Source organism: Accipiter gentilis, unplaced genomic scaffold (assembly GCF_929443795.1).
Source record: "Accipiter gentilis unplaced genomic scaffold, bAccGen1.1, whole genome shotgun sequence".
NCBI lineage: Eukaryota > Metazoa > Chordata > Aves > Accipitriformes > Accipitridae > Astur > Astur gentilis.
Window position 1 is genome coordinate 56,882 of NW_026060952.1, and position 1,137,394 is coordinate 1,194,275.

The 1,137,394-nt window shown below is 49.6% G+C and overlaps 7 protein-coding genes and 4 long non-coding RNA genes across 35 annotated transcripts; 7 read left to right on the plus strand and 4 right to left on the minus strand.

Annotated features, from left to right (window-relative positions):
• Positions 1 to 243,664: 243,664 nt before the first annotated feature.
• Positions 243,665 to 874,400, plus strand: LOC126037137 (electroneutral sodium bicarbonate exchanger 1-like). Of its 25 annotated transcripts, XR_007505527.1 has the most exons (14): positions 247,707 to 247,977; positions 248,241 to 248,580; positions 259,481 to 259,642; positions 376,335 to 376,448; positions 579,097 to 579,258; positions 579,871 to 580,122; positions 580,940 to 581,008; positions 581,557 to 581,730; positions 581,830 to 581,967; positions 582,446 to 582,546; positions 583,068 to 583,172; positions 583,443 to 583,615; positions 585,943 to 586,020; positions 586,402 to 587,186. XR_007505527.1 is itself a non-coding variant. In XM_049797410.1 (13 exons), exons 3-12 carry the CDS (start codon positions 449,100 to 449,102, stop codon positions 702,758 to 702,760), a joined length of 1,293 nt encoding a protein of 430 aa, XP_049653367.1. In that variant the 5' UTR covers positions 243,665 to 243,904; positions 360,914 to 361,048; positions 448,965 to 449,099; the 3' UTR covers positions 702,761 to 702,777; positions 703,048 to 703,262. The 25 variants fall into 25 exon arrangements, 24 of the variants coding, with proteins under 24 accessions (XP_049653367.1, XP_049653358.1, XP_049653345.1 ...); XM_049797410.1 differs by lacking the exons at positions 247,707 to 247,977; positions 248,241 to 248,580; positions 259,481 to 259,642; ... (3 more) ...; positions 585,943 to 586,020; positions 586,402 to 587,186 and adding exons at positions 243,665 to 243,904; positions 360,914 to 361,048; positions 448,965 to 449,132; ... (2 more) ...; positions 702,673 to 702,777; positions 703,048 to 703,262; XM_049797401.1 differs by lacking the exons at positions 247,707 to 247,977; positions 248,241 to 248,580; positions 259,481 to 259,642; ... (3 more) ...; positions 585,943 to 586,020; positions 586,402 to 587,186 and adding exons at positions 245,933 to 245,960; positions 364,360 to 364,652; positions 365,330 to 365,510; ... (2 more) ...; positions 702,673 to 702,777; positions 703,048 to 703,262.
• Positions 464,672 to 468,746, plus strand: LOC126037142 (electroneutral sodium bicarbonate exchanger 1-like). Its single transcript, XM_049797415.1, has 7 exons — positions 464,672 to 464,902; positions 465,715 to 465,783; positions 466,319 to 466,492; positions 466,592 to 466,729; positions 467,208 to 467,308; positions 467,830 to 467,934; positions 468,205 to 468,746. Exons 1-6 carry the CDS (start codon positions 464,693 to 464,695, stop codon positions 467,915 to 467,917), a joined length of 780 nt encoding a protein of 259 aa, XP_049653372.1. The 5' UTR covers positions 464,672 to 464,692; the 3' UTR covers positions 467,918 to 467,934; positions 468,205 to 468,746.
• LOC126037154 (uncharacterized) lies at positions 624,358 to 625,984 on the plus strand. The gene is made up of 3 exons (XR_007505533.1): positions 624,358 to 624,736; positions 625,088 to 625,152; positions 625,815 to 625,984. It is a non-coding gene; the product is annotated as an uncharacterized LOC126037154 (long non-coding RNA).
• Positions 689,459 to 689,963, plus strand: LOC126037151 (uncharacterized). The gene is made up of 3 exons (XR_007505530.1): positions 689,459 to 689,571; positions 689,714 to 689,786; positions 689,872 to 689,963. It is a non-coding gene; the product is annotated as an uncharacterized LOC126037151 (long non-coding RNA).
• LOC126037146 (electroneutral sodium bicarbonate exchanger 1-like) lies at positions 724,708 to 729,717 on the minus strand (the record flags this gene model as incomplete). The annotated part of the gene is made up of 9 exons (XM_049797419.1): positions 724,708 to 724,958; positions 725,229 to 725,333; positions 725,854 to 725,954; positions 726,430 to 726,567; positions 726,667 to 726,840; positions 727,384 to 727,452; positions 728,260 to 728,511; positions 729,127 to 729,288; positions 729,625 to 729,717. Coding segments are annotated over 8 exons (1,077 nt in total), but the record flags the coding sequence as incomplete, so codon positions are not given.
• On the plus strand, positions 808,960 to 815,829 carry LOC126037134 (trichohyalin-like). The gene is made up of 9 exons (XM_049797383.1): positions 808,960 to 810,209; positions 810,568 to 810,693; positions 811,124 to 811,285; positions 811,694 to 811,783; positions 812,151 to 812,290; positions 812,570 to 812,732; positions 813,968 to 814,523; positions 814,671 to 814,925; positions 815,819 to 815,829. The coding sequence occupies exons 1-9, from the start codon at positions 810,138 to 810,140 to the stop codon at positions 815,827 to 815,829; spliced, it is 1,575 nt and encodes a 524-aa protein (XP_049653340.1). The 5' UTR covers positions 808,960 to 810,137.
• A 36,825-nt stretch (positions 874,401 to 911,225) lies between the features above and the next one.
• LOC126037155 (uncharacterized) lies at positions 911,226 to 912,506 on the minus strand. The gene is made up of 3 exons (XR_007505534.1): positions 912,345 to 912,506; positions 911,564 to 911,662; positions 911,226 to 911,265 (listed from the first exon to the last, which is right to left on the minus strand). It is a non-coding gene; the product is annotated as an uncharacterized LOC126037155 (long non-coding RNA).
• Positions 912,507 to 916,008: 3,502 nt separating this feature from the next.
• Positions 916,009 to 918,790, minus strand: LOC126037135 (endogenous retroviral envelope protein HEMO-like). The gene is made up of 2 exons (XM_049797384.1): positions 918,777 to 918,790; positions 916,009 to 917,395 (listed from the first exon to the last, which is right to left on the minus strand). Exon 2 carries the CDS (start codon positions 917,266 to 917,268, stop codon positions 916,009 to 916,011), a length of 1,260 nt encoding a protein of 419 aa, XP_049653341.1. The 5' UTR covers positions 917,269 to 917,395; positions 918,777 to 918,790.
• A 40,460-nt stretch (positions 918,791 to 959,250) lies between these two features.
• On the plus strand, positions 959,251 to 973,544 carry LOC126037141 (electroneutral sodium bicarbonate exchanger 1-like; the record flags this gene model as incomplete). The annotated part of the gene is made up of 8 exons (XM_049797413.1): positions 959,251 to 959,470; positions 969,348 to 969,509; positions 970,238 to 970,351; positions 970,690 to 970,851; positions 971,464 to 971,715; positions 972,528 to 972,596; positions 973,140 to 973,313; positions 973,413 to 973,544. Coding segments are annotated over exons 1-8 (1,158 nt in total), but the record flags the coding sequence as incomplete, so codon positions are not given.
• Positions 973,545 to 974,035: 491 nt separating this feature from the next.
• Positions 974,036 to 975,609, plus strand: LOC126037150 (uncharacterized). The gene is made up of 3 exons (XR_007505529.1): positions 974,036 to 974,129; positions 974,651 to 974,755; positions 975,026 to 975,609. It is a non-coding gene; the product is annotated as an uncharacterized LOC126037150 (long non-coding RNA).
• A 22,616-nt stretch (positions 975,610 to 998,225) lies between these two features.
• On the minus strand, positions 998,226 to 1,004,664 carry LOC126037144 (electroneutral sodium bicarbonate exchanger 1-like). The gene is made up of 9 exons (XM_049797417.1): positions 1,004,536 to 1,004,664; positions 1,004,036 to 1,004,197; positions 1,003,170 to 1,003,421; positions 1,002,293 to 1,002,361; positions 1,001,576 to 1,001,749; positions 1,001,339 to 1,001,476; positions 1,000,763 to 1,000,863; positions 1,000,138 to 1,000,242; positions 998,226 to 999,867 (listed from the first exon to the last, which is right to left on the minus strand). The coding sequence occupies exons 1-5, from the start codon at positions 1,004,599 to 1,004,601 to the stop codon at positions 1,001,690 to 1,001,692; spliced, it is 609 nt and encodes a 202-aa protein (XP_049653374.1). The 5' UTR covers positions 1,004,602 to 1,004,664; the 3' UTR covers positions 998,226 to 999,867; positions 1,000,138 to 1,000,242; positions 1,000,763 to 1,000,863; positions 1,001,339 to 1,001,476; positions 1,001,576 to 1,001,689.
• Positions 1,004,665 to 1,137,394: the final 132,730 nt, after the last annotated feature.

Consider the following 1,137,394-nt stretch of genomic DNA (forward strand, 5'->3'; position numbering starts at 1 on the left):
GACTCTAGGAGACATCTGGAAGGAATCACAGGAGATCCCGGAGGGCAGCGGTTCCTCCAAGAAAAGAAAAAAACCTCAACGGTAGCTTCCTTGGAGGAGTCTGGGGCTTCTACCTGACCCCTTAGGTAGGTAAAGCAGAGGACAGAAGACTCTGGGAGATGCCTGGGAGGAGTCTCAGGTGGCTGTCAGAGCTGAGAGATTTCTCTACAGGAGAACAAAAATGTCTCGAGCTACTTACTTGGAGGAGCCTGGGGCAGGTAGATGGGATCTCCGGTCCTGAACGCAGAGGTCAAAACATTCTGGGAGACGCCTGGGAGGAGTCTTGCGTTGATCCCGCAGAAAAGAGCTTCCTGCAAAAGAGAAGAATCATCTTGGGTAGCCTCATTAGACAAGTCTGGGGCTACTACCTGGGATCTCCAGCCCTTATAAGAAAAGGCCAGAACACTCTAGGAGACGTCTGGAAGGAATCACAGGGGATCCCGGAGGGCAGCGGTTCCTCCAAAAAAGAGAAAAACCTCAACGGTAGCTTCCTTGGAGGAGTCTGGGGCTTCTACCTGACCCCTTAGATAGGTAAAGTAGAAGACAGAAGACTCTGGGAGATGCCTCGGAGGAGTCTCAGGTGGCTGTCGGAGTTGAGAGATTTCTCTACAGGACAACAAAAATGTCTCGAGCTACTTACTTGGAGGAGTCTGGGGCAGGTAGCTGGGATCTCCAGTCCCGAACGCGGAGGTCAAAACATTCTGGGAGACGCCTGGGAGGAGTCTTGCGTTGATCCCGCAGAAAAGAGCTTCCTGCAAAAGAGAAGAATCATCTTGGGTAGCCTCATTAGACAAGTCTGGGGCTGCTACCTGGGATCTCCGGCCCTTACAAGAAAAGGCCAGAAGACTCTAGGAGACGTCTGGAAGGAATCACAGGGGATCCCGGAGGGCAGCGGTTCCTCCAAGAAAAGAAAAAAACCTCAACGGTAGCTTCCTTGGAGGAGTCTGGGGCTTCTACCTGACCCCTTAGGTAGTTAAAGCAGAGGACAGAAGACTCTGGGAGATGCCTGGGAGGAGTCTCAGGTGGCTGTCAGAGCTGACAGATTTCTCTACAGGACAACAAAAATGTCTCGAGCTACTTACTTGGAGGAGCCTGGGGCAGGTAGATGGGATCTCCGGGCCCGAACGCGGAGGTCAAAACATTCTGGGAGACGCCTGGGAGGAGTCTTGCGTCGATCCCGCAGAAGAGAGCTTCCTGCAAAAGAGAAGAATCATCTTGGGTAGCCTCATTAGACAAGTCTGGGGCTGCTACCTGGGATCTGCAGCCCTTATAAGAAAAGGCCAGAACACTCTAGGAGACGTCTGGAAGGAATCACAGGGGATCCCGGAGGGCAGCGGTTCCTCCAAAAAAGAAAAAAACCTCAACGGTAGCTTCCTTGGAGGAGTCTGGGGCTTCTACCTGACCCCTTAGGTAGGTAAAGCAGAAGACAGAAGACTCTGGGAGATGCCTGGGAGGAGTCTCAGGTGGCTGTCAGAGCTGAGAGATTTCTCTACAGGAGAACAAAAATGTCTCAAGCTACTTACTTGGAGGAGTCTGGGGCAGGTAGATGGGATCTCCGGGCCCGAACGCGGAGGTCAAAACATTCTGGGAGACGCCTGGGAGGAGTCTTGCGTCGATCCCGCAGAAGAGAGCTTCCTGCAAAAGAGAAGAATCATCTAGGGTAGCCTCACTGGACAAATCTGGGGCTGCTACCTGGGATCTCTGGTCCTTATAAGAAAAGGCCAAAAGACTCTAGGAGACATCTGGAAGGAATCACAGGAGATCCCGGAGGGCAGCGGTTCCTCCAAGAAAAGAAAAAAACCTCAACGGTAGCTTCCTTGGAGGAGTCTGGGGCTTCTACCTGACCCCTTAGGTAGTTAAAGCAGAGGACAGAAGACTCTGGGAGATGCCTGGGAGGAGTCTCAGGTGGCTGTCAGAGCTGAGAGATTTCTCTACAGGAGAACAAAAATGTCTCGAGCTACTTACTTGGAGGAGTCTGGGGCAGGTAGATGGGATCTCCGGGCCCGAACGCAGAGGTCAAAACATTCTGGGAGACGCCTGGGAGGAGTCTTGCGTTGATCCCGCAGAAAAGAGCTTCCTGCAAAAGAGAAGAATCATCTTGGGTAGCCTCATTAGACAAGTCTGGGGCTGCTACCTGGGATCTCCAGCCCTTATAAGAAAAGGCCAGAAGACTCTAGGAGACGTCTGGAAGGAATCACAGGGGATCCCGGAGGGCAGCGGTTCCTCCAAAAAAGAGAAAAACCTCAACGGTAGCTTCCTTGGAGGAGTCTGGGGCTTCTACCTGACCCCTTAGGTAGGTAAAGCAGAAGACAGAAAACTGTGGGAGATGCCTGGGAGGAGTCTCAGGTGGCTGTCAGAGCTGAGAGATTTCTCTACAGGAGAACAAAAATGTCTCGAGCTACTTACTTGGAGGAGTCTGGGGCAGGTAGATGGGATCTCCGGTCCTGAACGCAGAGGTCAAAACATTCTGGGAGATGCCTGGGAGGAGTCTTGCGTTGATCCCGCAGAAAAGAGCTTCCTGCAAAAGAGAAGAATCATCTTGGGTAGCCTCATTAGACATGTCTGGGGCTGCTACCTGGGATCTCCGGCCCTTATAAGAAAAGGCCAAAAGACTCTAGGAGACGTCTGGAAGGAATCACAGGGGATCCCGGAGGGCAGCGGTTCCTCCAAAAAAGAAAAAAACCTCAACGGTAGCTTCCTTGGAGGAGTCTGGGGCTTCTACCTGACCCCTTAGGTAGATAAAGCAGAGGACAGAAGACTCTGGGAGATGCCTGGGAGGAGACTCAGGCGGCTGTCAGAGCTGACAGATTTCTCTACAGGAGAACAAAAATGTCTCGAGCTACTTACTTGGAGGAGCTTGGGGCAGGTAGATGGGATCTCCGGTCCTGAACGCAGAGGTCAAAACATTCTGGGAGACGCCTGGGTGGAGTCTTGCGTTGATCCCGCAGAAAAGAGCTTCCTGCAAAAGAGAAGAATCATCTTGGGTAGCCTCATTAGACAAGTCTGGGGCTGCTACCTGGGATCTGCAGCCCTTATAAGAAAAGGCCAAAACACTCTAGGAGACGTCTGGAAGGAATCACAGGGGATCCCGGAGGGCAGCGGTTCCTCCAAGAAAAGAAAAAAACCTCAACGGTAGCTTCCTTGGAGGAGTCTGGGGCTTCTACCTGACCCCTTAGGTAGGTAAAGCAGAAGAGAGAAGACTCTGGGAGATGCCTGGGAGGAGTCTCAGGTGGCTGTCAGAGCTGAGAGATTTCTCTACAGGAGAACAAAAATGTCTCGAGCTACTTACTTGGAGGAGTCTGGGGCAGGTAGATGGGATCTCCGGGCCCGAACACGGAGGTCAAAACATTCTGGGAGACGCCTGGGAGGAGTCTTGCGTCGATCCCGCAGAAGAGAGCTTCCTGCAAAAGAGAAGAATCATCTAGGGTAGCCTCACTGGACAAATCTGGGGCTGCTACCTGCGATCTCTGGTCCTTATAAGAAAAGGCCAAAAGACTCTAGGAGACATCTGGAAGGAATCACAGGAGATCCCGGAGGGCAGCGGTTCCTCCAAGAAAAGAAAAAAACCTCAACGGTAGCTTCCTTGGAGGAGTCTGGGGCTTCTACCTGACCCCTTAGGTAGGTAAAGCAGAAGACAGAAGACTCTGGGAGATGCCTCGGAGGAGTCTCAGGTGGCTGTCAGAGCTGAGAGATTTCTATACAGGAGAACAAAAATGTCTCGACCTACTTACTTGGAGGAGTCTGGGGCAGGTAGATGGGATCTCCGGGCCCGAACGCGGAGGTCAAAACATTCTGGGAGACGCCTGGGAGGAGTCTTGCGTCGATCCCGCAGAAGAGAGCTTCCTGCAAAAGAGAAGAATCATCTAGGGTAGCCTCACTGGACAAATCTGGGGCTGCTACCTGGGATCTCTGGTCCTTATAAGAAAAGGCCAAAAGACTCTAGGAGACATCTGGAAGGAATCACAGGAGATCCCGGAGGGCAGCGGTTCCTCCAAGAAAAGAAAAAAACCTCAACGGTAGCTTCCTTGGAGGAGTCTGGGGCTTCTACCTGACCCCTTAGGTAGGTAAAGCAGAGGACAGAAGACTCTGGGAGATGCCTGGGAGGAGTCTCAGGTGGCTGTCAGAGCTGAGAGATTTCTCTACAGGAGAACAAAAATGTCTCGAGCTACTTACTTGGAGGAGTCTGGGGCAGGTAGATGGGATCTCCGGTCCTGAACGCAGAGGTCAAAACATTCTGGGAGATGCCTGGGAGGAGTCTTGCGTTGATCCCGCAGAAAAGAGCTTCCTGCAAAAGAGAAGAATCATCTTGGGTAGCCTCATTAGACAAGTCTGGGGCTGCTACCTGGGATCTGCAGCCCTTATAAGAAAAGGCCAGAACACTCTAGGAGACGTCTGGAAGGAATCACAGGGGATCCCGGAGGGCAGCGGTTCCTCCAAAAAAGAAAAAAACCTCAACGGTAGCTTCCTTGGAGGAGTCTGGGGCTTCTACCTGACCCCTTAGGTAGGTAAAGCAGAAGACAGAAGACTCTGGGAGATGCCTGGGAGGAGTCTCAGGTGGCTGTCAGAGCTGAGAGATTTCTCTACAGGAGAACAAAAATGTCTCGAGCTACTTACTTGGAGGAGTCTGGGGCAGGTAGATGGGATCTCCGGGCCCGAACGCGGAGGTCAAAACATTCTGGGAGACGCCTGGGAGGAGTCTTGCGTCGATCCCGCAGAAGAGAGCTTCCTGCAAAAGAGAAGAATCATCTAGGGTAGCCTCACTGGACAAATCTGGGGCTGCTACCTGGGATCTCTGGTCCTTATAAGAAAAGGCCAAAAGACTCTAGGAGACATCTGGAAGTAATCACAGGAGATCCCGGAGGGCAGCGGTTCCTCCAAGAAAAGAAAAAAACCTCAACGGTAGCTTCCTTGGAGGAGTCTGGGGCTTCTGACACCTTAGGTAGTTAAAGCAGAGGACAGAAGACTCTGGGAGATGCCTGGGAGGAGTCTCAGGTGGCTGTCAGAGCTGAGAGATTTCTATACAGGACAACAAAAATGTCTCGAGCTACTTACTTGGAGGAGTCTGGGGCAGGTAGCTGGGATCTCCGGTCCTGAACGCAGAGGTCAAAACATTCTGGGAGACGCCTGGGAGGAGTCTTGCGTTGATCCCGCAGAAAAGAGCTTCCTGCAAAAGAGAAGAATCATCTTGGGTAGCCTCATTAGACAAGTCTGGGGCTGCTACCTGGGATCTCCAGCCCTTATAAGAAAAGGCCAGAACACTCTAGGAGACGTCTGGAAGGAATCACAGGGGATCCCGGAGGGCAGCGGTTCCTCCAAAAAAGAAAAAAACCTCAACGGTAGCTTCCTTGGAGGAGTCTGGGGCTTCTACCTGACCCCTTAGGTAGGTAAAGCAGAAGACAGAAGACTCTGGGAGATGCCTCGGAGGAGTCTCAGGTGGCTGTCAGAGCTGAGAGATTTCTCTACAGGAGAACAAAAATGTCTCGAGCTACTTACTTGGAGGAGTCTGGGGCAGGTAGATGGGATCTCCGGGCCCGAACGCGGAGGTCAAAACATTCTGGGAGACGCCTGGGAGGAGTCTTGCGTTGATCCCGCAGAAAAGAGCTTCCTGCAAAAGAGAAGAATCATCTAGGGTAGCCTCACTGGACAAATCTGGGGCTGCTACCTGGGATCTCTGGTCCTTATAAGAAAAGGCCAAAAGACTCTAGGAGACATCTGGAAGGAATCACAGGAGATCCCGGAGGGCAGCGGTTCCTCCAAGAAAAGAAAAAAACCTCAACGGTAGCTTCCTTGGAGGAGTCTGGGGCTTCTACCTGACCCCTTAGGTAGTTAAAGCAGAGGACAGAAGACTCTGGGAGATGCCTGGGAGGAGTCTCAGGTGGCTGTCAGAGCTGAGAGATTTCTCTACAGGAGAACAAAAATGTCTCGAGCTACTTACTTGGAGGAGTCTGGGGCAGGTAGATGGGATTTCCGGTCCCGAACGCAGAGGTCAAAACATTCTGGGAGACGCCTGGGAGGAGTCTTGCGTTGAACCCGCAGAAAAGAGCTTCCTGCAAAAGAGAAGAATCATCTTGGGTAGCCTCATTAGACAAGTCTGGGGCTGCTACCTGGGATCTCCAGCCCTTATAAGAAAAGGCCAGAAGACTCTAGGGGACGTCTGGAAGGAATCACAGGGGATCCCAGAGGGCAGCGGTTCCTCCAAAAAAGAAAAAAACCTCAACGGTAGCTTCCTTGGAGGAGTCTGGGGCTTCTACCTGACCCCTTAGGTAGGTAAAGCAGAAGACAGAAGACTCTGGGAGATGCCTCGGAGGAGTCTCAGGTGGCTGTCAGAGCTGAGAGATTTCTATACAGGAGAACAAAAATGTCTCGACCTACTTACTTGGAGGAGTCTGGGGCAGGTAGATGGGATCTCCGGTCCTGAACGCGGAGGTCAAAACATTCTGGGAGACGCCTGGGAGGAGTCTTGCGTTGATCCCGCAGAAAAGAGCTTCCTGCAAAAGAGAAGAATCATCTTGGGTAGCCTCATTAGACATGTCTGGGGCTGCTACCTGGGATCTCCGGCCCTTATAAGAAAAGGCCAAAAGACTCTAGGAGACATCTGGAAGGAATCACAGGAGATCCCGGAGGGCAGCGGTTCCTCCAAGAAAAGAAAAAAACCTCAACGGTAGCTTCCTTGGAGGAGTCTGGGGCTTCTACCTGACCCCTTAGGTAGGTAAAGCAGAGGACAGAAGACTCTGGGAGATGCCTGGGAGGAGTCTCAGGTGGCTGTCAGAGCTGAGAGATTTCTCTACAGGAGAACAAAAATGTCTCGAGCTACTTACTTGGAGGAGCCTGGGGCAGGTAGATGGGATCTCCGGTCCTGAACGCAGAGGTCAAAACATTCTGGGAGACGCCTGGGAGGAGTCTTGCGTTGATCCCGCAGAAAAGAGCTTCCTGCAAAAGAGAAGAATCATCTTGGGTAGCCTCATTAGACAAGTCTGGGGCTACTACCTGGGATCTCCAGCCCTTATAAGAAAAGGCCAGAACACTCTAGGAGACGTCTGGAAGGAATCACAGGGGATCCCGGAGGGCAGCGGTTCCTCCAAAAAAGAGAAAAACCTCAACGGTAGCTTCCTTGGAGGAGTCTGGGGCTTCTACCTGACCCCTTAGATAGGTAAAGTAGAAGACAGAAGACTCTGGGAGATGCCTCGGAGGAGTCTCAGGTGGCTGTCGGAGTTGAGAGATTTCTCTACAGGACAACAAAAATGTCTCGAGCTACTTACTTGGAGGAGTCTGGGGCAGGTAGCTGGGATCTCCAGTCCCGAACGCGGAGGTCAAAACATTCTGGGAGACGCCTGGGAGGAGTCTTGCGTTGATCCCGCAGAAAAGAGCTTCCTGCAAAAGAGAAGAATCATCTTGGGTAGCCTCATTAGACAAGTCTGGGGCTGCTACCTGGGATCTCCGGCCCTTACAAGAAAAGGCCAGAAGACTCTAGGAGACGTCTGGAAGGAATCACAGGGGATCCCGGAGGGCAGCGGTTCCTCCAAGAAAAGAAAAAAACCTCAACGGTAGCTTCCTTGGAGGAGTCTGGGGCTTCTACCTGACCCCTTAGGTAGTTAAAGCAGAGGACAGAAGACTCTGGGAGATGCCTGGGAGGAGTCTCAGGTGGCTGTCAGAGCTGAGAGATTTCTCTACAGGAGAACAAAAATGTCTCGAGCTACTTACTTGGAGGAGTCTGGGGCAGGTAGATGGGATCTCCGGTCCTGAACGCAGAGGTCAAAACATTCTGGGAGACGCCTGGGAGGAGTCTTGCGTTGATCCCGCAGAAAAGAGCTTCCTGCAAAAGAGAAGAATCATCTTGGGTAGCCTCATTAGACAAGTCTGGGGCTGCTACCTGGGATCTGCAGCCCTTATAAGAAAAGGCCAGAACACTCTAGGAGACGTCTGGAAGGAATCACAGGGGATCCCGGAGGGCAGCGGTTCCTCCAAAAAAGAAAAAAACCTCAACGGTAGCTTCCTTGGAGGAGTCTGGGGCTTCTACCTGACCCCTTAGGTAGGTAAAGCAGAAGACAGAAGACTCTGGGAGATGCCTCGGAGGAGTCTCAGGTGGCTGTCAGAGCTGACAGATTTCTCTACAGGACAACAAAAATGTCTCGAGCTACTTACTTGGAGGAGTCTGGGGCAGGTAGATGGGATCTCCGGGCCCGAACGCGGAGGTCAAAACATTCTGGGAGACGCCTGGGAGGAGTCTTGCGTCGATCCCGCAGAAAAGAGCTTCCTGCAAAAGAGAAGAATCATCTTGGGTAGCCTCATTAGACATGTCTGGGGCTGCTACCTGGGATCTCCGGCCCTTATAAGAAAAGGCCAAAAGACTCTAGGAGACGTCTGGAAGGAATCACAGGGGATCCCGGAGGGCAGCGGTTCCTCCAAGAAAAGAAAAAAACCTCAACGGTAGCTTCCTTGGAGGTGTCGGGGGCTTCTGACACCTTAGGTAGTTAAAGCAGAGGACAGAAGACTCTGGGAGATGCCTGGGAGGAGTCTCAGGTGGCTGTCAGAGTTGAGAGATTTCTCTACAGGAGAACAAAAATGTCTCGAGCTACTTACTTGGAGGAGTCTGGGGCAGGTAGCTGGGATCTACGGTCCCGAACGCAGAGGTCAAAACATTCTGGGAGACGCCTGGGAGGAGTCTTGCGTCGATCCCGCAGAAGAGAGCTTCCTGCAAAAGAGAAGAATCATCTTGGGTAGCCTCATTAGACAAGTCTGGGGCTGCTACCTGGGATCTGCAGCCCTTATAAGAAAAGGCCAGAACACTCTAGGAGACGTCTGGAAGGAATCACAGGGGATCCCGGAGGGCAGCGGTTCCTCCAAAAAAGAAAAAAACCTCAACGGTAGCTTCCTTGGAGGAGTCTGGGGCTTCTACCTGACCCCTTAGGTAGGTAAAGCAGAAGACAGAAGACTCTGGGAGATGCCTGGGAGGAGTCTCAGGTGGCTGTCAGAGCTGAGAGATTTCTCTACAGGAGAACAAAAATGTCTCAAGCTACTTACTTGGAGGAGTCTGGGGCAGGTAGATGGGATCTCCGGGCCCGAACGCGGAGGTCAAAACATTCTGGGAGACGCCTGGGAGGAGTCTTGCGTCGATCCCGCAGAAGAGAGCTTCCTGCAAAAGAGAAGAATCATCTAGGGTAGCCTCACTGGACAAATCTGGGGCTGCTACCTGGGATCTCTGGTCCTTATAAGAAAAGGCCAAAAGACTCTAGGAGACATCTGGAAGGAATCACAGGAGATCCCGGAGGGCAGCGGTTCCTCCAAGAAAAGAAAAAAACCTCAACGGTAGCTTCCTTGGAGGAGTCTGGGGCTTCTACCTGACCCCTTAGGTAGTTAAAGCAGAGGACAGAAGACTCTGGGAGATGCCTGGGAGGAGTCTCAGGTGGCTGTCAGAGCTGAGAGATTTCTCTACAGGAGAACAAAAATGTCTCGAGCTACTTACTTGGAGGAGTCTGGGGCAGGTAGATGGGATCTCCGGGCCCGAACGCAGAGGTCAAAACATTCTGGGAGACGCCTGGGAGGAGTCTTGCGTTGATCCCGCAGAAAAGAGCTTCCTGCAAAAGAGAAGAATCATCTTGGGTAGCCTCATTAGACAAGTCTGGGGCTGCTACCTGGGATCTCCAGCCCTTATAAGAAAAGGCCAGAAGACTCTAGGAGACGTCTGGAAGGAATCACAGGGGATCCCGGAGGGCAGCGGTTCCTCCAAAAAAGAAAAAAACCTCAACGGTAGCTTCCTTGGAGGAGTCTGGGGCTTCTACCTGACCCCTTAGGTAGGTAAAGCAGAGGACAGAAGACTCTGGGAGATGCCTCGGAGGAGTCTCAGGTGGCTGTCAGAGCTGAGAGATTTCTCTACAGGAGAACAAAAATGTCTCGAGCTACTTACTTGGAGGAGTCTGGGGCAGGTAGATGGGATCTCCGGGCCCGAACGCAGAGGTCAAAACATTCTGGGAGACGCCTGGGAGGAGTCTTGCGTTGATCCCGCAGAAAAGAGCTTCCTGCAAAAGAGAAGAATCATCTTGGGTAGCCTCATTAGACAAGTCTGGGGCTGCTACCTGGGATCTGCAGCCCTTATAAGAAAAGGCCAGAAGACTCTAGGAGACGTCTGGAAGGAATCACAGGGGATCCCGGAGGGCAGCGGTTCCTCCAAAAAAGAGAAAAACCTCAACGGTAGCTTCCTTGGAGGAGTCTGGGGCTTCTACCTGACCCCTTAGGTAGGTAAAGCAGAAGACAGAAAACTGTGGGAGATGCCTGGGAGGAGTCTCAGGTGGCTGTCAGAGCTGAGAGATTTCTCTACAGGAGAACAAAAATGTCTCGAGCTACTTACTTGGAGGAGTCTGGGGCAGGTAGATGGGATCTCCGGTCCTGAACGCAGAGGTCAAAACATTCTGGGAGATGCCTGGGAGGAGTCTTGCGTTGATCCCGCAGAAAAGAGCTTCCTGCAAAAGAGAAGAATCATCTTGGGTAGCCTCATTAGACATGTCTGGGGCTGCTACCTGGGATCTCCGGCCCTTATAAGAAAAGGCCAAAAGACTCTAGGAGACGTCTGGAAGGAATCACAGGGGATCCCGGAGGGCAGCGGTTCCTCCAAAAAAGAAAAAAACCTCAACGGTAGCTTCCTTGGAGGAGTCTGGGGCTTCTACCTGACCCCTTAGGTAGGTAAAGCAGAGGACAGAAGACTCTGGGAGATGCCTGGGAGGAGACTCAGGCGGCTGTCAGAGCTGAGAGATTTCTCTACAGGAGAACAAAAATGTCTCGAGCTACTTACTTGGAGGAGCCTGGGGCAGGTAGATGGGATCTCCGGTCCTGAACGCAGAGGTCAAAACATTCTGGGAGACGCCTGGGAGGAGTCTTGCGTTGATCCCGCAGAAAAGAGCTTCCTGCAAAAGAGAAGAATCATCTTGGGTAGCCTCATTAGACAAGTCTGGGGCTGCTACCTGGGATCTGCAGCCCTTATAAGAAAAGGCCAAAACACTCTAGGAGACGTCTGGAAGGAATCACAGGGGATCCCGGAGGGCAGCGGTTCCTCCAAGAAAAGAAAAAAACCTCAACGGTAGCTTCCTTGGAGGAGTCTGGGGCTTCTACCTGACCCCTTAGGTAGGTAAAGCAGAAGAGAGAAGACTCTGGGAGATGCCTCGGAGGAGTCTCAGGTGGCTGTCAGAGCTGAGAGATTTCTCTACAGGAGAACAAAAATGTCTCGAGCTACTTACTTGGAGGAGTCTGGGGCAGGTAGATGGGATCTCCGGGCCCGAACACGGAGGTCAAAACATTCTGGGAGACGCCTGGGAGGAGTCTTGCGTCGATCCCGCAGAAGAGAGCTTCCTGCAAAAGAGAAGAATCATCTAGGGTAGCCTCACTGGACAAATCTGGGGCTGCTACCTGGGATCTCTGGTCCTTATAAGAAAAGGCCAAAAGACTCTAGGAGACATCTGGAAGGAATCACAGGAGATCCCGAAGGGCAGCGGTTCCTCCAAGAAAAGAAAAAAACCTCAACGGTAGCTTCCTTGGAGGTGTCGGGGGCTTCTGACACCTTAGGTAGTTAAAGCAGAGGACAGAAGACTCTGGGAGATGCCTGGGAGAAGTCTCAGGTGGCTGTCAGAGTTGAGAGATTTCTCTACAGGAGAACAAAAATGTCTCGAGCTACTTACTTGGAGGAGTCTGGGGCAGGTAGCTGGGATCTACGGTCCCGAACGCAGAGGTCAAAACATTCTGGGAGACGCCTGGGAGGAGTCTTGCGTCGATCCCGCAGAAGAGAGCTTCCTGCAAAAGAGAAGAATCATCTTGGGTAGCCTCATTAGACAAGTCTGGGGCTGCTACCTGGGATCTGCAGCCCTTATAAGAAAAGGCCAGAACACTCTAGGAGACGTCTGGAAGGAATCACAGGGGATCCCGGAGGGCAGCGGTTCCTCCAAAAAAGAAAAAAACCTCAACGGTAGCTTCCTTGGAGGAGTCTGGGGCTTCTACCTGACCCCTTAGGTAGGTAAAGCAGAAGACAGAAGACTGTGGGAGATGCCTGGGAGGAGTCTCAGGTGGCTGTCAGAGCTGAGAGATTTCTCTACAGGAGAACAAAAATGTCTCGAGCTACTTACTTGGAGGAGTCTGGGGCAGGTAGATGGGATCTCCGGGCCCGAACGCGGAGGTCAAAACATTCTGGGAGACGCCTGGGAGGAGTCTTGCGTCGATCCCGCAGAAGAGAGCTTCCTGCAAAAGAGAACAATCATCTAGGGTAGCCTCACTGGACAAATCTGGGGCTGCTACCTGGGATCTCTGGTCCTTATAAGAAAAGGCCAAAAGACTCTAGGAGACATCTGGAAGGAATCACAGGAGATCCCGGAGGGCAGCGGTTCCTCCAAGAAAAGAAAAAAACCTCCACGGTAGCTTCCTTGGAGGAGTCTGGGGCTTCTACCTGACCCCTTAGGTAGGTAAAGCAGAGGACAGAAGACTCTGGGAGATGCCTGGGAGGAGTCTCAGGTGGCTGTCAGAGCTGAGAGATTTCTCTACAGGAGAACAAAAATGTCTCGAGCTACTTACTTGGAGGAGCCTGGGGCAGGTAGATGGGATCTCCGGTCCTGAACGCAGAGGTCAAAACATTCTGGGAGACGCCTGGGAGGAGTCTTGCGTTGATCCCGCAGAAAAGAGCTTCCTGCAAAAGAGAAGAATCATCTTGGGTAGCCTCATTAGACAAGTCTGGGGCTACTACCTGGGATCTCCAGCCCTTATAAGAAAAGGCCAGAACACTCTAGGAGACGTCTGGAAGGAATCACAGGGGATCCCGGAGGGCAGCGGTTCCTCCAAAAAAGAGAAAAACCTCAACGGTAGCTTCCTTGGAGGAGTCTGGGGCTTCTACCTGACCCCTTAGATAGGTAAAGTAGAAGACAGAAGACTCTGGGAGATGCCTCGGAGGAGTCTCAGGTGGCTGTCGGAGTTGAGAGATTTCTCTACAGGACAACAAAAATGTCTCGAGCTACTTACTTGGAGGAGTCTGGGGCAGGTAGATGGGATCTCCAGTCCCGAACGCGGAGGTCAAAACATTCTGGGAGACGCCTGGGAGGAGTCTTGCGTTGATCCCGCAGAAAAGAGCTTCCTGCAAAAGAGAAGAATCATCTTGGGTAGCCTCATTAGACAAGTCTGGGGCTGCTACCTGGGATCTCCGGCCCTTACAAGAAAAGGCCAGAAGACTCTAGGAGACGTCTGGAAGGAATCACAGGGGATCCCGGAGGGCAGCGGTTCCTCCAAGAAAAGAAAAAAACCTCAACGGTAGCTTCCTTGGAGGAGTCTGGGGCTTCTACCTGACCCCTTAGGTAGTTAAAGCAGAGGACAGAAGACTCTGGGAGATGCCTGGGAGGAGTCTCAGGTGGCTGTCAGAGCTGAGAGATTTCTCTACAGGAGAACAAAAATGTCTCGAGCTACTTACTTGGAGGAGTCTGGGGCAGGTAGATGGGATCTCCGGTCCTGAACGCAGAGGTCAAAACATTCTGGGAGACGCCTGGGAGGAGTCTTGCGTTGATCCCGCAGAAAAGAGCTTCCTGCAAAAGAGAAGAATCATCTTGGGTAGCCTCATTAGACAAGTCTGGGGCTGCTACCTGGGATCTGCAGCCCTTATAAGAAAAGGCCAGAACACTCTAGGAGACGTCTGGAAGGAATCACAGGGGATCCCGGAGGGCAGCGGTTCCTCCAAAAAAGAAAAAAACCTCAACGGTAGCTTCCTTGGAGGAGTCTGGGGCTTCTACCTGACCCCTTAGGTAGGTAAAGCAGAAGACAGAAGACTCTGGGAGATGCCTCGGAGGAGTCTCAGGTGGCTGTCAGAGCTGACAGATTTCTCTACAGGACAACAAAAATGTCTCGAGCTACTTACTTGGAGGAGTCTGGGGCAGGTAGATGGGATCTCCGGGCCCGAACGCGGAGGTCAAAACATTCTGGGAGACGCCTGGGAGGAGTCTTGCGTCGATCCCGCAGAAAAGAGCTTCCTGCAAAAGAGAAGAATCATCTTGGGTAGCCTCATTAGACATGTCTGGGGCTGCTACCTGGGATCTCCGGCCCTTATAAGAAAAGGCCAAAAGACTCTAGGAGACGTCTGGAAGGAATCACAGGGGATCCCGGAGGGCAGCGGTTCCTCCAAAAAAGAAAAAAACCTCAACGGTAGCTTCCTTGGAGGTGTCGGGGGCTTCTGACACCTTAGGTAGTTAAAGCAGAGGACAGAAGACTCTGGGAGATGCCTGGGAGAAGTCTCAGGTGGCTGTCAGAGTTGAGAGATTTCTCTACAGGAGAACAAAAATGTCTCGAGCTACTTACTTGGAGGAGTCTGGGGCAGGTAGCTGGGATCTACGGTCCCGAACGCAGAGGTCAAAACATTCTGGGAGACGCCTGGGAGGAGTCTTGCGTCGATCCCGCAGAAGAGAGCTTCCTGCAAAAGAGAAGAATCATCTTGGGTAGCCTCATTAGACAAGTCTGGGGCTGCTACCTGGGATCTGCAGCCCTTATAAGAAAAGGCCAGAACACTCTAGGAGACGTCTGGAAGGAATCACAGGGGATCCCGGAGGGCAGCGGTTCCTCCAAAAAAGAAAAAAACCTCAACGGTAGCTTCCTTGGAGGAGTCTGGGGCTTCTACCTGACCCCTTAGGTAGGTAAAGCAGAAGACAGAAGACTCTGGGAGATGCCTGGGAGGAGTCTCAGGTGGCTGTCAGAGCTGAGAGATTTCTCTACAGGAGAACAAAAATGTCTCAAGCTACTTACTTGGAGGAGTCTGGGGCAGGTAGATGGGATCTCCGGGCCCGAACGCGGAGGTCAAAACATTCTGGGAGACGCCTGGGAGGAGTCTTGCGTCGATCCCGCAGAAGAGAGCTTCCTGCAAAAGAGAAGAATCATCTAGGGTAGCCTCACTGGACAAATCTGGGGCTGCTACCTGGGATCTCTGGTCCTTATAAGAAAAGGCCAAAAGACTCTAGGAGACATCTGGAAGGAATCACAGGAGATCCCGGAGGGCAGCGGTTCCTCCAAGAAAAGAAAAAAACCTCAACGGTAGCTTCCTTGGAGGAGTCTGGGGCTTCTACCTGACCCCTTAGGTAGTTAAAGCAGAGGACAGAAGACTCTGGGAGATGCCTGGGAGGAGTCTCAGGTGGCTGTCAGAGCTGAGAGATTTCTCTACAGGAGAACAAAAATGTCTCGAGCTACTTACTTGGAGGAGTCTGGGGCAGGTAGATGGGATCTCCGGGCCCGAACGCAGAGGTCAAAACATTCTGGGAGACGCCTGGGAGGAGTCTTGCGTTGATCCCGCAGAAAAGAGCTTCCTGCAAAAGAGAAGAATCATCTTGGGTAGCCTCATTAGACAAGTCTGGGGCTGCTACCTGGGATCTCCAGCCCTTATAAGAAAAGGCCAGAAGACTCTAGGAGACGTCTGGAAGGAATCACAGGGGATCCCGGAGGGCAGCGGTTCCTCCAAAAAAGAAAAAAACCTCAACGGTAGCTTCCTTGGAGGAGTCTGGGGCTTCTACCTGACCCCTTAGGTAGGTAAAGCAGAGGACAGAAGACTCTGGGAGATGCCTCGGAGGAGTCTCAGGTGGCTGTCAGAGCTGAGAGATTTCTCTACAGGAGAACAAAAATGTCTCGAGCTACTTACTTGGAGGAGTCTGGGGCAGGTAGATGGGATCTCCGGGCCCGAACGCAGAGGTCAAAACATTCTGGGAGACGCCTGGGAGGAGTCTTGCGTTGATCCCGCAGAAAAGAGCTTCCTGCAAAAGAGAAGAATCATCTTGGGTAGCCTCATTAGACAAGTCTGGGGCTGCTACCTGGGATCTGCAGCCCTTATAAGAAAAGGCCAGAAGACTCTAGGAGACGTCTGGAAGGAATCACAGGGGATCCCGGAGGGCAGCGGTTCCTCCAAAAAAGAGAAAAACCTCAACGGTAGCTTCCTTGGAGGAGTCTGGGGCTTCTACCTGACCCCTTAGGTAGGTAAAGCAGAAGACAGAAAACTGTGGGAGATGCCTGGGAGGAGTCTCAGGTGGCTGTCAGAGCTGAGAGATTTCTCTACAGGAGAACAAAAATGTCTCGAGCTACTTACTTGGAGGAGTCTGGGGCAGGTAGATGGGATCTCCGGTCCTGAACGCAGAGGTCAAAACATTCTGGGAGATGCCTGGGAGGAGTCTTGCGTTGATCCCGCAGAAAAGAGCTTCCTGCAAAAGAGAAGAATCATCTTGGGTAGCCTCATTAGACATGTCTGGGGCTGCTACCTGGGATCTCCGGCCCTTATAAGAAAAGGCCAAAAGACTCTAGGAGACGTCTGGAAGGAATCACAGGGGATCCCGGAGGGCAGCGGTTCCTCCAAAAAAGAAAAAAACCTCAACGGTAGCTTCCTTGGAGGAGTCTGGGGCTTCTACCTGACCCCTTAGGTAGGTAAAGCAGAGGACAGAAGACTCTGGGAGATGCCTGGGAGGAGACTCAGGCGGCTGTCAGAGCTGACAGATTTCTCTACAGGAGAACAAAAATGTCTCGAGCTACTTACTTGGAGGAGCCTGGGGCAGGTAGATGGGATCTCCGGTCCTGAACGCAGAGGTCAAAACATTCTGGGAGACGCCTGGGAGGAGTCTTGCGTTGATCCCGCAGAAAAGAGCTTCCTGCAAAAGAGAAGAATCATCTTGGGTAGCCTCATTAGACAAGTCTGGGGCTGCTACCTGGGATCTGCAGCCCTTATAAGAAAAGGCCAAAACACTCTAGGAGACGTCTGGAAGGAATCACAGGGGATCCCGGAGGGCAGCGGTTCCTCCAAGAAAAGAAAAAAACCTCAACGGTAGCTTCCTTGGAGGAGTCTGGGGCTTCTACCTGACCCCTTAGGTAGGTAAAGCAGAAGAGAGAAGACTCTGGGAGATGCCTCGGAGGAGTCTCAGGTGGCTGTCAGAGCTGAGAGATTTCTCTACAGGAGAACAAAAATGTCTCGAGCTACTTACTTGGAGGAGTCTGGGGCAGGTAGATGGGATCTCCGGGCCCGAACACGGAGGTCAAAACATTCTGGGAGACGCCTGGGAGGAGTCTTGCGTCGATCCCGCAGAAGAGAGCTTCCTGCAAAAGAGAAGAATCATCTAGGGTAGCCTCACTGGACAAATCTGGGGCTGCTACCTGGGATCTCTGGTCCTTATAAGAAAAGGCCAAAAGACTCTAGGAGACATCTGGAAGGAATCACAGGAGATCCCGGAGGGCAGCGGTTCCTCCAAGAAAAGAAAAAAACCTCAACGGTAGCTTCCTTGGAGGAGTCTGGGGCTTCTACCTGACCCCTTAGGTAGGTAAAGCAGAAGACAGAAGACTCTGGGAGATGCCTCGGAGGAGTCTCAGGTGGCTGTCAGAGCTGAGAGATTTCTCTACAGGAGAACAAAAATGTCTCGAGCTACTTACTTGGAGGAGTCTGGGGCAGGTAGATGGGATCTCCGGGCCCGAACACGGAGGTCAAAACATTCTGGGAGACGCCTGGGAGGAGTCTTGCGTCGATCCCGCAGAAGAGAGCTTCCTGCAAAAGAGAAGAATCGTCTAGGGTAGCCTCACTGGACAAATCTGGGGCTGCTACCTGCGATCTCTGGTCCTTATAAGAAAAGGCCAAAAGACTCTAGGAGACGTCTGGAAGGAATCACATGGGATCCCGGAGGGCAGCGGTTCCTCCAAAAAAGAAAAAAACCTCAACGGTAGCTTCCTTGGAGGAGTCTGGGGCTTCTACCTGACCCCTTAGGTAGGTAAAGCAGAAGACAGAAGACTCTGGGAGATGCCTGGGAGGAGTCTCAGGTGGCTGTCAGAGCTGAGAGATTTCTCTACAGGAGAACAAAAATGTCTCGAGCTACTTACTTGGAGGAGCCTGGGGCAGGTAGATGGGATCTCTGGTCCTGAACGCAGAGGTCAAAACATTCTGGGAGACGCCTGGGAGGAGTCTTGCGTTGATCCCGCAGAAAAGAGCTTCCTGCAAAAGAGAAGAATCATCTAGGGTAGCCTCATTAGACAAGTCTGGGGCTGCTACCTGGGATCTCCAGCCCTTATAAGAAAAGGCCAGAACACTCTAGGAGACGTCTGGAAGGAATCACAGGGGATCCCGGAGGGCAGCGGTTCCTCCAAAAAAGAAAAAAACCTCAACGGTAGCTTCCTTGGAGGAGTCTGGGGCTTCTACCTGACCCCTTAGGTAGGTAAAGCAGAAGACAGAAGACTCTGGGAGATGCCTCGGAGGAGTCTCAGGTGGCTGTCGGAGTTGAGAGATTTCTTTACAGGACAACAAAAATGTCTCGAGCTACTTACTTGGAGGAGTCTGGGGCAGGTAGCTGGGATCTCCAGTCCCGAACGCGGAGGTCAAAACATTCTGGGAGACGCCTGGGAGGAGTCTTGCGTTGATCCCGCAGAAAAGAGCTTCCTGCAAAAGAGAAGAATCATCTTGGGTAGCCTCATTAGACAAGTCTGGGGCTGCTACCTGGGATCTCCGGCCCTTACAAGAAAAGGCCAGAAGACTCTAGGAGACGTCTGGAAGGAATCACAGGGGATCCCGGAGGGCAGCGGTTCCTCCAAGAAAAGAAAAAAACCTCAACGGTAGCTTCCTTGGAGGAGTCTGGGGCTTCTACCTGACCCCTTAGGTAGGTAAAGCAGAAGAGAGAAGACTCTGGGAGATGCCTCGGAGGAGTCTCAGGTGGCTGTCAGAGCTGAGAGATTTCTCTACAGGAGAACAAAAATGTCTCGAGCTACTTACTTGGAGGAGTCTGGGGCAGGTAGATGGGATCTCCGGGCCCGAACACGGAGGTCAAAACATTCTGGGAGACGCCTGGGAGGAGTCTTGCGTCGATCCCGCAGAAGAGAGCTTCCTGCAAAAGAGAAGAATCATCTAGGGTAGCCTCACTGGACAAATCTGGGGCTGCTACCTGGGATCTCTGGTCCTTATAAGAAAAGGCCAAAAGACTCTAGGAGACATCTGGAAGGAATCACAGGAGATCCCGGAGGGCAGCGGTTCCTCCAAGAAAAGAAAAAAACCTCAACGGTAGCTTCCTTGGAGGAGTCTGGGGCTTCTACCTGACCCCTTAGGTAGGTAAAGCAGAAGAGAGAAGACTCTGGGAGATGCCTCGGAGGAGTCTCAGGTGGCTGTCAGAGCTGAGAGATTTCTCTACAGGAGAACAAAAATGTCTCGAGCTACTTACTTGGAGGAGTCTGGGGCAGGTAGATGGGATCTCCGGGCCCGAACACGGAGGTCAAAACATTCTGGGAGACGCCTGGGAGGAGTCTTGCGTCGATCCCGCAGAAGAGAGCTTCCTGCAAAAGAGAAGAATCGTCTAGGGTAGCCTCACTGGACAAATCTGGGGCTGCTACCTGCGATCTCTGGTCCTTATAAGAAAAGGCCAAAAGACTCTAGGAGACGTCTGGAAGGAATCACATGGGATCCCGGAGGGCAGCGGTTCCTCCAAAAAAGAAAAAAACCTCAACGGTAGCTTCCTTGGAGGAGTCTGGGGCTTCTACCTGACCCCTTAGGTAGGTAAAGCAGAGGACAGAAGACTCTGGGAGATGCCTCGGAGGAGTCTCAGGTGGCTGTCGGAGTTGAGAGATTTCTTTACAGGACAACAAAAATGTCTCGAGCTACTTACTTGGAGGAGTCTGGGGCAGGTAGCTGGGATCTCCAGTCCCGAACGCGGAGGTCAAAACATTCTGGGAGACGCCTGGGAGGAGTCTTGCGTTGATCCCGCAGAAAAGAGCTTCCTGCAAAAGAGAAGAATCATCTTGGGTAGCCTCATTAGACAAGTCTGGGGCTGCTACCTGGGATCTCCGGCCCTTACAAGAAAAGGCCAGAAGACTCTAGGAGACGTCTGGAAGGAATCACAGGGGATCCCGGAGGGCAGCGGTTCCTCCAAGAAAAGAAAAAAACCTCAACGGTAGCTTCCTTGGAGGAGTCTGGGGCTTCTACCTGACCCCTTAGGTAGGTAAAGCAGAAGAGAGAAGACTCTGGGAGATGCCTCGGAGGAGTCTCAGGTGGCTGTCAGAGCTGAGAGATTTCTCTACAGGAGAACAAAAATGTCTCGAGCTACTTACTTGGAGGAGTCTGGGGCAGGTAGATGGGATCTCCGGGCCCGAACACGGAGGTCAAAACATTCTGGGAGACGCCTGGGAGGAGTCTTGCGTCGATCCCGCAGAAGAGAGCTTCCTGCAAAAGAGAAGAATCATCTAGGGTAGCCTCACTGGACAAATCTGGGGCTGCTACCTGGGATCTCTGGTCCTTATAAGAAAAGGCCAAAAGACTCTAGGAGACATCTGGAAGGAATCACAGGAGATCCCGGAGGGCAGCGGTTCCTCCAAGAAAAGAAAAAAACCTCAACGGTAGCTTCCTTGGAGGAGTCTGGGGCTTCTACCTGACCCCTTAGGTAGGTAAAGCAGAAGAGGGAAGACTCTGGGAGATGCCTCGGAGGAGTCTCAGGTGGCTGTCAGAGCTGAGAGATTTCTCTACAGGAGAACAAAAATGTCTCGAGCTACTTACTTGGAGGAGTCTGGGGCAGGTAGATGGGATCTCCGGGCCCGAACACGGAGGTCAAAACATTCTGGGAGACGCCTGGGAGGAGTCTTGCGTCGATCCCGCAGAAGAGAGCTTCCTGCAAAAGAGAAGAATCGTCTAGGGTAGCCTCACTGGACAAATCTGGGGCTGCTACCTGCGATCTCTGGTCCTTATAAGAAAAGGCCAAAAGACTCTAGGAGACGTCTGGAAGGAATCACATGGGATCCCGGAGGGCAGCGGTTCCTCCAAAAAAGAAAAAAACCTCAACGGTAGCTTCCTTGGAGGAGTCTGGGGCTTCTACCTGACCCCTTAGGTAGGTAAAGCAGAGGACAGAAGACTCTGGGAGATGCCTGGGAGGAGTCTCAGGTGGCTGTCAGAGCTGAGAGATTTCTCTACAGGAGAACAAAAATGTCTCGAGCTACTTACTTGGAGGAGCCTGGGGCAGGTAGATGGGATCTCTGGTCCTGAACGCAGAGGTCAAAACATTCTGGGAGACGCCTGGGAGGAGTCTTGCGTTGATCCCGCAGAAAAGAGCTTCCTGCAAAAGAGAAGAATCATCTAGGGTAGCCTCATTAGACAAGTCTGGGGCTGCTACCTGGGATCTCCAGCCCTTATAAGAAAAGGCCAGAACACTCTAGGAGACGTCTGGAAGGAATCACAGGGGATCCCGGAGGGCAGCGGTTCCTCCAAAAAAGAAAAAAACCTCAACGGTAGCTTCCTTGGAGGAGTCTGGGGCTTCTACCTGACCCCTTAGGTAGGTAAAGCAGAAGACAGAAGACTCTGGGAGATGCCTCGGAGGAGTCTCAGGTGGCTGTCAGAGCTGACAGATTTCTCTACAGGAGAACAAAAATGTCTCGAGCTACTTACTTGGAGGAGTCTGGGGCAGGTAGCTGGGATCTCCAGTCCCGAACACGGAGCTCAAAACATTCTGGGAGACGCCTGGGAGGAGTCTTGCGTCGATCCCGCAGAAGAGAGCTTCCTGCAAAAGAGAAGAATCATCTAGGGTAGCCTCATTAGACAAGTCTGGGGCTGCTACCTGGGATCTCCAGCCCTTATAAGAAAAGGCCAAAAGACTCTAGGAGACGTCTGGAAGGAATCACAGGGGATCCCGGAGGGCAGCGGTTCCTCCAAAAAAGAGAAAAACCTCAACGGTAGCTTCCTTGGAGGAGTCTGGGGCTTCTACCTGACCCCTTAGGTAGGTAAAGTAGAAGACAGAAGACTCTGGGAGATGCCTCGGAGGAGTCTCAGGTGGCTGTCGGAGTTGAGAGATTTCTTTACAGGACAACAAAAATGTCTCGAGCTACTTACTTGGAGGAGTCTGGGGCAGGTAGCTGGGATCTCCAGTCCCGAACGCGGAGGTCAAAACATTCTGGGAGACGCCTGGGAGGAGTCTTGCGTTGATCCCGCAGAAAAGAGCTTCCTGCAAAAGAGAAGAATCATCTTGGGTAGCCTCATTAGACAAGTCTGGGGCTGCTACCTGGGATCTCCGGCCCTTACAAGAAAAGGCCAGAAGACTCTAGGAGACGTCTGGAAGGAATCACAGGGGATCCCGGAGGGCAGCGGTTCCTCCAAGAAAAGAAAAAAACCTCAACGGTAGCTTCCTTGGAGGAGTCTGGGGCTTCTACCTGACCCCTTAGGTAGTTAAAGCAGAGGACAGAAGACTCTGGGAGATGCCTGGGAGGAGTCTCAGGTGGCTGTCAGAGCTGAGAGATTTCTCTACAGGAGAACAAAAATGTCTCGAGCTACTTACTTGGAGGAGCCTGGGGCAGGTAGATGGGATTTCCGGTCCTGAACGCAGAGGTCAAAACATTCTGGGAGACGCCTGGGAGGAGTCTTGCGTTGATCCCGCAGAAAAGAGCTTCCTGCAAAAGAGAAGAATCATCTTGGGTAGCCTCATTAGACAAGTCTGGGGCTGCTACCTGGGATCTCCAGCCCTTATAAGAAAAGGCCAGAAGACTCTAGGAGACGTCTGGAAGGAATCACAGGGGATCCCGGAGGGCAGCGGTTCCTCCAAAAAAGAAAAAAACCTCAACGGTAGCTTCCTTGGAGGAGTCTGGGGCTTCTACCTGACCCCTTAGGTAGGTAAAGCAGAGGACAGAAGACTCTGGGAGATGCCTGGGAGGAGTCTCAGGTGGCTGTCAGAGCTGAGAGATTTCTCTACAGGAGAACAAAAATGTCTCGAGCTACTTACTTGGAGGAGTCTGGGGCAGGTAGATGGGATCTCCGGTCCTGAACGCAGAGGTCAAAACATTCTGGGAGACGCCTGGGAGGAGTCTTGCGTTGATCCCGCAGAAAAGAGCTTCCTGCAAAAGAGAAGAATCATCTTGGGTAGCCTCATTAGACAAGTCTGGGGCTGCTACCTGGGATCTGCAGCCCTTATAAGAAAAGGCCAGAACACTCTAGGAGACGTCTGGAAGGAATCACAGGGGATCCCGGAGGGCAGCGGTTCCTCCAAGAAAAGAAAAAAACCTCAACGGTAGCTTCCTTGGAGGAGTCTGGGGCTTCTACCTGACCCCTTAGGTAGGTAAAGCAGAAGAGAGAAGACTCTGGGAGATGCCTCGGAGGAGTCTCAGGTGGCTGTCAGAGCTGAGAGATTTCTCTACAGGAGAACAAAAATGTCTCGAGCTACTTACTTGGAGGAGTCTGGGGCAGGTAGATGGGATCTCCGGGCCCGAACACGGAGGTCAAAACATTCTGGGAGACGCCTGGGAGGAGTCTTGCGTCGATCCCGCAGAAGAGAGCTTCCTGCAAAAGAGAAGAATCGTCTAGGGTAGCCTCACTGGACAAATCTGGGGCTGCTACCTGCGATCTCTGGTCCTTATAAGAAAAGGCCAAAAGACTCTAGGAGACATCTGGAAGGAATCACAGGAGATCCCGGAGGGCAGCGGTTCCTCCAAGAAAAGAAAAAAACCTCAACGGTAGCTTCCTTGGAGGAGTCTGGGGCTTCTACCTGACCCCTTAGGTAGGTAAAGCAGAAGACAGAAGACTCTGGGAGATGCCTCGGAGGAGTCTCAGGTGGCTGTCAGAGCTGAGAGATTTCTCTACAGGAGAACAAAAATGTCTCGAGCTACTTACTTGGAGGAGTCTGGGGCAGGTAGATGGGATCTCCGGTCCTGAACGCAGAGGTCAAAACATTCTGGGAGACGCCTGGGAGGAGTCTTGCGTTGATCCCGCAGAAAAGAGCTTCCTGCAAAAGAGAAGAATCATCTTGGGTAGCCTCATTAGACAAGTCTGGGGCTGCTACCTGGGATCTCCAGCCCTTATAAGAAAAGGCCAGAAGACTCTAGGAGACGTCTGGAAGGAATCACCGGGGATCCCGGAGGGCAGCGGTTCCTCCAAAAAAGAAAAAAACCTCAACGGTAGCTTCCTTGGAGGAGTCTGGGGCTTCTACCTGACCCCTTAGGTAGGTAAAGCAGAGGACAGAAGACTCTGGGAGATGCCTGGGAGGAGTCTCAGGTGGCTGTCAGAGCTGAGAGATTTCTCTACAGGAGAACAAAAATGTCTCGAGCTACTTACTTGGAGGAGCCTGGGGCAGGTAGATGGGATCTCCGGTCCTGAACGCAGAGGTCAAAACATTCTGGGAGACGCCTGGGAGGAGTCTTGCGTTGATCCCGCAGAAAAGAGCTTCCTGCAAAAGAGAAGAATCATCTTGGGTAGCCTCATTAGACAAGTCTGGGGCTGCTACCTGGGATCTCCAGCCCTTATAAGAAAAGGCCAGAAGACTCTAGGAGACGTCTGGAAGGAATCACAGGGGATCCCGGAGGGCAGCGGTTCCTCCAAAAAAGAAAAAAACCTCAACGGTAGCTTCCTTGGAGGAGTCTGGGGCTTCTACCTGACCCCTTAGGTAGGTAAAGCAGAAGACAGAAGACTCTGGGAGATGCCTGGGAGGAGTCTCAGGTGGCTGTCAGAGCTGAGAGATTTCTCTACAGGAGAACAAAAATGTCTCGAGCTACTTACTTGGAGGAGTCTGGGGCAGGTAGATGGGATCTCCGGGCCCGAACGCGGAGGTCAAAACATTCTGGGAGACGCCTGGGAGGAGTCTTGCGTCGATCCCGCAGAAGAGAGCTTCCTGCAAAAGAGAAGAATCATCTAGTGTAGCCTCACTGGACAAATCTGGGGCTGCTACCTGCGATCTCTGGTCCTTATACGAAAAGGCCAAAAGACTCTAGGAGACATCTGGAAGGAATCACAGGAGATCCCGGAGGGCAGCGGTTCCTCCAAGAAAAGAAAAAAACCTCAACGGTAGCTTCCTTGGAGGAGTCTGGGGCTTCTACCTGACCCCTTAGGTAGGTAAAGCAGAGGACAGAAGACTCTGGGAGATGCCTGGGAGGAGTCTCAGGTGGCTGTCAGAGCTGAGAGATTTCTCTACAGGAGAACAAAAATGTCTCGAGCTACTTACTTGGAGGAGCCTGGGGCAGGTAGATGGGATCTCCGGTCCTGAACGCAGAGGTCAAAACATTCTGGGAGACGCCTGGGAGGAGTCTTGCGTTGATCCCGCAGAAAAGAGCTTCCTGCAAAAGAGAAGAATCATCTTGGGTAGCCTCATTAGACAAGTCTGGGGCTGCTACCTGGGATCTCCAGCCCTTATAAGAAAAGGCCAGAAGACTCTAGGAGACGTCTGGAAGGAATCACAGGGGATCCCGGAGGGCAGCGGTTCCTCCAAAAAAGAAAAAAACCTCAACGGTAGCTTCCTTGGAGGAGTCTGGGGCTTCTACCTGACCCCTTAGGTAGGTAAAGCAGAAGACAGAAGACTCTGGGAGATGCCTCGGAGGAGTCTCAGGTGGCTGTCAGAGCTGACAGATTTCTCTACAGGAGAACAAAAATGTCTCGAGCTACTTACTTGGAGGACCCTGGGGCAGGTAGCTGGGATCTGCAGTCCCGAACACGGAGCTCAAAACATTCTGGGAGACGCCTGGGAGGAGTCTTGCGTCGATCCCGCAGAAGAGAGCTTCCTGCAAAAGAGAAGAATCATCTTGGGTAGCCTCATTAGACAAGTCTGGGGCTGCTACCTGGGATCTCCAGCCCTTATAAGAAAAGGCCAAAAGACTCTAGGGGACGTCTGGAAGGAATCACAGGGGATCCCGGAGGGCAGCGGTTCCTCCAAAAAAGAGAAAAACCTCAACGGTAGCTTCCTTGGAGGAGTCTGGGGCTTCTACCTGACCCCTTAGACAGGTAAAGTAGAAGACAGAAGACTCTTGGAGATGCCTCGGAGGAGTCTCAGGTGGCTGTCGGAGTTGAGATATTTCTCTACAGGACAACAAAAATGTCTCGAGCTACTTACTTGGAGGAGTCTGGGGCAGGTAGCTGGGATCTCCAGTCCCGAACGCGGAGGTCAAAACATTCTGGGAGACGCCTGGGAGGAGTCTTGCGTTGATCCCGCAGAAAAGAGCTTCCTGCAAAAGAGAAGAATCATCTTGGGTAGCCTCATTAGACAAGTCTGGGGCTGCTACCTGGGATCTCCGGCCCTTACAAGAAAAGGCCAGAAGACTCTAGGAGACGTCTGGAAGGAATCACAGGGGATCCCGGAGGGCAGCGGTTCCTACAAGAAAAGAAAAAAACCTCAACGGTAGCTTCCTTGGAGGAGTCTGGGGCTTCTACCTGACCCCTTAGGTAGTTAAAGCAGAGGACAGAAGACTCTGGGAGATGCCTGGGAGGAGTCTCAGGTGCCTGTCGGAGTTGAGAGATTTCTCTACAGGACAACAAAAATGTCTCGAGCTACTTACTTGGAGGAGTCTGGGGCAGGTAGCTGGGATGTCCAGTCCCGAACGCGGAGGTCAAAACATTCTGGGAGACGCCTGGGAGGAGTCTTGCGTCGATCCCGCAGAAGAGAGCTTCCTGCAAAAGAGAAGAATCATCTAGGGTAGCCTCACTGGACAAATCTGGGGCTGCTACCTGGGATCTCTGGTCCTTATAAGAAAAGGCCAAAAGACTCTAGGAGACATCTGGAAGGAATCACAGGAGATCCCGAAGGGCAGCGGTTCCTCCAAGAAAAGAAAAAAACCTCAACGGTAGCTTCCTTGGAGGTGTCGGGGGCTTCTGACACCTTAGGTAGTTAAAGCAGAGGACAGAAGACTCTGGGAGATGCCTGGGAGAAGTCTCAGGTGGCTGTCAGAGTTGAGAGATTTCTCTACAGGAGAACAAAAATGTCTCGAGCTACTTACTTGGAGGAGTCTGGGGCAGGTAGATGGGATCTCCGGGCCCGAACGCAGAGGTCAAAACATTCTGGGAGACGCCTGGCAGGAGTCTTGCGTCGATCCCGCAGAAGAGAGCTTCCTGCAAAAGAGAAGAATCATCTTGGGTAGCCTCATTAGACAAGTCTGGGGCTGCTACCTGGGATCTGCAGCCCTTATAAGAAAAGGCCAGAACACTCTAGGAGACGTCTGGAAGGAATCACAGGGGATCCCGGAGGGCAGCGGTTCCTCCAAAAAAGAAAAAAACCTCAACGGTAGCTTCCTTGGAGGAGTCTGGGGCTTCTACCTGACCCCTTAGGTAGGTAAAGCAGAAGACAGAAGACTGTGGGAGATGCCTGGGAGGAGTCTCAGGTGGCTGTCAGAGCTGAGAGATTTCTCTACAGGAGAACAAAAATGTCTCGAGCTACTTACTTGGAGGAGTCTGGGGCAGGTAGATGGGATCTCCGGGCCCGAACGCGGAGGTCAAAACATTCTGGGAGACGCCTGGGAGGAGTCTTGCGTCGATCCCGCAGAAGAGAGCTTCCTGCAAAAGAGAAGAATCATCTAGGGTAGCCTCACTGGACAAATCTGGGGCTGCTACCTGGGATCTCTGGTCCTTATAAGAAAAGGCCAAAAGACTCTAGGAGACATCTGGAAGGAATCACAGGAGATCCCGGAGGGCAGCGGTTCCTCCAAGAAAAGAAAAAAACCTCAACGGTAGCTTCCTTGGAGGAGTCTGGGGCTTCTACCTGACCCCTTAGGTAGGTAAAGCAGAGGACAGAAGACTCTGGGAGATGCCTGGGAGGAGTCTCAGGTGGCTGTCAGAGCTGAGAGATTTCTCTACAGGAGAACAAAAATGTCTCGAGCTACTTACTTGGAGGAGTCTGGGGCAGGTAGATGGGATCTCCGGGCCCGAACGCAGAGGTCAAAACATTCTGGGAGACGCCTGGGAGGAGTCTTGCGTTGATCCCGCAGAAAAGAGCTTCCTGCAAAAGAGAAGAATCATCTTGGGTAGCCTCATTAGACAAGTCTGGGGCTGCTACCTGGGATCTGCAGCCCTTATAAGAAAAGGCCAGAACACTCAAGGAGACGTCTGGAAGGAATCACAGGGGATCCCGGAGGGCAGCGGTTCCTCCAAAAAAGAAAAAAACCTCAACGGTAGCTTCCTTGGAGGAGTCTGGGGCTTCTACCTGACCCCTTAGGTAGGTAAAGCAGAAGACAGAAGACTCTGGGAGATGCCTCGGAGGAGTCTCAGGTGGCTGTCAGAGCTGAGAGATTTCTCTACAGGAGAACAAAAATGTCTCGAGCTACTTACTTGGAGGAGTCTGGGGCAGGTAGATGGGATCTCCGGGCCCGAACGCGGAGGTCAAAACATTCTGGGAGACGCCTGGGAGGAGTCTTGCGTTGATCCCGCAGAAAAGAGCTTCCTGCAAAAGAGAAGAATCATCTTGGGTAGCCTCATTAGACAAGTCTGGGGCTGCTACCTGGGATCTGCAGCCCTTATAAGAAAAGGCCAGAAGACTCTAGGAGACGTCTGGAAGGAATCACAGGGGATCCCGGAGGGCAGCGGTTCCTCCAAAAAAGAAAAAAACCTCAACGGTAGCTTCCTTGGAGGAGTCTGGGGCTTCTACCTGACCCCTTAGGTAGGTAAAGCAGAAGACAGAAGACTGTGGGAGATGCCTGGGAGGAGTCTCAGGTGGCTGTCAGAGCTGAGAGATTTCTCTACAGGAGAACAAAAATGTCTCGAGCTACTTACTTGGAGGAGTCTGGGGCAGGTAGATGGGATCTCCGGGCCCGAACGCGGAGGTCAAAACATTCTGGGAGACGCCTGGGAGGAGTCTTGCGTCGATCCCGCAGAAGAGAGCTTCCTGCAAAAGAGAAGAATCATCTAGGGTAGCCTCACTGGACAAATCTGGGGCTGCTACCTGGGATCTCTGGTCCTTATAAGAAAAGGCCAAAAGACTCTAGGAGACATCTGGAAGGAATCACAGGAGATCCCGGAGGGCAGCGGTTCCTCCAAGAAAAGAAAAAAACCTCAACGGTAGCTTCCTTGGAGGAGTCTGGGGCTTCTACCTGACCCCTTAGGTAGGTAAAACAGAGGACAGAAGACTCTGGGAGATGCCTGGGAGGAGTCTCAGGTGGCTGTCAGAGCTGAGAGATTTCTCTACAGGAGAACAAAAATGTCTCGAGCTACTTACTTGGAGGAGTCTGGGGCAGGTAGATGGGATCTCCGGTCCTGAACGCAGAGGTCAAAACATTCTGGGAGACGCCTGGGAGGAGTCTTGCGTTGATCCCGCAGAAAAGAGCTTCCTGCAAAAGAGAAGAATCATCTTGGGTAGCCTCATTAGACAAGTCTGGGGCTGCTACCTGGGATCTGCAGCCCTTATAAGAAAAGGCCAGAACACTCTAGGAGACGTCTGGAAGGAATCACAGGGGATCCCGGAGGGCAGCGGTTCCTCCAAGAAAAGAAAAAAACCTCAACGGTAGCTTCCTTGGAGGAGTCTGGGGCTTCTACCTGACCCCTTAGGTAGGTAAAGCAGAAGAGAGAAGACTCTGGGAGATGCCTCGGAGGAGTCTCAGGTGGCTGTCAGAGCTGAGAGATTTCTCTACAGGAGAACAAAAATGTCTCGAGCTACTTACTTGGAGGAGTCTGGGGCAGGTAGATGGGATCTCCGGGCCCGAACACGGAGGTCAAAACATTCTGGGAGACGCCTGGGAGGAGTCTTGCGTCGATCCCGCAGAAGAGAGCTTCCTGCAAAAGAGAAGAATCGTCTAGGGTAGCCTCACTGGACAAATCTGGGGCTGCTACCTGCGATCTCTGGTCCTTATAAGAAAAGGCCAAAAGACTCTAGGAGACATCTGGAAGGAATCACAGGAGATCCCGGAGGGCAGCGGTTCCTCCAAGAAAAGAAAAAAACCTCAACGGTAGCTTCCTTGGAGGAGTCTGGGGCTTCTACCTGACCCCTTAGGTAGGTAAAGCAGAAGACAGAAGACTCTGGGAGATGCCTCGGAGGAGTCTCAGGTGGCTGTCAGAGCTGAGAGATTTCTCTACAGGAGAACAAAAATGTCTCGAGCTACTTACTTGGAGGAGTCTGGGGCAGGTAGATGGGATCTCCGGTCCTGAACGCAGAGGTCAAAACATTCTGGGAGACGCCTGGGAGGAGTCTTGCGTTGATCCCGCAGAAAAGAGCTTCCTGCAAAAGAGAAGAATCATCTTGGGTAGCCTCATTAGACAAGTCTGGGGCTGCTACCTGGGATCTCCAGCCCTTATAAGAAAAGGCCAGAAGACTCTAGGAGACGTCTGGAAGGAATCACAGGGGATCCCGGAGGGCAGCGGTTCCTCCAAAAAAGAAAAAAACCTCAACGGTAGCTTCCTTGGAGGAGTCTGGGGCTTCTACCTGACCCCTTAGGTAGGTAAAGCAGAGGACAGAAGACTCTGGGAGATGCCTGGGAGGAGTCTCAGGTGGCTGTCAGAGCTGAGAGATTTCTCTACAGGAGAACAAAAATGTCTCGAGCTACTTACTTGGAGGAGCCTGGGGCAGGTAGATGGGATCTCTGGTCCTGAACGCAGAGGTCAAAACATTCTGGGAGACGCCTGGGAGGAGTCTTGCGTTGATCCCGCAGAAAAGAGCTTCCTGCAAAAGAGAAGAATCATCTTGGGTAGCCTCATTAGACAAGTCTGGGGCTGCTACCTGGGATCTCCAGCCCTTATAAGAAAAGGCCAGAAGACTCTAGGAGACGTCTGGAAGGAATCACAGGGGATCCCGGAGGGCAGCGGTTCCTCCAAAAAAGAAAAAAACCTCAACGGTAGCTTCCTTGGAGGAGTCTGGGGCTTCTACCTGACCCCTTAGGTAGGTAAAGCAGAAGACAGAAGACTCTGGGAGATGCCTGGGAGGAGTCTCAGGTGGCTGTCAGAGCTGAGAGATTTCTCTACAGGAGAACAAAAATGTCTCGAGCTACTTACTTGGAGGAGTCTGGGGCAGGTAGATGGGATCTCCGGGCCCGAACGCGGAGGTCAAAACATTCTGGGAGACGCCTGGGAGGAGTCTTGCGTCGATCCCGCAGAAGAGAGCTTCCTGCAAAAGAGAAGAATCATCTAGTGTAGCCTCACTGGACAAATCTGGGGCTGCTACCTGCGATCTCTGCTCCTTATACGAAAAGGCCAAAAGACTCTAGGAGACATCTGGAAGGAATCACAGGAGATCCCGGAGGGCAGCGGTTCCTCCAAGAAAAGAAAAAAACCTCAACGGTAGCTTCCTTGGAGGAGTCTGGGGCTTCTACCTGACCCCTTAGGTAGGTAAAGCAGAGGACAGAAGACTCTGGGAGATGCCTGGGAGGAGTCTCAGGTGGCTGTCAGAGCTGAGAGATTTCTCTACAGGAGAACAAAAATGTCTCGAGCTACTTACTTGGAGGAGCCTGGGGCAGGTAGATGGGATCTCCGGTCCTGAACGCAGAGGTCAAAACATTCTGGGAGACGCCTGGGAGGAGTCTTGCGTTGATCCTGCAGAAAAGAGCTTCCTGCAAAAGAGAAGAATCATCTTGGGTAGCCTCATTAGACAAGTCTGGGGCTGCTACCTGGGATCTCCAGCCCTTATAAGAAAAGGCCAGAAGACTCTAGGAGACGTCTGGAAGGAATCACAGGGGATCCCGGAGGGCAGCGGTTCCTCCAAAAAAGAAAAAAACCTCAACGGTAGCTTCCTTGGAGGAGTCTGGGGCTTCTACCTGACCCCTTAGGTAGGTAAAGCAGAAGACAGAAGACTCTGGGAGATGCCTCGGAGGAGTCTCAGGTGGCTGTCAGAGCTGACAGATTTCTCTACAGGAGAACAAAAATGTCTCGAGCTACTTACTTGGAGGACCCTGGGGCAGGTAGCTGGGATCTGCAGTCCCGAACACGGAGCTCAAAACATTCTGGGAGACGCCTGGGAGGAGTCTTGCGTCGATCCCGCAGAAGAGAGCTTCCTGCAAAAGAGAAGAATCATCTTGGGTAGCCTCATTAGACAAGTCTGGGGCTGCTACCTGGGATCTCCAGCCCTTATAAGAAAAGGCCAAAAGACTCTAGGGGACGTCTGGAAGGAATCACAGGGGATCCCGGAGGGCAGCGGTTCCTCCAAAAAAGAAAAAAACCTCAACGGTAGCTTCCTTGGAGGAGTCTGGGGCTTCTACCGGACCCCTTAGGTAGGTAAAGCAGAGGACAGAAGACTCTGGGAGATGCCTGGGAGGAGTCTCAGGTGCCTGTCGGAGTTGAGAGATTTCTCTACAGGACAACAAAAATGTCTCGAGCTACTTACTTGGAGGAGTCTGGGGCAGGTAGCTGGGATGTCCAGTCCCGAACGCGGAGGTCAAAACATTCTGGGAGACGCCTGGGAGGAGTCTTGCGTCGATCCCGCAGAAGAGAGCTTCCTGCAAAAGAGAAGAATCATCTAGGGTAGCCTCACTGGACAAATCTGGGGCTGCTACCTGGGATCTCTGGTCCTTATAAGAAAAGGCCAAAAGACTCTAGGAGACATCTGGAAGGAATCACAGGAGATCCCGAAGGGCAGCGGTTCCTCCAAGAAAAGAAAAAAACCTCAACGGTAGCTTCCTTGGAGGTGTCGGGGGCTTCTGACACCTTAGGTAGTTAAAGCAGAGGACAGAAGACTCTGGGAGATGCCTGGGAGAAGTCTCAGGTGGCTGTCAGAGTTGAGAGATTTCTCTACAGGAGAACAAAAATGTCTCGAGCTACTTACTTGGAGGAGTCTGGGGCAGGTAGCTGGGATCTACGGTCCCGAACGCAGAGGTCAAAACATTCTGGGAGACGCCTGGGAGGAGTCTTGCGTCGATCCCGCAGAAGAGAGCTTCCTGCAAAAGAGAAGAATCATCTTGGGTAGCCTCATTAGACAAGTCTGGGGCTGCTACCTGGGATCTGCAGCCCTTATAAGAAAAGGCCAGAACACTCTAGGAGACGTCTGGAAGGAATCACAGGGGATCCCGGAGGGCAGCGGTTCCTCCAAAAAAGAAAAAAACCTCAACGGTAGCTTCCTTGGAGGAGTCTGGGGCTTCTACCTGACCCCTTAGGTAGGTAAAGCAGAAGACAGAAGACTGTGGGAGATGCCTGGGAGGAGTCTCAGGTGGCTGTCAGAGCTGAGAGATTTCTCTACAGGAGAACAAAAATGTCTCGAGCTACTTACTTGGAGGAGTCTGGGGCAGGTAGATGGGATCTCCGGGCCCGAACGCGGAGGTCAAAACATTCTGGGAGACGCCTGGGAGGAGTCTTGCGTCGATCCCGCAGAAGAGAGCTTCCTGCAAAAGAGAAGAATCATCTAGGGTAGCCTCACTGGACAAATCTGGGGCTGCTACCTGGGATCTCTGGTCCTTATAAGAAAAGGCCAAAAGACTCTAGGAGACGTCTGGAAGGAATCACAGGAGATCCCGGAGGGCAGCGGTTCCTCCAAGAAAAGAAAAAAACCTCAACGGTAGCTTCCTTGGAGGAGTCTGGGGCTTCTACCTGACCCCTTAGGTAGGTAAAGCAGAAGACAGAAGACTCTGGGAGATGCCTGGGAGGAGTCTCAGGTGGCTGTCAGAGCTGAGAGATTTCTCTACAGGAGAACAAAAATGTCTCGAGCTACTTACTTGGAGGAGTCTGGGGCAGGTAGATGGGATCTCCGGGCCCGAACGCAGAGGTCAAAACATTCTGGGAGACGCCTGGGAGGAGTCTTGCGTCGATCCCGCAGAAGAGAGCTTCCTGCAAAAGAGAAGAATCATCTAGGGTAGCCTCACTGGACAAATCTGGGGCTGCTACCTGGGATCTCTGGTCCTTATAAGAAAAGGCCAAAAGACTCTAGGAGACATCTGGAAGGAATCACAGGAGATCCCGGAGGGCAGCGGTTCCTCCAAGAAAAGAAAAAAACCTCAACGGTAGCTTCCTTGGAGGAGTCTGGGGCTTCTACCTGACCCCTTAGGTAGGTAAAGCAGAGGACAGAAGACTCTGGGAGATGCCTGGGAGGAGTCTCAGGTGGCTGTCAGAGCTGAGAGATTTCTCTACAGGAGAACAAAAATGTCTCGAGCTACTTACTTGGAGGAGTCTGGGGCAGGTAGATGGGATCTCCGGGCCCGAACGCAGAGGTCAAAACATTCTGGGAGACGCCTGGGAGGAGTCTTGCGTTGATCCCGCAGAAAAGAGCTTCCTGCAAAAGAGAAGAATCATCTTGGGTAGCCTCATTAGACAAGTCTGGGGCTGCTACCTGGGATCTGCAGCCCTTATAAGAAAAGGCCAGAACACTCAAGGAGACGTCTGGAAGGAATCACAGGGGATCCCGGAGGGCAGCGGTTCCTCCAAAAAAGAAAAAAACCTCAACGGTAGCTTCCTTGGAGGAGTCTGGGGCTTCTACCTGACCCCTTAGGTAGGTAAAGCAGAAGACAGAAGACTCTGGGAGATGCCTCGGAGGAGTCTCAGGTGGCTGTCAGAGCTGAGAGATTTCTCTACAGGAGAACAAAAATGTCTCGAGCTACTTACTTGGAGGAGTCTGGGGCAGGTAGATGGGATCTCCGGGCCCGAACGCGGAGGTCAAAACATTCTGGGAGACGCCTGGGAGGAGTCTTGCGTTGATCCCGCAGAAAAGAGCTTCCTGCAAAAGAGAAGAATCATCTTGGGTAGCCTCATTAGACAAGTCTGGGGCTGCTACCTGGGATCTGCAGCCCTTATAAGAAAAGGCCAGAAGACTCTAGGAGACGTCTGGAAGGAATCACAGGGGATCCCGGAGGGCAGCGGTTCCTCCAAAAAAGAAAAAAACCTCAACGGTAGCTTCCTTGGAGGAGTCTGGGGCTTCTACCTGACCCCTTAGGTAGGTAAAGCAGAGGACAGAAGACTCTGGGAGATGCCTGGGAGGAGTCTCAGGTGGCTGTCAGAGCTGAGAGATTTCTCTACAGGAGAACAAAAATGTCTCGAGCTACTTACTTGGAGGAGCCTGGGGCAGGTAGATGGGATCTCCGGTCCTGAACGCAGAGGTCAAAACATTCTGGGAGACGCCTGGGAGGAGTCTTGCGTTGATCCCGCAGAAAAGAGCTTCCTGCAAAAGAGAAGAATCATCTTGGGTAGCCTCATTAGACAAGTCTGGGGCTGCTACCTGGGATCTGCAGCCCTTATAAGAAAAGGCCAGAACACTCAAGGAGACGTCTGGAAGGAATCACAGGGGATCCCGGAGGGCAGCGGTTCCTCCAAAAAAGAAAAAAACCTCAACGGTAGCTTCCTTGGAGGAGTCTGGGGCTTCTACCTGACCCCTTAGGTAGGTAAAGCAGAAGACAGAAGACTGTGGGAGATGCCTGGGAGGAGTCTCAGGTGGCTGTCAGAGCTGAGAGATTTCTCTACAGGAGAACAAAAATGTCTCGAGCTACTTACTTGGAGGAGTCTGGGGCAGGTAGATGGGATCTCCGGGCCCGAACGCGGAGGTCAAAACATTCTGGGAGACGCCTGGGAGGAGTCTTGCGTCGATCCCGCAGAAGAGAGCTTCCTGCAAAAGAGAAGAATCATCTAGGGTAGCCTCACTGGACAAATCTGGGGCTGCTACCTGGGATCTCTGGTCCTTATAAGAAAAGGCCAAAAGACTCTAGGAGACATCTGGAAGGAATCACAGGAGATCCCGGAGGGCAGCGGTTCCTCCAAGAAAAGAAAAAAACCTCAACGGTAGCTTCCTTGGAGGAGTCTGGGGCTTCTACCTGACCCCTTAGGTAGGTAAAACAGAGGACAGAAGACTCTGGGAGATGCCTGGGAGGAGTCTCAGGTGGCTGTCAGAGCTGAGAGATTTCTCTACAGGAGAACAAAAATGTCTCGAGCTACTTACTTGGAGGAGTCTGGGGCAGGTAGCTGGGATCTCCGGGCCCGAACGCAGAGGTCAAAACATTCTGGGAGACGCCTGGGAGGAGTCTTGCGTTGATCCCGCAGAAAAGAGCTTCCTGCAAAAGAGAAGAATCATCTTGGGTAGCCTCATTAGACAAGTCTGGGGCTGCTACCTGGGATCTCCAGCCCTTATAAGAAAAGGCCAGAAGACTCTAGGAGACGTCTGGAAGGAATCACAGGGGATCCCGGAGGGCAGCGGTTCCTCCAAAAAAGAAAAAAACCTCAACGGTAGCTTCCTTGGAGGAGTCTGGGGCTTCTACCTGACCCCTTAGGTAGGTAAAGCAGAGGACAGAAGACTCTGGGAGATGCCTGGGAGGAGTCTCAGGTGGCTGTCAGAGCTGAGAGATTTCTCTACAGGAGAACAAAAATGTCTCGAGCTACTTACTTGGAGGAGCCTGGGGCAGGTAGATGGGATCTCCGGTCCTGAACGCAGAGGTCAAAACATTCTGGGAGACGCCTGGGAGGAGTCTTGCGTTGATCCCGCAGAAAAGAGCTTCCTGCAAAAGAGAAGAATCATCTTGGGTAGCCTCATTAGACAAGTCTGGGGCTGCTACCTGGGATCTGCAGCCCTTATAAGATAAGGCCAGAACACTCAAGGAGACGTCTGGAAGGAATCACAGGGGATCCCGGAGGGCAGCGGTTCCTCCAAAAAAGAAAAAAACCTCAACGGTAGCTTCCTTGGAGGAGTCTGGGGCTTCTACCTGACCCCTTAGGTAGGTAAAGCAGAAGACAGAAGACTGTGGGAGATGCCTGGGAGGAGTCTCAGGTGGCTGTCAGAGCTGAGAGATTTCTCTACAGGAGAACAAAAATGTCTCGAGCTACTTACTTGGAGGAGTCTGGGGCAGGTAGATGGGATCTCCGGGCCCGAACGCGGAGGTCAAAACATTCTGGGAGACGCCTGGGAGGAGTCTTGCGTCGATCCCGCAGAAGAGAGCTTCCTGCAAAAGAGAAGAATCATCTAGGGTAGCCTCACTGGACAAATCTGGGGCTGCTACCTGGGATCTCTGGTCCTTATAAGAAAAGGCCAAAAGACTCTAGGAGACATCTGGAAGGAATCACAGGAGATCCCGGAGGGCAGCGGTTCCTCCAAGAAAAGAAAAAAACCTCAACGGTAGCTTCCTTGGAGGAGTCTGGGGCTTCTACCTGAACCCTTAGGTAGGTAAAGCAGAAGACAGAAGACTCTGGGAGATGCCTGGGAGGAGTCTCAGGTGGCTGTCAGAGCTGAGAGATTTCTCTACAGGAGAACAAAAATGTCTCGAGCTACTTACTTGGAGGAGTCTGGGGCAGGTAGATGGGATCTCCGGGCCCGAACGCAGAGGTCAAAACATTCTGGGAGACGCCTGGGAGGAGTCTTGCATCGATCCCGCAGAAGAGAGCTTCCTGCAAAAGAGAAGAATCATCTAGGGTAGCCTCACTGGACAAATCTGGGGCTGCTACCTGGGATCTCTGGTCCTTATAAGAAAAGGCCAGAAGACTCTAGGAGACGTCTGGAAGGAATCACAGGGGATCCCGGAGGGCAGCGGTTCCTCCAAAAAAGAAAAAAACCTCAACGGTAGCTTCCTTGGAGGAGTCTGGGGCTTCTACCTGACCCCTTAGGTAGGTAAAGCAGAAGACAGAAAACTGTGGGAGATGCCTGGGAGGAGTCTCAGGTGGCTGTCAGAGCTGAGAGATTTCTCTACAGGAGAACAAAAATGTCTCGAGCTACTTACTTGGAGGAGTCTGGGGCAGGTAGATGGGATCTCCGGTCCTGAACGCAGAGGTCAAAACATTCTGGGAGATGCCTGGGAGGAGTCTTGCGTTGATCCCGCAGAAAAGAGCTTCCTGCAAAAGAGAAGAATCATCTTGGGTAGCCTCATTAGACATGTCTGGGGCTGCTACCTGAGATCTCCGGCCCTTATAAGAAAAGGCCAAAAGACTCTAGGAGACGTCTGGAAGGAATCACAGGGGATCCCGGAGGGCAGCGGTTCCTCCAAAAAAGAAAAAAACCTCAACGGTAGCTTCCTTGGAGGAGTCTGGGGCTTCTACCTGACCCCTTAGGTAGGTAAAGCAGAAGACAGAAAACTGTGGGAGATGCCTGGGAGGAGTCTCAGGTGGCTGTCAGAGCTGAGAGATTTCTCTACAGGAGAACAAAAATGTCTCGAGCTACTTACTTGGAGGAGTCTGGGGCAGGTAGATGGGATCTCCGGTCCTGAACGCAGAGGTCAAAACATTCTGGGAGATGCCTGGGAGGAGTCTTGCGTTGATCCCGCAGAAAAGAGCTTCCTGCAAAAGAGAAGAATCATCTTGGGTAGCCTCATTAGACATGTCTGGGGCTGCTACCTGGGATCTCCGGCCCTTATAAGAAAAGGCCAAAAGACTCTAGGAGACGTCTGGAAGGAATCACAGGGGATCCCGGAGGGCAGCGGTTCCTCCAAAAAAGAAAAAAACCTCAACGGTAGCTTCCTTGGAGGAGTCTGGGGCTTCTACCTGACCCCTTAGGTAGGTAAAGCAGAGGACAGAAGACTCTGGGAGATGCCTGGGAGGAGACTCAGGTGGCTGTCAGAGCTGACAGATTTCTCTACAGGAGAACAAAAATGTCTCGAGCTACTTACTTGGAGGAGCCTGGGGCAGGTAGATGGGATCTCCGGTCCTGAACGCAGAGGTCAAAACATTCTGGGAGACGCCTGGGAGGAGTCTTGCGTTGATCCCGCAGAAAAGAGCTTCCTGCAAAAGAGAAGAATCATCTTGGGTAGCCTCATTAGACAAGTCTGGGGCTGCTACCTGGGATCTGCAGCCCTTATAAGAAAAGGCCAGAACACTCTAGGAGACGTCTGGAAGGAATCACAGGGGATCCCGGAGGGCAGCGGTTCCTCCAAGAAAAGAAAAAAACCTCAACGGTAGCTTCCTTGGAGGAGTCTGGGGCTTCTACCTGACCCCTTAGGTAGGTAAAGCAGAAGAGAGAAGACTCTGGGAGATGCCTCGGAGGAGTCTCAGGTGGCTGTCAGAGCTGAGAGATTTCTCTACAGGAGAACAAAAATGTCTCGAGCTACTTACTTGGAGGAGTCTGGGGCAGGTAGATGGGATCTCCGGGCCCGAACACGGAGGTCAAAACATTCTGGGAGACGCCTGGGAGGAGTCTTGCGTCGATCCCGCAGAAGAGAGCTTCCTGCAAAAGAGAAGAATCGTCTAGGGTAGCCTCACTGGACAAATCTGGGGCTGCTACCTGCGATCTCTGGTCCTTATAAGAAAAGGCCAAAAGACTCTAGGAGACATCTGGAAGGAATCACAGGAGATCCCGGAGGGCAGCGGTTCCTCCAAGAAAAGAAAAAAACCTCAACGGTAGCTTCCTTGGAGGAGTCTGGGGCTTCTACCTGACCCCTTAGGTAGGTAAAGCAGAAGACAGAAGACTCTGGGAGATGCCTCGGAGGAGTCTCAGGTGGCTGTCAGAGCTGAGAGATTTCTCTACAGGAGAACAAAAATGTCTCGAGCTACTTACTTGGAGGAGTCTGGGGCAGGTAGATGGGATCTCCGGTCCTGAACGCAGAGGTCAAAACATTCTGGGAGACGCCTGGGAGGAGTCTTGCGTTGATCCCGCAGAAAAGAGCTTCCTGCAAAAGAGAAGAATCATCTTGGGTAGCCTCATTAGACAAGTCTGGGGCTGCTACCTGGGATCTCCAGCCCTTATAAGAAAAGGCCAGAAGACTCTAGGAGACGTCTGGAAGGAATCACAGGGGATCCCGGAGGGCAGCGGTTCCTCCAAAAAAGAAAAAAACCTCAACGGTAGCTTCCTTGGAGGAGTCTGGGGCTTCTACCTGACCCCTTAGGTAGGTAAAGCAGAAGACAGAAAACTGTGGGAGATGCCTGGGAGGAGTCTCAGGTGGCTGTCAGAGCTGAGAGATTTCTCTACAGGAGAACAAAAATGTCTCGAGCTACTTACTTGGAGGAGTCTGGGGCAGGTAGATGGGATCTCCGGTCCTGAACGCAGAGGTCAAAACATTCTGGGAGATGCCTGGGAGGAGTCTTGCGTTGATCCCGCAGAAAAGAGCTTCCTGCAAAAGAGAAGAATCATCTTGGGTAGCCTCATTAGACATGTCTGGGGCTGCTACCTGAGATCTCCGGCCCTTATAAGAAAAGGCCAAAAGACTCTAGGAGACGTCTGGAAGGAATCACAGGGGATCCCGGAGGGCAGCGGTTCCTCCAAAAAAGAAAAAAACCTCAACGGTAGCTTCCTTGGAGGAGTCTGGGGCTTCTACCTGACCCCTTAGGTAGGTAAAGCAGAAGACAGAAAACTGTGGGAGATGCCTGGGAGGAGTCTCAGGTGGCTGTCAGAGCTGAGAGATTTCTCTACAGGAGAACAAAAATGTCTCGAGCTACTTACTTGGAGGAGTCTGGGGCAGGTAGATGGGATCTCCGGTCCTGAACGCAGAGGTCAAAACATTCTGGGAGATGCCTGGGAGGAGTCTTGCGTTGATCCCGCAGAAAAGAGCTTCCTGCAAAAGAGAAGAATCATCTTGGGTAGCCTCATTAGACATGTCTGGGGCTGCTACCTGGGATCTCCGGCCCTTATAAGAAAAGGCCAAAAGACTCTAGGAGACGTCTGGAAGGAATCACAGGGGATCCCGGAGGGCAGCGGTTCCTCCAAAAAAGAAAAAAACCTCAACGGTAGCTTCCTTGGAGGAGTCTGGGGCTTCTACCTGACCCCTTAGGTAGGTAAAGCAGAGGACAGAAGACTCTGGGAGATGCCTGGGAGGAGACTCAGGTGGCTGTCAGAGCTGACAGATTTCTCTACAGGAGAACAAAAATGTCTCGAGCTACTTACTTGGAGGAGCCTGGGGCAGGTAGATGGGATCTCCGGTCCTGAACGCAGAGGTCAAAACATTCTGGGAGACGCCTGGGAGGAGTCTTGCGTTGATCCCGCAGAAAAGAGCTTCCTGCAAAAGAGAAGAATCATCTTGGGTAGCCTCATTAGACAAGTCTGGGGCTGCTACCTGGGATCTGCAGCCCTTATAAGAAAAGGCCAGAACACTCTAGGAGACGTCTGGAAGGAATCACAGGGGATCCCGGAGGGCAGCGGTTCCTCCAAGAAAAGAAAAAAACCTCAACGGTAGCTTCCTTGGAGGAGTCTGGGGCTTCTACCTGACCCCTTAGGTAGGTAAAGCAGAAGAGAGAAGACTCTGGGAGATGCCTCGGAGGAGTCTCAGGTGGCTGTCAGAGCTGAGAGATTTCTCTACAGGAGAACAAAAATGTCTCGAGCTACTTACTTGGAGGAGTCTGGGGCAGGTAGATGGGATCTCCGGGCCCGAACACGGAGGTCAAAACATTCTGGGAGACGCCTGGGAGGAGTCTTGCGTCGATCCCGCAGAAGAGAGCTTCCTGCAAAAGAGAAGAATCGTCTAGGGTAGCCTCACTGGACAAATCTGGGGCTGCTACCTGCGATCTCTGGTCCTTATAAGAAAAGGCCAAAAGACTCTAGGAGACATCTGGAAGGAATCACAGGAGATCCCGGAGGGCAGCGGTTCCTCCAAGAAAAGAAAAAAACCTCAACGGTAGCTTCCTTGGAGGAGTCTGGGGCTTCTACCTGACCCCTTAGGTAGGTAAAGCAGAAGACAGAAGACTCTGGGAGATGCCTCGGAGGAGTCTCAGGTGGCTGTCAGAGCTGAGAGATTTCTCTACAGGAGAACAAAAATGTCTCGAGCTACTTACTTGGAGGAGTCTGGGGCAGGTAGATGGGATCTCCGGTCCTGAACGCAGAGGTCAAAACATTCTGGGAGACGCCTGGGAGGAGTCTTGCGTTGATCCCGCAGAAAAGAGCTTCCTGCAAAAGAGAAGAATCATCTTGGGTAGCCTCATTAGACAAGTCTGGGGCTGCTACCTGGGATCTCCAGCCCTTATAAGAAAAGGCCAGAAGACTCTAGGAGACGTCTGGAAGGAATCACAGGGGATCCCGGAGGGCAGCGGTTCCTCCAAAAAAGAAAAAAACCTCAACGGTAGCTTCCTTGGAGGAGTCTGGGGCTTCTACCTGACCCCTTAGGTAGGTAAAGCAGAAGACAGAAAACTGTGGGAGATGCCTGGGAGGAGTCTCAGGTGGCTGTCAGAGCTGAGAGATTTCTCTACAGGAGAACAAAAATGTCTCGAGCTACTTACTTGGAGGAGTCTGGGGCAGGTAGATGGGATCTCCGGTCCTGAACGCAGAGGTCAAAACATTCTGGGAGATGCCTGGGAGGAGTCTTGCGTTGATCCCGCAGAAAAGAGCTTCCTGCAAAAGAGAAGAATCATCTTGGGTAGCCTCATTAGACATGTCTGGGGCTGCTACCTGAGATCTCCGGCCCTTATAAGAAAAGGCCAAAAGACTCTAGGAGACGTCTGGAAGGAATCACAGGGGATCCCGGAGGGCAGCGGTTCCTCCAAAAAAGAAAAAAACCTCAACGGTAGCTTCCTTGGAGGAGTCTGGGGCTTCTACCTGACCCCTTAGGTAGGTAAAGCAGAAGACAGAAAACTGTGGGAGATGCCTGGGAGGAGTCTCAGGTGGCTGTCAGAGCTGAGAGATTTCTCTACAGGAGAACAAAAATGTCTCGAGCTACTTACTTGGAGGAGTCTGGGGCAGGTAGATGGGATCTCCGGTCCTGAACGCAGAGGTCAAAACATTCTGGGAGATGCCTGGGAGGAGTCTTGCGTTGATCCCGCAGAAAAGAGCTTCCTGCAAAAGAGAAGAATCATCTTGGGTAGCCTCATTAGACATGTCTGGGGCTGCTACCTGGGATCTCCGGCCCTTATAAGAAAAGGCCAAAAGACTCTAGGAGACGTCTGGAAGGAATCACAGGGGATCCCGGAGGGCAGCGGTTCCTCCAAAAAAGAAAAAAACCTCAACGGTAGCTTCCTTGGAGGAGTCTGGGGCTTCTACCTGACCCCTTAGGTAGGTAAAGCAGAGGACAGAAGACTCTGGGAGATGCCTGGGAGGAGACTCAGGTGGCTGTCAGAGCTGACAGATTTCTCTACAGGAGAACAAAAATGTCTCGAGCTACTTACTTGGAGGAGCCTGGGGCAGGTAGATGGGATCTCCGGTCCTGAACGCAGAGGTCAAAACATTCTGGGAGACGCCTGGGAGGAGTCTTGCGTTGATCCCGCAGAAAAGAGCTTCCTGCAAAAGAGAAGAATCATCTTGGGTAGCCTCATTAGACAAGTCTGGGGCTGCTACCTGGGATCTGCAGCCCTTATAAGAAAAGGCCAGAACACTCTAGGAGACGTCTGGAAGGAATCACAGGGGATCCCGGAGGGCAGCGGTTCCTCCAAGAAAAGAAAAAAACCTCAACGGTAGCTTCCTTGGAGGAGTCTGGGGCTTCTACCTGACCCCTTAGGTAGGTAAAGCAGAAGAGAGAAGACTCTGGGAGATGCCTCGGAGGAGTCTCAGGTGGCTGTCAGAGCTGAGAGATTTCTCTACAGGAGAACAAAAATGTCTCGAGCTACTTACTTGGAGGAGTCTGGGGCAGGTAGATGGGATCTCCGGGCCCGAACACGGAGGTCAAAACATTCTGGGAGACGCCTGGGAGGAGTCTTGCGTCGATCCCGCAGAAGAGAGCTTCCTGCAAAAGAGAAGAATCGTCTAGGGTAGCCTCACTGGACAAATCTGGGGCTGCTACCTGCGATCTCTGGTCCTTATAAGAAAAGGCCAAAAGACTCTAGGAGACATCTGGAAGGAATCACAGGAGATCCCGGAGGGCAGCGGTTCCTCCAAGAAAAGAAAAAAACCTCAACGGTAGCTTCCTTGGAGGAGTCTGGGGCTTCTACCTGACCCCTTAGGTAGGTAAAGCAGAAGACAGAAGACTCTGGGAGATGCCTCGGAGGAGTCTCAGGTGGCTGTCAGAGCTGAGAGATTTCTCTACAGGAGAACAAAAATGTCTCGAGCTACTTACTTGGAGGAGTCTGGGGCAGGTAGATGGGATCTCCGGTCCTGAACGCAGAGGTCAAAACATTCTGGGAGACGCCTGGGAGGAGTCTTGCGTTGATCCCGCAGAAAAGAGCTTCCTGCAAAAGAGAAGAATCATCTTGGGTAGCCTCATTAGACAAGTCTGGGGCTGCTACCTGGGATCTCCAGCCCTTATAAGAAAAGGCCAGAAGACTCTAGGAGACGTCTGGAAGGAATCACAGGGGATCCCGGAGGGCAGCGGTTCCTCCAAAAAAGAAAAAAACCTCAACGGTAGCTTCCTTGGAGGAGTCTGGGGCTTCTACCTGACCCCTTAGGTAGGTAAAGCAGAAGACAGAAAACTGTGGGAGATGCCTGGGAGGAGTCTCAGGTGGCTGTCAGAGCTGAGAGATTTCTCTACAGGAGAACAAAAATGTCTCGAGCTACTTACTTGGAGGAGTCTGGGGCAGGTAGATGGGATCTCCGGTCCTGAACGCAGAGGTCAAAACATTCTGGGAGATGCCTGGGAGGAGTCTTGCGTTGATCCCGCAGAAAAGAGCTTCCTGCAAAAGAGAAGAATCATCTTGGGTAGCCTCATTAGACATGTCTGGGGCTGCTACCTGAGATCTCCGGCCCTTATAAGAAAAGGCCAAAAGACTCTAGGAGACGTCTGGAAGGAATCACAGGGGATCCCGGAGGGCAGCGGTTCCTCCAAAATGAAAAAAACCTCAACGGTAGCTTCCTTGGAGGAGTCTGGGGCTTCTACCTGACCCCTTAGGTAGGTAAAGCAGAAGACAGAAAACTGTGGGAGATGCCTGGGAGGAGTCTCAGGTGGCTGTCAGAGCTGAGAGATTTCTCTACAGGAGAACAAAAATGTCTCGAGCTACTTACTTGGAGGAGTCTGGGGCAGGTAGATGGGATCTCCGGTCCTGAACGCAGAGGTCAAAACATTCTGGGAGATGCCTGGGAGGAGTCTTGCGTTGATCCCGCAGAAAAGAGCTTCCTGCAAAAGAGAAGAATCATCTTGGGTAGCCTCATTAGACATGTCTGGGGCTGCTACCTGGGATCTCCGGCCCTTATAAGAAAAGGCCAAAAGACTCTAGGAGACGTCTGGAAGGAATCACAGGGGATCCCGGAGGGCAGCGGTTCCTCCAAAAAAGAAAAAAAACCTCAACGGTAGCTTCCTTGGAGGAGTCTGGGGCTTCTACCTGACCCCTTAGGTAGGTAAAGCAGAGGACAGAAGACTCTGGGAGATGCCTGGGAGGAGACTCAGGTGGCTGTCAGAGCTGACAGATTTCTCTACAGGAGAACAAAAATGTCTCGAGCTACTTACTTGGAGGAGCCTGGGGCAGGTAGATGGGATCTCCGGTCCTGAACGCAGAGGTCAAAACATTCTGGGAGACGCCTGGGAGGAGTCTTGCGTTGATCCCGCAGAAAAGAGCTTCCTGCAAAAGAGAAGAATCATCTTGGGTAGCCTCATTAGACAAGTCTGGGGCTGCTACCTGGGATCTGCAGCCCTTATAAGAAAAGGCCAGAACACTCTAGGAGACGTCTGGAAGGAATCACAGGTGATCCCGGAGGGCAGCGGTTCCTCCAAGAAAAGAAAAAAACCTCAACGGTAGCTTCCTTGGAGGAGTCTGGGGCTTCTACCTGACCCCTTAGGTAGGTAAAGCAGAAGAGAGAAGACTCTGGGAGATGCCTCGGAGGAGTCTCAGGTGGCTGTCAGAGCTGAGAGATTTCTCTACAGGAGAACAAAAATGTCTCGAGCTACTTACTTGGAGGAGTCTGGGGCAGGTAGATGGGATCTCCGGGCCCGAACACGGAGGTCAAAACATTCTGGGAGACGCCTGGGAGGAGTCTTGCGTCGATCCCGCAGAAGAGAGCTTCCTGCAAAAGAGAAGAATCGTCTAGGGTAGCCTCACTGGACAAATCTGGGGCTGCTACCTGCGATCTCTGGTCCTTATAAGAAAAGGCCAAAAGACTCTAGGAGACATCTGGAAGGAATCACAGGAGATCCCGGAGGGCAGCGGTTCCTCCAAGAAAAGAAAAAAACCTCAACGGTAGCTTCCTTGGAGGAGTCTGGGGCTTCTACCTGACCCCTTAGGTAGGTAAAGCAGAAGACAGAAGACTCTGGGAGATGCCTCGGAGGAGTCTCAGGTGGCTGTCAGAGCTGAGAGATTTCTCTACAGGACAACAAAAATGTCTCGAGCTACTTACTTGGAGGAGTCTGGGGCAGGTAGATGGGATCTCCGGTCCTGAACGCAGAGGTCAAAACATTCTGGGAGACGCCTGGGAGGAGTCTTGCGTTGATCCCGCAGAAAAGAGCTTCCTGCAAAAGAGAAGAATCATCTTGGGTAGCCTCATTAGACAAGTTTGGGGCTGCTACCTGGGATCTCCAGCCCTTATAAGAAAAGGCCAGAAGACTCTAGGAGACGTCTGGAAGGAATCACAGGGGATCCCGGAGGGCAGCGGTTCCTCCAAAAAAGAAAAAAACCTCAACGGTAGCTTCCTTGGAGGAGTCTGGGGCTTCTACCTGACCCCTTAGGTAGGTAAAGCAGAAGACAGAAGACTCTGGGAGATGCCTCGGAGGAGTCTCAGGTGGCTGTCAGAGCTGAGAGATTTCTCTACAGGAGAACAAAAATGTCTCGAGCTACTTACTTGGAGGAGTCTGGGGCAGGTAGATGGGATCTCCGGGCCCGAACGCGGAGGTCAAAACATTCTGGGAGACGCCTGGGAGGAGTCTTGCGTCGATCCCGCAGAAGAGAGCTTCCTGCAAAAGAGAAGAATCATCTAGTGTAGCCTCACTGGACAAATCTGGGGCTGCTACCTGCGATCTCTGGTCCTTATACGAAAAGGCCAAAAGACTCTAGGAGACATCTGGAAGGAATCACAGGAGATCCCGGAGGGCAGCGGTTCCTCCAAGAAAAGAAAAAAACCTCAACGGTAGCTTCCTTGGAGGAGTCTGGGGCTTCTACCTGACCCCTTAGGTAGGTAAAGCAGAGGACAGAAGACTCTGGGAGATGCCTGGGAGGAGTCTCAGGTGGCTGTCAGAGCTGAGAGATTTCTCTACAGGAGAACAAAAATGTCTCGAGCTACTTACTTGGAGGAGCCTGGGGCAGGTAGATGGGATCTCCGGTCCTGAACGCAGAGGTCAAAACGTTCTGGGAGACGCCTGGGAGGAGTCTTGCGTTGATCCCGCAGAAAAGAGCTTCCTGCAAAAGAGAAGAATCATCTTGGGTAGCCTCATTAGACAAGTCTGGGGCTGCTACCTGGGATCTCCAGCCCTTATAAGAAAAGGCCAGAAGACTCTAGGAGACGTCTGGAAGGAATCACAGGGGATCCCGGAGGGCAGCGGTTCCTCCAAAAAAGAAAAAAACCTCAACGGTAGCTTCCTTGGAGGAGTCTGGGGCTTCTACCTGACCCCTTAGGTAGGTAAAGCAGAAGACAGAAGACTCTGGGAGATGCCTCGGAGGAGTCTCAGGTGGCTGTCAGAGCTGACAGATTTCTCTACAGGAGAACAAAAATGTCTCGAGCTACTTACTTGGAGGACCCTGGGGCAGGTAGCTGGGATCTGCAGTCCCGAACACGGAGCTCAAAACATTCTGGGAGACGCCTGGGAGGAGTCTTGCGTCGATCCCGCAGAAGAGAGCTTCCTGCAAAAGAGAAGAATCATCTTGGGTAGCCTCATTAGACAAGTCTGGGGCTGCTACCTGGGATCTCCAGCCCTTATAAGGAAAGGCCAAAAGACTCTAGGGGACGTCTGGAAGGAATCACAGGGGATCCCGGAGGGCAGCGGTTCCTCCAAAAAAGAGAAAAACCTCAACGGTAGCTTCCTTGGAGGAGTCTGGGGCTTCTACCTGACCCCTTAGACAGGTAAAGTAGAAGACAGAAGACTCTGGGAGATGCCTCGGAGGAGTCTCAGGTGGCTGTCGGAGTTGAGAGATTTCTCTACAGGACAACAAAAATGTCTCGAGCTACTTACTTGGAGGAGTCTGGGACAGGTAGCTGGGATCTCCAGTCCCGAACGCGGAGGTCAAAACATTCTGGGAGACGCCTGGGAGGAGTCTTGCGTTGATCCCGCAGAAAAGAGCTTCCTGCAAAAGAGAAGAATCATCTTGGGTAGCCTCATTAGACAAGTCTGGGGCTGCTACCTGGGATCTCCGGCCCTTACAAGAAAAGGCCAGAAGACTCTAGGAGACGTCTGGAAGGAATCACAGGGGATCCCGGAGGGCAGCGGTTCCTACAAGAAAAGAAAAAACCCTCAACGGTAGCTTCCTTGGAGGAGTCTGGGGCTTCTACCTGACCCCTTAGGTAGTTAAAGCAGAGGACAGAAGACTCTGGGAGATGCCTGGGAGGAGTCTCAGGTGCCTGTCGGAGTTGAGAGATTTCTCTACAGGACAACAAAAATGTCTCGAGCTACTTACTTGGAGGAGTCTGGGGCAGGTAGCTGGGATGTCCAGTCCCGAACGCGGAGGTCAAAACATTCTGGGAGACGCCTGGGAGGAGTCTTGCGTCGATCCCGCAGAAGAGAGCTTCCTGCAAAAGAGAAGAATCATCTAGGGTAGCCTCACTGGACAAATCTGGGGCTGCTACCTGGGATCTCTGGTCCTTATAAGAAAAGGCCAAAAGACTCTAGGAGACATCTGGAAGGAATCACAGGAGATCCCGAAGGGCAGCGGTTCCTCCAAGAAAAGAAAAAAACCTCAACGGTAGCTTCCTTGGAGGAGTCTGGGGCTTCTACCTGACCCCTTAGGTAGTTAAAGCAGAGGACAGAAGACTCTGGGAGATGCCTGGGAGGAGTCTCAGGTGGCTGTCAGAGCTGAGAGATTTCTCTACAGGAGAACAAAAATGTCTCGAGCTACTTACTTGGAGGAGTCTGGGGCAGGTAGATGGGATCTCCGGTCCTGAACGCAGAGGTCAAAACATTCTGGGAGACGCCTGGGAGGAGTCTTGCGTTGATCCCGCAGAAAAGAGCTTCCTGCAAAAGAGAAGAATCATCTTGGGTAGCCTCATTAGACAAGTCTGGGGCTGCTACCTGGGATCTCCAGCCCTTATAAGAAAAGGCCAGAAGACTCTAGGAGACGTCTGGAAGGAATCACAGGGGATCCCGGAGGGCAGCGGTTCCTCCAAAAAAGAAAAAAACCTCAACGGTAGCTTCCTTGGAGGAGTCTGGGGCTTCTACCTGACCCCTTAGGTAGGTAAAGCAGAAGACAGAAGACTGTGGGAGATGCCTCGGAGGAGTCTCAGGTGGCTGTCAGAGCTGACAGATTTCTCTACAGGAGAACAAAAATGTCTCGAGCTACTTACTTGGAGGAGTCTGGGGCAGGTAGATGGGATCTCCGGTCCTGAACGAAGAGGTGAAAACATTCTGGGAGACGCCTGGGAGGAGTCTTGCGTTGATCCCGCAGAAAAGAGCTTCCTGCAAAAGAGAAGAATCATCTTGGGTAGCCTCATTAGACATGTCTGGGGCTGCTACCTGGGATCTCCAGCCCTTATAAGAAAAGGCCAAAAGACTCTAGGAGACGTCTGGAAGGAATCACAGGGGATCCCGGAGGGCAGCGGTTCCTCCAAAAAAAGAAAAAAACCTCAACGGTAGCTTCCTTGGAGGTGTCGGGGGCTTCTGACACCTTAGGTAGTTAAAGCAGAGGACAGAAGACTCTGGGAGATGCCTGGGAGAAGTCTCAGGTGGCTGTCAGAGTTGAGAGATTTCTCTACAGGAGAACAAAAATGTCTCGAGCTACTTACTTGGAGGAGTCTGGGGCAGGTAGCTGGGATCTACGGTCCCGAACGCAGAGGTCAAAACATTCTGGGAGACGCCTGGGAGGAGTCTTGCGTCGATCCCGCAGAAGAGAGCTTCCTGCAAAAGAGAAGAATCATCTTGGGTAGCCTCATTAGACAAGTCTGGGGCTGCTACCTGGGATCTGCAGCCCTTATAACAAAAGGCCAGAACACTCTAGGAGACGTCTGGAAGGAATCACAGGGGATCCCGGAGGGCAGCGGTTCCTCCAAAAAAGAAAAAAACCTCAACGGTAGCTTCCTTGGAGGAGTCTGGGGCTTCTACCTGACCCCTTAGGTAGGTAAAGCAGAAGACAGAAGACTCTGGGAGATGCCTGGGAGGAGTCTCAGGTGGCTGTCAGAGCTGAGAGATTTCTCTACAGGAGAACAAAAATGTCTCGAGCTACTTACTTGGAGGAGTCTGGGGCAGGTAGATGGGATCTCCGGGCCCGAACGCAGAGGTCAAAACATTCTGGGAGACGCCTGGGAGGAGTCTTGCGTCGATCCCGCAGAAGAGAGCTTCCTGCAAAAGAGAAGAATCATCTAGGGTAGCCTCACTGGACAAATCTGGGGCTGCTACCTGGGATCTCTGGTCCTTATAAGAAAAGGCCAAAAGACTCTAGGAGACATCTGGAAGGAATCACAGGAGATCCCGGAGGGCAGCGGTTCCTCCAAAAAAGAAAAAAACCTCAACGGTAGCTTCCTTGGAGGAGTCTGGGGCTTCTACCTGACCCCTTAGGTAGGTAAAGCAGAAGACAGAAGACTCTGGGAGATGCCTCGGAGGAGTCTCAGGTGGCTGTCAGAGCTGAGAGATTTCTCTACAGGAGAACAAAAATGTCTCGAGCTACTTACTTGGAGGAGTCTGGGGCAGGTAGATGGGATCTCCGGGCCCGAACGCGGAGGTCAAAACATTCTGGGAGACGCCTGGGAGGAGTCTTGCGTTGATCCCGCAGAAAAGAGCTTCCTGCAAAAGAGAAGAATCATCTTGGGTAGCCTCATTAGACAAGTCTGGGGCTGCTACCTGGGATCTGCAGCCCTTATAAGAAAAGGCCAGAACACTCTAGGAGACGTCTGGAAGGAATCACAGGGGATCCCGGAGGGCAGCGGTTCCTCCAAAAAAGAAAAAAACCTCAACGGTAGCTTCCTTGGAGGAGTCTGGGGCTTCTACCTGACCCCTTAGGTAGGTAAAGCAGAGGACAGAAGACTCTGGGAGATGCCTGGGAGGAGTCTCAGGTGGCTGTCAGAGCTGAGAGATTTCTCTACAGGAGAACAAAAATGTCTCGAGCTACTTACTTGGAGGAGTCTGGGGCAGGTAGATGGGATCTCCGGTCCTGAACGCAGAGGTCAAAACATTCTGGGAGACGCCTGGGAGGAGTCTTGCGTTGATCCCGCAGAAAAGAGCTTCCTGCAAAAGAGAAGAATCATCTTGGGTAGCCTCATTAGACAAGTCTGGGGCTGCTACCTGGGATCTGCAGCCCTTATAAGAAAAGGCCAGAACACTCAAGGAGACGTCTGGAAGGAATCACAGGGGATCCCGGAGGGCAGCGGTTCCTCCAAAAAAGAAAAAAACCTCAACGGTAGCTTCCTTGGAGGAGTCTGGGGCTTCTACCTGACCCCTTAGGTAGGTAAAGCAGAAGACAGAAGACTGTGGGAGATGCCTGGGAGGAGTCTCAGGTGGCTGTCAGAGCTGAGAGATTTCTCTACAGGAGAACAAAAATGTCTCGAGCTACTTACTTGGAGGAGTCTGGGGCAGGTAGATGGGATCTCCGGGCCCGAACGCGGAGGTCAAAACATTCTGGGAGACGCCTGGGAGGAGTCTTGCGTCGATCCCGCAGAAGAGAGCTTCCTGCAAAAGAGAAGAATCATCTAGGGTAGCCTCACTGGACAAATCTGGGGCTGCTACCTGGGATCTCTGGTCCTTATAAGAAAAGGCCAAAAGACTCTAGGAGACATCTGGAAGGAATCACAGGAGATCCCGGAGGGCAGCGGTTCCTCCAAGAAAAGAAAAAAACCTCAACGGTAGCTTCCTTGGAGGAGTCTGGGGCTTCTACCTGACCCCTTAGGTAGGTAAAACAGAGGACAGAAGACTCTGGGAGATGCCTGGGAGGAGTCTCAGGTGGCTGTCAGAGCTGAGAGATTTCTCTACAGGAGAACAAAAATGTCTCGAGCTACTTACTTGGAGGAGTCTGGGGCAGGTAGATGGGATCTCCGGGCCCGAACGCAGAGGTCAAAACATTCTGGGAGACGCCTGGGAGGAGTCTTGCGTTGATCCCGCAGAAAAGAGCTTCCTGCAAAAGAGAAGAATCATCTTGGGTAGCCTCATTAGACAAGTCTGGGGCTGCTACCTGGGATCTCCAGCCCTTATAAGAAAAGGCCAGAAGACTCTAGGAGACGTCTGGAAGGAATCACAGGGGATCCCGGAGGGCAGCGGTTCCTCCAAAAAAGAAAAAAACCTCAACGGTAGCTTCCTTGGAGGAGTCTGGGGCTTCTACCTGACCCCTTAGGTAGGTAAAGCAGAGGACAGAAGACTCTGGGAGATGCCTGGGAGGAGTCTCAGGTGGCTGTCAGAGCTGAGAGATTTCTCTACAGGAGAACAAAAATGTCTCGAGCTACTTACTTGGAGGAGCCTGGGGCAGGTAGATGGGATCTCCGGTCCTGAACGCAGAGGTCAAAACATTCTGGGAGACGCCTGGGAGGAGTCTTGCGTTGATCCCGCAGAAAAGAGCTTCCTGCAAAAGAGAAGAATCATCTTGGGTAGCCTCATTAGACAAGTCTGGGGCTGCTACCTGGGATCTGCAGCCCTTATAAGATAAGGCCAGAACACTCAAGGAGACGTCTGGAAGGAATCACAGGGGATCCCGGAGGGCAGCGGTTCCTCCAAAAAAGAAAAAAACCTCAACGGTAGCTTCCTTGGAGGAGTCTGGGGCTTCTACCTGACCCCTTAGGTAGGTAAAGCAGAAGACAGAAGACTCTGGGAGATGCCTCAGAGGAGTCTCAGGTGGCTGTCAGAGCTGAGAGATTTCTCTACAGGAGAACAAAAATGTCTCGAGCTACTTACTTGGAGGAGTCTGGGGCAGGTAGATGGGATCTCCGGGCCCGAACACGGAGGTCAAAACATTCTGGGAGACGCCTGGGAGGAGTCTTGCGTCGATCCCGCAGAAGAGAGCTTCCTGCAAAACAGAAGAATCGTCTAGGGTAGCCTCACTGGACAAATCTGGGGCTGCTACCTGCGATCTCTGGTCCTTATAAGAAAAGGCCAAAAGACTCTAGGAGACATCTGGAAGGAATCACAGGAGATCCCGGAGGGCAGCGGTTCCTCCAAGAAAAGAAAAAAACCTCAACGGTAGCTTCCTTGGAGGAGTCTGGGGCTTCTACCTGACCCCTTAGGTAGGTAAAGCAGAAGACAGAAGACTCTGGGAGATGCCTCGGAGGAGTCTCAGGTGGCTGTCAGAGCTGACAGATTTCTCTACAGGACAACAAAAATGTCTCGAGCTACTTACTTGGAGGAGTCTGGGGCAGGTAGATGGGATCTCCGGTCCTGAACGCAGAGGTCAAAACATTCTGGGAGACGCCTGGGAGGAGTCTTGCGTTGATCCCGCAGAAAAGAGCTTATGCAAAAGAGAAGAATCATCTAGGGTAGCCTCATTAGACAAGTCTGGGGCTGCTACCTGGGATCTCCAGCCCTTATAAGAAAAGGCCAGAAGACTCTAGGAGACGTCTGGAAGGAATCACAGGGGATCCCGGAGGGCAGCGGTTCCTCCAAAAAAGAAAAAAACCTCAACGGTAGCTTCCTTGGAGGAGTCTGGGGCTTCTACCTGACCCCTTAGGTAGGTAAAGCAGAAGACAGAAGACTCTGGGAGATGCCTCGGAGGAGTCTCAGGTGGCTGTCAGAGCTGAGAGATTTCTCTACAGGAGAACAAAAATGTCTCGAGCTACTTACTTGGAGGAGTCTGGGGCAGGTAGATGGGATCTCCGGGCCCGAACGCGGAGGTCAAAACATTCTGGGAGACGCCTGGGAGGAGTCTTGCGTCGATCCCGCAGAAGAGAGGTTCCTGCAAAAGAGAAGAATCATCTAGTGTAGCCTCACTGGCCAAATCTGGGGCTGCTACCTGCGATCTCTGGTCCTTATACGAAAAGGCCAAAAGACTCTAGGAGACATCTGGAAGGAATCACAGGAGATCCCGGAGGGCAGCGGTTCCTCCAAGAAAAGAAAAAAACCTCAACGGTAGCTTCCTTGGAGGAGTCTGGGGCTTCTACCTGACCCCTTAGGTAGGTAAAGCAGAGGACAGAAGACTCTGGGAGATGCCTGGGAGGAGTCTCAGGTGGCTGTCAGAGCTGAGAGATTTCTCTACAGGAGAACAAAAATGTCTCGAGCTACTTACTTGGAGGAGCCTGGGGCAGGTAGATGGGATCTCCGGTCCTGAACGCAGAGGTCAAAACATTCTGGGAGACGCCTGGGAGGAGTCTTGCGTTGATCCCGCAGAAAAGAGCTTCCTGCAAAAGAGAGGAATCATCTTGGGTAGCCTCATTAGGCAAGTCTGGGGCTGCTACCTGGGATCTCCAGCCCTTATAAGAAAAGGCCAGAAGACTCTAGGAGACGTCTGGAAGGAATCACAGGGGATCCCGGAGGGCAGCGGTTCCTCCAAAAAAGAAAAAAACCTCAACGGTAGCTTCCTTGGAGGAGTCTGGGGCTTCTACCTGACCCCTTAGGTAGGTAAAGCAGAAGACAGAAGACTCTGGGAGATGCCTCGGAGGAGTCTCAGGTGGCTGTCAGAGCTGACAGATTTCTCTACAGGAGAACAAAAATGTCTCGAGCTACTTACTTGGAGGACCCTGGGGCAGGTAGCTGGGATCTGCAGTCCTGAACGCAGAGGTCAAAACATTCTGGGAGACGCCTGGGAGGAGTCTTGCGTTGATCCCGCAGAAAAGAGCTTCCTGCAAAAGAGAAGAATCATCTTGGGTAGCCTCATTAGACAAGTCTGGGGCTGCTACCTGGGATCTCCAGCCCTTATAAGAAAAGGCCAAAAGACTCTAGGGGACGTCTGGAAGGAATCACAGGGGATCCCGGAGGGCAGCGGTTCCTCCAAAAAAGAGAAAAACCTCAACGGTAGCTTCCTTGGAGGAGTCTGGGGCTTCTACCTGACCCCTTAGACAGGTAAAGTAGAAGACAGAAGACTCTGGGAGATGCCTCGGAGGAGTCTCAGGTGGCTGTCGGAGTTGAGAGATTTCTCTACAGGACAACAAAAATGTCTCGAGCTACTTACTTGGAGGAGTCTGGGGCAGGTAGCTGGGATCTCCAGTCCCGAACGCGGAGGTCAAAACATTCTGGGAGACGCCTGGGAGGAGTCTTGCGTTGATCCCGCAGAAAAGAGCTTCCTGCAAAAGAGAAGAATCATCTTGGGTAGCCTCATTAGACAAGTCTGGGGCTGCTACCTGGGATCTCCGGCCCTTACAAGAAAAGGCCAGAAGACTCTAGGAGACGTCTGGAAGGAATCACAGGGGATCCCGGAGGGCAGCGGTTCCTCCAAAAAAGAAAAAAACCTCAACGGTAGCTTCCTTGGAGGAGTCTGGGGCTTCTACCTGACCCCTTAGGTAGGTAAAGCAGAAGACAGAAAACTGTGGGAGATGCCTGGGAGGAGTCTCAGGTGGCTGTCAGAGCTGAGAGATTTCTCTACAGGAGAACAAAAATGTCTCGAGCTACTTACTTGGAGGAGTCTGGGGCAGGTAGATGGGATCTCCGGTCCTGAACGCAGAGGTCAAAACATTCTGGGAGATGCCTGGGAGGAGTCTTGCGTTGATCCCGCAGAAAAGAGCTTCCTGCAAAAGAGAAGAATCATCTTGGGTAGCCTCATTAGACATGTCTGGGGCTGCTACCTGGGATCTCCGGCCCTTATAAGAAAAGGCCAAAAGACTCTAGGAGACGTCTGGAAGGAATCACAGGGGATCCCGGAGGGCAGCGGTTCCTCCAAAAAAGAAAAAAACCTCAACGGTAGCTTCCTTGGAGGAGTCTGGGGCTTCTACCTGACCCCTTAGGTAGGTAAAGCAGAGGACAGAAGACTCTGGGAGATGCCTGGGAGGAGACTCAGGTGGCTGTCAGAGCTGACAGATTTCTCTACAGGAGAACAAAAATGTCTCGAGCTACTTACTTGGAGGAGTCTGGGGCAGGTAGATGGGATCTCCGGTCCTGAACGCAGAGGTCAAAACATTCTGGGAGACGCCTGGGAGGAGTCTTGCGTTGATCCCGCAGAAAAGAGCTTCCTGCAAAAGAGAAGAATCATCTTGGGTAGCCTCATTAGACAAGTCTGGGGCTGCTACCTGGGATCTGCAGCCCTTATAAGAAAAGGCCAGAACACTCTAGGAGACGTCTGGAAGGAATCACAGGGGATCCCGGAGGGCAGCGGTTCCTCCAAGAAAAGAAAAAAACCTCAACGGTAGCTTCCTTGGAGGAGTCTGGGGCTTCTACCTGACCCCTTAGGTAGGTAAAGCAGAAGAGAGAAGACTCTGGGAGATGCCTCGGAGGAGTCTCAGGTGGCTGTCAGAGCTGAGAGATTTCTCTACAGGAGAACAAAAATGTCTCGAGCTACTTACTTGGAGGAGTCTGGGGCAGGTAGATGGGATCTCCGGGCCCGAACACGGAGGTCAAAACATTCTGGGAGACGCCTGGGAGGAGTCTTGCGTCGATCCCGCAGAAGAGAGCTTCCTGCAAAAGAGAAGAATCGTCTAGGGTAGCCTCACTGGACAAATCTGGGGCTGCTACCTGCGATCTCTGGTCCTTATAAGAAAAGGCCAAAAGACTCTAGGAGACATCTGGAAGGAATCACAGGAGATCCCGGAGGGCAGCGGTTCCTCCAAGAAAAGAAAAAAACCTCAACGGTAGCTTCCTTGGAGGAGTCTGGGGCTTCTACCTGACCCCTTAGGTAGGTAAAGCAGAAGACAGAAGACTCTGGGAGATGCCTCGGAGGAGTCTCAGGTGGCTGTCAGAGCTGAGAGATTTCTCTACAGGAGAACAAAAATGTCTCGAGCTACTTACTTGGAGGAGTCTGGGGCAGGTAGATGGGATCTCCGGTCCTGAACGCAGAGGTCAAAACATTCTGGGAGACGCCTGGGAGGAGTCTTGCGTTGATCCCGCAGAAAAGAGCTTCCTGCAAAAGAGAAGAATCATCTTGGGTAGCCTCATTAGACAAGTCTGGGGCTGCTACCTGGGATCTCCGGCCCTTACAAGAAAAGGCCAGAAGACTCTAGGAGACGTCTGGAAGGAATCACAGGGGATCCCGGAGGGCAGCGGTTCCTACAAGAAAAGAAAAAAACCTCAACGGTAGCTTCCTTGGAGGAGTCTGGGGTGCTACCTGACCCCTTAGGTAGTTAAAGCAGAGGACAGAAGACTCTGGGAGATGCCTGGGAGGAGTCTCAGGTGCCTGTCGGAGTTGAGAGATTTCTCTACAGGACAACAAAAATGTCTCGAGCTACTTACTTGGAGGAGTCTGGGGCAGGTAGCTGGGATGTCCAGTCCCGAACGCGGAGGTCAAAACATTCTGGGAGACGCCTGGGAGGAGTCTTGCGTCGATCCCGCAGAAGAGAGCTTCCTGCAAAAGAGAAGAATCATCTAGGGTAGCCTCACTGGACAAATCTGGGGCTGCTACCTGGGATCTCTGGTCCTTATAAGAAAAGGCCAAAAGACTCTAGGAGACATCTGGAAGGAATCACAGGAGATCCCGAAGGGCAGCGGTTCCTCCAAGAAAAGAAAAAAACGTCAACGGTAGCTTCCTTGGAGGAGTCTGGGGCTTCTACCTGACCCCTTAGGTAGTTAAAGCAGAGGACAGAAGACTCTGGGAGATGCCTGGGAGGAGTCTCAGGTGGCTGTCAGAGCTGAGAGATTTCTCTACAGGAGAACAAAAATGTCTCGAGCTACTTACTTGGAGGAGTCTGGGGCAGGTAGATGGGATCTCCGGTCCTGAACGCAGAGGTCAAAACATTCTGGGAGACGCCTGGGAGGAGTCTTGCGTTGATCCCGCAGAAAAGAGCTTCCTGCAAAAGAGAAGAATCATCTTGGGTAGCCTCATTAGACAAGTCTGGGGCTGCTACCTGGGATCTCCAGCCCTTATAAGAAAAGGCCAGAAGACTCTAGGAGACGTCTGGAAGGAATCACAGGGGATCCCGGAGGGCAGCGGTTCCTCCAAAAAAGAAAAAAAACCTCAACGGTAGCTTCCTTGGAGGAGTCTGGGGCTTCTACCTGACCCCTTAGGTAGGTAAAGCAGAAGACAGAAGACTGTGGGAGATGCCTCGGAGGAGTCTCAGGTGGCTGTCAGAGCTGACAGATTTCTCTACAGGAGAACAAAAATGTCTCGAGCTACTTACTTGGAGGAGTCTGGGGCAGGTAGATGGGATCTCCGGTCCTGAACGAAGAGGTGAAAACATTCTGGGAGACGCCTGGGAGGAGTCTTGCGTTGATCCCGCAGAAAAGAGCTTCCTGCAAAAGAGAAGAATCATCTTGGGTAGCCTCATTAGACATGTCTGGGGCTGCTACCTGGGATCTCCAGCCCTTATAAGAAAAGGCCAAAAGACTCTAGGAGACGTCTGGAAGGAATCACAGGGGATCCCAGAGGGCAGCGGTTCCTCCAAAAAAAGAAAAAAACCTCAACGGTAGCTTCCTTGGAGGTGTCGGGGGCTTCTGACACCTTAGGTAGTTAAAGCAGAGGACAGAAGACTCTGGGAGATGCCTGGGAGAAGTCTCAGGTGGCTGTCAGAGTTGAGAGATTTCTCTACAGGAGAACAAAAATGTCTCGAGCTACTTACTTGGAGGAGTCTGGGGCAGGTAGATGGGATCTACGGTCCCGAACGCAGAGGTCAAAACATTCTGGGAGACGCCTGGGAGGAGTCTTGCGTCGATCCCGCAGAAGAGAGCTTCCTGCAAAAGAGAAGAATCATCTTGGGTAGCCTCATTAGACAAGTCTGGGGCTGCTACCTGGGATCTGCAGCCCTTATAAGAAAAGGCCAGAACACTCTAGGAGACGTCTGGAAGGAATCACAGGGGATCCCGGAGGGCAGCGGTTCCTCCAAAAAAGAAAAAAACCTCAACGGTAGCTTCCTTGGAGGAGTCTGGGGCTTCTACCTGACCCCTTAGGTAGGTAAAACAGAAGACAGAAGACTCTGGGAGATGCCTGGGAGGAGTCTCAGGTGGCTGTCAGAGCTGAGAGATTTCTCTACAGGAGAACAAAAATGTCTCGAGCTACTTACTTGGAGGAGTCTGGGGCAGGTAGATGGGATCTCCGGGCCCGAACGCAGAGGTCAAAACATTCTGGGAGACGCCTGGGAGGAGTCTTGCGTCGATCCCGCAGAAGAGAGCTTCCTGCAAAAGAGAAGAATCATCTAGGGTAGCCTCACTGGACAAATCTGGGGCTGCTACCTGGGATCTCTGGTCCTCATAAGAAAAGGCCAAAAGACTCTAGGAGACATCTGGAAGGAATCACAGGAGATCCCGGAGGGCAGCGGTTCCTCCAAGAAAAGAAAAAAACCTCAACGGTAGCTTCCTTGGAGGAGTCTGGGGCTTCTACCTGACCCCTTAGGTAGGTAAAGCAGAGGACAGAAGACTCTGGGAGATGCCTGGGAGGAGTCTCAGGTGGCTGTCAGAGCTGAGAGATTTCTCTACAGGACAACAAAAATGTCTCGAGCTACTTACTTGGAGGAGTCTGGGGCAGGTAGATGGGATCTCCGGGCCCGAACGCAGAGGTCAAAACATTCTGGGAGACGCCTGGGAGGAGTCTTGCGTTGATCCCGCAGAAAAGAGCTTCCTGCAAAAGAGAAGAATCATCTTGGGTAGCCTCATTAGACAAGTCTGGGGCTGCTACCTGGGATCTGCAGCCCTTATAAGAAAAGGCCAGAACACTCTAGGAGACGTCTGGAAGGAATCACAGGGGATCCCGGAGGGCAGCGGTTCCTCCAAAAAAGAAAAAAACCTCAACGGTAGCTTCCTTGGAGGAGTCTGGGGCTTCTACCTGACCCCTTAGGTAGGTAAAGCAGAAGACAGAAGACTCTGGGAGATGCCTCGGAGGAGTCTCAGGTGGCTGTCAGAGCTGAGAGATTTCTCTACAGGAGAACAAAAATGTCTCGAGCTACTTACTTGGAGGAGTCTGGGGCAGGTAGATGGGATCTCCGGGCCCGAACGCGGAGGTCAAAACATTCTGGGAGACGCCTGGGAGGAGTCTTGCGTTGATCCCGCAGAAAAGAGCTTCCTGCAAAAGAGAAGAATCATCTTGGGTAGCCTCATTAGACAAGTCTGGGGCTGCTACCTGGGATCTGCAGCCCTTATAAGAAAAGGCCAGAAGACTCTAGGAGACGTCTGGAAGGAATCACAGGGGATCCCGGAGGGCAGCGGTTCCTCCAAAAAAGAAAAAAACCTCAACGGTAGCTTCCTTGGAGGAGTCTGGGGCTTCTACCTGACCCCTTAGGTAGGTAAAGCAGAGGACAGAAGACTCTGGGAGATGCCTGGGAGGAGTCTCAGGTGGCTGTCAGAGCTGAGAGATTTCTCTACAGGAGAACAAAAATGTCTCGAGCTACTTACTTGGAGGAGTCTGGGGCAGGTAGATGGGATCTCCGGTCCTGAACGCAGAGGTCAAAACATTCTGGGAGACGCCTGGGAGGAGTCTTGCGTTGATCCCGCAGAAAAGAGCTTCCTGCTAAAGAGAAGAATCATCTTGGGTAGCCTCATTAGACAAGTCTGGGGCTGCTACCTGGGATCTGCAGCCCTTATAAGAAAAGGCCAGAACACTCAAGGAGACGTCTGGAAGGAATCACAGGGGATCCCGGAGGGCAGCGGTTCCTCCAAAAAAGAAAAAAACCTCAACGGTAGCTTCCTTGGAGGAGTCTGGGGCTTCTACCTGACCCCTTAGGTAGGTAAAGCAGAAGACAGAAGACTGTGGGAGATGCCTGGGAGGAGTCTCAGGTGGCTGTCAGAGCTGAGAGATTTCTCTACAGGAGAACAAAAATGTCTCGAGCTACTTACTTGGAGGAGTCTGGGGCAGGTAGATGGGATCTCCGGGCCCGAACGCGGAGGTCAAAACATTCTGGGAGACGCCTGGGAGGAGTCTTGCGTCGATCCCGCAGAAGAGAGCTTCCTGCAAAAGAGAAGAATCATCTAGGGTAGCCTCACTGGACAAATCTGGGGCTGCTACCTGGGATCTCTGGTCCTTATAAGAAAAGGCCAAAAGACTCTAGGAGACATCTGGAAGGAATCACAGGAGATCCCGGAGGGCAGCGGTTCCTCCAAGAAAAGAAAAAAACCTCAACGGTAGCTTCCTTGGAGGAGTCTGGGGCTTCTACCTGACCCCTTAGGTAGGTAAAACAGAGGACAGAAGACTCTGGGAGATGCCTGGGAGGAGTCTCAGGTGGCTGTCAGAGCTGAGAGATTTCTCTACAGGAGAACAAAAATGTCTCGAGCTACTTACTTGGAGGAGTCTGGGGCAGGTAGATGGGATCTCCGGGCCCGAACGCAGAGGTCAAAACATTCTGGGAGACGCCTGGGAGGAGTCTTGCGTTGATCCCGCAGAAAAGAGCTTCCTGCAAAAGAGAAGAATCATCTTGGGTAGCCTCATTAGACAAGTCTGGGGCTGCTACCTGGGATCTCCAGCCCTTATAAGAAAAGGCCAGAAGACTCTAGGAGACGTCTGGAAGGAATCACAGGGGATCCCGGAGGGCAGCGGTTCCTCCAAAAAAGAAAAAAACCTCAACGGTAGCTTCCTTGGAGGAGTCTGGGGCTTCTACCTGACCCCTTAGGTAGGTAAAGCAGAGGACAGAAGACTCTGGGAGATGCCTGGGAGGAGTCTCAGGTGGCTGTCAGAGCTGAGAGATTTCTCTACAGGAGAACAAAAATGTCTCGAGCTACTTACTTGGAGGAGCCTGGGGCAGGTAGATGGGATCTCCGGTCCTGAACGCAGAGGTCAAAACATTCTGGGAGACGCCTGGGAGGAGTCTTGCGTTGATCCCGCAGAAAAGAGCTTCCTGCAAAAGAGAAGAATCATCTTGGGTAGCCTCATTAGACAAGTCTGGGGCTGCTACCTGGGATCTGCAGCCCTTATAAGATAAGGCCAGAACACTCAAGGAGACGTCTGGAAGGAATCACAGGGGATCCCGGAGGGCAGCGGTTCCTCCAAAAAAGAAAAAAACCTCAACGGTAGCTTCCTTGGAGGAGTCTGGGGCTTCTACCTGACCCCTTAGGTAGGTAAAGCAGAAGACAGAAGACTCTGGGAGATGCCTCAGAGGAGTCTCAGGTGGCTGTCAGAGCTGAGAGATTTCTCTACAGGAGAACAAAAATGTCTCGAGCTACTTACTTGGAGGAGTCTGGGGCAGGTAGATGGGATCTCCGGGCCCGAACACGGAGGTCAAAACATTCTGGGAGACGCCTGGGAGGAGTCTTGCGTCGATCCCGCAGAAGAGAGCTTCCTGCAAAACAGAAGAATCGTCTAGGGTAGCCTCACTGGACAAATCTGGGGCTGCTACCTGCGATCTCTGGTCCTTATAAGAAAAGGCCAAAAGACTCTAGGAGACATCTGGAAGGAATCACAGGAGATCCCGGAGGGCAGCGGTTCCTCCAAGAAAAGAAAAAAACCTCAACGGTAGCTTCCTTGGAGGAGTCTGGGGCTTCTACCTGACCCCTTAGGTAGGTAAAGCAGAAGACAGAAGACTCTGGGAGATGCCTGGGAGGAGTCTCAGGTGGCTGTCAGAGCTGAGAGATTTCTCTACAGGAGAACAAAAATGTCTCGAGCTACTTACTTGGAGGAGTCTGGGGCAGGTAGATGGGATCTCCGGTCCTGAACGCAGAGGTCAAAACATTCTGGGAGACGCCTGGGAGGAGTCTTGCGTTGATCCCGCAGAAAAGAGCTTCCTGCAAAAGAGAAGAATCATCTAGGGTAGCCTCATTAGACAAGTCTGGGGCTGCTACCTGGGATCTCCAGCCCTTATAAGAAAAGGCCAGAAGACTCTAGGAGACGTCTGGAAGGAATCACAGGGGATCCCGGAGGGCAGCGGTTCCTCCAAAAAAGAAAAAAACCTCAACGGTAGCTTCCTTGGAGGAGTCTGGGGCTTCTACCTGACCCCTTAGGTAGGTAAAGCAGAGGACAGAAGACTCTGGGAGATGCCTGGGAGGAGTCTCAGGTGGCTGTCAGAGCTGAGAGATTTCTCTACAGGAGAACAAAAATGTCTCGAGCTACTTACTTGGAGGAGCCTGGGGCAGGTAGATGGGATCTCCGGTCCTGAACGCAGAGGTCAAAACATTCTGGGAGACGCCTGGGAGGAGTCTTGCGTTGATCCCGCAGAAAAGAGCTTCCTGCAAAAGAGAAGAATCATCTTGGGTAGCCTCATTAGACAAGTCTGGGGCTGCTACCTGGGATCTCCAGCCCTTATAAGAAAAGGCCAGAAGACTCTAGGAGACGTCTGGAAGGAATCACAGGGGATCCCGGAGGGCAGCGGTTCCTCCAAAAAAGAAAAAAACCTCAACGGTAGCTTCCTTGGAGGAGTCTGGGGCTTCTACCTGACCCCTTAGGTAGGTAAAGCAGAAGACAGAAGACTCTGGGAGATGCCTCGGAGGAGTCTCAGGTGGCTGTCAGAGCTGAGAGATTTCTCTACAGGAGAACAAAAATGTCTCGAGCTACTTACTTGGAGGAGTCTGGGGCAGGTAGATGGGATCTCCGGGCCCGAACGCGGAGGTCAAAACATTCTGGGAGACGCCTGGGAGGAGTCTTGCGTCGATCCCGCAGAAGAGAGCTTCCTGCAAAAGAGAAGAATCATCTAGGGTAGCCTCACTGGACAAATCTGGGGCTGCTACCTGCGATCTCTGGTCCTTATACGAAAAGGCCAAAAGACTCTAGGAGACATCTGGAAGGAATCACAGGAGATCCCGGAGGGCAGCGGTTCCTCCAAGAAAAGAAAAAAACCTCAACGGTAGCTTCCTTGGAGGAGTCTGGGGCTTCTACCTGACCCCTTAGGTAGGTAAAGCAGAGGACAGAAGACTCTGGGAGATGCCTGGGAGGAGTCTCAGGTGGCTGTCAGAGCTGAGAGATTTCTCTACAGGAGAACAAAAATGTCTCGAGCTACTTACTTGGAGGAGCCTGGGGCAGGTAGATGGGATCTCCGGTCCTGAACGCAGAGGTCAAAACATTCTGGGAGACGCCTGGGAGGAGTCTTGCGTTGATCCCGCAGAAAAGAGCTTCCTGCAAAAGAGAAGAATCATCTTGGGTAGCCTCATTAGACAAGTCTGGGGCTGCTACCTGGGATCTCCAGCCCTTATAAGAAAAGGCCAGAAGACTCTAGGAGACGTCTGGAAGGAATCACAGGGGATCCCGGAGGGCAGCGGTTCCTCCAAAAAAGAAAAAAACCTCAACGGTAGCTTCCTTGGAGGAGTCTGGGGCTTCTACCTGACCCCTTAGGTAGGTAAAGCAGAAGACAGAAGACTCTGGGAGATGCCTCGGAGGAGTCTCAGGTGGCTGTCAGAGCTGACAGATTTCTCTACAGGAGAACAAAAATGTCTCGAGCTACTTACTTGGAGGACCCTGGGGCAGGTAGCTGGGATCTGCAGTCCTGAACGCAGAGGTCAAAACATTCTGGGAGACGCCTGGGAGGAGTCTTGCGTTGATCCCGCAGAAAAGAGCTTCCTGCAAAAGAGAAGAATCATCTTGGGTAGCCTCATTAGACAAGTCTGGGGCTGCTACCTGGGATCTCCAGCCCTTATAAGAAAAGGCCAAAAGACTCTAGGGGACGTCTGGAAGGAATCACAGGGGATCCCGGAGGGCAGCGGTTCCTCCAAAAAAGAGAAAAACCTCAACGGTAGCTTCCTTGGAGGAGTCTGGGGCTTCTACCTGACCCCTTAGACAGGTAAAGTAGAAGACAGAAGACTCTGGGAGATGCCTCGGAGGAGTCTCAGGTGGCTGTCGGAGTTGAGAGATTTCTCTACAGGACAACAAAAATGTCTCGAGCTACTTACTTGGAGGAGTCTGGGGCAGGTAGCTGGGATCTCCGGTGCCGACGCGGAGGTCAAAACATTCTGGGAGACGCCTGGGAGGAGTCTTGCGTTGATCCCGCAGAAAAGAGCTTCCTGCAAAAGAGAAGAATCATCTTGGGTAGCCTCATTAGACATGTCTGGGGCTGCTACCTGGGATCTCCGGCCCTTACAAGAAAAGGCCAGAAGACTCTAGGAGACGTCTGGAAGGAATCACAGGGGATCCCGGAGGGCAGCGGTTCCTCCAAAAAAGAAAAAAACCTCAACGGTAGCTTCCTTGGAGGAGTCTGGGGCTTCTACCTGACCCCTTAGGTAGGTAAAGCAGAAGACAGAAAACTGTGGGAGATGCCTGGGAGGAGTCTCAGGTGGCTGTCAGAGCTGAGAGATTTCTCTACAGGAGAACAAAAATGTCTCGAGCTACTTACTTGGAGGAGTCTGGGGCAGGTAGATGGGATCTCCGGTCCTGAACGCAGAGGTCAAAACATTCTGGGAGATGCCTGGGAGGAGTCTTGCGTTGATCCCGCAGAAAAGAGCTTCCTGCAAAAGAGAAGAATCATCTTGGGTAGCCTCATTAGACATGTCTGGGGCTGCTACCTGGGATCTCCGGCCCTTATAAGAAAAGGCCAGAAGACTCTAGGAGACGTCTGGAAGGAATCACAGGGGATCCCGGAGGGCAGCGGTTCCTCCAAAAAAGAAAAAAACCTCAACGGTAGCTTCCTTGGAGGAGTCTGGGGCTTCTACCTGACCCCTTAGGTAGGTAAAGCAGAGGACAGAAGACTCTGGGAGATGCCTGGGAGGAGACTCAGGTGGCTGTCAGAGCTGACAGATTTCTCTACAGGAGAACAAAAATGTCTCGAGCTACTTACTTGGAGGAGTCTGGGGCAGGTAGATGGGATCTCCGGTCCTGAACGCAGAGGTCAAAACATTCTGGGAGACGCCTGGGAGGAGTCTTGCGTTGATCCCGCAGAAAAGAGCTTCCTGCAAAAGAGAAGAATCATCTTGGGTAGCCTCATTAGACAAGTCTGGGGCTGCTACCTGGGATCTGCAGCCCTTATAAGAAAAGGCCAGAACACTCTAGGAGACGTCTGGAAGGAATCACAGGGGATCCCGGAGGGCAGCGGTTCCTCCAAGAAAAGAAAAAAACCTCAACGGTAGCTTCCTTGGAGGAGTCTGGGGCTTCTACCTGACCCCTTAGGTAGGTAAAGCAGAAGAGAGAAGACTCTGGGAGATGCCTCGGAGGAGTCTCAGGTGGCTGTCAGAGCTGAGAGATTTCTCTACAGGAGAACAAAAATGTCTCGAGCTACTTACTTGGAGGAGTCTGGGGCAGGTAGATGGGATCTCCGGGCCCGAACACGGAGGTCAAAACATTCTGGGAGACGCCTGGGAGGAGTCTTGCGTCGATCCCGCAGAAGAGAGCTTCCTGCAAAAGAGAAGAATCGTCTAGGGTAGCCTCACTGGACAAATCTGGGGCTGCTACCTGCGATCTCTGGTCCTTATAAGAAAAGGCCAAAAGACTCTAGGAGACATCTGGAAGGAATCACAGGAGATCCCGGAGGGCAGCGGTTCCTCCAAGAAAAGAAAAAAACCTCAACGGTAGCTTCCTTGGAGGAGTCTGGGGCTTCTACCTGACCCCTTAGGTAGGTAAAGCAGAAGACAGAAGACTCTGGGAGATGCCTCGGAGGAGTCTCAGGTGGCTGTCAGAGCTGAGAGATTTCTCTACAGGAGAACAAAAATGTCTCGAGCTACTTACTTGGAGGAGCCTGGGGCAGGTAGATGGGATCTCCGGTCCTGAACGCAGAGGTCAAAACATTCTGGGAGACGCCTGGGAGGAGTCTTGCGTTGATCCCGCAGAAAAGAGCTTCCTGCAAAAGAGAAGAATCATCTTGGGTAGCCTCATTAGACAAGTCTGGGGCTGCTACCTGGGATCTCCAGCCCTTATAAGAAAAGGCCAGAAGACTCTAGGAGACGTCTGGAAGGAATCACAGGGGATCCCGGAGGGCAGCGGTTCCTCCAAAAAAGAAAAAAACCTCAACGGTAGCTTCCTTGGAGGAGTCTGGGGCTTCTACCTGACCCCTTAGGTAGGTAAAGCAGAAGACAGAAGACTCTGGGAGATGCGTCGGAGGAGTCTCAGGTGGCTGTCAGAGCTGAGAGATTTCTCTACAGGAGAACAAAAATGTCTCGAGCTACTTACTTGGAGGAGTCTGGGGCAGGTAGATGGGATCTCCGGGCCCGAACGCGGAGGTCAAAACATTCTGGGAGACGCCTGGGAGGAGTCTTGCGTCGATCCCGCAGAATAGAGCTTCCTGCAAAAGAGAAGAATCATCTAGTGTAGCCTCACTGGACAAATCTGGGGCTGCTACCTGCGATCTCTGGTCCTTATACGAAAAGGCCAAAAGACTCTAGGAGACATCTGGAAGGAATCACAGGAGATCCCGGAGGGCAGCGGTTCCTCCAAGAAAAGAAAAAAACCTCAACGGTAGCTTCCTTGGAGGAGTCTGGGGCTTCTACCTGACCCCTTAGGTAGGTAAAGCAGAGGACAGAAGACTCTGGGAGATGCCTGGGAGGAGTCTCAGGTGGCTGTCAGAGCTGAGAGATTTCTCTACAGGAGAACAAAAATGTCTCGAGCTACTTACTTGGAGGAGCCTGGGGCAGGTAGATGGGATCTCCGGTCCTGAACGCAGAGGTCAAAACGTTCTGGGAGACGCCTGGGAGGAGTCTTGCGTTGATCCCGCAGAAAAGAGCTTCCTGCAAAAGAGAAGAATCATCTTGGGTAGCCTCATTAGACAAGTCTGGGGCTGCTACCTGGGATCTCCAGCCCTTATAAGAAAAGGCCAGAAGACTCTAGGAGACGTCTGGAAGGAATCACAGGGGATCCCGGAGGGCAGCGGTTCCTCCAAAAAAGAAAAAAACCTCAACGGTAGCTTCCTTGGAGGAGTCTGGGGCTTCTACCTGACCCCTTAGGTAGGTAAAGCAGAAGACAGAAGACTCTGGGAGATGCCTCGGAGGAGTCTCAGGTGGCTGTCAGAGCTGAGAGATTTCTCTACAGGAGAACAAAAATGTCTCGAGCTACTTACTTGGAGGACCCTGGGGCAGGTAGCTGGGATCTGCAGTCCCGAACACGGAGCTCAAAACATTCTGGGAGACGCCTGGGAGGAGTCTTGCGTCGATCCCGCAGAAGAGAGCTTCCTGCAAAAGAGAAGAATCATCTTGGGTAGCCTCATTAGACAAGTCTGGGGCTGCTACCTGGGATCTCCAGCCCTTATAAGAAAAGGCCAAAAGACTCTAGGGGACGTCTGGAAGGAATCACAGGGGATCCCGGAGGGCAGCGGTTCCTCCAAAAAAGAGAAAAACCTCAACGGTAGCTTCCTTGGAGGAGTCTGGGGCTTCTACCTGACCCCTTAGGTAGTTAAAGCAGAGGACAGAAGACTCTGGGAGATGCCTGGGAGGAGTCTCAGGTGGCTGTCAGAGCTGAGAGATTTCTCTACAGGAGAACAAAAATGTCTCGAGCTACTTACTTGGAGGAGTCTGGGGCAGGTAGATGGGATCTCCGGTCCTGAACGCAGAGGTCAAAACATTCTGGGAGACGCCTGGGAGGAGTCTTGCGTTGATCCCGCAGAAAAGAGCTTCCTGCAAAAGAGAAGAATCATCTTGGGTAGCCTCATTAGACAAGTCTGGGGCTGCTACCTGGGATCTCCAGCCCTTATAAGAAAAGGCCAGAAGACTCTAGGAGACGTCTGGAAGGAATCACAGGGGATCCCGGAGGGCAGCGGTTCCTCCAAAAAAGAAAAAAACCTCAACGGTAGCTTCCTTGGAGGAGTCTGGGGCTTCTACCTGACCCCTTAGGTAGGTAAAGCAGAAGACAGAAGACTGTGGGAGATGCCTCGGAGGAGTCTCAGGTGGCTGTCAGAGCTGAGAGATTTCTCTACAGGAGAACAAAAATGTCTCGAGCTACTTACTTGGAGAAGTCTGGGGCAGGTAGATGGGATCTCCGGTCCTGAACGAAGAGGTGAAAACATTCTGGGAGACGCCTGGGAGGAGTCTTGCGTTGATCCCGCAGAAAAGAGCTTCCTGCAAAAGAGAAGAATCATCTTGGGTAGCCTCATTAGACATGTCTGGGGCTGCTACCTGGGATCTCCAGCCCTTATAAGAAAAGGCCAAAAGACTCTAGGAGACGTCTGGAAGGAATCACAGGGGATCCCAGAGGGCAGCGGTTCCTCCAAAAAAAGAAAAAAACCTCAACGGTAGCTTCCTTGGAGGTGTCGGGGGCTTCTGACACCTTAGGTAGTTAAAGCAGAGGACAGAAGACTCTGGGAGATGCCTGGGAGAAGTCTCAGGTGGCTGTCAGAGTTGAGAGATTTCTCTACAGGAGAACAAAAATGTCTCGAGCTACTTACTTGGAGGAGTCTGGGGCAGGTAGCTGGGATCTACGGTCCCGAACGCAGAGGTCAAAACATTCTGGGAGACGCCTGGGAGGAGTCTTGCGTCGATCCCGCAGAAGAGAGCTTCCTGCAAAAGAGAAGAATCATCTTGGGTAGCCTCATTAGACAAGTCTGGGGCTGCTACCTGGGATCTGCAGCCCTTATAAGAAAAGGCCAGAACACTCTAGGAGACGTCTGGAAGGAATCACAGGGGATCCCGGAGGGCAGCGGTTCCTCCAAAAAAGAAAAAAACCTCAACAGTAGCTTCCTTGGAGGAGTCTGGGGCTTCTACCTGACCCCTTAGGTAGGTAAAGCAGAAGACAGAAGACTCTGGGAGATGCCTGGGAGGAGTCTCAGGTGGCTGTCAGAGCTGAGAGATTTCTCTACAGGAGAACAAAAATGTCTCGAGCTACTTACTTGGAGGAGTCTGGGGCAGGTAGATGGGATCTCCGGGCCCGAACGCAGAGGTCAAAACATTCTGGGAGACGCCTGGGAGGAGTCTTGCGTCGATCCCGCAGAAGAGAGCTTCCTGCAAAAGAGAAGAATCATCTAGGGTAGCCTCACTGGACAAATCTGGGGCTGCTACCTGGGATCTCTGGTCCTTATAAGAAAAGGCCAAAAGACTCTAGGAGACATCTGGAAGGAATCACAGGAGATCCCGGAGGGCAGCGGTTCCTCCAAGAAAAGAAAAAAACCTCAACGGTAGCTTCCTTGGAGGAGTCTGGGGCTTCTACCTGACCCCTTAGGTAGGTAAAGCAGAGGACAGAAGACTCTGGGAGATGCCTGGGAGGAGTCTCAGGTGGCTGTCAGAGCTGAGAGATTTCTCTACAGGACAACAAAAATGTCTCGAGCTACTTACTTGGAGGAGTCTGGGGCAGGTAGATGGGATCTCCGGGCCCGAACGCAGAGGTCAAAACATTCTGGGAGACGCCTGGGAGGAGTCTTGCGTTGATCCCGCAGAAAAGAGCTTCCTGCAAAAGAGAAGAATCATCTTGGGTAGCCTCATTAGACAAGTCTGGGGCTGCTACCTGGGATCTGCAGCCCTTATAAGAAAAGGCCAGAACACTCTAGGAGACGTCTGGAAGGAATCACAGGGGATCCCGGAGGGCAGCGGTTCCTCCAAAAAAGAAAAAAACCTCAACGGTAGCTTCCTTGGAGGAGTCTGGGGCTTCTACCTGACCCCTTAGGTAGGTAAAGCAGAAGACAGAAGACTCTGGGAGATGCCTCGGAGGAGTCTCAGGTGGCTGTCAGAGCTGACAGATTTCTCTACAGGAGAACAAAAATGTCTCGAGCTACTTACTTGGAGGAGTCTGGGGCAGGTAGATGGGATCTCCGGGCCCGAACGCGGAGGTCAAAACATTCTGGGAGACGCCTGGGAGGAGTCTTGCGTTGATCCCGCAGAAAAGAGCTTCCTGCAAAAGAGAAGAATCATCTTGGGTAGCCTCATTAGACAAGTCTGGGGCTGCTACCTGGGATCTGCAGCCCTTATAAGAAAAGGCCAGAAGACTCTAGGAGACGTCTGGAAGGAATCACAGGGGATCCCGGAGGGCAGCGGTTCCTCCAAAAAAGAAAAAAACCTCAACGGTAGCTTCCTTGGAGGAGTCTGGGGCTTCTACCTGACCCCTTAGGTAGGTAAAGCAGAGGACAGAAGACTCTGGGAGATGCCTGGGAGGAGTCTCAGGTGGCTGTCAGAGCTGAGAGATTTCTCTACAGGAGAACAAAAATGTCTCGAGCTACTTACTTGGAGGAGTCTGGGGCAGGTAGATGGGATCTCCGGTCCTGAACGCAGAGGTCAAAACATTCTGGGAGACGCCTGGGAGGAGTCTTGCGTTGATCCCGCAGAAAAGAGCTTCCTGCAAAAGAGAAGAATCATCTTGGGTAGCCTCATTAGACAAGTCTGGGGCTGCTACCTGGGATCTGCAGCCCTTATAAGAAAAGGCCAGAACACTCAAGGAGACGTCTGGAAGGAATCACAGGGGATCCCGGAGGGCAGCGGTTCCTCCAAAAAAGAAAAAAACCTCAACGGTAGCTTCCTTGGAGGAGTCTGGGGCTTCTACCTGACCCCTTAGGTAGGTAAAGCAGAAGACAGAAGACTCTGGGAGATGCCTGGGAGGAGTCTCAGGTGGCTGTCAGAGCTGAGAGATTTCTCTACAGGAGAACAAAAATGTCTCGAGCTACTTACTTGGAGGAGTCTGGGGCAGGTAGATGGGATCTCCGGGCCCGAACGCGGAGGTCAAAACATTCTGGGAGACGCCTGGGAGGAGTCTTGCGTCGATCCCGCAGAAGAGAGCTTCCTGCAAAAGAGAAGAATCATCTAGGGTAGCCTCACTGGACAAATCTGGGGCTGCTACCTGGGATCTCTGGTCCTTATAAGAAAAGGCCAAAAGACTCTAGGAGACATCTGGAAGGAATCACAGGAGATCCCGGAGGGCAGCGGTTCCTCCAAGAAAAGAAAAAAACCTCAACGGTAGCTTCCTTGGAGGAGTCTGGGGCTTCTACCTGACCCCTTAGGTAGGTAAAACAGAGGACAGAAGACTCTGGGAGATGCCTGGGAGGAGTCTCAGGTGGCTGTCAGAGCTGAGAGATTTCTCTACAGGAGAACAAAAATGTCTCGAGCTACTTACTTGGAGGAGTCTGGGGCAGGTAGATGGGATCTCCGGGCCCGAACGCAGAGGTCAAAACATTCTGGGAGACACCTGGGAGGAGTCTTGCGTTGATCCCGCAGAAAAGAGCTTCCTGCAAAAGAGAAGAATCATCTTGGGTAGCCTCATTAGACAAGTCTGGGGCTGCTACCTGGGATCTCCAGCCCTTATAAGAAAAGGCCAGAAGACTCTAGGAGACGTCTGGAAGGAATCACAGGGGATCCCGGAGGGCAGCGGTTCCTCCAAAAAAGAAAAAAACCTCAACGGTAGCTTCCTTGGAGGAGTCTGGGGCTTCTACCTGACCCCTTAGGTAGGTAAAGCAGAGGACAGAAGACTCTGGGAGATGCCTGGGAGGAGTCTCAGGTGGCTGTCAGAGCTGAGAGATTTCTCTACAGGAGAACAAAAATGTCTCGAGCTACTTACTTGGAGGAGCCTGGGGCAGGTAGATGGGATCTCCGGTCCTGAACGCAGAGGTCAAAACATTCTGGGAGACGCCTGGGAGGAGTCTTGCGTTGATCCCGCAGAAAAGAGCTTCCTGCAAAAGAGAAGAATCATCTTGGGTAGCCTCATTAGACAAGTCTGGGGCTGCTACCTGGGATCTGCAGCCCTTATAAGATAAGGCCAGAACACTCAAGGAGACGTCTGGAAGGAATCACAGGGGATCCCGGAGGGCAGCGGTTCCTCCAAAAAAGAAAAAAACCTCAACGGTAGCTTCCTTGGAGGAGTCTGGGGCTTCTACCTGACCCCTTAGGTAGGTAAAGCAGAAGACAGAAGACTCTGGGAGATGCCTCAGAGGAGTCTCAGGTGGCTGTCAGAGCTGAGAGATTTCTCTACAGGAGAACAAAAATGTCTCGAGCTACTTACTTGGAGGAGTCTGGGGCAGGTAGATGGGATCTCCGGGCCCGAACACGGAGGTCAAAACATTCTGGGAGACGCCTGGGAGGAGTCTTGCGTCGATCCCGCAGAAGAGAGCTTCCTGCAAAACAGAAGAATCGTCTAGGGTAGCCTCACTGGACAAATCTGGGGCTGCTACCTGCGATCTCTGGTCCTTATAAGAAAAGGCCAAAAGACTCTAGGAGACATCTGGAAGGAATCACAGGAGATCCCGGAGGGCAGCGGTTCCTCCAAGAAAAGAAAAAAACCTCAACGGTAGCTTCCTTGGAGGAGTCTGGGGCTTCTACCTGACCCCTTAGGTAGGTAAAGCAGAAGACAGAAGACTCTGGGAGATGCCTCGGAGGAGTCTCAGGTGGCTGTCAGAGCTGAGAGATTTCTCTACAGGAGAACAAAAATGTCTCGAGCTACTTACTTGGAGGAGTCTGGGGCAGGTAGATGGGATCTCCGGTCCTGAACGCAGAGGTCAAAACATTCTGGGAGACGCCTGGGAGGAGTCTTGCGTTGATCCCGCAGAAAAGAGCTTCCTGCAAAAGAGAAGAATCATCTAGGGTAGCCTCATTAGACAAGTCTGGGGCTGCTACCTGGGATCTCCAGCCCTTATAAGAAAAGGCCAGAAGACTCTAGGAGACGTCTGGAAGGAATCACAGGGGATCCCGGAGGGCAGCGGTTCCTCCAAAAAAGAAAAAAACCTCAACGGTAGCTTCCTTGGAGGAGTCTGGGGCTTCTACCTGACCCCTTAGGTAGGTAAAGCAGAGGACAGAAGACTCTGGGAGATGCCTGGGAGGAGTCTCAGGTGGCTGTCAGAGCTGAGAGATTTCTCTACAGGAGAACAAAAATGTCTCGAGCTACTTACTTGGAGGAGCCTGGGGCAGGTAGATGGGATCTCCGGTCCTGAACGCAGAGGTCAAAACATTCTGGGAGACGCCTGGGAGGAGTCTTGCGTTGATCCCGCAGAAAAGAGCTTCCTGCAAAAGAGAAGAATCATCTTGGGTAGCCTCATTAGACAAGTCTGGGGCTGCTACCTGGGATCTCCAGCCCTTATAAGAAAAGGCCAGAAGACTCTAGGAGACGTCTGGAAGGAATCACAGGGGATCCCGGAGGGCAGCGGTTCCTCCAAAAAAGAAAAAAACCTCAACGGTAGCTTCCTTGGAGGAGTCTGGGGCTTCTACCTGACCCCTTAGGTAGGTAAAGCAGAAGACAGAAGACTCTGGGAGATGCCTCGGAGGAGTCTCAGGTGGCTGTCAGAGCTGAGAGATTTCTCTACAGGAGAACAAAAATGTCTCGAGCTACTTACTTGGAGGAGTCTGGGGCAGGTAGATGGGATCTCCGGGCCCGAACGCGGAGGTCAAAACATTCTGGGAGACGCCTGGGAGGAGTCTTGCGTCGATCCCGCAGAAGAGAGCTTCCTGCAAAAGAGAAGAATCATCTAGTGTAGCCTCACTGGACAAATCTGGGGCTGCTACCTGCGATCTCTGGTCCTTATACGAAAAGGCCAAAAGACTCTAGGAGACATCTGGAAGGAATCACAGGAGATCCCGGAGGGCAGCGGTTCCTCCAAGAAAAGAAAAAAACCTCAACGGTAGCTTCCTTGGAGGAGTCTGGGGCTTCTACCTGACCCCTTAGGTAGGTAAAGCAGAGGACAGAAGACTCTGGGAGATGCCTGGGAGGAGTCTCAGGTGGCTGTCAGAGCTGAGAGATTTCTCTACAGGAGAACAAAAATGTCTCGAGCTACTTACTTGGAGGAGCCTGGGGCAGGTAGATGGGATCTCCGGTCCTGAACGCAGAGGTCAAAACATTCTGGGAGACGCCTGGGAGGAGTCTTGCGTTGATCCCGCAGAAAAGAGCTTCCTGCAAAAGAGAAGAATCATCTTGGGTAGCCTCATTAGACAAGTCTGGGGCTGCTACCTGGGATCTCCAGCCCTTATAAGAAAAGGCCAGAAGACTCTAGGAGACGTCTGGAAGGAATCACAGGGGATCCCGGAGGGCAGCGGTTCCTCCAAAAAAGAAAAAAACCTCAACGGTAGCTTCCTTGGAGGAGTCTGGGGCTTCTACCTGACCCCTTAGGTAGGTAAAGCAGAAGACAGAAGACTCTGGGAGATGCCTCGGAGGAGTCTCAGGTGGCTGTCAGAGCTGACAGATTTCTCTACAGGAGAACAAAAATGTCTCGAGCTACTTACTTGGAGGACCCTGGGGCAGGTAGCTGGGATCTGCAGTCCTGAACGCAGAGGTCAAAACATTCTGGGAGACGCCTGGGAGGAGTCTTGCGTTGATCCCGCAGAAAAGAGCTTCCTGCAAAAGAGAAGAATCATCTTGGGTAGCCTCATTAGACAAGTCTGGGGCTGCTACCTGGGATCTCCAGCCCTTATAAGAAAAGGCCAAAAGACTCTAGGGGACGTCTGGAAGGAATCACAGGGGATCCCGGAGGGCAGCGGTTCCTCCAAAAAAGAGAAAAACCTCAACGGTAGCTTCCTTGGAGGAGTCTGGGGCTTCTACCTGACCCCTTAGACAGGTAAAGTAGAAGACAGAAGACTCTGGGAGATGCCTCGGAGGAGTCTCAGGTGGCTGTCGGAGTTGAGAGATTTCTCTACAGGACAACAAAAATGTCTCGAGCTACTTACTTGGAGGAGTCTGGGGCAGGTAGCTGGGATCTCCAGTCCCGAACGCGGAGGTCAAAACATTCTGGGAGACGCCTGGGAGGAGTCTTGCGTTGATCCCGCAGAAAAGAGCTTCCTGCAAAAGAGAAGAATCATCTTGGGTAGCCTCATTAGACAAGTCTGGGGCTGCTACCTGGGATCTCCGGCCCTTACAAGAAAAGGCCAGAAGACTCTAGGAGACGTCTGGAAGGAATCACAGGGGATCCCGGAGGGCAGCGGTTCCTACAAGAAAAGAAAAAAACCTCAACGGTAGCTTCCTTGGAGGAGTCTGGGGCTTCTACCTGACCCCTTAGGTAGTTAAAGCAGAGGACAGAAGACTCTGGGAGATGCCTGGGAGGAGTCTCAGGTGCCTGTCGGAGTTGAGAGATTTCTCTACAGGACAACAAAAATGTCTCGAGCTACTTACTTGGAGGAGTCTGGGGCAGGTAGCTGGGATGTCCAGTCCCGAACGCGGAGGTCAAAACATTCTGGGAGACGCCTGGGAGGAGTCTTGCGTCGATCCCGCAGAAGAGAGCTTCCTGCAAAAGAGAAGAATCATCTAGGGTAGCCTCACTGGACAAATCTGGGGCTGCTACCTGGGATCTCTGGTCCTTATAAGAAAAGGCCAAAAGACTCTAGGAGACATCTGGAAGGAATCACAGGAGATCCCGAAGGGCAGCGGTTCCTCCAAGAAAAGAAAAAAACCTCAACGGTAGCTTCCTTGGAGGAGTCTGGGGCTTCTACCTGACCCCTTAGGTAGTTAAAGCAGAGGACAGAAGACTCTGGGAGATGCCTGGGAGGAGTCTCAGGTGGCTGTCAGAGCTGAGAGATTTCTCTACAGGAGAACAAAAATGTCTCGAGCTACTTACTTGGAGGAGTCTGGGGCAGGTAGATGGGATCTCCGGTCCTGAACGCAGAGGTCAAAACATTCTGGGAGACGCCTGGGAGGAGTCTTGCGTTGATCCCGCAGAAAAGAGCTTCCTGCAAAAGAGAAGAATCATCTTGGGTAGCCTCATTAGACAAGTCTGGGGCTGCTACCTGGGATCTCCAGCCCTTATGAGAAAAGGCCAGAAGACTCTAGGAGACGTCTGGAAGGAATCACAGGGGATCCCGGAGGGCAGCGGTTCCTCCAAAAAAGAAAAAAACCTCAACGGTAGCTTCCTTGGAGGAGTCTGGGGCTTCTACCTGACCCCTTAGGTAGGTAAAGCAGAAGACAGAAGACTGTGGGAGATGCCTCGGAGGAGTCTCAGGTGGCTGTCAGAGCTGACAGATTTCTCTACAGGAGAACAAAAATGTCTCGAGCTACTTACTTGGAGGAGTCTGGGGCAGGTAGATGGGATCTCCGGTCCTGAACGAAGAGGTGAAAACATTCTGGGAGACGCCTGGGAGGAGTCTTGCGTTGATCCCGCAGAAAAGAGCTTCCTGCAAAAGAGAAGAATCATCTTGGGTAGCCTCATTAGACATGTCTGGGGCTGCTACCTGGGATCTCCAGCCCTTATAAGAAAAGGCCAAAAGACTCTAGGAGACGTCTGGAAGGAATCACAGGGGATCCCAGAGGGCAGCGGTTCCTCCAAAAAAAGAAAAAAACCTCAACGGTAGCTTCCTTGGAGGTGTCGGGGGCTTCTGACACCTTAGGTAGTTAAAGCAGAGGACAGAAGACTCTGGGAGATGCCTGGGAGAAGTCTCAGGTGGCTGTCAGAGTTGAGAGATTTCTCTACAGGAGAACAAAAATGTCTCGAGCTACTTACTTGGAGGAGTCTGGGGCAGGTAGCTGGGATCTACGGTCCCGAACGCAGAGGTCAAAACATTCTGGGAGACGCCTGGGAGGAGTCTTGCGTCGATCCCGCAGAAGAGAGCTTCCTGCAAAAGAGAAGAATCATCTTGGGTAGCCTCATTAGACAAGTCTGGGGCTGCTACCTGGGATCTGCAGCCCTTATAAGAAAAGGCCAGAACACTCTAGGAGACGTCTGGAAGGAATCACAGGGGATCCCGGAGGGCAGCGGTTCCTCCAAAAAAGAAAAAAACCTCAACGGTAGCTTCCTTGGAGGAGTCTGGGGCTTCTACCTGACCCCTTAGGTAGGTAAAGCAGAAGACAGAAGACTGTGGGAGATGCCTGGGAGGAGTCTCAGGTGGCTGTCAGAGCTGAGAGATTTCTCTACAGGAGAACAAAAATGTCTCGAGCTACTTACTTGGAGGAGTCTGGGGCAGGTAGATGGGATCTCCGGGCCCGAACGCGGAGGTCAAAACATTCTGGGAGACGCCTGGGAGGAGTCTTGCGTCGATCCCGCAGAAGAGAGCTTCCTGCAAAAGAGAAGAATCATCTAGGGTAGCCTCACTGGACAAATCTGGGGCTGCTACCTGCGATCTCTGGTCCTTATAAGAAAAGGCCAAAAGACTCTAGGAGACATCTGGAAGGAATCACAGGAGATCCCGGAGGGCAGCGGTTCCTCCAAGAAAAGAAAAAAACCTCAACGGTAGCTTCCTTGGAGGAGTCTGGGGCTTCTACCTGACCCCTTAGGTAGGTAAAGCAGAAGACAGAAGACTCTGGGAGATGCCTGGGAGGAGTCTCAGGTGGCTGTCAGAGCTGAGAGATTTCTCTACAGGAGAACAAAAATGTCTCGAGCTACTTACTTGGAGGAGTCTGGGGCAGGTAGATGGGATCTCCGGGCCCGAACGCAGAGGTCAAAACATTCTGGGAGACGCCTGGGAGGAGTCTTGCGTCGATCCCGCAGAAGAGAGCTTCCTGCAAAAGAGAAGAATCATCTAGGGTAGCCTCACTGGACAAATCTGGGGCTGCTACCTGGGATCTCTGGTCCTTATAAGAAAAGGCCAAAAGACTCTAGGAGACATCTGGAAGGAATCACAGGAGATCCCGGAGGGCAGCGGTTCCTCCAAGAAAAGAAAAAAACCTCAACGGTAGCTTCCTTGGAGGAGTCTGGGGCTTCTACCTGACCCCTTAGGTAGGTAAAGCAGAGGACAGAAGACTCTGGGAGATGCCTGGGAGGAGTCTCAGGTGGCTGTCAGAGCTGAGAGATTTCTCTACAGGAGAACAAAAATGTCTCGAGCTACTTACTTGGAGGAGTCTGGGGCAGGTAGATGGGATCTCCGGGCCCGAACGCAGAGGTCAAAACATTCTGGGAGACGCCTGGGAGGAGTCTTGCGTTGATCCCTCAGAAAAGAGCTTCCTGCAAAAGAGAAGAATCATCTTGGGTAGCCTCATTAGACAAGTCTGGGGCTGCTACCTGGGATCTGCAGCCCTTATAAGAAAAGGCCAGAACACTCAAGGAGACGTCTGGAAGGAATCACAGGGGATCCCGGAGGGCAGCGGTTCCTCCAAAAAAGAAAAAAACCTCAACGGTAGCTTCCTTGGAGGAGTCTGGGGCTTCTACCTGACCCCTTAGGTAGGTAAAGCAGAAGACAGAAGACTGTGGGAGATGCCTGGGAGGAGTCTCAGGTGGCTGTCAGAGCTGAGAGATTTCTCTACAGGAGAACAAAAATGTCTCGAGCTACTTACTTGGAGGAGTCTGGGGCAGGTAGATGGGATCTCCGGGCCCGAACGCGGAGGTCAAAACATTCTGGGAGACGCCTGGGAGGAGTCTTGCGTTGATCCCGCAGAAAAGAGCTTCCTGCAAAAGAGAAGAATCATCTTGGGTAGCCTCATTAGACAAGTCTGGGGCTGCTACCTGGGATCTGCAGCCCTTATAAGAAAAGGCCAGAAGACTCTAGGAGACGTCTGGAAGGAATCACAGGGGATCCCGGAGGGCAGCGGTTCCTCCAAAAAAGAAAAAAACCTCAACGGTAGCTTCCTTGGAGGAGTCTGGGGCTTCTACCTGACCCCTTAGGTAGGTAAAGCAGAGGACAGAAGACTCTGGGAGATGCCTGGGAGGAGTCTCAGGTGGCTGTCAGAGCTGAGAGATTTCTCTACAGGAGAACAAAAATGTCTCGAGCTACTTACTTGGAGAAGCCTGGGGCAGGTAGATGGGATCTCCGGTCCTGAACGCAGAGGTCAAAACATTCTGGGAGACGCCTGGGAGGAGTCTTGCGTTGATCCCGCAGAAAAGAGCTTCCTGCAAAAGAGAAGAATCATCTTGGGTAGCCTCATTAGACAAGTCTGGGGCTGCTACCTGGGATCTGCAGCCCTTATAAGAAAAGGCCAGAACACTCAAGGAGACGTCTGGAAGGAATCACAGGGGATCCCGGAGGGCAGCGGTTCCTCCAAAAAAGAAAAAAACCTCAACGGTAGCTTCCTTGGAGGAGTCTGGGGCTTCTACCTGACCCCTTAGGTAGGTAAAGCAGAAGACAGAAGACTGTGGGAGATGCCTGGGAGGAGTCTCAGGTGGCTGTCAGAGCTGAGAGATTTCTCTACAGGAGAACAAAAATGTCTCGAGCTACTTACTTGGAGGAGTCTGGGGCAGGTAGATGGGATCTCCGGGCCCGAACGCGGAGGTCAAAACATTCTGGGAGACGCCTGGGAGGAGTCTTGCGTCGATCCCGCAGAAGAGAGCTTCCTGCAAAAGAGAAGAATCATCTAGGGTAGCCTCACTGGACAAATCTGGTGCTGCTACCTGGGATCTCTGGTCCTTATAAGAAAAGGCCAAAAGACTCTAGGAGACATCTGGAAGGAATCACAGGAGATCCCGGAGGGCAGCGGTTCCTCCAAGAAAAGAAAAAAACCTCAACGGTAGCTTCCTTGGAGGAGTCTGGGGCTTCTACCTGACCCCTTAGGTAGGTAAAGCAGAGGACAGAAGACTCTGGGAGATGCCTGGGAGGAGTCTCAGGTGGCTGTCAGAGCTGAGAGATTTCTCTACAGGAGAACAAAAATGTCTCGAGCTACTTACTTGGAGGAGTCTGGGGCAGGTAGATGGGATCTCCGGGCCCGAACGCAGAGGTCAAAACATTCTGGGAGACGCCTGGGAGGAGTCTTGCGTTGATCCCGCAGAAAAGAGCTTCCTGCAAAAGAGAAGAATCATCTTGGGTAGCCTCATTAGACAAGTCTGGGGCTGCTACCTGGGATCTGCAGCCCTTATAAGAAAAGGCCAGAAGACTCTAGGAGACGTCTGGAAGGAATCACAGGGGATCCCGGAGGGCAGCGGTTCCTCCAAAAAAGAAAAAAACCTCAACGGTAGCTTCCTTGGAGGAGTCTGGGGCTTCTACCTGACCCCTTAGGTAGGTAAAGCAGAGGACAGAAGACTCTGGGAGATGCCTGGGAGGAGTCTCAGGTGGCTGTCAGAGCTGAGAGATTTCTCTACAGGAGAACAAAAATGTCTCGAGCTACTTACTTGGAGGAGCCTGGGGCAGGTAGATGGGATCTCCGGTCCTGAACGCAGAGGTCAAAACATTCTGGGAGACGCCTGGGAGGAGTCTTGCGTTGATCCCGCAGAAAAGAGCTTCCTGCAAAAGAGAAGAATCATCTTGGGTAGCCTCATTAGACAAGTCTGGGGCTGCTACCTGGGATCTGCAGCCCTTATAAGATAAGGCCAGAACACTCAAGGAGACGTCTGGAAGGAATCACAGGGGATCCCGGAGGGCAGCGGTTCCTCCAAAAAAGAAAAAAACCTCAACGGTAGCTTCCTTGGAGGAGTCTGGGGCTTCTACCTGACCCCTTAGGTAGGTAAAGCAGAAGACAGAAGACTCTGGGAGATGCCTCGGAGGAGTCTCAGGTGGCTGTCAGAGCTGAGAGATTTCTCTACAGGAGAACAAAAATGTCTCGAGCTACTTACTTGGAGGAGTCTGGGGCAGGTAGATGGGATCTCCGGGCCCGAACGCGGAGGTCAAAACATTCTGGGAGACGCCTGGGAGGAGTCTTGCGTCGATCCCGCAGAAGAGAGCTTCCTGCAAAAGAGAAGAATCATCTAGGGTAGCCTCACTGGACAAATCTGGGGCTGCTACCTGGGATCTCTGGTCCTTATAAGAAAACGCAAAAGACTCTAGGAGACATCTGGAAGGAATCACAGGAGATCCCGGAGGGCAGCGGTTCCTCCAAGAAAAGAAAAAAACCTCAACGGTAGCTTCCTTGGAGGAGTCTGGGGCTTCTACCTGACCCCTTAGGTAGGTAAAGCAGAGGACAGAAGACTCTGGGAGATGCCTGGGAGGAGTCTCAGGTGGCTGTCAGAGCTGAGAGATTTCTCAACAGGAGAACAAAAATGTCTCGAGCTACTTACTTGGAGGAGTCTGGGGCAGGTAGATGGGATCTCCGGGCCCGAACGCAGAGGTCAAAACATTCTGGGAGACGCCTGGGAGGAGTCTTGCGTTGATCCCGCAGAAAAGAGCTTCCTGCAAAAGAGAAAAATCATCTTGGGTAGCCTCATTAGACAAGTCTGGGGCTGCTACCTGGGATCTGCAGCCCTTATAAGAAAAGGCCAGAAGACTCTAGGAGACGTCTGGAAGGAATCACAGGGGATCCCGGAGGGCAGCGGTTCCTCCAAAAAAGAAAAAAACCTCAACGGTAGCTTCCTTGGAGGAGTCTGGGGCTTCTACCTGACCCCTTAGGTAGGTAAAGCAGAGGACAGAAGACTCTGGGAGATGCCTGGGAGGAGTCTCAGGTGGCTGTCAGAGCTGAGAGATTTCTCTACAGGAGAACAAAAATGTCTCGAGCTACTTACTTGGAGGAGCCTGGGGCAGGTAGATGGGATCTCCGGTCCTGAACGCAGAGGTCAAAACATTCTGGGAGACGCCTGGGAGGAGTCTTGCGTTGATCCCGCAGAAAAGAGCTTCCTGCAAAAGAGAAGAATCATCTTGGGTAGCCTCATTAGACAAGTCTGGGGCTGCTACCTGGGATCTGCAGCCCTTATAAGAAAAGGCCAGAACACTCAAGGAGACGTCTGGAAGGAATCACAGGGGATCCCGGAGGGCAGCGGTTCCTCCAAAAAAGAAAAAAACCTCAACGGTAGCTTCCTTGGAGGAGTCTGGGGCTTCTACCTGACCCCTTAGGTAGGTAAAGCAGAAGACAGAAGACTCTGGGAGATGCCTCGGAGGAGTCTCAGGTGGCTGTCAGAGCTGAGAGATTTCTCTACAGGAGAACAAAAATGTCTCGAGCTACTTACTTGGAGGAGCCTGGGGCAGGTAGATGGGATCTCCGGGCCCGAACGCGGAGGTCAAAACATTCTGGGAGACGCCTGGGAGGAGTCTTGCGTCGATCCCGCAGAAGAGAGCTTCCTGCAAAAGAGAAGAATCATCTAGGGTAGCCTCACTGGACAAATCTGGGGCTGCTACCTGGGATCTCTGGTCCTTATAAGAAAAGGCCAAAAGACTCTAGGAGACATCTGGAAGGAATCACAGGAGATCCCGGAGGGCAGCGGTTCCTCCAAGAAAAGAAAAAAACCTCAACGGTAGCTTCCTTGGAGGAGTCTGGGGCTTCTACCTGACCCCTTAGGTAGGTAAAGCAGAGGACAGAAGACTCTGGGAGATGCCTGGGAGGAGTCTCAGGTGGCTGTCAGAGCTGAGAGATTTCTCTACAGGAGAACAAAAATGTCTCGAGCTACTTACTTGGAGGAGTCTGGGGCAGGTAGATGGGATCTCCGGTCCTGAACGCAGAGGTCAAAACATTCTGGGAGACGCCTGGGAGGAGTCTTGCGTTGATCCCGCAGAAGAGAGCTTCCTGCAAAAGAGAAGAATCGTCTAGGGTAGCCTCACTGGACAAATCTGGGGCTGCTACCTGGGATCTCTGGTCCTTATAAGAAAAGGCCAAAAGACTCTAGGAGACATCTGGAAGGAATCACAGGAGATCCCGGAGGGCAGCGGTTCCTCCAAAAAAGAAAAAAACCTCAACGGTAGCTTCCTTGGAGGAGTCTGGGGCTTCTACCTGACCCCTTAGGTAGGTAAAGCAGAAGACAGAAGACTCTGGGAGATGCCTCGGAGGAGTCTCAGGTGGCTGTCAGAGCTGACAGATTTCTCTACAGGAGAACAAAAATGTCTCGAGCTACTTACTTGGAGGAGTCTGGGGCAGGTAGCTGGGATCTGCAGTCCCGAACACGGAGCTCAAAACATTCTGGGAGACGCCTGGGAGGAGTCTTGCGTCGATCCCGCAGAAGAGAGCTTCCTGCAAAAGAGAAGAATCATCTTGGGTAGCCTCATTAGACAAGTCTGGGGCTGCTACCTGGGATCTCCAGCCCTTATAAGAAAAGGCCAAAAGACTCTAGGGGACGTCTGGAAGGAATCACAGGGGATCCCGGAGGGCAGCGGTTCCTCCAAAAAAGAGAAAAACCTCAACGGTAGCTTCCTTGGAGGAGTCTGGGGCTTCTACCTGACCCCTTAGATAGGTAAAGTAGAAGACAGAAGACTCTGGGAGATGCCTCGGAGGAGTCTCAGGTGCCTGTCGGAGTTGAGAGATTTCTCTACAGGACAACAAAAATGTCTCGAGCTACTTACTTGGAGGAGTCTGGGGCAGGTAGCTGGGATCTCCGGTCCTGAACGCAGAGGTCAAAACATTCTGGGAGACGCCTGGGAGGAGTCTTGCGTTGATCCCGCAGAAAAGAGCTTCCTGCAAAAGAGAAGAATCATCTTGGGTAGCCTCATTAGACAAGTCTGGGGCTGCTACCTGGGATCTGCAGCCCTTATAAGAAAAGGCCAGAAGACTCTAGGAGACGTCTGGAAGGAATCACAGGGGATCCCGGAGGGCAGCGGTTCCTCCAAAAAAGAAAAAAACCTCAACGGTAGCTTCCTTGGAGGAGTCTGGGGCTTCTACCTGACCCCTTAGGTAGGTAAAGCAGAAGACAGAAGACTCTGGGAGATGCCTCGGAGGAGTCTCAGGTGGCTGTCAGAGCTGAGAGATTTCTCTACAGGAGAACAAAAATGTCTCGAGCTACTTACTTGGAGGAGTCTGGGGCAGGTAGCTGGGATCTGCAGTCCCGAACACGGAGCTCAAAACATTCTGGGAGACGCCTGGGAGGAGTCTTGCGTCGATCCCGCAGAAGAGAGCTTCCTGCAAAAGAGAAGAATCATCTTGGGTAGCCTCATTAGACAAGTCTGGGGCTGCTACCTGGGATCTCCAGCCCTTATAAGAAAAGGCCAGAAGACTCTAGGAGACGTCTGGAAGGAATCACAGGGGATCCCGGAGGGCAGCGGTTCCTCCAAGAAAAGAAAAAAACCTCAACGGTAGCTTCCTTGGAGGAGTCTGGGGCTTCTACCTGACCCCTTAGGTAGTTAAAGCAGAGGACAGAAGACTCTGGGAGATGCCTGGGAGGAGTCTCAGGTGCCTGTCGGAGTTGAGAGATTTCTCTACAGGACAACAAAAATGTCTCGAGCTACTTACTTGGAGGAGTCTGGGGCAGGTAGCTGGGATCTCCGGTCCTGAACGCAGAGGTCAAAACATTCTGGGAGACGCCTGGGAGGAGTCTTGCGTTGATCCCGCAGAAAAGAGCTTCCTGCAAAAGAGAAGAATCATCTTGGGTAGCCTCATTAGACAAGTCTGGGGCTGCTACCTGGGATCTGCAGCCCTTATAAGAAAAGGCCAGAAGACTCTAGGAGACGTCTGGAAGGAATCACAGGGGATCCCGGAGGGCAGCGGTTCCTCCAAAAAAGAAAAAAACCTCAACGGTAGCTTCCTTGGAGGAGTCTGGGGCTTCTACCTGACCCCTTAGGTAGGTAAAGCAGAAGACAGAAGACTCTGGGAGATGCCTCGGAGGAGTCTCAGGTGGCTGTCAGAGCTGAGAGATTTCTCTACAGGAGAACAAAAATGTCTCGAGCTACTTACTTGGAGGAGTCTGGGGCAGGTAGATGGGATCTCCGGGCCCGAACGCGGAGGTCAAAACATTCTGGGAGACGCCTGGGAGGAGTCTTGCGTCCATCCCGCAGAAGAGAGCTTCCTGCAAAAGAGAAGAATCATCTAGGGTAGCCTCACTGGACAAATCTGGGGCTGCTACCTGGGATCTCTGGTCCTTATAAGAAAAGGCCAAAAGACTCTAGGAGACATCTGGAAGGAATCACAGGAGATCCCGGAGGGCAGCGGTTCCTCCAAGAAAAGAAAAAAACCTCAACGGTAGCTTCCTTGGAGGAGTCTGGGGCTTCTACCTGACCCCTTAGGTAGGTAAAGCAGAGGACAGAAGACTCTGGGAGATGCCTGGGAGGAGTCTCAGGTGGCTGTCAGAGCTGAGAGATTTCTCTACAGGACAACAAAAATGTCTCGAGCTACTTACTTGGAGGAGTCTGGGGCAGGTAGATGGGATCTCCGGTCCTGAACGCAGAGGTCAAAACATTCTGGGAGACGCCTGGGAGGAGTCTTGCGTTGATCCCGCAGAAGAGAGCTTCCTGCAAAAGAGAAGAATCGTCTAGGGTAGCCTCACTGGACAAATCTGGGGCTGCTACCTGCGATCTCTGGTCCTTATAAGAAAAGGCCAAAAGACTCTAGGAGACATCTGGAAGGAATCACAGGAGATCCCGGAGGGCAGCGGTTCCTCCAAAAAAGAAAAAAACCTCAACGGTAGCTTCCTTGGAGGAGTCTGGGGCTTCTACCTGACCCCTTAGGTAGGTAAAGCAGAAGACAGAAGACTCTGGGAGATGCCTCGGAGGAGTCTCAGGTGGCTGTCAGAGCTGAGAGATTTCTCTACAGGAGAACAAAAATGTCTCGAGCTACTTACTTGGAGGAGTCTGGGGCAGGTAGCTGGGATCTGCAGTCCCGAACACGGAGCTCAAAACATTCTGGGAGACGCCTGGGAGGAGTCTTGCGTCGATCCCGCAGAAGAGAGCTTCCTGCAAAAGAGAAGAATCATCTTGGGTAGCCTCATTAGACAAGTCTGGGGCTGCTACCTGGGATCTCCAGCCCTTATAAGAAAAGGCCAGAAGACTCTAGGAGACGTCTGGAAGGAATCACAGGGGATCCCGGAGGGCAGCGGTTCCTCCAAGAAAAGAAAAAAACCTCAACGGTAGCTTCCTTGGAGGAGTCTGGGGCTTCTACCTGACCCCTTAGGTAGTTAAAGCAGAGGACAGAAGACTCTGGGAGATGCCTGGGAGGAGTCTCAGGTGCCTGTCGGAGTTGAGAGATTTCTCTACAGGACAACAAAAATGTCTCGAGCTACTTACTTGGAGGAGTCTGGGGCAGGTAGCTGGGATCTCCGGTCCTGAACGCAGAGGTCAAAACATTCTGGGAGACGCCTGGGAGGAGTCTTGCGTTGATCCCGCAGAAAAGAGCTTCCTGCAAAAGAGAAGAATCATCTTGGGTAGCCTCATTAGACAAGTCTGGGGCTGCTACCTGGGATCTGCAGCCCTTATAAGAAAAGGCCAGAAGACTCTAGGAGAGATCTGGAAGGAATCACAGGGGATCCCGGCGGGCAGCGGTTCCTCCAAAAAAGAAAAAAACCTCAACGGTAGCTTCCTTGGAGGAGTCTGGGGCTTCTACCTGACCCCTTAGGTAGGTAAAGCAGAAGACAGAAGACTCTGGGAGATGCCTCGGAGGAGTCTCAGGTGGCTGTCAGAGCTGAGAGATTTCTCTACAGGAGAACAAAAATGTCTCGAGCTACTTACTTGGAGGAGTCTGGGGCAGGTAGATGGGATCTCCGGGCCCGAACGCGGAGGTCAAAACATTCTGGGAGACGCCTGGGAGGAGTCTTGCGTCCATCCCGCAGAAGAGAGCTTCCTGCAAAAGAGAAGAATCATCTAGGGTAGCCTCACTGGACAAATCTGGGGCTGCTACCTGGGATCTCTGGTCCTTATAAGAAAAGGCCAAAAGACTCTAGGAGACATCTGGAAGGAATCACAGGAGATCCCGGAGGGCAGCGGTTCCTCCAAGAAAAGAAAAAAACCTCAACGGTAGCTTCCTTGGAGGAGTCTGGGGCTTCTACCTGACCCCTTAGGTAGGTAAAGCAGAGGACAGAAGACTCTGGGAGATGCCTGGGAGGAGTCTCAGGTGGCTGTCAGAGCTGAGAGATTTCTCTACAGGACAACAAAAATGTCTCGAGCTACTTACTTGGAGGAGTCTGGGGCAGGTAGATGGGATCTCCGGTCCTGAACGCAGAGGTCAAAACATTCTGGGAGACGCCTGGGAGGAGTCTTGCGTTGATCCCGCAGAAGAGAGCTTCCTGCAAAAGAGAAGAATCGTCTAGGGTAGCCTCACTGGACAAATCTGGGGCTGCTACCTGCGATCTCTGGTCCTTATAAGAAAAGGCCAAAAGACTCTAGGGGACGTCTGGAAGGAATCACAGGGGATCCCGGAGGGCAGCGGTTCCTCCAAAAAAGAGAAAAACCTCAACGGTAGCTTCCTTGGAGGAGTCTGGGGCTTCTACCTGACCCCTTAGATAGGTAAAGTAGAAGACAGAAGACTCTGGGAGATGCCTCGGAGGAGTCTCAGGTGGCTGTCGGAGTTGAGAGATTTCTCTACAGGACAACAAAAATGTCTCGAGCTACTTACTTGGAGGAGTCTGGGGCAGGTAGCTGGGATCTCCAGTCCCGAACGCGGAGGTCAAAACATTCTGGGAGACGCCTGGGAGGAGTCTTGCGTTGATCCCGCAGAAAAGAGCTTCCTGCAAAAGAGAAGAATCATCTTGGGTAGCCTCATTAGACAAGTCTGGGGCTGCTACCTGGGATCTCCGGCCCTTACAAGAAAAGGCCAGAAGACTCTAGGAGACGTCTGGAAGGAATCACAGGGGATCCCGGAGGGCAGCGGTTCCTCCAAGAAAAGAAAAAAACCTCAACGGTAGCTTCCTTGGAGGAGTCTGGGGCTTCTACCTGACCCCTTAGGTAGTTAAAGCAGAGGACAGAAGACTCTGGGAGATGCCTGGGAGGAGTCTCAGGTGCCTGTCGGAGTTGAGAGATTTCTCTACAGGAGAACAAAAATGTCTCGAGCTACTTACTTGGAGGAGCCTGGGGCAGGTAGCTGGGATCTCCGGTCCTGAACGCAGAGGTCAAAACATTCTGGGAGACGCCTGGGAGGAGTCTTGCGTCGATCCCGCAGAAGAGAGCTTCCTGCAAAAGAGAAGAATCATCTTGGGTAGCCTCATTAGACAAGTCTGGGGCTGCTACCTGGGATCTCTGGTCCTTATAAGAAAAGGCCAAAAGACTCTAGGAGACATCTGGAAGGAATCACAGGAGATCCCGGAGGGCAGCGGTTCCTCCAAGAAAAGAAAAAAACCTCAACGGTAGCTTCCTTGGAGGAGTCTGGGGCTTCTACCTGACCCCTTAGGTAGTTAAAGCAGAGGACAGAAGACTCTGGGAGATGCCTGGGAGGAGTCTCAGGTGGCTGTCAGAGCTGAGAGATTTCTCTACAGGAGAACAAAAATGTCTCGAGCTACTTACTTGGAGGAGTCTGGGGCAGGTAGATGGGATCTCCGGTCCTGAACGCAGAGGTCAAAACATTCTGGGAGACGCCTGGGAGGAGTCTTGCGTTGATCCCGCAGAAAAGAGCTTCCTGCAAAAGAGAAGAATCATCTTGGGTAGCCTCATTAGACAAGTCTGGGGCTGCTACCTGGGATCTCCAGCCCTTATAAGAAAAGGCCAAAAGACTCTAGAAGACGTCTGGAAGGAATCACAGGGGATCCCGGAGGGCAGCGGTTCCTCCAAAAAAAGAAAAAAACCTCAACGGTAGCTTCCTTGGAGGTGTCGGGGGCTTCTGACACCTTAGGTAGTTAAAGCAGAGGACAGAAGACTCTGGGAGATGCCTGGGAGAAGTCTCAGGTGGCTGTCAGAGTTGAGAGATTTCTCTACAGGAGAACAAAAATGTCTCGAGCTACTTACTTGGAGGAGTCTGGGGCAGGTAGCTGGGATCTACGGTCCCGAACGCAGAGGTCAAAACATTCTGGGAGACGCCTGGGAGGAGTCTTGCGTCGATCCCGCAGAAGAGAGCTTCCTGCAAAAGAGAAGAATCATCTAGGGTAGCCTCACTGGACAAATCTGGGGCTGCTACCTGGGATCTCTGGTCCTTATAAGAAAAGGCCAAAAGACTCTAGGAGACATCTGGAAGGAATCACAGGAGATCCCGGAGGGCAGCGGTTCCTCCAAGAAAAGAAAAAAACCTCAACGGTAGCTTCCTTGGAGGAGTCTGGGGCTTCTACCTGACCCCTTAGGTAGGTAAAGCAGAGGACAGAAGACTCTGGGAGATGCCTGGGAGGAGTCTCAGGTGGCTGTCAGAGCTGAGAGATTTCTCAACAGGAGAACAAAAATGTCTCGAGCTACTTACTTGGAGGAGTCTGGGGCAGGTAGATGGGATCTCCGGGCCCGAACGCAGAGGTCAAAACATTCTGGGAGACGCCTGGGAGGAGTCTTGCGTTGATCCCGCAGAAAAGAGCTTCCTGCAAAAGAGAAAAATCATCTTGGGTAGCCTCATTAGACAAGTCTGGGGCTGCTACCTGGGATCTGCAGCCCTTATAAGAAAAGGCCAGAACACTCTAGGAGACGTCTGGAAGGAATCACAGGGGATCCCGGAGGGCAGCGGTTCCTCCAAAAAAGAAAAAAACCTCAACGGTAGCTTCCTTGGAGGAGTCTGGGGCTTCTACCTGACCCCTTAGATAGGTAAAGTAGAAGACAGAAGACTCTGGGAGATGCCTCGGAGGAGTCTCAGGTGGCTGTCGGAGTTGAGAGATTTCTCTACAGGACAACAAAAATGTCTCGAGCTACTTACTTGGAGGAGTCTGGGGCAGGTAGCTGGGATCTCCAGTCCCGAACGCGGAGGTCAAAACATTCTGGGAGACGCCTGGGAGGAGTCTTGCGTTGATCCCGCAGAAAAGAGCTTCCTGCAAAAGAGAAGAATCATCTTGGGTAGCCTCATTAGACATGTCTGGGGCTGCTACCTGGGATCTCCGGCCCTTACAAGAAAAGGCCAGAAGACTCTAGGAGACGTCTGGAAGGAATCACAGGGGATCCCGGAGGGCAGCGGTTCCTCCAAGAAAAGAAAAAAACCTCAACGGTAGCTTCCTTGGAGGAGTCTGGGGCTTCTACCTGACCCCTTAGGTAGTTAAAGCAGAGGACAGAAGACTCTGGGAGATGCCTGGGAGGAGTCTCAGGTGCCTGTCGGAGTTGAGAGATTTCTCTACAGGAGAACAAAAATGTCTCGAGCTACTTACTTGGAGGAGTCTGGGGCAGGTAGCTGTGATCTCCGGTCCTGAACGCAGAGGTCAAAACATTCTGGGAGACGCCTGGGAGGAGTCTTGCGTTGATCCCGCAGAAAAGAGCTTCCTGCAAAAGAGAAGAATCATCTTGGGTAGCCTCATTAGACAAGTCTGGGGCTGCTACCTGGGATCTCTGGTCCTTATAAGAAAAGGCCAAAAGACTCTAGGAGACATCTGGAAGGAATCACAGGAGATCCCGGAGGGCAGCGGTTCCTCCAAGAAAAGAAAAAAACCTCAACGGTAGCTTCCTTGGAGGAGTCTGGGGCTTCTACCTGACCCCTTAGGTAGTTAAAGCAGAGGACAGAAGACTCTGGGAGATGCCTGGGAGGAGTCTCAGGTGGCTGTCAGAGCTGAGAGATTTCTCTACAGGAGAACAAAAATGTCTCGAGCTACTTACTTGGAGGAGTCTGGGGCAGGTAGATGGGATCTCCGGTCCTGAACGCAGAGGTCAAAACATTCTGGGAGACGCCTGGGAGGAGTCTTGCGTTGATCCCGCAGAAAAGAGCTTCCTGCAAAAGAGAAGAATCATCTTGGGTAGCCTCATTAGACATGTCTGGGGCTGCTACCTGGGATCTCCGGCCCTTATAAGAAAAGGCCAAAAGACTCTAGGAGACGTCTGGAAGGAATCACAGGGGATCCCGGAGGGCAGCGGTTCCTCCAAAAAAAGAAAAAAACCTCAACGGTAGCTTCCTTGGAGGTGTCGGGGGCTTCTGACACCTTAGGTAGTTAAAGCAGAGGACAGAAGACTCTGGGAGATGCCTGGGAGAAGTCTCAGGTGGCTGTCAGAGTTGAGAGATTTCTCTACAGGAGAACAAAAATGTCTCGAGCTACTTACTTGGAGGAGTCTGGGGCAGGTAGCTGGGATCTACGGTCCCGAACGCAGAGGTCAAAACATTCTGGGAGACGCCTGGGAGGAGTCTTGCGTCGATCCCGCAGAAGAGAGCTTCCTGCAAAAGAGAAGAATCATCTTGGGTAGCCTCATTAGACAAGTCTGGGGCTGCTACCTGGGATCTGCAGCCCTTATAAGAAAAGGCCAGAACACTCTAGGAGACGTCTGGAAGGAATCACAGGGGATCCCGGAGGGCAGCGGTTCCTCCAAAAAAGAAAAAAAACCTCAACGGTAGCTTCCTTGGAGGAGTCTGGGGCTTCTACCTGACCCCTTAGGTAGGTAAAGCAGAAGACAGAAGACTCTGGGAGATGCCTCGGAGGAGTCTCAGGTGGCTGTCAGAGCTGAGAGATTTCTCTACAGGAGAACAAAAATGTCTCGAGCTACTTACTTGGAGGAGTCTGGGGCAGGTACATGGGATCTCCGGGCCCAAACGCGGAGGTCAAAACATTCTGGGAGACGCCTGGGAGGAGTCTTGCGTCGATCCCGCAGAAGAGAGCTTCCTGCAAAAGAGAAGAATCATCTAGGGTAGCCTCACTGGACAAATCTGGGGCTGCTACCTGGGATCTCTGGTCCTTATAAGAAAAGGCCAAAAGACTCTAGGAGACATCTGGAAGGAATCACAGGAGATCCCGGAGGGCAGCGGTTCCTCCAAGAAAAGAAAAAAACCTCAACGGTAGCTTCCTTGGAGGAGTCTGGGGCTTCTACCTGACCCCTTAGGTAGGTAAAGCAGAGGACAGAAGACTCTGGGAGATGCCTCGGAGGAGTCTCAGGTGGCTGTCAGAGCTGAGAGATTTCTCTACAGGAGAACAAAAATGTCTCGAGCTACTTACTTGGAGGAGTCTGGGGCAGGTAGATGGGATTTCCGGTCCTGAACGCAGAGGTCAAAACATTCTGGGAGACGCCTGGGAGGAGTCTTGCGTTGATCCCGCAGAAAAGAGCTTCCTGCAAAAGAGAAGAATCATCTTGGGTAGCCTCATTAGACAAGTCTGGGGCTGCTACCTGGGATCTCCAGCCCTTATAAGAAAAGGCCAGAACACTCTAGGAGACATCTGGAAGGAATCACAGGGGATCCCGGAGGGCAGCGGTTCCTCCAAAAAAAGAAAAAAACCTCAACGGTAGCTTCCTTGGAGGTGTCGGGGGCTTCTGACACCTTAGGTACTTAAAGCAGAGGACAGAAGACTCTGGGAGATGCCTGGGAGAAGTCTCAGGTGGCTGTCAGAGTTGAGAGATTTCTCTACAGGAGAACAAAAATGTCTCGAGCTACTTACTTGGAGGAGTCTGGGGCAGGTAGCTGGGATCTACGGTCCCGAACGCAGAGGTCAAAACATTCTGGGAGACGCCTGGGAGGAGTCTTGCGTCGATCCCGCAGAAGAGAGCTTCCTGCAAAAGAGAAGAATCATCTTGGGTAGCCTCATTAGACAAGTCTGGGGCTGCTACCTGGGATCTGCAGCCCTTATAAGAAAAGGCCAGAACACTCTAGGAGACGTCTGGAAGGAATCACAGGGGATCCCGGAGGGCAGCGGTTCCTCCAAAAAAGAAAAAAACCTCAACGGTAGCTTCCTTGGAGGAGTCTGGGGCTTCTACCTGACCCCTTAGGTAGGTAAAGCAGAAGAGAGAAGACTCTGGGAGATGCCTCGGAGGAGTCTCAGGTGGCTGTCAGAGCTGAGAGATTTCTCTACAGGAGAACAAAAATGTCTCGAGCTACTTACTTGGAGGAGTCTGGGGCAGGTAGATGGGATCTCCGGGCCCAAACGCGGAGGTCAAAACATTCTGGGAGACGCCTGGGAGGAGTCTTGCGTCGATCCCGCAGAAGAGAGCTTCCTGCAAAAGAGAAGAATCATCTAGGGTAGCCTCACTGGACAAATCTGGGGCTGCTACCTGGGATCTCTGGTCCTTATAAGAAAAGGCCAAAAGACTCTAGGAGACATCTGGAAGGAATCACAGGAGATCCCGGAGGGCAGCGGTTCCTCCAAGAAAAGAAAAAAACCTCAACGGTAGCTTCCTTGGAGGAGTCTGGGGCTTCTACCTGACCCCTTAGGTAGTTAAAGCAGAGGACAGAAGACTCTGGGAGATGCCTGGGAGGAGTCTCAGGTGGCTGTCAGAGCTGAGAGATTTCTCTACAGGAGAACAAAAATGTCTCGAGCTACTTACTTGGAGGAGTCTGGGGCAGGTAGATGGGATTTCCGGTCCTGAACGCAGAGGTCAAAACATTCTGGGAGACGCCTGGGAGGAGTCTTGCGTTGATCCCGCAGAAAAGAGCTTCCTGCAAAAGAGAAGAATCATCTTGGGTAGCCTCATTAGACAAGTCTGGGGCTGCTACCTGGGATCTCCGGTCCTTATAAGAAAAGGCCAGAAGACTCTAGGAGATGTCTGGAAGGAATCACAGGGGATCCCGGAGGGCAGCGGTTCCTCCAAAAAAGAAAAAAACCTCAACGGTAGCTTCCTTGGAGGAGTCTGGGGCTTCTACCTGACCCCTTAGGTAGGTAAAGCAGAGGACAGAAGACTCTGGGAGATGCCTGGGAGGAGTCTCAGGTGGCTGTCAGAGCTGAGAGATTTCTCTACAGGAGAACAAAAATGTCTCGAGCTACTTACTTGGAGGAGCCTGGGGCAGGTAGATGGGATCTCCGGTCCTGAACGCAGAGGTCAAAACATTCTGGGAGACGCCTGGGAGGAGTCTTGCGTTGATCCCGCAGAAAAGAGCTTCCTGCAAAAGAGAAGAATCATCTTGGGTAGCCTCATTAGACAAGTCTGGGGCTGCTACCTGGGATCTGCAGCCCTTATAAGAAAAGGCCAGAAGACTCTAGGAGACGTCTGGAAGGAATCACAGGGGATCCCGGAGGGCAGCGGTTCCTCCAAAAAAGAAAAAAACCTCAACGGTAGCTTCCTTGGAGGAGTCTGGGGCTTCTACCTGACCCCTTAGGTAGGTAAAGCAGAAGACAGAAGACTGTGGGAGATGCCTCGGAGGAGTCTCAGGTGGCTGTCAGAGTAGACAGATTTCTCTACAGGAGAACAAAAATGTCTCGAGCTACTTACTTGGAGGAGTCTGGGGCAGGTAGATGGGATCTCCGGTCCTGAACGCAGAGGTCAAAACATTCTGGGAGACGCCTGGGAGGAGTCTTGCGTTGATCCCGCAGAAAAGAGCTTCCTGCAAAAGAGAAGAATTATCTAGGGTAGCCTCATTAGACAAGTCTGGGGCTGCTACCTGGGATCTCCGGCCCTTACAAGAAAAAGCCAGAAGACTCTAGGAGACGTCTGGAAGGAATCACAGGGGATCCCGGAGGGCAGCGGTTCCTCCAAGAAAAGAAAAAAACCTCAACGGTAGCTTCCTTGGAGGAGTCTGGGGCTTCTACCTGACCCCTTAGGTAGTTAAAGCAGAGGACAGAAGACTCTGGGAGATGCCTCGGAGGAGTCTCAGGTGCCTGTCGGAGTTGAGAGATTTCTCTACTGGACAACAAAAATGTCTCGAGCTACTTACTTGGAGGAGTCTGGGGCAGGTAGCTGGGATCTCCAGTCCCGAACGCGGAGGTCAAAACATTCTGGGAGACGCCTGGGAGGAGTCTTGCGTCCATCCCGCAGAAGAGAGCTTCCTGCAAAAGAGAAGAATCATCTAGGGTAGCCTCATTAGATAAGTCTGGGGCTGCTACCTGGGATCTCCGGCCCTTATAAGAAAAGACCAAAAGACTCTAGGAGACGTCTGGAAGGAATCACAGGGGATCCCGGAGGGCAGCGGTTCCTCCAAAAAAGAAAAAAACCTCAACGGTAGCTTCCTTGGAGGAGTCTGGGGCTTCTACCTGACCCCTTAGGTAGGTAAAGCAGAAGACAGAAGACTCTGGGAGATGCCTCGGAGGAGTCTCAGGTGGCTGTCGGAGTTGAGACATTTCTCTACAGGACAACAAAAATGTCTCGAGCTACTTACTTGGAGGAGTCTGGGGCAGGTAGATGGGATCTCCGGGCCCGAACGCGGAGGTCAAAACATTCTGGGAGACGCCTGGGAGGAGTCTTGCGTCGATCCCGCAGAAGAGAGCTTCCTGCAAAAGAGAAGAATCATCTAGGGTAGCCTCACTGGACAAATCTGGGGCTGCTATCTGGGATCTCTGGTCCTTATAAGAAAAGGCCAAAAGACTCTAGGAGACATCTGGAAGGAATCACAGGAGATCCCGGAGGGCAGCGGTTCCTCCAAGAAAAGAAAAAAACCTCAACGGTAGCTTCCTTGGAGGAGTCTGGGGCTTCTACCTGACCCCTTAGGTAGTTAAAGCAGAGGACAGAAGACTCTGGGAGATGCCTGGGAGGAGTCTCAGGTGGCTGTCAGAGCTGAGAGATTTCTCTACAGGAGAACAAAAATGTCTCGAGCTACTTACTTGGAGGAGTCTGGGGCAGGTAGATGGGATCTCCGGTCCTGAACGAAGAGGTCAAAACATTCTGGGAGACGCCTGGGAGGAGTCTTGCGTTGATCCCGCAGAAAAGAGCTTCCTGCAAAAGAGAAGAATCATCTTGGGTAGCCTCATTAGACAAGTCTGGGGCTGCTACCTGGGATCTGCAGCCCTTACAAGAAAAGGCCAGAAGACTCTAGGAGACGTCTGGAAGGAATCACAGGGGATCCCGGAGGGCAGCGGTTCCTCCAAAAAAGAAAAAAACCTCAACGGTAGCTTCCTTGGAGGAGTCTGGGGCTTCTACCTGACCCCTTAGGTAGGTAAAGCAGAAGACAGAAGACTCTGGGAGATGCCTCGGAGGAGTCTCAGGTGGCTGTCAGAGCTGACAGATTTCTCTACAGGAGAACAAAAATGTCTCGAGCTACTTACTTGGAGGAGTCTGGGGCAGGTAGATGGGATCTCCGGTCCTGAACGCAGAGGTCAAAACATTCTGGGAGACGCCTGGGAGGAGTCTTGCGTTGATCCCGCAGAAAAGAGCTTCCTGCAAAAGAGAAGAATCATCTTGGGTAGCCTCATTAGACATGTCTGGGGCTGCTACCTGGGATCTCCAGCCCTTATAAGAAAAGGCCAAAAGACTCTAGGAGACGTCTGGAAGGAATCACAGGGGATCCCGGAGGGCAGCGGTTCCTCCAAAAAAAGAAAAAAACCTCAACGGTAGCTTCCTTGGAGGTGTCGGGGGCTTCTGACACCTTAGGTAGTTAAAGCAGAGGACAGAAGACTCTGGGAGATGCCTGGGAGAAGTCTCAGGTGGCTGTCAGAGTTGAGAGATTTCTCTACAGGAGAACAAAAATGTCTCGAGCTACTTACTTGGAGGAGTCTGGGGCGGGTAGCTGGGATCTACGGTCCCGAACGCAGAGGTCAAAACATTCTGGGAGACGCCTGGGAGGAGTCTTGCGTCGATCCCGCAGAAGAGAGCTTCCTGCAAAAGAGAAGAATCATCTTGGGTAGCCTCATTAGACAAGTCTGGGGCTGCTACCTGGGATCTGCAGCCCTTATAAGAAAAGGCCAGAAGACTCTAGGAGACGTCTGGAAGGAATCACAGGGGATCCCGGAGGGCAGCGGTTCCTCCAAAAAAGAAAAAAACCTCAACGGTAGCTTCCTTGGAGGAGTCTGGGGCTTCTACCTGACCCCTTAGGTAGGTAAAGCAGAGGACAGAAGACTCTGGGAGATGCCTGGGAGGAGTCTCAGGTGGCTGTCGGAGTTGAGACATTTCTCTACAGGACAACAAAAATGTCTCGAGCTACTTACTTGGAGGAGTCTGGGGCAGGTAGATGGGATCTCCGGGCCCGAACGCGGAGGTCAAAACATTCTGGGAGACGCCTGGGAGGAGTCTTGCGTCCATCCCGCAGAAGAGAGCTTCCTGCAAAAGAGAAGAATCATCTAGGGTAGCCTCACTGGACAAATCTGGGGCTGCTATCTGGGATCTCTGGTCCTTATAAGAAAAGGCCAAAAGACTCTAGGAGACATCTGGAAGGAATCACAGGAGATCCCGGAGGGCAGCGGTTCCTCCAAGAAAAGAAAAAAACCTCAACGGTAGCTTCCTTGGAGGAGTCTGGGGCTTCTACCTGACCCCTTAGGTAGTTAAAGCAGAGGACAGAAGACTCTGGGAGATGCCTGGGAGGAGTCTCAGGTGGCTGTCAGAGCTGAGAGATTTCTCTACAGGAGAACAAAAATGTCTCGAGCTACTTACTTGGAGGAGTCTGGGGCAGGTAGATGGGATCTCCGGTCCTGAACGAAGAGGTCAAAACATTCTGGGAGACGCCTGGGAGGAGTCTTGCGTTGATCCCGCAGAAAAGAGCTTCCTGCAAAAGAGAAGAATCATCTTGGGTAGCCTCATTAGACAAGTCTGGGGCTGCTACCTGGGATCTGCAGCCCTTACAAGAAAAGGCCAGAAGACTCTAGGAGACGTCTGGAAGGAATCACAGGGGATCCCGGAGGGCAGCGGTTCCTCCAAAAAAGAAAAAAACCTCAACGGTAGCTTCCTTGGAGGAGTCTGGGGCTTCTACCTGACCCCTTAGGTAGGTAAAGCAGAAGACAGAAGACTCTGGGAGATGCCTCGGAGGAGTCTCATTTGGCTGTCGGAGTTGAGAGATTTCTCTACAGGAGAACAAAAATGTCTCGAGCTACTTACTTGGAGGAGTCTGGGGCAGGTAGATGGGATCTCCGGGCCCGAACGCGGAGGTCAAAACATTCTGGGAGACGCCTGGGAGGAGTCTTGCGTCGATCCCGCAGAAGAGAGCTTCCTGCAAAAGAGAAGAATCATCTAGGGTAGCCTCACTGGACAAATCTGGGGCTGCTATCTGGGATCTCTGGTCCTTATAAGAAAAGGCCAAAAGACTCTAGGAGACATCTGGAAGGAATCACAGGAGATCCCGGAGGGCAGCGGTTCCTCCAAGAAAAGAAAAAAACCTCAACGGTAGCTTCCTTGGAGGAGTCTGGGGCTTCTACCTGACCCCTTAGGTAGTTAAAGCAGAGGACAGAAGACTCTGGGAGATGCCTGGGAGGAGTCTCAGGTGGCTGTCAGAGCTGAGAGATTTCTCTACAGGAGAACAAAAATGTCTCGAGCTACTTACTTGGAGGAGTCTGGGGCAGGTAGATGGGATCTCCGGTCCTGAACGCAGAGGTCAAAACATTCTGGGAGACGCCTGGGAGGAGTCTTGCGTTGATCCCGCAGAAAAGAGCTTCCTGCAAAAGAGAAGAATCATCTTGGGTAGCCTCATTAGACATGTCTGGGGCTGCTACCTGGGATCTCCAGCCCTTATAAGAAAAGGCCAAAAGACTCTAGGAGACGTCTGGAAGGAATCACAGGGGATCCCGGAGGGCAGGGGTTCCTCCAAAAAAAGAAAAAAACCTCAACGGTAGCTTCCTTGGAGGTGTCGGGGGCTTCTGACACCTTAGGTAGTTAAAGCAGAGGACAGAAGACTCTGGGAGATGCCTGGGAGAAGTCTCAGGTGGCTGTCAGAGTTGAGAGATTTCTCTACAGGAGAACAAAAATGTCTCGAGCTACTTACTTGGAGGAGTCTGGGGCAGGTAGCTGGGATCTACGGTCCCGAACGCAGAGGTCAAAACATTCTGGGAGACGCCTGGGAGGAGTCTTGCGTCGATCCCGCAGAAGAGAGCTTCCTGCAAAAGAGAAGAATCATCTTGGGTAGCCTCATTAGACAAGTCTGGGGCTGCTACCTGGGATCTGCAGCCCTTATAAGAAAAGGCCAGAAGGCTCTAGGAGACGTCTGGAAGGAATCACAGGGGATCCCGGAGGGCAGCGGTTCCTCCAAAAAAGAAAAAAACCTCAACGGTAGCTTCCTTGGAGGAGTCTGGGGCTTCTACCTGACCCCTTAGGTAGGTAAAGCAGAGGACAGAAGACTCTGGGAGATGCCTGGGAGGAGTCTCAGGTGGCTGTCGGAGTTGAGACATTTCTCTACAGGACAACAAAAATGTCTCGAGCTACTTACTTGGAGGAGTCTGGGGCAGGTAGATGGGATCTCCGGGCCCGAACGCGGAGGTCAAAACATTCTGGGAGACGCCTGGGAGGAGTCTTGCGTCGATCCCGCAGAAGAGAGCTTCCTGCAAAAGAGAAGAATCATCTAGGGTAGCCTCACTGGACAAATCTGGGGCTGCTACCTGGGATCTCTGGTCCTTATAAGAAAAGGCCAAAAGACTCTAGGAGACATCTGGAAGGAATCACAGGAGATCCCGGAGGGCAGCGGTTCCTCCAAGAAAAGAAAAAAACCTCAACGGTAGCTTCCTTGGAGGAGTCTGGGGCTTCTACCTGACCCCTTAGGTAGGTAAAGCAGAGGACAGAAGACTCTGGGAGATGCCTGGGAGGAGTCTCAGGTGGCTGTCGGAGTTGAGAGATTTCTCTACAGGACAACAAAAATGTCTCGAGCTACTTACTTGGAGGAGTCTGGGGCAGGTAGCTGGGATCTCCGGGCCCGAACGCAGAGGTCAAAACATTTTGGGAGACGCCTGGGAGGAGTCTTGCGTCGATCCCGCAGAAGAGAGCTTCCTGCAAAAGAGAAGAATCATCTAGGGTAGCCTCACTGGACAAATCTGGGGCTGCTACCTGGGATCTCTGGTCCTTATAAGAAAAGGCCAAAAGACTCTAGGAGACATCTGGAAGGAATCACAGGAGATCCCGGAGGGCAGCGGTTCCTCCAAGAAAAGAAAAAAACCTCAACGGTAGCTTCCTTGGAGGAGTCTGGGGCTTCTACCTGACCCCTTAGGTAGTTAAAGCAGAGGACAGAAGACTCTGGGAGATGCCTGGGAGGAATCTCAGGTGGCTGTCAGAGCTGAGAGATTTCTCTACAGGAGAACAAAAATGTCTCGAGCTACTTACTTGGAGGAGTCTGGGGCAGGTAGATGGGATTTCCGGTCCTGAACGCAGAGGTCAAAACATTCTGGGAGACGCCTGGGAGGAGTCTTGCGTTGATCCCGCAGAAAAGAGCTTCCTGCAAAAGAGAAGAATCATCTTGGGTAGCCTCATTAGACAAGTCTGGGGCTGCTACCTGGGATCTCCAGCCCTTATAAGAAAAGGCCAGAAGACTCTAGGAGATGTCTGGAAGGAATCACAGGGGATCCCGGAGGGCAGCGGTTCCTCCAAAAAAGAAAAAAACCTCAACGGTAGCTTCCTTGGAGGAGTCTGGGGCTTCTACCTGACCCCTTAGGTAGGTAAAGCAGAGGACAGAAGACTCTGGGAGATGCCTGGGAGGAGTCTCAGGTGGCTGTCAGAGCTGAGAGATTTCTCTACAGGAGAACAAAAATGTCTCGAGCTACTTACTTGGAGGAGCCTGGGGCAGGTAGATGGGATCTCCGGTCCTGAACGCAGAGGTCAAAACATTCTGGGAGACGCCTGGGAGGAGTCTTGCGTTGATCCCGCAGAAAAGAGCTTCCTGCAAAAGAGAAGAATCATCTTGGGTAGCCTCATTAGACAAGTCTGGGGCTGCTACCTGGGATCTGCAGCCCTTATAAGAAAAGGCCAGAAGACTCTAGGAGACGTCTGGAAGGAATCACAGGGGATCCCGGAGGGCAGCGGTTCCTCCAAAAAAGAAAAAAACCTCAACGGTAGCTTCCTTGGAGGAGTCTGGGGCTTCTACCTGACCCCTTAGGTAGGTAAAGCAGAAGACAGAAGACTGTGGGAGATGCCTCGGAGGAGTCTCAGGTGGCTGTCAGAGTAGACAGATTTCTCTACAGGAGAACAAAAATGTCTCGAGCTACTTACTTGGAGGAGTCTGGGGCAGGTAGATGGGATCTCCGGTCCTGAACGCAGAGGTCAAAACATTCTGGGAGACGCCTGGGAGGAGTCTTGCGTTGATCCCGCAGAAAAGAGCTTCCTGCAAAAGAGAAGAATCATCTAGGGTAGCCTCATTAGACAAGTCTGGGGCTGCTACCTGGGATCTCCGGCCCTTACAAGAAAAAGCCAGAAGACTCTAGGAGACGTCTGGAAGGAATCACAGGAGATCCCGGAGGGCAGCGGTTCCTCCAAGAAAAGAAAAAAACCTCAACGGTAGCTTCCTTGGAGGAGTCTGGGGCTTCTACCTGACCCCTTAGGTAGTTAAAGCAGAGGACAGAAGACTCTGGGAGATGCCTCGGAGGAGTCTCAGGTGCCTGTCGGAGTTGAGAGATTTCTCTACTGGACAACAAAAATGTCTCGAGCTACTTACTTGGAGGAGTCTGGGGCAGGTAGCTGGGATCTCCAGTCCCGAACGCGGAGGTCAAAACATTCTGGGAGACGCCTGGGAGGAGTCTTGCGTCCATCCCGCAGAAGAGAGCTTCCTGCAAAAGAGAAGAATCATCTAGGGTAGCCTCATTAGATAAGTCTGGGGCTGCTACCTGGGATCTCCGGCCCTTATAAGAAAAGACCAAAAGACTCTAGGAGACGTCTGGAAGGAATCACAGGGGATCCCGGAGGGCAGCGGTTCCTCCAAAAAAGAAAAAAACCTCAACGGTAGCTTCCTTGGAGGAGTCTGGGGCTTCTACCTGACCCCTTAGGTAGGTAAAGCAGAAGACAGAAGACTCTGGGAGATGCCTCGGAGGAGTCTCAGGTGGCTGTCGGAGTTGAGACATTTCTCTACAGGACAACAAAAATGTCTCGAGCTACTTACTTGGAGGAGTCTGGGGCAGGTAGATGGGATCTCCGGGCCCGAACGCGGAGGTCAAAACATTCTGGGAGACGCCTGGGAGGAGTCTTGCGTCGATCCCGCAGAAGAGAGCTTCCTGCAAAAGAGAAGAATCATCTAGGGTAGCCTCACTGGACAAATCTGGGGCTGCTATCTGGGATCTCTGGTCCTTATAAGAAAAGGCCAAAAGACTCTAGGAGACATCTGGAAGGAATCACAGGAGATCCCGGAGGGCAGCGGTTCCTCCAAGAAAAGAAAAAAACCTCAACGGTAGCTTCCTTGGAGGAGTCTGGGGCTTCTACCTGACCCCTTAGGTAGTTAAAGCAGAGGACAGAAGACTCTGGGAGATGCCTGGGAGGAGTCTCAGGTGGCTGTCAGAGCTGAGAGATTTCTCTACAGGAGAACAAAAATGTCTCGAGCTACTTACTTGGAGGAGTCTGGGGCAGGTAGATGGGATCTCCGGTCCTGAACGAAGAGGTCAAAACATTCTGGGAGACGCCTGGGAGGAGTCTTGCGTTGATCCCGCAGAAAAGAGCTTCCTGCAAAAGAGAAGAATCATCTTGGGTAGCCTCATTAGACAAGTCTGGGGCTGCTACCTGGGATCTGCAGCCCTTACAAGAAAAGGCCAGAAGACTCTAGGAGACGTCTGGAAGGAATCACAGGGGATCCCGGAGGGCAGCGGTTCCTCCAAAAAAGAAAAAAACCTCAACGGTAGCTTCCTTGGAGGAGTCTGGGGCTTCTACCTGACCCCTTAGGTAGGTAAAGCAGAAGACAGAAGACTCTGGGAGATGCCTCGGAGGAGTCTCAGGTGGCTGTCAGAGCTGACAGATTTCTCTACAGGAGAACAAAAATGTCTCGAGCTACTTACTTGGAGGAGTCTGGGGCAGGTAGATGGGATCTCCGGTCCTGAACGCAGAGGTCAAAACATTCTGGGAGACGCCTGGGAGGAGTCTTGCGTTGATCCCGCAGAAAAGAGCTTCCTGCAAAAGAGAAGAATCATCTTGGGTAGCCTCATTAGACATGTCTGGGGCTGCTACCTGGGATCTCCAGCCCTTATAAGAAAAGGCCAAAAGACTCTAGGAGACGTCTGGAAGGAATCACAGGGGATCCCGGAGGGCAGCGGTTCCTCCAAAAAAAGAAAAAAACCTCAACGGTAGCTTCCTTGGAGGTGTCGGGGGCTTCTGACACCTTAGGTAGTTAAAGCAGAGGACAGAAGACTCTGGGAGATGCCTGGGAGAAGTCTCAGGTGGCTGTCAGAGTTGAGAGATTTCTCTACAGGAGAACAAAAATGTCTCGAGCTACTTACTTGGAGGAGTCTGGGGCAGGTAGCTGGGATCTACGGTCCCGAACGCAGAGGTCAAAACATTCTGGGAGACGCCTGGGAGGAGTCTTGCGTCCATCCCGCAGAAGAGAGCTTCCTGCAAAAGAGAAGAATCATCTTGGGTAGCCTCATTAGACAAGTCTGGGGCTGCTACCTGGGATCTGCAGCCCTTATAAGAAAAGGCCAGAAGACTCTAGGAGACGTCTGGAAGGAATCACAGGGGATCCCGGAGGGCAGCGGTTCCTCCAAAAAAGAAAAAAACCTCAACGGTAGCTTCCTTGGAGGAGTCTGGGGCTTCTACCTGACCCCTTAGGTAGGTAAAGCAGAGGACAGAAGACTCTGGGAGATGCCTGGGAGGAGTCTCAGGTGGCTGTCGGAGTTGAGACATTTCTCTACAGGACAACAAAAATGTCTCGAGCTACTTACTTGGAGGAGTCTGGGGCAGGTAGATGGGATCTCCGGGCCCGAACGCGGAGGTCAAAACATTCTGGGAGACGCCTGGGAGGAGTCTTGCGTCGATCCCGCAGAAGAGAGCTTCCTGCAAAAGAGAAGAATCATCTAGGGTAGCCTCACTGGACAAATCTGGGGCTGCTATCTGGGATCTCTGGTCCTTATAAGAAAAGGCCAAAAGACTCTAGGAGACATCTGGAAGGAATCACAGGAGATCCCGGAGGGCAGCGGTTCCTCCAAGAAAAGAAAAAAACCTCAACGGTAGCTTCCTTGGAGGAGTCTGGGGCTTCTACCTGACCCCTTAGGTAGTTAAAGCAGAGGACAGAAGACTCTGGGAGATGCCTGGGAGGAGTCTCAGGTGGCTGTCAGAGCTGAGAGATTTCTCTACAGGAGAACAAAAATGTCTCGAGCTACTTACTTGGAGGAGTCTGGGGCAGGTAGATGGGATCTCCGGTCCTGAACGAAGAGGTCAAAACATTCTGGGAGACGCCTGGGAGGAGTCTTGCGTTGATCCCGCAGAAAAGAGCTTCCTGCAAAAGAGAAGAATCATCTTGGGTAGCCTCATTAGACAAGTCTGGGGCTGCTACCTGGGATCTGCAGCCCTTACAAGAAAAGGCCAGAAGACTCTAGGAGACGTCTGGAAGGAATCACAGGGGATCCCGGAGGGCAGCGGTTCCTCCAAAAAAGAAAAAAACCTCAACGGTAGCTTCCTTGGAGGAGTCTGGGGCTTCTACCTGACCCCTTAGGTAGGTAAAGCAGAAGACAGAAGACTCTGGGAGATGCCTCGGAGGAGTCTCAGGTGGCTGTCGGAGTTGAGACATTTCTCTACAGGACAACAAAAATGTCTCGAGCTACTTACTTGGAGGAGTCTGGGGCAGGTAGATGGGATCTCCGGGCCCGAACGCGGAGGTCAAAACATTCTGGGAGACGCCTGGGAGGAGTCTTGCGTCGATCCCGCAGAAGAGAGCTTCCTGCAAAAGAGAAGAATCATCTAGGGTAGCCTCACTGGACAAATCTGGGGCTGCTATCTGGGATCTCTGGTCCTTATAAGAAAAGGCCAAAAGACTCTAGGAGACATCTGGAAGGAATCACAGGAGATCCCGGAGGGCAGCGGTTCCTCCAAGAAAAGAAAAAAACCTCAACGGTAGCTTCCTTGGAGGAGTCTGGGGCTTCTACCTGACCCCTTAGGTAGTTAAAGCAGAGGACAGAAGACTCTGGGAGATGCCTGGGAGGAGTCTCAGGTGGCTGTCAGAGCTGAGAGATTTCTCTACAGGAGAACAAAAATGTCTCGAGCTACTTACTTGGAGGAGTCTGGGGCAGGTAGATGGGATCTCCGGTCCTGAACGAAGAGGTCAAAACATTCTGGGAGACGCCTGGGAGGAGTCTTGCGTTGATCCCGCAGAAAAGAGCTTCCTGCAAAAGAGAAGAATCATCTTGGGTAGCCTCATTAGACAAGTCTGGGGCTGCTACCTGGGATCTGCAGCCCTTACAAGAAAAGGCCAGAACACTCTAGGAGACGTCTGGAAGGAATCACAGGGGATCCCGGAGGGCAGCGGTTCCTCCAAAAAAGAAAAAAACCTCAACGGTAGCTTCCTTGGAGGAGTCTGGGGCTTCTACCTGACCCCTTAGGTAGGTAAAGCAGAAGACAGAAGACTCTGGGAGATGCCTCGGAGGAGTCTCAGGTGGCTGTCAGAGCTGACAGATTTCTCTACAGGAGAACAAAAATGTCTCGAGCTACTTACTTGGAGGAGTCTGGGGCAGGTAGATGGGATCTCCGGTCCTGAACGCAGAGGTCAAAACATTCTGGGAGACGCCTGGGAGGAGTCTTGCGTCGATCCCGCAGAAGAGAGCTTCCTGCAAAAGAGAAGAATCATCTTGGGTAGCCTCATTAGACATGTCTGGGGCTGCTACCTGGGATCTCCAGCCCTTATAAGAAAAGGCCAAAAGACTCTAGGAGACGTCTGGAAGGAATCACAGGGGATCCCGGAGGGCAGCGGTTCCTCCAAAAAAAGAAAAAAACCTCAACGGTAGCTTCCTTGGAGGTGTCGGGGGCTTCTGACACCTTAGGTAGTTAAAGCAGAGGACAGAAGACTCTGGGAGATGCCTGGGAGAAGTCTCAGGTGGCTGTCAGAGTTGAGAGATTTCTCTACAGGAGAACAAAAATGTCTCGAGCTACTTACTTGGAGGAGTCTGGGGCAGGTAGATGGGATCTACGGTCCCGAACGCAGAGGTCAAAACATTCTGGGAGACGCCTGGGAGGAGTCTTGCGTCGATCCCGCAGAAGAGAGCTTCCTGCAAAAGAGAAGAATCATCTTGGGTAGCCTCATTAGACAAGTCTGGGGCTGCTACCTGGGATCTGCAGCCCTTATAAGAAAAGGCCAGAAGACTCTAGGAGACGTCTGGAAGGAATCACAGGGGATCCCGGAGGGCAGCGGCTCCTCCAAAAAAGAAAAAAACCTCAACGGTAGCTTCCTTGGAGGAGTTTGGGGCTTCTACCTGACCCCTTAGGTAGGTAAAGCAGAGGACAGAAGACTCTGGGAGATGCCTGGGAGGAGTCTCAGGTGGCTGTCGGAGTTGAGACATTTCTCTACAGGACAACAAAAATGTCTCGAGCTACTTACTTGGAGGAGTCTGGGGCAGGTAGATGGGATCTCCGGGCCCGAACGCGGAGGTCAAAACATTCTGGGAGACGCCTGGGAGGAGTCTTGCGTCGATCCCGCAGAAGAGAGCTTCCTGCAAAAGAGAAGAATCATCTAGGGTAGCCTCACTGGACAAATCTGGGGCTGCTATCTGGGATCTCTGGTCCTTATAAGAAAAGGCCAAAAGACTCTAGGAGACATCTGGAAGGAATCACAGGAGATCCCGGAGGGCAGCGGTTCCTCCAAGAAAAGAAAAAAACCTCAACGGTAGCTTCCTTGGAGGAGTCTGGGGCTTCTACCTGACCCCTTAGGTAGTTAAAGCAGAGGACAGAAGACTCTGGGAGATGCCTGGGAGGAGTCTCAGGTGGCTGTCAGAGCTGAGAGATTTCTCTACAGGAGAACAAAAATGTCTCGAGCTACTTACTTGGAGGAGTCTGGGGCAGGTAGATGGGATCTCCGGTCCTGAACGCAGAGGTCAAAACATTCTGGGAGACGCCTGGGAGGAGTCTTGCGTTGATCCCGCAGAAAAGAGCTTCCTGCAAAAGAGAAGAATCATCTTGGGTAGCCTCATTAGACAAGTCTGGGGCTGCTACCTGGGATCTGCAGCCCTTACAAGAAAAGGCCAGAAGACTCTAGGAGACGTCTGGAAGGAATCACAGGGGATCCCGGAGGGCAGCGGTTCCTCCAAAAAAGAAAAAAACCTCAACGGTAGCTTCCTTGGAGGAGTCTGGGGCTTCTACCTGACCCCTTAGGTAGGTAAAGCAGAAGACAGAAGACTCTGGGAGATGCCTCGGAGGAGTCTCAGGTGGCTGTCAGAGCTGACAGATTTCTCTACAGGAGAACAAAAATGTCTCGAGCTACTTACTTGGAGGAGTCTGGGGCAGGTAGATGGGATCTCCGGTCCTGAACGCAGAGGTCAAAACATTCTGGGAGACACCTGGGAGGAGTCTTGCGTTGATCCCGCAGAAAAGAGCTTCCTGCAAAAGAGAAGAATCATCTTGGGTAGCCTCATTAGACATGTCTGGGGCTGCTACCTGGGATCTCTAGCCCTTATAAGAAAAGGCCAAAAGACTCTAGGAGACGTCTGGAAGGAATCACAGGGGATCCCGGAGGGCAGCGGTTCCTCCAAAAAAAGAAAAAAACCTCAACGGTAGCTTCCTTGGAGGTGTCGGGGGCTTCTGACACCTTAGGTAGTTAAAGCAGAGGACAGAAGACTCTGGGAGATGCCTGGGAGAAGTCTCAGGTGGCTGTCAGAGTTGAGAGATTTCTCTACAGGAGAACAAAAATGTCTCGAGCTACTTACTTGGAGGAGTCTGGGGCAGGTAGCTGGGATCTACGGTCCCGAACGCAGAGGTCAAAACATTCTGGGAGACGCCTGGGAGAAGTCTTGCGTCGATCCCGCAGAAGAGAGCGTCCTGCAAAAGAGAAGAATCATCTAGGGTAGCCTCACTGGACAAATCTGGGGCTGCTACCTGGGATCTCTGGTCCTTATAAGAAAAGGCCAAAAGACTCTAGGAGACATCTGGAAGGAATCACAGGAGATCCCGGAGGGCAGCGGTTCCTCCAAGAAAAGAAAAAAACCTCAACGGTAGCTTCCTTGGAGGAGTCTGGGGCTTCTACCTGACCCCTTAGGTAGTTAAAGCAGAGGACAGAAGACTCTGGGAGATGCCTGGGAGGAGTCTCAGGTGGCTGTCAGAGCTGAGAGATTTCTCTACAGGAGAACAAAAATGTCTCGAGCTACTTACTTGGAGGAGTCTGGGGCAGGTAGATGGGATCTCCGGTCCTGAACGAAGAGGTCAAAACATTCTGGGAGACGCCTGGGAGGAGTCTTGCGTTGATCCCGCAGAAAAGAGCTTCCTGCAAAAGAGAAGAATCATCTTGGGTAGCCTCATTAGACAAGTCTGGGGCTGCTACCTGGGATCTGCAGCCCTTACAAGAAAAGGCCAGAAGACTCTAGGAGACGTCTGGAAGGAATCACAGGGGATCCCGGAGGGCAGCGGTTCCTCCAAAAAAGAAAAAAACCTCAACGGTAGCTTCCTTGGAGGAGTCTGGGGCTTCTACCTGACCCCTTAGGTAGGTAAAGCAGAAGACAGAAGACTGTGGGAGATGCCTGGGAGGAGTCTCAGGTGGCTGTCAGAGCTGAGAGATTTCTCTACAGGAGAACAAAAATGTCTCGAGCTACTTACTTGGAGGAGTCTGGGGCAGGTAGATGGGATCTCCGGTCCTGAACGCAGAGGTCAAAACATTCTGGGAGACGCCTGGGAGGAGTCTTGCGTTGATCCCGCAGAAAAGAGCTTCCTGCAAAAGAGAAGAATCATCTTGGGTAGCCTCATTAGACATGTCTGGGGCTGCTACCTGGGATCTCTAGCCCTTATAAGAAAAGGCCAAAAGACTCTAGGAGACGTCTGGAAGGAATCACAGGGGATCCCGGAGGGCAGCGGTTCCTCAAAAAAAAGAAAAAAACCTCAACGGTAGCTTCCTTGGAGGTGTCGGGGGCTTCTGACACCTTAGGTAGTTAAAGCAGAGGACAGAAGACTCTGGGAGATGCCTGGGAGAAGTCTCAGGTGGCTGTCAGAGTTGAGAGATTTCTCTACAGGAGAACAAAAATGTCTCGAGCTACTTACTTGGAGGAGTCTGGGGCAGGTAGCTGGGATCTACGGTCCCGAACGCAGAGGTCAAAACATTCTGGGAGACGCCTGGGAGGAGTCTTGCGTCGATCCCGCAGAAGAGAGCTTCCTGCAAAAGAGAAGAATCATCTTGGGTAGCCTCATTAGACAAGTCTGGGGCTGCTACCTGGGATCTCCAGCCCTTATAAGAAAAGGCCAGAAGACTCTAGGAGACGTCTGGAAGGAATCACAGGGGATCCCGGAGGGCAGCGGTTCCTCCAAAAAAGAAAAAAACCTCAACGGTAGCTTCCTTGGAGGAGTCTGGGGCTTCTACCTGACCCCTTAGGTAGGTAAAGCAGAAGACAGAAGACTCTGGGAGATGCCTCGGAGGAGTCTCAGGTGGCTGTCAGAGCTGAGAGATTTCTCTACAGGAGAACAAAAATGTCTCGAGCTACTTACTTGGAGGAGTCTGGGGCAGGTAGATGGGATCTCCGGGCCCGAACGTGCAGGTCAAAACATTCTGGGAGACGCCTGGGAGAAGTCTTGCGTCGATCCCGCAGAAGAGAGCGTCCTGCAAAAGAGAAGAATCATCTAGGGTAGCCTCACTGGACAAATCTGGGGCTGCTACCTGGGATCTCTGGCCCTTATAAGAAAAGGCCAAAAGACTCTAGGAGACATCTGGAAGGAATCACAGGAGATCCCGGAGGGCAGCGGTTCCTCCAAGAAAAGAAAAAAACCTCAACGGTAGCTTCCTTGGAGGAGTCTGGGGCTTCTACCTGACCCCTTAGGTAGTTAAAGCAGAGGACAGAAGACTCTGGGAGATGCCTGGGAGGAGTCTCAGGTGGCTGTCAGAGCTGAGAGATTTCTCTACAGGAGAACAAAAATGTCTCGAGCTACTTACTTGGAGGAGCCTGGGGCAGGTAGATGGGATCTCCGGTCCTGAACGCAGAGGTCAAAACATTCTGGGAGACGCCTGGGAGGAGTCTTGCGTCGATCCCGCAGAAAAGAGCTTCCTGCAAAAGAGAAGAATCATCTTGGGTAGCCTCATTAGACAAGTCTGGGGCTGCTACCTGGGATCTGCAGCCCTTATAAGAAAAGGCCAGAACACTCAAGGAGACGTCTGGAAGGAATCACAGGGGATCCCGGAGGGCAGCGGTTCCTCCAAAAAAGAAAAAAACCTCAACGGTAGCTTCCTTGGAGGAGTCTGGGGCTTCTACCTGACCCCTTAGGTAGGTAAAGCAGAAGACAGAAGACTCTGGGAGATGCCTCGGAGGAGTCTCAGGTGGCTGTCGGAGTTGAGAGATTTCTCTACAGGACAACAAAAATGTCTCGAGCTACTTACTTGGAGGAGCCTGGGGCAGGTAGCTGGGATCTCCAGTCCCGAACGCGGAGGTCAAAACATTCTGGGAGACGCCTGGGAGGAGTCTTGCGTCCATCCCGCAGAAGAGAGCTTCCTGCAAAAGAAAAGAATCATCTAGGGTAGCCTCATTAGACAAGTCTGGGGCTGCTACCTGGGATCTGCAGCCCTTATAAGAAAAGGCCAAAAGACTCTAGGAGACGTCTGGAAGGAATCACAGGGGATCCCAGAGGGCAGCGGTTCCTCCAAGAAAAGAAAAAAACCTCAACGGTAGCTTCCTTGGAGGAGTCTGGGGCTTCTACCTGACCCCTTAGGTAGTTAAAGCAGAGGACAGAAGACTCTGGGAGATGCCTCGGAGGAGTCTCAGGTGGCTGTCGGAGTTGAGAGATTTCTCTACAGGACAACAAAAATGTCTCGAGCTACTTACTTGGAGGAGTCTGGGGCAGGTAGCTGGGATCTCCAGTCCCGAACGCGGAGGTCAAAACATTCTGGGAGACGCCTGGGAGGAGTCTTGCGTTGATTCCGCAGAAGAGAGCTTCCTGCAAAAGAGAAGAATCATCTAGGGTAGCCTCATTAGATAAGTCTGGGGCTGCTACCTGGGATCTCCGGTCCTTATAAGAAAAGGCCAAAAGACTCTAGGAGACGTCTGGAAGGAATCACAGGGGATCCCGGAGGTCAGAGGTTCCTCCAAAAAAGAAAAAAACCTCAACGGTAGCTTCCTTGGAGGAGTCTGGGGCTTCTACCTGACCCCTTAGGTAGGTAAAGCAGAGGACAGAAGACTCTGGGAGATGCCTGGGAGGAGTCTCAGGTGGCTGTCGGAGTTGAGAGATTTCTCTACAGGACAACAAAAATGTCTCGAGCTACTTACTTGGAGGAGTCTGGGGCAGGTAGATGGGATCTCCGGGCCCGAACGCGGAGGTCAAAACATTCTGGGAGACGCCTGGGAGGAGTCTTGCGTCGATCCCGCAGAAGAGAGCTTCCTGCAAAAGAGAAGAATCATCTTGGGTAGCCTCATTAGACAAGTCTGGGGCTGCTACCTGGGATCTCCAGCCCTTATAAGAAAAGGCCAGAAGACTCTAGGAGACGTCTGGAAGGAATCACAGGGGATCCCGGAGGGCAGCGGTTCCTCCAAAAAAGAAAAAAACCTCAACGGTAGCTTCCTTGGAGGAGTCTGGGGCTTCTACCTGACCCCTTAGGTAGGTAAAGCAGAGGACAGAAGACTGTGGGAGATGCCTGGGAGGAGTCTCAGGTGGCTGTCAGAGTTGAGAGATTTCTCTACAGGACAACAAAAATGTCTCGAGCTACTTACTTGGAGGAGCCTGGGGCAGGTAGATGGGATCTCTGGTCCTGAACGCAGAGGTCAAAACATTCTGGGAGACGCCTGGGAGGAGTCTTGCGTTGATCCCGCAGAAAAGAGCTTCCTGCAAAAGAGAAGAATCATCTTGGGTAGCCTCATTAGACAAGTCTGGGGCTGCTACCTGGGATCTGCAGCCCTTATAAGAAAAGGCCAGAACACTCAAGGAGACGTCTGGAAGGAATCACAGGGGATCCCGGAGGGCAGCGGTTCCTCCAAAAAAGAAAAAAACCTCAACGGTAGCTTCCTTGGAGGAGTCTGGGGCTTCTACCTGACCCCTTAGGTAGGTAAAGCAGAAGACAGAAGACTCTGGGAGATGCCTCGGAGGAGTCTCAGGTGCCTGTCGGAGTTGAGAGATTTCTCTACAGGACAACAAAAATGTCTCGAGCTACTTACTTGGAGGAGCCTGGGGCAGGTAGCTGGGATCTCCAGTCCCGAACGCGGAGGTCAAAACATTCTGGGAGACGCCTGGGAGGAGTCTTGCGTCCATCCCGCAGAAGAGAGCTTCCTGCAAAAGAGAAGAATCATCTTGGGTAGCCTCATTAGACATGTCTGGGGCTGCTACCTGGGATCTCCGGTCCTTATAAGAAAAGGCCAAAAGACTCTAGGAGACGTCTGGAAGGAATCACAGGGGATCCCGGAGGGCAGCGGTTCCTCCAAAAAAGAGAAAAACTTCAACGGTAGCTTCCTTGGAGGAGTCTGGGGCTTCTACCTGACCCCTTAGATAGGTAAAGTAGAAGACAGAAGACTCTGGGAGATGCCTCGGAGGAGTCTCAGGTGCCTGTCGGAGTTGAGAGATTTCTCTACAGGACAACAAAAATGTCTCGAGCTACTTACTTGGAGGAGTCTGGGGCAGGTAGCTGGGATCTCCAGTCCCGAACGCGGAGGTCAAAACATTCTGGGAGACGCCTGGGAGGAGTCTTGCGTTGATCCCGCAGAAAAGAGCTTCCTGCAAAAGAGAAGAATCATCTTGGGTAGCCTCATTAGACAAGTCTGGGGCTGCTACCTGGGATCTCCGGCCCTTACAAGAAAAGGCCAGAAGACTCTAGGAGACGTCTGGAAGGAATCACAGGGGATCCCGGAGGGCAGCGGTTCCTCCAAGAAAAGAAAAAAACCTCAACGGTAGCTTCCTTGGAGGAGTCTGGGGCTTCTACCTGACCCCTTAGGTAGTTAAAGCTTCCTGCAAAAGAGAAGAATCATCTAGGGTAGCCTCATTAGACAAGTCTGGGGCTGCTACCTGGGATGTCCGGTCCTTATAAGAAAAGCCTCTCTCCCCCCCCGCCATACGGATGCCTATTGCGTGAGATTCGAACAGTCGGCTGTACTGAGTGCTTCCCCGGGAAACTTAGAATTCTTCAGAGGTCTTTTCTTTCATCATTTCATGCACTTGTAGGCGACTGTATTGCCACCTGCACATGCTTTGCAGACAGTCTATTTCTCATGGGCAATCCAAAAGCACCTGTACCGTTGCTATAATAAACTGCGCTGCTCATTCATCTAGTCGTGATAGTTTGTTTGCGTGTGACAGAAATGTCAGAGTCAGCAGGTGGCAAGGGACACCCTGGAGTAGCAGGCAACTCTTTGGCAAAATGCAGCCTTAGCCCTACAGAGAAGATCCCTTTGGCTGGTTTGCATTAGCCCTTTCTTCCAAAGGCCTCACTTTGGAACACAGGATTCACATTGCTATGTGACACTCAGTTTGTTTCTGGCAGCTCAACAAACACAGGGATACCGTGTCTTGGCTAGGAGGGTAGCTCCTACACCACGCTGAGCCTCGACATATTTAACATCGTCGGGATGGAGCCCCAGGAGCCGCGGAAGAATGCGGGGATGGACCTGCCACCATCCCCGTCTGCCACGGCAGAGCAGCCGAGGAAGAGGCAGGCGCAGAGCTCCTTGCCAATGCCACCCAGCAAGCGCAGGGCTCTGGCAAACGAAATGGGGGTGTGAGGGGGGATCAGACGGGGGTGAGATGGAGATGGGGGGAGTGGGGGGTGGGAGGGGAGGGGGGTGGATTGGTTGGGGGGGTTTGAGGGGGTGGGTGGGAGGCGGGTGGGGGATAGGGTGGGTTTAGAGCAGCTTTGGTGGGACCTTTTCTTTTGTCTTTCCCATTAAAAGCTCTTTCTCCAGAACCGCTCCGTGCCTGTGTGGGACGGGGAGGGAGCGCGGGGGGCACTGGGAAACAGCCCCCAAGAGGTGCAAAAGCCCCGCCGAGCCCCAGATCCGAGCCAGCAAGCCCCGAGGGGAACCCAGCCACCCCCAGACCTGTGTCACCACCAGCGCGGCAGGTGATGGTGGGGGGGGGGGGACGGGAACGGGAACAACTCCCTGTTCCCCTTCCTCAGGGGAAGCAGCCCTTTGGTGGGGAAGCCAGGACAGACAGGTCCCTGCAGGACTCACGGACACGGCCCCACGCAGAAAGCAGCACAGAGCCCCTGCGACAACGACAGACCTTGGGGGCCGGGGCGGGGACACGGGCACACACAACAGCAAGGCCTGCAAGGCCTTCGTCTTGAACACCACCAGCGTCCCCTCCAGTGGGGACAGGGCTCGCTGCAAAGCCCTTCAAAGCCTCAAGACCATCACGGCCTTCCTCGCGTCCCAGCGCACTCAGCCCCCGAGAGCCCAGCTCTGCCTCACTGACACAGCAAAATAACCCCAAATCACCCCAAGAATGGCAAGGGAGGGAGCTGCAGGCCAGGCAGGGACCCTCCTCCGCTTGTCTGGCTGCGCCTTCGGCAGCTGCAAGACCGGGAAGTTCCGGGCGGGCTGGAGGGGGGCGCGGAAATCAGAAGGAAAAAAAACCAACCAATCCCCCAAAAAACCCCAAATCACTGCACCGGCCAGAAAGTGCCTGGAAACTTCAGCCCTCTTTATTGCCCGTTTCCCATGCGAGCTCCACGACCTGGGAGCAACACAGCCAACAGCACCTTCGAGAAGCAGCCTCAGCTTTCCGTGTCTGGCTTTCAGAAGGTGCAGGGTGAGGTTCCTGTCGGGGTGGTCTCCCAGCACCACGGGGGGCTGGGGGGGGAGCAAGCCCCTTCCTTCGGGCAGTCCCAGTGGTGCCGCTGGGGCGGCAGGAGCTGCGCTGGACCCCGGGCAGGCGCAGTGACGTCAGCAACAGAACGGCGCAGCTCCCAGTGCCGCTGCTGCTCAGTGTCTCGCCTCGCACACTGACTCGCCCCAAGCATTGTCCTTGCCCCAAAACCGTCCCCTTGAGCAGCTGCACCGCCACCGCCCGCAGCTCTCGGGGGCCACAGAGGTTTATTCTGCTCAAGAGGAGGAGGAAAAACAAAAGAAAAGAGAAAGCCCCAAACCCAAACGTAAAGGAGCCTCAGCGCTGGAGAACGAGCTCTCCTCTCTCAAAGCAGCCTGGGGGAACCACGGGCAGAAGAGGCGAACCCAGCCCTGGGCTTGGGGTTTGAGGACTGCTCACCGCTTCCCCAGCCACCCTCCCTGGGTGGAGAACTGCTGCAGCACGTTGAAGGCAGAGAGCAGGACCCAGCTCTGCACCACCAGCGCTTTGCCGGGACACAGGCGGCCTGAGCAGAGCCTGGACCTCCCCGTACACCTCACCGCAGACAGCCAGAGCACACCCAGACACCCAGGCATCGCCACTTCCCACCCCGGCTGGCCAATGCAACGCGCTGCCTACCTTCTTCAAGGACGTCAGCGGTTTGATGCTGACGAAGCCCATCTTGTTCTTCTGGACATGTTTCAGGAGGAAAGCATCCTTGGCCAGGTTCTTGTCAGAAAGGTGGAATTCCACCCTGGACACAACCCTCCTGGCCAGCGGCCGGTCAGGGACAGAGTAGCTGCAGTCCAAGAGATCAGCCCCCAGAACATCGCTCGCATCGCAGAAGCTCCCGGCAAAGCAGCAGGGACACGGGTGTGACTTGGTGGCCTTTGGGATGTGCAGCACTGCCCGGTCCCAGCCACAGCGGTGCAGATGGCAGAGTCTTGAGGAGCGGGGTGGCTCAGCTGCGCTCTGAAATGAAACGGAGTTTTACGCTTTTAGAAGCGCGCTTGCCTTCACGCCCCCAGCATCGGTCCCTGCCACAAGTTACGCAGCAGATGGCCTTGCACAATCTTGCAGCCAGAGGTGCCTCACGAACAGAGCGCAATCTCTTTGATTACCAGGATACAGGCCAGGAGAGATCTTTGGCCTCCGGTTCACGGCAGTTGTCCCGACTCCCCCAGGCCACACACTGTTCACACAGCGGGAGCGAGAGGCCTGTGTCCTTGGTACCCTTGGGGTGTCCTTGCTAGCGCCGAATCCTCCAAGCACGAGGAGGGGATGTACTAACCCCATCCCTGGGATCCCGTAGAGCGCAAACAGCCCCAGCGCCCCGACACCGGACGTTGGGCAGAATCCAGTCCTTTTCTGGGAGCACGCGGCGGCGGGTACCGTCTCCTCCGGGGTGTCACGCACCCAGGGAAAGGGCCGCCCCCTTTTCCCAGCAGGAGACTGAAAGACCTGACAGCACTACTGGAGCGAGGGCTGGGGGAAAGCGTGCCACTGAGCGACACCGCACGACCTTCCTTCGCGCCCTCGAGGTCCTTTTTCCTATTTCTGCCTCGCTCCGGTCAACGCAGCAAACAGAAGCGTGGGCAACAGTCACAAACGCATTTGCCATCTGGCGCAAGGAGGCTGCGGCTGCAGCTTGGTCCCCGCTTGGCTCGGCTGAATCAACTTGTTCTTCTTCCCCCACCGGAAAAATACTGTTGAAAGGCAAAGAGCATTTGCACCCGCAGACCCCAAGAGCCGCCTGTAGGCCCCGGGGGGCACCCCAGCCTCCCTTAACCCTTTCCCTCCCCAGGAGGAGCTGGGGAGGCTCTTGGGGGTGGGGCGGAACACAGGGAGCCCCCGCATTCCTTCCGGGGAGACGCCAAAGAGTCCTTGGCAGACAACAGCCAGAAGGGACCATGGCGCGGCCACCAACGCAGCTCCCACTGCCTGGGCCCTGGGGCCCCCCGGCGCCCCAGCTTTTCCAGCCATTCGTGCTCCCCAAAACCTTCTACCCTCGAGGTAGGGACCGACCCCAACCCCTGCAGCCCAGGGACGCTCTTGGGGGGCAAGAGCAGTGGTGACCGCCAGCCATCGCTCCTGTCTCATTCTCTTAGGCTCACCCAACCCGTGCCGCCTGCCCACGCGGGAGCAGCCCTTCCCTGCAGCCCGGGCACCCCAGGCACCACCAGCAGGTATGGCACCCCAGTCTGCTCTGGCACCTTCACCATCCCCATCACACCCGTTCCCCCGGCACTTTTCGCATGGGGGTTCAGCAAGCCCCAGTGAGCATCCTTGCCCTCGCCCGGGCGGCGCGTGCCCAGTAAAGCCCATCTGCAGAGAATTCCCCAAATATTTGGGGCCACCTCTCCCCTTTCACCTCCTAGATGTGAGTCTCCTCCCCGATTTGCAACCCCGTCCCACCGGCACAGTGGCTTACCCCGTGGGGATTGCCCCGGCCACAAGCTCCCCACGCCCCTTGCCCAGAGCTGGGGGATGTCGGCCATCGGGGCCGGCTCAGCGGGTGCCCCTGGACAGTCACCCCGGCCCAGCACGGCTCCCCCTCACCCACACAGGTCTGCAGAGGGCTCCATGTGGCTGCCTCTTCGACCCCCGGGTCTTCCGCATCCAGTGGACAACCACCGACCTGCCTCCACCAGCCACCGCCACACTTGGCCAAGGCGCCACTTCTCTGCCGGGTGCTGCCCTGTGGGGTCCCGGGGGCTGCGGGGCCCCCCTGGCCTGGGCAGCCCCAGGGACCCCCCAGGGCCAACCACAATACCTCGCACCCTACAAAAATCAGAGGAGTGGGGTGGCCCCAGCCCCTCCGTTGCTGCTGACAGCCATCCCCAGCTACCAGCACATCGAGGGGCCCCTGGCGAAGATCAACATCTCCAGCGCGGCCACCCCTGCAGGGGCACCCCCAGGCAGCGACGTCCCCCCCAGCCAAGCCCTTGGAGATGCCCTTGCCGTGGCTGAGAAAGTGGCTCTCCAAGAGGCCCTAAGGCTCTTTGATTGCTCCCTGGGCGGGCTGGCGGTCAGCCAGCATGCTCCCAGCAGCAGCCCCATGCCTGGGGACGCTGGTGGCACCGGCGCAGACACCCCCGACTGCGACTTCAGCTCGCTCTCGCTGCCTGAGGAGATGCTCACCCCCGACTACTGCATCCCCGAGCTCAGCGACGCCATGCTGAGCCTCAAAATAGTCAATGGCGGCGGGATGGAGCCCCAGGAGCCGTGGCAGGATGCGGGGATGGACCTGCCACCGTCCCCACCTGCCACGGCCGGCAAGCTGAGGAAGAGGCAGGCGCAGAGCTCCTTGCCAATGCCACCCAGCAAGCGCAGGGCTCTGGCAGCCAACGTGAGGGTGTGAGGGGGGGGTGGGGATTAGACAGGGGTGAGAGGGATGGAGATGGGGGGAGTGGGGGGTGGGAGTGGATGGGGGGGTATCTGTCGAAGGGGGGGCCGGGGAGGGGGGTAGGGAGGGGTTAGACCAGCTTGGATGGGACCTTTTCTCTTGTCTTTTCAATTAAAAGCTCCTTCTCCAGAACCGCTCCGTGCCTGTGTGGGACGGGGAGGGAGAGCAGGGGGCACCAAGAAACAGCCCCCAAGAGGTGCAAAAGCCCCACTGAGCCCCAGATCCGAGCCGGGGAAAGCCCCGAGGGGAACCCAGCCACCCCCAGGGCCCAGTCACCACCAGCGGGGCAGGCAATGGTGGGGCGGGACGCGGACGACTCCCCTCTCCCCGTCCCCAGGGGTGGGGAAGCCAGGACAGACAGGTCCCTGCAGGACTCACGGACACGGCCCCACGCAGAAAGCAGCACAGAGCCCCTGCGACAACGACAGACCTTGGGGGCCGGGGGGGACACGGACACGCATGACAGCAAGGCCTGCAAGGCCTTCGTCTTGAACACCACCAGGGTCCCCTCCAGCGGGGATAGGGCTTGGTGCACAGCCCTTCAAAGCCTCAAGACCATCACGGCCTTCCTCGGGTCCCACTGACCTCAGCCCCCAAGAGCCCAGCTTTGCCTCACTGACACAGCAAAATAACCCCAAATCACTCTAAGAATGGCGAGGGAGGGAGCTGCAGGCCAGGCAGGGACCCTCCTCCACTTCTCTGGCTGCACCTTGGGCAGCTGTAAGACCAGCAAGGAAGGAGAAAAAATCAGAAAGAAAAAAAAAAAAACAAATCACTGCACCAGCCAGAAAGTGCCTGGAAACTTTATCAAATGGTACATTTCAGCTTGGGGGCTTGAAGATTTACACCCATGTACCAGTAAAGCTCTCCATGCATGCTACAATTTGGTGGGAGCAAGATTTGTGGGTATGTCTGCACCCAAAACGCAGCAGTAAGTGGCATCCTTTAACTGCTGTTCTTCCCAAGCCCATTTACCTTTGCAGCAAAAGGGATTGTCATCCTGCACATGGCACAAAGCAAGACACATGCAGCCTATGGTGGCTGAGAGGGTTATTAGGGAATAAATGCATTGGGCTGGTAAATTCAGCCACCAGCACTTGAAATCAGACACTGAGTCCCAACTCAAGAAGTGCTCGCTCTCCTCCCTGCCATCACGCCTCACCATCGAGCTATTAAAGCCGTCCCATTGTACCAGCTGTCCCAAGGCTGGCCCACAGCATCTGCCCAGCTTCAGCAGGCACCAAGGCCAACCCTTACGCTTCCCCTGCCTGACCCTCCGACTCAGCTCCAGCCCTTCTGGGGCAGCCCGTGCAATTTGCCATGAGCTGCTGTTAACACTCACGGGCCCAGTGACAGTACTGGATTTACTCCAGTTTATGTCAGGAACAGTGAGCTCAGCCAGGACATTCGGATTCTTCCCATCCTCCCACCAACCTTATTCATAAACAGGGGTTTGTTTGGGGTTTTTTTAAACGCCGTATTTTAGGTAGATGTAATTACTGTGAAATGCAGCAAGAGGTCAGCAGACTACATCATCACACAGACGGTCCAGGAGATGAGACGCCGTGAGCCGGGACGACAGTCAGCCCCTTCCACTGTTCAGCCCCTGGAAACATTTTGAGAAAACCAGAGGGTCGGGCTGCTCCAATACAGCTCTCACACTCCTGGCTCTGGAGCCTTCATCTCACATTCCCCACATCCCTTCGGCCTTTCTAATCACAGGCTTTAAGGTCACGACATACATCGGTGAGCAAATATTGATTTGCCTGCACTGCCTACAGATCATAATCTAACTCCACGCACCTTAAAGAAGCTCAGCACACACTCCACGTTCTTACAGCTGCTTTGACTGCAATTCAGTCTCTAGTACATTACCCTTATTTATAATGCCAGGGCTTCAGCGTGGTGCCTCAGGCACTCTAAAATTATTACAGGGCCCTTTTGACTTTCAATTCCCTTCTATTCAATTCCATTTTTATTTGTCAGCAGAGACTCCCATTGACCAGCGGTGGAAGCCAACCGTGCGCAGGCAGACGGCACTACTGCATGTTAAGCCAGTCCTATAGAAATTACTTGCACGTGGCTCAACACGACGGGTCATCTCAGTTTGAATGAGAAACGCCGCGTCTGGAAGAGCAGGTGGCAGAGCGCTCCTGGGTGCAGCTGCCTTGGAGAGATGAGTCATCCAGGCTTGGAGCAGCACCGGGGGTGCTCAGCTGCAGCCCCTCGACAGTGCCATCTGTCCGGCTGATGCAGCCATCATTTTAAAAAACGGCGAAGGAAAGCGACTTTAAGAATCAGAGCTCCGGTGAAATCAAACTTCAATTATTTACCAAATCTCCCTTTTACAGTCACCTAGCAGCAAACCAGTTTCCACAGCTGGTACAAAATATTAAAACCATCAAAATATTTAGACATACCATACAGAATGTATGGAAATATGCTATCAATTCCCCCCTTCCTGTTTGAGGCTACTAATTCTTTTAGTAGTCTCACCTGAACGTAGCTTGTGTCACAGTTGCGCACAGCATTCTTTATCTCCTTCCGTTCATTTATGCTAACATTAACAGGCTGTATTTAAGAGAAATGCTACTAACTTAGACAAATCTTTAAGTTGACAGCTTGCTTAGCTGTATTTAGGAATACATGAACTAATCTACAACCATGCTGTTTTAGAAGAAGGTACCTTTCATATGCCTGGGTAAAAAAAAACATTACATATGAAGACATTCTATGCACATTTTATGTGATGGATATATCCTTTCAGCAGGTTTTTTTTTTTAATATAATTACACCATTTCTTCAGCTAGAGAAAACAGTGAATTGCAGAACTACAAGAAATGGATTCCTGAGGATGACAGGGAGGTAAGTATTTTGTTAGCGAGTTATTGATGGTTTTATTTGCTTCTTTCTTATTTAATCTAGTGATGACTTTCCCCTTTGCCTGTTCTCCGCCAGGATTCACTCTAACAGCTGGTGACCAGGCAATCACACTCACTAGGTAAGTTATCAAATACCAGGGGCCTTCGTTTGCATAGCCATGTTAATCTGGTGTTCACAGCACATCCTTCAGTTCACTTTTAATAAATAAATCCCATTTATTTAATAAAGAAAGAAAGAAAGAAAATAGCAGAGGGGAAGGAAGGTTGCTGTGCTGCTTTACAAAGCAAGCAGTAGCTCAAGCAGCCTCAGAAGTGATGGTTCTGCCCCCTCTACTGAACAGAACAGCATCCTCCTCCGTGAGCACTACTGCTGCTTTCACGAATAGGCCCTCTGAAATAAGGTGCTCAGTGTAAGGGTGAAGAAATCGAGCCCCAAATCAGTTTACTGCTGGGCCAGTTCCTGGCTTTGCATTTCCCACGACAGTCAAAAGGAAAATGCATTCCTGAACTCCAGAGACAACATTTTTGATTTTCAGGCAAACTTTTTTCTCCTGTACCGCCAGACCCTGGAGCCTGATGCATGGTTAGACTTTTTCTAACCTTGACACATCACTGCTATTGCAAAAGTTCCAACAAATTCCTTTTGCTCTCTGTTCAAGGAAAGTTTCACCAATCTCCAGGAGAAAACAGCAGCCCCAGTTTAAATCCAGCCTGCGCTTTCTCTGCGCAGACAGTATGAAAGAAAAAACAAGAGGTGAAATGTAAGCTAAAGTACTGCTGGTTTCCTAACCGACTAAAAGCATGAAGACCCCATCCTTGAAACAACACCGTAAATGACCCTGTGACAACAAGCACAATCCCACAGAGGTCACCAGATGCAGAAACACATCCTTCTTTCTCCAGCACCTTTTCCCTTGGCCCCCTCCAAATGCTGCCCGTGCGGGCTCCAGCTGTCTCCTACCTCTGAAGCACCTTCTGCCACAGCAGCAATGTTCTTCTGCAGAGTTCGACACCTCTGTCACCCCAACCTTAATCACAGGATAAATAAAGGGCCTGACAAAGTCTACAATGGGTCCATCTTTCTCAGCCTTGTCCTCTTTTTTAAGCTGCGGGGCTCTTTTCTGAACGACATTTTTCTAAGTACAGCTGGGAGATGAGTGTTGGAAATCGGTGCCAGGAGCTGGGGCTGGAAGAGAAGACAGGAGTTTTGAGCTGGAAGGCGCGGGAGCCTGGGAGGGGGCAGAAGAGGGTCTCTGCAGCAGGGCGAGGGGCTCTGCAGTGAGGGGCTGCCAAACAGGGCGAGGCGCAAAGACGCCTGCGATGACGACTCACTGGGCAAGTCTGTATTAGCGACTATAGTCTCCGTTATCACTCCCCTTCCACCTTCTGGAAGGAGCGGGGCGGCAAGATTCTCCCTGTGGGAAGCAGTCTGGGACAGGACGTGGGGGACACGTGGGGTTTGCAGAAGGGCTCTGAGCAACAGGGGCAAGGCCTTTCCCTCCGTGCTGTGCCCCCACACTTACATCTGGACACCTGTGGCCAGGGCTACACTTGGGGCTGGAGTACGCAGGCAGGAGCCCTGCTGCCAGCTCACCCCCTGCTTACACACCTACCCCACGCACAGCACTGCTGCCTCCTTCTCTTACCAAGGAAGCAACAGCCATAAGCTACCTCTCCAGCACGTGCAAGCAGGGCAGTACACTTTGAAACGCGTTTCCTCTAAAAACATCCCAGACAAAACAGATGCCAAGAGCGACAGTGTAGTTCTCTGCCTCCAAAGAAGCGGGGTACTGCTGAGACTGTCCACTGCACATACAGAGAGCGCTTTCCACCAGCCGTACCAACACACCCTCACCAGGTATTGCCTGTTCATTAATTACTTGCACTAGCAGATCTTCCCCACCTCGACTTTCGGAATGTTGGGCCATTATGGGACTTGGATTCCTCCCAGTACGAGGCAACAGCATCTTTTTAAAGAAATAAAAATAGCACTGCTACATGGGTACAACTACCTCTTATATTACTAGAGTTAACACAGAACGTATCGTTGGTAGAATTCCACTCAGTCTGGTCGACTTACCCTCTCGATGATTTTTTGAGCCCTTACATCTTACCAGTTTACTGAAAAGGCACTTTTTTTTTTGGACAAAAGCCCAAATAAAATACTTCGCAGTCCATGTAATTCTTGGCCTTCCTATGTTCCTGTATGTCTCCTTCTCTAAAGCGGATAAATAAATCATGCATTTGGTTTTCAAGTAATGCTATCAAATGCCAGACAGACATCATCTAACCCAAGAACCCATTAACTGACCCAAGCTTTGCTCCCCACGAGACCAAATGTTCTAACAGACTCAAGATTTAAATGCATTTTATCAAAACTCTAACATACATACCTATGTATATATCTGCTCTGTACATCCCTTCTGCTCTGAACAGGACCAGGGAAAAACTGAAAAAACTTAATTCCAATAATTTACTCCAGAGCTGTCTTGTGGCTTAACAGACTGATTCACAGGTCAAAGAAACTCGCAACAAAATAGCACCAGAGCTATTTTCATTCTCCGTTTCCCAAGACAGAGTATTGCAGTTATGTTTGCCAATGTTCACCGTTTACACCAATTAACCAAACTTCCCTATTATTTATAACTTCTTGGGGTACATATTTCATCGCTTTTACACATATGCCCCTCTGCCTCACACTAGAACCATGGATCCTACTTGAGGTTGCTCACCGAGTACAGTACGATTTCGCCTTGGTACACTTAGAAATACCTTTGTGAATGGTATTTCACAGCATGCTCTTGCATGTCCCCTTCAGTTAGCAAAACATCATGGATATGCTCTACGTATCTGTACTCCTAAAGTTGTCCTCTTCATGTAAAATGGATTTTAAGTCAAGCTATTATGCAGCTGTTCCATAATCAAATTGCATACCATAAAAGCTGATGTAGAAAGTATTACCACGTTGCAGAAGGTAAATAGTCATAGATTAAGCTTCTTCTCCTTAGCTTGAAAAACTAGGCAAGTCAGAGATCAGGACTTCTAAAATTAATCAAAACCTTGGCAGATGTATTGACAAAAATAAAGCTCAGCGATTTAAAGAAAATAAAAGGAGTCTCCTTTGGTTCAAGCTCTGCTAAAATTACCTGATGGATAGGTGCCTAACGTGCATCCTGTGCCAGACACTCTGTATGCACAGAGACCTTTCTTATGCACTTTCTTAATTACCTGCACTGCTTATCAGTATTCATTCCTTCATATACGCATACTCATTTCAAGCAACTTATCTTAGTAGGGCTATTTTCATCACAGCTTGCTTTGAATACCATCTCATTGGCAACATCAGCTGGTCAACCCTTAGGTATACATAGGATTCCCACAGGTACCCGCACCTACAGAATCTGGCATTTGTAAGACAATGCCTGTGCAAAGGCTAACGAGGTGGCTAAAACAGTCTCATTTGGTGCATCCAGGGTGGGTGCTGCATCCTCTATCCACAGCGCAGACAAACACAGGACTAAGATGCACGTGATACAGTGAATTTACTGGGTGAGAAGGGAGAAAGCAGAAGAGGATTTGCCTTCTGAAACGGGACAGTACTCTTCTCAAGAGCAAGAGCTGCTGCTTTTATTAACTGTTTTCAAAAATCTGCAGCTAAGAGGACTCCTTTGAGCTGAGTACTTAACAGTCCTTCTCCACTTGTACATACTTGACAAATACAGGGTATTGCCCCTTAGGGTGTGTTTTGGCTTGATGGGGGTTTTGTTTCTTTCTCCAGAAGAAATTGCCAGGAAGTAGTAAATGTCAGCAGCTCTTCAAGTATGCTTGTGTGTTTCTGCATGGTTTGTAGCCCTGCCTCCAAAGGAAAAACACATGCACACAGTTTCGCATTGAAAATACTTCACACTGAACTGATGGCTTTTTTTCTTCTGAAACTCAGTTCGTAATTGTTGGAAGCAAGTTTTCTAGTCATAAAGTTAACTGAGCTATTGGAAAAACCTGCTGTATATTATCTTTACACTGCTATCCACCAGCATGGAACTTCCTGTCCTGTAAATATATACCTCAGATTATAAAATACATATGCATGTGTTCATTTCAAATGATCAATTATTCATTTCATAGCTGAAGAAACATATCTCAACGTGAGAAAACAAGTATACACCTACTCACTCAACTGCAAGTTGTAAGCTTCACTGCAACACACCTTATAGTTTTAGTTTCTTTCCAGAGGTGAAGATGACAACAAGAAAGGCTAGAGTCCAAGGCTGTTTTCACCTACCCTGAATGTTATTTCCAGTTATTGCTCTGTGATTAATACAAAGATTACACAGTGATATGGCTTGAAAGGCTGAACATCTTTCACGCACTCTGCAGAGTGCAAGGTTTTGTACATGAATCATAGAGAAATGGGAATCAGCACAGGTAGGTCAGTGATTTGTCTGTCACACGTACAACAAAGTGTTAAGAGGTTAACTGGCAATTTGTTTCATTTTTATCCTTACATCTCCACCACTGACTGGTAAGCCGGTTGGGTGAGACCCTTCATTTCTGTAATTCCAACTGGTTTACACTGTACTCAATATTTCCATCTCTAAACATGGGCCCACTCAAAACAAACAACTGATTTCAGGTTTTGAAAACACTTTTTGAGTTTTAAAACATCTCTAAGTTTTACAGCAGTCCAGTTGTATGTGCAACTCCAAAACATCCCTCGCCTGTAAATCCACCAGTCAGATGCTCATTTACATTATAGGTCTTTCACCGAGCGCAATGTTCCTGAGGTGGGTACAATGCGATATGTGCCAGTGTAGACTCTTTTCCATTACCAGGGAAGGTAAAAGGATGCTTTAATATCACTGAAAATTCAGGCTGGATGGAAAAACACACAAGTAGAAAATGCTGATTTCAAAAATGCCAAGGCATATCCTTTCATTGCCCACACGGAAAAAACCCATAGACCAGGTATGGCTATGGAGATCTCTTCCTCCACCCCACTACTGCCTTAAAGGACAACGGGCAGATTTTTCACACTGCTTGGGACCCACAAAGATCTATAATTTGCTATTATGTTTCTGCATGCAGCCCTCTGCATCATGCGGGAGCAAAGATATGCTCCTGCTGCCTTGCAGCCCTGCCACTCCACAACTCCCGGGACACCTCAGAGCTCTGCACATCCACATCGGTTCTCCTTGGGTGGACATTCCCAGAGGAATTATGCTCCTGTGAGCACGCAAAGCCGCGTAATCCAAGCCACCTGAAGGAGACACAAAACAATTGTACATTTTCTCCTTAATAAACAGTCCCTCTGGACACAGAAGTCACAGACTGTCTCTGCTCGGCAGCACGTGGGCTAACGGCGCATCAGTCACATCCTACATGTTCTCCGTGTTGTTTCTTTCTTTTGCAGCACTTGCAGGTATCCACTGGGGAATATGGTAATCCCAAAACACTGCTGCCTCCATGCTACATGGTTTCACCATTCATCAACATTAGCTGTGTTCATGCATGATAAAAGTACTGGCTTATTTGTACAGGAAGGAAAGACAAATTAGGAAGTTTGTGTACTAACATTTTATCTGCCCTGGCTTTCACACACCACACCCTGCCCTCTTCTAGAACCATGGTACCGAAAAAAAAGCTATGCAAAAATGACACATACTCTCTGCTTCTAGTCTGCTTTCTTTTCCCCACCATCAAATCCCTTCTCAGAGATCTGAGAAGACAAGCAATGTCGAGAGCACCTGGAAGGTTACCTTACTGCTTTTCCAGCAAATTATATGGCTGCCCGCCTCTGGAAAACGTTTGGGGAGCTGCATCAACATGCGAGGAACCTCAAAAGGAGGAGGGAATTTTTGACTGCTCTAATTGTCACTCTGTCCTGAAAGTGAGACCTCCAGCACAGCAAAGACCTCTGACACCAAACAAAATCAGCAATGAACAACAACCAAGATGGTTTCCCACACAAACCTCAGTCCTGCCCTTGGCAAACTGCAGGCAATTTGCTTAGAGAAGAAATTTTCTTAAGCTGTCAACTGGGCAACAAAACTGCCAACAAGGAAAAAACAAATGCAACAGTATCTCCATGCAGATGCAAAACAGAGAACACTAGGTTGTCTCCAGAAGAACCAAGAGAGACGCTATAGACTACGTTCATTCAGTAAAACCCGGTAACAGCATCTGACTTCTCCTTTATCAGTCTGATACACACCTACTTACTCCTAGCTTACAGTGGACAGAGTAAATATGGTTTAAGAATTACTTGTTCTCAAATTTCACTTATGTTCTTAAAAGTACAGGACTTCGGGCATAAATCTGCCACACAAGACACGCCTGTTTCCCCTCTGTATTCAATCTAAAAGCAGCCTTTCTTGAAATGATCATAAATTACACATTGACATTTGGCAGCCTTTGTTAAAAACAGAAACCTACCACAGCCTCATCACAGCTCTCTATTGCCATCTCCTCACTTCTGTAGCTAAACACACCCAGGGTGGCAAAGCAGCTGCATCATTTACTGTTCATTAAGAGGTAGACATGATGCAGCAGGTGCATGTCAGGTTTTGTCCATTACTTCACAATTACTTGTTCTGAATATTTAACCCACATTTTGGGAGGTGGAATGAGAACCATTTATCTAAATCAGAATGATTCACCTGAGGAATATTTCCCCCCCCCTTGCACCTCTTTTATAACCCCCCCTTCCCCCAACCTCATAAACTATTACATTCTCCTGGATCACCTTATTAGTACTCAGCTATTAATAGCAGACTCCACAAACTCCTCACTCCTCAATTAATGTTGCTCAGCCAAATAGCCCATGCTTGAAAGGGCTCAGGATGACTACGGAAACCTCTCTGTTGCAGGAACTAACAACCTTGAAAGATACCTTAACAAGGCCAAGAAGATCTCCTCAAGTTTATTAAAAAAAAAAAAAATGTGCTAACTCGTCCCAATGCTTGCATGAATTTGGACCAGTTTCTGTCAAACTTCCCCTTGTTCTTGGTTGCCTAGGAGTCACTCTTAGATTTTAACCCAGCCACCTTTGCACACAGGATTTGTCCAGAATTGTAAGTTTCCATTAAAATGCAGAAAAACCTTGAAAGCTAGAGTTATTTCCATTTTCTATACAGACTGGTACGCTTGGAGAAAAAGCTCCACTGTCCAGAAGGCTGTTGACCACAGCCTTCGTTTGCAGCTTGAACTACAGCCAATCCAGATCACTGAAGGTAAGGACAAACACTCTGAATTTGACTCACAACATCATAAAAAGTCAGGGTAGCAAGTCAAGCACATGCCAAACAATTTACTTTTTACATATATGACTTCATTCTCCACAAGGATGAAGCAGCTCAGCAGCAATCTCATACTAGTGGCAAAATACAAGACTAACACATAGCAGTAGGTATCTTGCAAGTGCCACCAAAATGTGAAACACAACTATAGGCAACTTGCTGTATGCAACTGATCACAAACTCTGGCATCTGAATAACAGGAAGGTGAGCTGGAAGATCTATGTGTTACACCACCCGCACAATTCTCCCACCAACAGGGCTCCTCTCTTGCCTGAGAACAGTAAATGCACACTGGGCTACTGCAAAACTATCGCCAACAATTGAAATGAGAAAAGGTTGGGGTATTTAATTAGGAATTCTTAAAAATGCCATCCGTTAAATATAAACTGTCAGGACTTCATTCTTTCTGCCTCAGTGTTGTTCATTGAGCCCTTCTTTGCTTTCTTGAATAATAGCCATGAATTTTGGGAAGGGTGCAGAGAGGATTACTTGAAGTATAGCGAGGGCTGTGTCCCGTGCCAGAAGCTTTAAAAAAAAAAAAAAAAGAAAAAGAAAAAAAGAAAAGAGAACTGTGGCAAATGGAAGGAATGACAACTTCAAATCTGCAAGCGCACAAGTGATCAACAAATGCTGGTTGATAGCCTAATGTGGTGAGTAAAGCAATCACAGTACGCCTGCTTCTGCCCTGACAAGGGCCAAATGAGAGAACAACCATCAGCCAGGGGTCATGGGCAAGCCATCACTTCTGCACAAAATTAAAGTACAATGGAAACAGGCTGAAGAAAGAGAAATACACAGAATGACAGTGTGGAAAGATGCCCCTCTGCCTTACTTCAGATGTTCATCTAGAGGAAGCGAAGGAAGAAAACAACAGCTATTCTATTCATCATTTCCTGCTGCTGCAGGAGTGCCTGAACTGGCATGATAACATCTTCTTCCACCCAGGTGTGCTAGAAAGGGAATGCTGCACACATCAGTTACTGAATTCAATGAAATAGATGCAAGTAATAAGTTCATAAACTGATCTCTAAATCACTGCTATTTTGTGGATAGACAAGGTCAGAGTCTCCATCCCTGTATTTCGGTTCATCTACAGGCTTGCAGTCCATTTGACTCTCACTTAAAAGTTATTCCTGATTTCACTCTTGAACTGAACAACGGGGAAACAAAAACGGACTTCTTGCATCCCTAGCCCCATGGTTACTTGCAACGAATGGTAAAAGGATGGTCATAGTGCACGTTTTTAGGGTTTTATCTGCCATTTGACAACACTTCCAGCTACCCACTGGTCAGATAAACACTAACATTAGACACTGCGTAGAGGTCTGGCTTACCAGAGCTATCGCTCCTCTGTCATTGGGTCTTCTTGTCCACAGCTTTTGTAGAGCCCCAGCAAAACAGCCCTCTTCTCTCCCGTTGCATATACATAATGGGCAGCTACACTCATCAGCTAGTCACAGACCTGTGGCACATGAAAGAGGAGCTGGGCATGACCTTCAGCATCAAAATCACCCGCCTCCACGCTCAGAGCAGTGTGGCAGCCCGCTGCCCTCAGTGAGGAGCGAGGCTCTGCAAGCCAACACAGAGAGAGGGGAATGCGCTGCCTCCTATCATGGACGCTACCCTCACACCCTCATCAGTTTTAATTGTGATTCTCCTGTAGCAGCATGAACTACTCCTATCAAAGAGGTAATGACAACAACAAAACATTTGAAACCAACTTCCTGTATTCTACAGGAGAGTGAAAAATACGTGCTTTCCTCCAAACGACGCTGCTTGGTTTTTTCTTCCTCCTCCTTTTTTCCCCCTTCTTGCTTAGTATTCAGCTGTGGGTTTTGCATCTCCTCAGAGATGAGCACAACATAGCCGGTTCCTCACTGGACCTGTTCATGACAAACTTCACTGCCAGTTTCTAATGCTTCTTCTAGCAGCTAAGTTTTGTCCCTCAGTATGGTTTCAGGCTTCCCTCCTGGCTGAGTTGTGGCAGTGTGGTCATAGGTCTCAACCTACGATATTGCCCTGGAAGGAGCAAAATTCCCACTTGCTGACACTAGAGAGGAAACTTGCAGTCTGTGACAGGCCACAAATCCTCCTCTCCTGTCAGGGTAAAAAAAAAGCAGGTACTTGGTACCACACGCCCTGCTTTTCCAACATATGCCACCTTTTTCAGGCTTCTCACAGACAGAGCACTTGAAGAACAAAGACAATGCGGGGCTGAGTTATCCTGCAGGACCACCAGCATCTCTCAGCAGGATCCTGGCCTGACATTCAGGAAATGGTCCAGGGCTCTCCCTACCTACACATGCACACACACAGAAAACCATCCATCTCCTCTCATTCCTCATTTTCCTTTCCATGGCATTCCCATTTTTGCTGTCACAAACTAGGTATCCCAAGGAGAGTGTTGCAAGGAAGGTCCTTGGCAAAGCTGGTTCCTTACACGACTGTTTGGTAAGGACTAGGACAAAACACTAAACAGGCATGTAAAAACCACAAAGCACATGATTCTGAAAATCATGCATTAACATTTTTCTATGCATTTTTTCATGCTGCTTTGCAGTGTACATTTTCATATTGTGTTTTAGCAGTGAGATTGATTTAATTGGCAATTGTTTATCTAATATTGCTAGTCTCCTACGTTATTACTATTTTTACAGGCATCAGAAAATTCTGATGAAAATGTTTTAAAGTTGAAAGAACACCCACAAGAGAAGAAAGTTCCAAAATCACCTGAGAAATTTCCAAGGTTTACTTTCTTCCTCAGAAATACAACAAAATAATAATCATTTTCATTGCAATTTCATTTAACTGAAGTCTGTTTTCTACCTTGTGAAATGGGAAATAAGTACACCATTATTCTCTGTGTTAACATACTACTTCCAATTAACTGTACCTTTATATTAAGTTTAGCTACAAGACATTTACTTGCATGCTTCTAAATATACTTGCATACTTCTAAATTGGGTTATTTCATTTTATAACCCATGCTGCCGGGAAACTACAGAGCCAGAACTTTTTTTTTTTTTTCCCTGTAAAGAAGAGTTTCATTTTAAGAATATACGACCAAAAAGAATAAAGCTGAGAAGAAGAAATTTCAGGAAATAGGTTTAAAATGAACGCAGCGATCCCCTCTCAACTCTCCATTGCTTCTATTGAGACGATCTTCTCAAAGCCGCTTTGCAGGCTAAGTTGGCCATATGTCCACACTGCCTAGGCTGCAGCAAGGCAGCAGCCTCTGTTCAACAAGCAGTAACGCTTTGAAAAACGCTTCCAGTAACGCTGGAAGGCTTTTGATGCACTTTCCAGTTGGCATTCATATGTAGTTTGAATGCATCTTCTGGACTCAAGCCACCTGAAGCATCACTAGTCAATGTACACCTGGAGAAGAGGCATAGCCCAAAACACTGTAGTTACATGGCCAGGTCAGCACGATGCTATAGCCAGTGTGACCCAGAAAACTAGATGCAACGATGCCTCACCGTAACCAGTCATGACGTCATCTCAACACGGGCACCAAGCAAGGAGGTTGCTGATCAGGTAACTGCCACCGGGCTTCACAAGACTAAACTAACACCTGGGTCTTGACTGCTTACAAGTTCGGGACAGACAAAAGCCCTAAAACACGCAGACTTGATCAGTGACACTAGAATAAATGGAATGCTTATGGCAGTCATCCCAGGAAAATGCTAAGTGCCACACAAATGGACACTATCCTCCAGTAGATGCTACACAACAGGGAACCCGTGGACATGCCCAGCCCAGCCAAGGATGGCCTTCTGTCAGAAAGCGACTGTGAGTTTCATCGCTGAGTCGAGGACAAGCCAGAGGGCTGTAGTTTCACACACCTGCACGCTCCAATGCTGACACTGAACAGGCGGGTGCCAAGCAAGGAAGGCCACAGGGTAATGTGAGTTTGGTGCAGACAGAGGATGATGACCACAACCCTCTTCTTCTGGACTGGGCAGCTCATCCCAGACCTGGCACTACTCCAGACTTTCTGCCAGCTCATTTAGCCCACAGTCCAGTCCTGCAAATCCAGTCCTGCCAAGGGATGCTGGTGTCACTCTGCCAGAAACAGCCTGAGGTGACAGGCCTTGGTTCAGTAAGAATCGCAAAAAAAACCAAACCCCCAAAAAACAACAAAACCAAAATCACACAAAATCCCACAGACAACATAAAACTGGCACAGGAGCTAGACCCCTGCATGTGAACCAGCTGGTTATCCATGACCACGAGGAGGTCACCGCAGGTCACCTCAGCTCTCTACCTGCAGCTCTGGCTGTCCCTCACAAAACAGCTGAACCCCTCCTGCCTTTCCTGTCCTGCTAGTAACATCCCACTGAAAAATAATCCCTCCGTGGTCACCAGAGAACAGCCAAGGAGGACATGGGGCAGAGCCACTGACAAAGGTAACAGTGAGGTGGCCCTGGGGTCCGCATGGTTACAGAGAAGTCAAGTATGGCACAAATGCTCTCCAAGACTAGGCAGACCGTAGTCAGGTGCTATGGAATAGCAAGGATCCCTCGCAGCACTCAGCCTTTCTGTACTGGGGATGTCAAACAGCATGAACATGGGTGCAGTTGTCTAGCCAGAGCTACAGCCATGGGGACTTACTCTAAAATTTGCACATACTTGGCCCTCAAAAGCCAGCATTTTGTCTCAGAGTTCAACAAAGCCAGTGTTTAGCTCAATGTGGTCACATAGCAAACCTGTTTCTTTCACCTCCTCTCCAGAAAAGATCTCCTGTTCAAAAACAAAGAAACAAACCACAGATGGTCGCTGTTCATGCTACCCATCTGAAATTTTGAGTCAAGTTAGCTTTTGGTGCTTTGTTTCTATCACCAGAGTCCTTGAAATTCCCACAGAAGTATGAAGGCACTCAGAAGAGAACAGAGAACTGGTTGATTGATTACCTTGCTCTCCATCTGAATTGCCCTCCATTAGCTAATGCCATTCAGCTTGTGACATCTTAGTTGCCTTTGGCATATACTGGTACAGCCCTGCTAAAGGCAGGTACTCTGATAAAACTGCACCCATAAAACTGGCAGAGAATCTGGTCTCACATCTGAGGCCACCCCTGGGCCAACAAAACCAAACAAAACCAGAGAATTTTAGAAGCCAGCTGCTGAAAGTATTTAACAGGTAGTTCCCAAGAAACTGTCTGTGGACAGAGGAGTGTCACTAAGATGACTTCACCTTTGACAAGACAAAGGAAAAGTATAATCACATTTTGCACGTCAATAGACACACAAATTCAGCAATTGAAAGATTAATGAGAGAACGGACTTATTTGCTTTCCTATCACTTTGTCTTATCTCAGGGCTGGAGGAAATACAGTAGAAAATGAGTGAGCGGCTGCGTGGTGCTTAGTTGCTGGCTGGGGTTAAACCACAACAATACCTTTGAGATGCCTACCATTTTGTTAAGCTACTGATCAAGTTCAGCTATGCTTAACAACTTAACGGGAAGGCTGACTGAGAGATATACAGCAATTTCCCTTGGAAAAGGATAGCCAGTTTTCCTTAGGAAACCAGGCTAAAAATTATGTCAACAGGAATTGCAAGGCATCCCAGTTTGATATTAGTATGTAGAGGCTTTTAATCGCTCATGGTGGAGACAACTAAATAGTGCATTATTAAACACTTCCTTATCACAATAAAGGCTATCCTTAAGTTAGTGTCTTTTCCTGTATACAACTCCCTGACCATATACAGTTTCTTCTGAAAACCTGCAAGGAAGACTGGGCTAGCAACTTCAGTAAGCCAAGCAACTAAGCACAGACCCGGGAACAGCCTTGTATGCCCACAGAAGTGCCGCACGGACGTTTGAGACTCACGTGGTTGGAGAGGTATACCACCATCTGGATTTAAAAATATGTTTGTCCTCTGTGTGTGGTGGGGGTACCGTAGTCCATGTCAAGGACTGGGGGTGATCTGCATGCTTACAAAGACAGACCTGGAAGCCTTGCACAGCTGCAAAACAAATGCTCAGAGTTTATTATGGTACCAGATTCACGTGACGTACGTCAGGCAGAGAAGGGTGGTCAAGGACAGGCATTGGGCAGTCCTCAAAGCAGGACTTCTTTACTACCAGGACTTTGTTTAGCCATGGAGCTTCAGCTCAAACTCTCATCCCCATCTTGGAAGTGGATTTCTTCCCTGCCTTTCCGAGGCACAGCTCTGTTAGGACACCCACAGTCCATCTGAATTTCTCAACCTGGGTCTTTTCATGTGTCTGATATTTACAGGGACAGAATCTCTGGCTTTGCTTGTCATCAGTAATACATCTATCCTCTGAAGAACAAGAAGACTGGGACACCAAAAAAAACCCCAACCCAAAAGACAGAGAAGTCCATTTCTCTTTCAACTGCCTGAAAAAACACCTTCCTCCTGGACCCCTGTGGATACACGCAAAGAGAGAGAGAATGCAGCCTTTGAACAGTAACTGGGATAAATCTCTTTCTCCTCTGATCGTTCCCCCTCTGACTCATAAATCTCAATCTACCAAGAAAATAGTGCACAGCTCTCACAAAGCATGACTTGCACCTAGAAGGGAGGCACAATTAAAACAAGAGACAAGAGAGACAAATGATATGGGAGCCATTTCCTTAATGAACAGAACACTTTTCCCTCCTTATTCGTCATAATGACTACCAATAAAGAACAGGAAGAAGCAACAGGTTTGAATACAACACCGATGAATTTAAGTTTAATCCAAGTAAAGTGCCTTATAACAAGTCTGGATTGAAAAAGATGCTGAGAAGGGTGGTTTTCAGAGAGACTGCTTACATTTTAATGTTTAGCGAGACCTGAATCTGCAGTAGATGGGTACAAAAAACAAGGAGAAAATGTCTTTTCTTTTTCTTTTAACAAGTTAGGGCAAGTGAGATTCATCTCTCATTTTTGTGTGTTCTTTAAAAAAACAAGAAGAAAATCCAAATAAAAAAGGCAGTAAACAAATACTGAGACCTGGGAGGGAAGGCGGGCTTTATTCTACCCCACGACTAGCCCTCAACTCCTGTTCTTCTGCGGTCATGGTCACAGCTCTCCCGCATAGCATCACCTCCCTCTCTGATTTTCAGACCTCACATACTAGCTTAGGTAGCTACAGCCAAGCTTCGGTGCTGCCCAGAGAGTGTCAAAACGTGAGAGGTGCTAAAGGAGTCCTGTAGGTCCCTCTCCACCAGGTCACTAGAGATGGGCTCTTGCTAGGACTCAGGCAAAGTAGGGGGAAGGCTGGCTCATACCCCTTATTCCCACTGATGCCACCTTGACCCACATGATTGAGCCTCGTGGGCTGACTCCCAGCACGCGGTGCTGTGACTGAAGTTTTCGCACTTGGAGCACTGCAGCATCCTCTCTATCCTGTCGATCAAATGGCCAGTAGCTGGCACGAGCAACACTTTACATCACTCACAACTGATCCTGAAAGACAGGAAGATTAGCTGCCAGGGCGATTTAAGACTCCCAAAGCAGAACAGAAGCAGATAAGGAAAGCAAAGCAAACCATCCTTAGAAAGATAAACAAACTTTGCAGCTGACACAGGAAAAGCAGCTATTAAGGTAAGCAGGGGTGTTACCAGTCTCAAGCTAAAAGTATTTTGAAAGGTGACAGCAATTAAGAACCCATGCAAGCCTTGAGCTTAAAAACACTCTGACCTTGAAGGAACTCAATCTGCCTTTCTGGTTCCCAGGACATATGGCCTCAGTGACAGATGATCTATATCACTTCCTAGTTCAGTATAGCTACACAGGTATCCCGTAAGGCTTGTCTGGTACAGGACAGAGGGTCTTTGCCTCACCTGCTGACTGTTCAGCTGCCTGCTACCCTGACTCGTCACTTTGGAATCACTGCTGCCCCAAGCCCCCACGTGCTAGATGGAGCCAGCTGGACTACTCCACGATTCCAGACCAACTTCAGCGGTCACACAGGCCCTGGACCAGGATGGCAGGTTGCACTGAACATTTTGTCTCAGACGAGCATCTCCACTCCTCCCTGGATGTCACCGTCACCTTGTACCATGGGATCTCTCCTCCCACAAGAGCCAGCACAGCCGTTACATCCCATAAGCACCACCACAGTCATACACCCCAATCCAGTGCCCCAGGTCTTCGGACTCAAAAGAACAGCCCGTCTCTCCCGTACATCGAAACCAAACAAGTCTAGCAGAAATGATGACATCTTGGACACATCAAGTTTTCCGCTGGAACAGTGCCACCCTGGTGACTTGGTTCACTCCAGGCAGCAGTCTGGGGACAAATGCAGCAGTTTCTCTCCTATCCTCCAATATAAAGCACTTCCACAAACTTCTAGGTGGTATTGGGAGAACAGCACCCAAACTGTCTCCCGTTTCTCTGCTCCCCCTGCTGGGTGCCAGCCCAGCATTATCAAAATGCCTGCTCGGGTAGCGCTGCCAGGCAGCAGCACACGGAAGCTAAAGCAGCCTGTAAAGTTACTACACAGTCTCCCAAAGAGCTCAGTAATTACCACTGTTAATTCTTACCAAGACCAATAGCACTACTACTCTTTACAGGGACCAAGCAGATCAAAAAGCAGATCCGGGAAGAGAGTTTCCGAGTTACAGGCTTCAGTGTCAGCAACCGCTGACATCTCCAGCCAACAGCCAGATCACGCAGCCCTCCCAAGGCTGTACGCCCACCACCTAATATTCCACACTGGCATCAGTCCACAGCCACTGCCAACGATTGTGCGTACATGGATGCTGATCCACACACAGCTATTCAAAAAAGAAAGGAATCACAGCCCCTGAAATTGTGAACTTGCATATTGGTGCAAAGAAAGACAGTATATCGGGTTTGTTGCATAAAGTGTGGGCCAAGAAGCTAATCACTTCTATGTGTCTCATGATACTTTTTTCCCTTGTCAAAAGGGGATAATCCACCATTCTCCATATTCCACTGTATTTTCAAATGTAATTCAAGTTGGGGACTCCCCTGCCTTTACTAGGCAAATAAGACTAAATGCCAGGGAGAATGGATTTTAAATCTACATTTTAAGCACTGGAGTAGTAGAACTAGTCAAGACACAAAATTACTTACAACTGCTTGCTCACTGCAATATAAAGAGAGGTATAGAGAGGGGGTTCGTTTCATTTGGGTTTTGCTTTACATCTTAAAGATGGATTATTACCGCAGGAAAAGTACAACCGAAATGATTGAAATAGTCACGTTCCTCCTTCCATGTTTAAATGCGTTTCAAGCTCAGATCTGGAAGCAGAACAAAATCAAACATAGATCTCCTCCGAATATTCCAAGCTATCGAACAATAAGTACCGCACAGTAGAAAACAAGATCTAATACAAGAGGTGGCAGCTGGGATTTCATGCTGCTTGTATGTATTCACATAAACAGATACGCAATCACAAGCAAGCGTCACTCCTTTGACACTGGAGAGGCATTCTCTCTCTAGCTGTGTATGGAAGGGATAGTTTTGCCATACACTGCTCCAACAGCAGTCAATCAGAACTAGTAAGGGAGTCGCTGCATTTTACAGTTCGTAGCAGTCACGTTCGAAAGCAAGGCCTGGTTTTTCTCTCTGTAAAATCAGTTCATGCAAGCCCAACGTGGCCCCACGCACCCCCTGAGATTCAGCCAACAGATTCCCAATTAAGACATGCTGAACTGGACAACTTGGAAAGCACATTTCAGTCCCCAAAAGGCAACAGGGTAGCAAGATCTTCCACTAGCGTCTAGTAAACAAGAAACAAGGAAAGCCCATGCTTGCCAGGCAATCACTTACCCTCAGACACACCAGGCAAACTCTGTCACGGAAGCACTTGAAGATCACCACCCACAGAAGACCTTGAGGAATCAAACATGCAGCCAATGCTACTGCCTCCTAAGCCCCAGTTTGCACCATAATATCAACAAGATCCCAAACTCAGTAAAAACACCACAGTGTTTCTATTTTCTCGTGTCTTTAGACAGTAATTGCAACATACCCTCTTCTCTTCCACTCCCCTGCACAGCTCAAGCGTGCACGGGGCTTCCTTTCATTATGAAACTAGACAATTAAAATCTACTTTGTAACAACAATTTGTTTGGATTCCCATCTATAAAAGCCTCCAAAAATGCCACACTGTACAGTAATTGCTCTACTGCTGAAATACAAAGGTTTGGTAATGTTTATAAAGACATTTAAACTGCATGAGCAAAACTATTTTGCTTAATTACATTTTCCAACCCTTCATGCTATGTACAAGCTCACTGCTTCCAAGAGTCACCTCTACTCACATGATCAAATCATGCCACTTGAAACGCTCCGACATTATTTTGGCATATAAAAAGGTTGAAATTATCGTGACGACGGCAACCTAAGGACTGCAGATACCCAGAATCTGGTATGAGAAGTGAAAGCTGAAAAAGAGTTAGAGCTCTTGAAATTACACATTTTAAATACCAGAGACACAAAGTGTTTAAAAGCCATTCAATACCACGCCTCACCAGAAAACCATAAAACCATCAAAGGTTCTGAAACACTTGTCCTGAATCATTTCAATGGAAATATTAAAGGATGAAAACGCCCCAGGGAATTACAGGATTCATTTATATAGACTGACAAACGTACTTTGTGGTAATGTGTTTTTAAATGTCAAGCAGTATAAACAAGGTATCTGAAATTACCACCTAATACAACGACTTGAACTTCAGCGCCTTCAAAATCACACTTAACCAAAGACTGAAATAAGTTTGACAGACTGAGGTATAATCAAAATCACTGTAGTCAAGAGAAATTTATCCAAAGCAAAAACCATTTCATGCTTGCACACATGTGTGTTTACTATAAAAGTAGAGCATAGGTTTTCAACAACGACCAAAAAAAGGCTCGAAAAACACTTGGAAAAAATAAATTCTGCCACTCACTCCGCTTTTGCTGGGCACGCCGATTTTCACATTTTGGTCAAAGATCACGCAGCTTCTCCAGTTTACCTCACTTTGAGAAAATCATTTTCAGAAGACATGCCTCCATAAACATCGGACAACTGTATGTCCACATGATTAAATAAGAGGTAGGATCTATCACACACTTTACAACAGCAGCGACCGCTTACTTGCAAGCCCCTGGCCAGAATCCTTCTCCTTGGCAAAATAAATTTTAATGCTAGACAGTTCTCAAGACATCACATCAACAGGAAAAGGATTAGCCCTCCCTCGCATCAATAAAGCGCATCATCTGACCTAAAGCACAAGTCTTCATCACTACACCACTTTCAGAAGAAACAGTGCCAACCTTCAAAGACATCTTCCTAGAATGAGCTGTCTTTCCTGACCATTTTGACTACTTACAGACTTTATATCTGTCTAGTTCTTCATCTTTCAGGAAGGCTAATGAGGTTGGAGAAGTAAAGGACAAGTCCAGCCAGTATTATTTATGGACCTCTGTTTTCACTCTTGTTCAGTACAGATACGCAGCACTGCGGAATCCTTCGGGACTGATTTCTCCCACCAAACCCACACTGCAGACTTAATCTTAAAAACATATCCTCTCGAGGATAAACAAAGTAAGCTCATATCCGCCAGACCTGAAAGATGTTTTCACCAATGCCTCAGGACTGTCCACTGCTGGTAGTTCATCCGCTGAGCTTTCTTCAGGAGGTCTAGGGTCACTGAGGATCCTCGGCTTTGGCCTTTCCTTGAGGTTGCCGGTCAGCCCACCGATAACGGTGTTCCACAAGCAGTTCTGTCATTTAGACCCTGCAAAACCAGACAGTCAGCAAAACACATTCCCAGGCCTACTGTCCAGCCTCTCAGCAGTCTGCAAAACAAAGATGCTCTCTGAACTTTTCACCTTTGCATCACCACCAGTTTGGGATTAAGCCTGAAAACCCAAAATAAAGCTCCAAGTGGAAATAAGCACTACCTTTCAGCTCATTCCAAGCCCAAGACCACAATGCTTCCCATAAAAAGATGTGGTTTCAGAACAGGGAGTTTTCACATCTCGGTAAAAACCATCCTCTCCACGTTAACTTAGAGCTTAGCATGTAGTGGCGTGGCTGTATTTCAAGCCAAAGAACGAACCACAAAACAAAGTACCAAATCCATACAATATTAATCGTTGAGTTTCTTAGTGCTTAAATTACAGACTTGAGAGATCACTGAAGGACTCGCATCCAAAAAACATACTTCTTCTCTGCTGAAATATCAACTTTTCCCAGCAGACGTTCAAATGCCAAAGTATTTCTAGGGATGGTCTTTGTACATTTCTTTCCAAGAGTCGCCAGGCGCCTCTTGCATGTCATTCAGAGAACCCATCCTCATCTGCAAGTCTAGCTCCACTGACAAAGTACAATTAGCACCCTTCAGTCAGATCTCATCCCTCCCCCCCCCCCCCCCCCCCCCACCGCTCAAGAACAGAATACCTGCTTTACAGCTCATCAAGTTGAAGGACAGGGAGGGGTCACTCCCCACTTAAGACAGGCTCAACCTGGGGAAGAAACCAAATCCCTGTAATCTGCTACCCATCAAGTCACAACAAGGCTACGAGGAAGCAAAACCCAGCCTGAGAACAGCTTCCCCCCGGGGAGCCCTCCCGCCTTCCCGCCTCAACTCCACTCCCCGTTCTCTCCACCTCCTCCCCCCGGCGGCGCAGGGGAACAGGGGACGGGGACGGGGGCTGGGGTCGGTTCCTCACCCCTTGTCTCTGCCGCTCCTTCCTGCTCAGGGGGAGGAGGACTCCGCGCTCGGCCCCTGCTCCGCCCTGGGCTCCCTCCCTCCCTCCCTCCCGCGGGAGACAGCCCTTCCCCAACTTCTCCAGCGTGGGTCCTTCCCGCGGGCTGCAGTTCCTCACAGACTCCTCCAGCGCGGGTCCCTTCCACAGACAGGGTGCAGTCCTGCCGTCACAGACTGCTCCAGCGCGGGAGCCGCGGCCATTTTGCGGGACATCCGCTCCCCCGCTCCCCTCCACGGGCTGGGGGGGACAGCCTGCCGCCTCCCCGCGGGCTGCGGGGGCATCCCCTCCTCCCCCGCTCCTCCTCCTTCCCTGACCTCGGGATCCGCAGAGGGCTTCCTCTCACGTCCCACTCCCCCGACTCCCTCACGGGGCGTTCCCCTTCGGAAATCTCTTCTCCCAGAGGCGCTACCGCCGTCGCTGAGGGGCTCGGCCTGGGCCAGAGGCGGGGCCGGCTCCGAGCCGGGGGAGCTTCGAGCAGCTTCTCCCAGGAGCCGGCCCTGCGGCCCCTCAAACCCTGCCACAAACACACAAACGAAAAAAAAAACCCAAACCCGAAAGAGGGAGGGAGCAGATGCCGAGAAGAGCAGCGAAGGGCTGCAATGGTGCTCACCTCAGTCAAGAGGCTTCTCTCAGCAGAGGTGCAGCAAGCCTTCATCTTACTGGATTCCAAAGGAGTAACTATTATAAATTAATTTAGTCCCAAACAGGATTCCAAACAAAGTTAACAATTTATTAAATGAATAAAGGCAAGCAAACAGTGCTGGGCACGCGGGGAGCTTCTGCTCTACCACAACGCGCGCCGTGAAAAACAAGACAGCTTCTTTTATAGTGTTCTATTTGAATTGAAACAAATCGAGTTCAAATTGTATTCACTATGTATTTATTAAGGTAGGAAAACAAAGCAGCGCGCTGGGCGGCCGGGGAGTCGCAGCTCCACCAAGGCTCGCAAAATTAGGCAAGCTGAGCAGTCTCTTATTTTCACCGAGGTCGGTCTCCCATCTTCAGTACATCCCTCGCCTTCTTCCGTAATCATGACTTCCTCAGGATTTATGCTCACTTTTGGTAAATTCACAAGGTATATCAAAAGCTTACATATTTTACATAAATTTAAACAAGAATATAGGTTGTCATGGTATCAGAATACTGCAGCCCAATATCATTTTTTTTTAAACAACTGCTAGACTGTAAGGTTCCGTTCTCACGGCAGTAAATAACATTGTAGTTAAGTTTTTCTTGTCAAAACAGGATATTCTCACATCTGGTGTAACAAGTTCGTTTCCCTTGCTTAACTTCTTTGATCAGCAAATTACCTATAATTACTTATTACACCAGGAGGTGCCGAGAAGTTGAAAAATTGCTAACAGGCACAAAGTCAGCAAAAATCTTGGATAACCGGAGGAAAGGTAAAGGCAGCGGGGGCAGATCAGACCACCGACTCAGTTCACGACCAAAAGACTTACCCACCCCCCCCCACCCCCCGCCTTGGGCATGTGCTGTAGAAGAAAAGAACACTGGACCTTTAATTCGAAGCGGGGGAACTTCAACCCGACAGAAACTGTGCGAGATAAGCGACTCCCGGTAATAGTTTTGGGGAAGAACTTTGGAAATCGAACGTGTATAACTGAACTTGATAGCATATGTCCATACATTTCATGTGGTTTGTTCAAACTTTTATGGTTTTAGTATTTTGTACCTTCGATGAAAACTGGTTTGCTGCTAGATGACTGTCTAAGTGAGATTTGATAAATGATCATGCATTAACATTATGGTTGAAACAAGAGGCAAAGGGTAAATGGGGAGATAATTACAAGAGTGTAGTCAAGTGATTACCTAGTAAATCTTCATAAGTTTTGCAGTTCTTTGCTCTTATGATGTGATGTTCCTGTTTGACGCCTAGGACTTGCCTGAGGAGGGACAGTCTCCTTAAACAGATGTGTCTTCTGACAGCTTGCTTTTGCTGGGGTGGGCTTAGATTTCAGGGGAAAGGGCATGGAGAGGGAGCCTTCCCTTGCCTGGGCTTGGGTGAAATGAGGAGCTGGGCAGCAACGCTGTGCTTCCTTCCTGAAGTGCAGGAGCACTGACCGCTGGCTGAGAGCACCCGGAAAGCTGCGCAACCCACCTGCGTTGGGCAAGCTTCAGGGATGGCTGTGGGCAGCATCTTCTCTATTAACGTTGAGTTCCTCCTGTTCCCTCAGGGTGGCCGAGAAGTTGCCTGGAGCCAATCTCCTCCTCCTCAAGCGGCTGCTGGCCCTCCTCCAGCACATCGGCCACAACGCCTCCAGCAGCAGAATGACCGCCAGCAACCTGGCCATCTGCCTTGGGCCAAATCTGCTGAGCCCACCTCGCGAGGACCTGCTCCCCCTCGAGGCCATGCTGGCGGTGACTGAGAAGGTGCGCTGTACCGAGCAGGCGGCTGCAGCCTTGCCGGCCCATCCGAGCTTGGCTGCTCAGAGGGCCCTGGCTGCCTCCTCTCTTGAGCAAATGCTGGTGGGGTGGCTGCCTGCAAGAGCAGCCCCACAACCACAGCCTCCTGCGCAGAGGCAAGGGTCGGGAGTGGGAAAGGCTGCGTGACACATTTTCAGGCACCTGAGTTGAGACTGAGGGTTTGATGTGTACAGGTGAACATGCTGGTGGCGTTTCTCATTGAAAACTGCGGCGACATCTTTGTGGAGGAGATGGCTGGCCGCTCCTGTCCATCAGCCAGGGAGTCGCCAGCACCCATGGACAGAGCCACAGGTACGAGGAGGAACTGAGGGCTGTCACAGGCTGGGGCTTGGGGTAACAGAAACCTCAATGTCGAGAAGACAGCTGGTGTAGGGCTTTGGGTGGCTTTTGCTTTAGGTGTGCTTTACTTCCAAGGAGTCAATTTGCTGCACGTGCTTTTCCTTTCTAGACCTGCCTTTGGAAGAGCAAAGTGGCCCTGCAGGCAGAGCAGTCAAGGACCACCAGGCAGAGGCCTTGCTGCACACACCACCTGCCTCTGTGCTGGACGTCCTCAAAGAAGCTGGGGGAGACGCGGTGCTGGAGTCCGAAACGGCAGAGGTATGGCAGCTCCATCAGGAGCTACCCTCCTACCCAAGACACGGTATCCCTGTGTTTGTTGAGCTGCCAGAAACAAACCGAGTGTCACACACCCGTGTGAATCCTGTGTTCCAAAGTGAGGCCTTTGGAAGAAAGGGCTAATGCAAACCAGCCAAAGGGATCTTCTCTGTAGGGCTAAGGCAGCATTTTGCCAAAGAGTCGCCTGCTACTCCAGGGTGTCCCTTGCCACCTGCTGACTCTGACATTTCTGTTGTAGGCACCCATTGCTTTGGCTCCAGCCACCCCAGGGACCACAGTAGACTCCCTGGGATGCACAGAAGGACTAAAGAGCGTTTCAGAGGAAAGAAGGTAAAATGAGTCAGCTTTGGGTAAATCAAGAACTGATTCTAGTTGATCCTGGCTTTACCTACCTGATCATACTGTGGGATGAAAAGGTTTGCAGGCTCCCCCCAGGAAAAGGAAAACGGAAAGAAAAGAAAGAGAAAACAGACCTGGGCAGAGGAGGAGGAATGCCAGCGAGAAAAGAAAAGAAGGAAGAGAGAAAGAGATGGGGACTTAAAAGAAGCAGGAAGGTCCAGCAGTTCAGGAAGCCCAGGTGTGTACCAGGCTCTGCTGCCCATCTTTCCCAACTCTCAGCGCTGCTGCAAGTCAGTCTGACCTGCTGGCAAGGGACGGTGCTGCGCGGGGCTTGGAAATAACTCCATGGCCGCTCCCCAGGGGCTCCCCATCGAGCCCTGCTGCGTGGCACAGGGGCCCTGTGCATCTGTGCACGCATGCAGGTCTCTAAGGGCATTTCCCGTGGGGATAAGGCGCCAGAGCCGTCCCCTGGTTGATGCCAGCCATAGCTCTCTCTTCTGGGCTATGAACAATTCCTTGTCAACGGTGTTCCCCAAAGAAAGGGGAAGCGAGTCATGCCTATTCCTGCCTTCATGGGTTTATCAGTGCTCTCTGACTCTGTCCTTGTAGGTGCCATTTCCCTGTTACTGGCTGAAGCCCTGTGACTCCCAGGCCCGCCCCCCGCCGCAGTTGATGTTTGCAATAAAAGGATCTTTTCTCTCTTCTGAGTGTGTCTGCCATACGATATTCTGGAGTAGGTAGATGGGGTTTTGTGACGAGTCCTCGGGGAGGAGTCTGGGATCTTGCCTTGTCCCAGCATCCTTTCCCGCAGGCATCAGGGCTGAGTTCAGGTGCTTTAGGAGTGAAACCAAAGCACGGACTCACACAGGAGGGTGGAGGTTGGAAGGGACCTGTAGAGTTCCTCTGGTCCAACCCGCCTGCTCAAGCAGGCTCACCTAGAGCAGGTTGCCCGGGACAATGTGCCCTTGGGTTTTGAACATCGCCAAGGACGGAGACTCCGCAAACTCCCTGGGCAACCTGTGCCAGTGTTTGACCACGTCGACAGGAAAAAGTTGTTTTCTCATGTGCAGCTGGAGCATATCATGTGTTTTAATTTGTGCCTGTTGCCGCTGGTGCTCTCACTGGGCACTCTTGAGAAGAGCCTGGCTCCCTCATCTTCATTCCCTCCCAGCAGGGATAGATAGATGATAGATTGATAGATCGATAGATAGATAGATAGATAAGACACCCCCCGGCTTTCTCTTCTCCCCACGGCAGTGTGCCAGCTTAAAAGCACCAGGGCAAAGTCGGCTTCCTTGAGGCTCCTTGTTTTGCAGGTGACCTGGAGACGTGGAGGTGCGTGAGGTTCCCCTGCCAAGAGAGGCAGAGGGCTGGAGGGCACAGCTGGACTCCTGCTCCTGCAACAGCAGGGACTCGCTGGCCAGAAATGGCCCCGAGGACCCCGGCAAGGGGCTGTGCTCAGTGCTGCAGAGGAAGGGGAAACTGCCCCCGGGAGCTGTGCCAATCTGCCCGGGGGAAAAAACTCCTTCCTGAGCCCAGCCCTGGTGCCCCGAGCAGGGTCCGGGGAGCTCCTGCGGGGGAGCGCGTTTGGGGTCGGCAGCCAGGGACCTTTTCCAGCCTGTTTGGTGCAAAGGCACGGGTGGGCATGGGGCATCAGTCCCGGGAGAGCCGTGGCTGACTCCTCTTTCCCGGGAAGGGCAGGTCGCTCTCGCCGTGTCTCTGTCCTGCGCCCACCCGGGTTTCTTTGTCCTGCCAGCTGCTGCCCAGCGAGGAGGGTTCGGCTGAGCTCAGCGGGGATGTCCCGGGACCCGCCGAAGGAGAGCTCCTGCTTGGTCAGCATCCTGACCGCTAGCCCCGCTCTCGGGACGGCACGTCCCGTCCCACGCGTGAAGCGGTGCCTGGGCTTGCCCTGGGAGCGGCACGACTCGGGAGCGTTCTCCGGCTGCTGCGGCTCCCGTCCGTGCGATGGACGGAGGTGGCGGTTTCCCTGGCGGCTCTCCGCTGGTCTCGGCCCGCGGGCCGCGACCGCTCGGGCTCCGTTTGGGCAGCCCTGCCCCGCACGCTGGGGATGGAAAGCGGCGCGATCCTGCTGCAGCTGCAGCTGCCGCGGGGACAAAGCCACGGGGGAGTGAGCGAGCGAGCAGCCTCGTGGTGCTTGGTCGCCGGCTGGGCTGAAACCACCACGGTCCTTTTTTGCTGACATCATCGCAACTGGGGAGAGAAAGGGCTGAGCTACCAGGGCCACTGCCAGCAGACTGTCATTAGGCACCAGAGTCAACGTTGACTCGAGAGGCCTGGGCAGAGCCCAGACCCCCCTGAAAGCAGCTGCAAGACCTGCCACGAGGTACAGGCCAACTCCTCTGATGCTTCGGGCTCACGCTGGAACCCCAAGCGCTCCAAGCCCCAAAATGCAGCTGCCTCTGCAGCGCAGCAGCAGCAGCAGCCAGTGCAGAGCAGCGTGGGGAGCTGGAGCAGAGGGGGGGGGGGCGCCCGGGCCGGGCTCGGCTCCCTTCGGCTCATCTCGTTTCTGTTCGGCTCCCTTCGGCTGGGCTCGGCTCCCTTCGGCTGGGCTCGACTCCCCTCGGCTCGGTTCGGCTCATCTCTTCGTCTGGGCTCGGCTCCTCTCGGCTGGGCTCGGTTCCTCTCGGTTGCGCTCGGCTGCCCTCGGCTCCGCCCCGGCCGCAGCCCCGGCCCGGCCCCGCCTGAGGCAAGGGCGGGCGGCGGGCGCGGCGGGGCCGGTGGCCGTGGCGGGGGCTCCTCCCCGTCCGCGGAGCGGTGGGCTGCCCGGCGGTCGCCAGCGCCGGGGCTGCCCGGGGGCCTCGCAGGCCGGCAGCGGGGCTGAGGCGGCGGCGGCGGCGGTGGCGGCATCTCCCCTCGCGGCAGGCCGGGGCGCCGGGTCCCGGCCTTCCCCCCGCAGGCCCGGCCAGCCCCGGCCCCTCCCTGCCGCCCCCGGGGCTGCGGGGGCAGCAGGGGACTGCCTGCCGCTGGTGGCTGTCCGGCGGAGGCCGGCGGGCACCGCGGAGACGTGCGGCTGTGTGTGGAGAGAAAGGAGTTTCTGCCGGCTGTCCCCGCAGGGAAGGGACCCGCAGCCGCCGGGGGTCTCCCTCCCTCCCTCCCTCCCAGCCTGGCGTGGGTGGCGGGCTGCGACACAGTCCTGCCCGGGCGTTCTTGGCAGCCCCTGGGGCAAGAGGCCCTGGAGGGAGCTTCAGGGAGGTCGGCAGTGGCGTTTCCAGAGCAGTCGCGTCCCGTTGGCTCTGCTGCTTCCTTCCCTCGGCTGGGAGAACGGAGGACGTCCTCGACAGCAGGTACCTACCTGTCGGTTGCCTGAAACCAGGAGGTTCCTAGGTTCCTAGGAGACCCTCAATTCGGACGGGACTGGGGGGGCTGCTCTTTTCCTGCCCTCTTTCACTGACCGTGAAAGCGGTCGCTTCCGAGGGGCTACTGCGCTTGCACGGGAGTGTAATGGGAGTAATGGGAGCTGTAAAAAGCGCTCCTGTTCCAGTGCCGTGGGTGGGTTTCGTGCTTCAGTGGGAAAAGAGGCTGGTTTTACTGACGGTGTTTTGAAATGTTGTTTAAAGTGTTCAGCTGAGAAGCTCTCGAGCCTCTGTAGTGGTTTAACCCCAGCCGGCAGCTAAGCCCTGCACGGCCGCTCGCTCGCTGCCCCGCAGTGGGAGGAGGGAGAGGATCGGAAGGGTGAATCAACTCGCGTGTTGGGATAAAGATGGTTTAACAAGTAAAAGCTGTGCACGCGAGCAAAGCAAAGTCAGGAATTCAGTCACTGCTTCCCATTGTCTGGCAGGTGTTTAGTTTGCAGGAAAGCAGGGTTCCATCACGCCTAACAGTTACTTGGGCATGTCCCCCCTTCCTCCTTCTTCCCCCAGTTATATTGCTGAGCGTGACATCCTGTGGTCTGGAATATCCCTTGGGTCAGTTGGGGTCAGCTGTCCCAGTTTTGTGCCCCCCCCAGCTTCTTGTGCACCCGCAGCCGACTCCCTGGTGGGGTGGGGTGAGGGGCAGAAAAGGCCTTGATGCTGTGTAAGCACTGCTTTCAGCACAAATCCAAAACGTAGCCCCGTGCAAGCTACTGTGGGGAAAATTAACTCTCTGCCAGTCAAAACCAGCACAGCCGTGGAGCTCTGTACGCAAAGTATGTCCTTCTTTCTTGGGCTGTCTGCTGGTAGCAATGTGCCTTTTGCTGGCCTGGCAATCTGGCGCTCAAGTGTGGATGTGGAAAGAGTCTTTGGAAACTCTCAGTGGCAGCAGTTGTTTGTTGTGCTCTTGGGATTTTTTCTTTCACGAGGTTCCCCTTGCGCTGCCACTCCTCTTTCCGACGTCTTTGTGACAAACCTGTCCTGTTGTTTGGAAAGAAGAGCGTGCCTCTGCTGCAGGCAGAGGGGCTGAGCAGGCCTTTCAGGATAACTGCTGCTCTCAGTTTCTAGAAGGCACTGTAGTGTCAAGCCTGAGAAAGGAGAGTGAAGGGAGAGTGTTTTAGTCTGTGGTACTGCTGGCATGCAAGGCAGAGAAAGGAAAGCGGCCTTTGGGTGTGCAGGGGACAATGAATAGGAAGGTTGTGGGAGGTAACAGTTGTGTGGTAAGGCTGCAATGGGAAGTTTGAGTTAGCAGCCAGCAAAGTAACTAAAGCACAGGGTGCTGAGCAGCCTGGTCAGCTGGGGAAGATGTAAAACAAGTGAGGAGGATGGTCCTTTAGAAGTGAAAAAGAGACTTTCCCTGAGGGTATTGCCCTGGAGGAATCTGCTTGTGTCTGCTAGTCAGGCAGGCAGACAGAGATGATGGGCAAGTGCTTCTGTGAGTGGGCAAAACCTTGACCAGCTCAGTCGAGGAGCTCTGGAGCTTTTAGTTTGAGAGGGGACTGGGAATTGCTGGAGGCTGCGATCTGTAATAATTCCAGAAGTTTGAGGTGCTCTGAAAAAGGAGCTGGAGCTGCTTAGGTTTAAGGGTTGTATTTTTAAGCAGGTGCCTCTAGATTGGGTCCTGCTGAAGGAGTGTTCTGTAGGGCTCAAACTTGGTCTGAAACTTTATGAGTTGTTGTTGGTGTCTCAGCCTCTGATAAAAAATGAATAATGATAGTATTCATGAGTATTAATAAAAAAGCCGTGGCTCAGCATAATCTGGCTCCCTGTGTATGTTGTTGCAAGGCTGTGATCATCATCAGACAGCAGTTCAAGGTTGATGCCCTCAGAGGCTTTTGGAAAATGTTCTGAACTGTTGAGGTTAAGTCTCTTTTCAGGTGGTGGCACCCGTGCAGAAACTAGGACTGAGATCCTTTTGAGCCAGGAAAGTATCCCTGCATCAGAGGAACAGAACAGTGTCGTGGCATCCCGAAAGGGCTGTTTTCATGCCAGTGAGGTTGCAGCAGGGCTAAAATGCCATAGGCAATGACTCAAGCCTCTGCCTAGAGAGTGGTTTTATGAGTGTGAGTGAATTTGCTTTGGCAATGAGATGTGCACAGGCATTGCCAGGGCCTGGCTTTACTCTGGAAGTGACTGTTGTTAGCTGCTGCAGAATTGAAGAGACTGTGCTATGAACACCACGCCAATTAGGCTGTCTCCAGACCTGAAGCTGCATTAAATCTCGTGCCACACTAGTCTCCTTTTTCCTTTGGAGAAGTAGGCCGAGTCTTTGAAATTCTGCTGCATGACTTTATTTTGGGATGAATTGAAACGCAGTTGTTTCTTTAGCTTTGCTTATTAGCATTCTGCTGGAATAGCGTCAGATCTAGGAGGATTAACCTTCCTCCTTGTTTTGTTCTCTGTGTTGATTTTGGAGAGGAAGGTGTGTTGTCTGTCTTGTGGTGTCGTGTGGTGTTCAGAAGATGCTTGAAATGTTGCTCTTGTCTGTGACCAAGCTCTTTCCCTCAGCGTAATCCCTTTGGACAGCGCTGCCAGTAGTGTGCGTACGTTTCTGAGCAGCCTGCAGGTGTTTGATCTCCTGATGGTACAGAGAGCACTGCATTTGTTTGAGTTTGGCAGCCTGTCATCGCCCCTTGCTTTCTTCCATTCTTTCCACCCTCTTCAGCGTCCCTTCCTGAATCGTACTTTTGTGTCCCTGGTGATTCATGAAGGCTTCATGACCACAGCGTGAGTCTTGGGTGGGTGATATCTGTCCTTCTGCTGTGGCGCGCTGTGTAACTCCTTTCATTAACTTGTTCCATATTAAGCGAGGAGAGGGCCTTTCTGAAGAGGAAGGAGAGTTCTCATCTCTGACCGAGTTCTGGCTGGGGCCCCTGAATGTGGAGGATATGAGAATGGCTGCCTGCCAGACCATATACCAGAGAACACTTGCATGCCGTAATTCCTTACACTCCACCCTATTTCCTTATTTCCAAGTGACACTTGTGCGACATTTGTTTACTTCTGAATGGGTTCAGCTTTCCTTTGAGACTTTCTCTCCCTGTGCATTTTATTGTTGGCCGATACCTGGCAGTGAACAACTTTTGAGAAGCTGGCTTACAAAAGATGTAGTTAATAGTTGGGAAGCTGTGGAAGCCAGGGGACGTTCTTTTAATGACGCCATTACTTTGTGGCCAAGCTTGGTGACAGCTGATGAGTTCTGTTGTTGTCATCTTCTTCCTGAGACAGAAGAAAGCCCCTGCCGTTCCCGAGGAAATGAGACCAATATACTGCCTGCTTAAAAATGCTCCTGTCAGTTAAGTTGAAACAAATCTTCAGAGTACAGTAGTAGCATTGCAAATATTATTGAAGAAAATGTGCTGATTGTAACTGATACAGAAAATTATTGGTTAATTTCTCTTTCTGTTTCAATTTTGAAAATACTGAAAGGTATTCCTAGAAAAAGTTTCCCGTTTATAAAGCAGGAGTTTGTTGGGGCTGAATTACAGTTCCTTTGTAACTGAATTGGGTCAATATTCCGAAAAAGGGGAATATGTTTATTTTTGAAACAGGTCAATACTGCATGTGTTGTGCTGGCAAGGAGGAGGCTTCTTAAATGTAGAACTTGTTAAATTTAAAAGCACACCTCCACTCTCCATAGTATTGCTTCTATGTTAATTCAGGGTTAAGATATTCGTTCACTTCAGTTTCTGTGAATCTGTTAGGGCAGCGTGCTCTAAGGTGATGGGAGGGAGCAGGGGGAAGAAGGGGAGGAGGAAAAGCAAAATATCTGGAACCTACTCTTCCATGACTCCTGCAAACTGTAATGTTATTTTTTTTTCCCAAGCCTGAAAACTGTACTTGGCGGTGGGATTGTGGCTATCTTGTTAATATTCTTCCTTCCTTTCTTGTTTTGGCCTCTCCAGGAAGCGATTCGAGTAATCCTCGGAAATCTTGATGATTTACATGCATTTTCTACAGACCACTATCTTTCTGTGTACCCTTTCTTTCCTACTTGTAAAAGAAAAGGTCCAATGACTTGTATCTGTTGGGCATTGCTTAATTTGACATTCCTGCCCAGTAGTGCGCAGATCTTTAGCTGGAGTACGACTCCTCTGAGCTTCGCAGTTTTACATTAGCTGAAGATCCTCCTCAGTTGTTGCCTTCACCAGAGAACTGATGTATGTAAAAAGAATGTTTTGCAGTGTTTTCAGATGGCCACCCCTGCGTTCCAAATCTGATTTAGCCAGAGAAAACGAACGTGCATATATAAAGTCCCAGGAAGCCCACGTAATGCGATTGCAAGGAAAGCTAGTGCGTTGTTTCAAAAGGTTAATAAAACGTAAAGCGCTCCTTACAGGCGCAGCAGCGTTGGCCCTCTAGTAGAGAAGACCGCAGTAGTTTTCTTGTAAGGTACATTAGGATTAAGTATTGTAGTTGCTGTAGTGTAAAGGGTTACGGAGAAGTTACTCTCCTGAGGCTGTTGTTGCAGAGAAAAGTAAGTTAGTGGAAGGAGAAGCCTTTTCAGTCCTAAGGTGCGTCAGTTTGTGAATCGGATCAGGCCCTTCGGCATCATCTCCTCCCGTGATTCCGAGTGCCCAGGAGTAATGAACACCCGCGTGTTTCCGCCTCCAAGGCATCCCCTTCCAGTCTCGGCAGACTGCGTTATTGCCACCCCTGGTCCTAGCAGGCAAGAACGAGATCATCCTCTTTCTCTGTCAGAAGCTGGTAGGTATGAGAGCAACTTACTCCTGTTGCTGCCAGGAAGAGAAAGTAGCCCAGAGCATCGTCAGACAGGAGGCACCCAAACAAAGGAAGCCTCGTTGTTGGTTTGCTTCGCTAAAGCGCAGCCAGTTTTGCCTGCGTGCTTGAGGAGGGTTTGATTCACGAGCTTGTATTTCTGGAACTGGGAAGTCCATCCACCTGCTCAGGCAGCACCGGGCCCTGCGGAGAACTGCAAGCTCAGAGGCCTGGCGTGATGAGTTGTCCTGCAGTCTGTGTGTCGGGCTCCTCGCTGTAGCATACCTCTTAGTTAATCGCCAGCTGTGGGAGTCCTTGAAGCCAAACTCAAACGAACAATTTCATCCCTTAAAGGAACTGACTGTGTCATCTAGGCAAATCTTGGGCTTCATCTCTGGTCCTCAGGATGCAAATGGAGTAAAAGTATTCATGTTACCTGTTTCTTCCTGAGGTCAGAGGCACGTAAGAAGGCTGCTGCCTGGCGTCACCCATTCATGCATGCATGAGCTCCTAGGTGTGCGAACTGCACCCCCAGGAAGGAACGTCTGTAACTGTGGCGTTTGTCATGTCAATTATCTTTTGTCCTCCCATTTTGAGGAGGACTGTGAAGTGAATGTAATGATGCTAGTCCTGTGAATCCTAGTCCTTTTCAGGTTTAAAAATAATATTTAAAAGAATTACTTTTTAGTTAGGAAAGCTGATGAGGTTTTCTTCACAGGGTTGGGAGAGCCTGGCATGTTGTTTTTTGCGGGAAGATGTCAGGACTGAAGCCAGATGCAGTTAAGGAAACACAATGCTATGAATGCAAGCAACTGATGGGAGAGTGTCACCTGGATGAGTGTTTCTTGTAATGTGTTACTAGCGTATGGTGTCTCCTCACATCTCATTTATCCGCTGTGTAGTTCGATGTGTCACTTGTTCAGCTGCTGCTGCTCATTAAATATAAATCTCCATTGGCAGGAGCAGTTACAGGGTCGTGGATCTTGGACCAAGATCCTCAAAACCCCCTAGCTATGCGAGGTTTCCCTGCCGCACGTGCACTGCCTTTGTGTCCTGACGCTCTGTTTCTCCAGGAATGTCGGTATTTGCGTGGGGAGTTTCAAGGACCTGCCTGTGGACGTGACGGCCCCTATACCCCTGACGTCTTCCTCTGGTGCTGCATCCTCTTCTTCGCCACCTTTGCCCTGTCAGGCTTCTTGAAGAAGTTTAAAACCAGCCGCTGCTTTCCAACCAGAGTAAGTAGAAGGAGGTGGCCAGCGTCCATCTCCACACTCGTTTCCCAAAATGGCTTTCCTGGAGCACTAAGCAGTATTTGCCCTGCCTTGGTCAAGCTGGGAAATGTTGGCCTTGCAGGCCAAGCTCTCCAAGAGCTTGGATGTCCCGCACTCATTTCCATGAGTGCAAAATCATCGTACCGTTTCCCACATGCCTTGTGACCTGCCCCAGATTGAAGATTTTTGGGGTTTGATTTTTTTTATATGTTTTTTCTCCTCAGGTAGTAGGAAGTCAGGATTCCAAAAGTTTTGGGGTTGGGGTTTTCGGTTTATTTTTTTCCCCCAACCTTCTGCGCATTATGTGCACGAGCGGAAAGTAGATTCGAATGAGGAGCTTCCTTTTGAGGACTAAAGGATGCCTCAGTGCCTTGTTGCCATTGTAGCTGTGAATGTAGCTGTAGTGGCAGACATCTCTTTTCTTAATTTTAATATTATTTTTAGGTTTTGACTTAAACCAACCCTTGTCGGCCTAGTTAAGCTTTTTTTATTGTCTGACCCCAGATCTCACAGGGACAAACACAGCAGCAGTAGCTAAGCAAGGGATCAGGCTGCATGTGCTCAGAGGGGTGGTGGGATTTGGTTAAGCAGCCTTAATGTTGTGGATGTCTGCAACTCTTGCATCTCACCTTAGGGCCCTGTTTGCCATGCCCCTCTCACCTCTGGTTTCTCGCCCCAGGTACGGTCCACAGTGAGCGACTTTGCTGTTTTCCTCACCATCGTCATCATGGTGCTCCTTGACTTTGTGGTTGGGATCCCATCGCCGAAGCTCCAGGTCCCCCATGCGTTCAAGGTAACGGGGTGTTTTGGCACGTGGGGGTGCCACAAGGTGATGCCGGGGCAGGGCAGGGCTGAGTCTGGAGGAGATGCTGGTGGTGTGACCATCTCCTCTTCCACCTCCAAGTGCCTTGCTTCCTCCTGGAAACGAGAAGATGGCCCCAAAACTAGATACCTACAGGGGAAGTATCTAGAGCTGCTTGCAAGGAGGAGACTGGCACTGCTGAAGCCCCCGGGAGAGGGGGACATGAAGCCAGGGCTGGGAGGTGCTCTGACACAAGGAGGGAGGGGAAAATGAAAGCCAGTGGAGTGCCTGGGCTGGGAGACGATGCTGATGTGTGGGCTTTGTTGCAGCCTACCAGAGACGACCGCGGGTGGTTCATCAACCCCATAGGACCCATCCCTTGGTGGACGGTGTTGGCTGCGCTCGTCCCAGCTCTGCTCTGCACCATCTTGATATTCATGGACCAGCAGATCAGTGCCGTTATTGTGAACAGGAAGGAGCACAAGCTGAAGGTAAGGGCCTGCGAGAGATGACCCCAGCCCCTTCTGGGCTGCAGGTCTGGGGAGAAGCTCTTATTCCCGATGCTTTCTGAAGGCATTGGTTTGGGACAAGGTCAGGCTGCGTGGCAGGATGCTCTCCGGGATTAACGATGATGCAGGGAGCAAGTGACAGGGCAGTATAGATGAGCAACCTTTTGGGAGAGCAAATTAATCTTGGAGCAATAGAGAACTGCGTTTTTGTTTTAAAATGGCAGCAGCAGCAGGTGTGGGGAATGAATTGTTTTGATGCGCTGCCAGGGATAACTCAGAGTCACACCTTCCTCGCAAGTGGTAGAATTTTCTTTGTAAGTGGAAAAAATGGTTTGGTGCTTTTGGGTTGTGGGTTGGTTTTTTTTTTTTGGAGAAGTATGTATCGCACAAGCTCTGCGTATCCCTTGTGTCTGAACTCCTGCCAAATTTTCATGCCAGGTGCTTGTGCAAATCCTGCATACACCCTTCCTTGTTTCCATTTCTTGTTTTGAATTCTGAAGAAGTTGACTTGTGCTCGAGCAGGGTTTGAGTCTGACTTGCGACGTTATCCTTGCTCTTGTGCTATGGGATGCTCTGTTTCTTGTTTTCCTGCCTGCAGAAAGGATGCGGGTACCACCTGGACCTTTTTGTGGTGGCCGTGATGCTCGGGGTGTGCTCTGTGATGGGGCTGCCCTGGTTTGTGGCTGCGAGACCGTCCTGTCCATCACCCACGTGAATAGCCTCAAAGTAGAGTCTGACTGCTCAGCTCCAGGAGAACAACCCAAGTTTCTGGGGATACGAGAGCAGAGAGTCACTGGCTTGCTGATCTTTGTGCTCATGGGCTGCTCTGTCTTCTTCACTTCTGTGTTAAAGGTGAGAGGAAAATGCAAACCACCCAACAACCGCGAGCTTGTTGGATGTTACAGACAAACAGTCCCTTCTCTGCAGGCCTGAGTAGTTAGTTGTGGAGCGGAGGAGAAGGAGGTGATCCTAACCCTTGGGGCTTGACCCACGGTGGGAATCAGCCTCAGTTAGGCTTTGCAGCCCTTCAGGCCCCCGTTTGGTGTGCTCGAGGTGAGCGAGCAACGCAACTGCTTGAATTTTTGGGTGTCTTTCAGGCCCACCCGTGTTTATGGGTTACAGCTGAGCATATTCAGACCAGCACATCTGCTGTCTTTCAAACAGGCAGCCCTTTAGTGGCTGCAATTTGCTCCCCAAATGCCCGGGAGCAGCCGTTCCCAGGAGCTAAACACACTGAGGTCATCCCTGTGGGCTTCCTTGCACGTTCCTCCCACAAAGTAATCTCGTCTCTAGGCTAAAAGGAGGCCTGTGGCCTTTGCCTGTTGCCCCAAGAATAGGCAGAAGTGTTTCTTCTACCGCCAGAGAATGCGGCATAGGGTAGCATGGGTGAAATCACCTATTTTCCTCCAACCTTTCTGGAAAATAGGATTATTCTGAGGAGAGGTAACTCCCAAGTTCAGCCTAAAGCAGAGCCTTAGCTCACTCGTGCGCACAAAATGGCAAAAAAATGGTTAAAATCTGACCCATCTCTAAGCCTGAATGGAAGCTGGAAAGCTTCAAGCAATTTTAGGCAGTGCCTGTGGAAGAGGGTGGTAATACTGAAAATGCAATACAGAAAAAGAAACGATTGCATTCTTTCTTTTTTTTTTCTTCCCCCCCCCCCCCCAGTTTATACCAATGCCTGTGCTTTATGGCGTCTTTCTCTACATGGGTGTGTCGTTGCTCAGAGGAATTCAGGTACGGACTGTTTTACAGCGTGCAGCATGTCAGCTCCCTGGTATTTTGTCTCCGTAGCAGCAGGGAAAAAAGCAGTGGCATGGGAAAAACTTCTCGCAGAGCAAGCAATGAAACTCTTTTGTGTAAGAAAAAGATTGCTGGAGGCACAGGAGGTATATAGGGCTGGGAGGACCAGGCAAGTTCAGCGCTCTCTGTTGCAGGGTTTAGGGCAGGTCAGTGTTTGGTTACGTGAAAAGCGGGGGAATTCAGTGCAAAGGGAAGGCAGTTTCTACCACTGGTGGAAATCCTCGCTGGGGGGATTCAGTGGGCCGAGAAATGCTAATAATGGAATGGCATGGAATAGTTGCCGTTTGGTGGACAGCTCTCAGGGGCAAGCCGGTTGCTAGATGGAACGAAGGGAAAATGGGTGCTGCTCCCAGGAGGAACGCGGTGGGATCCAGGATTTCTGACGACAAGCGAGATGCTGCAAAGTGCCTCCATGTCTCGAGAGGGCCAGCAACTTGCCGCAGTCCCAAGGTGGCAACCTTTCCCTTTTATTTTGCAGTTCTTTGATCGCTTGAAGCTGTTTTGGATGCCAGCGAAACACCAGCCGGATTTCATCTAACTGCGGCACGTGCCCTTGCGAAAGGTTCATTTCTTCACGGCGATCCAGCTGACCTGCCTCGTCCTGCTCTGGACCATCAAGGTGTCCCGTGTCGCCATCATCTTTCCCATGATGGTAAGAGCTGCCACCGCTCGGCAGCGGGGTGTTTGCAGCGTTGGAGTGAGAGGTGGCATCGTCTCTGAGCTCACCGCATCTTCCCTCTTATTCGTGAAGGTTTTGGCTCTCGTCTTTGTCCGGAAAGCGATGGATTTCTGCTTCTCAAAGTGAGAGCTCAGCTTTCTGGATGACCTTATGCCAGAAAGGAAGAAGAAGTTGGACGATGCCAGAAATGAGCCGGAGAAGAAGAGGTAAGGCTTGCTGTGTCCTCGGGGCTGGACATCTCCGTGTGTCTGTGAGATTGCCTGTTTCTCTTACAGCTTGTCTGGAAACGTTGGGGGAAGATCAGCACTCAATCGAAATAGATCCCAATAGCCTGTAACTTTTGTAACCTTTGTTTCCTCAAGTAGCAGTGAGCTGAACGCTTGAATACAGGTGTAATTTTTAAAACGAGTCGTTTTTCACAAAGGTCATTATCATTATGATGATTATTATTAGATGCTGCTGCTGCTGCTGCTGCTGCTGGCAAGACTTGCTCATAATCGTGTTTTGAACACACAACCCCCCTGCCCCGAAATCTTTGGAGTGAACGGTTTCTCCCCTGCTGCACTAATACCTATAGCTGCCAAGGGGCAGAAGCGGAGGGCAGACTGCTAAGTTTGTGCTGGGCATTCAGCTTATCTCCACTTTGATCAAAGACAGAGAACGTGATTTGTCCCTTTTTTACATCAGGAGTCCAGGAGCGTGATGGAAGCTGCTGCTGCTGCAAGTTCAGTTCAGCTGAACGTGGGGAAGACCAGTGACGTGGATATCCCAAAGCAAAGCAGTGACGGGTAAAGCCCCGGCAAGATTAGCTTGAAGGTGTTTGGCAGAGTTTTCTCCACTTGCCTCTTTGTGGGGCATCCCACAGAAACCAGCAGGCAGCTTGGTGGGAAAATAAAATTCGGGGGCAGGGCTGCAGGAGGCAATTGCAGGGCTCTGACCCCAAGCAGAGTGGCTGCAGCACTCGCGTTTGACCCCCAAACCTTGCCTCATCAGTGCCTTTACGGTAGCTGGAGATCCTCATACTTACACATGAGGAGTTGCAGGCGTGATCTGTACCAGCAGTGGCTTAGGAACCCGGACCGGGGCTAAGCCCCAGCAAGAGCCTTTGCACAGAGCTGTTGCTCTGCAGCTCCCCGGCTTGCCTCCCAAAACTCCTCATCCAGCAAAACCTCCCACGCTTATGCGGAGCTTTGATTCTCGGGGCTCCGCTGTTCCTCTTGCTGATGCTAATGCCCTTGGTGGCATCAGTTCCCATAATCACGGATTGCTATGTAAAATATTTATTGCAGGACTGATCCTTCTGAGATTGTTGTCCTGGATGAAATGTCACAAATGACCGTATGGAAGGCTCTCACTTTGAAGACAGAAACCCTTTGAATCCAGGGAGGAAAAAGGTAAAGGATTGCACGTGAACATGACCGTGCTCCTCTGCAAGCTACGGCGCACACCTACGCTTTTCCCACGCTTTGGCCGGCAAGGCTGAGCAAACGGCCTGTCCCTGGGAACAGGCAGGGAGGACCGTGGCATGCAAACCAGCTCCTCTCTGCTGGGGTGGTCCCCCGAACAGGGCAACGTCAGCAGCAGCTGGCAGGTCTTCCACTGATGATGCTCTCCCTCTTTTTCTCTTCCCTTCGCCTTTCCCCACTCCCGCTTTTCACGTTTAGGAATCTTGACTTTGAAGGAGAGGAGTGAGAGCGTGACTCAGGGATGTGCCAACGCAGACAGAGGGAGAAAGCGCTTTGTTTCAGTTGGAGGATTCCCATTAAAGCCATGCAGATGTTTTCAGTTATCCTTGGTGTGCTTCAGGCATTCAGTATCTCTAGACCAGCAAGCTGAGGGGAACGTCACAGTCAAGGGGAGTTTGGTGGTGTTAAGTCTGTGTGCGTACGTGCGTGTGGGGGTGTGGGTTTGTAGTGGTAGAGGGACTGCTACTGCTTTATCATTCAGTGCTCTTCATTTAATACCCAATTCCTCCTCTTTTTTTTTTTCCTCTTTTTTCCAAATGTAAACTGGGAATGTCCAAAATAAATTTTCTGTTATATTTGATGCATTCTCCACTTTCTTCTTCATCACGACCAGGTTTTTGGTGTGGTTTGGGGTCCTGGCTTTAATTCACTCTTATGTCTCTTACTGGTACGGGAGGGATGCCCTCTGTGGCAGGGCAGCATAGAAAGCATCCAAGCAGTTGGCCTAAGGTGAAAGAAAAGCATTTGCTCCCTGCGCTCCAGTTTTACCTCTCTTGGTTGGTTTGGTTTGGGGTTTGTGTTTTTTCGCTTTGGCTCTGCCATCAGCCTGGGAGCTGCAAAATGCAGAACTGCCACCTTCTTGTCCCCTGGCTGTAAACTGCATCTAAGGGAGCACTTCAGGTATTTGATTTTGAATACACTGTAGGGTCACAGGAGCGGCCAGATGAGACCTGGGGCTCTGTGTCCCTGGGCTGCCCCCTCTGTTGTTCCTCCACTTTCCTTCTGTATTGGATCTGGCTGAGTTGGAGTTCCTTTACCCCACAGCAGCCCTCGTAGTGCTGTGCTCTGTACTGGTAGCTAGAAAGCTGTTGATAACACAGCAGTGTTTTGGCCATGGCAGACAGCCAGAGCACACCCAGACACCCAGGCATCCTCCACATGGAGGCCACTTCCCACCCCGGCTGGCCAACGCAACACGCTGCCTACCTTCTTCAAGGACGTCAGCGGTTTGATGCTGACGAAGCCCATCTTGTTCTTCTGGACATGTTTCAGGAGGAAAGCATCCTTGGCCAGGTTCTCGTCAGAGAGGTGGAATTCCACCCTGGACACAACCCTCCTGGCCAGCTGCCGGTCAGGGACAGAGTAGCTGCAGTCCAAGAGATCAGCCCCCAGACCATCGCTCGCATCGCAGAAGCTCCCGGCAAAGCAGCAGGGACACGGGTGTGACTTGGTGGCCTTTGGGATGTGCAGCACTGCCCAGTCCCAGCCACAGCGGTGCAGATGGCAGAGTCTTGAGGAGCGGGGTGGCTCAGCTGCGCTCTGAAATGAAATGGAGTTTTATGGTTTTAGAAGCGCGCTTGCCTTCACACCCCCAAGCATCGGTCCCTGCCACAAGTTACGCAGCACATGGCATTGCACAATCTTGCAGCCAGAGGTGCCTCACGAACAGAGCACAATCTCTTTGATTACCAGGATACAGGCCAGGAGAGATCTTTGGCCTCCGGTTCACGGCAGTTGTCCCGACTCCCCCAGGCCACACACTGTTCACACAGCGGGAGCGAGAGGCCTGTGTCCTTGGTACCCTTGGGGTGTCCTTGCTAGCACCGAATCCTCCAAGCACAAGGAGGGGATGTACTAACCCCATCCCTGGGGTCCCGTAGAGCGCAAACAGCCCCAGTGCCCCGACACCGGATGTTGGGCAGAATCCAGTCCTTTTCTGGGAGCACGCGGCAGCGGGTACTGTCTCCTCCGGGGTGTCACGCACCCAGGGAAAGCGCCGCCCCCTCCCAGGGGGATCCAGAGCTGCTGCTTTTCCCAGCAGGAGACTGAAAGACCTGACAGCACTACTGGAGCGAGGGCTGGGGGAAAGCGTGCCACCAAGCGACACCGCGTGACCTTCCTTCGTGCCCTCGAGGTCCTTTTTCCTATTTCTGCCTCGCTCTGGTCAACGCAGCGAACAGAAGCGCGGGCAACGGTCACAAATGCATTTGCCATCTGGCGCAAGGAGGCTGCGGCTGCAGCTTGGTCCCCGCTTGGCTCAGCTGAATCAACTTGTTCTTCTTCCCCCACCGGAAAAATACTGTTGAAAGCCAAGAGCATTTGCACCGGCAGAGAATCTTGCAGCCCATCTGCAGAGAATTCCCCAAATATTTGGGGCCACCTCTCCCCTTTCACCTCCTAGATGCGAGTCTCCTCCCCGATTTGCAACCCCGTCCCACCGGCGCAGCGGCTCACCCCGTGGGGATCGCCACGGCCACAAGCTCCCCACGCCCCTGGCCCAGAGCTGGGGGATGTCAGCCATCGGTGCCGGCTCGGCAGGTGCCCCTGGACAGTCCCCCCGGCCCAGCACGGCTCCCCCCTCACCCACACAGGTCTGCAGAGGGCTCCATGTGGCTGCCTCTTCGACCCCCGGGTCTTCCGCATCCAGTGGACAACCACCGACCTGCCTCCACCGGCCACCGCCACGCTCAGCCAAGGCGCCGCTTCTCTGCCAGGTGCTGCCCTGTGGGGTGCCGGGGGCTGCGGGGCCCCCCAGGGCCAACCATGATACCTCACACCCTAAAAAAATCAGAGGAGTGGGGTGGCCCAGACCCTCTGGAGCTGCCAGTGTCCATCCCTGGCTACCAGCACAGCGAGGGGCAGCTGGCACAGATCAACATCGCCAGCACGGCCACCCCTGTGGGAGCAGCCCCGGGCGGCGATGTCCACACCAGCCCCTGCGCTGCCACCAACAACAAAGCCCTTGGGGACACTGCAGGCAACCTTGCAGTGTCCGAGGAGATGGTCCTGGAAGAGGCCCTAAGGCTCTTCGGTTGCTCCCTGGATGGAGTGGGGGTCAGCCAGGATGCTCCCAGCAGGAGCTCCGTGCCCGAGGACGCTGGTGGCACCAGCGCAGACACTCCAGACCGCGAATTCAGCTCGCTCTCGCTGCCTGAGGAGATGCTCACCCCCGACTACTGCATCCCCGAGCTCAGCGACGCCATGCCGAGCCTCAAAATAGTCAATGACGGTGGGATGGAGCCCCAGGAGCCGTGGCAGGGTGCGGGGATGGACCTGCCACCGTCCCCACCTGCCACGGCAGGCAAGCGGAGGAAGAGGCAGGCGCAGAGCTCCTTGCCAATGGCACCCAGCAAGCGCAGGGCTCTGGCAGCCAACGTGAGGGTGTGAGGGGGGGGTGGGGATTAGACAAGGGTGAGAGGGATGGAGATGGGGGGAGTGGGGGGTGGGAGAGGAGGGGTGGGGTATATGGCAGGGGGGGTGGGCAGGGGGGGGCTAGGGAGGGGTCAGACCAGCTTTGATGGGACATTTTCTCTTGTCTTTTCAATTAAAAGCTGTTTCTCCAGAACCGCTCGGTTCCTATGTGGGAGGGGGAGGGAGCACAGGGGACACCAAGAAACAGCCCCCAAGAGGTGCAAAAGCCCCACTGAGCCCCAAATCCGAGCCAGCAAGCCACGAGGAGAACCCAGCCACCCCCAGGGCCCAGTCTCCACCAGCGGGGCAGGCGATGGTGGGGGGGGGGACGGGAATGGGAACAACTCCCCTGTCCCCTTCCCCAGGGGAAGCAGCCCTTTGGTGGGGAAGCCAGGACAGACAGGTCCCTGCAGGACTCACGGACACGGCCCCACGCAGAAAGCAGCACAGAGCCCCTGCGACAACGACAGACCTTGGGGGCCGGGGGGGACACGGGCACACACGACAACAAGGGCTGCAAGGCCTTCGTCTTGAACACCACCAGCGTCCCCTCCAGCGGGGACAGGGCTCGGTGCACAGCCCTTCAAAGCCTCAAGACCATCACGGCCTTCCTCGGGTCCCACTGACCTCAGCCCCCAAGAGCCCAGCTTTGCCTCACTGACACAGCAAAATAATGCCAAATCACCCTAACAATGGCGAGGGAGGGAGCTGCAGGCCAGGCAGGGACCCTCCTCCACTTGTCTAGCTGCACCTTGGGCAGCTGCAAGACCAGGAAGGGGGGAGAAAAAATCAGAAGGAAAAAAAAAAAAAAAAATCACTGCACCGGCCAGAAAGTGCCTGGAAACTTCATCCCTCTTCATTGCCCATTTCCCATGCGAGCTCCACAACCTGGGAGCAACGCAGCCAATAGAACCTTCGAGAAGCAGACTCACAGCCTGCTGCAGCTGGCCCTGCTCGAGCAGCCGAGGTGGGCTGGATGATCTCTAGAGGTCTCTTTCAGCATCCATTCTGTGCTGCTGTGACTCTGTCTCTATCATGGTTTAAGCTATAAAAATGAGAGCTATAAAAATGGAACGCTGTGTTAAGAGCACAAGGCTCTGCTAGCAACGACCTTGCTGTGGCTCCTTGCTGTGCTGAGCCCAACCGCGTTTTTAAGAGTAGATTCTTAGTGTGAGCAAAAGTGTGATTATTTTATTTTGTAATTTATGTAAATAAAGTGGGTTTGGTTTGTTTTTTTTTTTAAATAAGACTCTTCCAGAGCTCAGGTCAGGCTGAACCTGAGGGAAAGGGGCAGACCCTCGCAGAGGGCAGAGCCACATCATGATAGGGGGGCCAGCAGGATCAGGGGGCCATGCGACACCCCCTGCTCACGTCCTGCCGGCTCCAGGAAGATGGTTGCACAAAGGACTCGGGGCGCAGCTCCAGGGACAGGGGTTTGGTGACCTGGCTCCAGCGCCTCTGGGGCCAGGGGCTAGGAGCTGTCGGGGGCTTCGGAGCTGTCGGGGGCTTCAGGGCTGTCAGGGGCTTCGGGACTGGGGGCTGCAGCCCTCCGCTTCAGAGGGACGATGCAGACGCTGTTCTTGGCCTCTTTGACTCTCCACCACCGGCCAAGCCTGCAGATGAGAGAGATGGGGGCTACCCTCCGCCGAGCCCTTGGAGGAGCAGGGGGGGGCTGTGCCCCTGGGCAGCACCAGGGAGGGGGGACAGTACCGGTGCTCCTGTCCAAGGCCAGCCACCAGGAAGTCACCGGCTGCAGAGAACTTGAGGCTGTTAACAAAACCCACCTGGAGGGGACAGGGCAGGGTGAGGGGCTCTGGCAGCCTCCTCCTGCCGCCCAGGGAGGGGAGCCCCTGCCCAGAGATGCCCCAAGCCCAGCTCCAATCCCCCACCTCCCCATCCATACCAACGGGATGTCCCAGAGGGGCTCCAGCTTCCGAAATCCCTCACCGCACTTCCAGAGCTTCACGCTGGCGCTGTGGGAGCCTGGGGCAGAGAGAGAAGACTGCCATGCACTCCCACCCAGGTAAGGGAGCAGGACGCCCCCCTCTCCACACCCCCACTCCAAAGCAGCTGCCACACACCTGTAGCCAGGAGGTCCCTGTTGCGCAGGGCGGCCACTGCTGAGATCCAGTATGGCTGCTGCAGGCCCTGGGCATCCTGCATGCCATGTGCCTGCCGGGCCAGTGCCAGCGGCTTCTTTTTCGTTAGCCCCCACAGGGCTAGGGACCTGCCAGGGAGGGAAGGGGCGAGGGGGCCGAGGGGGGCACCGCCTGCGCACCCCAGGCACCACCCCGGCCCTGTGCTCACCCGTCATCGGCGCCTGACACCATGTGCTCCTCACTGATGAGCTGGATACAATCGATGGAGCCCCTGTGAAGAGAAGGGGCAACTGCCATCAGTTATGAGCATGCTTTGGGATCCTATTTAGGAGACAAGGGCTCACCGGGGCATCAGCATCCCCACAGTGCCGGCAGGCTCCTAGTGATGCTTGGCACCTGCACACCGCTGCCCCAGCCTGACCCCCCTGCCTGCAGCCCCCTCTCCCGCCCCAGACCTACTGGTGCCCGTAAAACACAAGCTGCGACTCCTCCGGGATCTTCCAGAGCCGCACGGTACCGTCCCGGCCCCCTGCCGTCACACAGCACTCCCGGCTCAGGCTGTCCAGCCCCGTGATGACATCCTGGTGCCCGAACCTGGAGAAGGAGATGGCAAAGTGCTGTGGCAAGCAGGGCCCTCTGCTACCACAACTCCCCCGGGCCTGCTGGCTCTTGTGACTTCTGACATCCCCAGGCAGGAGTGGCTGCGCAGCTTGCGGTGCGGGCAGGAGGCAGAGCTGCCCTTCCTGCTGGGGACGTGGAGGGGAGGATGCTGCTGGAGTCAGAGCATTGGTGGCTTTGTAGCTCCCGAGCTCGGCCACGTCAGCCCAAAGCAGCACAGGATCCTTGGACGGTGGGAGGCAGAAAAAGGGATTCGCCCCGGCGTGGCCCCGCAGAGGGGAGGGAAGGCTTCAGTTTCAACTTTGGCTTCAGCTTTGGCGTGGCCTTCTCCTTCCCTCTGTTTCAACAGCCCAGCAGAGCAGCTGGTGCTTTGTGGCAAAGATGAAGCGCGTGGACAGGCGTTGTCCTAGACCACTGGAAAGAGTGGCTGTCCTGCCACTCTCCGGAGGCTGCCGCGTCCTCCTCCAGCTGAGGTGTCTCCTTTCCTGTTAGACCTCAGGAAGAGGAGATACCCCAGCCTGCAGAGCATCCTAGGGCTGGGGCTCCAGCGTTGTCTCTGCCTGAGCAGAGTCCTCGCTGGGGACTGAGTGTGACCTCATCCGTGCCCTCGTCATCTGTAAACTCAGCCGTGGTAGGTTAAACCTCGACTTCAGCCTTCCTCGTCCCAGGATGAGGAGTGTCTGAGTTGCCAGGGAGGAGACCAAGGGGCTGGTGTCTTTGCTTGGGCCTTGAAGGACTGTGGGGACAAAGCAGCAGAGGTGAGGTGACAGCCCCATATCCCTTCCAGGCAGGGCACATTGCACCTCACGATTCCCAGGGCCAGGAGGGAACCAGGGGGCAGATGGCTCAGCTGGAAGCTGCTGGTTAGGAATACGCCCCTCCCGAAACACCCCTCTTCCCACAGATGTGCTGGGAGCAGAGCCCCCCTTGCCCAGGCTGGGGGGGGAGCTCCATGCCAAGGTCCTTCCTCCTCCCCGCTGCCCCCACTCACTCTCTCTGATGTACTTGTGCTCGTTCTCGTGCTCATCCACATCCCATCCAAGGAGTCCTGGGGGGACACAGCATGCCAGGGACCCACTGGCCATCAGGGACCCACCAGCCAGCCTGTCTGGCCACACAGTTCCCTGGGGAGGGCTGACCCCAGGGTGCAGCATCGGGGAGGGGATGGATGAGCCTCCTGCCAGCCCTACCTGTGCAGGCAGGAGTGGGAGAGAGTGAAGGGGTGCCCCACAGGTCCTGCACTGGGACACAGGGACCCTGGGAGAGAAAGGGACCCTGGGGCTAGGGGCTCACCGATGAACCTGACAGCCTCCAGCCGCAGGGACTCCTGCGGGCTCCGCAGGTAGGTCTGGCTCTTCCACAGGTAGTACGTGGCCCTGCTCCTCTTCCTGGCCAGCTGGAGAGAAGGGTGCAGAGTTGGCACAGAGATGGCCCCCCCGTTGGGCCATCCCTCCACCAAGGACCACCCTTCTTCTCCCCAGCAGGACATTCCCAGCTCTCCGCTCTCCGCATTGGGGTTCGGAGGGAGCAGAGGGCTCCCAGGCAATGCTAGGGTGCCATCCTGGTGGCGGGGTCCCCTTTGGGACCCCGGAGGTGAGGACAGCCTGGAGCAGAGCCTGTTCCAGGAGGGTGCATGCAGCTGTGGGGACACTGCCCTTGGTCCCCTCTGCTGGGCACGGGCAGGGCTTACCCAGGGCAGATCCCAGGGGTGTTCGGGCTATGCTTACCAAGCACTCGCAGATCCTCCATGCCCGCGCCGTCTCGGCCAGTCGCACCAGCTGCCTCCACTTCAGGAACTGGCCAGCGCTGCGGAGGGCTTCCTGGGAGGCCTGGTGAGCAGCACAGATGCTACCACCACCATGGGGGGCACAGGACCCTGTGTCCTCCCTCCTGGTGGGGCTCAGAGCCTGTCCTGGCCCATGCAGGGAAGACGCACCAGCTGGGGACTGATGCTGCCAGCAGGTTCAGCACCCCAGGGGAAGAGGAGGGCAGCCACCCTCTCTGGCTGGAAGCCTGTCGGGGCTTCAGCGTTTCAGCTTTGGTGGCCCCAGGCTGCTGCGGAGCCGTAGTCCAGTCTCTGGGGCTGCAGGGACCCATGCCAGGGGCTGTGTGGAGGGAGCTGGGTGGGAAAGGGACCCACCTCCCCATCCACCAGGCAGCAGGAGGAAAAAGGCAGCAGTGGGCAGGGAGGGGGGCTCTGCCTGTTCCTAGGGACTCAACAAGCTAGACCTCACAGTGCAGTGTCAGCATTGCCCTCCCCAAAGGACCAGTCAGGTTGGGAATCCCACCTTGGCCACATTCTCGTCCTGGTCATGCAGGTGAAAGAGCAGCGGCAGCAGGCTGTCCCACACCACCTTCTTCATCTTCTTCTTTTCAGCACCCACCACGAGCCCCATTGCAATTTGGAAGAGATGGATGGAGAGCTCCCGCACCGTGTCCAGCTCCTGGGGGAAGAGGGGAGGAGGACCTCAGCCACAAGCCCATGGCAAGCAAGGGGCTGACATGGAGACAGACATCCCCAAAATGGCTGCAGGCAGCCCTGCTGCAAAAGGCAGCGAGCTGCGGCATGCAGATGGTCTGCCCAGGGAGACTGGGGTCTCCGGGGCTGAGGGCCAGAGAGGGAGGCCCTGCAGAAGGCTGGAGGATGCTGCCAGAGCAGGGTGTGCATTGGTGGGGCTCAGCACGCCTGCTGCCATCCTGCCACCACTGTCCCCCGCTGCGGCAGGGAGGCCGAGCCGGAGTGAGTCCTTGGTGGGGGGTTTGTGACACAGCACGGAGCCACCAAGGGCAGCAATGGGGTCTGGGGACTGCAGGGCAAAGCATCCCCCTGCAGAGCACAGGGGCTGCAGTGGGAGGCGTGAATGGAGGTGCCCAGGAAGGGGGACATGGGGCTCTCCCCCAGCCTTACATTGTTGAAAAGCAGCAGGAGCTTTCCAGCCAGTGCCAGGGCAGTGAGGCTGAGTCTCTTCCCCTCCAGCAGCCAGAGCATGTTGCCAAGCACGGGCAGGGCCGCGGCGCTGGCATCACTGTCATCATCCAGCAGCTGGTCCATAACGTACGGCAGCAGGATAAGGGCTTTCCTTTCCTGTGTGAGACATGCCACCTCCTTTTTGTAAAGGAGCCACCGATCACAGGGGTGAAAACCCTCTCCACGAACACCGGCCTCCCCACTGGGTTCTCTGCAGGCAGTGCAGGTTACGAGGGCAAGGTCCCGGCAGACAGGGCTCACCAGCATGCCCATGGGAAGAGCAGGGCACACAGGGGGAGGACAGACAGCACTGGCTCCTTGCCAGCCCTTCGGCTGCCCCCTTCTCCACCAGACCCCCCTGGATAGGCTGGTGGGTGACTGGCGCTGCCTGGAAAGCTGCCCAAGCTGCCAGCAGCCCCTGCCATGGCTGCTGTGTTTCACCCTGGGGCTCAACACCTCACGGCCAGGCCCTGCAGACCCCACGCTCAGGCCGGTTGCTCTGCCGCCAGCATCCCTGCTGGGACGTGCTGGCAGTGGGAGCCCGTTCCCGTCAGCACTGCTGCTTCTCTCCTTGGCATGGCACAGCCATGGGGCAGAGGGCCGGGGAGGCAGGAGAGCTGGCAGCAGCCAGCACAGCCCACAATGCCCAGGAAAGCCTGAGCTGCCACGTTACCCACTGTTCCACCCTGGGCTGCTGTCCCGGCTGCCCCCTACTCACTGTGTCAGGCCTCTCAGTGAGCCTGAGGATGGCCCTGAGCACCAGGCTGGGCATCCCCAGGCACTGGCTCTGCAGATAAATGGGGAAGATTTCCAGGGCACGGACCAGCTCTTCACTGATGTTGGTAAAGTCCAGCATCTGAAACACAGGCAGTGGGAGCTGCTGAGGTGTGGTGCTGGCTCCAACCATCAGCTCAGGACAAGGACGCAGGGCAAGACCAAGCCCAGACAGAGAGAGGCAGCAGGGATTGCAGAGAGTCCCCGTGCCCCACACCACAGCACATTGCTTGCTCATCTGCTCCTCCATGGTACCAACCAGAGCCCACCCACTGCCCCAGCTTTCCCCACAGTGGTGGGCATGGGAGAACCGAGCATCGGGGGGAGCTTGGAGTGGTGCCATCAGGCTCACCTCAATGAAGAAGACCGTAGCGACCATCTGCCAGGTGGGGTCCTCTGTCCGGAGGAGCTCTACCAGATGGCAGAAGATGGCGGAGCGCAGGCACCTTGGCATCTTCATCATCTCCCTGACGGGGAAGGAGGCACTGTCAGGCCTGAGCCAGGCAGGCACATCTTTTGGGGGTTTGCACCAGCCTGGACATCGCCAGTCTGTACCACTTTCTCCAAGTAATGGGGACCCCACTGCCATCAGCCCCAAGGGAGGGGGTGGCATGGGGTACCCTGTCCCCAAGGAGCAGGGAGAAGGGGCTCTCACCTGGCGATAATGCGCACTCCCATGAGGTGGGTCTGGGAGCTGAGCAGGGTGTCCCAGCCACCCTGCGCCTCGATGGCCAGTACCTGGCTCTCAAAGCCCATGCTGCAGAGCAGCACTTTCATGGACTGCACCGCAGACCTGCACAAGGAGAAATGCTTAGCTCCCACCCTGGCTTGGCTCCGGGTGGTTGGCAGGGATGAGAGGAAAGGGATGGAGCACCTGATGGGAGTGAGCTGATCCTGTCGGTGCTCCGTCCAGAAGATGTGCACTTCCTGCAGCGTCAGCTCCGTGGTGAATGACGCTTGGAAAAGCAGCGCCAGGAAAAGCTGGGGGAAAATTGCCTCCACCTGCCAGAGGCAGACAGACTGCAGGAGGATCTCGCTTATCGCCCTGGTTGCCTGCAGAAGACACCCGGACGCTGAGATGTCCCCTCATCCCTGGGGAGGTCAAGCCTTGGGGCGGGCAGGGAAGGGGAGCAGGGGCCCCGGACAGCTGAGATCAGCCCCGGAGGTCAGCAAGGCTTCGTCCAGCAACTCACAGCCAGGGAGAGGATGCGCGGGTTGTCCTTGGTGGAGGTGGAGGTCTTGCGCAGTGACTGGTTCACCAGCAAGCTGAGCAGCTCTCTCAGCACCTTGTCCGCAGCCCGGAGGTCAGACATCATCGCCCTCCACATGGCCCTGGCGACACTGCAGGGACACGGGGCTCTGTCAGCAGGGACACCCCAGAGGATGGCCGGGCTGAAATCCCTCGGGAGGGTCTTGGGGCCCCTCTCCTAGTGTGAGAGGAGCCCCCAAAGGCTGGTGGTCCCCTTACCGGGTGCACGTCGGGGAGCACTGCAGCAGGCTGGCCACCAACTCCCTGGGGTGTTTGCGCACAAGCACCACCAGGGCCCTGTCCAGGCTTTTGCGGGCTACCACCGCCCTGACGGAGGGCCGGCTTCTGTAGATGGCCCACACGACGTTCAGCACCTGGAGGGGAGACACGGGTGGGAGTGGGGATGTCAGCATGGTGAGCGCGGCCATTTCCCCAGCTCCTACTGGGAGCTGCTTCCGTTCCTAGTGCGGTATGCCAGCTCGAGACGGCGTCAGTGCTAGCCAGGCACAGAGCCAGGGGAGGAACAGTCCCCCAGTGGGCTGGAGCATCAGCTGTGCCACCCATGGGCTATTCACCTGCCCCGGCTGGAAGGCACGGTCCGCCACAAGGACATCCACCATGTGGGCAGCCAGCCTGATGCTGTAGGCGCTTGGGTGTCTCAAGCTCTTGATAGCCATGAGGATGATGTCTGCCTGGTCGGAGGACTGGAGGTATTTTGTGAACATCTGCAGGATGAAGGAGAGGAGGGGAGATTTGTTGCCTCACCCAGAGCATCACCCAGAGCATCTTGACTGTGCAGTGAGAGCGGGGCACGGAGCCAGGCTGCGCTGGGGAGGAGACTGATGGTGGGCATCAGGGTCCCGCAGGGGACTGAAGCTCCCTGAGGGCCTTTGCCTAGGGAACAGCGTGAGCCCCTGTCATCCCCACGCATCGGGTGTCCCTTCACTCACACTGAGCCAAAGGCACTTCTTACCAAGAAGATTTTGCGGGTGTGGCTGATTTTCAAAAGCTGCCAGGGCTTCATTGCTTGCCAGTCCTCCTGGAGCTGCAGCTGCTCTGTGCCATGCAGCCAGGGCCACCTGCCTGGGGGGGAGCAAAAACGGGGTGCTTAGAGAGAGGGTGCAGAAGTGGAAGTGCAGTCTGAGAGCATTGGGCAGAAAAGTTGCTGGCAAAGAAAAAGGGCACCAGACAGGTCCAGGGAGCAGATACCCAGGGAGGGTCCAGGGCTATTGTGAGCGGGGGCAAGGCAAGATGACTTTTCAGACTGCAGGCAGGCAGGCAGGTTGGATGAGGCTTTCTCTCGTCAAGGAGAGTGGCCCCTGACTGCCCATGCCTGGGGGATCCAGCCCGACACAGCTTGTCTTACTTCTCTGCTGCAGGACAAACGTGTGCAGGTGATAGAGAGCTTCTGCAGCCTCAGGACGCATCCCCTTGTCCTTGCAGGTGCAACAGAGGGTGAGGTGCCCCACCAGCTTCCCCAGCATTACAAACTGATGTGTCTTGGAGCACTGATGCCTGCGGACTGTGGCTTGGGCAAAGCAGGGGCAGACCTGGGGGAAGAGAGGCAGTGTGAGCACAACGGGAGCCCCAGCTGCTCCCAGAGCAGCTAGGCAGCAGCCAAGAGCAGGGCAGGGCTGCCGGACCCAGGTTCCTGCCTGTGCCCGGGGCAGCCCTGCCCTGCCCTGCCCTGCCCTGCCCTGGGAGAGAGCATCGACAGGACAGGGGCAGGGCAAAGACCCCTGCTCCCGACCTGCTGGCTGGGTGCCCAGCTTCCCTGGGAGGTGCCGGGGCTCAGGGGCACAGGGACAGGGCACTGGGGCTGCCCAGACCAGGAGCTCGGTACCTGCGGCAGGGAGTAGGTGGTGATGAAGTTCACCAGCCTGGCGATCCGTGCCATGGCCCTCTCCTGCACCTCTGCCAGCTGGGAATCGGTGAAGGGCAGCAGCAGCTGGGAGGAGAAAAGCTGCTGGTGTGCCAGGGAGGTGGCATGGCACAGCATGGCACAGCCAGGCTTGCTCTGGGGCAGTGCCTGGGATGGGGCATGTGTCCTTCTTGCCCCTCACAGCAACCTGCTGCGGGCAGGCAGGTCACTGCATCCCGCTTCTGCTGCTGCCTCTGCTGCCTTCCATTCACTCACTCCCCACCAAAAAACATCCCTCTGCCTCCCACCCAAGGACTCCAAGGCTTTGGGGTGACCACCTCACTGGGGACCTGTGGTGGGGGCTCTGGGATATGGCCCATGGTGAAGCTGGAGGGGGAAAGCCCCAGGGCTGGGCTCCCCTTGCCAGACAGGCAGGTCCATCTGGGAGGCAGTGCTGGGGAGGACGGGCAGCGGGCAAGGCTGCAGAGGTGGCGTGGGCTGGGGCAGGAGAAGGGGCTCTGGCGGGAGCCAGGAGGCAGGGGGGTGGGTGGGGGGCATGGCTGGTAAGGAGAGACATTCCCTGCCCCCCTCCTTGCACCAGGTGCTGGGGGTGGGCACCGCTCAAGCCAGGGGTCACTGCCCATGGGGACCCTGTGCCAAGGTCAGACCTCCAAGATGTTCTGCAGCTCCACGATGCCAAGGGTGCCGGCACTGCGTACCAGCACCTGCAGCATGCTGTCCATCGTGGCCAGGGTCTGTGAGGGGGACAGAGTCTTGGGGGCAGCCCTGGAAGCCTGGCAGGGGACGGCCGTGGCCCTGCGGTGCCCAGGAAGGGGCCTCGCAGCCAGGGAACTCCCCATGGTTCACCCCCTGGCACACCTTGGAGTAGAGTGAAGCATCAGGGCCCTGAGTGTCCTCCTGAGGAGGCAGGTGGAAGATGTTGCAGAAGCAGGCATACAGGAGGCTGTTCTTCTTCTCCTGCAGAAGCAGCCCCGCTCTGCTGCGGGGACAGAGGAGGAGGCAGACCCTGGGCTTAGAGACCTGAGCTGAGCCCCATGCCATGGGGGACCCCTCAACCCTCCATCACACTGGCACTTGCCTTTGCGGGGAAAACCCTGTGGCACCCCCTGCCCTGTTCTCTGCCTCCCTCTCAGACCCAGGACTGGGGATGCCCCCCACCTGGGACCGGTGCCATCGGGGCCACCAAGCTGGGGGCTGGGGCAGGTACCTCATGGAGATGATGGCCAGCATGGCTTGCTGCTGCACCATAATGCCCTGGGGGCCAGCGGGCTCCTCTTGCAGCAGCACCTGGGGAGCACAGCAGCGTGGGACAGCTCAGGATGGGGCAGTTTCCTTCGCCCAGCAAGAGCCTGTGGGGCTGGCAGAGCCCAGGTGCCCCCATCCTGGCACCCAGTGGTCCCAAGCCCCATGGCTGGAAGGGCTGTGCCCGTCACAGAGCCACAGGCTGGCCAAGGGACCTGCAAACATCCAGCCAGGCCGCCCAGGTGGCTTTGGAGCATCTCCAAGGATGGAGACCTGGAGCAGTGCTCATCCGCAACCCCCCTGCCTGGCCAAGCTCTCATCTGCCCCCGGGGCTGTGTCGCTGCCTGCTGCCCCTGCCCCTGCCCCTGCCTCAGCCTCAGCCTGACTGGCCGTCCCCTCACCTCGATGGTCTCCACCACCTCCGGCTGGCAGAAGTAAAGCATGTCCCACACAGCGGAGTCCACGCTGGTGGTGCTGCAGACGGTGCAGATGGAGGCCAGAAACCTCAGCTTCTGGGCCTCTTGCTGCCAGCCAGGGAGGAGACAGACAGACAGACAGTGTCAGGGGGGAGAGACAGCCAGGTGGGGGGCCCAGCACAGCCCCCAGCACCTCCTGAGCACGGGACAGGGGCCGAAAGACAGGCTGGAGACACGGGCACAGCCTCATAGAAGTGGCCACGGATACCTTTGGTCTGCTCCTGAGGAAGGCTCGAATGATGTCCAGGGTATTGTCTTCCTCCCTGGGCAAAGCCAAGGCAGAGCAGCACAGATCTGGCCAAGAGAGAGCAGGAAGGGCTGGGGGGCAAGCAGCAGGGAAAACCCGAGCCCTCTGCCCAGCTCCCAGGGATGCCACAAGCCCTTGCTCAAGGCTGGGACACCGGTGTCCCCTGTGTGCCCCAGGAGAGAGGGTGTGATGCTGGAGGGCAGCACAGGGAGGGGGCCCTGCTGTGGTCTGGTAAGGGATGCGCTGGCACCAGGGCACAGGGAGAGTCCCTGTCCCAGAACGCCAGAACAGAGCTCCCTTCCCGGCCACTGCGCTGTGGGAGCTCTGATGCCAGCCTGGCTGGGGGATGTGAGCCTGGCCCAGGACAAGGCAGGGCAGGCTGGGGAGCCCCCTGCTCCACAGCACCCGCACACTCACCTGCCTGCAGCAGCTGGACCTCGGACATCTCATGGGGCTTTGGCCTGGATCTGGGAGCCGGGGCAGCTCCAGCCTTCTCCACCCAGGCCTGCCTAACGTGGCCAGGGGGTCTCTCCGCCATCCTGCAGGAGGGAGGGAGGAAAGGGGTGAGGAGGACCCCCTGCCACCCCAGGGGTGGTGGGGGCAGAGGTGGCTGTGCTCAGGGGCTCCTCGCTCCCATCCTGTCCCAACACTGTCCTCCCAGACACTGCGGGAGCAGGGCTGGCTGCCACAGGGTGTCGCAAAGTACCCCAATGTCACTCCCCTAAGCCCCCTGATCCCCCCTCCCCAGAAGCCCTCTGGCTGCCCCGGAGCACATGGACCCCTCCTCGCCCCGGGGGGACGGGACTGGCTCCCTCTTCCTCCTCCTCCCGCTATGGGGCTGGGGTTTGTCTGTATGGGGGCATCCCCCTTGTCGCAGACACCCCTCTGTCCTCTGTCCCTTCCCTCCCAGGGCCTGGTGCCACCCCCACCTATGGCCAGGCCGAGCCGGGGAGCAGCCCCCAGCCCCTCAGGCACGCCGAGGCTCTTCCCTCGTCCTCAGGAGGCGCAGGACAAGGCCCGCCGGGCTCCCCTTGCTCGAAGGCAGGTGGGCACACCGGGACACCAGAGGCCTTCCTGTGCGCTCAGCCACAGCGATCTGCGACCGTTGGGGTCTGCTGGGTTGCCCTGGTTACGGCTGCCGCGGCAGGCGGCAGGGTTCCATCGGCTGTTCGCTGGCACGAGGGAGGGGGGGAGTCCCCCCTCCCCCCCTCCCCGGGGCCTACGCCCCCGCTGGGCTCAGCCCGGGCCTGCTGGGTCGTCTGAGCGGGCGCGGGGGCCCGGGCCGGGGTGCTGGGGGACGCGCTACGCCCGGGGTGGTGGGGCCGGGAGCGAGGTGGCGTGGGCACAGAGGGGTCGGTGCGTGGGGACGGGCGGGAGGTGAGGCGAGAGGCCGGTGGGCAGCGGGAGGCTGCGGGTCGGGCCGTTGCGGCGAGCTCGGCCCAGCAGCGGGGAGCAAGGCGGACGGCAGCGGCGGCGGGGCCGGCAGGTGGGTACGGGCGGGAAGGGGACGGGAACGGGGGAGCGGGGGAAGAAGGAAGGAAGGAAGGAAGGAAGGAAGGAAGGGGGAAAGGGGAGGGGGAGAGGGGTCTGGTGATGGGTCAGGGATGGGGTCGATGAGGGGGTCAGGGATGGGGTCGATGAGGGGGTCAGGGATGGGGTCAGTGACGGGTCAGGGATGGTCAGTGAGGGGCTGGGGGCCACTTGTCTGGGAGGTCCAGCCGTGGGGTGGGCGCAGTGATCAGCTGGGTGGTGCCGTTCAGGTTTGTGCAGCCTGTGCGGGTGTAGCGTGGTTTGGAGTGATGGGGGGGTGCAGGCAGGGTGGGCTGCGCTGTGCAGGGGTGCAGTCTGTTTTGGGTGCTGGGGGAGGTGCCCTGGACAGACGTGTCATTCATGCTGGGGAAGCAGAACCAGGCGCTGGTGAGCCGGTGCAGCGGTTCCTCCTGCGCAACATTCTTAGGAAAACTCTCCTTTTTCTTTCCTTTTCCTTGCTCCTTCGCTTCCAGATCTCCGTGGTCGCAGTTTGTGCTGCCTCACCTCCAGCACAGCGTGCAGAATGAAACGACGGTCACAGAATTCGTCCTCCTGGGGTTCTGCAGCACCCCAGCCCTGCAGCGCTGCCTCTTTGGCCTTTTCTCTGCCCTCTGCTCTGCCACTCTGATGGGAAACGCACTTGTCTTTCTGCTTATCTGCCTGGACTACTGCCTCCCCATGTACTTCTTCCTCTGCCACCTCTCCATCGCGGACATCTGCTACGCCTCCAGCAATGTCCCCCGTATGCTAAGGAGCCTCCTTGGACAAGGCAGAACCCCCTCCTTTGCTGGGTGTGGGGCACAGAGCCATCTTTATTTAATCTTTGCACTTACGGCGTGCGTGCTGCTGGCCATCATGTCTCACGTTCGCTATGTGGCAATCTGCCGTCCCCTGTGCTATGCCCTCATCGTGATCTGGAGGCTGCGCCTCACCCTTGCCACGGTTTTGTGGGCTTTGGTGTTTGTATTTGGTACACTGCAAGCCTCTCTGGCTTTACACCTGCCTTTCTGTGGCCCCTGCGAGGTTGTCCACTTCTCCTGTGAAATTCTTGCTGTCTCAAAGCTGGCCTGCCCTGCCGCTCCTGCCAATAAAGTCCTGATCTTTGCTGTTTGTGTGTGCTTCTTCCTCTTCCCTTTAGCCCTAATCCCGATTTGCTCCCTGGACAGCCTGGCCACCGATCTGCGCATCCGCTCTGTGCCAGGATGGCACGAAACCACCTCCACCTGTGGCTCCCACCCGACCGTGGTGGGTGTCTTTTATGGAAACGCCATCTTCGTGTATGCGGGGCCCGGGAGCGGTAACTCCTCTGGGAGGGAGAAAGTTCTTTCCCTTTTCTACAGTCTCGTCAGCCCCAGTTTGAACCCCGTCATTGACAGTCGGAGGAACAAGCAGGTGAAGGAAGCCTTGCTGAAGCTTCAGAGAAGGAAGAGGGTCTTTCATTCCGTCTAGCTGGCGCTCTAGGCTTTCACCTGTCTCCTGTCTTTCTGCTCTTTCTTCTTGAGCTCTTGCAGTATTTCTCACGGAATGTTAAGTGGTTAAAAGTGTCCTCGTTTCAGCTTGGATAGAGTTAACTGTCTTCCTAGTAGCTGGTACAGTGCTATGTTTTGAGTTCAGTATGCAAAGAACCTTGATAACGCTGATGTTTGCAGTTGTTGCCGAGGAGTGTTTAGACTAAAGTCAAGGATTTTTCAGCTTCTCATGCCCAGCCAGCGAGAAAGCTGGAGTTGGCACAGAACACAGCCAGGGCACCTGACCCAAACTGGCCAACAGGGTATTCCATACCATGCGACATCCCATCTAGTATAGGAACTGGGGAGTGGGGGGGAAATCGCTGCTCGGGGACTAGCTGGGTGTGAATGGTGGGTGGTGAGCGATTGCACTGCGCATCATTTGTACATTCCGATCCTTTTATTATTGCTGTTGTCATTTTATTAGTATTATCATTATTAGTTTCTTCCTTTCTGTTCTATTAAACCGTGCTTATCTCAACCCACGAGTTTTACTTCTTTTTCCGGATTTTCTCCCCCATCCCACTGGGTGGGGGGGGAGTGAGTGAGCGGCTGGGTGGTGCTTAGTTGCTGGCTGGGGTTAAACCACGACAGAGACAGAGTCACAGCAGCACAGAATGGATGCTGAAAGAGACCTCTAGAGATCATCCAGCCCACCTCGGCTGCTCGAGCAGGGCCAGCTGCAGCAGGCTGTGTGTCTGCTTCTCGAAGGTTCTATTGGCTGCGTTGCTCCCAGGTTGTGGAGCTCGCATGGGAAATGGGCAATGAAGAGGGATGAAGTTTTCAGGGACTTTCTGGCCGGTGCAGTGATTTTTTATTTTTTTTTTCCCTTCTGATTTTTTCTCCCCACTTCCTGGTCTTGCGGCTGCCCAAGGCACAGCCAGACAAGCGGAGGAGGGTCCCTGCCTGGCCTGCAGCTCCCTCCCTCGCCATTCTTGGGGTGATTTGGGGTTATGTTGCTGTGTCAGTGAGGCAAAGCTGGGCTCTTGGGGGCTGAGGTCAGTGGGACCCGAGGAAGGCCGTGATGGTCTTGAGGCTTTGAAGGGCTGTGCACCGAGCCCTGTCCCCGCTGGAGGGGACGCTGGTGGTGTTCAAGACGAAGGCCTTGCAGCCCTTGTTGTCGTGTGTGCCCGTGTCCCCCCCGGCCCCCAAGGTCTGTTGTTGTCGCAGGGGCTCTGTGCTGCTTTCTGCGTGGGGCCGTGTCCGTGAGTCCTGCAGGGACCTGTCTGTCCTGGCTTCCCCACCAAAGGGCTGCTTCCCCTGGGGAAGGGGACAGGGAAGTTGTTCCCGTTCCCACCCCCCCACCATCGCCTGCCCCGCTGGTGGAGACTGGGCCCTGGGGGTGGCTGGGTTCCCCTCGTGGCTTGCTGGCTCAGATTTGGGGCTCAGTGGGCTTTTGCACCTCTTGGGGGCTGTTTCTTGGTGTCCCCTGTGCTCCCTCCCCGTCCCACACAGGCACCGAGCAGTTCTGGAGAAGGAGCTTTTAATTAAAAAGACAAGAGAAAAGGTCCCATCCAAGCTGGTCTAACCCCTCCCTAGCCACCCCCGCCCACCCCCCCTGCCATATACCTCACCCCTCCTCTCCCACCCCCCCCACTGCCCCCATCTCCATCCCTCTCACCCCTTTCTAATCCCCCCCCCACACACACACCCTCACGTTGGCTGCCAGAGCCCTGCGCTTGCTGGGTGCCATTGGCAAGGAGCTCTGCGCCTGCCTCTTCCTCCGCTTGCCGGCCGTGGCAGGTGGGGACGGTGGCAGGTCCATCCCCGCACCCTGCCACGGCTCCTGGGGCTCCATCCCGCCGCCGTTGACTAGTTTGAGGCTCAGCATGGCGTCGCTGAGCTCGGGGATGCAGTAGTCGGGGGTGAGCATCTCCTCAGGCAGCGAGAGCGAGCTGAAGTCGTGGTCGGGGGTGTCTGTGCTGGTGCCAGCAGCATCCTCGGGCACGGAACCTCTGCTGGGAGCATCCTGGCTGACCCCCACTCTATCCAGGGCGCAACCGAAGAGCCTTAGGGCCTCTTCCAGGAGCATCTCCTCGGACACTGCAAGGTCGCCTGCAGTGTCCCCAAGGGCTTCGTTGTTGGCGGCAGCGCAGGGGCTGGTGTGGACATCGCTGCCCGGGGGTGCCCCCACAGGGGTGGCCGTGCTGGCGATGTTGATCTGTGCCAGCTGCCCCTTGATGTGCTGGTAGCCAGGGATGGACACTGGCAGCTCCAGAGTGTCTGGGGCCACCCCACTCCTCTGGTTTTTGTAGGGTGTGAGGTATCATGGTTGGCCCTGGGGGGCCCCGCAGCCCCCGGGACCCCACAGGGCAGCACCCGGCAGAGAAGCGGCGCCTTGGCCAAGCGTGGCGGTGGCCGGTGGAGGCAGGTCGGTGGAGGCAGGTCGGTGGTTGTCCACTGGATGCGGAAGACCCGGGGGTCGAAGAGGCAGCCACATGGAGCCCTCTGCAGACCTGTGTGGGTGAGGGGGAGCTGTGCTGGGCCGGGGGAACTGTCCAGGGGCACCCGCCGAGCCGGCCCCGATGGCCGACATCCCCCAGCTCTGGGCCAGGGGCGTGGGGAGCTTGTGGCCGGGGTGATCCCCACGGGGTGAGCCGCTGTGCCGGTGGGACAGGGTTGCAAATCGGGGAGGAGACTGGCATCTAGGAGGTGAAAGGGGAGAGGTGGCCCCAAATATTTGGGGAATTCTCTGCAGATGGGCTTTACTGGGCACGCGCCGCCCGGGCGAGGGCAAGGATGCTCACCGGGGCTTGCTGAACCCCCATGCGAAAAGTGCCGGGGGAACGGGTGTGATGGGGATGGCGAAGGGGCCAGAGCAGACTGGGGTGCCATACCTGCTGGTGGTGCCTGGGGGGCCCGGGCTGCAGGGAAGGGCTGCTCCCGTGCGGGCAGGCGGCATAGGTTGGCTGAGCCTGAGAGAATGAGACAGGAGCGATGGCCGGCAGTCACCTCTGCTCTTGTCCTCCAAGAGCATCCCTGGGCTGCAGGGGTTGGGGTCGGTCCCTACCTCAAGGGTAGAAGGTTTTGGGGAGCACGAATGGCTGGAAAAGCTGGAGCGCTGGGGGGCCCCAGGGCCCAGGCAGTGGGAGCTGCGTTGGTGGCCGTGCCATGGTCCCTTCTGGCTGTTAGCTGCCAAGGACTCTTTGGCATCTCCCCGGAAGGAATGCGGGGGCTCCCTGTGTTCCGCCCCACCCCCAAGAGCCTCCCCAGCTCCTCCTGGGGAGGGAAAGAGTTAAGGGAGGCTGGGGTGGCCCCAGGGCCTACAGGCGGCTCTCGGGGTCTGCGGGTGCAAATGCTCTTGGCTTTCAACAGTATTTTTCCGGTGGGGGAAGAACAACAAGTTGATTCAGCCGAGCCGAGTGGGCACCAAGCTGCAGCCACAGCCTCCTTGCGCCAGATGGCAAATGCGTTTGTGACTGTTGCCCACGCTTCTGTTCGCTGCGTTGACCGGAGCGAGGCAGAAATAGGAAAAAGGACCTCGAGGGCACGAAGGAAGGTCATGCAGTGTTGCTCGGTGGCACGCTTTCCCCCAGCCCTCGCTCCAGTAGTGCTGTCAGGTCTTTCAGTCTCCTGCTGGGAAAAGCAGCAGCTCTGGATCCCCCTGGGAGGGGGTGGCCCTTTCCCTGGGTGCGTGACACCCCGGAGGAGACAGTACCCGCTGCCGCGTGCTCCCAGAAAAGGACTGGATTCTGCCCAACGTCCGGTGTCGGGGCGCTGGGGCTGTTTGCGCTCTACGGGATCCCAGGGATGGGGTTAGTACATCCCCTCCTCGTGCTTGGAGGATTCGGCGCTAGCAAGGACACCCCAAGGGTACCAAGGACACAGGCCTCTCGCTCCCGCTGTGTGAACAGTGTGTGGCCTGGGGGAGTCGGGACAACTGCCGTGAACCGGAGGCCAAAGATCTCTCCTGGCCTGTATCCTGGTAACCAAAGAGATTGCGCTCTGTTCGTGAGGCACCTCTGGCTGCAAGATTGTGCAATGCCATGTGCTGCGTAACTTGTGGCAGGGACCGATGCTGGGGGCATGAAGGCAAGCGCGCTTCTAAAACCATAAAACTCCATTTCATTTCAGAGCGCAGCTGAGCCACCCCGCTCCTCAAGACTCTGCCATCTGCACCGCTGTGGCTGGGACCGGGCAGTGCTGCACATCCCAAAGGCCACCAAGTCACAGCCGTGTCCCTGCTTTTCCGGGAGCTTCTGCAATGCGAGCGATGTTCTGGGGGCTGATCTCTTGGACTACAGCTACCCCGTCCCTGACCGGCAGCTGGCCAGGAGGGTTGTGTCCAGGGTGGAATTCCACCTTTCTGACAAGAACCTGGCCAAGGATGCTTTCCTCCTGAAGCATGTCCAGAAGAACAAGATGGGCTTCGTCAGCATCAAACTGCTGACGTCCTTGAAGAAGGTAGGCAGCGTGTTGCGTTGGCCAGCCGAGGTGGGAAGTGGCCTCCATGTGGAAGACGCCTGGATGTCTGGGTGTCTGGGTGTGCTCTGGCTGTCTGCCATGGCCAAAACACTGCTGTGTTATCAACAGCTTTCTAGCTACCAGTACAGAGCACAGCACTACGAGGGCTGCTGTGGGGTAAAGGAACTCCAACTCAGCCAGATCCAATACAGAAGGAAAGTGGAGGAACAACAGAGGGGGCAGCCCAGGGACACAGAGCCCCAGGTCTCATCTGGCCGCTCCTGTGACCCTACGGTGTATTCAAAATCAAATACCTGAAGTGCTCCCTTAGATGCAGTTTACAGCCAGGGGACAAGAAGGTGGCAGTTCTGCATTTTGCAGCTCCCAGGCTGATGGCAGAGCCAAAGCAAAAAAAACATACCCCAAACCAAACCAACCAAGAGAGGTAAAACTGGAGCGCAGGGAGCAAATGCTTTTCTTTCACCTTAGTCCAACTGCTTGGACGCTCTCTATGCTGCCCTGCCACAGAGGGCATCCCTCTCGTACCAGTAAGAGACATAAGAGTGAATTAAAGCCAGGACCCCAAACCAGACCAAAAACCCGGTTGTGATCAAGAAGAAAGTGGAGAATGCATCAAATATAACAGAAAATTATTTTGGACATTCCCAGTTTACATTTGAAAAAAAGAGAAAAAAAAAGAGGAGGAATTAGGTATTAAAAGAAGAGCACTGAATGATAAAGCCATAGCAGTCCCTCTACCACTACAAACCCACACCCCCACACGCACGTACGCACACAGACTTAACACCACCAAACTCCCCTTGACTGTGACGTTCACCTCAGCTCGCTGGTCTAGAGATACTGAATGCCTGAAGCACACCAAGGATAACTGAAAACATCTGCATGGCTTTAATGGGAATCCTCCAACTGAAACAAAGCGCTTTCTCCCTCTGTCTGCGTTGGCACATCCCTGAGTCACGCTCTCACTCCTCTCCTTCAAAGTCAAGATTCCTAAACGTGAAAAGCGGGAGTGGGGAAAGGCGAAGGGAAGAGAAAAAGAGGGAGAGCATCATCAGTGGAAGACCTGCCAGCTGCTGCTGATTCAGCCCTGTTTGGGGGACCACCCCAGCAGAGAGGTGTTGGTTTGCATGCCACGGTCCTCACTGCCTGTTCCCAGGGACAGGCCGTTTGCTCAGCCTTGCCGGCCAAAGCGTGGGAAAAGCGTAGGTGTGCGCCGTCGCTTGCTGAGGAGCACGGTCACGATCACATGCAATCCTTTACCTTTTTCCTCCCTGGATTCAAAGGGTTTCTGTCTTCAAAGTGAGAGCCTTCCATATGGTCGTTTGTGACATTTCATCCAGGATAACAATCTCAGAAGGATCAGTCCTGCAATAAATATTTTACATAGCAATCCGTGATTATGGGAACTGATGCCACCAAGGGCATTAGCATCAGCAAGAGGAACAGCGGAGCCCCGAGAATCAAAGCTCCGCATAAGCGTGGGAGGTTTTGCTGGATGAGGAGTTTTGGGAGGCAAGCCGGGGAGCTGCAGAGCAACAGCTCTGTGCAAAGGCTCTTGCTGGGGCTTAGCCCCGGTCCGGGTTCCTAAGCCACTGCTGGTACAGATCACACCTGCAACTCCTCATGTGTAAGTATGAGGATCTCCAGCTACCGTAAAGGCACTGATGAGGCAAGGTTTGGGGGTCAAACGCGAGTGCTGCAGCCACTCTGCTTGGGGTCAGAGCCCTGCAATCACCTCCTGCAGCCCTGCCCCTACCCAGCTCCCTCCACACAGCCCCTGGCATGGGTCCCTGCAGCCCTAGAGACTGGACTACGGCTCCGCAGCAGCCTGGGGCCACCAAAGCTGAAACGCTGAAGCCCCGACAGGCTTCCAGCCAGAGAGGGTGGCTGCCCTCCTCTTCCCCTGGGGTGCTGAACCTGCTGGCAGCATCAGTCCCCAGCTGGTGCGTCTTGCGTACATCTTTCTCAATTAAATGTACAGTGGATGTCTTCTCGTTCAGCTAGTCTGGAGCTTAAAAAGCAGCTTAAAAATACGGGACAGGGTAATTTTTGGTGGACATGGCCAGAGCCTGCATGTTCTTGAGAGAAACTTTGGAAGAAGACCTAAGCCTTAAGGCACTGCCCTGAGGGGGTCTCCTTCCATGACGCAAATGCTGCTCTGGAGCATGGCGAGCTCTGTCCCAGCAGTGCCCAGTGCCTTCCCCTGCCTGCTGTCACAGGATGGCCACACGGGAGAACTGTGGCCAAGCTGCTGGAGCACTCCGGCCTTACAACACCAGAAGGGCTCAGGAGGAGAGTGTGGCGGTGGAAAGAGCAGCTCTGGACACAGCAGGCGCTGGGGCTCCCTGGCAGTGCTGCTGTTCCGGGACTCTGCACACAAGCACTGCCCCTGCAGTTCCAGACGTGGACTCGAAGAAAGGATTGTGGACAAACAGGTCGCTGCAGGATCCTTTGGGGCGGCTCCTCCTTCACACAGGCTCTGGGTCACACTAGATCGGTAGATACTGAATTAGAAATGGGATGGATAATGACATTTCTTTGTGGACAACATGATTCCAAGGAAGAAAACCTGAAAACACGAAACAAACCGACTACCAACCACAGGTAGTCATACTCGGGCCACGCTCGGAGCTGGGCACCCCAGGGGTAGATGGTGGCTGAAGAAACCCTCAGGCACAGGGAAGGGGAGGGAGTCCATGCTGACCAGCATGCTAGGAGGCAGCAGGCAGTGCTCAACAGCCCACCCCTCGCCTCCTTCTCGGAAAACACCCCACTGGACTCTGCTTAGTCCAACCTGGCCCCGCAGCACTCGACGAAAGGCAGAGCAACAGCAGAGCTGGCCAGGAAGCAGGGGGCTGCGGCTGGACCCCCCAACCCCTCTATTACTTGCTCTCTCTAGTTTCTGCAGTTGCAGAAGCAGTAGCAAGAAGTTACACCAACCCACTGCAGTAGCAGAAGCGGAGGCGACTTCACATGAGCCACTTCTTTGCTTAGACCTAACAAGTAAAACCACAGGAGACGTTAATTCCTGCAATGGAACGTCTTGCTCAAAGTTACTAACCGTACACAATTTCAACGCAGAGCTGCTCCTCTTTAAGGAGACTGATCATGCATCCCTCACCCCCTCCAGCTGGACCTCCAAGCCACACACACAGCAACCAGCTAAGAAAGCAGACAGAAAACAGCAAAGTTTGCAGGAAGTCTGGCATCAAGGAGCCTCCCTCACCTTCAAGTCCAAGGTATTTTCTGGCTCTGGTCATCTTGTGTTCAGCACAATCACAATTAAATACATTCAGTATTGGGTTTAGGGTCTTAGGGGGATGCATTGTGGCAGAAGCAAGAGAAAACAATGCATTTGTTACTGGGGTTTGTTTTAGTTTAGGCATTTACTTACCTGGGGTTTGTCGATAACCCTGAGGATCTTGCAAAGCTAGCACCGATTGCTTTGCTTTTCAGTAAAAACAAAAATGAGAAAGAAGGCCACATACAGCTTTTCTCTCCTTCAGGTATTCCAGAAAGAACTTGCCCTACTACCAGCTCCATCTGGCAAATGAATAAAAACCTCTGTCCCCAGATGATCAGCGATAAGACACTACGCCAGGAAGCGATGTGATGATGCAATTGCTAACAGCTAAGAAGCGCTGCTTCTAGCACTGACTCTTGGTGACCTGCGCTGGACCAGATTCAGACAGGACTGCTAGAGCCAACAGCAGCTGCAAAGTTATAACCGCAGATGTTTCCCAGAGCATAGAAAAGCCTGCTGGAGGGATTCACCCTAAAGGACAGGAACCACGCTTGGCAATACTGTCTCTAGCTTGGGCTGCTTCCTTCTGAGTATTGTAGGGAGAGGAGTCTTTATGCATGAGGAACTTGCCTTTCAATCACTTTGACAGAAGACTTGCTCCATAAACAAAGGAAAACACTTCAGTTGAACTGGTGCAGTTTGAACTTTATTTAAAACAGCTGTAATCTAATCTGCATAGTGCTGGGGCAGCATCCAACCTCTGCAATAGCCAGGGAAACTCCAGAACAGCAACATCTCTCTGCACGCGGCCAAGCGCTGAGTCAGGGTACATTAAAATAAAGCGTGTAATCTGACCCATGCTGGATCAAGTCCAGGAAACTAGTAACCTGACTTCTTCCTAAACTTCTTCTTAACACCCTAAGAGTGAGGGGGGGGGGGGAAACAACAACAACAACAACAAAGCACAATTAGAAGATAATTCTGCAAAGCAAGAGCTAAAAAAAATAAATCCATGTACAGGCATATACTTTGATATCAATTAGCTAGGTTAGTTTGAGACCAGCTGCAGAAATGCATGTGCTGACTAGAGGTTAAGGGCACAACAGCCTTTAACAGGTCAAGTGGAAGAATTTGTTTAAAAGCATGGTAATATTACAGGCTTGTAGACCATTACAAAACACTTTTCATAGTTGCTTTGCCGTTTATCTCATCACCTACTTCAGCTTTAATTCCTTCAAATTAACGATGGAGTTTTATTTACACAAGTGCTGAAGTTGTATACCTACTGTAACTAGTACACAGACTTGACAGTATTGAAAGACCATGATTTTAACCCAGGTCACAAAACCAAGGTAACCATTTTATAAACTCAGGGTGTAGCTCTGCTAAAAGCCACTGAAGTAACATAGGTTCTCTCTCTTAATTTTAACCTGTGAGTAAACCTAAGCCTTGCACCCTTAAGTTTTGGGGTTTTTTTCGAGGGGAGAAGGAGGAGTAAGACCTCTCAAACCCACTAAGGCACATTTTCTAAGAGATGAATTGCACTTGAAGCAAGCTGGAAACCAGAGGTAATAAGGAAAAAAGGTAAGTATACGGTCATGGTCATGCTTTCTCCACAAGTTTGGAATACCAGCAGTAGGGGGAATGCTGGAGAATGAAGACTGTGCAAGGTAGCTACATGCCCCTTCGGTCTTGTCACTAGGGTTTGAGGTGGATGCTTAAAATGATCAGAGCTCAGAATTGCGGTTTAAGCCAAGCAACTAATTTTAAAAGAAGTCAGGGGTATCTGTTGTCCGCACAGCAAAATGGGACTTCAGCTGTCAGCGCAGTTTGCAAGCTGCACTATTCAGAGGGTGTTAATTCAAAACCTGGAAATACTAGAAGCAGGAAAGCAGTGTTCCTAGTCTCCTCAAATTTACTCTACCATGACATCATCATTTTGTAGAACATACTTTTTCTGGCACTGCCCTGCCCACCTTACATTTGGTTTACTTGTTTGGGGTTTTTAAGCAGATCCCACGTGCATTAAAAAAAATTAATAATAATTAAAAAAAAATCTTTTTGGAAGACAGTATTTTACAGTACATACGAAAATTCTCTGGAAAAACATACAACTTCATTTACAAAAACACCAAGTTATAAAGAAGTTACAATAGAGAGAGAGCACAACATTTGTTTCACGGGATCAGAATTTCTCCCCACCCCTCAAAAAACCCTCATGCACTTAACTGGGTAAGCAGTGTTACCAGTTTACAGAACCGGAACTTCAGACTACTACAAGTTTTCATGTAACCACGTAGAACAGCTTTCAGGGTTTATCTGAAAACACTCTCTGCATGCCAATTCCTTTCAAGACTCTCCCTTGCAGGTGGGTAGCAGTGCCACAACAGCCTTGGCTATTGCAATGTTTAAGTACATCTTCAGCTGTGTGTTCCGAGTTTAGCTTTCCTACCCAGCGACAACAAAAAAAGCCCTCAAGTCTCATGCTGGAGCAGTCTCAAGACAAAAATCAGATACAACGGCATGGGACACGTCTATCATCTCCATACCTTGGTAGCATCCTCTGCTGCGTTGTCTTCAATACCACAATTATTTATGGGCCTCCATGGGAGGCAATACTTGTGTAGCGCGTGGCCGTGTTAGGCAGGGGACAGCTGCTAGCTGAGGAAGCTGAGCACCATTCTGATAGATGCCCAGGAGTGTATGTGCCAACCGGGAAAATAGTTTAGGAGAAGAACAATATATGCACATGCACTAGGAAAGCACAAATGAATACAAGCACGTTCAGACACACTTGACACCACAACGTGGTTGCAGTAACTAGTTAACCTGTTTACCTACATTCTGAATCCAAGTCACAGGGCAGCTTGGTTTTTGTGGCTTTTCCAAAGCTGTTTCAGCTAGTGACAGTCAAGACTTCTAAAAAGACTAATAGGGATAACTCTTACAAGAACATATTTGGGAAATGAAGGCTGAAAGAAGTTAAACTAAAAAGCATATTTTTGTTTACATTAATAAACGCGTAGAGTACTGACGTGAGGTAGTCTAGGCACTAGCAGAGTCCATTCAGCTTTTCAGTTAGCCCACTGAGTAAAACGCCTTCCTAATTACATTGTCTGTAGATCTGCTGCTGACATCTTCTGGACTGCCGCCGCCTTTGAATGCTGAATCCTGGCCAGTTAACTAGAAGAACAGAATACACAGACTCAAAATAATTGCTATACTGAAGTTACCTTCATATTTGAGTACAGCTTCCAGTCAACACATTAACTGTATTAGTGGCCATTCTTAAAACAACATTTAGACAACACTCCCCTTACCGCACAGGAATCTCAAGCCTCGCAAGAAGTCGTACTACCCAAACCTTGAAATCTGTACCTGAAGTATTCAATAGTAGGTAACAGTTCTGCAAGCTGATTCTTTACAAGTGTCAAAATGGAGTTTTTTCTAGTTGTTCTTTGCCTCAAATCAGAGGTCAAGCCACGCAAACAGCTGTTTAAGGAGAGTTATGTATAGCAAGAAAACAAATCAAGCATTAATCAAAAGCTCCCACAAAACCCAGATTTAACAAGCAACTCCACACGGTCGTTTCAGCAGTGGACAACCTGTTGAGTAGGCTGCTGATTTCTAAAGCAGCAAAACTATCAAGAGGCATTCGAAAATCATCTGCCAGAACAAGATTAGCTCATACGTCTACATTTATAACATTCATGTCCTCTTCCTTTTGAGATTTGGGTTTTTTCTGAATGAAGAACTGCTTCCAGTTCATTGAGCAATGGGTCAGTGCAGTAATATACAAGTACAGTAGTATTTAGAGAGCCTGCCACCAGACCAAAACCAGTCACTAGTGCCAGATCTCGGGGGAAAAAAATTGTTTAATAGCTATACAGTCCGTTCAAGACAATTTCTCACACCTACATCCTAGTAAAACTAGCATTATGCTTAAATTTAGATTCCTGAATCCATTGGGGATGTATATATGCATTTCTTCTCGGTTATGTCATGCATTGTACATCAAGAATTAATTCTACTTCAAACCCTCCCTGGCCTAGCCCCCCTTCCTTACCTTTTCTCCATCTGCTAGTGTTTTGGGGCGTTCTTCTGATGGAGGTGAATGAGGTCCTTCAGTGGTCACTGAATAAGGTCGTTTAGGTGCACTGTTCTTAGGATCTGTAATTCCAGTCCCACTTAATTCATGCTGTCCTTGGACAAAACGTCCTCCTGGTTGAGAAACTGTGTTACGTCCTGGAATGGTGCTACCAACTGGAGGTCCCAATGTTCTTATTGCAACTGTAGCCTCCACTTCTGTAAGAGACACCGCGCTTCTAGAGTTCAGCCGTGAAATTAAAGACTGCATTCCACCCACCACGTCAATACATACTTGAATCAGTAACAGGAATGGAGAGTCCCTTAGACACTGATGGCTCAGCTACACGAGGTAGCTTCTCTCTCTTGTTAGCACCGTTAGATTTCTGGTGCGCAGCATTTCTGTAAGAGTCAGATGCTAGAGTTATAAAAAGCTCGTTTGTAAAATACTATACATTTCCTTTCCAGAAAGCCCATGCAAGACAAATGTCTGTCTTCTTAGCTCATTGTCACAGCTCTACCAAACAACAAACTCCCAGGCAATCTAGCACGAGATCTTCATTTTGACCGCTGAACTTCAGACCGCAAATTTAAACTTCAGCATTGTCTTTAGTCAGTCTCTATGTACTTGCACTGTCTTCCAGCTTAGTACCTCCAGCACTCTGTACTGCTTTCCATGAATGGATCTGCTCTACCCATACGGGCATCCCATTTTATTTTAGTTTTAATGCCACTCCTCCAGTACCAAATGGTCTGAACACAGCAGGCATTACACATTTGGTACTCTTGGGCTATTACTCTCAAGATTACATATTCCTCCTGGGCTGAAGTAGCTTATGAACAAGCAGACCTCCCAGGAAGTGACACACACTTTTACTGCCCGAGTTCTCATACTGCTGCACCAAGGCAGCAGCAGCTCTAGTGTTGCTGTGATCAAGATCAGCACTTCGTTAGAACATCATACTGCTTGGCATTAACCATACTTTTTGTTAGAAAGAACAAAATTACCTACATGGAAAACACTCCGGCTTCAAGTTACACACTAACCCAAGGAGATCTACATTCAAGACCAAATAATTCCTCCGGTATCCACTTCTCCTTTCTTCCGACATGTCTTCATGGATATTAAATTCATTTTTTCAAGGATTTCTTTAACCTGCCTCCCCCCACGTGCCCAAAGGAGATGACAGCTTTCTTCCTGAAGCCATTAGAGCCCTCCACGTGCTTATGAACAACACAGATTCAAACAAGAAATCCCAGACCTCATTCCCATTGCGAGTCAGTTAAAAAGCAGCTTCTTCACAGCTTTAAGGTTATGGTGCTAACCTTTCTCTCTCGGCTGGAGAGGTGTCCACTTTAGCAATCTTATGTGATGAAGAGGAATTTTCCGGTGTTCTGGAGCCCGTGTCTCTGGAACTGTCCAAACAGCTTCCATCTGAAGAAGTCCTTTTGCGCTGAAGCCCACCAGCATTTTGACTAGTACCTGGCATGCTTTGCTGAAACAACAACATCAAAATAATGAAGTCTTCAAGTAATTATTAAAGGAAAAAAAAAATATTGCCAGAAGAGCCCAATTTTTAATATACCTTCTTTCTTTTCGGTAAGGTTTCTGCAGGCAAAAAATGGTGGAGGTGCTTTCTCTTCACATGAGCTGCCTCAATCTTCATACCTTCCTTTAGCACATTGAGGTGTTTAGCCTGGCTGTAAACTAACAGGAAATTTAGTGTTGTAGCTCAGTGGGAATGTTTGCATTGGGTATTTGTCAAAGTTGTTGACATGATTTACATTTGCCACAACATTCAAACACAGTGCCACTGGATGTAACGTACAAGACAAGCATCGGTTCGGGTAACAGTGCAAGTCTGAGGAAGTCACCCCACCTGGCCTGAAACTCAGACAAGCGTTTTGATGCCTTTTTTCTGTGCTTGTCTCATATCCCAAAGCATGAGCTAAAAAGAAGGTCCGCTTTTACTGCATTTACTCATGTTGTCTGAGCAACACAACACACAGCTCATGCTGGTACCATGGAGAAATGTTTGTTTGCACTGATGAAGAGTTTAAAGGAGTCCACTGCTTAGAACTTTTTGTCCAAACACACTCGTCACTCCCGAAGAGTAACCCGATTTCCTTAGTTTGTCGTTACGATAGCAAGGCATAAGCCTCACAGCACACGTGCACTTCTGAAAGGCACAAGAGCAGTCAGCTTGGGAAGAAGTAAACAGACTTTGGAACCAAAGACCTGTACTTTCAAATGACTGCTCCCCCCCAAGCCCCTTTATTCTAGCATTATCTAACAACGCTTGCGATATGACTTTATTTCTGCATCTATCAAAAGGAATAAAAGAAGATGAACACGGAGCTTGACGTGCAAGACTGCATGTCATTACAATGTGACCACTCACTGCCTTTCAAAGTTCTGGGATGGTATCGTACAGAAACTGTTATTTTGGAAACAATACTGTCAGCAGGCATTCACAACTTCTTTTAGAGCCTGATACAGTTAATTCCCACTTCCAAAGTTCAGTAACTGACAACTGCTTTTGACAAGTGTAGCTACACCCAGTAAACGGGCATCTCTCTCCTGGCTTCACACCTGACTGTCCACTTCAGGAATCGCAGTTCCTTTCTGATCGTTCACTATGATCTGCAGAACTGTTATTTCACATATGGGATATGGTACATAGGGCTGTAGTACACACTTCTGTTTCAAGGTGGACTTACATTGCCAAAGTGTCAAAATAGTATGTTTCTAAGGCTAATCTTCTACGTGTCACGCTCTACAGAAATAGCTAATAGCTAATACCAGAAGGAAGCACAATTCACTTTGTGAAGCAACTTGCACTAGAATTAAAAATTGAAACCCTACGAGACTAGAGCAAAATAGAGGCTTACCTGTATCCTTGAATGACTGTATAGCGCACGTTAAATCAACGTTAACACTTTCTGCATTCTCCACTTTCCTAAACACGATTCCAAGAAACCACATTGACACATATCCACTCCTAAAAAGACAGAGTCACAAATCTATCATTTATGCACAGATGCCAGTTATTTGGGTGCTAGCATCTACTCTCAAGAAGGGATTAAGCAAAACAGTTTAGTTGTACGCAGCAGCTAAAGATTGGAGTCAGCCCATACTCAAGTTCTCCGAGAACTCCTCCCTCAAGTTCTCCCTTCTTTAAAAAGATCCTACATGCTCAGAACCTTGCCCGCCAGACCTCGTACCTACAAAACTGTAGGTACATAACTGAACATCTCTCACAGGTAAGCTGAGGTGAAGGAATATAAACAAGGTACAATACATCGGCCAAACTCTAGTTCAGAAAAGTAATGAAACTCACTGTTTACAAAGTTCTCGGCTGCCAGGGAAAGACTGTGGCTTTACATGTGCAATAGATATAAATTCATTCCTCTCCAAGTTTCCAACCAGCACACGAATTTTAGATTCCACAAGGCCAATCCTGATAAGAACAAGAGACATTTACTCGTTTTTGACTGTATCCAGCACAGTAGTTATCTGCCTTCTTATAATACAATGCTAATACAAAAAATGCTAACCAGTCAGTAAGTAGTAAGACTCATTCAGCTCAGCAGATACTAGATATTTATATCACACACACTGGAGTTGGAGATGTTTTCAGGGACATTGGAGCTTCAAAGTTTCCAAAGACAGAGGCAGTAAGTAAGTTTAACTTGTACTCTTAACAGGTCAGACACAACACTTCAACATATAACCTATGATGAAAATGTCAACAAGAAGCAGATTCCCAGCACCTCTGGCTGCATTTTGAAGTGCAGCAAAGCTCCTTTTTACCCCAAAGATCAAGGAGAACAACTGTTTAGAAAAGGCTCAAGCACAACTCTTCCATTACACTTGAGTAAAGATGCTATTCTTCTTGCAGACTGATCTGTGAAAAGAGTTTACCCTCTTCCAGCCAAACTGAAAAATATCGTTCCTTTAATAAACAAACGATCCAGTCAACACAGTCTCATCAGAGACTTACCCAAGAAATGTATCATGACCACCAAGGCTATTCTTTTAAATGAAGTACTGGCATTTTACCCTTCTACCTAAAACACTGCTACCCTTGAAAGCAGTCAGAACTCTGTACGTTCTTCACAAGTATCTTATGTTGATGAACAACAGAGATGTGCCATCTATTCCCAAATCCATTCAAGAGTTGGTGAACTAAACTTGTTCTTATAGCAAACGGAAGCAAGTTTGTCTTCTGCTTTTCATTTTCCCAGATGCAAAACTAAGCCCCGTTTGCTGCCATTTCTGTCACTGCAAAAACGTCAGCTTTTACTGCAGCCAGAACTTTCCTCATCTTTATTGTGAGATACAATAAGCCTTCTCCACTTAAAACATCTCACATTAAAAACTATTTGGCTCTAAGCCCTCTGCCCAGAACTCCTTGTTGTATACCTAACTGCGACTGACATCAAGCTGTAGCTGACACGATTTTTAAGTGAACACATTAACAAGTTCAGGTAAGAGGTACTACCTACTAGAGCTGTTTTTAAACAGGAAATAAGGTGTCTTTCAGAGGTAGCTCAAGAATTCAATCATTTGCCTTAGACCGCAAGCCGAACCCTGAAGTATAACCAAGGTGCCCTCAGAACAGGGGTCTGGTACACACAGCTATTTTCCTTGCTTACTTGAGCAAGGCAGGCAAAGCACTCGTTTCTTCAGAAAAAGAACACCACACACATTACAGTACCTTAATTCCTCACCGTTTCCCCTTATTTCAAGACTCACAGTTAGTCACCCCATTCACACAGGTTCAACAAGTTATTACTGGCATGTCTGCCTTGAGACAGTGACAAATACCACGTCAGCAGCAGTCATTTTCTCTAACCACAGTTGAAGGGGTTCTCACATTACCTTTCACAAAGTAGATCAGCACTCCTGCAATTTACCTATCCACTACCAAGCATGCCGAGATGATTATTTCCAGCACTAAACACAAGATGCCTGAGCACACTACTAGATTAAAACGTAGTAAACACTATTTATCAGCATTCAGGTACTCTGTGCAGACGGTCAGGTTTCACCCCGATTAAACAGCCTTGTTTCACTTCACTGGAGAAAAGTAGGCTCTGGAACAGGCGGACTACATTACCAGAGCAACTTAGCATTGAGTGCAATCTAGTCCTAAATCAAATATTGCATCCAGTAAAAAAGCTATGAAACCAAGCCTTCTAAGGCTCTACAACAGTCGTCTTCAAAGTGTCGGAGGGGGATGTACCCCAGGGGGTGCACAAGACAATCCACTGGGTCCGGGAAGAAAAGATTAGAACTTCAGTAATGTGTACGTAACTTGTAAAGAAGTAGACATAGACCGCAACTATGTGTTCAAAAATTACTTTTTTTTTGTTTTGTTTTGCTCACAGGAGTGCACAAAAGTTTGGAGACCACTGCTCTATAAGTCAGTAAAAGATCAAGCTCTCCAGTGTCCACTACACATCTGATGACATCAAGTAATCCCCATTTACTTCAGTCTCTGCAACAAGGAACATCTTCCTAACTGAAGTAGCCTTGGGTAAGTAGTCTCCTTAGACTCCTAAGGAGTCTGCTTCTCCAGATGGCACAGAGCATACGCACGCTAACCCTCTTTGTTCCTTCTCATCATGACTTAGGTCTTTAGCTTAACTTCTTAAACAGCAAGATAACTTACGCTAACTGCCCTTCACAAGAAAGCTTTTAGTTTTGCTGAGGAACTGTCTACTTACCTCCCTACTGTATTCCATGCCGAGCTGCACAGTCAAATACTTTAGTTTTGTGAACTGTATTAACCAAATGAAGCGCAACACTGAATTGAGCGTCAGTGATGTATTGAACCCACACTCAAAGCAAGACTTACCACTCTAAGTGATGCTCTTTAGTAGAGGCACTAGCAGTCAGCACAATATAATGTCTAGAAGAAAAGAAAAAGTAACATTCTAGCTCAGGACTTGATATTCCTTCAAATGAAACCAAAACGGCCTTAAATGTATAGAAAATGACTTCCAGACAAGACACATTATATCCTGCAGGCAGCACAGTATTAACTGAAGAAAAACTGATTACATCCTTCAGAATCGTGTTCTGCTGCATTCTAAGTATCAGAGCTGGTATTTTTGTTAATAAAAACAGTGTCAGTGGCAAAACACAAACAGTTTTTCTATCTTCCCTATACTTATCCTTACCAAAATTCCTATGACTACCTCCAGCTTCTGAAAAACAAACATATCAATGCCATCTTGTATTTCGACTGCAAGCTAAAAGTCACTATGCTAACCAGTACGGCAATCATTTCAAGTTCAGGTAACAGATTTCATACATACTTGTATTTCTGAAAAAAGTCCAGTGGTTCAAAGAGCTTTGACCAGCCTGATTTTCCTTGGAGAATCTCATTCGTAACTGCAAGACCTACAATTAAGGTTGAAAACCTTACTACCATTTTGTTTTTAAGACTAGCAGAGCGTGATAGAAACTTTACAAGAGAAAGGTTTTGAACAGTAATTGACAGATCAAAAAGCAGGAATTCCCTTGACACAATACATGCCTACTACAACAGTTCATTGTAAAACTGCTCCCTTGTTGCCTGCAACAGGTAGACTTCCCAGAGAACTCTTCTGCCTAAAAGGGCACAACACCGCACGGAATATAACCAAGTCAGGTAATGTGGTTTCATATTGCAAGAATGACACCTTTTAAGCAGTTAATAAGCATGGAAAGAACTTTACCATGTCTGAACTCCTCCACCATTACCGCTCGCGTTGATGTAGATACGTTGTATGTAGAGTTCTGCTGCGGATAGGCTGGGGTGATGATAGGCATTACGTGGTATCGGTCTGATGGGTTCACCTGTGATGTTAAAACAATTGTGCTCAGCACCAGCAGCTTAGCTTAGAAGAAAGGTTCAAGGCTTCCAAATTCCATGTCTACATACCCTGGGGTCCCATACTGCTAAGTTAAGATTGCTCTCTTCCTGTTGTTTCAGCAATACAGGTCTTGGCCACTCCCTAAACAAGAAAAGCCAGGCACTGACTCTGCCATGTAATTCAGGGTAGGACTGAATGGTGTTGGTCTAAATCTTATATAAAGAACCACCTCAGAAAGTGTTACTGCTTTACGCAAATCAAAATAGTCATCAATAGCTCTTACCATTCTGAAAAAACCAAGAAGAACTTGTTCACCAGAGTAGAAGCCAAAGCGTTTGGATAGAGTTGACACGTTCTCGCTACTAGCACAGCACAGGAAACCCCACCAAGAAATCCCAGCACGTTGGAGTAAATGCCACGTCCTACAATGCAGACATTGTCGTTGCCCTGTAGTCTTCCCATGCCCAAGTATAGTCCTTCAAATTTACAGCACCACCTTCACAATCTATAGAATACCTAGCACCCTTCAGCCTCCAAGTCAGTTATTTTTGCAGTGCAACGAGGCCAAAACTGTTGGTCCTTACAGCGATGCGAAAAAGAATCATTACCACACCACTTCCCAAAATACCGCTACTCTGAAATTTGCCTGCACTGCTACAGCTACTGCTTCGCTCCAACTTCCCTTGAGAAGAAGGTTCTGCCATTCTTCTAGCACTTGCTCTACTCACATGCGCAAACGGTATTTTCTTATTCCTTATCTATCAAGCTTTTATACTTCACTGGGCACTTTTTATCCTTTCTAGTCAGGTTCCTGGTAAGCAATGCAGCACCTTGTCTTGTAGGCACTCCCCTCATCTCCCCACTCCAGCCCCATTAAAAAAAAACACAGAATCTACCCCACAGACAGTCCTTGAATCTAAACTAAAACACAGGTTTTGAACTAAAACCTGATATTTAAACAGCTATCCAAAGATGAAGGACTTCTAGTGCCATTGTTTTTTCAGCACGAGGTGCCTCTGGAAAGTTTAAAGATCACAAACAATCACATTACTCACGTTTTGCCCACAGTTTAATTGCACGGAGCGTGAGCCGGAAGTTCTCTTTATTTGGCACTAGGTGCAGGATTTCGTCAGTAACTCTGCAGCCTGTAAGAAAAAACAGTTGAAGTACAGCACTTCCTGGTAACAGGTACGAGTCAGTTCTGTGCTGTACTGGATCAATAGCTTACAGTTTCTCCTGCAAGTCTATGAAAACAAGTTTGCATTACTTGCTTTGTATTACCTTAAAAATCAGAGGTTACACATAACCTTACAGGCACATAACATAACAAATTAGAGGTTACACATTCCGTATCACCTCAGGTAACTGGTACCCTCAACAGCTTTTTCATACTTTAGACTACAGCCAACAATTGTCAATAAGGCCCTTCGACAGGATTCCGAAAGCTAGGTTTCTTTCGACAGCCAGGAACAATTAAACCAGTCAGCGTTAAACAGTGAGCAACTTCGGCTTCAGGTATTTTAAATATCCTTTTTTTTTAATGAACTACCACACAATCTTCTCTATCAAGTGCTCTACCTATTCACCTGAAGCAGTTTCTGTAGCAAACTGGAACACCACACCCCCCCCAATCGAAGAAACATGAAACACAGGTCTATCTAAACACACAACTTGAAACAGCTGAATTTAAGCTCACTCGCCACCTCCTCAGATCTCAAGTATACAGGGGATCAGTTTCTGCATCCTGTACAGAAACTTGGGGTGTGTAACGTGCATTCCATACCAACTTTAGTAACATTTTCTTGTTAAAGATGTGCAAATATGCTTACCATTTAAGCTCCGTATACATCTTATATCCAGGCTTCTGAGACACGAGTTGTCTCTGAGATCAAGATTATCAGCAACAATTGGCACAGACAGTCTTGCAAACACGAGATCAATCTTAAGAGGGAAATAGTGCCAACCGTTAGAATGCCCCGCAGTTTGCAAAGAGCACACTGGTGGGGGACAGTTACTCAAGTCTAAAAAGAGTGGTTAATATCTGTATTTAGAATTATGTGACTATAGATACATCTCCCAAGAGATTTACTTGCCAGAAGATTCAATACAATTTCTAGAAGTTCCCAATTTTATTTACAAAGCCTTCACTGCATCACCCCTTTCTTTTTAAGCTAGGGAAAGGAAGAAGGCATTTTAAGTTGGAAAAGATTACTCTAGACTTAGAGTTTCAATTAAAAGGGAACTTAAAATTATTCACAGAATTAAGACTTAAGTTCAGTCACCTCAACTATACTTCAGCAAAGGAGAGAGCATTTCCTTTATGCAGTAAGCCCTTTTGATCCTGAAGTATCTGCTTTTTAGTACAGTCTGAGGCAAGAAGATTATCCTGTGAAAGTCTGTACCAGATGAAGGCCACAAAAAGGTCACTGAATAAATCTCTTTGTGATAGTGATACCAAGCAGTAACTTGCTTAGGGACTACAGCAGGCAGGTCTTGATTCATTGTATAGGATGTATTCAAGATAGCTGGATTCCTGCAGCTGACAGACCCAGGCGGGAGTCAAATGAGTACTTTCACTTTCCATTTTCCAGATTGTTTGTCCCATGACCACTTCATTTTGGATGTGCAGCAAAACATTTAGTCTGCTCACACGATTCGTACAGTGAACTACACTGTACACATCCCTCTGTAGATACCTAGCTTGGCAGAGCTAAGAAGACTGAGCAAGGACACCGCCTCTGCTCCCACTCTGCATGATCCTAGGGATAAATGCTATTCAAGCAGGCTACCCTGGTCTACAGCACAGGCCTAGAAAAAGATGTCCCTGATGCTCCCATGCCTGCTAGGCTCCCTAGGGGCTTATTTTCCTATAAGCTCCCATTCTACTGCAATGTCTTCTCCTGGGATACTTTGCGGTCCAAAATAGCACAGTCACAGCTCCCTGGAAAAGTTATCCTATTCCAAAGCAAGAAAAAATTTACTCACTTAAAAAAAAACCAAAAAATGCTTACCTCAACGCCATCAAACTCAAACTTGACAACTGGTACATATGCGTCTTCAACTGCCTGGAAAGGAGAGGATAACTGTGTAAGAAAACATGGTTTGCTACTTTAATGTTTCTCCTGAACTACGATCAAATGCAGAATTTACACTGCTAACTACTCAGTATAAAGACTGAGTTGCTTCCAAACCAGAAGAATTGTTCATAAGCTGCAAGCGGTATAGCACTAAGACGGTATAATACTAGCTTTAACAAGTTATTTAGCCAAGAGATCCAGAGGCTGATCACGTATTGTAATGAACAAACAGTGCACAATGAGCTATCAGTATCAGAGGTTGTAAGGTACTTACCTTGGTGGTGAGGAAGAAAAGCAAGAGATTTCTGTAGCTATCTTACTCCTGGTTAACATCCAGAGAAATCGAGAACATTCTGTCCGCGTTTGACAGCGCGCACTAGCCTCCTGTATTTTTATTTTCTACCATGCCTGAGATGCTATCAGCTACCTTATGGGACAGTTTTCAATTTTGTAGCCCACTCGTCAGAACTGTGCCACAGCCCACTGACCCTGTCTTCGGTCACCTAAACAAAGGCTCATTAGCTATGCACGTGAAGTCTTTCAAAATGTCTGCACAAGGAAGACCAGCCTGAGAGAAACACTTCTCAGGAGTTCGGTTCTATATGCAAAGTACACAGCATATGCACCGGAGGATCATTTTACAAGGCAGTTTTGTACATTCACAGCACAGCTCCTATTGACTTTATGCAAAGCTGACTGTGCGTCTCTTCTACAAAGTCTCGGGCTGAGTAGCCAGAGAAGAACAGGACCAGGGAAGAATGAATTCGAGGTCCTAAAGTACACCCAAGGAACACCATGGCAAAGGTACTGACAGAAACCTTTCCACATCACATTCAACTCCCTTAGCTCTCAGGCTGCCCCTTCCTCTACCTGCATGCAGTTACTTTCTTGCCAAGCCCCTTACTACAGCTAGGATGAACGCAAGGCTCCTAGGCACAACCTTGCTTTTTGATACTATAGCCCACTCATTCCCAAACCATGGGTAGGGGAGAAGTGAACCACAGAGATTCGGATCGGACATACAGTCACTGGGGAAGGGAACCAAAAGCTTGACTTCCACGCTTTCATGCTGTGTAGACAGTATTTTAGAAGGGGCTCAGAAACAAGGCCCTTTTTAATTTTGGTTTGTAAGACAATCACTACCAATAGGAGTCTTTAACAGGAATATTCTTATTGTCAGAGTTGCACAATCTATCAAGGAGAGAGCTTGCTTACTCTTAGGTTTTTTATTTCCTCCTGACGTTTCAGTTTTTCAAAGAACGACTGAAAGAAATCCGATCTTTCTACATGTCTAGGAGCAACACAAGCCACGTCTATGTCAGCACCTGCAAAGAGATGCCATTTGTTCTGTTACTGTTGGAAGACACTTTCAAACATTACAACTATGACCAGACACCAAAAGTTTACCTTTAGTGTGTACTCCAAGCCTGTAAGAACCAAACGTAAATATTTTGCCACCAACATTTGCTACTACTGAAGGGGGAAGATTCTGTGGGTAGAAGAGAAAGAGTTTTCTGGAGAACAGAAGATACACGTTGACCTACGTGCAAGTTTAACTAGCATAGAAGTTACTTAGAAAGACTACAGCAGCCTCCATAAACAATGTCTTCTCCCTCCCATACTGAGCTGTTAGTCTAATAGACTGATTCTGTTTTTCTGAAGGGAGTGCTGGCAACTCACAAACAACAACAACAACAAAAAAGGTGAGTACTGTAGCAGTCGCTTCATCAGTTTAAACAAAGACCTATTATCAGTCTTCCCTGCAGCAGACCCACATAAATGAACACCATCTAAGAGCCATACCAAAGGCAAGTCTAGAGTAATAATTTCAAACTAGATTGAGTGCTGTAGGCTGTCTGGGGCAAGTTTACTGCCCTGTTACCATCTGTCTCCCCCCACAATGTCTTGTTTCAGCTTTGTTAACCGCTACAAGTCAACTGACAGAGCCACTTCACAAACTTATTCAGTGCCCCAAGGACTTGAAGGTCTTCATCTAAAGGATCTTTTATACATTATTTCAATGGCTTTTACTACAGATCTCCTTGATACTTAAGAAGGAAGTTAAATGTTGAACTTTAGCATAAATCCTAGTAGTATCGCCTTTGAAAGAAACAAAAAGGCTTCAGCTGTTTTGATAAGAACCTATCAAAAAACCTTACCTGGCTCTCACCAAGTTCTGAAATCCATTCTTTGACCAAGTTATTCAGTCTGCCAAGAACAACCAGCCTGTAAAGAAAACTCATGTTAAGTTTGCCCTAAAAAACCCCCAGGACATTAACAAATTTTACAGTCTTGTTATACCTGTGATGCAGTTCTTCCTCCTCTTCAAATACCCCCAATGCTTTCATCGCTTCAAGCAGCTTCTGAGTATGAATGGAATCTCTATCCGTAGGAGGAGCCAAGCTAATTGCAGAAGTCATTCCATAGTGCCTTGGAGGCTGGTTCTGCAGCCTAGGAGTACTGGGGGAGAAAATAAAATACCGAAGACTCCACAAAAGAGAAAAACAAAACCCAACAAAACAACAACCACCACCTTACTGCAAAACACCCTTCCACTTACAGGTTTCCAAATCAGCTTCTGCCCTTTTGCCCAGCATTAATATAAATGAGGGAAAAAAGATCCTGCTTATGGTTTTTAGATAACTTGACCTAACTTAGAAGCAACTTCTTTAAAAAACACTTGTGGATATAAGAAAAGATCCAAGTTGCTGCTCTCTGAAGACAGCTTATTTGCATTGCGCTAGACAGTTGGAACTGATCGCCAGGAAATAAAAAGGTTTGAAATCCACTAAGGGCGACACTATGTACAGCACAAGTTTTGGACACATTTCAGTTTCACAGCACTTTTGACTTAAGGTTATTCCCATCAGCTTCCCAATCACATTAAACAAGACAATTTAACACTGGCTTCTTTTAGTTCAATGTATTGGCTGCGCTTCTACTGATTCTGAAAGGACATTAGAGTTGATTGCAGAGCAGGGACAAAGTGGTCTGTTAAACAGAGTTGTTGCAGTAAATGCAGCATTACCTTGGTTTTGTCTATGGAAGAGGATGAAGGAAAACATCAACCAATCTGCAGCTAATGTTGCTAGCAGAGCCTTGTGCTCTTAACACAGCATTCCACTTTTATAGCTCAGAGGTTTAGCTCTACATACATCTGGTTTAATCTAAATCCAAGAGATGTACATCAGCACACAGAGCAGCACAAGTTAAGCTCTGCTTGTAGAAGGTGCTCAAATCTGCTTTCGCTAGCTCACTGCCCAGTCAGGCAGAGCATTACCAGCTGAAACCAGGAGAGAGAAAGGAGGGGCACCGGAGGTAAGAACTGTACTTAATGGATCAAGGGTCTCTACAGAAACACTAGTAGCAAAAGGGGGACACCCATTAAAAAGGTCTCTACAACTCATCATGCTTGTCAAAGAGTCCATATCCAGACCCTAAGGCTACAGGGATTAATGATGGCATTATTCAAACCGGCTATTTTCCTACTTCACAAATGGATGGCTTCAAATCTGAGCTGGGTTAGTCAAGAGACGCTTAGAACTATTTAAGGTATCTGACCCACTTTGGCTGGAATGGGATGAGGAAATGCTCACAGGACAGCCTCAACACTTGATTTTAAAAAGATAGCTTATTACAACTCCTGATTTCTAATTGTTGCCTTTACTCTGCCACTGAGGGAAGATGGATTTCTCTCTCGCAGAGTAGCTTTGTCCAACTACAGACGTAGCTTTTAGTCACCTAGTGGGCTCCCCTACCCCCCTTCTCTATGAGCTCATTTTTCAAACTTTTTTTTCTAGGCGTTTTCCAAAAAGCTGGCGGGGGTGGGGGGGTGGTATTAGGACTGTAGTCCTATGAACTACTCTCCCCAGTCAGAATGGCTGTTTACTTTCAAGTGTAACTAGGCCCTGACCTAATTTGCCTTGTCTTCTTTACGGGTATGTCAACTTCCACTTCATAAGTCAAAATATTCCTAATGAGTATTTTCCTTCTTATGATACCATTTTCATAACAAATACAGAAGGAAAGCCAATGAAGCGGGAGTGTGGTGGCAAGCACTTCTTGTTCTCAACTGAAGCCTTTTTCTCCCTGCTCTCTGTTCATTTGAGACTACACTCATTTCTTGACCCTCCTACTTGCCTTCCACATCCTCACCCCCAACACTTCCCTCAGTCTGCTCTCCTCAGACTCAGCTTTGCGACTGTGGATGGAGGCTGCCCAGGCTTAAAAGAGACTCCCATCTCGCATGTGCCCACACTTCTTCACACTTCTGATCTGCAAAGTACTGCACAGATAGTAACTCATCTTCTCCCAAACTTCTTTCATCTTCTTCCACGTACGCTTCCTACGTCGTTGCCTCACCATGATGTATTTGGCCTGCTCTTGTCCCCGACTTGTTATTCTCCTGCTTACTTGATTGGAGATTTTAGACAATCTGTGGGATGGATCCTGGGGTTTGTTTTGATTTATCTTAAGATTTTATAAACACAGGGCACCCTTACAATCTACCTATCTAGAACACATATATACTAAAAGGAAGGACTGACCTGACCCTGCAGTCACAGATAAAACAGACTCCTCTCTCGCCAACTGAGAGAAAGCAGCTTGGCTATTTGGGCTGACTACATTGAAGACATTCAAAATGGTCATAACAGAGCAGTGTTGACTTTTCCAAGAATTTGCTCAATCAGCATCAACTAAGTTGTTAGAAAAAAAGAATGTGGAGGCTGACTCCTACTGGGAAATCAATTTCTACAGTCCTGTTCAGCCAGGAACCAAAAGGGTGCCTTTCCACTTGATCCTTTAACTGTATTCAATTTTGATAGGTAATTCTGGTTTCCTCAAAAAGACTTCCTTTGTCAGAGTCCTCTTCTCAATCAGGTACTGGAGGTTTATTTTAAATAATTTCACTGCAAGCACAGATCCCCTTTGTTAAAGCCAGTTCAAATTAGGCCATTGAAAAATTAACGACCACTTGTATTCTCCACAACTATCTGTGCATACGTACTTCACTATGAATCAGCCGTTGCAGAAGTCAAGTGCTACGGCCTCGTTTAACAGCTTACAAGTAGTAATACATTGAATTTCTATATAATACTTACAGTTCCCAGCCTGGTCTGCCACCTGCTGAGCCAATTGTACTGCCTCTCCCCGGATGACCTTTTGGAGTGGAGAGAGGAAAAAGCAAAAAATCCCATGCAGTTTATCTGAAGATAATGTTTTGAAAGGAATTCTAAAGTTACAGTTCCTTACCAGTGGTGGGTATTGACTGTCCTTGGGGGCCCAGACGACTTGCTAATGCTGCTTGTCTTCGCACAGGAAGCCGACAGCCCTTGTGAATAAACGCAGACAGTTGGAAAAGAAGCTCTACTACAATATAAGAATCACTGCATATGTTGAAATAAAGCTTACCTTCTCTTCCAACAAACTGCTGACTGACAGAGAGGAAGATGTAGATGGTTCAGCGGCACTCACCAGAACAGCGGGAGGTCTAACAGTCTTGGGTGCTGGTGGAGGCGGTGGCGGCTGCTGCTGCTGCTGCTGTTGCTGCTGAATCTGCTGATGGAGCCTTTTTGTGTAGCTAGTTCCATTTTTGAAGTTGTTCACAGCCTAGAGGCAGAAAAGCATTTACAAGAAGCTACGATGGAACTTCAGCAGATATATGAACAGAAGCCTTCACAGAGGAAAATTACTCGTGTATTCCGTAAATGCCATCAATCCTCAAAGAAACCAACATACAGATGTATGAACACGTCACATTGAACACTGATACTAATGACTGGTAGCTCAGAGGACCTGTATTTCAAGTACTTCAGCGTTAACGCCAAATGTGAAAGCAAGGCAATCGTGTTCAGTAAGAGCGGGACTCGAATTTGCCAGATCATCTCTAAAGAGTCGTAAGCTTCTGTGACAGCAGCAAACAGTGCATTTGAAAAGTCAATTTAGCCTTATTCAATTACGCCTTGCTTAAGGAGATGTAAATTAATATTTTCTTCCCTTTCCGCTTTTTACAAAGAGCCTTTTCTTACAAGCACTTTATGTAAAAGTTGTCATGTTACCTGGCGTATGCACTTGTTGGGAATTAAGGCATCAGGTGAAACATCTGTCTCCTGACACGTTGGGCATATATGTTCCTCAGATTCCAGTAATGCTGTTCTAATACCTGCATAGAATTAGAATAATCAAAACAGTATTTAGCCAAACTAAGGAAGTTTTGGGGGTTCTCACCAATCATAAAGACATGTCTATGATTAACAGGTGAATATAGTCTTGAACTGAGAGCATGAAGCTATAAATGTTCAATAGTGTAAAAAATTTCTAGTATGCAGCAAATAACTATACAGTTTTGTATTTCACCATTGGAACATCTGCAGATGTAGCATAGGCTGTGTCTTGATGTTGCAGCTAGTCTTTTTCCCCACTATCTAGTACAGCGAGAAGTCCCCAACCTCAAGGTTAATGAACAAAACATGTTTCAAAAAAACCTCATTAATAGGTTCAAAAAACCATTAGGAGGTTCGAGTTCTGAAGGTTTTAACCAACTCTCCCGTGGAGAAGAATGTGGATTAAATGCCTAACTATCCGTTTGTTGCAGACCACTCTAAGTCACCAGAGTCGGCTATATAATTTTGTATGAGACAAAGGGCTGTGGACCAACTAAAAGCATTCAGTGTCTAATACTGTAATCCCCTGCACAGTTAGCCACTCTCCTCATACTCGTCCTTCCGCTTGTAAAGAAGACTTAACTAGATACCTAAAAAGGGGAAAAGGCTTCCTGGCTTTTTTCGCCCTTGATACCAGAAGAGCCCTTTCCCGTCCAGGGTATACTTCAGCATAAAATAGAACTGGTAGCAAAGTAATTTTGTTCCCTCCTCTTTCTGCTTTCAGAAAATCAGATGTGATGTTTAGAATTAACAAACACGGGCGTAACACTTACATTTGTCACAATAACTGTTGCCACAGCAGGGAATAACAGCTGCATCAGTCATTATGTCCTGACAGATGAGACATGACAACTCATCTGGAACGGGAGCATCTGAGGTGGAGGAAGAGGAGGAGGAGGAGGAGGAGGAAGAAGAAGACGGCTCCTCTGGTAAAAAGGGAGGCTTCTCCATCCTTCCTCTAGCATAAGCTTCCCTGGAGGAGGGGTGGGGAAGGAAAAAGAAACGAGTTAAAGATGGGTAGAGGAAAACTTTTCCAAGCTTTGCATTTTCTCAAAGCAAGAGAAGAGATGGAATTCTTCTCGCTCCACATGAGCCTCCTAAAAGGTAGGCGCTTAGTTTAAACTACTTTTCTATAGCCACAACACTAGAAGAGGGAGGGAGGAACAATCTTCCTTCTGCAGAACTCTCCCATTCATTGGAGCAACTAAGAAAGAAGCTCAGACTAGAAAATTAATCTTTTCACAGCTAGAAAGCAGGTGAAATGAATCCCACCTCTCCTTTGCCAGAGGATACATGTAAATTGCAGGCTCAGCATAACGTTAGCCTCCGAGCAATTACATTTTATAAAAGCAAGAAGTCGATGTTACAGCTTCTACAAAAGGAGATCCAGGACGGAAAACCAGAAGTGCTACCACGGTCATTTTAAAAGAGCCACTCCTGTCAGCCCACGGCAGTATTTTCTCACTGTATAGCAACAGGAAAACTTCAGCCTGTTTCACACATGGGATTTCAGAAAAGTCAGAGGGGGAGGAAATCTCAGTCCAACAGCCATCTGTTAGACTTGGCAAGAAGCCTTTGAAACATAAAACAGAAGCAAAATGAGCTTTCAGTGACTACGGTTAAATGGCATCAATACTCAACCAGGGACTTAGTGCAATTAAAACACGCAAATATTCAATAGATGGGGCAGAGAGAAATGTCTTGGTTTTGCACAAAATAATAAAAACTGTGAACTGCCATTAAGAAGAGTGGAAAACAGAAACATTTCCACTAATACTGAAAGATATAAAAACATGCACGAGTGTTCACCCAGAAAGACCTATGGATATATTGAATGTCTACGACCTAGGAAAAAGAAAATTTCACACTTCTAATTCCAGCTTCCCCTGGAATTTTGAAGGCCTTTGCAACATTGCCATACAACCTCTGCATTTCACCCCAACAGAAACAATTCTTAATATGAGGATTCATGTATTTGTTACGTAACTGCCAAGGCAAAACAATTAAAAACTAAGTAACACCACAAGTCCCCCACAATCTTACCCCATTTGTCGGGCAGTTCTTTATGTAGTGGCCACGTTTTCCGCAGTGAAAGCAAGTAGATGATGGCGGAGCGGACCCAAGGGTTTCTTCAGGTAACTAAATGGTTTGGGAGAGAAAACCAAAGAGGTAGGCATGTGTCTCTCTCGTTAAAACAAACATCTCTGCAATTTTTCCACAATCTGCAAAGATCAGATGGGACACAATCAACACTTACTTGACTGGGTCGTATTCGCAGCAGGACCCTATCTTCAAAGCTTTTATTTCACCTTCTTCGGAAGCACTGGCGTCAGCCACACTGGCAGTCTGTTTAACAGGCAATTATTTGACACGCACATTAGAAACACATTTAAGCCCACACAGCCAAAGACAACACCGCTCACCCGACCCTGCAAAGAGCAGCACAATGCTAGCTGAGGTTGCATGAAAACAGGGGCTTGCATAAAATATAGCTGTCCTGAAGATGTTCTGGGGAGTCCTTACGTCATTACAGGGTGTATATGTGCCTGTTAACCTACTTGAAAAGAGCATTCTAGGGCACTCAAAACCTTAGGCTCTCTTTGGGCCTCACATAAAGACTGGTGTAACCAATCCAATTTTCTTCCAAGCAGGCTCTGGCCATGTCCACCAAAAATTACCCTGTCCAGTATTTTTAAGCTGCTTTTTAAGCTCCAGACTAGCTGAACGAGAAGACATCCACTGTACATTTAATTGAGAAAGATGTACGCAAGGATCATTATTTACATTTTTGCAGCATTAAAAGGACACACAGCTTAAAGAGTCGGGGAAGCTGTTTTTTGCTTGTGGAAATTCAGCTTCTAACACAGAAGCATCATTCAACCTTCAGGCGCACAATCTCTCTTACATCCTTCACAGAGCTGATGGGGATAGGCACACCTTGCATCCCTGAATACCTGGGTCTGGGAAAAGACCTTGTCAGAGCATGCCTTCACAGCCTTAAAAAGGATGAGACATCCAGCAACCATCCTTACCATGTGTATTCTAAGATAAAAAGAAATACTGGCAACACTCTTTATCATGGGGACGAGGAATACAGCTGGAAAACTACTGTAAAAAAAAACATGGAACAGCAACACAGCATTCTGGCTGCAATGTGTGTTACTTCATGACAAATGACATGAAATAAAAACTGATGGTTGGTGGGACTTGTGCATTGTAACATGTAGCTGGGGTAGGTTCAGAATACTTTAACCAGGGAATCCAAAAGCTATTTGAAATGTTGGCATAAATAATTCAGATCGTAACTCAAGAGCAGAGCACAAAAAAATATCTCCTAAGGGAAGACGCATAACCGGCTCTTTCATACGCATGGTATCTCTTTCTGTGGAGGTGAAGCAGGCTGAAAACCACAGAAGACGGCCAGGAAGAGCAGAAAATTTGCTGCAGTAAATACACCAATTGCAAAGCACGTTCTAGCTTGACCTCACACCTATTTTAAAACAAATACTTAAGTGTGTCCAGCGTGTACAGCGTCGGTTTCTCTTTATTGGCTCATATTCCACACTGGATTAGCAGAGGAGAGAAAAAAACCTGCTTGAATATACAAAAATAAATTTTTTGCACTAATGATCACAGCTATTGCCATCTTCCATACCTGCCTCAGCTCTGACCTCTAAACCCCAGTGCCCTTCTTACACCAGGAACTCAGCCATCTTTTCCAGATGCAGGAGCACGTCCCCACAATCCCCAGGAGACCTGCATCTCTATCAAAAGGCACTTGGAGCTAAAAGATGAATTGGCTGGCACAGGTCTCACCCTGCCCAGCAGCCTGGAGATTTGGGTTCACAAATACAAAACACTTTAAAGCCAAAACACTCTCTCTAGCTGCTACTTTGCTTATTCTTGTTTGAAAGAAATACTTGTCAATTTGAACATCTTTTCCACATCAATTCAACCAGATTTGTTTACATTCAAACTTTAAATCAAAAATGTATAAAAACCCAAACTAAAAAAATTGCACCGTGCTCTTCATTTTTACCTAACTTTTTAAGCATCTTTTGCTCAAAATACTTCTGTTTTCATTATAATCCAGTACTATTTCTCGGGAGTTATAGAGCACTTTTTTCACTTGAGTGCAATTTAGTTAGCTTATCTCCTAAAAGTACTTCATTCCTGATGACTTAACAAGACTCACAGTGCAAAATGAGATGCAGCATCTCCCTGTGCAATGCTACGCGCCTTGGGCAGTGGTCCTCCGAAACAGGACAAACAGAGAGTGCCTAAGCTTATCAGGGATGAAGCAAAGAGGAAAAGGCATCTAATTAGACCTACTCAAAGATCCAAGCACGATCTTCAAACACAAACTTTCTTCCGCAACCAAATGTCTAAGACTGACTTTCCTTTCTGTTAAAATCAATCTATCAATCAATGAGAGACTGTACTTGGCTTCAGTAAGGGCTAACAGCAGAGTTGCCAGAGACCTGATGAGGAACACAGGAGACTGGGGTGTGATTCATCTGACTAAACGTGGATGTCTCTAATGTAGACGCCCACGGCCGAGCCAAACTTGGTCCCATTTTTAGGCAACACAGAGTTAAGTCCGTGTAACCAGTGCTTCAAGGGACCGTTTATCTTATCCTAAATAAACATTTATATATTTGGTCAGAAAGACCGCCCATTAGATTCACTGATTTTATTCACTACGTCTCCTTTAAAATAAAACAGGACCTCATGCCAGTCGTGCAGGCAGAGATGATTGCAACTGCGTTACAGATACACTGTTGAGGTCAGACAAATCACAGTCCACCTCTGCTCCATCCAGGTTGGCTCAAGACCGGGAATTCACATCTCCCTCACCTCCAAAACGGCTCCCGTAACCCCCAGAAGAAGGGAAACGGCAGAGTCGCCTGGTAAAGCTCTTCCTATGAGCAATGACACCAGTCGCTGGACCAGAGACAGAGAGCCAGTCCCCACCCACAGCCCACAGCTCCTGAAGGTCACCTAAGGAGATCTGCAGATTCCAACTTTACCTCTTCTCAAGCCCAAACGCCGAGGGATTTATGCCAGAGAGAGGAGCTCCAACGGGATCTTCTGGCTGCGCTGGGTCCGTTGACCCAACTGGGAGGGACCATTCAAAAACTGCCACAGGGACCCCAACATTCTGAAGCATGCGGGGGGGGCTGGGCTATGCAAATGACGGAACCCCCAACAGCTGCTTCCACCCCACTGCCACCCACCTCACAGCACCGACTGCTACAACACACCAAACCTTCGTGGGGTGATGCCCCTCCACGCTCAACTCCAGGACGCAAGCTTTGAGGGTGGCATGGGCTTGAGATGGCATCCTTGCTCCTGGAGGGCGAGATGGGCATGTTCACCCCCCTCCGAAAGAGGGAAAAATAACATCAGAAACTCTCAACCGGACACAACAATAGCTTGAACTCATTGAAACCCGACACAGAAGATGTCTCCATGAACTTCTCCTCCTACTTTTTAACAACCAAAACACATTACTATGCTTCAGTGGTACGCTTCAGTCAACCATGATTAATTGCAAGAAATCACACGAGATCATCTGAACGCCACTGTGAAGGCTGTTTAATGTTTAAGCAAGCTGGGAAGAGATTTTGTCAGCCAGGAGTCCATCAGTTAGCACTTGCATCTTCAAGGGAACCAATTTTTGTAATACAAAACGGGTATTTTTATTCCTAAACCCATTTACTCTCAGCAGGGGAAGGTAATTCACTGTATACTAGCACTCAGCTGTTCACACACACTTCCCCAATTTTAAAAAAAACAAACAACCCAACAAGTTGCACTAAGCAGTATTTCAGATGGAAGGCAAATGTAGGTAATCCTTCCTGAAATAGAGGCAGCTCAAAGCAATTGTCCTCCTGTCCCACAGGGAGCATCCCAATAGAAGACTGAACGCTTTAGGACTGAAGGCCACTTTTTAGAGTACACAGCTTCGTTTATAAGGCCCAAGTACACATTTTTCTGTCCCAAAGCCTTGTTTTGACTGTCCAAATACTCCTTTTCGCGTCCCAACCCTTCTTTTTTGTGAACAAATCCTCATTTTGATGGTCCAAAGCTTTATTTATAAACTCCAGAGCCCCATTTCAGGCTCCGCAACCTTGTTTCTAAACTCAAATTTTGAGGCTCCGAACCTCAGTTTTAGGGCCCAATGCCTCATTTTCGGGGTCCAAAGAATCGTTTCCACAATCCACCCCTTCATTTTTAGGGTCCTGAAGCCTCATTGCAGGGGCCCAAATACCCATTTGTAAGGCCCAAGCCTTCCTTTTACAGCACAAACCCCACCGTTAGAGCCCCAAGCCTCATTCTTTACCTTCCAAAGCCTCCTCTTCAGGGAAGAGAGCCTCCTTTCCAGGGACCATAGGCTCATTTTTAGGATCCAGTCTGCAACTAGGGAGAGCCCAAGGCCTCATTTTGAGGGTCCAAATATTCAATTGGAGGGCCCAAAGCCTCATTTTAGAGGCCAAGCTCCTCATCTGGGGTGCAAGGCATCTCTTGTTTAACGCACAACCCCTCATTTGGAGCTTCCAAAGACCCATTTCTAGGGCGCAAAGCCCTCGTTTTTGGTACTGAAGCATCCCTTGAAGGCACAAAACCTAATGCAGGGTTCAAAGCCTCAGTTTCATTTCCAAAGCCCCACTCTTAGGGCCCAAACCCTCCACTGGAGGGTCCAAAGGCCTCTTTTAACAGCTGAGGGCCTCCCCTGGAGTGACCCAAGCCCTCTCTTTGGGACCAAAGCCTCATGTCTTAGGGCCCTATCGACACCAATAGGTTCCCCTCCTTTGCAGAGCCCAAAGGGTCACATGTAGCATCTCCCCCACCATTTTTAGTGCCCAAAGCCTCATCTGGAGGGCCAAACTCCTCATTGTTCTGGTCCAAACCATTTGGCCTTTTATGACCCATAGCTGTTCTTTAGGGCCCGCAGTTTCACTTGGAGGGTTTAAACCCTCAGCTTTAAGGCACAAAGCCACGCTTTTAGGCTCCAAAGTTACACTTACAGGGCAGAAAGCCTCGTTTTCCCTTCCCAAAGTCTTAGTTTTGGCTTCCAGAGCCCCATTTCAGGCTCCAAACCCCCATTTTGAGGGTCCACGGGCTCCCTTGCAGTTGGCAAAGTCTCCTTTTTAGAGCCCAAGGCCACTTTTTTAGTTGCCGAACTCCCATTTTCAGTCTCCAAAGCCTCATTTTTAGGATCCAGCCAGTCGTTTTCAGGGTCCAAGCCACATCCTGAGTTTCCAAACCCTCATTTTTATGCTCCAAACCCTTCTCTTAGGGCCCAAAGCCTCATTTTGAAGGCCAGTCCCTTGTTGCGACACAGACAGGACTGTCGGGGGATGCAACGGGTCTACAAAATGCCTGACAGTTCGAGAACAGCGCGACCTTGAGCAGCTTGTAGTGTATCCTTGAAAGTCTGGGAAGATCCGAGAAGAGCGGTACAAAAACAAGATAGCGGTAAGAAGAACCGTTACTAACTAAACCAATCATCTACTAACACATACTCTGAAGTAGGGGATAAAAAGGTGTGTTAGAACAATAAAGGAGCCATTTTGCATGATCTGTTACTTGTCGTGTCCGTCTCTACCGCGACACAGGACTACCAACGGGCCTGGGTAGGAACCCCAAGGCCCATCAGGAGGTCGTGAGGGGACGAGAGAATAAACGCACAGAACAAGGCGCAGCCTTAACAGCGCCCACCTATGGGACTCACAGAAGGCATGAGTACAGCTTTACAGAGCTGGACCAGCCCCTCCAATAGCCCAGCCACAAAGCTTTCTAAACAAGGCAGAAACATTGACTCCTTTTCTCGTCCCTACTTAAGATTCCCTGTAGAACTGGGTCTTGGCCTGACCGAGGCTGTAGGAGGGAGGAAGACGAGGGAAAACTTTGCAGGGAAAACACCCAGACACAGTATGGCCTGGCATCAATAAATGTAGGCACAAGCAAGCCCTTGGGAGCAAACTCTTTATTCTCTGCCTGGGGGAGCTGCCTGGGGGCTCTGTGGCCCTGGAGCCGCACACCTCCTCAGGACATCCTCCACAAGGCTCCCAGCTACCGCCCTCTTCAACGACTCGGGCTGCACGGGCTCCTCCGGGAGAAGCTTTAAACGCACTGGTCTGTGCCGTGCTCCTGCCTGGGTAGGGCGCTTGGGACCCGCTGGAGGCATGGGCTCTCTTGGAAACTGGGGGCCCGTGGAGGGAAGGGTGTCTGCGGTGCTCCCTGGCCGGAGTATACGCAGAGTTTCCAGTGCAGGCACTGAAGACCTTGCTGTGGCTCCTTGCTGTGCTGAGCCCAACTGAGTTTTTAAGAGTAGAAAAAATCACTGCACCGGCCAGAAAGTGCCTGGAAACTTCATCCCTCTTCATTGCCCATTTCCCATGCGAGCTCCACAACCTGGGAGCAACGCAGCCAATAGAACCTTCGAGAAGCAGACTCACAGCCTGCTGCAGCTGGCCCTGCTCAAGCAGCCGAGGTGGGCTGGATGATCTCTAGAGGTCTCTTTCAGCATCCATTCTGTGCTGCTGTGACTCTGTCTCTATCATGGTTTAACCCCAGCCAGCAACTAAGCACCACCCAGCCGCTCACTCACTCCCCCCCCACCCAGTGGGATGGGGGAAAAAATCTGGAAAAAGAAGTAAAACTCGTGGGTTGAGATAAGCACGGTTTAATAGAACAGAAAGGAAGAAACTAATAATGATAATACTAATAAAATGACAACAGCAATAATAAAAGGATCGGAATGTACAAATGATGCGCAGTGCAATCGCTCACCACCCACCATTCACACCCAGCTAGTCCCCGAGCAGCGATTCCCCCCCCCCACTCCCCAGTTCCTATACCAGATGGGATGTCGCATGGTATGGAATACCCTGTTGGCCAGTTTGGGTCAGGTGCCCTGGCTGTGTCCTGTGCCAAGTTCTTGTGCCCCTCCAGCTTTCTCGCTGGCTGGGCATGAGAAGCTGAAAAATCCTTGACTTTATCTAAACACTCCTCGGCAACAACTGCAAACATCAGTGTTATCAAGGTTCTTTGCATACTGAACTCAAAACATAGCACTGTACCAGCTACTAGGAAGACAGTTAACTCTATCCAAGCTGAAACCAGGACACTTTTAACCACTTAACCTTCCGTGACAAATACCCCAAGAGCTCAAGAAGAAAGAGCAGAAAGACAGGAGACAGGTGAAAGCCTAGAGCGCCAGCTAGACGGAATGAAAGACCCTCTTCCTTCTCTGAAGCTTCAGCAAGGCTTCCTTCACCTGCTTGTCTTGGAGTCTTGGGTCGATCCCGGAGAAGAGAGCTTCCTGCAAAAGAGAAGAATCATATAGGGTAGCCTCATTGGTCAAGTCTGGGGCTGCTACCTGGGATCTCCGGTCCTTATAAGAATAGGCCAAAAGACGCTAGGAGACGTCTGGAAGGAATCACAGGGGATCCCGGAGGGCACAGCTTCCTACAAAAAAGAAAAAAACCTCAACGGTAGCTTCCTAGGAGGAGTCTGGGGCTTCTTCCTGACCCCTTAGTAGGTAAAGCAGAGGACAGAAGACTGTGGGAGATGCCTGGGAGGAGTCTCAGGTGCCTGTTGGAGTTGAGAGATTTCTCTACAGGAGAACAAAAATGTCTCGAGCTACTTACTTGGAGGAGTCTGGGGCAGGTAGCTGGGATCTCCGGTCCCGAACGCAGAGGTCAAAACATTCTGGGATGACGCCTGGGAGGAGTCTTGCGTCGATCCCGGAGAAGAGAGCTTCCTGCAAAAGAGAAGAATCATCTCGGGTAGCCTCATTAGACAAGTCTGGGGATGCTACCTGGGATCTCCGGCCCTTATAAGAAAAGGCCAAAAGACGCTAGGAGACGTCTGGAAGGAATCACAGGGAATCCCGGAGGTCAGAGGATCCTCCAAAAAAAGAAAAAAACCTCACCGGTAGCTTCCTTGGAGGAGTCTGGGGCTTCACCCTGACCCCTTAGGTAGGTAAAGCAGAGGACAGAAGACTGTGGGAGATGCCTGGGAGGAGTCTCAGGTGGCTGTCGGAGTTGAGAAATTTCTCTACAGGAGAACAAAAATGTCTCGAGCTACTTACTTGGAGGAGTGTGGGGCAGGTAGCTGGGATCTCCGGTCCCAAACGCAGAGGTCAAAACGTTCTGGGATGACGCCTGGGAGGAGTCTTGGGTGGATCCCGGAGAAGAGAGCTTCCTGCAAAAGAGAAGAATCATCTCGGGTAGCCTCATTAGACAAGTCTGGGGCTGCTACCTGGGATCTCCGGCCCTTATAAGAAAAGGCCAAAAGACTCTAGGAGACGTCTGGAAGGAATCACAGGGGATCCCGGAGGGCACAGGGTCCTCCAAAAAGGAAAAAAACCTCAACGGTAGCTTCCTTGGAGGAGTCTGGAGCTTCTACCTGACCCCTTAGGTAGGTAAAGCAGAGGACAGAAGACTGTGGGAGATGCCTGGGAGGAGTCTCAGGTGGCTGTCAGAGTTGAGAGATTTCTCTACAGGAGAACAAAAATGTCTCGAGCTACTTACTTGGAGGAGTCTGGGGCAGGTAGCTGGGATCTCCGGTCCCGAACGCAGAGGTCAAAACGTTCTGGGATGACGCCTGGGAGGAGTCTTGGGTCGATCCCGGAGAAGAGAGCTTCCTGCAAAAGAGAAGAATCATCTAGGGTAGCCTCATTAGACAAGTCTGGGGCTGCTACCTGGGATCTCCGGCCCTTATAAGAAAAGGCCAAAAGACGCTAGGAGACGTCTGCAAGGAATCACAGGGAATCCCGGAGGACAGAGGTTCCCGTGTCCCCAGCGCTGCGATAAACAAAGTGCCTGCTTCTTAACTTCACGTTGGCGTTAAGGAGTTTTATTCTGGATTTCGGTAACGGTTTTGGCGACCCAAATGGGACCTTGCGAGTGAGACTGGACGAGATCACGTGTCGATCGAGCTCCGGCCGGCACCGAGGTATTCTCGGGGAGAACCGTCACCCTCGACACGCAAAGCTCCTCGCAGCGTTCCCTGGAAAAAAGGTAAGGCGCTGCTTCTTTGGAATCTGTTTGGAAAGCCTGCCCGTGAGGCGCGGCGAAAGCTTCCCAGGGTTGGGGCTTGGAGGGTAGCCGTCTGCAGTGGAAGCCTAGGCGTCTGCCCGTAAGTCATAAGCGAAAGCTATTGCTGGGTTGGACTTTGTGTATTATTTGGGACAGCTGTCGTTTGCATTTGTTTGGTATTTGGTATTTGAATGTATATAAGTATAATGGCATTAGCAAAATTGTTTAAGAATAAGAGTGCAGGAAATAGAACTGCTGATGAAAAGTTACCAGAAACATCACCGCTGGGATGTTTATTGGCACGTTGGGGTGAACTGCAGGAAAAATGGTAAACAAACAGAACTTTGAGTTACAATACTATATTGCAATTACTGTTGTTTTGTAGGAGAGAGAGTAAATGGAATAAAGTGCCATATGTAGATTTGTTCTTTTTAAGTGAACGTATCGGACGGGGACCGGAGGGGAGTCTCCCAGCAGAACCTCTGGTTACAGCTAAACTGGGAGAACAGAAAATTGAATTTGAGTTGACACTAGAGTCACCTTTTCAGTTTTAAATACCTCAGAGGGAGAGTTAAGTTTTGAAGAAATTGGTGGTGTTGGTGCAACAAGCGAACGAGAAACTAGACCCTTCTTTAAATCTTTAACAATGAAATTAGGAAAGCAATGGGTCACTCGGCAGTTTTTGTATGTGCCAAATTCTCCTAAACTCCTGTTAAGGAGAGGTCTATTTGGGAACTTAGAGGCAGAAATTAAATTTAAAAATGGAGAGCTTAAAATTTTAATTCCAGAAACTAAACGTATCGAAGCAGCGGCTTTGTTGTTAACAGGATGTTTACCGAAAGCAGAAGATTATACCGGTCCAAGTGTAATGCTGTCATTCCAGTCGTCTGGACTGGGAAGTTCCCGGTAAATCCAAAAAGCAGACCCTGTGAGAGTTGATTTAAAGCCAGGATCGAATCTGGTAAGAATGAAACAATACCCCCTAAAACCGGAAAGTCGGAAAGAGTTAGTAATGGTAATACAAAAATTTTTAAGATACAAATTGTTAATAGAATGTGAATCCAGATATAACACCCCGATCTTGCCTTTTAAAAGGCTGATGAAAAAGATGATAGATTAGTTCAAGACCTCCTCAGAGCAATAAATCAAATAGTACAAGGTATTCATCCGGTCGTAGCAAATCCTTATACTTTGTTAACAACCCTAACGGAGAAATGAGAATGGTTCACAGTGTTGGACCGAAAAGATGCCTTTTTCTATATTCCCTTGGATCCCAATAGTCAAGAGGTTTTTGCTTTGGAATGGGAAAATCCTGAGACTGGGAGAAAAACACGATATACGTGGACAGTCTTGCCTCAAGGCTTTAAGAATAGTCTTACCATTTTTGGAAATCAATTGGCACGAGAATTAGAGATTTGGAAGAAAGAAAATAATCAAGAAATCTTGCTGAAATATATGGACGATCTGTTAATGGTAGCTGAGACGGAAGAACAATGCACAAAGTCAACTCTTAACTTTTTGAACTTTTTGGGAATCAGTAGATATCGAGTGTCAAAAGAAAAAAACCCAAATAACCCAGAAAGAAGAAACTTAAATTTGAGTTTTAAAATCCTAAAAGGACAGAGACAATTGGGAACTGAGAGAAAAGAGGCAATGTGTCGTCTCCCCGAACCTAAGACTAAAAAAATGAATGACAAGCATTTCCGGGAATGGTCGAGTGGTGTCACCTGTAGATTATAAATTGTGGCTTGCTGGCCTGACCTTTATAGGAGCAGCTCAAAACCTCAAACGACGGATTGGACCGATGCCGAGAAAGCTACCTTCCAAGAATTGAAACAGGCTGTAACAGGGGTGCCAGCCCTAGCGTCTGCCAGATCTCACAAGAGACACTTGAACTTTCTGCTCGTGAAAGAAGAGGTAGAGCTCTGGGTATCCTGGCCCAATATTTAGGGCCAAATGGGCGAGCTGTGGCCTACTTCTCGAAGTGATTGGATAACGTGAGTCTGGGATGCTCCGGTTGTCCGAGAGCCGTCGCTGCAACTGTGCTACTGATCCAGGAAGCTCGTAAGTTCGCCTGAGGAGAAAGGATTACTGTACGTTTCCCATATGATAACTGTTGTGCTAAAACGGAAAGGGGGGCACTGGTTATCCTCTAGCAGAATGCTGAAATACCAAGTGGTGTTGTTGCTGGAACAAGATGATGTTTACCTAAAAACTACTACCGCTGTTAACCCTGTTGCGTTTTCAACAACTGACCGAGTTAAAGGAGAACTGGAACGTGACTGCTTGCAGGCAATCGAAAGAGTTTACTCCAGCTGACTGGATCTCTGAGATGTGCCACTAGAAGAAACAGATTGGGAACTATATGCCGACGGAAGCGGTTCCATCTGTGAAGGAAAATGTTTTATCGAGATAGACAATAACTACTGAGGAGGTACTTGCGTTGCCAACTTTGCCTTCGATGATCTCTGCCCAAAAGGCTGAATTGATAGCTCTTACTCGAGCTCTGGAACTAAGTCAAGGAAAGCGAGTCAACACTTGGACAGACTCAAAGTATGCTTTTGGAGTGGTACGTGCGCATGGAGCGATACGGGGAGAAAGAGGACTGTTATCTGCACCAGGAACCGCCGTTCAGCACGCAGAACAAATACTGAAATTGTTAGAAAGCATTCAAAAACCAACAGCAGTCACGATGATGCACTGTAAAGCACATCCGTTAGGTAAGACCGGTCCTAACGCAGGTAACCGACTGGCTGATAAAGCTGCTGAAGAGGCTGCAGAAAAAGGCATCCTAGCACTAGTTCCAGAGAAAGGTATAAAATTGCCTAAAGAAACTCCAAATTATAATGAAAAAGATGAAGAATTAATTATTAGATTGCAGGCTAACAAAATGAAACAGGATAGGCTGTAACACCGACAGGTCGAATAATAGTCCCACCCACAATAATAAGAGAAAATGCCCCATTGAACATCACAGAGTATACTGGGAAACAGAAAGCGAAATATGACAAAGATTGTTTAAACAATTATAAGTGGACGTGAAATGTATATGTAAATTTATCCCCGAACCAGTAATAAGATCATCTTTGGGATTATTAAATAAGGAAATTTTTTAGAAGAATATTAGCAAATTGATTTTATAGAATTGCCTTGAAAATAAGGATATGTCCTAGTTTTAGTTGATATCTTTACTGGGTGGCCCAAGGCTTTCCCTTGTCGCACCAACAAAGCAAGGGAAGTAGTCAAAGTCTTGCTCAAAGAGATAATACCAAAATATGGGGTGCCTGTAAGAATGTCATCTGACAATGGCCCTCATTTTATAGCAAAGATTATGAGACAAGTTGAGCCAAGTATTATCTATGGATTGAGACTATCACACCCCACATAGACCACAGGCAAGTGTGTGGGGGGAGAGAGAGAGAGAGAGAGAGAGAGAATGAACTATATCCTTAAGCAACAGTCGAGTAAAATTTGTCAGGAAACCTCCCTCCTCACATGGGTTAAAGCGTTACCCGTGGCTCTATTAAGAATCGGAGTATAGCCAGAAGAGAAAGAAAAGCCAAGTCTTTAGGAAATGTATGAAAGACCATATCAAGAGTCCTGTGTTCTGAGTATCTTGAGTGCCTTTGGAGATATGTTTTTAAAAGGTGTTATGATTTCTTTAAGCAATTCTTTTCAAGAACTTTGTCAGTATGTCTCCACAGCTGGACCCTTAGAATTGGACGTAGCAGCGCATCCCTTCCGACCAGGAGATTGAATATATATAAAATCACCGAGAAGTGGAAAGGACCGTATCGAGTCATTTTAACAACACTTGTAGCAGTAAAGGTCTGGGAGAAGAACCTTGGCTTCATTATTCGAGAATAAAGCAAGCACCCAACAAGAAACTGGAAGTCTAAAGAAACTGTCCCTTTAAAACAGAAAATCTATAAGTAAGTTTCACGTTATCTATTTGGGAAAACAGTTGTGTAAAGTTTATAATGTTGGGGTTGCTATTAGGAATATTGTCGAGGGCAATAATCTTTTTGTGTGTTTAGAGGGTGTATGTGGGGTTTTTTGAGGGGTTCTAAACATGAGATAAACAAAATGAAACAATTATTGTTTGAGCTATTCATCTTGATATTAACCGGTTTTGTAATTTGAATTAAAAAAAATAATCTAGTTTTGTAACTGATTCAAAGTTTTGTAAAGACACAGAATTTAACCTCGGTAACAGCCTGCCTTTCCGATTCCAAAGTCAGATGAAAATCTAGTTCCGTGGAGAATACTGACATTGAATTTAACCAAAACTTGAGAAAAGAGGTAGAACAACGAGAATCATTTTAGCAGATTAAATTGGATGGATTTAAAAGGCAATTATTTTTTTTAAATTTGAAAGAAGGAATTATAGCGTTGTGAATTATAACGTTACCAAACCATCCACCTCACGGACAAAAGAATTAATTTACTCGCCCTTCGGGAGAAACTTGTACAAGCACCCCTCGGGGCTGTCAGCTGCCAAAACCGTAGAGACAAGTGCAAAAAGGAACTTGGGATCATGTTTAAAATATAAAACGATGTTTAGAACTTACTGGAGTTCCAGGATCCTTGTTAGAGCCACCCAGAGTCGGGACCATCTGTGGAAATTTAGACCGGTTTAGACAACCAGAGAAACATCACACATCCTAAACAGAGCTGTATGAAAGTTTGTACTTGCAGCTAGCTCCTCTGACCCCAAACTCCCAAGACCTTCTCTAGTAGCTAAAGCTCCAAGATGGGGGTGTAGTTGTAGAAAGGATAATAATACTTCACATGATCTTTGGTCCCCTCTTAATAACGGGAAAAATTTAGCTTGGAGTTGACGGCATTAAAGGACAGGTGAAAAGTTCAGGCTTAACTGCTTGGGTGACTAGTGATGCTATATGACCCACTCACCTCTTCATGAAGGAGAAAAGCAAATCGTGGTCTTGAGACTTAATAACTCTATCCTCTCTCTGGAAGAAATCTCCCTTGTGGCCTCGCTCGCGGGTGGACCTGGGGAAATGGAAAAGATGATACCTGGCAATCGCCAAGTCTTAGAACTAAAATCAGATGGGTATTAAAATCTGTATTTTGACCCCAGTTAACACCTCTTCCACATCAGATGACTCTTGACATCTGTCACTCATTCAAGGCAGTGCCTGATGCTTCAGTTCACCTTGGTGTTGAGGGGTTTGGTTCCGGGTTTCGGTACCACAGCTGCGGGCCGGGGCTGGAGGAGCCGCAGGTGCGGGCAGTGAGAGGCTGATGGCGACGCCCCCTCCCTGGCAAGGGGGGGGCCGCCGGGGGAGGAGGGGCTGCCGGGGGAGGGGCCGCCGGGAGCCCAGGCAGGAGCGGAGCAGAGCAGAGCTGAGCGGTGACCGGGCTGCGGCTGGCCCGAGGGAGAAGGTGAGCGGGGCCGGGCGCCCCTCGGAGCACGAACGTCGGAGGCGGGGGTGGCCCGGGGGCGGTGGGGGTGCCGAGGCCGAGGGGGAGCCCTGGGGGCTCACAGGGCGGCTGAGAGAACGTGCGCGCGGGGGTGGGGGGTGGGGCGCTGACAGGGCGGCTGAGAGAACGGGCGCGTGGGGGTGGGGGGTGGGGCGCTGACAGGGCGGCTGAGAGAACGGGCGCGCGGGGGTGGGGGCTCACCGGGCCCCGTGGCGGGGCTGCGCAGTCGGCCGGCGGGTCCCGGGGAAAGCCCCGAGGAGGACGGCGGGGTCCGTGTTGCACGCACGGAGCGGCAGCGGGGCCGCGCCGTGCCGGAGCTACCCGGAGCGGCGCTGGGGGCTCGGCGGGAACTGCCGCTGCGCCGGCGTGGGGTGGTGGGTGGGAACGGAAGCGGCGTCCCCTCGGCGTCAGGCAGCAGGGCAGGCTGCCTCCCGGGGCATGCCGGGAGCTGTAGTTTTCGCGGACTCGGCGGCCGGGCAGCAGCGCGGCTCTCGGGCGCGGCGTAGTCCTCGCGGCCCCCGGAGTCCGACCAGGTCAGACTCGGGAGCGTTGCCGGTTTCGCGTGGTTTTCCGCGGGCTTCCCGCTGCGCCCGCTCCCCGACCAGCCGTGCGGACGCGCCTCCCGGGCGCATGCGCCGTGCTTCGCGTTGGGGCAGCCCGGCGTTCGCTCGCCGGCGCAGGCGCCGTCCCCGTCCCCGGAGGTTTGTGATCTTGGGAAGCCCATGTCTTGGATAGCTGGGGTTGTGCCTTGCAAGCTTGTGGGTTGTGGCTTGCAAGCTTGTGACTCCCACCAAGTTCCCAACAAATTCAAACGTAGAAATTGTGCATCGGCCCTCCTCGCCCCCTCCGAGCTGGTCTGTTCTCTGTGGTCACCATTAGTAGCCTCGGTTTCCCACCTGTGGTTCTCCACAAACCCCGAGCCTCGCAGCTCCATGCTGAAGGGAGTGGGGAGCTACACACGGAGAAGGCAGAGGCCCGAGTTTGTCTTTTGGGGATGAGAAGTGGGGAGGAACTGCCATAAATGGGACGCATCCCTGCTTGAGACATGGCTGTTTCAGCTGTGCACATGGAAAATCCTCAGATACGTTGCATCTAGCCCTCCTTTCCATTGACCCCAGGAGAACTGGCCTCCTGTGTCCCCCAAGTTTATTTACTTCATGCTGCAGTGAAGTGGCTATTTTTCTTCTTTTCTCTGAGGATTTTGTGGATCTGGGCGTGGGAAGGAGTGCCTTAATGCTGGCTTTCTCAGCCTACTTCTGGGAAGCCAGGCATATCTGCAGATTAGAGCCGGGGGAGTGGCCCAGACGCCTTTTATTCCTCGGAGGGCAGTGGATTTGGGGAGTTAGAGCAAGGCATGCCTGGATGTTGGTCTCCCTGAGGGGGAGGGGGTTTACAGCCAGATGACTGAAAAGCCTCCCCCAGTCACTTCTGGGGAAAGAGTTGGGGGGTGGCTTTTAATGTACCCACGGTATCGATGTGGCAGGTGAGCATACACCCCCCTCTTGGCTGGGGGATCTTATGTGGATGCCTGCTGAGCCAGGGCTGGAAGCCCCTCTGCACACCCTGGAGGAGCTGGGTGCAGACTGGGGACGTGAGGGCAGTCGTGACATGGACACGGAGCGGCAGAGAGTCCTGCTCTTTCAGCAGTTAACGGTGCTACCGCGTGTTCAAAACCTCAAGTGCACCCGTCCAACCGTGTATTCTCTTTCCTGGGGTTTGTTTATGGGACAAATAAACTGCCCAGCACTAGATGAGAAGGTTGTCTGCACTCCACCTCAAATCAGGTGCGTCACCTCTCCGTTGGGAAAGAAGTATGGGGCTGGGCATAAAAGGAACAGTAACTCCAACGTCGGGATTCTTTTTGGCTCTGGGCACAGAGCAGGTAACCACAGCGATACAGAGAGGGAAGAAGGTGCTGATGGGTTTGTACCTTGGACTTACACTGTAGAGGATGATCTGTTCAGGACATCCATGTCATAGAGTAGCTGTTGCATGATTTATACTCGTAATCAGGTTCCTACTTGATAGCCTTAACTTTGCGTGGCTTGCGTATTGAACTTTGCAGTAGTTTGTTTGTTTTTACATTTCCTTAAGGTCTAGGCAAAGGTTTAGAAAGTTAGCAGACTTAAGGATAAGCATTTATTACTTTGTCCTGCCACGTTGCCATTTGAAACCTGTTCTGAGTGTTGGTGGTATTCAAGAAATTGCCGAGATTTCGAGGGTGAATCTGTATCTTTAGGTGTACTGAGCAGAAAAGTACAATGGATCTTTTTAGTTGCCAGATAGCTTGCTTTATCCAGGCGGTCAATTTGTCAAGATCAGGCTGCAGTGTCCAGGGGGCCGGGGAGGGAAGGTTGGTGTTCAAGCTTCTCATTCCTGTCAGCGGTGACTCCGCTTGCACCACTAAGTGGTGCTGTGTACATACGCTTTATTAAATCGGGAGCTGCCTGGGCCTGCCTGCTTGTGTAGTTCGGAGTGGTCCTTTTAGAGAAAATGTTCTTTTGGCTGCATTTGTTCTCCTGTGATACAAAAACTTGACAGCTGTTGGGGGCAACTACTACTTTAGGAGAATTTCTATAAAGTAAGAAATTGCTGGTTTTATTTTGTCATGGTGGGCACAAAATTAACTGATTCAAAATCACGTCCACTGCAGCTTATGCTTCCGTAACACACCACTCAACTGATTTCTATGCGTAAATGTCTTCGGAGAGGAATCACAGGTGCCTGCTGTGACTATAGGGACAAGCAGTATGGGCTCACAGGAACAGAACATGCTTTGCCTTCCCATCACCAGAAGAAAGAGAGAAAGAAAGAAAGAGGTGAAGAAGGGTGCTCAGGAGCAAGAGGCTGCAAGGAAGTTGCTGTACGTGATCCTTTTGCCTTGCTTTATCTGACAGAAAAGCTGCCTTCTGCTAGTTGGGTCTTGGCTTGAAAGATAAGGGGAGAGAGACTCCCGCCCCTCTCCCAGGGAGTGTGCTACTTTTGACTGGCTTGTTCTGACTATGTGATCTGCAATTACAATATTGAGATTGTATGGTGACAGTCTATACCACTGACTCCCTGAGTGGTTTTTCATTTCTGTCCCCGCTTCCTTCTCCAGCTTTTTTCAATATATCAATTTAAAAAAAAAAAAAATTAATAAAAATTTAACCTTACATGAACATCATCTGTTGGCTTTGGCCCCAAACACTTTATTTCCTAGAAATAAGTTGAGTCTTTTCATCAGAATATGTAAAAGATTTCTAGCCACTGTAGTACTATTGTATTGTTTGTTTTTTTAAATAAGATTCTGTCCAGGTTCCAGCATGTGCACTAAATTTCTACTGCAGTAGAAGAGAGTCTTAAGCTGAAGAGAGATTTCATGCTTGGGAGAGAAAAAGGGCAGATCTTGACTCAAAAGTAACTTTTCCAAGGGAAAGGTAAACTCTTTTGTTTCTTTGGGGATTTTTATTCTGATAGCACAAGCATCTTGTTCTCTCAGGATTTTGTAATCTCTGGGAAAAAAACCCTTGGTGTTGTGTCACTTTCCTCCTTCCCTGGTTGTGTTTTTTTCACTCCTTTCAGAGGAAGTGCTAATACTGTTATAATTTAGGAAGACATTTTAACTTTTGACTCGGAGGTCTGCAGACTTCACTGTAAAGACAGTTTCTGTGCATCCAAATGCTGTTAATCCCTTCAAATACGAAATGAAAGATGTGTAACTTGGAGCTGAGACTGAGTCAGAGTATTCCAGATGGGTCTGGTTTACTTTGCATTCAGTGTTCCTGTAGCCTGTTGCTTTGGAAGGTGCAGGTAATAAGCTTTTCAATTGAATAAATGAGCGGTAGTGGTTTTTTGTTTTCCTCCCCTAGAAATGTAGTGCTTGATCAGACTGCACTGACCTGTAGAAGTTGTGGGCACTGTGGTGTTCTCCAGAATGCTACTTGGGCTGCCACTACAAGTAGGCCATTTAAAATAATAACCTTAGACTTTAAAAATACATAAAAACTTCATGATGCTTAAAGTATAGAGCAGAGTAGTCATCAGATTAAAATAACTTCATGCTTATGACATGCACAGTGATGGTTCCTTTCAGGTTTTTTGGTTGTTGTTGTTGTTGGTTGTTTTTTCTTCTTTAAGATGGCACTGGTTGCAGTGATCTTCAGTTTTACGGCACAGCTAACTGTCTTAGTATAGATATGGTTCCTTTCTGCCTACTATTTCTGTTTACTGGCAGACATAGTTAAGATAGCTCTTTGGAGTTGTGGAGTGCGCGTGTGTATATAGATATATGTGTGTGTGTGTGTGAATGTGTATGAAAATAATAAGACCTAAAGTCCCCTCCCCACATCATTAGCTTTCGCTGCCCTGTATTTCAGTGTTACCAAGATTTTAAAGTGACCCAAGTATTGCTGTTGCAAATGTTTCCATGTTTGTCTAACTATTGTGATGACATAAAAAAAAATAAAATCAAAACACTAAATGTTTTATTACTTGCCCTATAAGTATATAGGCGTTCCCTGTCTAATATCTATTTCTTTTTTCAGGATTCACTGTATTTATTTTTTTTTACCCTATGAAACGGAAAGAGATTTCTGGCTTACTGTTGGCTTTTGATAGACGTTTTATCCTTGGGGAATTGCCCACCAATTACTTCATAGAGTTTGGAATTTAACTGAAGGACATTTTGCATGCCCGTGTTCAAATAGCGATGCTAACAGGCCACCATACGGTTCATGTTGATAGCCTTATGGATACTTAAAGGTAGGCAATAGTCTTATTTTTTAATAATGCTTAACCTTTTTCTCTTTGGCATGAACAAGCAAGTCTGCCTGGTTTTGTAGGACTTGCAGCTTTTCCTTAACATCAGACTTTAAAAAGGGGAGAACCAGTAGTATCAGGTACGCAGTTAGGATGGCGATTTTTAAAATACTAAGCTGCGTAACAGTCTCGGGAAGAACATGCGTGACTGGGCGTGAGAGTCTGTGGTACAGCATTACTAACCTTTGCTAAAAAAAGTTTTGAAGAATGAAGCATTTGCTTTATGAACGGTACTTGAGGACGAATTCTGATGCTGCTGCTAAAGTTTATTGAAAAATAGGCACTGATTTCAGTGATGATGCAGGTGTGGTTTCTGTTCATGCCTTAAATCTGAAAAGAAGAGAAGAGAAACCTGCATTTGAAGGAGGGTTTTGTATGAAGGGTAATCAAACCAGTAACCTACTTTAAGAACGACTTTAAAATATTTGGAGCATCGGTTAAAGGCAAATAAGTAAAGTTTATCATATCCTCCTACATAAGCTGTGACTATTGAATACAGTCAGCAGTCCGCCTCAGAACTTGTTGGTGTGCAACTGCAACGTGTTAAGTTGTAAGACTTCACAGCCACGAGCTGATGGGCCACAGTTCTCTCCGAGCATAAAGCGCTGTAAGTTTTAGTTTCTTGCACAGCAGTGACTCTTTTCAACATTAGTAACTATACAACAGGGTAAAAGGCAAATTTAGTGAAGAATAATGTGTCGTTCTCAGAGCAGCTGTTTGTATTTCACCATGATGCAGATGCTTTCTATAGCGGTTGTGTTGGCACATGTGTTAGAATTCGGTTAATTCTCTCCTGAACTCATTTAAACTTTTGGCTTCAACTGCATCACTGGCAATATGTTTCAGAATAGAATAATTATTTCCTTTAAAAAAAAACGGGGGTGGGGGGGGTAAGAAGAAGGGGTGGAGGAAGCGGGGATAAAAAAATCTGTTGTCTGCCAGTGCTGTGGGCTGCTCACTCATTTTTCTGTAGAACTTCTGGGGGTTTTTTGTTGTTGTTGTTGTTGTTCTTCTACCTTAATGCTAATAGGCATTTCTACCTTTTCTACCTTGTTTTTCTACCTAATGCTAATAGGCATTAGCCTATCCTCTGCACCTTTGGTCATTTCCTGAAGTTTGTCTGTAGTTTCCTACATTAGTAGGTAAATGTATCTATTTTACTTTACAGAGTTTTGATAGTTTTTTAAATTATACTAGAAATTTAAGTCTTGGAACAAATGTCTTTGCTTATTGATTTTTGTGAGTAGCTGCAAAAATCTTATTTATTAGGAATGCTATGCAAGAAATAGGTTGCAAGTAACTGTTAGGGTCTTACTACTGCTCGCTGTTGAGAGATCGTGGGAAGTGCAGAGAATTTGTGTTAAAAGTTACGGGCATTTTTCAAGATAGTTTTCCAGGTCTGAGGCGTGCTGAAATATCTTTTTCCTATGATAGTGTGTTTAGTTTCATTGACTTCAGCGGAACACACAGAATACATTGACTTAAACTAGCTGAGAATCTGATGATAAGGTTTTATACTCTACCTAACATAGTGTTGTGATGACCTGTCCCCTGAACTCAAAATTATGTTTGATGATCTTAACAGGAGGCCGGATCTTTGATCTGGAAATTATGCTGGTAGCGACGTTACAGAATCCAGGCTTGTAACTTCACTGGTTTCTTGCAGCCCCTCAAGTTCATGAAGGACAATAAAGACCCATTCTCTTTTGTTCTTGTGCTATGATCAGGGATGGAAGTATGACGTTGTCAGTTGTAAGAAGTGGCTTAACTGCTGTTGGAGTCTGCTTTTATGCCTGGAAAACCTGTTGATTTGCATGGGTTTGCACAGCTTGTGCTAATGATATGGCTGGAATGAGACAGGGTCTTGTGTAGTCTGCAAGGGCTGTATATGGTCCTGGTTTATAGCTGGGTGGGAGGGATTGGTTCAAGTTACTTCTGATTTGCCCTATTTAATATCTTAAATAGGAGTGAACAGGGTGATTGGAACAGTTTCATTTTTACAAGAGGAAATTTATAAATCGGTTTTTATCCTGTGTTAGAATTAAGATATGTATTTACTGGAGACAACGAGTCTAGCCTGAACACTGAAACAGCTCTGTTTTGGGCACACTATTAGAACTTTTTTAAAATTTTCAAATCATAACAGTCTGTCAGTTCATGCTTGTTGAGTCTGAGACGTTAAGTGATGCCCTTTGAACAGGGAAACATTGCTAATAATTGATATTTGGTTTGTAGACTATACCTTTTGTATGCTCTAAAGTCACCTGTTGTTTCCCTTTCATTTATAAAAGTTCTGTTCGTCAAACCATATAAGCGCATACCTAAATTCAGTGTTAAACTTCCTGAATTGCTCTAAACTATTGCGTTGCTGTAAACTGTTTTGGCTGATAAACCTAAGCGGTCAGCTTGGTATTCCTCCATGTATATGTGATTAAGATGCAATAGGTCGGAACAAGTTACCAGGCAACTGCATGCTCCAGCTGCATAGGAGGCACAAAGCAGCTGGCCCGTTCCTTGTAATCAGTGGGAAAGTACAGATTCTCCTGTGACCTTGGTCACTTTTGTCTATAACATATTAGATAAGAGTATTTTGATACTCCTCTCGCAGTGGGAGAAACACTGCTTGTGTCTGTGCAGTGTGTGAAAATCACTTTACCAAGATGCTTTTATTTCTAAAACCCTTGGAAAAAACCCTCAAAACGGAGTTTTAAAACTTTTATAATGCAAGGCAAACTTCAGGATTTTCATTCTTACAAAGTATTTTACAATTGTGTAACCTTGTAGACTGTACGGAGAATGAGGATCTTGCATGTGACATACTCAAAAGTTTCATTTTTGGTGTTCTACACGCTTCTACTGATCGCAGCGCCTTTGTTTCCTAAGGGCAACTGGCAACAGACAATGCGTATGGGTTTCAAGGCCCTGTGGAACAGAGAAGGTAGTTTGCCAGTGTTCTTACTGCTGTTGCAGACATTGTTTCAGTGGATTGAAAGTGGCACGTTCCAAGTACCTTTTCCTACCATTGCTGCGTATATATTTTTTTTTTAATCCAGAAGAATGTTTCCGTACTTCCCTTCCCTTCCCTATAGGTGCATGTTGATTTACATTGCATGCTATTGCAGTGTTCTTAGTCTACCAGTTACAGATTACTCCTTTCAGTTCTTGTGCATTTCTGAATGTGTATCTACCTACTAAACTCACATTTATTCAGACCTGATATGCAACTGCTACGGAAGTCAGCTATTGTGCTAGTTATGGTGTTTACCCCGTCAGTTGTTTTACTATCTAATAAGTACCTTGATGACAGAGAAGGGGAGTGTCAGAAAATAGACCAGTCAGGTCAGGCTTTATATTAGAGATGGTTTTCATAAGATTTAAGAGAATGCAGTTTTGGAATAAGGATTTACATACCGCTCCCGGTGTTCTGTTGGGCTGACGTTTTGCAAGAGGCTGAGGTGTTTTACTTTCAGAAGCTGTTTATGTAAATTGGCTTGCCTCTGAGTACTCTCCTTCAGCTGTGTGTAACGAAGAAATAAATGTGCATCTCTAGACATGTGCATATGCAGATAGAATTGTAAGTACACGGCTGGGGATGATGCTTGTATTGGATGAGCGTAGAAATACAGAGAGGGACAGCACTGGGGAAAGAAGAACCTTTGAAGATAGTCTAGCGTTGCTCTCGTTCTAGAGGTGAATGATCAACTTTCTGTACCATTCTTGACAAATGCTTGCCTAATTTATTCTTAAACATTTCCTGTAATTATTACTACTGTTGCAAAGATTGCCACATACCCTAAGTTTTTCAGGTTGTAATTTAAGCCCCATGATTCCGTGTAACTGTGTGCAGTGGATGCACAGAAAAGTTCTTCCTTATAGCTACCTTTTAGAGTTTAAACATTGTTCTTTCTCTTCAGTATTGCCCTTTCTAGGTTAAGCGGCTGTTTTTCAATTTATACTTTGAAGTCAGACTCCTGTACATCGTTGAGCACCCTCTTGGACTTACTGTAGACCCTCGCCAGTTATACTACACCCTTCTTGAAAAGCAGTACATCATCTGGAGGGTTCAGCAGCTAATCCGTGCAAATGTAGCGCGGCAGAAATAATGCTTGGATGTACTACCTCAAGTGTGATGTGTGACGAGGATTCACTGGGCCTTTTGATTAGCAAGAAACGGTACATAAGAACTAGGTGACAGAAATAGGACACGAAGCTGGCACCCTGGTCTTCAAGCTTACAGTGCAGCTCCGTGGGCTTTGGCTGACTACAGAAGAGCATGAGGCACAGGAGAGAACTTCTGCTGGATCTTAGTGAAAGGATGGCAAGTCATTTGGAGAGAGGTTTTCAAAGCCAGGAATTCAAGTCGGGTGCCCAATTCCAGATTGCCTGTGACATCACTGTGTACTTCCCTCGCTTGTCTAACTTTGTGTTGTATATTGTCTAGCAGCTTTTCTTTGAAAGTTAACAAAGCTACACTTGTGTGATAGGTGATGTAATGATCTCATAACAATAGGCAAAATCCAAGTCACAGAAAATGCCAGCATTTGAAAGAGAGCCCTGATAAATTGCTAGTGCCTTATACCACTGCCACTTACCAGGCCTTCCATGTTAGAGCTGTCTTAATCACATTGATGCTGTTTCCTCAGACTTGGAGCTGTAATATCTGCTTCTTGTTTCAGCGTATATTATGAAGTTGCTGATGGCACTGCCTTAGCCCTTTGGCTAAGAAGAATAGCAAATAATTTGTGGATTATCCGTAGAAGCAGCAGCCAAACAGCATTCTCTTCCAATCAATAGGGAAGAAAGCTGCTGCACCGGTTTGTCTGGGTTCCCTCATACCAAAGGTCTTTCTCACATTTATTGATCCTTTTATATTTTCCAACTTGTTCAGGGTCAGCTGATGACCGGAGGGAACTGTCACATCTTTGAAAAGTGCTTGTAACTGTGAAAAGAGGTTTGTTGACTTCCTCACGTGATAAGTAGACATTGAAGAAATTGCATGTTGCTCATCTCTTAAGTCAGAGACCGGAATTGGATAGATACTGTGTTACGAGAAAATAAAATACAGCTGGGCCCCTTGAGACAGAAATGTAGTGATGAAATCGTGTCATATTATCACAGGGACGTAGTGACTGTTTTCTCAACTAACAAACAGATCCTAGGCAAACAGAATGTTTGTTCCAGGTAATTCTGGTCAGTCTCCCAAGGCAGTGGATCTGCTTTGCAAATGAGAAAATGTGGACCTAAATATTCAAACAGGATGGGCTATTTCTCTTCCCCAGTTGAAAATGGGCACAGCAGAGCCTGTATAGTATTCAAATTAGTAGCAGCTCCTTCGCCTGCTTGTTAGCAGACAGAGCAGAATCTGTACTTTCTCCTGTATGGCTCTTGAAAGAAACTTGGTTGAACTCCTTTGCTTGGTGGAAAAAAAAGTGGGATGTTGGATCAAGTGCAACTGTAGCAAATACTGAACTTCCTGAAACTATTTAGAGTGTTCATGTGTTGATACTCGTTAGAAAAAACCAAAACTTGAAAAAAATCCTATGAGGATTAAGCTATAAGATTGTTTTCGGGGGGGGGAAGGAAAACTAAATGGAAGATAGTTTTAGAGAAAGTAACTTTCATAGCACTTGGAGGTAACATAGCTGTCTGTAAACAGGATGTTTAAGGAAAAGATACTCGGTCTCTTTACGATTCTTTCTGTGGCCTTCTGACTGAAAAGTCTGACTGTGTGAACCCTGGTTATCTGTGTTACGGAAAACTGATGTGCTTTGCAAGCTGAGATTCTTCTGCAACAGAGCAAAGTAGGAGAGACATGGTCTTGTGGTTTGGGTTACTATCTTGTGACGTGCCAAAAGAGGTCAGAAACTGTTTTCAGAGACTCTGGTGTCAGGGCAGAGGTTTCTGGGGAGGCTGTAGCTCAGCCCATCAGCTCAGCTCACCCCGGGGGTGCGGGGCTGTGCGGAGGTGGCGGGAGGCGAGGGAGGGCGAGCGGCTCGGCTGGATGGGGCGAGGGGGCCGGGGCCGGGGCCGGGCCGGGGCCGGGCGGCCCCGCGCCACCCCCCCGCGTCGGCGCGGTGGCGGGCGGCGAAGCCCGTCGCCTTCGCAGCCGCGGTGAAGTGCGCGGGTCTGGCCGCAGCGTCCGGCGTTGTTGGCCGGCGAGGGAAAAGTCCTCGCCGGGCCGGGGCTGAGGGGCCGGGGCTGCGGGCGCGGCGGCCCTCCGGGCTCGTCAGTCAGGCGTCCGCCTGAGGCCGCGGGGCTTCCCGCCGCTCGGGAGCCGCGGCCGGGCCTGTCAGCGGCGCGGCCCCTGCCCGCGGCGGCGGAGAGGCGCTGGGGCGTCCCGGTCTCCGGCGCGGGCAGCGAGCGGGGGGGGGGGTGGCTCCGGGCAAAGGAGGTTTGCAAAGGCCGGCTGGGGACGAGCGTTGGCGCTCGGCAGACCCGCGGTGATGTGCTGCAGCCCGGCGGCACCGAGGTGGAGGGAGGTTCTCGGTGGAGGGAACGTGTTCCTGCGGCCGCAGGAACTTGTGGAGGTACCTGCCGGCAGCAGTTGAGGAAGCGGGTTTTTTTACTGTGTTTTTTTTCCTGTCTCTTTTTTTCGCCTTCTTTCTGTGCTTTTCACCAGTGCCCGCGGCAATGACTTTTTTTGCCGCCACAGCGTTAAGGTTTTTGCTGGAAAACATGTATGTTCTACAAAGCAATATCTTGTGCCTTTCAATCTACAGAACTTGTGGACAAATGCGTAGGTCCACGCACGCGTTCATGTTGTGATGAAGAGCGATCAGAAATTGTGGGAACGCTTCTAGGACTCGATGACTTTGTCCGTATCCTTTGATGGAGGTGTTTAAGGCCGTCCAGTTTATGCTCCAGCTCAGTGATGTTACTGCTTTTGAGAGGTTTGAGTTCACCGGATAGGAGAGCCTTTTTTGTGTGGATCAGTTGTCTTGTTCTGATTTTTTTTATTTTACAGGTAAAATCACAGCTCAGCGTGAGATGGAAATAACTGGAAATAGTTTTATTTTTAAATTCGGGGCCTTATTTTCCTTGAAACTGGTTTTTCAGATACGGTGCTAGAAGACGTTACAGAATTGCAAGTGTTGTTTCTGCCTCCTGTTCCTCTTGAACGTTTGGTTTCCTGGGGAAAAATACTGTGTAAGCTCTGTAAGCAAAGAGGTTTTATGTTTTTGGAATATTTGCCAGCTGAAGGGTTTGTACCTTGGACTTACACTGTAGAGGATGATCTGTTCAGGACATCCATGTCATAGAGTAGCTGTTGCATGATTTATACTTGTAATCAGGTTCCTACTTGATAGCCTTAACTTTGCGTGGATTGTGTGTTGAACTTTGCAGTAGTTTGTTTGTTTTTACATTTCCTTAAGGTCTAGGCAAAGGCTTAGAGAGTTAGCAGACTTAAGGATAAGCATTTATTACTTTGTCCTGCCACGTTGCTATTTGAAACCTGTTCTGAGTGTTGGTGGTATTCAAGATATTGCCGAGATTTCGAGGGTGAATCTGTATCTTTAGGTGTACTGAGCAGAAAAGTACAATGGATCTTTTTAGTTGCCAGATAGCTTGCTTTATCCAGGCGGTCAATTTGTCAAGATCAGGCTGCAGCGTGGCCAATTCATTTCTTAGTTCCAACAACTGCCATCTTAATGTAGAGATTTATTCTGTAATCAAAACTGGAACTGTTGTCCCTGGTTATGTGTGCTTACTTATTTGTTTTTAACGCTGCTTCAGTGAGACTCCGTCTGAGGGCAGAAGAATCACAAAGCTAGACCAGATTTTGCTAAATGGAAATAACATAACACTGGTAAGTCGTCCTTGTTAAAATGCTGCATGCTTTTATTTTCTGTACCTGTAAATCAATCAGTCACTGAGCTCAGCTACTTTAAGCTGAGCTTTCCAGACAATTCCACTACACAAGGTAATTTCAAGTAGCTTCTGGGGCATATGTGTGTATGAAGGACGCTGGAAAAGTGATCTTGCTGTCTTAGTACACGTTACAGTTTAAAAAAAAAAAAAAAAAAAAAAAAAAAAAAAAAAAAAAAGAGCATGTCCCTAACTTTATTTGGTGAATGTTTTTCTGGTCTTCAGGTGTGCCAGGGAATCACTGGCTTTGTTAAGCGCTCCGTAAGCTGGTTCATACAGTGGCTTTTAACTCACGAGTGTTTGCCTGCATAAGCGTGTAGGTGGAATGCATCTACGTTTTATCCATTATTGTATGTATAGATGTGTTTGCAGCGGTTTGGATGTTTACAAGCTTGTCAAGTCATTTGGCAGTTATGATTACCATGTGATGCCCAGAGAGCTGTACCTTTACGTGCTCTGAAAAAAATCTGGAGGTCTGTTGGCTTATACCAAATCAGAAGCACTATGATTTTTAGTTTATTATCTGCTGGTGTAGGTAGGTCAGTACTGCAACAGTAATTAAATACTGTGATTATGCATCCCTAAGCTGAATTCTGCGACTTCCTAAATACCACAAGAGCAGACCTAGAATAGTTTGTTGTTTGTCGGCATAGATGGCTACAAAGTCAGGACTTCCTACGTAAAAGCATTCCTAATTTTGTGGGAAGAGGAGAGGATGACCAACTCGAGTCGAAATGAGCTCTGTGTGAACGAGGAACAATCTCCATTTTGCTGTCTTACCCAGCTTGCACCTCCTCACTGTGTGTCTGAGCAAGTGTCATCTTGCCTTAATTTCTAAGCCTCTTTCTGCTTTGGTTATTGTTCTGCCTCCTTAAAGGATAGCGCGTGTTCTGACTTCTTGTGTGGGGTAAAATTACTACCCTCCGGTTAAGCTGGTGGTATACTGCCCTGGAAGCAGAAGCTGGTGATGCTTAGAGTGCAAATTTTCAGCGAGACGTAGATACATTTCTGTATCGGATCTTGTGCCTCTCTTGCGGACACGTCTTCCCACGTCAGGAAGACTATGCTTTAGACTTTTTCTTACTTCGGTCCTGAAAGCAGCAAAGTTCTTCCTCTTTAGAAGTGCTCAGCTAATTATTAAGAACGTATCAGTAAAAGCAATGGTTATCCTCTTCTTTTATCCCTTATTCAGGAAAGGTGCATCACTAATGATGATGCTGGTTTTGTAAGTTGAAACCGTTACTTTCCTGTAAAGACACACTAATTTGTTCTGAATAAAAGCCTTTCTTTTTGTTCTCTTTGTGCTCAGTTACGTAAGTGCACGAGTGAGTTAGTTTTCCAACGGGTTGATGGAGTGGAAAAAGAGTAGTTACGTTCCAGTTGCTGTCGGTCTTCAGTTTTTCTACATCTGTTGCATTTGTTTATGGCCCAAGTCTATATAAAACCCAAATCGTGGGCCAAGAGATTGCTATTCTTTGCACTACAGGCAGATACTAAGCTGGATCATTTGTTTAAACCCTGCTTCAGGCTGTGTCGCCAGAAACCGTGTGGTAGAGTGCTGCAGAATTCTGAAAGCTCTTCAGAGTGGATGCATCTGTTTGATGCTCAGCAGCCGTTGGTTCTGCTGGCCTTGAGGTTCAGCCCTCTTGGACTTGTTTTGCTTGGCAGATGTACTCTCTTGTAGTAAAGGCATTGTAGTGGTATTTTGCGAGTGAGGACAGACAGACCAGACATCGTTCATGTCCAGGGAGCCGGGGCGGGAAGGTTGGTGTTCAAGCTTCTCATTCCTGTCAGCGGTGACTCCGCTTGCACCACTAAGTGGTGCTGTGTACATACGCTTTATTAAATCGGGAGCTGCCTGGGCCTGCCTGCTTGTGTAGTTCGGAGTGGTCCTTTTAGAGAAAATGTTCTTTTGGCTGCATTTGTTCTCCTGTGATACAAAAACTTGACAGCTGTTGGGGGCAACTACTACTTTAGGAGAATTTCTATAAAGTAAGAAATTGCTGGTTTTATTTTGTCACGGTGGGAACAAAATTAACTGATTCAAAATCACGTCCACTGCAGCTTATGCTTCCGTAACACACCACTCAACTGATTTCTATGCGTAAATGTCTTCGGAGAGGAATCACAGGTGCCTGCTGTGACTATAGGGACAAGCAGTATGGGCTCACAGGAACAGAACATGCTTTGCCTTCCCATCACCAGAAGAAAGACAGAAAGAAAGAAAGAAAGAAAGAGGTGAAGAAGGGTGCTCAGGAGCAAGAGGCTGCAAGGAAGTTGCTGTACATGATCCTTTTGCCTTGCTTTATCTGACAGAAAAGCTGCCTTCTGCTAGTTGGGTCTTGGCTTGAAAGACAAGGGGAGAGAGACTCCCGCCCCTCTCCCAGGGAGTGTGCTACTTTTGACTGGCTTGTTCTGACTATGTGATCTGCAATTACAATATTGAGATTGCATGGTGACAGTCTATACCACTGACTCCCTGAGTGGTTTTTCATTTCTGTCCCCGCTTCCTTCTCCAGCTTTTTTCAATATATCAATTTAAAAAAAAAAAAAAATTAATAAAAATTTAACCTTACATGAACATCATCTGTTGGCTTTGGCCCCAAACACTTTATTTCCTAGAAATAAGTTGAGTCTTTTCATCAGAATATGTAAAAGATTTCTAGCCACTGTAGTACTATTGTATTGTTTGTTTTTTTAAATAAGATTCTGTCCAGGTTCCAGCATGTGCACTAAATTTCTACTGCAGTAGAAGAGAGTCTTAAGCTGAAGAGAGATTTCATGCTTGGGAGAGAAAAAGGGCAGATCTTGACTCAAAAGTAACTTTTCCAAGGGAAAGGTAAACTCTTTTGTTTCTTTGGGGATTTTTATTCTGATAGCACAAGCATCTTGTTCTCTCAGGATTTTGTTATCTCTGGGAAAAAAACCCTTGGTGTTGTGTCACTTCCTCCTTCCCTGGTTGTGTTTTTTCCACTCCTTTCAGAGGAAGTGCTAATACTGTTATAATTTAGGAAGACATTTTAACTTTTGACTCGGAGGTCTGCAGACTTCACTGTAAAGACAGTTTCTGTGCATCCAAATGCTGTTAATCCCTTCAAATACGAAATGAAAGATGTGTAACTTGGAGCTGAGACTGAGTCAGAGTATTCCAGATGGGTCTGGTTTACTTTGCATTCAGTGTTCTGTAGCCTGTTGCTTTGGAAGGTGCAGGTAATAAGCTTTTCAATTGAATAAATGAGCGGTAGTGGTTTTTTGTTTTCCTCCCCTAGAAATGTAGTGCTTGATCAGACTGCACTGACCTGTAGAAGTTGTGGGCACTGTGGTGTTCTCCAGAATGCTACTTGGGCTGCCACTACAAGTAGGCCATTTAAAATAATAACCTTAGACTTTAAAAATACATAAAAACTTCATGATGCTTAAAGTATAGAGCAGAGTAGTCATCAGGTTAAAATAACTTCATGCTTATGACATGCACAGTGATGGTTCCTTTCAGGTTTTTTGGTTGTTGTTGTTGTTGGTTGTTTTTTCTTCTTTAAGATGGCACTGGTTGCAGTGATCTTCAGTTTTACGGCACAGCTAACTGTCTTAGTATAGATATGGTTCCTTTCTGCCTACTATTTCCGTTTACTGGCAGACATAGTTAAGATAGCTCTTTGGAGTTGTGGAGTGCGCGTGTGTATATAGATATATGTGTGTGTGTGTGTGTGAATGTGTATGAAAATAATAAGACCTAAAGTCCCCTCCCCACATCATTAGCTTTCGCTGCCCTGTATTTCAGTGTTACCAAGATTTTAAAGCGACCCAAGTATTGCTGTTGCAAATGTTTCCATGTTTGTCTAACTATTGTGATGACAGAAAAAAAAATAAAATCAAAACACTAAATGTTTTATTACTTGCCCTATAACTATATAGGCGTTCCCTGTCTAATATCTATTTCTTTTTTCAGGATTCACTGTATTTATTTTTTTTTACCCTATGAAACGGAAAGAGATTTCTGGCTTACTGTTGGCTTTTGATAGACGTTTTATCCTTGGGGAATTGCCCACCAATTACTTCATAGAGTTTGGAATTTAACTGAAGGACATTTTGCATGCCCGTGTTCAAATAGCGATGCTAACAGGCCACCATACGGTTCATGTTGATAGCCTTATGGATACTTAAAGGTAGGCAATAGTCTTATTTTTTAATAATGCTTAACCTTTTTCTCTTTGGCATGAACAAGCAAGTCTGCCTGGTTTTGTAGGACTTGCAGCTTTTCCTTAACATCAGACTTTAAAAAGGGGAGAACCAGTAGTATCAGGTACGCAGTTAGGATGGCGATTCTTAAAATACTAAGCTGCGTAACAGTCTCGGGAAGAACATGTGTGACTGGGCATGAGAGTCTGTGGTACAGCATTACTAACCTTTGCTAAAAAAAGTTTTGAAGAATGAAGCATTTGCTTTATGAACGGTACTTGAGGACAAATTCTGATGCTGCTAAAGTTTATTGAAAAATAGGCACTGATTTCAGTGATGATGCAGGTGTGATTTCTGTTCATGCCTTAAACCTGAAAAGAAGAGAAGAGAAACCTGCATTTGAAGGAGGGTTTTGTATGAAGGGTAATCAAACCAGTAACCTACTTTAAGAACGACTTTAACATATTTGGAGCATCGGTTAAAGGCAAATAAGTAAAGTTTATCATATCCTCCTACATAAGCTGTGACTATTGAATACAGTCGGCAGTCCGCCTCAGAACTTGTTGGTGTGCAACTGCAGCATGTTAAGTTGTAAGACTTCACAGCCACGAGCTGATGGGCCACAGTTCTCTCCCGAGCATGAAGCGCTGTAAGTTGTAGTTTCTTGCACAGCAGTGACTCTTTTCAACATTAGTAACTATACAACAGGGTAAAAGGCAAATTTAGTGAAGAATAATGTGTCGTTCTCAGAGCAGCTGTTTGTATTTCACCATGATGCAGATGCTTTCTATAGGAGTTGTGTTGGCACATGTCTTAGAATTTGGTTAATCCTCTCCTGAACTCATTTAAACTTTTGGCTTCAACTGCATCACTGGCAATATGTTTCAGAATAGAATAATTATTTCCTTTAAAAAAAAACGGGGGTGGGGGGATAAGAAGAAGGGGTGGAGGAAGTGGGGATAAAAAAATCTGTTGTCTGCCAGTGCTGTGGGCTGCTCACTCATTTTTCTGTAGAACTTCTGGGGGTTTTTTGTTGTTCTTCTTCTACCTTAATGCTAATAGGCATTTCTACCTTTTCTACCTTGTTTTTCTACCTAATGCTAATAGGCATTAGCCTATCCTCTGCACCTTTGGTCATTTCCTGAAGTTTGTCTGTAGTTTCCTACATTAGTAGGCAAATGTATCTATGTTACTTTACAGAGTTTTGATAGTTTTTTAAATTATACAAGAAATTTAAGTCTTGGAACAAATGTCTTTGCTTATTGATTTTTGTGAGTAGCTGCAAAAATCTTATGTATTAGTTGCCCCTTTTAAAATTAAAATAAAAATGAATGCTATGCAAGAAATAGGTTGCAAGTAACTGTTAGGGTCTTACTACTGCTCGCTGTTGAGAGATCGTGGGAAGTGCAGAGAATTTGTGTTTAAAAGTTACGGGCATTTTTCAAGATAGTTTTCCAGGTCTGAGGCGTGCTGAAATATCTCTTTCCTATGATAGTGTGTTTAGTTTCATTGACTTCAGCGGAACACACAGAATACATTGACTTAAACTAGCTGAGAATCTGATGATAAGGTTTTATACGCTACCTAACATAGTGTTGTGATGACCTGTCCTCCGAACTCAAAAATATGTTTGATGATCTTAACAGGAGGCCGGATCTTTGATCTGGAAATTATGCTGGTAGCGACATTACAGAATCCAGGCTTGTAACTTCACTGGTTTCTTGCAGCCCCTCAAGTTCATGAAGGACAATAAAGACCCATTCTTTCTTGTTCTTGTGCTATAATCAGTGATGGAAGTATGACATTGTCAGTTGTAAGAAGTGGCTTAACTGCTGTTGGAGTCTGCTTTTATGCCTGAAAAACCTGTTGATTTGCATGGGTTTGCACAGCTTATGCTAATGATGTGGCTGGAATGAGACAGGATCTTGTGTAGTCTGCAAGGGCTGTATATGGTCCTGGTTTATAGCTGGGTGGGAGGGATTGGTTCAAGTTACTTCTGATTTGCCCTATTTAATATCTTTGTTTCCTAATGGCAACTGGCAACAGACAATGCGTATGGGTTTCAAGGCCCTGTGGAACAGAGAAGGTAGTTTGCCAGTGTTCTTACTGCTGTTGCAGACGTCGTTTCAGTGGATTGAAAGTGGCACATTCCAAGTACCTTTTCCTACCATTGCTGCGTTTTGTTTTTTTTTAAATCCAGAAGAATGTTTCTGTACTTCCCTTCCCTTCCCTATAGGTGCATGTTGATTTACATTGCATGCTATTGCAGCGTTCTTAGTCTACCAGTTACAGATTACTCCTTTCAGTTCTTGTGCATTTCTGAATATGTATCTACCTATACACCTACTAAACTCACATTTATTCAGACATGATATGCGGCTGCGTGGTCCTTTGTTACCGGCTGGGCTGAAACCCCGACACACTTGTATGCAGCTTTTTTTTTTCCCCTTTTCTTTTTTTCAGGTCAGTAATTTTGTTTCGAGTGTTCTGTTTCTCGAAATGAGCATTCAGTGATGGAGTTAAGTATTCTTTATTGCAGCGCTGGAAGAACGGAGGATCGCTCCTCCAAATGTGCTTTCTGGCTGGGACTAATTGTATAGGTTAAATACCTGCCTTACATACATATTCATAAAATTTCTGAGAAATAATATACATATTCATTGATTTTCCGAGAAGTCATTAGCATATGTAAATGTCCTTTATGCATGCGTGTTGAAGGTCTTCGGTGGTCTTCTGGAGTCCTCTGGTGGTCTTCCATAGTCTTCCTCACTTGTCCGCTGTTTGAACTTTGTTGTACGAGTTTGCGCAGTACGATCCCCTTCTGGGCCCCACAAACAACTTCTCTGCTTATCACCTAGCTTTTGGCTCAGTCACCACAAGAGACAGAACATATTTTCTTATCAAACAGAATACCTCCTCAAAGAGGGCATGTTATTTTGTCTTATATTACAGACACAGGAATCTTGTGCTTTATGTCCTTGGCTTGTCTACGTAAATCAACTTACAGAGGCAGTTGTTAACCTTCTAACAAATTCCTGAGTCTTTTATTTAGCAATACACTGAGTCTAAACATACGTTCTATTTCTACATCTACTAGGCCTAGTGTCAGGTTCTGCATCAGTTCAGGGGTAGAAAGATGGTTTAATAGTATGCATTGTTTGGGGGTTTTTTTGTTGTTTGGTTTTTTTTTTATTGTTCATGCATTGTGTTTTCCTGCAATTCCCAACTTTATTGAAGAAGGAACGTTGGGTTTTTAACAGTTCTGCTGTGTAAGTTGTTATCTCTCTTAACGGGACTGATGGTGACATTGTTTAGCAGGGGTTAGGGTGAGCATCTTGTATGTATTTGTCTATGGAGTTTTAGTACTACTGATGAAAGCAGAAGGGCCGTGAGGCACAGTGCCCTTCAGGGTTTGGGGTGCCTTTCCTCATTGCCCACAGAATGCCACGTTGTCCTTAGAATCTTTGCAGCTGGTGGCAGGCCCCTCGTAGATTACAAGGCTTGGGACTTGACTTTCTTTTGTGGGCATGTAGCAGAGCTCAGAGTCTCTGGGGAGCTGTAGGTTAGGGGGTGCCCCCAGAATTTGGGATGTTGCTCAGAAGAGCGGCTCTTGAGGAGTAGCCACTGAAGGGGGTTCAGGAGTGCAGATTGAGGGCAGGAGGTGTCAGGAAGCAGTGGGGTTCCTTTCCTGACAGTTGAGGAGAAGAAAAGGGGTTTCTTAAGTTTTGGGACTGCTGGGGAAAGGGAGGAGGGTTCACCAGCCCTTCTCAGAGGAGTTTTGCAGTTGGATTTGAATGTCATAGAATCGTAGAATGGTTTGGGTTGGAAGGCACCATAAAGATCCTCTAGTTCCAACCCTCCCCCATGGACGCCGTCCGCAAGACCAGGTTGCTGAAAGCCCCATCTGACTTGGCCTTGAATGCTTCCAGGGAGGGAGCATCCGCAGGTTCTCTGGGCAACGCGTTCCAGTGCCTCGCCACCCCTAGTGAGAAACGTCTTCCTAACGCCTAAACTAAATGTACCCTCCTTAGGACTAAAGCCGTTACCGCCTTGTCCTATGGCTGTACTCCCTTGTAAAAAGTCCCTCTGCAGGTTTCTTATAGGCACCCTTTACGTACCGTGAAGTCTGCTATAAGGTCTCCCGAAAAGCTGCATGCCGGTGAGCGGTCCGAGAAGGTGAGGCGGTCGTCGGCCGGGTCGGTGTTGAATAGCAAAGTATTATGGGGCTGCTCGGTTCAGCCTTTACCTTCTGTTGTGGAGGTGCTGTGTGGGCTATCTTTGAATTGGATGAGCGTTTCAGGTGAGCTGTGGATTAGCGAGGAGGAGCGTGGGGCCGATGGCTTCTCACGAGTGCCACGCTAACGTGGTTTCTCTCGGTACCTTAGATACCACGAGTGATGATGGCTGCAGGGTCTGAGTCTGGAATGAGCGGGGAAGTGAACACGGTGGCACTTGTGAGGAGGGGGGAGTTGGGGAAGTAGTTGGCGTTGGCCAGCGGGATGCTTACTCCCTTTTCTGATTTGTTTGTGTTTGTTTTTTTCATTGCAGATGTTGAAGAGCAATGTTCCCCTTGAGGAACATCCCAGTTAGCCCGTGTGGTTTTGTGGAGGATGGATTTGGACCCTCAGCCCTCTGAAAGCTAAGTTGAGGGACCAGGCTGAGAGGAAGGGACAAAGCTGGGAATAGCAGGGAGGAGTTTTAAAGTTAGCGCAGGAGAGAGGGCTGTCCCAAAGCAGTCGCCTTTGCGCAGGAGAAGTGAGCGGGTTGCTTTTCAGCACGAGACCCGTGTGTGCCGGGCAGGGCAGTTCCAGCCCGTGTCCGCGGTGGCGTGTAGTTTGTGTAGTCTGTCTTGTGCGCTTAGACCTTCCTCGGGTCTCGATGTCCTTGTCGCGCTTTGCGCCAGAGGAGCGAGGCATGCGCTTCGGGTGCTGTCCCTAGGGTTTTGAATGTTCTTACTCATTGGCCCGGTGCCAATCGGGTGCTTCTTTTCTTGCGCTCGGAGCTCTAAAGCATGGATCGGTCTTGGCGGGTTCCGGTCAGTGCTCTATGGCAGCATTTTTTCAGCCTGCATTGGCAGCTCTGCTCTCTAGCCGTCCGTTTTCTCGGAGTGGGACTTCTTCCCCGCATCCTGACATCCTTAGGTCTCGATGCCAGGCTTCTGGCGCATCTGTCGTCTGGGTTTTGACAGTGCTGTCTTGTAATGGGCCGCTCCGTTTGACTCCTCTGGGTCTGCTGTGGAGCCTCCTGGCCTCGCGGTTGCGGCCCCGTAGGTCATCTTGCCCGACGGCGCCTCCCGTCCGGGGGTCATTCTTCTTGCTGAGAGTTTTCTCTCTCGTTGAATCACCTCGTTGGTGGCGTTCCACGTGGTGACGTTCTGCACACGGTGTGCTTGGCTTGGAGCTGCTCTGCCTGGGAGGGTGTGGAGTCAGGGGTAGGTGGAACAGCGATAAGAGTCTACGGGTGAAACGTTGATGTGCCTAGACCGTTTAGGCGAGGGTTGTACAGTCATCTTGGCTCGAGTAGCCATCAGCGGCCTGCGCGGACAGCCATGCCGATAGTGTTTCACGGAGACAATTGAAGCCGTGTGGCAGGGGTTGTTGAGGGGCAGTGAAGCGGATTTGAGTCTCTAAGGTGTTAAGACTTGCACGTGATGGGCTCCAAGTTTGGCCCTGGGTTTTTTTGGTTGGTGGGGTGTAGGGTTTAGGGTTACTCCGTGCGGGGCCCGGATGATAGAACACCAGTATGATGATCAAAGTCGCCCCTTTATTGAGCTTAGCTGATCATTCTTACACAATTCTCTAAGTTGTTTAGAAGCTTTGATTGGCTGCTGCACGCAAGCATGTGGTGTCCACGCGCACAAGCGTAAGCGGTGATTGGTTACATCGATACTGTCCACGCGTAGAAACATAAGATACAGTTAGTTATACTCGCTCTGTACACGTGCATACACACAGGATATAATTGGCTATGTTAGAGCATGCAAAACTTGTCTTAGTCCAACTGGTCGAGATAAGCCCCTGAATTGAGGTCGGTTGTGCCAAGTTCCCTTTATCGTGGAATGTGCACCTGTGTTTTTCTAATTGGGATCTTTCTTCTTCTATCTTCTTGTTTGTTCTGTTCAGAGCCTTCAAAGGTGTCTGGAACTCTCTCGCGACCATGAGCTACTTTCAGGGCCAGTAACTAAGTTCCATATAATTGAACCCTACAGTGGGCAGGGGGGTGTGTGTGTTGGGTTTTTTTGTTGTTTTTTTGTTTGTTTTTTGGTTGTGTGTTGTTTTTTGTTGTTGTTGTTTTTAAAATGACAGGCTGTAGCTGCATTCCAGATGGTCTTTGTAGATGGAATCAAGACCTTTGGAGTTGTGAAGCTCTTGCTCTGCATCCAGGTGACTCATTCAATATGTTTTGGGTTTTTTTTTTTCAGATGTGGAGGGACAGGATGTGTCCCACAGAGCGATGGGGGAAGGCAGCAGAGCACTGTAAGGAGTTGAGTCCGTGAGTGGACTCTGAAGGAAGATGCATCCGGTGGCTCTATGAGACTGCTTTGCTTTGCTGTGTTTTGCAGTTTTCTTGCATTGTATTGGTCTGTATTTGCCTTTGCCCTGTGGTGTTTTGTTGTGTATTTGTATCGACTGTCATGTGAGACTGTCTCGCATTGCCTGGCCCTGCATTGTGTTTTGTATTGCAGTGCTCTGTACTTGTATGGATTGCCACCTGAGACTGCCTTGCCTTCTATGGTTCTGTATTGGTTTTGTATTGTTTTGGTCTGTACTTGTATTGACTGTCACGTGAGAGTCTCTTGCATTGGCCCTGTTCTGTTTTGTCTGGTATGGCAAGGCTCTGAGTTGTTTTGCCTTGACTGAGGTAAGAGTACTGCCTTGTATGGCATTACATTTGCATGTGAATTACATGGCTCTATGTTTGTGTGTGTCTTGTATGGCATTGTAGAGGCAGCGTAGAAGGTTTAATGACTTCGGGCTCTTTGCATGCAGAGTTGAGGGGATCGCAATTGGACTGTGAACTAGCATTGAGTAAGGCAGGAACTGGGCAATGGTGTTCATCTTGTTTATGCAGATGCTTTGTGGCAAGTCTCTAGAAATGGTCAAGGCCTTGAGGTCTAAGTAGCAGCGTGATGGGTCTTGGAGCGATCGGTAACTTTGGGACAGCTCTGTGTTTGTGATGCTGTGGTTTTTTCAAGTGTCATGGAGGACACTGGCTGTGAGGATGTGTTATTTTTGGAATAGGTGGGAAGCAGGGTAGGGGAGTGGTGGAGGACTTCTCTCTCGAGGATGAAGTGTCTGTTGACAAGCTTTGTGTGTTGTTTTTGCAGGTGATGACAGGGCACGAGAGGTGCTTGAAAGAACCTTGCGTTTAGGTGACATGGCGCTACGGAGGTTGGACTGTGACACGTGGCACTGTGAAAGCTAATTATCGGGTTGAAAATGCACGGATGGTGGAGATGATGGTGCGTGTTGAAATGTTGGTGTAACGGAAGGGCAGTTTGTGGGGAGGTTGGTTGGAAGGAGGTTGGGCTGGGGCCTGGGTTTTTGCAGGTAGGGTGCTTTTTTGAGGCCCCTGCTGCTGCAGACGGGGTGACGGCCTCTTGAGGCCTGTGGACGGTATGATGGATGAGTTGAGAGTGAGGGCTGGCGTGCATGTGATCTGAACGAGTGGTGTGTTGTGAATGTCTCTAACCTTGTAGGGTTCTGTGGTTAAGCCTTTTTGGTTTTTTTTTCCTTTCAGGTTGGATGTAGAGTTGAGATGTTTTTCAGGGAATTAGGAAAAAAACCCCAAACTTAGAATAAAAAACCCCAGCTGGGATATGGGTTGGTTTTTGGTGTGTCCTCCCCTGCCCCATTTATTTTTTCTTTTCCCTGGTCCCAGCTGCTCCATGAGGCAATGTTGATCGCCAATGTTTGGACTGGGGTCTGCCTCGGGCCTGGGTTTTCAAAGGCAGGGCGATTTTTTTGTTTGTTTTTTTTTTTTTTTTTTTTTTTTCCAAGGCTCCCGGGAACGGTGTTCCTGTGGAGCGCTCCCCTGGAACCTGGTAATTGCCAGTCAGCACAGAGAGATATGTTGTTCGGTGGATGGTCTTTGGAAGACAGTTGAGGATTTTGTGGGGGGAGTTGGACTAGATGGCCAGCATGGAGTAGGCCAGGGTTGTGAAGTGCGTGAGTGTAACTGTATTTGTCTGTGGTGGGTTTGTAAAATATTTGGTTGCTCTTTGTAGCTTGTGATGTAATGATATTTTTCAATTTCTGGTTTTGTGTCGAGGTGTGGAAGTGGACGGTCTGTCAAGATGATTGGAGGTCACTCGTTTGGTGCCCGGGAACAGGGATCATGGCGGTAATGTCACCTCAGGGAGTAAAACTTCTGGATGTGCAGCGATGTATGTAATGGGAGCGAGGAATGTGGAAAAGACCACTCCGTAGAGCATTGCAGGTACTAAATAGTGGCATTTCTTCTTCAGGTAATGCTAAATTTTTGGAGTTTACATGTATTTGTAAAAATAGTGATTAAAAGAGGACTAAATCTAATAGTGTCAAATATTTGACGAGTGAGGCCATAAGTCTTTTCTATATATTGTAGAAAAAGTACATTGTAGAATTGGATTGAAATACTGACATAGCTGAATCTATGTGGAATGAGTAATGGACCAAATGAAGCACTGAAAATAAAATGTAAAAAAGACAGGTAATTATGTGTCCTTGTGGGAATTACAGTACTAATGGCAATCACAAAGGGAAGCGTAGAGGGAAGCATGGGCGTTTAGTGCCCATAGGTAAACTTAGCTGTTGAAGTAAGTGAAAGTGTCTGTTGGAATTAGGCATCCAAGGGCGAGTTGTAGATACCTTGAGGTAAATGTAGCTGCTGCTGGGTTAATGGAAAGGGGGTGCATTCCTTCCTCTAGTGATTGCAGAACTTTGAAATTGGAGCTGTAGGTAGAGAACCGTGAAATGGGCTCGGGCGTGGTGCGGCGCCGAAATGGGCTCGGGCGCATGTGTTACTTTTCTTAAAGGGGCTGAGGTACTGTGTAACTCTGAAATGGGCTTGATGAGTGGATAACATGTGTGTAATATGTGAGGGTTTTTTTTATTCTGTTGTCCTTCTCTTTCCCTGACCCTTTGTGGTGCTCTCTACTCTTTTCATTCATGTCTTCTCTCTCTCTCCAACCTCCTGTGCTTTTCATAGTCTCTCTCTATCTCTTGTCATTATTATCATCTGACGCTCTGTGTTACTTTCTGTCCCATCGTATCATGTTGTATTTTTCTCCTGCTTTTTTCTTCATCTGTCCAGATCCCTGTCCCTTGTTTCTTCTATTGCTGTCCCTCTGCCTTGCTTCCTCTTGCCATCTTTTCTGTATTTCTCTCTGTTCCCTTCCCTCTTCCATCCTTTCTAACTGTATCCCCCTCTCCAGCTAGCTGTCCCTTCTCTTTTCTCTCTTCCTCCATGTCTCTCTCACAGCCTATCAATGACAGTTGTTTTTTCCTCCAGTGCTGTCCTGCTCTGTCCCTTGTTTCTCACTCTCGTTCTGTCATGCTCCCTGTGTCTTTTTGGAACTCCTCCATCTCTGTCCTGTAGCCTATCACTATTTTTTTCTTCTGCCATCCCTTTGTCCTTCTTTCAGTCTTTGTGTCTCTCTCCCTTTGTTCTCCCTCCCTTCTTTTTTTTCCTTTCTTGCTACATCTCTGTTCTGTACCACAAAAGCACGGAGGGTGTTTAGTAACAGAGAAGAAGGATATAGGCAAGGACAAAGGAAATTAATGGCTGTTATTCGGGAAGAAAGGGGAAGAGGGCCTAGACGAGACTTGCCCCGACTGGGCAAGGATCAATGCGCTTTGTGTAAGAAATTCAGTCATTGGTAGAGGGAATGCCCAGGGAACAAGGAGCATCAGAGGGCTCAAACAGGAGGAACAGTAGCCTCTGTGAAGGGAGACTGACGAGAACCTGGGGAATCTACCCTAGCGGATCCACTGGTTATAATTAAGCTAGGGAAAACAGAACAAGAGGTAGAATTTTTGGTAGATACAGGAGCAACATACTCGGTTTTGAATCAGGCTTTGATGCCCCGGGGAATGATTATGTCACGGTGAAAGGAGCGACTGGCCAAAGTGAAAAGGCATAGTTTTGTAAACCTTTAGAATATAAATTAGGAAAACAGTGGGGCATTCATAAATTTTTATATATGCCGAACTCCCCAAAGGCCCTTTTGGGAAGGGACTTGTTGGAACCATTGGGAGCAAAAATTGTATTCAAGAAGGGAGAAATTACTCTGGAGGTAAAAGATCAGCAAAATATTCAAATATTGAGCCTAACCTTAACCAGTCTCCCCCTAGAAGGAATCATTAATGAGGACATCTTAAAGCAAGTGTACCCGGGGGTATGGGCTCCCGATGCACCTGGAAGAGCGAAAAGTGCTCCACCTGTTGAAGTTAGGATCAAGGAAGGCCAAAAGCTGGTAAGAATTAAACAATATCCCCTAAAGAAGAAAGACAGAGAAGGAATCCGGCCGGTGATAGAAAAATTTTTGCAGTTGGGACTATTAAAAGAGTGTGAGTCTGAATTCAATCCCCCTATATTACCTGTTCGGAAGCCCAATGGGTCATATTGGGTGGTCCAAGACTTATGGGCGGTGAATAAGATAACTGAAGATCTTTACCCGGTAGCGGCGAACCCATAGACCCTGTTTACCGTACTAACACCTGAATTGACTTGGTTTAGTGTTTTAGATTTGAAGGATGCTTTCGTTTGCCTCCCTCTCCATGAAGCCAGGCAAAACTTACTCACATTTGAATGGGAAAAGCCCAAGAGCGGTCGAAAGACCCAGCTCACTTGGACGGCCTTGCCACAAGGATTTAAGAATAGGCCTACCATTTTTGGCAATCGGTTTGCGAAAGACTTGGAATCCTGGGAAACCCCGTCTGAGGAGGGGAAGCTGTTGCAGTATGTGGATGATATCCCGATCGCCACCAAAACGGAGAAAGATTGTACGACGTGGGCGGCGAGTCTGTTGAATTTCCTGGGACTTCAGGGGTACCGGGTATCCAAGAAAAAGGCACAGGTAATGCAAGGCAAAGTGAATTATTTGGGCTATGAAATTAGTGCGGGACAAAGACCTTTGGGACAGGCCTGTAAAGAGGCAATATGTCAAACTGGGAGACCTCAGACAGTAGAAGAGTTATGGACTTTTCTGGGAATGACAGGGTGGTGCCGATTGTGGATCTATAATTACGGATTGCTTGTTAAACCACTGTATGCGTTGACAGCCACTAAGCAGAAACACCTTGAGTGGAATAAGGAGACCGAACGAGCCTTTGAGCTACCGAAAAAGGCTTTGATGTCGGCCCTGGCCTTAGGACTCCCAGATGCGAGTAAGCTGTTTCTTCTTTACTCCCATGAGAAGCAGGGCATTGCTCTGGGAATATTAGCACAAAACCTGGGCCCGTATCTATGGGCAGTTGCCTACCTCTCTAAGCAGTTAGACACGACTGCAAAAGGTTGGCCTGGATGCCTGCGGGCGGTTGCGGCTGTGATACTAAATACACAGGAAGCCCGAAAGTTTACTCTGGGCCAGAAGATGACTGTTCTGGTGTCTCACGCAGTATCAGCAGTACCGGAAGCAAAAGGCGGACACTGGCTCTCTCCACAAAGATTCCTGAGATATCAAGCTATATTGGTAGCGCGGGATGACGTGGAGATTGTAGTCGCTAACATTGTCAACCCAGCTTCTTTTCTCAGCAGGAACACAGGAGAACCGGTACATCGTGACCGTTTGGAAACCATCGAAGCAACGTACGCCAGTTGCCCAGACGTGAAAGACGGCCCCATGGAAAACGGGGAAACTCGCTTCACAGACGGAAGCAGTTACGTCCTAAACAGTAATCGACACGCGGGATACGCCGTCACTGCCAGCCAAGAGGTAATAGAATCGGGGGCTTTGCCCAGGAACACCTCCGCACAGAAGGCAGAAATAATTGCTCTAACCCGCGCCCTGGAATTGGCCCAGGGCAAAGTTGTGAACATTTATACAGACTCAAAATATGCCTTTGGAGTTGTACACGCACGTGGAACAATTTGGAAGGAGAGAGGACTAGTGAGTTCTCAAGGGAAAAATATCAAACACGCAGAAGAAATTCTGAAGTTACTGGAAGCTGTCCAGCTCCCTAAGAAAGTAGCAATTATGCATATTAAGGCACACCAGAAAGCGAGCTCAGATTTGGAAAAAGGGAACGAGCTGGCGGACAGAGAGGCAAAACAAGTGGCCAAAACACAGGTAAAAACAGAAGGGGCCTTAATTCCTGATAGGTGGATTTCCCTAGAAGGTAAGCCAGAATACACTAAGGAAGATCAAAAGCTCATTACAGGTTTAGAAGGGTCATATAATGAAGAGGGGTGGGCTCATACCCCACAGGGAAAGCTAATCGTTCCCTCTTGCTTATTATGGCATTTGATAGGGGAGGAACATAGGAAAAGACATTGGGGAACAGAAGCCCTGTATAATCATCTGATAGGAGAAATTGTGGCTAGGAATTTATACACCACGGTGAGGCAGTGTGATCGCACAACAGTGTGATCTTTGCCTCCAGACTAATCCTAAGAGCACCCCCAAGCTGGAAATGGGCCAGACTGGAAAAGGCAATGGGCCTGGACAACAATGGCAAATTGCTAGTGTTTATTCATTACTAAAACACACCCACTTGTGATTTGCAGCTATGCATGTTCCGTAGCTTTCTCATGGGAACTTCTTCAAAAGTTACTTATGAAGTTATGCCAAGGTCACACTGTCCCTGTTTTTCTCCTGATATCAGCAAAGCCAGCTATTTTCGGCCAAGGCCTAGTCTTGCTGCTCAAACTGACATTCTTTCACACAGAACTCTGCTCGCACAGCTTTTCTATAGACCCATGTCCTTTTTCATGAAGCCAATTCCCAACAATTCCCCCTTTTTCTTTTTGTGCGAGTAGAGCTTGGTGTGTCAGCTTTGAGACTCCTTTTATCATGCACCCATACGGAATTCTAACTATTACACAGATTAATATCAATATACCCAACCATCATAAGGCTTCCTTAATCAATGACATTACCCATAGTGTTATCCCGCCGAATATTGATTGTAACACTCCATCAAACCAACTAGTTTCTTGCTGGATCTTTGTGTATGTTTCTTCAGCCAATCTATTTGTTTGTATATAGATTGAGGTAAAATTTTAACACCTGCTGTATTGCCCTTTGCAAAGATCTGTGAACACAATTAATTAAACACAGTAAAAACAACATTATACCTAATAAAATACATAAGCACACAAAAAGAGGTTTGATTAATAGCTTTAGCTAGTGACACCCAAACATTCTTACTGTCCCATGGTGTTAACCGATGTGGATCAATCACCGGTGTCACTGTCATGCTGCTTACTACAGTCAGTGTGTTCGATATCAATCTCAGCATAAGGTTTCAAATTTATGGGTAAATCAGGAACGTATCTGCCAGACATGGAGGATGTGATGGGGTTTTTTTGTTGTGGGTTGTGTGTGGTTTTTTTTTTTTGTTTGTTTGTTTTTTTTTTTGTCCAATTGCTGCCAAGGCTTGCCATCCCGGTGCACTTAGTTGTCTTGTAGAAGTTAAGGTACCGCTGCCCCACAATAAATCCAGCAGCGGCTGTAAGTCTGTATTTGTAATACCACAACAAGGTTGAATCCACTGTAGGTCTCCGTTTAAATCTTTCTCCCTCTTTTTGTTTTTGAGCAATCCAGGCTTGCTTAATAACTTGGGATGCCATTTTCCTTAATAAGCTGAACAAGGTAAAACTATTACAATAGCTAAAATCACAGTAACTACAATAATGCCCATAATTCTTTGAGCCAACCCGTTACCCCTAATGACCCAGACCATGAGGAAAATGAACCATCTATACATTCTTGTGCCATCTTGCTCCACGAACTCAGCCCAGCAATCGGTAGGTGCCAGCTTTCCGTGGGCGTCCCCACAGAGGCAACGATGGCCTCACTGTACACCAGCCCGATGCTCTTCGGAAAATCCCAGTATTTATACATTTGCAGAGGAACGGGTTTTAGCACACGTGGCCAGCGGGTGCCAAAAGTCCGCCTCGGTTGCAATCTATGACGCATGCGCTCGCTGGCCAGGCGCGCTGCACGAGTCATAGCCATCTTGTCTATTGGTTCATGGGCTTTACGATACAGTTGCGATGCACAGAGAATCTTGACCTGTTATGTTAGCCAAGGTGACCTATACATTAGTTTTTGGCTGAGGTAGTATTCATATTGCCACATCATCTATGATGCTCCAGATGATGATGGTCATGCAAATCGAACAGGAGTCCATCGTGGGCCTGTATCTGTGGAAACACAATCAACCTCGTTCCCAGGTTATTAATGGAAATAGACCTTACCCCTAATTTTGGCTTTAACTAACTTTTACCCCACACTGTCTTCCCGTAATCACACTATGTTTAATCAAATTATGCTTTACACACTTTTTACCTAAAGCAGGTTCTATATACAATAAGGCACGCTGTTCTGAAAACCTCTCTGAAGGACTCCGTGTCCACTAGTAATACTCTATTAGTTAGAATCTGTCAGATCAGTGGCTCCAGCACCCGCCGGTGCCGTGCCAGTCGCCATTGGAACAATTCCGGGTCCAGCATCAGTGCGAAGCCATGGCTTGTCCCACTTAGCCAGGATCTCCCAGTAAGTTTTACTTCTGCTGATCTGCACCATTTCCTGGATTCTGGGTCCTTAGACATTACCATGATTCCTGTACTTTGTTGCGTCCTTTCTGCCTGTAAAAGAACATGATGCACTACCATTGGTGGGTCTTTGTGATCACCTGTCAATCTAAGATAATTTAGCACAAATAAGGCTTTGGCCAATCGTTCCTCTGGGAGTAAGCCCTGGGTTCCCCCCTTTTGTTTTTGCAGCATGTTCTTTTAGGGTTTGGTTGGCCCATTCGACAATAGCCTGTCCTGTGGGAAGATGTGGAATACCGGTACCGTGGTGAATTCCCCACAAATTACAAAATCGAGCAAATCGTGTAGAACCATAGGCTGGGCCGTTGTCCATCTTAATTTCTTGAGGCACACCCAGTACTGCAAAAGAAGCGTGAAGATGTCATTCAATATGTAAGGCCTTTTCTCCAGTTCGTGCCGTGGCCCACATGGCAGCAGGATAGGTATCAATACACACATGCACAGAACGCTTTGCACCAAACCACATGACATGGGTGAAATCCATTTGCCACAACTGCAATGGCAAAAGACCTCGTCGGTTAACCCCACAGCCCAAGCCGAGCCCTTCCTTTTGACAATCAGGGCATGCTTTAACGATACCTTGGGCATCAGTAAGTGGTAAGTCAAATTGCTTTGCTAACATCCTAGCGGGTTGGTGCAAGAACGCATGCGATTGCCGTGCTTTGTTGAAAACGATTCCCTGGAGGAGGCTCCCGTGGCGCTGCAACCAATTGGTCAGCTCTGTCATTTCCCGTTTCTCATCTGCACAGTGTTCTCATACCCAAGAGTTCTACCAGAGGGGTCATATTGCCATTAGTGATACCGCAAAGATTCCGCACCCACTGGATATCTCCCACAAGCTTCTGGACATCATGTAACATTGAAATTTCTCATGTTATTTGAACCTTCTGAGGTTTAACATTGCTAGCATTTATGTGCCACCCCAAATACTTCCAAGGTGCTGCCTTTTGCACCTTTTCAGGAGTGATTATTACTCCGCGATGGCTTAAGATGTCCTGCAATTGAGTTAAAATCTCATCCTGTGGCAAGTTACTGAGGTAACTGCTTTCTTACAGGCTCTGATGCCCAGGCCACATACACCTGACGCATCGTGGGGGAATTGCGCATTCATTGTGGTAACACGACCCAATGGTATCTCTTATAGGGTTCTGCCTTGTTAATCGATGGTACCGAAAAGGCGAACCGTTCAGCGCCATCTGGGTGCAATCTTTTAGATTTATAATTAACAAATCCCATTCTTCTGGAAGCATAACTGGAGATGGCAAACCTGGCTGCAGGGCTCCCATACTGTGCATCACCACATTCACAGCTCTGAGATCATGTAACAGTCTCCGCTTCCCACTTTTCTTGGGAATGGTAAATATTGATGTATTCCATGGACTAGTAGAAGGAACAACTTGTCCCGCTCTCAACTGGTCCTCAACTAACCCTTGTATTTTTAGTAGCCTTTCAGAATTTAGCAGCTACTGATCAATCCAAACAGGTTCATCTGTTTTCCAGTTAATTTTCAGAATCGGCTACCCCTCAGTGACCGCTCCTAAAAAGGATGCGTCACTAACATTGCCTTCATTTGGCTCAATAAATCATGGCCTACGAGGCCAAACAATTCAGTTGGGGTAGTCATGACATACGGACACGTCGTAATGTGTTCACCATCGGGGAACACAAATGTAATTGGTAGCTGACTTACTAAGGTGGCTTGTGTGCCCCCTATCCCTGCAATACCAAAGTTTGGATTGATCGATGGCCATGATGGAGGCCAAATGCATTGTGAAATAATCATAACATCAGCACCTGTATTGATTGTCATTGGTTTCTTGACAACAACTCCATCGGGCCCTTCCAATTGCACTACCTTTTCTGGTTTACCTCTTGTTGTGTCCATGGCAAAGTATACCTGCGGTTTCCCTGGGGAGCCGAATCCACCATCTCCACGTTGTACTTCACCTGGGTTCGGAACACACGACCTGAATGGAACTAATTGTGCTATTCTGGTACCTTTAGGAATAGAAACAGGAGGGATTAAAACATGAATCATAATTTTCACAGTCCCACAATAATCTGCATCAATAAGCCCTGGGAGCACCAGAATTCCTTCTAGAGCTGTTGAAGATTGCCCCATTAAAAATGCACTAAGTCCAAACCCCAATGGTCCCTTTATGTTGACTGCGGTTTCCACATCCACTCTGGAGCTTCCTGCGGTGGCGGATCTGGTGGTTGCGAGGCTGCCTGAGGGCTGGCAGCTCAAGCCCCTTGCATTTGTGTCGCCGCGCGAGGGGCCTTCGCAGTTGGTGTAAAGTTTCCCTTCTTCCTGTATTCTTGGTGGTATGGTTATCTTTCTTACACTTGTTGCAGCACTTACTGTTAACAGTACCTGTACATTTGCTCCTAATGTGTCCACATTTGCCACAGTTAGAACACTTGACCAAGGGTGTCTTACTGGCCTTGTGTTTCTTTGTAGCTCCTTGGAGAGCTGTGGCAGCATAGGCTACTTTCTGTGAGTCCACTGATCGATCCGTGTATTCTATCATATCAACGATGTCTGCATTTTTCGGCAAATTACACAATGCTTTGCGTGTCTTTTCAGTAGCATTTTCAAAAGCGAGTATTTTGAACATGTTTTCTTTCATGCCCTCGTTCATGTCAGGGTGGTCATAAATTGTATTCTCCTGTTTCACCTGGGTAAAAGCATGGCTGTACATATTGTCTGGTACGGTAAGAAAAGCTTGATACGCCAAGATCTGTGATAGATGATGAACCTCAGTGACACATTGTAACTGAGCGTTCCCTGATGCGAAGGGTCCAGCACCCATCGGCATCTGCATGGTTACTCCCCATAGGGGATCTGTTTGTTGTCGTGATGTTGCTTGTTCCCTATCACAGAGCTTCTCCCACTGCCAGAAAAACACTAACATTCGGGCGGGTGTCAAAATCAACTGTGCTAGCTGTTTAATATCTTGAGGTATCAGCGTATCAGCAGAAAAAATGAATTGCAGTATTTGGTGAGTTAACGCAGATTTGATTCCGTACTGACTCACAGCATTCCTTAATTTCTCAATGACCTTCCAGTCAAACACCTCCCATTTTTTCTGTCCATTTGATGCAATAACTGGGAATGCTTAGACCATAGTCCCTTCTATAATGGCATCTGTTATTACACCCCTCCAATGTCTCTGCCTTTCTTCTGCAGCGGCTATTACAGGCGGCTCCGCGTCTGTCACGGGTGCGGTTGGTTTCCCCGTCTCTTTTCCCCATTTCCTTTAACAATTCTAACATTGTCTCTTTTTGTTCTATTATTAGAGTAGCCAAGTCCTTGTTTGCATTATTTGAATCAGGGTGTATGCTAGGTATAATTTGTTCATGTTGAACGGTGGTATCTGAGGGCTGGTTTTTCGTAGGCAGATTTTTACTCACTCCCTGATTCTGTAGGGTTTCCTTTAATCGTACGGTTAGGGAGGCTTGGGAACTGTCAGATGGCTGATTAATATCGGCAGTCCCAGGGAGTGGAGCAGAAGTCAAGGGCACGAGAGTAGGCGAACAAGCTCCAAAAAGTCTCTCTCGCTGCATTATGTTTTTCTCCCCGCTTTTCCCTTTCGCTTGCGGTTGGAGAGAGAGAGCAGCAAAAGCAGACGCAGACGCTTTACGATCTGCTTTCATTTCTTACAGAGTTGTCTTAATCAATTTCCATAAAGTTACAAGATCTTTAACTTCTTTAGACCCGTCACTAATTTCATCCCATAGGGAGGTTCCGACGCTTTACGATCTGCTTTCATTTCTTACAGAGTTGTCTTAATCAATTTCCATAAAGTTACAAGATCTTTAACTTCTTTAGACCCGTCACTAATTTCATCCCATAGGGAGGTTCCGATAGCATTCCAGGTACTAAGCTCAAAAGCTGTACCCACACTAATTGAAAGGTTTCTGTCCTTGCTTCATTAGTTTTTTAGCTGATTTATCATCATCAGTTACCATATCCCATAATACGTCTCCTAATCTACGCCATTCACTCTCCTTAAATAATAAATCTGGATTCTTAAAGCATCCCTTAACGCGACCAACCCCGAAATTTGCTTAATGCAGTTTACTCCCCGCTTTTCTAAAAAGCACTGTAATAATTTTAGGGCTACCTCTTGATCCATTGCCGGCCGGCTTCTTGATACTCCTGGGTGCTACCTTGATTAAGGCACCTCGGTTAAAAAGTCTTTGCAGCCTTTTTCCAGTAGCCCTTAGTGACGGCAAACCCCTTTTGGACGGTCCAGGCACGAGAGTTAACACACCAACCAAGACGATCAGCGTTCGGTTAATCTTTTGCCCCCCGGTCGCTGCTACCGGTGCTTCTCAGTGTCCGTCGCTCCAATTCCCCTTTCTTCGGTCCCCGTTCGGGCGCCATTTGTTGGAGCGGCGGAGGAATGCACATAAGTCGACCCAATATGAGTGATAGAAGTGATTCAACTTTATTTGCACGGATAGCTCATATTTATACAGTTTGCGATAATTATGCCTACTAGTCCTAATATGATTGGTACATTGCTAATGTTTATTCATTACTAAAACACACCCACTTGTGGTTGGCAGCTACGCGTGTTCAGTAACTTTCTCATGAGAACTTCTTCAAAAGTTACTTGTGAAGTTATGCCAAGGTCACACCGTCCCTGTCTTTCTCCTGATAACAGCGAGACCAGCTGTTGTTTTCCTCCCAATATCAGTAAAGCCAGCTATTTTCAGCCAAGGCCTAGTCTTGTTGCTCAAACTGACATTCTTTCACACAGAACTCTGCTCGCACAACTTTTCCACAGGCCCATGTCCTTTTTCAGCAAGCCACTTCCCAACAAAAGGTATTCCTAGAAAAAGTTTCCTGTTTATAAAGCAGGAGTTTGTTGGGGCTGAATTACAGTTCCTTTGTAACTGAATTGGGTCAATATTCCGAAAAAGGGGAATATGTTTATTTTTGAAACAGGTCAATACTTGCATGTGTTGTGCTGGCAAGGAGGAGGCTTCTTAAATGTAGAACTTGTTAAATTTAAAAGCACACCTCCACTCTCCATAGTATTGCTTCTATGTTAATTCAGGGTTAAGATATTCGTTCACTTCAGTTTCTGTGAATCTGTTAGGGCAGCGTGCTCTAAGGTGATGGGAGGGAGCAGGGGGAAGAAGGGGAGGAGGAAAAGCAAAATATCTGCAACCTGCTCTTCCATGACTCCTGCAAACTGTAATGTTATTTTTTTTTCCCAAGCCTGAAAACTGTACTTGGCAGTGGGATTGTGGCTATCTTGTTAATATTCTTCCTTCCTTTCTTGTTTTGGCCTCTCCAGGAAGCGATTCGAGTAATCCTTGGAAATCTTGATGATTTACATGCATTTTCTACAGACCACTATCTTTCTGCGTACCCTTTCTTTCCTACTTGTAAAAGAAAAGGTCCAATGACTTGTATCTGTTGGGCATTGCTTAATTTGACATTCCTGCCTAGTAGTGCGCAGATCTTTAGCTGGAGTACGACTCCTCTGAGCTTCGCAGTTTTACATTAGCTGAAGATCCTCCTCAGTTGTTGCCTTCACCAGAGAACTGATGTATGTAAAAAGAATGTTTTGCAGTGTTTTCAGATGGCCACCCCTGCGTTCCAAATCTGATTTAGCCAGAAAAAACGAACGTGCATATATAAAGTCCCAGGAAGCCCACGTAATGCGATTGCAAGGAAAGCTAGTGCGTTGTTTCAAAAGGTTAATAAAACGTAAAGCGCTCCTGACAGGCGCAGCAGCGTTGGCCCTCTAGTAGAGAAGACCGCAGTAGTTTTCTTGTAAGGTACATTAGGATTAAGTATTGTAGTTGCTGTAGTGTAAAGGGTTACGGAGAAGTTACTCTCCTGAGGCTGTTGTTGCAGAGAAAAGTAAGTGAGTGGAAGGAGAAGCCTCTTCAGTCCTAAGGTGCGTCAGTTTGTGAATCGGATCAGGCCCTTCGGCATCATCTCCTCCCGTGATTCCGAGTGCCCAGGAGTAATGAACACCCGCGTGTTTCCGCCTCCAAGGCATCCCCTTCCAGTCTCGGCAGATTGCGTTATTGCCACCCCTGGTCCTAGCAGGCAAGAACGAGATCATCCTCTTTCTCTGTCAGAAGCTGGTAGGTATGAGAGCAACTTATTCCTGTTGCTACCAGGAAGAGAAAGTAGCCCAGAGCATCGTCAGACAGGAGGCACCCAAACAAAGGAAGCCTCGTTGTTGGTTTGCTTCGCTAAAGCGCAGCCAGTTTTGCCTGCGTGCTTGAGGAGGGTTTGATTCACGAGCTTGTATTTCTGGAACTGGGAAGTCCATCCACCTGCTCAGGCAGCACCGGGCCCTGCGGAGAACTGCAAGCTCAGAGGCCTGGCGTGATGAGTTGTCCTGCAGTCTGTGTGTCGGGCTCCTCGCTGTAGCATACCTCTTAGTTAATCGCCAGCTGTGGGAGTCCTTGAAGCCAAACTCAAACGAACAATTTCATCCCTTAAAGGAACTGACTGTGTCATCTAGGCAAATCTTGGGCTTCATCTCTGGTCCTCAGGATGCAAATGGAGTAAAAGTATTCATGTTATCTGTTTCTTCCTGAGGTCAGAGGCACGTAAGAAGGCTGCTGCCTGGCGTCACCCATTCGTGCATGCATGAGCTCCTAGGTGTGCGAACTGCACCCCCAGGAAGGAACGTCTGTAACTGTGGCGTTTGTCATGTCAATTATCTTTTGTTCTCCCATTTTGAGGAGGACTGTGAAGTGAATGTAATGATGCTAGTCCTGTGAATCCTAGTCCTTTTCAGGTTTAAAAATAATTTTTAAAAGAATTACTTTTTAGTTAGGAAAGCTGATGAGGTTTTCTTCACAGGGTTGGGAGAGCCTGGCATGTTGTTTTTTGCGGGAAGATGTGAGGACTGAAGCCAGATGCAGTTAAGGAAACACAGTGCTATGAATGCAAGCAACTGATGGAAGAGTGTCACCTGGATGAGTGTTTCTTGTAATGTGTTACTAGCGTATGGTGTCTCCTCACATCTCATTTCTCCGCTGTGTAGTTCGATGTGTCACTTGTTCAGCTGCTGCTGCTCATTAAATATAAATCTCCATTGGCAGGAGCAGTTACAGGGTCGTGGATCTTGGACCAAGATCCTCAAAACCCCCTAGCTATGCGAGGTTTCCCTGCCGCACGTGCACTGCCTTTGTGTCCTGATGCTCTGTTTCTCCAGGAATGTCAGTATTTGCGTGGGGAGTTTCAAGGACCTGCCTGTGGACGCGACGGCCCCTACACCCCTGATGTATTCTTCTGGTGCTGCATCCTCTTCTTCGCCACCTTTGCCCTGTCAAGCTTCTTGAAGAAGTTTAAAACCAGCCGCTACTTTCCAACTAGAGTAAGTAGAAGGAGGTGGCCAGTGTCCATCTCCGCACTCGTTTCCCAAAATGGCTTTCCTGGAGCACTAAGCAGTATTTGCCCTGCCTTGGTCAAGCTGGGAAACGTTGGCCTTGCAGGCCAAGCTCTCCAAGAGCTTGGATGTCCCACACTCATTTCCATGAGTGCAAAATCATCGTAGCGTTTCCCACCTGCCTCGTGACCTGCCCCAGATTGAAGATTTTTGGGGTTTGATTTTTTTTTATTTTTTTTCTTCTCCTCAGGTAGTAGGAAGTCAGGTTTCCCAAAGTTTTGGGGGTTGGGGGTTTCGGTTTGTTTTTTTTCCCCTACCTTCTGCGCATTATGTGCTCGAGTGGAAAGTAGATTCGAATGAGGAGCTTCCTTTTGAGGACTAAAGGATGCCTCAGTGCCTTGTTGCCATTGTAGCTGTGAGTGTAGCTGTAGTGGCAGACATGTGTTTTCTTATTTTTAATATTATTATTATTATTATTTTTAGATTTTGACTTAAACCAACCCTTGTTGGCCTAGTTAAGCTTTTTTTTATTGTCTGACCCCAGATCTCACAGGGACAAACACAGCAGCAGTATCTAAGCAAGGGATCAGGCTGCATGTGCTCAGAGGGGTGGTGGGATTTGGTTAAGCAGCCTTAATGTTGTGGATGTCTGCAACTCTTGCATCTCACCTTACGGCCCTGTTTGCCATGCCCCTCTCACCTCTGGTTTCTCGCCCCAGGTACGGTCCACAGTGAGCGACTTTGCTGTTTTCCTCACCATCGTCATCATGGTGCTCCTTGACTTTGTGGTTGGGATCCCATTGCCGAAGCTCCAGGTCCCCCATGCGTTCAAGGTAACGGGGTGTTTTGGCACGTGGGGGTGCCACAAGGTGATGCCGGGGCAGGGCAGGGCTGAGTCTGGAGGAGATGCTGGTGGTGTGACCATCTCCTCTTCCACCTCCAAGTGCCTTGCTTCCTCCTGGAAATGAGAAGATGGCCCCAAAACTAGATACCTACAGGGGAAGTATCTAGAGCTGCTTGCAAGGAGGAGACTGGCACTGCTGAAGCCCCCGGGAGAGGGGGACATGAAGCCAGGGCTGGGAGGTGCTCTGACGCAAGGAGGGAGGGGAAAATGAAAGCCAGTGGAGTGCCTGGGCTGGGAGACAATGCTGATGTGTGGGCTTTGTTGCAGCCTACCAGAGACGACCGCGGGTGGTTCATCAACCCCATAGGACCCAACCCTTGGTGGACGGTGTTGGCTGCGCTCGTCCCAGCTCTGCTCTGCACCATCTTGATATTCATGGACCAGCAGATCAGTGCCGTTATTGTGAACAGGAAGGAGCACAAGCTGAAGGTAAGGGCCTGCGAGAGATGACTCCAGCCCCTTCTGGGCTGCAGGTCTGGGGGGAAGCTCTTATTCCCGATGCTTTCTGAAGGCATTGGTTTGGGACAAGGTCAGGCTGCGTGGCAGGATGCTCTCCTGGATTAACGATGATGCAGGGAGCAAGTGACAGGGCAGTATAGATGAGCAACCTTTTGGAGGAGCAAATTAATCTTGGAGCAATAGAGAACTGCGTTTTTGTTTTAAAATGGCAGCAGCAGCAGGTGCGGGGAATGAATTGTTTTGATGCGCTGCCAGGGATAACTCAGAGTCACACCTTCCTCGCAAGTGGTAGAATTTTCTTTGTGAGTGGAAAAAATGGTTTGGTGCTTTTGGGTTGTGGGTTGGTTTTTTTTTTGGAGAAGTATGTATCGCACAAGCTCTGCGTATCCCTTGTGTCTGAACTCCTGCCAGATTTTCATGCCAGGTGCTTGTGCAAAGCCTGCATACACCCTTGCTTGTTTCCATTTCTTGTTTTGAATTCTGAAGAAGTTGACTTGTGCTCGAGCAGGGTTTGAGTCTGACTTGCGACGTTATCCTTGCTCTTGTGCTATGGGATGCTCTGTTTCTTGTTTTCCTGCCTGCAGAAAGGATGCGGGTACCACCTGGACCTTTTTGTGGTGGCCGTGATGCTCGGGGTGTGCTCTGTGATGGGGCTGCCCTGGTTTGTGGCTGCGACCGTCCTGTCCATCACCCACGTGAATAGCCTCAAAGTAGAGTCTGACTGCTCAGCTCCAGGAGAACAACCCAAGTTGCTGGGGATACGAGAGCAGAGAGTCACTGGCTTGCTGATCTTTGTGCTCATGGGCTGCTCTGTCTTCTTCACTTCTGTGTTAAAGGTGAGAGGAAAATGCAAACCACCCAACAACCGTGAGCTTGTTGGAGGTTACAGAAAAACAGTCTCTGCAGGCCTGAGTAGTTAGTTGTGGAGCGGAGGAGGAGGAGGTGGTCCCAACCCTTGGGGCTTGACCAACGGTGGGAACCAGCCTCGGTTAGGTTTTGCAGCCCTTCAGGCCCCCGTTTCGTGTGCTCGAGGCGAGCGAGCAACGCAACTGCTTGAATTTTTGGGTGTCTTTCAGGCCCACCCATGTTTATGGGTTACAGTTGAGCATATTCAGACCAGCACATCTGCTCTGTTTCAAACAGGCAGCCCTTTAGTGGCTGCAATTTGCTCCCCAAATGCCGCGGAGCAGCCGTTCCCAGGAGCTAAACACACTGAGGTCATCCCTGTGGGCTTCCTTGCACGTTCCTCCCACAAAGTAATCTCGTCTCTAGGCTAAAAGGAGGCCTGTGGCCTTTGCCTGTTGCCCCAAGAATAGGCAGAAGTGTTTCTTCTACCGCCAGAGAATGCGGCATAGGGTAGCACGGGTGAAATCGCCTATTTTCCTCCAACCTTTCTGGAAAATAGGATTATTCTGAGGAGAGATAACTCCCAAGTTCAGCCTAAAGCAGAGCCTTAGCTCACTCGTGCGCACAAAATGGCAAAACAATGGTTAATATCTGACCCATCTCTAAGCCTGAATGGAAGCTGGAAAGCTTCAAGCAATTTTAGGCAGTGCCTGTGGAAGAGGGTGGTAATACTGAAAATGCAATACAGAAAAAGAAACGATTGCATTCTTTCTTTTCTTTTTCTTCCCCCCCCCAGTTTATACCAATGCCTGTGCTTTATGGCGTCTTTCTCTACATGGGTGTGTCGTCGCTCAGAGGAATTCAGGTACGGACTCTTTTACAGCGTGCAGCATGTCGGCTCCCTGGTATTTTGTCTCTGTAGCAGCAGGGAAAAAAGCAGTGGCATGGGAAAAACTTCTCACAGAGCAAGCAATGAAACTCTTTTGTGTAAGAAAGAGATTGGTGGAGGCACAGGAGGTAGATAGGGCTGGGAGGACCAGGCAAGTTCAGCGCTCTCTGTTGCAGGGTTTAGGGCAGGTCAGTGTTTGGTTACGTGAAAAGCGGGGGAATTTGGTGCAAAGGGAAGGCAGTTTCTACCACTGGTGGAAATCCTCATGGGGGGATTCAGTGGGCCGAGAAATGCTAATAATGGAATGGCATGGAAGAGTTGCCGTTTGGGCAGCTCTCAGGGGCAAGCCGGTTGCTAGATGGAGCGAAGGGAAAATGGGTGCTGCTCCCAGGAGGAATGCGGTGGGATCCAGGAGTTCTGACGGCAAGCGAGATGCTGCAAAGTGCCTCCACGTCTCGAGAGGGCCAGCAACTTGCCGCAGTCCCAAGGTGGCAACCTTTCCCTTTTATTTCGCAGTTCTTTGATCGCTTGAAGCTGTTTTGGATGCCGGCGAAACACCAGCCGGATTTCATCTGACTGCGGCACGTGCCCTTGCGAAAGGTGCATTTCTTCACGGCGATCCAGCTGACCTGCCTCGTCCTGCTCTGGACCATCAAGGTGTCCCATGCCGCCATCATCTTTCCCATGATGGTAAGAGCTGCCACCGCTCGGCAGCGGGGTGTTTGCAGCGTTGTTGTGAGAGGTGGCATCGTCTCTGAGCTCACCGCATCTTCCCTCTTATTCATGAAGGTTTTGGCTCTCGTATTTGTCCGGAAAGCGATGGATTTCTGCTTCTCAAAGCGAGAGCTCAGCTTTCTGGATGACCTTATGCCAGAAAGGAAGAAGAAGTTGGACGATGCCAGAAATGAAGCTGGAGAAGAAGAAGAGGTAAGGCTTGCTGTGTCCTCGGGGCTGGACATCTCCGTGTGTCTGTGAGATTGCCTGTTTCTCTTACAGCTTGTCTGGAAATGTTGGGGGAAGATCAGCACTCAATCGAAATAGATCCCAATAGCCTGTAACTTTTGTAACCTTTGTTTCCTCAAGTAGCAGTGAGCTGAACGCTTGAATACAGGTGTAATTTTTAAAACGAGTCATTTTTCACAAAGGTCATTATCATTATGATGATTATTATTAGATGCTGCTGCGGCTGCTGCTGCTGGCAAGACTTGCTCATAATCATGTTTTGAACACACAGTCCCCCTGCCCCGAAATCTTTGGAGTGAACGGTTTCTCCCCTGCTGCACTAATACCTATAGCTGCCAAGGGGCAGAAGCGGAGGGCAGACTGCTAAGTTTGTGCTGGGCATTCAGCTTATCTCCACTTTGATCAAAGACAGAGAATGTGATTTGTCCCTTTTTTACATCAGGAGTCCAGGAGGGCCATGGAAGCTGCTGCTACTGCAAGTTCAGTTCAGCTGAACGTGGGGAAGACCAGTGACGTGGATATCCCAAAGCAAAGCAGTGACGGGTAAAGCCCCACCAAGCGCCACGACCCCTGGCAAGATTAGCTTGAAGGTGTTTGGCAGAGTTTTCTCCACTTGCCTCTTTGTGGGGCATCCCACAGAAACCAGCAGGCAGCTTGGTGGGAAAATCAAATTTGGGGGCAGGGCTGCAGGAGGTGATTGCAAGGCTCTGACCGCAAGCAGAGTGGCTGCAGCACTCGCGTTTGACCCCCAAACCTTGCCTCATCAGTGCTTTTACGGTAGCTGGAGATCCTCATACTTAACACATGAGGAGTTGCAGGCGTGATCTGTACCAGCAGTGGCTTAGGAACCCGGACCGGGGCTAAGCCCCAGCAAGAGCCTTTGCACAGAGCTGTTGCTCTGCAGCTCCCCGGCTTGCCTCCCAAAACTCCTCATCCAGCAAAACCTCCCACGGTTATGCAGAGCTTTGATTCTCGGGGCTCCGCTGTTCCTCTTGCTGATGCTAATGCCCTTGGTGGCATCAGTTCCCATAATCACGGATTGCTATGTAAAATATTTATTGCAGGACTGATCCTTCTGAGATTGTTATCCTGGATGAAATGTCACAAACGACCATATGGAAGGCTCTCACTTTGAAGACAGAAACCCTTTGAATCCAGGGAGGAAAAAGGTAAAGGATTGCATGTGATCGTGACCGTGCTCCTCAGCAAGCGACGGCGCACACCTACGCTTTTCCCACGCTTTGGCCGGCAAGGCTGAGCAAATGGCCTGTCCCTGGGAACAGGCAGGGAGGACCGTGGCATGCAAACCAACTCCTCTCTGCTGGGGTGGTCCCCCAAACAGGGCTGAATCAGCAGCAGCTGGCAGGTCTTCCACTGATGATGCTCTCCCTCTTTTTCTCTTCCCTTCGCCTTTCCCCACTCCCGCTTTTCACGTTTAGGAATCTTGACTTTGAAGGAGAGGAGTGAGAGCGTGACTCGGGGATGTGCCAACGCAGACAGAGGGAGAAGGCGCTTTGTTTCAGTTGGAGGATTCCCATTAAAGCCATGCAGATGTTTTCAGTTATCCTTGGTGTGCTTCAGGCATTCAGTATCTCTAGACCAGCAAGCTGAGGGGAACGTCACAGTCAAGGGGAGTTTGGTGGTGTTAAGTCTGTGTGCGTACGTGCGTGTGGGGGTGTGGGTTTGTAGTGGTAGAGGGACTGCTATGGCTTTATCATTCAGTGCTCTTCTTTTAATACCTAATTCCTCCTCTTTTTTTTTTTCCTCTTTTTTTCAAATGTAAACTGGGAATGTCCAAAATAATTTTCTGTTATATTTGATGCATTCTCCACTTTCTTCTTGATCACAACCGGGTTTTTGGTCTGGTTTGGGGTCCTGGCTTTAATTCACTCTTATGTCTCTTACTGGTACGAGAGGGATGCCCTCTGCGGCAGGGCAGCATAGAGAGCGTCCAAGCAGTTGGCCTAAGGTGAAAGAAAAGCATTTGCTCCCTGCGCTCCAGTTTTACCTCTCTTGGTTGGTTTGGTTTTGGGTTTGTTTTTTTTGCTTTGGCTCTGCCATCAGCCTGGGAGCTGCAAAATGCAGAACTGCCACCTTCTTGTCCCCTGGCTGTAAACTGCATCTAAGGGAGCTCTTCAGGTATTTGATTTTGAATACACCATATGGTCACAGGAGCGGCCAGACGAGACCTGGGGCTCTGTGTCCCTGGGCTGCTCCCTCTGTTGTTTCTCCACTTTCCTTCTGTATTGGATCTGGCTGAGTTGGAGTTCCTTTACCTGACAGCAGCCCTCGTAGTGCTGTGCTCTGTACTGGTAGCTAGAAAGCTGTTGATAACACAGGAGTGTTTTGGCCATGGCAGACAGCCAGAGCACACCCAGACACCCAGACATCCAGGCGTCTTCCACATGGAGGCCACTTCCCACCTCGGCTGGCCAACGCAACGCGCTGCCTACCTTCTTCAAGGACGTCAGCAGTTTGATGCTGACGAAGCCCATCTTGTTCTTCTGGACATGTTTCAGGAGGAAAGCATCCTTGGCCAGGTTCTTGTCAGAGAGGTGGAATTCCACCCTGGACACAACCCTCCTGGCCAGCTGCCGGTCAGGGACGGGGTAGCTGTAGTCCAAGAGATCAGCCCCCAGAACATCGCTCGCATCGCAGAAGCTCCCGGCAAAGCAGCAGGGACACGGGTGTGACTTGGTAGCCTTTGGGATGTGCAGCACTGCCCGGTCCCAGCCACAGCGGTGCAGATGGCAGAGTCTTGAGGAGCGGGGTGGCTCAGCTGCGCTCTGAAATGAAATGGAGTTTTATGCTTTTAGAAGCGCGCTTGCCTTCATGCCCCCAGCATCGGTCCCTGCCACAAGTTACGCAGCACATGGCATTGCACAATCTTGCAGCCAGAGGTGCCTCATGAACAGAGCGCAATCTCTTTGATTACCAGGACACAGGCCAGGAGAGATCTTTGGCCTCCGGTTCACGGCAGTTGTCCCGACTCCCCCAGGCCACACACTGTTCACACAGCGGGAGCGAGAGGCCTGTGTCCTTGGTACCCTTGGGGTGTCCTTGCTAGCGCCGAATCCTCCAAGCACGAGGAGGGGATGTACTAACCCCATACCTGGGATCCCGTAGAGCGCAAACAGCCCCAGCGCCCCGACACCGGACGTTGGGCAGAATCCAGTCCTTTTCTGGGAGCACGCGGCAGCGGGTACCGTCTCCTCCGGGGTGTCACGCACCCAGGGAAAGGGCCACCCCCTCCCAGGGGGATCCAGAGCTGCTGCTTTTCCCAGCAGGAGACTGAAAGACCTGACAGCACTACTGGAGCGAGGGCTGGGGGAAAGCGTGCCACCGAGCAACACTGCATGACCTTCCTTCATGCCCTCGAGGTCCTTTTTCCTATTTCTGCCTCGCTCCGGTCAACGCAGTGAACAGAAGCGCGGGCAACGGTCACAAACGCATTTGCCATCTGGCGCAAGGAGGCTGCGGCTGCAGCTTGGTGCCCACTCGGCTCGGCTGAATCAACTTGTTGTTCTTCCCCCACCGGAAAAATACTGTTGAAAGCCAAGAGCATTTGCACCCGCAGACCCCGAGAGCCGCCTGTAGGCCCCGGGGCCACCCCAGCCTCCCTTAACTCTTTCCCTCCCCAGGAGGAGCTGGGGAGGCTCTTGGGGGTGGGGCGGAACACAGGGAGCCCCCGCATTCCTTCCGGGGAGACGCCAAAGAGTCCTTGGCAGACAACAGCCAGAAGGGACCATGGCGCGGCCACCAACGCAGCTCCCACTGCCTGGGCCATGGGGCCCCCCGGCGCCCCAGCTTTTCCAGCCATTCGTGCTCCCCAAAACTTTCTACCCTCGAGGTAGGGACCGACCCCAACCCCTGCAGCCCAGGGATGCTCTTGGGGGGCAAGAGCAGAGGTGACCGCCGGCCATCGCTCCTGTCTCATTCTCTCAGGCTCAGCCAACCTATGCCGCCTGCCCGCACGGGAGCAGCCCTTCCCTGCAGCCCGGGCACCCCAGGCACCACCAGCAGGTATGGCACCCCAGTCTGCTCTGGCCCCTTCGCCATCCCCATCACACCCGTTCCCCCGGCACTTTTCGCATGGGGGTTCAGCAAGCCCCGGTGAGCATCCTTGCCCTCGCCCGGGCGGCGCGTGCCCAGTAAAGCCCATCTGCAGAGAATTCCCCAAATATTTGGGGCCACCTCTCCCCTTTCACCTCCTAGATGCCAGTCTCCTCCCCGATTTGCAACCCTGTCCCACCGGCACAGCGGGTCACCCCGTGGGGATCACTCCGGCCACAAGCTCCCCACACCCCTGGCCCAGAGCTGGGGGATGTCGGCCATCGGGGCCGGCTCGGCGGGTGCCCCTGGACAGTTCCCCCGGCCCAGCACAGCTCCCCCTCACCCACACAGGTCTGCAGAGGGCTCCATGTGGCTGCCTCTTTGACCCCCGGGTCTTCCGCATCCAGTGGACAACCACCGACCTGCCTCCACTGGCCACCGCCACGCTTGGCCAAGGCGCCGCTTCTCTGCCGGGTGCTGCCCTGTGGGGTCCCGGGGGCTGCGGGGCCCCCCAGGGCCAACCACGATACCTCACACCCTACAAAAACCAGAGGAGTGGGGTGGCCCCAGACCCTCTGGAGCTGCCAGTGTCCATCCCTGGCTACCAGCACATCAAGGGGCAGCTGTCACAGATCAACATCGCCAGCACGGCCACCCCTGTGGGGGCACCCCCGGGCAGCGATGTCCACACCAGCCCCTGCGCTGCCACCAACAACGAAGCCCTTGGGGACACTGCAGGCGACCTTGCAGTGTCCGAGGAGATGGTCCTGGAAGAGGCCCTAAGGCTCTTCGGTTGCTCCCTGGATAGAGTGGGGGTCAGCCAGGATGCTCCCAGCAGAGGTTCCGTGCCCGAGGATGCTGCTGGCACCAGCACAGACACCCCCGACCACGACTTCAGCTCGCTCTCGCTGCCTGAGGAGATGCTCACCCCCGACTACTGCATCCCCAAGCTCAGCGACGCCATGCTGAGCCTCAAAATAGTCAACGGCGGCGGGATGCAGCCCCAGGAGCCGTGGCAGGATGCGGGGATGGACCTGCCACCGTCCCCACCTGCCACGGCCGGCAAGCGGAGGAAGAGGCAGGCGCAGAGCTCCTTGCCAATGGCACCCAGCAAGCGCAGGGCTCTGGCAGCCAACGTGAGGGTGTGTGTGTGTGGGGGGGATTAGACAGGGGTGAGAGGGATGGAGATGGGGGCAGTGGGGGGGGTGGGAGAGGAGGGGTGGGGTATATGGCAGGGGGGGTGGGCGGGGGTGGCTAGGGAGGGGTTAGACCAGCTTGGATGGGACCTTTTCTCTTGTCTTTTCAATTAAAAGCTCCTTCTCCAGAGCCGCTCCGTGCCTGTGTGGGACAGGGAGGGAGCCCGGGGGGCACCGGGAAACAGCCCCCAAGAGGTGCAAAAGCCCCGCCGAGCCCCAGACCCAAGCCAGCAAGCCCCGAGGGGAGCCCAGCCACCCCCAGGCCTGAGTCACCACCAGCACGGCAGGCGATGGTGGGGGGGGGACGGGAACGGGAACAACTCCCCGTTCCCCTTCCCCAGGAGAAGCAGCCCTTTGGTGGGGAAGCCAGGACAGACAGGTCCCTGCAGGACTCACGGACACGGCCCCACGCAGAAAGCAGCACAGAGCCCCTGCCACAACGACAGACCTTGGGGGCCGGGGGGGACACGGGCACACACGACAACAAGGGCTGCAAGGCCTTCGTCTTGAACACCACCAGCATCCCCTCCAGCGGGGACAGGGCTCGGTGCACAGCCCTTCAAAGCCTCAAGACCATCACGGCCTTCCTCGGGTCCCACTGACCTCAGCCCCCAAGAGCCCAGCTTTGCCTCACTGACACAGCAACATAACCCCAAATCACCCCAAGAACGGCGAGGGAGGGAGCTGCAGGCCAGGCAGGGACCCTCCTCCGCTTGTCTGGCTGCACCTTGGGCAGCCGCAAGACCAGGAAGGGGGAAGAAAAAATCAGAAGGAAAAAAAAAAAAAAATCACTGCACCGGCCAGAAAGTGCCTGGAAACTTCATCCCTCTTCATTGCCCATTTCCCATGCGAGCTCCACAACCTGGGAGCAACGCAGCCAATAGAACCTTCGAGAAGCAGACACACAGCCTGCTGCAGCTGGCCCTGCTCGAGCAGCCAAGGTGGGCTGGATGATCTCTAGAGGTCTCTTTCAGCATCCATTCTGTGCTGCTGTGACTCTGTCTCTGTTGTGGTTTAACCCCAGCCAGCAACTAAGCACCACCCAGCCGCTCACTCACTCCCCCCCCACCCAGTGGGATGGGGGAGAAAATCCGGAAAAAGAAGTAAAACTCGTGGGTTGAGATAAGCACGGTTTAATAGAACAGAAAGGAAGAAACTAATAATGATAATACTAATAAAATGACAACAGCAATAATAAAAGGATCGCAATGTACAAATGATGCGCAGTGCAATTGCTCACCACCCACCAATCGACACCCAGCTAGTCCCCGAGCAGCGATTCCCCCCCCACTCCCCAGTTCCTATACTAGATGGGATGTCGCATGGTATGGAATACCCTGTTGGCCAGTTTGGGTCAGGTGCCCTGGCTGTGTTCTGTGCCAACTCCAGCTTTCTCGCTGGCTGGGCATGAGAAGCTGAAAAATCCTTGACTTTAGTCTAAACACTCCTCGGCAACAACTGCAAACATCAGTGTTATCAACGTTCTTTGCATACTGAACTCAAAACATAGCACTGTACCAGCTACTAGGAAGACAGTTAACTCTATCCAAGCTGAAACCAGGACACTTTTAACCACTTAACATTCCGTGAGAAATACTGCAAGAGCTCAAGAAGAAAGAGCAGAAAGACAGGAGACAGGTGAAAGCCTAGAGCGCCAGCTAGAGGGAATGAAAGACCCTCTTCCTTCTCTGAAGCTTCAGCAAGGCTTCCTTCACCTGCTTGTTCCTCCGACTGTCAATGACGGGGTTCAAACTGGGGCTGACGAGACTGTAGAAAAGGGAAAGAACTTTCTCCCTCCCAGAGGAGTTACCGCTCCTGGGCCCCGCGTACATGAAGATGGCGTTTCCATAAAAGACACCCACCACGGTCGGGTGGGAGCCACAGGTGGAGGTGGTTTCGTGCCATCCTGGCACAGAGCGGATGCGCAGATCGGTGGCCAGGCTGTCCAGGGAGCAAATCGGGATTAGGGCTAAAGGGAAGAGGAAGAAGCACACACAAACAGCAAAGATCAGGACTTTATTGGCAGGAGCGGCAGGGCAGGCCAGCTTTGAGACAGCAAGAATTTCACAGGAGAAGTGGACAACCTCGCAGGGGCCACAGAAAGGCAGGTATAAAGCCAGAGAGGCTTGCAGTGTACCAAATACAAACACCAAAGCCCACAAAACCGTGGCAAGGGTGAGGCGCAGCCTCCAGATCACGATGAGGGCATAGCACAGGGGACGGCAGACTGCCACATAGTGAACTTGAGACATGATGGCCAGCAGCACGCACGCCGTAAGTGCAAAGATTAAATAAAGATGGCTCTGTGCCCCACACCCAGCAAAGGAGGGGGTTCTGCCTTGTCCAAGGAGGCTCCTTAGCATACGGGGGACATTGCTGGAGGCGTAGCAGATGTCCGCGATGGAGAGGTGGCAGAGGAAGAAGTACATGGGGAGGCAGTAGTCCAGGCAGATAAGCAGAAAGACAAGTGCGTTTCCCATCAGAGTGGCAGAGCAGAGGGCAGAGAAAAGGCCAAAGAGGCAGCGCTGCAGGGCTGGGGTGCTGCAGAACCCCAGGAGGACGAATTCTGTGACCGTCGTTTCATTCTGCACGCTGTGCTGGAGGTGAGGCAGCACAAACTGCGACCACGGAGATCTGGAAGCGAAGGAGCAAGGAAAAGGAAAGAAAAAGGAGAGTTTTCCTAAGAATGTTGCGCAGGAGGAACCGCTGCACCGGCTCACCAGCGCCTGGTTCTGCTTCCCCAGCATGAATGACACGTCTGTCCAGGGCACCTCCCCCAGCACCCAAAACAGACTGCACCCCTGCACAGCGCAGCCCACCCTGCCTGCACCCCCCCATCACTCCAAACCACGCTACACCCGCACAGGCTGCACAAACCTGAACGGCACCACCCAGCTGATCACTGCGCCCACCCCACGGCTGGACCTCCCAGACAAGTGGCCCCCAGCCCCTCACTGACCATCCCTGACCCGTCACTGACCCCATCCCTGACCCCCTCATCGACCCCATCCCTGACCCATCACCAGACCCCTCTCCCCCTCCCCTTTCCCCCTTCCTTCCTTCTTCCCCCGCTCCCCCGTTCCCGTCCCCTTCCCGCCCGTACCCACCTGCCGGCCCTGCCGCCACTGCCGTCCGCCTTGCTCCCCGCTGCTGGGCCGAGCTCGCCGCAACGGCCCGACCCGCAGCCTCCCGCTGCCCACCGGCCTCTCGCCTCACCTCCCGCCCGTCCCCACGCACCGACCCCTCTGTGCCCACGCCACCTCGCTCCCGGCCCCACCACCCCGGGCGTAGCGCGTCCCCCAGCACCCCGGCCCGGGCCCCCGCGCCCGCTCAGACGACCCAGCAGGCCCGGGCTGAGCCCAGCGGGGGCGTAGGCCCCGGGGAGGGGGGAAGGGGGGACTCCCCCCCTCCCTCGTGCCAGCGAACGGCCGATGGAACCCTGCCGCCTGCCGCGGCAGCCGTAACCAGGGCAAGCCAGCAGACCCCAACGGTCGCAGATCGCTGTGGCTGAGCGCACAGGAAGGCCTCTGGTGTCCCGGTGTGCCCACCTGCCTTCGAGCGAAGGGAGCCCGGCGGGCCTTGTCCTGCGCCTCCTGAGGACGAGGGAAGAGCCTCGGCGTGCCTGAGGGGCTGGGGGCTGCTCCCCGGCTCGGCCTGGCCATAGGTGGGGGTGGCACCAGGCCCTGGGAGGGAAGGGACAGAGGACAGAGGGGTGTCTGCGACAAGGGGGATGCCCCCATACAGACAAACCCCAGCCCCATAGCGGGAGGAGGAGGAAGAGGGAGCCAGTCCCGTCCCCCCGGGGCGAGGAGGGGTCCATGTGCTCCGGGGCAGCCAGAGGGCTTCTGGGGAGGGGGGATCAGGGGGCTTAGGGGAGTGACATTGGGGTACTTTGCGACACCCTGTGGCAGCCAGCCCTGCTCCCGCAGTGTCTGGGAGGACAGTGTTGGGACAGGATGGGAGCGAGGAGCCCCTGAGCACAGCCACCTCTGCCCCCACCACCCCTGGGGTGGCAGGGGGTCCTCCTCACCCCTTTCCTCCCTCCCTCCTGCAGGATGGCGGAGAGACCCCCTGGCCACGTTAGGCAGGCCTGGGTGGAGAAGGCTGGAGCTGCCCCGGCTCCCAGATCCAGGCCAAAGCCCCATGAGATGTCCGAGGTCCAGCTGCTGCGGGCAGGTGAGTGTGCGGGTGCTGTGGAGCAGGGGGCTCCCCAGCCTGCCCTGCCTTGTCCTGGGCCAGGCTCACATCCCCCAGCCAGGCTGGCATCAGAGCTCCCACAGCGCAGTGGCCGGGAAGGGAGCTCTGTTCTGGCGTTCTGGGACAGGGACTCTCCCTGTGCCCTGGTGCCAGCGCATCCCTTACCAGACCACAGCAGGGCCCCCTCCCTGTGCTGCCCTCCAGCATCACACCCTCTCTCCTGGGGCACACAGGGGACACCGGTGTCCCAGCCTTGAGCAAGGGCTTGTGGCATCCCTGGGAGCTGGGCAGAGGGCTCGGGTTTTCCCTGCTGCTTGCCCCCCAGCCCTTCCTGCTCTCTCTTGGCCAGATCTGTGCTGCTCTGCCTTGGCTTTGCCCAGGGAGGAAGACAATACCCTGGACATCATTCGAGCCTTCCTCAGGAGCAGACCAAAGGTATCCGTGGCCACTTCTATGAGGCTGTGCCCGTGTCTCCCAGCCTGTCTTTCGGCCCCTGTCCCGTGCTCAGGAGGTGCTGGGGGCTGTGCTGGGCCCCCCACCTGGCTGTCTCTCCCCCCTGACACTGTCTGTCTGTCTGTCTCCTCCCTGGCTGGCAGCAAGAGGCCCAGAAGCTGAGGTTTCTGGCCTCCATCTGCACCGTCTGCAGCACCACCAGCGTGGACTCCGCTGCGTGGGACATGCTTTACTTCTGCCAGCCAGAGGTGGTGGAGACCATCGAGGTGAGGGGACGGCCAGTCAGGCTGAGGCAGGGGCAGGGGCAGGGGCAGGGGCAGCAGGCAGCGACACAGCCCCGGGGGCAGATGAGAGCTTGGCCAGGCAGGGGGGTTGCGGATGAGCACTGCTCCAGGTCTCCATCCTTGGAGATGCTCCAAAGCCACCTGGGCGGCCTGGCTGGATGTTTGCAGGTCCCTTGGCCAGCCTGTGGCTCTGTGACGGGCACAGCCCTTCCAGCCATGGGGCTTGGGACCACTGGGTGCCAGGATGGGGGCACCTGGGCTCTGCCAGCCCCACAGGCTCTTGCTGGGCGAAGGAAACTGCCCCATCCTGAGCTGTCCCACGCTGCTGTGCTCCCCAGGTGCTGCTGCAAGAGGAGCCCGCTGGCCCCCAGGGCATTATGGTGCAGCAGCAAGCCATGCTGGCCATCATCTCCATGAGGTACCTGCCCCAGCCCCCAGCTTGGTGGCCCCGATGGCACCGGTCCCAGGTGGGGGGCATCCCCAGTCCTGGGTCTGAGAGGGAGGCAGAGAACAGGGCAGGGGGTGCCACAGGGTTTTCCCCGCAAAGGCAAGTGCCAGTGTGATGGAGGGTTGAGGGGTCCCCCATGGCATGGGGCTCAGCTCAGGTCTCTAAGCCCAGGGTCTGCCTCCTCCTCTGTCCCCGCAGCAGAGCGGGGCTGCTTCTGCAGGAGAAGAAGAACAGCCTCCTGTATGCCTGCTTCTGCAACATCTTCCACCTGCCTCCTCAGGAGGACACTCAGGGCCCTGATGCTTCACTCTACTCCAAGGTGTGCCAGGGGGTGAACCATGGGGAGTTCCCTGGCTGCGAGGCCCCTTCCTGGGCACCGCAGGGCCACGGCCGTCCCCTGCCAGGCTTCCAGGGCTGCCCCCAAGACTCTGTCCCCCTCACAGACCCTGGCCACGATGGACAGCATGCTGCAGGTGCTGGTACGCAGTGCCGGCACCCTTGGCATCGTGGAGCTGCAGAACATCTTGGAGGTCTGACCTTGGCACAGGGTCCCCATGGGCAGTGACCCCTGGCTTGAGCGGTGCCCACCCCCAGCACCTGGTGCAAGGAGGGGGGCAGGGAATGTCTCTCCTTACCAGCCATGCCCCCCCCCCACCCCCCTGCCTCCTGGCTCCCGCCAGAGCCCCTTCTCCTGCCCCAGCCCACGCCACCTCTGCAGCCTTGCCCGCTGCCCGTCCTCCCCAACACTGCCTCCCAGATGGACCTGCCTGTCTGGCAAGGGGAGCCCAGCCCTGGGGCTTTCCCCCTCCAGCTTCACCATGGGCCATATCCCAGAGCCCCCACCACAGGTCCCCAGTGAGGTGGTCACCCCAAAGCCTTGGAGTCCTTGGGTGGGAGGCAGAGGGATGTTTTTTGGTGGGGAGTGAGTGAATGGAAGGCAGCAGAGGCAGCAGCAGAAGCAGGATGCAGTGACCTGCCTGCCCGCAGCAGGTTGCTGTGAGGGGCAAGAAGGACACATGCCCCATCCCAGGCACTGCCCCAGAGCAAGCCTGGCTGTGCCATGCTGTGCCATGCCACCTCCCTGGCACACCAGCAGCTTTTCTCCTCCCAGCTGCTGCTGCCCTTCACCGATTCCCAGCTGGCAGAGGTGCAGGAGAGGGCCATGGCACGGATCGCCAGGCTGGTGAACTTCATCACCACCTACTCCCTGCCGCAGGTACCGAGCTCCTGGTCTGGGCAGCCCCAGTGCCCTGTCCCTGTGCCCCTGAGCCCCGGCACCTCCCCAGTGCCCTGTCCCTGTGCCCCTGAGCCCCGGCACCTCCCAGGGAAGCTGGGCACCCAGCCAGCAGGTCGGGAGCAGGGGTCTTTGCCCTGCCCCTGTCCTGTCGATGCTCTCTCCCAGGGCAGGGCAGGGCAGGGCAGGGCAGGGCTGCCCCGGGCACAGGCAGGAACCTGGGTCCGGCAGCCCTGCCCTGCTCTTGGCTGCTGCCTAGCTGCTCTGGGAGCAGCTGGGGCTCTCGTTGTGCTCACACTGCCTCTCTTCCCCCAGGTCTGCCCCTGCTTTGCCCAAGCCACAGTCCGCAGGCATCAGTGCTCCAAGACACATCAGTTTGTAATGCTGGGGAAGCTGGTGGGGCACCTCACCCTCTGTTGCACCTGCAAGGACAAGGGGATGCGTCCTGAGGCTGCAGAAGCTCTCTATCACCTGCACACGTTTGTCCTGCAGCAGAGAAGTAAGACAAGCTGTGTCGGGCTGGATCCCCCAGGCATGGGCAGTCAGGGGCCACTCTCCTTGACGAGAGAAAGCCTTATCCAACCTGCCTGCCTGCCTGCAGTCTGAAAAGTCATTTTGCCTTGCCCCCGCTCACAATAGCCCTGGACCCTCCCTGGGTATCTGCTCCCTGGACCTGTCTGGTGCCCTTTTTCTTTGCCAGCAACTTTTCTGCCCAATGCTCTCAGACTGCACTTCCACTTCTGCACCCTCTCTCTAAGCACCCCGTTTTTGCTCCCCCCCAGGCAGGTGGCCCTGGCTGCATGGCACAGAGCAGCTGCAGCTCCAGGAGGACTGGCAAGCAATGAAGCCCTGGCAGCTTTTGAAAATCAGCCACACCCGCAAAATCTTCTTGGTAAGAAGTGCCTTTGGCTCAGTGTGAGTGAAGGGACACCCGATGCGTGGGGATGACAGGGGCTCACGCTGTTCCCTAGGCAAAGGCCCTCAGGGAGCTTCAGTCCCCTGCGGGACCCTGATGCCCACCATCAGTCTCCTCCCCAGCGCAGCCTGGCTCCGTGCCCCGCTCTCACTGCACAGTCAAGATGCTCTGGGTGATGCTCTGGGTGAGGCAACAAATCTCCCCTCCTCTCCTTCATCCTGCAGATGTTCACAAAATACCTCCAGTCCTCCGACCAGGCAGACATCATCCTCATGGCTATCAAGAGCTTGAGACACCCAAGCGCCTACAGCATCAGGCTGGCTGCCCACATGGTGGATGTCCTTGTGGCGGACCGTGCCTTCCAGCCGGGGCAGGTGAATAGCCCATGGGTGGCACAGCTGATGCTCCAGCCCACTGGGGGACTGTTCCTCCCCTGGCTCTGTGCCTGGCTAGCACTGACGCCGTCTCGAGCTGGCATACCGCACTAGGAACGGAAGCAGCTCCCAGTAGGAGCTGGGGAAATGGCCGCGTTCACCATGCTGACATCCCCACTCCCGCCCGTGTCTCCCCTCCAGGTGCTGAACGTCGTGTGGGCCATCTACAGAAGCCGGCCCTCCGTCAGGGCGGTGGTAGCCCGCAAAAGCCTGGACAGGGCCCTGGTGGTGCTTGTGCGCAAACACCCCAGGGAGTTGGTGGCCAGCCTGCTGCAGTGCTCCCCGACGTGCACCCGGTAAGGGGACCACCAGCCTTTGGGGGCTCCTCTCACACGAGGAGAGGGGCCCCAAGACCCTCCCGAGGGATTTCAGCCCGGCCATCCTCTGGGGTGTCCCTGCTGACAGAGCCCCGTGTCCCTGCAGTGTCGCCAGGGCCATGTGGAGGGCGATGATGTCTGACCTCCGGGCTGCGGACAAGGTGCTGAGAGAGCTGCTCAGCTTGCTGGTGAACCAGTCACTGCGCAAGACCTCCACCTCCACCAAGGACAACCCGCGCATCCTCTCCCTGGCTGTGAGTTGCTGGACGAAGCCTTGCTGACCTCCGGGGCTGATCTCAGCTGTCCGGGGCCCCTGCTCCCCTTCCCTGCCCGCCCCAAGGCTTGACCTCCCCAGGGATGAGGGGACATCTCAGCGTCCGGGTGTCTTCTGCAGGCAACCAGGGCGATAAGCGAGATCCTCCTGCAGTCTGTCTGCCTCTGGCAGGTGGAGGCAATTTTCCCCCAGCTTTTCCTGGCGCTGCTTTTCCAAGCGTCATTCACCACGGAGCTGACGCTGCAGGAAGTGCACATCTTCTGGACGGAGCACCGACAGGATCAGCTCACTCCCATCAGGTGCTCCATCCCTTTCCTCTCATCCCTGCCAACCACCCGGAGCCAAGCCAGGGTGGGAGCTAAGCATTTCTCCTTGTGCAGGTCTGCGGTGCAGTCCATGAAAGTGCTGCTCTGCAGCATGGGCTTTGAGAGCCAGGTACTGGCCATCGAGGCGCAGGGTGGCTGGGACACCCTGCTCAGCTCCCAGACCCACCTCATGGGAGTGCGCATTATCGCCAGGTGAGAGCCCCTTCTCCCTGCTCCTTGGGGACAGGGTACCCCATGCCACCCACTCCCTTGGGGCTGATGGCAGTGGGGTCCCCATTACTTGGAGAAAGTGGTACAGACTGGCGATGTCCAGGCTGGTGCAAACCCCCAAAAGATGTGCCTGCCTGGCTCAGGCCTGAAAGTGCCTCCTTCCCCGTCAGGGAGATGATGAAGATGCCAAGGCGCCTGCGCTCCGCCATCTTCTGCCATCTGGTAGAGCTCCTCCGGACAGAGGACCCCACCTGGCAGATGGTCACTATGGTCTTCTTCATTGAGGTGAGCCTGATGGCACCACTCCAAGCTCCCCCCGATGCTCGGTTCTCACATGCCCACCACTGTGGGGAAAGCTGGGGCAGTGGGTGGGCTCTGGTTGGTACCATGGAGGAGCAGATGAGCAAGCAATGTGCTGTGGTGTGGGGCACGGGGACTCTCTGCAATCCCTGCTGCCTCTCTCTGTCTGGGCTTGGTCTTGCCCTGCGTCCTTGTCCTGAGCTGATGGTTGGAGCCAGCACCACACCTCACCAGCTCCCACTGCCTGTGTTTCAGATGCTGGACTTTACCAACATCAGTGAAGAGCTGGTCCGTGCCCTGGAAATCTTCCCCATTTATCTGCAGAGCCAGTGCCTGGGGATGCCCAGCCTGGTGCTCAGGGCCATCCTCAGGCTCACCGAGAGGCCTGACACAGTGAGTAGGGGGCAGCCGGGACAGCAGCCCAGGGTGGAACAGTGGGTAACGTGGCAGCTCAGGCTTTCCTGGGCATTGTGGGCTGTGCTGGCTGCTGCCAGCTCTCCTGCCTCCCCGGCCCTCTGCCCCATGGCTGTGCCATGCCAAGGAGAGAAGCAGCAGTGCTGACGGGAACGGGCTCCCACTGCCAGCACGTCCCAGCAGGGATGCTGGCGGCAGAGCAACCGGCCTGAGCGTGGGGTCTGCAGGGCCTGGCCGTGAGGTGTTGAGCCCCAGGGTGAAACACAGCAGCCATGGCAGGGGCTGCTGGCAGCTTGGGCAGCTTTCCAGGCAGCGCCAGTCACCCACCAGCCTATCCAGGGGGGTCTGGTGGAGAAGGGGGCAGCCGAAGGGCTGGCAAGGAGCCAGTGCTGTCTGTCCTCCCCCTCTGTGCCCTGCTCTTCCCATGGGCATGCTGGTGAGCCCTGTCTGCCGGGACCTTGCCCTCGTAACCTGCACTGCCTGCAGAGAACCCAGTGGGGAGGCCGGTGTTCGTGGAGAGGGTTTTCACCCCTGTGATCGGTGGCTCCTTTACAAAAAGGAGGTGGCATGTCTCACACAGGAAAGGAAAGCCCTTATCCTGCTGCCGTACGTTATGGACCAGCTGCTGGATGATGACAGTGATGCCAGCGCCGCGGCCCTGCCCGTGCTTGGCAACATGCTCTGGCTGCTGGAGGGGAAGAGACTCAGCCTCACTGCCCTGGCACTGGCTGGAAAGCTCCTGCTGCTTTTCAACAATGTAAGGCTGGGGGAGAGCCCCATGTCCCCCTTCCTGGGCACCTCCATTCACGCCTCCCACTGCAGCCCCTGTGCTCTGCAGGGGGATGCTTTGCCCTGCAGTCCCCAGACCCCATTGCTGCCCTTGGTGGCTCCGTGCTGTGTCACAAACCCCCCACCAAGGACTCACTCCGGCTCGGCCTCCCTGCCGCAGCGGGGGACAGTGGTGGCAGGATGGCAGCAGGCGTGCTGAGCCCCACCAATGCACACCCTGCTCTGGCAGCATCCTCCAGCCTTCTGCAGGGCCTCCCTCTCTGGCCCTCAGCCCCGGAGACCCCAGTCTCCCTGGGCAGACCATCTGCATGCCGCAGCTTGCTGCCTTTTGCAGCAGGGCTGCCTGCAGCCATTTTGGGGATGTCTGTCTCCATGTCAGCCCCTTGCTTGCCATGGGCTTGTGGCTGAGGTCCTCCTCCCCTCTTCCCCCAGGAGCTGGACACGGTGCAGGAGCTCTCCATCCATCTCTTCCAAATTGCAATGGGGCTCGTGGTGGGTGCTGAAAAGAAGAAGATGAAGAAGGTGGTGTGGGACAGCCTGCTGCCGCTGCTCTTTCACCTGCATGACCAGGACGAGAGTGTGGCCAAGGTGGGATTCCCAACCTGACTGGTCCTTTGGGGAGGGCAATGCTGACACTGCACTGTGAGGTCTAGCTTGTTGAGTCCCTAGGAACAGGCAGAGCCCCCCTCCCTGCCCACTGCTGCCTTTTTCCTCCTGCTGCCTGGTGGATGGGCAGGTGGGTCCCTTTCCCACCCAGCTCCCTCCACACAGCCCCTGGCATGGGTCCCTGCAGCCCCAGAGACTGGACTACGGCTCCGCAGCAGCCTGGGGCCACCAAAGCTGAAACGCTGAAGCCCCGACAGGCTTCCAGCCAGAGAGGGTGGCTGCCCTCCTCTTCCCCTGGGGTGCTGAACCTGCTGGCAGCATCAGTCCCCAGCTGGTGCGTCTTCCCTGCATGGGCCAGGACAGGCTCTGAGCCCCACCAGGAGGGAGGACACAGGGTCCTGTGCCCCCCATGGTGGTGGTAGCATCTGTGCTGCTCACCAGGCCTCCCAGGAAGCCCTCCGCAGCGCTGGCCAGTTCCTGAAGTGGAGGCAGCTGGTGCGACTGGCCGAGACGGCGCAGGCATGGAGGATCTGCGAGTGCTTGGTAAGCATAGCCCGAACACCCCTGGGATCTGCCCTGGGTAAGCCCTGCCCGTGCCCAGCAGAGGGGACCAAGGGCAGTGTCCCCACAGCTGCATGCACCCTCCTGGAACAGGCTCTGCTCCAGGCTGTCCTCACCTCCGGGGTCCCAAAGGGGACCCCGCCACCAGGATGGCACCCTAGCATTGCCTGGGAGCCCTCTGCTCCCTCCGAACCCCAATGCGGAGAGCGGAGAGCTGGGAATGTCCTGCTGGGGAGAAGAAGGGTGGTCCTTGGTGGAGGGATGGCCCAACGGGGGGGCCATCTCTGTGCCAACTCTGCACCCTTCTCTCCAGCTGGCCAGGAAGAGGAGCAGGGCCACGTACTACCTGTGGAAGAGCCAGACCTACCTGCGGAGCCCGCAGGAGTCCCTGCGGCTGGAGGCTGTCAGGTTCATCGGTGAGCCCCTAGCCCCAGGGTCCCTTTCCTTCCCAGGGTCCCTGTGTCCCAGTGCAGGACCTGTGGGGCACCCCTTCACTCTCTCCCACTCCTGCCTGCACAGGTAGGGCTGGCAGGAGGCTCATCCATCCCCTCCCCGATGCTGCACCCTGGGGTCAGCCCTCCCCAGGGAACTGTGTGGCCAGACAGGCTGGCTGGTGGGTCCCTGATGGCCAGTGGGTCCCTGACATGCTGTGTCCCCCCAGGACTCCTTGGACGGGATGTGGATGAGCACAAGAACGAGCACAAGTACATCAGAGAGAGTGAGTGAGGGCAGCGGGGAGGAGGAAGGACCTTGGCATGGAGCTCCCCCCCCAGCCTGGGCAAGGGGGGCTCTGCTCCCAGCACATCTGTGGGAAGAGGGGTGTTTCGGGAGGGGCGTATTCCTAACCAGCAGCTTCCAGCTGAGCCATCTGCCCCCTGGTTCCCTCCTGGCCCTGGGAATCGTGAGGTGCGATGTGCCCTGCCTGGAAGGGATATGGGGCTGTCACCTCACCTCTGCTGCTTTGTCCCCACAGTCCTTCAAGGCCCAAGCAAAGACACCAGCCCCTTGGTCTCCTCCCTGGCAACTCAGACACTCCTCATCCTGGGACGAGGAAGGCTGAAGTCGAGGTTTAACCTACCACGGCTGAGTTTACAGATGACGAGGGCACGGATGAGGTCACACTCAGTCCCCAGCGAGGACTCTGCTCAGGCAGAGACAACGCTGGAGCCCCAGCCCTAGGATGCTCTGCAGGCTGGGGTATCTCCTCTTCCTGAGGTCTAACAGGAAAGGAGACACCTCAGCTGGAGGAGGACCCGGCAGCCTCCGGAGAGTGGCAGGACAGCCACTCTTTCCAGTGGTCTAGGACAACGCCTGTCCACGCGCTTCATCTTTGCCGCAAAGCACCAGCTGCTCTGCTGGGCTGTTGAAACAGAGGGAAGGAGAAGGCCACGCCAAAGCTGAAGCCAAAGTTGAAACTGAAGCCTTCCCTCCCCTCTGCGGGGCCACGCCGGGGCGAATCCCTTTTTCTGCCTCCCACCGTCCAAGGATCCTGTGCTGCTTTGGGCTGACGTGGCCGAGCTCGGGAGCTACAAAGCCACCAATGCTCTGACTCCAGCAGCATCCTCCCCTCCACGTCCCCAGCAGGAAGGGCAGCTCTGCCTCCTGCCCGCACCGCAAGCTGCGCAGCCACTCCTGCCTGGGGATGTCAGAAGTCACAAGAGCCAGCAGGCCCGGGGGAGTTGTGGTAGCAGAGGGCCCTGCTTGCCACAGCACTTTGCCATCTCCTTCTCCAGGTTCGGGCACCAGGATGTCATCACGGGGCTGGACAGCCTGAGCCGGGAGTGCTGTGTGACGGCAGGGGGCCGGGACGGTACCGTGCGGCTCTGGAAGATCCCGGAGGAGTCGCAGCTTGTGTTTTACGGGCACCAGTAGGTCTGGGGCGGGAGAGGGGGCTGCAGGCAGGGGGGTCAGGCTGGGGCAGCGGTGTGCAGGTGCCAAGCATCACTAGGAGCCTGCCGGCACTGTGGGGATGCTGATGCCCCGGTGAGCCCTTGTCTCCTAAATAGGATCCCAAAGCATGCTCATAACTGATGGCAGTTGCCCCTTCTCTTCACAGGGGCTCCATCGATTGTATCCAGCTCATCAGTGAGGAGCACATGGTGTCAGGCGCCGATGACGGGTGAGCACAGGGCCGGGGTGGTGCCTGGGGTGCGCAGGCGGTGCCCCCCTTGGCCCCCTCGCCCCTTCCCTCCCTGGCAGGTCCCTAGCCCTGTGGGGGCTAACGAAAAAGAAGCCGCTGGCACTGGCCCGGCAGGCACATGGCATGCAGGATGCCCAGGGCCTGCAGCAGCCATACTGGATCTCAGCAGTGGCCGCCCTGCGCAACAGGGACCTCCTGGCTACAGGTGTGTGGCAGCTGCTTTGGAGTGGGGGTGTGGAGAGGGGGGCGTCCTGCTCCCTTACCTGGGTGGGAGTGCATGGCAGTCTTCTCTCTCTGCCCCAGGCTCCCACAGCGCCAGCGTGAAGCTCTGGAAGTGCGGTGAGGGATTTCGGAAGCTGGAGCCCCTCTGGGACATCCCGTTGGTATGGATGGGGAGGTGGGGGATTGGAGCTGGGCTTGGGGCATCTCTGGGCGGGGGCTCCCCTCCCTGGGCGGCAGGAGGAGGCTGCCAGAGCCCCTCACCCTGCCCTGTCCCCTCCAGGTGGGTTTTGTTAACAGCCTCAAGTTCTCTGCAGCCGGTGACTTCCTGGTGGCTGGCCTTGGACAGCAGCACCAGTACTGTCCCCCCTCCCTGGTGCTGCCCAGGGGCACAGCCCCCCCCTGCTCCTCCAAGGACCCGGCGGAGGGTAGCCCCCATCTCTCTCATCTGCAGGCTTGGCCGGTGGTGGAGAGTCAAAGAGGCCAAGAACAGCGTCTGCATCGTCCCTCTGAAGCGGAGGGCTGCAGCCCCCAGTCCCGAAGCCCCTGACAGCCCTGAAGCCCCCGACAGCTCCGAAGCCCCCGACAGCTCCTAGCCCCTGGCCCCAGAGGCTAGGGGGCACTGTCCTGTCCCTGGAGCTGGAGCTGCGCCCCGAGTCCTTTGTGCAACCATCTTCCTGGAGCCGGCAGGACGTGAGCAGGGGGTGTCGCATGGCCCCCTGATCCTGCTGGCCCCCCTATCATGATGTGGCTCTGCCCTCTGCAAGGGTCTGCCCCTTTCCCTCAGGTTCAGCCTGACCTGAGCTCTGGAAGAGTCTTATTTAAAAAAAAAAACAAACCAAACCCACTTTATTTACATAAATTACAAAATAAAATAATCACACTTTTGCTCACACTAAGAATCTACTCTTAAAAACGCGGTTGGGCTCAGCACAGCAAGGAGCCACAGCAAGGTCGTTGCTAGCAGAGCCTTGTGCTCTTAACACAGCGTTCCATTTTTATAGCTCTCATTTTTATAGCTTAAACCATGATAGAGACAGAGTCACAGCAGCACAGAATGGATGCTGAAAGAGACCTCTAGAGATCATCCAGCCCACCTCGGCTGCTCGAGCAGGGCCAGCTGCAGCAGGCTGTGAGTCTGGTTCTCGAAGTTCTATTGGCTGAGTTGCTCCCCGGTTGTGGAGCTCGCATGGGAAATGGGCAATGAAGAGGGATGAAGTTTTCAGGCACTTTCTGGCCGGTGCAGTGATTTTTTTTTTTTTTTTCCTTCTGATTTTTTCTCCCCCCTTCCTGGTCTTGCAGCTGCCCAAGGCGCAGCCAGACAAGCGGAGGAGGGTCCCTGCCTGGCCTGCAGCTCCCTCCCTCGCCAATCTTGGGGTGATTTGGGGTTATGTTGCTGTGTCAGTGAGGCAAAGCTGGGCTCTTGGGGGCTGAGGTCAGTGGGACCCGAGGAAGGCCGTGATGGTCTTGAGGCTTTGAAGGGCTGTGCACCGAGCCCTGTCCCCACTGGAGGGGACGCTGGTGGTGTTCAAGACGAAGGCCTTGCAGCCCTTGTTGTCGTGTGTGCCCGTGTCCCCCCCGGCCCCCAAGGTCTGTTGTTGTCGCAGGGGCTCTGTGCTGCTTTCTGCGTGGGGCCGTGTCCATGAGTCCTGCAGGGACCTGTCTGTCCTGGCTTCCCCACCAAAGGGCTGCTTCCCCTGGGGAAGGGGACAGGGGAGTTGTTCCCGTTCCCGTCCCCCCCCCACCATCGCCTGCCCCGCTGGTGGTGACTGGGCCCTGGGGGTGGCTGGGTTCCCCTCGGGGCTTGCTGGCTCGGATTTGGGGCTCAGTGGGGCTTTTGCACCTCTTGGGGGCTGTTTCCCGGTGCCCCCCGGGCTCCCTCCCTGTCCCACACAGGCACGGAGCGGCTCTGGAGAAGGAGCTTTTAATTGAAAAGACAAGAGAAAAGGTCCCATCCAAGCTGGTCTAACCCCTCCCTAGCCACCCCCGCCCACCCCCCCTGCCATATACCCCACCCCTCCTCTCCCACCCCCCCCACTCCCCCCATCTCCATCCCTCTCACCCCTGTCTAATCCCCACCCCCCCCTCACACCCTCACGTTGGCTGCCAGAGCCCTGCGCTTGCTGGGTGCCATTGGCAAGGAGCTCTGCGCCTGCCTCTTCCTCCGCTTGCCGGCCGTGGCAGGTGGGGACGGTGGCAGGTCCATCCCCGCACCCTGCCACGGCTCCTGGGGCTCCATCCCGCCGCCGTTGACTATTTTGAGGCTCAGCATGGCGTCGCTGAGCTCGGGGATGCAGTAGTCGGGGGTGAGCATCTCCTCAGGCAGCGAGAGCGAGCTGAAGTTGCGGTCGGGGGTGTCTGCGCCGGTGCCACCAGCGTCCTCGGGCACGGAGCTCCTGCTGGGAGCATCCTGGCTGACCCCCACTCCATCCAGGGAGCAACCGAAGAGCCTTAGGGCCTCTTCCAGGACCATCTCCTCGGACACTGCAAGGTCGCCTGCAGTGTCCCCAAGGGCTTCGTTGTTGGTGGCAGCGCAGGGGCTGGTGTGGACATCGCCGCCCGGGGCTGCCCCCACAGGGGTGGCCGTGCTGGGGATGTTGATCTGTGCCAGCTGCCCCTCGCTGTGCTGGTAGCCAGGGATGGACACTGGCAGCTCCAGAGGGTCTGGGGTCACCCCACTCCTCTGATTTTTGTAGTGTGTGAGGTATCAAGGTATCATGGTTGGCCCTGGGGGGCCCCGCAGCCCCCGGGACCCCACAGGGCAGCACCCGGCAGAGAAGCGGCGCCTTGGCCGAGCGTGGCGCTGGCCGGTGGAGGCAGGTCGGTGGTTGTCCACTGGATGCAGAAGACCCGGGGGTCGAAGAGGCAGCCACATGGAGCCCTCTGCAGACCTGTGTGGGTGAGGGGGTAACCGTGCTGGGCCGGGGTGGCTGTCCAGGGGCACCTGCTGAGCCGGCCCTGATGGCCGACATCCCCCAGCTCTGGGCCAGGGGCGTGGGGAGCTTGTGGCCGGGGTGATCCCCACGGGGTGAGCCGCTGTGCCGGTGGGACAGGGTTGCAAATCGGGGAGGAGACTGGCATCTAGGAGGTGAAAGGGGAGAGGTGGCCCCAAATATTTGGGGAATTCTCTGCAGATGGGCTTTACTGGGCACGCGCCACCCGGGCGAGGGCAAGGATGCTCACCGGGGCTTGCTGAACCCCCATGCGAAAAGTGCCGGGGGAATGGGTGTGATGGGGATGGCGAAGGGGCCAGAGCAGACTGGGGTGCCATACCTGCTGGTGGTGCCTGGGGGGCCCGGGGGGCCCGGGCTGCAGGGAAGGGCTGCTCCCGCGTGGGCAGGCGGCACGGGTTGGCTGAGCCTAAGAGAATGAGACAGGAGCGATGGCCGGCGGTCACCTCTGCTCTTGCCCCCCAAGAGCATCCCTGGGCTGCAGGGGTTGGGGTCGGTCCCTACCTCGAGGGTAGAAAGTTTTGGGGAGCACGAATGGCTGGAAAAGCTGGGGCGCCGGGGGGCCCCATGGCCCAGGCAGTGGGAGCTGCGTTGGTGGCCGCGCCATGGTCCCTTCTGGCTGTTGGCTGCCAAGGACTCTTTGGCGTCTCCCCGGAAGGAATGCGGGGGCTCCCTGTGTTCCGCCCCACCCCCAAGAGCCTCACCAGCTCCTCCTGGGGAGGGAAAGGGTTAAGGGAGGCTGGGGTGGCCCCGGGGCCTACAGGCGGCTCTCGGGGTCTGCGGGTGCAAATGCTCTTGGCTTTCAACAGTATTTTTCCGGTGGGGGAAGAACAACAAGTTGATTCAGCTGAGCCAAGCGGGGACCAAGCTGCAGCCGCAGCCTCCTTGCGCCAGATGGCAAATGCGTTTGTGATGGTTGCCCACGCTTCTGTTCGCTGCGTTGACCGGAGCGAGGCAGAAATAGGAAAAAGGACCTCGAGGGCACGAAGGAAGGTCATGCGGTGTCGCTCGGTGGCACGCTTTCCCCCAGCCCTCGCTCCAGTAGTGCTGTCAGGTCTTTCAGTCTCCTGCTGGGAAAAGCAGCAGCTCTGGATCCCCCTGGGAGGGGGCGGCCCTTTCCCTGGGTGCGTGACACCCCGGAGGAGACGGTACCCGCCGCCGCGTGCTCCCAGAAAAGGACTGGATTCTGCCCAACGTCCGGTGTCGGGGCGCTGGGGCTGTTTGCGCTCTACGGGATCCCAGGGATGGGGTTAGTACATCCCCTCCTCGTGCTTGGAGGATTCGGCGCTAGCAAGGACACCCCAAGGGTACCAAGGACACAGGCCTCTCGCTCCCGCTGTGTGAACAGTGTGTGGCCTGGGGGAGTCGGGACAACTGCCGTGAACCGGAGGCCAAAGATCTCTCCTGGCCTGTGTCCTGGTAATCAAAGAGATTGCGCTCTGTTCATGAGGCACCTCTGGCTGCAAGATTGTGCAATGCCATGTGCTGCGTAACTTGTGGCAGGGACCGATGCTGGGGGCATGAAGGCAAGCGCGCTTCTAAAAGTATAAAACTCCGTTTCATTTCAGAGCACAGCTGAGCCACCCCGCTCCTCAAGACTCTGCCATCTGCACTGCTGTGGCTGGGACCGGGCAGTGCTGCACATCCCAAAGGCTACCAAGTCACACCCGTGTCCCTGCTGCTTTGCCGGGAGCTTCTGCGATGCGAGCGATGTTCTGGGGGCTGATCTCTTGGACTACAGCTACCCCGTCCCTGACCGGCAGCTGGCCAGGAGGGTTGTGTCCAGGGTGGAATTCCACCTCTCTGACAAGAACCTGGCCAAGGATGCTTTCCTCCTGAAACATGTCCAGAAGAACAAGATGGGCTTCGTCAGCATCAAACTGCTGACGTCCTTGAAGAAGGTAGGCAGCGCGTTGCGTTGGCCAGCCGAGGTGGGAAGTGGCCTCCATGTGGAAGACGCCTGGATGTCTGGGTGTCTGGGTGTGCTCTGGCTGTCTGCCATGGCCAAAACACTCCTGTGTTATCAACAGCTTTCTAGCTACCAGTACAGAGCACAGCACTACGAGGGCTGCTGTCAGGTAAAGGAACTCCAACTCAGCCAGATCCAATACAGAAGGAAAGTGGAGAAACAACAGAGGGAGCAGCCCAGGGACACAGAGCCCCAGGTCTCGTCTGGCCGCTCCTGTGACCATATGGTGTATTCAAAATCAAATACCTGAAGAGCTCCCTTAGATGCAGTTTACAGCCAGGGGACAAGAAGGTGGCAGTTCTGCATTTTGCAGCTCCCAGGCTGATGGCAGAGCCAAAGCAAAAAAAAAAACCCAAAACCAAACCAACCAAGAGAGGTAAAACTGGAGCGCAGGGAGCAAATGCTTTTCTTTCACCTTAGGCCAACTGCTTGGACGCTCTCTATGCTGCCCTGCCGCAGAGGGCATCCCTCTCGTACCAGTAAGAGACATAAGAGTGAATTAAAGCCAGGACCCCAAACCACACCAAAAACCTGGTCGTGATGAAGAAGAAAGTGGAGAATGCATCAAATATAACAGAAAATTATTTTGGACATTCCCAGTTTACATTTGAAAAAAAGAGGAAAAAAAAAGAGGAGGAATTAGGTATTAAAAGAAGAGCACTGAATGATAAAGCCATAGCAGTCCCTCTACCACTACAAACCCACACCCCCACACGCACGTACGCACACAGACTTAACACCACCAAACTCCCCTTGACTGTGACGTTCCCCTCAGCTTGCTGGTCTAGAGATACTGAATGCCTGGAGCACACCAAGGATAACTGAAAACATCTGCATGGCTTTAATGGGAATCCTCCAACTGAAACAAAGCACTTTCTCCCTCTGTCTGCGTTGGCACATCCCCGAGTCACGCTCTCACTCCTCTCCTTCAAAGTCAAGATTCCTAAACGTGAAAAGCGGGAGTGGGGAAAGGCGAAGGGAAGAGAAAAAGAGGGAGAGCATCATCAGTGGAAGACCTGCCAGCAGCTGCTGACGTTGCCCTGTTCGGGGGACCACCCCAGCAGAGAGGAGCTGGTTTGCATGCCACGGTCCTCCCTGCCTGTTCCCAGGGACAGGCCGTTTGCTCAGCCTTGCCGGCCAAAGCGTGGGAAAAGCGTAGGTGTGCGCCGTCGCTTGCTGAGGAGCACGGTCACGTTCACGTGCAATCCTTTACCTTTTTCCTCCCTGGATTCAAAGGGTTTCTGTCTTCAAAGTGAGAGCCTTCCATACGGTCATTTGTGACATTTCATCCAGGATAACAATCTCAGAAGGATCAGTCCTGCAATAAATATTTTACATAGCAATCCGTGATTATGGGAACTGATGCCACCAAGGGCATTAGCATCAGCAAGAGGAACAGCGGAGCCCCGAGAATCAAAGCTCCGCATAAGCGTGGGAGGTTTTGCTGGATGAGGAGTTTTGGGAGGCAAGCCGGGGAGCTGCAGAGCAACAGCTCTGTGCAAAGGCTCTTGCTGGGGCTTAGCCCCGGTCCGGGTTCCTAAGCCACTGCTGGTACAGATCACACCTGCAACTCCTCATGTGTAAGTATGAGGATCTCCAGCTACCGTAAAGGCACTGATGAGGCAAGGTTTGGGGGTCAAACGCGAGTGCTGCAGCCACTCTGCTTGGGGTCAGAGCCTTGCAATCACCTCCTGCAGCCCTGCCCCTACCCAGCTCCCTCCACACAGCCCCTGGCATGGGTCCCTGCAGCCCTAGAGACTGGACTACGGCTCCGCAGCAGCCTGGGGCCACCAAAGCTGAAACGCTGAAGCCCCGACAGGCTTCCAGCCAGAGAGGGTGGCTGCCCTCCTCTTCCCCTGGGGTGCTGAACCTGCTGGCAGCATCAGTCCCCAGCTGGTGCGTCTTGCGTACATCTTTCTCAATTAAATGTACAGTGGATGTCTTCTCGTTCAGCTAGTCTGGAGCTTAAAAAGCAGCTTAAAAATACGGGACAGGGTAATTTTTGGTGGACATGGCCAGAGCCTGCATGTTCTTGAGAGAAACTTTGGAAGAAGACCTAAGCCTTAAGGCACTGCCCTGAGGGGGTCTCCTTCCATGACGCAAATGCTGCTCTGGAGCATGGCGAGCTCTGTCCCAGCAGTGCCCAGTGCCTTTCCCTGCCTGCTGTCACAGGATGGCCACACGGGAGAACTGTGGCCAAGCTGCTGGAGCACTCCGGCCTTACAACACCAGAAGGGCTCAGGAGGAGAGTGTGGCGGTGGAAAGAGCAGCTCTGGACACAGCAGGCGCTGGGGCTCCCTGGCAGTGCTGCTGTTCCGGGACTCTGCACACAAGCACTGCCCCTGCAGTTCCAGAAGTGGACTCGGAGAAAGGATTGTGGACAAACAGGTCGCTGCAGGATCCTTTGGGGCGGCTCCTCCTTCACACAGGCTCTGGGTCACACTAGATCGGTAGATACTGAATTAGAAATGGGATGGATAATGACATTTCTTTGTGGACAACATGATTCCAAGGAAGAAAACCTGGAAACACAAAACAAACCGACTACCAACCACAGGTAGTCATACTCGGGCCACGCTCGGAGCTGGGCACCCCAGGGGTAGATGGTGGCTGAAGAAACCCTCAGGCACAGGGAAGGGGAGGGAGTCCATGCTGACCAGCATGCTAGGAGGCAGCAGGCAGTGCTCAACAGCCCACCCCTCGCCTCCTTCTCGGAAAACACCCCACTGGACTCTGCTTAGTCCAACCTGGCCCCGCAGCACTCGACGAAAGGCAGAGCAACAGCAGAGCTGGCCAGGAAGCAGGGGGCTGCGGCTGGACCCCCCAACCCCTCTATTACTTGCTCTCTCTAGTTTCTGCAGTTGCAGAAGCAGTAGCAAGAAGTTACACCAACCCACTGCAGTAGCAGAAGCGGAGGCGACTTCACATGAGCCACTTCTTTGCTTAGACCTAACAAGTAAAACCACAGGAGACGTTAATTCCTGCAATGGAACGTCTTGCTCAAAGTTACTAACCGTACACAATCTCAACGCAGAGCTGCTCCTCTTTAAGGAGACTGATCATGCATCCCTCACCCCCTCCAGCTGGACCTCCAAGCCACACACACAGCAACCAGCTAAGAAAGCAGACAGAAAACAGCAAAGTTTGCAGGAAGTCTGGCATCAAGGAGCCTCCCTCACCTTCAAGTCCAAGGTATTTTCTGGCTCTGGTCATCTTGTGTTCAGCACAATCACAATTAAATACATTCAGTATTGGGTTTAGGGTCTTAGGGGGATGCATTGTGGCAGAAGCAAGAGAAAACAATGCATTTGTTACTGGGGTTTGTTTTAGTTTAGGCATTTACTTACCTGGGGTTTGTCGATAACCCTGAGGATCTTGCAAAGCTAGCACCGATTGCTTTGCTTTTCAGTAAAAACAAAAATGAGAAAGAAGGCCACATACAGCTTTTCTCTCCTTCAGGTATTCCAGAAAGAACTTGCCCTACTACCAGCTCCATCTGGCAAATGAATAAAAACCTCTGTCCCCAGATGATCAGCGATAAGACACTATGCCAGGAAGCGATGTGATGATGCAATTGCTAACAGCTAAGAAGCGCTGCTTCTAGCACTGACTCTTGGTGACCTGCGCTGGACCAGATTCAGACAGGACTGCTAGAGCCAACAGCAGCTGCAAAGTTATAACCGCAGATGTTTCCCAGAGCATAGAAAAGCCTGCTGGAGGGATTCACCCTAAAGGACAGGAACCACGCTTGGCAATACTGTCTCTAGCTTGGGCTGCTTCCTTCTGAGTATTGTAGGGAGAGGAGTCTTTATGCATGAGGAACTTGCCTTTCAATCACTTTGACAGAAGACTTGCTCCATAAACAAAGGAAAACACTTCAGTTGAACTGGTGCAGTTTGAACTTTATTTAAAACAGCTGTAATCTAATCTGCATAGTGCTGGGGCAGCATCCAACCTCTGCAATAGCCAGGGAAACTCCAGAACAGCAACATCTCTCTGCACGCGGCCAAGCGCTGAGTCAGGGTACATTAAAATAAAGCGTGTAATCTGACCCATGCTGGATCAAGTCCAGGAAACTAGTAACCTGACTTCTTCCTAAACTTCTTCTTAACACCCTAAGAGTGAGGGGGGGGGGAAACAACAACAACAACAACAAAGCACAATTAGAAGATAATTCTGCAAAGCAAGAGTTAAAAAAAATAAATCCATGTACAGGCATATACTTTGATATCAACTAGCTAGGTTAGTTTGAGACCAGCTGCAGAAATGCATGTGCTGACTAGAGGTTAAGGGCACAACAGCCTTTAACAGGTCAAGTGGAAGAATTTGTTTAAAAGCATGGTAATATTACAGGCTTGTAGACCATTACAAAACACTTTTCATAGTTGCTTTGCCGTTTATCTTATCACCTACTTCAGCTTTAATTCCTTCAAATTAACGATGGAGTTTTATTTACACAAGTGCTGAAGTTGTATACCTACTGTAACTAGTACACAGACTTGACAGTATTGAAAGACCATGGTTTTAACCCAGGTCACAAAACCAAGGTAACCATTTTATAAACTCAGGGTGTAGCTCTGCTAAAAGCCACTGAAGTAACATAGGTTCTCTCTCTTAATTTTAACCTGTGAGTAAACCTAAGCCTTGCACCCTTAAGTTTTGGGGTTTTTTCGAGGGGAGAAGGAGGAGTAAGACCTCTCAAACCCACTAAGGCACATTTTCTAAGAGATGAATTGCACTTGAAGCAAGCTGGAAACCAGAGGTAATAAGGAAAAAAGGTAAGTATACGGTCATGGTCATGCTTTCTCCACAAGTTTGGAATACCAGCAGTAGGGGGAATGCTGGAGAATGAAGACCGTGCAAGGTAGCTACATGCCCCTTCGGTCTTGTCACTAGGGTTTGAGGTGGATGCTTAAAATGATCAGAGCTCAGAATTGCGGTTTAAGCCAAGCAACTAATTTTAAAAGAAGTCAGGGGTATCTGTTGTCCGCACAGCAAAATGGGACTTCAGCTGTCAGCGCAGTTTGCAAGCTGCACTATTCAGAGGGTGTTAATTCAAAACCTGGAAATACTAGAAGCAGGAAAGCAGTGTTCCTAGTCTCCTCAAATTTACTCTACCATGACATCATCATTTTGTAGAACATACTTTTTCTGGCACTGCCCTGCCCGCCTTACATTTGGTTTACTTGTTTGGGGTTTTTAAGCAGATCCCACGTGCATTAAAAAAAATTAATAATAATTAAAAAAAAATCTTTTTGGAAGACAGTATTTTACAGTACATACGAAAATTCTCTGGAAAAACATACAACTTCATTTACAAAAACACCAAGTTATAAAGAAGTTACAATAGAGAGAGAGCACAACATTTGTTTCACGGGATCAGAATTTCTCCCCACCCCTCAAAAAACCCTCATGCACTTAACTGGGTAAGCAGTGTTACCAGTTTACAGAACCGGAACTTCAGACTACTACAAGTTTTCATGTAACCACGTAGAACAGCTTTCAGGGTTTATCTGAAAACACTCTCTGCATGCCAATTCCTTTCAAAACTCTCCCTTGCAGGTGGGTAGCAGTGCCACAACAGCCTTGGCTATTGCAATGTTTAAGTACATCTTCAGCTGTGTGTTCCGAGTTTAGCTTTCCTACCCAGCGACAACAAAAAAAGCCCTCAAGTCTCATGCTGGAGCAGTCTCAAGACAAAAATCAGATACAACGGCATGGGACACGTCTATCATCTCCATACCTTGGTAGCATCCTCTGCTGCATTGTCTTCAATACCACAATTATTTATGGGCCTCCATGGGAGGCAATACTTGTGTAGCGCGTGGCCGTGTTAGGCAGGGGACAGCTGCTAGCTGAGGAAGCTGAGCACCATTCTGATAGATGCCCAGGAGTGTATGTGCCAACCGGGAAAATAGTTTAGGAGAAGAACAATATATGCACATGCACTAGGAAAGCACAAATGAATACAAGCACGTTCAGACACACTTGACACCACAACGTGGTTGCAGTAACTAGTTAACCTGTTTACCTACATTCTGAATCCAAGTCACAGGGCAGCTTGGTTTTTGTGGCTTTTCCAAAGCTGTTTCAGCTAGTGACAGTCAAGACTTCTAAAAAGACTAATAGGGATAACTCTTACAAGAACATATTTGGGAAATGAAGGCTGAAAGAAGTTAAACTAAAAAGCATATTTTTGTTTACATCAATAAACGCGTAGAGTACTGATGTGAGGTAGTCTAGGCACTAGCAGAGTCCATTCAGCTTTTCAGTTAGCCCACTGAGTAAAACCCCTTCCTAATTACATTGTCTGTAGATCTGCTGCTGACATCTTCTGGACTGCCGCCGCCTTTGAATGCTGAATCCTGGCCAGTTAACTAGAAGAACAGAATACACAGACTCAAAATAATTGCTATACTGAAGTTACCTTCATATTTGAGTACAGCTTCCAGTCAACACATTAACTGTATTAGTGGCCATTCTTAAAACAACATTTAGACAACACTCCCCTTACCGCACAGGAATCTCAAGCCTCGCAAGAAGTCGTACTACCCAAACCTTGAAATCTGTACCTGAAGTATTCAATAGTAGGTAACAGTTCTGCAAGCTGATTCTTTACAAGTGTCAAAATGGAGTTTTTTCTAGTTGTTCTTTGCCTCAAATCAGAGGTCAAGCCACACAAACAGCTGTTTAAGGAGAGTTATGTATAGCAAGAAAACAAATCAAGCATTAATCAAAAGCTCCCACAAAACCCAGATTTAACACGCAACTCCACACGGTCGTTTCAGCAGTGGACAACCTGTTGAGTAGGCTGCTGATTTCTAAAGCAGCAAAACTATCAAGAGGCATTCGAAAATCATCTGCCAGAACAAGATTAGCTCATACGTCTACATTTATAACATTCATGTCCTCTTCCTTTTGAGATTTGCGTTTTTTTCTGAATGAAGAACTGCTTCCAGTTCATTGAGCAATGGGTCAGTGCAGTAATATACAAGTACAGTAGTATTTAGAGAGCCTGCCACCAGACCAAAACCAGTCACTAGTGCCAGATCTCGGGGGAAAAAAATTGTTTAATAGCTATACAGTACGTTCAAGACAATTTCTCACACCTACATCCTAGTAAAACTAGCATTATGCTTAAATTTAGATTCCTGAATCCATTGGGGATGTATATATGCATTTCTTCTCAGTTATGTCATGCATTGTACATCAAGAATTAATTCTACTTCAAACCCTCCCTGGCCTAGCCCCCCTTCCTTACCTTTTCTCCGTCTGCTAGTGTTTTGGGGCGTTCTTCTGATGGAGGTGAATGAGGTCCTTCAGTGGTCACTGAATAAGGTCGTTTAGGTGCACTGTTCTTAGGATCTGTAATTCCAGTCCCACTTAATTCATGCTGTCCTTGGACAAAACGTCCTCCTGGTTGAGAAACTGTGTTACGTCCTGGAATGGTGCTACCAACTGGAGGTCCCAATGTTCTTATTGCAACTGTAGCCTCCACTTCTGTAAGAGACACCGCGCTTCTAGAGTTCAGCCGTGAAATTAAAGACTGCATTCCACCCACCACGTCAATACATACTTGAATCAGTAACAGGAATGGAGAGTCCCTTAGACACTGATGGCTCAGCTACACGAGGTAGCTTCTCTCTCTTGTTAGCACCGTTAGATTTCTGGTACGCAGCATTTCTGTAAGAGTCAGATGCTAGAGTTATAAAAAGCTCGTTTGTAAAATACTATACATTTCCTTTCCAGAAAGCCCATGCAAGACAAATGTCTGTCTTCTTAGCTCATTGTCACAGCTCTACCAAACAACAAACTCCCAGGCAATCTAGCACGAGATCTTCATTTTGACCGCTGAACTTCAGACCGCAAATTTAAACTTCAGCGTTGTCTTTAGTCAGTCTCTATGTACTTGCACTGTCTTCCAGCTTAGTACCTCCAGCACTCTGTACTGCTTTCCATGAATGGATCTGCTCTACCCATACGGGCATCCCATTTTATTTTAGTTTTAATGCCACTCCTCCAGTACCAAATGGTCTGAACACAGCAGGCATTACACATTTGGTACTCTTGGGCTATTACTCTCAAGATTACATATTCCTCCTGGGCTGAAGTAGCTTATGAACAAGCAGACCTCCCAGGAAGTGACACACACTTTTACTGCCCGAGTTGTCATACTGCTGCACCAAGGCAGCAGCAGCTCTAGTGTTGCTGTGATCAAGATCAGCACTTCGTTAGAACATCATACTGCTTGGCATTAACCATACTTTTTGTTAGAAAGAACAAAATTACCTACATGGAAAACACTCGGGCTTCAAGTTACACACTAACCCAAGGAGATCTACATTCAAGACCAAATAATTCCTCCGGTATCCACTTCTCCTTTCTTCCGACATGTCTTCATGGATATTAAATTCATTTTTTCAAGGATTTCTTTAACCTGCCTCCCCCCACGTGCCCAAAGGAGATGACAGCTTTGTTCCTGAAGCCATTAGAGCCCTCCACATGCTTATGAACAACACAGATTCAAACAAGAAATCCCAGACCTCATTCCCATCGCGAGTCAGTTAAAAAGCAGCTTCTTCACAGCTTTAAGGTTATGGTGCTAACCTTTCTCTCTCGGCTGGAGAGGTGTCCACTTTAGCAATCTTATGTGATGAAGAGGAATTTTCCGGTGTTCTGGAGCCCGTGTCTCCGGAACTGTCCAAACAGCTTCCATCTGAAGAAGTCCTTTTGCGCTGAAGCCCACCAGCATTTTGACTAGTACCTGGCATGCTTTGCTGAAACAACAACATCAAAATAATGAAGTCTTCAAGTAATTATTAAAGGAAAAAAAAAATATTGCCAGAAGAGCCCAATTTTTAATATACCTTCTTTCTTTTCGGTAAGGTTTCTGCAGGCAAAAAATGGTGGAGGTGCTTTCTCTTCACATGAGCTGCCTCAATCTTCATACCTTCCTTTAGCACATTGAGGTGTTTAGCCTGGCTGTAAACTAACAGGAAATTTAGTGTTGTAGCTCAGTGGGAATGTTTGCATTGGGTATTTGTCAAAGTTGTTGACATGATTTACATTTGCCACAACATTCAAACACAGTGCCACTGGATGTAACGTACAAGACAAGCATCGGTTTGGGTAACAGTGCAAGTCTGAGGAAGTCACCTCACCTGGCCTGAAACTCAGACAAGCGTTTTGATGCCTTTTTTCTGTGCTTGTCTCATATCCCAAAGCATGAGCTAAAAAGAAGGTCCGCTTTTACTGCATTTACTCATGTTGTCTGAGCAACACAACACACAGCTCATGCTGGTACCATGGAGAAATGTTTGTTTGCACTGATGAAGAGTTTAAAGGAGTCCACTGCTTAGAACTTTTTGTCCAAACACACTCGTCACTTCCGAAGAGTAACCCGATTTCCTTAGTTTGTCGTTATGATAGCAAGGCATAAGCCTCACAGCACACGTGCACTTCTGAAAGGCACAAGAGCAGTCAGCTTGGGAAGAAGTAAACCGACTTTGGAAAAGACCTGTACTTTCAAATGACTGCTCCCCCCCAAGCCCCTTTATTCTAGCATTATCTAACAACGCTTGCGATATGACTTTATTTCTGCATCTATCAAAAGGAATAAAGGAAGATGAACACGGAGCTTGACGTGCAAGACTGCATGTCATTACAATGTGACCACTCACTGCCTTTCAAAGTTCTGGGATGGTATCGTACAGAAACTGTTATTTCGGAAACAATACTGTCAGCAGGCATTCACAACTTCTTTTAGAGCCTGATACAGTTAATTCCCACTTCCAAAGTTCAGTAACTGACAACTGCTTTTGACAAGTGTAGCTACACCCAGTAAACGGGCATCTCTCTCCTGGCTTCACATCTGACTGTCCACTTCAGGAATCGCAGTTCCTTTCTGATCGTTCACTATGATCTGCAGAACTGTTATTTCACATATGGGATATGGTACATAGGGCTGTAGTACACACTTCTGTTTCAAGGTGGACTTACATTGCCAAAGTGTCAAAATAGTATGTTTCTAAGGCTAATCTTCTACGTGTCACGCTCTACAGAAATAGCTAATAGCTAATACCAGAAGGAAGCACAATTCACTTTGTGAAGCAACTTGCACTAGAATTAAAAATTGAAACCCTACGAGACTAGAGCAAAATAGAGGCTTACCTGTATCCTTGAATGACTGTATAACGCACGCTAAATCAACGTTAACACTTTCTGCATTCTCCGCTTTCCTAAACACGATTCCAAGAAACCACATTGACACATATCCACTCCTAAAAAGACAGAGTCACAAATCTATCATTTATGCACAGATGCCAGTTATTTGGGTGCTAGCATCTACTCTCAAGAAGGGATTAAGCAAAACAGTTTAGTTGTACGCAGCAGCTAAAGATTGGAGTCAGCCCATACTCAAGTTCTCCGAGAACTCCTCCCTCAAGTTCTCCCTTCTTTAAAAAGATCCTACATGCTCAGAACCTTGCCCGGCAGACCTCGTACCTACAAAACAGTAGCTACGTAACTGAACATCTCTCACAGGTAAGCTGAGGTGAAGGAATATAAACGAGGTACAATACATGGGCCAAACTCTAGTTCAGAAAAGTAATGAAACTCACTGTTTACAAAGTTCTCGGCTGCCAGGGAAAGACTGTGGCTTTACATGTGCAATAGATATAAATTCATTCCTCTCCAAGTTTCCAACCAGCACACGAATTTTAGATTCCACAAGGCCAATCCTGATAAGAACAAGAGACATTTACTCGTTTTTGACTGTATCCAGCACAGTAGTTATCTGCCTTCTTATAATACAATGCTAATACAAAAAATGCTAACCAGTCAGTAAGTAAGTAGTAAGTTTCATTCAGCTCAGCAGATACTAGATATTTATATCACACACACTGGAGTTGGAGATGTTTTCAGGGACATTGGAGCTTCAAAGTTTCCAAAGACAGAGGCAGTAAGTAAGTTTAACTTGTACTCTTAACAGGTCAGACACAACACTTCAACATATAACCTATGATGAAAATGTCAACAAGAAGCAGATTCCCAGCACCTCTGGCTGCATTTTGAAGTGCAGCAAAGCTCCTTTTTACCCCAAAGATCAAGGAGAACAACCGTTTAGAAAAGGCTCAAGCACAACTCTTCCATTACACCTGAGTAAAGATGCTATTCTTCTTGCAGACTGATCTGTGAAAAGAGTTTACCCTCTTCCAGCCAAACTGAAAAATATCGTTCCTTTAATAAACAAACGATCCAGTCAACACAGTCTCATCAGAGACTTACCCAAGAAATGTATCATGACCACCAAGGCTATTCTTTTAAATGAAGTACTGGCATTTTACCCTTCTACCTAAAACACTGATACCCTTGAAAGCAGTCAGAACTCTGTACGTTCTTCACAAGTATCTTATGTTGATGAACAACAGAGATGTGCCATCTATTCCCAAATCCATTCAAGAGTTGGTGAACTAAACTTGTTCTTATAGCAAACGGAAGCAAGTTTGTCTTCTGCTTTTCATTTTCCCAGATGCAAAACTAAGCCCCGTTTGCTGCCATTTCTGTCACTGCAAAAACGTCAGCTTTTACTGCAGCCAGAACTTTCCTCATCTTTATTGTGAGATACAATAAGCCTTCTCCACTTAAAACATCTCACATTAAAAACTATTTGGCTCTAAGCCCTCTGCCCAGAACTCCTTGTTGTATACCTAACTGCGACTGACATCAAGCTGTAGCTGACACGATTTTTAAGTGAACAAATTAACAAGTTCAGGTAAGAGGTACTACCTACTAGAGCTGTTTTTAAACAGGAAATAAGGTGTCTTTCAGAGGTAGCTCAAGAATTCAATCATTTGCCTTAGACCGCAAGCCGAACCCTGAAGTATAACCAAGGTGCCCTCAGAACAGGGGTCTGGTACACACAGCTATTTTCCTTGCTTACTTGAGCAAGGCAGGCAAAGCACTCGTTTCTTCAGAAAAAGAACACCACACACATTACAGTACCTTAATTCCTCACCGTTTCCCCTTGTTTCTAGACTCACAGTTAGTCACCCCATTCACACAGGTTCAACAAGTTATTACTGGCATGTCTCCCTTGAGACAGTGACAAATACCACGTCAGCAGCAGTCATTTTCTCTAACCACAGTTGAAGTGGTTCTCACATTACCTTTCACAAAGTAGATCAGCACTCCTGCAATTTACCTATCCACTACCAAGCAGGCCGAGATGATCATTTCCAGCACTAAACACAAGATGCCTGAGCACACTACTAGATTAAAACGTAGTAAACACTATTTATCAGCATTCAGGTACTCTGTGCAGACGGTCAGGTTTCACCCCGATTAAACAGCCTTGTTTCACTTCACTGGAGAAAAGTAGGCTCTGGAACAGGCGGACTACATTACCAGAGCAACTTAGCATTGAGTGCAATCTAGTCCTAAATCAAATATTGCATCCAGTAAAAAAGCTATGAAACCAAGCCTTCTAAGGCTCTACAACAGTCGTCTTCAAAGTGTCGGAGGGGGATGTACCCCAGGGGGTGCACAAGACAATCCACTGGGTCCGGGAAGAAAAGATTAGAACTTCAGTAATGTGTACATAACTTGTAAAGAAGTAGACATAGACCGCAACTATGTGTTCAAAAATTACTTTTTTTTTTTTTGTTTTGCTCACAGGAGTGCACAAAAGTTTGGAGACCACTGCTCTATAAGTCAGTAAAAGATCAAGCTCTCCAGTGTCCACTACACATCTGATGACATCAAGTAATCCCCATTTACTTCAGTCTCTGCAACAAGGAACATCTTCCTAACTGAAGTAGCCTTGGGTAAGTAGTCTCCTTAGACTCCTAAGGAGTCTGCTTCTCCAGATGGCACAGAGCATACGCACGCTAACCCTCTTTGTTCCTTCTCATCATGACTTAGGTCTTTAGCTTAACTTCTTAAACAGCAAGATAACTTACTTACGCTAACTTCCCTTCACAAGAAAGCTTTTAGTTTTGCTGAGGAACTGTCTACTTACCTCCCTACTGTATTCCATGCCGAGCTGCACAGTCAAATACTTTAGTTTTGTGAACTGTATTAACCAAATGAAGCGCAACACTGAACTGAGCGTCAATGATGTATTGAACCCACACTCAAAGCAAGACTTACCACTCTAAGTGATGCTCTTTAGTAGAGGCACTAGCAGTCAGCACAATATAATGTCTAGAAGAAAAGAAAAAGTAACATTCTAGCTCAGGACTTGATATTCCTTCAAATGAAACCAAAACTGCCTTAAATGTATAGAAAATGACTTCCAGACAAGACACATTATATCCTGCAGGCAGCACAGTATTAACTGAAGAAAAACTGATTACATCCTTCAGAATCGTGTTCTGCTGCATTCTAAGTATCAGAGCTGGTATTTTTGTTAATAAAAACAGTGTCAGTGGCAAAACACAAACAGTTTTTCTATCTTCCCTATACTTATCCTTACCAAAATTCCTATGACTACCTCCAGCTTCTGAAAAACAAACATATCAATGCCATCTTGTATTTCGACTGCAAGCTAAAAGTCACTATGCTAACCAGTACGGCAATCATTTCAAGTTCAGGTAACAGTTTTCATACATACTTGTATTTCTGAAAAAAGTCCAGTGGTTCAAAGAGCTTTGACCAGTCTGATTTTCCTTGGAGAATCTCATTCGTAACTGCAAGACCTACAATTAAGGTTGAAGACCTTACTACCATTTTGTTTTTAAGACTAGCAGAGCGTGATAGAAACTTTACAAGAGAAAGGTTTTTGAACAGTAATTGACAGATCAAAAAGCAGGAATTCCCTTGACACAATACACGCCTACTACAACAGTTCATTGTAAAACTGCTCCCTTGTTGCCTGCAACAGGTAGACTTCCCAGAGAACTCTTCTGCCTAAAAGGGCACAACACCGCACGGAATATAACCAAGTCAGGTAATGTGGTTTCATATTGCAAGAATGACACCTTTTAAGCAGTTAATAAGCATGGAAAGAACTTTACCATGTCTGAACTCCTCCACCATTACCGCTCGCGTTGATGTAGATACGTTGTATGTAGAGTTCTGCTGCGGATAGGCTGGGGTGATGATAGGCATTACGTGGTATCGGTCTGATGGGTTCACCTGTGATGTTAAAACAATTGTGCTCAGCACCAGCAGCTTAGCTTAGAAGAAAGGTTCAAGGCTTCCAAATTCCATGTCTACATACCCTGGGGTCCCATACTGCTAAGTTAAGATTGCTCTCTTCCTGTTGTTTCAGCAATACAGGTCTTGGCCACTCCCTAAACAAGAAAAGCCAGGCACTGACTCTGCCATGTAATTCAGGGTAGGACTGAATGGTGTTGGTCTAAATCTTATATAAAGAACCACCTCAGAAAGTGTCACTGCTTTACGCAAATCAAAATAGTCATCAATAGCTCTTACCATTCTGAAAAAACCAAGAAGAACTTGTTCACCAGAGTAGAAGCCAAAGCGTTTGGATAGAGTTGACACGTTCTCGCTACTAGCACAGCACAGGAAACCCCACCAAGAAATCCCAGCACGTTGGAGTAAATGCCACGTCCTACAATGCAGACATTGTCGTTGCCCTGTAGTCTTCCCATGCCCAAGTATAGTCCTTCAAATTTACAGCACCACCTTCACAATCTATAGAATACCTAGCACCCTTCAGCCTCCAAGTCAGTTATTTTTGCAGTGCAACGAGGCCAAAACTGTTGGTCCTTACAGCGATGCGAAAAAGAATCATTACCACACCACTTCCCAAAATACCGCTACTCTGAAATTTGCCTGCACTGCTACAGCTACTGCTTCGCTCCAACTTCCCTTGAGAAGAAGGTTCTGCCATTCTTCTAGCACTTGCTCTAGTCACATGCGCAAACGCTATTTTCTTATTCCTTATCTATCAAGCTTTTATACTTCACTGGGCACTTTTTATCCTTTCTAGTCAGGTTCCTGGTAAGCAATGCAGCACCTTGTCTTGTAGGCACTCCCCTCATCTCCCCGCTCCAGCCCCATTAAAAAAAAACACAGAATCTACCCCACAGACAGTCCTTGAATCTAAACTAAAACACAGGTTTTGAACTAAAACCTGATACTTAAACAGCTATCCAAAGATGAAGGACTTCTAATGCCATTGTTTTTTCAGCACGAGGTGCCTCTGGAAAGTTTAAAGATCACAAACAATCACATTACTCACGTTTTGCCCACAGTTTAATTGCACGGAGCGTGAGCCGGAAGTTCTCTTTATTTGGCACTAGGTGCAGGATTTCGTCAGTAACTCTGCAGCCTGTAAGAAAAAACAGTTGAAGTACAGCACTTCCTGGTAACAGGTACGAGTCAGTTCTGTGCTGTACTGGATCAATAGCTTACAGTTTCTCCTGCAAGTCTATGAAAACAAGTTTGCATTACTTGCTTTGTATTACCTTAAAAATCAGAGGTTACACATAACCTTACAGGCACATAACATAACAAATTAGAGGTTACACATTCCGTATCACCTCAGGTAACTGGTACCCTCAACAGCTTTTTCATACTTTAGACTACAGCCAACAATTGTCAATAAGGCCCTTCGACAGGATTCCGAAAGCTAGGTTTCTTTCGACAGCCAGGAACAATTAAACCAGTCAGCGTTAAACAGTGAGCAACTTCGGCTTCAGGTATTTTAAATATCCTTTTTTTTTTAATGAACTACCACACAATCTTCTCTATCAAGTGCTCTACCTATTCACCTGAAGCAGTTTCTGTGGCAAACTGGAACACCACACCCCCCCCAATCGAAGAAACATGAAACACAGGTCTATCTAAACACACAACTTGAAACAGCTGAATTTAAGCCCACTCGCCACCTCCTCAGATCTCAAGTATACAGGGGATCAGTTTCTGCATCCTGTACAGAAACTTGGGGTGTGTAACGTGCATTCCATACCAACTTTAGTAACATTTTCTTGTTAAAGATGTGCAAATATGCTTACCATTTAAGCTCCGTATACATCTTATATCCAGGCTTCTGAGACACGAGTTGTCTCTGAGATCAAGATTATCAGCAACAATTGGCACAGACAGTCTTGCAAACACGAGATCAATCTTAAGAGGGAAAAAGTGCCAACCGTTAGAATGCTCCGCAGTTTGCAAACAGCACACTGGTGGGGGACAGTTACTCAAGTCTAAAAAGAGTGGTTAACATCTGTATTTAGAATTATGTGACTATAGATACATCTCCCAAGAGATTCATTTGCCAGAAGACTCAATACAATTTCTAGAAGTTCCCAATTTTATTTACAAAGCCTTCACTGCATCACCCCTTTCTTTTTAAGCTAGGGAAAGGAAGAAGGCATTTTAAGTTGGAAAAGATTACTCTAGACTTAGAGTTTCAATTAAAAGGGAACTTAAAATTATTCACAGAATTAAGACTTAAGTTCAGTCACCTCAACTATACTTCAGCAAAGGAGAGAGCATTTCCTTTATGCAGTAAGCCCTTTTGATCCTGAAGTATCTGCTTTTTAGTACAGTCTGAGGCAAGAAGATTATCCTGTGAAAGTCTGTACCAGATGAAGGCCACAAAAAGGTCACTGAATAAATCTCTTTGTGATAGTGATACCAAGCAGTAACTTGCTTAGGGACTACAGCAGGCAGGTCTTGATTCATTGTATAGGATGTATTCAAGATAGCTGGATTCCTGCAGCTGACAGACCCAGGCGGGAGTCAAATGAGTACTTTCACTTTCCATTTTCCAGATTGTTTGTCCCATGACCACTTCATTTTGGATGTGCAGCAAAACATTTAGTCTGCTCACACGATTCGTACAGTGAACTACACTGTACACATCCCTCTGTAGATACCTAGCTTGGCAGAGCTAAGAAGACTGAGCAAGGACACCGCCTCTGCTCCCACTCTGCATGATCCTAGGGATAAATGCTATTCAAGCAGGCTACCCTGGTCTACAGCACAGGCCTAGAAAAAGATGTCCCTGATGCTCCCATGCCTGCTAGGCTCCCTAGGGGCTTATTTTCCTATAAGCTCCCATTCTACTGCAATGTCTTCTCCTGGGATACTTTGCGGTCCAAAATAGCACAGTCACAGCTCCCTGGAAAAGTTATCCTATTCCAAAGCAAGAAAAAATTTACTCACTTAAAAAAAAACCAAAAAATGCTTACCTCAACGCCATCAAACTCAAACTTGACAACTGGTACATATGCGTCTTCAACTGCCTGGAAAGGAGAGGATAACTGTGTAAGAAAACATGGTTTGCTACTTTAATGTTTCTCCTGAACTACGATCAAATGCAGAATTTACACTGCTAACTACTCAGTATAAAGACTGAGTTGCTTCCAAACCAGAAGAATTGTTCATAAGCTGCAAGCGGTATAGCACTAAGATGGTATAATACTAGCTTTAACAAGTTATTTAGCCAAGAGATCCGGAGGCTGATCACGTATTGTAATGAACAAACAGTGCACAATGAGCCATCAGTATCAGAGGTTGTAAGGTACTTACCTTGGTGGTGAGGAAGAAAAGCAAGAGATTTCTGTAGCTATCTTACTCCTGGTTAACATCCAGAGAAATCGAGAACATTCTGTCCGCATTTGCAGCGCGCACTAGCCTCCTGTATTTTTATTTTCTACCATGCCTGAGATGCTATCAGCTACCTTATGGGACAGTTTTCAATTTTGTAGCCCACTCGTCAGAACTGTGCCACAGCCCACTGACCCTGTCTTCGGTCACCTAAACAAAGGCTCATTAGCTATGCACGTGAAGTCTTTCAAAATGTCTGCACAAGGAAGACCAGCCTGAGAGAAACACTTCTCAGGAGTTCGGTTCTATATGCAAAGTACACAGCATATGCACCGGAGGGTCATTTTACAAGGCAGTTTTGTACATTCACAGCACAGCTCCTATTGACTTTATGCAAAGCTGACTGTGCGTCTCTTCTACAAAGTCTCGGGCTGAGTAGCCAGAGAAGAACAGGACCAGAGAAGAATGAATTAGAGGTCCTAAAGTACACCCAAGGAACACCATGGCAAAGGTACTGACAGAAACCTTTCCACATCACATTCAACTTCCTTAGCTCTCAGGCTGCCCCTTCCTCTACCTGCATGCAGTTACTTTCTTGCCAAGCCCCTTACTACAGCTAGGATGAAAGCAAGGCTCCTAGGCACAACCTTGCTTTTTGATACTATAGCCCACTCATTCTCAAACCATGGGTAGGGGAGAAGTGAACCACAGAGATTCGGATCGGACATACAGTCACTGGGGAAGGGAACCAAAAGCTTGACTTCCACACTTTCATGCTGCGTAGACAGTATTTTAGAAGGGGCTCAGAAACAAGGCCCTTTTTAATTTTGGTTTGTAAGACAATCACTACCAATAGGAGTCTTTAACAGGAATATTCTTATTGTCGGAGTTGCACAATCTATCAAGGAGAGAGCTTGCTTACTCTTAGGTTTTTTATTTCCTCCTGACGTTTCAGTTTTTCAAAGAACGACTGAAAGAAATCCGATCTTTCTACATGTCTAGGAGCAACACAAGCCACGTCTATGTCAGCACCTGCAAAGAGATGCCATTTGTTCTGTTACTGTTGGAAGACACTTTCAAACATTACAACTATGACCAGACACCAAAAGTTTACCTTTAGTGTGTACTCCAAGCCTGTAAGAACCAAATGTAAATATTTTGCCACCAACATTTGCTACTACTGAAGGGGGAAGATTCTGTGGGTAGAAGAGAAAGAGTTTTCTGGAGAACAGAAGATACACGTTGACCTACGTGCAAGTTTAACTAGCATAGAAGTTACTTAGAAAGACTACAGCAGCCTCCATAAACAATGTCTTCTCCCTCCCATACTGTTAGTCTAATAGACTGATTCTGTTTTTCTGAAGGGAGTGCTGGCAACTCACAAACAACAACAACAACAAAAAAGGTGAGTACTGTAGCAGTCGCTTCATCAGTTTAAACAAAGACCTATTATCAGTCTTCCCTGCAGCAGACCCACATAAATGAACACCATCTAAGAGCCATACCAAAGGCAAGTCTAGAGTAATAATTTCAAACTAGATTGAGTGCTGTAGGCTGTCTGGGGCAAGTTTACTGCCCTGTTACCATCTGTCTCCCCCCACAATGTCTTGTTTCAGCTTTGTTAACCGCTACAAGTCAACTGACAGAGCCACTTCACAAACTTATTCAGTGCCCCAAGGACTTGAAGGTCTTCGTCTAAAGGATCTTTTATACATTATTTCAATGGCTCTTACTACAGATCTCCTTGATACTTAAGAAGGAAGTTAAATGTTGAACTTTAGCATAAATCCTAGTAGTATCGCCTTTGAAAGAAACAAAAAGGCTTCAGCTGTTTTGATAAGAACCTATCAAAAAACCTTACCTGGCTCTCACCAAGTTCTGAAATCCATTCTTTGACCAAGTTATTCAGTCTGCCAAGAACAACCAGCCTGTAAAGAAAACTCATGTTAAGTTTGCCCTAAAAAAACCCCAGGACATTAACAAATTTTACAGTCTTGTTATACCTGTGATTCAGTTCTTCCTCCTCTTCAAATACCCCCAATGCTTTCATCGCTTCAAGCAGCTTCTGAGTATGAATGGAATCTCTATCCGTAGGAGGAGCCAAGCTAATTGCAGAAGTCATTCCATAGTGCCTTGGAGGCTGGTTCTGCAGCCTAGGAGTACTGGGGGAGAAAATAAAATACAGAAGACTCCACAAAAGAGAAAAACAAAACCCAACAAAACAACAACCACCACCTTACTGCAAAACACCCTTCCACTTACAGGTTTCCAAATCAGCTTCTGCCCTTTTGCCCAGCATTAATATAAATGAGGGAAGAAAGATCCTGCTTATGGTTTTTAGATAACTTGACCTAACTTAGAAGCAACTTCTTTAAAAAACACTTGTGGATATAAGAAAAGATCCAAGTTGCTGCTCTCTGAAGACAGCTTATTTGCATTGCGCTAGACAGTTGGAACTGATCGCCAGGAAATGAAAAGGTTTGAAATCCACTAAGGGCGACACTATGTACAGCACAAGTTTTTTTGGACCCATTTCAGTTTCACAGCACTTTTGACTTAAGGTTATTCCCATCAGCTTCCCGATCACATTAAACAAGACAATTTAACACTGGCTTCTTTTAGTTCAATGTATTGGCTGTGCTTCTACTGATTCTGAAAGGACATTAGAGTTGATTGCAGAGCAGGGACAAAGTGGTCTGTTAAACAGAGTTGTTGCAGTAAATGCAGCATTACCTTGGTTTTGTCTATGGAAGAGGATGAAGGAAAACATCAACCAATCTGCAGCTAATGTTGCTAGCAGAGCCTTGTGCTCTTAACACAGCGTTCCACTTTTATAGCTCAGAGGTTTAGCTCTACATACATCTGGTTTAATCTAAATCCAAGAGATGTACATCAGCACGCAGAGCAGCACAAGTTAAGCTCTGCTTGTAGAAGGTGCTCAAATCTGCTTTCACTAGCTCACTGCCCAGTCAGGCAGAGCATTACCAGCTGAAACCAGGAGAGAGAAAGGAGGGGCACCGGAGGTAAGAACTGTACTTAATGGATCAAGGGTCTCTACAGAAACACTAGTAGCAAAAGGGGGACACCCATTAAAAAGGTCTCTACAACTCATCATGCTTGTCAAAGAGTCCATATCCAGACCCTAAGGCTACAGGGATTAATGATGGCATTATTCAAACCGGCTATTTTCCTACTTCACAAATGGACGGCTTCAAATCTGAGCTGGGTTAGTCAAGAGACGCTTAGAACTATTTAAGGTATCTGACCCACTTTGGCTGGAATGGGATGAGGAAATGCTCGAAGGACAGCCTCAACACTTGATTTTAAAAAGATAGCTTATTACAACTCCTGATTTCTAATTGTTGCCTTTACTCTGCCACTGAGGGAAGATGGATTTCTCTCTCGCAGAGTAGCTTTGTCCAACTACAGACGTAGCTTTTAGTCACCTAGTGGGCTCCCCCACCCCCCTTCTCTATGAGCTCATTTTTCAAACTTTTTTTTTCTAGGCGTTTTCCAAAAAGCTGGCGGGGGTGGGGGGGTGGTATTAGGACTGTAGTCCTATGAACTACTCTCCCCAGTCAGAATGGCTGTTTACTTTCAAGTGTAACTAGGCCCTGACCTAATTTGCCTTGTCTTCTTTACGGGTATGTCAACTTCCACTTCATAAGTCAAAATATTCCTAATGAGTATTTTCCTTCTTATGATACCATTTTCATAACAAATACAGAAGGAAAGCCAATGAAGCGGGAGTGTGGTGGCAAGCACTTCTTGTTCTCAACTGAAGCCTTTTTCTCCCTGCTCTCTGTTCATTTGAGACTACACTCATTTCTTGACCCTCCTACTTGCCTTCCACATCCTCACCCCCAACACTTCCCTCAGTCTGCTCTCCTCAGACTCAGCTTTGCGACTGTGGATGGAGGCTGCCCAGGCTTAAAAGAGACTCCCATCTCGCATGTGCCCACACTTCTTCACACTTCTGATCTGCAAAGTACTGCACAGATAGTAACTCATCTTCTCCCAAACTTCTTTCATCTTCTTCCACGTACGCTTCCTACGTCGTTGCCTCACCATGATGTATTTGGCCTGCTCTTGTCCCCGACTTGTTATTCTCCTGCTTACTCGATTGGAGATTTTAGACAATCTGTGGGATGGATCCTGGGGTTTGTTTTGATTTATCTTAAGATTTTATAAACACAGGGCACCCTTACAATCTACCTATCTAGAACACATATATACTAAAAGGAAGGACTGACCTGACCCTGCAGTCACAGATAAAACAGACTCCTCTCTCGCCAACTGAGAGAAAGCAGCTTGGCTATTTGGGCTGACTACATTGAAGACATTCAAAATGGTCATAACAGAGCAGTGTTGACTTTTCCAAGAATTTGCTCAATCAGCATCAACTAAGTTGTTAGAAAAAAAGAATGTGGAGGCTGACTCCTACTGGGAAATCAATTTCTACAGTCCTGTTCAGCCAGGAACCAAAAGGGTGCCTTTCCACTTGATCCTTTAACTGTATTTAATTTTGATAGGTAATTCTGGTTTCCTCAAAAAGACTTCCTTTGTCAGAGTCCTCTTCTCAATCAGGTACTGGAGGTTTATTTTAAATAATTTCACTGCAAGCACAGATCCCCTTTGTTAAAGCCAGTTCAAATTAGGCCATTGAAAAATTAACGACCACTTGTATTCTCCACAACTATCTGTGCATACGTACTTCACTATGAATCAGCCGTTGCAGAAGTCAAGTGCTACGGCCTCGTTTAACAGCTTACAAGTAGTAATACATTGAATTTCTATATAATACTTACAGTTCCCAGCCTGGTCTGCCACCTGCTGAGCCAATTGTACTGCCTCTCCCCGGATGACCTTTTGGAGTGGAGAGAGGAAAAAGCAAAAAATCCCATGCAGTTTATCTGAAGATAATGTTTTGAAAGGAATTCTAAAGTTACAGTTCCTTACCAGTGATGGGTATTGACTGTCCTTGGGGGCCCAGACGACTTGCTAATGCTGCTTGTCTTCGCACAGGAAGCTGACAGCCCTTGTGAATAAACGCAGACAGTTGGAAAAGAAGCTCTACTACAATATAAGAATCACTGCATATGTTGAAATAAAGCTTACCTTCTCTTCCAACAAACTGCTGACTGACAGAGAGGAAGATGTAGATGGTTCAGCGGCACTCACCAGAACAGCGGGAGGTCTAACAGTCTTGGGTGCTGGTGGAGGCGGTGGCGGCTGCTGCTGCTGCTGCTGTTGCTGCTGAATCTGCTGATGGAGCCTTTTTGTGTATCCAGTTCCATTTTTGAAGTTGTTCACAGCCTAGAGGCAGAAAAGCATTTACAAGAAGCTATGATGGAACTTCAGCAGATATACGAACAGAAGCCTTCACAGAGGAAAATTACTCATGTATTCCTGTAAATGCCATCAATCCTCAAAGAAACCAACATACAGATGTATGAACACGTCACATTGAACACTGATACTAATGACTGGTAGCTCAGAGGACCTGTATTTCAAGTACTTCAGCGTTAACGCCAAATGTGAAAGCAAGGCAATCGTGTTCAGTAAGAGCAGGACCCGAATTTGCCAGATCATCTCTAAAGAGTCGTAAGCTTCTGTGACAGCAGCAAACAGTGCATTTGAAAAGTCAATTTAGCCTTATTCAATTACGCCTTGCTTAAGGAGATGTAAATTAATATTTTCTTCCCTTTCCGCTTTTTACAAAGAGCCTTTTCTTACAAGCACTTTATGTAAAAGTCGTCATGTTACCTGGCGTATGCACTTGTTGGGAATTAAAGCATCAGGTGAAACATCTGTCTCCTGACACGTTGGGCATACATGTTCCTCAGATTCCAGTAATGCTGTTCTAATACCTGCATAGAATTAGAATAATCAAAACAGTATTTAGCCAAACTAAGGAAGTTTTGGGGCTTCTCACCAATCATAAAGACATGTCTATGATTAATAGGTAAATATAGTCTTGTACTGAGAGCATGAAGCTATAAATGTTCAATAGTGTAAAAAATTTCTAGTATGCAGCAAATAACTATACAGTTTTGTATTTCACCATTGGAACATCTGCAGATGTAGCATAGGCTGTGTCTTGATGTTGCAGCTAGTCTTTTTCCCCACTATCTAGTACAGCGAGAAGTCCCCAACCTCAAGGTTAATGAACAAAACATGTTTCAAAAAAACCTCATTAATAGGTTCAAAAAACCATTAGGAGGTTCGAGTTCTGAAGGTTTTAACCAGCTCTCCCGTGGAGAAGAATGTGGATTAAATGCCTAACTATCTGTTTGTTGCAGACCACTGTAAGTCACCAGAGTCGGCTATATAATTTTGTATGAGACAAAGGGCTGTGGACCAACTAAAAGCATTCAGTGTCTAATACTGTAATCCCCTGCACAATTAGCCACTCTCCTCATACTCGTCCTTCCGCTTGTAAAGAAGACTTAACTAGATACCTAAAAAGGGGAAAAGGCTTCCTGGCTTTTTTCGCCCTTGATACCAGAAGAGCCCTTTCCCGTCCAGGGTATACTTCAGCATAAAATAGAACTGGTAGCAAAGTAATTTTGTTCCCTCCTCTTTCTGCTTTCAGAAAATCAGATGTGATGTTTAGAATTAACAAACACGGGCGTAACACTTACATTTGTCACAATAACTGTTGCCACAGCAGGGAATAACAGCTGCATCAGTCATTATGTCCTGACAGATGAGACATGACAACTCATCTGGAACGGGAGCATCTGAGGTGGAGGAAGAGGAGGAGGAGGAGGAGGAGGAAGAAGAAGAAGACGGCTCCTCTGGTAAAAAGGGAGGCTTCTCCATCCTTCCTCTAGCATAAGCTTCCCTGGAGGAGGGGTGGGGAAGGAAAAAGAAACGAGTTAAAGATGGGTAGAGGAAAACTTTTCCAAGCTTTGCATTTTCTCAAAGCAAGAGAAGAGATGGAATTCTTCTCGCTCCACATGAGCCTCCTAAAAGGTAGGCGCTTAGTTTAAACTACTTTTCTATAGCCACAACACTAGAAGAGGGAGGGAGGAACAATCTTCCTTCTGCAGAACTCTCCCATTCATTGGAGCAACTAAGAAAGAAGCTCAGACTAGAAAATTAATCTTTTCACAGCTAGAAAGCAGGTGAAATGAATCCCACCTCTCCTTTGCCAGAGGATACATGTAAATTGCAGGCTCAGCATAACGTTAGTCTCCGAGCAATTACATTTTATAAAAGCAAGAAGTCGATGTTACAGCTTCTACAAAAGGAGATCCAGGACGGAAAACCAGAAGTGCTACCACGGTCATTTTAAAAGAGCCACTCCTGTCAGCACACGGCAGTATTTTCTCACTGTATAGCAACAGGAAAACTTCAGCCTGTTTCACACATGGGATTTCAGAAAAGTCAGAGGGGGAGGAAATCTCAGTCCAACAGCCATCTGTTAGACTTGGCAAGAAGCCTTTGAAACATAAAACAGAAGCAAAATGAGCTTTCAGTGACTACGGTTAAATGGCATCAATACTCAACCAGGGACTTAGTGCAATTAAAACACGCAAATATTCAATAGATGGGGCAGAGAGAAATGTCTTGGTTTTGCACAAAATAATAAAAACTGTGAACTGCCATTAAGAAGAGTGGAAAACAGAAACATTTCCACTAATACTGAAAGATATAAAAACATGCACGAGTGTTCACCCAGAAAGACCTATGGATATATTGAATGTCTACGACCTAGGAAAAAGAAAATTTCACACTTCTAATTCCAGCTTCCCCTGGAATTTTGAAGGCCTTTGCAACATTGCCATACAACCTCTGCATTTCACCCCAACAGAAACAATTCTTAATATGAGGATTCATGTATTTGTTACGTAACTGCCAAGGCAAAACAATTAAAAACTAAGTAACACCACAAGTCCCCCACAATCTTACCCCATTTGTCGGGCAGTTCTTTATGTAGTGGCCACGTTTTCCGCAGTGAAAGCAAGTAGATGATGGCGGAGCGGACCCAAGGGTTTCTTCAGGTAACTAAATGGTTTGGGGGAGAAAACCAAAGAGGTAGGCATGTGTCTCTCTCGTTAAAACAAACATCTCTGCAATTTTTCCACGATCTGCAAAGATCAGATGGGACACAATCAACACTTACTTGACTGGGTCGTATTCGCAGCAGGACCCTATCTTCAAAGCTTTTATTTCACCTTCTTCGGAAGCACTGGCTTCAGCCACACTGGCAGTCTGTTTAACAGGCAATTATTTGACACGCACATTAGAAACACATTTAAGCCCACACAGCCAAAGACAACACCGCTCACCCGACCCTGCAAAGAGCAGCACAACACTAGCTGAGGTTGCATGAAAACAGGGGCTTGCATAAAATATAGCTGTCCTGAAGATGTTCTGGGGAGTCCTTACGTCATTACAGGGTGTATATGTGCCTGTTAACCTACTTGAAAAGAGCATTCTAGGGCACTCAAAACCTTAGGCTCTCTTTGGGCCTCACATAAAGACTGGTGTAACCAATCCAATTTTCTTCCAAGCAGGCTCTGGCCATGTCCACCAAAAATTACCCTGTCCAGTATTTTTAAGCTGCTCTTTAAGCTCCAGACTAGCTGAACGAGAAGACATCCACTGTACATTTAATTGAGAAAGATGTACGCAAGGATCATTATTTACATTTTTGCAGCATTAAAAGGACACACAGCTTAAAGAGTCGGGGAAGCTGTTTTTTGCTTGTGGAAATTCAGCTTCTAACACAGAAGCATCATTCAACCTTCAGGCGCACAATCTCTCTTACATCCTTCACAGAGCTGATGGGGATAGGCACACCTTGCATCCCTGAATACCTGGGTCTGGGAAAAGGCCTTGTCAGAGCATGCCTTCACAGCCTTAAAAAGGATGAGACATCCAGCAACCATCCTTACCATGTGTATTCTAAGATAAAAAGAAATACTGGCAACACTCTTTATCATGGGGACGAGGAATACAGCTGGAAAACTACTGTAAAAAAAAACATGGAACAGCAACACAGCATTCTGGCTGCAATGTGTGTTACTTCATGACAAATGACATGAAATAAAAACTGATGGTTGGTGGGACTTGTGCATTGTAACATGTAGCTGGGGTAGGTTCAGAATACTTTAACCAGGGAATCCAAAAGCTATTTGAAATGTTGGCATAAATAATTCAGATCGTAACTCAAGAGCAGAGCACAAAAAAATATCTCCTAAGGGAAGACGCATAACCGGCTCTTTCATACGCATGGTATCTCTTTCTGTGGAGGTGAAGCAGGCTGAAAACCACAGAAGACGGCCAGGAAGAGCAGAAAATTTGCTGCAGTAAATACACCAATTGCAAAGCACGTTCTAGCTTGACCTCACACCTATTTTAAAACAAATACTTAAGTGTGTCCAGCGTGTACAGCGTCGGTTTCTCTTTATTGGCTCATATTCCACACTGGATTAGCAGAGGAGAGAAAAAAACCTGCTTGAATATACAAAAAGAAATTTTTTGCACTAATGATCACAGCTATTGCCATCTTCCATACCTGCCTCAGCTCTGACCTCTAAACCCCAGTGCCCTTCTTACACCAGGAACTCAGCCATCTTTTCCAGATGCAGGAGCACGTCCCCACAATCCCCAGGAGACCTGCATCTCTATCAAAAGGCACTTGGAGCTAAAAGATGAATTGGCTGGCACAGGTCTCACCCTGCCCAGCAGCCTGGAGATTTGGGTTCACAAATACAAAACACTTTAAAGCCAAAACACTCTCTCTAGCTGCTACTTTGCTTATTCTTGTTTGAAAGAAATACTTGTCAATTTGAGCATCTTTTCCACATCAATTCAAGCAGATTTGTTTACATTCAAACTTTAAATCAAAAATGTATAAAAACCCAAACTAAAAAAATTGCACCGTGCTCTTCATTTTTACCTAACTTTTTAAGCATCTTTTGCTCAAAATACTTCTGTTTTCATTATAATCCAGTATTATTTCTCGGGAGTTATAGAGCACTTTTTTCACTTGAGTGCAATTTAGTTAGCTTATCTCCTAAAAGTACTTCATTCCTGATGACTTAACAAGACTCACAGTGCAAAATGAGATGCAGCATCTCCCTGTGCAATGCTACGCGCCTTGGGCAGTGGTCCTCCGAAACAGGACAAACAGAGAGTGCCTAAGCTTATCAGGGATGAAGCAAAGAGGAAAAGGCATCTAATTAGACCTACTCAAAGATCCAAGCACGATCTTCAAACACAAACTTTCTTCCGCAACCAAATGTCTAAGACTGACTTTCCTTTCTGTTAAAATCAATCTATCAATCAATGAGAGACTGTACTTGGCTTCAGTAAGGGCTAACAGCAGAGTTGCCAGAGACCTGATGAGGAACACAGGAGACTGGGGTGTGATTCATCTGACTAAACGTGGATGTCTCTAATGTAGACGCCCACGGCCGAGCCAAACTTGGTCCCATTTTTAGGCAACACAGAGTTAAGTCCGTGTAACCAGTGCTTCAAGGGACCGTTTATCTTATCCTAAATAAACATTTATATATTTGGTCAGAAAGACCGCCCATTAGATTCACTGATTTTATTCACTACGTCTCCTTTAAAATAAAACAGGACCTCATGCCAGTCGTGCAGGCAGAGATGATTGCAACTGCGTTACAGATACACTGTTGAGGTCAGACAAATCACAGTCCACCTCTGCTCCATCCAGGTTGGCTCAAGACCGGGAATTCACATCTCCCTCACCTCCAAAACGGCTCCCGTAACCCCCAGAAGAAGGGAAACGGCAGAGTCGCCTGGTAAAGCTCTTCCTATGAGCAATGACACCAGTCGCTGGACCAGAGACAGAGAGCCAGTCCCCACCCACAGCCCACAGCTCCTGAAGGTCACCTAAGGAGATCTGCAGATTCCAACTTTACCTCTTCTCAAGCCCAAACGCCGAGGGATTTATGCCAGAGAGAGGAGCTCCAACGGGATCTTCTGGCTGCGCTGGGTCCGTTGACCCAACTGGGAGGGACCATTCAAAAACTGCCACAGGGACCCCAACATTCTGAAGCATGCGGGGGGGGCTGGGCTATGCAAATGACGGAACCCCCAACAGCTGCTTCCACCCCACTGCCACCCACCTCACAGCACCGACTGCTACAACACACCAAACCTTCGTGGGGTGATGCCCCTCCACGCTCAACTCCAGGACGCAAGCTTTGAGGGTGGCATGGGCTTGAGATGGCATCCTTGCTCCTGGAGGGCGAGATGGGCATGTTCACCCCCCTCCGAAAGAGGGAAAAATAACATCAGAAACTCTCAACCGGACACAACAATAGCTTGAACTCATTGAAACCCGACACAGAAGATGTCTCCATGAACTTCTCCTCCTACTTTTTAACAACCAAAACACATTACTATGCTTCAGTGGTACGCTTCAGACAACCATGATTAATTGCAAGAAATCACACGAGATCATCTGAACGCCACTGTGAAGGCTGTTTAATGTTTAAGCAAGCTGGGAAGAGATTTTGTCAGCCAGGAGTCCATCAGTTAGCACTTGCATCTTCAAGGGAACCAATTTTTGTAATACAAAACGGGTATTTTTATTCCTAAACCCATTTACTCTCAGCAGGGGAAGGTAATTCACTGTATACTAGCACTCAGCTGTTCACACACACTTCCCCAATTTTAAAAAAAACAAACAACCCAACAAGTTGCACTAAGCAGTATTTCAGATGGAAGGCAAATGTAGGTAATCCTTCCTGAAATAGAGGCAGCTCAAAGCAATTGTCCTCCTGTCCCACAGGGAGCATCCCAATAGAAGACTGAACGCTTTAGGACTGAAGGCCACTTTTTAGAGTACACAGCTTCGTTTATAAGGCCCAAGTACACATTTTTCTGTCCCAAAGCCTTGTTTTGACTGTCCAAATACTCCTTTTCGCGTCCCAACCCTTCTTTTTTGTGAACAAATCCTCATTTTGATGGTCCAAAGCTTTATTTATAAACTCCAGAGCCCCATTTCAGGCTCCGCAACCTTGTTTCTAAACTCAAATTTTGAGGCTCCGAACCTCAGTTTTAGGGCCCAATGCCTCATTTTCGGGGTCCAAAGAATCGTTTCCACAATCCACCCCTTCATTTTTAGGGTCCTGAAGCCTCATTGCAGGGGCCCAAATACCCATTTGTAAGGCCCAAGCCTTCCTTTTACAGCACAAACCCCACCGTTAGAGCCCCAAGCCTCATTCTTTACCTTCCAAAACCTCCTCTTCAGGGAAGAGAGCCTCCTTTCCAGGGACCACAGGCTCATTTTTAGGATCCAGTCTGCAACTAGGGAGAGCCCAAGGCCTCATTTTGAGGGTCCAAATATTCAATTGGAGGGCCCAAAGCCTCATTTTAGAGGCCAAGCTCCTCATCTGGGGTGCAAGGCATCTCTTGTTTAACGCACAACCCCTCATTTGGAGCTTCCAAAGACCCATTTCTAGGGCGCAAAGCCCTCGTTTTTGGTACTGAAGCATCCCTTGAAGGCACAAAACCTAATGCAGGGTTCAAAGCCTCAGTTTCATTTCCAAAGCCCCACTCTTAGGGCCCAAACCCTCCACTGGAGGGTCCAAAGGCCTCTTTTAACAGCTGAGGGCCTCCCCTGGAGTGACCCAAGCCCTCTCTTTGGGACCAAAGCCTCATGTCTTAGGGCCCTATCGACACCAATAGGTTCCCCTCCTTTGCAGAGCCCAAAGGGTCACATGTAGCATCTCCCCCACCATTTTTAGTGCCCAAAGCCTCATCTGGAGGGCCAAACTCCTCATTGTTCTGGTCCAAACCATTTGGCCTTTTATGACCCATAGCTGTTCTTTAGGGCCCGCAGTTTCACTTGGAGGGTTTAAACCCTCAGCTTTAAGGCACAAAGCCACGCTTTTAGGCTCCAAAGTTACACTTACAGGGCAGAAAGCCTCGTTTTCCCTTCCCAAAGTCTTAGTTTTGGCTTCCAGAGCCCCATTTCAGGCTCCAAACCCCCATTTTGAGGGTCCACGGGCTCCCTTGCAGTTGGCAAAGTCTCCTTTTTAGAGCCCAAGGCCACTTTTTTAGTTGCCGAACTCCCATTTTCAGTCTCCAAAGCCTCATTTTTAGGATCCAGCCAGTCGTTTTCAGGGTCCAAGCCACATCCTGAGTTTCCAAACCCTCATTTTTATGCTCCAAACCCTTCTCTTAGGGCCCAAAGCCTCATTTTGAAGGCCAGTCCCTTGTTGCGACACAGACAGGACTGTCGGGGGATGCAACGGGTCTACAAAATGCCTGACAGTTCGAGAACAGCGCGACCTTGAGCAGCTTGTAGTGTATCCTTGAAAGTCTGGGAAGATCCGAGAAGAGCGGTACAAAAACAAGATAGCGATAAGAAGAACCGTTACTAACTAAACCAATCATCTACTAACACATACTCTGAAGTAGGGGATAAAAAGGTGTGTTAGAACAATAAAGGAGCCATTTTGCATGATCTGTTACTTGTCGTGTCCGTCTCTACCGCGACACAGGACTACCAACGGGCCTGGGTAGGAACCCCAAGGCCCATCAGGAGGTCGTGAGGGGACGAGAGAATAAACGCACAGAACAAGGCGCAGCCTTCAACAGCGCCCACCTATGGGACTCACAGAAGGCATGAGTACAGCTTTACAGAGCTGGACCAGCCCCTCCAATAGCCCAGCCACAAAGCTTTCTAAACAAGGCAGAAACATTGACTCCTTTTCTCGTCCCTACTTAAGATTCCCTGTAGAACTGGGTCTTGGCCTGACCGAGGCTGTAGGAGGGAGGAAGACGAGGGAAAACTTTGCAGGGAAAACACCCAGACACAGTATGGCCTGGCATCAATAAATGTAGGCACAAGCAAGCCCTTGGGAGCAAACTCTTTATTCTCTGCCTGGGGGCTCTGTGGCCCTGGAGCCGCACACCTCCTCAGGACATCCTCCACAAGGCTCCCAGCTACCGCCCTCTTCAACGACTCGGGCTGCACGGGCTCCTCCGGGAGAAGCTTTAAACGCACTGGTCTGTGCCGTGCTCCTGCCTGGGTAGGGCGCTTGGGACCCGCTGGAGGCATGGGCTCTCTTGGAAACTGGGGGCCCGTGGAGGGAAGGGTGTCTGCGGTGCTCCCTGGCCGGAGTATACGCAGAGTTTCCAGTGCAGGCACTGAAGACCTTGCTGTGGCTCCTTGCTGTGCTGAGCCCAACTGAGTTTTTAAGAGTAGAAAAAATCACTGCACCGGCCAGAAAGTGCCTGGAAACTTCATCCCTCTTCATTGCCCATTTCCCATGCGAGCTCCACAACCTGGGAGCAACGCAGCCAATAGAACCTTCGAGAAGCAGACTCACAGCCTGCTGCAGCTGGCCCTGCTCAAGCAGCCGAGGTGGGCTGGATGATCTCTAGAGGTCTCTTTCAGCATCCATTCTGTGCTGCTGTGACTCTGTCTCTATCATGGTTTAACCCCAGCCAGCAACTAAGCACCACCCAGCCGCTCACTCACTCCCCCCCCACCCAGTGGGATGGGGGAGAAAATCCAGAAAAAGAAGTAAAACTCGTGGGTTGAGATAAGCACGGTTTAATAGAACAGAAAGTAAGAAACTAATAATGATAATACTAATAAAATGACAACAGCAATAACAAAAGGATCGGAATGTACAAATGATGCGCAGTGCAATCGCTCACCACCCACCATTCACACCCAGCTAGTCCCCGAGCAGCGATTCCCCCCCCCACTCCCCAGTTCCTATACTAGATGGGATGTCGCATGGTATGGAATACCCTGTTGGCCAGTTTGGGTCAGGTGCCCTGGCTGTGTCCTGTGCCAAGTTCTTGTGCCCCTCCAGCTTTCTCGCTGGCTGGGCATGAGAAGCTGAAAAATCCTTGACTTTATCTAAACACTCCTCGGCAACAACTGCAAACATCAGTGTTATCAAGGTTCTTTGCATACTGAACTCAAAACATAGCACTGTACCAGCTACTAGGAAGACAGTTAACTCTATCCAAGCTGAAACCAGGACACTTTTAACCACTTAACCTTCCGTGACAAATACCCCAAGAGCTCAAGAAGAAAGAGCAGAAAGACAGGAGACAGGTGAAAGCCTAGAGCGCCAGCTAGACGGAATGAAAGACCCTCTTCCTTCTCTAAAGCTTCAGCAAGGCTTCCTTCACCTGCTTGTCTTGGAGTCTTGGGTCGATCCCGGAGAAGAGAGCTTCCTGCAAAAGAGAAGAATCATCTAGGGTAGCCTCATTGGTCAAGTCTGGGGCTGCTACCTGGGATCTCCGGTCCTTATAAGAAAAGGCCAAAAGACGCTAGGAGACGTCTGGAAGGAATCACAGGGGATCCCGGAGGGCACAGGTTCCTCCAAAAAAGAAAAAAACCTCAACGGTAGCTTCCTAGGAGGAGTCTGGGGCTTCAACCTGACCCCTTAGTAGGTAAAGCAGAGGACAGAAGACTGTGGGAGATGCCTGGGAGGAGTCTCAGGTGCCTGTCGGAGTTGAGAGATTTCTCTACAGGAGAACAAAAATGTCTCGAGCTACTTACTTGGAGGAGTCTGGGGCAGGTAGATGGGATCTCCGGTCCCGAACACAGAGGTCAAAACATTATGGGATGATGCCTGGGAGGAGTCTTGGGTCGATCCTGGAGAAGAGAGCTTCCTGCAAAAGAAAAGAATCATCTAGGGTAGCCTCATTAGTCAAGTCTGGGGCTGCTACCTGGGATCTCCGGTCCTTATAAGAAAAGGCCAAAAGACGCTAGGAGACGTCTGGAAGGAATCACAGGGGATCCCAGAGGGCAGAGGCTCCTCGAAAACAAGAAAAAACGTCAACGGTAGCTTCCTTTGAGGAGTCTGGGGCTTCAACCTGACCCCTTAGGTAGGTAGAAGACTGTGGGAGATGCCTGGGAGGAGTCTCAGGTGCCTGTCGGAGTTGAGAGATTTCTCTACAGGAGAACAAAAATGTCTTGAGCTACTTACTTGGAGGAGTCTGGGGCAGGTAGATGGGATCTCCGGTCCCGAACGCAGAGGTCAAAACGTTCTGGGATGACCCCTGGGAGGAGTCTTGGTCGATCCTGGAGAAGAGAGCTTCCTGCAAAAGAGAAGAATCATCTAGGGTAGCCTCGTTAGTCAAGTCTGGGGCTGCTACCTGGGATCTCCGGTCCTTATAAGAAAAGGCCAAAAGACTCTAGGAGACGTCTGGATGGAATCACAGGGGATCCCGGACGGCAGAGGTTCCTCCAAAAAAGAAAAAAACCTCAACGGTAGCTTCCTTGGAGGAGTCTGGGGCTTCTACCTGACCCCTTAGGTAGGTAAAGCAGAGGACAGAAGACTCTGGGAGATGCCTGGGAGGAGTCTCAGGTGCCTGTCGGAGTTGAGAGATTTCTCTACAGGAGAACAAAAATGTCTCGAGCTACTTACTTGGAGGAGTCTGGGGCAGGTAGATGGGATCTCCGGTCCCGAACGCAGAGGTCAAAACGTTCTGGGATGACGCCTGGGAGGAGTCTTGGGTCGATCCCGGAGAAGAGAGCTTCCTGCAAAAGAGAAGAATCATCTAGGGTAGCCTCGTTAGTCAAGTCTGGGGCTGCTACCTGGGATCTCCGGTCCTTATAAGAAAAGGCCAAAAGACGCTAGGAGACGTCTGGATGGAATCACAGGGGATCCCGGAGGGCACAGGTTCCTCCAAAAAAGAAAAAAACCTCAACGGTAGCTTCCTAGGAGGAGTCTGGGGCTTCAACCTGACCCCTTAGTAGGTAAAGCAGAGGACAGAAGACTGTGGGAGATGCCTGGGAGGAGTCTCAGGTGCCTGTCGGAGTTGAGAGATTTCTCTACAGGAGAACAAAAATGTCTCGAGCTACTTACTTGGAGGAGTCTGGGGCAGGTAGATGGGATCTCCGGTCCCGAACGCAGAGGTCAAAACGTTCTGGGATGACGCCTGGGAGGAGTCTTGGGTCGATCCTGGAGAAGAGAGCTTCCTGCAAAAGAAAAGAATCATCTAGGGTAGCCTCATTAGACAAGCCTGGGGCTGCTATCTGTGATCTCCGGTCCTTATAAGAAAAGGCCAAAAGACGCTAGGAGACGTCTGGAAGGAATCACAGGGGATCCCGGACGGCAGAGGTTCCTCCAAAAAAGAAAAAAACCTCAACGGTAGCTTCCTTGGAGGAGTCTGGGGCTTCTACCTGACCCCTTAGGTAGTTAAAGCAGAGGATAGAAGACTGTGGGAGATGCCTGGGAGGAGTCTCAGATGCCTGTCGGAGTTGAGAGATTTCTCTACAGGAGAAGAAAAATGTCTTGAGCTACTTACTTGGAGGAGTCTGGAGCAGGTAGCTGGGATCTCCGGTCCCGAACGCAGAGGTCAAAACATTCTGGGATGACGCCTGGGAGGAGTCTTGGGTCGATCCCGGAGAAGAGAGCTTCCTGCAAAAGAGAAGAATCATCTAGGGTAGCATCATTAGACAAGTCTGGGGCTGCTACCTGGGATCTCCGGCCCTTATAAGAAAAGGCCAAAAGACGCTAGGAGACGTCTGCAAGGAATCACAGGGAATCCCGGAGGACAGAGGTTCCCGTGTCCCCAGCGCTGCGATAAACAAAGTGCCTGCTTCTTAACTTCACGTTGGCGTTAAGGAGTTTTATTCTGGATTTCGGTAACGGTTTTGGCGACCCAAATGGGACCTTGCGAGTGAGACTGGACGAGATGGCGTGTCGATCGAGCTCCGGCCGGCACCGAGGTATTCTCGGGGAGAACCGTCACCCTCGACACGCAAAGCTCCTCGCAGCGCTCCCTGGAAAAAAGGTAAGGCGCTGCTTCTTTGGAATTTGTTTGGAAAGCCTGCCCGTGAGGCGCGGCGAAAGCTTCCCAGGGTTGGGGCTTGGAGGGTAGCCGTCTGCAGTGGAAGCCTAGGCGTCTGCCCGTAAGTCATAAGCGAAAGCTATTGCTGGGTTGGACTTTGTGTATTATTTGGGACAGCTGTCGTTTGCATTTGTTTGGTATTTGGTATTTGAATGTATATAAGTATAATGGCATTAGCAAAATTGTTTAAGAATAAGAGTGCAGGAAATAGAACTGCTGATGAAAAGTTACCAGAAACATCACCGCTGGGATGTTTATTGGCACGTTGGGGTGAACTGCAGGAAAAATGGTAAACAAACAGAACTTTGAGTTACAATACTATATTGCAATTACTGTTGTTTTGTAGGAGAGAGAGTAAATGGAATAAAGTGCCATATGTAGATTTGTTCTTTTTAAGTGAACGTATCGGACGGGGACCGGAGGGGAGTCTCCCAGCAGAACCTCTGGTTACAGCTAAACTGGGAGAACAGAAAATTGAATTTGAGTTGACACTAGAGTCACCTTTTCAGTTTTAAATACCTCAGAGGGAGAGTTAAGTTTTGAAGAAATTGGTGGTGTTGGTGCAACAAGCGAACGAGAAACTAGACCCTTCTTTAAATCTTTAACAATGAAATTAGGAAAGCAATGGGTCACTCGGCAGTTTTTGTATGTGCCAAATTCTCCTAAACTCCTGTTAAGGAGAGGTCTATTTGAGAACTTAGAGGCAGAAATTAAATTTAAAAATGGAGAGCTTAAAATTTTAATTCCAGAAACTAAACGTATCGAAGCAGCGGCTTTGTTGTTAACAGGATGTTTACCGAAAGCAGAAGATTATACCGGTCCAAGTGTAATGCTGTCATTACAGTCGTCTGGACTGGGAAGTTCCCGGTAAATCCAAAAAGCAGACCCTGTGAGAGTTGATTTAAAGCCAGGATCGAATCCGGTAAGAATGAAACAATACCCCCTAAAACCGGAAAGTCGGAAAGAGTTAGTAATGGTAATACAAAAATTTTTAAGATACAAATTGTTAATAGAATGTGAATCCAGATATAACACCCCGATCTTGCCTTTTAAAAGGCTGATGAAAAAGATGATAGATTAGTTCAAGACCTCCTCAGAGCAATAAATCAAATAGTACAAGGTATTCATCCGGTCATAGCAAATCCTTATACTTTGTTAACAACCCTAACGGAGAAATGAGAATGGTTCACAGTGTTGGACCGAAAAGATGCCTTTTTCTATATTCCCTTGGATCCCAATAGTCAAGAGGTTTTTGCTTTGGAATGGGAAAATCCTGAGACTGGGAGAAAAACACGATATACGTGGACAGTCTTCCCTCAAGGCTTTAAGAATAGTCTTACCATTTTTGGAAATCAATTGGCACGAGAATTAGAGATTTGGAAGAAAGAAAATAATCAAGAAATCTTGCTGAAATATATGGACGATCTGTTAATGGTAGCTGAGACGGAAGAACAATGCACAAAGTTAACTCTTAACTTTTTGAACTTTTTGGGAATCAGTAGATATCGAGTGTCAAAAGAAAAAAACCCAAATAACCCAGAAAGAAGAAACTTAAATTTGAGTTTTAAAATCCTAAAAGGACAGAGACAATTGGGAACTGAGAGAAAAGAGGCAATGTGTCGTCTCCCCGAACCTAAGACTAAAAAAATGAATGACAAGCATTTCCGGGAATGGTCGAGTGGTGTCACCTGTAGATTATAAATTGTGGCTTGCTGGCCTGACCTTTATAGGAGCAGCTCAAAACCTCAAACGACGGATTGGACCGATGCCGAGAAAGCTACCTTCCAAGAATTGAAACAGGCTGTAATAGGGGTGCCAGCCCTAGCGTCTGCCAGATCTCACAAGAGACACTTGAACTTTCTGCTCGTGAAAGAAGAGGTAGAGCTCTGGGTATCCTGGCCCAATATTTAGGGCCAAGTGGGCGAGCTGTGGCCTACTTCTCGAAGCGATTGGATAACGTGAGTCTGGGATGCTCTAGTCGTCCGAGAGCCGTCGCTGCAACTGTGCTACTGATCCAGGAAGCTCGTAAGTTCGCCTGAGGAGAAAGGATTACTGTACGTTTCCCATATGATAACTGTTGTGCTAAAACGGAAAGGGGGGCACTGGTTATCCCCTAGCAGAATGCTGAAATACCAAGTGGTGTTGTTGCTGGAACAAGATGATGTTTACCTAAAAACTACTACCGCCGTTAACCCTGTTGCGTTTTCAACAACTGACCGAGTTAAAGGAGAACTGGAACGTGACTGCTTGCAGGCAATCGAAAGAGTTTACTCCAGCTGACTGGATCTCTGAGATGTGCCACTAGAAGAAACAGATTGGGAACTATATGCCGACGGAAGCGGTTCCATCTGTGAAGGAAAACGTTTTATCGAGATAGACAATAACTACTGAGGAGGTACTTGCGTTGCCAACTTTGCCTTCGATGATCTCTGCCCAAAAGGCTGAATTGATAGCTCTTACTCGAGCTCTGGAACTAAGTCAAGGAAAGCGAGTCAACACTTGGACAGACTCAAAGTATGCTTTTGGAGTGGTACGTGCGCATGGAGCGATACGGGGAGAAAGAGGACTGTTATCTGCACCAGGAACCGCCGTTCAGCACGCAGAACAAATACTGAAATTGTTAGAAAGCATTCAAAAACCAACAGCAGTCACGATGATGCACTGTAAAGCACATCCGTTAGGTAAGACCGGTCCTAACGCAGGTAACCGACTGGCTGATAAAGCTGCTGAAGAGGCTGCAGAAAAAGGCATCCTAGCACTAGTTCCAGAGAAAGGTATAAAATTGCCTAAAGAAACTCCAAATTATAATGAAAAAGATGAAGAATTAATTATTAGATTGCAGGCTAACAAAATGAAACAGGATAGGCTGTAACACCGACAGGTCGAATAATAGTCCCACCCACAATAATAAGAGAAAATGCCCCATTGAACATCACAGAGTATACTGGGAAACAGAAAGCGAAATATGACAAAGATTGTTTAAACAATTATAAGTGGATGTGAAATGTATATGTAAAATTATCCCCGAACCAGTAATAAGATCATCTTTGGGATTATTAAATAAGGAAATTTTTTAGAAGAATATTAGCAAATTGATTTTATAGAATTGCCTTGAAAATAAGGATATGTCCTAGTTTTAGTTGATATCTTTACTGGGTGGCCCAAGGCTTTCCCTTGTCGCACCAACAAAGCAAGGGAAGTAGTCAAAGTCTTGCTCAAAGAGATAATACCAAAATATGGGGTGCCTGTAAGAATGTCATCTGACAATGGCCCTCATTTTATAGCAAAGATTATGAGACAAGTTGAGCCAAGTATTATCTATGGATTGAGACTATCACACCCCACATAGACCACAAGCAAGTGTGTGGGCAGAGAGAGAGAGAGAGAGAATGAACTATATCCTTAAGCAACTGTCGAGTAAAATTTGTCAGGAAACCTCACTCCTCACATGGGTTAAAGCGTTACCCGTGGCTCTATTAAGAATCGGAGTATAGCCAGAAGAGAAAGAAAAGCCAAGTCTTTAGGAAATGTTGTATGAAAGACCATATCAAGAGTCCTGTGTTCTGAGTATCTTGAGTGCCTTTGGAGATATGTTTTTAAAAGGTGTTATGATTTCTTTAAGCAATTCTTTTCAAGAACTTTGTCAGTATGTCTCCACAGCTGGACCCTTAGAACTGGACGTAGCAGCGCATCCCTTCCGACCAGGAGACTGAATATATATAAAATCACCGAGAAGTGGAAAGGACCGTATCGAGTCATTTTAACAACACTTGTAGCAGTAAAGGTCTGGGAGAAGAACCTTGTCTTCATTATTCGAGAATAAAGCAAGCACCCAACAAGAAACTGGAAGTCTAAAGAAACTGTCCCTTTAAAACAGAAAATCTATAAGTAAGTTTCACGTTATCTATTTGGGAAAACAGTTGTGTAAAGTTTATAATGTTGGGGTTGCTATTAGGAATATTGTCGAGGGCAATAATCTTTTTGTGTGTTTAGAGGGTGTATGTGTTTTTTTTGAGGGGTTCTAAACATGAGATAAACAAAATGAAACAATTATTGTTTGAACTATTCATCTTGATATTAACCGGTTTTGTAATTTGAATTAAAAAAAATAATCTAGTTTTGTAACTGATTCAAAGTTTTGTAAAGACACAGAATTTAACCTCGGTAACAGCCTGCCTTTCCGATTCCAAAGTCAGATGAAAATCTAGTTCCGTGGAGAATACTGACATTGAATTTAACCAAAACTTGAGAAAAGAGGTAGAACAACGAGAATCATTTTAGCAGATTAAATTGGATGGATTTAAAAGGCAATTATTTTTTTTAAATTTGAAAGAAGGAATTATAGCGTTGTGAATTATAACGTTACCAAACCATCCACCTCACGGACAAAAGAATTAATTTACTCGCCCTTCGGGAGAAACTTGTACAAGCATCCCTCGGGGCTGTCAGCTGCCAAAACCGTAGAGACAAGTGCAAAAAGGAACTTGGGATCATGTTTAAAATATAAAACGATGTTTAGAACTTACTGGAGTTCCAGGATCCTTGTTAGAGCCACCCAGAGTTGGGACCATCTGTGGAAATTTAGACCGGTTTAGACAACCAGAGAAACATCACACATCCTAAACAGAGCTGTATGAAAGTTTGTACTTGCAGCTAGCTCCTCTGACCCCAAACTCCCAAGACCTTCTCTAGTAGCTAAAGCTCCAAGATGGGGGTGTATTTGTAGAAAGAATAATAATACTTCACATGATCTTTGGTCCCCTCTTAATAACGGGAAAAATTTAGCTTGGAGTTGACAGCATTAAAGGACAGGTGAAAAGTTCAGGCTTAACTGCTTGGGTGACTAGTGATGCTATATGACCCACTCACCTCTTCATGAAGGAGAAAAGCAAATCGTGGTCTTGAGACTTAATAACTCTATCCTCTCTCTGGAAGAAATCTCCCTTGTGGCCTCGCTCGCGGGTGGACCTGGGGAAATCGAAAAGATGATACCTGGCAATCGCCAAGTCTTAGAACTAAAATAAGATGGGTATTAAAATCTGTATTTTGACCCCAGTTAACACCTCTTCCACATCAGATGACTCTTGACATCTGTCACTCAGTCAAGGCAGTGCCTGCTGCTTCACTTCACCTTGGTGGTGAGGGGTTTGGTTGCGGGTTTCGGTACCACAGCTGCGGGCCGGGGCTGGAGGAGCCGCAGGTGCGGGCAGTGAGAGGCTGATGGCGACGCCCCCTCCCTGGCAAGGGGAGGGGCTGCCGGGGGAGGGGCCGCCGGGAGCCCAGGCTGGAGCGGAGCTGAGCAGTGACCGGGCTGCGGCTGCCCCGAGGGAGAAGGTGAGCGGGGCCGGGCGCCCCTCGGAGCGCGAACGTCGGAGGCGGGGGTGGCCCGGGGGAGGTGGGGGCCGCCTGTGCCGAGGCCGGGGGGGAGCCCTGGGGGGAGCCCTGGGGGCTCACAGGGCGGCTGAGAGAACGTGCGCGAGGGGGTGGGGGGCGGGGCGCTGACAGGGCGGCTGAGAGAACGGGCGCGCGGGGGTGGGGTGGGGTGGGGCGCTGACAGGGCGGCTGAGAGAACGGGCGCGCGGGGGTGGGGTGGGGGGGGGGGGGCGCGCTGACAGGGCGGCTGAGAGAACGGGCGCGCGGGGGTGGGGGCTCACCGGGCCCCGTGGCGGGGCTGCGTAGTCGGCCGGCGGGTCCCGGGGAAAGCCCCGAGGAGGACGGCGGGGTCCGTGTTGCACGCACGGAGCGGCAGCGGGGCCGCGCCGTGCCGGAGCTACCCGGAGCGGCGCTGGGGGCTCGGCGGGAACTGCCGCTGCGCCGGCGTGGGGAGGTGGGGGGGAACGGAAGCGGCGTCCCCTCGGCGTCAGGCAGCAGGGCAGGCTGCCTCCCGGGGCATGCCGGGAGCTGTAGTTTTCGCGGACTCGGCGGCCGGGCAGCAGCGTGGCTCTCGGGCGCGGCGTAGTCCTCGCGGCCCCCGGAGTCCGACCAGGTCAGACTCGGGAGCGTTGCCGGTTTCGCGTGGTTTTCCGCGGGCTTCCCGCTGCGCCCGCTCCCCGACCAGCCGTGCGGACGCGCCTCCCGGGCGCATGCGCCGTGCTTCGCGTTGGGGCAGCCCGGCGTTCGCTCGCCGGCGCAGGCGCAGGCGCCGTCCCCGTCCCCGGAGGTTTGTGATCTTGGGAAGCCCATGTCCTGGATAGCTGGGGTTGTGCCTTGCAAGCTTGTGGGTTGTGGCTTGCAAGCTTGTGACTCCCACCAAGTTCCCAACAAATTCAAACGTAGAAATTGTGCATCAGCCCTCCTCGCCCCCTCCGAGCTGGTCTGTTCTCTGTGGTCACCATTAGTAGCCTCGGTTTCCCACCTGTGGTTCTCCACAAACCCCGAGCCTCGCAGCTCCATGCTGAAGGGAGTGGGGAGCTACACACGGAGAAGGCAGAGGCCCGAGTTTGTCTTTTGGGGATGAGAAGTGGGGAGGAACTGCCATAAATGGGACGCATCCCTGCTTGAGGCATGGCTGTTTCAGCTGTGCACATGGAAAATCCTCAGATACGTTGCATCTAGCCCTCCTTTCCATTGACCCCAGGAGAACTGGCCTCCTGTGTCCCCCAAGTTTATTTACTTCATGCTGCAGTGAAGTGGCTATTTTTCTTCTTTTCTCTGAGGATTTTGTGGATCTGGGCGTGGGAAGGAGTGCCTTAATGCTGGCTTTCTCAGCCTACTTCTGGGAAGCCAGGCATATCTGCAGATTAGAGCCGGGGGAGTGGCCCAGACGCCTTTTATTCCTCGGAGGGCAGTGGATTTGGGGAGTTAGAGCAAGGCATGCCTGGATGTTGGTCTCCCTGAGGGGGAGGGGGTTTACAGCCAGATGACTGAAGAGCCTCCCCCAATCACTCCTGGGGAAAGGGTTGGGGGGTGGCTTTTAATGTACCCACGGTATCGATGTGGCAGGTGAGCATACACCCCCCTCTTGGCTGGGGGATCTTATGTGGATGCCTGCTGAGCCAGGGCTGGAAGCCCCTCTGCACACCCTGGAGGAGCTGGGTGCAGACTGGGGACGTGAGGGCAGTCGTGACATGGGCACGGAGCGGCAGAGAGTCCTGCTCTTTCAGCAGTTAACGGTGCTACCGCGTGGTCAAAATCTCAAGTGCACCCGTCCAACCGTGCATTCTCTTTCCTGGGGTTTGTTTGTGGGACAAATAAACTGCCCAGCACTAGATGAGAAGGTTGTCTGCACTCCACCTCAAATCAGGTGCGTCACCTCTCCATCGGGAAAGAAGTATGGGGCTGGGCATAAAAGGAACAGTAACTCCAACGTCGGGATTCTTTTTGGCTCTGGGCACAGAGCAGGTAACCACAGCGATACAGAGAGGGAAGGAGGTGCTGATGGGTTTGTACCTTGGACTTACACTGTAGAGGATGATCTGTTCAGGACATCCATGTCATAGAGTAGCTGTTGCATGATTTATACTCGTAATCAGGTTCCTACTTGATAGCCTTAACTTTGCGTGGATTGCGTGTTGAACTTTGCAGTAGTTTGTTTGTTTTTACATTTCCTTAAGGTCTAGGCAAAGGTTTAGAAAGTTAGCAGACTTAAGGATAAGTATTTATTACTTTGTCCTGCCACGTTGCCATTTGAAACCCGTTCTGAGTGTTGGTGGTATTCAAGAAATTGGCCGAGATTTAGAGGGTGAATCTGTATCTTTAGGTGTACTGAGCAGAAAAGTACAATGGATCTTTTTAGTTGCCAGATAGCTTTCTTTATCCAGGCGGTCAATTTGTCAAGATCAGGCTGCAGTGTCCAGGGGGCCGGGGAGGGAAGGTTGGTGTTCAAGCTTCTCATTCCTATCAGCGGTGACTCCGCTTGCACCACTAAGTGGTGCTGTGTACATACGCTTAATTAAATCGGGAGCTGCCTGTGCCTGCCTGCTTGTGTAGTTCGGAGTGGTCATTTTAGAGAAGATGTTCTTTTGGCTGCATTTGTTCTCCTGTGATACAAAAACTTGACAGTGATTGGGGGCAACTACTACTTTAGGAGGATTTCTATAAAGTAAGAAATTGCTGGTTTTATTTTGTCATGATGGGCAAAACAATAACTGATTCAAAATCACGTCCACTGCAGCTTATGCTTCCGTAACACACCACTCAACTGATTTCTATGCGTAAATGTCTTCGGAGAGGAATCACAGGTGCCTGCTGTGACTGTAGGGACAAGCAGTATGGGCTCACAGGAACAGAACATGCTTTGCCTTCCCATCACCAGGAGAAAGAGAGAAAGAAAGAAAAGAGGTGAAGAAGGGTGCTCAGGAGCAAGAGGCTGCAAGGAAGTTGCTGTACATGATCCTTTTGCCTTGCTTTATCTGACAGAAAAGCTGCCTTCTGCTAGTTGGGTCTTGGCTTGAAAGACAAGGGGGAAGAGACTCCTGCCCCTCTCCCAGGGAGTGTGCTACTTTTGACTGGCTTGTTCTGACTATGTGATCTGCAATTACAATATTTAGGTTGCGTGCTGACAGTCTATACCACTGACTCCCTGAATGGTTTTTCATTTCTGTCCCTGCTTCCTTCTCCAGCTTTTTTCAATATATCAATTTAAAAAAAGAAAAAAAATAATAAAAATTTAACCTTACATGAACATCATGTGTTGGCTTTGGCCCCAAACACTTTATTTCCTAGAAATAAGTTGAGTCTTTTCATCAGAATACGTAAAAGATTTCTAGCCACTGTAGTACTATTGTATTGTTTGTTTTTTTAAATAAGATTCTGTCCAGGTTCCAGCATGTGCACTAAATTTCTACTGCAGTAGAAGAGAGTCTTAAGCTGAAGAGAGATTTCATGGTTGGGAGAGAAAAAGAGCAGATCTTGACTCAAAAGTAACTTTTCCAAGGGAAAGGTAAACTCTTTTGTTTCTTTGGGGATTTTTATTCTGATAGCACAAGCATCTTGTTCTCTCAGGATTTTGTTATCTCTGGGAAAAAAAACCTTGGTGTTGTGTCACTTTCCTCCTTCCCTGGTTGTGTTTTTTCCACTCCTTTCAGAGGAAGTGCTAATACTGTTATAATTTAGGAAGACATTTTTAACTTGTGACTCGGAGGTCTGCAGACATCACTGTAAAGACAGTTTCTGTGCATCCAAATGCTGTTAATCCCTTCAAATACGAAATGAAAGATGTGTAACTTGGAGCTGAGATGTCAGATTATTCCAGATGGGTCTGGTTTACTTTGCATTCAGTGTTCCTGTAGCCTGTTGCTTTGGAAGGTGCAGGTAATAAGCTTTTCAATTGAATAAATGAGCGGTAGTGGTTTTTTGTTTTCCTCCCCTAGAAATGTAGTGCTTGATCAGACTGCACTGACCTGTAGAAGTTGTGGGCACTGTGGTGTTCTCCAGAATGCTACTTGGGCTGCCACTACAAGTAGGTCATTTAAAATAGTAACCTTAGACCTTAAAAACACATAAAAACTTTACGATGCTTAAAGTATAGAGCAGAGTAGTCACCAGGTTAAAATAACTTCATGCTTATGACATGCACAGCGATGGTTCCTTTCAGGTTTTTTGGTGTTGGTTTTTTTTTTTTTTCTTCTTCGTCTTTAAGATGGCACTGGTTGCAGTGATCTTCACTTTTACGACACAGCTAACTGTCTTAGTATGGATATGGTTCCTTTCTGCCTACTATTTCCGTTTACTGGCAGACATAGTTAAGATAGCTCTTTGGAGTTGTGGAGTGCGCGTGTGTGTATAGATATATGTGTGTGTGTGTGTGAATGTGTATGAAAATAAGAAGACGTAAAGTCCCCTCCCCACATCATTAGTTTTTGCTGACCTGTATTTCAGTGTTACCAAGATTTTAAAGTGACCCAAGTATTGCTGTTGCAAATGTTTCCATGTTTGTCTAACTATTGTGATGACATAAATAAAAAGAAAAAAACCAAAACACTAAATGTTTTATTACTTGCCCTATAACTATATAGGTGTTCCCTGTCTAATATCGATTTCTTTTTTCAGGATTCACTGTATTTATTTTTTTTTTTACCCTATGAAACGGAAAGAGATTTCTGGCTTACTGTTGGCTTTTGATAGACGTTTTATCCTTGGGGAATTGCCCACCAATTACTTCATAGAGTTTGGAATTTAACTGAAGGACATTTTGCATGCCCGTGTTCAAATAGCGATGCTAACAGGCCACCATACGGTTCGTGTTGATAGCTTTATGGATACTTAAAGGTAGGCAATAGTCTTATTTTTTAATAATGCTTAACCTTTTTCTCTTTGGCAAGAACAAGCAAGTCTGCCTGGTTTTGTAGGACTTGCAGCTTTTCCTTAACATCAGACTTTAAAAAGGGGAGAACCAGTAGTATCAGGTACGCAGTTAGGATGGTGATTTTTAAAATACTAAGCTGCGTAACAGTCTCGGGAAGAACATGTGTGACTGGGCATGAGAGTCTGTGGTACAGCATTACTAACCTTTGCTGAAAAAAGTTTTGAAGAATGAAGCATTTGCTTTATGAACGGTACTTGAGGACGAATTCTGATGCTGCTAAAGTTTATTGAAAAATAGGCACTGATTTCAGTGATGATGCAGGTGTGGTTTCTGTTCATGCCTTAAATCTGAAAAGAAGAGAAGAGAAACCTCCATTTGAAGGAGGATTTTGTATGAAGGGTAATCAAACCAGTAACCTGCTTTAAGAACGACTTTAACATATTTGGAGCATCGGTTAAAGGCAAATAAGTAAGGTTTATCATATCCTCCTACCTAAGCTGTGACTATTGAATACAGTCAGCAGTCCACCTCAGAACTTGTTGGTGTGCAACTGCAACGTGTTAAGTTGTAAGGCTTCACAGCCACGAGCTGATGGGCCACAGTTCTCTCCGAGCATAAAGCGCTGTAAGTTTTAGTTTCTTGCACAGCAGTGACTCTTTTCAACATTAGTAACTATACAACAGGGTAAAAGGCAAAGGCAAATTTAGTGAATAATAATGTGTCGTTATCAGAGTAGCTGTTTGCATTTCACCGTGATGCAGATGCTTTTTATAGCAGTTGTGTTGGCACATGTCTTATAATTCGGTTAATAATCTCCTGAACTCATGTAAACTTTTGGCTTCAACTGCATCACTGACAATATGTTTCACAATAGAATAATTATTTCCCTTATTAAAAAAAAGGGGGGGGGGGGAGGGAATAGGAAGAAGGGGTGGAGGAAGTGGGTATAAAAAAATCTGTTGTCTGCCAGTGCTGTGGGCTGCTCACTCATTTTTCTGTAGAACTCCTGGGTTTTCTTTTTTTTGTTGTTGTTTTTCTACCTTAGCCTATTAGCCTATCCTCTGCACCTTTGGTCATTTCCTGAAGTTTGTCTGTAGTTTCCTACATGAGTAGGTAAATGTATCTATTTTACTTTACAGAGCTTTGATAGTTTTTTTAAATTGTACAAGTAATTTAAATCTTGGAACAAATGTCTTTGCTTATTGATTTTTGTGAGTAGCTGCAAAAATCTTATGTATTAGTTGCCCCTTTTAAAATTAAAATAAAAATGAATGCTATGCAAGAAATAGGTTGCAAGTAACTGTTAGGGTCTTACTACTGCTCGCTGTTGAGAGATCGTGGGAAGTGCAGAGAATTTGTGTTAAAAGTTATGGGCATTTTTCAAGATAGTTTTCCAGGTCTGAGGCATGCTGAAATACCTCTTTCCTGTGATAGTGTGTTTAGTTTCGTTGACTTCAGCGGAACACACAGAACACATTGACTTAAACTAGCTGAGAATCTGATGATAAGGTTTTATACTCTATCTAACATAGTGTTGTGATGACCTGTCCTCCAAACTCAAAATTATGTTTGATGATCTTAACAGGAGGCCGGATCTTTGATCTGGAAATTATGCTGGTAGCGACGTTACAGAATCCAGGCTTGTGACTTCACTGGTTTCTTGCAGCCCCTCAAGTTCATGAAGGACAATTAAGACCCATTCTCTTTTGTTCTTGTGCTATGATCAATGATGGAAGTATGACATTGTCAGTTGTAAGAAGTGGCTTAACTGCTGTTGGAGTCTGCTTTTATGCCTGAAAAACCTGTTGATTTGCATGGGTTTGCACAGCTTATGCTAATGATGTGGCTGGAATGAGACAGGATCTTGTGTAGTCTGCAAGGGCTGTATATGGTCCTGGTTTATAGCTGGGTGGGAGGGATTGGTTCAAGTTACTTCTGATTTGCCCTATTTAATATCTTAAATAGGAGTGGACAGGGTGATTGGAACGGTTTCATTTTTACAAGAGGACATTTATAAATCGGTTTTTATCCTGTGTTAGAATTAAGATGTGTATTTACTGGAGACAAGGAGTCTAGCCTCAACACTGAAACACCTCCGTTTTGGGCACACTGTTAGAACTTTTTTAAAATTTTCAAATCATAACAGTCTGTCAGTTTATGCTTGTTGAGTCTGAGACATTACATGATGCCCTTTGAACAGGTAAATATTGCTAGTACTTGATACTTGGTTTGTAGACTATACCTTTTGTATGTTCTGAAATCACATATAAATAACTTCTGTTGTTTCCCTTTCATTTATAGAAGCTCTGTTCATCAAACCATATAAGCACATACCTAAATTCAGTGTTAAACTTCCTGAATTGCTCTAAACTATTGCGTTGCTGTAAACTGTTTTGGCTGATAAACCTAAGCGGTCAGCTTGGTATTCCTCCATGTATATGTGATTAAGATGCAATAGGTCGGAACAAGTTACCAGGCACCTGCATGCTCCAGCTGCATAGGAGGCACAAAGCAGCTGGCCCGTTCCTTGTAATCAGTGGGAAAGTACAGATTCTCCTGTGACCTCGGTCACTCTTGTCTAACATATTAGATAAGAGTATTTTTATACTCCTCTCGCAGTGGGAGAAACACTGCTTGTGTCTGTGCAGTGTGTGAAAATCACTTTACCAAGATGCTTTTATTTTTAAGCCCTTGGGGGAAAAAAACCTCAAAACAAAGCGGAATTTAAAAACTTTTTTAATCCAAGGCAAACGTCAGGATTCTCATTCTTACAAAGTATTTTACAATTGTGTAACCTTGTAGACTGTACGGAGAATGAGGATCTTGCATGTGACATACTCAAAAGTTTCATTTTCGGTGTTCTACACGCTTCTACTGATCACAGCGCCTTTGTTTCCTAACAGCAACTGGCAACAGACAATGCGTATGGGTTTCAAGGCCCTGTGGAACAGAGAAGGTAGTTTGCCAGTGTTCTTACTGCTGTTGCAGACATTGTTTCAGTGGACTGAAAGTGGCACGTTCCAAGTACCCTTTCCTACCATTGCTGCGTATTTTTTTTTTTTTTCAATCCAGAAGAATGTTTCTGTACTTCCCTTCCCTATAGGTGCATGTTGATTTACATTGCATGCTATTGCAGTGTTCTTAGTCTACCAGTTACAGATTACTCCTTTCAGTTCTTGTGCATTTCTGAATGTGTATCTACCTATACACCTACTAAACTCACATTTCTTCAGACATGACATGCAACTGCTACGGAAGTCAGCTATTGTGCTAGTTATGGTGTTTGCCCCATCAGTTGTTTTAGTATCTAATAAGTACCTGATGACAGAGAAGGGGAGTGTCAGAAAATAGACCAGTCGGGTCAGGCTTTATGTTAGAAATGGTTTTCATAAGATTTAAGAGAACGCAGTTTTGGCATAAGGATTTACATACCGCTCCCGGTGTTCTGTTGGGCTTACGTTTTGCAAGAAGCTGAGGTGTTTAACTTTCAAAAGCTGTTTATGTAAATTGGCTTACCTCTGAGTACTCTCCTTCACCTGTGTAAGGAAGAAATAAATGTGCATCTCTAGACATGTGCATATGCAGATAGAATTGTAAGTGCAGAGCTGAGGATGATGCTTGTGTTTAAGGGTAGAAATACGGAGAGGGACAGCAGTGGGGAAAGAAGAACCTTTGAAGATAGTCTAGTGTTGCTCTCATTCTAGAGGTGAATGATCAACTTTCTGTACCATTCTTGACAAACGCTTGCCTAATTTATTCTTAAACATTTCCTGTAATTATTACTACTGTTGCAAAGATTGCCACATACCCTAAGTTTTTCAGGTTGTAATTTAAGCCCCATGATTCCGTGTAACTGTGTGCAGTGGATGCACAGAAAAGTTCTTCCTTATAGCTACCTTTTAGAGTTTAAACATTGTTCTTTCTCTTCAGTATTGCCCTTTCTAGGTTAAGCGGCTGTTTTTCAATTTATGCTTTGAAGTCAGACTCCTGTACATCGTTGAGCACCCTCTTGGACTTACTGTAGACCCTCGCCAGTTATACTACACCCTTCTTGAAAAGCAGTACATCATCTGGAGGGTTCAGCAGCTAATCCGTGCACATGTAGCGCGGCAGAAATAATGCTTGGACGTACTAACTCCAGTGTGATGTGTGAGGAGGAATCACTGGGCCTTTTGATTAGCAAGAAACGGTACGTAAAAACTAGGTGACAGAAATAGGACACGCAGCTGGCACACTGGCCTTCAAGCTTACAGTGCAGCTCCGTGGGCTTTGGCTGGCTACAGAAGAGCATGAGGCACAGGAGGGAACTGCTGCTGGATCTTAGTGAAAGGATGGCAAGTCATTTGGAGAGAGGTTTTCAAAGCCGGGAATTCAAGTCGGGTGCCCAATTCCAGATTGCCTGTGAAATCCCTGTGTACTTCCCTCGCTTGTCTAACTTTGTGTTGTATATTGTCTAGCAGCTTTTCTTTGAAAGTTAACAAAGCTACACTTGTGTGATAGGTGATGTAATGATCTCATAACAATAGGCAAAATCCAAGTCACAGAAAATGCCAGCATTTGAAAGAGAGCCCTGATAAATTGCTAGTGCCTTATACCACTGCCACTTACCAGGCCTTCCATGTTAGAGCTGTCTTAATCATTGATGCTGTTTCCTCAGACTTGGAGCTGTAATATCTGCTGCTTGTTTCAGGGTTTATTATGAAGTTGCTGATGGTACTGCCTTAGCCCTTTGGCTAAGAAGAATAGCAAATAATTTGTGGATTATCCGTAGAAGCAGCAGCCAAACAGCATTCTCTTCCAATCAATAGGGAAGAAAGCTGCTGCACCGGTTTGTCTGGGTTCCCTCATACCAAAGGTCTTTCTCACATTTATTGATCCTTTTTGCAACTTTTTCAGGGTCAGTTGATGACCTGAGGGAACTGTCAGGTCTTTGAAAAGTGCTTGTAACTGTGAAAAGAGGTTTGTTGACTTCCTCACGTGATAAGTAGACATTGAAGAAATTGCATGTTGCTCATCTCTTAAGTCAGAGACCGGAATTGGATAGATGCTGTGTTACTAGAAAATAAAATACAACTGGGCCCCTTGAGACAGAAATGTCTTGATGAAATCGTGTAATATATTATCACAGGGACATAGTGATTGTTTTCTCAACTAACAAACAGATCCTAGGCAAAAATAATGTTTGTTCCAGGTAATTCTGGTCAGTCTCCCAAGGCAGTGGATCTGCTTTGCAAATGAGAAAAAGTGGACCTAAATACTATTTTTGTTCCCCAGTTCAAAATGGGCACAGCAGAGCCTCTACAGTTTTCAAATCGGTAGCAGCTCCTTCGCCTGCTTGTTAGCAGACAGAGCAGAATCTGTACTTTCTCCTGTATGGCTCTTGAAAGAAACTTGGTTGAACTCCTTTGCTTGGTGGAAAAAAAAGTGGGATGTTGGATCAAGTGCAACTGTAGCAAATATTGACCTTCCTGAAACTATTTAGAGTGTTCATGTGTTGATACTCGTTAGAAAAAAACAAAACTTGAAAAAAATCCTATAAGGATTAAGCTATAAGATTGTTTTCAGGGGAAGAAAAGGGGGAAAAAAAAAAAAAAAAAAAAAAAAAGGAAAACTAAATGGAAGATAGTTTTAGAGAAAGTAACTTTCATAGCACTTGGAGGTACCATAGCTGTCTGTAAACAGGATGTTTAAGGAAAAGATACTCGGTCTCTTTATGATTCTTTCTGTGGCCTTCTGACTGAAAAGTCTGACTGTGTGAACCCTGGTTATCTGTGTTACAGAAAACTGATGTGTTTTGCAAGCTGAGATTCTTCTGCAACAGAGCAAAGTAGGAGAGACATGGTCTTGTGGTTTGGGTTACTATCATGTAATTTACACAGACTGTGTAACAGCCAAATCTTTTTGTGATTTAAAAACTTCATTTAATTGCATAAAGGATGAATGTGCCCCGTGAAGAGTTTCTTGTGTTCGTGCACATTGCCAGTGATTTACCGCTGAGAGAAGTCCTAGCAATTGTAAACAACTAGATAATTCATCAGAACATCACACATAAATATATCTCCAGTAATTTTTATATCACAGTTAGTCTAATGCATTAACTTTTTATCTGTGGAGCTCTTCCGTAATAATCTACTTCTCATTTTATGGGATAGACAATGAAGGAATTTCTTGAAATATCTAAAAGACAACATTGGATGACAAAAGGGGAGAGACAGAATGGGTTTTGAGGTGTCGATGCAGTATTACAGATTGTGTTGCCATTCATAGAGGAGAAGACTACTTTGGTTATGATACCAAAAGATTTCTCTTCCACATCTGTGAGCTACACTAATTATTTTGCGCTTAGAAGCTTAAAAGATCCCGAGAAGGTAATTTCAACCTCTTAATAAAGGCTACATGGCTAACATGATATTATTCACTTTGTGTGATTTAGATTAACACACATCATTCTCGGTGAAAACTGTTGAATTAAGAGTTTTATTTTCACATATCCTGGATATCAGAAATTAGAAGACTACGTAAATTGTCAGAGGTTTCAGTTTGCAAGTCTACTGAAGCTTTTAAATGCCTGATTAATGTTTAAGCACAGAAGAAAGCCTACTACTGAATTCAGGTGGGACCGTATTTCTGTGAAGCAGCACGTCTGGTTTTAGTACCCCCCCCGTGCACCTTTGTACCCTCACCTACCCTCCCCACTAGGTCCGTGTCTCCCCCATGCACACCCCCATCTCCTGCTCCAGCCCACCCCCTTCACCCACACGAGTTTTTAACCCACGCGAGTTGTTTCGCCCTGCGCACCCTGCTCTCCTATCTCCTGCCCTGCCTCCCTCCTTTCCCTCCTCCATATTCCACATGCGCGGTCCCCGGGAGCAGCGTGGCGGCGCGCAGGGCGCGGGTGTCGGCGGCAGCGGGCGAGCGCCGGGACCGCGGGTGAGGCGAGCGATCCCCTCCGGCGGGGGCGGCGGCGGGTGCCTCCTGCCCGCTGGCCGCCCGGGGCCGGCGGGACGGGAAGCTGCGAAGCGGCCGCCGCGGCAGGCTCCCGGTCCGCCGGAGGCGAGCCGGGCCAGGGCAGCGCCGGGCAGGTCCCCGAGAGCCGACAGGAGGGAAGAGGGGACGGAGGCGGGCACCCCCCAGGCGCGGCCAGCGGGCGCCTCCCCGAGTCGCCGGAGCTCCCCCGGCGCCTTTCCCCAGCCCCGCTCGGCCCCTGCGGCTGCCCCCAGCTGCAGCCCCTCCCCTGAAGCCTGTGCTGCAGCCGCAGGCAGCCCCCGAGCCCTGTCGTGAGGGCGGCAAGCTGGCCCTCCGGTGTTCTCGAGTCTCCCTTAAGGCGGGTGCCGTTAGCAGCGGCGCGGGGAAGGAGCGGCGTCCGTCCGCGGAAGCCCCTGCGGACGGAGGGGCTCCGGCCAGGGTGGAGCTGCGGTAATAACGGTCGCTGCTGCCTCTTTCCCTCTGCCAGAGGCCACGCCGTGAGTGCGGTTGTCTGTTCATCCCCGGGGATGCCGTTGACTGCAGCAGCCTCAGGCTCGCGTGGCCTGTCTCTGCCCGGCCTCCCTCTCCTCGCGGCGCAGAGGGACAGGCGGAGCGCTTACTGGCTGTGGACGGGAGCTGCTGAAGCTGGAGAGGCCACGGAAAGGTAAAGAAGAAGAAACGGAAGGCCATCTGGCTGGCAGCTGCCTCCCGCTGCAGGCCAGAGGGACCCTGCCTCTGTGGGTGTGGGAGGATCCCTCCTCGTAGTCCACAGCAGGTCAGACCGCCAGGGTGATGCGTGACCAGCAGCACGGTATGGCCACGTAGTGAACGAGCCAGCGAGGCTACGTGTCTAGGAGGCCTCATCTCGCAAGAGCTGCGAGGGGCTCGCGTGTTCCGTTATGCGGAGGACAGCCAAGCGACTGGAGTTACAGAAGAGGAAGGGAGGAGAGAAGGAGAAAGAAGCGGCTGAACTGGCAAAGTCTCTTGACAGCGCCAAGAACAAGAGCTGCGGTGAGCCCCGGGCCCTCGGGGCCCCGTCTCCCCTCTTCGGTGTTGTGGTCCCTCCCTGCCCCCTCCGTCCCCTGGTCCCCTCTCTTTCCCACACCCCTGCTTTTTTTTTTTTTGCTTTTTTTTTTTTTTTTCCTTTCCTCCCTTGTACCTCTGATACTGAAAAGCCGGTCGACGAAACTCCCTAAGACTCGTTTTGGAGTTTTAGAAAGCAGGCGTTCTTCATTGCAGCGCTGGATGCACGGGGGATAGTTCCACCTAGTGTGCGTGCCACAGCTTTAGCACAAACAGGTTATATAGAATAACTAATTGCTTATTAATCAGATGAGTATACATATACATAAAAACGATGGCAACCGATTATCATAGCACTGCCTACATCCGATCACGTGCAAGGAAGGATCCATTTGAGACGAAGGGCTGCTTTTGCGACCACCGACCCATTTGAAGTTCTTGCTGGCTGTCCTCGAAGTCTTTATTCTTGTCCTTGTTCTTTGATCTTGAAGCTTAACGCAGTTTCAATCACATGTGGTCAGTTTCAGCATTGTTCCCATTTAGCTTACAGGGGAACATCTAGTCATAAGAGCAAAGAACTGCAAAACTTAGGAGTACCTACCTCTGCTAGTTAATTGCTCGGCTATACTTTTGTCTGTTGTTTCAGTTGTAGCGTTAGTATAAGATTTCTAACCATTATTTACCAAATCTCACTTTTACAGTCACCTAGCAGCAAACCACAGCTGGTACAAAGTATTAAAACCACCCAAATATTTCGACGTGCCATACAGAACGTATGGAAATGTGCTATCAGAGGTGTCCGAGGGGCAGGGGGAGCGCCGGGGGGCGCCCCGAGCCCCGGAGCAGACTCGCTGGCAGGACTCGATAGGCGCGCGACTGACTGAATAGACGCTGGCCGGCCGGCCCCTTTGCCCTCCGGGCTGCGTTTGCGCTCCCTCTGCACGGGGCGAGGGGCTGTGAGGGAGCCCAGGGGAGGAGGAGGAGGTGAGGCGCTGGGGGGGGTCGGGCCGTGCCCCCCCTGTTCCTGCTGGGCTCCAGCTGTTGCAAATGTTCTGGTAAAGAAATCAACATTTAATCACATAGAAGAGTTAGGTTTGATTAAGAAGTAAAATTGTGAAGCGTAACGTATAGGATTGTTAAGTTTGAAACGTAGCCATAGAAACTTTAGGAGCTGTGTTATGCGTGACGCTAGGAACCGTAATATTGTTAAAGTTTGAAACAGCTAACCCTAGAAACCTCACCAGGAAGTTACTGGTTTTCCTACGTTCTGTTTCAGGAAACTAAGGAAACCGTCGTGGACACCAGTTTGCTGCTTGGAAACCCCCTTACCCTTCCCATCTCGATTTGAGTATCGACGATGCCAGTCAGCAGAGCCAAGTGTCACTGACCAATGATTGTTTTTAAATAAGAATATTGATAAGGTTATATAATCACAGGACCGATCGTTACAACGGTTAAATTTAAGAACGAGCATAGTATGCGTTTTTACGGAAGGAGCTTAGGTAACAATGACCTGACGGGAAAAGCCTGTAAAAACTGATGGATTTTGATACTAAGCGGGACACGCCTTTGGAGGAGCGATCCCCCATGTCCCCAGCGCTGCGATAAACAAAGTGCCTGCTTCTTAACTTCACGTTGGCGTTAAGGAGTTTTATTCTGGATTTCGGTAACGGTTTTGGCGACCCAAATGGGACCTTGCGAGTGAGACTGGACGAGATGGCGTGTCGATCGAGCTCCGGCCGGCACCGAGGTATTCTCGGGGAGAACCGTCACCCTCGACACGCAAAGCTCCTCGCAGCGCTCCCTGGAAAAAAGGTAAGGCGCTGCTTCTTTGGAATTTGTTTGGAAAGCCTGCCCGTGAGGCGCGGCGAAAGCTTCCCAGGGTTGGGGCTTGGAGGGTAGCCGTCTGCAGTGGAAGCCTAGGCGTCTGCCCGTAAGTCATAAGCGAAAGCTATTGCTGGGTTGGACTTTGTGTATTATTTGGGACAGCTGTCGTTTGCATTTGTTTGGTATTTGGTATTTGAATGTATATAAGTATAATGGCATTAGCAAAATTGTTTAAGAATAAGAGTGCAGGAAATAGAACTGCTGATGAAAAGTTACCAGAAACATCACCGCTGGGATGTTTATTGGCACGTTGGGGTGAACTGCAGGAAAAATGGTAAACAAACAGAACTTTGAGTTACAATACTATATTGCAATTACTGTTGTTTTGTAGGAGAGAGAGTAAATGGAATAAAGTGCCATATGTAGATTTGTTCTTTTTAAGTGAACGTATCGGACGGGGACCGGAGGGGAGTCTCCCAGCAGAACCTCTGGTTACAGCTAAACTGGGAGAACAGAAAATTGAATTTGAGTTGACACTAGAGTCACCTTTTCAGTTTTAAATACCTCAGAGGGAGAGTTAAGTTTTGAAGAAATTGGTGGTGTTGGTGCAACAAGCGAACGAGAAACTAGACCCTTCTTTAAATCTTTAACAATGAAATTAGGAAAGCAATGGGTCACTCGGCAGTTTTTGTATGTGCCAAATTCTCCTAAACTCCTGTTAAGGAGAGGTCTATTTGAGAACTTAGAGGCAGAAATTAAATTTAAAAATGGAGAGCTTAAAATTTTAATTCCAGAAACTAAACGTATCGAAGCAGCGGCTTTGTTGTTAACAGGATGTTTACCGAAAGCAGAAGATTATACCGGTCCAAGTGTAATGCTGTCATTCCAGTCGTCTGGACTGGGAAGTTCCCGGTAAATCCAAAAAGCAGACCCTGTGAGAGTTGATTTAAAGCCAGGATCGAATCCGGTAAGAATGAAACAATACCCCCTAAAACCGGAAAGTCGGAAAGAGTTAGTAATGGTAATACAAAAATTTTTAAGATACAAATTGTTAATAGAATGTGAATCCAGATATAACACCCCGATCTTGCCTTTTAAAAGGCTGATGAAAAAGATGATAGATTAGTTCAAGACCTCCTCAGAGCAATAAATCAAATAGTACAAGGTATTCATCCGGTCGTAGCAAATCCTTATACTTTGTTAACAACCCTAACGGAGAAATGAGAATGGTTCACAGTGTTGGACCGAAAAGATGCCTTTTTCTATATTCCCTTGGATCCCAATAGTCAAGAGGTTTTTGCTTTGGAATGGGAAAATCCTGAGACTGGGAGAAAAACACGATATACGTGGACAGTCTTCCCTCAAGGCTTTAAGAATAGTCTTACCATTTTTGGAAATCAATTGGCACGAGAATTAGAGATTTGGAAGAAAGAAAATAATCAAGAAATCTTGCTGAAATATATGGACGATCTGTTAATGGTAGCTGAGACGGAAGAACAATGCACAAAGTTAACTCTTAACTTTTTGAACTTTTTGGGAATCAGTAGATATCGAGTGTCAAAAGAAAAAAACCCAAATAACCCAGAAAGAAGAAACTTAAATTTGAGTTTTAAAATCCTAAAAGGACAGAGACAATTGGGAACTGAGAGAAAAGAGGCAATGTGTCGTCTCCCCGAACCTAAGACTAAAAAAATGAATGACAAGCATTTCCGGGAATGGTCGAGTGGTGTCACCTGTAGATTATAAATTGTGGCTTGCTGGCCTGACCTTTATAGGAGCAGCTCAAAACCTCAAACGACGGATTGGACCGATGCCGAGAAAGCTACCTTCCAAGAATTGAAACAGGCTGTAATAGGGGTGCCAGCCCTAGCGTCTGCCAGATCTCACAAGAGACACTTGAACTTTCTGCTCGTGAAAGAAGAGGTAGAGCTCTGGGTATCCTGGCCCAATATTTAGGGCCAAGTGGGCGAGCTGTGGCCTACTTCTCGAAGCGATTGGATAACGTGAGTCTGGGATGCTCTAGTCGTCCGAGAGCCGTCGCTGCAACTGTGCTACTGATCCAGGAAGCTCGTAAGTTCGCCTGAGGAGAAAGGATTACTGTACGTTTCCCATATGATAACTGTTGTGCTAAAACGGAAAGGGGGGCACTGGTTATCCCCTAGCAGAATGCTGAAATACCAAGTGGTGTTGTTGCTGGAACAAGATGATGTTTACCTAAAAACTACTACCGCCGTTAACCCTGTTGCGTTTTCAACAACTGACCGAGTTAAAGGAGAACTGGAACGTGACTGCTTGCAGGCAATCGAAAGAGTTTACTCCAGCTGACTGGATCTCTGAGATGTGCCACTAGAAGAAACAGATTGGGAACTATATGCCGACGGAAGCGGTTCCATCTGTGAAGGAAAACGTTTTATCGAGATAGACAATAACTACTGAGGAGGTACTTGCGTTGCCAACTTTGCCTTCGATGATCTCTGCCCAAAAGGCTGAATTGATAGCTCTTACTCGAGCTCTGGAACTAAGTCAAGGAAAGCGAGTCAACACTTGGACAGACTCAAAGTATGCTTTTGGAGTGGTACGTGCGCATGGAGCGATACGGGGAGAAAGAGGACTGTTATCTGCACCAGGAACCGCCGTTCAGCACGCAGAACAAATACTGAAATTGTTAGAAAGCATTCAAAAACCAACAGCAGTCACGATGATGCACTGTAAAGCACATCCGTTAGGTAAGACCGGTCCTAACGCAGGTAACCGACTGGCTGATAAAGCTGCTGAAGAGGCTGCAGAAAAAGGCATCCTAGCACTAGTTCCAGAGAAAGGTATAAAATTGCCTAAAGAAACTCCAAATTATAATGAAAAAGATGAAGAATTAATTATTAGATTGCAGGCTAACAAAATGAAACAGGATAGGCTGTAACACCGACAGGTCGAATAATAGTCCCACCCACAATAATAAGAGAAAATGCCCCATTGAACATCACAGAGTATACTGGGAAACAGAAAGCGAAATATGACAAAGATTGTTTAAACAATTATAAGTGGATGTGAAATGTATATGTAAAATTATCCCCGAACCAGTAATAAGATCATCTTTGGGATTATTAAATAAGGAAATTTTTTAGAAGAATATTAGCAAATTGATTTTATAGAATTGCCTTGAAAATAAGGATATGTCCTAGTTTTAGTTGATATCTTTACTGGGTGGCCCAAGGCTTTCCCTTGTCGCACCAACAAAGCAAGGGAAGTAGTCAAAGTCTTGCTCAAAGAGATAATACCAAAATATGGGGTGCCTGTAAGAATGTCATCTGACAATGGCCCTCATTTTATAGCAAAGATTATGAGACAAGTTGAGCCAAGTATTATCTATGGATTGAGACTATCACACCCCACATAGACCACAAGCAAGTGTGTGGGCAGAGAGAGAGAGAGAGAGAGAGAATGAACTATATCCTTAAGCAACTGTCGAGTAAAATTTGTCAGGAAACCTCACTCCTCACATGGGTTAAAGCGTTACCCGTGGCTCTATTAAGAATCGGAGTATAGCCAGAAGAGAAAGAAAAGCCAAGCCTTTAGGAAATGTTGTATGAAAGACCATATCAAGAGTCCTGTGTTCTGAGTATCTTGAGTGCCTTTGGAGATATGTTTTTAAAAGGTGTTATGATTTCTTTAAGCAATTCTTTTCAAGAACTTTGTCAGTATGTCTCCACAGCTGGACCCTTAGAACTGGACGTAGCAGCGCATCCCTTCCGACCAGGAGACTGAATATATATAAAATCACCGAGAAGTGGAAAGGACCGTATCGAGTCATTTTAACAACACTTGTAGCAGTAAAGGTCTGGGAGAAGAACCTTGGCTTCATTATTCGAGAATAAAGAAAGCACCCAACAAGAAACTGGAAGTCTAAAGAAACTGTCCCTTTAAAACGGAAAATCTATAAGTAAGTTTCACGTTATCTATTTGGGAAAACAGTTGTGTAAAGTTTATAATGTTGGGGTTGCTATTAGGAATATTGTCGAGGGCAATAATCTTTTTGTGTGTTTAGAGGGTGTATGTGTTTTTTTTGAGGGGTTCTAAACATGAGATAAACAAAATGGAACAATTATTGTTTGAACTATTCATCTTGATATTAACCGGTTTTGTAATTTGAATTAAAAAAAATAATCTAGTTTTGTAACTGATTCAAAGTTTTGTAAAGACACAGAATTTAACCTCGGTAACAGCCTGCCTTTCCGATTCCAAAGTCAGATGAAAATCTAGTTCCGTGGAGAATACTGACATTGAATTTAACCAAAAATTGAGAAAAGAGGTAGAACAACGAGAATCATTTTAGCAGATTAAATTGGATGGATTTAAAAGGCAATTATTTTTTTTAAATTTGAAAGAAGGAATTATAGCGTTGTGAATTATAACGTTACCAAACCATCCACCTCACGGACAAAAGAATTAATTTACTCGCCCTTCGGGAGAAACTTGTACAAGCACCCCTCGGGGCTGTCAGCTGCCAAAACCGTAGAGACAAGTGCAAAAAGGAACTTGGGATCATGTTTAAAATATAAAACGATGTTTAGAACTTACTGGAGTTCCAGGATCCTTGTTAGAGCCACCCAGAGTCGGGACCATCTGTGGAAATTTAGACCGGTTTAGACAACCAGAGAAACATCACACATCCTAAACAGAGCTGTATGAAAGTTTGTACTTGCAGCTAGCTCCTCTGACCCCAAACTCCCAAGACCTTCTCTAGTAGCTAAAGCTCTAAGATGGGGGTGTATTTGTAGAAAGGATAATAATACTTCACATGATCTTTGGTCCCCTCTTAATAACGGGAAAAATTTAGCTTGGAGTTGACAGCATTAAAGGACAGGTGAAAAGTTCAGGCTTAACTGCTTGGGTGACTAGTGATGCTATATGATCCACTCACCTCTTCATGAAGGAGAAAAGCAAATCGTGGTCTTGAGACTTAATAACTCTATCCTCTCTCTGGAAGAAATCTCCCTTGTGGCCTCGCTCGCGGGTGGACCTGGGGAAATCGAAAAGATGATACCTGGCAATCGCCAAGTCTTAGAACTAAAATAAGATGGGTATTAAAATCTGTATTTTGACCCCAGTTAACACCTCTTCCACATCAGATGACTCTTGACATCTGTCACTCAGTCAAGGCAGTGCCTGCTGCTTCACTTCACCTTGGTGGTGAGGGGTTTGGTTGCGGGTTTCGGTACCACAGCTGCGGGCCGGGGCTGGAGGAGCCGCAGGTGCGGGCAGTGAGAGGCTGATGGCGACGCCCCCTCCCTGGCAAGGGGAGGGGCTGCCGGGGGAGGGGCCGCCGGGAGCCCAGGCTGGAGCGGAGCTGAGCAGTGACCGGGCTGCGGCTGCCCCGAGGGAGAAGGTGAGCGGGGCCGGGCGCCCCTCGGAGCGCGAACGTCGGAGGCGGGGGTGGCCCGGGGGAGGTGGGGGCCGCCTGTGCCGAGGCCGGGGGGGAGCCCTGGGGGGAGCCCTGGGGGCTCACAGGGCGGCTGAGAGAACGTGCGCGCGGGGGTGGGGGGGGGGGGCGCTGACAGGGCGGCTGAGAGAACGGGCGCGCGGGGGTGGGGTGGGGTGGGGCGCTGACAGGGCGGCTGAGAGAACGGGCGCGCGGGGGTGGGGGCTCACCGGGCCCCGTGGCGGGGCTGCGTAGTCGGCCGGCGGGTCCCGGGGAAAGCCCCGAGGAGGACGGCGGGGTCCGTGTTGCACGCACGAAGCGGCAGCGGGGCCGCGCCGTGCCGGAGCTACCCGGAGCGGCGCTGGGGGCTCGGCGGGAACTGCCGCTGCGCCGGCGTGGGGAGGTGGGGGGGAACGGAAGCGGCGTCCCCTCGGCGTCAGGCAGCAGGGCAGGCTGCCTCCCGGGGCATGCCGGGAGCTGTAGTTTTCGCGGACTCGGCGGCCGGGCAGCAGCGTGGCTCTCGGGCGCGGCGTAGTCCTCGCGGCCCCCGGAGTCCGACCAGGTCAGACTCGGGAGCGTTGCCGGTTTCGCGTGGTTTTCCGCGGGCTTCCCGCTGCGCCCGCTCCCCGACCAGCCGTGCGGACGCGCCTCCCGGGCGCATGCGCCGTGCTTCGCGTTGGGGCAGCCCGGCGTTCGCTCGCAGGCGCAGGCGCCGTCCCCGTCCCCGGAGGTTTGTGATCTTGGGAAGCCCATGTCCTGGATAGCTGGGGTTGTGCCTTGCAAGCTTGTGGGTTGTGGCTTGCAAGCTTGTGACTCCCACCAAGTTCCCAACAAATTCAAACGTAGAAATTGTGCATCGGCCCTCCTCGCCCCCTCCGAGCTGGTCTGTTCTCTGTGGTCACCATTAGTAGCCTCGGTTTCCCACCTGTGGTTCTCCACAAACCCCGAGCCTCGCAGCTCCATGCTGAAGGGAGTGGGGAGCTACACACGGAGAAGGCAGAGGCCCGAGTTTGTCTTTTGGGGATGAGAAGTGGGGAGGAACTGCCATAAATGGGACGCATCCCTGCTTGAGGCATGGCTGTTTCAGCTGTGCACATGGAAAATCCTCAAGATACGTTGCATCTAGCCCTCCTTTCCATTGACCCCAGGAGAACTGGCCTCCTGTGTCCCCCAAGTTTATTTACTTCATGCTGCAGTGAAGTGGCTATTTTTCTTCTTTTCTCTGAGGATTTTGTGGATCTGGGCGTGGGAAGGAGTGCCTTAATGCTGGCTTTCTCAGCCTACTTCTGGGAAGCCAGGCATATCTGCAGATTAGAGCCGGGGGAGTGGCCCAGACGCCTTTTATTCCTCGGAGGGCAGTGGATTTGGGGAGTTAGAGCAAGGCATGCCTGGATGTTGGTCTCCCTGAGGGGGAGGGGGTTTACAGCCAGATGACTGAAGAGCCTCCCCCAATCACTCCTGGGGAAAGGGTTGGGGGGTGGCTTTTAATGTACCCACGGTATCGATGTGGCAGGTGAGCATACACCCCCCTCTTGGCTGGGGGATCTTATGTGGATGCCTGCTGAGCCAGGGCTGGAAGCCCCTCTGCACACCCTGGAGGAGCTGGGTGCAGACTGGGGACGTGAGGGCAGTCGTGACATGGGCACGGAGCGGCAGAGAGTCCTGCTCTTTCAGCAGTTAACGGTGCTACCGCGTGTTCAAAACCTCAAGTGCACCCGTCCAACCGTGCATTCTCTTTCCTGGGGTTTGTTTGTGGGACAAATAAACTGCCCAGCACTAGATGAGAAGGTTGTCTGCACTCCACCTCAAATCAGGTGCGTCACCTCTCCGTCGGGAAAGAAGTATGGGGCTGGGCATAAAAGGAACAGTAACTCCAACGTCGGGATTCTTTTTGGCTCTGGGCACAGAGCAGGTAACCACAGCGATACAGAGAGGGAAGGAGGTGCTGATGGGTTTGTACCTTGGACTTACACTGTAGAGGATGATCTGTTCAGGACATCCATGTCATAGAGTAGCTATTGCATGATTTATACTCGTAATCAGGTTCCTACTTGATAGCCTTAACTTTGCGTGGATTGCGTGTTGAACTTTGCAGTAGTTTGTTTGTTTTTACATTTCCTTAAGGTCTAGGCAAAGGTTTAGAAAGTTAGCAGACTTAAGGATAAGTATTTATTACTTTGTCCTGCCACGTTGCCATTTGAAACCCGTTCTGAGTGTTGGTGGTATTCAAGAAATTGGCCGAGATTTAGAGGGTGAATCTGTATCTTTAGGTGTACTGAGCAGAAAAGTACAATGGATCTTTTTAGTTGCCAGATAGCTTGCTTTATCCAGGCGGTCAATTTGTCAAGATCAGGCTGCAGTGTCCAGGGGGCCGGGGAGGGAAGGTTGGTGTTCAAGCTTCTCATTCCTATCAGCGGTGACTCCGCTTGCACCACTAAGTGGTGCTGTGTACATACGCTTAATTAAATCGGGAGCTGCCTGTGCCTGCCTGCTTGTGTAGTTCGGAGTGGTCATTTTAGAGAAGATGTTCTTTTGGCTGCATTTGTTCTCCTGTGATACAAAAACTTGACAGTGATTGGGGGCAACTACTACTTTAGGAGGATTTCTATAAAGTAAGAAATTGCTGGTTTTATTTTGTCATGATGGGCAAAACAATAACTGATTCAAAATCACGTCCACTGCAGCTTATGCTTCCGTAACACACCACTCAACTGATTTCTATGCGTAAATGTCTTCGGAGAGGAATCACAGGTGCCTGCTGTGACTATAGGGACAAGCAGTATGGGCTCACAGGAACAGAACATGCTTTGCCTTCCCATCACCAGGAGAAAGAGAGAAAGAAAGAAAAGAGGTGAAGAAGGGTGCTCAGGAGCAAGAGACTGCAAGGAAGTTGCTGTACATGATCCTTTTGCCTTGCTTTATCTGACAGAAAAGCTGCCTTCTGCTAGTTGGGTCTTGGCTTGAAAGACAAGGGGGAAGAGACTCCTGCCCCTCTCCCAGGGAGTGTGCTACTTTTGACTGGCTTGTTCTGACTATGTGATCTGCAATTACAATATTTAGGTTGCGTGCTGACAGTCTATACCACTGACTCCCTGAATGGTTTTTCATTTCTGTCCCTGCTTCCTTCTCCAGCTTTTTTCAATATATCAATTTAAAAAAAGAAAAAAAATAATAAAAATTTAACCTTACATGAACATCATGTGTTGGCTTTGGCCCCAAACACTTTATTTCCTAGAAATAAGTTGAGTCTTTTCATCAGAATACGTAAAAGATTTCTAGCCACTGTAGTACTATTGTATTGTTTGTTTTTTTAAATAAGATTCTGTCCAGGTTCCAGCATGTGCACTAAATTTCTACTGCAGTAGAAGAGAGTCTTAAGCTGAAGAGAGATTTCATGGTTGGGAGAGAAAAAGAGCAGATCTTGACTCAAAAGTAACTTTTCCAAGGGAAAGGTAAACTCTTTTGTTTCTTTGGGGATTTTTATTCTGATAGCACAAGCATCTTGTTCTCTCAGGATTTTGTAATCTCTGGGAAAAAAACCCTTGGTGTTGTGTCACTTTCCTCCTTCCCTGGTTGTGTTTTTTTCACTCCTTTCAGAGGAAGTGCTAATACTGTTATAATTTAGGAAGACATTTTTAACTTGTGACTCGGAGGTCTGCAGACATCACTGTAAAGACAGTTTCTGTGCATCCAAATGCTGTTAATCCCTTCAAATACGAAATGAAAGATGTGTAACTTGGAGCTGAGATGTCAGATTATTCCAGATGGGTCTGGTTTACTTTGCATTCAGTGTTCCTGTAGCCTGTTGCTTTGGAAGGTGCAGGTAATAAGCTTTTCAATTGAATAAATGAGCGGTAGTGGTTTTTTGTTTTCCTCCCCTAGAAATGTAGTGCTTGATCAGACTGCACTGACCTGTAGAAGTTGTGGGCACTGTGGTGTTCTCCAGAATGCTACTTGGGCTGCCACTACAAGTAGGTCATTTAAAATAGTAACCTTAGACCTTAAAAACACATAAAAACTTTACGATGCTTAAAGTATAGAGCAGAGTAGTCACCAGGTTAAAATAACTTCATGCTTATGACATGCACAGCGATGGTTCCTTTCAGGTTTTTTGGTGTTGGTTTTTTTTTTTTTTCTTCTTCGTCTTTAAGATGGCACTGGTTGCAGTGATCTTCACTTTTACGACACAGCTAACTGTCTTAGTATGGATATGGTTCCTTTCTGCCTACTATTTCCGTTTACTGGCAGACATAGTTAAGATAGCTCTTTGGAGTTGTGGAGTGCGCGTGTGTGTATAGATATATGTGTGTGTGTGTGTGAATGTGTATGAAAATAAGAAGACGTAAAGTCCCCTCCCCACATCATTAGTTTTTGCTGACCTGTATTTCAGTGTTACCAAGATTTTAAAGTGACCCAAGTATTGCTGTTGCAAATGTTTCCATGTTTGTCTAACTATTGTGATGACATAAATAAAAAGAAAAAAATCAAAACACTAAATGTTTTATTACTTGCCCTATAACTATATAGGTGTTCCCTGTCTAATATCGATTTCTTTTTTCAGGATTCACTGTATTTATTTTTTTTTTTACCCTATGAAACGGAAAGAGATTTCTGGCTTACTGTTGGCTTTTGATAGACGTTTTATCCTTGGGGAATTGCCCACCAATTACTTCATAGAGTTTGGAATTTAACTGAAGGACATTTTGCATGCCCGTGTTCAAATAGCGATGCTAACAGGCCACCATACGGTTCGTGTTGATAGCTTTATGGATACTTAAAGGTAGGCAATAGTCTTATTTTTTAATAATGCTTAACCTTTTTCTCTTTGGCAAGAACAAGCAAGTCTGCCTGGTTTTGTAGGACTTGCAGCTTTTCCTTAACATCAGACTTTAAAAAGGGGAGAACCAGTAGTATCAGGTACGCAGTTAGGATGGTGATTTTTAAAATACTAAGCTGCGTAACAGTCTCGGGAAGAACATGTGTGACTGGGCGTGAGAGTCTGTGGTACAGCATTACTAACCTTTGCTAAAAAAAGTTTTGAAGAATGAAGCATTTGCTTTATGAACGGTACTTGAGGACGAATTCTGATGCTGCTAAAGTTTATTGAAAAATAGGCACTGATTTCAGTGATGATGCAGGTGTGGTTTCTGTTCATGCCTTAAATCTGAAAAGAAGAGAAGAGAAACCTCCATTTGAAGGAGGATTTTGTATGAAGGGTAATCAAACCAGTAACCTGCTTTAAGAACGACTTTAACATATTTGGAGCATCGGTTAAAGGCAAATAAGTCAAGTTTATCATATCCTCCTACATAAGCTGTGACTATTGAATACAGTCAGCAGTCCGCCTCAGAACTTGTTGGTGTGCAACTGCAACGTGTTAAGTTGTAAGGCTTCACAGCCACGAGCTGATGGGCCACAGTTCTCTCCCAGCATGAAGCGCTGTAAGTTTTAGTTTCTTGCACAGCAGTGACTCTTTTCAACATTAGTAACTATACAACAGGGTAAAAGGCAAAGGCAAATTTAGTGAATAATAATGTGTCGTTATCAGAGTAGCTGTTTGCATTTCACCGTGATGCAGATGCTTTTTATAGCAGTTGTGTTGGCACATGTCTTATAATTCGGTTAATAATCTCCTGAACTCATGTAAACTTTTGGCTTCAACTGCATCACTGACAATATGTTTCACAATAGAATAATTATTTCCCTTATAAAAAAAAGGGGGGGGGGGGGGGGGGGGAATAGGAAGAAGGGGTGGAGGAAGTGGGTATAAAAAAATCTGTTGTCTGCCAGTGCTGTGGGCTGCTCACTCATTTTTCTGTAGAACTCCTGGGTTTTCTTTTTTTGTTGTTGTTTTTTACCTTAGCCTATTAGCCTATCCTCTGCACCTTTGGTCATTTCCTGAAGTTTGTCTGTAGTTTCCTACATGAGTAGGTAAATGTATCTATTTTACTTTACAGAGCTTTGATAGTTTTTTTAAATTGTACAAGTAATTTAAATCTTGGAACAAATGTCTTTGCTTATTGATTTTTGTGAGTAGCTGCAAAAATCTTATGTATTAGTTGCCCCTTTTAAAATTAAAATAAAAATGAATGCTATGCAAGAAATAGGTTGCAAGTAACTGTTAGGGTCTTACTACTGCTCGCTGTTGAGAGATCGTGGGAAGTGCAGAGAATTTGTGTTAAAAGTTATGGGCATTTTTCAAGATAGTTTTCCAGGTCTGAGGCATGCTGAAATACCTCTTTCCTGTGATAGTGTGTTTAGTTTCATTGACTTCAGCGGAACACACAGAATACATTGACTTAAACTAGCTGAGAATCTGATGGTAAGGTTTTATACTCTACCTAACATAGTGTTGTGATGGCCTGTCCTCCAAACTCAAAATTATGTTTGATGATCTTAACAGGAGGCCGGATCTTTGATCTGGAAATTATGCTGATAGCGACATTACAGAATCCAGGCTTGTAACTTCACTGGTTTCTTGCAGCCCCTCAAGTTCATGAAGGACAATAAAGACCCATTCTCTTTTGTTCTTGTGCTATAATCAGTGATGGAAGTATGACGTTGTCAGTTGTAAGAAGTGGCTTAACTGCTGTTGGAGTCTGCTTTTACGCCTGGAAAACCTGTTGATTTGCATGGGTTTGCACAGCTTGTGCTAATGATATGGCTGGAATGAGACAGGATCTTGTGTAGTCTGCAAGGGCTGTATATGGTCCTGGTTTATAGCTGGGTGGGAGGGATTGGTTCAAGTTATTTCTGATTTGCCCTATTTAATATCTTTGTTTCCTAATGGCAACTGGCAACAGACAATGCGTATGGGTTTCAAGGCCCTGTGGAACCAAGAAGGTAGTTTGCCAGTGTTCTTACTGCTGTTGCAGACGTCGTTTCAGTGGATTGAAAGTGGCACATTCCAAGTACCTTTTCCTACCATTGCTGCATTTTGGTTTTTTTTAAATCCAGAAGAATGTTTCTGTACTTCCCTTCCCTTCCCTATAGGTGCATGTTGATTTACATTGCATGCTATTGCAGCGTTCGTAGTCTACCAGTTACAGATTACTCCTTTCAGTTCTTGTGCATTTCTGAATGTGTATCTACCTATACACCTACTAAACTCACATTTATTCAGACATGATATGCGGCTGCGTGGTCCTTTGTTACCGGCTGGGCTGAAACCACGACACACTTGTATGCAGCTTTTTTTTTTCCCCCTTTCTTTTTTTCAGGTCAGTAATTTTGTTTCGAGTGTTCTGTTTCTCGAAATGAGCATTCAGTGATGGAGTTAAGTATTCTTTATTGCAGCGCTGGAAGAACGGAGGATCGCTCCTCCAAATGTGCTTTCTGGCTGGGACTAATTGTATAGGTTAAATACCTGCCTTACATACATATTCATAAAATTTCTGAGAAATAATATACATATTCATTGATTTTCCGAGAAGTCATTAGCATATGTAAATGTCCTTTATGCATGCGTGTTGAAGGTCTTCGGTGGTCTTCTGGAGTCCTCTGGTGGTCTTCCATAGTCTTCCTCACTTGTCCGCTGTTTGAACTTTGTTGTACGAGTTTGCGCAGTACGATCCCCTTCTGGGCCCCACAAACAACTTCTCTGCTTATCACCTAGCTTTTGGCTCAGTCACCACAAGAGACAGAACATATTTTCTTATCAAACAGAATACCTCCTCAAAGAGGGCATGTTATTTTGTCTTATATTACAGACACAGGAATCTTGTGCTTTATGTCCTTGGCTTGTCTACGTAAATCAACTTACAGAGGCAGTTGTTAACCTTCTAACAAATTCCTGAGTCTTTTATTTAGCAATACACTGAGTCTAAACATACGTTCTATTTCTACATCTACTAGGCCTAGTGTCAGTTTCTGCATCAGTTCAGGGGTAGAAAGATGGTTTAATAGTATGCATTGTTTGGGGGTTTTTTTGTTGTTTGGTTTTTTTTTTTAGTCTTCATGCATTGTGTTTTCCTGCAATTCCCAACTTTATTGAAGAAGGAACTTTGGGTTTTTAACAGTTCTGCTGTGTAAGTTGTTATCTCTCTTAACGGGACTGATGGTGACATTGTTTAGCAGGGGTTAGGGTGAGCATCTTGTATGTATTTGTCTATGGAGTTTTAGTACTACTGATGAAAGCAGAAGGGCCGTGAGGCACAGTGCCCTTCAGGGTTTGGGGTGCCTTTCCTCATTGCCCACAGAATGCCACGTTGTCCTTAGAATCTTTGCAGCTGGTGGCAGGCCCCTCGTAGATTACAAGGCTTGGGACTTGACTTTCTTTTGTGGGCATGTAGCAGAGCTCAGAGTCTCTGGGGAGCTGTAGGTTAGGGGGTGCCCCCAGAATTTGGGATGTTGCTCAGAAGAGCGGCTCTTGAGGAGTAGCCACTGAAGGGGGTTCAGGAGTGCAGATTGAGGGCAGGAGGTGTCAGGAAGCAGTGGGGTTCCTTTCCTGACAGTTGAGGAGAAGAAAAGGGGTTTCTTAAGTTTTGGGACTGCTGGGGAAAGGGAGGAGGGTTTACCAGCCCTTCTCAGAGGAGTTTTGCAGTTGGATTTGAATGTCATAGAATCGTAGAATGGTTTGGGTTGGAAGGCACCATAAAGATCCTCTAGTTCCAACCCTCCCCCACGGACGCCGTCCGCAAGACCAGGTTGCTGAAAGCCCCATCTGACTTGGCCTTGAATGCTTCCAGGGAGGGAGCATCCGCAGGTTCTCTGGGCAACGCGTTCCAGTGCCTCGCCACCCCTAGTGAGAAACGTCTTCCTAACGCCTAAACTAAATGTACCCTCCTTAGGACTAAAGCCGTTACCGCCTTGTCCTATGGCTGTACTCCCTTGTAAAAAGTCCCTCTGCAGGTTTCTTATAGGCACCCTTTACGTACCGTGAAGTCTGCTATAAGGTCTCCCGAAAAGCTGCATGCCGGTGAGCGGTCCGAGAAGGTGAGGCGGTCGTCGGCCGGGTCGGTGTTGAATAGCAAAGTATTATGGGGCTGCTCGGTTCAGCCTTTACCTTCTGTTGTGGAGGTGCTGTGTGGGCTATCTTTGAATTGGATGAGCGTTTCAGGTGAGCTGTGGATTAGCGAGGAGGAGTGTGGGGCCGATGGCTTCTCACGAGTGCCACGCTAACGTGGTTTCTCTCGGTACCTTAGATACCATGAGTGATGATGGCTGCAGGGTCTGAGTCTGGAATGAGCGGGGAAGTGAACACGGTGGCACTTGTGAGGAGGGGGGAGTTGGGGAAGTAGTTGGCGTTGGCCAGCGGGATGCTTACTCCCTTTTCTGATTTGTTTGTGTTTGTTTTTTTCATTGCAGATGTTGAAGAGCAATGTTCCCCTTGAGGAACATCCCAGTTAGCCCGTGTGGTTTTGTGGAGGATGGATTTGGACCCTCAGCCCTCTGAAAGCTAAGTTGAGGGACCAGGCTGAGAGGAAGGGACAAAGCTGGGAATAGCAGGGAGGAGTTTTAAAGTTAGCGCAGGAGAGAGGGCTGTCCCAAAGCAGTCGCCTTTGCGCAGGAGAAGGGAGCGGGTTGCTTTTCAGCACGAGACCCGTGTGTGCCGGGCAGGGCAGTTCCAGCCCGTGTCCGCGGTGGCATGTAGTTTGTGTAGTCTGTCTTGTGTGCTTAGACCTTCCTCGGGTCTCGATGTCCTTGTTGCGCTTTGCGCCAGAGGAGCGAGGCATGCGCTTCGGGTGCTGTCCCTAGGGTTTTGAATGCTCTTACTCATTGGCCCGGTGCCAATCGGGTGCTTCTTTTCTTGCGCTCGGAGCTCTAAAGCATGGATCGGTCTTGGTGGGTTCCGGTCAGTGCTCTATGGCAGCATTTTTTTCAGCCTGCATCGGCAGCTCTGCTCTCTAGCCGTCCGTTTTCTCGGAGTGGGACTTCTTCCCCGCATCCTGACATCCTTAGGTCTCGACGCCAGGCTTCTGGCGCATCTGTCGTCTGGGTTTTGACAGTGCTGTCTTGTAACGGGCCGCTCCGTTTGACTCCTCTGGGTCTGCTGTGGAGCCTCCTGGCCTCGCGGTTGCGGCCCCGTAGGTCATCTTGCCCGACGGCGCCTCCCGTCCGGGGGTCATTCTTCTTGCTGAGAGTTTTCTCTCTCGTTGAATCACCTCGTTGGTGGCGTTCCACGTGGTGACGTTCTGCACACGGTGTGCTTGGCTTGGAGCTGCTCTGCCTGGGGGTGTGTGGAGTCAGGGGTAGGTGGAACAGCGATAAGAGTCTACGGGTGAAACGTTGATGTGCCTAGACCGTTTAGGCGAGGGTTGTACAGTCATCTCGGCTCGAGTAGCCATCAGCGGCCTGCGCGGACAGCCATGCCGATAGTGTTTCACGGAGACAATTGGAGCCGTGTGGCAGGGGTTGCTGAGGGGCAGTGAAGCGGATTTGAGTCTCTAAGGTGTTAAGACTTGCACGTGATGGGCTCCAAGTTTGGCCCTGGGTTTTTTTGGTTGGTGGGGTGTAGGGTTTAGGGTTACTCCGTGCGGGGCCCGGATGATAGAACACCAGTATGATGATCAAAGTCGCCCCTTTATTGAGCTTAGCTGATCATTCTTACACAACTCTCTAAGTTGTTTAGAAGCTTTGATTGGCTGCTGCACGCAAGCATGTGGTGTCCACGCGCACAAGCGTAAGCGGTGATTGGTTACATCGATACTGTCCACGCATAGAAACATAAGATACAGTTAGTTATACTCGCTCTGTACACGTGCATACACACAGGATATAATTGGCTATGTTAGAGCATGCAAAACTTGTCTTAGTCCAACTGGTCGAGATAAGCCCCTGAATTGAGGTCGGTTGTGCCAAGTTCCCTTTATCGTGGAATGTGCACCTGTGTTTTTCTAATTGGGATCTTTCTTCTTCTATCTTCTTGTTTGTTCTGTTCAGAGCCTTCAAAGGTGTCTGGAACTCTCTTGCGACCATGAGCTACTTTCAGGGCCAGTAACGAAGTTCCATATAATTGAACCCTACAGTGGGCAGGGGGGTGTGTGTGTTGGGTTTTTGTGTTGTTTTTTTGTTTGTTTTTTGGTTGTGTGTTGTTTTTTTGTTTGTTTGTTTTTAAAATGACAGGCTGTAGCTGCATTCCAGATGGTCTTTGTAGATGGAATCAAGACCTCTGGAGTTGTGAAGCTCTTGCTCTGCATCCAGGTGACTCATTCAATATGTTTGGTTTTTTTTTTTTTCAGATGTGGAGGGACAGGATGTGTCCCACAGAGCGATGGGGGAAGGCAGCAGAGCACTGTAAGGAGTTGAGTCCGTGGGTGGACTCTGAAGGAAGATGCATCCGGTGGCTCTATGAGACTGCTTTGCTTTGCTGTGTTTTGCAGTTTTCTTGCATTGTATTGGTCTGTATTTGCCTTTGCCCTGTGGTGTTTTGTTGTGTATTTGTATCGACTGTCATGTGAGACTGTCTCGCATTGCCTGGCCCTGCATTGTGTTTTGTATTGCAGTGCTCTGTACTTGTATGGATTGCCACCTGAGACTGCCTTGCCTTCTATGGTTCTGTATTGGTTTTGTATTGTTTTGGTCTGTACTTGTATTGACTGTCACGTGAGAGTCTCTTGCATTGGCCCTGTTCTGTTTTGTCTGGTATGGCAAGGCTCTGAGTTGTTTTGCCTTGACTGAGGTAAGAGTACTGCCTTGTATGGCATTACATTTGCATGTGAATTACATGGCTCTATGTTTGTGTGTGTCTTGTATGGCATTGTAGAGGCAGCGTAGAAGGTTTAATGACTTCGGGCTCTTTGCATGCAGAGTTGAGGGGATCGCAATTGGACTGTGAACTAGCATTGAGTAAGGCAGGAACTGGGCAATGGTGTTCATCTTGTTTATGCAGATGCTTTGTGGCAAGTCTCTAGAAATGGTCAAGGCCTTGAGGTCTAAGTAGCAGCGTGATGGGTCTTGGAGCGATCGGTAACTTTGGGACAGCTCTGTGTTTGTGATGCTGTGGTTTTTTCAAGTGTCATGGAGGACACTGGCTGTGAGGATGTGTTATTTTTGGAATAGGTGGGAAGCAGGGTAGGGGAGTGGTGGAGGACTTCTCTCTCGAGGATGAAGTGTCTGTTGACAAGCTTTGTGTGTTGTTTTTGCAGGTGATGACAGGGCACGAGAGGTGCTTGAAAGAACCTTGCGTTTAGGTGACATGGCGCTACGGAGGTTGGACTGTGACACGTGGCACTGTGAAAGCTAATTATCGGGTTGAAAATGCACGGATGGTGGAGATGATGGTGCGTGTTGAAATGTTGGTGTAACGGAAGGGCAGTTTGTGGGGAGGTTGGTTGGAAGGAGGTTGGGCTGGGGCCTGGGTTTTTGCAGGTAGGGTGCTTTTTTGAGGCCCCTGCTGCTGCAGACGGGGTGACGGCCTCTTGAGGCCTGTGGATGGTATGATGGATGAGTTGAGAGTGAGGGCTGGCGTTCATGTGATCTGAACGAGTGGTGTGTTGTGAATGTCTCTAACCTTGTAGGGTTCTGTGGTTAAGCCTTTTTGGTTTTTTTTTCCTTTCAGGTTGGATGTAGAGTTGAGATGTTTTTCAGGGAATTAGGAAAAAAAACCCAAACTTAGAATAAAAAACCCCAGCTGGGATATGGGTTGGTTTTTGGTGTGTCCTCCCCTGCCCCATTTATTTTTTCTTTTCCCTGGTCCCAGCTGCTCCATGAGGCAATGTTGATTGCCAATGTTTGGACTGGGGTCTGCCTCGGGCCTGGGTTTTCAAAGGCAGGGCAATTTTTTTTGTTTGTGGTTTTTTTTTTTTTTTTTTTTTTTTTTCCAAGGCTCCCGGGAACGGTGTTCCTGTGGAGCGCTCCCCTGGAACCTGGTAATTGCCAGTCAGCACAGAGAGATATGTTGTTCGGTGGATGGTCTTTGGAAGACAGTTGAGGATTTGTGGGGGGAGTTGGACTAGATGGCCAGCATGGAGTAGGCCAGGGTTGTGAAGTGCGTGAGTGTAACTGTATTTGTCTGTGGTGGGTTTGTAAAATATTTGGTTGCTCTTTGTAGCTTGTGATGTAATGATATTTTTCAATTTCTGGTTTTGTGTCGAGGTGTGGAAGTGGACGGTCTGTCAAGATGATTGGAGGTCACTCGTTTGGTGCCCGGGAACAGGGATCATGGCGGTAATGTCACCTCAGGGAGTAAAACTTCTGGATGTGCAGCGATGTATGTAATGGGAGCGAGGAATGTGGAAAAGACCACTCCGTAGAGCATTGCAGGTACTAAATAGTGGCATTTCTTCTTCAGGTAATGCTAAATTTTTGGAGTTTACATGTATTTGTAAAAATAGTGATTAAAAGAGGACTAAATCTAATAGTGTCAAATATTTGACGAGTGAGGCCATAAGTCTTTTCTATATATTGTAGAAAAAGTACATTGTAGAATTGGATTGAAATACTGACATAGCTGAATCTATGTGGAATGAGTAATGGACCAAATGAAGCACTAAAAATAAAATGTAAAAAAGACAGGTAATTATGTGTCCTTGTGGGAATTACAGTACTAATGGCAATCACAAAGGGAAGCGTAGAGGGAAGCATGGGCGTTTAGTGCCCATAGGTAAACTTAGCTGTTGAAGTAAGTGAAAGTGTCTGTTGGAATTAGGCATCCAAGGGCGAGTTGTAGATACCTTGAGGTAAATGTAGCTGCTGCTGGGTTAATGGAAAGGGGGTGCATTCCTTCCTCTAGTGATTGCAGAACTTTGAAATTGGAGCTGTAGGTAGAGAACCGTGAAATGGGCTCGGGCGTGGTGCCGCGCCGAAATGGGCTCGGGCGCATGTGTTACTTTTCTTAAAGGGGCTGAGGTACTGTGTAACTCTGAAATGGGCTTGATGAGTGGATAACATGTGTGTAATATGTGAGGGTTTTTTTTATTCTGTTGTCCTTCTCTTTCCCTGACCCTTTGTGGTGCTCTCTACTCTTTTCATTCATGTCTTCTCTCTCTCTCTCCAACCTCCTGTGCTTTTCATAGTCTCTCTCTATCTCTTGTCATTATTATCATCTGACGCTCTGTGTTACTTTCTGTCCCATCGTATCATGTTGTATGTTTCTCCTGCTTTTTTCTTCATCTGTCCAGATCCCTGTCCCTTGTTTCTTCTATTGCTGTCCCTCTGCCTTGCTTCCTCTTGCCATCTTTTCTGTATTTCTCTCTGTTCCCTTCCCTCTTCCATCCTTTCTAACTGTATCCCCCTCTCCAGCTAGCTGTCCCTTCTCTTTTCTCTCTTCCTCCATGTCTCTCTCGCAGCCTATCAATCACAGTTGTTTTTTCCTCCAGTGCTGTCCTGCTCTGTCCCTTGTTTCTCACTCTCGTTCTGTCATGCTCCCTGTGTCTTTTTGGAACTCCTCCATCTCTGTCCTGTAGCCTATCACTATTTTTTTCTTCTGCCATCCCTTTGTCCTTCTTCCAGTCTTTGTGTCTCTCTCCCTTTGTTCTCCCTCCCTTCTTTTTTTTCCTTTCTTGCTACATCTCTGTTCTGTACCACAAAAGCACGGAGGGTGTTTAGTAACAGAGAAGAAGGATATAGGCAAGGACAAAGGAAATTAATGGCTGTTATTCGGGAAGAAAGGGGAAGAGGGCCTAGACGAGACTTGCCCCGACTGGGCAAGGATCAATGCGCTTTGTGTAAGAAATTCAGTCATTGGTAGAGGGAATGCCCAGGGAACAAGGAGCATCAGAGGGCTCAAACAGGAAGAACAGTAGCCTCTGTGAAGGGAGACTGACGAGAACCTGGGGAATCTACCCTAGCGGATCCACTGGTTATAATTAAGCTAGGGAAAACAGAACAAGAGGTAGAATTTTTGGTAGATACAGGAGCAACATACTCGGTTTTGAATCAGGCTTTGATGCCCCGGGGAATGATTATGTCACGGTGAAAGGAGCGACTGGCCAAAGTGAAAAGGCATAGTTTTGTAAACCTTTAGAATATAAATTAGGAAAACAGTGGGGCATTCATAAATTTTTATATATGCCGAACTCCCCAAAGGCCCTTTTGGGAAGGGACTTGTTGGAACCATTGGGAGCAAAAATTGTATTCAAGAAGGGAGAAATTACTCTGGAGGTAAAAGATCAGCAAAATATTCAAATATTGAGCCTAACCTTAACCAGTCTCCCCCTAGAAGGAATCATTAATGAGGACATCTTAAAGCAAGTGTACCCGGGGGTATGGGCTACCGATGCACCTGGAAGAGCGAAAAGTGTTCCACCTGTTGAAGTTAGGATCAAGGAAGGCCAAAAGCTGGTAAGAATTAAACAATATCCCCTAAAGAAGAAAGACAGAGAAGGAATCCGGCCGGTGATAGAAAAATTTTTGCAGTTGGGACTATTAAAAGAGTGTGAGTCTGAATTCAATCCCCCTATATTACCTGTTCGGAAGCCCGATGGGTCATATTGGGTGGTCCAAGACTTATGGGCGGTGAATAAGATAACTGAAGATCTTTACCCGGTAGCGGCGAACCCATAGACCCTGTTAACCGTGCTAACACCTGAATTGACTTGGTTTAGTGTTTTAGATTTGAAGGATGCTTTCGTTTGCCTCCCTCTCCATGAAGCCAGGCAAAACTTACTCACATTTGAATGGGAAAAGCCCAAGAGCGGTCGAAAGACCCAGCTCACTTGGACGGCCTTGCCACAAGGATTTAAGAATAGGCCTACCGTTTTTGGCAATCGGTTTGCGAAAGACTTGGAATCCTGGGAAACCCCGTCTGAGGAGGGGAAGCTGTTGCAGTATGTGGATGATATCCCGATCGCCACCAAAACAGAGAAAGATTGTACGACGTGGGCGGTGAGTCTGTTGAATTTCCTGGGACTTCAGGGGTACCGGGTATCCAAGAAAAAGGCACAGGTAATGCAAGGCAAAGTGAATTATTTGGGCTATGAAATTAGTGCGGGACAAAGACCTTTGGGACAGGCCTGTAAAGAGGCAATATGTCAAACTGGGAGACCTCAGACAGTAGAAGAGTTATGGACTTTTCTGGGAATGACAGGGTGGTGCCGATTGTGGATCTATAATTACGGATTGCTTGTTAAACCACTGTATGCGTTGACAGCCACTAAGCAGAAACACCTTGAGTGGAATAAGGAGACCGAACGAGCCTTTGAGCTACCGAAAAAGGCTTTGATGTCGGCCCTGGCCTTAGGACTCCCAGATGCGAGTAAGCTGTTTCTTCTTTACTCCCATGAGAAGCAGGGCATTGCTCTGGGAATATTAGCACAAAACCTGGGCCCGTATCGATGGGCAGTTGCCTACCTCTCTAAGCAGTTAGACACGACTGCAAAAGGTTGGCCTGGATGCCTGCGGGCGGTTGCGGCTGTGATACTAAATACACAGGAAGCCCGAAAGTTTACTCTGGGCCAGAAGATGACTGTTCTGGTGTCTCACGCAGTATCAGCAGTACCGGAAGCAAAAGGCGGACACTGGCTCTCTCCACAAAGATTCCTGAGATATCAAGCTATATTGGTAGCGCGGGATGACGTGGAGATTGTAGTCGCTAACATTGTCAACCCAGCTTCTTTTCTCAGCAGGAACACAGGAGAACCGGTACATCGTGACCGTTTGGAAACCATCGAAGCAACGTACGCCAGTTGCCCAGACGTGAAAGACGGCCCCATGGAAAACGGGGAAACTCGCTTCACAGACGGAAGCAGTTACGTCCTAAACAGTAATCGACACGCGGGATACGCCGTCACTGCCAGCCAAGAGGTAATAGAATCGGGGGCTTTGCCCAGGAACACCTCCGCACAGAAGGCAGAAATAATTGCTCTAACCCGCGCCCTGGAATTGGCCCAGGGCAAAGTTGTGAACATTTATACAGACTCAAAATATGCCTTTGGAGTTGTACACGCATGTGGAGCAATTTGGAAGGAGAGAGGACTAGTGAGTTCTCAAGGGAAAAATATCAAACACGCAGAAGAAATTCTGAAGTTACTGGAAGCTGTCCAGCTCCCTAAGAAAGTAGCAATTATGCATATTAAGGCACACCAGAAAGCGAGCTCAGATTTGGAAAAAGGGAACGAGCTGGCGGACAGAGAGGCAAAACAAGTGGCCAAAACACAGGTAAAAACAGAAGGGGCCTTAATTCCTGATAGGTGGATTTCCCTAGAAGGTAAGCCAGAATATACTAAGGAAGATCAAAAGCTCATTACAGGTTTAGAAGGGTCATATAATGAAGAGGGGTGGGCTCATACCCCACAGGGAAAGCTAATCGTTCCCTCTTGCTTATTATGGCATTTGATAGGGGAGGAACATAGGAAAAGACATTGGGGAACAGAAGCCCTGTATAATCATCTGATAGGAGAAATTGTGGCTAGGAATTTATACGCCACGGTGAGGCAGTGTGATCGCACAACAGTGTGATCTTTGCCTCCAGACTAATCCTAAGAGCACCCCCAAGCTGGAAATGGGCCAGACTGGAAAAGGCAATGGGCCTGGACAACAATGGCAAATTGCTAATGTTTATTCATTACTAAAACACACCCACTTGTGATTTGCAGCTATGCATGTTCCATAGCTTTCTCATGGGAACTTCTTCAAAAGTTACTTATGAAGTTATGCCAAGGTCACACTGTCCCTGTTTTTCTCCTGATATCAGCAAAGCCAGCTATTTTCGGCCAAGGCCTAGTCTTGCTGCTCAAACTGACATTCTTTCACACAGAACTCTGCTCGCACAGCTTTTCTATAGACCCATGTCCTTTTTCATGAAGCCAATTCCCAACAATTCCCCCTTTTTCTTTTTGTGCGAGTAGAGCTTGGTGTGTCAGCTTTGAGACTTCTTTTATCATGCACCCATACGGAATTCTAACTATTACACAGATTAATATCAATATACCCAACCATCATAAGGCTTCCTTAATCAATGACATTACCCATAGTGTTATCCCGCCGAATATTGATTGTAACACTCCATCAAACCAACTAGTTTCTTGCTGGATCTTTGTGTATGTTTCTTCAGCCAATCTATTTGTTTGTATATAGATTGAGGTAAAATTTTAACACCTGCTGTATTGCCCTTTGCAAAGATCTGTGAACACAATTAATTAAACACAGTAAAAACAACATTATACCTAATAAAATACATAAGCACACAAAAAGAGGTTTGATTAATAGCTTTAGCTAGTGACACCCAAACATTCTTACTGTCCCATGGTGTTAACCGATGTGGATCAATCACCGGTGTCACTGTCATGCTGCTTACTACAGTCAGTGTGTTCGATATCAATCTCAGCATAAGGTTTCAAATTTATGGGTAAATCAGGAACGTATCTGCCAGACATGGAGGATGTGATGGGGTTTTTTTGTTGTGGTTTTTTTTTTTGTTGTTTTGTTTTGTTTTGTTTTTTTTTGTCCAATTGCTGCCAAGGCTTGCCATCCCGGTGCACTTAGTTGTCTTGTAGAAGTTAAGGTACCGCTGCCCCACAATAAATCCAGCAGCGGCTGTAAGTCTGTATTTGTAATACCACAACAAGGTTGAATCCACTGTAGGTCTCCGTTTAAATCTTTCTCCCTCTTTTTGTTTTTGAGCAATCCAGGCTTGCTTAATAACTTGGGATGCCATTTTCCTTAATAAGCTGAACAAGGTAAAACTATTACAATAGCTAAAATCACAGTAACTACAATAATGCCCATAATTCTTTGAGCCAACCCGTTACCCCTAATGACCCAGACCATGAGGAAAATGAACCATCTATACATTCTTGTGCCATCTTGCTCCACGAACTCAGCCCAGCAATCGGTAGGTGCCAGCTTTCCGTGGGCGTCCCCACAGAGGCAACGATGGCCTCACTGTACACCAGCCCGATGCTCTTCGGAAAATCCCAGTATTTATACATTTGCAGAGGAACGGGTTTTAGCACACGTGGCCAGCGGGTGCCAAAAGTCCGCCTCGGTTGCAATCTATGACGCATGCGCTCGCTGGCCAGGCGCGCTGCACGAGTCATAGCCATCTTGTCTATTGGTTCATGGGCTTTACGATACAGTTGCGATGCACAGAGAATCTTGACCTGTTATGTTAGCCAAGGTGACCTATACATTAGTTTTTGGCTGAGGTAGTATTCATATTGCCACATCATCTATGATGCTCCAGATGATGATGGTCATGCAAATCGAACAGGAGTCCATCGTGGGCCTGTATCTGTGGAAACACAATCAACCTCGTTCCCAGGTTATTAATGGAAATAGACCTTACCCCTAATTTTGGCTTTAACTAACTTTTACCCCACACTGTCTTCCCGTAATCACACTATGTTTAATCAAATTATGCTTTACACACTTTTTACCTAAAGCAGGTTCTATATACAATAAGGCATGCTGTTCTGAAAACCTCTCTGAAGGACTCCGTGTCCACTAGTAATACTCTATTAGTTAGAATCTGTCAGATCAGTGGCTCCAGCACCCGCCGGTGCCGTGCCAGTCGCCATTGGAACAATTCCGGGTCCAGCATCAGTGCGAAGCCATGGCTTGTCCCACTTAGCCAGGATCTCCCAGTAAGTTTTACTTCTGCTGATCTGCACCATTTCCTGGATTCTGGGTCCTTAGACATTACCATGATTCCTGTACTTTGTTGCGTCCTTTCTGCCTGTAAAAGAACATGATGCACTACCATTGGTGGGTCTTTGTGATCACCTGTCAATCTAAGATAATTTAGCACAAATAAGGCTTTGGCCAATCGTTCCTCTGGGAGTAAGCCCTGGGTTCCCCCCTTTTGTTTTTGCAGCATGTTCTTTTAGGGTTTGGTTGGCCCATTCGACAATAGCCTGTCCTGTGGGAAGATGTGGAATACCGGTACCGTGGTGAATTCCCCACAAATTACAAAATCGAGCAAATCGTGTAGAACCATAGGCTGGGCCGTTGTCCATCTTAATTTCTTGAGGCACACCCAGTACTGCAAAAGAAGCGTGAAGATGTCATTCAATATGTAAGGCCTTTTCTCCAGTTCGTGCCGTGGCCCACATGGCAGCAGGATAGGTATCAATACACACATGCACAGAACGCTTTGCACCAAACCACATGACATGGGTGAAATCCATTTGCCACAACTGCAATGGCAAAAGACCTCGTCGGTTAACCCCACAGCCCAAGCCGAGCCCTTCCTTTTGACAATCAGGGCATGCTTTAACGATACCTTGGGCATCAGTAAGTGGTAAGTCAAATTGCTTTGCTAACATCCTAGCGGGTTGGTGCAAGAACGCATGCGATTGCCGTGCTTTGTTGAAAACGATTCCCTGGAGGAGGCTCCCGTGGCGCTGCAACCAATTGGTCAACTCTGTCATTTCCCGTTTCTCATCTGCACAGTGTTCTCATACCCAAGAGTTCTACCAGAGGGGTCATATTGCCATTAGTGATACCGCAAAGATTCCGCACCCACTGGATATCTCCCACAAGCTTCTGGACATCATGTAACATTGAAATTTCTCATGTTATTTGAACCTTCTGAGGTTTAACATTGCTAGCATTTATGTGCCACCCCAAATACTTCCAAGGTGCTGCCTTTTGCACCTTTTCAGGAGTGATTATTACTCCGCGATGGCTTAAGATGTCCTGCAATTGAGTTAAAATCTCATCCTGTGGCAAGTTACTGAGGTAACTGCTTTCTTACAGGCTCTGATGCCCAGGCCACATACACCTGACGCATCGTGGGGGAATTGCGCATTCATTGCAGTAACACGACCCAATGGTATCTCTTATAGGGTTCTGCCTTGTTAATCGATGGTACCGAAAAGGCGAACCGTTCAGCGCCATCTGGGTGCAATCTTTTAGATTTATAATTAACAAATCCCATTCTTCTGGAAGCATAACTGGAGATGGCAAACCTGGCTGCAGGGCTCCCATACTGTGCATCACCACATTCACAGCTCTGAGATCATGTAACAGTCTCCGCTTCCCACTTTTCTTGGGAATGGTAAATATTGATGTATTCCATGGACTAGTAGAAGGAACAACTTGTCCCGCTCTCAACTGGTCCTCAACTAACCCTTGTATTTTTAGTAGCCTTTCAGAATTTAGCAGCTACTGATCAATCCAAACAGGTTCATCTGTTTTCCAGTTAATTTTCAGAATCGGCTACCCCTCAGCGACCGCTCCTAAAAAGGATGCGTCACTAACATTGCCTTCATTTGGCTCAATAAATCATGGCCTACGAGGCCAAACAATTCAGTTGGGGTAGTCATGACATACGGACACGTCGTAATGTGTTCACCATCGGGGAACACAAATGTAATTGGTAGCTGACTTACTAAGGTGGCTTGTGTGCCCCCTATCCCTGCAATACCAAAGTTTGGATTGATCGATGGCCATGATGGAGGCCAAATGCATTGTGAAATAATCATAACATCAGCACCTGTATTGATTGTCATCGGTTTCCTGACAACAACTCCATCGGGCCCTTCCAATTGCACTACCTTTTCTGGTTTACCTCTTGTTGCGTCCATGGCAAAGTATACCTGCGGTTTCCCTGTGGAGCCGAATCCACCATCTCCACGTTGTACTTCACCTGGGTTCGGAACACACGACCTGAATGGAACTAATTGTGCTATTCTGGTACCTTTAGGAATAGAAACAGGAGGGATTAAAACATGAATCATAATTTTCACAGTCCCACAATAATCTGCATCAATAAGCCCTGGGAGCACCAGAATTCCTTCTAGAGCTGTTGAAGATTGCCCCATTAAAAATGCACTAAGTCCAAACCCCAATGGTCCCTTTATGTTGACTGCGGTTTCCACATCCACTCTGGAGCTTCCTGCGGTGGCGGATCTGGTGGTTGCGAGGCTGCCTGAGGGCTGGCAGCTCAAGCCCCTTGCATTCGTGTCGTCGCGCGAGGGGCCTTCGCAGTCAGTGTAAAGTTTCCCTTCTTCCTATATTCTTGGTGGTATGGTTATCTTTCTTACACTTGTTGCAGCACTTACTGTTAACAGTACCTGTACATTTGCTCCTAATGTGTCCACGTTTGCCACAGTTAGAACACTTGACCAAGGGTGTCTTACTGGCCTTGTGTTTCTTTGTAGCTCCTTGGAGAGCTGTGGCAGCATAGGCTACTTTCTGTGAGTCCACTGATCGATCCGTGTATTCTATCATATCAACGATGTCTGCATTTTTCGGCAAATTACACAATGCTTTGCGTGTCTTTTCAGTAGCATTTTCAAAAGCGAGTATTTTGAACGTGTTTTCTTTCATGCCCTCGTTCATGTCAGGGTGGTCATAAATTGTATTCTCCTGTTTCACCTGGGTAAAAGCATGGCTGTACATATTGTCTGGTACGGTAAGAAAAGCTTGATACGCCAAGATCTGTGATAGATGATGAACCTCAGTGACACATTGTAACTGAGCGTTCCCTGATGCGAAGGGTCCAGTACCCATCGGCATCTGCATGGTTACTCCCCATAGGGGATCTGTTTGTTGTCGTGATGTTGCTTGTTCCCTATCACAGAGCTTCTCCCACTGCCAGAAAAACACTAACATTCGGGCGGGTGTCAAAATCAACTGTGCTAGCTGTTTAATATCTTGAGGTATCAGCGTATCAGCAGAAAAAATGAATTGCAGTATTTGGTGAGTTAACGCAGATTTGATTCCGTACTGACTCACAGCATTCCTTAATTTCTCAATGACCTTCCAGTCAAACACCTCCCATTTTTTCTGTCCATTTGATGCAATAACTGGGAATGCTTAGACCATAGTCCCTTCTATAATGGCATCTGTTATTACACCCCTCCAATGTCTCTGCCTTTCTTCTGCAGCGGCTATTACAGGCGGCTCCGCGTCTGTCACGGGTGCGGTTGGTTTCCCCGTCTCTTTTCCCCATTTCCTTTAACAATTCTAACATTGTCTCTTTTTGTTCTATTATTAGAGTAGCCAAGTCCTTGTTTGCATTATTTGAATCAGGGTGTATGCTAGGTATAATTTGTTCATGTTGAACGGTGGTATCTGAGGGCTGGTTTTTCGTAGGCAGATTTTTACTCACTCCCTGATTCTGTAGGGTTTCCTTTAATCGTACGGTTAGGGAGGCTTGGGAACTGTCGGATGGCTGATTAATATCGGCAGTCCCAGGGAGTGGAGCAGAAGTCAAGGGCGCGAGAGTAGGCGAACAAGCTCCAAAAAGTCTCTCTCGCTGCATTATGTTTTTCTCCCCGCTTTTCCCTTTCGCTTGCGGTTGGAGAGAGAGAGCAGCAAAAGCAGACGCAGACGCTTTACGATCTGCTTTCATTTCTTACAGAGTTGTCTTAATCAATTTCCGTAAAGTTACAAGATCTTTAACTTCTTTAGACCCGTCACTAATTTCATCCCATAGGGAGGTTCCGATAGCATTCCAGGTACTAAGCTCAAAAGCTGTACCCACACTAATTGAAAGGTTTCTGTCCTTGCTTCATTAGTTTTTTAGCTGATTTATCATCATCAGTTACCATATCCCATAATACGTCTCCTAATCTACGCCATTCACTCTCCTTAAATAATAAATCCGGATTCTTAAAGCATCCCTTAACGCGACCCAGCGTGACTAACCCCGAAATTTGCTTAATGCAGTTTACTCCCCGCTTTTCTAAAAAGCATTGTAATAATTTTAGGGCTACCTCTTGATCCATTGCCGGCCGGCTTCTTGATACTCCTGGGTGCTACCTTGATTAAGGCACCTCGGTTAAAAAGTCTTTGCAGCCTTTTTCCAGTAGCCCTCACTGACGGCGAACCCCTTTTGGACGGTCCAGGCACGAGAGTTAACACACCAACCAAGACGATCAGCGTTCGGTTAATCTTTTGCCCCCCGGTCGCTGCTACCGGTGCTTCTCAGTGTCCGTCGCTCCAATTCCCCTTTCTTCGGTCCCCGTTCGGGCGCCATTTGTTGGAGCGGCGGAGGAATGCACATAAGTCGACCCAATATGAGTGATAGAAGTGATTCAACTTTATTTGCACGGATAGCTCATATTTATACAGTTTGCGATAATTATGCCTACTAGTCCTAATATGATTGGTACATTGCTAATGTTTATTCATTACTAAAACACACCCACTTGTGGTTGGCAGCTACGCGTGTTCAGTAACTTTCTCATGAGAACTTCTTCAAAAGTTACTTGTGAAGTTATGCCAAGGTCACACCGTCCCTGTCTTTCTCCTGATAACAGCGAGACCAGCTGTTGTTTTTCTCCCAATATCAGTAAAGCCAGCTATTTTCAGCCAAGGCCTAGTCTTGTTGCTCAAACTGACATTCTTTCACACAGAACTCTGCTCGCACAACTTTTCCACAGGCCCATGTCCTTTTTCAGCAAGCCACTTCCCAACAAAAGGTATTCCTAGAAAAAGTTTCCCGTTTATAAAGCAGGAGTTTGTTGGGGCTGAATTACAGTTCCTTTGTAACTGAATTGGGTCAATATTCCGAAAAAGGGGAATATGTTTATTTTTGAAACAGGTCAATACTTGCATGTGTTGTGCTGGCAAGGAGGAGGCTTCTTAAATGTAGAACTTGTTAAATTTAAAAGCACACCTCCACTCTCCATAGTATTGCTTCTATGTTAATTCAGGGTTAAGATATTCGTTCACTTCAGTTTCTGTGAATCTGTTAGGGCAGCGTGCTCTAAGGTGATGGGAGGGAGCAGGGGGAAGAAGGGGAGGAGGAAAAGCAAAATATCTGCAACCTGCTCTTCCATGACTCCTGCAAACTGTAATGTTATTTTTTTTTTTCCCAAGCCTGAAAACTGTACTTGGCAGTGGGATTGTGGCTATCTTGTTAATATTCTTCCTTCCTTTCTTGTTTTGGCCTCTCCAGGAAGCGATTCGAGTAATCCTTGGAAATCTTGATGATTTACATGCATTTTCTACAGACCACTATCTTTCTGTGTACCCTTTCTTTCCTACTTGTAAAAGAAAAGGTCCAATGACTTGTATCTGTTGGGCATTGCTTAGTTTGACATTCCTGCCTAGTAGTGCGCAGATCTTTAGCTGGAGTACGACTCCTCTGAGCTTCGCAGTTTTACATTAGCTGAAGATCCTCCTCAGTTGTTGCCTTCACCAGAGAACTGATGTATGTAAAAAGAATGTTTTGCAGTGTTTTCAGATGGCCACCCCTGCGTTCCAAATCTGATTTAGCCAGAGAAAACGAACGTGCATATATAAAGTCCCAGGAAGCCCACGTAATGCGATTGCAAGGGAAGCTAGTGCGTTGTTTCAAAAGGTTAATAAAATGTAAAGCGCTCCTTACAGGCGCAGCAGCGTTGGCCCTCTAGTAGAGAAGACCGCAGTAGTTTTCTTGTAAGGTACATTAGGATTAAGTATTGTAGTTGCTGTAGTGTAAAGGGTTACGGAGAAGTTACTCTCCTGAGGCTGTTGTTGCAGAGAAAAGTAAGTTAGTGGAAGGAGAAGCCTTTTCAGTCCTAAGGTGCGTCAGTTTGTGAATCGGATCAGGCCTTTCGGCATCATCTCCTCCCGTGATTCCGAGTGCCCAGGAGTAATGAACACCCGCGTGTTTCCGCCTCCAAGGCATCCCCTTCCAGTCTCGGCAGACTGCGTTATTGCCACCCCTGGTCCTAGCAGGCAAGAACAAGATCATCCTCTTTCTCTGTCAGAAGCTGGTAGGTATGAGAGCAATTTATTCCTGTTGCTGCCAGGAAGAGAAAGTAGCCCAGAGCATCGTCAGACTGGAGGCACCCAAACAAAGGAAGCCTCGTTGTTGGTTTGCTTCGCTAAAGCGCAGCCAGTTTTGCCTGCGTGCTTGAGGAGGGTTTGATTCACGAGCTTGTATTTCTGGAACTGGGAAGTCCATCCACCTGCTCAGGCAGCACCGGGCCCTGCGGAGAACTGCAAGCTCAGAGGCCTGGCGTGATGAGTTGTCCTGCAGTCTGTGTGTCGGGCTCCTCGCTGTAGCATACCTCTTGGTTAATCACCAGCTGTGGGAGTCCTTGAAGCCAAACTCAAACGAACAATTTCATCCCTTAAAGGAACTGACTGTGTCATCTAGGCAAATCTTGGGCTTCATCTCTGGTCCTCAGGATGCAAATGGAGTAAAAGTATTCATGCTATCTGTTTCTTCCTGAGGTCAGAGGCACGTAAGAAGGCTGCTGCCTGGCGTCACCCATTCGTGCATGCATGAGCTCCTAGGTGTGCGAACTGCACCCCCAGGAAGGAACGTCTGTAACTGTGGCGTTTGTCATGTCAATTATCTTTTGTTCTCCCATTTTGAGGAGGACTGTGAAGTGAATGTAATGATGCTAGTCCTGTGAATCCTAGTCCTTTTCAGGTTTAAAAATAATTTTTAAAAGAATTACTTTTTAGTTAGGAAAGCTGATGAGGTTTTCTTCACAGGGTTGGGAGAGCCTGGCATGTTGTTTTTTGCGGGAAGATGTGAGGACTGAAGCCAGATGCAGTTAAGGAAACACAGTGCTATGAATGCAAGCAACTGATGGAAGAGTGTCACCTGGATGAGTGTTTCTTGTAATGTGTTACTAGCGTATGGTGTCTCCTCACATCTCATTTCTCCGCTGTGTAGTTCGATGTGTCACTTGTTCAGCTGCTGCTGCTCATTAAATATAAATCTCCATTGGCAGGAGCAGTTACAGGGTCGTGGATCTTGGACCAAGATCCTCAAAACCCCCTAGCTATGCGAGGTTTCCCTGCCGCACGTGCACTGCCTTTGTGTCCTGACGCTCTGTTTCTCCAGGAATGTCAGTATTTGCGTGGGGAGTTTCAAGGACCTGCCTGTGGATGCGACGGCCCCTACGCCCCTGATGTATTCTTCTGGTGCTGCATCCTCTTCTTCGCCACCTTTGCCCTGTCAAGCTTCTTGAAGAAGTTTAAAACCAGCCGCTACTTTCCAACCAGAGTAAGTAGAAGGAGGTGGCCAGTGTCCATCTCCGCACTCGTTTCCCAAAATGGCTTTCCTGGAGCACTAAGCAGTATTTGCCCTGCCTTGGTCAAGCTGGGAAACGTTGGCCTTGCAGGCCAAGCTCTCCAAGAGCTTGGATGTCCCACACTCATTTCCATGAGTGCAAAATCATCGTAGCGTTTCCCACCTGCCTCGTGACCTGCCCCAGATTGAAGATTTTTGGGGTTTGATTTTTTTTAATTTTTTTTCTTCTCCTCAGGTAGTAGGAAGTCAGGTTTCCCAAAGTTTTGGGGGTTGGGGTTTTCGGTTTGTTTTTTTTCCCCTACCTTCTGCGCATTATGTGCTCGAGTGGAAAGTAGATTCGAATGAGGAGCTTCCTTTTGAGGACTAAAGGATGCCTCAGTGCCTTGTTGCCATTGTAGCTGTGAGTGTAGCTGTAGTGGCAGACATGTGTTTTCTTATTTTTAATATTATTATTATTATTTTTAGATTTTGACTTAAACCAACCCTTGTTGGCCTAGTTAAGCTTTTTTTTATTGTCTGACCCCAGATCTCACAGGGACAAACACAGCAGCAGTATCTAAGCAAGGGATCAGGCTGCATGTGCTCAGAGGGGTGGTGGGATTTGGTTAAGCAGCCTTAATGTTGTGGATGTCTGCAACTCTTGCATCTCACCTTACGGCCCTGTTTGCCATGCCCCTCTCACCTCTGGTTTCTCGCCCCAGGTACGGTCCACAGTGAGCGACTTTGCTGTTTTCCTCACCATCGTCATCATGGTGCTCCTTGACTTTGTGGTTGGGATCCCATTGCCGAAGCTCCAGGTCCCCCATGCGTTCAAGGTAACGGGGTGTTTTGGCACGTGGGGGTGCCACAAGGTGATGCCGGGGCAGGGCAGGGCTGAGTCTGGAGGAGATGCTGGTGGTGTGACCATCTCCTCTTCCACCTCCAAGTGCCTTGCTTCCTCCTGGAAACGAGAAGATGGCCCCAAAACTAGATACCTACAGGGGAAGTATCTAGAGGTGCTTGCAAAGAGGAGACTGGCACTGCTGAAGCCCCCGGGAGAGGGGGACATGAAGCCAGGGCTGGGAGGTGCTCTGACGCAAGGAGGGAGGGGAAAATGAAAGCCAGTGGAGTGCCTGGGCTGGGAGACGATGCTGATGTGTGGGCTTTGTTGCAGCCTACCAGAGACGACCGCGGGTGGTTCATCAACCCCATAGGACCCAACCCTTGGTGGACGGTGTTGGCTGCGCTCGTCCCAGCTCTGCTCTGCACCATCTTGATATTCATGGACCAGCAGATCAGTGCCGTTATTGTGAACAGGAAGGAGCACAAGCTGAAGGTAAGGGCCTGCGAGAGATGACCCCAGCCCCTTCTGGGCTGCAGGTCTGGGGAGAAGCTCTTATTCCCGATGCTTTCTGAAGGCATTGGTTTGGGACAAGGTCAGGCTGCGTGGCAGGATGCTCTCCTGGATTAACGATGATGCAGGGAGCAAGTGACAGGGCAGTATAGATGAGCAACCTTTTGGGGGAGCAAATTAATCTTGGAGCAATAGAGAACTGCGTTTTTGTTTTAAAATGGCAGCAGCAGCAGGTGTGGGGAATGAATTGTTTTGATGCGCTGCCAGGGATAACTCAGAGTCACACCTTCCTTGCAAGTGGTACAGTTTTCTTTGTGAGTGGAAAAAATGGTTTGGTGCTTTTGGGTTGTGGCTCGTTGTTTTTTGGAGAAGTATTTAATGCACAAGCTCTGCATATCCATTGTGTCTGAACTCCTGCCAGATTTTCATGCCAGGTGCTTGTGCAAAGCCTGCATACACCCTTGCTTGTTTCCATTTCTTGTTTTGAATTCTGAAGAAGTTGACTTGTGCTCGAGCAGGGTTTGAGTCTGACTTGCGACGTTATCCTTGCTCTTGTGCTATGGGATGCTCTGTTTCTTGTTTTCCTGCCTGCAGAAAGGATGCGGGTACCACCTGGACCTTTTTGTGGTGGCCGTGATGCTCGGGGTGTGCTCTGTGATGGGGCTGCCCTGGTTTGTGGCTGCGACCGTCCTGTCCATCACCCACGTGAATAGCCTCAAAGTAGAGTCTGACTGCTCAGCTCCAGGAGAACAACCCAAGTTGCTGGGGATACGAGAGCAGAGAGTCACTGGCTTGCTGATCTTTGTGCTCATGGGCTGCTCTGTCTTCTTCACTTCCGTGTTAAAGGTGAGAGGAAAATGCAAACCACCCAACAACCGTGAGCTTGTTGGAGGTTACAGAAAAACAGTCCCCTCTCTGCAGGCCTGAGTAGTTAGTTGTGGAGCGGAGGAGGAGGAGGTGGTCCCAACCCTTGGGGCTTGACCAACGGTGGGAACCAGCCTCGGTTAGGTTTTGCAGCCCTTCAGGCCCCCGTTTGGTGTGCTCGAGGCGAGCAAGCAACGCAACTGCTTGAATTTTTGGGTGTCTTTCAGGCCCACCCATGTTTATGGGTTACAGTTGAGCATATTCAGACCAGCACATCTGCTCTGTTTCAAACAGGCAGCCCTTTAGTGGCTGCAATTTGCTCCCCAAATGCCGCGGAGCAGCCGTTCCCAGGAGCTAAACACACTGAGGTCATCCCTGTGGGCTTCCTTGCACGTTCCTCCCACAAAGTAATCTCGTCTCTAGGCTAAAAGGAGGCCTGTGGCCTTTGCCTGTTGCCCCAAGAATAGGCAGAAGTGTTTCTTCTACCGCCAGAGAATGCGGCATAGGGTAGCACGGGTGAAATCGCCTATTTTCCTCCAACCTTTCTGGAAAATAGGATTATTCTGAGGAGAGATAACTCCCAAGTTCAGCCTAAAGCAGAGCCTTAGCTCACTCGTGTGCACAAAATGGCAAAACAATGGTTAATATCTGACCCATCTCTAAGCCTGAATGGAAGCTGGAAAGCTTCAAGCAATTTTAGGCAGTGCCTGTGGAAGAGGGTGGTAATACTGAAAATGCAATACAGAAAAAGAAACGATTGCATTCTTTCTTTTTTTTTTTCTTCCCCCCCCCAGTTTATACCAATGCCTGTGCTTTATGGCGTCTTTCTCTACACGGGTGTGTCGTCGCTCAGAGGAATTCAGGTACGGACTCTTTTACAGCGTGCAGCATGTCGGCTCCCTGGTATTTTGTCTCTGTAGCAGCAGGGAAAAAAGCAGTGGCATGGGAAAAACTTCTCGCAGAGCAAGCAATGAAACTCTTTTGTGTAAGAAAAAGATTGGTGGAGGCACAGGAGGTATGGGAGGACCAGGCAAGTTCAGCGCTCTCTGTTGCAGGGTTTAGGGCAGGTCAGTGTTTGGTTACGTGAAAAGCGGGGGAATTTGGTGCAAAGGGAAGGCAGTTTCTACCACTGGTGGAAATCCTCATGGGGGGATTCAGTGGGCCAAGAAATGCTAATAATGGAATGGCATGGCATAGTTGCCGTTTGGTGGGCAGCTCTCAGGGGCAAGCCGGTTGCTAGATGGAGCGAAGGGAAAATGGGTGCTGCTCCCAGGAGGAATGCGGTGGGATCCAGGATTTCTGACGGCAAGCGAGATGCTGCAAAGTGCCTCCACGTCTCGAGAGGGCCAGCAACTTGCCGCAGTCCCAAGGTGGCAACCTTTCCCTTTTATTTCGCAGTTCTTTGATCGCTTGAAGCTGTTTTGGATGCCAGCGAAGCACCAGCCGGATTTCATCTACCTGCGGCACGTGCCCTTGCGAAAGGTGCATTTCTTCACGGCGATCCAGCTGACCTGCCTCGTCCTGCTCTGGACCATCAAGGTGTCCCGTGTCGCCATCATCTTTCCCATGATGGTAAGAGCTGCCACCGCTCGGCAGCGGGGTGTTTGCAGCGTTGGAGTGAGAGGTGGCATCGTCTCTGAGCTCACCGCATCTTCCCTCTTATTCGTGAAGGTTTTGGCTCTCGTATTTGTCCGGAAAGCGATGGATTTCTGCTTCTCAAAGCGAGAGCTCAGCTTTCTGGATGACCTTATGCCAGAAAGGAAGAAGAAGTTGGACGATGCCAGAAATGAAGCTGGAGAAGAAGAAGAGGTAAGGCTTGCTGTGTCCTCGGGGCTGGACATCTCCGTGTGTCTGTGAGATTGCCTGTTTCTCTTACAGCTTGTCTGGAAATGTTGGGGGAAGATCAGCACTCAATCGAAATAGATCCCAATAGCCTGTAACTTTTGTAACCTTTGTTTCCTCAAGTAGCAGTGAGCTGAACGCTTGAATACAGGTGTAATTTTTAAAACGAGTCGTTTTTCACAAAGGTCATTATCATTATGATGATTATTATTAGATGCTGCTGCGGCTGCTGCTGCTGGCAAGACTTGCTCATAATCGTGTTTTGAACACACAGTCCCCCTGCCCCGAAATCTTTGGAGTGAACGGTTTCTCCCCTGCTGCACTAATACCTATAGCTGCCAAGGGGCAGAAGCGGAGGGCAGACTGCTAAGTTTGTGCTGGGCATTCAGCTTATCTCCACTTTGATCAAAGACAGAGAACGTGATTTGTCCCTTTTTTACATCAGGAGTCCAGGAGGGCCATGGAAGCTGCTGCTGCTGCAAGTTCAGTTCAGCTGAACGTGGGGAAGACCAGTGACGTGGATATCCCAAAGCAAAGCAGTGACAGGTAAAGCTCCACCAAGCGCCAGGAACCCCGGCAAGATTAGCTTGAAGGTGTTTGGCAGAGTTTTCTCCACTTGCCTCTTTGTGGGGCATCCCACAGAAACCAGCAGGCAGCTTGGTGGGAAAATCAAATTTGGGGGCAGGGCTGCAGGAAGTGATTGCAAGGCTCTGACCGCAAGCAGAGTGGCTGCAGCACTCGCGTTTGACCCCCAAACCTTGCCTCATCAGTGCTTTTACGGTAGCTGGAGATCCTCATACTTAACACATGAGGAGTTGCAGGCGTGATCTGTACCAGCAGTGGCTTAGGAACCCGGACCGGGGCTAAGCCCCAGCAAGAGCCTTTGCACAGAGCTGTTGCTCTGCAGCTCCCGGGCTTGCCTCCCAAAACTCCTCATCCAGCAAAACCTCCCACACTTATGCAGAGCTTTGATTCTCGGGGCTCCGCTGTTCCTCTTGCTGATGCTAATGCCCTTGGTGGCATCAGTTCCCATAATCACGGATTGCTATGTAAAATATTTATTGCAGGACTGATCCTTCTGAGATTGTTATCCTGGATGAAATGTCACAAATGACCGTATGGAAGGCTCTCACTTTGAAGACAGAAACCCTTTGAATCCAGGGAGGAAAAAGGTAAAGGATTGCACGTGAACGTGACCGTGCTCCTCTGCAAGCGACGGCGCACACCTACGCTTTTCCCACACTTTGGCCGGCAAGGCTGAGCAAATGGCCTGTCCCTGGGAACAGGCAGGGAGGACCGTGGCATGCAAACCAGCTCCTCTCTGCTGGGGTGGTCCCCCGAACAGGGCTGAATCAGCAGCAGCTGGCAGGTCTTCCACTGATGATGCTCTCCCTCTTTTTCTCTTCCCTTCGCCTTTCCCCACTCCCGCTTTTCACGTTTAGAAATCTTGACTTTGAAGGAGAGGAGTGAGAGCGTGACTCGGGGATGTGCCAACGCAGACAGAGGGAGAAGGCGCTTTGTTTCAGTTGGAGGATTCCCATTAAAGCCATGCAGATGTTTTCAGTTATCCTTGGTGTGCTTCAGGCATTCAGTATCTCTAGACCAGCAAGCTGAGGGGAACGTCACAGTCAAGGGGAGTTTGGTGGTGTTAAGTCTGTGTGCGTACGTGCGTGTGGGGGTGTGGGTTTGTAGTGGTAGAGGGACTGCTACTGCTTTATCATTCAGTGCTGCTCTTTTAATACCTAATTCCTCCTCTTTGTTTTCCTTCTCTTTTTTCCAAATGTAAACTGGGAATGTCCAAAATAATTTTCTGTTATATTTGATGCATTCTCCACTTTCTTCTTGATCACGACTGGGTTTTTGGTCTGGTTTGGAGTTCTGGCTTTAATTCACTCTTATGTCTCTTACTGGTACAAGAGGGATGCCCTCTGCAGCAGGGCAGCATAGAGAGCGTCCGAGCAGTTGGCCTAAGGTGAAAGAAAAGCATTTGCTCCCTGCGCTCCAGTTTTACCTTTCTTGGTTGGTTTGGCAAGTATCACAATAATGTGTGATGAACTGACCGTAAACCCCATTCACCGTCTCCCTGTGCCACTGGGGGGGGTTGGTAGGGAATCTGGGAATGAAGTTGTGCCTGGGAAGAAGGGAGGGGTGGAGGGAAGGTGCTCTGAGATTTGGTTGTATTTCTCATTACCCTGCTCTGGTTGATTTGTAATAAATTGAGTTAATTTTCCTCAAGCGGAGTCTCTTTTGCCAGTGACGGTAATTGGTGAGTGATCTCTCCTGTCCTTATCTCGACCCACAAGCTCTTTGTTATATTTTCTCTCCCCTGTCCAGCTGAGGAGGGGGAGTGATAGAACGGCTTTGGTGGGCACCTGGCATCCAGCCAGGGTCAACCCACCACAGGGGGAAATGATGTACTTAAGAAATTATGTACTTAAGCCACACGAAAAAGGCCACAAAGCTCTTGTGAAACAAGATCCCCTTTGTATGATCAACGCATGCCTTGCTAACAACTGTGCCCCTGAAGAAGAACTAAAAAACTGAGAAGAAGGGAACATCCTACCCCAGGAGGCGCCAAAAAGTTGAATAATTGCTAATAGGCATGAAGTCAGAAGCATCTTCGCAAACTGGAGGAAAGGTAAAGAAAGGTGGCAGGGGGAGATCATGACCACCAACTCAATTCCACACCAAAAAGACTTACCCCCCCACTCTCCTTGAGCATGCGCTGTAGAAGAAAAGAACACTGGACCTTTAATTCCAAGCAGGGAAACTGTAGCCCAATAGAAACTGTGCGAGATAAGCTACTCCCGGCAATAGTTTTGGGAAGAACTTTGGAAATCGAATATGTATAACTGAACTGTATAAATTGCTTGCCCCTTTAGGCATGAGGGGTGCTAGCGTTGCGGATTACCACCTAGCCCCCATCTTTGCGTAAACATGAACTGGAATAAAATACCTCTGCTCTGTATTTATATTGGCATTTTGCACCCCGGGTAAACGACCCCACTTTTGGGACAACAGTGGGGCAGGCAAAGCACCGCATCCCGCAGGCCGAGGGGCTCAGGCACCCACGCCGCTGCCGGAGGACTGCCGGCAAGAGGTTTGGCATCTGGCGAGGGGCTGCTGGGCCAGGGTGCCCAGGCACCCACCCCACTCCCCCAGCCGCAGCCACGAGTGCTCTCAGTGCTGGGGCAGAGGCCGTAGCAGCTGCCTGTGCCCAAGCCTGTCCCGAGCGGAGGGAAGACTTTGCCGGCAAGGAGCAATCCAGTGAAGGCATTGCTGAAATTGCTGGGCTTGAAGTTGCTGCCGGGCCAGGAGGGGGCCGAGGGGTCCTTGTGCAGCACGTCCTGCTCCAGGGGCAGCAGCTCTCAGGCCAGCAGCAGTCTGCTGGGGGGGACGCTCAGCAGGGACTCGGGGACGGGGACCCATGATACCGAAAAGCCGGTCAAAGAAACTCTCTAAGACTCATTTTGGAGTTTTAGAAAGTAGGCATTCCTACCCCTACTTCCCACCCCGGCTGGCCAACGCAACGCGCTGCCTACCTTCTTGAAGGACAGCAGTGGTTTGATGCTGACGAAGCCCATCTTGTTCTTCTGGACATGTTTCAGGAGGAAAGCATCCTTGGCCAGGTTCTCGTCAGAGAGGTGGAATTCCACCTGGGACACAACCCTCCTGGCCAGCTGCCGGTCAGGGACGGAGTAGCTGCAGTCCAAGAGATCACCCCCCAGAACATCGCTCGCATCGCAGAAGCTCCCGGCAAAGCAGCAGGGACACGGGTGTGACTCGGTGGCCTTTGGGATGTGCAGCACTGCCCAGTCCCAGCCACAGCGGTGCAGATGGCAGAGTCTTGAGGAGCGGGGTGGCTCAGCTGCGCTCTGAAATGAAACGGAGTTTTATGCTTTTAGAAGCGCGCTTGCCTTCACGCCCCCAGCATCGGTCCCTGCCACAAGTTACGCAGCACATGGCCTTGCACAATCTTGCAGCCAGAGGTGCCTCACGAACAGAGCGCAATCTCTTTGATTACCAGGATACAGGCCAGGAGAGATCTTTGGCCTCCGGTTCACGGCAGTTGTCCCGACTCCCCCAGGCCACACACTGTTCACACAGCGGGAGCGAGAGGCCTGTGTCCTTGGTACCCTTGGGGTGTCCTTGCTAGCGCCGAATCCTCCAAGCACGAGGAGGGGATGTACTAACCCCATCCCTGGGATCCCGTAGAGCGCAAACAGCCCCAGCGCCCTGACACCGGACGTTGGGCAGAATCCAGTCCTTTCCTGGGAGCACGTGGTGCGTCTCCTCCGGGGTGTCATGCACCCAGGGAAAGGGCTGCCCCCTCCCAGGGGGATCCAGAGCTGCTGCTTTTCCCAGCAGGAGACTGAAAGACCTGACAGCACTACTGGAGCGAGGGCTGTGGGAAAGCATGCCACCGAGCGACACCGCGTGACCTTCCTTCGCGCCTTCGAGGTCCTTTTTCCTATTTCTGCCTCGCTCCGGTCAACGCAGCGAACAGAAGCGCGGGCAACGGTCACAAACGCATTTGCCATCTGGCGCAAGGAGGCTGCGGCTGCAGCTTGGTCCCCGCTTCGCTCAGCTGAATCAACTTGTTGTTCTTCCCCCACCGGAAAAATACTGTTGAAAGCCAAGAGCATTTGTACCCGCAGACCCCGAGAGCCGCCTGTAGGCCCCGGGGCCACCCCAGCCTCCCTTAACCCTTTCCCTCCCCAAGAGGAGCTGGGGAGGCTCTTGGGGGTGGGGCAGAACACAGGGAGCCCCCGCATTCCTTCCGGGGAGACACCAAAGAGTCCTTGGCAGCCAACAGCCAGAAGGGACCATGGCGCGGCCACCAATGCAGCTCCCACTGCCTGGGCCCTGGGGCCCCCTGGCGCCCCAGCTTTTCCAGCCATTCATGCTCCCCAAAACCTTCTACCCTTGAGGTGGGGACCGACCCCAACCCCTGCAGCCCAGGGACGCTCTTGGGGGGCAAGAGCAGAGGAGACCGCCGGCCATCGCTCCTGTCTCATTCTCTTAGGCTCAGCCAACCCGTGCCGCCTGCCCACGCGGGAGCAGCCCTTCCCTGCAGCCCGGGCCCCCCAGGCACCACCAGCAGGTATGGCACCCCAGTCTGCTCTGGCACCTTCGCCATCCCCATCACACCCGTTCCCCCGGCACTTTTCGCATGGGGGTTCAGCAAGCCCCAGTGAGCATCCTTGCCCTCGCCCGGGCGGCGCGTGCCCAGTAAAGCCCATCTGCAGAGAATTCCCCAAATATTTGGGGCCACCTCTCCCCTTTCACCTCCTAGATGCCAGTCTCCTCCCCGATTTGCAACCCCGTCCCACCAGCACAGCAGCTCACCCTGTGGGGATCGCCCCGGCCACAAGCTCCCCACGCCCCTGGCCCAGAGCTGGGGGATGTCGGCCATCGGGGCCGGCTTGGCGGGTGCCCCCAGAGAGTCCCCCCGGCCCAGCACGGCTCCCCCTCACCCACACAGGTCTGCAGAGGGCTCCATGTGGCTGCCTCTTCGACCCCCGGGTCTTCTGCATCCAGTGGACAACCACCGACCTGCCTCCACCGGCCACCGCCACGCTCGGCCAAGGCGCCACTTCTCTGCCGGGTGCTGCCCTGTGGGGTCCCACGGGCTGCGGGGCCCCCCTGGCCTGGGCAGCCACAGGGACCCCCCAGGGCCAACCATGATACCTCACACCCTACAAAAATCAGAGGAGTGGGGTGGCCCCAGACCCTCTGGAGCTGCCAGTGTCCATCCCTGGCTACCAGCACAGCGAGGGGCAGCTGGCACAGATCAACATCCCCAGCACGGCCACCCCTGTGGGGGCACCCCCAGGCGGCGATGTCCACACCAGCCCCTGCGCTGCCACCAACAACGAAGCCCTTGGGGACACTGCAGGCGACCTTGCAGTGTTTCCAGGAGATGGTCCTGGAAGAGGCCCTAAGGCTCTTCGGTTGCTCCCTGGATGGAGTGGGGGTCAGCCAGGATGCTCCCAGCAGGAGCTCCGTGCCCGAGGACGCTGGTGGCACCAGCGCAGACACCCCAGACCGCGACTTCAGCTCGCTCTCGCTGCCTGAGGAGATGCTCACCCCCGACTACTGCATCCCTGAGCTCAGCGACACCATGCTGAGCCTCAAAATAGTCAACGGTGGCGGGATGGAGCCCCAGGAGCCGTGGCAGGACGCGGGGATGGACCTGCCACCATCCCCACCTGCCACGGCCGGCAAGTGGAGGAAGAGGCAGGCGCAGAGCTCCTTGCCAATGGCACCCAGCAAGCGCAGGGCTCTGGCAGCCAACGTGAGGGTGTGTGTGTGTGGGGGGGATTAGACAGGGGTGAGAGGGATGGAGATGGGGGGAATGGGGGGTGGGAGTGGAGGGGGGGGTATTTGTCGAAGGGGGGGCCGGGGAGGGTGGTAGGGAGGGGTTAGACCAGCTTGGATGGGACCTTTTCTTTTGTGTTTCCCATTAAAAGCTCTTTCTCCAGAACCGCTCCGTGCCTGTGTGGGACGGGGAGGGAGTGCGGGGGGCACCGGGAAACAGCCCCCAAGAGGTGCAAAAGCCCCGCCGAGCCCCAGATCCAAGCCAGCAAGCCCCGAGGGGAACCCAGCCACCCCCAGGCCTGAGTCACCACCAGCGCGGCAGGCGATGGTGGGGGGGGGACGGGAACGGGAACAACTCCCCGTTCCCCTTCCCCAGGGGAAGCAGCCCTTTGGTGGGGAAGCCAGGACAGACAGGTCCCTGCAGGACTCACGAACACGGCCCCACGCAGAAAGCAGCACAGAGCCCCTGCGACAACGACAGACCTTGGGGGCTGGGGGGGACACGGGCACACACGACAACAAGGGCTGCAAGGCCTTCGTCTTGAACACCACCAGTGTCCCCTCCAGCGGGGACAGGGCTCGGTGCACAGCCCTTCAAAGCCTCAAGACCATCACGGCCTTCCTCGGGTCCCACTGACCTCAGCCCCCAAGAGCCCAGCTTTGCTTCACTGACACAGCAAAATAACCCCAAATCACCCTAAGAATGGCGAGGGAGGGAGCTGCAGGCCAGGCAGGGACCCTCCTCCACTTCTCTGGCTGCGCCTTGGGCAGCTGCAAGACCAGGAAGGGGGGAGAAAAAGTCAGAAGGAAAAAAAAAAAAAAAATCACTGCACCGGCCAGAAAGTGCCTGAAAACTTCATCCCTCTTCATTGCCCATTTTCCATGCGAGCTCCACAACCTGGGAGCAACGCAGCCAATAGAACCTTCGAGAAGCAGACTCACAGCCTGCTGCAGCTGGCCCTGCTCAAGCAGCCGAGGTGGGCTGGATGATCTCTAGAGGTCTCTTTCAGCATCCATTCTGTGCTGCTGTGACTCTGTCTCTATCATGGTTTAAGCTATAAAAATGAGAGCTATAAAAATGGAACGCTGTGTTAAGAGCACAAGGCTCTGCTAGCAACGACCTTGCTGTGGCTCCTTGCTGTGCTGAGCCCAACCGCGTTTTAATTTAAGAGTAGATTTTTAGTGTGAGCAAAAGTGTGATTATTTTATTTTGTAATTTATGTAAATAAAGTGGGTTTGGTTTGTTTTTTTTTTAAAAAGGATAAGTCCTGCAATAAATATTTTACATAGCAATCCGTGATTATGGGAACTGATGCCAAGGGCATTAGCATCAGCAAGAGGAACAGCGGAGCCCCAAGAATCAAAGCTCCGCATAAGTGTGGGAGGTTTTGCTGGATGAGGAGTTTTGGGAGGCAAGCCAGGGAGCTGCAGAGCAACAGCTCTGTGCAAAGGCTCTTGCTGGGGCTTAGCCCCGGTCCGGGTTCCTAAGCCACTGCTGGTACAGATCACGCCTGCAACTCCTCATGTGTAAGTATGAGGATCTCCAGCTACCGTAAAGGCACTGATGAGGCAAGGTTTGGGGGTCAAACACGAGTGCTGCAGCCACTCTGCTTGGGGTCAGAGCCCTGCAATCACCTCCTGCAGCCCTGCCCCTGCCCAGCTCCCTCCACACAGCCCCTGGCATGGGTCCCTGCAGCCCTAGAGACTGGACTACGGCTCCGCAGCAGCCTGGGGCCACCAAAGCTGAAACGCTGAAGCCCCGACAGGCTTCCAGCCAGAGAGGGTGGCTGCCCTCCTCTTCCCCTGGGGTGCTGAACCTGCTGGCAGCATCAGTCCCCAGCTGGTGCGTCTTGCGTACATCTTTCTCAATTAAATGTACAGTGGATATCTTCTCGTTCAGCTAGTCTGGAGCTTAAAAAGCAGCTTAAAAATACGGGACAGGGTAATTTTTGGTGGACATGGCCAGAGCCTGCATGTTCTTGAGAGAAACTTTGGAAGAAGACCTAAGCCTTAAGGCACTGCCCTGAGGGGGTCTCCTTCCATGACGCAAATGCTGCTCTGGAGCATGGCGAGCTCTGTCCCAGCAGTGCCCAGTGCCTTTCCCTGCCTGCTGTCACAGGATGGCCACACGGGAGAACTGTGGCCAAGCTGCTGGAGCACTCCGGCCTTACAACACCAGAAGGGCTCAGGAGGAGAGTGTGGCGGTGGAAAGAGCAGCTCTGGACACAGCAGGCGCTGGGGCTCCCTGGCAGTGCTGCTGTTCCGGGACTCTGCACACAAGCACTGCCCCTGCAGTTCCAGAAGTGGACTCGGAGAAAGGATTGTGGACAAACAGGTCGCTGCAGGATCCTTTGGGGCGGCTCCTCCTTCACACAGGCTCTGGGTCACACTAGATCGGTAGATACTGAATTAGAAATGGGATGGATAATGACATTTCTTTGTGGACAACATGATTCCAAGGAAGAAAACCTGGAAACACAAAACAAACCGACTACCAACCACAGGTAGTCATACTCGGGCCACGCTCGGAGCTGGGCACCCCAGGGGTAGATGGTGGCTGAAGAAACCCTCAGGCACAGGGAAGGGGAGGGAGTCCATGCTGACCAGCATGCTAGGAGGCAGCAGGCAGTGCTCAACAGCCCACCCCTCGCCTCCTTCTCGGAAAACACCCCACTGGACTCTGCTTAGTCCAACCTGGCCCCGCAGCACTCGACGAAAGGCAGAGCAACAGCAGAGCTGGCCAGGAAGCAGGGGGCTGCGGCTGGACCCCCCAACCCCTCTATTACTTGCTCTCTCTAGTTTCTGCAGTTGCAGAAGCAGTAGCAAGAAGTTACACCAACCCACTGCAGTAGCAGAAGCGGAGGCGACTTCACATGAGCCACTTCTTTGCTTAGACCTAACAAGTAAAACCACAGGAGACGTTAATTCCTGCAATGGAACGTCTTGCTCAAAGTTACTAACCGTACACAATCTCAACGCAGAGCTGCTCCTCTTTAAGGAGACTGATCATGCATCCCTCACCCCCTCCAGCTGGACCTCCAAGCCACACACACAGCAACCAGCTAAGAAAGCAGACAGAAAACAGCAAAGTTTGCAGGAAGTCTGGCATCAAGGAGCCTCCCTCACCTTCAAGTCCAAGGTATTTTCTGGCTCTGGTCATCTTGTGTTCAGCACAATCACAATTAAATACATTCAGTATTGGGTTTAGGGTCTTAGGGGGATGCATTGTGGCAGAAGCAAGAGAAAACAATGCATTTGTTACTAGGGTTTGTTTTAGTTTAGGCATTTACTTACCTGGGGTTTGTCGATAACCCTGAGGATCTTGCAAAGCTAGCACCGATTGCTTTGCTTTTCAGTAAAAACAAAAATGAGAAAGAAGGCCACATACAGCTTTTCTCTCCTTCAGGTATTCCAGAAAGAACTTGCCCTACTACCAGCTCCATCTGGCAAATGAATAAAAACCTCTGTCCCCAGATGATCAGTGATAAGACACTATGCCAGGAAGCGATGTGATGATGCAATTGCTAACAGCTAAGAAGCGCTGCTTCTAGCACTGACTCTTGGTGACCTGCGCTGGACCAGATTCAGACAGGACTGCTAGAGCCAACAGCAGCTGCAAAGTTATAACCGCAGATGTTTCCCAGAGCATAGAAAAGCCTGCTGGAGGGATTCACCCTAAAGGACAGGAACCACGCTTGGCAATACTGTCTCTAGCTTGGGCTGCTTCCTTCTGAGTATTGTAGGGAGAGGAGTCTTTATGCATGAGGAACTTGCCTTTCAATCACTTTGACAGAAGACTTGCTCCATAAACAAAGGAAAACACTTCAGTTGAACTGGTGCAGTTTGAACTTTATTTAAAACAGCTGTAATCTAATCTGCATAGTGCTGGGGCAGCATCCAACCTCTGCAATAGCCAGGGAAACTCCAGAACAGCAACATCTCTCTGCACGCGGCCAAGCGCTGAGTCAGGGTACATTAAAATAAAGCGTGTAATCTGACCCATGCTGGATCAAGTCCAGGAAACTAGTAACCTGACTTCTTCCTAAACTTCTTCTTAACACCCTAAGAGTGAGGGGGGGAAAAACAACAACAACAACAACAACAAAGCACAATTAGAAGATAATTCTGCAAAGCAAGAGTTAAAAAAAATAAATCCATGTACAGGCATATACTTTGATATCAATTAGCTAGGTTAGTTTGAGACCAGCTGCAGAAATGCATGTGCTGACTAGAGGTTAAGGGCACAACAGCCTTTAACAGGTCAAGTGGAAGAATTTGTTTAAAAGCATGGTAATATTACAGGCTTGTAGACCATTACAAAACACTTTTCATAGTTGCTTTGCCGTTTATCTTATCACCTACTTCAGCTTTAATTCCTTCAAATTAACGATGGAGTTTTATTTACACAAGTGCTGAAGTTGTATACCTACTGTAACTAGTACACAGACTTGACAGTATTGAAAGACCATGGTTTTAACCCAGGTCACAAAACCAAGGTAACCATTTTATAAACTCAGGGTGTAGCTCTGCTAAAAGCCACTGAAGTAACATAGGTTCTCTTTCTTAATTTTAACCTGTGAGTAAACCTAAGCCTTGCACTCTTAAGTTTTGGGTTTTTTTCGAGGGGAGAAGGAGGAATAAGACCTCTCAAACCCACTAAGGCACATTTTCTAAGAGATGAATTGCACTTGAAGCAAGCTGGAAGCCAGAGGTAATAAGGAAAAAAGGTAAGTATACGGTCATGGTCATGCTTTCTCCACAAGTCTGGAATACCAGCAGTAGGGGGAATGCTGGAGAATGAAGACCGTGCAAGGTAGCTACATGCCCCTTCGGTCTTGTCACTAGGGTTTGAGGTGGATGCTTAAAATGATCAGAGCTCAGAATTGCGGTTTAAGCCAAGCAACTAATTTTAAAAGAAGTCAGGGGTATCTGTTGTCCGCACAGCAAAATGGGACTTCAGCTGTCAGCGCAGTTTGCAAGCTGCACTATTCAGAGGGTGTTAATTCAAAACCTGGAAATACTAGAAGCAGGAAAGCAGTGTTCCTAGTCTCCTCAAATTTACTCTACCATGACATCATCACTTTGTAGAACATACTTTTTCTGGCACTGCCCTGCCCGCCTTACATTTGGTTTACTTGTTTGGGGTTTTTAAGCAGATCCCACGTGCATTAAAAAAAATTAATAATAATTAAAAAAAAAATCTTTTTGGAAGACAGTATTTTACAGTACATACGAAAATTCTCTGGAAAAACATACAACTTCATTTACAAAAACACCAAGTTATAAAGAAGTTACAATAGAGAGAGAGCACAACATTTGTTTCATGGGATCAGAATTTCTCCCCACCCCTCAAAAAACCCTCATGCACTTAACTGGGTAAGCAGTGTTACCAGTTTACAGAACCGGAACTTCAGACTACTACAAGTTTTCATGTAACCACGTAGAACAGCTTTCAGGGTTTATCTGAAAACACTCTCTGCATGCCAATTCCTTTCAAGACTCTCCCTTGCAGGTGGGTAGCAGTGCCACAACAGCCTTGGCTATTGCAATGTTTAAGTACATCTTCAGCTGTGTGTTCCGAGTTTAGCTTTCCTACCCAGCGACAACAAAAAAAGCCCTCAAGTCTCATGCTGGAGCAGTCTCAAGACAAAAATCAGATACAACGGCATGGGACACGTCTATCATCTCCATACCTTGGTAGCATCCTCTGCTGCGTTGTCTTCAATACCACAATTATTTATGGGCCTCCATGGGAGGCAATACTTGTGTAGCGCGTGGCCGTGTTAGGCAGGGGACAGCTGCTAGCTGAGGAAGCTGAGCACCATTCTGATAGATGCCCAGGAGTGTATGTGCCAACTGGGAAAATAGTTTAGGAGAAGAACAATATATGCACATGCACTAGGAAAGCACAAATGAATACAAGCACGTTCAGACACACTTGACACCACAACGTGGTTGCAGTAACTAGTTAACCTGTTTACCTACATTCTGAATCCAAGTCACAGGGCAGCTTGGTTTTTGTGGCTTTTTCCAAAGCTGTTTCAGCTAGTGACAGTCAAGACTTTTAAAAAGACTAATAGGGATAACTCTTACAAGAACATATTTGGGAAATGAAGGCTGAAAGAAGTTAAACTAAAAAGCATATTTTTGTTTACATCAATAAACGCGTAGAGTACTGATGTGAGGTAGTCTAGGCACTAGCAGAGTCCATTCAGCTTTTCAGTTAGCCCACTGAGTAAAACCCCTTCCTAATTACATTGTCTGTAGATCTGCTGCTGACATCTTCTGGACTGCCGCCGCCTTTGAATGCTGAATCCTGGCCAGTTAACTAGAAGAACAGAATACACAGACTCAAAATAATTGCTATACTGAAGTTACCTTCATATTTGAGTACAGCTTCCAGTCAACACATTAACTGTGTTAGTGGCCATTCTTAAAACAACATTTAGACAACACTACCCTTACCACACAGGAATCTCAAGCCTCGCAAGAAGTCGTACTACCCAAACCTTGAAATCTGTACCTGAAGTATTCAATAGTAGGTAACAGTTCTGCAAGCTGATTCTTTACAAGTGTCAAAATGGAGTTTTTTCTAGTTGTTCTTTGCCTCAAATCAGAGGTCAAGCCACACAAACAGCTGTTTAAGGAGAGTTATGTATAGCAAGAAAACAAATCAAGCATTAATCAAAAGCTCCCACAAAACCCAGATTTAACAAGCACCTCCACACGGTCGTTTCAGCAGTGGACAACCTGTTGAGTAGGCTGCTGATTTCTAAAGCAGCAAAACTATCAAGAGGCATTCGAAAATCATCTGCCAGAACAAGATTAGCTCATACGTCTACATTTATAACATTCATGTCCTCTTCCTTTTGAGATTTGCGTTTTTTTCTGAATGAAGAACTGCTTCCAGTTCATTGAGCAATGGGTCAGTGCAGTAATATACAAGTACAGTAGTATTTAGAGAGCCTGCCACCAGACCAAAACCAGTCACTAGTGCCAGATCTCGGGGGAAAAAAATTGTTTAATAGCTATACAGTACGTTCAAGACAATTTCTCACACCTACATCCTAGTAAAACTAGCATTATGCTTAAATTTAGATTCCTGAATCCATTGGGGATGTATATATGCATTTCTTCTCAGTTATGTCATGCATTGTACATCAAGAATTAATTCTACTTCAAACCCTCCCTGGCCTAGCCCCCCTTCCTTACCTTTTCTCCGTCTGCTAGTGTTTTGGGGCGTTCTTCTGATGGAGGTGAATGAGGTCCTTCAGTGGTCACTGAATAAGGTCGTTTAGGTGCACTGTTCTTAGGATCTGTAATTCCAGTCCCACTTAATTCATGCTGTCCTTGGACAAAACGTCCTCCTGGTTGAGAAACTGTGTTACGTCCTGGAATGGTGCTACCAACTGGAGGTCCCAATGTTCTTATTGCAACTGTAGCCTCCACTTCTGTAAGAGACACCGCGCTTCTAGAGTTCAGCCGTGAAATTAAAGACTGCATTCCACCCACCACGTCAATACATACTTGAATCAGTAACAGGAATGGAGAGTCCCTTAGACACTGATGGCTCAGCTACACGAGGTAGCTTCTCTCTCTTGTTAGCACCGTTAGATTTCTGGTACGCAGCATTTCTGTAAGAGTCAGATGCTAGAGTTATAAAAAGCTCGTTTGTAAAATACTATACATTTCCTTTCCAGAAAGCCCATGCAAGACAAATGTCTGTCTTCTTAGCTCATTGTCACAGCTCTACCAAACAACAAACTCCCAGGCAATCTAGCACGAGATCTTCATTTTGACCGCTGAACTTCAGACCGCAAATTTAAACTTCAGCGTTGTCTTTAGTCAGTCTCTATGTACTTGCACTGTCTTCCAGCTTAGTACCTCCAGCACTCTGTACTGCTTTCCATGAATGGATCTGCTCTACCCATACGGGCATCCCATTTTATTTTAGTTTTAATGCCACTCCTCCAGTACCAAATGGTCTGAACACAGCAGGCATTACACATTTGGTACTCTTGGGCTATTACTCTCAAGATTACATATTCCTCCTGGGCTGAAGTAGCTTATGAACAAGCAGACCTCCCAGGAAGTGACACACACTTTTACTGCCCGAGTTCTCATACTGCTGCACCAAGGCAGCAGCAGCTCTAGTGTTGCTGTGATCAAGATCAGCACTTCGTTAGAACATCATACTGCTTGGCATTAACCATACTTTTTGTTAGAAAGAACAAAATTACCTACATGGAAAACACTCCGGCTTCAAGTTACACACTAACCCAAGGAGATCTACATTCAAGACCAAATAATTCCTCCGGTATCCACTTCTCCTTTCTTCCGACATGTCTTCATGGATATTAAATTCATTTTTTCAAGGATTTCTTTAACCTGCCTCCCCCCACGTGCCCAAAGGAGATGACAGCTTTGTTCCTGAAGCCATTAGAGCCCTCCACGTGCTTATGAACAACACAGATTCAAACAAGAAATCCCAGACCTCATTCCCATCGCGAGTCAGTTAAAAAGCAGCTTCTTCACAGCTTTAAGGTTATGGTGCTAACCTTTCTCTCTCCACCTCTCTCAGTGGAGAGGTGTCCACTTTAGCAATCTTATGTGATGAAGAGGAATTTTCCGGTGTTCTGGAGCCCGTGTCTCTGGAACTGTCCAAACAGCTTCCAGCTGAAGAAGTCCTTTTGCGCTGAAGCCCACCAGCATTTTGACTAGTACCTGGCATGCTTTGCTGAAACAACAACATCAAAATAATGAAGTCTTCAAGTAATTATTAAAGGAAAAAAAAAATATTGCCAGAAGAGCCCAATTTTTAATATACCTTCTTTCTTTTCGGTAAGGTTTCTGCAGGCAAAAAATGGTGGAGGTGCTTTCTCTTCACATGAGCTGCCTCAATCTTCACACCTTCCTTTAGCACATTGAGGTGGTTAGCCTGGCTGTAAACTAACAGGAAATTTAGTGTCGTAGCTTAGTGGGAATGTTTGCATTGGGTATTTGTCAAAGTTGTTGACATGATTTACATTTGCCACAACATTCAAACACAGTGCCACTGGATGTAACGTACAAGACAAGCATCGGTTCGGGTAACAGTGCAAGTCTGAGGAAGTCACCCCACCTGGCCTGAAACTCAGACAAGCGTTTTGATGCCTTTTTTCTGTGCTTGTCTCATATCCCAAAGCATGAGCTAAAAAGAAGGTCCGCTTTTTCTGCATTTACTCATGTTGTCTGAGCAACACAACACACAGCTCATGCTGGTACCATGGAGAAATGTTTGTTTGCACTGATGAAGAGTTTAAAGGAGTCCACTGCTTAGAACTTTTTGTCCAAACACACTCGTCACTCCCGAAGAGTAACCCGATTTCCTTAGTTTGTCATTACGATAGCAAGGCACAAGCCTCACAGCACACGTGCACTTCTGAAAGGCACAAGAGCAGTCAGCTTGGGAAGAAGTAAACCGACTTTGGAAAAGACCTGTACTTTCAAATGACTGCTCCCCCCCAAGCCCCTTTATTCTAGCATTATCTAACAACGCTTGCGATATGACTTTATTTCTGCATCTATCAAAAGGAATAAAGGAAGATGAACACGGAGCTTGACGTGCAAGACTGCATGTCATTACAATGTGACCACTCACTGCCTTTCAAAGTTCTGGGATGGTATCGTACAGAAACTGTTATTTTGGAAACAATACTGTCAGCAGGCATTCACAACTTCTTTTAGAGCCTGATACAGTCAATTCCCACTTCCAAAGTTCAGTAATTGACAACTGCTTTTGACAAGTGTAGCTACACCCAGTAAACGGGCATCTCTCTCCTGGCTTCACACCTGACTGTCCACTTCAGGAATCGCAGTTCCTTTCTGATCGTTCACTATGATCTGCAGAACTGTTATTTCACATATGGGATATGGTACATAGGGCTGTAGTACACACTTCTGTTTCAAGGTGGACTTACATTGCCAAGGTGTCAAAATAGTATGTTTCTAAGGCTAATCTTCTACGTGTCACGCTCTACAGAAATAGCTAATAGCTAATACCAGAAGGAAGCACAATTCACTTTGTGAAGCAACTTGCACTAGAATTAAAAATCGAAACCCTACGAGACTAGAGCAAAATAGAGGCTTACCTGTATCCTTGAATGACTGTATAACTCACGTTAAATCAACGTTAACACTTTCTGCATTCTCCACTTTCCTAAACACGATTCCAAGAAACCACATTGACACATATCCACTCCTAAAAAGACAGAGTCACAAATCTATCATTTATGCACAGATGCCAGTTATTTGGGTGCTAGCATCTACTCTCAAGAAGGGATTAAGCAAAACAGTTTAGTTGTACGCAGCAGCTAAAGATTGGAGTCAGCCCATACTCAAGTTCTCCGAGAACTCCTCCCTCAAGTTCTCCCTTCTTTAAAAAGATCCTACATGCTCAGAACCTTGCCCGGCAGACCTCGTACCTACAAAACAGTAGGTACATAACTGAACATCTCTCACAGGTAAGCTGAGGTGAAGGAATATAAACAAGGTACAATACATCGGCCAAACTCTAGTTCAGAAAAGTAATGAAACTCACTGTTTACAAAGTTCTCGGCTGCCAGGGAAAGACTGTGGCTTTACATGTGCAATAGATATAAATTCATTCCTCTCCAAGTTTCCAACCAGCACACGAATTTTAGATTCCACAAGGCCAATCCTGATAAGAACAAGAGACATTTACTCATTTTTGACTGTATCCAGCACAGTAGTTATCTGCCTTCTTATAATACAATGCTAATACCAAAAATGCTAACCAGTCAGTAAGTAAGTAGTAAGTTTCATTCAGCTCAGCAGATACTAGATATTTATATCACACACACTGGAGTTGGAGATGTTTTCAGGGACATTGGAGCTTCAAAGTTTCCAAAGACAGAGGCAGTAAGTAAGTTTAACTTGTACTCTTAACAGGTCAGACACAACACTTCAACATATAACCTATGATGAAAATGTCAACAAGAAGCAGATTCCCAGCACCTCTGGCTGCATTTTGAAGTGCAGCAAAGCTCCTTTTTACCCCAAAGATCAAGGAGAACAACTGTTTAGAAAAGGCTCAAGCACAACTCTTCCATTACACCTGAGTAAAGATGCTATTCTTCTTGCAGACTGATCTGTGAAAAGAGTTTACCCTCTTCCAGCCAAACTGAAAAATATCGTTCCTTTAATAAACAAACGATCCAGTCAACACAGTCTCATCAGAGACTTACCCAAGAAATGTATCATGACCACCAAGGCTATTCTTTTAAATGAAGTACTGGCATTTTACCCTTCTACCTAAAACACTGATACCCTTGAAAGCAGTCAGAACTCTGTACGTTCTTCACAAGTATCTTATGTTGATGAACAACAGAGATGTGCCATCTATTCCCAAATCCATTCAAGAGTTGGTGCACTAAACTTGTTCTTATAGCAAACGGAAGCAAGTTTGTCTTCTGCTTTTCATTTTCCCAGATGCAAAACTAAGCCCCGTTTGCTGCCATTTCTGTCACTGCAAAAACGTCAGCTTTTACTGCAGCCAGAACTTTCCTCATCTTTATTGTGAGATACAATAAGCCTTCTCCACTTAAAACATCTCACATTAAAAACTATTTGGCTCTAAGCCCTCTGCCCAGAATTCCTTGTTGTATACCTAACTGCGACTGACATCAAGCTGTAGCTGACACGATTTTTAAGTGAACAAATTAACAAGTTCAGGTAAGAGGTATTACCTACTAGAGCTGTTTTTAAACAGGAAATAAGGTGTCTTTCAGAGGTAGCTCAAGAATTCAATCATTTGCCTTAGACCGCAAGCCGAACCCTGAAGTATAACCAAGGTGCCCTCAGAACAGGGGTCTGGTACACACAGCTATTTTCCTTGCTTACTTGAGCAAGGCAGGCAAAGCACTCGTTTCTTCAGAAAAAGAACACCACACACATTACAGTACCTTAATTCCTCACCGTTTCCCCTTATTTCAAGACTCACAGTTAGTCACCCCATTCACACAGGTTCAACAAGTTATTACTGGCATGTCTGCCTTGAGACAGTGACAAATACCACGTCAGCAGCAGTCATTTTCTCTAACCACAGTTGAAGGGGTTCTCACATTACCTTTCACAAAGTAGATCAGCACTCCTGCAATTTACCTATCCACTACCAAGCATGCCGAGATGATCATTTCCAGCACTAAACACAAGATGCCTGAGCACACTACTAGATTAAAACGTAGTAAACACTATTTATCAGCATTCAGGTACTCTGTGCAGACGGTCAGGTTTCACCCCGATTAAACAGCCTTGTTTCACTTCACTGGAGAAAAGTAGGCTCTGGAACAGGCGGACTACATTACCAGAGCAACTTAGCGTTGAGTGCAGTCTAGTCCTAAATTAAATATTGCATCCAGTAAAAAAGCTATGAAACCAAGCCTTCTAAGGCTCTACAACAGTCATCTTCAAAGTGTCGGAGGGGGATGTACCCCAGGGGGTGCACAAGACAATCCACTGGGTCCGGGAAGAAAAGATTAGAACTTCAGTAATGCGTACGTAACTTGTAAAGAAGTAGACATAGACCGCAACTATGTGTTCAAAAATTACTTTTTTTTTTTTGTTTTGCTCACAGGAGTGCACAAAAGTTTGGAGACCACTGCTCTATAAGTCAGTAAAAGATCAAGCTCTCCAGTGTCCACTACACATCTGATGACATCAAGTAATCCCCATTTACTTCAGTCTCTGCAACAAGGAACATCTTCCTAACTGAAGTAGCCTTGGGTAAGTAGTCTCCTTAGACTCCTAAGGAGTCTGCTTCTCCAGATGGCACAGAGCATACGCACGCTAACCCTCTTTGTTCCTTCTCATCATGACTTAGGTCTTTAGCTTAACTTCTTAAACAGCAAGATAACTTACTTACGCTAACTTCCCTTCACAAGAAAGCTTTTAGTTTTGCTGAGGAACTGTCTACTTACCTCCCTACTGTATTCCATGCTGAGCTGCACAGTCAAATACTTTAGTTTTGTGAACTGTATTAACCAAATGAAGCGCAACACTGAATTGAGCGTCAATGATGTATTGAACCCACACTCAAAGCAAGACTTACCACTCTAAGTGATGCTCTTTAGTAGAGGCACTAGCAGTCAGCACAATATAATGTCTAGAAGAAAAGAAAAAGTAACATTCTAGCTCAGGACTTGATATTCCTTCAAATGAAACCAAAACGGCCTTAAATGTATAGAAAATGACTTCCAGACAAGACACATTATATCCTGCAGGCAGCACAGTATTAACTGAAGAAAAACTGATTACATCCTTCAGAATCGTGTTCTGCTGCATTCTAAGTATCAGAGCTGGTATTTTTGTTAATAAAAACAGTGTCAGTGGCAAAACACAAACAGTTTTTCTATCTTCCCTATACTTATCCTTACCAAAATTCCTATGACTACCTCCAGCTTCTGAAAAACAAACATATCAATGCCATCTTGTATTTCGACTGCAAGCTAAAAGTCACTATGCTAACCAGTACGGCAATCATTTCAAGTTCAGGTAACAGATTTCATACATACTTGTATTTCTGAAAAAAGTCCAGTGGTTCAAAGAGCTTTGACCAGCCTGATTTTCCTTGGAGAATCTCATTCGTAACTGCAAGACCTACAATTAAGGTTGAAAACCTTACTACCATTTTGTTTTTAAGACTAGCAGAGCGTGATAGAAACTTTACAAGAGAAAGGTTTTGAACAGTAATTGACAGATCAAAAAGCAGGAATTCCCTTGACACAATACACGCCTACTACAACAGTTCATTGTAAAACTGCTCCCTTGTTGCCTGCAACAGGTAGACTTCCCAGAGAACTCTTCTGCCTAAAAGGGCACAACACCGCACGGAATATAACCAAGTCAGGTAATGTGGTTTCATATTGCAAGAATGACACCTTTTAAGCAGTTAATAAGCATGGAAAGAACTTTACCATGTCTGAACTCCTCCACCATTACCGCTCGCGTTGATGTAGATACGTTGTACGTAGAGTTCTGCTGCGGATAGGCTGGGGTGATGATAGGCATTACGAGGTATCGGTCTGATGGGTTCACCTGTGATGTTAAAACAATTGTGCTCAGCACCAGCAGCTTAGCTTAGAAGAAAGGTTCAAGGCTTCCAAATTCCATGTCTACATACCCTGGGGTCCCATACTGCTAAGTTAAGATTGCTCTCTTCCTGTTGTTTCAGCAATACAGGTCTTGGCCACTCCCTAAACAAGAAAAGCCAGGCACTGACTCTGCCATGTAATTCAGGGTAGGACTGAATGGTGTTGGTCTAAATCTTATATAAAGAACCACCTCAGAAAGTGTTACTGCTTTACGCAAATCAAAATAGTCATCAATAGCTCTTACCATTCTGAAAAAACCAAGAAGAACTTGTTCACCAGAGTAGAAGCCAAAGCGTTTGGATAGAGTTGACACGTTCTCGCTACTAGCACAGCACAGGAAACCCCACCAAGAAATCCCAGCACGTTGGAGTAAATGCCACGTCCTACAATGCAGACATTGTCGTTGCCCTGTAGTCTTCCCATGCCCAAGTATAGTCCTTCAAATTTACAGCACCACCTTCACAATCTATAGAATACCTAGCACCCTTCAGCCTCCAAGTCAGTTATTTTTGCAGTGCAACGAGGCCAAAACTGTTGGTCCTTACAGCGATGCGAAAAAGAATCGTTACCACACCACTTCCCAAAATACCGCTACTCTGAAATTTGCCTGCACTGCTACAGCTACTGCTTCGCTCCAACTTCCCTTGAGAAGAAGGTTCTGCCATTCTTCTAGCACTTGCTCTAGTCACATGCGCAAACGGTATTTTCTTATTCCTTATCTATCAAGCTTTTATACTTCACTGGGCATTTTTTATCCTTTCTAGTCAGGTTCCTGGTAAGCAGTGCAGCACCTTGTCTTGTAGGCACTCCCCTCATCTCCCCACTCCACCCCCATTAAAAAAAAAACACAGAATCTACCCCACAGACAGTCCTTGAATCTAAACTAAAACACAGGTTTTGAACTAAAACCTGATATTTAAACAGCTATCCAAAGATGAAGGACTTCTAGTGCCATTGTTTTTTCAGCACGAGGTGCCTCTGGAAAGTTTAAAGATCACAAACAATCACATTACTCACGTTTTGCCCACAGTTTAATTGCACGGAGCGTGAGCCGGAAGGTCTCTTTATTTGGCACTAGGTGCAGGATTTCGTCAGTAACTCTGCAGCCTGTAAGAAAAAACAGTTGAAGTACAGCACTTCCTGGTAACAGGTACGAGTCAGTTCTGTGCTGTACTGGATCAATAGCTTACAGTTTCTCCTGCAAGTCTATGAAAACAAGTTTGCATTACTTGCTTTGTATTACCTTAAAAATCAGAGGTTACACATAATCTTACAGGCACATAACATAACAAATTAGAGGTTACACATTCCGTATCACCTCAGGTAACTGGTACCCTCAACAGCTTTTTCATACTTTAGACTACAGCCAACAATTGTCAGTAAGGCCCTTCGACAGGATTCCGAAAGCTAGGTTTCTTTCGACAGCCAGGAACAATTAAACCAGTCAGCGTTAAACAGTGAGTAACTTCGGCTTCAGGTATTTTAAATATCCTTTTTTTTTTAATGAACTACCACACAATCTTCTCTATCAAGTGCTCTACCTATTCACCTGAAGCAGTTTCTGTGGCAAACTGGAACACCACACCCCCCCCAATCGAAGAAACATGAAACACAGGTCTATCTAAACACACAACTTGAAACAGCTGAATTTAAGCCCACTCGCCACCTCCTCAGATCTCAAGTATACAGGGGATCAGTTTCTGCATCCTGTACAGAAACTTGGGGTGTGTAACGTGCATTCCATACCAACTTTAGTAACATTTTCTTGTTAAAGATGTGCAAATATGCTTACCATTTAAGCTCCGTATACATCTTATATCCAGGCTTCTGAGACACGAGTTGTCTCTGAGATCAAGATTATCAGCAACAATTGGCACAGACAGTCTTGCAAACACGAGATCAATCTTAAGAGGCAAAAAGTGCCAACCGTTAGAATGCCCCGCAGTTTGCAAACAGCACACTGGTGGGGGACAGTTACTCAAGTCTAAAAAGAGTGGTTAACATCTGTATTTAGAATTATGTGACTATAGATACATCTCCCAAGAGATTTACTTGCCAGAAGACTCAATACAATTTCTAGAAGTTCCCAATTTTATTTACAAAGCCTTCACTGCATCACCCCTTTCTTTTTAAGCTAGGGAAAGGAAGAGGGCATTTTAAGTTGGAAAAGATTACTCTAGACTTAGAGTTTCAGTTAAAAGGGAACTTAAAATTATTCACAGAATTAAGACTTAAGTTCAGTCACCTCAACTATACTTCAGCAAAGGAGAGAGCATTTCCTTTATGCAGTAAGCCCTTTTGATCCTGAAGTATCTGCTTTTTAGTACAGTCTGAGGCAAGAAGATTATCCTGTGAAAGTCTGTACCAGATGAAGGCCACAAAAAGGTCACTGAATAAATCTCTTTGTGATAGTGATACCAAGCAGTAACTTGCTTAGGGACTACAGCAGGCAGGTCTTGATTCATTGTATAGGATGTATTCAAGATAGCTGGATTCCTGCAGCTGACAGACCCAGGCGGGAGTCAAATGAGTACTTTCACTTTCCATTTTCCAGATTGTTTGTCCCATGACCACTTCATTTTGGATGTGCAGCAAAACATTTAGTCTGCTCACACGATTCGTACAGTGAACTACACTGTACACATCCCTCTGTAGATACCTAGCTTGGCAGAGCTAAGAAGACTGAGCAAGGACACCGCCTCTGCTCCCACTCTGCATGATCCTAGGGATAAATGCTATTCAAGCAGGCTACCCTGGTCTACAGCACAGGCCTAGAAAAAGATGTCCCTGATGCTCCCATGCCTGCTAGGCTCCCTAGGGGCTTATTTTCCTATAAGCTCCCATTCTACTGCAATGTCTTCTCCTGGGATACTTTGCGGTCCAAAATAGCACAGTCACAGCTCCCTGGAAAAGTTATCCTATTCCAAAGCAAGAAAAAATTTACTCACTTAAAAAAAACCAAAAAATGCTTACCTCAATGCCATCAAACTCAAACTTGACAACTGGTACATATGCGTCTTCAACTGCCTGGAAAGGAGAGGATAACTGTGTAAGAAAACATGGCTTGCTACTTTAATGTTTCTCCTGAACTACGATCAAATGCAGAATTTACACTGCTAACTACTCAGTATAAAGACTGAGTTGCTTCCAAACCAGAAGAATTGTTCATAAGCTGCAAGCGGTATAGCACTAAGACGGTATAATACTAGCTTTAACAAGTTATTTAGCCAAGAGATCCGGAGGCTGATCACGTATTGTAATGAACAAACAGTGCACAATGAGCCATCAGTATCAGAGGTTGTAAGGTACTTACCTTGGTGGTGAGGAAGAAAAGCAAGACATTTCTGTAGCTATCTTACTCCTGGTTAACATCCAGAGAAATCGAGAACATTCTGTCCGCGTTTGACAGCGCGCACTAGCCTCCTGTATTTTTATTTTCTACCATGCCTGAGATGCTATCAGCTACCTTATGGGACAGTTTTCAATTTTGTAGCCCACTCGTCAGAACTGTGCCACAGCCCACTGACCCTGTCTTCGGTCACCTAAACAAAGGCTCATTAGCTATGCACGTGAAGTCTTTCAAAATGTCTGCACAAGGAAGACCAGCCTGAGAGAAACACTTCTCAGGAGTTCGGTTCTATATGCAAAGTACACAGCATATGCACCGGAGGGTCATTTTACAAGGCAGTTTTGTACATTCACAGCACAGCTCCTATTGACTTTATGCAAAGCTGACTGTGCGTCTCTTCTACAAAGTCTCGGGCTGAGTAGCCAGAGAAGAACAGGACCAGAGAAGAATGAATTAGAGGTCCTAAAGTACACCCAAGGAACACCATGGCAAAGGTACTGACAGAAACCTTTCCACATCACATTCAACTTCCTTAGCTCTCAGGCTGCCCCTTCCTCTACCTGCATGCAGTTACTTTCTTGCCAAGCCCCTTACTACAGCTAGGATGAAAGCAAGGCTCCTAGGCACAACCTTGCTTTTTGATACTATAGCCCACTCATTCCCAAACCATGGGTAGGGGAGAAGTGAACCACAGAGATTCGGATCGGACATACAGTCACTGGGGAAGGGAACCAAAAGCTTGACTTCCACACTTTCATGCTGCGTAGACAGTATTTTAGAAGGGGCTCAGAAACAAGGCCCTTTTTAATTTTGGTTTGTAAGACAATCACTACCAATAGGAGTCTTTAACAGGAATATTCTTATTGTCAGAGTTGCACAATCTATCAAGGAGAGAGCTTGCTTACTCTTAGGTTTTTTATTTCCTCCTGACGTTTCAGTTTTTCAAAGAACGACTGAAAGAAATCCGATCTTTCTACATGTCTAGGAGCAACACAAGCCACGTCTATGTCAGCACCTGCAAAGAGATGCCATTTGTTCTGTTACTGTTGGAAGACACTTTCAAACATTACAACTATGACCAGACACCAAAAGTTTACCTTTAGTGTGTACTCCAAGCCTGTAAGAACCAAATGTAAATATTTTGCCACCAACATTTGCTACTACTGAAGGGGGAAGATTCTGTGGGTAGAAGAGAAAGAGTTTTCTGGAGAACAGAAGATACACGTTGACCTACGTGCAAGTTTAACTAGCATAGAAGTTACTTAGAAAGACTACAGCAGCCTCCATAAACAATGTCTTCTCCCTCCCATACTGAGTTGTTAGTCTAATAGACTGATTCTGTTTTTCTGAAGGGAGTCCTGGCAACTCACAAACAACAACAACAACAAAAAAGGTAGGTAATGTAGCAGTCGCTTCATCAGTTTAAACAAAGACCTATTATCAGTCTTCCCTGCAGCAGACCCACATAAATGAACACCATCTAAGAGCCATACCAAAGGCAAGTCTAGAGTAATAATTTCAAACTAGATTGAGTGCTGTAGGCTGTCTGGGGCAAGTTTACTGCCCTGTTACCATCTGTCTCCCCCCACAATGTCTTGTTTCAGCTTTGTTAACCGCTACAAGTCAACTGACAGAGCCACTTCACAAACTTATTCAGTGCCCCAAGGACTTGAAGGTCTTCATCTAAAGGATCTTTTATACATTATTTCAATGGCTCTTACTACAGATCTCCTTGATACTTAAGAAGGAAGTTAAATGTTGAACTTTAGCATAAATCCTAGTAGTATCGCCTTTGAAAGAAACTAAAAGGCTTCAGCTGTTTTGATAAGAACCTATCAAAAAACCTTACCTGGCTCTCACCAAGTTCTGAAATCCATTCTTTGACCAAGTTATTCAGTCTGCCAAGAACGACCAGCCTGTAAAGAAAACTCATGTTAAGTTTGCCCTAAAAAAACCCCAGGACATTAACAAATTTTACAGTCTTGTTATACCTGTGATTCAGTTCTTCCTCCTCTTCAAATACCCCCAATGCTTTCATCGCTTCAAGCAGCTTCTGAGTATGAATGGAATCTCTATCCGTAGGAGGAGCCAAGCTAATTGCAGAAGTCATTCCATAGTGCCTTGGAGGCTGGTTCTGCAGCCTAGGAGTACTGGGGGAGAAAATAAAATACCGAAGACTCCACAAAAGAGAAAAACAAAACCCAACAAAACAACAACCACCACCTTACTGCAAAACACCCTTCCACTTACAGGTTTCCAAATCAGCTTCTGCCCTTTTGCCCAGCATTAATATAAATGAGGGAAGAAAGATCCTGCTTATGGTTTTTAGATAACTTGACCTAACTTAGAAGCAACTTCTTTAAAAATCACTTGTGGATATAAGAAAAGATCCAAGTTGCTACTATCTGAAGACAGCTTATTTGCATTGCGCTAGACAGTTGGAACTGATCGCCAGGAAATGAAAAGGTTTGAAATCCACTAAGGGCGACACTATGTACAGCACAAGTTTTTTTGGACCCATTTCAGTTTCACAGCACTTTTGACTTAAGGTTATTCCCATCAGCTTCCCGATCACATTAAACAAGACAATTTAACACTGGCTTCTTTTAGTTCAATGTATTGGCTGTGCTTCTACTGATTCTGAAAGGACATTAGAGTTGATTGCAGAGCAGGGACAAAGTGGTCTGTTAAACAGAGTTGTTGCAGTAAATTCAGCATTACCTTGGTTTTGTCTATGGAAGAGGATGAAGGAAAACATCAACCAATCTGCAGCTAACGTTGCTAGCAGAGCCTTGTGCTCTTAACACAGCGTTCCACTTTTATAGCTCAGAGGCTTAGCTCTACATACATCTGGTTTAATCTAAATCCAAGAGATGTACATCAGCACGCAGAGCAGCACAAGTTAAGCTCTGCTTGTAGAAGGTGCTCAAATCTGCTTTCGCTAGCTCACTGCCCAGTCAGGCAGAGCATTACCAGCTGAAACCAGGAGAGAGAAAGGAGGGGCACCGGAGGTAAGAACTGTACTTAATGGATCAAGGGTCTCTACAGAAACACTAGTAGCAAAAGGGGGACACCCATTAAAAAGGTCTCTACAACTCATCATGCTTGTCAAAGAGTCCATATCCAGACCCTAAGGCTACAGGGATTAATGATGGCATTATTCAAACCGGCTATTTTCCTACTTCACAAATGGATGGCTTCAAATCTGAGCTGGGTTAGTCAAGAGACGCTTAGAACTATTTAAGGTATCTGACCCACTTTGGCTGGAATGGGATGAGGAAATGCTCAAAGGACAGCCTCAACACTTGATTTTAAAAAGATAGCTTATTACAACTCCTGATTTCTAATTGTTGCCTTTACTCTGCCACTGAGGGAAGATGGATTTCTCTCTCGCAGAGTAGCTTTGTCCAACTACAGACGTAGCTTTTAGTCACCTAGTGGGCTCCCCCACCCCCCTTCTCTATGAGCTCATTTTTCAAACTTTTTTTTCTAGGCGTTTTCCAAAAAGCTGGCGGGGGTGGGGGGGTGGTATTAGGACTGTAGTCCTATGAACTACTCTCCCCAGTCAGAACGGCTGTTTACTTTCAAGTGTAACTAGGCCCTGACCTAATTTGCCTTGCCTTCTTTATAGGCATGTCAACTTCCACTTCATAAGTCAAAATATTCCTAATAAGTATTTTCCTTCTTATGATACCATTTTCATAACAAATACAGAAGGAAAGCCAATGAAGCGGGAGTGTAGTGGCAAGCACTTCTTGTTCTGAACTGAAGCCTTTTTCTCCCTGCTCTCTGTTCATTTGAGACTACACTCATTTCTTGACCCTCCTACTTGCCTTCCACATCCTCACCCCCAACACTTCCCTCAGTCTGCTCTCCTCAGACTCAGCTTTGCGACTGTGGATGGAGGCTGCCCAGGCTTAAAAGAGACTCCCATCTCGCATGTGCCCACACTTCTTCACGCTTCTGATCTGCAACGTACTGCACAGATAGTAACTCATCTTCTCCCAAACTTCTTTCATCTTCTTCCACGTACGCTTCCTACATCGTTGCCTCACCATGATGTATTTGGCCTGCTCTTGTCCCCGACTTGTTATTCTCCTGCTTACTTGATTGGAGATTTTAGACAATCTGTGGGATGGATCCTGGGGTTTGTTTTGATTTATCTTAAGATTTTATAAACACAGGGCACCCTTACAATCTACCTATCTAGAACACATATATACTAAAAGGAAGGACTGACCTGACCCTGCAGTCACAGATAAAACAGACTCCTCTCTCGCCAACTGAGAGAAAGCAGCTTGGCTATTTGGGCTGACTACATTGAAGACATTCAAAATGGTCATAACAGAGCAGTGTTGACTTTTCCAAGAATTTGCTCAATCAGCATCAACTAAGTTGTTAGAAAAAAAGAATGTGGAGGCTGACTCCTACTGGGAAATCAATTTCTACAGTCCTGTTCAGCCAGGAACCAAAAGGGTGCCTTTCCACTTGATCCTTTAACTGTATTTAATTTTGATAGGTAATTCTGGTTTCCTCAAAAAAGACTTCCTTTGTCAGAGTCCTCTTCTCAATCAGGTGCTGGAGGTTTATTTTAAATAATTTCACTGCAAGCACAGATCCCCTTTGTTAAAGCCAGTTCAAATTAGGCCATTGAAAAATTAACGACCACTTGTATTCTCCACAACTATCTGTGCATACGTACTTCACTATGAATCAGCCGTTGCAGAAGTCAAGTGCTACGGCCTCATTTAACAGCTTACAAGTAGTAATACATTGAATTTCTATATAATACTTACAGTTCCCAGCCTGGTCTGCCACCTGCTGAGCCAATTGTACTGCCTCTCCCCGGATGACCTTTTGGAGTGGAGAGAGGAAAAAGCAAAAAATCCCATGCAGTTTATCTGAAGATAATGTTTTGAAAGGAATTCTAAAGTTACAGTTCCTTACCAGTGGTGGGTATTGACTGTCCTTGGGGGCCCAGACGACTTGCTAATGCTGCTTGTCTTCGCACAGGAAGCCGACAGCCCTTGTCAATAAACGCAGACAGTTGGAAAAGAAGCTCTACTACAATATAAGAATCACTGCATATGTTGAAATAAAGCTTACCTTCTCTTCCAACAAACTGCTGACTGACAGAGAGGAAGATGTAGATGGTTCAGCGGCACTCACCAGAACAGCGGGAGGTCTAACAGTCATGGGTGGTGGTGGAGGCGGTGGCGGCTGCTGCTGCTGCTGCTGTTGCTGCTGAATCTGCTGATGGAGCCTTTTTGTGTAGCTAGTTCCATTTTTGAAGTTGTTCACAGCCTAGAGGGAGAAAAGCATTTACAAGAAGCTACGATGGAACTTCAGCAGATATACGAACAGAAGCCTTCACAGAGGAAAATTACTCATGTATTCCGTAAATGCCATCAATCCTCAAAGAAACCAACATACAGATGTATGAACACGTCACATTGAACACTGATACTAATGACTGGTAGCTCAGAGGACCTGTATTTCAAGTACTTCAGCGTTAACGCCAAATGTGAAAGCGAGGCAATCGTGTTCAGTAAGAGCGGGACCCGAATTTGCCAGATCATCTCTAAAGAGTCGTAAGCTTCTGTGACAGCAGCAAACAGTGCATTTGAAAAGTCAATTTAGCCTTATCAAATTACGCCTTGCTTAAGGAGATGTAAATTAATATTTTCTTCCCTTTCCGCTTTTTACAAAGAGCCTTTTCTTACAAGCACTTTATGTAAAAGTCGTCATGTTACCTGGCCTATGCACTTGTTGGGAATTAAAGCATCAGGTGAAACATCTGTCTCCTGACACGTTGGGCATATATGTTCCTCAGATTCCAGTAATGCTGTTCTAATACCTGCATAGAATTAGAATAATCAAAACAGTATTTAGCCAAACTAAGGAAGTTTTAGGGGTTCTCACCAATCATAAAGACATGTCTATGATTAATAGGTGAATATAGTCTTGAACTGAGAGCATGAAGCTATAAATGTTCAATAGTGTAAAAAATTTCTAGTATGCAGCAAATAACTATACAGTTTTGTATTTCACCATTGGAACATCTGCAGATGTAGCATAGGCTGTGTCTTGATGTTGCAGCTAGTCTTTTTCCCCACTATCTAGTACAGCGAGAAGTCCCCAACCTCAAGGTTAATGAACAAAACATGTTTCAAAAAAACCTCATTAATAGGTTCAAAAAACCATTAGGAGGTTCGAGTTCTGAAGGTTTTAACCAGCTCTCCCGTGGAGAAGAATGTGGATTAAATGGCTAACTATCCGTTTGTTGCAGACCACTCTAAGTCACCAGAGTCGGCTATATAATTTTGTATGAGACAAAGGGCTGTGGACCAACTAAAAGCATTCAGTGTCTAATACTGTAATCCCCTGCACAGTTAGCCACTCTCCTCATACTCGTCCTTCCGCTTGTAAAGAAGACTTAACTAGATACCTAAAAAGGGGAAAAGGCTTCCTGGCTTTTTTCGCCCTTGATACCAGAAGAGCCCTTTCCCGTCCAGGGTATACTTCAGCATAAAATAGAACTGGTAGCAAAGTAATTTTGTTCCCTCCTCTTTCTGCTTTCAGAAAATCAGATGTGATGTTTAGAATTAACAAACACGGGTGTAACACTTACATTTGTCACAATAACTGTTGCCACAGCAGGGAATAACAGCTGCATCAGTCATTATGTCCTTACAGATGAGACATGACAACTCATCTGGAACGGGAGCATCTGAGGTGGAGGAAGAGGAGGAGGAGGAGGAGGAGGAGGAAGAAGAAGACGGCTCCTCTGGTAAAAAGGGAGGCTTCTCCATCCTTCCTCTAGCATAAGCTTCCCTGGAGGAGGGGTGGGGAAGGAAAAAGAAACGAGTTAAAGATGGGTAGAGGAAAACTTTTCCAAGCTTTGCATTTTCTCAAAGCAAGAGAAGAGATGGAATTCTTCTCGCTCCACATGAACCTCCTAAAAGGTAGGCGCTTAGTTTAAACTACTTTTCTATAGCCACAACACTAGAAGAGGGAGGGAGGAACAATCTTCCTTCTGCAGAACTCTCCCATTCATTGGAGCAACTAAGAAAGAAGCTCAGACTAGAAAATTAATCTTTTCACAGCTAGAAAGCAGGTGAAATGAATCCCACCTCTCCTTTGCCAGAGGATACATGTAAATTGCAGGCTCAGCATAACGTTAGTCTCCGAGCAATTACATTTTATAAAAGCAAGAAGTCGATGTTACAGCTTCTACAAAAGGAGATCCAGGACGGAAAACCAGAAGTGCTACCACAGTCATTTTAAAAGAGCCACTCCTGTCAGCACACGGCAGTATTTTCTCACTGTATAGCAACAGGAAAACTTCAGCCTGTTTCACACATGGGATTTCAGAAAAGTCAGAGGGGGAGGAAATCTCAGTCCAACAGCCATCTGTTAGACTTGGCAAGAAGCCTTTGAAACATAAAACAGAAGCAAAATGAGCTTTCAGTGACTACGGTTAAATGGCATCAATACTCAACCAGGGACTTAGTGCAATTAAAACACGCAAATATTCAATAGATGGGGCAGAGAGAAATGTCTTGGTTTTGTACAAAATAATAAAAACTGTGAACTGCCATTAAGAAGAGTGGAAAACAGAAACATTTCCACTAATACTGAAAGATATAAAAACATGCACGAGTGTTCACCCAGAAAGACCTATGGATATATTGAATGTCTACGACCTAGGAAAAAGAAAATTTCACACTTCTAATTCCAGCTTCCCCTGGAATTTTGAAGGCCTTTGCAACATTGCCATACAACCTCTGCATTTCACCCCAACAGAAACAATTCTTAATATGAGGATTCATGTATTTGTTACGTAACTGCCAAGGCAAAACAATTAAAAACTAAGTAACACCACAAGTCCCCCACAATCTTACCCCATTTGTCGGGCAGTTCTTTATGTAGTGGCCACGTTTTCCGCAGTGAAAGCAAGTAGATGATGGCGGAGCGGACCCAAGGGTTTCTTCAGGTAACTAAATGGTTTGGGAGAGAAAACCAAAGAGGTAGGCATGTGTCTCTCTCGTTAAAACAAACATCTCTGCAATTTTTCCACAATCTGCAAAGATCAGATGGGACACAATCAACACTTACTTGACTGGGTCGTATTCGCAGCAGGACCCTATCTTCAAAGCTTTTATTTCACCTTCTTCGGAAGCACTGGCGTCAGCCACACTGGCAGTCTGTTTAACAGGCAATTATTTGACACGCACATTAGAAACACATTTAAGCCCACACAGCCAAAGACAACACCGCTCACCCGACCCTGCAAAGAGCAGCACAATGCTAGCTGAGGTTGCATGAAAACAGGGGCTTGCATAAAATATAGCTGTCCTGAAGATGTTCTGGGGAGTCCTTACGTCATTACAGGGTGTATATGTGCCTGTTAACCTACTTGAAAAGAGCATTCTAGGGCACTCAAAACCTTAGGCTCTCTTTGGGCCTCACATAAAGACTGGTGTAACCAATCCAATTTTCTTCCAAGCAGGCTCTGGCCATGTCCACCAAAAATTACCCTGTCCAGTATTTTTAAGCTGCTTTTTAAGCTCCAGACTAGCTGAACGAGAAGACATCCACTGTACATTTAATTGAGAAAGATGTACGCAAGGATCATTATTTACATTTTTGCAGCATTAAAAGGACACACAGCTTAAAGAGTCGGGGAAGCTGTTTTTTGCTTGTGGAAATTCAGCTTCTAACACAGAAGCATCATTCAACCTTCAGGCGCACAATCTCTCTTACATCCTTCACAGAGCTGATGGGGATAGGCACACCTTGCATCCCTGAATACCTGGGTCTGGGAAAAGACCTTGTCAGAGCATGCCTTCACAGCCTTAAAAAGGATGAGACATCCAGCAACCATCCTTACCATGTGTATTCTAAGATAAAAAGAAATACTGGCAACACTCTTTATCATGGGGACGAGGAATACAGCTGGAAAACTACTGTAAAAAAAAACATGGAACAGCAACACAGCATTCTGGCTGCAATGTGTGTTACTTCATGACAAATGACATGAAATAAAAACTGATGGTTGGTGGGACTTGTGCATTGTAACATGTAGCTGGGGTAGGTTCAGAATACTTTAACCAGGGAATCCAAAAGCTATTTGAAATGTTGGCATAAATAATTCAGATCGTAACTCAAGAGCAGAGCACAAAAAAATATCTCCTAAGGGAAGACGCATAACCGGCTCTTTCATACGCATGGTATCTCTTTCTGTGGAGGTGAAGCAGGCTGAAAACCACAGAAGACGGCCAGGAAGAGCAGAAAATTTGCTGCAGTAAATACACCAATTGCAAAGCACGTTCTAGCTTGACCTCACACCTATTTTAAAACAAATACTTAAGTGTGTCCAGCGTGTACAGCGTCGGTTTCTCTTTATTGGCTCATATTCCACACTGGATTAGCAGAGGAGAGAAAAAAACCTGCTTGAATATACAAAAATAAATTTTTTGCACTAATGATCACAGCTATTGCCATCTTCCATACCTGCCTCAGCTCTGACCTCTAAACCCCAGTGCCCTTCTTACACCAGGAACTCAGCCATCTTTTCCAGATGCAGGAGCACGTCCCCACAATCCCCAGGAGACCTGCATCTCTATCAAAAGGCACTTGGAGCTAAAAGATGAATTGGCTGGCACAGGTCTCACCCTGCCCAGCAGCCTGGAGATTTGGGTTCACAAATACAAAACACTTTAAAGCCAAAACACTCTCTCTAGCTGCTACTTTGCTTATTCTTGTTTGAAAGAAATACTTGTCAATTTGAACATCTTTTCCACATCAATTCAACCAGATTTGTTTACATTCAAACTTTAAATCAAAAATGTATAAAAACCCAAACTAAAAAAATTGCACCGTGCTCTTCATTTTTACCTAACTTTTTAAGCATCTTTTGCTCAAAATACTTCTGTTTTCATTATAATCCAGTACTATTTCTCGGGAGTTATAGAGCACTTTTTTCACTTGAGTGCAATTTAGTTAGCTTATCTCCTAAAAGTACTTCATTCCTGATGACTTAACAAGACTCACAGTGCAAAATGAGATGCAGCATCTCCCTGTGCAATGCTACGCGCCTTGGGCAGTGGTCCTCCGAAACAGGACAAACAGAGAGTGCCTAAGCTTATCAGGGATGAAGCAAAGAGGAAAAGGCATCTAATTAGACCTACTCAAAGATCCAAGCACGATCTTCAAACACAAACTTTCTTCCGCAACCAAATGTCTAAGACTGACTTTCCTTTCTGTTAAAATCAATCTATCAATCAATGAGAGACTGTACTTGGCTTCAGTAAGGGCTAACAGCAGAGTTGCCAGAGACCTGATGAGGAACACAGGAGACTGGGGTGTGATTCATCTGACTAAACGTGGATGTCTCTAATGTAGACGCCCACGGCCGAGCCAAACTTGGTCCCATTTTTAGGCAACACAGAGTTAAGTCCGTGTAACCAGTGCTTCAAGGGACCGTTTATCTTATCCTAAATAAACATTTATATATTTGGTCAGAAAGACCGCCCATTAGATTCACTGATTTTATTCACTACGTCTCCTTTAAAATAAAACAGGACCTCATGCCAGTCGTGCAGGCAGAGATGATTGCAACTGCGTTACAGATACACTGTTGAGGTCAGACAAATCACAGTCCACCTCTGCTCCATCCAGGTTGGCTCAAGACCGGGAATTCACATCTCCCTCACCTCCAAAACGGCTCCCGTAACCCCCAGAAGAAGGGAAACGGCAGAGTCGCCTGGTAAAGCTCTTCCTATGAGCAATGACACCAGTCGCTGGACCAGAGACAGAGAGCCAGTCCCCACCCACAGCCCACAGCTCCTGAAGGTCACCTAAGGAGATCTGCAGATTCCAACTTTACCTCTTCTCAAGCCCAAACGCCGAGGGATTTATGCCAGAGAGAGGAGCTCCAACGGGATCTTCTGGCTGCGCTGGGTCCGTTGACCCAACTGGGAGGGACCATTCAAAAACTGCCACAGGGACCCCAACATTCTGAAGCATGCGGGGGGGGCTGGGCTATGCAAATGACGGAACCCCCAACAGCTGCTTCCACCCCACTGCCACCCACCTCACAGCACCGACTGCTACAACACACCAAACCTTCGTGGGGTGATGCCCCTCCACGCTCAACTCCAGGACGCAAGCTTTGAGGGTGGCATGGGCTTGAGATGGCATCCTTGCTCCTGGAGGGCGAGATGGGCATGTTCACCCCCCTCCGAAAGAGGGAAAAATAACATCAGAAACTCTCAACCGGACACAACAATAGCTTGAACTCATTGAAACCCGACACAGAAGATGTCTCCATGAACTTCTCCTCCTACTTTTTAACAACCAAAACACATTACTATGCTTCAGTGGTACGCTTCAGTCAACCATGATTAATTGCAAGAAATCACACAAGATCATCTGAACGCCACTGTGAAGGCTGTTTAATGTTTAAGCAAGCTGGGAAGAGATTTTGTCAGCCAGGAGTCCATCAGTTAGCACTTGCATCTTCAAGGGAACCAATTTTTGTAATACAAAACGGGTATTTTTATTCCTAAACCCATTTACTCTCAGCAGGGGAAGGTAATTCACTGTATACTAGCACTCAGCTGTTCACACACACTTCCCCAATTTTAAAAAAAACAAACAACCCAACAAGTTGCACTAAGCAGTATTTCAGATGGAAGGCAAATGTAGGTAATCCTTCCTGAAATAGAGGCAGCTCAAAGCAATTGTCCTCCTGTCCCACAGGGAGCATCCCAATAGAAGACTGAACGCTTTAGGACTGAAGGCCACTTTTTAGAGTACACAGCTTCGTTTATAAGGCCCAAGTACACATTTTTCTGTCCCAAAGCCTTGTTTTGACTGTCCAAATACTCCTTTTCGCGTCCCAACCCTTCTTTTTTGTGAACAAATCCTCATTTTGATGGTCCAAAGCTTTATTTATAAACTCCAGAGCCCCATTTCAGGCTCCGCAACCTTGTTTCTAAACTCAAATTTTGAGGCTCCGAACCTCAGTTTTAGGGCCCAATGCCTCATTTTCGGGGTCCAAAGAATCGTTTCCACAATCCACCCCTTCATTTTTAGGGTCCTGAAGCCTCATTGCAGGGGCCCAAATACCCATTTGTAAGGCCCAAGCCTTCCTTTTACAGCACAAACCCCACCGTTAGAGCCCCAAGCCTCATTCTTTACCTTCCAAAGCCTCCTCTTCAGGGAAGAGAGCCTCCTTTCCAGGGACCATAGGCTCATTTTTAGGATCCAGTCTGCAACTAGGGAGAGCCCAAGGCCTCATTTTGAGGGTCCAAATATTCAATTGGAGGGCCCAAAGCCTCATTTTAGAGGCCAAGCTCCTCATCTGGGGTGCAAGGCATCTCTTGTTTAACGCACAACCCCTCATTTGGAGCTTCCAAAGACCCATTTCTAGGGCGCAAAGCCCTCGTTTTTGGTACTGAAGCATCCCTTGAAGGCACAAAACCTAATGCAGGGTTCAAAGCCTCAGTTTCATTTCCAAAGCCCCACTCTTAGGGCCCAAACCCTCCACTGGAGGGTCCAAAGGCCTCTTTTAACAGCTGAGGGCCTCCCCTGGAGTGACCCAAGCCCTCTCTTTGGGACCAAAGCCTCATGTCTTAGGGCCCTATCGACACCAATAGGTTCCCCTCCTTTGCAGAGCCCAAAGGGTCACATGTAGCATCTCCCCCACCATTTTTAGTGCCCAAAGCCTCATCTGGAGGGCCAAACTCCTCATTGTTCTGGTCCAAACCATTTGGCCTTTTATGACCCATAGCTGTTCTTTAGGGCCCGCAGTTTCACTTGGAGGGTTTAAACCCTCAGCTTTAAGGCACAAAGCCACGCTTTTAGGCTCCAAAGTTACACTTACAGGGCAGAAAGCCTCGTTTTCCCTTCCCAAAGTCTTAGTTTTGGCTTCCAGAGCCCCATTTCAGGCTCCAAACCCCCATTTTGAGGGTCCACGGGCTCCCTTGCAGTTGGCAAAGTCTCCTTTTTAGAGCCCAAGGCCACTTTTTTAGTTGCCGAACTCCCATTTTCAGTCTCCAAAGCCTCATTTTTAGGATCCAGCCAGTCGTTTTCAGGGTCCAAGCCACATCCTGAGTTTCCAAACCCTCATTTTTATGCTCCAAACCCTTCTCTTAGGGCCCAAAGCCTCATTTTGAAGGCCAGTCCCTTGTTGCGACACAGACAGGACTGTCGGGGGATGCAACGGGTCTACAAAATGCCTGACAGTTCGAGAACAGCGCGACCTTGAGCAGCTTGTAGTGTATCCTTGAAAGTCTGGGAAGATCCGAGAAGAGCGGTACAAAAACAAGATAGCGGTAAGAAGAACCGTTACTAACTAAACCAATCATCTACTAACACATACTCTGAAGTAGGGGATAAAAAGGTGTGTTAGAACAATAAAGGAGCCATTTTGCATGATCTGTTACTTGTCGTGTCCGTCTCTACCGCGACACAGGACTACCAACGGGCCTGGGTAGGAACCCCAAGGCCCATCAGGAGGTCGTGAGGGGACGAGAGAATAAACACACAGAACAAGGCGCAGCCTTCAACAGCGCCCACCTATGGGACTCACAGAAGGCATGAGTACAGCTTTACAGAGCTGGACCAGCCCCTCCAATAGCCCAGCCACAAAGCTTTCTAAACAAGGCAGAAACATTGACTCCTTTTCTCGTCCCTACTTAAGATTCCCTGTAGAACTGGGTCTTGGCCTGACCGAGGCTGTAGGAGGGAGGAAGACGAGGGAAAACTTTGCAGGGAAAACACCCAGACACAGTATGGCCTGGCATCAATAAATGTAGGCACAAGCAAGCCCTTGGGAGCAAACTCTTTATTCTCTGCCTGGGGGAGCTGCCTGGGGGCTCTGTGGCCCTGGAGCCGCACACCTCCTCAGGACATCCTCCACAAGGCTCCCAGCTACCGCCCTCTTCAACGACTCGGGCTGCACGGGCTCCTCCGGGAGAAGCTTTAAACGCACTGGTCTGTGCCGTGCTCCTGCCTGGGTAGGGCGCTTGGGACCCGCTGGAGGCATGGGCTCTCTTGGAAACTGGGGGCCCGTGGAGGGAAGGGTGTCTGCGGTGCTCCCTGGCCGGAGTATACGCAGAGTTTCCAGTGCAGGCACTGAAGACCTTGCTGTGGCTCCTTGCTGTGCTGAGCCCAACTGAGTTTTTAAGAGTAGAAAAAATCACTGCACCGGCCAGAAAGTGCCTGGAAACTTCATCCCTCTTCATTGCCCATTTCCCATGCGAGCTCCACAACCTGGGAGCAACGCAGCCAATAGAACCTTCGAGAAGCAGACTCACAGCCTGCTGCAGCTGGCCCTGCTCGAGCAGCCGAGGTGGGCTGGATGATCTCTAGAGGTCTCTTTCAGCATCCATTCTGTGCTGCTGTGACTCTGTCTCTATCATGGTTTAACCCCAGCCAGCAACTAAGCACCACCCAGCCGCTCACTCACTCCCCCCCCACCCAGTGGGATGGGGGAGAAAATCCAGAAAAAGAAGTAAAACTCGTGGGTTGAGATAAGCACGGTTTAATAGAACAGAAAGTAAGAAACTAATAATGATAATACTAATAAAATGACAACAGCAATAACAAAAGGATCGGAATGTACAAATGATGCGCAGTGCAATCGCTCACCACCCACCATTCACACCCAGCTAGTCCCCGAGCAGCGATTCCCCCCCCCACTCCCCAGTTCCTATACTAGATGGGATGTCGCATGGTATGGAATACCCTGTTGGCCAGTTTGGGTCAGGTGCCCTGGCTGTGTCCTGTGCCAAGTTCTTGTGCCCCTCCAGCTTTCTCGCTGGCTGGGCATGAGAAGCTGAAAAATCCTTGACTTTATCTAAACACTCCTCGGCAACAACTGCAAACATCAGTGTTATCAAGGTTCTTTGCATACTGAACTCAAAACATAGCACTGTACCAGCTACTAGGAAGACAGTTAACTCTATCCAAGCTGAAACCAGGACACTTTTAACCACTTAACCTTCCGTGACAAATACCCCAAGAGCTCAAGAAGAAAGAGCAGAAAGACAGGAGACAGGTGAAAGCCTAGAGCGCCAGCTAGACGGAATGAAAGACCCTCTTCCTTCTCTAAAGCTTCAGCAAGGCTTCCTTCACCTGCTTGTCTTGGAGTCTTGGATCGATCCCGGAGAAGAGAGCTTCCTGCAAAAGAGAAGAATCATCTAGGGTAGCCTCATTGGTCAAGTCTGGGGCTGCTACCTGGGATCTCCGGTCCTTATAAGAAAAGGCCAAAAGACGCTAGGAGACGTCTGGAAGGAATCACAGGGGATCCCGGAGGGCACAGGTTCCTCCAAAAAAGAAAAAAACCTCAACGGTAGCTTCCTAGGAGGAGTCTGGGGCTTCAAGCTGACCCCTTAGTAGGTAAAGCAGAGGACAGAAGACTGTGGGAGATGCCTGGGAGGAGTCTCAGGTGCCTGTCGGAGTTGAGAGATTTCTCTACAGGAGAACAAAAATGTCTCGAGCTACTTACTTGGAGGAGTCTGGGGCAGGTAGATGGGATCTCCGGTCCCGAACGCAGAGGTCAAAACATTATGGGATGATGCCTGGGAGGAGTCTTGGGTCGATCCCGGAGAAGAGAGCTTCCTGCAAAAGAAAAGAATCATCTAGGGTAGCCTCATTAGTCAAGTCTGGGGATGCTACCTGGGATCTCCGGTCCTTATAAGAAAAGGCCAAAAGACGCTAGGAGACGTCTGGAAGGAATCACAGGGGATCCCAGAGGGCAGAGGCTCCTCGAAAACAAGAAAAAACGTCAACGGTAGCTTCCTTTGAGGAGTCTGGGGCTTCTACCTGACCCCTTAGGTAGGTAAAGCAGAGGACAGAAGACTCTGGGAGATGCCTGGGAGGAGTCTCAGGTGCCTGTCGGAGTTGAGAGATTTCTCTACAGGAGAACAAAAATGTCTCGAGCTACTTACTTGGAGGAGTCTGGGGCAGGTAGATGGGATCTCCGGTCCCGAACGCAGAGGTCAAAACGTTCTGGGATGACGCCTGGGAGGAGTCTTGGGTCGATCCCGGAGAAGAGAGCTTCCTGCAAAAGAGAAGAATCATCTAGGGTAGCCTCGTTAGTCAAGTCTGGGGCTGCTACCTGGGATCTCCGGTCCTTATAAGAAAAGGCCAAAAGACGCTAGGAGACGTCTGGATGGAATCACAGGGGATCCCGGAGGGCACAGGTTCCTCCAAAAAAGAAAAAAACCTCAACGGTAGCTTCCTAGGAGGAGTCTGGGGCTTCAACCTGACCCCTTAGTAGGTAAAGCAGAGGACAGAAGACTGTGGGAGATGCCTGGGAGGAGTCTCAGGTGCCTGTCGGAGTTGAGAGATTTCTCTACAGGAGAACAAAAATGTCTCGAGCTACTTACTTGGAGGAGTCTGGGGCAGGTAGCTGGGATCTCCGGTCCCGAACGCAGAGGTCAAAACGTTCTGGGATGACGCCTGGGAGGAGTCTTGGGTCGATCCCGGAGAAGAGAGCTTCCTGCAAAAGAAAAGAATCATCTAGGGTAGCCTCATTAGACAAGTCTGGGGCTGCTATCTGTGATCTCCGGTCCTTATAAGAAAAGGCCAAAAGACGCTAGGAGACGTCTGGAAGGAATCACAGGGGATCCTGGACGGCAGAGGTTCCTCCAAAAAAGAAAAAAACCTCAACGGTAGCTTCCTTGGAGGAGTCTGGGGCTTCTACCTGACCCCTTAGGTAGGTAAAGCAGAGGATAGAAGACTGTGGGAGATGCCTGGGAGGAGTCTCAGATGCCTGTCGGAGTTGAGAGATTTCTCTACAGGAGAAGAAAAATGTCTTGAGCTACTTACTTGGAGGAGTCTGGAGCAGGTAGCTGGGATCTCCGGTCCCGAACGCAGAGGTCAAAACATTCTGGGATGACGCCTGGGAGGAGTCTTGGGTCGATCCCGGAGAAGAGAGCTTCCTGCAAAAGAGAAGAATCATCTAGGGTAGCATCATTAGACAAGTCTGGGGCTGCTACCTGGGATCTCCGGCCCTTATAAGAAAAGGCCAAAAGACGCTAGGAGACGTCTGCAAGGAATCACAGGGAATCCCGGAGGACAGAGGTTCCCGTGTCCCCAGCGCTGCGATAAACAAAGTGCCTGCTTCTTAACTTCACGTTGGCGTTAAGGAGTTTTATTCTGGATTTCGGTAACGGTTTTGGCGACCCAAATGGGACCTTGCGAGTGAGACTGGACGAGATGGCGTGTCGATCGAGCTCCGGCCGGCACCAAGGTATTCTCGGGGAGAACCGTCACCCTCGACACGCAAAGCTCCTCGCAGCGCTCCCTGGAAAAAAGGTAAGGCGCTGCTTCTTTGGAATTTGTTTGGAAAGCCTGCCCGTGAGGCGCGGCGAAAGCTTCCTTGGAGGGTAGCCGTCTGCAGTGGAAGCCTAGGCGTCTGCCCGTAAGTCATAAGCGAAAGCTATTGCTGGGTTGGACTTTGTGTATTATTTGGGACAGCTGTCGTTTGCATTTGTTTGGTATTTGGTATTTGAATGTATATAAGTATAATGGCATTAGCAAAATTGTTTAAGAATAAGAGTGCAGGAAATAGAACTGCTGATGAAAAGTTACCAGAAACATCACCGCTGGGATGTTTATTGGCACGTTGGGGTGAACTGCAGGAAAAATGGTAAACAAACAGAACTTTGAGTTACAATACTATATTGCAATTACTGTTGTTTTGTAGGAGAGAGAGTAAATGGAATAAAGTGCCATATGTAGATTTGTTCTTTTTAAGTGAACGTATCGGACGGGGACCGGAGGGGAGTCTCCCAGCAGAACCTCTGGTTACAGCTAAACTGGGAGAACAGAAAATTGAATTTGAGTTGACACTAGAGTCACCTTTTCAGTTTTAAATACCTCAGAGGGAGAGTTAAGTTTTGAAGAAATTGGTGGTGTTGGTGCAACAAGCGAACGAGAAACTAGACCCTTCTTTAAATCTTTAACAATGAAATTAGGAAAGCAATGGGTCACTCGGCAGTTTTTGTATGTGCCAAATTCTCCTAAACTCCTGTTAAGGAGAGGTCTATTTGAGAACTTAGAGGCAGAAATTAAATTTAAAAATGGAGAGCTTAAAATTTTAATTCCAGAAACTAAACGTATCGAAGCAGCGGCTTTGTTGTTAACAGGATGTTTACCGAAAGCAGAAGATTATACCGGTCCAAGTGTAATGCTGTCATTCCAGTCGTCTGGACTGGGAAGTTCCCGGTAAATCCAAAAAGCAGAACCTGTGAGAGTTGATTTAAAGCCAGGATCGAATCCGGTAAGAATGAAACAATACCCCCTAAAACCGGAAAGTCGGAAAGAGTTAGTAATGGTAATACAAAAATTTTTAAGATACAAATTGTTAATAGAATGTGAATCCAGATATAACACCCCGATCTTGCCTTTTAAAAGGCTGATGAAAAAGATGATAGATTAGTTCAAGACCTCCTCAGAGCAATAAATCAAATAGTACAAGGTATTCATCCGGTCATAGCAAATCCTTATACTTTGTTAACAACCCTAACGGAGAAATGAGAATGGTTCACAGTGTTGGACCGAAAAGATGCCTTTTTCTATATTCCCTTGGATCCCAATAGTCAAGAGGTTTTTGCTTTGGAATGGGAAAATCCTGAGACTGGGAGAAAAACACGATATACGTGGACAGTCTTCCCTCAAGGCTTTAAGAATAGTCTTACCATTTTTGGAAATCAATTGGCACGAGAATTAGAGATTTGGAAGAAAGAAAATAATCAAGAAATCTTGCTGAAATATATGGACGATCTGTTAATGGTAGCTGAGACGGAAGAACAATGCACAAAGTTAACTCTTAACTTTTTGAACTTTTTGGGAATCAGTAGATATCGAGTGTCAAAAGAAAAAAACCCAAATAACCCAGAAAGAAGAAACTTAAATTTGAGTTTTAAAATCCTAAAAGGACAGAGACAATTGGGAACTGAGAGAAAAGAGGCAATGTGTCGTCTCCCTGAACCTAAGACTAAAAAAATGAATGACAAGCATTTCCGGGAATGGTCGAGTGGTGTCACCTGTAGATTATAAATTGTGGCTTGCTGGCCTGACCTTTATAGGAGCAGCTCAAAACCTCAAACGACGGATTGGACCGATGCCGAGAAAGCTACCTTCCAAGAATTGAAACAGGCTGTAATAGGGGTGCCAGCCCTAGCGTCTGCCAGATCTCACAAGAGACACTTGAACTTTCTGCTCGTGAAAGAAGAGGTAGAGCTCTGGGTATCCTGGCCCAATATTTAGGGCCAAGTGGGCGAGCTGTGGCCTACTTCTCGAAGCGATTGGATAACGTGAGTCTGGGATGCTCTAGTCGTCCGAGAGCCGTCGCTGCAACTGTGCTACTGATCCAGGAAGCTCGTAAGTTCGCCTGAGGAGAAAGGATTACTGTACGTTTCCCATATGATAACTGTTGTGCTAAAACGGAAAGGGGGGCACTGGTTATCCCCTAGCAGAATGCTGAAATACCAAGTGGTGTTGTTGCTGGAACAAGATGATGTTTACCTAAAAACTACTACCGCCGTTAACCCTGTTGCGTTTTCAACAACTGACCGAGTTAAAGGAGAACTGGAACGTGACTGCTTGCAGGCAATCGAAAGAGTTTACTCCAGCTGACTGGATCTCTGAGATGTGCCACTAGAAGAAACAGATTGGGAACTATATGCCGACGGAAGCGGTTCCATCTGTGAAGGAAAACGTTTTATCGAGATAGACAATAACTACTGAGGAGGTACTTGCGTTGCCAACTTTGCCTTCGATGATCTCTGCCCAAAAGGCTGAATTGATAGCTCTTACTCGAGCTCTGGAACTAAGTCAAGGAAAGCGAGTCAACACTTGGACAGACTCAAAGTATGCTTTTGGAGTGGTACGTGCGCATGGAGCGATACGGGGAGAAAGAGGACTGTTATCTGCACCAGGAACCGCCGTTCAGCACGCAGAACAAATACTGAAATTGTTAGAAAGCATTCAAAAACCAACAGCAGTCACGATGATGCACTGTAAAGCACATCCGTTAGGTAAGACCGGTCCTAACGCAGGTAACCGACTGGCTGATAAAGCTGCTGAAGAGGCTGCAGAAAAAGGCATCCTAGCACTAGTTCCAGAGAAAGGTATAAAATTGCCTAAAGAAACTCCAAATTATAATGAAAAAGATGAAGAATTAATTATTAGATTGCAGGCTAACAAAATGAAACAGGATAGGCTGTAACACCGACAGGTCGAATAATAGTCCCACCCACAATAATAAGAGAAAATGCCCCATTGAACATCACAGAGTATACTGGGAAACAGAAAGCGAAATATGACAAAGATTGTTTAAACAATTATAAGTGGATGTGAAATGTATATGTAAAATTATCCCCGAACCAGTAATAAGATCATCTTTGGGATTATTAAATAAGGAAATTTTTTAGAAGAATATTAGCAAATTGATTTTATAGAATTGCCTTGAAAATAAGGATATGTCCTAGTTTTAGTTGATATCTTTACTGGGTGGCCCAAGGCTTTCCCTTGTCGCACCAACAAAGCAAGGGAAGTAGTCAAAGTCTTGCTCAAAGAGATAATACCAAAATATGGGGTGCCTGTAAGAATGTCATCTGACAATGGCCCTCATTTTATAGCAAAGATTATGAGACAAGTTGAGCCAAGTATTATCTATGGATTGAGACTATCACACCCCACATAGACCACAAGCAAGTGTGTGGGCAGAGAGAGAGAGAGAGAGAGAGAATGAACTATATCCTTAAGCAACTGTCGAGTAAAATTTGTCAGGAAACCTCACTCCTCACATGGGTTAAAGCGTTACCCGTGGCTCTATTAAGAATCGGAGTATAGCCAGAAGAGAAAGAAAAGCCAAGCCTTTAGGAAATGTTGTATGAAAGACCATATCAAGAGTCCTGTGTTCTGAGTATCTTGAGTGCCTTTGGAGATATGTTTTTAAAAGGTGTTATGATTTCTTTAAGCAATTCTTTTCAAGAACTTTGTCAGTATGTCTCCACAGCTGGACCCTTAGAACTGGACGTAGCAGCGCATCCCTTCCGACCAGGAGACTGAATATATATAAAATCACCGAGAAGTGGAAAGGACCGTATCGAGTCATTTTAACAACACTTGTAGCAGTAAAGGTCTGGGAGAAGAACCTTGGCTTCATTATTCGAGAATAAAGAAAGCACCCAACAAGAAACTGGAAGTCTAAAGAAACTGTCCCTTTAAAACGGAAAATCTATAAGTAAGTTTCACGTTATCTATTTGGGAAAACAGTTGTGTAAAGTTTATAATGTTGGGGTTGCTATTAGGAATATTGTCGAGGGCAATAATCTTTTTGTGTGTTTAGAGGGTGTATGTGTTTTTTTTGAGGGGTTCTAAACATGAGATAAACAAAATGGAACAATTATTGTTTGAACTATTCATCTTGATATTAACCGGTTTTGTAATTTGAATTAAAAAAAATAATCTAGTTTTGTAACTGATTCAAAGTTTTGTAAAGACACAGAATTTAACCTCGGTAACAGCCTGCCTTTCCGATTCCAAAGTCAGATGAAAATCTAGTTCCGTGGAGAATACTGACATTGAATTTAACCAAAACTTGAGAAAAGAGGTAGAACAACGAGAATCATTTTAGCAGATTAAATTGGATGGATTTAAAAGGCAATTATTTTTTTTAAATTTGAAAGAAGGAATTATAGCGTTGTGAATTATAACGTTACCAAACCATCCACCTCACGGACAAAAGAATTAATTTACTCGCCCTTCGGGAGAAACTTGTACAAGCACCCCTCGGGGCTGTCAGCTGCCAAAACCGTAGAGACAAGTGCAAAAAGGAACTTGGGATCATGTTTAAAATATAAAACGATGTTTAGAACTTACTGGAGTTCCAGGATCCTTGTTAGAGCCACCCAGAGTCGGGACCATCTGTGGAAATTTAGACCGGTTTAGACAACCAGAGAAACATCACACATCCTAAACAGAGCTGTATGAAAGTTTGTACTTGCAGCTAGCTCCTCTGACCCCAAACTCCCAAGACCTTCTCTAGTAGCTAAAGCTCCAAGATGGGGGTGTATTTGTAGAAAGGATAATAATACTTCACATGATCTTTGGTCCCCTCTTAATAACGGGAAAAATTTAGCTTGGAGTTGACGGCATTAAAGGACAGGTGAAAAGTTCAGGCTTAACTGCTTGGGTGACTAGTGATGCTATATGACCCACTCACCTCTTCATGAAGGAGAAAAGCAAATCGTGGTCTTGAGACTTAATAACTCTATCCTCTCTCTGGAAGAAATCTCCCTTGTGGCCTCGCTCGCGGGTGGACCTGGGGAAATTGAAAAGATGATACCTGGCAATCGCCAAGTCTTAGAACTAAAATAAGATGGGTATTAAAATCTGTATTTTGACCCCAGTTAACACCTCTTCCACATCAGATGACTCTTGACATCTGTCACTCAGTCAAGGCAGTGCCTGCTGCTTCACTTCACCTTGGTGGTGAGGGGTTTGGTTGCGGGTTTCGGTACCACAGCTGCGGGCCGGGGCTGGAGGAGCCGCAGGTGCGGGCAGTGAGAGGCTGATGGCGACGCCCCCTCCCTGGCAAGGGGAGGGGCTGCCGGGGGAGGGGCCGCCGGGAGCCCAGGCAGGAGCGGAGCTGAGCAGTGACCGGGCTGCGGCTGCCCCGAGGGAGAAGGTGAGCGGGGCCGGGCGCCCCTCGGAGCGCGAACGTCGGAGGCGGGGGTGGCCCGGGGGAGGTGGGGGTGCCCCGGGGGAGGTGGGGGTGCCGAGGCCGAGGGGGAGCCCTGGGGGCTCACAGGGCGGCTGAGAGAACGTGCGCGCGGGGGTGGGGTGGGGGGGGGGCTGACAGGGCGGCTGAGAGAACGGGCGCGCGGGGGTGGGGGCTCACCGGGCCCCGTGGCGGGGCTGCGTAGTCGGCCGGCGGGTCCCGGGGAAAGCCCCGAGGAGGACGGCGGGGTCCGTGTTGCACGCACGGAGCGGCAGCGGGGCCGCGCCGTGCCGGAGCTACCCGGAGCGGCGCTGGGGGCTCGGCGGGAACTGCCGCTGCGCCGGCGTGGGGAGGTGGGGGGGAACGGAAGCGGCGTCCCCTCGGCGTCAGGCAGCAGGGCAGGCTGCCTCCCGGGGCATGCCGGGAGCTGTAGTTTTCGCGGACTCAGCGGCCGGGCAGCAGCGTGGCTCTCGGGCGCGGCGTAGTCCTCGCGGCCCCCGGAGTCCGACCAGGTCAGACTCGGGAGCGTTGCCGGTTTCGCGTGGTTTTCCGCGGGCTTCCCGCTGCGCCCGCTCCCCGACCAGCCGTGCGGACGCGCCTCCCGGGCGCATGCGCCGTGCTTCGCGTTGGGGCAGCCCGGCGTTCGCTCGCCGGCGCAGGCGCAGGCGCCGTCCCCGTCCCCGGAGGTTTGTGATCTTGGGAAGCCCATGTCCTGGATAGCTGGGGTTGTGCCTTGCAAGCTTGTGACTCCCACCAAGTTCCCAACAAATTCAAACGTAGAAATTGTGCATCAGCCCTCCTCGCCCCCTCCGAGCTGGTCTGTTCTCTGTGGTCACCATTAGTAGCCTCGGTTTCCCACCTGTGGTTCTCCACAAACCCCGAGCCTCGCAGCTCCATGCTGAAGGGAGTGGGGAGCTACACACGGAGAAGGCAGAGGCCCGAGTTTGTCTTTTGGGGATGAGAAGTGGGGAGGAACTGCCATAAATGGGACGCATCCCTGCTTGAGGCATGGCTGTTTCAGCTGTGCACATGGAAAATCCTCAGATACGTTGCATCTAGCCCTCCTTTCCATTGACCCCAGGAGAACTGGCCTCCTGTGTCCCCCAAGTTTATTTACTTCATGCTGCAGTGAAGTGGCTATTTTTCTTCTTTTCTCTGAGGATTTTGTGGATCTGGGCGTGGGAAGGAGTGCCTTAATGCTGGCTTTCTCAGCCTACTTCTGGGAAGCCAGGCATATCTGCAGATTAGAGCCGGGGGAGTGGCCCAGACGCCTTTTATTCCTCGGAGGGCAGTGGATTTGGGGAGTTAGAGCAAGGCATGCCTGGATGTTGGCCTCCCTGAGGGGGAGGGGGTTTACAGCCAGATGACTGAAGAGCCTCCCCCAATCACTCCTGGGGAAAGGGTTGGGGGGTGGCTTTTAATGTACCCACGGTATCGATGTGGCAGGTGAGCATACACCCCCCTCTTGGCTGGGGGATCTTATGTGGATGCCTGCTGAGCCAGGGCTGGAAGCCCCTCTGCACACCCTGGAGGAGCTGGGTGCAGACTGGGGACGTGAGGGCAGTCGTGACATGGACACGGAGCGGCAGAGAGTCCTGCTCTTTGAGCAGTTAACGGTGCTACCGCGTGGTCAAAATCTCAAGTGCACCCGTCCAACTGTGCATTCTCTTTCCTGGGGTTTGTTTGTGGGACAAATAAACTGCCCAGCACTAGATGAGAAGGTTGTCTGCACTCCACCTCAAATCAGGTGCGTCACCTCTCCGTCGGGAAAGAAGTATGGGGCTGGGCATAAAAGGAACAGTAACTCCAACGTCGGGATTCTTTTTGGCTCTGGGCACAGAGCAGGTAACCACAGCGATACAGAGAGGGAAGGAGGTGCTGATGGGTTTGTACCTTGGACTTACACTGTAGAGGATGATCTGTTCAGGACATCCATGTCATAGAGTAGCTATTGCATGATTTATACTCGTAATCAGGTTCCTACTTGATAGCCTTAACTTTGCGTGGATTGCGTGTTGAACTTTGCAGTAGTTTGTTTGTTTTTACATTTCCTTAAGGTCTAGGCAAAGGTTTAGAAAGTTAGCAGACTTAAGGATAAGTATTTATTACTTTGTCCTGCCACGTTGCCATTTGAAACCCGTTCTGAGTGTTGGTGGTATTCAAGAAATTGGCCGAGATTTAGAGAGTGAATCTGTATCTTTAGGTGTACTGAGCAGAAAAGTACAATGGATCTTTTTAGTTGCCAGATAGCTTTCTTTATCCAGGCGGTCAATTTGTCAAGATCAGGCTGCAGTGTCCAGGGGGCCGGGGAGGGAAGGTTGGTGTTCAAGCTTCTCATTCCTATCAGCGGTGACTCCGCTTGCACCACTAAGTGGTGCTGTGTACATACGCTTAATTAAATCGGGAGCTGCCTGTGCCTGCCTGCTTGTGCAGTTCGGAGTGGTCATTTTAGAGAAGATGTTCTTTTGGCTGCATTTGTTCTCCTGTGATACAAAAACTTGACAGCTGTTGGGGGCAACTACTACTTTAGGAGAATTTCTATAAAGTAAGAAATTGCTGGTTTTATTTTGTCATGATGGGCAAAACAATAACTGATTCAAAATCACGTCCACTGCAGCTTATGCTTCCGTAACACACCACTCAACTGATTTCTATGCGTAAATGTCTTCGGAGAGGAATCACAGGTGCCTGCTGTGACTGTAGGGACAAGCAGTATGGGCTCACAGGAACAGAACATGCTTTGCCTTCCCATCACCAGGAGAAAGAGAGAAAGAAAGAAAAGAGGTGAAGAAGGGTGCTCAGGAGCAAGAGGCTGCAAGGAAGTTGCTGTACATGATCCTTTTGCCTTGCTTTATCTGACAGAAAAGCTGCCTTCTGCTAGTTGGGTCTTGGCTTGAAAGACAAGGGGGAAGAGACTCCTGCCCCTCTCCCAGGGAGTGTGCTACTTTTGACTGGCTTGTTCTGACTATGTGATCTGCAATTACAATATTTAGGTTGCGTGCTGACAGTCTATACCACTGACTCCCTGAATGGTTTTTCATTTCTGTCCCTGCTTCCTTCTCCAGCTTTTTTCAATATATCAATTTAAAAAAAGAAAAAAAATAATAAAAATTTAACCTTACATGAACATCATGTGTTGGCTTTGGCCCCAAACACTTTATTTCCTAGAAATAAGTTGAGTCTTTTCATCAGAATACGTAAAAGATTTCTAGCCACTGTAGTACTATTGTATTGTTTGTTTTTTTAAATAAGATTCTGTCCAGGTTCCAGCATGTGCACTAAATTTCTACTGCAGTAGAAGAGAGTCTTAAGCTGAAGAGAGATTTCATGGTTGGGAGAGAAAAAGAGCAGATCTTGACTCAAAAGTAACTTTTCCAAGGGAAAGGTAAACTCTTTTGTTTCTTTGGGGATTTTTATTCTGATAGCACAAGCATCTTGTTCTCTCAGGATTTTGTAATCTCTGGGGAAAAAAACCCTTGGTGTTGTGTCACTTTCCTCCTTCCCTGGTTGTGTTTTTTTCACTCCTTTCAGAGGAAGTGCTAATACTGTTATAATTTAGGAAGACATTTTTAACTTGTGACTCGGAGGTCTGCAGACATCACTGTAAAGACAGTTTCTGTGCATCCAAATGCTGTTAATCCCTTCAAATACGAAATGAAAGATGTGTAACTTGGAGCTGAGATGTCAGATTATTCCAGATGGGTCTGGTTTACTTTGCATTCAGTGTTCCTGTAGCCTGTTGCTTTGGAAGGTACAGGTAATAAGCTTTTCAATTGAATAAATGAGCAGTAGTGGTTTTTTGTTTTCCTCCCCTAGAAATGTAGTGCTTGATCAGACTGCACTGACCTGTAGAAGTTGTGGGCACTGTGGTGTTCTCCAGAATGCTACTTGGGCTGCCACTACAAGTAGGTCATTTAAAATAGTAACCTTAGACCTTAAAAACACATAAAAACTTCACGATGCTTAAAGTATAGAGCAGAGTAGTCACCAGGTTAAAATAACTTCATGCTTATGACATGCACAGCGATGGTTCCTTTCAGGTTTTTTGGTGTTGGTTTTTTTTTTTTTTTTCTTCTTCTTTAAGATGGCACTGGTTGCAGTGATCTTCAGTTTTACGACACAGCTAACTGTCTTAGTATGGATATGGTTCCTTTCTGCCTACTATTTCCGTTTACTGGCAGACATAGTTAAGATAGCTCTTTGGAGTTGTGGAGTGCGCGTGTGTGTATAGATATATGTGTGTGTGTGTGTGTGAATGTGTATGAAAATAAGAAGACGTAAAGTCCCCTCCCCACATCATTAGTTTTTGCTGACCTGTATTTCAGTGTTACCAAGATTTTAAAGTGACCCAAGTATTGCTGTTGCAAATGTTTCCATGTTTGTCTAACTATTGTGATGACATAAATAAAAAGAAAAAAATCAAAACACTAAATGTTTTATTACTTGCCCTATAACTATATAGGTGTTCCCTGTCTAATATCGATTTCTTTTTTCAGGATTCACTGTATTTATTTTTTTTTTTACCCTATGAAACGGAAAGAGATTTCTGGCTTACTGTTGGCTTTTGATAGACGTTTTATCCTTGGGGAATTGCCCACCAATTACTTCATAGAGTTTGGAATTTAACTGAAGGACATTTTGCATGCCCGTGTTCAAATAGCGATACTAACAGGCCACCATACGGTTCATGTTGATAGCTTTATGGATACTTAAAGGTAGGCAATAGTCTTATTTTTTAATAATGCTTAACCTTTTTCTCTTTGGCAAGAACAAGCAAGTCTGCCTGGTTTTGTAGGACTTGCAGCTTTTCCTTAACATCAGACTTTAAAAAGGGGAGAACCAGTAGTATCAGGTATGCAGTTAGGATGGTAATTTTTAAAATACTAAGCTGCGTAACAGTCTCGGGAAGAACATGTGTGACTGGGCGTGAGAGTCTGTGGTACAGCATTACTAACCTTTGCTGAAAAAAGTTTTGAAGAATGAAGCATTTGCTTTATGAACGGTACTTGAGGACGAATTCTGATGCTGCTAAAGTTTATTGAAAAATAGGCACTGATTTCAGTGATGATGCAGGTGTGGTTTCTGTTCATGCCTTAAATCTGAAAAGAAGAGAAGAGAAACCTCCATTTGAAGGAGGATTTTGTATGAAGGGTAATCAAACCAGTAACCTGCTTTAAGAACGACTTTAACATATTTGGAGCATCGGTTAAAGGCAAATAAGTAAGGTTTATCATATCCTCCTACCTAAGCTGTGACTATTGAATACAGTCAGCAGTCCACCTCAGAACTTGTTGGTGTGCAACTGCAACGTGTTAAGTTGTAAGGCTTCACAGCCACGAGCTGATGGGCCACAGTTCTCTCCGAGCATAAAGCGCTGTAAGTTTTAGTTTCTTGCACAGCAGTGACTCTTTTCAACATTAGTAACTATACAACAGGGTAAAAGGCAAATTTAGTGAATAATAATGTGTCGTTATCAGAGTAGCTGTTTGCATTTCACCGTGATGCAGATGCTTTTTATAGCAGTTGTGTTGGCACATGTCTTATAATTCGGTTAATAATCTCCTGAACTCATGTAAACTTTTGGCTTCAACTGCATCACTGACAATATGTTTCACAATAGAATAATTATTTCCCTTATAAAAAAAAAGGGGGGGGGGGGAGGGAATAGGAAGAAGGGGTGGAGGAAGTGGGTATAAAAAAATCTGTTGTCTGCCAGTGCTGTGGGCTGCTCACTCATTTTTCTGTAGAACTCCTGGGTTTTCTTTTTTTGTTGTTGTTTTTCTACCTTAGCCTATTAGCCTATCCTCTGCACCTTTGGTCATTTCCTGAAGTTTGTCTGTAGTTTCCTACATGAGTAGGTAAATGTATCTATTTTACTTTACAGAGCTTTGATAGTTTTTTTAAATTGTACAAGTAATTTAAATCTTGGAACAAATGTCTTTGCTTATTGATTTTTGTGAGTAGCTGCAAAAATCTTATGTATTAGTTGCCCCTTTTAAAATTAAAATAAAAATGAATGCTATGCAAGAAATAGGTTGCAAGTAACTGTTAGGGTCTTACTACTGCTCGCTGTTGAGAGATCGTGGGAAGTGCAGAGAATTTGTGTTAAAAGTTATGGGCATTTTTCAAGATAGTTTTCCAGGTCTGAGGCGTGCTGAAATATCTTTTTCCTATGATAGTGTGTTTAGTTTCGTTGACTTCAGCAGAACACACAGAATACATTGACTTAAACTAGCTGAGAATCTGATGATAAGGTTTTATACTCTACCTAACATAGTGTTGTGATGACCTGTCCCCTGAACTCAAAATTATGTTTGATGATCGTAACAGGAGGCCGGATCTTTGATCTGGAAATTATGCTGATAGCGACATTACAGAATCCAGGCTTGTAACTTCACTGGTTTCTTGCAGCCCCTCAAGTTCATGAAGGACAATAAAGACCCATTCTCTTTTGTTCTTGTGCTATAATCAGTGATGGAAGTATGACATTGTCAGTTGTAAGAAGTGGCTTAACTGCTGTTGGAGTCTGCTTTTACGCCTGGAAAACCTGTTGATTTGCATGGGTTTGCACAGCTTGTGCTAATGATATGGCTGGAATGAGACAGGGTCTTGTGTAGTCTGCAAGGGCTGTATATGGTCCTGGTTTATAGCTGGGTGGGAGGGATTGGTTCAAATTACTTCTGATTTGCCCTATTTAATATCTTAAATAGGAGTGGACAGGGTGATTGGAACGGTTTCATTTTTACAAGAGGACATTTATAAATCGGTTTTTATCCTGTGTTAGAATTAAGATGTGTATTTACTGGAGACAAGGAGTCTAGCCTGAACACTGAAACACCTCCGTTTTGGGCACACTGTTAGAACTTTTTTAAAATTTTCAAATCATAACAGTCTGTCAGTTTATGCTTGTTGAGTCTGAGACATTACATGATGCCCTTTGAACAGGTAAATATTGCTAGTACTTGATACTTGGTTTGTAGACTATACCTTTTGTATGTTCTGAAATCACATATAAATAACTTCTGTTGTTTCCCTTTCATTTATAGAAGCTCTGTTCATCAAACCATATAAGCGCATACCTAAATTCAGTGTTAAACTTCCTGAATTGCTCTAAACTATTGCGTTGCTGTAAACTGTTTTGGCTGATAAACCTAAGCGGTCAGCTTGGTATTCCTCCATGTATATGTGATTAAGATGCAATAGGTCGGAACAAGTTACCAGGCAACTGCATGCTCCAGCTGCATAGGAGGCACAAAGCAGCTGGCCCGTTCCTTGTAATCAGTGGGAAAGTACAGATTCTCCTGTGACCTCGGTCACTCTTGTCTAACATATTAGATAAGAGTATTTTTATACTCCTCTCGCAGTGGGAGAAACACTGCTTGTGTCTGTGCAGTGTGTGAAAATCACTTTACCAAGATGCTTTTATTTTTAAGCCCTTGGGGGAAAAAAACCTCAAAACAAAGCGGAATTTAAAAACTTTTTTAATCCAAGGCAAACGTCAGGATTCTCATTCTTACAAAGTATTTTACAATTGTGTAACCTTGTAGACTGCACGGAGAATGAGGATCTTGCCTGTGACATACTCAAAAGTTTCATTTTCGGTGTTCTACACGCTTCTACTGATCACAGCGCCTTTGTTTCCTAACAGCAACTGGCAACAGACAATGCGTATGGGTTTCAAGGCCCTGTGGAACAGAGAAGGTAGTTTGCCAGTGTTCTTACTGCTGTTGCAGACATTGTTTCAGTGGACTGAAAGTGGCACGTTCCAAGTACCCTTTCCTACCATTGCTGCGTATATATTTTTTTTTTTCAATCCAGAAGAATGTTTCTGTACTTCCCTTCCCTATAGGTGCATGTTGATTTACATTGCATGCTATTGCAGTGTTCTTAGTCTACCAGTTACAGATTACTCCTTTCAGTTCTTGTGCATTTCTGAATGTGTATCTACCTACTAAACTCACATTTATTCAGACCTGATATGCAACTGCTACGGAAGTCAGCTATTGTGCTAGTTATGGTGTTTACCCTGTCAGTTGTTTTACTGTCTTAATAAGTACCTTGATGACAGAGAAGGGGAGTGTCAGAAAATGGACAAGTCAGGCTTTATATTAGAGATGGTTTTCATAAGATTTAAGAGAATGCAGTTTTGGCATAAGGATTTACATACCGCTCCCGGTGTTCTGTTGGGCTGACGGTGTTCTGTTGGGCTGACGTTTTGCAAGAAGCTGAGGTGTTTAACTTTCAAAAGCTGTTTATGTAAATTGGCTTACCTCTGAGTAGTCTCCTTCAGCTGTGTGTAACGAAGAAATAAATGTGCATCTCTAGACATGTGCATATGCAGATAGAATTGTAAGTGCAGAGCTGGGGATGATGCTTGTGTTTGAGGGTAGAAATACGGAGAGGGACAGCAGTGGGGAAAGAAGAACCTTTGAAGATAGTCTAGTGTTGCTCTCATTCTAGAGGTGAATGATCAACTTTCTGTACCATTCTTGACAAACGCTTGCCTAATTTATTCTTAAACATTTCCTGTAATTATTACTACTGTTGCAAAGATTGCCACATACCCTAAGTTTTTCAGGTTGTAATTTAAGCCCCATGATTCCGTGTAACTGTGTGCAGTGGATGCACAGAAAAGTTCTTCCTTATAGCTACCTTTTAGAGTTTAAACATTGTTCTTTCTCTTCAGTATTGCCCTTTCTAGGTTAAGAGGCTGTTTTTCAATTTATGCTTTGAAGTCAGACTCCTGTACATCGTTGAGCACCCTCTTGGACTTACTGTAGACCCTCACCAGTTATACTACACCCTTCTTGAAAAGCAGTACATCATCTGGAGGGTTCAGCAGCTAATCCGTGCAAATGTAGCGCGGCAGAAATAATGCTTGGATGTACTACCTCAAGTGTGATGTGTGACGAGGATTCACTGGGCCTTTTGATTAGCAAGAAACGGTACATAAGAACTAGGTGACAGAAATAGGACACGAAGCTGGCACCCTGGTCTTCAAGCTTACAGTGCAGCTCCGTGGGCTTTGGCTGACTACAGAAGAGCATGAGGCACAGGAGAGAACTGCTGCTGGATCTTAGTGAAAGACGGTAAGTCATTTGGAGAGAGGTTTTCAAAGCCAGGAATTCAAGTCGGGTGCCCAATTCCAGAGTGCCTGTGAAATCCCTGTGTACTGCCCTCGCTTGTCTAACTTTGTGTTGTATATTGTCTAGCAGCTTTTCTTTCAAAGACAACAAAGCTACACTTGTGTGATAGGTGATGTAATGATCTCATAATAACAGGCAAAATCCAAGTCACAGAAAATGCCAGCATTTGAAAGAGAGCCGGATAGGAGAGCCTTTTTTGTATGGATCAGTTGTCTTGTTCTGATTTTTTTGTTTTACAGGTAAAATCACAGCTCAGTGTGACATGGAAATAACTGGAAATAGTTTTATTTTTAAATTCGGGGCCTTATTTTCCTTGAAACTGGATTTTCAGATACGGTGCTAGAAGACGTTACAGAATTGTAAATGTTGTTTCTGCCTCCTGTTCCTCTTGAACATTTGGTTTCCTGGGGAAAAATACTGTGTAAGCTCTGTAAGCAAAGAGGTTTTATATTTTTGGAATACTTGCCAGCTGAATGGTTTGTACCTTGGACTTAAACTGTAGAGGAGGATCTGTTCAGGACATCCATGTCATAGAGTAGCTGTTGCATGACTTATACTTGTAATCCGGTTCCTACTTGATAGCCTTAACTTTGCGTGGATTGTGTGTTGAACTTTCCAGTAGTTTGTTTGTTTTTACATTTCCTTAAGGTCTAGGCAAAGGCTTAGAGAGTTAGCAGACTTAAGGATAAGCATTTATTACTTTGTCCTGCCACGTTGCTATTTGAAACCTGTTCTGAGTGTTGGTGGTATTCAAGAAATTGCCGAGATTTCGAGGGTGAAATCTGTATCTTTAGGTGTACTGAGCAGAAAAGTACAATGGATCTTTTTAGTTGCCAGATAGCTTGCTTTATCCAGGCGGTCAATTTGTCAAGATCAGGCTGCAGCGTGGCCAATTCATTTCTTAGTTCCAACAACTGCCATCTTAATGTAGAGATTTATTCTGTAATCAAAACTGGAACTGTTGTCCCTGGTTATGTGTGCTTACTTATTTGTTTTTAACGCTGCTTCAGTGAGACTCCGTCTGAGGGCAGAAGAATCACAAAGCTAGACCAGATTTTGCTAAATGGAAATAACATAACACTGGTAAGTCAGCATTGTTAAAATGCTGCATGCATTTATTTTCTGTACCTGTAAATCAATCAGTCACTGAGCTCAGCTACTTTAAGCTGAGCTTTCCAGACAATTCCATTACACAAGGTAATTTCAGGTAGCTTCTGGGGCATATGTGTGTATGAATGATGCTGGAAAAGTGACCTTGCTGTCTTAGTACACGTTACAGTTTAAAAAAAAAAAAAAAAAAAAAGAGCATGTCCCTAACTTTATTTGGTGAATGTTTTTCTGGTCTTCAGGTGTGCCAGGGAATCACTGGCTTTGTTAAGCGCTCCGTAAGCTGGTTCATACAGTGGCTTTTAACTCACGAGTGTTTGCCTGCATAAGCGTGTAGGTGGAATGCATCTACGTTTTATCCATTATTGTATGTATAGATGTGTTTGCAGCAGTTTGGATGTTTACAAGCTTGTCAAGTCATTTGGCAGTTATGATTACCATGTGATGCCCAGAGAGCTGTACCTTTACGTGCTCTGAAAAAAATCTGGAGGTCTGTTGGCTTATACCAAATCAGAAGCACTATGATTTTTAGTTTATTCTCTGCTGGTGTAGGTAGGTCAGTACTGCAACAGTAATTAAATACTGTGATTATGCATCCCTAAGCTGAATTCTGCGACTTCCTAAATACCACAAGAGCAGACCTAGAATAGTTTGTTGTTTGTCGGCATAGATGGCTACAAAGTCAGGACTTCCTACGTAAAAGCATTCCTAATTTTGTGGGAAGAGGAGAGGATGACCAACTCGAGTCGAAATGAGCTCTGTGTGAACGAGGAACAATCTCCATTTTGCTGTCTTACCCAGCTTGCACCTCCTCACTGTGTGTCTGAGCAAGTGCCATCTTGCCTTAATTTCTAAGCCTCTTTCTGCTTTGGTTATTGTTCTGCCTCCTTAAAGGATAGTGCATGTTCTGACTTCTTGTGTGGGGTAAAATTACTACCCTCCGGTTAAGCTGGTGGTATACTGCCCTGGAAGCAGAAGCTGGTGATGCTTAGAGTGCAAATTTTCAGCGAGACGTAGATACGTTTCTGTATCGGATCTTGTGCCTCTCTTGCGGACACGTCTTCCCACGTCAGGAAGACTATGCTTTAGACTTTTTCTTACTTCGGTCCTGAAAGCAGCAAAGTTCTTCCTCTTTAGAAGTGCTCAGCTAATTATTAAGAACGTATCAGTAAAAGCAATGGTTATCCTCTTCTTTTATCCCTTATTCAGGAAAGGTGCATCACTAATGATGATGCTGGTTTTGTAAGTTGAAACCGTTACTTTCCTGTAAAGACACACTAATTTGTTCTGAATAAAAGCCTTTCTTTTTGTTCTCTTTGTGCTCAGTTACGTAAGTGCACGAGTGAGTTAGTTTTCCAACGGGTTGATGGAGTGGAAAAAGAGTAGTTACGTTCCAGTTGCTGTCGGTCTTCAGTTTTTCTACATCTGTTGCATTTGTTTATGGCCCAAGTCTATATAAAACCCAAATCGTGGGCCAAGAGATTGCTATTCTTTGCACTACAGGCAGATACTAAGCTGGATCATTTGTTTAAACCCTGCTTCAGGCTGTGTCGCCAGAAACCGTGTGGTAGAGTGCTGCAGAATTCTGAAAGCTCTTCAGAGTGGATGCATCTGTTTGATGCTCAGCAGCCGTTGGTTCTGCTGGCCTTGAGGTTCAGCCCTCTTGGACTTGTTTTACTTGGCAGATGTACTCTCTTGTAGTAAAGGCATTGTAGTGGTATTTTGCGAGTGAGGACAGACAGACCAGACATCGTTCACGTCCAGGGAGCCGGGGCGGGAAGGTTGGTGTTCAAGCTTCTCATTCCTGTCAGCGGTGACTCCGCTTGCACCACTAAGTGGTGCTGTGTACATACGCTTTATTAAATCGGGAGCTGCCTGTGCCTGCCTGCTTGTGTAGTTCGGAGCGGTCCTTTTAGAGAAGATGTTCTTTTGGCTGCATTTGTTCTCCTGTGATACAAAAACTTGACAGCTGTTGGGGGCAACTACTACTTTAGGAGAATTTCTATAAAGTAAGAAATTGCTGGTTTTATTTTGTCATGGTGGGCACAAAATTAACTGATTCAAAATCACGTCCACTGCAGCTTATGCTTCCGTAACACACCACTCAACTGATTTCTATGCGTAAATGTCTTCGGAGAGGAATCACAGGTGCCTGCTGTGACTATAGGGACAAGCAGTATGGGCTCACAGGAACAGAACATGCTTTGCCTTCCCATCACCAGAAGAAAGAGAGAAAGAAAGAAAGAGGTGAAGAAGGGTGCTCAGGAGCAAGAGGCTGCAAGGAAGTTGCTGTACATGATCCTTTTGCCTTGCTTTATCTGACAGAAAAGCTGCCTTCTGCTAGTTGGGTCTTGGCTTGAAAGACAAGGGGGAAGAGACTCCTGCCCCTCTCCCAGGGAGTGTGCTACTTTTGACTGGCTTGTTCTGACTATGTGATCTGCAATTACAATATTTAGGTTGCGTGCTGACAGTCTATACCACTGACTCCCTGAGTGGTTTTTCATTTCTGTCCCTGCTTCCTTCTCCAGCTTTTTTCAATATATCAATTTAAAAAAAAAAAAAAAAAATTAATAAAAATTTAACCTTACATGAACATCATCTGTTGGCTTTGGCCCCAAACACTTTATTTCCTAGAAATAAGTTGAGTCTTTTCATCAGAATATGTAAAAGATTTCTAGCCACTGTAGTACTATTGTATTGTTTGTTTTTTTAAATAAGATTCTGTCCAGGTTCCAGCATGTGCACTAAATTTCTACTGCAGTAGAAGAGAGTCTTAAGCTGAAGAGAGATTTCATGCTTGGGAGAGAAAAAGGGCAGATCTTGACTCAAAAGTAACTTTTCCAAGGGAAAGGTAAACTCTTTTGTTTCTTTGGGGATTTTTATTCTGATAGCACAAGCATCTTGTTCTCTCAGGATTTTGTAATCTCTGGGAAAAAAACCCTTGGTGTTGTGTCACTTCCTCCTTCCCTGGTTGTGTTTTTTTCACTCCTTTTCAGAGGAAGTGCTAATACTGTTATAATTTAGGAAGACATTTTAACTTTTGACTCGGAGGTCTGCAGACTTCACTGTAAAGACAGTTTCTGTGCATCCAAATGCTGTTAATCCCTTAAAATACGAAATGAAAGATGTGTAACTTGGAGCTGAGACTGAGTCAGAGTATTCCAGATGGGTCTGGTTTACTTTGCATTCAGTGTTCCTGTAGCCTGTTGCTTTGGAAGGTACAGGTAATAAGCTTTTCAATTGAATAAATGAGCGGTAGTGGTTTTTTGTTTTCCTCCCCTAGAAATGTAGTGCTTGATCAGACTGCACTGACCTGTAGAAGTTGTGGGCACTGTGGTGTTCTCCAGGATGCTACTTGGGCTGCCACTACAAGTAGGCCATTTAAAATAATAACCTTAGACTTTAAAAATACATAAAAACTTCATGATGCTTAAAGTATAGAGCAGAGTAGTCATCAGGTTAAAATAACTTCATGCTTATGACGTGCACAGTGATGGTTCCTTTCAGGTTTTTTGGTTGTTGTTGGTGGTGGTTGTTTTTTCTTCTTTAAGATGGCACTGGTTGCAGTGATCTTCAGTTTTACGACACAGCTAACTGTCTTAGTATAGATATGGTTCCTTTCTGCCTACTATTTCCGTTTACTGGCAGACATAGTTAAGATAGCTCTTTGGAGTTGTGGAGTGCGCGTGTGTATATAGATATATGTGTGTGTGTGTGTGAATGTGTCTGAAAATAATAAGACCTAAAGTCCCCTCCCCACATCATTAGCTTTCGCTGCCCTGTATTTCAGTGTTACCAAGATTTTAAAGTGACCCAAGTATTGCTGTTGCAAATGTTTCCATGTTTGTCTAACTATTGTGATGACATAAAAAAAAATAAAATCAAAACACTAAATGTTTTATTACTTGCCCTATAAGTATATAGGCGTTCCCTGTCTAATATCTATTTCTTTTTTCAGGATTCACTGTATTTATTTTTTTTTACCCTATGAAACGGAAAGAGATTTCTGGCTTACTGTTGGCTTTTGATAGACGTTTTATCCTTGGGGAATTGCCCACCAATTACTTCATAGAGTTTGGAATTTAACTGAAGGACATTTTGCATGCCCGTGTTCAAATAGCGATGCTAACAGGCCACCATACGGTTCATGTTGATAGCTTTATGGATACTTAAAGGTAGGCAATAGTCTTATTTTTTAATAATGCTTAACCTTTTTCTCTTTGGCAAGAACAAGCAAGTCTGCCTGGTTTTGTAGGACTTGCAGCTTTTCCTTAACATCAGACTTTAAAAAGGGGAGAACCAGTAGTATCAGGTACGCAGTTAGGATGGCGATTTTTAAAATACTAAGCTGCGTAACAGTCTCGGGAAGAACATGTGTGGCTGGGCGTGAGAGTCTGTGGTACAGCATTACTAACCTTTGCTAAAAAAAGTTTTGAAGAATGAAGCATTTGCTTTATGAACGGTACTTGAGGACGAATTCTGATGCTGCTGCTAAAGTTTATTGAAAAATAGGCACTGATTTCAGTGATGATGCAGGTGTGGTTTCTGTTCATGCCTTAAATCTGAAAAGAAGAGAAGAGAAACCTCCATTTGAAGGAGGATTTTGTATGAAGGGTAATCAAACCAGTAACCTGCTTTAAGAACGACTTTAAAATATTTGGAGCATCGGTTAAAGGCAAATAAGTAAAGTTTATCATATCCTCCTACATAAGCTGTGACTATTGAATACAGTCGGCAGTCCACCTCAGAACTTGCTGGTGTGCAACTGCAACGTGTTAAGTTGTAAGGCTTCACAGCCACGAGCTGATGGGCCACAGTTCTCTCCGAGCATAAAGCGCTGTAAGTTTTAGTTTCTTGCACAGCAGTGACTCTTTTCAACATTAGTAACTATACAACAGGGTAAAAGGCAAATTTAGTGAATAATAATGTGTCGTTCTCAGAGTAGCTGTTTGCATTTCACCATGATGCAGATGCTTTTTATAGCAGTTGTGTTGGCACATGTGTTAGAATTCGGTTAATTCTCTCCTGAACTCATTTAAACTTTTGGCTTCAACTGCATCACTGGCAATATGTTTCAGAATAGAATAATTATTTCCTTTAAAAAAAAACGGGGGTGGGGGGGTAAGAAGAAGGGGTGGAGGAAGCGGGGATAAAAAAAATCTGTTGTCTGCCAGTGCTGTGGGCTGCTCACTCATTTTTCTGTAGAACTTCTGGGGTTTTTTGTTGTTGTTGTTCTTCTTCTTCTTCTACCTTAATGCTAATAGGCATTTCTACCTTTTCTACCTTGTTTTTCTACCTAATGCTAATAGGCATTAGCCTATCCTCTGCACCTTTGGTCATTTCCTGAAGTTTGTCTGTAGTTTCCTACATTAGTAGGTAAATGTATCTATTTTACTTTACAGAGTTTTGCTAGTTTTTTAAATTATACAAGAAATTTAAGTCTTGGAACAAATGTCTTTGCTTATTGATTTTTGTGAGTAGCTGCAAAAATCTTATGTATTAGTTGCCCCTTTTAAAATTAAAATAAAAATGAATGCTATGCAAGAAATAGGTTGCAAGTAACTGTTAGGGTCTTACTACTGCTCGCTGTTGAGAGATCGTGGGAAGTGCAGAGAATTTGTGTTAAAAGTTACGGGCATTTTTCAAGATAGTTTTCCAGGTCTGAGGCGTGCTGAAATATCTTTTTCCTATGATAGTGTGTTTAGTGTCGTTGACTTCAGCGGAACACACAGAATACATTGACTTAAACTAGCTGAGAATCTGATGATAAGGTTTTATACTCTACCTAACATAGTGTTGTGATGACCTGTCCCCTGAACTCAAAATTATGTTTGATGATCGTAACAGGAGGCTGGATCTTTGATCTGGAAATTATGCTGATAGCGACATTACAGAATCCAGGCTTGTAACTTCACTGGTTTCTTGCAGCCCCTCAAGTTCATGAAGGACAATAAAGACCCATTCTCTTTTGTTCTTGTGCTATAATCAGTGATGGAAGTATGACATTGTCAGTTGTAAGAAGTGGCTTAACTGCTGTTGGAGTCTGCTTTTACGCCTGGAAAACCTGTTGATTTGCATGGGTTTGCACAGCTTGTGCTAATGATATGGCTGGAATGAGACAGGATCTTGTGTAGTCTGCAAGGGCTGTATATGGTCCTGGTTTATAGCTGGGTGGGAGGGATTGGTTCAAGTTATTTCTGATTTGCCCTATTTAATATCTTTGTTTCCTAATGGCAACTGGCAACAGACAATGCGTATGGGTTTCAAGGCCCTGTGGAACCGAGAAGGTAGTTTGCCAGTGTTCTTACTGCTGTTGCAGACGTCGTTTCAGTGGATTGAAAGTGGCACATTCCAAGTACCTTTTCCTACCATTGCTGCATTTTGGTTTTTTTTAAATCCAGAAGAATGTTTCTGTACTTCCCTTCCCTTCCCTATAGGTGCATGTTGATTTACATTGCATGCTATTGCAGCGTTCTTAGTCTACCAGTTACAGATTACTCCTTTCAGTTCTTGTGCATTTCTGAATGTGTATCTACCTACTAAACTCACATTTATTCAGACATGATATGCGGCTGCGTGGTCCTTTGTTACCGGCTGGGCTGAAACCACGACACACTTGTATGCAGCTTTTTTTTTTCCCCCTTTCTTTTTTTCAGGTCAGTAATTTTGTTTTGAGTGTTCTGTTTCTCGAAATGAGCATTCAGTGATGGAGTTAAGTATTCTTTATTGCAGCGCTGGAAGAACGGAGGATCGCTCCTCCAAATGTGCTTTCTGGCTGGGACTAATTGTATAGGTTAAATACCTGCCTTACATACATATTCATAAAATTTCTGAGAAATAATATACATATTCATTGATTTTCCGAGAAGTCATTAGCATATGTAAATGTCCTTTATGCATGCGTGTTGAAGGTCTTCGGTGGTCTTCTGGAGTCCTCTGGTGGTCTTCCATAGTCTTCCTCACTTGTCCGCTGTTTGAACTTTGTTGTACGAGTTTGCGCAGTACGATCCCCTTCTGGGCCCCACAAACAACTTCTCTGCTTATCACCTAGCTTTTGGCTCAGTCACCACAAGAGACAGAACATATTTTCTTATCAAACAGAATACCTCCTCAAAGAGGGCATGTTATTTTGTCTTATATTACAGACACAGGAATCTTGTGCTTTATGTCCTTGGCTTGTCTACGTAAATCAACTTACAGAGGCAGTTGTTAACCTTCTAACAAATTCCTGAGTCTTTTATTTAGCAATACACTGAGTCTAAACATACGTTCTATTTCTACATCTACTAGGCCTAGTGTCAGTTTCTGCATCAGTTCAGGGGTAGAAAGATGGTTTAATAGTATGCATTGTTTGGGGTTTTTTTTGTTGTTTGGTTTTTTTTTAGTCTTCATGCATTGTGTTTTCCTGCAATTCCCAACTTTATTGAAGAAGGAACGTTGGGTTTTTAACAGTTCTGCTGTGTAAGTTGTTATCTCTCTTAACGGGACTGATGGTGACATTGTTTAGCAGGGGTTAGGGTGAGCATCTTGTATGTATTTGTCTATGGAGTTTTAGTACTACTGATGAAAGCAGAAGGGCCGTGAGGCACAGTGCCCTTCAGGGTTTGGGGTGCCTTTCCTCATTGCCCACAGAATGCCACGTTGTCCTTAGAATCTTTGCAGCTGGTGGCAGGCCCCTCGTAGATTACAAGGCTTGGGACTTGACTTTCTTTTGTGGGCATGTAGCAGAGCTCAGAGTCTCTGGGGAGCTGTAGGTTAGGGGGTGCCCCCAGAATTTGGGATGTTGCTCAGAAGAGCGGCTCTTGAGGAGTAGCCACTGAAGGGGGTTCAGGAGTGCAGATTGAGGGCAGGAGGTGTCAGGAAGCAGTGGGGTTCCTTTCCTGACAGTTGAGGAGAAGAAAAGGGGTTTCTTAAGTTTTGGGACTGCTGGGGAAAGGGAGGAGGGTTCACCAGCCCTTCTCAGAGGAGTTTTGCAGTTGGATTTGAATGTCATAGAATCGTAGAATGGTTTGGGTTGGAAGGCACCATAAAGATCCTCTAGTTCCAACCCTCCCCCACGGACGCCGTCCGCAAGACCAGGTTGCTGAAAGCCCCATCTGACTTGGCCTTGAATGCTTCCAGGGAGGGAGCATCCGCAGGTTCTCTGGGCAACGCGTTCCAGTGCCTCGCCACCCCTAGTGAGAAACGTCTTCCTAACGCCTAAACTAAATGTACCCTCCTTAGGACTAAAGCCGTTACCGCCTTGTCCTATGGCTGTACTCCCTTGTAAAAAGTCCCTCTGCAGGTTTCTTATAGGCACCCTTTACGTACCGTGAAGTCTGCTATAAGGTCTCCCGAAAAGCTGCATGCCGGTGAGCGGTCCGAGAAGGTGAGGCGGTCGTCGGCCGGGTCGGTGTTGAATAGCAAAGTATTATGGGGCTGCTCGGTTCAGCCTTTACCTTCTGTTGTGGAGGTGCTGTGTGGGCTATCTTTGAATTGGATGAGCGTTTCAGGTGAGCTGTGGATTAGCGAGGAGGAGTGTGGGGCCGATGGCTTCTCACGAGTGCCACGCTAACGTGGTTTCTCTCGGTACCTTAGATACCACGAGTGATGATGGCTGCAGGGTCTGAGTCTGGAATGAGCGGGGAAGTGAACACGGTGGCACTTGTGAGGAGGGGGGAGTTGGGGAAGTAGTTGGCGTTGGCCAGCGGGATGCTTACTCCCTTTTCTGATTTGTTTGTGTTTGTTTTTTTCATTGCAGATGTTGAAGAGCAATGTTCCCCTTGAGGAACATCCCAGTTAGCCCGTGTGGTTTTGTGGAGGATGGATTTGGACCCTCAGCCCTCTGAAAGCTAAGTTGAGGGACCAGGCTGAGAGGAAGGGACAAAGCTGGGAATAGCAGGGAGGAGTTTTAAAGTTAGCGCAGGAGAGAGGGCTGTCCCAAAGCAGTCGCCTTTGCGCAGGAAAAGGGAGCGGGTTGCTTTTCAGCACGAGACCCGTGTGTGCCGGGCAGGGCAGTTCCAGCCCGTGTCCGCGGTGGCGTGTAGTTTGTGTAGTCTGTCTTGTGCGCTTAGACCTTCCTCGGGTCTCGATGTCCTTGTCGCGCTTTGCGCCAGAGGAGCGAGGCATGCGCTTCGGGTGCTGTCCCTAGGGTTTTGAATGCTCTTACTCATTGGCCCGGTGCCAATCGGGTGCTTCTTTTCTTGCGCTCGGAGCTCTAAAGCATGGATCGGTCTTGGTGGGTTCCGGTCAGTGCTCTATGGCAGCATTTTTTCAGCCTGCATCGGCAGCTCTGCTCTCTAGCCGTCCGTTTTCTCGGAGTGGGACTTCTTCCCCGCATCCTGACATCCTTAGGTCTCGACGCCAGGCTTCTGGCGCATCTGTCGTCTGGGTTTTGACAGTGCTGTCTTGTAACGGGCCGCTCCGTTTGACTCCTCTGGGTCTGCTGTGGAGCCTCCTGGCCTCGCGGTTGCGGCCCCGTAGGTCATCTTGCCCGACGGCGCCTCCCGTCCGGGGGTCATTCTTCTTGCTGAGAGTTTTCTCTCTCGTTGAATCACCTCGTTGGTGGCGTTCCACGTGGTGACGTTCTGCACACGGTGTGCTTGGCTTGGAGCTGCTCTGCCTGGGGGGGTGTGGAGTCAGGGGTAGGTGGAACAGCGATAAGAGTCTACGGGTGAAACGTTGATGTGCCTAGACCGTTTAGGCGAGGGTTGTACAGTCGTCTCGGCTCGAGTAGCCATCAGCGGCCTGCGCGGACAGCCGTGCCGATAGTGTTTCACGGAGACAATTGGAGCCGTGTGGCAGGGGTTGCTGAGGGGCAGTGAAGCGGATTTGAGTCTCTAAGGTGTTAAGACTTGCACGTGATGGGCTCCAAGTTTGGCCCTGGGTTTTTTTGGTTGGTGGGGTGTAGGGTTTAGGGTTACTCCGTGCGGGGCCCGGATGATAGAACACCAGTATGATGATCAAAGTCGCCCCTTTATTGAGCTTAGCTGATCATTCTTACACAACTCTCTAAGTTGTTTAGAAGCTTTGATTGGCTGCTGCACGCAAGCATGTGGTGTCCACGCGCACAAGCGTAAGCGGTGATTGGTTACATCGATACTGTCCACGCGTAGAAACATAAGATACAGTTAGTTATACTCGCTCTGTACACGTGCATACACACAGGATATAATTGGCTATGTTAGAGCATGCAAAACTTGTCTTAGTCCAACTGGTCGAGATAAGCCCCTGAATTGAGGTCGGTTGTGCCAAGTTCCCTTTATCGTGGAATGTGCACCTGTGTTTTTCTAATTGGGATCTTTCTTCTTCTATCTTCTTGTTTGTTCTGTTCAGAGCCTTCAAAGGTGTCTGGAACTCTCTTGCGACCATGAGCTACTTTCAGGGCCAGTAACGAAGTTCCATATAATTGAACCCTACAGTGGGCAGGGGGGTGTGTGTGTTGGGTTTTTGTGTTGTTTTTTTGTTTGTTTTTTGGTTGTGTGTTGTTTTTTTTTTTGTTTGTTTTTAAAATGACAGGCTGTAGCTGCATTCCAGATGGTCTTTGTAGATGGAATCAAGACCTCTGGAGTTGTGAAGCTCTTGCTCTGCATCCAGGTGACTCATTCAATATGTTTGGTTTTTTTTTTTTTCAGATGTGGAGGGACAGGATGTGTCCCACAGAGCGATGGGGGAAGGCAGCAGAGCACTGTAAGGAGTTGAGTCCGTGGGTGGACTCTGAAGGAAGATGCATCCGGTGGCTCTATGAGACTGCTTTGCTTTGCTGTGTTTTGCAGTTTTCTTGCATTGTATTGGTCTGTATTTGCCTTTGCCCTGTGGTGTTTTGTTGTGTATTTGTATCGACTGTCATGTGAGACTGTCTCGCATTGCCTGGCCCTGCATTGTGTTTTGTATTGCAGTGCTCTGTACTTGTATGGATTGCCACCTGAGACTGCCTTGCCTTCTATGGTTCTGTATTGGTTTTGTATTGTTTTGGTCTGTACTTGTATTGACTGTCACGTGAGAGTCTCTTGCATTGGCCCTGTTCTGTTTTGTCTGGTATGGCAAGGCTCTGAGTTGTTTTGCCTTGACTGAGGTAAGAGTACTGCCTTGTATGGCATTACATTTGCATGTGAATTACATGGCTCTATGTTTGTGTGTGTCTTGTATGGCATTGTAGAGGCAGCGTAGAAGGTTTAATGACTTCGGGCTCTTTGCATGCAGAGTTGAGGGGATCGCAATTGGACTGTGAACTAGCATTGAGTAAGGCAGGAACTGGGCAATGGTGTTCATCTTGTTTATGCAGATGCTTTGTGGCAAGTCTCTAGAAATGGTCAAGGCCTTGAGGTCTAAGTAGCAGCGTGATGGGTCTTGGAGCAATCGGTAACTTTGGGACAGCTCTGTGTTTGTGATGCTCTGGTTTTTTCAAGTGTCATGGAGGACACTGGCTGTGAGGATGTGTTATTTTTGGAATAGGTGGGAAGCAGGGTAGGGGAGTGGTGGAGGACTTCTCTCTCGAGGATGAAGTGTCTGTTGACAAGCTTTGTGTGTTGTTTTTGCAGGTGATGACAGGGCACGAGAGGTGCTTGAAAGAACCTTGCGTTTAGGTGACATGGCGCTACGGAGGTTGGACTGTGACACGTGGCACTGTGAAAGCTAATTATCGGGTTGAAAATGCACGGATGGTGGAGATGATGGTGCGTGTTGAAATGTTGGTGTAACGGAAGGGCAGTTTGTGGGGAGGTTGGTTGGAAGGAGGTTGGGCTGGGGCCTGGGTTTTTGCAGGTAGGGTGCTTTTTTGAGGCCCCTGCTGCTGCAGACGGGGTGACGGCCTCTTGAGGCCTGTGGACGGTATGATGGATGAGTTGAGAGTGAGGGCTGGCGTTCATGTGATCTGAACGAGTGGTGTGTTGTGAATGTCTCTAACCTTGTAGGGTTCTGTGGTTAAGCCTTTTTGGTTTTTTTTTCCTTTCAGGTTGGATGTAGAGTTGAGATGTTTTTCAGGGAATTAGGAAAAAAACCCCAAACTTAGAATAAAAAACCCCAGCTGGGATATGGGTTGGTTTTTGGTGTGTCCTCCCCTGCCCCATTTATTTTTTCTTTTCCCTGGTCCCAGCTGCTCCATGAGGCAATGTTGATTGCCAATGTTTGGACTGGGGTCTGCCTCGGGCCTGGGTTTTCAAAGGCAGGGCGATTTTTTTTGTTTGTGGTTTTTTTTTTTTTTTTTTTTTTTTTTCCAAGGCTCCCGGGAACGGTGTTCCTGTGGAGCGCTCCCCTGGAACCTGGTAATTGCCAGTCAGCACAGAGAGATATGTTGTTCGGTGGATGGTCTTTGGAAGACAGTTGAGGATTTTGTGGGGGGAGTTGGACTAGATGGCCAGCATGGAGTAGGCCAGGGTTGTGAAGTGCGTGAGTGTAACTGTATTTGTCTGTGGTGGGTTTGTAAAATATTTGGTTGCTCTTTGTAGCTTGTGATGTAATGATATTTTTCAATTTCTGGTTTTGTGTCGAGGTGTGGAAGTGGACGGTCTGTCAAGATGATTGGAGGTCACTCGTTTGGTGCCCGGGAACAGGGATCATGGCGGTAATGTCACCTCAGGGAGTAAAACTTCTGGATGTGCAGCGATGTATGTAATGGGAGCGAGGAATGTGGAAAAGACCACTCCGTAGAGCATTGCAGGTACTAAATAGTGGCATTTCTTCTTCAGGTAATGCTAAATTTTTGGAGTTTACATGTATTTGTAAAAATAGTGATTAAAAGAGGACTAAATCTAATAGTGTCAAATATTTGACGAGTGAGGCCATAAGTCTTTTCTATATATTGTAGAAAAAGTACATTGTAGAATTGGATTGAAATACTGACATAGCTGAATCTATGTGGAATGAGTAATGGACCAAATGAAGCACTAAAAATAAAATGTAAAAAAGACAGGTAATTATGTGTCCTTGTGGGAATTACAGTACTAATGGCAATCACAAAGGGAAGCGTAGAGGGAAGCATGGGCGTTTAGTGCCCATAGGTAAACTTAGCTGTTGAAGTAAGTGAAAGTGTCTGTTGGAATTAGGCATCCAAGGGCGAGTTGTAGATACCTTGAGGTAAATGTAGCTGCTGCTGGGTTAATGGAAAGGGGGTGCATTCCTTCCTCTAGTGATTGCAGAACTTTGAAATTGGAGCTGTAGGTAGAGACCCGTGAAATGGGCTCGGGCGCGGTGCGGCGCCGAAATGGGCTCGGGCGCATGTGTTACTTTTCTTAAAGGGGCTGAGGTACTGTGTAACTCTGAAATGGGCTTGATGAGTGGATAACATGTGTGTAATATGTGAGGGGTTTTTTTATTCTGTTGTCCTTCTCTTTCCCTGACCCTTTGTGGTGCTCTCTACTCTTTTCATTCATGTCTTCTCTCTCTCTCTCCAACCTCCTGTGCTTTTCATAGTCTCTCTCTATCTCTTGTCATTATTATCATCTGACGCTCTGTGTTACTTTCTGTCCCATCGTATCATGTTGTATGTTTCTCCTGCTTTTTTCTTCATCTGTCCAGATCCCTGTCCCTTGTTTCTTCTATTGCTGTCCCTCTGCCTTGCTTCCTCTTGCCATCTTTTCTGTATTTCTCTCTGTTCCCTTCCCTCTTCCATCCTTTCTAACTGTATCCCCCTCTCCAGCTAGCTGTCCCTTCTCTTTTCTCTCTTCCTCCATGTCTCTCTCGCAGCCTATCAATCACAGTTGTTTTTTCCTCCAGTGCTGTCCTGCTCTGTCCCTTGTTTCTCACTCTCGTTCTGTCATGCTCCCTGTGTCTTTTTGGAACTCCTCCATCTCTGTCCTGTAGCCTATCACTATTTTTTTCTTCTGCCATCCCTTTGTCCTTCTTCCAGTCTTTGTGTCTCTCTCCCTTTGTTCTCCCTCCCTTCTTTTTTTTCCTTTCTTGCTACATCTCTGTTCTGTACCACAAAAGCACGGAGGGTGTTTAGTAACAGAGAAGAAGGATATAGGCAAGGACAAAGGAAATTAATGGCTGTTATTCGGGAAGAAAGGGGAAGAGGGCCTAGACGAGACTTGCCCCGACTGGGCAAGGATCAATGCGCTTTGTGTAAGAAATTCAGTCATTGGTAGAGGGAATGCCCAGGGAACAAGGAGCATCAGAGGGCTCAAACAGGAAGAACAGTAGCCTCTGTGAAGGGAGACTGACGAGAACCTGGGGAATCTACCCTAGCGGATCCACTGGTTATAATTAAGCTAGGGAAAACAGAACAAGAGGTAGAATTTTTGGTAGATACAGGAGCAACATACTCGGTTTTGAATCAGGCTTTGATGCCCCGGGGAATGATTATGTCACGGTGAAAGGAGCGACTGGCCAAAGTGAAAAGGCATAGTTTTGTAAACCTTTAGAATATAAATTAGGAAAACAGTGGGGCATTCATAAATTTTTATATATGCCGAACTCCCCAAAGGCCCTTTTGGGAAGGGACTTGTTGGAACCATTGGGAGCAAAAATTGTATTCAAGAAGGGAGAAATTACTCTGGAGGTAAAAGATCAGCAAAATATTCAAATATTGAGCCTAACCTTAACCAGTCTCCCCCTAGAAGGAATCATTAATGAGGACATCTTAAAGCAAGTGTACCCGGGGGTATGGGCTACCGATGCACCTGGAAGAGCGAAAAGTGTTCCACCTGTTGAAGTTAGGATCAAGGAAGGCCAAAAGCTGGTAAGAATTAAACAATATCCCCTAAAGAAGAAAGACAGAGAAGGAATCCGGCCGGTGATAGAAAAATTTTTGCAGTTGGGACTATTAAAAGAGTGTGAGTCTGAATTCAATCCCCCTATATTACCTGTTCGGAAGCCCGATGGGTCATATTGGGTGGTCCAAGACTTATGGGCGGTGAATAAGATAACTGAAGATCTTTACCCGGTAGCGGCGAACCCATAGACCCTGTTAACCGTGCTAACACCTGAATTGACTTGGTTTAGTGTTTTAGATTTGAAGGATGCTTTCGTTTGCCTCCCTCTCCATGAAGCCAGGCAAAACTTACTCACATTTGAATGGGAAAAGCCCAAGAGCGGTCGAAAGACCCAGCTCACTTGGACGGCCTTGCCACAAGGATTTAAGAATAGGCCTACCGTTTTTGGCAATCGGTTTGCGAAAGACTTGGAATCCTGGGAAACCCCGTCTGAGGAGGGGAAGCTGTTGCAGTATGTGGATGATATCCCGATCGCCACCAAAACAGAGAAAGATTGTACGACGTGGGCGGTGAGTCTGTTGAATTTCCTGGGACTTCAGGGGTACCGGGTATCCAAGAAAAAGGCACAGGTAATGCAAGGCAAAGTGAATTATTTGGGCTATGAAATTAGTGCGGGACAAAGACCTTTGGGACAGGCCTGTAAAGAGGCAATATGTCAAACTGGGAGACCTCAGACAGTAGAAGAGTTATGGACTTTTCTGGGAATGACAGGGTGGTGCCGATTGTGGATCTATAATTACGGATTGCTTGTTAAACCACTGTATGCGTTGACAGCCACTAAGCAGAAACACCTTGAGTGGAATAAGGAGACCGAACGAGCCTTTGAGCTACCGAAAAAGGCTTTGATGTCGGCCCTGGCCTTAGGACTCCCAGATGCGAGTAAGCTGTTTCTTCTTTACTCCCATGAGAAGCAGGGCATTGCTCTGGGAATATTAGCACAAAACCTGGGCCCGTATCGATGGGCAGTTGCCTACCTCTCTAAGCAGTTAGACACGACTGCAAAAGGTTGGCCTGGATGCCTGCGGGCGGTTGCGGCTGTGATACTAAATACACAGGAAGCCCGAAAGTTTACTCTGGGCCAGAAGATGACTGTTCTGGTGTCTCACGCAGTATCAGCAGTACCGGAAGCAAAAGGCGGACACTGGCTCTCTCCACAAAGATTCCTGAGATATCAAGCTATATTGGTAGCGCGGGATGACGTGGAGATTGTAGTCGCTAACATTGTCAACCCAGCTTCTTTTCTCAGCAGGAACACAGGAGAACCGGTACATCGTGACCGTTTGGAAACCATCGAAGCAACGTACGCCAGTTGCCCAGACGTGAAAGACGGCCCCATGGAAAACGGGGAAACTCGCTTCACAGACGGAAGCAGTTACGTCCTAAACAGTAATCGACACGCGGGATACGCCGTCACTGCCAGCCAAGAGGTAATAGAATCGGGGGCTTTGCCCAGGAACACCTCCGCACAGAAGGCAGAAATAATTGCTCTAACCCGCGCCCTGGAATTGGCCCAGGGCAAAGTTGTGAACATTTATACAGACTCAAAATATGCCTTTGGAGTTGTACACGCATGTGGAGCAATTTGGAAGGAGAGAGGACTAGTGAGTTCTCAAGGGAAAAATATCAAACACGCAGAAGAAATTCTGAAGTTACTGGAAGCTGTCCAGCTCCCTAAGAAAGTAGCAATTATGCATATTAAGGCACACCAGAAAGCGAGCTCAGATTTGGAAAAAGGGAACGAGCTGGCGGACAGAGAGGCAAAACAAGTGGCCAAAACACAGGTAAAAACAGAAGGGGCCTTAATTCCTGATAGGTGGATTTCCCTAGAAGGTAAGCCAGAATATACTAAGGAAGATCAAAAGCTCATTACAGGTTTAGAAGGGTCATATAATGAAGAGGGGTGGGCTCATACCCCACAGGGAAAGCTAATCGTTCCCTCTTGCTTATTATGGCATTTGATAGGGGAGGAACATAGGAAAAGACATTGGGGAACAGAAGCCCTGTATAATCATCTGATAGGAGAAATTGTGGCTAGGAATTTATACGCCACGGTGAGGCAGTGTGATCGCACAACAGTGTGATCTTTGCCTCCAGACTAATCCTAAGAGCACCCCCAAGCTGGAAATGGGCCAGACTGGAAAAGGCAATGGGCCTGGACAACAATGGCAAATTGCTAATGTTTATTCATTACTAAAACACACCCACTTGTGATTTGCAGCTATGCATGTTCCATAGCTTTCTCATGGGAACTTCTTCAAAAGTTACTTATGAAGTTATGCCAAGGTCACACTGTCCCTGTTTTTCTCCTGATATCAGCAAAGCCAGCTATTTTCGGCCAAGGCCTAGTCTTGCTGCTCAAACTGACATTCTTTCACACAGAACTCTGCTCGCACAGCTTTTCTATAGACCCACGTCCTTTTTCATGAAGCCAATTCCCAACAATTCCCCCTTTTTCTTTTTGTGCGAGTAGAGCTTGGTGTGTCAGCTTTGAGACTCCTTTTATCATGCACCCATACGGAATTCTAACTATTACACAGATTAATATCAATATACCCAACCATCATAAGGCTTCCTTAATCAATGACATTACCCATAGTGTTATCCCGCCGAATATTGATTGTAACACTCCATCAAACCAACTAGTTTCTTGCTGGATCTTTGTGTATGTTTCTTCAGCCAATCTATTTGTTTGTATATAGATTGAGGTAAAATTTTAACACCTGCTGTATTGCCCTTTGCAAAGATCTGTGAACACAATTAATTAAACACAGTAAAAACAACATTATACCTAATAAAATACATAAGCACACAAAAAGAGGTTTGATTAATAGCTTTAGCTAGTGACACCCAAACGTTCTTACTGTCCCATGGTGTTAACCGATGTGGATCAATCACCGGTGTCACTGTCATGCTGCTTACTACAGTCAGTGTGTTCGATATCAATCTCAGCATAAGGTTTCAAATTTATGGGTAAATCAGGAACGTATCTGCCAGACATGGAGGATGTGATGGGGTTTTTTTGTTGTGTTTTTTTTGTTTTGTTTTGTTTTTTTTTGTCCAATTGCTGCCAAGGCTTGCCATCCCGGTGCACTTAGTTGTCTTGTAGAAGTTAAGGTACCGCTGCCCCACAATAAATCCAGCAGCGGCTGTAAGTCTGTATTTGTAATACCACAACAAGGTTGAATCCACTGTAGGTCTCCGTTTAAATCTTTCTCCCTCTTTTTGTTTTTGAGCAATCCAGGCTTGCTTAATAACTTGGGATGCCATTTTCCTTAATAAGCTGAACAAGGTAAAACTATTACAATAGCTAAAATCACAGTAACTACAATAATGCCCATAATTCTTTGAGCCAACCCGTTACCCCTAATGACCCAGACCATGAGGAAAATGAACCATCTATACATTCTTGTGCCATCTTGCTCCACGAACTCAGCCCAGCAATCGGTAGGTGCCAGCTTTCCGTGGGCGTCCCCACAGAGGCAACGATGGCCTCACTGTACACCAGCCCGATGCTCTTCGGAAAATCCCAGTATTTATACATTTGCAGAGGAACGGGTTTTAGCACACGTGGCCAGCGGGTGCCAAAAGTCCGCCTCGGTTGCAATCTATGACGCATGCGCTCGCTGGCCAGGCGCGCTGCACGAGTCATAGCCATCTTGTCTATTGGTTCATGGGCTTTACGATACAGTTGCGATGCACAGAGAATCTTGACCTGTTATGTTAGCCAAGGTGACCTATACATTAGTTTTTGGCTGAGGTAGTATTCATATTGCCACATCATCTATGATGCTCCAGATGATGATGGTCATGCAAATCGAACAGGAGTCCATCGTGGGCCTGTATCTGTGGAAACACAATCAACCTCGTTCCCAGGTTATTAATGGAAATAGACCTTACCCCTAATTTTGGCTTTAACTAACTTTTACCCCACACTGTCTTCCCGTAATCACACTATGTTTAATCAAATTATGCTTTACACACTTTTTACCTAAAGCAGGTTCTATATACAATAAGGCACGCTGTTCTGAAAACCTCTCTGAAGGACTCCGTGTCCACTAGTAATACTCTATTAGTTAGAATCTGTCAGATCAGTGGCTCCAGCACCCGCCGGTGCCGTGCCAGTCGCCATTGGAACAATTCCGGGTCCAGCATCAGTGCGAAGCCATGGCTTGTCCCACTTAGCCAGGATCTCCCAGTAAGTTTTACTTCTGCTGATCTGCACCATTTCCTGGATTCTGGGTCCTTAGACATTACCATGATTCCTGTACTTTGTTGCGTCCTTTCTGCCTGTAAAAGAACATGATGCACTACCATTGGTGGGTCTTTGTGATCACCTGTCAATCTAAGATAATTTAGCACAAATAAGGCTTTGGCCAATCGTTCCTCTGGGAGTAAGCCCTGGGTTCCCCCCTTTTGTTTTTGCAGCATGTTCTTTTAGGGTTTGGTTGGCCCATTCGACAATAGCCTGTCCTGTGGGAAGATGTGGAATACCGGTACCGTGGTGAATTCCCCACAAATTACAAAATCGAGCAAATCGTGTAGAACCATAGGCTGGGCCGTTGTCCATCTTAATTTCTTGAGGCACACCCAGTACTGCAAAAGAAGCGTGAAGATGTCATTCAATATGTAAGGCCTTTTCTCCAGTTCGTGCCGTGGCCCACATGGCAGCAGGATAGGTATCAATACACACATGCACAGAACGCTTTGCACCAAACCACATGACATGGGTGAAATCCATTTGCCACAACTGCAATGGCAAAAGACCTCGTCGGTTAACCCCACAGCCCAAGCCGAGCCCTTCCTTTTGACAATCAGGGCATGCTTTAACGATACCTTGGGCATCAGTAAGTGGTAAGTCAAATTGCTTTGCTAACGTCCTAGCGGGTTGGTGCAAGAACGCATGCGATTGCCGTGCTTTGTTGAAAACGATTCCCTGGAGGAGGCTCCCGTGGCGCTGCAACCAATTGGTCAACTCTGTCATTTCCCGTTTCTCATCTGCACAGTGTTCTCATACCCAAGAGTTCTGCCAGAGGGGTCATATTGCCATTAGTGATACCGCAAAGATTCCGCACCCACTGGATATCTCCCACAAGCTTCTGGACATCATGTAACATTGAAATTTCTCATGTTATTTGAACCTTCTGAGGTTTAACATTGCTAGCATTTATGTGCCACCCCAAATACTTCCAAGGTGCTGCCTTTTGCACCTTTTCAGGAGTGATTATTACTCCGCGATGGCTTAAGATGTCCTGCAATTGAGTTAAAATCTCATCCTGTGGCAAGTTACTGAGGTAACTGCTTTCTTACAGGCTCTGATGCCCAGGCCACATACACCTGACGCATCGTGGGGGAATTGCGCATTCGTTGTGGTAACACGACCCAATGGTATCTCTTATAGGGTTCTGCCTTGTTAATCGATGGTACCGAAAAGGCGAACCGTTCAGCGCCATCTGGGTGCAATCTGTTAGATTTATAATTAACAAATCCCATTCTTCTGGAAGCATAACTGGAGATGGCAAACCTGGCTGCAGGGCTCCCATACTGTGCATCACCACATTCACAGCTCTGAGATCATGTAACAGTCTCCGCTTCCCACTTTTCTTGGGAATGGTAAATATTGATGTATTCCATGGACTAGTAGAAGGAACAACTTGTCCCGCTCTCAACTGGTCCTCAACTAACCCTTGTATTTTTAGTAGCCTTTCAGAATTTAGCAGCTACTGATCAATCCAAACAGGTTCATCTGTTTTCCAGTTAATTTTCAGAATCGGCTACCCCTCAGCGACCGCTCCTAAAAAGGATGCGTCACTAACATTGCCTTCATTTGGCTCAATAAATCATGGCCTACGAGGCCAAACAATTCAGTTGGGGTAGTCATGACATACGGACACGTCGTAATGTGTTCACCATCGGGGAACACAAATGTAATTGGTAGCTGACTTACTAAGGTGGCTTGTGTGCCCCCTATCCCTGCAATACCAAAGTTTGGATTGATCGATGGCCATGATGGAGGCCAAATGCATTGTGAAATAATCATAACATCAGCACCTGTATTGATTGTCATCGGTTTCCTGACAACAACTCCATCGGGCCCTTCCAATTGCACTACCTTTTCTGGTTTACCTCTTGTTGCGTCCATGGCAAAGTATACCTGCGGTTTCCCTGTGGAGCCGAATCCACCATCTCCACGTTGTACTTCACCTGGGTTCGGAACACACGACCTGAATGGAACTAATTGTGCTATTCTGGTACCTTTAGGAATAGAAACAGGAGGGATTAAAACATGAATCATAATTTTCACAGTCCCACAATAATCTGCATCAATAAGCCCTGGGAGCACCAGAATTCCTTCTAGAGCTGTTGAAGATTGCCCCATTAAAAATGCACTAAGTCCAAACCCCAATGGTCCCTTTATGTTGACTGCGGTTTCCACATCCACTCTGGAGCTTCCTGCGGTGGCGGATCTGGTGGTTGCGAGGCTGCCTGAGGGCTGGCAGCTCAAGCCCCTTGCATTCGTGTCGTCGCGCGAGGGGCCTTCGCAGTCAGTGTAAAGTTTCCCTTCTTCCTATATTCTTGGTGGTATGGTTATCTTTCTTACACTTGTTGCAGCACTTACTGTTAACAGTACCTGTACATTTGTTCCTAATGTGTCCACGTTTGCCACAGTTAGAACACTTGACCAAGGGTGTCTTACTGGCCTTGTGTTTCTTTGTAGCTCCTTGGAGAGCTGTGGCAGCATAGGCTACTTTCTGTGAGTCCACTGATCGATCCGTGTATTCTATCATATCAACGATGTCTGCATTTTTCGGCAAATTACACAATGCTTTGCGTGTCTTTTCAGTAGCATTTTCAAAAGCGAGTATTTTGAACGTGTTTTCTTTCATGCCCTCGTTCATGTCAGGGTGGTCATAAATTGTATTCTCCTGTTTCACCTGGGTAAAAGCATGGCTGTACATATTGTCTGGTACGGTAAGAAAAGCTTGATACGCCAAGATCTGTGATAGATGATGAACCTCAGTGACACATTGTAACTGAGCGTTCCCTGATGCGAAGGGTCCAGTACCCATCGGCATCTGCATGGTTACTCCCCATAGGGGATCTGTTTGTTGTCGTGATGTTGCTTGTTCCCTATCACAGAGCTTCTCCCACTGCCAGAAAAACACTAACATTCGGGTGGGTGTCAAAATCAACTGTGCTAGCTGTTTAATATCTTGAGGTATCAGCGTATCAGCAGAAAAAATGAATTGCAGTATTTGGTGAGTTAACGCAGATTTGATTCCGTACTGACTCACAGCATTCCTTAATTTCTCAATGACCTTCCAGTCAAACACCTCCCATTTTTTCTGTCCATTTGATGCAATAACTGGGAATGCTTAGACCATAGTCCCTTCTATAATGGCATCTGTTATTACACCCCTCCAATGTCTCTGCCTTTCTTCTGCAGCGGCTATTACAGGCGGCTCCGCGTCTGTCACGGGTGCGGTTGGTTTCCCCGTCTCTTTTCCCCATTTCCTTTAACAATTCTAACATTGTCTCTTTTTGTTCTATTATTAGAGTAGCCAAGTCCTTGTTTGCATTATTTGAATCAGGGTGTATGCTAGGTATAATTTGTTCATGTTGAACGGTGGTATCTGAGGGCTGGTTTTTCGTAGGCAGATTTTTACTCACTCCCTGATTCTGTAGGGTTTCCTTTAATCGTACGGTTAGGGAGGCTTGGGAACTGTCGGATGGCTGATTAATATCGGCAGTCCCAGGGAGTGGAGCAGAAGTCAAGGGCGCGAGAGTAGGCGAACAAGCTCCAAAAAGTCTCTCTCGCTGCATTATGTTTTTCTCCCCGCTTTTCCCTTTCGCTTGCGGTTGGAGAGAGAGAGCAGCAAAAGCAGACGCAGACGCTTTACGATCTGCTTTCATTTCTTACAGAGTTGTCTTAATCAATTTCCGTAAAGTTACAAGATCTTTAACTTCTTTAGACCCGTCACTAATTTCATCCCATAGGGAGGTTCCGATAGCATTCCAGGTACTAAGCTCAAAAGCTGTACCCACACTAATTGAAAGGTTTCTGTCCTTGCTTCATTAGTTTTTTAGCTGATTTATCATCATCAGTTACCATATCCCATAATACGTCTCCTAATCTACGCCATTCACTCTCCTTAAATAATAAATCCGGATTCTTAAAGCATCCCTTAACGCGACCCAGCGTGACTAACCCCGAAATTTGCTTAATGCAGTTTACTCCCCGCTTTTCTAAAAAGCATTGTAATAATTTTAGGGCTACCTCTTGATCCATTGCCGGCCGGCTTCTTGATACTCCTGGGTGCTACCTTGATTAAGGCACCTCGGTTAAAAAGTCTTTGCAGCCTTTTTCCAGTAGCCCTCACTGACGGCGAACCCCTTTTGGACGGTCCAGGCACGAGAGTTAACACACCAACCAAGACGATCAGCGTTCGGTTAATCTTTTGCCCCCCGGTCGCTGCTACCGGTGCTTCTCAGTGTCCGTCGCTCCAATTCCCCTTTCTTCGGTCCCCGTTCGGGCGCCATTTGTTGGAGCGGCGGAGGAATGCACATAAGTCGACCCAATATGAGTGATAGAAGTGATTCAACTTTATTTGCACGGATAGCTCATATTTATACAGTTTGCGATAATTATGCCTACTAGTCCTAATATGATTGGTACATTGCTAATGTTTATTCATTACTAAAACACACCCACTTGTGGTTGGCAGCTACGCGTGTTCAGTAACTTTCTCATGAGAACTTCTTCAAAAGTTACTTGTGAAGTTATGCCAAGGTCACACCGTCCCTGTCTTTCTCCTGATAACAGCGAGACCAGCTGTTGTTTTTCTCCCAATATCAGTAAAGCCAGCTATTTTCAGCCAAGGCCTAGTCTTGTTGCTCAAACTGACATTCTTTCACACAGAACTCTGCTCGCACAACTTTTCCACAGGCCCATGTCCTTTTTCAGCAAGCCACTTCCCAACAAAAGGTATTCCTAGAAAAAGTTTCCCGTTTATAAAGCAGGAGTTTGTTGGGGCTGAATTACAGTTCCTTTGTAACTGAATTGGGTCAATATTCCGAAAAAGGGGAATATGTTTATTTTTGAAACAGGTCAATACTTGCATGTGTTGTGCTGGCAAGGAGGAGGCTTCTTAAATGTAGAACTTGTTAAATTTAAAAGCACACCTCCACTCTCCATAGTATTGCTTCTATGTTAATTCAGGGTTAAGATATTCGTTCACTTCAGTTTCTGTGAATCTGTTAGGGCAGCGTGCTCTAAGGTGATGGGAGGGAGCAGGGGGAAGAAGGGGAGGAGGAAAAGCAAAATATCTGCAACCTGCTCTTCCATGACTCCTGCAAACTGTAATGTTATTTTTTTTTTTCCCAAGCCTGAAAACTGTACTTGGCAGTGGGATTGTGGCTATCTTGTTAATATTCTTCCTTCCTTTCTTGTTTTGGCCTCTCCAGGAAGCGATTCGAGTAATCCTTGGAAATCTTGATGATTTACATGCATTTTCTACAGACCACTATCTTTCTGTGTACCCTTTCTTTCCTACTTGTAAAAGAAAAGGTCCAATGACTTGTATCTGTTGGGCATTGCTTAGTTTGACATTCCTGCCTAGTAGTGCGCAGATCTTTAGCTGGAGTACGACTCCTCTGAGCTTCGCAGTTTTACATTAGCTGAAGATCCTCCTCAGTTGTTGCCTTCACCAGAGAACTGATGTATGTAAAAAGAATGTTTTGCAGTGTTTTCAGATGGCCACCCCTGCGTTCCAAATCTGATTTAGCCAGAGAAAACGAACGTGCATATATAAAGTCCCAGGAAGCCCACGTAATGCGATTGCAAGGGAAGCTAGTGCGTTGTTTCAAAAGGTTAATAAAATGTAAAGCGCTCCTTACAGGCGCAGCAGCGTTGGCCCTCTAGTAGAGAAGACCGCAGTAGTTTTCTTGTAAGGTACATTAGGATTAAGTATTGTAGTTGCTGTAGTGTAAAGGGTTACGGAGAAGTTACTCTCCTGAGGCTGTTGTTGCAGAGAAAAGTAAGTTAGTGGAAGGAGAAGCCTTTTCAGTCCTAAGGTGCGTCAGTTTGTGAATCGGATCAGGCCTTTCGGCATCATCTCCTCCCGTGATTCCGAGTGCCCAGGAGTAATGAACACCCGCGTGTTTCCGCCTCCAAGGCATCCCCTTCCAGTCTCGGCAGACTGCGTTATTGCCACCCCTGGTCCTAGCAGGCAAGAACAAGATCATCCTCTTTCTCTGTCAGAAGCTGGTAGGTATGAGAGCAATTTATTCCTGTTGCTGCCAGGAAGAGAAAGTAGCCCAGAGCATCGTCAGACTGGAGGCACCCAAACAAAGGAAGCCTCGTTGTTGGTTTGCTTCGCTAAAGCGCAGCCAGTTTTGCCTGCGTGCTTGAGGAGGGTTTGATTCACGAGCTTGTATTTCTGGAACTGGGAAGTCCATCCACCTGCTCAGGCAGCACCGGGCCCTGCGGAGAACTGCAAGCTCAGAGGCCTGGCGTGATGAGTTGTCCTGCAGTCTGTGTGTCGGGCTCCTCGCTGTAGCATACCTCTTAGTTAATCACCAGCTGTGGGAGTCCTTGAAGCCAAACTCAAACGAACAATTTCATCCCTTAAAGGAACTGACTGTGTCATCTAGGCAAATCTTGGGCTTCATCTCTGGTCCTCAGGATGCAAATGGAGTAAAAGTATTCATGCTATCTGTTTCTTCCTGAGGTCAGAGGCACGTAAGAAGGCTGCTGCCTGGCGTCACCCATTCGTGCATGCATGAGCTCCTAGGTGTGCGAACTGCACCCCCAGGAAGGAACGTCTGTAACTGTGGCGTTTGTCATGTCAATTATCTTTTGTTCTCCCATTTTGAGGAGGACTGTGAAGTGAATGTAATGATGCTAGTCCTGTGAATCCTAGTCCTTTTCAGGTTTAAAAATAATTTTTAAAAGAATTACTTTTTAGTTAGGAAAGCTGATGAGGTTTTCTTCACAGGGTTGGGAGAGCCTGGCATGTTGTTTTTTGCGGGAAGATGTGAGGACTGAAGCCAGATGCAGTTAAGGAAACACAGTGCTATGAATGCAAGCAACTGATGGAAGAGTGTCACCTGGATGAGTGTTTCTTGTAATGTGTTACTAGCGTATGGTGTCTCCTCACATCTCATTTCTCCGCTGTGTAGTTCGATGTGTCACTTGTTCAGCTGCTGCTGCTCATTAAATATAAATCTCCATTGGCAGGAGCAGTTACAGGGTCGTGGATCTTGGACCAAGATCCTCAAAACCCCCTAGCTATGCGAGGTTTCCCTGCCGCACGTGCACTGCCTTTGTGTCCTGACGCTCTGTTTCTCCAGGAATGTCAGTATTTGCGTGGGGAGTTTCAAGGACCTGCCTGTGGATGCGACGGCCCCTACGCCCCTGATGTATTCTTCTGGTGCTGCATCCTCTTCTTCGCCACCTTTGCCCTGTCAAGCTTCTTGAAGAAGTTTAAAACCAGCCGCTACTTTCCAACCAGAGTAAGTAGAAGGAGGTGGCCAGTGTCCATCTCCGCACTTGTTTCCCAAAATGGCTTTCCTGGAGCACTAAGCAGTATTTGCCCTGCCTTGGTCAAGCTGGGAAACGTTGGCCTTGCAGGCCAAGCTCTCCAAGAGCTTGGATGTCCCACACTCATTTCCATGAGTGCAAAATCATCGTAGCGTTTCCCACCTGCCTCGTGACCTGCCCCAGATTGAAGATTTTTGGGGTTTGATTTTTTTTAATTTTTTTTCTTCTCCTCAGGTAGTAGGAAGTCAGGTCTCCCAAAGTTTTGGGGGTTGGGGGTTTCGGTTTGTTTTTTTTCCCCTACCTTCTGCGCATTATGTGCTCGAGTGGAAAGTAGATTCGAATGAGGAGCTTCCTTTTGAGGACTAAAGGATGCCTCAGTGCCTTGTTGCCATTGTAGCTGTGAGTGTAGCTGTAGTGGCAGACATGTGTTTTCTTATTTTTAATATTATTATTATTATTTTTAGATTTTGACTTAAACCAACCCTTGTTGGCCTAGTTAAGCTTTTTTTTATTGTCTGACCCCAGATCTCACAGGGACAAACACAGCAGCAGTATCTAAGCAAGGGATCAGGCTGCATGTGCTCAGAGGGGTGGTGGGATTTGGTTAAGCAGCCTTAATGTTGTGGATGTCTGCAACTCTTGCATCTCACCTTACGGCCCTGTTTGCCATGCCCCTCTCACCTCTGGTTTCTCGCCCCAGGTACGGTCCACAGTGAGCGACTTTGCTGTTTTCCTCACCATCGTCATCATGGTGCTCCTTGACTTTGTGGTTGGGATCCCATTGCCGAAGCTCCAGGTCCCCCATGCGTTCAAGGTAACGGGGTGTTTTGGCACGTGGGGGTGCCACAAGGTGATGCCGGGGCAGGGCAGGGCTGAGTCTGGAGGAGATGCTGGTGGTGTGACCATCTCCTCTTCCACCTCCAAGTGCCTTGCTTCCTCCTGGAAACGAGAAGATGGCCCCAAAACTAGATACCTACAGGGGAAGTATCTAGAGCTGCTTGCAAAGAGGAGACTGGCACTGCTGAAGCCCCCGGGAGAGGGGGACATGAAGCCAGGGCTGGGAGGTGCTCTGACGCAAGGAGGGAGGGGAAAATGAAAGCCAGTGGAGTGCCTGGGCTGGGAGACAATGCTGATGTGTGGGCTTTGTTGCAGCCTACCAGAGACGACCGCGGGTGGTTCATCAACCCCATAGGACCCAACCCTTGGTGGACGGTGTTGGCTGCGCTCGTCCCAGCTCTGCTCTGCACCATCTTGATATTCATGGACCAGCAGATCAGTGCCGTTATTGTGAACAGGAAGGAGCACAAGCTGAAGGTAAGGGCCTGCGAGAGATGACCCCAGCCCCTTCTGGGCTGCAGGTCTGGGGAGAAGCTCTTATTCCCGATGCTTTCTGAAGGCATTGGTTTGGGACAAGGTCAGGCTGCGTGGCAGGATGCTCTCCTGGATTAACGATGATGCAGGGAGCAAGTGACAGGGCAGTATAGATGAGCAACCTTTTGGGGGAGCAAATTAATCTTGGAGCAATAGAGAACTGCGTTTTTGTTTTAAAATGGCAGCAGCAGCAGGTGTGGGGAATGAATTGTTTTGATGCGCTGCCAGGGATAACTCAGAGTCACACCTTCCTTGCAAGTGGTACAGTTTTCTTTGTGAGTGGAAAAAATGGTTTGGTGCTTTTGGGTTGTGGCTCGTTGTTTTTTGGAGAAGTATTTAATGCACAAGCTCTGCATATCCATTGTGTCTGAACTCCTGCCAGATTTTCATGCCAGGTGCTTGTGCAAAGCCTGCATACACCCTTGCTTGTTTCCATTTCTTGTTTTGAATTCTGAAGAAGTTGACTTGTGCTCGAGCAGGGTTTGAGTCTGACTTGCGACGTTATCCTTGCTCTTGTGCTATGGGATGCTCTGTTTCTTGTTTTCCTGCCTGCAGAAAGGATGCGGGTACCACCTGGACCTTTTTGTGGTGGCCGTGATGCTCGGGGTGTGCTCTGTGATGGGGCTGCCCTGGTTTGTGGCTGCGACCGTCCTGTCCATCACCCACGTGAATAGCCTCAAAGTAGAGTCTGACTGCTCAGCTCCAGGAGAACAACCCAAGTTGCTGGGGATACGAGAGCAGAGAGTCACTGGCTTGCTGATCTTTGTGCTCATGGGCTGCTCTGTCTTCTTCACTTCCGTGTTAAAGGTGAGAGGAAAATGCAAACCACCCAACAACCGTGAGCTTGTTGGAGGTTACAGAAAAACAGTCCCCTCTCTGCAGGCCTGAGTAGTTAGTTGTGGAGCGGAGGAGGAGGAGGTGGTCCCAACCCTTGGGGCTTGACCAACGGTGGGAACCAGCCTCGGTTAGGTTTTGCAGCCCTTCAGGCCCCCGTTTGGTGTGCTCGAGGCGAGCAAGCAACGCAACTGCTTGAATTTTTGGGTGTCTTTCAGGCCCACCCATGTTTATGGGTTACAGTTGAGCATATTCAGACCAGCACATCTGCTCTGTTTCAAACAGGCAGCCCTTTAGTGGCTGCAATTTGCTCCCCAAATGCCGCGGAGCAGCCGTTCCCAGGAGCTAAACACACTGAGGTCATCCCTGTGGGCTTCCTTGCACGTTCCTCCCACAAAGTAATCTCGTCTCTAGGCTAAAAGGAGGCCTGTGGCCTTTGCCTGTTGCCCCAAGAATAGGCAGAAGTGTTTCTTCTACCGCCAGAGAATGCGGCATAGGGTAGCACGGGTGAAATCGCCTATTTTCCTCCAACCTTTCTGGAAAATAGGATTATTCTGAGGAGAGATAACTCCCAAGTTCAGCCTAAAGCAGAGCCTTAGCTCACTCGTGTGCACAAAATGGCAAAACAATGGTTAATATCTGACCCATCTCTAAGCCTGAATGGAAGCTGGAAAGCTTCAAGCAATTTTAGGCAGTGCCTGTGGAAGAGGGTGGTAATACTGAAAATGCAATACAGAAAAAGAAACGATTGCATTCTTTCTTTTTTTTTTTCTTCCCCCCCCCAGTTTATACCAATGCCTGTGCTTTATGGCGTCTTTCTCTACACGGGTGTGTCGTCGCTCAGAGGAATTCAGGTACGGACTCTTTTACAGCGTGCAGCATGTCGGCTCCCTGGTATTTTGTCTCTGTAGCAGCAGGGAAAAAAGCAGTGGCATGGGAAAAACTTCTCGCAGAGCAAGCAATGAAACTCTTTTGTGTAAGAAAAAGATTGGTGGAGGCACAGGAGGTATGGGAGGACCAGGCAAGTTCAGCGCTCTCTGTTGCAGGGTTTAGGGCAGGTCAGTGTTTGGTTACGTGAAAAGCGGGGGAATTTGGTGCAAAGGGAAGGCAGTTTCTACCACTGGTGGAAATCCTCATGGGGGGATTCAGTGGGCCGAGAAATGCTAATAATGGAATGGCATGGAATAGTTGCCGTTTGGTGGGCAGCTCTCAGGGGCAAGCCGGTTGCTAGATGGAGCGAAGGGAAAATGGGTGCTGCTCCCAGGAGGAATGCAGTGGGATCCAGGATTTCTGACGGCAAGCGAGATGCTGCAAAGTGCCTCCACGTCTCGAGAGGGCCAGCAACTTGCCGCAGTCCCAAGGTGGCAACCTTTCCCTTTTATTTCGCAGTTCTTTGATCGCTTGAAGCTGTTTTGGATGCCAGCGAAGCACCAGCCGGATTTCATCTACCTGCGGCACGTGCCCTTGCGAAAGGTGCATTTCTTCACGGCGATCCAGCTGACCTGCCTCGTCCTGCTCTGGACCATCAAGGTGTCCCGTGCCGCCATCATCTTTCCCATGATGGTAAGAGCTGCCACCGCTCGGCAGCGGGGTGTTTGCAGCGTTGGAGTGAGAGGTGGCATCGTCTCTGAGCTCACCGCATCTTCCCTCTTATTCGTGAAGGTTTTGGCTCTCGTATTTGTCCGGAAAGCGATGGATTTCTGCTTCTCAAAGCGAGAGCTCAGCTTTCTGGATGACCTTATGCCAGAAAGGAAGAAGAAGTTGGACGATGCCAGAAATGAAGCTGGAGAAGAAGAAGAGGTAAGGCTTGCTGTGTCCTCGGGGCTGGACATCTCCGTGTGTCTGTGAGATTGCCTGTTTCTCTTACAGCTTGTCTGGAAATGTTGGGGGAAGATCAGCACTCAATCGAAATAGATCCCAATAGCCTGTAACTTTTGTAACCTTTGTTTCCTCAAGTAGCAGTGAGCTGAACGCTTGAATACAGGTGTAATTTTTAAAACGAGTCATTTTTCACAAAGGTCATTATCATTATGATGATTATTATTAGATGCTGCTGCGGCTGCTGCTGCTGGCAAGACTTGCTCATAATCGTGTTTTGAACACACAGTCCCCCTGCCCCGAAATCTTTGGAGTGAACGGTTTCTCCCCTGCTGCACTAATACCTATAGCTGCCAAGGGGCAGAAGCGGAGGGCAGACTGCTAAGTTTGTGCTGGGCATTCAGCTTATCTCCACTTTGATCAAAGACAGAGAACGTGATTTGTCCCTTTTTTACATCAGGAGTCCAGGAGGGCCATGGAAGCTGCTGCTGCTGCAAGTTCAGTTCAGCTGAACGTGGGGAAGACCAGTGACGTGGATATCCCAAAGCAAAGCAGTGACAGGTAAAGCTCCACCAAGCGCCAGGAACCCCGGCAAGATTAGCTTGAAGGTGTTTGGCAGAGTTTTCTCCACTTGCCTCTTTGTGGGGCATCCCACAGAAACCAGCAGGCAGCTTGGTGGGAAAATCAAATTTGGGGGCAGGGCTGCAGGAAGTGATTGCAAGGCTCTGACCGCAAGCAGAGTGGCTGCAGCACTCGCGTTTGACCCCCAAACCTTGCCTCATCAGTGCTTTTACGGTAGCTGGAGATCCTCATACTTAACACATGAGGAGTTGCAGGCGTGATCTGTACCAGCAGTGGCTTAGGAACCCGGACCGGGGCTAAGCCCCAGCAAGAGCCTTTGCACAGAGCTGTTGCTCTGCAGCTCCCGGGCTTGCCTCCCAAAACTCCTCATCCAGCAAAACCTCCCACACTTATGCAGAGCTTTGATTCTCGGGGCTCCGCTGTTCCTCTTGCTGATGCTAATGCCCTTGGTGGCATCAGTTCCCATAATCACGGATTGTTATGTAAAATATTTATTGCAGGACTGATCCTTCTGAGATTGTTATCCTGGATGAAATGTCACAAATGACCGTATGGAAGGCTCTCACTTTGAAGACAGAAACCCTTTGAATCCAGGGAGGAAAAAGGTAAAGGATTGCACGTGAACGTGACCGTGCTCCTCTGCAAGCGACGGCGCACACCTACGCTTTTCCCACGCTTTGGCCGGCAAGGCTGAGCAAATGGCCTGTCCCTGGGAACAGGCAGGGAGGTCTGTGGCATGCAAACCAGCTCCTCTCTGCTGGGGTGGTCCCCCGAACAGGGCTGAATCAGCAGCAGCTGGCAGGTCTTCCACTGATGATGCTCTCCCTCTTTTTCTCTTCCCTTCACCTTTCCCCACTCCCGCTTTTCACGTTTAGGAATCTTGACTTTGAAGGAGAGGAGTGAGAGCGTGACTCGGGGATGTGCCAACGCAGACAGAGGGAGAAGGCGCTTTGTTTCAGTTGGAGGATTCCCATTAAAGCCATGCAGATGTTTTCAGTTATCCTTGGTGTGCTTCAGGCATTCAGTATCTCTAGACCAGCAAGCTGAGGGGAATGTCACAGTCAAGGGGAGTTTGGTGGTGTTAAGTCTGTGTGCGTACGTGCGTGTGGGGGTGTGGGTTTGTAGTGGTAGAGGGACTGCTACTGCTTTATCATTCAGTGCTCTTCTTTTAATACCTAATTCCTCCTCTTTGTTTTCCTTCTCTTTTTTCCAAATGTAAACTGGGAATGTCCAAAATAATTTTCTGTTATATTTGATGCATTCTCCACTTTCTTCTTGATCACGACTGGGTTTTTGGTCTGGTTTGGAGTTCTGGCTTTAATTCACTCTTATGTCTCTTACTGGTACAAGAGGGATGCCCTCTGCAGCAGGGCAGCATAGAGAGCGTCCGAGCAGTTGGCCTAAGGTGAAAGAAAAGCATTTGCTCCCTGCGCTCCAGTTTTACCTTTCTTGGTTGGTTTGGCAAGTATCACAATAATGTGTGATGAACTGACCGTAAACCCCATTCACCGTCTCCCTGTGCCACTGGGGGGGGTTGGTAGGGAATCTGGGAATGAAGTTGTGCCTGGGAAGAAGGGAGGGGTGGAGGGAAGGTGCTCTGAGATTTGGTTGTATTTCTCATTACCCTGCTCTGGTTGATTTGTAATAAATTGAGTTAATTTTCCTCAAGCGGAGTCTCTTTTGCCAGTGACGGTAATTGGTGAGTGATCTCTCCTGTCCTTATCTCGACCCACAAGCTCTTTGTTATATTTTCTCTCCCCTGTCCAGCTGAGGAGGGGGAGTGATAGAACGGCTTTGGTGGGCACCTGGCATCCAGCCAGGGTCAACCCACCACAGGGGGAAATGATGTACTTAAGAAATTATGTACTTAAGCCACACGAAAAAGGCCACAAAGCTCTTGTGAAACAAGATCCCCTTTGTATGATCAACGCATGCCTTGCTAACAACTGTGCCCCTGAAGAAGAACTAAAAAACTGAGAAGAAGGGAACATCCTACCCCAGGAGGTGCCAAAAAGTTGAATAATTGCTAATAGGCATGAAGTCAGAAGCATCTTCGCAAACTGGAGGAAAGGTAAAGAAAGGTGGCAGGGGGAGATCATGACCACCAACTCAATTCCACACCAAAAAGACTTACCCCCCCACTCTCCTTGAGCATGCGCTGTAGAAGAAAAGAACACTGGACCTTTAATTCCAAGCAGGGAAACTGTAGCCCAATAGAAACTGTGCGAGATAAGCTACTCCCGGCAATAGTTTTGGGAAGAACTTTGGAAATCGAATATGTATAACTGAACTGTATAAATAGCTTGCCCCTTTAGGCATGAGGGGTGCTAGCGTTGCGGATTACCACCTAGCCCCCATCTTTGCGTAAACATGAACTGGAATAAAATACCTCTGCTCTGTATTTATATTGGCATTTTGCACCCCGGGTAAACGACCCCACTTTTGGGACAACAGTGGGGCAGGCAAAGCACCGCATCCCGCAGGCCGAGGGGCTCAGGCACCCACGCCGCTGCCGGAGGACTGCCGGCAAGAGGTTTGGCATCTGGCGAGGGGCTGCTGGGCCAGGGTGCCCAGGCACCCACCCCACTCCCCCAGCCGCAGCCACGAGTGCTCTCAGTGCTGGGGCAGAGGCCGTAGCAGCTGCCTGTGCCCAAGCCTGTCCCGAGCGGAGGGAAGACTTTGCCGGCAAGGAGCAATCCAGTGAAGGCATTGCTGAAATTGCTGGGCTTGAAGTTGCTGCCGGGCCAGGAGGGGGCCGAGGGGTCCTTGTGCAGCACGTCCTGCTCCAGGGGCAGCAGCTCTCAGGCCAGCAGCAGTCTGCTGGGGGGGACGCTCAGCAGGGACTCGGGGACGGGGACCCATGATACCGAAAAGCCGGTCAAAGAAACTCTCTAAGACTCATTTTGGAGTTTTAGAAAGTAGGCATTCCTACCCCTACTTCCCACCCCGGCTGGCCAACGCAACGCGCTGCCTACCTTCTTGAAGGACAGCAGTGGTTTGATGCTGACGAAGCCCATCTTGTTCTTCTGGACATGTTTCAGGAGGAAAGCATCCTTGGCCAGGTTCTCGTCAGAGAGGTGGAATTCCACCTGGGACACAACCCTCCTGGCCAGCTGCCGGTCAGGGACGGAGTAGCTGCAGTCCAAGAGATCACCCCCCAGAACATCGCTCGCATCGCAGAAGCTCCCGGCAAAGCAGCAGGGACACGGGTGTGACTCGGTGGCCTTTGGGATGTGCAGCACTGCCCAGTCCCAGCCACAGCGGTGCAGATGGCAGAGTCTTGAGGAGCGGGGTGGCTCAGCTGCGCTCTGAAATGAAACGGAGTTTTATGCTTTTAGAAGCGCGCTTGCCTTCACGCCCCCAGCATCGGTCCCTGCCACAAGTTACGCAGCACATGGCCTTGCACAATCTTGCAGCCAGAGGTGCCTCACGAACAGAGCGCAATCTCTTTGATTACCAGGATACAGGCCAGGAGAGATCTTTGGCCTCCGGTTCACGGCAGTTGTCCCGACTCCCCCAGGCCACACACTGTTCACACAGCGGGAGCGAGAGGCCTGTGTCCTTGGTACCCTTGGGGTGTCCTTGCTAGCGCCGAATCCTCCAAGCACGAGGAGGGGATGTACTAACCCCATCCCTGGGATCCCGTAGAGCGCAAACAGCCCCAGCGCCCTGACACCGGACGTTGGGCAGAATCCAGTCCTTTCCTGGGAGCACGTGGTGCGTCTCCTCCGGGGTGTCATGCACCCAGGGAAAGGGCTGCCCCCTCCCAGGGGGATCCAGAGCTGCTGCTTTTCCCAGCAGGAGACTGAAAGACCTGACAGCACTACTGGAGCGAGGGCTGTGGGAAAGCGTGCCACCGAGCGACACCGCGTGACCTTCCTTCGCGCCTTCGAGGTCCTTTTTCCTATTTCTGCCTCGCTCCGGTCAACGCAGCGAACAGAAGCGCGGGCAACGGTCACAAACGCATTTGCCATCTGGCGCAAGGAGGCTGCGGCTGCAGCTTGGTCCCCGCTTCGCTCAGCTGAATCAACTTGTTGTTCTTCCCCCACCGGAAAAATACTGTTGAAAGCCAAGAGCATTTGTACCCGCAGACCCCGAGAGCCGCCTGTAGGCCCCGGGGCCACCCCAGCCTCCCTTAACCCTTTCCCTCCCCAAGAGGAGCTGGGGAGGCTCTTGGGGGTGGGGCAGAACACAGGGAGCCCCCGCATTCCTTCCGGGGAGACACCAAAGAGTCCTTGGCAGCCAACAGCCAGAAGGGACCATGGCGCGGCCACCAATGCAGCTCCCACTGCCTGGGCCCTGGGGCCCCCTGGCGCCCCAGCTTTTCCAGCCATTCATGCTCCCCAAAACCTTCTACCCTTGAGGTAGGGACCGACCCCAACCCCTGCAGCCCAGGGACGCTCTTGGGGGGCAAGAGCAGAGGAGACCGCCGGCCATCGCTCCTGTCTCATTCTCTTAGGCTCAGCCAACCCGTGCCGCCTGCCCACGCGGGAGCAGCCCTTCCCTGCAGCCCGGGCCCCCCAGGCACCACCAGCAGGTATGGCACCCCAGTCTGCTCTGGCACCTTCGCCATCCCCATCACACCCGTTCCCCCGGCACTTTTCGCATGGGGGTTCAGCAAGCCCCAGTGAGCATCCTTGCCCTCGCCCGGGCGGCGCGTGCCCAGTAAAGCCCATCTGCAGAGAATTCCCCAAATATTTGGGGCCACCTCTCCCCTTTCACCTCCTAGATGCCAGTCTCCTCCCCGATTTGCAACCCCGTCCCACCAGCACAGCAGCTCACCCTGTGGGGATCGCCCCGGCCACAAGCTCCCCACGCCCCTGGCCCAGAGCTGGGGGATGTCGGCCATCGGGGCCGGCTTGGCGGGTGCCCCCAGAGAGTCCCCCCGGCCCAGCACGGCTCCCCCTCACCCACACAGGTCTGCAGAGGGCTCCATGTGGCTGCCTCTTCGACCCCCGGGTCTTCTGCATCCAGTGGACAACCACCGACCTGCCTCCACCGGCCACCGCCACGCTCGGCCAAGGCGCCACTTCTCTGCCGGGTGCTGCCCTGTGGGGTCCCACGGGCTGCGGGGCCCCCCTGGCCTGGGCAGCCACAGGGACCCCCCAGGGCCAACCATGATACCTCACACCCTACAAAAATCAGAGGAGTGGGGTGGCCCCAGACCCTCTGGAGCTGCCAGTGTCCATCCCTGGCTACCAGCACAGCGAGGGGCAGCTGGCACAGATCAACATCCCCAGCACGGCCACCCCTGTGGGGGCACCCCCAGGCGGCGATGTCCACACCAGCCCCTGCGCTGCCACCAACAACGAAGCCCTTGGGGACACTGCAGGCGACCTTGCAGTGTCCGAGGAGATGGTCCTGGAAGAGGCCCTAAGGCTCTTCGGTTGCTCCCTGGATGGAGTGGGGGTCAGCCAGGATGCTCCCAGCAGGAGCTCCGTGCCCGAGGACGCTGGTGGCACCAGCGCAGACACCCCAGACCGCGACTTCAGCTCGCTCTCGCTGCCTGAGGAGATGCTCACCCCCGACTACTGCATCCCTGAGCTCAGCGACACCATGCTGAGCCTCAAAATAGTCAACGGCGGCGGGATGGAGCCCCAGGAGCCGTGGCAGGACGCGGGGATGGACCTGCCACCATCCCCACCTGCCACGGCCGGCAAGTGGAGGAAGAGGCAGGCGCAGAGCTCCTTGCCAATGGCACCCAGCAAGCGCAGGGCTCTGGCAGCCAACGTGAGGGTGTGTGTGTGGGGGGGGGATTAGACAGGGGTGAGAGGGATGGAGATGGGGGGAATGGGGGGTGGGAGTGGAGGGGGGGGTATTTGTCGAAGGGGGGGCCGGGGAGGGTGGTAGGGAGGGGTTAGACCAGCTTGGATGGGACCTTTTCTTTTGTGTTTCCCATTAAAAGCTCTTTCTCCAGAACCGCTCCGTGCCTGTGTGGGACGGGGAGGGAGTGCGGGGGGCACCGGGAAACAGCCCCCAAGAGGTGCAAAAGCCCCGCCGAGCCCCAGATCCAAGCCAGCAAGCCCCGAGGGGAACCCAGCCACCCCCAGGCCTGAGTCACCACCAGCGCGGCAGGCGATGGTGGGGGGGGGACGGGAACGGGAACAACTCCCCGTTCCCCTTCCCCAGGGGAAGCAGCCCTTTGGTGGGGAAGCCAGGACAGACAGGTCCCTGCAGGACTCACGGACACGGCCCCACGCAGAAAGCAGCACAGAGCCCCTGCGACAACGACAGACCTTGGGGGCTGGGGGGGACACGGGCACACACGACAACAAGGGCTGCAAGGCCTTCGTCTTGAACACCACCAGCGTCCCCTCCAGCGGGGACAGGGCTCGGTGCACAGCCCTTCAAAGCCTCAAGACCATCACGGCCTTCCTCGGGTCCCACTGACCTCAGCCCCCAAGAGCCCAGCTTTGCTTCACTGACACAGCAAAATAACCCCAAATCACCCTAAGAATGGCGAGGGAGGGAGCTGCAGGCCAGGCAGGGACCCTCCTCCACTTCTCTGGCTGCGCCTTGGGCAGCTGCAAGACCAGGAAGGGGGGAGAAAAAGTCAGAAGGAAAAAAAAAATAAAAATCACTGCACCGGCCAGAAAGTGCCTGAAAACTTCATCCCTCTTCATTGCCCATTTCCCATGCGAGCTCCACAACCTGGGAGCAACGCAGCCAATAGAACCTTCGAGAAGCAGACTCACAGCCTGCTGCAGCTGGCCCTGCTCAAGCAGCCGAGGTGGGCTGGATGATCTCTAGAGGTCTCTTTCAGCATCCATTCTGTGCTGCTGTGACTCTGTCTCTATCATGGTTTAAGCTATAAAAATGAGAGCTATAAAAATGGAACGCTGTGTTAAGAGCACAAGGCTCTGCTAGCAACGACCTTGCTGTGGCTCCTTGCTGTGCTGAGCCCAACCGCGTTTTAATTTAAGAGTAGATTTTTAGTGTGAGCAAAAGTGTGATTATTTTATTTTGTAATTTATGTAAATAAAGTGGGTTTGGTTTGTTTTTTTTTTAAAAAGGATAAGTCCTGCAATAAATATTTTACATAGCAATCCGTGATTATGGGAACTGATGCCAAGGGCATTAGCATCAGCAAGAGGAACAGCGGAGCCCCAAGAATCAAAGCTCCGCATAAGTGTGGGAGGTTTTGCTGGATGAGGAGTTTTGGGAGGCAAGCCAGGGAGCTGCAGAGCAACAGCTCTGTGCAAAGGCTCTTGCTGGGGCTTAGCCCCGGTCCGGGTTCCTAAGCCACTGCTGGTACAGATCACGCCTGCAACTCCTCATGTGTAAGTATGAGGATCTCCAGCTACCGTAAAGGCACTGATGAGGCAAGGTTTGGGGGTCAAACACGAGTGCTGCAGCCACTCTGCTTGGGGTCAGAGCCCTGCAATCACCTCCTGCAGCCCTGCCCCTGCCCAGCTCCCTCCACACAGCCCCTGGCATGGGTCCCTGCAGCCCTAGAGACTGGACTACGGCTCCGCAGCAGCCTGGGGCCACCAAAGCTGAAACGCTGAAGCCCCGACAGGCTTCCAGCCAGAGAGGGTGGCTGCCCTCCTCTTCCCCTGGGGTGCTGAACCTGCTGGCAGCATCAGTCCCCAGCTGGTGCGTCTTGCGTACATCTTTCTCAATTAAATGTACAGTGGATATCTTCTCGTTCAGCTAGTCTGGAGCTTAAAAAGCAGCTTAAAAATACGGGACAGGGTAATTTTTGGTGGACATGGCCAGAGCCTGCATGTTCTTGAGAGAAACTTTGGAAGAAGACCTAAGCCTTAAGGCACTGCCCTGAGGGGGTCTCCTTCCATGACGCAAATGCTGCTCTGGAGCATGGCGAGCTCTGTCCCAGCAGTGCCCAGTGCCTTTCCCTGCCTGCTGTCACAGGATGGCCACACGGGAGAACTGTGGCCAAGCTGCTGGAGCACTCCGGCCTTACAACACCAGAAGGGCTCAGGAGGAGAGTGTGGCGGTGGAAAGAGCAGCTCTGGACACAGCAGGCGCTGGGGCTCCCTGGCAGTGCTGCTGTTCCGGGACTCTGCACACAAGCACTGCCCCTGCAGTTCCAGAAGTGGACTCGGAGAAAGGATTGTGGACAAACAGGTCGCTGCAGGATCCTTTGGGGCGGCTCCTCCTTCACACAGGCTCTGGGTCACACTAGATCGGTAGATACTGAATTAGAAATGGGATGGATAATGACATTTCTTTGTGGACAACATGATTCCAAGGAAGAAAACCTGGAAACACAAAACAAACCGACTACCAACCACAGGTAGTCATACTCGGGCCACGCTCGGAGCTGGGCACCCCAGGGGTAGATGGTGGCTGAAGAAACCCTCAGGCACAGGGAAGGGGAGGGAGTCCATGCTGACCAGCATGCTAGGAGGCAGCAGGCAGTGCTCAACAGCCCACCCCTCGCCTCCTTCTCGGAAAACACCCCACTGGACTCTGCTTAGTCCAACCTGGCCCCGCAGCACTCGACGAAAGGCAGAGCAACAGCAGAGCTGGCCAGGAAGCAGGGGGCTGCGGCTGGACCCCCCAACCCCTCTATTACTTGCTCTCTCTAGTTTCTGCAGTTGCAGAAGCAGTAGCAAGAAGTTACACCAACCCACTGCAGTAGCAGAAGCGGAGGCGACTTCACATGAGCCACTTCTTTGCTTAGACCTAACAAGTAAAACCACAGGAGACGTTAATTCCTGCAATGGAACGTCTTGCTCAAAGTTACTAACCGTACACAATCTCAACGCAGAGCTGCTCCTCTTTAAGGAGACTGATCATGCATCCCTCACCCCCTCCAGCTGGACCTCCAAGCCACACACACAGCAACCAGCTAAGAAAGCAGACAGAAAACAGCAAAGTTTGCAGGAAGTCTGGCATCAAGGAGCCTCCCTCACCTTCAAGTCCAAGGTATTTTCTGGCTCTGGTCATCTTGTGTTCAGCACAATCACAATTAAATACATTCAGTATTGGGTTTAGGGTCTTAGGGGGATGCATTGTGGCAGAAGCAAGAGAAAACAATGCATTTGTTACTAGGGTTTGTTTTAGTTTAGGCATTTACTTACCTGGGGTTTGTCGATAACCCTGAGGATCTTGCAAAGCTAGCACCGATTGCTTCGCTTTTCAGTAAAAACAAAAATGAGAAAGAAGGCCACATACAGCTTTTCTCTCCTTCAGGTATTCCAGAAAGAACTTGCCCTACTACCAGCTCCATCTGGCAAATGAATAAAAACCTCTGTCCCCAGATGATCAGTGATAAGACACTATGCCAGGAAGCGATGTGATGATGCAATTGCTAACAGCTAAGAAGCGCTGCTTCTAGCACTGACTCTTGGTGACCTGCGCTGGACCAGATTCAGACAGGACTGCTAGAGCCAACAGCAGCTGCAAAGTTATAACCGCAGATGTTTCCCAGAGCATAGAAAAGCCTGCTGGAGGGATTCACCCTAAAGGACAGGAACCACGCTTGGCAATACTGTCTCTAGCTTGGGCTGCTTCCTTCTGAGTATTGTAGGGAGAGGAGTCTTTATGCATGAGGAACTTGCCTTTCAATCACTTTGACAGAAGACTTGCTCCATAAACAAAGGAAAACACTTCAGTTGAACTGGTGCAGTTTGAACTTTATTTAAAACAGCTGTAATCTAATCTGCATAGTGCTGGGGCAGCATCCAACCTCTGCAATAGCCAGGGAAACTCCAGAACAGCAACATCTCTCTGCACGCGGCCAAGCGCTGAGTCAGGGTACATTAAAATAAAGCGTGTAATCTGACCCATGCTGGATCAAGTCCAGGAAACTAGTAACCTGACTTCTTCCTAAACTTCTTCTTAACACCCTAAGAGTGAGGGGGGGGAAAACAACAACAACAACAACAACAAAGCACAATTAGAAGATAATTCTGCAAAGCAAGAGTTAAAAAAAATAAATCCATGTACAGGCATATACTTTGATATCAATTAGCTAGGTTAGTTTGAGACCAGCTGCAGAAATGCATGTGCTGACTAGAGGTTAAGGGCACAACAGCCTTTAACAGGTCAAGTGGAAGAATTTGTTTAAAAGCATGGTAATATTACAGGCTTGTAGACCATTACAAAACACTTTTCATAGTTGCTTTGCCGTTTATCTTATCACCTACTTCAGCTTTAATTCCTTCAAATTAACGATGGAGTTTTATTTACACAAGTGCTGAAGTTGTATACCTACTGTAACTAGTACACAGACTTGACAGTATTGAAAGACCATGGTTTTAACCCAGGTCACAAAACCAAGGTAACCATTTTATAAACTCAGGGTGTAGCTCTGCTAAAAGCCACTGAAGTAACATAGGTTCTCTTTCTTAATTTTAACCTGTGAGTAAACCTAAGCCTTGCACTCTTAAGTTTTGGGTTTTTTTCGAGGGGAGAAGGAGGAATAAGACCTCTCAAACCCACTAAGGCACATTTTCTAAGAGATGAATTGCACTTGAAGCAAGCTGGAAGCCAGAGGTAATAAGGAAAAAAGGTAAGTATACGGTCATGGTCATGCTTTCTCCACAAGTCTGGAATACCAGCAGTAGGGGGAATGCTGGAGAATGAAGACCGTGCAAGGTAGCTACATGCCCCTTCGGTCTTGTCACTAGGGTTTGAGGTGGATGCTTAAAATGATCAGAGCTCAGAATTGCGGTTTAAGCCAAGCAACTAATTTTAAAAGAAGTCAGGGGTATCTGTTGTCCGCACAGCAAAATGGGACTTCAGCTGTCAGCGCAGTTTGCAAGCTGCACTATTCAGAGGGTGTTAATTCAAAACCTGGAAATACTAGAAGCAGGAAAGCAGTGTTCCTAGTCTCCTCAAATTTACTCTACCATGACATCATCACTTTGTAGAACATACTTTTTCTGGCACTGCCCTGCCCGCCTTACATTTGGTTTACTTGTTTGGGGTTTTTAAGCAGATCCCACGTGCATTAAAAAAAATTAATAATAATTAAAAAAAAAATCTTTTTGGAAGACAGTATTTTACAGTACATACGAAAATTCTCTGGAAAAACATACAACTTCATTTACAAAAACACCAAGTTATAAAGAAGTTACAATAGAGAGAGAGCACAACATTTGTTTCATGGGATCAGAATTTCTCCCCACCCCTCAAAAAACCCTCATGCACTTAACTGGGTAAGCAGTGTTACCAGTTTACAGAACCGGAACTTCAGACTACTACAAGTTTTCATGTAACCACGTAGAACAGCTTTCAGGGTTTATCTGAAAACACTCTCTGCATGCCAATTCCTTTCAAGACTCTCCCTTGCAGGTGGGTAGCAGTGCCACAACAGCCTTGGCTATTGCAATGTTTAAGTACATCTTCAGCTGTGTGTTCCGAGTTTAGCTTTCCTACCCAGCGACAACAAAAAAAGCCCTCAAGTCTCATGCTGGAGCAGTCTCAAGACAAAAATCAGATACAACGGCATGGGACACGTCTATCATCTCCATACCTTGGTAGCATCCTCTGCTGCGTTGTCTTCAATACCACAATTATTTATGGGCCTCCATGGGAGGCAATACTTGTGTAGCGCGTGGCCGTGTTAGGCAGGGGACAGCTGCTAGCTGAGGAAGCTGAGCACCATTCTGATAGATGCCCAGGAGTGTATGTGCCAACTGGGAAAATAGTTTAGGAGAAGAACAATATATGCACATGCACTAGGAAAGCACAAATGAATACAAGCACGTTCAGACACACTTGACACCACAACGTGGTTGCAGTAACTAGTTAACCTGTTTACCTACATTCTGAATCCAAGTCACAGGGCAGCTTGGTTTTTGTGGCTTTTTCCAAAGCTGTTTCAGCTAGTGACAGTCAAGACTTTTAAAAAGACTAATAGGGATAACTCTTACAAGAACATATTTGGGAAATGAAGGCTGAAAGAAGTTAAACTAAAAAGCATATTTTTGTTTACATCAATAAACGCGTAGAGTACTGATGTGAGGTAGTCTAGGCACTAGCAGAGTCCATTCAGCTTTTCAGTTAGCCCACTGAGTAAAACCCCTTCCTAATTACATTGTCTGTAGATCTGCTGCTGACATCTTCTGGACTGCCGCCGCCTTTGAATGCTGAATCCTGGCCAGTTAACTAGAAGAACAGAATACACAGACTCAAAATAATTGCTATACTGAAGTTACCTTCATATTTGAGTACAGCTTCCAGTCAACACATTAACTGTGTTAGTGGCCATTCTTAAAACAACATTTAGACAACACTACCCTTACCACACAGGAATCTCAAGCCTCGCAAGAAGTCGTACTACCCAAACCTTGAAATCTGTACCTGAAGTATTCAATAGTAGGTAACAGTTCTGCAAGCTGATTCTTTACAAGTGTCAAAATGGAGTTTTTTCTAGTTGTTCTTTGCCTCAAATCAGAGGTCAAGCCACACAAACAGCTGTTTAAGGAGAGTTATGTATAGCAAGAAAACAAATCAAGCATTAATCAAAAGCTCCCACAAAACCCAGATTTAACAAGCAACTCCACACGGTCGTTTCAGCAGTGGACAACCTGTTGAGTAGGCTGCTGATTTCTAAAGCAGCAAAACTATCAAGAGGCATTCGAAAATCATCTGCCAGAACAAGATTAGCTCATACGTCTACATTTATAACATTCATGTCCTCTTCCTTTTGAGATTTGCGTTTTTTTCTGAATGAAGAACTGCTTCCAGTTCATTGAGCAATGGGTCAGTGCAGTAATATACAAGTACAGTAGTATTTAGAGAGCCTGCCACCAGACCAAAACCAGTCACTAGTGCCAGATCTCGGGGGAAAAAAATTGTTTAATAGCTATACAGTCCGTTCAAGACAATTTCTCACACCTACATCCTAGTAAAACTAGCATTATGCTTAAATTTAGATTCCTGAATCCATTGGGGATGTATATATGCATTTCTTCTCAGTTATGTCATGCATTGTACATCAAGAATTAATTCTACTTCAAACCCTCCCTGGCCTAGCCCCCCTTCCTTACCTTTTCTCCGTCTGCTAGTGTTTTGGGGCGTTCTTCTGATGGAGGTGAATGAGGTCCTTCAGTGGTCACTGAATAAGGTCGTTTAGGTGCACTGTTCTTAGGATCTGTAATTCCAGTCCCACTTAATTCATGCTGTCCTTGGACAAAACGTCCTCCTGGTTGAGAAACTGTGTTACGTCCTGGAATGGTGCTACCAACTGGAGGTCCCAATGTTCTTATTGCAACTGTAGCCTCCACTTCTGTAAGAGACACCGCGCTTCTAGAGTTCAGCCGTGAAATTAAAGACTGCATTCCACCCACCACGTCAATACATACTTGAATCAGTAACAGGAATGGAGAGTCCCTTAGACACTGATGGCTCAGCTACACGAGGTAGCTTCTCTCTCTTGTTAGCACCGTTAGATTTCTGGTATGCAGCATTTCTGTAAGAGTCAGATGCTAGAGTTATAAAAAGCTCGTTTGTAAAATACTATACATTTCCTTTCCAGAAAGCCCATGCAAGACAAATGTCTGTCTTCTTAGTTCATTGTCACAGCTCTACCAAACAACAAACTCCCAGGCAATCTAGCACGAGATCTTCATTTTGACCGCTGAACTTCAGACCGCAAATTTAAACTTCAGCGTTTTCTTTAGTCAGTCTCTATGTACTTGCACTGTCTTCCAGCTTAGTACCTCCAGCACTCTGTACTGCTTTCCATGAATGGATCTGCTCTACCCATACGGGCATCCCATTTTATTTTAGTTTTAATGCCACTCCTCCAGTACCAAATGGTCTGAACACAGCAGGCATTACACATTTGGTACTCTTGGGCTATTACTCTCAGGATTACATATTCCTCCTGGGCTGAAGTAGCTTATGAACAAGCAGACCTCCCAGGAAGTGACACACACTTTTACTGCCCGAGTTCTCATACTGCTGCACCAAGGCAGCAGCAGCTCTAGTGTTGCTGTGATCAAGATCAGCACTTCGTTAGAACATCATACTGCTTGGCATTAACCATACTTTTTGTTAGAAAGAACAAAATTACCTACATGGAAAACACTCGGGCTTCAAGTTACACACTAACCCAAGGAGATCTACATTCAAGACCAAATAATTCCTCCGGTATCCACTTCTCCTTTCTTCCGACATGTCTTCATGGATATTAAATTCATTTTTTCAAGGATTTCTTTAACCTGCCTCCCCCCACGTGCCCAAAGGAGATGACAGCTTTGTTCCTGAAGCCATTAGAGCCCTCCACGTGCTTATGAACAACACAGATTCAAACAAGAAATCCCAGACCTCATTCCCATCGCGAGTCAGTTAAAAAGCAGCTTCTTCACAGCTTTAAGGTTATGGTGCTAACCTTTCTCTCTCCACCTCTCTCAGTGGAGAGGTGTCCACTTTAGCAATCTTATGTGATGAAGAGGAATTTTCCGGTGTTCTGGAGCCCGTGTCTCTGGAACTGTCCAAACAGCTTCCAGCTGAAGAAGTCCTTTTGCGCTGAAGCCCACCAGCATTTTGACTAGTACCTGGCATGCTTTGCTGAAACAACAACATCAAAATAATGAAGTCTTCAAGTAATTATTAAAGGAAAAAAAAAATATTGCCAGAAGAGCCCAATTTTTAATATACCTTCTTTCTTTTCGGTAAGGTTTCTGCAGGCAAAAAATGGTGGAGGTGCTTTCTCTTCACATGAGCTGCCTCAATCTTCACACCTTCCTTTAGCACATTGAGGTGGTTAGCCTGGCTGTAAACTAACAGGAAATTTAGTGTTGTAGCTTAGTGGGAATGTTTGCATTGGGTATTTGTCAAAGTTGTTGACATGATTTACATTTGCCACAACATTCAAACACAGTGCCACTGGATGTAACGTACAAGACAAGCATCGGTTCGGGTAACAGTGCAAGTCTGAGGAAGTCACCCCACCTGGCCTGAAACTCAGAAAAGCGTTTTGATGCCTCTTTTCTGTGCTTGTCTCATATCCCAAAGCATGAGCTAAAAAGAAGGTCCGCTTTTACTGCATTTACTCATGTTGTCTGAGCAACACAACACACAGCTCATGCTGGTACCATGGAGAAATGTTTGTTTGCACTGATGAAGAGTTTAAAGGAGTCCACTGCTTAGAACTTTTTGTCCAAACACACTCGTCACTCCCGAAGAGTAACCCGATTTCCTTAGTTTGTCATTACGATAGCAAGGCACAAGCCTCACAGCACACGTGCACTTCTGAAAGGCACAAGAGCAGTCAGCTTGGGAAGAAGTAAACCGACTTTGGAAAAGACCTGTACTTTCAAATGACTGCTCCCCCCCAAGCCCCTTTATTCTAGCATTATCTAACAACGCTTGCGATATGACTTTATTTCTGCATCTATCAAAAGGAATAAAGGAAGATGAACACGGAGCTTGACGTGCAAGACTGCATGTCATTACAATGTGACCACTCACTGCCTTTCAAAGTTCTGGGATGGTATCGTACAGAAACTGTTATTTTGGAAACAATACTGTCAGCAGGCATTCACAACTTCTTTTAGAGCCTGATACAGTTAATTCCCACTTCCAAAGTTCAGTAATTGACAACTGCTTTTGACAAGTGTAGCTACACCCAGTAAACGGGCATCTCTCTCCTGGCTTCACACCTGACTGTCCACTTCAGGAATCGCAGTTCCTTTCTGATCGTTCACTATGATCTGCAGAACTGTTATTTCACATATGGGATATGGTACATAGGGCTGTAGTACACACTTCTGTTTCAAGGTGGACTTACATTGCCAAGGTGTCAAAATAGTATGTTTCTAAGGCTAATCTTCTACGTGTCACGCTCTACAGAAATAGCTAATAGCTAATACCAGAAGGAAGCACAATTCACTTTGTGAAGCAACTTGCACTAGAATTAAAAATCGAAACCCTACGAGACTAGAGCAAAATAGAGGCTTACCTGTATCCTTGAATGACTGTATAACGCACGTTAAATCAACGTTAACACTTTCTGCATTCTCCACTTTCCTAAACACGATTCCAAGAAACCACATTGACACATATCCACTCCTAAAAAGACAGAGTCACAAATCTATCATTTATGCACAGATGCCAGTTATTTGGGTGCTAGCATCTACTCTCAAGAAGGGATTAAGCAAAACAGTTTAGTTGTACGCAGCAGCTAAAGATTGGAGTCAGCCCATACTCAAGTTCTCCGAGAACTCCTCCCTCAAGTTCTCCCTTCTTTAAAAAGATCCTACATGCTCAGAACCTTGCCCGGCAGACCTCGTACCTACAAAACAGTAGGTACATAACTGAACATCTCTCACAGGTAAGCTGAGGTGAAGGAATATAAACAAGGTACAATACATCGGCCAAACTCTAGTTCAGAAAAGTAATGAAACTCACTGTTTACAAAGTTCTCGGCTGCCAGGGAAAGACTGTGGCTTTACATGTGCAATAGATATAAATTCATTCCTCTCCAAGTTTCCAACCAGCACACGAATTTTAGATTCCACAAGGCCAATCCTGATAAGAACAAGAGACATTTACTCATTTTTGACTGTATCCAGCACAGTAGTTATCTGCCTTCTTATAATACAATGCTAATACCAAAAATGCTAACCAGTCAGTAAGTAAGTAGTAAGTTTCATTCAGCTCAGCAGATACTAGATATTTATATCACACACACTGGAGTTGGAGATGTTTTCAGGGACATTGGAGCTTCAAAGTTTCCAAAGACAGAGGCAGTAAGTAAGTTTAACTTGTACTCTTAACAGGTCAGACACAACACTTCAACATATAACCTATGATGAAAATGTCAACAAGAAGCAGATTCCCAGCACCTCTGGCTGCATTTTGAAGTGCAGCAAAGCTCCTTTTTACCCCAAAGATCAAGGAGAACAACTGTTTAGAAAAGGCTCAAGCACAACTCTTCCATTACACCTGAGTAAAGATGCTATTCTTCTTGCAGACTGATCTGTGAAAAGAGTTTACCCTCTTCCAGCCAAACTGAAAAATATCGTTCCTTTAATAAACAAACGATCCAGTCAACACAGTCTCATCAGAGACTTACCCAAGAAATGTATCATGACCACCAAGGCTATTCTTTTAAATGAAGTACTGGCATTTTACCCTTCTACCTAAAACACTGATACCCTTGAAAGCAGTCAGAACTCTGTACGTTCTTCACAAGTATCTTATGTTGATGAACAACAGAGATGTGCCATCTATTCCCAAATCCATTCAAGAGTTGGTGAACTAAACTTGTTCTTATAGCAAACGGAAGCAAGTTTGTCTTCTGCTTTTCATTTTCCCAGATGCAAAACTAAGCCCCGTTTGCTGCCATTTCTGTCACTGCAAAAACGTCAGCTTTTACTGCAGCCAGAACTTTCCTCATCTTTATTGTGAGATACAATAAGCCTTCTCCACTTAAAACATCTCACATTAAAAACTATTTGGCTCTAAGCCCTCTGCCCAGAACTCCTTGTTGTATACCTAACTGCGACTGACATCAAGCTGTAGCTGACACGATTTTTAAGTGAACAAATTAACAAGTTCAGGTAAGAGGTATTACCTACTAGAGCTGTTTTTAAACAGGAAATAAGGTGTCTTTCAGAGGTAGCTCAAGAATTCAATCATTTGCCTTAGACCGCAAACCGAACCCTGAAGTATAACCAAGGTGCCCTCAGAACAGGGGTCTGGTACACACAGCTATTTTCCTTGCTTACTTGAGCAAGGCAGGCAAAGCACTCGTTTCTTCAGAAAAAGAACACCACACACATTACAGTACCTTAATTCCTCACCGTTTCCCCTTATTTCAAGACTCACAGTTAGTCACCCCATTCACACAGGTTCAACAAGTTATTACTGGCATGTCTGCCTTGAGACAGTGACAAATACCACGTCAGCAGCAGTCATTTTCTCTAACCACAGTTGAAGGGGTTCTCACATTACCTTTCACAAAGTAGATCAGCACTCCTGCAATTTACCTATCCACTACCAAGCATGCCGAGAGGATCATTTCCAGCACTAAACACAAGATGCCTGAGCACACTACTAGATTAAAACGTAGTAAACACTATTTATCAGCATTCAGGTACTCTGTGCAGACGGTCAGGTTTCACCCCGATTAAACAGCCTTGTTTCACTTCACTGGAGAAAAGTAGGCTCTGGAACAGGCGGACTACATTACCAGAGCAACTTAGCGTTGAGTGCAGTCTAGTCCTAAATTAAATATTGCATCCAGTAAAAAAGCTATGAAACCAAGCCTTCTAAGGCTCTACAACAGTCATCTTCAAAGTGTCGGAGGGGGATGTACCCCAGGGGGTGCACAAGACAATCCACTGGGTCCGGGAAGAAAAGATTAGAACTTCAGTAATGTGTACGTAACTTGTAAAGAAGTAGACATAGACCGCAACTATGTGTTCAAAAATTACTTTTTTTTTTTTGTTTTGCTCACAGGAGTGCACAAAAGTTTGGAGACCACTGCTCTATAAGTCAGTAAAAGATCAAGCTCTCCAGTGTCCACTACACATCTGATGACATCAAGTAATCCCCATTTACTTCAGTCTCTGCAACAAGGAACATCTTCCTAACTGAAGTAGCCTTGGGTAAGTAGTCTCCTTAGACTCCTAAGGAGTCTGCTTCTCCAGATGGCACAGAGCATACGCACGCTAACCCTCTTTGTTCCTTCTCATCATGACTTAGGTCTTTAGCTTAACTTCTTAAACAGCAAGATAACTTACTTACGCTAACTTCCCTTCACAAGAAAGCTTTTAGTTTTGCTGAGGAACTGTCTACTTACCTCCCTACTGTATTCCATGCTGAGCTGCACAGTCAAATACTTTAGTTTTGTGAACTGTATTAACCAAATGAAGCGCAACACTGAATTGAGCGTCAATGATGTATTGAACCCACACTCAAAGCAAGACTTACCACTCTAAGTGATGCTCTTTAGTAGAGGCACTAGCAGTCAGCACAATATAATGTCTAGAAGAAAAGAAAAAGTAACATTCTAGCTCAGGACTTGATATTCCTTCAAATGAAACCAAAACGGCCTTAAATGTATAGAAAATGACTTCCAGACAAGACACATTATATCCTGCAGGCAGCACAGTATTAACTGAAGAAAAACTGATTACATCCTTCAGAATCGTGTTCTGCTGCATTCTAAGTATCAGAGCTGGTATTTTTGTTAATAAAAACAGTGTCAGTGGCAAAACACAAACAGTTTTTCTATCTTCCCTATACTTATCCTTACCAAAATTCCTATGACTACCTCCAGCTTCTGAAAAACAAACATATCAATGCCATCTTGTATTTCGACTGCAAGCTAAAAGTCACTATGCTAACCAGTACGGCAATCATTTCAAGTTCAGGTAACAGATTTCATACATACTTGTATTTCTGAAAAAAGTCCAGTGGTTCAAAGAGCTTTGACCAGCCTGATTTTCCTTGGAGAATCTCATTCGTAACTGCAAGACCTACAATTAAGGTTGAAAACCTTACTACCATTTTGTTTTTAAGACTAGCAGAGCGTGATAGAAACTTTACAAGAGAAAGGTTTTGAACAGTAATTGACAGATCAAAAAGCAGGAATTCCCTTGACACAATACACGCCTACTACAACAGTTCATTGTAAAACTGCTCCCTTGTTGCCTGCAACAGGTAGACTTCCCAGAGAACTCTTCTGCCTAAAAGGGCACAACACCGCACGGAATATAACCAAGTCAGGTAATGTGGTTTCATATTGCAAGAATGACACCTTTTAAGCAGTTAATAAGCATGGAAAGAACTTTACCATGTCTGAACTCCTCCACCATTACCGCTCGCGTTGATGTAGATACGTTGTACGTAGAGTTCTGCTGCGGATAGGCTGGGGTGATGATAGGCATTACGAGGTATCGGTCTGATGGGTTCACCTGTGATGTTAAAACAATTGTGCTCAGCACCAGCAGCTTAGCTTAGAAGAAAGGTTCAAGGCTTCCAAATTCCATGTCTACATACCCTGGGGTCCCATACTGCTAAGTTAAGATTGCTCTCTTCCTGTTGTTTCAGCAATACAGGTCTTGGCCACTCCCTAAACAAGAAAAGCCAGGCACTGACTCTGCCATGTAATTCAGGGTAGGACTGAATGGTGTTGGTCTAAATCTTATATAAAGAACCACCTCAGAAAGTGTTACTGCTTTACGCAAATCAAAATAGTCATCAATAGCTCTTACCATTCTGAAAAAACCAAGAAGAACTTGTTCACCAGAGTAGAAGCCAAAGCGTTTGGATAGAGTTGACACGTTCTCGCTACTAGCACAGCACAGGAAACCCCACCAAGAAATCCCAGCACGTTGGAGTAAATGCCACGTCCTACAATGCAGACATTGTCGTTGCCCTGTAGTCTTCCCATGCCCAAGTATAGTCCTTCAAATTTACAGCACCACCTTCACAATCTATAGAATACCTAGCACCCTTCAGCCTCCAAGACAGTTATTTTTGCAGTGCAACGAGGCCAAAACTGTTGGTCCTTACAGCGATGCGAAAAAGAATCGTTACCACACCACTTCCCAAAATACCGCTACTCTGAAATTTGCCTGCACTGCTACAGCTACTGCTTCGCTCCAACTTCCCTTGAGAAGAAGGTTCTGCCATTCTTCTAGCACTTGCTCTAGTCACATGCGCAAACGGTATTTTCTTATTCCTTATCTATCAAGCTTTTATACTTCACTGGGCATTTTTTATCCTTTCTAGTCAGGTTCCTGGTAAGCAGTGCAGCACCTTGTCTTGTAGGCACTCCCCTCATCTCCCCACTCCACCCCCATTAAAAAAAAAACACAGAATCTACCCCACAGACAGTCCTTGAATCTAAACTAAAACACAGGTTTTGAACTAAAACCTGATATTTAAACAGCTATCCAAAGATGAAGGACTTCTAGTGCCATTGTTTTTTCAGCACGAGGTGCCTCTGGAAAGTTTAAAGATCACAAACAATCACATTACTCACGTTTTGCCCACAGTTTAATTGCACGGAGCGTGAGCCGGAAGGTCTCTTTATTTGGCACTAGGTGCAGGATTTCGTCAGTAACTCTGCAGCCTGTAAGAAAAAACAGTTGAAGTACAGCACTTCCTGGTAACAGGTACGAGTCAGTTCTGTGCTGTACTGGATCAATAGCTTACAGTTTCTCCTGCAAGTCTATGAAAACAAGTTTGCATTACTTGCTTTGTATTACCTTAAAAATCAGAGGTTACACATAATCTTACAGGCACATAACATAACAAATTAGAGGTTACACATTCCGTATCACCTCAGGTAACTGGTACCCTCAACAGCTTTTTCATACTTTAGACTACAGCCAACAATTGTCAGTAAGGCCCTTCGACAGGATTCCGAAAGCTAGGTTTCTTTCGACAGCCAGGAACAATTAAACCAGTCAGCGTTAAACAGTGAGCAACTTCGGCTTCAGGTATTTTAAATATCCTTTTTTTTTTAATGAACTACCACACAATCTTCTCTATCAAGTGCTCTACCTATTCACCTGAAGCAGTTTCTGTAGCAAACTGGAACACCACACCCCCCCCAATCGAAGAAACATGAAACACAGGTCTATCTAAACACACAACTTGAAACAGCTGAATTTAAGCCCACTCGCCACCTCCTCAGATCTCAAGTATACAGGGGATCAGTTTCTGCATCCTGTACAGAAACTTGGGGTGTGTAACGTGCATTCCATACCAACTTTAGTAACATTTTCTTGTTAAAGATGTGCAAATATGCTTACCATTTAAGCTCCGTATACATCTTATATCCAGGCTTCTGAGACACGAGTTGTCTCTGAGATCAAGATTATCAGCAACAATTGGCACAGACAGTCTTGCAAACACGAGATCAATCTTAAGAGGCAAAAAGTGCCAACCGTTAGAATGCCCCGCAGTTTGCAAACAGCACACTGGTGGGGGACAGTTACTCAAGTCTAAAAAGAGTGGTTAACATCTGTATTTAGAATTATGTGACTATAGATACATCTCCCAAGAGATTTACTTGCCAGAAGACTCAATACAATTTCTAGAAGTTCCCAATTTTATTTACAAAGCCTTCACTGCATCACCCCTTTCTTTTTAAGCTAGGGAAAGGAAGAGGGCATTTTAAGTTGGAAAAGATTACTCTAGACTTAGAGTTTCAGTTAAAAGGGAACTTAAAATTATTCACAGAATTAAGACTTAAGTTCAGTCACCTCAACTATACTTCAGCAAAGGAGAGAGCATTTCCTTTATGCAGTAAGCCCTTTTGATCCTGAAGTATCTGCTTTTTAGTACAGTCTGAGGCAAGAAGATTATCCTGTGAAAGTCTGTACCAGATGAAGGCCACAAAAAGGTCACTGAATAAATCTCTTTGTGATAGTGATACCAAGCAGTAACTTGCTTAGGGACTACAGCAGGCAGGTCTTGATTCATTGTATAGGATGTATTCAAGATAGCTGGATTCCTGCAGCTGACAGACCCAGGCGGGAGTCAAATGAGTACTTTCACTTTCCATTTTCCAGATTGTTTGTCCCATGACCACTTCATTTTGGATGTGCAGCAAAACATTTAGTCTGCTCACACGATTCGTACAGTGAACTACACTGTACACATCCCTCTGTAGATACCTAGCTTGGCAGAGCTAAGAAGACTGAGCAAGGACACCGCCTCTGCTCCCACTCTGCATGATCCTAGGGATAAATGCTATTCAAGCAGGCTACCCTGGTCTACAGCACAGGCCTAGAAAAAGATGTCCCTGATGCTCCCATGCCTGCTAGGCTCCCTAGGGGCTTATTTTCCTATAAGCTCCCATTCTACTGCAATGTCTTCTCCTGGGATACTTTGCGGTCCAAAATAGCACAGTCACAGCTCCCTGGAAAAGTTATCCTATTCCAAAGCAAGAAAAAATTTACTCACTTAAAAAAAACCAAAAAATGCTTACCTCAATGCCATCAAACTCAAACTTGACAACTGGTACATATGCGTCTTCAACTGCCTGGAAAGGAGAGGATAACTGTGTAAGAAAACATGGCTTGCTACTTTAATGTTTCTCCTGAACTACGATCAAATGCAGAATTTACACTGCTAACTACTCAGTATAAAGACTGAGTTGCTTCCAAACCAGAAGAATTGTTCATAAGCTGCAAGCGGTATAGCACTAAGACGGTATAATACTAGCTTTAACAAGTTATTTAGCCAAGAGATCCGGAGGCTGATCACGTATTGTAATGAACAAACAGTGCACAATGAGCCATCAGTATCAGAGGTTGTAAGGTACTTACCTTGGTGGTGAGGAAGAAAAGCAAGACATTTCTGTAGCTATCTTACTCCTGGTTAACATCCAGAGAAATCGAGAACATTCTGTCCGCGTTTGACAGCGCGCACTAGCCTCCTGTATTTTTATTTTCTACCATGCCTGAGATGCTATCAGCTACCTTATGGGACAGTTTTCAATTTTGTAGCCCACTCGTCAGAACTGTGCCACAGCCCACTGACCCTGTCTTCGGTCACCTAAACAAAGGCTCATTAGCTATGCACGTGAAGTCTTTCAAAATGTCTGCACAAGGAAGACCAGCCTGAGAGAAACACTTCTCAGGAGTTCGGTTCTATATGCAAAGTACACAGCATATGCACCGGAGGGTCATTTTACAAGGCAGTTTTGTACATTCACAGCACAGCTCCTATTGACTTTATGCAAAGCTGACTGTGCGTCTCTTCTACAAAGTCTCGGGCTGAGTAGCCAGAGAAGAACAGGACCAGAGAAGAATGAATTAGAGGTCCTAAAGTACACCCAAGGAACACCATGGCAAAGGTACTGACAGAAACCTTTCCACATCACATTCAACTTCCTTAGCTCTCAGGCTGCCCCTTCCTCTACCTGCATGCAGTTACTTTCTTGCCAAGCCCCTTACTACAGCTAGGATGAAAGCAAGGCTCCTAGGCACAACCTTGCTTTTTGATACTATAGCCCACTCATTCCCAAACCATGGGTAGGGGAGAAGTGAACCACAGAGATTCGGATCGGACATACAGTCACTGGGGAAGGGAACCAAAAGCTTGACTTCCACACTTTCATGCTGCGTAGACAGTATTTTAGAAGGGGCTCAGAAACAAGGCCCTTTTTAATTTTGGTTTGTAAGACAATCACTACCAATAGGAGTCTTTAACAGGAATATTCTTATTGTCAGAGTTGCACAATCTATCAAGGAGAGAGCTTGCTTACTCTTAGGTTTTTTATTTCCTCCTGACGTTTCAGTTTTTCAAAGAACGACTGAAAGAAATCCGATCTTTCTACATGTCTAGGAGCAACACAAGCCACGTCTATGTCAGCACCTGCAAAGAGATGCCATTTGTTCTGTTACTGTTGGAAGACACTTTCAAACATTACAACTATGACCAGACACCAAAAGTTTACCTTTAGTGTGTACTCCAAGCCTGTAAGAACCAAATGTAAATATTTTGCCACCAACATTTGCTACTACTGAAGGGGGAAGATTCTGTGGGTAGAAGAGAAAGAGTTTTCTGGAGAACAGAAGATACACGTTGACCTACGTGCAAGTTTAACTAGCATAGAAGTTACTTAGAAAGACTACAGCAGCCTCCATAAACAATGTCTTCTCCCTCCCATACTGAGTTGTTAGTCTAATAGACTGATTCTGTTTTTCTGAAGGGAGTCCTGGCAACTCACAAACAACAACAACAACAAAAAAGGTAGGTAATGTAGCAGTCGCTTCATCAGTTTAAACAAAGACCTATTATCAGTCTTCCCTGCAGCAGACCCACATAAATGAACACCATCTAAGAGCCATACCAAAGGCAAGTCTAGAGTAATAATTTCAAACTAGATTGAGTGCTGTAGGCTGTCTGGGGCAAGTTTACTGCCCTGTTACCATCTGTCTCCCCCCACAATGTCTTGTTTCAGCTTTGTTAACCGCTACAAGTCAACTGACAGAGCCACTTCACAAACTTATTCAGTGCCCCAAGGACTTGAAGGTCTTCATCTAAAGGATCTTTTATACATTATTTCAATGGCTCTTACTACAGATCTCCTTGATACTTAAGAAGGAAGTTAAATGTTGAACTTTAGCATAAATCCTAGTAGTATCGCCTTTGAAAGAAACTAAAAGGCTTCAGCTGTTTTGATAAGAACCTATCAAAAAACCTTACCTGGCTCTCACCAAGTTCTGAAATCCATTCTTTGACCAAGTTATTCAGTCTGCCAAGAACGACCAGCCTGTAAAGAAAACTCATGTTAAGTTTGCCCTAAAAAAACCCCAGGACATTAACAAATTTTACAGTCTTGTTATACCTGTGATTCAGTTCTTCCTCCTCTTCAAATACCCCCAATGCTTTCATCGCTTCAAGCAGCTTCTGAGTATGAATGGAATCTCTATCCGTAGGAGGAGCCAAGCTAATTGCAGAAGTCATTCCATAGTGCCTTGGAGGCTGGTTCTGCAGCCTAGGAGTACTGGGGGAGAAAATAAAATACCGAAGACTCCACAAAAGAGAAAAACAAAACCCAACAAAACAACAACCACCACCTTACTGCAAAACACCCTTCCACTTACAGGTTTCCAAATCAGCTTCTGCCCTTTTGCCCAGCATTAATATAAATGAGGGAAGAAAGATCCTGCTTATGGTTTTTAGATAACTTGACCTAACTTAGAAGCAACTTCTTTAAAAATCACTTGTGGATATAAGAAAAGATCCAAGTTGCTACTATCTGAAGACAGCTTATTTGCATTGCGCTAGACAGTTGGAACTGATCGCCAGGAAATGAAAAGGTTTGAAATCCACTAAGGGCGACACTATGTACAGCACAAGTTTTTTTGGACCCATTTCAGTTTCACAGCACTTTTGACTTAAGGTTATTCCCATCAGCTTCCCGATCACATTAAACAAGACAATTTAACACTGGCTTCTTTTAGTTCAATGTATTGGCTGTGCTTCTACTGATTCTGAAAGGACATTAGAGTTGATTGCAGAGCAGGGACAAAGTGGTCTGTTAAACAGAGTTGTTGCAGTAAATTCAGCATTACCTTGGTTTTGTCTATGGAAGAGGATGAAGGAAAACATCAACCAATCTGCAGCTAACGTTGCTAGCAGAGCCTTGTGCTCTTAACACAGCGTTCCACTTTTATAGCTCAGAGGCTTAGCTCTACATACATCTGGTTTAATCTAAATCCAAGAGATGTACATCAGCACGCAGAGCAGCACAAGTTAAGCTCTGCTTGTAGAAGGTGCTCAAATCTGCTTTCGCTAGCTCACTGCCCAGTCAGGCAGAGCATTACCAGCTGAAACCAGGAGAGAGAAAGGAGGGGCACCGGAGGTAAGAACTGTACTTAATGGATCAAGGGTCTCTACAGAAACACTAGTAGCAAAAGGGGGACACCCATTAAAAAGGTCTCTACAACTCATCATGCTTGTCAAAGAGTCCATATCCAGACCCTAAGGCTACAGGGATTAATGATGGCATTATTCAAACCGGCTATTTTCCTACTTCACAAATGGATGGCTTCAAATCTGAGCTGGGTTAGTCAAGAGACGCTTAGAACTATTTAAGGTATCTGACCCACTTTGGCTGGAATGGGATGAGGAAATGCTCAAAGGACAGCCTCAACACTTGATTTTAAAAAGATAGCTTATTACAACTCCTGATTTCTAATTGTTGCCTTTACTCTGCCACTGAGGGAAGATGGATTTCTCTCTCGCAGAGTAGCTTTGTCCAACTACAGACGTAGCTTTTAGTCACCTAGTGGGCTCCCCCACCCCCCTTCTCTATGAGCTCATTTTTCAAACTTTTTTTTCTAGGCGTTTTCCAAAAAGCTGGCGGGGGTGGGGGGGTGGTATTAGGACTGTAGTCCTATGAACTACTCTCCCCAGTCAGAACGGCTGTTTACTTTCAAGTGTAACTAGGCCCTGACCTAATTTGCCTTGCCTTCTTTATAGGCATGTCAACTTCCACTTCATAAGTCAAAATATTCCTAATAAGTATTTTCCTTCTTATGATACCATTTTCATAACAAATACAGAAGGAAAGCCAATGAAGCGGGAGTGTAGTGGCAAGCACTTCTTGTTCTGAACTGAAGCCTTTTTCTCCCTGCTCTCTGTTCATTTGAGACTACACTCATTTCTTGACCCTCCTACTTGCCTTCCACATCCTCACCCCCAACACTTCCCTCAGTCTGCTCTCCTCAGACTCAGCTTTGCGACTGTGGATGGAGGCTGCCCAGGCTTAAAAGAGACTCCCATCTCGCATGTGCCCACACTTCTTCACGCTTCTGATCTGCAACGTACTGCACAGATAGTAACTCATCTTCTCCCAAACTTCTTTCATCTTCTTCCACGTACGCTTCCTACATCGTTGCCTCACCATGATGTATTTGGCCTGCTCTTGTCCCCGACTTGTTATTCTCCTGCTTACTTGATTGGAGATTTTAGACAATCTGTGGGATGGATCCTGGGGTTTGTTTTGATTTATCTTAAGATTTTATAAACACAGGGCACCCTTACAATCTACCTATCTAGAACACATATATACTAAAAGGAAGGACTGACCTGACCCTGCAGTCACAGATAAAACAGACTCCTCTCTCGCCAACTGAGAGAAAGCAGCTTGGCTATTTGGGCTGACTACATTGAAGACATTCAAAATGGTCATAACAGAGCAGTGTTGACTTTTCCAAGAATTTGCTCAATCAGCATCAACTAAGTTGTTAGAAAAAAAGAATGTGGAGGCTGACTCCTACTGGGAAATCAATTTCTACAGTCCTGTTCAGCCAGGAACCAAAAGGGTGCCTTTCCACTTGATCCTTTAACTGTATTTAATTTTGATAGGTAATTCTGGTTTCCTCAAAAAAGACTTCCTTTGTCAGAGTCCTCTTCTCAATCAGGTGCTGGAGGTTTATTTTAAATAATTTCACTGCAAGCACAGATCCCCTTTGTTAAAGCCAGTTCAAATTAGGCCATTGAAAAATTAACGACCACTTGTATTCTCCACAACTATCTGTGCATACGTACTTCACTATGAATCAGCCGTTGCAGAAGTCAAGTGCTACGGCCTCATTTAACAGCTTACAAGTAGTAATACATTGAATTTCTATATAATACTTACAGTTCCCAGCCTGGTCTGCCACCTGCTGAGCCAATTGTACTGCCTCTCCCCGGATGACCTTTTGGAGTGGAGAGAGGAAAAAGCAAAAAATCCCATGCAGTTTATCTGAAGATAATGTTTTGAAAGGAATTCTAAAGTTACAGTTCCTTACCAGTGGTGGGTATTGACTGTCCTTGGGGGCCCAGACGACTTGCTAATGCTGCTTGTCTTCGCACAGGAAGCCGACAGCCCTTGTCAATAAACGCAGACAGTTGGAAAAGAAGCTCTACTACAATATAAGAATCACTGCATATGTTGAAATAAAGCTTACCTTCTCTTCCAACAAACTGCTGACTGACAGAGAGGAAGATGTAGATGGTTCAGCGGCACTCACCAGAACAGCGGGAGGTCTAACAGTCATGGGTGGTGGTGGAGGCGGTGGCGGCTGCTGCTGCTGCTGCTGTTGCTGCTGAATCTGCTGATGGAGCCTTTTTGTGTAGCTAGTTCCATTTTTGAAGTTGTTCACAGCCTAGAGGGAGAAAAGCATTTACAAGAAGCTACGATGGAACTTCAGCAGATATACGAACAGAAGCCTTCACAGAGGAAAATTACTCATGTATTCCGTAAATGCCATCAATCCTCAAAGAAACCAACATACAGATGTATGAACACGTCACATTGAACACTGATACTAATGACTGGTAGCTCAGAGGACCTGTATTTCAAGTACTTCAGCGTTAACGCCAAATGTGAAAGCGAGGCAATCGTGTTCAGTAAGAGCGGGACCCGAATTTGCCAGATCATCTCTAAAGAGTCGTAAGCTTCTGTGACAGCAGCAAACAGTGCATTTGAAAAGTCAATTTAGCCTTATCAAATTACGCCTTGCTTAAGGAGATGTAAATTAATATTTTCTTCCCTTTCCGCTTTTTACAAAGAGCCTTTTCTTACAAGCACTTTATGTAAAAGTCGTCATGTTACCTGGCATATGCACTTGTTGGGAATTAAAGCATCAGGTGAAACATCTGTCTCCTGACACGTTGGGCATATATGTTCCTCAGATTCCAGTAATGCTGTTCTAATACCTGCATAGAATTAGAATAATCAAAACAGTATTTAGCCAAACTAAGGAAGTTTTAGGGGTTCTCACCAATCATAAAGACATGTCTATGATTAATAGGTGAATATAGTCTTGAACTGAGAGCATGAAGCTATAAATGTTCAATAGTGTAAAAAATTTCTAGTATGCAGCAAATAACTATACAGTTTTGTATTTCACCATTGGAACATCTGCAGATGTAGCATAGGCTGTGTCTTGATGTTGCAGCTAGTCTTTTTCCCCACTATCTAGTACAGCGAGAAGTCCCCAACCTCAAGGTTAATGAACAAAACATGTTTCAAAAAAACCTCATTAATAGGTTCAAAAAACCATTAGGAGGTTCAAGTTCTGAAGGTTTTAACCAACTCTCCCGTGGAGAAGAATGTGGATTAAATGCCTAACTATCCGTTTGTTGCAGACCACTCTAAGTCACCAGAGTCGGCTATATAATTTTGTATGAGACAAAGGGCTGTGGACCAACTAAAAGCATTCAGTGTCTAATACTGTAATCCCCTGCACAGTTAGCCACTCTCCTCATACTCGTCCTTCCGCTTGTAAAGAAGACTTAACTAGATACCTAAAAAGGGGAAAAGGCTTCCTGGCTTTTTTCGCCCTTGATACCAGAAGAGCCCTTTCCCGTCCAGGGTATACTTCAGCATAAAATAGAACTGGTAGCAAAGTAATTTTGTTCCCTCCTCTTTCTGCTTTCAGAAAATCAGATGTGATGTTTAGAATTAACAAACACGGGTGTAACACTTACATTTGTCACAATAACTGTTGCCACAGCAGGGAATAACAGCTGCATCAGTCATTATGTCCTTACAGATGAGACATGACAACTCATCTGGAACGGGAGCATCTGAGGTGGAGGAAGAGGAGGAGGAGGAGGAGGAAGAAGAAGACGGCTCCTCTGGTAAAAAGGGAGGCTTCTCCATCCTTCCTCTAGCATAAGCTTCCCTGGAGGAGGGGTGGGGAAGGAAAAAGAAACGAGTTAAAGATGGGTAGAGGAAAACTTTTCCAAGCTTTGCATTTTCTCAAAGCAAGAGAAGAGATGGAATTCTTCTCGCTCCACATGAGCCTCCTAAAAGGTAGGCGCTTAGTTTAAACTACTTTTCTATAGCCACAACACTAGAAGAGGGAGGGAGGAACAATCTTCCTTCTGCAGAACTCTCCCATTCATTGGAGCAACTAAGAAAGAAGCTCAGACTAGAAAATTAATCTTTTCACAGCTAGAAAGCAGGTGAAATGAATCCCACCTCTCCTTTGCCAGAGGATACATGTAAATTGCAGGCTCAGCATAACGTTAGTCTCCGAGCAATTACATTTTATAAAAGCAAGAAGTCGATGTTACAGCTTCTACAAAAGGAGATCCAGGACGGAAAACCAGAAGTGCTACCACGGTCATTTTAAAAGAGCCACTCCTGTCAGCACACGGCAGTATTTTCTCACTGTATAGCAACAGGAAAACTTCAGCCTGTTTCACACATGGGATTTCAGAAAAGTCAGAGGGGGAGGAAATCTCAGTCCAACAGCCATCTGTTAGACTTGGCAAGAAGCCTTTGAAACATAAAACAGAAGCAAAATGAGCTTTCAGTGACTACGGTTAAATGGCATCAATACTCAACCAGGGACTTAGTGCAATTAAAACACGCAAATATTCAATAGATGGGGCAGAGAGAAATGTCTTGGTTTTGTACAAAATAATAAAAACTGTGAACTGCCATTAAGAAGAGTGGAAAACAGAAACATTTCCACTAATACTGAAAGATATAAAAACATGCACGAGTGTTCACCCAGAAAGACCTATGGATATATTGAATGTCTACGACCTAGGAAAAAGAAAATTTCACACTTCTAATTCCAGCTTCCCCTGGAATTTTGAAGGCCTTTGCAACATTGCCATACAACCTCTGCATTTCACCCCAACAGAAACAATTCTTAATATGAGGATTCATGTATTTGTTACGTAACTGCCAAGGCAAAACAATTAAAAACTAAGTAACACCACAAGTCCCCCACAATCTTACCCCATTTGTCGGGCAGTTCTTTATGTAGTGGCCACGTTTTCCGCAGTGAAAGCAAGTAGATGATGGCGGAGCGGACCCAAGGGTTTCTTCAGGTAACTAAATGGTTTGGGAGAGAAAACCAAAGAGGTAGGCATGTGTCTCTCTCGTTAAAACAAACATCTCTGCAATTTTTCCACAATCTGCAAAGATCAGATGGGACACAATCAACACTTACTTGACTGGGTCGTATTCGCAGCAGGACCCTATCTTCAAAGCTTTTATTTCACCTTCTTCGGAAGCACTGGCGTCAGCCACACTGGCAGTCTGTTTAACAGGCAATTATTTGACACGCACATTAGAAACACATTTAAGCCCACACAGCCAAAGACAACACCGCTCACCCGACCCTGCAAAGAGCAGCACAACGCTAGCTGAGGTTGCATGAAAACAGGGGCTTGCATAAAATATAGCTGTCCTGAAGATGTTCTGGGGAGTCCTTACGTCATTACAGGGTGTATATGTGCCTGTTAACCTACTTGAAAAGAGCATTCTAGGGCACTCAAAACCTTAGGCTCTCTTTGGGCCTCACATAAAGACTGGTGTAACCAATCCAATTTTCTTCCAAGCAGGCTCTGGCCATGTCCACCAAAAATTACCCTGTCCAGTATTTTTAAGCTGCTTTTTAAGCTCCAGACTAGCTGAACGAGAAGACATCCACTGTACATTTAATTGAGAAAGATGTACGCAAGGATCATTATTTACATTTTTGCAGCATTAAAAGGACACACAGCTTAAAGAGTCGGGGAAGCTGTTTTTTGCTTGTGGAAATTCAGCTTCTAACACAGAAGCATCATTCAACCTTCAGGCGCACAATCTCTCTTACATCCTTCACAGAGCTGATGGGGATAGGCACACCTTGCATCCCTGAATACCTGGGTCTGGGAAAAGACCTTGTCAGAGCATGCCTTCACAGCCTTAAAAAGGATGAGACATCCAGCAACCATCCTTACCATGTGTATTCTAAGATAAAAAGAAATACTGGCAACACTCTTTATCATGGGGACGAGGAATACAGCTGGAAAACTACTGTAAAAAAAAACATGGAACAGCAACACAGCATTCTGGCTGCAATGTGTGTTACTTCATGACAAATGACATGAAATAAAAACTGATGGTTGGTGGGACTTGTGCATTGTAACATGTAGCTGGGGTAGGTTCAGAATACTTTAACCAGGGAATCCAAAAGCTATTTGAAATGTTGGCATAAATAATTCAGATCGTAACTCAAGAGCAGAGCACAAAAAAATATCTCCTAAGGGAAGACGCATAACCGGCTCTTTCATACGCATGGTATCTCTTTCTGTGGAGGTGAAGCAGGCTGAAAACCACAGAAGACGGCCAGGAAGAGCAGAAAATTTGCTGCAGTAAATACACCAATTGCAAAGCACGTTCTAGCTTGACCTCACACCTATTTTAAAACAAATACTTAAGTGTGTCCAGCGTGTACAGCGTCGGTTTCTCTTTATTGGCTCATATTCCACACTGGATTAGCAGAGGAGAGAAAAAAACCTGCTTGAATATACAAAAATAAATTTTTTGCACTAATGATCACAGCTATTGCCATCTTCCATACCTGCCTCAGCTCTGACCTCTAAACCCCAGTGCCCTTCTTACACCAGGAACTCAGCCATCTTTTCCAGATGCAGGAGCACGTCCCCACAATCCCCAGGAGACCTGCATCTCTATCAAAAGGCACTTGGAGCTAAAAGATGAATTGGCTGGCACAGGTCTCACCCTGCCCAGCAGCCTGGAGATTTGGGTTCACAAATACAAAACACTTTAAAGCCAAAACACTCTCTCTAGCTGCTACTTTGCTTATTCTTGTTTGAAAGAAATACTTGTCAATTTGAGCATCTTTTCCACATCAATTCAAGCAGATTTGTTTACATTCAAACTTTAAATCAAAAATGTATAAAAACCCAAACTAAAAAAATTGCACCGTGCTCTTCATTTTTACCTAACTTTTTAAGCATCTTTTGCTCAAAATACTTCTGTTTTCATTATAATCCAGTACTATTTCTCGGGAGTTATAGAGCACTTTTTTCACTTGAGTGCAATTTAGTTAGCTTATCTCCTAAAAGTACTTCATTCCTGATGACTTAACAAGACTCACAGTGCAAAATGAGATGCAGCATCTCCCTGTGCAATGCTACGCGCCTTGGGCAGTGGTCCTCCGAAACAGGACAAACAGAGAGTGCCTAAGCTTATCAGGGATGAAGCAAAGAGGAAAAGGCATCTAATTAGACCTACTCAAAGATCCAAGCACGATCTTCAAACACAAACTTTCTTCCGCAACCAAATGTCTAAGACTGACTTTCCTTTCTGTTAAAATCAATCTATCAATCAATGAGAGACTGTACTTGGCTTCAGTAAGGGCTAACAGCAGAGTTGCCAGAGACCTGATGAGGAACACAGGAGACTGGGGTGTGATTCATCTGACTAAACGTGGATGTCTCTAATGTAGACGCCCACGGCCGAGCCAAACTTGGTCCCATTTTTAGGCAACACAGAGTTAAGTCCGTGTAACCAGTGCTTCAAGGGACCGTTTATCTTATCCTAAATAAACATTTATATATTTGGTCAGAAAGACCGCCCATTAGATTCACTGATTTTATTCACTACGTCTCCTTTAAAATAAAACAGGACCTCATGCCAGTCGTGCAGGCAGAGATGATTGCAACTGCGTTACAGATACACTGTTGAGGTCAGACAAATCACAGTCCACCTCTGCTCCATCCAGGTTGGCTCAAGACCGGGAATTCACATCTCCCTCACCTCCAAAACGGCTCCCGTAACCCCCAGAAGAAGGGAAACGGCAGAGTCGCCTGGTAAAGCTCTTCCTATGAGCAATGACACCAGTCGCTGGACCAGAGACAGAGAGCCAGTCCCCACCCACAGCCCACAGCTCCTGAAGGTCACCTAAGGAGATCTGCAGATTCCAACTTTACCTCTTCTCAAGCCCAAACGCCGAGGGATTTATGCCAGAGAGAGGAGCTCCAACGGGATCTTCTGGCTGCGCTGGGTCCGTTGACCCAACTGGGAGGGACCATTCAAAAACTGCCACAGGGACCCCAACATTCTGAAGCATGCGGGGGGGGCTGGGCTATGCAAATGACGGAACCCCCAACAGCTGCTTCCACCCCACTGCCACCCACCTCACAGCACCGACTGCTACAACACACCAAACCTTCGTGGGGTGATGCCCCTCCACGCTCAACTCCAGGACGCAAGCTTTGAGGGTGGCATGGGCTTGAGATGGCATCCTTGCTCCTGGAGGGTGAGATGGGCATGTTCACCCCCCTCCGAAAGAGGGAAAAATAACATCAGAAACTCTCAACCGGACACAACAATAGCTTGAACTCATTGAAACCCGACACAGAAGATGTCTCCATGAACTTCTCCTCCTACTTTTTAACAACCAAAACACATTACTATGCTTCAGTGGTACGCTTCAGTCAACCATGATTAATTGCAAGAAATCACACGAGATCATCTGAACGCCACTGTGAAGGCTGTTTAATGTTTAAGCAAGCTGGGAAGAGATTTTGTCAGCCAGGAGTCCATCAGTTAGCACTTGCATCTTCAAGGGAACCAATTTTTGTAATACAAAACGGGTATTTTTATTCCTAAACCCATTTACTCTCAGCAGGGGAAGGTAATTCACTGTATACCAGCACTCAGCTGTTCACACACACTTCCCCAATTTTAAAAAAAACAAACAACCCAACAAGTTGCACTAAGCAGTATTTCAGATGGAAGGCAAATGTAGGTAATCCTTCCTGAAATAGAGGCAGCTCAAAGCAATTGTCCTCCTGTCCCACAGGGAGCATCCCAATAGAAGACTGAACGCTTTAGGACTGAAGGCCACTTTTTAGAGTACACAGCTTCGTTTATAAGGCCCAAGTACACATTTTTCTGTCCCAAAGCCTTGTTTTGACTGTCCAAATACTCCTTTTCGCGTCCCAACCCTTCTTTTTTGTGAACAAATCCTCATTTTGATGGTCCAAAGCTTTATTTATAAACTCCAGAGCCCCATTTCAGGCTCCGCAACCTTGTTTCTAAACTCAAATTTTGAGGCTCCGAACCTCAGTTTTAGGGCCCAATGCCTCATTTTCGGGGTCCAAAGAATCGTTTCCACAATCCACCCCTTCATTTTTAGGGTCCTGAAGCCTCATTGCAGGGGCCCAAATACCCATTTGTAAGGCCCAAGCCTTCCTTTTACAGCACAAACCCCACCGTTAGAGCCCCAAGCCTCATTCTTTACCTTCCAAAACCTCCTCTTCAGGGAAGAGAGCCTCCTTTCCAGGGACCACAGGCTCATTTTTAGGATCCAGTCTGCAACTAGGGAGAGCCCAAGGCCTCATTTTGAGGGTCCAAATATTCAATTGGAGGGCCCAAAGCCTCATTTTAGAGGCCAAGCTCCTCATCTGGGGTGCAAGGCATCTCTTGTTTAACGCACAACCCCTCATTTGGAGCTTCCAAAGACCCATTTCTAGGGCGCAAAGCCCTCGTTTTTGGTACTGAAGCATCCCTTGAAGGCACAAAACCTAATGCAGGGTTCAAAGCCTCAGTTTCATTTCCAAAGCCCCACTCTTAGGGCCCAAACCCTCCACTGGAGGGTCCAAAGGCCTCTTTTAACAGCTGAGGGCCTCCCCTGGAGTGACCCAAGCCCTCTCTTTGGGACCAAAGCCTCATGTCTTAGGGCCCTATCGACACCAATAGGTTCCCCTCCTTTGCAGAGCCCAAAGGGTCACATGTAGCATCTCCCCCACCATTTTTAGTGCCCAAAGCCTCATCTGGAGGGCCAAACTCCTCATTGTTCTGGTCCAAACCATTTGGCCTTTTATGACCCATAGCTGTTCTTTAGGGCCCGCAGTTTCACTTGGAGGGTTTAAACCCTCAGCTTTAAGGCACAAAGCCACGCTTTTAGGCTCCAAAGTTACACTTACAGGGCAGAAAGCCTCGTTTTCCCTTCCCAAAGTCTTAGTTTTGGCTTCCAGAGCCCCATTTCAGGCTCCAAACCCCCATTTTGAGGGTCCACGGGCTCCCTTGCAGTTGGCAAAGTCTCCTTTTTAGAGCCCAAGGCCACTTTTTTAGTTGCCGAACTCCCATTTTCAGTCTCCAAAGCCTCATTTTTAGGATCCAGCCAGTCGTTTTCAGGGTCCAAGCCACATCCTGAGTTTCCAAACCCTCATTTTTATGCTCCAAACCCTTCTCTTAGGGCCCAAAGCCTCATTTTGAAGGCCAGTCCCTTGTTGCGACACAGACAGGACTGTCGGGGGATGCAACGGGTCTACAAAATGCCTGACAGTTCGAGAACAGCGCGACCTTGAGCAGCTTGTAGTGTATCCTTGAAAGTCTGGGAAGATCCGAGAAGAGCGGTACAAAAACAAGATAGCGATAAGAAGAACCGTTACTAACTAAACCAATCATCTACTAACACATACTCTGAAGTAGGGGATAAAAAGGTGTGTTAGAACAATAAAGGAGCCATTTTGCATGATCTGTTACTTGTCGTGTCCGTCTCTACCGCGACACAGGACTACCAACGGGCCTGGGTAGGAACCCCAAGGCCCATCAGGAGGTCGTGAGGGGACGAGAGAATAAACGCACAGAACAAGGCGCAGCCTTCAACAGCGCCCACCTATGGGACTCACAGAAGGCATGAGTACAGCTTTACAGAGCTGGACCAGCCCCTCCAATAGCCCAGCCACAAAGCTTTCTAAACAAGGCAGAAACATTGACTCCTTTTCTCGTCCCTACTTAAGATTCCCTGTAGAACTGGGTCTTGGCCTGACCGAGGCTGTAGGAGGGAGGAAGACGAGGGAAAACTTTGCAGGGAAAACACCCAGACACAGTATGGCCTGGCATCAATAAATGTAGGCACAAGCAAGCCCTTGGGAGCAAACTCTTTATTCTCTGCCTGGGGGAGCTGCCTGGGGGCTCTGTGGCCCTGGAGCCGCACACCTCCTCAGGACATCCTCCACAAGGCTCCCAGCTACCGCCCTCTTCAACGACTCGGGCTGCACGGGCTCCTCCGGGAGAAGCTTTAAACGCACTGGTCTGTGCCGTGCTCCTGCCTGGGTAGGGCGCTTGGGACCCGCTGGAGGCATGGGCTCTCTTGGAAACTGGGGGCCCGTGGAGGGAAGGGTGTCTGCGGTGCTCCCTGGCCGGAGTATACGCAGAGTTTCCAGTGCAGGCACTGAAGACCTTGCTGTGGCTCCTTGCTGTGCTGAGCCCAACTGAGTTTTTAAGAGTAGAAAAAATCACTGCACCGGCCAGAAAGTGCCTGGAAACTTCATCCCTCTTCATTGCCCATTTCCCATGCGAGCTCCACAACCTGGGAGCAACGCAGCCAATAGAACCTTCGAGAAGCAGACTCACAGCCTGCTGCAGCTGGCCCTGCTCAAGCAGCCGAGGTGGGCTGGATGATCTCTAGAGGTCTCTTTCAGCATCCATTCTGTGCTGCTGTGACTCTGTCTCTATCATGGTTTAACCCCAGCCAGCAACTAAGCACCACCCAGCCGCTCACTCACTCCCCCCCCACCCAGTGGGATGGGGGAGAAAATCCGGAAAAAGAAGTAAAACTCGTGGGTTGAGATAAGCACGGTTTAATAGAACAGAAAGTAAGAAACTAATAATGATAATACTAATAAAATGACAACAGCAATAACAAAAGGATCGGAATGTACAAATGATGCGCAGTGCAATCGCTCACCACCCACCATTCACACCCAGCTAGTCCCCGAGCAGCGATTCCCCCCCCCACTCCCCAGTTCCTATACTAGATGGGATGTCGCATGGTATGGAATACCCTGTTGGCCAGTTTGGGTCAGGTGCCCTGGCTGTGTCCTGTGCCAAGTTCTTGTGCCCCTCCAGCTTTCTCGCTGGCTGGGCATGAGAAGCTGAAAAATCCTTGACTTTATCTAAACACTCCTCGGCAACAACTGCAAACATCAGTGTTATCAAGGTTCTTTGCATACTGAACTCAAAACATAGCACTGTACCAGCTACTAGGAAGACAGTTAACTCTATCCAAGCTGAAACCAGGACACTTTTAACCACTTAACCTTCCGTGACAAATACCCCAAGAGCTCAAGAAGAAAGAGCAGAAAGACAGGAGACAGGTGAAAGCCTAGAGCGCCAGCTAGACGGAATGAAAGACCCTCTTCCTTCTCTAAAGCTTCAGCAAGGCTTCCTTCACCTGCTTGTCTTGGAGTCTTGGGTCGATCCCGGAGAAGAGAGCTTCCTGCAAAAGAGAAGAATCATCTAGGGTAGCCTCATTGGTCAAGTCTGGGGCTGCTACCTGGGATCTCCGGTCCTTATAAGAAAAGGCCAAAAGACGCTAGGAGACGTCTGGAAGGAATCACAGGGGATCCCGGAGGGCACAGGTTCCTCCAAAAAAGAAAAAAACCTCAACGGTAGCTTCCTTGGAGGAGTCTGGGGCTTCTACCTGACCCCTTAGGTAGGTAAAGCAGAGGATAGAAGACTGTGGGAGATGCCTGGGAGGAGTCTCAGATGCCTGTCGGAGTTGAGAGATTTCTCTACAGGAGAAGAAAAATGTCTTGAGCTACTTACTTGGAGGAGTCTGGAGCAGGTAGCTGGGATCTCCGGTCCCGAACGCAGAGGTCAAAACATTCTGGGATGACGCCTGGGAGGAGTCTTGGGTCGATCCCGGAGAAGAGAGCTTCCTGCAAAAGAGAAGAATCATCTAGGGTAGCATCATTAGACAAGTCTGGGGCTGCTACCTGGGATCTCCGGCCCTTATAAGAAAAGGCCAAAAGACGCTAGGAGACGTCTGCAAGGAATCACAGGGAATCCCGGAGGACAGAGGTTCCCGTGTCCCCAGCGCTGCGATAAACAAAGTGCCTGCTTCTTAACTTCACGTTGGCGTTAAGGAGTTTTATTCTGGATTTCGGTAACGGTTTTGGCGACCCAAATGGGACCTTGCGAGTGAGACTGGACGAGATGGCGTGTCGATCGAGCTCCGGCCGGCACCGAGGTATTCTCGGGGAGAACCGTCACCCTCGACACGCAAAGCTCCTCGCAGCGCTCCCTGGAAAAAAGGTAAGGCGCTGCTTCTTTGGAATTTGTTTGGAAAGCCTGCCCGTGAGGCGCGGCGAAAGCTTCCCAGGGTTGGGGCTTGGAGGGTAGCCGTCTGCAGTGGAAGCCTAGGCGTCTGCCCGTAAGTCATAAGCGAAAGCTATTGCTGGGTTGGACTTTGTGTATTATTTGGGACAGCTGTCGTTTGCATTTGTTTGGTATTTGGTATTTGAATGTATATAAGTATAATGGCATTAGCAAAATTGTTTAAGAATAAGAGTGCAGGAAATAGAACTGCTGATGAAAAGTTACCAGAAACATCACCGCTGGGATGTTTATTGGCACGTTGGGGTGAACTGCAGGAAAAATGGTAAACAAACAGAACTTTGAGTTACAATACTATATTGCAATTACTGTTGTTTTGTAGGAGAGAGAGTAAATGGAATAAAGTGCCATATGTAGATTTGTTCTTTTTAAGTGAACGTATCGGACGGGGACCGGAGGGGAGTCTCCCAGCAGAACCTCTGGTTACAGCTAAACTGGGAGAACAGAAAATTGAATTTGAGTTGACACTAGAGTCACCTTTTCAGTTTTAAATACCTCAGAGGGAGAGTTAAGTTTTGAAGAAATTGGTGGTGTTGGTGCAACAAGCGAACGAGAAACTAGACCCTTCTTTAAATCTTTAACAATGAAATTAGGAAAGCAATGGGTCACTCGGCAGTTTTTGTATGTGCCAAATTCTCCTAAACTCCTGTTAAGGAGAGGTCTATTTGAGAACTTAGAGGCAGAAATTAAATTTAAAAATGGAGAGCTTAAAATTTTAATTCCAGAAACTAAACGTATCGAAGCAGCGGCTTTGTTGTTAACAGGATGTTTACCGAAAGCAGAAGATTATACCGGTCCAAGTGTAATGCTGTCATTCCAGTCGTCTGGACTGGGAAGTTCCCGGTAAATCCAAAAAGCAGAACCTGTGAGAGTTGATTTAAAGCCAGGATCGAATCCGGTAAGAATGAAACAATACCCCCTAAAACCGGAAAGTCGGAAAGAGTTAGTAATGGTAATACAAAAATTTTTAAGATACAAATTGTTAATAGAATGTGAATCCAGATATAACACCCCGATCTTGCCTTTTAAAAGGCTGATGAAAAAGATGATAGATTAGTTCAAGACCTCCTCAGAGCAATAAATCAAATAGTACAAGGTATTCATCCGGTCATAGCAAATCCTTATACTTTGTTAACAACCCTAACGGAGAAATGAGAATGGTTCACAGTGTTGGACCGAAAAGATGCCTTTTTCTATATTCCCTTGGATCCCAATAGTCAAGAGGTTTTTGCTTTGGAATGGGAAAATCCTGAGACTGGGAGAAAAACACGATATACGTGGACAGTCTTCCCTCAAGGCTTTAAGAATAGTCTTACCATTTTTGGAAATCAATTGGCACGAGAATTAGAGATTTGGAAGAAAGAAAATAATCAAGAAATCTTGCTGAAATATATGGACGATCTGTTAATGGTAGCTGAGACGGAAGAACAATGCACAAAGTTAACTCTTAACTTTTTGAACTTTTTGGGAATCAGTAGATATCGAGTGTCAAAAGAAAAAAACCCAAATAACCCAGAAAGAAGAAACTTAAATTTGAGTTTTAAAATCCTAAAAGGACAGAGACAATTGGGAACTGAGAGAAAAGAGGCAATGTGTCGTCTCCCCGAACCTAAGACTAAAAAAATGAATGACAAGCATTTCCGGGAATGGTCGAGTGGTGTCACCTGTAGATTATAAATTGTGGCTTGCTGGCCTGACCTTTATAGGAGCAGCTCAAAACCTCAAACGACGGATTGGACCGATGCCGAGAAAGCTACCTTCCAAGAATTGAAACAGGCTGTAATAGGGGTGCCAGCCCTAGCGTCTGCCAGATCTCACAAGAGACACTTGAACTTTCTGCTCGTGAAAGAAGAGGTAGAGCTCTGGGTATCCTGGCCCAATATTTAGGGCCAAATGGGCGAGCTGTGGCCTACTTCTCGAAGCGATTGGATAACGTGAGTCTGGGATGCTCTAGTCGTCCGAGAGCCGTCGCTGCAACTGTGCTACTGATCCAGGAAGCTCGTAAGTTCGCCTGAGGAGAAAGGATTACTGTACGTTTCCCATATGATAACTGTTGTGCTAAAACGGAAAGGGGGGCACTGGTTATCCCCTAGCAGAATGCTGAAATACCAAGTGGTGTTGTTGCTGGAACAAGATGATGTTTACCTAAAAACTACTACCGCCGTTAACCCTGTTGCGTTTTCAACAACTGACCGAGTTAAAGGAGAACTGGAACGTGACTGCTTGCAGGCAATCGAAAGAGTTTACTCCAGCTGACTGGATCTCTGAGATGTGCCACTAGAAGAAACAGATTGGGAACTATATGCCGACGGAAGCGGTTCCATCTGTGAAGGAAAACGTTTTATCGAGATAGACAATAACTACTGAGGAGGTACTTGCGTTGCCAACTTTGCCTTCGATGATCTCTGCCCAAAAGGCTGAATTGATAGCTCTTACTCGAGCTCTGGAACTAAGTCAAGGAAAGCGAGTCAACACTTGGACAGACTCAAAGTATGCTTTTGGAGTGGTACGTGCGCATGGAGCGATACGGGGAGAAAGAGGACTGTTATCTGCACCAGGAACCGCCGTTCAGCACGCAGAACAAATACTGAAATTGTTAGAAAGCATTCAAAAACCAACAGCAGTCACGATGATGCACTGTAAAGCACATCCGTTAGGTAAGACCGGTCCTAACGCAGGTAACCGACTGGCTGATAAAGCTGCTGAAGAGGCTGCAGAAAAAGGCATCCTAGCACTAGTTCCAGAGAAAGGTATAAAATTGCCTAAAGAAACTCCAAATTATAATGAAAAAGATGAAGAATTAATTATTAGATTGCAGGCTAACAAAATGAAACAGGATAGGCTGTAACACCGACAGGTCGAATAATAGTCCCACCCACAATAATAAGAGAAAATGCCCCATTGAACATCACAGAGTATACTGGGAAACAGAAAGCGAAATATGACAAAGATTGTTTAAACAATTATAAGTGGATGTGAAATGTATATGTAAAATTATCCCCGAACCAGTAATAAGATCATCTTTGGGATTATTAAATAAGGAAATTTTTTAGAAGAATATTAGCAAATTGATTTTATAGAATTGCCTTGAAAATAAGGATATGTCCTAGTTTTAGTTGATATCTTTACTGGGTGGCCCAAGGCTTTCCCTTGTCGCACCAACAAAGCAAGGGAAGTAGTCAAAGTCTTGCTCAAAGAGATAATACCAAAATATGGGGTGCCTGTAAGAATGTCATCTGACAATGGCCCTCATTTTATAGCAAAGATTATGAGACAAGTTGAGCCAAGTATTATCTATGGATTGAGACTATCACACCCCACATAGACCACAAGCAAGTGTGTGGGCAGAGAGAGAGAGAGAGAGAGAGAATGAACTATATCCTTAAGCAACTGTCGAGTAAAATTTGTCAGGAAACCTCACTCCTCACATGGGTTAAAGCGTTACCCGTGGCTCTATTAAGAATCGGAGTATAGCCAGAAGAGAAAGAAAAGCCAAGCCTTTAGGAAATGTTGTATGAAAGACCATATCAAGAGTCCTGTGTTCTGAGTATCTTGAGTGCCTTTGGAGATATGTTTTTAAAAGGTGTTATGATTTCTTTAAGCAATTCTTTTCAAGAACTTTGTCAGTATGTCTCCACAGCTGGACCCTTAGAACTGGACGTAGCAGCGCATCCCTTCCGACCAGGAGACTGAATATATATAAAATCACCGAGAAGTGGAAAGGACCGTATCGAGTCATTTTAACAACACTTGTAGCAGTAAAGGTCTGGGAGAAGAACCTTGGCTTCATTATTCGAGAATAAAGAAAGCACCCAACAAGAAACTGGAAGTCTAAAGAAACTGTCCCTTTAAAACGGAAAATCTATAAGTAAGTTTCACGTTATCTATTTGGGAAAACAGTTGTGTAAAGTTTATAATGTTGGGGTTGCTATTAGGAATATTGTCGAGGGCAATAATCTTTTTGTGTGTTTAGAGGGTGTATGTGTTTTTTTTGAGGGGTTCTAAACATGAGATAAACAAAATGGAACAATTATTGTTTGAACTATTCATCTTGATATTAACCGGTTTTGTAATTTGAATTAAAAAAAATAATCTAGTTTTGTAACTGATTCAAAGTTTTGTAAAGACACAGAATTTAACCTCGGTAACAGCCTGCCTTTCCGATTCCAAAGTCAGATGAAAATCTAGTTCCGTGGAGAATACTGACATTGAATTTAACCAAAACTTGAGAAAAGAGGTAGAACAACGAGAATCATTTTAGCAGATTAAATTGGATGGATTTAAAAGGCAATTATTTTTTTTAAATTTGAAAGAAGGAATTATAGCGTTGTGAATTATAACGTTACCAAACCATCCACCTCACGGACAAAAGAATTAATTTACTCGCCCTTCGGGAGAAACTTGTACAAGCATCCCTCGGGGCTGTCAGCTGCCAAAACCGTAGAGACAAGTGCAAAAAGGAACTTGGGATCATGTTTAAAATATAAAACGATGTTTAGAACTTACTGGAGTTCCAGGATCCTTGTTAGAGCCACCCAGAGTTGGGACCATCTGTGGAAATTTAGACCGGTTTAGACAACCAGAGAAACATCACACATCCTAAACAGAGCTGTATGAAAGTTTGTACTTGCAGCTAGCTCCTCTGACCCCAAACTCCCAAGACCTTCTCTAGTAGCTAAAGCTCCAAGATGGGGGTGTATTTGTAGAAAGGATAATAATACTTCACATGATCTTTGGTCCCCTCTTAATAACGGGAAAAATTTAGCTTGGAGTTGACAGCATTAAAGGACAGGTGAAAAGTTCAGGCTTAACTGCTTGGGTGACTAGTGATGCTATATGACCCACTCACCTCTTCATGAAGGAGAAAAGCAAATCGTGGTCTTGAGACTTAATAACTCTATCCTCTCTCTGGAAGAAATCTCCCTTGTGGCCTCGCTCGCGGGTGGACCTGGGGAAATTGAAAAGATGATACCTGGCAATCGCCAAGTCTTAGAACTAAAATAAGATGGGTATTAAAATCTGTATTTTGACCCCAGTTAACACCTCTTCCACATCAGATGACTCTTGACATCTGTCACTCAGTCAAGGCAGTGCCTGCTGCTTCACTTCACCTTGGTGGTGAGGGGTTTGGTTGCGGGTTTCGGTACCACAGCTGCGGGCCGGGGCTGGAGGAGCCGCAGGTGCGGGCAGTGAGAGGCTGATGGCGACGCCCCCTCCCTGGCAAGGGGAGGGGCTGCCGGGGGAGGGGCCGCCGGGAGCCCAGGCAGGAGCGGAGCTGAGCAGTGACCGGGCTGCGGCTGCCCCGAGGGAGAAGGTGAGCGGGGCCGGGCGCCCCTCGGAGCGCGAACGTCGGAGGCGGGGGTGCCCCGGGGGCGGTGGGGGTGCCCCGGGGGAGGTGGGGGTGCCGAGGCCGAGGGGGAGCCCTGGGGGCTCACAGGGCGGCTGAGAGAACGTGCGCGCGGGGGGGGGGGGCGGGGCGCTGACAGGGCGGCTGAGAGAACGGGCGCGCGGGGGTGGGGGGGGCGCTGACAGGGCGGCTGAGAGAACGGGCGCGCGGGGGTGGGGGGGGCGCTGACAGGGCGGCTGAGAGAACGGGCGCGCGGGGGTGGGGGGGGCGCTGACAGGGCGGCTGAGAGAACGGGCGCGCGGGGGTGGGGGGGGGGGCGCTGACAGGGCGGCTGAGAGAACGGGCGCGCGGGGGTGGGGGCTCACCGGGCCCCGTGGCGGGGCTGCGTAGTCGGCCGGCGGGTCCCGGGGAAAGCCCCGAGGAGGACGGCGGGGTCCGTGTTGCACGCACGGAGCGGCAGCGGGGCCGCGCCGTGCCGGAGCTACCCGGAGCGGCGCTGGGGGCTCGGCGGGAACTGCCGCTGCGCCGGCGTGGGGAGGTGGGGGGGAACGGAAGCGGCGTCCCCTCGGCGTCAGGCAGCAGGGCAGGCTGCCTCCCGGGGCATGCCGGGAGCTGTAGTTTTCGCGGACTCGGCGGCCGGGCAGCAGCGTGGCTCTCGGGCGCGGCGTAGTCCTCGCGGCCCCCGGAGTCCGACCAGGTCAGACTCGGGAGCGTTGCCGGTTTCGCGTGGTTTTCCGCGGGCTTCCCGCTGCGCCCGCTCCCCGACCAGCCGTGCGGACGCGCCTCCCGGGCGCATGCGCCGTGCTTCGCGTTGGGGCAGCCCGGCGTTCGCTCGCCGGCGCAGGCGCCGTCCCCGTCCCCGGAGGTTTGTGATCTTGGGAAGCCCATGTCCTGGATAGCTGGGGTTGTGCCTTGCAAGCTTGTGGGTTGTGGCTTGCAAGCTTGTGACTCCCACCAAGTTCCCAACAAATTCAAACGTAGAAATTGTGCATCAGCCCTCCTCGCCCCCTCCGAGCTGGTCTGTTCTCTGTGGTCACCATTAGTAGCCTCGGTTTCCCACCTGTGGTTCTCCACAAACCCCGAGCCTCGCAGCTCCATGCTGAAGGGAGTGGGGAGCTACACACGGAGAAGGCAGAGGCCCGAGTTTGTCTTTTGGGGATGAGAAGTGGGGAGGAACTGCCATAAATGGGACGCATCCCTGCTTGAGGCATGGCTGTTTCAGCTGTGCACATGGAAAATCCTCAGATATGTTGCATCTAGCCCTCCTTTCCATTGACCCCAGGAGAACTGGCCTCCTGTGTCCCCCACGTTTATTTACTTCATGCTGCAGTGAAGTGGCTATTTTTCTTCTTTTTTCTGAGGATTTTGTGGATCTGGGCGTGGGAAGGAGTGCCTTAATGCTGGCTTTCTCAGCCTACTTCTGGGAAGCCAGGCATATCTGCAGATTAGAGCCGGGGGAGTGGCCCAGACGCCTTTTATTCCTCGGAGGGCAGTGGATTTGGGGAGTTAGAGCAAGGCATGCCTGGATGTTGGCCTCCCTGAGGGGGAGGGGGTTTACAGCCAGATGACTGAAGAGCCTCCCCCAATCACTCCTGGGGAAAGGGTTGGGGGGTGGCTTTTAATGTACCCACGGTATCGATGTGGCAGGTGAGCATACACCCCCCTCTTGGCTGGGGGATCTTATGTGGACGCCTGCTGAGCCAGGGCTGGAAGCCCCTCTGCACACCCTGGAGGAGCTGGGTGCAGACTGGGGACGTGAGGGCAGTCGTGACATGGGCACGGAGCGGCAGAGAGTCCTGCTCTTTCAGCAGTTAACGGTGCTACCGCGTGGTCAAAATCTCAAGTGCACCCGTCCAACTGTGCATTCTCTTTCCTGGGGTTTGTTTGTGGGACAAATAAACTGCCCAGCACTAGATGAGAAGGTTGTCTGCACTCCACCTCAAATCAGGTGCGTCACCTCTCCGTCGGGAAAGAAGTATGGGGCTGGGCATAAAAGGAACAGTAACTCCAACGTCGGGATTCTTTTTGGCTCTGGGCACAGAGCAGGTAACCACAGCGATACAGAGAGGGAAGGAGGTGCTGATGGGTTTGTACCTTGGACTTACACTGTAGAGGATGATCTGTTCAGGACATCCATGTCATAGAGTAGCTATTGCATGATTTATACTCGTAATCAGGTTCCTACTTGATAGCCTTAACTTTGCGTGGATTGCGTGTTGAACTTTGCAGTAGTTTGTTTGTTTTTACATTTCCTTAAGGTCTAGGCAAAGGTTTAGCAAGTTAGCAGACTTAAGGATAAGTATTTATTACTTTGTCCTGCCACGTTGCCATTTGAAACCCGTTCTGAGTGTTGGTGGTATTCAAGAAATTGGCCGAGATTTCGAGGGTGAATCTGTATCTTTAGGTGTACTGAGCAGAAAAGTACAATGGATCTTTTTAGTTGCCAGATAGCTTTCTTTATCCAGGCGGTCAATTTGTCAAGATCAGGCTGCAGTGTCCAGGGGGCCGGGGAGGGAAGGTTGGTGTTCAAGCTTCTCATTCCTATCAGCGGTGACTCCGCTTGCACCAGTAAGTGGTGCTGTGTACATACGCTTAATTAAATCGGGAGCTGCCTGTGCCTGCCTGCTTGTGCAGTTCGGAGTGGTCATTTTAGAGAAGATGTTCTTTTGGCTGCATTTGTTCTCCTGTGATACAAAAACTTGACAGTGATTGGGGGCAACTACTACTTTAGGAGGATTTCTATAAAGTAAGAAATTGCTGGTTTTATTTTGTCGTGATGGGCAAAACAATAACTGATTCAAAATCACGTCCACTGCAGCTTATGCTTCCGTAACACACCACTCAACTGATTTCTATGCGTAAATGTCTTCGGAGAGGAATCACAGGTGCCTGCTGTGACTGTAGGGACAAGCAGTATGGGCTCACAGGAACAGAACATGCTTTGCCTTCCCATCACCAGAAGAAAGAGAGAAAGAAAGAAAAGAGGTGAAGAAGGGTGCTCAGGAGCAAGAGGCTGCAAGGAAGTTGCTGTACATGATCCTTTTGCCTTGCTTTATCTGACAGAAAAGCTGCCTTCTGCTAGTTGGGTCTTGGCTTGAAAGACAAGGGGGAAGAGACTCCTGCCCCTCTCCCAGGGAGTGTGCTACTTTTGACTGGCTTGTTCTGACTATGTGATCTGCAATTACAATATTTAGGTTGCGTGCTGACAGTCTATACCACTGACTCCCTGAATGGTTTTTCATTTCTGTCCCTGCTTCCTTCTCCAGCTTTTTTCAATATATCAATTTAAAAAAAGAAAAAAATTAATAAAAATTTAACCTTACATGAACATCATGTGTTGGCTTTGGCCCCAAACACTTTATTTCCTAGAAATAAGTTGAGTCTTTTCATCAGAATACGTAAAAGATTTCTAGCCACTGTAGTACTATTGTATTGTTTGTTTTTTTAAATAAGATTCTGTCCAGGTTCCAGCATGTGCACTAAATTTCTACTGCAGTAGAAGAGAGTCTTAAGCTGAAGAGAGATTTCATGCTTGGGAGAGAAAAAGAGCAGATCTTGACTCAAAAGTAACTTTTCCAAGGGAAAGGTAAACTCTTTTGTTTCTTTGGGGATTTTTATTCTGATAGCACAAGCATCTTGTTCTCTCAGGATTTTGTAATCTCTGGGAAAAAAACCCTTGGTGTTGTGTCACTTTCCTCCTTCCCTGGTTGTGTTTTTTTCACTCCTTTTCAGAGGAAGTGCTAATACTGTTATAATTTAGGAAGACATTTTAACTTTTGACTCGGAGGTCTGCAGACATCACTGTAAAGACAGTTTCTGTGCATCCAAATGCTGTTAATCCCTTCAAATACTAAATGAAAGATGTGTAACTTGGAGCTGAGACTGAGTCAGAGTATTCCAGATGGGTCTGGTTTACTTTGCATTCAGTGTTCCTGTAGCCTGTTGCTTTGGAAGGTGCAGGTAATAAGCTTTTCAATTGAATAAATGAGCGGTAGTGGTTTTTTGTTTTCCTCCCCTAGAAATGTAGTGCTTGATCAGACTGCACTGACCTGTAGAAGTTGTGGGCACTGTGGTGTTCTCCAGAATGCTACTTGGGCTGCCACTACAAGTAGGCCATTTAAAATAATAACCTTAGACTTTAAAAATACATAAAAACTTCATGATGCTTAAAGTATAGAGCAGAGTAGTCATCAGGTTAAAATAACTTCATGCTTATGACATGCACAGTGATGGTTCCTTTCAGGTTTTTTGGTGGTTGTTGGTGGTGGTTGTTTTTTCTTCTTTAAGATGGCACTGGTTGCAGTGATCTTCAGTTTTACGACACAGCTAACTGTCTTAGTATAGATATGGTTCCTTTCTGCCTACTATTTCCGTTTACTGGCAGACATAGTTAAGATAGCTCTTTGGAGTTGTGGAGTGCGCGTGTGTATATAGATATATGTGTGTGTGTGTGTGTGTGAATGTGTCTGAAAATAATAAGGCCTAAAGTCCCCTCCCCACATCATTAGCTTTCGCTGCCCTGTATTTCAGTGTTACCAAGATTTTAAAGTGACCCAAGTATTGCTGTTGCAAATGTTTCCATGTTTGTCTAACTATTGTGATGACATAAAAAAAAATAAAATCAAAACACTAAATGTTTTATTACTTGCCCTATAAGTATATAGGCGTTCCCTGTCTAATATCTATTTCTTTTTTCAGGATTCACTGTATTTATTTTTTTTTACCCTATGAAACGGAAAGAGATTTCTGGCTTACTGTTGGCTTTTGATAGACGTTTTATCCTTGGGGAATTGCCCACCAATTACTTCATAGAGTTTGGAATTTAACTGAAGGACATTTTGCATGCCCGTGTTCAAATAGCGATGCTAACAGGCCACCATACGGTTCATGTTGATAGCTTTATGGATACTTAAAGGTAGGCAATAGTCTTATTTTTTAATAATGCTTAACCTTTTTCTCTTTGGCATGAACAAGCAAGTCTGCCTGGTTTTGTAGGACTTGCAGCTTTTCCTTAACATCAGACTTTAAAAAGGGGAGAACCAGTAGTATCAGGTACGCAGTTAGGATGGCGATTTTTAAAATACTAAGCTGCGTAACAGTCTCGGGAAGAACATGTGTGGCTGGGCGTGAGAGTCTGTGGTACAGCATTACTAACCTTTGCTAAAAAAAGTTTTGAAGAATGAAGCATTTGCTTTATGAACGGTACTTGAGGACGAATTCTGATGCTGCTGCTAAAGTTTATTGAAAAATAGGCACTGATTTCAGTGATGATGCAGGTGTGGTTTCTGTTCATGCCTTAAATCTGAAGAGAAGAGAAGAGAAACCTCCATTTGAAGGAGGATTTTGTATGAAGGGTAATCAAACCAGTAACCTGCTTTAAGAACGACTTTAAAATATTTGGAGCATCGGTTAAAGGCAAATAAGTAAAGTTTATCATATCCTCCTACATAAGCTGTGACTATTGAATACAGTCGGCAGTCCACCTCAGAACTTGCTGGTGTGCAACTGCAACGTGTTAAGTTGTAAGACTTCACAGCCACGAGCTGATGGGCCACAGTTCTCTCCGAGCATAAAGCGCTGTAAGTTTTAGTTTCTTGCACAGCAGTGACTCTTTTCAACATTAGTAACTATACAACAGGGTAAAAGGCAAATTTAGTGAATAATAATGTGTCGTTCTCAGAGTAGCTGTTTGCATTTCACCATGATGCAGATGCTTTTTATAGCAGTTGTGTTGGCACATGTGTTAGAATTCGGTTAATTCTCTCCTGAACTCATTTAAACTTTTGGCTTCAACTGCATCACTGGCAATATGTTTCAGAATAGAATAATTATTTCCTTTAAAAAAAAACGGGGGTGGGGGGGTAAGAAGAAGGGGTGGAGGAAGCGGGGATAAAAAAATCTGTTGTCTGCCAGTGCTGTGGGCTGCTCACTCATTTTTCTGTAGAACTTCTGGGGGGTTTTTGTTGTTGTTGTTGTTGTTGTTCTTCTTCTTCTACCTTAATGCTAATAGGCATTTCTACCTTTTCTACCTTGTTTTTCTACCTAATGCTAATAGGCATTAGCCTATCCTCTGCACCTTTGGTCATTTCCTGAAGTTTGTCTGTAGTTTCCTACATTAGTAGGTAAATGTATCTATTTTACTTTACAGAGCTTTGCTAGTTTTTTAAATTATACAAGAAATTTAAGTCTTGGAACAAATGTCTTTGCTTATTGATTTTTGTGAGTAGCTGCAAAAATCTTATTTATTAGTTGCCCCTTTTAAAATTAAAATAAAAATGAATGCTATGCAAGAAATAGGTTGCAAGTAACTGTTAGGGTCTTACTACTGCTCGCTGTTGAGAGATCGTGGGAAGTGCAGAGAATTTGTGTTAAAAGTTACGGGCATTTTTCAAGATAGTTTTCCAGGTCTGAGGCGTGCTGAAATATCTTTTTCCTATGATAGTGTGTTTAGTTTCGTTGACTTCAGCAGAACACACAGAATACATTGACTTAAACTAGCTGAGAATCTGATGATAAGGTTTTATACTCTACCTAACATAGTGTTGTGATGACCTGTCCCCTGAACTCAAAATTATGTTTGATGATCGTAACAGGAGGCCGGATCTTTGATCTGAAAAGTATGCTGATAGCGACATTACAGAATCCAGGCTTGTAACTTCACTGGTTTCTTGCAGCCCCTCAAGTTCATGAAGGACAATAAAGACCCATTCTCTTTTGTTCTTGTGCTATAATCAGTGATGGAAGTATGACGTTGTCAGTTGTAAGAAGTGGCTTAACTGCTGTTGGAGTCTGCTTTTATGCCTGGAAAACCTGTTGATTTGCATGGGTTTGCACAGCTTGTGCTAATGATATGGCTGGAATGAGACAGGGTCTTGTGTAGTCTGCAAGGGCTGTATATGGTCCTGGTTTATAGCTGGGTGGGAGGGATTGGTTCAAGTTACTTCTGATTTGCCCTATTTAATATCTTAAATAGGAGTGAACAGGGTGATTGGAACAGTTTCATTTTTACAAGAGGAAATTTATAAATCGGTTTTTATCCTGTGTTAGAATTAAGATATGTATTTACTGGAGACGACGAGTCTAGCCTGAACACTGAAACAGCTCTGTTTTGGGCACACTATTAGAACTTTTTAAAATTTTCAAATCATAACAGTCTGTCAGTTCATGCTTGTTGAGTCTGAGACATTAAGTGATGCCCTTTGAACAGGGAAACATTGCTAATAATTGATATTTGGTTTGTAGACTATACCTTTTGTATGCTCTAAAGTCACCTGTTGTTTCCCTTTCATTTATAAAAGTTCTGTTCGTCAAACCATATAAGCGCATACCTAAATTCAGTGTTAAACTTCCTGAATTGCTCTAAACTATTGCGTTGCTGTAAACTGTTTTGGCTGATAAACCTAAGCGGTCAGCTTGGTATTCCTCCATGGATATGTGATTAAGATGCAATAGGTCGGAACAAGTTACCAGGCAACTGCATGCTCCAGCTGCATAGGAGGCACAAAGCAGCTGGCCCGTTCCTTGTAATCAGTGGGAAAGTACAGATTCTCCTGTGACCTTGGTCACTTTTGTCTATAACATATTAGATAAGAGTATTTTGATACTCCTCTCGCAGTGGGAGAAACACTGCTTGTGTCTGTGCAGTGTGTGAAAATCACTTTACCAAGATGCTTTTATTTCTAAAACCCTTGGAAAAAAAACTCAAAACGGAGTTTTAAAACTTTTTTAATCCAAGGCAAACGTCAGGATTCTCATTCTTACAAAGTATTTTACAATTGTGTAACCTTGTAGACTGTACGGAGAATGAGGATCTTGCATGTGACATACTCAAAAGTTTCATTTTCGGTGTTCTACACGCTTCTACTGATCGCAGCGCCTTTGTTTCCTAAGGGCAACTGGCAACAGACAATGCGTATGGGTTTCAAGGCCCTGTGGAACAGAGAAGGTAGTTTGCCAGTGTTCTTACTGCTGTTGCAGACATTGTTTCAGTGGATTGAAAGTGGCACGTTCCAAGTACCTTTTCCTACCATTGCTGCGTATATTTTTTTTTTTTTTTCAATCCAGAAGAATGTTTCTGTACTTCCCTTCCCTATAGGTGCATGTTGATTTACATTGCATGCTATTGCAGTGTTCTTAGTCTACCAGTTACAGATTACACCTTTCAGTTCTTGTGCATTTCTGAATGTGTATCTACCTACTAAACTCACATTTATTCAGACCTGATATGCAACTGCTACGGAAGTCAGCTATTGTGCTAGTTATGGTGTTTACCCCGTCAGTTGTTTTACTGTCTTAATAAGTACCTTGATGACAGAGAAGGGGAGTGTCAGAAAATGGACAAGTCAGGCTTTATATTAGAGATGGTTTTCATAAGATTTAAGAGAATGCAGTTTTGGCATAAGGATTTACATACCGCTCCCGGTGTTCTGTTGGGCTCCCGGTGTTCTGTTGGGCTCCCGGTGTTCTGTTGGGCTGACGTTTTGCAAGAAGCTGAGGTGTTTAACTTTCAAAAGCTGTTTATGTAAATTGGCTTACCTCTGAGTAGTCTCCTTCAGCTGTGTGTAACGAAGAAATAAATGTGCATCTCTAGACATGTGCATCTGCAGATAGAATTGTAAGTGCAGAGCTGGGGATGATGCTTGTGTTTGAGGGTAGAAATACGGAGAGGGACAGCAGTGGGGAAAGAAGAACCTTTGAAGATAGTCTAGTGTTGCTCTCATTCTAGAGGTGAATGATCAACTTTCTGTACCATTCTTGACAAACGCTTGCCTAATTTATTCTTAAACATTTCCTGTAATTGTTACTACTGTTGCAAAGATTGCCACATACCCTAAGTTTTTCAGGTTGTAATTTAAGCCCCATGATTCCGTGTAACTGTGTGCAGTGGATGCACAGAAAAGTTCTTCCTTATAGCTACCTTTTAGAGTTTAAACATTGTTCTTTCTCTTCAGTATTGCCCTTTCTAGGTTAAGAGGCTGTTTTTCAATTTATGCTTTGAAGTCAGACTCCTGTACATCGTTGAGCACCCTCTTGGACTTACTGTAGACCCTCACCAGTTATACTACACCCTTCTTGAAAAGCAGTACATCATCTGGAGGGTTCAGCAGCTAATCCGTGCAAATGTAGCGCGGCAGAAATACTGCTTGGATGTACTACCTCAAGTGTGATGTGTGAGGAGGATTCACTGGGCCTTTTGATTAGCAAGAAACGGTACATAAGAACTAGGTGACAGAAATAGGACACGCAGCTGGCACGCTGGCCTTCAAGCTTACAGTGCAGCTCCGTGGGCTTTGGCTGGCTAAAGAAGAGCATGAGGCACAGGAGAGAACTGCTGCTGGATCTTAGTGAAAGACGGTAAGTCATTTGGAGAGAGGTTTTCAAAGCCAGGAATTCAAGTCGGGTGCCCAATTCCAGAGTGCCTGTGAAATCCCTGTGTACTGCCCTCGCTTGTCTAACTTTGTGTTGTATATTGTCTAGCAGCTTTTCTTTCAAAGACAACAAAGCTACACTTGTGTGATAGGTGATGTAATGATCTCATAATAACAGGCAAAATCCAAGTCACAGAAAATGCCAGCATTTGAAAGAGAGCCGGATAGGAGAGCCTTTTTTGTATGGATCAGTTGTCTTGTTCTGATTTTTTTGTTTTACAGGTAAAATCACAGCTCAGTGTGACATGGAAATAACTGGAAATAGTTTTATTTTTAAATTCGGGGCCTTATTTTCCTTGAAACTGGATTTTCAGATACGGTGCTAGAAGACGTTACAGAATTGTAAAGGTTGTTTCTGCCTCCTGTTCCTCTTGAACATTTGGTTTCCTGGGGAAAAATACTGTGTAAGCTCTGTAAGCAAAGAGGTTTTATATTTTTGGAATACTTGCCAGCTGAATGGTTTGTACCTTGGACTTAAACTGTAGAGGAGGATCTGTTCAGGACATCCATGTTATAGAGTAGCTGTTGCATGACTTATACTTGTAATCCGGTTCCTACTTGATAGCCTTAACTTTGCGTGGATTGTGTGTTGAACTTTCCAGTAGTTTGTTTGTTTTTACATTTCCTTAAGGTCTAGGCAAAGGCTTAGAGAGTTAGCAGACTTAAGGATAAGCATTTATTACTTTGTCCTGCCACGTTGCTATTTGAAACCTGTTCTGAGTGTTGGTGGTATTCAAGAAATTGCCGAGATTTCGAGGGTGAAATCTGTATCTTTAGGTGTACTGAGCAGAAAAGTACAATGGATCTTTTTAGTTGCCAGATAGCTTGCTTTATCCAGGCGGTCAATTTGTCAAGATCAGGCTGCAGCGTGGCCAATTCATTTCTTAGTTCCAACAACTGCCATCTTAATGTAGAGATTTATTCTGTAATCAAAACTGGAACTGTTGTCCCTGGTTATGTGTGCTTACTTATTTGTTTTTAACGCTGCTTCAGTGAGACTCCGTCTGAGGGCAGAAGAATCACAAAGCTAGACCAGATTTTGCTAAATGGAAATAACATAACACTGGTAAGTCAGCATTGTTAAAATGCTGCATGCATTTATTTTCTGTACCTGTAAATCAATCAGTCGCTGAGCTCAGCTACTTTAAGCTGAGCTTTCCAGACAATTCCATTACACAAGGTAATTTCAAGTAGCTTCTGGGGCATATGTGTGTATGAATGATGCTGGAAAAGTGACCTTGCTGTCTTAGTACACGTTACAGTTTAAAAAAAAAAAAAAAAAGAGCATGTCCCTAACTTTATTTGGTGAATGTTTTTCTGGTCTTCAGGTGTGCCAGGGAATCACTGGCTTTGTTAAGCGCTCCGTAAGCTGGTTCATACAGTGGCTTTTAACTCACGAGTGTTTGCCTGCATAAGCGTGTAGGTGGAATGCATCTACGTTTTATCCATTATTGTATGTATAGATGTGTTTGCAGCAGTTTGGATGTTTACAAGCTTGTCAAGTCATTTGGCAGTTATGATTACCATGTGATGCCCAGAGAGCTGTACCTTTACGTGCTCTGAAAAAAATCTGGAGGTCTGTTGGCTTATACCAAATCAGAAGCACTATGATTTTTAGTTTATTCTCTGCTGGTGTAGGTAGGTCAGTACTGCAACAGTAATTAAATACTGTGATTATGCATCCCTAAGCTGAATTCTGCGACTTCCTAAATACCACAAGAGCAGACCTAGAATAGTTTGTTGTTTGTCGGCATAGATGGCTACAAAGTCAGGACTTCCTACGTAAAAGCATTCCTAATTTTGTGGGAAGAGGAGAGGATGACCAACTCGAGTCGAAATGAGCTCTGTGTGAACGAGGAACAATCTCCATTTTGCTGTCTTACCCAGCTTGCACCTCCTCACTGTGTGTCTGAGCAAGTGCCATCTTGCCTTAATTTCTAAGCCTCTTTCTGCTTTGGTTATTGTTCTGCCTCCTTAAAGGATAGTGCATGTTCTGACTTCTTGTGTGGGGTAAAATTACTACCCTCCGGTTAAGCTGGTGATATACTGCCCTGGAAGCAGAAGCTGGTGATGCTTAGAGTGCAAATTTTCAGCGAGACGTAGATACGTTTCTGTATCGGATCTTGTGCCTCTCTTGCGGACACGTCTTCCCACGTCAGGAAGACTATGCTTTAGACTTTTTCTTACTTCGGTCCTGAAAGCAGCAAAGTTCTTCCTCTTTAGAAGTGCTCAGCTAATTATTAAGAACGTATCAGTAAAAGCAATGGTTATCCTCTTCTTTTATCCCTTATTCAGGAAAGGTGCATCACTAATGATGATGCTGGTTTTGTAAGTTGAAACCGTTACTTTCCTGTAAAGACACACTAATTTGTTCTGAATAAAAGCCTTTCTTTTTGTTCTCTTTGTGCTCAGTTACGTAAGTGCACGAGTGAGTTAGTTTTCCAACGGGTTGATGGAGTGGAAAAAGAATAGTTACGTTCCAGTTGCTGTCGGTCTTCAGTTTTTCTACATCTGTTGCATTTGTTTATGGCCCAAGTCTATATAAAACCCAAATCGTGGGCCAAGAGATTGCTATTCTTTGCACTACAGGCAGATACTAAGCTGGATCATTTGTTTAAACCCTGCTTCAGGCTGTGTCGCCAGAAACCGTGTGGTAGAGTGCTGCAGAATTCTGAAAGCTCTTCAGAGTGGATGCATCTGTTTGATGCTCAGCAGCCGTTGGTTCTGCTGGCCTTGAGGTTCAGCCCTCTTGGACTTGTTTTGCTTGGCAGATGTACTCTCTTGTAGTAAAGGCATTGTAGTGGTATTTTGCGAGTGAGGACAGACAGACCAGACATCGTTCATGTCCAGGGAGCCGGGGCGGGAAGGTTGGTGTTCAAGCTTCTCATTCCTGTCAGCGGTGACTCCGCTTGCACCACTAAGTGGTGCTGTGTACATACGCTTTATTAAATCGGGAGCTGCCTGGGCCTGCCTGCTTGTGTAGTTCGGAGCGGTCCTTTTAGAGAAAATGTTCTTTTGGCTGCATTTGTTCTCCTGTGATACAAAAACTTGACAGCTGTTGGGGGCAACTACTACTTTAGGAGGATTTCTATAAAGTAAGAAATTGCTGGTTTTATTTTGTCATGGTGGGCACAAAATTAACTGATTCAAAATCATGTCCACTGCAGCTTATGCTTCCGTAACACACCACTCAACTGATTTCTATGCGTAAATGTCTTCGGAGAGGAATCACAGGTGCCTGCTGTGACTATAGGGACAAGCAGTATGGGCTCACAGGAACAGAACATGCTTTGCCTTCCCATCACCAGAAGAAAGAGAGAAAGAAAGAAAGAGGTGAAGAAGGGTGCTCAGGAGCAAGAGGCTGCAAGGAAGTTGCTGTACATGATCCTTTTGCCTTGCTTTATCTGACAGAAAAGCTGCCTTCTGCTAGTTGGGTCTTGGCTTGAAAGACAAGGGGAGAGAGACTCCCGCCCCTCTCCCAAGGAGTGTGCTACTTTTGACTGGCTTGTTCTGACTATGTGATCTGCAGTTACAATATTGAGATTGCATGGTGACAATCTATACCACTGACTCCCTGAGTGGTTTTTCATTTCTGTCCCCGCTTCCTTCTCCAGCTTTTTTCAATATATCAATTTTTAAAAAAAAAATAATAAAAATTTAACCTTACATGAACATCATCTGTTGGCTTTGGCCCCAAACACTTTATTTCCTAGAAATAAGTTGAGTCTTTTCATCAGAATATGTAAAAGATTTCCAGCCACTGTAGTACTATTGTATTGTTTGTTTTTTTAAATAAGATTCTGTCCAGGTTCCAGCATGTGCACTAAATTTCTACTGCAGTAGAAGAGAGTCTTAAGCTGAAGAGAGATTTCATGCTTGGGAGAGAAAAAGGGCAGATCTTGACTCAAAAGTAACTTTTCCAAGGGAAAGGTAAACTCTTTTGTTTCTTTGGGGATTTTTATTCTGATAGCACAAGCATCTTGTTCTCTCAGGATTTTGTAATCTCTGGGAAAAAAACCCTTGGTGTTGTGTCACTTCCTCCTTCCCTGGTTGTGTTTTTTTCACTCCTTTTCAGAGGAAGTGCTAATACTGTTATAATTTAGGAAGACATTTTAACTTTTGACTCGGAGGTCTGCAGACTTCACTGTAAAGACAGTTTCTGTGCATCCAAATGCTGTTAATCCCTTAAAATACGAAATGAAAGATGTGTAACTTGGAGCTGAGACTGAGTCAGAGTATTCCAGATGGGTCTGGTTTACTTTGCATTCAGTGTTCCTGTAGCCTGTTGCTTTGGAAGGTGCAGGTAATAAGCTTTTCAATTGAATAAATGAGCGGTAGTGGTTTTTTGTTTTCCTCCCCTAGAAATGTAGTGCTTGATCAGACTGCACTGACCTGTAGAAGTTGTGGGCACTGTGGTGTTCTCCAGAATGCTACTTGGGCTGCCACTACAAGTAGGCCATTTAAAATCATAACCTTAGACTTTAAAAACACATAAAAACTTCATGATGCTTAAAGTATAGAGCAGAGTAGTCATCAGGTTAAAATAACTTCATGCTTATGACATGCACAGCGATGGTTCCTTTCAGTTTTTTTGGTGTTTTTTTTTTTTTTTTTTCCTCCTTCTTTAAGATGGCACTGGTTGCAGTGATCTTCAGTTTTACGGCGCAGCTAAACTGTCTTAGTATAGATATGGTTCCTTTCTGCCTACTATTTCCGTTTACTGGCAGACATAGTTAAGATAGCTCTTTGGAGTTGTGGAGTGCGCGTGTGTATATAGATATATGTGTGTGTGTGTGTGTGAATGTGTCTGAAAATAATAAGGCCTAAAGTCCCCTCCCCACATCATTAGCTTTCGCTGCCCTGTATTTCAGTGTTACCAAGATTTTAAAGTGACCCAAGTATTGCTGTTGCAAATGTTTCCATGTTTGTCTAACTATTGTGATGACATAAAAAAAAATAAAATCAAAACACTAAATGTTTTATTACTTGCCCTATAAGTATATAGGCGTTCCCTGTCTAATATCTATTTCTTTTTTCAGGATTCACTGTATTTATTTTTTTTACCCTATGAAACGGAAAGAGATTTCTGGCTTACTGTTGGCTTTTGATAGACGTTTTATCCTTGGGGAATTGCCCACCAATTACTTCATAGAGTTTGGAATTTAACTGAAGGACATTTTGCATGCCCGTGTTCAAATAGCGATGCTAACAGGCCACCATACGGTTCATGTTGATAGCTTTATGGATACTTAAAGGTAGGCAATAGTCTTATTTTTTAATAATGCTTAACCTTTTTCTCTTTGGCATGAACAAGCAAGTCTGCCTGGTTTTGTAGGACTTGCAGCTTTTCCTTAACATCAGACTTTAAAAAGGGGAGAACCAGTAGTATCAGGTACGCAGTTAGGATGGCGATTTTTAAAATACTAAGCTGCGTAACAGTCTCGGGAAGAACATGTGTGGCTGGGCGTGAGAGTCTGTGGTACAGCATTACTAACCTTTGCTAAAAAAAGTTTTGAAGAATGAAGCATTTGCTTTATGAACGGTACTTGAGGACGAATTCTGATGCTGCTGCTAAAGTTTATTGAAAAATAGGCACTGATTTCAGTGATGATGCAGGTGTGGTTTCTGTTCATGCCTTAAATCTGAAAAGAAGAGAAGAGAAACCTCCATTTGAAGGAGGATTTTGTATGAAGGGTAATCAAACCAGTAACCTGCTTTAAGAACGACTTTAAAATATTTGGAGCATCGGTTAAAGGCAAATAAGTAAAGTTTATCATATCCTCCTACATAAGCTGTGACTATTGAATACAGTCGGCAGTCCACCTCAGAACTTGCTGGTGTGCAACTGCAACGTGTTAAGTTGTAAGACTTCACAGCCACGAGCTGATGGGCCACAGTTCTCTCCGAGCATAAAGCGCTGTAAGTTTTAGTTTCTTGCACAGCAGTGACTCTTTTCAACATTAGTAACTATACAACAGGGTAAAAGGCAAATTTAGTGAATAATAATGTGTCGTTCTCAGAGTAGCTGTTTGCATTTCACCATGATGCAGATGCTTTTTATAGCAGTTGTGTTGGCACATGTGTTAGAATTCGGTTAATTCTCTCCTGAACTCATTTAAACTTTTGGCTTCAACTGCATCACTGGCAATATGTTTCAGAATAGAATAATTATTTCCTTTAAAAAAAAACGGGGGTGGGGGGGTAAGAAGAAGGGGTGGAGGAAGCGGGGATAAAAAAATCTGTTGTCTGCCAGCGCTGTGGGCTGCTCACTCATTTTTCTGTAGAACTTCTGGGGGGTTTTTGTTGTTGTTGTTCTTCTTCTTCTTCTACCTTAATGCTAATAGGCATTTCTACCTTTTCTACCTTGTTTTTCTACCTAATGCTAATAGGCATTAGCCTATCCTCTGCACCTTTGGTCATTTCCTGAAGTTTGTCTGTAGTTTCCTACATTAGTAGGTAAATGTATCTATTTTACTTTACAGAGCTTTGCTAGTTTTTTAAATTATACAAGAAATTTAAGTCTTGGAACAAATGTCTTTGCTTATTGATTTTTGTGAGTAGCTGCAAAAATCTTATGTATTAGTTGCCCCTTTTAAAATTAAAATAAAAATGAATGCTATGCAAGAAATAGCTTGCAAGTAACTGTTAGGGTCTTACTACTGCTCGCTGTTGAGAGATCGTGGGAAGTGCAGAGAATTTGTGTTAAAAGTTACGGGCATTTTTCAAGATAGTTTTCCAGGTCTGAGGCGTGCTGAAATATCTTTTTCCTATGATAGTGTGTTTAGTTTCGTTGACTTCAGCAGAACATACAGAATACATTGACTTAAACTAGCTGAGAATCTGATGATAAGGTTTTATACTCTACCTAACATAGTGTTGTGATGACCTGTCCCCTGAACTCAAAATTATGTTTGATGATCGTAACAGGAGGCCGGATCTTTGATCTGAAAATTATGCTGATAGCGACATTACAGAATCCAGGCTTGTAACTTCACTGGTTTCTTGCAGCCCCTCAAGTTCATGAAGGACAATAAAGACCCATTCTCTTTTGTTCTTGTGCTATAATCAGTGATGGAAGTATGACGTTGTCAGTTGTAAGAAGTGGCTTAACTGCTGTTGGAGTCTGCTTTTATGCCTGGAAAACCTGTTGATTTGCATGGGTTTGCACAGCTTGTGCTAATGATATGGCTGGAATGAGACAGGGTCTTGTGTAGTCTGCAAGGGCTGTATATGGTCCTGGTTTATAGCTGGGTGGGAGGGATTGGTTCAAGTTACTTCTGATTTGCCCTATTTAATATCTTAAATAGGAGTGAACAGGGTGATTGGAACAGTTTCATTTTTACAAGAGGAAATTTATAAATCGGTTTTTATCCTGTGTTAGAATTAAGATATGTATTTACTGGAGACGACGAGTCTAGCCTGAACACTGAAACAGCTCTGTTTTGGGCACACTATTAGAACTTTTTTAAAATTTTCAAATCATAACAGTCTGTCAGTTCATGCTTGTTGAGTCTGAGACATTAAGTGATGCCCTTTGAACAGGGAAACATTGCTAATAATTGATATTTGGTTTGTAGACTATACCTTTTGTATGCTCTAAAGTCACCTGTTGTTTCCCTTTCATTTATAAAAGTTCTGTTCGTCAAACCATATAAGCGCATACCTAAATTCAGTGTTAAACTTCCTGAATTGCTCTAAACTATTGCGTTGCTGTAAACTGTTTTGGCTGATAAACCTAAGCGGTCAGCTTGGTATTCCTCCATGTATATGTGATTAAGATGCAATAGGTCGGAACAAGTTACCAGGCAACTGCATGCTCCAGCTGCATAGGAGGCACAAAGCAGCTGGCCCGTTCCTTGTCATCAGTGGGAAAGTACAGATTCTCCTGTGACCTTGGTCACTTTTGTCTATAACATATTAGATAAGAGTATTTTGATACTCCTCTCGCAGTGGGAGAAACACTGCTTGTGTCTGTGCAGTGTGTGAAAATCACTTTACCAAGATGCTTTTATTTCTAAAACCCTTGGAAAAAAAACTCAAAACGGAGTTTTAAAACTTTTTTAATCCAAGGCAAACGTCAGGATTCTCATTCTTACAAAGTATTTTACAATTGTGTAACCTTGTAGACTGTACGGAGAATGAGGATCTTGCATGTGACATACTCAAAAGTTTCATTTTCGGTGTTCTACACGCTTCTACTGATCGCAGCGCCTTTGTTTCCTAAGGGCAACTGGCAACAGACAATGCGTATGGGTTTCAAGGCCCTGTGGAACAGAGAAGGTAGTTTGCCAGTGTTCTTACTGCTGTTGCAGACATTGTTTCAGTGGATTGAAAGTGGCACGTTCCAAGTACCTTTTCCTACCATTGCTGCGTATATTTTTTTTTTTTCAATCCAGAAGAATGTTTCTGTACTTCCCTTCCCTATAGGTGCATGTTGATTTACATTGCATGCTATTGCAGTGTTCTTAGTCTACCAGTTACAGATTACTCCTTTCAGTTCTTGTGCATTTCTGAATGTGTATCTACCTACTAAACTCACATTTCTTCAGACCTGATATGCAACTGCTACGGAAGTCAGCTATTGTGCTAGTTATGGTGTTTACCCCGTCAGTTGTTTTACTGTCTTAATAAGTACCTTGATGACAGAGAAGGGGAGTGTCAGAAAATGGACAAGTCAGGCTTTATATTAGAGATGGTTTTCATAAGATTTAAGAGAATGCAGTTTTGGCATAAGGATTTACATACCGCTCCCGGTGTTCTGTTGGGCTGACGGTGTTCTGTTGGGCTGACGTTTTGCAAGAGGCTGAGGTGTTTTACTTTCAAAAGCTGTTTATGTAAATTGGCTTACCTCTGAGTAGTCTCCTTCAGCTGTGTGTAACGAAGAAATAAATGTGCATCTCTAGACATGTGCATCTGCAGATAGAATTGTAAGTGCAGAGCTGGGGATGATGCTTGTGTTTGAGGGTAGAAATACGGAGAGGGACAGCAGTGGGGAAAGAAGAACCTTTGAAGATAGTCTAGTGTTGCTCTCATTCTAGAGGTGAATGATCAACTTTCTGTACCATTCTTGACAAACGCTTGCCTAATTTATTCTTAAACATTTCCTGTAATTATTACTACTGTTGCAAAGATTGCCACATACCCTAAGTTTTTCAGGTTGTAATTTAAGCCCCATGATTCCGTGTAACTGTGTGCAGTGGATGCACAGAAAAGTTCTTCCTTATAGCTACCTTTTAGAGTTTAAACATTGTTCTTTCTCTTCAGTATTGCCCTTTCTAGGTTAAGAGGCTGTTTTTCAATTTATGCTTTGAAGTCAGACTCCTGTACATCGTTGAGCACCCTCTTGGACTTACTGTAGACCCTCACCAGTTATACTACACCCTTCTTGAAAAGCAGTACATCATCTGGAGGGTTCAGCAGCTAATCCGTGCAAATGTAGCGCGGCAGAAATACTGCTTGGATGTACTACCTCAAGTGTGATGTGTGAGGAGGATTCACTGGGCCTTTTGATTAGCAAGAAACGGTACATAAGAACTAGGTGACAGAAATAGGACACGCAGCTGGCACACTGGCCTTCAAGCTTACAGTGCAGCTCCGTGGGCTTTGGCTGGCTAAAGAAGAGCATGAGGCACAGGAGAGAACTGCTGCTGGATCTTAGTGAAAGACGGTAAGTCATTTGGAGAGAGGTTTTCAAAGCCAGGAATTCAAGTCGGGTGCCCAATTCCAGAGTGCCTGTGAAATCCCTGTGTACTGCCCTCGCTTGTCTAACTTTGTGTTGTATATTGTCTAGCAGCTTTTCTTTCAAAGACAACAAAGCTACACTTGTGTGATAGGTGATGTAATGATCTCATAATAACAGGCAAAATCCAAGTCACAGAAAATGCCAGCATTTGAAAGAGAGCCGGATAGGAGAGCCTTTTTTGTATGGATCAGTTGTCTTGTTCTGATTTTTTTGTTTTACAGGTAAAATCACAGCTCAGTGTGACATGGAAATAACTGGAAATAGTTTTATTTTTAAATTCGGGGCCTTATTTTCCTTGAAACTGGATTTTCAGATACGGTGCTAGAAGACGTTACAGAATTGTAAATGTTGTTTCTGCCTCCTGTTCCTCTTGAACATTTGGTTTCCTGGGGAAAAATACTGTGTAAGCTCTGTAAGCAAAGAGGTTTTATATTTTTGGAATACTTGCCAGCTGAATGGTTTGTACCTTGGACTTAAACTGTAGAGGAGGATCTGTTCAGGACATCCATGTTATAGAGTAGCTGTTGCATGACTTATACTTGTAATCCGGTTCCTACTTGATAGCCTTAACTTTGCGTGGATTGTGTGTTGAACTTTCCAGTAGTTTGTTTGTTTTTACATTTCCTTAAGGTCTAGGCAAAGGCTTAGAGAGTTAGCAGACTTAAGGATAAGCATTTATTACTTTGTCCTGCCACGTTGCTATTTGAAACCTGTTCTGAGTGTTGGTGGTATTCAAGAAATTGCCGAGATTTCGAGGGTGAAATCTGTATCTTTAGGTGTACTGAGCAGAAAAGTACAATGGATCTTTTTAGTTGCCAGATAGCTTGCTTTATCCAGGCGGTCAATTTGTCAAGATCAGGCTGCAGCGTGGCCAATTCATTTCTTAGTTCCAACAACTGCCATCTTAATGTAGAGATTTATTCTGTAATCAAAACTGGAACTGTTGTCCCTGGTTATGTGTGCTTACTTATTTGTTTTTAACGCTGCTTCAGTGAGACTCCGTCTGAGGGCAGAAGAATCACAAAGCTAGACCAGATTTTGCTAAATGGAAATAACATAACACTGGTAAGTCAGCATTGTTAAAATGCTGCATGCATTTATTTTCTGTACCTGTAAATCAATCAGTCGCTGAGCTCAGCTACTTTAAGCTGAGCTTTCCAGACAATTCCATTACACAAGGTAATTTCAAGTAGCTTCTGGGGCATATGTGTGTATGAATGATGCTGGAAAAGTGACCTTGCTGTCTTAGTACACGTTACAGTTTAAAAAAAAAAAAAAAAAAGAGCATGTCCCTAACTTTATTTGGTGAATGTTTTTCTGGTCTTCAGGTGTGCCAGGGAATCACTGGCTTTGTTAAGCGCTCCGTAAGCTGGTTCATACAGTGGCTTTTAACTCACGAGTGTTTGCCTGCATAAGCGTGTAGGTGGAATGCATCTACGTTTTATCCATTATTGTATGTATAGATGTGTTTGCAGCAGTTTGGATGTTTACAAGCTTGTCAAGTCATTTGGCAGTTATGATTACCATGTGATGCCCAGAGAGCTGTACCTTTACGTGCTCTGAAAAAAATCTGGAGGTCTGTTGGCTTATACCAAATCAGAAGCACTATGATTTTTAGTTTATTCTCTGCTGGTGTAGGTAGGTCAGTACTGCAACAGTAATTAAATACTGTGATTATGCATCCCTAAGCTGAATTCTGCGACTTCCTAAATACCACAAGAGCAGACCTAGAATAGTTTGTTGTTTGTCGGCATAGATGGCTACAAAGTCAGGACTTCCTACGTAAAAGCATTCCTAATTTTGTGGGAAGAGGAGAGGATGACCAACTCGAGTCGAAATGAGCTCTGTGTGAACGAGGAACAATCCCCATTTTGCTGTCTTACCCAGCTTGCACCTCCTCACTGTGTGTCTGAGCAAGTGCCATCTTGCCTTAATTTCTAAGCCTCTTTCTGCTTTGGTTATTGTTCTGCCTCCTTAAAGGATAGTGCATGTTCTGACTTCTTGTGTGGGGTAAAATTACTACCCTCCGGTTAAGCTGGTGGTATACTGCCCTGGAAGCAGAAGCTGGTGATGCTTAGAGTGCAAATTTTCAGCGAGACGTAGATACGTTTCTGTATCGGATCTTGTGCCTCTCTTGCGGACACGTCTTCCCACGTCAGGAAGACTATGCTTTAGACTTTTTCTTACTTCGGTCCTGAAAGCAGCAAAGTTCTTCCTCTTTAGAAGTGCTCAGCTAATTATTAAGAACGTATCAGTAAAAGCAATGGTTATCCTCTTCTTTTATCCCTTATTCAGGAAAGGTGCATCACTAATGATGATGCTGGTTTTGTAAGTTGAAACCGTTACTTTCCTGTAAAGACACACTAATTTGTTCTGAATAAAAGCCTTTCTTTTTGTTCTCTTTGTGCTCAGTTACGTAAGTGCACGAGTGAGTTAGTTTTCCAACGGGTTGATGGAGTGGAAAAAGAATAGTTACGTTCCAGTTGCTGTCGGTCTTCAGTTTTTCTACATCTGTTGCATTTGTTTATGGCCCAAGTCTATATAAAACCCAAATCGTGGGCCAAGAGATTGCTATTCTTTGCACTACAGGCAGATACTAAGCTGGATCATTTGTTTAAACCCTGCTTCAGGCTGTGTCGCCAGAAACCGTGTGGTAGAGTGCTGCAGAATTCTGAAAGCTCTTCAGAGTGGATGCATCTGTTTGATGCTCAGCAGCCGTTGGTTCTGCTGGCCTTGAGGTTCAGCCCTCTTGGACTTGTTTTGCTTGGCAGATGTACTCTCTTGTAGTAAAGGCATTGTAGTGGTATTTTGCGAGTGAGGACAGACAGACCAGACATCGTTCATGTCCAGGGAGCCGGGGCGGGAAGGTTGGTGTTCAAGCTTCTCATTCCTGTCAGCGGTGACTCTGCTTGCACCACTAAGTGGTGCTGTGTACATACGCTTTATTAAATCGGGAGCTGCCTGTGCCTGCCTGCTTGTGTAGTTCGGAGCGGTCCTTTTAGAGAAAATGTTCTTTTGGCTGCATTTGTTCTCCTGTGATACAAAAACTTGACAGCTGTTGGGGGCAACTACTACTTTAGGAGAATTTCTATAAAGTAAGAAATTGCTGGTTTTATTTTGTCATGGTGGGCACAAAATTAACTGATTCAAAATCATGTCCACTGCAGCTTATGCTTCCGTAACACACCACTCAACTGATTTCTATGCGTAAATGTCTTCGGAGAGGAATCACAGGTGCCTGCTGTGACTATAGGGACAAGCAGTATGGGCTCACAGGAACAGAACATGCTTTGCCTTCCCATCACCAGAAGAAAGAGAGAAAGAAAGAAAGAGGTGAAGAAGGGTGCTCAGGAGCAAGAGGCTGCAAGGAAGTTGCTGTACATGATCCTTTTGCCTTGCTTTATCTGACAGAAAAGCTGCCTTCTGCTAGTTGGGTCTTGGCTTGAAAGACAAGGGGAGAGAGACTCCCGCCCCTCTCCCAAGGAGTGTGCTACTTTTGACTGGCTTGTTCTGACTATGTGATCTGCAGTTACAATATTGAGATTGCATGGTGACAATCTATACCACTGACTCCCTGAGTGGTTTTTCATTTCTGTCCCCGCTTCCTTCTCCAGCTTTTTTCAATATATCAATTTTTAAAAAAAAAATAATAAAAATTTAACCTTACATGAACATCATCTGTTGGCTTTGGCCCCAAACACTTTATTTCCTAGAAATAAGTTGAGTCTTTTCATCAGAATATGTAAAAGATTTCCAGCCACTGTAGTACTATTGTATTGTTTGTTTTTTTAAATAAGATTCTGTCCAGGTTCCAGCATGTGCACTAAATTTCTACTGCAGTAGAAGAGAGTCTTAAGCTGAAGAGAGATTTCATGCTTGGGAGAGAAAAAGGGCAGATCTTGACTCAAAAGTAACTTTTCCAAGGGAAAGGTAAACTCTTTTGTTTCTTTGGGGATTTTTATTCTGATAGCACAAGCATCTTGTTCTCTCAGGATTTTGTAATCTCTGGGAAAAAAACCCTTGGTGTTGTGTCACTTCCTCCTTCCCTGGTTGTGTTTTTTTCACTCCTTTTCAGAGGAAGTGCTAATATTGTTATAATTTAGGAAGACATTTTAACTTTTGACTCGGAGGTCTGCAGACTTCACTGTAAAGACAGTTTCTGTGCATCCAAATGCTGTTAATCCCTTAAAATACGAAATGAAAGATGTGTAACTTGGAGCTGAGACTGAGTCAGAGTATTCCAGATGGGTCTGGTTTACTTTGCATTCAGTGTTCCTGTAGCCTGTTGCTTTGGAAGGTGCAGGTAATAAGCTTTTCAATTGAATAAATGAGCGGTAGTGGTTTTTTGTTTTCCTCCCCTAGAAATGTAGTGCTTGATCAGACTGCACTGACCTGTAGAAGTTGTGGGCACTGTGGTGTTCTCCAGAATGCTACTTGGGCTGCCACTACAAGTAGGCCATTTAAAATCATAACCTTAGACTTTAAAAACACATAAAAACTTCATGATGCTTAAAGTATAGAGCAGAGTAGTCATCAGGTTAAAATAACTTCATGCTTATGACATGCACAGCGATGGTTCCTTTCAGTTTTTTTGGTGGTTTTTTTTTTTTTTTTTCCTCCTTCTTTAAGATGGCACTGGTTGCAGTGATCTTCAGTTTTACGGCGCAGCTAAACTGTCTTAGTATAGATATGGTTCCTTTCTGCCTACTATTTCCGTTTACTGGCAGACATAGTTAAGATAGCTCTTTGGAGTTGTGGAGTGCGCGTGTGTATATAGATATATGTGTGTGTGTGTGTGTGAATGTGTCTGAAAATAATAAGGCCTAAAGTCCCCTCCCCACATCATTAGCTTTCGCTGCCCTGTATTTCAGTGTTACCAAGATTTTAAAGTGACCCAAGTATTGCTGTTGCAAATGTTTCCATGTTTGTCTAACTATTGTGATGACATAAAAAAAAATAAAATCAAAACACTAAATGTTTTATTACTTGCCCTATAAGTATATAGGCGTTCCCTGTCTAATATCTATTTCTTTTTTCAGGATTCACTGTATTTATTTTTTTTACCCTATGAAACGGAAAGAGATTTCTGGCTTACTGTTGGCTTTTGATAGACGTTTTATCCTTGGGGAATTGCCCACCAATTACTTCATAGAGTTTGGAATTTAACTGAAGGACATTTTGCATGCCCGTGTTCAAATAGCGATGCTAACAGGCCACCATACGGTTCATGTTGATAGCTTTATGGATACTTAAAGGTAGGCAATAGTCTTATTTTTTAATAATGCTTAACCTTTTTCTCTTTGGCATGAACAAGCAAGTCTGCCTGGTTTTGTAGGACTTGCAGCTTTTCCTTAACATCAGACTTTAAAAAGGGGAGAACCAGTAGTATCAGGTACGCAGTTAGGATGGCGATTTTTAAAATACTAAGCTGCGTAACAGTCTCGGGAAGAACATGTGTGGCTGGGCGTGAGAGTCTGTGGTACAGCATTACTAACCTTTGCTAAAAAAAGTTTTGAAGAATGAAGCATTTGCTTTATGAACGGTACTTGAGGACGAATTCTGATGCTGCTGCTAAAGTTTATTGAAAAATAGGCACTGATTTCAGTGATGATGCAGGTGTGGTTTCTGTTCATGCCTTAAATCTGAAAAGAAGAGAAGAGAAACCTCCATTTGAAGGAGGATTTTGTATGAAGGGTAATCAAACCAGTAACCTGCTTTAAGAACGACTTTAAAATATTTGGAGCATCGGTTAAAGGCAAATAAGTAAAGTTTATCATATCCTCCTACATAAGCTGTGACTATTGAATACAGTCGGCAGTCCACCTCAGAACTTGCTGGTGTGCAACTGCAACGTGTTAAGTTGTAAGACTTCACAGCCACGAGCTGATGGGCCACAGTTCTCTCCGAGCATAAAGCGCTGTAAGTTTTAGTTTCTTGCACAGCAGTGACTCTTTTCAACATTAGTAACTATACAACAGGGTAAAAGGCAAATTTAGTGAATAATAATGTGTCGTTCTCAGAGTAGCTGTTTGCATTTCACCATGATGCAGATGCTTTTTATAGCAGTTGTGTTGGCACATGTGTTAGAATTCGGTTAATTCTCTCCTGAACTCATTTAAACTTTTGGCTTCAACTGCATCACTGGCAATATGTTTCAGAATAGAATAATTATTTCCTTTAAAAAAAAACGGGGGTGGGGGGGTAAGAAGAAGGGGTGGAGGAAGCGGGGATAAAAAAATCTGTTGTCTGCCAGTGCTGTGGGCTGCTCACTCATTTTTCTGTAGAACTTCTGGGGGTTTGTTGTTGTTGTTGTTGTTCTTCTACCTTAATGCTAATAGGCATTTCTACCTTTTCTACCTTGTTTTTCTACCTAATGCTAATAGGCATTAGCCTATCCTCTGCACCTTTGGTCATTTCCTGAAGTTTGTCTGTAGTTTCCTACATTAGTAGGTAAATGTATCTATTTTACTTTACAGAGCTTTGCTAGTTTTTTAAATTATACAAGAAATTTAAGTCTTGGAACAAATGTCTTTGCTTATTGATTTTTGTGAGTAGCTGCAAAAATCTTATTTATTAGTTGCCCCTTTTAAAATAAAAATGAATGCTATGCAAGAAATAGGTTGCAAGTAACTGTTAGGGTCTTACTACTGCTCGCTGTTGAGAGATCGTGGGAAGTGCAGAGAATTTGTGTTAAAAGTTACGGGCATTTTTCAAGATAGTTTTCCAGGTCTGAGGCGTGCTGAAATATCTTTTTCCTATGATAGTGTGTTTAGTTTTGTTGACTTCAGCAGAACACACAGAATACATTGACTTAAACTAGCTGAGAATCTGATGATAAGGTTTTATACTCTACCTAACATAGTGTTGTGATGACCTGTCCCCTGAACTCAAAATTATGTTTGATGATCGTAACAGGAGGCCGGATCTTTGATCTGAAAATTATGCTGATAGCGACATTACAGAATCCAGGCTTGTAACTTCACTGGTTTCTTGCAGCCCCTCAAGTTCATGAAGGACAATAAAGACCCATTCTCTTTTGTTCTTGTGCTATAATCGGTGATGGAAGTATGACGTTGTCAGTTGTAAGAAGTGGCTTAACTGCTGTTGGAGTCTGCTTTTATGCCTGGAAAACCTGTTGATTTGCATGGGTTTGCACAGCTTGTGCTAATGATATGGCTGGAATGAGACAGGGTCTTGTGTAGTCTGCAAGGGCTGTATATGGTCCTGGTTTATAGCTGGGTGGGAGGGATTGGTTCAAGTTACTTCTGATTTGCCCTATTTAATATCTTAAATAGGAGTGAACAGGGTGATTGGAACAGTTTCATTTTTACAAGAGGAAATTTATAAATCGGTTTTTATCCTGTGTTAGAATTAAGATATGTATTTACTGGAGACGACGAGTCTAGCCTGAACACTGAAACAGCTCTGTTTTGGGCACACTATTAGAACTTTTTTAAAATTTTCAAATCATAACAGTCTGTCAGTTCATGCTTGTTGAGTCTGAGACATTAAGTGATGCCCTTTGAACAGGGAAACATTGCTAATAATTGATATTTGGTTTGTAGACTATACCTTTTGTATGCTCTAAAGTCACCTGTTGTTTCCCTTTCATTTATAAAAGTTCTGTTCGTCAAACCATATAAGCGCATACCTAAATTCAGTGTTAAACTTCCTGAATTGCTCTAAACTATTGCGTTGCTGTAAACTGTTTTGGCTGATAAACCTAAGCGGTCAGCTTGGTATTCCTCCATGTATATGTGATTAAGATGCAATAGGTCGGAACAAGTTACCAGGCAACTGCATGCTCCAGCTGCATAGGAGGCACAAAGCAGCTGGCCCGTTCCTTGTAATCAGTGGGAAAGTACAGATTCTCCTGTGACCTTGGTCACTTTTGTCTATAACATATTAGATAAGAGTATTTTGATACTCCTCTCGCAGTGGGAGAAACACTGCTTGTGTCTGTGCAGTGTGTGAAAATCACTTTACCAAGATGCTTTTATTTCTAAAACCCTTGGAAAAAAACCTCAAAACGGAGTTTTAAAACTTTTTTAATCCAAGGCAAACGTCAGGATTCTCATTCTTACAAAGTATTTTACAATTGTGTAACCTTGTAGACTGTACGGAGAATGAGGATCTTGCATGTGACATACTCAAAAGTTTCATTTTCGGTGTTCTACATGCTTCTACTGATCGCAGCGCCTTTGTTTCCTAAGGGCAACTGGCAACAGACAATGCGTATGGGTTTCAAGGCCCTGTGGAACAGAGAAGGTAGTTTGCCAGTGTTCTTACTGCTGTTGCAGACATTGTTTCAGTGGATTGAAAGTGGCACGTTCCAAGTACCTTTTCCTACCATTGCTGCGTATATTTTTTTTTTTTTTCAATCCAGAAGAATGTTTCTGTACTTCCCTTCCCTATAGGTGCATGTTGATTTACATTGCATGCTATTGCAGTGTTCTTAGTCTACCAGTTACAGATTACTCCTTTCAGTTCTTGTGCATTTCTGAATGTGTATCTACCTACTAAACTCACATTTCTTCAGACCTGATATGCAACTGCTACGGAAGTCAGCTATTGTGCTAGTTATGGTGTTTACCCCGTCAGTTGTTTTACTGTCTTAATAAGTACCTTGATGACAGAGAAGGGGAGTGTCAGAAAATGGACAAGTCAGGCTTTATATTAGAGATGGTTTTCATAAGATTTAAGAGAATGCAGTTTTGGCATAAGGATTTACATACCGCTCCCGGTGTTCTGTTGGGCTGACGGTGTTCTGTTGGGCTGACGTTTTGCAAGAAGCTGAGGTGTTTAACTTTCAAAAGCTGTTTATGTAAATTGGCTTACCTCTGAGTAGTCTCCTTCAGCTGTGTGTAACGAAGAAATAAATGTGCATCTCTAGACATGTGCATATGCAGATAGAATTGTAAGTGCAGAGCTGGGGATGATGCTTGTGTTTGAGGGTAGAAATACGGAGAGGGACAGCAGTGGGGAAAGAAGAACCTTTGAAGATAGTCTAGTGTTGCTCTCATTCTAGAGGTGAATGATCAACTTTCTGTACCATTCTTGACAAATGCTTGCCTAATTTATTCTTAAACATTTCCTGTAATTGTTACTACTGTTGCAAAGATTGCCACATACCCTAAGTTTTTCAGGTTGTAATTTAAGCCCCATGATTCCGTGTAACTGTGTGCAGTGGATGCACAGAAAAGTTCTTCCTTATAGCTACCTTTTAGAGTTTAAACATTGTTCTTTCTCTTCAGTATTGCCCTTTCTAGGTTAAGAGGCTGTTTTTCAATTTATGCTTTGAAGTCAGACTCCTGTACATCGTTGAGCACCCTCTTGGACTTACTGTAGACCCTCACCAGTTATACTACACCCTTCTTGAAAAGCAGTACATCATCTGGAGGGTTCAGCAGCTAATCCGTGCAAATGTAGCGCGGCAGAAATAATGCTTGGATGTACTACCTCAAGTGTGATGTGTGAGGAGGATTCACTGGGCCTTTTGATTAGCAAGAAACGGTACATAAGAACTAGGTGACAGAAATAGGACACGCAGCTGGCACACTGGCCTTCAAGCTTACAGTGCAGCTCCGTGGGCTTTGGCTGGCTAAAGAAGAGCATGAGGCACAGGAGAGAACTGCTGCTGGATCTTAGTGAAAGACGGTAAGTCATTTGGAGAGAGGTTTTCAAAGCCAGGAATTCAAGTCGGGTGCCCAATTCCAGAGTGCCTGTGAAATCCCTGTGTACTGCCCTCGCTTGTCTAACTTTGTGTTGTATATTGTCTAGCAGCTTTTCTTTCAAAGATAACAAAGCTACACTTGTGTGATAGGTGATGTAATGATCTCATAATAACAGGCAAAATCCAAGTCACAGAAAATGCCAGCATTTGAAAGAGAGCCGGATAGGAGAGCCTTTTTTGTATGGATCAGTTGTCTTGTTCTGATTTTTTTGTTTTACAGGTAAAATCACAGCTCAGTGTGACATGGAAATAACTGGAAATAGTTTTATTTTTAAATTCGGGGCCTTATTTTCCTTGAAACTGGATTTTCAGATACGGTGCTAGAAGACGTTACAGAATTGTAAATGTTGTTTCTGCCTCCTGTTCCTCTTGAACATTTGGTTTCCTGGGGAAAAATACTGTGTAAGCTCTGTAAGCAAAGAGGTTTTATATTTTTGGAATACTTGCCAGCTGAATGGTTTGTACCTTGGACTTAAACTGTAGAGGAGGATCTGTTCAGGACATCCATGTCATAGAGTAGCTGTTGCATGACTTATACTTGTAATCCGGTTCCTACTTGATAGCCTTAACTTTGCGTGGATTGTGTGTTGAACTTTCCAGTAGTTTGTTTGTTTTTACATTTCCTTAAGGTCTAGGCAAAGGCTTAGAGAGTTAGCAGACTTAAGGATAAGCATTTATTACTTTGTCCTGCCACGTTGCTATTTGAAACCTGTTCTGAGTGTTGGTGGTATTCAAGAAATTGCCGAGATTTCGAGGGTGAAATCTGTATCTTTAGGTGTACTGAGCAGAAAAGTACAATGGATCTTTTTAGTTGCCAGATAGCTTGCTTTATCCAGGCGGTCAATTTGTCAAGATCAGGCTGCAGCGTGGCCAATTCATTTCTTAGTTCCAACAACTGCCATCTTAATGTAGAGATTTATTCTGTAATCAAAACTGGAACTGTTGTCCCTGGTTATGTGTGCTTACTTATTTGTTTTTAACGCTGCTTCAGTGAGACTCCGTCTGAGGGCAGAAGAATCACAAAGCTAGACCAGATTTTGCTAAATGGAAATAACATAACACTGGTAAGTCAGCATTGTTAAAATGCTGCATGCATTTATTTTCTGTACCTGTAAATCAATCAGTCGCTGAGCTCAGCTACTTTAAGCTGAGCTTTCCAGACAATTCCATTACACAAGGTAATTTCAAGTAGCTTCTGGGGCATATGTGTGTATGAATGATGCTGGAAAAGTGACCTTGCTGTCTTAGTACACGTTACAGTTTAAAAAAAAAAAAAAAAAAGAGCATGTCCCTAACTTTATTTGGTGAATGTTTTTCTGGTCTTCAGGTGTGCCAGGGAATCACTGGCTTTGTTAAGCGCTCCGTAAGCTGGTTCATACAGTGGCTTTTAACTCACGAGTGTTTGCCTGCATAAGCGTGTAGGTGGAATGCATCTACGTTTTATCCATTATTGTATGTATAGATGTGTTTGCAGCAGTTTGGATGTTTACAAGCTTGTCAAGTCATTTGGCAGTTATGATTACCATGTGATGCCCAGAGAGCTGTACCTTTACGTGCTCTGAAAAAAATCTGGAGGTCTGTTGGCTTATACCAAATCAGAAGCACTATGATTTTTAGTTTATTCTCTGCTGGTGTAGGTAGGTCAGTACTGCAACAGTAATTAAATACTGTGATTATGCATCCCTAAGCTGAATTCTGCGACTTCCTAAATACCACAAGAGCAGACCTAGAATAGTTTGTTGTTTGTCGGCATAGATGGCTACAAAGTCAGGACTTCCTACGTAAAAGCATTCCTAATTTTGTGGGAAGAGGAGAGGATGACCAACTCGAGTCGAAATGAGCTCTGTGTGAACGAGGAACAATCTCCATTTTGCTGTCTTACCCAGCTTGCACCTCCTCACTGTGTGTCTGAGCAAGTGCCATCTTGCCTTAATTTCTAAGCCTCTTTCTGCTTTGGTTATTGTTCTGCCTCCTTAAAGGATAGTGCATGTTCTGACTTCTTGTGTGGGGTAAAATTACTACCCTCCGGTTAAGCTGGTGGTATACTGCCCTGGAAGCAGAAGCTGGTGATGCTTAGAGTGCAAATTTTCAGCGAGACGTAGATACGTTTCTGTATCGGATCTTGTGCCTCTCTTGCGGACACGTCTTCCCACGTCAGGAAGACTATGCTTTAGACTTTTTCTTACTTCGGTCCTGAAAGCAGCAAAGTTCTTCCTCTTTAGAAGTGCTCAGCTAATTATTAAGAACGTATCAGTAAAAGCAATGGTTATCCTCTTCTTTTATCCCTTATTCAGGAAAGGTGCATCACTAATGATGATGCTGGTTTTGTAAGTTGAAACCGTTACTTTCCTGTAAAGACACACTAATTTGTTCTGAATAAAAGCCTTTCTTTTTGTTCTCTTTGTGCTCAGTTACGTAAGTGCACGAGTGAGTTAGTTTTCCAACGGGTTGATGGAGTGGAAAAAGAATAGTTACGTTCCAGTTGCTGTCGGTCTTCAGTTTTTCTACATCTGTTGCATTTGTTTATGGCCCAAGTCTATATAAAACCCAAATCGTGGGCCAAGAGATTGCTATTCTTTGCACTACAGGCAGATACTAAGCTGGATCATTTGTTTAAACCCTGCTTCAGGCTGTGTCGCCAGAAACCGTGTGGTAGAGTGCTGCAGAATTCTGAAAGCTCTTCAGAGTGGATGCATCTGTTTGATGCTCAGCAGCCGTTGGTTCTGCTGGCCTTGAGGTTCAGCCCTCTTGGACTTGTTTTGCTTGGCAGATGTACTCTCTTGTAGTAAAGGCATTGTAGTGGTATTTTGCGAGTGAGGACAGACAGACCAGACATCGTTCATGTCCAGGGAGCCGGGGCGGGAAGGTTGGTGTTCAAGCTTCTCATTCCTGTCAGCGGTGACTCCGCTTGCACCACTAAGTGGTGCTGTGTACATACGCTTTATTAAATCGGGAGCTGCCTGTGCCTGCCTGCTTGTGTAGTTCGGAGCGGTCCTTTTAGAGAAAATGTTCTTTTGGCTGCATTTGTTCTCCTGTGATACAAAAACTTGACAGCTGTTGGGGGCAACTACTACTTTAGGAGAATTTCTATAAAGTAAGAAATTGCTGGTTTTATTTTGTCATGGTGGGCACAAAATTAACTGATTCAAAATCATGTCCACTGCAGCTTATGCTTCCGTAACACACCACTCAACTGATTTCTATGCGTAAATGTCTTCGGAGAGGAATCACAGGTGCCTGCTGTGACTATAGGGACAAGCAGTATGGGCTCACAGGAACAGAACATGCTTTGCCTTCCCATCACCAGAAGAAAGAGAGAAAGAAAGAAAGAGGTGAAGAAGGGTGCTCAGGAGCAAGAGGCTGCAAGGAAGTTGCTGTACATGATCCTTTTGCCTTGCTTTATCTGACAGAAAAGCTGCCTTCTGCTAGTTGGGTCTTGGCTTGAAAGACAAGGGGAGAGAGACTCCCGCCCCTCTCCCAGGGAGTGTGCTACTTTTGACTGGCTTGTTCTGACTATGTGATCTGCAATTACAATATTGAGATTGCATGGTGACAATCTATACCACTGACTCCCTGAGTGGTTTTTCATTTCTGTCCCCGCTTCCTTCTCCAGCTTTTTTCAATATATCAATTTTTAAAAAAAAAAAAATAAAAATTTAACCTTACATGAACATCATCTGTTGGCTTTGGCCCCAAACACTTTATTTCCTAGAAATAAGTTGAGTCTTTTCATCAGAATATGTAAAAGATTTCCAGCCACTGTAGTACTATTGTATTGTTTGTTTTTTTAAATAAGATTCTGTCCAGGTTCCAGCATGTGCACTAAATTTCTACTGCAGTAGAAGAGAGTCTTAAGCTGAAGAGAGATTTCATGCTTGGGAGAGAAAAAGGGCAGATCTTGACTCAAAAGTAACTTTTCCAAGGGAAAGGTAAACTCTTTTGTTTCTTTGGGGATTTTTATTCTGATAGCACAAGCATCTTGTTCTCTCAGGATTTTGTAATCTCTGGGAAAAAAACCCTTGGTGTTGTGTCACTTCCTCCTTCCCTGGTTGTGTTTTTTTCACTCCTTTTCAGAGGAAGTGCTAATATTGTTATAATTTAGGAAGACATTTTAACTTTTGACTCGGAGGTCTGCAGACTTCACTGTAAAGACAGTTTCTGTGCATCCAAATGCTGTTAATCCCTTAAAATACGAAATGAAAGATGTGTAACTTGGAGCTGAGACTGAGTCAGAGTATTCCAGATGGGTCTGGTTTACTTTGCATTCAGTGTTCCTGTAGCCTGTTGCTTTGGAAGGTGCAGGTCATAAGCTTTTCAATTGAATAAATGAGCGGTAGTGGTTTTTTGTTTTCCTCCCCTAGAAATGTAGTGCTTGATCAGACTGCACTGACCTGTAGAAGTTGTGGGCACTGTGGTGTTCTCCAGAATGCTACTTGGGCTGCCACTACAAGTAGGCCATTTAAAATAATAACCTTAGACTTTAAAAACACATAAAAACTTCATGATGCTTAAAGTATAGAGCAGAGTAGTCATCAGGTTAAAATAACTTCATGCTTATGACATGCACAGCGATGGTTCCTTTCAGTTTTTTTGGTGTTTTTTTTTTTTTTTTTTCCTCCTTCTTTAAGATGGCACTGGTTGCAGTGATCTTCAGTTTTACGGCGCAGCTAACTGTCTTAGTATAGATATGGTTCCTTTCTGCCTACTATTTCCGTTTACTGGCAGACATAGTTAAGATAGCTCTTTGGAGTTGTGGAGTGCGCGTGTGTATATAGATATATGTGTGTGTGTGTGAATGTGTCTGAAAATAATAAGGCCTAAAGTCCCCTCCCCACATCATTAGCTTTCGCTGCCCTGTATTTCAGTGTTACCAAGATTTTAAAGTGACCCAAGTATTGCTGTTGCAAATGTTTCCATGTTTGTCTAACTATTGTGATGACATAAAAAAAAATAAAATCAAAACACTAAATGTTTTATTACTTGCCCTATAAGTATATAGGCGTTCCCTGTCTAATATCTATTTCTTTTTTCAGGATTCACTGTATTTATTTTTTTTTACCCTATGAAACGGAAAGAGATTTCTGGCTTACTGTTGGCTTTTGATAGACGTTTTATCCTTGGGGAATTGCCCACCAATTACTTCATAGAGTTTGGAATTTAACTGAAGGACATTTTGCATGCCCGTGTTCAAATAGCGATGCTAACAGGCCACCATACGGTTCATGTTGATAGCTTTATGGATACTTAAAGGTAGGCAATAGTCTTATTTTTTAATAATGCTTAACCTTTTTCTCTTTGGCATGAACAAGCAAGTCTGCCTGGTTTTGTAGGACTTGCAGCTTTTCCTTAACATCAGACTTTAAAAAGGGGAGAACCAGTAGTATCAGGTACGCAGTTAGGATGGCGATTTTTAAAATACTAAGCTGCGTAACAGTCTCGGGAAGAACATGTGTGGCTGGGCGTGAGAGTCTGTGGTACAGCATTACTAACCTTTGCTAAAAAAAGTTTTGAAGAACGAAGCATTTGCTTTATGAACGGTACTTGAGGACGAATTCTGATGCTGCTGCTAAAGTTTATTGAAAAATAGGCACTGATTTCAGTGATGATGCAGGTGTGGTTTCTGTTCATGCCTTAAATCTGAAAAGAAGAGAAGAGAAACCTCCATTTGAAGGAGGATTTTGTATGAAGGGTAATCAAACCAGTAACCTGCTTTAAGAACGACTTTAAAATATTTGGAGCATCGGTTAAAGGCAAATAAGTAAAGTTTATCATATCCTCCTACATAAGCTGTGACTATTGAATACAGTCGGCAGTCCACCTCAGAACTTGCTGGTGTGCAACTGCAACGTGTTAAGTTGTAAGGCTTCACAGCCACGAGCTGATGGGCCACAGTTCTCTCCGAGCATAAAGCGCTGTAAGTTTTAGTTTCTTGCACAGCAGTGACTCTTTTCAACATTAGTAACTATACAACAGGGTAAAAGGCAAATTTAGTGAATAATAATGTGTCGTTCTCAGAGTAGCTGTTTGCATTTCACCATGATGCAGATGCTTTTTATAGCAGTTGTGTTGGCACATGTGTTAGAATTCGGTTAATTCTCTCCTGAACTCATTTAAACTTTTGGCTTCAACTGCATCACTGGCAATATGTTTCAGAATAGAATAATTATTTCCTTTAAAAAAAAACGGGGGTGGGGGGGTAAGAAGAAGGGGTGGAGGAAGCGGGGATAAAAAAATCTGTTGTCTGCCAGTGCTGTGGGCTGCTCACTCATTTTTCTGTAGAACTTCTGGGGGTTTGTTGTTGTTGTTGTTGTTGTTCTTCTACCTTAATGCTAATAGGCATTTCTACCTTTTCTACCTTGTTTTTCTACCTAATGCTAATAGGCATTAGCCTATCCTCTGCACCTTTGGTCATTTCCTGAAGTTTGTCTGTAGTTTCCTACATTAGTAGGTAAATGTATCTATTTTACTTTACAGAGCTTTGCTAGTTTTTTAAATTATACAAGAAATTTAAGTCTTGGAACAAATGTCTTTGCTTATTGATTTTTGTGAGTAGCTGCAAAAACCTTATGTATTAGTTGCCCCTTTTAAAATTAAAATAAAAATGAATGCTATGCAAGAAATAGGTTGCAAGTAACTGTTAGGGTCTTACTACTGCTCGCTGTTGAGAGATCGTGGGAAGTGCAGAGAATTTGTGTTAAAAGTTACGGGCATTTTTCAAGATAGTTTTCCAGGTCTGAGGCGTGCTGAAATATCTTTTTCCTATGATAGTGTGTTTAGTTTCGTTGACTTCAGCGGAACACACAGAATACATTGACTTAAACTAGCTGAGAATCTGATGATAAGGTTTTATACTCTACCTAACATAGTGTTGTGATGACCTGTCCCCTGAACTCAAAATTATGTTTGATGATCGTAACAGGAGGCCGGATCTTTGATCTGGAAATTATGCTGATAGCGACATTACAGAATCCAGGCTTGTAACTTCACTGGTTTCTTGCAGCCCCTCAAGTTCATGAAGGACAATAAAGACCCATTCTCTTTTGTTCTTGTGCTATAATCAGTGATGGAAGTATGACATTGTCAGTTGTAAGAAGTGGCTTAACTGCTGTTGGAGTCTGCTTTTATGCCTGGAAAACCTGTTGATCTGCATGGGTTTGCACAGCTTGTGCTAATGATATGGCTGGAATGAGACAGGGTCTTGTGTAGTCTGCAAGGGCTGTATATGGTCCTGGTTTATAGCTGGGTGGGAGGGATTGGTTCAAGTTACTTCTGATTTGCCCTATTTAATATCTTAAATAGGAGTGAACAGGGTGATTGGAACAGTTTCATTTTTACAAGAGGAAATTTATAAATCGGTTTTTATCCTGTGTTAGAATTAAGATATGTATTTACTGGAGACGACGAGTCTAGCCTGAACACTGAAACAGCTCTGTTTTGGGCACACTATTAGAACTTTTTTAAAATTTTCAAATCATAACAGTCTGTCAGTTCATGCTTGTTGAGTCTGAGACATTAAGTGATGCCCTTTGAACAGGGAAACATTGCTAATAATTGATATTTGGTTTGTAGACTATACCTTTTGTATGCTCTAAAGTCACCTGTTGTTTCCCTTTCATTTATAAAAGTTCTGTTCGTCAAACCATATAAGCGCATACCTAAATTCAGTGTTAAACTTCCTGAATTGCTCTAAACTATTGCGTTGCTGTAAACTGTTTTGGCTGATAAACCTAAGCGGTCAGCTTGGTATTCCTCCATGTATATGTGATTAAGATGCAATAGGTCGGAACAAGTTACCAGGCAACTGCATGCTCCAGCTGCATAGGAGGCACAAAGCAGCTGGCCCGTTCCTTGTAATCAGTGGGAAAGTACAGATTCTCCTGTGACCTTGGTCACTTTTGTCTATAACATATTAGATAAGAGTATTTTGATACTCCTCTCGCAGTGGGAGAAACACTGCTTGTGTCTGTGCAGTGTGTGAAAATCACTTTACCAAGATGCTTTTATTTCTAAAACCCTTGGAAAAAAAACTCAAAACGGAGTTTTAAAACTTTTTTAATCCAAGGCAAACGTCAGGATTCTCATTCTTACAAAGTATTTTACAATTGTGTAACCTTGTAGACTGTACGGAGAATGAGGATCTTGCATGTGACATACTCAAAAGTTTCATTTTCGGTGTTCTACACGCTTCTACCGATCGCAGCGCCTTTGTTTCCTAAGGGCAACTGGCAACAGACAATGCGTATGGGTTTCAAGGCCCTGTGGAACAGAGAAGGTAGTTTGCCAGTGTTCTTACTGCTGTTGCAGACATTGTTTCAGTGGATTGAAAGTGGCACGTTCCAAGTACCTTTTCCTACCATTGCTGCGTATATTTTTTTTTTTTCAATCCAGAAGAATGTTTCTGTACTTCCCTTCCCTATAGGTGCATGTTGATTTACATTGCATGCTATTGCAGTGTTCTTAGTCTACCAGTTACAGATTACTCCTTTCAGTTCTTGTGCATTTCTGAATGTGTATCTACCTACTAAACTCACATTTCTTCAGACCTGATATGCAACTGCTACGGAAGTCAGCTATTGTGCTAGTTATGGTGTTTACCCCGTCAGTTGTTTTACTGTCTTAATAAGTACCTTGATGACCGAGAAGGGGAGTGTCAGAAAATGGACAAGTCAGGCTTTATATTAGAGATGGTTTTCATAAGATTTAAGAGAATGCAGTTTTGGCATAAGGATTTACATACCGCTCCCGGTGTTCTGTTGGGCTGACGGTGTTCTGTTGGGCTGACGTTTTGCAAGAGGCTGAGGTGTTTTACTTTCAGAAGCTGTTTATGTAAATTGGCTTACCTCTGAGTAGTCTCCTTCAGCTGTGTGTAACGAAGAAATAAATGTGCATCTCTAGACATGTGCATATGCAGATAGAATTGTAAGTGCAGAGCTGGGGATGATGCTTGTGTTTGAGGGTAGAAATACGGAGAGGGACAGCAGTGGGGAAAGAAGAACCTTTGAAGATAGTCTAGTGTTGCTCTCATTCTAGAGGTGAATGATCAACTTTCTGTACCATTCTTGACAAACGCTTGCCTAATTTATTCTTAAACATTTCCTGTAATTATTACTACTGTTGCAAAGATTGCCACATACCCTAAGTTTTTCAGGTTGTAATTTAAGCCCCATGATTCCGTGTAACTGTGTGCAGTGGATGCACAGAAAAGTTCTTCCTTATAGCTACCTTTTAGAGTTTAAACATTGTTCTTTCTCTTCAGTATTGCCCTTTCTAGGTTAAGAGGCTGTTTTTCAATTTATGCTTTGAAGTCAGACTCCTGTACATCGTTGAGCACCCTCTTGGACTTACTGTAGACCCTCACCAGTTATACTACACCCTTCTTGAAAAGCAGTACATCATCTGGAGGGTTCAGCAGCTAATCCGTGCAAATGTAGCGCGGCAGAAATAATGCTTGGATGTACTACCTCAAGTGTGATGTGTGAGGAGGATTCACTGGGCCTTTTGATTAGCAAGAAACGGTACATAAGAACTAGGTGACAGAAATAGGACACGCAGCTGGCACACTGGCCTTCAAGCTTACAGTGCAGCTCCGTGGGCTTTGGCTGGCTACAGAAGAGCATGAGGCACAGGAGAGAACTGCTGCTGGATCTTAGTGAAAGACGGTAAGTCATTTGGAGAGAGGTTTTCAAAGCCAGGAATTCAAGTCGGGTGCCCAATTCCAGAGTGCCTGTGAAATCCCTGTGTACTGCCCTCGCTTGTCTAACTTTGTGTTGTATATTGTCTAGCAGCTTTTCTTTCAAAGACAACAAAGCTACACTTGTGTGATAGGTGATGTAATGATCTCATAATAACAGGCAAAATCCAAGTCACAGAAAATGCCAGCATTTGAAAGAGAGCCGGATAGGAGAGCCTTTTTTGTATGGATCAGTTGTCTTGTTCTGATTTTTTTGTTTTACAGGTAAAATCACAGCTCAGTGTGACATGGAAATAACTGGAAATAGTTTTATTTTTAAATTCGGGGCCTTATTTTCCTTGAAACTGGATTTTCAGATACGGTGCTAGAAGACGTTACAGAATTGTAAAGGTTGTTTCTGCCTCCTGTTCCTCTTGAACATTTGGTTTCCTGGGGAAAAATACTGTGTAAGCTCTGTAAGCAAAGAGGTTTTATATTTTTGGAATACTTGCCAGCTGAATGGTTTGTACCTTGGACTTAAACTGTAGAGGAGGATCTGTTCAGGACATCCATGTCATAGAGTAGCTGTTGCATGACTTATACTTGTAATCCGGTTCCTACTTGATAGCCTTAACTTTGCGTGGATTGTGTGTTGAACTTTCCAGTAGTTTGTTTGTTTTTACATTTCCTTAAGGTCTAGGCAAAGGCTTAGAGAGTTAGCAGACTTAAGGATAAGCATTTATTACTTTGTCCTGCCACGTTGCTATTTGAAACCTGTTCTGAGTGTTGGTGGTATTCAAGAAATTGCCGAGATTTCGAGGGTGAAATCTGTATCTTTAGGTGTACTGAGCAGAAAAGTACAATGGATCTTTTTAGTTGCCAGATAGCTTGCTTTATCCAGGCGGTCAATTTGTCAAGATCAGGCTGCAGCGTGGCCAATTCATTTCTTAGTTCCAACAACTGCCATCTTAATGTAGAGATTTATTCTGTAATCAAAACTGGAACTGTTGTCCCTGGTTTTGTGTGCTTACTTATTTGTTTTTAACGCTGCTTCAGTGAGACTCCGTCTGAGGGCAGAAGAATCACAAAGCTAGACCAGATTTTGCTAAATGGAAATAACATAACACTGGTAAGTCAGCATTGTTAAAATGCTGCATGCATTTATTTTCTGTACCTGTAAATCAATCAGTCACTGAGCTCAGCTACTTTAAGCTGAGCTTTCCAGACAATTCCATTACACAAGGTAATTTCAGGTAGCTTCTGGGGCATATGTGTGTATGAATGATGCTGGAAAAGTGACCTTGCTGTCTTAGTACACGTTACAGTTTAAAAAAAAAAAAAAAAAAAAAGAGCATGTCCCTAACTTTATTTTGGTGAATGTTTTTCTGGTCTTCAGGTGTGCCAGGGAATCACTGGCTTTGTTAAGCGCTCCGTAAGCTGGTTCATACAGTGGCTTTTAACTCACGAGTGTTTGCCTGCATAAGCGTGTAGGTGGAATGCATCTACGTTTTATCCATTATTGTATGTATAGATGTGTTTGCAGCAGTTTGGATGTTTACAAGCTTGTCAAGTCATTTGGCAGTTATGATTACCATGTGATGCCCAGAGAGCTGTACCTTTACGTGCTCTGAAAAAAATCTGGAGGTCTGTTGGCTTATACCAAATCAGAAGCACTATGATTTTTAGTTTATTCTCTGCTGGTGTAGGTAGGTCAGTACTGCAACAGTAATTAAATACTGTGATTATGCATCCCTAAGCTGAATTCTGCGACTTCCTAAATACCACAAGAGCAGACCTAGAATAGTTTGTTGTTTGTCGGCATAGATGGCTACAAAGTCAGGACTTCCTACGTAAAAGCATTCCTAATTTTGTGGGAAGAGGAGAGGATGACCAACTCGAGTCGAAATGAGCTCTGTGTGAACGAGGAACAATCTCCATTTTGCTGTCTTACCCAGCTTGCACCTCCTCACTGTGTGTCTGAGCAAGTGCCATCTTGCCTTAATTTCTAAGCCTCTTTCTGCTTTGGTTATTGTTCTGCCTCCTTAAAGGATAGTGCATGTTCTGACTTCTTGTGTGGGGTAAAATTACTACCCTCCGGTTAAGCTGGTGGTATACTGCCCTGGAAGCAGAAGCTGGTGATGCTTAGAGTGCAAATTTTCAGCGAGACGTAGATACGTTTCTGTATCGGATCTTGTGCCTCTCTTGCGGACACGTCTTCCCACGTCAGGAAGACTATGCTTTAGACTTTTTCTTACTTCGGTCCTGAAAGCAGCAAAGTTCTTCCTCTTTAGAAGTGCTCAGCTAATTATTAAGAACGTATCAGTAAAAGCAATGGTTATCCTCTTCTTTTATCCCTTATTCAGGAAAGGTGCATCACTAATGATGATGCTGGTTTTGTAAGTTGAAACCGTTACTTTCCTGTAAAGACACACTAATTTGTTCTGAATAAAAGCCTTTCTTTTTGTTCTCTTTGTGCTCAGTTACGTAAGTGCACGAGTGAGTTAGTTTTCCAACGGGTTGATGGAGTGGAAAAAGAATAGTTACGTTCCAGTTGCTGTCGGTCTTCAGTTTTTCTACATCTGTTGCATTTGTTTATGGCCCAAGTCTATATAAAACCCAAATCGTGGGCCAAGAGATTGCTATTCTTTGCACTACAGGCAGATACTAAGCTGGATCATTTGTTTAAACCCTGCTTCAGGCTGTGTCGCCAGAAACCGTGTGGTAGAGTGCTGCAGAATTCTGAAAGCTCTTCAGAGTGGATGCATCTGTTTGATGCTCAGCAGCCGTTGGTTCTGCTGGCCTTGAGGTTCAGCCCTCTTGGACTTGTTTTGCTTGGCAGATGTACTCTCTTGTAGTAAAGGCATTGTAGTGGTATTTTGCGAGTGAGGACAGACAGACCAGACATCGTTCATGTCCAGGGAGCCGGGGCGGGAAGGTTGGTGTTCAAGCTTCTCATTCCTGTCAGCGGTGACTCCGCTTGCACCACTAAGTGGTGCTGTGTACATACGCTTTATTAAATCGGGAGCTGCCTGGGCCTGCCTGCTTGTGTAGTTCGGAGCGGTCCTTTTAGAGAAAATGTTCTTTTGGCTGCATTTGTTCTCCTGTGATACAAAAACTTGACAGCTGTTGGGGGCAACTACTACTTTAGGAGAATTTCTATAAAGTAAGAAATTGCTGGTTTTATTTTGTCATGGTGGGCACAAAATTAACTGATTCAAAATCACGTCCACTGCAGCTTATGCTTCCGTAACACACCACTCAACTGATTTCTATGCGTAAATGTCTTCGGAGAGGAATCACAGGTGCCTGCTGTGACTATAGGGACAAGCAGTATGGGCTCACAGGAACAGAACATGCTTTGCCTTCCCATCACCAGAAGAAAGAGAGAAAGAAAGAAAGAGGTGAAGAAGGGTGCTCAGGAGCAAGAGGCTGCAAGGAAGTTGCTGTACATGATCCTTTTGCCTTGCTTTATCTGACAGAAAAGCTGCCTTCTGCTAGTTGGGTCTTGGCTTGAAAGACAAGGGGAGAGAGACTCCCGCCCCTCTCCCAGGGAGTGTGCTACTTTTGACTGGCTTGTTCTGACTATGTGATCTGCAATTACAATATTGAGATTGCATGGTGACAGTCTATACCACTGACTCCCTGAGTGGTTTTTCATTTCTGTCCCCGCTTCCTTCTCCAGCTTTTTTCAATATATCAATTTTTAAAAAAAAAATAATAAAAATTTAACCTTACATGAACATCATGTGTTGGCTTTGGCCCCAAACACTTTATTTCCTAGAAATAAGTTGAGTCTTTTCATCAGAATATGTAAAAGATTTCCAGCCACTGTAGTACTATTGTATTGTTTGTTTTTTTAAATAAGATTCTGTCCAGGTTCCAGCATGTGCACTAAATTTCTACTGCAGTAGAAGAGAGTCTTAAGCTGAAGAGAGATTTCATGCTTGGGAGAGAAAAAGGGCAGATCTTGACTCAAAAGTAACTTTTCCAAGGGAAAGGTAAACTCTTTTGTTTCTTTGGGGATTTTTATTCTGATAGCACAAGCATCTTGTTCTCTCAGGATTTTGTAATCTCTGGGAAAAAAACCCTTGGTGTTGTGTCACTTCCTCCTTCCCTGGTTGTGTTTTTTTCACTCCTTTTCAGAGGAAGTGCTAATATTGTTATAATTTAGGAAGACATTTTAGCTTTTGACTCGGAGGTCTGCAGACTTCACTGTAAAGACAGTTTCTGTGCATCCAAATGCTGTTAATCCCTTAAAATACGAAATGAAAGATGTGTAACTTGGAGCTGAGACTGAGTCAGAGTATTCCAGATGGGTCTGGTTTACTTTGCATTCAGTGTTCCTGTAGCCTGTTGCTTTGGAAGGTGCAGGTAATAAGCTTTTCAATTGAATAAATGAGCGGTAGTGGTTTTTTGTTTTCCTCCCCTAGAAATGTAGTGCTTGATCAGACTGCACTGACCTGTAGAAGTTGTGGGCACTGTGGTGTTCTCCAGAATGCTACTTGGGCTGCCACTACAAGTAGGCCATTTAAAATAATAACCTTAGACTTTAAAAACACATAAAAACTTCATGATGCTTAAAGTATAGAGCAGAGTAGTCATCAGGTTAAAATAACTTCATGCTTATGACATGCACAGCGATGGTTCCTTTCAGGTTTTTTGGTGGTTGTTGGTGGTGGTTGTTTTTTCTTCTTTAAGATGGCACTGGTTGCAGTGATCTTCAGTTTTACGGCACAGCTAACTGTCTTAGTATAGATATGGTTCCTTTCTGCCTACTATTTCCGTTTACTGGCAGACATAGTTAAGATAGCTCTTTGGAGTTGTGGAGTGCGCGTGTGTATATAGATATATGTGTGTGTGTGTGAATGTGTCTGAAAATAATAAGGCCTAAAGTCCCCTCCCCACATCATTAGCTTTCGCTGCCCTGTATTTCAGTGTTACCAAGATTTTAAAGTGACCCAAGTATTGCTGTTGCAAATGTTTCCATGTTTGTCTAACTATTGTGATGACATAAAAAAAAATAAAATCAAAACACTAAATGTTTTATTACTTGCCCTATAAGTATATAGGCGTTCCCTGTCTAATATCTATTTCTTTTTTCAGGATTCACTGTATTTATTTTTTTTTACCCTATGAAACGGAAAGAGATTTCTGGCTTACTGTTGGCTTTTGATAGACGTTTTATCCTTGGGGAATTGCCCACCAATTACTTCATAGAGTTTGGAATTTAACTGAAGGACATTTTGCATGCCCGTGTTCAAATAGCGATGCTAACAGGCCACCATACGGTTCATGTTGATAGCTTTATGGATACTTAAAGGTAGGCAATAGTCTTATTTTTTAATAATGCTTAACCTTTTTCTCTTTGGCATGAACAAGCAAGTCTGCCTGGTTTTGTAGGACTTGCAGCTTTTCCTTAACATCAGACTTTAAAAAGGGGAGAACCAGTAGTATCAGGTACGCAGTTAGGATGGCGATTTTTAAAATACTAAGCTGCGTAACAGTCTCGGGAAGAACATGTGTGACTGGGCGTGAGAGTCTGTGGTACAGCATTACTAACCTTTGCTAAAAAAAGTTTTGAAGAATGAAGCATTTGCTTTATGAACGGTACTTGAGGACGAATTCTGATGCTGCTGCTAAAGTTGATTGAAAAATAGGCACTGATTTCAGTGATGATGCAGGTGTGGTTTCTGTTCATGCCTTAAATCTGAAAAGAAGAGAAGAGAAACCTCCATTTGAAGGAGGATTTTGTATGAAGGGTAATCAAACCAGTAACCTGCTTTAAGAACGACTTTAACATATTTGGAGCATCGGTTAAAGGCAAATAAGTAAAGTTTATCATATCCTCCTACATAAGCTGTGACTATTGAATACAGTCGGCAGTCCACCTCAGAACTTGCTGGTGTGCAACTGCAACGTGTTAAGTTGTAAGACTTCACAGCCACGAGCTGATGGGCCACAGTTCTCTCCGAGCATAAAGCGCTGTAAGTTTTAGTTTCTTGCACAGCAGTGACTCTTTTCAACATTAGTAACTATACAACAGGGTAAAAGGCAAATTTAGTGAATAATAATGTGTCGTTCTCAGAGTAGCTGTTTGCATTTCACCATGATGCAGATGCTTTTTATAGCAGTTGTGTTGGCACATGTGTTAGAATTCGGTTAATTCTCTCCTGAACTCATTTAAACTTTTGGCTTCAACTGCATCACTGGCAATATGTTTCAGAATAGAATAATTATTTCCTTTAAAAAAAAACGGGGGTGGGGGGGTAAGAAGAAGGGGTGGAGGAAGCGGGGATAAAAAAATCTGTTGTCTGCCAGTGCTGTGGGCTGCTCACTCATTTTTCTGTAGAACTTCTGGGGGTTTGTTGTTGTTGTTGTTGTTCTTCTTCTTCTTCTTCTACCTTAATGCTAATAGGCATTTCTACCTTTTCTACCTTGTTTTTCTACCTAATGCTAATAGGCATTAGCCTATCCTCTGCACCTTTGGTCATTTCCTGAAGTTTGTCTGTAGTTTCCTACATTAGTAGGTAAATGTATCTATTTTACTTTACAGAGTTTTGCTAGTTTTTTAAATTATACAAGAAATTTAAGTCTTGGAACAAATGTCTTTGCTTATTGATTTTTGTGAGTAGCTGCAAAAATCTTATGTATTAGTTGCCCCTTTTAAAATTAAAATAAAAATGAATGCTATGCAAGAAATAGGTTGCAAGTAACTGTTAGGGTCTTACTACTGCTCGCTGTTGAGAGATCGTGGGAAGTGCAGAGAATTTGTGTTAAAAGTTACGGGCATTTTTCAAGATAGTTTTCCAGGTCTGAGGCGTGCTGAAATATCTTTTTCCTATGATAGTGTGTTTAGTTTCGTTGACTTCAGCGGAACACACAGAATACATTGACTTAAACTAGCTGAGAATCTGATGATAAGGTTTTATACTCTACCTAACATAGTGTTGTGATGACCTGTCCCCTGAACTCAAAATTATGTTTGATGATCGTAACAGGAGGCCGGATCTTTGATCTGGAAATTATGCTGATAGCGACATTACAGAATCCAGGCTTGTAACTTCACTGGTTTCTTGCAGCCCCTCAAGTTCATGAAGGACAATAAAGACCCATTCTCTTTTGTTCTTGTGCTATAATCAGTGATGGAAGTATGACATTGTCAGTTGTAAGAAGTGGCTTAACTGCTGTTGGAGTCTGCTTTTACGCCTGGAAAACCTGTTGATTTGCATGGGTTTGCACAGCTTGTGCTAATGATATGGCTGGAATGAGACAGGGTCTTGTGTAGTCTGCAAGGGCTGTATATGGTCCTGGTTTATAGCTGGGTGGGAGGGATTGGTTCAAGTTATTTCTGATTTGCCCTATTTAATATCTTTGTTTCCTAATGGCAACTGGCAACAGACAATGCGTATGGGTTTCAAGGCCCTGTGGAACCGAGAAGGTAGTTTGCCAGTGTTCTTACTGCTGTTGCAGACGTCGTTTCAGTGGATTGAAAGTGGCACATTCCAGGTACCTTTTCCTACCATTGCTGCATTTTGGTTTTTTTTAAATCCAGAAGAATGTTTCTGTACTTCCCTTCCCTTCCCTATAGGTGCATGTTGATTTACATTGCATGCTATTGCAGCGTTCTTAGTCTACCAGTTACAGATTACTCCTTTCAGTTCTTGTGCATTTCTGAATGTGTATCTACCTACTAAACTCACATTTATTCAGACATGATATGCGGCTGCGTGGTCCTTTGTTACCGGCTGGGCTGAAACCACGACACACTTGTATGCAGCTTTTTTTTTTCCCCCTTTCTTTTTTTCAGGTCAGTAATTTTGTTTTGAGTGTTCTGTTTCTCGAAATGAGCATTCAGTGATGGAGTTAAGTATTCTTTATTGCAGCGCTGGAAGAACGGAGGATCGCTCCTCCAAATGTGCTTTCTGGCTGGGACTAATTGTATAGGTTAAATACCTGCCTTACATACATATTCATAAAATTTCTGAGAAATAATATACATATTCATTGATTTTCCGAGAAGTCATTAGCATATGTAAATGTCCTTTATGCATGCGTGTTGAAGGTCTTCGGTGGTCTTCTGGAGTCCTCTGGTGGTCTTCCATAGTCTTCCTCACTTGTCCGCTGTTTGAACTTTGTTGTACGAGTTTGCGCAGTACGATCCCCTTCTGGGCCCCACAAACAACTTCTCTGCTTATCACCTAGCTTTTGGCTCAGTCACCACAAGAGACAGAACATATTTTCTTATCAAACAGAATACCTCCTCAAAGAGGGCATGTTATTTTGTCTTATATTACAGACACAGGAATCTTGTGCTTTATGTCCTTGGCTTGTCTACGTAAATCAACTTACAGAGGCAGTTGTTAACCTTCTAACAAATTCCTGAGTCTTTTATTTAGCAATACACTGAGTCTAAACATACGTTCTATTTCTACATCTACTAGGCCTAGTGTCAGTTTCTGCATCAGTTCAGGGGTAGAAAGATGGTTTAATAGTATGCATTGTTTGGGGTTTTTTTTGTTGTTTGGTTTTTTTTTTTAGTCTTCATGCATTGTGTTTTCCTGCAATTCCCAACTTTATTGAAGAAGGAACGTTGGGTTTTTAACAGTTCTGCTGTGTAAGTTGTTATCTCTCTTAACGGGACTGATGGTGACATTGTTTAGCAGGGGTTAGGGTGAGCATCTTGTATGTATTTGTCTATGGAGTTTTAGTACTACTGATGAAAGCAGAAGGGCCGTGAGGCACAGTGCCCTTCAGGGTTTGGGGTGCCTTTCCTCATTGCCCACAGAATGCCACGTTGTCCTTAGAATCTTTGCAGCTGGTGGCAGGCCCCTCGTAGATTACAAGGCTTGGGACTTGACTTTCTTTTGTGGGCATGTAGCAGAGCTCAGAGTCTCTGGGGAGCTGTAGGTTAGGGGGTGCCCCCAGAATTTGGGATGTTGCTCAGAAGAGCGGCTCTTGAGGAGTAGCCACTGAAGGGGGTTCAGGAGTGCAGATTGAGGGCAGGAGGTGTCAGGAAGCAGTGGGGTTCCTTTCCTGACAGTTGAGGAGAAGAAAAGGGGTTTCTTAAGTTTTGGGACTGCTGGGGAAAGGGAGGAGGGTTTACCAGCCCTTCTCAGAGGAGTTTTGCAGTTGGATTTGAATGTCATAGAATCGTAGAATGGTTTGGGTTGGAAGGCACCATAAAGATCCTCTAGTTCCAACCCTCCCCCACGGACGCCGTCCGCAAGACCAGGTTGCTGAAAGCCCCATCTGACTTGGCCTTGAATGCTTCCAGGGAGGGAGCATCCGCAGGTTCTCTGGGCAACGCGTTCCAGTGCCTCGCCACCCCTAGTGAGAAACGTCTTCCTAACGCCTAAACTAAATGTACCCTCCTTAGGACTAAAGCCGTTACCGCCTTGTCCTATGGCTGTACTCCCTTGTAAAAAGTCCCTCTGCAGGTTTCTTATAGGCACCCTTTACGTACCGTGAAGTCTGCTATAAGGTCTCCCGAAAAGCTGCATGCCGGTGAGCGGTCCGAGAAGGTGAGGCGGTCGTCGGCCGGGTCGGTGTTGAATAGCAAAGTATTATGGGGCTGCTCGGTTCAGCCTTTACCTTCTGTTGTGGAGGTGCTGTGTGGGCTATCTTTGAATTGGATGAGCGTTTCAGGTGAGCTGTGGATTAGCGAGGAGGAGTGTGGGGCCGATGGCTTCTCACGAGTGCCACGCTAACGTGGTTTCTCTCGGTACCTTAGATACCACGAGTGATGATGGCTGCAGGGTCTGAGTCTGGAATGAGCGGGGAAGTGAACACGGTGGCACTTGTGAGGAGGGGGGAGTTGGGGAAGTAGTTGGCGTTGGCCAGCGGGATGCTTACTCCCTTTTCTGATTTGTTTGTGTTTGTTTTTTTCATTGCAGATGTTGAAGAGCAATGTTCCCCTTGAGGAACATCCCAGTTAGCCCGTGTGGTTTTGTGGAGGATGGATTTGGACCCTCAGCCCTCTGAAAGCTAAGTTGAGGGACCAGGCTGAGAGGAAGGGACAAAGCTGGGAATAGCAGGGAGGAGTTTTAAAGTTAGCGCAGGAGAGAGGGCTGTCCCAAAGCAGTCGCCTTTGCGCAGGAGAAGGGAGCGGGTTGCTTTTCAGCACGAGACCCGTGTGTGCCGGGCAGGGCAGTTCCAGCCCGTGTCCGCGGTGGCGTGTAGTTTGTGTAGTCTGTCTTGTGTGCTTAGACCTTCCTCGGGTCTCGATGTCCTTGTCGCGCTTTGCGCCAGAGGAGCGAGGCATGCGCTTCGGGTGCTGTCCCTAGGGTTTTGAATGCTCTTACTCATTGGCCCGGTGCCAATCGGGTGCTTCTTTTCTTGCGCTCGGAGCTCTAAAGCATGGATCGGTCTTGGTGGGTTCCGGTCAGTGCTCTATGGCAGCATTTTTTTCAGCCTGCATCGGCAGCTCTGCTCTCTAGCCGTCCGTTTTCTCGGAGTGGGACTTCTTCCCCGCATCCTGACATCCTTAGGTCTCGACGCCAGGCTTCTGGCGCATCTGTCGTCTGGGTTTTGACAGTGCTGTCTTGTAACGGGCCGCTCCGTTTGACTCCTCTGGGTCTGCTGTGGAGCCTCCTGGCCTCGCGGTTGCGGCCCCGTAGGTCATCTTGCCCGACGGCGCCTCCCGTCCGGGGGTCATTCTTCTTGCTGAGAGTTTTCTCTCTCGTTGAATCACCTCGTTGGTGGCGTTCCACGTGGTGACGTTCCGCACACGGTGTGCTTGGCTTGGAGCTGCTCTGCCTGGGGGGGTGTGGAGTCAGGGGTAGGTGGAACAGCGATAAGAGTCTACGGGTGAAACGTTGATGTGCCTAGACCGTTTAGGCGAGGGTTGTACAGTCGTCTCGGCTCGAGTAGCCATCAGCGGCCTGCGCGGACAGCCGTGCCGATAGTGTTTCACGGAGACAATTGGAGCCGTGTGGCAGGGGTTGCTGAGGGGCAGTGAAGCGGATTTGAGTCTCTAAGGTGTTAAGACTTGCACGTGATGGGCTCCAAGTTTGGCCCTGGGTTTTTTTGGTTGGTGGGGTGTAGGGTTTAGGGTTACTCCGTGCGGGGCCCGGATGATAGAACACCAGTATGATGATCAAAGTCGCCCCTTTATTGAGCTTAGCTGATCATTCTTACACAACTCTCTAAGTTGTTTAGAAGCTTTGATTGGCTGCTGCACGCAAGCATGTGGTGTCCACGCGCACAAGCGTAAGCGGTGATTGGTTACATCGATACTGTCCACGCGTAGAAACATAAGATACAGTTAGTTATACTCGCTCTGTACACGTGCATACACACAGGATATAATTGGCTATGTTAGAGCATGCAAAACTTGTCTTAGTCCAACTGGTCGAGATAAGCCCCTGAATTGAGGTCGGTTGTGCCAAGTTCCCTTTATCGTGGAATGTGCACCTGTGTTTTTCTAATTGGGATCTTTCTTCTTCTATCTTCTTGTTTGTTCTGTTCAGAGCCTTCAAAGGTGTCTGGAACTCTCTTGCGACCATGAGCTACTTTCAGGGCCAGTAACGAAGTTCCATATAATTGAACCCTACAGTGGGCAGGGGGGTGTGTGTGTTGGGTTTTTGTGTTGTTTTTTTGTTTGTTTTTTGGTTGTGTGTTGTTTTTTTTTTTTGTTTGTTTTTAAAATGACAGGCTGTAGCTGCATTCCAGATGGTCTTTGTAGATGGAATCAAGACCTCTGGAGTTGTGAAGCTCTTGCTCTGCATCCAGGTGACTCATTCAATATGTTTGGTTTTTTTTTTTTTCAGATGTGGAGGGACAGGATGTGTCCCACAGAGCGATGGGGGAAGGCAGCAGAGCACTGTAAGGAGTTGAGTCCGTGGGTGGACTCTGAAGGAAGATGCATCCGGTGGCTCTATGAGACTGCTTTGCTTTGCTGTGTTTTGCAGTTTTCTTGCATTGTATTGGTCTGTATTTGCCTTTGCCCTGTGGTGTTTTGTTGTGTATTTGTATCGACTGTCATGTGAGACTGTCTCGCATTGCCTGGCCCTGCATTGTGTTTTGTATTGCAGTGCTCTGTACTTGTATGGATTGCCACCTGAGACTGCCTTGCCTTCTATGGTTCTGTATTGGTTTTGTATTGTTTTGGTCTGTACTTGTATTGACTGTCACGTGAGAGTCTCTTGCATTGGCCCTGTTCTGTTTTGTCTGGTATGGCAAGGCTCTGAGTTGTTTTGCCTTGACTGAGGTAAGAGTACTGCCTTGTATGGCATTACATTTGCATGTGAATTACATGGCTCTATGTTTGTGTGTGTCTTGTATGGCATTGTAGAGGCAGCGTAGAAGGTTTAATGACTTCGGGCTCTTTGCATGCAGAGTTGAGGGGATCGCAATTGGACTGTGAACTAGCATTGAGTAAGGCAGGAACTGGGCAATGGTGTTCATCTTGTTTATGCAGATGCTTTGTGGCAAGTCTCTAGAAATGGTCAAGGCCTTGAGGTCTAAGTAGCAGCGTGATGGGTCTTGGAGCGATCGGTAACTTTGGGACAGCTCTGTGTTTGTGATGCTCTGGTTTTTTCAAGTGTCATGGAGGACACTGGCTGTGAGGATGTGTTATTTTTGGAATAGGTGGGAAGCAGGGTAGGGGAGTGGTGGAGGACTTCTCTCTCGAGGATGAAGTGTCTGTTGACAAGCTTTGTGTGTTGTTTTTGCAGGTGATGACAGGGCACGAGAGGTGCTTGAAAGAACCTTGCGTTTAGGTGACATGGCGCTACGGAGGTTGGACTGTGACACGTGGCACTGTGAAAGCTAATTATCGGGTTGAAAATGCACGGATGGTGGAGATGATGGTGCGTGTTGAAATGTTGGTGTAACGGAAGGGCAGTTTGTGGGGAGGTTGGTTGGAAGGAGGTTGGGCTGGGGCCTGGGTTTTTGCAGGTAGGGTGCTTTTTTGAGGCCCCTGCTGCTGCAGACGGGGTGACGGCCTCTTGAGGCCTGTGGACGGTATGATGGATGAGTTGAGAGTGAGGGCTGGCGTTCATGTGATCTGAACGAGTGGTGTGTTGTGAATGTCTCTAACCTTGTAGGGTTCTGTGGTTAAGCCTTTTTGGTTTTTTTTTTCCTTTCAGGTTGGATGTAGAGTTGAGATGTTTTTCAGGGAATTAGGAAAAAAAACCCAAACTTAGAATAAAAAACCCCAGCTGGGATATGGGTTGGTTTTTGGTGTGTCCTCCCCTGCCCCATTTATTTTTTCTTTTCCCTGGTCCCAGCTGCTCCATGAGGCAATGTTGATTGCCAATGTTTGGACTGGGGTCTGCCTCGGGCCTGGGTTTTCAAAGGCAGGGCGATTTTTTTTGTTTGTGGTTTGTTTTTTTTTTTTTTTTTTTTTTCCAAGGCTCCCGGGAACGGTGTTCCTGTGGAGCGCTCCCCTGGAACCTGGTAATTGCCAGTCAGCACAGAGAGATATGTTGTTCGGTGGATGGTCTTTGGAAGACAGTTGAGGATTTTGTGGGGGGAGTTGGACTAGATGGCCAGCATGGAGTAGGCCAGGGTTGTGAAGTGCGTGAGTGTAACTGTATTTGTCTGTGGTGGGTTTGTAAAATATTTGGTTGCTCTTTGTAGCTTGTGATGTAATGATATTTTTCAATTTCTGGTTTTGTGTCGAGGTGTGGAAGTGGACGGTCTGTCAAGATGATTGGAGGTCACTCGTTTGGTGCCCGGGAACAGGGATCATGGCGGTAATGTCACCTCAGGGAGTAAAACTTCTGGATGTGCAGCGATGTATGTAATGGGAGCGAGGAATGTGGAAAAGACCACTCCGTAGAGCATTGCAGGTACTAAATAGTGGCATTTCTTCTTCAGGTAATGCTAAATTTTTGGAGTTTACATGTATTTGTAAAAATAGTGATTAAAAGAGGACTAAATCTAATAGTGTCAAATATTTGACGAGTGAGGCCATAAGTCTTTTCTATATATTGTAGAAAAAGTACATTGTAGAATTGGATTGAAATACTGACATAGCTGAATCTATGTGGAATGAGTAATGGACCAAATGAAGCACTAAAAATAAAATGTAAAAAAGACAGGTAATTATGTGTCCTTGTGGGAATTACAGTACTAATGGCAATCACAAAGGGAAGCGTAGAGGGAAGCATGGGCGTTTAGTGCCCATAGGTAAACTTAGCTGTTGAAGTAAGTGAAAGTGTCTGTTGGAATTAGGCATCCAAGGGCGAGTTGTAGATACCTTGAGGTAAATGTAGCTGCTGCTGGGTTAATGGAAAGGGGGTGCATTCCTTCCTCTAGTGATTGCAGAACTTTGAAATTGGAGCTGTAGGTAGAGACCCGTGAAATGGGCTCGGGCGCGGTGCGGCGCCGAAATGGGCTCGGGCGCATGTGTTACTTTTCTTAAAGGGGCTGAGGTACTGTGTAACTCTGAAATGGGCTTGATGAGTGGATAACATGTGTGTAATATGTGAGGGGTTTTTTTATTCTGTTGTCCTTCTCTTTCCCTGACCCTTTGTGGTGCTCTCTACTCTTTTCATTCATGTCTTCTCTCTCTCTCTCCAACCTCCTGTGCTTTTCGTAGTCTCTCTCTATCTCTTGTCATTATTATCATCTGACGCTCTGTGTTACTTTCTGTCCCATCGTATCATGTTGTATGTTTCTCCTGCTTTTTTCTTCATCTGTCCAGATCCCTGTCCCTTGTTTCTTCTATTGCTGTCCCTCTGCCTTGCTTCCTCTTGCCATCTTTTCTGTATTTCTCTTTGTTCCCTTCCCTCTTCCATCCTTTCTAACTGTATCCCCCTCTCCAGCTAGCTGTCCCTTCTCTTTTCTCTCTTCCTCCATGTCTCTCTCGCAGCCTATCAATCACAGTTGTTTTTTCCTCCAGTGCTGTCCTGCTCTGTCCCTTGTTTCTCACTCTCGTTCTGTCATGCTCCCTGTGTCTTTTTGGAACTCCTCCATCTCTGTCCTGTAGCCTATCACTATTTTTTTCTTCTGCCATCCCTTTGTCCTTCTTCCAGTCTTTGTGTCTCTCTCCCTTTGTTCTCCCTCCCTTCTTTTTTTTCCTTTCTTGCTACATCTCTGTTCTGTACCACAAAAGCACGGAGGGTGTTTAGTAACAGAGAAGAAGGATATAGGCAAGGACAAAGGAAATTAATGGCTGTTATTCGGGAAGAAAGGGGAAGAGGGCCTAGACGAGACTTGCCCCGACTGGGCAAGGATCAATGCGCTTTGTGTAAGAAATTCAGTCATTGGTAGAGGGAATGCCCAGGGAACAAGGAGCATCAGAGGGCTCAAACAGGAAGAACAGTAGCCTCTGTGAAGGGAGACTGACGAGAACCTGGGGAATCTACCCTAGCGGATCCACTGGTTATAATTAAGCTAGGGAAAACAGAACAAGAGGTAGAATTTTTGGTAGATACAGGAGCAACATACTCGGTTTTGAATCAGGCTTTGATGCCCCGGGGAATGATTATGTCACGGTGAAAGGAGCGACTGGCCAAAGTGAAAAGGCATAGTTTTGTAAACCTTTAGAATATAAATTAGGAAAACAGTGGGGCATTCATAAATTTTTATATATGCCGAACTCCCCAAAGGCCCTTTTGGGAAGGGACTTGTTGGAACCATTGGGAGCAAAAATTGTATTCAAGAAGGGAGAAATTACTCTGGAGGTAAAAGATCAGCAAAATATTCAAATATTGAGCCTAACCTTAACCAGTCTCCCCCTAGAAGGAATCATTAATGAGGACATCTTAAAGCAAGTGTACCCGGGGGTATGGGCTACCGATGCACCTGGAAGAGCGAAAAGTGTTCCACCTGTTGAAGTTAGGATCAAGGAAGGCCAAAAGCTGGTAAGAATTAAACAATATCCCCTAAAGAAGAAAGACAGAGAAGGAATCCGGCCGGTGATAGAAAAATTTTTGCAGTTGGGACTATTAAAAGAGTGTGAGTCTGAATTCAATCCCCCTATATTACCTGTTCGGAAGCCCGATGGGTCATATTGGGTGGTCCAAGACTTATGGGCGGTGAATAAGATAACTGAAGATCTTTACCCGGTAGCGGCGAACCCATAGACCCTGTTAACCGTGCTAACACCTGAATTGACTTGGTTTAGTGTTTTAGATTTGAAGGATGCTTTCGTTTGCCTCCCTCTCCGTGAAGCCAGGCAAAACTTACATTTGAATGGGAAAAGCCCAAGAGCGGTCGAAAGACCCAGCTCACTTGGACGGCCTTGCCACAAGGATTTAAGAATAGGCCTACCGTTTTTGGCAATCGGTTTGCGAAAGACTTGGAATCCTGGGAAACCCCGTCTGAGGAGGGGAAGCTGTTGCAGTATGTGGATGATATCCCGATCGCCACCAAAACAGAGAAAGATTGTACGACGTGGGCGGCGAGTCTGTTGAATTTCCTGGGACTTCAGGGGTACTGGGTATCCAAGAAAAAGGCACAGGTAATGCAAGGCAAAGTGAATTATTTGGGCTATGAAATTAGTGCGGGACAAAGACCTTTGGGACAGGCCTGTAAAGAGGCAATATGTCAAACTGGGAGACCTCAGACAGTAGAAGAGTTATGGACTTTTCTGGGAATGACAGGGTGGTGCCGATTGTGGATCTATAATTACGGATTGCTTGTTAAACCACTGTATGCGTTGACAGCCACTAAGCAGAAACACCTTGAGTGGAATAAGGAGACCGAACGAGCCTTTGAGCTACCGAAAAAGGCTTTGATGTCGGCCCTGGCCTTAGGACTCCCAGATGCGAGTAAGCTGTTTCTTCTTTACTCCCATGAGAAGCAGGGCATTGCTCTGGGAATATTAGCACAAAACCTGGGCCCGTATCGATGGGCAGTTGCCTACCTCTCTAAGCAGTTAGACACGACTGCAAAAGGTTGGCCTGGATGCCTGCGGGCGGTTGCGGCTGTGATACTAAATACACAGGAAGCCCGAAAGTTTACTCTGGGCCAGAAGATGACTGTTCTGGTGTCTCACGCAGTATCAGCAGTACCGGAAGCAAAAGGCGGACACTGGCTCTCTCCACAAAGATTCCTGAGATATCAAGCTATATTGGTAGCGCGGGATGACGTGGAGATTGTAGTCGCTAACATTGTCAACCCAGCTTCTTTTCTCAGCAGGAACACAGGAGAACCGGTACATCGTGACCGTTTGGAAACCATCGAAGCAACGTACGCCAGTTGCCCAGACGTGAAAGACGGCCCCATGGAAAACGGGGAAACTCGCTTCACAGACGGAAGCAGTTACGTCCTAAACAGTAATCGACATGCGGGATATGCCGTCACTGCCAGCCAAGAGGTAACAGAATCGGGGGCTTTGCCCGGGAACACCTCCGCACAGAAGGCAGAAATAATTGCTCTAACCCGCGCCCTGGAATTGGCCCAGGGCAAAGTTGTGAACATTTATACAGACTCAAAATATGCCTTTGGAGTTGTACACGCACGTGGAGCAATTTGGAAGGAGAGAGGACTAGTGAGTTCTCAAGGGAAAAATATCAAACACACAGAAGAAATTCTGAAGTTACTGGAAGCTGTCCAGCTCCCTAAGAAAGTAGCAATTATGCATATTAAGGCACACCAGAAAGCGAGCTCAGATTTGGAAAAAGGGAACGAGCTGGCGGACAGAGAGGCAAAACAAGTGGCCAAAACACAGGTAAAAACAGAAGGGGCCTTAATTCCTGATAGGTGGATTTCCCTAGAAGGTAAGCCAGAATACACTAAGGAAGATCAAAAGCTCATTACAGGTTTAGAAGGGTCATATAATGAAGAGGGGTGGGCTCATACCCCACAGGGAAAGCTAATCGTTCCCTCTTGCTTATTACGGCATTTGATAGGGGAGGAACATAGGAAAAGACATTGGGGAACAGAAGCCCTGTATAATCATCTGATAGGAGAAATTGTGGCTAGGAATTTATACGCCACGGTGAGGCAGTGTGATCGCACAACAGTGTGATCTTTGCCTCCAGACTAATCCTAAGAGCACCTCCAAGCTGGAAATGGGCCAGACTGGAAAAGGCAATGGGCCTGGACAACAATGGCAAATTGCTAATGTTTATTCATTACTAAAACACACCCACTTGTGATTTGCAGCTATGCGTGTTCCGTAGCTTTCTCATGGGAACTTCTTCAAAAGTTACTTATGAAGTTATGCCAAGGTCACACTGTCCCTGTTTTTCTCCTGATATCAGCAAAGCCAGCTATTTTCGGCCAAGGCCTAGTCTTGCTGCTCAAACTGACATTCTTTCACACAGAACTCTGCTCGCACAGCTCTTCTATAGACCCATGTCCTTTTTCATGAAGCCAATTCCCAACAATTCCCCCTTTTTCTTTTTGTGCGAGTAGAGCTTGGTGTGTCAGCTTTGAGACTCCTTTTATCATGCACCCATACGGAATTCTAACTATTACACAGATTAATATCAATATACCCAACCATCATAAGGCTTCCTTAATCAATGACATTACCCATAGTGTTATCCCGCCGAATATTGATTGTAACACTCCATCAAACCAACTAGTTTCTTGCTGGATCTTTGTGTATGTTTCTTCAGCCAATCTATTTGTTTGTATATAGATTGAGGTAAAATTTTAACACCTGCTGTATTGCCCTTTGCAAAGATCTGTGAACACAATTAATTAAACACAGTAAAAACAACATTATACCTAATAAAATACATAAGCACACAAAAAGAGGTTTGATTAATAGCTTTAGCTAGTGACACCCAAACGTTCTTACTGTCCCATGGTGTTAACCGATGTGGATCAATCACCGGTGTCACTGTCATGCTGCTTACTACAGTCAGTGTGTTCGATATCAATCTCAGCATAAGGTTTCAAATTTATGGGTAAATCAGGAACGTATCTGCCAGACATGGAGGATGTGATGGGGTTTTTTTGTTGTGTTTTTTTTTTGTTTTGTTTTGTTTTTTTTGTCCAATTGCTGCCAAGGCTTGCCATCCCGGTGCACTTAGTTGTCTTGTAGAAGTTAAGGTACCGCTGCCCCACAATAAATCCAGCAGCGGCTGTAAGTCTGTATTTGTAATACCACAACAAGGTTGAATCCACTGTAGGTCTCCGTTTAAATCTTTCTCCCTCTTTTTGTTTTTGAGCAATCCAGGCTTGCTTAATAACTTGGGATGCCATTTTCCTTAATAAGCTGAACAAGGTAAAACTATTACAATAGCTAAAATCACAGTAACTACAATAATGCCCATAATTCTTTGAGCCAACCCGTTACCCCTAATGACCCAGACCATGAGGAAAATGAACCATCTATACATTCTTGTGCCATCTTGCTCCACGAACTCAGCCCAGCAATCGGTAGGTGCCAGCTTTCCGTGGGCGTCCCCACAGAGGCAACGATGGCCTCACTGTACACCAGCCCGATGCTCTTCGGAAAATCCCAGTATTTATACATTTGCAGAGGAACGGGTTTTAGCACACGTGGCCAGCGGGTGCCAAAAGTCCGCCTCGGTTGCAATCTATGACGCATGCGCTCGCTGGCCAGGCGCGCTGCACGAGTCATAGCCATCTTGTCTATTGGTTCATGGGCTTTACGATACAGTTGCGATGCACAGAGAATCTTGACCTGTTATGTTAGCCAAGGTGACCTATACATTAGTTTTTGGCTGAGGTAGTATTCATATTGCCACATCATCTATGATGCTCCAGATGATGATGGTCATGCAAATCGAACAGGAGTCCATCGTGGGCCTGTATCTGTGGAAACACAATCAACCTCGTTCCCAGGTTATTAATGGAAATAGACCTTACCCCTAATTTTGGCTTTAACTAACTTTTACCCCACACTGTCTTCCCGTAATCACACTATGTTTAATCAAATTATGCTTTACACACTTTTTACCTAAAGCAGGTTCTATATACAATAAGGCACGCTGTTCTGAAAACCTCTCTGAAGGACTCCGTGTCCACTAGTAATACTCTATTAGTTAGAATCTGTCAGATCAGTGGCTCCAGCACCCGCCGGTGCCGTGCCAGTCGCCATTGGAACAATTCCGGGTCCAGCATCAGTGCGAAGCCATGGCTTGTCCCACTTAGCCAGGATCTCCCAGTAAGTTTTACTTCTGCTGATCTGCACCATTTCCTGGATTCTGGGTCCTTAGACATTACCATGATTCCTGTACTTTGTTGCGTCCTTTCTGCCTGTAAAAGAACATGATGCACTACCATTGGTGGGTCTTTGTGATCACCTGTCAATCTAAGATAATTTAGCACAAATAAGGCTTTGGCCAATCGTTCCTCTGGGAGTAAGCCCTGGGTTCCCCCCTTTTGTTTTTGCAGCATGTTCTTTTAGGGTTTGGTTGGCCCATTCGACAATAGCCTGTCCTGTGGGAAGATGTGGAATACCGGTACCGTGGTGAATTCCCCACAAATTACAAAATCGAGCAAATCGTGTAGAACCATAGGCTGGGCCGTTGTCCATCTTAATTTCTTGAGGCACACCCAGTACTGCAAAAGAAGCGTGAAGATGTCATTCAATATGTAAGGCCTTTTCTCCAGTTCGTGCCGTGGCCCACATGGCAGCAGGATAGGTATCAATACACACATGCACAGAACGCTTTGCACCAAACCACATGACATGGGTGAAATCCATTTGCCACAACTGCAATGGCAAAAGACCTCGTCGGTTAACCCCACAGCCCAAGCCGAGCCCTTCCTTTTGACAATCAGGGCATGCTTTAACGATACCTTGGGCATCAGTAAGTGGTAAGTCAAATTGCTTTGCTAACATCCTAGCGGGTTGGTGCAAGAACGCATGCGATTGCCGTGCTTTGTTGAAAACGATTCCCTGGAGGAGGCTCCCGTGGCGCTGCAACCAATTGGTCAACTCTGTCATTTCCCGTTTCTCATCTGCACAGTGTTCTCATACCCAAGAGTTCTACCAGAGGGGTCATATTGCCATTAGTGATACCGCAAAGATTCCGCACCCACTGGATATCTCCCACAAGCTTCTGGACATCATGTAACATTGAAATTTCTCATGTTATTTGAACCTTCTGAGGTTTAACATTGCTAGCATTTATGTGCCACCCCAAATACTTCCAAGGTGCTGCCTTTTGCACCTTTTCAGGAGTGATTATTACTCCGCGATGGCTTAAGATGTCCTGCAATTGAGTTAAAATCTCATCCTGTGGCAAGTTACTGAGGTAACTGTTTTCTTACAGGCTCTGATGCCCAGGCCACATACACCTGACGCATCGTGGGGGAATTGCGCATTCATTGCGGTAACATGACCCAATGGTATCTCTTATAGGGTTCTGCCTTGTTAATCGATGGTACCGAAAAGGCGAACCGTTCAGCGCCATCTGGGTGCAATCTTTTAGATTTATAATTAACAAATCCCATTCTTCTGGAAGCATAACTGGAGATGGCAAACCTGGCTGCAGGGCTCCCATACTGTGCATCACCACATTCACAGCTCTGAGATCATGTAACAGTCTCCGCTTCCCACTTTTCTTGGGAATGGTAAATATTGATGTATTCCATGGACTAGTAGAAGGAACAACTTGTCCCGCTCTCAACTGGTCCTCAACTAACCCTTGTATTTTTAGTAGCCTTTCAGAATTTAGCAGCTACTGATCAATCCAAACAGGTTCATCTGTTTTCCAGTTAATTTTCAGAATCGGCTACCCCTCAGTGACCGCTCCTAAAAAGGATGCGTCACTAACATTGCCTTCATTTGGCTCAATAAATCATGGCCTACGAGGCCAAACAATTCAGTTGGGGTAGTCATGACATACGGACACGTCGTAATGTGTTCACCATCGGGGAACACAAATGTAATTGGTAGCTGACTTACTAAGGTGGCTTGTGTGCCCCCTATCCCTGCAATACCAAAGTTTGGATTGATCGATGGCCATGATGGAGGCCAAATGCATTGTGAAATAATCATAACATCAGCACCTGTATTGATTGTCATCGGTTTCTTGACAACAACTCCATCGGGCCCTTCCAATTGCACTACCTTTTCTGGTTTACCTCTTGTTGTGTCCATGGCAAAGTATACCTGCGGTTTCCCTGTGGAGCCGAATCCACCATCTCCACGTTGTACTTCACCTGGGTTCGGAACACACGACCTGAATGGAACTAATTGTGCTATTCTGGTACCTTTAGGAATAGAAACAGGAGGGATTAAAACATGAATCATAATTTTCACAGTCCCACAATAATCTGCATCAATAAGCCCTGGGAGCACCAGAATTCCTTCTAGAGCTGTTGAAGATTGCCCCATTAAAAATGCACTAAGTCCAAACCCCAATGGTCCCTTTATGTTGACTGCGGTTTCCACATCCACTCTGGAGCTTCCTGCGGTGGCGGATCTGGTGGTTGCGAGGCTGCCTGAGGGCTGGCAGCTCAAGCCCCTTGCATTCGTGTCGTCGCGCGAGGGGCCTTCGCAGTCGGTGTAAAGTTTCCCTTCTTCCTGTATTCTTGGTGGTATGGTTATCTTTCTTACACTTGTTGCAGCACTTACTGTTAACAGTACCTGTACATTTGCTCCTAATGTGTCCACGTTTGCCACAGTTAGAACACTTGACCAAGGGTGTCTTACTGGCCTTGTGTTTCTTTGTAGCTCCTTGGAGAGCTGTGGCAGCATAGGCTACTTTCTGTGAGTCCACTGATCGATCCGTGTATTCTATCATATCAACGATGTCTGCATTTTTCGGCAAATTACACAATGCTTTGCGTGTCTTTTCAGTAGCATTTTCAAAAGCGAGTATTTTGAACGTGTTTTCTTTCATGCCCTCGTTCATGTCAGGGTGGTCATAAATTGTATTCTCCTGTTTCACCTGGGTAAAAGCATGGCTGTACATATTGTCTGGTACGGTAAGAAAAGCTTGATACGCCAAGATCTGTGATAGATGATGAACCTCAGTGACACATTGTAACTGAGCGTTCCCTGATGCGAAGGGTCCAGTACCCATCGGCATCTGCATGGTTACTCCCCATAGTGGATCTGTTTGTTGTCGTGATGTTGCTTGTTCCCTATCACAGAGCTTCTCCCACTGCCAGAAAAACACTAACATTCGGGCGGGTGTCAAAATCAACTGTGCTAGCTGTTTAATATCTTGAGGTATCAGCGTATCAGCAGAAAAAATGAATTGCAGTATTTGGTGAGTTAACGCAGATTTGATTCCGTACTGACTCACAGCATTCCTTAATTTCTCAATGACCTTCCAGTCAAACACCTCCCATTTTTTCTGTCCATTTGATGCAATAACTGGGAATGCTTAGAGCATAGTCCCTTCTATAATGGCATCTGTTATTACACCCCTCCAATGTCTCTGCCTTTCTTCTGCAGCGGCTATTACAGGCGGCTCCGCGTCTGTCACGGGTGCGGTTGGTTTCCCCGTCTCTTTTCCCCATTTCCTTTAACAATTCTAACATTGTCTCTTTTTGTTCTATTATTAGAGTAGCCAAGTCCTTGTTTGCATTATTTGAATCAGGGTGTATGCTAGGTATAATTTGTTCATGTTGAACGGTGGTATCTGAGGGCTGGTTTTTCGTAGGCAGATTTTTACTCACTCCCTGATTCTGTAGGGTTTCCTTTAATCGTACGGTTAGGGAGGCTTGGGAACTGTCGGATGGCTGATTAATATCGGCAGTCCCAGGGAGTGGAGCAGAAGTCAAGGGCACGAGAGTAGGCGAACAAGCTCCAAAAAGTCTCTCTCGCTGCATTATGTTTTTCTCCCCGCTTTTCCCTTTCGCTTGCGGTTGGAGAGAGAGAGCAGCAAAAGCAGACGCAGACGCTTTACGATCTGCTTTCATTTCTTACAGAGTTGTCTTAATCAATTTCCATAAAGTTACAAGATCTTTAACTTCTTTAGACCCGTCACTAATTTCATCCCATAGGGAGGTTCCGATAGCATTCCAGGTACTAAGCTCAAAAGCTGTACCCACACTAATTGAAAGGTTTCTGTCCTTGCTTCATTAGTTTTTTAGCTGATTTATCATCATCAGTTACCATATCCCATAATACGTCTCCTAATCTACACCATTCACTCTCCTTAAATAATAAATCTGGATTCTTAAAGCATCCCTTAACGCGACCCAGCGTGACTAACCCCGAAATTTGCTTAATGCAGTTTACTCCCCGCTTTTCTAAAAAGCACTGTAATAATTTTAGGGCTACCTCTTGATCCATTGCCGGCCGGCTTCTTGATACTCCTGGGTGCTACCTTGATTAAGGCACCTCGGTTAAAAAGTCTTTGCAGCCTTTTTCCAGTAGCCCTCACTGACGGCGAACCCCTTTTGGACGGTCCAGGCACGAGAGTTAACACACCAACCAAGACGATCAGCGTTCGGTTAATCTTTTGCCCCCCGGTCGCTGCTACCGGTGCTTCTCAGTGTCCGTCGCTCCAATTCCCCTTTCTTCGGTCCCCGTTCGGGCGCCATTTGTTGGAGCGGCGGAGGAATGCACATAAGTCGACCCAATATGAGTGATAGAAGTGATTCAACTTTATTTGCACGGATAGCTCATATTTATACAGTTTGCGATAATTATGCCTACTAGTCCTAATATGATTGGTACATTGCTAATGTTTATTCATTACTAAAACACACCCACTTGTGGTTGGCAGCTACGCGTGTTCAGTAACTTTCTCATGAGAACTTCTTCAAAAGTTACTTGTGAAGTTATGCCAAGGTCACACCGTCCCTGTCTTTCTCCTGATAACAGCGAGACCAGCTGTTGTTTTCCTCCCAATATCAGTAAAGCCAGCTATTTTCAGCCAAGGCCTAGTCTTGTTGCTCAAACTGACATTCTTTCACACAGAACTCTGCTCGCACAACTTTTCCACAGGCCCATGTCCTTTTTCAGCAAGCCACTTCCCAACAAAAGGTATTCCTAGAAAAAGTTTCCCGTTTATAAAGCAGGAGTTTGTTGGGGCTGAATTACAGTTCCTTTGTAACTGAATTGGGTCAATATTCCGAAAAAGGGGAATATGTTTATTTTTGAAACAGGTCAATACTTGCATGTGTTGTGCTGGCAAGGAGGAGGCTTCTTAAATGTAGAACTTGTTAAATTTAAAAGCACACCTCCACTCTCCATAGTATTGCTTCTATGTTAATTCAGGGTTAAGATATTCGTTCACTTCAGTTTCTGTGAATCTGTTAGGGCAGCGTGCTCTAAGGTGATGGGAGGGAGCAGGGGGAAGAAGGGGAGGAGGAAAAGCAAAATATCTGGAACCTGCTCTTCCATGACTCCTGCAAACTGTAATGTTATTTTTTTTTTCCCAAGCCTGAAAACTGTACTTGGCAGTGGGATTGTGGCTATCTTGTTAATATTCTTCCTTCCTTTCTTGTTTTGGCCTCTCCAGGAAGCGATTCGAGTAATCCTTGGAAATCTTGATGATTTACATGCATTTTCTACAGACCACTATCTTTCTGTGTACCCTTTCTTTCCTACTTGTAAAAGAAAAGGTCCAATGACTTGTATCTGTTGGGCATTGCTTAATTTGACATTCCTGCCTAGTAGTGCGCAGATCTTTAGCTGGAGTACGACTCCTCTGAGCTTCGCAGTTTTACATTAGCTGAAGATCCTCCTCAGTTGTTGCCTTCACCAGAGAACTGATGTATGTAAAAAGAATGTTTTGCAGTGTTTTCAGATGGCCACCCCTGCGTTCCAAATCTGATTTAGCCAGAGAAAACGAACGTGCATATATAAAGTCCCAGGAAGCCCACGTAATGCGATTGCAAGGAAAGCTAGTGCGTTGTTTCAAAAGGTTAATAAAATGTAAAGCGCTCCTTACAGGCGCAGCAGCGTTGGCCCTCTAGTAGAGAAGACCGCAGTAGTTTTCTTGTAAGGTACATTAGGATTAAGTATTGTAGTTGCTGTAGTGTAAAGGGTTACGGAGAAGTTACTCTCCTGAGGCTGTTGTTGCAGAGAAAAGTAAGTTAGTGGAAGGAGAAGCCTTTTCAGTCCTAAGGTGCGTCAGTTTGTGAATCGGATCAGGCCTTTCGGCATCATCTCCTCCCGTGATTCCGAGTGCCCAGGAGTAATGAACACCCGCGTGTTTCCGCCTCCAAGGCATCCCCTTCCAGTCTCAGCAGACTGCGTTATTGCCACCCCTGGTCCTAGCAGGCAAGAACGAGATCATCCTCTTTCTCTGTCAGAAGCTGGTAGGTATGAGAGCGACTTATTCCTGTTGCTGCCAGGAAGAGAAAGTAGCCCAGAGCATCGTCAGACAGGAGGCACCCAAACAAAGGAAGCCTCGTTGTTGGTTTGCTTCGCTAAAGCGCAGCCAGTTTTGCCTGCGTGCTTGAGGAGGGTTTGATTCACGAGCTTGTATTTCTGGAACTGGGAAGTCCATCCACCTGCTCAGGCAGCACCGGGCCCTGCGGAGAACTGCAAGCTCAGAGGCCTGGCGTGATGAGTTGTCCTGCAGTCTGTGTGTCGGGCTCCTCGCTGTAGCATACCTCTTAGTTAATCGCCAGCTGTGGGAGTCCTTGAAGCCAAACTCAAACGAACAATTTCATCCCTTAAAGGAACTGACTGTGTCATCTAGGCAAATCTTGGGCTTCATCTCTGGTCCTCAGGATGCAAATGGAGTAAAAGTATTCATGTTACCTGTTTCTTCCTGAGGTCAGAGGCACGTAAGAAGGCTGCTGCCTGGCGTCACCCATTCGTGCATGCATGAGCTCCTAGGTGTGCGAACTGCACCCCCAGGAAGGAACGTCTGTAACTGTGGCGTTTGTCATGTCAATTATCTTTTGTTCTCCCATTTTGAGGAGGACTGTGAAGTGAATGTAATGATGCTAGTCCTGTGAATCCTAGTCCTTTTCAGGTTTAAAAATAATTTTTAAAAGAATTACTTTTTAGTTAGGAAAGCCGATGAGGTTTTCTTCACAGGGTTGGGAGAGCCTGGCATGTTGTTTTTTGCGGGAAGATGTGAGGACTGAAGCCAGATGCAGTTAAGGAAACACAGTGCTATGAATGCAAGCAACTGATGGAAGAGTGTCACCTGGATGAGTGTTTCTTGTAATGTGTTACTAGCGTATGGTGTCTCCTCACATCTCATTTCTCCGCTGTGTAGTTCGATGTGTCACTTGTTCAGCTGCTGCTGCTCATTAAATATAAATCTCCATTGGCAGGAGCAGTTAAGATCCTCAAAACCCCCTAGCTATGCGAGGTTTCCCTGCCGCACGTGCACTGCCTTTGTGTCCTGACGCTCTGTTTCTCCAGAAATGTCAGTATTTGCGTGGGGAGTTTCAAGGACCTGCCTGTGGACGCGACGGCCCCTATACCCCTGATGTATTCTTCTGGTGCTGCATCCTCTTCTTCGCCACCTTTGCCCTGTCAAGCTTCTTGAAGAAGTTTAAAACCAGCCGCTACTTTCCAACCAGAGTAAGTAGAAGGAGGTGGCCAGTGTCCATCTCCGCACTCGTTTCCCAAAATGGCTTTCCTGGAGCACTAAGCAGTATTTGCCCTGCCTTGGTCAAGCTGGGAAACGTTGGCCTTGCAGGCCAAGCTCTCCAAGAGCTTGGATGTCCCACACTCATTTCCATGAGTGCAAAATCATCGTAGCGTTTCCCACCTGCCTCGTGACCTGCCCCAGATTGAAGATTTTGGGGGTTTGATTTTTTTTTATTTTTTTTCTTCTCCTCAGGTAGTAGGAAGCCAGGTTTCCCAAAGTTTTGGGGGTTGGGGTTTTCGGTTTGTTTTTTTCCCCTACCTTCTGCACATTATGTGCTCGAGTGGAAAGTAGATTCGAATGAGGAGCTTCCTTTTGAGGACTAAAGGATGCCTCAGTGCCTTGTTGCCATTGTAGCTGTGAATGTAGCTGTAGTGGCAGACATCTCTTTTCTTAATTTTAATATTATTATTATTATTTTTAGATTTTGACTTAAACCAACCCTTGTTGGCCTAGTTAAGCTTTTTTTTATTGTCTGACCCCAGATCTCACAGGGACAAACACAGCAGCAGTAGCTAAGCAAGGGATCAGGCTGCATGTGCTCAGAGGGGTGGTGGGATTTGGTTAAGCAGCCTTAATGTTGTGGATGTCTGCAACTCTTGCATCTCACCTTAGGGCCCTGTTTGCCATGCCCCTCTCACCTCTGGTTTCTCGCCCCAGGTACGGTCCACAGTGAGCGACTTTGCTGTTTTCCTCACCATCGTCATCATGGTGCTCCTTGACTTTGTGGTTGGGATCCCATCGCCGAAGCTCCACGTCCCCCATGTGTTCAAGGTAACGGGGTGTTTTGGCACGTGGGGGTGCCACAAGGTGATGCCGGGGCAGGGCAGGGCTGAGTCTGGAGGAGATGCTGGTGGTGTGACCATCTCCTCTTCCACCTCCAAGTGCCTTGCTTCCTCCTGGAAACGAGAAGATGGCCCCAAAACTAGATACCTACAGGGGAAGTATCTAGAGCTGCTTGCAAGGAGGAGACTGGCACTGCTGAAGCCCCCGGGAGAGGGGGACATGAAGCCAGGGCTGGGAGGTGCTCTGACGCAAGGAGGGAGGGGAAAATGAAAGCCAGTGGAGTGCCTGGGCTGGGAGACAATGCTGATGTGTGGGCTTTGTTGCAGCCTACCAGAGACGACCGCGGGTGGTTCATCAACCCCATAGGACCCAACCCTTGGTGGACGGTGTTGGCTGCGCTCGTCCCAGCTCTGCTCTGCACCATCTTGATATTCATGGACCAGCAGATCAGTGCCGTTACTGTGAACAGGAAGGAGCACAAGCTGAAGGTAAGGGCCTGCGAGAGATGACTCCAGCCCCTTCTGGGCTGCAGGTCTGGGGGGAAGCTCTTATTCCCGATGCTTTCTGAAGGCATTGGTTTGGGACAAGGTCAGGCTGCGTGGCAGGATGCTCTCCTGGATTAACGATGATGCAGGGAGCAAGTGACAGGGCAGTTCAGATGAGCAACCTTTTGGAGGAGCAAATTAATCTTGGAGCAATAGAGAACTGCGTTTTTGTTTTAAAATGGCAGCAGCAGCAGGTGTGGGGAATGAATTGTTTTGATGCGCTGCCAGGGATAACTCAGAGTCACACCTTCCTTGCAAGTGGTACAGTTTTCTTTGTGAGTGGAAAAAATGGTTTGGTGCTTTTGGGTTGTGGCTTGTTGTTTTTTGGAGAAGTATGTATCGCACAAGCTCTGCGTATCCCTTGTGTCTGAACTCCTGCCAGATTTTCATGCCAGGTGCTTGTGCAAAGCCTGCATACACCCTTGCTTGTTTCCATTTCTTGTTTTGAGTTCTGAAGAAGTTGACTTGTGCTCGAGCAGGGTTTGAGTCTGACTTGCGACGTTATCCTTGCTCTTGTGCTATGGGATGCTCTGTTTCTTGTTTTCCTGCCTGCAGAAAGGATGCGGGTACCACCTGGACCTTTTTGTGGTGGCCGTGATGCTCGGGGTGTGCTCTGTGATGGGGCTGCCCTGGTTTGTGGCTGCGACCGTCCTGTCCATCACCCACGTGAATAGCCTCAAAGTAGAGTCTGACTGCTCAGCTCCAGGAGAACAACCCAAGTTTCTGGGGATACGAGAGCAGAGAGTCACTGGCTTGCTGATCTTTGTGCTCATGGGCTGCTCTGTCTTCTTCACTTCCGTGTTAAAGGTGAGAGGAAAATGCAAACCACCCAACAACCGTGAGCTTGTTGGAGGTTACAGAAAAACAGTCCCCTCTCTGCAGGCCTGAGTAGTTAGTTGTGGAGCGGAGGAGGAGGAGGTGGTCCCAACCCTTGGGGCTTGACCAACGGTGGGAACCAGCCTCGGTTAGGTTTTGCAGCCCTTCAGGCCCCCGTTTGGTGTGCTCGAGGCGAGCAAGCAACGCAACTGCTTGAATTTTTGGGTGTCTTTCAGGCCCACCCATGTTTATGGGTTACAGTTGAGCATATTCAGACCAGCACATCTGCTCTGTTTCAAACAGGCAGCCCTTTAGTGGCTGCAATTTGCTCCCCAAATGCCGCGGAGCAGCCGTTCCCAGGAGCTAAACACACTGAGGTCATCCCTGTGGGCTTCCTTGCACGTTCCTCCCACAAAGTAATCTCGTCTCTAGGCTAAAAGGAGGCCTGTGGCCTTTGCCTGTTGCCCCAAGAATAGGCAGAAGTGTTTCTTCTACCGCCAGAGAATGCGGCATAGGGTAGCACGGGTGAAATCGCCTATTTTCCTCCAACCTTTCTGGAAAATAGGATTATTCTGAGGAGAGATAACTCCCAAGTTCAGCCTAAAGCAGAGCCTTAGCTCACTCGTGCGCACAAAATGGCAAAAAAATGGTTAATATCTGACCCATCTCTAAGCCTGAATGGAAGCTGGAAAGCTTCAAGCAATTTTAGGCAGTGCCTGTGGAAGAGGGTGGTAATACTGAAAATGCAATACAGAAAAAGAAACGATTGCATTCTTTCTTTTTTTTTTTCTTCCCCCCCCCCCCCCAGTTTATACCAATGCCTGTGCTTTATGGCGTCTTTCTCTACATGGGTGTGTCGTTGCTCAGAGGAATTCAGGTACGGACTCTTTTACAGCGTGCAGCATGTCGGCTCCCTGGTATTTTGTCTCTGTAGCAGCAGGGAAAAAAGCAGTGGCATGGGAAAAACTTCTCGCAGAGCAAGCAATGAAACTCTTTTGTGTAAGAAAGAGATTGGTGGAGGCACAGGAGGTAGATAGGGCTGGGAGGACCAGGCAAGTTCAGCGCTCTCTGTTGCAGGGTTTAGGGCAGGTCAGTGTTTGGTTACGTGAAAAGCGGGGGAATTTGGTGCAAAGGGAAGGCAGTTTCTACCATACCACTGGTGGAAATCCTCGCGGGGGGATTCAGTGGGCTGAGAAATGCTAATAATGGAATGGCATGGAATAGTTGCCGTTTGGTGGGCAGCTCTCAGGGGCAAGCCGGTTGCTAGATGGAGCAAAGGGAAAATGGGTGCTGCTCCCAGGAGGTATGTGGTGGGATCCAGGAGTTCTGACGGCAAGCGAGATGCTGCAAAGTGCCTCCACGTCTCGAGAGGACCAGAAACTTGCCGCAGTCCCAAGGTGGCAACCTTTCCCTTTTATTTCACAGTTCTTTGATCGCTTGAAGCTGTTTTGGATGCCAGCGAAACACCAGCCGGATTTCATCTACCTGCGGCACGTGCCCTTGCGAAAGGTGCATTTCTTCACGGCGATCCAGCTGACCTGCCTCGTCCTGCTCTGGACCATCAAGGTGTCCCGTGCCGCCATCATCTTTCCCATGATGGTAAGAGCTGCCGCCGCTCGGCAGCGGGGTGTTTGCAGCGTTGTTGTGAGAGGTGGCATCGTCTCTGAGCTCACCGCATCTTCCCTCTTATTCATGAAGGTTTTGGCTCTCGTATTTGTCCGGAAAGCGATGGATTTCTGCTTCTCAAAGCGAGAGCTCAGCTTTCTGGATGACCTTATGCCAGAAAGGAAGAAGAAGTTGGACGATGCCAGAAATGAAGCTGGAGAAGAAGAAGAGGTAAGGCTTGCTGTGTCCTCGGGGCTGGACATCTCCGTGTGTCTGTGAGATTGCCTGTTTCTCTTACAGCTTGTCTGGAAATGTTGGGGGAAGATCAGCACTCAATCGAAATAGATCCCAATAGCCTGTAACTTTTGTAACCTTTGTTTCCTCAAGTAGCAGTGAGCTGAACGCTTGAATACAGGTGTAATTTTTAAAACGAGTCGTTTTTCACAAAGGTCATTATCATTATGATGATTATTATTAGATGCTGCTGCGGCTGCTGCTGCTGGCAAGACTTGCTCATAATCATGTTTTGAACACACAGTCCCCCTGCCCCGAAATCTTTGGAGTGAACGGTTTCTCCCCTGCTGCACTAATACCTATAGCTGCCAAGGGGCAGAAGGGAAGGGCAGACTGCTAAGTTTGTGCTGGGCATTCAGCTTATCTCCACTTTGATCAAAGACAGAGAACGTGATTTGTCCCTTTTTTACATCAGGAGTCCAGGAGGGCCATGGAAGCTGCTGCTACTGCAAGTTCAGTTCAGCTGAACGTGGGGAAGACCAGTGACGTGGATATCCCAAAGCAAAGCAGTGACGGGTAAAGCCCCACCAAGCGCCAGGACCCCCGGCAAGATTAGCTTGATGGTGTTTGGCAGAGTTTTCTCCACTTGCCTCTTTGTGGGGCATCCCACAGAAACCAGCAGGCAGCTTGGTGGGAAAATCGAATTCGGGGGCAGGGCTGCAGGAAGTGATTGCAAGGCTCTGACCGCAAGCAGAGTGGCTGCAGCACTCGCGTTTCACCCCCAAACCTTGCCTCATCAGTGCTTTTACGGTAGCTGGAGATCCTCATACTTAACACATGAGGAGTTGCAGGCGTGATCTGTACCAGCAGTGGCTTAGGAACCCGGACCGGGGCTAAGCCCCAGCAAGAGCCTTTGCACAGAGCTGTTGCTCTGCAGCTCCCCGGCTTGCCTCCCAAAACTCCTCATCCAGCAAAACCTCCCACGCTTATGCAGAGCTTTGATTCTCGGGGCTCCGCTGTTCCTCTTGCTGATGCTAATGCCCTTGGTGGCATCAGTTCCCATAATCACAGATTGCTATGTAAAATATTTATTGCAGGACTGATCCTTCTGAGATTGTTATCCTGGATGAAATGTCACAAACGACCATATGGAAGGCTCTCACTTTGAAGACAGAAACCCTTTGAATCCAGGGAGGAAAAAGGTAAAGGATTGCATGTGATCGTGACCGTGCTCCTCAGCAAGCGACGGCGCACACCTACGCTTTTCCCACGCTTTGGCCGGCAAGGCTGAGCAAACGGCCTGTCCCTGGGAACAGGCAGGGAGGACCGTGGCATGCAAACCAGCTCCTCTCTGCTGGGGTGGTCCCCCAAACAGGGCTGAATCAGCAGCAGCTGGCAGGTCTTCCACTGATGATGCTCTCCCTCTTTTTCTCTTCCCTTCGCCTTTCCCCACTCCCGCTTTTCACGTTTAGGAATCTTGACTTTGAAGGAGAGGAGTGAGAGCGTGACTCGGGGATGTGCCAACGCAGACAGAGGGAGAAAGCGCTTTGTTTCAGTTGGAGGATTCCCATTAAAGCCATGCAGATGTTTTCAGTTATCCTTGGTGTGCTTCAGGCATTCAGTATCTCTAGACCAGCGAGCTGAGGTGAACGTCACAGTCAAGGGGAGTTTGGTGGTGTTCAGTCTGTGTGCGTACGTGCGTGTGGGGGTGTGGGTTTGTAGTGGTAGAGGGACTGCTACTGCTTTATCATTCAGTGCTCTTCTTTTAATACCTAATTCCTCCTCTTTTTTTTTCTCTTTTTTTCAAATGTAAACTGGGAATGTCCAAAATAATTTTCTGTTATATTTGATGCATTCTCCACTTTCTTCTTGATCACAACCGGGTTTTTGGTCTGGTTTGGGGTCCTGGCTTTAATTCACTCTTATGTCTCTTACTGGTACGGGAGGGATGCCCTCTGTGGCAGGGCAGCATAGAGAGCGTCCAAGCAGTTGGCCTAAGGTGAAAGAAAAGCATTTGCTCCCTGCGCTCCAGTTTTACCTCTCTTGGTTGGTTTGGTTTGGGGTTTGTTTTTTTTGCTTTGGCTCTGCCATCAGCCTGGGAGCTGCAAAATGCAGAACTGCCACCTTCTTGTCCCCTGGCTGTAAACTGCATCTAAGGGAGCACTTCAGGTATTTGATTTTGCATACACCGTATGGTCACAGGAGCGGCCAGATGAGACCTGGGGCTCTGTGTCCCTGGGCTGTTCCCTCTGTTGTTTCTCCACTTTCCTTCTGTATTGGATCTGGCTGAGTTGGAGTTCCTTTACCCCACAGCAGCCCTCGTAGTGCTGTGCTCTGTACTGGTAGCTAGAAAGCTGTTGATAACACAGCAGTGTTTTGGCCATGGCAGACAGCCAGAGCACACCCAGACACCCAGACATCCAGGCGTCTTCCACATGGAGGCCACTTCCCACCTCGGCTGGCCAACGCAACACGCTGCCTACCTTCTTCAAGGACGTCAGCAGTTTGATGCTGACGAAGCCCATCTTGTTCTTCTGGACATGCTTCAGGAGGAAAGCATCCTTGGCCAGGTTCTTGTCAGAAAGGTGGAATTCCACCCTGGACACAACCCTCCTGGCCAGCTGCCGGTCAGGGACGGGGTAGCTGTAGTCCAAGAGATCAGCCCCCAGAACATCGCTCGCATTGCAGAAGCTCCCGGAAAAGCAGGGACACGGGTGTGACTTGGTGGCCTTTGGGATGTGCAGCACTGCCCGGTCCCAGCCACAGCGGTGCAGATGGCAGAGTCTTGAGGAGCGGGGTGGCTCAGCTGCGCTCTGAAATGAAATGGAGTTTTATGCTTTTAGAAGCGCGCTTGCCTTCATGCCCCCAGCATCGGTCCCTGCCACAAGTTACGCAGCACATGGCATTGCACAATCTTGCAGCCAGAGGTGCCTCACGAACAGAGCGCAATCTCTTTGGTTACCAGGATACAGGCCAGGAGAGATCTTTGGCCTCCGGTTCACGGCAGTTGTCCCGACTCCCCCAGGCCACACACTGTTCACACAGCGGGAGCGAGAGGCCTGTGTCCTTGGTACCCTTGGGGTGTCCTTGCTAGCGCCGAATCCTCCAAGCACGAGGAGGGGATGTACTAACCCCATCCCTGGGATCCCGTAGAGCGCAAACAGCCCCAGCGCCCCGACACCGGACGTTGGGCAGAATCCAGTCCTTTTCTGGGAGCACGCGGCAGCGGGTACTGTCTCCTCCGGGGTGTCACGCACCCAGGGAAAGGGCCACCCCCTCCCAGGGGGATCCAGAGCTGCTGCTTTTCCCAGCAGGAGACTGAAAGACCTGACAGCACTACTGGAGCGAGGGCTGGGGGAAAGCGTGCCACCGAGCAACACTGCATGACCTTCCTTCGTGCCCTCGAGGTCCTTTTTCCTATTTCTGCCTCGCTCCGGTCAACGCAGCGAACAGAAGCGTGGGCAACAGTCACAAACGCATTTGCCATCTGGCGCAAGGAGGCTGTGGCTGCAGCTTGGTGCCCACTCGGCTCGGCTGAATCAACTTGTTCTTCTTCCCCCACCGGAAAAATACTGTTGAAAGCCAAGAGCATTTGCACCCGCAGACCCCGAGAGCCGCCTGTAGGCCCTGGGGCCACCCCAGCCTCCCTTAACTCTTTCCCTCCCCAGGAGGAGCTGGGGAGGCTCTTGGGGGTGGGGCGGAACACAGGGAGCCCCCGCATTCCTTCCGGGGAGACGCCAAAGAGTCCTTGGCAGCTAACAGCCAGAAGGGACCATGGCATGGCCACCAACACAGCTCCCACTGCCTGGGCCCTGGGGCCCCCCAGCGCTCCAGCTTTTCCAGCCATTCGTGCTCCCCAAAACCTTCTACCCTTGAGGTAGGGACCGACCCCAACCCCTGCAGCCCAGGGATGCTCTTGGAGGACAAGAGCAGAGGTGACCGCCGGCCATCGCTCCTGTCTCATTCTCTCAGGCTCAGCCAACCTATGCCGCCTGCCCGCACGGGAGCAGCCCTTCCCTGCAGCCCGGGCCCCCCAGGCACCACCAGCAGGTATGGCACCCCAGTCTGCTCTGGCCCCTTCGCCATCCCCATCACACCCGTTCCCCCGGCACTTTTCGCATGGGGGTTCAGCAAGCCCCGGTGAGCATCCTTGCCCTCGCCCGGGCGGCGCGTGCCCAGTAAAGCCCATCTGCAGAGAATTCCCCAAATATTTGGGGCCACCTCTCCCCTTTCACCTCCTAGATGCCAGTCTCCTCCCCGATTTGCAACCCTGTCCCACCGGCACAGCGGCTCACCCCGTGGGGATCACCCCGGCCACAAGCTCCCCACGCCCCTGGCCCAGAGCTGGGGGATGTCGGCCATCGGGGCCGGCTCGGCGGGTGCCCCTGGACAGTTCCCCCGGCCCAGCACAGCTCCCCCTCACCCACACAGGTCTGCAGAGGGCTCCATGTGGCTGCCTCTTCGACCCCCGGGTCTTCCGCATCCAGTGGACAACCACCGACCTGCCTCCACCGACCTGCCTCCACCGGCCACCGCCACGCTTGGCCAAGGCGCCGCTTCTCTGCCGGGTGCTGCCCTGTGGGGTCCCGGGGGCTGCGGGGCCCCCCAGGGCCAACCATGATACCTCACACCCTACAAAAACCAGAGGAGTGGGGTGGCCCCAGACACTCTGGAGCTGCCAGTGTCCATCCCTGGCTACCAGCACATCAAGGGGCAGCTGGCACAGATCAACATCGCCAGCACGGCCACCCCTGTGGGGGCACCCCCGGGCAGCGATGTCCACACCAGCCCCTGCGCTGCCGCCAACAACGAAGCCCTTGGGGACACTGCAGGCGACCTTGCAGTGTCCGAGGAGATGCTCCTGGAAGAGGCCCTAAGGCTCTTCGGTTGCGCCCTGGATAGAGTGGGGGTCAGCCAGGATGCTCCCAGCAGAGGTTCCGTGCCCGAGGATGCTGCTGGCACCAGCACAGACACCCCCGACCACGACTTCAGCTCGCTCTCGCTGCCTGAGGAGATGCTCACCCCCGACTACTGCATCCCCAAGCTCAGCGACGCCATGCTGAGCCTCAAACTAGTCAACGGCGGCGGGATGGAGCCCCAGGAGCCGTGGCAGGGTGCGGGGATGGACCTGCCACCGTCCCCACCTGCCACGGCCGGCAAGCGGAGGAAGAGGCAGGCGCAGAGCTCCTTGCCAATGGCACCCAGCAAGCGCAGGGCTCTGGCAGCCAACGTGAGGGTGTGTGTGTGGGGGGGGGATTAGAAAGGGGTGAGAGGGATGGAGATGGGGGCAGTGGGGGGGGTGGGAGAGGAGGGGTGAGGTATATGGCAGGGGGGGTGGGCGGGGGTGGCTAGGGAGGGGTTAGACCAGCTTGGATGGGACCTTTTCTCTTGTCTTTTTAATTAAAAGCTCCTTCTCCAGAACTGCTCGGTGCCTGTGTGGGACGGGGAGGCAGCACAGGGGACACCAAGAAACAGCCTCCAAGAGGTGCAAAAGCCCCACTGAGCCCCAAATCCGAGCCAGCAAGCCACGAGGGGAACCCAGCCACCCCCAGGGCCCAGTCTCCACCAGCGGGGCAGGCGATGGTGGGGGGGTGGGAACGGGAACAACTTCCCTGTCCCCTTCCCCAGGGGAAGCAGCCCTTTGGTGGGGAAGCCAGGACAGACAGGTCCCTGCAGGACTCACGGACACGGCCCCACGCAGAAAGCAGCACAGAGCCCCTGCGACAACAACAGACCTTGGGGGCCGGGGGGGACACGGGCACACACGACAACAAGGGCTGCAAGGCCTTCGTCTTGAACACCACCAGCGTCCCCTCCAGCGGGGACAGGGCTCGGTGCACAGCCCTTCAAAGCCTCAAGACCATCACGGCCTTCCTCGGGTCCCACTGACCTCAGCCCCCAAGAGCCCAGCTTTGCCTCACTGACACAGCAACATAACCCCAAATCACCCCAAGAATGGCGAGGGAGGGAGCTGCAGGCCAGGCAGGGACCCTCCTCCGCTTGTCTGGCTGTGCCTTGGGCAGCCGCAAGACCAGGAAGTGGGGAGAAAAAATCAGAAGGGAAAAAAAAAATAAAAAATCACTGCACCGGCCAGAAAGTCCCTGAAAACTTCATCCCTCTTCATTGCCCATTTCCCATGCGAGCTCCACAACCTGGGAGCAACGCAGCCAATAGAACCTTCGAGAAGCAGACTCACAGCCTGCTGCAGCTGGCCCTGCTCGAGCAGCCGAGGTGGGCTGGATGATCTCTAGAGGTCTCTTTCAGCATCCATTCTGTGCTGCTGTGACTCTGTCTCTGTCGTGGTTGAACCCCAGCCAGCAACTAAGCACCACCCAGCCGCTCACTCACTCCCCCCCCACCCAGTGGGATGGGGGAGAAAATCCGGAAAAAGAAGTAAAACTCGTGGGTTGAGATAAGCACGGTTTAATAGAACAGAAAGGAAGAAACTAATAATGATAATACTAATAAAATGACAACAGCAATAATAAAAGGATCGGAATGTACAAATGATGCGCAGTGCAATCGCTCACCACCCACCATTCACACCCAGCTAGTCCCCGAGCAGCGATTTCCCCCCCCCACTCCCCAGTTCCTATACTAGATGGGATGTCGCATGGTATGGAATACCCTGTTGGCCAGTTTGGGTCAGGTGCCCTGGCTGTGTTCTGTGCCAACTCCAGCTTTCTCGCTGGCTGGGCATGAGAAGCTGAAAAATCCTTGACTTTAGTCTAAACACTCCTCGGCAACAACTGCAAACATCAGCGTTATCAAGGTTCTTTGCATACTGAACTCAAAACATAGCACTGTACCAGCTACTAGGAAGACAGTTAACTCTATCCAAGCTGAAACCAGGACACTTTTAACCACTTAACATTCCGTGAGAAATACTGCAAGAGCTCAAGAAGAAAGAGCAGAAAGACAGGAGACAGGTGAAAGCCTAGAGCGCCAGCTAGAGGGAATGAAAGACCCTCTTCCTTCTCTGAAGCTTCAGCAAGGCTTCCTTCACCTGCTTGTTCCTCCGACTGTCAATGACGGGGTTCAAACTGGGGCTGACGAGACTGTAGAAAAGGGAAAGAACTTTCTCCCTCCCAGAGGAGTTACCGCTCCCGGGCCCCGCGTACACGAAGATGGCGTTTCCATAAAAGACACCCACCACGGTCGGGTGGGAGCCACAGGTGGAGGTGGTTTCGTGCCATCCTGGCACAGAGCGGATGCGCAGATCGGTGGCCAGGCTGTCCAGGGAGCAAATCGGGATTAGGGCTAAAGGGAAGAGGAAGAAGCACACACAAACAGCAAAGATCAGGACTTTATTGGCAGGAGCGGCAGGGCAGGCCAGCTTTGAGACAGCAAGAATTTCACAGGAGAAGTGGACAACCTCGCAGGGGCCACAGAAAGGCAGGTGTAAAGCCAGAGAGGCTTGCAGTGTACCAAATACAAACACCAAAGCCCACAAAACCGTGGCAAGGGTGAGGCGCAGCCTCCAGATCACGATGAGGGCATAGCACAGGGGACGGCAGGTTGCCACATAGCGAACGTGAGACATGATGGCCAGCAGCACGCACGCCGTAAGTGCAAAGATTAAATAAAGATGGCTCTGTGCCCCACACCCAGCAAAGGAGGGGGTTCTGCCTTGTCCAAGGAGGCTCCTTAGCATACGGGGGACATTGCTGGAGGCGTAGCAGATGTCCGCGATGGAGAGGTGGCAGAGGAAGAAGTACATGGGGAGGCAGTAGTCCAGGCAGATAAGCAGAAAGACAAGTGCGTTTCCCATCAGAGTGGCAGAGCACAGAGGGCAGAGAAAAGGCCAAAGAGGCAGCGCTGCAGGGCTGGGGTGCTGCAGAACCCCAGGAGGACGAATTCTGTGACCGTCGTTTCATTCTGCACGCTGTGCTGGAGGTGAGGCAGCACAAACTGCGACCACGGAGATCTGGAAGCGAAGGAGCAAGGAAAAGGAAAGAAAAAGGAGAGTTTTCCTAAGAATGTTGCGCAGGAGGAACCGCTGCACCGGCTCACCAGCGCCTGGTTCTGCTTCCCCAGCATGAATGACACGTCTGTCCAGGGCACCTCCCCCAGCACCCAAAACAGACTGCACCCCTGCACAGCGCAGCCCACCCTGCCTGCACCCCCCCATCACTCCAAACCACGCTACACCCGCACAGGCTGCACAAACCTGAACGGCACCACCCAGCTGATCACTGCGCCCACCCCACGGCTGGACCTCCCAGACAAGTGGCCCCCAGCCCCTCACTGACCATCCCTGACCCGTCACTGACCCCATCCCTGACCCCCTCATCGACCCCATCCCTGACCCCCTCATCGACCCCATCCCTGACCCATCACCAGACCCCTCTCCCCCTCCCCTTTCCCCCTTCCTTCCTTCCTTCCTTCCTTCCTTCTTCCCCCGCTCCCCCGTTCCCGTCCCCTTCCCGCCCGTACCCACCTGCCGGCCCCGCCGCCGCTGCCGTCCGCCTTGCTCCCCGCTGCTGGGCCGAGCTCGCCGCAACGGCCCGACCCGCAGCCTCCCGCTGCCCACCGGCCTCTCGCCTCACCTCCCGCCCGTCCCCACGCACCGACCCCTCTGTGCCCACGCCACCTCGCTCCCGGCCCCACCACCCCGGGCGTAGCGCGTCCCCCAGCACCCCGGCCCGGGCCCCCGCGCCCGCTCAGACGACCCAGCAGGCCCGGGCTGAGCCCAGCGGGGGCGTAGGCCCCGGGGAGGGGGGGAGGGGGGACTCCCCCCCTCCCTCGTGCCAGCGAACGGCCGATGGAACCCTGCCGCCTGCCGCGGCAGCCGTAACCAGGGCAACCCAGCAGACCCCAACGGTGGCAGATCGCTGTGGCTGAGCGCACAGGAAGGCCTCTGGTGTCCCGGTGTGCCCACCTGCCTTCGAGCGAGGGGAGCCCGGCGGGCCTTGTCCTGCGCCTCCTGAGGACGAGGGAAGAGCCTCGGCGTGCCTGAGGGGCTGGGGGCTGCTCCCCGGCTCGGCCTGGCCATAGGTGGGGGTGGCACCAGGCCCTGGGAGGGAAGGGACAGAGGACAGAGGGGTGTCTGCGACAAGGGGGATGCCCCCATACAGACAAACCCCAGCCCCATAGCGGGAGGAGGAGGAAGAGGGAGCCAGTCCCGTCCCCCCAGGGCGAGGAGGGGTCCATATGCTCCGGGGCAGCCAGAGGGCTTCTGGGGAGGGGGGATCAGGGGGCTTAGGGGAGTGACATTGGGGTACTTTGCGACACCCTGTGGCAGCCAGCCCTGCTCCCGCAGTGTCTGGGAGGACAGTGTTGGGACAGGATGGGAGCGAGGAGCCCCTGAGCACAGCCACCTCTGCCCCCACCACCCCTGGGGTGGCAGGGGGTCCTCCTCACCCCTTTCCTCCCTCCCTCCTGCAGGATGGCGGAGAGACCCCCTGGCCACGTTAGGCAGGCCTGGGTGGAGAAGGCTGGAGCTGCCCCGGCTCCCAGATCCAGGCCAAAGCCCCATGAGATGTCCGAGGTCCAGCTGCTGCGGGCAGGTGAGTGTGCGGGTGCTGTGGAGCAGGGGGCTCCCCAGCCTGCCCTGCCTTGTCCTGGGCCAGGCTCACATCCCCCAGCCAGGCTGGCATCAGAGCTCCCACAGCGCAGTGGCCGGGAAGGGAGCTCTGTTCTGGCGTTCTGGGACAGGGACTCTCCCTGTGCCCTGGTGCCAGCGCATCCCTTACCAGACCACAGCAGGGCCCCCTCCCTGTGCTGCCCTCCAGCATCACACCCTCTCTCCTGGGGCACACAGGGGACACCGGTGTCCCAGCCTTGAGCAAGGGCTTGTGGCATCCCTGGGAGCTGGGCAGAGGGCTCGGGTTTTCCCTGCTGCTTGCCCCCCAGCCCTTCCTGCTCTCTCTTGGCCAGATCTGTGCTGCTCTGCCTTGGCTTTGCCCAGGGAGGAAGACAATACCCTGGACATCATTCGAGCCTTCCTCAGGAGCAGACCAAAGGTATCCGTGGCCACTTCTATGAGGCTGTGCCCGTGTCTCCCAGCCTGTCTTTCGGCCCCTGTCCCGTGCTCAGGAGGTGCTGGGGGCTGTGCTGGGCCCCCCACCTGGCTGTCTCTCCCCCCTGACACTGTCTGTCTGTCTGTCTCCTCCCTGGCTGGCAGCAAGAGGCCCAGAAGCTGAGGTTTCTGGCCTCCATCTGCACCATCTGCAGCACCACCAGCGTGGACTCCACTGCGTGGGACATGCTTTACTTCTGCCAGCCGGAGGTGGTGGAGACCATCGAGGTGAGGGGACGGCCAGTCAGGCTGAGGCAGGGGCAGGGGCAGCAGGCAGCGACACAGCCCCGGGGGCAGATGAGAGCTTGGCCAGGCAGGGGGGTTGCGGATGAGCACTGCTCCAGGTCTCCATCCTTGGAGATGCTCCAAAGCCACCTGGGCGGCCTGGCTGGATGTTTGCAGGTCCCTTGGCCAGCCTGTGGCTCTGTGACGGGCACAGCCCTTCCAGCCATGGGGCTTGGGACCAGTGGGTGCTGGGTGGGGAGGGGGTGCCAGGATGGGGGCACCTGGGCTCTGCCAGCCCCACAGGCTCTTGCTGGGCGAAGGAAACTGCCCCATCCTGAGCTGTCCCACGCTGCTGTGCTCCCCAGGTGCTGCTGCAAGAGGAGCCCGCTGGCCCCCAGGGCATTATGGTGCAGCAGCAAGCCATGCTGGCCATCATCTCCATGAGGTACCTGCCCCAGCCCCCAGCTTGGTGGCCCCGATGGCACCGGTCCCAGGTGGGGGGCATCCCCAGTCCTGGGTCTGAGAGGGAGGCAGAGAACAGGGCAGGGGGTGCCACAGGGTTTTCCCCGCAAAGGCAAGTGCCAGTGTCATGGAGGGTTGAGGGGTCCCCCATGGCATGGGGCTCAGCTCAGGTCTCTAAGCCCAGGGTCTGCCTCCTCCTCTGTCCCCGCAGCAGAGCGGGGCTGCTTCTGCAGGAGAAGAAGAACAGCCTCCTGTATGCCTGCTTCTGCAACATCTTCCACCTGCCTCCTCAGGAGGACACTCAGGGCCCTGATGCTTCACTCTGCTCCAAGGTGTGCCAGGGGGTGAACCATGGGGAGTTCCCTGGCTGTGAGGCCCCTTCCTGGGCACCGCAGGGCCATGGCCGTCCCCTGCCAGGCTTCCAGGGCTGCCCCCAAGACTCTGTCCCCCTCACAGACCCTGGCCACGATGGACAGCATGCTGCAGGTGCTGGTACACAGTGCCGGCACCCTTGGCATCGTGGAGCTGCAGAACATCTTGGAGGTCTGACCTTGGCACAGGGTCCCCATGGGCAGTGACCCCTGGCTTGAGTGGTGCCCACCCCCAGCACCTGGTGCAAGGAGGGGGGCAGGGAATGTCTCTCCTTACCAGCCATGCCCCCCACCCACCCCCCTGCCTCCTGGCTCCCGCCAGAGCCCCTTCTCCTGCCCCAGCCCACGCCACCTCTGCAGCCTTGCCCGCTGCCCGTCCTCCCCAACACTGCCTCCCAGATGGACCTACCTGTCTGGCAAGGGGAGCCCAGCCCTGGGGCTTTCCCCCTCCAGCTTCACCATGGGCCATATCCCAGAGCCCCCACCACAGGTCCCCAGTGAGGTGGTCACCCCAAAGCCTTGGAGTCCTTGGGTGGGAGGCAGAGGGATGTTTTTTGGTGGGGAGTGAGTGAATGGAAGGCAGCAGAGGCAGCAGCAGAAGCGGGATGCAGTGACCTGCCTGCCCGCAGCAGGTTGCTGTGAGGGGCAAGAAGGACACATGCCCCATCCCAGGCACTGCCCCAGAGCAAGCCTGGCTGTGCCATGCTGTGCCATGCCACCTCCCTGGCACACCAGCAGCTTTTCTCCTCCCAGCTGCTGCTGCCCTTCACCGATTCCCAGCTGGCAGAGGTGCAGGAGAGGGCCATGGCACGGATCGCCAGGCTGGTGAACTTCATCACCACCTACTCCCTGCCGCAGGTACCGAGCTCCTGGTCTGGGCAGCCCCAGTGCCCTGTCCCTGTGCCCCTGAGCCCCGGCACCTCCCAGGGAAGCTGGGCACCCAGCCAGCAGGTCGGGAGCAGGGGTCTTTGCCCTGCCCCTGTCCTGTCGATGCTCTCTCCCAGGGCAGGGCAGGGCAGGGCAGGGCTGCCCCGGGCACAGGCAGGAACCTGGGTCCGGCAGCCCTGCCCTGCTCTTGGCTGCTGCCTAGCTGCTCTGGGAGCAGCTGGGGCTCCCGTTGTGCTCACACTGCCTCTCTTCCCCCAGGTCTGCCCCTGCTTTGCCCAAGCCACAGTCCGCAGGCATCAGTGCTCCAAGACACATCAGTTTGTAATGCTGGGGAAGCTGGTGGGGCACCTCACCCTCTGTTGCACCTGCAAGGACAAGGGGATGCGTCCTGAGGCTGCAGAAGCTCTCTATCACCTGCACACGTTTGTCCTGCAGCAGAGAAGTAAGACAAGCTGTGTCGGGCTGGATCCCCCAGGCATGGGCAGTCAGGGGCCACTCTCCTTGACGAGAGAAAGCCTTATCCAACCTGCCTGTCTGCCTGCAGTCTGAAAAGTCATTTTGCCTTGCCCCCGCTCACAATAGCCCTGGACCCTCCCTGGGTATCTGCTCCCTGGACCTGTCTGGTGCCCTTTTTCTTTGCCAGCAACTTTTCTGCCCAGTGCTCTCAGACTGCACTTCCACTTCTGCACCCTCTCTCTAAGCACCCCGTTTTTGCTCCCCCCAGGCAGGTGGCCCTGGCTGCATGGCACAGAGCAGCTGCAGCTCCAGGAGGACTGGCAAGCAATGAAGCCCTGGCAGCTTTTGAAAATCAGCCACACCCGCAAAATCTTCTTGGTAAGAAGTGCCTTTGGCTCAGTGTGAATGAAGGGACACCCGATGCGTGGGGATGACAGGGGCTCACGCTGTTCCTGAGCAGGGGCTAGGCAAAGGCCCTCAGGGAGCTTCAGTCCCCTGCGGGACCCTGATGCCCACCATCAGTCTCCTCCCCAGCGCAGCCTGGCTCCGTGCCCCGCTCTCACTGCACAGTCAAGATGCTCTGGGTGATGCTCTGGGTGAGGCAACAAATCTCCCCTCCTCTCCTTCATCCTGCAGATGTTCACAAAATACCTCCAGTCCTCCGACCAGGCAGACATCATCCTCATGGCTATCAAGAGCTTGAGACACCCAAGCGCCTACAGCATCAGGCTGGCTGCCCACATGGTGGATGTCCTTGTGGCGGACCGTGCCTTCCAGCCGGGGCAGGTGAATAGCCCATGGGTGGCACAGCTGATGCTCCAGCCCACTGGGGGACTGTTCCTCCCCTGGCTCTGTGCCTGGCTAGCACTGACGCCATCTCGAGCTGGCATACCGCACTAGGAACGGAAGCAGCTCCCAGTAGGAGCTGGGGAAATGGCCGCGCTCACCATGCTGACATCCCCACTCCCACCCGTGTCTCCCCTCCAGGTGCTGAACGTCGTGTGGGCCATCTACAGAAGCCGGCCCTCCGTCAGGGCGGTGGTAGCCCGCAAAAGCCTGGACAGGGCCCTGGTGGTGCTTGTGCGCAAACACCCCAGGGAGTTGGTGGCCAGCCTGCTGCAGTGCTCCCCGACGTGCACCCGGTAAGGGGACCACCAGCCTTTGGGGGCTCCTCTCACACTAGGAGAGGGGCCCCAAGACCCTCCCGAGGGATTTCAGCCCGGCCATCCTCTGGGGTGTCCCTGCTGACAGAGCCCCGTGTCCCTGCAGTGTCGCCAGGGCCATGTGGAGGGCGATGATGTCTGACCTCCGGGCTGCGGACAAGGTGCTGAGAGAGCTGCTCAGCTTGCTGGTGAACCAGTCACTGCGCAAGACCTCCACCTCCACCAAGGACAACCCGCGCATCCTCTCCCTGGCTGTGAGTTGCTGGACGAAGCCTTGCTGACCTCCGGGGCTGATCTCAGCTGTCCGGGGCCCCTGCTCCCCTTCCCTGCCCACCCCAAGGCTTGACCTCCCCAGGGATGAGGGGACATCTCAGCGTCCGGGTGTCTTCTGCAGGCAACCAGGGCGATAAGCGAGATCCTCCTGCAGTCTGTCTGCCTCTGGCAGGTGGAGGCAATTTTCCCCCAGCTTTTCCTGGCGCTGCTTTTCCAAGCGTCATTCACCACGGAGCTGACGCTGCAGGAAGTGCACATCTTCTGGACGGAGCACCGACAGGATCAGCTCACTCCCATCAGGTGCTCCATCCCTTTCCTCTCATCCCTGCCAACCACCCGGAGCCAAGCCAGGGTGGGAGCTAAGCATTTCTCCTTGTGCAGGTCTGCGGTGCAGTCCCTGAAAGTGCTGCTCTGCAGCATGGGCTTTGAGAGCCAGGTACTGGCCATCGAGGCGCAGGGTGGCTGGGACACCCTGCTCAGCTCCCAGACCCACCTCATGGGAGTGCGCATTATCGCCAGGTGAGAGCCCCTTCTCCCTGCTCCTTGGGGACAGGGTACCCCATGCCACCCCCTCCCTTGGGGCTGATGGCAGTGGGGTCCCCATTACTTGGAGAAAGTGGTACAGACTGGCGATGTCCAGGCTGGTGCAAACCCCCAAAAGATGTGCCTGCCTGGCTCAGGCCTGACAGTGCCTCCTTCCCCGTCAGGGAGATGATGAAGATGCCAAGGCGCCTGCGCTCCGCCATCTTCTGCCATCTGGTAGAGCTCCTCCGGACAGAGGACCCCACCTGGCAGATGGTCGCTATGGTCTTCTTCATTGAGGTGAGCCTGATGGCACCACTCCAAGCTCCCCCCGATGCTCGGTTCTCCCATGCCCACCACTGTGGGGAAAGCTGGGGCAGTGGGTGGGCTCTGGTTGGTACCATGGAGGAGCAGATGAGCAAGCAATGTGCTGTGGTGTGGGGCACGGGGACTCTCTGCAATCCCTGCTGCCTCTCTCTGTCTGGGCTTGGTCTTGCCCTGCGTCCTTGTCCTGAGCTGATGGTTGGAGCCAGCACCACACCTCAGCAGCTCCCACTGCCTGTGTTTCAGATGCTGGACTTTACCAACATCAGTGAAGAGCTGGTCCGTGCCCTGGAAATCTTCCCCATTTATCTGCAGAGCCAGTGCCTGGGGATGCCCAGCCTGGTGCTCAGGGCCATCCTCAGGCTCACCGAGAGGCCTGACACAGTGAGTAGGAGGCAGCCGGGACAGCAGCCCAGGGTGGAACAGTGGGTAACGTGGCAGCTCAGGCTTTCCTGGGCATTGTGGGCTGTGCTGGCTGCTGCCAGCTCTCCTGCCTCCCCGGCCCTCTGCCCCATGGCTGTGCCATGCCAAGGAGAGAAGCAGCAGTGCTGACGGGAACGGGCTCCCACTGCCAGCACGTCCCAGCAGGGATGCTGGCGGCAGAGCAACCGGCCTGAGCGTGGGGTCTGCAGGGCCTGGCCGTGAGGTGTTGAGCCCCAGCGTGAAACACAGCAGCCATGGCAGGGGCTGCTGGCAGCTTGGGCAGCTTTCCAGGCAGCGCCAGTCACCCACCAGCCTATCCAGGGGGGTCTGGTGGAGAAGGGGGCAGCCGAAGGGCTGGCAAGGAGCCAGTGCTGTCTGTCCTCCCCCTCTGTGCCCTGCTCTTCCCATGGGCATGCTGGTGAGCCCTGTCTGCCGGGACCTTGCCCTCGTAACCTGCACTGCCTGCAGAGAACCCAGTGGGGAGGCCGGTGTTCGTGGAGAGGGTTTTCACCCCTGTGATCGGTGGCTCCTTTACAAAAAGGAGGTGGCATGTCTCACACAGGAAAGGAAAGCCCTTATCCTGCTGCCGTACGTTATGGACCAGCTGCTGGATGATGACAGTGATGCCAGCGCCGCGGCCCTGCCCGTGCTTGGCAACATGCTCTGGCTGCTGGAGGGGAAGAGACTCAGCCTCACTGCCCTGGCACTGGCTGGAAAGCTCCTGCTGCTTTTCAACAATGTAAGGCTGGGGGAGAGCCCCATGTCCCCCTTCCTGGGCACCTCCATTCACGCCTCCCACTGCAGCCCCTGTGCTCTGCAGGGGGATGCTTTGCCCTGCAGTCCCCAGACCCCATTGCTGCCCTTGGTGGCTCCGTGCTGTGTCACAAACCCCCCACCAAGGACTCACTCCGGCTCGGCCTCCCTGCCGCAGCGGGGGACAGTGGTGGCAGGATGGCAGCAGGCGTGCTGAGCCCCACCAATGCACACCCTGCTCTGGCAGCATCCTCCAGCCTTCTGCAGGGCCTCCCTCTCTGGCCCTCAGCCCCGGAGACCCCAGTCTCCCTGGGCAGACCATCTGCATGCCGCAGCTCGCTGCCTTTTGCAGCAGGGCTGCCTGCAGCCATTTTGGGGATGTCTGTCTCCATGTCAGCCCCTTGCTTGCCATGGGCTTGTGGCTGAGGTCCTCCTCCCCTCTTCCCCCAGGAGCTGGACACGGTGCGGGAGCTCTCCATCCATCTCTTCCAAATTGCAATGGGGCTCGTGGTGGGTGCTGAAAAGAAGAAGATGAAGAAGGTGGTGTGGGACAGCCTGCTGCCGCTGCTCTTTCACCTGCATGACCAGGACGAGAATGTGGCCAAGGTGGGATTCCCAACCTGACTGGTCCTTTGGGGAGGGCAATGCTGACACTGCACTGTGAGGTCTAGCTTGTTGAGTCCCTAGGAACAGGCAGAGCCCCCCTCCCTGCCCACTGCTGCCTTTTTCCTCCTGCTGCCTGGTGGATGGGCAGGTGGGTCCCTTTCCCACCCAGCTCCCTCCACACAGCCCCTGGCATGGGTCCCTGCAGCCCCAGAGACTGGACTACGGCTCCGCAGCAGCCTGGGGCCACCACAGCTGAAACGCTGAAGCCCCGACAGGCTTCCAGCCAGAGAGGGTGGCTGCCCTCCTCTTCCCCTGGGGTGCTGAACCTGCTGGCAGCATCAGTCCCCAGCTGGTGCGTCTTCCCTGCATGGGCCAGGACAGGCTCTGAGCCCCACCAGGAGGGAGGACACAGGGTCCTGTGCCCCCCATGGTGGTGGTAGCATCTGTGCTGCTCACCAGGCCTCCCAGGAAGCCCTCCGCAGCGCTGGCCAGTTCCTGAAGTGGAGGCAGCTGGTGCGACTGGCCGAGACGGCGCAGGCATGGAGGATCTGCGAGTGCTTGGTAAGCATAGCCCGAACACCCCTGGGATCTGCCCTGGGTAAGCCCTGCCCGTGCCCAGCAGAGGGGACCAAGGGCAGTGTCCCCACAGCTGCATGCACCCTCCTGGAACAGGCTCTGCTCCAGGCTGTCCTCACCTCCGGGGTCCCAAAGGGGACCCCGCCACCAGGATGGCACCCTAGCATTGCCTGGGAGCCCTCTGCTCCCTCCGAACCCCAATGCGGAGAGCGGAGAGCTGGGAATGTCCTGCTGGGGAGAAGAAGGGTGGTCCTTGGTGGAGGGATGGCCCAACGGGGGGGCCATCTCTGTGCCAACTCTGCACCCTTCTCTCCAGCTGGCCAGGAAGAGGAGCAGGGCCACGTACTACCTGTGGAAGAGCCAGACCTACCTGCGGAGCCCGCAGGAGTCCCTGCGGCTGGAGGCTGTCAGGTTCATCGGTGAGCCCCTAGCCCCAGGGTCCCTTTCTCTCCCAGGGTCCCTGTGTCCCAGTGCAGGACCTGTGGGGCACCCCTTCACTCTCTCCCACTCCTGCCTGCACAGGCTCATCCATCCCCTCCCCGATGCTGCACCCTGGGGTCAGCCCTCCCCAGGGAACTGTGTGGCCAGACAGGCTGGCTGGTGGGTCCCTGATGGCCAGTGGGTCCCTGGCATGCTGTGTCCCCCCAGGACTCCTTGGACGGGATGTGGATGAGCACGAGAACGAGCACAAGTACATCAGAGAGAGTGAGTGAGGGCAGCGGGGAGGAGGAAGGACCTTGGCATGGAGCTCCCCCCCCAGCCTGGGCAAGGGGGGCTCTGCTCCCAGCACATCTGTGGGAAGAGGGGTGTTTCGGGAGGGGCGTATTCCTAACCAGCAGCTTCCAGCTGAGCCATCTGCCCCCTGGTTCCCTCCTGGCCCTGGGAATCGTGAGGTGCGATGTGCCCTGCCTGGAAGGGATATGGGGCTGTCACCTCACCTCTGCTGCTTTGTCCCCACAGTCCTTCAAGGCCCAAGCAAAGACACCAGCCCCTTGGTCTCCTCCCTGGCAACTCAGACACTCCTCATCCTGGGACGAGGAAGGCTGAAGTCGAGGTTTAACCTACCACGGCTGAGTTTACAGATGACGAGGGCACGGATGAGGTCACACTCAGTCCCCAGCGAGGACTCTGCTCAGGCAGAGACAACGCTGGAGCCCCAGCCCTAGGATGCTCTGCAGGCTGGGGTATCTCCTCTTCCTGAGGTCTAACAGGAAAGGAGACACCTCAGCTGGAGGAGGACCCGGCAGCCTCCGGAGAGTGGCAGGACAGCCACTCTTTCCAGTGGTCTAGGACAACGCCTGTCCACGCGCTTCATCTTTGCCACAAAGCACCAGCTGCTCTGCTGGGCTGTTGAAACAGAGGGAAGGAGAAGGCCACGCCAAAGCTGAAGCCAAAGTTGAAACTGAAGCCTTCCCTCCCCTCTGCGGGGCCACGCCGGGGCGAATCCCTTTTTCTGCCTCCCACCGTCCAAGGATCCTGTGCTGCTTTGGGCTGACGTGGCCGAGCTCGGGAGCTACAAAGCCACCAATGCTCTGACTCCAGCAGCATCCTCCCCTCCACGTCCCCAGCAGGAAGGGCAGCTCTGCCTCCTGCCCGCACCGCAAGCTGCGCAGCCACTCCTGCCTGGGGATGTCAGAAGTCACAAGAGCCAGCAGGCCCGGGGGAGTTGTGGTAGCAGAGGGCCCTGCTTGCCACAGCACTTTGCCATCTCCTTCTCCAGGTTCGGGCACCAGGATGTCATCACGGGTCTGGACAGCCTGAGCCGGGAGTGCTGTGTGACGGCAGGGGGCCGGGACGGTACCGTGCGGCTCTGGAAGATCCCGGAGGAGTCGCAGCTTGTGTTTTACGGGCACCAGTAGGTCTGGGGCGGGAGAGGGGGCTGCAGGCAGGGGGGTCAGGCTGGGGCAGCGGTGTGCAGGTGCCAAGCATCACTAGGAGCCTGCCGGCACTGTGGGGATGCTGATGCCCCGGTGAGCCCTTGTCTCCTAAATAGGATCCCAAAGCATGCTCATAACTGATGGCAGTTGCCCCTTCTCTTCACAGGGGCTCCATCGATTGTATCCAGCTCATCAGTGAGGAGCACATGGTGTCAGGCGCCGATGACGGGTGAGCACAGGGCCGGGGTGGTGCCTGGGGTGCGCAGGCGGTGCCCCCCTCGGCCCCCTCGCCCCTTCCCTCCCTGGCAGGTCCCTAGCCCTGTGGGGGCTAACGAAAAAGAAGCCGCTGGCACTGGCCCGGCAGGCACATGGCATGCAGGATGCCCAGGGCCTGCAGCAGCCATACTGGATCTCAGCAGTGGCCGCCCTGCGCAACAGGGACCTCCTGGCTACAGGTGTGTGGCAGCTGCTTTGGAGTGGGGGTGTGGAGAGGGGGGCGTCCTGCTCCCTTACCTGGGTGGGAGTGCATGGCAGTCTTCTCTCTCTGCCCCAGGCTCCCACAGCGCCAGCGTGAAGCTCTGGAAGTGCGGTGAGGGATTTCGGAAGCTGGAGCCCCTCTGGGACATCCCGTTGGTATGGATGGGGAGGTGGGGGATTGGAGCTGGGCTTGGGGCATCTCTGGGCAGGGGCTCCCCTCCCTGGGCGGCAGGAGGAGGCTGCCAGAGCCCCTCACCCTGCCCTGTCCCCTCCAGGTGGGTTTTGTTAACAGCCTCAAGTTCTCTGCAGCCGGTGACTTCCTGGTGGCTGGCCTTGGACAGCAGCACCGGTACTGTCCCCCCTCCCTGGTGCTGCCCAGGGGCACAGCCCCCCCCTGCTCCTCCAAGGGCTCGGCGGAGGGTAGCCCCCATCTCTCTCATCTGCAGGCTTGGCCGGTGGTGGAGAGTCAAAGAGGCCAAGAACAGCGTCTGCATCGTCCCTCTGAAGCGGAGGGCTGCAGCCCCCAGTCCCGAAGCCCCTGACAGCCCTGAAGCCCCCGACAGCTCCGAAGCCCCCGACAGCTCCTAGCCCCTGGCCCCAGAGGCGCTGGAGCCAGGTCACCAAACCCCTGTCCCTGGAGCTGCGCCCCGAGTCCTTTGTGCAACCATCTTCCTGGAGCCGGCAGGACGTGAGCAGGGGGTGTCGCATGGCCCCCTGATCCTGCTGGCCCCCCTATCATGATGTGGCTCTGCCCTCTGCGAGGGTCTGCCCCTTTCCCTCAGGTTCAGCCTGACCTGAGCTCTGGAAGAGTCTTATTTAAAAAAAAAAACAAACCAAACCCACTTTATTTACATAAATTACAAAATAAAATAATCACACTTTTGCTCACACTAAGAATCTACTCTTAAAAACGCGGTTGGGCTCAGCACAGCAAGGAGCCACAGCAAGGTCGTTGCTAGCAGAGCCTTGTGCTCTTAACACAGCGTTCCATTTTTATAGCTCTCATTTTTATAGCTTAAACCATGATAGAGACAGAGTCACAGCAGCACAGAATGGATGCTGAAAGAGACCTCTAGAGATCATCCAGCCCACCTCGGCTGCTCGAGCAGGGCCAGCTGCAGCAGGCTGTGAGTCTGCTTCTCGAAGGTTCTATTGGCTGCGTTGCTCCCAGGTTGTGGAGCTCGCATGGGAAATGGGCAATGAAGAGGGATGAAGTTTCCAGGCACTTTCTGGCCGGTGCAGTGATTTTTTCTTTTTTTTTCCTTCTGATTTTTTCTCCCCCCTTCCTGGTCTTGCAGCTGCCCAAGGTGCAGCTAGACAAGCGGAGGAGGGTCCCTGCCTGGCCTGCAGCTCCCTCCCTCGCCATTGTTAGGGTGATTTGGCATTATTTTGCTGTGTCAGTGAGGCAAAGCTGGGCTCTTGGGGGCTGAGGTCAGTGGGACCCGAGGAAGGCCGTGATGGTCTTGAGGCTTTGAAGGGCTGTGCACCGAGCCCTGTCCCCGCTGGAGGGGACGCTGGTGGTGTTCAAGACGAAGGCCTTGCAGCCCTTGTTGTCGTGTGTGCCCGTGTCCCCCCCGGCCCCCAAGGTCTGTCGTTGTCGCAGGGGCTCTGTGCTGCTTTCTGCGTGGGGCCGTGTCCGTGAGTCCTGCAGGGACCTGTCTGTCCTGGCTTCCCCACCAAAGGGCTGCTTCCCCTGGGGAAGGGGACAGGGGAGTTGTTCCCGTTCCCGTCCCCCCCCCCACCATCGCCTGCCCCGCTGGTGGAGACTGGGCCCTGGGGGTGGCTGGGTTCCCCTCGTGGCTTGCTGGCTCGGATTTGGGGCTCAGTGGGGCTTTTGCACCTCTTGGGGGCTGTTTCTTGGTGTCCCCTGTGCTCCCTCCCCCTCCCACATAGGCACCGAGCGGTTCTAGAGAAACAGCTTTTAATTGAAAAGACAAGAGAAAATGTCCCATCAAAGCTGGTCTGACCCCTCCCTAGCCCCCCCCTGCCCACCCCCCCTGCCATATACCCCACCCCTCCTCTCCCACCCCCCACTCCCCCCATCTCCATCCCTCTCACCCTTGTCTAATCCCCACCCCCCCCTCACACCCTCACGTTGGCTGCCAGAGCCCTGCGCTTGCTGGGTGCCATTGGCAAGGAGCTCTGCGCCTGCCTCTTCCTCCGCTTGCCGGCCGTGGCAGGTGGGGACGGTGGCAGGTCCATCCCCGCATCCTGCCACGGCTCCTGGGGCTCCATCCCACCGTCATTGACTATTTTGAGGCTCGGCATGGCGTCGCTGAGCTCGGGGATGCAGTAGTCGGGGGTGAGCATCTCCTCAGGCAGCGAGAGCGAGCTGAATTCGCGGTCTGGAGTGTCTGCGCTGGTGCCACCAGCGTCCTTGGGCACGGAGCTCCTGCTGGGAGCATCCTGGCTGACCCCCACTCCATCCAGGGAGCAACCGAAGAGCCTTAGGGCCTCTTCCAGGACCATCTCCTCGGACACTGCAAGGTTGCCTGCAGTGTCCCCAAGGGCTTTGTTGTTGGTGGCAGCGCAGGGGCTGGTGTGGACATCGCCGCCCAGGGGTGCTCCCACAGGGGTGGCCGTGCTGGGGATGTTGATCTGTGCCAGCTGCCCCTCGCTGTGCTGGTAGCCAGGGATGGACACTGGCAGCTCCAGAGTGTCTGGGGCCACCCCACTCCTCTGATTTTTGTAGGGTGTGAGGTATCATGGTTGGCCCTGGGGGGCCCCGCAGCCCCCAGCACCCCACAGGGCAGCACCTGGCAGAGAAGCGGCGCCTTGGCTGAGCGTGGCGGTGGCCGGTGGAGGCAGGTCGGTGGTTGTCCACTGGATGCGGAAGACCCGGGGGTCGAAGAGGCAGCCACATGGAGCCCTCTGCAGACCTGTGTGGGTGAGGGGGGAGCCGTGCTGGGCCGGGGGGACTGTCCAGGGGCACCCGCCGAGCCGGCACCGATGGCTGACATCCCCCAGCTCTGGGCCAGGGGCGTGGGGAGCTTGTGGCCGTGGCGATCCCCACGGGGTGAGCCGCTGTGCCGGTGGGACGGGGTTGCAAATCGGGGAGGAGACTCGCATCTAGGAGGTGAAAGGGGAGAGGTGGCCCCAAATATTTGGGGAATTCTCTGCAGATGGGCTGCAAGATTCTCTGCGGGTGCAAATGCTCTTGGCTTTCAACAGTATTTTTCCGGTGGGGGAAGAACAACAAGTTGATTCAGCTGAGCCAAGCGGGGACCAAGCTGCAGCCGCAGCCTCCTTGCACCAGATGGCAAATGCATTTGTGACCGTTGCCCGCGCTTCTGTTCGCTGCGTTGACCAGAGCGAGGCAGAAATAGGAAAAAGGACCTCGAGGGCACGAAGGAAGGTCACGCGGTGTCGCTTGGTGGCACGCTTTCCCCCAGCCCTCGCTCCAGTAGTGCTGTCAGGTCTTTCAGTCTCCTGCTGGGAAAAGCAGCAGCTCTGGATCCCCCTGGGAGGGGGCGGCGCTTTCCCTGGGTGCGTGACACCCCGGAGGAGACAGTACCCGCTGCCGCGTGCTCCCAGAAAAGGACTGGATTCTGCCCAACATCCGGTGTCGGGGCACTGGGGCTGTTTGCGCTCTACGGGACCCCAGGGATGGGGTTAGTACATCCCCTCCTTGTGCTTGGAGGATTCGGCGCTAGCAAGGACACCCCAAGGGTACCAAGGACACAGGCCTCTCGCTCCCGCTGTGTGAACAGTGTGTGGCCTGGGGGAGTCGGGACAACTGCCTTGAACCGGAGGCCAAAGATCTCTCCTGGCCTGTATCCTGGTAATCAAAGAGATTGTGCTCTGTTCGTGAGGCACCTCTGGCTGCAAGGCCATGTGCTGCGTAACTTGTGGCAGGGACCGATGCTTGGGGGTGTGAAGGCAAGCGCGCTTCTAAAAGCATAAAACTCCATTTCATTTCAGAGCGCAGCTGAGCCACCCCGCTCCTCAAGACTCTGCCATCTGCACCGCTGTGGCTGGGACTGGGCAGTGCTGCACATCCCAAAGGCCACCAAGTCACACCCGTATCCCTGCTGCTTTTCCGGGAGCTTCTGCGATGCGAGCGATGTTCTGTGGGCTGATCTCTTGGACTGCAGCTACTCTGTCCCTGACCGGCAGCTGGCCAGGAGGGTTGTGTCCAGGGTGGAATTCCACCTCTCTGACGAGAACCTGGCCAAGGATGCTTTCCTCCTGAAACATGTCCAGAAGAACAAGATGGGCTTCGTCAGCATCAAACCGCTGACGTCCTTGAAGAAGGTAGGCAGCGTGTTGCGTTGGCCAGCCGGGGTGGGAAGTGGCCTCCATGTGGAGGATGCCTGGGTGTCTGGGTGTGCTCTGGCTGTCTGCCATGGCCAAAAACACTGCCGTGTTATCAACAGCTTTCTAGCTACCAGTACAGAGCACAGCACTACGAGGGCTGCTGTGGGGTAAAGGAACTCCAACTCAGCCAGATCCAATACAGAAGGAAAGTGGAGGAACAACAGAGGGGGCAGCCCAGGGACACAGAGCCCCAGGTCTCATCTGGCCGCTCCTGTGACCCTACAGTGTATTCAAAATCAAATACCTGAAGTGCTCCCTTAGATGCAGTTTACAGCCAGGGGACAAGAAGGTGGCAGTTCTGCATTTTGCAGCTCCCAGGCTGATGGCAGAGCCAAAGCGAAAAAACACAAACCCCAAACCAAACCAACCAAGAGAGTTAAAACTGGAGCGCAGGGAGCAAATGCTTTTCTTTCACCTTAGGCCAACTGCTTGGATGCTTTCTATGCTGCCCTGCCACAGAGGGCATCCCTCCCGTACCAGTAAGAGACATAAGAGTGAATTAAAGCCAGGACCCCAAACCAGACCAAAAACCCAGTCGTGATCAAGAAGAAAGTGGAGAATGCATCAAATATAACAGAAAATTTATTTTGGACATTCCCAGTTTACATTTGGAAAAAAGAGGAAAAAAAAAAAGAGGAGGAATTGGGTATTAAATGAAGAGCACTGAATGATAAAGCAGTAGCAGTCCCTCTACCACTACAAACCCACACCCCCACACGCACGTACGCACACAGACTTAACACCACCAAACTCCCCGTGACTGTGACGTTCCCCTCAGCTTGCTGGTCTAGAGATACTGAATGCCTGAAGCACACCAAGGATAACTGAAAACATCTGCATGGCTTTAATGGGAATCCTCCAACTGAAACAAAGCGCTTTCTCCCTCTGTCTGCGTTGGCACATCCCTGAGTCACGCTCTCACTCCTCTCCTTCAAAGTCAAGATTCCTAAACGTGAAAAGCGGGAGTGGGGAAAGGCGAAGGGAAGAAAAAAAGAGGGAGAGCATCATCAGTGGAAGACCTGCCAGCTGCTGCTGACGTTGCCCTGTTCGGGGGACCACCCCAGCAGAGAGGAGCTGGTTTGCATGCCACGGTCCTCCCTGCCTGTTCCCAGGGACAGGCCGTTTGCTCAGCCTTGCCGGCCAAAGCGTGGGAAAAGCGTAGGTGTGCGCCGTAGCTTGCAGAGGAGCACGGTCATGTTCACGTGCAATCCTTTACCTTCTTCCTCCCTGGATTCAAAGGGTTTCTGTCTTCAAAGTGAGAGCCTTCCATACGGTCATTTGTGACATTTCATCCAGGATAACAATCTCAGAAGGATCAGTCCTGCAATAAATATTTTACATAGCAATCTGTGATTATGGGAACTGATGCCAAGGGCATTAGCATCAGCAAGAGGAACAGCGGAGCCCCAAGAATCAAAGCTCCGCATAAGTGTGGGAGGTTTTGCTGGATGAGGAGTTTTGGGAGGCAAGCCAGGGAGCTGCAGAGCAAGAGCTCTGTGCAAAGGCTCTTGCTGGGGCTTAGCCCCGGTCCGGGTTCCTAAGCCACTGCTGGTACAGATCACGCCTGCAACTCCTCATGTGTAAGTATGAGGATCTCCAGCTACCGTAAAGGCACTGATGAGGCAAGGTTTGGGGGTCAAACGCGAGTGCTGCAGCCACTCTGCTTGGGGTCAGAGCCCTGCAATTGCCTCCTGCAGCCCTGCCCCCAAATTTTATTTTCCCACCAAGCTGCCTGCTGGTTTCTGTGGGATGCCCCACAAAGAGGCAAGTGGAGAAAACTCTGCCAAACACCTTCAAGCTAATCTTGCCGGGGCTTTACCCGTCACTGCTTTGCTTTGGGATATCCACGTCACTGGTCTTCCCCACGTTCAGCTGAACTGAACTTGCAGCAGCAGCAGCTTCCATGGCCCTCCTGGACTCCTGATGTAAAAAAGGGACAAATCACGTTCTCTGTCTTTGATCAAAGTGGAGATAAGCTGAATGCCCAGCACAAACTTAGCAGTCTGCCCTTCCCTTCTGCCCCTTGGCAGCTATAGGTATTAGTGCAGCAGGGGAGAAACCGTTCACTCCAAAGATTTCGGGGCAGGGGGGTTGTGTGTTCAAAACACGATTATGAGCAAGTCTTGCCAGCAGCAGCAGCAGCAGCAGCAGCAGCATCTAATAATAATCATCATAATGATAATGACCTTTGTGAAAAACGACTCGTTTTAAAAATTACACCTGTATTCAAGCGTTCAGCTCACTGCTACTTGAGGAAACAAAGGTTACAAAAGTTACAGGCTATTGGGATCTATTTCGATTGAGTGCTGATCTTCCCCCAACGTTTCCAGACAAGCTGTAAGAGAAACAGGCAATCTCACAGACACACGGAGATGTCCAGCCCCGAGGACACAGCAAGCCTTACCTCTTCTTCTCCGGCTCATTTCTGGCATCGTCCAACTTCTTCTTCCTTTCTGGCATAAGGTCATCCAGAAAGCTGAGCTCTCACTTTGAGAAGCAGAAATCCATCGCTTTCCGGACAAAGACGAGAGCCAAAACCTTCACGAATAAGAGGGAAGATGCGGTGAGCTCAGAGACGATGCCACCTCTCACTCCAACGCTGCAAACACCCCGCTGCCGAGCGGTGGCAGCTCTTACCATCATGGGAAAGATGATGGCGACACGGGACACCTTGATGGTCCAGAGCAGGACGAGGCAGGTCAGCTGGATCGCCGTGAAGAAATGAACCTTTCGCAAGGGCACGTGCCGCAGTTAGATGAAATCCGGCTGGTGTTTCGCTGGCATCCAAAACAGCTTCAAGCGATCAAAGAACTGCAAAATAAAAGGGAAAGGTTGCCACCTTGGGACTGCGGCAAGTTGCTGGCCCTCTCGAGACGTGGAGGCACTTTGCAGCATCTCGCTTGCCGTCAGAAATCCTGGATCCCACCGCGTTCCTCCTGGGAGCAGCACCCATTTTCCCTTCGTTCCATCTAGCAACCGGCTTGCCCCTGAGAGCTGTCCACCAAACGGCAACTATTCCATGCCATTCCATTATTAGCATTTCTCGGCCCACTGAATCCCCCCAGCGAGGATTTCCACCAGTGGTAGAAACTGCCTTCCCTTTGCACTGAATTCCCCCGCTTTTCACGTAACCAAACACTGACCTGCCCTAAACCCTGCAAAAGAGAGCGCTGAACTTGCCTGGTCCTCCCAGCCCTATATACCTCCTGTGCCTCCAGCAATCTTTTTCTTACACAAAAGAGTTTCATTGCTTGCTCTGCGAGAAGTTTTTCCCATGCCACTGCTTTTTTCCCTGCTGCTACGGAGACAAAATACCAGGGAGCCGACATGCTGCACGCTGTAAAACAGTCCGTACCTGAATTCCTCTGAGCGACGACACACCCATGTAGAGAAAGACGCCATAAAGCACAGGCATTGGTATAAACTGGGGGGGGGGGGGGAAGAAAAAAAAAAGAAAGAATGCAATCGTTTCTTTTTCTGTATTGCATTTTCAGTATTACCACCCTCTTCCACAGGCACTGCCTAAAATTGCTTGAAGCTTTCCAGCTTCCATTCAGGCTTAGAGATGGGTCAGATTTTAACCATTTTTTTGCCATTTTGTGCGCACGAGTGAGCTAAGGCTCTGCTTTAGGCTGAACTTGGGAGTTACCTCTCCTCAGAATAATCCTATTTTCCAGAAAGGTTGGAGGAAAATAGGTGATTTCACCCATGCTACCCTATGCCGCATTCTCTGGCGGTAGAAGAAACACTTCTGCCTATTCTTGGGGCAACAGGCAAAGGCCACAGGCCTCCTTTTAGCCTAGAGACGAGATTACTTTGTGGGAGGAACGTGCAAGGAAGACCACGGGGATGACCTCAGTGTGTTTAGCTCCTGGGAACGGCTGCTCCCGGGCATTTGGGGAGCAAATTGCAGCCACTAAAGGGCTGCCTGTTTGAAACAGAGCAGATGTGCTGGTCTGAATATGCTCAACTGTAACCCATAAACATGGGTGGGCCTGAAAGACACCCAAAAATTCAAGCAGTTGCGTTGCTCGCTCACCTCGAGCACACCAAACGGGGGCCTGAAGGGCTGCAAAGCCTAACTGAGGCTGATTCCCACCGTGGGTCAAGCCCCAAGGGTTAGGATCACCTCCTTCTCCTCCGCTCCACAACTAACTACTCAGGCCTGCAGAGAAGGGACTGTTTGTCTGTAACATCCAACAAGCTCGCGGTTGTTGGGTGGTTTGCATTTTCCTCTCACCTTTAACACAGAAGTGAAGAAGACAGAGCAGCCCATGAGCACAAAGATCAGCAAGCCAGTGACTCTCTGCTCTCGTATCCCCAGAAACTTGGGTTGTTCTCCTGGAGCTGAGCAGTCAGACTCTACTTTGAGGCTATTCACGTGGGTGATGGACAGGACGGTCTCGCAGCCACAAACCAGGGCAGCCCCATCACAGAGCACACCCCGAGCATCACGGCCACCACAAAAAGGTCCAGGTGGTACCCGCATCCTTTCTGCAGGCAGGAAAACAAGAAACAGAGCATCCCATAGCACAAGAGCAAGGATAACGTCGCAAGTCAGACTCAAACCCTGCTCGAGCACAAGTCAACTTCTTCAGAATTCAAAACAAGAAATGGAAACAAGGAAGGGTGTATGCAGGATTTGCACAAGCACCTGGCATGAAAATTTGGCAGGAGTTCAGACACAAGGGATACGCAGAGCTTGTGCGATACATACTTCTCCAAAAAAAAAAACCAACCCACAACCCAAAAGCACCAAACCATTTTTTCCACTTACAAAGAAAATTCTACCACTTGCGAGGAAGGTGTGACTCTGAGTTATCCCTGGCAGCGCATCAAAACAATTCATTCCCCACACCTGCTGCTGCTGCCATTTTAAAACAAAAACGCAGTTCTCTATTGCTCCAAGATTAATTTGCTCTCCCAAAAGGTTGCTCATCTATACTGCCCTGTCACTTGCTCCCTGCATCATCGTTAATCCCGGAGAGCATCCTGCCACGCAGCCTGACCTTGTCCCAAACCAATGCCTTCAGAAAGCATCGGGAATAAGAGCTTCTCCCCAGACCTGCAGCCCAGAAGGGGCTGGGGTCATCTCTCGCAGGCCCTTACCTTCAGCTTGTGCTCCTTCCTGTTCACAATAACGGCACTGATCTGCTGGTCCATGAATATCAAGATGGTGCAGAGCAGAGCTGGGACGAGCGCAGCCAACACCGTCCACCAAGGGTTGGGTCCTATGGGGTTGATGAACCACCCGCGGTCGTCTCTGGTAGGCTGCAACAAAGCCCACACATCAGCATCGTCTCCCAGCCCAGGCACTCCACTGGCTTTCATTTTCCCCTCCCTCCTTGTGTCAGAGCACCTCCCAGCCCTGGCTTCATGTCCCCCTCTCCCGGGGGCTTCAGCAGTGCCAGTCTCCTCTTTGCAAGCACCTCTAGATACTTCCCCTGTAGGTATCTAGTTTTGGGGCCATCTTCTCGTTTCCAGGAGGAAGCAAGGCACTTGGAGGTGGAAGAGGAGATGGTCACACCACCAGCATCTCCTCCAGACTCAGCCCTGCCCTGCCCCGGCATCACCTTGTGGCACCCCCACGTGCCAAAACACCCCGTTACCTTGAACGCATGGGGGACCTGGAGCTTCGGCGATGGGATCCCAACCACAAAGTCAAGGAGCACCATGATGACGATGGTGAGGAAAACAGCAAAGTCGCTCACTGTGGACCGTACCTGGGGCGAGAAACCAGAGGTGAGAGGGGCATGGCAAACAGGGCCCTAAGGTGAGATGCAAGAGTTGCAGACATCCACAACATTAAGGCTGCTTAACCAAATCCCACCACCCCTCTGAGCACATGCAGCCTGATCCCTTGCTTAGCTACTGCTGCTGTGTTTGTCCCTGTGAGATCTGGGGTCAGACAATAAAAAAAGCTTAACTAGGCCGACAAGGGTTGGTTTAAGTCAAAACCTAAAAATAATATTAAAATTAAGAAAAGAGATGTCTGCCACTACAGCTACATTCACAGCTACAATGGCAACAAGGCACTGAGGCATCCTTTAGTCCTCAAAAGGAAGCTCCTCATTCGAATCTACTTTCCACTCGAGCACATAATGCGCAGAAGGTTGGGGGAAAAAAATAAACCGAAAACCCCAACCCCAAAACTTTTGGAAACCTGACTTCCTACTACCTGAGGAGAAAAAACATATAAAAAAAATCAAACCCCAAAAATCTTCAATCTGGGGCAGGTCACAAGGCATGTGGGAAACGGTACGATGATTTTGCACTCATGGAAATGAGTGCGGGACATCCAAGCTCTTGGAGAGCTTGGCCTGCAAGGCCAACATTTCCCAGCTTGACCAAGGCAGGGCAAATACTGCTTAGTGCTCCAGGAAAGCCATTTTGGGAAACGAGTGTGGAGATGGACGCTGGCCACCTCCTTCTACTTACTCTGGTTGGAAAGCAGCGGCTGGTTTTAAACTTCTTCAAGAAGCCTGACAGGGCAAAGGTGGCGAAGAAGAGGATGCAGCACCAGAGGAAGACGTCAGGGGTATAGGGGCCGTCGCGTCCACAGGCAGGTCCTTGAAACTCCCCACGCAAATACCGACATTCCTGGAGAAACAGAGCGTCAGGACACAAAGGCAGTGCACGTGCGGCAGGGAAACCTCACATAGCTAGGGGGTTTTGAGGATCTTGGTCCAAGATCCACGACCCTGTAACTGCTCCTGCCAATGGAGATTTATATTTAATGAGCAGCAGCAGCTGAACAAGTGACACATCGAACTACACAGCGGATAAATGAGATGTGAGGAGACACCATACGCTAGTAACACATTACAAGAAACACTCATCCAGGTGACACTCTCCCATCAGTTGCTTGCATTCATAGCATCGTGTTTCCTTAACTGCATCTGGCTTCAGTCCTGACATCTTCCCGCAAAAAACAACATGCCAGGCTCTCCCAACCCTGTGAAGAAAACCTCATCAGCTTTCCTAACTAAAAAGTAATTCTTTTAAATATTATTTTTAAACCTGAAAAGGACTAGGATTCACAGGACTAGCGTCATTACATTCACTTCACAGTCCTCCTCAAAATGGGAGGACAAAAGATAATTGACATGACAAACGCCACAGTTACAGACGTTCCTTCCTGGGGGTGCAGTTCGCACACCTAGGAGCTCATGCATGCACGAATGGGTGACGCCAGGCAGCAGCCTTCTTACGTGCCTCTGACCTCAGGAAGAAACAGGTAACATGAATACTTTTACTCCATTTGCATCCTGAGGACCAGAGATGAAGCCCAAGATTTGCCTAGATGACACAGTCAGTTCCTTTAAGGGATGAAATTGTTCGTTTGAGTTTGGCTTCAAGGACTCCCACAGCTGGCGATTAACTAAGAGGTATGCTACAGCGAGGAGCCCGACACACAGACTGCAGGACAACTCATCACGCCAGGCCTCTGAGCTTGCAGTTCTCCGCAGGGCCCGGTGCTGCCTGAGCAGGTGGATGGACTTCCCAGTTCCAGAAATACAAGCTCGTGAATCAAACCCTCCTCAAGCACGCAGGCAAAACTGGCTGCGCTTTAGCGAAGCAAACCAACAACGAGGCTTCCTTTGTTTGGGTGCCTCCTGTCTGACGATGCTCTGGGCTACTTTCTCTTCCTGGCAGCAACAGGAATAAGTTGCTCTCATACCTACCAGCTTCTGACAGAGAAAGAGGATGATCTCGTTCTTGCCTGCTAGGACCAGGGGTGGCAATAACGCAGTCTGCCGAGACTGGAAGGGGATGCCTTGGAGGCGGAAACACGCGGGTGTTCATTACTCCTGGGCACTCGGAATCACGGGAGGAGATGATGCCGAAGGGCCTGATCCGATTCACAAACTGACGCACCTTAGGACTGAAAAGGCTTCTCCTTCCACTAACTTACTTTTCTCTGCAACAACAGCCTCAGGAGAGTAACTTCTCCGTAACCCTTTACACTACAGCAACTACAATACTTAATCCTAATGTACCTTACAAGAAAACTACTGCGGTCTTCTCTACTAGAGGGCCAACGCTGCTGCGCCTGTAAGGAGCGCTTTACGTTTTATTAACCTTTTGAAACAACGCACTAGCTTTCCTTGCAATCGCATTACGTGGGCTTCCTGGGACTTTATATATGCACGTTCGTTTTCTCTGGCTAAATCAGATTTGGAACGCAGGGGTGGCCATCTGAAAACACTGCAAAACATTCTTTTTACATACATCAGTTCTCTGGTGAAGGCAACAACTGAGGAGGATCTTCAGCTAATGTAAAACTGCGAAGCTCAGAGGAGTCGTACTCCAGCTAAAGATCTGCGCACTACTGGGCAGGAATGTCAAATTAAGCAATGCCCAACAGATACAAGTCATTGGACCTTTTCTTTTACAAGTAGGAAAGAAAGGGTACACAGAAAGATAGTGGTCTGTAGAAAATGCATGTAAATCATCAAGATTTCCGAGGATTACTCGAATCGCTTCCTGGAGAGGCCAAAACAAGAAAGGAAGGAAGAATATTAACAAGATAGCCACAATCCCACCGCCAAGTACAGTTTTCAGGCTTGGGAAAAAAAAATAACATTACAGTTTGCAGGAGTCATGGAAGAGCAGGTTCCAGATATTTTGCTTTTCCTCCTCCCCTTCTTCCCCCTGCTCCCTCCCATCACCTTAGAGCACGCTGCCCTAACAGATTCACAGAAACTGAAGTGAACGAATATCTTAACCCTGAATTAACATAGAAGCAATACTATGGAGAGTGGAGGTGTGCTTTTAAATTTAACAAGTTCTACATTTAAGAAGCCTCCTCCTTGCCAGCACAACACATGCAGTATTGACCTGTTTCAAAAATAAACATATTCCCCTTTTTCGGAATATTGACCCAATTCAGTTACAAAGGAACTGTAATTCAGCCCCAACAAACTCCTGCTTTATAAACGGGAAACTTTTTCTAGGAATACCTTTCAGTATTTTCAAAATTGAAACAGAAAGAGAAATTAACCAATAATTTTCTGTATCAGTTACAATCAGCACATTTTCTTCAATAATATTTGCAATGCTACTACTGTACTCTGAAGATTTGTTTCAACTTAACTGACAGGAGCATTTTTAAGCAGGCAGTATATTGGTCTCATTTCCTCGGGAACGGCAGGGGCTTTCTTCTGTCTCAGGAAGAAGATGACAACAACAGAACTCATCAGCTGTCACCAAGCTTGGCCACAAAGTAATGGCGTCATTAAAAGAACGTCCCCTGGTTTCCACAGCTTCCCAACTATTAACTACATCTTTTGTAAGCCAGCTTCTCAAAAGTTGTTCACTGCCAGGTATCGGCCAACAATAAAATGCACAGGGAGAGAAAGTCTCAAAGGAAAGCTGAACCCATTCAGAAGTAAACAAATGTCGCACAAGTGTCACTTGGAAATAAGGAAATAGGGTGGAGTGTAAGGAATTACGGCATGCAAGTGTTCTCTGGTATATGGTCTGGCAGGCAGCCATTCTCATATCCTCCACATTCAGGGGCCCCAGCCAGAACTCGGTCAGAGATGAGAACTCTCCTTCCTCTTCAGAAAGGCCCTCTCCTCGCTTAATATGGAACAAGTTAATGAAAGGAGTTACACAGCGCGCCACAGCAGAAGGACAGATATCACCCACCCAAGACTCACGCTGTGGTCATGAAGCCTTCATGAATCACCAGGGACACAAAAGTACGATTCAGGAAGGGACGCTGAAGAGGGTGGAAAGAATGGAAGAAAGCAAGGGGCGATGACAGGCTGCCAAACTCAAACAAATGCAGTGCTCTCCCTACCATCAGGAGATCAAACACCTGCAGGCTGCTCAGAAACGTACGCACACTACTGGCAGCGCTGTCCAAAGGGATTACGCTGAGGGAAAGAGCTTGGTCACAGACAAGAGCAACATTTCAAGCATCTTCTGAACACCACACGACACCACAAGACAGACAACACACCTTCCTCTCCAAAATCAACACAGAGAACAAAACAAGGAGGAAGGTTAATCCTCCTAGATCTGACGCTATTCCAGCAGAATGCTAATAAGCAAAGCTAAAGAAACAACTGCGTTTCAATTCATCCCAAAATAAAGTCATGCAGCAGAATTTCAAAGACTCGGCCTACTTCTCCAAAGGAAAAAGGAGACTAGTGTGGCACGAGATTTAATGCAGCTTCAGGTCTGGAGACAGCCTAATTGGCGTGGTGTTCATAGCACAGTCTCTTCAATTCTGCAGCAGCTAACAACAGTCACTTCCAGAGTAAAGCCAGGCCCTGGCAATGCCTGTGCACATCTCATTGCCAAAGCAAATTCACTCACACTCATAAAACCACTCTCTAGGCAGAGGCTTGAGTCATTGCCTATGGCATTTTAGCCCTGCTGCAACCTCACTGGCATGAAAACAGCCCTTTCGGGATGCCACGACACTGTTCTGTTCCTCTGATGCAGGGATACTTTCCTGGCTCAAAAGGATCTCAGTCCTAGTTTCTGCACGGGTGCCACCACCTGAAAAGAGACTTAACCTCAACAGTTCAGAACATTTTCCAAAAGCCTCTGAGGGCATCAACCTTGAACTGCTGTCTGATGATGATCACAGCCTTGCAACAACATACACAGGGAGCCAGATTATGCTGAGCCACGGCTTTTTTATTAATACTCATGAATACTATCATTATTCATTTTTTATCAGAGGCTGAGACACCAACAACAACTCATAAAGTTTCAGACCAAGTTTGAGCCCTACAGAACACTCCTTCAGCAGGACCCAATCTAGAGGCACCTGCTTAAAAATACAACCCTTAAACCTAAGCAGCTCCAGCTCCTTTTTCAGAGCAGCTCAAACTTCTGGAATTATTACAGATCGCAGCCTCCAGCAATTCCCAGTCCCCTCTCAAACTAAAAGCTCCAGAGCTCCTCGACTGAGCTGGTCAAGGTTTTGCCCACTCACAGAAGCACTTGCCCATCATCTCTGTCTGCCTGCCTGACTAGCAGACACAAGCAGATTCCTCCAGGGCAATACCCTCAGGGAAAGTCTCTTTTTCACTTCTAAAGGACCATCCTCCTCACTTGTTTTACATCTTCCCCAGCTGACCAGGCTGCTCAGCACCCTGTGCTTTAGTTACTTTGCTGGCTGCTAACTCAAACTTCCCATTGCAGCCTTACCACACAACTGTTACCTCCCACAACCTTCCTATTCATTGTCCCCTGCACACCCAAAGGCCGCTTTCCTTTCTCTGCCTTGCATGCCAGCAGTACCACAGACTAAAACACTCTCCCTTCACTCTCCTTTCTCAGGCTTGACACTACAGTGCCTTCTAGAAACTGAGAGCAGCAGTTATCCTAAAAGGCCTGCTCAGCCCCTCTGCCTGCAGCAGAGGCACGCTCTTCTTTCCAAACAACAGGACAGGTTTGTCACAAAGACGTCGGAAAGAGGAGTGGCAGCGCAAGGGGAACCTCGTGAAAGAAAAAATCCCAAGAGCACAACAAACAACTGCTGCCACTGAGAGTTTCCAAAGACTCTTTCCACATCCACACTTGAGCGCCAGATTGCCAGGCCAGCAAAAGGCACATTGCTACCAGCAGACAGCCCAAGAAAGAAGGACATACTTTGCGTACAGAGCTCCACGGCTGTGCTGGTTTTGACTGGCAGAGAGTTAATTTTCCCCACAGTAGCTTGCACGGGGCTACGTTTTGGATTTGTGCTGAAAGCAGTGCTTACACAGCATCAAGGCCTTTTCTGCCCCTCACCCCACCCCACCAGGGAGTCGGCTGCGGGTGCACAAGAAGCTGGGGGGGGCACAAAACTGGGACAGCTGACCCCAACTGACCCAAGGGATATTCCAGACCACAGGATGTCACGCTCAGCAATATAACTGGGGGAAGAAGGAGGAAGGGGGGACATGCCCAAGTAACTGTTAGGCGTGATGGAACCCTGCTTTCCTGCAAACTAAACACCTGCCAGACAATGGGAAGCAGTGACTGAATTCCTGACTTTGCTTTGCTCGCGTGCACAGCTTTTACTTGTTAAACCATCTTTATCCCAACACGCGAGTTGATTCACCCTTCCGATCCTCTCCCTCCTCCCACTGCGGGGCAGCGAGCGAGCGGCCGTGCAGGGCTTAGCTGCCGGCTGGGGTTAAACCACTACAGAGGCTCGAGAGCTTCTCAGCTGAACGCTTTAAACAACATTTCAAAACACCGTCAGTAAAACCAGCCTCTTTTCCCACTGAAGCACGAAACCCACCCACGGCACTGGAACAGGAGCGCTTTTTACAGCTCCCATTACTCCCATTACACTCCCGTGCAAGCGCAGTAGCCCCTCGGAAGCGACCGCTTTCACGGTCAGTGAAAGAGGGCAGGAAAAGAGCAGCCCCCCCAGTCCTGTCCGAATTGAGGGTCTCCTAGGAACCTCCTGGTTTCAGGCAACCGACAGGTAGGTACCTGCTGTCGAGGACGTCCTCCGTTCTCCCAGCCGAGGGAAGGAAGCAGCAGAGCCAACGGGACGCGACTGCTCTGGAAACGCCACTGCCGACCTCCCTGAAGCTCCCTCCAGGGCCTCTTGCCCCGGGGGCTGCCAAGAACGCCCGGGCAGGACTGTGTCGCAGCCCGCCACCCATGCCAGGCTGGGAGGGAGGGAGGGAGACCCCCGGCGGCTGCGGGTCCCTTCCCTGCGGGGACAGCCGGCAGAAACTCCTTTCTCTCCACACACAGCCGCACGTCTCCGCGGTGCCCGCCGGCCTCCGCCGGACAGCCACCAGCGGCAGGCAGTCCCCTGCTGCCCCCGCAGCCCCGGGGGCGGCAGGGAGGGGCCGGGGCTGGCCGGGCCTGCGGGGGGAAGGCCGGGACCCGGCGCCCTGGCCTGCCGCGAGGGGAGATGCCGCCACCGCCGCCGCCGCCGCCTCAGCCCCGCTGCCGGCCTGCGAGGCCCCCGGGCAGCCCCGGCGCTGGCGACCGCCGGGCAGCCCACCGCTCCACGGACGGGGAGGAGCCCCCGCCACGGCCACCGGCCCCGCCGCGCCCGCCGCCCGCCCTTGCCTCAGGCGGGGCCGGGCCGGGGCTGCGGCCGGGGCGGAGCCGAGGGCAGCCGAGCGCAACCGAGAGGAACCGAGCCCAGCCGAGAGGAGCCGAGCCCAGACGAAGAGATGAGCCGAACCGAGCCGAGGGGAGTCGAGCCCAGCCGAAGGGAGCCGAGCCCAGCCGAAGGGAGCCGAACAGAAACGAGATGAACCGAAGGGAGCCGAGCCCGGCCCGGGCGCCCCCCCCCCTCTGCTCCAGCTCCCCACGCTGCTCTGCACTGGCTGCTGCTGCTGCTGCGCTGCAGAGGCAGCTGCATTTTGGGGCTTGGAGCGCTTGGGGTTCCAGCGTGAGCCCGAAGCATCAGAGGAGTTGGCCTGTACCTCGTGGCAGGTCTTGCAGCTGCTTTCAGGGGGGTCTGGGCTCTGCCCAGGCCTCTCGAGTCAACGTTGACTCTGGTGCCTAATGACAGTCTGCTGGCAGTGGCCCTGGGAGCTCAGCCCTTTCTCTCCCCACTTGCGATGATGTCAGCAAAAAAGGACCGTGGTGGTTTCAGCCCAGCCGGCGACCAAGCACCACGAGGCTGCTCGCTCGCTCACTCCCCCGTGGCTTTGTCCCCGCGGCAGCTGCAGCTGCAGCAGGATCGCGCCGCTTTCCATCCCCAGCGTGCGGGGCAGGGCTGCCCAAACGGAGCCCGAGCGGTCGCGGCCCGCGGGCCGAGACCAGCGGAGAGCCGCCAGGGAAACCGCCACCTCCGTCCATCGCACGGACGGGAGCCGCAGCAGCCGGAGAACGCTCCCGAGTCGTGCCGCTCCCAGGGCAAGCCCAGGCACCGCTTCACGCGTGGGACGGGACGTGCCGTCCCGAGAGCGGGGCTAGCGGTCAGGATGCTGACCAAGCAGGAGCTCTCCTTCGGCGGGTCCCGGGACATCCCTGCTGAGCTCAGCCGAACCCTCCTCGCTGGGCAGCAGCTGGCAGGACAAAGAAACCCGGGTGGGCGCAGGACAGAGACACGGCGAGAGCGACCTGCCCTTCCCGGGAAAGAGGAGTCAGCCACGGCTCTCCCGGGACTGATGCCCCATGCCCACCCGTGCCTTTGCACCAAACAGGCTGGAAAAGGTCCCTGGCTGCCGACCCCAAACGCGCTCCCCCGCAGGAGCTCCCCGGACCCTGCTCGGGGCACCAGGGCTGGGCTCAGGAAGGAGTTTTTTCCCCCGGGCAGATTGGCACAGCTCCCGGGGGCAGTTTCCCCTTCCTCTGCAGCACTGAGCACAGCCCCTTGCCGGGGTCCTCGGGGCCATTTCTGGCCAGCGAGTCCCTGCTGTTGCAGGAGCAGGAGTCCAGCTGTGCCCTCCAGCCCTCTGCCTCTCTTGGCAGGGGAACCTCACGCACCTCCACGTCTCCAGGTCACCTGCAAAACAAGGAGCCTCAAGGAAGCCGACTTTGCCCTGGTGCTTTTAAGCTGGCACACTGCCGTGGGGAGAAGAGAAAGCCGGGGGGTGTCTTATCTATCTATCTATCTATCGATCTATCAATCTATCATCTATCTATCCCTGCTGGGAGGGAATGAAGATGAGGGAGCCAGGCTCTTCTCAAGAGTGCCCAGTGAGAGCACCAGCGGCAACAGGCACAAATTAAAACACATGATATGCTCCAGCTGCACATGAGAAAACAACTTTTTCCTGTCGACGTGGTCAAACACTGGCACAGGTTGCCCAGGGAGTTTGCGGAGTCTCCGTCCTTGGCGATGTTCAAAACCCAAGGGCACATTGTCCCGGGCAACCTGCTCTAGGTGAGCCTGCTTGAGCAGGCGGGTTGGACCAGAGGAACTCTACAGGTCCCTTCCAACCTCCACCCTCCTGTGTGAGTCCGTGCTTTGGTTTCACTCCTAAAGCACCTGAACTCAGCCCTGATGCCTGCGGGAAAGGATGCTGGGACAAGGCAAGATCCCAGACTCCTCCCCGAGGACTCGTCACAAAACCCCATCTACCTACTCCAGAATATCGTATGGCAGACACACTCAGAAGAGAGAAAAGATCCTTTTATTGCAAACATCAACTGCGGCGGGGGGCGGGCCTGGGAGTCACAGGGCTTCAGCCAGTAACAGGGAAATGGCACCTACAAGGACAGAGTCAGAGAGCACTGATAAACCCATGAAGGCAGGAATAGGCATGACTCGCTTCCCCTTTCTTTGGGGAACACCGTTGACAAGGAATTGTTCATAGCCCAGAAGAGAGAGCTATGGCTGGCATCAACCAGGGGACGGCTCTGGCGCCTTATCCCCACGGGAAATGCCCTTAGAGACCTGCATGCGTGCACAGATGCACAGGGCCCCTGTGCCACGCAGCAGGGCTCGATGGGGAGCCCCTGGGGAGCGGCCATGGAGTTATTTCCAAGCCCCGCGCAGCACCGTCCCTTGCCAGCAGGTCAGACTGACTTGCAGCAGCGCTGAGAGTTGGGAAAGATGGGCAGCAGAGCCTGGTACACACCTGGGCTTCCTGAACTGCTGGACCTTCCTGCTTCTTTTAAGTCCCCATCTCTTTCTCTCTTCCTTCTTTTCTTTTCTCGCTGGCATTCCTCCTCCTCTGCCCAGGTCTGTTTTCTCTTTCTTTTCTTTCCGTTTTCCTTTTCCTGGGGGGAGCCTGCAAACCTTTTCATCCCACAGTATGATCAGGTAGGTAAAGCCAGGATCAACTAGAATCAGTTCTTGATTTACCCAAAGCTGACTCATTTTACCTTCTTTCCTCTGAAACGCTCTTTAGTCCTTCTGTGCATCCCAGGGAGTCTACTGTGGTCCCTGGGGTGGCTGGAGCCAAAGCAATGGGTGCCTACAACAGAAATGTCAGAGTCAGCAGGTGGCAAGGGACACCCTGGAGTAGCAGGCGACTCTTTGGCAAAATGCTGCCTTAGCCCTACAGAGAAGATCCCTTTGGCTGGTTTGCATTAGCCCTTTCTTCCAAAGGCCTCACTTTGGAACACAGGATTCACACGGGTGTGTGACACTCGGTTTGTTTCTGGCAGCTCAACAAACACAGGGATACCGTGTCTTGGGTAGGAGGGTAGCTCCTGATGGAGCTGCCATACCTCTGCCGTTTCGGACTCCAGCACCGCGTCTCCCCCAGCTTCTTTGAGGACGTCCAGCACAGAGGCAGGTGGTGTGTGCAGCAAGGCCTCTGCCTGGTGGTCCTTGACTGCTCTGCCTGCAGGGCCACTTTGCTCTTCCAAAGGCAGGTCTAGAAAGGAAAAGCACGTGCAGCAAATTGACTCCTTGGAAGTAAAGCACACCTAAAGCAAAAGCCACCCAAAGCCCTACACCAGCTGTCTTCTCGACATTGAGGTTTCTGTTACCCCAAGCCCCAGCCTGTGACAGCCCTCAGTTCCTCCTCGTACCTGTGGCTCTGTCCATGGGTGCTGGCGACTCCCTGGCTGATGGACAGGAGCGGCCAGCCATCTCCTCCACAAAGATGTCGCCGCAGTTTTCAATGAGAAACGCCACCAGCATGTTCACCTGTACACATCAAACCCTCAGTCTCAACCCAGGTGCCTGAAAATGTGTCACGCAGCCTTTCCCACTCCTGACCCTTGCCTCTGCGCAGGAGGCTGTGGTTGTGGGGCTGCTCTTGCAGGCAGCCACCCCACCAGCATTTGCTCAAGAGAGGAGGCAGCCAGGGCCCTCTGAGCAGCCAAGCTCGGATGGGCCGGCAAGGCTGCAGCCGCCTGCTCGGTACAGCGCACCTTCTCAGTCACCGCCAGCATGGCCTCGAGGGGGAGCAGGTCCTCGCGAGGTGGGCTCAGCAGATTTGGCCCAAGGCAGATGGCCAGGTTGCTGGCGGTCATTCTGCTGCTGGAGGCGTTGTGGCTGATGTGCTGGAGGAGGGCCAGCAGCCGCTTGAGGAGGAGGAGATTGGCTCCAGGCAACTTCTCGGCCACCCTGAGGGAACAGGAGGAACTCAACGTTAATAGAGAAGATGCTGCCCACAGCCATCCCTGAAGCTTGCCCAACGCAGGTGGGTTGCGCAGCTTTCCGGGTGCTCTCAGCCAGCGGTCAGTGCTCCTGCACTTCAGGAAGGAAGCACAGCGTTGCTGCCCAGCTCCTCATTTCACCCAAGCCCAGGCAAGGGAAGGCTCCCTCTCCATGCCCTTTCCCCTGAAATCTAAGCCCACCCCAGCAAAAGCAAGCTGTCAGAAGACACATCTGTTTAAGGAGACTGTCCCTCCTCAGGCAAGTCCTAGGCGTCAAACAGGAACATCACATCATAAGAGCAAAGAACTGCAAAACTTATGAAGATTTACTAGGTAATCACTTGACTACACTCTTGTAATTATCTCCCCAGTTACCCTTTGCCTCTTGTTTCAACCATAATGTTAATGCATGATCATTTATCAAATCTCACTTAGACAGTCATCTAGCAGCAAACCAGTTTTCATCGAAGGTACAAAATACTAAAACCATAAAAGTTTGAACAAACCACATGAAATGTATGGACATATGCTATCAAGTTCAGTTATACACGTTCGATTTCCAAAGTTCTTCCCCAAAACTATTACCGGGAGTCGCTTATCTCGCACAGTTTCTGTCGGGTTGAAGTTCCCCCGCTTCGAATTAAAGGTCCAGTGTTCTTTTCTTCTACAGCACATGCCCAAGGCGGGGGGTGGGGGTGGGTGGGTAAGTCTTTTGGTCGTGAACTGAGTCGGTGGTCTGATCTGCCCCCGCTGCCTTTACCTTTCCTCCGGTTATCCAAGATTTTTGCTGACTTTGTGCCTGTTAGCAATTTTTCAACTTCTCGGCACCTCCTGGTGTAATAAGTAATTATAGGTAATTTGCTGATCAAAGAAGTTAAGCAAGGGAAACGAACTTGTTACACCAGATGTGAGAATATCCTGTTTTGACAAGAAAAACTTAACTACAATGTTATTTACTGCCGTGAGAACGGAACCTTACAGTCTAGCAGTTGTTTAAAAAAAAATGATATTGGGCTGCAGTATTCTGATACCATGACAACCTATATTCTTGTTTAAATTTATGTAAAATATGTAAGCTTTTGATATACCTTGTGAATTTACCAAAAGTGAGCATAAATCCTGAGGAAGTCATGATTACGGAAGAAGGCGAGGGATGTACTGAAGATGGGAGACCGACCTCGGTGAAAATAAGAGACTGCTCAGCTTGCCTAATTTTGCGAGCCTTGGTGGAGCTGCGACTCCCCGGCCGCCCAGCGCGCTGCTTTGTTTTCCTACCTTAATAAATACATAGTGAATACAATTTGAACTCGATTTGTTTCAATTCAAATAGAACACTATAAAAGAAGCTGTCTTGTTTTTCACGGCGCGCGTTGTGGTAGAGCAGAAGCTCCCCGCGTGCCCAGCACTGTTTGCTTGCCTTTATTCATTTAATAAATTGTTAACTTTGTTTGGAATCCTGTTTGGGACTAAATTAATTTATAATAGTTACTCCTTTGGAATCCAGTAAGATGAAGGCTTGCTGCACCTCTGCTGAGAGAAGCCTCTTGACTGAGGTGAGCACCATTGCAGCCCTTTGCTGCTCTTCTCGGCATCTGCTCCCTCCCTCTTTCGGGTTTGGGTTTTTTTTTTCGTTTGTGTGTTTGTGGCAGGGTTTGAGGGGCCGCAGGGCCGGCTCCTGGGAGAAGCTGCTCGAAGCTCCCCCGGCTCGGAGCCGGCCCCGCCTCTGGCCCAGGCCGAGCCCCTCAGCGACGGCGGTAGCGCCTCTGGGAGAAGAGATTTCCGAAGGGGAACGCCCCGTGAGGGAGTCGGGGGAGTGGGACGTGAGAGGAAGCCCTCTGCGGATCCCGAGGTCAGGGAAGGAGGAGGAGCGGGGGAGGAGGGGATGCCCCCGCAGCCCGCGGGGAGGCGGCAGGCTGTCCCCCCCAGCCCGTGGAGGGGAGCGGGGGAGCGGATGTCCCGCAAAATGGCCGCGGCTCCCGCGCTGGAGCAGTCTGTGACGGCAGGACTGCACCCTGTCTGTGGAAGGGACCCGCGCTGGAGGAGTCTGTGAGGAACTGCAGCCCGCGGGAAGGACCCACGCTGGAGAAGTTGGGGAAGGGCTGTCTCCCGCGGGAGGGAGCCCAGGGCGGAGCAGGGGCCGAGCGCGGAGTCCTCCTCCCCCTGAGCAGGAAGGAGCGGCAGAGACAAGGGGTGAGGAACCGACCCCAGCCCCCGTCCCCGTCCCCTGTTCCCCTGCGCCGCCGGGGGGAGGAGGTGGAGAGAACGGGGAGTGGAGTTGAGGCGGGAAGGCGGGAGGGCTCCCCGGGGGGAAGCTGTTCTCAGGCTGGGTTTTGCTTCCTCGTAGCCTTGTTGTGACTTGATGGGTAGCAGATTACAGGGATTTGGTTTCTTCCCCAGGTTGAGCCTGTCTTAAGTGGGGAGTGACCCCTCCCTGTCCTTCAACTTGATGAGCTGTAAAGCAGGTATTCTGTTCTTGAGCGGTGGGGGGGGGGGGGGGGGGAGGGATGAGATCTGACTGAAGGGTGCTAATTGTACTTTGTCAGTGGAGCTAGACTTGCAGATGAGGATGGGTTCTCTGAATGACATGCAAGAGGCGCCTGGCGACTCTTGGAAAGAAATGTACAAAGACCATCCCTAGAAATACTTTGGCATTTGAACGTCTGCTGGGAAAAGTTGATATTTCAGCAGAGAAGAAGTATGTTTTTTGGATGCGAGTCCTTCAGTGATCTCTCAAGTCTGTAATTTAAGCACTAAGAAACTCAACGATTAATATTGTATGGATTTGGTACTTTGTTTTGTGGTTCGTTCTTTGGCTTGAAATACAGCCACGCCACTACATGCTAAGCTCTAAGTTAACGTGGAGAGGATGGTTTTTACCGAGATGTGAAAACTCCCTGTTCTGAAACCACATCTTTTTATGGGAAGCATTGTGGTCTTGGGCTTGGAATGAGCTGAAAGGTAGTGCTTATTTCCACTTGGAGCTTTATTTTGGGTTTTCAGGCTTAATCCCAAACTGGTGGTGATGCAAAGGTGAAAAGTTCAGAGAGCATCTTTGTTTTGCAGACTGCTGAGAGGCTGGACAGTAGGCCTGGGAATGTGTTTTGCTGACTGTCTGGTTTTGCAGGGTCTAAATGACAGAACTGCTTGTGGAACACCGTTATCGGTGGGCTGACCGGCAACCTCAAGGAAAGGCCAAAGCCGAGGATCCTCAGTGACCCTAGACCTCCTGAAGAAAGCTCAGCGGATGAACTACCAGCAGTGGACAGTCCTGAGGCATTGGTGAAAACATCTTTCAGGTCTGGCGGATATGAGCTTACTTTGTTTATCCTCGAGAGGATATGTTTTTAAGATTAAGTCTGCAGTGTGGGTTTGGTGGGAGAAATCAGTCCCGAAGGATTCCGCAGTGCTGCGTATCTGTACTGAACAAGAGTGAAAACAGAGGTCCATAAATAATACTGGCTGGACTTGTCCTTTACTTCTCCAACCTCATTAGCCTTCCTGAAAGATGAAGAACTAGACAGATATAAAGTCTGTAAGTAGTCAAAATGGTCAGGAAAGACAGCTCATTCTAGGAAGATGTCTTTGAAGGTTGGCACTGTTTCTTCTGAAAGTGGTGTAGTGATGAAGACTTGTGCTTTAGGTCAGATGATGCGCTTTATTGATGCGAGGGAGGGCTAATCCTTTTCCTGTTGATGTGATGTCTTGAGAACTGTCTAGCATTAAAATTTATTTTGCCAAGGAGAAGGATTCTGGCCAGGGGCTTGCAAGCAAGCGGTCGCTGCTGTTGTAAAGTGTGTGATAGATCCTACCTCTTATTTAATCATGTGGACATACAGTTGTCCGATGTTTATGGAGGCATGTCTTCTGAAAATGATTTTCTCAAAGTGAGGTAAACTGGAGAAGCTGCGTGATCTTTGACCAAAATGTGAAAATCGGCGTGCCCAGCAAAAGCGGAGTGAGTGGCAGAATTTATTTTTTCCAAGTGTTTTTCGAGCCTTTTTTTGGTCGTTGTTGAAAACCTATGCTCTACTTTTATAGTAAACACACATGTGTGCAAGCATGAAATGGTTTTTGCTTTGGATAAATTTCTCTTGACTACAGTGATTTTGATTATACCTCAGTCTGTCAAACTTATTTCAGTCTTTGGTTAAGTGTGATTTTGAAGGCGCTGAAGTTCAAGTCGTTGTATTAGGTGGTAATTTCAGATACCTTGTTTATACTGCTTGACATTTAAAAACACATTACCACAAAGTGCGTTTGTCAGTCTATATAAATGAATCCTGTAATTCCCTGGGGCGTTTTCATCCTTTAATATTTCCATTGAAATGATTCAGGACAAGTGTTTCAGAACCTTTGATGGTTTTATGGTTTTCTGGTGAGGCGTGGTATTGAATGGCTTTTAAACACTTTGTGTCTCTGGTATTTAAAATGTGTAATTTCAAGAGCTCTAACTCTTTTTCAGCTTTCACTTCTCATACCAGATTCTGGGTATCTGCAGTCCTTAGGTTGCCGTCGTCACGATAATTTCAACCTTTTTATATGCCAAAATAATGTCGGAGCGTTTCAAGTGGCATGATTTGATCATGTGAGTAGAGGTGACTCTTGGAAGCAGTGAGCTTGTACATAGCATGAAGGGTTGGAAAATGTAATTAAGCAAAATAGTTTTGCTCATGCAGTTTAAATGTCTTTATAAACATTACCAAACCTTTGTATTTCAGCAGTAGAGCAATTACTGTACAGTGTGGCATTTTTGGAGGCTTTTATAGATGGGAATCCAAACAAATTGTTGTTACAAAGTAGATTTTAATTGTCTAGTTTCATAATGAAAGGAAGCCCCGTGCACGCTTGAGCTGTGCAGGGGAGTGGAAGAGAAGAGGGTATGTTGCAATTACTGTCTAAAGACACAAGAAAATAGAAACACTGTGGTGTTTTTACTGAGTTTGGGATCTTGTTGATATTATGGTGCAAACTGGGGCTTAGGAGGCAGTAGCATTGGCTGCATGTTTGATTCCTCAAGGTCTTCTGTGGGTGGTGATCTTCAAGTGCTTCCGTGACAGAGTTTGCCTGGTGTGTCTGAGGGTAAGTGATTGCCTGGCAAGCATGGGCTTTCCTTGTTTCTTGTTTACTAGACGCTAGTGGAAGATCTTGCTACCCTGTTGCCTTTTGGGGACTGAAATGTGCTTTCCAAGTTGTCCAGTTCAGCATGTCTTAATTGGGAATCTGTTGGCTGAATCTCAGGGGGTGCGTGGGGCCACGTTGGGCTTGCATGAACTGATTTTACAGAGAGAAAAACCAGGCCTTGCTTTCGAACGTGACTGCTACGAACTGTAAAATGCAGCGACTCCCTTACTAGTTCTGATTGACTGCTGTTGGAGCAGTGTATGGCAAAACTATCCCTTCCATACACAGCTAGAGAGAGAATGCCTCTCCAGTGTCAAAGGAGTGACGCTTGCTTGTGATTGCGTATCTGTTTATGTGAATACATACAAGCAGCATGAAATCCCAGCTGCCACCTCTTGTATTAGATCTTGTTTTCTACTGTGCGGTACTTATTGTTCGATAGCTTGGAATATTCGGAGGAGATCTATGTTTGATTTTGTTCTGCTTCCAGATCTGAGCTTGAAACGCATTTAAACATGGAAGGAGGAACGTGACTATTTCAATCATTTCGGTTGTACTTTTCCTGCGGTAATAATCCATCTTTAAGATGTAAAGCAAAACCCAAATGAAACGAACCCCCTCTCTATACCTCTCTTTATATTGCAGTGAGCAAGCAGTTGTAAGTAATTTTGTGTCTTGACTAGTTCTACTACTCCAGTGCTTAAAATGTAGATTTAAAATCCATTCTCCCTGGCATTTAGTCTTATTTGCCTAGTAAAGGCAGGGGAGGCCCCAACTTGAATTACATTTGAAAATACAGTGGAATATGGAGAATGGTGGATTATCCCCTTTTGACAAGGGAAAAAAGTATCATGAGACACATAGAAGTGATTAGCTTCTTGGCCCACACTTTATGCAACAAACCCGATATACTGTCTTTCTTTGCACCAATATGCAAGTTCACAATTTCAGGGGCTGTGATTCCTTTCTTTTTTGAATAGCTGTGTGTGGATCAGCATCCATGTACGCACAATCGTTGGCAGTGGCTGTGGACTGATGCCAGTGTGGAATATTAGGTGGTGGGCGTACAGCCTTGGGAGGGCTGCGTGATCTGGCTGTTGGCTGGAGATGTCAGCGGTTGCTGACACTGAAGCCTGTAACTCGGAAACTCTCTTCCCGGATCTGCTTTTTGATCTGCTTGGTCCCTGTAAAGAGTAGTAGTGCTATTGGTCTTGGTAAGAATTAACAGTGGTAATTACTGAGCTCTTTGGGAGACTGTGTAGTAACTTTACAGGCTGCTTTAGCTTCCGTGTGCTGCTGCCTGGCAGCGCTACCCGAGCAGGCATTTTGATAATGCTGGGCTGGCACCCAGCAGGGGGAGCAGAGAAACGGGAGACAGTTTGGGTGCTGTTCTCCCAATACCACCTAGAAGTTTGTGGAAGTGCTTTATATTGGAGGATAGGAGAGAAACTGCTGCATTTGTCCCCAGACTGCTGCCTGGAGTGAACCAAGTCACCAGGGTGGCACTGTTCCAGCGGAAAACTTGATGTGTCCAAGATGTCATCATTTCTGCTAGACTTGTTTGGTTTCGATGTACGGGAGAGACGGGCTGTTCTTTTGAGTCCGAAGACCTGGGGCACTGGATTGGGGTGTATGACTGTGGTGGTGCTTATGGGATGTAACGGCTGTGCTGGCTCTTGTGGGAGGAGAGATCCCATGGTACAAGGTGACGGTGACATCCAGGGAGGAGTGGAGATGCTCGTCTGAGACAAAATGTTCAGTGCAACCTGCCATCCTGGTCCAGGGCCTGTGTGACCGCTGAAGTTGGTCTGGAATCGTGGAGTAGTCCAGCTGGCTCCATCTAGCACGTGGGGGCTTGGGGCAGCAGTGATTCCAAAGTGACGAGTCAGGGTAGCAGGCAGCTGAACAGTCAGCAGGTGAGGCAAAGACCCTCTGTCCTGTACCAGACAAGCCTTACGGGATACCTGTGTAGCTATACTGAACTAGGAAGTGATATAGATCATCTGTCACTGAGGCCGTATGTCCTGGGAACCAGAAAGGCAGATTGAGTTCCTTCAAGGTCAGAGTGTTTTTAAGCTCAAGGCTTGCATGGGTTCTTAATTGCTGTCACCTTTCAAAATACTTTTAGCTTGAGACTGGTAACACCCCTGCTTACCTTAATAGCTGCTTTTCCTGTGTCAGCTGCAAAGTTTGTTTATCTTTCTAAGGATGGTTTGCTTTGCTTTCCTTATCTGCTTCTGTTCTGCTTTGGGAGTCTTAAATCGCCCTGGCAGCTAATCTTCCTGTCTTTCAGGATCAGTTGTGAGTGATGTAAAGTGTTGCTCGTGCCAGCTACTGGCCATTTGATCGACAGGATAGAGAGGATGCTGCAGTGCTCCAAGTGCGAAAACTTCAGTCACAGCACCGCGTGCTGGGAGTCAGCCCACGAGGCTCAATCATGTGGGTCAAGGTGGCATCAGTGGGAATAAGGGGTATGAGCCAGCCTTCCCCCTACTTTGCCTGAGTCCTAGCAAGAGCCCATCTCTAGTGACCTGGTGGAGAGGGACCTACAGGACTCCTTTAGCACCTCTCACGTTTTGACACTCTCTGGGCAGCACCGAAGCTTGGCTGTAGCTACCTAAGCTAGTATGTGAGGTCTGAAAATCAGAGAGGGAGGTGATGCTATGCGGGAGAGCTGTGACCATGACCGCAGAAGAACAGGAGTTGAGGGCTAGTCGTGGGGTAGAATAAAGCCCGCCTTCCCTCCCAGGTCTCAGTATTTGTTTACTGCCTTTTTTATTTGGATTTTCTTCTTGTTTTTTTAAAGAACACACAAAAATGAGAGATGAATCTCACTTGCCCTAACTTGTTAAAAGAAAAAGAAAAGACATTTTCTCCTTGTTTTTTGTACCCATCTACTGCAGATTCAGGTCTCGCTAAACATTAAAATGTAAGCAGTCTCTCTGAAAACCACCCTTCTCAGCATCTTTTTCAATCCAGACTTGTTATAAGGCACTTTACTTGGATTAAACTTAAATTCATCGGTGTTGTATTCAAACCTGTTGCTTCTTCCTGTTCTTTATTGGTAGTCATTATGACGAATAAGGAGGGAAAAGTGTTCTGTTCATTAAGGAAATGGCTCCCATATCATTTGTCTCTCTTGTCTCTTGTTTTAATTGTGCCTCCCTTCTAGGTGCAAGTCATGCTTTGTGAGAGCTGTGCACTATTTTCTTGGTAGATTGAGATTTATGAGTCAGAGGGGGAACGATCAGAGGAGAAAGAGATTTATCCCAGTTACTGTTCAAAGGCTGCATTCTCTCTCTCTTTGCGTGTATCCACAGGGGTCCAGGAGGAAGGTGTTTTTTCAGGCAGTTGAAAGAGAAATGGACTTGTCTGTCTTTTGGGTTGGGGTTTTTTTTGGTGTCCCAGTCTTCTTGTTCTTCAGAGGATAGATGTATTACTGATGACAAGCAAAGCCAGAGATTCTGTCCCTGTAAATATCAGACACATGAAAAGACCCAAGTTGAGAAATTCAGATGGACTGTGGGTGTCCTAAAAGAGCTGTGCCTCGGAAAGGCAGGGAAGAAATCCACTTCCAAGATGGGGATGAGAGTTTGAGCTGAAGCTCCATGGCTAAACAAAGTCCTGGTAGTAAAGAAGTCCTGCTTTGAGGACTGCCCAATGCCTGTCCTTGACCACCCTTCTCTGCCTGACGTACGTCACGTGAATCTGGTACCATAATAAACTCTGAGCATTTGTTTTGCAGCTGTGCAAGGCTTCCAGGTCTGTCTTTGTAAGCATGCAGATCACCCCCAGTCCTTGACATGGACTACGGTACCCCCACCACACACAGAGGACAAACATATTTTTAAATCCAGATGGTGGTATACCTCTCCAACCACGTGAGTCTCAAACGTCCGTGCGGCACTTCTGTGGGCATACAAGGCTGTTCCCGGGTCTGTGCTTAGTTGCTTGGCTTACCGAAGTTGCTAGCCCAGTCTTCCTTGCAGGTTTTCAGAAGAAACTGTATATGGTCAGGGAGTTGTATACAGGAAAAGACACTAACTTAAGGATAGCCTTTATTGTGATAAGGAAGTGTTTAATAATGCACTATTTAGTTGTCTCCACCATGAGCGATTAAAAGCCTCTACATACTAATATCAAACTGGGATGCCTTGCAATTCCTGTTGACATAATTTTTAGCCTGGTTTCCTAAGGAAAACTGGCTATCCTTTTCCAAGGGAAATTGCTGTATATCTCTCAGTCAGCCTTCCCGTTAAGTTGTTAAGCATAGCTGAACTTGATCAGTAGCTTAACAAAATGGTAGGCATCTCAAAGGTATTGTTGTGGTTTAACCCCAGCCAGCAACTAAGCACCACGCAGCCGCTCACTCATTTTCTACTGTATTTCCTCCAGCCCTGAGATAAGACAAAGTGATAGGAAAGCAAATAAGCCGGTTCTCTCATTAATCTTTCAATTGCTGAATTTGTGTGTCTATTGACGTGCAAAATGTGATTATACTTTTCCTTTGTCTTGTCAAAGGTGAAGTCATCTTAGTGACACTCCTCTGTCCACAGACAGTTTCTTGGGAACTACCTGTTAAATACTTCCAGCAGCTGGCTTCTAAAATTCTCTGGTTTTGTTTGGTTTTGTTGGCCCAGGGGTGGCCTCAGATGTGAGACCAGATTCTCTGCCAGTTTTATGGGTGCAGTTTTATCAGAGTACCTGCCTTTAGCAGGGCTGTACCAGTATATGCCAAAGGCAACTAAGATGTCACAAGCTGAATGGCATTAGCTAATGGAGGGCAATTCAGATGGAGAGCAAGGTAATCAATCAACCAGTTCTCTGTTCTCTTCTGAGTGCCTTCATACTTCTGTGGGAATTTCAAGGACTCTGGTGATAGAAACAAAGCACCAAAAGCTAACTTGACTCAAAATTTCAGATGGGTAGCATGAACAGCGACCATCTGTGGTTTGTTTCTTTGTTTTTGAACAGGAGATCTTTTCTGGAGAGGAGGTGAAAGAAACAGGTTTGCTATGTGACCTCATTGAGCTAAACACTGGCTTTGTTGAACTCTGAGACAAAATGCTGGCTTTTGAGGGCCAAGTATGTGCAAATTTTAGAGTAAGTCCCCATGGCTGTAGCTCTGGCTAGACAACTGCACCCATGTTCATGCTGTTTGACATCCCCAGTACAGAAAGGCTGAGTGCTGCGAGGGATCCTTGCTATTCCATAGCACCTGACTACGGTCTGCCTAGTCTTGGAGAGCATTTGTGCCATACTTGACTTCTCTGTAACCATGCGGACCCCAGGGCCACCTCACTGTTACCTTTGTCAGTGGCTCTGCCCCATGTCCTCCTTGGCTGTTCTCTGGTGACCACGGAGGGATTATTTTTCAGTGGGATGTTACTAGCAGGACAGGAAAGGCAGGAGGGGTTCAGCTGTTTTGTGAGGGACAGCCAGAGCTGCAGGTAGAGAGCTGAGGTGACCTGCGGTGACCTCCTCGTGGTCATGGATAACCAGCTGGTTCACATGCAGGGGTCTAGCTCCTGTGCCAGTTTTATGTTGTCTGTGGGATTTTGTGTGATTTTGGTTTTGTTGTTTTTTGGGGGTTTGGTTTTTTTTGCGATTCTTACTGAACCAAGGCCTGTCACCTCAGGCTGTTTCTGGCAGAGTGACACCAGCATCCCTTGGCAGGACTGGATTTGCAGGACTGGACTGTGGGCTAAATGAGCTGGCAGAAAGTCTGGAGTAGTGCCAGGTCTGGGATGAGCTGCCCAGTCCAGAAGAAGAGGGTTGTGGTCATCATCCTCTGTCTGCACCAAACTCACATTACCCTGTGGCCTTCCTTGCTTGGCACCCGCCTGTTCAGTGTCAGCATTGGAGCGTGCAGGTGTGTGAAACTACAGCCCTCTGGCTTGTCCTCGACTCAGCGATGAAACTCACAGTCGCTTTCTGACAGAAGGCCATCCTTGGCTGGGCTGGGCATGTCCACGGGTTCCCTGTTGTGTAGCATCTACTGGAGGATAGTGTCCATTTGTGTGGCACTTAGCATTTTCCTGGGATGACTGCCATAAGCATTCCATTTATTCTAGTGTCACTGATCAAGTCTGCGTGTTTTAGGGCTTTTGTCTGTCCCGAACTTGTAAGCAGTCAAGACCCAGGTGTTAGTTTAGTCTTGTGAAGCCCGGTGGCAGTTACCTGATCAGCAACCTCCTTGCTTGGTGCCCGTGTTGAGATGACGTCATGACTGGTTACGGTGAGGCATCGTTGCATCTAGTTTTCTGGGTCACACTGGCTATAGCATCGTGCTGACCTGGCCATGTAACTACAGTGTTTTGGGCTATGCCTCTTCTCCAGGTGTACATTGACTAGTGATGCTTCAGGTGGCTTGAGTCCAGAAGATGCATTCAAACTACATATGAATGCCAACTGGAAAGTGCATCAAAAGCCTTCCAGCGTTACTGGAAGCGTTTTTCAAAGCGTTACTGCTTGTTGAACAGAGGCTGCTGCCTTGCTGCAGCCTAGGCAGTGTGGACATATGGCCAACTTAGCCTGCAAAGCGGCTTTGAGAAGATCGTCTCAATAGAAGCAATGGAGAGTTGAGAGGGGATCGCTGCGTTCATTTTAAACCTATTTCCTGAAATTTCTTCTTCTCAGCTTTATTCTTTTTGGTCGTATATTCTTAAAATGAAACTCTTCTTTACAGGGAAAAAAAAAAAAAAGTTCTGGCTCTGTAGTTTCCAGGCAGCATGGGTTATAAAATGAAATAACCCAATTTAGAAGTATGCAAGTATATTTAGAAGCATGCAAGTAAATGTCTTGTAGCTAAACTTAATATAAAGGTACAGTTAATTGGAAGTAGTATGTTAACACAGAGAATAATGGTGTACTTATTTCCCATTTCACAAGGTAGAAAACAGACTTCAGTTAAATGAAATTGCAATGAAAATGATTATTATTTTGTTGTATTTCTGAGGAAGAAAGTAAACCTTGGAAATTTCTCAGGTGATTTTGGAACTTTCTTCTCTTGTGGGTGTTCTTTCAACTTTAAAACATTTTCATCAGAATTTTCTGATGCCTGTAAAAATAGTAATAACGTAGGAGACTAGCAATATTAGATAAACAATTGCCAATTAAATCAATCTCACTGCTAAAACACAATATGAAAATGTACACTGCAAAGCAGCATGAAAAAATGCATAGAAAAATGGTAATGCATGATTTTCAGAATCATGTGCTTTGTGGTTTTTACATGCCTGTTTAGTGTTTTGTCCTAGTCCTTACCAAACAGTCGTGTAAGGAACCAGCTTTGCCAAGGACCTTCCTTGCAACACTCTCCTTGGGATACCTAGTTTGTGACAGCAAAAATGGGAATGCCATGGAAAGGAAAATGAGGAATGAGAGGAGATGGATGGTTTTCTGTGTGTGTGCATGTGTAGGTAGGGAGAGCCCTGGACCATTTCCTGAATGTCAGGCCAGGATCCTGCTGAGAGATGCTGGTGGTCCTGCAGGATAACTCAGCCCCGCATTGTCTTTGTTCTTCAAGTGGTCTGTCTGTGAGAAGCCTGAAAAAGGTGGCATATGTTGGAAAAGCAGGGCGTGTGGTACCAAGTACCTGCTTTTTTTTTACCCTGACAGGAGAGGAGGATTTGTGGCCTGTCACAGACTGCAAGTTTCCTCTCTAGTGTCAGCAAGTGGGAATTTTGCTCCTTCCAGGGCAATATCGTAGGTTGAGACCTATGACCACACTGCCACAACTCAGCCAGGAGGGAAGCCTGAAACCATACTGAGGGACAAAACTTAGCTGCTAGAAGAAGCATTAGAAACTGGCAGTGAAGTTTGTCATGAACAGGTCCAGTGAGGAACCGGCTATGTTGTGCTCATCTCTGAGGAGATGCAAAACCCACAGCTGAATACTAAGCAAGAAGGGGGAAAAAAGGAGGAGGAAGAAAAAACCAAGCAGCGTCGTTTGGAGGAAAGCACGTATTTTTCACTCTCCTGTAGAATACAGGAAGTTGGTTTCAAATGTTTTGTTGTTGTCATTACCTCTTTGATAGGAGTAGTTCATGCTGCTACAGGAGAATCACAATTAAAACTGATGAGGGTGTGAGGGTAGCGTCCATGATAGGAGGCAGCGCATTCCCCTCTCTCTGTGTTGGCTTGCAGAGCCTCGCTCCTCACTGAGGGCAGCGGGCTGCCACACTGCTCTGAGCGTGGAGGCGGGTGATTTTGATGCTGAAGGTCATGCCCAGCTCCTCTTTCATGTGCCACAGGTCTGTGACTAGCTGATGAGTGTAGCTGCCCATTATGTATATGCAACGGGAGAGAAGAGGGCTGTTTTGCTGGGGCTCTACAAAAGCTGTGGACAAGAAGACCCAATGACAGAGGAGCAATAGCTCTGGTAAGCCAGACCTCTACGCAGTGTCTAATGTTAGTGTTTATCTGACCAGTGGGTAGCTGGAAGTGTTGTCAAATGGCAGATAAAACCCTAAAAACGTGCACTATGACCATCCTTTTACCATTCGTTGCAAGTAACCATGGGGCTAGGGATGCAAGAAGTCCGTTTTTGTTTCCCCGTTGTTCAGTTCAAGAGTGAAATCAGGAATAACTTTTAAGTGAGAGTCAAATGGACTGCAAGCCTGTAGATGAACCGAAATACAGGGATGGAGACTCTGACCTTGTCTATCCAGAAAATAGCAGTGATTTAGAGATCAGTTTATGAACTTATTACTTGCATCTATTTCATTGAATTCAGTAACTGATGTGTGCAGCATTCCCTTTCTAGCACACCTGGGTGGAAGAAGATGTTATCATGCCAGTTCAGGCACTCCTGCAGCAGCAGGAAATGATGAATAGAATAGCTGTTGTTTTCTTCCTTCGCTTCCTCTAGATGAACATCTGAAGTAAGGCAGAGGGGCATCTTTCCACACTGTCATTCTGTGTATTTCTCTTTCTTCAGCCTGTTTCCATTGTACTTTAATTTTGTGCAGAAGTGATGGCTTGCCCATGACCCCTGGCTGATGGTTGTTCTCTCATTTGGCCCTTGTCAGGGCAGAAGCAGGCGTACTGTGATTGCTTTACTCACCACATTAGGCTATCAACCAGCATTTGTTGATCACTTGTGCGCTTGCAGATTTGAAGTTGTCATTCCTTCCATTTGCCACAGTTCTCTTTTCTTTTTTTCTTTTTCTTTTTTTTTTTTTTTTTAAAGCTTCTGGCACGGGACACAGCCCTCGCTATACTTCAAGTAATCCTCTCTGCACCCTTCCCAAAATTCATGGCTATTATTCAAGAAAGCAAAGAAGGGCTCAATGAACAACACTGAGGCAGAAAGAATGAAGTCCTGACAGTTTATATTTAACGGATGGCATTTTTAAAAATTCCTAATTAAATACCCCAACCTTTTCTCATTTCAATTGTTGGCGATAGTTTTGCAGTAGCCCAGTGTGCATTTACTGTTCTCAGGCAAGAGAGGAGCCCTGTTGGTGGGAGAATTGTGCGGGTGGTGTAACACATAGATCTTCCAGCTCACCTTCCTGTTATTCAGATGCCAGAGTTTGTGATCAGTTGCATACAGCAAGTTGCCTATAGTTGTGTTTCACATTTTGGTGGCACTTGCAAGATACCTACTGCTATGTGTTAGTCTTGTATTTTGCCACTAGTATGAGATTGCTGCTGAGCTGCTTCATCCTTGTGGAGAATGAAGTCATATATGTAAAAAGTAAATTGTTTGGCATGTGCTTGACTTGCTACCCTGACTTTTTATGATGTTGTGAGTCAAATTCAGAGTGTTTGTCCTTACCTTCAGTGATCTGGATTGGCTGTAGTTCAAGCTGCAAACGAAGGCTGTGGTCAACAGCCTTCTGGACAGTGGAGCTTTTTCTCCAAGCGTACCAGTCTGTATAGAAAATGGAAATAACTCTAGCTTTCAAGGTTTTTCTGCATTTTAATGGAAACTTACAATTCTGGACAAATCCTGTGTGCAAAGGTGGCTGGGTTAAAATCTAAGAGTGACTCCTAGGCAACCAAGAACAAGGGGAAGTTTGACAGAAACTGGTCCAAATTCATGCAAGCATTGGGACGAGTTAGCACATTTTATTTTTTTTTTAATAAACTTGAGGAGATCTTCTTGGCCTTGTTAAGGTATCTTTCAAGGTTGTTAGTTCCTGCAACAGAGAGGTTTCCGTAGTCATCCTGAGCCCTTTCAAGCATGGGCTATTTGGCTGAGCAACATTAATTGAGGAGTGAGGAGTTTGTGGAGTCTGCTATTAATAGCTGAGTACTAATAAGGTGATCCAGGAGAATGTAATAGTTTATGAGGTTGGGGGAAGGGGGGGTTATAAAAGAGGTGCAGGGGGGGGGAAATATTTCTCAGGTGAATCATTCTGATTTAGATAAATGGTTCTCATTCCACCTCCCAAAATGTGGGTTAAATATTCAGAACAAGTAATTGTGAAGTAATGGACAAAACCTGACATGCACCTGCTGCATCATGTCTACCTCTTAATGAACAGTAAATGATGCAGCTGCTTTGCCACCCTGGGTGTGTTTAGCTACAGAAGTGAGGAGATGGCAATAGAGAGCTGTGATGAGGCTGTGGTAGGTTTCTGTTTTTAACAAAGGCTGCCAAATGTCAATGTGTAATTTATGATCATTTCAAGAAAGGCTGCTTTTAGATTGAATACAGAGGGGAAACAGGCGTGTCTTGTGTGGCAGATTTATGCCCGAAGTCCTGTACTTTTAAGAACATAAGTGAAATTTGAGAACAAGTAATTCTTAAACCATATTTACTCTGTCCACTGTAAGTTAGGAGTAAGTAGGTGTGTATCAGACTGATAAAGGAGAAGTCAGATGCTGTTACCGGGTTTTACTGAATGAACGTAGTCTATAGCGTCTCTCTTGGTTCTTCTGGAGACAACCTAGTGTTCTCTGTTTTGCATCTGCATGGAGATACTGTTGCATTTGTTTTTTCCTTGTTGGCAGTTTTGTTGCCCAGTTGACAGCTTAAGAAAATTTCTTCTCTAAGCAAATTGCCTGCAGTTTGCCAAGGGCAGGACTGAGGTTTGTGTGGGAAACCATCTTGGTTGTTGTTCATTGCTGATTTTGTTTGGTGTCAGAGGTCTTTGCTGTGCTGGAGGTCTCACTTTCAGGACAGAGTGACAATTAGAGCAGTCAAAAATTCCCTCCTCCTTTTGAGGTTCCTCGCATGTTGATGCAGCTCCCCAAACGTTTTCCAGAGGCGGGCAGCCATATAATTTGCTGGAAAAGCAGTAAGGTAACCTTCCAGGTGCTCTCGACATTGCTTGTCTTCTCAGATCTCTGAGAAGGGATTTGATGGTGGGGAAAAGAAAGCAGACTAGAAGCAGAGAGTATGTGTCATTTTTGCATAGCTTTTTTTTCGGTACCATGGTTCTAGAAGAGGGCAGGGTGTGGTGTGTGAAAGCCAGGGCAGATAAAATGTTAGTACACAAACTTCCTAATTTGTCTTTCCTTCCTGTACAAATAAGCCAGTACTTTTATCATGCATGAACACAGCTAATGTTGATGAATGGTGAAACCATGTAGCATGGAGGCAGCAGTGTTTTGGGATTACCATATTCCCCAGTGGATACCTGCAAGTGCTGCAAAAGAAAGAAACAACACGGAGAACATGTAGGATGTGACTGATGCGCCGTTAGCCCACGTGCTGCCGAGCAGAGACAGTCTGTGACTTCTGTGTCCAGAGGGACTGTTTATTAAGGAGAAAATGTACAATTGTTTTGTGTCTCCTTCAGGTGGCTTGGATTACGCGGCTTTGCGTGCTCACAGGAGCATAATTCCTCTGGGAATGTCCACCCAAGGAGAACCGATGTGGATGTGCAGAGCTCTGAGGTGTCCCGGGAGTTGTGGAGTGGCAGGGCTGCAAGGCAGCAGGAGCATATCTTTGCTCCCGCATGATGCAGAGGGCTGCATGCAGAAACATAATAGCAAATTATAGATCTTTGTGGGTCCCAAGCAGTGTGAAAAATCTGCCCGTTGTCCTTTAAGGCAGTAGTGGGGTGGAGGAAGAGATCTCCATAGCCATACCTGGTCTATGGGTTTTTTCCGTGTGGGCAATGAAAGGATATGCCTTGGCATTTTTGAAATCAGCATTTTCTACTTGTGTGTTTTTCCATCCAGCCTGAATTTTCAGTGATATTAAAGCATCCTTTTACCTTCCCTGGTAATGGAAAAGAGTCTACACTGGCACATATCGCATTGTACCCACCTCAGGAACATTGCGCTCGGTGAAAGACCTATAATGTAAATGAGCATCTGACTGGTGGATTTACAGGCGAGGGATGTTTTGGAGTTGCACATACAACTGGACTGCTGTAAAACTTAGAGATGTTTTAAAACTCAAAAAGTGTTTTCAAAACCTGAAATCAGTTGTTTGTTTTGAGTGGGCCCATGTTTAGAGATGGAAATATTGAGTACAGTGTAAACCAGTTGGAATTACAGAAATGAAGGGTCTCACCCAACCGGCTTACCAGTCAGTGGTGGAGATGTAAGGATAAAAATGAAACAAATTGCCAGTTAACCTCTTAACACTTTGTTGTACGTGTGACAGACAAATCACTGACCTACCTGTGCTGATTCCCATTTCTCTATGATTCATGTACAAAACCTTGCACTCTGCAGAGTGCGTGAAAGATGTTCAGCCTTTCAAGCCATATCACTGTGTAATCTTTGTATTAATCACAGAGCAATAACTGGAAATAACATTCAGGGTAGGTGAAAACAGCCTTGGACTCTAGCCTTTCTGTTGTCACCTTCACCTCTGGAAAGAAACTAAAACTATAAGGTGTGTTGCAGTGAAGCTTACAACTTGCAGTTGAGTGAGTAGGTGTATACTTGTTTTCTCACGTTGAGATATGTTTCTTCAGCTATGAAATGAATAATTGATCATTTGAAATGAACACATGCATATGTATTTTATAATCTGAGGTATATATTTACAGGACAGGAAGTTCCATGCTGGTGGATAGCAGTGTAAAGATAATATACAGCAGGTTTTTCCAATAGCTCAGTTAACTTTATGACTAGAAAACTTGCTTCCAACAATTACGAACTGAGTTTCAGAAGAAAAAAAGCCATCAGTTCAGTGGGAAGTATTTTCAATGCGAAACTGTGTGCATGTGTTTTTCCTTTGGAGGCAGGGCTACAAACCATGCAGAAACACACAAGCATACTTGAAGAGCTGCTGACATTTACTACTTCCTGGCAATTTCTTCTGGAGAAAGAAACAAAACCCCCATCAAGCCAAAACACACCCTAAGGGGCAATACCCTGTATTTGTCAAGTATGTACAAGTGGAGAAGGACTGTTAAGTACTCAGCTCAAAGGAGTCCTCTTAGCTGCAGATTTTTGAAAACAGTTAATAAAAGCAGCAGCTCTTGCTCTTGAGAAGAGTACTGTCCCATTTCAGAAGGCAAATCCTCTTCTGCTTTCTCCCTTCTCACCCAGTAAATTCACTGTATCACGTGCATCTTAGTCCTGTGTTTGTCTGCGCTGTGGATAGAGGATGCAGCACCCACCCTGGATGCACCAAATGAGACTGTTTTAGCCACCTCGTTAGCCTTTGCACAGGCATTGTCTCACAAATGCCAGATTCTGTAGGTGCGGGTACCTGTGGGAATCCTATGTATACCTAAGGGTTGACCAGCTGATGTTGCCAATGAGATGGTATTCAAAGCAAGCTGTGATGAAAATAGCCCTACTAAGATAAGTTGCTTGAAATGAGTATGCGTATATGAAGGAATGAATACTGATAAGCAGTGCAGGTAATTAAGAAAGTGCATAAGAAAGGTCTCTGTGCATACAGAGTGTCTGGCACAGGATGCACGTTAGGCATCTATCCATCAGGTAATTTTAGCAGAGCTTGAACCAAAGGAGACTCCTTTTATTTTCTTTAAATCGCTGAGCTTTATTTTTGTCAATACATCTGCCAAGGTTTTGATTAATTTTAGAAGTCCTGATCTCTGACTTGCCTAGTTTTTCAAGCTAAGGAGAAGAAGCTTAATCTATGACTATTTACCTTCTGCAACGTGGTAATACTTTCTACATCAGCTTTTATGGTATGCAATTTGATTATGGAACAGCTGCATAATAGCTTGACTTAAAATCCATTTTACATGAAGAGGACAACTTTAGGAGTACAGATACGTAGAGCATATCCATGATGTTTTGCTAACTGAAGGGGACATGCAAGAGCATGCTGTGAAATACCATTCACAAAGGTATTTCTAAGTGTACCAAGGCGAAATCATACTGTACTCGGTGAGCAACCTCAAGTAGGATCCATGGTTCTAGTGTGAGGCAGAGGGGCATATGTGTAAAAGCGATGAAATATGTACCCCAAGAAGTTATAAATAATAGGGAAGTTTGGTTAATTGGTGTAAACGGTGAACATTGGCAAACATAACTGCAATACTCTGTCTTGGGAAATGGAGAATGAAAATAGCTCTGGTGCTATTTTGTTGCGAGTTTCTTTGACCTGTGAATCAGTCTGTTAAGCCACAAGACAGCTCTGGAGTAAATTATTGGAATTAAGTTTTTTCAGTTTTTCCCTGGTCCTGTTCAGAGCAGAAGGGATGAGATATATACATAGGTATGTATGTTAGAGTTTTGATAAAATGCATTTAAATCTTGAGTCTGTTAGAACATTTGGTCTCGTGGGGAGCAAAGCTTGGGTCAGTTAATGGGTTCTTGGGTTAGATGATGTCTGTCTGGCATTTGATAGCATTACTTGAAAACCAAATGCATGATTTATTTATCCGCTTTAGAGAAGGAGACATACAGGAACATAGGAAGGCCAAGAATTACATGGACTGCGAAGTATTTTATTTGGGCTTTTGTCCAAAAAAAAAAGTGCCTTTTCAGTAAACTGGTAAGATGTAAGGGCTCAAAAAATCATCGAGAGGGTAAGTCGACCAGACTGAGTGGAATTCTACCAACGATGCGTTCTGTGTTAACTCTAGTAATATAAGAGGTAGTTGTACCCATGTAGCAGTGCTATTTTTATTTCTTTAAAAAGATGCTGTTGCCTCGTACTGGGAGGAATCCAAGTCCCATAATGGCCCAACATTCCGAAAGTCGAGGTGGGGAAGATCTGCTAGTGCAAGTAATTAATGAACAGGCAATACCTGGTGAGGGTGTGTTGGTACGGCTGGTGGAAAGCGCTCTCTGTATGTGCAGTGGACAGTCTCAGCAGTACCCCGCTTCTTTGGAGGCAGAGAACTACACTGTCGCTCTTGGCATCTGTTTTGTCTGGGATGTTTTTAGAGGAAACGCGTTTCAAAGTGTACTGCCCTGCTTGCACGTGCTGGAGAGGTAGCTTATGGCTGTTGCTTCCTTGGTAAGAGAAGGAGGCAGCAGTGCTGCGCGTGGGGTAGGTGTGTAAGCAGGGGGTGAGCTGGCAGCAGGGCTCCTGCCTGCGTACTCCAGCCCCAAGTGTAGCCCTGGCCACAGGTGTCCAGATGTAAGTGTGGGGGCACAGCACGGAGGGAAGGGCCTTGCCCCTGTTGCTCAGAGCCCTTCTGCAAACCCCACGTGTCCCCCACGTCCTGTCCCAGACTGCTTCCCACAGGGAGAATCTTGCCGCCCCGCTCCTTCCAGAAGGTGGAAGGGGAGTGATAACGGAGACTATAGTCGCTAATACAGACTTGCCCAGTGAGTCGTCATCGCAGGCGTCTTTGCGCCTCGCCCTGTTTGGCAGCCCCTCACTGCAGAGCCCCTCGCCCTGCTGCAGAGACCCTCTTCTGCCCCCTCCCAGGCTCCCGCGCCTTCCAGCTCAAAACTCCTGTCTTCTCTTCCAGCCCCAGCTCCTGGCACCGATTTCCAACACTCATCTCCCAGCTGTACTTAGAAAAATGTTGTTCAGAAAAGAGCCCCGCAGCTTAAAAAAGAGGACAAGGCTGAGAAAGATGGACCCATTGTAGACTTTGTCAGGCCCTTTATTTATCCTGTGATTAAGGTTGGGGTGACAGAGGTGTCGAACTCTGCAGAAGAACATTGCTGCTGTGGCAGAAGGTGCTTCAGAGGTAGGAGACAGCTGGAGCCCGCACGGGCAGCATTTGGAGGGGGCCAAGGGAAAAGGTGCTGGAGAAAGAAGGATGTGTTTCTGCATCTGGTGACCTCTGTGGGATTGTGCTTGTTGTCACAGGGTCATTTACGGTGTTGTTTCAAGGATGGGGTCTTCATGCTTTTAGTCGGTTAGGAAACCAGCAGTACTTTAGCTTACATTTCACCTCTTGTTTTTTCTTTCATACTGTCTGCGCAGAGAAAGTGCAGGCTGGATTTAAACTGGGGCTGCTGTTTTCTCCTGGAGATTGGTGAAACTTTCCTTGAACAGAGAGCAAAAGGAATCTGTTGGAACTTTTGCAATAGCAGTGATGTGTCAAGGTTAGAAAAAGTCTTAACCATGCATCAGGCTCCAGGGTCTGGCGGTACAGGAGAAAAAAGTTTGCCTGAAAATCAAAAATGTTGTCTCTGGAGTTCAGGAATGCATTTTCCTTTTGACTGTCGTGGGAAATGCAAAGCCAGGAACTGGCCCAGCAGTAAACTGATTTGGGGCTCGATTTCTTCACCCTTACACTGAGCACCTTATTTCAGAGGGCCTATTCGTGAAAGCAGCAGTAGTGCTCACGGAGGAGGATGCTGTTCTGTTCAGTAGAGGGGGCAGAACCATCCCTTCTGAGGCTGCTTGAGCTACTGCTTGCTTTGTAAAGCAGCACAGCAACCTTCCTTCCCCTCTGCTATTTTCTTTCTTTCTTTCTTTATTAAATAAATGGGATTTATTTATTAAAAGTGAACTGAAGGATGTGCTGTGAACACCAGATTAACATGGCTATGCAAACGAAGGCCCCTGGTATTTGATAACTTACCTAGTGAGTGTGATTGCCTGGTCACCAGCTGTTAGAGTGAATCCTGGCGGAGAACAGGCAAAGGGGAAAGTCATCACTAGATTAAATAAGAAAGAAGCAAATAAAACCATCAATAACTCGCTAACAAAATACTTACCTCCCTGTCATCCTCAGGAATCCATTTCTTGTAGTTCTGCAATTCACTGTTTTCTCTAGCTGAAGAAATGGTGTAATTATATTAAAAAAAAAAAACCTGCTGAAAGGATATATCCATCACATAAAATGTGCATAGAATGTCTTCATATGTAATGTTTTTTTTTACCCAGGCATATGAAAGGTACCTTCTTCTAAAAGAGCATGGTTGTAGATTAGTTCATGTATTCCTAAATACAGCTAAGCAAGCTGTCAACTTAAAGATTTGTCTAAGTTAGTAGCATTTCTCTTAAATACAGCCTGTTAATGTTAGCATAAATGAACGGAAGGAGATAAAGAAGGCTGTGCGCAACTGTGACACAAGCTACGTTCAGGTGAGACTACTAAAAGAATTAGTAGCCTCAAACAGGAAGGGGGGAATTGATAGCATATTTCCATACATTCTGTATGGTATGTCTAAATATTTTGATGGTTTTAATATTTTGTACCAGCTGTGGAAACTGGTTTGCTGCTAGGTGACTGTAAAAGGGAGATTTGGTAAATAATTGAAGTTTGATTTCACCGGAGCTCTGATTCTTAAAGTCGCTTTCCTTTGCCGTTTTTTAAAATGATGGCTGCATCAGCCGGACAGATGGCACTGTCGAGGGGCTGCAGCTGAGCACCGCCGGTGCTGCTCCAAGCCTGGATGACTCATCTCTCCAAGGCAGCTGCACCCAGGAGCACTCTGCCACCTGCTCTTCCAGACCCGGCGTTTCTCATTCAAACTGAGATGACGCGTCGTGTTGAGCCACGTGCAAGTAATTTCTATAGGATTGGCTTAACATGCAGTAGTGCCGTCTGCCTGCGCACGGTTGGCTTCCACCGCTGGTCAATGGGAGTCTCTGCTGACAAATAAAAATGGAATTGAATAGAAGGGAATTGAAAGTCAAAAGGGCCCTGTAATAATTTTAGAGTGCCTGAGGCACCACGCTGAAGCCCTGGCATTATAAATAAGGGTAATGTACTAGAGACTGAATTGCAGTCAAAGCAGCTGTAAGAACGTGGAGTGTGTGCTGAGCTTCTTTAAGGTGCGTGGAGTTAGATTATGATCTGTAGGCAGTGCAGGCAAATCAATATTTGCTCACCGATGTATGTCGTGACCTTAAAGCCTGTGATTAGAAAGGCCGAAGGGATGTGGGGAATGTGAGATGAAGGCTCCAGAGCCAGGAGTGTGAGAGCTGTATTGGAGCAGCCCGACCCTCTGGTTTTCTCAAAATGTTTCCAGGGGCTGAACAGTGGAAGGGGCTGACTGTCGTCCCGGCTCACGGCGTCTCATCTCCTGGACCGTCTGTGTGATGATGTAGTCTGCTGACCTCTTGCTGCATTTCACAGTAATTACATCTACCTAAAATACGGCGTTTAAAAAAACCCCAAACAAACCCCTGTTTATGAATAAGGTTGGTGGGAGGATGGGAAGAATCCGAATGTCCTGGCTGAGCTCACTGTTCCTGACATAAACTGGAGTAAATCCAGTACTGTCACTGGGCCCGTGAGTGTTAACAGCAGCTCATGGCAAATTGCACGGGCTGCCCCAGAAGGGCTGGAGCTGAGTCGGAGGGTCAGGCAGGGGAAGCGTAAGGGTTGGCCTTGGTGCCTGCTGAAGCTGGGCAGATGCTGTGGGCCAGCCTTGGGACAGCTGGTACAATGGGACGGCTTTAATAGCTCGATGGTGAGGCGTGATGGCAGGGAGGAGAGCGAGCGCTTCTTGAGTTGGGACTCAGTGTCTGATTTCAAGTGCTGGTGGCTGAATTTACCAGCTCAATGTATTTATTCCCTAATAACCCTCTCAGCCACCATAGGCTGCATGTGTCTTGCTTTGTGCCATGTGCAGGATGACAATCCCTTTTGCTGCAAAGGTAAATGGGCTTGGGAAGAACAGCAGTTAAAGGATGCCACTTACTGCTGCGTTTTGGGTGCAGACATACCCACAAATCTTGCTCCCACCAAATTGTAGCATGCATGGAGAGCTTTACTGGTACATGGGTGTAAATCTTCAAGCCCCCAAGCTGAAATGTACCATTTGATAAAGTTTCCAGGCACTTTCTGGCTGGTGCAGTGATTTGTTTTTTTTTTTTTCTTTCTGATTTTTTCTCCTTCCTTGCTGCTCTTACAGCTGCCCAAGGTGCAGCCAGAGAAGTGGAGGAGGGTCCCTGCCTGGCCTGCAGCTCCCTCCCTCGCCATTCTTAGGGTGATTTGGGGTTATTTTGCTGTGTCAGTGAGGCAAAGCTGGGCTCTTGGGGGCTGAGGTCAGTGGGACCCGAGGAAGGCCGTGATGGTCTTGAGGCTTTGAAGGGCTGTGCACCAAGCCCTATCCCCGCTGGAGGGGACCCTGGTGGTGTTCAAGACGAAGGCCTTGCAGGCCTTGCTGTCATGCGTGTCCGTGTCCCCCCCGGCCCCCAAGGTCTGTCGTTGTCGCAGGGGCTCTGTGCTGCTTTCTGCGTGGGGCCGTGTCCGTGAGTCCTGCAGGGACCTGTCTGTCCTGGCTTCCCCACCCCTGGGGAAGGGGAGAGGGGAGTCGTCCGCGTCCCGCCCCACCATTGCCTGCCCCGCTGGTGGTGACTGGGCCCTGGGGGTGGCTGGGTTCCCCTCGGGGCTTTCCCCGGCTCGGATCTGGGGCTCAGTGGGGCTTTTGCACCTCTTGGGGGCTGTTTCTTGGTGCCCCCTGCTCTCCCTCCCCGTCCCACACAGGCACGGAGCGGTTCTGGAGAAGGAGCTTTTAATTGAAAAGACAAGAGAAAAGGTCCCATCCAAGCTGGTCTAACCCCTCCCTACCCCCCTCCCCGGCCCCCCCTTCGACAGATACCCCCCCCTCCACTCCCACCCCCCACTCCCCCCATCTCCATCCCTCTCACCCCTGTCTAATCCCCACCCCCCCCTCACACCCTCACGTTGGCTGCCAGAGCCCTGCGCTTGCTGGGTGGCATTGGCAAGGAGCTCTGCGCCTGCCTCTTCCTCAGCTTGCCGGCCGTGGCAGGTGGGGACGGTGGCAGGTCCATCCCCGCATCCTGCCACGGCTCCTGGGGCTCCATCCCGCCGCCATTGTCTATTTTGAGGCTCAGCATGGCGTCGCTGAGCTCGGGGATGCAGTAGTCGGGGGTGAGCATCTCCTCAGGCAGCGAGAGCGAGCTGAAGTCGCAGTCGGGGGTGTCTGCGCCGGTGCCACCAGCGTCCCCAGGCATGGGGCTGCTGCTGGGAGCATGCTGGCTGACCGCCAGCCCGCCCAGGGAGCAATCAAAGAGCCTTAGGGCCTCTTGGAGAGCCACTTTCTCAGCCACGGCAAGGGCATCTCCAAGGGCTTGGCTGGGGGGGACGTCGCTGCCTGGGGGTGCCCCTGCAGGGGTGGCCGTGCTGGAGATGTTGATATTCGCCAGGGGCCCCTCGATGTGCTGGTAGCTGGGGATGGCTGTCAGCAGCAACGGAGGGGCTGGGGCCACCCCACTCCTCTGATTTTTGTAGGGTGCGAGGTATCGTGGTTGGCCCTGGGGGGTCCCTGGGGCTGCCCAGGCCAGGGGGGCCCCGCAGCCCCCGGGACCCCACAGGGCAGCACCCGGCAGAGAAGTGGCGCCTTGGCCAAGTGTGGTGGTGGCTGGTGGAGGCAGGTCGGTGGTTGTCCACTGGATGCAGAAGACCCGGGGGTCGAAGAGGCAGCCACATGGAGCCCTCTGCAGACCTGTGTGGGTGAGGGGGAGCCGTGCTGGGCCGGGGTGACTGTCCAGGGGCACCCGCTGAGCCGGCCCCGATGGCCGACATCCCCCAGCTCTGGGCCAGGGGCGTGGGGAGCTTGTGGCCGGGGCAATCCCCACGGGGTAAGCCACTGTGCCGGTGGGACGGGGTTGCAAATCGGGGAGGAGACTCGCATCTAGGAGGTGAAAGGGGAGAGGTGGCCCCAAATATTTGGGGAATTCTCTGCAGATGGGCTTTACTGGGCACGCACCGCCCGGGCGAGGGCAAGGATGCTCACTGGGGCTTGCTGAACCCCCATGCGAAAAGTGCCGGGGGAACGGGTGTGATGGGGATGGTGAAGGTGCCAGAGCAGACTGGGGTGCCATACCTGCTGGTGGTGCCTGGGGTGCCCGGGCTGCAGGGAAGGGCTGCTCCCGCGTGGGCAGGCGGCACGGGTTGGCTGAGCCTGAGAGAATGAGACAGGAGCGATGGCTGGCGGTCACCACTGCTCTTGCCCCCCAAGAGCGTCCCTGGGCTGCAGGGGTTGGGGTTGGTCCCTACCTCGAGGGTAGAAGGTTTTGGGGAGCACGAATGGCTGGAAAAGCTGGGGCGCCGGGGGGCCCCAGGGCCCAGGCAGTGGGAGCTGCGTTGGTGGCCGCGCCATGGTCCCTTCTGGCTGTTGTCTGCCAAGGACTCTTTGGCGTCTCCCCGGAAGGAATGCGGGGGCTCCCTGTGTTCCGCCCCACCCCCAAGAGCCTCCCCAGCTCCTCCTGGGGAGGGAAAGGGTTAAGGGAGGCTGGGGTGCCCCCCGGGGCCTACAGGCGGCTCTTGGGGTCTGCGGGTGCAAATGCTCTTTGCCTTTCAACAGTATTTTTCCGGTGGGGGAAGAAGAACAAGTTGATTCAGCCGAGCCAAGCGGGGACCAAGCTGCAGCCGCAGCCTCCTTGCGCCAGATGGCAAATGCGTTTGTGACTGTTGCCCACGCTTCTGTTCGCTGCGTTGACCGGAGCGAGGCAGAAATAGGAAAAAGGACCTCGAGGGCGCGAAGGAAGGTCGCGCGGTGTCGCTCAGTGGCACGCTTTCCCCCAGCCCTCGCTCCAGTAGTGCTGTCAGGTCTTTCAGTCTCCTGCTGGGAAAAGGGGGCGGCCCTTTCCCTGGGTGCGTGACACCCCGGAGGAGACGGTACCCGCCGCCGCGTGCTCCCAGAAAAGGACTGGATTCTGCCCAACGTCCGGTGTCGGGGCGCTGGGGCTGTTTGCGCTCTACGGGATCCCAGGGATGGGGTTAGTACATCCCCTCCTCGTGCTTGGAGGATTCGGCGCTAGCAAGGACACCCCAAGGGTACCAAGGACACAGGCCTCTCGCTCCCGCTGTGTGAACAGTGTGTGGCCTGGGGGAGTCGGGACAACTGCCGTGAACCGGAGGCCAAAGATCTCTCCTGGCCTGTATCCTGGTAACCAAAGAGATTACGCTCTGTTCGTGAGGCACCTCTGGCTGCAAGATTGTGCAAGGCCATGTGCTGTGTAAATTGTGGCAGGGACCGATGCTGGGGGCGTGAAGGCAAGCGCACTTCTAAAAGCATAAAACTCCATTTCATTTCAGAGCGCAGCTGAGCCACCCCGCTCCTCAAGACTCTGCCATCTGCACCGCTGTGGCTGGGACCGGGCAGTGCTGCACATCCCAAAGGCCACCAAGTCACACCCGTGTCCCTGCTGCTTTGCCGGGAGCTTCTGCGATGCGAGCGATGTTCTGGGGGCTGATCTCTTGGACTGCAGCTACTCTGTCCCTGACCGGCAGCTGGCCAGGAGGGTTGTGTCCAGGGTGGAATTCCACCTCTCTGACGAGAACCTGGCCAAGGATGCTTTCGTCCTGAAACATGTCCAGAAGAACAAGATGGGCTTCGTCAGCATCAAACCGCTGACGTCCTTGAAGAAGGTAGGCAGCGCGTTGCATTGGCCAGCCGGGGTGGGAAGTGGCGATGCCTGGGTGTCTGGGTGTGCTCTGGCTGTCTGCGGTGAGGTGTACGGGGAGGTCCAGGCTCTGCTCAGGCCGCCTGTGTCCCGGCAAAGCGCTGGTGGTGCAGAGCTGGGTCCTGCTCTCTGCCTTCAACGTGCTGCAGCAGTTCTCCACCCAGGGAGGGTGGCTGGGGAAGCGGTGAGCAGTCCTCAAACCCCAAGCCCAGGGCTGGGTTCGCCTCTTCTGCCCGTGGTTCCCCCAGGCTGCTTTGAGAGAGGAGAGCTCGTTCTCCAGCGCTGAGGCTCCTTTACGTTTGGGTTTGGGGCTTTCTCTTTTGTTTTGTTTTTCCTCCTCCTCTTGAGCAGAATAAACCTCTGTGGCCCCCGAGAGCTGCGGGCGGTGGCGGTGCAGCTGCTCAAGGGGACGGTTTTGGGGCAAGGACAATGCTTGGGGCGAGTCAGTGTGCGAGGCGAGACACTGAGCAGCAGCGGCACTGGGAGCTGCGCCGTTCTGTTGCTGACGTCACTGCGCCTGCCCGGGGTCCAGCGCAGCTCCTGCCGCCCCAGCGGCACCACTGGGACTGCCCGAAGGAAGGGGCTCGCTCCCCCCCAGCCCCCCGTGGTGCTGGGAGACCACCCCGACAGGAACCTCACCCTGCACCTTCTGAAAGCCAGACACGGAAAGCTGAGGCTGCTTCTCGAAGGTGCTGAGGCTGCTTCTCGAAGGTGCTGTTGGCTGCGTTGCTCCCAGGTCGTGGAGCTCGCATGGGAAACGGGCAATAAAGAGGGCTGAAGTTTCCAGGCACTTTCTGGCCGGTGCAGTGATTTGGGGTTTTTTGGGGGATTGGTTGGTTTTTTTTCCTTCTGATTTCCGCGCCCCCCTCCAGCCCGCCCGGAACTTCCCGGTCTTGCAGCTGCCGAAGGCGCAGCCAGGCAAGCGGAGGAGGGTCCCTGCCTGGCCTGCAGCTCCCTCCCTTGCCATTCTTGGGGTGATTTGGGGTTATTTTGCTGTGTCAGTGAGGCAGAGCTGGGCTCTCGGGGGCTGAGTGCGCTGGGACGCGAGGAAGGCCGTGATGGTCTTGAGGCTTTGAAGGGCTTTGCAGCGAGCCCTGTCCCCGCTGGAGGGGACGCTGGTGGTGTTCAAGACGAAGGCCTTGCAGGCCTTGCTGTTGTGTGTGCCCGTGTCCCCCCCCCGGCCCCCAAGGTCTGTCGTTGTCGCAGGGGCTCTGTGCTGCTTTCTGCGTGGGGCCGTGTCCGTGAGTCCTGCAGGGACCTGTCTGTCCTGGCTTCCCCACCAAAGGGCTGCTTCCCCTGGGGAAGGGGAACAGGGAGTTGTTCCCGTTCCCGTCCCCCCCCCCCCCCATCGCCTGTCGCGCTGGTGGTGACTCAGGTCTGGGGGTGGCTGGGTTCCCCTCGGGGCTTGCTGGCTCGGATCTGGGGCTCGGCGGGGCTTTTGCACCTCTTGGGGGCTGTTTCCCAGTGCCCCCCGCGCTCCCTCCCCGTCCCACACAGGCACGGAGCGGTTCTGGAGAAAGAGCTTTTAATGGGAAAGACAAAAGAAAAGGTCCCACCAAAGCTGCTCTAAACCCACCCTATCCCCCACCCGCCTCCCACCCACCCCCTCAAACCCCCCCAACCAATCCACCCCCCTCCCCTCCCACCCCCCACTCCCCCCATCTCCATCTCACCCCCGTCTGATCCCCCCTCACACCCCCATTTCGTTTGCCAGAGCCCTGCGCTTGCTGGGTGGCATTGGCAAGGAGCTCTGCGCCTGCCTCTTCCTCGGCTGCTCTGCCGTGGCAGACGGGGATGGTGGCAGGTCCATCCCCGCATTCTTCCGCGGCTCCTGGGGCTCCATCCCGACGATGTTAAATATGTCGAGGCTCAGCGTGGTGTAGGAGCTACCCTCCTAGCCAAGACACGGTATCCCTGTGTTTGTTGAGCTGCCAGAAACAAACTGAGTGTCACATACCAATGTGAATCCTGTGTTCCAAAGTGAGGCCTTTGGAAGAAAGGTCTAATGCAAACCAGCCAAAGGGATCTTCTCTGTAGGGCTAAGGCTGCATTTTGCCAAAGAGTTGCCTGCTACTCCAGGGTGTCCCTTGCCACCTGCTGACTCTGACATTTCTGTCACACGCCAACAAACTATCACGACTAGATGAATGAGCAGCGCAGTTTATTATAGCAACGGTACAGGTGCTTTTGGATTGCCCATGAGAAATAGACTGTCTGCAAAGCATGTGCAGGTGGCAATACAGTCGCCTACAAGTGCATGAAATGATGAAAGAAAAGAGCTCTGAAGAATTCTAAGTTTCCCGGGGAAGCACTCAGTACAGCCGACTGTTCGAATCTCACGCAATAGGCATACGTATGGCGGGGGGGGAGAGAGGCTTTTCTTATAAGGACCGGAGATCCCACGTAGCAGCCCCAGACTTGTCTAATGAGGCTACCCAAGATGATTCTTCTCTTTTGCAGGAAGCTCTCTTCTGCGGGATCGACGCAAGACTCCTCCCAGGCGTCTACCAGAATGTTTTGACCTCTGCGTTCGGGACCGTAGATCCCAGCTACCTGCCCCAGACTCCTCCAAGTAAGTAGCTCGAGACATTTTTGTTCTCCTGTAGAGAAATCTCTCAACTCTGACAGCCACCTGAGACTCCTCCCAGGCATCTCCCAGAGTCTTCTGTCCTCTGCTTTACCTACCTAAGGGGTCAGGTAGAAGCCCCAGACTCCTCCAAGGAAGCTACCGTTGAGGTTTTTTTCTTTTTTGGAGGATCCTCTGACCTCCGGGATCCCCTGTGATTCCTTCCAGACGTCTCCTAGAGTCTTTTGGCCTTTTCTTATAAGGGCTGGAGATCCCAGGTAGCAGCCCCAGACATGTCTAATGAGGCTACCCAAGATGATTCTTCTCTTTTGCAGGAAGCTCTTTTCTGCGGGATCAACGCAAGACTCCTCCCAGGCGTCTCCCAGAATGTTTTGACCTCTGCGTTCAGGACCGGAGATCCCATCTACCTGCCCCAGACTCTTCCAAGTAAGTAGCTCGAGACATTTTTGTTCTCCTGTAGAGAAATCTCTCAGCTCTGACAGCCACCTGAGACTCCTCCCAGGCATCTCCCAGAGTCTTCTGTCTTCTGCTTTACCTACCTAAGGGGTCAGGTAGAAGCCCCAGACTCCTCCAAGGAAGCTACCGTTGAGGTTTTTTTCTTTTTTGGAGGAACCGCTGCCCTCCGGGATCCCCTGTGATTCCTTCCAGACGTCTCCTAGAGTGTTCTGGCCTTTTCTTATAAGGGCTGGAGATCCCAGGTAGCAGCCCCAGACTTGTCTAATGAGGCTACCCAAGATGATTCTTCTCTTTTGCAGGAAGCTCTTTTCTGCGGGATCAACGCAAGACTCCTCCCAGACGTCTCCCAGAATGTTTTGACCTCTGCGTTCGGGACCGGAGATCCCAGCTACCTGCCCCAGACTCCTCCAAGTAAGTAGCTCGAGACATTTTTGTTCTCCTGTAGAGAAATCTCTCAGCTCTGACAGCCACCTGAGACTCCTCCCAGGCATCTCCCAGAGTCTTCTGTCCTCTGCTTTAACTACCTAAGGTGTCAGAAGCCCCAGACTCCTCCAAGGAAGCTACCGTTGAGGTTTTTTTCTTTTCTTGGAGGAACCGCTGCCCTCCGGGATCTCCTGTGATTCCTTCCAGATGTCTCCTAGAGTCTTTTGGCCTTTTCTTATAAGGACCAGAGATCCCAGGTAGCAGCCCCAGACTTGTCCAGTGAGGCTACCCTAGATGATTCTTCTCTTTTGCAGGAAGCTCTCTTCTGCGGGATCGACGCAAGACTCCTCCCAGGCGTCTCCCAGAAGGTTTTGACCTCCGCGTTCGGGCCCGGAGATCCCATCTACCTGCCCCAGACTCCTCCAAGTAAGTAGCTCGAGACATTTTTGTTGTCCTGTAGAGAAATGTCTCAACTCCGACAGCCACCTGAGACTCCTCCCAGGCATCTCCCAGAGTCTTCTGTCTTCTGCTTTACCTACCTAAGGGGTCAGGTAGAAGCCCCAGACTCCCCCAAGGAAGCTACCGTTGAGGTTTTTTTCTTTTTTGGAGGAACCGCTGCCCTCCGGGATCCCCTGTGATTCCTTCCAGACGTCTCCTAGAGTGTTCTGGCCTTTTCTTATAAGGGCTGGAGATCCCAGGTAGCAGCCCCAGACATGTCTAATGACGCTACGCAAGATGATTCTTCTCTTTTGCAGGCAGCTCTTTTCTGCGGGATCAACGCAAGACTCCTCCCAGGCGTCTCCCAGAATCTTTTGACCTCCGCGTTCGGGACCCGAGATCCCATCTACCTGCCCCAGACTCCTCCAAGTAAGTAGCTCGAGACATTTTTGTTCTCCTGTAGAGAAATCTCTCAGCTCTGACAGCCACCTGAGACTCCTCCCAGGCATCTCCCACAGTCTTCTGTCTTCTGCTTTACCTACCTAAGGGGTCAGGTAGAAGCCCCAGACTCCTCCAAGGAAGCTACCGTTGAGGTTTTTTTCTTTTTTGGAGGAACCGCTGCCCTCCGGGATCCCCTGTGATTCCTTCCAGACGTCTCCTAGAGTCTTTTGGCCTTTTCTTATAAGGACCGGAGATCCCAGGTAGCAGACCCAGACTTGTCTAATGAGGCTACCCAAGATGATTCTTCTCTTTTGCAGGAAGCTCTCTTTTGCGGGATCGACGCAAGACTCCTCCCAGGCGTCTCCCAGAACGTTTTGACCTCTGCGTTCAGGACCGGAGATCCCATCTACCTGCCCCAGACTCCTCCAAGTAAGTAGCTCGAGACATTTTTGTTCTCCTGTAGAGAAATCTCTCAGCTCTGACAGCCACCTGAGACTCCTCCCAGGCATCTCCCACAGTCTTCTGTCTTCTGCTTTACCTACCTAAGGGGTCAGGTAGAAGCCCCAGACTCCTCCAAGGAAGCTACCGTTGAGGTTTTTTTCTTTTTTGGAGGAACCGCTGCCCTCCGGGATCCCCTGTGATTCCTTCCAGACGTCTCCTAGAGTCTTCTGGCCTTTTCTTATAAGGGCTGGAGATCCCAGGTAGCAGCCCCAGACTTGTCTAATGAGGCTTCCCTAGATGATTCTTCTCTTTTGCAGGAAGCTCTCTTCTGCGGGATCGACGCAAGACTCCTCCCAGGCATCTCCCAGAATGTTTTGACCTCCGCGTTCGGGTCCGGAGATCCCAGCTACCTGCCCCAGACTCCTCCAAGTAAGTAGCTCGAGACATTTTTGTTGTCCTGTAGAGAAATCTCTCAACTCCGACAGCCACCTGAGACTCCTCCCAGGCATCTCCCACAGTCTTCTGTCCTCTGCTTTACCTACCTAAGGGGTCAGGTAGAAGCCCCAGACTCCTCCAAGGAAGCTACCGTTGAGGTTTTTTTCTTTTTTGGAGAAACCGCTGCCCTCCGGGATCCCCTGTGATTCCTTCCAGACGTCTCCTAGCGTCTTTTGGCCTTTTCTTATAAGGACCGGAGATTCCAGGTAGCAGCCCCAGACTTGTCTAATGAGGCTACTCCAGATGATTTTTCTCCTTTGAAGGAAGCTCTTTCCTCTGGGATCCACCTGAGACTCCTCACAGGCATCTCCCAGGATCTTTGACCTCTACTTTACGGACCTACGATCCTAAGAAAATATCACTATGAAAAGGCCAAAAGGCTCTGGAAGATGCCTGGGAGGAGTCACGGGTGGATCCCAAAGGGGCGAGCTTCCTCCAAAAAAGAAAAAACCTCAAGGGTATTTTCCTTTTAGGAGTCTGGTTCTGCTACCTGAGGTCTTGCATGAGCAGCAGGCAGTAACCTAGCCAAAATCGACCGGAGGAGGCCTGACAAGGGGTCCTGCTCAGTGCTGCAGAGGAAGGCAATAAACCCCCGGGGCCCAGTGCCAATCTGCGCCAGGGGAAAATTCCTTCCTGACCCCAGAGCTGGCGATTGGCTATTCCCTGAGCACGTGTGAGCAAGACCTGCCTCCTGGTCCTGCAGGCCGGACAGGCCCCCCAAAGGATGCCCAAGCCCTGTTCTCCCTGAACCTGGAGCCATCTTGGGGCTTCCGAGAGCAGCCAAGTGCCCCCAGCCTGATCGGCTTTGGGGGCAAGAATCCTTCCCACGCCTTCGGCCCACCAGCGGGTGCTCCAAAGCACTGGGAGCCCTGGCAACATCTCTGCATCCCACTTCTTACAGCTGCTGCCACTGGTTCCGCAGGGAGTGAGGACGGCGAGCTCTGCAGTGCTCCTCAAGAAGACATTCCCTTGGTCTTGCCACAGCTCCCCATCCAAACAAGCCTGATGGCCTCGGGCACCTCCAGGGCTTGGTGGTTCTTCTCGTCTCCAGCAGCCTGGTCCAGCCTCTGGTCTTCCTCCCTCAGCACTGGGCAAGGAATTCCAGCGGCTCCTCACGGACTTCCTCTGGGATGTCTCTGGGCCGCCTGCCAGGCAGACTGGCAGTGGGACAGGGGAGGCTGCCCCTTTTATAGTGCCCCGGGGCATTGTGACTGCTGCGTTGCCGGGTGGTGGCACTGTGACACGGGGTGGGGGGTGAGGGGGCCCCCTGTGCGCAGCGCTGCCTGCCGCCCCTCGGCCCAGCATCCCTGGGAGGAAGGCCTTTGGGGTGCCGGCCCCGCGGGCTGTGTGGCGTTACTGAGTCCAGAAGTTTGGCAGAAAATAAACTGCCTTGCGTTCCAGCTTATCCTCAGATGTCAGAGGGCCTGGGGACGGCTAGGTTTAATTTCTTTCTGAGCGATGTCCAATTTGACGCTCTAAGGGCGGTCACGTTCAATATGCTGAGCTATCACGATGAGGGATGCCCTTAATAGCGCACTGTACGCTCGGCTTAGCCACGTTCAACGCACGAGAATGACCAGACTTAGGGAGTTTGGTTGCACTAACGAACTATCGCGACTAGATAAATGAGCAGCGCAGTTTATTAAAGCAACGGTACAGGTGCTTTTGGATTGCCCGTGATAAATAGACTGTCTGCAAAGCACGTGCAGGTGGCAATACAGTCGCCTACAAGCGCATGAAATGATGAAAGAAAAGAGCTCTGAAGAATTCTAAGTTTCCTTAGGAAGCACTCGGTACAGCCGAGTGTTCGAATCTCACGCGATAGGCATCCGTATGGCGGGTGGGGAGAGAGGCTCAGCTCGTTGACTGATCCCAGAAGTCAGCGATGTCCTCCCGACTTGTCTGTGATGGTGTCTTCCCTGACATTTCTCCTCTCTTAAGCCCTTTTATATTTTCTGAGTTTTTTGGTGGAGCTTGAGTGACTCTAGTCATACATACCTTTCCTTTGATTGGTATAAAGTTCTCTCGGTTTGCTTATAAAGGTATACGCTAGAGAAAATTCAGAGCGCGTGCTCAGTGGGGGGGTGGTCACACCTTGGAGGTGGGTTACTTTGGGGGTGGAGGTGTGTTTTGGCATTATAATGAGCAGAGTTCACCCAAAAGACCTGCTGTTGCGTGTGAGTACCCCAGAACTGGGCATGTGTGATATAAGCCAGAAGTAGGGCGTTAGCTCGACAGAACCCCCATTGTGTTACCTCCTTGCTTCAGTGGGTTCAATGCAGGGACCAACCGCTCTTGTTCCTATCATCCCGGTTCCCTATCCCTGCAATCACAGAGCCTGGCCACGGGGTCTTGGCTCCGCTCCACCCTCCGTGTTACTTTTCAGAGTCAGCGTACCAAGCTCCCCTGGTGTTGCTGACGTCTAAAGTTGCAGGTCACGTTGCTTGGGGAGCTCCCATGGAACCGATCCTTTAGGTGTGCGCTGCGTTCCTCCCTGGAGGTTCACCTTCCCTCGAGGGGCGGCGGGGGGCGTGCGTCATACCGACAAGTCACCTCCGGCAATCATTCCACGGGCTGTCGCTGTGGCCAGGAGGCCCGGGGGTTTCTCCCTGCCCTTGGCGGCCATGCCCTGGGCCCAGGTGCTGGGTGTCCCTGGCACCTCCTCTGCCACTCGGCTTGCAAGGAGAAGCCTGGTGCTGTTCCTCTTCTCTCGGGCCATGGCAGGAACCAAGCGTGCAGCGCAGAGACCGCCCCTATTAGCCGTCCCCTCTCTGTGCCAGAGCTAAAGCCTATGCGGCCCTGCAGCCAGGAGGAGCAGGGACTTGATGTGGCTGGACACAACCCCTTTTCGTGGGGCGTAAAGGGGGTGATTTCGGCAGCCGCAGCCTGGAGGCAAGCCAAAGTGTAACCAGAGCCATAGGTTTGGATGGTGGGTGCCAACAGCCCGCCACGGAAGTAAGCCAGGCTTTGAGAAACAAGTGCGCGGAGGTGACCCCAGTGTGGTGGAAGGAAAGGTTGATCGTAGTCAGACGTGGACCATTTGGATCCGTGACCAAAGCCCAGCCAGGCAAAGGCCAGGCAGCTCTTCCAAACTGTCAAAATAGCCCATTGCTGCTATTGCCGTCACATCCCCTTGTCCCACTGAAACCCAGCTGCGCAGCCTTTCTATTAAACACACCTGTTGGCCGTGTTTCTAGGGGATACCAAAGGCGCTTCAGCCATGGGTGAAACTTCCACAGCTGACCTGTGACTTGAACCTTTCTGAGAGTTCTTTGCCTACCTCAGTTTGTGGGAAGATGTTCAGATGTTATCGGAAACCCTGGCAAGTCTCCTTTTTCCCTTAGGATTTATTATTTTGAGTACCGAAAGATGAAGAGAGGTAGTCTCCTTGCCATTTTGTGCGTTGGTGCCAAAATGGATCTGTACCTTCAGACTATGTAAATAAGGGCATCTAGGGCACAGACATTCCTTTGGTTGTGGTGATGCCAGAGGTGAAAGACAGGGTTTGGTTCCCTCTGCAGGAACTCTGCAGAGATGTAGAGAGCATGCACGGTTTCCTCACCGTTCCTTACCAAGGCACCAAGGGACGTTTGCTACCACACTGTCAGGGGAGGTTCGGACTTGACGTGAGGAGACATTTCTTTCCCAAGAGGGTGTTCACACCCTGAAACAGGCTTCCTGGAGAGGCGGTGGATGCCCCATGCCTGTCAGTGTTGAAGAGACATTTGGACAATGCCCTTAATACCATGCTTGAACTTTTGGTCAGGCCTGAAATGGTCGGGTAGTTGGACTAGATGATGGTTGTAGGTTCCTTCCAGCTGAACTATTCCAGTCTATTCTGTTCTGTTCTGTTCTGTTCTACTCTGCTCTGTTCCCTGTGCTCACCATGAGTCAAATACCAATGAGACCAGTTATTTGCCTGAAACACCAGGAGGGTTTCAGCTCCAAAAGCACTTTGAAGGACACATAACACAAAGGTTGCAAGTGGAAACAGGCTATTATTTTTATTTTTCTGAGTCTGTTTCAGAGCCGATGCTCACAAGCCTTAACACAATGTGCCTGTGTAGCCAGGAGCAGGCTGATGCATTCTTCAGTTGAGCTTGAGAAAACATCCTTTGCAGCCCGGCAAAGGCAAGTCACAGAGCTACAAAAAGTAGCAGGAGGAATACAGGCCAAGCAGTCCCTGTTTCCTGAAGGGTGAGAACGTGCAGAATGAGGATCAGGACCGACCACACACAAAAGAAGAAGGAGGAGGAGGAGGAGGTGTGTGGTATCGTGGGGTATTTTCCACAGTATGAGAGGTAGAGGTGCAAAGCGTATTTTTGCGTTCGTCAACTTTCTGCGCCGCTGTGCTTCTTGGCCAACAATGCACGAAAGGCGCTCTCGTGCCGGCCGTGCGCTTGATTTGCATGCAGGGAGAGGCAAAAAGTGGCAGCTCACGATGGGGCAGCAAGCCTGGAGCCCTTCCAAGCACAGGCTGTTTTGCCCAAGCCAGAAGCCCTGGGGAAATGGAGCTAAGGGAAGAGCAGAGCTCGCTCCGCTCCCGCTCCAGACTTGCCCTGGGCAAGAGAGCCCGAGAGAGCCAGGGCACGAGCGGTGCCTTGGAGGTGCAAGAGCAGCAGGCAGGGAGCTAGGCGAAAGGGCCCAGAGGAGCCCTGCCAAGGGGCTGTGCTCAGTGCTACAGAGGACAAGAAGCAACCCCCGGGAGCATCCCCTGGAGCCCGGCCTGGGAGTCAGAAAGGTTCCTCCCCCCGGATGCAGGGCACGAGGGCCACCTTCGTGGAGCATGAGCAGCGGGCACCTAGCCACAACGGCCCAAAGGAGCCCTGGCGAGGGGCCGTGCTCAGTGCTGCAGGGGAAGGCAAAAAACCCCTGGGGACACTTGCTAGCCCACTGTGGGGGAAAAAAAGCCTTCCTCCCCCCAGCTGCAGGGCACGAGAGGCCATCTTCGTGGTGCACGAGCAGCAGGCAGTAACCTAGCCAGAACGGACCAGAGGAGCCCTGACAAGTGGTCCTGCTCAGTGCTGCAGAGGAAGGCAAAAAACCCCCGGGGCCCAGTGCGAATCTGCCCCGGGGGAAAATTCCTTCCTGACCCCAGAGCTGGGATCGGCTATTCCCTGAGCACGTGAGCAAGACCTGCCTCCTGGTCCCACAGGCTGGTCACGCCTCCCAGGGGATGCCCAGCCCCAGATTTCGTCAGTGCCGCTACCCAAGATGATTTTGCTCCACTGGAGGAAGCTCTGCTCTTCGGGATCCACCCGAGACTCCTCCCAGGCATCTCCCAGAGTCTTTTAGCCACTGCTTTACCTACCTACCGCCTCAGGTGGCAGCCCCAGTCTCTTCCAAGGAAGCTACCCAAGATGATTCTTCTCTTTTGCAGGAAGCGCTCTCTTCTTTGGGATCGACCCAAGACTCCTCCCAGGCGTCTCCAGAATGTTTTGACCTCCGCGTTCGGGACCGGAGATCCCAGCTACCTGCCCCAGACTCCTCCAAGTAAGTAGCTCGAGACATCTTTGTTGTCCTGTAGACAAATCTCTCAACTCCAACAGCCACCTGAGACTCTTCCCAGGCATCTCCCAGAGTCTTCTGTCCTCTGCTTTACCTACCTAAGGTGTCAGGTAGAAGCCTCAGACTCCTCCAAGGAAGCTACCGTTGAGGTTTTTTTCTTTCTTGGAGGAACCTGTGCCCTCCGGGATCCCCTGTGATTCCTTCCAGACGTCTCCTAGAGTCTTTTGGCCTTTTCTTATAAGGACCAGAGATCCCAGGTAGCAGCCTCGGACTTGTCTAATGAGGCTGGGCTGAAACCACGACATGAGGCCAAAGAAGGCTAAAGGACGAGGAAGACGAGGAGGAGGAGGAAAGAGGAGGCAGCAGGAGGCAAGAGCACAAGCGTGAAGCAAGTGGAGGAGGAGGCAATAAAAGGCAAGAGGAGGTCCGAGAAGGACAAAGACACCTTTTCCTTCTGCCTCCTTTGCCTTCTCCCTCATCACGTTGCTTCCCATTTCTCCTGTTACCTCCACCGTTTCCTACATCCTCCTCGTCCTCCTCCAACTCCTCCTCCATGACCTGTTTTATCCTGCATCTTCTTCATGCATCTTATGGCATGCTGTTGCCTCCTCCTGTTTTCCTTCCTTTTGCCTCCTTTTTGCCTCCTCCTAGTTTACGTCTGGGGTCCTCCCGTGTTCCCTGGTGCCTCATCTTTTTCTTACTCCTGTTGCCTCCTGTTGCTTCCTGTGGCACCCTGATGCCTCCTCCTCCTTCTCTTATTGATTCTTGTTGCCTCCTCCTCCTGCTTCTCTACCTCCTGCGTGCTGCTGTGTCCCCCTCTTGCCTCCACTATTTCTCTTCCCGCTGTGTCTTCCTGTTGCCTCCTTCTCCTGTTGCCACCTAGAGCATCCTGTTGCCTACTTCTCTCTTTGTTAGTGTTGCCTCCTGTTGCATCCTATTGTCTCCTTCTTTCTCTCTTTGTCTTGCCTCCCGTTGCATCCTCCTTCTTTTGTCTCTTGTGTCCTGCTACGTCCTCCTCTTGCCTCCTTTTTTTCCTTCTCCTGTGGCTGTCTGTTGCCTCGTCCTCCTGTTGCCTCGTCTGGCATCCTGTGGTCTCTTCCTTTTTCGCTTTCTGTTGCCTCTTGTTGCCTCCTCCTCCTCCTCCTTTTCCTGCTACCTCCTTTTGCCTCCTCCTGCTTTACCTCCTGTGTCCTGCTGTGTCCTCGTGTTGCCTCCGCCTCCTTGTGTTGCCTCCTCCTCCTCGGCCTCCTCTTGCCGAGACAAAGGTGACCTTTGTCTCGTGGTGCCTCTGCAAGGGTCCTCAGCAAAGCATGCATAGTTTATACAAAGTAATCAGGCTTGCCTAGTGAAGCTATGGATTAATGGTCCTCCTTAAAGGACAACGTCTCATGTTTAACCCTAAACTGAGCAGTATCACCATGGCTAGGCCATAACTCACACGTATGACTACACGTGGACTAAGCCCCAGATGAGAGCAGAAATTGTTGTTGCTAAGCCTGGGTGACAGAGCTGAGTGTGAGCCTCCCTGGTGTGAGCTGAGCGCATGAGTGCCCTGCCTGCCCCTGCCTTGGTGCTTTGGGAACTGGGGTGAAAGGGAAAGGCAGACTCGTGTAGTTACGGGACCTCTTGAGGTGTCCTGGGTTTGCTTTGCTCATTGCTCGTGTAACGTTTCCTCGGCTGTTCACTAGATACGTGCACCGAGAGGCAAACCAGGCCATGACCTGGCTTTCCAATTGAAGGTTTCCTCTTGCAATAAAACGTGCTTCCGTTTTCTCGTGGGTAACAGCCTGAAAGATAGAAGCTGAAGCAGCATGTGCCTGTTGTGCAAATAGGTAACAACAGATGGTTGTATTCGGTTGATCCTTAGTTGCTTCCTGCGTAGGAAAACTGTACGTTAATTTAATCTTTGTGTATAGGCAGGGCCTTGCTACTGTTACTGGGTAGGCAGCAAGTATGTGGATGTCCGGTCTTGTGCATGTTTGTGACTGATCTTTGTTGCTTCTTTTGATGAGGAAAGTCTTGCTGTGTACTCCCAAGGAATGAGAGAAATGCAAGGAACTGATGAAGAAAGAGCTGCCGATCCAGATGGGAGTGTTAGGTTTTAAATTTTCTTGACTGTGTTCTAGCCAAAAGCCTTGTCTTAAACAACTGAAGTGAGCTGGACAGCTGGGTATTTGTCATCCCTGCGCAATTCTGTATCGCTACAGCCTTTACCAGCCGTGGCGATGGACTGGGGACCTGTCCTGTAGTGAGGTCAAAGAGGGTATTCAGGAAAAAAAGGGTACTTTTCCAAAACGCTTACAAGACAGAAGGCAACAGCTGCTGTAGACAGGTGGGAATACACAGGAACAGGCAGACTCGCTCAGAATGAGGAACAGTGATCTGGGTACAGCTGTAGCGTGACGGTGTTCATGGCCTTGAGCAGCACAGCAGGAATTTTGAGGCAGCATGGCCCGGGCAGGGGTGTGTGAAGAGCTCCGCCGGAGCGTGGAGATGGGCAGGGGAGAGCACAGTGCTGTTGGTGTTGGTGCGCAGCAGGGGACAGTCAGTGGAGGCTGCTCTCGGGACGTACAATTAAGAGCTGTCATCTTGGTACTCAGTGGGAAATAACACGTTCCCAAAATAACGAGACATGACTTGTGGTGCGCGTGCATTCATGGTTTCCAAGTAGTCAGGCAACGATAAGAGCTATACCCAATTAGCAGTCAACAGGAAAGGCAAGACTTCCTCTTCATAAAGGTGTTTATTTATCATAATATAATTTTATTTCTAATACAAAACTGTCACCATTCTAATAATAATTATCCACCTTTACAGTAATACTTACTCACCATTCATCAGCCTTCTCCATTTCTTTTTTCAGTCTTTACTTACACCAAACTGGATATAAAACGTAAACGCTGAAAAGTGCAGAAAATCCTGGACAGCCTTCAGCTTGTCCCAAGGCTCTCTTTCTCTGCAAGCCCAATAAAACAATGTCTAATTAGACTAGTGCATGCTAGGACAGCAGGAGAGGATTAGTTTGGCCCATCGCTTCTTCACAGGAACATGGTGGGGAGGTTGTTTGTTTTTCTTACACAGGGACTGGAGGGGCTGGAGAATGCAAATACTGGTGTCCTTGATTTTGTGTGGATTGATGAGTTGTACATTGTGGTCACTCTTCCAAATCCAGGTCAAAGACGTACCAACAAGAGGCTGAATTTTGACATGCAGCATTGTCTCGAAAGGCACCTTGCGAGTGCCAGCCGATGCAAACGCTGCAGAAACAGGAGGACCCCTCCGAGAAAACTGCAGCTGGGGCGTTTGCTCAGCATTTCCTGGTTGATCTTGTTGACTCCGTCTGGAGCAATCTTTGTGAGAGTGGCTGTTCCTCTGATCCACTTTAGAGAGGTTTGTAAGGGTTTTTCTTCCTCTGTTTGCATGTGAACATGGCAATGTAACGGGCCCAATAACCGTGACACACAACTGAACATCTTGTTTCTTGATGTTATGTACTAAAAGCACACCGAATTTATTTATTCCTTTGCGTTTGTGGCTGGGCAGAGTGTTTCTGTTTTCAAACAATGCCAGTTTGAAAGCTAACGCTTCTGGTCATCTGTAGTGGGTTTTGGGTTTGGTTATGGTTGTTGTTTTTTTTTTCCTGAGAAGAGCTGCTTTCATATTCCTGTGAATTAAGTGTCTGGTTAGCACAAATAGACCATGTAGGAGGAATCTGTATTGTAATCAATGTATTTGGGCTGGCCAGACAAAGAGGTCACAGTTCTGAGAGTCTTTCTGCATCCTTCTCGAGGATTAGGAGAGCAAGGCAGAAATGAGTAGACATGAGAAACTCAGGGTTACTGTTGCTTAACTCCAAAAAGCGATGTCTGATGTTGAGAGGGCTCTGGCCCAGCTCCAAAAGGTGAGGAAGGTCAGAAAATAGTCAAGAGTTAGAACTAGAAGCTAACCTCTCCTGAGAGATGCCATCTGGTTCTTGCAAAGGGAATCTCTCTTATAGCAAGGACGGGCATCCCTAATGATTGTAACAAAAGGCAAATGACTCCCAAGTTCCTGCCCTTCGTCCTTAGTACAGGAACACGTTTTCGTGCTTTCTTCTGGTCAAATTACTGAAGCTATCGAGACAGACTTCCTTCTGTGGCTGAGGGCAGGAGGAGATGGTGGAGAAGATGGAGATGATGGTTCTGGGGGGCACAGAGCTTGGATGCAAGTTACAAAATCTTGGAATAGAAAAAGTTTGGCATAACGGTATGTGTGCAACGCTAGCTGCAACAGTATCTTCATCTGCAGTGGTACCTGCCTCTGCAGTGGTATCTGCATGTGCAGTGGCCTTTGCCTCTGCCGTGGTATCTTAATCTGTAACGGTACCTGCATCTGAGCTGGTAGTTGCAATGGTGTCTGCATTTGCAGTGGCATCTGCGTGGGTCTGCAGGTTACAAGTTAGAAAATCCTGGAAGATAAGCTGTTCTGCCTAATATTCTTGGCTTCTTTTAATTAATTATTTTTCTTTTTTTATGCTGCCTGGCCAGGACAAAAAAGCCATGGATAGGGTCTTTGTGGATTCAGAGAGGAGGTGTCATTTTGCCTAGAACTTCAGATTGCCCGAGGTTTCTTCCTTTTCACTTTTACAGTCCGATACACCCGAGTGCTCTGGCTGCTCTGTTGCCTAGAGCCTGGGGCAGCAGGACCCGCTGACCAGTAACACTGGCTTGCCCCTGCTTTTACTGTTTTATATATTGCCAGGCTCACACTCGTCCCCCCGCTGCTGAGGAAGCGGTGTCTCTGCAGAAAGCAAGTGCCGAGTGCGTTCTCCAGCGAGGTCTGGAGATGCAGAGGCTGCGGTTGCTGGCGGCTCCTTCTCCCCTTCTGCAAGAGGGTCAGGAAAACACGAGTCAGGTCCGTGTTAAAACCGTTTGAGTGTCAGAGGCAATGCATGGATCGTTCTGGTCCCTCTCCACTAAGTGCAGCGTGGGCTGTGAGTGAGCGTGTTGCGGTGATCAGGAGGGTATTTTCTTCCTGACAGAGGTGACAGTGCCTCCTTTCCATGGGGGCCTCAACCCGCGAATCACCAGCAGCAGGTTTCTGTAGCAGCGCTGTGCCCACTTTGCCCCAGCTCTGAGCTCCTCAGCCCCTTGGGGAAGCAGGAGGAGGGCAGGGACTGTGAGAACCAGAGGCAGAGGACAGAGGCAAGCAAGAGGGTGGTGCGGTGGCAGGTGACATTGCTGGGGTGTGGTGAGGTCACTGGTGTGGGAGGAAGCTGATGGGTCAGAAGCAGCAGGCGGCACTGAGGTGCTCCCTGCACCGCTGCAGAACGTCCTGCGCCGCCCATCACCTCCCAGGAGGCACTGGGAGGGTGTCGCAGAGGGTGACGCGCAGCAGAAACGAGGGCAGGGGAGACTGAGGAGGGGACAGAGAGGTGTCTGGGCTGAAGCAAGGGGAGGAGAGGGGCTTTGTGCATCCTTCGTTTGTCCTCTGTGTTTCTCAAGACGCAAATCGGGAAGGAGATGTTGAGGGCAGTGGGCCAAAAATGTAATTCGGTGCAATTCCCCAAGTTGAGGCTGCTTTGCCCGTGACAGGAAAATGGTCTAAAAATGGTCTACCAAATCCAGTGCAGCAGCAGCCGCCCGCGGGTGGCCCAGCTCCAGCCCTGCCATCTGAAGGCCAAAGCTGGGAAAAAGAGGTAGAAGGAGGAAGAAGGGGCAGCAGGTCAGCACCGAGTGGAGGCCCCCTGCTCAAAGCAGGGTCAGCGAGAGCGGGTGGCCCTCATGCGTGTCCAGACGGGCCTGCAGGTGGGCCCTGGGGCGGCTGGGCGGCGGCGTGGCAAGACGATGATGCAACAATGCGGTGGTGCAGCAACGTGATGATGCAGCAATGCAATGATGCAACAATGTGCAACTGCTCTATATAAGCGCTTGCTGGAAGACCGGCTGTGGTGGCCACAGCTGGGTGCCTCTGGAGCGAGAGGTGCCAGCGCAGGGTCGCAGCTCCAGGAGAGCTCTTGGAAGGAGCCATGGAGCACCGTCTCACTGCTGGCGTCCGAAACGTGGACGCACTGCTGAGCGTAGTGGGGAAGGGGGGAAAGGTGAGCAGTGTGCCGATGGAGAGTGCTCAGGCCGGGAGCCTGGGACATGGCTGGGTAGCTGGGAGGGATCCCAAGGTGGTCGGGCTGGGGAGAGTTTGCAGGGAGTCCTGCCTCTCTGCCCAGCCTGGCTTACGGCTAAGCAGGTGGGAGGGCTTGCTGCGAAAGGACGCAGACGTGGGTTGAGGGAGGGTCGGGAGTTGCGGGGACGGGGGCGAGGAAGGAGAGAGCAGCTTTTGCCTGGGCCGCTCTGGGCGCTCCCCTTGGTTGGAGTCTTCCGAGAGCCTTTCTCGCAGCTGCCGTGCAGGAGGCTTATATGGAGATAGTGCCTGAGTGCCCATGAGTGTCTCCCTCTTTCTAGCTCGGGAACAGGAGACAGCCACTGGCAGAAGGAGGTCCTGGGCTGCTGGACCTCCCCCTTGGGGTCAAGATCCCTGTGCACGCGGGCTCCAAGCCTGTCTTCTGCAGGACAAAGCTGGGGGAAAAGGTAAAGGAAGTAGAAAGGGGTAGAAGAGCTCTCCTCTTTTACGGGGTCCCCGTCATTCAGAGAAGTCCTTGTGGCTGCCTGTTCTACAGTGGGCGCCACAGCCCTTCAATCTGGCAGCGCTGGGGAGTAGAGGGAAGCTCCTGGCTCCCTGGTGCAGAGACAAAGAGGAGGACTGGCAAGGTCTGCAGTTCTTTCTGCTGGCCTAAGATGCCTACTTTGCTGGTGGGCTTTGTCTTCTCTCCCCCAGCCCAGCCCAGCCTAGCTCAGCCCAGCCTGACCCCGCAGCCCGGCTGTGGTGTCCTCTGTGGCTTCAGAAGGATGGAGGAGAGTGTTGGTCCTCAAAGGACCTTTACTTTTTCACAAGTACCGCCTGGCACCCCTTTGCTGCTCTCTCCTTCCTCCTTCATAGTGTGCAAAATCTCTCTCACAGCTTCACCAGCCCTCTGGCTATTTCAATCTGGGAGATCCATACTGCCGCCTGCTGAGCACCGACTACAACAGCCTGCATGACCCGCATCTGCGGGCCTACCACAAACGCAAGGACAACCTGCAGAGGCTGAAAAGAGAGGGTTACGTCACCAGTGACGGCAGAGTAGGTTTGGGTATCGGGCTGATAAAAACAGTCCTCCTCAAGCGGGGTTCCCAGAGCGCTTGCTGCAGCCGCCTGTTGCTGGCGGAGGGCACAGGGCTGTGGGGCTGCTTTCCCTGGGAGCAGAAGTAGCGCCAGCGTCCCTCTGGCAATTCCCACTGCTGCTCTTCTCCGGCTGCCCCGCGCTGCCTGAGCGTCGAGGCAGCCGGTGCGAGGCCCGGTGCTGAGGCAAGGAGCACCGCTCGGCCCTGGCTGGGGGGGAGTCAGGGGCCCTGCCACTGGGGAGGGGAGCGGAGCGGAGGGGAGGGGAGGGGAGGGTGTGCAGAGGAGCATCTCCCCTCCCGCCGCTGGGGTTGGGCTGTTTTGGGGAAGGCAGCCTACGGAGCTGGCTTGAGAGTTCTCGGGGGATTTCTCCCCTCGTCTCTCCATAGGTGGTTTGCACTCTGAAGGAGTTCAATGAGTACAGGCAATATCTGACCACGCTCAAGCTGGAGGCAGAGAAAACATTCATGCGAGAGGAGGTAGGCAAAGCGGAGTGTTTGTGGGCACCGGTCAGCGGCACAGTGCCAAGGGCTGGGGCTTTACTTGCAGCATGTCGGGGAGGGGAGGCGGTCAGTGCAGAAGAGGTGAGGGCTGTGCTGCTGGGCCGGGTCTTGTGGCAGGGAAAGGAGTACCGGGCTGTGAGCTGAGCTAGCGCAGGGTGCAGGGGTGGGCATGGGCAGGACAGCCATGTGCAAGCACGCGGAGTCCCGAGGGAAGCATTTCTTTTCTGCCCTCGTCGCGTGGCTGAAGCGGATCGCTGTCCTGGGTCCGCGGGGTGCCTCAGCGTGCAGGGGCGTGAGCGCTTGTCCAGGCAACAGCAAGCCACAACCCAATGTCACCTTTCAGAAAAAGCTTCAGCAAGACCTGGCCCAATCAGAGGATGCCTCCAAACTGCCGGGAGGGACTGACGTTTCTCACCCGCAAGAGTGGCTGCCGCAGGAGCAAAGACAGAGTTTGCCAGGTGGAGAGAGGAAGAGGAGGCAGAGGTAAGAAAAGGCCAAGTAACGCTTGCTCTTCAAGGGGGCCTCTGGTCCCTGAGAGAAGTGCTGGAGCCTCCTGTTGGAGTAAACAAAGGCCAGTGGTGGAAGGAGCTGGTGCGGGCTGCAGTCACGTTGGCGCAGTCTGTGTTTGGAGCCTTGCACAGGCAGGAGGACTACTGGAGCAAAGTAACCAGGAGCAGGGTGATGGGAGTGGCCGAGCAGAAAATGGCCTGGGCAAGACGGTCAGAGGTGCTCCTTCTCAGCTGCCTTCCTTTCTTTTGACAGGCATCTGACTGTGACCAAGAAGCCGATGGAAAGACTGGAGGCTCTTGAAAAAGAGCAACGCCTCCTCCAGCAGGCCAAGTGCCAGCAGCAGCAGCAGCTGGGAAAGAGGAGGCAGCCAGGCATGCAGAGCAGCTCCGAAAAGTCCGCTCTCAAAGGAAGGCCGGTGAGTAGGAGCCGGGTGGATGCTGGGGGCTGCCTCTGCTCTGCGGCAGCACGTTGGTACCTGGTACTCGGGAGAGGACGCTGCCACACACACAGAGCTGCTCAGGGCTTGCGAAGGGTGCTTGGTCACTGAGGAGGTGGTGCCTGGCCAGTGTGCGACGTGTCCTTGTTTGAGGGTGGCTGTCGGAGACTAAGAAGCGGTTGCTTGCCTTCCTGTGTCTCAGACACGAGGCACTAGCCCTTTCTGACACAGAAGTGTGCCTGGGCGCTCTCAGTGGCCACTTCTGAGCAGGGACTCGCACATTTAGCACAAACCTGCTGCACTAGTGGCCGCACGGTCCATGGTGCTGGTTTCGCGCCTGGTTGAAAAAGTCTTGGTTTCGTCCAAAGACTTCTGCATCCAAAGATGCAGCGTCCCTGAACCTGACAGTGCCGGTGCTTGGCCATTCGTGGGTTGGTTTTCTCTTCCAGGAGGTCTTTGATGAGCTTAGCGGAGAGCCTGCTGTTGCCCAGTTCTCGTTAGCGGGGGTCCCGTTAAACATTGCCCGGCTCCATCCCTTGCAACAGCCACTTGGGAAGCATTTCTGGATAGTGTGGGGTGCTATCCATGCTGGGGTGAAGGGTTAAACTCCTTCTGCCGTGGCAGTCAGGCTGTCAAGCTGCAAAAGAGCAAATGACAATTTCCGGCTGCTGCCTGGCTCTGTGCTTGACTCGCAATTTCTTCCCCACTTTGCACGAGGCTGGCAGCCCGCGGTGGAACTTCAGGCTGCCTCCTGTCCCAAGGACATTTCCTTGGGCTGGCAGACAACAGCCAAGTGCCTCAAGAAGAAGGATCGTTTTCTTTTCTGCTCTCAGAACAGCCGTTCCTGGCATTCGGCCCTGAAAAGGGGCAAACAGGGCACCCTGATAGAGGGCAGCTGGGACCCATGGCAGAAGAGCCTGGTCCAGTACCTTCGACAGCTTTCCCTCTGCTTTTGGTTCTGAGGTCCAGGGGGGCTACAGTGCCCTTTGCTCTAAGCAAAATGGCACCTGCTTGATTCTGAGAGGTGCCCCTAACACTTGGCTCCTGGCCGCAGGAGACCAGAAACCTCCGTGTGCCAGGTGGCCTACAGAGAAACCAGAGTTTTTCCAGCTTGACTGCTAGGGACTCATCTGGGCAGGGGTCCTGTGAGGAGGAAGAGGAAAGCAAAGGGAGGTGAAGGAACCCACTCACTCATTAACTGCTCCTCCTTTTAGTCTGCAGCGTGTGCCGGAGAAGAAGCGCCTAACAGCATACAGCCTACGGTGCTGCGGGCTACGCTGGCAGAAGACCAGGAGCTTAAAGAGGTGGCTGAGACCGTGGTCCAGGAGGTGCTGGAGCGGGTGAAGGTGCTGGATCAGTCCATCCGCGTCTTAAGGAAGGCTCCCCATGAGGTCCGTGGAAGGGTGTTTGCCAGTGCCAGAAGGCCAAAGCCTTTGGACACTTCTGCGGATCGCCGGGACAAGATCAGACTGGTGGCTCAAGAGATTGTGGCGAACGTGTTGGAGAGCTTTGGGGAGCACTTGGTGCCCAGCACGTCTGAGGCAGCCGAGCCTGGGCCAGCAGGCAGGCAGAAGCTGTCAGAGCTTGTTGCGGGAAGAACCAGCCGAGCAGGCAAATCTGGAGAAGAGAGATGGAGGGAGGCGGAACTAGCATCTTCCGACAGAGCATCTTCACAGTCTTCTATCGACAAAAGGACGAAAGAGGCTGTTGAAAGTGTTAGCTCCACCTTGTCATCCTTTGTAGCTTCTCAGTTTGAACAGGACTTCCGCTGTCAGTTTTCTGAGATCCTGAAGATTCAAGGCGTGACAGAAGGACAAGGACCAGCCAGAGCATCGGAACGGCAGATCCCAGAAGCAAGCAAGAGAGCAAAGGTGCCCGTGTTGCAACCACTGCAAAAGGCTGCTGATGTCTCACGAGTGAGTCGTGAGATTGCCAAGGAGAGCATCCAAAACGCCATCTCCAGAGTTCAGCAGCTGGATGCTGAATTGATCGGGTATGCCAAAACCATTGTCCTTGAAATTCTGGAAACGGTGAGGAAGAAGTTAGAGGAAGAAAGGAAGTCCAAGCAAAAATCGGAGAAGCTTCAACCAAGGGAAGTCTTGCCATCTCTCAGCCTCCCTGCAATAGTCACGCCTTCGGAGGAAGCGGGACAACTCAAAGAGGAGAGCTCACGTACTCTCCTCCCACCTCTCCGCCGAGGCGCTGCGCAAGGTGCTCGCCGGCCAAGAGAAGGCCTTCAGGAGTCCAGGGATTCCACCTCCGGAGCCACAGCAAGGTCTTCAGTGCCTGCACTGGAAACTCTGCGTATACTCTGGCCAGGGAGCACCGCAGACACCCTTCCCTCCACGGGCCCCCAGTTTCCAAGAGAGCCCATGCCTCCAGCGGGTCCCAAGCGCCCTACCCAGGCAGGAGCACGGCACAGACCAGTGCGTTTAAAGCTTCTCCCGGAGGAGCCCGTGCAGCCCGAGTCGTTGAAGAGGGCGGTAGCTGGGAGCCTTGTGGAGGATGTCCTGAGGAGGTGTGTGGCTCCAGGGCCACAGAGCCCCCAGGCAGCTCCCCCAGGCAGAGAATAAAGAGTTTGCTCCCAAGGGCTTGCTTGTGCCTACATTTATTGATGCCAGGCCATACTGTGTCTGGGTGTTTTCCCTGCAAAGTTTTCCCTCGTCTTCCTCCCTCCTACAGCCTCGGTCAGGCCAAGACCCAGTTCTACAGGGAATCTTAAGTAGGGACGAGAAAAGGAGTCAATGTTTCTGCCTTGTTTAGAAAGCTTTGTGGCTGGGCTATTGGAGGGGCTGGTCCAGCTCTGTAAAGCTGTATTCATGCCTTCTGTGAGTCCCATAGGTGGGCGCTGTTGAAGGCTGCGCCTTGTTCTGTGCATTTATTCTCTTGTCCCCTCACGACCTCCTGATGGGCCTTGGGGTTCCTACCCAGGCCCGTTGGTGGTCCTGTGTCGCGGTAGAGACGGACACGACAAGTAACAGATCATGCAAAATGGCTCCTTTATTGTTCTAACACACCTTTTTATCCCCTACTTCGGAGTATATGTTAGTATATGATTGGTTTAGTTAGTAACTAACTGCATGATTGGTGAGTTCATCAGGACGGTTCTTCTTATCGCTATCTTGTTTTTGTACCGCTCTTCTTGGATCTTCCCAGACTTTCAAGGATACACTACAAGCTGCTCAAGGTCGTGCTGTTCTCGAACTGTCAGGCATTCCGTAGACCTGTTGCATCCCCCGACAGTCCTGTCTGTGTCGCAACAAGGGACTGGCCTTCAAAATGAGGCTTTGGGCCCTAAGAGAAGGGTTTGGAGCATAAAAATGAGGGTTTGGAAACTCAGGATGTGGCTTGGACCCTGAAAACGACTGGCCGGATCCTAAAAATGAGGCTTTGGAGACTGAAAATGGGAGTTCGGCAACTAAAAAAGTGGCCTTGCGCTCTAAAAAGGAGACTTTGCCAACTGCAAGGGAGCCTGTGGACCCTCAAAATGAGGGTTTGGAGCCTGAAATGGGGCTCTGGAAGCCAAACCTAAGACTTTGGGAAGGGAAAACGAGGCTTTCTGCCCTGTAAGTGTAACTTTGGAGCCTAAAAGCGTGGCTTTGTGCCTTAAAGCTGAGGGTTTAAACCCTCCAAGTGAAACTGTGGGCCCTAAAGAACAGCTATGGGTCATAAAAGGCCAAAAGGTTTGGACCAGAACAATGAGGAGTTTGGCCCTCCAGATGAGGCTTTGGGCACTAAAAATGGTGGGGGAGATGCTACACGTGACCCTTTGGGCTCTGCAAAGGAGGGGAACCTATTGGTGTCGATAGGGCCCCAAGACATGAGGCTTTGGTCCCAAAGAGAGGGCTTGGGTCACTCCAGGGGAGGCCCTCAGCTGTTAAAAGAGGCCTTTGGACCCTCCAGTGGAGGGTTTGGGCCCTAAGAGTGGGGCTTTGGAAATGAAACTGAGGCTTTGAACCCTGCATTAGGTTTTGTGCCTTCAAGGGATGCTTCAGTACCAAAAACGAGGGCTTTGCGCCCTAGAAATAGGTCTTTGGAAGCTCCAAATGAGGGGTTGTGCGTTAAACAAGAGATGCCTTGCACCCCAGATGAGGAGCTTGGCCTCTAAAATGAGGCTTTGGGCCCTCCAATTGAATATTTGGACCCCCAAAATGAGGCCTTGGGCTCTCCCTAGTTGCAGACTGGATCCTAAAAATGAGCCTATGGTCCTTGGAAAGGAGGCTCTGTTCCCTGAAAAGGAGGCTTTGGAAGGTAAAGAATGAGGCTTGGGGCTCTAACGGTGGGGTTTGTGCTGTAAAAGGAAGGTTTGGACCTTACAAATGGGTATTTGGGCCCCTGCAATGAGGCTTCAGGACCCTAAAAATGAAGGGGTGGATTGTGGAAACGATTCTTTGGACCCCGAAAATGAGGCATTGGGCCCTAAAACTGAGGTTCGGAGCCTCAAAATTTGAGTTTAGAAACAAGGTTGTGGAGCCTGAAATGGGGCTCTGGAGTTTATAAATAAAGCTTTGGACCATCAAAATGAGGATTTGTTCACAAAAAAGAAGGGTTGGGACGCGAAAAGGAGTATTTGGACAGTCGAAACAAGGCTTTGGGACAGAAAAATGTGTACTTGGGCCTTATAAACGAAGCTGTGTACTCTAAAAAGTGGCCTTCAGTCCTAAAGCGTTCAGTCTTCTATTGGGATGCTCCCTGTGGGACAGGAGGACAATTGCTTTGAGCTGCCTCTATTTCAGGAAGGATTACCTACATTTGCCTTCCATCTGAAATACTGCTTAGTGCAACTTGTTGGGTTGTTTGTTTTTTTTAAAATTGGGGAAGTGTGTGTGAACAGCTGAGTGCTAGTATACAGTGAATTACCTTCCCCTGCTGAGAGTAAATGGGTTTAGGAATAAAAATACCCGTTTTGTATTACAAAAATTGGTTCCCTTGAAGATGCAAGTGCTAACTGATGGACTCCTGGCTGACAAAATCTCTTCCCAGCTTGCTTAAACATTAAACAGCCTTCACAGTGGCGTTCAGATGATCTCGTGTGATTTCTTGCAATTAATCATGGTTGACTGAAGCGTACCACTAAAGCATAGTAATGTGTTTTGGTTGTTAAAAAGTAGGAGGAGAAGTTCATGGAGACATCTTCTGTGTCGGGTTTCAATGAGTTCAAGCTATTGTTGTGTCCGGTTGAGAGTTTCTGATGTTATTTTTCCCTCTTTCGGAGGGAGGTGAACATGCCCATCTCGCCCTCCAGGAGCAAGGATGCCATGTCCGAGTTCAAGCCCATGCCACCCTCAAAGCTTGCGTCCTGGAGTTGAGCGTGGAGGGGCATCACCCCACGAAGGTTTGGTGTGTTGTAGCAGTCGGTGCTGTGAGGTCTGGTGGGTGGGTGGCAGTGGGGTGGAAGCAGCTGTTGGGGGTTCCGTCATTTGCATAGCCCAGCCCCCCCCGCATGCTTCAGAATGTTGGGGTCCCTGTGGCAGTTTTTGAATGGTCCCTCCCAGTTGGGTCAACGGACCCAGCGCAGCCAGAAGATCCCGTTGGAGCTCCTCTCTCTGGCATAAATCCCTCGGCGTTTGGGCTTGAGAAGAGGTAAAGTTGGAATCTGCAGATCTCCTTAGGTGACCTTCAGGAGCTGTGGGCTGTGGGTGGGGACTGGCTCTCTGTCTCTGGTCCAGTGACTGGTGTCATTGCTCATAGGAAGAGCTTTACCAGGCGACTCTGCCGTTTCCCTTCTTCTGGGGGTTACGGGAGCCGTTTTGGAGGTGGGGGAGATGTGAATTCCCAGTCTTGAGCCAACCTGGATGGAGCAGAGGTGGACTGTGATTTGTCAGACCTCAACAGTGTATCTGTAACGCAGTTGCAATCGTCTCTGCCTGCACAACTGGCATGAGGTCCTGTTTTATTTTAAAGGAGACATAGTGAATAAAATCAGTGAATCTAATGGGCGGTCTTTCTGACCAAATATATAAATGTTTATTTAGGATAAGATAAATGGTCCCTTGAAGCACTGGTTACACGGACTTAACTCTGTGTTGCCTAAAAATGGGACCAAGTTTGGCTCGGCTGTGGGCGTCTACATTAGAGACATCCACGTTTAGTCAGATGAATCACACCCCAGTCTCCTGTGTTCCTCATCAGGTCTCTGGCAACTCTGCTGTTAGCCCTTACTGAAGCCAAGTACAGTCTCTCATTGATTGATAGATTGATTTTAACAGAAAGGAAAGTCAGTCTTAGACATTTGGTTGCGGAAGAAAGTTTGTGTTTGAAGATCGTGCTTGGATCTTTGAGTAGGTCTAATTAGATGCCTTTTCCTCTTTGCTTCATCCCTGATAAGCTTAGGCACTCTCTGTTTGTCCTGTTTCGGAGGACCACTGCCCAAGGCGCGTAGCATTGCCCAGGGAGATGCTGCATCTCATTTTGCACTGTGAGTCTTGTTAAGTCATCAGGAATGAAGTACTTTTAGGAGATAAGCTAACTAAATTGCACTCAAGTGAAAAAAGTGCTCTATAACTCCGGAGAAATAATACTGGATTATAATGAAAATAGAAGTATTTTGAGCAAAAGATGCTTAAAAAGTTAGGTAAAAATGAAGAGCACGGTGCAATTTTTTTAGTTTGGGTTTTTATACATTTTTGATTTAAAGTTTGAATGTAAAACAAATCTGGTTGACTTGATGTGGAAAAGATGTTCAAATTGACAAGTATTTCTTTCAAACAAGAATAAGCAAAGTAGCAGCTAGAGAGAGTGTTTTGGCTTTAAAGTGTTTTGTATTTGTGAACCCAAATCTCCAGGCTGCTGGGCAGGGTGAGACCTGTGCCAGCCAATTCATCTTTTAGCTCCAAGTGCCTTTTGATAGAGATGCAGGTCTCCTGGGGATTGTGGGGACGTGCTCCTGCATCTGGAAAAGATGGCTGAGTTCCTGGTGTAAGAAGGGCACTGGGGTTTAGAGGTCAGAGCTGAGGCAGGTATGGAAGATGGCAATAGCTGTGATCTTTAGTGCAAAAAATTTATTTTTGTATATTCAAGCAGGTTTTTTTCTCTCCTCTGCTAATCCAGCGTGGAATATGAGCCAATAAAGAGAAACCGACGCTGTACACGCTGGACACACTTAAGTATTTGTTTTAAAATAGGTGTGAGGTCAAGCTAGAACGTGCTTTGCAATTGGTGTATTTACTGCAGCAAATTTTCTGCTCTTCCTGGCCGTCTTCTGTGGTTTTCAGCCTGCTTCACCTCCACAGAAAGAGATACCGTGCGTATGAAAGAGCCCGTTATGCGTCTTCCCTTAGGAGATATTTTTTTGTGCTCTGCTCTTGAGTTACGATCTGAAGTATTTATGCCAACATTTCAAATAGCTTTTGGATTCCCTGGTTAAAGTATTCTGAACCTACCCCAGCTACATGTTACAATGCACAAGTCCCACCAACCATCAGTTTTTATTTCATGACATTTGTCATGAAGTAACACACATTGCAGCCAGAATGCTGTGTTGCTGTTCCATGTTTTTTTTTACAGTAGTTTTCCAGCTGTATTCCTCGTCCCCATGATAAAGAGTGTTGCCAGTATTTCTTTTTATCTTAGAATACACATGGTAAGGATGGTTGCTGGATGTCTCATCCTTTTTAAGGCTGTGAAGGCATGCTCTGACAAGGCCTTTTCCCAGACCCAGGTATTCAGGGATGCAAGGTGTGCCTATCCCCATCAGCTCTGTGAAGGATGTAAGAGAGATTGTGCGCCTGAAGGTTGAATGATGCTTCTGTGTTAGAAGCTGAATTTCCACAAGCAAAAAAACAGCTTCCCCGACTCTTTAAGCTGTGTGTCCTTTTAATGCTGCAAAAATGTAAATAATGATCCTTGCGTACATCTTTCTCAATTAAATGTACAGTGGATGTCTTCTCGTTCAGCTAGTCTGGAGCTTAAAAAGCAGCTTAAAAATACTGGACAGGGTAATTTTTGGTGGACATGGCCAGAGCCTGCTTGGAAGAAAATTGGATTGGTTACACCAGTCTTTATGTGAGGCCCAAAGAGAGCCTAAGGTTTTGAGTGCCCTAGAATGCTCTTTTCAAGTAGGTTAACAGGCACATATACACCCTGTAATGACGTAAGGACTCCCCAGAACATCTTCAGGACAGCTATATTTTATGCAAGCCCCTGTTTTCATGCAACCTCAGCTAGCGTTGTGCTGCTCTTTGCAGGGTCGGGTGAGCGGTGTTGTCTTTGGCTGTGTGGGCTTAAATGTGTTTCTAATGTGCGTGTCAAATAATTGCCTGTTAAACAGACTGCCAGTGTGGCTGAAGCCAGTGCTTCCGAAGAAGGTGAAATAAAAGCTTTGAAGATAGGGTCCTGCTGCGAATACGATCCAGTCAAGTAAGTGTTGATTGTGTCCCATCTGATCTTTGCAGATCGTGGAAAAATTGCAGAGATGTTTGTTTTAACGAGAGAGACACATGCCTACCTCTTTGGTTTTCTCCCCCAAACCATTTAGTTACCTGAAGAAACCCTTGGGTCCGCTCCGCCATCATCTACTTGCTTTCACTGCGGAAAACGTGGCCACTACATAAAGAACTGCCCGACAAATGGGGTAAGATTGTGGGGGACTTGTGGTGTTACTTAGTTTTTAATTGTTTTGCCTTGGCAGTTACGTAACAAATACATGAATCCTCATATTAAGAATTGTTTCTGTTGGGGTGAAATGCAGAGGTTGTATGGCAATGTTGCAAAGGCCTTCAAAATTCCAGGGGAAGCTGGAATTAGAAGTGTGAAATTTTCTTTTTCCTAGGTCGTAGACATTCAATATATCCATAGGTCTTTCTGGGTGAACACTCGTGCATGTTTTTATATCTTTCAGTATTAGTGGAAATGTTTCTGTTTTCCACTCTTCTTAATGGCAGTTCACAGTTTTTATTATTTTGTACAAAACCAAGACATTTCTCTCTGCCCCATCTATTGAATATTTGCGTGTTTTAATTGCACTAAGTCCCTGGCTGAGTATTGATGCCATTTAACCGTAGTCACTGAAAGCTCATTTTGCTTCTGTTTTATGTTTCAAAGGCTTCTTGCCAAGTCTAACAGATGGCTGTTGGACTGAGATTTCCTCCCCCTCTGACTTTTCTGAAATCCCATGTGTGAAACAGGCTGAAGTTTTCCTGTTGCTATACAGTGAGAAAATACTGCCGTGGGCTGACAGGAGTGGCTCTTTTAAAATGACCGTGGTAGCACTTCTGGTTTTCCGTCCTGGATCTCCTTTTGTAGAAGCTGTAACATCGACTTCTTGCTTTTATAAAATGTAATTGCTCGGAGACTAACGTTATGCTGAGCCTGCAATTTACATGTATCCTCTGGCAAAGGAGAGGTGGGATTCATTTCACCTGCTTTCTAGCTGTGAAAAGATTAATTTTCTAGTCTGAGCTTCTTTCTTAGTTGCTCCAATGAATGGGAGAGTTCTGCAGAAGGAAGATTGTTCCTCCCTCCCTCTTCTAGTGTTGTGGCTATAGAAAAGTAGTTTAAACTAAGCGCCTACCTTTTAGGAGGCTCATGTGGAGCGAGAAGAATTCCATCTCTTCTCTTGCTTTGAGAAAATGCAAAGCTTGGAAAAGTTTTCCTCTACCCATCTTTAACTCGTTTCTTTTTCCTTCCCCACCCCTCCTCCAGGGAAGCTTATGCTAGAGGAAGGATGGAGAAGCCTCCCTTTTTACCAGAGGAGCCGTCTTCTTCTTCCTCCTCCTCCTCCTCCTCTTCCTCCACCTCAGATGCTCCCGTTCCAGATGAGTTGTCATGTCTCATCTGTAAGGACATAATGACTGATGCAGCTGTTATTCCCTGCTGTGGCAACAGTTATTGTGACAAATGTAAGTGTTACGCCCGTGTTTGTTAATTCTAAACATCACATCTGATTTTCTGAAAGCAGAAAGAGGAGGGAACAAAATTACTTTGCTACCAGTTCTATTTTATGCTGAAGTATACCCTGGACGGGAAAGGGCTCTTCTGGTATCAAGGGCGAAAAAAGCCAGGAAGCCTTTTCCCCTTTTTAGGTATCTAGTTAAGTCTTCTTTACAAGCGGAAGGACGAGTATGAGGAGAGTGGCTAACTGTGCAGGGGATTACAGTATTAGACACTGAATGCTTTTAGTTGGTCCACAGCCCTTTGTCTCATACAAAATTATATAGCCGACTCTGGTGACTTACAGTGGTCTGCAACAAACAGATAGTTAGGCATTTAATCCACATTCTTCTCCACGGGAGAGTTGGTTAAAACCTTCAGAACTCGAACCTCCTAATGGTTTTTTGAACCTATTAATGAGGTTTTTTTGACACATGTTTTGTTCATTAACCTTGAGGTTGGGGACTTCTCGCTGTACTAGTTAGTGGGGAAAAAGACTAGCTGCAACATCAAGACACAGCCTATGCTACATCTGCAGATGTTCCAATGGTGAAATACAAAACTGTATAGTTATTTGCTGCATACTAGAAATTTTTTACACTATTGAACATTTATAGCTTCATGCTCTCAGTTCAAGACTATATTCACCTATTAATCATAGACATGTCTTTATGATTGGTGGGAACCCCCAAAACTTCCTTAGTTTGGCTAAATACTGTTTTGATTATTCTAATTCTATGCAGGTATTAGAACAGCATTACTGGAATCGGAGGAACATATATGCCCAACGTGTCAGGAGACAGATGTTTCACCTGATGCTTTAATTCCCAACAAGTGCATACGCCAGGTAACATGACGACTTTTACATAAAGTGCTTGTAAGAAAAGGCTCTTTGTAAAAAGCGGAAAGGGAAGAAAATATTAATTTACATCTCCTTAAGCAAGGCGTAATTGAATAAGGCTAAATTGACTTTTCAAATGCACTGTTTGCTGCTGTCACAGAAGCTTACGACTCTTTAGAGATGATCTGGCAAATTCGGGTCCCGCTCTTACTGAACACGATTGCCTCGCTTTCACATTTGGCGTTAACACTGAAGTACTTGAAATACAGGTCCTCTGAGCTACCAGTCATTAGTATCGGTGTTCAATGTGACGTGTTCATACATCTGTATGTTGGTTTCTTTGAGGATTGATGGCATTTACGGAATACATGAGTAATTTTCCTCTGTGAAGGCTTCTGTTCGTATATCTGCTGAAGTTCCATCGTAGCTTCTTGTAAATGCTTTTCTGCCTCTAGGCTGTGAACAACTTCAAAAATGGAACTAGCTACACAAAAAGGCTCCATCAGCAGATTCAGCAGCAACAGCAGCAGCAGCAGCAGCCGCCACCGCCTCCACCAGCACCCAAGACTGTTAGACCTCCCGCTGTTCTGGTGAGTGCCGCTGAACCATCTACATCTTCCTCTCTGTCAGTCAGCAGTTTGTTGGAAGAGAAGGTAAGCTTTATTTCAACATATGCAGTGATTCTTATATTGTAGTAGAGCTTCTTTTCCAACTGTCTGCGTTATTCACAAGGGCTGTCGGCTTCCTGTGCGAAGACAAGCAGCATTAGCAAGTCGTCTGGGCCCCCAAGGACAGTCAATACCCACCACTGGTAAGGAACTGTAACTTTAGAATTCCTTTCTCTGGGCCCCCAAGGACAGTCAATACCCACCACTGGTAAGGAACTGTAACTTTAGAATTCCTTTCAAAACATTATCTTCAGATAAACTGCATGGGATTTTTTGCTTTTTCCTCTCTCCACTCCAAAAGGTCATCCGGGGACAGGCAGTACAATTGGCTCAGCAGGTGGCAGACCAGGCTGGGAACTGTAAGTATTATATAGAAATTCAATGTATTACTACTTGTAAGCTGTTAAACGAGGCCGTAGCACTTGACTTCTGCAACGGCTGATTCATAGTGAAGTACGTATGCACAGATAGTTGTGGAGAATACAAGTGGTCGTTAATTTTTCAATGGCCTAATTTGAACTGGCTTTAACAAAGGGGATCTGTGCTTGCAGTGAAATTATTTAAAATAAACCTCCAGTACCTGATTGAGAAGAGGACTCTGACAAAGGAAGTCTTTTTGAGGAAACCAGAATTACCTATCAAAATTGAATACAGTTAAAGGATCAAGTGGAAAGGCACCCTTTTGGTTCCTGGCTGAACAGGACTGTAGAAATTGATTTCCCAGTAGGAGTCAGCCTCCACATTCTTTTTTTCTAACAACTTAGTTGATGCTGATTGAGCAAATTCTTGGAAAAGTCAACACTGCTCTGTTATGACCATTTTGAATGTCTTCAATGTAGTCAGCCCAAATAGCCAAGCTGCTTTCTCTCAGTTGGCGAGAGAGGAGTCTGTTTTATCTGTGACTGCAGGGTCAGGTCAGTCCTTCCTTTTAGTATATATGTGTTCTAGATAGGTAGATTGTAAGGGTGCCCTGTGTTTATAAAATCTTAAGATAAATCAAAACAAACCCCAGGATCCATCCCACAGATTGTCTAAAATCTCCAATCGAGTAAGCAGGAGAATAACAAGTCGGGGACAAGAGCAGGCCAAATACATCATGGTGAGGCAACGACGTAGGAAGCGTACGTGGAAGAAGATGAAAGAAGTTTGGGAGAAGATGAGTTACTATCTGTGCAGTACTTTGCAGATCAGAAGTGTGAAGAAGTGTGGGCACATGCGAGATGGGAGTCTCTTTTAAGCCTGGGCAGCCTCCATCCACAGTCGCAAAGCTGAGTCTGAGGAGAGCAGACTGAGGGAAGTGTTGGGGGTGAGGATGTGGAAGGCAAGTAGGAGGGTCAAGAAATGAGTGTAGTCTCAAATGAACAGAGAGCAGGGAGAAAAAGGCTTCAGTTGAGAACAAGAAGTGCTTGCCACCACACTCCCGCTTCATTGGCTTTCCTTCTGTATTTGTTATGAAAATGGTATCATAAGAAGGAAAATACTCATTAGGAATATTTTGACTTATGAAGTGGAAGTTGACATACCCGTAAAGAAGACAAGGCAAATTAGGTCAGGGCCTAGTTACACTTGAAAGTAAACAGCCATTCTGACTGGGGAGAGTAGTTCATAGGACTACAGTCCTAATACCACCCCCCTACCCCCGCCAGCTTTTTGGAAAACGCCTAGAAAAAAAAGTTTGAAAAATGAGCTCATAGAGAAGGGGGGTAGGGGAGCCCACTAGGTGACTAAAAGCTACGTCTGTAGTTGGACAAAGCTACTCTGCGAGAGAGAAATCCATCTTCCCTCAGTGGCAGAGTAAAGGCAACAATTAGAAATCAGGAGTTGTAATAAGCTATCTTTTTAAAATCAAGTGTTGAGGCTGTCCTGTGAGCATTTCCTCATCCCATTCCAGCCAAAGTGGGTCAGATACCTTAAATAGTTCTAAGCGTCTCTTGACTAACCCAGCTAAGATTTGAAGCCGTCCATTTGTGAAGTAGGAAAATAGCCGGTTTGAATAATGCCATCATTAATCCCTGTAGCCTTAGGGTCTGGATATGGACTCTTTGACAAGCATGATGAGTTGTAGAGACCTTTTTAATGGGTGTCCCCCTTTTGCTACTAGTGTTTCTGTAGAGACCCTTGATCCATTAAGTACAGTTCTTACCTCCGGTGCCCCTCCTTTCTCTCTCCTGGTTTCAGCTGGTAATGCTCTGCCTGACTGGGCAGTGAGCTAGCGAAAGCAGATTTGAGCACCTTCTACAAGCAGAGCTTAACTTGTGCTGCTCTGCGTGCTGATGTACATCTCTTGGATTTAGATTAAACCAGATGTATGTAGAGCTAAGCCTCTGAGCTATAAAAGTGGAACGCTGTGTTAAGAGCACAAGGCTCTGCTAGCAACATTAGCTGCAGATTGGTTGATGTTTTCCTTCATCCTCTTCCATAGACAAAACCAAGGTAATGCTGCATTTACTGCAACAACTCTGTTTAACAGACCACTTTGTCCCTGCTCTGCAATCAACTCTAATGTCCTTTCAGAATCAGTAGAAGCACAGCCAATACATTGAACTAAAAGAAGCCAGCGTTAAATTGTCTTGTTTAATGTGATTGGGAAGCTGATGGGAATAACCTTAAGTCAAAAGTGCTGTGAAACTGAAATGTGTCCAAAACTTGTGCTGTACATAGTGTCGCCCTTAGTGGATTTCAAACCTTTTTATTTCCTGGCGATCAGTTCCAACTGTCTAGCGCAATGCAAATAAGCTGTCTTCAGAGAGCAGCAACTTGGATCTTTTCTTATATCCACAAGTGTTTTTTAAAGAAGTTGCTTCTAAGTTAGGTCAAGTTATCTAAAAACCATAAGCAGGATCTTTTTTCCCTCATTTATATTAATGCTGGGCAAAAGGGCAGAAGCTGATTTGGAAACCTGTAAGTGGAAGGGTGTTTTGCAGTAAGGTGGTGGTTGTTGTTTTGTTGGGTTTTGTTTTTCTCTTTTGTGGAGTCTTCGGTATTTTATTTTCTCCCCCAGTACTCCTAGGCTGCAGAACCAGCCTCCAAGGCACTATGGAATGACTTCTGCAATTAGCTTGGCTCCTCCTACGGATAGAGATTCCATTCATACTCAGAAGCTGCTTGAAGCGATGAAAGCATTGGGGGTATTTGAAGAGGAGGAAGAACTGCATCACAGGTATAACAAGACTGTAAAATTTGTTAATGTCCTGGGGGTTTTTTAGGGCAAACTTAACATGAGTTTTCTTTACAGGCTGGTTGTTCTTGGCAGACTGAATAACTTGGTCAAAGAATGGATTTCAGAACTTGGTGAGAGCCAGGTAAGGTTTTTTGATAGGTTCTTATCAAAACAGCTGAAGCCTTTTTGTTTCTTTCAAAGGCGATACTACTAGGATTTATGCTAAAGTTCAACGTTTAACTTCCTTCTTAAGTATCAAGGAGATCTGTAGTAAAAGCCATTGAAATAATGTATAAAAGATCCTTTAGATGAAGACCTTCAAGTCCTTGGGGCACTGAATAAGTTTGCAAAGTGGCTCTGTCAGTTGACTTGTAGCGGTTAACAAAGCTGAAACAAGACATTGTGGGGGGAGACAGATGGTAACAGGGCAGTAAACTTGCCCCAGACAGCCTACAGCACTCAATCTAGTTTGAAATTATTACTTTAGACTTGCCTTTGGTATGGCTCTTAGATGGTGTTCATTTATGTGGGTCTGCTGCAGGGAAGACTGATAATAGGTCTTTGTTTAAACTGATGAAGCGACTGCTACAGTACCTACCTTTTTTGTTGTTGTTGTTGTTGTTTGTGAGTTGCCAGCACTCCCTTCAGAAAAACAGAATCAGTCTATTAGACTAACAGCTCAGTATGGGAGGGAGAAGACATTGTTTATGGAGGCTGCTGTAGTCTTTCTAAGTAACTTCTATGCTAGTTAAACTTGCACGTAGGTCAATGTGTATCTTCTGTTCTCCAGAAAACTCTTTCTCTTCTACCCACAGAATCTTCCCCCTTCAGTAGTAGCAAATGTTGGTGGCAAAATATTTACGTTTGGTTCTTACAGGCTTGGAGTACACACTAAAGGTAAACTTTTGGTGTCTGGTCATAGTTGTAATGTTTGAAAGTGTCTTCCAACAGTAACAGAACAAATGGCATCTCTTTGCAGGTGCTGACATAGACGTGGCTTGTGTTGCTCCTAGACATGTAGAAAGATCGGATTTCTTTCAGTCGTTCTTTGAAAAACTGAAACGTCAGGAGGAAATAAAAAACCTAAGAGTAAGCAAGCTCTCTCCTTGATAGATTGTGCAACTCTGACAATAAGAATATTCCTGTTAAAGACTCCTATTGGTAGTGATTGTCTTACAAACCAAAATTAAAAAGGGCCTTGTTTCTGAGCCCCTTCTAAAATACTGTCTACACAGCATGAAAGCGTGGAAGTCAAGCTTTTGGTTCCCTTCCCCAGTGACTGTATGTCCGATCCGAATCTCTGTGGTTCACTTCTCCCCTACCCATGGTTTGGGAATGAGTGGGCTACAGTATCAAAAAGCAAGGTTGTGCCTAGGAGCCTTGCTTTCATCCTAGCTGTAGTAAGGGGCTTGGCAAGAAAGTAACTGCATGCAGGTAGAGGAAGGGGCAGCCTGAGAGCTAAGGGAGTTGAATGTGATGTGGAAAGGTTTCTGTCAGTACCTTTGCCATGGTGTTCCTTGGGTGTACTTTAGGACCTCGAATTCATTCTTCTCTGGTCCTGTTCTTCTCTGGCTACTCAGCCCGAGACTTTGTAGAAGAGATGCACAGTCAGCTTTGCATAAAGTCAATAGGAGCTGTGCTGTGAATGTACAAAACTGCCTTGTAAAATGACCCTCCGGTGCATATGCTGTGTACTTTGCATATAGAACCGAACTCCTGAGAAGTGTTTCTCTCAGGCTGGTCTTCCTTGTGCAGACATTTTGAAAGGCTTCACGTGCATAGCTAATGAGCCTTTGTTTAGGTGACCGAAGACAGGGTCAGTGGGCTGTGGCACAGTTCTGACGAGTGGGCTACAAAATTGAAAACTGTCCCATAAGGTAGCTGGTAGCATCTCAGGCATGGTAGAAAATAAAAATACAGGAGGCTAGTGCGCGCTGTCAAACGCGGACAGAATGTTCTCGATTTCTCTGGATGTTAACCAGGAGTAAGATAGCTACAGAAATCTCTTGCTTTTCTTCCTCACCACCAAGGTAAGTACCTTACAACCTCTGATACTGATGGCTCATTGTGCACTGTTTGTTCATTACAATACGTGATCAGCCTCCGGATCTCTTGGCTAAATAACTTGTTAAAGCTAGTATTATACCGTCTTAGTGCTATACCGCTTGCAGCTTATGAACAATTCTTCTGGTTTGGAAGCAACTCAGTCTTTATACTGAGTAGTTAGCAGTGTAAATTCTGCATTTGATCGTAGTTCAGGAGAAACATTAAAGTAGCAAACCATGTTTTCTTACACAGTTATCCTCTCCTTTCCAGGCAGTTGAAGACGCATATGTACCAGTTGTCAAGTTTGAGTTTGATGGCGTTGAGGTAAGCATTTTTTGGTTTTTTTTAAGTGAGTAAATTTTTTCTTGCTTTGGAATAGGATAACTTTTCCAGGGAGCTGTGACTGTGCTATTTTGGACCGCAAAGTATCCCAGGAGAAGACACTGCAGTAGAATGGGAGCTTATAGGAAAATAAGCCCCTAGGGAGCCTAGCAGGCATGGGAGCATCAGGGACATCTTTTTCTAGGCCTGTGCTGTAGACCAGGGTAGCCTGCTTGAATAGCATTTATCCCTAGGATCATGCAGAGTGGGAGCAGAGGCGGTGTCCTTGCTCAGTCTTCTTAGCTCTGCCAAGCTAGGTATCTACAGAGGGATGTGTACAGTGTAGTTCACTGTACGAATCGTGTGAGCAGACTAAATGTTTTGCTGCACATCCAAAATGAAGTGGTCATGGGACAAACAATCTGGAAAATGGAAAGTGAAAGTACTCATTTGACTCCCGCCTGGGTCTGTCAGCTGCAGGAATCCAGCTATCTTGAATACATCCTATACAATGAATCAAGACCTGCCTGCTGTAGTCCCTAAGCAAGTTACTGCTTGGTATCACTATCACAAAGAGATTTATTCAGTGACCTTTTTGTGGCCTTCATCTGGTACAGACTTTCACAGGATAATCTTCTTGCCTCAGACTGTACTAAAAAGCAGATACTTCAGGATCAAAAGGGCTTACTGCATAAAGGAAATGCTCTCTCCTTTGCTGAAGTATAGTTGAGGTGACTGAACTTAAGTCTTAATTCTGTGAATAATTTTAAGTTCCCTTTTAATTGAAACGCTAAGTCTAGAGTAATCTTTTCCAACTTAAAATGCCTTCTTCCTTTCCCTAGCTTAAAAAGAAAGGGGTGATGCAGTGAAGGCTTTGTAAATAAAATTGGGAACTTCTAGAAATTGTATTGAATCTTCTGGCAAGTAAATCTCTTGGGAGATGTATCTATAGTCACATAATTCTAAATATAGATGTTAACCACTCTTTTTAGACTTGAGTAACTGTCCCCCACCAGTGTGCTCTTTGCAAACTGCGGGGCATTCTAACGGTTGGCACTTTTTCCCTCTTAAGATTGATCTCGTGTTTGCAAGACTGTCTGTGCCAATTGTTGCTGATAATCTTGATCTCAGAGACAACTCGTGTCTCAGAAGCCTGGATATAAGATGTATACGGAGCTTAAATGGTAAGCATATTTGCACATCTTTAACAAGAAAATGTTACTAAAGTTGGTATGGAATGCACGTTACACACCCCAAGTTTCTGTACAGGATGCAGAAACTGATCCCCTGTATACTTGAGACCTGAGGAGGTGGCGAGTGGGCTTAAATTCAGCTGTTTCAAGTTGTGTGTTTAGATAGACCTGTGTTTCATGTTTCTTCGATTGGGGGGTGTGTGGTGTTCCAGTTTGCCACAGAAACTGCTTCAGGTGAATAGGTAGAGCACTTGATAGAGAAGATTATGTGGTAGTTCATTAAAAAAAAAGGATATTTAAAATACCTGAAGCTGAAGTTGCTCACTGTTTAACGCTGACTGGTTTAATTGTTCCTGGCTGTCGAAAGAAACCTAGCTTTCGGAATCCTGTCGAAGGGCCTTATTGACAATTGTTGGCTGTAGTCTAAAGTATGAAAAAGCTGTTGAGGGTACCAGTTACCTGAGGTGATACGGAATGTGTAACCTCTAATTTGTTATGTTATGTGCCTGTAAGGTTATGTGTAACCTCTGATTTTTAAGGTAATACAAAGCAAGTAATGCAAACTTGTTTTCATAGACTTGCAGGAGAAACTGTAAGCTATTGATCCAGTACAGCACAGAACTGACTCGTACCTGTTACCAGGAAGTGCTGTACTTCAACTGTTTTTTCTTACAGGCTGCAGAGTTACTGACGAAATCCTGCACCTAGTGCCAAATAAAGAGAACTTCCGGCTCACGCTCCGTGCAATTAAACTGTGGGCAAAACGTGAGTAATGTGATTGTTTGTGATCTTTAAACTTTCCAGAGGCACCTCGTGCTGAAAAAACAATGGCACTAGAAGTCCTTCATCTTTGGATAGCTGTTTAAATATCAGGTTTTAGTTCAAAACCTGTGTTTTAGTTTAGATTCAAGGACTGTCTGTGGGGTAGATTCTGTGGTTTTTTTTTAATGGGGGTGGAGCGGGGAGATGAGGAGAGTGCCTACAAGACAAGGTGCTGCATTGCTTACCAGGAACCTGACTAGAAAGGATAAAAAATGCCCAGTGAAGTATAAAAGCTTGATAGATAAGGAATAAGAAAATACCGTTTGCGCATGTGACTAGAGCAAGTGCTAGAAGAATGGCAGAACCTTCTTCTCAAGGGAAGTTGGAGCGAAGCAGTAGCTGTAGCAGTGCAGGCAAATTTCAGAGTAGCGGTATTTTGGGAAGTGGTGTGGTAATGATTCTTTTTCGCATCGCTGTAAGGACCAACAGTTTTGGCCTCGTTGCACTGCAAAAATAACTGACTTGGAGGCTGAAGGGTGCTAGGTATTCTATAGATTGTGAAGGTGGTGCTGTAAATTTGAAGGACTATACTTGGGCATGGGAAGACTACAGGGCAACGACAATGTCTGCATTGTAGGACGTGGCATTTACTCCAACGTGCTGGGATTTCTTGGTGGGGTTTCCTGTGCTGTGCTAGTAGCGAGAACGTGTCAACTCTATCCAAACGCTTTGGCTTCTACTCTGGTGAACAAGTTCTTCTTGGTTTTTTTCAGAATGGTAAGAGCTATTGATGACTATTTTGATTTGCGTAAAGCAGTAACACTTTCTGAGGTGGTTCTTTATATAAGATTTAGACCAACACCATTCAGTCCTACCCTGAATTACATGGCAGAGTCAGTGCCTGGCTTTTCTTGTTTAGGGAGTGGCCAAGACCTGTATTGCTGAAACAACAGGAAGAGAGCAATCTTAACTTAGCAGTATGGGACCCCAGGGTATGTAGACATGGAATTTGGAAGCCTTGAACCTTTCTTCTAAGCTAAGCTGCTGGTGCTGAGCACAATTGTTTTAACATCACAGGTGAACCCATCAGACCGATACCACGTAATGCCTATCATCACCCCAGCCTATCCGCAGCAGAACTCTACATACAACGTATCTACATCAACGCGAGCGGTAATGGTGGAGGAGTTCAGACATGGTAAAGTTCTTTCCATGCTTATTAACTGCTTAAAAGGTGTCATTCTTGCAATATGAAACCACATTACCTGACTTGGTTATATTCCGTGCGGTGTTGTGCCCTTTTAGGCAGAAGAGTTCTCTGGGAAGTCTACCTGTTGCAGGCAACAAGGGAGCAGTTTTACAATGAACTGTTGTAGTAGGCGTGTATTGTGTCAAGGGAATTCCTGCTTTTTGATCTGTCAATTACTGTTCAAAACCTTTCTCTTGTAAAGTTTCTATCACGCTCTGCTAGTCTTAAAAACAAAATGGTAGTAAGGTTTTCAACCTTAATTGTAGGTCTTGCAGTTACGAATGAGATTCTCCAAGGAAAATCAGACTGGTCAAAGCTCTTTGAACCACTGGACTTTTTTCAGAAATACAAGTATGTATGAAATCTGTTACCTGAACTTGAAATGATTGCCGTACTGGTTAGCATAGTGACTTTTAGCTTGCAGTCGAAATACAAGATGGCATTGATATGTTTGTTTTTCAGAAGCTGGAGGTAGTCATAGGAATTTTGGTAAGGATAAGTATAGGGAAGATAGAAAAACTGTTTGTGTTTTGCCACTGACACTGTTTTTATTAACAAAAATACCAGCTCTGATACTTAGAATGCAGCAGAACACGATTCTGAAGGATGTAATCAGTTTTTCTTCAGTTAATACTGTGCTGCCTGCAGGATATAATGTGTCTTGTCTGGAAGTCATTTTCTATACATTTAAGGCAGTTTTGGTTTCATTTGAAGGAATATCAAGTCCTGAGCTAGAATGTTACTTTTTCTTTTCTTCTAGACATTATATTGTGCTGACTGCTAGTGCCTCTACTAAAGAGCATCACTTAGAGTGGTAAGTCTTGCTTTGAGTGTGGGTTCAATACATCACTGACGCTCAATTCAGTGTTGCGCTTCATTTGGTTAATACAGTTCACAAAACTAAAGTATTTGACTGTGCAGCTCGGCATGGAATACAGTAGGGAGGTAAGTAGACAGTTCCTCAGCAAAATTAAAAGCTTTCTTGTGAAGGGCAGTTAGCGTAAGTTATCTTGCTGTTTAAGAAGTTAAGCTAAAGACCTAAGTCATGATGAGAAGGAACAAAGAGGGTTAGCGTGCGTATGCTCTGTGCCATCTGGAGAAGCAGACTCCTTAGGAGTCTAAGGAGACTACTTACCCAAGGCTACTTCAGTTAGGAAGATGTTCCTTGTTGCAGAGACTGAAGTAAATGGGGATTACTTGATGTCATCAGATGTGTAGTGGACACTGGAGAGCTTGATCTTTTACTGACTTATAGAGCAGTGGTCTCCAAACTTTTGTGCACTCCTGTGAGCAAAACAAAAAAAAAAAAAAGTAATTTTTGAACACATAGTTGCGGTCTATGTCTACTTCTTTACAAGTTACGTACACATTACTGAAGTTCTAATCTTTTCTTCCCGGACCCAGTGGATTGTCTTGTGCACCCCCTGGGGTACATCCCCCTCCGACACTTTGAAGACGACTGTTGTAGAGCCTTAGAAGGCTTGGTTTCATAGCTTTTTTACTGGATGCAATATTTAATTTAGGACTAGATTGCACTCAACGCTAAGTTGCTCTGGTAATGTAGTCCGCCTGTTCCAGAGCCTACTTTTCTCCAGTGAAGTGAAACAAGGCTGTTTAATCGGGGTGAAACCTGACCGTCTGCACAGAGTACCTGAATGGTGATAAATAGTGTTTACTACGTTTTAATCTAGTAGTGTGCTCAGGCATCTTGTGTTTAGTGCTGGAAATGATCATCTCGGCCTGCTTGGTAGTGGATAGGTAAATTGCAGGAGTGCTGATCTACTTTGTGAAAGGTAATGTGAGAACCCCTTCAACTGTGGTTAGAGAAAATGACTGCTGCTGACGTGGTATTTGTCACTGTCTCAAGGGAGACATGCCAGTAATAACTTGTTGAACCTGTGTGAATGGGGTGACTAACTGTGAGTCTTGAAATAAGGGGAAACGGTGAGGAATTAAGGTACTGTAATGTGTGTGGTGTTCTTTTTCTGAAGAAACGAGTGCTTTGCCTGCCTTGCTCAAGTAAGCAAGGAAAATAGCTGTGTGTACCAGACCCCTGTTCTGAGGGCACCTTGGTTATACTTCAGGGTTCGGCTTGCGGTCTAAGGCAAATGATTGAATTCTTGAGCTACCTCTGAAAGACACCTTATTTCCTGTTTAAAAACAGCTCTAGTAGGTAGTACCTCTTACCTGAACTTGTTAATGTGTTCACTTAAAAATCGTGTCAGCTACAGCTTGATGTCAGTCGCAGTTAGGTATACAACAAGGAGTTCTGGGCAGAGGGCTTAGAGCCAAATAGTTTTTAATGTGAGATGTTTTAAGTGGAGAAGGCTTATTGTATCTCACAATAAAGATGAGGAAAGTTCTGGCTGCAGTAAAAGCTGACGTTTTTGCAGTGACAGAAATGGCAGCAAACGGGGCTTAGTTTTGCATCTGGGAAAATGAAAAGCAGAAGACAAACTTGCTTCCGTTTGCTATAAGAACAAGTTTAGTTCACCAACTCTTGAATGGATTTGGGAATAGATGGCACATCTCTGTTGTTCATCAACATAAGATACTTGTGAAGAACGTACAGAGTTCTGACTGCTTTCAAGGGTAGCAGTGTTTTAGGTAGAAGGGTAAAATGCCAGTACTTCATTTAAAAGAATAGCCTTGGTGGTCATGATACATTTCTTGGGTAAGTCTCTGATGAGACTGTGTTGACTGGATCGTTTGTTTATTAAAGGAACGATATTTTTCAGTTTGGCTGGAAGAGGGTAAACTCTTTTCACAGATCAGTCTGCAAGAAGAATAGCATCTTTACTCAGGTGTAATGGAAGAGTTGTGCTTGAGCCTTTTCTAAACGGTTGTTCTCCTTGATCTTTGGGGTAAAAAGGAGCTTTGCTGCACTTCAAAATGCAGCCAGAGGTGCTGGGAATCTGCTTCTTGTTGACATTTTCATCATAGGTTATATGTTGAAGTGTTGTGTCTGACCTGTTAAGAGTACAAGTTAAACTTACTTACTGCCTCTGTCTTTGGAAACTTTGAAGCTCCAATGTCCCTGAAAACATCTCCAACTCCAGTGTGTGTGATATAAATATCTAGTATCTGCTGAGCTGAATGAAACTTACTACTTACTTACTGACTGGTTAGCATTTTTTGTATTAGCATTGTATTATAAGAAGGCAGATAACTACTGTGCTGGATACAGTCAAAAACGAGTAAATGTCTCTTGTTCTTATCAGGATTGGCCTTGTGGAATCTAAAATTCGTGTGCTGGTTGGAAACTTGGAGAGGAATGAATTTATATCTATTGCACATGTAAAGCCACAGTCTTTCCCTGGCAGCCGAGAACTTTGTAAACAGTGAGTTTCATTACTTTTCTGAACTAGAGTTTGGCCCATGTATTGTACCTCGTTTATATTCCTTCACCTCAGCTTACCTGTGAGAGATGTTCAGTTACGTAGCTACTGTTTTGTAGGTAGGAGGTCTGGCGGGCAAGGTTCTGAGCATGTAGGATCTTTTTAAAGAAGGGAGAACTTGAGGGAGGAGTTCTCGGAGAACTTGAGTATGGGCTGACTCCAATCTTTAGCTGCTGCGTACAACTAAACTGTTTTGCTTAATCCCTTCTTGAGAGTAGATGCTAGCACCCAAATAACTGGCATCTGTGCATAAATGATAGATTTGTGACTCTGTCTTTTTAGGAGTGGATATGTGTCAATGTGGTTTCTTGGAATCGTGTTTAGGAAAGCGGAGAATGCAGAAAGTGTTAACGTTGATTTAGCGTGCGTTATACAGTCATTCAAGGATACAGGTAAGCCTCTATTTTGCTCTAGTCTCGTAGGGTTTCGATTTTTAATTCTAGTGCAAGTTGCTTCACAAAGTGAATTGTGCTTCCTTCTGGTATTAGCTATTAGCTATTTCTGTAGAGCGTGACACGTAGAAGATTAGCCTTAGAAACATACTATTTTGACACTTTGGCAATGTAAGTCCACCTTGAAACAGAAGTGTGTACTACAGCCCTATGTACCATATCCCATATGTGAAATAACAGTTCTGCAGATCATAGTGAACGATCAGAAAGGAACTGCGATTCCTGAAGTGGACAGTCAGGTGTGAAGCCAGGAGAGAGATGCCCGTTTACTGGGTGTAGCTACACTTGTCAAAAGCAGTTGTCAGTTACTGAACTTTGGAAGTGGGAATTAACTGTATCAGGCTCTAAGAGAAGTTGTGAATGCCTGCTGACAGTATTGTTTCCAAAATAACAGTTTCTGTACGATACCATCCCAGAACTTTGAAAGGCAGTGAGTGGTCACATTGTAATGACATGCAGTCTTGCACGTCAAGCTCCGTGTTCATCTTCCTTTATTCCTTTTGATAGATGCAGAAATAAAGTCATATCGCAAGCGTTGTTAGATAATGCTAGAATAAAGGGGCTTGGGGGTGAGCAGTCATTTGAAAGTACAGGTCTTTGGTTCCAAAGTCTGTTTACTTCTTCCCAAGCTGACTGCTCTTGTGCCTTTCAGAAGTGCACGTGTGCTGTGAGGCTTATGCCTTGCTATCGTAACGACAAACTAAGGAAATCGGGTTACTCTTCGGGAGTGACGAGTGTGTTTGGACAAAAAGTTCTAAGCAGTGGACTCCTTTAAACTCTTCATCAGTGCAAACAAACATTTCTCCATGGTACCAGCATGAGCTGTGTGTTGTGTTGCTCAGACAACATGAGTAAATGCAGTAAAAGCGGACCTTCTTTTTAGCTCATGCTTTGGGATATGAGACAAGCACAGAAAAAAGGCATCAAAACGCTTGTCTGAGTTTCAGGCCAGGTGGGGTGACTTCCTCAGACTTGCACTGTTACCCGAACCGATGCTTGTCTTGTACGTTACATCCAGTGGCACTGTGTTTGAATGTTGTGGCAAATGTAAATCATGTCAACAACTTTGACAAATACCCAATGCAAACATTCCCACTGAGCTACAACACTAAATTTCCTGTTAGTTTACAGCCAGGCTAACCACCTCAATGTGCTAAAGGAACGTATGAAGATTGAGGCAGCTCATGTGAAGAGAAAGCACCTCCACCATTTTTTGCCTGCAGAAACCTTACCGAAAAGAAAGAAGGTATATTAAAAATTGGGCTCTTCTGGCAATATTTTTTTTTCCTTTAATAATTACTTGAAGACTTCATTATTTTGATGTTGTTGTTTCAGCAAAGCATGCCAGGTACTAGTCAAAATGCTGGTGGGCTTCAGCGCAAAAGGACTTCTTCAGATGGAAGCTGTTTGGACAGTTCCAGAGACACGGGCTCCAGAACACCGGAAAATTCCTCTTCATCACATAAGATTGCTAAAGTGGACACCTCTCCAGCCGAGAGAGAAAGGTTAGCACCATAACCTTAAAGCTGTGAAGAAGCTGCTTTTTAACTGACTCGCAATGGGAATGAGGTCTGGGATTTCTTGTTTGAATCTGTGTTGTTCATAAGCACGTGGAGGGCTCTAATGGCTTCAGGAAGAAAGCTGTCATCTCCTTTGGGCACGTGGGGGGAGGCAGGTTAAAGAAATCCTTGAAAAAATGAATTTAATATCCATGAAGACATGTCGGAAGAAAGGAGAAGTGGATACCGGAGGAATTATTTGGTCTTGAATGTAGATCTCCTTGGGTTAGTGTGTAACTTGAAGCCGGAGTGTTTTCCATGTAGGTAATTTTGTTCTTTCTAACAAAAAGTATGGTTAATGCCAAGCAGTATGATGTTCTAACGAAGTGCTGATCTTGATCACAGCAACACTAGAGCTGCTGCTGCCTTGGTGCAGCAGTATGAGAACTCGGGCAGTAAAAGTGTGTGTCACTTCCTGGGAGGTCTGCTTGTTCATAAGCTACTTCAGCCCAGGAGGAATATGTAATCTTGAGAGTAATAGCCCAAGAGTACCAAATGTGTAATGCCTGCTGTGTTCAGACCATTTGGTACTGGAGGAGTGGCATTAAAACTAAAATAAAATGGGATGCCCGTATGGGTAGAGCAGATCCATTCATGGAAAGCAGTACAGAGTGCTGGAGGTACTAAGCTGGAAGACAGTGCAAGTACATAGAGACTGACTAAAGACAACGCTGAAGTTTAAATTTGCGGTCTGAAGTTCAGCGGTCAAAATGAAGATCTCGTGCTAGATTGCCTGGGAGTTTGTTGTTTGGTAGAGCTGTGACAATGAGCTAAGAAGACAGACATTTGTCTTGCATGGGCTTTCTGGAAAGGAAATGTATAGTATTTTACAAACGAGCTTTTTATAACTCTAGCATCTGACTCTTACAGAAATGCTGCGTACCAGAAATCTAACGGTGCTAACAAGAGAGAGAAGCTACCTCGTGTAGCTGAGCCATCAGTGTCTAAGGGACTCTCCATTCCTGTTACTGATTCAAGTATGTATTGACGTGGTGGGTGGAATGCAGTCTTTAATTTCACGGCTGAACTCTAGAAGCGCGGTGTCTCTTACAGAAGTGGAGGCTACAGTTGCAATAAGAACATTGGGACCTCCAGTTGGTAGCACCATTCCAGGACGTAACACAGTTTCTCAACCAGGAGGACGTTTTGTCCAAGGACAGCATGAATTAAGTGGGACTGGAATTACAGATCCTAAGAACAGTGCACCTAAACGACCTTATTCAGTGACCACTGAAGGACCTCATTCACCTCCATCAGAAGAACGCCCCAAAACACTAGCAGACGGAGAAAAGGTAAGGAAGGGGGGCTAGGCCAGGGAGGGTTTGAAGTAGAATTAATTCTTGATGTACAATGCATGACATAACCGAGAAGAAATGCATATATACATCCCCAATGGATTCAGGAATCTAAATTTAAGCATAATGCTAGTTTTACTAGGATGTAGGTGTGAGAAATTGTCTTGAACGGACTGTATAGCTATTAAACAATTTTTTTCCCCCGAGATCTGGCACTAGTGACTGGTTTTGGTCTGGTGGCAGGCTCTCTAAATACTACTGTACTTGTATATTACTGCACTGACCCATTGCTCAATGAACTGGAAACAGTTCTTCATTCAGAAAAAACCCAAATCTCAAAAGGAAGAGGACATGAATGTTATAAATGTAGACGTATGAGCTAATCTTGTTCTGGCAGATGATTTTCGAATGCCTCTTGATAGTTTTGCTGCTTTAGAAATCAGCAGCCTACTCAACAGGTTGTCCACTGCTGAAACGACCGTGTGGAGTTGCTTGTTAAATCTGGGTTTTGTGGGAGCTTTTGATTAATGCTTGATTTGTTTTCTTGCTATACATAACTCTCCTTAAACAGCTGTTTGCGTGGCTTGACCTCTGATTTGAGGCAAAGAACAACTAGAAAAAACTCCATTTTGACACTTGTAAAGAATCAGCTTGCAGAACTGTTACCTACTATTGAATACTTCAGGTACAGATTTCAAGGTTTGGGTAGTACGACTTCTTGCGAGGCTTGAGATTCCTGTGCGGTAAGGGGAGTGTTGTCTAAATGTTGTTTTAAGAATGGCCACTAATACAGTTAATGTGTTGACTGGAAGCTGTACTCAAATATGAAGGTAACTTCAGTATAGCAATTATTTTGAGTCTGTGTATTCTGTTCTTCTAGTTAACTGGCCAGGATTCAGCATTCAAAGGCGGCGGCAGTCCAGAAGATGTCAGCAGCAGATCTACAGACAATGTAATTAGGAAGGGGTTTTACTCAGTGGGCTAACTGAAAAGCTGAATGGACTCTGCTAGTGCCTAGACTACCTCACGTCAGTACTCTACGCGTTTATTGATGTAAACAAAAATATGCTTTTTAGTTTAACTTCTTTCAGCCTTCATTTCCCAAATATGTTCTTGTAAGAGTTATCCCTATTAGTCTTTTTAGAAGTCTTGACTGTCACTAGCTGAAACAGCTTTGGAAAAGCCACAAAAACCAAGCTGCCCTGTGACTTGGATTCAGAATGTAGGTAAACAGGTTAACTAGTTACTGCAACCACGTTGTGGTGTCAAGTGTGTCTGAACGTGCTTGTATTCATTTGTGCTTTCCTAGTGCATGTGCATATATTGTTCTTCTCCTAAACTATTTTCCCGGTTGGCACATACACTCCTGGGCATCTATCAGAATGGTGCTCAGCTTCCTCAGCTAGCAGCTGTCCCCTGCCTAACACGGCCACGCGCTACACAAGTATTGCCTCCCATGGAGGCCCATAAATAATTGTGGTATTGAAGACAACGCAGCAGAGGATGCTACCAAGGTATGGAGATGATAGACGTGTCCCATGCCGTTGTATCTGATTTTTGTCTTGAGACTGCTCCAGCATGAGACTTGAGGGCTTTTTTTGTTGTCGCTGGGTAGGAAAGCTAAACTCGGAACACACAGCTGAAGATGTACTTAAACATTGCAATAGCCAAGGCTGTTGTGGCACTGCTACCCACCTGCAAGGGAGAGTTTTGAAAGGAATTGGCATGCAGAGAGTGTTTTCAGATAAACCCTGAAAGCTGTTCTACGTGGTTACATGAAAACTTGTAGTAGTCTGAAGTTCCGGTTCTGTAAACTGGTAACACTGCTTACCCAGTTAAGTGCATGAGGGTTTTTTGAGGGGTGGGGAGAAATTCTGATCCCGTGAAACAAATGTTGTGCTCTCTCTCTATTGTAACTTCTTTATAACTTGGTGTTTTTGTAAATGAAGTTGTATGTTTTTCCAGAGAATTTTCGTATGTACTGTAAAATACTGTCTTCCAAAAAGATTTTTTTTTAATTATTATTAATTTTTTTTAATGCACGTGGGATCTGCTTAAAAACCCCAAACAAGTAAACCAAATGTAAGGTGGGCAGGGCAGTGCCAGAAAAAGTATGTTCTACAAAATGATGATGTCATGGTAGAGTAAATTTGAGGAGACTAGGAACACTGCTTTCCTGCTTCTAGTATTTCCAGGTTTTGAATTAACACCCTCTGAATAGTGCAGCTTGCAAACTGCGCTGACAGCTGAAGTCCCATTTTGCTGTGCGGACAACAGATACCCCTGACTTCTTTTAAAATTAGTTGCTTGGCTTAAACCGCAATTCTGAGCTCTGATCATTTTAAGCATCCACCTCAAACCCTAGTGACAAGACCGAAGGGGCATGTAGCTACCTTGCACGGTCTTCATTCTCCAGCATTCCCCCTACTGCTGGTATTCCAAACTTGTGGAGAAAGCATGACCATGACCGTATACTTACCTTTTTTCCTTATTACCTCTGGTTTCCAGCTTGCTTCAAGTGCAATTCATCTCTTAGAAAATGTGCCTTAGTGGGTTTGAGAGGTCTTACTCCTCCTTCTCCCCTCGAAAAAACCCCAAAACTTAAGGGTGCAAGGCTTAGGTTTACTCACAGGTTAAAATTAAGAAAGAGAACCTATGTTACTTCAGTGGCTTTTAGCAGAGCTACACCCTGAGTTTATAAAATGGTTACCTTGGTTTTGTGACCTGGGTTAAAACCATGGTCTTTCAATACTGTCAAGTCTGTGTACTAGTTACAGTAGGTATACAACTTCAGCACTTGTGTAAATAAAACCCCATCGTTAATTTGAAGGAATTAAAGCTGAAGTAGGTGACGAGATAAACGGCAAAGCAACTATGGAAAGTGTTTTGTAATGGTCTACAAGCCTGTAATATTACCATGCTTTTAAACAAATTCTTCCACTTGACCTGTTAAAGGCTGTTGTGCCCTTAACCTCTAGTCAGCACATGCATTTCTGCAGCTGGTCTCAAACTAACCTAGCTAATTGATATCAAAGTATATGCCTGTACATGGATTTATTTTTTTTAGCTCTTGCTTTGCAGAATTATCTTCTAATTGTGCTTTGTTGTTGTTGTTGTTTCCCCCCCCCTCACTCTTAGGGTGTTAAGAAGAAGTTTAGGAAGAAGTCAGGTTACTAGTTTCCTGGACTTGATCCAGCATGGGTCAGATTACACGCTTTATTTTAATGTACCCTGACTCAGCGCTTGGCCGCGTGCAGAGAGATGTTGCTGTTCTGGAGTTTCCCTGGCTATTGCAGAGGTTGGATGCTGCCCCAGCACTATGCAGATTAGATTACAGCTGTTTTAAATAAAGTTCAAACTGCACCAGTTCAACTGAAGTGTTTTCCTTTGTTTATGGAGCAAGTCTTCTGTCAAAGTGATTGAAAGGCAAGTTCCTCATGCATAAAGACTCCTCTCCCTACAATACTCAGAAGGAAGCAGCCCAAGCTAGAGACAGTATTGCCAAGCGTGGTTCCTGTCCTTTAGGGTGAATCCCTCCAGCAGGCTTTTCTATGCTCTGGGAAACATCTGCGGTTATAACTTTGCAGCTGCTGTTGGCTCTAGCAGTCCTGTCTGAATCTGGTCCAGCGCAGGTCACCAAGAGTCAGTGCTAGAAGCAGCGCTTCTTAGCTGTTAGCAATTGCATCATCACATCGCTTCCTGGCATAGTGTCTTATCGCTGATCATCTGGGGACAGAGGTTTTTATTCGTTTGCCAGATGGAGCTGGTAGTAGGGCAAGTTCTTTCTGGAATACCTGAAGGAGAGAAAAGCTGTATGTGGCCTTCTTTCTCATTTTTGTTTTTACTGAAAAGCAAAGCAATCGGTGCTAGCTTTGCAAGATCCTCAGGGTTATCGACAAACCCCAGGTAAGTAAATGCCTAAACTAAAACAAACCCCAGTAACAAATGCATTGTTTTCTCTTGCTTCTGCCACAATACATCCCCCTAAGACCCTAAACCCAATGCTGAATGTATTTAATTGTGATTGTGCTGAACACAAGATGACCAGAGCCAGAAAATACCTTGGACTTGAAGGTGAGGGAGGCTCCTTGATGCCAGACTTGCTGCAAACTTTGCTGTTTTCTGTCTGCTTTCTTAGCTGGTTGCTGTGTGTGTGGCTTGGAGGTCCAGCTGGAGGGGGTGAGGGATGCATGATCAGTCTCCTTAAAGAGGAGCAGCTCTGCGTTGAGATTGTGTACGGTTAGTAACTTTGAGCAAGACGTTCCATTGCAGGAATTAACGTCTCCTGTGGTTTTACTTGTTAGGTCTAAGCAAAGAAGTGGTTCATGTGAAGTCGCCTCCGCTTCTGCTACTGCAGTGGGTTGGTGTAACTTCTTGCTACTGCTTCTGCAACTGCAGAAACTAGAGAGAGCAAGTAATAGAGGGGTTGGGGGGTCCAGCCGCAGCCCCCTGCTTCCTGGCCAGCTCTGCTGTTGCTCTGCCTTTCGTCGAGTGCTGCGGGGCCAGGTTGGACTAAGCAGAGTCCAGTGGGGTGTTTTCCGAGAAGGAGGCGAGGGGTGGGCTGTTGAGCACTGCCTGCTGCCTCCTAGCATGCTGGTCAGCATGGACTCCCTCCCCTCCCCTGTGCCTTCAGCCACCATCTACCCCTGGGGTGCCCAGCTCCGAGCGTGGCCCGAGTATGACTACCTGTGGTTGGTAGTCGGTTTGTTTTGTGTTTCCAGGTTTTCTTCCTTGGAATCATGTTGTCCACAAAGAAATGTCATTATCCATCCCATTTCTAATTCAGTATCTACCGATCTAGTGTGACCCAGAGCCTGTGTGAAGGAGGAGCCGCTCCAAAGGATCCTGCAGCGACCTGTTTGTCCACAATCCTTTCTTCGAGTCCACGTCTGGAACTGCAGGGGCAGTGCTTGTGTGCAGAGTCCCGGAACAGCAGCACTGCCAGGGAGCCCCAGCGCCTGCTGTGTCCAGAGCTGCTCTTTCCACCGCCACACTCTCCTCCTGAGCCCTTCTGGTGTTGTAAGGCCGGAGTGCTCCAGCAGCTTGGCCACAGTTCTCCCGTGTGGCCATCCTGTGACAGCAGGCAGGGGAAGGCACTGGGCACTGCTGGGACAGAGCTCGCCATGCTCCAGAGCAGCATTTGCGTCATGGAAGGAGACCCCCTCAGGGCAGTGCCTTAAGGCTTAGGTCTTCTTCCAAAGTTTCTCTCAAGAACATGCAGGCTCTGGCCATGTCCACCAAAAATTACCCTGTCCCGTATTTTTAAGCTGCTTTTTAAGCTCCAGACTAGCTGAACGAGAAGACATCCACTGTACATTTAATTGAGAAAGATGTACGCAAGACGCACCAGCTGGGGACTGATGCTGCCAGCAGGTTCAGCACCCCAGGGGAAGAGGAGGGCAGCCACCCTCTCTGGCTGGAAGCCTGTCGGGGCTTCAGCGTTTCAGCTTTGGTGGCCCCAGGCTGCTGCGGAGCCGTAGTCCAGTCTCTAGGGCTGCAGGGACCCATGCCAGGGGCTGTGTGGACGGAGCTGGGTAGGGGCAGGGCTGCAGGAGGTGATTGCAGGGCTCTGACCCCAAGCAGAGTGGCTGCAGCACTCGCGTTTGACCCCCAAACCTTGCCTCATCAGTGCCTTTACGGTAGCTGGAGATCCTCATACTTACACATGAGGAGTTGCAGGTGTGATCTGTACCAGCAGTGGCTTAGGAACCCGGACCGGGGCTAAGCCCCAGCAAGAGCCTTTGCACAGAGCTGTTGCTCTGCAGCTCCCCGGCTTGCCTCCCAAAACTCCTCATCCAGCAAAACCTCCCACGCTTATGCGGAGCTTTGATTCTCGGGGCTCCGCTGTTCCTCTTGCTGATGCTAATGCCCTTGGTGGCATCAGTTCCCATAATCACGGATTGCTATGTAAAATATTTATTGCAGGACTGATCCTTCTGAGATTGTTATCCTGGATGAAATGTCACAAACGACCGTATGGAAGGCTCTCACTTTGAAGACAGAAACCCTTTGAATCCAGGGAGGAAAAAGGTAAAGGATTGCATGTGATCGTGACCGTGCTCCTCTGCAAGCGACGGCGCACGCCTACGCTTTTCCCATGCTTTGGCCGGCAAAGCTGAGCAAACGGCCTGTCCCTGGGAACAGGCAGGGAGGACCGTGGCATGCAAACCAGCTCCTCTCTGCTGGGGTGGTCCCCCGAACAGGGCTGAATCAGCAGCAGCTGGCAGGTCTTCCACTGATGATGCTCTCCCTCTTTTTCTCTTCCCTTCGCCTTTCCCCACTCCCGCTTTTCACGTTTAGGAATCTTGACTTTGAAGGAGAGGAGTGAGAGCGTGACTCGGGGATGTGCCAACGCAGACAGAGGGAGAAGGCGCTTTGTTTCAGTTGGAGGATTCCCATTAAAGCCATGCAGATGTTTTCAGTTATCCTTGGTGTGCTTCAGGCATTCAGTATCTCTAGACCAGCAAGCTGAGGGGAACGTCACAGTCACGGGGAGTTTGGTGGTGTTAAGTCTGTGTGCGTATGTGTGTGTGGGGGTGTGGGTTTGTAGTGGTAGAGGGACTGCTACTGCTTTATCATTCAGTGCTGCTCTTTTAATACCTAATTCCTCCTCTTTTTTTTTCCTCTTTTTTTCAAATGTAAACTGGGAATGTCCAAAATAATTTTCTGTTATATTTGATGCATTCTCCACTTTCTTCTTCATCACGACCAGGTTTTTGGTGTGGTTTGGGGTCCTGGCTTTAATTCACTCTTATGTCTCTTACTGGTACGAGAGGGATGCCCTCTGTGGCAGGGCAGCATAGAGAGCGTCCGAGCAGTTGGCCTAAGGTGAAAGAAAAGCATTTGCTCCCTGCGCTCCAGTTTTAACTCTCTTGGTTGGTTTGGTTTTGGGTTTGTTTTTTTTGCTTTGGCTCTGCCATCAGCCTGGGAGCTGCAAAATGCAGAACTGCCACCTTCTTGTCCCCTGGCTGTAAACTGCCTCTAAGGGAGCACTTCAGGTATTTGATTTTGAATACACCATATGGTCACAGGAGCGGCCAGATGAGACCTGGGGCTCTGTGTCCCTGGGCTGCTCCCTCTGTTGTTTCTCCACTTTCCTTCTGTATTGGATCTGGATGAGTTGGAGTTCCTTTACCCCACAGCAGCCCTCGTAGTGCTGTGCTCTGTACTGGTAGCTAGAAAGCTGTTGATAACACAGCAGTGTTTTGGCCATGGCAGACAGCCAGAGCACACCCAGACACCCAGACAGCCAGGCGTCTTCCACATGGAGGCCACTTCCCACCCCGGCCACAAGCTCCCCACGCCCCTGGCCCAGAGCTGGGGGATGTCGGCCATCAGGGCCGGCTCAGCGGGTGCCCCTGGACAGCCACCCCGGCCCAGCACGGTTCCCCCCTCACCCACACAAGTCTGCAGAGGGCTCCATGTGGCTGCCTCTTCGACCCCCAGGTCTTCTGCATCCAGTGGACAACCACCGACCTGCCTCCACCGGCCAGCGCCACGCTCGGCCAAGGCGCCGCTTCTCTGCCGGGTGCTGCCCTGTGGGGTCCCGGGGGCTGCGGGGCCCCCCAGGGCCAACCATGATACCTCACACCCTACAAAAATCAGAGGAGTGGGGTGGCCCCAGACCCTCTGGAGCTGCCAGTGTCCATCCCTGGCTACCAGCACAGCGAGGGGCAGCTGGCACAGATCAACATCCCCAGCACGGCCACCCCTGTGGGAGCACCCCTGGGCGGCGATGTCCACACCAGCCCCTGCGCTGCCACCAACAACGAAGCCCTTGGGGACACTGCAGGCGACCTTGCAGTGTCCGAGGAGATGGTCCTGGAAGAGGCCCTAAGGCTCTTCGGTTGCTCCCTGGATGGAGTGGGGGTCAGCCAGGATGCTCCCAGCAGGAGCTCCGTGCCCGAGGACGCTGGTGGCACCAGCGCAGACACTCCAGACCGCGAATTCAGCTCGCTCTCGCTGCCTGAGGAGATGCTCACCCCCGACTACTGCATCCCCAAGCTCAGCGACGCCATGCTGAGCCTCAAAATACTCAACGGCGGCGGGATGGAGCCCCAGGAGCCGTGGCAGGATGCGGGGATGGACCTGCCACCATCCCCACCTGCCACGGCCGGCAAGCGGAGGAAGAGGCAGGCGCAGAGCTCCTTGCCAATGGCACCCAGCAAGCGCAGGGCTCTGGCAGCCAACGTGAGGGTGTGTGTGTGGGGGGGGGATTAGACAGGGGTGAGAGGGATGGAGATGGGGGCAGTGGGGGGGGGTGGGAGAGGAGGGGTCGGGTGGGAGAGGAGGGGTGGGGTATAATGCAGGGGGGGTGGGCGGGGGTGGCTAGGGAGGGGTTAGACCAGCTTGGATGGGACCTTTTCTCTTGTCTTTTCAATTAAAAGCTCCTTCTCCAGAACTGCTCGGTGCCTGTGTGGGACGGGGAGGGAGCACAGGGGGCACCAAGAAACAGCCCCCAGGAGGTGCAAAAGCCCCACTGAGCCCCAAATCCGAGCCAGCAAGCCACGAGGGGAACCCAGCCACCCCCAGGGCCCAGTCTCCACCAGCTGGGCAGGCGATGGTGGGGGGGGGTGGGAACGGGAACAACTTCCCTGTCCCCTTCCCCAGGGGCAGCAGCCCTTTGGTGTGGAAGCCAGGACAGACAGGTCCCTGCAGGACTCACGGACACGGTCCCACGCAGAAAGCAGCACGGAGCCCCTGCGACAACGACAGACCTTGGGGGCCGGGGGGGACACGGGCACACACAACAACAAGGGCTGCAAGGCCTTCGTCTTGAACACCACCAGTGTCCCCTCCAGCGGGGACAGGGCTCGGTGCACAGCCCTTCAAAGCCTCAAGACCATCATGGCCTTCCTTGGGTCCCACTGCACTCAGCCGCGGAAAGCCCAGCTTTGCCTCACTGACACAGCAAAATAACCCCAAATCACCCCAAGAATGGCGAGGGAGGGAGCTGCAGGCCAGGCAGGGACCCTCCTCCGCTTGTCTGGCTGCACCTTGGGCAGCCGCAAGACCAGGAAGCGGGGAGAAAAAAAGTCAGAAGGAAAAAAAAAAATAAAAATCACTGCACCGGCCAGAAAGTGCCTGGAAACTTCATCCCTCTTCATTGCCCATTTCCCATGCGAGCTCCACAACCTGGGAGCAACGCAGCCAATAGAACCTTCGAGAAGCAGACTCACAGCCTGCTGCAGCTGGCCCTGCTCGAGCAGCTGAGGTGGGCTGGATGATCTCGAGAGGCCTCTTTCAGCATCCATTCTGTGCTGCTGTGACTCTGTCTCTATCATGGTTTAACCCCAGCCAGCAACTAAGCACCACCCAGCCGCTCACTCACTCCCCCCCCACCCAGTGGGATGGGGGAGAAAATCCGGAAAAAGAAGTAAAACTCGTGGGTTGAGATAAGCACGGTTTAATAGAACAGAAAGGAAGAAACTAATAATGACAACAGCAATAATAAAAGGATCGGAATGTACAAATGATGCGCAGTGCAATCGCTCACCACCCACCATTCACACCCAGCTAGTCCCCGAGCAGCGATTCCCCCCCCCACTCCCCAGTTCCTATACTAGATGGGATGTCGCATGGTATGGAATACCCTGTTGGCCAGTTTGGGTCAGGTGCCCTGGCTGTGTTCTGTGCCAACTCCAGCTTTCTCGCTGGCTGGGCATGAGAAGCTGAAAAATCCTTGACTTTAGTCTAAACGCTCCTCGGCAACAACTGCAAACATCAGCGTTATCAAGGTTCTTTGCATACTGAACTCAAAACATAGCACTGTACCAGCTACTAGGAAGACAGTTAACTCTATCCAAGCTGAAACGAGGACACTTTTAACCACTTAACATTCCGTGAGAAATACTGCAAGAGCTCAAGAAGAAAGAGCAGAAAGACAGGAGACAGGTGAAAGCCTAGAGCGCCAGCTAGAGGGAATGAAAGACCCTCTTCCTTCTCTGAAGCTTCAGCAAGGCTTCCTTCACCTGCTTGTTCCTCCGACTGTCAATGACGGGGTTCAAACTGGGGCTGACGAGACTGTAGAAAAGGGAAAGAACTTTCTCCCTCCCAGAGGAGTTACCGCTCCCGGGCCCCGCGTACACGAAGATGGCGTTTCCATAAAAGACACCCACCACGGTCGGGTGGGAGCCACAGGTGGAGGTGGTTTCGTGCCATCCTGGCACAGAGCGGATGCGCAGATCGGTGGCCAGGCTGTCCAGGGAGCAAATCGGGATTAGGGCTAAAGGGAAGAGGAAGAAGCACACACAAACAGCAAAGATCAGGACTTTATTGGCAGGAGCGGCAGGGCAGGCCAGCTTTGAGACAGCAAGAATTTCACAGGAGAAGTGGACAACCTCGCAGGGGCCACAGAAAGGCAGGTGTAAAGCCAGAGAGGCTTGCAGTGTACCAAATACAAACACCAAAGCCCACAAAACCGTGGCAAGGGTGAGGCGCAGCCTCCAGATCACGATGAGGGCATAGCACAGGGGACGGCAGATTGCCACATAGCGAACGTGAGACATGATGGCCAGCAGCACGCACGCCGTAAGTGCAAAGATTAAATAAAGATGGCTCTGTGCCCCACACCCAGCAAAGGAGGGGGTTCTGCCTTGTCCAAGGAGGCTCCTTAGCATACGGGGGACATTGCTGGAGGCGTAGCAGATGTCCGCGATGGAGAGGTGGCAGAGGAAGAAGTACATGGGGAGGCAGTAGTCCAGGCAGATAAGCAGAAAGACAAGTGCGTTTCCCATCAGAGTGGCAGAGCAGAGGGCAGAGAAAAGGCCAAAGAGGCAGCGCTGCAGGGCTGGGGTGCTGCAGAACCCCAGGAGGACGAATTCTGTGACCGTCGTTTCATTCTGCACGCTGTGCTGGAGGTGAGGCAGCACAAACTGCGACCACGGAGATCTGGAAGCGAAGGAGCAAGGAAAAGGAAAGAAAAAGGAGAGTTTTCCTAAGAATGTTGCGCAGGAGGAACCGCTGCACCGGCTCACCAGCGCCTGGTTCTGCTTCCCCAGCATGAATGACACGTCTGTCCAGGGCACCTCCCCCAGCACCCAAAACAGACTGCACCCCTGCACAGCGCAGCCCACCCTGCCTGCACCCCCCCATCACTCCAAACCACGCTACACCCGCACAGGCTGCACAAACCTGAACGGCACCACCCAGCTGATCACTGCGCCCACCCCACGGCTGGACCTCCCAGACAAGTGGCCCCCAGCCCCTCACTGACCATCCCTGACCCATCCCTGACCCCATCCATGACCCCCTCATCGACCCCATCCCTGACCCCCTCATCGACCCCGTCCCTGACCCATCACCAGACCCCTCTCCCCCTCCCCTTTCCCCCTTCCTTCCTTCCTTCCTTCCTTCCTTCCTTCCTTCCTTCTTCCTTCCTTCCTTCTTCCCCCGCTCCCCCGTTCCCGTCCCCTTCCCGCCCGTACCCACCTGCCGGCCCCGCCGCCGCTGCCGTCCGCCTTGCTCCCCGCTGCTGGGCCGAGCTCGCCGCAACGGCCCGACCCGCAGCCTCCCGCTGCCCACCGGCCTCTCGCCTCACCTCCCGCCCGTCCCCACGCACCGACCCCTCTGTGCCCACGCCACCTCGCTCCCGGCCCCACCACCCCGGGCGTAGCGCGTCCCCCAGCACCCCGGCCCGGGCCCCCGCGCCCGCTCAGACGACCCAGCAGGCCCGGGCTGAGCCCAGCGGGGGCGTAGGCCCCGGGGAGGGGGGGAGGGGGGACTCCCCCCCTCCCTCGTGCCAGCGAACGGCCGATGGAACCCTGCCGCCTGCCGCGGCAGCCGTAACCAGGGCAACCCAGCAGACCCCAACGGTGGCAGATCGCTGTGGCTGAGCGCACAGGAAGGCCTCTGGTGTCCCGGTGTGCCCACCTGCCTTCGAGCGAGGGGAGCCCGGCGGGCCTTGTCCTGCGCCTCCTGAGGACGAGGGAAGAGCCTCGGCGTGCCTGAGGGGCTGGGGGCTGCTCCCCGGCTCGGCCTGGCCATAGGTGGGGGTGGCACCAGGCCCTGGGAGGGAAGGGACAGAGGACAGAGGGGTGTCTGCGACAAGGGGGATGCCCCCATACAGACAAACCCCAGCCCCATAGCGGGAGGAGGAGGAAGAGGGAGCCAGTCCCGTCCCCCCGGGGCGAGGAGGGGTCCATGTGCTCCGGGGCAGCCAGAGGGCTTCTGGGGAGGGGGGATCAGGGGGCTTAGGGGAGTGACATTGGGGTACTTTGCGACACCCTGTGGCAGCCAGCCCTGCTCCCGCAGTGTCTGGGAGGACAGTGTTGGGACAGGATGGGAGCGAGGAGCCCCTGAGCACAGCCACCTCTGCCCCCACCACCCCTGGGGTGGCAGGGGGTCCTCCTCACCCCTTTCCTCCCTCCCTCCTGCAGGATGGCGGAGAGACCCCCTGGCCACGTTAGGCAGGCCTGGGTGGAGAAGGCTGGAGCTGCCCCGGCTCCCAGATCCAGGCCAAAGCCCCATGAGATGTCCGAGGTCCAGCTGCTGCGGGCAGGTGAGTGTGCGGGTGCTGTGGAGCAGGGGGCTCCCCAGCCTGCCCTGCCTTGTCCTGGGCCAGGCTCACATCCCCCAGCCAGGCTGGCATCGGAGCTCCCACAGCGCAGTGGCCGGGAAGGGAGCTCTGTTCTGGCGTTCTGGGACAGGGACTCTCCCTGTGCCCTGGTGCCAGCGCATCCCTTACCAGACCACAGCAGGGCCCCCTCCCTGTGCTGCCCTCCAGCATCACACCCTCTCTCCTGGGGCACACAGGGGACACCGGTGTCCCAGCCTTGAGCAAGGGCTTGTGGCATCCCTGGGAGCTGGGCAGAGGGCTCGGGGTTTCCCTGCTGCTTGCCCCCCAGCCCTTCCTGCTCTCTCTTGGCCAGATCTGTGCTGCTCTGCCTTGGCTTTGCCCAGGGAGGAAGACAATACCCTGGACATCATTCGAGCCTTCCTCAGGAGCAGACCAAAGGTATCCGTGGCCACTTCTATGAGGCTGTGCCCGTGTCTCCCAGCCTGTCTTTCGGCCCCTGTCCCGTGCTCAGGAGGTGCTGGGGGCTGTGCTGGGCCCCCCACCTGGCTGTCTCTCCCCCCTGACACTGTCTGTCTGTCTGTCTCCTCCCTGGCTGGCAGCAAGAGGCCCAGAAGCTGAGGTTTCTGGCCTCCATCTGCACCGTCTGCAGCACCACCAGCGTGGACTCCGCTGCGTGGGACATGCTTTACTTCTGCCAGCCGGAGGTGGTGGAGACCATCGAGGTGAGGGGACGGCCAGTCAGGCTGAGGCAGGGGCAGGGGCAGGGGCAGGGGCAGCAGGCAGCGACACAGCCCCGGGGGCAGATGAGAGCTTGGCCAGGCAGGGGGGTTGCGGATGAGCACTGCTCCAGGTCTCCATCCTTGGAGATGCTCCAAAGCCACCTGGGCGGCCTGGCTGGATGTTTGCAGGTCCCTTGGCCAGCCTGTGGCTCTGTGACGGGCACAGCCCTTCCAGCCATGGGGCTTGGGACCACTGGGTGCCAGGATGGGGGCACCTGGGCTCTGCCAGCCCCACAGGCTCTTGCTGGGCGAAGGAAACTGCCCCATCCTGAGCTGTCCCACGCTGCTGTGCTCCCCAGGTGCTGCTGCAAGAGGAGCCCGCTGGCCCCCAGGGCATTATGGTGCAGCAGCAAGCCATGCTGGCCATCATCTCCATGAGGTACCTGCCCCAGCCCCCAGCTTGGTGGCCCCGATGGCACCGGTCCCAGGTGGGGGGCATCCCCAGTCCTGGGTCTGAGAGGGAGGCAGAGAACAGGGCAGGGGGTGCCACAGGGTTTTCCCCGCAAAGGCAAGTGCCAGTGTCATGGAGGGTTGAGGGGTCCCCCATGGCATGGGGCTCAGCTCAGGTCTCTAAGCCCAGGGTCTGCCTCCTCCTCTGTCCCCGCAGCAGAGCGGGGCTGCTTCTGCAGGAGAAGAAGAACAGCCTCCTGTATGCCTGCTTCTGCAACATCTTCCACCTGCCTCCTCAGGAGGACACTCAGGGCCCTGATGCTTCACTCTGCTCCAAGGTGTGCCAGGGGGTGAACCATGGGGAGTTCCCTGGCTGCGAGGCCCCTTCCTGGGCACCGCAGGGCCACGACCGTCCCCTGCCAGGCTTCCAGGGCTGCCCCCAAGACTCTGTCCCCCTCACAGACCCTGGCCACGATGGACAGCATGCTGCAGGTGCTGGTACGCAGTGCCGGCACCCTTGGCATCGTGGAGCTGCAGAACATCTTGGAGGTCTGACCTTGGCACAGGGTCCCCATGGGCAGTGACCCCTGGCTTGAGCGGTGCCCACCCCCAGCACCTGGTGCAAGGAGGGGGGCAGGGAATGTCTCTCCTTACCAGCCATTCCCCCCCCCCACCCCCCTGCCTCCTGGCTCCCGCCAGAGCCCTTTCTCCTGCCCCAGCCCACGCCACCTCTGCAGCCTTGCCCGCTGCCCGTCCTCCCCAACACTGCCTCCCAGATGGACCTGCCTGTCTGGCAAGGGGAGCCCAGCCCTGGGGCTTTCCCCCTCCAGCTTCACCATGGGCCATATCCCAGAGCCCCCACCACAGGTCCCCAGTGAGGTGGTCACCCCAAAGCCTTGGAGTCCTTGGGTGGGAGGCAGAGGGATGTTTTTTGGTGGGGAGTGAGTGAATGGAAGGCAGCAGAGGCAGCAGCAGAAGCAGGATGCAGTGACCTGCCTGCCCGCAGCAGGTTGCTGTGAGGGGCAAGAAGGACACATGCCCCATCCCAGGCACTGCCCCAGAGCAAGCCTGGCTGTGCCATGCTGTGCCATGCCACCTCCCTGGCACACCAGCAGCTTTTCTCCTCCCAGCTGCTGCTGCCCTTCACCGATTCCCAGCTGGCAGAGGTGCAGGAGAGGGCCATGGCACGGATCGCCAGGCTGGTGAACTTCATCACCACCTACTCCCTGCCGCAGGTACCGAGCTCCTGGTCTGGGCAGCCCCAGTGCCCTGTCCCTGTGCCCCTGAGCCCCGGCACCTCCCAGGGAAGCTGGGCACCCAGCCAGCAGGTCGGGAGCAGGGGTCTTTGCCCTGCCCCTGTCCTGTCGATGCTCTCTCCCAGGGCAGGGCAGGGCAGGGCAGGGCAGGGCAGGGCTGCCCCGGGCACAGGCAGGAACCTGGGTCCGGCAGCCCTGCCCTGCTCTTGGCTGCTGCCTAGCTGCTCTGGGAGCAGCTGGGGCTCTCGTTGTGCTCACACTGCCTCTCTTCCCCCAGGTCTGCCCCTGCTTTGCCCAAGCCACAGTCCGCAGGCATCAGTGCTCCAAGACACATCAGTTTGTAATGCTGGGGAAGCTGGTGGGGCACCTCACCCTCTGTTGCACCTGCAAGGACAAGGGGATGCGTCCTGAGGCTGCAGAAGCTCTCTATCACCTGCACACGTTTGTCCTGCAGCAGAGAAGTAAGACAAGCTGTGTCGGGCTGGATCCCCCAGGCATGGGCAGTCAGGGGCCACTCTCCTTGACGAGAGAAAGCCTTATCCAACCTGCCTGCCTGCCTGCAGTCTGAAAAGTCATTTTGCCTTGCCCCCGCTCACAATAGCCCTGGACCCTCCCTGGGTATCTGCTGGTGCCCTTTTTCTTTGCCAGCAACTTTTCTGCCCAATGCTCTCAGACTGCACTTCCACTTCTGCACCCTCTCTCTAAGCACCCCGTTTTTGCTCCCCCCCAGGCAGGTGGCCCTGGCTGCATGGCACAGAGCAGCTGCAGCTCCAGGAGGACTGGCAAGCAATGAAGCCCTGGCAGCTTTTGAAAATCAGCCACACCCGCAAAATCTTCTTGGTAAGAAGTGCCTTTGGCTCAGTGTGAGTGAAGGGACACCCGATGCGTGGGGATGACAGGGGCTCACGCTGTTCCCTAGGCAAAGGCCCTCAGGGAGCTTCAGTCCCCTGCGGGACCCTGATGCCCACCATCAGTCTCCTCCCCAGCGCAGCCTGGCTCCGTGCCCCGCTCTCACTGCACAGTCAAGATGCTCTGGGTGATGCTCTGGGTGAGGCAACAAATCTCCCCTCCTCTCCTTCATCCTGCAGATGTTCACAAAATACCTCCAGTCCTCCGACCAGGCAGACATCATCCTCATGGCTATCAAGAGCTTGAGACACCCAAGCGCCTACAGCATCAGGCTGGCTGCCCACATGGTGGATGTCCTTGTGGCGGACCGTGCCTTCCAGCCGGGGCAGGTGAATAGCCCATGGGTGGCACAGCTGATGCTCCAGCCCACTGGGGGACTGTTCCTCCCCTGGCTCTGTGCCTGGCTAGCACTGATGCCGTCTCGAGCTGGCATACCGCACTAGGAACGGAAGCAGCTCCCAGTAGGAGCTGGGGAAATGGCCGCGCTCACCATGCTGACATCCCCACTCCCGCCCGTGTCTCCCCTCCAGGTGCTGAACGTCGTGTGGGCCATCTACAGAAGCCGGCCCTCCGTCAGGGCGGTGGTAGCCCGCAAAAGCCTGGACAGGGCCCTGGTGGTGCTTGTGCGCAAACACCCCAGGGAGTTGGTGGCCAGCCTGCTGCAGTGCTCCCCGACGTGCACCCGGTAAGGGGACCACCAGCCTTTGGGGGCTCCTCTCACACTAGGAGAGGGGCCCCAAGACCCTCCCGAGGGATTTCAGCCCGGCCATCCTCTGGGGTGTCCCTGCTGACAGAGCCCCGTGTCCCTGCAGTGTCGCCAGGGCCATGTGGAGGGCGATGATGTCTGACCTCCGGGCTGCGGACAAGGTGCTGAGAGAGCTGCTCAGCTTGCTGGTGAACCAGTCACTGCACAAGACCTCCACCTCCACCAAGGACAACCCGCGCATCCTCTCCCTGGCTGTGAGTTGCTGGACGAAGCCTTGCTGACCTCCGGGGCTGATCTCAGCTGTCCGGGGCCCCTGCTCCCCTTCCCTGCCCGCCCCAAGGCTTGACCTCCCCAGGGATGAGGGGACATCTCAGCGTCCGGGTGTCTTCTACAGGCAACCAGGGCGATAAGCGAGATCCTCCTGCAGTCTGTCTGCCTCTGGCAGGTGGAGGCAATTTTCCCCCAGCTTTTCCTGGCGCTGCTTTTCCAAGCGTCATTCACCACGGAGCTGACGCTGCAGGAAGTGCACATCTTCTGGACGGAGCACCGACAGGATCAGCTCACTCCCATCAGGTGCTCCATCCCTTTCCTCTCATCCCTGCCAACCACCCGGAGCCAAGCCAGGGTGGGAGCTAAGCATTTCTCCTTGTGCAGGTCTGCGGTGCAGTCCCTGAAAGTGCTGCTCTGCAGCATGGGCTTTGAGAGCCAGGTACTGGCCATCGAGGCGCAGGGTGGCTGGGACACCCTGCTCAGCTCCCAGACCCACCTCATGGGAGCGCGCATTATCGCCAGGTGAGAGCCCCTTCTCCCTGCTCCTTGGGGACAGGGTACCCCATGCCACCCCCTCCCTTGGGGCTGATGGCAGTGGGGTCCCCATTACTTGGAGAAAGTGGTACAGACTGGCGATGTCCAGGCTGGTGCAAACCCCCAAAAGATGTGCCTGCCTGGCTCAGGCCTGACAGTGCCTCCTTCCCCGTCAGGGAGATGATGAAGATGCCAAGGCGCCTGCGCTCCGCCATCTTCTGCCATCTGGTAGAGCTCCTCCGGACAGAGGACCCCACCTGGCAGATGGTCGCTATGGTCTTCTTCATTGAGGTGAGCCTGATGGCACCACTCCAAGCTCCCCCCGATGCTTGGTTCTCCCATGCCCACCACTGTGGGGAAAGCTGGGGCAGTGGGTGGGCTCTGGTTGGTACCATGGAGGAGCAGATGAGCAAGCAATGTGCTGTGGTGTGGGGCACGGGGACTCTCTGCAATCCCTGCTGCCTCTCTCTGTCTGGGCTTGGTCTTGCCCTGCGTCCTTGTCCTGAGCTGATGGTTGGAGCCAGCACCACACCTCACCAGCTCCCACTGCCTGTGTTTCAGATGCTGGACTTTACCAACATCAGTGAAGAGCTGGTCCGTGCCCTGGAAATCTTCCCCATTTATCTGCAGAGCCAGTGCCTGGGGATGCCCAGCCTGGTGCTCAGGGCCATCCTCAGGCTCACCGAGAGGCCTGACACAGTGAGTAGGGGGCAGCCGGAACAGCAGCCCAGGGTGGAACAGTGGGTAACGTGGCAGCTCAGGCTTTCCTGGGCATTGTGGGCTGTGCTGGCTGCTGCCAGCTCTCCTGCCTCCCCGGCCCTCTGCCCCATGGCTGTGCCATGCCAAGGAGAGAAGCAGCAGTGCTGACGGGAACGGGCTCCCACTGCCAGCACGTCCCAGCAGGGATGCTGGCGGCAGAGCAACCGGCCTGAGCATGGGGTCTGCAGGGCCTGGCCGTGAGGTGTTGAGCCCCAGGGTGAAACACAGCAGCCATGGCAGGGGCTGCTGGCAGCTTGGGCAGCTTTCCAGGCAGCGCCAGTCACCCACCAGCCTATCCAGGGGGGTCTGGTGGAGAAGGGGGCAGCCGAAGGGCTGGCAAGGAGCCAGTGCTGTCTGTCCTCCCCCTCTGTGCCCTGCTCTTCCCATGGGCATGCTGGTGAGCCCTGTCTGCCGGGACCTTGCCCTCGTAACCTGCACTGCCTGCAGAGAACCCAGTGGGGAGGCCGGTGTTCGTGGAGAGGGTTTTCACCCCTGTGATCGGTGGCTCCTTTACAAAAAGGAGGTGGCATGTCTCACACAGGAAAGGAAAGCCCTTATCCTGCTGCCGTACGTTATGGACCAGCTGCTGGATGATGACAGTGATGCCAGCGCCGCGGCCCTGCCCGTGCTTGGCAACATGCTCTGGCTGCTGGAGGGGAAGAGACTCAGCCTCACTGCCCTGGCACTGGCTGGAAAGCTCCTGCTGCTTTTCAACAATGTAAGGCTGGGGGAGAGCCCCATGTCCCCCTTCCTGGGCACCTCCATTCACGCCTCCCACTGCAGCCCCTGTGCTCTGCAGGGGGATGCTTTGCCCTGCAGTCCCCAGACCCCATTGCTGCCCTTGGTGGCTCCGTGCTGTGTCACAAACCCCCCACCAAGGACTCACTCCGGCTCGGCCTCCCTGCCGCAGCGGGGGACAGTGGTGGCAGGATGGCAGCAGGCGTGCTGAGCCCCACCAATGCACACCCTGCTCTGGCAGCATCCTCCAGCCTTCTGCAGGGCCTCCCTCTCTGGCCCTCAGCCCCGGAGACCCCAGTCTCCCTGGGCAGACCATCTGCATGCCGCAGCTCGCTGCCTTTTGCAGCAGGGCTGCCTGCAGCCATTTTGGGGATGTCTGTCTCCATGTCAGCCCCTTGCTTGCCATGGGCTTGTGGCTGAGGTCCTCCTCCCCTCTTCCCCCAGGAGCTGGACACGGTGCGGGAGCTCTCCATCCATCTCTTCCAAATTGCAATGGGGCTCGTGGTGGGTGCTGAAAAGAAGAAGATGAAGAAGGTGGTGTGGGACAGCCTGCTGCCGCTGCTCTTTCACCTGCATGACCAGGACGAGAGTGTGGCCAAGGTGGGATTCCCAACCTGACTGGTCCTTTGGGGAGGGCAATGCTGACACTGCACTGTGAGGTCTAGCTTGTTGAGTCCCTAGGAACAGGCAGAGCCCCCCTCCCTGCCCACTGCTGCCTTTTTCCTCCTGCTGCCTGGTGGATGGGCAGGTGGGTCCCTTTCCCACCCAGCTCCCTCCACACAGCCCCTGGCATGGGTCCCTGCAGCCCCAGAGACTGGACTATGGCTCCGCAGCAGCCTGGGGCCACCAAAGCTGAAACGCTGAAGCCCCGACAGGCTTCCAGCCAGAGAGGGTGGCTGCCCTCCTCTTCCCCTGGGGTGCTGAACCTGCTGGCAGCATCGGTCCCCAGTTGGTGCGTCTTCCCTGCATGGGCCAGGACAGGCTCTGATCCCCACCAGGAGGGAGGACACAGGGTCCTGTGCCCCCCATGGTGGTGGTAGCATCTGTGCTGCTCACCAGGCCTCCCAGGAAGCCCTCCGCAGCGCTGGCCAGTTCCTGAAGTGGAGGCAGCTGGTGCGACTGGCCGAGACGGCGCAGGCATGGAGGATCTGCGAGTGCTTGGTAAGCATAGCCCGAACACCCCTGGGATCTGCCCTGGGTAAGCCCTGCCCGTGCCCAGCAGAGGGGACCAAGGGCAGTGTCCCCACAGCTGCATGCACCCTCCTGGAACAGGCTCTGCTCCAGGCTGTCCTCACCTCCGGGGTCCCAAAGGGGACCCCGCCACCAGGATGGCACCCTAGCATTGCCTGGGAGCCCTCTGCTCCCTCCGAACCCCAATGCGGAGAGCGGAGAGCTGGGAATGTCCTGCTGGGGAGAAGAAGGGTGGTCCTTGGTGGAGGGATGGCCCAACGGGGGGGCCATCTCTGTGCCAACTCTGCACCCTTCTCTCCAGCTGGCCAGGAAGAGGAGCAGGGCCACGTACTACCTGTGGAAGAGCCAGACCTACCTGCGGAGCCCGCAGGAGTCCCTGCGGCTGGAGGCTGTCAGGTTCATCGGTGAGCCCCTAGCCCCAGGGTCCCTTTCTCTCCCAGGGTCCCTGTGTCCCAGTGCAGGACCTGTGGGGCACCCCTTCACTCTCTCCCACTCCTGCCTGCACAGGCTCATCCATCCCCTCCCCGATGCTGCACCCTGGGGTCAGCCCTCCCCAGGGAACTGTGTGGCCAGACAGGCTGGCTGGTGGGTCCCTGATGGCCAGTGGGTCCCTGGCATGCTGTGTCCCCCCAGGACTCCTTGGACGGGATGTGGATGAGCACGAGAACGAGCACAAGTACATCAGAGAGAGTGAGTGAGGGCAGCGGGGAGGAGGAAGGACCTTGGCATGGAGCTCCCCCCCCAGCCTGGGCAAGGGGGGCTCTGCTCCCAGCACATCTGTGGGAAGAGGGGTGTTTCGGGAGGGGCGTATTCCTAACCAGCAGCTTCCAGCTGAGCCATCTGCCCCCTGGTTCCCTCCTGGCCCTGGGAATCGTGAGGTGCAATGTGCCCTGCCTGGAAGGGATATGGGGCTGTCACCTCACCTCTGCTGCTTTGTCCCCACAGTCCTTCAAGGCCCAAGCAAAGACACCAGCCCCTTGGTCTCCTCCCTGGCAACTCAGACACTCCTCATCCTGGGACGAGGAAGGCTGAAGTCGAGGTTTAACCTACCACGGCTGAGTTTACAGATGACGAGGGCACGGATGAGGTCACACTCAGTCCCCAGCGAGGACTCTGCTCAGGCAGAGACAACGCTGGAGCCCCAGCCCTAGGATGCTCTGCAGGCTGGGGTATCTCCTCTTCCTGAGGTCTAACAGGAAAGGAGACACCTCAGCTGGAGGAGGACCCGGCAGCCTCCGGAGAGTGGCAGGACAGCCACTCTTTCCAGTGGTCTAGGACAACGCCTGTCCACGCGCTTCATCTTTGCCACAAAGCACCAGCTGCTCTGCTGGGCTGTTGAAACAGAGGGAAGGAGAAGGCCACGCCAAAGCTGAAGCCAAAGTTGAAACTGAAGCCTTCCCTCCCCTCTGCGGGGCCACGCCGGGGCGAATCCCTTTTTCTGCCTCCCACCGTCCAAGGATCCTGTGCTGCTTTGGGCTGACGTGGCCGAGCTCGGGAGCTACAAAGCCACCAATGCTCTGACTCCAGCAGCATCCTCCCCTCCACGTCCCCAGCAGGAAGGGCAGCTCTGCCTCCTGCCCGCACCGCCAGCTGCGCAGCCACTCCTGCCTGGGGATGTCAGAAGTCACAAGAGCCAGCAGGCCCGGGGGAGTTGTGGTAGCAGAGGGCCCTGCTTGCCACAGCACTTTGCCATCTCCTTCTCCAGGTTCGGGCACCAGGATGTCATCACGGGGCTGGACAGCCTGAGCCGGGAGTGCTGTGTGACGGCAGGGGGCCGGGACGGTACCGTGCGGCTCTGGAAGATCCCGGAGGAGTCGCAGCTTGTGTTTTACGGGCACCAGTAGGTCTGGGGCGGGAGAGGGGGCTGCAGGCAGGGGGGTCAGGCTGGGGCAGCGGTGTGCAGGTGCCAAGCATCACTAGGAGCCTGCCGGCACTGTGGGGATGCTGATGCCCCGGTGAGCCCTTGTCTCCTAAATAGGATCCCAAAGCATGCTCATAACTGATGGCAGTTGCCCCTTCTCTTCACAGGGGCTCCATCGATTGTATCCAGCTCATCAGTGAGGAGCACATGGTGTCAGGCGCCGATGACGGGTGAGCACAGGGCCGGGGTGGTGCCTGGGGTGCGCAGGCGGTGCCCCCCTCGGCCCCCTCGCCCCTTCCCTCCCTGGCAGGTCCCTAGCCCTGTGGGGGCTAACGAAAAAGAAGCCGCTGGCACTGGCCCGGCAGGCACATGGCATGCAGGATGCCCAGGGCCTGCAGCAGCCATACTGGATCTCAGCAGTGGCCGCCCTGCGCAACAGGGACCTCCTGGCTACAGGTGTGTGGCAGCTGCTTTGGAGTGGGGGTGTGGAGAGGGGGGCGTCCTGCTCCCTTACCTGGGTGGGAGTGCATGGCAGTCTTCTCTCTCTGCCCCAGGCTCCCACAGCGCCAGCGTGAAGCTCTGGAAGTGCGGTGAGGGATTTCGGAAGCTGGAGCCCCTCTGGGACATCCCGTTGGTATGGATGGGGAGGTGGGGGATTGGAGCTGGGCTTGGGGCATCTCTGGGCGGGGGCTCCCCTCCCTGGGCGGCAGGAGGAGGCTGCCAGAGCCCCTCACCCTGCCCTGTCCCCTCCAGGTGGGTTTTGTTAACAGCCTCAAGTTCTCTGCAGCCGGTGACTTCCTGGTGGCTGGCCTTGGACAGCAGCACCGGTACTGTCCCCCCTCCCTGGTGCTGCCCAGGGGCACAGCCCCCCCCTGCTCCTCCAAGGACCCGGCGGAGGGTAGCCCCCATCTCTGTCATCTGCAGGCTTGGCCGGTGGTGGAGAGTCAAAGAGGCCAAGAACAGCGTCTGCATCGTCCCTCTGAAGCGGAGGGCTGCAGCCCCCAGTCCTGAAGCCCCTGACAGCCCTGAAGCCCCCAACAGCTCCGAAGCCCCCGACAGCTCCTAGCCCCTGGCCCCAGAGGCGCTGGAGCCAGGTCACCAAACCCCTGTCCCTGGAGCTGCGCCCCGAGTCCTTTGTGCAACCATCTTCCTGGAGCCGGCAGGACGTGAGCAGGGGGTGTCGCATGGCCCCCTGATCCTGCTGGCCCCCCTATCATGATGTGGCTCTGCCCTCTGCAAGGGTCTGCCCCTTTCCCTCAGGTTCAGCCTGACCTGAGCTCTGGAAGAGTCTTATTTAAAAAAATAAACAAACCAAACCCACTTTATTTACATAAATTACAAAATAAAATAATCACACTTTTGCTCACACTAAGAATCTACTCTTAAAAATGCGGTTGGGCTCAGCACAGCAAGGAGCCACAGCCAGGTCGTTGCTAGCAGAGCCTTGTGCTCTTAACACAGCGTTCCATTTTTATAGCTCTCATTTTTATAGCTTAAACCATGATAGAGACAGAGTCACAGCAGCACAGAATGGATGCTGAAAGAGACCTCTAGAGATCATCCAGCCCACCTCGGCTGCTCGAGCAGGGCCAGCTGCAGCAGGCTGTGAGTCTGCTTCTCGAAGGTTCTATTGGCTGCGTTGCTCCCAGGTTGTGGAGCTCGCATGGGAAATGGGCAATGAAGAGGGATGAAGTTTTCAGGCACTTTCTGGCCGGTGCAGTGATTTTTATTTTTTTTTTCCTTCTGATTTTTTCTCCCCCCTTGCTGGTCTTGCAGCTGCCCAAGGTGCAGCCAGACAAGCGGAGGAGGGTCCCTGCCTGGCCTGCAGCTCCCTCCCTCGCCATTCTTAGGGTGATTTGGCATTATTTTGCTGTGTCAGTGAGGCAAAGCTGGGCTCTTGGGGGCTGAGGTCAGTGGGACCCGAGGAAGGCCGTGATGGTCTTGAGGCTTTGAAGGGCTGTGCACCGAGCCCTGTCCCTGCTGGAGGGGACCCTGGTGGTGTTCAAGACGAAGGTCTTGCAGCCCTTGTTGTCGTGTGTGCCCGTGTCCCCCCCGGCCCCCAAGGTCTGTTGTTGTCGCAGGGGCTCTGTGCTGCTTTCTGCGTGGGGCCGTGTCCGTGAGTCCTGCAGGGACCTGTCTGTCCTGGCTTCCCCACCAAAGGGCTGCTTCCCCTGGGGAAGGGGAGAGGGGAGTTGTTCCCGTTCCCGTCCCCCCCCCACCATCGCCTGCCCCGCTGGTGGCGACTAGGCCCTGGGGGTGGCTGGGTTCCCCTCGTTGCTTGCTGGCTCGGATTTGGGGCTCAGTGGGGCTTTTGCACCTCTTGGGGGCTGTTTCTTGGTGCCCCCTGTGCTCCCTCCCCCTCCCACATAGGCACCGAGCGGTTCTAGAGAAACAGCTTTTAATTGAAAAGACAAGAGAAAAGGTCCCATCCAAGCTGGTCTAACCCCTCACTAGCCACCCCCACCCACCCCCCCTGCCATATACCCCACCCCTCCTCTCCCACCCCCCCCACTCCCCCCATCTCCATCCCTCTCACCCCTGTCTAATCCCCACCCACCCCTCACATCCTCATGTTGGCTGCCAGAGCCCTGCGCTTGCTGGGTGCCATTGGCAAGGAGCTCTGCGCCTGCCTCTTCCTCCGCTTGCCGGCCGTGGCAGGTGGGGACGGTGGCAGGTCCATCCCCGCATCCTGCCACAGCTCCTGGGGCTCCATCCCGCCGCCGTTGACTATTTTGAGGCTCAGCATGGCGTCGCTGAGCTTGGGGATGCAGTAGTCGGGGGTGAGCATCTCCTCAGGCAGCGAGAGCGAGCTGAAGTCACGGTCTGGGGTGTCTGCGCTGGTGCCACCAGCGTCCTCGGGCACGGAGCTCCTGCTGGGAGCATCCTGGCTGACCCCCACTCCATCCAGGGAGCAACCGAAGAGCCTTAGGGCCTCTTCCAGGACCATCTCCTCGGACACTGCAAGGTCGCCTGCAGTGTCCCCAAGGGCTTCGTTGTTGGTGGCAGCGCAGGGGCTGGTGTGGACATCGCTGCCCAGGGGTGCCCCCACAGGGGTGGCCGTGCTGGGGATGTTGATCTGTGCCAGCTGCCCCTCGCTGTGCTGGTAGCCAGGGATGGACACTGGCAGCTCCAGAGGGTCTGGGGTCACCCCACTCCTCTGATTTTTGTAGTGTGTGAGGTATCATGGTTGGCCCTGGGGGGCCCCGCAGCCCCCGGGACCCCACAGGGCAGCACCCGGCAGAGAAGCGGCGCCTTGGCCGAGCGTGGCACTGGCCGGTGGAGGCAGGTCGGTGGTTGTCCACTGGATGCAGAAGACCCGGGGGTCGAAGAGGCAGCCACATGGAGCCCTCTGCAGACCTGTGTGGGTGAGGGGGAGCCGTGCTGGGCCGGGGTGGCTGTCCAGGGGCACCCACTGAGCCGGCCCTGATGGCCGACATCCCCCAGCTCTGGGCCAGGGGTGTGGGGAGCTTGTGGCCGGGGTGATCCCCACGGGGTGAGCCGCTGTGCCGGTGGGACAGGGTTGCAAATCGGGGAGGAGACTGGCATCTAGGAGGTGAAAGGGGAGAGGTGGCCCCAAGTATTTGGGGAATTCTCTGCAGATGGGCTTTACTGGGCACGCGCCGCCCGGGCGAGGGCAAGGATGCTCACCGGGGCTTGCTGAACCCCCATGCGAAAAGTGCCGGGGGAACGGGTGTGATGGGGATGGCGAAGGGGCCAGAGCAGACTGGGGTGCCATACCTGCTGGTGGTGCCTGGGGGGCCCAGGGTGCCCGGGCTGCAGGGAAGGGCTGCTCCCGCGTGGGCAGGCGGCACGGGTTGGCTGAGCCTAAGAGAATGAGACAGGAGCGATGGCCGGCGGTCACCTCTGCTCTTGCTCCCCAAGAGCATCGCTGGGCTGCAGGGGTTGGGGTCGGTCCCTACCTCAAGGGTAGAAAGTTTTGGGGAGCACGAATGGCTGGAAAAGCTGGGGCGCCGGGGGGCCCCAGGGCCCAGGCAGTGGGAGCTGCGTTGGTGACCGCGCCATGGTCCCTTCTGGCTGTTGGCTGCCAAGGACTCTTTGGCGTCTCCCCGGAAGGAATGTGGGGGCTCCCTGTGTTCCGCCCCACCCCAAGAGCCTCCCCAGCTCCTCCTGGGGAGGGAAAGGGTTAAGGGAGGCTGGGGTGGCCCTGGGGCCTACAGGCGGCTCTCGGGGTCTGCGGGTGCAAATGCTCTTGGCTTTCAACAGTATTTTTCCGGTGGGGGAAGAACAACAAGTTGATTCAGCTGAGCCGAGTGGGCACCAAGCTGCAGCCGCAGCCTCCTTGCGCCAGATGGCAAATGCGTTTGTGACGGTTGCCCACGCTTCTGTTCGCTGCGTTGACCGGAGCGAGGCAGAAATAGGAAAAAGGACCTCGAGGGCGCGAAGGAAGGTCACGCGGTGTCGCTCGGTGGCACGCTTTCCCCCAGCCCTCACTCCAGTAGTGCTGTCAGGTCTTTCAGTCTCCTGCTGGGAAAACGGGGCGGCCCTTTCCCTGGGTGCGTGACACCCCGGAGGAGACGGTACCCGCTGCCGCGTGCTCCCAGAAAAGGACTGGATTCTGCCCAACGTCCGGTGTCGGGGCGCTGGGGCTGTTTGCGCTCTACGGGATCCCAGGGATGGGGTTAGTACATCCCCTCCTCGTGCTTGGAGGATTCGGCGCTAGCAAGGACACCCCAAGGGTACCAAGGACACAGGCCTCTCGCTCCCGCTGTGTGAACAGTGTGTGGCCTGGGGGAGTCGGGACAACTGCCGTGAACCGGAGGCCAAAGATCTCTCCTGGCCTGTATCCTGGTAACCAAAGAGATTGCGCTCTGTTCGTGAGGCACCTCTGGCTGCAAGATTGTGCAAGGCCATGTGCTGCGTAACTTGTGGCAGGGACCGATGCTGGGGGCGTGAAGGCAAGCGCGCTTCTAAAAGCGTAAAACTCCGTTTCATTTCAGAGCGCAGCTGAGCCACCCTGCTCCTCAAGACTCTGCCATCTGCACCGCTGTGGCTGGGACTGGGCAGTGCTGCACATCCTAAAGGCCACCAAGTCACACCCGTGTCCCTGCTGCTTTGCCGGGAGCTTCTGCGATGTGAGCGATGTTCTGGGGGGTGATCTCTTGGACTGCAGCTACTCCGTCCCTGACCGGCCGCTGGCCAGGAGGGTTGTGTCCCAGGTGGAATTCCACCTCTCTGACGAGAACCTGGCCAAGGATGCTTTCCTCCTAAAACATGTCCAGAAGAACAAGATGGGCTTCGTCAGCATCAGACCACTGCTGTTCTTCAAGAAGGTAGGCAGCGTGTTGCGTTGGCCAGCCGGGGTGGGAAGTGGCCTCCATGTGGAGGATGCCTGGGTGTCTGGGTGTGCTCTGGCTGTCTGCCATGGCCAAAAACACTGCTGTGTTATCAACAGCTTTCTAGCTACCAGTACAGAGCACAGCACTACGAGGGCTGCTGTGGGGTAAAGGAACTCCAACTCAGCCAGATCCAATACAGAAGGAAAGTGGAGGAACAACAGAGGGGGCAGCCCAGGGACACAGAGCCCCAGGTCTCATCTGGCCGCTCCTGTGACCCTACAGTGTATTCAAAATCAAATACCTGAAGTGCTCCCTTAGATGCAGTTTACAGCCAGGGGACAAGAAGGTGGCAGTTCTGCATTTTGCAGCTCCCAGGCTGATGGCAGAGCCAAAGCGAAAAAACACAAACCCCAAACCAAACCAACCAAGAGAGTTAAAACTGGAGCGCAGGGAGCAAATGCTTTTCTTTCACCTTAGGCCAACTGCTTGGACGCTCTCTATGCTGCCCTGCCACAGAGGGCATCCCTCCCGTACCAGTAAGAGACATAAGAGTGAATTAAAGCCAGGACCCCAAACCAGACCAAAAACCCAGTCGTGATCAAGAAGAAAGTGGAGAATGCATCAAATATAACAGAAAATTTATTTTGGACATTCCCAGTTTACATTTGGAAAAAAGAGGAAAAAAAAAAAAGAGGAGGAATTGGGTATTAAATGAAGAGCACTGAATGATAAAGCCATAGCAGTCCCTCTACCACTACAAACCCACACCCCCACACGCACGTACGCACACAGACTTAACACCACCAAACTCCCCGTGACTGTGACGTTCCCCTCAGCTTGCTGGTCTAGAGATACTGAATGCCTGAAGCACACCAAGGATAACTGAAAACATCTGCATGGCTTTAATGGGAATCCTCCAACTGAAACAAAGCGCCTTCTCCCTCTGTCTGCGTTGGCACATCCCCGAGTCACGCTCTCACTCCTCTCCTTCAAAGTCAAGATTCCTAAACGTGAAAAGCGGGAGTGGGGAAAGGCGAAGGGAAGAGAAAAAGAGGGAGAGCATCATCAGTGGAAGACCTGCCAGCTGCTGCTGATTCAGCCCTGTTCGGGGGACCACCCCAGCAGAGAGGAGCTGGTTTGCATGCCACGGTCCTCCCTGCCTGTTCCCAGGGACAGGCCATTTGCTCAGCCTTGCCGGCCAAAGCGTGGGAAAAGTGTAGGCGTGCGCCGTCGCTTGCAGAGGAGCACGGTCACGTTCACGTGCAATCCTTTACCTTTTTCCTCCCTGGATTCAAAGGGTTTCTGTCTTCAAAGTGAGAGCCTTCCATACGGTCATTTGTGACATTTCATCCAGGATAACAATGTCAGAAGGATCAGTCCTGCAATAAATATTTTACATAGCAATCCGTGATTATGGGAACTGATGCCACCAAGGGCATTACCATCAGCAAGAGGAACAGCGGAGCCCCGAGAATCAAAGCTCCGCATAAGCGTGGGAGGTTTTGCTGGATGAGGAGTTTTGGGAGGCAAGCCGGGGAGCTGCAGAGCAAGAGCTCTGTGCAAAGGCTCTTGCTGGGGCTTAGCCCCGGTCCGGGTTCCTAAGCCACTGCTGGTACAGATCACGCCTGCAACTCCTCATGTGTAAGTATGAGGATCTCCAGCTACCGTAAAGGCACTGATGAGGCAAGGTTTGGGGGTCAAACGCGAGTGCTGCAGCCACTCTGCTTGGGGTCAGAGCCCTGCAATCGCCTCCTGCAGCCCTGCCCCCAAATTTGATTTTCCCACCAAGCTGCCTGCTGGTTTCTGTGGGATGCCCCACAAAGAGGCAAGTGGAGAAAACTCTGCCAAACACCTTCAAGCTAATCTTGCCGGGGTTCCTGGCGCTTGGTGGGGCTTTACCTGTCACTGCTTTGTTTTGGGATATCCATGTCACTGGTCTTCCCCACGTTCAGCTGAACTGAACTTGCAGCAGCAGCAGCTTCCATCACGCTCCTGGACTCCTGATGTAAAAAAGGGACAAATCACGTTCTCTGTCTTTGATCAAAGTGGAGATAAGCTGAATGCCCAGCACAAACTTAGCAGTCTGCCCTCCCCTTCTGCCCCTTGGCAGCTATAGGTATTAGTGCAGCAGGGGAGAAACCATTCACTCCAAAGATTTCGGGGCAGGGGGATTGTGTGTTCAAAACGCAATTATGAGCAAGTCTTGCCAGCAGCAGCAGCAGCAGCATCTAATAATAATCATCATAATGATAATGACCTTTGTGAAAAACGACTCGTTTTAAAAATTACACCTGTATTCAAGCGTTCAGCTCACTGCTACTTGAGGAAACAAAGGTTACAAAAGTTACAGGCTATTGGGATCTATTTCGATTGAGTGCTGATCTTCCCCCAACGTTTCCAGACAAGCTGTAAGAGAAACAGGCAATCTCACAGACACACGGAGATGTCCAGCCCCGAGGACACAGCAAGCCTTACCTCTTCTTCTTCTCCGGCTTCATTTCTGGCATCGTCCAACTTCTTCTTCCTTTCTGGCATAAGGTCATCCAGAGAGCTGAGCTCTCGCTTTGAGAAGCAGAAATCCATCGCTTTCCGGACAAAGACGAGAGCCAAAACCTTCACGAATAAGAGGGAAGATGCGGTGAGCTCAGAGACGATGCCACCTCTCACTCCAACGCTGCAAACACCCCGCTGCCGAGCGGTGGCAGCTCTTACCATCATGGGAAAGATGAAGGCGGCACGGGACACCTTGATGGTCCAGAGCAGGACGAGGCAGGTCAGCTGGATCGCCGTGAAGAAATGCACCTTTCGCAAGGGCACGTGCCGCAGGTAGATGAAATCCGGCTGGTGCTTCGCTGGCATCCAAAACAGCTTCAAGCGATCAAAGAACTGCGAAATAAAAGGGAAAGGTTGCCACCTTGGGACTGCGGCAAGTTTCTGGCCCTCTCGAGACGTGGAGGCACTTTGCAGCATCTCGCTTGCCGTCAGAAATCCTGGATCCCACCGCGTTCCTCCTGGGAGCAGCACCCATTTTCCCTTCGCTCCATCTAGCAACCGGCTTGCCCCTGAGAGCTGCCCACCAAACGGCAACTATACCATGCCATTCCATTATTAGCATTTCTCAGCCCACTGAATCCCCCCGCGAGGATTTCCACCAGTGGTAGAAACTGCCTTCCCTTTGCACCAAATTCCCCCGCTTTTCACGTAACCAAACACTGACCTGCCCTAAACCCTGCAACAGAGAGCGCTGAACTTGCCTGGTCCTCCCAGCCCTATCTACCTCCTGTGCCTCCACCAATCTTTTTCTTACACAAAAGAGTTTCATTGCTTGCTCTGCGAGAAGTTTTTCCCATGCCACTGCTTTTTTCCCTGCTGCTACGGAGACAAAATACCAGGGAGCCGACATGCTGCACGCTGTAAAACAGTCCGTACCTGAATTCCTCTGAGCGACGACACACCCATGTAGAGAAAGACGCCATAAAGCACAGGCATTGGTATAAACTGGGGGGGGAAAGAAAAAAAAAAAGAAAGAATGCAATCGTTTCTTTTTCTGTATTGCATTTTCAGTATTACCACCCTCTTCCACAGGCACTGCCTAAAATTGCTTGAAGCTTTTTCCATTCAGGCTTAGAGATGGGTCAGATTTTAACCACTTTTTTGCCATTTTGTGCGCACGAGTGAGCTAAGGCTCTGCTTTAGGCTGAACTTGGGAGTTATCTCTCCTCAGAATAATCCTATTTTCCAGAAAGGTTGGAGGAAAATAGGCGATTTCACCCGTGCTACCCTATGCCGCATTCTCTGGCGGTAGAAGAAACACTTCTGCCTATTCTTGGGGCAACAGGCAAAGGCCACAGGCCTCCTTTTAGCCTAGAGACGAGATTACTTTGTGGGAGGAACGTGCAAGGAAGCCCATGGGGATGACCTCAGTGTGTTTAGCTCCTGGGAACGGCTGCTCCGCGGCATTTGGGGAGCAAATTGCAGCCACTAAAGGGCTGCCTGTTTGAAAGACAGCAGATGTGCTGGTCTGAATATGCTCAACTGTAACCCATAAACATGGGTGGGCCTGAAAGACACCCAAAAATTCAAGCAGTTGCATTGCTTGCTCATCTCGAGCACACCAAACGGGGGCCTGAAGGGCTGCAAAGCCTAACCGAGGCTGGTTCCCACCGTGGGTCAAGCCCCAAGGGTTGGGATCACCTCCTCCTCCTCCGCTCCACAACTAACTACTCAGGCCTGCAGAGAAGGGACTGTTTTTCTGTAACCTCCAACAAGCTCGTGGTTGTTGGGTGGTTTGCATTTTCCTCTCACCTTTAACACAGAAGTGAAGAAGACGGAGCAGCCCATGAACACAAAGATCAGCAAGCCAGTGACTCTGTGCTCTCGTATCCCCAGAAACTTGGGTTGTTCTCCTGGAGCTGAGCAGTCAGACTCTACTTTGAGGCTATTCACGTGGGTGATGGACAGGACGGTCGCAGCCACAAACCAGGGCAGCCCCATCACAGAGCACACCCCGAGCATCACGGCCACCACAAAATGGTCCAGGTGGTACCCGCATCCTTTCTGCAGGCAGGAAAACAAGAAACAGAGCATCCCATAGCACAAGAGCAAGGATAACGTCGCAAGTCAGACTCAAACCCTGCTCGAGCACAAGTCAACTTCTTCAGAATTCAAAACAAGAAATGGAAACAAGCAAGGGTGTATGCAGGCTTTGCACAAGCACCTGGCATGAAAATCTGGCAGGAGTTCAGACACAAGGGATACGCAGAGCTTGTGCGATACATACTTCTCCAAAAAAAAAAACCAACCCACAACCCAAAAGCACCAAACCATTTTTTCCACTTACAAAGAAAATTCTACCACTTGCGAGGAAGGTGTGACTCTGAGTTATCCCTGGCAGCGCATCAAAACAATTCATTCCCCGCACCTGCTGCTGCTGCCATTTTAAAACAAAAACGCACTTCTCTATTGCTCCAAGATTAATTTGCTCCTCCAAAAGGTTGCTCATCTATACTGCCCTGTCACTTGCTCCCTGCATCATCGTTAATCCCGGAGAGCATCCTGCCACGCAGCCTGACCTTGTCCCAAACCAATGCCTTCAGAAAGCATCGGGAATAAGAGCTTCTCCCCAGACCTGCAGCCCAGAACGGGCTGGAGTCATCTCTCGCAGGCCCTTACCTTCAGCTTGTGCTCCTTCCTGTTCACAATAACGGCACTGATCTGCTGGTCCATGAATATCAAGATGGTGCAGAGCAGAGCTGGGACGAGCGCAGCCAACACCGTCCACCAAGGGTTGGGTCCTATGGGGTTGATGAACCACCCGCGGTCGTCTCTGGTAGGCTGCAACAAAGCCCACACATCAGCATCGTCTCCCAGCCCAGGCACTCCACTGGCTTTCATTTTCCCCTCCCTCCTTGTGTCAGAGCACCTCCCAGCCCTGGCTTCATGTCCCCCTCTCCCGGGGGCTTCAGCAGTGCCAGTCTCCTCCTTGCAAGCAGCTCTAGATACTTCCCCTGTAGGTATCTAGTTTTGGGGCCATCTTCTCGTTTCCAGGAGGAAGCAAGGCACTTGGAGGTGGAAGAGGAGATGGTCACACCACCAGCATCTCCTCCACTCAGCCCTGCCCTGCCCCGGCATCACCTTGTGGCACCCCCACGTGCCAAAACACCCCGTTACCTTGAACGCATGGGGGACCTGGAGCTTCGGCGATGGGATCCCAACCACAAAGTCAAGGAGCACCATGATGACGATGGTGAGGAAAACAGCAAAGTCGCTCACTGTGGACCGTACCTGGGGCGAGAAACCAGAGGTGAGAGGGGCATGGCAAACAGGGCCGTAAGGTGAGATGCAAGAGTTGCAGACATCCACAACATTAAGGCTGCTTAACCAAATCCCACCACCCCTCTGAGCACATGCAGCCTGATCCCTTGCTTAGATACTGCTGCTGTGTTTGTCCCTGTGAGATCTGGGGTCAGACAATAAAAAAAGCTTAACTAGGCTGACAAGGGTTGGTTTAAGTCAAAACCTAAAAATAATATTAAAAATAAGAAAACACATGTCTGCCACTACAGCTACACTCACAGCTACAATGGCAACAAGGCACTGAGGCATCCTTTAGTCCTCAAAAGGAAGTTCCTCACTTGAATCTACTTTCTGCTCGAGCACATAATGCGCAGAAGGTAGGGGAAAAAATAACAAAAAAAAATAACATTACAGTTTGCAGGAGTCATGGAAGAGCAGGTTGCAGATATTTTGCTTTTCCTCCTCCCCTTCTTCCCCCTGCTCCCTCCCATCACCTTAGAGCACGCTGCCCTAACAGATTCACAGAAACTGAAGTGAACGAATATCTTAACCCTGAATTAACATAGAAGCAATACTATGGAGAGTGGAGGTGTGCTTTTAAATTTAACAAGTTCTACATTTAAGAAGCCTCCTCCTTGCCAGCACAACACATGCAGTATTGACCTGTTTCAAAAATAAACATATTCCCCTTTTTCGGAATATTGACCCAATTCAGTTACAAAGGAACTGTAATTCAGCCCCAACAAACTCCTGCTTTATAAACGGGAAACTTTTTCTAGGAATACCTTTCAGTATTTTCAAAATTGAAAAAGAAAAAGAAATTAACCAATAATTTTCTGTATCAGTTACGATCAGCACATTTTCTTCAATAATATTTGCAATGCTACTACTGTACTCTGAAGATTTGTTTCAACTTAACTAACAGGAGCATTTTTAAACAGGCAGTATATTGGTCTCATTTCCTCAGGAACGGCAGGGGCTTTCTTCTGTCTCAGGAAGAAGATGACAACAACAGAACTCATCAGCTGTCACCAAGCTTGGCCACAAAGTAATGGCGTCATTAAAAGAACGTCCCCTGGCTTCCACAGCTTCCCAACTATTAACTACATCTTTTGTAAGCCAGCTTCTCAAAGTTGTTCACTGCCAGGTATCGGCCAACAATAAAATGCACAGGGAGAGAAAGTCTCAAAGGAAAGCTGAACCCATTCAGAAGTAAACAAATGTCGCACAAGTGTCACTTGGAAATAAGGAAATAGGGTGGAGTGTAAGGAATTACGGCATGCAAGTGTTCTCTGGTATATGGTCTGGCAGGCAGCCATTCTCATATCCTCCACATTCAGGGGCCCCAGCCAGAACTCGGTCAGAGATGAGAACTCTCCTTCCTCTTCAGAAAGGCCCTCTCCTCGCTTAATATGGAACAAGTTAATGAAAGGAGTTACACAGCGCGCCACAGCAGAAGGACAGATATCACCCACCCAAGACTCACGCTGTGGTCATGAAGTCTTCATGAATCACCAGGGACACAAAAGTACGATTCAGGAAGGGACGCTGAAGAGGGTGGAAAGAATGGAAGAAAGCAAGGGGCGATGACAGGCTGCCAAACTCAAACAAATGCAGTGCTCTCCCTACCATCAGGAGATCAAACACCTGCAGGCTGCTCAGAAACGTACGCACACTACTGGCAGCGCTGTCCAAAGGGATTACGCTGAGGGAAAGAGCTTGGTCACAGACAAGAGCAACATTTCAAGCATCTTCTGAACACCACACGACACCACAAGACAGACAACACACCTTCCTCTCCAAAATCAACACAGAGAACAAAACAAGGAGGAAGGTTAATCCTCCTAGATCTGACACTATTCCAGCAGAATGCTAATAAGCAAAGCTAAAGAAACAACTGCGTTTCAATTCATCCCAAAATAAAGTCATGCAGCAGAATTTCAAAGACTCGGCCTACTTCTCCAAAGGAAAAAGGAGACTAGTGTGGCACGAGATTTAATGCAGCTTCAGGTCTGGAGACAGCCTAATTGGCGTGGTGTTCATAGCACAGTCTCTTCAATTCTGCAGCAGCTAACAACAGTCACTTCCAGAGTAAAGCCAGGCCCTGGCAATGCCTGTGCACATCTCATTGCCAAAGCAAATTCACTCACACTCATAAAACCACTCTCTAGGCAGAGGCTTGAGTCATTGCCTATGGCATTTTAGCCCTGCTGCAACCTCACTGGCATGAAAACAGCCCTTTCAGGATGCCACGACACTGTTCTGTTCCTCTGATGCAGGGATACTTTCCTGGCTCAAAAGGATCTCAGTCCTAGTTTCTGCACGGGTGCCACCACCTGAAAAGAGACTTAACCTCAACAGTTCAGAACATTTTCCAAAAGCCTCTGAGGGCATCAACCTTGAACTGCTGTCTGATGATGATCACAACCTTGCAACAGCATACACAGGGAGCCAGATTATGCTGAGCCACTGCTTTTTTATTAATACTTATGAATACTATCATTATTCATTTTTTATCAGAGGCTGAGACACCAACAACAACTCATAAAGTTTCAGACCAAGTTTGAGCCCTACAGAACACTCCTTCAGCAGGACCCAATCTAGAGGCACCTGCTTAAAAATACAACCCTTAAACCTAAGCAGCTCCAGCTCCTTTTTCAGAGCAGCTCAAACTTCTGGAATTATTACAGATCGCAGCCTCCGGCAATTCCCAGTCCCCTCTCAAACTAAAAGCTCCAGAGCTCCTTGACTGAGCTGGTCAAGGTTTTGCCCACTCACAAAAGCACTTGCCCATCATCTCTGTCTGCCTGCCTGACTAGCAGACACAAGCAGATTCCTCCAGGGCAACACCCTCAGGGAAACTCTCTTTTTCACTTCTAAAGGACCATCCTCCTCACTTGTTTTACATCCTCCCCAGCTGACCAGGCTGCTCAGCACCCTGTGCTTTAGTTACTTTGCTGGCTGCTAACTCAAACTTCCCATTGCAGCCTTACCACACAACTGTTACCTCCCACAACCCTCCTATTCATTGTCCCCTGCACACCCAAAGGCCGCTTTCCTTTCTCTGCCTTGCATGCCAGCAGTACCACAGACTAAAACACTCTCCCTTCACTCTCCTTTCTCAGGCTTGACACTACAGTGCCTTCTAGAAACTGAGAGCAGCAGTTATCCTAAAAGGCCTGCTCAGCCCCTCTGCCTGCAGCAGAGGCACGCTCTTCTTTCCAAACAACAGGACAGGTTTGTCACAAACACGTCGCAAAGAGGAGTGGCAGCGCAAGGGGAACCTCGTGAAAGAAAAAATCCCAAGAGCACAACAAACAACTGCTGCCACTGAGAGTTTCCAAAGACTCTTTCCACATCCACACTTGAGCGCCAGATTGCCAGGCCAGCAAAAGGCACATTGCTACCAGCAGACAGCCCAAGAAAGAAGGACATACTTTGCATACAGAGCTCCACAGCTGTGCTGGTTTTGACTGGCAGAGAGTTAATTCTCCCCACAGTAGCTTGCACGGGGCTACGTTTTGGATTTGTGCTGAAAGCAGTGCTTACACAGCATCAAGGCCTTTTCTGCCCCTCACCCCACCCCACCAGGGAGTCAGCTGCGGGTGCACAAGAAGCTGGGGGGGGGGGGGGGCACAAGACTGGGACAGGTGACCCCAACTGACCCAAGGGATATTCCAGACCACAGGATGTCACGCTCAGCAATATAACTGGGGGAAGAAGGAGGAAGGGGGGACATGCCCAAGTAACTGTTAGGCGTGATGGAACCCTGCTTTCCTGCAAACTAAACACCTGCCAGACAATGGGAAGCAGTGACTGAATTCCTGACTTGGCTTTGCTCGCGTGCACAGCTTTTACTTGTTAAACCATCTTTATCCCAACACGCGAGTTGATTCACCCTTCCGATCCTCTCCCTCCTCCCACTGCGGGGCAGCGAGCGAGCGGCCGTGCGGGGCTTAGCTGCCGGCTGGGGTTAAACCACTACAGAGGCTCGAGAGCTTCTCAGCTGAACGCTTTAAACAACATTTCAAAACACCGTCAGTAAAACCAGCCTCTTTTCCCACTGAAGCACGAAACCCACGCACGGCACTGGAACAGGAGCGCTTTTTACAGCTCCCATTACTCCCATTACACTCCCGTGCAAGCGCAGTAGCCCCTCGGAAGCGACCGCTTTCACGGTCAGTGAAAGAGGGCAGGAAAAGAGCAGCCCCCCCAGTCCCGTCCGAATTGAGGGTCTCCTAGGAACCTCCTGGTTTCAGGCAACCGACAGGTAGGTACCTGCTGTCGAGGACGTCCTCCGTTCTCCCAGCCGAGGGAAGGAAGCAGCAGAGCCAACGGGACGCGACTGCTCTGGAAACGCCACTGCCGACCTCCCTGAAGCTCCCTCCAGGGCCTCTTGCCCCGGGGGCTGCCAAGAACGCCCGGGCAGGACTGTGTCGCAGCCCGCCACCCACGCCAGGCTGGGAGGGAGGGAGGGAGGGAGGGAGGGAGACCCCCGGCGGCTGCGGGTCCCTTCCCTGCGGGGACAGCCGGCAGAAACTCCTTTCTCTCCACACACAGCCGCACGTCTCCGCGGTGCCCGCCGGCCTCCGCCGGACAGCCACCAGCGGCAGGCAGTCCCCTGCTGCCCCCGCAGCCCCGGGGGCGGCAGGGAGGGGCCGGGGCTGGCCGGGCCTGCGGGGGGAAGGCCGGGACCCGGCGCCCCGGGCTGCCGCGAGGGGAGATGCCGCCGCCGCCGCCTCAGCCCCGCTGCCGGCCTGCGAGGCCCCCGGGCAGCCCCGGCGCTGGCGACCGCCGGGCAGCCCACCGCTCCACGGACGGGGAGGAGCCCCCGCCACGGCCACCGGCCCCGCCGCGCCCGCCGCCCGCCCTTGCCTCAGGCGGGGCCGGGCCGGGGCTGCGGCCGGGGCGGAGCCGAGGGCAGCCGAGCGCAACCGAGAGGAACCGAGCCCAGCCGAGAGGAGCCGAGCCCAGACGAAGAGATGAGCCGAACCGAGCCGAGGGGAGTCGAGCCCAGCCGAAGGGAGCCGAGCCCAGCCGAAGGGAGCCGAACAGAAACGAGATGAGCCGAAGGGAGCCGAGCCCGGCCCGGGCGCCCCCCCCCCTCTGCTCCAGCTCCCCACGCTGCTCTGCACTGGCTGCTGCTGCTGCTGCGCTGCAGAGGCAGCTGCATTTTGGGGCTTGGAGCGCTTGGGGTTCCAGCGTGAGCCCGAAGCATCAGAGGAGTTGGCCTGTACCTCGTGGCAGGTCTTGCAGCTGCTTTCAGGGGGGTCTGGGCTCTGCCCAGGCCTCTCGAGTCAACGTTGACTCTGGTGCCTAATGACAGTCTGCTGGCAGTGGCCCTGGTAGCTCAGCCCTTTCTCTCCCCAGTTGCGATGATGTCAGCAAAAAAGGACTGTGGTGGTTTCAGCCCAGCCGGCGACCAAGCACCACGAGGCTGCTCGCTCGCTCACTCCCCCGTGGCTTTGTCCCCGCGGCAGCTGCAGCTGCAGCAGGATCGCGCCGCTTTCCATCCCCAGCGTGCGGGGCAGGGCTGCCCAAACGGAGCCCGAGCGGTCGCGGCCCGCGGGCCGAGACCAGCGGAGAGCCGCCAGGGAAACCGCCACCTCCGTCCATCGCACGGACGGGAGCCGCAGCAGCCGGAGAACGCTCCCGAGTCGTGCCGCTCCCAGGGCAAGCCCAGGCACCGCTTCACGCGTGGGACGGGACGTGCCGTCCCGAGAGCGGGGCTAGCGGTCAGGATGCTGACCAAGCAGGAGCTCTCCTTCGGCGGGTCCCGGGACATCCCTGCTGAGCTCAGCCGAACCCTCCTCGCTGGGCAGCAGCTGGCAGGACAAAGAAACCCGGGTGGGCGCAGGACAGAGACACGGCGAGAGCGACCTGCCCTTCCCGGGAAAGAGGAGTCAGCCACGGCTCTCCCGGGACTGATGCCCCATGCCCACCCGTGCCTTTGCACCAAACAGGCTGGAAAAGGTCCCTGGCTGCCGACCCCAAACGCGCTCCCCCGCAGGAGCTCCCCGGACCCTGCTCGGGGCACCAGGGCTGGGCTCAGGAAGGAGTTTTTTCCCCCGGGCAGATTGGCACAGCTCCCGGGGGCAGTTTCCCCTTCCTCTGCAGCACTGAGCACAGCCCCTTGCCGGGGTCCTCGAGGCCATTTCTGGCCAGCGAGTCCCTGCTGTTGCAGGAGCAGGAGTCCAGCTGTGCCCTCCAGCCCTCTGCCTCTCTTGGCAGGGGAACCTCACGCACCTCCACGTCTCCAGGTCACCTGCAAAACAAGGAGCCTCAAGGAAGCCGACTTTGCCCTGGTGCTTTTAAGCTGGCACACTGCCGTGGGGAGAAGAGAAAGCCGGGGGGTGTCTTATCTATCTATCTATCTATCGATCTATCAATCTATCATCTATCTATCCCTGCTGGGAGGGAATGAAGATGAGGGAGCCAGGCTCTTCTCAAGAGTGCCCAGTGAGAGCACCAGCGGCAACAGGCACAAATTAAAACACATGATATGCTCCAGCTGCACATGAGAAAACAACTTTTTCCTGTCGACGTGGTCAAACACTGGCACAGGTTGCCCAGGGAGTTTGCGGAGTCTCCGTCCTTGGCGATGTTCAAAACCCAAGGGCACATTGTCCCGGGCAACCTGCTCTAGGTGAGCCTGCTTGAGCAGGCGGGTTGGACCAGAGGAACTCTACAGGTCCCTTCCAACCTCCACCCTCCTGTGTGAGTCCGTGCTTTGGTTTCACTCCTAAAGCACCTGAACTCAGCCCTGATGCCTGCGGGAAAGGATGCTGGGACAAGGCAAGATCCCAGACTCCTCCCCGAGGACTCGTCACAAAACCCCATCTACCTACTCCAGAATATCATATGGCAGACACACTCAGAAGAGAGAAAAGATCCTTTTATTGCAAACATCAACTGCGGCGGGGGGCGGGCCTGGGAGTCACAGGGCTTCAGCCAGTAACAGGGAAATGGCACCTACAAGGACAGAGTCAGAGAGCACTGATAAACCCATGAAGGCAGGAATAGGCATGACTCGCTTCCCCTTTCTTTGGGGAACACCGTTGACAAGGAATTGTTCATAGCCCAGAAGAGAGAGCTATGGCTGGCATCAACCAGGGGACGGCTCTGGCGCCTTATCCCCACGGGAAATGCCCTTAGAGACCTGCATGCGTGCACAGATGCACAGGGCCCCTGTGCCACGCAGCAGGGCTCGATGGGGAGCCCCTGGGGAGCGGCCATGGAGTTATTTCCAAGCCCCGCGCAGCACCGTCCCTTGCCAGCAGGTCAGACTGACTTGCAGCAGCGCTGAGAGTTGGGAAAGATGGGCAGCAGAGCCTGGTACACACCTGGGCTTCCTGAACTGCTGGACCTTCCTGCTTCTTTTAAGTCCCCATCTCTTTCTCTCTTCCTTCTTTTCTTTTCTCGCTGGCATTCCTCCTCCTCTGCCCAGGTCTGTTTTCTCTTTCTTTTCTTTCCGTTTTCCTTTTCCTGGGGGGAGCCTGCAAACCTTTTCATCCCACAGTATGATCAGGTAGGTAAAGCCAGGATCAACTAGAATCAGTTCTTGATTTACCCAAAGCTGACTCATTTTACCTTCTTTCCTCTGAAACGCTCTTTAGTCCTTCTGTGCATCCCAGGGAGTCTACTGTGGTCCCTGGGGTGGCTGGAGCCAAAGCAATGGGTGCCTACAACAGAAATGTCAGAGTCAGCAGGTGGCAAGGGACACCCTGGAGTAGCAGGCGACTCTTTGGCAAAATGCTGCCTTAGCCCTACAGAGAAGATCCCTTTGGCTGGTTTGCATTAGCCCTTTCTTCCAAAGGCCTCACTTTGGAACACAGGATTCACACGGGTGTGTGACACTCGGTTTGTTTCTGGCAGCTCAACAAACACAGGGATACCGTGTCTTGGGTAGGAGAGTAGCTCCTGATGGAGCTGCCATACCTCTGCCGTTTCGGACTCCAGCACCGCGTCTCCCCCAGCTTCTTTGAGGACGTCCAGCACAGAGGCAGGTGGTGTGTGCAGCAAGGCCTCTGCCTGGTGGTCCTTGACTGCTCTGCCTGCAGGGCCACTTTGCTCTTCCAAATGCAGGTCTAGAAAGGAAAAGCACGTGCAGCAAATTGACTCCTTGGAAGTAAAGCACACCTAAAGCAAAAGCCACCCAAAGCCCTACACCAGCTGTCTTCTCGACATTGAGGTTTCTGTTACCCCAAGCCCCAGCCTGTGACAGCCCTCAGTTCCTCCTCGTACCTGTGGCTCTGTCCATGGGTGCTGGCGACTCCCTGGCTGATGGACAGGAGCGGCCAGCCATCTCCTCCACAAAGATGTCGCCGCAGTTTTCAATGAGAAACGCCACCAGCATGTTCACCTGTACACATCAAACCCTCAGTCTCAACCCAGGTGCCTGAAAATGTGTCACGCAGCCTTTCCCACTCCCGACCCTTGCCTCTGCGCAGGAGGCTGTGGTTGTGGGGCTGCTCTTGCAGGCAGCCACCCCACCAGCATTTGCTCAAGAGAGGAGGCAGCCAGGGCCCTCTGAGCAGCCAAGCTCGGATGGGCCGGCAAGGCTGCAGCCGCCTGCTCGGTACAGCGCACCTTCTCAGTCACCGCCAGCATGGCCTCGAGGGGGAGCAGGTCCTCGCGAGGTGGGCTCAGCAGATTTGGCCCAAGGCAGATGGCCAGGTTGCTGGCGGTCATTCTGCTGCTGGAGGCGTTGTGGCTGATGTGCTGGAGGAGGGCCAGCAGCCGCTTGAGGAGGAGGAGATTGGCTCCAGGCAACTTCTCGGCCACCCTGAGGGAACAGGAGGAACTCAACGTTAATAGAGAAGATGCTGCCCACAGCCATCCCTGAAGCTTGCCCAACGCAGGTGGGTTGCGCAGCTTTCCGGGTGCTCTCAGCCAGCGGTCAGTGCTCCTGCACTTCAGGAAGGAAGCACAGCGTTGCTGCCCAGCTCCTCATTTCACCCAAGCCCAGGCAAGGGAAGGCTCCCTCTCCATGCCCTTTCCCCTGAAATCTAAGCCCACCCCAGCAAAAGCAAGCTGTCAGAAGACACATCTGTTTAAGGAGACTGTCCCTCCTCAGGCAAGTCCTAGGCGTCAAACAGGAACATCACATCATAAGAGCAAAGAACTGCAAAACTTATGAAGATTTACTAGGTAATCACTTGACTACACTCTTGTAATTATCTCCCCAGTTACCCTTTGCCTCTTGTTTCAACCATAATGTTAATGCATGATCATTTATCAAATCTCACTTAGACAGTCATCTAGCAGCAAACCAGTTTTCATCGAAGGTACAAAATACTAAAACCATAAAAGTTTGAACAAACCACATGAAATGTATGGACATATGCTATCAAGTTCAGTTATACACGTTCGATTTCCAAAGTTCTTCCCCAAAACTATTACCGGGAGTCGCTTATCTCGCACAGTTTCTGTCGGGTTGAAGTTCCCCCGCTTCGAATTAAAGGTCCAGTGTTCTTTTCTTCTACAGCACATGCCCAAGGCGGGGGGTGGGGGGGGGTGGGTAAGTCTTTTGGTCGTGAACTGAGTCGGTGGTCTGATCTGCCCCCGCTGCCTTTACCTTTCCTCCGGTTATCCAAGATTTTTGCTGACTTTGTGCCTGTTAGCAATTTTTCAACTTCTCGGCACCTCCTGGTGTAATAAGTAATTATAGGTAATTTGCTGATCAAAGAAGTTAAGCAAGGGAAACGAACTTGTTACACCAGATGTGAGAATATCCTGTTTTGACAAGAAAAACTTAACTACAATGTTATTTACTGCCGTGAGAACGGAACCTTACAGTCTAGCAGTTGTTTAAAAAAAAATGATATTGGGCTGCAGTATTCTGATACCATGACAACCTATATTCTTGTTTAAATTTATGTAAAATATGTAAGCTTTTGATATACCTTGTGAATTTACCAAAAGTGAGCATAAATCCTGAGGAAGTCATGATTACGGAAGAAGGCGAGGGATGTACTGAAGATGGGAGACCGACCTCGGTGAAAATAAGAGACTGCTCAGCTTGCCTAATTTTGCGAGCCTTGGTGGAGCTGCGACTCCCCGGCCGCCCAGCGCGCTGCTTTGTTTTCCTACCTTAATAAATACATAGTGAATACAATTTGAACTCGATTTGTTTCAATTCAAATAGAACACTATAAAAGAAGCTGTCTTGTTTTTCACGGCGCGCGTTGTGGTAGAGCAGAAGCTCCCCGCGTGCCCAGCACTGTTTGCTTGCCTTTATTCATTTAATAAATTGTTAACTTTGTTTGGAATCCTGTTTGGGACTAAATTAATTTATAATAGTTACTCCTTTGGAATCCAGTAAGATGAAGGCTTGCTGCACCTCTGCTGAGAGAAGCCTCTTGACTGAGGTGAGCACCATTGCAGCCCTTTGCTGCTCTTCTCGGCATCTGCTCCCTCCCTCTTTCGGGTTTGGGTTTTTTTTTTCGTTTGTGTGTTTGTGGCAGGGTTTGAGGGGCCGCAGGGCCGGCTCCTGGGAGAAGCTGCTCGAAGCTCCCCCGGCTCGGAGCCGGCCCCGCCTCTGGCCCAGGCCGAGCCCCTCAGCGACGGCGGTAGCGCCTCTGGGAGAAGAGATTTCCGAAGGGGAACGCCCCGTGAGGGAGTCGGGGGAGTGGGACGTGAGAGGAAGCCCTCTGCGGATCCCGAGGTCAGGGAAGGAGGAGGAGCGGGGGAGGAGGGGATGCCCCCGCAGCCCGCGGGGAGGCGGCAGGCTGTCCCCCCCAGCCCGTGGAGGGGAGCGGGGGAGCGGATGTCCCGCAAAATGGCCGCGGCTCCCGCGCTGGAGCAGTCTGTGACGGCAGGACTGCACCCTGTCTGTGGAAGGGACCCGCGCTGGAGGAGTCTGTGAGGAACTGCAGCCCGCGGGAAGGACCCACGCTGGAGAAGTTGGGGAAGGGCTGTCTCCCGCGGGAGGGAGGGAGGGAGGGAGCCCAGGGCGGAGCAGGGGCCGAGCGCGGAGTCCTCCTCCCCCTGAGCAGGAAGGAGCGGCAGAGACAAGGGGTGAGGAACCGACCCCAGCCCCCGTCCCCGTCCCCTGTTCCCCTGCGCCGCCGGGGGGAGGAGGTGGAGAGAACGGGGAGTGGAGTTGAGGCGGGAAGGCGGGAGGGCTCCCCGGGGGGAAGCTGTTCTCAGGCTGGGTTTTGCTTCCTCGTAGCCTTGTTGTGACTTGATGGGTAGCAGATTACAGGGATTTGGTTTCTTCCCCAGGTTGAGCCTGTCTTAAGTGGGGAGTGACCCCTCCCTGTCCTTCAACTTGATGAGCTGTAAAGCAGGTATTCTGTTCTTGAGCGGGGGGGGGGGGGGGGGGGGGGGGGGGGGGGGGGGGGGCGGGGAGGGATGAGATCTGACTGAAGGGTGCTAATTGTACTTTGTCAGTGGAGCTAGACTTGCAGATGAGGATGGGTTCTCTGAATGACATGCAAGAGGCGCCTGGCGACTCTTGGAAAGAAATGTACAAAGACCATCCCTAGAAATACTTTGGCATTTGAACGTCTGCTGGGAAAAGTTGATATTTCAGCAGAGAAGAAGTATGTTTTTTGGATGCGAGTCCTTCAGTGATCTCTCAAGTCTGTAATTTAAGCACTAAGAAACTCAACGATTAATATTGTATGGATTTGGTACTTTGTTTTGTGGTTCGTTCTTTGGCTTGAAATACAGCCACGCCACTACATGCTAAGCTCTAAGTTAACGTGGAGAGGATGGTTTTTACCGAGATGTGAAAACTCCCTGTTCTGAAACCACATCTTTTTATGGGAAGCATTGTGGTCTTGGGCTTGGAATGAGCTGAAAGGTAGTGCTTATTTCCACTTGGAGCTTTATTTTGGGTTTTCAGGCTTAATCCCAAACTGGTGGTGATGCAAAGGTGAAAAGTTCAGAGAGCATCTTTGTTTTGCAGACTGCTGAGAGGCTGGACAGTAGGCCTGGGAATGTGTTTTGCTGACTGTCTGGTTTTGCAGGGTCTAAATGACAGAACTGCTTGTGGAACACCGTTATCGGTGGGCTGACCGGCAACCTCAAGGAAAGGCCAAAGCCGAGGATCCTCAGTGACCCTAGACCTCCTGAAGAAAGCTCAGCGGATGAACTACCAGCAGTGGACAGTCCTGAGGCATTGGTGAAAACATCTTTCAGGTCTGGCGGATATGAGCTTACTTTGTTTATCCTCGAGAGGATATGTTTTTAAGATTAAGTCTGCAGTGTGGGTTTGGTGGGAGAAATCAGTCCCGAAGGATTCCGCAGTGCTGCGTATCTGTACTGAACAAGAGTGAAAACAGAGGTCCATAAATAATACTGGCTGGACTTGTCCTTTACTTCTCCAACCTCATTAGCCTTCCTGAAAGATGAAGAACTAGACAGATATAAAGTCTGTAAGTAGTCAAAATGGTCAGGAAAGACAGCTCATTCTAGGAAGATGTCTTTGAAGGTTGGCACTGTTTCTTCTGAAAGTGGTGTAGTGATGAAGACTTGTGCTTTAGGTCAGATGATGCGCTTTATTGATGCGAGGGAGGGCTAATCCTTTTCCTGTTGATGTGATGTCTTGAGAACTGTCTAGCATTAAAATTTATTTTGCCAAGGAGAAGGATTCTGGCCAGGGGCTTGCAAGCAAGCGGTCGCTGCTGTTGTAAAGTGTGTGATAGATCCTACCTCTTATTTAATCATGTGGACATACAGTTGTCCGATGTTTATGGAGGCATGTCTTCTGAAAATGATTTTCTCAAAGTGAGGTAAACTGGAGAAGCTGCGTGATCTTTGACCAAAATGTGAAAATCGGCGTGCCCAGCAAAAGCGGAGTGAGTGGCAGAATTTATTTTTTCCAAGTGTTTTTCGAGCCTTTTTTTGGTCGTTGTTGAAAACCTATGCTCTACTTTTATAGTAAACACACATGTGTGCAAGCATGAAATGGTTTTTGCTTTGGATAAATTTCTCTTGACTACAGTGATTTTGATTATACCTCAGTCTGTCAAACTTATTTCAGTCTTTGGTTAAGTGTGATTTTGAAGGCGCTGAAGTTCAAGTCGTTGTATTAGGTGGTAATTTCAGATACCTTGTTTATACTGCTTGACATTTAAAAACACATTACCACAAAGTGCGTTTGTCAGTCTATATAAATGAATCCTGTAATTCCCTGGGGCGTTTTCATCCTTTAATATTTCCATTGAAATGATTCAGGACAAGTGTTTCAGAACCTTTGATGGTTTTATGGTTTTCTGGTGAGGCGTGGTATTGAATGGCTTTTAAACACTTTGTGTCTCTGGTATTTAAAATGTGTAATTTCAAGAGCTCTAACTCTTTTTCAGCTTTCACTTCTCATACCAGATTCTGGGTATCTGCAGTCCTTAGGTTGCCGTCGTCACGATAATTTCAACCTTTTTATATGCCAAAATAATGTCGGAGCGTTTCAAGTGGCATGATTTGATCATGTGAGTAGAGGTGACTCTTGGAAGCAGTGAGCTTGTACATAGCATGAAGGGTTGGAAAATGTAATTAAGCAAAATAGTTTTGCTCATGCAGTTTAAATGTCTTTATAAACATTACCAAACCTTTGTATTTCAGCAGTAGAGCAATTACTGTACAGTGTGGCATTTTTGGAGGCTTTTATAGATGGGAATCCAAACAAATTGTTGTTACAAAGTAGATTTTAATTGTCTAGTTTCATAATGAAAGGAAGCCCCGTGCACGCTTGAGCTGTGCAGGGGAGTGGAAGAGAAGAGGGTATGTTGCAATTACTGTCTAAAGACACGAGAAAATAGAAACACTGTGGTGTTTTTACTGAGTTTGGGATCTTGTTGATATTATGGTGCAAACTGGGGCTTAGGAGGCAGTAGCATTGGCTGCATGTTTGATTCCTCAAGGTCTTCTGTGGGTGGTGATCTTCAAGTGCTTCCGTGACAGAGTTTGCCTGGTGTGTCTGAGGGTAAGTGATTGCCTGGCAAGCATGGGCTTTCCTTGTTTCTTGTTTACTAGACGCTAGTGGAAGATCTTGCTACCCTGTTGCCTTTTGGGGACTGAAATGTGCTTTCCAAGTTGTCCAGTTCAGCATGTCTTAATTGGGAATCTGTTGGCTGAATCTCAGGGGGTGCGTGGGGCCACGTTGGGCTTGCATGAACTGATTTTACAGAGAGAAAAACCAGGCCTTGCTTTCGAACGTGACTGCTACGAACTGTAAAATGCAGCGACTCCCTTACTAGTTCTGATTGACTGCTGTTGGAGCAGTGTATGGCAAAACTATCCCTTCCATACACAGCTAGAGAGAGAATGCCTCTCCAGTGTCAAAGGAGTGACGCTTGCTTGTGATTGCGTATCTGTTTATGTGAATACATACAAGCAGCATGAAATCCCAGCTGCCACCTCTTGTATTAGATCTTGTTTTCTACTGTGCGGTACTTATTGTTCGATAGCTTGGAATATTCGGAGGAGATCTATGTTTGATTTTGTTCTGCTTCCAGATCTGAGCTTGAAACGCATTTAAACATGGAAGGAGGAACGTGACTATTTCAATCATTTCGGTTGTACTTTTCCTGCGGTAATAATCCATCTTTAAGATGTAAAGCAAAACCCAAATGAAACGAACCCCCTCTCTATACCTCTCTTTATATTGCAGTGAGCAAGCAGTTGTAAGTAATTTTGTGTCTTGACTAGTTCTACTACTCCAGTGCTTAAAATGTAGATTTAAAATCCATTCTCCCTGGCATTTAGTCTTATTTGCCTAGTAAAGGCAGGGGAGGCCCCAACTTGAATTACATTTGAAAATACAGTGGAATATGGAGAATGGTGGATTATCCCCTTTTGACAAGGGAAAAAAGTATCATGAGACACATAGAAGTGATTAGCTTCTTGGCCCACACTTTATGCAACAAACCCGATATACTGTCTTTCTTTGCACCAATATGCAAGTTCACAATTTCAGGGGCTGTGATTCCTTTCTTTTTTGAATAGCTGTGTGTGGATCAGCATCCATGTACGCACAATCGTTGGCAGTGGCTGTGGACTGATGCCAGTGTGGAATATTAGGTGGTGGGCGTACAGCCTTGGAGGGCTGCGTGATCTGGCTGTTGGCTGGAGATGTCAGCGGTTGCTGACACTGAAGCCTGTAACTCGGAAACTCTCTTCCCGGATCTGCTTTTTGATCTGCTTGGTCCCTGTAAAGAGTAGTAGTGCTATTGGTCTTGGTAAGAATTAACAGTGGTAATTACTGAGCTCTTTGGGAGACTGTGTAGTAACTTTACAGGCTGCTTTAGCTTCTGTGTGCTGCTGCCTGGCAGCGCTACCCAAGCAGGCATTTTGATAATGCTGGGCTGGCACCCAGCAGGGGGAGCAGAGAAACGGGAGACAGTTTGGGTGCTGTTCTCCCAATACCACCTAGAAGTTTGTGGAAGTGCTTTATATTGGAGGATAGGAGAGAAACTGCTGCATTTGTCCCCAGACTGCTGCCTGGAGTGAACCAAGTCACCAGGGTGGCACTGTTCCAGCGGAAAACTTGATGTGTCCAAGATGTCATCATTTCTGCTAGACTTGTTTGGTTTCGATGTACGGGAGAGACGGGCTGTTCTTTTGAGTCCGAAGACCTGGGGCACTGGATTGGGGTGTATGACTGTGGTGGTGCTTATGGGATGTAATGGCTGTGCTGGCTCTTGTGGGAGGAGAGATCCCATGGTACAAGGTGACGGTGACATCCAGGGAGGAGTGGAGATGCTCGTCTGAGACAAAATGTTCAGTGCAACCTGCCATCCTGGTCCAGGGCCTGTGTGACCGCTGAAGTTGGTCTGGAATCGTGGAGTAGTCCAGCTGGCTCCATCTAGCACGTGGGGGCTTGGGGCAGCAGTGATTCCAAAGTGACGAGTCAGGGTAGCAGGCAGCTGAACAGTCAGCAGGTGAGGCAAAGACCCTCTGTCCTGTACCAGACAAGCCTTACGGGATACCTGTGTAGCTATACTGAACTAGGAAGTGATATAGATCATCTGTCACTGAGGCCATATGTCCTGGGAACCAGAAAGGCAGATTGAGTTCCTTCAAGGTCAGAGTGTTTTTAAGCTCAAGGCTTGCATGGGTTCTTAATTGCTGTCACCTTTCAAAATACTTTTAGCTTGAGACTGGTAACACCCCTGCTTACCTTAATAGCTGCTTTTCCTGTGTCAGCTGCAAAGTTTGTTTATCTTTCTAAGGATGGTTTGCTTTGCTTTCCTTATCTGCTTCTGTTCTGCTTTGGGAGTCTTAAATCGCCCTGGCAGCTAATCTTCCTGTCTTTCAGGATCAGTTGTGAGTGATGTAAAGTGTTGCTCGTGCCAGCTACTGGCCATTTGATCGACAGGATAGAGAGGATGCTGCAGTGCTCCAAGTGCGAAAACTTCAGTCACAGCACCGCGTGCTGGGAGTCAGCCCACGAGGCTCAATCATGTGGGTCAAGGTGGCATCAGTGGGAATAAGGGGTATGAGCCAGCCTTCCCCCTACTTTGCCTGAGTCCTAGCAAGAGCCCATCTCTAGTGACCTGGTGGAGAGGGACCTACAGGACTCCTTTAGCACCTCTCACGTTTTGACACTCTCTGGGCAGCACCGAAGCTTGGCTGTAGCTACCTAAGCTAGTATGTGAGGTCTGAAAATCAGAGAGGGAGGTGATGCTATGCGGGAGAGCTGTGACCATGACCGCAGAAGAACAGGAGTTGAGGGCTAGTCGTGGGGTAGAATAAAGCCCGCCTTCCCTCCCAGGTCTCAGTATTTGTTTACTGCCTTTTTTATTTGGATTTTCTTCTTGTTTTTTTAAAGAACACACAAAAATGAGAGATGAATCTCACTTGCCCTAACTTGTTAAAAGAAAAAGAAAAGACATTTTCTCCTTGTTTTTTGTACCCATCTACTGCAGATTCAGGTCTCGCTAAACATTAAAATGTAAGCAGTCTCTCTGAAAACCACCCTTCTCAGCATCTTTTTCAATCCAGACTTGTTATAAGGCACTTTACTTGGATTAAACTTAAATTCATCGGTGTTGTATTCAAACCTGTTGCTTCTTCCTGTTCTTTATTGGTAGTCATTATGACGAATAAGGAGGGAAAAGTGTTCTGTTCATTAAGGAAATGGCTCCCATATCATTTGTCTCTCTTGTCTCTTGTTTTAATTGTGCCTCCCTTCTAGGTGCAAGTCATGCTTTGTGAGAGCTGTGCACTATTTTCTTGGTAGATTGAGATTTATGAGTCAGAGGGGGAACGATCAGAGGAGAAAGAGATTTATCCCAGTTACTGTTCAAAGGCTGCATTCTCTCTCTCTTTGCGTATATCCACAGGGGTCCAGGAGGAAGGTGTTTTTTCAGGCAGTTGAAAGAGAAATGGACTTGTCTGTCTTTTGGGTTGGGGTTTTTTTTGGTGTCCCAGTCTTCTTGTTCTTCAGAGGATAGATGTATTACTGATGACAAGCAAAGCCAGAGATTCTGTCCCTGTAAATATCAGACACATGAAAAGACCCAAGTTGAGAAATTCAGATGGACTGTGGGTGTCCTAACAGAGCTGTGCCTCGGAAAGGCAGGGAAGAAATCCACTTCCAAGATGGGGATGAGAGTTTGAGCTGAAGCTCCATGGCTAAAGAAAGTCCTGGTAGTAAAGAAGTCCTGCTTTGAGGACTGCCCAATGCCTGTCCTTGACCACCCTTCTCTGCCTGACGTACGTCACGTGAATCTGGTACCATAATAAACTCTGAGCATTTGTTTTGCAGCTGTGCAAGGCTTCCAGGTCTGTCTTTGTAAGCATGCAGATCACCCCCAGTCCTTGACATGGACTACGGTACCCCCACCACACACAGAGGACAAACATATTTTTAAATCCAGATGGTGGTATACCTCTCCAACCACATGAGTCTCAAACGTCCATGCGGCACTTCTGTGGGCATACAAGGCTGTTCCCGGGTCTGTGCTTAGTTGCTTGGCTTACCGAAGTTGCTAGCCCAGTCTTCCTTGCAGGTTTTCAGAAGAAACTGTATATGGTCAGGGAGTTGTATACAGGAAAAGACACTAACTTAAGGATAGCCTTTATTGTGATAAGGAAGTGTTTAATAATGCACTATTTAGTTGTCTCCACCATGAGCGATTAAAAGCCTCTACATACTAATATCAAACTGGGATGCCTTGCAATTCCTGTTGACATAATTTTTAGCCTGGTTTCCTAAGGAAAACTGGCTATCCTTTTCCAAGGGAAATTGCTGTATATCTCTCAGTCAGCCTTCCCGTTAAGTTGTTAAGCATAGCTGAACTTGATCAGTAGCTTAACAAAATGGTAGGCATCTCAAAGGTATTGTTGTGGTTTAACCCCAGCCAGCAACTAAGCACCACGCAGCCGCTCACTCATTTTCTACTGTATTTCCTCCAGCCCTGAGATAAGACAAAGTGATAGGAAAGCAAATAAGCCGGTTCTCTCATTAATCTTTCAATTGCTGAATTTGTGTGTCTATTGACGTGCAAAATGTGATTATACTTTTCCTTTGTCTTGTCAAAGGTGAAGTCATCTTAGTGACACTCCTCTGTCCACAGACAGTTTCTTGGGAACTACCTGTTAAATACTTTCAGCAGCTGGCTTCTAAAATTCTCTGGTTTTGTTTGGTTTTGTTGGCCCAGGGGTGGCCTCAGATGTGAGACCAGATTCTCTGCCAGTTTTATGCCTGCAGTTTTATCAGAGTACCTGCCTTTAGCAGGGCTGTACCAGTATATGCCTAAGGCAACTAAGATGTCACAAGCTGAATGGCATTAGCTAATGGAGGGCAATTCAGATGGAGAGCAAGGTAATCAATCAACCAGTTCTCTGTTCTCTTCTGAGTGCCTTCATACTTCTGTGGGAATTTCAAGGACTCTGGTGATAGAAACAAAGCACCAAAAGCTAACTTGACTCAAAATTTCAGATGGGTAGCATGAACAGCGACCATCTGTGGTTTGTTTCTTTGTTTTTGAACAGGAGATCTTTTCTGGAGAGGAGGTGAAAGAAACAGGTTTGCTATGTGACCACATTGAGCTAAACACTGGCTTTGTTGAACTCTGAGACAAAATGCTGGCTTTTGAGGGCCAAGTATGTGCAAATTTTAGAGTAAGTCCCCATGGCTGTAGCTCTGGCTAGACAACTGCACCCATGTTCATGCTGTTTGACATCCCTAGTACAGAAAGGCTGAGTGCTGTGAAGGATCCTTGCTATTCCACAGCACCTGACTACGGTCTGCCTAGTCTTGGAGAGCATTTGTGCCATACTTGACTTCTCTGTAACCATGCGGACCCCAGGGCCACCTCACTGTTACCTTTGTCAGTGGCTCTGCCCCATGTCCTCCTTGGCTGTTCTCTGGTGACCACGGAGGGATTATTTTTCAGTGGGATGTTACTAGCAGGACAGGAAAGGCAGGAGGGGTTCAGTTGTTTTGTGAGGGACAGCCAGAGCTGCAGGTAGAGAGCTGAGGTGACCTGCGGTGACCTCCTCGTGGTCATGGATAACCAGCTGGTTCACATGCAGGGGTCTAGCTTCTGTGCCAGTTTTATGTTGTCTGTGGGATTTTGTGTGATTTTGGTTTTGTTGTTTTTTGGGGGTTTGGTTTTTTTTGCGATTCTTACTGAACCAAGGCCTGTCACCTCAGGCTGTTTCTGGCAGAGTGACACCAGCATCCCTTGGCAGGACTGGATTTGCAGGACTGGACTGTGGGCTAAATGAGCTGGCAGAAAGTCTGGAGTAGTGCCAGGTCTGGGATGAGCTGCCCAGTCCAGAAGAAGAGGGTTGTGGTCATCATCCTCTGTCTGCACCAAACTCACATTACCCTGTGGCCTTCCTTGCTTGGCACCCGCCTGTTCAGTGTCAGCATTGGAGCGTGCAGGTGTGTGAAACTACAGCCCTCTGGCTTGTCCTCGACTCAGCGATGAAACTAACAGTCGCTTTCTGACAGAAGGCCATTCTTGGCTGGGCTGGGCATGTCCATGGGTTCCCTGTTGTGTAGCATCTACTGGAGGATAGTGTCCATTTGTGTGGCACTTAGCATTTTCCTGGGATGACTGCCATAAGCATTCCATTTATTCTAGTGTCACTGATCAAGTCTGCGTGTTTTAGGGCTTTTGTCTGTCCCAAACTTGTAAGCAGTCAAGACCCAGGTGTTAGTTTAGTCTTGTGAAGCCCGGTGGCAGTTACCTGATCAGCAACCTCCTTGCTTGGTGCCCGTGTTGAGATGACGTCATGACTGGTTACGGTGAGGCTTCGTTGCATCTAGTTTTCTGGGTCACACTGGCTATAGCATCGTGCTGACCTGGCCATGTAACTACAGTGTTTTGGGCTATGCCTCTTCTCCAGGTGTACATTGACTAGTGATGCTTCAGGTGGCTTGCGTCCAGAAGATGCATTCAAACTACATATGAATGCCAACTGGAAAGTGCATCAAAAGCCTTCCAGCGTTACTGGAAGCGTTTTTCAAAGCGTTACTGCTTGTTGAACAGAGGCTGCTGCCTTGCTGCAGCCTAGGCAGTGTGGACATATGGCCAACTTAGCCTGCAAAGCGGCTTTGAGAAGATCGTCTCAATAGAAGCAATGGAGAGTTGAGAGGGGATCGCTGCGTTCATTTTAAACCTATTTCCTGAAATTTCTTCTTCTCAGCTTTATTCTTCTTGGTCGTATATTCTTAAAATGAAACTCTTCTTTACAGGGAAAAAAAAAAAAAAGTTCTGGCTCTGTAGTTTCCAGGCAGCATGGATTATAAAATGAAATAACCCAATTTAGAAGTATGCAAGTATATTTAGAAGCATGCAAGTAAATGTCTTGTAGCTAAACTTAATATAAAGGTACAGTTAATTGGAAGTAGTATGTTAACACAGAGAATAATGGTGTACTTATTTCCCATTTCACAAGGTAGAAAACAGACTTCAGTTAAATGAAATTGCAATGAAAATGATTATTATTTTGTTGTATTTCTGAGGAAGAAAGTAAACCTTGGAAATTTCTCAGGTGATTTTGGAACTTTCTTCTCTTGTGGGTGTTCTTTCAACTTTAAAACATTTTCATCAGAATTTTCTGATGCCTGTAAAAATAGTAATAACGTAGGAGACTAGCAATATTAGATAAACAATTGCCAATTAAATCAATCTCACTGCTAAAACACAATATGAAAATGTACACTGCAAAGCAGCATGAAAAAATGCATAGAAAAATGGTAATGCATGATTTTCAGAATCATGTGCTTTGTGGTTTTTACATGCCTGTTTAGTGTTTTGTCCTAGTCCTTACCAAACAGTCGTGTAAGGAACCAGCTTTGCCAAGGACCTTCCTTGCAACACTCTCCTTGGGATACCTAGTTTGTGACAGCAAAAATGGGAATGCCATGGAAAGGAAAATGAGGAATGAGAGGAGATGGATGGTTTTCTGTGTGTGTGCATGTGTAGGTAGGGAGAGCCCTGGACCATTTCCTGAATGTCAGGCCAGGATCCTGCTGAGAGATGCTGGTGGTCCTGCAGGATAACTCAGCCCCGCATTGTCTTTGTTCTTCAAGTGGTCTGTCTGTGAGAAGCCTGAAAAAGGTGGCATATGTTGGAAAAGCAGGGCGTGTGGTACCAAGTACCTGCTTTTTTTTTACCCTGACAGGAGAGGAGGATTTGTGGCCTGTCACAGACTGCAAGTTTCCTCTCTAGTGTCAGCAAGTGGGAATTTTGCTCCTTCCAGGGCAATATCGTAGGTTGAGACCTATGAACACACTGCAACAACTCAGCCAGGAGGGAAGCCTGAAACCATACTGAGGGACAAAACTTAGCTGCTAGAAGAAGCATTAGAAACTGGCAGTGAAGTTTGTCATGAACAGGTCCAGTGAGGAACCGGCTATGTTGTGCTCATCTCTGAGGAGATGCAAAACCCACAGCTGAATACTAAGCAAGAAGGGGGAAAAAAGGAGGAGGAAGAAAAAACCAAGCAGCGTCGTTTGGAGGAAAGCACGTATTTTTCACTCTCCTGTAGAATACAGGAAGTTGGTTTCAAATGTTTTGTTGTTGTCATTACCTCTTTGATAGGAGTAGTTCATGCTGCTACAGGAGAATCACAATTAAAACTGATGAGGGTGTGAGGGTAGCGTCCATGATAGGAGGCAGCGCATTCCCCTCTCTCTGTGTTGGCTTGCAGAGCCTCGCTCCTCACTGAGGGCAGCGGGCTGCCACACTGCTCTGAGCGTGGAGGCGGGTGATTTTGATGCTGAAGGTCATGCCCAGCTCCTCTTTCATGTGCCACAGGTCTGTGACTAGCTGATGAGTGTAGCTGCCCATTATGTATATGCAACGGGAGAGAAGAGGGCTGTTTTGCTGGGGCTCTACAAAAGCTGTGGACAAGAAGACCCAATGACAGAGGAGCAATAGCTCTGGTAAGCCAGACCTCTACGCAGTGTCTAATGTTAGTGTTTATCTGACCAGTGGGTAGCTGGAAGTGTTGTCAAATGGCAGATAAAACCCTAAAAACGTGCACTATGACCATCCTTTTACCATTCGTTGCAAGTAACCATGGGGCTAGGGATGCAAGAAGTCCGTTTTTGTTTCCCCGTTGTTCAGTTCAAGAGTGAAATCAGGAATAACTTTTAAGTGAGAGTCAAATGGACTGCAAGCCTGTAGATGAACCGAAATACAGGGATGGAGACTCTGACCTTGTCTATCCAGAAAATAGCAGTGATTTAGAGATCAGTTTATGAACTTATTACTTGCATCTATTTCATTGAATTCAGTAACTGATGTGTGCAGCATTCCCTTTCTAGCACACCTGGGTGGAAGAAGATGTTATCATGCCAGTTCAGGCACTCCTGCAGCAGCAGGAAATGATGAATAGAATAGCTGTTGTTTTCTTCCTTCGCTTCCTCTAGATGAACATCTGAAGTAAGGCAGAGGGGCATCTTTCCACACTGTCATTCTGTGTATTTCTCTTTCTTCAGCCTGTTTCCATTGTACTTTAATTTTGTGCAGAAGTGATGGCTTGCCCATGACCCCTGGCTGATGGTTGTTCTCTCATTTGGCCCTTGTCAGGGCAGAAGCAGGCGTACTGTGATTGCTTTACTCACCACATTAGGCTATCAACCAGCATTTGTTGATCACTTGTGCGCTTGCAGATTTGAAGTTGTCATTCCTTCCATTTGCCACAGTTCTCTTTTCTTTTTTTCTTTTTCTTTTTTTTTTTTTTTTAAAGCTTCTGGCACGGGACACAGCCCTCGCTATACTTCAAGTAATCCTCTCTGCACCCTTCCCAAAATTCATGGCTATTATTCAAGAAAGCAAAGAAGGGCTCAATGAACAACACTGAGGCAGAAAGAATGAAGTCCTGACAGTTTATATTTAACGGATGGCATTTTTAAAAATTCCTAATTAAATACCCCAACCTTTTCTCATTTCAATTGTTGGCGATAGTTTTGCAGTAGCCCAGTGTGCATTTACTGTTCTCAGGCAAGAGAGGAGCCCTGTTGGTGGGAGAATTGTGCGGGTGGTGTAACACATAGATCTTCCAGCTCACCTTCCTGTTATTCAGATGCCAGAGTTTGTGATCAGTTGCATACAGCAAGTTGCCTATAGTTGTGTTTCACATTTTGGTGGCACTTGCAAGATACCTACTGCTATGTGTTAGTCTTGTATTTTGCCACTAGTATGAGATTGCTGCTGAGCTGCTTCATCCTTGTGGAGAATGAAGTCATATATGTAAAAAGTAAATTGTTTGGCATGTGCTTGACTTGCTACCCTGACTTTTTATGATGTTGTGAGTCAAATTCAGAGTGTTTGTCCTTACCTTCAGTGATCTGGATTGGCTGTAGTTCAAGCTGCAAACGAAGGCTGTGGTCAACAGCCTTCTGGACAGTGGAGCTTTTTCTCCAAGCGTACCAGTCTGTATAGAAAATGGAAATAACTCTAGCTTTCAAGGTTTTTCTGCATTTTAATGGAAACTTACAATTCTGGACAAATCCTGTGTGCAAAGGTGGCTGGGTTAAAATCTAAGAGTGACTCCTAGGCAACCAAGAACAAGGGGAAGTTTGACAGAAACTGGTCCAAATTCATGCAAGCATTGGGACGAGTTAGCACATTTTATTTTTTTTTTAATAAACTTGAGGAGATCTTCTTGGCCTTGTTAAGGTATCTTTCAAGGTTGTTAGTTCCTGCAACAGAGAGGTTTCCGTAGTCATCCTGAGCCCTTTCAAGCATGGGCTATTTGGCTGAGCAACATTAATTGAGGAGTGAGGAGTTTGTGGAGTCTGCTATTAATAGCTGAGTACTAATAAGGTGATCCAGGAGAATGTAATAGTTTATGAGGTTGGGGGAAGGGGGGGTTATAAAAGAGGTGCAGGGGGGGGGAAATATTTCTCAGGTGAATCATTCTGATTTAGATAAATGGTTCTCATTCCACCTCCCAAAATGTGGGTTAAATATTCAGAACAAGTAATTGTGAAGTAATGGACAAAACCTGACATGCACCTGCTGCATCATGTCTACCTCTTAATGAACAGTAAATGATGCAGCTGCTTTGCCACCCTGGGTGTGTTTAGCTACAGAAGTGAGGAGATGGCAATAGAGAGCTGTGATGAGGCTGTGGTAGGTTTCTGTTTTTAACAAAGGCTGCCAAATGTCAATGTGTAATTTATGATCATTTCAAGAAAGGCTGCTTTTAGATTGAATACAGAGGGGAAACAGGCGTGTCTTGTGTGGCAGATTTATGCCCGAAGTCCTGTACTTTTAAGAACATAAGTGAAATTTGAGAACAAGTAATTCTTAAACCATATTTACTCTGTCCACTGTAAGTTAGGAGTAAGTAGGTGTGTATCAGACTGATAAAGGAGAAGTCAGATGCTGTTACCGGGTTTTACTGAATGAACGTAGTCTATAGCGTCTCTCTTGGTTCTTCTGGAGACAACCTAGTGTTCTCTGTTTTGCATCTGCATGGAGATACTGTTGCATTTGTTTTTTCCTTGTTGGCAGTTTTGTTGCCCAGTTGACAGCTTAAGAAAATTTCTTCTCTAAGCAAATTGCCTGCAGTTTGCCAAGGGCAGGACTGAGGTTTGTGTGGGAAACCATCTTGGTTGTTGTTCATTGCTGATTTTGTTTGGTGTCAGAGGTCTTTGCTGTGCTGGAGGTCTCACTTTCAGGACAGAGTGACAATTAGAGCAGTCAAAAATTCCCTCCTCCTTTTGAGGTTCCTCGCATGTTGATGCAGCTCCCCAAACGTTTTCCAGAGGCGGGCAGCCATATAATTTGCTGGAAAAGCAGTAAGGTAACCTTCCAGGTGCTCTCGACATTGCTTGTCTTCTCAGATCTCTGAGAAGGGATTTGATGGTGGGGAAAAGAAAGCAGACTAGAAGCAGAGAGTATGTGTCATTTTTGCATAGCTTTTTTTTCGGTACCATGGTTCTAGAAGAGGGCAGGGTGTGGTGTGTGAAAGCCAGGGCAGATAAAATGTTAGTACACAAACTTCCTAATTTGTCTTTCCTTCCTGTACAAATAAGCCAGTACTTTTATCATGCATGAACACAGCTAATGTTGATGAATGGTGAAACCATGTAGCATGGAGGCAGCAGTGTTTTGGGATTACCATATTCCCCAGTGGATACCTGCAAGTGCTGCAAAAGAAAGAAACAACACGGAGAACATGTAGGATGTGACTGATGCGCCGTTAGCCCACGTGCTGCCGAGCAGAGACAGTCTGTGACTTCTGTGTCCAGAGGGACTGTTTATTAAGGAGAAAATGTACAATTGTTTTGTGTCTCCTTCAGGTGGCTTGGATTACGCGGCTTTGCGTGCTCACAGGAGCATAATTCCTCTGGGAATGTCCACCCAAGGAGAACCGATGTGGATGTGCAGAGCTCTGAGGTGTCCCGGGAGTTGTGGAGTGGCAGGGCTGCAAGGCAGCAGGAGCATATCTTTGCTCCCGCATGATGCAGAGGGCTGCATGCAGAAACATAATAGCAAATTATAGATCTTTGTGGGTCCCAAGCAGTGTGAAAAATCTGCCCGTTGTCCTTTAAGGCAGTAATGGGGTGGAGGAAGAGATCTCCATAGCCATACCTGGTCTATGGGTTTTTTCCGTGTGGGCAATGAAAGGATATGCCTTGGCATTTTTGAAATCAGCATTTTCTACTTGTGTGTTTTTCCATCCAGCCTGAATTTTCAGTGATATTAAAGCATCCTTTTACCTTCCCTGGTAATGGAAAAGAGTCTACACTGGCACATATCGCATTGTACCCACCTCAGGAACATTGCGCTCGGTGAAAGACCTATAATGTAAATGAGCATCTGACTGGTGGATTTACAGGCGAGGGATGTTTTGGAGTTGCACATACAACTGGACTGCTGTAAAACTTAGAGATGTTTTAAAACTCAAAAAGTGTTTTCAAAACCTGAAATCAGTTGTTTGTTTTGAGTGGGCCCATGTTTAGAGATGGAAATATTGAGTACAGTGTAAACCAGTTGGAATTACAGAAATGAAGGGTCTCACCCAACCGGCTTACCAGTCAGTGGTGGAGATGTAAGGATAAAAATGAAACAAATTGCCAGTTAACCTCTTAACACTTTGTTGTACGTGTGACAGACAAATCACTGACCTACCTGTGCTGATTCCCATTTCTCTATGATTCATGTACAAAACCTTGCACTCTGCAGAGTGCGTGAAAGATGTTCAGCCTTTCAAGCCATATCACTGTGTAATCTTTGTATTAATCACAGAGCAATAACTGGAAATAACATTCAGGGTAGGTGAAAACAGCCTTGGACTCTAGCCTTTCTGTTGTCATCTTCACCTCTGGAAAGAAACTAAAACTATAAGGTGTGTTGCAGTGAAGCTTACAACTTGCAGTTGAGTGAGTAGGTGTATACTTGTTTTCTCACGTTGAGATATGTTTCTTCAGCTATGAAATGAATAATTGATCATTTGAAATGAACACATGCATATGTATTTTATAATCTGAGGTATATATTTACAGGACAGTAAGTTCCATGCTGGTGGATAGCAGTGTAAAGATAATATACAGCAGGTTTTTCCAATAGCTCAGTTAACTTTATGACTAGAAAACTTGCTTCCAACAATTACGAACTGAGTTTCAGAAGAAAAAAAGCCATCAGTTCAGTGGGAAGTATTTTCAATGCGAAACTGTGTGCATGTGTTTTTCCTTTGGAGGCAGGGCTACAAACCATGCAGAAACACACAAGCATACTTGAAGAGCTGCTGACATTTACTACTTCCTGGCAATTTCTTCTGGAGAAAGAAACAAAACCCCCATCAAGCCAAAACACACCCTAAGGGGCAATACCCTGTATTTGTCAAGTATGTACAAGTGGAGAAGGACTGTTAAGTACTCAGCTCAAAGGAGTCCTCTTAGCTGCAGATTTTTGAAAACAGTTAATAAAAGCAGCAGCTCTTGCTCTTGAGAAGAGTACTGTCCCGTTTCAGAAGGCAAATCCTCTTCTGCTTTCTCCCTTCTCACCCAGTAAATTCACTGTATCACGTGCATCTTAGTCCTGTGTTTGTCTGCGCTGTGGATAGAGGATGCAGCACCCACCCTGGATGCACCAAATGAGACTGTTTTAGCCACCTCGTTAGCCTTTGCACAGGCATTGTCTCACAAATGCCAGATTCTGTAGGTGCGGGTACCTGTGGGAATCCTATGTATACCTAAGGGTTGACCAGCTGATGTTGCCAATGAGATGGTATTCAAAGCAAGCTGTGATGAAAATAGCCCTACTAAGATAAGTTGCTTGAAATGAGTATGCGTATATGAAGGAATGAATACTGATAAGCAGTGCAGGTAATTAAGAAAGTGCATAAGAAAGGTCTCTGTGCATACAGAGTGTCTGGCACAGGATGCACGTTAGGCATCTATCCATCAGGTAATTTTAGCAGAGCTTGAACCAAAGGAGACTCCTTTTATTTTCTTTAAATCGCTGAGCTTTATTTTTGTCAATACATCTGCCAAGGTTTTGATTAATTTTAGAAGTCCTGATCTCTGACTTGCCTAGTTTTTCAAGCTAAGGAGAAGAAGCTTAATCTATGACTATTTACCTTCTGCAACGTGGTAATACTTTCTACATCAGCTTTTATGGTATGCAATTTGATTATGGAACAGCTGCATAATAGCTTGACTTAAAATCCATTTTACATGAAGAGGACAACTTTAGGAGTACAGATACGTAGAGCATATCCATGATGTTTTGCTAACTGAAGGGGACATGCAAGAGCATGCTGTGAAATACCATTCACAAAGGTATTTCTAAGTGTACCAAGGCGAAATCATACTGTACTCGGTGAGCAACCTCAAGTAGGATCCATGGTTCTAGTGTGAGGCAGAGGGGCATATGTGTAAAAGCGATGAAATATGTACCCCAAGAAGTTATAAATAATAGGGAAGTTTGGTTAATTGGTGTAAACGGTGAACATTGGCAAACATAACTGCAATACTCTGTCTTGGGAAACGGAGAATGAAAATAGCTCTGGTGCTATTTTGTTGCGAGTTTCTTTGACCTGTGAATCAGTCTGTTAAGCCACAAGACAGCTCTGGAGTAAATTATTGGAATTAAGTTTTTTCAGTTTTTCCCTGGTCCTGTTCAGAGCAGAAGGGATGAGATATATACATAGGTATGTATGTTAGAGTTTTGATAAAATGCATTTAAATCTTGAGTCTGTTAGAACATTTGGTCTCGTGGGGAGCAAAGCTTGGGTCAGTTAATGGGTTCTTGGGTTAGATGATGTCTGTCTGGCATTTGATAGCATTACTTGAAAACCAAATGCATGATTTATTTATCCGCTTTAGAGAAGGAGACATACAGGAACATAGGAAGGCCAAGAATTACATGGACTGCGAAGTATTTTATTTGGGCTTTTGTCCAAAAAAAAAAGTGCCTTTTCAGTAAACTGGTAAGATGTAAGGGCTCAAAAAATCATCGAGAGGGTAAGTCGACCAGACTGAGTGGAATTCTACCAACGATGCGTTCTGTGTTAACTCTAGTAATATAAGAGGTAGTTGTACCCATGTAGCAGTGCTATTTTTATTTCTTTAAAAAGATGCTGTTGCCTCGTACTGGGAGGAATCCAAGTCCCATAATGGCCCAACATTCCGAAAGTCGAGGTGGGGAAGATCTGCTAGTGCAAGTAATTAATGAACAGGCAATACCTGGTGAGGGTGTGTTGGTACGGCTGGTGGAAAGCACTCTCTGTATGTGCAGTGGACAGTCTCAGCAGTACCCCGCTTCTTTGGAGGCAGAGAACTACACTGTCGCTCTTGGCATCTGTTTTGTCTGGGATGTTTTTAGAGGAAACGCGTTTCAAAGTGTACTGCCCTGCTTGCACGTGCTGGAGAGGTAGCTTATGGCTGTTGCTTCCTTGGTAAGAGAAGGAGGCAGCAGTGCTGCGCGTGGGGTAGGTGTGTAAGCAGGGGGTGAGCTGGCAGCAGGGCTCCTGCCTGCGTACTCCAGCCCCAAGTGTAGCCCTGGCCACAGGTGTCCAGATGTAAGTGTGGGGGCACAGCACGGAGGGAAGGGCCTTGCCCCTGTTGCTCAGAGCCCTTCTGCAAACCCCACGTGTCCCCCACGTCCTGTCCCAGACTGCTTCCCACAGGGAGAATCTTGCCGCCCCGCTCCTTCCAGAAGGTGGAAGGGGAGTGATAACGGAGACTATAGTCGCTAATACAGACTTGCCCAGTGAGTCGTCATCGCAGGCGTCTTTGCGCCTCGCCCTGTTTGGCAGCCCCTCACTGCAGAGCCCCTCGCCCTGCTGCAGAGACCCTCTTCTGCCCCCTCCCAGGCTCCCGCGCCTTCCAGCTCAAAACTCCTGTCTTCTCTTCCAGCCCCAGCTCCTGGCACTGATTTCCAACACTCATCTCCCAGCTGTACTTAGAAAAATGTCGTTCAGAAAAGAGCCCCGCAGCTTAAAAAAGAGGACAAGGCTGAGAAAGATGGACCCATTGTAGACTTTGTCAGGCCCTTTATTTATCCTGTGATTAAGGTTGGGGTGACAGAGGTGTCGAACTCTGCAGAAGAACATTGCTGCTGTGGCAGAAGGTGCTTCAGAGGTAGGAGACAGCTGGAGCCCGCACGGGCAGCATTTGGAGGGGGCCAAGGGAAAAGGTGCTGGAGAAAGAAGGATGTGTTTCTGCATCTGGTGACCTCTGTGGGATTGTGCTTGTTGTCACAGGGTCATTTACGGTGTTGTTTCAAGGATGGGGTCTTCATGCTTTTAGTCGGTTAGGAAACCAGCAGTACTTTAGCTTACATTTCACCTCTTGTTTTTTCTTTCATACTGTCTGCGCAGAGAAAGCGCAGGCTGGATTTAAACTGGGGCTGCTGTTTTCTCCTGGAGATTGGTGAAACTTTCCTTGAACAGAGAGCAAAAGGAATCTGTTGGAACTTTTGCAATAGCAGTGATGTGTCAAGGTTAGAAAAAGTCTAACCATGCATCAGGCTCCAGGGTCTGGCGGTACAGGAGAAAAAAGTTTGCCTGAAAATCAAAAATGTTGTCTCTGGAGTTCAGGAATGCATTTTCCTTTTGACTGTCGTGGGAAATGCAAAGCCAGGAACTGGCCCAGCAGTAAACTGATTTGGGGCTCGATTTCTTCACCCTTACACTGAGCACCTTATTTCAGAGGGCCTATTCGTGAAAGCAGCAGTAGTGCTCACGGAGGAGGATGCTGTTCTGTTCAGTAGAGGGGGCAGAACCATCCCTTCTGAGGCTGCTTGAGCTACTGCTTGCTTTGTAAAGCAGCACAGCAACCTTCCTTCCCCTCTGCTATTTTCTTTCTTTCTTTCTTTATTAAATAAATGGGATTTATTTATTAAAAGTGAACTGAAGGATGTGCTGTGAACACCAGATTAACATGGCTATGCAAACGAAGGCCCCTGGTATTTGATAACTTACCTAGTGAGTGTGATTGCCTGGTCACCAGCTGTTAGAGTGAATCCTGGCGGAGAACAGGCAAAGGGGAAAGTCATCACTAGATTAAATAAGAAAGAAGCAAATAAAACCATCAATAACTCGCTAACAAAATACTTACCTCCCTGTCATCCTCAGGAATCCATTTCTTGTAGTTCTGCAATTCACTGTTTTCTCTAGCTGAAGAAATGGTGTAATTATATTAAAAAAAAAAAACCTGCTGAAAGGATATATCCATCACATAAAATGTGCATAGAATGTCTTCATATGTAATGTTTTTTTTTACCCAGGCATATGAAAGGTACCTTCTTCTAAAAGAGCATGGTTGTAGATTAGTTCATGTATTCCTAAATACAGCTAAGCAAGCTGTCAACTTAAAGATTTGTCTAAGTTAGTAGCATTTCTCTTAAATACAGCCTGTTAATGTTAGCATAAATGAACGGAAGGAGATAAAGAAGGCTGTGCGCAACTGTGACACAAGCTACGTTCAGGTGAGACTACTAAAAGAATTAGTAGCCTCAAACAGGAAGGGGGGAATTGATAGCATATTTCCATACATTCTGTATGGTATGTCTAAATATTTTGATGGTTTTAATATTTTGTACCAGCTGTGGAAACTGGTTTGCTGCTAGGTGACTGTAAAAGGGAGATTTGGTAAATAATTGAAGTTTGATTTCACCGGAGCTCTGATTCTTAAAGTCGCTTTCCTTTGCCGTTTTTTAAAATGATGGCTGCATCAGCCGGACAGATGGCACTGTCGAGGGGCTGCAGCTGAGCACCGCCGGTGCTGCTCCAAGCCTGGATGACTCATCTCTCCAAGGCAGCTGCACCCAGGAGCACTCTGCCACCTGCTCTTCCAGACCCGGCGTTTCTCATTCAAACTGAGATGACGCGTCGTGTTGAGCCACGTGCAAGTAATTTCTATAGGATTGGCTTAACATGCAGTAGTGCCGTCTGCCTGCGCACGGTTGGCTTCCACCGCTGGTCAATGGGAGTCTCTGCTGACAAATAAAAATGGAATTGAATAGAAGGGAATTGAAAGTCAAAAGGGCCCTGTAATAATTTTAGAGTGCCTGAGGCACCACGCTGAAGCCCTGGCATTATAAATAAGGGTAATGTACTAGAGACTGAATTGCAGTCAAAGCAGCTGTAAGAACGTGGAGTGTGTGCTGAGCTTCTTTAAGGTGCGTGGAGTTAGATTATGATCTGTAGGCAGTGCAGGCAAATCAATATTTGCTCACCGATGTATGTCGTGACCTTAAAGCCTGTGATTAGAAAGGCCGAAGGGATGTGGGGAATGTGAGATGAAGGCTCCAGAGCCAGGAGTGTGAGAGCTGTATTGGAGCAGCCCGACCCTCTGGTTTTCTCAAAATGTTTCCAGGGGCTGAACAGTGGAAGGGGCTGACTGTCGTCCCGGCTCACGGCGTCTCATCTCCTGGACCGTCTGTGTGATGATGTAGTCTGCTGACCTCTTGCTGCATTTCACAGTAATTACATCTACCTAAAATACGGCGTTTAAAAAAACCCCAAACAAACCCCTGTTTATGAATAAGGTTGGTGGGAGGATGGGAAGAATCCGAATGTCCTGGCTGAGCTCACTGTTCCTGACATAAACTGGAGTAAATCCAGTACTGTCACTGGGCCCGTGAGTGTTAACAGCAGCTCATGGCAAATTGCACGGGCTGCCCCAGAAGGGCTGGAGCTGAGTCGGAGGGTCAGGCAGGGGAAGCGTAAGGGTTGGCCTTGGTGCCTGCTGAAGCTGGGCAGATGCTGTGGGCCAGCCTTGGGACAGCTGGTACAATGGGACGGCTTTAATAGCTCGATGGTGAGGCGTGATGGCAGGGAGGAGAGCGAGCGCTTCTTGAGTTGGGACTCAGTGTCTGATTTCAAGTGCTGGTGGCTGAATTTACCAGCTCAATGTATTTATTCCCTAATAACCCTCTCAGCCACCATAGGCTGCATGTGTCTTGCTTTGTGCCATGTGCAGGATGACAATCCCTTTTGCTGCAAAGGTAAATGGGCTTGGGAAGAACAGCAGTTAAAGGATGCCACTTACTGCTGCGTTTTGGGTGCAGACATACCCACAAATCTTGCTCCCACCAAATTGTAGCATGCATGGAGAGCTTTACTGGTACATGGGTGTAAATCTTCAAGCCCCCAAGCTGAAATGTACCATTTGATAAAGTTTCCAGGCACTTTCTGGCTGGTGCAGTGATTTGTTTTTTTTTTTTTCTTTCTGATTTTTTCTCCTTCCTTGCTGCTCTTACAGCTGCCCAAGGTGCAGCCAGAGAAGTGGAGGAGGGTCCCTGCCTGGCCTGCAGCTCCCTCCCTCGCCATTCTTAGGGTGATTTGGGGTTATTTTGCTGTGTCAGTGAGGCAAAGCTGGGCTCTTGGGGGCTGAGGTCAGTGGGACCCGAGGAAGGCCGTGATGGTCTTGAGGCTTTGAAGGGCTGTGCACCAAGCCCTATCCCCGCTGGAGGGGACCCTGGTGGTGTTCAAGACGAAGGCCTTGCAGGCCTTGCTGTCATGCGTGTCCGTGTCCCCCCCGGCCCCCAAGGTCTGTCGTTGTCGCAGGGGCTCTGTGCTGCTTTCTGCGTGGGGCCGTGTCCGTGAGTCCTGCAGGGACCTGTCTGTCCTGGCTTCCCCACCCCTGGGGAAGGGGAGAGGGGAGTCGTCCGCGTCCCGCCCCACCATTGCCTGCCCCGCTGGTGGTGACTGGGCCCTGGGGGTGGCTGGGTTCCCCTCGGGGCTTTCCCCGGCTCGGATCTGGGGCTCAGTGGGGCTTTTGCACCTCTTGGGGGCTGTTTCTTGGTGCCCCCTGCTCTCCCTCCCCGTCCCACACAGGCACGGAGCGGTTCTGGAGAAAGAGCTTTTAATTGAAAAGACAAGAGAAAAGGTCCCATCCAAGCTGGTCTAACCCCTCCCTACCCCCCTCCCCGGCCCCCCCTTCGACAGATACCCCCCCCTCCACTCCCACCCCCCACTCCCCCCATCTCCATCCCTCTCACCCCTGTCTAATCCCCACCCCCCCCTCACACCCTCACGTTGGCTGCCAGAGCCCTGCGCTTGCTGGGTGGCATTGGCAAGGAGCTCTGCGCCTGCCTCTTCCTCAGCTTGCCGGCCGTGGCAGGTGGGGACGGTGGCAGGTCCATCCCCGCATCCTGCCACGGCTCCTGGGGCTCCATCCCGCCGCCATTGACTATTTTGAGGCTCAGCATGGCGTCGCTGAGCTCGGGGATGCAGTAGTCAGGGGTGAGCATCTCCTCAGGCAGCGAGAGCGAGCTGAAGTCGCAGTCGGGGGTGTCTGCGCCGGTGCCACCAGCGTCCCCAGGCATGGGGCTGCTGCTGGGAGCATGCTGGCTGACCGCCAGCCCGCCCAGGGAGCAATCAAAGAGCCTTAGGGCCTCTTGGAGAGCCACTTTCTCAGCCACGGCAAGGGCATCTCCAAGGGCTTGGCTGGGGGGGGACGTCGCTGCCTGGGGGTGCCCCTGCAGGGGTGGCCGTGCTGGAGATGTTGATCTTCGCCAGGGGCCCCTCGATGTGCTGGTAGCTGGGGATGGCTGTCAGCAGCAACGGAGGGGCTGGGGCCACCCCACTCCTCTGATTTTTGTAGGGTGCGAGGTATCGTGGTTGGCCCTGGGGGGTCCCTGGGGCTGCCCAGGCCAGGGGGGCCCCGCAGCCCCCGGGACCCCACAGGGCAGCACCCGGCAGAGAAGTGGCGCCTTGGCCAAGTGTGGCGGTGGCTGGTGGAGGCAGGTCGGTGGTTGTCCACTGGATGCAGAAGACCCGGGGGTCGAAGAGGCAGCCACATGGAGCCCTCTGCAGACCTGTGTGGGTGAGGGGGAGCCGTGCTGGGCCGGGGTGACTGTCCAGGGGCACCCGCTGAGCCGGCCCCGATGGCCGACATCCCCCAGCTCTGGGCAAGGGGCGTGGGGAGCTTGTGGCCGGGGCAATCCCCACGGGGTAAGCCACTGTGCCGGTGGGACGGGGTTGCAAATCGGGGAGGAGACTCGCATCTAGGAGGTGAAAGGGGAGAGGTGGCCCCAAATATTTGGGGAATTCTCTGCAGATGGGCTTTACTGGGCACGCGCCGCCCGGGCGAGGGCAAGGATGCTCACCGGGGCTTGCTGAACCCCCATGCGAAAAGTGCCGGGGGAATGGGTGTGATGGGGATGGCGAAGGTGCCAGAGCAGACTGGGGTGCCATACCTGCTGGTGGTGCCTGGGGTGCCCGGGCTGCAGGGAAGGGCTGCTCCCGCGTGGGCAGGCGGCACGGGTTGGCTGAGCCTAAGAGAATGAGACAGGAGCGATGGCTGGCGGTCACCACTGCTCTTGCCCCCCAAGAGCGTCCCTGGGCTGCAGGGGTTGGGGTTGGTCCCTACCTCGAGGGTAGAAGGTTTTGGGGAGCACGAATGGCTGGAAAAGCTGGGGCGCCGGGGGGCCCCAGGGCCCAGGCAGTGGGAGCTGCGTTGGTGGCCGCGCCATGGTCCCTTCTGGCTGTTGGCTGCCAAGGACTCTTTGGCGTCTCCCCGGAAGGAATGCGGGGGCTCCCTGTGTTCCGCCCCACCCCCAAGAGCCTCCCCAGCTCCTCCTGGGGAGGGAAAGGGTTAAGGGAGGCTGGGGTGCCCCCCGGGGCCTACAGGCGGCTCTTGGGGTCTGCGGGTGCAAATGCTCTTTGCCTTTCAACAGTATTTTTCCGGTGGGGGAAGAAGAACAAGTTGATTCAGCCGAGCCAAGCGGGGACCAAGCTGCAGCCGCAGCCTCCTTGCGCCAGATGGCAAATGCGTTTGTGACTGTTGCCCACGCTTCTGTTCGCTGCGTTGACCGGAGCGAGGCAGAAATAGGAAAAAGGACCTCGAGGGCGCGAAGGAAGGTCGCGCGGTGTCGCTCAGTGGCACGCTTTCCCCCAGCCCTCGCTCCAGTAGTGCTGTCAGGTCTTTCAGTCTCCTGCTGGGAAAAGGGGGCGGCCCTTTCCCTGGGTGCGTGACACCCCGGAGGAGACGGTACCCGCCGCCGCGTGCTCCCAGAAAAGGACTGGATTCTGCCCAACGTCCGGTGTCGGGGCGCTGGGGCTGTTTGCGCTCTACGGGATCCCAGGGATGGGGTTAGTACATCCCCTCCTCGTGCTTGGAGGATTCGGCGCTAGCAAGGACACCCCAAGGGTACCAAGGACACAGGCCTCTCGCTCCCGCTGTGTGAACAGTGTGTGGCCTGGGGGAGTCGGGACAACTGCCGTGAACCGGAGGCCAAAGATCTCTCCTGGCCTGTATCCTGGTAACCAAAGAGATTACGCTCTGTTCGTGAGGCACCTCTGGCTGCAAGATTGTGCAAGGCCATGTGCTGTGTAAATTGTGGCAGGGACCGATGCTGGGGGCGTGAAGGCAAGCGCACTTCTAAAAGCATAAAACTCCGTTTCATTTCAGAGCGCAGCTGAGCCACCCCGCTCCTCAAGACTCTGCCATCTGCACCGCTGTGGCTGGGACCGGGCAGTGCTGCACATCCCAAAGGCCACCAAGTCACACCCGTGTCCCTGCTGCTTTGCCGGGAGCTTCTGCGATGCGAGCGATGTTCTGGGGGCTGATCTCTTGGACTGCAGCTACTCTGTCCCTGACCGGCAGCTGGCCAGGAGGGTTGTGTCCAGGGTGGAATTCCACCTCTCTGACGAGAACCTGGCCAAGGATGCTTTCGTCCTGAAACATGTCCAGAAGAACAAGATGGGCTTCGTCAGCATCAAACCGCTGACGTCCTTGAAGAAGGTAGGCAGCGCGTTGCATTGGCCAGCCGGGGTGGGAAGTGGCGATGCCTGGGTGTCTGGGTGTGCTCTGGCTGTCTGCGGTGAGGTGTACGGGGAGGTCCAGGCTCTGCTCAGGCCGCCTGTGTCCCGGCAAAGCGCTGGTGGTGCAGAGCTGGGTCCTGCTCTCTGCCTTCAACGTGCTGCAGCAGTTCTCCACCCAGGGAGGGTGGCTGGGGAAGCGGTGAGCAGTCCTCAAACCCCAAGCCCAGGGCTGGGTTCGCCTCTTCTGCCCGTGGTTCCCCCAGGCTGCTTTGAGAGAGGAGAGCTCGTTCTCCAGCGCTGAGGCTCCTTTACGTTTGGGTTTGGGGCTTTCTCTTTTCTTTTGTTTTTCCTCCTCCTCTTGAGCAGAATAAACCTCTGTGGCCCCCGAGAGCTGCGGGCGGTGGCGGTGCAGCTGCTCAAGGGGACGGTTTTGGGGCAAGGACAATGCTTGGGGCGAGTCAGTGTGCGAGGCGAGACACTGAGCAGCAGCGGCACTGGGAGCTGCGCCGTTCTGTTGCTGACGTCACTGCGCCTGCCCGGGGTCCAGCGCAGCTCCTGCCGCCCCAGCGGCACCACTGGGACTGCCCGAAGGAAGGGGCTCGCTCCCCCCCCAGCCCCCCGTGGTGCTGGGAGACCACCCCGACAGGAACCTCACCCTGCACCTTCTGAAAGCCAGACACGGAAAGCTGAGGCTGCTTCTCGAAGGTGCTGAGGCTGCTTCTCGAAGGTGCTGTTGGCTGCGTTGCTCCCAGGTCGTGGAGCTCGCATGGGAAACGGGCAATAAAGAGGGCTGAAGTTTCCAGGCACTTTCTGGCCGGTGCAGTGATTTGGGGTTTTTTGGGGGATTGGTTGGTTTTTTTTCCTTCTGATTTCCGCGCCCCCCTCCAGCCCGCCCGGAACTTCCCGGTCTTGCAGCTGCCGAAGGCGCAGCCAGACAAGCGGAGGAGGGTCCCTGCCTGGCCTGCAGCTCCCTCCCTTGCCATTCTTGGGGTGATTTGGGGTTATTTTGCTGTGTCAGTGAGGCAGAGCTGGGCTCTCGGGGGCTGAGTGCGCTGGGACGCGAGGAAGGCCGTGATGGTCTTGAGGCTTTGAAGGGCTTTGCAGCGAGCCCTGTCCCCGCTGGAGGGGACGCTGGTGGTGTTCAAGACGAAGGCCTTGCAGGCCTTGCTGTTGTGTGTGCCCGTGTCCCCCCCCCCCGGCCCCCAAGGTCTGTCGTTGTCGCAGGGGCTCTGTGCTGCTTTCTGTGTGGGGCCGTGTCCGTGAGTCCTGCAGGGACCTGTCTGTCCTGGCTTCCCCACCAAAGGGCTGCTTCCCCTGGGGAAGGGGAACAGGGAGTTGTTCCCGTTCCCGTCCCCCCCCCCCCCCATCGCCTGCCGCGCTGGTGGTGACTCAGGTCTGGGGGTGGCTGGGTTCCCCTCGTGGCTTGCTGGCTCGGATCTGGGGCTCGGCGGGGCTTTTGCACCTCTTGGGGGCTGTTTCCCAGTGCCCCCCGCGCTCCCTCCCCGTCCCACACAGGCACGGAGCGGTTCTGGAGAAAGAGCTTTTAATGGGAAAGACAAAAGAAAAGGTCCCACCAAAGCTGCTCTAAACCCACCCTATCCCCCACCCGCCTCCCACCCACCCCCTCAAACCCCCCCAACCAATCCACCCCCCTCCCCTCCCACCCCCCACTCCCCCCATCTCCATCTCACCCCCGTCTGATCCCCCCTCACACCCCCATTTCGTTTGCCAGAGCCCTGCGCTTGCTGGGTGGCATTGGCAAGGAGCTCTGCGCCTGCCTCTTCCTCGGCTGCTCTGCCGTGGCAGACGGGGATGGTGGCAGGTCCATCCCCGCATTCTTCCGCGGCTCCTGGGGCTCCATCCCGACGATGTTAAATATGTCGAGGCTCAGCGTGGTGTAGGAGCTACCCTCCTAGCCAAGACACGGTATCCCTGTGTTTGTTGAGCTGCCAGAAACAAACTGAGTGTCACATACCAATGTGAATCCTGTGTTCCAAAGTGAGGCCTTTGGAAGAAAGGGCTAATGCAAACCAGCCAAAGGGATCTTCTCTGTAGGGCTAAGGCTGCATTTTGCCAAAGAGTTGCCTGCTACTCCAGGGTGTCCCTTGCCACCTGCTGACTCTGACATTTCTGTCACACGCCAACAAACTATCACGACTAGATGAATGAGCAGCGCAGTTTATTATAGCAACGGTACAGGTGCTTTTGGATTGCCCATGAGAAATAGACTGTCTGCAAAGCATGTGCAGGTGGCAATACAGTCGCCTACAAGTGCATGAAATGATGAAAGAAAAGAGCTCTGAAGAATTCTAAGTTTCCCGGGGAAGCACTCAGTACAGCCGACTGTTCGAATCTTACGCAATAGGCATACGTAAGGCGGGGGGGGAGAGAGGCTTTTCTTATAAGGACCGGAGATCCCAGGTAGCAGCCCCACACTTGTCTAATGAGGCTACCCTAGATGATTCTTCTCTTTTGCAGGAAGCTCTCTTCTCCGGGATCGACCCAAGACTCCTCCCAGGCGTCATCCCAGAACGTTTTGACCTCTGCGTTCGGGACCGGAGATCCCAGCTACCTGCCCCAGGCTCCTCCAAGTAAGTAGCTCGAGACATTTTTGTTGTCCTGTAGAGAAATCTCTCAACTCCGACAGCCACCTGAGACACCTCCGAGGCATCTCCCAGAGTCTTCTGTCCTCTGCTTTACCTACCTAAGGGGTCAGGTAGAAACCCCAGACTCCTCCAAGGAAGCTACCGTTGAGGTTTTTTTTCTTTTTTGGAGGAACCGCTGCCCTCCGGGATCCCCTGTGATTCCTTCCAGACGTCTCCTAGAGTCTTTTGGCCTTTTCTTATAAGGGCTGGAGATCCCAGGTAGCAGCCCCAGACATGTCTAATGAGGCTACCCAAGATGATTCTTCTCTTTTGCAGGAAGCTCTCTTCTGCGGGATCGACGCAAGACTTCTCCCAGGCGTCTCCCAGAATGTTTTGACCTCTGCGTTCGGGACTGGAGATCCCAGCTACCTGCCCCAGACTCCTCCAAGTAAGTAGCTCGAGACATATTTGTTGTCCTGTAGAGAAATCTCTCAACTCTGACAGCCACCTGAGACTCCTCCCAGGCATCTCCCAGAGTCTTCTGTCCTCTGCTTTACCTACCTAAGGGGTCAGGTAGAAGCCCCAGACTCCTCCAAGGAAGCTACCTACCGTTGAGGTTTTTTTCTTTTTTGGAGGAGCCTCTGACCTCCGGGATCCCCTGTGATTCCTTCCAGACGTCTCCTAGAGTGTTCTGGCCTTTTCTTATAAGGGCTGGAGATCCCAGGTAGCAGCCCCAGACTTGTCTAATGAGGCTACCCAAGATGATTCTTCTCTTTTGCAGGAAGCTCTTTTCTGCGGGATCAACGCAAGACGCCTCCCAGGCGTCTCCCAGAATGTTTTGACCTCTGCGTTCGGGACCGGAGATCCCAGCTACCTGCCCCAGACTCCTCCAAGTAAGTAGCTCGAGACATTTTTGTTGTCCTGTAGAGAAATCTCTCAGCTCTGACAGCCACCTGAGACTCCTCCCAGGCATCTCCCAGAGTCTTCTGTCCTCTGCTTTAACTACCTAAGGTGTCAGAAGCCCCAGACTCCTCCAAGGAAGCTACCGTTGAGGTTTTTTTCTTTTCTTGGAGGAACCGCTGCCCTCCGGGATCTCCTGTGATTCCTTCCAGACGTCTCCTAGAGTCTTTTGGCCTTTTCTTATAAGGACCGGAGATCCCAGGTAGCAGCCCCAGACATGTCTAATGAGGCTACCCAAGATGATTCTTTTTTGCAGTAAGCTCTCTTTTGCGGGATCGACGCAAGACTCCTCCCAGGTGTCTCCCAGAATGTTTTGACCTCCGCGTTCGGGCCCGGAGATCCCAGCTACCTGCCCCAGACTCCTCCAAGTAAGTAGCTCGAGACATATTTGTTCTCCTGTAGAGAAATCTCTCAACTCTGACAGCCACCTGAGACTCCTCCCAGGCATCTCCCACAGTCTTCTGTCTTCTGCTTTACCTACCTAAGGGGTCAGGTAGAAGCCCCAGACTCCTCCAAGGAAGCTACCGTTGAGGTTTTTTTCTTTTTTGGAGGAACCGCTGCCCTCCGGGATCCCCTGTGATTCCTTCCAGACGTCTCCTAGAGTCTTCTGGCCTTTTCTTAAAAGGGCTGGAGATCCCAGGTAGCAGCCCCAGACTTGTCTAATGAGGCTACCCAAGATGATTCTTCTCTTTTGCAGGAAGCTCTTTTCTGCGGGGTCAACGCAAGACTCCTCCCAGGCGTCTCCCAGAATGTTTTGACCACTGCGTTCAGGACCGGAGATCCCATCTACCTGCCCCAGACTCCTCCAAGTAAGTAGCTCGAGACATTTTTGTTCTCCTGTAGAGAAATCTGTCAGCTCTGACAGCCACCTGAGACTCCTCCCAGGCATCTCCCAGAGTCTTCTGTCCTCTGCTTTAACTACCTAAGGTGTCAGAAGCCCCAGACTCCTCCAAGGAAGCTACCGTTGAGGTTTTTTTCTTTTCTTGGAGGAACCGCTGCCCTCCGGGATCTCCTGTGATTCCTTCCAAATGTCTCCTAGAGTCTTTTGGCCTTTTCTTATAAGGGCTGGAGATCCCAGGTAGCAGCCCCAGACATGTCTAATGAGGCTACCCAAGATGATTCTTCTCTTTTGCAGGAAGCTCTCTTCTGCGGGATCGACGCAAGACTCCTCCCAGGTGTCTCCCAGAATGTTTTGACCTCCGCGTTCGGCACCGGAGATCCCAGCTACCTGCCCCAGACTCCTCCAAGTAAGTAGCTCGAGACATTTTTGTTCTCCTGTAGAGAAATCTCTCAGCTCTGACAGCCACCTGAGACTCCTCCCAGGCATCTCCCACAGTCTTCTGTCTTCTGCTTTAGCTATCTAAGGGGTCAGGTAGAAGCCCCAGACTCCTCCAAGGAAGCTACCTACCGTTGAGGTTTTTTTCTTTTTTGGAGGAACCTCTGACCTCCGGGATCCCCTGTGATTCCTTCCAGACGTCTCCTAGAGTCTTCTGGCCTTTTCTTATAAGGGCCGGAGATCCCAGGTAGCAGCCCCAGACTTATCTAATGAGGCTACCCTAGATGATTCTTCTCTTTTGCAGGAAGCTCTCTTCTGCGGGATGGACGCAAGACTCCTCCCAGGCGTCTCCCAGAATGTTTTGACCTCTGCGTTCGGGACTGGATATCCCAGCTACCTGCCCCAGACTCCTCCAAGTAAGTAGCTCGAGACATTTTTGTTGTCCTGTAGAGAAATCTCTCAACTCCGACAGCCACCTGAGACTCCTCCAAGGCATCTCCCAGAGTCTTCTGTCTTCTGCTTTAGCTATCTAAGGGGTCAGGTAGAAGCCCCAGACTCCTCCAAGGAAGCTACAGTTGAGGTTTTTTTCTTTTTTGGAGGAACCGCTGCCCTCCGGGATCCCCTGTGATTCCTTCCAGACATCCCCTAGAGTCTTCTGGCCTTTTCTTATAAGGGCTGGAGATCCCAGGTAGCAGCCCCAGACTTGTCTAATGAGGCTACCCAAGATGATTCTTCTCTTTTGCAGGAAGCTCTCTTCTGCGGGATCAACGCAAGACTCCTCCCAGGCGTCTCCCAGAATGTTTTGACCTCTGCGTTCGGGACCGGAGATCCCATCTACCTGCCCCAGACTCCTCCAAGTAAGTAGCTCGAGACATTTTTGTTCTCCTGTAGAGAAATCTCTCAGCTCTGACAGCCACCTGAGACTCCTCCCAGGCATCTCCCAGAGTCTTCTGTCCTCTGCTTTAACTACCTAAGGTGTCAGAAGCCCCAGACTCCTCCAAGGAAGCTACCGTTGAGGTTTTTTTCTTTTCTTGGAGGAACCGCTGCCCTCCGGGATCTCCTGTGATTCCTTCCAGATGTCTCCTAGAGCCTTTTGGCCTTTTCTTATAAGGACCAGAGATCCCAGGTAGCAGCCCCAGACATGTCTAATGAGGCTACCTTAGATGATTCTTCTCTTTTGCAGGAAGCTCTCTTCTGCGGGATCGACGCAAGACTTCTCCCAGGCGTCTCCCAGAATGTTTTGACCTCCGCGTTCGGGCCCGGAGATCCCATCTACCTGCCCCAGACTCCTCCAAGTAAGTAGCTCGAGACATTTTTGTTCTCCTGTAGAGAAATCTCTCAGCTCTGACAGCCACCTGAGACTCCTCCCAGGCATCTCCCAGAGTCTTCTGTCCTCTGCTTTAACTACCTAAGGTGTCAGAAGCCCCAGACTCCTCCAAGGAAGCTACCGTTGAGGTTTTTTTCTTTTCTTGGAGGAACCGCTGCCCTCCGGGATCTCCTGTGATTCCTTCCAAATGTCTCCTAGAGTCTTTTGGCCTTTTCTTATAAGGGCTGGAGATCCCAGGTAGCAGCCCCAGACATGTCTAATGAGGCTACCCAAGATGATTCTTCTCTTTTGCAGGAAGCTCTCTTCTGCGGGATCGACGCAAGACTCCTCCCAGGTGTCTCCCAGAATGTTTTGACCTCCGCGTTCGGCACCGGAGATCCCAGCTACCTGCCCCAGACTCCTCCAAGTAAGTAGCTCGAGACATTTTTGTTCTCCTGTAGAGAAATCTCTCAGCTCTGACAGCCACCTGAGACTCCTCCCAGGCATCTCCCACAGTCTTCTGTCTTCTGCTTTAGCTATCTAAGGGGTCAGGTAGAAGCCCCAGACTCCTCCAAGGAAGCTACCTACCGTTGAGGTTTTTTTCTTTTTTGGAGGAACCTCTGACCTCCGGGATCCCCTGTGATTCCTTCCAGACGTCTCCTAGAGTCTTCTGGCCTTTTCTTATAAGGGCCGGAGATCCCAGGTAGCAGCCCCAGACTTATCTAATGAGGCTACCCTAGATGATTCTTCTCTTTTGCAGGAAGCTCTCTTCTGCGGGATGGACGCAAGACTCCTCCCAGGCGTCTCCCAGAATGTTTTGACCTCTGCGTTCGGGACCGGAGATCCCAGCTACCTGCCCCAGACTCCTCCAAGTAAGTAGCTCGAGACATTTTTGTTGTCCTGTAGAGAAATCTCTCAACTCCGACAGCCACCTGAGACTCCTCCAAGGCATCTCCCAGAGTCTTCTGTCTTCTGCTTTAGCTATCTAAGGGGTCAGGTAGAAGCCCCAGACTCCTCCAAGGAAGCTACAGTTGAGGTTTTTTTCTTTTTTGGAGGAACCGCTGCCCTCCGGGATCCCCTGTGATTCCTTCCAGACATCTCCTAGAGTCTTTTGGCCTTTTCTTATAAGGGCTGGAGATCCCAGGTAGCAGCCCCAGACTTGTCTAATGAGGCTACCCAAGATGATTCTTCTCTTTTGCAGGAAGCTCTTTTCTGCGGGATCAACGCAAGACTCCTCCCAGGCGTCTCCCAGAATGTTTTGACCTCTGCGTTCAGGACCGGAGATCCCATCTACCTGCCCCAGACTCCTCCAAGTAAGTAGCTCGAGACATTTTTGTTCTCCTGTAGAGAAATCTCTCAGCTCTGACAGCCACCTGAGACTCCTCCCAGGCATCTCCCAGAGTCTTCTGTCCTCTGCTTTAACTACCTAAGGTGTCAGAAGCCCCAGACTCCTCCAAGGAAGCTACCGTTGAGGTTTTTTTCTTTTCTTGGAGGAACCGCTGCCCTCCGGGATCTCCTGTGATTCCTTCCAGATGTCTCCTAGAGCCTTTTGGCCTTTTCTTATAAGGACCAGAGATCCCAGGTAGCAGCCCCAGACATGTCTAATGAGGCTACCCTAGATGATTCTTCTCTTTTGCAGGAAGCTCTCTTCTGCGGGATCGACGCAAGACTTCTCCCAGGCGTCTCCCAGAATGTTTTGACCTCCGCGTTCGGGCCCGGAGATCCCAGCTACCTGCCCCAGACTCCTCCAAGTAAGTAGCTCGAGACATTTTTGTTCTCCTGTAGAGAAATCTCTCAGCTCTGACAGCCACCTGAGACTCCTCCCAGGCATCTCCCACAGTCTTCTGTCTTCTGCTTTACCTACCTAAGGGGTCAGGTAGAAGCCCCAGACTCCTCCAAGGAAGCTACCGTTGAGGTTTTTTTCTTTTTTGGAGGAACCGCTGCCCTCCGGGATCCCCTGTGATTCCTTCCAGACGTCTCCTAGAGTGTTCTGGCCTTTTCTTATAAGGGCTGCAGATCCCAGGTAGCAGCCCCAGACTTGTCTAATGAGGCTACCCAAGATGATTCTTCTCTTTTGCAGGAAGCTCTTTTCTGCGGGATCAACGCAAGACTCCTCCCAGGCGTCTCCCAGAATGTTTTGACCTCTGCGTTCAGGACTGGAGATCCCAGCTACCTGCCCCAGGCTCCTCCAAGTAAGTAGCTCGAGACATTTTTGTTGTCCTGTAGAGAAATCTCTCAACTCCGACAGCCACCTGAGACTCCTCCGAGGCATCTTCCAGAGTCTTCTGTCTTCCGCTTTAGCTATCTAAGGGGTCAGGTAGAAGCCCCAGACTCCTCCAAGGAAGCTACCGTTGAGGTTTTTTTCTTTTTTGGAGGAACCGCTGCCCTCCGGGATCCCCTGTGATTCCTTCCAGACGTCTCCTAGAGTCTTCTGGCCTTTTCTTATAAGGGCTGGAGATCCCAGGTAGCAGCCCCAGACTTGTCTAATGAGGCTATCCAAGATGATTCTTCTCTTTTGCAGGAAGCTCTTTTCTGCGGATCAACGCAAGACTCCTCCCAGGTGTCTCCCAGAATGTTTTGACCTCTGCGTTCAGGACCGGAGATCCCATCTACCTGCCCCAGACTCCTCCAAGTAAGTAGCTCGAGACATTTTTGTTCTCCTGTAGAGAAATCTCTCAGCTCTGACAGCCACCTGAGACTCCTCCCAGGCATCTCCCACAGTCTTCTGTCTTCTGCTTTAGCTATCTAAGGGGTCAGGTAGAAGCCCCAGACTCCTCCAAGGAAGCTACCTACCGTTGAGGTTTTTTTCTTTTTTGGAGGAGCCTCTGACCTCCGGGATCCCCTGTGATTCCTTCCAGACGTCTCCTAGAGTCTTCTGGCCTTTTCTTATAAGGGCCGGAGATCCCAGGTAGCAGCCCCAGACTTATCTAATGAGGCTACCCTAGATGATTCTTCTCTTTTGCAGGAAGCTCTTTTCTGCGGGGTCAACGCGAGACTCCTCCCAGGCGTCTCCCAGAATGTTTTGACCACTGCGTTCAGGACCGGAGATCCCATCTACCTGCCCCAGACTCCTCCAAGTAAGTAGCTCGAGACATTTTTGTTCTCCTGTAGAGAAATCTGTCAGCTCTGACAGCCACCTGAGACTCCTCCCAGGCATCTCCCAGAGTCTTCTGTCCTCTGCTTTAACTACCTAAGGTGTCAGAAGCCCCAGACTCCTCCAAGGAAGCTACCGTTGAGGTTTTTTTCTTTTCTTGGAGGAACCGCTGCCCTCCGGGATCTCCTGTGATTCCTTCCAAATGTCTCCTAGAGTCTTTTGGCCTTTTCTTATAAGGGCTGGAGATCCCAGGTAGCAGCCCCAGACATGTCTAATGAGGCTACCCAAGATGATTCTTCTCTTTTGCAGGAAGCTCTCTTCTGCGGGATCGACGCAAGACTCCTCCCAGGTGTCTCCCAGAATGTTTTGACCTCCGCGTTCGGCACCGGAGATCCCAGCTACCTGCCCCAGACTCCTCCAAGTAAGTAGCTCGAGACATTTTTGTTCTCCTGTAGAGAAATCTCTCAGCTCTGACAGCCACCTGAGACTCCTCCCAGGCATCTCCCACAGTCTTCTGTCTTCTGCTTTAGCTATCTAAGGGGTCAGGTAGAAGCCCCAGACTCCTCCAAGGAAGCTACCTACCGTTGAGGTTTTTTTCTTTTTTGGAGGAACCTCTGACCTCCGGGATCCCCTGTGATTCCTTCCAGACGTCTCCTAGAGTCTTCTGGCCTTTTCTTATAAGGGCCGGAGATCCCAGGTAGCAGCCCCAGACTTATCTAATGAGGCTACCCTAGATGATTCTTCTCTTTTGCAGGAAGCTCTCTTCTGCGGGATGGACGCAAGACTCCTCCCAGGCGTCTCCCAGAATGTTTTGACCTCTGCGTTCGGGACTGGATATCCCAGCTACCTGCCCCAGACTCCTCCAAGTAAGTAGCTCGAGACATTTTTGTTGTCCTGTAGAGAAATCTCTCAACTCCGACAGCCACCTGAGACTCCTCCAAGGCATCTCCCAGAGTCTTCTGTCTTCTGCTTTAGCTATCTAAGGGGTCAGGTAGAAGCCCCAGACTCCTCCAAGGAAGCTACAGTTGAGGTTTTTTTCTTTTTTGGAGGAACCGCTGCCCTCCGGGATCCCCTGTGATTCCTTCCAGACATCCCCTAGAGTCTTCTGGCCTTTTCTTATAAGGGCTGGAGATCCCAGGTAGCAGCCCCAGACTTGTCTAATGAGGCTACCCAAGATGATTCTTCTCTTTTGCAGGAAGCTCTTTTCTGCGGGATCAACGCAAGACTCCTCCCAGGCGTCTCCCAGAATGTTTTGACCTCTGCGTTCGGGACCGGAGATCCCATCTACCTGCCCCAGACTCCTCCAAGTAAGTAGCTCGAGACATTTTTGTTCTCCTGTAGAGAAATCTCTCAGCTCTGACAGCCACCTGAGACTCCTCCCAGGCATCTCCCAGAGTCTTCTGTCCTCTGCTTTAACTACCTAAGGTGTCAGAAGCCCCAGACTCCTCCAAGGAAGCTACCGTTGAGGTTTTTTTCTTTTCTTGGAGGAACCGCTGCCCTCCGGGATCTCCTGTGATTCCTTCCAGATGTCTCCTAGAGCCTTTTGGCCTTTTCTTATAAGGACCAGAGATCCCAGGTAGCAGCCCCAGACATGTCTAATGAGGCTACCCTAGATGATTCTTCTCTTTTGCAGGAAGCTCTCTTCTGCGGGATCGACGCAAGACTTCTCCCAGGCGTCTCCCAGAATGTTTTGACCTCCGCGTTCGGGCCCGGAGATCCCATCTACCTGCCCCAGACTCCTCCAAGTAAGTAGCTCGAGACATTTTTGTTCTCCTGTAGAGAAATCTCTCAGCTCTGACAGCCACCTGAGACTCCTCCCAGGCATCTCCCAGAGTCTTCTGTCCTCTGCTTTAACTACCTAAGGTGTCAGAAGCCCCAGACTCCTCCAAGGAAGCTACCGTTGAGGTTTTTTTCTTTTCTTGGAGGAACCGCTGCCCTCCGGGATCTCCTGTGATTCCTTCCAAATGTCTCCTAGAGTCTTTTGGCCTTTTCTTATAAGGGCTGGAGATCCCAGGTAGCAGCCCCAGACATGTCTAATGAGGCTACCCAAGATGATTCTTCTCTTTTGCAGGAAGCTCTCTTCTGCGGGATCGACGCAAGACTCCTCCCAGGTGTCTCCCAGAATGTTTTGACCTCCGCGTTCGGCACCGGAGATCCCAGCTACCTGCCCCAGACTCCTCCAAGTAAGTAGCTCGAGACATTTTTGTTCTCCTGTAGAGAAATCTCTCAGCTCTGACAGCCACCTGAGACTCCTCCCAGGCATCTCCCACAGTCTTCTGTCTTCTGCTTTAGCTATCTAAGGGGTCAGGTAGAAGCCCCAGACTCCTCCAAGGAAGCTACCTACCGTTGAGGTTTTTTTCTTTTTTGGAGGAACCTCTGACCTCCGGGATCCCCTGTCATTCCTTCCAGACGTCTCCTAGAGTCTTCTGGCCTTTTCTTATAAGGGCCGGAGATCCCAGGTAGCAGCCCCAGACTTATCTAATGAGGCTACCCTAGATGATTCTTCTCTTTTGCAGGAAGCTCTCTTCTGCGGGATGGACGCAAGACTCCTCCCAGGCGTCTCCCAGAATGTTTTGACCTCTGCGTTCGGGACTGGATATCCCAGCTACCTGCCCCAGACTCCTCCAAGTAAGTAGCTCGAGACATTTTTGTTGTCCTGTAGAGAAATCTCTCAACTCCGACAGCCACCTGAGACTCCTCCAAGGCATCTCCCAGAGTCTTCTGTCTTCTGCTTTAGCTATCTAAGGGGTCAGGTAGAAGCCCCAGACTCCTCCAAGGAAGCTACAGTTGAGGTTTTTTTCTTTTTTGGAGGAACCGCTGCCCTCCGGGATCCCCTGTGATTCCTTCCAGACATCCCCTAGAGTCTTCTGGCCTTTTCTTATAAGGGCTGGAGATCCCAGGTAGCAGCCCCAGACTTGTCTAATGAGGCTACCCAAGATGATTCTTCTCTTTTGCAGGAAGCTCTTTTCTGCGGGATCAACGCAAGACTCCTCCCAGGCGTCTCCCAGAATGTTTTGACCTCTGCGTTCGGGACCGGAGATCCCATCTACCTGCCCCAGACTCCTCCAAGTAAGTAGCTCGAGACATTTTTGTTCTCCTGTAGAGAAATCTCTCAGCTCTGACAGCCACCTGAGACTCCTCCCAGGCATCTCCCAGAGTCTTCTGTCCTCTGCTTTAACTACCTAAGGTGTCAGAAGCCCCAGACTCCTCCAAGGAAGCTACCGTTGAGGTTTTTTTCTTTTCTTGGAGGAACCGCTGCCCTCCGGGATCTCCTGTGATTCCTTCCAGATGTCTCCTAGAGCCTTTTGGCCTTTTCTTATAAGGACCAGAGATCCCAGGTAGCAGCCCCAGACATGTCTAATGAGGCTACCCTAGATGATTCTTCTCTTTTGCAGGAAGCTCTCTTCTGCGGGATCGACGCAAGACTTCTCCCAGGCGTCTCCCAGAATGTTTTGACCTCCGCGTTCGGGCCCGGAGATCCCAGCTACCTGCCCCAGACTCCTCCAAGTAAGTAGCTCGAGACATTTTTGTTCTCCTGTAGAGAAATCTCTCAGCTCTGACAGCCACCTGAGACTCCTCCCAGGCATCTCCCACAGTCTTCTGTCTTCTGCTTTACCTACCTAAGGGGTCAGGTAGAAGCCCCAGACTCCTCCAAGGAAGCTACCGTTGAGGTTTTTTTCTTTTTTGGAGGAACCGCTGCCCTCCGGGATCCCCTGTGATTCCTTCCAGACGTCTCCTAGAGTGTTCTGGCCTTTTCTTATAAGGGCTGCAGATCCCAGGTAGCAGCCCCAGACTTGTCTAATGAGGCTACCCAAGATGATTCTTCTCTTTTGCAGGAAGCTCTTTTCTGCGGAATCAACGCAAGACTCCTCCCAGGCGTCTCCCAGAATGTTTTGACCTCTGCGTTCAGGACTGGAGATCCCAGCTACCTGCCCCAGGCTCCTCCAAGTAAGTAGCTCGAGACATTTTTGTTGTCCTGTAGAGAAATCTCTCAACTCCGACAGCCACCTGAGACTCCTCCGAGGCATCTTCCAGAGTCTTCTGTCTTCCGCTTTAGCTATCTAAGGGGTCAGGTAGAAGCCCCAGACTCCTCCAAGGAAGCTACCGTTGAGGTTTTTTTCTTTTTTGGAGGAACCGCTGCCCTCCGGGATCCCCTGTGATTCCTTCCAGACGTCTCCTAGAGTCTTCTGGCCTTTTCTTATAAGGGCTGGAGATCCCAGGTAGCAGCCCCAGACTTGTCTAATGAGGCTATCCAAGATGATTCTTCTCTTTTGCAGGAAGCTCTTTTCTGCGGATCAACGCAAGACTCCTCCCAGGTGTCTCCCAGAATGTTTTGACCTCTGCGTTCAGGACCGGAGATCCCATCTACCTGCCCCAGACTCCTCCAAGTAAGTAGCTCGAGACATTTTTGTTCTCCTGTAGAGAAATCTCTCAGCTCTGACAGCCACCTGAGACTCCTCCCAGGCATCTCCCACAGTCTTCTGTCTTCTGCTTTAGCTATCTAAGGGGTCAGGTAGAAGCCCCAGACTCCTCCAAGGAAGCTACCTACCGTTGAGGTTTTTTTCTTTTTTGGAGGAGCCTCTGACCTCCGGGATCCCCTGTGATTCCTTCCAGACGTCTCCTAGAGTCTTCTGGCCTTTTCTTATAAGGGCCGGAGATCCCAGGTAGCAGCCCCAGACTTATCTAATGAGGCTACCCTAGATGATTCTTCTCTTTTGCAGGAAGCTCTTTTCTGCGGGATCAACGCAAGACTCCTCCCAGGCGTCTCCCAGAATGTTTTGACCTCTGCGTTCGGGACTGGATATCCCAGCTACCTGCCCCAGACTCCTCCAAGTAAGTAGCTCGAGACATTTTTGTTGTCCTGTAGAGAAATCTCTCAACTCCGACAGCCACCTGAGACTCCTCCAAGGCATCTCCCAGAGTCTTCTGTCTTCTGCTTTAGCTATCTAAGGGGTCAGGTAGAAGCCCCAGACTCCTCCAAGGAAGCTACCGTTGAGGTTTTTTTCTTTTTTGGAGGAAACGCTGCCCTCCGGGATCCCCTGTGATTCCTTCCAGACGTCTCCTAGAGTCTTTTGGCCTTTTCTTATAAGGACCGGAGATCCCAGGTAGCAGCCCCAGACATGTCTAATGAGGCTACCCAAGATGATTCTTCTCTTTTGCAGGAAGCTCTCTTCTGCGGGATCGACGCAAGACTTCTCCCAGGCGTCTCCCAGAATGTTTTGACCTCCGTGTTCGAGACTGGAGATCCCAGCTACCTGCCCCAGGCTCCTCCAAGTAAGTAGCTCGAGACATTTTTGTTGTCCTGTAGAGAAATCTCTCAACTCCGACAGCCACCTGAGACTCCTCCGAGGCATCTCCCAGAGTCTTCTGTCTTCTGCTTTACCTACCTAAGGGGTCAGGTAGAAGCCCCAGACTCCTCCAAGGAAGCTACAGTTGAGGGTTTTTTCTTTTTTGGAGGAACCGCTGCCCTCCGGGATCCCCTGTGATTCCTTCCAGACATCCCCTAGAGTCTTCTGGCCTTTTCTTATAAGGGCTGGAGATCCCAGGTAGCAGCCCCAGACTTGTCTAATGAGGCTACCCAAGATGATTCTTCTCTTTTGCAGGAAGCTCTTTTCTGCGGGATCAACGCAAGACTCCTCCCAGGCGTCTCCCAGAATGTTTTGACCTCTGCGTTCGGGACCGGAGATCCCATCTACCTGCCCCAGACTCCTCCAAGTAAGTAGCTCGAGACATTTTTGTTCTCCTGTAGAGAAATCTGTCAGCTCTGACAGCCACCTGAGACTCCTCCCAGGCATCTCCCAGAGTCTTCTGTCCTCTGCTTTAACTACCTAAGGTGTCAGAAGCCCCAGACTCCTCCAAGGAAGCTACCGTTGAGGTTTTTTTCTTTTCTTGGAGGAACCGCTGCCCTCCGGGATCTCCTGTGATTCCTTCCAGATGTCTCCTAGAGCCTTTTGGCCTTTTCTTATAAGGACCAGAGATCCCAGGTAGCAGCCCCAGACATGTCTAATGAGGCTACCCTAGATGATTCTTCTCTTTTGCAGGAAGCTCTCTTCTGCGGGATCGACGCAAGACTCCTCCCAGGCGTCTCCCAGAATGTTTTGACCTCCGCGTTCGGGCCCGGAGATCCCATCTACCTGCCCCAGACTCCTCCAAGTAAGTAGCTCGAGACATTTTTGTTGTCCTGTAGAGAAATCTCTCAGCTCTGACAGCCACCTGAGACTCCTCCCAGGCATCTCCCAGAGTCTTCTGTCCTCTGCTTTACCTACCTAAGGGGTCAGGTAGAAGCCCCAGACTCCTCCAAGGAAGCTACCGTTGAGGTTTTTTTCTTTTTTGGAGGAACCGCTGCCCTCCGGGATCCCCTGTGATTCCTTCCAGACGTCTCCTAGAGTGTTCTGGCCTTTTCTTATAAGGGCTGCAGATCCCAGGTAGCAGCCCCAGACTTGTCTAATGAGGCTACCCAAGATGATTCTTCTCTTTTGCAGGAAGCTCTCTTCTGCGGGATCGACGCAAGACTTCTCCCAGGCGTCTCCCAGAATGTTTTGACCTCCGCGTTCGGGCCCGGAGATCCCAGCTACCTGCCCCAGACTCCTCCAAGTAAGTAGCTCGAGACATTTTTGTTCTCCTGTAGAGAAATCTCTCAGCTCTGACAGCCACCTGAGACTCCTCCCAGGCATCTCCCACAGTCTTCTGTCTTCTGCTTTAGCTATCTAAGGGGTCAGGTAGAAGCCCCAGACTCCTCCAAGGAAGCTACCTACCGTTGAGGTTTTTTTCTTTTTTGGAGGAGCCTCTGCCCTCCGGGATCCCCTGTGATTCCTTCCAGACGTCTCCTAGAGTCTTCTGGCCTTTTCTTATAAGGGCCGGAGATCCCAGGTAGCAGCCCCAGACTTATCTAATGAGGCTACCCTAGATGATTCTTCTCTTTTGCAGGAAGCTCTTTTCTGCGGGATCAACGCAAGACTCCTCCCAGGCGTCTCCCAGAATGTTTTGACCTCTGCGTTCAGGACTGGAGATCCCAGCTACCTGCCCCAGGCTCCTCCAAGTAAGTAGCTCGAGACATTTTTGTTGTCCTGTAGAGAAATCTCTCAACTCCGACAGCCACCTGAGACTCCTCCGAGGCATCTTCCAGAGTCTTCTGTCTTCCGCTTTAGCTATCTAAGGGGTCAGGTAGAAGCCCCAGACTCCTCCAAGGAAGCTACCGTTGAGGTTTTTTTCTTTTTTGGAGGAACCGCTGCCCTCCGGGATCCCCTGTGATTCCTTCCAGACGTCTCCTAGAGTCTTCTGGCCTTTTCTTATAAGGGCTGGAGATCCCAGGTAGCAGCCCCAGACTTGTCTAATGAGGCTATCCAAGATGATTCTTCTCTTTTGCAGGAAGCTCTTTTCTGCGGATCAACGCAAGACTCCTCCCAGGTGTCTCCCAGAATGTTTTGACCTCTGCGTTCAGGACCGGAGATCCCATCTACCTGCCCCAGACTCCTCCAAGTAAGTAGCTCGAGACATTTTTGTTCTCCTGTAGAGAAATCTCTCAGCTCTGACAGCCACCTGAGACTCCTCCCAGGCATCTCCCACAGTCTTCTGTCTTCTGCTTTAGCTATCTAAGGGGTCAGGTAGAAGCCCCAGACTCCTCCAAGGAAGCTACCTACCGTTGAGGTTTTTTTCTTTTTTGGAGGAGCCTCTGACCTCCGGGATCCCCTGTGATTCCTTCCAGACGTCTCCTAGAGTCTTCTGGCCTTTTCTTATAAGGGCCGGAGATCCCAGGTAGCAGCCCCAGACTTATCTAATGAGGCTACCCTAGATGATTCTTCTCTTTTGCAGGAAGCTCTTTTCTGCGGGATCAACGCAAGACTCCTCCCAGGCGTCTCCCAGAATGTTTTGACCTCTGCGTTCGGGACTGGATATCCCAGCTACCTGCCCCAGACTCCTCCAAGTAAGTAGCTCGAGACATTTTTGTTGTCCTGTAGAGAAATCTCTCAACTCCGACAGCCACCTGAGACTCCTCCAAGGCATCTCCCAGAGTCTTCTGTCTTCTGCTTTAGCTATCTAAGGGGTCAGGTAGAAGCCCCAGACTCCTCCAAGGAAGCTACCGTTGAGGTTTTTTTCTTTTTTGGAGGAAACGCTGCCCTCCGGGATCCCCTGTGATTCCTTCCAGACGTCTCCTAGAGTCTTTTGGCCTTTTCTTATAAGGACCGGAGATCCCAGGTAGCAGCCCCAGACATGTCTAATGAGGCTACCCAAGATGATTCTTCTCTTTTGCAGGAAGCTCTCTTCTGCGGGATCGACGCAAGACTTCTCCCAGGCGTCTCCCAGAATGTTTTGACCTCCGTGTTCGAGACTGGAGATCCCAGCTACCTGCCCCAGGCTCCTCCAAGTAAGTAGCTCGAGACATTTTTGTTGTCCTGTAGAGAAATCTCTCAACTCCGACAGCCACCTGAGACTCCTCCGAGGCATCTCCCAGAGTCTTCTGTCTTCTGCTTTACCTACCTAAGGGGTCAGGTAGAAGCCCCAGACTCCTCCAAGGAAGCTACCGTTGAGGGTTTTTTCTTTTTTGGAGGAACCGCTGCCCTCCGGGATCCCCTGTGATTCCTTCCAGACATCCCCTAGAGTCTTCTGGCCTTTTCTTATAAGGGCTGGAGATCCCAGGTAGCAGCCCCAGACTTGTCTAATGAGGCTACCCAAGATGATTCTTCTCTTTTGCAGGAAGCTCTTTTCTGCGGGATCAACGCAAGACTCCTCCCAGGCGTCTCCCAGAATGTTTTGACCTCTGCGTTCGGGACCGGAGATCCCATCTACCTGCCCCAGACTCCTCCAAGTAAGTAGCTCGAGACATTTTTGTTCTCCTGTAGAGAAATCTCTCAGCTCTGACAGCCACCTGAGACTCCTCCCAGGCATCTCCCAGAGTCTTCTGTCCTCTGCTTTAACTACCTAAGGTGTCAGAAGCCCCAGACTCCTCCAAGGAAGCTACCGTTGAGGTTTTTTTCTTTTTTTGGAGGAACCGCTGCCCTCCGGGATCTCCTGTGATTCCTTCCAGATGTCTCCTAGAGCCTTTTGGCCTTTTCTTATAAGGACCAGAGATCCCAGGTAGCAGCCCCAGACATGTCTAATGAGGCTACCCTAGATGATTCTTCTCTTTTGCAGGAAGCTCTCTTCTGCGGGATCGACGCAAGACTCCTCCCAGGCGTCTCCCAGAATGTTTTGACCTCCGCGTTCGGGCCCGGAGATCCCATCTACCTGCCCCAGACTCCTCCAAGTAAGTAGCTCGAGACATTTTTGTTGTCCTGTAGAGAAATCTCTCAGCTCTGACAGCCACCTGAGACTCCTCCCAGGCATCTCCCAGAGTCTTCTGTCTTCTGCTTTACCTACCTAAGGGGTCAGGTAGAAGCCCCAGACTCCTCCAAGGAAGCTACCGTTGAGGTTTTTTTCTTTTTTGGAGGAACCGCTGCCCTCCGGGATCCCCTGTGATTCCTTCCAGACGTCTCCTAGAGTGTTCTGGCCTTTTCTTATAAGGGCTGCAGATCCCAGGTAGCAGCCCCAGACTTGTCTAATGAGGCTACCCAAGATGATTCTTCTCTTTTGCAGGAAGCTCTTTTCTGCGGGATCAACGCAAGACTCCTCCCAGGCGTCTCCCAGAATGTTTTGACCTCTGCGTTCGGGACCGGAGATCCCATCTACCTGCCCCAGACTCCTCCAAGTAAGTAGCTCGAGACATTTTTGTTCTCCTGTAGAGAAATCTCTAAGCTCTGACAGCCACCTGAGACTCCTCCCAGGCATCTCCCAGAGTCTTCTGTCCTCTGCTTTAACTACCTAAGGGGTCAGGTAGAAGCCCCAGACTCCTCCAAGGAAGCTACCGTTGAGGTTTTTTTCTTTTTTGGAGGAACCGCTGCCCTCCGGGATCCCCTGTGATTCCTTCCAGACGTCTCCTAGAGTGTTCTGGCCTTTTCTTATAAGGGCTGCAGATCCCAGGTAGCAGCCCCAGACTTGTCTAATGAGGCTACCCAAGATGATTCTTCTCTTTTGCAGGAAGCTCTTTTCTGCGGGATCAACGCAAGACTCCTCCCAGGCGTCTCCCAGAATGTTTTGACCTCTGCGTTCAGGACTGGAGATCCCAGCTACCTGCCCCAGGCTCCTCCAAGTAAGTAGCTCGAGACATTTTTGTTGTCCTGTAGAGAAATCTCTCAACTCCGACAGCCACCTGAGACTCCTCGGAGGCATCTCCCAGAGTCTTCTGTCTTCCGCTTTAGCTATCTAAGGGGTCAGGTAGAAGCCCCAGACTCCTCCAAGGAAGCTACCGTTGAGGTTTTTTTCTTTTTTGGAGGAACCGCTGCCCTCCGGGATCCCCTGTGATTCCTTCCAGACGTCTCCTAGAGTGTTCTGGCCTTTTCTTATAAGGACCGGAGATCCCAGGTAGCAGCCCCAGACTTGTCTAATGAGGCTACCCAAGATGATTCTTCTCTTTTGCAGGAAGCTGTCTTCTGCGGGATCGACGCAAGACTCCTCCCAGGTGTCTCCCAGAATGTTTTGACCTCCGCGTTCGGCACCGGAGATCCCATCTACCTGCCCCAGACTCCTCCAAGTAAGTAGCTCGAGACATTTTTGTTGTCCTGTAGAGAAATCTCTCAACTCCGACATCCACCTGAGACTCCTCCGAGGCATCTCCCAGAGTCTTCTGTCTTCTGCTTTACCTACCTAAGGGGTCAGGTAGAAGCCCCAGACTCCTCCAAGGAAGCTACCGTTGAGGTTTTTTTCTTTTTTGGAGGAAACGCTGCCCTCCGGGATCCCCTGTGATTCCTTCCAGACGTCTCCTAGAGTCTTTTGGCCTTTTCTTATAAGGACCGGAGATCCCAGGTAGCAGCCCCAGACATGTCTAATGAGGCTACCCAAGATGATTCTTCTCTTTTGCAGGAAGCTCTCTTCTGCGGGATCGACGCAAGACTTCTCCCAGGCGTCTCCCAGAATGTTTTGACCTCCGTGTTCGAGACTGGAGATCCCAGCTACCTGCCCCAGGCTCCTCCAAGTAAGTAGCTCGAGACATTTTTGTTGTCCTGTAGAGAAATCTCTCAACTCCGACATCCACCTGAGACTCCTCCCAGGCATCTCCCAGAGTCTTCTGTCTTCTGCTTTACCTACCTAAGGGGTCAGGTAGAAGCCCCAGACTCCTCCAAGGAAGCTACAGTTGAGGTTTTTTTCTTTTTTGGAGGAACCGCTGCCCTCCGGGATCTCCTGTGATTCCTTCCAGACATCACCTAGAGTCTTCTGGCCTTTTCTTATAAGGGCTGGAGATCCCAGGTAGCAGCCCCAGACTTGTCTAATGAGGCTACCCAAGATGATTCTTCTCTTTTGCAGGAAGCTCTTTTCTGCGGGATCAACGCAAGACTCCTCCCAGGCGTCTCCCAGAATGTTTTGACCTCTGCGTTCGGGACCGGAGATCCCATCTACCTGCCCCAGACTCCTCCAAGTAAGTAGCTCGAGACATTTTTGTTCTCCTGTAGAGAAATCTCTCAGCTCTGACAGCCACCTGAGACTCCTCCCAGGCATCTCCCAGAGTCTTCTGTCCTCTGCTTTAACTACCTAAGGTGTCAGAAGCCCCAGACTCCTCCAAGGAAGCTACCGTTGAGGTTTTTTTCTTTTCTTGGAGGAACCGCTGCCCTCCGGGATCTCCTGTGATTCCTTCCAGATGTCTCCTAGAGCCTTTTGGCCTTTTCTTATAAGGACCAGAGATCCCAGGTAGCAGCCCCAGACATGTCTAATGAGGCTACCCTAGATGATTCTTCTCTTTTGCAGGAAGCTCTCTTCTGCGGGATCGACGCAAGACTCCTCCCAGGCGTCTCCCAGAATGTTTTGACCTCCGCGTTCGGGCCCGGAGATCCCAGCTACCTGCCCCAGACTCCTCCAAGTAAGTAGCTCGAGACATTTTTGTTCTCCTGTAGAGAAATCTCTCAGCTCTGACAGCCACCTGAGACTCCTCCCAGGCATCTCCCACAGTCTTCTGTCTTCTGCTTTACCTACCTAAGGGGTCAGGTAGAAGCCCCAGACTCCTCCAAGGAAGCTACCGTTGAGGTTTTTTTCTTTTTTGGAGGAACCGCTGCCCTCCGGGATCCCCTGTGATTCCTTCCAGACGTCTCCTAGAGTCTTTTGGGCTTTTCTTATAAGGACCAGAGATCCCAGGTAGCAGCCCCAGACATGTCTAATGAGGCTACCCAAGATGATTCTTCTCTTTTGCAGGAAGCTCTCTTTTGCGGGATCGACGCAAGACTCCTCCCAGGTGTCTCCCAGAATGTTTTGACCTCTGCGTTCAGGACTGGAGATCCCAGCTACCTGCCCCAGGCTCCTCCAAGTAAGTAGCTCGAGACATTTTTGTTCTCCTGTAGAGAAATCTCTCAACTCCGACAGGCACCTGAGACTCCTCCCAGGCATCTCCCACAGTCTTCTGTCCTCTGCTTTACCTACCTAAGGGGTCAGGTAGAAGCCCCAGACTCCTCCAAGGAAGATACCATTGAGGTTTTTTTCTTTTTTTGGAGGAACCGCTGCCCTCCGGGATCTCCTGTGATTCCTTCCAGACGTCTCCTAGAGTCTTCTGGCCTTTTCTTATAAGGACCGGAGATCCCAGGTAGCAGCCCCAGACTTGTCTAATGAGGCTACCCTAGATGATTCTTCTCTTTTGCAGGAAGCTGTCTTCTGCGGGATCGACGCAAGACTCCTCCCAGGCGTCTCCCAGAATGTTTTGACCTCTGCGTTCAGGACCGGAGATCCCATCTACCTGCCCCAGACTCCTCCAAGTAAGTAGCTCGAGACATTTTTGTTGTCCTGTAGAGAAATCTCTCAACTCCGACAGCCACCTGAGACTCCTCCGAGGAATCTCCCAGAGTCTTCTGTCTTCTGCTTTACCTACCTAAGGGGTCAGGTAGAAGCCCCAGACTCCTCCAAGGAAGCTACCTACCGTTGAGGTTTTTTTCTTTTTTGGAGGAACCGCTGCCCTCCGGGATCCCCTGTGATTCCTTCCAGACGTCTCCTAGAGTCTTCTGGCCTTTTCTTATAAGGGCTGGAGATCCCAGGTAGCAGCCCCAGACTTGTCTAATGAGGCTACCCAAGATGATTCTTCTCTTTTGCAGGAAGCTCTTTTCTGCGGGATCAGCGCAAGACTCCTCCGAGGCGTCTCCCAGAATGTTTTGACCTCTGCGTTCGGGACCGGAGATCCCATCTACCTGCCCCAGACTCCTCCAAGTAAGTAGCTCGAGACATTTTTGTTCTCCTGTAGAGAAATCTCTCAGCTCTGACAGCCACCTGAGACTCCTCCCAGGCATCTCCCAGAGTCTTCTGTCTTCTGCTTTACCTACCTAAGGGGTCAGGTAGAAGCCCCAGACTCCTCCAAGGAAGCTACCATTGAGGTTTTTTTCTTTTTTGGAGGAACCGCTGCCCTCCGGGATCCCCTGTGATTCCTTCCAGACGTCTCCTAGAGTCTTTTGGCCTTTTCTTATAAGGACCAGAGATCCCAGATAGCAGCCCCAGACATGTCTAATGAGGCTACCCAAGATGATTCTTCTCTTTTGCAGGAAGCTCTCTTCTGCGGGATGGACGCAAGACTCCTCCCAGGCGTCTCCCAGAATGTTTTGACCTTCGCGTTCGGGACTGGAGATCCCAGCTACCTGCCCCAGACTCCTCCAAGTAAGTAGCTCGAGACATTTTTATTGTCCTGTAGAGAAACCTCTCAACTCCGACAGCCACCTGAGACTCCTCCCAGGCATCTCCCAGAGTCTTCTGTCTTCTGCTTTAGCTATCTAAGGGGTCAGGTAGAAGCCCCAGACTCCTCCAAGGAAGCTACCGTTGAGGTTTTTTTCTTTTTTGGAGGAACCGCTGCCCTCCGGGATCCCCTGTGAGTCCTTCCAGATGTCTCCTAGAGTCTTTTGGCCTTTTCTTATAAGGACCGGAGATCCCAGGTAGCAGCCCCAGACTTGTCTAATGAGGCTACCCAAGATGATTCTTCTCTTTTGCAGGAAGCTCTCTTCTGCGGGATCGACGCAAGACTCCTCCCAGGTGTCTCCCAGAATGTTTTGACCTCCGCGTTCGGCACCGGAGATCCCAGCTACCTGCCCCAGACTCCTCCAAGTAAGTAGCTCGAGACATTTTTGTTGTCCTGTAGAGAAATCTCTCAACTCCGACATCCACCTGAGACTCCTCCCAGGCATCCCCCAGAGTCTTCTGTCGTCTGCTTTACCTACCTAAGGGGTCAGGTAGAAGCCCCAGACTCCTCCAAGGAAGCTACCTACCGTTGAGGTTTTTTTCTTTTTTGGAGGAGCCTCTGACCTCCGGGATCCCCTGTGATTCCTTCCAGACGTCTCCTAGAGTCTTCTGGCCTTTTCTTATAAGGGCCGGAGATCCCAGGTAGCAGCCCCAGACTTATCTAATGAGGCTACCCTAGATGATTCTTCTCTTTTGCAGGAAGCTCTCTTCTGCGGGATGGACGCAAGACTCCTCCCAGGCGTCTCCCAGAATGTTTTGACCTCCGCGTTCGGGACTGGAGATCCCAGCTACCTGCCCCAGACTCCTCCAAGTAAGTAGCTCGAGACATTTTTGTTGTCCTGTAGAGAAATCTTTCAACTCCGAAAGCCACCTGAGACTCCTCCGAGGCATCTCCCAGAGTCTTCTGTCTTCTGCTTTAGCTATCTAATGGGTCAGGTAGAAGCCCCAGACTCCTCCAAGGAAGCTACCTACCGTTGAGGTTTTTTTCTTTTTTGGAGGAACCGCTGCCCTCCGGGATCTCCTGTGATTCCTTCCAGACGTCTCCTAGAGTCTTTTGGCCTTTTCTTATAAGGGCTGGAGATCCCAGGTAGCAGCCCCACACTTGTCCAGTGAGGCTACCCTAGATGATTCTTCTCTTTTGCAGGAAGCTCTCTTCTGCGGGATCGACGCAAGACTGCTCCCAGGCGTCTCCCAGAATGTTTTGACCTCCGCGTTCGGGCCTGGAGATCCCATCTACCTGCCCCAGACTCCTCCAAGTAAGTAGCTCGAGACATTTTTGTTGTCCTGTAGAGAAATCTCTCAACTCTGACAGCCACCTGAGACTCCTCCCAGGCATCACCCAGAGTCTTCTGTCCTCTGCTTTACCTACCTAAGGGGTCAGGTAGAAGCCCCAGACTCCTCCAAGGAAGCTACCGTTGAGGTTTTTTTCTTTTTTGGAGGAACCGCTGCCCTCCGGGATCCCCTGTGATTCCTTCCAGATGTCTCCTAGAGTCTTTTGGCCTTTTCTTATAAGGGCTGGAGATCCCAGGTAGCAGCCCCAGACATGTCTAATGAGGCTACCCAAGATGATTTTTCTCTTTTGCAGGAAGCTCTTTTCTGCAGGATCAACGCAAGACTCCTCCCAGGCGTCTCCCAGAATGTTTTGACCTCTGCGTTCAGGACCGGAGATCCCATCTACCTGCCCCAGACTCCTCCAAGTAAGTAGCTCGAGACATTTTTGTTCTCCTGCAGAGAAATCTCTCAACTCTGACAGCCACCTGAGACTCCTCCCAGGCATCTCCCAGAGTCTTCTGTCTTCTGCTTTACCTACCTAAGGGGTCAGGTAGAAGCCCCAGACTCCTCCAAGGAAGCTACCGTTGAGGTTTTTTTCTTTTTTGGAGGAGCCTCTGACCTCCGGGATCCCCTGTGATTCCTTCCAGACGTCTCCTAGAGTGTTCTGGCCTTTTCTTATAAGGGCCGGAGATCCCAGGTAGCAGCCCCAGACTTGTCTAATGAGGCTACCCTAGATGATTCTTCTCTTTTGCAGGAAGCTCTCTTCTGCGGGATGGACGCAAGACTCCTCCCAGGCGTCTCCCAGAATGTTTTGACCTTCGCGTTCGGGACTGGAGATCCCAGCTACCTGCCCCAGACTCCTCCAAGTAAGTAGCTCGAGACATTTTTATTGTCCTGTAGAGAAACCTCTCAACTCCGACAGCCACCTGAGACTCCTCCCAGGCATCTCCCAGAGTCTTCTGTCTTCTGCTTTAGCTATCTAAGGGGTCAGGTAGAAGCCCCAGACTCCTCCAAGGAAGCTACCGTTGAGGTTTTTTTCTTTTTTGGAGGAACCGCTGCCCTCCGGGATCCCCTGTGAGTCCTTCCAGACGTCTCCTAGAGTCTTTTGGCCTTTTCTTATAAGGACCGGAGATCCCAGGTAGCAGCCCCAGACTTGTCTAATGAGGCTACCCAAGATGATTCTTCTCTTTTGCAGGAAGCTCTCTTCTGCGGGATCGACGCAAGACTCCTCCCAGGTGTCTCCCAGAATGTTTTGACCTCTGCGTTCGGGACCGGAGATTCCAGCTACCTGCCCCAGACTCCTCCAAGTAAGTAGCTCGAGACATTTTTGTTGTCCTGTAGAGAAATCTCTCAACTCCGACATCCACCTGAGACTCCTCCCAGGCATCCCCCAGAGTCTTCTGTCGTCTGCTTTACCTACCTAAGGGGTCAGGTAGAAGCCCCAGACTCCTCCAAGGAAGCTACCTACCGTTGAGGTTTTTTTCTTTTTTGGAGGAGCCTCTGACCTCCGGGATCCCCTGTGATTCCTTCCAGACGTCTCCTAGAGTCTTCTGGCCTTTTCTTATAAGGGCCGGAGATCCCAGGTAGCAGCCCCAGACTTATCTAATGAGGCTACCCTAGATGATTCTTCTCTTTTGCAGGAAGCTCTCTTCTGCGGGATGGACGCAAGACTCCTCCCAGGCGTCTCCCAGAATGTTTTGACCTCCGCGTTCGGGACTGGAGATCCCAGCTACCTGCCCCAGACTCCTCCAAGTAAGTAGCTCGAGACATTTTTGTTGTCCTGTAGAGAAATCTTTCAACTCCGAAAGCCACCTGAGACTCCTCCGAGGCATCTCCCAGAGTCTTCTGTCTTCTGCTTTAGCTATCTAATGGGTCAGGTAGGAGCCCCAGACTCCTCCAAGGAAGCTACCTACCGTTGAGGTTTTTTTCTTTTTTGGAGGAACCGCTGCCCTCCGGGATCTCCTGTGATTCCTTCCAGACGTCTCCTAGAGTCTTTTGGCCTTTTCTTATAAGGGCTGGAGATCCCAGGTAGCAGCCCCACACTTGTCCAGTGAGGCTACCCTAGATGATTCTTCTCTTTTGCAGGAAGCTCTCTTCTGCGGGATCGACGCAAGACTGCTCCCAGGCGTCTCCCAGAATGTTTTGACCTCCGCGTTCGGGCCTGGAGATCCCATCTACCTGCCCCAGACTCCTCCAAGTAAGTAGCTCGAGACATTTTTGTTGTCCTGTAGAGAAATCTCTCAACTCTGACAGCCACCTGAGACTCCTCCCAGGCATCACCCAGAGTCTTCTGTCCTCTGCTTTACCTACCTAAGGGGTCAGGTAGAAGCCCCAGACTCCTCCAAGGAAGCTACCGTTGAGGTTTTTTTCTTTTTTGGAGGAACCGCTGCCCTCCGGGATCCCCTGTGATTCCTTCCAGATGTCTCCTAGAGTCTTTTGGCCTTTTCTTATAAGGGCTGGAGATCCCAGGTAGCAGCCCCAGACATGTCTAATGAGGCTACCCAAGATGATTTTTCTCTTTTGCAGGAAGCTCTTTTCTGCAGGATCAACGCAAGACTCCTCCCAGGCGTCTCCCAGAATGTTTTGACCTCTGCGTTCAGGACCGGAGATCCCATCTACCTGCCCCAGACTCCTCCAAGTAAGTAGCTCGAGACATTTTTGTTCTCCTGTAGAGAAATCTCTCAGCTCTGACAGCCACCTGAGACTCCTCCCAGGCATCTCCCAGAGTCTTCTGTCTTCTGCTTTACCTACCTAAGGGGTCAGGTAGAAGCCCCAGACTCCTCCAAGGAAGCTACCGTTGAGGTTTTTTTCTTTTTTGGAGGAGCCTCTGACCTCCGGGATCCCCTGTGATTCCTTCCAGACGTCTCCTAGAGTGTTCTGGCCTTTTCTTATAAGGGCCGGAGATCCCAGGTAGCAGCCCCAGACTTGTCTAATGAGGCTACCCTAGATGATTCTTCTCTTTTGCAGGAAGCTCTCTTCTGCGGGATGGACGCAAGACTCCTCCCAGGCGTCTCCCAGAATGTTTTGACCTTCGCGTTCGGGACTGGAGATCCCAGCTACCTGCCCCAGACTCCTCCAAGTAAGTAGCTCGAGACATTTTTATTGTCCTGTAGAGAAACCTCTCAACTCCGACAGCCACCTGAGACTCCTCCCAGGCATCTCCCAGAGTCTTCTGTCTTCTGCTTTAGCTATCTAAGGGGTCAGGTAGAAGCCCCAGACTCCTCCAAGGAAGCTACCGTTGAGGTTTTTTTCTTTTTTGGAGGAACCGCTGCCCTCCGGGATCCCCTGTGAGTCCTTCCAGACGTCTCCTAGAGTCTTTTGGCCTTTTCTTATAAGGACCGGAGATCCCAGGTAGCAGCCCCAGACTTGTCTAATGAGGCTACCCAAGATGATTCTTCTCTTTTGCAGGAAGCTCTCTTCTGCGGGATCGACGCAAGACTCCTCCCAGGTGTCTCCCAGAATGTTTTGACCTCCGCGTTCGGCACCGGAGATCCCAGCTACCTGCCCCAGACTCCTCCAAGTAAGTAGCTCGAGACATTTTTGTTGTCCTGTAGAGAAATCTCTCAACTCCGACATCCACCTGAGACTCCTCCCAGGCATCCCCCAGAGTCTTCTGTCGTCTGCTTTACCTACCTAAGGGGTCAGGTAGAAGCCCCAGACTCCTCCAAGGAAGCTACCTACCGTTGAGGTTTTTTTCTTTTTTGGAGGAGCCTCTGACCTCCGGGATCCCCTGTGATTCCTTCCAGACGTCTCCTAGAGTCTTCTGGCCTTTTCTTATAAGGGCCGGAGATCCCAGGTAGCAGCCCCAGACTTATCTAATGAGGCTACCCTAGATGATTCTTCTCTTTTGCAGGAAGCTCTCTTCTGCGGGATGGACGCAAGACTCCTCCCAGGCGTCTCCCAGAATGTTTTGACCTCCGCGTTCGGGACTGGAGATCCCAGCTACCTGCCCCAGACTCCTCCAAGTAAGTAGCTCGAGACATTTTTGTTGTCCTGTAGAGAAATCTTTCAACTCCGAAAGCCACCTGAGACTCCTCCGAGGCATCTCCCAGAGTCTTCTGTCTTCTGCTTTAGCTATCTAATGGGTCAGGTAGGAGCCCCAGACTCCTCCAAGGAAGCTACCTACCGTTGAGGTTTTTTTCTTTTTTGGAGGAACCGCTGCCCTCCGGGATCTCCTGTGATTCCTTCCAGACGTCTCCTAGAGTCTTTTGGCCTTTTCTTATAAGGGCTGGAGATCCCAGGTAGCAGCCCCACACTTGTCCAGTGAGGCTACCCTAGATGATTCTTCTCTTTTGCAGGAAGCTCTCTTCTGCGGGATCGACGCAAGACTGCTCCCAGGCGTCTCCCAGAATGTTTTGACCTCCGCGTTCGGGCCTGGAGATCCCATCTACCTGCCCCAGACTCCTCCAAGTAAGTAGCTCGAGACATTTTTGTTGTCCTGTAGAGAAATCTCTCAACTCTGACAGCCACCTGAGACTCCTCCCAGGCATCACCCAGAGTCTTCTGTCCTCTGCTTTACCTACCTAAGGGGTCAGGTAGAAGCCCCAGACTCCTCCAAGGAAGCTACCGTTGAGGTTTTTTTCTTTTTTGGAGGAACCGCTGCCCTCCGGGATCCCCTGTGATTCCTTCCAGACGTCTCCTAGAGTCTTTTGGCCTTTTCTTATAAGGGCTGGAGATCCCAGGTAGCAGCCCCAGACATGTCTAATGAGGCTACCCAAGATGATTTTTCTCTTTTGCAGGAAGCTCTTTTCTGCAGGATCAACGCAAGACTCCTCCCAGGCGTCTCCCAGAATGTTTTGACCTCTGCGTTCAGGACCGGAGATCCCATCTACCTGCCCCAGACTCCTCCAAGTAAGTAGCTCGAGACATTTTTGTTCTCCTGTAGAGAAATCTCTCAGCTCTGACAGCCACCTGAGACTCCTCCCAGGCATCTCCCAGAGTCTTCTGTCTTCTGCTTTACCTACCTAAGGGGTCAGGTAGAAGCCCCAGACTCCTCCAAGGAAGCTACCGTTGAGGTTTTTTTCTTTTTTGGAGGAGCCTCTGACCTCCGGGATCCCCTGTGATTCCTTCCAGACGTCTCCTAGAGTGTTCTGGCCTTTTCTTATAAGGGCCGGAGATCCCAGGTAGCAGCCCCAGACTTGTCTAATGAGGCTACCCTAGATGATTCTTCTCTTTTGCAGGAAGCTCTCTTCTGCGGGATGGACGCAAGACTCCTCCCAGGCGTCTCCCAGAATGTTTTGACCTTCGCGTTCGGGACTGGAGATCCCAGCTACCTGCCCCAGACTCCTCCAAGTAAGTAGCTCGAGACATTTTTATTGTCCTGTAGAGAAATCTCTCAACTCCGACAGCCACCTGAGACTCCTCCCAGGCATCTCCCAGAGTCTTCTGTCTTCTGCTTTAGCTATCTAAGGGGTCAGGTAGAAGCCCCAGACTCCTCCAAGGAAGCTACCGTTGAGGTTTTTTTCTTTTTTGGAGGAACCGCTGCCCTCCGGGATCCCCTGTGATTCCTTCCAGACGTCTCCTAGAGTCTTTTGGCCTTTTCTTATAAGGACCGGAGATCCCAGGTAGCAGCCCCAGACTTGTCTAATGAGGCTACCCAAGATGATTCTTCTCTTTTGCAGGAAGCTCTCTTCTGCGGGATCGACGCAAGACTCCTCCCAGGTGTCTCCCAGAATGTTTTGACCTCCGCGTTCGGCACCGGAGATCCCAGCTACCTGCCCCAGACTCCTCCAAGTAAGTAGCTCGAGACATTTTTGTTGTCCTGTAGAGAAATCTCTCAACTCCGACATCCACCTGAGACTCCTCCCAGGCATCTCCCAGAGTCTTCTGTCTTCTGCTTTACCTACCTAAGGGGTCAGGTAGAAGCCCCAGACTCCTCCAAGGAAGCTACCTACCGTTGAGGTTTTTTTCTTTTTTGGAGGAACCGCTGCCCTCCGGGATCCCCTGTGATTCCTTCCAGCGTCTCCTAGAGTCTTTTGGCCTTTTCTTATAAGGACCGGAGATCCCAGGTAGCAGCCCCAGACTTGTCTAATGAGGCTACCCAAGATGATTCTTCTCTTTTGCAGGAAGCTCTCTTCTGCGGGATCGACGCAAGACTCCTCCCAGGTGTCTCCCAGAATGTTTTGACCTCCGCGTTCGGCACCGGAGATCCCAGCTACCTGCCCCAGACTCCTCCAAGTAAGTAGCTCGAGACATTTTTGTTGTCCTGTAGAGAAATCTCTCAACTCCGACATCCACCTGAGACTCCTCCCAGGCATCCCCCAGAGTCTTCTGTCTTCTGCTTTACCTACCTAAGGGGTCAGGTAGAAGCCCCAGACTCCTCCAAGGAAGCTACCTACCGTTGAGGTTTTTTTCTTTTTTGGAGGAGCCTCTGACCTCCGGGATCCCCTGTGATTCCTTCCAGACGTCTCCTAGAGTCTTCTGGCCTTTTCTTATAAGGGCCGGAGATCCCAGGTAGCAGCCCCAGACTTATCTAATGAGGCTACCCTAGATGATTCTTCTCTTTTGCAGGAAGCTCTCTTCTGCGGGATGGACGCAAGACTCCTCCCAGGCGTCTCCCAGAATGTTTTGACCTCCGCGTTCGGGACTGGAGATCCCAGCTACCTGCCCCAGACTCCTCCAAGTAAGTAGCTCGAGACATTTTTGTTGTCCTGTAGAGAAATCTCTCAGCTCTGACAGCCACCTGAGACTCCTCCGAGGCATCTCCCAGAGTCTTCTGTCCTCTGCTTTAACTACCTAAGGTGTCAGAAGCCCCAGACTCCTCCAAGGAAGCTACCGTTGAGGTTTTTTTCTTTTCTTGGAGGAACCGCTGCCCTCCGGGATCTCCTGTGATTCCTTCCAGATGTCTCCTAGAGTCTTTTGGCCTTTTCTTATAAGGACCGGAGATCCCAGGTAGCAGCCCCACACTTGTCTAATGAGGCTACCCTAGATGATTCTTCTCTTTTGCAGGAAGCTCTCTTCTGCAGGATCAACGCAAGACTCCTCCCAGGCGTCTCCCAGAATGTTTTGACCTCTGCGTTCAGGACCGGAGATCCCAGCTACCTGCCCCAGACTCCTCCAAGTAAGTAGCTCGAGACATTTTTGTTCTCCTGTAGAGAAATCTCTCAGCTCTGACAGCCACCTGAGACTCCTCCCAGGCATCTCCCAGAGTCTTCTGTCCTCTGCTTTAACTACCTAAGGTGTCAGAAGCCCCAGACTCCTCCAAGGAAGCTACCGTTGAGGTTTTTTTTGTTTTTTGGAGGAACCGCTGCCCTCCGGGATCCCCTGTGATTCCTTCCAGACATCTCCTAGAGTCTTTTGGCCTTTTCTTATAAGGGCTGGAGATCCCAGGTAGCAGCCCCAGACATGTCTAATGAGGCTACCCAAGATGATTCTTCTCTTTTGCAGGAAGCTCTTTTCTGCAGGATCAACGCAAGACTCCTCCCAGGCGTCTCCCAGAATGTTTTGACCTCTGCGTTCGGGACCGGAGATCCCATCTACCTGCCCCAGACTCCTCCAAGTAAGTAGCTCGAGACATTTTTGTTCTCCTGTAGAGAAATCTCTCAGCTCTGACAGCCACCTGAGACTCCTCCCAGGCATCTCCCAGAGTCTTCTGTCTTCTGCTTTACCTACCTAAGGGGTCAGGTAGAAGCCCCAGACTCCTCCAAGGAAGCTACCGTTGAGGTTTTTTTCTTTTTTGGAGGAACCGCTGCCCTCCGGGATCCCCTGTGATTCCTTCCAGACGTCTCCTAGAGTGTTCTGGCCTTTTCTTATAAGGGCCGGAGATCCCAGGTAGCAGCCCCAGACTTGTCTAATGAGGCTACCCAAGATGATTCTTCTCTTTTGCAGGAAGCTCTTTTCTGCGGGATGGACGCAAGACTCCTCCCAGGCGTCTCCCAGAATGTTTTGACCTCTGCGTTCAGGACCGGAGATCCCATCTACCTGCCCCAGACTCCTCCAAGTAAGTAGCTCGAGACATTTTTGTTCTCCTGTAGAGAAATCTGTCAGCTCTGACAGCCACCTGAGACTCCTCCCAGGCATCTCCCACAGTCTTCTGTCCTCTGCGTTACCTACCTAAGGGGTCAGGTAGAAGCCCCAGACTCCTCCAAGGAAGCTACCGTTGAGGTTTTTTTCTTTTTTGGAGAAACCTCTGCCCTCCGGGATCCCCTGTGATTCCTTCCAGACGTCTCCTAGAGTCTTTTGGCCTTTTCTTATAAGGACCAGAGATCCCAGGTAGCAGCCCCAGACTTGTCTAATGAGGCTACTCCAGATGATTTTTCTCCTTTGGAGGAAGCTCTTTCCTCTGGGATCCACCTGAGACTCCTCACAGGCATCTCCCAGGATCTTTGACCTCTACTTTACGGACCTAAGATCCTAAGAAAAGATCACTATGAAAAGGCCAAAAGGCTCTGGAAGATGCCTGGGAGGAGTCACGGGTGGATCCCAAAGGGGCGAGCTTCCTCCAAAAAAGAAAAAACCTCAAGGGTATTTTCCTTTTAGGAGTCTGGTTCTGCTACCTGAGGTCTTGCATGAGCAGCAGGCAGTAACCTAGCCAAAATCGACCGGAGGAGGCCTGACAAGGGGTCCTGCTCAGTGCTGCAGAGGAAGGCAATAAACCCCCGGGGCCCAGTGCCAATCTGCGCCAGGGGAAAATTCCTTCCTGACCCCAGAGCTGGCGATTGGCTATTCCCTGAGCACGTGTGAGCAAGACCTGCCTCCTGGTCCTGCAGGCCGGACAGGCCCCCCAAAGGATGCCCAAGCCCTGTTCTCCCTGAACCTGGAGCCATCTTGGGGCTTCCGAGAGCAGCCAAGTGCCCCCAGCCTGATCAGCTTTGGGGGCAAGAATCCTTCCCACGCCTTCGGCCCACCAGCGGGTGCTCCAAAGCACTGGGAGCCCTGGCAACATCTCTGCATCCCACTTCTTACAGCTGCTGCCACTGGTTCCGCAGGGAGTGAGGACGGCGAGCTCTGCAGTGCTCCTCAAGAAGACATTCCCTTGGTCTTGCCACAGCTCCCCATCCAAACAAGCCTGATGGCCTCGGGCACCTCCAGGGCTTGGTGGTTCTTCTCGTCTCCAGCAGCCTGGTCCAGCCTCTGGTCTTCCTCCCTCAGCACTGGGCAAGGAATTCCAGCGGCTCCTCACAGACTTCCTCTGGGATGTGTCTGGGCCGCCTGCCAGGCAGACTGGCAGTGGGACAGGGGAGGCTGCCCCTTTTATAGTGCCCCGGGGCATTGTGACTGCTGCGTTGCCGGGTGGTGGCACTGTGACACGGGGTGGGGGGCGAGGGGGCCCCCTGTGCGCAGCGCTGCCTGCCGCCCCTCGGCCCAGCATCCTTGGGAGGAAGGCCTTTGGGGTGCCGGCCCCGCGGGCTGTGTGGCGTTACTGAGTCCAGAAGTTTGGCAGAAAATAAACTGCCTTGCGTTCCAGCTTATCCTCAGATGTCAGAGGGCCTGGGGACGGCTAGGTTTAATTTCTTTCTGAGCGATGTCCAATTTGACGCTCTAAGGGCGGTCGCGTTCAATATGCTGAGCTATCACGATGAGGGATGCCCTTAATAGCGCACTGTACGCTCAGCTTAGCCACGTTCAACGCACGAGAATGACCAGACTTAGGGAGTTTGGTTGCACTAACGAACTATCACGACTAGATAAATGAGCAGCGCAGTTTATTAAAGCAACGGTACAGGTGCTTTTGGATTGCCCGTGATAAATAGACTGTCTGCAAAGCACGTGCAGGTGGCAATACAGTCGCCTACAAGCGCATGAAATGATGAAAGAAAAGAGCTCTGAAGAATTCTAAGTTTCCTTAGGAAGCACTCGGTACAGCCGAGTGTTCGAATCTCACGCGATAGGCATCCGTATGGCGGGTGGGGAGAGAGGCTCAGCTCGTTGACTGATCCCAGAAGTCAGCGATGTCCTCCCGACTTGTCTGTGATGGTGTCTTCCCTGACATTTCTCCTCTCTTAAGCCCTTTTATATTTTCTGAGTTTTTTGGTGGAGCTTGAGTGACTCTAGTCATACATACCTTTCCTTTGATTGGTATAAAGTTCTCTCGGTTTGCTTATAAAGGTATACGCTAGAGAAAATTCAGAGCGCGTGCTCAGTGGGGGGGTGGTCACACCTTGGAGGTGGGTTACTTTGGGGGTGGAGGTGTGTTTTGGCATTATAATGAGCAGAGTTCACCAAAAAGACCTGCTGTTGCGTGTGAGTACCCCAGAACTGGGCATGTGTGATATAAGCCAGAAGTAGGGCGTTAGCTCGACAGAACCCCCATTGTGTTACCTCCTTGCTTCAGTGGGTTCAATGCAGGGACCAACCACTCTCGTTCCTATCGTCCCGGTTCCCTATCCCTGCAATCACAGAGCCTGGCCACGGGGTCTTGGCTCCGCTCCACCCTCCGTGTTACTTTTCAGAGTCAGCGTACCAAGCTCCCCTGGTGTTGCTGACGTCTAAAGTTGCAGGTCACGTTGCTTGGGGAGCTCCCATGGAACCCCATTTAGGTGTGCGCTGCGTTCCTCCCTGGAGGTTCACCTTCCCTCAAGGGGCGGCGGGGGGCGTGCGTCATACCGACAAGTCACCTCCGGCAATCATTCCACGGGCTGTCGCTGTGGCCAGGAGGCCCGGGGGTTTCTCCCTGCCCTTGGCGGCCATGCCCTGGGCCAGGTGCTGGGTGTCCCTGGCGCCTCCTCTGCCACTCGGCTTGCAAGGAGAAGCCTGGTGCTGTTCCTCTTCTCTCGGGCCATGGCAGGAACCAAGCGTGCAGCGCAGAGACCGCCCCTATTAGCCGTCCCCTCTCTGTGCCAGAGCTAAAGCCTATGCGGCCCTGCAGCCAGGAGGAGCAGGGACTTGATGTGGCTGGACACAACCCCTTTTCGTGGGGCGTAAAGGGGGTGATTTCAGCAGCCGCAGCCTGGAGGCAAGCCAAAGTGTAACCAGAGCCATAGGTTTGGATGGTGGGTGCCAACAGCCCGCCACGGAAGTAAGCCAGGCTTTGAGAAACAAGTGCGCGGAGGTGACCCCGGTGTGGTGGAAGGAAAGGTTGATCGTAGTCAGACGTGGACCATTTGGATCCGTGACCAAAGCCCAGCCAGGCAAAGGCCAGGCAGCTCTTCCAAACTGTCAAAATAGCCCATTGCTGCTATTGCCGTCACATCCCCTTGTCCCACTGAAACCCAGCTGCGCAGCCTTTCTATTAAACACACCTGTTGGCCGTGTTTCTAGGGGATACCAAAGGCGCTTCAGCCATGGGTGAAACTTCCACAGCTGACCTGTGACTTGAACCTTTCTGAGAGTTCTTTGCCTACCTCAGTTTGTGGGAAGATGTTCAGATGTTATCGGAAACCCTGGCAAGTCTCCTTTTTCCCTTAGGATTTATTATTTTGAGTACCGAAAGATGAAGAGAGGTAGTCTCCTTGCCATTTTGTGCGTTGGTGCCAAAATGGATCTGTACCTTCAGACTATGTAAATAAGGGCATCTAGGGCACAGACATTCCTTTGGTTGTGGTGATGCCAGAGGTGAAAGACAGGGTTTGGTTCCCTCTGCAGGAACTCTGCAGAGATGTAGAGAGCATGCACGGTTTCCTCACCGTTCCTTACCAAGGCACCAAGGGACGTTTGCTACCACACTGTCAGGGGAGGTTCGGACTTGACGTGAGGAGACATTTCTTTCCCAAGAGGGTGTTCACACCCTGAAACAGGCTTCCTGGAGAGGCGGTGGATGCCCCATGCCTGTCAGTGTTGAAGAGACATTTGGACAATGCCCTTAATACCATGCTTGAACTTTTGGTCAGGCCTGAAATGGTCGGGTAGTTGGACTAGATGATGGTTGTAGGTTCCTTCCAGCTGAACTATTCCAGTCTATTCTGTTCTGTTCTGTTCTGTTCTACTCTGCTCTGTTCCCTGTGCTCACCATGAGTCAAATACCAATGAGACCAGTTATTTGCCTGAAACACCAGGAGGGTTTCAGCTCCAAAAGCACTTTGAAGGACACATAACACAAAGGTTGCAAGTGGAAACAGGCTATTATTTTTATTTTTCTGAGTCTGTTTCAGAGCCGATGCTCACAAGCCTTAACACAATGTGCCTGTGTAGCCAGGAGCAGGCTGATGCATTCTTCAGTTGAGCTTGAGAAAACATCCTTTGCAGCCCGGCAAAGGCAAGTCACAGAGCTACAAAAAGTAGCAGGAGGAATACAGGCCAAGCAGTCCCTGTTTCCTGAAGGGTGAGAACGTGCAGAATGAGGATCAGGACCGACCACACACAAAAGAAGAAGGAGGAGGAGGAGGAGGTGTGTGGTATCGTGGGGTATTTTCCACAGTATGAGAGGTAGAGGTGCAAAGCGTATTTTTGCGTTCGTCAACTTTCTGCGCCGCTGTGCTTCTTGGCCAACAATGCACGAAAGGCGCTCTCGTGCCGGCCGTGCGCTTGATTTGCATGCAGGGAGAGGCAAAAAGTGGCAGCTCACGATGGGGCAGCAAGCCTGGAGCCCTTCCAAGCACAGGCTGTTTTGCCCAAGCCAGAAGCCCTGGGGAAATGGAGCTAAGGGAAGAGCAGAGCTCGCTCCGCTCCCGCTCCAGACTTGCCCTGGGCAAGAGAGCCCGAGAGAGCCAGGGCACGAGCGGTGCCTTGGAGGTGCAAGAGCAGCAGGCAGGGAGCTAGGCGAAAGGGCCCAGAGGAGCCCTGCCAAGGGGCTGTGCTCAGTGCTACAGAGGACAAGAAGCAACCCCCGGGAGCATCCCCTGGAGCCCGGCCTGGGAGTCAGAAAGGTTCCTCCCCCCGGATGCAGGGCACGAGGGCCACCTTCGTGGAGCATGAGCAGCGGGCACCTAGCCACAACGGCCCAAAGGAGCCCTGGCGAGGGGCCGTGCTCAGTGCTGCAGGGGAAGGCAAAAAACCCCTGGGGACACTTGCTAGCCCACTGTGGGGGAAAAAAAGCCTTCCTCCCCCCAGCTGCAGGGCACGAGAGGCCATCTTCGTGGTGCACGAGCAGCAGGCAGTAACCTAGCCAGAACGGACCAGAGGAGCCCTGACAAGTGGTCCTGCTCAGTGCTGCAGAGGAAGGCAAAAAACCCCCGGGGCCCAGTGCGAATCTGCCCCGGGGGAAAATTCCTTCCTGACCCCAGAGCTGGGATCGGCTATTCCCTGAGCACGTGAGCAAGACCTGCCTCCTGGTCCCACAGGCTGGTCACGCCTCCCAGGGGATGCCCAGCCCCAGATTTCGTCAGTGCCACTACCCAAGATGATTTTGCTCCACTGGAGGAAGCTCTGCTCTTCGGGATCCACCCGAGACTCCTCCCAGGCATCTCCCAGAGTCTTTTAGCCACTGCTTTACCTACCTACCGCCTCAGGTAGCAGCCCCAGTCTCTTCCAAGGAAGCTACCCAAGATGATTCTTCTCTTTTGCAGGAAGCGCTCTCTTCTTTGGGATCGACCCAAGACTCCTCCCAGGCGTCTCCAGAATGTTTTGACCTCCGTGTTCGGGACCGGAGATCCCAGCTACCTGCCCCAGACTCCTCCAAGTAAGTAGCTCGAGACATTTTTGTTGTCCTGTAGAGAAATCTCTCAACTCCAACAGCCACCTGAGACTCCTCCCAGGCATCTCCCAGAGTCTTCTGTCCTCTGCTTTACCTACCTAAGGTGTCAGGTAGAAGCCTCAGACTCCTCCAAGGAAGCTACTGTTGAGGTTTTTTTCTTTCTTGGAGGAACCTGTGCCCTCCGGGATCCCCTGTGATTCCTTCCAGACGTCTCCTAGAGTCTTTTGGCCTTTTCTTATAAGGACCAGAGATCCCAGGTAGCAGCCTCGGACTTGTCTAATGAGGCTGGGCTGAAACCACGACATGAGGCCAAAGAAGGCTAAAGGACGAGGAAGACGAGGAGGAGGAGGAAAGAGCAGGCAGCAGGAGGCAAGAGCAGAAGCGTGAAGCAAGTGGAGGAGGAGGCAATAAAAGGCAAGAGGAGGTCCGAGAAGGACAAAGACACCTTTTCCTTCTGCCTCCTTTTTGCCTTCTCCCTCATCACGTTGCTTCCCATTTCTCCTGTTGCCTCCACTGTTTCCTACATCCTCCTCGTCCTCCTCCAACTCCTTCTCCATGACCTGTTTTATCCTGCATCTTCTTCATGCATCTTATGGCATGCTGTTGCCTCCTCCTGTTTTCCTTCCTTTTGCCTCCTTTTTGCCTCCTCCTAGTTTACGTCTGGGGTCCTCCCGTGTTCCCTGGTGCCTCATCTTTTTCTTATGTTGCCTCCTGTTGCTTCCTGTGGCACCCTGATGCCTCCTCCTCCTTCTCTTATTGATTCTTGTTGCCTCCTCCTCCTGCTTCTCTACCTCCTGCGTGCTGCTGTGTCCCCCTCTTGCCTCCACTATTTCTCTTCCCGCTGTGTCTTCCTGTTGCCTCCTCCTTCTCCTGTTGCCACCTAGAGCATCCTGTTGCCTACTTCTCTCTTTGTTAGTGTTGCCTCCTGTTGCATCCTATTGTCTCCTTCTTTCTCTCTTTGTCTTGCCTCCCGTTGCATCCTCCTTCTTTTGTCTCTTGTGTCCTGCTACGTCCTCCTCTTACCTCCTTTTTTTCCTTCTCCTGTGGCTGTCTGTTGCCTCGTCCTCCTGTTGCCTCGTCTGGCATCCTGTGGTCTCTTCCTTTTTTGCTTTCTGTTGCCTCTTGTTGCCTCCTCCTCCTCCTCCTTTTCCTGCTACCTCCTTTTGCCTCCTCCTGCTTTACCTCCTGTGTCCTGCTGTGTCCTCGTGTTGCCTCCGCCTCCTTGTGTTGCCTCCTCCTCCTCGGCCTCCTCTTGCCGAGACAAAGGTGACCTTTGTCTCGTGGTGCCTCTGCAAGGGTCCTCAGCAAAGCATGCATAGTTTATACAAAGTAATCAGGCTTGCCTAGTGAAGCTATGGATTAATGGTCCTCCTTAAAGGACAACGTCTCATGTTTAACCCTAAACTGAGCAGTATCACCATGGCTAGGCCATAACTCACACGTATGACTACACGTGGACTAAGCCCCAGATGAGAGCAGAAATTGTTGTTGCTAAGCCTGGGTGACAGAGCTGAGTGTGAGCCTCCCTGGTGTGAGCTGAGCGCATGAGTGCCCTGCCTGCCCCTGCCTTGGTGCTTTGGGAACTGGGGTGAAAGGGAAAGGCAGACTCGTGTAGTTACGGGACCTCTTGAGGTGTCCTGGGTTTGCTTTGCTCATTGCTCGTGTAACGTTTCCTCGGCTGTTCACTAGATACGTGCACCGAGAGGCAAACCAGGCCATGACCTGGCTTTCCAATTGAAGGTTTCCTCTTGCAATAAAACGTGCTTCCGTTTTCTCGTGGGTAACAGCCTGAAAGATAGAAGCTGAAGCAGCATGTGCCTGTTGTGCAAATAGGTAACAACAGATGGTTGTATTCGGTTGATCCTTAGTTGCTTCCTGCGTAGGAAAACTGTACGTTAATTTAATCTTTGTGTATAGGCAGGGCCTTGCTACTGTTACTGGGTAGGCAGCAAGTATGTGGATGTCCGGTCTTGTGCATGTTTGTGACTGATCTTTGTTGCTTCTTTTGATGAGGAAAGTCTTGCTGTGTACTCCCAAGGAATGAGAGAAATGCAAGGAACTGATGAAGAAAGAGCTGCCGATCCAGATGGGAGTGTTAGGTTTTAAATTTTCTTGACTGTGTTCTAGCCAAAAGCCTTGTCTTAAACAACTGAAGTGAGCTGGACAGCTGGGTATTTGTCATCCCTGCGCAATTCTGTATCGCTACAGCCTTTACCAGCCGTGGTGATGGACTGGGGACCTGTCCTGTAGTGAGGTCAAAGAGGGTATTCAGGAAAAAAAGGGTACTTTTCCAAAACGCTTACAAGACAGAAGGCAACAGCTGCTGTAGACAGGTGGGAATACACAGGAACAGGCAGACTCGCTCAGAATGAGGAACAGTGATCTGGGTACAGCTGTAGCGTGACGGTGTTCATGGCCTTGAGCAGCACAGCAGGAATTTTGAGGCAGCATGGCCCGGGCAGGGGTGTGTGAAGAGCTCCGCCGGAGCGTGGAGATGGGCAGGGGAGAGCACAGTGCTGTTGGTGTTGGTGCGCAGCAGGGGACAGTCAGTGGAGGCTGCTCTCGGGACGTACAATTAAGAGCTGTCATCTTGGTACTCAGTGGGAAATAACACGTTCCCAAAATAACGAGACATGACTTGTGGTGCGCGTGCATTCATGGTTTCCAAGTAGTCAGGCAACGATAAGAGCTATACCCAATTAGCAGTCAACAGGAAAGGCAAGACTTCCTCTTCATAAAGGTGTTTATTTATCATAATATAATTTTATTTCTAATACAAAACTGTCACCATTCTAATAATAATTATCCACCTTTACAGTAATACTTACTCACCATTCATCAGCCTTCTCCATTTCTTTTTTCAGTCTTTACTTACACCAAACTGGATATAAAACGTAAACGCTGAAAAGTGCAGAAAATCCTGGACAGCCTTCAGCTTGTCCCAAGGCTCTCTTTCTCTGCAAGCCCAATAAAACAATGTCTAATTAGACTAGTGCATGCTAGGGCAGCAGGAGAGGATTAGTTTGGCCCATCGCTTCTTCACAGGAACATGGTGGGGAGGTTGTTTGTTTTTCTTACACAGGGACTGGAGGGGCTGGAGAATGCAAATACTGGTGTCCTTGATTTTGTGTGGATTGATGAGTTGTACATTGTGGTCACTCTTCCAAATCCAGGTCAAAGACGTACCAACAAGAGGCTGAATTTTGACATGCAGCATTGTCTCGAAAGGCACCTTGCGAGTGCCAGCCGATGCAAACGCTGCAGAAACAGGAGGACCCCTCCGAGAAAACTGCAGCTGGGGCGTTTGCTCAGCATTTCCTGGTTGATCTTGTTGACTCCGTCTGGAGCAATCTTTGTGAGAGTGGCTGTTCCTCTGATCCACTTTAGAGAGGTTTGTAAGGGTTTTTCTTCCTCTGTTTGCATGTGAACATGGCAATGTAACGGGCCCAATAACCGTGACACACAACTGAACATCTTGTTTCTTGATGTTATGTACTAAAAGCACACCGAATTTATTTATTCCTTTGCGTTTGTGGCTGGGCAGAGTGTTTCTGTTTTCAAACAATGCCAGTTTGAAAGCTAACGCTTCTGGTCATCTGTAGTGGGTTTTGGGTTTGGTTATGGTTGTTGTTTTTTTTTTCCTGAGAAGAGCTGCTTTCATATTCCTGTGAATTAAGTGTCTGGTTAGCACAAATAGACCATGTAGGAGGAATCTGTATTGTAATCAATGTATTTGGGCTGGCCAGACAAAGAGGTCACAGTTCTGAGAGTCTTTCTGCATCCTTCTCGAGGATTAGGAGAGCAAGGCAGAAATGAGTAGACATGAGAAACTCAGGGTTACTGTTGCTTAACTCCAAAAAGCGATGTCTGATGTTGAGAGGGCTCTGGCCCAGCTCCAAAAGGTGAGGAAGGTCAGAAAATAGTCAAGAGTTAGAACTAGAAGCTAACCTCTCCTGAGAGATGCCATCTGGTTCTTGCAAAGGGAATCTCTCTTATAGCAAGGACGGGCATCCCTAATGATTGTAACAAAAGGCAAATGACTCCCAAGTTCCTGCCCTTCGTCCTTAGTACAGGAACACGTTTTCGTGCTTTCTTCTGGTCAAATTACTGAAGCTATCGAGACAGACTTCCTTCTGTGGCTGAGGGCAGGAGGAGATGGTGGAGAAGATGGAGATGATGGTTCTGGGGGGCACAGAGCTTGGATGCAAGTTACAAAATCTTGGAATAGAAAAAGTTTGGCATAACGGTATGTGTGCAACGCTAGCTGCAACAGTATCTTCATCTGCAGTGGTACCTGCCTCTGCAGTGGTATCTGCATGTGCAGTGGCCTTTGCCTCTGCCGTGGTATCTTAATCTGTAACGGTACCTGCATCTGAGCTGGTAGTTGCAATGGTGTCTGCATTTGCAGTGGCATCTGCGTGGGTCTGCAGGTTACAAGTTAGAAAATCCTGGAAGATAAGCTGTTCTGCCTAATATTCTTGGCTTCTTTTAATTAATTATTTTTCTTTTTTTATGCTGCCTGGCCAGGACAAAAAAGCCATGGATAGGGTCTTTGTGGATTCAGAGAGGAGGTGTCATTTTGCCTAGAACTTCAGATTGCCCGAGGTTTCTTCCTTTTCACTTTTACAGTCCGATACACCCGAGTGCTCTGGCTGCTCTGTTGCCTAGAGCCTGGGGCAGCAGGACCCGCTGACCAGTAACACTGGCTTGCCCCTGCTTTTACTGTTTTATATATTGCCAGGCTCACACTCGTCCCCCCGCTGCTGAGGAAGCGGTGTCTCTGCAGAAAGCAAGTGCCGAGTGCGTTCTCCAGCGAGGTCTGGAGATGCAGAGGCTGCGGTTGCTGGCGGCTCCTTCTCCCCTTCTGCAAGAGGGTCAGGAAAACACGAGTCAGGTCCGTGTTAAAACCGTTTGAGTGTCAGAGGCAATGCATGGATCGTTCTGGTCCCTCTCCACTAAGTGCAGCGTGGGCTGTGAGTGAGCGTGTTGCGGTGATCAGGAGGGTATTTTCTTCCTGACAGAGGTGACAGTGCCTCCTTTCCATGGGGGCCTCAACCCGCGAATCACCAGCAGCAGGTTTCTGTAGCAGCGCTGTGCCCACTTTGCCCCAGCTCTGAGCTCCTCAGCCCCTTGGGGAAGCAGGAGGAGGGCAGGGACTGTGAGAACCAGAGGCAGAGGACAGAGGCAAGCAAGAGGGTGGTGCGGTGGCAGGTGACATTGCTGGGGTGTGGTGAGGTCACTGGTGTGGGAGGAAGCTGATGGGTCAGAAGCAGCAGGCGGCACTGAGGTGCTCCCTGCACCGCTGCAGAACGTCCTGCGCCGCCCATCACCTCCCAGGAGGCACTGGGAGGGTGTCGCAGAGGGTGACGCGCAGCAGAAACGAGGGCAGGGGAGACTGAGGAGGGGACAGAGAGGTGTCTGGGCTGAAGCAAGGGGAGGAGAGGGGCTTTGTGCATCCTTCGTTTGTCCTCTGTGTTTCTCAAGACGCAAATCGGGAAGGAGATGTTGAGGGCAGTGGGCCAAAAATGTAATTCGGTGCAATTCCCCAAGTTGAGGCTGCTTTGCCCGTGACAGGAAAATGGTCTAAAAATGGTCTACCAAATCCAGTGCAGCAGCAGCCGCCCGCGGGTGGCCCAGCTCCAGCCCTGCCATCTGAAGGCCAAAGCTGGGAAAAAGAGGTAGAAGGAGGAAGAAGGGGCAGCAGGTCAGCACCGAGTGGAGGCCCCCTGCTCAAAGCAGGGTCAGCGAGAGCGGGTGGCCCTCATGCGTGTCCAGACGGGCCTGCAGGTGGGCCCTGGGGCGGCTGGGCGGCGGCGTGGCAAGACGATGATGCAACAATGCGGTGGTGCAGCAACGTGATGATGCAGCAATGCAATGATGCAACAATGTGCAACTGCTCTATATAAGCGCTTGCTGGAAGACCGGCTGTGGTGGCCACAGCTGGGTGCCTCTGGAGCGAGAGGTGCCAGCGCAGGGTCGCAGCTCCAGGAGAGCTCTTGGAAGGAGCCATGGAGCACCGTCTCACTGCTGGCGTCCGAAACGTGGACGCACTGCTGAGCGTAGTGGGGAAGGGGGGAAAGGTGAGCAGTGTGCCGATGGAGAGTTCTCAGGCCGGGAGCCTGGGACATGGCTGGGTAGCTGGGAGGGATCCCAAGGTGGTCGGGCTGGGGAGAGTTTGCAGGGAGTCCTGCCTCTCTGCCCAGCCTGGCTTACGGCTAAGCAGGTGGGAGGGCTTGCTGCGAAAGGACGCAGACGTGGGTTGAGGGAGGGTCGGGAGTTGCGGGGACGGGGGCGAGGAAGGAGAGAGCAGCTTTTGCCTGGGCCGCTCTGGGCGCTCCCCTTGGTTGGAGTCTTCCGAGAGCCTTTCTCGCAGCTGCCGTGCAGGAGGCTTATATGGAGATAGTGCCTGAGTGCCCATGAGTGTCTCCCTCTTTCTAGCTCGGGAACAGGAGACAGCCACTGGCAGAAGGAGGTCCTGGGCTGCTGGACCTCCCCCTTGGGGTCAAGATCCCTGTGCACGCGGGCTCCAAGCCTGTCTTCTGCAGGACAAAGCTGGGGGAAAAGGTAAAGGAAGTAGAAAGGGGTAGAAGAGCTCTCCTCTTTTACGGGGTCCCCGTCATTCAGAGAAGTCCTTGTGGCTGCCTGTTCTACAGTGGGCGCCACAGCCCTTCAATCTGGCAGCGCTGGGGAGTAGAGGGAAGCTCCTGGCTCCCTGGTGCAGAGACAAAGAGGAGGACTGGCAAGGTCTGCAGTTCTTTCTGCTGGCCTAAGATGCCTACTTTGCTGGTGGGCTTTGTCTTCTCTCCCCCAGCCCAGCCCAGCCTAGCTCAGCCCAGCCTGACCCCGCAGCCCGGCTGTGGTGTCCTCTGTGGCTTCAGAAGGATGGAGGAGAGTGTTGGTCCTCAAAGGACCTTTACTTTTTCACAAGTACCGCCTGGCACCCCTTTGCTGCTCTCTCCTTCCTCCTTCATAGTGTGCAAAATCTCTCTCACAGCTTCACCAGCCCTCTGGCTATTTCAATCTGGGAGATCCATACTGCCGCCTGCTGAGCACCGACTACAACAGCCTGCATGACCCGCATCTGCGGGCCTACCACAAACGCAAGGACAACCTGCAGAGGCTGAAAAGAGAGGGTTACGTCACCAGTGACGGCAGAGTAGGTTTGGGTATCGGGCTGATAAAAACAGTCCTCCTCAAGCGGGGTTCCCAGAGCGCTTGCTGCAGCCGCCTGTTGCTGGCGGAGGGCACAGGGCTGTGGGGCTGCTTTCCCTGGGAGCAGAAGTAGCGCCAGCGTCCCTCTGGCAATTCCCACTGCTGCTCTTCTCCGGCTGCCCCGCGCTGCCTGAGCGTCGAGGCAGCCGGTGCGAGGCCCGGTGCTGAGGCGAGGAGCACCGCTCGGCCCTGGCTGGGGGGGAGTCAGGGGCCCTGCCACTGGGGAGGGGAGGGGAGGGTGTGCAGAGGAGCATCTCCCCTCCCGCCGCTGGGGTTGGGCTGTTTTGGGGAAGGCAGCCTACGGAGCTGGCTTGAGAGTTCTCGGGGGATTTCTCCCCTCGTCTCTCCATAGGTGGTTTGCACTCTGAAGGAGTTCAGTGAGTACAGGCAATATCTGACCACGCTCAAGCTGGAGGCAGAGAAAACATTCATGCGAGAGGAGGTAGGCAAAGCGGAGTGTTTGTGGGCACCGGTCAGCGGCACAGTGCCGAGGGCTGGGGCTTTACTTGCAGCATGTCGGGGAGGGGAGGCGGTCAGTGCAGAAGAGGTGAGGGCTGTGCTGCTGGGCCGGGTCTTGTGGCAGGGAAAGGAGTACCGGGCTGTGAGCTGAGCTAGCGCAGGGTGCAGGGGTGGGCATGGGCAGGACAGCCATGTGCAAGCACGCGGAGTCCCGAGGGAAGCATTTCTTTTCTGCCCTCGTCGCGTGGCTGAAGCGGATCGCTGTCCTGGGTCCGCGGGGTGCCTCAGCGTGCAGGGGCGTGAGCGCTTGTCCAGGCAACAGCAAGCCACAACCCAATGTCACCTTTCAGAAAAAGCTTCAGCAAGACCTGGCCCAATCAGAGGATGCCTCCAAACTGCCGGGAGGGACTGACGTTTCTCACCCGCAAGAGTGGCTGCCGCAGGAGCAAAGACAGAGTTTGCCAGGTGGAGAGAGGAAGAGGAGGCAGAGGTAAGAAAAGGCCAAGTAACGCTTGCTCTTCAAGGGGGCCTCTGGTCCCTGAGAGAAGTGCTGGAGCCTCCTGTTGGAGTAAACAAAGGCCAGTGGTGGAAGGAGCTGGTGCGGGCTGCAGTCACGTTGGCGCAGTCTGTGTTTGGAGCCTTGCACAGGCAGGAGGACTACTGGAGCAAAGTAACCAGGAGCAGGGTGATGGGAGTGGCCGAGCAGAAAATGGCCTGGGCAAGACGGTCAGAGGTGCTCCTTCTCAGCTGCCTTCCTTTCTTTTGACAGGCATCTGACTGTGACCAAGAAGCCGATGGAAAGACTGGAGGCTCTTGAAAAAGAGCAACGCCTCCTCCAGCAGGCCAAGTGCCAGCAGCAGCAGCAGCTGGGAAAGAGGAGGCAGCCAGGCATGCAGAGCAGCTCCGAAAAGTCCGCTCTCAAAGGAAGGCCGGTGAGTAGGAGCCGGGTGGATGCTGGGGGCTGCCTCTGCTCTGCGGCAGCACGTTGGTACCTGGTACTCGGGAGAGGACGCTGCCACACACACAGAGCTGCTCAGGGCTTGCGAAGGGTGCTTGGTCACTGAGGAGGTGGTGCCTGGCCAGTGTGCGACGTGTCCTTGTTTGAGGGTGGCTGTCGGAGACTAAGAAGCGGTTGCTTGCCTTCCTGTGTCTCAGACACGAGGCACTAGCCCTTTCTGACACAGAAGTGTGCCTGGGCGCTCTCAGTGGCCACTTCTGAGCAGGGACTCGCACATTTAGCACAAACCTGCTGCACTAGTGGCCGCACGGTCCATGGTGCTGGTTTCGCGCCTGGTTGAAAAAGTCTTGGTTTCGTCCAAAGACTTCTGCATCCAAAGATGCAGCGTCCCTGAACCTGACAGTGCCGGTGCTTGGCCATTCGTGGGTTGGTTTTCTCTTCCAGGAGGTCTTTGATGAGCTTAGCGGAGAGCCTGCTGTTGCCCAGTTCTCGTTAGCGGGGGTCCCGTTAAACATTGCCCGGCTCCATCCCTTGCAACAGCCACTTGGGAAGCATTTCTGGATAGTGTGGGGTGCTATCCATGCTGGGGTGAAGGGTTAAACTCCTTCTGCCGTGGCAGTCAGGCTGTCAAGCTGCAAAAGAGCAAATGACAATTTCCGGCTGCTGCCTGGCTCTGTGCTTGACTCGCAATTTCTTCCCCACTTTGCACGAGGCTGGCAGCCCGCGGTGGAACTTCAGGCTGCCTCCTGTCCCAAGGACATTTCCTTGGGCTGGCAGACAACAGCCAAGTGCCTCAAGAAGAAGGATCGTTTTCTTTTCTGCTCTCAGAACAGCCGTTCCTGGCATTCGGCCCTGAAAAGGGGCAAACAGGGCACCCTGATAGAGGGCAGCTGGGACCCATGGCAGAAGAGCCTGGTCCAGTACCTTCGACAGCTTTCCCTCTGCTTTTGGTTCTGAGGTCCAGGGGGGCTACAGTGCCCTTTGCTCTAAGCAAAATGGCACCTGCTTGATTCTGAGAGGTGCCCCTAACACTTGGCTCCTGGCCGCAGGAGACCAGAAACCTCCGTGTGCCAGGTGGCCTACAGAGAAACCAGAGTTTTTCCAGCTTGACTGCTAGGGACTCATCTGGGCAGGGGTCCTGTGAGGAGGAAGAGGAAAGCAAAGGGAGGTGAAGGAACCCACTCACTCATTAACTGCTCCTCCTTTTAGTCTGCAGCGTGTGCCGGAGAAGAAGCGCCTAACAGCATACAGCCTACGGTGCTGCGGGCTACGCTGGCAGAAGACCAGGAGCTTAAAGAGGTGGCTGAGACCATGGTCCAGGAGGTGCTGGAGCGGGTGAAGGTGCTGGATCAGTCCATCCGCGTCTTAAGGAAGGCTCCCCATGAGGTCCGTGGAAGGGTGTTTGCCAGTGCCAGAAGGCCAAAGCCTTTGGACACTTCTGCGGATCGCCGGGACAAGATCAGACTGGTGGCTCAAGAGATTGTGGCGAACGTGTTGGAGAGCTTTGGGGAGCACTTGGTGCCCAGCACGTCTGAGGCAGCCGAGCCTGGGCCAGCAGGCAGGCAGAAGCTGTCAGAGCTTGTTGCGGGAAGAACCAGCCGAGCAGGCAAATCTGGAGAAGAGAGATGGAGGGAGGCAGAACTAGCATCTTCCGACAGAGCATCTTCACAGTCTTCTATCGACAAAAGGACGAAAGAGGCTGTTGAAAGTGTTAGCTCCACCTTGTCATCCTTTGTAGCTTCTCAGTTTGAACAGGACTTCCGCTGTCAGTTTTCTGAGATCCTGAAGATTCAAGGCGTGACAGAAGGACAAGGACCAGCCAGAGCATCGGAACGGCAGATCCCAGAAGCAAGCAAGAGAGCAAAGGTGCCCGTGTTGCAACCACTGCAAAAGGCTGCTGATGTCTCACGAGTGAGTCGTGAGATTGCCAAGGAGAGCATCCAAAACACCATCTCCAGAGTTCAGCAGCTGGATGCTGAATTGATCGGGTATGCCAAAACCATTGTCCTTGAAATTCTGGAAACGGTGAGGAAGAAGTTAGAGGAAGAAAGGAAGTCCAAGCAAAAATCGGAGAAGCTTCAACCAAGGGAAGTCTTGCCATCTCTCAGCCTCCCTGCAATAGTCACGCCTTCGGAGGAAGCGGGACAACTCAAAGAGGAGAGCTCACGTACTCTCCTCCCACCTCTCCGCCGAGGCGCTGCGCAAGGTGCTCGCCGGCCAAGAGAAGGCCTTCAGGAGTCCAGGGATTCCACCTCCGGAGCCACAGCAAGGTCTTCAGTGCCTGCACTGGAAACTCTGCGTATACTCCGGCCAGGGAGCACCGCAGACACCCTTCCCTCCACGGGCCCCCAGTTTCCAAGAGAGCCCATGCCTCCAGCGGGTCCCAAGCGCCCTACCCAGGCAGGAGCACGGCACAGACCAGTGCGTTTAAAGCTTCTCCCGGAGGAGCCCGTGCAGCCCGAGTCGTTGAAGAGGGCGGTAGCTGGGAGCCTTGTGGAGGATGTCCTGAGGAGGTGTGCGGCTCCAGGGCCACAGAGCCCCCAGGCAGCTCCCCCAGGCAGAGAATAAAGAGTTTGCTCCCAAGGGCTTGCTTGTGCCTACATTTATTGATGCCAGGCCATACTGTGTCTGGGTGTTTTCCCTGCAAAGTTTTCCCTCGTCTTCCTCCCTCCTACAGCCTCGGTCAGGCCAAGACCCAGTTCTACAGGGAATCTTAAGTAGGGACGAGAAAAGGAGTCAATGTTTCTGCCTTGTTTAGAAAGCTTTGTGGCTGGGCTATTGGAGGGGCTGGTCCAGCTCTGTAAAGCTGTATTCATGCCTTCTGTGAGTCCCATAGGTGGGCGCTGTTGAAGGCTGCGCCTTGTTCTGTGCATTTATTCTCTTGTCCCCTCACGACCTCCTGATGGGCCTTGGGGTTCCTACCCAGGCCCGTTGGTGGTCCTGTGTCGCGGTAGAGACGGACACGACAAGTAACAGATCATGCAAAATGGCTCCTTTATTGTTCTAACACACCTTTTTATCCCCTACTTCGGAGTATGTGTTAGTATATGATTGGTTTAGTTAGTAACTAACTGCATGATTGGCGAGTTCATCAGGACGGTTCTTCTTATCGCTATCTTGTTTTTGTACCGCTCTTCTTGGATCTTCCCAGACTTTCAAGGATACACTACAAGCTGCTCAAGGTCGTGCTGTTCTCGAACTGTCAGGCATTCCGTAGACCTGTTGCATCCCCCGACAGTCCTGTCTGTGTCGCAACAAGGGACTGGCCTTCAAAATGAGGCTTTGGGCCCTAAGAGAAGGGTTTGGAGCATAAAAATGAGGGTTTGGAAACTCAGGATGTGGCTTGGACCCTGAAAACGACTGGCCGGATCCTAAAAATGAGGCTTTGGAGACTGAAAATGGGAGTTCGGCAACTAAAAAAGTGGCCTTGCGCTCTAAAAAGGAGACTTTGCCAACTGCAAGGGAGCCCGTGGACCCTCAAAATGGGGGTTTGGAGCCTGAAATGGGGCTCTGGAAGCCAAAACTAAGACTTTGGGAAGGGAAAACGAGGCTTTCTGCCCTGTAAGTGTAACTTTGGAGCCTAAAAGTGTGGCTTTGTGCCTTAAAGCTGAGGGTTTAAACCCTCCAAGTGAAACTGTGGGCCCTAAAGAACAGCTATGGGTCATAAAAGGCCAAAAGGTTTGGACCAGAATAATGAGGAGTTTGGCCCTCCAGATGAGGCTTTGGGCACTAAAAATGGTGGGGGAGATGCTACACGTGACCCTTTGGGCTCTGCAAAGGAGGGGAACCTATTGGTGTCGATAGGGCCCCAAGACATGAGGCTTTGGTCCCAAAGAGAGGGCTTGGGTCACTCCAGGGGAGGCCCTCAGCTGTTAAAAGAGGCCTTTGGACCCTCCAATGGAGGGTTTGGGCCCTAAGAGTGGGGCTTTGGAAATGAAGCTGAGGCTTTGAACCCTGCATTAGGTTTTGTGCCTTCAAGGGATGCTTCAGTACCAAAAACGAGGGCTTTGCGCCCTAGAAATGGGTCTTTGGAAGCTCCAAATGAGGGGTTGTGCGTTAAACAAGAGATGCCTTGCACCCCAGATGAGGAGCTTGGCCTCTACAATGAGGCTTTGGGCCCTCCAATTGAATATTTGGACCCCCAAAATGAGGCCTTGGGCTCTCCCTAGTTGCAGACTGGATCCTAAAAATGAACCTATGGTCCCTGGAAAGGAGGCTCTGTTCCCTGAAGAGGAGGCTTTGGAAGGTAAAGAATGAGGCTTGGGGCTCTAACGGTGGGGTTTGTGCTGTAAAAGGAAGGTTTGGGCCTTACAAATGGGTATTTGGGCCCCTGCAATGAGGCTTCAGGACCCTAAAAATGAAGGGGTGGATTGTGGAAACGATTCTTTGGACCCCGAAAATGAGGCATTGGGCCCTAAAACTGAGGTTCGGAGCCTCAAAATTTGAGTTTAGAAACAAGGTTGTGGAGCCTGAAATGGGGCTCTGGAGTTTATAAATAAAGCTTTGGACCATCAAAATGAGGATTTGTTCACAAAAAAGAAGGGTTGGGACGCGAAAAGGAGTATTTGGACAGTCGAAACAAGGCTTTGGGACAGAAAAATGTGTACTTGGGCCTTATAAACGAAGCTGTGTACTCTAAAAAGTGGCCTTCAGTCCTAAAGCGTTCAGTCTTCTATTGGGATGCTCCCTGTGGGACAGGAGGACAATTGCTTTGAGCTGCCTCTATTTCAGGAAGGATTACCTACATTTGCCTTCCATCTGAAATACTGCTTAGTGCAACTTGTTGGGTTGTTTGTTTTTTTTAAAATTGGGGAAGTGTGTGTGAACAGCTGAGTGCTAGTATACAGTGAATTACCTTCCCCTGCTGAGAGTAAATGGGTTTAGGAATAAAAATACCCGTTTTGTATTACAAAAATTGGTTCCCTTGAAGATGCAAGTGCTAACTGATGGACTCCTGGCTGACAAAATCTCTTCCCAGCTTGCTTAAACATTAAACAGCCTTCACAGTGGCGTTCAGATGATCTCGTGTGATTTCTTGCAATTAATCATGGTTGACTGAAGCGTACCACTAAAGCATAGTAATGTGTTTTGGTTGTTAAAAAGTAGGAGGAGAAGTTCATGGAGACATCTTCTGTGTCGGGTTTCAATGAGTTCAAGCTATTGTTGTGTCCGGTTGAGAGTTTCTGATGTTATTTTTCCCTCTTTCGGAGGGAGGTGAACATGCCCATCTCGCCCTCCAGGAGCAAGGATGCCATGTCCGAGTTCAAGCCCATGCCACCCTCAAAGCTTGCGTCCTGGAGTTGAGCGTGGAGGGGCATCACCCCACGAAGGTTTGGTGTGTTGTAGCAGTCGGTGCTGTGAGGTCTGGTGGGTGGGTGGCAGTGGGGTGGAAGCAGCTGTTGGGGGTTCCGTCATTTGCATAGCCCAGCCCCCCCCGCATGCTTCAGAATGTTGGGGTCCCTGTGGCAGTTTTTGAATGGTCCCTCCCAGTTGGGTCAACGGACCCAGCGCAGCCAGAAGATCCCGTTGGAGCTCCTCTCTCTGGCATAAATCCCTCGGCGTTTGGGCTTGAGAAGAGGTAAAGTTGGAATCTGCAGATCTGCTTAGGTGACCTTCAGGAGCTGTGGGCTGTGGGTGGGGACTGGCTCTCTGTCTCTGGTCCAGCGACTGGTGTCATTGCTCATAGGAAGAGCTTTACCAGGCGACTCTGCCGTTTCCCTTCTTCTGGGGGTTACGGGAGCCGTTTTGGAGGTGAGGGAGATGTGAATTCCCGGTCTTGAGCCAACCTGGATGGAGCAGAGGTGGACTGTGATTTGTCAGACCTCAACAGTGTATCTGTAACGCAGTTGCAATCGTCTCTGCCTGCACAACTGGCATGAGGTCCTGTTTTATTTTAAAGGAGACATAGTGAATAAAATCAGTGAATCTAATGGGCGGTCTTTCTGACCAAATATATAAATGTTTATTTAGGATAAGATAAACGGTCCCTTGAAGCACTGGTTACACGGACTTAACTCTGTGTTGCCTAAAAATGGGACCAAGTTTGGCTTGGCCGTGGGCGTCTACATTAGAGACATCCACGTTTAGTCAGATGAATCACACCCCAGTCTCCTGTGTTCCTCATCAGGTCTCTGGCAACTCTGCTGTTAGCCCTTACTGAAGCCAAGTACAGTCTCTCATTGATTGATAGATTGATTTTAACAGAAAGGAAAGTCAGTCTTAGACATTTGGTTGCGGAAGAAAGTTTGTGTTTGAAGATCGTGCTTGGATCTTTGAGTAGGTCTAATTAGATGCCTTTTCCTCTTTGCTTCATCCCTGATAAGCTTAGGCACTCTCTGTTTGTCCTGTTTCGGAGGACCACTGCCCAAGGCGCGTAGCATTGCACAGGGAGATGCTGCATCTCATTTTGCACTGTGAGTCTTGTTAAGTCATCAGGAATGAAGTACTTTTAGGAGATAAGCTAACTAAATTGCACTCAAGTGAAAAAAGTGCTCTATAACTCCCGAGAAATAATACTGGATTATAATGAAAATAGAAGTATTTTGAGCAAAAGATGCTTAAAAAGTTAGGTAAAAATGAAGAGCACGGTGCAATTTTTTTAGTTTGGGTTTTTATACATTTTTGATTTAAAGTTTGAATGTAAAACAAATCTGGTTGAATTGATGTGGAAAAGATGCTCAAATTGACAAGTATTTCTTTCAAACAAGAATAAGCAAAGTAGCAGCTAGAGAGAGTGTTTTGGCTTTAAGGTGTTTTGTATTTGTGAATCCAAATCTCCAGGCTGCTGGGCAGGGTGAGACCTGTGCCAGCCAATTCATCTTTTAGCTCCAAGTGCCTTTTGATAGAGATGCAGGTCTCCTGGGGATTGTGGGGACGTGCTCCTGCATCTGGAAAAGATGGCTGAGTTCCTGGTGTAAGAAGGGCACTGGGGTTTAGAGGTCAGAGCTGAGGCAGGTATGGAAGATGGCAATAGCTGTGATCTTTAGTGCAAAAAATTTATTTTTGTATATTCAAGCAGGTTTTTTTCTCTCCTCTGCTAATCCAGCGTGGAATATGAGCCAATAAAGAGAAACCGACGCTGTACACGCTGGACACACTTAAGTATTTGTTTTAAAATAGGTGTGAGGTCAAGCTAGAACGTGCTTTGCAATTGGTGTATTTACTGCAGCAAATTTTCTGCTCTTCCTGGCCGTCTTCTGTGGTTTTCAGCCTGCTTCACCTCCACAGAAAGAGATACCGTGCGTATGAAAGAGCCCGTTATGCGTCTTCCCTTAGGAGATATTTTTTTGTGCTCTGCTCTTGAGTTACGATCTGAAGTATTTATGCCAACATTTCAAATAGCTTTTGGATTCCCTGGTTAAAGTATTCTGAACCTACCCCAGCTACATGTTACAATGCACAAGTCCCACCAACCATCAGTTTTTATTTCATGACATTTGTCATGAAGTAACACACATTGCAGCCAGAATGCTGTGTTGCTGTTCCATGTTTTTTTTTACAGTAGTTTTCCAGCTGTATTCCTCGTCCCCATGATAAAGAGTGTTGCCAGTATTTCTTTTTATCTTAGAATACACATGGTAAGGATGGTTGCTGGATGTCTCATCCTTTTTAAGGCTGTGAAGGCATGCTCTGACAAGGCCTTTTCCCAGACCCAGGTATTCAGGGATGCAAGGTGTGCCTATCCCCATCAGCTCTGTGAAGGATGTAAGAGAGATTGTGCGCCTGAAGGTTGAATGATGCTTCTGTGTTAGAAGCTGAATTTCCACAAGCAAAAAAACAGCTTCCCCGACTCTTTAAGCTGTGTGTCCTTTTAATGCTGCAAAAATGTAAATAATGATCCTTGCGTACATCTTTCTCAATTAAATGTACAGTGGATGTCTTCTCGTTCAGCTAGTCTGGAGCTTAAAGAGCAGCTTAAAAATACTGGACAGGGTAATTTTTGGTGGACATGGCCAGAGCCTGCTTGGAAGAAAATTGGATTGGTTACACCAGTCTTTATGTGAGGCCCAAAGAGAGCCTAAGGTTTTGAGTGCCCTAGAATGCTCTTTTCAAGTAGGTTAACAGGCACATATACACCCTGTAATGACGTAAGGACTCCCCAGAATATCTTCAGGACAGCTATATTTTATGCAAGCCCCTGTTTTCATGCAACCTCAGCTAGTGTTGTGCTGCTCTTTGCAGGGTCGGGTGAGCGGTGTTGTCTTTGGTGTAGGGTTCAGTTATATGGAAGTTAGTTATTGGACCTGAAAATAGCTCATGGTCACAAGATTGTTCCAGGCGCCTTTAGAAGGCCTTGAACAGAATAAATAAGAAGATAAAAGAAGAAAGATCCCAATTAGGAAAACACAGGTGCACATTCCACGATAAAGGGAACTTGGCACAAACAACCTCAATTCAGGGGCTTATCTTGACCAATTGGACTAAGACAAGTCTTGTATGCTCTAATTAACACAACCAATTATGTCTTATGTTTGTGCGCGTGGACAGTACCGATGTAACCAATCACCGCTTATGCTTGTGCGTGTGGACACCAAGTGCTTGCATGTAGTAGCCAATCAAAGTCTCTCACCAACTTAGAGAATTGTATAAAAATGATATAGCTAAGCTCAATAAACTGGCGACTTTAATCATCACATTGGTGTTTCGTCGTCTGGGCCCCGCACGGATTAATCCCTAAACCCTACATTTGGCGACCTCCGACGTGATCCGAAGAGGAACAAGAGGCAACGCTACTGAAAAGGCGGGGGAATTGCCGCGGACCACGGTGGCTTGAAAGACAGCACCGGCACTGCTCGAGAGAGGCAGGACACTGCTTGGGAAAAGCAGGTAAAATCGTAAGCTTACGTTGATAAAAAGGGCGGCAAGGGTTTCGCAGCATCTGCGAGGGAAAAGACAGCCGGAAAGATATTTATGAGGCTGGTTGAAAAAACAGAGAAAAATATTAAAAAGGACAGAAACCTTTCAATTAGTGTGGGTACAGCTTTTGAGCTTAGTACCCAGAAAGCTATCGGAACCTCCCTATGGGATGAAATTAGTGACGGGTCTAAAGAAGTTAAAGATCTTGCAACTTTATGGAAATTGATTAAGACAACTCTGTAAGAAATGAAAGCAGATCGTAAAACGTCTGTGTCTGCTTTTGCTGCTCTCTCTCTCCAACCGCAAGCGAAAGGGAAAAGCGGGGAGAAAAACATAATGCAGCGAGAGAGACTTTTTGGAGCTTGTCCGCCTGCTCCTGTGCTCTTGACTTCTGCTCCACTCCCTGGGACTGCCGATATTAATCAGCCATCTGACAGTTCCCAAGCCTCCCTAACTGTACGATTAAAGGAAACTCTACAGAATCAGGGAGTGAGTAAAAATCCGCCTATGAGAAAACAGCCCCCAGATACCACTGTTCAACATGAACAAATTATACCTAGCATATACCCTGATTCAAATAATGCAAACGAGGATTTGGCTACTATAATACAAGAACAAGAGGAAGCTAAAATACATGCTGAAGCTCACGCTGTAGCACTCGCGGTAGCATTACGACTGATGGTGCGACGGGGAAAAGGAGACTACGGCCCATACAAAGACCCCCCCGCGTGTCATCGGTGTGGTCAACCAGGGCATTTGAGACGTGCGTGCCCTCAACACATAGCAACGCAGCCTCGATCTGTGCCGGCACGGACTAACAGCAGCCGGTCAAACTTTCCTGGGGTCTGTGAGAGGTTGCAGAAGCCTCTGTACATCCACAAAAGCTATCGCTACACAAAGACATACGAAATGTACATGATGTACAAAAAACTTGTTGGAGACCTGCAGTGGATCCGGCCTTATTGTGGTATCACCAATACAGACTTACAACCACTGTTGGACTTATTGCGGGGCAGCAATAGCCTAACTTCTGTACTACATCTAAGTGCGCCCGGGCAGCAAGCCTTGGCAGCAATTGAGCAGAAAATCACATCATCTATGTCTGGCAGATATATCCCTGATTTGCCCATAAATTTGTATGTATGTAACTCAGATAAGGAAGTTGCGGGAATTTTGGGTCAGTGGGGTGAGCAACAAAAACAAAACCCATTGGTAATACTAGAATGGATATTCTTGCCTGCTAGCATGTCAAAAACGGTAGTCACTAGAATTGAAGCTCTGGGGATGTGCATTCAAAAAGCAGGGGTAAGGGCGATACAAATTTCAGGGAGGCAAATGGACAAAATCATTTTACCTATGTCACTTGATATTGTGAGTAATGCCATGATGAAAAATGACTGCCTTGCAGTAGCTCTGCTGGACTTCAAGGGGGAAGTAGATAATCACTACCCCCCCCACCCATTATTTAAAACAATGTTAACAATGGAACCGCACTCTATTTGCAGCAATAAGCCGCTGGAAGCCATTACCGTTTTTACTGATGCTAGCAGCAAGACAGGTAAAGCAGGGTTTGTATATTTACAGGGCGGATCCTGGAAATCCGAAGTCATTCTGTCAGAGGGGTCAGTACAAGTGCTCGAGCTATTAGCCGTATGCTCTGTTTTTAAAAAATGGGATAAAACACCTGTCAACATTATTTCAGATTCTCAATATGTCGTGGGGATAGTCAAACGTATGCATAGGTCCCTACTAAAAACTGTAAACAATAAGCGGCTGTTTATGACACTTTTGAAATTATGGATGTTACTAACAGAGCGGACAGACTTATTTTTTATCGATCATGTTCGTAGCCATACAACGCTGCCGGGATTCATTGTGGAAGGTAATGCGCGCGCGGATCAGCTGGTAGTAGCCAATGCAAACATCTATTTTAATACACCCAAACCTGATTTGTTTGGACAAGCACTACTATCCCATAAATTTTATCATCAGTCGGCAAAAGCGCTGAGTAAACAATTTAATCTTCCATTGCAGCAAACCAGAGCTATTCTTGCTGCTTGCCCAGACTGTGCGAATATTCCAAACTTACAACCACAGGGGGTGAACCCCTGGGGATTATCACCATTGCAAATTTGGCAAACAGATGTTACGGAATATCCCAGTTTTGGGAGATATAAATTTATTCATGTATCTATTGACACATATTCGAACCTTATGTGGGCTACTGTTCATATATCAACCAATGCTAAAGCCGTAATTAAGCACCTTTTGGCAGCATTTGCTGCCATGGGAGTGCCAACAGAAATTAAAACAGACAATGGCCCGGGATATCGCTCACAGTCATTAGAAACATTTTTACAGATGTGGGGGGTAGCTCATAATTTTGGCGTACCCCACAATTCCACTGGTCAAGCTATTGTTGAACGTGCACATCGGACCTTAAAGGATCGTTTAAACATTTTAAAAACGGGGGAAGATATGCGGCACTGTACTCCCCAAGAGTTAATAAGTAAAGCACTGTATGTTTTGAATTGGCTACAGCCACGTGGTACTGAGGATCAGATCCCAATTAATAGGCATATGTGTGGGAACAAAAATGTTGATAAAAATCAGCCGCAAGTTTCAGTATTCGATCCGGTTTTACAGCAGTGGCAAGGACCTTGCAAATTATTTACGTGGGGAAGAGGGTATGCTTGTGTTTCCACAGGTAACGAACAACCCCATTGGATACCGGCGAAATGGGTCAAGCCGTGGATTGAGCGACCAGATGCCACAGACAACTCAGAAGAGCAAGAGCAAGAAGCAGCAGAGACGTCAGCAGGTCCTGAAGCCCTAGATAGACCGACTAGACAAATCACGACGGAGACCGGCAGTCAATGTGGAGATCAAGAATGCATGTAAAAAACATGGAGTATGATATAGTTTTTGAATATGTGTTTTAGTGCGAGTGGGTAGAAAAGAGAGTAAATTAAAAAAAAAAAAAAAAAAAAAAAAAAAAAAAAATTTTTTTTACCATTGTAACAGACATTCAACTAATCATAATCAACTAACCTACTAACCTATAACTAATTGTATAGAGGCTAAGCAGTTTAGAATAAGTGCTGTAGAGAATAAGTAAATATATATATATAGTTTAATGTTAATCAGTCCGCAGCGAAACATTACTCACAGAAGCCGAGTGTGGAAGTAGTTTTCAGATACCTGATATGTAGTCGTTCATAAAAAAAAAAAAAAAAATTACTGAAATTAGAAATAAGGTCATAGACTTAGTTAAGAATCTAGAAATAGGGCGATGGGAAGGTCCATTTTTCATTAATAACCTCGGGGCGAGATTCTGCTTATGTTTTCACAGGTGCCAGCCCCTGATGGACTTCCGTTTGATTTATGCGACCATCATCACCTGAAGCATCATAGATGGTGCGGCAATACAAATTCCACCTCAGCCAAAAACTAATGTGTAGGTCATCTTAGCTAACGTAACAGATTAAAATTCTCAGTGCATTACGGCCGCATCACAAAGCCCATGAACGAATTGATAAGATAACTATGACTTGTGCAGTGCGCCTGGCCAGCGAGTGCATGCGTCATAGGTTTTTAATTGAGGTGGCTTTTGGCACACGCTGGCCACGTGTGCTAAAATCCATTCCTCTGAAAATGTATAAATACCGGGATTTTCCGAAGAGCATCAGGCTGGTGTGCAGCAAAACCATAGTTGCCTCTGTAGGGACACCCACATAAAACTGACACCTACTGATTGCTGGGCTAAGTTTGCGGAACAAGACAGCAATATGCTATTGAGAAAAAAAAAAAAAAAAAAAAAAAAGGCGAGAGAGGGGGAGATGTAGGGTTCAGTTATATGGAAGTTAGTTATTGGACCTGAAAATAGCTCATGGTCACAAGATTGTTCCAGGCGCCTTTAGAAGGCCTTGAACAGAATAAATAAGAAGATAAAAGAAGAAAGATCCCAATTAGGAAAACACAGGTGCACATTCCACGATAAAGGGAACTTGGCACAAACAACCTCAATTCAGGGGCTTATCTTGACCAATTGGACTAAGACAAGTCTTGTATGCTCTAATTAACACAACCAATTATGTCTTATGTTTGTGCGCGTGGACAGTACCGATGTAACCAATCACCGCTTATGCTTGTGCGTGTGGACACCAAGTGCTTGCATGTAGTAGCCAATCAAAGTCTCTCACCAACTTAGAGAATTGTATAAAAATGATTAGCTAAGCTCAATAAACTGGCGACTTTAATCATCACATTGGTGTTTCGTCGTCCGGGCCCCGCACGGATTAATCCCTAAACCCTACACTTTGGCTGTGTGGGCTTAAATGTGTTTCTAATGTGCGTGTCAAATAATTGCCTGTTAAACAGACTGCCAGTGTGGCTGAAGCCAGTGCTTCCGAAGAAGGTGAAATAAAAGCTTTGAAGATAGGGTCCTGCTGCGAATACGATCCAGTCAAGTAAGTGTTGATTGTGTCCCATCTGATCTTTGCAGATCGTGGAAAAATTGCAGAGATGTTTGTTTTAACGAGAGAGACACATGCCTACCTCTTTGGTTTTCTCCCCCAAACCATTTAGTTACCTGAAGAAACCCTTGGGTCCGCTCCGCCATCATCTACTTGCTTTCACTGCGGAAAACGTGGCCACTACATAAAGAACTGCCCGACAAATGGGGTAAGATTGTGGGGGACTTGTGGTGTTACTTAGTTTTTAATTGTTTTGCCTTGGCAGTTACGTAACAAATACATGAATCCTCATATTAAGAATTGTTTCTGTTGGGGTGAAATGCAGAGGTTGTATGGCAATGTTGCAAAGGCCTTCAAAATTCCAGGGGAAGCTGGAATTAGAAGTGTGAAATTTTCTTTTTCCTAGGTCGTAGACATTCAATATATCCATAGGTCTTTCTGGGTGAACACTCGTGCATGTTTTTATATCTTTCAGTATTAGTGGAAATGTTTCTGTTTTCCACTCTTCTTAATGGCAGTTCACAGTTTTTATTATTTTGTGCAAAACCAAGACATTTCTCTCTGCCCCATCTATTGAATATTTGCGTGTTTTAATTGCACTAAGTCCCTGGCTGAGTATTGATGCCATTTAACCGTAGTCACTGAAAGCTCATTTTGCTTCTGTTTTATGTTTCAAAGGCTTCTTGCCAAGTCTAACAGATGGCTGTTGGACTGAGATTTCCTCCCCCTCTGACTTTTCTGAAATCCCATGTGTGAAACAGGCTGAAGTTTTCCTGTTGCTATACAGTGAGAAAATACTGCCGTGTGCTGACAGGAGTGGCTCTTTTAAAATGACTGTGGTAGCACTTCTGGTTTTCCGTCCTGGATCTCCTTTTGTAGAAGCTGTAACATCGACTTCTTGCTTTTATAAAATGTAATTGCTCGGAGACTAACGTTATGCTGAGCCTGCAATTTACATGTATCCTCTGGCAAAGGAGAGGTGGGATTCATTTCACCTGCTTTCTAGCTGTGAAAAGATTAATTTTCTAGTCTGAGCTTCTTTCTTAGTTGCTCCAATGAATGGGAGAGTTCTGCAGAAGGAAGATTGTTCCTCCCTCCCTCTTCTAGTGTTGTGGCTATAGAAAAGTAGTTTAAACTAAGCGCCTACCTTTTAGGAGGCTCACGTGGAGCGAGAAGAATTCCATCTCTTCTCTTGCTTTGAGAAAATGCAAAGCTTGGAAAAGTTTTCCTCTACCCATCTTTAACTCGTTTCTTTTTCCTTCCCCACCCCTCCTCCAGGGAAGCTTATGCTAGAGGAAGGATGGAGAAGCCTCCCTTTTTACCAGAGGAGCCGTCTTCTTCTTCCTCCTCCTCCTCCTCCTCCTCTTCCTCCACCTCAGATGCTCCCGTTCCAGATGAGTTGTCATGTCTCATCTGTCAGGACATAATGACTGATGCAGCTGTTATTCCCTGCTGTGGCAACAGTTATTGTGACAAATGTAAGTGTTACGCCCGTGTTTGTTAATTCTAAACATCACATCTGATTTTCTGAAAGCAGAAAGAGGAGGGAACAAAATTACTTTGCTACCAGTTCTATTTTATGCTGAAGTATACCCTGGACGGGAAAGGGCTCTTCTGGTATCAAGGGCGAAAAAAGCCAGGAAGCCTTTTCCCCTTTTTAGGTATCTAGTTAAGTCTTCTTTACAAGCGGAAGGACGAGTATGAGGAGAGTGGCTAACTGTGCAGGGGATTACAGTATTAGACACTGAATGCTTTTAGTTGGTCCACAGCCCTTTGTCTCATACAAAATTATATAGCCGACTCTGGTGACTTACAGTGGTCTGCAACAAACGGATAGTTAGGCATTTAATCCACATTCTTCTCCACGGGAGAGTTGGTTAAAACCTTCAGAACTCGAACCTCCTAATGGTTTTTTGAACCTATTAATGAGGTTTTTTTGACACATGTTTTGTTCATTAACCTTGAGGTTGGGGACTTCTCGCTGTACTAGATAGTGGGGCAAAAGACTAGCTGCAACATCAAGACACAGCCTATGCTACATCTGCAGATGTTCCAATGGTGAAATACAAAACTGTATAGTTATTTGCTGCATACTAGAAATTTTTTACACTATTGAACATTTATAGCTTCATGCTCTCAGTTCAAGACTATATTCACCTATTAATCATAGACATGTCTTTATGATTGGTGGGAACCCCCAAAACTTCCTTAGTTTGGCTAAATACTGTTTTGATTATTCTAATTCTATGCAGGTATTAGAACAGCATTACTGGAATCTGAGGAACATATATGCCCAACGTGTCAGGAGACAGATGTTTCACCTGATGCTTTAATTCCCAACAAGTGCATACGCCAGGTAACATGACGACTTTTACATAAAGTGCTTGTAAGAAAAGGCTCTTTGTAAAAAGCGGAAAGGGAAGAAAATATTAATTTACATCTCCTTAAGCAAGGCGTAATTGAATAAGGCTAAATTGACTTTTCAAATGCACTGTTTGCTGCTGTCACAGAAGCTTACGACTCTTTAGAGATGATCTGGCAAATTCGGGTCCCGCTCTTACTGAACACGATTGCCTCGCTTTCACATTTGGCGTTAACGCTGAAGTACTTGAAATACAGGTCCTCTGAGCTACCAGTCATTAGTATCGGTGTTCAATGTGACGTGTTCATACATCTGTATGTTGGTTTCTTTGAGGATTGATGGCATTTACGGAATACACGAGTAATTTTCCTCTGTGAAGGCTTCTGTTCGTATATCTGCTGAAGTTCCATCGTAGCTTCTTGTAAATGCTTTTCTGCCTCTAGGCTGTGAACAACTTCAAAAATGGAACTAGCTACACAAAAAGGCTCCATCAGCAGATTCAGCAGCAACAGCAGCAGCAGCAGCAGCCGCCACCGCCTCCACCAGCACCCAAGACTGTTAGACCTCCCGCTGTTCTGGTGAGTGCCGCTGAACCATCTACATCTTCCTCTCTGTCAGTCAGCAGTTTGTTGGAAGAGAAGGTAAGCTTTATTTCAACATATGCAGTGATTCTTATATTGTAGTAGAGCTTCTTTTCCAACTGTCTGCGTTTATTCACAAGGGCTGTCGGCTTCCTGTGCGAAGACAAGCAGCATTAGCAAGTCGTCTGGGCCCCCAAGGACAGTCAATACCCACCACTGGTAAGGAACTGTAACTTTAGAATTCCTTTCAAAACATTATCTTCAGATAAACTGCATGGGATTTTTTGCTTTTTCCTCTCTCCACTCCAAAAGGTCATCCGGGGAGAGGCAGTACAATTGGCTCAGCAGGTGGCAGACCAGGCTGGGAACTGTAAGTATTATATAGAAATTCAATGTATTACTACTTGTAAGCTGTTAAACGAGGCCGTAGCACTTGACTTCTGCAACGGCTGATTCATAGTGAAGTACGTATGCACAGATAGTTGTGGAGAATACAAGTGGTCGTTAATTTTTCAATGGCCTAATTTGAACTGGCTTTAACAAAGGGGATCTGTGCTTGCAGTGAAATTATTTAAAATAAACCTCCAGTACCTGATTGAGAAGAGGACTCTGACAAAGGAAGTCTTTTTGAGGAAACCAGAATTACCTATCAAAATTGAATACAGTTAAAGGATCAAGTGGAAAGGCACCCTTTTGGTTCCTGGCTGAACAGGACTGTAGAAATTGATTTCCCAGTAGGAGTCAGCCTCCACATTCTTTTTTTCTAACAACTTAGTTGATGCTGATTGAGCAAATTCTTGGAAAAGTCAACACTGCTCTGTTATGACCATTTTGAATGTCTTCAATGTAGTCAGCCCAAATAGCCAAGCTGCTTTCTCTCAGTTGGCGAGAGAGGAGTCTGTTTTATCTGTGACTGCAGGGTCAGGTCAGTCCTTCCTTTTAGTATATATGTGTTCTAGATAGGTAGATTGTAAGGGTGCCCTGTGTTTATAAAATCTTAAGATAAATCAAAACAAACCCCAGGATCCATCCCACAGATTGTCTAAAATCTCCAATCGAGTAAGCAGGAGAATAACAAGTCGGGGACAAGAGCAGGCCAAATACATCATGGTGAGGCAACGACGTAGGAAGCGTACGTGGAAGAAGATGAAAGAAGTTTGGGAGAAGATGAGTTACTATCTGTGCAGTACTTTGCAGATCAGAAGTGTGAAGAAGTGTGGGCACATGCGAGATGGGAGTCTCTTTTAAGCCTGGGCAGCCTCCATCCACAGTCGCAAAGCTGAGTCTGAGGAGAGCAGACTGAGGGAAGTGTTGGGGGTGAGGATGTGGAAGGCAAGTAGGAGGGTCAAGAAATGAGTGTAGTCTCAAATGAACAGAGAGCAGGGAGAAAAAGGCTTCAGTTGAGAACAAGAAGTGCTTGCCACCACACTCCCGCTTCATTGGCTTTCCTTCTGTATTTGTTATGAAAATGGTATCATAAGAAGGAAAATACTCATTAGGAATATTTTGACTTAGGAAGTGGAAGTTGACATGCCTATAAAGAAGACAAGGCAAATTAGGTCAGGGCCTAGTTACACTTGAAAGTAAACAGCCATTCTGACTGGGGAGAGTAGTTCATAGGACTACAGTCCTAATACCACCCCCCTACCCCCGCCAGCTTTTTGGAAAACGCCTAGAAAAAAAAGTTTGAAAAATGAGCTCATAGAGAAGGGGGGTAGGGGAGCCCACTAGGTGACTAAAAGCTACGTCTGTAGTTGGACAAAGCTACTCTGCGAGAGAGAAATCCATCTTCCCTCAGTGGCAGAGTAAAGGCAACAATTAGAAATCAGGAGTTGTAATAAGCTATCTTTTTAAAATCAAGTGTTGAGGCTGTCCTGTGAGCATTTCCTCATCCCATTCCAGCCAAAGTGGGTCAGATACCTTAAATAGTTCTAAGCGTCTCTTGACTAACCCAGCTCAGATTTGAAGCCGTCCATTTGTGAAGTAGGAAAATAGCCGGTTTGAATAATGCCATCATTAATCCCTGTAGCCTTAGGGTCTGGATATGGACTCTTTGACAAGCATGATGAGTTGTAGAGACCTTTTTAATGGGTGTCCCCCTTTTGCTACTAGTGTTTCTGTAGAGACCCTTGATCCATTAAGTACAGTTCTTACCTCCGGTGCCCCTCCTTTCTCTCTCCTGGTTTCAGCTGGTAATGCTCTGCCTGACTGGGCAGTGAGCTAGCGAAAGCAGATTTGAGCACCTTCTACAAGCAGAGCTTAACTTGTGCTGCTCTGCGTGCTGATGTACATCTCTTGGATTTAGATTAAACCAGATGTATGTAGAGCTAAGCCTCTGAGCTATAAAAGTGGAACGCTGTGTTAAGAGCACAAGGCTCTGCTAGCAACATTAGTTGCAGATTGGTTGATGTTTTCCTTCATCCTCTTCCATAGACAAAACCAAGGTAATGCTGCATTTACTGCAACAACTCTGTTTAACAGACCACTTTGTCCCTGCTCTGCAATCAACTCTAATGTCCTTTCAGAATCAGTAGAAGCACAGCCAATACATTGAACTAAAAGAAGCCAGCGTTAAATTGTCTTGTTTAATGTGATTGGGAAGCTGATGGGAATAACCTTAAGTCAAAAGTGCTGTGAAACTGAAATGTGTCCAAAACTTGTGCTGTACATAGTGTCGCCCTTAGTGGATTTCAAACCTTTTTATTTCCTGGCGATCAGTTCCAACTGTCTAGCGCAATGCAAATAAGCTGTCTTCAGAGAGCAGCAACTTGGATCTTTTCTTATATCCACAAGTGTTTTTTAAAGAAGTTGCTTCTAAGTTAGGTCAAGTTATCTAAAAACCATAAGCAGGATCTTTTTTCCCTCATTTATATTAATGCTGGGCAAAAGGGCAGAAGCTGATTTGGAAACCTGTAAGTGGAAGGGTGTTTTGCAGTAAGGTGGTGGTTGTTGTTTTGTTGGGTTTTGTTTTTCTCTTTTGTGGAGTCTTCGGTATTTTATTTTCTCCCCCAGTACTCCTAGGCTGCAGAACCAGCCTCCAAGGCACTATGGAATGACTTCTGCAATTAGCTTGGCTCCTCCTACGGATAGAGATTCCATTCATACTCAGAAGCTGCTTGAAGCGATGAAAGCATTGGGGGTATTTGAAGAGGAGGAAGAACTGAATCACAGGTATAACAAGACTGTAAAATTTGTTAATGTCCTGGGGGTTTTTTAGGGCAAACTTAACATGAGTTTTCTTTACAGGCTGGTTGTTCTTGGCAGACTGAATAACTTGGTCAAAGAATGGATTTCAGAACTTGGTGAGAGCCAGGTAAGGTTTTTTGATAGGTTCTTATCAAAACAGCTGAAGCCTTTTTGTTTCTTTCAAAGGCGATACTACTAGGATTTATGCTAAAGTTCAACGTTTAACTTCCTTCTTAAGTATCAAGGAGATCTGTAGTAAAAGCCATTGAAATAATGTATAAAAGATCCTTTAGATGAAGACCTTCAAGTCCTTGGGGCACTGAATAAGTTTGCGAAGTGGCTCTGTCAGTTGACTTGTAGCGGTTAACAAAGCTGAAACAAGACATTGTGGGGGGAGACAGATGGTAACAGGGCAGTAAACTTGCCCCAGACAGCCTACAGCACTCAATCTAGTTTGAAATTATTACTCTAGACTTGCCTTTGGTATGGCTCTTAGATGGTGTTCATTTATGTGGGTCTGCTGCAGGGAAGACTGATAATAGGTCTTTGTTTAAACTGATGAAGCGACTGCTACAGTACTCACCTTTTTTGTTGTTGTTGTTGTTGTTTGTGAGTTGCCAGCACTCCCTTCAGAAAAACAGAATCAGTCTATTAGACTAACAGCTCAGTATGGGAGGGAGAAGACATTGTTTATGGAGGCTGCTGTAGTCTTTCTAAGTAACTTCTATGCTAGTTAAACTTGCACGTAGGTCAATGTGTATCTTCTGTTCTCCAGAAAACTCTTTCTCTTCTACCCACAGAATCTTCCCCCTTCAGTAGTAGCAAATGTTGGCGGCAAAATATTTACGTTTGGTTCTTACAGGCTTGGAGTACACACTAAAGGTAAACTTTTGGTGTCTGGTCATAGTTATAATGTTTGAAAGTGTCTTCCAACAGTAACAGAACAAATGGCATCTCTTTGCAGGTGCTGACATAGACATGGCTTGTGTTGCTCCTAGACATGTAGAAAGATCGGATTTCTTTCAGTCGTTCTTTGAAAAACTGAAACGTCAGGAGGAAATAAAAAACCTAAGAGTAAGCAAGCTCTCTCCTTGATAGATTGTGCAACTCTGACAATAAGAATATTCCTGTTAAAGACTCCTATTGGTAGTGATTGTCTTACAAACCAAAATTAAAAAGGGCCTTGTTTCTGAGCCCCTTCTAAAATACTGTCTACACAGCATGAAAGCGTGGAAGTCAAGCTTTTGGTTCCCTTCCCCAGTGACTGTATGTCCGATCCGAATCTCTGTGGTTCACTTCTCCCCTACCCATGGTTTGGGAATGAGTGGGCTATAGTATCAAAAAGCAAGGTTGTGCCTAGGAGCCTTGCGTTCATCCTAGCTGTAGTAAGGGGCTTGGCAAGAAAGTAACTGCATGCAGGTAGAGGAAGGGGCAGCCTGAGAGCTAAGGGAGTTGAATGTGATGTGGAAAGGTTTCTGTCAGTACCTTTGCCATGGTGTTCCTTGGGTGTACTTTAGGACCTCGAATTCATTCTTCTCTGGTCCTGTTCTTCTCTGGCTACTCAGCCCGAGACTTTGTAGAAGAGATGCACAGTCAGCTTTGCATAAAGTCAATAGGAGCTGTGCTGTGAATGTACAAAACTGCCTTGTAAAATGATCCTCCGGTGCATATGCTGTGTACTTTGCATATAGAACCGAACTCCTGAGAAGTGTTTCTCTCAGGCTGGTCTTCCTTGTGCAGACATTTTGAAAGACTTCACGTGCATAGCTAATGAGCCTTTGTTTAGGTGACCGAAGACAGGGTCAGTGGGCTGTGGCACAGTTCTGACGAGTGGGCTACAAAATTGAAAACTGTCCCATAAGGTAGCTGATAGCATCTCAGGCATGGTAGAAAATAAAAATACAGGAGGCTAGTGCGCGCTGTCAAACGCGGACAGAATGTTCTCGATTTCTCTGGATGTTAACCAGGAGTAAGATAGCTACAGAAATCTCTTGCTTTTCTTCCTCACCACCAAGGTAAGTACCTTACAACCTCTGATACTGATGGCTCATTGTGCACTGTTTGTTCATTACAATACATGATCAGCCTCCGGATCTCTTGGCTAAATAACTTGTTAAAGCTAGTATTATACCGTCTTAGTGCTATACCGCTTGCAGCTTATGAACAATTCTTCTGGTTTGGAAGCAACTCAGTCTTTATACTGAGTAGTTAGCAGTGTAAATTCTGCATTTGATCGTAGTTCAGGAGAAACATTAAAGTAGCAAACCATGTTTTCTTACACAGTTATCCTCTCCTTTCCAGGCAGTTGAAGACGCATATGTACCAGTTGTCAAGTTTGAGTTTGATGGCGTTGAGGTAAGCATTTTTTGGTTTTTTTTAAGTGAGTAAATTTTTCTTGCTTTGGAATAGGATAACTTTTCCAGGGAGCTCTGACTGTGCTATTTTGGACCGCAAAGTATCCCAGGAGAAGACATTGCAGTAGAATGGGAGCTTATAGGAAAATAAGCCCCTAGGGAGCCTAGCAGGCATGGGAGCATCAGGGACATCTTTTTCTAGGCCTGTGCTGTAGACCAGGGTAGCCTGCTTGAATAGCATTTATCCGTAGAATCATGCAGAGTGGGAGCAGAGGCGGTGTCCTTGCTCAGTCTTCTTAGCTCTGCCAAGCTAGGTATCTACAGAGGGATGTGTACAGTGTAGTTCACTGTACGAATCGTGTGAGCAGACTAAATGTTTTGCTGCACATCCAAAATGAAGTGGTCATGGGACAAACAATCTGGAAAATGGAAAGTGAAAGTACTCATTTGACTCCCGCCTGGGTCTGTCAGCTGCAGGAATCCAGCTATCTTGAATACATCCTATACAATGAATCAAGACCTGCCTGCTGTAGTCCCTAAGCAAGTTACTGCTTGGTATCACTATCACAAAGAGATTTATTCAGTGACCTTTTTGTGGCCTTCATCTGGTACAGACTTTCACAGGATAATCTTCTTGCCTCAGACTGTACTAAAAAGCAGATACTTCAGGATCAAAAGGGCTTACTGCATAAAGGAAATGCTCTCTCCTTTGCTGAAGTATAGTTGAGGTGACTGAACTTAAGTCTTAATTCTGTGAATAATTTTAAGTTCCCTTTTAATTGAAACTCTAAGTCTAGAGTAATCTTTTCCAACTTAAAATGCCCTCTTCCTTTCCCTAGCTTAAAAAGAAAGGGGTGATGCAGTGAAGGCTTTGTAAATAAAATTGGGAACTTCTAGAAATTGTATTGAATCTTCTGGCAAGTAAATCTCTTGGAAGATGTCACATACTTCTAAATATAGATGTTAACCACTCTTTTTAGACTTGAGTAACTGTCCCCCACCAGTGTGCTCTTTGCAAACTGCGGGGCATTCTAACGGTTGGCACTTTTTCCCTCTTAAGATTGATCTCGTGTTTGCAAGACTGTCTGTGCCAATTGTTGCTGATAATCTTGATCTCAGAGACAACTCGTGTCTCAGAAGCCTGGATATAAGATGTATACGGAGCTTAAATGGTAAGCATATTTGCACATCTTTAACAAGAAAATGTTACTAAAGTTGGTATGGAATGCACGTTACACACCCCAAGTTTCTGTACAGGATGCAGAAACTGATCCCCTGTATACTTGAGATCTGAGGAGGTGGCGAGTGGGCTTAAATTCAGCTGTTTCAAGTTGTGTGTTTAGATAGACCTGTGTTTCATGTTTCCTCGATTGGGGGGGTGTGGTGTTCCAGTTTGCCACAGAAACTGCTTCAGGTGAATAGGTAGAGCACTTGATAGAGAAGATTGTGTGGTAGTTCATTAAAAAAAAAGGATATTTAAAATACCTGAAGCTGAAGTTGCTCACTGTTTAACGCTGACTGGTTTAATTGTTCCTGGCTGTCGAAAGAAACCTAGCTTTCGGAATCCTGTCGAAGGGCCTTATTGACAATTGTTGGCTGTAGTCTAAAGTATGAAAAAGCTGTTGAGGGTACCAGTTACCTGAGGTGATACGGAATGTGTAACCTCTAATTTGTTATGTTATGTGCCTGTAAGGTTATGTGTAACCTCTGATTTTTAAGGTAATACAAAGCAAGTAATGCAAACTTGTTTTCATAGACTTGCAGGAGAAACTGTAAGCTATTGATCCAGTACAGCACAGAACTGACTCGTACCTGTTACCAGGAAGTGCTGTACTTCAACTGTTTTTTCTTACAGGCTGCAGAGTTACTGACGAAATCCTGCACCTAGTGCCAAATAAAGAGAACTTCCGGCTCACGCTCCGTGCAATTAAACTGTGGGCAAAACGTGAGTAATGTGATTGTTTGTGATCTTTAAACTTTCCAGAGGCACCTCGTGCTGAAAAAACAATGGCACTAGAAGTCCTTCATCTTTGGATAGCTGTTTAAATATCAGGTTTTAGTTCAAAACCTGTGTTTTAGTTTAGATTCAAGGACTGTCTGTGGGGTAGATTCTGTGTTTTTTTTTAATGGGGCTGGAGCGGGGAGATGAGGGGAGTGCCTACAAGACAAGGTGCTGCATTGCTTACCAGGAACCTGACTAGAAAGGATAAAAAATGCCCAGTGAAGTATAAAAGCTTGATAGATAAGGAATAAGAAAATAGCGTTTGCGCATGTGACTAGAGCAAGTGCTAGAAGAATGGCAGAACCTTCTTCTCAAGGGAAGTTGGAGCGAAGCAGTAGCTGTAGCAGTGCAGGCAAATTTCAGAGTAGCGGTATTTTGGGAAGTGGTGTGGTAATGATTCTTTTTCGCATCGCTGTAAGGACCAACAGTTTTGGCCTCGTTGCACTGCAAAAATAACTGACTTGGAGGCTGAAGGGTGCTAGGTATTCTATAGATTGTGAAGGTGGTGCTGTAAATTTGAAGGACTATACTTGGGCATGGGAAGACTACAGGGCAACGACAATGTCTGCATTGTAGGACGTGGCATTTACTCCAACGTGCTGGGATTTCTTGGTGGGGTTTCCTGTGCTGTGCTAGTAGCGAGAACGTGTCAACTCTATCCAAACGCTTTGGCTTCTACTCTGGTGAACAAGTTCTTCTTGGTTTTTTCAGAATGGTAAGAGCTATTGATGACTATTTTGATTTGCGTAAAGCAGTGACACTTTCTGAGGTGGTTCTTTATATAAGATTTAGACCAACACCATTCAGTCCTACCCTGAATTACATGGCAGAGTCAGTGCCTGGCTTTTCTTGTTTAGGGAGTGGCCAAGACCTGTATTGCTGAAACAACAGGAAGAGAGCAATCTTAACTTAGCAGTATGGGACCCCAGGGTATGTAGACATGGAATTTGGAAGCCTTGAACCTTTCTTCTAAGCTAAGCTGCTGGTGCTGAGCACAATTGTTTTAACATCACAGGTGAACCCATCAGACCGATACCACGTAATGCCTATCATCACCCCAGCCTATCCGCAGCAGAACTCTACATACAACGTATCTACATCAACGCGAGCGGTAATGGTGGAGGAGTTCAGACATGGTAAAGTTCTTTCCATGCTTATTAACTGCTTAAAAGGTGTCATTCTTGCAATATGAAACCACATTACCTGACTTGGTTATATTCCGTGCGGTGTTGTGCCCTTTTAGGCAGAAGAGTTCTCTGGGAAGTCTACCTGTTGCAGGCAACAAGGGAGCAGTTTTACAATGAACTGTTGTAGTAGGCGTGTATTGTGTCAAGGGAATTCCTGCTTTTTGATCTGTCAATTACTGTTCAAAACCTTTCTCTTGTAAAGTTTCTATCACGCTCTGCTAGTCTTAAAAACAAAATGGTAGTAAGGTTTTCAACCTTAATTGTAGGTCTTGCAGTTACGAATGAGATTCTCCAAGGAAAATCAGACTGGTCAAAGCTCTTTGAACCACTGGACTTTTTTCAGAAATACAAGTATGTATGAAATCTGTTACCTGAACTTGAAATGATTGCCGTACTGGTTAGCATAGTGACTTTTAGCTTGCAGTCGAAATACAAGATGGCATTGATATGTTTGTTTTTCAGAAGCTGGAGGTAGTCATAGGAATTTTGGTAAGGATAAGTATAGGGAAGATAGAAAAACTGTTTGTGTTTTGCCACTGACACTGTTTTTATTAACAAAAATACCAGCTCTGATACTTAGAATGCAGCAGAACACGATTCTGAAGGATGTAATCAGTTTTTCTTCAGTTAATATTGTGCTGCCTGCAGGATATAATGTGTCTTGTCTGGAAGTCATTTTCTATACATTTAAGGCAGTTTTGGTTTCATTTGAAGGAATATCAAGTCCTGAGCTAGAATGTTACTTTTTCTTTTCTTCTAGACATTATATTGTGCTGACTGCTAGTGCCTCTACTAAAGAGCATCACTTAGAGTGGTAAGTCTTGCTTTGAGTGTGGGTTCAATACATCATTGACGCTCAATTCAGTGTTGCGCTTCATTTGGTTAATACAGTTCACAAAACTAAAGTATTTGACTGTGCAGCTCGGCATGGAATACAGTAGGGAGGTAAGTAGACAGTTCCTCAGCAAAATTAAAAGCTTTCTTGTGAAGGGCAGTTAGCGTAAGTTATCTTGCTGTTTAAGAAGTTAAGAAGTTAAGCTAAAGACCTAAGTCATGATGAGAAGGAACAAAGAGGGTTAGCGTGCGTATGCTCTGTGCCATCTGGAGAAGCAGACTCCTTAGGAGTCTAAGGAGACTACTTACCCAAGGCTACTTCAGTTAGGAAGATGTTCCTTGTTGCAGAGACTGAAGTAAATGGGGATTACTTGATGTCATCAGATGTGTAGTGGACACTGGAGAGCTTGATCTTTTACTGACTTATAGAGCAGTGGTCTCCAAACTTTTGTGCACTCCTGTGAGCAAAACAAACAAACAAAAAAGTAATTTTTGAACACATAGTTGCGGTCTATGTCTACTTCTTTACAAGTTACGTACACATTACTGAAGTTCTAATCTTTTCTTCCCGGACCCAGTGGATTGTCTTGTGCACCCCCTGGGGTACATCCCCCTCCGACACTTTGAAGACGACTGTTGTAGAGCCTTAGAAGGCTTGGTTTCATAGCTTTTTTACTGGATGCAATATTTGATTTAGGACTAGATTGCACTCAATGCTAAGTTGCTCTGGTAATGTAGTCCGCCTGTTCCAGAGCCTACTTTTCTCCAGTGAAGTGAAACAAGGCTGTTTAATCGGGGTGAAACCTGACCGTCTGCACAGAGTACCTGAATGCTGATAAATAGTGTTTACTACGTTTTAATCTAGTAGTGTGCTCAGGCATCTTGTGTTTAGTGCTGGAAATGATCATCTCGGCATGCTTGGTAGTGGATAGGTAAATTGCAGGAGTGCTGATCTACTTTGTGAAAGGTAATGTGAGAACCCCTTCAACTGTGGTTAGAGAAAATGACTGCTGCTGACGTGGTATTTGTCACTGTCTCAAGGGAGACATGCCAGTAATAACTTGTTGAACCTGTGTGAATGGGGTGACTAACTGTGAGTCTTGAAATAAGGGGAAACGGTGAGGAATTAAGGTACTGTAATGTGTGTGGTGTTCTTTTTCTGAAGAAACGAGTGCTTTGCCTGCCTTGCTCAAGTAAGCAAGGAAAATAGCTGTGTGTACCAGACCCCTGTTCTGAGGGCACCTTGGTTATACTTCAGGGTTCGGCTTGCGGTCTAAGGCAAATGATTGAATTCTTGAGCTACCTCTGAAAGACACCTTATTTCCTGTTTAAAAACAGCTCTAGTAGGTAGTACCTCTTACCTGAACTTGTTAATTTGTTCACTTAAAAATCGTGTCAGCTACAGCTTGATGTCAGTCGCAGTTAGGTATACAACAAGGAGTTCTGGGCAGAGGGCTTAGAGCCAAATAGTTTTTAATGTGAGATGTTTTAAGTGGAGAAGGCTTATTGTATCTCACAATAAAGATGAGGAAAGTTCTGGCTGCAGTAAAAGCTGACGTTTTTGCAGTGACAGAAATGGCAGCAAACGGGGCTTAGTTTTGCATCTGGGAAAATGAAAAGCAGAAGACAAACTTGCTTCCGTTTGCTATAAGAACAAGTTTAGTTCACCAACTCTTGAATGGATTTGGGAATAGATGGCACATCTCTGTTGTTCATCAACATAAGATACTTGTGAAGAACGTACAGAGTTCTGACTGCTTTCAAGGGTAGCAGTGTTTTAGGTAGAAGGGTAAAATGCCAGTACTTCATTTAAAAGAATAGCCTTGGTGGTCATGATACATTTCTTGGGTAAGTCTCTGATGAGACTGTGTTGACTGGATCGTTTGTTTATTAAAGGAACGATATTTTTCAGTTTGGCTGGAAGAGGGTAAACTCTTTTCACAGATCAGTCTGCAAGAAGAATAGCATCTTTACTCAGGTGTAATGGAAGAGTTGTGCTTGAGCCTTTTCTAAACGGTTGTTCTCCTTGATCTTTGGGGTAAAAAGGAGCTTTGCTGCACTTCAAAATGCAGCCAGAGGTGCTGGGAATCTGCTTCTTGTTGACATTTTCATCATAGGTTATATGTTGAAGTGTTGTGTCTGACCTGTTAAGAGTACAAGTTAAACTTACTTACTGCCTCTGTCTTTGGAAACTTTGAAGCTCCAATGTCCCTGAAAACATCTCCAACTCCAGTGTGTGTGATATAAATATCTAGTATCTGCTGAGCTGAATGAAACTTACTACTTACTTACTGACTGGTTAGCATTTTTGGTATTAGCATTGTATTATAAGAAGGCAGATAACTACTGTGCTGGATACAGTCAAAAATGAGTAAATGTCTCTTGTTCTTATCAGGATTGGCCTTGTGGAATCTAAAATTCGTGTGCTGGTTGGAAACTTGGAGAGGAATGAATTTATATCTATTGCACATGTAAAGCCACAGTCTTTCCCTGGCAGCCGAGAACTTTGTAAACAGTGAGTTTCATTACTTTTCTGAACTAGAGTTTGGCCCATGTATTGTACCTCGTTTATATTCCTTCACCTCAGCTTACCTGTGAGAGATGTTCAGTTACGTAGCTACTGTTTTGTAGGTAGGAGGTCTGGCGGGCAAGGTTCTGAGCATGTAGGATCTTTTTAAAGAAGGGAGAACTTGAGGGAGGAGTTCTCGGAGAACTTGAGTATGGGCTGACTCCAATCTTTAGCTGCTGCGTACAACTAAACTGTTTTGCTTAATCCCTTCTTGAGAGTAGATGCTAGCACCCAAATAACTGGCATCTGTGCATAAATGATAGATTTGTGACTCTGTCTTTTTAGGAGTGGATATGTGTCAATGTGGTTTCTTGGAATCGTGTTTAGGAAAGTGGAGAATGCAGAAAGTGTTAACGTTGATTTAACGTGCGCTATACAGTCATTCAAGGATACAGGTAAGCCTCTGTTTTGCTCTAGTCTCGTAGGGTTTCAATTTTTAATTCTAGTGCAAGTTGCTTCACAAAGTGAATTGTGCTTCCTTCTGGTATTAGCTATTAGCTATTTCTGTAGAGCGTGACACGTAGAAGATTAGCCTTAGAAACATACTATTTTGACACTTTGGCAATGTAAGTCCACCTTGAAACAGAAGTGTGTACTACAGCCCTATGTACCATATCCCATATGTGAAATAACAGTTCTGCAGATCATAGTGAACGATCAGAAAGGAACTGCGATTCCTGAAGTGGACAGTCAGATGTGAAGCCAGGAGAGAGATGCCCGTTTACTGGGTGTAGCTACACTTGTCAAAAGCAGTTGTCAGTTACTGAACTTTGGAAGTGGGAATTAACTGTATCAGGCTCTAAAAGAAGTTGTGAATGCCTGCTGACAGTATTGTTTCCAAAATAACAGTTTCTGTACGATACCATCCCAGAACTTTGAAAGGCAGTGAGTGGTCACATTGTAATGACATGCAGTCTTGCACGTCAAGCTCCGTGTTCATCTTCCTTTATTCCTTTTGATAGATGCAGAAATAAAGTCATATCGCAAGCGTTGTTAGATAATGCTAGAATAAAGGGGCTTGGGGGGGAGCAGTCATTTGAAAGTACAGGTCTTTGGTTCCAAAGTCTGTTTACTTCTTCCCAAGCTGACTGCTCTTGTGCCTTTCAGAAGTGCACGTGTGCTGTGAGGCTTATGCCTTGCTATCATAACGACAAACTAAGGAAATCGGGTTACTCTTCGGGAGTGACGAGTGTGTTTGGACAAAAAGTTCTAAGCAGTGGACTCCTTTAAACTCTTCATCAGTGCAAACAAACATTTCTCCATGGTACCAGCATGAGCTGTGTGTTGTGTTGCTCAGACAACATGAGTAAATGCAGTAAAAGCGGACCTTCTTTTTAGCTCATGCTTTGGGATATGAGACAAGCACAGAAAAAAGGCATCAAAACGCTTGTCTGAGTTTCAGGCCAGGTGGGGTGACTTCCTCAGACTTGCACTGTTACCCGAACCGATGCTTGTCTTGTACGTTACATCCAGTGGCACTGTGTTTGAATGTTGTGGCAAATGTAAATCATGTCAACAACTTTGACAAATACCCAATGCAAACATTCCCACTGAGCTACAACACTAAATTTCCCGTTAGTTTACAGCCAGGCTAACCACCTCAATGTGCTAAAGGAAGGTATGAAGATTGAGGCAGCTCATGTGAAGAGAAAGCACCTCCACCATTTTTTGCCTGCAGAAACCTTACCGAAAAGAAAGAAGGTATATTAAAAATTGGGCTCTTCTGGCAATATTTTTTTTTTCCTTTAATAATTACTTGAAGACTTCATTATTTTGATGTTGTTGTTTCAGCAAAGCATGCCAGGTACTAGTCAAAATGCTGGTGGGCTTCAGCGCAAAAGGACTTCTTCAGATGGAAGCTGTTTGGACAGTTCCAGAGACACGGGCTCCAGAACACCGGAAAATTCCTCTTCATCACATAAGATTGCTAAAGTGGACACCTCTCCAGCCGAGAGAGAAAGGTTAGCACCATAACCTTAAAGCTGTGAAGAAGCTGCTTTTTAACTGACTCGCGATGGGAATGAGGTCTGGGATTTCTTGTTTGAATCTGTGTTGTTCATAAGCACGTGGAGGGCTCTAATGGCTTCAGGAAGAAAGCTGTCATCTCCTTTGGGCACGTGGGGGGAGGCAGGTTAAAGAAATCCTTGAAAAAATGAATTTAATATCCATGAAGACATGTCGGAAGAAAGGAGAAGTGGATACCGGAGGAATTATTTGGTCTTGAATGTAGATCTCCTTGGGTTAGTGTGTAACTTGAAGCCGGAGTGTTTTCCATGTAGGTAATTTTGTTCTTTCTAACAAAAAGTATGGTTAATGCCAAGCAGTATGATGTTCTAACGAAGTGCTGATCTTGATCACAGCAACACTAGAGCTGCTGCTGCCTTGGTGCAGCAGTATGAGAACTCGGGCAGTAAAAGTGTGTGTCACTTCCTGGGAGGTCTGCTTGTTCATAAGCTACTTCAGCCCAGGAGGAATATGTAATCTTGAGAGTAATAGCCCAAGAGTACCAAATGTGTAATGCCTGCTGTGTTCAGACCATTTGGTACTGGAGGAGTGGCATTAAAACTAAAATAAAATGGGATGCCCGTATGGGTAGAGCAGATCCATTCATGGAAAGCAGTACAGAGTGCTGGAGGTACTAAGCTGGAAGACAGTGCAAGTACATAGAGACTGACTAAAGACAACGCTGAAGTTTAAATTTGCGGTCTGAAGTTCAGCGGTCAAAATGAAGATCTCGTGCTAGATTGCCTGGGAGTTTGTTGTTTGGTAGAGCTGTGACAATGAGCTAAGAAGACAGACATTTGTCTTGCATGGGCTTTCTGGAAAGGAAATGTATAGTATTTTACAAACGAGCTTTTTATAACTCTAGCATCTGACTCTTACAGAAATGCTGCGCACCAGAAATCTAACGGTGCTAACAAGAGAGAGAAGCTACCTCGTGTAGCTGAGCCATCAGTGTCTAAGGGACTCTCCATTCCTGTTACTGATTCAAGTATGTATTGACGTGGTGGGTGGAATGCAGTCTTTAATTTCACGGCTGAACTCTAGAAGCGCGGTGTCTCTTACAGAAGTGGAGGCTACAGTTGCAATAAGAACATTGGGACCTCCAGTTGGTAGCACCATTCCAGGACGTAACACAGTTTCTCAACCAGGAGGACGTTTTGTCCAAGGACAGCATGAATTAAGTGGGACTGGAATTACAGATCCTAAGAACAGTGCACCTAAACGACCTTATTCAGTGACCACTGAAGGACCTCATTCACCTCCATCAGAAGAACGCCCCAAAACACTAGCAGACGGAGAAAAGGTAAGGAAGGGGGGCTAGGCCAGGGAGGGTTTGAAGTAGAATTAATTCTTGATGTACAATGAATGACATAACCGAGAAGAAATGCATATATACATCCCCAATGGATTCAGGAATCTAAATTTAAGCATAATGCTAGTTTTACTAGGATGTAGGTGTGAGAAATTGTCTTGAACGGACTGTATAGCTATTAAACAATTTTTTTCCCCCGAGATCTGGCACTAGTGACTGGTTTTGGTCTGGTGGCAGGCTCTCTAAATACTACTGTACTTGTATATTACTGCACTGACCCATTGCTCAATGAACTGGAAGCAGTTCTTCATTCAGAAAAAACCCAAATCTCAAAAGGAAGAGGACATGAATGTTATAAATGTAGACGTATGAGCTAATCTTGTTCTGGCAGATGATTTTCGAATGCCTCTTGATAGTTTTGCTGCTTTAGAAATCAGCAGCCTACTCAACAGGTTGTCCACTGCTGAAACGACCGTGTGGAGTTGCTTGTTAAATCTGGGTTTTGTGGGAGCTTTTGATTAATGCTTGATTTGTTTTCTTGCTATACATAACTCTCCTTAAACAGCTGTTTGCGTGGCTTGACCTCTGATTTGAGGCAAAGAACAACTAGAAAAAACTCCATTTTGACACTTGTAAAGAATCAGCTTGCAGAACTGTTACCTACTATTGAATACTTCAGGTACAGATTTCAAGGTTTGGGTAGTACGACTTCTTGCGAGGCTTGAGATTCCTGTGCGGTAAGGGGAGTGTTGTCTAAATGTTGTTTTAAGAATGGCCACTAACACAGTTAATGTGTTGACTGGAAGCTGTACTCAAATATGAAGGTAACTTCAGTATAGCAATTATTTTGAGTCTGTGTATTCTGTTCTTCTAGTTAATTGGCCAGGATTCAGCATTCAAAGGCGGCGGCAGTCCAGAAGATGTCAGCAGCAGATCTACAGACAATGTAATTAGGAAGGGGTTTTACTCAGTGGGCTAACTGAAAAGCTGAATGGACTCTGCTAGTGCCTAGACTACCTCACGTCAGTACTCTACGCGTTTATTGATGTAAACAAAAATATGCTTTTTAGTTTAACTTCTTTCAGCCTTCATTTCCCAAATATGTTCTTGTAAGAGTTATCCCTATTAGTCTTTTTAGAAGTCTTGACTGTCACTAGCTGAAACAGCTTTGGAAAAAGCCACAAAAACCAAGCTGCCCTGTGACTTGGATTCAGAATGTAGGTAAACAGGTTAACTAGTTACTGCAACCACGTTGTGGTGTCAAGTGTGTCTGAACGTGCTTGTATTCATTTGTGCTTTCCTAGTGCATGTGCATATATTGTTCTTCTCCTAAACTATTTTCCCGGTTGGCACATACACTCCTGGGCATCTATCAGAATGGTGCTCAGCTTCCTCAGCTAGCAGCTGTCCCCCGCCTAACACGGCCACGCGCTACACAAGTATTGCCTCCCATGGAGGCCCATAAATAATTGTGGTATTGAAGACAACGCAGCAGAGGATGCTACCAAGGTATGGAGATGATAGACGTGTCCCATGCCGTTGTATCTGATTTTTGTCTTGAGACTGCTCCAGCATGAGACTTGAGGGCTTTTTTTGTTGTCGCTGGGTAGGAAAGCTAAACTCGGAACACACAGCTGAAGATGTACTTAAACATTGCAATAGCCAAGGCTGTTGTGGCACTGCTACCCACCTGCAAGGGAGAGTCTTGAAAGGAATTGGCATGCAGAGAGTGTTTTCAGATAAACCCTGAAAGCTGTTCTACGTGGTTACATGAAAACTTGTAGTAGTCTGAAGTTCCGGTTCTGTAAACTGGTAACACTGCTTACCCAGTTAAGTGCATGAGGGTTTTTTGAGGGGTGGGGAGAAATTCTGATCCCGTGAAACAAATGTTGTGCTCTCTCTCTATTGTAACTTCTTTATAACTTGGTGTTTTTGTAAATGAAGTTGTATGTTTTTCCAGAGAATTTTCGTATGTACTGTAAAATACTGTCTTCCAAAAAGATTTTTTTTTAATTATTATTAATTTTTTTTAATGCACGTGGGATCTGCTTAAAAACCCCAAACAAGTAAACCAAATGTAAGGTGGGCAGGGCAGTGCCAGAAAAAGTATGTTCTACAAAATGATGATGTCATGGTAGAGTAAATTTGAGGAGACTAGGAACACTGCTTTCCTGCTTCTAGTATTTCCAGGTTTTGAATTAACACCCTCTGAATAGTGCAGCTTGCAAACTGCGCTGACAGCTGAAGTCCCATTTTGCTGTGCGGACAACAGATACCCCTGACTTCTTTTAAAATTAGTTGCTTGGCTTAAACCGCAGTTCTGAGCTCTGATCATTTTAAGCATCCACCTCAAACCCTAGTGACAAGACCGAAGGGGCATGTAGCTACCTTGCACGGTCTTCATTCTCCAGCATTCCCCCTACTGCTGGTATTCCAAACTTGTGGAGAAAGCATGACCATGACCGTATACTTACCTTTTTTCCTTATTACCTCTGGTTTCCAGCTTGCTTCAAGTGCAATTCATCTCTTAGAAAATGTGCCTTAGTGGGTTTGAGAGGTCTTACTCCTCCTTCTCCCCTCGAAAAAAACCCCAAAACTTAAGGGTGCAAGGCTTAGGTTTACTCACAGGTTAAAATTAAGAAAGAGAACCTATGTTACTTCAGTGGCTTTTAGCAGAGCTACACCCTGAGTTTATAAAATGGTTACCTTGGTTTTGTGACCTGGGTTAAAACCATGGTCTTTCAATACTGTCAAGTCTGTGTACTAGTTACAGTAGGTATACAACTTCAGCACTTGTGTAAATAAAACCCCATCGTTAATTTGAAGGAATTAAAGCTGAAGTAGGTGATGAGATAAACGGCAAAGCAACTATGAAAAGTGTTTTGTAGTGGTCTACAAGCCTGTAATATTACCATGCTTTTAAACAAATTCTTCCACTTGACCTGTTAAAGGCTGTTGTGCCCTTAACCTCTAGTCAGCACATGCATTTCTGCAGCTGGTCTCAAACTAACCTAGCTAATTGATATCAAAGTATATGCCTGTACATGGATTTATTTTTTTTAGCTCTTGCTTTGCAGAATTATCTTCTAATTGTGCTTTGTTGTTGTTGTTTCCCCCCACACACTCTTAGGGTGTTAAGAAGAAGTTTAGGAAGAAGTCAGGTTACTAGTTTCCTGGACTTGATCCAGCATGGGTCGGATTACACGCTTTATTTTAATGTACCCTGACTCAGCGCTTGGCCGCGTGCAGAGAGATGTTGCTGTTCTGGAGTTTCCCTGGCTATTGCAGAGGTTGGATGCTGCCCCAGCACTATGCAGATTAGATTACAGCTGTTTTAAATAAAGTTCAAACTGCACCAGTTCAACTGAAGTGTTTTCCTTTGTTTATGGAGCAAGTCTTCTGTCAAAGTGATTGAAAGGCAAGTTCCTCATGCATAAAGACTCCTCTCCCTACAATACTCAGAAGGAAGCAGCCCAAGCTAGAGACAGTATTGCCAAGCGTGGTTCCTGTCCTTTAGGGTGAATCCCTCCAGCAGGCTTTTCTATGCTCTGGGAAACATCTGCGGTTATAACTTTGCAGCTGCTGTTGGCTCTAGCAGTCCTGTCTGAATCTGGTCCAGCGCAGGTCACCAAGAGTCAGTGCTAGAAGCAGCGCTTCTTAGCTGTTAGCAATTGCATCATCACATCGCTTCCTGGCATAGTGTCTTATCGCTGATCATCTGGGGACAGAGGTTTTTATTCGTTTGCCAGATGGAGCTGGTAGTAGGGCAAGTTCTTTCTGGAATACCTGAAGGAGAGAAAAGCTGTATGTGGCCTTCTTTCTCATTTTTGTTTTTACTGAAAAGCAAAGCAATCGGTGCTAGCTTTGCAAGATCCTCAGGGTTATCGACAAACCCCAGGTAAGTAAATGCCTAAACTAAAACAAACCCCAGTAACAAATGCATTGTTTTCTCTTGCTTCTGCCACAATACATCCCCCTAAGACCCTAAACCCAATACTGAATGTATTTAATTGTGATTGTGCTGAACACAAGATGACCAGAGCCAGAAAATACCTTGGACTTGAAGGTGAGGGAGGCTCCTTGATGCCAGACTTCCTGCAAACTTTGCTGTTTTCTGTCTGCTTTCTTAGCTGGTTGCTGTGTGTGTGGCTTGGAGGTCCAGCTGGAGGGGGTGAGGGATGCATGATCAGTCTCCTTAAAGAGGAGCAGCTCTGCGTTGAGACTGTGTACGGTTAGTAACTTTGAGCAAGACGTTCCATTGCAGGAATTAACGTCTCCTGTGGTTTTACTTGTTAGGTCTAAGCAAAGAAGTGGTTCATGTGAAGTCGCCTCCGCTTCTGCTACTGCAGTGGGTTGGTGTAACTTCTTGCTACTGCTTCTGCAACTGCAGAAACTAGAGAGAGCAAGTAATAGAGGGGTTGGGGGGTCCAGCCGCAGCCCCCTGCTTCCTGGCCAGCTCTGCTGTTGCTCTGCCTTTCGTCGAGTGCTGCGGGGCCAGGTTGGACTAAGCAGAGTCCAGTGGGGTGTTTTCCGAGAAGGAGGCGAGGGGTGGGCTGTTGAGCACTGCCTGCTGCCTCCTAGCATGCTGGTCAGCATGGACTCCCTCCCCTTCCCTGTGCCTGAGGGTTTCTTCAGCCACCATCTACCCCTGGGGTGCCCAGCTCCGAGCGTGGCCCGAGTATGACTACCTGTGGTTGGTAGTCGGTTTGTTTCGTGTTTCCAGGTTTTCTTCCTTGGAATCATGTTGTCCACAAAGAAATGTCATTATCCATCCCATTTCTAATTCAGTATCTACCGATCTAGTGTGACCCAGAGCCTGTGTGAAGGAGGAGCCGCCCCAAAGGATCCTGCAGCGACCTGTTTGTCCACAATCCTTTCTCCGAGTCCACTTCTGGAACTGCAGGGGCAGTGCTTGTGTGCAGAGTCCCGGAACAGCAGCACTGCCAGGGAGCCCCAGCGCCTGCTGTGTCCAGAGCTGCTCTTTCCACCGCCACACTCTCCTCCTGAGCCCTTCTGGTGTTGTAAGGCCGGAGTGCTCCAGCAGCTTGGCCACAGTTCTCCCGTGTGGCCATCCTGTGACAGCAGGCAGGGAAAGGCACTGGGCACTGCTGGGACAGAGCTCGCCATGCTCCAGAGCAGCATTTGCGTCATGGAAGGAGACCCCCTCAGGGCAGTGCCTTAAGGCTTAGGTCTTCTTCCAAAGTTTCTCTCAAGAACATGCAGGCTCTGGCCATGTCCACCAAAAATTACCCTGTCCCGTATTTTTAAGCTGCTTTTTAAGCTCCAGACTAGCTGAACGAGAAGACATCCACTGTACATTTAATTGAGAAAGATGTACGCAAGACGCACCAGCTGGGGACTGATGCTGCCAGCAGGTTCAGCACCCCAGGGGAAGAGGAGGGCAGCCACCCTCTCTGGCTGGAAGCCTGTCGGGGCTTCAGCGTTTCAGCTTTGGTGGCCCCAGGCTGCTGCGGAGCCGTAGTCCAGTCTCTGGGGCTGCAAGGACCCATGCCAGGGGCTGTGTGGAGGGAGCTGGGTAGGGGCAGGGCTGCAGGAGGTGATTGCAGGGCTCTGACCCCAAGCAGAGTGGCTGCAGCACTCGCGTTTGACCCCCAAACCTTGCCTCATCAGTGCCTTTACGGTAGCTGGAGATCCTCATACTTACACATGAGGAGTTGCAGGCGTGATCTGTACCAGCAGTGGCTTAGGAACCCGGACCGGGGCTAAGCCCCAGCAAGAGCCTTTGCACAGAGCTGTTGCTCTGCAGCTCCCCGGCTTGCCTCCCAAAACTCCTCATCCAGCAAAACCTCCCACACTTATGCGGAGCTTTGATTCTCGGGGCTCCGCTGTTCCTCTTGCTGATGCTAATGCCCTTGGTGGCATCAGTTCCCATAATCACGGATTGCTATGTAAAATATTTATTGCAGGACTGATCCTTCTGAGATTGTTATCCTGGATGAAATGTCACAAACGACCATATGGAAGGCTCTCACTTTGAAGACAGAAACCCTTTGAATCCAGGGAGGAAAAAGGTAAAGGATTGCACGTGAACGTGACCGTGCTCCTCTGCAAGCGACGGTGCACACCTACGCTTTTCCCACGCTTTGGCCGGCAAGGCTGAGCAAACGGCCTGTCCCTGGGAACAGGCAGGGAGGACCGTGGCATGCAAACCAGCTCCTCTCTGCTGGGGTGGTCCCCCGAACAGGGCAACGTCAGCAGCAGCTGGCAGGTCTTCCACTGATGATGCTCTCCCTCTTTTTCTCTTCCCTTCGCCTTTCCCCACTCCCGCTTTTCACGTTTAGGAATCTTGACTTTGAAGGAGAGGAGTGAGAGCGTGACTCGGGGATGTGCCAACGCAGACAGAGGGAGAAAGCGCTTTGTTTCAGTTGGAGGATTCCCATTAAAGCCATGCAGATGTTTTCAGTTATCCTTGGTGTGCTTCAGGCATTCAGTATCTCTAGACCAGCAAGCTGAGGTGAACGTCACAGTCACGGGGAGTTTGGTGGTGTTAAGTCTGTGTGCGTACATGCGTGTGGGGGGGTGTGGGTTTGTAGTGGTAGAGGGACTGCTATGGCTTTATCATTCAGTGCTCTTCTTTTAATACCTAATTCCTCCTCTTTGTTTTCCTTCTCTTTTTTCCAAATGTAAACTGGGAATGTCCAAAATAATTTTCTGTTATATTTGATGCATTCTCCACTTTCTTCTTCATCACGACCAGGTTTTTGGTGTGGTTTGGGGTCCTGGCTTTAATTCACTCTTATGTCTCTTACTGGTACAAGAGGGATGCCCTCTGTGGCAGGGCAGCATAGAGAGCGTCCGAGCAGTTGGCCTAAGGTGAAAGAAAAGCATTTGCTCCCTGCGCTCCAGTTTTACCTCTCTTGGTTGGTTTGGTTTTGGGTTTGTTTTTTTTGCTTTGGCTCTGCCATCAGCCTGGGAGCTGCAAAATGCAGAACTGCCACCTTCTTGTCCCCTGGCTGTAAACTGCCTCTAAGGGAGCACTTCAGGTATTTGATTTTGAATACACCATATGGTCACAGGAGCGGCCAGATGAGACCTGGGGCTCTGTGTCCCTGGGCTGCTCCCTCTGTTGTTTCTCCACTTTCCTTCTGTATTGGATCTGGATGAGTTGGAGTTCCTTTACCTGACAGCAGCCCTCGTAGTGCTGTGCTCTGTACTGGTAGCTAGAAAGCTGTTGATAACACAGCAGTGTTTTGGCCATGGCAGACAGCCAGAGCACACCCACACACCCAGGCATCCTCCACGTGGAGGCCACTTCCCACCTTGGCTGGCCAACGCAACGCGCTGCCTACCTTCTTCAAGGACGTCAGCCGTTTGATGCTGACGAAGCCCATCTTGTTCTTCTGGACATGTTTCAGGAGGAAAGCATCCTTGGCCAGGTTCTCGTCAGAGAGGTGGAATTCCACCTGGGACACAACCCTCCTGGCCAGCTGCCGGTCAGGGACGGAGTAGCTGCAGTCCAAGAGATCAGCCCCCAGAACATCGCTCGCATCGCAGAAGCTCCCGGCAAAGCAGCAGGGACACGGGTGTGACTTGGTGGCCTTTGGGATGTGCAGCACTGCCCGGTCCCAGCCACAGCAGTGCAGATGGCAGAGTCTTGAGGAGCGGGGTGGCTCAGCTGCGCTCTGAAATGAAATGGAGTTTTATACTTTTAGAAGCGCGCTTGCCTTCACGCCCCCAGCATCGGTCCCTGCCACAAGTTACGCGGCACATGGCCTTGCACAATCTTGCAGCCAGAGGTGCCTCACGAACAGAGCGCAATCTCTTTGATTACCAGGATACAGGCCAGGAGAGATCTTTGGCCTCCGGTTCACGGCAGTTGTCCCGACTCCCCCAGGCCACACACTGTTCACACAGCGGGAGCGAGAGGCCTGTGTCCTTGGTACCCTTGGGGTGTCCTTGCTAGCGCCGAATCCTCCAAGCACGAGGAGGGGATGTACTAACCCCATCCCTGGGATCCCGTAGAGCGCAAACAGCCCCAGCACCCCGACACCGGACGTTGGGCAGAATCCAGTCCTTTTCTGGGAGCACGCGGCGGCGGGTACCGTCTCCTCCGGGGTGTCACGCACCCAGGGAAAGGGCCACCCCCTCCCAGGGGGATCCAGAGCTGCTGCTTTTCCCAGCAGGAGACTGAAAGACCTGACAGCACTACTGGAGCGAGGGCTGGGGGAAAGCGTGCCACCGAGCGACACCGCGTGACCTTCCTTCGTGCCCTCGAGGTCCTTTTTCCTATTTCTGCCTCGCTCCGGTCAACGCAGCGAACAGAAGCCTGGGCAACCGTCACAAACGCATTTGCCATCTGGCGCAAGGAGGCTGCGGCTGCAGCTTGGTCCCCGCTTGGCTCAGCTGAATCAACTTGTTCTTCCCCCACCGGAAAAATACTGTTGAAAGCCAAGAGCATTTGCACCCGCAGACCCCGAGAGCCGCCTGTAGGCCCCGGGGCCACCCCAGCCTTCCTTAACCCTTTCCCTCCCCAGGAGGAGCTGGTGAGGCTCTTGGGGTGGGGCGGAACACAGGGAGCCCCCACATTCCTTCCGGGGAGACGCCAAAGAGTCCTTGGCAGCCAACAGCCAGAAGGGACCATGGCACGGCCACCAACTCCCACTGCCTGGGCCATGGGGCCCCCCGGCGCCCCAGCTTTTCCAGCCATTCGTGCTCCCCAAAACTTTCTACCCTCGAGGTAGGGACTTCCTTAACCCTTTCCCTCCCCAGGAGGAGCTGGTGAGGCTCTTGGGGTGGGGCGGAACACAGGGAGCCCCCACATTCCTTCCGGGGAGACGCCAAAGAGTCCTTGGCAGCCAACAGCCAGAAGGGACCATGGCGCGGCCACCAACTCCCACTGCCTGGGCCATGGGGCCCCCCGGCGCCCCAGCTTTTCCAGCCATTCGTGCTCCCCAAAACTTTCTACCCTCGAGGTAGGGACCAACCCCAACCCCTGCAGCCCAGGGATGCTCTTGGGGGGCAAGAGCAGAGGTGACCGCCGGCCATCGCTCCTGTCTCATTCTCTCAGGCTCAGCCAACCCGTGCCGCCTGCCCACGCGGGAGCAGCCCTTCCCTGCAGCCCGGGCCCCCCAGGCACCACCAGCAGGTATGGCACCCCAGTCTGCTCTGGCCCCTTCGCCATCCCCATCACACCCGTTCCCCCGGCACTTTTCGCGTGGGGGTTCAGCAAGCCCCGGTGAGCATCCTTGCCCTCGCCCAGGCGGCGCGTGCCCAGTAAAGCCCATCTGCAGAGCATTCCCCAAATATTTGGGGCCACCTCTCCCCTTTCACCTCCTAGATGCGAGTCTCCTCCCCGATTTGCAACCCTGTCCCACCGGCACAGCGGCTCACCCCGTGGGGATCACCCCGGCCACAAGCTCCCCACGTCCCTGGCCCAGAGCTGGGGGATGTCGGCCATCAGGGCCGGCTCAGCGGGTGCCCCTGGACAGCCACCCCGGCCCAGCACGGTTCCCCCCTCACCCACACAAGTCTGCAGAGGGCTCCATGTGGCTGCCTCTTCGACCCCCAGGTCTTCTGCATCCAGTGGACAACCACCGACCTGCCTCCACCGGCCAGCGCCACGCTCGGCCAAGGCGCCGCTTCTCTGCCGGGTGCTGCCCTGTGGGGTCCCGGGGGCTGCGGGGCCCCCCAGGGCCAACCATGATACCTCACACACTACAAAAATCAGAGGAGTGGGGTGGCCCCAGACTCTCTGGAGCTGCCAGTGTCCATCCCTGGCTACCAGCACAGCGAGGGGCAGCTGGCACAGATCAACATCCCCAGCACGGCCACCCCTGTGGGGGCACCCCTGGGCGGCGATGTCCACACCAGCCCCTGCGCTGCCACCAACAACGAAGCCCTTGGGGACACTGCAGGCAACCTTGCAGTGTCCGAGGAGATGGTCCTGGAAGAGGCCCTAAGGCTCTTCGGTTGCTCCCTGGATGGAGTGGGGGTCAGCCAGGATGCTCCCAGCAGGAGCTCTGTGCCCGAGGACGCTGGTGGCACTGGCGCAGACACCCCCGACTGCGACTTCAGCTCGCTCTCGCTGCCTGAGGAGATGCTCACCCCCGACTACTGCATCCCCGAGCTCAGCGACGCCATGCTGAGCCTCAAAATAGTGAACGGCGGCGGGATGGAGCCCCAGGAGCCGTGGCAGGATGCGGGGATGGACCTGCCACCATCCCCACCTGCCACGGCCGGCAAGCAGAGGAAGAGGCAGGCGCAGAGCTCCTTGCCAATGGCACCCAGCAAGCGCAGGGCTCTGGCAGCCAACATGAGTGTGTGTGTGTGGGGGGGGGATTAGACAGGGGTGAGAGGGATGGGAATGGGGGGTGGGAGTGGAGGGGGGGGGTATTTGTCGAAGGGGGGGCCGGGGAGGGGGGTAGGGAGGGGTTAGACCAGCTTGGATGGGACCTTTTCTTTTGTCTTTCCCAATAAAAGCTCTTTCTCCAGAACCGCTCCGTGCCTGTGTGGGACAGGGAGGGAGCCCGGGGGGCACCGGGAAACAGCCCCCAAGAGGTGCAAAAGCCCCGCCGAGCCCCAGACCCAAGCCAGCAAGCCCCGAGGGGAACCCAGCCACCCCCAGGCCTGAGTCACCACCAGCACGGCAGGCGATGGTGGGGGGGGGACGGGAACGGGAACAACTCCCCTCTCCCCTTCCCCACGGGAAGCAGCCCTTTGGTGGGGAAGCCAGGACAGACAGGTCCCTGCAGGACTCACGGACACGGCCCCACGCAGAAAGCAGCACAGAGCCCCTGCCACAACGACAGACCTTGGGGGCCGGGGGGGACACGGGCACACACGACAACAAGGGCTGCAAGGCCTTCGTCTTGAACACCACCAGCATCTCCTCCAGCGGGGACAGGGCTCGGTGCACAGCCCTTCAAAGCCTCAAGACCATCACGGCCTTCCTCGGGTCCCACTGACCTCAGCCCCCAAGAGCCCAGCTTTGCCTCACTGACACAGTAACATAACCCCAAATCACCCCAAGAATGGCGAGGGAGGGAGCTGCAGGCCAGGCAGGGACCCTCCTCCGCTTCTCTGGCTGCACCTTGGGCAGCCGCAAGACCAGGAAGGGGGAAGAAAAAATCAGAAGGAAAAAAAAAAAAAAAATCACTGCACCGGCCAGAAAGTGCCTGGAAACTTCATCCCTCTTCATTGCCCATTTCCCATGCGAGCTCCACAACCTGGGAGCAACGCAGCCAATAGAACCTTCGAGAAGCAGACACACAGCCTGCTGCAGCTGGCCCTGCTCGAGCAGCCGAGGTGGGCTGGATGATCTCTAGAGGTCTCTTTCAGCATCCATTCTGTGCTGCTGTGACTCTGTCTCTGTCGTGGTTTAACCCTAGCCAGCAACTAAGCACCACCCAGCCGCTCACTCACTCCCCCCCCACCCAGTGGGATGGGGGAGAAAATCCGGAAAAAGAAGTAAAACTCGTGGGTTGAGATAAGCACGGTTTAATAGAACAGAAAGGAAGAAACTAATAATGATAATACTAATAAAATGACAACAGCAATAATAAAAGGATCGCAATGTACAAATGATGCGCAGTGCAATCGCTCACCACCCACCAATCGACACCCAGCTAGTCCCCGAGCAGCGATTCCCCCCCCACTCCCCAGTTCCTATACTAGATGGGATGTCGCATGGTATGGAATACCCTGTTGGCCAGTTTGGGTCAGGTGCCCTGGCTGTGTTCTGTGCCAACTCCAGCTTTCTCGCTGGCTGGGCATGAGAAGCTGAAAAATCCTTGACTTTAGTCTAAACACTCCTCGGCAACAACTGCAAACATCAGTGTTATCAAGGTTCTTTGCATACTGAACTCAAAACATAGCACTGTACCAGCTACTAGGAAGACAGTTAACTCTATCCAAGCTGAAACCAGGACACTTTTAACCACTTAACATTCCGTGAGAAATACTGCAAGAGCTCAAGAAGAAAGAGCAGAAAGACAGGAGACAGGTGAAAGCCTAGAGCGCCAGCTAGAGGGAATGAAAGACCCTCTTCCTTCTCTGAAGCTTCAGCAAGGCTTCCTTCACCTGCTTGTTCCTCCGACTGTCAATGACGGGGTTCAAACTGGGGCTGACGAGACTGTAGAAAAGGGAAAGAACTTTCTCCCTCCCAGAGGAGTTACCGCTCCTGGGCCCCGCATACACGAAGATGGCGTTTCCATAAAAGACACCCACCACGGTCGGGTGGGAGCCACAAGTGGAGGTGGTTTCGTGCCATCCTGGCACAGAGCGGATGCGCAGATCGGTGGCCAGGCTGTCCAGGGAGCAAATCGGGATTAGGGCTAAAGGGAAGAGGAAGAAGCACACACAAACAGCAAAGATCAGGACTTTATTGGCAGGAGCGGCAGGGCAGGCCAGCTTTGAGACAGCAAGAATTTCACAGGAGAAGTGGACAACCTCGCAGGGGCCACAGAAAGGCAGGTGTAAAGCCAGAGAGGCTTGCAGTGTACCAAATACAAACACCAAAGCCCACAAAACCGTGGCAAGGGTGAGGCGCAGCCTCCAGATCACGATGAGGGCATAGCACAGGGGACGGCAGACTGCCACATAGCGAACTTGAGACATGATGGCCAGCAGCACGCACGCCGTAAGTGCAAAGATTAAATAAAGATGGCTCTGTGCCCCACACCCAGCAAAGGAGGGGGTTCTGCCTTGTCCAAGGAGGCTCCTTAGCATACGGGGGACATTGCTGGAGGCGTAGCAGATGTCCGCGATGGAGAGGTGGCAGAGGAAGAAGTACATGGGGAGGCAGTAGTCCAGGCAGATAAGCAGAAAGACAAGTGCGTTACCCATCAGAGTGGCAGAGCAGAGGGCAGAGAAAAGGCCAAAGAGGCAGCGCTGCAGGGCTGGGGTGCTGCAGAACCCCAGGAGGACGAATTCTGTGACCGTCATTTCATTCTGCACGCTGTGCTGGAGGTGAGGCAGCACAAACTGCGACCACGGAGATCTGGAAGCGAAGGAGCAAGGAAAAGGAAAGAAAAAGGAGAGTTTTCCTAAGAATGTTGCGCAGGAGGAACCGCTGCACCGGCTCACCAGCGCCTGGTTCTGCTTCCCCAGCATGAATGACACGTCTGTCCAGGGCACCTCCCCCAGCACCCAAAACAGACTGCACCCCTGCACAGCGCAGCCCACCCTGCCTGCACCCCCCCATCACTCCAAACCACGCTACACCCGCACAGGCTGCACAAACCTGAACGGCACCACCCAGCTGATCACTGCGCCCACCCCACGGCTGGACCTCCCAGACAAGTGGCCCCCAGCCCCTCACTGACCATCCCTGACCCATCCCTGACCCCATCCCTGACCCCCTCATCGACCCCATCCCTGACCCATCACCAGACCCCTCTCCCCCTCCCCTTTCCCCCTTCCTTCCTTCTTCCCCCGCTCCCCCGTTCCCGTCCCCTTCCCGCCCGTACCCACCTGCCGGCCCCGCCGCCGCTGCCGTCCGCCTTGCTCCCCGCTGCTGGGCCGAGCTCGCCGCAACGGCCCGACCCGCAGCCTCCCGCTGCCCACCGGCCTCTCGCCTCACCTCCCGCCCGTCCCCACGCACCGACCCCTCTGTGCCCACGCCACCTCGCTCCCGGCCCCACCACCCCGGGCGTAGCGCGTCCCCCAGCACCCCGGCCCGGGCCCCCGCGCCCGCTCAGACGACCCAGCAGGCCCGGGCTGAGCCCAGCGGGGGCGTAGGCCCCGGGGAGGGGGGGAGGGGGGACTCCCCCCCTCCCTCGTGCCAGCGAACGGCCGATGGAACCCTGCCGCCTGCCGCGGCAGCCGTAACCAGGGCAAGCCAGCAGACCCCAACGGTCGCAGATCGCTGTGGCTGAGCGCACAGGAAGGCCTCTGGTGTCCCGGTGTGCCCACCTGCCTTCGAGCGAGGGGAGCCCGGCGGGCCTTGTCCTGCGCCTCCTGAGGACGAGGGAAGAGCCTCGGCGTGCCTGAGGGGCTGGGGGCTGCTCCCCGGCTCGGCCTGGCCATAGGTGGGGGTGGCACCAGGCCCTGGGAGGGAAGGGACAGAGGACAGAGGGGTGTCTGCGACAAGGGGGATGCCCCCATACAGACAAACCCCAGCCCCATAGCGGGAGGAGGAGGAAGAGGGAGCCAGTCCCGTCCCCCCAGGGCGAGGAGGGGTCCATGTGCTCCGGGGCAGCCAGAGGGCTTCTGGGGAGGGGGGATCAGGGGGCTTAGGGGAGTGACATTGGGGTACTTTGCGACACCCTGTGGCAGCCAGCCCTGCTCCCGCAGTGTCTGGGAGGACAGTGTTGGGACAGGATGGGAGCGAGGAGCCCCTGAGCACAGCCACCTCTGCCCCCACCACCCCTGGGGTGGCAGGGGGTCCTCCTCACCCCTTTCCTCCCTCCCTCCTGCAGGATGGCGGAGAGACCCCCTGGCCACGTTAGGCAGGCCTGGGTGGAGAAGGCTGGAGCTGCCCCGGCTCCCAGATCCAGGCCAAAGCCCCATGAGATGTCCGAGGTCCAGCTGCTGCGGGCAGGTGAGTGTGCGGGTGCTGTGGAGCAGGGGGCTCCCCAGCCTGCCCTGCCTTGTCCTGGGCCAGGCTCACATCCCCCAGCCAGGCTGGCATCAGAGCTCCCACAGCGCAGTGGCCGGGAAGGGAGCTCTGTTCTGGCGTTCTGGGACAGGGACTCTCCCTGTGCCCTGGTGCCAGCGCATCCCTTACCAGACCACAGCAGGGCCCCCTCCCTGTGCTGCCCTCCAGCATCACACCCTCTCTCCTGGGGCACACAGGGGACACCGGTGTCCCAGCCTTGAGCAAGGGCTTGTGGCATCCCTGGGAGCTGGGCAGAGGGCTCGGGTTTTCGCTGCTGCTTGCCCCCCAGCCCTTCCTGCTCTCTCTTGGCCAGATCTGTGCTGCTCTGCCTTGGCTTTGCCCAGGGAGGAAGACAATACCCTGGACATCATTCGAGCCTTCCTCAGGAGCAGACCAAAGGTATCCGTGGCCACTTCTATGAGGCTGTGCCCGTGTCTCCCAGCCTGTCTTTCGGCCCCTGTCCCGTGCTCAGAAGGTGCTGGGGGCTGTGCTGGGCCCCCCACCTGGCTGTCTCTCCCCCCTGACACTGTCTGTCTGTCTGTCTCCTCCCTGGCTGGCAGCAAGAGGCCCAGAAGCTGAGGTTTCTGGCCTCCATCTGCACCGTCTGCAGCACCACCAGCGTGGACTCCGCTGCGTGGGACATGCTTTACTTCTGCCAGCCGGAGGTGGTGGAGACCATCGAGGTGAGGGGACGGCCAGTCAGGCTGAGGCAGGGGCAGGGGCAGGGGCAGGGGCAGCAGGCAGCGACACAGCCCCGGGGGCAGATGAGAGCTTGGCCAGGCAGGGGGGTTGCGGATGAGCACTGCTCCAGGTCTCCATCCTTGGAGATGCTCCAAAGCCACCTGGGCGGCCTGGCTGGATGTTTGCAGGTCCCTTGGCCAGCCTGTGGCTCTGTGACGGGCACAGCCCTTCCAGACATGGGGCTTGGGACCACTGGGTGCCAGTATGGGGGCACCTGGGCTCTGCCAGCCCCACAGGCTCTTGCTGGGCGAAGGAAACTGCCCCATCCTGAGCTGTCCCACGCTGCTGTGCTCCCCAGGTGCTGCTGCAAGAGGAGCCCGCTGGCCCCCAGGGCATTATGGTGCAGCAGCAAGCCATGCTGGCCATCATCTCCATGAGGTACCTGCCCCAGCCCCCAGCTTGGTGGCCCCGATGGCACCGGTCCCAGGTGGGGGGCATCCCCAGTCCTGGGTCTGAGAGGGAGGCAGAGAACAGGGCAGGGGGTGCCACAGGGTTTTCCCCGCAAAGGCAAGTGCCAGTGTGATGGAGGGTTGAGGGGTCCCCCATGGCATGGGGCTCAGCTCAGGTCTCTAAGCCCAGGGTCTGCCTCCTCCTCTGTCCCCGCAGCAGAGCGGGGCTGCTTCTGCAGGAGAAGAAGAACAGCCTCCTGTATGCCTGCTTCTGCAACATCTTCCACCTGCCTCCTCAGGAGGACACTCTGATGCTTCACTCTGCTCCAAGGTGTGCCAGGGGGTGAACCATGGGGAGTTCCCTGGCTGCGAGGCCCCTTCCTGGGCACCGCAGGGCCACGGCCGTCCCCTGCCAGGCTTCCAGGGCTGCCCCCAAGACTCTGTCCCCCTCACAGACCCTGGCCACGATGGACAGCATGCTGCAGGTGCTGGTACGCAGTGCCGGCACCCTTGGCATCGTGGAGCTGCAGAACATCTTGGAGGTCTGACCTTGGCACAGGGTCCCCATGGGCAGTGACCCCTGGCTTGAGCGGTGCCCACCCCCAGCACCTGGTGCAAGGAGGGGGGCAGGGAATGTCTCTCCTTACCAGCCATGCCCCCCCCCCACCCCCCTGCCTCCTGGCTCCCGCCAGAGCCCCTTCTCCTGCCCCAGCCCACGCCACCTCTGCAGCCTTGCCCGCTGCCCGTCCTCCCCAACACTGCCTCCCAGATGGACCTGCCTGTCTGGCAAGGGGAGCCCAGCCCTGGGGCTTTCCCCCTCCAGCTTCACCATGGGCCATATCCCAGAGCCCCCACCACAGGTCCCCAGTGAGGTGGTCACCCCAAAGCCTTGGAGTCCTTGGGTGGGAGGCAGAGGGATGTTTTTTGGTGGGGAGTGAATGGAAGGCAGCAGAGGCAGCAGCAGAAGCGGGATGCAGTGACCTGCCTGCCCGCAGCAGGTTGCTGTGAGGGGCAAGAAGGACACATGCCCCATCCCAGGCACTGCCCCAGAGCAAGCCTGGCTGTGCCATGCTGTGCCATGCCACCTCCCTGGCACACCAGCAGCTTTTCTCCTCCCAGCTGCTGCTGCCCTTCACCGATTCCCAGCTGGCAGAGGTGCAGGAGAGGGCCATGGCACGGATCACCAGGCTGGTGAACTTCATCACCACCTACTCCCTGCCGCAGGTACCGAGCTCCTGGTCTGGGCAGCCCCAGTGCCCTGTCCCTGTGCCCCTGAGCCCCGGCACCTCCCAGGGAAGCTGGGCACCCAGCCAGCAGGTCGGGAGCAGGGGTCTTTGCCCTGCCCCTGTCCTGTCGATGCTCTCTCCCAGGGCAGGGCAGGGCAGGGCAGGGCTGCCCCGGGCACAGGCAGGAACCTGGGTCCGGCAGCCCTGCCCTGCTCTTGGCTGCTGCCTAGCTGCTCTGGGAGCAGCTGGGGCTCTCGTTGTGCTCACACTGCCTCTCTTCCCCCAGGTCTGCCCCTGCTTTGCCCAAGCCACAGTCCGCAGGCATCAGTGCTCCAAGACACATCAGTTTGTAATGCTGGGGAAGCTGGTGGGGCACCTCACCCTCTGTTGCACCTGCAAGGACAAGGGGATGCGTCCTGAGGCTGCAGAAGCTCTCTATCACCTGCACACGTTTGTCCTGCAGCAGAGAAGTAAGACAAGCTGTGTCGGGCTGGATCCCCCAGGCATGGGCAGTCAGGGGCCACTCTCCTTGACGAGAGAAAGCCTTATCCAACCTGCCTGCCTGCCTGCAGTCTGAAAAGTCATTTTGCCTTGCCCCCGCTCACAATAGCCCTGGACCCTCCCTGGGTATCTGCTCCCTGGACCTGTCTGGTGCCCTTTTTCTTTGCCAGCAACTTTTCTGCCCAATGCTCTCAGACTGCACTTCCACTTCTGCACCCTCTCTCTAAGCACCCCGTTTTTGCTCCCCCCCAGGCAGGTGGCCCTGGCTGCATGGCACAGAGCAGCTGCAGCTCCAGGAGGACTGGCAAGCAATGAAGCCCTGGCAGCTTTTGAAAATCAGCCACACCCGCAAAATCTTCTTGGTAAGAAGTGCCTTTGGCTCAGTGTGAGTGAAGGGACACCCGATGCGTGGGGATGACAGGGGCTCACGCTGTTCCCTAGGCAAAGGCCCTCAGGGAGCTTCAGTCCCCTGTGGGACCCTGATGCCCACCATCAGTCTCCTCCCCAGTGCAGCCTGGCTCCGTGCCCCGCTCTCACTGCACAGTCAAGATGCTCTGGGTGATGCTCTGGGTGAGGCAACAAATCTCCCCTCCTCTCCTTCATCCTGCAGATGTTCACAAAATACCTCCAGTCCTCCGACCAGGCAGACATCATCCTCATGGCTATCAAGAGCTTGAGACACCCAAGCGCCTACAGCATCAGGCTGGCTGCCCACATGGTGGATGTCCTTGTGGCGGACCGTGCCTTCCAGCCGGGGCAGGTGAATAGCCCATGGGTGGCACAGCTGATGCTCCAGCCCACTGGGGGACTGTTCCTCCCCTGGCTCTGTGCCTGGCTAGCACTGACGCCGTCTCGAGCTGGCATACCGCACTAGGAACGGAAGCAGCTCCCAGTAGGAGCTGGGGAAATGGCCGCGCTCACCATGCTGACATCCCCACTCCCACCCGTGTCTCCCCTCCAGGTGCTGAACGTCGTGTGGGCCATCTACAGAAGCCGGCCCTCCGTCAGGGCGGTGGTAGCCCGCAAAAGCCTGGACAGGGCCCTGGTGGTGCTTGTGCGCAAACACCCCAGGGAGTTGGTGGCCAGCCTGCTGCAGTGCTCCCCGACGTGCACCCGGTAAGGGGACCACCAGCCTTTGGGGGCTCCTCTCACACTAGGAGAGGGGCCCCAAGACCCTCCCGAGGGATTTCAGCCCGGCCATCCTCTGGGGTGTCCCTGCTGACAGAGCCCCGTGTCCCTGCAGTGTCGCCAGGGCCATGTGGAGGGCGATGATGTCTGACCTCCGGACTGCGGACAAGGTGCTGAGAGAGCTGCTCAGCTTGCTGGTGAACCAGTCACTGCGCAAGACCTCCACCTCCACCAAGGACAACCCGCGCATCCTCTCCCTGGCTGTGAGTTGCTGGACGAAGCCTTGCTGACCTCCGGGGCTGATCTCAGCTGTCCGGGGCCCCTGCTCCCCTTCCCTGCCCGCCCCAAGGCTTTACCTCCCCAGGGATGAGGGGACATCTCAGCGTCCGGGTGTCTTCTGCAGGCAACCAGGGCGATAAGTGAGATCCTCCTGCAGTCTGTCTGCCTCTGGCAGGTGGAGGCAATTTTCCCCCAGCTTTTCCTGGCGCTGCTTTTCCAAGCGTCATTCACCACGGAGCTGACGCTGCAGGAAGTGCACATCTTCTGGACGGAGCACCGACAGGATCAGCTCACTCCCATCAGGTGCTCCATCCCTTTCCTCTCATCCCTGCCAACCACCCGGAGCCAAGCCAGGGTGGGAGCTAAGCATTTCTCCTTGTGCAGGTCTGTGGTGCAGTCCCTGAAAGTGCTGCTCTGCAGCATGGGCTTTGAGAGCCAGGTACTGGCCATCGAGGCGCAGGGTGGCTGGGACACCCTGCTCAGCTCCCAGACCCACCTCATGGGAGTGAGCATTATCGCCAGGTGAGAGCCCCTTCTCCCTGCTCCTTGGGGACAGGGTACCCCATGCCACCCCCTCCCTTGGGGCTGATGGCAGTGGGGTCCCCATTACTTGGAGAAAGTGGTACAGACTGGCGATGTCCAGGCTGGTGCAAACCCCCAAAAGATGTGCCTGCCTGGCTCAGGCCTGACAGTGCCTCCTTCCCCGTCAGGGAGATGATGAAGATGCCAAGGCGCCTGCGCTCCGCCATCTTCTGCCATCTGGTAGAGCTCCTCCGGACAGAGGACCCCACCTGGCAGATGGTCGCTATGGTCTTCTTCATTGAGGTGAGCCTGATGGCACCACTCCAAGCTCCCCCCGATGCTCGGTTCTCCCATGCCCACCACTGTGGGGAAAGCTGGGGCAGTGGGTGGGCTCTGGTTGGTACCATGGAGGAGCAGATGAGCAAGCAATGTGCTGTGGTGTGGGGCACGGGGACTCTCTGCAATCCCTGCTGCCTCTCTCTGTCTGGGCTTGGTCTTGCCCTGCGTCCTTGTCCTGAGCTGATGGTTGGAGCCAGCACCACACCTCACCAGCTCCCACTGCCTGTGTTTCAGATGCTGGACTTTACCAACATCAGTGAAGAGCTGGTCCGTGCCCTGGAAATCTTCCCCATTTATCTGCAGAGCCAGTGCCTGGGGATGCCCAGCCTGGTGCTCAGGGCCATCCTCAGGCTCACCAAGAGGCCTGACACAGTGAGTAGGGGGCAGCCGGGACAGCAGCCCAGGGTGGAACAGTGGGTAACGTGGCAGCTCAGGCTTTCCTGGGCATTGTGGGCTGTGCTGGCTGCTGCCAGCTCTCCTGCCTCCCCGGCCCTCTGCCCCATGGCTGTGCCATGCCAAGGAGAGAAGCAGCAGTGCTGACGGGAACGGGCTCCCACTGCCAGCACGTCCCAGCAGGGATGCTGGCGGCAGAGCAACCGGCCTGAGCGTGGGGTCTGCAGGGCCTGGCCGTGAGGTGTTGAGCCCCAGGGTGAAACACAGCAGCCATGGCAGGGGCTGCTGGCAGCTTGGGCAGCTTTCCAGGCAGCGCCAGTCACCCACCAGCCTATCCAGGGGGGTCTGGTGGAGAAGGGGGCAGCCGAAGGGCTGGCAAGGAGCCAGTGCTGTCTGTCCTCCCCCTCTGTGCCCTGCTCTTCCCATGGGCATGCTGGTGAGCCCTGTCTGCCGGGACCTTGCCCTCGTAACCTGCACTGCCTGCAGAGAACCCAGTGGGCAGGCCGGTGTTCGTGGAGAGGGTTTTCACCCCTGTGATCGGTGGCTCCTTTACAAAAAGGAGGTGGCATGTCTCACACAGGAAAGGAAAGCCCTTATCCTGCTGCCGTACGTTATGGACCAGCTGCTGGATGATGACAGTGATGCCAGCGCCGCGGCCCTGCCCGTGCTTGGCAACATGCTCTGGCTGCTGGAGGGGAAGAGACTCAGCCTCACTGCCCTGGCACTGGCTGGAAAGCTCCTGCTGCTTTTCAACAATGTAAGGCTGGGGGAGAGCCCCATGTCCCCCTTCCTGGGCACCTCCATTCACGCCTCCCACTGCAGCCCCTGTGCTCTGCAGGGGGATGCTTTGCCCTGCAGTCCCCAGACCCCATTGCTGCCCTTGGTGGCTCCGTGCTGTGTCACAAACCCCCCACCAAGGACTCACTCCGGCTCGGCCTCCCTGCCGCAGCGGGGGACAGTGGTGGCAGGATGGCAGCAGGCGTGCTGAGCCCCACCAATGCACACCCTGCTCTGGCAGCATCCTCCAGCCTTCTGCAGGGCCTCCCTCTCTGGCCCTCAGCCCCGGAGACCCCAGTCTCCCTGGGCAGACCATCTGCATGCCGCAGCTCGCTGCCTTTTGCAGCAGGGCTGCCTGCAGCCATTTTGGGGATGTCTGTCTCCATGTCAGCCCCTTGCTTGCCATGGGCTTGTGGCTGAGGTCCTCCTCCCCTCTTCCCCCAGGAGCTGGACACGGTGCGGGAGCTCTCCATCCATCTCTTCCAAATTGCAATGGGGCTCGTGGTGGGTGCTGAAAAGAAGAAGATGAAGAAGGTGGTGTGGGACAGCCTGCTGCCGCTGCTCTTTCACCTGCATGACCAGGACGAGAGTGTGGCCAAGGTGGGATTCCCAACCTGACTGGTCCTTTGGGGAGGGCAATGCTGACACTGCACTGTGAGGTCTAGCTTGTTGAGTCCCTAGGAACAGGCAGAGCCCCCCTCCCTGCCCACTGCTGCCTTTTTCCTCCTGCTGCCTGGTGGATGGGCAGGTGGGTCCCTTTCCCACCCAGCTCCCTCCACACAGCCCCTGGCATGGGTCCCTGCAGCCCCAGAGACTGGACTACGGCTCCGCAGCAGCCTGGGGCCACCAAAGCTGAAACGCTGAAGCCCCGACAGGCTTCCAGCCAGAGAGGGTGGCTGCCCTCCTCTTCCCCTGGGGTGCTGAACCTGCTGGCAGCATCAGTCCCCAGCTGGTGCGTCTTCCCTGCATGGGCCAGGACAGGCTCTGAGCCCCACCAGGAGGGAGGACACAGGGTCCTGTGCCCCCCATGGTGGTGGTAGCATCTGTGCTGCTCACCAGGCCTCCCAGGAAGCCCTCCGCAGCGCTGGCCAGTTCCTGAAGTGGAGGCAGCTGGTGCGACTGGCCGAGACGGCGCAGGCATGGAGGATCTGCGAGTGCTTGGTAAGCATAGCCCGAACACCCCTGGGATCTGCCCTGGGTAAGCCCTGCCCGTGCCCAGCAGAGGGGACCAAGGGCAGTGTCCCCACAGCTGCATGCACCCTCCTGGAACAGGCTCTGCTCCAGGCTGTCCTCACCTCCGGGGTCCCAAAGGGGACCCCGCCACCAGGATGGCACCCTAGCATTGCCTGGGAGCCCTCTGCTCCCTCCGAACCCCAATGCGGAGAGTGGAGAGCTGGGAATGTCCTGCTGGGGAGAAGAAGGGTGGTCCTTGTTGGAGGGATGGCCCAACGGGGGGGCCATCTCTGTGCCAACTCTGCACCCTTCTCTCCAGCTGGCCAGGAAGAGGAGCAGGGCCACGTACTACCTGTGGAAGAGCCAGACCTACCTGCGGAGCCCGCAGGAGTCCCTGCGGCTGGAGGCTGTCAGGTTCATCGGTGAGCCCCTAGCCCCAGGGTCCCTTTCTCTCCCAGGGTCCCTGTGTCCCAGTGCAGGACCTGTGGGGCACCCCTTCACTCTCTCCCACTCCTGCCTGCACAGGTAGGGCTGGCAGGAGGCTCATCCATCCCCTCCCCGATGCTGCACCCTGGGGTCAGCCCTCCCCAGGGAACTGTGTGGCCAGACAGGCTGGCTGGTGGGTCCCTGATGGCCAGTGGGTCCCTGACATGCTGTGTCCCCCCAGGACTCCTTGGACGGGATGTGGATGAGCACGAGAACGAGCACAAGTACATCAGAGAGAGTGAGTGAGGGCAGCGGGGAGGAGGAAGGACCTTGGCATGGAGCTCCCCCCCCAGCCTGGGCAAGGGGGGCTCTGCTCCCAGCACATCTGTGGGAAGAGGGGTGTTTCGGGAGGGGCGTATTCCTAACCAGCAGCTTCGAGCTGAGCCATCTGCCCCCTGGTTCCCTCCTGGCCCTGGGAATCGTGAGGTGCAATGTGCCCTGCCTGGAAGGGATATGGGGCTGTCACCTCACCTCTGCTGCTTTGTCCCCACAGTCCTTCAAGGCCCAAGGAAAGACACCAGCCCCTTGGTCTCCTCCCTGGCAACTCAGACACTCCTCATCCTGGGACGAGGAAGGCTGAAGTCGAGGTTTAACCTACCACGGCTGAGTTTACAGATGACGAGGGCACGGATGAGGTCACACTCAGTCCCCAGCGAGGACTCTGCTCAGGCAGAGACAACGCTGGAGCCCCAGCCCTAGGATGCTCTGCAGGCTGGGGTATCTCCTCTTCCTGAGGTCTAACAGGAAAGGAGACACCTCAGCTGGAGGAGGACCCGGCAGCCTCCGGAGAGTGGCAGGACAGCCACTCTTTCCAGTGGTCTAGGACAACGCCTGTCCACGCGCTTCATCTTTGCCACAAAGCACCAGCTGCTCTGCTGGGCTGTTGAAACAGAGGGAAGGAGAAGGCCACGCCAAAGCTGAAGCCAAAGTTGAAACTGAAGCCTTCCCTCCCCTCTGCGGGGCCACGCCGGGGCGAATCCCTTTTTCTGCCTCCCACCGTCCAAGGATCCTGTGCTGCTTTGGGCTGACGTGGCCGAGCTCGGGAGCTACAAAGCCACCAATGCTCTGACTCCAGCAGCATCCTCCCCTCCACGTCCCCAGCAGGAAGGGCAGCTCTGCCTCCTGCCCGCACCGCAAGCTGCGCAGCCACTCCTGCCTGGGGATGTCAGAAGTCACAAGAGCCAGCAGGCCCGGGGGAGTTATGGTAGCAGAGGGCCCTGCTTGCCACAGCACTTTGCCATCTCCTTCTCCAGGTTCGGGCACCAGGATGTCATCACGGGGCTGGACAGCCTGAGCCGGGAGTGCTTGTGTTTTACGGGCACCAGTAGGTCTGGGGCGGGAGAGGGGGCTGCAGGCAGGGGGGTCAGGCTGGGGCAGCGGTGTGCAGGTGCCAAGCATCACTAGGAGCCTGCCGGCACTGTGGGGATGCTGATGCCCCGGTGAGCCCTTGTCTCCTAAATAGGATCCCAAAGCATGCTCATAACTGATGGCAGTTGCCCCTTCTCTTCACAGGGGCTCCATCGATTGTATCCAGCTCATCAGTGAGGAGCACATGGTGTCAGGCGCCGATGACGGGTGAGCACAGGGCCGGGGTGTTGCCTGGGGTGCGCAGGCGGTGCCCCCCTCGGCCCCCTCGCCCCTTCCCTCCCTGGCAGGTCCCTAGCCCTGTGGGGGCTAACGAAAAAGAAGCCGCTGGCACTGGCCCGGCAGGCACATGGCATGCAGGATGCCCAGGGCCTGCAGCAGCCATACTGGATCTCAGCAGTGGCCGCCCTGCGCAACAGGGACCTCCTGGCTACAGGTGTGTGGCAGCTGCTTTGGAGTGGGGGTGTGGAGAGGGGGGCGTCCTGCTCCCTTACCTGGGTGGGAGTGCATGGCAGTCTTCTCTCTCTGCCCCAGGCTCCCACAGCGCCAGCGTGAAGCTCTGGAAGTGCGGTGAGGGATTTCGGAAGCTGGAGCCCCTCTGGGACATCCCGTTGGTATGGATGGGGAGGTGGGGGATTGGAGCTGGGCTTGGGGCATCTCTGGGCGGGGGCTCCCCTCCCTGGGCGGCAGGAGGAGGCTGCCAGAGCCCCTCACCCTGCCCTGTCCCCTCCAGGTGGGTTTTGTTAACAGCCTCAAGTTCTCTGCAGCCGGTGACTTCCTGGTGGCTGGCCTTGGACAGCAGCACCGGTACTGTCCCCCCTCCCTGGTGCTGCCCAGGGGCACAGCCCCCCCCTGCTCCTCCAAGGACCCGGCGGAGGGTAGCCCCCATCTCTGTCATCTGCAGGCTTGGCCGGTGGTGGAGAGTCAAAGAGGCCAAGAACAGCGTCTGCATCGTCCCTCTGAAGCGGAGGGCTGCAGCCCCCAGTCCCGAAGCCCCTGACAGCCCTGAAGCCCCCGACAGCTCCGAAGCCCCCGACAGCTCCTAGCCCCTGGCCCCAGAGGCGCTGGAGCCAGGTCACCAAACCCCTGTCCCTGGAGCTGCGCCCCGAGTCCTTTGTGCAACCATCTTCCTGGAGCCGGCAGGACGTGAGCAGGGGGTGTCGCATGGCCCCCTGATCCTGCTGGCCCCCCTATCATGATGTGGCTCTGCCCTCTGCGAGGGTCTGCCCCTTTCCCTCAGGTTCAGCCTGACCTGAGCTCTGGAAGAGTCTTATTTAAAAAAAAACACAAACCAAACCCACTTTATTTACATAAATTACAAAATAAAATAATCACACTTTTGCTCACACTAAAAATCTACTCTTAAAAACTCGGTTGGGCTCAGCACAGCAAGGAGCCACAGCAAGGTCGTTGCTAGCAGAGCCTTGTGCTCTTAACACAGCGTTCCATTTTTATAGCTCTCATTTTTATAGCTTAAACCATGATAGAGACAGAGTCACAGCAGCACAGAATGGATGCTGAAAGAGACCTCTAGAGATCATCCAGCCCACCTCGGCTGCTCGAGCAGGGCCAACTGCAGCAGGCTGTGAGTCTGCTTCTCGAAGGTTCTATTGGCTGCGTTGCTCCCAGGTTGTGGAGCTCGCATGGCAAATGGGCAATGAAGAGGGATGAAGTTTCCAGGCACTTTCTGGCTGGTGCAGTGATTTTATTTTTTTTTTTCCTTCTGATTTTTTCTCCCCACTTCCTGGTCTTGCGGCTGCCCAACATGCAGCCAGAGAAGGGGAGGAGGGCCCCTGCCTGGCCTGCAGCTCCCTCCCTCGCCATTCTTAGGGTGATTTGGGGTTATTTTGCTGTGTCAGTGAGGCAAAGCTGGGCTCTTGGGGGCTGAGGTCAGTGGGACCCGAGGAAGGCCGTGATGGCCTTGAGGCTTTGAAGGGCTGTGCACCGAGCCCTGTCCCCGCTGGAGGGGACGCTGGTGGTGTTCAAGACGAAGGCCTTGCAGGCCTTGTTGTCGTGTGTGCCCGTGTCCCCCCCGGCCCCCAAGGTCTGTCGTTGTCGCAGGGGCTCTGTGCTGCTTTCTGTGTGGGGCCGTGTCCGTGAGTCCTGCAGGGACCTGTCTGTCCTGGCTTCCCCACCAAAGGGCTGCTTCCCCTGGGGAAGGGGAGAGGGGAGTCGTCCGCGTCCCGCCCCACCGTTGCCTGCCCCGCTGGTGGTGACTGGGCCCTGGGGTTGGCTGGGTTCCCCTCGGGGCTTGCTGGCTCGGATTTGGGGCTCAGTGGGGCTTTTGCACCTCTTGGGGGCTGTTTCTTGGTGCCCCCTGCTCTCCCTCCCCCTCCCACATAGGCACCAAGTGGTTCTGGAGAAACAGCTTTTCATTGAAAAGACAAGAGAAAAGGTCCCATCCAAGCTGGTCTGACCCCTCCCTAGTCCCCCCCGTCCACCCCCCCTGCCATATACCCCACCCCTCCTCTCCCAGCCCCCCACTCCCCCCATCTCCATCCCTTTCACCCCTGTCTAATCCCCCCCACACACACACCCTCACGTTGGCTGCCAGAGCCCTGCGCTTGCTGGGTGGCATTGGCAAGGAGCTCTGCGCCTGCCTCTTCCTCCACTTGCCTGCCGTGGCAGGTGGGGACGGTGGCAGGTCCATCCCCGCATCCTGCCACGGCTCCTGGGGCTCCATCCCGCCGCCGTTGACTATTTTGAGGCTCAGCGTGGCGTCGCTGAGCTCGGGGATGCAGTAGTCGGGGGTGAGCATCTCCTCAGGCAGCGAGAGCGAGCTTAAGTCACGGTCGGGGGTGTCTGTGCTGGTGTCACCAGCGTCCTTGGGCACGGAGCTCCTGCTGGGAGCATCCTGGCTGACCCCCACTCCATCCAGGGAGCAACCGAAGAGCCTTAGGGCCTCTTCCAGGACCATCTCCTCGGACACTGCAAGGTTGCCTGCAGTGTCCCCAAGGGCTTCGTTGTTGGTGGCAGCGCAGGGGCTGGTGTGGACATCGCCGCCCGGGGGTGCCCCCACAGGGGTGGCCATGCTGGGGATGTTGATCTGTGCCAGCTGCCCCTCGCTGTGCTGGTAGCCAGGGATGGACACTGGCAGCTCCAGAGAGTCTGGGGCCACCCCACTCCTCTGGTTTTTGTAGGGTGTGAGGTATCATGGTTGGCCCTGGGGGGCCCCGCAGCCCCCGGGACCCCACAGGGCAGCACCCGGCAGAGAAGTGGCGCCTTGGCCGAGCGTGGGGGTGGCCGGTGGAGGCAGGTCAGTGGTTGTCCACTGGATGCAGAAGACCCGGGGGTCGAAGAGGCAGCCACATGGAGCCCTCTGCAGACCTGTGTGGGTGAGGGGGGAGCCGTGCAGGGCCGGGGGGACTGTCCAGGGGCACCCGCCGAGCCGGCACCGATGGCTGACATCCCCCAGCTCTGGGCCAGGGGCGTGGGGAGCTTGTGGCCGTGGCGATCCCCACGGGGTGAGCCGCTGTGCCGGTGGGACGGGGTTGCAAATCGGGGAGGAGACTCGCATCTAGGAGGTGAAAGGGGAGAGGTGGCCCCAAATATTTGGGGAATTCTCTGCAGATGGGCTGCAAGATTCTCTGCGGGTGCAAATGCTCTTGGCTTTCAACAGTATTTTTCCGGTGGGGGAAGAAGAACAAGTTGATTCACCTGAGCCGAGTGGGCACCAAGCTGCAGCCGCAGCCTCCTTCCGCCAGATGGCAAATGCGTTTGTGACCGTTGCCCGCGCTTCTGTTCGCTGCGTTGACCAGAGCGAGGCAGAAATAGGAAAAAGGACCTCGAGGGCACGAAGGAAGGTCACGCGGTGTCGCTCGGTGGCACGCTTTCCCCCAGCCCTCGCTCCAGTAGTGCTGTCAGGTCTTTCAGTCTCCTGCTGGGAAAAGCAGCAGCTCTGGATCCCCCTGGGAGGGGGCGGCCCTTTCCCTGGGTGCGTGACACCCCGGAGGAGACGGTACCCGCCGCCACGTGCTCCCAGAAAAGGACTGGATTCTGCCCAACGTCCGGTGTCGGGGCGCTGGGGCTGTTTGCGCTCTACGGGATCCCAGGGATGGGGTTAGTACATCCCCTCCTCGTGCTTGGAGGATTCGGCGCTAGCAAGGACACCCCAAGGGTACCAAGGACACAGGCCTCTCGCTCCCGCTGTGTGAACAGTGTGTGGCCTGGGGGAGTCGGGACAACTGCCGTGAACCGGAGGCCAAAGATCTCTCCTGGCCTGTATCCTGGTAATCAAAGAGATTGCGCTCTGTTCGTGAGGCACCTCTGGCTGCAAGATTGTGCAAGGCCATCTGCCGCGTAACTTGTGGCAGGGACCGATGCTGGGGGCGTGAAGGCAAGCGCGCTTCTAAAAGCATAAAACTCCATTTCATTTCAGAGCGCAGCTGAGCCACCCCGCTCCTCAAGACTCTGCCATCTGCACCGACCGCTGTGGCTGGGACCGGGCAGTGCTGCACATCCCAAAGGCCACCAAGTCACACCCGTGTCCCTGCTGCTTTGCCGGGAGCTTCTGCGATGCGAGCGATGTTCTGGGGGCTGATCTCTTGGACTGCAGCTACTCTGTCCCTGACCGGCAGCTGGCCAGGAGGGTTGTGTCCAGGGTGGAATTCCACCTCTCTGACAAGAACCTGGCCAAGGATGCTTTCGTCCTGAAACATGTCCAGAAGAACAAGATGGGCTTCGTCAGCATCAAACGGCTGACGTCCTTGAAGAAGGTAGGCAGAGCGTTGCGTTGGCCAGCCGAGGTGGGAAGTGGCCTCCACGTGGAAGACGCCTGGGTGTCTGGGTGTGCTCTGGCTGTCTGCCATGGCCAAAACACTGCTGTGTTATCAACAGCTTTCTAGCTACCAGTACAGAGCACAGCACTATGAGGGCTGCTGTCAGGTAAAGGAACTCCAACTCAGCCAGATCCAATACAGAAGGAAAGTGGAGGAACAACAGAGGGAGCAGCCCAGGGACACAGAGCCCCAGGTCTCATCTGGCCGCTCCTGTGACCATACGGTGTACGCAAAATCAAATACCTGAAGTGCTCCCTTAGATGCAGTTTATAGCCAGGGGACAAGAAGGTGGCAGTTCTGCATTTTGCAGCTCCCAGGCTGATGGCAGAGCCAAAGCAAAAAAAACAAACCCAAAACCAAACCAACCAAGAGAGGTAAAACTGGAGCGCAGGGAGCAAATGCTTTTCTTTCACCTTAGGCCAACTGCTCGGACGCTCTCTATGCTGCCCTGCCACAGAGGGCATCCCTCTTGTACCAGTAAGAGACATAAGAGTGAATTAAAGCCAGGACCCCAAACCACACCAAAAACCTGGTCGTGATGAAGAAGAAAGTGGAGAATGCATCAAATATAACAGAAAATTATTTTGGACATTCCCAGTTTACATTTGGAAAAAAGAGAAGGAAAACAAAGAGGAGGAATTAGGTATTAAAAGAAGAGCACTGAATGATAAAGCCATAGCAGTCCCTCTACCACTACAAACCCACACCCCCCCACACGCATGTACGCACACAGACTTAACACCACCAAACTCCCCGTGACTGTGACGTTCACCTCAGCTTGCTGGTCTAGAGATACTGAATGCCTGAAGCACACCAAGGATAACTGAAAACATCTGCATGGCTTTAATGGGAATCCTCCAACTGAAACAAAGCACTTTCTCCCTCTGTCTGCGTTGGCACATCCCCGAGTCACGCTCTCACTCCTCTCCTTCAAAGTCAAGATTCCTAAACGTGAAAAGCGGGAGTGGGGAAAGGCGAAGGGAAGAGAAAAAGAGGGAGAGCATCATCAGTGGAAGACCTGCCAGCTGCTGCTGACGTTGCCCTGTTCGGGGGACCACCCCAGCAGAGAGGAGCTGGTTTGCATGCCACGGTCCTCCCTGCCTGTTCCCAGGGACAGGCCGTTTGCTCAGCCTTGCCGGCCAAAGCGTGGGAAAAGCGTAGGTGTGCACCGTCGCTTGCAGAGGAGCACGGTCACGTTCACGTGCAATCCTTTACCTTTTTCCTCCCTGGATTCAAAGGGTTTCTGTCTTCAAAGTGAGAGCCTTCCATACGGTCATTTGTGACATTTCATCCAGGATAACAATCTCAGAAGGATCAGTCCTGCAATAAATATTTTACATAGCAATCCGTGATTATGGGAACTGATGCCACCAAGGGCATTAGCATCAGCAAGAGGAACAGCGGAGCCCCGAGAATCAAAGCTCCGCATAAGCGTGGGAGGTTTTGCTGGATGAGGAGTTTTGGGAGGCAAGCCGGGGAGCTGCAGAGCAACAGCTCTGTGCAAAGGCTCTTGCTGGGGCTTAGCCCCGGTCCGGGTTCCTAAGCCACTGCTGGTACAGATCACGCCTGCAACTCCTCATGTGTAAGTATGAGGATCTCCAGCTACCGTAAAGGCACTGATGAGGCAAGGTTTGGGGGTCAAACGCGAGTGCTGCAGCCACTCTGCTTGGGGTCAGAGCCCTGCAATCACCTCCTGCAGCCCTGCCCCTACCCAGCTCCCTCCACACAGCCCCTGGCATGGGTCCCTGCAGCCCTAGAGACTGGACTACGGCTCCGCAGCAGCCTGGGGCCACCAAAGCTGAAACGCTGAAGCCCCGACAGGCTTCCAGCCAGAGAGGGTGGCTGCCCTCCTCTTCCCCTGGGGTGCTGAACCTGCTGGCAGCATCAGTCCCCAGCTGGTGCGTCTTGCGTACATCTTTCTCAATTAAATGTACAGTGGATGTCTTCTCGTTCAGCTAGTCTGGAGCTTAAAAAGCAGCTTAAAAATACGGGACAGGGTAATTTTTGGTGGACATGGCCAGAGCCTGCATGTTCTTGAGAGAAACTTTGGAAGAAGACCTAAGCCTTAAGGCACTGCCCTGAGGGGGTCTCCTTCCATGACGCAAATGCTGCTCTGGAGCATGGCGAGCTCTGTCCCAGCAGTGCCCAGTGCCTTCCCCTGCCTGCTGTCACAGGATGGCCACACGGGAGAACTGTGGCCAAGCTGCTGGAGCACTCCGGCCTTACAACACCAGAAGGGCTCAGGAGGAGCGTGTGGCGGTGGAAAGAGCAGCTCTGGACACAGCAGGCGCTGGGGCTCCCTGGCAGTGCTGCTGTTCCGGGACTCTGCACACAAGCACTGCCCCTGCAGTTCCAGAAGTGGACTCGGAGAAAGGATTGTGGACAAACAGGTCGCTGCAGGATCCTTTGGGGCAGCTCCTCCTTCACACAGGCTCTGGGTCACACTAGATCGGTAGATACTGAATTAGAAATGGGATGGATAATGACATTTCTTTGTGGACAACATGATTCCAAGGAAGAAAACCTGGAAACACGAAACAAACCGACTACCAACCACAGGTAGTCATACTCGGGCCACGCTCGGAGCTGGGCACCCCAGGGGTAGATGGTGGCTGAAGAAACCCTCAGGCACAGGGAAGGGGAGGGAGTCCATGCTGACCAGCATGCTAGGAGGCAGCAGGCAGTGCTCAACAGCCCACCCCTCGCCTCCTTCTCGGAAAACACCCCACTGGACTCTGCTTAGTCCAACCTGGCCCCGCAGCACTCGACGAAAGGCAGAGCAACAGCAGAGCTGGCCAGGAAGCAGGGGGCTGCGGCTGGACCCCCCAACCCCTCTATTACTTGCTCTCTCTAGTTTCTGCAGTTGCAGAAGCAGTAGCAAGAAGTTACACCAACCCACTGCAGTAGCAGAAGCGGAGGCGACTTCACATGAACCACTTCTTTGCTTAGACCTAACAAGTAAAACCACAGGAGACGTTAATTCCTGCAATGGAACGTCTTGCTCAAAGTTACTAACCGTACACAGTCTCAACGCAGAGCTGCTCCTCTTTAAGGAGACTGATCATGCATCCCTCACCCCCTCCAGCTGGACCTCCAAGCCACACACACAGCAACCAGCTAAGAAAGCAGACAGAAAACAGCAAAGTTTGCAGGAAGTCTGGCATCAAGGAGCCTCCCTCACCTTCAAGTCCAAGGTATTTTCTGGCTCTGGTCATCTTGTGTTCAGCACAATCACAATTAAATACATTCAGTATTGGGTTTAGGGTCTTAGGGGGATGTATTGTGGCAGAAGCAAGAGAAAACAATGCATTTGTTACTGGGGTTTGTTTTAGTTTAGGCATTTACTTACCTGGGGTTTGTCGATAACCCTGAGGATCTTGCAAAGCTAGCACCGATTGCTTTGCTTTTCAGTAAAAACAAAAATGAGAAAGAAGGCCACATACAGCTTTTCTCTCCTTCAGGTATTCCAGAAAGAACTTGCCCTACTACCAGCTCCATCTGGCAAACGAATAAAAACCTCTGTCCCCAGATGATCAGCGATAAGACACTATGCCAGGAAGCGATGTGATGATGCAATTGCTAACAGCTAAGAAGCGCTGCTTCTAGCACTGACTCTTGGTGACCTGCGCTGGACCAGATTCAGACAGGACTGCTAGAGCCAACAGCAGCTGCAAAGTTATAACCGCAGATGTTTCCCAGAGCATAGAAAAGCCTGCTGGAGGGATTCACCCTAAAGGACAGGAACCACGCTTGGCAATACTGTCTCTAGCTTGGGCTGCTTCCTTCTGAGTATTGTAGGGAGAGGAGTCTTTATGCATGAGGAACTTGCCTTTCAATCACTTTGACAGAAGACTTGCTCCATAAACAAAGGAAAACACTTCAGTTGAACTGGTGCAGTTTGAACTTTATTTAAAACAGCTGTAATCTAATCTGCATAGTGCTGGGGCAGCATCCAACCTCTGCAATAGCCAGGGAAACTCCAGAACAGCAACATCTCTCTGCACGCGGCCAAGCGCTGAGTCAGGGTACATTAAAATAAAGCGTGTAATCCGACCCATGCTGGATCAAGTCCAGGAAACTAGTAACCTGACTTCTTCCTAAACTTCTTCTTAACACCCTAAGAGTGTGTGGGGGGAAACAACAACAACAAAGCACAATTAGAAGATAATTCTGCAAAGCAAGAGTTAAAAAAAATAAATCCATGTACAGGCATATACTTTGATATCAATTAGCTAGGTTAGTTTGAGACCAGCTGCAGAAATGCATGTGCTGACTAGAGGTTAAGGGCACAACAGCCTTTAACAGGTCAAGTGGAAGAATTTGTTTAAAAGCATGGTAATATTACAGGCTTGTAGACCACTACAAAACACTTTTCATAGTTGCTTTGCCGTTTATCTCATCACCTACTTCAGCTTTAATTCCTTCAAATTAACGATGGGGTTTTATTTACACAAGTGCTGAAGTTGTATACCTACTGTAACTAGTACACAGACTTGACAGTATTGAAAGACCATGGTTTTAACCCAGGTCACAAAACCAAGGTAACCATTTTATAAACTCAGGGTGTAGCTCTGCTAAAAGCCACTGAAGTAACATAGGTTCTCTCTCTTAATTTTAACCTGTGAGTAAACCTAAGCCTTGCACTCTTAAGTTTTGGGGTTTTTTTCGAGGGGAGAAGGAGGAGTAAGACCTCTCAAACCCACTAAGGCACATTTTCTAAGAGATGAATTGCACTTGAAGCAAGCTGGAAACCAGAGGTAATAAGGAAAAAAGGTAAGTATACGGTCATGGTCATGCTTTCTCCACAAGTTTGGAATACCAGCAGTAGGGGGAATGCTGGAGAATGAAGACCGTGCAAGGTAGCTACATGCCCCTTCGGTCTTGTCACTAGGGTTTGAGGTGGATGCTTAAAATGATCAGAGCTCAGAACTGCGGTTTAAGCCAAGCAACTAATTTTAAAAGAAGTCAGGGGTATCTGTTGTCCGCACAGCAAAATGGGACTTCAGCTGTCAGCGCAGTTTGCAAGCTGCACTATTCAGAGGGTGTTAATTCAAAACCTGGAAATACTAGAAGCAGGAAAGCAGTGTTCCTAGTCTCCTCAAATTTACTCTACCATGACATCATCATTTTGTAGAACATACTTTTTCTGGCACTGCCCTGCCCACCTTACATTTGGTTTACTTGTTTGGGGTTTTTAAGCAGATCCCACGTGCATTAAAAAAAATTAATAATAATTAAAAAAAAATCTTTTTGGAAGACAGTATTTTACAGTACATACGAAAATTCTCTGGAAAAACATACAACTTCATTTACAAAAACACCAAGTTATAAAGAAGTTACAATAGAGAGAGAGCACAACATTTGTTTCACGGGATCAGAATTTCTCCCCACCCCTCAAAAAACCCTCATGCACTTAACTGGGTAAGCAGTGTTACCAGTTTACAGAACCGGAACTTCAGACTACTACAAGTTTTCATGTAACCACGTAGAACAGCTTTCAGGGTTTATCTGAAAACACTCTCTGCATGCCAATTCCTTTCAAGACTCTCCCTTGCAGGTGGGTAGCAGTGCCACAACAGCCTTGGCTATTGCAATGTTTAAGTACATCTTCAGCTGTGTGTTCCGAGTTTAGCTTTCCTACCCAGCGACAACAAAAAAAGCCCTCAAGTCTCATGCTGGAGCAGTCTCAAGACAAAAATCAGATACAACGGCATGGGACACGTCTATCATCTCCATACCTTGGTAGCATCCTCTGCTGCGTTGTCTTCAATACCACAATTATTTATGGGCCTCCATGGGAGGCAATACTTGTGTAGCGCGTGGCCGTGTTAGGCGGGGGACAGCTGCTAGCTGAGGAAGCTGAGCACCATTCTGATAGATGCCCAGGAGTGTATGTGCCAACCGGGAAAATAGTTTAGGAGAAGAACAATATATGCACATGCACTAGGAAAGCACAAATGAATACAAGCACGTTCAGACACACTTGACACCACAACGTGGTTGCAGTAACTAGTTAACCTGTTTACCTACATTCTGAATCCAAGTCACAGGGCAGCTTGGTTTTTGTGGCTTTTTCCAAAGCTGTTTCAGCTAGTGACAGTCAAGACTTCTAAAAAGACTAATAGGGATAACTCTTACAAGAACATATTTGGGAAATGAAGGCTGAAAGAAGTTAAACTAAAAAGCATATTTTTGTTTACATCAATAAACGCGTAGAGTACTGACGTGAGGTAGTCTAGGCACTAGCAGAGTCCATTCAGCTTTTCAGTTAGCCCACTGAGTAAAACCCCTTCCTAATTACATTGTCTGTAGATCTGCTGCTGACATCTTCTGGACTGCCGCCGCCTTTGAATGCTGAATCCTGGCCAGTTAACTAGAAGAACAGAATACACAGACTCAAAATAATTGCTATACTGAAGTTACCTTCATATTTGAGTACAGCTTCCAGTCAACACATTAACTGTATTAGTGGCCATTCTTAAAACAACATTTAGACAACACTACCCTTACCGCACAGGAATCTCAAGCCTCGCAAGAAGTTGTACTACCCAAACATTGAAATCTGTACCTGAAGTATTCAATAGTAGGTAACAGTTCTGCAAGCTGATTCTTTACAAGTGTCAAAATGGAGTTTTTTCTAGTTGTTCTTTGCCTCAAATCAGAGGTCAAGCCACGCAAACAGCTGTTTAAGGAGAGTTATGTATAGCAAGAAAACAAATCAAGCATTAATCAAAAGCTCCCACAAAACCCAGATTTAACAAGCAACTCCACACGGTCGTTTCAGCAGTGGACAACCTGTTGAGTAGGCTGCTGATTTCTAAAGCAGCAAAACTATCAAGAGGCATTCGAAAATCATCTGCCAGAACAAGATTAGCTCATACGTCTACATTTATAACATTCATGTCCTCTTCCTTTTGAGATTTGGGTTTTTTCTGAATGAAGAACTGCTTCCAGTTCATTGAGCAATGGGTCAGTGCAGTAATATACAAGTACAGTAGTATTTAGAGAGCCTGCCACCAGACCAAAACCAGTCACTAGTGCCAGATCTCGGGGGAAAAAAATTGTTTAATAGCTATACAGTCCGTTCAAGACAATTTCTCACACCTACATCCTAGTAAAACTAGCATTATGCTTAAATTTAGATTCCTGAATCCATTGGGGATGTATATATGCATTTCTTCTCGGTTATGTCATGCATTGTACATCAAGAATTAATTCTACTTCAAACCCTCCCTGGCCTAGCCCCCCTTCCTTACCTTTTCTCCGTCTGCTAGTGTTTTGGGGCGTTCTTCTGATGGAGGTGAATGAGGTCCTTCAGTGGTCACTGAATAAGGTCGTTTAGGTGCACTGTTCTTAGGATCTGTAATTCCAGTCCCACTTAATTCATGCTGTCCTTGGACAAAACGTCCTCCTGGTTGAGAAACTGTGTTACGTCCTGGAATGGTGCTACCAACTGGAGGTCCCAATGTTCTTATTGCAACTGTAGCCTCCACTTCTGTAAGAGACACCGCGCTTCTAGAGTTCAGCCGTGAAATTAAAGACTGCATTCCACCCACCACGTCAATACATACTTGAATCAGTAACAGGAATGGAGAGTCCCTTAGACACTGATGGCTCAGCTACACGAGGTAGCTTCTCTCTCTTGTTAGCACCGTTAGATTTCTGGTGCGCAGCATTTCTGTAAGAGTCAGATGCTAGAGTTATAAAAAGCTCGTTTGTAAAATACTATACATTTCCTTTCCAGAAAGCCCATGCAAGACAAATGTCTGTCTTCTTAGCTCATTGTCACAGCTCTACCAAACAACAAACTCCCAGGCAATCTAGCACGAGATCTTCATTTTGACCGCTGAACTTCAGACCGCAAATTTAAACTTCAGCGTTGTCTTTAGTCAGTCTCTATGTACTTGCACTGTCTTCCAGCTTAGTACCTCCAGCACTCTGTACTGCTTTCCATGAATGGATCTGCTCTACCCATACGGGCATCCCATTTTATTTTAGTTTTAATGCCACTCCTCCAGTACCAAATGGTCTGAACACAGCAGGCATTACACATTTGGTACTCTTGGGCTATTACTCTCAAGATTACATATTCCTCCTGGGCTGAAGTAGCTTATGAACAAGCAGACCTCCCAGGAAGTGACACACACTTTTACTGCCCGAGTTCTCATACTGCTGCACCAAGGCAGCAGCAGCTCTAGTGTTGCTGTGATCAAGATCAGCACTTCGTTAGAACATCATACTGCTTGGCATTAACCATACTTTTTGTTAGAAAGAACAAAATTACCTACATGGAAAACACTCCGGCTTCAAGTTACACACTAACCCAAGGAGATCTACATTCAAGACCAAATAATTCCTCCGGTATCCACTTCTCCTTTCTTCCGACATGTCTTCATGGATATTAAATTCATTTTTTCAAGGATTTCTTTAACCTGCCTCCCCCCACGTGCCCAAAGGAGATGACAGCTTTCTTCCTGAAGCCATTAGAGCCCTCCACGTGCTTATGAACAACACAGATTCAAACAAGAAATCCCAGACCTCATTCCCATCGCGAGTCAGTTAAAAAGCAGCTTCTTCACAGCTTTAAGGTTATGGTGCTAACCTTTCTCTCTCGGCTGGAGAGGTGTCCACTTTAGCAATCTTATGTGATGAAGAGGAATTTTCCGGTGTTCTGGAGCCCGTGTCTCTGGAACTGTCCAAACAGCTTCCATCTGAAGAAGTCCTTTTGCGCTGAAGCCCACCAGCATTTTGACTAGTACCTGGCATGCTTTGCTGAAACAACAACATCAAAATAATGAAGTCTTCAAGTAATTATTAAAGGAAAAAAAAAATATTGCCAGAAGAGCCCAATTTTTAATATACCTTCTTTCTTTTCGGTAAGGTTTCTGCAGGCAAAAAATGGTGGAGGTGCTTTCTCTTCACATGAGCTGCCTCAATCTTCATACCTTCCTTTAGCACATTGAGGTGTTTAGCCTGGCTGTAAACTAACAGGAAATTTAGTGTTGTAGCTCAGTGGGAATGTTTGCATTGGGTATTTGTCAAAGTTGTTGACATGATTTACATTTGCCACAACATTCAAACACAGTGCCACTGGATGTAACGTACAAGACAAGCATCGGTTCGGGTAACAGTGCAAGTCTGAGGAAGTCACCCCACCTGGCCTGAAACTCAGACAAGCGTTTTGATGCCTTTTTTCTGTGCTTGTCTCATATCCCAAAGCATGAGCTAAAAAGAAGGTCCGCTTTTACTGCATTTACTCATGTTGTCTGAGCAACACAACACACAGCTCATGCTGGTACCATGGAGAAATGTTTGTTTGCACTGATGAAGAGTTTAAAGGAGTCCACTGCTTAGAACTTTTTGTCCAAACACACTCGTCACTCCCGAAGAGTAACCCGATTTCCTTAGTTTGTCGTTATGATAGCAAGGCATAAGCCTCACAGCACACGTGCACTTCTGAAAGGCACAAGAGCAGTCAGCTTGGGAAGAAGTAAACAGACTTTGGAACCAAAGACCTGTACTTTCAAATGACTGCTCCCCCCCAAGCCCCTTTATTCTAGCATTATCTAACAACGCTTGCGATATGACTTTATTTCTGCATCTATCAAAAGGAATAAAGGAAGATGAACACGGAGCTTGACGTGCAAGACTGCATGTCATTACAATGTGACCACTCACTGCCTTTCAAAGTTCTGGGATGGTATCGTACAGAAACTGTTATTTTGGAAACAATACTGTCAGCAGGCATTCACAACTTCTTTTAGAGCCTGATACAGTTAATTCCCACTTCCAAAGTTCAGTAACTGACAACTGCTTTTGACAAGTGTAGCTACACCCAGTAAACGGGCATCTCTCTCCTGGCTTCACATCTGACTGTCCACTTCAGGAATCGCAGTTCCTTTCTGATCGTTCACTATGATCTGCAGAACTGTTATTTCACATATGGGATATGGTACATAGGGCTGTAGTACACACTTCTGTTTCAAGGTGGACTTACATTGCCAAAGTGTCAAAATAGTATGTTTCTAAGGCTAATCTTCTACGTGTCACGCTCTACAGAAATAGCTAATAGCTAATACCAGAAGGAAGCACAATTCACTTTGTGAAGCAACTTGCACTAGAATTAAAAATTGAAACCCTACGAGACTAGAGCAAAACAGAGGCTTACCTGTATCCTTGAATGACTGTATAGCGCACGTTAAATCAACGTTAACACTTTCTGCATTCTCCACTTTCCTAAACACGATTCCAAGAAACCACATTGACACATATCCACTCCTAAAAAGACAGAGTCACAAATCTATCATTTATGCACAGATGCCAGTTATTTGGGTGCTAGCATCTACTCTCAAGAAGGGATTAAGCAAAACAGTTTAGTTGTACGCAGCAGCTAAAGATTGGAGTCAGCCCATACTCAAGTTCTCCGAGAACTCCTTCCTCAAGTTCTCCCTTCTTTAAAAAGATCCTACATGCTCAGAACCTTGCCCGCCAGACCTCCTACCTACAAAACAGTAGCTACGTAACTGAACATCTCTCACAGGTAAGCTGAGGTGAAGGAATATAAACGAGGTACAATACATGGGCCAAACTCTAGTTCAGAAAAGTAATGAAACTCACTGTTTACAAAGTTCTCGGCTGCCAGGGAAAGACTGTGGCTTTACATGTGCAATAGATATAAATTCATTCCTCTCCAAGTTTCCAACCAGCACACGAATTTTAGATTCCACAAGGCCAATCCTGATAAGAACAAGAGACATTTACTCATTTTTGACTGTATCCAGCACAGTAGTTATCTGCCTTCTTATAATACAATGCTAATACCAAAAATGCTAACCAGTCAGTAAGTAAGTAGTAAGTTTCATTCAGCTCAGCAGATACTAGATATTTATATCACACACACTGGAGTTGGAGATGTTTTCAGGGACATTGGAGCTTCAAAGTTTCCAAAGACAGAGGCAGTAAGTAAGTTTAACTTGTACTCTTAACAGGTCAGACACAACACTTCAACATATAACCTATGATGAAAATGTCAACAAGAAGCAGATTCCCAGCACCTCTGGCTGCATTTTGAAGTGCAGCAAAGCTCCTTTTTACCCCAAAGATCAAGGAGAACAACCGTTTAGAAAAGGCTCAAGCACAACTCTTCCATTACACCTGAGTAAAGATGCTATTCTTCTTGCAGACTGATCTGTGAAAAGAGTTTACCCTCTTCCAGCCAAACTGAAAAATATCGTTCCTTTAATAAACAAACGATCCAGTCAACACAGTCTCATCAGAGACTTACCCAAGAAATGTATCATGACCACCAAGGCTATTCTTTTAAATGAAGTACTGGCATTTTACCCTTCTACCTAAAACACTGCTACCCTTGAAAGCAGTCAGAACTCTGTACGTTCTTCACAAGTATCTTATGTTGATGAACAACAGAGATGTGCCATCTATTCCCAAATCCATTCAAGAGTTGGTGAACTAAACTTGTTCTTATAGCAAACGGAAGCAAGTTTGTCTTCTGCTTTTCATTTTCCCAGATGCAAAACTAAGCCCCGTTTGCTGCCATTTCTGTCACTGCAAAAACGTCAGCTTTTACTGCAGCCAGAACTTTCCTCATCTTTATTGTGAGATACAATAAGCCTTCTCCACTTAAAACATCTCACATTAAAAACTATTTGGCTCTAAGCCCTCTGCCCAGAACTCCTTGTTGTATACCTAACTGCGACTGACATCAAGCTGTAGCTGACACGATTTTTAAGTGAACAAATTAACAAGTTCAGGTAAGAGGTACTACCTACTAGAGCTGTTTTTAAACAGGAAATAAGGTGTCTTTCAGAGGTAGCTCAAGAATTCAATCATTTGCCTTAGACCGCAAGCCGAACCCTGAAGTATAACCAAGGTGCCCTCAGAACAGGGGTCTGGTACACACAGCTATTTTCCTTGCTTACTTGAGCAAGGCAGGCAAAGCACTCGTTTCTTCAGAAAAAGAACACCACACACATTACAGTACCTTAATTCCTCACCGTTTCCCCTTATTTCAAGACTCACAGTTAGTCACCCCATTCACACAGGTTCAACAAGTTATTACTGGCATGTCTGCCTTGAGACAGTGACAAATACCACGTCAGCAGCAGTCATTTTCTCTAACCACAGTTGAAGGGGTTCTCACATTACCTTTCACAAAGTAGATCAGCACTCCTGCAATTTACCTATCCACTACCAAGCATGCCGAGATGATCATTTCCAGCACTAAACACAAGATGCCTGAGCACACTACTAGATTAAAACGTAGTAAACACTATTTATCAGCATTCAGGTACTCTGTGCAGACGGTCAGGTTTCACCCCGATTAAACAGCCTTGTTTCACTTCACTGGAGAAAAGTAGGCTCTGGAACAGGCGGACTACATTACCAGAGCAACTTAGCATTGAGTGCAATCTAGTCCTAAATCAAATATTGCATCCAGTAAAAAAGCTATGAAACCAAGCCTTCTAAGGCTCTACAACAGTCGTCTTCAAAGTGTCGGAGGGGGATGTACCCCAGGGGGTGCACAAGACAATCCACTGGGTCCGGGAAGAAAAGATTAGAACTTCAGTAATGTGTACGTAACTTGTAAAGAAGTAGACATAGACCGCAACTATGTGTTCAAAAATTACTTTTTTGTTTGTTTGTTTTGCTCACAGGAGTGCACAAAAGTTTGGAGACCACTGCTCTATAAGTCAGTAAAAGATCAAGCTCTCCAGTGTCCACTACACATCTGATGACATCAAGTAATCCCCATTTACTTCAGTCTCTGCAACAAGGAACATCTTCCTAACTGAAGTAGCCTTGGGTAAGTAGTCTCCTTAGACTCCTAAGGAGTCTGCTTCTCCAGATGGCACAGAGCATACGCACGCTAACCCTCTTTGTTCCTTCTCATCATGACTTAGGTCTTTAGCTTAACTTCTTAAACAGCAAGATAACTTACGCTAACTGCCCTTCACAAGAAAGCTTTTAGTTTTGCTGAGGAACTGTCTACTTACCTCCCTACTGTATTCCATGCCGAGCTGCACAGTCAAATACTTTAGTTTTGTGAACTGTATTAACCAAATGAAGCGCAACACTGAATTGAGCGTCAGTGATGTATTGAACCCACACTCAAAGCAAGACTTACCACTCTAAGTGATGCTCTTTAGTAGAGGCACTAGCAGTCAGCACAATATAATGTCTAGAAGAAAAGAAAAAGTAACATTCTAGCTCAGGACTTGATATTCCTTCAAATGAAACCAAAACTGCCTTAAATGTATAGAAAATGACTTCCAGACAAGACACATTATATCCTGCAGGCAGCACAGTATTAACTGAAGAAAAACTGATTACATCCTTCAGAATCGTGTTCTGCTGCATTCTAAGTATCAGAGCTGGTATTTTTGTTAATAAAAACAGTGTCAGTGGCAAAACACAAACAGTTTTTCTATCTTCCCTATACTTATCCTTACCAAAATTCCTATGACTACCTCCAGCTTCTGAAAAACAAACATATCAATGCCATCTTGTATTTCGACTGCAAGCTAAAAGTCACTATGCTAACCAGTACGGCAATCATTTCAAGTTCAGGTAACAGATTTCATACATACTTGTATTTCTGAAAAAAGTCCAGTGGTTCAAAGAGCTTTGACCAGCCTGATTTTCCTTGGAGAATCTCATTCGTAACTGCAAGACCTACAATTAAGGTTGAAAACCTTACTACCATTTTGTTTTTAAGACTAGCAGAGCGTGATAGAAACTTTACAAGAGAAAGGTTTTGAACAGTAATTGACAGATCAAAAAGCAGGAATTCCCTTGACACAATACACGCCTACTACAACAGTTCATTGTAAAACTGCTCCCTTGTTGCCTGCAACAGGTAGACTTCCCAGAGAACTCTTCTGCCTAAAAGGGCACAACACCGCACGGAATATAACCAGGTCAGGTAATGTGGTTTCATATTGCAAGAATGACACCTTTTAAGCAGTTAATAAGCATGGAAAGAACTTTACCACGTCTGAACTCCTCCACCATTACCGCTCGCGTTGATGTAGATACGTTGTATGTAGAGTTCTGCTGCGGATAGGCTGGGGTGATGATAGGCATTACGTGGTATCGGTCTGATGGGTTCACCTGTGATGTTAAAACAATTGTGCTCAGCACCAGCAGCTTAGCTTAGAAGAAAGGTTCAAGGCTTCCAAATTCCATGTCTACATACCCTGGGGTCCCATACCGCTAAGTTAAGATTGCTCTCTTCCTGTTGTTTCAGCAATACAGGTCTTGGCCACTCCCTAAACAAGAAAAGCCAGGCACTGACTCTGCCATGTAATTCAGGGTAGGACTGAATGGTGTTGGTCTAAATCTTATATAAAGAACCACCTCAGAAAGTGTTACTGCTTTACGCAAATCAAAATAGTCATCAATAGCTCTTACCATTCTGAAAAAACCAAGAAGAACTTGTTCACCAGAGTAGAAGCCAAAGCGTTTGGATAGAGTTGACACGTTCTCGCTACTAGCACAGCACAGGAAACCCCACCAAGAAATCCCAGCACGTTGGAGTAAATGCCACGTCCTACAATGCAGACATTGTCGTTGCCCTGTAGTCTTCCCAAGCCCAAGTACAGTCCTTCAAATTTACAGCACCACCTTCACAATCTATAGAATACCTATCACCCTTCAGCCTCCAAGTCAGTTATTTTTGCAGTGCAACGAGGCCAAAACTGTTGGTCCTTACAGCGATGCGAAAAAGAATCGTTACCACACCACTTCCCAAAATACCGCTACTCTGAAATTTGCCTGCACTGCTACAGCTACTGCTTCGCTCCAACTTCCCTTGAGAAGAAGGTTCTGCCATTCTTCTAGCACTTGCTCTAGTCACATGCGCAAACGGTATTTTCTTATTCCTTATCTATCAAGCTTTTATACTTCACTGGGCACTTTTTATCCTTTCTAGTCAGGTTCCTGGTAAGCAATGCAGCACCTTGTCTTGTAGGCACTCCCCTCATCTCCCCACTCCAGCCCCATTAAAAAAAACCACAGAATCTACCCCACAGACAGCCCTTGAATCTAAACTAAAACACAGGTTTTGAACTAAAACCTGATATTTAAACAGCTATCCAAAGATGAAGGACTTCTAGTGCCATTGTTTTTTCAGCACGAGGTGCCTCTGGAAAGTTTAAAGATCACAAACAATCACATTACTCACGTTTTGCCCACAGTTTAATTGCACGGAGCGTGAGCCGGAAGTTCTCTTTATTTGGCACTAGGTGCAGGATTTCGTCAGTAACTCTGCAGCCTGTAAGAAAAAACAGTTGAAGTACAGCACTTCCTGGTAACAGGTACGAGTCAGTTCTGTGCTGTACTGGATCAATAGCTTACAGTTTCTCCTGCAAGTCTATGAAAACAAGTTTGCATTACTTGCTTTGTATTACCTTAAAAATCAGAGGTTACACATAAACTTACAGGCACATAACATAACAAATTAGAGGTTACACATTCCGTATCACCTCAGGTAACTGGTACCCTCAACAGCTTTTTCATACTTTAGACTACAGCCAACAATTGTCAATAAGGCCCTTCGACAGGATTCCGAAAGCTAGGTTTCTTTCGACAGCCAGGAACAATTAAACCAGTCAGCGTTAAACAGTGAGCAACTTCGGCTTCAGGTATTTTAAATATCCTTTTTTTTTAATGAACTACCACACAATCTTCTCTATCAAGTGCTCTACCTATTCACCTGAAGCAGTTTCTGTAGCAAACTGGAACACCACACACCCCCCAATCGAAGAAACATGAAACACAGGTCTATCTAAACACACAACTTGAAACAGCTGAATTTAAGCTCACTCGCCACCTCCTCAGATCTCAAGTATACAGGGGATCAGTTTCTGCATCCTGTACAGAAACTTGGGGTGTGTAACGTGCATTCCATACCAACTTTAGTAACATTTTCTTGTTAAAGATGTGCAAATATGCTTACCATTTAAGCTCCGTATACATCTTATATCCAGGCTTCTGAGACACGAGTTGTCTCTGAGATCAAGATTATCAGCAACAATTGGCACAGACAGTCTTGCAAACACGAGATCAATCTTAAGAGGGAAATAGTGCCAACCGTTAGAATGCCCCGCAGTTTGCAAAGAGCACACTGGTGGGGGACAGTTACTCAAGTCTAAAAAGAGTGGTTAACATCTGTATTTAGAATTATGTGACTATAGATACATCTCCCAAGAGATTTACTTGCCAGAAGATTCAATACAATTTCTAGAAGTTCCCAATTTTATTTACAAAGCCTTCACTGCATCACCCCTTTCTTTTTAAGCTAGGGAAAGGAAGAGGGCATTTTAAGTTGGAAAAGATTACTCTAGACTTAGAGTTTCAATTAAAAGGGAACTTAAAATTATTCACAGAATTAAGACTTAAGTTCAGTCACCTCAACTATACTTCAGCAAAGGAGAGAGCATTTCCTTTATGCAGTAAGCCCTTTTGATCCTGAAGTATCTGCTTTTTAGTACAGTCTGAGGCAAGAAGATTATCCTGTGAAAGTCTGTACCAGATGAAGGCCACAAAAAGGTCACTGAATAAATCTCTTTGTGATAGTGATACCAAGCAGTAACTTGCTTTAGGGACTACAGCAGGCAGGTCTTGATTCATTGTATAGGATGTATTCAAGATAGCTGGATTCCTGCAGCTGACAGACCCAGGCGGGAGTCAAATGAGTACTTTCACTTTCCATTTTCCAGATTGTTTGTCCCATGACCACTTCATTTTGGATGTGCAGCAAAACATTTAGTCTGCTCACACGATTCGTACAGTGAATTACACTGTACACATCCCTCTGTAGATACCTAGCTTGGCAGAGCTAAGAAGACTGAGCAAGGACACCGCCTCTGCTCCCACTCTGCATGATCCTAGGGATAAATGCTATTCAAGCAGGCTACCCTGGTCTACAGCACAGGCCTAGAAAAAGATGTCCCTGATGCTCCCATGCCTGCTAGGCTCCCTAGGGGCTTATTTTCCTATAAACTCCCATTCTACTGCAATGTCTTCTCCTGGGATACTTTGCGGTCCAAAATAGCACAGTCACAGCTCCCTGGAAAAGTTATCCTATTCCAAAGCAAGAAAAAATTTACTCACTTAAAAAAACCCAAAAAATGCTTACCTCAACGCCATCAAACTCAAACTTGACAACTGGTACATATGCGTCTTCAACTGCCTGGAAAGGAGAGGATAACTGTGTAAGAAAACATGGTTTGCTACTTTAATGTTTCTCCTGAACTACGATCAAATGCAGAATTTACACTGCTAACTACTCAGTATAAAGACTGAGTTGCTTCCAAACCAGAAGAATTGTTCATAAGCTGCAAGCGGTATAGCACTAAGACGGTATAATACTAGCTTTAACAAGTTATTTAGCCAAGAGATCCGGAGGCTGATCACGTATTGTAATGAACAAACAGTGCACAATGAGCCATCAGTATCAGAGGTTGTAAGGTACTTACCTTGGTGGTGAGGAAGAAAAGCAAGAGATTTCTGTAGCTATCTTACTCCTGGTTAACATCCAGAGAAATCGAGAACATTCTGTCCGCGTTTGACAGCGTGCACTAGCCTCCTGTATTTTTCTTTTCTACCATGCCTGAGATGCTATCAGCTACCTTATGGGACAGTTTTCAATTTTGTAGCCCACTCATCAGAACTGTGCCACAGCCCACTGACCCTGTCTTCGGTCATCTAAACAAAGGCTCATTAGCTATGCACGTGAAGTCTTTCAAAATGTCTGCACAAGGAAGACCAGCCTGAGAGAAACACTTCTCAGGAGTTCGGTTCTATATGCAAAGTACACAGCATATGCACCGGAGGGTCATTTTACAAGGCAGTTTTGTACATTCACAGCACAGCTCCTATTGACTTTATGCAAAGCTGACTGTGCGTCTCTTCTACAAAGTCTCGGGCTGAGTAGCCAGAGAAGAACAGGACCAGAGAAGAATGAATTCGAGGTCCTAAAGTACACCCAAGGAACACCATGGCAAAGGTACTGACAGAAACCTTTCCACATCACATTCAACTCCCTTAGCTCTCAGGCTGCCCCTTCCTCTACCTGCATGCAGTTACTTTCTTGCCAAGCCCCTTACTACAGCTAGGATGAAAGCAAGGCTCCTAGGCACAACCTTGCTTTTTGATACTATAGCCCACTCATTCCCAAACCATGGGTAGGGGAGAAGTGACACAGAGATTCGGATCGGACATACAGTCACTGGGGAAGGGAACCAAAAGCTTGACTTCCACGCTTTCATGCTGCGTAGACAGCATTTTAGAAGGGGCTCAGAAACAAGGCCCTTTTTAATTTTGGTTTGTAAGACAATCACTACCAATAGGAGTCTTTAACAGGAATATTCTTATTGTCGGAGTTGCACAATCTATCAAGGAGAGAGCTTGCTTACTCTTAGGTTTTTTATTTCCTCCTGACGTTTCAGTTTTTCAAAGAACGACTGAAAGAAATCCGATCTTTCTACATGTCTAGGAGCAACACAAGCCACGTCTATGTCAGCACCTGCAAAGAGATGCCATTTGTTCTGTTACTGTTGGAAGACACTTTCAAACATTATAACTATGACCAGACACCAAAAGTTTACCTTTAGTGTGTACTCCAAGCCTGTAAGAACCAAACGTAAATATTTTGCCACCAACATTTGCTACTACTGAAGGGGGAAGATTCTGTGGGTAGAAGAGAAAGAGTTTTCTGGAGAACAGAAGATACACATTGACCTACGTGCAAGTTTAACTAGCATAGAAGTTACTTAGAAAGACTACAGCAGCCTCCATAAACAATGTCTTCTCCCTCCCATACTGAGCTGTTAGTCTAATAGACTGATTCTGTTTTTCTGAAGGGAGTGCTGGCAACTCACAAACAACAACAACAACAACCAAAAAGGTGAGTACTGTAGCAGTCGCTTCATCAGTTTAAACAAAGACCTATTATCAGTCTTCCCTGCAGCAGACCCACATAAATGAACACCATCTAAGAGCCATACCAAAGGCAAGTCTAGAGTAATAATTTCAAACTAGATTGAGTGCTGTAGGCTGTCTGGGGCAAGTTTACTGCCCTGTTACCATCTGTCTCCCCCCACAATGTCTTGTTTCAGCTTTGTTAACCGCTACAAGTCAACTGACAGAGCCACTTCACAAACTTATTCAGTGCCCCAAGGACTTGAAGGTCTTCATCTAAAGGATCTTTTATACATTATTTCAATGGCTTTTACTACAGATCTCCTTGATACTTAAGAAGGAAGTTAAATGTTGAACTTTAGCATAAATCCTAGTAGTATCACCTTTGAAAGAAACAAAAAGGCTTCAGCTGTTTTGATAAGAACCTATCAAAAAACCTTACCTGGCTCTCACCAAGTTCTGAAATCCATTCTTTGACCAAGTTATTCAGTCTGCCAAGAACAACCAGCCTGTAAAGAAAACTCATGTTAAGTTTGCCCTAAAAAAACCCCAGGACATTAACAAATTTTACAGTCTTGTTATACCTGTGATTCAGTTCTTCCTCCTCTTCAAATACCCCCAATGCTTTCATCGCTTCAAGCAGCTTCTGAGTATGAATGGAATCTCTATCCGTAGGAGGAGCCAAGCTAATTGCAGAAGTCATTCCATAGTGCCTTGGAGGCTGGTTCTGCAGCCTAGGAGTACTGGGGGAGAAAATAAAATACCGAAGACTCCACAAAAGAGAAAAACAAAACCCAACAAAACAACAACCACCACCTTACTGCAAAACACCCTTCCACTTACAGGTTTCCAAATCAGCTTCTGCCCTTTTGCCCAGCATTAATATAAATGAGGGAAGAAAGATCCTGCTTATGGTTTTTAGATAACTTGACCTAACTTAGAAGCAACTTCTTTAAAAAACACTTGTGGATATAAGAAAAGATCCAAGTTGCTGCTATCTGAAGACAGCTTATTTGCATTGCGCTAGACAGTTGGAACTGATCGCCAGGAAATGAAAAGGTTTGAAATCCACTAAGGGCGACACTATGTACAGCACAAGTTTTTTTGGACCCATTTCAGTTTCACAGCACTTTTGACTTAAGGTTATTCCCATCAGCTTCCCGATCACATTAAACAAGACAATTTAACACTGGCTTCTTTTAGTTCAATGTATTGGCTGTGCTTCTACTGATTCTGAAAGGACATTAAGAGTTGATTGCAGAGCAGGGACAAAGTGGTCTGTTAAACAGAGTTGTTGCAGTAAATGCAGCATTACCTTGGTTTTGTCTATGGAAGAGGATGAAGGAAAACATCAACCAATCTGCAGCTAATGTTGCTAGCAGAGCCTTGTGCTCTTAACACAGCGTTCCACTTTTATAGCTCAGAGGCTTAGCTCTACATACATCTGGTTTAATCTAAATCCAAGAGATGTACATCAGCACGCAGAGCAGCACAAGTTAAGCTCTGCTTGTAGAAAGTGCTCAAATCTGCTTTCGCTAGCTCACTGCCCAGTCAGGCAGAGCATTACCAGCTGAAACCAGGAGAGAGAAAGGAGGGGCACCGGAGGTAAGAACTGTACTTAATGGATCAAGGGTCTCTACAGAAACACTAGTAGCAAAAGGGGGACACCCATTAAAAAGGTCTCTACAACTCATCATGCTTGTCAAAGAGTCCATATCCAGACCCTAAGGCTACAGGGATTAATGATGGCATTATTCAAACCGGCTATTTTCCTACTTCACAAATGGACGGCTTCAAATCTTAGCTGCGTTAGTCAAGAGACGCTTAGAACTAATTAAGGTATCTGACCCACTTTGGCTGGAATGGGATGAGGAAATGCTCAAAGGACAGCCTCAACACTTGATTTTAAAAAGATAGCTTATTACAACTCCTGATTTCTAATTGTTGCCTTTACTCTGCCACTGAGGGAAGATGGATTTCTCTCTCACAGAGTAGCTTTGTCCAACTACAGACGTAGCTTTTAGTCACCTAGTGGGCTCCCCTACCCCCCTTCTCTATGAGCTCATTTTTCAAACTTTTTTTTCTAGGCGTTTTCCAAAAAGCTGGCGGGGGTAGGGGGGTGGTATTAGGACTGTAGTCCTATGAACTACCCTCCCCAGTCAGAATGGCTGTTTACTTTCAAGTGTAACTAGGCCCTGACCTAATTTGCCTTGTCTTCTTTACGGGTATGTCAACTTCCACTTCATAAGTCAAAATATTCCTAATGAGTATTTTCCTTCTTATGATACCATTTTCATAACAAATACAGAAGGAAAGCCAATGAAGCGGGAGTGTGGTGGCAAGCACTTCTTGTTCTCAACTGAAGCCTTTTTCTCCCTGCTCTCTGTTCATTTGAGACTACACTCATTTCTTGACCCTCCTACTTGCCTTCCACATCCTCACCCCCAACACTTCCCTCAGTCTGCTCTCCTCAGACTCAGCTTTGCGACTGTGGATGGAGGCTGCCCAGGCTTAAAAGAGACTCCCATCTCGCATGTGCCCACACTTCTTCACACTTCTGATCTGCAAAGTACTGCACAGATAGTAACTCATCTTCTCCCAAACTTCTTTCATCTTCTTCCACGTACGCTTCCTACGTCGTTGCCTCACCATGATGTATTTGGCCTGCTCTTGTCCCCGACTTGTTATTCTCCTGCTTACTCGATTGGAGATTTTAGACAATCTGTGGGATGGATCCTGGGGTTTGTTTTGATTTATCTTAAGATTTTATAAACACAGGGCACCCTTACAATCTACCTATCTAGAACACATATATACTAAAAGGAAGGACTGACCTGACCCTGCAGTCACAGATAAAACAGACTCCTCTCTCGCCAACTGAGAGAAAGCAGCTTGGCTATTTGGGCTGACTACATTGAAGACATTCAAAATGGTCATAACAGAGCAGTGTTGACTTTTCCAAGAATTTGCTCAATCAGCATCAACTAAGTTGTTAGAAAAAAAGAATGTGGAGGCTGACTCCTACTGGGAAATCAATTTCTACAGTCCTGTTCAGCCAGGAACCAAAAGGGTGCCTTTCCACTTGATCCTTTAACTGTATTCAATTTTGATAGGTAATTCTGGTTTCCTCAAAAAGACTTCCTTTGTCAGAGTCCTCTTCTCAATCAGGTACTGGAGGTTTATTTTAAATAATTTCACTGCAAGCACAGATCCCCTTTGTTAAAGCCAGTTCAAATTAGGCCATTGAAAAATTAACGACCACTTGTATTCTCCACAACTATCTGTGCATACGTACTTCACTATGAATCAGCCGTTGCAGAAGTCAAGTGCTACGGCCTCGTTTAACAGCTTACAAGTAGTAATACATTGAATTTCTATATAATACTTACAGTTCCCAGCCTGGTCTGCCACCTGCTGAGCCAATTGTACTGCCTCTCCCCGGATGACCTTTTGGAGTGGAGAGAGGAAAAAGCAAAAAATCCCATGCAGTTTATCTGAAGATAATGTTTTGAAAGGAATTCTAAAGTTACAGTTCCTTACCAGTGGTGGGTATTGACTGTCCTTGGGGGCCCAGACGACTTGCTAATGCTGCTTGTCTTCGCACAGGAAGCCGACAGCCCTTGTGAATAAACGCAGACAGTTGGAAAAGAAGCTCTACTACAATATAAGAATCACTGCATATGTTGAAATAAAGCTTACCTTCTCTTCCAACAAACTGCTGACTGACAGAGAGGAAGATGTAGATGGTTCAGCGGCACTCACCAGAACAGCGGGAGGTCTAACAGTCTTGGGTGCTGGTGGAGGCGGTGGCGGCTGCTGCTGCTGCTGCTGCTGCTGCTGCTGAATCTGCTGATGGAGCTTTTTTGTGTAGCTAGTTCCATTTTTGAAGTTGTTCACAGCCTAGAGGCAGAAAAGCATTTACAAGAAGCTACGATGAAACTTCAGCAGATATACGAACAGAAGCCTTCACAGAGGAAAATTACTCGTGTATTCCATAAATGCCATCAATCCTCAAAGAAACCAACATACAGATGTATGAACACGTCACATTGAACACTGATACTAATGACTGGTAGCTCAGAGGACCTGTATTTCAAGTACTTCAGCGTTAACGCCAAATGTGAAAGCGAGGCAATCGTGTTCAGTAAGAGCAGGACCCGAATTTGCCAGATCATCTCTAAAGAGTCGTAAGCTTCTGTGACAGCAGCAAACAGTGCATTTGAAAAGTCAATTTAGCCTTATTCAATTACGCCTTGCTTAAGGAGATGTAAATTAATATTTTCTTCCCTTTCCGCTTTTTACAAAGAGCCTTTTCTTACAAGCACTTTATGTAAAAGTCGTCATGTTACCTGGCGTATGCACTTGTTGGGAATTAAAGCATCAGGTGAAACATCTGTCTCCTGACACGTTGGGCATATATGTTCCTCAGATTCCAGTAATGCTGTTCTAATACCTGCATAGAATTAGAATAATCAAAACAGTATTTAGCCAAACTAAGGAAGTTTTGGGGGTTCTCACCAATCATAAAGACATGTCTATGATTAATAGGTGAATATAGTCTTGAACTGAGAGCATGAAGCTATAAATGTTCAATAGTGTAAAAAATTTCTAGTATGCAGCAAATAACTATACAGTTTTGTATTTCACCATTGGAACATCTGCAGATGTAGCATAGGCTGTGTCTTGATGTTGCAGCTAGTCTTTTTCCCCACTATCTAGTACAGCGAGAAGTCCCCAACCTCAAGGTTAATGAACAAAACATGTTTCAAAAAAACCTCATTAATAGGTTCAAAAAACCATTAGGAGGTTCGAGTTCTGAAGGTTTTAACCAACTCTCCCGTGGAGAAGAATGTGGATTAAATGCCTAACTATCCGTTTGTTGCAGACCACTGTAAGTCACCAGAGTCGGCTATATAATTTTGTATGAGACAAAGGGCTGTGGACCAACTAAAAGCATTCAGTGTCTAATACTGTAATCCCCTGCACAGTTAGCCACTCTCCTCATACTCGTCCTTCCGCTTGTAAAGAAGACTTAACTAGATACCTAAAAAGGGGAAAAGGCTTCCTGGCTTTTTTCGCCCTTGATACCAGAAGAGCCCTTTCCCGTCCAGGGTATACTTCAGCATAAAATAGAACTGGTAGCAAAGTAATTTTGTTCCCTCCTCTTTCTGCTTTCAGAAAATCAGATGTGATGTTTAGAATTAACAAACACGGGCGTAACACTTACATTTGTCACAATAACTGTTGCCACAGCAGGGAATAACAGCTGCATCAGTCATTATGTCCTGACAGATGAGACATGACAACTCATCTGGAACGGGAGCATCTGAGGTGGAGGAAGAGGAGGAGGAGGAGGAGGAGGAAGAAGAAGACGGCTCCTCTGGTAAAAAGGGAGGCTTCTCCATCCTTCCTCTAGCATAAGCTTCCCTGGAGGAGGGGTGGGGAAGGAAAAAGAAACGAGTTAAAGATGGGTAGAGGAAAACTTTTCCAAGCTCTGCATTTTCTCAAAGCAAGAGAAGAGATGGAATTCTTCTCGCTCCACATGAGCCTCCTAAAAGGTAGGCGCTTAGTTTAAACTACTTTTCTATAGCCACAACACTAGAAGAGGGAGGGAGGAACAATCTTCCTTCTGCAGAACTCTCCCATTCATTGGAGCAACTAAGAAAGAAGCTCAGACTAGAAAATTAACCTTTTCACAGCTAGAAAGCAGGTGAAATGAATCCCACCTCTCCTTTGCCAGAGGATACATGTAAATTGCAGGCTCAGCATAACGTTAGTCTCCGAGCAATTACATTTTATAAAAGCAAGAAGTCGATGTTACAGCTTCTACAAAAGGAGATCCAGGACGGAAAACCAGAAGTGCTACCACGGTCATTTTAAAAGAGCCACTCCTGTCAGCACACGGCAGTATTTTCTCACTGTATAGCAACAGGAAAACTTCAGCCTGTTTCACACATGGGATTTCAGAAAAGTCAGAGGGGGAGGAAATCTCAGTCCAACAGCCATCTGTTAGACTTGGCAAGAAGCCTTTGAAACATAAAACAGAAGCAAAATGAGCTTTCAGTGACTACGGTTAAATGGCATCAATACTCAGCCAGGGACTTAGTGCAATTAAAACACGCAAATATTCAATAGATGGGGCAGAGAGAAATGTCTTGGTTTTGCACAAAATAATAAAAACTGTGAACTGCCATTAAGAAGAGTGGAAAACAGAAACATTTCCACTAATACTGAAAGATATAAAAACATGCACGAGTGTTCACCCAGAAAGACCTATGGATATATTGAATGTCTACGACCTAGGAAAAAGAAAATTTCACACTTCTAATTCCAGCTTCCCCTGGAATTTTGAAGGCCTTTGCAACATTGCCATACAACCTCTGCATTTCACCCCAACAGAAACAATTCTTAATATGAGGATTCATGTATTTGTTACGTAACTGCCAAGGCAAAACAATTAAAAACTAAGTAACACCACAAGTCCCCCACAATCTTACCCCATTTGTCGGGCAGTTCTTTATGTAGTGGCCACGTTTTCCGCAGTGAAACCAAGTAGATGATGGCGGAGCGGACCCAAGGGTTTCTTCAGGTAACTAAATGGTTTGGGGGAGAAAACCAAAGAGGTAGGCATGTGTCTCTCTCGTTAAAACAAACATCTCTGCAATTTTTCCACGATCTGCAAAGATCAGATGGGACACAATCAACACTTACTTGACTGGGTCGTATTCGCAGCAGGACCCTATCTTCAAAGCTTTTATTTCACCTTCTTCGGAAGCACTGGCTTCAGCCACACTGGCAGTCTGTTTAACAGGCAATTATTTGACACGCACATTAGAAACACATTTAAGCCCACACAGCCAAAGACAACACCGCTCACCCGACCCTGCAAAGAGCAGCACAACGCTAGCTGAGGTTGCATGAAAACAGGGGCTTGCATAAAATATAGCTGTCCTGAAGATGTTCTGGGGAGTCCTTACGTCATTACAGGGTGTATATGTGCCTGTTAACCTACTTGAAAAGAGCATTCTAGGGCACTCAAAACCTTAGGCTCTCTTTGGGCCTCACATAAAGACTGGTGTAACCAATCCAATTTTCTTCCAAGCAGGCTCTGGCCATGTCCACCAAAAATTACCCTGTCCAGTATTTTTAAGCTGCTTTTTAAGCTCCAGACTAGCTGAACGAGAAGACATCCACTGTACATTTAATTGAGAAAGATGTACGCAAGGATCATTATTTACATTTTTGCAGCATTAAAAGGACACACAGCTTAAAGAGTCGGGGAAGCTGTTTTTTGCTTGTGGAAATTCAGCTTCTAACACAGAAGCATCATTCAACCTTCAGGCGCACAATCTCTCTTACATCCTTCACAGAGCTGATGGGGATAGGCACACCTTGCATCCCTGAATACCTGGGTCTGGGAAAAGGCCTTGTCAGAGCATGCCTTCACAGCCTGAAAAAGGATGAGACATCCAGCAACCATCCTTACCATGTGTATTCTAAGATAAAAAGAAATACTGGCAACACTCTTTATCATGGGGACGAGGAATACAGCTGGAAAACTACTGTAAAAAAAAGCATGGAACAGCAACACAGCATTCTGGCTGCAATGTGTGTTACTTCATGACAAATGACATGAAATAAAAACTGATGGTTCATGGGACTTGTGCATTGTAACATGTAGCTGGGGTAGGTTCAGAATACTTTAACCAGGGAATCCAAAAGCTATTTGAAATGTTGGCATAAATAATTCAGATCGTAACTCAAGAGCAGAGCACAAAAAAATATCTCCTAAGGGAAGACGCATAACGGGCTCTTTCATACGCACGGTATCTCTTTCTGTGGAGGTGAAGCAGGCTGAAAACCACAGAAGACGGCCAGGAAGAGCAGAAAATTTGCTGCAGTAAATACACCAATTGCAAAGCACGTTCTAGCTTGACCTCACACCTATTTTAAAACAAATACTTAAGTGTGTCCAGCGTGTACAGCGTCGGTTTCTCTTTATTGGCTCATATTCCACGCTGGATTAGCAGAGGAGAGAAAAAAACCTGCTTGAATATACAAAAATAATTTTTTTGCACTAATGATCACAGCTATTGCCATCTTCCATACCTGCCTCAGCTCTGACCTCTAAACCCCAGTGCCCTTCTTACACCAGGAACTCAGCCATCTTTTCCAGATGCAGGAGCACGTCCCCACAATCCCCAGGAGACCTGCATCTCTATCAAAAGGCACTTGGAGCTAAAAGATGAATTGGCTGGCACAGGTCTCACCCTGCCCAGCAGCCTGGAGATTTGGGTTCACAAATACAAAACACTTTAAAGCCAAAACACTCTCTCTAGCTGCTACTTTGCTTATTCTTGTTTGAAAGAAATACTTGTCAATTTGAACATCTTTTCCACATCAATTCAACCAGATTTGTTTACATTCAAACTTTAAATCAAAAATGTATAAAAACCCAAACTAAAAAAATTGCACCGTGCTCTTCATTTTTACCTAACTTTTTAAGCATCTTTTGCTCAAAATACTTCTATTTTCATTATAATCCAGTATTATTTCTCGGGAGTTATAGAGCACTTTTTTCACTTGAGTGCAATTTAGTTAGCTTATCTCCTAAAAGTACTTCATTCCTGATGACTTAACAAGACTCACAGTGCAAAATGAGATGCAGCATCTCCCTGTGCAATGCTACGCGCCTTGGGCAGTGGTCCTCCGAAACAGGACAAACAGAGAGTGCCTAAGCTTATCAGGGATGAAGCAAAGAGGAAAAGGCATCTAATTAGACCTACTCAAAGATCCAAGCACGATCTTCAAACACAAACTTTCTTCCGCAACCAAATGTCTAAGACTGACTTTCCTTTCTGTTAAAATCAATCTATCAATCAATGAGAGACTGTACTTGGCTTCAGTAAGGGCTAACAGCAGAGTTGCCAGAGACCTGATGAGGAACACAGGAGACTGGGGTGTGATTCATCTGACTAAACGTGGATGTCTCTAATGTAGACGCCCACGGCCGAGCCAAACTTGGTCCCATTTTTAGGCAACACAGAGTTAAGTCCGTGTAACCAGTGCTTCAAGGGACCGTTTATCTTATCCTAAATAAACATTTATATATTTGGTCAGAAAGACCGCCCATTAGATTCACTGATTTTATTCACTACGTCTCCTTTAAAATAAAACAGGACCTCATGCCAGTTGTGCAGGCAGAGACGATTGCAACTGCGTTACAGATACACTGTTGAGGTCAGACAAATCACAGTCCACCTCTGCTCCATCCAGGTTGGCTCAAGACCGGGAATTCACATCTCCCTCACCTCCAAAACGGCTCCCGTAACCCCCAGAAGAAGGGAAACGGCAGAGTCGCCTGGTAAAGCTCTTCCTATGAGCAATGACACCAGTCGCTGGACCAGAGACAGAGAGCCAGTCCCCACCCACAGCCCACAGCTCCTGAAGGTCACCTAAGGAGATCTGCAGATTCCAACTTTACCTCTTCTCAAGCCCAAACGCCGAGGGATTTATGCCAGAGAGAGGAGCTCCAACGGGATCTTCTGGCTGCGCTGGGTCCGTTGACCCAACTGGGAGGGACCATTCAAAAACTGCCACAGGGACCCCAACATTCTGAAGCATGCGGGGGGGGCTGGGCTATGCAAATGACGGAACCCCCAACAGCTGCTTCCACCCCACTGCCACCCACCCACCAGACCCCACAGCACCGACTGCTACAACACACCAAACCTTCGTGGGGTGATGCCCCTCCACGCTCAACTCCAGGACGCAAGCTTTGAGGGTGGCATGGGCTTGAGATGGCATCCTTGCTCCTGGAGGGCGAGATGGGCATGTTCACCTCCCTCCGAAAGAGGGAAAAATAACATCAGAAACTCTCAACCGGACACAACAATAGCTTGAACTCATTGAAACCCGACACAGAAGATGTCTCCATGAACTTCTCCTCCTACTTTTTAACAACCAAAACACATTACTATGCTTTAGTGGTACGCTTCAGACAACCATGATTAATTGCAAGAAATCACACGAGATCATCTGAACGCCACTGTGAAGGCTGTTTAATGTTTAAGCAAGCTGGGAAGAGATTTTGTCAGCCAGGAGTCCATCAGTTAGCACTTGCATCTTCAAGGGAACCAATTTTTGTAATACAAAACGGGTATTTTTATTCCTAAACCCATTTACTCTCAGCAGGGGAAGGTAATTCACTGTATACTAGCACTCAGCTGTTCACACACACTTCCCCAATTTTAAAAAAAACAAACAACCCAACAAGTTGCACTAAGCAGTATTTCAGATGGGAGGCAAATGTAGGTAATCCTTCCTGAAATAGAGGCAGCTCAAAGCAATTGTCCTCCTGTCCCACAGGGAGCATCCCAATAGAAGACTGAACGCTTTAGGACTGAAGGCCACTTTTTAGAGTACACAGCTTCGTTTATAAGGCCCAAGTACACATTTTTCTGTCCCAAAGCCTTGTTTTGACTGTCCAAATACTCCTTTTCGCGTCCCAACCCTTCTTTTTTGTGAACAAATCCTCATTTTGATGGTCCAAAGCTTTATTTATAAACTCCAGAGCCCCATTTCAGGCTCCGCAACCTTGTTTCTAAACTCAAATTTTGAGGCTCCGAACCTCAGTTTTAGGGCCCAATGCCTCATTTTCGGGGTCCAAAGAATCGTTTCCACAATCCACCCCTTCATTTTTAGGGTCCTGAAGCCTCATTGCAGGGGCCCAAATACCCATTTGTAAGGCCCAAGCCTTCCTTTTACAGCACAAACCCCACCGTTAGAGCCCCAAGCCTCATTCTTTACCTTCCAAAGCCTCCTCTTCAGGGAAGAGAGCCTCCTTTCCAGGGACCATAGGCTCATTTTTAGGATCCAGTCTGCAACTAGGGAGAGCCCAAGGCCTCATTTTGAGGGTCCAAATATTCAATTGGAGGGCCCAAAGCCTCATTTTAGAGGCCAAGCTCCTCATCTGGGGTGCAAGGCATCTCTTGTTTAACGCACAACCCCTCATTTGGAGCTTCCAAAGACCCATTTCTAGGGCGCAAAGCCCTCGTTTTTGGTACTGAAGCATCCCTTGAAGGCACAAAACCTAATGCAGGGTTCAAAGCCTCAGTTTCATTTCCAAAGCCCCACTCTTAGGGCCCAAACCCTCCATCGGAGGGTCCAAAGGCCTCTTTTAACAGCTGAGGGCCTCCCCTGGAGTGACCCAAGCCCTCTCTTCGGGACCAAAGCCTCATGTCTTGGGGCCCTATCGACACCAATAGGTTCCCCTCCTTTGCAGAGCCCAAAGGGTCACATGTAGCATCTCCCCCACCATTTTTAGTGCCCAAAGCCTCATCTGGAGGGCCAAACTCCTCATTGTTCTGGTCCAAACCATTTGGCCTTTTATGACCCATAGCTGTTCTTTAGGGCCCACAGTTTCACTTGGAGGGTTTAAACCCTCAGCTTTAAGGCACAAAGCCACGCTTTTAGGCTCCAAAGTTACACTTACAGGGCAGAAAGCCTCGTTTTCCCTTCCCAAAGTCTTAGTTTTGGCTTCCAGAGCCCCATTTCAGGCTCCAAACCCCCATTTTGAGGGTCCATGGGCTCCCTTGCAGTTGGCAAAGTCTCCTTTTTAGAGCGCAAGGCCACTTTTTTAGTTGCCGAACTCCCATTTTCAGTCTCCAAAGCCTCATTTTTAGGATCCAGCCAGTCGTTTTCAGGGTCCAAGCCACATCCTGAGTTTCCAAACCCTCATTTTTATGCTCCAAACCCTTCTCTTAGGGCCCAAAGCCTCATTTTGAAGGCCAGTCCCTTGTTGCGACACAGACAGGACTGTCAGGGGATGCAACGGGTCTACAAAATGCCTGACAGTTCGAGAACAGCGCGACCTTGAGCAGCTTGTAGTGTATCCTTGAAAGTCTGGGAAGATCCGAGAAGAGCGGTACAAAAACAAGATAGCGATAAGACGAACCGTTACTAACTAAACCAATCATCTACTAACACATACTCTGAAGTAGGGGATAAAAAGGTGTGTTAGAACAATAAAGGAGCCATTTTGCATGATCTGTTACTTGTCGTGTCCGTCTCTACCGCGACACAGGACCACCAACGGGCCTGGGTAGGAACCCCAAGGCCCATCAGGAGGTCGTGAGGGGACGAGAGAATAAACGCACAGAACAAGGCGCAGCCTTCAACAGCGCCCACCTATGGGACTCACAGAAGGCATGAGTACAGCTTTACAGAGCTGGACCAGCCCCCCCCAATAGCCCAGCCACAAAGCTTTCTAAACAAGGCAGAAACATTGACTCCTTTTCTCGTCCCTACTTAAGATTCCCTGTAGAACTGGGTCTTGGCCTGACCGAGGCTGTAGGAGGGAGGAAGACGAGGGAAAACTTTGCAGGGAAAACACCCAGACACAGTATGGCCTGGCATCAATAAATGTAGGCACAAGCAAGCCCTTGGGAGCAAACTCTTTATTCTCTGCCTGGGGGAGCTGCCTGGGGGCTCTGTGGCCCTGGAGCCACACACCTCCTCAGGACATCCTCCACAAGGCTCCCAGCTACCGCCCTCTTCAACGACTCGGGCTGCACGGGCTCCTCCGGGAGAAGCTTTAAACGCACTGGTCTGTGCCGTGCTCCTGCCTGGGTAGGGCGCTTGGGACCCGCTGGAGGCATGGGCTCTCTTGGAAACTGGGGGCCCGTGGAGGGAAGGGTGTCTGCGGTGCTCCCTGGCCGGAGTATACGCAGAGTTTCCAGTGCAGGCACTGAAGACCTTGCTGTGGCTCCTTGCTGTGCTGAGCCCAACTGAGTTTTTAAGAGTAGAAAAAATCACTGCACCGGCCAGAAAGTGTCTGGAAACTTCATCCCTCTTCATTGCCCATTTGCCATATGAGCTCCACAACCTGGGAGCAACGCAGCCAATAGAACCTTCGAGAAGCAGACTCACAGCCTGCTGCAGCTGGCCCTGCTCGAGCAGCCGAGGTGGGCTGGATGATCTCTAGAGGTCTCTTTCAGCATCCATTCTGTGCTGCTGTGACTCTGTCTCTATCATGGTTTAACCCCAGCCAGCAACTAAGCACCACGCAGCCGCTCACTCACTCCCCCCCCACCCAGTGGGATGGGGGAAAAAATCTGGAAAAAGAAGTAAAACTCGTGGGTTGAGATAAGCACGGTTTAATAGAACAGAAAGGAAGAAACTAATAATGATAATACTAATAAAATGACAACAGCAATAATAAAAGGATCGGAATGTACAAATGATGCGCAGTGCAATCGCTCACCACCCACCATTCACACCCAGCTAGTCCCCGAGCAGCGATTCCCCCCCCCCACTCCCCAGTTCCTATACTAGATGGGATGTCGCATGGTATGGAATACCCTGTTGGCCAGTTTGGGTCAGGTGCCCTGGCTGTGTCCTGTGCCAAGTTCTTGTGCCCCTCCAGCTTTCTCACTGGCTGGGCATGAGAAGCTGAAAAATCCTTGACTTTATCTAAACACTCCTCGGCAACAACTGCAAACATCAGTGTTATCAAGGTTCTTTGCATACTGAACTCAAAACATAGCACTGTACCAGCTACTAGGAAGACAGTTAACTCTATCCAAGCTGAAACCAGGACACTTTTAACCACTTAACCTTCCGTGACAAATACCCCAAGAGCTCAAGAAGAAAGAGCAGAAAGACAGGAGACAGGTGAAAGCCTAGAGCACCAGCTAGACGGAATGAAAGACCCTCTTCCTTCTCTGAAGCTTCAGCAAGGCTTCCTTCACCTGCTTGTCTTGGAGTCTTGGGTCGATCCCGGAGAAGAGAGCTTCCTGCAAAAGAGAAGAATCATCTAGGGTAGCCTCATTGGTCAAGTCTGGGGCTGCTACCTGGGATCTCCGGTCCTTATAAGAAAAGGCCAAAAGACGCTAGGAGACGTCTGGAAGGAATCACAGGGGATCCCGGAGGGCACAGCTTCCTACAAAAAAGAAAAAAACCTCAACGGTAGCTTCCTAGGAGGAGTCTGGGGCTTCTTCCTGACCCCTTAGTAGGTAAAGCAGAGGACAGAAGACTGTGGGAGATGCCTGGGAGGAGTCTCAGGTGCCTGTCGGAGTTGAGAGATTTCTCTACAGGAGAACAAAAATGTCTCGAGCTACTTACTTGGAGGAGTCTGGGGCAGGTAGCTAGGATCTCCGGTCCCGAACGCAGATGTCAAAACGTTCTGGGATGACACCTGGGAGGAGTCTTGGGTCGATCCCGGAGAAGAGAGCTTCCTGCAAAAGAGAAGAATCATCTAGGGTAGCCTCATTAGTCAAGTCTGGCGCTGCTACCTGGGATCTCCGGTCCTTATAAGAAAAGGCCAAAAGACGCTAGGAGACGTCTGGAAGGAATCACAGGGAATCCCAGAGGGCAGAGGCTCCTCGAAAACAAGAAAAAACGTCAACGGTAGCTTCCTTGGAGGAGTCTGGGGCTTCTACCTGACCCCTTAGGTAGGTAAAGCAGAGGACAGAAGACTGTGGGAGATGCCTGGGAGGAGTCTCAGGTGCCTGTCGGAGTTGAGAGATTTCTCTACAGGGGAACAAAAATGTCTCGAGCTGCTTACTTGGAGGAGTCCGGTGCACGTAGATGGGATCTCCGGTCCCGAATGCAGAGGTCAAGACGTTCTTGGATGATGCCTGGGAGGAGTCTTGGGTCGATCCCAGAGAAGAGAGCTTCCTGCAAAAGAGAAGAATCATCTAGGGTAGCCTCAGTAGTCAAGTCTGGGGCTGCTACCTGGGATCTCCGGTCCTTATAAGAAAAGGCCAAAAGACGCTAGGAGACGTCTGCAAGGAATCACAGGGAATCCCGGAGGGCAGAGGCTCCTCCAAAAAAAGAAAAAAACCTCAACGGTAGCTTCCTTGGAGGAGTCTGGGGCTTCTACCTGACCCCTTAGGTAGGTAAAGCAGAGGACAGAAGACTGTGGGAGATGCCTGGGAGGAGTCTCAGGTGCCTGTCGGAGTTGAGAGATTTCTCTACAGGAGAACAAAAATGTCTCGAGCTACTTACTTGGAGGAGTCTGGGGCAGGTAGCTGGGATCTCCGGTCCCGAACGCAGAGGTCAAAACGTTCTGGGATGACCCCTGGGAGGAGTCTTGGGTCGATCCCGGAGAAGAGAGCTTCCTGCAAAAGAGAAGAATCATCTTGGGTAGCCTCGTTAGTCAAGTCTGGGGCTGCTACCTGGGATCTCCGGCCCTCATAAGAAAAGGCCAAAAGACGCTAGGAGACGTCTAGAAGGAATCACAGGGGATCCCGGAGGACAGAGGTTCCTCCAAAAAAAGAAAAAAACCTCAACGGTAGCTTCCTAGGAGGAGTCTGGGGTTTCACCCTGACCCCTTAGGTAGGTACAGCAGAGGACAGAAGACTCTGGGAGATGCCTGGGAGGAGTCTCAGGTGGCTGTCAGAGTTGAGACATTTCTCTACAGGAGAAGAAAAATGACTCTAGCTGCTTACTTGGAGGAGTCCGGTGCACGTAGATGGGATCTCCGGTCCTGAACGCAGAGGTCAAAACGTTCTGGGATGACGCCTGGGAGGAGTCTTGGGTCGATCCCGGAGAAGAGAGCTTCCTGCAAAAGAGAAGAATCATCTAGGGTAGCCTCATTAGACAAGTCTGGGGCTGCTACCAGAGATCTCCGGCCCTTATAAGAAAAGGCCAAAAGACTCTAGGAGACATCTGGAAGGAATCACAGGGGATCCCGGAGGGCACAGGCTCCTCCAAAAAAGAAAAAAACCTCAACGGTAGCTTCCTTGGAGGAGTCTGGAGCTTCTACCTGACCCCTTAGGTACGTAAAGCAGAGGACAGAAGACTGTGGGAGATGCCTGGGAGGAGTCTCAGGTGGCTGTCGGAGTTGAGAGATTTCTCTACAGGAGAACAAAAATGTCTCGAGCTACTTACTTGCAGGAGTCTGGGGCAGGTAGCTGGGATCTCCGGTCCCGAACGCAGAGGTCAAAACATTCTGGGATGACGCCTGGGAGGAGTCTTGGGTCGATCCCGGAGAAGAGAGCTTCCTGCAAAAGAGAAGAATCATCTTGGGTAGCATCATTAGACAAGTCTGGGGCTGCTACCTGGGATCTCTGGTCCTTATAAGAAAAGGCCAAAAGACGCTAGGACACGTCTGGAAGGAATCACAGGGAATCCTGGAGGTCAGAGGCTCCTCTAAAAAAAGAAAAAAACCTCAACGGTAGCTTCCTTGGAGGAGTCTGGGGCTTCACCCTGACCCCTTAGGTAGGTAAAGCAGAGGACAGAAGACTGTGGGAGATGCCTGGGAGGAGTCTCAGGTGCCTGTCGGAGTTGAGAGATTTCTCTACAGGGGAACAAAAATGTCTCGAGCTGCTTACTTGGAGGAGTCTGGGGCAGGTAGCTGGGATCTCCGGTCCCGAACGCAGAGGTCAAAACGTTCTGGGTTGACGCCTGGGAGGAGTCTTGGGTCGATCCCGGAGAAGAGAGCTTCCTGCAAATGAGAAGAATCATCTAGGGTAGCCTCATTGGTCAAGTCTGGGGCTGCTACCTGGGATCTCCGGTCCTTATAAGAAAAGGCCTAAAGACTCTAGGAGACGTCTGGAAGGAATCACAGGGGATCCCGGAGGACAGAGGTTCCTCTAAAAAAGAAAAAACGTCAACGGTGCAACTGTGCTACTGATCCAGGAAGCTCGTAAGTTCGCCTGAGGAGAAAGGATTACTGTACGTTTTCCACATGATAACTGTTGTGCTAAAACGGAAAGGGGGGCACTGGTTATCCTCTAGCAGAATGCTGAAATACCAAGTGGTGTTGTTGCTGGAACAAGATGATGTTTACCTAAAAACTACTACCGCCGTTAACCCTGTTGCGTTTTCAACAACTGACCGAGTTAAGGGAGAACTGGAACGTGACTGCTTGCAGGCAATCGAAAGAGTTTACTCCAGCTGACTGGATCTCTGAGATGTGCCACTAGAAGAAACAGATTGGGAACTATATGCCGACGGAAGCGGTTCCATCTGTGAAGGAAAACGTTTTATCAAGATAGACAATAACTACTGAGGAGGTACTTGCGTTGCCAACTTTGCCTTCGATGATCTCTGCCCAAAAGGCTGAATTGATAGCTCTGGAACTAAGTCAAGGAAAGCGAGTCAACACTTGGACAGACTCAAAGTATGCTTTTGGAGTGGTACGTGCGCATGGAGCGATACGGGGAGAAAGAGGACTGTTATCTGCACCAGGAACCGCCGTTCAGCACGCAGAACAAATACTGAAATTGTTAGAAAGCATTCAAAAACCAACAGCAGTCACGATGATGCACTGTAAAGCACATCCGTTAGGTAAGACCGGTCCTAACGCAGGTAACCGACTGGCTGATAAAGCTGCTGAAGAGGCTGCAGAAAAAGGCATCCTAGCACTAGTTCCAGAGAAAGGTATAAAATTGCCTAAAGAAACTCCAAATTATAATGAAAAAGATGAAGAATTAATTATTAGATTGCAGGCTAACAAAATGAAACAGGATAGGCTGTAACACCGACAGGTCGAATAATAGTCCCACCCACAATAATAAGAGAAAATGCCCCATTGAACATCACAGAGTATACTGGGAAACAGAAAGCGAAATATGACAAAGATTGTTTAAACAATTATAAGTGGACGTGAAATGTATATGTAAATTTATCCCCAAAACCAGTAATAAGATCATCTTTGGGATTATTAAATAAGGAATTTTTTTAGAAGAATATTAGCAAATGGATTTTATAGAATTGCCTTGAAAATAAGGATATGTCCTAGTTTTAGTTGATATCTTTACTGGGTGGCCCAAGGCTTTCCCTTGTCGCACCAACAAAGCAAGGGAAGTAGTCAAAGTCTTGCTCAAAGAGATAATACCAAAATATGGGGTGCCTGTAAGAATGTCATCTGACAATGGCCCTCATTTTATAGCAAAGATTATGAGACAAGTTGAGCCAAGTATTATCTATGGATTGAGACTATCACACCCCACATAGACCACAGGCAAGTGTGTGTGGGGGGGAGAGAGAGAGAGAGAGAGAGAATGAACTATATCCTTAAGCAACAGTCGAGTAAAATTTGTCAGGAAACCTCCCTCCTCACATGGGTTAAAGCGTTACCCGTGGCTCTATTAAGAATCGGAGTATAGCCAGAAGAGAAAGAAAAGCCAAGTCTTTAGGAAATGTATGAAAGACCATATCAAGAGTCCTGTGTTCTGAGTATCTTGAGTGCCTTTGGAGATATGTTTTTAAAAGGTGTTATGATTTCTTTAAGCAATTCTTTTCAAGAACTTTGTCAGTATGTCTCCACAGCTGGACCCTTAGAACTGGACGTAGCAGCGCATCCCTTCCGACCAGGAGACTGAATATATATAAAATCACCGAGAAGTGGAAAGGACCGTATCGAGTCATTTTAACAACACTTGTAGCAGTAAAGGTCTGGGAGAAGAACCTTGGCTTCATTATTCGAGAATAAAGAAAGCACCCAACAAGAAACTGGAAGTCTAAAGAAACTGTCCCTTTAAAACGGAAAATCTATAAGTAAGTTTCACGTTATCTATTTGGGAAAACAGTTGTGTAAAGTTTATAATGTTGGGGTTGCTATTAGGAATATTGTCGAGGGCAATAATCTTTTTGTGTGTTTAGAGGGTGTATGTGTTTTTTTTGAGGGGTTCTAAACATGAGATAAACAAAATGAAACAATTATTGTTTGAACTGTTCATCTTGATATTAACCGGTTTTGTAATTTGAATTAAAAAAAAAATCTAGTTTTGTAACTGATTCAAAGTTTTGTAAAGACACAGAATTTAACCTCGGTAACAGCCTGCCTTTCCGATTCCAAAGTCAGATGAAAATCTAGTTCCGTGGAGAATACTGACATTGAATTTAACCAAAACTTGAGAAAAGAGGTAGAACAACGAGAATCATTTTAGCAGATTAAATTGGATGGATTTAAAAGGCAATTATTTTTTTTAAATTTGAAAGAAGGAATTATAGCGTTGTGAATTATAACGTTACCAAACCATCCACCTCACGGACAAAAGAATTAATTTACTCGCCCTTCGGGAGAAACTTGTACAAGCACCCCTCGGGGCTGTCAGCTGCCAAAACCGTAGAGACAAGTGCAAAAAGGAACTTGGGATCATGTTTAAAATATAAAACGATGTTTAGAACTTACTGGAGTTCCAGGATCCTTGTTAGAGCCACCCAGAGTCGGGACCATCTGTGGAAATTTAGACCGGTTTAGACAACCAGAGAAACATCACACATCCTAAACAGAGCTGTATGAAAGTTTGTACTTGCAGCTAGCTCCTCTGACCCCCAACTCCCAAGACCTTCTCTAGTAGCTAAAGCTCCAAGATGGGGGTGTAGTTGTAGAAAGGATAATAATACTTCACATGATCTTTGGTCCCCTCTTAATAACGGGAAAAATTTAGCTTGGAGTTGACGGCATTAAAGGACAGGTGAAAAGTTCAGGCTTAACTGCTTGGGTGACTAGTGATGCTATATGACCCACTCACCTCTTCATGAAGGAGAAAAGCAAATCGTGGTCTTGAGACTTAATAACTCTATCCTCTCTCTGGAAGAAATCTCCCTTGTGGCCTCGCTCGCGGGTGGACCTGGGGAAATGGAAAAGATGATACCTGGCAATCGCCAAGTCTTAGAACTAAAATAAGATGGGTATTAAAATCTGTATTTTGACCCCAGTTAACACCTCTTCCACATCAGATGACTCTTGACATCTGTCACTCAGTCAAGGCAGTGCCTGCTGCTTCACTTCACCTTGGTGGTGAGGGGTTTGGTTCCGGGTTTCGGTACCACAGCTGCGGGCCGGGGCCGGAGGAGCCGCAGGTGCGGGCAGTGAGAGGCTGATGGCGACGCCCCCTCCCTGGCAAGGGGGGGGCCGCCGGGGGAGGAGGGGCTGCCGGGGGAGGGGCCGCCGGGAGCCCAGGCAGGAGCGGAGCAGAGCGGAGCTGAGCGGTGACCGGGCTGCGGCTGGCCCGAGGGAGAAGGTGAGCGGGGCCGGGCGCCCCTCGGAGCACGAACGTCGGAGGCGGGGGTGGCCCGGGGGCGGTGGGGGTGCCGAGGCCGAGGGGGAGCCCTGGGGGCTCACAGGGCGGCTGAGAGAACGTGCGCGCGGGGGTGGGGGGTGGGGCGCTGACAGGGCGGCTGAGAGAACGGGCGCGCGGGGGTGGGGGGTGGGGCGCTGACAGGGCGGCTGAGAGAACGGGCGCGTGGGGGTGGGGGGTGGGGCGCTGACAGGGCGGCTGAGAGAACGGGCGCGCGGGGGTGGGGGCTCACCGGGCCCCGTGGCGGGGCTGCGCAGTCGGCCGGCGGGTCCCGGGGAAAGCCCCGAGGAGGACGGCGGGGTCCATGTTGCACGCACGGAGCGGCAGCGGGGCCGCGCCGTGCCGGAGCTACCCGGAGCGGCGCTGGGGGCTCGGCGGGAACTGCCGCTGCGCCGGCGTGGGGAAGTGGGGGGGAACGGAAGCGGCGTCCCCTCGGGGTCAGGCAGCAGGGCAGGCTGCCTCCCGGGGCATGCCGGGAGCTGTAGTTTTTCGCGGACTCGGCGGCCGGGCAGCAGCGTGGCTCTCGGGCGCGGCGTAGTCCTCGCGGCCCCCGGAGTCCGACCAGGTCAGACTCGGGAGCGTTGCCGGTTTCGCGTGGTTTTCCGCGGGCTTCCCGCTGCGCCCGCTCCCCGACCAGCCGTGCGGACGCGCCTCCCGGGCGCATGCGCCGTGCTTCGCGTTGGGGCAGCCCGGCGTTCGCTCGCCGGCGCAGGCGCCGTCCCCGTCCCCGGAGGTTTGTGATCTTGGGAAGCCCATGTCTTGGATAGCTGGGGTTGTGCCTTGCAAGCTTGTGGGTTGTGGCTTGCAAGCTTGTGACTCCCACCAAGTTCCCAACAAATTCAAACGTAGAAATTGTGCATCGACCCTCCTCGCCCCCTCCGAGCTGGTCTGTTCTCTGTGGTCACCATTAGTAGCCTCGGTTTCCCACCTGTGCTTCTCCACAAACCCAGAGCCTCGCAGCTCCATGCTGAAGGGAGTGGGGAGCTACACACGGAGAAGGCAGAGGCCCGAGTTTGTCTTTTGGGGATGAGAAGTGGCGAGGAACTGCCATAAATGGGACGCATCCCTGCTTGAGGCATGGCTGTTTCAGCTGTGCACATGGAAAATCCTCAGATACGTTGCATTTAGCCCTCCTTTCCATTGACCCCGGGAGAACTGGCCTCCTGTGTCCCCCAAGTTTATTTACTTCATGCTGCAGTGAAGTGGCTATTTTTCTTCTTTTCTCTGAGGATTTTGTGGATCTGGGCGTGGGAAGGAGTGCCTTAATGCTGGCTTTCTCAGCCTACTTCTGGGAAGCCAGGCATATCTGCAGATTAGAGCTGGGGGAGTGGCCCAGACGCCTTTTATTCCTCAGAGGGCAGTGGATTTGGGGAGTTAGAGCAAGGCATGCCTGGATGTTGGTCTCCCTGAGGGGGAGGGGGTTTACAGCCAGATGACTGAAAAGCCTCCCCCAGTCACTTCTGGGGAAAGAGTTGGGGGGTGGCTTTTAATGTACCCACGGTATCGATGTGGCAGGTGAGCATACACCCCCCTCTTGGCTGGGGGATCTTATGTGGATGCCTGCTGAGCCAGGGCTGGAAGCCCCTCTGCACACCCTGGAGGAGCTGGGTGCAGACTGGGGACGTGAGGGCAGTCGTGACATGGACACGGAGCGGCAGAGAGTCCTGCTCTTTCAGCAGTTAACGGTGCTACCGCGTGTTCAAAACCTCAAGTGCACCCGTCCAACCGTGCATTCTCTTTCCTGGGGTTTGTTTATGGGACAAATAAACTGCCCAGCACTAGATGAGAAGGTTGTCTGCACTCCACCTCAAATCAGGTGCGTCACCTCTCCGTCGGGAAAGAAGTATGGGGGTGGGCATAAAAGGAACAGTAACTCCAACGTTGGGATTCTTTTTGGCTCTGGGCACAGAGCAGGTAACCACAGCGATACAGAGAGGGAAGAAGGTGCTGATGGGTTTGTACCTTGGACTTACACTGTAGAGGATGATCTGTTCAGGACATCCATGTCATAGAGTAGCTGTTGCATGATTTATACTTGTAATCAGGTTCCTACTTGATAGCCTTAACTTTGCGTGGCTTGCGTATTGAACTTTGCAGTAGTTTGTTTGTTTTTACATTTCCTTAAGGTCTAGGCAAAGGTTTAGAAAGTTAGCAGACTTAAGGATAAGCATTTATTACTTTGTCCTGCCACGTTGCCATTTGAAACCTGTTCTGAGTGTTGGTGGTATTGAAGAAATTGCCGAGATTTCGAGGGTGAATCTGTATCTTTAGGTGTACTGAGCAGAAAAGTACAATGGATCTTTTTAGTTGCCAGATAGCTTTCTTTATCCAGGCGGTCAATTTGTCAAGATCAGGCTGCAGTGTCCAGGGGGCCGGGGCGGGAAGGTTGGTGTTCAAGCTTCTCATTCCTGCCAGCGGTGACTCCGCTTGCACCACTAAGTGGTGCTGTGTACATACGCTTTATTAAATCGGGAGCTGCCTGTGCCTGCCTGCTTGTGTAGTTCGGAGCGGTCCTTTTAGAGAAAATGTTCTCTTGGCTGCATTTGTTCTCCTGTGATACAAAAACTTGACAGCTGTTGGGGGCAACTACTACTTTAGGAGAATTTCTATAAAGTAAGAAATTGCTGGTTTTATTTTGTCATGGTGGGCACAAAATTAACTGATTCAAAATCACGTCCACTGCAGCTTATGCTTCCGTAACACACCACTCAACTGATTTCTATGCGTAAATGTCTTCGGAGAGGAATCACAGGTGCCTGCTGTGACTATAGGGACAAGCAGTATGGGCTCACAGGAACAGAACATGCTTTGCCTTCCCATCACCAGAAGAAAGAGAGAAAGAAAGAAAGAGGTGAAGAAGGGTGCTCAGGAGCAAGAGGCTGCAAGGAAGTTGCTGTACGTGATCCTTTTGCCTTGCTTTATCTGACAGAAAAGCTGCCTTCTGCTAGTTGGGTCTTGGCTTGAAAGACAAGGGGAGAGAGACTCCCGCCCCTCTCCCAGGGAGTGTGCTACTTTTGACTGGCTTGTTCTGACTATGTGATCTGCAATTACAATATTGAGATTGCATGGTGACAGTCTATACCACTGACTCCCTGAGTGGTTTTTCATTTCTGTCCCCGCTTCCTTCTTGATTCAAAGAAATTAACTCAATAGTTTGATTAACTATTAAGTAGGTATTCTTTATTGACAGCGCTGGTTGCACGGGGGATCGCTCCACCTATCGTGCACACCGTTGCCCAATTTACCAGAAATTTATACAATGTAAATATACATATTCATGAGGTTATTCAATACAAAAACATACATATGCATAAGTGAGGCGGAGTAATTAAAAAGGCGTGTGTCAGCAATTCTACAATGTATATGTCATCATTGCGCATGCTCAGATTTGTCTCTGGTGGTCGTTTACTTCTTCAGGGGTTCTATCTTCTTCTTCCTCTTCTGTCCTTTAGATGAACTTTAGTCATTCACGCATGCTCTCTTCTTACTAGGCAATTATAACAGTTTTATGGTTGCTTCTCATACACCTTATCTTAGACCTATATTTCAGTTCTTATTATCACTTCCTTGGTTGACGCATCCGTCCTTGACGAGTATCGGTCCCTGACAAGCTTAATCCCTGACAGACACCAGTCCTTGGTAAGCAGTGTTACAAGAATCATATGGTTATGAGAACAAAGGCAGGAGTTCGTACCTTTGCTAGCCCTATCTATTCAAGCAAGGCCTCTACTTGTGTCTTCTCGACAAGATTTTGTGATTGTTCATGGTTCCTTCTTACAAACACCAGTCTTTGTCTCATATGTAAAGTTATAGAGAGACAATCATTGAGCAATTAGTAGTTCATTCTCTATATCAATCCCCCCTTTTTCTTTAAACCCTTGCAAATTCTTTTGCAACTATAAGGTTCCATTACGTCCAAGAGATCGTGTAAAGTATTTCCCGGTTTCTACTTGATGTCTAATTTTGTTTCGTTTCCAATTCTCGTAATTTTCTACCGTGCCCTGACAATACCACACAAAACACTTAAGCATAATGCAGACCATCATTCCCAAAGTCACTAAAATTATAACCAGAATAAAAATTTGCTTTAGCCACCCAAAATTTGGCAGCCAGGATGTTAGTTTGTCCCACAATTCTTGAAATCCCCATGAGAGGTCATCATTTGTTATTTCATGTAGTATTTTGGTTTGTTTCCAAATTTCTTCTAAGTCGGTGGAGATTCTTCCACTTTGATCTACATACATGCAACAACTCGTATTTATAACTGTGCATACTCCACCCTGAGATGTCAATAATAGATCTAATGCCATTCTATTTTGTTGTACAATTTGAGATAAACTGGATATTTCTAATTGTTGGGCTCTTATTGCGTCAATTGTTCTATTCTCAAGGTTTTCTATTACTGCCGAAATGTTAACTATGGCTTTTTCTAACTCACTCACTCCCAACCATGGAAGAAACCATCGGACAAAAGTATGAAAGGCAGTAGGCCTCCTTACTAGAGGATTCTCAACATCTCGTCTAATCTTTCGAAAATGTGTTCGCACCCATCCTTTTGGTGGAGTATTGTGTATAGTCATATTTGGAACCACTGCTCCCAAAGTACATGTTCCCATCCAATTCTTTGGTAAAACTTTCCAGGCAGTGTCATTGCATAGCCAGTACCATCCCTTTCCTTCTGGCACTGGCCATGCTGTAGTATTAACAGAAGTTGAAGTTCCAATATCTGTAGTTTTGTTACAAACTGTATGATTCCCTACATACGTCCCATTAACACAGTCACTTTTTCCCAGTCCTTTAGGTGGATTACATCTCTGTACACATGTACAATAAGGCTCCTGGGCCTTAGGACTAGTTATTTCTAACTTCTGGACTCCGTCATTGTCAGTATACCATGTGGTACTTTCCCAAAGAGTGGTCCAGGAGTAATTACTTGGTATCGGAATACCAATTAGCGAGATTGCTTTTCCACCGTGTTCTGGCATGTGAGTACATATCCAACAGTCAGTTCTGTTCAGGATTTGGGAAACATTTTGTGTCAAGGAAAAATGTGAGTTCAAGTTCCATCGAGCTTCATTTGAACCGAGTAATAACTCTGTTACCATCATGATCTGGAGAATCGCAGACCTGTGGGTCCTGTAGGGATGACTGTCCATGGCCTCTCAGGTGCTCTCTTTACTCTCGAATAGTGGATCCAGGCAGGCTGTTCCTTGATCTTAATGGCAGTGAAGGTCGTCAGCAACACTTGATAGGGTCCGTCCCATTTCTCCTCCAGGGGTTGTCCTGAAAAGATCTTTACATATACATAATCACCCGGTTTAAAGGGATGGATTGGTTGATCTAACCCTCTAGCCCTGGTTCCTAAAACTTGTTTATTTATATTCTCTAACTGCTTCTGGAGGGATACCATGTAGTCACACAAATACCCCGCACCCAGTTGGGTTAAATCTTCTCCTGTAAATTGAAATTGATATGGTCTCCCATACAGTATTTCAAAGGGGCTTAAATTTTCCTTTGTTTTTGGTTTCACTCTCATTCTAAGCAATGCCAGGGGAAGAGACTGGGGCCAAGTTAGATTAGTCTCTTGACCAATTTTTGCTATTTGTTGTTTAATTAAGTGATTCATCTTTTCAACTTGCCCGCTTGCTTGAGGTCTATATGGGGTATGTAACTGCCAGTCTATCTTCAGAGTTTTGCTCACCTGCTGTACTACTTTGGCACAAAAATGTGAACCTCGATCGGAAGATATTGTTGCTGGAATTCCAAAACGAGGAATGATTTCATTCAACAATATCTTAGTTACTTCTCTAGCTTTCTTTGTTCGGCAGGGGTAAGCCTCTGGCCAGCCTGAAAATGTGTCAGTCATGACTAACAAGTATCGGTACCCCCCTTTTCTTGGGAGCTCCGAAAAATCAATTTGCCACTGTTGTCCTGGATAATTTCCTTTGCCAATTATCCCTAACCTCACTTTATTTGCCACATTAGGGTTATTACGTAAACAAATTTCACATTGTTGAGATATTTGTTTCACCATTGTATACAGATTGCGTCCTATTAATTTCTGATTTAAGTTTTTGTACAGGGCATCTGCTCCCCAATGCGTCTTATTATGTTCAGTTAAAACTGTTGTCCATATTAAATTGGATGGTATTACTATACGATTATCTGCTAAACGAACCCATCCATCTGACTCTACTTTACCATCCAGATCTTCAATTAATTTTAAGTCTTCTTTTGAATAATTTGGTTTTTGATTTGTACTTACAGTTTGGATTTTACTGTCTGGTATTAAGGATAATGTTTCTGCTCCCACTTCTTCTGCCACCCGCCTAGCCTCATAATCTGCTAGTCGATTTCCAATTTCTGGATCTGTGTTTCCTTTTTGGTGTCCTCGACAATGCATGATAGCTACCTTTTCTGGTTGCTTTACAGCTTCTAATAGCTTTAAGATTTCTTCTGCATGTTTTATTTGCTTCCCTTGAGCAGTTAGCAATCCTCGTTCTTTCCAAATTGCACCGTGAGCATGAACTACTCCAAATGCATATTTAGAATCTGTCCAAATGTTTATCTTTTTCCCTTTTGCCAATTCCAGTGCTCGGGTAAGGGCAATTATCTCCGCCTTTTGGGCTGAAGTCCCAGAAGGCAAAGACTTAGATTCGATTACCTGTTGGGTGGTTGTGATTGCGTATCCTGCTTTACGTTGTCCCTGTTTTATAAAACTACTCCCGTCGGTATACCAGGAGTTTTCAGCATCCTCCAGAGGTTCTTCTTTGAGGTCTGGTCGACTGGAATATATAGCTTCTACTGTTTCTATACAGTCATGTGTCACTGGTTCATTCAGAGTTCCACTAAGAAAAGAGGCTGGATTGACAATGTTAGTAACTACAATTTCTACATCATCTTGTTCTATTAACACTGCTTGGTACTTTAAGAATCTCTGGGGCGAGAGCCAATGGCTTCCTTTTTGTTCCAAAACCGCTGAAACTGTATGAGAGACCAGCACTGTTATCTTCTGTCCCATGGTAAACTTCCGGGCCTCTTGAATATTGATAACAACTGCTGCCACAGCTCGAAGGCAACCAGGCCATCCTTTGCTCACCTCGTCCAGTTGTTTGGAGAAATAAGCTACTGCCCGTTTATAGGGACCAAGTCTTTGTGCTAGTACTCCCAAAGCTATTCCTTGTCTCTCATGCGAAAACAGCCAAAAGGGTTTGGAAACATCCGGCAGCCCCAGAGCAGGAGCTCTCATTAGTTCTCGTTTGAGCTGCTTAAATGCATTTCGTGTTTCTCCAGTCCAAATTACTTTTGACTGGTCTCTCTTTATCAGATCATATAATGGCTTTACCAATAATCCATAATTATGTATCCAAAGGCGACACCAACCTGTCATTCCCAAAAAGGTCCGCAGCTCTTTTACCGTTTGGGGCTCCGGGGTTCGGCAAATGGCTTCTTTTCGCTCAGTCCCGAGTTCCCGTTGTCCTCCCGAGATTTCAAGTCCCAGGTAGGTCACACGCTGTCAAACCAGCTGGGCCTTCTGTTGAGAGACTCGATATCCATTTAAACCCAAAAAATTAAGAAGATTTACAGTCCATCGAATACAGCTTTCCCTGGTTTCAGTAGCTACTAAGAGATCATCCACATATTGTAACAAGATTCCTTCATTGTCTGGAGGTACCCAAGTTTCAAGCTCTTTTGCCAGTTGGTTTCCAAAGATGGTGGGGCTATTCTTAAAGCCTTGCGGTAGTACTGTCCATGTTAACTGAGTTCTTCTCCCGGATTCAGGATTTTCCCATTCAAAAGCAAACAAATTCTGACTTTCTGTGGCTAAGGTCAGGCAGAAGAAGGCATCCTTCAAATCCAGTACGGTAAACCAAACTTGGCTATCTTTTAGTTTTGTTAGCAAAGTATATGGATTTGCGACTACTGGATGTATATCCTCAGTAATCTTATTTATGGCTCTCAGATCTTGGACTAACCTGTAGCTTTTCCCATCTGCCTTTTTAATTGGTAATATAGGTGTATTATATTCTGATTCACATTCAATCAATATTCCGTATAGTAGAAACCTGTCAATTATTTCCTTGATCCCCTTCCTATCATCTAATTTCAGGGGATATTGCTTAACTTTGACAGGTTCTTCTCCTGGTCTCAGCTTAATTACTATAGGGGCTGCATTTTTAGCTTTTCCTGGAACGTCAGAGGCCCAGACTCCAGGATATACTTGATCAACAATTTCTGGAGGTACTTCAAATTTTAGTTCAGCTTGTATTAATGCCAAGCTTAAAACGTTAATTAGCTGGTCTTCCTTGATTTTTAATTCCATTTTTCCTTTTTCAAAAACAATTTCTGCTTCCAATTGTTCTAGCAAGTCACGGCCTAACAAGGATTTTGGAGATCCGGGCAAATACAGAAATTTATGTATTCCTATTTGTTTACCCAATTTATATTTAAGTGGTTTTAGGAAATAAGCCTTTTTCTGCTGGCCAGTAGCTCCCACTACAGTCACAAACTCTTCATCCTCTGGTATCAGCCTTTGATTTAGCACTGAATGGGACGCTCCCGTATCTACAAGAAAATCCACCTCTTGTTCTATTTTCCCTAGCTTAATTTTAACCAGTGGATCCGCTAGGGTGGATTCCCCCGGTCCCCCTCATTGACCAGAGGTAACATTGGCTACAACAGCTTGCGCTCCACTCAGCTTAGGACATTGTCCTTTCCAGTGGCCTATTTCTTTACAATAAGCACATTGGTCTGATCTCAGGGGCTGGCGTGAGCCTCCCCTCCTTCCAGTTCCCCGACCCCTCCCACGAAGGGAGTTGTCCTGTTTTCCCAGCGCGGCTATAGTAGCTACAGCAATAGCTTTTCCCATTTTTCGTCTCTCCTCCCCTTCTCTGTTCCGATACGTTCTCCAAGCTTCCTCTATCAATTTTTCTAAGTCCCTTATCTCAGGCTCTTTCAATTTCTGAAGCTTTCGCCTTATGTCTTCTGAAGATTGTCCTAAAAACAAAGAGACCAACTGTTGTTTTCCCACTTCAGATAAGGGATCTAAGGTAGTAAATTTCCGCATAGCTACTCTTAACCGGTCAAGAAACTCTGTGGGAGTTTCAGTCTGACCTTGTTTTACTGCATACAGACTTGACCAGTTAACTGCTTTCGGTACTGCATTTTCAATACCAATTTTTATCCATTCTTGATATTTTTTCAACAATCGGTAATCATGGTCATCATTAGGGTCCCAATTGGGGTCTGTTCTCGGTACGTGATTATCTACCACACCGGGTAAAACCCCAGCAGTTATTTGAATTTGGACCTGAGTCCGTGCATTCCTTATTATTAATTGCTTTTCAGTTTCAGTTAAGGCATCTAACATCAAATCGATGTCCTTCCAATCTGGATCTTGATTTTTAACAATGAACTCAAATCTTTTAGCAACTCCTTCAGGATCATCCCGATATTCTTTTACTATTTCTCTCCATGAATCTAAATCATTCATCGTAAATGGCACTTTAATTTTTGTAGGACCAGTAGCTCCTACTGCCTGTCTTAAGGGAGCCTGGATTATTGGACCAATCTTACTCCGGGTGCGAGCTGTAATAGGAGTAAATCCTAAATCTTTCGTGCTCGTACCTTCATCAGGTTCTTTCGTACCCGTATCATCAGTGGAATTACCTTCTAGGGGTGTTGGGGGTAACAAGTGTGGTGAAAAAAATAAAATCTTCCATTCTTTCCTCAGTTTCCTTTAATTTTATACATCTTTGTCCTATACTACATGCCGAACAACATCTCTTCATCTTCCCTGTACTCCTTTTCTGCTCCTTCTCCATTGCCAACACAAGAGGGTCTTGTGGGGCCAAATTAATGCCACATTCTTTCTGCCACTCTGAATGATTTCTTAAAGTGAAAAACATATCTGCATACATCACCTCATCCCATTTTCCTTCTCGTCTCAGAAACAACATCAATTGTAACAAAGTGTTATAATTCAATGTCCCATTAAAGGGCCATTTTTCATCATCGTCTAATTTATATAAAGGCCACCACTGATTGCAATATTTTATTAAAGTTTTCTTATCCACGCCTCCACCTGACGGTCCCCCTATCTTCTTCCAGTGATTCAAGATACAGCCTAAGGGGCTCTTTTTCAATATTCCACCACTTTGTTTACCTCCCATATTACTCGTTTATATGCTCACCTTTACAACCACAAACAATCTCAACTATATAGGTAGCCCGCTCTCTCTTGTCCCAGGGAGTCCAAACCCGACACTCAGAGCATTCAATATCCTTTCCACAATCTATTTGCAACCTTTGTTTACACCACACACACTCTAGGATATATATAGGTTTACACTCGTTTTCCGGATGCAGAAGACACCATTCGTATACCCACATTTATATAATACACCAAACAGGGAATTTCTTACAACAACAACACCACATAAACAAGATAATCAAAATAATCGAGCTCAAACTTATAACTATAATAATATACAAGTTCGTCTCCCAAATCATCACAGAGTCAGTCACACCTCATTGGTCTCCGGCCCTACCTCCTACGGAGTGAAACTGCGGATTGGAATCTCACACACACACTCTGCAGCTGCTTCTCACTCACTCATTCATTCAATTCACCGTTTCGACACAGTTTTAACTCAGAACTCACAGCGGTCTCCGTAATCCGATTCCAATGGTCGTTTACCACATTCAGTTAGCCAAAAGGTCCGAAACAAATTCAAATCAAAAAAACCAAAGTACATGTATGGGCACCAAACCAAAAGCACACAAGGTGCACAACAGCATACAGAGTATACTGAAACAAAAGTGTCCAGACACGTATCAAACCAAAACCAAATGTATACCAAGTGCATCAGCTACCTGGCATACGCCATCCTGCATAAGTTAATCTTATGACTTATGGATAGCTTTTCCAAATGACCGGTCCCAAACCCAAAGACATAAAGAATACCTTTAATCCTTTAGATGGTGTCCTTGTCTGCTCCCGCAGTGATCCGAGTGAGGCGAGGAGTCCCTCCGGGAAAATCCCGGGGGTACCCTAGGGAGTCCTGTTCTCAGCGGGTCCTGCAGCCGAGCAGAGAGTGTCCCATCTGGGGTGCCAGATTGATTCAAAGAAATTAACTCAATAGTTTGATTAACTATTAAGTAGGTATTCTTTATTGACAGCGCTGGTTGCACGGGGGATCGCTCCACCTATCGTGCACACCGTTGCCCAATTTACCAGAAATTTATACAATGTAAATATACATATTCATGAGGTTATTCAATACAAAAACATACATATGCATAAGTGAGGCGGAGTAATTAAAAAGGCGTGTGTCAGCAATTCTACAATGTATATGTCATCATTGCGCATGCTCAGATTTGTCTCTGGTGGTCGTTTACTTCTTCAGGGGTTCTATCTTCTTCTTCCTCTTCTGTCCTTTAGATGAACTTTAGTCATTCACGCATGCTCTCTTCTTACTAGGCAATTATAACAGTTTTATGGTTGCTTCTCATACACCTTATCTTAGACCTATATTTCAGTTCTTATTATCACTTCCTTGGTTGACGCATCCGTCCTTGACGAGTATCGGTCCCTGACAAGCTTAATCCCTGACAGACACCAGTCCTTGGTAAGCAGTGTTACAAGAATCATATGGTTATGAGAACAAAGGCAGGAGTTCGTACCTTTGCTAGCCCTATCTATTCAAGCAAGGCCTCTACTTGTGTCTTCTCGACAAGATTTTGTGATTGTTCATGGTTCCTTCTTACAAACACCAGTCTTTGTCTCATATGTAAAGTTATAGAGAGACAATCATTGAGCAATTAGTAGTTCATTCTCTATATCATTCACCAGCTTTTTTCAATATATCAATTTAAAAAAAAAAAAAAAAATTAATAAAAATTTAACCTCACCTGAACATCATCTGTTGGCTTTGGCCCCAAACACTTTATTTCCTAGAAATAAGTTGAGTCTTTTCATCAGAATATGTAAAAGATTTCTAGCCACTGTAGTACTATTGTATTGTTTGTTTTTTTAAATAAGATTCTGTCCAGGTTCCAGCATGTGCACTAAATTTCTACTGCAGTAGAAGAGAGTCTTAAGCTGAAGAGAGATTTCATGCTTGGGAGAGAAAAAGGGCAGATCTTGACTCAAAAGTAACTTTTCCAAGGGAAAGGTAAACTCTTTTGTTTCTTTGGGGATTTTTATTCTGATAGCACAAGCATCTTGTTCTCTCAGGATTTTGTAATCTCTGGGAAAAAAACCCTTGGTGTTGTGTCACTTTCCTCCTTCCCTGGTTGTGTTTTTTTCACTCCTTTCAGAGGAAGTGCTAATACTGTTATAATTTAGGAAGACATTTTAACTTTTGACTCGGAGGTCTGCAGACTTCACTGTAAAGACAGTTTCTGTGCATCCAAATGCTGTTAATCCCTTAAAATACGAAATGAAAGATGTGTAACTTGGAGCTGAGACTGAGTCAGAGTATTCCAGATGGGTCTGGTTTACTTTGCATTCAGTGTTCCTGTAGCCTGTTGCTTTGGAAGGTGCAGGTAATAAGCTTTTCAATTGAATAAATGAGCGGTAGTGGTTTTTTGTTTTCCTCCCCTAGAAATGTAGTGCTTGATCAGACTGCACTGACCTGTAGAAGTTGTGGGCACTGTGGTGTTCTCCAGAATGCTACTTGGGCTGCCACTACAAGTAGGCCATTTAAAATAGTAACCTTAGACTTTAAAAATACATAAAAACTTCATGATGCTTAAAGTATAGAGCAGAGTAGTCATCAGGTTAAAATAACTTCATGCTTATGACATGCACAGTGATGGTTCCTTTCAGGTTTTTTGGTTGTTGTTGTTGTTGGTTGTTTTTTCTTCTTTAAGATGGCACTGGTTGCAGTGATCTTCAGTTTTACGGCACAGCTAACTGTCTTAGTATAGATATGGTTCCTTTCTGCCTACTATTTCCGTTTACTGGCAGACATAGTTAAGATAGCTCTTTGGAGTTGTGGAGTGCGCGTGTGAATGTGTATGAAAATAATAAGACCTAAAGTCCCCTCCCCACATCATTAGCTTTTGCTGACCTGTATTTCAGTGTTACCAAGATTTTAAAGTGACCCAAGTATTGCTGTTGCAAATGTTTCCATGTTTGTCTAACTATTGTGATGACATAAATAAAAAGAAAAAAATCAAAACACTAAATGTTTTATTACTTGCCCTATAACTATATAGGCGTTCCCTGTCTAATATCTATTTCTTTTTTCAGGATTCACTGTATTTTTTTTTTTACCCTATGAAACGGAAAGAGATTTCTGGCTTACTGTTGGCTTTTGATAGACGTTTTATCCTTGGGGAATTGCCCACCAATTACTTCATAGAGTTTGGAATTTAACTGAAGGACATTTTGCATGCCCGTGTTGAAATAGCGATGCTAACAAGCCACCATACAGTTCATGTTAATAGCTTTATGGATACTTAAAGGTAGGCAATAGTCTTATTTTTTATTAATGCTTAACCTTTTTCTCTTTGGCAAGAACAAGCAAGTCTGCCTGGTTTTGTAGGACTTGCAGCTTTTCCTTAACATCAGACTTTAAAATGGGGAGAACCAATAGTATCAGGTACGCAGTTAGGATGGTGATTTTTAAAATACTAAGCTGCGTAACAGTCTCGGGAAGAACATGTGTGACTGGGCGTGGGAGTCTGTGGTACAGCATTACTAACATTTGCTTAAAAAAGTTTTGAAGAATGAAGCATTTGCTTTATGAACGGTACTTGAGGACGAATTCTGATGCTGCTGCTAAAGTTTATTGAAAAATAGGCACTGATTTCAGTGATGACGCAGGTGTGGTTTCTGTTCATGCCTTAAATCTGAAAAGAAGAGAAGAGAAACCTGCATTTGAAGGAGGATTTTGTATGAAGGGTAATCAAACCAGTAACCTACTTTAAGAACAACTTTAAAATATTTGGAGCATCGGTTAAAGGCAAATAAGTCAAGTTTATCATATCCTCCTACATAAGCTGTGACTATTGAATACAGTCGGCAGTCCGCCTCAGAACTTGGTGTGCAACTGCAACGTGTTAAGTTGTAAGACTTCACAGCCACGAGCTGATGGGCCACAGTTCTCTCCGAGCATAAAGCGCTGTAAGTTTTAGTTTCTTGCACAGCAGTGACTCTTTTCAACATTAGTAACTATACAACAGGGTAAAAGGCAAATTTAGTGAAGAATAAGGTGTCGTTCTCAGAGTAGCTGTCTGCATTTCACCATGATGCAGATGCTTTCTATAGCGGTTGTGTTGGCACATGTCTTAGTATTCGGTTAATTCTCTCCTGAACTCATTTAAACTTTTGGCTTCAACTGCATCACTGACAGTATGTTTCAGAATAGAATAATTATTTCCCTTAAAAAAAAACAGGGGTGGGGGGATAAGAAGAAGGGGTGGAGGAAGCGGGGATAAAAAAATCTGTTGTCTGCCAGTGCTGTGGGCTGCTCACTCATTTTTCTGTAGAACTTCTGGGGGTTTTTTGTTGTTGTTGTTGTTGTTCTACCTTAATGCTAATAGGCATTTCTACCTTTTCTACCTTGTTTTTCTACCTAATGCTAATAGGCATTAGCCTATCCTCTGCACCTTTGGTCATTTCCTGAAGTTTGTCTGTAGTTTCCTACATTAGTAGGTAAATGTATCTATTTTACTTTACAGAGCTTTGCTAGTTTTTTAAATTATACAAGAAATTTAAGTCTTGGAACAAATGTCTTTGCTTATTGATTTTTTGTGAGTAGCTGCAAAAATCTTATTTATTAGTTGCCCCAATTAAAATAAAAATGAATGCTATGCAAGAAATAGGTTGCAAGTAACTGTTAGGGTCTTACTACTGCTCGCTGTTGAGAGATCGTGGGAAGCGCAGAGAATTTGTGTTAAAAGTTACGGGCATTTTTCAAGATAGTTTTCCAGGTCTGAGGCGTGCTGAAATATCTCTTTCCTATGATAGTGTGTTTAGTTTCATTGACTTCAGCGGAACACACAGAATACATTGACTTAAACTAGCTGAGAATCTGATGATAAGGTTTTATACGCTACCTAACATAGTGTTGTGATGACCCGTCCTCCGAACTCAAAATTAGGTTTGATGATCGTAACAGGAGGCCGGATCTTTGATCTGGAAATTATGCTGATAGCGACGTTACAGAATCCAGGCTTGTAACTTCACTGGTTTCTTGCAGCCCCTCAAGTTCATGAAGGACAATAAAGACCCATTCTCTTTTGTTCTTGTGCTATAATCAGTGATGGAAGTATGACATTGTCAGTTGTAAGAAGTGGCTTAACTGCTGTTGGAGTCTGCTTTTATGCCTGGAAAACCTGTGGGTTTACATGGGTTTGCACAGCTTATGCTAATGATGTGGCTGGAATGAGACAGGGTCTTGTGTAGTCTGCAAGGGCTGTATATGGTCCTGGTTTATAGCTGGGTGGGAGGGATTGGTTCAAGTTACTTCTGATTTGCCCTATTTAATATCTTAAATAGGAGTGAACAGGGTGATTGGAACAGTTTCATTTTTACAAGAGGAAATTTATAAATCGGTTTTTATCCTGTGTTAGAATTAAGATATGTATTTACTGGAGACAACGAGTCTAGCCTGAACACTGAAACAGCTCTGTTTTGGGCACACTATTAGAACTTTTTTAAAATTTTCAAATCATAACAGTCTGTCAGTTCATGCTTGTTGAGTCTGAGACATTAAGTGATGCCCTTTGAACAGGGAAACATTGCTAATAATTGATATTTGGTTTGTAGACTATACCTTTTGTATGCTCTAAAGTCACCTGTTGTTTCCCTTTCATTTATAAAAGTTCTGTTCGTCAAACCATATAAGCGCATACCTAAATTCAGTGTTAAACTTCCTGAATTGCTCTAAACTATTGCGTTGCTGTAAACTGTTTTGGCTGATAAACCTAAGCGGTCAGCTTGGTATTCCTCCATGTATATGTGATTAAGATGCAATAGGTCGGAACAAGTTACCAGGCAACTGCATGCTCCAGCTGCATAGGAGGCACAAAGCAGCTGGCCCGTTCCTTGTAATCAGTGGGAAAGTACAGATTCTCCTGTGACCTTGGTCACTTTTGTCTATAACATATTAGATAAGAGTATTTTGATACTCCTCTCGCAGTGGGAGAAGCACTGCTTGTGTCTGTGCAGTGTGTGAAAATCACTTTACCAAGATGCTTTTATTTCTAAAACCCTTGGAAAAAAAACCTCAAAACGGAGTTTTAAAACTTTTTTAATCCAAGGCAAACGTCAGGATTCTCATTCTTACAAAGTATTTTACAATTGTGTAACCTTGTAGACTGTACGGAGAATGAGGATCTTGCATGTGACATACTCAAAAGTTTCATTTTCGGTGTTCTACACGCTTCTACTGATCGCAGCGCCTTTGTTTCCTAAGGGCAACTGGCAACAGACAATGCGTATGGGTTTCAAGGCCCTGTGGAACAGAGAAGGTAGTTTGCCAGTGTTCTTACTGCTGTTGCAGGCATTGTTTCAGTGGATTGAAAGTGGCACGTTCCAAGTACCTTTTCCTACCATTGCTGCGTATATATTTTTTTTTAATCCAGAAGAATGTTTCCGTACTTCCCTTCCCTATAGGTGCATGTTGATTTACATTGCATGCTATTGCAGTGTTCTTAGTCTACCAGTTACAGATTACTCCTTTCAGTTCTTGTGCATTTCTGAATGTGTATCTACCTACTAAACTCACATTTCTTCAGACCTGATATGCAACTGCTACGGAAGTCAGCTATTGTGCTAGTTATGGTGTTTACCCCGTCAGTTGTTTTACTATCTAATAAGTACCTGATGACAGAGAAGGGGAGTGTCAGAAAATAGACCAGTCAGGTCAGGCTTTATGTTAGAAATGGTTTTCATAAGATTTAAGAGAATGCAGTTTTGGCATAAGGATTTACATACCGCTCCCGGTGTTCTGTTGGGCTGACGTTTTGCAAGAGGCTGAGGTGTTTTACTTTCAGAAGCTGTTTATGTAAATTGGCTTGCCTATGAGTACTCTCCTTCAGCTGTGTGTAACGAAGAAATAAATGTGCATCTCTAGACATGTGCATATGCAGATAGAATTGTAAGTGCACAGCTGGGGATGATGCTTGTATTGGATGAGGGTAGAAATACAGAGAGGGCAGCAGTGGGGAAAGAAGAACCTTTGAAGATAGTCTAGTGTTGCTCTCGTTCTAGAGGTGAATGATCAACTTTCTGTACCATTCTTGACAAATGCTTGCCTAATTTATTCTTAAACATTTCCTGTAATTATTACTACTGTTGCAAAGATTGCCACATACCCTAAGTTTTTCAGGTTGTAATTTAAGCCCCATGATTCCGTGTCCTGTGTGCAGTGGATGCACAGAAAAGTTCTTCCTTATAGCTACCTTTTAGAGTTTAAACATTGTTATTTCTCTTCAGTATTGCCCTTTCCAGGTTAAGCGGCTGTTTTTCAATTTATGCTTTGAAGTCAGACTCCTGTACATCGTTGAGCACCCTCTTGGACTTACTGTAGACCCTCGCCAGTTATACTACACCCTTCTTGAAAAGCAGTACATCATCTGGAGGGTTCAGCAGCTAATCCGTGCAAATGTAGCGCGGCAGAAATAATGCTTGGACGTACTACCTCAAGTGTGATGTGTGACGAGGATTCACTGGGCCTTTTGATTAGCAAGAAACGGTACATAAGAACTAGGTGACAGAAATAGGACACGAAACTGGCACCCTGGTCTTCAAGCTTACAGTGCAGCTCCGTGGGCTTTGGCTGACTACAGAAGAGCATGAGGCACAGGAGGAGAGAACTGCTGCTGGATCTTAGTGAAAGGATGGCAAGTCATTTGGAGAGAGGTTTTCAAAGCCAGGAATTCAAGTCGGGTGCCCGATTCTAGATTGCCTGTGAAATCCCTGTGTACTTCCCTCGCTTGTCTAACTTTGTGTTGTATATTGTCTAGCAGCTTTTCTTTCAAAGTTAACAAAGCTACACTTGTGTGATAGGTGATGTAATGATCTCATAATGATAGGCAAAATCCAAGTCACAGAAAATGCCAGCATTTGAAAGAGAGCCCTGATAAATTGCTAGTGCCTTATACCACTGCCACTTACCAGGCCTTCCATGTTAGAGCTGTCTTAATCATTGATGCTGTTTCCTCAGACTTGGAGCTGTAATACCTGCTTCTTGTTTCAGCGTATATTATGAAGTTGCTGATGGCACTGCCTTAGCCCTTTGGCTAAGAAGAATAGCAAATAATTTGTGGATTATCCGTAGAAGCAGCTGCCAAACAGCATTCTCTTCCAATCCATAGGGAAGAAAGCTGCTGCACCGGTTTGTCTGGGTTCCCTCATACCAAAGGTCTTTCTCACATTTATTGATCCTTTTATATTTTCCAACTTGTTCAGGGTCAGCTGATGACCTGAGGGAACTGTCACATCTTTGAAAAGTGCTTGTAACTGTGAAAAGAGGTTTGTTGACTTCCTCACGTGATAAGTAGACATTGAAGAAATTGCATGTTGCTCATCTCTTAAGTCAGAGACCGGAATTGGATAGATACCGTGTTACTGGAAAATAAAATATAGCTGGGCCCCTTGAGACAGAAATGTAGTGATGAAATGGTGTCATATTATCACAGGGACGTAGTGACTTTTTTCTCAACTAACAAACAGATCCTAGGCAAAAAGAATGTTTGTTCCAGGTAATTCTGGTCAGTCTCCCAAGGCAGCGGATCTGCTTTGCAAATGAGAAAAAGTGGACCTAAATGTTGAAACAGGAAGGGCTATTTTTCTTCCCCAGTTCAAAATGGGCACAGCAGAGCCTGTATAGTATTCAAATTAGTAGCAGCTCCTTCGCCTGCTTGTTAGCAGACAGAGCAGAATCTGTACTTTCTCCTGTATGGCTCTTGAAAGAAACTTGGTTGAACTCCTTTGCTTGGTGGAAAAAAAAGTGGGATGTTGGATCAAGTGCAACTGTAGCAAATACTGACCTTCCTGAAACTATTTAGAGTGTTCATGTGTTGATACTCGTTAGAAAAAACCAAAACTTGAAAAAAATCCTATAAGGATTAAGCTATAAGATTGTTTTCAGGGGAAGAAAAGGAAAAAAAAAAAAAAAAAGGAAAACTAAATGGAAGATAGTTTTAGAGAAAGTAACTTTCATAGCACTTGGAGGTACCATAGCTGTCTGTAAACAGGATGTTTAAGGAAAAGATACTCGGTCTCTTTACGATTCTTTCTGTGGCCTTCTGACTGAAAAGTCTGACTGTGTGAACCCTGGTTATCTGTGTTATGGAAAACTGATGTGCTTTGCAAGCTGAGATTCTTCTGCAACAGAGCAAAGTAGAACAGACATGGTCTTGTGGTTTGGGTTACTATCCTGTGACGTGCCAAAAGAGGTCAGAAACTGTTTTCAGAGACTCTGGTGTCAGGGCAGAGGTTTCTGGGGAGATTGGAGCTCAGCCCATCAGCTCAGCTCACCCCGGGGGTGCGGGGCTGTGCGGAGGTGGCGGCTGCTGTCAGGTGAGGGTTTCCTCGGGCAGCGCGGGGCTGCGGCTGTGTGCGGAGGCGGCGGGAAGCGAGGGAGGGCGAGCGGCTGGATGGGGCGAGGGGGGCCGGCGGGCAGGGGCCTGGCCTGGCCTGGGCCGGGCCGGGCCGAGCCGGCGGGCAGGGGCTGGGGCCGGGCCGAGCCGGGCGGCCCCGCGCCACCCTCCCGCGTCGGCGCGGTGGCGGGCGGCGAAGCCCGTCGCCTTCGCAGCCGCGGTGAAGTGCGCGGGTCTGGCCGCAGCGTCCAGCGTTCTTGGCCGGCGAGGAAAAAATCCTCGCCGGGCCGGGGCTGCAGGCGCGGCGGCCCTCCGGGCTCGTCAGTCAGGCGTCCGCCTGAGGCCGCGGGGCTTCCCGCCGCTCGGGAGCCGCGGCCGGGCCTGTCAGCGGCGCGGCCCCTGCCCGCGGCGGCGGAGAGGCGCTGGGGCGTCCCGGTCTCCGGCGCGGGCAGCGAGCGGGGGGGGGGGTGGCTCCGGGCAAAGGAGGTTTGCAAAGGCCGGCTGGGGACGAGCGTTGGCGCTCGGCAGACCCGCGGTGATGTGCTGTGGCCCGGCGGCACCGAGGTGGAGGGAGGTTCTCGGTGGAGGGAACGTGTTCCTGCGGCCGCAGGAACTTGTGGAGGTACCTACCGGCAGCAGTTGAGGAAGCGGGTTTTTTACTGTGGTTTTTTTCCTGTCTCTTTTTTTCGCCTTCTTTCTGTGCTTTTCACCAGTGCCCGCGGCAATGACTTTTTTTGCCGCCACAGCGTTAAGGTTTTTGCTGGAAAACATGTATGTTCTACAAAGCAATATCTTGTGCCTTTCAATCTACAGAACTTGTGGACAAATGCGTAGGTCCACGCACGCGTTCATGTTGTGATGAAGAGCGATCAGAAATTGTGGGAACGCTTCTAGGACTTGATGACTTTGTCCGTATCCTTTGATGGAGGTGTTTAAGGCCGTCCAGTTTATGCTCCAGCTCAGTGATGTTACTGCTTTTGAGAGGTTTGAGTTCACCGGATAGGAGAGCCTTTTTTGTATGGATCAGTTGTCTTGTTCTGATTTTTTTTATTTTACAGGTAAAATCACAGCTCAGCGTGAGATGGAAATAACTGGAAATAGTTTTATTTTTAAATTCGGGGCCTTATTTTCCTTGAATCTGGTTTTTCAGATACGGTGCTAGAAGACGTTACAGAATTGCAAGTGTTGTTTCTGCCTCCTGTTCCTCTTGAACGTTTGGTTTCCTGGGGAAAAATACTGTGTAAGCTCTGTAAGCAAAGAGGTTTTATGTTTTTGGAATACTTACCAGCTGAAGGGTTTGTACCTTGGACTTACACTGTAGAGGATGATCTGTTCAGGACATCCATGTCATAGAGTAGCTGTTGCATGATTTATACTTGTAATCCGGTTCCTACTTGATAGCCTTAACTTTGCGTGGATTGTGTGTTGAACTTTCCAGTAGTTTGTTTGTTTTTACATTTCCTTAAGGTCTGGGCAAAGGCTTAGAGAGTTAGCAGACTTAAGGATAAGCATTTATTACTTTGTCCTGCCACGTTGCTATTTGAAACCTCTTCTCAGTGTTGGTGGTATTCAAGAAATTGCCGAGATTTCGAGGGTGAAATCTGTATCTTTAGGTGTACTGAGCAGAAAAGTACAATGGATCTTTTTAGTTGCCAGATAGCTTGCTTTATCCAGGCGGTCAATTTGTCAAGATCAGGCTGCAGCGTGGCCAATTCATTTCTTAGTTCCAACAACTGCCATCTTAATGTAGAGATTTATTCTGTAATCAAAACTGGAACTGTTGTCCCTGGTTATGTGTGCTTACTTATTTGTTTTTAATGCTGCTTCAGTGAGACTCCGTCTGAGGGCAGAAGAATCACAAAGCTAGACCAGATTTTGCTAAATGGAAATAACATAACACTGGTAAGTCAGCATTGTTAAAATGCTGCATGCATTTATTTTCTGTACCTGTAAATCAATCAGTCACTGAGCTCAGCTACTTTAAGCTGAGCTTTCCAGACAATTCCATTACACAAGGTAATTTCAAGTAGCTTCTGGGGCATATGTGTGTATGAATGATGCTGGAAAAGTGACCTTGCTGTCTTAGTACACGTTACAGTTTAAAAAAAAAAAAAAAAAAAAAAAAAGAGCATGTCCCTAACTTTATTTGGTGAATGTTTTTCTGGTCTTCAGGTGTGCCAGGGAATCACTGGCTTTGTTAAGCGCTCCGTAAGCTGGTTCATACAGTGGCTTTTAACTCACGAGTGTTTGCCTGCATAAGCGTGTAGGTGGAATGCATCTACGTTTTATCCATTATTGTATGTATAGATGTGTTTGCAGCAGTTTGGATGTTTACAAGCTTGTCAAGTCATTTGGCAGTTATGATTACCATGTGATGCCCAGAGAGCTGTACCTTTACGTGCTCTGAAAAAAATCTGGAGGTCTGTTGGCTTATACCAAATCAGCAGCACTATGATTTTTAGTTTATTATCTGCTGGTGTAGGTAGGTCAGTACTGCAACAGTAATTAAATACTGTGATTATGCATCCCTAAGCTGAATTCTGCGACTTCCTAAATACCACAAGAGCAGACCTAGAATAGTTTGTTGTTTGTCAGCATAGATGGCTACAAAGTCAGGACTTCCTACGTAAAAGCATTCCTAATTTTGTGGGAAGAGGAGAGGATGACCAACTCGAGTCAAAATCAGCTCTGTGTGAACGAGGAACAATCTCCATTTTGCTGTCTTACCCAGCTTGCACCTCCTCACTGTGTGTCTGAGCAAGTGCCATCTTGCCTTAATTTCTAAGCCTCTTTCTGCTTTGGTTATTGTTCTGCCTCCTTAAAGGATAGTGCATGTTCTGACTTCTTGTGTGGGGTAAAATTACTACCCTCCGGTTAAGCTGGTGGTATACTGCCCTGGAAGCAGAAGCTGGTGATGCTTAGAGTGCAAATTTTCAGCGAGACGTAGATACATTTCTGTATCGGATCTTGTGCCTCTCTTGCGGACACGTCTTCCCACGTCAGGAAGACTATGCTTTAGACTTTTTCTTACTTCGGTCCTGAAAGCAGCAAAGTTCTTCCTCTTTAGAAGTGCTCAGCTAATTATTAAGAACGTATCAGTAAAAGCAATGGTTATCCTCTTCTTTTATCCCTTATTCAGGAAAGGTGCATCGCTAATGATGATGCTGGTTTTGTAAGTTGAAACCGTTACATTCCTGTAAAGGCACACTAATTTGTTCTGAATAAAAGCCTTTCTTTTTGTTCTCTTTGTGCTCAGTTACGTAAGTGCACGAGTGAGTTAGTTTTCCAACGGGTTGATGGAGTGGAAAAAGAATAGTTACGTTCCGGTTGCTGTCGGTCTTCAGTTTTTCTACATCTGTTGCATTTGTTTATGGCCCAAGTCTATATAAAACCCAAATCGTGGGCCAAGAGATTGCTATTCTTTGCACTACAGGCAGATACTAAGCTGGATCATTTGTTTAAACCCTGCTTCAGGCTGTGTCGCCAGAAACCGTGTGGTAGAGTGCTGCAGAATTCTGAAAGCTCTTCAGAGTGGATGCATCTGTTTGATGCTCAGCAGCCGTTGGTTCTGCTGGCCTTGAGGTTCAGCACTCTTGGACTTGTTTTGCTTGGCAGATGTACTCTCTTGTAGTAAAGGCATTGTAGTGGTATTTTGCGAGTGAGGACAGACAGACCAGACATCGTTCATGTCCAGGGAGCCGGGGCGGGAAGGTTGGTGTTCAAGCTTCTCATTCCTGTCAGCGGTGACTCCGCTTGCACCACTAAGTGGTGCTGTGTACATACGCTTTATTAAATCGGGAGCTGCCTGGGCCTGCCTGCTTGTGTAGTTCGGAGCGGTCCTTTTAGAGAAAATGTTCTTTTGGCTGCATTTGTTCTCCTGTGATACAAAAACTTGACGGCTGTTGGGGGCAACTACTACTTTAGGAGAATTTCTATAAAGTAAGAAATTGCTGGTTTTATTTTGTCATGGTGGGCACAAAATTAACTGATTCAAAATCACGTCCACTGCAGCTTATGCTCCCGTAACACACCACTCAACTGATTTCTATGCGTAAATGTCTTCGGAGAGGAATCACAGGTGCCTGCTGTGACTATAGGGACAAGCAGTATGGGCTCACAGGAACAGAACATGCTTTGCCTTCCCATCACCAGAAGAAAGAGAGAAAGAGGTGAAGAAGGGTGCTCAGGAGCAAGAGGCTGCAAGGAAGTTGCTGTACATGATCCTTTTGCCTTGCTTTATCTGACAGAAAAGCTGCCTTCTGCTAGTTGGGTCTTGGCTTGAAAGACAAGGGGAGAGAGACTCCCGCCCCTCTCCCAGGGAGTGTGCTACTTTTGACTGGCTTGTTCTGACTATGTGATCTGCAATTACAATATTGAGATTGCATGGTGACAGTCTATACCACTGACTCCCTGAGTGGTTTTTCATTTCTGTCCCCGCTTCCTTCTCCAGCTTTTTTCAATATATCAATTTAAAAAAAAAAAAAAAAAATTAATAAAAATTTAACCTCACCTGAACATCATCTGTTGGCTTTGGCCCCAAACACTTTATTTCCTAGAAATAAGTTGAGTCTTTTCATCAGAATATGTAAAAGATTTCTAGCCACTGTAGTACTATTGTATTGTTTGTTTTTTTAAATAAGATTCTGTCCAGGTTCCAGCATGTGCACTAAATTTCTACTGCAGTAGAAGAGAGTCTTAAGCTGAAGAGAGATTTCATGCTTGGGAGAGAAAAAGGGCAGATCTTGACTCAAAAGTAACTTTTCCAAGGGAAAGGTAAACTCTTTTGTTTCTTTGGGGATTTTTATTCTGATAGCACAAGCATCTTGTTCTCTCAGGATTTTGTAATCTCTGGGAAAAAAACCCTTGGTGTTGTGTCACTTCCTCCTTCCCTGGTTGTGTTTTTTTCACTCCTTTTCAGAGGAAGTGCTAATACTGTTATAATTTAGGAAGACATTTTAACTTTTGACTCGGAGGTCTGCAGACTTCACTGTAAAGACAGTTTCTGTGCATCCAAATGCTGTTAATCCCTTAAAATACGAAATGAAAGATGTGTAACTTGGAGCTGAGACTGAGTCAGAGTATTCCAGATGGGTCTGGTTTACTTTGCATTCAGTGTTCCTGTAGCCTGTTGCTTTGGAAGGTACAGGTAATAAGCTTTTCAATTGAATAAATGAGCGGTAGTGGTTTTTTGTTTTCCTCCCCTAGAAATGTAGTGCTTGATCAGACTGCACTGACCTGTAGAAGTTGTGGGCACTGTGGTGTTCTCCAGAATGCTACTTGGGCTGCCACTACAAGTAGGCCATTTAAAATAATAACCTTAGACTTTAAAAATACATAAAAACTTCATGATGCTTAAAGTATAGAGCAGAGTAGTCATCAGGTTAAAATAACTTCATGCTTATGACATGCACAGTGATGGTTCCTTTCAGGTTTTTTGGTTGTTGTTGTTGTTGTTGGTTGTTTTTTCTTCTTTAAGATGGCACTGGTTGCAGTGATCTTCAGTTTTACGACACAGCTAACTGTCTTAGTATAGATATGGTTCCTTTCTGCCTACTATTTCCGTTTACTGGCAGACATAGTTAAGATAGCTCTTTGGAGTTGTGGAGTGCGCGTGTGTATATAGATATATGTGTGTGTGTGTGTGTGTGAATGTGTATGAAAATAATAAGACCTAAAGTCCCCTCCCCACATCATTAGCTTTCGCTGCCCTGTATTTCAGTGTTACCAAGATTTTAAAGTGACCCAAGTATTGCTGTTGCAAATGTTTCCATGTTTGTCTAACTATTGTGATGACATAAATAAAAAGAAGAAAATCAAAACACTAAATGTTTTATTACTTGCCCTATAACTATATAGGTGTTCCCTGTCTAATATCTATTTCTTTTTTCAGGATTCACTGTATTTATTTTTTTTTACCCTATGAAACGGAAAGAGATTTCTGGCTTACTGTTGGCTTTTGATAGACGTTTTATCCTTGGGGAATTGCCCACCAATTACTTCATAGAGTTTGGAATTTAACTGAAGGACATTTTGCATGCCCGTGTTCAAATAGCGATGCTAACAGGCCACCATACGGTTCATGTTGATAGCTTTATGGATCCTTAAAGGTAGGCAATAGTCTTATTTTTTAATAATGCTTAACCTTTTTCTCTTTGGCATGAACAAGCAAGTCTGCCTGGTTTTGTAGGACTTGCAGCTTTTCCTTAACATCAGACTTTAAAAAGGGGAGAACCAGTAGTATCAGGTACGCAGTTAGGATGGCGATTTTTAAAATACGAAGCTGCGTAACAGTCTCGGGAAGAACACGTGTGACTGGGCGTGAGAGTCTGTGGTACAGCATTACTAACCTTTGCTAAAAAAAGTTTTGAAGAATGAAGCATTTGCTTTATGAACGGTACTTGAGGACGAATTCTGATGCTGCTGCTAAAGTTTATTGAAAAATAGGCACTGATTTCAGTGATGATGCAGGTGTGGTTTCTGTTCATGCCTTAAATCTGAAAAGAAGAGAAGAGAAACCTCCATTTGAAGGAGGATTTTGTATGAAGGGTAATCAAACCAGTAACCTGCTTTAAGAACGACTTTAACATATTTGGAGCATCGGTTAAAGGCAAATAAGTAAAGTTTATCATATCCTCCTACATAAGCTGTGACTATTGAATACAGTCGGCAGTCCACCTCAGAACTTGCTGGTGCGCAACTGCAACGTGTTAAGTTGTAAGACTTCACAGCCACGAGCTGATGGGCCACAGTTCTCTCCGAGCATAAAGCGCTGTAAGTTTTAGTTTCTTGCACAGCAGTGACTCTTTTCAACATTAGTAACTATACAACAGGGTAAAAGGCAAATTTAGTGAAGAATAATGTGTCATTCTCAGAGTAGCTGTTTGCATTTCACCATGATGCAGATGCTTTTTATAGCAGTTGTGTTGGCACATGTGTTAGAATTCGGTTAATTCTCTCCTGAACTCATTTAAACTTTTGGCTTCAACTGCATCACTGGCAATATGTTTCAGAATAGAATAATTATTTCCTTTAAAAAAAAACGGGGGTGGGGGGGTAAGAAGAAGGGGTGGAGGAAGCGGGGATAAAAAAATCTGTTGTCTGCCAGTGCTGTGGGCTGCTCGCTCATTTTTCTGTAGAACTCCTGGGTTTTTTTTGTTGTTGTTGTTGTTGTTGTTGTTCTTCTACCTTAATGCTAATAGGCATTTCTACCTTTTCTACCTTGTTTTTCTACCTAATGCTAATAGGCATTAGCCTATCCTCTGCACCTTTGGTCATTTCCTGAAGTTTGTCTGTAGTTTCCTACATTAGTAGGTAAATGTATCTATTTTACTTTACAGAGTTTTGATAGTTTTTTAAATTATACAAGAAATTTAAGTCTTGGAACAAATGTCTTTGCTTATTGATTTTTGTGAGTAGCTGCAAAAATCTTATTTATTAGTTGCCCCTTTTAAAATTAAAATAAAAATGAATGCTATGCAAGAAATAGGTTGCAAGTAACTGTTAGGGTCTTACTACTGCTCGCTGTTGAGAGATCGTGGGAAGTGCAGAGAATTTGTGTTAAAAGTTACGGGCATTTTTCAAGATAGTTTTCCAGGTCTGAGGCGTGCTGAAATATCTTTTTCCTATGATAGTGTGTTTAGTTTCATTGACTTCAGCGGAACACACAGAATACATTGACTTAAACTAGCTGAGAATCTGATGATAAGGTTTTATACTCTACCTAACATAGTGTTGTGATGACCTGTCCCCTGAACTCAAAATTATGTTTGATGATCTTAACAGGAGGCCGGATCTTTGATCTGGAAATTATGCTGATAGCGACGTTACAGAATCCAGGCTTGTAACTTCACTGGTTTCTTGCAGCCCCTCAAGTTCATGAAGGACAATAAAGACCCATTCTCTTTTGTTCTTGTGCTACAATCAGTGATGGAAGTATGACATTGTCAGTTGTAAGAAGTGGCTTAACTGCTGTTGGAGTCTGCTTTTATGCCTGGAAAACCTGTTGATTTGCATGGGTTTGCACAGCTTGTGCTAATGATATGGCTGGAATGAGACAGGGTCTTGTGTAGTCTGCAAGGGCTGTATATGGTCCTGGTTTATAGCTGGGTGGGAGGGATTGGTTCAAGTTACTTCTGATTTGCCCTATTTAATATCTTAAATAGGAGTGAACAGGGTGATTGGAACGGTTTCATTTTTACAAGAGGAAATTTATAAATCGGTTTTTATCCTGTGTTAGAATTAAGATACGTATTTACTGGAGACAACGAGTCTAGCCTGAACACTGAAACAGCTCTGTTTTGGGCACACTATTAGAACTTTTTTAAAATTTTCAAATCATAACAGTCTGTCAGTTCATGCTTGTTGAGTCTGAGACATTAAGTGATGCCCTTTGAACAGGGAAACATTGCTAATAATTGATATTTGGTTTGTAGACTATACCTTTTGTATGCTCTAAAGTCACCTGTTGTTTCCCTTTCATTTATAAAAGTTCTGTTCGTCAAACCATATAAGCGCATACCTAAATTCAGTGTTAAACTTCCTGAATTGCTCTAAACTATTGTGTTGCTGTAAACTGTTTTGGCTGATAAACCTAAGCGGTCAGCTTGGTATTCCTCCATGTATATGTGATTAAGATGCAATAGGTCGGAACAAGTTACCAGGCAACTGCATGCTCCAGCTGCATAGGAGGCACAAAGCAGCTGGCCCGTTCCTTGTAATCAGTGGGAAAGTACAGATTCTCCTGTGACCTTGGTCACTTTTGTCTATAACATATTAGATAAGAGTATTTTGATACTCCTCTCGCAGTGGGAGAAACACTGCTTGTGTCTGTGCAGTGTGTGAAAATCACTTTACCAAGATGCTTTTATTTCTAAAACCCTTGCAAAAAAAACCTCAAAACGGAGTTTTAAAACTTTTTTAATCCAAGGCAAACGTCAGGATTCTCATTCTTACAAAGTATTTTACAATTGTGTAACCTTGTAGACTGTACGGAGAATGAGGATCTTGCATGTGACATACTCAAAAGTTTCATTTCTGGTGTTCTACACGCTTCTACTGATCGCAGCGCCTTTGTTTCCTAAGGGCAACTGGCAACAGACAATGCGTATGGGTTTCAAGGCCCTGTGGAACAGAGAAGGTAGTTTGCCAGTGTTCTTACTGCTGTTGCGGACATTGTTTCAGTGGATTGAAAGTGGCACGTTCCAAGTACCTTTTCCTACCATTGCTGCGTATATTATTTTTTTTTCAATCCAGAAGAATGTTTCTGTACTTCCCTTCCCTATAGGTGCATGTTGATTTACATTGCATGCTATTGCAGTGTTCTTAGTCTACCAGTTACAGATTACTCCTTTCAGTTCTTGTGCATTTCTGAATGTGTATCTACCTACTAAACTCACATTTCTTCAGACCTGATATGCAACTGCTACGGAAGTCAGCTATTGTGCTAGTTATGGTGTTTACCCCGTCAGTTGTTTTACTGTCTAATAAGTACCTTGATGACAGAGAAGGGGAGTGTCAGAAAATGGACAAGTCAGGCTTTATATTAGAGATGGTTTTCATAAGATTTAAGAGAATGCAGTTTTGGCATAAGGATTTACATACCGCTCCCGGTGTTCTGTTGGGCTGATGGTGTTCTGTTGGGCTGACGTTTTGCAAGAAGCTGAGGTGTTTAACTTTCAAAAGCTGTTTATGTAAATTGGCTTACCTCTGAGTAGTCTCCTTCAGCTGTGTGTAACGAAGAAATAAATGTGCATCTCTAGACATGTGCATATGCAGCTAGAATTGTAAGTGCAGAGCTGGGGATGATGCTTGTGTTTGAGGGTAGAAATACGGAGAGGGACAGCAGTGGGGAAAGAAGAACCTTTGAAGATAGTCTAGTGTTGCTCTCATTCTAGAGGTGAATGATCAACTTTCTGTACCATTCTTGACAAACGCTTGCCTAATTTATTCTTAAACATTTCCTGTAATTATTACTACTGTTGCAAAGATTGCCACATACCCTAAGTTTTTCAGGTTGTAATTTAAGCCCCATGATTCCGTGTAACTGTGTGCAGTGGATGCACAGAAAAGTTCTTCCTTATAGCTACCTTTTAGAGTTTAAACATTGTTCTTTCTCTCCAGTATTGCCCTTTCTAGGTTAAGAGGCTGTTTTTCAATTTATGCTTTGAAGTCAGACTCCTGTACATCGTTGAGCACCCTCTTGGACTTACTGTAGACCCTCACCAGTTATACTACACCCTTCTTGAAAAGCAGTACATCATCTGGAGGGTTCAGCAGCTAATCCGTGCAAATGTAGCGCGGCAGAAATAATGCTTGGATGTACTACCTCAAGTGTGATGTGTGAGGAGGATTCACTGGGCCTTTTGATTAGCAAGAAACGGTACATAAGAACTAGGTGACAGAAATAGGACACGCAGCTGGCACACTGGCCTTCAAGCTTACAGTGCAGCTCCGTGGGCTTTGGCTGGCTAAAGAAGAGCATGAGGCACAGGAGAGAACTGCTGGTGGATCTTAGTGAAAGACGGTAAGTCATTTGGAGAGAGGTTTTCAAAGCCAGGAATTCAAGTCGGGTGCCCAATTCCAGAGTGCCTGTGAAATCCCTGTGTACTGCCCTCGCTTGTCTAACTTTGTGTTGTATATTGTCTAGCAGCTTTTCTTTCAAAGATAACAAAGCTACACTTGTGTGATAGGTGATGTAATGATCTCATAATAACAGGCAAAATCCAAGTCACAGAAAATGCCAGCATTTGAAAGAGAGCCGGATAGGAGAGCCTTTTCTGTATGGATCAGTTGTCTTGTTCTGATTTTATTGTTTTACAGGTAAAATCACAGCTCAGTGTGACATGGAAATAACTGGAAATAGTTTTATTTTTAAATTCGGGGCCTTATTTTCCTTGAAACTGGATTTTCAGATACGGTGCTAGAAGACGTTACAGAATTGCAAGTGTTGTTTCTGCCTCCTGTTCCTCTTGAACATTTGGTTTCCTGGGGAAAAATACTGTGTAAGCTCTGTAAGCAAAGAGGTTTTATATTTTTGGAATACTTGCCAGCTGAATGGTTTGTACCTTGGACTTAAACTGTAGAGGAGGATCTGTTCAGGACATCCATGTTATAGAGTAGCTGTTGCATGACTTATACTTGTAATCCGGTTCCTACTTGATAGCCTTAACTTTGCGTGGATTGTGTGTTGAACTTTCCAGTAGTTTGTTTGTTTTTACGTTTCCTTAAGGTCTAGGCAAAGGCTTAGAGAGTTAGCAGACTTAAGGATAAGCATTTATTACTTTGTCCTGCCACGTTGCTATTTGAAACCTCTTCTCAGTGTTGGTGGTATTCAAGAAATTGCCGAGATTTCGAGGGTGAAATCTGTATCTTTAGGTGTACTGAGCAGAAAAGTACAATGGATCTTTTTAGTTGCCAGATAGCTTGCTTTATCCAGGCGGTCAATTTGTCAAGATCAGGCTGCAGCGTGGCCAATTCATTTCTTAGTTCCAACAACTGCCATCTTAATGTAGAGATTTATTCTGTAATCAAAACTGGAACTGTTGTCCCTGGTTATGTGTGCTTACTTATTTGTTTTTAACGCTGCTTCAGTGAGACTCCGTCTGAGGGCAGAAGAATCACAAAGCTAGACCAGATTTTGCTAAATGGAAATAACATAACACTGGTAAGTCAGCATTGTTAAAATGCTGCATGCATTTATTTTCTGTACCTGTAAATCAATCAGTCACTGAGCTCAGCTACTTTAAGCTGAGCTTTCCAGACAATTCCATTACACAAGGTAATTTCAAGTAGCTTCTGGGGCATATGTGTGTATGAATGATGCTGGAAAAGTGACCTTGCTGTCTTAGTACACGTTACAGTTTAAAAAAAAAAAAAAAAAAAAAAAAAGAGCATGTCCCTAACTTTATTTGGTGAATGTTTTTCTGGTCTTCAGGTGTGCCAGGGAATCACTGGCTTTGTTAAGCGCTCCGTAAGCTGGTTCATACAGTGGCTTTTAACTCACGAGTGTTTGCCTGCATAAGCGTGTAGGTGGAATGCATCTACGTTTTATCCATTATTGTATGTATAGATGTGTTTGCAGCAGTTTGGATGTTTACAAGCTTGTCAAGTCATTTGGCAGTTATGATTACCATGTGATGCCCAGAGAGCTGTACCTTTACGTGCTCTGAAAAAAATCTGGAGGTCTGTTGGCTTATACCAAATCAGCAGCACTATGATTTTTAGTTTATTATCTGCTGGTGTAGGTAGGTCAGTACTGCAACAGTAATTAAATACTGTGATTATGCATCCCTAAGCTGAATTCTGCGACTTCCTAAATACCACAAGAGCAGACCTAGAATAGTTTGTTGTTTGTCGGCATAGATGGCTACAAAGTCAGGACTTCCTACGTAAAAGCATTCCTAATTTTGTGGGAAGAGGAGAGGACGACCAACTCGAGTTGAAATGAGCTCTGTGTGAACGAGGAACAATCTCCGTTTTGCTGTCTTACCCAGCTTGCACCTCCTCACTGTGTGTCTGAGCAAGTGCCATCTTGCCTTAATTTCTAAGCCTCTTTCTGCTTTGGTTATTGTTCTGCCTCCTTAAAGGATAGTGCATGTTCTGACTTCTTGTGTGGGGTAAAATTACTACCCTCCGGTTAAGCTGGTGGTATACTGCCCTGGAAGCAGAAGCTGGTGATGCTTAGAGTGCAAATTTTCAGCGAGACGTAGATACATTTCTGTATCGGATCTTGTGCCTCTCTTGCGGACACGTCTTCCCACGTCAGGAAGACTATGCTTTAGACTTTTTCTTACTTCGGTCCTGAAAGCAGCAAAGTTCTTCCTCTTTAGAAGTGCTCAGCTAATTATTAAGAACGTATCAGTAAAAGCAATGGTTATCCTCTTCTTTTATCCCTTATTCAGGAAAGGTGCATCACTAATGATGATGCTGGTTTTGTAAGTTGAAACCGTTACTTTCCTGTAAAGACACACTAATTTGTTCTGAATAAAAGCCTTTCTTTTTGTTCTCTTTGTGCTCAGTTACGTAAGTGCACGAGTGAGTTAGTTTTCCAACGGGTTGATGGAGTGGAAAAAGAATAGTTACGTTCCAGTTGCTGTCGGTCTTCAGTTTTTCTACATCTGTTGCATTTGTTTATGGCCCAAGTCTATATAAAACCCAAATCGTGGGCCAAGAGATTGCTATTCTTTGCACTACAGGCAGATACTAAGCTGGATCATTTGTTTAAACCCTGCTTCAGGCTGTGTCGCCAGAAACCGTGTGGTAGAGTGCTGCAGAATTCTGAAAGCTCTTCAGAGTGGATGCATCTGTTTGATGCTCAGCAGCCGTTGGTTCTGCTGGCCTTGAGGTTCAGCACTCTTGGACTTGTTTTGCTTGGCAGATGTACTCTCTTGTAGTAAAGGCATTGTAGTGGTATTTTGCGAGTGAGGACAGACAGACCAGACATCGTTCATGTCCAGGGAGCCGGGGCGGGAAGGTTGGTGTTCAAGCTTCTCATTCCTGTCAGCGGTGACTCCGCTTGCACCACTAAGTGGTGCTGTGTACATACGCTTTATTAAATCGGGAGCTGCCTGGGCCTGCCTGCTTGTGTAGTTCGGAGTGGTCCTTTTAGAGAAAATGTTCTTTTGGCTGCATTTGTTCTCCTGTGATACAAAAACTTGACAGCTGTTGGGGGCAACTACTACTTTAGGAGAATTTCTATAAAGTAAGAAATTGCTGGTTTTATTTTGTCATGGTGGGCACAAAATTAACTGATTCAAAATCACGTCCACTGCAGCTTATGCTTCCGTAACACACCACTCAACTGATTTCTATGCGTAAATGTCTTCGGAGAGGAATCACAGGTGCCTGCTGTGACTATAGGGACAAGCAGTATGGGCTCACAGGAACAGAACATGCTTTGCCTTCCCATCACCAGAAGAAAGAGAGAAAGAGGTGAAGAAGGGTGCTCAGGAGCAAGAGGCTGCAAGGAAGTTGCTGTACATGATCCTTTTGCCTTGCTTTATCTGACAGAAAAGCTGCCTTCTGCTAGTTGGGTCTTGGCTTGAAAGACAAGGGGAGAGAGACTCCCGCCCCTCTCCCAGGGAGTGTGCTACTTTTGACTGGCTTGTTCTGACTATGTGATCTGCAATTACAATATTGAGATTGCATGGTGACAGTCTATACCACTGACTCCCTGAGTGGTTTTTCATTTCTGTCCCCGCTTCCTTCTCCAGCTTTTTTCAATATATCAATTTAAAAAAAAAAAAAAAATTAATAAAAATTTAACCTTACATGAACATCATCTGTTGGCTTTGGCCCCAAACACTTTATTTCCTAGAAATAAGTTGAGTCTTTTCATCAGAATATGTAAAAGATTTCTAGCCACTGTAGTACTATTGTATTGTTTGTTTTTTTAAATAAGATTCTGTCCAGGTTCCAGCATGTGCACTAAATTTCTACTGCAGTAGAAGAGAGTCTTAAGCTGAAGAGAGATTTCATGCTTGGGAGAGAAAAAGGGCAGATCTTGACTCAAAAGTAACTTTTCCAAGGGAAAGGTAAACTCTTTTGTTTCTTTGGGGATTTTTATTCTGATAGCACAAGCATCTTGTTCTCTCAGGATTTTGTAATCTCTGGGAAAAAAACCCTTGGTGTTGTGTCACTTCCTCCTTCCCTGGTTGTGTTTTTTTCACTCCTTTTCAGAGGAAGTGCTAATACTGTTATAATTTAGGAAGACATTTTAACTTTTGACTCGGAGGTCTGCAGACTTCACTGTAAAGACAGTTTCTGTGCATCCAAATGCTGTTAATCCCTTAAAATACGAAATGAAAGATGTGTAACTTGGAGCTGAGGCTGAGTCAGAGTATTCCAGATGGGTCTGGTTTACTTTGCATTCAGTGTTCCTGTAGCCTGTTGCTTTGGAAGGTGCAGGTAATAAGCTTTTCAATTGAATAAATGAGCGGTAGTGGTTTTTTGTTTTCCTCCCCTAGAAATGTAGTGCTTGATCAGACTGCACTGACCTGTAGAAGTTGTGGGCACTGTGGTGTTCTCCAGAATGCTACTTGGGCTGCCACTACAAGCAGGTCATTTAAAATAATAACCTTAGACTTTAAAAACACATAAAAACTTCATGATGCTTAAAGTATAGAGCAGAGTAGTCACCAGGTTAAAATAACTTCATGCTTATGACATGCACAGCGATGGTTCCTTTCAGTTTTTTTGGTGTTGTTTTTTTTTTTTTTTTCCTTCTTCTTTAAGATGGCACTGGTTGCAGTGATCTTCAGTTTTACAGCACAGCTAACTGTCTTAGTATAGATATGGTTCCTTTCTGCCTACTATTTCCGTTTACTGGCAGACATAGTTAAGATAGCTCTTTGGAGTTGTGGAGTGTGTGTGTGTGTGTGTGTGTGAATGTGTATGAAAATAATAAGACCTAAAGTCCCCTCCCCACATCATTAGCTTTCGCTGCCCTGTATTTCAGTGTTACCAAGATTTTAAAGTGACCCAAGTATTGCTGTTGCAAATGTTTCCATGTTTGTCTAACTATTGTGATGACATAAATAAAAAGAAGAAAATCAAAACACTAAATGTTTTATTACTTGCCCTATAACTATATAGGCGTTCCCGGTCTAATATCGATTTCTTTTTTCAGGATTCACTGTATTTTGTTTTTTTACCCTATGAAACGGAAAGAGATTTCTGGCTTACTGTTGGCTTTTGATAGACATTTTATCCTTGGGGAATTGCCCACCAATTACTTCATCGAGTTTGGAATTTAACTGAAGGACATTTTGCATGCCCGTGTTCAAATAGCGATGCTAACAGGCCACCATACGGTTCATGTTGATAGCTTTATGGATCCTTAAAGGTAGGCAATAGTCTTATTTTTTAATAATGCTTAACCTTTTTCTCTTTGGCAAGAACAAGCAAGTCTGCCTGGTTTTGTAGGACTTGCAGCTTTTCCTTAACATCAGACTTTAAAAAGGGGAGAACCAGTAGTATCAGGTACGCAGTTAGGATGGCGATTTTTAAAATACGAAGCTGCGTAACAGTCTCGGGAAGAACATGTGTGACTGGGCGTGAGAGTCTGTGGTACAGCATTACTAACCTTTGCTAAAAAAAGTTTTGAAGAATGAAGCATTTGCTTTATGAACGGTACTTGAGGACGAATTCTGATGCTGCTACTAAAGTTTATTGAAAAATAGGCACTGATTTCAGTGATGATGCAGGTGTGGTTTCTGTTCATGCCTTAAATCTGAAAAGAAGAGAAGAGAAACCTCCATTTGAAGGAGGATTTTGTATGAATCAAACCAGTAACCTACTTTAAGAACGACTTTAAAATATTTGGAGCATCGGTTAAAGGCAAATAAGTAAAGTTTATCATATCCTCCTACATAAGCTGTGACTATTGAATACAGTCGGCAGTCCGCCTCAGAACTTGCTGGTGCGCAACTGCAACGTGTTAAGTTGTAAGACTTCACAGCCACGAGCTGATGGGCCACAGTTCTCTCCGAGCATGAAGCGCTGTAAGTTTTAGTTTCTTGCACAGCAGTGACTCTTTTCAACATTAGTAACTATACAACAGGGTAAAAGGCAAATTTAGTGAAGAATAAGGTGTCGTTCTCAGAGTAGCTGTTTGCATTTCACCATGATGCAGATGCTTTCTATAGCGGTTGTGTTGGCACATGTCTTAGTATTCGGTTAATCCTCTCCTGAACTCATTTAAACTTTTGGCTTCAACTGCATCACTGGCAATATGTTTCAGAATAGAATAATTATTTCCTTTAAAAAAAAACGGGGGTGGGGGGATAAGAAGAAGGGGTGGAGGAAGCGGGGATAAAAAAATCTGTTGTCTGCCAGTGCTGTGGGCTGCTCACTCATTTTTCTGTAGAACTTCTGGGGGTTTTTTTTTGTTGTTGTTGTTGTTCTTCTACCTTAATGCTAATAGGCATTTCTACCTTTTCTACCTTGTTTTTCTACCTAATGCTAATAGGCATTAGCCTATCCTCTGCACCTTTGGTCATTTCCTGAAGTTTGTCTGTAGTTTCCTACATTAGTAGGTAAATGTATCTATTTTACTTTACAGAGCTTTGCTAGTTTTTTAAATTATACAAGAAATTTAAGTCTTGGAACAAATGTCTTTGCTTATTGATTTTTTGTGAGTAGCTGCAAAAATCTTATTTATTAGTTGCCCCAATTAAAATAAAAATGAATGCTATGCAAGAAATAGGTTGCAAGTAACTGTTAGGGTCTTACTACTGCTCGCTGTTGAGAGATCGTGGGAAGTGCAGAGAATTTGTGTTAAAAGTTACGGGCATTTTTCAAGATAGTTTTCCAGGTCTGAGGCGTGCTGAAATATCTCTTTCCTATGATAGTGTGTTTAGTTTCATTGACTTCAGCGGAACACACAGAATACATTGACTTAAACTAGCTGAGAATCTGATGATAAGGTTTTATACGCTACCTAACATAGTGTTGTGATGACCCGTCCTCCGAACTCAAAATTAGGTTTGATGATCGTAACAGGAGGCCGGATCTTTGATCTGGAAATTATGCTGGTAGCGACGTTACAGAATCCAGGCTTGTAACTTCACTGGTTTCTTGCAGCCCCTCAAGTTCATGAAGGACAATAAAGACCCATTCTCTTTTGTTCTTGTGCTATAATCAGTGATGGAAGTATGACATTGTCAGTTGTAAGAAGTGGCTTAACTGCTGTTGGAGTCTGCTTTTATGCCTGGAAAACCTGTTGATTTGCATGGGTTTGCACAGCTTGTGCTAATGACGTGGCTGGAATGAGACAGGGTCTTGTGTAGTCTGCAAGGGCTGTATATGGTCCTGGTTTATAGCTGGGTGGGAGGGATTGGTTCAAGTTACTTCTGATTTGCCCTATTTAATATCTTTGTTTCCTAATGGCAACTGGCAACAGACAATGCGTATGGGTTTCAAGGCCCTGTGGAACAGAGAAGGTAGTTTGCCAGTGTTCTTACTGCTGTTGCAGACGTCGTTTCAGTGGATTGAAAGTGGCACATTCCAAGTACCTTTTCCTACCATTGCTGCGTTTTGGTTTTTTTTAAATCCAGAAGAATGTTTCTGTACTTCCCTTCCCTTCCCTATAGGTGCATGTTGATTTACATTGCTTGCTATTGCAGCGTTCTTAGTCTACCAGTTACAGATTACTCCTTTCAGTTCTTGTGCATTTCTGAATGTGTATCTACCTACTAAACTCACATTTATTCAGACATGATATGCGGCTGCGTGGTCCTTTGTTACCGGCTGGGCTGAAACCACGACACACTTGTATGCAGCGCTTTTTTTTTCCCCCTTTCTTTTTTTCAGGTCAGTAATTTTGTTTCGAGTGTTCTGTTTCTCGAAATGAGCATTCAGTGATGGAGTTAAGTATTCTTTATTGCAGCGCTGGAAGAACGGAGGATCGCTCCTCCAAATGTGCTTTCTGGCTGGGACTAATTGTATAGGTTAAATACCTGCCTTACATACATATTCATAAAATTTCTGAGAAATAATATACATATTCATTGATTTTCCGAGAAGTCATTAGCATATGTAAATGTCCTTTATGCATGCGTGTTGAAGGTCTTCGGTGGTCTTCTGGAGTCCTCTGGTGGTCTTCCATAGTCTTCCTCACTTGTCCGCTGTTTGAACTTTGTTGTACGAGTTTGCGCAGTACGATCCCCTTCTGGGCCCCACAAACAACTTCTCTGCTTATCACCTAGCTTTTGGCTCAGTCACCACAAGAGACAGAACATATTTTCTTATCAAACAGAATACCTCCTCAAAGAGGGCATGTTATTTTGTCTTATATTACAGACACAGGAATCTTGTGCTTTATGTCCTTGGCTTGTCTACGTAAATCAACTTACGGAGGCAGTTGTTAACCTTCTAACAAATTCCTGAGTCTTTTATTTAGCAATACACTGAGTCTAAACATACGTTCTATTTCTACATCTACTAGGCCTAGTGTCAGTTTCTGCATCAGTTCAGGGGTAGAAAGATGGTTTAATAGTATGCATTGTTTGGGGTTTTTTTTGTTGTTTGTTGTTTTTTTTTATTCTTCATGCATTGTGTTTTCCTGCAATTCCCAACTTTATTGAAGAAGGAACGTTGGGTTTTTAACAGTTCTGCTGTGTAAGTTGTTATCTCTCTTAACGGGACTGATGGTGACATTGTTTAGCAGGGGTTAGGGTGAGCATCTTGTATGTATTTGTATATGGAGTTTTAGTACTACTGATGAAAGCAGAAGGGCCGTGAGGCACAGTGCCCTTCAGGGTTTGGGGTGCCTTTCCTCATTGCCCACAGAATGCCACGTTGTCCTTAGAATCTTTGCAGCTGGTGGCAGGCCCCTCGTAGATTACAAGGCTTGGGACTTGACTTTATTTTGTGGGCATGTAGCAGAGCTCAGAGTCTCTGGGGAGCTGTAGGTTAGGGGGTGCCCCCAGAATTTGGGATGTTGCTCAGAAGAGCAGCTCTTGAGGAGTAGCCACTGAAGGGGGTTCAGGAGTGCAGATTGAGGGCAGGAGGTGTCAGGAAGCAGTGGGGTTCCTTTCCTGACAGTTGAGGAGAAGAAAAGGGGTTTCTTAAGTTTTGGGACTGCTGGGGAAAGGGAGGAGGGTTCAGCCCTTCTCAGAGGAGTTTTGCAGTTGGATTTGAATGTCATAGAATCGTAGAATGGTTTGGGTTGGAAGGCACCATAAAGATCCTCTAGTTCCAACCCTCCCCCACGGACGCCGTCCGCAAGACCAGGTTGCTGAAAGCCCCATCTGACTTGGCCTTGAATGCTTCCAGGGAGGGAGCATCCGCAGGTTCTCTGGGCAACGCGTTCCAGTGCCTCGCCACCCCTAGTGAGAAACGTCTTCCTAACGCCTAAACTAAATGTATCCTCCTTAGGACTAAAGCCGTTACCGCCTTGTCCTATGGCTGTACTCCCTTGTAAAAAGTCCCTCTGCAGGTTTCTTATAGGCACCCTTTACGTACCGTGAAGTCTGCTATAAGGTCTCCCGAAAAGCTGCATGCCGGTGAGCGGTCCGAGAAGGTGAGGCGGTCGTCGGCCGGGTCGGTGTTGAATAGCAAAGTATTATGGGGCTGCTCGGTTCAGCCTTTACCTTCTGTTGTGGAGGTGCTGTGTGGGCTATCTTTGAATTGGATGAGCGTTTCAGGTGAGCTGTGGGTTAGCGAGGAGGAGCGTGGGGCCGATGGCTTCTCACGAGTGCCACGCTAACGTGGTTTCTCTCGGTACCTTAGATACCACGAGTGATGATGGCTGCAGGGTCTGAGTCTGGAATGAGCAGGGAAGTGAACACGGTGGCACTTGTGAGGAGGGGGGAGTTGGGGAAGTAGTTGGCGTTGGCCAGCGGGATGCTTACTCCCTTTTCTGATTTGTTTGTGTTTGTTTTTTTCATTGCAGATGTTGAAGAGCAATGTTCCCCTTGAGGAACATCCCAGTTAGCCCGTGTGGTTTTGTGGAGGATGGATTTGGACCCTCAGCCCTCTGAAAGCTAAGTTGAGGGACCAGGCTGAGAGGAAGGGACAAAGCTGGGAATAGCAGGGAGGAGTTTTAAAGTTAGCGCAGGAGAGAGGGCTGTCCCAAAGCAGTCGCCTTTGCGCAGGAGAAGGGAGCGGGTTGCTTTTCAGCACGAGACCCGTGTGTGCCGGGCAGGGCAGTTCCAGCCCGTGTCTGCGGTGGCGTGTAGTTTGTGTAGTCTGTCTTGTGCGCTTAGACCTTCCTCGGGTCTCGATGTCCTTGTCGTGCTTTGCGCCAGAGGAGCGAGGCATGCGCTTCGGGTGCTGTCCCTAGGGTTTTGAATGCTCTTACTCATTGGCCCGGTGCCAATCGGGTGCTTCTTTTCTTGCGCTCGGAGCTCTAAAGCATGGATCGGTCTTGGCGGGTTCTGGTCAGTGCTCTATGGCAGCATTTTTTCAGCCTGCATCGGCAGCTCTGCTCTCTAGCTGTCCGTTTTCTCGGAGTGGGACTTCTTCCCCGCATCCTGACATCCTTAGGTCTCGACGCCAGGCTTCTGGCGCATCTGTCGTCTGGGTTTTGACAGTGCTGTCTTGTAACGGGCCGCTCCGTTTGACTCCTCTGGGTCTGCTGTGGAGCCTCCTGGCCTCGCGGTTGCGGCCCTGTAGGTCATCTTGCCCGATGGCGCCTCCTGTCCGGGGGTCATTCTTCTTGCTGAGAGTTTTCTCTCTCGTTGAATCACCTCGTTGGTGGCGTTCCACGTGGTGACGTTCTGCACACGGTGTGCTTGGCTTGGAGCTGCTCTGCCTGGGGGGGTGTGGAGTCAGGGGTAGGTGGAACAGCGATAAGAGTCTACGGGTGAAACGTTGATGTGCCTAGACCGTTTAGGCGAGGGTTGTACAGTCATCTCGGCTCGAGTAGCCATCAGCGGCCTGCGCGGACAGCCGTGCCGATAGTGTTTCACGGAGACAATTGGAGCCGTGTGGCAGGGGTTGTTGAGGGGCAGTGAAGCGGATTTGAGTCTCTAAGGTGTTAAGACTTGCACGTGATGGGCTCCAAGTTTGGCCCTGGGTTTTTTTGGTTGGTGGGGTGTAGGGTTTAGGGTTACTCCGTGCGGGGCCCGGATGATAGAACACCAGTATGATGATCAAAGTCACCCCTTTATTGAGCTTAGCTGATCATTCTTACACAACTCTCTAAGTTGTTTAGAAGCTTTGATTGGCTGCTGCACGCAAGCATGTGGTGTCCACGCGCACAAGCGTAAGCGGTGATTGGTTACATCGATACTGTCCACGCGTAGAAACATAAGATAGTTAGTTATACTCGCTCTGTACACGTGCATACACACAGGATATAATTGGCTATGTTAGAGCATGCAAAACTTGTCTTAGTCCAACTGGTTGAGATAAGCCCCTGAATTGAGGTTGGTTGTGCCAAGTTCCCTTTATCGTGGAATGTGCACCTGTGTTTTTCTAATTGGGATCTTTCTTCTTCTATCTTCTTGTTTGTTCTGTTCAGAGCCTTCAAAGGTGTCTGGAACTCTCTTGCGACCGTGAGCTACTTTCAGGCCCAGTAACTAAGTTCCATATAATTGAACCCTACAGTGGGCAGGGGGGTGTGTGTGTTGGGTTTTTTTGTTGTTTTTTTTGTTTGTTTTTTGGTTGTGTGTTGTTTTTTTTTTGTTGTTGTTGTTTTTAAAATGACAGGCTGTAGCTGCATTCCAGATGGTCTTTGTAGATGGAATCAAGACCTCTGGAGTTGTGAAGCTCTTGCTCTGCATCCAGGTGACTCATTCAATATGTTTGGTTTTTTTTTTTTTTCAGATGTGGAGGGACAGGATGTGTCCCACAGAGCGATGGGGGAAGGCAGCAGAGCACTGTAAGGAGTTGAGTCCGTGAGTGGACTCTGAAGGAAGATGCATCCGGTGGCTCTATGAGACTGCTTTGCTTTGCTGTGTTTTGCAGTTTTCTTGCATTGTATTGGTCTGTATTTGCCTTTGCCCTGTGGTGTTTTGTTGTGTATTTGTATCGACTGTCATGTGAGACTGTCTCGCATTGCCTGGCCCTGCATTGTGTTTTGTATTGCAGTGCTCTGTACTTGTATGGATTGCCACCTGAGACTGCCTTGCCTTCTATGGTTCTGTATTGGTTTTGTATTGTTTTGGTCTGTACTTGTATTGACTGTCACGTGAGAGTCTCTTGCATTGGCCCTGTTCTGTTTTGTCTGGTATGGCAAGGCTCTGAGTTGTTTTGCCTTGACTGAGGTAAGAGTACTGCCTTGTATGGCATTACATTTGCATGTGAATTACATGGCTCTATGTTTGTGTGTGTCTTGTATGGCATTGTAGAGGCAGCGTAGAAGGTTTAATGACTTTGGGCTCTTTGCATGCAGAGTTGAGGGGATCGCAATTGGACTGTGAACTAGCATTGAGTAAGGCAGGAACTGGGCAATGGTGTTCATCTTGTTTATGCAGATGCTTTGTGGCAAGTCTCTAGAAATGGTCAAGGCCTTGAGGTCTAAGTAGCAGCGTGATGGGTCTTGGAGCGATCGGTAACTTTGGGACAGCTCTGTGTTTGTGATGCTCTGTTTTTTTCAAGTGTCATGGAGGACACTGGCTGTGAGGATGTGTTATTTTTGGAATAGGTGGGAAGCAGGGTAGGGGAGTGGTGGAGGACTTCTCTCTCGAGGATGAAGTGTCTGTTGACAAGCTTTGTGTGTTGTTTTTGCAGGTGATGACAGGGCACGAGAGGTGCTTGAAAGAACCTTGCGTTTAGGTGACATGGCGCTACGGAGGTTGGACTGTGACACGTGGCACTGTGAAAGCTAATTATCGGGTTGAAAATGCACGGATGGTGGAGATGATGGTGCGTGTTGAAATGTTGGTGTAACGGAAGGGCAGTTTGTGGGGAGGTTGGTTGGAAGGAGGTTGGGCTGGGGCCTGGGTTTTTGCAGGTAGGGTGCTTTTTTGAGGCCCCTGCTGCTGCAGACGGGGTGACGGCCTCTTGAGGCCTGTGGACGGTATGATGGATGAGTTGAGAGTGAGGGCTGGCGTTCATGTGATCTGAACGAGTGGTGTGTTGTGAATGTCTCTAACCTTGTAGGGTTCTGTGGTTAAGCCTTTTTGGTTTTTTTTTCCTTTCAGGTTGGATGTAGAGTTGAGATGTTTTTCAGGGAATTAGGAAAAAAACCCCAAACTTAGAATAAAAAACCCCAGCTGGGATATGGGTTGGTTTTTGGTGTGTCCTCCCCTGCCCCATTTATTTTTTCTTTTCCCTGGTCCCAGCTGCTCCATGAGGCAATGTTGATCGCCAATGTTTGGACTGGGGTCTGCCTTGGGCCTGGGTTTTCAAAGGCAGGGCAATTTTTTTGTTTGGTTGTTTGTTTGTTTTTTTTTTTTTTCCAAGGCTCCCGGGAACGGTGTTCCTGTGGAGCGCTCCCCTGGAACCTGGTAATTGCCAGTCAGCACAGAGAGATATGTTGTTCGGTGGATGGTCTTTGGAAGACAGTTGAGGATTTTGTGGGGGGAGTTGGACTAGATGGCCAGCATGGAGTAGGCCAGGGTTGTGAAGTGCGTGAGTGTAACTGTATTTGTCTGTGGTGGGTTTGTAAAATATTTGGTTGCTCTTTGTAGCTTGTGATGTAATGATATTTTTCAATTTCTGGTTTTGTGTCGAGGTGTGGAAGTGGACGGTCTGTCAAGATGATTGGAGGTCACTCGTTTGGTGCCCGGGAACAGGGATCATGGCGGTAATGTCACCTCAGGGAGTAAAACTTCTGGATGTGCAGCGATGTATGTAATGGGAGCGAGGAATGTGGAAAAGACCACTCCGTAGAGCATTGCAGGTACTAAATAGTGGCATTTCTTCTTCAGGTAATGCTAAATTTTTGGAGTTTACATGTATTTGTAAAAATAGTGATTAAAAGAGGACTAAATCTAATAGTGTCAAATATTTGACGAGTGAGGCCATAAGTCTTTTCTATATATTGTAGAAAAAGTACATTGTAGAATTGGATTGAAATATTGACGTAGCTGAATCTATGTGGAATGAGTAATGGACCAAATGAAGCACTAAAAATAAAATGTAAAAAAGACAGGTAATTATGTGTCCTTGTGGGAATTACAGTACTAATGGCAATCACAAAGGGAAGCGTAGAGGGAAGCATGGGCGTTTAGTGCCCATAGGTAAACTTAGCTGTTGAAGTAAGTGAAAGTGTCTGTTGGAATTAGGCATCCAAGGGCGAGTTGTAGATACCTTGAGGTAAATGTAGCTGCTGCTGGGTTAATGGAAAGGGGGTGCATTCCTTCCTCTAGTGATTGCAGAACTTTGAAATTGGAGCTGTAGGTAGAGACCCGTGAAATGGGCTCGGGCGTGGTGCGGCGCCGAAATGGGCTCGGGCGTGGTGCGGCGCCGAAATGGGCTCGGGCGCATGTGTTACTTTTCTTAAAGGGGCTGAGGTACTGTGTAACTCTGAAATGGGCTTGATGAGTGGATAACATGTGTGTAATATGTGAGGGGTTTTTTTATTCTGTTGTCCTTCTCTTTCCCTGACCCTTTGTGGTGCTCTCTACTCTTTTCATTCATGTCTTCTCTCTCTCTCTCCAACCTCCTGTGCTTTTCATAGTCTCTCTCTATCTCTTGTCATTATTATCATCTGACGCTCTGTGTTACTTTCTGTCCCATCGTATCATGTTGTATGTTTCTCCTGCTTTTTTCTTCATCTGTCCAGATCCCTGTCCCTTGTTTCTTCTATTGCTGTCCCTCTGCCTTGCTTCCTCTTGCCATCTTTTCTGTATTTCTCTCTGTTCCCTTCCCTCTTCCATCCTTTCTAACTGTATCCCCCTCTCCAGCTAGCTGTCCCTTCTCTTTTCTCTCTTCCTCCATGTCTCTCTCGCAGCCTATCAATGACAGTTGTTTTTTCCTCCAGTGCTGTCCTGCTCTGTCCCTTGTTTCTCACTCTCGTTCTGTCATGCTCCCTGTGTCTTTTTGGAACTCCTCCATCTCTGTCCTGTAGCCTATCACTATTTTTTTCTTCTGCCATCCCTTTGTCCTTCTTTCAGTCTTTGTGTCTCTCTCCCTTTGTTCTCCCTCCCTTCTTTTTTTTCCTTTCTTGCTACATCTCTGTTCTGTACCACAAAAGCACGGAGGGTGTTTAGTAACAGAGAAGAAGGATATAGGCAAGGACAAAGGAAATTAATGGCTGTTATTCGGGAAGAAAGGGGAAGAGGGCCTAGACGAGACTTGCCCCGACTGGGCAAGGATCAATGCGCTTTGTGTAAGAAATTCAGTCATTGGTAGAGGGAATGCCCAGGGAACAAGGAGCATCAGAGGGCTCAAACAGGAAGAACAGTAGCCTCTGTGAAGGGAGACTGACGAGAACCTGGGGAATCTACCCTAGCGGATCCACTGGTTATAATTAAGCTAGGGAAAACAGAACAAGAGGTAGAATTTTTGGTAGATACAGGAGCAACATACTCGGTTTTGAATCAGGCTTTGATGCCCCGGGGAATGATTATGTCACGGTGAAAGGAGCGACTGGCCAAAGTGAAAAGGCATAGTTTTGTAAACCTTTAGAATATAAATTAGGAAAACAGTGGGGCATTCATAAATTTTTATATATGCCGAACTCCCCAAAGGCCCTTTTGGGAAGGGACTTGTTGGAACCATTGGGAGCAAAAATTGTATTCAAGAAGGGAGAAATTACTCTGGAGGTAAAAGATCAGCAAAATATTCAAATATTGAGCCTAACCTTAACCAGTCTCCCCCTAGAAGGAATCATTAATGAGGACATCTTAAAGCAAGTGTACCCGGGGGTATGGGCTACCGATGCACCTGGAAGAGCGAAAAGTGCTCCACCTGTTGAAGTTAGGATCAAGGAAGGCCAAAAGCTGGTAAGAATTAAACAATATCCCCTAAAGAAGAAAGACAGAGAAGGAATCCGGCCGGTGATAGAAAAATTTTTGCAGTTGGGACTATTAAAAGAGTGTGAGTCTGAATTCAATCCCCCTATATTACCTGTTCGGAAGCCCGATGGGTCATATTGGGTGGTCCAAGACTTATGGGCGGTGAATAAGATAACTGAAGATCTTTACCCGGTAGCGGCGAACCCATAGACCCTGTTAATCGTACTAACACCTGAATTGACTTGGTTTAGTGTTTTAGATTTGAAGGATGCTTTCGTTTGCCTCCCTCTCCATGAAGCCAGGCAAAACTTACTCACATTTGAATGGGAAAAGCCCAAGAGCGGTCGAAAGACCCAGCTCACTTGGACGGCCTTGCCACAAGGATTTAAGAATAGGCCTACCGTTTTTGGCAATCGGTTTGCGAAAGACTTGGAATCCTGGGAAACCCCGTCTGAGGAGGGGAAGCTGTTGCAGTATGTGGATGATATCCCAATCGCCACCAAAACAGAGAAAGATTGTACGATGTGGGCGGTGAGTCTGTTGAATTTCCTGGGACTTCAGGGGTACCGGGTATCCAAGAAAAAGGGCACAGGTAATGCAAGGCAAAGTGAATTATTTGGGCTATGAAATTAGTGCGGGACAAAGACCTTTGGGACAGGCCTGTAAAGAGGCAATATGTCAAACTGGGAGACCTCAGACAGTAGAAGAGTTATGGACTTTTCTGGGAATGACAGGGTGGTGCCGATTGTGGATCTATAATTACGGATTGCTTGTTAAACCACTGTATGCGTTGACAGCCACTAAGCAGAAACACCTTGAGTGGAATACGGAGACTGAACGAGCCTTTGAGCTACCGAAAAAGGCTTTGATGTTGGCCCTGGCCTTAGGACTCCCAGATGCGAGTAAGCTGTTTCTTCTTTACTCCCATGAGAAGCAGGGCATTGCTCTGGGAATATTAGCACAAAACCTGGGCCCGTATCGATGGGCAGTTGCCTACCTCTCTAAGCAGTTAGACACGACTGCAAAAGGTTGGCCTGGATGCCTGCGGGCGGTTGCGGCTGTGATACTAAATACACAGGAAGCCCGAAAGTTTACTCTGGGCCAGAAGATGACTGTTCTGGTGTCTCACGCAGTATCAGCAGTACCGGAAGCAAAAGGCGGACACTGGCTCTCTCCACAAAGATTCCTGAGATATCAAGCTATATTGGTAGCGCGGGATGACGTGGAGATTGTAGTCGCTAACATTGTCAACCCAGCTTCTTTTCTCAGCAGGAACACAGGAGAACCGGTACATCGTGACCGTTTGGAAACCATCGAAGCAACGTACGCCAGTTGCCCAGACGTGAAAGACGGCCCCATGGAAAACAGGGAAACTCGCTTCACAGACGGAAGCAGTTACGTCCTAAACAGTAATCGACACGCGGGATACGCCGTCACTGCCAGCCAAGAGGTAATAGAATCGGGGGCTTTGCCCAGGAACACCTCCGCACAGAAGGCAGAAATAATTGCTCTAACCCGCGCCCTGGAATTGGCCCAGGGCAAAGTTGTGAACATTTATACAGACTCAAAATATGCCTTTGGAGTTGTACACGCACGTGGAGCAATTTGGAAGGAGAGAGGACTAGTGAGTTCTCAAGGGAAAAATATCAAACACGCAGAAGAAATTCTGAAGTTACTGGAAGCTGTCCAGCTCCCTAAGAAAGTAGCAATTATGCATATTAAGGCACACGAGAAAGCGAGCTCAGATTTGGAAAAAGGGAACGAGCTGGCGGACAGAGAGGCAAAACAAGTGGCCAAAACACAGGTAAAAACAGAAGGGGCCTTAATTCCTGATAGGTGGATTTCCCTAGAAGGTAAGCCAGAATACACTAAGGAAGATCAAAAGCTCATTACAGGTTTAGAAGGGTCATATAATGAAGAGGGGTGGGCTCATACCCCACAGGGAAAGCTAATCATTCCCTCTTGCTTATTATGGCATTTGATAGGGGAGGAACATAGGAAAAGACATTGGGGAACAGAAGCCCTGTATAATCATCTGATAGGAGAAATTGTGGCTAGGAATTTATACACCACGGTGAGGCAGTGTGATCGCACAACAGTGTGATCTTTGCCTCCAGACTAATCCTAAGAGCACCCCCAAGCTGGAAATGGGCCAGACTGGAAAAGGCAATGGGCCTGGACAACAATGGCAAATTGCTAATGTTTATTCATTACTAAAACACACCCACTTGTGATTTGCAGCTATGCGTGTTCCGTAGCTTTCTCATGGGAACTTCTTCAAAAGTTACTTATGAAGTTATGCCAAGGTCACACTGTCCCTGTTTTTCTCCTGATATCAGCAAAGCCAGCTATTTTCGGCCAAGGCCTAGTCTTGCTGCTCAAACTGACATTCTTTCACACAGAACTCTGCTCGCACAGCTTTTCTATAGACCCATGTCCTTTTTCATGAAGCCAATTCCCAACAATTCCCCCTTTTTCTTTTTGTGCGAGTAGAGCTTGGTGTGTCAGCTTTGAGACTCCTTTTATCATGCACCCATACGGAATTCTAACTATTACACAGATTAATATCAATATACCCAACCATCATAAGGCTTCCTTAATCAATGACATTACCCATAGTGTTATCCCGCCGAATATTGATTGTAACACTCCATCAAACCAACTAGTTTCTTGCTGGATCTTTGTGTATGTTTCTTCAGCCAATCTATTTGTTTGTATATAGATTGAGGTAAAATTTTAACACCTGCTGTATTGCCCTTTGCAAAGATCTGTGAACACAATTAATTAAACACAGTAAAAACAACATTATACCTAATAAAATACATAAGCACGCAAAAAGAGGTTTGATTAGTAGCTTTAGCTAGTGACACCCAAACATTCTTACTGTCCCATGGTGTTAACCGATGTGGATCAATCACCGGTGTCACTGTCATGCTGCTTACTACAGTCAGTGTGTTCCATATCAATCTCAGCATAAGGTTTCAAATTTATGGGTAAATCAGGAACGTATCTGCCAGACATGGATGATGTGATTTTTTTGTCCAATTGCTGTCAAGGCTTGCCGTCCCGGTGCACTTAGTTGTCTTGTAGAAGTTAAGCTATCGCTGCCCCTCAATAAATCCAGCAGCGGCTGTAAGTCTGTATTTGTAATACCACAACAAGGTTGAATCCACTGTAGGTCTCCGTTTAAATCTTTCTCCCTATTTTTGTTTTTGAGCAATCCAGGCTTGCTTAATAACTTGGGATGCCATTTTCCTTAATAAGCTGAACAAGGTAAAACTGTTACAATAGCTAAAATCACAGTAACTACAATAATGCCCATAATTCTTTGAGCCAACCCGTTACCCCTAATGACCCAGACCATGAGGAAAATGAACCATCTATACATTCTTGTGCCATCTTGCTCCACGAACTCAGCCCAGCAATCGGTAGGTGCCAGCTTTCCGTGGGCGTCCCCACAGAGGCAACGATGGCCTCACCGTACACCAGCCCGATGCTCTTTGGAAAATCCCAGTATTTATACATTTGCAGAGGAACGGGTTTTAGCACACGTGGCCAGCGGGTGCCAAAAGTCCGCCTCGGTTGCAATCTGTGACGCATGCGCTCGCTGGCCAGGCGCGCTGCACGAGTCATAGCCATCTTGTCTATTGGTTCATGGGCTTTACGATACAGTTGCGATGCACAGAGAATCTTGACCTGTTATGTTAGCCAAGGTGACCTATACATTAGTTTTTGGCTGAGGTAGTATTCATATTGCCACATCATCTATGATGCTCCAGATGATGATGGTCATGCAAATCGAACAGGAGTCCATCGTGGGCCTGTATCTGTGGAAACACAATCAACCTCGTTCCCAGGTTATTAATGGAAATAGACCTTACCCCTAATTTTGGCTTTAACTAACTTTTACCCCACACTGTCTTCCCATAATCACACTATGTTTAATCAAATTATGCTTTACACACTTTTTACCTAAAGCAGGTTCTATATACAATAAGGCACGCTGTTCTGAAAACCTCTCTGAAGGACTCCGTGTCCACTAGTAATACTCTATTAGTTAGAATCTGTCAGATCAGTGGCTCCAGCACCCGCCGGTGCCGTGCCAGTCACCATTGGAACAATTCCGGGTCCAGCATCAGTGCGAAGCCATGGCTTGTCCCACTTAGCCAGGATCTCCCAGTAAGTTTTACTTCTGCTGATCTGCACCATTTCCTGGATTCTGGGTCCTTATACATTACCATGATTCCTGTACTTTGTTGCGTCCTTTCTGCCTGTAAAAGAACATGATGCACTACCATTGGTGGGTCTTTGTGATCACCTGTCAATCTAAGATAATTTAGCACAAATAAGGCTTTGGCCAATCGTTCCTCTGGGAGTAAGCCCTGGGTTCCCCCCTTTTGTTTTTGCAGCATGTTCTTTTAGGGTTTGGTTGGCCCATTCGACAATAGCCTGTCCTGTGGGAAGATGTGGAATACCGGTACCGTGGTGAATTCCCCACAAATTACAAAATCGAGCAAATCGTGTAGAACCATAGGCTGGGCCGTTGTCCATCTTAATTTCTTGAGGCACACCCAGTACTGCAAAAGAAGCGTGAAGATGTCATTCAATATGTAAGGCCTTTTCTCCAGTTCGTGCCGTGGCCCACATGGCAGCAGGATAGGTATCAATACACACATGCACAGAACGCTTTGCACCAAACCACATGACATGGGTGAAATCCATTTGCCACAACTGCAATGGCAAAAGACCTCGTCAGTTAACCCCACAGCCCAAGCCGAGCCCTTCGTTTTGACAATCAGGGCATGCTTTAACGATACCTTGGGCATCAGTAAGTGGTAAGTCAAATTGCTTTGCTAACATCCTAGCGGGTTGGTGCAAGAACGCATGCGATTGCCGTGCTTTGTTGAAAACGATTCCCTGGAGGAGGCTCCCGTGGCGCTGCAACCAATTGGTCAGCTCTGTCATTTCCCGTTTCTCATCTGCACAGTGTTCTCATACCCAAGAGTTCTACCAGAGGGGTCATATTGCCATTAGTGATACCGCAAAGATTCCGCACCCACTGGATATCTCCCACAAGCTTCTGGACATGATGTAACATTGAAATTTCTCATGTTATTTGAACCTTCTGAGGTTTAACATTGCTAGCATTTATGTGCCACCCCAAATACTTCCAAGGTGCTGCCTTTTGCACCTTTTCAGGAGTGATTATTACTCCGCGATGGCTTAAGATGTCCTGCAATTGAGTTAAAATCTCATCCTGTGGCAAGTTACTGAGGTAACTGCTTTCTTACAGGCTCTGATGCCCAGGCCACATACACCTGACGCATCGTGGGGGAATTGCGCATTCATTGCGGTAACACGACCCAATGGTATCTCTTATAGGGTTCTGCCTTGTTAATCGATGGTACCGAAAAGGCGAACCGTTCAGCGCCATCTGGGTGCAATCTTTTAGATTTATAATTAACAAATCCCATTCTTCTGGAAGCATAACTGGAGATGGCAAACCTGGCTGCAGGGCTCCCATACTGTGCATCACCACATTCACAGCTCTGAGATCATGTAACAGTCTCCGCTTCCCACTTTTCTTGGGAATGGTAAATATTGATGTATTCCATGGACTAGTAGAAGGAACAACTTGTCCCGCTCTCAACTGGTCCTCAACTAACCCTTGTATTTTTAGTAGCCTTTCAGAATTTAGCAGCTACTGATCAATCCAAACAGGTTCATCTGTTTTCCAGTTAATTTTCAGAATCGGCTACCCCTCAGTGACCGCTCCTAAAAAGGATGCGTCACTAACATTGCCTTCATTTGGCTCAATAAATCATGGGCTACGAGGCCAAACAATTCAGTTGGGGTAGTCATGACATACGGACACGTCGTAATGTGTTCACCATCGGGGAACACAAATGTAATTGGTAGCTGACTTACTAAGGTGGCTTGTGTGCCCCCTATCCCTGCAATACCAAAGTTTGGATTGATCGATGGCCATGATGGAGGCCAAATGCATTGTGAAATAATCATAACATCAGCACCTGTATTGATTGTCATCGGTTTCTTGACAACAACTCCATCGGGCCCTTCCAATTGCACTACCTTTTCTGGTTTACCTCTTGTTGTGTCCATGGCAAAGTATACCTGCGGTTTCCCTGTGGAGCCGAATCCACCATCTCCACGTTGTACTTCACCTGGGTTCGGAACACACGACCTGAATGGAACTAATTGTGCTATTCTGGTACCTTTAGGAATAGAAACAGGAGGGATTAAAACATGAATCATAGTTTTCACAGTCCCACAATAATCTGCATCAATAAGCCCTGGGAGCACCAGAATTCCTTCTAGAGCTGTTGAAGATTGCCCCATTAAAAATGCACTAAGTCCAAACCCCAATGGTCCCTTTATGTTGACTGCGGTTTCCACATCCACTCTGGAGCTTCCTGCGGTGGCGGATCTGGTGGTTGCGAGGCTGCCTGAGGGCTGGCAGCTCAAGCCCCTTGCATTTGTGTCGCCGCGCGAGGGGCCTTCGCGGTCGGTGTAAAGTTTCCCTTCTTCCTGTATTCTTGGTGGTATGGTTATCTTTCTTACACTTGTTGCAGCACTTACTGTTAACAGTACCTGTACATTTGCTCCTAATGTGTCCACGTTTGCCACAGTTAGAACACTTGACCAAGGGTGTCTTACTGGCCTTGTGTTTCTTTGTAGCTCCTTGGAGAGCTGTGGCAGCATAGGCTACTTTCTGTGAGTCCACTGATCGATCCGTGTATTCTATCATATCAACGATGTCTGCATTTTTCGGCAAATTACACAATGCTTTGCGTGTCTTTTCAGTAGCATTTTCAAAAGCGAGTATTTTGAACATGTTTTCTTTCATGCCCTCGTTCATGTCAGGGTGGTCATAAATTGTATTCTCCTGTTTCACCTGGGTAAAAGCATGGCTGTACATATTGTCTGGTACGGTAAGAAAAGCTTGATACGCCAAGATCTGTGATAGATGATGAACCTCAGTGACACATTGTAACTGAGCGTTCCCTGATGCGAAGGGTCCAGTACCCATCGGCATCTGCATGGTTACTCCCCATAGGGGATCTGTTTGTTGTCGTGATGTTGCTTGTTCCCTATCACAGAGCTTCTCCCACTGCCAGAAAAACACTAACATTCGGGCGGGTGTCAAAATCAACTGTGCTAGCTGTTTAATATCTTGAGGTATCAGCGTATCAGCAGAAAAAATGAATTGCAGTATTTTGTGAGTTAACGCAGATTTGATTCCATACTGACTCACAGCATTCCTTAATTTCTGAATGACCTTCCAGTCAAACACCTCCCATTTTTTCTGTCCATTTGATGCAATAACTTGGGAATGCTTAGAGCATAGTCCCTTCTATAATGGCATCTGTTATTACACCCCTCCAATGTCTCTGCCTTTCTTCTGCAGCGGCTATTACAGGCGGCTCCGCGTCTGTCACGGGTGCGGTTGGTTTCCCCGTCTCTTTTCCCCATTTCCTTTAACAATTCTAACATTGTCTCTTTTTGTTCTATTATCAGAGTAGCCAAGTCCTTGTTTGCATTATTTGAATCAGGGTGTATGCTAGGTATAATTTGTTCATGTTGAACGGTGGTATCTGAGGGCTGGTTTTTCGTAGGCAGATTTTTACTCACTCCCTGATTCTGTAGGGTTTCCTTTAATCGTACGGTTAGGGAGGCTTGGGAACTGTCGGATGGCCGATTAATATCGGCAGTCCCAGGGAGTGGAGCAGAAGTCAAGGGCACGAGAGTAGGCGAACAAGCTCCAAAAAGTCTCTCGCTGCATTATGTTTTTCTCCCCGCTTTTCCCTTTCGCTTGCGGTTGGAGAGAGAGAGCAGCAAAAGCAGACGCAGACGCTTTACGATCTGCTTTCATTTCTTAGAGTTGTCTTAATCAATTTCCATAAAGTTACAAGATCTTTAACTTCTTTAGACCCGTCACTAATTTCGTCCCATAGGGAGGTTCCGATAGCATTCCAGGTACTAAGCTCAAAAGCTGTACCCACACTAATTGAAAGGTTTCTGTCCTTGCTTCATTAGTTTTTTAGCTGATTTATCATCATCAGTTACCATATCCCATAATACGTCTCCTAATCTACGCCATTCACTCTCCTTAAATAATAAATCCGGATTCTTAAAGCATCCCTTAACGCGACCCAGCGTGACTAACCCCGAAATTTGCTTAATGCAGTTTACTCCCCGCTTTTCTAAAAAGCACTGTAATAATTTTAGGGCTACCTCTTGATCCATTGCCGGCCGGCTTCTTGATACTCCTGGGTGCTACCTTGATTAAGGCACCTCGGTTAAAAAGTCTTTGCAGCCTTTTTCCAGTAGCCCTCACTGACGGCGAACCCCTTTTGGACGGTCCAGGCACGAGAGTTAACACACCAACCAAGACGATCAGCGTTCGGTTAATCTTTTGCCCCCCGGTCGCTGCTACTGGTGCTTCTCAGTGTCCGTCGCTCCAATTCCCCTTTCTTCGGTCCCCGTTCGGGCGCCATTTGTTGGAGCGGCGGAGGAATGCACATAAGTCGACCCAATATGAGTGATAGAAGTGATTCAACTTTATTTGCACGGATAGCTCATATTTATACAGTTTGCGATAATTATGCCTACTAGTCCTAATATGATTGGTACATTGCTAATGTTTATTCATTACTAAAACACACCCACTTGTGGTTGGCAGCTACGCGTGTTCAGTAACTTTCTCATGAGAACTTCTTCAAAAGTTACTTGTGAAGTTATGCCAAGGTCACACCGTCCCTGTCTTTCTCCTGATAACAGCGAGACCAGCTGTTGTTTTTCTCCCAATATCAGTAAAGCCAGCTATTTTCAGCCAAGGCCTAGTCTTGTTGCTCAAACTGACATTCTTTCACACAGAACTCTGCTCGCACAACTTTTCCACAGGCCCATGTCCTTTTTCAGCAAGCCACTTCCCAACAAAAGGTATTCCTAGAAAAAGTTTCCCGTTTATAAAGCAGGAGTTTGTTGGGGCTGAATTACAGTTCCTTTGTAACTGAATTGGGTCAATATTCCGAAAAAGGGGAATATGTTTATTTTTGAAACAGGTCAATACTTGCATGTGTTGTGCTGGCAAGGAGGAGGCTTCTTAAATGTAGAACTTGTTAAATTTAAAAGCACACCTCCACTCTCCATAGTATTGCTTCTATGTTAATTCAGGGTTAAGATATTCATTCACTTCAGTTTCTGTGAATCTGTTAGGGCAGCATGCTCTAAGGTGATGGGAGGGAGCAGGGGGAAGAAGGGGAGGAGGAAAAGCAAAATATCTGGAACCTGCTCTTCCATGACTCCTGCAAACTGTAATGTTATTTTTTTTTTCCCAAGCCTGAAAACTGTACTTGGCAGTGGGATTGTGGCTATCTTGTTAATATTCTTCCTTCCTTTCTTGTTTTGGCCTCTCCAGGAAGCGATTCGAGTAATCCTTGGAAATCTTGATGATTTACATGCATTTTCTACAGACCACTATCTTTCTGTGTACCCTTTCTTTCCTACTTGTAAAAGAAAAGGTCCAATGACTTGTATCTGTTGGGCATTGCTTAATTTGACATTCCTGCCTAGTAGTGCGCAGATCTTTAGCTGGAGTACGACTCCTCTGAGCTTCGCAGTTTTACATTAGCTGAAGATCCTCCTCAGTTGTTGCCTTCACCAGAGAACTGATGTATGTAAAAAGAATGTTTTGCAGTGTTTTCAGATGGCCACCCCTGCGTTCCAAATCTGATTTAGCCAGAGAAAACGAACGTGCATATATAAAGTCCCAGGAAGCCCACGTAATGCGATTGCAAGGAAAGCTAGTGCGTTGTTTCAAAAGGTTAATAAAACGTAAAGCGCTCCTTACAGGCGCAGCAGCGTTGGCCCTCTAGTAGAGAAGACCGCAGTAGTTTTCTTGTAAGGTACATTAGGATTAAGTATTGTAGTTGCTGTAGTGTAAAGGGTTACGGAGAAGTTACTCTCCTGAGGCTGTTGTTGCAGAGAAAAGTAAGTTAGTGGAAGGAGAAGCCTTTTCAGTCCTAAGGTGCGTCAGTTTGTGAATCGGATCAGGCCCTTCGGCATCATCTCCTCCCGTGATTCCGAGTGCCCAGGAGTAATGAACACCCGCGTGTTTCCGCCTCCAAGGCATCCCCTTCCAGTCTCGGCAGACTGCGTTATTGCCACCCCTGGTCCTAGCAGGCAAGAACGAGATCATCCTCTTTCTCTGTCAGAAGCTGGTAGGTATGAGAGCAACTTATTCCTGTTGCTGCCAGGAAGAGAAAGTAGCCCAGAGCATCGTCAGACAGGAGGCACCCAAACAAAGGAAGCCTCGTTGTTGGTTTGCTTCGCTAAAGCGCAGCCAGTTTTGCCTGCGTGCTTGAGGAGGGTTTGATTCACGAGCTTGTATTTCTGGAACTGGGAAGTCCATCCACCTGCTCAGGCAGCACCGGGCCCTGCGGAGAACTGCAAGCTCAGAGGCCTGGCGTGATGAGTTGTCCTGCAGTCTGTGTGTCGGGCTCCTCGCTGTAGCATACCTCTTAGTTAATCGCCAGCTGTGGGAGTCCTTGAAGCCAAACTCAAACGAACAATTTCATCCCTTAAAGGAACTGACTGTGTCATCTAGGCAAATCTTGGGCTTCATCTCTGGTCCTCAGGATGCAAATGGAGTAAAAGTATTCATGTTATCTGTTTCTTCCTGAGGTCAGAGGCACGTAAGAAGGCTGCTGCCTGGCGTCACCCATTCGTGCATGCATGAGCTCCTAGGTGTGCGAACTGCACCCCCAGGAAGGAACGTCTGTAACTGTGGCGTTTGTCATGTCAATTATCTTTTGTTCTCCCATTTTGAGGAGGACCGTGAAGTGAATGTAATGATGCTAGTCCTGTGAATCCTAGTCCTTTTCAGGTTTAAAAATAATTTTTAAAAGAATTACTTTTTAGTTAGGAAAGCTGATGAGGTTTTCTTCACAGGGTTGGGAGAGCCTGGCATGTTGTTTTTTGCGGGAAGATGTGAGGACTGAAGCCAGATGCAGTTAAGGAAACAGTGCTATGAATGCAAGCAACTGATGGAAGAGTGTCACCTGGATGAGTGTTTCTTGTAATGTGTTACTAGCGTATGGTGTCTCCTCACATCTCATTTCTCCACTGTGTAGTTCGATGTGTCACTTGTTCAGCTGCTGCTGCTCATTAAATATAAATCTCCATTGGCAGGAGCAGTTACAGGGTCGTGGATCTTGGACCAAGATCCTCAAAACCCCCTAGCTATGCAAGGTTTCCCTGCCGCACGTGCACTGCCTTTGTGTCCTGATGCTCTGTTTCTCCAGGAATGTCAGTATTTGCGTGGGGAGTTTCAAGGACCTGCCTGTGGACACGACGGCCCCTACACCCCTGATGTATTCTTCTGGTGCTGCATCCTCTTCTTCGCCACCTTTGCCCTGTCAAGCTTCTTGAAGAAGTTTAAAACCAGCCGCTACTTTCCAACCAGAGTAAGTAGAAGGAGGTGGCCAGTGTCCATCTCCGCACTCGTTTCCCAAAATGGCTTTCCTGGAGCACTAAGCAGTATTTGCCCTGCCTTGGTCAAGCTGGGAAACGTTGGCCTTGCAGGCCAAGCTCTCCAAGAGCTTGGATGTCCCACACTCATTTCCATGAGTGCAAAATCATCGTAGCGTTTCCCACCTGCCTCGTGACCTGCCCCAGATTGAAGATTTTTGGGGTTTGATTTTTTTTTATTTTTTTTCTTCTCCTCAGGTAGTAGGAAGTCAGGTTTCCCAAAGTTTTGGGGGTTGGGGTTTTCGGTTTGGTTTTTTTCCCCTACCTTCTGCGCATTATGTGCTCGAGTGGAAAGTAGATTCGAATGAGGAGCTTCCTTTTGAGGACTAAAGGATGCCTCAGTGCCTTGTTGCCATTGTAGCTGTGAGTGTAGCTGTAGTGGCAGACATGTGTTTTCTTATTTTTAATATTATTATTATTATTTTTAGATTTTGACTTAAACCAACCCTTGTTGGCCTAGTTAAGCTTTTTTTTATTGTCTGACCCCAGATCTCACAGGGACAAACACAGCAGCAGTATCTAAGCAAGGGATCAGGCTGCATGTGCTCAGAGGGGTGGTGGGATTTGGTTAAGCAGCCTTAATGTTGTGGATGTCTGCAACTCTTGCATCTCACCTTACGGCCCTGTTTGCCATGCCCCTCTCACCTCTGGTTTCTCGCCCCAGGTACGGTCCACAGTGAGCGACTTTGCTGTTTTCCTCACCATCGTCATCATGGTGCTCCTTGACTTTGTGGTTGGGATCCCATCGCCGAAGCTCCAGGTCCCCCATGCGTTCAAGGTAACGGGGTGTTTTGGCACGTGGGGGTGCCACAAGGTGATGCCGGGGCAGGGCAGGGCTGAGTCTGGAGGAGATGCTGGTGGTGTGACCATCTCCTCTTCCACCTCCAAGTGCCTTGCTTCCTCCTGGAAACGAGAAGATGGCCCCAAAACTAGATACCTACAGGGGAAGTATCTAGAGCTGCTTGCAAGGAGGAGACTGGCACTGCTGAAGCCCATGGGAGAGGGGGACATGAAGCCAGGGCTGGGAGGTGCTCTGACGCAAGGAGGGAGGGGAAAATGAAAGCCAGTGGAGTGCCTGGGCTGGGAGACAATGCTGATGTGTGGGCTTTGTTGCAGCCTACCAGAGACGACCGCGGGTGGTTCATCAACCCCATAGGACCCAACCCTTGGTGGACGGTGTTGGCTGCGCTCGTCCCAGCTCTGCTCTGCACCATCTTGATATTCATGGACCAGCAGATCAGTGCCGTTATTGTGAACAGGAAGGAGCACAAGCTGAAGGTAAGGGCCTGTGAGAGATGACTCCAGCCCCTTCTGGGCTGCAGGTCTGGGGAGAAGCTCTTATTCCCGATGCTTTCTGAAGGCATTGGTTTGGGACAAGGTCAGGCTGCGTGGCAGGATGCTCTCCTGGATTAACGATGATGCAGGGAGCAAGTGACAGGGCAGTTCAGATGAGCAACCTTTTGGAGGAGCAAATTAATCTTGGAGCAATAGAGAACTGCGTTTTTGTTTTAAAATGGCAGCAGCAGCAGGTGTGGGGAATGAATTGTTTTGATGCGCTGCCAGGGATAACTCAGAGTCACACCTTCCTTGCAAGTGGTACAGTTTTCTTTGTGAGTGGAAAAAATGGTTTGGTGCTTTTGGGTTGTGGCTTGTTGTTTTTTGGAGAAGTATTTAATGCACAAGCTCTGCATATCCATTGTGTCTGAACTCCTGCCAGATTTTCATGCCAGGTGCTTGTGCAAAGCCTGCATACACCCTTGCTTGTTTCCATTTCTTGTTTTGAATTCTGAAGAAGTTGACTTGTGCTCGAGCAGGGTTTGAGTCTGACTTGCGACGTTATCCTTGCTCTTGTGCTATGGGATGCTCTGTTTCTTGTTTTCCTGCCTGCAGAAAGGATGCGGGTACCACCTGGACCTTTTTGTGGTGGCCGTGATGCTCGGGGTGTGCTCTGTGATGGGGCTGCCCTGGTTTGTGGCTGCGACCGTCCTGTCCATCACCCACGTGAATAGCCTCAAAGTAGAGTCTGACTGCTCAGCTCCAGGAGAACAACCCAAGTTGCTGGGGATACGAGAGCAGAGAGTCACTGGCTTGCTGATCTTTGTGCTCATGGGCTGCTCTGTCGTCTTCACTTCCGTGTTAAAGGTGAGAGGAAAATGCAAACCACCCAACAACCGTGAGCTTGTTGGAGGTTACAGAAAAACAGTCCCCTCTCTGCAGGCCTGAGTAGTTAGTTGTGGAGCGGAGGAGGAGGAGGTGGTCCCAACCCTTGGGGCTTGACCAACGGTGGGAACCAGCCTCGGTTAGGTTTTGCAGCCCTTCAGGCCCCCATTTGGTGTGCTCGAGGCGAGCAAGCAACGCAACTGCTTGAATTTTTGGGTGTCTTTCAGGCCCACCCATGTTTATGGGTTACAGTTGAGCATATTCAGACGAGCACATCTGCTCTGTTTCAAACAGGCAGCCCTTTAGTGGCTGCAATTTGCTCCCCAAATGCCGCGGAGCAGCCGTTCCCAGGAGCTAAACACACTGAGGTCATCCCTGTGGGCTTCCTTGCACGTTCCTCCCACAAAGTAATCTCGTCTCTAGGCTAAAAGGAGGCCTGTGGCCTTTGCCTGTTGCCCCAAGAATAGGCAGAAGTGTTTCTTCTACCGCCAGAGAATGCGGCATAGGGTAGCATGGGTGAAATCGCCTATTTTCCTCCAACCTTTCTGGAAAATAGGATTATTCTGAGGAGAGATAACTCCCAAGTTCAGCCTAAAGCAGAGCCTTAGCTCACTCGTGCGCACAAAATGGCAAAACAATGGTTAATATCTGACCCATCTCTAAGCCTGAATGGAAGCTGGAAAGCTTCAAGCAATTTTAGGCAGTGCCTGTGGAAGAGGGTGGTAATACTGAAAATGCAATACAGAAAAAGAAACGATTGCATTCTTTCTTTTTTTTTTTCTTTCCCCCCCCAGTTTATACCAATGCCTGTGCTTTATGGCGTCTTTCTCTACATGGGTGTGTCATCGCTCAGAAGAATTCAGGTACGGACTCTTTTACAGCGTGCAGCATGTCGGCTCCCTGGTATTTTGTCTCTGTAGCAGCAGGGAAAAAAGCAGTGGCATGGGAAAAACTTCTCGCAGAGCAAGCAATGAAACTCTTTTGTGTAAGAAAGAGATTGGTGGAGGCACAGGAGGTAGATAGGGCTGGGAGGACCAGGCAAGTTCAGCGCTCTCTGTTGCAGGGTTTAGGGCAGGTCAGTGTTTGGTTACGTGAAAAGCGGGGGAATTTGGTGCAAAGGGAAGGCAGTTTCTACCACTGGTGGAAATCCTCATGGGGGGATTCAGTGGGCCGAGAAATGCTAATAATGGAATGGCATGGAATAGTTGCCGTTTGGTGGGCAGCTCTCAGGGGCAAGCCGGTTGCTAGATGGAGCGAAGGGAAAATGGGTGCTGCTCCCAGGAGGAATGCGGTGGGATCCAGGAGTTCTGACGGCAAGCGAGATGCTGCAAAGTGCCTCCACGTCTCGAGAGGGCCAGCAACTTGCCGCAGTCCCAAGGTGGCAACCTTTCCCTTTTATTTCGCAGTTCTTTGATCGCTTGAAGCTGTTTTGGATGCCAGCGAAACACCAGCCGGATTTCATCTACCTGCGGCACGTGCCCTTGCGAAAGGTGCATTTCTTCACGGCGATCCAGCTGACCTGCCTCGTCCTGCTCTGGACCATCAAGGTGTCCCGTGCCGCCATCATCTTTCCCATGATGGTAAGAGCTGCCACCGCTCGGCAGCGGGGTGTTTGCAGCGTTGTTGTGAGAGGTGGCATCGTCTCTGAGCTCACCGCATCTTCCCTCTTATTCGTGAAGGTTTTGGCTCTCGTATTTGTCCGGAAAGCGATGGATTTCTGCTTCTCAAAGCGAGAGCTCAGCTTTCTGGATGACCTTATGCCAGAAAGGAAGAAGAAGTTGGACGATGCCAGAAATGAAGCTGGAGAAGAAGAAGAGGTAAGGCTTGCTGTGTCCTCGGGGCTGGACATCTCCGTGTGTCTGTGAGATTGCCTGTTTCTCTTACAGCTTGTCTGGAAATGTTGGGGGAAGATCAGCACTCAATCGAAATAGATCCCAATAGCCTGTAACTTTTGTAACCTTTGTTTCCTCAAGTAGCAGTGAGCTGAACGCTTGAATACAGGTGTAATTTTTAAAACGAGTCGTTTTTCACAAAGGTCATTATCATTATGATGATTATTATTAGATGCTGCTGCGGCTGCTGCTGCTGGCAAGACTTGCTCATAATCATGTTTTGAACACACAGTCCCCCTGCCCCGAAATCTTTGGAGTGAACGGTTTCTCCCCTGCTGCACTAATACCTATAGCTGCCAAGGGGCAGAAGCGGAGGGCAGACTGCTAAGTTTGTGCTGGGCATTCAGCTTATCTCCACTTTGATCAAAGACAGAGAACGTGATTTGTCCCTTTTTTACATCAGGAGTCCAGGAGGGCCATGGAAGCTGCTGCTGCTGCAAGTTCAGTTCAGCTGAACGTGGGGAAGACCAGTGACGTGGATATCCCAAAGCAAAGCAGTGACGGGTAAAGCCCCACCAAGCGCCAGGACCCCCGGCAAGATTAGCTTGATGGTGTTTGGCAGAGTTTTCTCCACTTGCCTCTTTGTGGGGCATCCCACAGAAACCAGCAGGCAGCTTGGTGGGAAAATCGAATTCGGGGGCAGGGCTGCAGGAAGTGATTGCAAGGCTCTGACCGCAAGCAGAGTGGCTGCAGCACTCGCGTTTGACCCCCAAACCTTGCCTCATCAGTGCTTTTACGGTAGCTGGAGATCCTCATACTTAACACATGAGGAGTTGCAGGCGTGATCTGTACCAGCAGTGGCTTAGGAACCCGGACCGGGGCTAAGCCCCAGCAAGAGCCTTTGCACAGAGCTGTTGCTCTGCAGCTCCCCGGCTTGCCTCCCAAAACTCCTCATCCAGCAAAACCTCCCACGCTTATGCGGAGCTTTGATTCTCGGGGCTCCGCTGTTCCTCTTGCTGATGCTAATGCCCTTGGTGGCATCAGTTCCCATAATCACGGATTGCTATGTAAAATATTTATTGCAGGACTGATCCTTCTGAGATTGTTATCCTGGATGAAATGTCACAAACGACCATATGGAAGGCTCTCACTTTGAAGACAGAAACCCTTTGAATCCAGGGAGGAAAAAGGTAAAGGATTGCATGTGATCGTGACCGTGCTCCTCAGCAAGCGACGGCGCACACCTACGCTTTTCCCACGCTTTGGCCGGCAAGGCTGAGCAAACGGCCTGTCCCTGGGAACAGGCAGTGAGGACCGTGGCATGCAAACCAACTCCTCTCTGCTGGGGTGGTCCCCCAAACAGGGCTGAATCAGCAGCAGCTGGCAGGTCTTCCACTGATGATGCTCTCCCTCTTTTTCTCTTCCCTTCGCCTTTCCCCACTCCCGCTTTTCACGTTTAGGAATCTTGACTTTGAAGGAGAGGAGTGAGAGCGTGACTCGGGGATGTGCCAACGCAGACAGAGGGAGAAAGTGCTTTGTTTCAGTTGGAGGATTCCCATTAAAGCCATGCAGATGTTTTCAGTTATCCTTGGTGTGCTTCAGGCATTCAGTATCTCTAGACCAGCAAGCTGAGGTGAACGTCACAGTCAAGGGGAGTTTGGTGGTGTTCAGTCTGTGTGCGTACGTGCGTGTGGGGGTGTGGGTTTGTAGTGGTAGAGGGACTGCTATGGCTTTATCATTCAGTGCTGCTCTTTTAATACCTAATTCCTCCTCTTTTTTTTTCTCTTTTTTTCAAATGTAAACTGGGAATGTCCAAAATAATTTTCTGTTATATTTGATGCATTCTCCACTTTCTTCTTGATCACAACCGGGTTTTTGGTCTGGTTTGGGGTCCTGGCTTTAATTCACTCTTATGTCTCTTACTGGTACGAGAGGGATGCCCTCTGTGGCAGGGCAGCATAGAGAGCGTCCAAGCAGTTGGCCTAAGGTGAAAGAAAAGCATTTGCTCCCTGCGCTCCAGTTTTACCTCTCTTGGTTGGTTTGGTTTTGGGTTTGTTTTTTTTGCTTTGGCTCTGCCATCAGCCTGGGAGCTGCAAAATGCAGAACTGCCACCTTCTTGTCCCCTGGCTGTAAACTGCATCTAAGGGAGCACTTCAGGTATTTGATTTTGCATACACCGTATGGTCACAGGAGCGGCCAGATGAGACCTGGGGCTCTGTGTCCCTGGGCTGTTCCCTCTGTTGTTTCTCCACTTTCCTTCTGTATTGGATCTGGCTGAGTTGGAGTTCCTTTACCCCACAGCAGCCCTCGTAGTGCTGTGCTCTGTACTGGTAGCTAGAAAGCTGTTGATAACACAGCAGTGTTTTGGCCATGGCAGACAGCCAGAGCACACCCAGACACCCAGACATCCAGGCGTCTTCCACATGGAGGCCACTTCCCACCTCGGCTGGCCAACGCAACGCGCTGCCTACCTTCTTCAAGGACGTCAGCAGTTTGATGCTGACGAAGCCCATCTTGTTCTTCTGGACATGTTTCAGGAGGAAAGCATCCTTGGCCAGGTTCTTGTCAGAGAGGTGGAATTCCACCCTGGACACAACCCTCCTGGCCAGCTGCCGGTCAGGGACGGGGTAGCTGTAGTCCAAGAGATCAGCCCCCAGAACATCGCTCGCATCGCAGAAGCTCCCGGCAAAGCAGCAGGGACACGGGTGTGACTTGGTGGCCTTTGGGATGTGCAGCACTGCCCGGTCCCAGCCACAGCGGTGCAGATGGCAGAGTCTTGAGGAGCGGGGTGGCTCAGCTGCGCTCTGAAATGAAATGGAGTTTTATGCTTTTAGAAGCGCGCTTGCCTTCATGCCCCCAGCATCGGTCCCTGCCACAAGTTACGCAGCACATGGCCTTGCACAATCTTGCAGCCAGAGGTGCCTCACGAACAGAGCGCAATCTCTTTGATTACCAGGATACAGGCCAGGAGAGGTCTTTGGCCTCCGGTTCACGGCAGTTGTCCCGACTCCCCCAGGCCACACACTGTTCACACAGCGGGAGCGAGAGGCCTGTGTCGTTGGTACCCTTGGGGTGTCCTTGCTAGCGCCGAATCCTCCAAGCACAAGGAGGGGATGTACTAACCCCATCCCTGGGATCCCGTAGAGCGCAAACAGCCCCAGCGCCCCGACACCGGACGTTGGGCAGAATCCAGTCCTTTTCTGGGAGCACGCGGCGGCGGGTACCGTCTCCTCCGGGGTGTCACGCACCCAGGGAAAGGGCCACCCCCTCCCAGGGGGATCCAGAGCTGCTGCTTTTCCCAGCAGGAGACTGAAAGACCTGACAGCACTACTGGAGCGAGGGCTGGGGGAAAGCGTGCCACCGAGCAACACTGCATGACCTTCCTTCATGCCCTCGACGTCCTTTTTCCTATTTCTGCCTCGCTCCGGTCAACGCAGTGAACAGAAGCGCGGGCAACGGTCACAAACGCATTTGCCATCTGGCGCAAGGAGGCTGTGGCTGCAGCTTGGTGCCCACTCGGCTCGGCTGAATCAACTTGTTGTTCTTCCCCCACCGGAAAAATACTGTTGAAAGCCAAGAGCATTTGCACCCGCAGACCCCGAGAGCCGCCTGTAGGCCCCGGGGCCACCCCAGCCTCCCTTAACTCTTTCCCTCCCCAGGAGGAGCTGGGGAGGCTCTTGGGGGTGGGGCGGAACACAGGGAGCCCCCGCATTCCTTCCGGGGAGACGCCAAAGAGTCCTTGGCAGCTAACAGCCAGAAGGGACCATGGCATGGCCACCAACGCAGCTCCCACTGCCTGGGCCCTGGGGCCCCCCAGCGCCCCAGCTTTTCCAGCCATTCGTGCTCCCCAAAACCTTCTACCCTTGAGGTAGGGACCGACCCCAACCCCTGCAGCCCAGGGATGCTCTTGGAGGACAAGAGCAGAGGTGACCGCCGGCCATCGCTCCTGTCTCATTCTCTCAGGCTCAGCCAACCTATGCCGCCTGCCCGCATGGGAGCAGCCCTTCCCTGCAGCCCGGGCCCCCCAGGCACCACCAGCAGGTATGGCACCCCAGTCTGCTCTGGCCCCTTCGCCATCCCCATCACACCCGTTCCCCCGGCACTTTTCGCATGGGGGTTCAGCAAGCCCCGGTGAGCATCCTTGCCCTCGCCCGGGCGGCGCGTGCCCAGTAAAGCCCATCTGCAGAGAATTCCCCAAATATTTGGGGCCACCTCTCCCCTTTCACCTCCTAGATGCCAGTCTCCTCCCCGATTTGCAACCCTGTCCCACCGGCACAGCGGCTCACCCCATGGGGATCACCCTGGCCACAAGCTCCCCACGCCCCTGGCCCAGAGCTGGGGGATGTCGGCCATCGGGGCCGGCTCGGTGGGTGCCCCCAGAGAGTCCCCCCGGCCCAGCACGGCTCCCCCTCACCCACACAGGTCTGCAGAGGGCTCCATGTGGCTGCCTCTTCGACCCCCGGGTCTTCCGCATCCAGTGGACAACCACCGACCTGCCTCCACCGGCCACCGCCACGCTTGGCCAAGGCGCCACTTCTCTGCCGGGTGCTGCCCTGTGGGGTCCCGCAGGCTGCGGGGCCCCCCAGGGCCAACCACGATACCTCACACCCTACAAAAACCAGAGGAGTGGGGTGGCCCCAGACCCTCTGGAGCTGCCAGTGTCCATCCCTGGCTACCAGCACATCAAGGGGCAGCTGGCACAGATCAACATCGCCAGCACGGCCACCCCTGTGGGGGCACCCCCGGGCAGCGATGTCCACACCAGCCCCTGCGCTGCCGCCAACAACGAAGCCCTTGGGGACACTGCTGGCGACCTTGCAGTGTCCGAGGAGATGGTCCTGGAAGAGGCCCTAAGGCTCTTCGGTTGCGCCCTGGATAGAGTGGGGGTCAGCCAGGATGCTCCCAGCAGAGGTTCCGTGCCTGAGGATGCTGCTGGCACCAGCACAGACACCCCCGACCACGACTTCAGCTCGCTCTCGCTGCCTGAGGAGATGCTCACCCCCGACTACTGCATCCCCGAGCTCAGCGATGCCATGCTGAGCCTCAAAATAGTCAACGGCGGCGGGATGGAGCCCCAGGAGCCGTGGCAGGGTGCGGGGATGGACCTGCCACCGTCCCCACCTGCCACGGCCGGCAAGCGGAGGAAGAGGCAGGCGCAGAGCTCCTTGCCAATGGCACCCAGCAAGCGCAGGGCTCTGGCAGCCAACGTGAGGGTGTGTGTGTGGGGGGGGGATTAGACAGGGGTGAGAGGGATGGAGATGGGGGGAGTGGGGGGGGTGGGAGAGGAGGGGTGGGGTATATGGCAGGGGGGGTGGGCGGGGGTGGCTAGGGAGGGGTTAGACCAGCTTGGATGGGACCTTTTCTCTTGTCTTTTTAATTAAAAGCTCCTTCTCCAGAACTGCTCGGTGCCTGTGTGGGACGGGGAGGGAGCACAGGGGGCACCAAGAAACAGCCCCCAAGAGGTGCAAAAGCCCCACTGAGCCCCAAATCCGAGCCAGCAAGCCACGAGGGGAACCCAGCCACCCCCAGGGCCCAGTCTCCACCAGCTGGGCAGGCGATGGTGGGGGGGTGGGAACGGGAACAACTCCCCTCTCCCCTTCCCCACGGGAAGCAGCCCTTTGGTGGGGAAGCCAGGACAGACAGGTCCCTGCAGGACTCACGGACACGGCCCCACGCAGAAAGCAGCACAGAGCCCCTGCGACCACAACAGACCTTGGGGGCCGGGGGGGACACGGGCACACACGACAACAAGGGCTGCAAGGCCTTCATCTTGAACACCACCAGCATCCCCTCCAGCGGGGACAGGGCTCGGTGCACAGCCCTTCAAAGCCTCAAGACCATCACGGCCTTCCTCGGGTCCCACTGACCTCAGCCCCCAAGAGCCCAGCTTTGCCTCACTGACACAGCAACATAACCCCAAATCACCCCAAGAATGGCGAGGGAGGGAGCTGCAGGCCAGGCACGGACCCTCCTCCGCTTGTCTGGCTGTGCCTTGGGCAGCCGCAAGACGAGGAAGTGGGGAGAAAAAATCAGAAGGGAAAAAAAAAAAAAAAATCACTGCACCGGCCAGAAAGTGCCTGAAAACTTCATCCCTCTTCATTGCCCATTTCCCATGCGAGCTCCACAACCTGGGAGCAACGCAGCCAATAGAACCTTCGAGAAGCAGACTCACAGCCTGCTGCAGCTGGCCCTGCTCGAGCAGCCGAGGTGGGCTGGATGATCTCTAGAGGTCTCTTTCAGCATCCATTCTGTGCTGCTGTGACTCTGTCTCTATCATGGTTTAACCCCAGCCAGCAACTAAGCACCACGCAGCCGCTCACTCACTCCCCCCCCACCCAGTGGGATGGGGGAAAAAATCTGGAAAAAGAAGTAAAACTCGTGGGTTGAGATAAGCACGGTTTAATAGAACAGAAAGGAAGAAACTAATAATGATAATACTAATAAAATGACAACAGCAATAATAAAAGGATCGGAATGTACAAATGATGCGCAGTGCAATCGCTCACCACCCACCATTCACACCCAGCTAGTCCCCGAGCAGCGATTCCCCCCCCCCACTCCCCAGTTCCTATACTAGATGGGATGTCGCATGGTATGGAATACCCTGTTGGCCAGTTTGGGTCAGGTGCCCTGGCTGTGTCCTGTGCCAAGTTCTTGTGCCCCTCCAGCTTTCTCACTGGCTGGGCATGAGAAGCTGAAAAATCCTTGACTTTATCTAAACACTCCTCGGCAACAACTGCAAACATCAGTGTTATCAAGGTTCTTTGCATACTGAACTCAAAACATAGCACTGTACCAGCTACTAGGAAGACAGTTAACTCTATCCAAGCTGAAACGAGGACACTTTTAACCACTTAACATTCCGTGAGAAATACTGCAAGAGCTCAAGAAGAAAGAGCAGAAAGACAGGAGACAGGTGAAAGCCTAGAGCGCCAGCTAGACGGAATGAAAGACCCTCTTCCTTCTCTGAAGCTTCAGCAAGGCTTCCTTCACCTGCTTGTTCCTCCGACTGTCAATGACGGGGTTCAAACTGGGGCTGACGAGACTGTAGAAAAGGGAAAGAACTTTCTCCCTCCCAGAGGAGTTACCGCTCCCGGGCCCCGCGTACACGAAGATGGCGTTTCCATAAAAGACACCCACCACGGTCGGGTGGGAGCCACAGGTGGAGGTGGTTTCGTGCCATCCTGGCACAGAGCGGATGCGCAGATCGGTGGCCAGGCTGTCCAGGGAGCAAATCGGGATTAGGGCTAAAGGGAAGAGGAAGAAGCACACACAAACAGCAAAGATCAGGACTTTATTGGCAGGAGCGGCAGGGCAGGCCAGCTTTGAGACAGCAAGAATTTCACAGGAGAAGTGGACAACCTCGCAGGGGCCACAGAAAGGCAGGTGTAAAGCCAGAGAGGCTTGCAGTGTACCAAATACAAACACCAAAGCCCACAAAACCGTGGCAAGGGTGAGGCGCAGCCTCCAGATCACGATGAGGGCATAGCACAGGGGACGGCAGATTGCCACATAGCGAACGTGAGACATGATGGCCAGCAGCACGCACGCCGTAAGTGCAAAGATTAAATAAAGATGGCTCTGTGCCCCACACCCAGCAAAGGAGGGGGTTCTGCCTTGTCCAAGGAGGCTCCTTAGCATACGGGGGACATTGCTGGAGGCGTAGCAGATGTCCGCGATGGAGAGGTGGCAGAGGAAGAAGTACATGGGGAGGCAGTAGTCCAGGCAGATAAGCAGAAAGACAAGTGCGTTTCCCATCAGAGTGGCAGAGCAGAGGGCAGAGAAAAGGCCAAAGAGGCAGCGCTGCAGGGCTGGGGTGCTGCAGAACCCCAGGAGGACGAATTCTGTGACCGTCGTTTCATTCTGCACGCTGTGCTGGAGGTGAGGCAGCACAAACTGCGACCACGGAGATCTGGAAGCGAAGGAGCAAGGAAAAGGAAAGAAAAAGGAGAGTTTTCCTAAGAATGTTGCGCAGGAGGAACCGCTGCACCGGCTCACCAGCGCCTGGTTCTGCTTCCCCAGCATGAATGACACGTCTGTCCAGGGCACCTCCCCCAGCACCCAAAACAGACTGCACCCCTGCACAGCGCAGCCCACCCTGCCTGCACCCCCCCATCACTCCAAACCACGCTACACCCGCACAGGCTGCACAAACCTGAACGGCACCACCCAGCTGATCACTGCGCCCACCCCACGGCTGGACCTCCCAGACAAGTGGCCCCCAGCCCCTCACTGACCATCCCTGACCCATCCCTGACCCCATCCCTGACCCCCTCATCGACCCCATCCCTGACCCATCACCAGACCCCTCTCCCCCTCCCCTTTCCCCCTTCCTTCCTTCTTCCCCCGCTCCCCCGTTCCCGTCCCCTTCCCACCCGTACCCACCTGCCGGCCCCGCCGCCGCTGCCGTCCGCCTTGCTCCCCGCTGCTGGGCCGAGCTCGCCGCAACGGCCCGACCCGCAGCCTCCCGCTGCCCACCGGCCTCTCGCCTCACCTCCCGCCCGTCCCCACGCACCGACCCCTCTGTGCCCACGCCACCTCGCTCCCGGCCCCACCACCCCGGGCGTAGCGCGTCCCCCAGCACCCCGGCCCGGGCCCCCGCGCCCGCTCAGACGACCCAGCAGGCCCGGGCTGAGCCCAGCGGGGGCGTAGGCCCCGGGGAGGGGGGGAGGGGGGACTCCCCCCCTCCCTCGTGCCAGCGAACGGCCGATGGAACCCTGCCGCCTGCCGCGGCAGCCGTAACCAGGGCAAGCCAGCAGACCCCAACGGTCGCAGATCGCTGTGGCTGAGCGCACAGGAAGGCCTCTGGTGTCCCGGTGTGCCCACCTGCCTTCGAGCGAGGGGAGCCCGGCGGGCCTTGTCCTGCGCCTCCTGAGGACGAGGGAAGAGCCTCGGCGTGCCTGAGGGGCTGGGGGCTGCTCCCCGGCTCGGCCTGGCCATAGGTGGGGGTGGCACCAGGCCCTGGGAGGGAAGGGACAGAGGACAGAGGGGTGTCTGCGACAAGGGGGATGCCCCCATACAGACAAACCCCAGCCCCATAGCGGGAGGAGGAGGAAGAGGGAGCCAGTCCCGTCCCCCCAGGGCGAGGAGGGGTCCATGTGCTCCGGGGCAGCCAGAGGGCTTCTGGGGAGGGGGGATCAGGGGGCTTAGGGGAGTGACATTGGGGTACTTTGCGACACCCTGTGGCAGCCAGCCCTGCTCCCGCAGTGTCTGGGAGGACAGTGTTGGGACAGGATGGGAGCGAGGAGCCCCTGAGCACAGCCACCTCTGCCCCCACCACCCCTGGGGTGGCAGGGGGTCCTCCTCACCCCTTTCCTCCCTCCCTCCTGCAGGATGGCGGAGAGACCCCCTGGCCACGTTAGGCAGGCCTGGGTGGAGAAGGCTGGAGCTGCCCCGGCTCCCAGATCCAGGCCAAAGCCCCATGAGATGTCCGAGGTCCAGCTGCTGCGGGCAGGTGAGTGTGCGGGTGCTGTGGAGCAGGGGGCTCCCCAGCCTGCCCTGCCTTGTCCTGGGCCAGGCTCACATCCCCCAGCCAGGCTGGCATCAGAGCTCCCACAGCGCAGTGGCCGGGAAGGGAGCTCTGTTCTGGCGTTCTGGGACAGGGACTCTCCCTGTGCCCTGGTGCCAGCGCATCCCTTACCAGACCACAGCAGGGCCCCCTCCCTGTGCTGCCCTCCAGCATCACACCCTCTCTCCTGGGGCACACAGGGGACACCGGTGTCCCAGCCTTGAGCAAGGGCTTGTGGCATCCCTGGGAGCTGGGCAGAGGGCTCGGGTTTTCCCTGCTGCTTGCCCCCCAGCCCTTCCTGCTCTCTCTTGGCCAGATCTGTGCTGCTCTGCCTTGGCTTTGCCCAGGGAGGAAGACAATACCCTGGACATCATTCGAGCCTTCCTCAGGAGCAGACCAAAGGTATCCGTGGCCACTTCTATGAGGCTGTGCCCGTGTCTCCCAGCCTGTCTTTCGGCCCCTGTCCCGTGCTCAGAAGGTGCTGGGGGCTGTGCTGGGCCCCCCACCTGGCTGTCTCTCCCCCCTGACACTGTCTGTCTGTCTGTCTCCTCCCTGGCTGGCAGCAAGAGGCCCAGAAGCTGAGGTTTCTGGCCTCCATCTGCACCGTCTGCAGCACCACCAGCGTGGACTCCGCTGTGTGGGACATGCTTTACTTCTGCCAGCCGGAGGTGGTGGAGACCATCGAGGTGAGGGGACGGCCAGTCAGGCTGAGGCAGGGGCAGGGGCAGGGGCAGCAGGCAGCGACACAGCCCCGGGGGCAGATGAGAGCTTGGCCAGGCAGGGGGGTTGCGGATGAGCACTGCTCCAGGTCTCCATCCTTGGAGATGCTCCAAAGCCACCTGGGCGGCCTGGCTGGATGTTTGCAGGTCCCTTGGCCAGCCTGTGGCTCTGTGACGGGCACAGCCCTTCCAGCCATGGGGCTTGGGACCACTGGGTGCTGGGTGGGGAGGGGGTGCCAGGATGGGGGCACCTGGGCTCTGCCAGCCCCACAGGCTCTTGCTGGGCGAAGGAAACTGCCCCATCCTGAGCTGTCCCACGCTGCTGTGCTCCCCAGGTGCTGCTGCAAGAGGAGCCCGCTGGCCCCCAGGGCATTATGGTGCAGCAGCAAGCCATGCTGGCCATCATCTCCATGAGGTACCTGCCCCAGCCCCCAGCTTGGTGGCCCCGATGGCACCGGTCCCAGGTGGGGGGCATCCCCAGTCCTGGGTCTGAGAGGGAGGCAGAGAACAGGGCAGGGGGTGCCACAGGGTTTTCCCCGCAAAGGCAAGTGCCAGTGTGATGGAGGGTTGAGGGGTCCCCCATGGCATGGGGCTCAGCTCAGGTCTCTAAGCCCAGGGTCTGCCTCCTCCTCTGTCCCCGCAGCAGAGCGGGGCTGCTTCTGCAGGAGAAGAAGAACAGCCTCCTGTATGCCTGCTTCTGCAACATCTTCCACCTGCCTCCTCAGGAGGACACTCAGGGCCCTGATGCTTCACTCTGCTCCAAGGTGTGCCAGGGGGTGAACCATGGGGAGTTCCCTGGCTGCGAGGCCCCTTCCTGGGCACCGCAGGGCCATGGCCGTCCCCTGCCAGGCTTCCAGGGCTGCCCCCAAGACTCTTTCCCCCTCACAGACCCTGGCCACGATGGACAGCATGCTGCAGGTGCTGGTACGCAGTGCCGGCACCCTTGGCATCGTGGAGCTGCAGAACATCTTGGAGGTCTGACCTTGGCACAGGGTCCCCATGGGCAGTGACCCCTGGCTTGAGCGGTGCCCACCCCCAGCACCTGGTGCAAGGAGGGGGGCAGGGAATGTCTCTCCTTACCAGCCATGCCCCCCACCCACCCCCCTGCCTCCTGGCTCCCGCCAGAGCCCCTTCTCCTGCCCCAGCCCACGCCACCTCTGCAGCCTTGCCCGCTGCCCGTCCTCCCCAACACTGCCTCCCAGATGGACCTGCCTGTCTGGCAAGGGGAGCCCAGCCCTGGGGCTTTCCCCCTCCAGCTTCACCATGGGCCATATCCCAGAGCCCCCACCACAGGTCCCCAGTGAGGTGGTCACCCCAAAGCCTTGGAGTCCTTGGGTGGGAGGCAGAGGGATGTTTTTTGGTGGGGAGTGAATGGAAGGCAGCAGAGGCAGCAGCAGAAGCGGGATGCAGTGACCTGCCTGCCCGCAGCAGGTTGCTGTGAGGGGCGAGAAGGACACATGCCCCATCCCAGGCACTGCCCCAGAGCAAGCCTGGCTGTGCCATGCTGTGCCATGCCACCTCCCTGGCACACCAGCAGCTTTTCTCCTCCCAGCTGCTGCTGCCCTTCACCGATTCCCAGCTGGCAGAGGTGCAGGAGAGGGCCATGGCACGGATCGCCAGGCTGGTGAACTTCATCACCACCTACTCCCTGCCGCAGGTACCGAGCTCCTGGTCTGGGCAGCCCCAGTGCCCTGTCCCTGTGCCCCTGAGCCCCGGCACCTCCCAGGGAAGCTGGGCACCCAGCCAGCAGGTCGGGAGCAGGGGTCTTTGCCCTGCCCCTGTCCTGTCGATGCTCTCTCCCAGGGCAGGGCAGGGCAGGGCAGGGCTGCTCCGGGCACAGGCAGGAACCTGGGTCCGGCAGCCCTGCCCTGCTCTTGGCTGCTGCCTAGCTGCTCTGGGAGCAGCTGGGGCTCCCGTTGTGCTCACACTGCCTCTCTTCCCCCAGGTCTGCCCCTGCTTTGCCCAAGCCACAGTCCGCAGGCATCAGTGCTCCAAGACACATCAGTTTGTAATGCTGGGGAAGCTGGTGGGGCACCTCACCCTCTGTTGCACCTGCAAGGACAAGGGGATGCGTCCTGAGGCTGCAGAAGCTCTCTATCACCTGCACACGTTTGTCCTGCAGCAGAGAAGTAAGACAAGCTGTGTCGGGCTGGATCCCCCAGGCATGGGCAGTCAGGGGCCACTCTCCTTGACGAGAGAAAGCCTTATCCAACCTGCCTGCCTGCCTGCAGTCTGAAAAGTCATTTTGCCTTGCCCCCGCTCACAATAGCCCTGGACCCTCCCTGGGTATCTGCTCCCTGGACCTGTCTGGTGCCCTTTTTCTTTGCCAGCAACTTTTCTGCCCAATGCTCTCAGACTGCACTTCCACTTCTGCACCCTCTCTCTAAGCACCCCGGTTTTGCTCCCCCCCAGGCAGGTGGCCCTGGCTGCATGGCACAGAGCAGCTGCAGCTCCAGGAGGACTGGCAAGCAATGAAGCCCTGGCAGCTTTTGAAAATCAGCCACACCCGCAAAATCTTCTTGGTAAGAAGTGCCTTTGGCTCAGTGTGAGTGAAGGGACACCCGATGCGTGGGGATGATAGGGGCTCACGCTGTTCCTGAGCAGGGGCTAGGCAAAGGCCCTCAGGGAGCTTCAGTCCCCTGCGGGACCCTGATGCCCACCATCAGTCTCCTCCCCAGCTCAGCCTGGCTCCGTGCCCCGCTCTCACTGCACAGTCAAGATGCTCTGGGTGATGCTCTGGGTGAGGCAACAAATCTCCCCTCCTCTCCTTCATCCTGCAGATGTTCACAAAATACCTCCAGTCCTCCGACCAGGCAGACATCATCCTCATGGCTATCAAGAGCTTGAGACACCCAAGCGCCTACAGCATCAGGCTGGCTGCCCACATGGTGGATGTCCTTGTGGCGGACCGTGCCTTCCAGCCCGGGCAGGTGAATAGCCCATGGGTGGCACAGCTGATGCTCCAGCCCACTGGGGGACTGTTCCTCCCCTGGCTCTGTGCCTGGCTAGCACTGACGCCGTCTCGAGCTGGCATACCGCACTAGGAACGGAAGCAGCTCCCAGTAGGAGCTGGGGAAATGGCCGCGCTCACCATGCTGACATCCCCACTCCCACCCGTGTCTCCCCTCCAGGTGCTGAACGTCGTGTGGGCCATCTACAGAAGCCGGCCCTCCGTCAGGGCGGTGGTAGCCCGCAAAAGCCTGGACAGGGCCCTGGTGGTGCTTGTGCGCAAACACCCCAGGGAGTTGGTGGCCAGCCTGCTGCAGTGCTCCCCGACGTGCACCCGGTAAGGGGACCACCAGCCTTTGGGGGCTCCTCTCACACTAGGAGAGGGGCCCCAAGACCCTCCCGAGGGATTTCAGCCCGGCCATCCTCTGGGGTGTCCCTGCTGACAGAGCCCCGTGTCCCTGCAGTGTCGCCAGGGCCATGTGGAGGGCAATGATGTCTGACCTCCGGGCTGTGGACAAGGTGCTGAGGGAGCTGCTCAGCTTGCTGGTGAACCAGTCACTGCGCAAGACCTCCACCTCCACCAAGGACAACCCGCGCATCCTCTCACTGGCTGTGAGTTGCTGGACGAAGCCTTGCTGACCTCCGGGGCTGATCTCAGCTGTCCGGGGCCCCTGCTCCCCTTCCCTGCCCGCCCCAAGGCTTTACCTCCCCAGGGATGAGGGGACATCTCAGCGTCCGGGTGTCTTCTGCAGGCAACCAGGGCGATAAGCGAGATCCTCCTGCAGTCTGTCTGCCTCTGGCAGGTGGAGGCAATTTTCCCCCAGCTTTTCCTGGCGCTGCTTTTCCAAGCGTCATTCACCACGGAGCTGACGCTGCAGGAAGTGCACATCTTCTGGACGGAGCACCGACAGGATCAGCTCACTCCCATCAGGTGCTCCATCCCTTTCCTCTCATCCCTGCCAACCACCCGGAGCCAAGCCAGGGTGGGAGCTAAGCATTTCTCCTTGTGCAGGTCTGCGGTGCAGTCCATGAAAGTGCTGCTCTGCAGCATGGGTTTTGAGAACCAGGTACTGGCCATCGAGGCGCAGGGTGGCTGGGACACCCTGCTCAGCTCCCAGACCCACCTCATGGGAGTGCGCATTATCGCCAGGTGAGAGCCCCTTCTCCCTGCTCCTTGGGGACAGGGTACCCCATGCCACCCCCTCCCTTGGGGCTGATGGCAGTGGGGTCCCCATTACTTGGAGAAAGTGGTACAGACTGGCGATGTCCAGGCTGGTGCAAACCCCCAAAAGATGTGCCTGCCTGGCTCAGGCCTGACAGTGCCTCCTTCCCCGTCAGGGAGATGATGAAGATGCCAAGGCGCCTGCGCTCCGCCATCTTCTGCCATCTGGTAGAGCTCCTCCGGACAGAGGACCCCACCTGGCAGATGGTCGCTATGGTCTTCTTCATTGAGGTGAGCCTGATGGCACCACTCCAAGCTCCCCCCGATGCTCGGTTCTCCCATGCCCACCACTGTGGGGAAAGCTGGGGCAGTGGGTGGGCTCTGGTTGGTACCATGGAGGAGCAGATGAGCAAGCAATGTGCTGTGGTGTGGGGCACGGGGACTCTCTGCAATCCCTGCTGCCTCTCTCCGTCTGGGCTTGGTCTTGCCCTGCGTCCTTGTCCTGAGCTGATGGTTGGAGCCAGCACCACACCTCACCAGCTCCCACTGCCTGTGTTTCAGATGCTGGACTTTACCAACATCAGTGAAGAGCTGGTCCGTGCCCTGGAAATCTTCCCCGTTTATCTGCAGAGCCAGTGCCTGGGGATGCCCAGCCTGGTGCTCAGGGCCATCCTCAGGCTCACCGAGAGGCCTGACACAGTGAGTAGGGGGCAGCCGGGACAGCAGCCCAGGGTGGAACAGTGGGTAACGTGGCAGCTCAGGCTTTCCTGGGCATTGTGGGCTGTGCTGGCTGCTGCCAGCTCTCCTGCCTCCCCGGCCCTCTGCCCCATGGCTGTGCCATGCCAAGGAGAGAAGCAGCAGTGCTGACGGGAACGGGCTCCCACTGCCAGCACGTCCCAGCAGGGATGCTGGCGGCAGAGCAACCGGCCTGAGCGTGGGGTGTGCAGGGCCTGGCCGTGAGGTGTTGAGCCCCAGGGTGAAACACAGCAGCCATGGCAGGGGCTGCTGGCAGCTTGGGCAGCTTTCCAGGCAGCGCCAGTCACCCACCAGCCTATCCAGGGGGGTCTGGTGGAGAAGGGGGCAGCCGAAGGGCTGGCAAGGAGCCAGTGCTGTCTGTCCTCCCCCTCTGTGCCCTGCTCTTCCCATGGGCATGCTGGTGAGCCCTGTCTGCCGGGACCTTGCCCTCGTAACCTGCACTGCCTGCAGAGAACCCAGTGGGCAGGCCGGTGTTCGTGGAGAGGGTTTTCACCCCTGTGATCGGTGGCTCCTTTACAAAAAGGAGGTGGCATGTCTCACACAGGAAAGGAAAGCCCTTATCCTGCTGCCGTACGTTATGGACCAGCTGCTGGATGATGACAGTGATGCCAGCGCCGCGGCCCTGCCCGTGCTTGGCAACATGCTCTGGCTGCTGGAGGGGAAGAGACTCAGCCTCACTGCCCTGGCACTGGCTGGAAAGCTCCTGCTGCTTTTCAACAATGTAAGGCTGGGGGAGAGCCCCATGTCCCCCTTCCTGGGCACCTCCATTCATGCCTCCCACTGCAGCCCCTGTGCTCTGCAGGGGGATGCTTTGCCCTGCAGTCCCCAGACCCCATTGCTGCCCTTGGTGGCTCCGTGCTGTGTCACAAACCCCCCACCAAGGACTCACTCCGGCTCGGCCTCCCTGCCGCAGCGGGGGACAGTGGTGGCAGGATGGCAGCAGGCGTGCTGAGCCCCACCAATGCACACCCTGCTCTGGCAGCATCCTCCAGCCTTCTGCAGGGCCTCCCTCTCTGGCCCTCAGCCCCGGAGACCCCAGTCTCCCTGGGCAGACCATCTGCATGCCGCAGCTCGCTGCCTTTTGCAGCAGGGCTGCCTGCAGCCATTTTGGGGATGTCTGTCTCCATGTCAGCCCCTTGCTTGCCATGGGCTTGTGGCTGAGGTCCTCCTCCCCTCTTCCCCCAGGAGCTGGACACGGTGCGGGAGCTCTCCATCCATCTCTTCCAAATTGCAATGGGGCTCGTGGTGGGTGCTGAAAAGAAGAAGATGAAGAAGGTGGTGTGGGACAGCCTGCTGCCGCTGCTCTTTCACCTGCATGACCAGGACGAGAGTGTGGCCAAGGTGGGATTCCCAACCTGACTGGTCCTTTGGGGAGGGCAATGCTGACACTGCACTGTGAGGTCTAGCTTGTTGAGTCCCTAGGAACAGGCAGAGCCCCCCTCCCTGCCCACTGCTGCCTTTTTCCTCCTGCTGCCTGGTGGATGGGCAGGTGGGTCCCTTTCCCACCCAGCTCCCTCCACACAGCCCCTGGCATGGGTCCCTGCAGCCCCAGAGACTGGACTACGGCTCCGCAGCAGCCTGGGGCCACCAAAGCTGAAACGCTGAAGCCCCGACAGGCTTCCAGCCAGAGAGGGTGGCTGCCCTCCTCTTCCCCTGGGGTGCTGAACCTGCTGGCAGCATCAGTCCCCAGCTGGTGCGTCTTCCCTGCATGGTCCAGGACAGGCTCTGAGCCCCACCAGGAGGGAGGACACAGGGTCCTGTGCCCCCCATGGTGGTGGTAGCATCTGTGCTGCTCACCAGGCCTCCCAGGAAGCCCTCCGCAGCGCTGGCCAGTTCCTGAAGTGGAGGCAGCTGGTGCGACTGGCCGAGACGGCGCAGGCATGGAGGATCTGCGAGTGCTTGGTAAGCATAGCCCGAACACCCCTGGGATCTGCCCTGGGTAAGCCCTGCCCGTGCCCAGCAGAGGGGACCAAGGGCAGTGTCCCCACAGCTGCATGCACCCTCCTGGAACAGGCTCTGCTCCAGGCTGTCCTCACCTCCGGAGTCCCAAAGGGGACCCCGCCACCAGGATGGCACCCTAGCATTGCCTGGGAGCCCTCTGCTCCCTCCGAACCCCAATGCGGAGAGCGGAGAGCTGGGAATGTCCTGCTGGGGAGAAGAAGGGTGGTCCTTGGTGGAGGGATGGCCCAACGGGGGGGCCATCTCTGTGCCAACTCTGCACCCTTCTCTCCAGCTGGCCAGGAAGAGGAGCAGGGCCACGTACTACCTGTGGAAGAGCCAGACCTACCTGCGGAGCCCGCAGGAGTCCCTGTGGCTGGAGGCTGTCAGGTTCATCGGTGAGCCCCTAGCCCCAGGGTCCCTTTCTCTCCCAGGGTCCCTGTGTCCCAGTGCAGGACCTGTGGGGCACCCCTTCACTCTCTCCCACTCCTGCCTGCACAGGTAGGGCTGGCAGGAGGCTCATCCATCCCCTCCCCAATGCTGCACCCTGGGGTCAGCCCTCCCCAGGGAACTGTGTGGCCAGACAGGCTGGCTGGTGGGTCCCTGATGGCCAGTGGGTCCCTGGCATGCTGTGTCCCCCCAGGACTCCTTGGACGGGATGTGGATGAGCACAAGAACGAGCACAAGTACATCAGAGAGAGTGAGTGAAGGCAGCGGGGAGGAGGAAGGACCTTGGCATGGAGCTCCCCCCCTAGCCTGGGCAAGGGGGGCTCTGCTCCCAGCACATCTGTGGGAAGAGGGGTGTTTCGGGAGGGGCGTATTCCTAACCAGCAGCTTCCAGCTGAGCCATCTGCCCCCTGGTTCCCTCCTGGCCCTGGGAATCGTGAGGTGCAATGTGCCCTGCCTGGAAGGGATATGGGGCTGTCACCTCACCTCTGCTGCTTTGTCCCCACAGTCCTTCAAGGCCCAAGCAAAGACACCAGCCCCTTGGTCTCCTCCCTGGCAACTCAGACACTCCTCATCCTGGGACGAGGAAGGCTGAAGTCGAGGTTTAACCTACCACGGCTGAGTTTACAGATGACGAGGGCACGGATGAGGTCACACTCAGTCCCCAGCGAGGACTCTGCTCAGGCAGAGACAACGCTGGAGCCCCAGCCCTAGGATGCTCTGCAGGCTGGGGTATCTCCTCTTCCTGAGGTCTAACAGGAAAGGAGACACCTCAGCTGGAGGAGGACCCGGCAGCCTCCGGAGAGTGGCAGGACAGCCACTCTTTCCAGTGGTCTAGGACAACGCCTGTCCACGCGCTTCATCTTTGCCACAAAGCACCAGCTGCTCTGCTGGGCTGTTGAAACAGAGGGAAGGAGAAGGCCACGCCAAAGCTGAAGCCAAAGTTGAAACTGAAGCCTTCCCTCCCCTCTGCGGGGCCACGCCGGGGCGAATCCCTTTTTCTGCCTCCCACCGTCCAAGGATCCTGTGCTGCTTTGGGCTGACGTGGCCGAGCTCGGGAGCTACAAAGCCACCAATGCTCTGACTCCAGCAGCATCCTCCCCTCCACGTCCCCAGCAGGAAGGGCAGCTCTGCCTCCTGCCCGCACCGCAAGCTGCGCAGCCACTCCTGCCTGGGGATGTCAGAAGTCACAAGAGCCAGCAGGCCCGGGGGAGTTGTGGTAGCAGAGGGCCCTGCTTGCCACAGCACTTTGCCATCTCCTTCTCCAGGTTCGGGCACCAGGATGTCATCACGGGGCTGGACAGCCTGAGCCGGGAGTGCTGTGTGACGGCAGGGGGCCGGGACGGTACCGTGCGGCTCTGGAAGATCCCGGAGGAGTCGCAGCTTGTGTTTTACGGGCACCAGTAGGTCTGGGGCGGGAGAGGGGGCTGCAGGCAGGGGGGTCAGGCTGGGGCAGCGGTGTGCAGGTGCCAAGCATCACTAGGAGCCTGCCGGCACTGTGGGGATGCTGATGCCCCGGTGAGCCCTTGTCTCCTAAATAGGATCCCAAAGCATGCTCATAACTGATGGCAGTTGCCCCTTCTCTTCACAGGGGCTCCATCGATTGTATCCAGCTCATCAGTGAGGAGCACATGGTGTCAGGCGCCGATGACGGGTGAGCACAGGGCCGGGGTGTTGCCTGGGGTGCGCAGGCGGTGCCCCCCTCGGCCCCCTCGCCCCTTCCCTCCCTGGCAGGTCCCTAGCCCTGTGGGGGCTAACGAAAAAGAAGCCGCTGGCACTGGCCCGGCAGGCACATGGCATGCAGGATGCCCAGGGCCTGCAGCAGCCATACTGGATCTCAGCAGTGGCCGCCCTGCGCAACAGGGACCTCCTGGCTACAGGTGTGTGGCAGCTGCTTTGGAGTGGGGGTGTGGAGAGGGGGGCGTCCTGCTCCCTTACCTGGGTGGGAGTGCATGGCAGTCTTCTCTCTCTGCCCCAGGCTCCCACAGCGCCAGCGTGAAGCTCTGGAAGTGCGGTGAGGGATTTCGGAAGCTGGAGCCCCTCTGGGACATCCCGTTGGTATGGATGGGGAGGTGGGGGATTGGAGCTGGGCTTGGGGCATCTCTGGGCGGGGGCTCCCCTCCCTGGGCGGCAGGAGGAGGCTGCCAGAGCCCCTCACCCTGCCCTGTCCCCTCCAGGTAGGTTTTGTTAACAGCCTCAAGTTCTCTGCAGCCGGTGACTTCCTGGTGGCTGGCCTTGGACAGCAGCACCGGTACTGTCCCCCCTCCCTGGTGCTGCCCAGGGGCACAGCCCCCCCCTGCTCCTCCAAGGGCTTGGCGGAGGGTAGCCCCCATCTCTCTCATCTGCAGGCTTGGCTCGTGGTGGAGAGTCAAAGAGGCCAAGAACAGCATCTGCATCGTCCCTCTGAAGCGGAGGGCTGCAGCCCCCAGTCCCGAAGCCCCTGACAGCCCTGAAGCCCCCGACAGCTCCTAGCCCCTGGCCCCAGAGGCGCTGGAGCCAGGTCACCAAACCCCTGTCCCTGGAGCTGCGCCCCGAGTCCTTTGTGCAACCATCTTCCTGGAGCCGGCAGGACGTGAGCAGGGGGTGTCGCATGGCCCCCTGATCCTGCTGGCCCCCCTATCATGATGTGGCTCTGCCCTCTGCGAGGCTCTGCCCCTTTCCCTCAGGTTCAGCCTGACCTGAGCTCTGGAAGAGTCTTATTTAAAAAAAAAAAACAAACCAAACCCACTTTATTTACATAAATTACAAAATAAAATAATCACACTTTTGCTCACACTAAGAATCTACTCTTAAAAACGCGGTTGGGCTCAGCACAGCAAGGAGCCACAGCAAGGTCGTTGCTAGCAGAGCCTTGTGCTCTTAACACAGCGTTCCATTTTTATAGCTCTCATTTTTATAGCTTAAACCATGATAGAGACAGAGTCACAGCAGCACAGAATGGATGCTGAAAGAGACCTCTAGAGATCATCCAGCCCACCTCGGCTGCTCGAGCAGGGCCAGCTGCAGCAGGCTGTGAGTCTGCTTCTCGAAGGTTCTATTGGCTGCGTTGCTCCCAGGTTGTGGAGCTCGCATGGGAAATGGGCAATGAAGAGGGATGAAGTTTCCAGGCACTTTCTGGCTGGTGCAGTGATTTATTTTTTTTTTTCCTTCTGACTTTTTCTCCCCCCTTCCTGGTCTTGCGGCTGCCCAAGGCGCAGCCAGAGAAGTGGAGGAGGGTCCCTGCCTGGCCTGCAGCTCCCTCCCTCGCCATTCTTAGGGTGATTTGGGGTTATTTTGCTGTGTCAGTGAGGCAAAGCTGGGCTCTTGGGGGCTGAGGTCAGTGGGACCCGAGGAAGGCCGTGATGGTCTTGAGGCTTTGAAGGGCTGTGCACCGAGCCCTGTCCCCGCTGGAGGGGACGCTGGTGGTGTTCAAGACGAAGGCCTTGCAGGCCTTGTTGTCATGTGTGCCCGTGTCCCCCCCGGCCCCCAAGGTCTGTCGTGGTCGCAGGGGCTCTGTGCTGCTTTCTGCGTGGGGCCGTGTCCGTGAGTCCTGCAGGGACCTGTCTGTCCTGGCTTCCCCACCAAAGGGCTGCTTCCCCTGGGGAAGGGGAGAGGGGAGTTGTTCCCGTTCCCGTCCCCCCCCCACCATCGCCTGCCCCGCTGGTGGTGACTGGGCCCTGGGGGTGGCTGGGTTCCCCTCATGGCTTGCTGGCTCGGATTTGGGGCTCAGTGGGGCTTTTGCACCTCTTGGGGGCTGTTTCTTGGTGCCCCCTGTGCTCCCTCCCCCTCCCACATAGGCACCGAGCGGTTCTAGAGAAACAGCTTTTAATTGAAAAGACAAGAGAAAAGGTCCCATCCAAGCTGGTCTAACCCCTCCCTAGCCACCCCCGCCCACCCCCCCTGCCATATACCCCACCCCTCCTCTCCCACCCCCCCCACTCCCCCCATCTCCATCCCTCTCACCCCTGTCTAATCCCCACCCCCACACACACCCTCACGTTGGCTGCCAGAGCCCTGCGCTTGCTGGGTGCCATTGGCAAGGAGCTCTGCGCCTGCCTCTTCCTCCGCTTGCCGGCCGTGGCAGGTGGGGACGGTGGCAGGTCCATCCCCGCATCCTGCCACGGCTCCTGGGGCTCCATCCCGCCGCCGTTGACTATTTTGAGGCTCAGCATGGCGTCGCTGAGCTCGGGGATGCAGTAGTCGGGGGTGAGCATCTCCTCAGGCAGCAAGAGCGAGCTGAAGTCGCGGTCTGGGGTGTCTGCGCTGGTGCCACCAGCGTCCTCGGGCACGGAGCTCCTGCTGGGAGCATCCTGGCTGACCCCCACTCCATCCAGGGAGCAACCGAAGAGCCTTAGGGCCTCTTCCAGGACCATCTCCTCGGACACTGCAAGGTCGCCTGCAGTGTCCCCAAGGGCTTCGTTGTTGGTGGCAGCGCAGGGGCTGGTGTGGACATCGCTGCCCAGGGGTGCCCCCACAGGGGTGGCCGTGCTGGGGATGTTGATCTTTGCCAGCTGCCCCTCGCTGTGCTGGTAGCCAGGGATGGACACTGGCAGTTCCAGAGGGTCTGGGGTCACCCCACTCCTCCGGTTTTTGTAGTGTGTGAGGTATCATGGTTGGCCCTGGGGGGCCCCGCAGCCCCCGGGACCCCACAGGGCAGCACCTGGCAGAGAAGTGGCGCCTTGGCCGAGCGTGGCGCTGGCCGGTGGAGGCAGGTCGGTGGTTGTCCACTGGATGCGGAAGACTCGGGGGTCGAAAAGGCAGCCACATGGAGCCCTCTGCAGACCTGTGTGGGTGAGGGGGAACTGTGCTGGGCCGGGGTGGCTGTCCAGGGGCACCCGCTGAGCCGGCCCTGATGGCCGACATCCCCCAGCTCTGGGCCAGGGGTGTGGGGAGCTTGTGGCCGGGGTGATCCCCACGGGGTGAGCCGCTGTGCCGGTGGGACAGGGTTGCAAATCGGGGAGGAGACTGGCATCTAGAAGGTGAAAGGGGAGAGGTGGCCCCAAATATTTGGGGAATTCTCTGCAGATGGGCTTTACTGGGCACGCGCCGCCCGGGCGAGGGCAAGGATGCTCACCGGGGCTTGCTGAACCCCCATGCGAAAAGTGCCGGGGGAACGGGTGTGATGGGGATGGCGAAGGTGCCAGAGCAGACTGGGGTGCCATACCTGCTGGTGGTGCCTGGGGGGCCCGGGGGGCCCGGGCTGCAGGGAAGGGCTGCTCCCGCGTGGGCAGGCGGCACGGGTTGGCTGAGCCTAAGAGAATGAGACAGGAGCGATGGCCGGCGGTCACCTCTGCTCTTGCCCCCCAAGAGCGTCCCTGGGCTGCAGGGGTTGGGGTCGGTCCCTACCTCGAGGGTAGAAGGTTTTGGGGAGCACGAATGGCTGGAAAAGCTGGGGCGCTGGGGGGCCCCATGGCCCAGGCAGTGGGAGCTGCGTTGGTGGCCGCGCCATGGTCCCTTCTGGCTGTTGGCTGCCAAGGACTCTTTGGCGTCTCCCCGGAAGGAATGTGGGGGCTCCCTGTGTTCCGCCCCACCCCCAAGAGCCTCCCCAGCTCCTCCTGGGGAGGGAAAGGGTTAAGGGAGGCTGGGGTGGCCCCGGGGCCTACAGGCGGCTCTCGGGGTCTGCGGGTGCAAATGCTCTTGGCTTTCAACAGTATTTTTCCGGTGGGGGAAGAACAACAAGTTGATTCAGCTGAGCCAAGCGGGGACCAAGCTGCAGCCGCAGCCTCCTTGCGCCAGATGGCAAATGCGTTTGTGATGGTTGCCCACGCTTCTGTTCGCTGCGTTGACCGGAGCGAGGCAGAAATAGGAAAAAGGACCTCGAGGGCACGAAGGAAGGTCACGCGGTGTCGCTCGGTGGCACGCTTTCCCCCAGCCCTCGCTCCAGTAGTGCTGTCAGGTCTTTCAGTCTCCTGCTGGGAAAAGCAGCAGCTCTGGATCCCCCTGGGAGGGGGCGGCCCTTTCCCTGGGTGCGTGACACCCCGGAGGAGACGGTACCCGCCGCCGCGTGCTCCCAGAAAAGGACTGGATTCTGCCCAACGTCCGGTGTCGGGGTGCTGGGGCTGTTTGCGCTCTACGGGATCCCAGGGATGGGGTTAGTAGATCCCCTCCTCGTGCTTGGAGGATTCGGCGCTAGCAAGGACACCCCAAGGGTACCAAGGACACAGGCCTCTCGCTCCCGCTGTGTGAACAGTGTGTGGCCTGGGGAGTCGGGACAACTGCCGTGAACCGGAGGCCAAAGATCTCTCCTGGCCTGTATCCTGGTAATCAAAGAGATTGCGCTCTGTTCGTGAGGCACCTCTGGCTGCAAGATTGTGCAAGGCCATCTGCTGCGTAACTTGTGGCAGGGACCGATGCTGGGGGCGTGAAGGCAAGCGCGCTTCTAAAAGCGTAAAACTCCGTTTCATTTCAGAGCGCAGCTGAGCCACCCTGCTCCTCAAGACTCTGCCATCTGCACCGCTGTGGCTGGGACTGGGCAGTGCTGCACATCCCAAAGGCCACCAAGTCACACCCGTGTCCCTGCTGCTTTGCCGGGAGCTTCTGCGATGTGAGCGATGTTCTGGGGGGTGATCTCTTGGACTGCAGCTACTCCGTCCCTGACCGGCCGCTGGCCAGGAGGGTTGTGTCCCAGGTGGAATTCCACCTCTCTGACGAGAACCTGGCCAAGGATGCTTTCCTCCTGAAACATGTCCAGAAGAACAAGATGGGCTTCGTCAGCATCAGACCACTGCTGTTCTTCAAGAAGGTAGGCAGCGCGTTGCGTTGGCCAGCCGGGGTGGGAAGTAGGGGTAGGAATGCCTACTTTCTAAAACTCCAAAATGAGTCTTAGAGAGTTTCTTCGACCGGCTTTTCGGTATCATGGGTCCCCATCCCCGAGTCCCTGCTGAGCGTCCCCCCCAGCAGACTGCTGCTGGCCTGAGAGCTGCTGCCCCTGGAGCAGGACGTGCTGCACAAGGACCCCTCGGCCCCCTCCTGGCCCGGCAGCAACTTCAAGCCCAGCAATTTCAGCAATGCCTTCACTGGATTGCTCCTCGCCAGCAAAGTCTTCCCTCCGCTCGGGACAGGCTTGGGCACAGGCAGCTGCTACGGCCTCTGCCCCAGCACTGAGAGCACTCGTGGCTGCGGCTGGGGGAGTGGGGTGGGTGCCTGGGCACCCTGGCCCAGCAGCCCCTCGCCAGATGCCAAACCTCTTGCCGGCAGTCCTCCGGCAGCGGCGTGGGTGCCTGAGCCCCTCGGCCTGCGGGATGCGGTGCTTTGCCTGCCCCACTGTTGTCCCAAAAGTGGGGTCGTTTACCCGGGGTGCAAAATGCCAATATAAACACAGCAGAGCAGAGGTATTTTATTCCGGTTCATGTTTACGCAAAGATGGGGGCTAGGTGGTAATCCGCAACACTAGCACCCCTCATGCCTAAAGGGGCAAGCAATTTATACAGTTCAGTTATACATATTCGATTTCCAAAGTTCTTCCCAAAACTATTGCCGGGAGTAGCTTATCTTGCACAGTTTCTATTGGGCTACAGTTTCCCTGCTTGGAATTAAAGGTCCAGTGTTCTTTTCTTCTACAGCACATGCTCAAGGAGAGTGGGGGGGTAAGTCTTTTTGGTGTGGAATTGAGTTGGTGGTCATGATCTCCCCCTGCCACCTTTCTTCACCTTTCCTCCAGTATTCAAAGATGCTTCTGACTTCATGCCTATTAGCAATTATTCAACTTTTTGGCGCCTCCTGGAGTAGGATGTTCCCTTCTTCTCAGTTTTTTAGTTCTTCTTCAGGGGCACAGTTGTTAGCAAGGCATGCGTTGATCATACAAAGGGGATCTTGTTTCACAAGAGCTTTGTGGCCTTTTTCGTGTGGCTTAAGTACATCATTTCTTAAGTACATCATTTCCCCCTGTGGTGGGTTGACCCTGGCTGGATGCCAGGTGCCCACCAAAGCCGTTCTATCACTCCCCCTCCTCAGCTGGACAGGGGAGAGAAAATATAACAAAGAGCTTGTGGGTCGAGATAAGGACAGGAGAGATCACTCACCAATTATCGTCACAGGCAAAAGAGACTCCGCTTGGGGAAAATTAACTCAATTTATTACAAATCAACCAGAGCAGGGTAATGAGAAATACAACCAAATCTCAGAGCACCTTCCCTCCACCCCTCCCTTCTTCCCGGCACAACTTCACTCCCGGATTCCCTACCAACCCCCCCCAGTGGCACGGGGAGACGGTTAATGGGGTTTACAGTCAGTTCATCACACATTATTGTGATACTTGCCAAACCAACCAAGAAAGGTAAAACTGGAGCGCAGGGAGCAAATGCTTTTCTTTCACCTTAGGCCAACTGCTCGGACGCTCTCTATGCTGCCCTGCTGCAGAGGGCATCCCTCTCGTACCAGTAAGAGACATAAGAGTGAATTAAAGCCAGAACTCCAAACCAGACTAAAAACCCAGTCGTGATCAAGAAGAAAGTGGAGAATGCATCAAATATAACAGAAAATTATTTTGGACATTCCCAGTTTACATTTGGAAAAAAGAGAAGGAAAACAAAGAGGAGGAATTAGGTATTAAAAGAAGAGCACTGAATGATAAAGCAGTAGCAGTCCCTCTACCACTACAAACCCACACCCCCACACGCACGTACGCACACAGACTGTACACCACCAAACTCCCCTTGACTGTGACGTTCCCCTCAGCTTGCTGGTCTAGAGATACTGAATGCCTGAAGCACACCAAGGATAACTGAAAACATCTGCATGGCTTTAATGGGAATCCTCCAACTGAAACAAAGCGCCTTCTCCCTCTGTCTGCGTTGGCACATCCCCGAGTCACACTCTCACTCCTCTCCTTCAAAGTCAAGATTCCTAAACGTGAAAAGCGGGAGTGGGGAAAGGCGAAGGGAAGAGAAAAAGAGGGAGAGCATCATCAGTGGAAGACCTGCCAGCTGCTGCTGATTCAGCCCTGTTCGGGGCACCACCACAGCAGAGAGGAGCTGGTTTGCATGCCACGGTCCTCACTGCCTGTTCCCAGGGACAGGCCATTTGCTCAGCCTTGCCGGCCAAAGCGTGGGAAAAGTGTAGGCGTGCGCCGTCGCTTGCAGAGGAGCACGGTCACGATCACATGCAATCCTTTACCTTTTTCCTCCCTGGATTCAAAGGGTTTCTGTCTTCAAAGTGAGAGCCTTCCATACGGTCATTTGTGACATTTCATCCAGGATAACAATCTCAGAAGGATCAGTCCTGCAATAAATATTTTACATAGCAATCCGTGATTATGGGAACTGATGCCACCAAGGGCATTAGCATCAGCAAGAGGAACAGCGGAGCCCTGAGAATCAAAGCTCCGCATAAGCGTGGGAGGTTTTGCTGGATGAGGAGTTTTGGGAGGCAAGCCGGGGAGCTGCAGAGCAACAGCTCTGTGCAAAGGCTCTTGCTGGGGCTTAGCCCCGGTCCGGGTTCCTAAGCCACTGCTGGTACAGATCACGCCTGCAACTCCTCATGTGTAAGTATGAGGATCTCCAGCTACCGTAAAGGCACTGATGAGGCAAGGTTTGGGGGTCAAACGCGAGTGCTGCAGCCACTCTGCTTGGGGTCAGAGCCCTGCAATTGCCTCCTGCAGCCCTGCCCCCAAATTTGATTTTCCCACCAAGCTGCCTGCTGGTTTCTGTGGGATGCCCCACAAAGAGGCAAGTGGAGAAAACTCTGCCAAACACCTTCAAGCTAATCTTGCCGGGGTTCCTGGCGCTTGGTGGGGCTTTACCTGTCACTGCTTTGTTTTGGCATATCCATGTCACTGGTCTTCCCCACGTTCAGCTGAACTGAACTTGCAGCAGCAGCAGCTTCCATCACGCTCCTGGACTCCTGATGTAAAAAAGGGACAAATCACGTTCTCTGTCTTTGATCAAAGTGGAGATAAGCTGAATGCCCAGCACAAACTTAGCAGTCTGCCCTCCGCTTCTGCCCCTTGGCAGCTATAGGTATTAGTGCAGCAGGGGAGAAACCGTTCACTCCAAAGATTTCGGGGCAGGGGGATTGTGTGTTCAAAACACGATTATAAGCAAGTCTTGCCAGCAGCAGCAGCAGCATCATCTAATAATAATCATCATAATGATAATGACCTTTGTGAAAAACGACTCGTTTTAAAAATTACACCTGTATTCAAGCGCTCAGCTCACTGCTACTTGAGGAAACAAAGGTTACAAAAGTTACAGGCTATTGGGATCTATTTCGATTGAGTGCTGATCTTCCCCCAACGTTTCCAGACAAGCTGTAAGAGAAACAGGCAATCTCACAGACACACGGAGATGTCCAGCCCCGAGGACACAGCAAGCCTTACCTCGTCTTCTTCTCCAGCTTCATTTCTGGCATCGTCCAACTTCTTCTTCCTTTCTGGCATAAGGTCATCCAGAGAGCTGAGCTCTCGCTTTGAGAAGCAGAAATCCATCGCTTTCCGGACAAAGACGAGAGCCAAAACCTTCACGAATAAGAGGGAAGATGCAGTGAGCTCAGAGACGATGCCACCTCTCACTCCAACGCTGCAAACACCCCGCTGCCGAGCGGTGGCAGCTCTTACCATCATGGGAAAGATGATGGCGGCACGGGACACCTTGATGGTCCAGAGCAGGACGAGGCAGGTCAGCTGGATCGCCGTGAAGAAATGCACCTTTCGCAAGGGCACGTGCCGCAGTTAGATGAAATCCGGCTGGTGTTTCGCCGGCATCCAAAACAGCTTCAAGCGATCAAAGAACTGCGAAATAAAAGGGAAAGGTTGCCACCTTGGGACTGCGGCAAGTTGCTGGCCCTCTCGAGACGTGGAGGCACTTTGCAGCATCTCGCTTGCCGTCAGAAATCCTGGATCCCACCGCATTCCTCCTGGGAGCAGCACCCATTTTCCCTTCGCTCCATCTAGCAACCGGCTTGCCCCTGAGAGCTGCCCACCAAACGGCAACTATACCATGCCATTCCATTATTAGCATTTCTCAGCCCACTGAATCCCCCCGCGAGGATTTCCACCAGTGGTAGAAACTGCCTTCCCTTTGCACCAAATTCCCCCGCTTTTCACGTAACCAAACACTGACCTGCCCTAAACCCTGCAACAGAGAGCGCTGAACTTGCCTGGTCCTCCCAGCCCTATCTACCTCCTGTGCCTCCACCAATCTCTTTCTTACACAAAAGAGTTTCATTGCTTGCTCTGCGAGAAGTTTTTCCCATGCCACTGCTTTTTTCCCTGCTGCTACGGAGACAAAATACCAGGGAGCCGACATGCTGCACGCTGTAAAAGAGTCCGTACCTGAATTCCTCTGAGCGACGACACACCCATGTAGAGAAAGACGCCATAAAGCACAGGCATTGGTATAAACTGGGGGGGGAAAGAAAAAAAAAAAAGAAAGAATGCAATCGTTTCTTTTTCTGTATTGCATTTTCAGTATTACCACCCTCTTCCACAGGCACTGCCTAAAATTGCTTGAAGCTTTTTCCATTCAGGCTTAGAGATGGGTCAGATTTTAACCATTTTTTTGCCATTTTGTGCGCACGAGTGAGCTAAGGCTCTGCTTTAGGCTGAACTTGGGAGTTACCTCTCCTCAGAATAATCCTATTTTCCAGAAAGGTTGGAGGAAAATAGGCGATTTCACCCGTGCTACCCTATGCCGCATTCTCTGGCGGTAGAAGAAACACTTCTGCCTATTCTTGGGGCAACAGGCAAAGGCCACAGGCCTCCTTTTAGCCTAGAGACGAGATTACTTAGTGGGAGGAACGTGCAAGGAAGCCCACGGGGATGACCTCAGTGTGTTTAGCTCCTGGGAACGGCTGCTCCGGGGCATTTGGGGAGCAAATTGCAGCCACTAAAGGGCTGCCTGTTTGAAAGACAGCAGATGTGCTGGTCTGAATATGCTCAACTGTAACCCATAAACATGGGCGGGCCTGAAAGACACCCAAAAATTCAAGCAGTTGCATTGCTCGCTCATCTCGAGCACACCAAACGGGGGCCTGAAGGGCTGCAAAGCCTAACCGAGGCTGGTTCCCACCGTGGGTCAAGCCCCAAGGGTTGGGATCACCTCCTCCTCCTCCGCTCCACAACTAACTACTCAGGCCTGCAGAGAAGGGACTGTTTTTCTGTAACCTCCAACAAGCTCGCGGTTGTTGGGTGGTTTGCATTTTCCTCTCACCTTTAACACAGAAGTGAAGAAGACGGAGCAGCCCATGAACACAAAGATCAGCAAGCCAGTGACTCTCTGCTCTCGTATCCCCAGAAACTTGGGTTGTTCTCCTGGAGCTGAGCAGTCAGACTCTACTTTGAGGCTATTCACGTGGGTGATGGACAGGACGGTCGCAGCCACAAACCAGGGCAGCCCCATCACAGAGCACACCCCGAGCATCACGGCCACCACAAAAAGGTCCAGGTGGTACCCGCATCCTTTCTGCAGGCAGGAAAACAAGAAACAGAGCATCCCATAGCACAAGAGCAAGGATAACGTCGCAAGTCAGACTCAAACCCTGCTCGAGCACAAGTCAACTTCTTCAGAATTCAAAACAAGAAATGGAAACAAGCAAGGGTGTATGCAGGCTTTGCACAAGCACCTGGCATGAAAATCTGGCAGGAGTTCAGACACAAGGGATACGCAGAGCTTGTGCGATACATACTTCTCCAAAAAAAAAACCAACCCACAACCCAAAAGCACCAAACCATTTTTTCCACTTACAAAGAAAATTCTACCACTTGCGAGGAAGGTGTGACTCTGAGTTATCCCTGGCAGCGCATCAAAACAATTCATTCCCCGCACCTGCTGCTGCTGCCATTTTAAAACAAAAACGCACTTCTCTATTGCTCCAAGATTAATTTGCTCCTCCAAAAGGTTGCTCATCTGTACTGCCCTGTCACTTGCTCCCTGCATCATCGTTAATCCAGGAGAGCATCCTGCCACGCAGCCTGACCTTGTCCCAAACCAATACCTTCAGAAAGCATCGGGAATAAGAGCTTCTCCCCAGACCTGCAGCCCAGAACGGGCTGGAGTCATCTCTCACAGGCCCTTACCTTCAGCTTGTGCTCCTTCCTGTTCACAATAACGGCACTGATCTGCTGGTCCATGAATATCAAGATGGTGCAGAGCAGAGCTGGGACGAGCGCAGCCAACACCGTCCACCAAGGGTTGGGTCCTATGGGGTTGATGAACCACCCGCGGTCGTCTCTGGTAGGCTGCAACAAAGCCCACACATCAGCATTGTCTCCCAGCCCAGGCACTCCACTGGCTTTCATTTTCCCCTCCCTCCTTGCGTCAGAGCACCTCCCAGCCCTGGCTTCATGTCCCCCTCTCCCATGGGCTTCAGCAGTGCCAGTCTCCTCCTTGCAAGCAGCTCTAGATACTTCCCCTGTAGGTATCTAGTTTTGGGGCCATCTTCTCGTTTCCAGGAGGAAGCAAGGCACTTGGAGGTGGAAGAGGAGATGGTCACACCACCAGCATCTCCTCCAGACTCAGCCCTGCCCTGCCCCGGCATCACCTTGTGGCACCCCCACGTGCCAAAACACCCCGTTACCTTGAACGCATGGGGGACCTGGAGCTTCGGCGATGGGATCCCAACCACAAAGTCAAGGAGCACCATGATGACGATAGTGAGGAAAACAGCAAAGTCGCTCACTGTGGACCGTACCTGGGGCGAGAAACCAGAGGTGAGAGGGGCATGGCAAACAGGGCCGTAAGGTGAGATGCAAGAGTTGCAGACATCCACAACATTAAGGCTGCTTAACCAAATCCCACCACCCCTCTGAGCACATGCAGCCTGATCCCTTGCTTAGATACTGCTGCTGTGTTTGTCCCTGTGAGATCTGGGGTCAGACAATAAAAAAAGCTTAACTAGGCCGACAAGGGTTGGTTTAAGTCAAAACCTAAAAATAATATTAAAAATAAGAAAACACATGTCTGCCACTACAGCTACACTCACAGCTACAATGGCAACAAGGCACTGAGGCATCCTTTAGTCCTCAAAAGGAAGTTCCTCACTTGAATCTACTTTCTGCTCAAGCACATAATGCGCAGAAGGTAGGGGAAAAAATAACAAAAAAAAATAACATTACAGTTTGCAGGAGTCATGGAAGAGCAGGTTGCAGATATTTTGCTTTTCCTCCTCCCCTTCTTCCCCCTGCTCCCTCCCATCACCTTAGAGCACGCTGCCCTAACAGATTCACAGAAACTGAAGTGAACGAATATCTTAACCCTGAATTAACATAGAAGCAATACTATGGAGAGTGGAGGTGTGCTTTTAAATTTAACAAGTTCTACATTTAAGAAGCCTCCTCCTTGCCAGCACAACACATGCAGTATTGATCTGTTTCAAAAATAAACATATTCCCCTTTTTCGGAATATTGACCCAATTCAGTTACAAAGGAGCTGTAATTCAGCCCCAACAAACTCCTGCTTTATAAACGGGAAACTTTTTCTAGGAATACCTTTCAGTATTTTCAAAATTGAAAAAGAAAAAGAAATTAACCAATAATTTTCTGTATCAGTTACGATCAGCACATTTTCTTCAATAATATTTGCAATGCTACTACTGTACTCTGAAGATTTGTTTCAACTTAACTAACAGGAGCATTTTTAAACAGGCAGTATATTGGTCTCATTTCCTCAGGAACGGCAGGGGCTTTCTTCTGTCTCAGGAAGAAGATGACAACAACAGAACTCATCAGCTGTCACCAAGCTTGGCCACAAAGTAATGGCGTCGTTAAAAGAACGTCCCCTGGCTTCCACAGCTTCCCAACTATTAACTACATCTTTTGTAAGCCAGCTTCTCAAAGTTGTTCACTGCCAGGTATCGGCCAACAATAAAATGCACAGGGAGAGAAAGTCTCAAAGGAAAGCTGAACCCATTCAGAAGTAAACAAATGTCGCACAAGTGTCACTTGGAAATAAGGAAATAGGGTGGAGTGTAAGGAATTACGGCATGCAAGTGTTCTCTGGTATATGGTCTGGCAGGCAGCCATTCTCATATCCTCCACATTCAGGGGCCCCAGCCAGAACTCGGTCAGAGATGAGAACTCTCCTTCCTCTTCAGAAAGGCCCTCTCCTCGCTTAATATGGAACAAGTTAATGAAAGGAGTTACACAGCGCGCCACAGCAGAAGGACAGATATCACCCACCCAAGACTCACGCTGTGGTCATGAAGCCTTCATGAATCACCAGGGACACAAAAGTACGATTCAGGAAGGGACGCTGAAGAGGGTGGAAAGAATGGAAGAAAGCAAGGGGCGATGACAGGCTGCCAAACTCAAACAAATGCAGTGCTCTCTGTACCATCAGGAGATCAAACACCTGCAGGCTGCTCAGAAACGTACGCACACTACTGGCAGCACTGTCCAAAGGGATTACGCTGAGGGAAAGAGCTTGGTCACAGACAAGAGCAACATTTCAAGCATCTTCTGAACACCACACGACACCACAAGACAGACAACACACCTTCCTCTCCAAAATCAACACAGAGAACAAAACAAGGAGGAAGGTTAATCCTCCTAGATCTGACGCTATTCCAGCAGAATGCTAATAAGCAAAGCTAAAGAAACAACTGCGTTTCAATTCATCCCAAAATAAAGTCATGCAGCAGAATTTCAAAGACTCGGCCTACTTCTCCAAAGGAAAAAGGAGACTAGTGTGGCACGAGATTTAATGCAGCTTCAGGTCTGGAGACAGCCTAATTGGCGTGGTGTTCATAGCACAGTCTCTTCAATTCTGCAGCAGCTAACAACAGTCACTTCCAGAGTAAAGCCAGGCCCTGGCAATGCCTGTGCACATCTCATTGCCAAAGCAAATTCACTCACACTCATAAAACCACTCTCTAGGCAGAGGCTTGAGTCATTGCCTATGGCATTTTAGCCCTGCTGCAACCTCACTGGCATGAAAACAGCCCTTTCGGGATGCCACGACACTGTTCTGTTCCTCTGATGCAGGGATACTTTCCTGGCTCAAAAGGATCTCAGTCCTAGTTTCTGCACGGGTGCCACCACCTGAAAAGAGACTTAACCTCAACAGTTCAGAACATTTTCCAAAAGCCTCTGAGGGCATCAACCTTGAACTGCTGTCCGATGATGATCACAGCCTTGCAACAACATACACAGGGAGCCAGATTATGCTGAGCCACGGCTTTTTTATTAATACTCATGAATACTATCATTATTCATTTTTTATCAGAGGCTGAGACACCAACAACAACTCATAAAGTTTCAGACCAAGTTTGAGCCCTACAGAACACTCCTTCAGCAGGACCCAATCTAGAGGCACCTGCTTAAAAATACAACCCTTAAACCTAAGCAGCTCCAGCTCCTTTTTCAGAGCACCTCAAACTTCTGGAATTATTACAGATCGCAGCCTCCAGCAATTCCCAGTCCCCTCTCAAACTAAAAGCTCCAGAGCTCCTCGACTGAGCTGGTCAAGGTTTTGCCCACTCACAGAAGCACTTGCCCATCATCTCTGTCTGCCTGCCTGACTAGCAGACACAAGCAGATTCCTCCAGGGCAATACCCTCAGGGAAAGTCTCTTTTTCACTTCTAAAGGACCATCCTCCTCACTTGTTTTACATCTTCCCCAGCTGACCAGGCTGCTCAGCACCCTGTGCTTTAGTTACTTTGCTGGCTGCTAACTCAAACTTCCCATTGCAGCCTTACCACACAACTGTTACCTCCCACAACCTTCCTATTCATTGTCCCCTGCACACCCAAAGGCCGCTTTCCTTTCTCTGCCTTGCATGCCAGCAGTACCACAGACTAAAACACTCTCCCTTCACTCTCCTTTCTCAGGCTTGACACTACAGTGCCTTCTAGAAACTGAGAGCAGCAGTTATCCTAAAAGGCCTGCTCAGCCCCTCTGCCTGCAGCAGAGGCACGCTCTTCTTTCCAAACAACAGGACAGGTTTGTCACAAAGACGTCGCAAAGAGGAGTGGCAGCGCAAGGGGAACCTCGTGAAAGAAAAAATCCCAAGAGCACAACAAACAACTGCTGCCACTGAGAGTTTCCAAAGACTCTTTCCACATCCACACTTGAGCGCCAGATTGCCAGGCCAGCAAAAGGCACATTGCTACCAGCAGACAGCCCAAGAAAGAAGGACATACTTTGCGTACAGAGCTCCACGGCTGTGCTGGTTTTGACTGGCAGAGAGTTAATTTTCCCCACAGTAGCTTGCACGGGGCTACGTTTTGGATTTGTGCTGAAAGCAGTGCTTACACAGCATCAAGGCCTTTTCTGCCCCTCACCCCACCCCACCAGGGAGTCGGCTGCGGGTGCACAAGAAGCTGGGGGGGGGGGCACAGGACTGGGACAGGTGACCCCAACTGACCCAAGGGATATTCCAGACCACAGGATGTCACGCTCAGCAATATAACTGGGGGAAGAAGGAGGAAGGGGGGACATGCCCAAGTAACTGTTAGGCGTGATGGAACCCTGCTTTCCTGCAAACTAAACACCTGCCAGACAATGGGAAGCAGTGACTGAATTCCTGACTTGGCTTTGCTCGCGTGCACAGCTTTTACTTGTTAAACCAGCTTTATCCCAACCCGCGAGTTGATTCACCCTTCCGATCCTCTCCCTCCTCCCACTGCGGGGCAGCGAGCGAGCGGCCGTGCGGGGCTTAGCTGCCGGCTGGGGTTAAACCACTACAGAGGCTCGAGAGCTTCTCAGCTGAACGCTTTAAACAACATTTCAAAACACCGTCAGTAAAACCAGCCTCTTTTCCCACTGAAGCACGAAACCCACGCACGGCACTGGAACAGGAGCGCTTTTTACAGCTCCCATTACTCCCATTACACTCCCGTGCAAGCGCAGTAGCCCCTCGGAAGCGACCGCTTTCACGGTCAGTGAAAGAGGGCAGGAAAAGAGCAGCCCCCCCAGTCCCGTCCGAATTGAGGGTCTCCTAGGAACCTAGGAACCTCCTGGCTTCAGGCAACCGACAGGTAGGTAGGTACCTGCTGTCGAGGACGTCCTCCGTTCTCCCAGCCGAGGGAAGGAAGCAGCAGAGCCAACGGGACGCGACTGCTCTGGAAACGCCACTGCCGACCTCCCTGAAGCTCCCTCCAGGGCCTCTTGCCCCGGGGGCTGCCAAGAACGCCCGGGCAGGACTGTGTCGCAGCCCGCCACCCACGCCAGGCTGGGAGGGAGGGAGGGAGGGAGGGAGACCCCCGGCGGCTGCGGGTCCCTTCCCTGCGGGGACAGCCGGCAGAAACTCCTTTCTCTCCACACACAGCCGCACGTCTCCGCGGTGCCCGCCGGCCTCCGCCGGACAGCCACCAGCGGCAGGCAGTCCCCTGCTGCCCCCGCAGCCCCGGGGGCGGCAGGGAGGGGCCGGGGCTGGCCGGGCCTGCGGGGGGAAGGCCGGGACCCGGCGCCCCGGCCTGCCGCGAGGGGAGATGCCGCCACCGCCGCCGCCTCAGCCCCGCTGCCGGCCTGCGAGGCCCCCGGGCAGCCCCGGCGCTGGCGACCGCCGGGCAGCCCACCGCTCCACGGACGGGGAGGAGCCCCCGCCACGGCCACCGGCCCCGCCGCGCCCGCCGCCCGCCCTTGCCTCAGGCGGGGCCGGGCCGGGGCTGCGGCCGGAGCGGAACCGAGGGCAGCCGAGCGCAAACGAGAGGAGACGAACCCAGCCGAGAGGAGCCGAGCCCAGACGAAGAGATGAGCCGAGCCCAGACGAAGGGAGTCGAGCTCAGCCGAAGGGAGCCGAACAGAAACGAGATGAGCCGAACGGAGCCGAGCCCGGCCCGGGCGCCCCCCCTCTCTGCTCCATCTCCCCACGCTGCTCGGCACTGGCTCCTGCTGCTGCTGCTGCTGCGCTGCAGAGGCAGCTGCATTTTGGGGCTTGGAGCGCTTGGGGTTCCAGCGTGAGCCCGAAGCATCAGAGGAGTTGGCCTGTACCTCGTGGCAGGTCTTGCAGCTGCTTTCAGGGGGGTCTGGGCTCTGCCCAGGCCTCTCGAGTCAACGTTGACTCTGGTGCCTAATGACAGTCTGCTGGCAGTGGCCCTGGTAGCTCAGCCCTTTCTCTCCCCAGTTGCGATGATGTCAGCAAAAAAGGACTGTGGTGGTTTCAGCCCAGCTGGCGACCAAGTACCACGAGGCTGCTCGCTCGCTCACTCCCCCGTGGCTTTGTCCCCGCAGCAGCTGCAGCTGCAGCTGCAGCAGGATCGCGCCGCTTTCCATCCCCAGGGTGCGGGGCAGGGCTGCCCAAAGGGAGCCCGAGGGGTCGCGGGCCGAGACCAGCGGAGAGCCGCCAGGGAAACCGCCGCCTCCGTCCATCGCACGGACGGGAGCCGCAGCAGCCGGAGAACGCTCCCGAGTCGTGCCGCTCCCAGGGCAAGCCCAGGCACCGCTTCACGCGTGGGACGGGACATGCCGTCCCGAGAGCGGGGCTAGCGGTCAGGATGCTGACCAAGCAGGAGCTCTCCTTCAGCGGGTCCCGGGACATCCCTGCTGAGCTCAGCCGAATCCTCCTCGCTGGGCAGCAGCTGGCAGGACAAAGAAACCCGGGTGGGCGCAGGACAGAGACACGGCGAGAGCGACCTGCCCTTCCCGGGAAAGAGGAGTCAGCCACGGCTCTCCCGGGACTGATGCCCCATGCCCACCCGTGCCTTTGCACCAAACAGGCTGGAAAAGGTCCCTGGCTGCCGACCCCAAACGCGCTCCCCCGCAGGAGCTCCCCGGACCCTGCTCGGGGCACCAGGGCTGGGCTCAGGAAGGAGTTTTTTTCCCCCGGGCAGATTGGCACAGCTCCCGGGGGGAGTTTCCCCTTCCTCTGCAGCACTGAGCACAGCCCCTTGCCGGGGTCCTCGGGGCCATTTCTGGCCAGCGAGTCCCTGCTGTTGCAGGAGCAGGAGTCCAGCTGTGCCCTCCAGCCCTCTGCCTCTCTTGGCAGGGGAACCTCACGCACCTCCACGTCTCCAAGTCACCTGCAAAACAAGGAGCCTCAAGAAAGCCAACTTTGCCCTGGTGCTTTTAAGCTGGCACACTGCCGTGGGGAGAAGAGAAAGCCGGGGGGTTTCTTATCTATCTATCTATCTATCAATCTATCATCTATCTATCCCTGCTGGGAGGGAATGAAGATGAGGGAGCCAGGCTCTTCTCAAGAGTGCCCAGTGAGAGCACCAGCGGCAACAGGCACAAATTAAAACACATGATATGCTCCAGCTGCACATGAGAAAACAACTTTTTCCTGTCAACGTGGTCAAACACTGGCACAGGTTGCCCAGGGAGTTTGCGGAGTCTCCGTCCTTGGCGATGTTCAAAACCCAAGGGCACATTGTCCCGGGCAACCTGCTCTAGGTGAGCCTGCTTGAGCAGGCAGGTTGGACCAGAGGAACTCTACAGGTCCCTTCCAACCTCCACCCTCCTGTGTGAGTCCGTGCTTTGGTTTCACTCCTAAAGCACCTGAACTCAGCCCTGATGCCTGCGGGAAAGGATGCTGGGACAAGGCAAGATCCCAGACTCCTCCCTGAGGACTCATCACAAAAACCCATCTACCTACTCCAGAATATCGTATGGCAGACACACTCAGAAGAGAGAAAAGATCCTTTTATTGCAAACATCAACTGCGGCGGGGGGCGGGCCTGGGAGTCACAGGGCTTCAGCCAGTAACAGGGAAACGGCACCTACAACGACAGAGTCAGAGAGCACTGATAAACCCATGAAGGCAGGAATAGGCATGACTCGCTTCCCCTTTCTTTAGGGAACACCGTTGACGAGGAATTGTTCATAGCCCAGAAGAGAGAGCTATGGCTGGCATCAACCAGGGCACGGCTCTGGCGCCTTATGCCCACGGGAAATGCCCTTAGAGACCTGCATGCATGCACAGATGCACAGGGCCCCTGTGCCACGCAGCAGGGCTCGATGGGGAGCCCCTGGGGAGCGGCCATGGAGTTATTTCCAAGCCCCGCGCAGCACCGTCCCTTGCCAGCAGGTCGGACTGACTTGCAGCAGCGCTGAGAGTTGGGAAAGATGGGCAGCAGAGCCTGGTACACACCTGGGCTTCCTGAACTGCTGGACCTTCCTGCATCTTTTCACCGGTCCGTCCCCAAAAACGTTTTCTCTCTTCCTCCTCCTCTTTTCTGCGTGTCTGTCACTCTTCTCTCCCCAGACCTGTTTTCTCTTTCGTTTTTTCTTTTTCTCCTTGTCCTGGGGAGAGCCTGCAAACCTTTTCATCCCACAGCGGTATGAGGTAGGGAAAGGCACGACCCACTGGAGTCGGTTCTGATTTTAACCAAAGCGAGCTCGTTTTACCATCTTTCCTCTGACAGGTTTGCCAGCTCTTCTGGGCGCACCAGGGGCTCTGCCGCGCTCTCAGGGGTGGTTGGAGCCAAAGCAACGGGTACCTACAACAGAAATGAATTAGAATTAGAATTCTAATTAGAATTAGAATTCTAACTTAGAATTCTTCAGAGCTCTTTTCTTTCATCATTTCATGCGCTTATAAGCGACTGTAATGCCACCTGCACGTGCTTTGCAGACAGTCTATTTATCACAGGCAATCCAAAAGCACCTGTACCGTTGCTTTAATAAAGTGCGCTGCTCATTAATCTAGTCGTGATAGTTTGTTCGTGCAACCAAACTCCCTAAGTCTGGTCATTCTCGTGCATTGAAGACAGCTAAGCCGAGAGTACAGTGCGCTATTAAGGGCATCCCTCATTGTGATAGCTCAGCATATTGAACGCGACCGCCCTTAGAGCGTCGAATTGGACATCGCTCAGAAAGAAATTAAACCTAGCCGTCCCCAGCCCCTCTGACATCTGAGGATAAGCTGGAATGCAAGGCAGTTTATTTTCTGCCAAACTTCTGGACTCAGTAACGCCACACAGCCCGCGGGGCTGGCACCCCAAAGGCCTTCCTCCCAAGGATGCTGGGCCGAGGGGCGGCAGGCAGCGCTGCGCACAGGGGGCCCCCTCACCCCCCACCCCATGTCACAATGCCACCACCCGGCAACGCAGCAGTCACAATGCCCCGGGGCACTATAAAAGGGGCAGCCTCCCCTGTCCCACTGCCAGTCTGCCTGGCAGGCGGCCCAGACACATCCCAGAGGAAGTCCGTGAGGAGCCGCTGGAATTCCTTGCCCAGTGCTGAGGGAGGAAGACCAGAGGCTGGACCAGGCTGCTAGAGACATGAAGAACCACCAAGCCCTGGAGGTGCCCGAGGCCATCAGGCTTGTTTGCATGGAGAGCTGTGGCAAGACCAAGGGAATGTCTTCTTGAGGAGCACTGCAGAGCTCGCCGTCCTCACTCCCTGCGGAACCAGTGGCAGCAGCCGTAAGAAGTGGGATGCAGAGATGTTGCCAGGGCTCCCAGTGCTTTGGAGCACCCGCTGGTGGCCCAAAGGCGTGGGAAGGATTCTTGCCCCCAAGGTCAATCAGGCCGGGGGCACTTGGCCACTCTTGGAAGCCCCAAGATGGCTCCAGGTTCAGGGAGAACAGGGCTTGGGCATCCTCTGGGGGGCCTGACCGGCCTGCGGGACCAGGAGGCAGGTCTTGCTCACACGTGCTCAGGGAATAGCCGATTGCCAGCTCTGGGGTCAAGAAGGAATTTTACCCTGGCGCAGATTGGCACTGGGCCCCAGGAGTTTTTGCCTTCCTCTGCAGCACTGAGCAGGACCGCTTGTCAGGCCTCCTCCGCTCCGTTTTGGCTAGGTTACTGCCTGCTGCTCGTGCAAGATCTCAGGTAGCAGCCCCAGACTCCTAAAAGGAAACTACCCTTGAGATTTTTCTCTTTTGGAGCAAGCTCGCCCCTTTGGGATCCACCTGTGTCTCCTCCCAGGCATCTCCAGAGCCTTTTGGCCTCTTCATAGGTATCTTTTCTTAGGATCTAAGGTCTGAAAAGCAGACGCGAAAAGATTCTGGGAGATGCCTGGGAGGACTCTCAGGTCGATCCTGGAGGAGAGCTTCCTGCAAAAGAGAAGAATGATCTAGGGTAGCCTCGTTAGACAAGTCTGGGACTGCTACCTGGGATCTCCGGTCCTCATAAGAAAAGCCCAAAAGACTCTAGGAGACGTCTGGAAGGAATCAAAGGGGATCCCTGAGGGCAGTGTTTCCTCCAAAAAAGAAAAAAACCTCAACGGTAGCTTCCTTGGAGGAGTCTGGGGCTTCTACCTGACCCCTTAGGTAGGTAAAGCAGAGGACAGAAGACTGTGGGAGATGCCTGGGAGGAGTCTCAGGTGCCTGTCTGAGTTGAGAGATTTCTCTACAGGAGAACAAAAATGTCTCGAGCTACTTACTTGGAGGAGTCTGGGGCAGGTAGCTGGGATCTCCGGTCCTGAACGCAGAGGTCAAAACATTCTGAAATGACTCCTGGGAGGAGTCTTGGGTCGATCCCGGAGAAGAGAACTTCCTGCGAAAGAAAAGAATCATCTAGGGTAGCCTCATTAGACAAGTCTGGGGCTGCTACCTGGGATCTCCGGTCCTTATAAGAAAAGGCCAAAAGACGCTAGGAGACGTCTGGAAGGAATCACAGGGAATCCCGGAGGTCAGAGGCTCCTCGAAAAAAAGAAAAAAACCTCAACGGTAGCTTCCTTGGAGGAGTCTAGGGCTTCTACCTGACCCCCTAGGTTGGTAAAGCAGAGGACAGAAGACTGTGGGAGATGCCTGGGAGGAGTCTCAGGTGGCTGTCGGAGTTGAGAGATTTCTCTACAGGAGAACAAAAATGTCTCTTAGCTACTTACTTGGAGGAGTCTGGGGCAGGTAGATGGGATCTCCGGTCCCGAACGCAGAGGTCAAAACGTTCTGGGATGACGCCTGGGAGGACTCTTGGGTCGATCCCGGAGAAGAGAGCTTCCTGCAAAAGAGAAGAATCATCTAGGGTAGCCTCATTAGACAAGTCTGGGGCTGCTACCTGGGATCTCCGGTCCTTATAAGAAAAGGCCAAAAGACGCTAGGAGACGTCTGGAAGGAATCACAGGGAATCCCGGAGGTCAGAGGCTCCTCGAAAAAAAGAAAAAAACCTCAACGGTAGCTTCCTTGGAGGAGTCTGGGGCTTCTACCTGAGCCCTTAGGTAGGTAAAGCAGAGGACAGAAGACTGTGGGAGATGCCTGGGAGGAGTCTCAGGTGCCTGTCGGAGTTGAGAGATTTCTCTACAGGAGAACAAAAATGTCTCGAGCTACTTACCTGGAGGAGTCTGGGGCAGGTAGCTGGGATCTCCGGTCCCGAACGCAGAGGTAAAAATGTTCTGGGATGACGCCTGGGAGGAGTCTTGGGTCGATCCCGGAGAAGAGAGCTTCCTGCAAAAGAGAAGGATCATCTAGGGTAGCCTCATTAGACAAGTCTGGGGCTGCTACCTGCGATCTCGGGTCCTTATAAGAAAAGGCCAAAAGACTCTAGGAGACGTCTGGAAGGAATCACAGGGGATCCCGGAGGGCAGAGGTTCCTCCAAAAAAGAAAAATCGTCAACGGTAGCTTCCTTGGAGGAGTCTAGGGCTTCTACCTGACCCCTTAGGTAGGTAAAGCAGAGGACAGAAGACTGTGGGAGATGCCTGGGAGGAGTCTCAGGTGCCTGTCGGAGTTGAGAGATTTCTCTACAGGAGAACAAAAATGTCTCGAGCTACTTACTTGGAGGAGTCTGGGGCAGGTAGCTGGGATCTCCGGTCCCGAACGCAGAGGTCAAAATGTTCTGGGATGACGCCTGGGAGGACTCTTGGGTCGATCCCGGAGAAGAGAGCTTCCTGCAAAAGAGAAGAATCATCTAGGGTAGCCTCATTAGACAAGTCTGGGGCTGCTACCTGCAATCTCCGGTCCTTATAAGAAAAGCCCAAAAGACTCTAGGAGACGTCTGGAAGGAATCACAGGGAATCCCGGAGGGCAGAGGTTCCTCCAAAAAAGAAAAAAACCTCAATGGTAGCTTCCTTGGAGGAGTCTGGGGCTTCTACCTGAGCCCTTAGGTAGGTAAAGCAGAGGACAGAAGACTGTGGGAGATGCCTGGGAGGAGTCTCAGGTGGCTGTCGGAGTTGAGAGATTTCTCTACAGGAGAACAAAAATGTCTCGAGCTACTTACTTGGAGGAGTCTGGGGCAGGTAGCTGGGATCTCCGGTCCTGAACGCAGAGGTCAAAACATTCTGGGATGACGCCTGGGAGGACTCTTGGGTCGATCCCAGAGAAGAGAACTTCCTGCAAAAGAGAAGAATCATCTAGAGTAGCCTCATTAGACAAGTCTGGGGCTGCTACCTGGGATCTCCGGTCCTTATAAGAAAAGGCCAAAAGACGCTAGGAGACGTCTGGAAGGAATCACAGGGAATCCAGGAGGGCAGAGGTTCCTCCAAAAAAGAAAAAAACGTCAACGGTAGCTTCCTTGGAGGAGTCTGGGGCTTCTACCTGACCCCTTAGGTAGGTAAAGCAGAAGACAGAAGACTGTGGGAGATGCCTGGGAGGAGTCTCAGGTGGCTGTCGGAGTTGAGAGATTTCTCTACAGGAGAACAAAAATGTCTCGAGCTACTTACTTGGAGGAGTCTGGGGCAGGTAGCTGGGATCTCCGGTCTCGAAGGCAGAGGTCAAAACGTTCTGGGATGACGCCTGGGAGGAGTCTTGGGTCGATCCCGGAGAAGAGAGCTTCCTGCAAAAGAGAAGAATCATCTAGGGTAGCCTCATTAGACAAGTCTGGGGCTGCTACCTGAGATCTCCGGTCCTTATAAGAAAAGGCCAAAAGACGCTAGGAGACGTCTGGAAGGAATCACAGGGAATCCAGGAGGGCAGAGGTTCCTCCAAAAAAGAAAAAAGCCTCAATGGTAGCTTCCTTGGAGGAGTCTGGGGCTTCTACCTGACCCCTTAGGTAGGTAAAGCAGAGGACAGAAGACTGTGGGAGATGCCTGGGAGGAGTCTCAGGTGCCTGTCGGAGTTGAGAGATTTCTCTACAGGAGAACAAAAATGTCTCGAGCTACTTACTTGGAGGAGTCTGGGGCAGGTAGCTGGGATCTCCGGTCCTGAACGCAGAGGTCAAAACGTTCTGGGATGACGCCTGGGAGGACTCTTGGGTCGATCCCAGAGAAGAGAGCTTCCTGCAAAAGAGAAGAATCATCTAGGGTAGCCTCATTAGACAAGTCTGGGGCTGCTACCTGGGATCTCCGGTCCTTATAAGAAAAGGCCAAAAGACGCTAGGAGACGTCTGGAAGGAATCACAGGGAATCCAGGAGGGCAGAGGTTCCTCCAAAAAAGAAAAAAACCTCAACGGTAGCTTCCTTGGAGGAGTCTGGGGCTTCTACCTGACCCCTTAGGTAGGTAAAGCAGAAGACAGAAGACTGTGGGAGATGCCTGGGAGGAGTCTCAGGTGGCTGTCGGAGTTGAGAGATTTCTCTACAGGAGAACAAAAATGTGTCGAGCTACTTACTTGGAGGAGTCTGGGGCAGGTAGCTGGGATCTCCGGTCCTGAACGCAGAGGTCAAAACATTCTGGGATGACGCCTGGGAGGACTCTTGGGTTGATCCCAGAGAAGAGAGCTTCCTGCAAAAGAGAAGAATCATCTAGGGTAGCCTCATTAGACAAGTCTGGGGCTGCTACCTGGGATCTCCGGTCCTTATAAGAAAAGGCCAAAAGACGCTAGGAGACGTCTGGAAGGAATCACAGGGAATCCAGGAGGGCAGAGGTTCCTCCAAAAAAGAAAAAAACCTCAACGGTAGCTTCCTAAGAGGAGTCTGGGACTTCTACCTGACCCCTTAGGTAGGTAAAGCAGAAGACAGAAGACTGTGGGAGATGCCTGGGAGGAGTCTCAGGTGGCTGTCGGAGTTGAGAGATTTCTCTACAGGAGAACAAAAATGTCTCGAGCTACTTACTTGGAGGAGTCTGGGGCAGGTAGATGGGATCTCCGGTCCTGAACGCAGAGGTCAAAACATTCTGGGATGACGCCTGGGAGGACTCTTGGGTTGATCCCAGAGAAGAGAGCTTCCTGCAAAAGAGAAGAATCATCTAGGGTAGCCTCATTAGACAAGTCTGGGGCTGCTACCTGGGATCTCCGGTCCTTATAAGAAAAGGCCAAAAGACGCTAGGAGACGTCTGGAAGGAATCACAGGGAATCCAGGAGGGCAGAGGTTCCTCCAAAAAAGAAAAAAACCTCAACGGTAGCTTCCTTGGAGGAGTCTGGGGCTTCTACCTGACCCCTTAGGTAGGTAAAGCAGAAGACAGAAGACTGTGGGAGATGCCTGGGAGGAGTCTCAGGTGGCTGTCGGAGTTGAGAGATTTCTCTACAGGAGAACAAAAATGTCTCGAGCTACTTACTTGGAGGAGTCTGGGGCAGGTAGCTGGGATCTCCGGTCTCGAACGCAGAGGTCAAAACGTTCTGGGATGACGCCTGGGAGGAGTCTTGGGTCGATCCCGGAGAAGAGAGCTTCCTGCAAAAGAGAAGAATCATCTAGGGTAGCCTCATTAGACAAATCTGGGGCTGCTACCTGAGATCTCCGGTCCTTATAAGAAAAGGCCAAAAGACTCTAGGAGACGTCTGGAAGGAATCACAGGGAATCCCGGAGGTCAGAGGCTCCTCGAAAAAAAGAAAAAAACCTCAACGGTAGCTTCCTTGGAGGAGTCTGGGGCTTCTACCTGACCCCTTAGGTAGGTAAAGCAGAGGACAGAAGACTGTGGGAGATGCCTGGGAGGAGTCTCAGGTGGCTGTCGGAGTTGAGAGATTTCTCTACAGGAGAACAAAAATGTCTCGAGCTACTTACTTGGAGGAGTCTGGGGCAGGTAGATGGGATCTCCGGTCCCGAACGCAGAGGTCAAAATGTTCTGGGATGACGCCTGGGAGGAGTCTTGGGTCGACCCCGGAGAAGAGAACTTCCTGCAAAAGAAAAGAATCATCTAGGGTAGCCTCATTAGACAAGTCTGGGGCTGCTACCTGGGATCTCCGGTCCTTATAAGAAAAGGCCAAAAGACTCTAGGAGACGTCTGGAAGGAATCACAGGGGATCCCGGAGGGCACAGGCTCCTCCAAAAAAGAAAAAACCTCAATGGTAGCTTCCTTGGAGGAGTCTGGGGCTTCTACCTGACCCCTTAGGTAGGTAAAGCAGAGGACAGAAGACTGTGGGAGATGCCTGGGAGGAGTCTCAGGTGGCTGTCGGAGTTGAGAGATTTCTCTACAGGAGAACAAAAATGTGTCGAGCTACTTACTTGGAGGAGTCTGGGGCAGGTAGCTGGGATCTCCGGTCCCGAACGCAGAGGTCAAAATGTTCTGGGATGACGCCTGGGAGGAGTCTTGGGTTGATTCCGGAGAAGAGAGCTTCCTGCAAAAGAGAAGAATCATCTAGGGTAGCCTCATTAAACAAGTCTGGGGCTGCTACCTGCGATCTCGGGTCCTTATAAGAAAAGGCCAAAAGACTCTAGGAGACGTCTGGAAGGAATCAAAGGGGATCCCGGAGGGCAGTGTTTCCTCCAAAAAAGGAAAAAGCCTCAACGGTAGCTTCCTTGGAGGAGACTGGGGTTTCTACCTGAGCCCTTAGGTAGGTAAAGCAGAGGACAGAAGACTCTGGGAGATGCCTGGGAGGAGTCTCAGGTGCCTGTCGGAGTTGAGGGATTTCTCTACAGGAGAACAAAAATGTCTCGAGCTACTTACTTGGAGGAGTCTGGGGCAGGTAGCTGGGATCTCCGGTCCCGAACGCAGATGTCAAAACGTTCTGGGATGACGCCTGGGAGGAGTCTTGGGTCGATCCCAGAGAAGAGAGCTTCCTGCAAAAGAGAAGAATCATCTAGGGTAGCCTCATTAGACAAGTCTGGGGCTGCTACCTGGGATCTCCGGTCCTTATAAGAAAAGGCCAAAAGACGCTAGGAGACGTCTGGAAGGAATCACAGGGAATCCAGGAGGTCAGAGGCTCCTCGAAAAAAAGAAAAAAACCTCAACGGTAGCTTCCTTGGAGGAGTCTGGGGCTTCTACCTGACCCCTTAGGTAGGTAAAGCAGAGGACAGAAGACTGTGGGAGATGCCTGGGAGGAGTCTCAGGTGGCTGTCGGAGTTGAGAGATTTCTCTACAGGAGAACAAAAATGTCTCGAGCTACTTACCTGGAGGAGTCTGGGGCAGGTAGCTGGGATCTCCGGTCCCGAACGCAGAGGTAAAAATGTTCTGGGATGACGCCTGGGAGGAGTCTTGGGTCGATCCCGGAGAAGAGAGCTTCCTGCAAAAGAGAAGAATCATCTAGGGTAGCCTCATTAGACAAGTCTGGGGCTGCTACCTGCGATCTCGGGTCCGTATAAGAAATGCCCAAAAGACTCTAGGAGACGTCTGGAAGGAATCACAGGGGATCCCGGAGGGCAGAGGTTCCTCCAAAAAAGAAAAAAACGTCAACGGTAGCTTCCTTGGAGGAGTCTAGGGCTTCTACCTGACCCCTTAGGTAGGTAAAGCAGAGGACAGAAGACTGTGGGAGATGCCTGGGAGGAGTCTCAGGTGGCTGTCAGAGTTGAGAGATTTCTCTACAGGAGAACAAAAATGTCTCGAGCTACTTACTTGGAGGAGTCTGGGGCAGGTAGCTGGGATCTCCGGTCCCGAATGCAGAGGTCAAAACGTTCTGGGATGACGCCTGGGAGGAGTCTTGGGTCAATCCTGGAGAAGAGAGCTTCCTGCAAAACAGAAGAATCATCTAGGGTAGCCTCATTAGACAAGTCTGGGGCTGCTACCTGCAATCTCCGGTCCTTATAAGAAAAGCCCAAAAGACTCTAGGAGACGTCTGGAAGGAATCACAGGGGATCCCAGAGGGCACAGGCTCCGCCAAAACAGAAAAAACCTCAACGGTAGCTTCCTTGGAGGAGTCTGGGGCTTCTACCTGACCCCTTAGGTAGGTAAAGCAGAGGACAGAAGACTGTGGGAGATGCCTGGGAGGAGTCTCAGGTGGCTGTCGGAGTTGAGAGATTTCTCTACAGGAGAACAAAAATGTGTCGAGCTACTTACTTGGAGGAGTCTGGGGCAGGTAGATGGGATCTCCGGTCCTGAACGCAGAGGTCAAAACATTCTGGGATGACGCCTGGGAGGACTCTTGGGTTGATCCCAGAGAAGAGAGCTTCCTGCAAAAGAGAAGAATCATCTAGGGTAGCCTCATTAGACAAGTCTGGGGCTGCTACCTGGGATCTCCGGTCCTTATAAGAAAAGGCCAAAAGACGCTAGGAGACGTCTGGAAGGAATCACAGGGAATCCAGGAGGGCAGAGGTTCCTCCAAAAAAGAAAAAAACCTCAACGGTAGCTTCCTTGGAGGAGTCTGGGGCTTCTATTTGACCCCTTAGGTAGGTAAAGCAGAAGACAGAAGACTGTGGGAGATGCCTGGGAGGAGTCTCAGGTGGCTGTCGGAGTTGAGAGATTTCTCTACAGGAGAACAAAAATGTGTCGAGCTACTTACTTGGAGGAGTCTGGGGCAGGTAGCTGGGATCTCCGGTCCTGAACGCAGAGGTCAAAACATTCTGGGATGACGCCTGGGAGGACTCTTGGGTTGATCCCAGAGAAGAGAGCTTCCTGCAAAAGAGAAGAATCATCTAGGGTAGCCTCATTAGACAAGTCTGGGGCTGCTACCTGGGATCTCCGGTCCTTATAAGAAAAGGCCAAAAGACTCTAGGAGACGTCTGGAAGGAATCACAGGGAATCCAGGAGGGCAGAGGTTCCTCCAAAAAAGAAAAACACCTCAACGGTAGCTTCCTTGGAGGAGTCTGGGGCTTCTACCTGACCCCTTAGGTAGGTAAAGCAGAGGACAGAAGACTGTGGGAGATGCCTGGGAGGAGTCTCAGGTGGCTGTCGGAGTTGAGAGATTTCTCTACAGGAGAACAAAAATGTCTCGAGCTACTTACTTGGAGGAGTCTGGGGCAGGTAGCTGGGATCTCCGGTCTCGAATGCAGAGGTCAAAACGTTCTGGGATGACGCCTGGGAGGAGTCTTGGGTCGATCCCGGAGAAGAGAGCTTCCTGCAAAAGAGAAGAATCATCTAGGGTAGCCTCATTAGACAAATCTGGGGCTGCTACCTGAGATCTCCGGTCCTTATAAGAAAAGGCCAAAAGACTCTAGGAGACGTCTGGAAGGAATCACAGGGGATCCCAGAGGGCACAGGCTCCTCCAAAAAAGAAAAAAGCCTCAACAGTAGCTTCCTAAGAGGAGTCTGGGGCTTCTACCTGACCCCTTAGGTAGGTAAAGCAGAGGACAGAAGACTGTGGGAGATGCCTGGGAGGAGTCTCAGGTGGCTGACGGAGTTGAGAGATTTCTCTACAGGAGAACAAAAATGTGTCGAGCTACTTACTTGGAGGAGTCTGGGGCAGGTAGATGGGATCTCCGGTCCCGAACGCAGAGGTCAAAACATTCTGGTATGACGCCTGGGAGGAGTCTTGGGTCGACCCCGGAGAAGAGAACTTCCTGCAAAAGAAAAGAATCATCTAGGGTTGCCTCATTAGACAAGTCTGGGGCTGCTACCTGGGATCTCCGGTCCTTATAAGAAAAGGCCAAAAGACTCTAGGAGACGTCTGGAAGGAATCACAGGGGATCCCGGAGGGCACAGGCTCCTCCAAAAAAGAAAAAACCTCAATGGTAGCTTCCTTGGAGGAGTCTGGGGCTTCTACCTGACCCCTTAGGTAGGTAAAGCAGAGGACAGAAGACTGTGGGAGATGCCTGGGAGGAGTCTCAGGTGGCTGTCGGAGTTGAGAGATTTCTCTACAGGAGAACAAAAATGTGTCGAGCTACTTACTTGGAGGAGTCTGGGGCAGGTAGCTGGGATCTCCGGTCCCGAATGCAGAGGTGAAAACGTTCTGGGATGACGCCTGGGAGGAGTCTTGGGTCGATCCCAGAGAAGAGAGCTTCCTGCAAAAGAGAAGAATCATCTAGGGTAGCCTCATTAGACAAGTCTGGGGCTGCTACCTGGGATCTCCGGTCCTTATAAGAAAAGGCCAAAAGACGCTAGGAGACGTCTGGAAGGAATCACAGGGAATCCCGGAGGTCAGAGGCTGCTCGAAAAAAAGAAAAAAACCTCAACGGTAGCTTCCTTGGAGGAGTCTGGGGCTTCTACCTGACCCCTTAGGTAGGTAAAGCAGAGGACAGAAGACTGTGGGAGATGCCTGGGAGGAGTCTCAGGTGGCTGTCGGAGTTGAGAGATTTCTCTACAGGAGAACAAAAATGTCTCGAGCTACTTACCTGGAGGAGTCTGGGGCAGGTAGCTGGGATCTCCGGTCCTGAACGCAGAGGTCAAAACATTCTGGGATGACGCCTGGGAGGACTCTTGGGTCGATCCCAGAGAAGAGAGCTTCCTGCAAAAGAGAAGAATCATCTAGGGTAGCCTCATTAGACAAGTCTGGGGCTGCTACCTGGGATCTCCGGTCCTTATAAGAAAAGGCCAAAAGACTCTAGGAGACGTCTGGAAGGAATCACAGGGGATCCCAGAGGGCACAGGCTCCTCCAAAACAGAAAAAAGCCTCAACAGTAGCTTCCTAAGAGGAGTCTGGGGCTTCTACCTGACCCCTTAGGTAGGTAAAGCAGAGGACAGAAGACTGTGGGAGATGCCTGGGAGGAGTCTCAGGTGGCTGACGGAGTTGAGAGATTTCTCTACAGGAGAACAAAAATGTCTCGAGCTACTTACTTGGAGGAGTCTGGGGCAGGTAGATGGGATCTCCGGTCCCGAACGCAGAGGTCAAAACATTCTGGGATGACGCCTGGGAGGAGTCTTGGGACGACCCCGGAGAAGAGAACTTCCTGCAAAAGAAAAGAATCATCTAGGGTAGCCTCATTAGACAAGTCTGGGGCTGCTACCTGCGATCTCCGGTCCTTATAAGAAAAGGCCAAAAGACGATAGGAGACGTCTGGAAGGAATCACAGGGGATCCAGGAGGGCACAGGCTCCTCCAAAAGAGAAAAAACCTCAATGGTAGCTTCCTTGGAGGAGTCTGGGGCTTCTACCTGACCCCTTAGGTAGGTAAAGCAGAGGACAGAAGACTGTGGGAGATGCCTGGGAGGAGTCTCAGGTGGCTGTCGGAGTTGAGAGATTTCTCTACAGGAGAACAAAAATGTCTCGAGCTACTTACTTGGAGGAGTCTGGGGCAGGTAGCTGGGATCTCCGGTCCCGAACGCAGAGGTCAAAATGTTCTGGGATGACGCCTGGGAGGAGTCTTGGGTTGATTCCGGAGAAGAGAGCTTCCTGCAAAAGAGAAGAATCATCTAGGGTAGCCTCATTAAACAAGTCTGGGGCTGCTACCTGCGATCTCGGGTCCTTATAAGAAAAGGCCAAAAGACTCTAGGAGACGTCTGGAAGGAATCAAAGGGGATCCCGGAGGGCAGTGTTTCCTCCAAAAAAGAAAAAAGCCTCAACGGTAGCTTCCTTGGAGGAGTCTGGGGTTTCTACCTGACCCCTTAGGTAGGTAAAGCAGAGGACAGAAGACTGTGGGAGATGCCTGGGAGGAGTCTCAGGTGCCTGTCGGAGTTGAGGGATTTCTCTACAGGAGAACAAAAATGTCTCGAGCTACTTACTTGGAGGAGTCTGGGGCAGGTAGATGGGATCTCCGGTCCCGAACGCAGATGTCAAAACGTTCTGGGATGACGCCTGGGAGGAGTCTTGGGTCGATCCCAGAGAAGAGAGCTTCCTGCAAAAGAGAAGAATCATCTAGGGTAGCCTCATTAGACAAGTCTGGGGCTGCTACCTGGGATCTCCGGTCCTTATAAGAAAAGGCCAAAAGACGCTAGGAGACGTCTGGAAGGAATCACAGGGAATCCAGGAGGGCAGAGGTTCCTCCAAAAAAGAAAAAAACCTCAACGGTAGCTTCCTTGGAGGAGTCTGGGGCTTCTACCTGACCCCTTAGGTAGGTAAAGCAGAAGACAGAAGACTGTGGGAGATGCCTGGGAGGAGTCTCAGGTGGCTGTCGGAGTTGAGAGATTTCTCTACAGGAGAACAAAAATGTGTCGAGCTACTTACTTGGAGGAGTCTGGGGCAGGTAGCTGGGATCTCCGGTCCTGAACGCAGAGGTCAAAACATTCTGGGATGACGCCTGGGAGGACTCTTGGGTTGATCCCAGAGAAGAGAGCTTCCTGCAAAAGAGAAGAATCATCTAGGGTAGCCTCATTAGACAAGTCTGGGGCTGCTACCTGGGATCTCCGGTCCTTATAAGAAAAGGCCAAAAGACGCTAGGAGACGTCTGGAAGGAATCACAGGGAATCCAGGAGGGCAGAGGTTCCTCCAAAAAAGAAAAAAACCTCAACGGTAGCTTCCTAAGAGGAGTCTGGGGCTTCTACCTGACCCCTTAGGTAGGTAAAGCAGAAGACAGAAGACTGTGGGAGATGCCTGGGAGGAGTCTCAGGTGGCTGTCGGAGTTGAGAGATTTCTCTACAGGAGAACAAAAATGTCTCGAGCTACTTACTTGGAGGAGTCTGGGGCAGGTAGATGGGATCTCCGGTCCTGAACGCAGAGGTCAAAACATTCTGGGATGACGCCTGGGAGGACTCTTGGGTTGATCCCAGAGAAGAGAGCTTCCTGCAAAAGAGAAGAATCATCTAGGGTAGCCTCATTAGACAAGTCTGGGGCTGCTACCTGGGATCTCCGGTCCTTATAAGAAAAGGCCAAAAGACGCTAGGAGACGTCTGGAAGGAATCACAGGGAATCCAGGAGGGCAGAGGTTCCTCCAAAAAAGAAAAAAACCTCAACGGTAGCTTCCTTGGAGGAGTCTGGGGCTTCTACCTGACCCCTTAGGTAGGTAAAGCAGAAGACAGAAGACTGTGGGAGATGCCTGGGAGGAGTCTCAGGTGGCTGTCGGAGTTGAGAGATTTCTCTACAGGAGAACAAAAATGTCTCGAGCTACTTACTTGGAGGAGTCTGGGGCAGGTAGCTGGGATCTCCGGTCTCGAACGCAGAGGTCAAAACGTTCTGGGATGACGCCTGGGAGGAGTCTTGGGTCGATCCCGGAGAAGAGAGCTTCCTGCAAAAGAGAAGAATCATCTAGGGTAGCCTCATTAGACAAATCTGGGGCTGCTACCTGAGATCTCCGGTCCTTATAAGAAAAGGCCAAAAGACTCTAGGAGACGTCTGGAAGGAATCACAGGGAATCCCGGAGGTCAGAGGCTCCTCGAAAAAAAGAAAAAAACCTCAACGGTAGCTTCCTTGGAGGAGTCTGGGGCTTCTACCTGACCCCTTAGGTAGGTAAAGCAGAGGACAGAAGACTGTGGGAGATGCCTGGGAGGAGTCTCAGGTGGCTGTCGGAGTTGAGAGATTTCTCTACAGGAGAACAAAAATGTCTCGAGCTACTTACTTGGAGGAGTCTGGGGCAGGTAGATGGGATCTCCGGTCCCGAACGCAGAGGTCAAAACATTCTGGGATGACGCCTGGGAGGAGTCTTGGGTCGACCCCGGAGAAGAGAACTTCCTGCAAAAGAAAAGAATCATCTAGGGTAGCCTCATTAGACAAGTCTGGGGCTGCTACCTGGGATCTCCGGTCCTTATAAGAAAAGGCCAAAAGACTCTAGGAGACGTCTGGAAGGAATCACAGGGGATCCCGGAGGTCAGAGGCTCCTCGAAAAAAAGAAAAAACCTCAATGGTAGCTTCCTTGGAGGAGTCTGGGGCTTCTACCTGACCCCTTAGGTAGGTAAAGCAGAGGACAGAAGACTGTGGGAGATGCCTGGGAGGAGTCTCAGGTGGCTGTCGGAGTTGAGAGATTTCTCTACAGGAGAACAAAAATGTGTCGAGCTACTTACTTGGAGGAGTCTGGGGCAGGTAGCTGGGATCTCCGGTCCCGAACGCAGAGGTCAAAATGTTCTGGGATGACGCCTGGGAGGAGTCTTGGGTTGATTCCGGAGAAGAGAGCTTCCTGCAAAAGAGAAGAATCATCTAGGGTAGCCTCATTAAACAAGTCTGGGGCTGCTACCTGCGATCTCGGGTCCTTATAAGAAAAGGCCAAAAGACTCTAGGAGACGTCTGGAAGGAATCAAAGGGGATCCCGGAGGGCAGTGTTTCCTCCAAAAAAGGAAAAAGCCTCAACGGTAGCTTCCTTGGAGGAGACTGGGGTTTCTACCTGAGCCCTTAGGTAGGTAAAGCAGAGGACAGAAGACTGTGGGAGATGCCTGGGAGGAGTCTCAGGTGCCTGTCGGAGTTGAGGGATTTCTCTACAGGAGAACAAAAATGTCTCGAGCTACTTACTTGGAGGAGTCTGGGGCAGGTAGCTGGGATCTCCGGTCCCGAACGCAGATGTCAAAACGTTCTGGGATGACGCCTGGGAGGAGTCTTGGGTCGATCCCAGAGAAGAGAGCTTCCTGCAAAAGAGAAGAATCATCTAGGGTAGCCTCATTAGACAAGTCTGGGGCTGCTACCTGGGATCTCCGGTCCTTATAAGAAAAGGCCAAAAGACGCTAGGAGACGTCTGGAAGGAATCACAGGGAATCCAGGAGGTCAGAGGCTCCTCGAAAAAAAGAAAAAAACCTCAACGGTAGCTTCCTTGGAGGAGTCTGGGGCTTCTACCTGACCCCTTAGGTAGGTAAAGCAGAGGACAGAAGACTGTGGGAGATGCCTGGGAGGAGTCTCAGGTGGCTGTCGGAGTTGAGAGATTTCTCTACAGGAGAACAAAAATGTCTCGAGCTACTTACCTGGAGGAGTCTGGGGCAGGTAGCTGGGATCTCCGGTCCCGAACGCAGAGGTAAAAATGTTCTGGGATGACGCCTGGGAGGAGTCTTGGGTCGATCCCGGAGAAGAGAGCTTCCTGCAAAAGAGAAGAATCATCTAGGGTAGCCTCATTAGACAAGTCTGGGGCTGCTACCTGCGATCTCGGGTCCGTATAAGAAATGCCCAAAAGACTCTAGGAGACGTCTGGAAGGAATCACAGGGGATCCCGGAGGGCAGAGGTTCCTCCAAAAAAGAAAAAAACGTCAACGGTAGCTTCCTTGGAGGAGTCTAGGGCTTCTACCTGACCCCTTAGGTAGGTAAAGCAGAGGACAGAAGACTGTGGGAGATGCCTGGGAGGAGTCTCAGGTGGCTGTCAGAGTTGAGAGATTTCTCTACAGGAGAACAAAAATGTCTCGAGCTACTTACTTGGAGGAGTCTGGGGCAGGTAGCTGGGATCTCCGGTCCCGAATGCAGAGGTCAAAACGTTCTGGGATGACGCCTGGGAGGAGTCTTGGGTCAATCCTGGAGAAGAGAGCTTCCTGCAAAACAGAAGAATCATCTAGGGTAGCCTCATTAGACAAGTCTGGGGCTGCTACCTGCAATCTCCGGTCCTTATAAGAAAAGCCCAAAAGACTCTAGGAGACGTCTGGAAGGAATCACAGGGGATCCCAGAGGGCACAGGCTCCGCCAAAACAGAAAAAACCTCAACGGTAGCTTCCTTGGAGGAGTCTGGGGCTTCTACCTGACCCCTTAGGTAGGTAAAGCAGAGGACAGAAGACTGTGGGAGATGCCTGGGAGGAGTCTCAGGTGGCTGTCGGAGTTGAGAGATTTCTCTACAGGAGAACAAAAATGTGTCGAGCTACTTACTTGGAGGAGTCTGGGGCAGGTAGATGGGATCTCCGGTCCTGAACGCAGAGGTCAAAACATTCTGGGATGACGCCTGGGAGGACTCTTGGGTTGATCCCAGAGAAGAGAGCTTCCTGCAAAAGAGAAGAATCATCTAGGGTAGCCTCATTAGACAAGTCTGGGGCTGCTACCTGGGATCTCCGGTCCTTATAAGAAAAGGCCAAAAGACGCTAGGAGACGTCTGGAAGGAATCACAGGGAATCCAGGAGGGCAGAGGTTCCTCCAAAAAAGAAAAAAACCTCAACGGTAGCTTCCTTGGAGGAGTCTGGGGCTTCTATTTGACCCCTTAGGTAGGTAAAGCAGAAGACAGAAGACTGTGGGAGATGCCTGGGAGGAGTCTCAGGTGGCTGTCGGAGTTGAGAGATTTCTCTACAGGAGAACAAAAATGTGTCGAGCTACTTACTTGGAGGAGTCTGGGGCAGGTAGCTGGGATCTCCGGTCCTGAACGCAGAGGTCAAAACATTCTGGGATGACGCCTGGGAGGACTCTTGGGTTGATCCCAGAGAAGAGAGCTTCCTGCAAAAGAGAAGAATCATCTAGGGTAGCCTCATTAGACAAGTCTGGGGCTGCTACCTGGGATCTCCGGTCCTTATAAGAAAAGGCCAAAAGACGCTAGGAGACGTCTGGAAGGAATCACAGGGAATCCAGGAGGGCAGAGGTTCCTCCAAAAAAGAAAAAAACCTCAACGGTAGCTTCCTTGGAGGAGTCTGGGGCTTCTACCTGACCCCTTAGGTAGGTAAAGCAGAGGACAGAAGACTGTGGGAGATGCCTGGGAGGAGTCTCAGGTGGCTGTCGGAGTTGAGAGATTTCTCTACAGGAGAACAAAAATGTCTCGAGCTACTTACTTGGAGGAGTCTGGGGCAGGTAGCTGGGATCTCCGGTCCCGAATGCAGAGGTCAAAACGTTCTGGGATGACGCCTGGGAGGAGTCTTGGGTCGATCCCGGAGAAGAGAGCTTCCTGCAAAAGAGAAGAATCATCTAGGGTAGCCTCATTAGACAAATCTGGGGCTGCTACCTGAGATCTCCGGTCCTTATAAGAAAAGGCCAAAAGACTCTAGGAGACGTCTGGAAGGAATCACAGGGGATCCCAGAGGGCACAGGCTCCTCCAAAAAAGAAAAAAGCCTCAACAGTAGCTTCCTAAGAGGAGTCTGGGGCTTCTACCTGACCCCTTAGGTAGGTAAAGCAGAGGACAGAAGACTGTGGGAGATGCCTGGGAGGAGTCTCAGGTGGCTGACGGAGTTGAGAGATTTCTCTACAGGAGAACAAAAATGTGTCGAGCTACTTACTTGGAGGAGTCTGGGGCAGGTAGATGGGATCTCCGGTCCCGAACGCAGAGGTCAAAACATTCTGGTATGACGCCTGGGAGGAGTCTTGGGTCGACCCCGGAGAAGAGAACTTCCTGCAAAAGAAAAGAATCATCTAGGGTAGCCTCATTAGACAAGTCTGGGGCTGCTACCTGGGATCTCCGGTCCTTATAAGAAAAGGCCAAAAGACTCTAGGAGACGTCTGGAAGGAATCACAGGGGATCCCGGAGGGCACAGGCTCCTCCAAAAAAGAAAAAACCTCAATGGTAGCTTCCTTGGAGGAGTCTGGGGCTTCTACCTGACCCCTTAGGTAGGTAAAGCAGAGGACAGAAGACTGTGGGAGATGCCTGGGAGGAGTCTCAGGTGGCTGTCGGAGTTGAGAGATTTCTCTACAGGAGAACAAAAATGTGTCGAGCTACTTACTTGGAGGAGTCTGGGGCAGGTAGCTGGGATCTCCGGTCCCGAATGCAGAGGTGAAAACGTTCTGGGATGACGCCTGGGAGGAGTCTTGGGTCGATCCCAGAGAAGAGAGCTTCCTGCAAAAGAGAAGAATCATCTAGGGTAGCCTCATTAGACAAGTCTGGGGCTGCTACCTGGGATCTCCGGTCCTTATAAGAAAAGGCCAAAAGACGCTAGGAGACGTCTGGAAGGAATCACAGGGAATCCCGGAGGTCAGAGGCTGCTCGAAAAAAAGAAAAAAACCTCAACGGTAGCTTCCTTGGAGGAGTCTGGGGCTTCTACCTGACCCCTTAGGTAGGTAAAGCAGAGGACAGAAGACTGTGGGAGATGCCTGGGAGGAGTCTCAGGTGGCTGTCGGAGTTGAGAGATTTCTCTACAGGAGAACAAAAATGTCTCGAGCTACTTACCTGGAGGAGTCTGGGGCAGGTAGCTGGGATCTCCGGTCCTGAACGCAGAGGTCAAAACATTCTGGGATGACGCCTGGGAGGACTCTTGGGTCGATCCCAGAGAAGAGAGCTTCCTGCAAAAGAGAAGAATCATCTAGGGTAGCCTCATTAGACAAGTCTGGGGCTGCTACCTGGGATCTCCGGTCCTTATAAGAAAAGGCCAAAAGACTCTAGGAGACGTCTGGAAGGAATCACAGGGGATCCCAGAGGGCACAGGCTCCTCCAAAACAGAAAAAAGCCTCAACAGTAGCTTCCTAAGAGGAGTCTGGGGCTTCTACCTGACCCCTTAGGTAGGTAAAGCAGAGGACAGAAGACTGTGGGAGATGCCTGGGAGGAGTCTCAGGTGGCTGACGGAGTTGAGAGATTTCTCTACAGGAGAACAAAAATGTCTCGAGCTACTTACTTGGAGGAGTCTGGGGCAGGTAGATGGGATCTCCGGTCCCGAACGCAGAGGTCAAAACATTCTGGGATGACGCCTGGGAGGAGTCTTGGGACGACCCCGGAGAAGAGAACTTCCTGCAAAAGAAAAGAATCATCTAGGGTAGCCTCATTAGACAAGTCTGGGGCTGCTACCTGCGATCTCCGGTCCTTATAAGAAAAGGCCAAAAGACGCTAGGAGACGTCTGGAAGGAATCACAGGGGATCCAGGAGGGCACAGGCTCCTCCAAAAGAGAAAAAACCTCAATGGTAGCTTCCTTGGAGGAGTCTGGGGCTTCTACCTGACCCCTTAGGTAGGTAAAGCAGAGGACAGAAGACTGTGGGAGATGCCTGGGAGGAGTCTCAGGTGGCTGTCGGAGTTGAGAGATTTCTCTACAGGAGAACAAAAATGTCTCGAGCTACTTACTTGGAGGAGTCTGGGGCAGGTAGCTGGGATCTCCGGTCCCGAACGCAGAGGTCAAAATGTTCTGGGATGATGCCTGGGAGGAGTCTTGGGTTGATTCCGGAGAAGAGAGCTTCCTGCAAAAGAGAAGAATCATCTAGGGTAGCCTCATTAAACAAGTCTGGGGCTGCTACCTGCGATCTCGGGTCCCTATAAGAAAAGGCCAAAAGACTCTAGGAGACGTCTGGAAGGAATCAAAGGGGATCCCGGAGGGCAGTGTTTCCTCCAAAAAAGAAAAAAGCCTCAACGGTAGCTTCCTTGGAGGAGTCTGGGGTTTCTACCTGACCCCTTAGGTAGGTAAAGCAGAGGACAGAAGACTGTGGGAGATGCCTGGGAGGAGTCTCAGGTGCCTGTCGGAGTTGAGGGATTTCTCTACAGGAGAACAAAAATGTCTCGAGCTACTTACTTGGAGGAGTCTGGGGCAGGTAGATGGGATCTCCGGTCCCGAACGCAGATGTCAAAACGTTCTGGGATGACGCCTGGGAGGAGTCTTGGGTCGATCCCAGAGAAGAGAGCTTCCTGCAAAAGAGAAGAATCATCTAGGGTAGCCTCATTAGACAAGTCTGGGGCTGCTACCTGGGATCTCCGGTCCTTATAAGAAAAGGCCAAAAGACGCTAGGAGACGTCTGGAAGGAATCACAGGGAATCCCGGAGGTCAGAGGCTCCTCGAAAAAAAGAAAAAAACCTCAACGGTAGCTTCCTTGGAGGAGTCTGGGGCTTCTACCTGACCCCTTAGGTAGGTAAAGCAGAGGACAGAAGACTGTGGGAGATGCCTGGGAGGAGTCTCAGGTGGCTGTCGGAGTTGAGAGATTTCTCTACAGGAGAACAAAAATGTCTCGAGCTACTTACCTGGAGGAGTCTGGGGCAGGTAGCTGGGATCTCCGGTCCTGAACGCAGAGGTCAAAACATTCTGGGATGACGCCTGGGAGGACTCTTGGGTTGATCCCAGAGAAGAGAGCTTCCTGCAAAAGAGAAGAATCATCTAGGGTAGCCTCATTAGACAAGTCTGGGGCTGCTACCTGGGATCTCCGGTCCTTATAAGAAAAGGCCAAAAGACGCTAGGAGACGTCTGGAAGGAATCACAGGGAATCCAGGAGGGCAGAGGTTCCTCCAAAAAAGAAAAAAACCTCAACGGTAGCTTCCTTGGAGGAGTCTGGGGCTTCTACCTGACCCCTTAGGTAGGTAAAGCAGAGGACAGAAGACTGTGGGAGATGCCTGGGAGGAGTCTCAGGTGGCTGTCGGAGTTGAGAGATTTCTCTACAGGAGAACAAAAATGTCTCGAGCTACTTACTTGGAGGAGTCTGGGGCAGGTAGATGGGATCTCCGGTCCCGAACGCAGAGGTCAAAACATTCTGGGATGACGCCTGGGAGGAGTCTTGGGTCGACCCCGGAGAAGAGAACTTCCTGCAAAAGAAAAGAATCATCTAGGGTAGCCTCATTAGACAAGTCTGGGGCTGCTACCTGGGATCTCCGGTCCTTATAAGAAAGGGCCAAAAGACGCTAGGAGACGTCTGGAAGGAATCACAGGGGATCCCGGAGGGCACAGGCTCCTCCAAAAAAGAAAAAACCTCAATGGTAGCTTCCTTGGAGGAGTCTGGGGCTTCTACCTGACCCCTTAGGTAGGTAAAGCAGAGGACAGAAGACTGTGGGAGATGCCTGGGAGGAGTCTCAGGTGGCTGTCGGAGTTGAGAGATTTCTCTACAGGAGAACAAAAATGTCTCGAGCTACTTACCTGGAGGAGTCTGGGGCAGGTAGCTGGGATCTCCGGTCCTGAACGCAGAGGTCAAAACATTCTGGGATGACGCCTGGGAGGACTCTTGGGTTGATCCCAGAGAAGAGAGCTTCCTGCAAAAGAGAAGAATCATCTAGGGTAGCCTCATTAGACAAGTCTGGGGCTGCTACCTGGGATCTCCGGTCCTTATAAGAAAAGGCCAAAAGACTCTAGGAGACGTCTGGAAGGAATCACAGGGGATCCCAGAGGGCACAGGCTCCTCCAAAACAGAAAAAAGCCTCAACAGTAGCTTCCTAAGAGGAGTCTGGGGCTTCTACCTGACCCCTTAGGTAGGTAAAGCAGAGGACAGAAGACTGTGGGAGATGCCTGGGAGGAGTCTCAGGTGGCTGACGGAGTTGAGAGATTTCTCTACAGGAGAACAAAAATGTCTCGAGCTACTTACTTGGAGGAGTCTGGGGCAGGTAGATGGGATCTCTGGTCCCGAACGCAGAGGTCAAAACATTCTGGGATGACGCCTGGGAGGAGTCTTGGGACGACCCCGGAGAAGAGAACTTCCTGCAAAAGAAAAGAATCATCTAGGGTAGCCTCATTAGACAAGTCTGGGGCTGCTACCTGCGATCTCCGGTCCTTATAAGAAAAGGCCAAAAGACTCTAGGAGACGTCTGGAAGGAATCACAGGGGATCCCGGAGGGCACAGGCTCCTCCAAAAGAGAAAAAACCTCAATGGTAGCTTCCTTGGAGGAGTCTGGGGCTTCTACCTGACCCCTTAGGTAGGTAAAGCAGAGGACAGAAGACTGTGGGAGATGCCTGGGAGGAGTCTCAGGTGGCTGTCGGAGTTGAGAGATTTCTCTACAGGAGAACAAAAATGTGTCGAGCTACTTACTTGGAGGAGTCTGGGGCAGGTAGCTGGGATCTCCGGCCCCGAACGCAGAGGTCAAAATGTTCTGGGATGACGCCTGGGAGGAGTCTTGGGTTGATTCCGGAGAAGAGAGCTTCCTGCAAAAGAGAAGAATCATCTAGGGTAGCCTCATGAAACAAGTCTGGGGCTGCTACCTGCGATCTCGGGTCCTTATAAGAAAAGGCCAAAAGACTCTAGGAGACGTCTGGAAGGAATCACAGGGAATCCAGGAGGGCAGAGGTTCCTCCAAAAAAGAAAAAAACCTCAACGGTAGCTTCCTTGGAGGAGTCTGGGGCTTCTACCTGACCCCTTAGGTAGGTAAAGCAGAAGACAGAAGACTGTGGGAGATGCCTGGGAGGAGTCTCAGGTGGCTGTCGGCGTTGAGAGATTTCTCTACAGGAGAACAAAAATGTCTCGAGCTACTTACTTGGAGGAGTCTGGGGCAGGTAGATGGGATCTCCGGTCCCGAACGCAGATGTCAAAACGTTCTGGGATGACGCCTGGGAGGAGTCTTGGGTCGATCCCAGAGAAGAGAGCTTCCTGCAAAAGAGAAGAATCATCTAGGGTAGCCTCATTAGACAAGTCTGGGGCTGCTACCTGGGATCTCCGGTCCTTATAAGAAAAGGCCAAAAGACTCTAGGAGACGTCTGGAAGGAATCACAGGGGATCCCAGAGGGCACAGGCTCCTCCAAAACAGAAAAAAGCCTCAACAGTAGCTTCCTAAGAGGAGTCTGGGGCTTCTACCTGACCCCTTAGGTAGGTAAAGCAGAGGACAGAAGACTGTGGGAGATGCCTGGGAGGAGTCTCAGGTGGCTGACGGAGTTGAGAGATTTCTCTAGAGGAGAACAAAAATGTCTCGAGCTACTTACTTGGAGGAGTCTGGGGCAGGTAGATGGGATCTCCGGTCCCGAACGCAGAGGTCAAAACATTCTGGGATGACGCCTGGGAGGAGTCTTGGGACGACCCCGGAGAAGAGAACTTCCTGCAAAAGAAAAGAATCATCTAGGGTAGCCTCATTAGACAAGTCTGGGGCTGCTACCTGCGATCTCCGGTCCTTATAAGAAAAGGCCAAAAGACGCTAGGAGACGTCTGGAAGGAATCACAGGGGATCCATGAGGGCACAGGCTCCTCCAAAAGAGAAAAAACCTCAATGGTAGCTTCCTTGGAGGAGTCTGGGGCTTCTACCTGACCCCTTAGGTAGGTAAAGCAGAGGACAGAAGACTGTGGGAGATGCCTGGGAGGAGTCTCAGGTGGCTGTCGGAGTTGAGAGATTTCTCTACAGGAGAACAAAAATGTCTCGAGCTACTTACTTGGAGGAGTCTGGGGCAGGTAGCTGGGATCTCCGGTCCCGAACGCAGAGGTCAAAATGTTCTGGGATGACGCCTGGGAGGAGTCTTGGGTTGATTCCGGAGAAGAGAGCTTCCTGCAAAAGAGAAGAATCATCTAGGGTAGCCTCATTAAACAAGTCTGGGGCTGCTACCTGCGATCTCGGGTCCTTATAAGAAAAGGCCAAAAGACTCTAGGAGACGTCTGGAAGGAATCAAAGGGGATCCCGGAGGGCAGTGTTTCCTCCAAAAAAGAAAAAAGCCTCAACGGTAGCTTCCTTGGAGGAGTCTGGGGTTTCTACCTGACCCCTTAGGTAGGTAAAGCAGAGGACAGAAGACTGTGGGAGATGCCTGGGAGGAGTCTCAGGTGCCTGTCGGAGTTGAGGGATTTCTCTACAGGAGAACAAAAATGTCTCGAGCTACTTACTTGGAGGAGTCTGGGGCAGGTAGATGGGATCTCCGGTCCCGAACGCAGATGTCAAAACGTTCTGGGATGACGCCTGGGAGGAGTCTTGGGTCGATCCCAGAGAAGAGAGCTTCCTGCAAAAGAGAAGAATCATCTAGGGTAGCCTCATTAGACAAGTCTGGGGCTGCTACCTGGGATCTCCGGTCCTTATAAGAAAAGGCCAAAAGACGCTAGGAGACGTCTGGAAGGAATCACAGGGAATCCCGGAGGTCAGAGGCTCCTCGAAAAAAAGAAAAAAACCTCAACGGTAGCTTCCTTGGAGGAGTCTGGGGCTTCTACCTGACCCCTTAGGTAGGTAAAGCAGAGGACAGAAGACTGTGGGAGATGCCTGGGAGGAGTCTCAGGTGGCTGTCGGAGTTGAGAGATTTCTCTACAGGAGAACAAAAATGTCTCGAGCTACTTACCTGGAGGAGTCTGGGGCAGGTAGCTGGGATCTCCGGTCCCGAACGCAGAGGTAAAAATGTTCTGGGATGACGCCTGGGAGGAGTCTTGGGTCGATCCCGGAGAAGAGAGCTTCCTGCAAAAGAGAAGAATCATCTAGGGTAGCCTCATTAGACAAGTCTGGGGCTGCTACCTGCGATCTCGGGTCCTTATAAGAAATGCCCAAAAGACTCTAGGAGACGTCTGGAAGGAATCACAGGGGATCCCGGAGGGCAGAGGTTCCTCCAAAAAAGAAAAAAACGTCAACGGTAGCTTCCTTGGAGGAGTCTAGGGCTTCTACCTGACCCCTTAGGTAGGTAAAGCAGAGGACAGAAGACTGTGGGAGATGCCTGGGAGGAGTCTCAGGTGGCTGTCGGAGTTGAGAGATTTCTCTACAGGAGAACAAAAATGTCTCGAGCTACTTACTTGGAGGAGTCTGGGGCAGGTAGCTGGGATCTCCGGTCCCGAATGCAGAGGTCAAAACGTTCTGGGATGACGCCTGGGAGGAGTCTTGGGTCAATCCTGGAGAAGAGAGCTTCCTGCAAAACAGAAGAATCATCTAGGGTAGCCTCATTAGACAAGTCTGGGGCTGCTACCTGCGATCTCCGGTCCTTATAAGAAAAGCCCAAAAGACTCTAGGAGACGTCTGGAAGGAATCACAGGGGATCCCAGAGGGCACAGGCTCCGCCAAAACAGAAAAAACCTCAACGGTAGCTTCCTAAGAGGAGTCTGGGGCTTCTACCTGACCCCTTAGGTAGGTAAAGCAGAGGACAGAAGACTGTGGGAGATGCCTGGGAGGAGTCTCAGGTGGCTGTCGGAGTTGAGAGATTTCTCTACAGGAGAACAAAAATGTCTCGAGCTACTTACTTGGAGGAGTCTGGGGCAGGTAGCTGGGATCTCCGGTCCTGAACGCAGAGGTCAAAACATTCTGGGATGACGCCTGGGAGGACTCTTGGGTTGATCCCAGAGAAGAGAGCTTCCTGCAAAAGAGAAGAATCATCTAGGGTAGCCTCATTAGACAAGTCTGGGGCTGCTACCTGGGATCTCCGGTCCTTATAAGAAAAGGCCAAAAGACGCTAGGAGACGTCTGGAAGGAATCACAGGGAATCCAGGAGGGCAGAGGTTCCTCCAAAAAAGAAAAAAACCTCAACGGTAGCTTCCTTGGAGTAGTCTGGGGCTTCTACCTGACCCCTTAGGTAGGTAAAGCAGAAGACAGAAGACTGTGGGAGATGCCTGGGAGGAGTCTCAGGTGGCTGTCGGAGTTGAGAGATTTCTCTACAGGAGAACAAAAATGTCTCGAGCTACTTACTTGGAGGAGTCTGGGGCAGGTAGCTGGGATCTCCGGTCTCGAACGCAGAGGTCAAAACGTTCTGGGATGACGCCTGGGAGGAGTCTTGGGTCGATCCCGGAGAAGAGAGCTTCCTGCAAAAGAGAAGAATCATCTAGGGTAGCCTCATTAGACAAATCTGGGGCTGCTACCTGAGATCTCCGGTCCTTATAAGAAAAGGCCAAAAGACGCTAGGAGACGTCTGGAAGGAATCACAGGGGATCCCAGAGGGCACAGGCTCCTCCAAAACAGAAAAAAGCCTCAACAGTAGCTTCCTAAGAGGAGTCTGGGGCTTCTACCTGACCCCTTAGGTAGGTAAAGCAGAGGACAGAAGACTGTGGGAGATGCCTGGGAGGAGTCTCAGGTGGCTGACGGAGTTGAGAGATTTCTCTACAGGAGAACAAAAATGTCTCGAGCTACTTACTTGGAGGAGTCTGGGGCAGGTAGATGGGATCTCCGGTCCCGAACGCAGAGGTCAAAACATTCTGGGATGACGCCTGGGAGGAGTCTTGGGTCGACCCCGGAGAAGAGAACTTCCTGCAAAAGAAAAGAATCATCTAGGGTAGCCTCATTAGACAAGTCTGGGGCTGCTACCTGGGATCTCCGGTCCTTGTAAGAAAAGGCCAAAAGACTCTAGGAGACGTCTGGAAGGAATCACAGGGGATCCCGGAGGGCACAGGCTCCTCCAAAAAAGAAAAAACCTCAATGGTAGCTTCCTTGGAGGAGTCTGGGGCTTCTACCTGACCCCTTAGGTAGGTAAAGCAGAGGACAGAAGACTGTGGGAGATGCCTGGGAGGAGTCTCAGGTGCCTGTTGGAGTTGAGAGATTTCTCTACAGGAGAACAAAAATGTCTCGAGCTACTTACTTGGAGGAGTCTGGGGCAGGTAGCTGGGATCTCCGGTCCCGAACGCAGAGGTCAAAATGTTCTGGGATGACGCCTGGGAGGAGTCTTGGGTTGATTCCGGAGAAGAGAGCTTCCTGCAAAAGAGAAGAATCATCTAGGGTAGCCTCATTAAACAAGTCTGGGGCTGCTACCTGCGATCTCGGGTCCTTATAAGAAAAGGCCAAAAGACTCTAGGAGACGTCTGGAAGGAATCAAAGGGGATCCCGGAGGGCAGTGTTTCCTCCAAAAAAGAAAAAAGCCTCAACGGTAGCTTCCTTGGAGGAGTCTGGGGTTTCTACCTGACCCCTTAGGTAGGTAAAGCAGAGGACAGAAGACTGTGGGAGATGCCTGGGAGGAGTCTCAGGTGCCTGTCGGAGTTGAGGGATTTCTCTACAGGAGAACAAAAATGTCTCGAGCTACTTACTTGGAGGAGTCTGGGGCAGGTAGATGGGATCTCCGGTCCCGAACGCAGATGTCAAAACGTTCTGGGATGACGCCTGGGAGGAGTCTTGGGTCGATCCCAGAGAAGAGAGCTTCCTGCAAAAGAGAAGAATCATCTAGGGTAGCCTCATTAGACAAGTCTGGGGCTGCTACCTGGGATCTCCGGTCCTTATAAGAAAAGGCCAAAAGACGCTAGGAGACGTCTGGAAGGAATCACAGGGAATACCGGAGGTCAGAGGCTCCTCGAAAAAAAGAAAAAAACCTCAACGGTAGCTTCCTTGGAGGAGTCTGGGGCTTCTACCTGACCCCTTAGGTAGGTAAAGCAGAGGACAGAAGACTGTGGGAGATGCCTGGGAGGAGTCTCAGGTGGCTGTCGGAGTTGAGAGATTTCTCTACAGGAGAACAAAAATGTCTCGAGCTACTTACCTGGAGGAGTCTGGGGCAGGTAGCTGGGATCTCCGGTCCCGAACGCAGAGGTAAAAATGTTCTGGGATGACGCCTGGGAGGAGTCTTGGGTCGATCCCGGAGAAGAGAGCTTCCTGCAAAACAGAAGAATCATCTAGGGTAGCCTCATTAGACAAGTCTGGGGCTGCTACCTGCGATCTCGGGTCCTTATAAGAAATGCCCAAAAGACTCTAGGAGACGTCTGGAAGGAATCACAGGGGATCCCGGAGGGCAGAGGTTCCTCCAAAAAAGAAAAAAACCTCAACGGTAGCTTCCTTGGAGGAGTCTAGGGCTTCTACCTGACCCCTTAGGTAGGTAAAGCAGAGGACAGAAGACTGTGGGAGATGCCTGGGAGGAGTCTCAGGTGGCTGTCGGAGTTGAGAGATTTCTCTACAGGAGAACAAAAATGTCTCGAGCTACTTACTTGGAGGAGTCTGGGGCAGGTAGCTGGGATCTCCGGTCCCGAACGCAGAGGTCAAAATGTTCTGGGATGACGCCTGGGAGGAGTCTTGGGTCGATTCCGGAGAAGAGAGCTTCCTGCAAAAGAGAAGAATCATCTAGGGTAGCCTCATTAAACAAGTCTGGGGCTGCTACCTGCGATCTCGGGTCCTTATAAGAAATGCCCAAAAGACTCTAGGAGACGTCTGGAAGGAATCACAGGGGATCCCGGAGGGCAGAGGTTCCTCCAAAAAAGAAAAAAGCCTCAACGGTAGCTTCCTTGGAGGTGTCTGGGGTTTCTACCTGACCCCTTAGGTAGGTAAAGGAGAGGACAGAAGACTGTGGGAGATGCCTGGGAGGAGTCTCAGGTGCCTGTCGGAGTTGAGGGATTTCTCTACAGGAGAACAAAAATGTCTCGAGCTACTTACTTGGAGGAGTCTGGGGCAGGTAGCTGGGATCTCCGGTCCCGAACGCAGAGGTAAAAATGTTCTGGGATGACGCCTGGGAGGAGTCTTGGGTCGATCCCGGAGAAGAGAGCTTCCTGCAAAAGAGAAGAATCATCTAGGGTAGCCTCATTAGACAAGTCTGGGGCTGCTACCTGCGATCTCGGGTCCTTATAAGAAATGCCCAAAAGACTCTAGGAGACGTCTGGAAGGAATCACAGGGGATCCCGGAGGGCAGAGGTTCCTCCAAAAAAGAAAAAAACCTCAACGGTAGCTTCCTTGGAGGAGTCTAGGGCTTCTACCTGACCCCTTAGGTAGGTAAAGCAGAGGACAGAAGACTGTGGGAGATGCCTGGGAGGAGTCTCAGGTGGCTGTCGGAGTTGAGAGACTTCTCTACAGGAGAACAAAAATGTCTCGAGCTACTTACTTGGAGGAGTCTGGGGCAGGTAGCTGGGATCTCCGGTCCCGAATGCAGAGGTCAAAACGTTCTGGGATGACGCCTGGGAGGAGTCTTGGGTCAATCCTGGAGAAGAGAGCTTCCTGCAAAACAGAAGAATCATCTAGGGTAGCCTCATTAGACAAGTCTGGGGCTGCTACCTGCGATCTCCGGTCCTTATAAGAAAAGCCCAAAAGACTCTAGGAGACGTCTGGAAGGAATCACAGGGGATCCCAGAGGGCACAGGCTCCGCCAAAACAGAAAAAACCTCAACGGTAGCTTCCTAAGAGGAGTCTGGGGCTTCTACCTGACCCCTTAGGTAGGTAAAGCAGAGGACAGAAGACTGTGGGAGATGCCTGGGAGGAGTCTCAGGTGCCTGTCGGAGTTGAGAGATTTCTCTACAGGAGAACAAAAATGTCTCGAGCTACTTACTTGGAGGAGTCTGGGGCAGGTAGCTGGGATCTCTGGTCCTGAACGCAGAGGTCAAAACATTCTGGGATGACGCCTGGGAGGACTCTTGGGTTGATCCCAGAGAAGAGAGCTTCCTGCAAAAGAGAAGAATCATCTAGGGTAGCCTCATTAGACAAGTCTGGGGCTGCTACCTGGGATCTCCGGTCCTTATAAGAAAAGGCCAAAAGATGCTAGGAGACGTCTGGAAGGAATCACAGGGAATCCAGGAGGGCAGAGGTTCCTCCAAAAAAGAAAAAAACCTCAACGGTAGCTTCCTTGGAGGAGTCTGGGGCTTCTACCTGACCCCTTAGGTAGGTAAAGCAGAAGACAGAAGACTGTGGGAGATGCCTGGGAGGAGTCTCAGGTGGCTGTCGGAGTTGAGAGATTTCTCTACAGGAGAACAAAAATGTGTCGAGCTACTTACTTGGAGGAGTCTGGGGCAGGTAGCTGGGATCTCCGGTCCTGAACGCAGAGGTCAAAACATTCTGGGATGACGCCTGGGAGGACTCTTGGGTTGATCCCAGAGAAGAGAGCTTCCTGCAAAAGAGAAGAATCATCTAGGGTAGCCTCATTAGACAAGTCTGGGGCTGCTACCTGGGATCTCCGGTCCTTATAAGAAAAGGCCAAAAGACGCTAGGAGACGTCTGGAAGGAATCACAGGGAATCCAGGAGGGCAGAGGTTCCTCCAAAAAAGAAAAAAACCTCAACGGTAGCTTCCTTGGAGGAGTCTGGGGCTTCTACCTGACCCCTTAGGTAGGTAAAGCAGAAGACAGAAGACTGTGGGAGATGCCTGGGAGGAGTCTCAGGTGGCTGTCGGAGTTGAGAGATTTCTCTACAGGAGAACAAAAATGTCTCAAGCTACTTACTTGGAGGAGTCTGGGGCAGGTAGCTGGGATCTCCGGTCTCGAACGCAGAGGTCAAAACGTTCTGGGATGACGCCTGGGAGGAGTCTTGGGTCGATCCCGGAGAAGAGAGCTTCCTGCAAAAGAGAAGAATCATCTAGGGTAGCCTCATTAGACAAATCTGGGGCTGCTACCTGAGATCTCCGGTCCTTATAAGAAAAGGCCAAAAGACTCTAGGAGACGTCTGGAAGGAATCACAGGGGATCCCAGAGGGCACAGGCTCCTCCAAAACAGAAAAAAGGCTCAACAGTAGCTTCCTAAGAGGAGTCTGGGGCTTCTACCTGACCCCTTAGGTAGGTAAAGCAGAGGACAGAAGACTGTGGGAGATGCCTGGGAGGAGTCTCAGGTGGCTGACGGAGTTGAGAGATTTCTCTACAGGAGAACAAAAATGTGTCGAGCTACTTACTTGGAGGAGTCTGGGGCAGGTAGATGGGATCTCCGGTCCCGAACGCAGAGGTCAAAACATTCTGGGATGACGCCTGGGAGGAGTCTTGGGTCGACCCCGGAGAAGAGAACTTCCTGCAAAAGAAAAGAATCATCTAGGGTAGCCTCATTAGACAAGTCTGGGGCTGCTACCTGGGATCTCCGGTCCTTATAAGAAAAAGCCAAAAGACTCTAGGAGACGTCTGGAAGGAATCACAGGGGATCCCGGAGGGCACAGGCTCCTCCAAAAGAGAAAAAACCTCAATGGTAGCTTCCTTGGAGGAGTCTGGGGCTTCTACCTGACCCCTTAGGTAGGTAAAGCAGAGGACAGAAGACTGTGGGAGATGCCTGGGAGGAGTCTCAGGTGGCTGTCGGAGTTGAGAGATTTCTCTACAGGAGAACAAAAATGTGTCGAGCTACTTACTTGGAGGAGTCTGGGGCAGGTAGCTGGGATCTCCGGTCCCGAACGCAGAGGTCAAAATGTTCTGCGATGACGCCTGGGAGGAGTCTTGGGTTGATTCCGGAGAAGAGAGCTTCCTGCAAAAGAGAAGAATCATCTAGGGTAGCCTCATTAGACAAGTCTGGGGCTGCTACCTGCGATCTCGGGTCCTTATAAGAAAAGGCCAAAAGACTCTAGGAGACGTCTGGAAGGAATCAAAGGGGATCCCGGAGGGCAGTGTTTCCTCCAAAAAAGAAAAAAGCCTCAACGGTAGCTTCCTTGGAGGAGTCTGGGGTTTCTACCTGACCCCTTAGGTAGGTAAAGCAGAGGACAGAAGACTGTGGGAGATGCCTGGGAGGAGTCTCAGGTGCCTGTCGGAGTTGAGGGATTTCTCTACAGGAGAACAAAAATGTCTCGAGCTACTTACTTGGAGGAGTCTGGGGCAGGTAGATGGGATCTCCGGTCCCGAACGCAGATGTCAAAACGTTCTGGGATGACGCCTGGGAGGAGTCTTGGTTCGATCCCAGAGAAGAGAGCTTCCTGCAAAAGAGAAGAATCATCTAGGGTAGCCTCATTAGACAAGTCTGGGGCTGCTACCTGGGATCTCCGGTCCTTATAAGAAAAGGCCAAAAGACGCTAGGAGACGTCTGGAAGGAATCACAGGGAATCCCGGAGGTCAGAGGCTCCTCGAAAAAAAGAAAAAAACCTCAACGGTAGCTTCCTTGGAGGAGTCTGGGGCTTCTACCTGACCCCTTAGGTAGGTAAACAGAGGACAGAAGACTGTGGGAGATGCCTGGGAGGAGTCTCAGGTGGCTGTCGGAGTTGAGAGATTTCTCTACAGGAGAACAAAAATGTCTCGAGCTACTTACCTGGAGGAGTCTGGGGCAGGTAGCTGGGATCTCCGGTCCCGAACGCAGAGGTAAAAATGTTCTGGGATGACGCCTGGGAGGAGTCTTGGGTCGATCCCGGAGAAGAGTGCTTCCTGCAAAAGAGAAGAATCATCTAGGGTAGCCTCATTAGACAAGTCTGGGGCTGCTACCTGCGATCTCCGGTCCTTATAAGAAAAGCCCAAAAGACTCTAGGAGACGTCTGGAAGGAATCACAGGGGATCCCAGAGGGCACAGGCTCCGCCAAAACAGAAAAAACCTCAACGGTAGCTTCCTAAGAGGAGTCTGGGGCTTCTACCTGACCCCTTAGGTAGGTAAAGCAGAGGACAGAAGACTGTGGGAGATGCCTGGGAGGAGTCTCAGGTGCCTGTCGGAGTTGAGAGATTTCTCTACAGGAGAACAAAAATGTCTCGAGCTACTTACTTGGAGGAGTCTGGGGCAGGTAGCTGGGATCTCCGGTCCTGAACGCAGAGGTCAAAACATTCTGGGATGACGCCTGGGAGGACTCTTGGGTTGATCCCAGAGAAGAGAGCTTCCTGCAAAAGAGAAGAATCATCTAGGGTAGCCTCATTAGACAAGTCTGGGGCTGCTACCTGGGATCTCCGGTCCTTATAAGAAAAGGCCAAAAGATGCTAGGAGACGTCTGGAAGGAATCACAGGGAATCCAGGAGGGCAGAGGTTCCTCCAAAAAAGAAAAAAACCTCAACGGTAGCTTCCTTGGAGGAGTCTGGGGCTTCTACCTGACCCCTTAGGTAGGTAAAGCAGAAGACAGAAGACTGTGGGAGATGCCTGGGAGGAGTCTCAGGTGGCTGTCGGAGTTGAGAGATTTCTCTACAGGAGAACAAAAATGTGTCGAGCTACTTACTTGGAGGAGTCTGGGGCAGGTAGCTGGGATCTCCGGTCCTGAACGCAGAGGTCAAAACATTCTGGGATGACGCCTGGGAGGACTCTTGGGTTGATCCCAGAGAAGAGAGCTTCCTGCAAAAGAGAAGAATCATCTAGGGTAGCCTCATTAGACAAGTCTGGGGCTGCTACCTGGGATCTCCGGTCCTTATAAGAAAAGGCCAAAAGACGCTAGGAGACGTCTGGAAGGAATCACAGGGAATCCAGGAGGGCAGAGGTTCCTCCAAAAAAGAAAAAAACCTCAACGGTAGCTTCCTTGGAGGAGTCTGGGGCTTCTACCTGACCCCTTAGGTAGGTAAAGCAGAAGACAGAAGACTGTGGGAGATGCCTGGGAGGAGTCTCAGGTGGCTGACGGAGTTGAGAGATTTCTCTACAGGAGAACAAAAATGTCTCGAGCTACTTACTTGGAGGAGTCTGGGGCAGGTAGCTGGGATCTCCGGTCTCGAACGCAGAGGTCAAAACGTTCTGGGATGACGCCTGGGAGGAGTCTTGGGTCGATCCCGGAGAAGAGAGCTTCCTGCAAAAGAGAAGAATCATCTAGGGTAGCCTCATTAGACAAATCTGGGGCTGCTACCTGAGATCTCCGGTCCTTATAAGAAAAGGCCAAAAGACTCTAGGAGACGTCTGGAAGGAATCACAGGGGATCCCAGAGGGCACAGGCTCCTCCAAAACAGAAAAAAGGCTCAACAGTAGCTTCCTAAGAGGAGTCTGGGGCTTCTACCTGACCCCTTAGGTAGGTAAAGCAGAGGACAGAAGACTGTGGGAGATGCCTGGGAGGAGTCTCAGGTGGCTGACGGAGTTGAGAGATTTCTCTACAGGAGAACAAAAATGTGTCGAGCTACTTACTTGGAGGAGTCTGGGGCAGGTAGATGGGATCTCCGGTCCCGAACGCAGAGGTCAAAACATTCTGGGATGACGCCTGGGAGGAGTCTTGGGTCGACCCCGGAGAAGAGAACTTCCTGCAAAAGAAAAGAATCATCTAGGGTAGCCTCATTAGACAAGTCTGGGGCTGCTACCTGGGATCTCCGGTCCTTATAAGAAAAAGCCAAAAGACTCTAGGAGACGTCTGGAAGGAATCACAGGGGATCCCGGAGGGCACAGGCTCCTCCAAAAGAGAAAAAACCTCAATGGTAGCTTCCTTGGAGGAGTCTGGGGCTTCTACCTGACCCCTTAGGTAGGTAAAGCAGAGGACAGAAGACTGTGGGAGATGCCTGGGAGGAGTCTCAGGTGGCTGTCGGAGTTGAGAGATTTCTCTACAGGAGAACAAAAATGTGTCGAGCTACTTACTTGGAGGAGTCTGGGGCAGGTAGCTGGGATCTCCGGTCCCGAACGCAGAGGTCAAAATGTTCTGCGATGACGCCTGGGAGGAGTCTTGGGTTGATTCCGGAGAAGAGAGCTTCCTGCAAAAGAGAAGAATCATCTAGGGTAGCCTCATTAGACAAGTCTGGGGCTGCTACCTGCGATCTCGGGTCCTTATAAGAAAAGGCCAAAAGACTCTAGGAGACGTCTGGAAGGAATCAAAGGGGATCCCGGAGGGCAGTGTTTCCTCCAAAAAAGAAAAAAGCCTCAACGGTAGCTTCCTTGGAGGAGTCTGGGGTTTCTACCTGACCCCTTAGGTAGGTAAAGCAGAGGACAGAAGACTGTGGGAGATGCCTGGGAGGAGTCTCAGGTGCCTGTCGGAGTTGAGGGATTTCTCTACAGGAGAACAAAAATGTGTCGAGCTACTTACTTGGAGGAGTCTGGGGCAGGTAGATGGGATCTCCGGTCCCGAACGCAGATGTCAAAACGTTCTGGGATGACGCCTGGGAGGAGTCTTGGGTCGATCCCAGAGAAGAGAGCTTCCTGCAAAAGAGAAGAATCATCTAGGGTAGCCTCATTAGACAAGTCTGGGGCTGCTACCTGGGATCTCCGGTCCTTATAAGAAAAGGCCAAAAGACGCTAGGAGACGTCTGGAAGGAATCACAGGGAATCCCGGAGGTCAGAGGCTCCTCGAAAAAAAGAAAAAAACCTCAACGGTAGCTTCCTTGGAGGAGTCTGGGGCTTCTACCTGACCCCTTAGGTAGGTAAACAGAGGACAGAAGACTGTGGGAGATGCCTGGGAGGAGTCTCAGGTGGCTGTCGGAGTTGAGAGATTTCTCTACAGGAGAACAAAAATGTCTCGAGCTACTTACCTGGAGGAGTCTGGGGCAGGTAGCTGGGATCTCCGGTCCCGAACGCAGAGGTAAAAATGTTCTGGGATGACGCCTGGGAGGAGTCTTGGGTCGATCCCGGAGAAGAGTGCTTCCTGCAAAAGAGAAGAATCATCTAGGGTAGCCTCATTAGACAAGTCTGGGGCTGCTACCTGCGATCTCGGGTCCTTATAAGAAATGCCCAAAAGACTCTAGGAGACGTCTGGAAGGAATCACAGGGGATCCCGGAGGGCAGAGGTTCCTCCAGAAAAGAAAAAAACCTCAACGGTAGCTTCCTTGGAGGAGTCTAGGGCTTCTACCTGACCCCTTAGGTAGGTAAAGCAGAGGACAGAAGACTGTGGGAGATGCCTGGGAGGAGTCTCAGGTGGCTGTCGGAGTTGAGAGATTTCTCTACAGGAGAACAAAAATGTCTCGAGCTACTTACTTGGAGGAGTCTGGGGCAGGTAGCTGGGATCTCCGGTCCCGAATGCAGAGGTCAAAACGTTCTGGGATGACGCCTGGGAGGAGTCTTGGGTCAATCCTGGAGAAGAGAGCTTCCTGCAAAAGAGAAGAATCATCTAGGGTAGCCTCATTAGACAAGTCTGGGGCTGCTACCTGCGATCTCCGGTCCTTATAAGAAAAGCCCAAAAGACGCTAGGAGACGTCTGGAAGGAATCACAGGGGATCCAGGAGGGCACAGGCTCCGCCAAAACAGAAAAAACCTCAACGGTAGCTTCCTAAGAGGAGTCTGGGGCTTCTACCTGACCCCTTAGGTAGGTAAAGCAGAGGACAGAAGACTGTGGGAGATGCCTGGGAGGAGTCTCAGGTGGCTGTCGGAGTTGAGAGGTTTCTCTACAGGAGAACAAAAATGTCTCGAGCTACTTACTTGGAGGAGTCTGGGGCAGGTAGCTGGGATCTCCGGTCCTGAACGCAGAGGTCAAAACATTCTGGGATGACGCCTGGGAGGACTCTTGGGTTGATCCCAGAGAAGAGAGCTTCCTGCAAAAGAGAAGAATCATCTAGGGTAGCCTCATTAGACAAGTCTGGGGCTGCTACCTGGGATCTCCGGTCCTTATAAGAAAAGGCCAAAAGACGCTAGGAAACGTCTGGAAGGAATCACAGGGAATCCAGGAGGGCAGAGGTTCCTCCAAAAAAGAAAAAAACCTCAACGGTAGCTTCCTTGGAGGAGTCTGGGGCTTCTACCTGACCCCTTAGGTAGGTAAAGCAGAAGACAGAAGACTGTGGGAGATGCCTGGGAGGAGTCTCAGGTGGCTGTCGGAGTTGAGGGATTTCTCTACAGGAGAACAAAAATGTCTCGAGCTACTTACTTGGAGGAGTCTGGGGCAGGTAGCTGGGATCTCCGGTCTCGAACGCAGAGGTCAAAACGTTCTGGGATGACGCCTGGGAGGAGTCTTGGGTCGATCCCGGAGAAGAGAGCTTCCTGCAAAAGAGAAGAATCATCTAGGGTAGCCTCATTAGACAAATCTGGGGCTGCTACCTGAGATCTCCGGTCCTTATAAGAAAAGGCCAAAAGACTCTAGGAGACGTCTGGAAGGAATCACAGGGGATCCCAGAGGGCACAGGCTCCTCCAAAACAGAAAAAAGGCTCAACAGTAGCTTCCTAAGAGGAGTCTGGGGCTTCTACCTGACCCCTTAGGTAGGTAAAGCAGAGGACAGAAGACTGTGGGAGATGCCTGGGAGGAGTCTCAGGTGGCTGATGGAGTTGAGAGATTTCTCTACAGGAGAACAAAAATGTGTCGAGCTACTTACTTGGAGGAGTCTGGGGCAGGTAGCTGGGATCTCCGGTCCCGAACGCAGAGGTCAAAACATTCTGGGATGACGCCTGGGAGGAGTCTTGGGTCGACCCCGGAGAAGAGAACTTCCTGCAAAAGAAAAGAATCATCTAGGGTAGCCTCATTAGACAAGTCTGGGGCTGCTACCTGGGATCTCCGGTCCTTATAAGAAAAGGCCAAAAGACTCTAGGAGACGTCTGGAAGGAATCAAAGGGGATCCCGGAGGGCAGTGTTTCCTCCAAAAAAGAAAAAACCTCAATGGTAGCTTCCTTGGAGGAGTCTGGGGCTTCTACCTGACCCCTTAGGTAGGTAAAGCAGAGGACAGAAGACTGTGGGAGATGCCTGGGAGGAGTCTCAGGTGCCTGTCGGAGTTGAGAGATTTCTCTACAGGAGAACAAAAATGTCTCGAGCTACTTACTTGGAGGAGTCTGGGGCAGGTAGCTGGGATCTCCGGTCCCGAACGCAGATGTCAAAACGTTCTGGGATGACGCCTGGGAGGAGTCTTGGGTCGATCCCAGAGAAGAGAGCTTCCTGCAAAAGAGAAGAATCATCTAGGGTAGCCTCATTAGACAAGTCTGGGGCTGCTACCTGGGATCTCCGGTCCTTATAAGAAAAGGCCAAAAGACGCTAGGAGACGTCTGGAAGGAATCACAGGGAATCCCGGAGGTCAGAGGCTCCTCGAAAAAAAGAAAAAAACCTCAACGGTAGCTTCCTTGGAGGAGTCTAGGGCTTCTACCTGACCCCTTAGGTAGGTAAAGCAGAGGACAGAAGACTGTGGGAGATGCCTGGGAGGAGTCTCAGGTGGCTGTCGGAGTTGAGAGATTTCTCTACAGGAGAACAAAAATGTCTCGAGCTACTTACTTGGAGGAGTCTGGGGCAGGTAGCTGGGATCTCCGGTCCCGAACGCAGAGGTCAAAATGTTCTGGGATGACGCCTGGGAGGAGTCTTGGGTCGATTCCGGAGAAGAGAGCTTCCTGCAAAAGAGAAGAATCATCTAGGGTAGCCTCATTAAACAAGTCTGGGGCTGCTACCTGCGATCTCGGGTCCTTATAAGAAAAGGCCAAAAGACTCTAGGAGACGTCTGGAAGGAATCAAAGGGGATCCCGGAGGGCAGTGTTTCCTCCAAAAAAGAAAAAAGCCTCAACGGTAGCTTCCTTGGAGGTGTCTGGGGTTTCTACCTGACCCCTTAGGTAGGTAAAGGAGAGGACAGAAGACTGTGGGAGATGCCTGGGAGGAGTCTCAGGTGCCTGTCGGAGTTGAGGGATTTCTCTACAGGAGAACAAAAATGTCTCGAGCTACTTACTTGGAGGAGTCTGGGGCAGGTAGCTGGGATCTCCGGTCCCGAACGCAGATGTCAAAACGTTCTGGGATGACGCCTGGGAGGAGTCTTGGGTCGATCCCAGAGAAGAGAGCTTCCTGCGAAAGAGAAGAATCATATAGGGTAGCCTCATTAGACAAGTCTGGGGCTGCTACCTGGGATCTCCGGTCCTTATAAGAAAAGGCCAAAAGACGCTAGGAGACGTCTGGAAGGAATCACAGGGAATCCCGGAGGTCAGAGGCTCCTCGAAAAAAAGAAAAAAACCTCAACGGTAGCTTCCTTGGAGGAGTCTGGGGCTTCTACCTGACCCCTTAGGTAGGTAAAGCAGAGGACAGAAGACTGTGGGAGATGCCTGGGAGGAGTCTCAGGTGGCTGTCGGAGTTGAGAGATTTCTCTACAGGAGAACAAAAATGTCTCGAGCTACTTACCTGGAGGAGTCTGGGGCAGGTAGCTGGGATCTCCGGTCCCGAACGCAGAGGTAAAAATGTTCTGGGATGACGCCTGGGAGGAGTCTTGGGTCGATCCCGGAGAAGAGAGCTTCCTGCAAAAGAGAAGAATCATCTAGGGTAGCCTCATTAGACAAGTCTGGGGCTGCTACCTGCAATCTCGGGTCCTTATAAGAAATGCCCAAAAGACTCTAGGAGACGTCTGGAAGGAATCACAGGGGATCCCGGAGGGCAGAGGTTCCTCCAAAAAAGAAAAAAACGTCAACGGTAGCTTCCTTGGAGGAGTCTAGGGCTTCTACCTGACCCCTTAGGTAGGTAAAGCAGAGGACAGAAGACTGTGGGAGATGCCTGGGAGGAGTCTCAGGTGGCTGTCGGAGTTGAGAGATTTCTCTACAGGAGAACAAAAATGTCTCGAGCTACTTACTTGGAGGAGTCTGGGGCAGGTAGCTGGGATCTCCGGTCCCGAATGCAGAGGTCAAAACGTTCTGGGATGACGCCTGGGAGGAGTCTTGGGTCAATCCTGGAGAAGAGAGCTTCCTGCAAAACAGAAGAATCATCTAGGGTAGCCTCATTAGACAAGTCTGGGGCTGCTACCTGCGATCTCCAGTCCTTATAAGAAAAGCCCAAAAGACTCTAGGAGACGTCTGGAAGGAATCACAGGGGATCCCAGAGGGCACAGGCTCCGCCAAAACAGAAAAAACCTCAACGGTAGCTTCCTAAGAGGAGTCTGGGGCTTCTACCTGACCCCTTAGGTAGGTAAAGCAGAGGACAGAAGACTGTGGGAGATGCCTGGGAGGAGTCTCAGGTGGCTGTCGGAGTTGAGAGATTTCTCTACAGGAGAACAAAAATGTCTCGAGCTACTTACTTGGAGGAGTCTGGGGCAGGTAGATGGGATCTCCGGTCCTGAACGCAGAGGTCAAAACATTCTGGGATGACGCCTGGGAGGACTCTTGGGTTGATCCCAGAGAAGAGAGCTTCCTGCAAAAGAGAAGAATCATCTAGGGTAGCCTCATTAGACAAGTCTGGGGCTGCTACCTGGGATCTCCGGTCCTTATAAGAAAAGGCCAAAAGACGCTAGGAGACGTCTGGAAGGAATCACAGGGAATCCAGGAGGGCAGAGGTTCCTCCAAAAAAGAAAAAAACCTCAACGGTAGCTTCCTTGGAGGAGAATGGGGCTTCTACCTGACCCCTTAGGTAGGTAAAGCAGAAGACAGAAGACTGTGGGAGATGCCTGGGAGGAGTCTCAGGTGGCTGTCGGAGTTGAGAGATTTCTCTACAGGAGAACAAAAATGTCTCGAGCTACTTACTTGGAGGAGTCTGGGGCAGGTAGATGGGATCTCCGGTCCCGAACGCAGAGGTCAAAACATTCTGGGATGACGCCTGGGAGGAGTCTTGGGTCGACCCCGGAGAAGAGAACTTCCTGCAAAAGAAAAGAATCATCTAGGGTAGCCTCATTAGACAAGTCTGGGGCTGCTACCTGGGATCTCCGGTCCTTATAAGAAAAGGCCAAAAGACTCTAGGAGACGTCTGGAAGGAATCACAGGGGATCCCGGAGGGCACAGGCTCCTCCAAAAAAGAAAAAACCTCAATGGTAGCTTCCTTGGAGGAGTCTGGGGCTTCTACCTGAGCCCTTAGGTAGGTAAAGCAGAGGACAGAAGACTGTGGGAGATGCCTGGGAGGAGTCTCAGGTGCCTGTCGGAGTTGAGAGATTTCTCTACAGGAGAACAAAAATGTCTCGAGCTACTTACTTGGAGGAGTCTGGGGCAGGTAGCTGGGATCTCCGGTCCCGAACGCAGAGGTCAAAATGTTCTGGGATGACGCCTGGGAGGAGTCTTGGGTTGATTCCGGAGAAGAGAGCTTCCTGCAAAACAGAAGAATCATCTAGGGTAGCCTCATTAGACAAGTCTGGGGCTGCTACCTGCGATCTCCAGTCCTTATAAGAAAAGCCCAAAAGACTCTAGGAGACGTCTGGAAGGAATCACAGGGGATCCCAGAGGGCACAGGCTCCGCCAAAACAGAAAAAACCTCAACGGTAGCTTCCTAAGAGGAGTCTGGGGCTTCTACCTGACCCCTTAGGTAGGTAAAGCAGAGGACAGAAGACTGTGGGAGATGCCTGGGAGGAGTCTCAGGTGGCTGTCGGAGTTGAGAGATTTCTCTACAGGAGAACAAAAATGTCTCGAGCTACTTACTTGGAGGAGTCTGGGGCAGGTAGCTGGGATCTCCGGTCCTGAACGCAGAGGTCAAAACATTCTGGGATGACGCCTGGGAGGACTCTTGGGTCGATCCCAGAGAAGAGAGCTTCCTGCAAAAGAGAAGAATCATCTAGGGTAGCCTCATTAGACAAGTCTGGGGCTGCTACCTGGGATCTCCGGTCCTTATAAGAAAAGGCCAAAAGACGCTAGGAGACGTCTGGAAGGAATCACAGGGAATCCAGGAGGGCAGAGGTTCCTCCAAAAAAGAAAAAAACCTCAACGGTAGCTTCCTTGGAGGAGTCTGGGGCTTCTACCTGACCCCTTAGGTAGGTAAAGCAGAAGACAGAAGACTGTGGGAGATGCCTGGGAGGAGTCTCAGGTGGCTGTCGGAGTTGAGAGATTTCTCTACAGGAGAACAAAAATGTGTCGAGCTACTTACTTGGAGGAGTCTGGGGCAGGTAGCTGGGATCTCCGGTCCTGAACGCAGAGGTCAAAACATTCTGGGATGACGCCTGGGAGGACTCTTGGGTTGATCCCAGAGAAGAGAGCTTCCTGCAAAAGAGAAGAATCATCTAGGGTAGCCTCATTAGACAAGTCTGGGGCTGCTACCTGGGATCTCCGGTCCTTATAAGAAAAGGCCAAAAGACGCTAGGAGACGTCTGGAAGGAATCACAGGGAATCCAGGAGGGCAGAGGTTCCTCCAAAAAAGAAAAAAACCTCAACGGTAGCTTCCTTGGAGGAGTCTGGGGCTTCTACCTGACCCCTTAGGTAGGTAAAGCAGAAGACAGAAGACTGTGGGAGATGCCTGGGAGGAGTCTCAGGTGGCTGTCGGAGTTGAGAGATTTCTCTACAGGAGAACAAAAATGTCTCGAGCTACTTACTTGGAGGAGTCTGGGGCAGGTAGCTGGGATCTCCGGTCCTGAACGCAGAGGTCAAAACATTCTGGGATGACGCCTGGGAGGACTCTTGGGTTGATCCCAGAGAAGAGAGCTTCCTGCAAAAGAGAAGAATCATCTAGGGTAGCCTCATTAGACAAGTCTGGGGCTGCTACCTGGGATCTCCGGTCCTTATAAGAAAAGGCCAAAAGACGCTAGGAGACGTCTGGAAGGAATCACAGGGAATCCAGGAGGGCAGAGGTTCCTCCAAAAAAGAAAAAAACCTCAACGGTAGCTTCCTTGGAGGAGTCTGGGGCTTCTACCTGACCCCTTAGGTAGGTAAAGCAGAAGACAGAAGACTGTGGGAGATGCCTGGGAGGAGTCTCAGGTGGCTGTCGGAGTTGAGAGATTTCTCTACAGGAGAACAAAAATGTCTCGAGCTACTTACTTGGAGGAGTCTGGGGCAGGTAGCTGGGATCTCCGGTCTCGAACGCAGAGGTCAAAACGTTCTGGGATGACGCCTGGGAGGAGTCTTGGGTCGATCCCGGAGAAGAGAGCTTCCTGCAAAAGAGAAGAATCATCTAGGGTAGCCTCATTAGACAAATCTGGGGCTGCTACCTGAGATCTCCGGTCCTTATAAGAAAAGGCCAAAAGACGCTAGGAGACGTCTGGAAGGAATCACAGGGGATCCCAGAGGGCACAGGCTCCTCCAAAACAGAAAAAAGGCTCAACAGTAGCTTCCTAAGAGGAGTCTGGGGCTTCTACCTGACCCCTTAGGTAGGTAAAGCAGAGGACAGAAGACTGTGGGAGATGCCTGGGAGGAGTCTCAGGTGGCTGACGGAGTTGAGAGATTTCTCTACAGGAGAACAAAAATGTCTCGAGCTACTTACTTGGAGGAGTCTGGGGCAGGTAGATGGGATCTCCGGTCCCGAACGCAGAGGTCAAAACATTCTGGGATGACGCCTGGGAGGAGTCTTGGGTCGACCCCGGAGAAGAGAACTTCCTGCAAAAGAAAAGAATCATCTAGGGTAGCCTCATTAGACAAGTCTGGGGCTGCTACCTGGGATCTCCGGTCCTTATAAGAAAAGGCCAAAAGACTCTAGGAGACGTCTGGAAGGAATCACAGGGGATCCCGGAGGGCACAGGCTCCTCCAAAAAAGAAAAAACCTCAATGGTAGCTTCCTTGGAGGAGTCTGGGGCTTCTACCTGAGCCCTTAGGTAGGTAAAGCAGAGGACAGAAGACTGTGGGAGATGCCTGGGAGGAGTCTCAGGTGCCTGTCGGAGTTGAGAGATTTCTCTACAGGAGAACAAAAATGTCTCGAGCTACTTACTTGGAGGAGTCTGGGGCAGGTAGCTGGGATCTCCGGTCCCGAACGCAGAGGTCAAAATGTTCTGGGATGACGCCTGGGAGGAGTCTTGGGTTGATTCCGGAGAAGAGAGCTTCCTGCAAAACAGAAGAATCATCTAGGGTAGCCTCATTAGACAAGTCTGGGGCTGCTACCTGCGATCTCCAGTCCTTATAAGAAAAGCCCAAAAGACTCTAGGAGACGTCTGGAAGGAATCACAGGGGATCCCAGAGGGCACAGGCTCCGCCAAAACAGAAAAAACCTCAACGGTAGCTTCCTAAGAGGAGTCTGGGGCTTCTACCTGACCCCTTAGGTAGGTAAAGCAGAGGACAGAAGACTGTGGGAGATGCCTGGGAGGAGTCTCAGGTGGCTGTCGGAGTTGAGAGATTTCTCTACAGGAGAACAAAAATGTCTCGAGCTACTTACTTGGAGGAGTCTGGGGCAGGTAGCTGGGATCTCCGGTCCTGAACGCAGAGGTCAAAACATTCTGGGATGACGCCTGGGAGGACTCTTGGGTCGATCCCAGAGAAGAGAGCTTCCTGCAAAAGAGAAGAATCATCTAGGGTAGCCTCATTAGACAAGTCTGGGGCTGCTACCTGGGATCTCCGGTCCTTATAAGAAAAGGCCAAAAGACGCTAGGAGACGTCTGGAAGGAATCACAGGGAATCCAGGAGGGCAGAGGTTCCTCCAAAAAAGAAAAAAACCTCAACGGTAGCTTTCTTGGAGGAGTCTGGGGCTTCTACCTGACCCCTTAGGTAGGTAAAGCAGAAGACAGAAGACTGTGGGAGATGCCTGGGAGGAGTCTCAGGTGGCTGACGGAGTTGAGAGATTTCTCTACAGGAGAACAAAAATGTGTCGAGCTACTTACTTGGAGGAGTCTGGGGCAGGTAGCTGGGATCTCCGGTCCTGAACGCAGAGGTCAAAACATTCTGGGATGACGCCTGGGAGGACTCTTGGGTTGATCCCAGAGAAGAGAGCTTCCTGCAAAAGAGAAGAATCATCTAGGGTAGCCTCATTAGACAAGTCTGGGGCTGCTACCTGGGATCTCCGGTCCTTATAAGAAAAGGCCAAAAGACGCTAGGAGACGTCTGGAAGGAATCACAGGGAATCCAGGAGGGCAGAGGTTCCTCCAAAAAAGAAAAAAACCTCAACGGTAGCTTCCTTGGAGGAGTCTGGGGCTTCTACCTGACCCCTTAGGTAGGTAAAGCAGAAGACAGAAGACTGTGGGAGATGCCTGGGAGGAGTCTCAGGTGGCTGTCGGAGTTGAGAGATTTCTCTACAGGAGAACAAAAATGTCTCGAGCTACTTACTTGGAGGAGTCTGGGGCAGGTAGCTGGGATCTCCGGTCCTGAACGCAGAGGTCAAAACATTCTGGGATGACGCCTGGGAGGACTCTTGGGTTGATCCCAGAGAAGAGAGCTTCCTGCAAAAGAGAAGAATCATCTAGGGTAGCCTCATTAGACAAGTCTGGGGCTGCTACCTGGGATCTCCGGTCCTTATAAGAAAAGGCCAAAAGACGCTAGGAGACGTCTGGAAGGAATCACAGGGAATCCAGGAGGGCAGAGGTTCCTCCAAAAAAGAAAAAAACCTCAACGGTAGCTTCCTTGGAGGAGTCTGGGGCTTCTACCTGACCCCTTAGGTAGGTAAAGCAGAAGACAGAAGACTGTGGGAGATGCCTGGGAGGAGTCTCAGGTGGCTGTCGGAGTTGAGAGATTTCTCTACAGGAGAACAAAAATGTCTCGAGCTACTTACTTGGAGGAGTCTGGGGCAGGTAGCTGGGATCTCCGGTCTCGAACGCAGAGGTCAAAACGTTCTGGGATGACGCCTGGGAGGAGTCTTGGGTCGATCCCGGAGAAGAGAGCTTCCTGCAAAAGAGAAGAATCATCTAGGGTAGCCTCATTAGACAAATCTGGGGCTGCTACCTGAGATCTCCGGTCCTTATAAGAAAAGGCCAAAAGACGCTAGGAGACGTCTGGAAGGAATCACAGGGGATCCCAGAGGGCACAGGCTCCTCCAAAACAGAAAAAAGGCTCAACAGTAGCTTCCTAAGAGGAGTCTGGGGCTTCTACCTGACCCCTTAGGTAGGTAAAGCAGAGGACAGAAGACTGTGGGAGATGCCTGGGAGGAGTCTCAGGTGGCTGACGGAGTTGAGAGATTTCTCTACAGGAGAACAAAAATGTCTCGAGCTACTTACTTGGAGGAGTCTGGGGCAGGTAGATGGGATCTCCGGTCCCGAACGCAGAGGTCAAAACATTCTGGGATGACGCCTGGGAGGAGTCTTGGGTCGACCCCGGAGAAGAGAACTTCCTGCAAAAGAAAAGAATCATCTAGGGTAGCCTCATTAGACAAGTCTGGGGCTGCTACCTGGGATCTCCGGTCCTTATAAGAAAAGGCCAAAAGACTCTAGGAGACGTCTGGAAGGAATCACAGGGGATCCCGGAGGGCACAGGCTCCTCCAAAAAAGAAAAAACCTCAATGGTAGCTTCCTTGGAGGAGTCTGGGGCTTCTACCTGACCCCTTAGGTAGGTAAAGCAGAGGACAGAAGACTGTGGGAGATGCCTGGGAGGAGTCTCAGGTGGCTGTCGGAGTTGAGAGATTTCTCTACAGGAGAACAAAAATGTCTCGAGCTACTTACTTGGAGGAGTCTGGGGCAGGTAGCTGGGATCTCCGGTCCCGAACGCAGAGGTCAAAATGTTCTGGGATGACGCCTGGGAGGAGTCTTGGGTTGATTCCGGAGAAGAGAGCTTCCTGCAAAACAGAAGAATCATCTAGGGTAGCCTCATTAGACAAGTCTGGGGCTGCTACCTGCGATCTCCAGTCCTTATAAGAAAAGCCCAAAAGACTCTAGGAGACGTCTGGAAGGAATCACAGGGGATCCCAGAGGGCACAGGCTCCGCCAAAACAGAAAAAACCTCAACGGTAGCTTCCTAAGAGGAGTCTGGGGCTTCTACCTGACCCCTTAGGTAGGTAAAGCAGAGGACAGAAGACTGTGGGAGATGCCTGGGAGGAGTCTCAGGTGGCTGTCGGAGTTGAGAGATTTCTCTACAGGAGAACAAAAATGTGTCGAGCTACTTACTTGGAGGAGTCTGGGGCAGGTAGCTGGGATCTCCGGTCCTGAACGCAGAGGTCAAAACGTTCTGGGATGACGCCTGGGAGGAGTCTTGGGTCAATCCTGGAGAAGAGAGCTTCCTGCAAAACAGAAGAATCATCTAGGGTAGCCTCATTAGACAAGTCTGGGGCTGCTACCTGCGATCTCCGGTCCTTATAAGAAAAGCCCAAAAGACTCTAGGAGACGTCTGGAAGGAATCACAGGGGATCCCAGAGGGCACAGGCTCCGCCAAAACAGAAAAAACGTCAACGGTAGCTTCCTAAGAGGAGTCTGGGGCTTCTACCTGACCCCTTAGGTAGGTAAAGCAGAGGACAGAAGACTGTGGGAGATGCCTGGGAGGAGTCTCAGGTGGCTGTCGGAGTTGAGAGATTTCTCTACAGGAGAACAAAAATGTCTCGAGCTACTTACTTGGAGGAGTCTGGGGCAGGTAGCTGGGATCTCCGGTCCTGAACGCAGAGGTCAAAACATTCTGGGATGACGCCTGGGAGGACTCTTGGGTTGATCCCAGAGAAGAGAGCTTCCTGCAAAAGAGAAGAATCATCTAGGGTAGCCTCATTAGACAAGTCTGGGGCTGCTACCTGGGATCTCCGGTCCTTATAAGAAAAGGCCAAAAGACTCTAGGAGACGTCTGGAAGGAATCACAGGGGATCCCGGAGGGCACAGGCTCCTCCAAAAAAGAAAAAACCTCAATGGTAGCTTCCTTGGAGGAGTCTGGGGCTTCTACCTGACCCCTTAGGTAGGTAAAGCAGAGGACAGAAGACTGTGGGAGATGCCTGGGAGGAGTCTCAGGTGGCTGTCGGAGTTGAGAGATTTCTCTACAGGAGAACAAAAATGTCTCGAGCTACTTACTTGGAGGAGTCTGGGGCAGGTAGCTGGGATCTCCGGTCCCGAACGCAGAGGTCAAAATGTTCTGGGATGACGCCTGGGAGGAGTCTTGGGTTGATTCCGGAGAAGAGAGCTTCCTGCAAAACAGAAGAATCATCTAGGGTAGCCTCATTAGACAAGTCTGGGGCTGCTACCTGCGATCTCCAGTCCTTATAAGAAAAGCCCAAAAGACTCTAGGAGACGTCTGGAAGGAATCACAGGGGATCCCAGAGGGCACAGGCTCCGCCAAAACAGAAAAAACCTCAACGGTAGCTTCCTAAGAGGAGTCTGGGGCTTCTACCTGACCCCTTAGGTAGGTAAAGCAGAGGACAGAAGACTGTGGGAGATGCCTGGGAGGAGTCTCAGGTGGCTGTCGGAGTTGAGAGATTTCTCTACAGGAGAACAAAAATGTGTCGAGCTACTTACTTGGAGGAGTCTGGGGCAGGTAGCTGGGATCTCCGGTCCTGAACGCAGAGGTCAAAACGTTCTGGGATGACGCCTGGGAGGAGTCTTGGGTCAATCCTGGAGAAGAGAGCTTCCTGCAAAACAGAAGAATCATCTAGGGTAGCCTCATTAGACAAGTCTGGGGCTGCTACCTGCGATCTCCGGTCCTTATAAGAAAAGCCCAAAAGACTCTAGGAGACGTCTGGAAGGAATCACAGGGGATCCCAGAGGGCACAGGCTCCGCCAAAACAGAAAAAACCTCAACGGTAGCTTCCTAAGAGGAGTCTGGGGCTTCTACCTGACCCCTTAGGTAGGTAAAGCAGAGGACAGAAGACTGTGGGAGATGCCTGGGAGGAGTCTCAGGTGGCTGTCGGAGTTGAGAGATTTCTCTACAGGAGAACAAAAATGTCTCGAGCTACTTACTTGGAGGAGTCTGGGGCAGGTAGCTGGGATCTCCGGTCCTGAACGCAGAGGTCAAAACATTCTGGGATGACGCCTGGGAGGACTCTTGGGTCGATCCCAGAGAAGAGAGCTTCCTGCAAAAGAGAAGAATCATCTAGGGTAGCCTCATTAGACAAGTCTGGGGCTGCTACCTGGGATCTCCGGTCCTTATAAGAAAAGGCCAAAAGACGCTAGGAGACGTCTGGAAGGAATCACAGGGAATCCAGGAGGGCAGAGGTTCCTCCAAAAAAGAAAAAAACCTCAACGGTAGCTTTCTTGGAGGAGTCTGGGGCTTCTACCTGACCCCTTAGGTAGGTAAAGCAGAAGACAGAAGACTGTGGGAGATGCCTGGGAGGAGTCTCAGGTGGCTGTCGGAGTTGAGAGATTTCTCTACAGGAGAACAAAAATGTGTCGAGCTACTTACTTGGAGGAGTCTGGGGCAGGTAGCTGGGATCTCCGGTCCTGAACGCAGAGGTCAAAACATTCTGGGATGACGCCTGGGAGGACTCTTGGGTTGATCCCAGAGAAGAGAGCTTCCTGCAAAAGAGAAGAATCATCTAGGGTAGCCTCATTAGACAAGTCTGGGGCTGCTACCTGGGATCTCCGGTCCTTATAAGAAAAGGCCAAAAGACGCTAGGAGACGTCTGGAAGGAATCACAGGGAATCCAGGAGGGCAGAGGTTCCTCCAAAAAAGAAAAAAACCTCAACGGTAGCTTCCTTGGAGGAGTCTGGGGCTTCTACCTGACCCCTTAGGTAGGTAAAGCAGAAGACAGAAGACTGTGGGAGATGCCTGGGAGGAGTCTCAGGTGGCTGTCGGAGTTGAGAGATTTCTCTACAGGAGAACAAAAATGTCTCGAGCTACTTACTTGGAGGAGTCTGGGGCAGGTAGCTGGGATCTCCGGTCCTGAACGCAGAGGTCAAAACATTCTGGGATGACGCCTGGGAGGACTCTTGGGTTGATCCCAGAGAAGAGAGCTTCCTGCAAAAGAGAAGAATCATCTAGGGTAGCCTCATTAGACAAGTCTGGGGCTGCTACCTGGGATCTCCGGTCCTTATAAGAAAAGGCCAAAAGACGCTAGGAGACGTCTGGAAGGAATCACAGGGAATCCAGGAGGGCAGAGGTTCCTCCAAAAAAGAAAAAAACCTCAACGGTAGCTTCCTTGGAGGAGTCTGGGGCTTCTACCTGACCCCTTAGGTAGGTAAAGCAGAAGACAGAAGACTGTGGGAGATGCCTGGGAGGAGTCTCAGGTGGCTGTCGGAGTTGAGAGATTTCTCTACAGGAGAACAAAAATGTCTCGAGCTACTTACTTGGAGGAGTCTGGGGCAGGTAGCTGGGATCTCCGGTCTCGAACGCAGAGGTCAAAACGTTCTGGGATGACGCCTGGGAGGAGTCTTGGGTCGATCCCGGAGAAGAGAGCTTCCTGCAAAAGAGAAGAATCATCTAGGGTAGCCTCATTAGACAAATCTGGGGCTGCTACCTGAGATCTCCGGTCCTTATAAGAAAAGGCCAAAAGACGCTAGGAGACGTCTGGAAGGAATCACAGGGGATCCCAGAGGGCACAGGCTCCTCCAAAACAGAAAAAAGGCTCAACAGTAGCTTCCTAAGAGGAGTCTGGGGCTTCTACCTGACCCCTTAGGTAGGTAAAGCAGAGGACAGAAGACTGTGGGAGATGCCTGGGAGGAGTCTCAGGTGGCTGACGGAGTTGAGAGATTTCTCTACAGGAGAACAAAAATGTCTCGAGCTACTTACTTGGAGGAGTCTGGGGCAGGTAGATGGGATCTCCGGTCCCGAACGCAGAGGTCAAAACATTCTGGGATGACGCCTGGGAGGAGTCTTGGGTCGACCCCGGAGAAGAGAACTTCCTGCAAAAGAAAAGAATCATCTAGGGTAGCCTCATTAGACAAGTCTGGGGCTGCTACCTGGGATCTCCGGTCCTTATAAGAAAAGGCCAAAAGACTCTAGGAGACGTCTGGAAGGAATCACAGGGGATCCCGGAGGGCACAGGCTCCTCCAAAAAAGAAAAAACCTCAATGGTAGCTTCCTTGGAGGAGTCTGGGGCTTCTACCTGACCCCTTAGGTAGGTAAAGCAGAGGACAGAAGACTGTGGGAGATGCCTGGGAGGAGTCTCAGGTGGCTGTCGGAGTTGAGAGATTTCTCTACAGGAGAACAAAAATGTCTCGAGCTACTTACTTGGAGGAGTCTGGGGCAGGTAGCTGGGATCTCCGGTCCCGAACGCAGAGGTCAAAATGTTCTGGGATGACGCCTGGGAGGAGTCTTGGGTTGATTCCGGAGAAGAGAGCTTCCTGCAAAACAGAAGAATCATCTAGGGTAGCCTCATTAGACAAGTCTGGGGCTGCTACCTGCGATCTCCAGTCCTTATAAGAAAAGCCCAAAAGACTCTAGGAGACGTCTGGAAGGAATCACAGGGGATCCCAGAGGGCACAGGCTCCGCCAAAACAGAAAAAACCTCAACGGTAGCTTCCTAAGAGGAGTCTGGGGCTTCTACCTGACCCCTTAGGTAGGTAAAGCAGAGGACAGAAGACTGTGGGAGATGCCTGGGAGGAGTCTCAGGTGGCTGTCGGAGTTGAGAGATTTCTCTACAGGAGAACAAAAATGTGTCGAGCTACTTACTTGGAGGAGTCTGGGGCAGGTAGCTGGGATCTCCGGTCCTGAACGCAGAGGTCAAAACGTTCTGGGATGACGCCTGGGAGGAGTCTTGGGTCAATCCTGGAGAAGAGAGCTTCCTGCAAAACAGAAGAATCATCTAGGGTAGCCTCATTAGACAAGTCTGGGGCTGCTACCTGCGATCTCCGGTCCTTATAAGAAAAGCCCAAAAGACTCTAGGAGACGTCTGGAAGGAATCACAGGGGATCCCAGAGGGCACAGGCTCCGCCAAAACAGAAAAAACCTCAACGGTAGCTTCCTAAGAGGAGTCTGGGGCTTCTACCTGACCCCTTAGGTAGGTAAAGCAGAGGACAGAAGACTGTGGGAGATGCCTGGGAGGAGTCTCAGGTGGCTGTCGGAGTTGAGAGATTTCTCTACAGGAGAACAAAAATGTCTCGAGCTACTTACTTGGAGGAGTCTGGGGCAGGTAGCTGGGATCTCCGGTCCTGAACGCAGAGGTCAAAACATTCTGGGATGACGCCTGGGAGGACTCTTGGGTTGATCCCAGAGAAGAGAGCTTCCTGCAAAAGAGAAGAATCATCTAGGGTAGCCTCATTAGACAAGTCTGGGGCTGCTACCTGGGATCTCCGGTCCTTATAAGAAAAGGCCAAAAGACGCTAGGAGACGTCTGGAAGGAATCACAGGGAATCCAGGAGGGCAGAGGTTCCTCCAAAAAAGAAAAAAACCTCAACGGTAGCTTCCTTGGAGGAGTCTGGGGCTTCTACCTGACCCCTTAGGTAGGTAAAGCAGAAGACAGAAGACTGTGGGAGATGCCTGGGAGGAGTCTCAGGTGGCTGTCGGAGTTGAGAGATTTCTCTACAGGAGAACAAAAATGTCTCGAGCTACTTACTTGGAGGAGTCTGGGGCAGGTAGCTGGGATCTCCGGTCTCGAACGCAGAGGTCAAAACGTTCTGGGATGACGCCTGGGAGGAGTCTTGGGTCGATCCCGGAGAAGAGAGCTTCCTGCAAAAGAGAAGAATCATCTAGGGTAGCCTCATTAGACAAATCTGGGGCTGCTACCTGAGATCTCCGGTCCTTATAAGAAAAGGCCAAAAGACGCTAGGAGACGTCTGGAAGGAATCACAGGGGATCCCAGAGGGCACAGGCTCCTCCAAAACAGAAAAAAGGCTCAACAGTAGCTTCCTAAGAGGAGTCTGGGGCTTCTACCTGACCCCTTAGGTAGGTAAAGCAGAGGACAGAAGACTGTGGGAGATGCCTGGGAGGAGTCTCAGGTGGCTGACGGAGTTGAGAGATTTCTCTACAGGAGAACAAAAATGTCTCGAGCTACTTACTTGGAGGAGTCTGGGGCAGGTAGATGGGATCTCCGGTCCCGAACGCAGAGGTCAAAACATTCTGGGATGACGCCTGGGAGGAGTCTTGGGTCGACCCCGGAGAAGAGAACTTCCTGCAAAAGAAAAGAATCATCTAGGGTAGCCTCATTAGACAAGTCTGGGGCTGCTACCTGGGATCTCCGGTCCTTATAAGAAAAGGCCAAAAGACTCTAGGAGACGTCTGGAAGGAATCACAGGGGATCCCAGAGGGCACAGGCTCCGCCAAAACAGAAAAAACCTCAACGGTAGCTTCCTAAGAGGAGTCTGGGGCTTCTACCTGACCCCTTAGGTAGGTAAAGCAGAGGACAGAAGACTGCGGGAGATGCCTGGGAGGAGTCTCAGGTGGCTGTCGGAGTTGAGAGATTTCTCTACAGGAGAACAAAAATGTGTCGAGCTACTTACTTGGAGGAGTCTGGGGCAGGTAGCTGGGATCTCCGGTCCTGAACGCAGAGGTCAAAACGTTCTGGGATGACGCCTGGGAGGAGTCTTGGGTCAATCCTGGAGAAGAGAGCTTCCTGCAAAACAGAAGAATCATCTAGGGTAGCCTCATTAGACAAGTCTGGGGCTGCTACCTGCGATCTCCGGTCCTTATAAGAAAAGCCCAAAAGACTCTAGGAGACGTCTGGAAGGAATCACAGGGGATCCCAGAGGGCACAGGCTCCGCCAAAACAGAAAAAACCTCAACGGTAGCTTCCTAAGAGGAGTCTGGGGCTTCTACCTGACCCCTTAGGTAGGTAAAGCAGAGGACAGAAGACTGTGGGAGATGCCTGGGAGGAGTCTCAGGTGGCTGTCGGAGTTGAGAGATTTCTCTACAGGAGAACAAAAATGTCTCGAGCTACTTACTTGGAGGAGTCTGGGGCAGGTAGCTGGGATCTCCGGTCCTGAACGCAGAGGTCAAAACATTCTGGGATGACGCCTGGGAGGACTCTTGGGTTGATCCCAGAGAAGAGAGCTTCCTGCAAAAGAGAAGAATCATCTAGGGTAGCCTCATTAGACAAGTCTGGGGCTGCTACCTGGGATCTCCGGTCCTTATAAGAAAAGGCCAAAAGACGCTAGGAGACGTCTGGAAGGAATCACAGGGAATCCAGGAGGGCAGAGGTTCCTCCAAAAAAGAAAAAAACCTCAACGGTAGCTTCCTTGGAGGAGTCTGGGGCTTCTACCTGACCCCTTAGGTAGGTAAAGCAGAAGACAGAAGACTGTGGGAGATGCCTGGGAGGAGTCTCAGGTGGCTGTCGGAGTTGAGAGATTTCTCTACAGGAGAACAAAAATGTGTCGAGCTACTTACTTGGAGGAGTCTGGGGCAGGTAGCTGGGATCTCCGGTCCTGAACGCAGAGGTCAAAACATTCTGGGATGACGCCTGGGAGGACTCTTGGGTTGATCCCAGAGAAGAGAGCTTCCTGCAAAAGAGAAGAATCATCTAGGGTAGCCTCATTAGACAAGTCTGGGGCTGCTACCTGCGATCTCCGGTCCTTATAAGAAAAGGCCAAAAGACGCTAGGAGACGTCTGGAAGGAATCACAGGGAATCCAGGAGGGCAGAGGTTCCTCCAAAAAAGAAAAAAACCTCAACGGTAGCTTCCTTGGAGGAGTCTGGGGCTTCTACCTGACCCCTTAGGTAGGTAAAGCAGAAGACAGAAGACTGTGGGAGATGCCTGGGAGGAGTCTCAGGTGGCTGTCGGAGTTGAGAGATTTCTCTACAGGAGAACAAAAATGTCTCGAGCTACTTACTTGGAGGAGTCTGGGGCAGGTAGCTGGGATCTCCGGTCTCGAACGCAGAGGTCAAAACGTTCTGGGATGACGCCTGGGAGGAGTCTTGGGTCGATCCCGGAGAAGAGAGCTTCCTGCAAAAGAGAAGAATCATCTAGGGTAGCCTCATTAGACAAATCTGGGGCTGCTACCTGAGATCTCCGGTCCTTATAAGAAAAGGCCAAAAGACTCTAGGAGACGTCTGGAAGGAATCACAGGGGATCCCAGAGGGCACAGGCTCCTCCAAAACAGAAAAAAGGCTCAACAGTAGCTTCCTAAGAGGAGTCTGGGGCTTCTACCTGACCCCTTAGGTAGGTAAAGCAGAGGACAGAAGACTGTGGGAGATGCCTGGGAGGAGTCTCAGGTGGCTGACGGAGTTGAGAGATTTCTCTACAGGAGAACAAAAATGTGTCGAGCTACTTACTTGGAGGAGTCTGGGGCAGGTAGCTGGGATCTCCGGTCCCGAACGCAGAGGTCAAAACATTCTGGGATGACGCCTGGGAGGAGTCTTGGGTCGACCCCGGAGAAGAGAACTTCCTGCAAAAGAAAAGAATCATCTAGGGTAGCCTCATTAGACAAGTCTGGGGCTGCTACCTGGGATCTCCGGTCCTTATAAGAAAAGGCCAAAAGACTCTAGGAGACGTCTGGAAGGAATCACAGGGGATCCAGGAGGGCACAGGCTCCTCCAAAAGAGAAAAAACCTCAATGGTAGCTTCCTTGGAGGAGTCTGGGGCTTCTACCTGACCCCTTAGGTAGGTAAAGCAGAGGACAGAAGACTGTGGGAGATGCCTGGGAGGAGTCTCAGGTGGCTGTCGGAGTTGAGAGATTTCTCTACAGGAGAACAAAAATGTGTCGAGCTACTTACTTGGAGGAGTCTGGGGCAGGTAGCTGGGATCTCCGGTCCCGAACGCAGAGGTCAAAATGTTCTGCGATGACGCCTGGGAGGAGTCTTGGGTTGATTCCGGAGAAGAGAGCTTCCTGCAAAAGAGAAGAATCATCTAGGGTAGCCTCATTAGACAAGTCTGGGGCTGCTACCTGCGATCTCGGGTCCTTATAAGAAATGCCCAAAAGACTCTAGGAGACGTCTGGAAGGAATCACAGGGGATCCCGGAGGGCAGAGGTTCCTCCAAAAAAGAAAAAAACCTCAACGGTAGCTTCCTTGGAGGAGTCTAGGGCTTCTACCTGACCCCTTAGGTAGGTAAAGCAGAGGACAGAAGACTGTGGGAGATGCCTGGGAGGAGTCTCAGGTGGCTGTCGGAGTTGAGAGATTTCTCTACAGGAGAACAAAAATGTCTCGAGCTACTTACTTGGAGGAGTCTGGGGCAGGTAGCTGGGATCTCCGGTCCCGAATGCAGAGGTCAAAACGTTCTGGGATGACGCCTGGGAGGAGGACTCTTGGGTTGATCCCAGAGAAGAGAGCTTCCTGCAAAACAGAAGAATCATCTAGGGTAGCCTCATTAGACAAGTCTGGGGCTGCTACCTGCGATCTCCGGTCCTTATAAGAAAAGGCCAAAAGACGCTAGGAGACGTCTGGAAGGAATCACAGGGAATCCAGGAGGGCAGAGGTTCCTCCAAAAAAGAAAAAAACCTCAACGGTAGCTTCCTTGGAGGAGTCTGGGGCTTCTACCTGACCCCTTAGGTAGGTAAAGCAGAAGACAGAAGACTGTGGGAGATGCCTGGGAGGAGTCTCAGGTGGCTGTCGGAGTTGAGAGATTTCTCTACAGGAGAACAAAAATGTGTCGAGCTACTTACTTGGAGGAGTCTGGGGCAGGTAGCTGGGATCTCCGGTCCTGAACGCAGAGGTCAAAACATTCTGGGATGACGCCTGGGAGGACTCTTGGGTTGATCCCAGAGAAGAGAGCTTCCTGCAAAAGAGAAGAATCATCTAGGGTAGCCTCATTAGACAAGTCTGGGGCTGCTACCTGGGATCTCCGGTCCTTATAAGAAAAGGCCAAAAGACGCTAGGAAACGTCTGGAAGGAATCACAGGGAATCCAGGAGGGCAGAGGTTCCTCCAAAAAAGAAAAAAACCTCAACGGTAGCTTCCTTGGAGGAGTCTGGGGCTTCTACCTGACCCCTTAGGTAGGTAAAGCAGAAGACAGAAGACTGTGGGAGATGCCTGGGAGGAGTCTCAGGTGGCTGTCGGAGTTGAGGGATTTCTCTACAGGAGAACAAAAATGTCTCGAGCTACTTACTTGGAGGAGTCTGGGGCAGGTAGCTGGGATCTCCGGTCTCGAACGCAGAGGTCAAAACGTTCTGGGATGACGCCTGGGAGGAGTCTTGGGTCGATCCCGGAGAAGAGAGCTTCCTGCAAAAGAGAAGAATCATCTAGGGTAGCCTCATTAGACAAATCTGGGGCTGCTACCTGAGATCTCCGGTCCTTATAAGAAAAGGCCAAAAGACTCTAGGAGACGTCTGGAAGGAATCACAGGGGATCCCAGAGGGCACAGGCTCCTCCAAAACAGAAAAAAGGCTCAACAGTAGCTTCCTAAGAGGAGTCTGGGGCTTCTACCTGACCCCTTAGGTAGGTAAAGCAGAGGACAGAAGACTGTGGGAGATGCCTGGGAGGAGTCTCAGGTGGCTGACGGAGTTGAGAGATTTCTCTACAGGAGAACAAAAATGTGTCAAGCTACTTACTTGGAGGAGTCTGGGGCAGGTAGCTGGGATCTCCGGTCCCGAACGCAGAGGTCAAAACATTCTGGGATGACGCCTGGGAGGAGTCTTGGGTCGACCCCGGAGAAGAGAACTTCCTGCAAAAGAAAAGAATCATCTAGGGTAGCCTCATTAGACAAGTCTGGGGCTGCTACCTGGGATCTCCGGTCCTTATAAGAAAAGGCCAAAAGACTCTAGGAGACGTCTGGAAGGAATCACAGGGGATCCCAGAGGGCACAGGCTCCGCCAAAACAGAAAAAACCTCAACGGTAGCTTCCTAAGAGGAGTCTGGGGCTTCTACCTGACCCCTTAGGTAGGTAAAGCAGAGGACAGAAGACTGCGGGAGATGCCTGGGAGGAGTCTCAGGTGGCTGTCGGAGTTGAGAGATTTCTCTACAGGAGAACAAAAATGTGTCGAGCTACTTACTTGGAGGAGTCTGGGGCAGGTAGCTGGGATCTCCGGTCCTGAACGCAGAGGTCAAAACGTTCTGGGATGACGCCTGGGAGGAGTCTTGGGTCAATCCTGGAGAAGAGAGCTTCCTGCAAAACAGAAGAATCATCTAGGGTAGCCTCATTAGACAAGTCTGGGGCTGCTACCTGCGATCTCCGGTCCTGATAAGAAAAGCCCAAAAGACTCTAGGAGACGTCTGGAAGGAATCACAGGGGATCCCAGAGGGCACAGGCTCCGCCAAAACAGAAAAAACCTCAACGGTAGCTTCCTAAGAGGAGTCTGGGGCTTCTACCTGACCCCTTAGGTAGGTAAAGCAGAGGACAGAAGACTGTGGGAGATGCCTGGGAGGAGTCTCAGGTGGCTGTCGGAGTTGAGAGATTTCTCTACAGGAGAACAAAAATGTCTCGAGCTACTTACTTGGAGGAGTCTGGGGCAGGTAGCTGGGATCTCCGGTCCTGAACGCAGAGGTCAAAACATTCTGGGATGACGCCTGGGAGGACTCTTGGGTTGATCCCAGAGAAGAGAGCTTCCTGCAAAAGAGAAGAATCATCTAGGGTAGCCTCATTAGACAAGTCTGGGGCTGCTACCTGGGATCTCCGGTCCTTATAAGAAAAGGCCAAAAGACGCTAGGAGACGTCTGGAAGGAATCACAGGGAATCCAGGAGGGCAGAGGTTCCTCCAAAAAAGAAAAAAACCTCAACGGTAGCTTCCTTGGAGGAGTCTGGGGCTTCTACCTGACCCCTTAGGTAGGTAAAGCAGAAGACAGAAGACTGTGGGAGATGCCTGGGAGGAGTCTCAGGTGGCTGTCGGAGTTGAGAGATTTCTCTACAGGAGAACAAAAATGTGTCGAGCTACTTACTTGGAGGAGTCTGGGGCAGGTAGCTGGGATCTCCGGTCCTGAACGCAGAGGTCAAAACATTCTGGGATGACGCCTGGGAGGACTCTTGGGTTGATCCCAGAGAAGAGAGCTTCCTGCAAAAGAGAAGAATCATCTAGGGTAGCCTCATTAGACAAGTCTGGGGCTGCTACCTGCGATCTCCGGTCCTTATAAGAAAAGGCCAAAAGACTCTAGGAGACGTCTGGAAGGAATCACAGGGAATCCAGGAGGGCAGAGGTTCCTCCAAAAAAGAAAAAAACCTCAACGGTAGCTTCCTTGGAGGAGTCTGGGGCTTCTACCTGACCCCTTAGGTAGGTAAAGCAGAAGACAGAAGACTGTGGGAGATGCCTGGGAGGAGTCTCAGGTGGCTGTCGGAGTTGAGAGATTTCTCTACAGGAGAACAAAAATGTCTCGAGCTACTTACTTGGAGGAGTCTGGGGCAGGTAGCTGGGATCTCCGGTCTCGAACGCAGAGGTCAAAACGTTCTGGGATGACGCCTGGGAGGAGTCTTGGGTCGATCCCGGAGAAGAGAGCTTCCTGCAAAAGAGAAGAATCATCTAGGGTAGCCTCATTAGACAAATCTGGGGCTGCTACCTGAGATCTCCGGTCCTTATAAGAAAAGGCCAAAAGACTCTAGGAGACGTCTGGAAGGAATCACAGGGGATCCCAGAGGGCACAGGCTCCTCCAAAACAGAAAAAAGGCTCAACAGTAGCTTCCTAAGAGGAGTCTGGGGCTTCTACCTGACCCCTTAGGTAGGTAAAGCAGAGGACAGAAGACTGTGGGAGATGCCTGGGAGGAGTCTCAGGTGGCTGACGGAGTTGAGAGATTTCTCTACAGGAGAACAAAAATGTGTCGAGCTACTTACTTGGAGGAGTCTGGGGCAGGTAGCTGGGATCTCCGGTCCCGAACGCAGAGGTCAAAACGTTCTGGGATGACGCCTGGGAGGAGTCTTGGGTCGACCCCGGAGAAGAGAACTTCCTGCAAAAGAAAAGAATCATCTAGGGTAGCCTCATTAGACAAGTCTGGGGCTGCTACCTGGGATCTCCGGTCCTTATAAGAAAAGGCCAAAAGACTCTAGGAGACGTCTGGAAGGAATCACAGGGGATCCAGGAGGGCACAGGCTCCTCCAAAAGAGAAAAAACCTCAATGGTAGCTTCCTTGGAGGAGTCTGGGGCTTCTACCTGACCCCTTAGGTAGGTAAAGCAGAGGACAGAAGACTGTGGGAGATGCCTGGGAGGAGTCTCAGGTGGCTGTCGGAGTTGAGAGATTTCTCTACAGGAGAACAAAAATGTGTCGAGCTACTTACTTGGAGGAGTCTGGGGCAGGTAGCTGGGATCTCCGGTCCCGAACGCAGAGGTCAAAATGTTCTGCGATGACGCCTGGGAGGAGTCTTGGGTTGATTCCGGAGAAGAGAGCTTCCTGCAAAAGAGAAGAATCATCTAGGGTAGCCTCATTAGACAAGTCTGGGGCTGCTACCTGCGATCTCGGGTCCTTATAAGAAATGCCCAAAAGACTCTAGGAGACGTCTGGAAGGAATCACAGGGGATCCCGGAGGGCAGAGGTTCCTCCAAAAAAGAAAAAAACCTCAACGGTAGCTTCCTTGGAGGAGTCTAGGGCTTCTACCTGACCCCTTAGGTAGGTAAAGCAGAGGACAGAAGACTGTGGGAGATGCCTGGGAGGAGTCTCAGGTGGCTGTCGGAGTTGAGAGATTTCTCTACAGGAGAACAAAAATGTCTCGAGCTACTTACTTGGAGGAGTCTGGGGCAGGTAGCTGGGATCTCCGGTCCCGAATGCAGAGGTCAAAACGTTCTGGGATGACGCCTGGGAGGACTCTTGGGTTGATCCCAGAGAAGAGAGATTCCTGCAAAACAGAAGAATCATCTAGGGTAGCCTCATTAGACAAGTCTGGGGCTGCTACCTGCGATCTCCGGTCCTTATAAGAAAAGGCCAAAAGACGCTAGGAGACGTCTGGAAGGAATCACAGGGAATCCAGGAGGGCAGAGGTTCCTCCAAAAAAGAAAAAAACCTCAACGGTAGCTTCCTTGGAGGAGTCTGGGGCTTCTACCTGACCCCTTAGGTAGGTAAAGCAGAAGACAGAAGACTGTGGGAGATGCCTGGGAGGAGTCTCAGGTGGCTGTCGGAGTTGAGAGATTTCTCTACAGGAGAACAAAAATGTGTCGAGCTACTTACTTGGAGGAGTCTGGGGCAGGTAGCTGGGATCTCCGGTCCTGAACGCAGAGGTCAAAACATTCTGGGATGACGCCTGGGAGGACTCTTGGGTTGATCCCAGAGAAGAGAGCTTCCTGCAAAAGAGAAGAATCATCTAGGGTAGCCTCATTAGACAAGTCTGGGGCTGCTACCTGGGATCTCCGGTCCTTATAAGAAAAGGCCAAAAGACGCTAGGAAACGTCTGGAAGGAATCACAGGGAATCCAGGAGGGCAGAGGTTCCTCCAAAAAAGAAAAAAACCTCAACGGTAGCTTCCTTGGAGGAGTCTGGGGCTTCTACCTGACCCCTTAGGTAGGTAAAGCAGAAGACAGAAGACTGTGGGAGATGCCTGGGAGGAGTCTCAGGTGGCTGTCGGAGTTGAGGGATTTCTCTACAGGAGAACAAAAATGTCTCGAGCTACTTACTTGGAGGAGTCTGGGGCAGGTAGCTGGGATCTCCGGTCTCGAACGCAGAGGTCAAAACGTTCTGGGATGACGCCTGGGAGGAGTCTTGGGTCGATCCCGGAGAAGAGAGCTTCCTGCAAAAGAGAAGAATCATCTAGGGTAGCCTCATTAGACAAATCTGGGGCTGCTACCTGAGATCTCCGGTCCTTATAAGAAAAGGCCAAAAGACTCTAGGAGACGTCTGGAAGGAATCACAGGGGATCCCAGAGGGCACAGGCTCCTCCAAAACAGAAAAAAGGCTCAACAGTAGCTTCCTAAGAGGAGTCTGGGGCTTCTACCTGACCCCTTAGGTAGGTAAAGCAGAGGACAGAAGACTGTGGGAGATGCCTGGGAGGAGTCTCAGGTGGCTGACGGAGTTGAGAGATTTCTCTACAGGAGAACAAAAATGTGTCAAGCTACTTACTTGGAGGAGTCTGGGGCAGGTAGCTGGGATCTCCGGTCCCGAACGCAGAGGTCAAAACATTCTGGGATGACGCCTGGGAGGAGTCTTGGGTCGACCCCGGAGAAGAGAACTTCCTGCAAAAGAAAAGAATCATCTAGGGTAGCCTCATTAGACAAGTCTGGGGCTGCTACCTGGGATCTCCGGTCCTTATAAGAAAAGGCCAAAAGACTCTAGGAGACGTCTGGAAGGAATCACAGGGGATCCCGGAGGGCACAGGATCCTCCAAAAAAGAAAAAACCTCAATGGTAGCTTCCTTGGAGGAGTCTGGGGCTTCTACCTGACCCCTTAGGTAGGTAAAGCAGAGGACAGAAGACTGTGGGAGATGCCTGGGAGGAGTCTCAGGTGGCTGTCGGAGTTGAGAGATTTCTCTACAGGAGAACAAAAATGTCTCGAGCTACTTACTTGGAGGAGTCTGGGGCAGGTAGCTGGGATCTCCGGTCCCGAACGCAGAGGTCAAAATGTTCTGGGATGACGCCTGGGAGGAGTCTTGGGTTGATTCCGGAGAAGAGAGCTTCCTGCAAAAGAGAAGAATCATCTAGGGTAGCCTCATTAGACAAGTCTGGGGCTGCTACCTGCGATCTCGGGTCCTTATAAGAAAAGGCCAAAAGACTCTAGGAGACGTCTGGAAGGAATCAAAGGGGATCCCGGAGGGCAGTGTTTCCTCCAAAAAAGAAAAAAGCCTCAACGGTAGCTTCCTTGGAGGTGTCTGGGGTTTCTACCTGACCCCTTAGGTAGGTAAAGGAGAGGACAGAAGACTGTGGGAGATGCCTGGGAGGAGTCTCAGGTGCCTGTCGGAGTTGAGGGATTTCTCTACAGGAGAACAAAAATGTCTCGAGCTACTTACTTGGAGGAGTCTGGGGCAGGTAGCTGGGATCTCCGGTCCCGAACGCAGATGTCAAAACGTTCTGGGATGACGCCTGGGAGGAGTCTTGGGTCGATCCCAGAGAAGAGAGCTTCCTGCGAAAGAGAAGAATCATATAGGGTAGCCTCATTAGACAAGTCTGGGGCTGCTACCTGCGATGTCGGGTCCTTATAAGAAAAGGCCAAAAGACGCTAGGAGACGTCTGGAAGGAATCACAGGGAATCCCGGAGGTCAGAGGCTCCTCGAAAAAAAGAAAAAAACCTCAACGGTAGCTTCCTTGGAGGAGTCTGGGGCTTCTACCTGACCCCTTAGGTAGGTAAACAGAGGACAGAAGACTGTGGGAGATGCCTGGGAGGAGTCTCAGGTGGCTGTCGGAGTTGAGAGATTTCTCTACAGGAGAACAAAAATGTCTTGAGCTACTTACCTGGAGGAGTCTGGGGCAGGTAGCTGGGATCTCCGGTCCCGAACGCAGAGGTAAAAATGTTCTGGGATGACGCCTGGGAGGAGTCTTGGGTCGATCCCGGAGAAGAGTGCTTCCTGCAAAAGAGAAGAATCATCTAGGGTAGCCTCATTAGACAAGTCTGGGGCTGCTACCTGCGATCTCGGGTCCTTATAAGAAATGCCCAAAAGACTCTAGGAGACGTCTGGAAGGAATCACAGGGGATCCCGGAGGGCAGAGGTTCCTCCAAAAAAGAAAAAAACCTCAACGGTAGCTTCCTTGGAGGAGTCTAGGGCTTCTACCTGACCCCTTAGGTAGGTAAAGCAGAGGACAGAAGACTGTGGGAGATGCCTGGGAGGAGTCTCAGGTGGCTGTCGGAGTTGAGAGATTTCTCTACAGGAGAACAAAAATGTCTCGAGCTACTTACTTGGAGGAGTCTGGGGCAGGTAGCTGGGATCTCCGGTCCCGAATGCAGAGGTCAAAACGTTCTGGGATGACGCCTGGGAGGACTCTTGGGTTGATCCCAGAGAAGAGAGCTTCCTGCAAAACAGAAGAATCATCTAGGGTAGCCTCATTAGACAAGTCTGGGGCTGCTACCTGCGATCTCCGGTCCTTATAAGAAAAGGCCAAAAGACGCTAGGAGACGTCTGGAAGGAATCACAGGGAATCCAGGAGGGCAGAGGTTCCTCCAAAAAAGAAAAAAACCTCAACGGTAGCTTCCTTGGAGGAGTCTGGGGCTTCTACCTGACCCCTTAGGTAGGTAAAGCAGAAGACAGAAGACTGTGGGAGATGCCTGGGAGGAGTCTCAGGTGGCTGTCGGAGTTGAGAGATTTCTCTACAGGAGAACAAAAATGTGTCGAGCTACTTACTTGGAGGAGTCTGGGGCAGGTAGCTGGGATCTCCGGTCCTGAACGCAGAGGTCAAAACATTCTGGGATGACGCCTGGGAGGACTCTTGGGTTGATCCCAGAGAAGAGAGCTTCCTGCAAAAGAGAAGAATCATCTAGGGTAGCCTCATTAGACAAGTCTGGGGCTGCTACCTGGGATCTCCGGTCCTTATAAGAAAAGGCCAAAAGACGCTAGGAAACGTCTGGAAGGAATCACAGGGAATCCAGGAGGGCAGAGGTTCCTCCAAAAAAGAAAAAAACCTCAACGGTAGCTTCCTTGGATGAGTCTGGGGCTTCTACCTGACCCCTTAGGTAGGTAAAGCAGAAGACAGAAGACTGTGGGAGATGCCTGGGAGGAGTCTCAGGTGGCTGTCGGAGTTGAGGGATTTCTCTACAGGAGAACAAAAATGTCTCGAGCTACTTACTTGGAGGAGTCTGGGGCAGGTAGCTGGGATCTCCGGTCTCGAACGCAGAGGTCAAAACGTTCTGGGATGACGCCTGGGAGGAGTCTTGGGTCGATCCCGGAGAAGAGAGCTTCCTGCAAAAGAGAAGAATCATCTAGGGTAGCCTCATTAGACAAATCTGGGGCTGCTACCTGAGATCTCCGGTCCTTATAAGAAAAGGCCAAAAGACTCTAGGAGACGTCTGGAAGGAATCACAGGGGATCCCAGAGGGCACAGGCTCCTCCAAAACAGAAAAAAGGCTCAACAGTAGCTTCCTAAGAGGAGTCTGGGGCTTCTACCTGACCCCTTAGGTAGGTAAAGCAGAGGACAGAAGACTGTGGGAGATGCCTGGGAGGAGTCTCAGGTGGCTGACGGAGTTGAGAGATTTCTCTACAGGAGAACAAAAATGTGTCAAGCTACTTACTTGGAGGAGTCTGGGGCAGGTAGCTGGGATCTCCGGTCCCGAACGCAGAGGTCAAAACGTTCTGGGATGACGCCTGGGAGGAGTCTTGGGTCGACCCCGGAGAAGAGAACTTCCTGCAAAAGAAAAGAATCATCTAGGGTAGCCTCATTAGACAAGTCTGGGGCTGCTACCTGGGATCTCCGGTCCTTATAAGAAAAGGCCAAAAGACTCTAGGAGACGTCTGGAAGGAATCACAGGGGATCCCGGAGGGCACAGGCTCCTCCAAAAAAGAAAAAACCTCAATGGTAGCTTCCTTGGAGGAGTCTGGGGCTTCTACCTGACCCCTTAGGTAGGTAAAGCAGAGGACAGAAGACTGTGGGAGATGCCTGGGAGGAGTCTCAGGTGGCTGTCGGAGTTGAGAGATTTCTCTACAGGAGAACAAAAATGTCTCGAGCTACTTACTTGGAGGAGTCTGGGGCAGGTAGCTGGGATCTCCGGTCCCGAACGCAGAGGTCAAAATGTTCTGGGATGACGCCTGGGAGGAGTCTTGGGTTGATTCCGGAGAAGAGAGCTTCCTGCAAAAGAGAAGAATCATCTAGGGTAGCCTCATTAGACAAGTCTGGGGCTGCTACCTGCGATCTCCAGTCCTTATAAGAAAAGGCCAAAAGACTCTAGGAGACGTCTGGAAGGAATCAAAGGGGATCCCGGAGGGCAGTGTTTCCTCCAAAAAAGAAAAAAGCCTCAACGGTAGCTTCCTTGGAGGTGTCTGGGGTTTCTACCTGACCCCTTAGGTAGGTAAAGGAGAGGACAGAAGACTGTGGGAGATGCCTGGGAGGAGTCTCAGGTGCCTGTCGGAGTTGAGGGATTTCTCTACAGGAGAACAAAAATGTCTCGAGCTACTTACTTGGAGGAGTCTGGGGCAGGTAGCTGGGATCTCCGGTCCCGAACGCAGATGTCAAAACGTTCTGGGATGACGCCTGGGAGGAGTCTTGGGTCGATCCCAGAGAAGAGAGCTTCCTGCGAAAGAGAAGAATCATATAGGGTAGCCTCATTAGACAAGTCTGGGGCTGCTACCTGGGATCTCCGGTCCTTATAAGAAAAGGCCAAAAGACGCTAGGAGACGTCTGGAAGGAATCACAGGGAATCCCGGAGGTCAGAGGCTCCTCGAAAAAAAGAAAAAAACCTCAACGGTAGCTTCCTTGGAGGAGTCTGGGGCTTCTACCTGACCCCTTAGTTAGGTAAAGCAGAGGACAGAAGACTGTGGGAGATGCCTGGGAGGAGTCTCAGGTGGCTGTCGGAGTTGAGAGATTTCTCTACAGGAGAACAAAAATGTCTCGAGCTACTTACCTGGAGGAGTCTGGGGCAGGTAGCTGGGATCTCCGGTCCCGAACGCAGAGGTAAAAATGTTCTGGGACGACGCCTGGGAGGAGTCTTGGGTCGATCCCGGAGAAGAGAGCTTCCTGCAAAAGAGAAGAATCATCTAGGGTAGCCTCATTAGACAAGTCTGGGGCTGCTACCTGCGATCTCGGGTCCTTATAAGAAATGCCCAAAAGACTCTAGGAGACGTCTGGAAGGAATCACAGGGGATCCCGGAGGGCAGAGGTTCCTCCAAAAAAGAAAAAAACGTCAACGGTAGCTTCCTTGGAGGAGTCTAGGGCTTCTACCTGGCCCCTTAGGTAGGTAAAGCAGAGGACAGAAGACTGTGGGAGATGCCTGGGAGGAGTCTCAGGTGGCTGTCGGAGTTGAGAGATTTCTCTACAGGAGAACAAAAATGTCTCGAGCTACTTACTTGGAGGAGTCTGGGGCAGGTAGCTGGGATCTCCGGTCCCGAATGCAGAGGTCAAAACGTTCTGGGATGACGCCTGGGAGGAGTCTTGGGTCAATCCTGGAGAAGAGAGCTTCCTGCAAAACAGAAGAATCATCTAGGGTAGCCTCATTAGACAAGTCTGGGGCTGCTACCTGCGATCTCCAGTCCTTATAAGAAAAGCCCAAAAGACTCTAGGAGACGTCTGGAAGGAATCACAGGGGATCCCAGAGGGCACAGGCTCCGCCAAAACAGAAAAAACCTCAACGGTAGCTTCCTAAGAGGAGTCTGGGGCTTCTACCTGACCCCTTAGGTAGGTAAAGCAGAGGACAGAAGACTGTGGGAGATGCCTGGGAGGAGTCTCAGGTGGCTGTCGGAGTTGAGAGATTTCTCTACAGGAGAACAAAAATGTCTCGAGCTACTTACTTGGAGGAGTCTGGGGCAGGTAGATGGGATCTCCGGTCCTGAACGCAGAGGTCAAAACATTCTGGGATGACGCCTGGGAGGACTCTTGGGTTGATCCCAGAGAAGAGAGCTTCCTGCAAAAGAGAAGAATCATCTAGGGTAGCCTCATTAGACAAGTCTGGGGCTGCTACCTGGGATCTCCGGTCCTTATAAGAAAAGGCCAAAAGACGCTAGGAGACGTCTGGAAGGAATCACAGGGAATCCAGGAGGGCAGAGGTTCCTCCAAAAAAGAAAAAAACCTCAACGGTAGCTTCCTTGGAGGAGTCTGGGGCTTCTACCTGACCCCTTAGGTAGGTAAAGCAGAAGACAGAAGACTGTGGGAGATGCCTGGGAGGAGTCTCAGGTGGCTGTCGGAGTTGAGAGATTTCTCTACAGGAGAACAAAAATGTCTTGAGCTACTTACTTGGAGGAGTCTGGGGCAGGTAGATGGGATCTCCGGTCCCGAACGCAGAGGTCAAAACATTCTGGGATGACGCCTGGGAGGAGTCTTGGGTCGATCCCGGAGAAGAGAACTTCCTGCAAAAGAAAAGAATCATCTAGGGTAGCCTCATTAGACAAGTCTGGGGCTGCTACCTGGGATCTCCGGTCCTTATAAGAAAAGGCCAAAAGACTCTAGGAGACGTCTGGAAGGAATCACAGGGGATCCCGGAGGTCACAGGCTCCTCCAAAAAAGAAAAAACCTCAATGGTAGCTTCCTTGGAGGAGTCTGGGGCTTCTACCTGACCCCTTAGGTAGGTAAAGCAGAGTACAGAAGATTGTGGGAGATGCCTGGGAGGAGTCTCAGGTGGCTGTCGGAGTTGAGAGATTTCTCTACAGGAGAACAAAAATGTCTCGAGCTACTTACTTGGAGGAGTCTGGGGCAGGTAGCTGGGATCTCCGGTCCCGAACGCAGAGGTCAAAATGTTCTGGGATGACGCCTGGGAGGAGTCTTGGGTTGATTCCGGAGAAGAGAGCTTCCTGCAAAACAGAAGAATCATCTAGGGTAGCCTCATTAGACAAGTCTGGGGCTGCTACCTGCGATCTCCAGTCCTTATAAGAAAAGCCCAAAAGACTCTAGGAGACGTCTGGAAGGAATCACAGGGGATCCCAGAGGGCACAGGCTCCGCCAAAACAGAAAAAACCTCAACGGTAGCTTCCTAAGAGGAGTCTGGGGCTTCTACCTGACCCCTTAGGTAGGTAAAGCAGAGGACAGAAGACTGTGGGAGATGCCTGGGAGGAGTCTCAGGTGGCTGTCGGAGTTGAGAGATTTCTCTACAGGAGAACAAAAATGTCTCGAGCTACTTACTTGGAGGAGTCTGGGGCAGGTAGCTGGGATCTCCGGTCCTGAACGCAGAGGTCAAAACATTCTGGGATGACGCCTGGGAGGAGTCTTGGGTCGATCCCAGAGAAGAGAGCTTCCTGCAAAAGAGAAGAATCATCTAGGGTAGCCTCATTAGACAAGTCTGGGGCTGCTACCTGGGATCTCCGGTCCTTATAAGAAAAGGCCAAAAGACGCTAGGAGACGTCTGGAAGGAATCACAGGGAATCCAGGAGGGCAGAGGTTCCTCCAAAAAAGAAAAAAACCTCAACGGTAGCTTCCTTGGAGGAGTCTGGGGCTTCTACCTGACCCCTTAGGTAGGTAAAGCAGAAGACAGAAGACTGTGGGAGATGCCTGGGAGGAGTCTCAGGTGGCTGTCGGAGTTGAGAGATTTCTCTACAGGAGAACAAAAATGTGTCGAGCTACTTACTTGGAGGAGTCTGGGGCAGGTAGCTGGGATCTCCGGTCCTGAACGCAGAGGTCAAAACATTCTGGGATGACGCCTGGGAGGACTCTTGGGTTGATCCCAGAGAAGAGAGCTTCCTGCAAAAGAGAAGAATCATCTAGGGTAGCCTCATTAGACAAGTCTGGGGCTGCTACCTGGGATCTCCGGTCCTTATAAGAAAAGGCCAAAAGACGCTAGGAGACGTCTGGAAGGAATCACAGGGAATCCAGGAGGGCAGAGGTTCCTCCAAAAAAGAAAAAAACCTCAACGGTAGCTTCCTTGGAGGAGTCTGGGGCTTCTACCTGACCCCTTAGGTAGGTAAAGCAGAAGACAGAAGACTGTGGGAGATGCCTGGGAGGAGTCTCAGGTGGCTGTCGGAGTTGAGAGATTTCTCTACAGGAGAACAAAAATGTGTCGAGCTACTTACTTGGAGGAGTCTGGGGCAGGTAGCTGGGATCTCCGGTCCTGAACGCAGAGGTCAAAACATTCTGGGATGACGCCTGGGAGGACTCTTGGGTCGATCCCAGAGAAGAGAGCTTCCTGCAAAAGAGAAGAATCATCTAGGGTAGCCTCATTAGACAAGTCTGGGGCTGCTACCTGCGATCTCCGGTCCTTATAAGAAAAGGCCAAAAGACGCTAGGAGACGTCTGGAAGGAATCACAGGGAATCCAGGAGGGCAGAGGTTCCTCCAAAAAAGAAAAAAACCTCAACGGTAGCTTCCTTGGAGGAGTCTGGGGCTTCTACCTGACCCCTTAGGTAGGTAAAGCAGAAGACAGAAGACTGTGGGAGATGCCTGGGAGGAGTCTCAGGTGGCTGTCGGAGTTGAGAGATTTCTCTACAGGAGAACAAAAATGTCTCGAGCTACTTACTTGGAGGAGTCTGGGGCAGGTAGCTGGGATCTCCGGTCTCGAACGCAGAGGTCAAAACGTTCTGGGATGACGCCTGGGAGGAGTCTTGGGTCGATCCCGGAGAAGAGAGCTTCCTGCAAAAGAGAAGAATCATCTAGGGTAGCCTCATTAGACAAATCTGGGGCTGCTACCTGAGATCTCCGGTCCTTATAAGAAAAGGCCAAAAGACGCTAGGAGACGTCTGGAAGGAATCACAGGGGATCCCAGAGGGCACAGGCTCCTCCAAAACAGAAAAAAGCCTCAACAGTAGCTTCCTAAGAGGAGTCTGGGGCTTCTACCTGACCCCTTAGGTAGGTAAAGCAGAGGACAGAAGACTGTGGGAGATGCCTGGGAGGAGTCTCAGGTGGCTGACGGAGTTGAGAGATTTCTCTACAGGAGAACAAAAATGTGTCGAGCTACTTACTTGGAGGAGTCTGGGGCAGGTAGATGGGATCTCCGGTCCCGAACGCAGAGGTCAAAACATTCTGGGATGACGCCTGGGAGGAGTCTTGGGTCGACCCCGGAGAAGAGAACTTCCTGCAAAAGAAAAGAATCATCTAGGGTAGCCTCATTAGACAAGTCTGGGGCTGCTACCTGGGATCTCCGGTCCTTATAAGAAAAGGCCAAAAGACTCTAGGAGACGTCTGGAAGGAATCACAGGGGATCCCGGAGGGCACAGGCTCCTCCAAAAAAGAAAAAACCTCAATGGTAGCTTCCTTGGAGGAGTCTGGGGCTTCTACCTGACCCCTTAGGTAGGTAAAGCAGAGGACAGAAGACTGTGGGAGATGCCTGGGAGGAGTCTCAGGTGCCTGTCGGAGTTGAGAGATTTCTCTACAGGAGAACAAAAATGTCTCGAGCTACTTACTTGGAGGAGTCTGGGGCAGGTACCTGGGATCTCCGGTCCCGAACGCAGAGGTCAAAATGTTCTGGGATGACGCCTGGGAGGAGTCTTGGGTTGATTCCGGAGAAGAGAGCTTCCTGCAAAAGAGAAGAATCATCTAGGGTAGCCTCATTAGACAAGTCTGGGGCTGCTACCTGCGATCTCCAGTCCTTATAAGAAAAGCCCAAAAGACTCTAGGAGACGTCTGGAAGGAATCACAGGGGATCCCAGAGGGCACAGGCTCTGCCAAAACAGAAAAAACCTCAACGGTAGCTTCCTAAGAGGAGTCTGGGGCTTCTACCTGACCCCTTAGGTAGGTAAAGCAGAGGACAGAAGACTGTGGGAGATGCCTGGGAGGAGTCTCAGGTGGCTGTCGGAGTTGAGAGATTTCTCTACAGGAGAACAAAAATGTCTCGAGCTACTTACTTGGAGGAGTCTGGGGCAGGTAGCTGGGATCTCCGGTCCTGAACGCAGAGGTCAAAACATTCTGGGATGACGCCTGGGAGGACTCTTGGGTTGATCCCAGAGAAGAGAGCTTCCTGCAAAAGAGAAGAATCATCTAGGGTAGCCTCATTAGACAAGTCTGGGGCTGCTACCTGGGATCTCCGGTCCTTATAAGAAAAGGCCAAAAGACGCTAGGAGACGTCTGGAAGGAATCACAGGGAATCCAGGAGGGCAGAGGTTCCTCCAAAAAAAGAAAAAAACCTCAACGGTAGCTTCCTAAGAGGAGTCTGGGGCTTCTACCTGACCCCTTAGGTAGGTAAAGCAGAGGACAGAAGACTGTGGGAGATGCCTGGGAGGAGTCTCAGGTGCCTGTCGGAGTTGAGAGATTTCTCTACAGGAGAACAAAAATGTCTCGAGCTACTTACTTGGAGGAGTCTGGGGCAGGTAGCTGGGATCTCCGGTCCTGAACGCAGAGGTCAAAACATTCTGGGATGACGCCTGGGAGGACTCTTGGGTCGATCCCAGAGAAGAGAGCTTCCTGCAAAAGAGAAGAATCATCTAGGGTAGCCTCATTAGACAAGTCTGGGGCTGCTACCTGGGATCTCCGGTCCTTATAAGAAAAGGCCAAAAGACGCTAGGAGACGTCTGGAAGGAATCACAGGGAATCCAGGAGGGCAGAGGTTCCTCCAAAAAAGAAAAAAACCTCAACGGTAGCTTCCTTGGAGGAGTCTGGGGCTTCTACCTGACCCCTTAGGTAGGTAAAGCAGAAGACAGAAGACTGTGGGAGATGCCTGGGAGGAGTCTCAGGTGGCTGTCGGAGTTGAGAGATTTCTCTACAGGAGAACAAAAATGTGTCGAGCTACTTACTTGGAGGAGTCTGGGGCAGGTAGCTGGGATCTCCGGTCCTGAACGCAGAGGTCAAAACATTCTGGGATGACGCCTGGGAGGACTCTTGGGTTGATCCCAGAGAAGAGAGCTTCCTGCAAAAGAGAAGAATCATCTAGGGTAGCCTCATTAGACAAGTCTGGGGCTGCTACCTGGGATCTCCGGTCCTTATAAGAAAAGGCCAAAAGACGCTAGGAGACGTCTGGAAGGAATCACAGGGAATCCAGGAGGGCAGAGGTTCCTCCAAAAAAGAAAAAAACCTCAACGGTAGCTTCCTTGGAGGAGTCTGGGGCTTCTACCTGACCCCTTAGGTAGGTAAAGCAGAAGACAGAAGACTGTGGGAGATGCCTGGGAGGAGTCTCAGGTGGCTGTCGGAGTTGAGAGATTTCTCTACAGGAGAACAAAAATGTGTCGAGCTACTTACTTGGAGGAGTCTGGGGCAGGTAGCTGGGATCTCCGGTCCTGAACGCAGAGGTCAAAACATTCTGGGATGACGCCTGGGAGGACTCTTGGGTTGATCCCAGAGAAGAGAGCTTCCTGCAAAAGAGAAGAATCATCTAGGGTAGCCTCATTAGACAAGTCTGGGGCTGCTACCTGGGATCTCCGGTCCTTATAAGAAAAGGCCAAAAGACGCTAGGAGACGTCTGGAAGGAATCACAGGGAATCCAGGAGGGCAGAGGTTCCTCCAAAAAAGAAAAAAACCTCAACGGTAGCTTCCTTGGAGGAGTCTGGGGCTTCTACCTGACCCCTTAGGTAGGTAAAGCAGAAGACAGAAGACTGTGGGAGATGCCTGGGAGGAGTCTCAGGTGGCTGTCGGAGTTGAGAGATTTCTCTACAGGAGAACAAAAATGTCTCGAGCTACTTACTTGGAGGAGTCTGGGGCAGGTAGCTGGGATCTCCGGTCTCGAACGCAGAGGTCAAAACATTCTGGGATGACGCCTGGGAGGAGTCTTGGGTCGATCCCGGAGAAGAGAGCTTCCTGCAAAAGAGAAGAATCATCTAGGGTAGCCTCATTAGACAAATCTGGGGCTGCTACCTGAGATCTCCGGTCCTTATAAGAAAAGGCCAAAAGACGCTAGGAGACGTCTGGAAGGAATCACAGGGGATCCCAGAGGGCACAGGCTCCTCCAAAACAGAAAAAAGCCACAACAGTAGCTTCCAAAGAGGAGTCTGGGGCTTCTACCTGACCCCTTAGGTAGGTAAAGCAGAGGACAGAAGACTGTGGGAGATGCCTGGGAGGAGTCTCAGGTGGCTGACGGAGTTGAGAGATTTCTCTACAGGAGAACAAAAATGTCTCGAGCTACTTACTTGGAGGAGTCTGGGGCAGGTAGATGGGATCTCCGGTCCCGAACGCAGAGGTCAAAACATTCTGGGATGACGCCTGGGAGGAGTCTTGGGTCGACCCCGGAGAAGAGAACTTCCTGCAAAAGAAAAGAATCATCTAGGGTAGCCTCATTAGACAAGTCTGGGGCTGCTACCTGGGATCTCCGGTCCTTATAAGAAAAGGCCAAAAGACTCTAGGAGACGTCTGGAAGGAATCACAGGGGATCCCGGAGGGCACAGGCTCCTCCAAAAAAGAAAAAACCTCAATGGTAGCTTCCTTGGAGGAGTCTGGGGCTTCTACCTGACCCCTTAGGTAGGTAAAGCAGAGGACAGAAGACTGTGGGAGATGCCTGGGAGGAGTCTCAGGTGCCTGTCGGAGTTGAGAGATTTCTCTACAGGAGAACAAAAATGTCTCGAGCTACTTACTTGGAGGAGTCTGGGGCAGGTAGCTGGGATCTCCGGTCCCGAACGCAGAGGTCAAAATGTTCTGGGATGACGCCTGGGAGGAGTTTTGGGTTGATTCCGGAGAAGAGAGCTTCCTGCAAAAGAGAAGAATCATCTAGGGTAGCCTCATTAAACAAGTCTGGGGCTGCTACCTGCGATCTCGGGTCCTTATAAGAAAAGGCCAAAAGACTCTAGGAGATGTCTGGAAGGAATCAAAGGGGATCCCGGAGGGCAGTGTTTCCTCCAAAAAAGAAAAAAGCCTCAACGGTAGCTTCCTTGGAGGTGTCTGGGGTTTCTACCTGACCCCTTAGGTAGGTAAAGCAGAGGACAGAAGACTGTGGGAGATGCCTGGGAGGAGTCTCAGGTGCCTGTCGGAGTTGAGGGATTTCTCTACAGGAGAACAAAAATGTCTCGAGCTACTTACTTGGAGGAGTCTGGGGCAGGTAGATGGGATCTCCGGTCCCGAACGCAGAGGTCAAAACGTTCTGGGATGACGCCTGGGAGGAGTCTTGGGTCGATCCCAGAGAAGAGAGCTTCCTGCAAAAGAGAAGAATCATATAGGGTAGCCTCATTAGACAAGTCTGGGGCTGCTACCTGGGATCTCCGGTCCTTATAAGAAAAGGCCAAAAGACGCTAGGAGACGTCTGGAAGGAATCACAGGGAATCCCGGAGGTCAGAGGCTCCTCGAAAAAAAGAAAAAAACCTCAACGGTAGCTTCCTTGGAGGAGTCTGGGGCTTCTACCTGACCCCTTATTTAGGTAAAGCAGAGGACAGAAGACTGTGGGAGATGCCTGGGAGGAGTCTCAGGTGGCTGTCGGAGTTGAGAGATTTCTCTACAGGAGAACAAAAATGTCTCGAGCTACTTACCTGGAGGAGTCTGGGGCAGGTAGCTGGGATCTCCGGTCCCGAACGCAGATGTCAAAATGTTCTGGGACGACGCCTGGGAGGAGTCTTGGGTCGATCCCGGAGAAGAGAGCTTCCTGCAAAAGAGAAGAATCATCTAGGGTAGCCTCATTAGACAAGTCTGGGGCTGCTACCTGCGATCTCGGGTCCTTATAAGAAATGCCCAAAAGACTCTAGGAGACGTCTGGAAGGAATCACAGGGGATCCCGGAGGGCAGAGGTTCCTCCAAAAAAGAAAAAAACGTCAACGGTAGCTTCCTTGGAGGAGTCTAGGGCTTCTACCTGACCCCTTAGGTAGGTAAAGCAGAGGACAGAAGACTGTGGGAGATGCCTGGGAGGAGTCTCAGGTGGCTGTCGGAGTTGAGAGATTTCTCTACAGGAGAACAAAAATGTCTCGAGCTACTTACTTGGAGGAGTCTGGGGCAGGTAGCTGGGATCTCCGGTCCCGAATGCAGAGGTCAAAACGTTCTGGGATGACGCCTGGGAGGAGTCTTGGGTCAATCCTGGAGAAGAGAGCTTCCTGCAAAACAGAAGAATCATCTAGGGTAGCCTCATTAGACAAGTCTGGGGCTGCTACCTGCGATCTCCGGTCCTTATAAGAAAAGCCCAAAAGACTCTAGGAGACGTCTGGAAGGAATCACAGGGGATCCCAGAGGGCACAGGCTCCGCCAAAACAGAAAAAACCTCAACGGTAGCTTCCTAAGAGGAGTCTGGGGCTTCTACCTGACCCCTTAGGTAGGTAAAGCAGAGGACAGAAGACTGTGGGAGATGCCTGGGAGGAGTCTCAGGTGGCTGTCGGAGTTGAGAGATTTCTCTACAGGAGAACAAAAATGTCTCGAGCTACTTACTTGGAGGAGTCTGGGGCAGGTAGCTGGGATCTCCGGTCCTGAACGCAGAGGTCAAAACATTCTGGGATGACGCCTGGGAGGACTCTTGGGTTGATCCCAGAGAAGAGAGCTTCCTGCAAAAGAGAAGAATCATCTAGGGTAGCCTCATTAGACAAGTCTGGGGCTGCTACCTGGGATCTCCGGTCCTTATAAGAAAAGGCCAAAAGACGCTAGGAGACGTCTGGAAGGAATCACAGGGAATCCAGGAGGGCAGAGGTTCCTCCAAAAAAGAAAAAAACCTCAACGGTAGCTTCCTTGGAGGAGTCTGGGGCTTCTACCTGACCCCTTAGGTAGGTAAAGCAGAAGACAGAAGACTGTGGGAGATGCCTGGGAGGAGTCTCAGGTGGCTGTCGGAGTTGAGAGATTTCTCTACAGGAGAACAAAAATGTCTTGAGCTACTTACTTGGAGGAGTCTGGGGCAGGTAGATGGGATCTCCGGTCCCGAACGCAGAGGTCAAAACATTCTGGGATGACGCCTGGGAGGAGTCTTGGGTCGATCCCGGAGAAGAGAACTTCCTGCAAAAGAAAAGAATCATCTAGGGTAGCCTCATTAGACAAGTCTGGGGCTGCTACCTGGGATCTCCGGTCCTTATAAGAAAAGGCCAAAAGACGCTAGGAGACGTCTGGAAGGAATCACAGGGAATCCAGGAGGGCAGAGGTTCCTCCAAAAAAGAAAAAAACCTCAACGGTAGCTTCCTTGGAGGAGTCTGGGGCTTCTACCTGACCCCTTAGGTAGGTAAAGCAGAGGACAGAAGACTGTGGGAGATGCCTGGGAGGAGTCTCAGGTGCCTGTCGGAGTTGAGAGATTTCTCTACAGGAGAACAAAAATGTCTCGAGCTACTTACTTGGAGGAGTCTGGGGCAGGTAGCTGGGATCTCCGGTCCTGAACGCAGAGGTCAAAACATTCTGGGATGACGCCTGGGAGGACTCTTGGGTCGATCCCAGAGAAGAGAGCTTCCTGCAAAAGAGAAGAATCATCTAGGGTAGCCTCATTAGACAAGTCTGGGGCTGCTACCTGGGATCTCCGGTCCTTATAAGAAAAGGCCAAAAGACGCTAGGAGACGTCTGGAAGGAATCACAGGGAATCCAGGAGGGCAGAGGTTCCTCCAAAAAAGAAAAAAACCTCAACGGTAGCTTCCTTGGAGGAGTCTGGGGCTTCTACCTGACCCCTTAGGTAGGTAAAGCAGAAGACAGAAGACTGTGGGAGATGCCTGGGAGGAGTCTCAGGTGGCTGTCGGAGTTGAGAGATTTCTCTACAGGAGAACAAAAATGTGTCGAGCTACTTACTTGGAGGAGTCTGGGGCAGGTAGCTGGGATCTCCGGTCCTGAACGCAGAGGTCAAAACATTCTGGGATGACGCCTGGGAGGACTCTTGGGTTGATCCCAGAGAAGAGAGCTTCCTGCAAAAGAGAAGAATCATCTAGGGTAGCCTCATTAGACAAGTCTGGGGCTGCTACCTGGGATCTCCGGTCCTTATAAGAAAAGGCCAAAAGACGCTAGGAGACGTCTGGAAGGAATCACAGGGAATCCAGGAGGGCAGAGGTTCCTCCAAAAAAGAAAAAAACCTCAACGGTAGCTTCCTTGGAGGAGTCTGGGGCTTCTACCTGACCCCTTAGGTAGGTAAAGCAGAAGACAGAAGACTGTGGGAGATGCCTGGGAGGAGTCTCAGGTGGCTGTCGGAGTTGAGAGATTTCTCTACAGGAGAACAAAAATGTGTCGAGCTACTTACTTGGAGGAGTCTGGGGCAGGTAGCTGGGATCTCCGGTCCTGAACGCAGAGGTCAAAACATTCTGGGATGACGCCTGGGAGGACTCTTGGGTTGATCCCAGAGAAGAGAGCTTCCTGCAAAAGAGAAGAATCATCTAGGGTAGCCTCATTAGACAAGTCTGGGGCTGCTACCTGGGATCTCCGGTCCTTATAAGAAAAGGCCAAAAGACGCTAGGAGACGTCTGGAAGGAATCACAGGGAATCCAGGAGGGCAGAGGTTCCTCCAAAAAAGAAAAAAACCTCAACGGTAGCTTCCTTGGAGGAGTCTGGGGCTTCTACCTGACCCCTTAGGTAGGTAAAGCAGAAGACAGAAGACTGTGGGAGATGCCTGGGAGGAGTCTCAGGTGGCTGTCGGAGTTGAGAGATTTCTCTACAGGAGAACAAAAATGTCTCGAGCTACTTACTTGGAGGAGTCTGGGGCAGGTAGCTGGGATCTCCGGTCTCGAACGCAGAGGTCAAAACATTCTGGGATGACGCCTGGGAGGAGTCTTGGGTCGATCCCGGAGAAGAGAGCTTCCTGCAAAAGAGAAGAATCATCTAGGGTAGCCTCATTAGACAAATCTGGGGCTGCTACCTGAGATCTCCGGTCCTTATAAGAAAAGGCCAAAAGACGCTAGGAGACGTCTGGAAGGAATCACAGGGGATCCCAGAGGGCACAGGCTCCTCCAAAACAGAAAAAAAGCCTCAACAGTAGCTTCCTAAGAGGAGTCTGGGGCTTCTACCTGACCCCTTAGGTAGGTAAAGCAGAGGACAGAAGACTGTGGGAGATGCCTGGGAGGAGTCTCAGGTGGCTGACGGAGTTGAGAGATTTCTCTACAGGAGAACAAAAATGTCTCGAGCTACTTACTTGGAGGAGTCTGGGGCAGGTAGATGGGATCTCCGGTCCCGAACGCAGAGGTCAAAACATTCTGGGATGACGCCTGGGAGGAGTCTTGGGTCGACCCCGGAGAAGAGAACTTCCTGCAAAAGAAAAGAATCATCTAGGGTAGCCTCATTAGACAAGTCTGGGGCTGCTACCTGGGATCTCCGGTCCTTATAAGAAAAGGCCAAAAGACTCTAGGAGACGTCTGGAAGGAATCACAGGGGATCCCGGAGGGCACAGGCTCCTCCAAAAAAGAAAAAACCTCAATGGTAGCTTCCTTGGAGGAGTCTGGGGCTTCTACCTGACCCCTTAGGTAGGTAAAGCAGAGGACAGAAGACTGTGGGAGATGCCTGGGAGGAGTCTCAGGTGCCTGTCGGAGTTGAGAGATTTCTCTACAGGAGAACAAAAATGTCTCGAGCTACTTACTTGGAGGAGTCTGGGGCAGGTAGCTGGGATCTCCGGTCCCGAACGCAGAGGTCAAAATGTTCTGGGATGACGCCTGGGAGGAGTTTTGGGTTGATTCCGGAGAAGAGAGCTTCCTGCAAAAGAGAAGAATCATCTAGGGTAGCCTCATTAAACAAGTCTGGGGCTGCTACCTGCGATCTCGGGTCCTTATAAGAAAAGGCCAAAAGACTCTAGGAGATGTCTGGAAGGAATCAAAGGGGATCCCGGAGGGCAGTGTTTCCTCCAAAAAAGAAAAAAGCCTCAACGGTAGCTTCCTTGGAGGTGTCTGGGGTTTCTACCTGACCCCTTAGGTAGGTAAAGCAGAGGACAGAAGACTGTGGGAGATGCCTGGGAGGAGTCTCAGGTGCCTGTCGGAGTTGAGGGATTTCTCTACAGGAGAACAAAAATGTCTCGAGCTACTTACTTGGAGGAGTCTGGGGCAGGTAGATGGGATCTCCGGTCCCGAACGCAGAGGTCAAAACGTTCTGGGATGACGCCTGGGAGGAGTCTTGGGTCGATCCCAGAGAAGAGAGCTTCCTGCAAAAGAGAAGAATCATATAGGGTAGCCTCATTAGACAAGTCTGGGGCTGCTACCTGGGATCTCCGGTCCTTATAAGAAAAGGCCAAAAGACGCTAGGAGACGTCTGGAAGGAATCACAGGGAATCCCGGAGGTCAGAGGCTCCTCGAAAAAAAGAAAAAAACCTCAACGGTAGCTTCCTTGGAGGAGTCTGGGGCTTCTACCTGACCCCTTATTTAGGTAAAGCAGAGGACAGAAGACTGTGGGAGATGCCTGGGAGGAGTCTCAGGTGGCTGTCGGAGTTGAGAGATTTCTCTACAGGAGAACAAAAATGTCTCGAGCTACTTACCTGGAGGAGTCTGGGGCAGGTAGCTGGGATCTCCGGTCCCGAACGCAGATGTCAAAATGTTCTGGGACGACGCCTGGGAGGAGTCTTGGGTCGATCCCGGAGAAGAGAGCTTCCTGCAAAAGAGAAGAATCATCTAGGGTAGCCTCATTAGACAAGTCTGGGGCTGCTACCTGCGATCTCGGGTCCTTATAAGAAATGCCCAAAAGACTCTAGGAGACGTCTGGAAGGAATCACAGGGGATCCCGGAGGGCAGAGGTTCCTCCAAAAAAGAAAAAAACGTCAACGGTAGCTTCCTTGGAGGAGTCTAGGGCTTCTACCTGACCCCTTAGGTAGGTAAAGCAGAGGACAGAAGACTGTGGGAGATGCCTGGGAGGAGTCTCAGGTGGCTGTCGGAGTTGAGAGATTTCTCTACAGGAGAACAAAAATGTCTCGAGCTACTTACTTGGAGGAGTCTGGGGCAGGTAGCTGGGATCTCCGGTCCCGAATGCAGAGGTCAAAACGTTCTGGGATGACGCCTGGGAGGAGTCTTGGGTCAATCCCGGAGAAGAGAGCTTCCTGCAAAACAGAAGAATCATCTAGGGTAGCCTCATTAGACAAGTCTGGGGCTGCTACCTGCGATCTCCGGTCCTTATAAGAAAAGCCCAAAAGACTCTAGGAGACGTCTGGAAGGAATCACAGGGGATCCCAGAGGGCACAGGCTCCGCCAAAACAGAAAAAACCTCAACGGTAGCTTCCTAAGAGGAGTCTGGGGCTTCTACCTGACCCCTTAGGTAGGTAAAGCAGAGGACAGAAGACTGTGGGAGATGCCTGGGAGGAGTCTCTGGTGGCTGTCGGAGTTGAGAGATTTCTCTACAGGAGAACAAAAATGTCTCGAGCTACTTACTTGGAGGAGTCTGGGGCAGGTAGCTGGGATCTCCGGTCCTGAACGCAGAGGTCAAAACATTCTGGGATGACGCCTGGGAGGACTCTTGGGTTGATCCCAGAGAAGAGAGCTTCCTGCAAAAGAGAAGAATCATCTAGGGTAGCCTCATTAGACAAGTCTGGGGCTGCTACCTGGGATCTCCGGTCCTTATAAGAAAAGGCCAAAAGACGCTAGGAGACGTCTGGAAGGAATCACAGGGAATCCAGGAGGGCAGAGGTTCCTCCAAAAAAGAAAAAAACCTCAACGGTAGCTTCCTTGGAGGAGTCTGGGGCTTCTACCTGACCCCTTAGGTAGGTAAAGCAGAAGACAGAAGACTGTGGGAGATGCCTGGGAGGAGTCTCAGGTGGCTGTCGGAGTTGAGAGATTTCTCTACAGGAGAACAAAAATGTCTTGAGCTACTTACTTGGAGGAGTCTGGGGCAGGTAGATGGGATCTCCGGTCCCGAACGCAGAGGTCAAAACATTCTGGGATGACGCCTGGGAGGAGTCTTGGGTCGATCCCGGAGAAGAGAACTTCCTGCAAAAGAAAAGAATCATCTAGGGTAGCCTCATTAGACAAGTCTGGGGCTGCTACCTGGGATCTCCGGTCCTTATAAGAAAAGGCCAAAAGACTCTAGGAGACGTCTGGAAGGAATCACAGGGGATCCCGGAGGGCACAGGCTCCTCCAAAAAAGAAAAAACCTCAATGGTAGCTTCCTTGGAGGAGTCTGGGGCTTCTACCTGACCCCTTAGGTAGGTAAAGCAGAGGACAGAAGACTGTGGGAGATGCCTGGGAGGAGTCTCAGGTGGCTGTCGGAGTTGAGAGATTTCTCTACAGGAGAACAAAAATGTCTCGAGCTACTTACCTGGAGGAGTCTGGGGCAGGTAGCTGGGATCTCCGGTCCCGAACGCAGAGGTCAAAATGTTCTGGGATGACGCCTGGGAGGAGTCTTGGGTCGATCCCGGAGAAGAGAGCTTCCTGCAAAAGAGAAGAATCATCTAGGGTAGCCTCATTAGACAAGTCTGGGGCTGCTACCTGCGATCTCGGGTCCTTATAAGAAATGCCCAAAAGACTCTAGGAGACGTCTGGAAGGAATCACAGGGGATCCCGGAGGGCAGAGGTTCCTCCAAAAAAGAAAAAAACGTCAACGGTAGCTTCCTTGGAGGAGTCTAGGGCTTCTACCTGACCCCTTAGGTAGGTAAAGCAGAGGACAGAAGACTGTGGGAGATGCCTGGGAGGAGTCTCAGGTGGCTGTCGGAGTTGAGAGATTTCTCTACAGGAGAACAAAAATGTCTCGAGCTACCTACCTGGAGGAGTCTGGGGCAGGTAGCTGGGATCTCCGGTCCTGAACGCAGAGGTCAAAACATTCTGGGATGACGCCTGGGAGGACTCTTGGGTTGATCCCAGAGAAGAGAGCTTCCTGCAAAAGAGAAGAATCATCTAGGGTAGCCTCATTAGACAAGTCTGGGGCTGCTACCTGCGATCTCCGGTCCTTATAAGAAAAGCCCAAAAGACTCTAGGAGACGTCTGGAAGGAATCACAGGGGATCCCAGAGGGCACAGGCTCCTCCAAAACAGAAAAAACCTCAACGGTAGCTTCCTTGGAGGAGTCTGGGGCTTCTACCTGACCCCTTAGGTAGGTAAAGCAGAGGACAGAAGACTGTGGGAGATGTCTGGGAGGAGTCTCAGGTGGCTGTCGGAGTTGAGAGATTTCTCTACAGGAGAACAAAAATGTCTCGAGCTACTTACCTGGAGGAGTCTGGGGCAGGTAGCTGGGATCTCCGGTCCTGAACGCAGAGGTCAAAACATTCTGGGATGACGCCTGGGAGGAGTCTTGGGTTGATTCCGGAGAAGAGAGCTTCCTGCAAAAGAGAAGAATCATCTAGGGTAGCCTCATTAGACAAGTCTGGGGCTGCTACCTGCGATCTCGGGTCCTTATAAGAAAAGGCCAAAAGACTCTAGGAGACGTCTGGAAGGAATCACAGGGGATCCCGGAGGGCAGTGTTTCCTCCAAAAAGGAAAAAAGCCTCAACGGTAGCTTCCTTGGAGGAGTCTGGGGTTTCTACCTGACCCCTTAGGTAGGTAAAGCAGAGGACAGAAGACTGTGGGAGATGCCTGGGAGGAGTCTCAGGTGCCTGTCGGAGTTGAGGGATTTCTCTACAGGAGAACAAAAATGTCTCGAGCTACTTACTTGGAGGAGTCTGGGGCAGGTAGCTGGGATCTCCGGTCCCGAACGCAGATGTCAAAACGTTCTGGGATGACGCCTGGGAGGAGTCTTGGGTCGATCCCAGAGAAGAGAGCTTCCTGCAAAAGAGAAGAATCATCTAGGGTAGCCTCATTAGACAAGTCTGGGGCTGCTACCTGGGATCTCCGGTCCTTATAAGAAAAGGCCAAAAGACGCTAGGAGACGTCTGGAAGGAATCACAGGGAATCCAGGAGGGCAGAGGCTCCTCGAAAAAAAGAAAAAAACCTCAACGGTAGCTTCCTTGGAGGAGTCTGGGGCTTCTACCTGACCCCTTAGGTAGGTAAAGCAGAGGACAGAAGACTGTGGGAGATGCCTGGGAGGAGTCTCAGGTGGCTGTCGGAGTTGAGAGATTTCTCTACAGGAGAACAAAAATGTCTCGAGCTACTTACCTGGAGGAGTCTGGGGCAGGTAGCTGGGATCTCCGGTCCCGAACGCAGAGGTAAAAATGTTCTGGGATGACGCCTGGGAGGAGTCTTGGGTCGATCCCGGAGAAGAGAGCTTCCTGCAAAAGAGAAGAATCATCTAGGGTAGCCTCATTAGACAAGTCTGGGGCTGCTACCTGCGATCTCGGGTCCTTATAAGAAATGCCCAAAAGACTCTAGGAGACGTCTGGAAGGAATCACAGGGGATCCCGGAGGGCAGAGGTTCCTCCAAAAAAGAAAAAAACGTCAACGGTAGCTTCCTTGGAGGAGTCTAGGGCTTCTACCTGACCCCTTAGGTAGGTAAAGCAGAGGACAGAAGACTGTGGGAGATGCCTGGGAGGAGTCTCAGGTGGCTGTCGGAGTTGAGAGATTTCTCTACAGGAGAACAAAAATGTCTCGAGCTACTTACTTGGAGGAGTCTGGGGCAGGTAGCTGGGATCTCCGGTCCCGAATGCAGAGGTCAAAATGTTCTGGGATGACGCCTGGGAGGAGTCTTGGGTCAAACCTGGAGAAGAGAGCTTCCTGCAAAACAGAAGAATCATCTAGGGTAGCCTCATTAGACAAGTCTGGGGCTGCTACCTGCGATCTCCGGTCCTTATAAGAAAAGCCCAAAAGACTCTAGGAGACGTCTGGAAGGAATCACAGGGGATCCCAGAGGGCACAGGCTCCGCCAAAACAGAAGAAACCTCAACGGTAGCTTCCTAAGAGGAGTCTGGGGCTTCTACCTGACCCCTTAGGTAGGTAAAGCAGAGGACAGAAGACTGTGGGAGATGCCTGGGAGGAGTCTCAGGTGGCTGTCGGAGTTGAGAGATTTCTCTACAGGAGAACAAAAATGTCTCGAGCTACTTACTTGGAGGAGTCTGGGGCAGGTAGCTGGGATCTCCGGTCCTGAACGCAGAGGTCAAAACATTCTGGGATGACGCCTGGGAGGACTCTTGGGTTGATCCCAGAGAAGAGAGCTTCCTGCAAAAGAGAAGAATCATCTAGGGTAGCCTCATTAGACAAGTCTGGGGCTGCTACCTGGGATCTCCGGTCCTTATAAGAAAAGGCCAAAAGACGCTAGGAGACGTCTGGAAGGAATCACAGGGAATCCAGGAGGGCAGAGGTTCCTCCAAAAAAGAAAAAAACCTCAACGGTAGCTTCCTTGGAGGAGTCTGGGGCTTCTACCTGACCCCTTAGGTAGGTAAAGCAGAAGACAGAAGACTGTGGGAGATGCCTGGGAGGAGTCTCAGGTGGCTGTCGGAGTTGAGAGATTTCTCTACAGGAGAACAAAAATGTCTCGAGCTACTTACTTGGAGGAGTCTGGGGCAGGTAGCTGGGATCTCCGGTCCTGAACGCAGAGGTCAAAACATTCTGGGATGACGCCTGGGAGGACTCTTGGGTTGATCCCAGAGAAGAGAGCTTCCTGCAAAAGAGAAGAATCATCTAGGGTAGCCTCATTAGACAAGTCTGGGGCTGCTACCTGGGATCTCCGGTCCTTATAAGAAAAGGCCAAAAGACGCTAGGAGACGTCTGGAAGGAATCACAGGGAATCCAGGAGGGCAGAGGTTCCTCCAAAAAAGAAAAAAACCTCAACGGTAGCTTCCTTGGAGGAGTCTAGGGCTTCTACCTGACCCCTTAGGTAGGTAAAGCAGAAGACAGAAGACTGTGGGAGATGCCTGGGAGGAGTCTCAGGTGGCTGTCGGAGTTGAGAGATTTCTCTACAGGAGAACAAAAATGTCTCGAGCTACTTACTTGGAGGAGTCTGGGGCAGGTAGCTGGGATCTCCGGTCTCGAACGCAGAGGTCAAAACGTTCTGGGATGACGCCTGGGAGGAGTCTTGGGTCGATCCCGGAGAAGAGAGCTTCCTGCAAAAGAGAATAATCATCTAGGGTAGCCTCATTAGACAAATCTGGGGCTGCTACCTGAGATCTCCGGTCCTTATAAGAAAAGGCCAAAAGACTCTAGGAGACGTCTGGAAGGAATCACAGGGGATCCCAGAGGGCACAGGCTCCTCCAAAACAGAAAAAAGCCTCAACAGTAGCTTCCTAAGAGGAGTCTGGGGCTTCTACCTGACCCCTTAGGTAGGTAAAGCAGAGGACAGAAGACTGTGGGAGATGCCTGGGAGGAGTCTCAGGTGGCTGACGGAGTTGAGAGATTTCTCTACAGGAGAACAAAAATGTCTCGAGCTACTTACTTGGAGGAGTCTGGGGCAGGTAGATGGGATCTCCGGTCCCGAACGCAGAGGTCAAAACGTTCTGGGATGACGCCTGGGAGGAGTCTTGGGTCGATCCCAGAGAAGAGAGCTTCCTGCAAAAGAGAAGAATCATATAGGGTAGCCTCATTAGACAAGTCTGGGGCTGCTACCTGGGATCTCCGGTCCTTATAAGAAAAGGCCAAAAGACGCTAGGAGACGTCTGGAAGGAATCACAGGGGATCCCGGAGGTCAGAGGCTCCTCGAACAAAAGAAAAAAACGTCAACGGTAGCTTCCTTGGAGTAGTCTGGGGCTTCTACCTGACCCCTTAGGTAGGTAAAGCAGAGGACAGAAGACTGTGGGAGATGCCTGGGAGGAGTCTCAGGTGGCTGTCGGAGTTGAGAGATTTCTCTACAGGAGAACAAAAATGTCTCGAGCTACTTACCTGGAGGAGTCTGGGGCAGGTAGCTGGGATCTCCGGTCCCGAACGCAGAGGTAAAAATGTTCTGGGATGACGCCTGGGAGGACTCTTGGGTCGATCCCGGAGAAGAGAGCTTCCTGCAAAAGAGAAGAATCATCTAGGGTAGCCTCATTAGACAAGTCTGGGGCTGCTACCTGCGATCTCGGGTCCTTATAAGAAATGCCCAAAAGACTCTAGGAGACGTCTGGAAGGAATCACAGGGGATCCCGGAGGGCAGAGGTTCCTCCAAAAAAGAACAAAACGTCAACGGTAGCTTCCTTGGAGGAGTCTAGGGCTTCTACCTGACCCCTTAGGTAGGTAAAGCAGAGGACAGAAGACTGTGGGAGATGCCTGGGAGGAGTCTCAGGTGGCTGTCGGAGTTGAGAGATTTCTCTACAGGAGAACAAAAATGTCTCGAGCTACTTACTTGGAGGAGTCTGGGGCAGGTAGCTGGGATCTCCGGTCCCGAATGCAGAGGTCAAAACGTTCTGGGATGACGCCTGGGAGGAGTCTTGGGTCAATGCTGGAGAAGAGAGCTTCCTGCAAAACAGAAGAATCATCTAGGGTAGCCTCATTAGACAAGTCTGGGGCTGCTACCTGCGATCTCCGGTCCTTATAAGAAAAGCCCAAAAGACTCTAGGAGACGTCTGGAAGGAATCACAGGGGATCCCAGAGGGCACAGGCTCCGCCAAAACAGAAAAAACCTCAACGGTAGCTTCCTAAGAGGAGTCTGGGGCTTCTACCTGACCCCTTAGGTAGGTAAAGCAGAGGACAGAAGACTGTGGGAGATGCCTGGGAGGAGTCTCAGGTGGCTGTCGGAGTTGAGAGATTTCTCTACAGGAGAACAAAAATGTCTCGAGCTACTTACTTGGAGGAGTCTGGGGCAGGTAGCTGGGATCTCCGGTCCTGAACGCAGAGGTCAAAACGTTCTGGGATGACGCCTGGGAGGACTCTTGGGTTGATCCCAGAGAAGAGAGCTTCCTGCAAAAGAGAAGAATCATCTAGGGTAGCCTCATTAGACAAGTCTGGGGCTGCTACCTGGGATCTCCGGTCCTTATAAGAAAAGGCCAAAAGACGCTAGGAGACGTCTGGAAGGAATCACAGGGAATCCAGGAGGGCAGAGGTTCCTCCAAAAAAGAAAAAAACCTCAACGGTAGCTTCCTTGGAGGAGTCTGGGGCTTCTACCTGACCCCTTAGGTAGGTAAAGCAGAAGACAGAAGACTGTGGGAGATGCCTGGGAGGAGTCTCAGGTGGCTGTCGGAGTTGAGAGATTTCTCTACAGGAGAACAAAAATGTCTTGAGCTACTTACTTGGAGGAGTCTGGGGCAGGTAGATGGGATCTCCGGTCCCGAACGCAGAGGTCAAAACATTCTGGGATGACGCCTGGGAGGAGTCTTGGGTCGATCCCGGAGAAGAGAACTTCCTGCAAAAGAAAAGAATCATCTAGGGTAGCCTCATTAGACAAGTCTGGGGCTGCTACCTGGGATCTCCGGTCCTTATAAGAAAAGGCCAAAAGACTCTAGGAGACGTCTGGAAGGAATCACAGGGGATCCCGGAGGGCACAGGCTCCTCCAAAAAAGAAAAAACCTCAATGGTAGCTTCCTTGGAGGAGTCTGGGGCTTCTACCTGACCCCTTAGGTAGGTAAAGCAGAGGACAGAAGACTGTGGGAGATGCCTGGGAGGAGTCTCAGGTGGCTGTCGGAGTTGAGAGATTTCTCTACAGGAGAACAAAAATGTCTCGAGCTACTTACTTGGAGGAGTCTGGGGCAGGTAGCTGGGATCTCCGGTCCCGAACGCAGAGGTCAAAATGTTCTGGGATGACGCCTGGGAGGAGTCTTGGGTTGATTCCGGAGAAGAGAGCTTCCTGCAAAAGAGAAGAATCATCTAGGGTAGCCTCATTAAACAAGTCTGGGGCTGCTACCTGCGATCTCGGGTCCTTATAAGAAAAGGCCAAAAGACTCTAGGAGACGTCTGGAAGGAATCAAAGGGGATCCCGGAGGGCAGTGTTTCCTCCAAAAAGGAAAAAAGCCTCAACGGTAGCTTCCTTGGAGGAGTCTGGGGCTTCTACCTGACCCCTTAGGTAGGTAAAGCAGAGGACAGAAGACTGTGGGAGATGCCTGGGAGGAGTCTCAGGTGGCTGTCGGAGTTGAGAGATTTCTCTACAGGAGAACAAAAATGTCTCGAGCTACTTACCTGGAGGAGTCTGGGGCAGGTAGCTGGGATCTCCGGTCCCGAACGCAGAGGTAAAAATGTTCTGGGATGACGCCTGGGAGGAGTCTTGGGTCGATCCCGGAGAAGAGAGCTTCCTGCAAAAGAGAAGAATCATCTAGGGTAGCCTCATTAGACAAGTCTGGGGCTGCTACCTGCGATCTCGGGTCCTTATAAGAAATGCCCAAAAGACTCTAGGAGACGTCTGGAAGGAATCACAGGGGATCCCGGAGGGCAGAGGTTCCTCCAAAAAAGAAAAAAACCTCAACGGTAGCTTCCTTGGAGGAGTCTAGGGCTTCTACCTGACCCCTTAGGTAGGTAAAGCAGAGGACAGAAGACTGTGGGAGATGCCTGGGAGGAGTCTCAGGTGGCTGTCGGAGTTGAGAGATTTCTCTACAGGAGAACAAAAATGTCTCGAGCTACTTACTTGGAGGAGTCTGGGGCAGGTAGCTGGGATCTCCGGTCCCGAATGCAGAGGTCAAAACGTTCTGGGATGACGCCTGGGAGGAGTCTTGGGTCAATGCTGGAGAAGAGAGCTTCCTGCAAAACAGAAGAATCATCTAGGGTAGCCTCATTAGACAAGTCTGGGGCTGCTACCTGCGATCTCCGGTCCTTATAAGAAAAGCCCAAAAGACTCTAGGAGACGTCTGGAAGGAATCACAGGGGATCCCAGAGGGCACAGGCTCCGCCAAAACAGAAAAAACCTCAACGGTAGCTTCCTAAGAGGAGTCTGGGGCTTCTACCTGACCCCTTAGGTAGGTAAAGCAGAAGACAGAAGACTGTGGGAGATGCCTGGGAGGAGTCTCAGGTGGCTGTCGGAGTTGAGAGATTTCTCTACAGGAGAACAAAAATGTCTCGAGCTACTTACTTGGAGGAGTCTGGGGCAGGTAGCTGGGATCTCCGGTCCTGAACGCAGAGGTCAAAACGTTCTGGGATGACGCCTGGGAGGACTCTTGGGTTGATCCCAGAGAAGAGAGCTTCCTGCAAAAGAGAAGAATCATCTAGGGTAGCCTCATTAGACAAGTCTGGGGCTGCTACCTGGGATCTCCGGTCCTTATAAGAAAAGGCCAAAAGACTCTAGGAGACGTCTGGAAGGAATCACAGGGGATCCCGGAGGGCACAGGCTCCTCCAAAAAAGAAAAAACCTCAATGGTAGCTTCCTTGGAGGAGTCTGGGGCTTCTACCTGACCCCTTAGGTAGGTAAAGCAGAGGACAGAAGACTGTGGGAGATGCCTGGGAGGAGTCTCAGGTGGCTGTCGGAGTTGAGAGATTTCTCTACAGGAGAACAAAAATGTCTCGAGCTACTTACTTGGAGGAGTCTGGGGCAGGTAGCTGGGATCTCCGGTCCCGAACGCAGAGGTCAAAATGTTCTGGGATGACGCCTGGGAGGAGTCTTGGGTTGATTCCGGAGAAGAGAGCTTCCTGCAAAAGAGAAGAATCATCTAGGGTAGCCTCATTAAAAAAGTCTGGGGCTGCTACCTGCGATCTCGGGTCCTTATAAGAAAAGGCCAAAAGACTCTAGGAGACGTCTGGAAGGAATCAAAGGGGATCCCGGAGGGCAGTGTTTCCTCCAAAAAGGAAAAAAGCCTCAACGGTAGCTTCCTTGGAGGAGTCTGGGGTTTCTACCTGACCCCTTAGGTAGGTAAAGCAGAGGACAGAAGACTGTGGGAGATGCCTGGGAGGAGTCTCAGGTGCCTGTCGGAGTTGAGGGATTTCTCTACAGGAGAACAAAAATGTCTCGAGCTACTTACTTGGAGGAGTCTGGGGCAGGTAGATGGGATCTCCGGTCCCGAACGCAGATGTCAAAACGTTCTGGGATGACGCCTGGGAGGAATCTTGGGTCGATCCCAGAGAAGAGAGCTTCCTGCAAAAGAGAAGAATCATCTAGGGTAGCCTCATTAGACAAGTCTGGGGCTGCTACCTGGGATCTCCGGTCCTTATAAGAAAAGGCCAAAAGACGCTAGGAGACGTCTGGAAGGAATCACAGGGAATCCAGGAGGGCAGAGGCTCCTCGAAAAAAAGAAAAAAACCTCAACGGTAGCTTCCTTGGAGGAGTCTGGGGCTTCTACCTGACCCCTTAGGTAGGTAAAGCAGAGGACAGAAGACTGTGGGAGATGCCTGGGAGGAGTCTCAGGTGGCTGTCGGAGTTGAGAGATTTCTCTACAGGAGAACAAAAATGTCTCGAGCTACTTACCTGGAGGAGTCTGGGGCAGGTAGCTGGGATCTCCGGTCCCGAACGCAGAGGTCAAAATGTTCTGGGATGATGCCTGGGAGGAGTCTTGGGTCGATCCCGGAGAAGAGAGCTTCCTGCAAAAGAGAAGAATCACTAGGGTAGCCTCATTAGACAAGTCTGGGGCTGCTACCTGCGATCTCGGGTCCTTATAAGAAATGCCCAAAAGACTCTAGGAGACGTCTGGAAGGAATCACAGGGGATCCCGGAGGGCAGAGGTTCCTCCAAAAAAGAAAAAAACGTCAACGGTAGCTTCCTTGGAGGAGTCTAGGGCTTCTACCTGACCCCTTAGGTAGGTAAAGCAGAGGACAGAAGACTGTGGGAGATGCCTGGGAGGAGTCTCAGGTGGCTGTCGGAGTTGAGAGATTTCTCTACAGGAGAACAAAAATGTCTCGAGCTACTTACTTGGAGGAGTCTGGGGCAGGTAGCTGGGATCTCCGGTCCCGAATGCAGAGGTCAAAATGTTCTGGGATGACGCCTGGGAGGAGTCTTGGGTCAAACCTGGAGAAGAGAGCTTCCTGCAAAACAGAAGAATCATCTAGGGTAGCCTCATTAGACAAGTCTGGGGCTGCTACCTGGGATCTCCGGTCCTTATAAGAAAAGCCCAAAAGACTCTAGGAGACGTCTGGAAGGAATCACAGGGGATCCCAGAGGGCACAGGCTCCGCCAAAACAGAAGAAACCTCAACGGTAGCTTCCTAAGAGGAGTCTGGGGCTTCTACCTGACCCCTTAGGTAGGTAAAGCAGAGGACAGAAGACTGTGGGAGATGCCTGGGAGGAGTCTCAGGTGGCTGTCAGAGTTGAGAGATTTCTCTACAGGAGAACAAAAATGTCTCGAGCTACTTACTTGGAGGAGTCTGGGGCAGGTAGCTGGGATCTCCGGTCCTGAACGCAGAGGTCAAAACATTCTGGGATGACGCCTGGGAGGACTCTTGGGTTGATCCCAGAGAAGAGAGCTTCCTGCAAAAGAGAAGAATCATCTAGGGTAGCCTCATTAGACAAGTCTGGGGCTGCTACCTGGGATCTCCGGTCCTTATAAGAAAAGGCCAAAAGACGCTAGGAGACGTCTGGAAGGAATCACAGGGAATCCAGGAGGGCAGAGGTTCCTCCAAAAAAGAAAAAAACCTCAACGGTAGCTTCCTTGGAGGAGTCTGGGGCTTCTACCTGACCCCTTAGGTAGGTAAAGCAGAAGACAGAAGACTGTGGGAGATGCCTGGGAGGAGTCTCAGGTGGCTGTCGGAGTTGAGAGATTTCTCTACAGGAGAACAAAAATGTCTCGAGCTACTTACTTGGAGGAGTCTGGGGCAGGTAGCTGGGATCTCCGGTCCTGAACGCAGAGGTCAAAACATTCTGGGATGACGCCTGGGAGGACTCTTGGGTTGATCCCAGAGAAGAGAGCTTCCTGCAAAAGAGAAGAATCATCTAGGGTAGCCTCATTAGACAAGTCTGGGGCTGCTACCTGGGATCTCCGGTCCTTATAAGAAAAGGCCAAAAGACGCTAGGAGACGTCTGGAAGGAATCACAGGGAATCCAGGAGGGCAGAGGTTCCTCCAAAAAAGAAAAAAAACCTCAACGGTAGCTTCCTTGGAGGAGTCTAGGGCTTCTACCTGACCCCTTAGGTAGGTAAAGCAGAAGACAGAAGACTGTGGGAGATGCCTGGGAGGAGTCTCAGGTGGCTGTCGGAGTTGAGAGATTTCTCTACAGGAGAACAAAAATGTCTCGAGCTACTTACTTGGAGGAGTCTGGGGCAGGTAGCTGGGATCTCCGGTCTCGAACGCAGAGGTCAAAACGTTCTGGGATGACGCCTGGGAGGAGTCTTGGGTCGATCCCGGAGAAGAGAGCTTCCTGCAAAAGAGAATAATCATCTAGGGTAGCCTCATTAGACAAGTCTGGGGCTGCTACCTGGGATCTCCGGTCCTTATAAGAAAAGGCCAAAAGACGCTAGGAGACGTCTGGAAGGAATCACAGGGAATCCAGGAGGGCAGAGGCTCCTCGAAAAAAAGAAAAAAACCTCAACGGTAGCTTCCTTGGAGGAGTCTGGGGCTTCTACCTGACCCCTTAGGTAGGTAAAGCAGAGGACAGAAGACTGTGGGAGATGCCTGGGAGGAGTCTCAGGTGGCTGTCGGAGTTGAGAGATTTCTCTACAGGAGAACAAAAATGTCTCGAGCTACTTACCTGGAGGAGTCTGGGGCAGGTAGCTGGGATCTCCGGTCCCGAACGCAGAGGTCAAAATGTTCTGGGATGATGCCTGGGAGGAGTCTTGGGTCGATCCCGGAGAAGAGAGCTTCCTGCAAAAGAGAAGAATCATCTAGGGTAGCCTCATTAGACAAGTCTGGGGCTGCTACCTGCGATCTCGGGTCCTTATAAGAAATGCCCAAAAGACTCTAGGAGACGTCTGGAAGGAATCACAGGGGATCCCGGAGGGCAGAGGTTCCTCCAAAAAAGAAAAAAACGTCAACGGTAGCTTCCTTGGAGGAGTCTAGGGCTTCTACCTGACCCCTTAGGTAGGTAAAGCAGAGGACAGAAGACTGTGGGAGATGCCTGGGAGGAGTCTCAGGTGGCTGTCGGAGTTGAGAGATTTCTCTACAGGAGAACAAAAATGTCTCGAGCTACTTACTTGGAGGAGTCTGGGGCAGGTAGCTGGGATCTCCGGTCCCGAATGCAGAGGTCAAAATGTTCTGGGATGACGCCTGGGAGGAGTCTTGGGTCAAACCTGGAGAAGAGAGCTTCCTGCAAAACAGAAGAATCATCTAGGGTAGCCTCATTAGACAAGTCTGGGGCTGCTACCTGCGATCTCCGGTCCTTATAAGAAAAGCCCAAAAGACTCTAGGAGACGTCTGGAAGGAATCACAGGGGATCCCAGAGGGCACAGGCTCCGCCAAAACAGAAGAAACCTCAACGGTAGCTTCCTAAGAGGAGTCTGGGGCTTCTACCTGACCCCTTAGGTAGGTAAAGCAGAGGACAGAAGACTGTGGGAGATGCCTGGGAGGAGTCTCAGGTGGCTGTCAGAGTTGAGAGATTTCTCTACAGGAGAACAAAAATGTCTCGAGCTACTTACTTGGAGGAGTCTGGGGCAGGTAGCTGGGATCTCCGGTCCCGAACGCAGATGTCAAAACGTTCTGGGATGACGCCTGGGAGGAGTCTTGGGTCGATCCCAGAGAAGAGAGCTTCCTGCAAAAGAGAAGAATCATGTAGGGTAGCCTCATTAGACAAGTCTGGGGCTGCTACCTGGGATCTCCGGTCCTTATAAGAAAAGGCCAAAAGACGCTAGGAGACGTCTGGAAGGAATCACAGGGAATCCAGGAGGGCAGAGGCTCCTCGAAAAAAAGAAAAAAACCTCAACGGTAGCTTCCTTGGAGGAGTCTGGGGCTTCTACCTGACCCCTTAGGTAGGTAAAGCAGAGGACAGAAGACTGTGGGAGATGCCTGGGAGGAGTCTCAGGTGGCTGTCGGAGTTGAGAGATTTCTCTACAGGAGAACAAAAATGTCTCGAGCTACTTACTTGGAGGAGTCTGGGGCAGGTAGCTGGGATCTCCGGTCCTGAACGCAGAGGTCAAAACATTCTGGGATGACGCCTGGGAGGACTCTTGGGTTGATCCCAGAGAAGAGAGCTTCCTGCAAAAGAGAAGAATCATCTAGGGTAGCCTCATTAAACAAGTCTGGGGCTGCTACCTGGGATCTCCGGTCCTTATAAGAAAAGGCCAAAAGACGCTAGGAGACGTCTGGAAGGAATCACAGGGAATCCAGGAGGGCAGAGGTTCCTCCAAAAAGGAAAAAAGCCTCAACGGTAGCTTCCTTGGAGGAGTCTGGGGTTTCTACCTGACCCCTTAGGTAGGTAAAGCAGAGGACAGAAGACTGTGGGAGATGCCTGGGAGGAGTCTCAGGTGCCTGTCGGAGTTGAGGGATTTCTCTACAGGAGAACAAAAATGTCTCGAGCTACTTACTTGGAGGAGTCTGGGGCAGGTAGATGGGATCTCCGGTCCCGAACGCAGATGTCAAAACGTTCTGGGATGACGCCTGGGAGGAGTCTTGGGTCGATCCCAGAGAAGAGAGCTTCCTGCAAAAGAGAAGAATCATCTAGGGTAGCCTCATTAGACAAGTCTGGGGCTGCTACCTGGGATCTCCGGTCCTTATAAGAAAAGGCCAAAAGACGCTAGGAGACGTCTGGAAGGAATCACAGGGAATCCAGGAGGGCAGAGGCTCCTCGAAAAAAAGAAAAAAACCTCAACGGTAGCTTCCTTGGAGGAGTCTGGGGCTTCTACCTGACCCCTTAGGTAGGTAAAGCAGAGGACAGAAGACTGTGGGAGATGCCTGGGAGGAGTCTCAGGTGGCTGTCGGAGTTGAGAGATTTCTCTACAGGAGAACAAAAATGTCTCGAGCTACTTACTTGGAGGAGTCTGGGGCAGGTAGCTGGGATCTCCGGTCCCGAATGCAGAGGTCAAAATGTTCTGGGATGACGCCTGGGAGGAGTCTTGGGTCAAACCTGGAGAAGAGAGCTTCCTGCAAAACAGAAGAATCATCTAGGGTAGCCTCATTAGACAAGTCTGGGGCTGCTACCTGCGATCTCCGGTCCTTATAAGAAAAGCCCAGAAGACTCTAGGAGACGTCTGGAAGGAATCACAGGGGATCCCAGAGGGCACAGGCTCCGCCAAAACAGAAGAAACCTCAACGGTAGCTTCCTAAGAGGAGTCTGGGGCTTCTACCTGACCCCTTAGGTAGGTAAAGCAGAGGACAGAAGACTGTGGGAGATGCCTGGGAGGAGTCTCAGGTGGCTGTCAGAGTTGAGAGATTTCTCTACAGGAGAACAAAAATGTCTCAAGCTACTTACTTGGAGGAGTCTGGGGCAGGTAGCTGGGATCTCCGGTCCTGAACGCAGAGGTCAAAACATTCTGGGATGACGCCTGGGAGGACTCTTGGGTTGATCCCAGAGAAGAGAGCTTCCTGCAAAAGAGAAGAATCATCTAGGGTAGCCTCATTAGACAAGTCTGGGGCTGCTACCTGGGATCTCCGGTCCTTATAAGAAAAGGCCAAAAGACGCTAGGAGACGTCTGGAAGGAATCACAGGGAATCCAGGAGGGCAGAGGTTCCTCCAAAAGAGAAAAAAACCTCAACGGTAGCTTCCTTGGAGGAGTCTGGGGCTTCTACCTGACCCCTTAGGTAGGTAAAGCAGAAGACAGAAGACTGTGGGAGATGCCTGGGAGGAGTCTCAGGTGGCTGTCGGAGTTGAGAGATTTCTCTACAGGAGAACAAAAATGTGTCGAGCTACTTACTTGGAGGAGTCTGGGGGAGGTAGCTGGGATCTCCGGTCCTGAACGCAGAGGTCAAAACATTCTGGGATGACGCCTGGGAGGACTCTTGGGTTGATCCCAGAGAAGAGAGCTTCCTGCAAAAGAGAAGAATCATCTAGGGTAGCCTCATTAGACAAGACTGGGGCTGCTACCTGGGATCTCCGGTCCTTATAAGAAAAGGCCAAAAGACGCTAGGAGACGTCTGGAAGGAATCACAGGGAATCCAGGAGGGCAGAGGTTCCTCCAAAAAAGAAAAAAACGTCAACGGTAGCTTCCTTGGAGGAGTCTAGGGCTTCTACCTGACCCCTTAGGTAGGTAAAGCAGAAGACAGAAGACTGTGGGAGATGCCTGGGAGGAGTCTCAGGTGGCTGTCGGAGTTGAGAGATTTCTCTACAGGAGAACAAAAATGTCTCGAGCTACTTACTTGGAGGAGTCTGGGGCAGGTAGCTGGGATCTCCGGTCTCGAACGCAGAGGTCAAAACGTTCTGGGATGACGCCTGGGAGGAGTTTTGGGTCGATCCCGGAGAAGAGAGCTTCCTGCAAAAGAGAAGAATCATCTAGGGTAGCCTCATTAGACAAATCTGGGGCTGCTACCTGAGATCTCCGGTCCTTATAAGAAAAGGCCAAAAGACTCTAGGAGACGTCTGGAAGGAATCACAGGGGATCCCAGAGGGCACAGGCTCCTCCAAAACAGAAAAAAGCCTCAACAGTAGCTTCCTAAGAGGAGTCTGGGGCTTCTACCTGACCCCTGAGGTAGGTAAAGCAGAGGACAGAAGACTGTGGGAGATGCCTGGGAGGAGTCTCAGGTGGCTGACGGAGTTGAGAGATTTCTCTACAGGAGAACAAAAATGTCTCGAGCTACTTACTTGGAGGAGTCTGGGGCAGGTAGATGGGATCTCCGGTCCCGAACGCAGAGGTCAAAACGTTCTGGGATGACGCCTGGGAGGAGTCTTGGGTCGATCCCAGAGAAGAGAGCTTCCTGCAAAAGAGAAGAATCATATAGGGTAGCCTCATTAGACAAGTCTGGGGCTGCTACCTGGGATCTCCGGTCCTTATAAGAAAAGGCCAAAAGACGCTAGGAGACGTCTGGAAGGAATCACAGGGGATCCCGGAGGTCAGAGGCTCCTCGAACAAAAGAAAAAAACGTCAACGGTAGCTTTCTTGGAGGAGTCTGGGGCTTCTACCTGACCCCTTAGGTAGGTAAAGCAGAGGACAGAAGACTGTGGGAGATGCCTGGGAGGAGTCTCAGGTGGCTGTCGGAGTTGAGAGATTTCTCTACAGGAGAACAAAAATGTCTCGAGCTACTTACCTGGAGGAGTCTGGGGCAGGTAGCTGGGATCTCCGGTCCCGAACGCAGAGGTAAAAATGTTCTGGGATGACGCCTGGGAGGAGTCTTGGGTCGATCCCGGAGAAGAGAGCTTCCTGCAAAAGAGAAGAATCATCTAGGGTAGCCTCATTAGACAAGTCTGGGGCTGCTACCTGCGATCTCGGGTCCTTATAAGAAATGCCCAAAAGACTCTAGGAGACGTCTGGAAGGAATCACAGGGGATCCCGGAGGGCAGAGGTTCCTCCAAAAAAGAAAAAAACGTCAACGGTAGCTTCCTTGGAGGAGTCTAGGGCTTCTACCTGACCCCTTAGGTAGGTAAAGCAGAGGACAGAAGACTGTGGGAGATGCCTGGGAGGAGTCTCAGGTGGCTGTCGGAGTTGAGAGATTTCTCTACAGGAGAACAAAAATGTCTCGAGCTACTTACTTGGAGGAGTCTGGGGCAGGTAGCTGGGATCTCCGGTCCCGAATGCAGAGGTCAAAACGTTCTGGGATGACGCCTGGGAGGAGTCTTGGGTCAATCCTGGAGAAGAGAGCTTCCTGCAAAACAGAAGAATCATCTAGGGTAGCCTCATTAGACAAGTCTGGGGCTGCTACCTGCGATCTCCGGTCCTTATAAGAAAAGGCCAAAAGACTCTAGGAGACGTCTGGAAGGAATCACAGGGGATCCCAGAGGGCACAGGCTCCGCCAAAACAGAAAAAACCTCAACGGTAGCTTCCTAAGAGGAGTCTGGGGCTTCTACCTGACCCCTTAGGTAGGTAAAGCAGAAGACAGAAGACTGTGGGAGATGCCTGGGAGGAGTCTCAGGTGGCTGTCGGAGTTGAGAGATTTCTCTACAGGAGAACAAAAATGTCTTGAGCTACTTACTTGGAGGAGTCTGGGGCAGGTAGATGGGATCTCCGGTCCCGAACGCAGAGGTCAAAACATTCTGGGATGACGCCTGGGAGGAGTCTTGGGTCGATCCCGGAGAAGAGAACTTCCTGCAAAAGAAAAGAATCATCTAGGGTAGCCTCATTAGACAAGTCTGGGGCTGCTACCTGGGATCTCCGGTCCTTATAAGAAAAGGCCAAAAGACTCTAGGAGACGTCTGGAAGGAATCACAGGGGATCCCGGAGGGCACAGGCTCCTCCAAAAAAGAAAAAACCTCAATGGTAGCTTCCTTGGAGGAGTCTGGGGCTTCTACCTGACCCCTTAGGTAGGTAAAGCAGAGGACAGAAGACTGTGGGAGATGCCTGGGAGGAGTCTCAGGTGGCTGTCGGAGTTGAGAGATTTCTCTACAGGAGAACAAAAATGTCTCGAGCTACTTACTTGGAGGAGTCTGGGGCAGGTAGCTGGGATCTCCGGTCCCGAACGCAGAGGTCAAAATGTTCTGGGATGACGCCTGGGAGGAGTCTTGGGTTGATTCCGGAGAAGAGAGCTTCCTGCAAAAGAGAAGAATCATCTAGGGTAGCCTCATTAAACAAGTCTGGGGCTGCTACCTGCGATCTCGGGTCCTTATAAGAAAAGGCCAAAAGACTCTAGGAGACGTCTGGAAGGAATCAAAGGGGATCCCGGAGGGCAGTGTTTCCTCCAAAAAGGAAAAAAGCCTCAACGGTAGCTTCCTTGGAGGAGTCTGGGGTTTCTACCTGACCCCTTAGGTAGGTAAAGCAGAGGACAGAAGACTGTGGGAGATGCCTGGGAGGAGTCTCAGGTGCCTGTCGGAGTTGAGGGATTTCTCTACAGGAGAACAAAAATGTCTCGAGCTACTTACTTGGAGGAGTCTGGGGCAGGTAGATGGGATCTCCGGTCCCTAACGCAGATGTCAAAACGTTCTGGGATGACGCCTGGGAGGAGTCTTGGGTCGATCCCAGAGAAGAGAGCTTCCTGCAAAAGAGAAGAATCATCTAGGGTAGCCTCATTAGACAAGTCTGGGGCTGCTACCTGGGATCTCCGGTCCTTATAAGAAAAGGCCAAAAGACGCTAGGAGACGTCTGGAAGGAATCACAGGGAATCCAGGAGGGCAGAGGCTCCTCGAAAAAAAGAAAAAAACCTCAACGGTAGCTTCCTTGGAGGAGTCTGGGGCTTCTACCTGACCCCTTAGGTAGGTAAAGCAGAGGACAGAAGACTGTGGGAGATGCCTGGGAGGAGTCTCAGGTGGCTGTCGGAGTTGAGAGATTTCTCTACAGGAGAACAAAAATGTCTCGAGCTACTTACCTGGAGGAGTCTGGGGCAGGTAGCTGGGATCTCCGGTCCCTAACGCAGAGGTCAAAATGTTCTGGGATGACGCCTGGGAGGAGTCTTGGGTCGATCCCGGAGAAGAGAGCTTCCTGCAAAAGAGAAGAATCATCTAGGGTAGCCTCATTAGACAAGTCTGGGGCTGCTACCTGCGATCTCGGGTCCTTATAAGAAATGCCCAAAAGACTCTAGGAGACGTCTGGAAGGAATCACAGGGGATCCCGGAGGGCAGAGGTTCCTCCAAAAAAGAAAAAAACGTCAACGGTAGCTTCCTTGGAGGAGTCTAGGGCTTCTACCTGACCCCTTAGGTAGGTAAAGCAGAGGACAGAAGACTGTGGGAGATGCCTGGGAGGAGTCTCAGGTGGCTGTCGGAGTTGAGAGATTTCTCTACAGGAGAACAAAAATGTCTCGAGCTACTTACTTGGAGGAGTCTGGGGCAGGTAGCTGGGATCTCCGGTCCCGAATGCAGAGGTCAAAACGTTCTGGGATGACGCCTGGGAGGAGTCTTGGGTCAAACCTGGAGAAGAGAGCTTCCTGCAAAACAGAAGAATCATCTAGGGTAGCCTCATTAGACAAGTCTGGGGCTACTACCTGGGATCTCCGGTCCTTATAAGAAAAGGCCAAAAGACGCTAGGAGACGTCTGGAAGGAATCACAGGGAATCCAGGAGGGCAGAGGTTCCTCCAAAAAAGAAAAAAACCTCAACGGTAGCTTCCTTGGAGGAGTCTGGGGCTTCTACCTGACCCCTTAGGTAGGTAAAGCAGAAGACAGAAGACTGTGGGAGATGCCTGGGAGGAGTCTCAGGTGGCTGTCGGAGTTGAGAGATTTCTCTACAGGAGAACAAAAATGTGTCGAGCTACTTACTTGGAGGAGTCTGGGGCAGGTAGCTGGGATCTCCGGTCCTGAACGCAGAGGTCAAAACATTCTGGGATGACGCCTGGGAGGACTCTTGGGTTGATCCCAGAGAAGAGAGCTTCCTGCAAAAGAGAAGAATCATCTAGGGTAGCCTCATTAGACAAGTCTGGGGCTGCTACCTGGGATCTCCGGTCCTTATAAGAAAAGGCCAAAAGACTCTAGGAGACGTCTGGAAGGAATCACAGGGAATCCAGGAGGGCAGAGGTTCCTCCAAAAAAGAAAAAAACCTCAACGGTAGCTTCCTTGGAGGAGTCTGGGGCTTCTACCTGACCCCTTAGGTAGGTAAAGCAGAGGACAGAAGACTGTGGGAGATGCCTGGGAGGAGTCTCAGGTGGCTGTCGGAGTTGAGAGATTTCTCTACAGGAGAACAAAAATGTCTCGAGCTACTTACTTGGAGGAGTCTGGGGCAGGTAGCTGGGATCTCCGGTCTCGAACGCAGAGGTCAAAACGTTCTGGGATGACGCCTGGGAGGAGTCTTGGGTCGATCCCGGAGAAGAGAGCTTCCTGCAAAAGAGAATAATCATCTAGGGTAGCCTCATTAGACAAATCTGGGGCTGCTACCTGAGATCTCCGGTCCTTATAAGAAAAGGCCAAAAGACTCTAGGAGACGTCTGGAAGGAATCACAGGGGATCCAAGAGGGCACAGGCTCCTCCAAAACAGAAAAAAGCCTCAACAGTAGCTTCCTAAGAGGAGTCTGGGGCTTCTACCTGACCCCTTAGGTAGGTAAAGCAGAGGACAGAAGACTGTGGGAGATGCCTGGGAGGAGTCTCAGGTGGCTGACGGAGTTGAGAGATTTCTCTACAGGAGAACAAAAATGTCTCGAGCTACTTACTTGGAGGAGTCTGGGGCAGGTAGATGGGATCTCCGGTCCCGAACGCAGAGGTCAAAACGTTCTGGGATGACGCCTGGGAGGAGTCTTGGGTCGATCCCAGAGAAGAGAGCTTCCTGCAAAAGAGAAGAATCATATAGGGTAGCCTCATTAGACAAGTCTGGGGCTGCTACCTGGGATCTCCGGTCCTTATAAGAAAAGCCCAAAAGACTCTAGGAGACGTCTGGAAGGAATCACAGGGGATCCCAGAGGGCACAGGCTCCGCCAAAACAGAAGAAACCTCAACGGTAGCTTCCTAAGAGGAGTCTGGGGCTTCTACCTGACCCCTTAGGTAGGTAAAGCAGAGGACAGAAGACTGTGGGAGATGCCTGGGAGGAGTCTCAGGTGGCTGTCGGAGTTGAGAGATTTCTCTACAGGAGAACAAAAATGTCTCGAGCTACTTACCTGGAGGAGTCTGGGGCAGGTAGCTGGGATCTCCGGTCCCGAACGCAGAGGTAAAAATGTTCTGGGATGACGCCTGGGAGGAGTCTTGGGTCGATCCCGGAGAAGAGAGCTTCCTGCAAAAGAGAAGAATCATCTAGGGTAGCCTCATTAGACAAGTCTGGGGCTGCTACCTGCGATCTCGGGTCCTTATAAGAAATGCCCAAAAGACTCTAGGAGACGTCTGGAAGGAATCACAGGGGATCCCGGAGGGCAGAGGTTCCTCCAAAAAAGAAAAAAACCTCAACGGTAGCTTCCTTGGAGGAGTCTAGGGCTTCTACCTGACCCCTTAGGTAGGTAAAGCAGAGGACAGAAGACTGTGGGAGATGCCTGGGAGGAGTCTCAGGTGGCTGTCGGAGTTGAGAGATTTCTCTACAGGAGAACAAAAATGTCTCGAGCTACTTACTTGGAGGAGTCTGGGGCAGGTAGCTGGGATCTCCGGTCCCGAATGCAGAGGTCAAAACGTTCTGGGATGACGCCTGGGAGGAGTCTTGGGTCAATCCTGGAGAAGAGAGCTTCCTGCAAAACAGAAGAATCATCTAGGGTAGCCTCATTAGACAAGTCTGGGGCTGCTACCTGCGATCTCCGGTCCTTATAAGAAAAGCCCAAAAGACTCTAGGAGACGTCTGGAAGGAATCACAGGGGATCCCAGAGGGCACAGGCTCCGCCAAAACAGAAAAAACCTCAACGGTAGCTTCCTAAGAGGAGTCTGGGGCTTCTACCTGACCCCTTAGGTAGGTAAAGCAGAGGACAGAAGACTGTGGGAGATGCCTGGGAGGAGTCTCAGGTGGCTGTCGGAGTTGAGAGATTTCTCTACAGGAGAACAAAAATGTCTCGAGCTACTTACTTGGAGGAGTCTGGGGCAGGTAGCTGGGATCTCCGGTCCTGAACGCAGAGGTCAAAACATTCTGGGATGACGCCTGGGAGGACTCTTGGGTTGATCCCAGAGAAGAGAGCTTCCTGCAAAAGAGAAGAATCATCTAGGGTAGCCTCATTAGACAAGTCTGGGGCTGCTACCTGGGATCTCCGGTCCTTATAAGAAAAGGCCAAAAGACGCTAGGAGACGTCTGGAAGGAATCACAGGGAATCCAGGAGGGCAGAGGTTCCTCCAAAAAAGAAAAAACCTCAACGGTAGCGTCCTTGGAGGAGTCTGGGGCTTCTACCTGACCCCTTAGGTAGGTAAAGCAGAAGACAGAAGACTGTGGGAGATGCCTGGGAGGAGTCTCAGGTGGCTGTCGGAGTTGAGAGATTTCTCTACAGGAGAACAAAAATGTCTTGAGCTACTTACTTGGAGGAGTCTGGGGCAGGTAGATGGGATCTCCGGTCCCGAACGCAGAGGTCAAAACATTCTGGGATGACGCCTGGGAGGAGTCTTGGGTCGATCCCGGAGAAGAGAACTTCCTGCAAAAGAAAAGAATCATCTAGGGTAGCCTCATTAGACAAGTCTGGGGCTGCTACCTGGGATCTCCGGTCCTTATAAGAAAAGGCCAAAAGACTCTAGGAGACGTCTGGAAGGAATCACAGGGGATCCCGGAGGGCAGTGTTTCCTCCAAAAAGGAAAAAAGCCTCAACGGTAGCTTCCTTGGAGGAGTCTGGGGTTTCTACCTGACCCCTTAGGTAGGTAAAGCAGAGGACAGAAGACTGTGGGAGATGCCTGGGAGGAGTCTCAGGTGCCTGTCGGAGTTGAGGGATTTCTCTACAGGAGAACAAAAATGTCTCGAGCTACTTACTTGGAGGAGTCTGGGGCAGGTAGATGGGATCTCCGGTCCCTAACGCAGATGTCAAAACGTTCTGGGATGACGCCTGGGAGGAGTCTTGGGTCGATCCCAGAGAAGAGAGCTTCCTGCAAAAGAGAAGAATCATCTAGGGTAGCCTCATTAGACAAGTCTGGGGCTGCTACCTGGGATCTCCGGTCCTTATAAGAAAAGGCCAAAAGACGCTAGGAGACGTCTGGAAGGAATCACAGGGAATCCAGGAGGGCAGAGGCTCCTCGAAAAAAAGAAAAAAACCTCAACGGTAGCTTCCTTGGAGGAGTCTGGGGCTTCTACCTGACCCCTTAGGTAGGTAAAGCAGAGGACAGAAGACTGTGGGAGATGCCTGGGAGGAGTCTCAGGTGGCTGTCGGAGTTGAGAGATTTCTCTACAGGAGAACAAAAATGTCTCGAGCTACTTACCTGGAGGAGTCTGGGGCAGGTAGCTGGGATCTCCGGTCCCGAACGCAGAGGTCAAAATGTTCTGGGATGACGCCTGGGAGGAGTCTTGGGTCGATCCCGGAGAAGAGAGCTTCCTGCAAAAGAGAAGAATCATCTAGGGTAGCCTCATTAGACAAGTCTGGGGCTGCTACCTGCGATCTCGGGTCCTTATAAGAAATGCCCAAAAGACTCTAGGAGACGTCTGGAAGGAATCACAGGGGATCCCGGAGGGCAGAGGTTCCTCCAAAAAAGAAAAAAACGTCAACGGTAGCTTCCTTGGAGGAGTCTAGGGCTTCTACCTGACCCCTTAGGTAGGTAAAGCAGAGGACAGAAGACTGTGGGAGATGCCTGGGAGGAGTCTCAGGTGGCTGTCGGAGTTGAGAGATTTCTCTACAGGAGAACAAAAATGTCTCGAGCTACTTACTTGGAGGAGTCTGGGGCAGGTAGCTGGGATCTCCGGTCCCGAATGCAGAGGTCAAAACGTTCTGGGATGACGCCTGGGAGGAGTCTTGGGTCAAACCTGGAGAAGAGAGCTTCCTGCAAAACAGAAGAATCATCTAGGGTAGCCTCATTAGACAAGTCTGGGGCTGCTACCTGGGATCTCCGGTCCTTATAAGAAAAGGCCAAAAGACGCTAGGAGACGTCTGGAAGGAATCACAGGGAATCCAGGAGGGCAGAGGTTCCTCCAAAAAAGAAAAAAACCTCAACGGTAGCTTCCTTGGAGGAGTCTGGGGCTTCTACCTGACCCCTTAGGTAGGTAAAGCAGAAGACAGAAGACTGTGGGAGATGCCTGGGAGGAGTCTCAGGTGGCTGTCGGAGTTGAGAGATTTCTCTACAGGAGAACAAAAATGTGTCGAGCTACTTACTTGGAGGAGTCTGGGGCAGGTAGCTGGGATCTCCGGTCCTGAACGCAGAGGTCAAAACATTCTGGGATGACGCCTGGGAGGACTCTTGGGTTGATCCCAGAGAAGAGAGCTTCCTGCAAAAGAGAAGAATCATCTAGGGTAGCCTCATTAGACAAGTCTGGGGCTGCTACCTGGGATCTCCGGTCCTTATAAGAAAAGGCCAAAAGACGCTAGGAGACGTCTGGAAGGAATCACAGGGAATCCAGGAGGGCAGAGGTTCCTCCAAAAAAGAAAAAAACCTCAACGGTAGCTTCCTTGGAGGAGTCTGGGGCTTCTACCTGACCCCTTAGGTAGGTAAAGCAGAGGACAGAAGACTGTGGGAGATGCCTGGGAGGAGTCTCAGGTGGCTGTCGGAGTTGAGAGATTTCTCTACAGGAGAACAAAAATGTCTCGAGCTACTTACTTGGAGGAGTCTGGGGCAGGTAGCTGGGATCTCCGGTCTCGAACGCAGAGGTCAAAACGTTCTGGGATGACGCCTGGGAGGAGTCTTGGGTCGATCCCGGAGAAGAGAGCTTCCTGCAAAAGAGAATAATCATCTAGGGTAGCCTCATTAGACAAATCTGGGGCTGCTACCTGAGATCTCCGGTCCTTATAAGAAAAGGCCAAAAGACTCTAGGAGACGTCTGGAAGGAATCACAGGGGATCCCAGAGGGCACAGGCTCCTCCAAAACAGAAAAAAGCCTCAACAGTAGCTTCCTAAGAGGAGTCTGGGGCTTCTACCTGACCCCTTAGGTAGGTAAAGCAGAGGACAGAAGACTGTGGGAGATGCCTGGGAGGAGTCTAAGGTGGCTGACGGAGTTGAGAGATTTCTCTACAGGAGAACAAAAATGTCTCGAGCTACTTACTTGGAGGAGTCTGGGGCAGGTAGATGGGATCTCCGGTCCCGAACGCAGAGGTCAAAACGTTCTGGGATGATGCCTGGGAGGAGTCTTGGGTCGATCCCAGAGAAGAGAGCTTCCTGCAAAAGAGAAGAATCATATAGGGTAGCCTCATTAGACAAGTCTGGGGCTGCTACCTGGGATCTCCGGTCCTTATAAGAAAAGCCCAAAAGACTCTAGGAGACGTCTGGAAGGAATCACAGGGGATCCCAGAGGGCACAGGCTCCGCCAAAACAGAAGAAACCTCAACGGTAGCTTCCTAAGAGGAGTCTGGGGCTTCTACCTGACCCCTTAGGTAGGTAAAGCAGAGGACAGAAGACTGTGGGAGATGCCTGGGAGGAGTCTCAGGTGGCTGTCGGAGTTGAGAGATTTCTCTACAGGAGAACAAAAATGTCTCGAGCTACTTACCTGGAGGAGTCTGGGGCAGGTAGCTGGGATCTCCGGTCCCGAACGCAGAGGTAAAAATGTTCTGGGATGACGCCTGGGAGGAGTCTTGGGTCGATCCCGGAGAAGAGAGCTTCCTGCAAAAGAGAAGAATCATCTAGGGTAGCCTCATTAGACAAGTCTGGGGCTGCTACCTGCGATCTCGGGTCCTTATAAGAAATGCCCAAAAGACTCTAGGAGACGTCTGGAAGGAATCACAGGGGATCCCGGAGGGCAGAGGTTCCTCCAAAAAAGAAAAAAACCTCAACGGTAGCTTCCTTGGAGGAGTCTAGGGCTTCTACCTGACCCCTTAGGTAGGTAAAGCAGAGGACAGAAGACTGTGGGAGATGCCTGGGAGGAGTCTCAGGTGGCTGTCGGAGTTGAGAGATTTCTCTACAGGAGAACAAAAATGTCTCGAGCTACTTACTTGGAGGAGTCTGGGGCAGGTAGCTGGGATCTCCGGTCCCGAATGCAGAGGTCAAAACGTTCTGGGATGACGCCTGGGAGGAGTCTTGGGTCAATCCTGGAGAAGAGAGCTTCCTGCAAAAGAGAAGAATCATCTAGGGTAGCCTCATTAGACAAGTCTGGGGCTGCTACCTGCGATCTCCGGTCCTTATAAGAAAAGCCCAAAAGACTCTAGGAGACGTCTGGAAGGAATCACAGGGGATCCCAGAGGGCACAGGCTCCGCCAAAACAGAAAAAACCTCAACGGTAGCTTCCTAAGAGGAGTCTGGGGCTTCTACCTGACCCCTTAGGTAGGTAAAGCAGAGGACAGAAGACTGTGGGAGATGCCTGGGAGGAGTCTCAGGTGGCTGTCGGAGTTGAGAGATTTCTCTACAGGAGAACAAAAATGTCTCGAGCTACTTACTTGGAGGAGTCTGGGGCAGGTAGCTGGGATCTCCGGTCCTGAACGCAGAGGTCAAAACATTCTGGGATGACGCCTGGGAGGACTCTTGGGTTGATCCCAGAGAAGAGAGCTTCCTGCAAAAGAGAAGAATCATCTAGGGTAGCCTCATTAGACAAGTCTGGGGCTGCTACCTGGGATCTCCGGTCCTTATAAGAAAAGGCCAAAAGACGCTAGGAGACGTCTGGAAGGAATCACAGGGAATCCAGGAGGGCAGAGGTTCCTCCAAAAAAGAAAAAACCTCAACGGTAGCTTCCTTGGAGGAGTCTGGGGCTTCTACCTGACCCCTTAGGTAGGTAAAGCAGAAGACAGAAGACTGTGGGAGATGCCTGGGAGGAGTCTCAGGTGGCTGTCGGAGTTGAGAGATTTCTCTACAGGAGAACAAAAATGTCTTGAGCTACTTACTTGGAGGAGTCTGGGGCAGGTAGATGGGATCTCCGGTCCCGAACGCAGAGGTCAAAACATTCTGGGATGACGCCTGGGAGGAGTCTTGGGTCGATCCCGGAGAAGAGAACTTCCTGCAAAAGAAAAGAATCATCTAGGGTAGCCTCATTAGACAAGTCTGGGGCTGCTACCTGGGATCTCCGGTCCTTATAAGAAAAGGCCAAAAGACTCTAGGAGACGTCTGGAAGGAATCACAGGGGATCCCGGAGGGCAGTGTTTCCTCCAAAAAGGAAAAAAGCCTCAACGGTAGCTTCCTTGGAGGAGTCTGGGGTTTCTACCTGACCCCTTAGGTAGGTAAAGCAGAGGACAGAAGACTGTGGGAGATGCCTGGGAGGAGTCTCAGGTGCCTGTCGGAGTTGAGGGATTTCTCTACAGGAGAACAAAAATGTCTCGAGCTACTTACTTGGAGGAGTCTGGGGCAGGTAGATGGGATCTCCGGTCCCGAACGCAGATGTCAAAACGTTCTGGGATGACGCCTGGGAGGAGTCTTGGGTCGATCCCAGAGAAGAGAGCTTCCTGCAAAAGAGAATAATCATCTAGGGTAGCCTCATTAGACAAGTCTGGGGCTGCTACCTGCGATCTCGGGTCCTTATAAGAAATGCCCAAAAGACTCTAGGAGACGTCTGGAAGGAATCACAGGGGATCCCGGAGGGCAGAGGTTCCTCCAAAAAAGAAAAAAACGTCAACGGTAGCTTCCTTGGAGGAGTCTAGGGCTTCTACCTGACCCCTTAGGTAGGTAAAGCAGAGGACAGAAGACTGTGGGAGATGCCTGGGAGGAGTCTCAGGTGGCTGTCGGAGTTGAGAGATTTCTCTACAGGAGAACAAAAATGTCTCGAGCTACTTACTTGGAGGAGTCTGGGGCAGGTAGCTGGGATCTCCGGTCCCGAATGCAGAGGTCAAAATGTTCTGGGATGACGCCTGGGAGGAGTCTTGGGTCAAACCTGGAGAAGAGAGCTTCCTGCAAAACAGAAGAATCATCTAGGGTAGCCTCATTAGACAAGTCTGGGGCTGCTACCTGCGATCTCCGGTCCTTATAAGAAAAGCCCAAAAGACTCTAGGAGACGTCTGGAAGGAATCACAGGGGATCCCAGAGGGCACAGGCTCCGCCAAAACAGAAGAAACCTCAACGGTAGCTTCCTAAGAGGAGTCTGGGCTTCTACCTGACCCCTTAGGTAGGTAAAGCAGAGGACAGAAGACTGTGGGAGATGCCTGGGAGGAGTCTCAGGTGGCTGTCGGAGTTGAGAGATTTCTCTACAGGAGAACAAAAATGTCTCGAGCTACTTACTTGGAGGAGTCTGGGGCAGGTAGCTGGGATCTCCGGTCCTGAACGCAGAGGTCAAAACATTCTGGGATGACGCCTGGGAGGACTCTTGGGTTGATCCCAGAGAAGAGAGCTTCCTGCAAAAGAGAAGAATCATCTAGGGTAGCCTCATTAGACAAGTCTGGGGCTGCTACCTGGGATCTCCGGTCCTTATAAGAAAAGGCCAAAAGACGCTAGGAGACGTCTGGAAGGAATCACAGGGAATCCAGGAGGGCAGAGGTTCCTCCAAAAAAGAAAAAAACCTCAACGGTAGCTTCCTTGGAGGAGTCTGGGGCTTCTACCTGACCCCTTAGGTAGGTAAAGCAGAAGACAGAAGACTGTGGGAGATGCCTGGGAGGAGTCTCAGGTGGCTGTCGGAGTTGAGAGATTTCTCTACAGGAGAACAAAAATGTGTCGAGCTACTTACTTGGAGGAGTCTGGGGCAGGTAGATGGGATCTCCGGTCCTGAACGCAGAGGTCAAAACATTCTGGGATGACGCCTGGGAGGACTCTTGGGTTGATCCCAGAGAAGAGAGCTTCCTGCAAAAGAGAAGAATCATCTAGGGTAGCCTCATTAGACAAGTCTGGGGCTGCTACCTGGGATCTCCGGTCCTTATAAGAAAAGGCCAAAAGACGCTAGGAGACGTCTGGAAGGAATCACAGGGAATCCAGGAGGGCAGAGGTTCCTCCAAAAAAGAAAAAAACCTCAACGGTAGCTTCCTTGGAGGAGTCTGGGGCTTCTACCTGACCCCTTAGGTAGGTAAAGCAGAAGACAGAAGACTGTGGGAGATGCCTGGGAGGAGTCTCAGGTGGCTGTCGGAGTTGAGAGATTTCTCTACAGGAGAACAAAAATGTCTCGAGCTACTTACTTGGAGGAGTCTGGGGCAGGTAGCTGGGATCTCCGGTCTCGAACGCAGAGGTCAAAACGTTCTGGGATGACGCCTGGGAGGAGTCTTGGGTCGATCCCGGAGAAGAGAGCTTCCTGCAAAAGAGAATAATCATCTAGGGTAGCCTCATTAGACAAATCTGGGGCTGCTACCTGAGATCTCCGGTCCTTATAAGAAAAGGCCAAAAGACTCTAGGAGACGTCTGGAAGGAATCACAGGGGATCCCAGAGGGCACAGGCTCCGCCAAAACAGAAAAAAGCCTCAACAGTAGCTTCCTAAGAGGAGTCTGGGGCTTCTACCTGACCCCTTAGGTAGGTAAAGCAGAGGACAGAAGACTGTGGGAGATGCCTGGGAGGAGTCTCAGGTGGCTGTCGGAGTTGAGAGATTTCTCTACAGGAGAACAAAAATGTCTCGAGCTACTTACTTGGAGGAGTCTGGGGCAGGTAGATGGGATCTCCGGTCCCGAACGCAGATGTCAAAACGTTCTGGGATGACGCCTGGGAGGAGTCTTGGGTCGATCCCAGAGAAGAGAGCTTCCTGCAAAAGAGAAGAATCATCTAGGGTAGCCTCATTAGACAAGTCTGGGGCTGCTACCTGGGATCTCCGGTCCTTATAAGAAAAGGCCAAAAGACGCTAGGAGACGTCTGGAAGGAATCACAGGGGATCCCGGACGTCAGAGGCTCCTCGAACAAAAGAAAAAAACGTCAACGGTAGCTTCCTTGGAGGAGTCTGGGGCTTCTACCTGACCCCTTAGGTAGGTAAAGCAGAGGACAGAAGACTGTGGGAGATGCCTGGGAGGAGTCTCAGGTGGCTGTCGGAGTTGAGAGATTTCTCTACAGGAGAACAAAAATGTCTCGAGCTACTTACCTGGAGGAGTCTGGGGCAGGTAGCTGGGATCTCCGGTCCCGAACGCAGAGGTCAAAATGTTCTGGGATGACGCCTGGGAGGAGTCTTGGGTCGATCCCGGAGAAGAGAGCTTCCTGCAAAAGAGAAGAATCATCTAGGGTAGCCTCATTAGACAAGTCTGGGGCTGCTACCTGCGATCTCGGGTCCTTATAAGAAATGCCCAAAAGACTCTAGGAGACGTCTGGAAGGAATCACAGGGGATCCCGGAGGGCAGAGGTTCCTCCAAAAAAGAAAAAAACGTCAACGGTAGCTTCCTTGGAGGAGTCTAGGGCTTCTACCTGACCCCTTAGGTAGGTAAAGCAGAGGACAGAAGACTGTGGGAGATGCCTGGGAGGAGTCTCAGGTGGCTGTCAGAGTTGAGAGATTTCTCTACAGGAGAACAAAAATGTCTCGAGCTACTTACTTGGAGGAGTCTGGGGCAGGTAGCTGGGATCTCCGGTCCCGAATGCAGAGGTCAAAACGTTCTGGGATGACGCCTGGGAGGAGTCTTGGGTCAATCCTGGAGAAGAGAGCTTCCTGCAAAACAGAAGAATCATCTAGGGTAGCCTCATTAGACAAGTCTGGGGCTGCTACCTGCGATCTCCGGTCCTTATAAGAAAAGCCCAAAAGACTCTAGGAGACGTCTGGAAGGAATCACAGGGGATCCCAGAGGGCACAGGCTCCGCCAAAACAGAAAAAACCTCAACGGTAGCTTCCTAAGAGGAGTCTGGGGCTTCTACCTGACCCCTTAGGTAGGTAAAGCAGAGGACAGAAGACTGTGGGAGATGCCTGGGAGGAGTCTCAGGTGGCTGTCGGAGTTGAGAGGTTTCTCTACAGGAGAACAAAAATGTCTCGAGCTACTTACTTGGAGGAGTCTGGGGCAGGTAGCTGGGATCTCCGGTCCTGAACGCAGAGGTCAAAACATTCTGGGATGACGCCTGGGAGGACTCTTGGGTTGATCCCAGAGAAGAGAGCTTCCTGCAAAAGAGAAGAATCATCTAGGGTAGCCTCATTAGACAAGTCTGGGGCTGCTACCTGGGATCTCCGGTCCTTATAAGAAAAGGCCAAAAGACGCTAGGAGACGTCTGGAAGGAATCACAGGGAATCCAGGAGGGCAGAGGTTCCTCCAAAAAAGAAAAAAACCTCAACGGTAGCTTCCTTGGAGGAGTCTGGGGCTTCTACCTGACCCCTTAGGTAGGTAAAGCAGAAGACAGAAGACTGAGGGAGATGCCTGGGAGGAGTCTCAGGTGGCTGTCGGAGTTGAGAGATTTCTCTACAGGAGAACAAAAATGTCTTGAGCTACTTACTTGGAGGAGTCTGGGGCAGGTAGATGGGATCTCCGGTCCCGAACGCAGAGGTCAAAACATTCTGGGATGACGCCTGGGAGGAGTCTTGGGTCGATCCCGGAGAAGAGAACTTCCTGCAAAAGAAAAGAATCATCTAGGGTAGCCTCATTAGACAAGTCTGGGGCTGCTACCTGGGATCTCCGGTCCTTATAAGAAAAGGCCAAAAGACTCTAGGAGACGTCTGGAAGGAATCACAGGGGATCCCGGAGGGCACAGGCTCCTCCAAAAAAGAAAAAACCTCAATGGTAGCTTCCTTGGAGGAGTCTGGGGCTTCTACCTGACCCCTTAGGTAGGTAAAGCAGAGGACAGAAGACTGTGGGAGATGCCTGGGAGGAGTCTCAGGTGCCTGTCGGAGTTGAGAGATTTCTCTACAGGAGAACAAAAATGTCTCGAGCTACTTACTTGGAGGAGTCTGGGGCAGGTAGCTGGGATCTCCGGTCCCGAACGCAGAGGTCAAAATGTTCTGGGATGACGCCTGGGAGGAGTCTTGGGTTGATTCCGGAGAAGAGAGCTTCCTGCAAAAGAGAAGAATCATAGGGTAGCCTCATTAGACAAGTCTGGGGCTGCTACCTCGGATCTCCGGTCCTTATAAGAAAAGGCCAAAAGACGCTAGGAGACGTCTGGAAGGAATCACAGGGAATCCAGGAGGGCAGAGGCTCCTCGAAAAAAAGAAAAAAACCTCAACGGTAGCTTCCTTGGAGGAGTCTGGGGCTTCTACCTGACCCCTTAGGTAGGTAAAGCAGAGGACAGAAGACTGTGGGAGATGCCTGGGAGGAGTCTCAGGTGGCTGTCGGAGTTGAGAGATTTCTCTACAGGAGAACAAAAATGTCTCGAGCTACTTACCTGGAGGAGTCTGGGGCAGGTAGCTGGGATCTCCGGTCCCGAACGCAGAGGTCAAAATGTTCTGGGATGACGCCTGGGAGGAGTCTTGGGTCGATCCCGGAGAAGAGAGCTTCCTGCAAAAGAGAAGAATCATCTAGGGTACCCTCATTAGTCAAGTCTGGGGCTGCTACCTGCGATCTCGGGTCCTTATAAGAAATGCCCAAAAGACTCTAGGAGACGTCTGGAAGGAATCACAGGGGATCCCGGAGGGCAGAGGTTCCTCCAAAAAAGAAAAAAACGTCAACGGTAGCTTCCTTGGAGGAGTCTAGGGCTTCTACCTGACCCCTTAGGTAGGTAAAGCAGAGGACAGAAGACTGTGGGAGATGCCTGGGAGGAGTCTCAGGTGGCTGTCGGAGTTGAGAGATTTCTCTACAGGAGAACAAAAATGTCTCGAGCTACTTACTTGGAGGAGTCTGGGGCAGGTAGCTGGGATCTCCGGTCTCGAACGCAGAGGTCAAAACGTTCTGGGATGACGCCTGGGAGGAGTCTTGGGTCAAACCTGGAGAAGAGAGCTTCCTGCAAAACAGAAGAATCATCTAGGGTAGCCTCATTAGACAAGTCTGGGGCTGCTACCTGCGATCTCCGGTCCTTATAAGAAAAGCCCAAAAGACTCTAGGAGACGTCTGGAAGGAATCACAGGGGATCCCAGAGGGCACAGGCTCCGCCAAAACAGAAGAAACCTCAACGGTAGCTTCCTAAGAGGAGTCTGGGGCTTCTACCTGACCCCTTAGGTAGGTAAAGCAGAGGACAGAAGACTGTGGGAGATGCCTGGGAGGAGTCTCAGGTGGCTGTCGGAGTTGAGAGATTTCTCTACAGGAGAACAAAAATGTCTCGAGCTACTTCTTTGGAGGAGTCTGGGGCAGGTAGCTGGGATCTCCGGTCCTGAACGCAGAGGTCAAAACATTCTGGGATGACGCCTGGGAGGACTCTTGGGTTGATCCCAGAGAAGAGAGCTTCCTGCAAAAGAGAAGAATCATCTAGGGTAGCCTCATTAGACAAGTCTGGGGCTGCTACCTGGGATCTCCGGTCCTTATAAGAAAAGGCCAAAAGACGCTAGGAGACGTCTGGAAGGAATCACAGGGAATCCAGGAGGGCAGAGGTTCCTCCAAAAAAGAAAAAAACCTCAACGGTAGCTTCCTTGGAGGAGTCTGGGGCTTCTACCTGACCCCTTAGGTAGGTAAAGCAGAAGACAGAAGACTGTGGGAGATGCCTGGGAGGAGTCTCAGGTGGCTGTCGGAGTTGAGAGATTTCTCTACAGGAGAACAAAAATGTGTCGAGCTACTTACTTGGAGGAGTCTGGGGCAGGTAGCTGGGATCTCCGGTCCTGAACGCAGAGGTCAAAACATTCTGGGATGACGCCTGGGAGGACTCTTGGGTAGATCCCAGAGAAGAGAGCTTCCTGCAAAAGAGAAGAATCATCTAGGGTAGCCTCATTAGACAAGTCTGGGGCTGCTACCTGGGATCTCCGGTCCTTATAAGAAAAGGCCAAAAGACGCTAGGAGACGTCTGGAAGGAATCACAGGGAATCCAGGAGGGCAGAGGTTCCTCCAAAAAAGAAAAAAACCTCAACGGTAGCTTCCTTGGAGGAGTCTGGGGCTTCTACCTGACCCCTTAGGTAGGTAAAGCAGAAGACAGAAGACTGTGGGAGATGCCTGGGAGGAGTCTCAGGTGGCTGTCGGAGTTGAGAGATTTCTCTACAGGAGAACAAAAATGTCTCGAGCTACTTACTTGGAGGAGTCTGGGGCAGGTAGCTGGGATCTCCGGTCCCGAACGCAGAGGTCAAAACGTTCTGGGATGACGCCTGGGAGGAGTCTTGGGTCGATCCCGGAGAAGAGAGCTTCCTGCAAAAGAGAAGAATCATCTAGGGTAGCCTCATTAGACAAATCTGGGGCTGCTACCTGCAATCTCCGGTCCTTATAAGAAAAGGCCAAAAGACTCTAGGAGACGTCTGGAAGGAATCACAGGGGATCCCAGAGGGCACAGGCTCCTCCAAAACAGAAAAAAGCCTCAACAGTAGCTTCCTAAGAGGAGTCTGGGGCTTCTACCTGACCCCTTAGGTAGGTAAAGCAGAGGACAGAAGACTGTGGGAGATGCCTGGGAGGAGTCTCAGGTGGCTGTCGGAGTTGAGAGATTTCTCTACAGGAGAACAAAAATGTCTCGAGCTACTTACTTGGAGGAGTCTGGGGCAGGTAGATGGGATCTCCGGTCCCGAACGCAGAGGTCAAAACGTTCTGGGATGACGCCTGGGAGGAGTCTTGGGTCGATCCCAGAGAAGAGAGCTTCCTGCAAAAGAGAAGAATCATATAGGGTAGCCTCATTAGACAAGTCTGGGGCTGCTACCTGGGATCTCCGGTCCTTATAAGAAAAGGCCAAAAGACGCTAGGAGACGTCTGGAAGGAATCACAGGGGATCCCGGAGGTCAGAGGCTCCTCGAAAAAAAGAAAAAAACGTCAACGGTAGCTTCCTTGGAGGAGTCTGGGGCTTCTACCTGACCCCTTAGGTAGGTAAAGCAGAGGACAGAAGACTGTGGGAGATGCCTGGGAGGAGTCTCAGGTGGCTGTCGGAGTTGAGAGATTTCTCTACAGGAGAACAAAAATGTCTCGAGCTACTTACCTGGAGGAGTCTGGGGCAGGTAGCTGGGATCTCCGGTCCCGAACGCAGAGGTAAAAATGTTCTGGGATGACGCCTGGGAGGAGTCTTGGGTCGATCCCGGAGAAGAGAGCTTCCTGCAAAAGAGAAGAATCATCTAGGGTAGCCTCATTAGACAAGTCTGGGGCTGCTACCTGCGATCTCGGGTCCTTATAAGAAATGCCCAAAAGACTCTAGGAGACGTCTGGAAGGAATCACAGGGGATCCCGGTGGGCAGAGGTTCCTCCAAAAAAGAAAAAAACGTCAACGGTAGCTTCCTTGGAGGAGTCTAGGGCTTCTACCTGACCCCTTAGGTAGGTAAAGCAGAGGACAGAAGACTGTGGGAGATGCCTGGGAGGAGTCTCAGGTGGCTGTCGGAGTTGAGAGATTTCTCTACAGGAGAACAAAAATGTCTCGAGCTACTTACTTGGAGGAGTCTGGGGCAGGTAGCTGGGATCTCCGGTCCTGAACGCAGAGGTCAAAACATTCTGGGATGACGCCTGGGAGGACTCTTGGGTTGATCCCAGAGAAGAGAGCTTCCTGCAAAAGAGAAGAATCATCTAGGGTAGCCTCATTAGACAAGTCTGGGGCTGCTACCTGGGATCTCCGGTCCTTATAAGAAAAGGCCAAAAGACGCTAGGAGACGTCTGGAAGGAATCACAGGGAATCCAGGAGGGCAGAGGTTCCTCCAAAAAAGAAAAAAACCTCAACGGTAGCTTCCTTGGAGGAGTCTGGGGCTTCTACCTGACCCCTTAGGTAGGTAAAGCAGAAGACAGAAGACTGTGGGAGATGCCTGGGAGGAGTCTCAGGTGGCTGTCGGAGTTGAGAGATTTCTCTACAGGAGAACAAAAATGTCTTGAGCTACTTACTTGGAGGAGTCTGGGGCAGGTAGATGGGATCTCCGGTCCCGAACGCAGAGGTCAAAACATTCTGGGATGACGCCTGGGAGGAGTCTTGGGTCGATCCCGGAGAAGAGAACTTCCTGCAAAAGAAAAGAATCATCTAGGGTAGCCTCATTAGACAAGTCTGGGGCTGCTACCTGGGATCTCCGGTCCTTATAAGAAAAGCCCAAAAGACTCTAGGAGACGTCTGGAAGGAATCACAGGGGATCCCGGAGGGCACAGGCTCCTCCAAAAAAGAAAAAACCTCAATGGTAGCTTCCTTGGAGGAGTCTGGGGCTTCTACCTGACCCCTTAGGTAGGTAAAGCAGAGGACAGAAGACTGTGGGAGATGCCTGGGAGGAGTCTCAGGTGCCTGTCGGAGTTGAGAGATTTCTCTACAGGAGAACAAAAATGTCTCGAGCTACTTACTTGGAGGAGTCTGGGGCAGGTAGCTGGGATCTCCGGTCCCGAACGCAGAGGTCAAAATGTTCTGGGATGACGCCTGGGAGGAGTCTTGGGTTGATTCCGGAGAAGAGAGCTTCCTGCAAAAGAGAAGAATCATCTAGGGTAGCCTCATTAAACAAGTCTGGGGCTGCTACCTGCGATCTCGGGTCCTTATAAGAAAAGGCCAAAAGACTCTAAGAGACGTCTGAAAGGAATCAAAGGGGATCCCGGAAGGCAGTGTTTCCTCCAAAAAGGAAAAAAGCCTCAACGGTAGCTTCCTTGGAGGAGTCTGGGGTTTCTACCTGACCCCTTAGGTAGGTAAAGCAGAGGACAGAAGACTGTGGGAGATGCCTGGGAGGAGTCTCAGGTGCCTGTCGGAGTTGAGGGATTTATCTACAGGAGAACAAAAATGTCTCGAGCTACTTACTTGGAGGAGTCTGGGGCAGGTAGATGGGATCTCCGGTCCCGAACGCAGATGTCAAAACGTTCTGGGATGACGCCTGGGAGGAGTCTTGGGTCGATCCCAGAGAAGAGAGCTTCCTGCAAAAGAGAAGAATCATCTAGGGTAGCCTCATTAGACAAGTCTGGGGCTGCTACCTGGGATCTCCGGTCCTTATAAGAAAAGGCCAAAAGACGCTAGGAGACGTCTGGAAGGAATCACAGGGAATCCAGGAGGGCAGAGGCTCCTCGAAAAAAAGAAAAAAACCTCAACGGTAGCTTCCTTGGAGGAGTCTGGGGCTTCTACCTGACCCCTTAGGTAGGTAAAGCAGAGGACAGAAGACTGTGGGAGATGCCTGGGAGGAGTCTCAGGTGGCTGTCGGAGTTGAGAGATTTCTCTACAGGAGAACAAAAATGTCTCGAGCTACTTACCTGGAGGAGTCTGGGGCAGGTAGCTGGGATCTCCGGTCCCGAACGCAGAGGTCAAAACGTTCTGGGATGACGCCTGGGAGGAGTCTTGGGTCGATCCCGGAGAAGAGAGCTTCCTGCAAAAGAGAAGAATCATCTAGGGTAGCCTCATTAGACAAGTCTGGGGCTGCTACCTGCGATCTCGGGTCCTTATAAGAAATGCCCAAAAGACTCTAGGAGACGTCTGGAAGGAATCACAGGGGATCCCGGAGGGCAGAGGTTCCTCCAAAAAAGAAAAAAACGTCAACGGTAGCTTCCTTGGAGGAGTCTAGGGCTTCTACCTGACCCCTTAGGTAGGTAAAGCAGAGGACAGAAGACTGTGGGAGATGCCTGGGAGGAGTCTCAGGTGGCTGTCGGAGTTGAGAGATTTCTCTACAGGAGAACAAAAATGTCTCGAGCTACTTACTTGGAGGAGTCTGGGGCAGGTAGCTGGGATCTCCGGTCCCGAATGCAGAGGTCAAAACGTTCTGGGATGACGCCTGGGAGGAGTCTTGGGTCAAACCTGGAGAAGAGAGCTTCCTGCAAAACAGAAGAATCATCTAGGGTAGCCTCATTAGACAAGTCTGGGGCTGCTACCTGCGATCTCCGGTCCTTATAAGAAAAGGCCAAAAGACGCTAGGAGACGTCTGGAAGGAATCACAGGGGATCCCAGAGGGCACAGGCTCCGCCAAAACAGAAGAAACCTCAACGGTAGCTTCCTAAGAGGAGTCTGGGGCTTCTACCTGACCCCTTAGGTAGGTAAAGCAGAGGACAGAAGACTGTGGGAGATGCCTGGGAGGAGTCTCAGGTGGCTGTCGGAGTTGAGAGATTTCTCTACAGGAGAACAAAAATGTCTCGAGCTACTTACTTGGAGGAGTCTGGGGCAGGTAGCTGGGATCTCCGGTCCTGAACGCAGAGGTCAAAACATTCTGGGATGACGCCTGGGAGGACTCTTGGGTTGATCCCAGAGAAGAGAGCTTTCTGCAAAAGAGAAGAATCATCTAGGGTAGCCTCATTAGACAAGTCTGGGGCTGCTACCTGGGATCTCCGGTCCTTATAAGAAAAGGCCAAAAGACGCTAGGAGACGTCTGGAAGGAATCACAGGGAATCCAGGAGGGCAGAGGTTCCTCCAAAAAAGAAAAAAACCTCAACGGTAGCTTCCTTGGAGGAGTCTGGGGCTTCTACCTGACCCCTTAGGTAGGTAAAGCAGAAGACAGAAGACTGTGGGAGATGCCTGGGAGGAGTCTCAGGTGGCTGTCGGAGTTGAGAGATTTCACTACAGGAGAACAAAAATGTCTCGAGCTACTTACTTGGTGGAGTCTGGGGCAGGTAGCTGGGATCTCCGGTCCTGAACGCAGAGGTCAAAACACTCTGGGATGACGCCTGGGAGGACTCTTGGGTCGATCCCGGAGAAGAGAGCTTCCTGCAAAAGAGAATAATCATCTAGGGTAGCCTCATTAGACAAATCTGGGGCTGCTACCTGTGATCTCCGGTCCTTATAAGAAAAGGCCAAAAGACGCTAGGAGACGTCTGGAAGGAATCACAGGGGATCCCAGAGGGCACAGGCTCCTCCAAAACAGAAAAAAGCCTCAACAGTAGCTTCCTAAGAGGAGTCTGGGGCTTCTACCTGACCCCTTAGGTAGGTAAAGCAGAGGACAGAAGACTGTGGGAGATGCCTGGGAGGAGTCTCAGGTGGCTGACGGAGTTGAGAGATTTCTCTACAGGAGAACAAAAATGTCTCGAGCTACTTACTTGGAGGAGTCTGGGGCAGGTAGATGGGATCTCCGGTCCCGAACGCAGAGGTCAAAACGTTCTGGGATGACGCCTGGGAGGAGTCTTGGGTCGATCCCAGAGAAGAGAGCTTCCTGCAAAAGAGAAGAATCATCTAGGGTAGCCTCATTAGACAAGTCTGGGGCTGCTACCTGGGATCTCCGGTCCTTATAAGAAAAGGCCAAAAGACGCTAGGAGACGTCTGGAAGGAATCACAGGGGATCCCAGAGGGCACAGGCTCCTCCAAAACAGAAAAAAGCCTCAACAGTAGCTTCCTAAGAGGAGTCTAGGGCTTCTACCTGACCCCTTAGGTAGGTAAAGCAGAGGACAGAAGACTGTGGGAGATGCCTGGGAGGAGTCTCAGGTGGCTGACGGAGTTGAGAGATTTCTCTACAGGAGAACAAAAATGTCTCGAGCTACTTACTTGGAGGAGTCTGGGGCAGGTAGCTGGGATCTCCGGTCCCGAACGCAGAGGTCAAAACGTTCTGGGATGACGCCTGGGAGGAGTCTTGGGTCGATCCCAGAGAAGAGAGCTTCCTGCAAAAGAGAAGAATCATCTAGGGTAGCCTCATTAGACAAGTCTGGGGCTGCTACCTGGGATCTCGGGTCCTCATAAGAAATGCCCAAAAGACTCTAGGAGACGTCTGGAAGGAATCACAGGGGATCCCGGAGGGCAGAGGTTCCTCCAAAAAAGAAAAAAACGTCAACGGTAGCTTCCTTGGAGGAGTCTAGGGCTTCTACCTGACCCCTTAGGTAGGTAAAGCAGAGGACAGAAGACTGTGGGAGATGCCTGGGAGGAGTCTCAGGTGGCTGTCGGAGTTGAGAGATTTCTCTACAGGAGAACAAAAATGTCTCGAGCTACTTACTTGGAGGAGTCTGGGGCAGGTAGCTGGGATCTCCGGTCCCGAATGCAGAGGTCAAAACGTTCTGGGATGACGCCTGGGAGGAGTCTTGGGTCAATCCTGGAGAAGAGAGCTTCCTGCAAAACAGAAGAATCATCTAGGGTAGCCTCATTAGACAAGTCTGGGGCTGCTACCTGCGATCTCCGGTCCTTATAAGAAAAGCCCAAAAGACTCTAGGAGACGTCTGGAAGGAATCACAGGGGATCCCAGAGGGCACAGGCTCCGCCAAAACAGAAAAAACCTCAACGGTAGCTTCCTAAGAGGAGTCTGGGGCTTCTACCTGACCCCTTAGGTAGGTAAAGCAGAGGACAGAAGACTGTGGGAGATGCCTGGGAGGAGTCTCAGGTGGCTGTCGGAGTTGAGAGATTTCTCTACAGGAGAACAAAAATGTCTCGAGCTACTTACTTGGAGGAGTCTGGGGCAGGTAGCTGGGATCTCCGGTCCTGAACGCAGAGGTCAAAATGTTCTGGGATGACGCCTGGGAGGAGTCTTGGGTTGATTCCGGAGAAGAGAGCTTCCTGCAAAAGAGAAGAATCATCTAGGGTAGCCTCATTAAACAAGTCTGGGGCTGCTACCTGCGATCTCGGGTCCTTATAAGAAAAGGCCAAAAGACTCTAGGAGACGTCTGGAAGGAATCAAAGGGGATCCCGGAAGGCAGTGTTTCCTCCAAAAAGGAAAAAAGCCTCAACGGTAGCTTCCTTGGAGGAGTCTGGGGTTTCTACCTGACCCCTTAGGTAGGTAAAGCAGAGGACAGAAGACTGTGGGAGATGCCTGGGAGGAGTCTCAGGTGCCTGTCGGAGTTGAGGGATTTCTCTACAGGAGAACAAAAATGTCTCGAGCTACTTACTTGGAGGAGTCTGGGGCAGGTAGATGGGATCTCCGGTCCCGAACGCAGATGTCAAAACGTTCTGGGATGACGCCTGGGAGGAGTCTTGGGTCGATCCCAGAGAAGAGAGCTTCCTGCAAAAGAGAAGAATCATCTAGGGTAGCCTCATTAGACAAGTCTGGGGCTGCTACCTGGGATCTCCGGTCCTTATAAGAAAAGGCCAAAAGACGCTAGGAGACGTCTGGAAGGAATCACAGGGAATCCAGGAGGGCAGAGGCTCCTCGAAAAAAAGAAAAAAACCTCAACGGTAGCTTCCTTGGAGGAGTCTGGGGCTTCTACCTGACCCCTTAGGTAGGTAAAGCAGAGGACAGAAGACTGCGGGAGATGCCTGGGAGGAGTCTCAGGTGGCTGTCGGAGTTGAGAGATTTCTCTACAGGAGAACAAAAATGTCTCGAGCTACTTACCTGGAGGAGTCTGGGGCAGGTAGCTGGGATCTCCGGTCCCGAACGCAGAGGTCAAAATGTTCTGGGATGACGCCTGGGAGGAGTCTTGGGTCGATCCCGGAGAAGAGAGCTTCCTGCAAAAGAGAAGAATCATCTAGGGTAGCCTCATTAGACAAGTCTGGGGCTGCTACCTGCGATCTCGGGTCCTTATAAGAAATGCCCAAAAGACTCTAGGAGACGTCTGGAAGGAATCACAGGGGATCCCGGAGGGCAGAGGTTCCTCCAAAAAAGAAAAAAACGTCAACGGTAGCTTCCTTGGAGGAGTCTAGGGCTTCTACCTGACCCCTTAGGTAGGTAAAGCAGAGGACAGAAGACTGTGGGAGATGCCTGGGAGGAGTCTCAGGTGGCTGTCGGAGTTGAGAGATTTCTCTACAGGAGAACAAAAATGTCTCGAGCTACTTACTTGGAGGAGTCTGGGGCAGGTAGCTGGGATCTCCGGTCCCGAATGCAGAGGTCAAAACGTTCTGGGATGACGCCTGGGAGGAGTCTTGGGTCAAACCTGGAGAAGAGAGCTTCCTGCAAAACAGAAGAATCATCTAGGGTAGCCTCATTAGACAAGTCTGGGGCTGCTACCTGCGATCTCCGGTCCTTATAAGAAAAGGCCAAAAGACGCTAGGAGACGTCTGGAAGGAATCACAGGGGATCCCAGAGGGCACAGGCTCCGCCAAAACAGAAGAAACCTCAACGGTAGCTTCCTTGGAGGAGTCTGGGGCTTCTACCTGACCCCTTAGGTAGGTAAAGCAGAGGACAGAAGACTGTGGGAGATGCCTGGGAGGAGTCTCAGGTGGCTGTCGGAGTTGAGAGATTTCTCTACAGGAGAACAAAAATGTCTCGAGCTACTTACTTGGAGGAGTCTGGGGCAGGTAGCTGGGATCTCCGGTCCTGAACGCAGAGGTCAAAACATTCTGGGATGACGCCTGGGAGGACTCTTGGGTTGATCCCAGAGAAGAGAGCTTTCTGCAAAAGAGAAGAATCATCTAGGGTAGCCTCATTAGACAAGTCTGGGGCTGCTACCTGGGATCTCCGGTCCTTATAAGAAAAGGCCAAAAGACGCTAGGAGACGTCTGGAAGGAATCACAGGGAATCCAGGAGGGCAGAGGTTCCTCCAAAAAAGAAAAAAACCTCAACGGTAGCTTCCTTGGAGGAGTCTGGGGCTTCTACCTGACCCCTTAGGTAGGTAAAGCAGAAGACAGAAGACTGTGGGAGATGCCTGGGAGGAGTCTCAGGTGGCTGTCGGAGTTGAGAGATTTCTCTACAGGAGAACAAAAATGTCTCGAGCTACTTACTTGGAGGAGTCTGGGGCAGGTAGCTGGGATCTCCGGTCCTGAACGCAGAGGTCAAAACATTCTGGGATGACGCCTGGGAGGACTCTTGGGTCGATCCCGGAGAAGAGAGCTTCCTGCAAAAGAGAATAATCATCTAGGGTAGCCTCATTAGACAAATCTGGGGCTGCTACCTGAGATCTCCGGTCCTTATAAGAAAAGGCCAAAAGACGCTAGGAGACGTCTGGAAGGAATCACAGGGGATCCCAGAGGGCACAGGCTCCTCCAAAACAGAAAAAAGCCTCAACAGTAGCTTCCTAAGAGGAGTCTGGGGCTTCTACCTGACCCCTTAGGTAGGTAAAGCAGAGGACAGAAGACTGTGGGAGATGCCTGGGAGGAGTCTCAGGTGGCTGACGGAGTTGAGAGATTTCTCTACAGGAGAACAAAAATGTCTCGAGCTACTTACTTGGAGGAGTCTGGGGCAGGTAGATGGGATCTCCGGTCCCGAACGCAGAGGTCAAAACGTTCTGGGATGACGCCTGGGAGGAGTCTTGGGTCGATCCCAGAGAAGAGAGCTTCCTGCAAAAGAGAAGAATCATATAGGGTAGCCTCATTAGACAAGTCTGGGGCTGCTACCTGGGATCTCCGGTCCTTATAAGAAAAGGCCAAAAGACGCTAGGAGACGTCTGGAAGGAATCACAGGGGATCCCGGAGGTCAGAGGCTCCTCGAAAAAAAGAAAAAAACGTCAACGGTAGCTTTCTTGGAGGAGTCTGGGGCTTCTACCTGACCCCTTAGGTAGGTAAAGCAGAGGACAGAAGACTGTGGGAGATGCCTGGGAGGAGTCTCAGGTGGCTGTCGGAGTTGAGAGATTTCTCTACAGGAGAACAAAAATGTCTCGAGCTACTTACCTGGAGGAGTCTGGGGCAGGTAGCTGGGATCTCCGGTCCCGAACGCAGAGGTAAAAATGTTCTGGGATGACGCCTGGGAGGAGTCTTGGGTCGATCCCGGAGAAGAGAGCTTCCTGCAAAAGAGAAGAATCATCTAGGGTAGCCTCATTAGACAAGTCTGGGGCTGCTACCTGCGATCTCGGGTCCTCATAAGAAATGCCCAAAAGACTCTAGGAGACGTCTGGAAGGAATCACAGGGGATCCCGGAGGGCAGAGGTTCCTCCAAAAAAGAAAAAAACGTCAACGGTAGCTTCCTTGGAGGAGTCTAGGGCTTCTACCTGACCCCTTAGGTAGGTAAAGCAGAGGACAGAAGACTGTGGGAGATGCCTGGGAGGAGTCTCAGGTGGCTGTCGGAGTTGAGAGATTTCTCTACAGGAGAACAAAAATGTCTCGAGCTACTTACTTGGAGGAGTCTGGGGCAGGTAGCTGGGATCTCCGGTCCCGAATGCAGAGGTCAAAACGTTCTGGGATGACGCCTGGGAGGAGTCTTGGGTCAATCCTGGAGAAGAGAGCTTCCTGCAAAACAGAAGAATCATCTAGGGTAGCCTCATTAGACAAGTCTGGGGCTGCTACCTGCGATCTCCGGTCCTTATAAGAAAAGCCCAAAAGACTCTAGGAGACGTCTGGAAGGAATCACAGGGGATCCCAGAGGGCACAGGCTCCGCCAAAACAGAAAAAACCTCAACGGTAGCTTCCTAAGAGGAGTCTGGGGCTTCTACCTGACCCCTTAGGTAGGTAAAGCAGAGGACAGAAGACTGTGGGAGATGCCTGGGAGGAGTCTCAGGTGGCTGTCGGAGTTGAGAGATTTCTCTACAGGAGAACAAAAATGTCTCGAGCTACTTACTTGGAGGAGTCTGGGGCAGGTAGCTGGGATCTCCGGTCCTGAACGCAGAGGTCAAAACATTCTGGGATGACGCCTGGGAGGACTCTTGGGTTGATCCCAGAGAAGAGAGCTTCCTGCAAAAGAGAAGAATCATCTAGGGTAGCCTCATTAGACAAGTCTGGGGCTGCTACCTGGGATCTCCGGTCCTTATAAGAAAAGGCCAAAAGACGCTAGGAGACGTCTGGAAGGAATCAAAGGGGATCCCGGAAGGCAGTGTTTCCTCCAAAAAGGAAAAAAGCCTCAACGGTAGCTTCCTTGGAGGAGTCTGGGGTTTCTACCTGACCCCTTAGGTAGGTAAAGCAGAGGACAGAAGACTGTGGGAGATGCCTGGGAGGAGTCTCAGGTGCCTGTCGGAGTTGAGGGATTTCTCTACAGGAGAACAAAAATGTCTCGAGCTACTTACTTGGAGGAGTCTGGGGCAGGTAGATGGGATCTCCGGTCCTGAATGCAGAGGTCAAAACGTTCTGGGATGACGCCTGGGAGGAGTCTTGGGTCGATCCCAGAGAAGAGAGCTTCCTGCAAAAGAGAAGAATCATCTAGGGTAGCCTCATTAGACAAGTCTGGGGCTGCTACCTGGGATCTCTGGTCCTTATAAGAAAAGGCCAAAAGACGCTAGGAGACGTCTGGAAGGAATCACAGGGAATCCAGGAGGGCAGAGGTTCCTCGAAAAAAAGAAAAAAACCTCAACGGTAGCTTCCTTGGAGGAGTCTGGGGCTTCTACCTGACCCCTTAGGTAGGTAAAGCAGAGGACAGAAGACTGTGGGAGATGCCTGGGAGGAGTCTCAGGTGGCTGTCGGAGTTGAGAGATTTCTCTACAGGAGAACAAAAATGTCTCGAGCTACTTACTTGGAGGAGTCTGGGGCAGGTAGCTGGGATCTCCGGTCTCGAACGCAGAGGTCAAAACGTTCTGGGATGACGCCTGGGAGGAGTCTTGGGTCGATCCCGGAGAAGAGAGCTTCCTGCAAAAGAGAATAATCATCTAGGGTAGCCTCATTAGACAAATCTGGGGCTGCTACCTGAGATCTCCGGTCCTTATAAGAAAAGGCCAAAAGACGCTAGGAGACGTCTGGAAGGAATCACAGGGGATCCCAGAGGGCACAGGCTCCTCCAAAACAGAAATAAGCCTCAACAGTAGCTTCCTAAGAGGAGTCTGGGGCTTCTACCTGACCCCTTAGGTAGGTAAAGCAGAGGACAGAAGACTGTGGGAGATGCCTGGGAGGAGTCTCAGGTGGCTGACGGAGTTGAGAGATTTCTCTACAGGAGAACAAAAATGTCTCGAGCTACTTACTTGGAGGAGTCTGGGGCAGGTAGATGGGATCTCCGGTCCCGAACGCAGAGGTCAAAACGTTCTGGGATGACGCCTGGGAGGAGTCTTGGGTCGATCCCAGAGAAGAGAGCTTCCTGCAAAAGAGAAGAATCATATAGGGTAGCCTCATTAGACAAATCTGGGGCTGCTACCTGAGATCTCCGGTCCTTATAAGAAAAGGCCAAAAGACTCTAGGAGACGTCTGGAAGGAATCACAGGGGATCCCAGAGGGCACAGGCTCCTCCAAAACAGAAAAAAGCCTCAACAGTAGCTTCCTAAGAGGAGTCTGGGGCTTCTACCTGACCCCTTAGGTAGGTAAAGCAGAGGACAGAAGACTGTGGGAGATGCCTGGGAGGAGTCTCAGGTGGCTGACGGAGTTGGAGATATTTCTCTACAGGAGAACAAAAATGTCTCGAGCTACTTACTTGGAGGAGTCTGGGGCAGGTAGATGGGATCTCCGGTCCCGAACGCAGAGGTCAAAACGTTCTGGGATGACGCCTGGGAGGAGTCTTGGGTCGATCCCAGAGAAGAGAGCTTCCTGCAAAAGAGAAGAATCATATAGGGTAGCCTCATTAGACAAGTCTGGGGCTGCTACCTGGGATCTCCGGTCCTTATAAGAAAAGGCCAAAAGACGCTAGGAGACGTCTGGAAGGAATCACAGGGGATCCCGGAGGTCAGAGGCTCCTCGAAAAAAAGAAAAAAACGTCAACGGTAGCTTTCTTGGAGGAGTCTGGGGCTTCTACCTGACCCCTTAGGTAGGTAAAGCAGAGGACAGAAGACTGTGGGAGATGCCTGGGAGGAGTCTCAGGTGGCTGACGGAGTTGAGAGATTTCTCTACAGGAGAACAAAAATGTCTCGAGCTACTTACTTGGAGGAGTCTGGGGCAGGTAGATGGGATCTCCGGTCCCGAACGCAGAGGTCAAAACGTTCTGGGATGACGCCTGGGAGGAGTCTTGGGTCGATCCCAGAGAAGAGAGCTTCCTGCAAAAGAGAAGAATCATATAGGGTAGCCTCATTAGACAAATCTGGGGCTGCTACCTGAGATCTCCGGTCCTTATAAGAAAAGGCCAAAAGACTCTAGGAGACGTCTGGAAGGAATCACAGGGGATCCCAGAGGGCACAGGCTCCTCCAAAACAGAAAAAAGCCTCAACAGTAGCTTCCTAAGAGGAGTCTGGGGCTTCTACCTGACCCCTTAGGTAG

Coding starts and splice junctions, on each gene's coding strand:
- LOC126037137 (XM_049797388.1), top strand. CDS start 247,913: ATGCACCTGGAAGAGCGAAAAGTGCTCCACCTGTTGAAGTTAGGATCA. Junction 376,449..579,096: donor AGGTCCCCCATGCGTTCAAG/GTAACGGGGTGT, acceptor GCTTTGTTGCAG/CCTACCAGAGACGACCGCGG. Junction 581,009..581,556: donor CGTTGCTCAGAGGAATTCAG/GTACGGACTCTT, acceptor TTTATTTCACAG/TTCTTTGATCGCTTGAAGCT.
- LOC126037142 (XM_049797415.1), top strand. CDS start 464,693: ATGCTCGGGGTGTGCTCTGTGATGGGGCTGCCCTGGTTTGTGGCTGCG. Junction 464,903..465,714: donor TCTTCACTTCCGTGTTAAAG/GTGAGAGGAAAA, acceptor TCCCCCCCCCAG/TTTATACCAATGCCTGTGCT. Junction 466,730..467,207: donor AAGCTGGAGAAGAAGAAGAG/GTAAGGCTTGCT, acceptor TTTTTACATCAG/GAGTCCAGGAGGGCCATGGA.
- LOC126037134 (XM_049797383.1), top strand. CDS start 810,138: ATGGAGCACCGTCTCACTGCTGGCGTCCGAAACGTGGACGCACTGCTG. Junction 810,694..811,123: donor GGACAAAGCTGGGGGAAAAG/GTAAAGGAAGTA, acceptor TCTCTCTCACAG/CTTCACCAGCCCTCTGGCTA. Junction 812,291..812,569: donor GAGAGGAAGAGGAGGCAGAG/GTAAGAAAAGGC, acceptor TTCTTTTGACAG/GCATCTGACTGTGACCAAGA.
- LOC126037135 (XM_049797384.1), bottom strand. CDS start 917,268: ATGGACAGTCATCCCTACAGGACCCACAGGTCTGCGATTCTCCAGATC.
- LOC126037144 (XM_049797417.1), bottom strand. CDS start 1,004,601: ATGGTGCTCCTTGACTTTGTGGTTGGGATCCCATCGCCGAAGCTCCAG. Junction 1,004,198..1,004,535: donor AGGTCCCCCATGCGTTCAAG/GTAACGGGGTGT, acceptor GCTTTGTTGCAG/CCTACCAGAGACGACCGCGG. Junction 1,003,422..1,004,035: donor GGAAGGAGCACAAGCTGAAG/GTAAGGGCCTGT, acceptor TCCTGCCTGCAG/AAAGGATGCGGGTACCACCT.